The 1,153,433-nt window shown below is 41.2% G+C and overlaps 4 protein-coding genes across 10 annotated transcripts; 2 read left to right on the top strand and 2 right to left on the bottom strand.

Moving 5' to 3' along the window:
• Positions 1-25,070: 25,070 nt before the first annotated feature.
• Positions 25,071-747,273, bottom strand: RBMS3 (RNA binding motif single stranded interacting protein 3). Of its 7 annotated transcripts, XM_075418969.1 has the most exons (18): positions 747,236-747,273; positions 746,346-746,536; positions 639,531-639,599; positions 525,044-525,217; positions 379,240-379,409; positions 352,100-352,158; positions 291,308-291,399; positions 180,735-180,892; positions 170,708-170,787; positions 117,493-117,599; positions 105,979-106,025; positions 98,419-98,515; positions 95,752-95,802; positions 63,743-63,853; positions 35,965-36,045; positions 33,245-33,372; positions 31,074-31,137; positions 25,071-29,416 (listed from the first exon to the last, which is right to left on the bottom strand). In XM_075418969.1, exons 2-17 carry the CDS (start codon positions 746,523-746,525, stop codon positions 31,092-31,094), a joined length of 1,650 nt encoding a protein of 549 aa, XP_075275084.1. In that variant the 5' UTR covers positions 746,526-746,536; positions 747,236-747,273; the 3' UTR covers positions 25,071-29,416; positions 31,074-31,091. The 7 variants fall into 7 exon arrangements, with proteins under 7 accessions (XP_075275084.1, XP_075275085.1, XP_075275089.1 ...); XM_075418970.1 differs by lacking the exon at positions 747,236-747,273 and having other exon boundaries at positions 379,240-379,406; positions 746,346-746,981; XM_075418974.1 differs by lacking the exon at positions 747,236-747,273 and having other exon boundaries at positions 525,044-525,212; positions 746,346-746,400.
• Positions 747,274-816,687: 69,414 nt separating this feature from the next.
• On the top strand, positions 816,688-842,434 carry AZI2 (5-azacytidine induced 2). The gene is made up of 8 exons (XM_075418976.1): positions 816,688-816,856; positions 826,542-826,771; positions 829,214-829,339; positions 829,662-829,761; positions 831,489-831,637; positions 833,576-833,637; positions 837,053-837,168; positions 840,041-842,434. Exons 2-8 carry the CDS (start codon positions 826,547-826,549, stop codon positions 840,427-840,429), a joined length of 1,167 nt encoding a protein of 388 aa, XP_075275091.1. The 5' UTR covers positions 816,688-816,856; positions 826,542-826,546; the 3' UTR covers positions 840,430-842,434.
• A 5,610-nt stretch (positions 842,435-848,044) lies between these two features.
• Positions 848,045-894,455, bottom strand: CMC1 (C-X9-C motif containing 1). The gene is made up of 4 exons (XM_075418977.1): positions 894,346-894,455; positions 882,666-882,758; positions 849,677-849,767; positions 848,045-848,315 (listed from the first exon to the last, which is right to left on the bottom strand). Exons 1-4 carry the CDS (start codon positions 894,368-894,370, stop codon positions 848,201-848,203), a joined length of 324 nt encoding a protein of 107 aa, XP_075275092.1. The 5' UTR covers positions 894,371-894,455; the 3' UTR covers positions 848,045-848,200.
• Positions 894,456-1,091,291: 196,836 nt separating this feature from the next.
• On the top strand, positions 1,091,292-1,095,075 carry EOMES (eomesodermin). The gene is given in 7 exon segments (XM_075417418.1): positions 1,091,292-1,091,324; positions 1,091,326-1,092,041; positions 1,092,328-1,092,482; positions 1,092,715-1,092,836; positions 1,093,331-1,093,489; positions 1,093,581-1,093,642; positions 1,094,302-1,095,075. Coding segments are annotated over 7 exon segments (1,986 nt in total). The 3' UTR covers positions 1,095,041-1,095,075.
• Positions 1,095,076-1,153,433: the final 58,358 nt, after the last annotated feature.

Below are 1,153,433 nucleotides of genomic sequence, written 5' to 3' on the forward strand. Positions count from 1 at the left end.
TACTTTAGCCTACCTCCAATATGTTCAAAAAAGCCTGGGACTTCTGCCTCTACATCTTGCACTTTCCACCTCCGAACAAGCTTAATACTTTGAGCTAGCTATTGCACAATGCTTCATTCACCGTCTCTTTTCATATTTTAGTATTTGTTTTCATGCCAAATCGAAGCAAGAACAACGTATCTTGTGTGTTTCCACACACTAGTACAGGGTCACAATGTCCTCTGCAGCCCAAACAGGTGAAGTTACTACTGCAGGTGTTACCCAAGTCATACCTGCTGGAAATGCAACAACAAGCCATAGATCCCAGAACTAGAATAAGAGATCCAGGGGACTTACATTGCACAGCACACTACCATGTAAACCCATCAGCTTGCTGATGTTTGATGCAGAGGTACCAGCAATAATCTGCTTGTGTTTGTGCAGTACTATACCCAGGTTAATCCACCTTTTCTTTTAACAAAGCTGATAAAAAAAATTACTGCTGCAATTTAGTAAAGGAACACGATATAGATAAACAGCTGCTGTACAGAAGTCAAAGTATGTTACCTCAGAATCTTTGCTACAAAAAAGCCAAAAATCTCTATTGAAAGTATGTTTAAAGCTAACTCAAAAGTTGTCAAGGACTGCATTACTGACAATACTTTTCTACAGTGTGGGTAAGACTACTGTAACCTTCTAAGCATAATAAAACCGCTAGTCACTCTGCCTTTCTGTATAAAATCTACCTTAGCATCTGCCTCTTTGGTGAAGCACAACACCAACCCAACAACGTATAATAGTTGACACTGCTAGGTTAAATCTCCTTTTCCATGCTATCAAGACCCACGATGGAAATCTTGAAGCATTTCTTTTGTTAAAACCCTTACTAGTAATCTCCAATTTAAGTTCCCTCTATCTGACCAAAGGGATAGAAATACAGATCAATAATACAGAGATAGAGCAGGATGACTCTTTCAAGAAATTCATAGCACTGCCTTAAGAATTTGCAATTCCATTTCAAGCAGGATCTAGAAATACTTGTGTACTATGCCTGCTTTGTGAATTATCTCAATGGCATCATCTCAGCACAAAATGGATTCTTTGGCCTATCACTCAGAACACTTGTGCTTTGGGCCAAGCCTGCTTGATTAAATCTTGGGCCACTTCTGCCCCCACACAAAGACACCCCAACTATAAGCAAGGACATTCACATTTTCATCCAAGAAATTACCTAAATATTTGGAATCTAACACAGGTTGACAGAAGTCTCACAGGCAGGCTGCAAGAACAGAGCTGCATGCATTTCCCACTCAGACACAGCCTATTTTTAGACGATATTGGCTCACTAGCCAAGCAAGATTTACTGCTATCCTAAAGGTGAGATGGAAGAGCAGCACAACTCCTCACTGATTCAGTAAAAATGAGTGTTAGTGTTGCAAACATAAGAGCTTTTTGCCTTTATTTTTTGAAGATGTTATTAATATTCTCCAAGTTACTTAAAGGAGAAGGGACATTTTTGTTTCATTTTGCTTTTTTGCAAGGATTGCTTAATATCCTATTTAGATACACTTTATATGTGTGTATATGCTACAGCCAGCAGTCAAAGGCGATCATGCATTCACATTCCTCATTTCCACCAGGACAAACAATACGCTGGTGGTACAAATGACAGCTATTTTCACTGCTTAGTCTTCAGACTGGGCAAAGGTTATTAACAGTTGGTAAGCACTGGAAGACTTTTTCTGTGCTCTTCTGCTGTACTTAGGGGACTGAAATAATGTCAACAACATCCTTTTAAAAGTTAGTTGTAGGTAAAAATACAAGCAGTAGTGAGAAATCAGAAAAAAGCCCTGGCTATAAGCAGTGAATTACTTGGGTGGGGGTAGGGGAAGGGGAGAAAGGGATCACCACCACAGGCTCTGAACCTCACTGGCTCTGCTGCTTCCCACACTGTCCCTAGCTATTTCACTCTTCTGAAGCAATTTCACATTGAAATGATTGAGACTTTCAGAGGATGATTCCCCATCACCACACACCTTGTACTTCTGCTGCAGTGCAATTTCATTGTACAATGTTTTACTTCAATTGTCTGCTTGAGCAGACAATGAAAACATATTATCCCATTAAGCTTATACTCCACCACCTATTAGAAGGAAATCCAGAAGATGAAAGATCCAATTCAAAGCAGAGCAAATAAGGAAGAGTTTGTAAGAGCAGGACCTTGAGACAGAAAAGAATTAGTTTATCCAAACCTGGTTTTATCCCAAAAATAAATATTTCAGCTTTCTGAACCTCCAAGAGACTCTGATTTAGGTTGGTACTTAAGACTGAAGCCATACTTCAGTTTAGATGTGATCTTACAAGTCCGTTTCAGATTGCTTCACTATACATACAACTTAAAGTTAGATACATTCCAAGTGATGTCTTCATGCAGTCCAGACAGATCATCTCCACAACATCACCTGCTCTTGTGGCAAATGGTGTAGTTTGAACCAGTAACTTTTTACCTGTAGAAACTATTTGTCCTTCAGCTTCTGCCTAGCATGATGCCTGTTGTAATTTCCAGACAAATCTCAGTGGACAGATATCTGAAAGAAAAGAGAGAAGCCTGCAGCTAAGCAGCCTGTGATACCTGCCTAGCTCTCATCTACAAACTGCTCCTAAGGGTGGCTTAGAGTCATAATAGGCCTTGTTGTTTCTGGATAGGATTTTTTGCAGGTTTTTGTTTGTTTTTAAATCATATGCCCCACAGAGTTAGGCTAGCTGTAATTGACTAGTGTTGTAATCAACACCGTAACAAGCTTTTTTGATGAACATCACTCATCCCTCACCCTTCAGTCTGACATGCTGATGCTTTTTCAGCCTGTTTCAGTGTTCACATTTTATACTTCAGGTATAGCACTGAAGCATCTCTCAAGATCCGCTTTCACGGCGCCTGGCACACTCCAAGGTTACTTCAAATACCATGAGTTCCCTCCTCGCCTCCTTCCTCCCCCAGTAGATATCCAATACCTAAAGTTCAAGCATGCACAGGCTATGCCTAAGTGGCAGCCAAAGCATATTGTGGGTGCTCAACAGCCCTTCTCAACAGCAAATAGGTTAAGGGAGCAGAGGAGTATCTATTATTATATTATATATAATATTAATTAATATTATCTATTATGGGGCCAAGCTCTTTTCAGTGGTGCCCAGCAACAGGACAAGGGGCAATAGGCACAAACTGAGGCACAGGAAGTTCCATCTGAACATGAGGAAGAATTTCTTCCCTCTGAGGGTGACGGAGCACTGGAACAGGCTGCCCAGGGAGGTTGTGGAGTCTCCTTCTCTGGAGATATTCAAGACCCACCTGGACAAGGTCCTCTACAGCCTGCTGTAGGTGACCCTGCTTCGGCAGGGGGGTTGGACTAGATGACCCACAGAGGTCCCTTCCAACTCCTACCATTCTGCGATTACACTCCTGTTACACTCAGATGTGCTCCTGCGTCTTACACTAGAAAGTCTCAGTTACCCAAAATTAACAGGATGTGCCAGATGAGTGACGGGTACTCCACACTGTTTCCCTGGTATTAACTGGGTGGCTGAAACAAGGACAGTAGCTTCAGATTAAAATTTCGAATGTGCAGAGACCTGCCTCCTCCCTCGACCTGAGAACAGTGCTGCAGCAAGTGCCCTGATGTCCTGTCTCCCTGCCCTCCTTCTGCAGTAAGGGTACCAGCATGGGCTATTTGAGCACCTTTGCCTCAGGGTGATACCTTGTCCCCGCTCCCCTCAGTAGCTTCATTGGAGCACCCTCCTGAAAAGAATCTCACTTTCCTACTAAGGTAAATACATCCAGAAATACACTATGCACTCGCAGGAGCTGCTTCCTTGCACTCTAGTGTAAGCAAATATTGTCAGTTTGTAAAAAAAGCTTCAACAACAACAACAAAGAAAAACATCCCAAAACAACCAAAAAAACCCCAAAACACCAATGAAAACAAACACCAAAATCCACACAACCAACAACCTTCCCCTCCAAAACCCCCACAAGAATAGTGTTTGAAAATAAATAAACTGGGTGTTTTGTTTTGGGGTTGGTTTTTTTGTTTTATTTTTTAAACTAAGGGATTAAGTGACCCTGCTTCGGCAGGAGGGTTGGACTAGATAACCCACAGAGGTCCCTTCCAACCCCTAACATTCTGTGATTCTGATTTTTCTGTTGTTCTCTGCTTGTTTGGGATTTTTAGAGAAATACCTTAATTTCTGTTTTTTAACTGACCATAGCTAATGATTTCTGAACCTGCTGGTTAACTTCACCAAATTTGAGAGCAAGACAGAAGTCTCAAAGTAACAGTATATATATATATATATATATATTTTTTTTTTTTAATACACAGGAGTTTTTTACCACTAAAGGGACAGAATGGAAGTTCGGACAGGCAGCCAAATAGACCACATGTAGCTCTGACCCTGCCATAGCAGGATGGACTTCCAGATCTGAAGGGCTTGAGTGCGGATAAATGAGAGAGGTTTTACAAGGGGATAATGAGAATGCAACTGGGGAAACTGGAAGACATGCAAGTATTGCAACAGGAGACTGATGGGGAGGTAGGGAAGTGAAGGGGATGCGAGATCCAAATCTGTAGCAACTCAGGCTTCATTAACTCAGCTGCATCTGATTTATTGTTTTCAGGATTCCTGTTCAGAATTATGAAAGACAGGTTCATTTATTCTTCCTGGCTTACTCATTATTTCTAGAGGAAAGACTCCAATAAAAGGAAGTACAACACAAACAAATTAAGATTTTCACAATTACACACACACAAAAATCTAACATCCGTCGTCCATCTTCTCCCATACAGTCCCCTCAGAAATGGGTGGCACACAGCTTGGATGACACCAGTGCTAGATACTGTTAAGAGGATGAATTTGTTAATATGTTCCTCTTCCTTAATAGCTCTAAAGTAGGCAGGCAACTGTGCACCATTTATTTAGTATAAAAATTGATTTTATATTAAAATGACAGTCATACAAAAATGTTGCACCATCCTTTGAATTCAAAGGCAGTCATATATCATAATTTCATCTCAGAATGCATACTGACCATGTTTTACCATGTGTTTTATTTCTAGGAAGCATATCCTATTGAATATTCTGACAATGCAATGTAATATACATATATTAAGTAAACATGGAGAATTACTTATTGTCAGACACGGGTGTACAGCTTCCAGTCACTTCAGTGACTACACAAGGGCAGGCCTGGACCCCTGTTTTCAGTGTAAGTTTGAATGAAGCTTTAAAGGCCTACAAGAAGGAATACAAGTGGAAAATAACACTGCTCTGTCTGCAACCGAAAGGAAAGGCTAGGCTATACTTTCACTGTATGTGTTTATCTGTCAACTCACTCATTAATACTAAAGTATAACCATACAACTACGAATTTAACTAACTATAAGCCAACAATGTCAATTTATGATCTGGCATATTTCCGCTAATATTAATGAAATGATGGTAGTTTACACCAGTTGAAGGTATGGCTTCCTTTATCATGGAGTAATTATTGAACTTCCCCTATACACATATGGAATAATTTATTAACAGTTATTTCTAAGAAACGTACACTTCAAGTTGTATCTTTTTGATCATGTCAGAAAATTCTAAATAATTTGTTCAAAATTCAGAAGTTTCCTTCATTTGATCTGAAGTTTTTGGTTAAAAACAGGGGTGGCTTTTCTGCCAGGCTTCTGTAATGCATCAGGGAGTCATACATTGGGTCAAAATAACACTACTTTAATACGATTTCATTTCCTGATTAGAGAAAATACCAAGTAAAAAAAAAGACAAAAGGACACCCTATTTTAGCCTCAGAAATGGTTCCCTCAGGCACTGAAAAATGTAAATACAAGTCCAGTAATGCTATGTTTTACAGGTAGTTAACTCACTACCTCCATTTTGACTTTACCTGAAATCTAATCACCTGCTGCATGTTCATGTTTTAACACGTTCACCTGCGAAAACAAGCTGTCTGGTCATTAAGCCCTCCCTAAAGCTGCAATAAACAAACAAAAAAAAACACTCTGGAACCAACCAATCGACAAAAAAGAAAGTAAAGTCTTGTGACATTGGCTCTCAGTGTTGAATTACCTATCAAGGAAAAGGGTTTTGTTTCCAGAGGTTTGTTTGCTTTGGTAATTGATGTCTCTTCCTCTTGTGCTTTGAAAGCTGGCTTTAACAAAGCGACAGCTTAAAAGCCCTCCTTGTTCACAGCTGGAGGTTGAAATGGAATCAAGCCAGAGCCCGAATGGCTTTCCAAATTAGCAAGGGAACCTACTGTTGAAGTAGACTGTTACCCTGCGTGTGTTTGTGCGTACAGCCTTATTTCCTCATACCCACAACTGGGCTAGCTATCATTTACTTATCTCAAAGCTGCCTCCTTCCTGTTCTTCTTCTCAAAAAATTTAGTGAAAACAAAAGAAATATCAACATCAAGTCTTTTGTGCTTGAAAGCACTTTGCCACTTCAAATGGCCGAGCAGCATCACAGCACTTAGCAAATAACAATGAAAAGTCTTGAAGCGTTCACGGAAAACACAGTGGGCTACACTTTCAAAGGGTCCGTGCAGAAGCTCTGAATATCTCATGTCTAGCGAGTACTTATACTGTGTGAGTAGCTGTGTACAAAAGCTGAGGGGCTGCAATCACACCAAGGAAACATACAGGCAAATTGCACAGATCAGCCAGCTTGCAGGTGTGCTAAGGAAGCTCTTAATAAATATGCAAAGTCCAAGCTCTTTTTATTGAATGCACCCAGTACCATGTATGTTGGTGAGAGCAACAGATGCAACCACTTTAGAAATCGAAAATCTAAGTCACAGAAACAAGTCCCTCAAAGAGTTAACAACAGAGACAGAACATATGCTTCCTATTCTAAGCTTCCTACCCTTGCAGAGAAGAATCCTGAATTTGAACGCAGATTAACAGAAATTAACTAGTTATCAGGCTGACTTACTTACAGGTATTAGCATTCACAAAGGAGCCTAGCATGCAAAGATGATGGGCAGTGATTTCCCAGATGTGTCTTGATCATTTTCTTCATGATCATATCTTGCACTGAAATCCACACACATCGTGAGTAAATGTGCTTCTGAAAGACACACTCCAGAGCTCAGGAGCAATGAAGAAAGGCAAGAAGAACAGCAAAGCTACTTGGCAGCTCCTGCAAGATGAAGGGAAAGTGTCACATGCTATCAACTGCATACATCTGTGGGCTACAGTCATGGCACAATCACACCTTACAATGCAAGAGCTCAGGGCTGACAAAGTTTAAAATAAAAGGAACTAAGAGTAGGAATTTCATAACAAAGGGCACATGCAGAGCCTAAAATTGCCAGTAAAGTTGCAGTAACAGCAAACACAAGACCACAGGTCAAGGATACTAAAGAATCTGCTGACTATGATAATGAACTACCTTTGAAGAATTGCAGCTTAATTCTACCTTGCCAAATGAGCTAGATCACGTGTCAGCCCCCAAAGCAGCACTTGTTACTTACAATTTCCTTTCACATCCACCTTGTTGTGGCCTTTGGGCTTCAACAATGACCCTAAGACAGAGCACCACACAGCCAGGCTCCCCCAGACACCATCCAAACCCAACATAAGGAAATCACATACAAACCCACGTGCATGGCAGCTCTCCTTATAAGCTGCGAGCACTTCTAATTAGCCCTCTGGAAAATGCAGATGCAGCTAGGACTGACTCAGCTTTTCCTGCTCATGCACTAATCGCCAAAACCTGGGTGAAATTCAGCCCAGCCCTGGTGATTATCTCCTTCCAGCAAGAGGACAGGTCATCAGAAGCTGCCCTGCCAGCAGGAGATGGCCACCTGTTTCTGATTGCCCAGAAGCTTCTGGAAGGGGCAGGGTCACTGCTGAGCACGTTCAGTGCCGCTACTGAGCATGCTCACTTCTGTGCCTGGCAGACGCACTGCCAGAGAAGGTCTCAACCTGAGCTGCTCAGGTGACGGCTGCCACCATGGTGATGGGAGTCCATGAGCAGCCAGCGAGGCTGGCTGTTACCTACAGGGTGGTGTAGTGGCGCCTGCAGAGTATCCAGGCGTTACTTCTGATAGTAAATCACAAAGTCAGGCAAATGTGATTGCACTTCTGATACCACAGTGGGCTTTTTGCATCATTTATAGCTGTTTTTTTTCAGAGGTTAATCACATTTCCTATCAATCCAGCTTTCCTTTCCATAAAATATTGTAAATGACACAGTTTCAAAAGATGCATAGAGATGACACAAGCCCAGGACTTTGGAGTTTTTCCACCCCTGAATTAAATCAAAAAGTTCCAAACTGGTTCATAAATCTCCCCTTTTAAAGTGGTTCCCTACTTGAAACTGATTCTCTCGCCAAAGGATCTAACTTAGCATCAGAGATCAGTGGGCCAAGATGGAGGAGAAGGACCAGAGTTGCTCCTGCCCCAGCAAACTAACCTTGGTGAGGAGAGAAGGCAATAGTATTTATGTTGTGAAAGGCTAAGGCTGCTGAAGCTGTGGTGGAAAAGAGATGTAGACCCTTCCGCCAGCAAGGGTCATGCAGTACAAAGTGGCACTACTCAAGACCACAGCAGTTAATTGGACACACGCACGCAGGTCAAGGGTGGCATGGACCACCTGTGCCAGCTTTTGAGCTCAGACACTCTGATGGGAAAACGATGACTTGCAATAATGCCAAACTTTTCCTGCCTCTCCAGACTTTCTGTTCCAACTTCTATGCAGCACTCCAGTGGGCTCTCTAAGTACAGTCCCCTTGTGCATGTCCCATTTGCATGACTGATACAATCTGACTCTCCAAAATACTTTACTAATGGGACCTACCAGAGTGAGAAAGATGGGTTGGCAAAGGGGTGTTAGACATGAATCTTAAGGGCCAGGAAAACCTGGAATTTATATTTTAAAATGGAAGTATGCCTTAATATGTGGAGCATTATATTTAATATGTTGTAATATTACCTGAAATGAAAATGCATCAAAACATTTATTTTGGGAAAAGCTTCAGATCTACTACACATTGCGGGGGGCAAAGGCCGTCTTCCTGGTTTTTTTTAAGGTATTCTATCATTCAATAGAAGCAATCTCTACTTAAAATACGAGATATGCGCCAGTGTGATGTAGTACTGCTTTCAAGGGAGCTATTTTCACAGTAGAGTGCTACCTGGCATGAATAAGCCCACTTGGCACGTTTTATCTGTCTGAAAGAACCTGCTATATTTTGGGTGCTCCACCACAATACCAAAAATTTTAATATTCATAGCATGCTAGCCTTTGTTCTCTAACCTAAGCCTCCCCCCATTTTCTTCTGTTTATCTCCCCATTCTATTTCCTAACCTCTTTCTCTTGCACCTCCCTCCTTTTGTTCTTTTCCATATATCGCAGCCCTTGAATCACAGCCCTGTTGCCAGACAGTTTGTCCTCTGCAGTGCTGAATGGGCACTTCGGAAGGCAGCGTGTCTCCTCTCAGGAAGCGACTGCCTATTTCACACACGGAGAGGAGCATCAATTCAGCACAGCGGGAGAAATTACAGAACACAGCCTGGAGGAGAGGTCGATGTGACAGAACACAGTTCTGGAGCATTCTGGTTTCATTTAACCTCTTAATAAAAGTAGGTTAGAGCATCCTGATATTAAGGACCATGTGAAAGGGGAAAAAAAGAAAGAAAAGCATAGAGGGGGAAGGAGGAGGAGTAGGTAGTCCTCATCTAGGAAACACGTCCTTGCAGGTAATTCACGTAGAAATGCTTCCTGATGTATGGCGTATAGGATGACATTATCGTGCTCTGCTAAGCAGTTTGCAAGCGTGCATTTTTTCATCTGAGGCAGGGCTGAGCAGTCAGACCTCTAGCTGTGCTGCTTCTGCATCTGGGCGGGAGGGGGGAGACTTAGGGGGAGAAGCTAGAAGAAACATTGTCACAAGCCTGCAGACAAATCTAGAAAATAATCTGTGCTCTATCCTTCAAAAAAATAAAGTGGGGTGTTTTTTTTCCCTAAAAAAAAGAAGAGTCGGAAGTTCCAAAACACTTTGCAAATGTGATCAATTACGCTTTCAAACAGGGGCTGAGAAAAGACCCTCATTCCCATTTTTCTGCATGGGGAAACTGAGGAACTTTTCCCAAAAGTTAGTCTGAAACAGAGCTCTGGACTGGCCAGGAATGGGTGGGGGGGATGGGGACGTTACTGCTGGACTGAAACATAAAATTGCATGTTAATAGAAATCACCCAGAGAACTACTGCTTTAACTTCATCACACTTATTAATATAGACTGATAGTGAGGGACAAAAATAGACCAGCAAGCCAAGACAGTTTTTACCTCTGAGTTATGATGGATAACTGTGATCCAATAAAGACATTTGAGTGGGATTTCATAATACATTATTTCTGTTTTAATCAGGCACTATAAAGCAGCAACAGGACTTACGTACTTCACAGCCACTTTGGATTATTGAACGCTCACAGTAGGGTAAAAGAGCACTTACAGCTCATCAAATTAAGCAAAAATGTACAAATTAAGTACCATCAAGCCCACAAGCCAATGCATTTACAGGGACTGAAGAAGGGAAAACAGAAGAGAATTAAAGGATGAGGCATTAAAATGTACTTTACAGTGTGCTTTTAAGAAATGACATTTATGACTGAAGAAAACAATTAACAAGCATCTCAGTCCATACATTGTACCAAGCTAAGACCTATTTCTACACCCCTCCCTGATTAACTATCTGTCTTTCCTGGTCATCGATTATTGCAGTATTTCAAAAAAGCATTTACGCATTTATTGTCTCCCACACACGATGCAGCTTATGTAGCATGCCTGTCCTGTGAGGCAGGCTCAGCCTGGAGGGTAATGACTGCAGCATGGATTCCAAGCTCAGGATCTCACACCTGGAGCCCATTTTCCAGGGTACCACATGGCGCAGAGACACTGGTATGTTGTGAGCCAGAAATGTAGCCTTCAATGCAGAGCAGCTTTCCTGTCACATAAAAGCCCTGTCCAGGTTTAAAGATCCTAGGAATTACGTTTTTGTCTCCCTCTCTCTAGGCTACCATTGAGGACACCTAAATGGAGACTTTTGGCTTGCTTTTTGGCACTATGAGTTTGCCAGTAACTCAATCACTGTTCCTTTCTTTTGCTGCTGGTTCCTGGACACCCATCACAAATCAGCAATGTATTTTTTTTTTCCTGGTGGCTCCCATGAAAACTTTCAGTACCTCAGGATTGCTTAGGCTCTCAGCTAAGGGTGGGGGCTAAGACAGGCTGAAGACATCTTCAGGAGCAACTGGAGGCAGCAGGTGCCTGCCTGTTTTGGAAAGGGTTGTAAATTAACGCTTTAAAGGCCATAAGGTAAGAAGAGAGCAGTTTCACCGTTGTGGCACCCAATAAGGAGAGAAGGAAGAGCTGGAAATGGACAGATGAAGAAAAAAATGCAACAAACACTATTTTTTTCTCTCATATGCACCACCTAAGACTATATCATTTCTATTGTGCCTCTTATTGTTGTGACAGATTACAGGAATTGCCACAAAGTATGGATAACAGCACATGCTAAGGTAGCTCTTTAAAGCATGGAAAGAAAAACCTTAGGAATTATAAAAGCATCACAAATTAAAATACCTTGGAAATGAATCACAGACCAAAAAAGACTTTATGGATCTGATAAACTGTTTGCAAAAGATAGTCTCATAACTTTAATCTACATTGCAGCATGAAACAGCACCTTCCTAACAAGGATTTCACAGTAAGAGTTAAATGTGGTTGTCCTCAAAACCACTGATATTATTTCACATGTCTATGAAGGCAAGACCTCAGACATCAAGCAGTCAGCTGAGAAATCCCACTGAAGACTCTTCAGATCAAGGAAAGGTTTTGTTTCTGAAACAACTGAGAATTAATGAAGAAAAATAGTGGGAACACTAAGTAACAATCCATTTGTCAAGTGTGTTTTAAATATATAACCCACAATATAATGAATTTTATTATGAGTGTTATTTTCCACTTTCTTTTAAAATTATTTTTCTGTGTGCATTATTCATTTCTGCTCATCTTTTAGATCTCTGTAATATTCCTGCAGTGAAGGCATTTGATCAAACTATTGAAGAGTCAAATTAAGACAAGGAAGGTAATCGGTTATGAAAGAGAAAGTACTCCCCTTCCATTTCCTACTAAAGCATTGGGTAGACAGCCCATATTGCAATGCGGAACAGTTGGACTGAAAAGATTTCAAATTTGAATTCCAAGGAAAAATCCTTCATCGACTGAACTGAATTTAAGAAGGACCATGCAGCAGGTATTGCAATTTAGAAGAAAGTGGCTACCGTAAATTGTGCTAGAAAGTAAAAGTTCATAATATACATTGTCCCTTTAATCATCTTTATTTTAAATAGTACAGAGTGCCGGTACCATGAATGTGTCAAATACAGAAGAACTATTTCTACTGTGGTCTCAATGTAAGGTGCCGGATGGCCTTTCTTGTCCTTCTGTGGTAGGACAAGAGACAAGTAAAGTTGGTGAGGCTTGTAGGTAGGTGTCTAGCGCTCATGCATTTGCACCAACAAATATACGTCTATTCTCATATGTACATGTATTTATACAAATATATACACACACATATAGCTGGTGGCTATGGATTACAGTCTGTGGTGCCATCTGGTGGAAAGAAGTCAGCAGCAGCTCTACTGGTATGTTAAAAAATACTACAGCAGGTAACCTTAAAATAAGGAAGGAATTTCCTAAAAATAAGGAACCCCAAATGAAGGAAGGTCCGATCCATATGACTTATGGAAGCCGCCATGTTCATCAAAAAACCATCAGTTCCAGTCTGTCTCAAAACCTAAAGCTTCTTACTTTGACTGTCCCAGAATGTCACCCTCATTGACATGGATCAGGAGTCATTGATGGGCTTTTAAAACCACAAAAAGCTTAAATGGGTTATGGAAAAATGTAAAGACTCCCTAACATTTCTAACCGTCTCCATCCTTGATTCTGTCTGAGGTAGATGGGTTGGAGTCTGGCAGATTCACCAGAACAACAAATGTTTTCAACTTCTTCAACTCCTGCATAGTGAACCTTTTTACAGTGAGCAAGTATTTACATGAATACAAGCTCAATTATCTTATTCTAATGCCCCATCAACTTCATCTGGCATTAGTTGTCTCCATTTCTCTCACCAGATGCAGTGCTTGGGATAGAAATGGACTTCTAGACAATAATAAGCAATCATTTATTTTAAAGATTACTTATGACTAACGTTTGCCATATAGGCAGAGGAAGGCAGTCTTCATGTTTTATTTGAAGAATTTGGGCTGGCTTTCCCAAAATTCCTTATGGTTTTTGAAGAAAAAAAGTGTAAATGGACTAGTTATTTTCTAATAGAAAGCTTTTATCTTCAAGAACAGCACTCGCATCAGAGCAGACCAAGACCTGGGGGAGTCTGCCAGGAAGAGTAAGGCCTAATTCTTTACTTGGTTATGCAAAACTCAGTCATTTGGGAATAGTCTTTTATACAGAGTTATTATATACTTGTAACTGTGTATTTACAGTTCTACTGATCAGGCATACTGTTGTTAAGGCTTCCATGGCAGAAATAAAGGTAGAAAAAACAGAGTGTTGTAGAGAAAGAAAAAGAAAGTTGAAATGTTCGTCAGTAAGTGTGGCGACAATGTATCTTGTTCAAACTCCTTTAAAGGTAGCTGGACCTATTTCTGCTTCATTGTTTTCAGACGCAAATCCTGAAATGAGTCGGTTAATCAAATGATGATCTGGGATGTTTCAGAAAAGGCTGGAAAGTTTGTCAGTGTGTCACAAAGAAAATACTCTGGAAAGCAGAAACTGTGAGTACATAGGTGAAACTACATGTCCATATATCAACTGATAATTAGCTTCTACAGCTCAGGCAAATGTGCCACCTACACTTCTTACTTCCTTGTCTTTCCCCAGGCTCTCTTTACCCTTTGCCCATGCAGTGGTTGTCTATCACTTCCCCCCTTCCTTCTCAGGCTCTCACAAGGCTTCATCCGTCTCCCTGACAGCCATCAAACCCTCTCCATAAAGCAGATGGAAAGGGAGTGTGGAAGAAAGGTGATATGACTAAGCAATAATCCCATCCCTGCTGAGATAGCGTCCAAATCCAATGGCAGATTTTCTTGATAAAGAGCAGGCAAAATTTTTGATAAGATTTGAGCACTTGAACTGTGGTTAAACCATCTTTATAGCTGGCAAATAAAATTTTTTGCTTGCCCTCCAAAGCGTAGCGTTGTCAGAATATGTTCTCAAAGCTCAATCAAAACAAAAGAAAAAAAGCAGCTAAAATGTATCACTTGTGTTCCTGCCACTGCCCTATTTTTGAAATACTTGCTTTTTGCTCTTGTGTTCCTTTGTTTCTCATTGCTTATATTACAATGTCTGAATCACGCCTCCTCCAAGTATCCAGTGAACTCAGCAGAATAATTCTTATTGACTTTACTGGGTATAGAATTGGATTTACTGTCCGTTGCTCTAATCTGTTAGATTACTTCCCTCCTGCTATTTCTTTCTTTTATGTAAATAAACAATGAATATAGGAAAGCTGTTCTTAGTGGGTAATGTAGTTGTTGGAAGAATGGAAGCTAACAAAAACAATGGCTATTTTGGGGAACAATTTTTGTACACTTTTAACAAAATCTTTGTCCATAGTTTTGACTGACTAGTTGTTCAAAAACAAACTTTCCTATACTACAGAAATGAAATCCTTTTCCAATAACTACAGTTTGCCCTTTCTCCTTTCCTGTAACTGAGATTCTTCCCCACCCCATCATTAAAACCCACTGGGAGAAAAATGCCTATTTTCTCCCAGTTTTTTTAACCAAGCTCATTGTTTTCTGTGTAAGCCCAGAAATAATTACTGAGAGTGGGGGTGTTCATTTGTAGGACAGTTCAGCAAGCTCAGTAGTGAATGCCTGGAAGACCCTGTGATGTGCATTGTTACTATGATTAATGACTGTTATTATTGATGCAGACCCATACATTTATACAGGATCTGTCAAGAATAAAGCAGTGTGTTCTGCTACGAAGGGTTACAGCAGGAAAACAGCAAAGATTTATAAAAAGCAAATCTTAACAGATAAACAAACACATTACAAAACTGTAAACATGCTCGTGTTCCCTTTGTAGTTCTTGGGAATGTTGTCTTTGCTCTATGATGGGAGGGGGACTGGGCTCTTAGTGGCTATAAGAGAACCAGAATACAAAATAGAATTGGAATCTAACAAGGTAGCCGATTTGTTTCCTCATAAAACCTTGAAAAAGTCATTTGAAGACACTTTGTTCATGAACACTCACCTGAACTGGCATCTGACTGAAGAAGCTGAGAGTAAATGGGAAGGTGTCACAATTTTGGGGAGCAGGAAAGGGGGTTGCTTTTTAGCCTTAGTGATTTCTTTGTAGGTTCACAAAGGAGCATCATCGCCTGCTATTGCAGTGTGTTCTTTTTTCTGGGGTGCCGCTGCGCATCCTCACTCAACAAGAAACTCTCTGCTCAGAGGTAGGGGTGCAAACTCGGACTGTGGAAAGCAGAGGCTGGTAGCTTCTGTTAACCAGGAAAGTATGTAGGCAATCAATGGTAAAGAATGTACACCTTGGGGTATGGTAGCATCTGCCTTGCAAGTTCAGATACCCATCTCTGCCTGGGGCTGACAGAGGGGAACTGCTATCTTTTCACCTGGGGCCTGAAGAGCAGTCAAGGGAAGTATAGCAGAAAAATCCTTCGGGGATTTGGGAGTCCATATTAGAAAATATGCTTATCCTGTGGGTCAAGCTGGCACTTCTTTCAGTGGCTTTTGGTTGTAAAAATGAAGGAATGTCATCTGATGTTGTGCATAATGGAATGTATCTCTGAACTGATTCTAGTGTTGCAAAACATAATGTGGAAAAAAGTAAGACCAAAACTCTTGAGAAAACCTCCAAACCCTGTAACTGGCTGTAGAAGTGAAATATAATATCATGAAAGAGTTAAAAATAAGAAAAAAACCCAAAACCCAAACCAAGTCACATATGGATGCTGAACTAGCCCACAGGGAGGGAAGGAATGGGATCAGAAGTGTTTCAAAACTCGGGCAAGAGGGGATATATGGTAGCATTTGCTCATCAGTACCTCAAAATCACAAGAATACTTTACACTCCCACATGCATCACACTTCTCTTTCTGAAATCACCTCTGTCTTTCTCATGTCCTCACACTGTACTCAAAGGCATGAACTAGGCTTCTCCACATGTGATTCTTCTGGGCTGCTCTTGTTCCCTCTGTGGTTGAATTCCTTCAGGTTTCCCATTACGTGCAGCGTTCAGCGCAGGGACTCCTTCAGCTGGCACTGCTCACACGTTGCTTCTGGCTTCATTCTTAACACACCTCGTAGGTATTTCCATTGCTTTTTCTGAGCCTTAATTACCAAAAATGTGCCTGGGCAGTATCAACTGACACTAAAATTATTTCCTCTTTAATGTCAATTGAAAAATGAGTTCCGTTTCTTGCTCCAAACATCACTTTCATGTCAGTTATTTCATGGGCCCAGGAGAGTTTTACCAGTGCAGGCAGCTGCCGTGGGTGGAATCACGCGTCCTGGGACCACGCTCTGCTAGCACACACTCAGCTGTTAGGGGCGGTTTCTGCTTCTTGAGCTCAAGACCCGTAGGAACACCAAGTAGTTTGAACAGATCAGCATTTGGTGGGAAGCGGAGACAGTGCTGCAGGAGGCTACTGTGCAGAGCAAAGGAGTCATGGAGTCTATTGCAAGGAAAGGAGCGTAGGAGGCTTCTTAAGTGAAGCTGTGGGAGAGGATCCAGAAGTTCTTTTGTTGCTCGTTATGGTGAAAAGATTCCCCTAGTTAGGCCTTTCTCTGATCTCCGCAGAGATCATTTTTCCTCCCTAGAGACTTGAACTCGCATAGTTTTTATTCTCCATAGACGACATCTCTCTGTTGCACCAAATGGCACCTGCAGCCATTAAAAACAAGAGCAAAAAAAGCCCGAAGTTCGGATTGGCATGCAGTGAGGTGGATCAAATGTACAGGCACGTTTTACACGTATGCCTTCCTACCAAGCAGTTTTTATTACTGAAAGTGCTGCAGGAAGAAAGAAACAGGTTGTCAGCTGGGCAGTTTGCTTTTTCATTCGAGTTCTGAGGATGGGTTGTGGTTTAAAGAAGATTGAAGATAATGCCACATAGAGTCCTGATAATAGGAAATTATCATGGTTCTGTTTATGTACACATACACACATTGATATCCACAGCACAATGCCTTTCTTAAATGGTATTTTATAAATGGGCAAGAGCAAGCAGAACTTTGCAGAGGACTGAAAGCAGCCATCTTTCTTGCCTCTGGCCAGTACCTTAGTCTGCAAACAAGCCTAACACGCAAGTGTGAATCTTAAAGAATGTATAATTCTTTTTTTCTCGTTATTTTTTAGTTTAGGAAGTAAACCATTTCAGGGTTCTGCCTCACCCTGTACAGTAATTCAATTTATGGTTTTGCTTTGCTTTTTTCTTTAAGCCTTATTATTTTAAATTGTTACCTCTATGTCACCTTTCTTGGAAAAGAAAATCAACAACATAAAATAAGAATGATACAGAGGAAGTTAAGGGAAAGAAGCCTGAAACAGTCAGGGCTACCAACAGTCTCTCTTGCTGCGTTTCTACCGATTTCTATGGCCAGGTGCAGCCGCGCTGATGAAATGTTTGGCTGTGTGTGCTCGGGGGGTGGGGAAAGCAATGAGTAGCTGAGGAAGGAAAGAGACTGGGGCTTTATTTTGCAAATCATTTACTCTGGATCGTTGTAGATCTCACTACTGGGAAAAGTAATCCTGCTATAAAATTTTTCATCCCATGTTTCTGAGCCCGTCACTGATAAAGCGAATGCTTGTCTGTGCCACAGTGAGGAGACAATTTTCTGGGCCAGGTGTTGACATCCTGCTGACATTCAGGTTTCCTTGTTTCCTCACAGCCTGCGTGCACCTCGGCCATCCATCCTGCTTCAGTCCTCTGCCTTTCGTCTATGCACAGAATGAACCAAAATTATCTGCCAACTCCTTCACCAGGGCAGCTCATACTCATCTACCTCAACCTTCCTAGGCTGTAGCTGCCTCTAAGAAGAGACAAAATAGGGCCCAGCCTCACTAGCCTGCAAAGTCTCTTCCAAATTAGGGAAGGTGATTTCCTACCTCTTCTTTTGGGAAGTTAGTCTATTTTCACCCCTTCTTGTCTGATTAGCTACAGGCTTTAATATTCCTACTCAGCAGATGAACTGCTTCTCTCAGGTAAACAGTCTACATTACCACAGTGAGCTTTGATGCTCAAATCCCTATTTTTTTTAATGAGAATTCTTTCCAAGCCTAATAAAAAATAATATGCTTTGGGAAGAAATAACCAAAGAAGTCCCAGCAGAGAATCCAGTGTGGTTATAGCTTGGCGCTCATGCCGTGGGTACTTTTTGAAGGTTTCTCCTAGGTGCTGTGTAGCCAAGTAATGGAAATCACCTCGAAAAGCTCACCCTCTGCATGTCAGATGGGATGCAACATGTGGATGGGACAGATCAATGAGCTGGAAGTGGACTGGGAGAAGAGGGAAGTTATAAGAAAATAAACTAGAGTTTATTAGCTGAAGAGCAGAGGTTTTTGCTTTCGCAGTTCCCAGATCCTGGGTCACCACAGCTGGAGGAAGTTTCTGACACCTTTTTTTTTGGTGGAGAGGGGACAGGGAGGAGTTGTTCTCTTGTACTTTCTGTCAGGACGAGCTGGCTGCAAGAGCTAAAATGTATTACAGTAATAAACATACTTCCCGCAGCCAGGGCTGGCAAATGGAAGGATGATTGCTGCAGGCCAGGGAAGTCCTTGATGTGGAAGGAAATCTTCCTTGCCCAGGGGCCTCTTGGGCCTCTGTGAGGAGACAGATTCCTCATCAGGAGCACAGACACGGATGCCAGTCTGCAGTTAGCAGCCAAAGGGTCGAGTTTGAAGGGAAAGCAAGGAGAAAAAGTTATTTGCAGAAAACATTTTCAACGCAGCCCCTGCCCCCAGTGCAAACCGAGACGAAAGGGACAGCTTTATGGCTAGCTCACTGTGTGAGTCCTTAAAGAAAAAAGGCTCCCCTATAGGTTATGTTTAGGTGAGGCCCTCCTCTACAACGACAATTCAGATGTCTTGCATAGTAGAAACAACCCTGCCGTGAGCAGCCTAGCTCAGTCGTTGCTGTAGACGGCAGTCATCACTACTCAGAGCAAGCTCAAGGCTTTAGCACCATTCAAAGGTCAGTCAGGCCTTCAGCGTAAGGGTTTTGGGTTTGACAAAATCTCTCACCCAAGCCATACAGGTCTGCGCAGGGGTGAGTCATATGCCTCAGACTGATTTTGGGGGCCAGCACTTTCACCAAGTGGAACTACTGGGTAACTATATTTTTTCTAAACAGCAGGAGATGTTTCTTCTGAGCACGTTTTCTTCTGGAAAAAAAAAGAATTGGATATTCTCCAAAAGCTGTCATCTGCAAACAGCTGTGTACACCCCAAAGCCCTCACAGTGCAATTAGTATGTGAAAAGGGAAATGGATTTTGGACAGCAGTCCTCGAACTCCGTGCTACAGCCAGCTATTGCTGTGAAAAGTAACCAGCAATGCTGAAGCCCACTGCACTCAGCTGTGTCTGAGGGTCCAGTAGAAACACAAATCACTTAATGGATTAAGTGGATCATTTTTCCTTCACCTCATAAGCCTAGCAGAACATGTCTTTTTTCTGTGTTTGCACAGTACCCAGTGGAGACTGGGGCCTCTCTGTATTACCCTAACAAATATTTATTTGCTCATTCGGAAGCATGCACAGGACGTAATACTGAAGGGACACAGTTGAGAAACAGGGAAGAGACACGGCAAACATGAAACCTTTTTTTTGTAAAAAAAACACGTTAACTTTCTGGGCGTCTTCAAGACTCACATCTACAGCAAGAAAGCCTGACTGTCGGGGTGCTTGTCAAGAGAACAGTTCACTGCTGGAAGTTGCGGCACAACCTGAGAAAGGAAGCACGGGATCAGATCTCCACTTCTCCTGATGGTTTACTCAGTTCTGTTCACCGTGCAGCAGACTTTAAGGCTCGGTGAGCGTTCGAGCGGCCACGAACAGGATGACATGCGTATGTTTAGCTATGCCAATGGCTGCAGACTGCGCCTGAGAACACACATACACCTATTCAATTCTGTTGCCTGGCTGTGCATGCCTACCAAGCAAGAGAAAGAGAGGGCGTGGGAAGTTTTAAGGAACTCCGAATTCTCTATTGCTTTACCTTCTTCAAACAAAGAACTGCTTTTCTCCAACTAATGGTTGCTGTGTCTTGGTATGAACTGATGAAATCTGTCTACTCCTCTGTTTCTGCCTCCTCCTCTACACTAAAAAGGGATTCAATGGTGTCCAAGCACCTACTTCGCATGTCACCAAGATTAACTAGAAAATAATCAGATCATGTGTGGAAAGCTCACAGAAGCATGAGTTCCAGTACAGAGTACACACATGAGATTGGCACAGGGTAGAAGTTGGTCCACCGGAGGAAGAGAGCATCCTAGTGGGTGGCCGTGAGGTGTAGCACAACTGTTGATAAGGAGGAAATGATTTCTGAGCAAAAAATGTGGGATTAGATCCCACAGGAATGATGTTCAAGGAACCTACACAATTTTCTGTTGGCCGTGTATCAACGGCTGAATTCCACACAAGATAGTATATTGTCTGGTAACAAATGGTGAAAGAAGTCAAATAATAGGTGTAAATCATGTCTCTATCTTTTTCTCAGGCATTTTTCAGCAATATTTCAATGCAGCAAAGCTTCAGGCCTCAGCTAGCCACACTATAAACCCAAGCCTGTTCAACGTTAAAAAACAGCTACATCATTTGAACTAGATAAGCTTTCAATTCCTCCATTTAAAGTCATGCCCATATCCAGTAGATTATTTGGTTATCATTTATGTCATTTCAGATAAGTTCAGTGATGTACCAGTGCAAAGCGAACCGATAAAAGTGAGCATGCCTTTGGTAGAGGTTTATACGCAGACATTTTTAAAGGAAGGAAGTGGTTTGGTCACAGCATCGTTCCCCCAGAGTGGATTTCTTCACGAACATGGTAACATCGGTAAACAAACCTTGCTGACCACATTTGCATTTCTCTGAACCGACAGGCTCTGGGAAGGCTGAAGCGGAGATCCGCATGTCTCCTGCCTGCTCCCCATCACGACTGCCTTGGTGTGGCAGCGGGCTGCTGCAGCCTGCCCGGCTGGATGCGCCGGGCAGCACGCTCCTCGCCAGCCAGCCTCACTATCTGATGGCAAAATCATCCCCTGGTGCATGCAGCCTCAGGGCTGCTTCTGCCAGCCGTTAGCTATCACTGTGACTTGTGCCCTGCTAAGCCAAATGGAGACTCTGCACAGCATAGTGTCTTCTCCTGAGGACCAGACTGACAACAGCAGGGCAAGAAGCCAAGGCGCAGAGAAGGGCTACAGCAAGTTTATCAACAGTCAGGCAAACACTTAACGTTTGTATCTTGGTTTGCTGGCCACTTTCAGTAACTTCTACTGCAGTCCTGTCTGTTCCTGAACCTTTGCTTCTGTGTTTGCTGATCATTATCAGCACATTGAGACCTTAATCTCCATTTGCAATCTCTGGTCACCCAAAATAATACAAATAAAATGTATTTAAACATGGTAAGTGTGGAATTACCCTCAGTTTATTCTACACCAGCTGTTGTTTTGGTTTTTTTCCTCACTCTCAGCCTGAAATTTCAGGGAGTGATAGTCAGAGCACATGGCTTTCTCCACACATAAGCCATGGACTTCTATTCCAGATGCAGATCACTGATAAATACAACCATCTCCCTCTCGAAGCAACACACATCACCCATTACAAAGGCCCATTGGTCCTTGTTAATTTACTTCTAGATAGGGAACTTAGTGTTAAAGACAACCATACAAGTCTCCCCTCCCCCTTTTATTTTTGTTTTGACACCGTTGGTGGGACCAGGATGATGAGAGGACAAAGCCTCCTTACCTGCATTTCCATGCGAGATGCTGCAAAGCCCCCTTAGCTTGGTTCTGTACACACACGGACAGCCAACTGACAGATGACAAAACCAAAACCACTAATACCACAGTTGTTAATGATACCCTCATTAGCAGAATTCAAAGTGGAATGATCTTGGAAATGGAGCAATCCTGGAAGTGACAAATCTGAACCTGAATGCCAGAGCACCAGCTGTAAAAACCACCTTGGCACTACCTGTGTTGGTAAGGATGAAGTGTCCCACTTTCTGCTGCTCTCCCCAGGCTCCTCATCTACCACTGAGAGCACCACGCAGGCAGTAGCTTCAGTCTCCTGCCTTCCTCCTTCTCTCACCACCATCCCGACCAGCAGCAACGGACATTTCAGCATAGGTGCAGTAGAAAAAAACCCCTCTCACTTGCTTCCTCCTCCCATTCCACCATCTTCTAAAGACTTCTTTGGGCTTTGCTGATTAGGCTGAAGGGAGTGAGAAGCTCACCCATGGATATTTCATCAGGCAGAAAGAATGAAAAGGAAAGTGTGCAGGCAATCCCACAAAACACGTTTAGTGCTGAAGGAGACAGCCACATTCCTGGTAGGTAAAAAAGAGCACTCTGATTTCCAACCTGTGAATAAAGCTCTTTGGCTGGGGAGGAGAGTTAGTGGATACTTCCAGCCCACCTTCACCTTCACCAGAGAAATGGCCCTCATGGGAAGGAATGTACATGGCAACATGAGAGTCACCGACTGAAGCAGCCATGGGGACGCGTGCCAAACAGCTTGCTTGTTCCCTGTGAGATGTGGCCGAGGAGGCAATTTGTTTTCTAGTTGCCTTTCATGATGAAGTATGACTTGCCCTACCGCTGCTTAGGCTGTACTTCTTCCATAAATACAGATTTTCTGTCTTCCACGTGGCAACTTTTGCCCTGAAGTCACTCTTTAAAATAAGCCTCAGAAACAGAGGCAATGTCCTTCTAGCAGAAGCACAGCCGAGAGCTCGGACAGCAGACACCTGTTAGTATTAAACGCTCAGTCTTGGTGTTAGAAACACTTTCTCCCGTGTTTCACCTCCTAAGACATGGGTGGTGGTGCTGCTGACAGGGCAACAGAGCCGTCCTGTCTCTCCAATTCTCTCCTTCCCTTTGGTGAAGACGCAGAGAAGACAGACTTTGCTACAAAGCTTTTCCGCTCCCTCTGTGCTCAGCACAAGAGCCACGGCTTCAGGAAGCCTCTGCAGAAAGGTGCCACAAGAACACAGAGTCACCCAGCTCTTTTCTTTCTTTATTTTTTTATTGAAAGCTTCATCAAAGAAAACAGAAGTTTAAACCTAACATCCACTGATCTACAGAAAGCCCCAGGAGTGGGAAAATGGCAGCTATTAGGATTGTGGTACAAATGGAAAACATAAAAAAAAATCATAGCAGTACAGATCTTTCAAAGACATTCTGAGACATCAGCACACAGATGCCCATATAAATAAGATTCATAATTTAATGTATCACAGAGGTCCTGCATTCTACATTTTGGCTACAGTGAGGTCTGTAAGGGCTTTAAAGAACCTCTATCCTATTCGTGTGATGCATGTTTTCTTGATAGGAAGTTCATCTGCTTCAAAGCTGCTTTGATTTTTCTTACAGACAGAATCTGTTCATTCTCCTTTATGAAGGAAAACAATTAAAAATTCCTATATGAATTCTGTATGCTTCCTTGTTTTACATAGAATTATTTTGCCTGCAAAAGATAGTAAGAATTTTCTTCCACTCTGGAATACAGAATATTTAATAATACTTTAGTTACATAAACATCATGTTCTCTTCTCTAGGCTGTATTTTTTGGGCTTTTAAAAATATAACTGACTGTAAATTTCACCAAATTCATTAAAGTATTATCCAAAAGAAAGACACTTAAAGGCAGAAAATTAATGTTGGGCAGATACTCTCTTAAGGACAACAGATCCAGATCTTGAAGGTGCTTACACCTTGCAGGCTTTGGCCCTACAAAAAAAAATAGATTTGTGAACCTGCCAAAGGCAGATGTTTTTCACTTCATTACACATTTTTAGTAAGGTGAAAGAACTCAGCTGTCACTGTTGGAGAATTAACAACTGAAATGAACATCTGATATAAACACAAGAATTTTCTCATCATGGAAAGCTAAACCAGCACTGGGTTTTATTTTTTTACAGCTTTTCTCTCATAATTTTCTGTTTAATTTTAACAAAGAGCATGTTAATAAAGGGGAGAAGAAAGGGTCTCTTCTGCCTGCTTTGAGGCACAAAGGTGAATAAATCTCTGGGGTACATACAGCGCTCTAGCCTATTTGGGTGACAGGAGCAATACAGAAAAAGTTGGTGCTCTTTTTGAGGGGAAAATAACTCTCCTTACGCTGCATCTTCGCTGCTTGCTGAGATTCTAGAAATCTGCTCCATTGAGGGAGAGGAGAAGTCTGTTGCTCACTCAGCCCTCCTTCTGAAAAGTTTGCGTGCACGATTGTGTGTATGCTTATTAGAAATGAAAGGAATCTTCGTTACTAGAGTCAATTGTTATTAAACAGAAAAGACTAACACACCAAATGTCAGCGGTTTTGTTGGTTTCTGTTTTGCATTTCCATCACACCGTGACTGTTTTCTTAGTTCACGCGGGCTACCAAGAAAGACCAGGAAAATCCCTTACCCTAGGGCACTTCTTTTATATCCGGACCAATTTCATGTTAAAGTTTTGAAAGGAAATGTTGACCATGTGTGTAACAAACATTACTATCTTCAACCACCACATTTGGTCTCATCACTAAAAATGTATTGATTCATTACTTTAAGCACATTATCACTTCTCAGCATGACTCTTGCTATAGGTAGAGTTCAGCGAGTCTGCCTAAACCTGTTTTGCTCATGTCAACCTCAGCATTAAAATGAAGTGGCATGAGGAGCACCATCAAGCTTGAAATCATGAAGCATGGCAATTTGCTAAACACTTAGTATCACTCTCATCCTTCAGTACCATAAACAACATAATATAGATCCAAATACTATGACATATTAAAAATAAACTTTATTACAATGCAGGCTTCCTCAAATTTGCTGAGTTTTGGTACACATACATACATAAATAACACCTTTCGTTTGATTTTTACTTGAGTAAAAATCCATTCAAATGCTTCAGCCCATTGCCCATTGAAAGTTTAAGCCCTCACTTCTCTAATCACCAGCCTTTATCTTCCACAGTTGGGCATGCATCCATAGCAGAAGATGATACATTGCGATGCAATTGCTCTCAAATACGTCTCATTCTGCATTATGGTGGATTTCTTGACAAACACAACCAAGGCAGTCTTCTGGTGAACAGAACTATACAAGTAAGCACAAGCTAAGGACATTTCAAGAGTCTGTTTCACTGGAAGGCAATAAGAGGACATTCACAATTTGAGGCCTGACTGTCACAGGTGAAAAGTGCTTACAAAACCAGCAGTAGAGCCAGATAGGAAGAAGAGTCCCTCAGCATCTCACTGGGAACAGTTGGACTTTTCAGTGCCCTGATCTACACTTGGGTCAGCACCTGCAAATACAATACTCTCTTCAGTTCCACTGTACCCATTTTTTCCTCAATGTTAAGTGACGAGCCCAGGTATTCAGGATTTTCTAGCCGTAATTCAGATTTTTCTGACACCCTTTCTGTATTTATCTTTTAAGGTAAAAACAAAGATAACAATCCTGAACATCCAGATTTGACAATTTACAAGAATTCAGGTGTGATGGAAAGTACATACGCAGTTCAGCTTATGGATTTGATGTTACTTCTAGACCACTGGGCCAGGCCCCATCGCTTTAGACTTCTAGACTTGTTTCTGCAACCTTTCATGAACCCACCTGATATTTAAAGCTAAATCAGTAAGACAGACATAGATATTGACTTTACAAATTCAGGTCTTCAAAAAAAGCAAAAAAAATGAAAACAGAAACTCAAACAGATAATAGTATCAATAAGCCTTCCAAAAAATCTCATTAGCCAGAACATAAAGAAAACCAGTTTTAGATTTCAGAGGCCACCAAGTATTCCTGTCCTATGACAACACCCATGTAGCAATTGTGTTGCTCTTCCACTGTTCTCTTTTATCTCATCTTTACCTTTTACAAATTAGTTACCACTTTCTGAGCATTTCGTATGTTCCAAATAAGTTTTTTTCTTACCTTATGGTCTATGACTGTTTCTAGTCAAGGCTCACATTGTTTTTAATTCATACTTTCAAGTACCAGTTCACTGTATTTTTGGGGATCAGTAAGATGATCAATTGTATTTAAGGGATCCACTTTCTTTCCTCTTCTTCTTCCTCTACTTCTTTGCCTTGTTTCTTTTGATTTCAAACACTACTAAACATTATAGCATGGAAAAAAAAGGGAACAATTCTAATACAGAATGCACTTGAAATACTTTAAAGTGACAGGCATCGTGATATCGTGTTGCCTGTCTGGCTTAATAAAAAACACTTTGCTGAAAAAAATAAGAAAAATGTTTCTGAATGTATAAATAAAGCAGCAGAGTTCTGAATAGAAACAAGAAGGTACCTCAGCATATTCATCAGCCACATGGTAGCTACCTTGTAGCCTCATTGTTGATAGTAAATGAGACTTTTTGTGTGTCACATTAGAACTAACACAAAAACAAATGTGTTTATGTCATATTTAACTGACTTGTGCCTGGGGTTATCTCTATTTGTACAAAGAATTCAGAGAGAGACAGAAAGAGAGTACGTGTAGAAAGGAAGAAAATAAGGCTAGATTGATTTTTTTTTTCCCTCATATGCCCTCCAAAGAAAGAGGGAACCTTTATCTGAGGATAAAATTCAAGTGCCACTCTTAAAAAGCAACAAGTAATGAGACAGTATGTGAAACAGAAAGAGATTTTTTTTTTTCTGAATCAAAAACATGTTGTGGATGTTGTTCTTCTTTTACTTTGGCATCATCTGGTTTTCAGAAGTGCTGAATATCAACAACTACCCTGGAGAAAGCAGAAGTTTTACCACTTCTGAAAATCAGACCCTCTTCTTATGGTGAAGAACCATGTGAACTCCCATTTCTCTCTTTTCTATGTTGCGTATCTAGCAGCCATTTACTTGGGAAACCCCCTCCCCCCCACATTACGTTAAAATATACAACCTTGTTTTATCAATTTAAAAAAATAATTGTGTTCTTTTCCCCAAAAAAAGTCAGGTTAGGGAAACATAGGTCTCTTTTTAGAATCGGGCAGCTGAATCACACTGATCCAATATATATGTTTTAATTTCATTATTTTTAATGGATACCCTGTCTCTAATGCACCACAATAAATGTGATGAAGCTTCCCCTCTCTTCTGGACAGAAAGAAGTTTAAATACGTTTGGTTTAATTTTTACATATAGATACGTGTGTGTATGTATGTATTTAGATGCTGCTTCTCTTCTGCCTCCTTCATGAAAAAAAATCATCTTTTGACTTGCTTCTCACCTTTTTCAATTCTTTGTTCGTTTGGAAAAAGTAAGGGCCATAATCAAGATTTCTCTGTGGAAAATGACTGTCATTCCTAAAAAAGGTTTCAATGAATTCAATTTAGTTGGTGTCTTTTTTTGCCTATTCATACTAATTAGTGATTGTCAGCCAACATATTAAGACAACAGAAATCATAGCAGGGAAGAACAATTTTTAACTTCCTGCCTGTATGACAGTACTAAGTTATTTTCTGCTTGTATGGGAGAGCTAAAATGAGAACAAAGATCAAGTTTGCTTTCTCTTGCATCGACCTGGCAATCCAAACACACCACTGAAAAACAAATGCAGAATTTAGGTGGCTATGCATGCTGGACGATGACAAAGACTGAGGTGAAAAAATGAATCTGAAGTATGTCGGAATTCAGAAGGAAGACTGTTGTTTCAGTAGAAATACCAAAGATCAGGCAATTCAACAGGAAAACTGATCAAAATTAAAGCCCACCTGGACAGATTAGTTGGTAACCCACTCCCCCTTGCTTTGGGATGTTCTCCAAAGCACACCACCAACAAGCTTCTAATACCAACTATTCTGAGATTTTCACTATAAACATATGCAGTATGTAAGACACCAGTGGAAGATAGTTTAAACAAACAAGAAAGTAAGAACTGGTCCGGCCATGTAGGTCAAATAAAGATAAAAAAAGAAAAAAACCTCTATCTTCTGGACTGCGTTAGGGTGTCACTTCGTCTTTGGTATAAAATAGGCCATCCATAGGCTGCATTTGTTCACAACTAGGAAAGACTACAGAAATTGTCAACAATTTCTTCTATCTATTGCTTTTTTTGCACTTTTTTGACCATAAGCTCCTATCTACTTAAGTTTTTTTTAATGCTCTTAAGCTAGGTTTTTGCAATGTGACAAGCAAAGCAGACTAAAAACTTCTTAAAGCTCATAAAAAAGACTGCAGATAAAAAGCACTAATGCTTTTGCTAGCGATCACGCTTTGTAAATAAAAAAATCTGCATTCTGCAAGAAAAAACTCCTGCATTCTCCATAATGCAGCAAGTTTTTTTCTCAATTCAATAACTTTACTGTAAAATGCTTTAGCCTTCTAGAATTTTTTCTGTCAACACTTAAGACAAAGTTCATAAAAGTCCCAGCATTTTTCCAATCCTTTCAGTTGCCACAGTTCCTTTATCATCAACTTTTCTTCAAAAGAAGAAAATCATTTTCTTTTAAACTGTACAGTTTATTTTTTGTTCACCCCAAAAACTCAGTCTATTAAACTTCTGCACCAGCACCGGTGTGAGCAGTTTCAATTCATTCTCGGGTTTTCTAACAAGACGTTGACAGCTTGCTTTGAGAGCCTTTGACGTCCTTAAAATTAAGGCAATTAAGATTCAAGATAAACCTTACCTAAACATTTCTTTAAAAAAAAACAAGAAACAAAAAAAACAAAAAACACTCTAGATTTAAAACAAGAAGAAAAATAAAATGAGAGAAAAAGAGTAGCTTAATTTTTGAGGAAGACAATTGGTTTTCATCTCAACTTGCTCCCTCTTGACATCATCAGTTTTTCTGTTTAAGAAAAAAAAAAAATTCTAGCTACGCCTCCAGGTAAATTCTGAATTCAAATGTTCGTCCAGATGAAATGTCAACCCAGCGTTTTTCCTCTGGGTTTTTCCTGTAGTTAAAAAAAAAAAAAAATAGCAAAAATAAAATTGTCAGACTACATGACGGAACCATTTGCACAGCACATAAAAACACTGTTTTGTTTTCATTGGGAAAGGTAGAAAAAAAAAGCATTCATTTGACGCCTGTGCAAACTGGAAGCCAACTTCTTGTTCAGTGAAGTTTCTCCATTCAAGGCAAAGATTTCAGACCGACATTCTTCAGTCCTGTTTATTGTCTGTAAAAACAATTGAATTAAAGTGGTCATTAAGTCAAAACAACTTTGAAATAGCCTCCTCTCCTTTTTTTTTTCCACCCAATTCCCTTTAAAAGTTATCCAAGCTAAACTAACTTTGCAGCTGTTTAAATATGATACCAACACTAAGCTGAAAATAGTCAGGCAGAAATAGGGAACTCCTGCTTTGGGGACGTTAACACATCCTAAGCAGATGAATTTACTCTTGTTAATGCTATGTTTAATGGGCAGTCTAACAATACTGAAATGAGATGAATACGTGGCTTAACACTGTGTAAATATTTCAAGAGTAATACAATAAGACAGCGAATATTTTCATAACTGGCACTATTTTTTTTGGATACTAATAATAAAATGAAGGATAAAGTTACAATAAAAGGATACATCCAATTTGTTAAAAAGAACACATTTTGTGATGGCAAGAACAGTAGACACTGGAGCAATCTGCTTAATGAGCCAGTTATGGCTAACTTAGTAGAAACATTCAAGATAATATGAATTAGAAAAACATAATTTTTGACCATATAGTGTCAAATCTTTCTAAATTTAGCACAGAGAATAAGCTAAACTATCAACTTTTTTTCTTACAGGGGATAACTCTCATTTTGTTTTTTTGAGGTTTCATGTAATTTAAAGATATGCCACATCAAACTTCTCTTAGCAAGACTATATGAGATCTTTTGGGAGACATAGAACTTACATATAAACGTTGTTTCATGTCTAGCACTATGAGTAAGGGTTAGCTAGTGGTCTTCCTACAGTCCTCAAAACTTGCATGGAAAAAATCCTATTCCAACCAAAGTTCAACATAAGAAAATCCAGCACCTTTCCTCTTGCAAGCATCAATGCATTTGCCTTGCTTAGTTTTAAATTACTTTTAATATTAGGAGTTAAATTGTGAGGAATGTTGGTGACACATTTGCAGCAGAACTATTTCCCTGGGATGGTAAACATAAAACCAACTTCAATTTTAAATATCAAATTTAGCAAAGGACTTTTTCACTGCATGAAGCCTGACAATTAGTATTTTGAATGTAACCACAGATTTCCATAGCAGGCAAGAATTAATTATTTTCTTAGGGTTTTTTATGCATAACTTCCAGTAGGAGTTCTCAAGTTGGACTGCTCAGCTGGATCAAGTGGCCACCACACGCATGAAAGGCCAATTCCACTGAACGGTCACAGCACACACTCTCTAGTCTAACCTGGCATTGAATTTGCCCACAAAAGTCTCCAGAAAAATGTAAATCTTTCCACATTTAAAATCAGAGTACGTTGTCCAGCAGAGTTTTGCTTAGAGGTAAAAGCGTACACTTTTCAGGGGAAAAGGATCTCCATTTATCTCCACTTCACAGATTTCACACTTTTATGTGGAAAATTAGAGACTTACAAGGAAAAAAGAGAGTATGGGTCTAAAATAATTAAGGATATTTCCTCATAAAGTAGAGATCTCTGCTCAGAAACCAAGGGCTGTTTCTCCTATATTGCTACACAGTAGGTAGCCACGTTTTTGACATGAAATTAGCATTTCTGAACATCTATGGGTGGGACAGCAGCCAGCATATTAAGTAACAGAACGTGTATGCTGATTAAAAAAGTGGAACTTAAACTTTAAATCTCATGGTTTATTTTTACTTACAAAGAGAGTACAGAGTCCTTATACCACCCAGTTCATTCTGAGTACATTGCCTCTCCTTCGTTGCCTGCAATTTCATGATTGTTGCAAAGAAAATAAATATAATGAAATACACTGTTACAACTTTTCTCCTGACTGATCAGCTCCTATGAAATAATTTTATAGTGTCTGCCTTTTCCTTTGCCTATATCTGACAAAACCATTGTCTGGTCATGGTAATTACTTCCTCTCATCTCACTTTGAAAACAAGCTGTTGTGCATTGGTCATGATGCTTGCTTTTAACAAATGTGCCCTTCAAAGAGTAGCTTAATAAAATCGTCTTTTAATTACAAAATAACTTCACTTGGTTTTATATTAAAGGTTACTGAAATACTCTGGCAGAAGTTGTTTTTTTAAGACAGAGACTGTGTGTATTTTGGTTTGTTCCTACAGCTTCCCACACTTTGCATTTCTGCCTGCAACTGGTAGATATAAATAGAGGACACATTTCAGAAAAAAAACACTGAAATAATCATAACAAAAAATCTGTAGTGAATCTGCCTGTGTCGTTAAAAAAGAAAGAAAATCCTCTGACCATAAATGCCAGTGCCATTAGATGTGTATCCATCATTGCAAAAAGGCAATAGCTGACAAGGAAAGATGAGGGATCTCATACTTGGAGAAGGTGTGAATTCACCACACTGGCAAGAAACACAGCACCCACTTCAATAAAGAACTGCAATGTGGTTTCCTCTTATGTGGGAAATATGCCAGAATCCACTGCTCACAGCTACCTTATGAGGGCTTCGGAACCTAAGTCCTCCTGCTTTGAGACTTAAGCGAAAGGGAACTGGAACACGGGGATGGTCAGATCCAAGCTCCTACAGAACACAGTCATCAAAACAAGCCAACAGGACGCATGGTCACACACATTTCTCTCTTCCCCCACTATATTCTATATGTATTTTGCCATCATTTATTTACAGGTGCTAGAGAGACTGAGGGCTAGAAGGGATACGCATGCATAGACTGTGTCTCTGACTGGGTGCATCAACAAAAAGCTTGTGATAAATTGCTTTTGTAGTATGTACATATAGACAAATACGGGCATGACATAAGAAATAGTGTGGTCTTACATTTTATGGCAGTCAAAAAGGGACACTGTGTGATCTGAAACCATATGTTACTCATATGTTACACAAATAATGGCATCTTCCACTTTCAGAGGTCAAAAATGAAGCAATTGACAGATTGGTACAATTCTAATCTTTCCTATACCAGCTTATATCTTATGCCTCTGTAAGTACTATGTCATGATGCACTGACTGACATACCTAATGTATTTCTTGTCTATTTGTCTACTTCCTTCCCCAAAGATAAAAAATGTGTAATTCTCTTTTCACAGTAATGCTGGTGTTCAATATACATGTATTAATCAAGGACTGGGTTTGGGCTCCATTCTAGAATCTGTCCAACACTGATCGGTCCCGGTGAGTACCCTGTCAGTAAATAACCTTCCCTTCGTGAGGACCAGTTTTATTGTGACAAAGAGAAGGAGTATTTGAGGATTATTCTTATTATTTAGGAGTTCTAGGTCCAGCTGTCAGTGTACAAATTCTGAATTTTTCAAGGTATTCTGTGGGAAGCAAATAAAGGGAGCAGAGGACAGGAGAAAGACAGAGCATTGCTTCTCCTCATCTCTTTCTTACTCCTTCTTCGTCCATTGCCAGTTCCTGCCCACTCAGTGTCTGCATGGCACCAGTTTTGCACAATCACAAATACCAACTTGGGGCAATTTATACTACTTCACTAGCTACACTTTCAGAAAGAAACTTTTACATGTGTACCGTGTCAGTATTCTCATCACTGCAAAATTTTAGCCCTCTTTTTAACCTCTGATGTCAGATGCTGCTTTAGCCCAGCATGATGATTGTTAATGCAGCTGTCGAGATCCTTCTGAGTCCAGAAAAGCAGCAGACAGTTAGAGAGCATATCATTGCAGGCAGGAACTCAAGGACATTTTGCCAAGGTGAGGCCATCAGCCACAACCTTTTGCTAATTGCACTGCTATACATCCAGAATTCATCTGAACTTAAAGCTGTTCAGAATTTATATTGCTGAAATGTGTAGCAGAATTTGGCCCACTATAATCAAGAAACAAAACCTTCTGGTTACAAAGCGTATGCCTACTTACTTAGACTGTTGGTAAGAATATGCAGGTGCATGTTCACTGGATGTTTCCACTGTCATCTGTTGCTGTTGACCACTGGCTTCCTGTGATGAAGATGCTACTGTCTGTGGAGAAGTATCAGCAACAACGCCCTAAGTAATCAAATGAGAACACAAAAAACTTACTAATTTTACTCACTGCAGTGAATTACATAAAAGAGCTCAGCACCTGCTCACCATCCCTCTATTTCTCTAGAGGTCGAAAGAGTTTGAGATAGCAGAACCACATGCTAACACAACAAAATCCATGAGTTTTAGAGAGCTAATCCAGCAAGAAGAAGCTTCCTTAGTGTACCAGCCTCTGTAGTGCTTTGCTCTCACAGGCTGCAGTGGAAAACACCTCCACCTTTGAGGGCAGTTCCCTGCCCATCCAAAGCCAGAGGCAAAACTTCTGACCAGTGGAGTCTGGATTTCACCTCTTGCTTTTTTTACAACATATGTATGGCTCTTCTGATTTTCACTTCTCTACCTCAACTTTACAGTGAGTTCACATTTAATTTGTTTGCTTTACAATGCGATAAAGGCAGAATCTAGACCCACTGTCCTCTGCTTTACTACACATCCAATAGAATTTTAGCTGCCTTAGAGAAATGCTGCACTCCTCTATATGCTGCTTTGATGCATGTTCCCCTCTACATGCTGCTTTTATGCATGTTCCCTGCAAAAATAAATTTACTTCACACTGAAGACTATCTGTTAAGTCAAAGCTCCAATGAAGTTATATTTATATGTTTGCAAAAAGATAACTAAGTAAACACACAAAAGATGACATGTATGAATTTAACATTATGCACTATTTCTTGTCCTACTTAGTCTGCACAATATTATGTTCTACTATTTTTGTACACTTTCAAAGTAAGCTATATTTTTCCTTTACTCTCATGCCTGGTGTGTTGGTCACATGAACAACACTAGCAGGTCTCTTCAGGGAAAACGCTGTATTACTGTATTGCACACAACAGAGCCAGAAGAGGGAGCACAAAGCACTTTCTTTGTTTTTATTTGAGTCCTGTGTAAACAACAGGTAGTTTATTTTAAATTATCTGTTAAAAATATCAGTTCCATTTTTCAGAAATTCTTCATATCTATTGCTTAGCAGACTCTCAGTAATATCTTGTCCCATCTAGTTCCTTGTCTTTATCCTTCTTTTTTTGTCCGTCTCAATTTGAGATTGTAAGCTCTCTGGGGCAGAGACTGTATTTTTTGATCTCTGCTTGTGGAGCATCCAGTATAGTAGGGCCTCCATTCATGATGCGACAGGAATCCAGATAAACGTTACCAATATTCATCATCACTGGATCACAGCAAGACAGGCTATATACTCAGATAGCATTTAGATTATCACAGTAGATAATCACGACATCATGTTACATTATCGAGCATGAATATACCAGCGGGTGATGGGGAGGAGGGCTCAGGAGGAATTAACTTAGTTTCTCATTCGCACTGGTCAGCACAGTGTGCAGCCAGTACTGCTGTATGAGCCACTCTCCATCCCACCATTTCCTTTTAATCTGGATTTGTATCTGCCCAGTTTAATACCTAAGAATGGCAATTGAAAAGATGCACCCATATGGCCTGTCTGTAAACAAACAAGGTTTAGGGCAAAATTATCCCAAGGCAAAAAAGACTAAAACATGACCAGCTCGGTATGACATAACAGTAGCAGCCTTTCCCGTGGGACCTCATTTTGGAATCTCAGTAATTGCAAAGAACCAGCAGAGTTCTTTGGAGAAACCAGCATGAGTCCACTTGACTGCTGGTGGAGCCATGCCAGCAGTACAACGAACTCAGCACCCTCAAAGCACAGAGCAGTAATAGCACAAACTCCAAAGTCCACACAGCCGAAGACAGATATGCAAAGACCCTGGCACTCCTTGCATTACTCCAGAGTAGGGGAGAAGTTATTAATAAAAGAAGGTAGCACCAAAGGGAACACACAGGGAAGAGGATGCCAAGGCTCCCTCCTCTTGCTGTGCTCAGCGGCTTTTATGAAGCTTCACAGAAGTAGAGGCCAAGCTGACACTCTCCCGGCAGCTTGTGGTCTACAGGGGTGAGTAAATACTTACTCATTAGACTGTCATCAGCATGACTCAGCCCCAAGGAGGGAGGGAGCGAATCCTTCCTCAAGGATGAAAAGCACTCAGTCAGTGCAGCATCCTCCATGTCTGTATATACAAGAGGAAGGTTTCCGTTGCTCAATCACCTTTTCTGGTGGCTAAATGTTTCAGCAATTACCTATACTTGCTAACGACCACATCAAACCCTTTTGCAGCCTTCTCTTCTTGGAATCTCTTTTGGGTTTGTGGTCTGCCTGCTGGGTTTGTTTTCCTGTCAGTTCCCATCTCCCTCCCAAGTACATGGGGAAAAAATAGTCATAATCACTGATGTTTTCTTCCATGTCCTGCTGCACAACAAAACAAATGCAAAACAAGAGCCCTTGCAAATAATAAAAATAAAAAAAGGGGGGGGGGGGGGGGGGGAGAGAAAAAAAAGAAGGAAAAAGAAAGAAAGAAAAGAGAAGGAGAAAGGAATGTGCAGTCCTAATTTTAAAAGCTGGAAGCTTCCAGCCACCATTCCACAAAGCAGCTTCAGGCCCCTTTCAAACAACAGGTGCAAGGAGACATAATAGAGAAGAGTTCTGCTACCCCTTCACTCTACTTTCATGGATGGAGATAAACTTACTTCAATAGGGACAGCTGTTGGAGGCACAGGAGTGTACTGGGGAATGTAGGTCCCTTGCATAGGTGCAGCAGCAGTCATGTACTAGAACAAATCAAAGGCAAATGCACATTAGAAAACCACAAGCAAGACGCATAAAACTACTTTAGAAGCACAACACTGTTTCAACTTCCTATTCAGAGTTTGTTGGTTAGTGTACAGCCTATTATTTCTTTCAATTAAGGATTTTAGGCAATGGTAGGAATTACCTAGCTATTAAAAATCATAAACTTGAACTTCAAAGTCAGGTCATATCTGAATATAGGCAACAGCAATCATCTTGCTGATAGATTCAGATTGTTCACATGGCTTCTAAAATTGAGAGACTCCTATTTGTACAGTAGAGACACGACAGCAGCATATATATATGTATATATAGTGGTTACAGATACAAAACCAGTCTAAACAATCTTTTAGAATCTTATTGGTCTTATCTAATCGCACCTACAAAAAAACGAAGCATGAAATTTGACAGGTTTATTCCAGTCTGTGTTCAACCCTATCAATAACAGCAGTTGAATTTACAGGGATACAAAGCTCCAGGGAGATGCAATCCGAGACAGGAGAAACAAAGGAAGAGGAAGATATATCTAGATATATCTGAGAGTTTCTCCTTTTGGACACAGAATACCTAGCTAAATTCTTATGGCTTATTCTTAATATCCAGGGATCTTTTCTATGCATCTTGAAACTTCTGCAAGCTATTATTATAGCAACACTTTGTATTACCTTCTCTAAAATACTGTCTCTCTCAAGCACTACAAGACAATCTTCTTTAAAATTCATGCGTGCATGTGAATTTTTCCACTGGTATGGCACTAAACTCTTTATATACAGCACTTCTTAAAAAGCTCTTGAACTGAATGGAACAGATATTGTTCAAATCTTCAAATAAAGCATCAATATTAAGTTGTCAGATGTATATGTACTTTTCTTTCTACAATCCAGTCCTAACTGCGTGTCTTCACTGACAAGAATCTCAGAATGTGCCCAGTCCCACAACTGACTGTATGACACTTCCACTACATGTTATCTTCAAAGACACACCGAAGATCTGAATCAGCCCAGAATGTATTTGATGAATTTTAAAATGAGTTAAATATAGCTTTGCTTCCTGGCAGAGCTAGGAAGTGCCTGCAAGATTTTATTCCGCTGTTTATAGTAAAATTTACATTTAAAGCACTCTCTCACCTCAGTTCTAAACTAACTGGATGGTTTGATATGCCTGTCACAAACAAGCATTATGAAATTGCATGGTGGGGTGCAGACTCTGCACCAATACTGGAGAAAGGCCTTAGGGAATGAGAACAGCATATTTAAAAATCCCACAGCTAAATTCTGAAGTCTTCATTCAGGTAAAAGCAAAAAAATTACTTCAATGGAATTGTTTTCTACAGAAAAAAAAATCAGTGAGGAATATAGGTAACATAGAATGTATACTTGCAATATGAGTAGCATACTGTATTGAAAACCATTACAATATAGCTAAAATTCAGTGTTTTCCTTAACTTGAAGAAAGAGATGGAAGTGTCCCCAGTGTCTGTGTGCCTATACCAGGCCATGATTTTCTGCAGCTCCTTTTCCTTGTTCTTCAGAAAGAGAATTGAATTCAGTAGTTTTTTTATGAATGCTAACCCACCAAAGACATTAGGCCAACTATCCGTATTGTACTCAGTATAGTCGGGCTATTCTCCTGCCTTACGGATTAGGAGCTAATGAGAATGTCACACCAGGGTGCTCCAGAGCTGCTTCCATTTCATTCATTCTGCTTTGTAATGTTGACATCACATGTTGGGACTACATCTGCTGTGTAGCATTGTTCTAAAAGTGTCAATATTTAACATTAACCTGAAGCACCCATTCTGACAGCTCTGCAAAGACGTACAATGGTTTTAAATACCTAACCAGGCTAGCTTCACTCAGACAAAAATATATAGATTTTAATTAAAACTGCTCATTTAAACAATAAAGTGACCTCATTCAACTTGGACTTCCTCAGAGCTCTTCCCTGAACCCAACAGAAGATCAGCGCTCAGACTCTTACAAGATGCAGTTGTCAGCTATTCCCTTACCTTACACACAAACACGTGCAAGTTTTAAAACACAGATATCAAATTATTCAACTGCCTTTTAATTCAGACCACTCTTTGCAAAATCCTTTGTCATTGAGTTCTGTTGTCACTGAAATCGGGAGTAAAACTTCTTAACACCAATGTAGCATTAAAAAGCAGGCATTCTTTATTACAGAGCCAGATGCATGGGGGATCGCTCCTCTTAACGTGCATGCCGTATGTCACCTCACCCCAAGTTTATATAACCCTGCTACATGGATGTGCATTAAGTTTCCCGGAATGTTCATACATATTTATTCTATTTCCTGGAACTAATTATCACATTTGCATAGTCATTATGCATGCAGCCTGGGTCTCTGTGGGGCTTCCACGGGGTCCTCGATGGTCTCTGGTGGTCCCTGGTGGCTGTAGAAGTGATACTTCTTGGTGTCCTTACCATGAATTCTGAAACTTTCCTCCCATATACAGTCATGAGTTGTCTCACTGAGAAGTTTGTGGATTCCTCCAGATCTTGGTGTCTGATGGTTTATCTGTACCTCCTTTAGATGTGCTTGTTACATTCTTGTCTGAGGCCTCTGACAGTCAGTCCTTTGTTTTATGCTTAACCTTTGTGGAATTCTCTATCATTCTTTTGCATCACGTACCCCTCCTATACACCACATACCCCTCCTGTAAATCACATCATGCACCCTGTTTTACAAGACTGTAGCACAACAACTGAAACTGTCCGGGAATTAACTGGCGTCTTTGCTGGCTCTGCAAGCACTGCTCTCAGTAGTTGTGCAGTTTCTTACCTCTACTGTTATTGTTCTCCTCTTGAGCTAGATCCTGGCCTTACTTGCCAGACTACTTCACATTGCTTCCTTCACTGCTACACAATCTTTAGGTGAAACTGTTTTGTTTACTTGAGTGTGACTGGTGGCCCTGGGCAAGCCCTGCTTGCCTTGGTCTTTCCAGACACTCACACCTTCCCATACCCTCCCAGTTTAAATTTTTTGCACAAATTTTAATGGAATTCAGCCAAACAGCAGGTCATTTGCAGTGCTGGAGACCAAAGACATCTAGTTACTCGCCAGACCGCCTGAAGAACTGTAGGAATGTGAATTCTGCCCTATATATAACATATTCTGCTTGTCTAAATGTCCACTGTAGTGGTGGTTCAACCTTTTGGTTAAATCATTTAGAGCTCTCCAGTTATAACAAATTATGTAGGCCAAATTAGTTCCACCAATGGCATACATTATGTCACAGATTTTGTGGCAAAGAATTTGGTCCTAGTAAAAGTTGGCAAGGCTCAGTCCTACAGAGTACTGCCACTTAACAACTGGCCCTTGACCACGCAGCAGCAAACCGGGCTGTGTTACAGGCGTACACATTGCACCCTTCAGTGGAATATCCAAACATAATGTATTTATCTTTACAAATGTAAAAAACCCCTCACCATTTCAGAAAAGAGTAACAGGGTCAACAATTAAACATGTTACCGGGCCTTGGAACCGATTCTCAGTCTCCAGACTCTCACTCAAGAATCTATTGAGGCCTCTGTAAAAAAATCTTCCAAAACTATAAAGGACAACTCGGGCTTAATCCTTGGAGATGCACAATTGGTCGTAAGTATCTAAAGTCCCCTCACATGCACAGGGAGTCCCGGCTGCGACCACATGAATTCCGGGGTGTCTGCCCTGCTGGATCTGTTTTCACCATGGGAAACCCAGCGCTGAGAAGCTGCTTTAGTTTTTTGTTTACTAACAGTATAATGAAAAAGGAGAACAGATTAATTTTCGTTATAACTGACACTAGCTCAATCAACGTCGCATGCATTTCTTTCCTTTATGAACTACATAATCCTAATTCTCTGATCTCACAGGATAAATACATTAAAGATAACACAGTGCTAAGGCACAATGTCAGTGTCAGCGCTTACATCAATGGCTTCAGATAATGCGAGAGTTGAATTTCTTGTCATGAATATTCACAGTTGGTTGTTAGCAGAAAGCTTCCTGAACACTGCTATTCAATAGCTTCCATACCCAGCACACAATGAGCCCAGTGGACTCTGTGTCTCTCCCTGGGTCCTCCAGACACGTTACCTAGCTATTCTGCAAAACAGTGTGCTCTGGATGGGTTGGAGTGCGTGCTGCCCAAGCTGGTAGGTGGAAAAGAGCTTCAGAAAGAATTGTGAGAGTCAGAAGAAAAGTGAAACATTTTATATCTACTCTCCTCAGGATCACCCAGGATGAAGACTCTGCTCTAAGACCATACCTTAGCTGAGGGACTCTATAGTGACGCTGCTCCATGAGGACCACAGGTCCTGTAGATACATATAGTCTGCACATGGCTTCCCATCTACCTCAAGAAACTAATGTAACTCAGAAGTAGGCAGAAGGCAAGCAAAGAGGACATCTATGTCAGAAGACCATCACCAAGACTTCTTTGCTCCATGAACCGCACTCACTAAAGTTCTTTATCTACATGTACGTGTGAAAGAGAGAAAGCATGACTCTCATGCTCAGCTTAGCAAAACCTAGCTAATTCCACTAAATATTAGTATTGTAAGCACTGAAATGAGAGAATCTGGAAAATCGAAATCCATTCTTTGGCATACGCTTCCACCAGGATTAAAGATTCTTGAGCTGTAATGTGATGGTCATTCAACAAAGTATGTGCAAGGCAGAAGAAAACACTGTTCATTCTTCCACAACCGTACAGGCTTTGTGTGTCTAAATGTAGAAGCTGCTCATTTCTGACAGTAAAATGCATAGTGACTCTATAGGCAGAGGTGATGGATTCGGAGGGTTATAAGGGAGCTTTTTTGGCACTTTGATCCTCTGAAAGCTCATAATATCTACAACAGAAAGAAAAAAGAGACACTGGAAGTGTCACTGTGCTCTTAATTTGTTTGTAAACTATAATTTTATTCATACAGTATACAGAATGCATGTTCTCAGCACAGTATTATAATATAATGCATGCTTTACAATGCCTGACTGTTTACTTCAGACTGCACTTATCAGGGCACAGATATAGCCTATATGCTATATCAATAATTCTGCTCACACCTTGTCCAACACGATTTTTGTTTTCACCTTTTTGAAACTGATTAAGCATGTGAAAAATATACAGCTAGAAAATGAGACTAGTAGTATACACTTGCAGCTCTGTTCTCCTGTCAGATATTACCTTCTGTGACTACAAAGAGTTAAATGAAGAGGTAACAAATGAATGAGGAGGTGAGTTGAGGGACAAAATGAAACTGTGAGAAGGATCATGTTTAATTCAGAGAGCATCAGTTCTTACAGATCTGCAAACAGTGAGGCATCCCAGCCTGCCTCTAGCAAGGCTCCTGTCGAGCCTTCACCAAACACTAAACCCATAAAGGTGGCAGGCATTGGGAAGAAATAAACAAGAGGCATAAATAAATAAAAAAAACAAGAGGACGGCAGTTGCCTGCACCAGGCAGAGAGAGGGAGCATGCTGCAGTAGGATCACACATTTCAACCATGGTGGAGCTGACTGACTTGCAGGGAATTTGCAAGAGACTTTACATCGAGATTGTGGCACAGGTCATGTCCATTTGTTCATTTGCCCTAGGAAACCTCTGGTCTGCCTTTCTTGGGCCCAGGTTAATGCAGAGTCGGGCAAGCACCTAACAGCTGAGATACATAGCAAGCACCTCTTACACAGGCTCTTAGTTACTGAATTTCAACTGAGACAGTGCCTGAAAGAGTGAGTGCCTCTTGCAAGGCCCAACAATTTCCTTTACACCACCAGAAGACTTTGGCCACACACTGTGTTTAAATTCTGAAGGTCATCATTAACAGAAAGTATAAGAAACCACCCTAAAGTACAATTCTATTTATAGGTCTAGTTGGCTATAAAATAACACAGTTGTGATTAGAAGGTGGCTACCAGAGATTCGTTGACTCTCTTGGCCACTATGAGTACTGTGAGATTTTAGAGTGACAACAGTTGATAACCTGGTCAGTGTTGAGTAAGTTTCCTGGTATAAAGAATATAGGAAAGAATTTACAAAAGGAGACATTAACATGTAAGTTTGCAGCAGATTCGGAAACCTGGAAAAACACTTACTCAGAATTAGTAGGCTTACTAAGGACAAGGGACAATGAGCAAGGAATAAATGTTAGAGAAGAGGCCTTTTATAAAATCAATGTGCAAATGCTGCTTTCTGATGTTTCGCTTTGTTTTCATGTAAACGTGTATCTGTTGCAAGTCTCAAAGATTGCTTTCCTTCTTTCACCGACCTCCATGCTCCTGAGAAGCCACAGAGCCTTTTCAGCCAAAGTGAGAGCCAAATTGCAGAAGCCTTGTACCAGCATATGCTGGTAAGCATTTACATCACAGCAGCCTGCTGAAGGGGGATTAAAGGGGGCATCTTATGCGAGTAAATGCCAACTGATGTGTCTTAAATGAGCAAGGATTCCAGAGTCTGGTCTTCAGTGACTACTTGTGGTTTCATATCACTGCATAAGCTATAGCACAGTGATAATGACTTAGCTTTTTAGGATTCTCAGAATTAATGCCAGGGTTTGTTTGTGGTTTTTTTTAAACCAACTGAGAAGTCTAGACACTGCATCACTAACAGAATTATGTGAAAACATTTGCATTGCTGGAAAACTGAAGGAAATGAGACTGTTGGCTGGATTTATTTTTATGGGTTTTTTTTTTGTTTTCTATGAAGGAAACCTGCCTGCCCTTCCACTTTCAAATCTCTTTCCCTGCAAAGAACAAAAATTGCATCTCTCTTCAACCGTTGTAAAGTGGTTATAACTTTAATGAAATATAGAATAAATCTGCCGCTTTTTTGTCCCTGGGTCCGCCTTCTCACTTGAAAATACCCTGTTCTTCAATAGAAAAGAACGTTGTCTTGCTGTGTCCTCTTATCCCATAGTCTGGCACGTAGATGTAGGAACTCAGGAAGAGAAAAGGACCATCTAGTTCATCAGTGCCAGTGGCACTTCAATGAAATACAATATCCAGCCACTACAGTTTTTACTTTAAGCTTCAAAAATCTCTTGCTACCCAGAAGCATTCTGATTTTCCAGTTCAATCCTGTAATTATTCAATGGCTGTCATTAATCTTAGTTTCTCCTAATTAAAGAATGTGAGAATAAAAGATATGAAGTTTTTGCATATCTTACAATATTTTTGCTAATAATTATCAGCCTGGCCTAAAATATAACAATACAATGCTATTATACCACACAATTACCATAGACCTATCAAAAATAGCACTGTCATTCAACAGAATCCTATCACTGGGCCACTGCACTCATTGTTCAGGCAGAGAATAGAAATCTTTACAAGATTTAACCTTCCTTCCCTGCTGCTCAGTAATACAAACGTATTTAGCAACACCGGCTATCGCTTCCCTTTCAACCTTCCTAATGAGATGTTACCTAATTCTCTGCGCAAGTTAAATGAAGGTAGAGAGAATAATACTTCAAGAACTATATTTACAAACTAATCTCCTTTTCTCTTCAGGAGTTCTAAGCATCCTTCACAAACCCCTACCTTTGGAAATCAGAGTAATACAAAGGTATAGAAGAAACTGTACAGACGAGCTAAACCCCCCAACAGCTAACAGGTCTTTTCTTCATTTCAGAAATTCAGGCCTGCTACTAAAGCAGAGCGATCAGGACTAATCAGATAAAGACTATTTAGAGTAAACAAATGTGAGATCAGCCAGATCACCACATACAGTTGTGCACCACGCTCTCACTGGCATACAAAATCCCGTGTTTGTAAGAACTGTAGCAAATGCAAACAGCACTCCAGGAATGTCTATAGAAATAGATAAATACAAAATGGCTCATTCGTTTTAACCACTTTTTAGAGTCTAAGGGATGGCATTACAAAGGAACTTGGTGAAAGTCTCAAATCGCTTTCAGATATCTCACCAATGTCTGAAAAGGGTGAAATGGGGGAAAACTCATCGGGATGTGAAAATTAAGTTCCTATTTTGACTGTATCTTTCATTAAAGGCAAGTGAAACTTCTTATAGGAGTAGTTCTCTGCAGCAAGTTATTCATATTATGTTTATCAGTTTATACACGGCTACGGAACTTGACCTCACAGTGCCAATGATCTTTGTGGTCCATGTCAGTGCACCTAAGCCCATGATATTTTCAATCTTGTCTTCCTCGTGACCAAGCCTCCACTGTAGGCAGGGATCCATGGAGGCTGTACAGAAATGTAGGCTGATTCTCTATGTATGACTGCACACATGAATAGCCACAAGACGTGAAAACTGGTTTTTTTGCATGATTTTAGTAATGCTGTGGGTCTGACAGATACATTTGCAAGAGAGCAAGACTACTCCTACGCTTAAAACAAAGACCAAGACTCTGGTATTTTGTTGTACTTTCAATTCTTAATTCTTCAGTTCTTACCCATTTCTCTACAATAGAAGTATTTTTTATTTTTTCTAATACCCTCTACGTACCTTTTCTGTGAATGTACATTATAAGATCTCTAGGGCAAGATTTCGAGCATGGGTTAGTGCATGATTTATTACAGACTGTCCTGTCTGTAGCATCCTGTGTAAAACCAGGGTGTAGTGACTATATCATAACAAAAGACTATGCTGCATCAGTCTTGGTAAGCCAGGGTTGGTAATCACTGAGCTTCTGTCACATCTACATTCTTCTTTCAGATCTTGTATCCTGAAGAATAAAGGGATGATGCAGCAGAATTATAACTGCTGCTTCTGATGCAAAAATTCCCTACGCACCCCCTCAGCTAGAAATTGTGAGGAATTTTCATCTGAATACAATTCTTTCAATTAGGCCCTGATAAATTGCTGCTCGTAAGATGAAGGAAGACTGATCTGTACATTTTTAATATTTTCAATATAAGTAAATAAACAAATTTGCCAGTGAAACTCTCAACACATGAGCATATTAGGCTATTATTAATAACATATGCATTTATATGAACAAATAATTGCTTTCTAGAGGTAAACATGTCTTCTACAGGCTATTAAACATCTATAAATTTGAAGAGTCTAAAGAGCAGCTGACTTCTGTGTATAAATGTCCATACTGTATGGATGAAGTTGTTGTTGAAACAAGAACCACTTAAACTTGTTAAATAAGAGTTGCTCATCAATCACATACACCTTCCATTTGCTCTTTCAGATCAGACATAAGAGTGGACAGCTGATGGGCAAACTGTCCAAGAATGAAGCAGATGAAAGTAAGGACAATTACAAGCTAAAAAAAATAAACAAACAAAAAAAAAACCCACTGCAGAAACACACAAAAAGTCACCTGAATGTTAGTATTTCTAATTATCCTAGAAACAGAAGGAATTTCATCACCTCCTGCATGAAAATAGAGTCATGCCTGACAGATGTAAGGTAGTAAGATAATAGCATTACACCACCAAAGTACACCTTGGATGTTATTAAGAGCAGCTGAAGCATAGTATCGCTCAGTCCTTTGTCTCTAAAAGATCCCTAGAAAGCAAAGCATTTGGTAAACTGTAATGAAGGATATCACTGGCTTAAAAGAAAAAAAAAAGAGGAAGAAAAGAAACGAAACCATCTCAAACATAAAAACCAGCTGTCCACAAGTACCCTGCCTCTAGAGATGGAGGAGAACTTGCCAATTCAGTGCGCACAAAACACCTTGCAGCCGTCACCTGTGGTTCCTGTTGGGGCTTACTTACACTGGAAGCTAACAGTGGCACTAGGGATGCCTTAAAAGCTGGCCTTCCTGTACTGATGGTGAACGTGCAAGTCCAGGCTTAGGCAGGGGGAAACGCGTTCCCTCTGGGAAATGCTGGGCCCTTATGCCTAAAGATGCAAGGAAAATCAGCCCGTTGTCAGGCACGTGTGGCCAAATCACGCACTCGGGGCTTCCAGGCTGCTCATCACATAGCTGGGGTGGTTGAGTGGGGAGCCTGCAAGCCCTGATCCCCACCTGCATCTGGGCAAAGCTCTGGGACATCCTTGTCTCTTTCCACACATCTGGGAACCAGCAGTCCCCGTGCAGTCTTCAAGTTGGTGCCCTGCTTTTCTTCCAGGACAATGCCACCAAGTTGTCTGCCCACAGCAATATTCCTGGGGTTTTCAGGCTCGGCTCCCAGGACTAATCTGGTCCTCAGTAAGCAGACCTGTAAGCCGACTCATTAGTGAGATCTGGAAGCCTGCCCAAAACATCAGACATGGTGGGGCTGCTCTGGAACACGAAATCCTGTGAGTGCTTTGCAGCTGCTGCCTGAAAGCTGACATGGAGCAGGACAGCAACCGAGAGGGGTGTTTAAACCAGCTGGCAGCTGTCAGGATTTTGCAGAGTATATTTTGTATTGGAAACACCACAAGCCATTGTTTCCGAAAATTAATTTTTGTTTGGAATTTGTGGCTCATGGGAGAATCTTTCTGTTTTGTTTTGAGTTTTTAAAAGATGAATCAGAATGAAACCAAATTTTGTAAGCTGAATTTCCCACAAACTGGAAACCATGGATGTTGCTCAGCCAGTTCTTCTTCTATCTGTAACTTGGGCAAAAGGATAAACCATGTTTATATTTGGAAAGGGTGGGGATAATAGAGAATACTAACCTTTAATGGCTGGTGGCAACTTCAATGCATTTGAAGTACTATGTTTTAAGATAATGCAGTACAAAATACTGCTTCTCATTAGCATATGAAGTGGTTTCTTAAAATCTTTAAATATATTTACATGATCATTTGCTTTGCTTAAATGGCAGGGCTCTGAAAGGTGCTAATAGTAAGCATTTTTGTGAGGACTTCCTTCTTCCCACTTTCCACACACTGTTGAAATTCTTACTGGAGAACGGTCCCCTTAAAATTAATGTCAATGCTTCACTGATAGAGTGTGACTGAGCAAGAATATTACAGAGTCTGCCCTTAAGTCTGCTAATTATCAGATGTGGGAGTATCTCGAGACACATCACACTGCATCAGCTCCAGGGCTGCATAACCAAAGGAGAAACCTTGCCTTTTAGCGTGGTGCTGGCTAAGTGGACTGAACTACTTTGCCATGTCATGAGCTTGTCTACAACGTAAAGAGTTGCTTACAGCGTTGAACTCCAAAGCTTTGCGGTAAAAATTATACAGAATCTCTCTCAATTTGTCATCATTTCATCCAAGTGAGAAAGAGAGGAGAGAGGGGAAGAGGAGAGATATCAAAAAGTAACAGAATGAAATAGAAAATGAAAGAAGGAAAAAAATGCCCAATATTTCAAAAAAACCAGTCATCCCTCCTTGCTTTAAGCCTTCCTGTTTTGTTATCTAATAACTAATTCCACCCCTAAACTGTCCTAAAGAGGTGGCTTTAGAATGTCTCCCATTTTTGACTATTGCAGGTCTTTCATATTATTTCCCTGTACTATTTTCTTTACCTTGTACTGAGACACTCTATTTTGTTGAGAAAATGTGTGCAGCACAGCTGATGAACCATAAGTGAAGCAGCCAAGAATGCTAGCTTGGTGCTTCAGCTCTGAATCTCACTTTGAAAAGGTGAGCAACATAAGACCTGGAAAATCTGAGGTGTATTAAAAAAAAAAGGTAAAATAAAGCAAGCACTCATTCACCAGAAGACATTATTTAATATCGTTTTATGGGTGAGCTTAGTACTTATTTTCCCAGGAATCACATTAGCAATGCTTGAACGGGCCAGTAAAACAGATGTGTTTTAGTGCTGGCGGACTAGCAGCGTTCCAAGGCTGTTCTTTGTATTCCTTCAGTGCTAGCTTTCAAAAGGAGACAGAGTCAGCTCATATACATTCAAACTATATACAATTACCAATCGCTACAGAGTTGTGCTTTAACACCTTCTTACAGTTCTGGACAGTATGAGCACAGATACTGGTGTATGAATTTTAATATTTTTTTAGGGATAATAAAGTCCAGTCCACGTGAAAAGCAATTCACTTCAATGGTGAAAAAAATCTCTTAATCAGTCTTGTCCGCACTCTCAATGTACTGATTGTAAATAGTTTCAGACAGGGCTAGAAAAAGCATAGCAGCAGTCTCAGGCAAATGCTTGCTAGACCAGTATGCCATAATGGTTGTCCTTATTACATTTTTTTCAGGTTAGCAGATTCTGTGAAAAATCAAAAGCAAAGCAAAAGATAACAAAATCTTCCCAACTCCCTCCCCTCCCTCTAATTCTGATAGGAGATGCAATACGAGGAGGATAATCCATGAAGGGAATCAACACTGAGGAAGACATTAATACATGTACAAACACCCATATTTCCTCCTTTATGAATGCCCTTTATATGACAGAGCTGTCCAAACACCACTTAAGGAGTAACAGCCAAATGCTTGACAGACAGGCGTGATAAGTTATGGCTCAAAACATTTGCTTGCCAGACAGAAAGGGTGACTTTTTTTTTTTTACTGAAAATCCTTTAAGGTAAACTCACTCCATGTCCGCTGGCAGACAGCCATTTTTCTATAAGCTCATATTACAATGCTGTATTTCTAATGGATTGGGTATGGTTCTTTTCCATTTTGCTAATGAGAAAAGCTAAAGGCCATTACTTGTTCTGATTAAGATCCCGAGGGAAGAAATGTGATGTGTATATTACCAGGCCATACGTAAAGGAAGTATGTGGCATTTCTAATCAATCAGATGAAGGGTAGACAGAAAAAGTCTTATCCTGTGACTGCAGAGGAAGAAGATACAGGGGGAAAGAAACCATAGAAAGTGTCTTTAAAAGGTGACTTACGGGAATCAGTTATAATGATATTAGTATGATCAATGACTACGGCTGCTATCTGGGAAGGATGTAATTACCAAAATGAAAACTTTCAAATGGAAACCTGATCAAGGGCAGAGGTACTGTCATATTTCTCAGAGCACTGTCAGCTCTCATCCACGCGATGTATTACCATGTGCCTCACAAGCACCACCACAGCACCGGGTTGAGCTGTGCTTCCCTGGGGTGGGAGCAGGCCCGGGGAGGGAGGGGTAGCGAAACTTTGCATCCAGCTCAAAAACATGGCTAAGTCTTGGCCCAAAGGCAAAATCAAGATAAGGAAAAGCAAGGCTGGGAAAAGGAAAAATGCAAAAGAGAAAAGTCCCAGCCATGACTGGCTTTAAGGGAAGTTTTGCAGTGATGCACATTCAAAAACCGTTTCAGCTGAAAGAAAGGAAATGTTGCAGACCAGTGAGCTATTCTTCACAAAGGAGATCAAACAAAGAAATGTACCAAGAGATGCACTCCTTAATTTGCAGAATGATACTCCAGAGTATCTGCTAAAATGTTTCAATATGCAATTTCTACATGTTTAATCTTGATGGCATGGAACTTTTTAAAAATTAAACCTGCTTGAAATACAAAGTTTAGAGACATTTTTTCATTCCTTTTTCAACGGCTGCATAGTCACAGCTTGAAAATGCTACAAGATACATGCTCCAAATGGCAAATGAGATGAATAGAGCCTGGAGGTGGGTGTTCTAAGAGAGGACAAGATCCTTCGAATGTGTCATAACGCGTAGTCAGAGCTGTAGACATACTTTTAATAATATATTAATTTCATAGAATATTATAGATCACTGCTGAGCATTAGAACTGACAAAAATTCTAACATACCACATCCTCTCAAATGGAATTCCATGTGACAGATTAATGAAATATTACTGTCAATGACGGTAAAACTGTAACAGGTGATAAGGCCATCAGGAGAGACAGTCTTGTGTACTCTCCCAAATCTGCACTAGGGCATCTGGCTTTCCTCTATGGGACACCACTGCTTCTTTACAGATACTTAGGAATGCTTCTGATAGATCCACCTGGGAATGGAAGAAAAGGCTGTATGTAACACTTTGCCCCACCTGCTTTAAGAGAATAGTCACAAGAAACACTGGGACTGCGGATTTGGAAAACATCTTTGACCCTTCCTTTCATCAGAAGGCAATGCTGAGAGAACGTATTCTCTTAAATGTCACTGGCGACAAGGCATGGATACCACATACAGTGTTAGAAAAAAATCAGAATCACAGCTGAGAAAGCCCATCTACAGCTATCAAACTGAAATTCAATCATCTTTAGCTTTCCTCAAAGGTGTGTATTTAAAAAAATTCTACACAAGCCCTAACAGGAGTTTTCAGGGAACTTTTCTGATCCCTCTGCTCCACTCATGCGAAAAGGAACAAATGCTGCACATATGCACCTCAGCCTGTACAGGCAAGTAAGCCGGATGGGGGAAAACAGCCTGGCCTCTTCTAAATGCTGCAGCCCAGTCAGAGAGTTCTTCTTCTCAGGAGGATCTTGCAGAGCATCTGTTTCTAGGCTAGGTTGTCCTTTCTTGTTCTTTGATGTACTTCTGGCTTTGGCACAGGGAGTGACTGGAAAGCTCAGACATCTCCATTTTGCATTGGCACTCATGGATCAGCAAAATGTTCCCTTTCTGCTTTCCTTTTACACTCAAAAAGAAGATGAAGTACTGTACTGTGCAAATATTTGCAATGGAGAAAGTCCTAGCAGCACGACAGATTTTCTTGTCCAAGAATCTGACAGAGATGACAAAGTGGCTATTTTTCCATCAAATAAATTTATACCAACACCTTTTAAACCATAGGACTTCGCATGATTCACCTTACAAAGAAGGATCGCTGCTGACATGTGAGCGTTATACTGAACTCCCAAGCCCCACTCCTAAAATGCAAATTAGCAGAGTTAACATTTAGAAAGTGTAAAACTGGCTATTCCTGAAGCTGAGTAAGGGCATTTGCAGATTCCCCTCACTTAGTGGCTGATGTCAGGCACAATGAATTTAATCTTAGGATGGAGGGGAGTGCAGGGGGATGGTCTGCCAGCCTGTCCAGCTGTAATATCCCCTAATTGGAATTGTAATTGTGAACTGAAACAGCATCTGCTTAACTGTCATCCTAGCCTCAAGACTGGAACTTTTTGCTTGTTGTGAAGGATCATGAGAAAGACTACACAGAGCGTGAAGATGAAAACAGTGAGATTAGAACCATTAAATACAAACACCGAGACACAGCTGTCCATACTGCTGGTGAACTCAAGGAAATATAAATGCCAAAATGTATTTGACATTCATGATGTACTTTGGCATGGGAATTTAGAACACTCAGTGGACTGCAAACTTCTCGTTTACAATTTTTTTTTCATCATCATCATCATCATCACCTTATTATTATTATTATTATTATTATTATTATTATTATTATAGAGGATGGATTATTACAGATTCTTCCGTGAGAAGCAAGCAAGTTTCAATGCTAGACACACTGAAGAGGTAAAAAGTAAAGACAAATCTAACCAGAACTGGTAAAATCCACTCTTTTTTTCACGGGAATAAGGGGCAAATTAGTTCAGCTGCTATGACTGGAGCATCTGATGGCAGTGCATCATGCTAGGAGTCTGGGCTTCGCCTCAAATGGCCTGCCTGCATTAGCGGTACTGCTGAGCTTTGGAATAGGAGATGCTGTCCATGATGTAAGAAAGAGCACACTGTATGGAGGTCATTTTCCTCAAAGGAAATCGAAGGTCTTGCATTAATTTGTTTATTTAAGTGGTGCTATGAGGTTTAATTAAGTTTTTTAAAGCACTTTGAGACTATAAGACACTATATAAGTGCTCCTGCTGTTATTTGGCAGTTATTTTCTACCTCAGGATGTCCTGGTTTCTACCTCAAAAGACTCTTGCGTTTGGGAGGACTAGCAAATGCTACAGATGCCCTCCTGTATCAGTTGTACTTCAGGGGGGGATGGGGGTAGGGAAAGTTCAGCAGAAACCTTCATGATATGTGCAAATGGAGTTAAAACATCTCCACAGAAACTCCACAGCTACATAAACTGAACGGCCAAAAAAAGCAGTGCTTCAAACTAACAGTAAGTGTTGCAATTTCTTGGTTTGCAGTGGCCCTAACTCTGCCTGCAAAGACCTCTATGGAATAATTACAGGCCAGAGACACTAATCCTTTACACTTCTGTGCCAGACCTATAATTGCAATCATATATTATCATTCTTTGGAACACATATCCAATAGTGTATGCAACAAAGTAAAAATTCTACTATTAAAAATAAACTCAAGATGATGCCGTGATGCTTAAGCCATCTTTTTCTCTTTTGAAACACAAGAAAATATAGTGCTGCTCATGACATTTGTACAAAAACTAATGAAAATTAAAAGTGGATTTATAAGCCTTGAAATGTATCCTTCTTTTCTTTGCCTTCTGTTGCAGGTTAATTACTTTAAATTTCTCCATCAATCATTTTCTGATTTCCAACTCTGTTATATTCAGTTTTAAACAAAGGATGGAAATTTCAGGAAGGTCAGTGGTCTTCTGCTCACAATAGTTCAGGCACAAGCTATCCAAATAAAATAAGGAAACCTCCTTACTCTACCAATGTCCATACACTGAATGGAATTTGTTTCTATTAACTATTTCCTTACGTCCTGTAACTCAACAAGCAAATTTGAAGTTGCTGCTACTTTTATTATTTTCTAGTTATTAATAAACTTCATATAAAATGATTAATCTTCTAGAAGGTGTAAACAAAAAAAAAAATACCCTTTTTCTTACATCAAAGTAGAAAGCCTCAACTAAAATAAAAGACAATAAATCAGATTTTGACCACCTTGATGAAGCAGCCATTCATTACCAGAAAACTAAGGTTTCTGAGAAAAGTCCGTTATCTTCACAGGAAATCAGCCCTCCTAATCGCTGATTAGGAGCACCTGCATGTTAAAAGAAAACCAGAAAAACAGTTTTTGCTAGAAAACTGCCTTTGGCTACTATAGTTTTGAGCACCAGTTTTGATGCTGTGGATAGACTAGGCAAGATCATCTGTGGGAATACCATCACAGCCAAATACTCACTTTACCTTCTCATTATATTTTTGTCACTCCAACTAGCACTATCAAAAATGGCCATTGAAAAAAGAATAAATACTACCCATTTGTAAGTCCACTGCTTTTAGCTGAGAACGGTTGGCATCAGAAGAGAATCAGGGCAAACAGTACAGGTAGAAAGGAATACCTAGGTGTCTTAGTGGTTGAAGAAAAAAAAAGTCAGTTTGGAAATCATAGCATCTTTGGTCTATACTGCTAACCTCATGTACAACAGTGGCTGGCAGGCCAGAGAACAAAACCAGGATGAAGATTTTGCATCAGTTAAATCAGATTGCGTCACAGAAACAGTACACCGATTTGAGGGAAGCCCTCACAAGAGAAACGCTCAGCACAGCAAAACAAGGGATTGAGGCTGGCAAATCTACAATAATTTGGACATTTAGAAACTAAACTTTTAAGAAACTGGCTGTTGCTGTATTGCAACTATTAAAATTAAAAAGGTAAAATGAGAAGCATATAGGTGTGCCTATCACATTCAAAAGCCGTAACTAATCCCAAAGGATAGAACAGTCCTCTATGGGACTGGAAAAGGATGCGCCTCAGATACAATTGCACCCTGGATCCATCCTGACATGGTGCAGCTCTCATCTGCCACACAGTAGAAATCTGCCATGTTCAACAGTTCATTTACCTTGCTAGAAAAACAACTCAATTCAGCAAACTCCCAAATTCACTTGACGCAGCTGCTCTCAAACCCCTTGTTACAGTTTAATGAAATGTGCTGACTGAGCTGTTTCATAGTAAATATTAGTTATAGCAGAACTCTCCTCCCAAATTGAGTCTTTTAGGAGCAAGAGGATTCTGCAGCACCGTAGCACTGACACAGAATCGTCCATAACTCACAAATAATAAAATACCATCTGAGGGCACAGAGGTTATTGCCATCAGCAGCTCCCTATGGAATTGTAAATCATTTGAACCAAGCTTACCCTTTTTTGCTAACTTCAGGCTGAAATCACTGTATATACAGGATTTCACTGTCTTACACAGTGTATGAAGACTGTACCTTTAGCTCCTTCATTTAATCTTGCTTCACAAATGAGTGAACCCTGAACAGGCTGCTCTTTCCAGATGAAAATAAGAAAGATACCTCGAAAGCACTAGCAATTTGTCTTAGCAGAAGTTTAAACCTTTGGGCTACTAGCTTGCCAACCATCTGATAAACCATGTGGATTAACTGTGAAATGCACTGTGCACTGAAGTTCAGTGGGATACACTATGGGACATGGCAGTGAAATTCCAAGGAATATTATTTTTGCGAGCATCTGCAGGTCCAGGCCTTTGCCCAACACACAGGTTATGTTATTTCTGTCACTGTGATTAAGATATGAAAAATACTGAACATCCTTCAAATTAAATTAACTTTCAACTCCACTGTATGTGTTTTCAATAATGTGGCAATGTGTCACCTTCAGAAACACTGCAGCATCTATAATCTAGTGTTTCTGTGAAGTCCCAGTGCCCCAGGAAGTGAAATTTTCCCTATGAGAGCACAGTGGGAATGTAATTCAAAGGTTACTGCTCACAGTAGAAACATTTTTCTTAAGAAAACATACTCATCCCATTGAAAACAAAAAAGCCAAAAGCAAGCAGTATATTTACTGCAAGCAGTATATTTACTCTACACAACACATTGAAATGGGTCAATCTCAACTCTTGGTCCCAAATGCTTCTTTTTAAGTGAATGCTGTGAATGGTCACTTGCAACATATGTTTATTCTTTGACTGTATAAACTTCAGACATGGTAAATAAAATGTTATTTTGATGTACAGCCCTTTTCTGAGTCTTGGTACGTCATGCTCAGTAAACATTTTTTAAAGCTGTTATAATTTCCTGAATTCTCAGTTATTAAATTAATAGAAAATAAACATTAAATTATTACTACTTGTTTTGAATTGAAATAAAAGTGTTTCTTTGCAATGAAAAACAGAGGCTGGAGATAAAAAAGGCTGTTAGACCATTGCTCTGTTTTTGTGTCAACACCTGAAAGTTCCTCCTGCAGATTTTAAGGTGTTTGGCTCAGTTGAGTTCTAGATGTCCCAAACAATGACCTTTCTATGATTCATTTAAAACACTAGTCTAGCTTTTACTATATGACCAATTTCTGCAAGATATTCAAGTTATGCTTTCCCTATTTCACTTTCAGGTCCGTATTTATATTGTTAGAACCACTAAAACCATCTCCTCCTTTCCATGGGTGCCCTTCACATACCTACATTGTGTTATAAGCTACTGTTGTCTATCACCTTCATGCCCTTTTCTTTCAGCTAAAGTTTACAACATCTGTGACTGGAGTTGATACAGTTCAAGTACTTCACCTTACACAGAACTGATACTGTGTGAAAGACTGTGTCCCGGTTTTGGTTAAAACAGAATCAATTCTCTTTTAGTGAATTTTCCTTACAGCTCAGTTCTTCTAAATAACTGCATTTTTCTGAAGTTGGCTGCGTATTTTACAGACAGCGTCCTTTCCAAAGATGATAACACCTAATGTTTATAGTTATACTGAGCTAATGGTAGGAATGGAAGGCAGAAAAATGCTCATGTTTGTAATTATTACTATAGCAGCCAAGGTCATTGATAGACCTGTTAGGTTCCATAAGTGAGGAGTTGTGAAGGGTGGTACTTGCAGGGAGGGGCGGACAAGACTGGTGACCCAAGGTATTGACCAGCGAGATATTCCACGACATGCACGTCATACTCAGTTTAAAGCTGGGGTATCACAAGGGTCTCACTCTCTCTGTGCACGGCCAGCTTCTGAAGAGGACCTTGCTCGTTGTCCTGCCTGCGATCATGATCCAGATTCCAATCTGTGCATTCCTGAATCCAGTTGCTGTCTACTGATGAGTCCAGTCCAGGACTTCCTGGTGCTGCCTGGCAGCTGCTGGTGGGACGCCAATGCCTGCAGCACCCAACTCTGGGAAACTCAGTATCACTTTTATATATTTTATTTCTCTTATTATTAATTTTATCAGTATTATTAGTGTTATTAGTAAAGCTGTTTTAATATTCAATCTGTAAGTCTCTGTCCCTTTTCCTCCTTTTTCTCTTCCCCTGGTGGGAGGGCACGGGTTAATAGCGAGCATCTGCCACTCTAATTATTGATGCCCTGCTCTAAACCTTGACAGACTGCAACTCTGCCAGCAGAAACTGGTCATTCTTCCATATAATGTATCATGTTGTTCTTTTCCATTGAGGATACAGCCCCTTCAAGGATTTCAGGACTTCTTGCTGTGCTTACACGCACTTGTAACATGTCGAGACATGACCACAGGACTGTTTCCCAGCTCTCGGCTGTGGAAGCACCACCTCTGGGAGACACTTCTTGCTTTTCACATGATCACAGTTTGGCAAGAAACCCCTCATCTCTCCAAGATCCTCAAACTTGACTTGGATTACAGAGGCCCCACAGAGTTTGTCTGCACCATTGATGATACGGATTAATTACTTCTCTGGAAAGCCATACTCATAATTTCTGTCAGAATCACCTGAGTCTACTTTAAACACATTTAAACACAGGCAGGACAACAAAAACAAGTTTCATTCTAACAAGGCAAATAGTTATGTTCTTGATTACAAAATGGAAAACACATTTACAAAAGAGAAACCCATCAAGAAAATACAGAAGACAGACCTGACGTTTAGAGTACTTTTGTCTTCCGCCTTTTATTGAGTTTGTCAGTTGTAGGTGTGGCAGGATGTTTCAAACCTAGAATTATTTTCATCTTTTTAACCTATTATTTGTTTCTCTTTTCTACTTCCCTGTCTGTTAAATCAAGAGCCACTTTCAGCTATATCTTAGACAAATCACTAAAGCCAAACCAAATCAAACTAAACCAACCTTCTCTCCCCAAAACCAGCCCTGTTATTTGTGGCACCAGCACAATTTCACGTGAACATGTGTGAACATATACATTTTTCCTCTTAAAATTCAAAGTTTTCAGGGGAACGATCTACTAGTAGCTAGCAAAATGAGTTTACAGTCTTGTTTCATCTCTAGCAGACATATGAACAAAAATTTCTGGAAGTATGACTAAAGGTGAGCCTTTTGGGAGAGGATATGCTGCTGACCACTAACTACATGCCAGATACTGTAAGGCTTTTCGTTTCTATTGACTATTGCAAAATAAGAAAGATCATTTTATATGCAGTGCATGGCTATCACTAAATAACAACCATGCTTTGGAAGAGGTGGCTTTGAACTACATTCTCATTGTTGTTCAAAGCATCACCAGGCAGCACTTCTAGATATCACAAAATAGAACTGCAGCAGTCATATGTAAGAAAATGTATGAGAAGCAAGCCTCTAAATATTCTAGTTCACAGATATGTGAAGTCGTCTGCAAATTAATTCTATAAATGACATTTGTCTCATGATGAAAACAAAGCCATATTAGTTATGGCCCTTCTGGCTGAGACTTTTTGCTTTGCTGATCCACCACTGCTGCTTCGTGTTGATTTAACTTTGTATCACCACAATCAGGGAGTTGAGTCCTTCTCTGAAATGGGATCTGGGCTAATGTCGCTTTGAGTCAATAGCTGACACCTCAAAGAGAGGCAAGAAGTCCTCAACAAAAGCCCTTGTTCGTCTGTGGAAGTGCTGTGTGAAGGTAAAATTTAACACAGAATAAAAGCTGCTGACACACTGAGCTCATATGAAGGGCTGCTTGAATTGAAAATGGAATTCCCTCCACCTGTGTTTATTCTCCTTTTACAGTCCCCTTCTCTGCCTATGGCAGATAGTGTCTTTGAAGGTAGGCACACTTGCACATAAAGGCAAACAGTAAACCGCTATCAACAAATGGCAGGAAAGTGAAGCTAGGTTCACAAGAGAAGGGGGAACACTACAGAAATAGGATTTTATAAACTCTATTCATTCAAAAATACGATCTAGCCACAGCTATGGTCAAATGTAGACTGTAGAATCCATGCTGAGAAAGAGCCTCCTCTATATGAGGGCTGATCAGCCCAATTCTTGGAATCTGGTGCTTTTCAGTTGCACCGACTGTCCCTGTTTTGTCTCAAATTAGGTATCAGTCAAATTGGAGCTGCCTTTCAAGACGCTATTTGGGAAGGAAGATGCAGAAGGAGTTATTTGGTTTTTATAAATCCTGCTAGTGTTTATGCTATTCTCCTTTCCAACCAGAATAATTTCTCCTTAAACCGATCTCCTGCCCCAGACAGCTCTATGTTGCTAATCATTTGCATTTTCCCTGGACCTTGGCTGAGTAAATGGACAAGGATGATCTTAGTTTGAGCCTGAACTAAGCTAACTGAATTTGTAATGGGTTCAGTCCTATATTTTCCACACAAATAGCAACTGAAACAGTCAGTCAATAAATAAAAGTGCTTTAAGATTAACACCTGATAATGTGAAAGGCACAAGACTGCAAAGAAACTTTGCTCCTGTAACTCTCCAGGGATCTTGCGACTTACAATTAGAATAACAGAGAGTGCTTTTTGAACAAGGATCTGAAAGCCAGGGGAATGCGATGATGTTTCAGCTCCATGTAGCTGTAGTATGTGCAAATAGAATAGCAGATTAAACAGGAAAAAAACAACCCTATCTAACAAAGCAGTTATTCTACTGATGCCTTTAGGTGACATTTTAAACCACCGGTGACCACGGAGTATCCAAAGGAAATAAAAGATAAAAAACTTATAACAAGCTTGTTGTTCCATTGAAGGGTTCTGGAGATATCATCAAGCTCTGTTGGCAACAAAAAGAACTAACAAAGTTAAAGATAAGACTGATGTACCCGCATAACAAGCCTGTTATTCCATTGAGAGATTTCTGGTGATACTATAAACCAGAAAAGCTGAGTTAGGGTGGTTTGCAGTTTCAACAGAATCCCACATTACGTCAATGCAGTTTTTCCACCTGACTGCATTTTTAATACAGAGGTATCCGGAACAATTAAACAATTTTTTAGTTTATTTTTGTTGTTGTTTAAAAAGTGCGATGGACATCTTATTTTGTAAGTTGCCTATTATGTTTTTAAATTAAAAACTGAAATCTGAGCGAACCGTTTGCAACTGTGAAGAATAATTAAGCAGCAGAGTTGAGCCAGCAGTTTTAGTGAAAAACCTGGCTTCTACTCACTCTCCCATTGGTGTGGGCCTCAAAGGTTTAAGATGAAGTAAGCATCTGATAAGGCAGTTCCAAAAGAGAGAGAACAAAAGCCGGAATTACCCCTCTGCCAACGAGGACTAGCAAGCGCTGCCTCAATCTGTTGGATGAAACTGGAACCCAAGTGGCATCTGAAATGGATGCTAACAGCAGGGAGCGGAGAGAAACCCGCACCAAAAAAGTGCAGCACAGTGCAGAGTGGAAAACCTCCTTCAGGAATGAGTAGGAGAGGAGAAAGAATAGAGCAAATCTTCCTCTCACCGAAGAGGTGGATTATTGCTGCAGATGGCCAAACGTGGAAGCGCCGCAGTAAAAGGCAGCCGAGCAACAGGGACTGAAAACAGTGATCAGACTGCTCAGTTTTTGTATTTCTAAAGGTTTTTGTATGATATCCACTCAGGCATCAATCACAACTTTATTAAACTACGAAACAGATGTCAGATCAATGGCTGTATCGGAAACATTTTGAATGACAGGCTGATGATGGAACAATTCCAGTCTCCATACATTATTAAACACATACTAATGCTGCTCTTTCAATGCTGTCCTTACAGGCTCACACACTCTATCCTCCCTCTATGGTATCTTTTTTAATAGCAGACCTAACTGTAGATGAATATTACATAGGAAAAACAAGACTTACTGTAATAAATTATAATAAACTAGTAAACAAAAGAAAAATTTCAAGGTTAAAACCAGTTTTCTGTCTTCACATAAAGCCTCCTGGTATTAAAATTTCATTTTAATACAATTGTAGGAGCTGAGGCTGGCTTGTCAGACTTAATCAGAATATTCAGCATTATCACCTTTTTGTTGTAATCTTGACATAATTTAAGCTTAAGGTTTTCTTTACATATTTGCCCACAGCCAGCACACCTATGTAAATGCCTTCTGCTCTTTTTAAGAAGTATGTTTGAAAAATACAAATAAATATGTCAGAAATTGCCTCTCTGGCAGATTCTCTACTTAACTCCAGATTTCAGGTAGATTTGGGGAGGTGATCAGAGCAGCACACTTGCCTCTCAGTTCATCAGTAACGTAAACTGTATTTTCACTGGCAGAAATCAATTTGATTTTCATAAAGGCAGAAAGGAATTATGTTCTTGGTGGACGAAGAGCAAAGCACAGTAAGCGGGAGATGCAAATGCTGTATGAAATTCTCTCACAGCGCACGAACACAGGGTTGAGTTGCCACAAACCACAGACCGTTATCTTCTCTTTTCCCCCAGTGCCCCATACCATCCTTCAGGCTGAAATATTTGCTGCAGCTGTATGTTTTTGTGAGGTGGGCAGTGACATCAAGTAAAGATGGATTTGCAGCTTTTCACTTGGCCTGGCATCTTGATAGCCTTAGTGCATGCTCCTGATTAAGGAGTGCTTAGTATAGCACAGATGTCTGATTTTATGCAGACAATTCAATAATAAATAAGAAAGTTAAAAAAGATAATAAAATTAAATCTGCATTCTTTGGGGGTTTTGGAGAGAAAGAAAACTTCTTGTTCCTGTTTATGGCAAATGGTTTCCAAAACAAAATTCTTCGTGTTTTTTGGGGCCAGTAACTGAAGGATTCCCATAGCACAAGGGGAAGGCAGCTGGCTGTGAGTGGGGCTGTAGAAAAACTGTTCTGTTCTGGCTGCTGAACTGGATACTCCCAGCTGGAAGTGAGCAGCCCTGCCAGCATTTAGCCAGAAATGCCCCTCCCCGGCTGGTGACCGTCAGGGATGGAGGCAGCTGCCCCTCGAATTCCCATGGGGTTTTAATGTGTGCTTCAGGGCTGAGAGATCAAAACTCAAATCCAATTTTTGGTATCGAGACAGGAATTGGCAGAGGCCACTCTTACTCAGGTAACTCGCCTCACCGAAGGGCTGTAGTGCTCCTCCATGAAGGGTCTCCCCTCTGGAACAACTCCAGCCTGGACAGAGTATTTTAATCTTACAGAGAGCATCAAAAGGCAGAGTAATTCCCACAAGATATGAGGCATGCATAGGCCCGTATGCTATTTCTCTAGCTTACTTGCTAGAGAATAGATTTTCTGTTGAAACTGTATTTTTGAAATCCAACATTCATCTTGAATCAGGCAAGTTTGGAAGTGGGTTTGAAGTCAACTTTCACTTAAGTGACCACAGGGGTCTGTTTTGGCTGAAAAGTATGTTATGTTAATTAGCAAAATGGTTTATCTAAGGGAGTGAATGTATGAAAGCCTTTTAATAAAAACTGCTTTGCATACTACAAGCTTTTAAGTTAAATTGTGAGTTACAGCCAGAGTTACTGAGCAGAATTGTTTGTGACTTCTTGGCTTGTTTGCTTAAAAAATCTGGCTGGTTTCTTGAAAGATAGCTGGTGGCTCTTTAGGGCACCCTGTTGCACACTTTTAAGGATAAAATTAAAAAATATCTCATAACAGAAATGTATAGTTATGTCTTATATCTCCCATAAAACTTAGTCCTGCTGAGGTACTCACAGTAGCATGGTTTGGACTCGGCTCAATTCGTCATGGCTTTATGCTCTCAATGCTCCTCTCTCTGGACTGAAATTCAGACTTCATAATAAATGAGGTAAAAATATCTCTAAATAAATCATATCTCTAAACAGGTTGTCCATTTTCCCCACATTTTTTTTCTGTAACAGAACACATTAGGAAGATTCAATTTCAAGTCAGGATGGATACATCCAACAAAACTGCTACTGGAAGCCCAAATCCTGAAGTTTTCCCTTTAATTCCTGACAAGTGGAGTTCTCCGTTACCTCCATGATTATCCTGCTTGCATGAGGAGTTAACTAAATATGGTGCTGATGGTGTTTTCACCAAAGATAAATCCTGCATGTGATAAAATAGGGTGTCGAAAAGCTTATGGATATTGTAACACCCATCAATCATTTACTCTTTCCTGCTTTTTAAGTTTTCTGTAAATGAGCTAGGAGTTTTACAGGTAGTCAGCATAAAACTATATGGTCTACCTCTGAATGTATTTGAAGTTATCAGGGAGTGCTGTGACCTTGAAAGATAAGACTGTGTACAGAGCTAGGAAAAAGAAGGAAAGATTTTCTTTCATTTGCAGTAAAATAAATTCAGGATCTTATTATCACCCACTAGATCATTCACTCTGCACTTCAGAGTCCTTTCCCTACCTCCCCAAATGGATTTGTTACTATGAGCATTGTAAGAGGTCTCAATACAGAAGAGAACATTCGCTGGAAATTTTCTAGTTTGCATTAAGATTGTGAGAAAATGAGTGCAGAAGACAATGTCTGTAAGAGTCCTGCAAGTGAATATGACAGACAGAAGGAAAAATTCATAGAAGCTGCCCAGCAGCACAACCAGAATTCATTTTCCATTTCCTTGTCTTAATTTTTAAACACGCTTTCGAATCACAGTAATTACACATGCAGAAATTCTCACTAGTCTTATTATTTTATCCAATTTCATGTCTTCAGAGGGGAAAAATGCTGATATTCACTTTCCTATTTCTTCTGATTGTTGAATAAAACATTTAAAACAATAAATCATCATATTTTTGTCAGAAATAAATACCGAAATCTCAGATCTTAACAGAGTTCTTTTAAAGAAGGGGGAAAATAAACTGGACTTAGAATTAAATTCAACACATAAGAGAAAAGCAGACCAAGAGAAGTAGTTCAGGAAGAGGAAGAGAAGACCCAATACAGTGGGTTAAGTAACTACACACAGATGTAAATTTATTCAATTAAAAAAAAAACAAAAACAAAAAAACACCAAAGTTTGGAAGTGCATAATAGATCTTTCATGCCATTATTACACAGAGACCATGTGTGCTAAAGATATAAACAGTGTAATGTTTGTGCCTGTATTTTCGTATAAATATACACGAACATGCAGTGTGCACACATTCACATATCAAATATATCAAGTATCTCAAGTATACTGTATGTAGGCTGTTGTATTTTAGGAACTTTTTGGAGTTTTAATAATTTTTATTAAAAGCATTTTTTGCCTTCCTCTGATTCTGGGGGAGTTAATTGAGTCTGACTTGCACAGCTTAAAGAGAAAATAAATGTTGCAATATGCACGTTTAAATGTAATATACTGGAAGCACAGCTGACCTTGACCCAAAATCACATCTCTGAGCCTGGAGCAAACTATGTATGGCTGGCTGCTATAGTGAGCAGTGGATCCTACCACAAAGCCAGAATTCTCATTTCCCAGTGGTATAAAACTTTCTAGATTGACAAGCAAACAATTTCTGACTAAAATCCAAATTGGTAGAGGAGTATTTCCATATTTACATGAGAATTAGTACAGACAATTCCTGCTAAATACAGAGCAGGTTTTGTTGACCTACTGTTTTACTACTCATACTACTCTGTCATTTCTGTTCTATAATAGCTAATGCTGACTGTATGATGGTTCTAGAAACATATTTGTAGATGTAAGTTTGCATGACACAGCAATATGAGGGTATTGTTTGTGTAGTACATCATGTTTGGGTCATATGATGATATGTTTGCCTGGACAGGGTCAGACATCTCTGGACATAAAGAAAAAACAAAGTAAATGATGGCAATATTAAACTGCAAGAAGGTGAAGCGCTGAAAACCCAAGAGTAATAAATTACCTTGAGAAACTCAGTAAGCAATAAATGTTTTGCAATATAGAAAGTAAATAGTATAATCTATGATCTTACCGTTCCTGTTGTGCCCAAGGAAAGGTGGTTCATCTGTTGGGTCAGAGGGCCCATCATGCTTGCTGGCTGCATTGACATAGTGTGGTCCATTGTTGGTGTTATCACAGCACCCTACAAACACAAACCATTTACACTTCAACTTTTCACTTCAAAATAAAAAGCAGCATTCTCTAAGTGAGTGAACCTGGCTGAAAACTTGACATGAATCTTAAAAGAGACTAATATAACTGTCAGACGAAATACGTTTTGTTCCTATTGACAACTAAGCTACACACATACATTATTTGTACTACTAATGAGGCCATTTTATGCCAGTTCCAATTAAGGGTCATTTTTTACTTCGTTGCTTCTGACAAACAAATGCATATGTTCTTTCTATGATGAATGCTACTGTACATTGCAAAATGCCTGTCATTTCTATTTTTCCATATCCTATATGAAACAATCTTACAGATGGAACACATATGTCCCCCATTTTCTCTGACTTCTAAAACCTTCAGTCTCTGAGATCTTCAACCTATTATGGTAATTAACTTCGGGTTTTCCAGTCTCAGTTAAGAACCCTTACTCATGACATTTTATAGCTGATTAAGTAAGACTAGCTATTGACAGTCAGTTTGGTAGTGACACCTGTATAAAACACATACACAGTGTTTAAAAGCATCTTTCTTCTTTGCATGAAAAACAAAGACATTAGTAACAAACAGCATAAGAACTAAAGCAAGAACTAGACTTTGAACAAAAACAAAACAGACATGCCAGAGAAGCTTTGGAGAAAGCTTCTATGCCATTCATATTCCTTGGTTTTTGCTCTCCCGCTCCCCAAGCTCCCATTTTGGTAACCACATGCCTTATTGAAGTGTTGATTCTCTTCAGTGCTGTGGTGTAAAGTTCTATGTCCTGTGTTGGTTAGAGAGAGTCAGAAACAGTGGTCTGCTCTTTATCTTGCAGGTAGTGAAGTAAGGAGGTATTTCGAGCTATTTCTTCATATGAAATAATAGCCCTACCTCATGCATATGTTTGTTTGTATGCATACATTATAAATTTGCACAAACAATCGCAACAGTACATCTGCTACATAGCATGGAAAATATGGATGAATGTTATTTGTTTAGAAAAAAGGAAAACTGACATTTCTTCCGTTGAGATTACCAAGAAAATCCACCTATAAACAGGAATTTAAAATAAACTAGTTCCAAAACCCACAGCACACCTGTTCTTAAGTGTCTGTCTCATGTTTACAGAGAGCTACGTGACTGCATTGCCAAGGATCTGATTAGAAGCAAAAGATGTCAAATTTTCAGTCACAAATAAAACAAACATATTAAAAAAATGCCGGGGAAGTACCAATTCAATTTTTTCTCACCTTCCAGCAATATTTTGTCTATGCATATCATATCTGAGAAGCGTAGATTCTGTAGTCTCCATGAACTCATTACTCGCATGCAATGGTAAAGAGGAGTTAGGCTTAGTTTGGTCAGTCCTTTCTGTAATATCCTCAGCATATGAACTACATACACATTTGTTTTATGTCACATAGTGGATTATGTTTCTTGCACTGACAAGAGTCCCTAGAGAAATCGAGCAAATTACAGAAACTAGCCTCCACAGAATACCTGTCATGATTCCAAATAAATGGTTATAAAACAAGTTGATCAGTGCGCAAGTATCAACCCTGCAACACTTGAGAACACTTTTGCCTCTTTCTTGGCTATATTAATTTGCACTGGTTTACACAGATTAACCCATTAATTAACTCATTCCAATGAACTACCACAGCACTAACCTTCTCCTTGTTGGCACGGGTCCTTACAAATCAAGATAGTCACAAACTTTCACCACAAAATTTCTTTCAAATGTCTTTCAACAGCATAGAGTTAGTATTTTAACTTTCAAAAAGCCCTTCTTTCTTCCTTACATGACATTCTTCTCTTTCATGCTGCTCCTCTCTTTTCACTGAAAAAAATCTACCCTTTTGCTGAAAGAGAGTCTGAAAGCAAATCTGTGTGGCATACACTCATCCGGCCCATTCGGCAGTCCCTGCATAGCAGATTCAGTACAAGAGTCTGAAAGGAAAATTATGTTCTTGCTGTATGTTCAAAATCAGTGGCCTGGGACACCATGCAGCCAGACGAGATCTTAGGGTTTGGACGTCCACCTACTTTTTTGATTATAGTAAGAAATCGTAAGCTTTTATGCTCAGAATGATCCACCCCACAAACCAACCAGCATTTTTACTGTACCAAACCACAAACGCTCAAACCAAATCTGTCAACTGATAAACAGTTCTCAGTTCCCTCTACGAGCACTTGTCTCCCTTGGCTTAGAGAAGGAGAAATGCCTCAGGGCTTTCCGTGACAGGCAAGATGAGCTGCCACTTGTGATGTGTGATGGGGTAAGCAGCAAGTCACACCCGCACCACGGCTTCATGGAGCCCCGCACTGCCAGCAGTAGTGGCTGCAATTAATGTAGGATGTCCCAAAGCCTTAAAATACCAAGTTTCTTGGGCAAAGATGTTTATTGCAAAGGTATGGTTGGAGGAACTTCCTGTGATTACAGATGTGACAGACTGATAGCTATTCCTGTGTATAAATTCAGGAACCTGGAAATGAAGAAAGGGCAGCTGTGAAGGAGGTTTTATGATCTAGTATAGCAAACACAAGTACCAGACACACCGTGGAAAAATCTGATAGCAAATGTCTTTCAGCAGCAAGACAGTTTATGCAAATAAACTATTCAAAAAATATGGACTGGAGAGAAAACATATCTTGGACAAAAAAATTGCTCAGAGACAGTAAAGATATTATTTTTAAATAGAAATTACATATATTCTAGTCTCCAAACATACACCGTTTAATACACTAGAAAAAGAAGTTGGGAATACAAATCAAGTATTTGCAGCTTTCCTAAGACAGCCTACCATGTTTGAAGCTGACAGTTATCTAGAGCAGAGAATTACATGCATTTGCCAGACCATTAATTCACCAGAGTTTGCAGAATCCTCTTGTGATCATTTAGGGAAAAAATTATACTTAATTAAGGAAATATCGTCTGGTTGTTAGGGCAACACCCAGTCTCCAGACCATAATGTGTTTCATAATACATGCTGTCAAGTTCATTCATATTCAACTTTAGCTGTAGAAGACAGTGTTGTCTTGCATCAGATGTTACCATCATATTAAAAGTAATTTGATTCTTTTCAGCCTATAATAGGTCTTTGCTGATAAACATCCACTTGAGGACTGGCAAAGGCTACAGCAAACATATTTTTCATCGTAATCTGTTTGGATATCTGATTTTAGCGAGTTTGTAAACAGTACGGAGAAACATCTTAGCATGGCATAATACTACTGAAGGCCCAGCTTCGTTGAAAAAACCTGTAGAAGAAATTATGATGAGGCTTTTGCCACTGTCTTTGCCAAAATAAGTAGTTGACCTGCCAGTTTCTTACGTCTGCCCTGTTGCTTCAGTATGATTAATTTTTTATAATTCCTGCAAGAAATTTGGCAAGATATTCTTGGCATATGACTTGTCATACAATTCTGTCAATGCTAAAATGGCTTTAAAAAACATTAACAGGGCAAATGGTAAAGAATCTATGATATAGAAGAAAATGCATCATTTTTGTCACACTGTGATAAACCCAAGACAAGTTCATTGGCATACAGACCTTAATCCCTCTTCATAGAACCACAGAATCATTGAATGGTTTGGTTTGGAAGGGACCTTAAAGATCATCTGGTTCCAACCCCCCCTGCCATGAGCAGGGACATCTTCCACTAGACCAGGTTGCTCAAAGCCCCATCCAACCTGGCCTTGAACACTTCCAGGGAGGGGGTACCCACAGCTTCTCTGGGCAACCTGTTCCAGTGCTTCACAACCCTCAGAGTAAAGAATATCTTCCTTTAATCTAAATCTGCCCTCTTTTAGTTTAGAGTCATTCCCCTTTGTCCTATCACTACACACCCTTGTGAAAAGTCCCTCTCTGTCCTTCCTGTAGGCCCCCTTCTGGTACTGCAAGGCTGCTCTAAGGTGTCCCTGGAGCATTCTCTCCTCCCTTCTCTTCTCTCTCTTCACTTTATTTGAAAGATCTTCCTGTTTTAAAATGCTCTAAGCTCTATGGACATACCTTTCATATGAGAAAGTGAATATATTTATTTCAGAACATTTTCTAGTCTACCACTTGCAAAGAAAGAAGCCTCACTTCATCAACTACAAACACTGTACACGCCCTGCATGTCAACAAACTGAAATCACAGGAAGGACACAAAATACAGCCTGCTTATTATATTAAATAAACTATCTTTAAGTACTTGCCAATACCAAAAGGCCTCAGCAAAAATAAAGTTCATGTTGGTGCAACGACACATGCCACTTTATGTGCCTTGAAGGGTGGGAAAGTGACATCAGAAATAAAAAGTATATTAGGAGCTTTTAGGAACAGAGAGTTCACTAGTTGAGAGATGCACTTGGGGCCAGTGGGAGGAAGGATTAGTTAGTCCCAGCTTTCTAGAATAATGAACTGTATTAAAGGCTTCTGTTTTATTCCAGTGTTCTAATACTGATATTGGACTTAATGCACAAATGCCAGCTGAATAAATAGCTTTTAAAGCTTACAGTAAGCATCTGCTTATTTTAAAGTTTACTTTTTCTTTATTTAGGAAGTTTTAACAAGTTAAGCATACTTACAAATTCTGCTTTGTAAATACTGGCCAATGTAAAGCCAATAAACATTACAGCAGCAAACGTACTTTTCAAATCTGTTTACAGACACATTGTGCAGTCATATAAGCACTAGTTCATTCCATCTGAAAAGTTATTACCATACAACCAAGAGAATGTCTTTATGTTATCGAGAACATGTTGTTTCTTGAGGTTTTATTAAACTGAGTGAAAGGATGACTTTCCTTATACTTATCAGACCATAGGCGTCTATCAAGAATTAATATAAAAAACCCAACAGGCACACTTTTTTTGCAGATGTATGTACTCTCTCTGCATACTGAATAAATGATGACCATATTTATTTTGGTTTACTGTTCTGTCTGCATCGACTTGTCTCATCTCCTTGGGCTGCCACTTAGAGGAAGCAGAAAAAACAGGGTCCCCTTGCCGGAGCAGTGAGCCTGGTGAAGTGCTCTGAACTGGGTGTCAAGTGTCCAGCCCTTCATGACTATAGTAGGAAGACTAAAGGTATCTGTGAAATCCTCTCTGAATTCTGTCAACAACTCTTCTGGGTATACCTGTTGATATTCCATAAAACCTAATTGTATTTCAAACCAATAAAAACCTATTTTCTGTTTCTCAGTGAAAAGTTCCCATTTGCCTTGGCATCTACCAGCTGATCAGGGATTGCATCATTATTTGAGTATGGTGAGCCAGATCAGCAAACATGACCTAATAATCTATATTCTACAAATCTTAGGACTTGGTTTCATTTCATTACATTGTTGAATTTAAAATCTTACTAAAAATGGGGTGAAGGAAGCCCAAACCTTGCGCTGAATTAAAGCAGCGTTAATTTTGGCATGGGCAAACCCTGATATAGATCTTCACCAACTCTGAGTCCTGTTTCTGTGGTGAGTACAAAACAACCACCTTGTATTGTAGTATTTCTACTTTTGGGTGTAAATTCAAATTCTTATCTGACATCACCTTCATACCTTAGTTGAATCTCCTCAGAACAATGGACACATTTGCTTTCCCATTCTCATTTTTTTCGTGTATATTTGTGAAATTCTTTCCTCAGCTGAAATTATATGTCATAGGTTCAAGGGAGTTACTACCCAGAAGTAACTTGTCTTAAAGGATTGAGAATTCAAATATAGTGTGGTAAATAAAGAACAAAGGTGACCCTTGTGTATGCACCACCTTTCCTTTCCTACAACAGCAGTCAAGATATTTGATGGTTTCTTGCTCATTGTCCTTCTTGCCTTTAACTGTATGTCCTGTCTCCTAGTTGGAAATACAGCTCTTGATAATATACAGATACTAGATCACATGTATAAATGGACATTAAAAGGATATAGGAATGGGTACATCTAGAGATAAAGAAAACACAATTGATGCAATAGAAAGAGTTTTATATCAGTAACTGTGTGCACAAATAAAGCAATACCTTCAACTATACTGGTACTGATTAATAAATGTATTACATCAGGGAGTACCACTGTGATAGTCAGTAATTTATGCTCCTAGCAGAGACGAAAAAACAGGAAGTTTCATAGCATATGGCTGTCTGTTAATCTAAAAGGACTTTAAAAAAAAAAAGAGAGCATTTCTGTTGAAAACAAGAAGTTGCCTGTGTCACTCAGTGCCTAAAGTGACTTTTGCATGGTGAGTTACATCTTTCCACCCAAAATAAGATCTCAGGAGAAAGGCCACTGAGCAAAGGGACAATATTTATGAAGGGAAAATACACCTGAACTGCTACAGGGACTCTGCAGCAAAGTTTGAGAACCCTGTGCTACATCATTGCCTGTGCTGTCTGCACATGCAGGCTGGGCCACAAGCCCACATCCTGTCTCTAGACTGTGAGAGAAAGTAGTTTTCATACCCTTCTCCAACTTGCCCTAGGAATAAAATAAAATTACTGGTATTATGTGCCTGAATAAATGGGAGTAGTTTTGATAGGGCCTGCTAAGGGGAAGGAGCCCCCCAGCAGTTAGAAAATGACCTGTTGCAGTGGGGCATTCGTTCCAGCAAGTGGTGGGGCAGGCAGAGAGGTCACAGATAGCTCTTGCTCCTTCTTCTGACATATTCCAGAGGGGAACGAGAAATCACATTTCTTTCGTTTTCTTTCTGCCCTTCAGTTTATAAGTGCACTTGGCTGTATGCTGGGTTTATATATCCAATCCATGTAACAGTGCTTTTTCTCTGTCAAGAACAGCCATCGCTAACAAAAGCATCCTTACAACGCTCACATAAGGCTTAGCATCCCCAGAAGACAGAGGAAACACGGAGGCTGTGACTTGCCCAGGACATAACCATTGGAATATACAGAACAAATCTTTTCCTGCCCTTCTCACTATCAGATTTCACAAAAAAATATCCAAAGGTCTTTTCATTCCCTGTCAAAATCAGCACAGATTTCAAAACCTCGACACTATTAGTGAAAACAAACCTTTATTTCCTGCACAGAACTCCTGATCTATACCAAATTAGTATGTGACACATGCTAAAGTGTTGTGCTTGGCAATCCCATTTTGTTTGTGTTCTTACGGATGTTTTCTGGTGTGGATTAATTCCTGCATCCACTGTCTCCCAGTGAGTGATGTGCCATCTTAATAAATAGGAATCAGGAGCCTCTTTCCTGTGGACTAGTTTTTCTTACCATTAGAATGGAGTTTCATGTATCAAAGCTAAATCTGAATATTTCCTCTCCAAACAGTTCGGCTGTGTTTCCTCCCTTCATGCGTATAACCAGGCATAAAAATTGACTTGATGGCACATTCTAGTTGTAACAAGGTGCAAAATGGAAATTATTAAACAGCACAATTAAAATATGAGTCATCACCAATTTTTAGCCTAAATTTTCACTTCCCTGCCTTACCGGGTTCAAAGCAAACTTTCAAAAAGGATGCCATATTTGCATCCTCAATAGTCTGATCTTACATATGTATATACACACTTACAATTGCACATGGGAAGACAAATGATATTGCCATTTCTACTACACTCACTCAGGCCACACTGATTTTTCAACATGTGGATAACTCTTCTGATGTTTGAAACTCTTGGTCCAGGATTTATTATGACAAAAGTAACTAAAAGCAACAGTGACAGCTTTTTAAACTTTGTTTGTATGAGCAACATATAATAAACGATGAGTAAGAGCTTCTGTTATTGGCTGAAAACAGTTTATTATTTTATTTTGCTCAGGGAAATATGCTCAAAACACAAGAAAAATGCCTAAAAGCAAGATTTGCATCCAGAGCTTGTTCTTGGATGTAGAGGAGCAGAGCAGGTTGGTGGTGTGGGAGCATGTATGGCATGTTTAATGTGGTAGGACCTTTGCTCTCGATGGGTCTCAAGCCTTCTGGGCAAGGTGAGGAAGCCCTGCCTGTCTGTGTGTCTCCAGGAAGTCATGACAACAGACATTTGATCAGACCAAATGTCTGAGACACTGCACTGTTGATCTCTGCTTTTCTGGCGAGATTTAGTACATAGGTCATTTGCCAGGCACAGAGAGTGGCTAACTGAGTTTGGCGAGGAAATGTCTGTGACATTTTTCTACTTGCACTTCTAGCTTTGCCACTGCAATGACCAGTGACAGGACAGCAGCTGTGATCTGTAACAGATGTGCTGTGTTTCATTTCCTGCCCGAAACTAGGAGGGACTCGTGCTGTGCGAGCTGCAATCTAGCGGCTGCGCTGGAAGAAAAGATTCACTCATTAGAAGGACAAACACTGACACTGTGAGACAGGAGAAAAGCTGAGGAACTGGCTATCAACAAGAGAAAAAAAAAAAAGAAAAGAATGTGGGTAATATAACCCTGTGTATCACCAGAGGTAAGGTGACAAAATGACATCCTACACAACTACAGCCAGAGGAAAATGGTATAGCTGTGCATGGTGTTAAATCCACAACACTAGAAGGACCCAACCACAACCAGACTTAGTTGGAAATATCCGAAACATCTTCAGCTTTCAGAAAAATGAGGTAGTATCGCTGAATAAAGCCAAGGAGACATACTGAGGTACCGGGGTGGAAGACCGCAGAGTGCTCCTCTGTGAGATCCCTAATCCTTGAGAGGACAATGGGAAGAACAGTCAAGGGCTGTGTAGATATCAGGATGTCTCCCTGCAACTCCAAGATCAGATAGGCTCTTGCAAGCCAGAATTTATTACTGATGGTCAATACAAGTGAGAATGCTTCACACAGTTGCTCATGGACTGCATGGTGGCCCTTGCAATGTCAAGCCAGAGGCAGCTCTTGAGCATCAGAGCTAACTCTTAGGCTAAGCTCAAACCTGACTTGCACTCTCAGAGCCACGCTGATACAGGGGCTGCCACGAAATCCAGGTATTCAGCTGCACGGGGCAGAGAGAGGGCTACCTTGAAATGCTGAGGCTGATATTGCTGCATCACTCTCACATTCAGCTACAAACTCAACACCCATCCTCCATGAGAGCAAACTGTGGAGCAGCCATCTCCTACCTACATCTAAAGTCCTTTTTGTGCAGCTCCTGCACAAAGGAAGATTAAAGGTATGGAGGGGGAGAAAATTATGTCCTTTCCCTCCCCATCCCATTTTCTGAATGTAAAAGTTCTGGAAAGCTGATGAGGGGCAGTAATATCTACATAATCTTCTCAGGAATCCTTCTTATCCTACCTATTAGGAAAGGCAGATAGCAGAAGACGTTAGAAATGAAACCCTAAGTGGGTAAGGATGTGTTTCAAAAGACATGCTTCCATTCAATAACAGATTTTAGACTTGAAGTTGATAGACAGGGGAATTCTTGCACTAAGCCACAGTTCATGTTACGTATCAATTCAGTTCTAGATCACAGTGGTTCATTCTGATCTTGAAATGTATACATGTCTCCTTGTCGGAGAGGACAAATACAGAAATCTGTCTCTCCGCCATGTTCCGTTAGATACGTAATCTCTTATTTTAAAAAAGCCCTTTCTCACACAGTAATAGAAAAAAACCCTCCTGTTCCAGCCCTGCCTTTCCCCATATTTAAAACCACAAATTTTCACAGCCTAAATGCCCTGCCCCAGATTCCAAATTGCATTTCATTTTCTGGACTCTCATCCCCTCAGGGGAGGCTATGGGTGGAACCCACTCCACTCAGCACTGGGATTTGTCCTTTGACTGGTTAAAGCTGTTTACCTGGCAGTGCCAGCTTGGTGACAGACCTCAAAACTAAGACTGAGGCACAGCTTTTCAATAGTGCCTTCTTACCTTATATTCCATCATTAAAAGTAATGTGAGCCTATGTCTCACTTGTGCCTTTACAAATTTTAACTATGGTTTTTCCGACTCTGGTAAGACTAATTGCTGCTTGGACTTAACTTTGTACAAGCCAATTGCCACCAACATGTGGCTTCTGCTGCAGCCAGACAACTCCACCATCCTTGGGTGATGACCTCAATGACCCCTGTGCAGTTTTCCATTGTTTTGAACAACTGATAATACAGGCACAATATGGAGAAACTGCAGCTGCAAAAATGTCCTTACCTAAAAATTCTGTCCCTGATGCATGAGACTACAAGAAGCCACTAAAGCTGATGGCAGCAAGCATGCAGAGCACGTACTTCAAAGGTAAGCAAGTTTAAATCAGTGAAGGTACAACTGACACAAATGAAATCAACTTCAAGCCCTCCATTTTGTGCCAAGAGTCAGAAAACAGGAGTCTATAGAGGGTGAACATATTTTAGAAGTAAAAATGTGATATTTTAAGTTCTTGTTTACTTTCAGGTACTTCCAGTGAAATCAGCCTGTGTATTACAAGAAATACTTGACATCTCTAAGTCCCCTTTTCAGCGAAGACTTCTATGTGCTTTACAAACTGTGTGATACATAGAGGACTCGGGAGCTAGTCTTTTATTAGGGTTCTGGGATGGGTCTGGATCTACATCTGAACTTTCCCAAGTCCTTCCCAAGTCCATGAGTGTTCAGACTGGGGGTAAAGCCTGGGTCATCACCATTGCAGGCCTGAAGAGAACAAGTGGTTTTGATCACACACTCCAGTCCAAAATAAATCAAGAAAAAGAAATATTTCATGTCTTAATTCATGCCAAGCAGATTTGAAGTAAATAATAGAAAATGGCTAGCTTAAGTCTACTTCGCTCCACACTTTATTGTCTTTTAAAAGAAGATGAAAATACTGAGGAAAAGCACTTTAGAACTGACCCTTCTGACTAAAACTTTATGGGGCAAATGGTCCAGCTAGTCTAAAAAGTAGATGTGAAAAGTTCAAAAAGGTGCAGATTTTGGCTATTATTAAGATAAAAAGAAGAAAAAGTAAATAACTGATCTATCAAGGATTACTTATTTTATTTTTAATATATCTGTACTGATTAAGAATGACTAAATTGATCTATTTTTCCTTTTATTTTGTCCAGATAAAGTCACTCTTGGGCTGAGATCTTCCTTTTAAAGTTTCAGCCTGGAGCACATTTTTACAGCTGAGTTATTATCCTTAAAATATGAGTTCATACTGGAAATGCTGGCAGCTCTCAACTATTGTATAGCAGTAAGCACAGCTGTAACATGTTAAATATGTTGAAAGTACATGAGGGGAGCAGAGTGGCTCAGAGGACTGGTAATAGAATAGGGAGTCTCAATGCTGGGTCACCGGGTTCGGTCATTGCTGGGACTGAAAGTCATTATCAAGCTACAGCTGTTCAGTTATGTCCAGGCATCAGCTACCCACAGAGAAAACCTCATCACAAAAATATATCAGCGCAACTGGTGATGTCCAACAACCTTCCCAAGGATTATGAAAGGTGGGGGGATGCATCCCCCACAGGTTAGCTCCAAGACAAAAAGCACTGATGGCACAGAGAGCAGAGGTTGCATGGTCACTGCCCATGCCACCTGATCTGCGGACGGTGTTCGTCACCAGCCAATCACTACCATATCTTTTCAGGGCACTCTGTTTTATCAGAAAGTTGTTAACCACTGAAGACTGATCCCGAAAGAGTCTATTTTCCACTTTAGTGAATGGAACACATCCATCCCATCACACGATCAGTTTCGGAGGAATTCTGGTGACACTGGTTAAATGAAGGCAGGAAACAGATGACAAAGTACTTTTACAGCTCTCCAGCTACAGTAATGCCTAGAATGAACAAATACGTGATTATTACGTCTCTCTACATTGATAGATGGTAACCTCTTGCTATTTGCATCAAACTATGATCCATTTCAGCCTACCCCAGAACAGTAGTCTATTTTTGCATAAGCAGATGAATGCAGAGAGTTCTGCACATCTCAGAATCTGGCAGCCTGCTTGAGCACAGCCTTTTATCAAAAACCAAAGTAGCCAAAAAGTAGCCAAAGCACAAGGGCAAATGAAGGCCAAGTTTGCTGCTTCAGTTTTCAAATGTGAATGGATTTATTGGAGTGACTGAGGTAAGTCTCTCTGGTTCACATTTATTCATACATGCTGCAGTAATCTCTATAAAAATCTCTGATTTATTACAGCTTTTTGGTGCACCATCATTTCCTACCAGTCACTGTGTATAAGCTCATGTGAATGCACAGCAATCAGATCCTGACATATCATAGAATCATAGAATAGGAAGGGTTGGAAGGGACCTTAAAGATCATCTGGTTCCAACCCCCCCTGCCATGAGCAGGGACATCTTCCACTAGACCAGGTTGCTCAGAGCTCCATCCAACCTGGCCTTGAACACTGCCAGGGAGGGGGCGTGCACAGCTTCTCTGTGCAACCTGTTCCAGTGTTTCACGACCTTCATGGTGAAGAACTTCTTCCTAATATCTAATCTAAATCTGCCCTCTTTTAGTTTAGAGTCATTCCCCTTTGTCCTATCACTACACACCCTTGTGAAAAGTCCCTCTCCATCCTTCCTGTAGGCCCCCTTCAGGTACTGGCAGGCTGCTATAAGGTCACCCCGGAGCCTTCTCTTCTCCAGGCTGAACAGCCCCAACTCTCTTAGCCTGGTGAAGATGTTCCTTACTCCTTTATGGCTTTGTGTCCTCCACACGCACACTCTGATTTGCAGAATTTTAGTTTGAAGTCAAAGATGTTTCTCTGGGCTGCTTTCCTGAATATCTTTCAGCTATTTGAATATTGTAGAGGTGCTCAGTTTTCTCTGGAAAAAATCTTTATGTCTGTTATATTTTCTCTGGCATCTAGAAATCAAACTACCATTGCGGTCAACAATAATTTCAGAGGTCCTAAGGATGGGCCAAGAAAGAGCAGTTCAAGAATTGTCAAGGTCTTTTTCTAAATCTTACTCTCACACTTACTCACAGAAGTCAGTTCTTCAGGCTACAAGGCAGCTGACTAGGAACTGCCTGCTACCAAATATTGCTGTGAAAATGTTCAGACATTGTAGAACACCTTGCTCTGGCAAGAGAAGAATAAGCTGGTGGCCTTCTACTGTAGTGAATGTACCAGAGTGCCTCTTTGACCCTAACTGGATGATGAGCCTTCTGGGCAGCACAGATCAGGCAGCTGAGTCTGATGTGAGTTCAGGAAGACGTCTTTTACATGGACAGAAGAAGATCTATATGCTTTGAAGGAATAAATCATAGTATAAGCTAGAGAAGAAAAAGGCCAGCTGGATGGTATACACATATTGCTGAGATGAACAGTAAGTTAATTGGAAAAAACACTTGCAGGTAGACTAAAACATCCTGTGAATTCAGGTCACACTTGGCACATAATTGTGACCAAAAGAATGAAAAAATTGGAGCTGTCAAAATGCAATGTTTCCACCATATTTCAAAATGACATGTCATTTCAGAATTTATCTAAATGTGAAGAGTAAAAAAGCTTAAAATTAGTTCAATAACCCAGAAATGAAAATAGAAAGATTATAGATATTTTGTCTTTGTTCTTCTCACCCTCTCTCCGCTCCCTAAGTTCTCTCCTGGAATGGAGTCAAAACAACATTTTCACAACTTTTTCCATGTCACTACCCTCTCCCTCTGCACATTTTCACTTCAAGACAAGTTTTAGAGTTATTATTTGATTCTGCCCACAAAGCCAAATTTTATTATTCACAGAGTACTATATATGTAATAGTCTTGTCAGTCCTAGCCAGAGGCAAAGGGTAGCCTTGGAGGAAAAGGAAACAAGAACATCCAAAGGAAGATAAATAGGGATGAGATGATAGGCAAATGGGTAATACTCCCATCTTTTCTTGAAAGCTGTGTGGACAGAAAAAAGAGCACTCTAATTAATTCCAGAGTGACAGGGACTCGAGAGCTGGACTCTGTGCACTGCATGCTTGTGAATCTTCATTCCATGTGAACCCCCTTCCTCCAAAAACCGAACAAGCCCTTGTTTTGTCTTTGACATCAAAAGACACAACATAACTAACAGCAGATGTTCCAATAAACTCCAGTAGAGACCAGCCTCTTGGCAGCCATATTTCTGTTCTGCAGTGGCTTTTCTAGGCACATAGAAAATCCATTTGTGGGACTGAAAAGTACATGAAATGGTTTTCTGGTAGTATTTCTTGTGGTATTTTCTGGTAGTATTTCTACTGTCGAGGAATGGGAGTATCGTGAAAGACCCTGTTTTGTGGTGTTTCAGCTCTGTGTCACTGCGAGTGACTATAAATGCAGGGAAGTAATGCAGAAATGCACAAGCTTGAAGCATAAATCCAGAACTAGGTGAGGACAAATTTTTATCAGAAACCGTCTGCAATGTCAATGCTTAAAATATCCGTAATCCAACATTCACAGTAACATACATATGTTAGTTTAGTGACATTGAAAAAATTGGCCTGAAATCCTGGCCCCACTGAAATCAGTCAGAGTTTTGTCACCGACTTGAATGCTACCAGGATTTTATATTGTTTTAATCCCCCGAGACAGAAGCCAAACTGTACATTACTATGCACTGTACTTTACTATGCAGGTATCCAATAGATTTTTACACCACAGACAGGTTGTCATTAATTAATTATCCCAAGCAGAGATGATTTTGCTTGTTTTCAGATCCAGACCATAATTCACTGATTTTTTTTTTTTCAACAACCCAATTTTGAATTTTGTGTTATTTTTACTTTCTGCAGCACTTGCCACACACGATGGCTGCCTGCAGACTTGTTTAAACAAGAAACAAAATCTTATTTTATGGCAAGACAGTCATCTTGTCTAGAAGCTGAAGTAATTAATAAAGATAAGGACAACCAACCTGGGAACAGGAAGGCGGAAAGTCTAATAACAACTTCCAGTATGAAACCATCTAATAAATACTTGTTATGCGCACTGAGAACAATCCTTAGGCTGAAATGTTGCCATAAATTATTCATATGAAAGTTTTGGACAGTAAACAAGTTTATGAAGATAATAATCTCTTTGCAATTCATGAACAAAAGTGAGGGGAGGGGTCAATCCTCCGAATAAATTGCAATGTATGAATCCAGCGGCTGTAAGCATAAAGTACTGATGCAGAGATTCACTGTAGAAATTGTAAAATAATCCCTGTGCACTTTCTCTTTCCAGAAAGACAGCTTTGAAGAGCAACCGCAGAGCCAAATAATTTAGCATATACTCATTTGCTGCTCTTGACCAGAGCACTAATCACAAGTTAGGAATCAAAGCCTTTGGACTATAATGGGTGAATCAAATCAGAACTGTGCACAGTATTAGCCCCAGTCTGCTTAAAACTAACAGCAAGCAAGCGTGAAGCCTTTGTCAATACAGACCGTAAGGGGTTGTTGCAAGTTTGGGAAACATTGATGTACATTTTGTTTGATGTACCCAACTGCTTTTCCTCAATCGAGGACCCATACTGAGTGACTAGGTGGTTTAAAAAGCTGAATGAATTTCGCAATGGCAAAGTTTACTTCCAGTACATTTATTTGATAGCTGAGGCAACTGATGAAAGGGAAATAAAAATCTGATGAGGAGAAAAAAATTAGACTAGAATCTAGACTCCCCCAGGACAATTTCTTGTGCTTTGTATCCTCTGTACTGACAGACAAAATATTTGCTTTCTAGCTAATTACCAACAAGACTAAAATGTTACATCTTTGATGTGTATGAGATCAAAGAATATTAGGAAATAAAAGTAAGATTAACATAATTGTCTTGTACAGCTATAATAAACTATGACTACATATACAATCAGACACCCTGCTCATCAGGAAAGCATAAACTAGAATCAATTGAACTAAACAAGAAACTTGTTTAACTTTGCTTCCTCAGCAGCTTCTTACCTCTCCTGACACCCACCAATGGATCACAGATGCAAAGTCGGGAAAGATGCCCCCTCCCAATGGCCCAGTTGACACCCCAAGACACACAGGAGCTCCTGTTTCAGTTGCTGAACCTTTAAAAAAATGTAGCTGCCTTGTGCAGACACAGCAGGCCATCAGCAGGGAAAGAACTAAAGGATCTCCAGGTCCAAAATCACACATCCCTACTACTTAATCTGAAGGATAAATGTCTATTTATTGCTTTTAGTACTACTGTCCACCTTATATGCACACACAGACTGGGTATAAATCCTCTTTGGGAGCATGCTTTGGTAGTACGGCCTTTTCCCATTATACATATAGGATACAGTTCTCATCTAGCAAATCTCTGTCCTAGTTAGCATCCTTGCTTTAGAGAAAAAAACAGAGGAACTGGTGGTTTGGTATAGTCCTCCATCCATTCATGCTCACCGTGGCTAAAACACTGTGTTAGGAGTATTGCATTTTCTTTAAACTGTCTACAGGAACAACAGTGCCCTGTAATAACTGATAAACATCTGGCTTTGACTGATCTGTCTTCAGCCTTTCTACACACAGCATGTTTGTTTATTCCAGAAATATCTGGTATTCCTACTTCTTCATCAGCTCAGTTGTGAGAAAAAAATCATAGGCAGCCAAAAGTAACTGCCTCCGAAGAGCAAAATTGGGTGGGAACATTTGGATCACTTCTGCTCATTAAGGTGACGTGAAAGGTCTACTTCTGGCTAGGAGCTGCGAGCTACTTCTCAGAGCAAAACCATTTTGAAGGTTTTATTTGTCATCAGGTGGAAGTGACAATGAAAAACATCTATTGCACTTCAAGACAGCTGGTAATAAAGCAGCGCAGGGAACGACTGACAGAATAACAGTTATTGTACCAGTGTAGCTTCTAAGTTTTTACAGCCACTCAGCTGGAATTATACCATTGTATTAAAAGTGGTTTAGGGTATAAAAAACCTTTGGTACAGAAGGGCTCTCTCTCCCCCCATTGCCGTATCAGGAATCAGAGTACCAAAACTCAGGAAAAGCGGGTCTTTTGCTTGATTGAATCTAGATATTTTTACTGTGTAGTTTTGATATAGTTCACACAAGGAAAAGCCTGAAAATGTTTCCTTGCTGACAACTGCCCCATTCAGCACCCTTGCAAGCAGCTCCCAACAAATCGCAGTCTTCAAAGGCACATTGTTTTTGTTTGTTCTCATTGTAACAGATGTTTTGTATCATGTACTTCAACGAACTAATTCATCTGCAGAGGACCGCCTACCCTGGCTGGTGTGCATCCAGCTGTGGAAATAGCTCAAGTGTCATCTGTGGCCACTTTCATTCCATTCCTCTGATCTCACAGGATCTCAGTGACCGCATCCAAGCCCATAAAAAATAAACAGACCTGAGAACATCCTTTTAAAAAATTTCCAGCGGAGGAGTAATGCTACTCCAGGCAGGAAGCCTTTCTGGAAAGAATGTAACTGTTGCTGAAGGAAGATTCACTCGGCTCTGGAAGTCTCCTCCAAAACATGCCGCTTTTATCATATGAACTACCCAGTCAATAGTAAGAGGCACTGGAGCAATGTCATGTGTGATTCTATGGAGCTGAGAGCTTCTGACTAACTCAGTGCCGTATCAATTAGCCCGAGCACCAGGCAATCAATCATCACTTCTTCTCTAAATGTACTGAGCTCCCATTAAGGAGCTGCACATACTGCGAGGCTAGTTCATCTCTACACACTGAGCACTTTTATATACTGTGGGTCTACTGTAATATATTTCTGAAGTAGAAACAAAATCAATCTGAATTGCTCTGGAGTGGAAGCATATCCCATTAATAGCTGTGCACCAAGATTAAAATGTATTAGTGGATAAAAAATAGTCTGCATCTGTAAGAAGTCAATTACTGCTTTCTTGAAAGTGACCAAATAAAACATCCAATACTAATAAAGAATAGACTTTAAAATCAGCTGGGATTGCTTCATCACAAGTCAAAACATGCCTGGGATGGTGCAACCATTCCTTGATTAGCTTCCTTAGAAGAAGGAGCAACAAGTTGCCTTCTGAATTTGTTGAGAAGTCGACCACAGTTTCCACAGGAAATAAGTAGTTCCTGAGGAGATGCTGATCAGACACTTCAAAATCAGATCCACTGGGTTTGCTAATTACCTTCAAACCACTTAGTCAAGTCACCCATTAAGAGGAAATGATTCAATTGCAGAACCACTGAACTGAGAAACTAGGTGACCAAAACTCCTTGTGGAGCTTGAATTATCCACCTGTGTAAGAGGGCTCACAATACGTCAGACCAAGCAGTTAATTTCAGTTTTGAGAAGCAACTATGGCTGCATTTAATTAGACAGCTTGGCAGGATTTTTAATATTGGACAACACCAATTACTGGAGTATTTCAGAAACAGTTCAGAAGCTTTTGAAAACCTTCTGGAAAATTAGAGCTTTATATCAATCATCAGAACTGTTTCATCACTTTTAAGAAGCTGCATTTCAAGCCCCTTAACTCTGCAGAGAAAATTTTCAAACTTGCTGGCAACCGTCGCACATTTTAGAGATGATGATTGGCCTTTTCACTTCTGATCAGGCATATTTGCTATAAACTTGCTATTTGGGTATACCTACGGGTCAGCTGTTTCAAGGTCACCGCAGAAGGCCCAAACAGCTCACTGCAGCCCATGACATTTACTGTAGCTCCTAAGTCAGAGGTTGGCAAAATGGACTCATTCACAGTGAAGTTAAACAGTATCACATTAGTGTGCGCTGACTTCACAGCAACTAATTAACTGATGATATTTAGGGTAAAAATGGGTGCCTGTCAGAAGACTCTTTTGGGACTTTCAAGTCTTTGTCTGCCACACACCCTAACCTTCTGATGATTCTGTTGTTGCTTGGCTTGGGCTCCCACTTTGGAGCATGTCATAATGATAGATCGCATTCTTTGAAACAGAGAAAATACTTCTCAGAGGGAAACCACCACATTTGAGCAAAACTATTGTCCTTTAGAACATATAACATACAAAAGCAACGCCTGTGACATGCCTAGGACTTATACTGGATATTGGAATGATTAACTTGAAAGAGTTCCATCACTTCTATTTATCCACAAGAATTTTACCAGCACAAAAGAGTTAACATAGCCTTTTCTTCTGTGAGAAGTAGAATAAATACAGCATAATACTCAGTTACATATTGTCCCAGCTTGGTCAAGAAGATGAAAGGAAAGAGCAAGGCACAGTCTCATACTTCGCCTGACACAACAGAACTCACAGCATGCTCCTACTTACTCCTTTACTTGTCTGTTGAACAAAATGATGAAAAGAAGCTCAGAGAGGTTTCAAATACACTGGTATACTGGAGAGGCAAGCAGATATCATCACAAACTGATTGTCGCTCATCACCATAGCCCACACTCTCACAGCCATGACCTGTGCCACTGATTTTTTAACTAGAAGACAGATTTGAATGGCATGTTAGACTCCAGGAAGAATGACAAATGAAGACAGTTGGACAAATGAACACAGCTGAACATCCAGTTCCCATGTGAGGAAGTTCTCTTAGATTATGGTACCTGAAACTCCCTAAGTCTTATTTGCAAAATCTGCACAATGAGCTCAGTCAGCTTATAGCAAAAACATCTCCTTTTTTTAAATTTTTTTTTTTTCCTGAATGGATGGCAGTTACATATGTCAATCTATTTATATTATCCCTGTGGAAATATCTGTGGTTACTATCCACTGAAGTACAAAGCCCAGAATCTCAAAGATGTGCACATCACTTATGCTGTCCTGGTAAAAGTTTTCTCAGTGTTACAGCTGAAGCTGAACTTTGTCACCCAAGGATAAACGGTCTGGCTTTACTACTCTGGAAAGTGGAAAGCTACCCCAGGAAAGTCACTCCTGCCTGTAACGTGAACAGTGTCATGGACTGAAGGTAGGTTTGCTGTTGTGAGTCCAAATCTGAGCACTGAGCCCACACTCCCTCTTGGCAGAAGCAACAGCACCAAGACTGTTTTCAAGACCTTTTCTCCCCCACCACCCTGCCCTAAGCAACTGCGTAAAATCAGCTTTATAGTCACCTCCTGTTAAAATCAATGTGCCCAAGGTATTAAACACCTATGAAGATTTAAGCTGAAATGTTTTAAAATTGGATATCAAGTGGAGTTTGAAGAGGTAAATGGGGTGTTACCGTCCGTAGAAGGCAGCATGAAACCAGGGGAACTGCACAGGTCTTTCCCTTCAAATTCTTGTTATTCCCGTGCTGTTCCTCGGGGAAGATGTGTCCTGTCTCAGCTTTAGCTGTCATGATGAGGGCTTTGCTTGCTGAACTTGGAGCAGGAGTTAGCGAGGGAGCTAATAGAGCTTTGCTACTTCCACAGACATGAATCAAGGAGAAAAGGCACTGCATCTGCCTGTCTATCAGAAACACTCAAAATGCTCCTGACAAATGTCCACCCCCTCCTCTCCATGAAGTAAGACCTGTGACAAGCACCAGGAAACGTTCATTGCATCAAACACTTCATCCCCATTGAAAATAAGTACACCTAGAGCAATCCTCTCCTTTCCACAGAAATGACATGGCCTGCCAGCAGGAAGAAATGTCAGTGATGGAGTGTGTACGACTACGCTTTTCCTGAAACACTGCAGGTGCTCCTGGCCCTCTGGAACTTGGGCTTAGCCAGGAGCAGTTGCGGCAGTGTGGATGGACCAGCTTCACAAGGGCAGGTCTCTCCTGCTACCTGCCAACAGAGAATATGCCTCTAGCCTCAGCCTTGTTAGATGTGGGACATCTGCGAATGTGACACTCACCCTCTTGGCTAGAGGCAGGCGATAGACTAGTAATTTCCAAAGCTGCAAGCACGAGTTTTTTATTGATCGCGCTAAAGAGGAAGGCTATCAAGCTGGGAGTTGACACAGACTCACATCCTGTGTGGATTGGGCAAAGAGGGGGTGCATAATGATTTACAGATTGTCATACTGGAAAAGTACAAAGGCTGTTTAAAAGCAAGCTGTTTGCTGTGTGAATCACATACAACCCTCTTGTCCTACCATGGAAATCAGTAGCACAGTGTCAACCCTGTGGCCCTCAGCTTGCAGTTTAAGAAATCATCCAAGTTACCCTGGACCGAGCTGGATGAAGACTCCGCATATGTTTTTCTCTGTGGGTTATACAGCTTTTTATGAAGCAGAAGACGACATCTGATAATAAGGAACCCAACTGTTTTCCTGCTTTGGGATGTGTGTGTGGTTGGCAGCGCGTAGAGAAAAGGTAACTTCCACTCGATTGCTCACTCTGACAACCACAGTGGTGAAGGGGTACACCTGGGATTTGGGATGGATGTTAGATACAAGGGCTCTCCTGGGCAAAGGCCTGCAGCGACATTACAAATCCTCCCAAGTAACTTATTTAAAAGGCATGGAGTGGGAAGGCTGTTCGGCAGACATCCTTTAACTAGGTACTCTAAAGGCTATAGACAGTAATAGGAATAAGAAATTGCATTTAAACCCCAGTTAGAAGTAGTGAAACTTCAACCCCTGATTTCCACCTTCCTTTTAACAGTAGGCCATTTGATAAGAAAGTCTACCCTGCTGGAAGTGCATGTCTCTGGCAAGTAGTCCAAAAAACAGCCTTTCAGTGGTTTCACTAAATAACAAACCGGCATTCCTTCAAAATTCTTCAGACTCTGTTGATCTGTCACTATGTTACACAACTCATTCTTCATCAATCCACTATGAAATACCCAAAGAATGTTCACTGTTTATACTATTATATTTCTCTGTTTGTTTTTGCAATCATGGACTAAAGAGGTTGAAACCATGCTCTCATCAATGTTGCAGCTACAACTGATTCATAATAAGAAGCTTTTTGGCACACTGTTTGAATGCATGGACTTGGAATGGATTTATTCCTACTTTACACCAGTCTGAGAGGAAAACAAGACCAAGAGGTTACAACCTGAAAACTGTAATTAAGCAATCACTCCACTTAACTTCAGTGGGACTGAAATCAGTTTAGGAAAGATGGACATGATTTGATCTAGATTTGCCTCTGCACTGCAAAGCTTAGGTCAATATTACATTCTTTATAAAAAGATTCAAACTGAAAGGAAAGCATTTTATCTAATAGAGTAAAAAATGAACGGCAAATACTGTTACACCTGACTACATTCAATAATAAGCTATTACTTATGGAATCTTGGACATTTCTAACTTCCAGGATGTCAAAGCACAGTGTACATTTACACATCAATATAAAAAAACTGTTCGCACTGTCTCTGCAAAAATAATTTTAAAATAATTATGTTATTAAGATGCTTCACCATTTACAGTCGAGGAGGTGTTAATTAATCAGCCACTTACTCAGACACCTCAATAAGTATATCAGGAATGAATACAGAAGGGAAAAAAAAAACCCCAAAAAAAGCTACATCTAAAGGCCGGAAGAAAGATTTGCTAAAAACCTGAGATTTTGCAAATGATATTCAAACACCTAAAAAAAGGTTTCTCACACAGATAATAAGAAACAAGGACAGAACCCAGAGCTGGGCTCCCCATGCAGTGCGGATGGGATACACATTAAAGGTACTTCAGAAGTAGCCCAAAAAGGATAAGGACACTGCCCAAAACTCCCACGCGAGCCACCAGGCAGCAGAGGCAGCTTTCTGAGAACAAGAGTTTGAGCAGAGGAATGAATATAGTCAAAGGAGATGAAAAACCCAGAGAAGTCACTGAACTCCAGGTGCGGGTGCAAGTGAACTGAGGAACCAGGACTGGATCATCTCTATTGCAGAGCAATGGAAGAGCTGGCACACACAGGTCCAGTGGTCAGGACTAAAGGGTATTAATGAAGATAGAACATAGATAAACCAAAGACAGAGCTAGCTACCCTCATTATTTAAAATAAAATCACCTATTTTCTAGACAAAGGACACGCAGCAGATCTAAGCTCTCTGAAAGTCAATAAAGTATTTCAGGCAGTGCTACACCAGAAATTACTAAAATTTGGGGATGCTAAAGAATTAGCTACAGCGGAAATGATAACAAGTTGTGCTAAAGGACAAGCTATACTGCTTCAGTGGGAGGGTCACTAAAATCTCCCTAAGCATTGTTCTCATCCAATATTTTTAATAATGCCCTTGAATAACAAGATTTGGGGAAATCACAAAGTTGTGAGGCACTGTCAGTAAAGCGGCAGGTTGAACTACCTTACAGGAAGGACTGGATTAAACAGCAAAGCACAACTTCATGAAGACAATTAGGCTAATATGAGGTTTCCTTTATGAAGTAGGAGCATTTGCTGGAAACCTGGAACAAGAAGAAAACCTAAGTATATCAGTGAATCACAGGATGACTGCATCACCAACGCCATGTGCACAGAGGAAAAAAGATCTCATTTTACAATGCAGCAAAGTACTCCCAGCAAAGAGAAGGAAGTATTAATGCTCTGGTACAAAACGCTGGAACACTTGTGAGCATCAGCTGTCCCAGAAAAACGAATTGAAATGGAACAGATCCAAAGCGGGGTCATTGTCACAGACAGGTATGAAATCCCTAAGTTACTCCAAATGTACAGTGATGTTGGCTTAGTTTGCCTAGCAAATGAAGATGCAGGTAAGATTTTGGTCTATAAATTAATGTGGTGAACACTGAGAATGGAGAAGAGTTACTGAAGATAGGAGAGAATGTTTGACCGAGAACAGATGGATGTAAAATGAATAGGAGTACCTTTAGGTTGGAAATTAAAAATGCAGTGCTAAGCCTCAGAGCAAAGGTGTTCTGAAACAAGCATCCTGATAGGATTAGCAGAGGCAAAAAATCAAACTATTTAGTCAGGTTTTGGAAGGGATTATATAGCATGGTTCCTGGAATCCTGAGTCTTATAAACTGGTCACTAAATCCTTAGAGTACATTATTATAATTCTTACGCAACTCCTGCACTAGATAAGTCATGACGTAATCATAAGTAATGTATAGATTAGCTAGTTTTCCCTACTTATGTAAATTGGTCCTTGAATACACTTACATAACATAATGGTAATTTATGGAAGTGCTTTTGTTCTAAGGATTAGGAAGGTGCCAGAGTCTCCTTCATCAACTTATTGCTGCAGGCGTAATTCTCTTCTCATTCTCACTGTTTCACACCTATGCAAGCCAATTTTCTTCAGCAAAGGTAACCCTTGATTTATACTGGTAAAAATCAGATCCAACACTTCCCTTTGTAGCTAGGACAGGCTTATTCTAATATTTCACAGGAAAACTCTAAACTTTAGTAGTATCATTGTGAGGCAGTGTTTAGAGGCATCAGACAAGATGGCCCTTGTTTCACCAGACTTTTCACAAACATCCAGTAAAATCTATGTAGTGGTATGACAGTTTTATAATCTAAATAGATGGGATTAAAAAAACAGAGAAACTGAGGCTGAGAAGAAAGATGCTTTCTCCAAGGTCACATAACAGATCAGTGGCAGAAGAAAAAGTAAATGTCATTTAAGTGTCTAAGCCCATGTGCATCCTCTGAAACCAGTGCGAGGAAAGGCAGGCTCGGGTCAAAAAGGAGCTCAGGCAAGGATTAATATAGCTATGCATTACATTTATAGCTGAACAAGTATGCACAATTTCCATTTGGAATTTGCTTCCAATAACAGTTGAATCCTCTGGGACAAAAACCTGTATAATAATACAATAATTAACTTTGCAGTTTTACAGCTTGATTCTTACATAACAAAGGACATTTTGTCAATAGCCTAAAACTTGACTTGATCCTTCACTAGCAAGAATTCACATTTCCAACTTTGACAGGTTGTGCCAATCTCTATAACTCTTCTTTTGGAGCCATCATAGTTACAGTGCTACCCCAACATTAGTTGTACAACACAGCTGTTCCTCAGTACTACTCTTCCAGGTTCACGCGCCTGTTCCCTTCTCCAAAGCTGCCCAGCGCCTCATCTGTAATGGAAACACTGATTTCCTGCAGTGTGGTGATGGGGTCTGGGAAGCCCAAAGGAGATCCAGGTCCCTTTCGGCTGGAGAACTGTTGCGCAGCAACATCCTCTATCATTAACTGCACTATGGAAACAAAACACACATCTCCACCGTCGGAAAGGGACCCACTGCTGTGTGCAGCAGGCACCCACAGCAGATCCTTCTCAGCCTTGTCTCCAACTAGTGTGAAACCTCTGTGCTCTGGGAGCACAGAGCTTATTCAAAACTTATTGTTGTCTCTGGCCGATGAAAATTGTTGTCTTTCCACCCTCACAGAACTTGCACGTTTGGCAACTGCACCGTACAATGTCTGATTGTCTTAGGTCAGCGTAGCAGAGCTCTCACTGCAGAGGTTGGAAAATACTAGCATCAACTGCAAGACAATGGACATTACCAGGTAAAAAATAAGAGATGGTCCATGTGGACGATAAATTTGAGAGGACCATAATATACATGTATCACATATCTCTCTAGTTCACAGCACACATATGCATGTGTAACCATAATGCAATACACATGGCAAAATATTTGATGGTGAGCTAAACTGAGAAATCATCTGACAAATTTATATCACATGCTTACCTAATTCACCACTCTGCTGAGCCCATTACTTTCTGCACACTCATTAATCTAACTCTTGGCCTGTAATTAATACCATGTGCTTGTGCAGTCCAACGCTCTCTCCTGATCCTATGACATTCCGCCTACTTATTAATCTACCACCTGGACAATACTTGAAGAGTTCTCGACAAATGAGGAATTTTTGCTCTAAATGGCAAAAAATTATATGAACCTTACAGTTCACGTTCAGGTTTTTGACTTAGTGTAAACTTAAAACTTCATGTAAATGCAATTCTACGTGCAACCAGACACGTTACATATATTATATGAAATAAATAAAGTATTAGTGATTTTCAGTCTTAGTTGATGCACATGAAGTTGGAAAAGTTAAAATAGACTGCAGGCTTTGTACAAAATTAGAGATTGATTTTTTTTAAAATGCACTCCATTCTTCCACAGAAGATACTCTTATGTCTATTGATTAATAACTATCTTTTAAAAAAATAGCCCCCTTTGATAAAACTTACTGCTTTTAAACAGCTGTTGTGTTAAGATTTTTCTTGACAATGAAGGCTGACGATTAAGGTTGCATCTTTTCTGTTAAAAAGAAATCAATATTCCATAACCTTAACCAGAATTTCCCAGCTTCAGAATCTCTGGGGTACCTTTCAAATTTAGTGTCAGCCGCCTTCTTTTCCAAATATCTTTTCCATTTACGTTTATAGATTTGTATGAAAAATAGATACATGTTTTTTCCACTAATGTAAATGTCTTTAAAAAAATCTTAGACTGATGGTTTATCCATTTGCTATTCACACAGTCTCTGTAGAATATTTGAAAGAAGAGAAAATTTTACTAGAACTCTTAAGCCTTTTCAGGATAAAACAGCAAAGCACAAGTTCCTCAAATGCAAGGGCTTGTCTACTGGAAACGCTTGTGTCTCTCCTGTCCATGTTTTCTAAGTGAATCCATATGTGGTACGTCTTGTTGCCGTCGCAAAAAATGTCCAGTTTCACTAGGGGGCTCTAGCAGAGTGTCAAAAGGGGTTGGAAATCTAACTTGGATATATCTTTTTTCCGCCATTCATAGTATTTCGTATTAATTTCTATAACAGCAGAACAAAGGACCGCAGCAATACTTTGATATGATTCCAGAAGAGCTATGTAATCGAACGTACAAACCCCTACACTTGAGTACAGGATGTAACTTAGATGAATTGTTTACACCTATTTCCTTTTCAGGGCGTGAGTCGGTTCAGCTTGGGCACTGCTTTTCTGTCCCGGATACTCTTCTCAACACAGCAGCACTCGGCACTAAAGCAGGTTGGTAAGCGCATGCTCAGCTGAGTCTGAAATTACCCATTTAGTAGCACTGAGACAACATCTCTATACAGCTGGTGTGGTGTGAGAGGCAGGCAGAAATGACCTCATGCGAGCCTGCCTGTCCCAAAGGAACATTGCCAATTACTGTCTTGATTATCAGAGTTATAGAATTGGCAGTCCTTGATTTTCTGCCTCGGGAAACACTGGAATTAAAATTGTTCAGCAGAACTTTGGCACTGGTATTTGGTTAGTTATTTCAACCTCTAAACTCTTTAGCCTTAAAAGTTCAAGTAAGTTCATGTTCAAAGGATCTCTTAAAAATACACAGCTAAAAGTTAAAAGACTAGCTGGAGATTCCAATTTCTAAGGATTATTTCCTGTTTACTTTTCATACCAGCTAGCCGAACTCTCACATTTCATCTCGGAGGCAGGACCCAACTGTCTGTAGAGGACATACTTTGTTCCCTTACACTCAAATAGGAAAATGCAAGATGGACTCCCAGCTCTGTTTGTTAAAAAGGTAGAGAAACAACTGGGAGGTAGAGAAAGCTGTCTCAGGAGAGGGTCACTGAACGGAGCACAAGAACTTCTTTGTTCGAGAGGATAGGAATCAAAACACTGAAACTGCTGTGGTATTTTGGGTATTATCCAAAACAACAGAGTCACTAGTGAGAAAATGAAAACTGATATATTTCAGTTGGACAGTTTGTACTTTTTATGCTACATTCATGCACAACAACCAAAAGGCAAGAATCTGGAGTCCTTACGCAGCCTTGCTTCTCACCAAAGCAGAGGTTTTACACTGCTTCTGAAATAAGAAAATTTTTTGTTGTTGCTTTTAAAGACAGACAGATTACATTCAGCCATGGGCCAGAGGAAGGAAGACAGAAAAAAATAATAAGGGTGTTTCTTAAGACATTGACCTTTCTAAAAGGGTTGTAAGGGCTTGAGAAATATCCAGAAGAGAAGTTCTCCCAAATGCACTTTATCACTATCAATAGTAGGTTTTTCCATATGCTGCTCTGCTTGCACCCCTCTTGCTGCCACCAGCATATTCTTCCTGTAGCTATTATGCAGAAACTATTCCAGACTGACAAGAATATCTATCTGTGCATACACAGTGACTACTTACAGCCACATAGTTTTACTTGTATCTAAAAGAGGGTAAGTGTAAAACCAGTGCATGCAGAGTGTACAGCATTTCTGTTGGCTCACTAAAACAAAAAAAATTGCCTTTAGAGAGGAAAACTACATGTATTATTTGTAATAAAGATTTGAATCAAAAAGGTTTTACACAAATGTCACGGTTAATACAAATGAAGATTATCTATATGTGAATTGACTTCAAACAACATGTTTTTCAAAGTTTTCCCTGAACTGTCAGACAGCCTTCAGGGACTACAGGAAAAGCACACTAATATGGCAAATGTTATAAATCCCCAGAACAATTCTTATCCCATTTATGTTTTGATTCTGTCATCGCTATCCATCTATCCTTATCCTGAGGCAGTAATGAAATACAAGACCCATTTCAAGTAAGGATGAGCGAGCACTGTACTTAGAAAGCTATAGTTAACTAAACAGAGCCCAGACTGTCATCAGTGCACTAATTGTTATGCCAACCTCACATTGCCATAACTTTTCCAGAGCTTGTCTTTCACTACGGGTAGTGAGAGGGACCAGGGCACATGGTAAAGCAACAAAGCCGGCAAATTTGAAGTGCACTTAACTCACAGTGCAGTCAATGTGGTCATAATGGTCAATATGGTCAAAAAGTGGTGAAGGCTCCATTTACAAAAGGTATATTCTCAAGTGTCTGAGTCGCACACGAGCCTAAAGGTAAATTTTTCATCATGTTCACATGATTCAGGAATCCTGTGTTCCAAAACCCCGAAGGTTGTGCAAGCACAAAGATGTGGGAGGTTTTCGCATGTGACCCTTCCATGCCAGCAGAAAAATATATTTAATACCATTTATTCTGACATAGCAACGCTATTTGATACTAATTTTCCATGACTTTTAGTATAAGGCTAGAAAAAATGAATGATAACAAAAAATAAAAACCCTTTTAAAATTCTATTTGCCATTGCTCATTGGCATGAACCTATGATAACAAGGTAAAAAGATACAAGGAAAGTCATGAGTAAATTATGATATACCTGCAGAGTCCTTGACTTTCTCCCTTTAGGAAAAAAAAAATCCTGACTGTTTATCCTCACAGAACGTGATTTTGGTTGCTGTCTGCTTTTGAGGAGATCACAAAAGTAAGATGACAAACAAGGTTGGGGAATGGAAAGCAATATACACAACTATTTTCCAGCTAATATATATGTTATTGCTATCTGTTAGGGTCAGAGGTTTATCTGGCTGTAGTTAAAAAGCTATGGAAGGAATTGGAGGTACAATCTTATACTATAGTGGGGTTTTTTTATTCTACCGAGTAAATGGATACAGAACGCACACATGCACGCATCAGGAAAATGTGGCTGAAATCGATACATAAAGGGAAACAAACAAGCAACATCTCCAGCAGGCCAACCTACCCTACTGCAGGGGATCTCACTGACGAAGCAGCACGGTATTTACATGAGTGGGCAAGCAGATGGCAAAGGCGACGCGACGGGCAGGAAGAGCAGAGGCAGGCAGACGCTGGGCGGTAGCGCCGGACGGCACAGCTCTTCCCTCCTGCCGGCAAGCTTGCCAGCCTGGGGAAAACTGTCCCGTCTGCGCACAGCACGCTGAGTGAAAAATCTCCTTTGTCTCCTCTATGGCACAGTCCTGTCTATTTTTCTGTCATGAGGGACACTACACTGTGTTAAAATATACATAAATATCAAGTAGGACTTTCTGTCGGAAATGAAAAGCTATGATTTAGTGGATACTTACAATCAAAACAAAGAATTAACCACCAGTATTTGAGCAATTCAAACTGTGCTTTCTGTAAGAGTTCATCTCTACTCACAAAGAATAATAGAGGCTTAACAAAATATTCTCCTTCCTGGGGCAAGAGGAATGGAATATTTATCTGCGCTGGCTTCCAGTGGGACATCACGTGCCACAATCAATCATCTCATAAAATAATATGAAGTAAAGCACTGGCAATTTAGATAATAATATGGCAAACTAAGTTACAAGAAGAAACAAAATCTAATCAAATTAGAAAGTTCCCAGTTTCATCAGCTCACAGGGTTACCAAAACTGACGTCTTAAATTCTGCCAACTTTACCATAATCTTTTCTTCTTTTTTTTTAATTTTTTAAGCTATGGAGGTGCCTAGATTAGAGTCTATAGTTAAGCATGAAACTACATCGAACTTACAATGGACACAGATTCTTTATTTTCTTTCAAAACAGGCCATTAATTCTGATGCCTCCTGAGTCCTCTGTGTAGTAATTCTCTGACAACTTTTCAGACATTTCTAATAAAGAATTCACCTCTGAATGAAACCTGGGGAATGGTAGTTCTGCATTTTTGCTTTTATACTTCTTCAGTACTAAAAGCCTCATGTCCATTTATTTAAGACCATAATCCTGGGAAATGCAGTCTTTCAGACTGGAACAGCTACAGACAACACATGGAGGTAACCCACAAAGGCAGTGACACTGGAACTGAAACGTTACACTGCTTACCCACTGTCCTTTTGCTTTTACACCTACAAGCACACGCCCCTTCATTGACGCAACTCTCTGGCTGGCAATGAACACAAATTTAACTTGGCATATTGAGGGTGCCACTCACTATGAAAGTTATTTTTCTCTTCACAGCCCTTTACCAAGGGGTAAATGCATCCAATTACCACACCAAAACACCTCTTCTAGTACTGCAGAAAAACGCTTTGCTGAACATTGTCAAATAAAACTCGAACGCACATACACACAGAAATGGGGATTAGTAAAATGCTTAGGTTGTCCTTTTAGAAAGAGAGTCTTTCTGCAAGGATCAGAGATTCTTTGGCTTCCACAAGTCTGGCAACTCATCATAAACACACATCTAAGATTACTTGTGGTCTGCAATTAAATCCAAATATTAGAATACAGGACTGATTTTAACTGTGAGTTTGTTTGATACAGCTCGTCTCCCTACAAGGAACATAGCAGTAGCTTTACTCCATTGAGTGGAAACTTTCACCAGGGTCTGGAGAGGCGCAGCACCACAGCGGTGGGAACTAGGCTTCCAGGAGATGGTCACTCCCACACTATGGTCATTGCCTGGTGAGAAAAACCTGAAGAACTTGTCTCCAAAGAGTTGAGGGATGTGGAAGGGGGCTTCAAATTGAGATGAGAGTCCTGTGCCACTAAATGGGTATGTAGCAGTATAATTATATCCATATTGTCGTATAGCTAACTCCCACCAGAGGTTACTCTATTATGAAATCAAAATATTTGAACACAAATGTGAGTTACAAACAATTGTAGACTCTGCATCTTCATTTTAATTTTATCCCCTGATATAAATCAATGTATTAATGCTTACATGGAGTACACATTTGAATTTTAATTAATGACCCTGTTAAGCAGATCCATACCTGAGGAACTGATCAAAGGTAGGAAACGAAACTAAAGCAATCTGTACATAGTGGGATTCAGTATGTTGTTTCCTTCTGGTGTATCGCTAATATTTAGGCAAAGTGCATCAAAACTGTTCTGTGAGGCAAACAAAAAATCACCCACACTGCTTCTAATGAATGTTGGTAGAAGTGTAATGCAGCTTTAAGTAGTAGTTATAAACTGATGAAAGATGACAATTTACTCAGCGAGGGGAAAAAAAAAAGAGTTGACTGGTCAAATCATAAACCAGATTCAGATTTGGCAGAGACTCTGTAAGACAGCTGTGCTTTACCCTTTTCCAGTACTTGAAATGCATTACTGAGGCACTGAGGATCCTTTAAAGTGTATACAACTACAAAGGACTTTTTTGATGGATAAGCATATAAGGGAGGGGTAACATGTTGATCCTGGAAATTCAAAGTATGCAGGAATACAGCTATCTTGCAGTCCCTGAAGCAAAGCTTCAGAAGCAACACTTTAGAGCCTGTTATTCTCTTATAATCAATGCAATTAGATAACACATCACCCATCCTCCCCCTTTCACTAAATCAAATGGTGCTCCTTAAAGAAGCAGGATCTTTACAGCAGAGGGGTCTTGTCAAAGGGAGCAGCTGGCTGCTCTTACATGACCTAGGAGTTTAATGAGGCTGACAAGCAGAGTGAGGCTATGGTGTAAGCACTTTTAGCTGGATATAAGCAAGTATCCACTTACTGTTGGTTGCATAACATATGGCGGATGAGGCATCCATGAAGTACTCTGGACCTGCATATCAAATAATTTTAATTAGCACAGAAAAGTTTAAAACAGAACTCAAAGATTTACTTGAAAATATTCTTTCTATTACAACTACAGAGCTAATTTTGGCAAAAGACTTCAGCCACGGAACTCAATGCAAAATTCATTTATGCTTCATAAAGTTACTGACAAAGGAAAAAGCTTTCAAATTTCATTTGATAATGTTTTCTACCAAAGTCAAAATTCTAAGCGATTGCACCACTTCTATGATCCACTTCGTTTTATCTCATAAAGCAGTCCTCAATATTCCATGTTGTCCTATTTTTTTATTTGTATTGTTTGCTTTCATCCATCAATATAATCATGAATGTGTCGTCCAAGTGACAGTGAAGGAGACATAAAACATTCTGAGTTTATTTTCAAAAGAATCTGTATGAACTTTCAAAGGTATAACATTTTCAGAGATCCCAGAACAATTTATTCCGTTTTCAGTAAGAACTGAAGATCTAATTCAGAGTTTTTGAAGCTTATCCTAATTGGAAGCTGCCATGGCAAAGCTGGCTTAAGGTGTCCCTGCCCCCAGGATCAGCTGTTACCTTGGGCACTGTGGGGTCCATTCCCACCAGAACTCTATATGCCTCACCGAAGTCTTTCTTTGTTGTTCTGCCTTGTGACTGACATGTAACAGGTTTCATGAATATACCAATTTTACTAACAAATAAATGCATTACAGAGTTCTTGTGCATTTGTGGTGGCATCTCTGAGCCGTAACTCCCTCTTGTGCTAAGCATGGATGGCCCACACGCTATCATAACTCAGACTCAGCCCCAAGAACTGTATATCCCAGTTTACTTTTGCATCAGTCTGGGCACCACAACGCACAGAAGAACACAAAAATCTAGCTGTGCTACAGCCATCAGCGGGCAACTCACTAGCTATCCCCAAGCTTGCAGAGATGGCCATGTGGCGTCTCAGACTGCGCATGAGCAGGGATGACTAGGAGAAAACTATAAGGTCCCGATTCCCTGTGATTTTGTTCATGAAGCAAGTAGTGAGAATCAATTGTATAACTGTGTGCCTCTACACTTGTTGAAGTTTATCAAAGTAGATGTTTTGTTGAAAAGCAAGTTCAGTGAAATGTCTTTAGAACCAAAACCAGCGCACACTCACGCAAACACACGTCTACTACAGAATTTTGTGTCAGGAATCCCCGCTAGTTAAAATATATTAGAGCTTCCACAGCTTGCTGCTGTTCATCGCTCCCACTTTTGCACCCTTGCAGTTCCTCCTCTGTGCCAGGGCATATGCCTTTGGGCTTACACTACAAACTAGCTACACAGAATGATACGGGTTAAAAAAAAAAACGAAAAACAAATTAATGGTTTTGGTGCAAAAGCATCAAACCATGCAAATGCATCGAACCATGAACTGATGCAGTGGTTCAGTTCAGGACGGGACAGGGGAGCAACTGTGAGCTGCAGAGTAGTGATGGGAACAAGTGGCTGGGTGGCCTGAATTCAGTGGCCTGAGTAAGAGGGAGGAGGTATAACTCTCAAGCCAGCTTTGCTACTGAGAAAAGTGCATGTGAGCTGCACTGATGTTTCTTTGGTGTTGCCATTTACTGAACTTTAGTGAATTTATATCACCAAAACAACTTTTGTTTGGCAAGCGTTATACAGCCATCTAAAATCAAATAACACAAAAGTCAAAGAAAATTACAAGAATCATTTATCTTTGAAGACCAAGTTTAAAACACAGTAAGCGCAATCTCCCAGAATTACCTGTAAGCAGTAGCATACGTTCTCAAAAAAAAACCCCCCAACTAATCAACGCTAACATTAAGAACAATCCACTATGCAGCTTTGCAAGTTTGGGTAGTTTATGTCAGGTAGGACTCAGGACTGGAAGAGCACTGATGCTAGGACAGAAATAACTGAAATGGGAAAATGTATAGCCAATGACCAGCTTCAGAGTAAAGTGAAATGTTCCCAGAGAACGGCTAATAATAAAACTATACAACCTGGTTTTGACTTCCATCTCAGAAAGCCAGAGCATGGCAATAATTTCCCAGTGGAGATCTGTGAGGGATATGCTGAAAAGACAAATTCTGAACGACAAAACATGTGGGAGACTAAAGAAGGATATGAGGACAGTTATCCTCAAGTAACTTACTTTGTCAGGGATTACTGGATAAAAATAAGCTTTTAAAAGATGCTGTTACTGGAGCAAATACAGCTGAGGTCAAAAGGTCAAAATACAATGCAGTCAACATAAATGATAAAAAAATGCATTTAAAAAAGCTTTTGGCTAATGAAAGGGAGCCAAAATGACAAAACATTTCAAAAAGAACGACAAGCTTCTGCTGATGTCAACTGCAAATGAAGCAAAATGCTTTTTACTAGAGAAGCTGATTGAAATAAGAAAAATTAACATGGCTTTCTTGGCTAGTGTAAGGAATACAGGAGGCTCTTCAAACCCTACGCTAAATGATAGCTGACTACTACTAGAAAGCCTTTTTTTTGAAGTGTGACTCAAGAACGCAAGCACTCAGACAATTTTATGTGGTGTATAAACTCTGCCTTCATCCACATCCAAAACATAATTAACTGGGAAACATAGCAGACAAGCGCAAATCTGACGTACCTGATATGTAGAGACAGGGGAAGCAGCAATGAATGGCGTGATTGATGTCTGTGGAATCATGCGGTTTGTTGGAATACTGTACGGTGAGGAATAAAATCTGCAAACAAAGAACAAAAGCGAGATTTTTTTGAACCTTTTGATTGCTAGGCTTTGACTGACTAATTCCCTGCCTCCCGAGCAAAGACAAAAAGAGTCTACACAGGTAATTATGTCCGTCTATTTCCAGAATCACAATAAAGAAACTGTGATGGCTCCACTGAACAGAACTTGAAAATGGAAAGGAGGAGGAATATTTACACAAAGCATATTTTTTTCACTTCAACTAGCACAAATATAGAACTTCACAACACAAGAAGTAATTATCTGAAATGCAAAGACAGCTGATTTTCCAGAGTGCTAGCTTGGGAAAGGAAATTTCTTACGCGATATCGAAGACAATATTACTGATTTCATTTTTACATGCGGTACTGTTTTCTTTTCAGATCTTAATGCTTCAGTGCTGAGAATAACACATTCCATATACATGCCTGAATTATTTTATTAAGGGATGGCTACAAAAACTCTGGCTGAAATTTTCATATTCATCTAGGCAGAGAGCAAAAAACCCACCTTCTGGTGAAATGTATCACAAATTATGAGTCTAAATGCCCCAGGCAGCACTGGAAATCTCAGATGTAGTTGTTTTTATTTCCACTGTTGCATGCTATGAACACAAGTTGCACTATCTCTTGCTTGATATTAATAAATGTTGTATTTCTTCTACTTCCCTGTGGGTTAATGATTATTGATAAAATTATCATTTGGAAAATACCACTGCTGGTGAACTGTGAAAGTACTTAATATGTGAGAGCTTGTAAAAATTTTTGCATTTGCCCTGTTTTCAGTTTTAACTGTAAGCCAGAAAAATAAAATTGCTTAAAAAATAATATTTGTGGTTTTACAGCTGTCAAAATGCTGATAATTTGGACTCCGAGAAAGAGTCACACTCCTGTGCAGTGTTCTCTTGTCCGATTTAAACCCCATGCAGATCCTTCCCATATAGTGTGCACCAATCTTACAAGTAACAGAAGATTTTGCACATATGCTCCCTCTGTAACAGTGAAGTGGATTACACTCCCTGCCTTTTAATGTTTTTTCCTCCCCATGCTGAGGCAATCAACAGTAGCTTTCCGTGAGAGCCATGCAACAAAAAAATCATTACTGGTGTTTAAACAAGTGCTCTATTTCCTGGTCACCCTGGCATCCCGGATTTAGGACTAATCAGTCTAGTTCAGACTGGATGCATTTTTTCTGGATGCAGGCTCAAATAACCACCAACTTCATCCAACCAATAGCCTTGGAAAAACAGGCTGCTGTCTTTGAAGGTTGGGTAGAAACGTTCGAAGTTAGGAGGGGAGAGGGAGACACAGAAGCAATCATTTTTTCTCTCTATTCCAAATAAGATTTTAAAATGCCAAAAGCAGCAGGTGGTGTCTGAGTGATTTTTTGTTTAATAGAAATATATTGCTATTTTAGGAACATTTATCTGCCCTTACAAAGCTCACACAGAGACTATTTTAAAACTGTGCCTTTGCCCAATTTTATATATATCCTATTATGAGAACTTAAGAGGCATTTGTATCCCACTGCTTGTATCAAACATTAAGTTCATAGAACATTGGAGGGGAAAGGTTTTTCCCAGCAGTAGCTGGGTTAATCTATGGCATTAGCATGATGCATATGTTATCTAAGTCATGTTTCAGGGGTCTTCTCCTACATCAAGGTTAACCAGAAATCACTTTGGCTATGCTGTTGCTAAGTGGATGATGAACTAAGAAATGCTGCATGTGGCAAATGAAAACAGTCAATGGCAGACTGACAGAATTCACTCTATAGGTAAAATGTATAATGTAAATACATACAAACCTCTTGAACTGAAGGACAGTATAAAAACAAAACTCTTTTGAGAAAGCAACATATTTTGATACATTCTGTTCTCATTCTGTCCATCAACCTGGCACTGATGCTGCACTCACACCATGTATGAGCTGCTCGGACAAAGACAAGTGCAGGGGACAAACAATTTTCCATTTGGAAGTAATGCTGACTCTTTGGAATAAACTCTCCAATAAATCCCAGAAAATGCTACCAAATTTACAGAAAATGTGTGCTAAGCCAAGGACTTGACAGACAGCTAACCATTTCAGTTTCAGCTTAGAGATGCAGTTATCTGAATAGTACATAGGCTTACAGAATATACACTCTGGTAATGTGAAAAATACAACCCTTCCAGTACCCCTGCCAATACCTTTTCTCTGTTGCAGTTTGGAATGCTCTCAGATAAGCATCAAATGAAACATACTATCAGGACACTCAGCTGTATCGTGAAAATGCATGCACCACTGCGTCAAAGAAGAGAAAGGAAGGAAATCTGATGCAGCAAATGACAATGTGAGAAAACCCAGTTCACATATCTCAATTTTAGTAATAATAAACCAAGTTTAACAATGTGGCTCACTGTGACAGGGTGTAGGTCAAACATTTTGCAATCAGGAATCCCTTACACCCAGAGACAAAGGTTTGTCTTCCTGCCACATCACCCCTTGTGCCCAAAGCAGTCTGAAAAAAGGATTTGGATATAGCCTGAGGGAATTCAACAGAGCAAAACTGAAAAAGCGTATTCTGAAGGCCTCTCTGCCATGTGTGAAGTAGAGTGGTGCGGTGAGGACAAGGGTGTCGTGGCTGGGGACAGGCTCAAGTGGAGCCTCCCCGGGGCAGGGGATGCTCAACCTGCCACAGTGCTGCAGCCATGTACCACCCTGGCAGGGCCCACTCACAAAGAGGGCTCAACATGCTCTCACCCATGGGACACAGAGGCGTCTCCCCAGATTCCCTTTACATACAAACAGGCTAATGTCCTAATATGTAATCAGCATAAGTGACATGCTGGGGACCTATAAAAAGACAAGAGCCAAAAATCAAGAGTGGCCTGCTCTGGTGTAAATCCTACAGCATCCCAACAAGATCTGTGGCTGGTGACCTTACCATATTCAATGTTAGGCTTTCCCTTTTTGTTTTTCTCCTTTGGGCTCAGGGAGAGCTGAAATGAGGTGGAAGATGCATGTTGTAAATAAGTCCAAGGGAATACAGAATTCTTAGTCATCAGAACATGTACATCAGTAAGTGGAGTGCAAAGAGATATGAATTATACTGGCTTTGACTCATTTTAGACATATTGTTCAATTATGCCCCCAAGTTTCCTGGCATTAAAATGTACAGTATCTGATATGGTACTTTGAGAGCTGTAGGCTTTGTGGTAGTTGACCTGTGGGCTCTAAGGAGAGCTCTCCAAAAGTCTCAGCAGCTGCATTTTCCGCAAATGCAGTTTGCATCCTTATATTGGCCCATAGAGTTTGTTGCAGGCGTAAGTCGGTATCCTTGCTCCTCAGCAGCAACTGCAATGCTAGAAGCAAAAGCACAGACAGGCAGGGACAAGGCAAACTGGACAGTGCTCTTATATTAAAAACAGACCTTTTCAGCATGCCCAGATTCCATAAGCACAGGGAAAACTCATAACTAGGAGGCAAAAAGATGTTCCTGGATGTTCATGAAGTGGGGTTTATAAAGGTCTCAAAAGAAAATGTCTTTAAGAGATGTTAAAAAGAACCGCAGTACCAGGACATCATCAGGCACACACAGGCAATGCTTTAAGAACAGTTTCTGTTGCTTAATAGACAAAGAACATACTCCCCTCCCACATCAATCCTCCCTCCGCATTTGGGGACTGCATTATCTGTAGCGTCTGGTCGCTATTTCCCTGCCAAAAGATAGAAAAAAAAATCCATATGGTTCCCATCCTATGGGGGAATATGCAAGCTTCCACACAGAATCTGCACAAGAGCAAGACCCTATTTGCACTGCAATAAACACCATTTGCTCAAGCCTCATGCCCGCAGGCAGTACTGAAAAAGTTAGATTCATAAATAGTATCCTGGGGCTCACATAATGTAGGAGTATTACCAAGTGTTATCAAGGCAGCAATTTTCTGTTGCAATAAGCCACAGAGTCAGATGTTTGAGATGAAAAAGACCTATCTGAATATTGAGCCCATTGGTCAGCAAATGCGCAGTACAGTCCCCCAGATATCAGATATTAAACTGATACAGTACATCACAATCTTAGTCAAATGGCCAGGAAGACTCAAGCCTCAGGAACATTTTAAATGAGCATCCTTACAGTGCATGTACAAGAGCTCTATTTTGTTCTTTGTATGAGTGCACTATACCACTAAAACAATATTAATACCACAAATTGAAAAATCAATACCATATTACAACAGACACACTATTCCCCAAAATAAAACCTGAGTACCTTTGTAAATGCAATTCAGAAAAGGCTGATTATAAAACAAAAAATGCACAGAGAGATTGGCAGGGGAAAAGAGCTTATCTACTGAAATGTGTGGTTACCATGTCTTCAGTAACTTATACTGCAATGCTACACTACGGGACGGATTCTCCATTCCATTATACCAGTTTTACACTGATGTAACTCCACTGGATGCTTAAACAGAGTTACATGGACATAAAAACAATATAATGAAATGGAGAATCAAGCTTTACAACATAATAGACTCAGAAGAAAATTATCTATTCCTTTGTGGAGAAAAAATCTTAGCTATTTTTAGTGAACGCCTCTCTCTCACTCTCTTTTGTTTCATTCCTGCTATAGATTTTCAAGGCAAATACGCAGTTATACAGTAATGAAAGTGATAGTACTACACCATGAGCAACAAGAACTCAGCTTTTCATCTGGACAACACACAACAGTCCAGATTTGTCCCTGAGGTTTGGTTATGCCCCAACCCAAAACCTAATATAATCCATGCCTCTTAAGGAATTGTGAATTTTAAACACCAAGCTGTGACACCCGCAGAGACACGTGTCTCTAGTAGGCTTCTATCCTCCATACAATTCTGCGTGGACTTAGCAACTTACATGCATCAAAATGCATCTATCAACCCTATAAATAGATGTCAGCATGCACAGTCAATCATTCTTTTTAAGTTTTATGGGTATTTCATATCTAAGCTGAATTTTCACCTTGGCTTGGGTATCTTTACATTTCCCATCTCCAGCCTCAGTTCACTATTCTCCCTGCTGGTGGGCACCCGAAGGGCTGAGCGACTCATGCTTATCACAGCACATCAACAAGTCCTGAGCTGTGTGCAGGGTCAACGCCTGCTTAACCTGACTGCGCCGATCAGGCCTGCTATAAGGAAGCAGTCTTTGTTTCACAGACCTTTGGGTAACATTGCTCCATGCAAACCTTAGCTGCCCGGTCCACCTTACTGCCAAGTATTATGCAGCATTTTACCCCCAGCGTGGGTATGGGCATGCCGTCAACGCAAGGGAGCTGCCAGCAGCAGCTTTGTGCTCACTTCCAGACTGTCCTCACCATGAGGAACAGCAACGTGTTTGCCTGTCACCTCTTCACTGATGACAAAGTCACCCTGTTGTACTTCATAGCACTTCAGAGCCTTTAACTCTCTTTCACCGTGGCCACACACCTGCTATGATACCCATGTGTTGGGTCTGTGAGCAACAAATCACATTTGCACATTTTACAAGCATCCAGGTGCTCCTGGATGTAGCTAAAACAAAACCCATGAGCTAGATTTTTATTGTACTTGTAAGTAAAGAGGCTTATGAAAAATAGTAAAAATTTAGAACTACAGGATATGTAGAGACTATGAAGTGAATGCCTGGGGAGCTAAAATGAAACTGTGGAACCAAAGGGTCCTGGTGATCCTCAGGTAACAGCATTTCAAAGATGCAATCAAAGGACGGAGTAACAGTTGTGCAACTTTTGGTGGACAAACTGATTTTTCCACATAGTAAGAGGTTTTCCTCATGATCTTGCATGCAACCAAGATCTCACCATAAGAGCATTTTGAATGAGATGGTTTTGTCCTGATGAAACTGAAAATATTTTGACACTCTAGAAAGAAGAAATATGTCAAAGCGGTAATTCATTGTCACTCTTAGAGAGATATACAGTGCTGTAGTTTACTTCATGCTTTACAAATAAAAGACCATTTAAAAAACCACAGAGCTGAAATTCTGCGTAGGGTACTACTACTTTTCCCAATGATCAGTGACAGTGTGTTCAAACAATTGAGTGACCAAAACATCTGAGCAGCCTGAACACCTGAGCAGCATGGGTACTCTTTAATACTGATTCTGAGACAAATTCCATAATTTAAAAAAAAATTATTCTTGAAGTAAAATGATATTAATTTCAAAGGATCACTCATACTACAGTTTCCAAAAGATTCACGCAGCTGACATGCAGGAACTCATTTGAAATAAAAGCCAGTTGTCTGGATGAAACACTGGTGGACTCTGAACAAGTAATGGTTTTATTTATAGCCTATAATGCATCACTAGCTGAAAAGTATGATGATACAGAAGAAAGAATTGTTTGGTAAGTCAGAACAGGGAAACAGAACCAGAGGATTCTGAAATCACAACTCTGCAAACTCCCTTTTTTCTGAGTTACTCTGGTTCAGCCGCTCCCTCCACAACATGGGAATATCATGCATCCTATTAAGCTACTACTTGGAAAGGGCAATTAAGGAAAATACACTGACTATTACAATTGATTTTTTTTTTAAACTACTGGGAATGTTAGCTTTTTCCTAAATGCTTCAACTACCAGGGCCCTAACAAATATTTAACAAATAAACCCATTCTCATCTATATCAGTACATCCTCCCCATCAGCTGGTGAACACAGACGGGAATAGGCATGGAATTTGATAATTATATCCAACATCTCTCTGTCAAAGAATGACTGTCAAAGAGTCAAGGAGGCCAAACCTCCTGCTTCTCTTCAAATTCTTGTTAACCTATTTGAAAGGCTAGCCAGATTTCAAGGCTCTGTTTTTTTAGCTCATGAAATAATTGGAAATGTAATCATGCAGGTAAATAACACAATGATGTCACTTCTCTGCTAAATTTGAAAAAATGTTACAATTCTTTGTGTTGGCAAAGAGTAGTTGAGAAATGAAGAAGAGCGTTGCTCAGAATTTTATGCCTAAATCCCATCTGCTTACACCCTAATTTAAGTCTTTCTCCCTTTTTGGCATTTCTATTTAGACAATGCCATGGAAGCCAGCCAGTCTGTAGAGAGAACCCCTGATGAAGTAACAGCTCTATTATCCAAAACAGGCTGGAATCTTCAATGATTATTTTAACAACAGTAAAGTCAGTAAAGGGAAACTTTACTGGTTTCCACTTCATGTCAGAGAGAGATTAAAAAAACATCCACTAGCACTTGCCAAATAGAGATGGAAACTATTAGGCAAAACAACTTCCCATTCAAATGGATATTACAAATAAGTGGGCATAAAAACAAAAGGGAAACTAAAAGAAGAACTGGACAATATAGCATTACATGCTTCAGAGAAAATATGACTGAGTGAATTTGCTTCTGAATAAGTTTCACCACAGAAAGAGAAAACAGAAGATGGCATTCAAAATAATTTTTAAAAAGGCATAACAAAACATGCATTCCTTACCCATTCTGTATAGCAGCTGTTGGATCGTAAGTCAAAGCCATGCCAGCCTGCACATAGTTAGGGAAGAAAAACAGATTTTTACTATTACTGCAGGAAAAAAAAAAAAGACATTAAACATATTCTAAGCCAATGTGAATAAAAACTGAAGGCAACTTAGATGGAAATCTAAATTCTCCAGGGAAGCTCAGATGGCCCAAAGAGACATGGACAGATTGGCTACCTCCCCTGCCTGCGAGATCCCTGAGAAGCAGATCTGTTCAGTATGTCGGCTGTCATCTCTTCGTAACATTTAGGGCAAATGGTGGTTTTGTTGCACCAGTATCAGTTAATAACTCCACTGAGATCAATTCATTTGCATCCAATTGCTCACTATAACAAGACCAGGCCAAATCTTTCTGTTGCCTGTGAGACAGGTAGTTAGTAAATACTGTGAGGCCAACTTCATGAGAGCTTTTTAGGAAGGAGTCTCATCTTTCCTACAAAAGCCACACCCTGCATGACCCCAGACGTCTACCACTTCCCCGGGCTGTCATCCTAATCAGAGTTAATTCATTGCCAGGAGACAAGAAACAAAAAGTGGGCTGTGAAGCAGGAAAGACTAACCAAAATGAAAAAAAGAAAAAAAAAGTGCTTGAGCTTTAAAAAAAAGCTTTTAAAATACTTCAGAGGTCTGGACAGCAAAAGAATTTGTTAATGGGCTACACAGAGCCTTTCAACTGCCATTCACCACCAAGCAGATGGTGACCTGTGCAAAAGGATTTGACAGTGTCAAAACAGCATCCAGTCAACCACCGTCACCACTGCCACCCTGAGCAGACATGTCCACAGGTACTGCAGGAAAGGCAGGCAGAGAGCAGGGCTGGAGACCGAACTTCCCGCTCCACCTCATGCTCCAAGATGGCAGTCAGGGCCCTGCGGCAAGGACCAGCTTTTCCCCAGCATTTACTTTAAGACGTGGGACTGACAATCTTTCCTCCCACACACTGCATTTGCTTTGACTTTTTGTCTTCCTTATTTATTTTTTTTTGTCCTCTCTCTCTTTGTGAAATCCTTGCCAATGTAAGACACTATCAAGAGATGGGAAGACATCTCCCTTTGTGCGGGTCTAGAAGCAGAGAGGAGGGGACCCCCATTACTCAAGGTGCTGCTTTCCCTTTGGGAGCAGCTGAAAAATGGCCATGGCAGCATCCCACCCCAAGGCACCATATTTCTCTCCGCTTGTCATACAGACCATATGCTCACTGCCTGAGAGAGGAGATGGAAGCATTCGCTTCAAGGACAGGTGCGTTACTAACTGTGCAGCAGGGTCCACGCTCCTGGGGGGAGCTTTTAATGCCCCTGGACCCATCTACCAAAGTACTTTTGAATAATGGCATCTGCCCCCTTCCAGATGACTGCTCAGACAGGTCAGGAAAGCGTTTGGGCTTGGCTGGCTCCCACGCAGGCAGGTGAGCAGCCAGGGTAAATGCTCTGGTGACGAACAGGCACAGAGTGGGCAGCGCTCCTGGAAGAGGCAGGTTAGGCCAGCAGCCACACACTGGTCTGAGAGGACATAGTCCAAGTTTCCAGAGGCCAAAAATCATTCCTGAACTGAAAGGGCACGCTTCACACTACCTTATGCAGCCAAAAAACCTGTTCAGGTCATTATTAAATTTGTATATTTTTCTTATTATTCTTTTAAGCAGATGCTAGGGCAAATGCTTTGCTTATTGAAAATGCCATTGTTTCAACAAAATATGTGCTATCTTCCAAGCAAAGGCAAATTCAGGAGACTAAGACCAAGAACACATGGCATTTTTTGAAATGCATTCATTTCATAGAAAGAAAAATAAAAATGGCTATTTCTGCAAGCCTAAAACGTCAAAGAACCAAACTTAGGGTGACCCCAACCACTGCTAATTCGGGTGTAAAAAACAAAATAGCTTAGAAAATCATAAAGGATGATCCACTTAACTTCTTTATATATTCTTATGTCTTATAAATTATATTGTTTGGTAAGGTTGAATTAATTACTAATGGAAATATATACAGTTCATCAGAAAAGAGAGCCAATAAAAATTTAATATCACAAACATATTTTGTCTGCAATACATTTTAGAGAAAAAATCCTCTCTTAAAGATTTTCCTTTCCCTTTTCCACACTTGTAAAATTTGTTATCGCTCTCTTTTTATATTCCTGCACAGGTAAAGACTACTTCAATAGTATGTACAAGCTCTAGAGGGACAGAAAAATTAGTTTTAATAATTTTTAAAAAAACTTGAAAATAACTTCAAGATATTCTCTATAAATCAAGGTGCTGACATTTTAACATCTCATCACATATCTACTCAAGACTAAGAAAAAACCTCCTCATAATTCCTTGGGAAAGGAGAGTCCCAAGCTTTCTAAATAAGGGAGTTTCTAGATCTAATGGTCCTTAGAGTTGCCTGGATCAAAGCTCACTATATCCCACAGGTTGCATTAGTGTGACCTGGGGATAAAGTGGCAACTAGGGAGGGAGGGCTGGGAGGAACAGTGAAAATGAACAATTGCTCTTATTTTAGTTTCATTTACATAAATAAGAATGAGGGTGAAGAAATAATAGATATCAGCAGCTCTTTCACTGGACCCCTAACAACGATCAGCCTCCAAGTTGAGACATGCAAACACATGTTTACGCTGCTTTCAGTGACTTGTCTCATGAATATTGGAGCACACGGTCGTACACAGACCTGAAGCTTGTCCTCCAACCCCATCACGCCCCAGACCTGCGCGTGGGTGCATGCAGATACCTGCACATACTCAGTCCTCCATATATTAGCATCTTGTGCACTACATATTATTAGTATTAGGAGTAAGAGACACCGTTGTGGGCCGGGCAAGCACAAAATATTAAGAGCTAGACACTCAACTCCTTATCCATGCTCCACACTGCATGGTGACAGATTACCAGAATCTCTTCAAGTACTTCAGCAGTGACCACTATAAATACCACTATCACATTTGCCAGGAAAAGAAAGTTTCACATTAGAGAAATATGACACAGTGCGTGGCAATATGTGCATATGGTACACCACCTACAGTTTGCCCGGTAATATTGCTAATATCCCCCATTGCTGAATAGCCTTAAACAGCTGCTGTTTCAAATAGCTGCTAAGAGAGGACTATTTACTTCTTTCTCATCAAGTTGCGTAATTTCTCCCTACAAAATTATGCTGGCTGGCAGCCCAGGAAAGGCAACTGTTAGCCTGGACCAGTGAAAGATTTATGGTCTGAAGCATCCTCATTCATCAGGAATAAAAACTGATGAGCAATAATAACTTACTGGAAATTTGCCTCCACTTTCCTCCATAGCAGACAAACAGGAATTCCAAAAATACCAAATACAGAATACTAGGGTTGGCCTCAGACTTCCATGTGATAGAGGTCTAGATTATTCTGTCAAAAACACAGAACTGAATATAGCTGTTGCTGTGCTTAATATGGTATTAACTACACTGAGGCACTGGCTGATGCCTCCCTAACAGTCCTCAGCTGTGCTGAAGAGAATTTTCTTCCAGGTCTTTTCATCCACCATTTTGACCATGTTTCAGTGGAAGGACAAGGTCTTATTCCTTCTTCTGGTAGTGACACTTTCTGACGAAATGCCACTGAGAGAGTGGCACTGATGATAGAATGCTGCTTCAGGAAAATATTTGTCTGATAAATCTCCTGTGAGGGAACAACCGAACCACAGAACTTTTATGTCACTCAGCCAGACATACTCAGCTACTGAATGAAAATTCTGCACCTCAACATGTCATTATGCAATCGTTAAAAGTAACTAATAGAAGAAGTATACGCTACCAGTCCCACGCATAATAATAAATAAAGACAATTCTCAATGATTACTTCACTAGTATGTTCAGAATGTCACAAGTGATACAGAAATAAAACTAGCTTGTTCAAAATACTGATTTTTAAAGAAGACTATTTAAAACATATGTGTTTCATAGAATCATAGAATCATAAAAGTTGGAAAAGACCTCTAAGACCATCAAGTCCAACTGTTAACCCAACACCACCGTGCCTGCTTTGTTTACTTACTGCTTATTTTTACCAAGATGTCTGAACTTAGGACAAGGAATGAAGATTTTTGCTATTTTGTTGCTGCAGTTTTCTAATCATTGACATCAATGAGATCCTAATAACAAGAGATGCAGTCTGTACTTTGCTTTAAATTTAAGCTCTTTCCTTCAGTAAAGTGCAGGAAATATCAGAAAGCCTGTGGAAGGCAAGGGTTCCCCCCACGAAGTTTGAAGGCCTTTGTTCAACACTTTACTGTGAAAAATTTTCCACTGGCAAAGGCAAGGTGTTCTGCTTCTGTTTTTTTCCCCCCTGTCTTTGTTATGATTTGAACATAAATGAGCACATTTGCCTCATTAAAAAGACTCTTAGACCATCACATTTGCATTGCTTATGTAAATTGGATTTGTAAATCTCTCAAAGAAATGATTAAGTTGTGGAGTGATTATTAAAAAAATTATCACATCTTCAATATTATGTGAAATAAGGTGGGTTTACTATTTCTCTTGAACATCTCTCTCAATTCTCACAAGAACAACCTTTATCAGCCCAGTATCTGTATTCCAGCAAACAGAAGTATCTATAAATGACCACAGTTCAGGCTGTAGGATCTCTTCTTTGCTGCTGCAAAGCAGCTTCCACAAACAGCTTCCCCAACATAACAGCACCTACTCTCATGTACCCATCTTTCCCTCACTGAGCAAAGATTCACCATAATACTGACCTACTCCAGAGATGTCCTATGCCTCTTGCTCAGAGGTGAATCTTCCACATTATCTCCTTGAACCTGCTCTGGCCAGCCTATGCCTGGTGCTGGAGCACTTGCGCACAGCAAAGCTGCTGTCACCACAGGAGTTCTTACTGTGCAGGAGGCCACAGGCCCATTGGGAACAATTGGAGAGGCCTACGAATTAAAAAGGGGTGAAATCCACTGATGTGGTGGGTTTCCCAAGCAGGAGGCTCCCTGGGTTTCTTCTCCTTACGGCAAGATTTGGAAAAATAAGGTTGTACCCTAGGACTCCAGGGACTTCCTTGGTGAACTGATGTGGGAGTCAGATCAGAAGATAAGTCTCTCTCCCCCATCTCCTCTGACTCATTCCCTCATCCTTTCACACTGGAGGACTGCTGTCCCAGGGGAATGGGTGTGCTGTTGGCTGCTACAGTGGAATCGATGGAAATTTCAACACTGAATTCCTGTACTTGTTTTGTTACCACCACTAATACCTGCCAGGCATCACAGCACAAGGATCTCTTGTGCCATGACAGCAGATACTCTGATTGAAACACTTTGAAGAAGGAAGAGAGAGGAGCGGGCAGAAACCAACAACCCAAATGAAATTCATTTAAGATACTGATTTAATACAATAAGCTCAGTCATCAGTAAAGTTAACTTGGCAGAGTTCCCTCCTTTGATTATCTAAACAGTTCTGTCAGAAATATTCCACATTATCAGAAATATTTCTAAATTTAATTCTGAATAAAAACCACCCTTCCTTGTTAGAAAAGGAGAAATCTAGAATGCAAATGTGACCCCTTTTAAATATATAGATGCATATGAAAGAAATGCAGTATTTCTTAGTGATGTATGCTCCTTAAGCAGCTGCAAGTTTAGAGAAAATTGGTTGTAGAGAGAAAAATATATAATACTGAGGCGAAACTTGGGAAGTGATTCATGAACCTCAGGAGGTCAGAGGTGGAGCTGATAAACACAATGACAAGTTCAGACACCCAGACAAATGACAAGAAACCCTTTTTGTCCTGCGAAACTGGACTGGAAGTCTGATCTACACAGCTTCTTGTCTCAGTGTTGAGTCACTTTGTTCCCTCTTCAATTTAACTTAAATGGTAAGTGCTTAAGTTTACAAAAGTTAAAAATAATTAAAAAAAAAGGGATAATAACCTCCTCAGAGAGACATACATAACACAATATAATTCTTCTGTTTCCACAGCCAACTCTTATGTTTAATCTCATCATCTTCAGGCCTACAAACCATCTGCTTTTGGGGATCTGGCAGACCCATTTTGCCATCAGTCTGATCCAGTGTTAAACCAGCTGTGGATTATAGTCACATCTGCGCACTAGATGTGTGTGTGCTACGGTGAGTTGAGAAGACTCCCAACGATGGCTTGCAGTGCTACTCAAAATGACAGCTCACCAAATACCTGTCGGGGACACAGCAGAGTGCCGAAAACGTTGTGTGCTTTTCCCCTGTCTCCAACACCTGTTTATTCTGCGTAACAAAACACTGTCGTAGCAGCAGAACTTAGAGGAAAATCCAACTGCAAGAAAATCTCTGGGGCAAATGGCATGACATTTTTCACCGCAGAAGGAAATCCAAAGCCAAAATGAAAACTAAGAAAACCAATCTCAGAGAGGAGGTACAGTCCTGATTCCACTTTAAGCAAACCATGGCCCCTATTATGAGTAAAAATGGTCCCTTTTAAAATCTTGATTTCAGAGACAGTGATTTCATGTAGGTCACTATTTTAAAATATTTCCATGTGCTTTATAAGCTCAACATCCAACCATTTAAACTGGTCCTTGGTATTTGTGCCACTTAGGCACCTTTTCAAAACACTGCCCACAATGACAGAGTCTTGCGCCATGAAGAGTTTTGAACTCATTGCTCTGTGTCATTTCCCTTATTTGCCAGTTACCTTTTTCCCTTCTACTTTCTCCCTCTGTGCGGAGTTCTCTTCAGGTTCAATTTCTCTCTTTGCTCAACTACGCTTTTGCTGAAAATAAGCATGCAAAATACTGACCAACATCTAATTTACACGCACGCTAAATATATGGTAAATGTCTTTGTGCGTGGTTTGTGTATGAGGGTACTACCGCATATCTGGACAGGCCTGGAAATAGTCTCCCACAGAAGAGAAAAAATTGTTTCTCTAGGTATAAAATACACCACCCCTAGACACCGAGAATTATGGAGCACAACTAAGCAGTACCTATCTACTTGGAAGCATAAAAAAAAATCTATGTCTGAGTTGTAGATGGGCCTGGTACAGACCTAATCTTTTCTAAATGCCTGGTGCTGGTAAAGAACGGACGACTGGCACCAGTGCTTCAGCCCTTCACTGGTACTGATTTCAGAAAAAAATTGGGTAGACTCTCAAATTACCTAATGTATGTTTTTCTCTCTACATTACTGTTTGCATTAGACAAAATTGTAATGAGTAGCAGATAAAAAGAGAAACTGTTAACAAAAGTAACATTCCCAAACTACTAGGTCATCTTATTTTTTTAAGAAATAATTAAGACCATGTTTAAATCTTTAGATATTCCACTTACTGATCTTGAAAGAAAATAAAGTAGAAAGGGGGAAAGGAGGAAGAGAGGGAAAGCGAGGAAATGGAGGTTAACCTCTTGGCTATTGAGAAACAAAAATGTAACCCAGACTACAGAAGTAAGAAAGCATCAATAGAAGAATTATTACTGTCAGTTATGAAATATCATTACAGACATCAGACCATATTCAATAACAAGAAGGTTACATTCAACGGTGCATGTTGCTGTCATGATATATGCACCAATACTGTAACGGTGATATTCTCTTGCAACACAAACATTTAAATAGTCTAGATTTTACAGAAACTTGCAAATGAAGTATCACAGATTTCAAAATACTGTGACTGTAAAAAAAACCTTAAGCACTTTGGACTGACCAGATATAGAAAGGCTACCATTTCTAGAACTGTTCTTCCTAGAATGTAAACAATAATAAACTTTAATTTATTTTCAGTTTACGTTCGATTTCTCCCTTTCTACCAGATAAATTTCAAATAAACCCTCTCTTAAATACACATATCAAAAGATTCTGTTTCTGAATAACCGAAACAAAGTTTCAGTCAGTCTGCAATAAAAGATTGTGTTGTAAAATTTAAGTTGCGATATTTAATCCAATCTGATCTCAATTTGCAACTATTCTTAACTCCCCAGATGTATTTTCAGCTAATGAACATGTTTTTGGAGCTATGACACCCACCTCTAGGCTTGTCAATTGCAGTTTAGAGGTAAATGAAATCAAATATCTTACAGACAGAATTTGAATGTGATTACCCTCTATCACCATCTCAACACAATCTTGTCAGGGAAAGTTTCAAAACAGAGTGTTGAATTAAACCAGTCTGACTCAGAAAAAAGCTAGCCTGAATAAAAATAATTGAACTTTGTGCAGAAACTGTATTAGTTACTTGGTCAGAATTTCACTGCAAATGCAGGTTTTACTTTACATTTATTGCACCTGTATGTTAGATGCCTAATGTGACAGCATTTTACAAAGACATCAGTAATCTAAGCTCTCGGCTTCTTAGTGCAGAACTGGTCAGCCATTACAAATCCTCAGTCAAATGCCTCAGTAAATCTGCTGAGTATTTCCTGACGCCTCAAACAAGAATACAAGGGTAAGGACTAGAAAGTGCTATTCAAGGTCAGGCATTCTTCCCTGGTTACAATTGGTCAAGTAACCAAGTACCAAAAAAATCTCATGAAAAGCCCTAGAGATATTCACTGTATTCCTAAAGACTTGACTTTAAAAGGTAAGCCAGTTTACCAGCCAACTAAAGTATTCCTATATGTTTCTGAGGCAATCTACAAAAATGTATGATAGGAATAAGATTTTCTATTACCTTCTCCAGTATGGCCTGAAAACTTAAAAAAAAAAAAAAAATTAATTCTCTCTTCTAAAATTCTCCAGAAGCTCTCCATAAAAAAGAGCAAAACCTCTGAGAGCAGCATGGCCAGAGAAGTAACACTGCAGTGAACCTGCTCCTCCACACTAAATCTCCTGCCTTTGCCCCCTTATAGAAGAGTACGGGACACAGCTGCCTGTCTCTACTTTGCATGCTCAAATCTGGGGCCAGGGACAGAACTGTTCGTGGCACTTCTCTGGGGTCTGCCCTTCTGAGCAATAACCCTCATGCACGCTCACTGTTAATGCTGGATAAACCTCAAAAGTGTTAGAAGTGCCCTTCACGTAAGTATTCAAGAATGCAAAGGCTTATCTGAACAACAGCCAAAATACATCTTGGTCTAGATACCATAGGATTTGGCCAGGGTGGAAATAATGAGGGAATAATCTCTTGGACACTATTTCAGTGCTTTTCTCTGGGGAAGAAACCAAGAAAAAGCAGAGGTGTGAGGATTATTTCCAGATCCCATTTGTGATCAGAACTATGACACTTGTCTTGTATCAATTATTTCTCACTACTCACTGCCTGTTCTTTTTTAAAGAGATTGAAGTTGACAAGAGTAATTGTAGGAAGGTTACCCAAGTGGTGCTACACAGAGAACGACTGAATGGTACATCGTGCTTAGAGTAAGATCGTTAAAGGACAAAGAGTTAGAAAAACCCTATTGCATACAAAATATAAGAGTAATTACACACCAGGATGTTACACTGGAAATAAGAAAAATAACAACTGTGGGGAAGAAATCCAACAAACGAGTGACCCTAAAAGAGAACATGAATTCTTGTCTTTGATGCTTTGAGTAGTAAATATCCAATGTGCAGCAAGGTATTAACCAGATGTTAGCAAAGAGAGAAAATCTAAGAAAAATGTAAGAAAACAGAGCATATTCTTAGCCTGAAATATTTCTGAGTTTGCATCTTTACAATCTTTCCACATTTGTAGTCTATACCATAACAGCTCTGTAGTTGACTGAGAACAACAATAAGGAATGATGTCTCCCAGCACTGAAAACTAGCTTTTAAATGTTGATACTATAACCAGACCAGCCACACCCTGCCTCTAGGTCACAGGGATATCACTGTGCTTACTACAAGCCACTCCACTAGCAGCAAATGAACTACGTACAATGTAATAAGCAAATGCCCTGAGGCCATAGGCATAATGGTAGCTTGTTGGCTTTAACTTTATATTCGCTTGTTTATTGATTTGAACTGAAGCAAGTATAGAAGTATAGTGGAGATAATAGCTATGATGGTATTTACTATTTAAACAGGGATTTAGAGGTCTTTAAAATATGGATTGTTGACCTTATTGAGGGTTTATTATTGTCTCCTGTATATAGATCTTTGTTTTTCAAGCTCTGTATATGATGACCTGAGTCCACCACTTGAAGTACTACTTGGGCACTTGTTCCTTAGTAGATTCTTAACATGACAAACCATAATGGCTTCTAAGAAGATGTCTCCATTTTTTGAGACATATGACATAAGAGACTGCCATGAACCCTTGGAGACTTCTGCAAGCTCTTATAGCACACTGGCACTTTCAGCCCACAAAGCTAAAAATATTTTGGAGCATTGCTGTTGGAACAGCATACAATAACCACCTTGCTGGAGGAAGAAATTTCTATGCTTTCAAGAGGCCTTTCTGTTTGTTTTAGGAGCTCACCAATCATACTAGACTATATATGCCATAAGCTAATGGTCTGAAAAGTATCAGCTAGCAAAATCAAGTAGCTACAAAAAAGCAGAAACCCTCTAGAAACATGTAATTTAGAAATACCAAATACTTTTCTTGTTTATTTGCTTTGTAAAATTGAAGTAAATATAGCAAAACCCACCAAAAAAAAACCCAAACAAACAAAAAAAGAAAAAAAAATCAACTTGTATTCTAGTGGGTCACAATTGAGCAACATAGGTTTTTTTGCCTTGAAGTCTAAATCGTAAAAACAAAGAATAGATATTTAGAATAGAAATACTTGTACGTCCTTCAGCCTTCACTGCTATAATCATGCATAAGAAGGTACTATGACCAGATCTACCTCATTTATTCAAGTGTCTTTATCCTATAATAACATTCAAGAAGAGTAAACAAATTATTGAAGAATCAAATAAAATCCTTTCTTATTTCACGCACATTTGGAGTCACTTCATGTACAAGTATACAGAAAGGAAATTCTAGTAACACACTATGTGCAGCAGAGCAGAAGACGACTGTTAGAGATTTTTTTTTTTTTAACTTTGTACAGATGATGGAGCTGAGGCTACTGTAAACTGTTTTGGACAGAATGCAGAGTCCAGCTCGCATAAGCTTTTGGGAAAGTTTTACATGGATGTGCAAGTACATCTTTCCCTTTCCTAACAGCCCACCTATTCCCTGACGATGTTTTATCTTCAGGAACTATACAGAAGAAATAACATTTTTTAGTTGCTTAATTTTAAATTGATTTGGGGTTTACAAAAGGTACACCAAGGGTGCTGATGGCACGCCACTGAGAGACACCGTGCTCAGGTCTGGCTGCAGACAGAGGGCTCAGGGTGGAATAAGGCTGCGCACAGTTCAACACCAAGCTCTGAAATTGTCTTTTCCTGTAACTTTACACTCTGCACATTATTATAAGCCTCCCTCTCTCCCCTACTTCTATACCTTTTTCTGTGAGAAACTATTGTATTTTATGTGCAATCTGACTTCTTCGTAGCCCTGAAAGGTAGACCTCCAGGTCTGCAGCTGACTTCTGCCAAACCCGGGGAAAATAATTGCCGCGTGGCACTTACCTCTCCTTCTCTGGGCCACGGCCTTCCATTCTGTGTGTATTTGCTTTGATTCTGGCGCTTCTTTTGCCCTCCATCAGCAAATTTGCACAGCAAAGGCTCAGTGGGGGCTGTGAAGACAAGAAACCCAGTCTATATTAGCATCCCCCCCAAAGAAAGTGATTATACCAGCAACAGTAGTGCTTTGTAATACTGATCTTTTGAAGTAAAATCTTGCCTTCTGCAGATATTTTTTGCCTCTTTTAGTCCTGACTCCACTGGCAGCTGTTCTTACTAAGCTTCAAAAAAGTATATACTGGCAGCCCTTAAAAGAATTTAGCAAAAATTGTTGAAAAAATAATCAGCCTACGCAGAATGTTAAGTTGCTGTAGTGGAACAGTAGAGTCAGACATTAGTTCCAGCAAAGTTAGACATGTATTCATGACCAGCATTAGTGTAAGGATAAACACTGCTTTACTAAAGCAGCTTTCTGTTTTTATTACAAAAACTTTGCAAGAATTTGCTTAAGGAATAACTGTTCTCACTATTTTTGTGTTTCTCAGCACCCAATCCTTTAAAAATCTGAATAAACGGAATAAAATAGACTTTTGCCAAGCACAGTCCAATTAGCTTTTTTTTGCTCTTAACTCCTCTTATAAGCAAGTTGGTAGCTGAGAAACCCCCTTTCCTCTCCAGCTGAGATCTGGTGTGTGTAAATACAATAGTCACGGGGGCCGGAGCCCTGGGAAGAAAGGATGTTCCGAGCGCTGCACACCCCAAAAGGCAGCTCACAATCGAGCCCCCTAGTGAAGACACTACTCCACATCAAATAGGTACAACAGGAAGGGAACTTTGTGTCTTGGGATCTTTGCCCATCCACCCAGCTTTTAACAGCCTCCTAAACCATTTTCAGCCAAAACTGTAATTAGCTTGCTGGTGGGAGCTTGCCTTTGCTGCCTCCTTCTTAAAAGTGGGGCCAAATTCTACCCACTTCATTAGGTGTATGTCCAGACCGTCCTTTACTGCCTATATCAACAGATAAGTAAACCAATATTGGCTTAGTTGAAAGAAAGTTTAAAATGATGTGTCACATTTGAATCTTTTCAGGAATTTATGGGTTCCCAGGCATGACGAGTAGAGGCTCTAACTAATTAACCAGGAGTTTTGATGGAAACAGGCAAAACCTCTGTTTTTTTTCTCCTAATTTTCTGAGTCTGAGAGACTAGAAATGTTGAAAGACTAAAAGCACAGTGACGTGAAGGAAATGTTGGAGTAAGGGGGTTAGTCAAGTTGCTGAATTACTTGTAACGAAAACTATGATTTGGTGAAAGGATAAGGTAAGTTCATATAATATTAAAACAAGCTCACCTCTCCCAATTTCTCAGTTACAGCCAGCTCAAAATGTGTCAGAAAGCGTAGATTAAAACAGTGACCACTTCAACACTGCAACCACGGAGCAAGGCACACAGAGAATCTCACATCAAAACAACAATTTCTCATTGGGACAGCATCACTTTGGCTACTTCTGAAGCTTTAACAGCTTTGTTTTTTCATTATCATTTTACCAGGCTAGTAATTTCCAAGGTCACTGGAAACTGAACTGCAGGGAACAATCCATTATTGGCAGAAAGCTCGACTGTGTGACCCCAGAGGTCCTTCCCCACCTCTGCCTTCGATTATTGTATCAGATTTTGGTAGAAGCAATGCTCAGCCAACCATTTTAAATCTAAAATAATGAAGTTTTAAAAGCATCCAGGTGGCTGTGGAGATTCTTTCTGCAGATGGAGAGATTTTACAGGGCTGATTGCCCTGCACTTTCACCAGTTCTACTCCACAGCGCGATGCTGCATGATTTCAGAGTGGTTACTTACAATTGACTTTGATGTGACTGTGAGGGAGGAGCAGGTGCTAAGCCAGCCTTAGAGAAAGACCTATTAGACGTCACATCTGAAGCTTCAAAAGCTTTTTATTTTAAGCACTGAACAACTATCAAGCAACATAGGATACCAGTAGAAGGAGCATGCAAAAACAATCTGCACGTTGGATATTTACACATGCCAGGATCATCGGCTAAAGTACACATGTGGTATTAGCCCATATACTGTGATGTGGTTGAGCAAGCTAGGAAATCATATGGTTTACTACATATCCTCTCTATACATTAGCCAACCACAAATAGGAAGCTGTTGCTTTTCTGGACTTCCCAATATCCAGCATTACCATCTGACAACCTTTATTTGTCAACTTGGGGCCTCCTAAAGCTGACTGAGATTGAACAGAACTGTCCATCAACCTTACACCCACCTCCCTTCCCTAGAAAAACACGTGAAAAACATTGTACAGACTTATCAGAAGGCAGGGAAGAAGGAAAAGCACAATGGTACCATGCCCTTCACAGGCAGGTTTCTGCATGGAAGGTTATGTCCCTCTACAGCTGAGTGGAATTCTGGGGAAAAAGTTGATCTGTGTTGATCAACATTATCACAAGCAAAAAGATGAAAGGAAAATGTTCTTACAGAACGACAGAGGCCAGATAAGATGGTTTGGGTTTGGTTTGGTTTTTTTTGAAAAACAGAGGCACATAGCATATTACATAGATAGAAAATTATCTTATTAGCTCTGAAGTGAAGTAGGTCTTAATGATTTACACCTGGAAACAACTATGGTAACCAACCTCAATATAAAAAGAAATCAAATTAATAATCTTTCTTCTTTCAGGACATAAGGTAGAACATTGAACAGAGTCTTAGGAGTTCAAACATGTTGCTCTAAGTACACAGAACTCAAATCTCTGGTTTACTTCAGCCCTCTAGAAATCCCTTGTAAGAAAGGGACTCCAGGCTTTGCAAGATCAGATGCACATGAATATTTGACATTAGTACATTTACTAATCAAATAAATAACAGGAGATAACTATATCAGGAAAACTATTTCTAAGTAGCATTCTTTTTTACTGGATTCATGAAGCGTCAGAAGTGCTTTAAAAATAATAAATTTACTTCAGACAAGAAAAAAAGTGATAATTAGGTACTATGGTTATCAATTCAAAAAGAAAATATTTAGGAACTATTGAAACAATATCAACATTTGTGAATTATACTGAATGACTGCGGCAGCAGTGGGATATTTTGCCCCCAATACATTTCATAAGGGGAGGAAGGAAAAAGGGGAATCTTTTAAACTTTTTTTGCTTTTGGTCGCTTCCACTCCGAATAGACACACTTAAATTTATGTAGTGAATTTTTACTTTTCTCCTTTTCCTCTACATGAATACACTGAAAATAAATGCCTGTGTCCCTGCCTCTTCTCTCACCTTTTGTACTGCTGATTTAATAGAAAATGCAATTTGGGTATCTGTAGATGTTCATATTTTGAACCGATAAACACATCTTTTTGTATGGTTTTTGACATCCTCAAAGTTTCAAGCATGTGTGGTATTTTAAAGCCTATCTGGAAAATCTACTGTTGGTATTTTCCTGTCAGAAAAGTGAGAATTTATTCACTTGAGACAAATTTCAGGCTATTCCATCCTGATAAACTCTTCACGATGGAAGGCACTGCTCTTTCTTTGACTTCTATTTGACAGCAACAAATAGAAATATCCAGAATAAATAACAGCTTTAACTTGAACAAGGTTCATTAAGCCATAACCTGTTTTTCAAGGAGAAGATTTAAATGCTTGCTGTAGTTCCCATCCAAATCCTGCTCTAGTTAATAAGACATAAACAGCCCTGAACTTGGCTTTCAGTCCTGAGAAGGAAGTGGGATCAAACTGATAGTGCTTCTAAACAGCATTTGCCAAGATATTCAGGGCTGCTTTAGAAGAGGGCAGTAGTTGCTAGTGTTCAAATTCTGTTCCCATGGAAGTCAATGGCTAAAGCCCTATCTCTCTTCAATCAGGCCCTGAATTTACTCTAAAAGTTCAGTGGAGGTGAGAGAGAGAGACTGGTTTTATGTCAATCAAACCTGTCGATATTGTTGGTGTTCCCTTAGGAGATCAGCTTCTCATGCTCCGCGACTTTAGATGGACAGACTGTGCAGACAGACAGCACTGAACTGCCAAAGGCTGTTCTATCACCAAAAGCAACAGTGGCATTTAAAATAGGACAAAACCTTTAGATGGAAGGAGATGGGGATAACAGTGCCCCCTTCTCAAATCTGACAGCCTCTTAGAAATGTTCCATCTCAGCAAAGCAACTTCAATTAAATCAGAGAATTCAACCAAAAAAGCAAACTTCTAGCTAGTTCTGAATGCATAGTTTCCTTATTCTTTCATTTATCAGAAGGCAGATACACTTGAGCTTCTACATATGCAAAAATGTATATATTCATGAGCATGTGCTTCATAAAGGAAGATGAAAGCTGTCATTTGCATTCAGTGAATCTTTTTCATTATTTCAGGTGCTCTGAAACTTTTTCTGTCATGAGTTACAGTGTAAAGCTTGTCCTCCACATCTTCCGACTCACAGTCATATACCATCATCTGTCCAGCAATGGCAAGAATTACATACATAAGAAAGTAATAACAAGAACATATTTATGCATTTTAACTGCTTTCACTGTGAATATTTTTGAAGACAGAATATTTTTCAGCATGTCAGGAAGAGTTTAATCTCTTCTTCTCATCATTTTCAGAAATGACAGTAACATCCCCAATAGCCAGCCTAGCAACAAGTGCATTGTGAACATTCATGTGGGTCTTTAAACACCTTCATTTTGTTAATGTTAAGAAAAATTATGAGAAAGGCATTGGTATATCAATCAATGGTCAGTGCACAGTCAATGATCCTTTTCAAAGTATGTTTTTATGTGAAAGTTGGATTAATTTATTTCTTCAGCCTTGGCAAGTCCTCCTCCACCATAAAAAACAGAGCAGAGCAATAACCAAGTTCACAGTTACACCACACATCCAAACTGATCAAGCTTTGATAACTATTTGTCTTCTTAACACCCTTCCAAATTTTAAGTATTTTGATAACATTTTCATGTACAAATCACAAAGAATATCTGACTGAAACATCCATGCAAGAACCAACCCCTTTGTCTGCCACAGATCATTCATTTTTAGTCTTTAAGAAAAACTTCATCATACAGTAACATCAAAGCCACTTTGTAAGCAGACCTGTTTACTCATACAGTATTTCAGAGTGAGACAGGAGAGACACACAAGCTCTAGAAGCAAGGCATAACAGAGAAAGTTAAAGCTCTGATTCTACACCTGGGCACAGAGGGATGTACCCAGCAGGACTACGGCCTTTACAGAATCCACAGAGTTTATTTAAAAAATAAATTTTGCTGTTGTAAGCTTTAAAATTGTAAAAGTTTCAGGACCCCATCAACAGAGTGACTCTCTGCTCTAGTGGGTCCACTGGCTTCTAGGAAAGGTCTGTCACGCAGTACTTATTCATTCCAAAGTCATAAAGAAAGGAAACTCGAACTCTAAGGACGATTAGAAAACATAACCATAGCTATCCTGTTCTTGGAAAATGAAGATGAAGAATTACAGAAGATGGTATGTAGTATGAAAGGACAAAAGGACATGGAAGGACAAAGCGTTAGCTGAGTAAGGAAACGGTAAGTAATGAAGCAAATGAACATATCATCCTATCCCACATGAAGTGCTTGACTTGTTGAAGGACAGAGCTGATAATTTTGTGGAGTAATAGATTTTGTCCCAGAAGTCCACAATACTGGATGTGATGTCACAGGACAGACTCTAACAGATGTATGTACAGGTATAATGAAAGTGCATTATTACATGTTTAAATGATTCATTGCCTCTCAGCGTTCTTGGAAGAGCCAGTGCTTCTACACAGGCCAAGCAATACAGAGCATATTTGTCCAGTAGGTTTACAGTTATATTTAACTACATGATATTCAGTGGACTTGTACAGTTGATTACGAAAGCAAAACAATGAGTTAATATTGCATTTTAGTTTCTACAACATACTACTTTCACAACATAATTATAGAAATTGGGGAAACAGCTTTACACAACAGAAAGTACCCCAAAGCAACAATTAAAAAGCAAACATCTGTTTGGCTGGCAAGAAAAAGAAAGTGATTTACTTTTGATAAACTGTATTGTAGCTTAAGTAATTATCTCTAGTTCACCTCTTTGTTTTGAGAAATGGGAAACAATCCTTTGATCTTTTTGTATAATTATTTCTAAAGAGCAAGAATATACTAGAAAAGGAAAATAAATCCCAGAGGAGAAATAGTGTGTCAAGCATAAACTTAATGTTTGTATTCTGTGAAACAGAAATTACTTAGAGCAGGTAGAATAGCTAACCGTACGCATAGGCTGGAGAAACAGCACGCCAACTGTGAAGTGTGGTCCGGATCTTGTTGCAATCGATGCAAACACTCCAGCTGCTACATAGGAAAGTTACACTTAATCATATTGTTGCAGAAGCTCCGATAAAGATTTGTTAAAGTAGATCAGAAGCTAGAGTCTCCTTTCTATGAGAAACCGCAGCATTCATTTTACAGTTTGTTTTTGTTTAAAAAACTACTTTAGTTTTTAAATTTTCAACAGAAGAGCAGATTGCGAGCGTCTGATTCAGGCCTATTAAAATGTTCCATTCCAATGTTGCTGATAAGGAGAAACTGTTATAACTCGATACATTATTTTATGGAGATAACGTATAGAAACAGATGCTTCAATATGGTACTGAAACTTAAATAAAATCAGTCAAAATAGTAAAGCTCAAATTCAGTATTAAAGCAGTTCTGAAATGTTGTAATATGAAGGCGTATTTTTATTTGAACAGACTCCATTTCTCAACCAACTCTAGTGCTGGTCTCTGTTGGAGAACATGAATGGATAAGGAGCAAATCTAGAATAGAATTAAGGAGTCCATTCATTAACTTTATTAACCAATAACTAATACAATAAAACACTGCACTTTAATGTTCAATTCTGCCCTTATTTTAAACAAAAGGCATGAATCAGAGCTCACAGAAGTTAGAGAGAGATTCTCAGTGAATCCAAAGCCACTCTATTGAAGCCTAATTTAAATCTGAAGTAACTGTGAGCAACAGCAGAGGTGGGCCCGTGAGTTTTGCCAGAGAAAGCAGCTTCCTCAAGCCTGATGATACAGGAAAGTTCTGCCCTATTGGAGGTCTCCGACATAAAGCTGAAAAACATCAGCTGTAGTTCATCCTTTGCGCCCAGTGCTAGGACAGCTCTTCAGAACCTTAAATTACTGGATGAAAAGGAAGTGCGGTCTTTGAGGAGTGATTTGTTTTGCAGTTTTTAAATTCCTCCAAGAACTTTTACAGCAAAAGAGGAGGCGCTTTTACCAAATGACTGTGCAATCAAGCCAACGAAATATGTGCATCAGTTTGCAGAAATAATTTCCCACACCGGTGCTTAGACCTGCATTTTCCATGACTTTCAGACAGGACCCATAACCAACTGAAATTTGGAACACATTGTTTTAATGTGCCAATTCTAGTTACAAAACACAGAATTTGGCTGGATTAACACCTCCTGCAAAAACCACTTCAATAGACTTCCTTGGATTCCTGCCTCACTGGAAGAGCCATGTACCAAAAAACTGAGACAGTATATTTTGAACGGGAGTATTGGTTACAAGTCATTCAAAGCACTTTGCATACTATCTGCGCGATAGATAATAAATAAACATTGAAACAAGTAGATATAAATTTTTGTTATTGTTGTTAAGTAACCAAAGCCCCACACTTGCTCAATCAGCACTGCTAAAAAGTGAATGCTTATGAAACCAACCCACCTTTCCATATTTGAAGAATTTTTGTGTGGAACTTATGTGCCACAGCTCCTCCGCATTTCTCTCATGCCAGAGCAACTAAGGAAGACACTGAAGGAAGAAGAGCCTACATAGCTCTTCTGGAAACTATGCAAGTAATCAGTAGTCTAGGATTCTGACTTCTATGATTTAAAAAAAAAAAGAAAAGAAAAAAAGTGGTTGTTTTTACCATTTTTATGCCATTGGCTTCTTGTACTATTACTGCCTCAGAGGCTTATTAGACTACACATGTTTGGGCGGGAGTTGATTCCTTCAAGTAAAATGAAAAAAAATGCCAAACTTAAAAAATAATCCTGAAAGCATTTTAACACATTTTACTGTTTCTCATTGTGAATTCCCAGACCATGAATTGCCACACAGTCACACACTTCTGCCATGTGTGACAAGGAACTAGAAGTGATCAGGTGAGTAATATCCAACCTAATATCCCAAGATCTACTGAAGTTGATGAGAACATTTTCAATACCTTTAATGGGTTTTAGCACAGGCTTCTAGCCTATGACTCGAACTGGAAGTAAATATGAAAGCAGTTATGCCGGAGTCTCTCTTATGACCTTTGTGTTGTCTCCCAGCATTTTTCTTTCAGTGCTGGCACTCAAAAATTACAGGCGCTAGTGTTTCATCAAGTCTTCCAACTTAAAGCTGCAATCCTGTCGCATTAGTAACAACATATAAAGAAAGTAAAGGCAACCACTAGCCTGCCTCAGGAACTAGTTTTCAGAAAAAAAACAGAGGGAGGTTCTGCAGTCTCACTGTGTTGCCTCTCATCCCACATAAGCATTAAAGCTGAAAATTCGTATGTTGCAGCAATGAACTAGAGGACAGGTCTGAGTTGTATCATGTTGAGGTTGTTCAGCCTGGAGAAGAGGAGGCTCTGGGGAGACCTTAGAGCAGCCTTCCAGTATGTGAAGGGGGCCTACATGAAAGCTGGAGAGGGAGTTTTTACAAGGACACGTAGTGATAGGAGAAGGGGCAATGGCTTTAAACTGAAAGAGGGTAGATTTAGATTAGATATAAGAAAGAAATTCTTTACTATGAGGGTGGTGAGGCACTGGAACAGGTTGCCCAGAGAACCTGTGGATGCCCCCTTCCTGGAAGTGTTCAAAGCCAGGTTGGATGGGGCTTGGAGCAACTGGGTCTAGTGGAAGGTGTCCCTCCCCCTGGCACGGGGTTGGAACTACATGATCTATAAGATTCCTTCCAACGCAAACCATTCTATGCTTCTGTTTTTAAACAAGCGGCACCCTGACTTTAGTGCATTTACTTCATACTGGTGTACCACTTGAATGTTCCTGTACCAACTTTTACACAGGTAAAAGCTGACTGAAAAAATCTCCTCCTCTAAATGTGAACCCAAACCTACTCTTTAAATCCCTTCTGAGACTCCCCTATGAGCTTTTAGGAAGATTGTACTTCATATACCTTTTTGCCCTCTCCCCTAATCTCAGAAGTTATTTTGTTTGGATGAAAATGGAGATCTTGTATTTCTTACTGTTCAATTATTAAGGAACAGCAACAGAGGCAGCTGCATCTGAGAGTCTCAGCAATTTTTAAATGATCTCATGTACCGTAATTTATAATGGAAAAATCAGGTGCAAATAGTGTGAGATGCCTTCTAGTTCCCCTCTAATGGAAATAAAATGAATCCCGGGTAATGGGTGACCCTACTTGCTTCTGTGGTCACCCATTTTACTTTTTAGTGTTCTTTTTAGTAGTCTCGGGAGAAAAGAGCAAATGCAAAGCTTTTATCCGAAGCTGCTTCTCAAAACAATAGCTCTGCTCTTCTGCTATATAATCTATTTTTACTATTCTCATAACCTAATGTTATTGATCACAGAGACTTTTCTATTGTCCCACCAAGAAAAACTTACTTGTACTGACAGTCCAGAGACAAAATGATTGGAATTTATGCTGTACAAAGAATTAATTCTGGTTCTGCTAATACAAGGTTATTTCATGTAGCTGATTAAGTATTTCTATCATTTAGTATTGAATTTGTTTATTTTAAATTTTATTTTATTAGATTATTTAATACTTTTTATTTAGTATTTATTTAGATAAGCCAGAACATTACCATCACATCATTCCTTGACTGTGTGACACTAACACTACAGAGAAAAGAAAATTCTTTTTAAACATACGTTTTCAATATAAACAAGGAAACCTGGCCAAATGTCTTATGTCAATACAATGATTTCTTTCCACCAGCATAACGATAATTGCTGTACACAGACATTCATTTCTGACTAATTAAGGTTGAGTCTTGGCATTCGCTGCTCACACTCCAACATATGTATACCATTTATGTCCAGAAGAGCTTATGCAACCCAGTGTTAAACGGCATAAGCAAAAAATGCTTGTTATGACCATTAGCTTATTTAATTCAGACGTACATGTTTAAATACTACATTCTGTTTACTGATTGTGGGGAAAGAAACATCTGTTGTGTCCTTGTGAATGGTCACTGCAGTAAAAAAGTGGCCATAGATATAACACTAACGTTATTTATAGCTCTACTCATAGCCTGTGAAAGAGTAGCAGGAGAAAACTCTTATAATAAGAAAAAAGATTTGGTTTTGGTAAAGCTGCCCTGTGCATGGTCAAAGCAGTAACATTACCTTCTTGGTATCAGAGCTGAAACAGCATATTCCTAAAAGTAATTATTAGTGTGGGTACATGAAATATTCCTGTGTAAATGAAAAAATAAACCCAATATTTAACAAGCTATCAATCTCTTCAACAGTTTAAAAATATTCAGAAATATTCAATTTTTTTTTCTCAGACTGCCTAATGAAAATTATTTTATTTAAATCAGTTCTAATTAATACACATTCCAACAACGACCACTGGGTGCAGCAGCAAAAACTCCAACCACTTACAATCTAAAACATAGCTGAGCAATCTAATTTTGCCACTACTGTGAGAAAGAAGGAAAAGCTGAAGGGAAAATTCTTTTTATTGTTATTGCCTTTCTTTCATTTTATTCTTTTGCATTCACTGAAAGACATAATTTGTATGCCCTAAAATGAGTGAGTTTGCTAGGAGCTAACACACAGCATCACCAGCTTCCTCACTTAAATGCAGAAACACCTTTAAAAAGTGGATTTGACCCTGACTGTGTCAGAACCATGGCCAGGCATAGGTTACACAGCAGAAAGCATTTACAAGATGGTGACTGACTAATTCTTAAAGGCAGGAGTTCATTTTGCTGTAGTAGAGAATATCCAAATCACACTAAACACCTTGGACAGGGTAATTACTGTGTACTGCAAAACCTCACTGCATGCTCTACCATCTTCTCCTGTAAACAGGCCCAAAGGGAGGGAGGGAATACTTTGGAAACAATATGTAAGTAAGGACACTGATACACTTTCCCTTTTTCTCTCTGGCAGAAGGGGTGAGCAGCATCTCAGAACATGGACCACTGACTATGCAGCACCCACAGGACACACCAAACCCCCTCCCCATAGCTCCAATTCAGAGTATCGGTTGCTCCTCATGGCAACTTCCAAGCCCTGAGTCTGCAAGACAGGCTTTTCTGGGTGCTACTGAACCGAACATCACTGCTCCCCTCATCAAGAGCCTGCAGGTAGGGAGCAAATGTGGTACTGGCATGTATGTGCCGGGAAAGGAAGCCAGGTTCTTGGGGGAAAAAAAATGTCCCAGTGACTATACTTCCTTGAAGGACCAGGCAGCAGCAAGCCCCTGAAGCATACCACCGCCTGGAGCTCCTGCCAGGACATGCAGGCTTTGCACCACCTTCAAGTAAGTCTTTGCCTTCAAAGCACAATTGTACCGGTGATCTCCATGGCAGAAAACTGCACAGTGGTTTCACGGGGAACTTTCCAGTAAGTCACCTATTTATGATACTTTATCCAAGGGAAAGACAAAAAGTGAAATTACAATTTTTTCCCAAGACAATTGAGGATTTCACACTTCACTCTTTTCAAAACGTGTTGATGACACCAACACTAAATCTGATGTGCTACAACATAAGGAAAATTCTAACCCTTGGAGCTTAAAAGCTTTTATTACCATCTGATACAATATCCTAGAATATTAAATAGATAACACTAAACCCTTCTGAAATTTTCAAGTGCAGAGCTCTGAGCTGAGGGTAGAGCAGGAAGCAAACTTACATATTAGAGACTGAGTGATAGCCTGATCTTCTTTAACTCTGTGTAATACATGTCTCAAAGGTTGTATGGAGGTCATGCTAGATCCTGCTTTGCCATGGGTCCAAAAGTTACAAAAGGAATGTGATATCAATGCTAAGCTCAGTAAAGTAAAAATCAGTCCCATACTCTGACTTGAAAATACTGGAATAGTAAGAACCAGAGCAAGCCAAGGACAACAAGGAAGAATAGCTGGAAAAGAAAAAAAACCCCATCTAGAAATAGGCAAACACCTTAAGAAAATGAAGAGAAAACCAGGCAGAGTAGGGAATACTTCTGAATTGCCTTTTAAAATGTTCTAGCTTCACACAAGAGCAAATGTAGTTCATGCCTTTACGTGTTTCCGGATTACAACTGAGGTCTTCACAAGTACAAACACCGTAACAAGAAAATGTTGTAATTGAAAAAGCAAATGGATGGGCTAAATGTCACTGCCTATAGCAAACAAAATGACAGAAGTTTAAAAAAATGTGGTTTCACCTGAAAACAGAGACTGAAGACCTGTTCTGTTGCACTATGAGGATTCCACTAAGACCGTAGATGATCTCAGAGTCATTGTATTGCATCAAAACATGAACGAAACAGTCACAAAAATACCAAGGCCCTATTATCAAAGTTGGTTTAAAAGCTTGTCTCAAAACTCTAAGGATGATCCAACACTCCTGTGCCACAGGAGATATAATTAGAGATAACCACATGAAAGATGAAAAAGCAAGGAACTTTCTTCCAGGTAAATTATGCTACGAGAAACAGTGATGTCAAAATCCAACCATTCTTTAAAGTTTTGTCCCGATTTGGGTGGGATCCTCCTTTGGTTTGCAGGCACGTGGATGCAGCCATGCCGGCCTGATGAGTTTGTGTGCAACTCCATCCAAAGCATGATTACAACTAAACAGCAGTATCAGAGTCGGGCCTGACAAAAGCCATCTCCAGCTGACACGAAGCAGCAATTTTCTTCCGTGCAAATGATTTCATGCATCAGCCAGCAGGGAGTGACAACATTCTGCCGCCAGTGACTAAGTGTACGACCTCCGGGCTGCAATTTCTACCAGCTTAATAAGAGTCCATTGCAAACATGATCATATTTTTCACTCTGCTGTTAACAGGGATGCTAATCTGGCTCTCAGTTTCCTGTCTGTCTTTTTTTGTTTTTCTTTTTGCCAGCTTTATTGCTTACAATGTAGTACTTCCCTGGAGACAGAGAACAAACTCTACTCCACTTTGCTAATAAAACTTCAAGACAACACTGCAGCGTAAGAATTGAAGGGGAACAACTTTTCTATTTTGAGGAATGTGGCAGGCCTAGCAGAGACCTCATGGCTTCCTTCTGCCGTGAGAAGGCCAGCTGAGTACTTTTTCTGCTGAACTTTGCAACCTGGTGAGAGACAAATGGAGTTAAGTGAGAGGGGGAAAGCCTCCTTTTCTTGAACGCTTTCTGATACAGAGATGGAAGAAAAATCCCACAGCCCTGAGGATGGTCAGAAGAGGAACAATGACATTTAAGTGAAGGGTAAGGTAACAACTGAGTAACAAAAGCACGTATACTACCCAAATTTTAAAATGTTCTCCAAACACTTCAGCTAGGATCTGCACACAAATAAAATCTGCATTTAATGAACCAAAACACACTGATATCACTATTAATGCTACAGGATTAACACAACAGTAGAATACTGTACTGCATTAGGAGACTGGTTGTAACTCTAAAACATGGGAGAAACTGGTTTATTTATACCTTTAATAGCAGCGTTGAGGAGAGGATTAATGGCAACCTAGATTTTATTCCAGCTGATTGTTGATCCTAAAAGGAGCTGCAATAAATGGTTAAAAATGCTGCCATTAAGCCACATTTGTTATTCCTGTGCAGTACAGTTCCACTTCTTCGCCTGTTACCAGCCGGGAGAACAGAGCCTCAGGCTCTAAAACTCAGCTCCAGATTGAGAAGGTCGAACTTCCAATACCGGAGATCAGATAACCAGTGATACTAAGACTCTATGCCAAGGGTGGAGGAAGCTTTATTGAATAGGCCAGCATGGACTTGATGGTGGAGCAGATGACAAATGTCAGATTTCTTTGTCTCCACCTCTGTCAGAGGTGTCCAGAGAACTGGACTACTTGGACATGTGCCATATAATTAATGTGCATCTATCAAATTGTGCATCCAGTGGGACAGAGTCGTATGAGATTTCCTGGAAACTTACTGGTCAGCTACAAGGTATGTGCACAGGGTTTTTAACTAGCCTGGACAGAACTGATTTGCTGGACAGAAATACAAGTACATGTGACATTGGATGCAATCACAGTGATCCAGGGCTCAGCCCAGACTGTTCGCACCGGACTGCTTTTGCCCCTGGATAAGCAAAGACGAAACTGCATTTGGGCAAAGCTCTTGCTTTTAGGGTGCCTTTGTGCCAATCCAGAATAATATTGAATTGCTTTACAATAGCAGAAGAAAAATACAGTTATTTGAAATGGTCAGCTTGGATCAAACTAGTTTGCTTTTATTACCAGCTTTTCATGTCTTACATAGCATATAAAATCCTGCTTCATAATTGCGTTGTAGAAGAGTCTTCTCATACTGAGCATATCTACATTATGCAACATGTAATAGTGTTGCAGGATTAGGGTATGAGCATGTTTATGCAGTTCTCAAGCTGTGTCATGCCATGCTCTTTCAAGGCAACTTCTGCTGCCACTTCTTGTATACTTGAAAAGTTTTTTAGTTTTTTTTATGGTTCTTATCACAGACATTGCAAACACCTCACAAGCACTAATGAATTCAGTCTCCCAGTAGGTAGTGAAGTATTTTCTTTGTTTCACAAAGTGATGAGCTGCAGCACAGGGATAATGCAAGTTGTCCAGCGTTAACACAGGCATCGAGTACAGATCTCCTGAGTTCTTGTGCAATATTTATTCACAAGATAACCCTCCTCGAAGAGTTCTGCCTAGGTGTCCTATTTTCTCAGCCTCATTTCCCACTTCACTCTATTTAAGGAAGGAACTCTTTCACCGATACCCGTTTGCAATGCCACCATCAACTCGCTAAAATGGTTCATCAGAAGACAGCTTGATCTACAGCGCTCACAAAAATTGAGCTTGTAATGGTAGTAAGGACTGGATGCCATTACAGGTGTACATATATACATTTCTCTGTGTGCCTTTGTGTCTCTGCACTTCACATATACACATACATGTATCTATATATGTGCATGTTAACAGGTATCTGTGGAAAGTTATGCAATACGGAACACCAGAACAGTCAAAGTGCAGTCATCTAAACCTTCAAATAAACCCATACTTCAAACAATACTGCAATATTTAGCTATTCCTAGCTCACACTCCTATATCCCTAAAGGGCAATGTCACCAAATAGGTTGTGCTCAAATCCCTGTCATCTTCATATAAAGCCAAAGACGATGTTATTGTGAAGACAGACAGAAATAAGTCTGTACTTGATAAAATTTAATTTAGCTAAATATAGACTTGTCCCTGTTTACTTTCAAGAAGTTTTGCAGCCTGATTTCAAGAACGGCAAAGTACAGTTGATTGTCCAAAATCTACCTACCTTCGCAAACCTCCAGGATTTTCCCACCACGTCCCTATGTCGAACAGTTTTAGGCACAAGTAAAGAGACAGTTCAAGGTACCATGGCCTTAGAGAATGGCACGCACAAATCTGAATGCCCACTTAAGAGAAACTTGCAGGGAAAACAGAACAGTCATATTCTTCCCTGCATTTATTGCCTCACTGCTCCGCAACCAATATTCTTTTTCATAAAGCCCAGAAGCCTGATGGCAAGGCCCACTTACATCCCCAGGTCTCACTCCACGTTTACTCTCAACGTTGCTTAGCTTGCACAGTGTGGCTCTGCCAACCCTGCTGAACACCATTTCCGTGGTCTCCTCTCCTCCGCGTGCGAAGTGAAAGCCCTCACTTCAACAACAATGTGCTGCCTCTGACAGAAAACAATGTTTGGGGAGCGAAGTCTTCCAGCAAAGCTGCTGACAGTATGACCTCAGTGGAAGCTGTGACTGTTCAACATCTTTTAAAATTAGAATAATGCCATGTAATTGCTTAATTGATGGATTTATCAGCCCAGATTTAGCCCCTGAAATATAAAAATGTAGGCTTCTGTTGTTTGCTTCCTTTTTGTTTTAAATGATTGATAATTATTTCACAAATGTCTTCCCCTGACATTTGATTTGCTAGATAATACATAAACATACAGTTTCTAATGGGTTTTCCGGCCTTTTAACCTAATTTCTTTTCTCATTACTTTTCATTTCATTGCCAGTTCTGATATAAAATCTATTTTCCACAAAATTTTTGCATGATTTGAAGCTCCCGCACTTCAATAATGTACAGCATGATACTTTAAAACAACAACAAAGCCAAGATGAATGATAGCAGAGAAGTGAAATCAACCCATATTTTTAACTTCTCTCTTTCATGTTGAACTGCTTCACACATGCTCTCTCCAAGATGGTTCCAAATTATGTTGGAAACCAATAATTATTTTGTGTATGTGAATTGGTAAAAAAAACCTACCACATGAAAACAGTTGTGTGAGGACAAAACAAGACTGTTCGGCATAAGCATACATATATCCTTCTGTCAAATACTGTTACTCTATTGTAAGGATTTATTTGCTAATGATTAGGGAGATCATGAAGATAATCATGAAGAAATAAAAATTACATCCTTTACATTTCTATAACACAGAGAGAGGGAATAATGGCTAAAATTTGAGGGACATATATGAGTGTGTATAAAACAACGACAAAAATCTCAGTGCTAAGGGAAGAGAAGTAGTAAGTATTCCAGTACACTCACTAATTTCAGTGTCAGTGACTAACAACATCCAGTGATTTATTTTCCACAACAGCATTTACACTCTTTGGAACAAAGCAGGTTGTAGTAGCAATTGTATCTTTTGGATTGTATTAATTTACTCAAATTTCCTCTGCATAAAGAATTAAACTGCTTTTTTTGGTCTTCCTCAGCCAATATAAATCCGCTGAAGTGAGTGGGACCATGTGATTACTGGTCTTATGGCACTCCATGTCCATCCACCACTCCATTCATAAATGTATGAAAATGTAGGTCAGCTTTCGAAGGAAAACTACTTAAAAGTTTAAAGGATCAATGCCCTTTTTTTCTTCTTTGACAGAATCCTACACAACGAGGAGTGAGACAAATTTTTTTTTCACTGAAGATTCTCAATATGCCACCTGTAGATCATCATTCTTTACACAAAGACCCACCAAGATTTCCTAGCACTACATTTAAACAAATTAAGCACGTTTTCATTTTGCTACATTATTCAAAGCATTGCTCCCATGCTCCAAGACTCAGAACAGAAGAAGTCTTCTGAAAGAGAAGTCTAAAAAGAACACATACAATCTGTTATTCAACCTATTTTTTTCGAAGGTGTGGCTGTGGGTAGAAAGGATAACGCAATAATGATCTTCAAGCAACAATACCTGTATTGTAAAATCGCTATTTATTCAGATGTCCTTTCCAGTGTAGCCTAAAGAAATAACCTGACATACTAACAGACAGGTTTCTATTTCAACAAAAAAGAAAAAAGAGAAGTCCTTAAGAAATAGCCTCTAAAAAACATGGTTTTGACTTTCCTCCTTGAATTCCCCTGACAAAAGTAATGAGTGAGGTGACAGGAAACCTGATATTAATTCTGCAAGTTCTAACTAGATGTGCAGGAGATCTAAGCCCACGGAATAGAGCTGGAATGCAGAGCAAATAGGCAATTATTCTGAGCAGAAGAATTCTGTGCCTGATGATGACTTGCCTGTCTCCGTTCTCCAGTGTTGGTTCTACAGAGACTGTAATCTTCTATGTTGATGCCTGTATTCAATCTTAATGCCTGATATTGAGTGATGGGAAGCTGTAGAGATTCTTGCAAGATTCATCGTTAATGGGTTTAACTCAATTGGCATGTCTGCCCGGGATATTTCATAAATACATAACCTACGCTACGTGATCGGAATAATTACTTAGAACCATGCTGAGCGCCCATCTCAACATGGCACTTTTTGTTCTACAACTTTTGCCACCTTCTGCTTTACCTTTAGTGACTCATCTTTTAAAAATAATAAATGCTGGTAAGAGGACATGCAATGATTTACCCCCTTTTGCATGCACTCACGTGCACTCTCACAGTTCCTGCCTAAGCAATCTGAGGTTCCGAATGAATTCATCTCTCGAAAAGCAAATTTTTGCCACATCCTGCTATGGCTACAGCTCTCCTTATGTACTGTCTGTGTGGAACATTCTGTACTGATGCTAGCTATACTCAGAAAAAGAAAACTGTCAGAAAGAAGACTAATGATTTTGCATTAAAAAATTTTGAGAAAGAAAAGAAAATCCTGCTGCATATGTGCTTTTCAAGTAGTTTAAAATTTATCCGGCTGTTTTCTTCCATTATTAATCTTCTGCCTCTTGGTCCTCTCTTTTCCAAATCCAACATCTGCTACCTTTGTTAGCATATGACATGCAGGAGATTTATTTGTCCGCAAGGCCTCTCCGTACATAATGCAATTGCTATGGTTTCTGACCTATCTGAACACTATCATTCGCAGTGGACTGCATTCATTTATATGAATGGACTTTCATGACAAGGATCTCAATGACCCACCAGTAGAAACATTCTTGGTATTTGCCTCTCTTGCATTATTGTAATAAAAAAAAACAGGAAAATGACATAGGGTCTACCCCAGGGGAGGGTGTTCCAATTTACTGTGCCAGGCGTCTGACCCGTGATTCAGACATGGTGACACCATGCATGGCTCCTTCCTCTAAACCTACCTTCTGTTTTTCTGTAGTCTTCTCAGTCACTTCAAAATTAAGGAAGCATACTGAATAAAATATTTGTTCAGATGTATAGGACTATTGCATGATGCAAAGTGTTCCCATTCAGTTTATACAAGAGTCCCATGGTTTTATTCAGTTTGCAACCTACTATTCTAATAGCAACCATGCTGTAAAATCACTACAATGCAACCTTCATATCCAATCCCATCACAACACGTGGCTAAAAATTATTTTCTGAAAGCTGGATCTCATCAGATCTTCGTATCAGAATTTCTGTGGCTTTTCTGGAGACCAATATGAACATGCGAACATTGGCCCCAGGAACTAAACAAGGCAAGGTCGACAAGTGGGAAGCGAGCAAAGCTGAACAAGGAAAACCACATGATCTTAGTTTTAAGATCAGACTGACAAAGCGTTGTGTTTCTTTTTAATAGCCATGCCTAGCTCATTCCCTTCAATTAGTAATTATTGAAACTTTAGTTTGGATTTTTAAAAAATCATATTACAAAGTAATTTAAGAATGGTTATTACCACTTAAGTCTTTCAGACATGCAATTATGCAAATCCACCAAGCACAATTCTGACTATATTTTCTTTACTTGGTTGAAATCACTGTTAGAAGAATGAATTTACGTAACAGCATCCGCTACTCCTCTTACAATTTGTATTTCCAAAATAAAGTGTGTGTAAGGTAACTTGTACAACGGTTTCACTATTCCTCATTTAAAATAGTTACCATTCCAGTTTTTAACTCCTTCTTTAGTAACGATGCAAATGCAGGACTAAGCATAAGCAAGGAATCAAGAATACAGTTTAGGATATTTGCCGGTACTGGTCTCATTTCCAAAGCACATGCCCTCTGAAATGTGCATACTTCATTTCAGATATAGCCAGGACATATATGCAGAGCTAGATACAATAAAAGTTCCTATTTTTGGAGTACAGTGAAAATGTGTATGTTCTACAAAACTCAAAGCATAAAACCAAAAATTAAAATATTCAGCTCAATACTCTGCTGACTCCCTCTTGCATTTCTCCTGAGCGGGGTATTTGAAGATTCTGGGCTTTTCAGTACTTTATCATATGGCAAGTTAACAAAATGTTCCTTCATCCTTACAGCCTTGTGCTCCAGCACATTTCATATCAGCTCTCACTTGGTAATCTCCTTCTGATCCAAGTTCCTACCAATCCAATTGTCCCTATTGCACTGAGTGACTCCATATTTGGTGACATCTTATTTTTGATTACACTTCTTTCTTAACTACCTAATTGGTTGACTTGAGTCTAACAGCACTCAAAAATTCAAAAGCAAAAATCTTGGCTAAACAGCTTCATGTTTCAATAACCCTATGATTCCACTTACAGAATAATGCAAAGAACCCCACCCCGCAAAAAAAACCCAACAATCTAAAGGCATGAATGGAACATTTTATTCCTATAATACTATGGCACACTAGGCTGAATATCCTATCATCACCCTCACCATTATTATGGGTTTGAACTACTGGAACACAAGGCAGTCCATTGCATTAGGTCCCCTACAAGCAACAAACAAAGCGTTTACTACTGAAGTACGAAACAAGAAACAGCAGAAACACAAGACAATATCTGGCATTGTTCTTTATGCTCAAATAATACAACTAATGCCAATTTTCTGGTAGCGTCATTGCAAATAGAGTTTTAAAGATGGACCAGGAGAACTGTCATGGGGACTTGCAGATGCTTCTGCATTCCAGATACATGCAACACAGAAAAATAACACAACTGCACATTTTACAGTAGAGATGGACTGAGAAAAATGTGTTACAGCCCAAATGAAAGTTAGTTCAAACTCACACTCAGGACCATTGAAATATCTGAAGTTTCACTGCTTGGTCGTAACACAGGAACTTTTTGTGATTTTCATTCAGGAGACAAATGCTATGAACTCACACCACTTTGGACAGAAAAGTAAATACTTGGGAATAAAATAAAATACTGCACTTTTGTCTGGTTCCAAGTTTTCCATTTGTTTTCAAATTTTCTGTCCTTGTTCTCAGTTTACTTTGTTATTTCAACTTTAAAGTTTCCTTCTCAATTTTAAATGGGAAAAAATCAGCACTTCTTTTAGAGGTTGTCAACTCTGAGTTCTGTAACTTGTGCCCTTGTCTAGAGATACCTAACTTCGACTCCAACTTCTCCTGCTTTGAGTGGCAAAATGAAAACTAGATCAAAAAAGCTGAAGTTCAGCATTGCTGTTGTTGACACTTTCTTTGCGAGTCCCTTTTCTCACCATTTTCTCCTAAGATGTTTCTTTTAGTTGTTCTCCGTGTTTTGATTAAAACATTTCATGTTTATGTATCTGACATATATTGTATTTTAGAGTTTCTTGGATATGGAAATACTGAAGTTGTGTTTTAACCCACCTTATTGAAACAAAATTCTGAAGTTATGAAACATTCCACAGAACAGCGTATCCATTTTTTGGCAGTTTGGAACTAACTCTGGCATTAAACTTGAACAAAGAACTGTCTGCCATTCACCATGTTTCTCTGGAAACAACAAAAGCAAAGTATTGCACACAGGTTCAAGGACGTAAATCCCACGTCCATATATCCTAACACTACCAACATTCAGAATGATTCAACAGTCAACTCCTGATTGTTTCAGATTTGTATAGTAAGAATCACAGAAATAAGAAAAGACTCAGTAGGTGATTATTCAATTTTTACCAGAACTGCTGGTAGCAGCGCGTGCATACTGCCTAGGAAAATACCAGGATAATATCTACACAATCTAAATCAGGGAGATGATACAATGAGCAATGCATACAGCCTCTGAACAGCACATCTGCACATAAATGAATTGAAAATAACACATATTCCATATAAACATTTCTTGCTCTTTTTTTGTTAACTCCTCTAAATTGACACATCTTACCCACACCGCAGCACAGCTGCTAAATTTGCAAAGATATTAACACCAAGAAATCCTACCTAGGTGTTTATTTCTGCTTGTAGCATGCATTTGGGAACTGTGAGAGAACGATGAGGCTGGGCTAGATCCAGATTTCTCTGAAGCCCATACATTTAGTGTATTGTTTCAACTGCTAGTAGTTAAAAAATCAGTTTCTTCAAAAATGAGGCTTGTGTCTTTTGCATTTTAAGCCACACTGCTAAATACATTTTTGGTTTTCAACTTCAGTGAAAAAAACTTGGATATGTAATAATAACCCTGAATATTCCTTACTGTTTACTCCACCTTCTGTAAGTGTGCTAAGCCAGTACTTACTGATTTGATACTGGTAAACAGGCACTGCCTACAGTATGACGTCTGGTGAATCAATCACTATTACCATAGCGCTACATCACAACTCAGTCCAAGGTTTTTGTGTTCACTGCACAAAGTAAATAATGTTTATTGCTGAGAAACTACCAACCTCAAGCCAAGTATGCTGTCTTATCGCATGTTTTATTATAGCGTGTGATACTAGACCATGCTCAGCGTGCTCATCCGCACACTGGCCTTCCGAGGGAGGACATGGGGGAATCTCATTCCTCTGACACAATGAACTGTAAGAGGGAGTCATTACAGCTAAGCCCATAGATTGTGCCATGCCATCGGCAGTTCAAACAATTTCTCATATTCTCCTGCATTCAGTATTTAGCCTTAACGTTGAACAAGTTACTTTTCTCTCTCACTGCTGACAGGTTAGCACCTTTCCAAACCACCTTTTCAGAGACCTGGCAAAACCAATGCTGCTGTTCCCCTTGCTCTGTGCAATCAGAACCAAACTTTTGTTGAAGAGAAACATGCTTAGACCACCAGCCCAATATTTAGTGTAGGCACCATCAATGAGCTCATTTTCTATAAAGTACAGTGCATGAGGGAGGCTTCTCAGGATGATTTCTCTAAGCAACACCTAATGCTACAATGATGACGGCTACCTGCTTCTGCCAGAGTCTGCCTAAATAAAACAAACTCAGCAGGTTTCACTAGGAACAATTGTTATATTTTGCACCTAGCAACATCGTGTTTCCTATAAAGTTTATATACACGCTTGCTGGGTGAAAACCCTCCTTAGGGTAGGCATCCTCTCTCCAGAGGCAGGGAAAATGAGGCAGAAGGAACTAAGCATACATGGAGAAAATGATGGAACCACACCAAGAACAAAGATGCCCTTTGACATCAGCTCTATGGTTCCTAAGCAAGATCTCATGGTTTTTGTGGAGGATTTGTTTCACCTTAAAACAGATGTGAGGATTATATAGACCTATACATGTGAGCTGGTCCTCTGAGATTCCTCTAGAATCAACTGAGAAACAAAAGAGCAGACACGACTTCAGACGTATAATCAACTTTAGGACAAGATGAAGCACAGATTGAAAATGCCTATTTCTTTCTGTTAACTGTGAGAGCAGACCAGGTCATGTAGTAGGATGTATGGTTCTACATTCAGCTTCTGGTGACTAAATTCAGTCTCTGGAGCCTGAAGATTATAATTGCTACTCATAGAGGTGCTTACCGAAATGGAGTGAGTTTTGATCTTTTCTAATCTTTCTGCCTGTCAACACTATAAAGACAGCAACACACTAAATATAATGTACTGATCATGTTAACAATATGTAGAACAGAAAAAAAGCACAGTTAAATCATAAAATCAGCTAATAAAGTAGGCAATAGCACTTTACATATGGAAGTCAGTGATTCTGATTAAGAAAATCTGAGTTTGTTGGCTACTTGCTGATGACATGGCAGGAGATGATGTCATCAATTTATATCAATGCAAAGGGTACCTTATGCTGCTGATATTATGTTAAGTGGTCCTACTGTAAACAGAATTCAGTTTCAAAAGCCAAAAGGAAAACCAACCGTGATCTTACACATTAAATGTATGTGTCTGTGTGTGCACGTGTGCATCCATATGTTGGTGAGAGAGTGTGTATGTATGTGTATCGGTTCTCTTTAATATCAAGTGAAGCTCTTTATGCACAAGGACACCCACTTCTTCGTTCGTTATGCTACTGTTAGATTAATCTGTCTTTTAGCTGAACAGGTCTTATTTCTGACACGGTGATGGACAAATGTCAATGAGAATTCAAGGTGAAGGATTCCTTTCAGCCTTTCCTGTTGTGCAAAACAAAAAAGGCAATCTAATTATGAAGAGTTCGAGTACGATGTCAGTGTCTCTCTTTGACTTGTCTGTGGAAATTGTCCTCACCATACAGATGGATGAAAGACAAAAATAATGACAGAAATCAGCATCACCCAATTTTCTCTGCCTACAGAAGACATGCACTTTTGATTCACATCCCAGGCCCAGTTCTTATCTTCTTCACAATATTCAGTCCCTCCTTCTCTTAGCCATTCACTTTTTCTTATACCACATCAGTCTAGCACAGCAGATGCTTTCATTAAAAATGCTGAGAAATAGAGATGACTGCTGGTCTGGCCTGGAATTTGGAAAGAAACTCATTTTAAAATAAAAATGAATTTAAATGTCTCTGGATATGGCACTGCTGAAAGAAGCACTGCTGAAGCTCTCAATTTATTCCACCAAGAACTTTCAGGTTAATATATATTAATGTGCTTTTGGTAGGTCTGCAATGGAAGTTTGATTTGTTTCTCCTAGAAGCAATTCACATTTAAATTCCAAAGCTGTCGGCATCTGAAGAATGCTTAGGTTGACTTAATCAAGGCAAATCAAAATATACAGGGATTAAAAGAAGCCAACAGCCTACATACAGTCTATTTAGAGAAGTAGCCACTTGACAGCATTAAGGTGGAATAAAAAAAAGAAAACAAAAAAAAAACCTTTTAAAGCTTCGAAACATATTTTTAGACCCAGAAGGCCTGATCCTGATGTCTAACCAATGCAACCAACTACCTTCAGCATAAGAGCTGAGAGAGGAACAAAAGCGAAGAAACCTGTTTAAAAACTGTCTTCACATGCTCCTGATGCATTCACAAGCCTACTCTGACTCTTCTTTGAATTGAAGGAGATGCTGGAGAGGAAGCTGTAGCCAGAATTTCAGCCACAGTGGGCAAAAGTTGTGAACCAACAGCTCTTCATTGAGACTCTCTGTCACGATGGGAATCTCTGGCATACGCCTGTCAAAAGAGGCAAGGGAAAAGTCTAGCTGTGGGAGTGGAATGAGATGCTTAGCCACTACAACCACTAGTCATAATCACCATATGCAGAACACCCAACCAAGCAGCACTCCCTGGGGAAAGGAGTAAGCTGGCTTTTTCAAAGTTTGACTTGGGACCACTTTTTACAATCACATAAGAGGACTTCGCTGTCAACAAGGGAACCTCAAATCTGCTTATCTTATCCTCGGTTTCCTCATCATCATGCAGCTGCCCTTCCCAACCCCGGCCATTGATCTCATGGTAGTTCACAAATTTATGCACAACAGACAGCAACGTGTTAATAGGAAAAAGTGGCACGTTTCTAAGTGGTCTATTTTTGTTTCTGCATTTTTTTTTTTTTCTGGAAAAGCTAAAAATCCTATTAAAATAATTTGGCTGGCTTTCACTCTCTTCACTAATCAGACTGGCTAGCAAGCGACTTGTTGGTAGCAGAGAAATACCTGTCTTCCAGACTTTACTAGTAACACCAATTAACACAGCAGGAATTATAAATATTTCTACCATGCAAGGGATCATTGCAAGGCAGTGATCAACACTCTGTTGAGCAGGGTGAATAATGACTCGCAATACTTGTGTAAGTTTCTGCTCTCCAGCACTGGAAAAGAGAATAGGAGAAATGTATTTTTAGCCTATTTCAAGAAAGAACAGCTAAATTCTTAATGAAAAAAAAAATCCCCAAACTGTACTTGTCATAATGTGAAAATGCATGTGAGATGTAATGTCTATTAGCTTCTATTTAGCGTCTTCCTCACACCAGGGAACTTTATAATAAGAAGCAGCTGAGGAGAAATCAATGTTGGCCTCCATGGATGTTCTGTATTCATAGGGATGGCTCCTCTGATTGATTTGTTGGCAACATGAGATAAAAACAATTTAAATCAAAAAAAGAGTCTAATGAGAGCTAAAGCCTATACGAGAAAGAGTGGGAGACTAACACCAAAACAAGGAAGAGATCCCTAACAGTTCCTCTGACCTTGCTTTATTAAGGTTTTGTGTACCTGGACAAGGACAAGGGAAGGAGAATGGCTTCTCCCCTAAATTTGACCCCCCAAGGTAAAATAATCAGGTCAAAACACTTCAGGCATTGCAAAGTATGAGAGGAACTATTTGGCTGAAATAATAGCAGAAGCCATTTATTCTTCTCCAGTTTATAGACTAGACAGCCTTATTCTTATTTTTTTATGTTTATAATAATGTCTCCCTACTTGCACTGCTGCAAAGCCAATCCTCCAAGCTTCCACACAGCTCTACTGCGACAATGCAACAGTACAGAGTAGCTACAGGTCAATCCAGCACCTGATACTACCTTCAGAATATAGTCTCCCCCCAGAAAAGAAAATACTTCTCATAACTATTACAAAATATACGGAATGTCCTTTTCCTCTTCTACAGAGAGTTTTACACACTGTACTATATACATTTATGCTTCATAGCCACAGACACCTGTCTCAGCAAATGTCAAACAGGGAGCCTACTCCTGAAGGCAGCAGAGGGGGACCTGGAGCATTCACACAGGTACAGATGAATGAAGCTTGAAAATGCTATGAAATATAAATTACACTGTACGTACATTCAGCTCAGTGCCACTCTCCATGTAAAAAGCTAACTACATGCTCTTGGTGCGCAATCTTCTGATGCTTATATTCTTTCCAGTCGGTGATGTGCATCTGCACCACAGGTCTCTGCTGTATATCCTGATGGTGCCTAGTGCACAGAAATCCTGTTGAGATCAATGAAACTTGTATGCGTAGAAGGGGCAGGGAATGAGCAACAGAGATCCCCGAGGTAGATAAGTCTTAAAAATCAAGTTCAAGGAAGGTGAGTTTGCCCTGTGTGACTGCTAGAAGATTTATTTCAGGCTTTATACAATTCACTGAAACCCAAAAATAGGTCTGGGGTTTTACTTACTGCCGTTGCTTTTTAAAGCAGCACTGAATTAATTGTATTTGGAGGCAGATCATGCAGTTCTGTACACTGTCCAACAAAGAGCAGCAACTATTGTCATCCAGCACAGATACAGAGTCAGGATATAGATGCACTGAGGTGTAAAAATTCCAAATCGAGTGGGAGTCTCCAGCCTAATGTATAGCTGTGCACTTAGTCTGAAGTGCTTTTGGCAGAAAAGAATCAAGACATAACACTTAGGCTTAACAGTAGAGTACTTACTCTTGTCTTTTGTCTCCTGGTGGTGGTTAAGTGGCAGAACAGAGTTGGTTATAATGCAAAGTGCTTTCATCCATACAGGATTACGCGCTGCTCTCTTCCTCAAGATTTCCATTTGTGTGCACTCCAGGATCAAGTGTATTTTCCCAATACATGACAGAATTATCAGGGAAACTGAGCTCTCATAAGGCTTCACACCTTATCACCACTGAGCACATACTAGTACTTCATACAGACTTCCCTGGATCACAGCTGCTATAAAACACAGCAAACTGAAGGACACCAAGATTAGGCCATTGGCTAAAAACAACACCAGAACAGAGTAGAAAGTTTGCTTTAAAGATTATCTGCTTATGTGAGTCGCTTTTCTCAAAGCTTTGCAGTTAGATGTTTTCTTCCTTCTAAGTTAGTACATGCCAGTTAACATCACAGTCTCTGCAGCTCATCCCCTGTAACTCACCACTATAATCAAATGTTAACATGAATGACCCAGAAAGCATGCAATCACTCAGCATCGACACAAAACTACCTCTGTCAGGCCACACGGGTTTACAAGGTACAAAAGAGCTTTTTGCTGTGAAGGACAGATATTCCAGCAAACACACTCTGCTAAACATCCACCTACAAAACTTAAAGCTCTTCATCACACAGCTCTGATCATGCAAGTATTCCCAAACTAAAAAATAATATGCCCTTCTATTTTATGCTCTGCAGAATGCTTCCACATATTGTTAGTCCATTCCACTGGAGCGTACATCCACTCAGCTCTATTTTTTTCTTCATTTTATGATTTAGTGCACTCCTTACATTTTTAAGTTCATAAATTTTTTTTTTAAAGTAATCTTCTCCCTTCAGAATGAGGAATCGCTGCCTGTTTTGTTTTTGATGAAGTATGCCAGCTGCCATGCACTACACAGGGCCTTCTCTGTTACCAGTTCAGTTTCACCACAGGGCATCAGTTTGCAACTGTTTCAGCAGTCCACTAAATCCTAAGAGTAATCACATGTTCCTACCAAACTGCCGAAACTTATCAACCAACCAATGCAAATAAATGCGTACTTTCAAGGTACTTTCAAGAACATGTTCAGCTGAGCGTAAGGCTTGTGCTATAATTCTATCCCATCCAGGTTACTAGCACAGCAACCAGCACTTTGTCATCTGAGCATATAATGCATGAAATGCGGAAATCTGGAACCCACAGCAGGGAATGCCAGGGGCCACTTCCCCGTGTCACGGTCTGGAGTATTAGGAAACATTTCAGGAAAAATTTCAATCCTCTGTCAATCATCTGCATAGCAAAATGCATCATTGTACACAGAGGAGAGACAGCCTTCCTCACTCATGGATGCCCACCTTGGCTTATGGATACCCACAAGTGGTTACGGAGGATACAAGAGGTGTTTGTATCTCCCATAAGCGTGAACTTCCCATCCTGCATGGAGAGTGCAAAGTCATTAGTCTTAATGATTCAGTCATCTCACCTGGGGATACATCTGGTCATGACTGCTAGGCAAACCTTGGGAGTTCAATTCCCGGCATTGGCAGCTCAATTTATTTACATAGAGATGATGAAAAATCAGCTCGACAATGTAATACAAACCAATAAATCACATATCCAGATATAGCTGTCTGCCATAAATAAAAACACCCCAATAAAAAACAGTGAAATACATTTTAAAAAGAAATGTTCCAAAAAGCATAGGACCCAACCACTTCCACTAAAATCAGTTCTCTCTAACCTCAAGATGTATACTCTATTTTGAGGGCCAGTCACTAGAGCTTAGGAGGATTACAAACATTTGTTCTGGTCTCAGAATTATGGCCCAGGTTTAGAAACCTGAAGATCTGGGTTCTGTTTCTGTCTAGCCCTCAGAGAGTCTTGTTGGGAGGTTTTCACACTGACTACACTGCAACTGTCTCTGCAACTCAGTGGGGAAAAATCAGGGCTTCAGCTCCCCATACATTTCACATGGAGAGCAGGAGTCTTCGGGAGGCCAAGTCAACTCATCTGAGCAGGATGCTGAGTACAAAAGGTATCAAGCACGCCTACCCTTCACCTCACTGTATCTACTCCTCAGTATCTTTACTGGGGAAACTGGGATGTTTTCCTCATATACAGGAAGGAAGCTAAAATAATTGGTATCTGGAAAACATTACTTTGAATACTGCTGACAGAAACCAGACTTCTTAATCTGTTGAGAGGATATGACAGAGAAGAGAACGTAGCATCCCTGTGCTGGTCCTAAACATGAACAACTTTGTATCCTCAGGCATGAGGAAAGAAAGGGGTAGCTGTAGTAGTAGCCTGCCAGTCAGGAACCCTCACAAGTCTTGTCCCCAGTAATGGCCAGATTTTCATAGAGTTCCACTTTACAAAATTAGCTAGATGAAGATTAGGTTTTTAGAAGTGCTCTGTCCCTTCTAACACCCATGTTGACATTTAAGACTGTATACTTCAAGGATCTGAAATGTTGGGTATTTATATTTGTGCTCAGATGAAACCTGAACTCTGAACAAAACATGTTCTATATCTTCAGTAAGCATCACAGTAGCTCAAGCTCAAACTCAAAAAAATAAAATCCACTTGCCATTCATTGATCACCTAGAAGAAGAGAAAATCCTTCGAAGTCATGTAAAATTTTCAGCTTAAAGCACTGACTTCTTTTGCACCAACCTTGTAGACATCTAAAACATGATTTCTTTACATCGTATGAACAAGATGTTCAGGGATTTAGTGAGAGCAGCATGTGTGCATTTTGTTCTACTCCCTCTGCCAACCTTCCCCTCTAAACACATAACCAGGTCTAAAGGATGATTAAATAGGTAATGGAATGAGGCATAATGTGACATCTTACTGAAAGAGAAGAGGGCAAACACAAGTATTTAAGCCTTTCTTCTAGCTTGTGATAGATAAAGCAAGCACCATTCTGTAGAATAGTCTTCATGTTACTTTAAATATCCTGTGCATCTCGCATAAAGCTTTTGTGTAAAATTCTTCCCTGCATATATAGAAATGAATCATATCACATTATAGCTGGCTACGCATTCTTCCCTGAGCACACTATGTTTTAAATTGCAAAATCCATTTTTATTTTCTTTTTCATTTGTCACCTCACCACTGGAAAGAAGGTTTCCTGGAGCGTATTCCATTGCATGTCTGACAATATCAAGTCTGTCTTCGATACATTAGTATAAAAAATTGAGGATAAATGATTACATTTACATGAGGTCAATGAACAAGTACGGGAGACAGAAAGCCTACAAGATTCATTGTATCTTCTGCTACAAACCTCCAAGAATCTTGATTAGAATACAGATTAAAAAAATAAGCAGTTAGGAGGGAAATAACTCATTTTTTAGTACTCTGATAATTTTCAGATAATTTCATGAATATTTGGATAAATAAGCCAGATATGAACATCTCTTCTCTCTTATCTGCCATCTCAGAATACAGGAACACGCTGCACAGTGTTGGCCTCTCTCTGTCCTTACTGTAAGTCAGCCACTTGGAGATGAGGCACTGATGGATTTTACCTCTGAGGCACTCTCCTCTCTAATTCTGAATTACTACACCATCCCAATCAATGTATACGTTCACAACATGCTAATGCAATAAAGCATTAACACTGGTGCAAGCACAGTATAACGCTTTATGTCACACACGTGTGCTTGGAAAAAAGAGGAAAGAAGAAAATACTTGTAAAACATGTATAAAGCAGAAAGGCTGAGCATCCTCTGCAGGACTAAAACACTCTTCAGGATACTAAGGGAAAATCCGTAAATATTTAACACTGCTACAAGCAGAAGGATTAACAGAGTAGAGCTCTTTGATCAATACTTGCAGCATCATCTATTATTTCCAACAGGCATGAACAGCAAAATGCTATTTATTGACTAAAGTACGCCACACATCATTGAAGTTTAATACGAGGGGACATGAATTCTCTCTTGATCAGGAGTAAGCCACTGAACTGACCGTAGCCTAATCAACCATTTCTTGCACTGCAGTAGCACTTGATGGTTCCCAGCCTCATTTCTCTGGGAGCTTTCCAAACCATACACAAATCCAGTCTCTGACATCAAGAGATTAAAGCATTAGATAATTTAAGATGAAATTAAATAAAGGTGGTGCAACAGAACAAATGGAAGTATGAGCAGTGACAGGGTAAAAAGCATAAAATAACTTCAGTTCATAGACTAATTAGGTGTTCCATTAGTAGTTCTGACTAGGAAACATTTTTGTTTTATTTTTCTAGCTTATAAAGCATTTTGGTAGCTTTTGTAGTTTCATTTTATGCAATGCCATGCAAGCTGAAAAGGAACAGCAAAGGCGAATACAGCAGCCAGACAGAACTTAGTGCTTGTTGTGGCAAACCAGAAACCACCCGATCAGACCAATGCCCAGCACACCCCAGACAACACTCTGTATCCACTACATAAAAAGAAAGTTCAAGAAAGCAAACTGTAGACACCCGTGAAATGAATGGCCTGCAAGAAAACATTATTTGCCTTGTCATTCTGAGTCTCTTAAGATATATTGCAGGATTCTCACTCATTAATCTCCCTGGAATACATATGAAATTACCTGGCACTACTTGGGAAAAATCAACCTGTGAACCTAACTCTGCTCTTTTAAATTTCACATTCTTCTGGTAGCTGAAATTCCTTGAAACAAATGGTATGGTTCCCACCCTTCATGCAAAACCCTGCTGCCCATGTGACTGAAAGAAAAGCACAAACAAGGAATCTCACATCAGTCCTTCCTATCGCTAAGACCTTTTGAAGAGAAATTGTTGCAGTCCACTGTCCTCAAAGTCTGCTCTCAGTCTTCACTTTTTCTGTTGTAACATGCAATTTTTGTTTTATTTCCATAAAAGCTTGGACTAGATACTACACCAGATGAAACACAGTAATAATACAAGTGCATTACTATAAAGACCAGCAACATATACACGGGCAACAAAGACAACAGATTCAGAGTCCATGTAAATCTCTTTTTCTCTCAATGTTGAACAGGGACAAATTAATCCCACGACAGTCTGCACCTGAGAATTGTGCTTACCTGCCACTGAAGAGACCACACTCTCCTTGAAGTGCGAGGGAAGGACTTCCAGCGCACGCAAGCTCAGCTGCCTTCAGACCCACAACCTCCCAGGGCTCAGCTATGTTTCCCGTAGTTCATAACACCACTGAATTCAAACCTATGCTGCTTATTTGGAACTCAGAAATCTGAATAAATTGAAGTAACTTTTGCTCAGAAGGGAACTCGCTCAATTTTCCCTTCACAGCTGCATATTCTGTTAGTCAGTTTCAAGGCAGCCAAAGTGACTGAACACGTCTGACCTAATCTTTTTAAAGGGCTCATATATTGCTTTCAATCTCTTCCTCGCCGACTGACATTGTATCATATCCTGGAAGCAAAGAGGAGCTTCCCATGTAAAGTCTGAATAAACTTCTCCAGAAAGTGTATTTCAACTCCTATTTCTAAGAAGGAAAAAGGTTCATCAAGTAGACTAGTGCTATGTACTTTACTTTTTAATTTCATTTATCATATACCTCTCATGCAGCTTCCAAGTGATACAAAAGCTAAATGCGAAAGTCCAAAGAAATCAGGTAGATACAACCATATACCACCTTACATAAACTGTCATTTTTTTCTCGGAATGATTCTTGAAGACAATTCCTTAAATTACCTTTTTATACTTTTTTCTTTTCAGATATGGACCTCCTTTTCCTTTCAGAGCATTTTGAGTTTTCTTCTGCAGCTATAAGCTTTTCTTATGATTCATCAAGACTTATGATAACACTTTATGACTGCTTTTAACAATCACACATAATCCTAAACAGCTATGAGGTATTTCAGGGAACAAATTTCAGCAGTCACTGAAGTAAGAAGTCACAAATTTTAAAAGGTTGCCACCTCAAACTGTTTTTTAAAGCTGGTTTAAGAAACACAAACAGCTCCACAATGCTAAAAAAAATGAAACCAAACCAAACAGTGCAATTATTGAAAGTACTGGTAGAGAAAAAGAAATCACAAACTGAATAAAATTTGAAAACCAAAACCTTTTCCAGCGTACAAGAACCCTTTAGGGCATCTGAGCAAATGATGGATATTCTCTTGGCTGATAACAGTACTGATGCAAAGAATGCATGGTATATACAAATTATGAGAAGTGAGTAAAAAAGGATGAAGAGAAGAGGATGTAGGCACTCGGAGAGGAACAAAGACATCAAGAGTAAGAAAAAATATCCTGGAGGAAATATCTAATGGCACCAAAGAGGTGACTCAGAGATACTCAGAGAAACAGATGACTGCGTATGCTGAGGCAGGTGGCTAAAGACAGACCACAGGTATACATTCAGTACATAAAAAACTAAGGAAAAAAGGGAAACAGTCATATCAATGAACCTCCTTGCCACAAAACCTTTTCCCACCTTTTCTCCTTTTTAATGCAAACATAAATGTGTGTAAGGAATTTTAATGAGATGTACACTTTAAATGTATTAAAATGAATTATGCAGGAAAGCAGCAGGAGAGCAACAGATGTACAGATTCAAGGGTGACATGCTTAGTTTCACTTGATGAATGTTTGTTTTGTTGTTTCGAAAAATTAATGTAATGAAATATTTAAAGTGAACAAGAAACTTTAAAATTGACTTGGGGATGGATTACTTCCTTACAAGGACAGGGTTTTATTAAGGAAAATATGCTGCTGGCATCTTAATCAGCAATCTATGAACACCCATTATATACTCTGGACATTTTAGGAATGTCTTACAGACAGTGTGTTTTGGAACCACGGTAAAACACCTCTTATGGACCATGAGGTCAGCGAACCAAGTCTTCACAGGAAACTTACAGGATGGTATTTCTAATGAAAAAGATGGTGACAAGATAATTTTCAAAAACGTCCAAAGGCTGACAGAAGACCAAGGCTGTCCCTTGGTCAAAAAAAAACTATGTACCACTGCTTTTACCTATACTGAATAGAGACAGCAATAATTCCAGAACACCATTAACATTTAATTATCTTCCATCCAGGTCCTTAAACAGATGAAGGAATTAGAAAATCATGAGAATCCCTCCATCTCGTATTTCTGTTCTTAAAAGTGTCTGTTCTCTTATCTTGAGCATTTTCTGACGTTTCTTTTAAGCAGCAGAACTTCAGGTGGTCTTTACTTTGGAAAACTACCACCAGATATTTAAATTCAGACATCAAAACCAAAAGGACATCTGAAAACCAAACAAGAGACTCTCTGCCGAAGCTCTTCAGCTTTCATTGGCAAGAGTTATGAGGGAGTCAGATACGTATGCTTGATTCCCCACTGCAGCCTGTACAGCATACAGAGAAGAAGCAAGAACTAAGCCTCCGATTCCCTAGCCCGAGGTCAAATCCCAGAATTGTAAATAAGAGTGAGGTTGTAATGCCCAATGGAAAGTGATTGTGAATGAAGTAACAAACAGGAATTACTAACCCTGCCCACAGAGCCTCAGGGCATCAGAAAATCTTTATTATTTTCGAAGAGCAAGAATGTTCTTGAGAATATCCAGCCCCTCCTCCATGAGAAAATTTTTCATGAACCAACTAAAGAAGAACAGAGGAGGTTATGATGACACAACTTGCATGCCGAGCCTTTGAAATGATAGCCTCGTGAGAAAGAACATGAATCAGAACGATTCTTTGATTTTTCCTTTTTAAAAAAATAGCACAACACAATACAAAAACCTCACATTGTCCAGTCCTATGCTCTTTACCATTAGAATGGCTAGTAGCCAAGAAATGCAAACTAACCACGTATGAATGATACAGTTGCAAGGTTGTTCTGCAAAAACAAAAGAACTTTTTGTGGCCTGATAATGTTCCCTGACTCTAATTCATCTATGAACAGATCACTGTCAGTAAGAGCCGCAGCAATGAAAAACCTTCTGTGTAAAAACATCTAGATTGCATAATATGTGGAAATTGTATTATTTTTACAACAATTTAACCTCAAGCCTTATCTGTGTATCTGACAGACACCCCCCCTCCTCTCAATATCTTGAGCCCCTATATACAGGACCCACAAGCAGAACACATTTGGTGTGTTTAGTGGACTTTACCAAAGTGTATTTTAGTTTCATGAAAATTCAATTATACAAGAGAGTGCAATTATCTGTTTACTGGCAAACAGGCAGTCCACATTAGTTCAGCTCTGCTTTGCTGAACTGTGTTCAACTGCTCAAAGCATTCAAATGTTTCATTACGAGAGTTCATCAGACACTCCTGGCTCCAGCACCACGGCATAGAAAATGGGATGCGCAATGCCCATTGCTCTCCACATCTTGGCTGTTGCTTTCTAAAAGCTGCCCCTGCTCTCTACAGAAATTGTTTACAGGTATATCAAAGGTTAGGGTAGCTTCATGTATACATGGTTTGCACTATCCACATCTTATCTAGGCTCTCCCTCCCTCTCTTTTTCTAGCATGGAAAATTGAAAATTACTGTAGTGGTTTTGCTTTTGCCTCACTTCAGCCATAATGCCTAAAAAATCAACAGTGACAGTATTTTATACTATAGGAACCGCATGCAGCCTTACATCCTGGTGTAACTTCCCACCAGCACACATGAAGCCACCCTTTCCCTGCATGGCTGAGCTGGCATCCACACGCTGATGGCACAAGATACATCTGATTGAATTGCCATTTAAACCTGAAACTCCTGATCGAGACAAAAAATGCCTTGATCCTGGGAAGTGTTTCAAGTGAGCTGTCCCCCTTTCTGATGCAGACAGATCTCAGATCTGAAATGTCATGCACAATTACCCTAGAGTCTTTGACTCCAAGTCTCCAAATAACTGCCAGCACTATGCAGGCTCTCCTCTCCCCTTCCCCTGGCAACTTTCAGGATTTGATTTTAGTGATGCACAAAATTTGTCCTTAAGAAGTATTGGCTAAAATGAGAGCCGTGACTTAAGACAGAAAAAAAATACAACACTTATTCTCACAGATTAAGCAGCAGAATATAAAGTATTAGGAAACAAATAATAAGAATGCCTCATTATGCAGGCAATCTAAAGATTTCCAGTCTACATTTTATTCAATCCATGTTTGGGACTTCTCTAATTAGGACAAAACCTCCCTCTTTGTGATGGTGGAGCACGCAGACACCGGTGTTGGGAATCAGGTTTGTACTGTGATTCAGTATTACAACTGTGTATTACAATTGCTGTATCATGCTTGTGTTGTGATTTCCATATACTGCTACATCACTCTTCTAAATCAAAATCCCACATTACATCAAATATCTTCAAATACATAAATTTCCTGTTAAAACATTAAGCCCTCCTGCTGCCTCAGACGTGTTGGACAGAGCACAGCCTGTAGCTCAGGACTGGCAGCTGCTCATTCTCCTTGGTGCTACAGGGACGAGGACGTCGGTGAGTTGTGGGCCAGCAGCAGGGGTCTATGTTTCTAAGGGACCCAGGAAGTAAGGCAGTGAGGTGGCCCATGATATCAAGAGGCCGCCTTGATGGCCACACACATGGGCCACCAGCACACTGGCCATCGGAGCAGTCTTCTGATGCTCCACGTCTCCAAGGAGATCCAGACAAGCAGAGGCTGCTGTCCTTCGGGTGGCGTGCTGAAGAGGCACTTCACTGAGCCATGAACTGCATCATTCGGCCTAGCAGGGAAAGGCAACGGATTAAGAAGAGGAACATCTGGGATGACATCTTTGGCACGAGTCATCACCAGTCCTGGCGTAAATGATGATGGGGTGGAGCCCAAAGAGCAAAGTGACATAGCCGAATCCATGGAGGTGGGCCCACCGGCATCCTCTATAGGCATATGTTCTCACTCTCACTGTGCCCAGGCAAGAAGGCTGGTTATTCATGTGATGAATGTATTCAGCTCACTGTGCGACAGCAGTGATCACTAGTGCTGGTCTGAGATGGGGGTAAAAAATCACCAGCCAACACCCCCTCCTCCTTGGAAGCAGGCTCAGAGGAGATGGGCACAGGTGAGATATGTGCTCATGAAGCTTGCGGAAGAATATAGTGGGTGACCACTGCCTTGTAAAGAAAGCTGAGAAAACTGAGCTCAACACAAAGGGCTCCGTAAAGTGGCATTTGTTTTAGGTAAAGAGCACTATCAGTTAAGTGGATCACCTGTTTGTGTAAACGGACTTCCCTGAGTTAATCCAAAAGATGTGAATGTCCTCCTGAGCTGGCCAGACCAGCATGGAAGAAGTGTCTACAAGACTCAGGTCCACATAAAGTATAAAAACTGGACAACTAATACAACAAACTTGGAAAAGGGCAATAGGTTTGAGCGGGTTTCAAGGCACATATTCCTTTCCAGTGACCAGGGATGCTCAGCATCATGATGGTGAAGCATACAGAGACCAGTCCCGGGAATCACATTTCTACTGTGATTCCACTGTATTTAACAATTGTTGTATCATGCTTGTGTTGTAGTTTCAGCATATTGCCGTATTGCTGTTCTAAATCACTATCTCACATAATGTCAAACATCTTAAAATAAGTAAATCTGGTATTAAAACATTGAACTCCTCTTGTGTGAAGTATCTGCAGGAACCTGGTCAGGGACTATTGGGACTCTGACAATCAGAAAGAATCTCAGGAGAAAAAATGTTTCCCGTGGGATGTTAAAATTATACTAACAATCTAGCATGCAGAGACTCCAAACTTGCCCCTTTTTATTTTTATACAATGAAAAAAATCCAATAATCATAACAAAGAACATAAAGAGAGTAGATTAGAATCTACTCTCTAAATCAAGCAGTAACAGGCATGGGAAAGCAGTGATGATACTGTTAAGTGCCTGTTCCCCAGCATCCTCTTCCTGTGAGCTCACAAGCCCAAAGACATTCTCAGAGCTGTCATCTCACTGTGCATGGAAATGAGCACCCAATGCTAAGGCAAATACTGAGGGGGAGGCATTAGAAAAAAAAAAAAAAAAAGAGGGGAAGAAGTCTTTTAACCAGGAAATTAAAACCAGGATCTAACAAAAGCCTTAAGGTTGTTTCTAATTTTGGCAAAGGAGGAGACTCCGCATCTTAAAGACTGTCTTTTTGTTCGGAATAGAGCTTTGAGATTTCCAAACAGGCAATAACCAGTGGAAAGACGTCAACACACAGAAAAAAGAATGAAATTGAAGACAAAATAGCAAAAGAAAAGTCTATCAGGATGTTGAATGCAAGGGAATGTGCTGAGAATTGGCTGTTCTTAAGACTGACGCAACTTTTAAAAGCTAGTACGGAAGAGGAGGAACTGCTTTAAAAGTTGATAGATGCTTTACAGTTCTTAACAAGAGAAAACAGGAAATACCTAAGGAATTGTTATTTTGGTTTTGGCAGATATCTGGGACAGACCTTTAAATTGCCACAGGAGCAAAAGGATATCCTCTTTGAAAGGAACAAGAGTCCTTTTTTAAGAGCTAAGCTCAATTGCAGAAGCACGTAAAAACGAACTGATGCATGTGACTGTTAACATCCATGGCTCAATTCCCCATCCCCATCATCCCCGGAGATCTAATTCCAAGAGACAGGTATTTCAGCACAAAAGCACATGCCAACAAATTAAAAGCTGTATCCAGATGGACGATGCAGGCAGCAATGGTCTCAAAAATTGACACACAATGCTAAAATATCAGAAAACTGAATGGCTTAAAAAGGATTACCTAGGAAAACAGTTTTATAACCTCTAAAACCAAAATAAAACCCACCAAAACACAATCTGACTTTAAGAAGAGTTAATGAGCTTGAGTTAAGATATAGGATTAAACCCTAGATTTCTTTGAGATCTGCTAGAAAAAAAGTATATAGAAAAGCTATGTATTAATTACAGATTAACAAATCTTCCCTTCTTTGGTCTCACCTTCCCTGTCATAAAGCATGGCCGAAGATTACTCGGTATATTACTCTGTGAGTTAATTCATTTGTGAGATGCTCAAGTATTAGGGACATTGAATGGAATGGAAATAGATATGTATATTGAACAAACAAAAATGTCCAGAGCATTCAAAGTATAAAAAGAACAGAACTGGTTTTTAATGTAACTGGATGTAAATATGCCTCTAGAAATTTGGTGACTCAGAGGAGTTCTTATTTTGTTCAAATAATTCAGATAAATTGATTTTGATCTATCCAAAATTATTAACTTTCATTTGTCTTTAAGAGAAAGATTCAAAACCATCATTCAAAACCTCAGCAGATGTTAGAAAATGAACTTTGGTCTCTCACTCAGCTGCTCCTCTACTCTTTAAACCGAAGGTTCAGACTTGGGAGACCACTGCTGTCCAGGACAAAAATCAAGCATGTTCTTAAAATTTGAGTAAGAGTTATTTAAATATGAGCTAGGAAACTTTTCTCAATCAAGGTCATCAACAACATCTCAGGAGGGAAAACCCCCCAAACATATATATATATATATATATATTTATTTATACATACACACAATCCTGTGAGAATCAGCTTTGATGAAAAATGGGCTTGCCAACAATTCTGGCATGACAGGGGGACCACAGCTCAAATTTTCCCAGATTGTTAGACTGTATCTTCATCTACAAAAATCAACAATGTAAGGCGTACTCAAGTCAACATCTTTCACACGTATCAGAGCTCAAAAAGCCCAAGCAAAACAGACAAAGCAAGACGAGTAGCTGTCATACAGATTTAGCTCCAATGATACAAACTTGGTATCAAAAGAGATTATCGGACAACAGAAGGTTTCTCCTGTCTAATCTGTCACAGCGTAAAACATTAAGCAATTCTGACTCTGCACTGAGAAAAGCACAGCAAGGGATAGGCTGTAGGTCCAAGCCACTGGTGCCCAGTCTGCCTGCCAAGGGTGGAGGAATCTGTGCTGTGTCATCACCCGACCGACAAACGCCTTCCTTCACAAGCGGATAAGTGACAAGATGCAGATGGCATCTGATCTAGTGCTGCAGGCACCGGACACGTAGATGCAGGACTGTATTTACAAGAACTTCAGTGCAGCTGAGGCTGCTCAAAACCCATGGTGGAAATGTTTGAAATGCTGGCATAAAAGAGATGGTGACAGCAAGGCAACGCTAGCTGCAGGGAAGACACACTGCACTCAGCCTGCTGGCAACAGAAAAGTGTGATGTAAAACCATTTTATTAACTAAGCTACCCTTTCCAAGGTGCTCAGCAGCAAGAAAAGTGAGATGCAGTCAGCTGTTCTTCAAGCAGTTGCTTGTGCAGGACAAGCCTGTTCTCACCAAGAAAGTACCAGGTTACGAAACACTAAAAAAGTTACAAAATGAGGATTAAAACGAAGAGTAAACCCATGGTATTTCTACCAGCTGCAGCTCCCTCACAGAAAGCATGCACTGTGGAGTTTCCACTGCGGTACATAACAAAGTTTTCTCTGCTCATGGGTCCGGTGGAAGGAATGACGTCCTAACTAACCTGGCATCATCTCTTCCCCTGACTGATCTTTCTCTGCCAGATCCCCCTTAGATGGTGTACAGAAACCGTCAACAGACCCATAGCTGGAATCTGTCAGCTGTGTTAGATAACTGAGTTATTCTCATTTCTTATTAACAACTTTTTAAGTTCTGACAGCCACATTTAATTTTATCAAATGCACTTGTGCTGGCTAAAGCCTTTCATGATGCCTCCTTAGGGCTCTGTTACAGGTTTCAGATGGAGACTGGACTGCTTGGGATTCATTGTGTTCCTGGAAAAAGGGCCAGATTACAATGGCAATTTTGCACAGCAGCTACCACTAGTCTCTGCCTGTATTGCTCTTCCCCTGCAGAAGGTTAGAAACATGCAAATAAATAGAATTAAGTTTCTGTTTGTTATTAGAAGCTGTGCAGCAATCAGGCGGAAAGGTTTTCATGTTCACTGCTAGGTACAGGATCTGATGCGTGAGCAATGGTAATGAGATAACAAATTAGCCATTGATTCAGCCCCGCCAGTGGTGACTGAAAACCATTATGTGGTGACTGGTCTTTCTGGGGGTCTCTTTGAAGTATGTTGGTGGTCCTCATGTATTTCCTAGGAGAAAAACATCTGCTGAACAAAACCCACTATCAAAATCAATATAATTAGCATCTTTTTGAAATTCTCTGCTCAAAGGAAGGGTGGATCTTTCTCCTGATCCTGAGTTGATCTTTCTTGTGTGACAAATAGAAGCTTTCAGCTTCCAAGTTGTTTTTGCTGGATAAAGAAACAGTTTTATATCTCAGGTCTGACAGTCTGGCTCCATCTATCCATTTTCATACACTTGCTTATATTAATGTTGATTAACGGTCAATAGTTTCATTAAAGCCTAAAAGACTTCAATACCTACATATCCATGCAATTTAATGGGACTGACGTACATCTTACTCAAACTACTTAAAAAAATACCAATGATGTTCAACTAGGAACAGATACTGGAGGACTGGTATGGAGCCCACTTACAAAATAAGCCTCCTGTAGGTCACCACTCTGATGTCCAGAAAAACCTTCGGGAATCAAAGACCACACAAAATGGTCAGAACAATAGAATCCTGAGTCAGTCCTCTCATTATGCACATTTTTACAGGTGCTGAACATTTCCTACTTTTTCAAAGCCAGCAAACAAGGAACATCTTGGGGAAAAAGCTTTAAAATTAAACATAGCCATGCTCCAATACCTTCAGTATTTTCCATCTTGAACTATTATCTTTTAGCTTCTTAGCACTGAAATTAAATCCCACTTTCAATGAAATGCCAAAAGTTCTGTATTTGGTTGAGACTACAGGCAGGCAAAACATGTACTTACATAAATGAAAAAATGCTGACCAGCACCTCAATCACAAAAAAATGCATTTAGGATTTTTAATGACTATTCTTTCTGATATTATATGCGGTATATTGAAACACAGATAACTCAGACTGAAAAGGAAAAACTGGTCAACCTAAACTCGCATCCACCACAAACCACACCTGTTGGAATCACAGCCTCCTACGGCAAAGGCAAGTTTCTTAGTGCTGCCACTCGCATGCAGGGAGAATACTCTCTGCTTTTAAAAAATTCCACTCGCTTTTCCCTGGTTTCTATTAGAGCCACCCTCGGGGCTAGTCTGAAGTAAGATAAATTAGAGATGAAAATAACCAATGACATCAACTCCCACATTGGTGAAAGACAGACTCTCACAATGTATTTACTCCTATGCTACCAGGCTTCTTTCGAAAATCCCAAATGCTGAGGCTTTCATTACGCTGCCATATAAAACTCAGCTGATGGAGAAATTCTTTAAGGAGATCGCTTTGCAGGGCAGGTGCTCACTCACAGTGCTGTTACAGCAGGTGAGCTTGGAGATGGAAATCCAGACAAGAATACAGTTAGTAGGCTACTGGGTCATACTTTCCTAGTTTGGATACATACCTCAAGACTTCATAGTGACAGTTCTGAACTACAAAACATTACACTGGATCACAAAGTTACGGTATTTACTGGAAGGAGCAGGGGAGAGAGAAGGAGTGGAAAGGGAAGGGGAGGGGAAGAGGGGAAAGGAAGAAAGGAAATGAAAAGGAAAAGGGAAAAAGTGAAATGGAAAAGCATAAAGGAGGAAAGAGAAAGGGAAAGGGAAAAGGAAGGAAAAAGCCAGAGGAAAAAAAAGGCTCAGAATCAGTGAATTCACAGTGTAATCAGTAATTTAAATGAGGAAGATGCTGACTGTATTCAGTAATGTAATACTGTAACGGAACAGCCATCCATGACAACTGGAACATTTTTTGTTAAGATTTTTTTGGTGGTGAAAATTTGCATTTTTTGAAATGGAAAGTCTTACGTGAAGTAAGGCTTGTAAAACTTGGCCTTTGAAAAATATTTTTTCATATCATACCTGTGCAATCAAAGAGTTAAATTACTCCTTTCCTCCTCCTCTCTCATTTTTTGATTTCTTTTTCTTTGCTGAACAGCAGCAGTTGTGGAAATGCTATATACTTGAGGATTACACACAGTGTGTTGGGGGAAAAGCTACATAGCAAATGCAGTTTTAATGAGCTTTAACAAAAGGATAAATGTAGAATCAGATATCCAGCACCTTTCCCCTCCCTCTTGATGTCTCTTACATTGTAGAAGGTAAATTGCAGACACATCACAGACACTAAGGCAGTCCTAGTAAAATGTAGGCTGTTTTGCCCCTCTTTCAAGTTCCTGTGATTGAACCTGGGAAAGACCTTTCTATGATCTTGTGATCAAATGCTGCCATTCAAACAAGAAAGACTAACAGAAATGGTCAAGAAATGGAGCTTTTACATCTGCTAAGGACTGCCAACCAGCATAATAACACTGTTGTTGTGACCAAAAAAAAAAAAAACCACCAAACCCCAATCAAATAATCTGTAAGCCTCCTGCTCTCCCTGTGCTTTCAGGCTGAATTGCTTTTCTCTGTTGTGCAGTACCATTTGAAGAGAAGAAGGGGGAGAGAGAGAGACGTCAATTATGCAAGAGGCTCCTGGTATTCAAAACATATGGAAACTGCTGTTGCAATACCACTCTTCTTACTCTGGCTGGATGAATCCCAAAGGGAAAGATCTTCGCACGCTACTTCAGACCCTTTACACCACTTCACGCTCTCGGGATGGGGGGAGCCCTGCAGAAGAGTCCTCAATGCTCCTCTGGTGGCAGGGAAAGGTTTACTTTGGAGGGAGAGAGGGAAGGTGGCAGAAAGCTAAGACCAGGAAGGGAAGACAGGACCCGTATACTCCTTTCTTGTTATTTGTGCCTTCCCTCTGTCATTGCACTCCCTTCCTTGCTACGCAGTCCTTCCTAAAGTCACCAGCACAAAATCTCTCCCAAAATGCTTAAGGACACTCCAAGCACATGCAGGCTGACTTCTGTTCACAAAAGCCCTCAGAAGTTCAGATGCATATCGTCTTTCCAAGTCACCTAATTCTTTGCAAGCTCTGCCAGTAAAAATGCATTTGGAGAAAACCCTTGATACCAGCCCTGATGGAGTAAACCCACCTGCGAGTCTCTGTGAGGCTGCCTGTCGCCCAAGCGTGCTCCAAGGCAGCAGCCGCTGCGTCCCCATCGAGCCCTGCAGGCAGCACAGACTGGGCGTCGTCACCTGGACGCTTACTGATTTACAGCGGTGTTCCAAAAATGTGTGGAAAATCGATGCTCCAGTTTTACTGGGATATCTGAAAAGGCCAATCCCAGGGGCCTCCACTTCTGGCTGAAATATGGATGTCCAAAGAATTGAATCAAAAAATATCTATTCGTATATCGTTAAGCTTCAAAAAAACTTTTTTTGTTCAGGTTAGACAGAATTTATGGGGCAAAGGTTCAGACTGAAACTTCTGACTTAAACTTCTCTATACTTCAAATTTAAAAATGTTTAATGTGAAAGCAAGTGGAAAAGTGTGAGGGAGGGAGGAAGGAGGAGGAAAGGAAGAATTTTTCTATGAAAGGGCTGAAAGGGAACTAATTCTCCTCAGTTAAAAAAAAAATCATGTAAACCACTTGCTGGATATTATTGAGCATTACACACTATGAACTCAAGTGGTTAGTCTGTGCTCAGCTAGATTGATACCCTTGCTCAAGTTAGCTTTTTAAACGAGTTTTAAACTAGCTGGCTCAGGTGTGACAACACTATACTGCAGCAGCAGGGCCTGCAAAGCAGATGTACTCCATCATTTAAAGTGTCCTGAAGGGACTAATAAAGCAATGCGGGAGAGGAAGAAACAGGAGGATTTGTGCCACTGCTGGCCAAAGTTGATGCAAAAGCAGAATTCATCCCTGAAATTTGAATCATGTACAAATGACTTCACAGTGATCCACATTGTTTCATACTCTGATTTGCATGATTTCATTTGTTTGTTTTGCTTTGTTTTAAATTGCCAGCCCTTTAGACCTAAACAATCTGAAATTCAAGCTGTGAATCTTTCTGGCTCATAAATTTTGCCTGCCATAACACCTGTGCAACTCATCTGTCTCATCTTGGATTTTACAAGTGCATCCAAGGAACAGCACTGTCCCTGGACCAGAACCTGCCGACACTTCTCCTGCTGATGTATGAGGCACAACAGAATCCAGTGCACACGCTCTCAGCCATGCTGGTTATGCAGTAGTAACATATAGAAGAGACTTTTTTTGTTCAGAAGCAAATGTATCTGCCTTTGTATATAAAAGGAAGTGATTTGTTGATATACATAGTCACACTTCAAAGCAAAAATACACTTTGAGTTAAAAGAAAAAATGTATATATTAAAATTAGTTTAGATAAACTGTGACACAGCTTATTACCACTAGATATTACGAATGAGAAAGGAATGCAATTCTCCATTTATGCTGTAGACTTCTGGAAACCTTAGGAAAGATATAACAGGTGCTACTGTGACAGAGAGAAACAAGGAATGATCTTTCCTCATTTATATGCCATATTGTTCTCTAACTTCAATCTTACAAACCAAGTGAAAGATCTTAATCCAAACTGCAGTAATGCTGGTTTATACATCACGACCTGAATTACTGCAATACCACAAGCAAACTGATCTTATGTGGTTTTTATTACTTCCAGTTACAAAGTAATAAAAAAGTCTGTGAAAGAATTTCTCATTAATTATAAAGCCAGATAACAGAAGTCAGTATTTCATAATACGGTTATTTAAAATACGAAAAGATATAGTTCTTGTCCTAACAACTCACACAGCGGTACAAGCTCAAATATTTGACATAAATTTTAGCACTTCAGACCTTTGAGACCGTTCCCTTTATCGACATCTTTATATATTTCTGGAAAACCAGGCCTTAGACAATGTCAGCACTCTGTCTCCTCTCACTCTGTCTCCTCTCACACAAATTCCCTGAAGAGCCCAAACTACGTGATTTAGCACTGATACACATCTCCTAATATCTGAAATACAAATTAATCCAACTCATGTTCCTCCAAGAAATAAGTGCATATCAGCTATTGGGGTTTACTGGGTAAATATCTCATTCTGTATCCTGCTAGTTAAAGGGAGTCTTTGTTTGAGCTAAATGGAAATGAGATCAAGTCTTGAGTAGAGAGGGGAACTTTTTTCTTCTAGAAAGTTTCCCTTATCCTTAAAGAATATACACTCTTCAAATTCAAATAAATCTAGGAAATTTGAAATGGATCTTTTCAGCAAGACATGGAACATGTGCTATGAAACCAGAAGCATCTATACAAATGTCAGCACAGCAAGGACAACGGAAGGTTACATAAACATGATTCTGGAGAAAAAAAAAAAGAGTTAAAGATGGAGAAACCTGTCTTGTTCAGTCATCAAAAATGACACACTTCACATCTGAAATGCTCAAGAATAGCACGAAGCAACTCCAGTATCGTCTGACTGTTCTAATTTAGTAAGCATGGTGGTGTTCGGTTGACGGTTGGACTTGATGATCTTAAAGATCTTTTCCAACTTTAGTGATTCTATTATTCTATGATTTGATGACTTTTAGAGGCTGTCTTTGAAAAGAAGCAGACAGTCCAAGAAACACTTTATTTCAGTTGAAATCAGAGCCTGTTGGAGAACCATGGCTGAGGAATTACAAAAGGCTGGATTAACTGCAAGCAAAACTTGGTCGAGCACCAGAAGCAGGGCAAAGCCAGGAGCCTCTGCTGATGGTGTGTGACAGCCATGGCTCTAAAAGGGAGAGTAGAACACATCGCACTGACCGGGTTAGCCACAGCCCAGAAACCTGCATGAGCCACAAAACAAAGCTACAGACACCTAACTGGGGAACTGCTTTTGAAGCAAAACATTTTGTATTTGCTACTAATTCAGTACCCATCCTGCAGTTTCTTGATTAGAAAGTCCATCTTTATGGCCTTCTCCTGCAAAGTCTATGTGATCTTAACCATTTTGTGATGTCTGAAAAATGAAACTCTATGTCCCTAGGGACACTGTCTTCTGACAGCTGTGTATACCACCAAGGCACCTCGTAACATCCAACACCACCCAGGCGACAGGTCCACAGAGCCCATTCTGCACTGAGCAGTTTGTCACAGAGACCTGAGCTGCGGACTGCTGCCTGCATATCAGCGAGGACGTGGGAACCACCTCGAGAAGCACCAAAGCAGGAGAGGTTACTGTGGCCTCACTGGTCATCACCAGGACTCAGGCAGGACAATAACAGAAAGAATGAAAGATCTTAACTATATGTCAATGATGAAGACTGGGAACTGACAGAAATTTAAAGGATGTTTCGAGGGTTTGAGATGTAAAAGAAATTTCTGCCAACAACGAGCTGAGCATGTGCACTTGTGGAACACAGAAAGCGAAACATAACAGCGATTCCATAAATAATGACAGCCAGGAATTGGAAACAGGATAAAGAAGCAGAAAATTTGTTAAACAGTTATTTTTTACAAAGGTCTTTACATGGATCATATTTGCTGATACAGTAGAGAAGGATTTATATACTGCAGTCAGTAGATAACAATAAAAATATTCATAATACTGAATTCTTAGAAGGTAGACAATATAACAAAATCACGTAACATCATAACCATTAAAGGAACTGAGGATATAAGTGAGAGAATTTGGGGTTTTGAATGAAGATTGTTTCTGAGGATAACAATATGTAAAAGAAAAACCCCTTTTTAAACTAGCTCCACTGAATATTACCAGTACCAAACCTAGCAGAATGTTCTTTATCCTGTTTAAGCTCTCTGTAGCACTCAAAAAATATTTTAAGCTAACTACGAACCAATAGCTAGTTTCTACCTTTTGCTGCTGTTTTGTCTTATTTAAAATGTCAAATACATATACACATATACAGAAAGCAAGACAGAAAGACATGGATATTTAGAGTAATGTATTACCTACCTTGATAAAGTGAGGTAAATTCCCCACGAATATAATTTTGGTAGAGTTTTTCAGTGTTTTATGCATATAAATGAAGAGACAATGAAATAAAAAGATAAAGCACTAAACTAAGAGAAAGGGGCTAGGGCTAAAAAGTTACCAAACAAAACATTTTAAGTTCATTTATTCAGAAAAACAATTTACAGCATCACTAATGATAATCAAGATATCACTTGTTAATCCACTAAGAGAAAAACATTGTAAAATGTTGCTACTATCCATTGCACAGTTAACCCTCAACTGGAATACTGTTTTCTCATGACCTTTTTAGACATAATATCCTAGAAAACATGTTGCTTTAAATACATTACTCCAAGTCTACTTCTCTGAAGCAAATATCAAGTATTTGAATTTATGCCCCATGGTTGGAGAATCTAAGAGATGACCTAAGAGAAATATTTAAACTAAGGAGAGAGGCAGAAAATATCTACTCATTCTGGTGAAATGAGTCTGTAAAAATGCAGTGCTTGGGTCCTTTTCAAGAGAAAAATGCATGGCCAATAATGATTAAAGCAAGATATGATGTATTTGCAAATACATCTGTATTGTTGCAGATAATTTCTTTCTATTTAAGAGTTTCTGCTGTAGCAAAAGTCAGTCCCAAAATGCCACAGTCGCTCGATACTCCTGGGGATCTTAACCTACACAAGAATAATACTTCCCTCTTCTTTCTTTTCATCAGATATTTGTAACCTGGCATTAAAATTAGCAATAAGAGCCACACAGAGCTACTAAGAGGAAGATTCTTGACCATGCATTGTAGCATTCATGTGTCTGACTTTCTTGAATTTTTCCCTGAGACAGTAATTGGCCCAATGTCATCTGACAATCAAAAGTATTTACAAAGCAAAAGAAATTTAGGAAGTACTATAATGACTAGAAAATGCTGTGAGGGAGCATAATTGTTGTAGCAGCAGAGGATAATTATTGCAATTGAGGCATGTTCCCGTGAAATTCTAGAGAGAAAAGTAAGAACTCATTAAGTCATTGCATTTCTTTCAAAAAGAGAAAAATAAGTTTTTTAAAGACATCCAAGGATACTGGGAACTGAACAAAAACTCTTGTACCCTAAGCTTGCCCATCCAAAGAGAAATAAATTTGTTACTGACAGAAAAGCTAGGAATTTGTACTTGAATTCAGTGATTGCAAAAGGTGATAGATCAGCAGGATTATATAAAAAGTCCCTTATTCACCAACAAAAAAGAGATGCAGCACTGACGTACTGAGGGTGAGCTACTTCCATCATTAATAATGCCCTTCACATCTTGGTGGAGAGGTAAAGCGCAGTGCTATATCTGATGCATCCTTTTTTTCTGACTTCTCTTTCAGACTGGCAATACAGAGCCTATACAATTAGTTTCACGTGGGGTGCACCCTCTATAGGAAGAAAATATACCCAGTACGCCCTGGTCTATTCAGCTCAGAAAAGCAGTGCTGATAAAGGGAAAGCAAAAACAAATACAAAAAAAACACATTAAAAAAAAAAATCACTCAAAGCTACTCAGAATATTTATGAAGTTAACATAGAAACTGCCAGGCATCGAGAGTTTGCAGATTTCTGGAGACAACTGTAATTTCTCAATCTGGAAGAAATGCAAAGATATTAACTAATTATTTATGGGACAACCAATTACTTTGTACTGTATATGTAAGACTGAACATCATTAAATGCTTATTAGTTGAGCAAGCTGGACAGTGGAGCAATTCCCTTTGGAATGGAACAAAGCCAAGGAGTTGGACAGAGAAGCACCCTTAGCGACAATAATTCACTAACATAGACACTATACTGCTCAGCTTACCTAGGCATTACACATCTGACCAGCAAAATGTTTCAAGTGCCAGAAAATAGCCTCTATATTTTCACTGGGTTGAAGCAGAGTGGTCTGGAGCTGCAAGTGCTCAGCTCTACAATTTTTAAGAGACAACAGACAGTAGTTGAAGTCAGAAAGTCAAACAAGGACTGATATATTTTTGCCTTGGGAACATACAGAATACAGAGCCTCCAGAGTGCCCTGCATGCCCGCCTTTCCTCACAGAGGCCAACACTGCTTTACCCCTTCCTGCCATATTGTTGGCCTGGGCCAGCTTAGATGTGTGACTCCTGGCTGTGCTCAAATGCCCAGCTACACAACAGTTACTCTCCCGTGAATTCTACCTTATTTCCAACAACAAAAAACTACATCCAACTAAATTTAAATCTTATTTGCCAAGGAAACACTAGTTGGGACAGAGCTCTGTATTCAAAATGAATGTCTGAGATAACTTTTTTGGGGGATATAACTAAGTCACGGTCTATGGTTTATTCATTGTGGAAGCCAGAGCCATGGTGCCCAGTCTTTCTGATGGGTCATTCAGCACCACGTGAAAACTACCTACTCTGCTCCTTCTTCCATCATGACATGGTAACCAGGCACAACTGCCCCACAACATGTGAACATTTTATCCTACAGACATGGTATTGCCACACACATACATCCCTGTGTCACCAGGATCATGTCTCAGGGAACACAGCTGGGTAAGACAGCATGGGTGGAAGCTAACTGCCAAAATGGTTTGTCTGGTCTGTAATCCCATTGCCTCATGGGCTAGGGTAGTACAAAATGGCCTGCCACCAGGCTGTTTTCTTTCCTGATGGGCCTCATGCAACCTTCTAATAGCTGACGTGCCTGAACTAGAATATCAGAGCATGGGTGAGAGGAGATGGTGACAAAAATGTAAACCCCTCCCAGTTCACTGCTATGCCTGAAAGAAATGCAGCTGAAAATCCTAAATCAATTTGATTTAACCCTAAAAGGATTGATTAATTTTCTCTGGCAGTAAGATCCTGTCACAGATAGTGTTCCATACTTCCGCTAATGTTCTCCAGTTCCCCATTTTTTAACTGAAATCCATAAAGAGGTCACAGCAATAACTAGAGATGATTTTCTTGCTATGCCAACTACTGAAATGCTGGTAGGATAATTTTCAGACCCTGATTGTGATTTTCCAAGTACACTAAGAGACTTCATTTTCCTTCCTTCTCCATGCAGGAAGATAAGCAACTGCCAGGAGGGGGATAAAGCAAGACACTTCCACCGTTGCTGAGAGGCTTAAATACAGGTTTATATCACAGATGTATAAACTGAGTAGAAGCTCTAACGGGAAACTACGTCAAGAAGAACTAGGACTGAGTAGTTTTTGCACTGGATCAAAGGTAAATGAATATGAGTGACCAGTATGACTTGAATCGACCCAGCTGTTCAAGTGATCAGGTTTGTTCTCTGGCTTCTTAAGAAGAGGAGAACATCTTTTAAATATGGATTTGAAGAGTGCTCTAATCATGAGGCACGAATATTCTCTTTTATGTGGATCAAATACCCTACAATAATTTCTAATTATCTGTATTTGGAGCTACAAAATCTGTCCACCAAAAATAAGAGGGCAAAATGGGATCTTACAGATATCTAGTGTTTAGTTGAGTGAGTTCAGTTCCTGGTTCAGTGGCTTAGCCCCAAGCTGCATTATGCTTTATCTACATCTGAAGGGTAGTCACATAAATGAAAATGCTTAAAATAGTCACTTCCCAGCTCATCCTTGTAACTAAATGCCATGTGATCACGATGATGAAAGAAACATCATAGACAATTTTCCCACATGGACACCGTCTTCAAGAAACTAAAAGCTGATACCTGTTCTTTAACTAAGAAAGCAGCAAAAGTTATAATAATTAAAAACCAATTTCAGTGTATCCCTTGGAACAAAAGTAAGTAATCATGCTATCTTATCAAGACTCCTATTTTGATGTCCCACATTGCTCCTGTTGAATGCCCAGTATACTAATTTAAAAATTTTTAAAAAAATATTCTTTTCAATATCCAGCTTTCATTCTTTACCATGTAGCCTTTTTGTCTCAAGCAGGCACTGTAAGAATATTCTGCTTTATTTCTAAATAGCTCAAATTTTGTCCTCTATGAGACGATCAGGAATGTGACCATGGAGCATGCAGGGTTTTAAAGATTAAGTCGCACTTACTGATTCCTTGCTATTCACGTTCCTTCCATTGGGTGTTGCTATGATATTAAACAGATTACCACTGGGACTCAACGTATGCACGCAGAAGGGCATGCCAAAGGTTTAAGGTCTCTGCCTATGTTGCTTTGCCCATTGTTCTATACAGCACAAGTCTGTTGTACTTCAAAAAGTTGCTGTTGTACTTCATTGGTCGGCCTTGAGAAAAATTGTTTTTGACTACCTTTGAAAAAAAAAAATCCATAAAGTGGAGTTCTGCACCTTGTACTAAAAGTTTTATACTCCTTCATGAAGGTGATCTGACTAAAATTTATACGTACATTGCAGCATTCAATTACTGTACACAGTAGCTGTGCAGATGGCTCTCTTTTAATTAGAGTATTTAGTACATCTTCTGCATAAAGAACCAGGCAATGAATAGGGCAGAATTTAATGAAAGTAACTAAAAAAGGAAATAGTTCAATGGAAGTTAAAAAGAAAGACAAGAAAAAAAGAGAAAAACTTAGGATATAATTCTTGCAAGGATTTCCTGCTCATTGAAGGTAGCTCTTCAGACAGTCTGAGGGAGAAATCTTTGCAGATTTGTGGCCTCGGGGAGGTCTTGTCAAGCACTAAGAATCAGGCAACTGATCACTAAACTTTGCGCAGCTGATGACCACAATGACGACAGCTGAAGATTTCAAAAGCAAGACAGTGGTTGGAACCGGGCTTTCGATGTGGCACACCACTGAATGTATTCTATGGGTATTGTCAGAAAATGGCAGGATTACATTAAGCTACGGCAAGTACAAATGGTATAAAATCACTTCATATTTGAAATATCCTCAGTTATGCTACAGTAACACTATCTAGTAACATTACCAAGTAACTGTAAAGAATACAAAGCTATTACAACTTGAAATCCTAGCTGTTTTTTAACTATAATGCAGTTGCTGATCTAGTTATATTCCTATATTGTTAGAAAAGCACTGGCATTTATTTATGTGGCCTTTGCTCTAACTGGAAAAATATCACACACAATATATGCATTAAAAAGGAAAAAAAAACACAGTAAGGCAACATGATTTTTATATGTACTTAAATTTACTACTGTTAAAGAGAAATGCTTGAATAATACTAACTAGGGCAAAAAAAATGTTATTATGGGTCATAAATGATAGTCTTCAACCAGGAACGCTGTACACCCTGTTAGCAGGGCCAGTAGTACAAGCCAATTTCAACATAAATTCCAGCATTTCTGTATTCTAAACTCTTCAGTGAATTTTAGATTTCATAATCATAGCTAGACTTACCTGGTAAACCAGGTGGGGTTTTCAGATATTTGCCATTAAAATGTTGAATTACTACTTCACATTTTTCTGTAGACTCCATTCTGGAAAAGAGAAGAAAGTGGGATGGGGGAAAAGGCAATACGTGTTACTAGACTGTTAGTAAGTGCTCAGTCAGCAAAAAAAAAAAAAGGCAAAAGGAGAAAAAAAAGACAAGCACGGATGCTGAGAGAAATCTTCAAAGCTGTTCTTGCTGATTTCTGCAGAGAAACTGGTTGAGCTCATCCTGGTACAGTGTGGCTTGCAGAGAGGACCTGCCACCCTCAAAGCCTGCAGCTGCACTCCCGGCTGTGTGTGAGCCGCAGCCGTGTCAATGAACAGTCCCCTTTTGGCTCCGGGATCGCCCTGAACAAGGACATTCTTTATGCTCTCACGTGCTGCTCGGAAAGGCAAAGGATGTGTTTCTAGATTCCTTGTGCACCCAAAATAACTTCAAATGGCATGAAAAAAAAATACAGGCTTTGGAGAAGAACCCAGAGGATTAAGCAACAATTATTAAGGATTACAATGTTAAAAAAATAACCTGCAAAGACAGATTGTATAGCAAAACCAAAGACAATGCATATATGCCTATTAGAACATCAAGCCACATTTTGGACGAAGACTAATTTGCACGTAATACTGGTAGGTGAAATGCCTTACTATTCATCTCCTATGGCCTCAAGATAATAACTTCAAGCCTAGAGACATTAAAGCATTAACAGTGAACTGGTACATATATTGTTGAAGGAACTGTAAAGAATACAAATCTAGTAGTCAAATACCAAACCATGCTTTTACTACATCTGGGAATTCACCATTCTTTCAGGTCTTGTAAATTGACTTTGAAGAGAGGAAAGAGAGAAATGGAAAGCTAATAAGCAAGCAAAAAGAAAAATCATATTGCTTCTGTCTTTCTTAGAAAAACTGTATTTAAAAGCCATGTTCAATGTTCGTTCAATATAACAGTGCTTACCTCCAGGTACTCTCCGCAAAATAACTCCCCTGACATAAATATTGCTTACTTCTCACCAGTCTAAGTCTTTTAAAAACAAATTTATCTACCACCCTTCCTGTCACATGGTTTTGGGAACAACTAACATGCATTCCGCGTGGCTCACATAAAGTTTAGAGCAGCAGTTTGTCTTCTGGGGTACAAGTTTGCCAGAGTTGAAAGGACCACCCCACCATCACACCAAAAAAAACCCAAATCAAAACCAAAACCCAAAAAAACCCTGATTGCCAGACTACTTCTCTGTGCAAGTCAAAGTCTTTTGTCAGTTTGTTTGAGGTGGAATCATTAAAAATTGTTCCTTGCAGGTTGTATCACTGCGTATCATGTGGGCTGGGCCGTTTCTACAAGCACAAAGACAGCAACTTAGATTGTTCACTTTGGCTTCATTCAGATTTAACTAAGCGAATGTCTGCACTGAGCCTTTAGAGACTCTTGTCTCTGAAAGAATAAATGCAATAAAAGTCTGTTTTCTGTAGCTGCAGGCGCTTAGTGTCAAACCATGTTATGTTGCACCACACAGCAGTGACAATTTCATTTTAATACATGGGGTACATTTTAACAAGCCAAAGCAGTCTCTGCAAAGAATGCAATATACAAGCTGCCAAGTGAAAGAGACTCAGTGCACTTCGTGCATTTTATGTGGGAAGGGAATAAAAGTGAAACCCACAGTGTTCTGGGATAAAAAGGCCATCATTCGAATAGCACTCTGAAAAAGCATGTGCACATTTTCTTCTCAAGTTTCACAATTAAGGTCTCTCAAATGCCATTGCAAGCTATCTGTAATCTGGCACACGCTTCGCTTGAAACCAACAGTGGCATTATCGACCCCGTTTGAAAAGGCAGCACAATAGACAAAGCTGCCTATACATGTTCCCTTCAGACGTGCTGCTGAGTAACAACCGCATCCATCCCTCGTCTCCCCTACCTGAGTCCCCGCGCGCTCTCGGCACTGTGTGCCTATGGGGTAGACCTATCCCCCGGGAGCCGCCCACTCATCAGGCCTGCATCTATCCCAGGGCCACCCAGCTACGAATTTTAATTTTCACTTGTCCACGTTATCTGTTTTTTTAAAAAATAACCCTTTCCAATTGTGTTCTTCAGGCTGGTTAGCTCACTGACTGATTTGGAATCAGGGGTACAGAGCAACCAGATTTATTACTAAAATTGTCTGACCCTGGTTTTAGTTTAGTTAAAACAGTGATCAACATTAACTGCTTAGGTGGCAGTTCCTATGGCAGGTGCCTACCCATAAGCTGAACCTTTCTGCACACATCGATTCAGACATCCCTCTTTCTGCTCTGACTTGTTGTAGCCATAAAGATTAGCCATACCTGGGAAGAGGCCAAATAAAAATATACTTTTGTTAAGTCCGCACTAATAAAAACTACCTACTTTTTCTTCAAAAAGCTGTGGTGCTCCTCTGTTGTAGAATGTGTTTGAAAACTCAGGGGAGATGGACAAAATATGCTTTTTGTCATTAATTTATTCTTCTTGTCTGAGATAGAAATGTTTCAAAACGCTGGTTGAGACTGATATTTAATAAAAATATCATTAACAGGAATGTCACATGTTAAAATATAGCCTCCAGGGGACACATTTTCTACAAAAGAATGTCATTGGAGTGCAGTTAAACTCGGGGGAAGAACACTCTTAAATTCTTTTTTTTTTTTTTTTCCCCCATAATAGATAGAACAAAAATGTGGCAAATGAGAATATTCTGGAGAAAAGATTAAGATCTTAGATGCATCAAAACCTTCTATTGAAAGATACAGATATTCAACTTTTCTGCTGGAAAGGGGAGGACATCAGCTTCACATGGTACAGAGATTTCCTTTGGATCAGATCATTCACAAAATACCATTTTCAAATTTATTTAACAGTATGTTTTTGGTGCTGATCTTAAGAGGATCTCAGATAATAATGTTTAAATGCAATTTGGAGATAACTATAATGCACCTGAGTATTATTTTGAATCAGGAAATGCACTGCAGGGGAAAAAAAAAACTTATCAAAGCCATAGGCCAAATTCTTATGATATTTTTAAAGGTACAGATAATGATTTAAAACAAAGGAACCAGCAAAACCATAAGAATTTATTTTCCCCTGTGTCTATATATCTCCAGGTTCTGGAAACTAAGTTGTAAAGTTCCCACATACAATACGAGTAAGTTGACTGTCTATATTCTATCCAATTGGAAAGGAAGTGAATTTTAAAAAGCGGAAGACTGTTTTTATGCTTTTTTTCTAGCCATAGTTTGCAAATTTAAAATATTTCAATATGATTAGTTAAAGAACAAAAAAAAAACCAGTGGGTGCTTAGGCAAGTATCACAATCAAATAACTTGATGTTCACGTCTTGCTATTCAATATTTATTTTAGGTCATTTAAAAAGAGTATATTACTTTCTCTACAGACCATAGTGGCTCCAAAGTACTCATTGTGTGTTGTTATAAGTAACACGGAATGTTTACCATGAACAAAGAAAAAGAAAGAGAAAAAGGTAAAGGAATTTTTTTAAAACTAAAGGTCTTACACATGCTTATTACAAAGATTGATGCAGTGTCAAGAAACAACTTAATAAAATTTATATACAAGGAATAACATGATGATTACATAATTATTACATGAGAAATATTCAGTACCTTGTAATTACCAGTTAGTGGTAAAATGTGGGTTTGGTTTACATATACCTTATAGTCACTCTGCTTAATAATAATGTAAATGAGAATCAGGACTATATTGTTTTATATCCAGAGTAAACACTTCAAGATTGAATTGTTACTACCACATTTATGTTATGATTAGCATATGAATATTGTTGTTTTCCTATACTTATAAGAGCTGGAATTATAAATCTTGGGGGGGGCAATGTTTCTTTAATATTTAAGGCATTTTACAAAGATGGAGGTAGGCAGGTAGTAGCAATATTATACAGCAGAGGAGTCCAAAGAAATGAGGCCACAGTTAGAATACACACTGGAGTTGTGACAAGAACCAGATAAATCTGAAAGAGAAATTAGGCAGAAACATTTAACCGCAAGGAAGATGATCCACTGGCACACATTACACAGAAAATAGGTGGCTTTTTCTTTCTGGTTGATGTCTTCAAATTACTTCTGAAAGTTGTATTTTAGTAAAAGACAATTATTATCTCTGTATTAGGTAACTGAGAGTACTTCAACTGCCTGTGACACAAAAAGGGGTCAGGGAAAATGATCTTAGGTCTTAAATCCTCTAAAGCTACAGATAGGTTTGGTTAGTATGAGGTGTCTTAGCACCTCCTTATGTTCTACTCTTCATCCTTCTACGGCAAAATGTTCACTAATTTCTTTAATTTATTTTCCTAATTTAATTTCAGGCATTCTAAGACCTTGCTACAGCTGCAACCTGTGATTTTCTTCTCTCCTGTAACTGACTTAGGTATCATATGTCCCCATCTTCTCAGCTGGTAAGAGACTGCTTCAAGATGTTTGTGCCTTTTGGTTGGAATCCATTTTATGCTGGAAAAACTGTTCCCTTTGCCATTTACAGCCTAGGAAGAGATATTAATTTTGACAAGTTCTCCCCATCACTCATAAATTATATCTTTTCCCAACATGTCTTGCCTGTATATTCTTCATGTTCAGTCCTGTTTGCACAAACAACAGGAGGTTGTTTCCTGTCTCAGATGAATACACAAAATCTGCAGAAACCACTCCAGTGAGGACAGGACAGGCTCCCCTTCTCTGGGGATATGGTCCGTACTGTACCTCACAGAATGACCCATTATGCCAAGGTGACAGTTTATGAGCTGCCTGAGTATCTCTGCACAGAGCTACAGTGCTGTCCTTAGAGAAACCTCTTTGTTTCAGAAGAAATCCAATATAACTAAATGACACCTATATTATCCTGAAAAACCCTGAAAGATGCACAGCTTCCTTTGAAGAAAAAAACATACAAATTAAAGGCTTGGCTCTCTCGTTTTGCTTCAGTGGAAACTGGAGCACATCCATGTCTGCTGAAATCCATACAAAACTTCTATAAATAAAATAATGATCCTGTGGGGGCTCAAAATCTTGTTTCCAGTTTTCTGTTGCTCCCTTTCAGTTGCTGTTTCCAAAGACTAAATTTAAGGCATATAAAACACAGACAAGCAGGAGATAAGTTTAATAAAAACCACATGCAGGCAGAGAAAAGCATGCCATTGAAAGCTCTTTCAGAAGAACAAGGTACGAAAATGACAAGGATGAAGCCCAAACTCCCAACAACTGAATGGGTAAATACCCCACTACAGACCCTCCAGCTCTGTTACAAGTGGATGGAAGCATGTCCTCGCTTTATGCTTTTGCTCTGAGATGATAGAGACAGCTAACGGAGAATCTCTTGACTTCTTTGGTTGTTTGCTGGGAACAGCATCATAACATTCTTTTATGACAGTTTGTGTTGGACAAATTTTCTCATGTTACTGGAAGAGAATACTATGAACACAGAGTCATTTCCACCTAGACCCAGGCTGATTTATGCTACTGTCTTCACAGTCTCAGGTTAAGTATTATACTGGTGCCCGCCAGCAGTGCAATACTTGACTGTCTCACTGTCAGCATTTCCATCATAAATTTCTGTTTTCAGAGGCTTACGACTTAGTTGTAAAATGTCGCTCGGGGCGTGAATCTTGCAAGGTCATTTTAAATTACAAGACAGCAAACAAAATAAAAAAGTTAGTGGTTTCTAACTCTTTCTTTGCACTTTATCATTTAAAAGGACCTATAAAACGCTTGCTCCACTGTTCAGTTGAGTGTGGTACACGTATGTATGGCATTATTAATATTATTATCTCTATAGGAAGGATACTTAAATAATACTTGAACGGTATTTTACCGTGGGGTTATAAAATGCAATTTTTATTTCATTGATTCAGTGGCATCAGTAAGTCCCTCCCCGAGATACATCCCAATGCCTCCTTGTCCCCTTTTCCACGTCCCAAGGAGTTCTTCAATTAAGCTCACAGTATCTCAGGCTTGGATTATGAAAATTGCTCAGCCGAATTATTTGATGGCTCCTAACTTTCCTTGTTCCTCCCTCTTCACCTTTAAGAGCTTCATATGTATTTTCATGTTATGGACTCCCACCGATACCTGTCTCAGGATCCTGTCCCACCTGTTCCTCTGTGGAGTTTGCTTCTCCCTGAAAGCGCAGCTCCGTGCCTGGCAATTTACTTCGACATGTACTGAGTCCACCAAAATTTGGTCCAGTTTGCAATGCCAGATGGAAATTTGAGGGTCTTTGAGATATATTCTCCCACAGACCTTCATAGCACCCTGCAGTGATGCTGTGAACCTCTTCCAGGGAGGCCTCTAAATGGAAATTTTTCACCACTGCCACTGGAATATTTTATAGATATCACACAAAGTCTTTTGGGCATGTTTAGGATTTCCAGTTTCAGCTCAGCTATCCAATCATAAAGCAATTTCCTGTGTAAGATGTAGGATGTGACAGATCATTCCTCTGACTGAAAGCAGGAATGGTCCTCACAATATCTAAGCCTGCACTACTGTCCCAGATGATGGATTTGTTCAAGCTAAATTTATAGCACCTTTTCAACTGTCTTCAATTAAACCCTTGAATAAGGAAGAAGGAAGCATTTCCCCTCTTCACAAATGCATGCTTAAACTGCATGGATGTTCTCTATCCCCTGGTGCTGCTGACACTTCTCTGCCTCCAAAGCAGCAACATCACTGATCCTCAGAAATCTCCCTCTAAATATTCCCCCTTTCATTTTGCAGAACAGCACTACTGCTGTGGCTCCACTTTGATTGTGTTACTTCTTTGTCTTCTCCCACCTTAACATCTGGAACTCATCCTTGATGGGCCTGTGGAAAGCCAGGTCTTCCAGCACATACAGTTACCTCTTTCTATGTGACAACAAACACATCTTCAGGATAAAGTTAAATTCCCTCCACACTCTCAGTACCTTCTCCCATCCAGTAATTCCGGCCTCCCTCAAAGACCTTCTCACTTACTCAGTACCTCTGATCTGCTTTTTACTCACACCACCAACAATATTGCTAATGACCTGTTTGCAAAACTCAAATTATAAGAGACCAGCTTTCAAATTATACCTCAAAAGAAGTCTTCAAATCCAGTTTATGTGGCTTTTTCCCTTTGCATTTTTTTTTTCTTTGAGGATGAAGGACTGTGTTTTTGTTCTAAGCTCTGAAGAATCCACTCACACTTTTTATATGAAAGATTAGATGCTGAAGTCATTAGATGACTCCCAGCAACGGGGATTGAAGAGAAACACCTACATTTTTAAGTCTTGTGTTGAAATCCTGCATGAGGGCAACGCTGCATCATTCCTTCTTTCGACATGCAATCTTACAACAGACTGAACTCAAAGCTTCTCAACCGCACTGCCTCCTTTTCCTAGTTCCCTACTTCTAGTACTTATTTCTTCCCCCTCCTCCTCCTGATTCCTCTCTCTGCTGTCTGATAGGCTGTGTTTAGCCCCAGCTTCTGCTTGCCGGTGTCAGCAGCAACCCATGCTGCCAAAGGACAACAGCAACATGAGTGCTGTGGAATGCCAGCTCCCACTGAGAGCCCGGAGCCAGGTAGCATGGCTTTGAAGTACGAAGCACAGGCAAGGGTGGGGGCAGAGGCAGGTGTCCAGAGGTTACGGCAATTCCCTTTCAACTGGATGGACTTCTGTGGAGCCACAGTCAGAGTCTAAAGCTTCCCTTCTCTGGCCCCTTGCTCATAACTTTCCTCCTCAAAATCTCCCCCGAGACATACCTAGCACAGTTGGGTTCAAGCCACAGTGAAATACTCTGGAAAGTTTCGGGAAAATCTGTTCAGTTGGTTTTGAGGGACGCAAGCGACAGGAAATACTTTCGCAGCTTGAAAAAGAGTTAGCTTTGTACATGCGTACTTTAAAGGAGGCTGAACCTTAATGTGGCCAGACATTACTCAGATAATTTTGATCCAACAGCATTCAAAGTTACCTGAGTTATAAATGATTAAGTAGCCACCTGCAGTACTATGAAACTGCTGGTCACACCCATTTAGGAGAAAAATCTGACAATATCTGTCCACCTTAAGTCTTTACTTCTGACTGCTTTTTGAGTATACTTATTCTGAGATTGACTATTCACATAATTGGGCAGAATCAAAAAGTGATTTTCTCATCATCATAGCAATTAATAACTTTGAAACATAAAATTTAAAAATTGCTGGATGCTGCATCATTTTAGCATATGCAAACTTAACTTTATCTCCTGTGCTACTGCGGCTCATTTAAGAGCTATGCTAAGCAGCATGGCACATTCCACAAGCAGGCAAGAAATACTGTGATGAAAGGCCCCATGTCAGAAAGTATACTAGCCAGGATCACAACACAGGTTGCTGATCTGGACTTCTGAAATCTTATCTGGACTGAAATACAGCTGCCATCCCCTACCTGTACCGCCTTTACCCCCACTCAACGTCTGCTCACCCTGTAGGCACACCAGAACGAAACCTTCATGGCTACAAGCAAAGCTAAACAAATTCATCTATTTGGATTGACATGCAGGAAAAAGATACCAAATAGTCCTTTATTACAAAAAGAAGGTCAGGTGGTCATGTAATTTAAGCTTGTACTGATAATTCTGCAAAGACAAGAGTCAGTATTCAGCTACTGTTCTAAATTCCTGGATTAACTCTGGCCTCATTCAAGTCAATGGTAGATCTGCTGTATACTTTGATGGAGCAAAGGTTTTACCCCTGTGTCGTTTGCATGGTGAATTACACAACCTTCATGTTAGATCACTAAAGGTTTCCTGAAACATTACATAATTAAACACATTTCCACAAACAAAGTCAATTTTTTAAAATGCAAGTTTATCTATGAGTTACACTAATCTATAGTTTGTGAGCTAGAAAAATTCATGTTACTATCTGCAAGAATGTATAAAGAACTGCATGTTGTCTTTCAGTATTTATGTTATGCCTTTTTCCATTCCAATTCAGACAACGATGTCTTAACATTCTTTGCACATGATGATCTTTCACATCAAGGACAAAGGTAACACCACAATGTCACTTCTCTTGCAAGCTACCTTTTTATCACCCAGTATCTCATTTCACTCGGTAGTGTTATGACACTAACAGCAGTGCCACCATATACCAAGATACGGTGTATTCCAAAGAAATACACACAATGATTAAGTCCTTTTGCCTCCTCCACAAAGAACAATGTCATGAATATTCTGTAGAAACAATGATTTGGGATTTTTTTTCCTTTTCTTTCGAAGCAGACTGTTTTATAGCACAACTGCAAATTTCTCATTTGCTTTTTCAATACTTTTATATATATAGCTCTCTATTCCTTGGCTTTTCAAAAGAAACTATTTGATTTAAGAATGTTTTAAGCTGAAGAGACTCTATGTAAATATTCCATGAGAGTAAACATGGAAACTTGTCTATCTGTACTGACAATGAAGCACACTGTAATAATATGTTGCCCATTCTGTCTCAAATACCTGACTACACTGACAGGGCTAGTTATATGCAAATATTTCTTCTCTAAGCTCTTCTCACAGGCTTGAATTCCCTGCAGCTTTCAAGGAAGCCACGTTTCTTCAGTTACAGTTCCTTCCCTTTGCTCTTCCAGCTCCTAAATTTATTTCTTCCTGTTGCAAAATCTTTGCTAAACATTTGAACAGTTTCTTCACGAAGTGTGTGCTTTTGGCTGTACGACTTTTATTATTATCCAAGCTTGTTACTGCATGGATAGCGCACTATTCCTAGTGATTTTTATTTACATACACATACATACAATGAACTATTCTTTAGAGCAATGAAATGAACATCCTTCTGCATCGATATTCTTCAGCCTGATGGAAGGAACAGACACATAGTCTGATAAGGGTGCTGCTCTGCATTTTCCATAGCTATGAGGCTTCAGACTTATGGAATAGACAGCATCTGCAAAGGACCGAAGCCAAAAAATGTGCACGAATCAAAAAAGACTAAAAGTTTCACCTGGCAAAGCCGACTCCTCTGCTGACTCCATTAGCATCTCTTAATATTCTGGTGGAAATGACATGTCCAAAGGGTTTCAGCATATTCTCCAGTTCCTGCTCATCCATGGAAACGGGTAAATTTGAGATGTATAGATTTGTGGGATCTTGCTCTTGTTGCTATGACAAAATAAGAGAAATATCCTCAGTTAGGCTTAGCACAATAGAATAGCTTATGGCTCATACAACAAGGGCTACCCAAAATAGGAGCAAGCCAAAGATTTATAGCTGCATTAGAAGCAAAGCTGGGCAATCTGTTCATGATGGGAACTTATTTGCCAAATTTCTGCAAACTCTCATGCATGTGCTTAATTCTATGCGTGACTGCTCTTATTGAACTCAGTGACACTACTCATTTATAGAAAATTACTCTCATGCACAAGTGTTCTCGGGTTTGTGTCCTAATTTAGCAAACAGATTGTGAAGAAAACATGATTTCCACAAATGTGCTCACTGTTATCATAAATGAAGAAAGAAAACTCAACACATGTTTTAAGCAGATGTGCTTCCCAGCCTGCAGACTTCCCATTCAACCTGTTCATCATAAGCAAGGTTGGTTGAAACCACAGAACACTTTCCATAGTATCTTTTCCTTTTTTTTTTCTTATCAGAAATGTCTTTGTTGATAATGTGCAACAAGAATTAACTTGGTGGGGGGAGTTCTGTAGTTCAATCTAAGGTCCTGGTGAGATAAGGCACATGTTTATTCTGAGACTGAAATAAAGTATCTTATAAAATAAAGCCTTTAGTACGAATAATTGAGAAAAGAAATTTGAAGACAGCTTTCTCCTTCTATTTTGGATTTTTAGGCTAAACTTTCCATTTTGGCAACCATTTCAACTTCTGTTCTTGCCTGCTGAACCACTGCAAAGGAACTTGAAAGACGCATAGATTCCGTATGTAAAATAAGTGTATTAAAGCAGTAAATAAAAACCTTGTCTACAGACAACCAGGTCTTGATTACACTAAATCAATTTAGTTAAGCCCTTGCAAATTTTCATGGCTCTGGTTCCATTTTCATTGATACAAGCTTTATGTAATATCTGATCACCTGTCAGTACAAGTCTGACTGGGATCAGGCATGACTACATAATTTTAGCTAATGCTTAATAACCAAAAATATAAGATACAATCTTTATGCTGTGCAGTAAGCCAGACAATACCTTACCTGACAAAGACTTCTAAGATTTTTGGATTCTTTTTCATTACACATTTTAATGGGCAGAATTAATCTGTACTTGTTCAACGCCGAGATTTATATGACAACTGTATTACCTTATTCTGCTATGAGGTTCCCTAAAACCAGATTAATAATCTTACAGCAGCACCACTATACACAGTCCTGTGGCCATCTGCCCTGGTTTAACTAAACTAGTTTCAAATTACACTCCATTAAAATAAGTGCAGATGTGTCTTGTCAAACACAAAGAATCACATGTCCTATTTCTAGAAGACAGGACAGAACCAAGACGTCTGCTCCATCACTGCCCAGCACATTCAAGGCCTCGAAAAAGTTAGCAGAAATTGTTTCAAGCTGTGATTCACACACCCCATCTTTACAGGGACAAGAAGAACTAAACAAAGCCTAGCTTAGCTAAATACCAGAATCAGAAGCCAAAGAAAGTTGTCAGCTTCCTTTAACCAAGGCTCAAGGGAAATTTTAGATGAGAAGATGAGAAGAAAAGCTGCAAATGGATACCGCAAAGGGTCCAAAATCAGGAGGCATGTAATACTGCTTTATTGTATAATTTGGATTCTGACCTAAGAGCTGTGAACACTTGCCTTTGGACACACTGCTTAACTCCCACTGCATTCTGGCTTTGCATCTCCAGAACCATTACCCCATGAAACAACACATTACCATGCAGGTTGAATTCCCCATTATTTTACAAAACAAAAATAAAATAACAAAGTAGGCACATTTTCAAGCTGCTGTCCATAAAAATATACCCAGTTATTACCATGCCTTATAGTAAGGGGCAGAGGAGAGGAAAACCATACACACGCGAACAGCGAACTTAACTGCAATTGAACTGAAGCTACAAAGCCCAAATCTAGAAAAACAGTCTTTCCCTTTCCAGTCAGCTTTCCCTGCAGTCATCTTCCTTTCTCTCACTTCAATTTACATTCATACAGATCTGAAAGCTAGTTCCTCTCCGATAACCAAAAGATATTAGTGAGGGGTCAGAACCAGTACAGTATCGACAATGCGAGGAAAATCATGTGAACAGTCCTGGAGGGAAAGCAGGCAAGAAAAGAGAGGAATCTGAGCTTCAGATCACTCTTCTAGCTTTGGGAAAAACAAACAAACAAAAACCCAAAACATTTTATCTCTCCTTCCCCCCCCCCATTTTTCCCCTTTTCTGTGTGCAAACTACTTTAGTTTTATTGCTTGTTATGTTTTGCCCCTGTCCCCCCAGAAAAAGGAAAGGTACAGAAGATAAGGAAGCATCTTCATTGTTACTAAGTACTTTGAAAACGTGAGCAATTGAGGCAGTTAAAGCAGAGGCATTACAGAAGCAAATCAAAGTAGAAAGTTTCATCATTCCAACAGGCACACTTTTTCAGAAGTAATCACATTGTTATGGAAACTTCTACCCCTTGATTGGTTAAGGACTTTGATTAATCAACCAAACGGTGCTCAGGGACTGACATCCCTTAGCAATGGTTAGGGGAAAAAAACAACAGCCTCACCCAGATGAGATCCCCATAGCCAAAAGGCAGGCTACCGCTATTAAAAAAAGTAGAGTTATGCATCAGTAGCTTGCACAACAGCCTTTGCTTTCACTGAAGCAATTCAGTCCCACAGAATATTAAAATGAGAACTTTTCTTTTGACTACTCAGTTTTCAAGCTGGGGCAAACAACTAAAATAAATAACAACTGCCGCCAATGTGTCTCACTTCTGGAGTAGGAACACATAAGCCTTTTAACTGCGTTACAGATTAAATGCCATTGTTTTAAACATCCGTGGACTCTGAGGATGAATGAAAGACTAGCAGGCCATATTCACTCTCTCACAAGGATTTACCAAGCTTATCTTTTATCAACATGATAAACAAGAGCTGCAAGCAGAGAGAGACAGATGAGGCCACTCACGCTACCTTCACAACGCAACAGGGTTTTCTAAGAAAGGAAAAAAATCCACTTTATTTTGCCTTACTATACAAACGTCGCATTTAGAGAAATACCCTTATCCTTTACAGTGAAATACCACCCCACAGAAACCGTATTTTGCACCACAAACTGAACCGAGATGAAACGTCTTCTCAGCGATGAAGCCTGGAGCTGAGCAGGCTTCACAGGAGGGGCGCGGAGCCCGGCTGCCCTGCCAGCCCCCATGGCCACCTACCCTCACAAGCCCCTGTTTCGCAGGCTCGCCCCCGCTCCCAGCCTCTGGCACCGGGGCTCCTTGGCATCCTTCTCAGTCGTGCAGAGATCCCCTCTGTGACCAGGAGGTGCTACACATGCTCCGTGTTCTTCCCCAGCCTTTTCATCCCAGGTTCTCCAAGCTCCTGCGCGACATACTCACTTCCCTAGCCCCAGTGTAACTGCCAAGCTTCTCAGTTCGAAAGGCAGGCATTCGACCATTCAAAATGTGCTGATTTGTTGACAAGATGAGCTTAACCAGAACCATAAGCCCAAGCACCCCACAAGCTACTAGCCTTTCATAATGACAGTCAGGTTTGCCTTCAGTGAAGGATCACATCCCAGGGTTGCAGGACTGGTGGTAACTGTGGTGTCTGCACCTACATAGCGTGGCCCGGGCCCTCTCTGGTTCATTTAATTCGTTCCATGGCTTTTCACTAGGCCTTAAAAAACGCTGCGTCTCACCTTGCGGTACTAAAATCCCATTTATGGTTAGGTCCGGTCCCAAACTGACCAGTCGTCCGTGAGAGAGCAGAAAGTCATTTGTGTGATCGTCACGGTCACCTCAACTGCCTTCTCCTCTTACACCCCCAGTATTTTGGACAGGGATGGCAGTGGTGGGACAGCAGCAGGCCACAAACACCTCCAACCGTACCATGCCTTGGCCGTGCCTCGGTCGCCACCTTGGAGCCACCGCTGGAGGGCCACCAGCCAAGCAAGAGCCCCCAGTGCCACCCTGGCTCTGTGGCCCTCATCCCACTTTCCCCCTCCAGTCTTCCCAAAGAGGGTTTAATCCCCCACATATGAAAAGGGCTGCCCCAGGGGGAGCAGGGCCTGCAGCCCCATGGGCTTGGAGGAAGAGGAGGGGGCTGCTGGGAGCGGTGGGGGGCTCGCCGCAGTGTGGTGGCACGGCTGCTCCACCTTTCCCAGACCCTGTGTCCCAAACGTGGCTAATTAGCAAACATGCAAGCGCGGTCTCAAGGCACCATCAAAAGCCTGTTCCTGGCCATCCTCATTCACGTCACCCAAGACCTCCCATTTGGCAGCCCAAGGCGGGCCACATTTCCCAAGTACAGCTTGCACTTGCACTGCAGTCCCAAAGAAACGGAGGCTAGCTCGTCCACTCAGCCCCAGCCTTCTGAAAGCCTGACACAGCCTCGCACCCCATACTGAGCTCGTTCTGGGGTCCTGGGGTGTGCCAGGCTGTGTGGGTACGCTGAGTGCCACAGAATGGACCAACAACAATAAAAAGAGAAACTGAGCCAATTGAAGCTCCTCTCCAGACAAGTGCAGGGCTTTTTGCAACTCCCGTTGCTCCCACTCCAGCCTGTTCCACCATCGTTGTAGCCCAAATACCTCAGTTGCTCTGGCCTCTGCGCTCCAGGGGCATTAGCTGCACACATACGCTGTAGTTAGGCTATACTGCCTGGGGGGTACACGTGATAGACACTCCCAAACTGGCCACAACCACAGCTAGGAACGGTTTAAAATTGTGAATACTGCACATTAACAGTATGTCAAAACCAAGTTTCTGATTAGCTCAGATCACTTCCAGCACTCGGCAGCAGGCGTCCTGCCGCAAGGCTCTGGAGTTCAACAGTCAGGAGCAGTTGTACTGGGGAAACAGCCAGGAATTTTGTCACTGCCTTTTAGCAAAAACTGAGCCAGTCACTCAGCTCCCAAGGCCTGTGCCAAGGAGGCAGAAGAAGTCTGTAACGCAGAGGATTTGAAACGCAGTACACCACCAGCATTTGAAGCGGGTAAAACCCAGCGGAGGGCGTGCTGCAACTCAAAGTCTGCTGTTTGCTTCGCTGGACCCTGCCAGCCACTCTTCAAAGAAAGAACAACGCTCAGATGGGATTTTCCCTCCCATCTTGAGATAATCTTTGGAAGCAACACATGAAAAGCTGAAAGAATAATTCCTGCTGGTGCGAGAAGTGGCTGAGCCTCTTTACGCAGTACATTTAGTAACGCATTCCTTAAAGATACATGTGTAGGGAGGGGCGGGCAGTTTTTGGCTACATTATTTTTTCCCAAAAGGAACTAAACCTCCTGTAATCTCAGTGAGGCTGGAAACAGAGTGTGTTTGGCTTATTTGGGAACCTTATGTACCAATTCTTTTTATTCAACCTGAATTATTTCTCCTCAGAGTAGCTTGCTCTAGGAAGCTAAGCACCGATTATTAGTTCAAAGGATTCCTCTTCCCACCTTCCAAACTTCTAGGAATATCACTTTATATGTGGATTGATAGGAGATTCTGAACTCCTCTTTTTTAAGATATAATCAATATTTATATTAATAGATCATATGCTTTTCTTGTCCTTAATAGATTGAGACTTCATTATATGAACATCGCCAGAGGTCAGTATCGCAGCTCACTTCTACAAGCATGGTCAGGTCTTTCTGAACATTTTAGACCCAAGTTCAAATCACCCTCAAGTAGTATTTCCCAAAACTAGTTCATCTCTGCCTAGTGGCCACTGCCCAGATCTTCAAGCTATGTATGTAATTTCTTCCCTTCTTTAAAGATCTGAGTTGATCTTCTGTCTCCCCTTAACATAAAAATAGCTATGCTCGTTACGGAAAAAGCCATTTATGTGGAACCATTTATATGAAACCAGATCATTTATATTGGAACATTTATATGCCATTTCATAAACTTTCCAGTGCTTGCTCAGTATTTTAAAAACTGTAGTTGTATGGTAGCATCAGTCTGACACTCAGTTTATTAGATTATTTCTAAACTAGATTCTATACAAGCCACTGAGCTTAAAAGAAATTTAGAAGCAGCATGTAATACTTTCTCTCAGTAGATTCACATTCAATATCTCTTCTTGTTGTTTTATTATTTAATATTTACTTATTATTACTGCAGATCATGAGAACTTTCTAGGACATCTGAAACAGACATTAATTTGAAAGCTGATTTGATGCATTTGATTGGGTTCAGACATCAAAAATCTGAATTAAAGGATTTTTTTTTCCACAGTTTTCTATTGTTTCCCCATTTATTCCTGCTGCTTTTTCACATTAGAGTTAATGTGGCATATTTTTGCACATATGTACAATAGGTCTAGTTTTCAAACAGAGTAAGCTACTGAATTTATAATTCAGGTGTTCAACTACAGATCTAATACCTAATGTCTGCAAGTAACATTTGGAGACGTTCTCTCTTCACTGACCTATGCAAGCATGGCAGGATGCTCCTAACTTCGTTGTCACCATTAGGCAGGCTGAACACGGGCTGGTGGTGTGAAAGTTAAAAGAAAGACACCCTAAACTCCACCACCTCCCGGTATCAGAGAAATGACGGCAGGAAACCCTCTTCCTCCTCCTCAGCGGAGGCACGAGGGAGGGGTTCTGTGCAGTGGCTGGGGACTGGGATCTTGCCTGCATACATCTGCATGACACCTGCAAATCAATGAAGATGCACTGATTTGAATAAAGTGATAGTAGTTGTGTTTTCAAAGATTTTCACTTTCTGGTTTCTTTTATAAAAAGAAGGGACAAACAAACAAACAAACCCTCATGGAACACTTACTATAGCAATGGTCCAGCTTTACAGAATTGCTAACGACATATTGAAAGCCATCATTGCAGTAACATGAGGTGAACAGAATGAGTCAAGTGCAGCTTCCAGGGTTCCCTTTGACTTTTTACCAGCTTATTTGTATCCCTTGGCGTGAGCACATTTTTAACAGCGTAGACAGCTAAATCAATGGCCAGTTAACTATCGATCCCTGGCTGGTTTCACTCTCTTGTTGAGCAGCACACCAAAAGGCTTACAAGACTGTACAGAAAGCCTAAACTTTACATGGATTTTATTAGTGCACTAAATACCGATAATCCAACAGACACAGTGGAAGGAAGCGATGCTGGCCACCTTGTCAAGAGTCCTTCCAAGGCTCTTTGCAGCAGGCACTGCCAGAAACACCAGCTGTCTTCTCAACCAAGACTGTGTCTGAACACTAGAAGGTTTTGCAGGGAAAGTACTGCAGAGCAGAAGACGTGAGGGTATTCAAAGAAGCTTATTTTGTCTTAGGTACCTTCCAAGGATCTGTATGTCATTTGATGGCCTTTCAAAGACTCCAACACATCAAGATTTAACATCCTGAGATGCTGAATCTTTCACCCTGATACATCTACTTCATGGTAGAAGTCACTGTACCTTTTTAGTTGACCATACGTTTCATAAATTATCTTCCGTACCCAACCCGACCCGACTTTTACACTTGAACAGTTCAAAATTTATTAGCAATGTGGTTTTTCCACAGCACTGCAGGAGATTCAGCCTCAGCATAACTATGCAACTATTGTACAGCAATAATTAAGCCCAATCCATCAAACATTATAAATACATCTAAAACTAAACCTGCAGCATGCATTTACTGTATAAGCTTGACTGTCAACGAGTCATGTCGAAAGCCTGTTACAACGACAAGCACACTTTCTGAAAAGACACAGTGGTTCTGCACATAAACACAGAAAACACTTCTAAGTGCTATTTTGAAGAAAAGCATTTTCTCAATGATTTTCAAAAGTATTTTACTATTATTTGAATAGCAAATTTAAGCACTTCTGAGCTTTATAATGACCCAAGAGAAGAACGCTTGCCATTAGAAATCCTTTGCCTGGGATCATCTAATCAGAAGAGAGATGTGACTCAGGCACCCAGCCTTACCCTGCCATCACCTCTCTGCCAAACACTCTTCGCAGTTATTCCTTAAAAAAGGCATAGGCTAAAATTTGTTCCACCAAATTCTGTCAAAAAATTGCAAACAAGCAAATTCCTAAAAGCCATGACCTATGAAAAGAAAAAGAAGTATTGTAGGAAATTATTTGTCACAAATACCTGTGCCAGATGCACAGTGAAGTATTATTTATAAGTACTGTTTTAATTAAAACCATGAACTTTAAAAAGAGTTCACAATTTATATATGCCCAGGATGTCTTCTCACTGTGCAAACTATCAGAGTGCTGTGCTGTGTAAGCTGGACTCAGCTTTCTTAATTAAGTTTGTTCATGGACATCACAGCATTTGCTAAAGCTAAATATTGCTGGAACCGAATTGTTATTGGCCTGTCCAGCGCAGAGCCGCTGCAAAGCCTTCCATCACGCATTTCATCTGCCAATGGTGATCTGATTTGCCCTTTGTCTTCTGTGGCAATTATGGACTTGAGTTGCTATGGTCGCTGCCTTCAGAGCATTGTAAAAGATACATGGTAACTCCTTTTATTTCCACAAAATACGATCATAACCATAACTATCACAGACTGATATAAAAAACTATTTTTCATACTTCTGCCATTACAAAGTGTAGTTTTTAGAACTTCTTACTTCTTAGTTTTCCTAGAAAAAAATTGCCACATTTTCCAACTCGCACAGTGCACTGCAGACAGAAAGGCGGCTCAACCTCTGCAGAAATCATTGTCTCACTCTGGCTTTGATGATCTTCAATTGCCTCCATATTCTCTTTCATAATGTTTCAATGACTGCTTTGCTATTTATATTGCTGTTAAGTAAGAATCAATTAATCACCTTAGATTACCTGAAGCCTGTCTATAAAAGTTTCTGAAAATGCTACCTAATCTCCCAGCCATGAACCCTAAATTAGAAACTCACTGATGACCTCTGGAAGCAAAAGGCTGATCTGCAATCTAAGTCGAACACCTTACCTATTTATTTTGATTTCTCACCAACTGTGTCCTAGTGAACTTAAGACACAGAGTCCTATTGCACTTTAGACAATATTGCATCGAGTATGTTTATTTGCTTTATACTATACTGGGTTAATGACATGCTGATTGATGTATATTTTCAGGATTTTCTCACCGATATTTAGACAGGAGTCAAGTCCTTTGTCCTTGCATGAAGTCAATGAATCTTGCAATTTAACTCCTACTATTCACATTCTCACTGTATTGCATTTTACATGATACTGTCCCACAGAAAGGGTGCATTTGTACACGTGCATGTATATACTTACACAAACAGAGAAAGAAGAGTTCACCAAAGAGATTATTTGCTTTACAGAGGACATAGCATGAAATCAGGTGATAGTATAAACTTTCCATTATCAATAATGGATGAAAAAAAACTAATTTGAGCTAAAATGCTGCATGCACTAAATTAATAAAATTAAATTAACAGTTTAACTTAAAGTGCTCTTAAAAAAAGATCTTAGAAATATGCATGAAAAACATCCCATTGTCATGGATTCTTGTGATTGTTTGGCATTTTGAAAAACATAATACACACAAATAGTAAGTATTTAGTAGCACTGCTTATTTCAGTTCTTTAAAAAAGATCTGCAGTGTCAGTAACACTAATCAGTTGAAATACATTTTTTTTAATATGTAAAATGTTCAGTGCAAAAATGTCCAATTGTAATAATATCTCAAAAAGAAAATTACAATTATTTTTGCTCTACTTAAAAACATAATACTCCCAAACACCTGACATAAACACAGAGCTTCACGATGGAACTCAGACAATGTAAAACTCTATCAGGAAATCTAGAGTTCTCCTTTTCATAAGCTGAAATATGGAAGGTTATGATAACAGACCCTGAAAAGCTGGATTTGTGTACAAAGCAAGGTTGGTTCTAGAGTAAATGGTTAAAATTATTACAGAATTTCTAGATCTCGCTTTTTTAGTCTACATTTGTCAAGGTGGCAACTGTCAAGCCATCGTCTGGTGACTACCGGAGCTGACTCGGCTGTGCTACTTTCTTACCTCAAAGTTTCAAGCAGAGCGTCTCTGTTCTCATGACAGTAACACTGGACCAAAAGGATTACAAATGGCAGTGGAAATTAATGGTTTTATCCCTAATCTATCTCAGGATACAATGACACCACTCAGTGCAACCAGAATCTGGCATTGTAGAGGACAAACTTGGGTTCCTCAAGCTGCAGATGCGAAGCATTTAGATCAACCTATGGATTAACTCTCTCGTGTACTTTGCAGAGACTGTGCCAGGTGTTAGAGCCAAGGTTGCATGTTGCTCCTCAAGCTCAGAAAAGGAAGCAATGGGACTTCCAAAATGACAGGAGTGTGGCAAAGGGGGGGGCTTTGCTGTCTGATCTTCCAGTGGCCACAGGATGTCATAATTAAGCAGCAGGGGCACAAGTTACAGATGTTTTCATGCACCTGTAACCCGTACTTGGCCAGGGTGGCTTTAAGACTTTCTGTCCACTATTTCTAGCAGCTCTTCTCCCTAAGAACAGAGTATTTACTCTGTCATGGCCTGATCCTTCTCTAACTGAATTCTACAGCAAAATTTTCATTGGTCTCACTTGGTAATTTCAGGATTTGTGCTTGGAAAATACTTTTAAAACTATATTCAGATTAATAAAGATGGTAAAAAGACAAATGGATGCATCTCTTCTGATGATTATCATGCATTTATTGTTTGCCTTTAATAGCTGCCAGCAAAATGAAGACAATATAGATTTGAAATGCTATATATGGACATAGGGTTAAATTATTTTCGATATTGCATCTGTCTGTAGATCAACGGGAACCTACACGTTTCTCTTCAGAAGCTTCTCTATGTTGGGGCTAACTCAGGAAGCTCAGGTTTCTTCATGTAAAATTCAAAGCTTTAGCATCTAACTGTCTGCACTTGCACTGGAAAAAGACTGTAGCTATTAACAGTAGTAAATTATCAGCACTGGGAAAGCATTAGAAGCTTTATGAGGACTTTTTGGGACAGCATAATGCTTTTTAATATTTGGTCTATTGACCCAAAGGCGAATTCAAGCAGCACACAGATCCCATGTTATTGCTTGTGAAGAAAACCAAATGCTCTCTTTTGTCATGTTTTACGTTACTTCCTATAAACCATAAATGAAGTCAGAATTTTCTTGTCTGGGAATTCCTGTTGGGATAAAGGTTGAGGTCTACCTAACCTCAGTCCATACAAACTGCTAGAGAACAGTTATTCGTCTGGATGCACATGCCAGAAATGGAAACCTACTAGTCCTTGAGGATGCATCAATTTTCAGGGAGTCTGGATTCTTTTAACTCCTACAGAAACTTAAGAAAAAAATCTACATGCATACTGCTTAAGGAAAACAAAATCCACCATAAAACACAGCCTTGACAGTTTTATTTTGAGAAATCTGTATTTAACACAGACAAAAATACCGTTCCCATTTAAGATCAGGCTCAACTAACAAAACATACACTGCAGAAATACTTGTACTTTTCCTAAATGCATCAGATATAAAAAGGCAACCAAGTCATGTTTCAAATGTGACAAGTGACGGTTATTGCTCAGAAGTACGACAGACACAGCAATACCACATTTTCCCTGTGTGTGGAATTCTTGGTGCTGAGTCAGCAAGTCCCAGTGGAGAGTTAGCAAAAAGGCCTCGAAATATTCAATTTTCACTCTCACAGATGAAGATGAGGAATTATTATTAGTAAGTGAAGAAACTGAAACTTTCCTTTATTTTAAAAATATGATGTTAAAACAGAACCAAAACACAGGGTTGAATCACAGTGATTCTCACGGCTGCACCCCCGTGTCCAGAGCAGCTGAGCTGTCTGTGCTCTCCTCTGCGTCCATCAGAGCAACCCTTGCTCCATGTGATGTAATTGCCCTGGTCAATGAAGCTGAGATTAGGGGCCAACAGCACGAAAGCAAGGAAGAAGGCTTAACAATGGGGCTGAAATCCTGCCTCTTTGCCAAATGAAGCAGGCACAGTCCCATGCTCTCCAGGCTGCAATCTCAGCAGCATTGGCACTGTCCCACCACATTTTTGCCGACAGAGAAGTCCACTGTCCAGCAGCTGCAGTCAATGTCAAGAAGTGGAGCCTAGACAGCAGGTAGCCTGCCGTGGGTACTGGGACGTGTGTGACCACCTCCACTCCTGCTCTGGCCTTAGCTAACCCGGGGCTGGGCCCAGCTCCAGGGGAGCAGGAGAGGCTACCACTAATGAATGAGAAAAGTACAGCAGTGACATGAGGTGAGTGTGGTGGGTTGACCCTGGCTGGACGCCAGGTGCCCACTAAAGCCGCTCTGTCACTCCCCTTCCTCAGCTGGACAGAGGAGAGAAAACATGAAAGGCTCGTAGGTCAAGATAAGGACAGGGAGAGATCACTCACCAGTTACTGTCACGGGCAAAACAGACTCAAACTGGGGAAATTAATTTAATTTATTACTAATCAAAATCAGAGTGGGGTAATGAGAAAATAAACACAAATCTTAAAAACACCTTCTCCCCACCCCTCCCTTCTTCCCAGGCTCAACGTCACTCCCAAATTCTCCACCCTTCACGGGCTGCAGGGGAATCTCTGCTCTGGTGCCTGGAGCACCTCTTCCCTCTCCTTCTTCACTGACCTTGGTGTCTGCGGAGTTGTTTCATATAGTTTCACTCCTCTCCTCTGGCTGCTGTTGTGCAGCAGTTTTTCGCCTTAAATATGTTATCCCAGAGGCGCTACCACTGTCGCTGATGGGCTCAGCCTCAGCCAGCAGAGGGTCTGTCTTGGAGCTGGCTGGAACTGGCTGTAGCAGGCACAGGGGAAGCTTCCAGCAGCTTCTCACAGAAGCCACCGCTGTGGACCCCCAGCTACCAAAACCTTGCCAGACAAACCCAGTACAGTGAGGGAAATCAATAACCCATTGTGGCCACTGGACAAGCAGCAGAAGAGGAAACACCACATCAGTCTCCAGATAGGGAAGAGGAGCCAGGCATCTGTCATTCCTCATAGCCCTTGTGGGAGAGGGAGACAAGCAAAGCATCAAAGCTTCCATTCCCTGACACAAAAAAACCAGCACCACTGGGGAAGAAAGCAATATTTAAGGGTATGTTATCTTTGTGCAGACAGAAAATCAGGATCTGAGTGACCGAACGCATCAGCTAGTTGTTTAGGGAAAGCCAAAGTAGAGTAGTAGGCACTCCTATAACTGTACAATATCAGGGGCAAAAACAAGGATGGAGAGTGCAGTAAGAGAAATGTGGTTCTTCTCTTGCCAGTTGATGAAAGCAGAGAGGAGTGGGAATTTTACTGTGCTTTGCCATCTACAAAGAATATAGCCTCTCTACAAGATGGGCAGCAAACCAAAAAGAAGTCTATGAACTCTCTTACTTTCCAAAACCAAAGAAAGCGTGAGTTCTTCATGAGTTTTCCTGCAAACTTTTCATTAGTTCCTTCTGCCTTTTGTATCAGCTAGAAGAGTTCAGTCTTCTGAGCAGAGAATGCTGACTCACGTTTTCCAGGCTAATGAATGTTTCCAGTTGCATATTCACATTGAAAAGACAAAGTCACCGATTTTCTGCAGAAGGAAGCAGAAAATCACTCAGAAATTACAACAGGTATCGCAAGGTGGACAACGTGGCCAGTTCTATCCACTTACTAAGGATTATGAAAGAGCTATAAAGCAAATTTTGTTGAGCCATGAGGAGCCATATCCTGGTCCTGCTGTGGAGAGAGAAAAGAACTTCCCCCCTTCTCATGGTACTGATGTGAAAGGGCATATGTACTGTTCTTGTGGCAAAAATTAAGAGCTTTGAGAAGACCAATAAGCAAAGATGTCTCACATTCAAAATAAAATAACGCACGCAGTTGTCTGCAGTCAGCTGGTGAGATGCAGCGGAACTGGCGTGGCGAGACAGGAGCTCTGCAGCACAGGGCTGTTCCCAGGACAGTGAGGACAAGCTCAAAGGCATTGCTGCATGAAGGGTGCCTACCTGCAAAAGCTCATGCAGTTCAGCTCCTTTGGAACCAAGAGACCAGGAGGCAAACAGTAGAGGAGCAGCACAAGATGATGTAAGAGAACAGTATAGCAGAGATTGAAAGATACTAGAAGTTGAAATTCAAAACAGAGCACAATGCCTGAACCTGAGTACATGTGACCAGTCCCCGTGAGGAGGAGGAAGAGGAAAGGAAGAAGGAAATGCTCCAAACCGTGTAATTCTGTCTTTCCTTATGTTTCCAGAAATGTGGATTTGGTCGCCCTGCATAGCATACAACTGGCTGTGACTGCTTGCGTGTCAATGATTTGCTGTGTTGTACTAAGCTGGCCTGTGAGAAAATGCACTAGCATTCCGATGTTGAGCTCTCTGTGGCTCATGATCATCTGTTCTTCTTACATCTACACAGTATTTCAATTGTGGCTAATGTATATCTGTGTGTGTGTGCCCATGGGTGTGTATATGCATGGGAATGATGTGTTTAAGTACATAAGTACAGCTCTGTATTACATATGTAACAACAAAATATATTATACACATAAAAGTACATTCCAGTTTAAGCATGCTTTCAATCTTGAAGATCTGGGTAAACAGATGTCTATGTGCAAAGACACAGAAGCCTATACCCAGACTTCCAAAAAAGGAGGCCCATTTGCAATTACGCATACATATGTGCGAGTGACTGTGTATACAAAGGAGGTATCCCCATACATAGCCACTTAATGTGCTTAGCTGGTGGTACGCTTGTGTGTGATTAAATATATCTGCGTGTAATCATACTTTATATTTATTTGTATACATGCATAAGCCTTTCATATAAAAAGTGATGGCTGTATCAATCCAACAAACAAAGGATGCTATTATCCTCTTTCTCACTTTTAAACCATAAGCAACTCTACGAACTTACTGCAGCAATAAAACGGTAAGACAAGATAGAAAGGCATTCCTGGAGTCCCAGACTGGAAAGGCATTACAAAGAAAGCATTTTGGATGTAGTGGATGGTTGGGAATTAAAGGCAAAAAAAGAATCTGCAAGCAGGGTGTAGCGCGAGTTGAGTGGGTCTCCTTCTACGACACTGGAAGCTGGATCTGGCTCTTGCGTTGGTCCTTAAAGATGAGTTGTTTTCTCTGGCTTTAGAATCTTTTTTACAACTACAAAGACAGCGTTAAAGAAAGGAACTTGAACTACAGAACACTTTAGGCTTCTGGATTACCTTTCCCATGTGCTATATTGGCAGCTTGTTTTCAAAATAGTTTTAGTGAAAAGAAAAGCCGAACACCTTAAACTCAAAGCTATCTAACATTGCACCACCAGGGTAAAGAACTAGAATGAGAGCGAGCTACCTTATCATGTAAAGTAGGAGTGTTTTATCAGAGACACTCTTCTTATGCCAGTGCTTATCCTTGCTGATACTGGTATCAGCAGTTGATGACATAAGCAGAAAATCACCCAATACTTGGGAAACGACTTCAACCATTGTTTGAGGAGGCAAAATGCAGTTGGCTCCTAAAGGAGACAGGACTGAAAGGTACCATGTACAATGCCTCTAAGTGGATGCCTATGAAATTCCAGAGGTTGCTTGTGAAGTTCCCATCACGACTGTATCAATTCCTGGTGGCTCTTGGTAAAATACATACAGCTGTGGATGTCCGTGTGTTTTCCACAAGCCATGTAAACACTTTAAACCTAAGGGATCAAACTTGATAGTTTACTGTCCTGAGAAATTTCTGCTCAGCTCAACTTTGCTCAACAGACCTAGCTAATGTTGCATGTATTCTGTGGGCACAAAACCTCCACAAAAACCCAAAGCCGACCCTATGCTCTAAATATGGAAGCTGGTCATATCTACACAAAATCCCTTAAACACTCTCAGGTTCCCCAAGAGAAAAATAAATATCTACTGGATCCCACTGAGTAATGTCCCAGCCTGATGTTGACTCAGTTGTGGATCTGCAGATCAGCGACTGTCACAGACAGACGCACATCCAGCAGCCTCAGGATGGGATTTGGCATTCAGAGGTTTCCCAACCCTTACCCTGCCAGGGAGGGGATGAGCCTGGCTCTGCTGAGAAAAGCATCAACAGCCCCTGCAGCTTGTTTGCTTGTTAAGGGCAAGAGGTTCAAGTTACATGACCCTGCTTTTATAGATCAATCAACTTAACCTGCTAGGCTGCCTTTCACAGGTTTTTGAAATATTACACTGTTTCGGAACATCATGCAATTGCCAGAGAAAGCAAAAAGTTAAGGAGTAGAGCCATTTGTATTACTCTGCTATTAATTTTAAAACTTCAAACAGTGATATTAAAAGAGTTCAAAATAGCAAAGTGTGGGGAAAATATTTTCAGGGATCCAACCAAATCAGAAGGCCATGCAGTGAAATAGGAAGAAAAACCAAAATATGCAAGCAGCTTCTGTCACTTGAGATACACGCAGAAAATTGTGTTGCACTGTCCCAATGTTGCTGTTCCCCATGGAAGTAAAAAATTTCCCTGCTTTTAAGTTCTGCTAAACCTGCCACCCATTCTGTAAGCTCCAAAATTAACATGAAGAAAAAGAAATACTATTCAGAGACAAAGCACACTTGAAGCCAAAGCCCTGACTACTTTGGGACAATTAAAGCACAGCCTGGGTATATTAATCACAGTCTTCTGGCCCGGTTCCAAGGTGGGCAATTACAATCTGCCTACCTCAAATTCTCCCCAGAGTTTCAAATGCAAGAGTTATTTGTGATTTCCTTCCTATAAAAAGTGTTGTTTAATGCAGCCAGTAAAGACTGGTTTCATTCAAGTAATGGGTGAATGACCCACACTGACGATAGAAAATGTGCAAAAGCACTTTGGGATCCTTCAGGAAGAAGGACACTTATTACATGGTCATTTTACAGTGCTTTTATTATTCTAAGAGGAAGTACTCCTATCTAGATGTTTCTTCACGTGCCTCTTAGTAATCAAGTAGTTGAGAGTTTGGACTTGTTTTTGTAAAAATTAAATTAGGTTTGGTTATTTCTTCAGTAAATTTGAGATGATAGACATGAAATGCAAGCACTGTATCACTGAGACAGTTTAGGAAAACATACACAACTTCTTCTACTCTGAAAACTGTTCAGATCATTTTTTGAGCGAAAAAAGATTAATGATTTATTATGGGGCTCATTAATCAAAAACTGTGTGTGCATGTTTTTAAAGGACCAATTCCACTGTTCAAGTCAATTAGGTCCTCTAAAGCTCTTACATTGGGAAGGAGCCGCAATATTACCAAGACTTCCTGCAATATTATTGAGACTTCCCCGAGTGTATTTAGAGTATAAAATAAATGCTATTATTCAGGAGATACTGAATTGCTAAGCTTCTTAAATTTGTACAATTGGGAACCTGAAGTACATTAAAATGCTGAAACTCATTAAGAGCCCTTTTCACAGCTGCAAAATCATTGGCATTCACAGCACCGTGCAGAACAATAAAACACTCCCCACACCTTTGAACAGGGTGACTTCCGTTCCTCCAGCTCTGCTTTAATGAATCACTGAGGCAGAACTGGTATCTAACCTCTCCGTCAACCTACACCATTGAAAGGGAGAAACAAAAAGCCACAACAACGCTAATATTCTGGACAGAAAAGCAAAATGTACGAGCATACTTTACCAACCCTCCCCCAAAACAAAACCCTCAGCTCTCGCTGCTACTTGTTAAAATATGATTCAGTTTTCTCCATCAACACCAAACAAAACGCCTTCAGAGGCAGAAAACAATCCATGTTTTGCTCCCAAGACACCCACCACACTACGCCCAAGTAGACTTTGTTTCCTCGGGTGTAATTTTTCTGGACCCAAAGCACAGGATCCAGCATTTTGGTGGGAGTCTTCGCTACTGCTAGTTGCACACAGTCACTCTGCATGCCAAAAATGTCCTCCTGCCCTGTTCACCGAGGAGCTGGATTTTGTGCCTGCAAAGTGGCACCACAACAAAGAGCATGAGTCCCGAGCAAACCTGTGGATGCCCCAGACATGTTTCCTACATGTTCCCCAGCAGACGCACGGTGCTGGTCCTGGCAGTCAGAAGACGGCACCTTTCCAAGATTCTGCAAAATTACATCTTTCTCCAACTGCATCAGGATAACCGGTGCTCAACTCTCAGCTAGAAGCCAGCCACTTTGCATACCGAGCAATTGCAAATGGCACTTAAAAACAATCCTTCTCTTTGATCCGGTAACAGCGTGTTCTGCCCCCTCCTCAGTCAGGAGGGTCACAACTGCGCCTCTGGTATCTACAGGTCTCGCCAACCCCAGGGCAAAGAAGCCCAAGTCTTATCAACACTCCTGTGCATCAGTCTGATTTCTCCAGCTGAAGGATTTGTTTTTAAGTAAATTTCCACTGGGCCACCTACCACGCTTCCTTTGCTATTTGAAAAGCAGAAGAAAAAAAAATGCAGTAACTGACCAAAAATTAAGTGTAAGAACTATGGGAATAGCGACTAGTCTAGAGATTTCACAAGATTCATCATCATAAGCTTGGTGCTGGACAAAACTGAAAGAAACAGCCTTAGGACTATTATTTAGCTTGTTAAATTCTATGTGCAAGCTCTATCTGTTTATTCCAAACTATTCCCCAAAGCAATGAGTGGATTGTCTCCCTGAGAGGGGGAAATTGTTCCCTTTCCTCTTCTAAACATTTTTTGAAAGGAACGGCGGAAAGTGCAGTGCCAAACTGTTGAAGAAGAGTATGTATTTCAGAAGTGGGTTTGAAGGCTTCAACAAGAGATATTCACATTAAAGATTACTGAATTAATTACAGAAAAAAAGGGGGTGAGGTTCTATGTGGGTGTTCCCATCTACATCAAACAAACTCGAAGAAAGCAACACTATGAGGCAAGATTAGAGTATGATAAAAACAAGGCATGTGGGTAACGGAAAAGATGCTCTGATAGTGCACAAACTGAGGTCGCCATGTTACGGGCAACAAAAAACGTAGCTTCCAAAGCTTAGCTGAAGAGTACTACTTGAGCCCTGTGATTCTTGACAAAACACAGTACAATTGCTCTTGAAACCCAACTATTTCGACACATGATTCCAACTCCATACCTTCAGCTGGGAACACTCAAGCCATGCCAAGTGAGGAGAGCGGGAAACCCACCTGCTGACTGACAGGGGAGGGCACAGCCGTGCACACCCACACCCCACCACCATGACCACATTTCTCCACTGCTCCCCAGCCAGAGAGAGGGGCTTGGGACCAGCCACTGCTGGTGCATTGCCGACGGCAGTGTGGGCAAAGGAGCCGTCTGCCTCCATGAGAAACACTGCAAGCGGCACAGCAGTGGCAAATCCCAACTTTTTTCCCTGAAAGCAGGCCCAGAAAGGAAAGAGCCGTACCATTTTCAGCTTGCCAGTCGTTTCGGGGTTGGAACTGACTGGTACTTGCATGGAGACTAGAAAAAGAAGAAGGGAGCCCTCTAAGCTTTTCAGCTCGTAACTTCGTTACAAGATTTTGCCATCTGATCAGAAAAAAAGTCCCCAGAAGAAAAAGAAACATTTTTTAATAGTATTTCATCCTTTCAATGTTTTGGGTTTCCCTCCTGAAACCGTCTTACTCCTTCTATTGGATCATTTCATTAAGACACTCTGGGGTGTCCAAGCTAAAAACTTTAAGATATAAATAACAGGGGATGCGACAAGAGGTTTTCAGGGAAGGGATCACTGTGGAATTCATCCCCCTTGCTGAGGCTGACAGGGCTCAACACCTTCTACCTTCAAATCATGCTGCAAAAGCTGTCTTTTACAGACGGCTCAGGGCTTTCCTCATCCCATAACTTAAAGTGAATGAACTTTTGCCATCTTGTATTTTGCAACCACTTTAAAATAGAATGATAATTTTCTATTGCAATCTTTAAAACAATCTGAATTTATTTAAGCTAATCTTTTGTTCTCTTGGAAAATAACACAACCATGCTTACGTGCAGGCAGTGCAACTAAGCATCTCTCCTTTCACAGTGTGACCATGTACAAATTCACAGGTATGGTAATCTTATTTATTCTAGAGAACGGGACAGTATTTTTAAAAGTAACCTTCTGCAGAGAAGATCTGGCTTGCAGAGATTTTGCCAGGATCCTTTTAAAAACACAAACTAAAACTTTCTATTTTGCACCCCAAATCATTGCATTAAAAATTGTATCACTGCAATTGAATAGCACTGGGCATTTGGAGCTGAAGGCAAATGGCTGCACTTAAAGCTACCTGCTAATGATGGAACTGCACACAAAGGCACAGGTATGTGCTCAGACGTCTGCATGCCCACACCACCGAAGTTCGGATGCGCCCTATGTGCCTGGCTTTGTATATCCCAGTCTGGGTCTTCAATGAAAGGGAGAAAAAGACTTCTCTGATTTTAAGCACAGTGCCTTCAAGCATAAAATATTTTCTATTTTTCAAATTGACTTTCAAGAACAGTTTGAATTATTCACTTTATTTATTAAGTATGCTTTGGCCATTAATGTTGACTGTGCTTTCTAAAAAGAAAAGAAAACGTGAATATTTTCCAGACTTGTCCAGATTGCACACTGTGGAAAGAAAAGCATTGACTAAAGTTTAAGGCTCACAACAGAAATATTAATATTTCTGTGCAGTTTTTGGAATATTTGGCTAAACTGAATACCAGTGGAGGTGAGCAAGCCCCCCGGTATACGTGAGAGACATTTAATGGATGTTTTTGCTTAAGCTATTGTCATAAGGGACCTCGATTATCCTAATCCAAAACTGCTCTGCTTTAGCACCTGCACCTCGCGCTGAAGTCCGTGAGAACAGGCAGAGAGGACTGAGGGGGTTGCAGACCCCAGGCTGAGGACCGTGTCTGAGTCTGAAAGCTTTTTCTTCGCACTGACTATGCTTAACCTTTTAGAGATGGAAATGAGAGGAAGAAGTCATTCTAAACAACTACACTAAATTCAGCTTTGCTGTCTAAAGTCAGCCCAAGAATTTTTGGCTAAGACTTTGGGTTATGTCTGCTTTCACTCATAAGCTCGTTCCAGCTTGATCCTAAAAGCCTTGCAGCAGCTGAAAGTGGTACCGTCCCTTCAGACCTCATCCTCACACAGGTTCAATACCATCCCCTGCAATCTCCTGTGGTTTTGAGCATCTGGCCTTTCCTTGCCAGATGACGTTAAAAGGACGAGTGCAAGGCTTAGGGTGGGGCAGATGAACAGCTCATTTTCACAAGCAACCCCTAATGTGCAGATATGGCCTGAAAAGTATATGCAACACCAGAACCTGTATTCCTAAAACAGACAGTAAGTAGAAAAAAAACCCACAAACCACAAAAGAATCCAGAAAAAAAAATTAATGTATAAATAGACTTCTGTTTCAGTTGTTTCAAATATATAAATCAATGATGTCTTAATCAGCTGACAGTCTTGCTGATCTAACTTACAGTAGCTATTTGAAAACCTCTACCACCAACAGAACCAAAATTAATCTGTAAAGGAATACCTTCCCAAATCTTTTGCTCGAAATACTGTATGTAGAAATAAATCTGGAAATGAAAGACTGCTTAAATTTTTTATAAAAAGTAGCTAAGCTTTGGTCCAACTTCACTGAAGCCATTTGTCAATTACCCATGATTGAACTGACAATAAAATCAAACAAAAAGTAAATATTAACTTGGCCAAGTAGGTTCAACAACAAATTATTCTGAATGAGATGGGTTATGTACAAGCTAAAGCACAATACTTGTTTGTAAATCCCAGGATGAAAGGCTATAGAAACAACAGAAGACTGCACAACACTAATCTCATAAGCTCCTAAAGAATACCTAAAAGGAAGGAACATTCTTACCCACCATCGGGAAAGCACGTTTTGAATTACTGTTGAAATGCTGTTTTGCATTACTTTTGAAAACACAGCCCTCTGTTTTTGGGTTTGGGCTCTTTTATGCCTGTGCCCACTCTATTATCAAGCAACATTTCCTCCACCCCCCCATTTTTTAACACTGTCAAACTTCTAGCTATACTCAGGCTACTAGACTGCCATGTTCACATGGTTTTAACCAAATTCTTTAGTTCACCAGCACAAAGAGGACCAAACTTAATTAAAATCTTCTTATGAAAACATGTTCAAAGCTAGGAAAGATTTCTGTTCCTAGCATGCAGAACTCACAAGTTAGAATTTAAGCATAGTTCAACCCCCCAAGAATCACACCACCACTTTTTTTCTAAAGATACATAAATAGTTAATAAAGGAGTTAACAGTAAATGATGCTTAAAATGCGGGTCTTAATTCATGAACTTTATGAGAACAATAAAATATAGTGATGGGCGCTTCTAATGGCTTCCACAGTTCAGCCATCATCCCTTAAATGAGTAGGACCTCAGGCTTTATAGTAAGCATAAAAAGGCAGCATTTGCCATCCTGGGTGAGGTTGCTGGTCCACCTAACCTGGAAATGGCATCCCTTTAGTATCAGTTTCTGTCATCGCAATGCAATAGCAACAGCAGGCTTTAGTAATAGAACAGTGGAGTTTACTCATACATAAGGTAAAATAAAGAGAGTCATCACTGCTTTGTGTAGTACATATACAATAGCCTAAATTAATTTACATTTCAGACCCAAATTTTCTTCAGGACTGCTCTTTGTTTGCCATTAAAATGGAAGGCTGCATCAGGAACCTCCAAGGCCATACGTACATTGTGACACCGGGTCCTGCCTGGCCCCTGTCTTGCCCAGCATGGGAGCGGCAATGATACATGAAATCCACCGTCCCCTGCTTTGGAGACCCCAGGACAACACCACGGCTTCCGCCGCATGGAGGAACGGCAAAATGTTCTCAGCAAAGCACATCTTTTAAGTTGACATCATCCTTCCAGAACATGTCAAATACAGCCACTAAAACTGCAACCTACATATGGTCTAGATTAAAACTAACAAACAAACAAGCCAGCCCTTCAATTATGAGGCCTTCCAGAAGCAAGAAGCTGAAAGTACACTTATTGCTTTATACTGTAGTGCAGGGACTGCCAGCAGAGTCGGCTGCAAGCGCAGCATATCCGGCACTGCTCAGAAAAAGAGATGGCTCGTCCTTTTCCGGCGAACATGATGCCGTAACACCCGCTCCCAGGGCAAAAGGGCTGCCGGGCTGCTCTCCTCCCCGCTGCGCCCCAGCTGGCAGATACCCCCGAGGGCATCTGCACTGATGCAGAAGACAAAAATGGAACACAACCCACAGAAAAACCCTTCATGTAACTGTGTGCAACAGGCTTCGGATCTCAGCCCTGAGGAGCGAAGAGCTCCAGGATGGCTCGGTATTAATGACAAAAATGAAGAAATTAAGTTTGTGCAGCTTCCTACGTTTAGTAAAGGAAATTATGCATTTCCCACAAAGCCTAATGCCAGCTCCACAGGGATTATATTACTATTTATTGTTTTGTTTGCTCAAATAAAACACCTGTCGAGGTCAGCTATTCGAAGAATTTTTAATATACCAGCCTTACGCTACGAAGAGTAAGAAATGTTTATAGGGGCACTCCTGGTAAGATTGTTGGCTTTTTTTCCCCCGAGGTAGGTGCATAATGATTTAATAACAGAAACAGCATGCCCACAAACCTCTGAACCCCAGATTTAAATAAAAACTAATATATCTGAAATCTGGGTATCAGTCTCCACAGCTCCTTCAGCTTTCCCTGTTATGAAAGGAGACGTAACCCTAGGATACGGCATCCTTCTTTCATAAAGTCCTGTCTTAAAGTGTCGGGAGTCAAGGAATTAAAAACAAAAGCGGCATAAATCGCTGCCAATCATTAGGGTCTTTGATCTGCTCTTTGCTTCAGAAGGCATTATGCCTCCTAAATGGAGGGATCAATCACTGCACGCCAGACCTGCTGCTAGGCCCTCTCGCTCCGCGCGGAGGGCAGCTCATCACGGCGCACCCCAGCTCGCCTTCCACACACACCAACCGGCAAAAACGTGCCAACAGGAAAAAAAAACAACACGACACAAACCCCTTTGTGCTGCTACGCGACACAACTAGTTCCCCTTTTGGCATTTTCTTTTTTTAGGCTTTTCTATTAAAAGGCAGCTCGTCGCGGCCTCTCTTTCCTGATAGGTCCTCACCAGGCGTTCCACCATCACCACTCCTCACTAGCAAACAGGATTATTGTGTTTTTTTTAAAAAAAGGAAAAAATGTTATGTTTTCACTCATTTATAGCCGTATTAAATATTACGTTGGCTTTCCTTGTTTGCTGCTTTTTTACAGTGACTAAAAACATTGCGTAAGTAAAGGGGGAGAAATTTATTTACCTCTTCCTCAACTGCAAAACCTCCCAAACTGCAGCCCATTTGTCTCGCTAAGAACGTGCAGTTAAAAGAAGAGAAAAAAAAAGAAAAAAAAAAAAAAAAAGAGATGAACTTTCTCACCGAAAGGTGTGACAGCTATTTTGGTGCAACAGATACGTATGCTGACTCGGAGAGCCAGGGTTCAAACCAGAGGGGCCCCGCTGCCCGGCGGGGATGGATCCTACAAGAAGGCTCCAGAGGAAAGCAACCGCAACGCTCCGTGCCTGAACAGGAGGAGATGCAATGCGCTCGCTCCGGGTACATACGGCAGGATTAGGCCCTTAATTGCAATGCTGGCTGCTGGTAGAGTTGCATGTATTTGGTGGAAAAAACATGAATTGTAATGACAGAAAATGAGATCAACTGCTAGCTAACAGACAGCGTGAAAAGAATACCTGCTTAATAGGGGTGTACGTGTCCATGGCAAAGGGTTAAATAGTTTTTCATCCTAATTCAAACAGGTTTGTCACTTTAAGGCTGCTATTCCTCACGTGTCTCCCACGGCTGAATTCTGTTGCCCTTTCTCAGTTTGAAGAGTACTCTTTTCCATAAACATTCCCTTTAATTTCAGATTATGGCAATCATGGGCACAATCTGGTCTTTATAAACAGGGAGTTGAAGAAAAAAACAAATGTCAAACAGAGATAAAAGTAGCATTGTACTTCTAATTATCAAAGTATTTTATTTCATTTAAAGGAACAGATTCACTGGTCTTTTCCAGCTGCCTTGCATCATCACAGCAATGCAAACCATTGTAAATCCAGTTCAGGCGAATGGTTACAGTGAGCTGGCAGCTGCTTTACATCACTGAAGCAGCATAAAGCAGCAGGCATTTGAACCCAACCCATACTCTTTCGAGGCACTTCTCTTTACCAAAAAAGAAAAAAGTTTTTCTTCTCCACCAGTGACCACTGCTTACCCAAGATAGCAGAGCCATCTAGTTAGCAGGAATAAATGACAACCAGAAAAAAATCTCCGCAGACGATTTTGAGGTAGAATTTGCTTAGTTTACTCTCCTTTGGCAAGCAAGAACGTTGCAGTCTCGTCCGTGTCACTGATGGAAGGAAATTGTTTAAACTAATATGCCTCATTCTCAAACCTGATTTTAGACAGTTCCCAACACAATGCTTCAACACAAGTTAGAAGGGCAGATTCACTGTTACTTCGGGCTTGGAGCACAGAGAAATCAATACACAGAGATAAAGACAAATAAGCACTTTGGGCAGATATGAAATAGGAAGAAAAATATGGCTTTCAAAACCCTCCTGCTTAGCTAATGCAATTTAAGTGGAAGAGCGGTATCTTCCACAAAGTGACGGCAATGCTGCTTTCACTTGCTTTCAGTGTCATGTCCATTCAAGGGCTCCCTCTGTTCATGCATTGCACTGCAGCACCATTAGCTGAGCAATTAATTATGCCCTACGTTGTTCTTTTTTCACCTAATTATTGTTTCATTTCTCAACTGGATGGAGCAATTGCTCCTATTCCGCTAAGCTCTTAGGAACCGCAACAACTAATTTCCCAGATTTTTTTTCTAGTGGAAGACAACCCGCAGCTCAGAGAGAGCATTTTCTTCTACTTGAATGCCACAGAGAACAAGGCGAATAGCTCCATGGGAATGGCTTCCCTCAGCAGTGTGTGCTCCACTCTGCGTGCGCACACACACACACATGTGCTCACTCACTTTCAGTTATCTTTTACACCGCCATGTTTGGAAGATGACTAGAAAAACAAAAGCATACTTCATTCCCACCTCCTATCAGTAAACAGTGGCTGTTTTATCTTAGTTCCTAGGGAAATGCAGCAAACATGCTGTTTGTCTGTGTTCGTGATTTCTTAAAATAATGTCAGCTTACTGCCAGACCCAACAGAAAGCTGAGGTTTTCAAAGATAAACTGTAGTTCTAGATGTCTTCTGCCGTAAAGGGAGATGAGAGACCAACAGAGTTCCCCAGCGGTAATAAAAGAAGTAGTATGTGTTCACATTTTGTTAGACAGCAGAGTATCCACGTAGGAGAGATGCCTTATAAGCACCTTCATCATGAAAAAGTTTCACTCAGATCTTCTGAGCTTCTGAAACAACCCCATCAACCAACTTTGCAACAGATATCTGCAGGAAATGAAGCTTTGTTAGTTCTGGTGCTCAGGGAATGATGAGTTAACAATACTGCTGCAGCTCACTGTGCAGCATCCTTTCTTGGCCCTGCTCCCTTGTACGCCTGCACCATGGGTGGCTGGGTTACAGGAATATTCGGGTTGCCTGAGTTACCTCTGCATTTGCATCCCCATTGATCTGCACCGGGGCTGCAAAATGCCAAACTTCATTTACACGCAGGGCTTCCACGCATGAAGTTGTTCATCCCCACATCCCTCTCGCACCGACTGCGCCGTGTCTTAGTTGGGCTGTCCAAGTTGGGGTCGGCGCTCCTACGCTGGCTGATGTCTCACTCCTGATGGATGTCCCAGAAGCACTGTACCGGCTTCCCCGTCCAGAAATTGGATATGGAAACTTGAACGCAGACAATACTTTGTCCAAATGACACAATTACTTGAGTGCCTTCTTGCAAGCCATTTCAACTCAATTACTCCAGTGAGCAGTAACATTTAATTTTACAGCTTGGGAGCACAGCGATTCTGTAATTTAAACGTTCCTGGCAATTTCAATCATACTACACTTTTCATGCAATTTGCTGTTCGTGACACCCAGTGGCAGAAACCACAGAATTGATGCCACTTGCCACAGTTGCACACGCTCATAATCATTCTGTCAAAACAACCTGGCAGCCTGGCGCCCGTGCCATTAGGTCCTGGGCGCATCCACAGCTCAGTACCATCGTCCAGCCAGATAACAATTACACCAGACGACGGGGAAGAAGGCAGAGCCCTCACTAACACACCTGCTGCTACTTCAGGAAGCCAACAGCAGTTAACAACAGCAATTCACCCTCCAAATGTCCCATTTTCTGGATTCCTTCTAACACGGGAACATCAGCACATTACACCCCAGAGATTAGAAGCTCAGCCCATCCTGGCAGACTGCCAGCCTCATTTCCTACCGCTGGCTTTACCCACTCTGAACTTGCAGCAGGGACAAGCACTCGCTCTTGCCCTCCCCACACTGCATGGAGGGGCTCAGCGCGGTGGGGCAACGTGGCGATTCACCAGGTGATGACGCAGCTGCGCAGCTCTCACAGTCGCATCTGCTCTGTATTTCTGAAGGATGGCCCAAGCTTATGTCCGTAAGAAATTAGGACTCTGCCTCTGGAGACAAGCGGAGCTGCTGTCACTCACAGATCAAAAAGGTTTGCACTCACACTGAATGGGCATACCTTATTACCAGGAAAAAGTAATAATAATTAAAAAAAAAAGACATCCTCATTTTAGGTTTGAAGTCAGTGAAAAAGCATAGCTTTTAGACTTGTCTTTCCCTTTTCTACAATTAAAAAAAAGGAAAAGTCAATTTAATCATTTCTCATGACTTTGTAGTATCTAGTTTGGACTGTTTGGATGCCTGGTTTACCAGTACTGACACCATCACTTTGTATTTCCATGCCTGAGCAAGGTAGGGATGAGTGATGGACATGGACAGTACCCATTCAATACAGGCATCAGTCAGTCCATTTTCCCCCTTTCCCCGCCAAAATGAACAGCAATGAGATGCCTACCATGGTGAAATAGGGAGCAGCTGAACACAACACCGGTGGCACTGCTGCCATTTTGCACAGGTACTCTTTCATTCCAGTGGCTGCAGCTCCCCTTGCCACCTTGCCAGCATGCAGCAAGGCAAGCTGGAGGAGAAGCAAAGGACGGCTGCCTTGCTGCCGAGCATGGAAAAGTGCAAGCATGGCTCAGCACCAGGCACAATCCTCCTCCTTACATCTAGGCTAGACAGGGAGCAACATTTCCCAGTCTTCCTTGCCTTCCTACTTTCCTCCACTCAATACTTTTCTCCCAGAGGACAAGCATTTATCACAGGGAAGGTCACTTTTGAGATGCAGAGTTTCTCTCTGGACGTGAATATCCTCAGCTGAAGTTAGCACACATAGACAATGCTCAGCGTGAGGCAGAGTCCTGCAGACCACCTTCTATCCAAATCCCCAGAGCTATAATTAGACTAATTGCTATGTCCAATGAAAGAGCTTTAATTTCACAGGCATTCAAGGAAAGCCAGAATGCCTCTTTCCTTCATGAAGGCTATGTAACAAACTCTAATGGCACGGGATTTTTCTTTTGTCGTCTTTATTAGTTATCATTTTGAGGAAAACACCTCAAATGTTTTCCACAAATATGATCAAATATGTTACACTGTGGAAAACGTGCTATCTGCAACTGAAAATAATTATAGACAATGTATAAAAATGCACTACAGCAAGTCACTTCTTTCAAGAAAAAAAATAGGCTACTCCAAATGAATATGCTTCCCATGAAGCAGTAGTTTTACCTAAAGAAAATATTTGGCAGTGGATCAAGTATTTAGTCTTGAAACATAGCTATTTTTTGAGTTGTTGATGCAAAAATTAATAACACAGATTAAACCTAAAGAAAATGACAAGCAAAAAAAGAGACCCAGCACATGACATCAATGACATCAACACTACTTTTTCTACCCAAACCTTATGAACATCTCCTCCTGTGTGGACTCCAGCAATTTTTATCTAGGAATTTTTTTGAGAGAAATCAATGCCCACAACTATTTCACATACTTGGTAAACTCACTTCAGGAACATCATACTCTAGATGCTCTTTACAAACAGTTGACATGTCCACATGTAAATCCAACACAAGAAATGCTGGATTTACTGTTTTTCACAAATCATCTGGGTGACACATTCATGGCTCAATGCTTTGGATTTACTGTCCGTTGCGACACAGCGTAGCATGCACAAGCGGTGACTCCAACCACATCCCACAACATCTGCACTCTGTGGACATGGCTGCAGCCCATGGAGTTGCCCCAGGCATCCCTAAGACAGTTGGCAGTGAAAGTGGAGTTGAGTTTAACAAAGGTTCCATATACTGCTCAAATAAAAAGCCTTGAAAATCTCCCCAGACAATTCCATTTGGAAAAGACAGCCGTTAACTGGAAAAAGTGGGTTACGCTCCTTTTATGAAACTCCCTCTGTACCTTGGTTATCAAGGACTGACCGCTGCACGAGCAGGAGGACTGCTTGGGTGGTTACCTGTTTCCCAGGGAGGCACAGGAGCTCTCTGCAAAGCACCAATTCTAGAAAAGTAAACTCAAAACATCTGGAGCCTTTTTCTCCTTTCTTCCCAAATCAAAAATGAGTTAAAATGCTTAAGAGCCCTGGGAGAGTTGCCGTTCAACTACACATAAAACACCCGCTCCCCTCAGTGTGTGAATCAGCTGCCTGATAGAGCTATGTGGAAATCGGGGGGCTAGGGGAGCTGTTGGGTAAAAAGGATGAAAGGACATTTTTCCCTGGGGCTGTAGTTTCAGTCCAGCTCCAGAGAGCCAGTGCTGTTGCTGCCAGACACCATTTTAGTTATTCCCACGAAATGATGGATGGCCTCAACCCATTCCCTAATGAAAATTTCATCAGGAAGGTCACCATTGCAATTGGTTTCTTTTTTAGGGCAGCCTTAAAGAATAGGCTAAAGAAGGGGAAAAAAAAACCCCCAACACACCCCACCTCCCCATGCACTTATGTGGGGGCAATTTTGTGAGGCTGGAGTTTAAGACCAGAGGTAGGAGAGGGTCCGAACTCCTGTACCACAAGTCGTACCTGTTTTGTGGGGAGAGTACAGCCACGGCTGCCAAGCTCTCCCTCTGCCTCCTCGCACCACTGTCACCTACGGACAAGCCCAGGACCCCAAAATCTTACACCATCTCTATACACTTTCAAAAAGCAGGTGCTAAATGGCAGCAAGAACTTCTATGAGAGGCTGCAGCAGTGTGTATACTAGTGTCTCCTTTGTTTCAAGGAAAGGAAGAGAAAAGAAGTCTCTTCTACAAGTTGAGACCTCATTTCCCCCCCCTCCCCCAGCAAGAAAGGCAAACTTTACAGTGAGCACTAATAAAAGGCAGTGGCAGAAGAACCAAACCACGCATGTGGAATAGTGGCACTTAAGTTTCCCAATATAATGTCGCAAATTCAGCAGGCCAGCTAGTTATAATGACAAGGAATTTCTATTAAGTTTTATACCATCAGAGTGGTCAACAGGAAATATTTCATCGGATACTCTTGCAACAGGTGCTGCTGAGCACGCCACCAAAACCTCTCTCAGGTCCCTCTTCTTTCCTCCAGTGTGTTTAAAACAAACTCATCTATTTACACTCTGTTTGAGAGAGAGAGACTCAGGAACAGAGGAAGGCTGTATTATTGTATGCAATCTTATACATTATACTAACCTGTAAAATTCTTATTAAACAGAAAAACAAAATAAATGCCCCTTTTCTCTTTTTTATGACAGTGGCTACACTAATTGGAAGTACAAATGCAGATTAGTAAAATTAGAATTGAGAGTATTCATCTAAATGAGTAAACAGAAATGATTCACGTCTAGTAGCATGAACGATGTATTTAAGAAATAACATCACAGAGCACATCACTGTATTTTTCTGCAGTGTGCAATGTTTTTGATCTCTAAATTGACCCAGTGCTCCATTCTGACTTAGGGGAAAGAGATCCATCTTGCTCAGTGCTTTTGTCCATAAACTATACTTTACATTTAGAATACATAAAATGTTTACATAAACCTCTGAACATTTTAGAATAGATCTAATCATTTGATTCACAATCCTGCAGCCATTGTTCACTAAACTTACACTTCCTTTTCCAGCAAAGTCAAATACCTCAGTTCTCAGATGGATGCTCAAATAAATCAATTTCATTACAAATTAAACTATTCCGGTTGATTGCTTTCAATAAACAGAGTATGCGCTGTTTCCTTCTCTGTCTCCTACAGATCTCTAAGGTCTAACACTTGCTTTAGACATTGTTTACTCTTATTAGTGGTCTTCCAATAAAAGCACATACCACTCCAACTCCCCACTCCAATTCTGGTTACGGCACTTAGAGCATGGAAAGTACAACAGGCACACATCAGAAATAATGTGATACGGATATATGAATTATGTTTGCATGGTCTATTAAACAAATATTTATCTAATTCACCACCACCACCACCAAATTGGCCACTGCACCTGAGGTCTGTCTATGACAGTTTGACCCATCCCCCAGCTCTGATGTGTCTTCTTGCAACTCCCTCTCTCCAAAAATCTTTTCAAGACTGTGGACATTCTTGAGCACCACATCACAACAGCGTTCCCGACTATGCTGTATTATTACTGGTGCTTACAGCTGCCTCCTCCAAATATCCAGGTGGGACAGTAGACAAAAACCCCAGAATTGCTCAGAAAGGAAGTGAGGGCTCTGCTGTTGCCCAAAAAAATATAGAAAAGTACAAAATTTGAGCTGTAATTTGAATGGTTACCAGCCAAATTTCTAGCGTTTCTGTGGCTGGTTGGGTTCCAAAAGAATGAATGAGGGTTCAGAACATTTTTAATGTCATCTGAAATGGGTAATGCAGCCCTACGTCATATAAAAAGGATATAGCATAACGAAACACAGTATTATTTTAGCTGATGAAAACAGAAAAGAGCAATTCTTACCTTAAACAGTCTCTTCTATTATCCAGATATAACAAGGACAAACCAAAAACTCCGCAAAATAAATACAACCAGCCATCTAAAAATTGATGTTGATTCTTTCAGCCACGTTCTTTTTATCTCAAGTACTACGGTCATCTTTCTCCATCTTTTGGGGAGGAATAGGAGACTAACTGTTCACCAGTGTTATACTACTTTTTCAGTCATCAGCTACAATGTTAAAAAAGCTAAGTGCTATTTAGTCATCTTCTCTACAACAATGTTTTATAGGAGGATTTTCCCTTCTAAGATTAAAGACAGAATAACGCAAGTAGACATGGTACATTTTTCTAAAGAAAAGAGCACTGTCTCCCTTAAAGCAGAATAAAGCCCTAATCCTTCCACAAAGCCAGCAACTGAGTGAGAGTGGCACCAGGCTGCCCCATCGTCTCCTGAAAAGCCACGGTAACTTCTTGCTTTCTGAGCTTAAACCTCGTTGCTTTTAATGTGCTTCCAAAAAAATGCACCTGCCTTAAAATTGCCCGTTCGTCAGTGGGCACAAACTGGTCATCTCACCACCAGCAGACTAGCTGCACAGTTTATTTGTAACGCTCCTCCAAATGCAAATATGAAGTCGAAAAACGAGCAATGTCATCACTGAGCAAGGTGTGATTTTAAGAATGTTGAGACCTGTAGAGTCCGATGCACTGTCTTTACCCAGCTCCCAGTGTTGTTAGCAGGGGGGAAACGCTACAAAGAATATTGATAGTCACCGTTTCCACGGCTCAAAGCCTAATGAAACATTATCGCTTCGATTCCCACAGCTATTGGTTATGAAGAAGCACTGTTTCAAAGAACAGCAATATTGATAACGCTAGACTTCATAACGGTGGTGTGCACGTGACGACTTCAGGGCACTGTATCTGAAAGTGCCTGATGCATTGTAGGCGCTGCCATTAAGGATCATAATTTCCAGTTCAATATGAAAACTTCAGGGACAACAAACATGTCCTCAGGATAATGACACTCAAATGCAGACCATGATTTTACTCTGCGTACATTTTGAAACAGACTGCTGGGCTGCAGCCTGTATTTGCTACTATTAGCAGCTCTTCTTTGCACATCAGTGATACACTCTCTCCCTTACTACATCACTTGCCATGGGTAAGCCGATCCCTACACTCAGTCAGATGTTTGGGGGTTAATGCAGATTGATTAGGTAAGATTCTAAAGCCGGTTTTGTGCAAAAAGCCATCTGTTGCACCAGTATCTATGAACACTAGGGATGTATATTCCGTTTAGAAAGACCACATGTGAAGAGAGGTAGCTGCTCACAGACATAGACCTTTTTCCACATAGCCTTTGTATTTATTAATAGGCTCCTTCTCATTAAGTGATCCCTTCAAAACTAAAGCATATGCAAGAATGTAGACTTTAGCATCATAAATAGGGGGTGGCTCTTCTAGGAATGTGTTAGTGCTTCCAACAATCATATTATCTGTTTTGTTATTACTCACTGGTTTCCTGTGTGGATAAGCTTTCCTTGTTAAAAAGTATCCACCAAAAGGAGAGCAGAGAACAAGAACAACTAAAAATGTTTTAGAGTTTTACAGAAAATTGTTTTTCCTCAGCAATAATATTAGGAATTAAAAGTCTACAGTCATTCAGGGACAAAACCAAATCTTAGATCACTGACATGTGGCATGTTTCTCTTCTCGTTTTACTGAAATAAAATTCCCCTGCTGGCTACCAAAAGGCATACTATTATACTATTTAGAGAAATATACTACTATACTTCCATAGCGCTTATGCCTCCTCCTTAAGCAACTGCTAAGAGCCGCTCTGATGAGCTACTGCATTTGGCCAGGTTCAGTGCGACTGCTCCTACCTTGTAGTGGACAACTGTCCAGGCCTTGCTGCAAAACTCAAAATTTCCATCCTTTCTGAAGCGAAAATGAGATCACAACAGACAGAGCACCCTCTCCTTTTTAGGTCACCAAAGTGATGTGTGCATTACGCTGTTCAGAAGTTTCAAATATGAAAAGCAAATCCCAGGAAAGAAGAACTAGAGGAATATGCAGGTCAAAATGTCCAAAATTCATCTTGTACTCAAGCTGGTTTACTCAATACTTTAGTTTTGTACATTTATTTTTCCTTAAACATAAATGCAACTTCGGAAGAGGCTGACATATTCTGCGGTCAGATGCATAGAGAGACATGTACAGACACAATATCCTCTTCACTGGTAGCTGGTATTTTGCTCTAAAGTATACTCACATAAATTACACTTGTTTAAATAATTCTGGTTGCTGTTCTTTTCCTGTTTCTCTTAATACAAATTTTTACCTAAATGCTATTTTATTCTTACTTATCAAATCCCTTTATCAAATAAGAAACTGGAAATGGCCTTTTTACTAGTCCCATAATATTATAAATGCAATGCGACTAAGCTCTAATAAAAGAAAAGGAACAAACTGTAAAAGATGACAAACTGGCATTGCTTTGTAGCTCACTTGGGCATTGTGAGGAGCAGGTCCAGCCTCGGCAAGCAGCGCTTAGTTTCAGCACATCGTAAAGCTATCTCATGTTGGGACTTAGGGAGAAACTGAAGCTTCCATTCAAACCAATAGGCCATGTTATAAATTCATCCTGCCTGGTCTTCATTAAACTTGTAAAACATGACTGCTAGAGTGCAGTGTGTAACACCCTCTCTAATAACAGAGTTTAAACACCAGTCAACACAACAGAAGAGGTAGAGAAATGTGACAGAAGTATTAAGGCTAAGTCAGCCCTGAAATGTCTGGAGCTGTTTAAACGTCTGTCCAAATCTCTTTAGACTTGGAATCAAGAAGAGAAGTCTTGTGTGAACACAGAAATGTTTTTCACCAGTACCTGTTTGCAGTCAGGCTTCAAGTACCAAGAAAAAACACTAAAAATATCAAGGAAAAAAAACCCATTGTTTGAATAAAAAAACCCACATTTTTTCCTTTTCACCTCTCCCTGGCTGAAATCACTCTGTCACCCCACAGAATACTTAATTCCAATGCAATGTTTCACTTGAAAGAGTTCCTCCATTATCTTTAAAAGGAAATATGAAGCAAGCATTCTCCAAGGAAGAGTAAACAGTAATCTAACTTGCTGCCGAATTTTAAGTGCGGGCTGGGAGCGACAGCATTCAGTAAGCACCAAAACCAGCCCCAAATAAAATGAAAAAAGAATTTTTAAAAAAGCGCATGAATTACAAATCCAGTGATAAGGCAAATTGGTTTTGAAAGAAAAGACACTTTTCTGCTTACTGTTTCAGCATGAGGACGATTTTCTCTTAAAAAACATTATTGTAATTTGTCTCCAAGCATTTTGAAAGTGTACGTGTGGGCTTTTTCTCTAGCTAGATTACCAGCTTATGGCATTATGAACAGAAAGTCAGGTGATACTAAGAAGGTTTAGTTTCACAGAGCTGTGTCTAGTCCAACTTTCAAGTTTTCGAGTAAAGAGTATGCTTGTCTTGCACGTTTTTAATCTTGGGAGAGTTTTCCCCTTTGAGGCTGAGATCTAGTAAAATTTCAGTGCTGTTGACTTCATGGAATTTATTTGATTTCAAACTTCATTATTAATAAAAATTCAGCAGAGCTATCTGAAAACAGGCTTACTGAACTTATCTCAAGCTATATTGATGAATAGGAAAGTAATGTCCAACACATAAATAAATGTACAGAGCGTTTGTAAAGACCTGGAAGACTTCCATCCAAAAGAAGATTGTTTCAGTAAGTCTTTTTCTATCTTTCTTGCTTAAGTACTACAGGCAATAAAATAATTTCCACAATGTTTCTTCATAAAGTAAGTGTTCAAGTGAATCAGTACTTGTAAACAAGCTCTACTGAGGATTCATGCTGCCAATTTAAGATAAACTATTTTGTATATTCAACTCCATTTCTCTGGTAAAATTTCCCTAATGAAATGTAGTAAAACTCACAAACCATCAGATCAACACACACCAGCAAAATTAAACCCCTGAGAATATTCACTGCTTTATTTTTATTAGTACTGCTTTAAATATTCAAAATGTATGGGTCATAAAATTATGCTTAGGGCAACATTTTCTCATAAGTTCATTTGTGCATGTTTTTAAATAGATTTAAAAACTAAATAATTTCAATCTCAACCTTAACACAGAGACAAAGAGCAGTAGTGATGGGGGCAGATCTTTATAATCCCCTCCTCAAATTATTAATTTTCAGGTATTTTACGGCTAAAGAATGCCCCAGGCAGCAAAAGGAATGTATTTAAACGCCTGAAGCAGTTTATACAACACTTAAAATTTCTACAGCAGCCTCCACATTCCCTTCCTTACAGACACAAGATAAAATTACTTGGAATTTCCTTGTATTATTACTGAATATAGGACAAACAATAACACTGTCAAGAGTCAGACAAGGTGACCTGTGATTATTTTTCATGGAAAGATCACAGGACAATATAAAATCTGACCAGCCAGTCAGAAACACGGGTTTCCATGTAGTTTACACACATACCCCTCGGCATACAATTTATCATGTCATTACCCTGGTCACAAAATCCAAGAGGGAAAGTTCACATCTACTTTCTCGTAGGAGATGTGGTGTAGCACCCCACTCTGGCACGCCGACTGGCTCTCAGCACACCCAGAGAGAGCAGAGCACTATCGGCAGCATGCAGGCTCAGCTCCACAGACTTTGACTCTGCGTATCTCGCGGAGGTATCGATCAGCGTCACTGCAGCCCTATGCACAGAGTAAGCGACGGAAAGCCACAATGTGATTTGAAGGGGAAGATGTGGGGGGTTTTTTTCTCCTCTCAAGTGAGCCAAAGCAGCCTGTGATGTGATGCGGATAGCTTCAAGAGATAAAGGATGCATTATCTGCAGTCACTGGGAGATGGGTGTCCTCGTGTTCACCCCAAGAATCAAAAGATGCTAGAGCCCTGCTGAGTCGCAGAGGACAGCCTTGCAACTCCTCACGAGATTTTTGCCAAGTCTGATTGTAAAAGCAAGGCTGAGGAAGAGGCAAAGAGAGGCGGCAGGTTGTGCAGGGAGCCTGGCAGGCAGTGGGGAAAGAGAAGCTGCTGCTAGAGGGCTCTGCAGGGGACGTGACACCTCATATTTATCCACAAGAGGTTGGAAGCATCAGGGACAATATTCAGTGCACGCTACGCAGCTCCACGAAGTGCATGCTGAGTTGAGCTGCAGTCTGCCCAGTGTTTGTGCCAGTGTGAGCTAGAAGGTAGACAGGCCAGCACTGAAGCCTTCTGGTGAGGTAGGGACATCATGAGTAGGCAGCAGTATATTGCTAGAAGACTTTGGGTGCCATCAGGAGAGGATGCACAAGCTGCAAGAAAAGCCTCTATGCACATCCACCTCAAGCACACGAAAAAGCTTTTCCTTCCTTCTTTCCTCCCTCCCTTCCTTTCTTTCTTTTTCTCTCTTTCTCCCTTTCTCCCCCTCTCCTTTCTTTCATCACTCTGTCCTCTAGGAACAAACATTAATTTTGACTTTCTTTTACCCTTTGCTTGCAGGCAGGAGCAGAAGCTTCCACAAGCAGAAAGCCTCGGTGCCAGTGACTCCTGGGGACAGACAAGGCAACTGCCCAGCACTGCAAGGGATTCCCCGTGTGAAGCGGTCAGTTGTGAATACCTAACTGTCTCTGGACTTTGTAAAAAATGTTGCCATGGTGCAAACTGGCTGGAGACTCCCTAGAACAGAAGACTGCCTGGTTGGAGCCTTTCTCGGTGCTGAGACAGACATGTATCACCCACGGACAACACCAGTCGACAGCCCAGTTGGCAGCATGGCTGAGGAATCCTGGGAAGGAACAACAGGTCAGGGGCTTGGATCCAGCACTTATCACCAGGAGGGTTGGAGCAACTCCCAGACCACTCCTTTGATCTTGAGTCAGATCTAGGTGTGGAGTTTTATCTTTCCATGTTACAAAGTTTTGCATCCAAGAAAAGTCTGCCTTGGCTCTCCCTCACAACAGGTCCTAAATGTAATTTCACCGAAAAGTATTCTTCAGGAGAATCTGAAAGTGTACATCTGATTACCTCTACAGGCCCTATGGAGAAGATATTTTTTCTAAGGAAAAGGAATGAAATCCAATGCACATCGCATAGTACATGGTGTGAAGAAGGACAAATGGACCTGAATCACACAGCTTATGTAGCTTCTCTTTGGTTTCTTTTTTGGTCCAGATATCCCATGCCAGAAAATTACGATATGATAAGAATCCAAACTGACTGGCCCTACAGAAACCACTTTGTTTGACTACACAGTGAGGTAAGAAGAAATTTTTGGCTAAGAGTTTAAAAAAACATCTTGGGGAATCCAGTGAAGTCACAGAGCAGACGGCAAGAATGAACAACACTAAGGAGACGCAGACTACTACAACCTTCCTCTAGAAAGTTGTCAATGTTCAAAAGTGACAGGACACAAAGCTACAAGTGAACATGTACAGACACTGCCCCAGCAACACTGTGTGATGTTACAGCTGGCTGAAATATATTTTTAACAAAATAATCCTTTCAAATGCAGAGAGAAATATAACAGCCAACAAATCACCTAAATGCTTTTCACAGCAGATTCTCAACAGAATATTATTTAAATATTAAAGACTTATAATTGATGAAATTACTATTGTAGAATACTATGCTAGCGATAATATTTCCCGAAACCTCCTCCTTGCATTATACAGCTCTTTATTCTAATTTCAGGCAGCCTTTCTAACATGAAATGCCAACATGGTACACATCAATGGCCTCGAGGGTATAATTAACACTTGTTATTTACATTTATTTTTTAAAATAATTAACTAGGAGCATGTCTAATGAATGGTAATGGGGCTTAAATTGAGACACAATATGTCAACTACCTTGCCATTTAGAAGCGAACTCCCATGCAGCTCGGGTCTGATCAGGAGGACTGGGCTGAAGCGAGAGCCCTGCAGATAATGCTGCTGAAGGCGTTTGCCTGTCTCTGCTGTCACAAAGTCAATGGCATAACACGTATTGGCTGTCGATCGGTAACTTTGAAGAACTTGATTTTCACATACATCGAACATCAATGCATTAAGGCACTGGTTTGTTTGTCGTAGGCTTCAGAGATTAAATGGAAGCTTACCCATACGTTAAGCTAAACCCGCTGTGCTCCTTTGCTACTACGCTCGCTCTGCTTTCCACTACTCAAAGGTATGTCCTCAGTTGACACAGTTTATAGGACATGGCATAAGCAGCTACTCACGCCAGAATAAGCTTCTGACTCAGAAAGAAGCTATGCATAAAGAAAATCCTCACACAGTGATGTACTTTCAAAATGCATGACCTCATCCTTCCCCAGTCAGGCTCTCAAAGGGAAACAGACCCAAACAAAACATTTTGTGGAGTGAAACATGAAACCAGTGTCTGCTAGTTCACTTCCAAGAGTGAAAGGCAAATCGCAAATGTGTAATCGATGTAACAAGTTTCTGTCCACTTAGTAAAGCAATAAATCCATTTTCTCAGCATCCTGAAAGATTCTGCCATCACAGTACACTTGGGGTAAAAGCGAAGAACTCATTTATAAATGCATATTCATCCAAACCTGACCACTGGTTGGGGGTGCTGGTATTAATCATGTCCACGACTTAAAATAAAAAACATGCGACTTGTGATGTTTCTCTAACAGACTCATACAATCAGTTTGACTTTTATAGGTTTAGACAAACTCCCTAGTTTATCATGTATGGCTTCAAACATATTTTCATAAATTATGAGCAGCTGTTTACGTGTAATACATATATTCCATAGGATGCACAAAAAGTCTCTAAAAGAAACACAGGAAGGTCCTTGTATCAAGAGCAAAACACCTACCACATATCAAATAATTGTACGAATGAAGCTCGTAAATACAATACGAGAAGGAAATAGAATGAACATGATATTTTTCAAACACAGCACCCATAAGCAGAAGAGTACAGGTACACGTGTGTATCACTAATTATCTTCCTCCGCCTGCCTTAACTTCTTCCCCTAGGTCTGTCCATTTTCAGGCTATTTTTTCCTTCCTTTCAAACTCCTCCTTGTCTCCCTGCTTCCCAGGTCATTTTTTTGGCCTGTTGTTGTGGGTTGTACCGCTAATATTTGATGCATCCTGCTTCATTTAGGCAAATCTTGCACATATCGATACTTACAAGTTAGTAGTAAAGGCTGCCGGACCTAACAAAGCCAAGTTGCCATCAGCACAACTACTTCATATAAGTCTGTGATGACAAATTAAAGAAATGCAAGATGAGGGTTAAAGAAGTACAGGGATTTCTTTATCTAGACCCATATTATGCTGTGTGCTATATACAGGGATACAGTAGAAACTGCCCTAAGTAACAGGGCAGAAAACCACGAGTTCCTTAACACAGCTAACGCAAAACTGCAGCCCATACCATTATCGTTTGAGACTACAGCAAGTCTACTCTTCTGGCCCGAGTGTCTTTTCAGCTTCCTATAAACACAAACGCACATGTATGTGCATCAGCTCAAAGTAAAAACAGCAGAGAAACAGTGCTCCTATTTCAAACCTAAATATTTGAAGTTTCAAAACAGACAAATATTTTTGATTAATTGTCTAAGCAAGGGCAGTTGCACTAAGTAAAGACTACCAGGTATGATACACAAAAAAAGGAAGTGTATCACAAACACATATATACAGCCGGGTGCATTTCCAAACTCAAAGTAGGAAAACAGCAACCATAATGCATATGCTAACAGAAACTAGAAGGTGGTATTCTCGACAGAAAATGTACTGTACCTGTAATATCTGTCAGTGTGAATAATTTCTTGGCTGCTGGCTAGAATATATTCTGCAGTTCATTTTGTTTTATCACATTATTCACACTTTTTTCTGGAACAAGCAGTTCTCTTCTCATAAGACTACACTCTAGTGGAACAAATGAGCTCAAGCCTATGATTGATTCTCTAACATAGTTGAGATGCTATAGCTTTATTCACTTTTTTTTTTTTAAACAGCTTTATTCATTTAGTACCTCCAGCATGACTCCAGAGTGTCAGCTGCTGAGAAACTGCATTGTGAAAGGTTCCCTCCGCGCTCAAGGAGGTGGTGGTGGGGTTTTTTTAATAGTAAATTCCACGATAAGGAGGAGGAGAAGTGCCTGATACAGACAGACTGTCTCTGCTTACCAGTTCAAAAAGTGCACTCCCAGAAATCTTTTCTAAAAGCTTATCAGCCTAAACATTCCTCTTCAGCTCTGTTTCCTTGATGAAATGCTGTGCGAGTCTATTTGGATCAAGGCAGCAACTCCCTGTTTTATTTCCTGCTGGGGAACTGGCAGGGATGGGAAACCAGCAGCGTCCTGACCAGGGCCCCTTAAGAAGCTAAAGCCATGCTGTGGAGGAGAAGGTTTCACACAACACTGCTCTGTGACAGTGTCACCAGAAAAAAAAACCTTTTTTTTAAAGCCTGTATCTTTTTATTCACCCCTATAATAGTCAATGAAAATAAAGGTATTTGGGGGATACACAGTTCACACAGAAGTCACCACATTCTCTTCTTGCATGACTCTCATGCTAAGAGTAGAATGACCAGGACTACCACAGAGTCCTGTTTCTCTGGACTTGCTTTTTTTTCTGGTGGAAATTTTGTCTAGGAGAAAAAAAATAAAAAAAGAAAGGCCATTTGTCCAAGATTTTCCTTGATGTCTTAAACCGACAACACATGGGCTGAATGGCTCACGCACTCCGGAAATCCCGTGAAGAAGTATGGGACAAATTTATCCATTCGCATTTTCAAAACCAGGCATTCAGAATAATCCTGGACAAACAACTACATTCCTGAAACATCCTGGTAAAGCAGAGATTTCCAAAAGGCCACCAGGAATAAAAAAAATTGTATCATCTGCTAGTTTTACAACTCAAGCAAGCAGTAAAAAGATTAAAGGAAAATGTGGCTATTATTCAGGTTTAGGAACAATCTAAAAGTGACATAAGTCACTTCTCTGTACGACCAAGGAAAACAGCTAAACTGAGTTGGGCTCCATCAACTCGAAACAGTATCAATATACAACCAATCCTACCATATAAATGTTAAGATCTGTGTGGGTGAAGTGCAATGGCAAATAAAACTGGCTTTAGCATAAATTGTGAAAATAATGTTGCACATGTTGAATGATAATATCCACTGATATCTCATACTATAATGTTTTGGCTTTTATTTTTTCAAAAGAATGTATTTGTTCTTTTAAATGCAGGAACTTCACATTGCATAGTAACCACAGTTTATAAAAACGTAAGTCTCTAGAAGGGAGACAAGAAGTAAAAACATGCATGAATTCAACTCAAATTTCATGTAACAAAATGACCTTTTTTAAGTTCCACTTGAAAAAAACTGAGAAGCAGCTGCATAATTTACACTGCCACAATCTTTAAAAGGCTCAGAAGGTTGGATAAGGAACAAAAATCAAATATTTGGAACTCAACCACTGGATTTTTGGACTCCTTCCTTTTCCAAAGTCTTAACTTTGTTTATCAGCAACTCTTCTCTTGTGCAAGAAAAATTATAACCACATAACTGAGCAAGAGATGCCTTAAATTAAAAGTGCTCTGTGAAGAGAACAACTGTAAAAGCAACATGCAAACCAAAAATGACTAGAAGCAGAAGCAAGCTAAGCAAGCTCATGAGCTCAAGGATCTCAAGAGGAGGAAGTTTTCATTCTCTGAAAGCTCTGCCTCCCTGCTTTCCCAACATACAGGACATGAGAAACGAAGGGAGCAGGACTTTGCAGGGACAGAGAGACAGAGGAAGCCACAGCTGGTTCTTGCTTCTGTTTACAGAAAGGATCCTTCCTTTTAGAAAACGTCTCCTTGTGTCAGATGCTAATCCTCTCATGGGGAGAGACTGAGTCCAGCTCTCTGCTGTACAAGTAATACTCACTAGGTGCTACAGGAGTGGGAAAAAAAAAGAAATAGTAAACAACGCCTCTGCTTCTCTGAAGGACACAGGGGTGAGAATCACTGACTTCACACAAATTCCTTTAAACTTGACCTGTAAACGAACACCAAATCCTTTCCCCTGCACTAATGGAATAGTCTTGCAGCACCACACCTTGTCCCCAGTGTTACACACTTGGCTGCCATTTTGTGCTATCACAGTTGTTACAATTCACCTCAGGTTTGTGCTAAACTTGAAGATTTTTACTTTCTTCCCATTTTTTTAAACCACTAATGTTATTTTTGGCTTAGGGGAGAATCTGCAACTCCTGGGCTAGCTAGAAGCCATTCACAATTTGGCAATTTGCAGTTCCCATGCTTTCTTCATTTTGCTTCTTTTGACATCCTTGTCAGCAGTCTCAGAAGAAAGGGAGTTCACAGCTACTGAACTACCCGGTACCCTTTCACCCCATCCCGACTGCTGCCGTAGGCTCGACAACGCAGCACGCCGCTGCCGGGGCATCTTCGCTCTCTGCCTGTAAAAGGGGCCGAGCATTTGGCACTCTGCCGAATGTATAATTCAGCTACAACTCATCGGAAAGAAATGTGCGCTTGATCTCAGCCTCCTCCTCGCAAGCAGGGACTTCTCAGCTCTCCTCCTACCCCTTCAGCACTGTAATTCAGAGCACAATTCTGGGTCTGTTATGTGCTACTTGGAAGTTATCATTGCTCCAGCTATTCATGGCTCATAAAGTATTGTTCTGTCAATTGCATTGTATGGCTCTTTGTGTGGAAATGATGGATGAAATGGGATACATATTACTTAATGATTAGACTTCTGCAAAACATGTTCAAACAGATATGCCAGGCTTGATGATACCTTATTATCATTAACGAAACAGAGACAGCATAATGGTGCCATGTATGTATTTCTCGGCAGTAAATACAAGCAAAATGTTTCTGTTTCAAACCCCGACAGCTCCTTAGTCTCAGTTATTTCAGTTCAGCTAAAGATGACATGCTAAAATGAGGGCATTTATTACTAAGTGGCATTAAGAAGGGGGATATTTAACCTACCATTGAAATGCTTACAGCAATGCGTGGAGAAATCATCTAATGTGTGCTGGCAGTAATTTATGACATTGGAAAAAATGCTATCATCTTTTTTCCACCGTCTGTGGTCTGGCTTTGCAAACTGCAAGCCCTGAGGAGCAAGTTTGATATAATACGGCTAATGAGAATAAGTGAGCACACTGCAATATTCTTAAAGGGTTACACTGCTGAGTCTTTGACTCTTTATACTTTTTAATTTCCTTGTACAAACAGTGCAGTGAAAACAGCAAAATCCATTTGGCTAGTCTGTGCTACAAATTAAATCCTTGATTAAATTTTGGCAATTACTTCTCCGGGTCTTTTTCATTTAAACATTTTTAATTCATTTGAATAAGCTTCTTAATCATGATTCTGGCAATCCATTGTATAGCAAGACAAACTCTAATAAATACTGTAATGCAGCAACCGACGAACAGCAAGATGGATGGATGCTGAAAAGGAAAGGTTTTGTCTTTTCTTTTTTCTTTGGTAAGTGTTCCTATATCCATCTTTCATGAAAGTTGTATTCTAGTCTTCTCTGAAGTTGAAATTTATCTCATTATGTGTTGACATTTCCCTTTGTGATGTCAAAAACTAATAAAGACTCCAGGTAGGGTTTCAAACCCTCTTAATAAGAGAGTGGAAGAAAGATTAAATCATCCTTAATGCACAAATCAATACTATAGTCAACCAAAGGGTACAAATTAAGACGGAAATGTGAAGGGCTGTCATTCTTCTAGCAGGAAAGATGCTAGATGGACATTTTCAGGGAAGGTGCTTGAATTTATCTACTCAGCCTTTACTGCACAGCATTGTATTACCTATGGAAAAAGTATCCCACAGCTTGAGCTGTTCTCTGGAGGTTTTGGGGTTTTTTCCATCTGTAAAGACAGACATGAGACAGCAGGCGGTAAGTACCTTCCTAGTCAGAGAGGAAGGTCCAGAGCCCTCTGAAGGTGGAGAGCAGCACCGTACCATTTTCTGTGCAAAAACGATGTGGGGAAAAGCAGTGGCAACTGGATGAGCAGCAAGAGGCAGGAGAGAACAGAAATTAAAATAAACCCTTCAGGACAAAAAGACCTGAGTGGAACTAATGAAATGTTAACCATTTATTTTTAATTATTGTGCTACCAGTTTACTGCTGGTATACTGTGTAGAAAATATTGATAAATATAGAGGCTAAAAAATTCACACTATGATTATCAGTGGCTCTAGAAAAGAAAGAGTTAAAGTCTTAGTGCAAGGCCAGCTCACTGTTGGACATGAAATATGCTAATATATAACCTGCAGCATCCCTACTCCTGTTACCTCTGGAAATGCTTAATCTCACCAAAAGAGAAAAGACAACCTCTGCGATCCTGGGAAGATAAACAAAAGGATTGCAGATGCCCTGTTTCCCCCCCGCCCCCAAGCCAGAAAACACCTGTAGATGGATTTGCTTCTTTTTCCCACTGCATTCCAGAGGCTTGGCTTTATGTAGTTCAGAAAGGAGAAGAATTTAAAAGCCATGCATTTATTTAGGTGCACTTAAGTGCAATTTCACCTACACCTTACATTGCAAGCTCAGCGTGAGGCAAAGGCACAAAGTGCCCAGATAAATGAAAGACTGGGTCAAGAATCCACGGACAATATATTAAGACTTAAAAGAGGGGCGATGTTCACCCTCGGCAAGCTGTAGTAATGTTGTATCTGCCTCTCCTTGTCTCCAAAGACAAGGAGACTGAGCCTTGGGGATGTGAGTTGAAAGGTGAAGGTTCTGAATATCGGTTAGTCAGCACGCAGGGGATATAAAGACTGGGTAAGCTCAGCTGTTTGGTATAAAGCAGCAGCAGACAATGACATACTACCCAAATGAGAAGGCCATCAATACCCGTGCTTACGCTCCATTTCATCAATACATACAGCCATTTTAAACTTCAAATTTTGGGCCACATTATTTAGTCTACAAGTTAATATAACTGTAGTTCTCTTTTTTAAAGTCTCTTCTCATGTCAGAATTTCATTCTCTAGAGTGTTCTTATCAAACGCGTGTTATGATCCTGAATGAAAAGCTAGTGCCTGAGTAACACCACAATGAAGAGGGGGAAAAAAATCCCAAATGAAGCACAAGAGCAAAAAATCATTACCAAGATAAAAACCTTTGGTATATCACAACAAATCATATTAGAGTACAGGTGACAAACACTCCAGATCCATCACCAGCAAAGAAAAATAAGCTGCTGTGATCTATTTATACAAGTATAGTGATAGAAGAGGAACAAGGAAAGCAGAAATCACAAGGAAATTACAAGCTCTGGGCTTCTAATTTTCTACATCATTGCCATTTTCTCTACAGATGTTGGCACAGAGAGGCTTCAAGAGACATCTTTAACCCTGAATTCTCTTCTTGAATAAATGAGGGACTATGAGACTCCCAAGAGTGGATTCAATATAATCTGAAAACGCAATTTGGCATAAGTAAATGTAAAATGTCATGTATAAATGCTGGTGTGCCAAATGTTGGGCCTCATATGTAAGTTTAGATGACTGAAAGGGTAAGACCCAGAAGTCTAAGATAATACCTTCAGGATCAGTTTTCTATCGCAAATAGATTTTATTTCTGTAGAATCACTTTAATTTAATAAAGATTGGTACAAGATGTAAAGACTTTCTCACCACGATTAGAAACTGAGGCCCAAATTACACTTCTTGATGCACAAGGGTGTCTATAAATGAAGCGTGGTAGTGTAAGGAAGACATACAGCTCACCATCTTCTGTAAGGAACCAGATGGTGACAACAACTGCAATGACTGAAATTCTGCTCACAGCTGGGCTCTTCGCAGGTGCCTATCATTTGCTGCTAAGACACTTCTATTTTCTACACAGTCTGCACATTACCTCAGTTTTGGTGTGAAGGAAAAGGTCCTCTGTTTAGAAAGCAAACACAACTACTGGCTGGTTAACTGGTGCTTCAATAAATTTTTGACATCAACTATTATGTATTACAAGCTTTGCAGCAGGAGGGGTATATGACTTCCATAACCAGAGGCTGGAGAAAGATGACACTATGTTCAGACAATTCTTTCTCTCAATTAGCCATCACCTGGCAAGCTTTTGTCACAGCTCTATTATTTTTTTTGTTATTTAAAAAAAAAAAAACAACCAACTTCCTATGAGCTTCAACTCCAGCACATCACAGCCTGCCAAATTCATCTGCTTACACAGCCTTAGGCTGAAACACCTTTTAAAACTCAGCTTCTACAAAGCCCAAGAAGGACAATTCCTACACCTGTGTTGCACCCATTCCTTCCCTACCCTACCCTGCCCAGCTGGCACCTCTTGCCCAGCCGGAGGGGCACCTTCAGGATCGGGCACTGCCAGAGAGACACCCTTTGTTAATCAATGTTGGGGGCAGGCTGGAGCCCAGCGCTCGTCAGGACATTACCATGCAAGCCAGCATGTTTCTCTTGTCTATTCAGTCCCTAAAGGAATTGTGTTTGACAGAAGTGAACAGCTGCTGTGTATTTAGAGATGTGAATGTATTGCATTATTTAATGAATTGTGTCATTTTAATATAATTATTACTAAAAGTCTGAACGTAAGCCTATTTTTATTTATGCTTAGAATTTTTACCCAGTAAGCATTTTCAACTCTGTTTGCAGCCAAAAGTGCTTTCTTTCCTTTCCAGATAGTACCAGGACTGTAGCTGCACGGCTGGCACTTGAGCCAGCTCCCCTGCATGCTACTAATACTGCTATCTAGCCTACAGTATTTCTAGGCTTTTAACAAATCACATCCACGCAAGGATTCCTGTTCCTCCTCCTTTTTTCTAAAACGCTTTTATTATCCCAGTGCCTCCACCTACATATTCTCTCTTACTTAATACCATGACAGTAATATCTATGCCAAAAAGTCTTGCGCATGAATTATTCCCTCATGTGCAAAGCGAGTACCTCACATGGAGGAAAGGATGAATTTCAACAAGCCACTTGATGCTCCCACTATCTTAACACACTTGCAGCCCGACAGGCACCACTGCAGCTCAGCAGCTCTCACTGACAAGCCCTCGGCAGAGCTCGGCTCCCGCCACGTCCAGGGACATGACAATGCAGTTTTGATCCCGGCGTTCCCCTCCCCTTCAGAACAGCTCCGCTAATAAACTCATGGGGCTTTCAGAACGAGAGGGCATAAAAAAGGAACACGGGTCGTGACACTTTGCTTCCTCATTACTGGAATCCAGAGTGTGACTCGACTCTGCCAGCTTGCCACTTAAAATTACAGAGAGGTAAAAGGCTTTTAGAAGCCGCGTTCTGCCTCTGGCAGGGGACAGATACAAAACGACCGGCTGTGAGGCTCTGGAGACCACAAGCATTTGCAGGCATCTCATTTTAGGCACTTATGCAACAACCTCATTTCTGAAAGTCATCTGGAATCCTTCTCTGGGGCCGGGACCCTGGGCCTGACACGTGTTCTTCTTGGAAGGTGGTTCTGGTTTCCCAACTCTTCTGCATTGCTCTAGGGCTTACAGACACTCTAGCGCTGGACACAGCCTCATGCCGCATGCACATACCTTTATATTGCTACATTACTGGGTGGATACTGAATTACTCATGACCATGGGTCACTGAAATATTCACCTATTACTTCATTTGCAGTAGATGTTCCCGTGGACACTAGCCAAGTTAATGTTGAATATGTTTTTCACTTGCAGCATAAGACAGAAGATGCCCGTCTTTTTTTCCAAAATATTTATTGCTATCAGAAGGAAAATATGCCTCCATGTATCTTTCCATACAAGCAGCACACCTCTAACATCTGAAATGAATCACTCAAAGACAGGAATGTTGCTAGCCTGCCTTATAAACTGCCTAAAGGTAAAATGTGCGTACACCAAACTACCCCACAGCTGGGTTTGTTAAGATACCTAGTAGGTATTTAAAATAGTCAGACTGGATGACCTGCTAGCATGTAAAATCCAATTCAACCTTCAACAGCATAGAGAAGGTGACTACAGCAGGGTAGTGCCCTGTCTGTCCCTAAAGAAGTAGAGAACATCATATGAAACTATCAGGCAACGGGTCTGAAACAATTACACAGAATTTAATTAAGCTGTGGAACTCACTGCTACAGGACGTGTTAGGCGTGTGCATTGACAGAGTGGTAAGCATGGAAAAAAGATCCATTCTGTGTGGAGTCATCCAACCCAGGGACCTCATCTTGTGTATGTCTGTATTTGCATGTCATACTCTTTCGTGCCTCAGAAGAAAGGCACAAGCACATCGACAGCCTCTGGCATCAGTGCACCCAGGCACAATGCTGTTTAATCTGTCCCTTATTGCTAGTTTTCATTTGCACATTGGAAGGGGGGGCTGTGGGCAGGAGGGATGTAGCTTGTTCCTCCCAAAGGGACACTTAAAATCCAGCCCCTGTCCTGAGCAGCCATGAGTGCAGAAGGTGGCAGAAAAATCCTGACAGGCACTCTAATGAAAACGCAGTCTGTTGTAGTTCCTGTGATACAGAAAAATTCAAAGAAAAAGAAGCAGCATCCAGACGGGCTTCACAAGAGACTACTCTCAGGGTTTAAAAAAAAAAAGCAGGTATAGCAGAAATAGAGAGGATCCACACAAGGCCACAGAGAATCAGTTAAGACTTCCAGGGAAAGTAAGAGTAACAGAAAACCAAGGGGAGTTCACACTAGCCAAAGGGATTAAGGGGAGTAAGAAAGGCTTTTACAAATGCTTTATGTCAGGCAGAAAAAAGACGGAAGAGGTTCGCTAATAAATGAAGGCTGGGACAAGGAAAAGACAGTGACTCTAAAATGAATAAATCGGCTTTTAACAAGGGGCATAAATAAGAGAAAGTTGGATAATACAAGGAACGATGGGAGAAGAGGCAGGCAGGGAAAAGCCTGGGAAGCCGGGCTGCCGTGTGCCAGCACTGAGGGTGCAGAGGTGCAGGAGGCACCGGGCAGCAGATGAGCCTGCCCGGCGGACACTGTCCCCACCGGCATGGGCACAGGGGACCCACAGCCCACCAAGGGCTCCTGCTGGCCCTGTAAGGCTCAGCCCATGCCTGTGGCTCTGCCACCTCCTGCTGCTGGCTGGTACGGAGGGAGCGCAACAGCCCTCGTACTCCTCCTCCCCTAACTCGGAGCCCAAGGGAAGGATGGCGAGCTCCTCCTGGGATCTTGCAGAGATAAGTCACTGCACAAAGCTCAAGACAGGAGCATGTGAAGCTTGATAGGTTCATATCTTTGACCCAGAACCATGGTGTGAGGCCGCTGGGCAGAGGATTAAATGGGGATTCCCTGTCTATAATTTCGATGTATATACAGGCACTTCACATACGCTGTCTCCCTGTGAAGATACGCTGGGACTAATGTCCTAGTTTACAGAACAGACCTGGTCTGGTACCTCCATCAAGAGCTTCAGATTTAACCTGCTGCTGAGGCTCAGGCCTTTTTCTGAGGAAGCACAAAACCTCAGTGGAGAGCAGCGAAGGGGGAGCTCATGCTCAGGATCGGTGCATCCCCCTGAGCAAGAAACCTAGCACAGGAGGCAGGAGACCCGCATGGATAAGCAAGGAGCTTGTAGCGGAACTCAGGTGGAAGGGAAAGGTCCATGTATGTGGAAAGAGGGACAGGCCACTTGGGAGGAGTACAGGAATGTTGTCAAAGCATGCAGGGATGCAACAAGGAAGGCTAAGGTCCACCTGGAACTGAATCTGGCAAGGGATTTCAAAGACAACAAGAAAAGCTTCTTCAAGCACCTCAGCAGCAAACGGAAGGCTAGGGATAATGTAGGGCCGCTGCTGAATGAGGTGGGTGCCTGGTGATGGAGGATGCAGAGAAGGCAGAGTTACTGAATGCTGTCTTTGCTTCAGTCAGGAAGATCTTCTTGACTCTGAGGGTGACGGAGCGCTGGAACAGGCTGCCCAGGGAGGTTGTGGATTCTCCTTCTCTGGAGATATTCAAGACCCACCTGGACGTGGTCCTGTGCAGCCTGCTGTAGGTGACCCTGCTTCGGCAGGTGGGTTGGACTAGATCCACAGAGGTCCCTTCCAACCCCTACCATTCTGTGATTCTGCTGGAGCAAACCTTCTCCAATGACTTGGCCTGTCAGTCACCACTGGTGGACACCTATGGAGGTGGGTGACATAAAAGGCTTCCAGTTCAAGTAGTGCCTTCTAGATCAAAGCTAATCTCATTGTATAACATCTATAATACAGGTAGCAGCATAACATCTATGATACAGGTAGCAGCATAACATCTATAATACAGGTAGCAACAGATCAAAATCACCCATAGATTTTAAACTGCCCGTCAAGTTTGACCTTGAAAAATGCCTCTCTAGAAAGGATCAGATTTACCCTGATCTTTTATTTTTGGACTCCACTTGTCAAGAAGAATGCAACAAATGCAATGGAAATGTATGGGCCACTTGGTTGCTGTGTGCCCTTTACCATCTCTAACTAGGTCAAAATGGTAGCAATGTAGTAAGATGTCTGTGCCTGAATAACCACGCAGCATTTCTGAGAAACCTTGAGAAACTTTCTTTCAGATGTTAAGATATTAAATAATTTAAAAACATTTATGGAAATTTTCATGATAATCATCTGACCCAACAAACTAAATATTTATTAAATGTAGATCCTGTATTGTTGGACTCTCCAGCTTGACTATATTAATTTTTCTCTGGGGACATTTTGCAGTTCCTGAGTGTAGCCCAGACCCAGGAAAACAAGCTGGCAGCACCCAGCCCTCCCACAGATCCCGTGTCTATAAGACAGTTTGAACATTGTCTGAGTAAAGCAATGCTCCACAGCGACCAGGTCCCACCATACACACGGCTGTTAACGCAAAGTCACCTAAAGGCTGTAAGCCCAAGTAGTAAGCCTTGGCTATGCCTGCAGGGGTGGTGGGATGATGCCTACAGCCCTTGGCCTCTCACATGGCTTCCATCCCTCTGTGTGACTGCTGCCGCCTTCTCCTTCCTTGCCAAAAAAAAGGGTCTTCAAACAGTTTACTTCTATTCTGTGCGGAGGCTCTGGGCACAGGCATGGAGGGCTGCTGAGCCCCATGGGGAGGCATGGCTCACGCCTGCTCTCAGCAAGTACATCCCTGGGGATGCCAAACCCACCTCCTTCACTGCTGCATTTACTGCTGGTTTCCTCCTAATGGTCCTCTTCAGCTCCACACTAACAGACAGAGTAAGATAATTTATGCTGGTAAATGAAGGTGCACATAACAAATGTACCAAGCAGTTGACATATTTCGCTCATTCCCAGTCAATTTTACTTTCAAATGCATCCAGTCTCCTTAAATTGCTGATCAGAGATTATTAACTCTGAGTATTTCCTTTCATTTTGTCCAGCTTTTTCTTGGTTTTCCCTATCACACCCCAGACAAACCCACTGAATTTGTACAAGACTTTTACTCGGTTTTATAAATTAACAAAGAAGCAAGAATGGATGGAGCCCTAATACAATTTGTGCCAAACCAAAAGTAGTCAGAGCTGAGCTATCACCTTGTTGGAAAATAAGCAAACCCAGCCATTCACACTGAATCTTCCTCCACATATCAGTCTCTCGACAAAAGCATCTGAAACTGCTTCTCCTGTTTCAGATATGACATAAATTAAATTCACTTTAAATGAGGGTGAATATTTAAGCTCGGGATGGATTAAAACCTTGAAATCTGATTTCAAGTACAAATGAGATTGTTCTAAGTAATATCACAGTATACATGAAATAATATGTGTCAATAACTCCAGAAATTTCCAGGCATTAAGACACAAGAGAAGCAAGATGCTGTTGTAGCACTGACCCAGATTAATTATTCCACTGGAAACCCAGAAGCAGTCAACATTACTCTAGGAATGGACACAACAAAATAAGTCAGAGAAATAAAAAATTACCTCAAAGGCTATCCATTATTCTTTGTTAATACCCCTAACCTGCCCGTAGGTTTTTTGATGAGCTAATGACACAGGCTGCTGGGGGAAAAAAAATCTGCCGTGGGGAGAGAATTGAGTAAAGCCAGAAATCACATCTCATGTGGGAGTCAGAAAATCAAAACCTTTTTCAGATATTTAAACAGACTAATTTATGCACTAACTTCATTTTTCAGAATAAATTTGCTGCCGAGGCCCCAAGGATGCCTCTCACTGAACTAGAATATTATCAAAGAGGAACGAACACTTTGCTTTCTCAAAATCCCAAACAACTTCAAGAAGAAAAGCTGAAGCTTATTTACAAGCATCACTTGTGCACCCACAGCCATGAGTAACAGATTTCCATTAACAGTCTAAAAAAGAGCATTTGATTTTTACAGACAAGCTACAGGCTGTACTTAACTTTGAATGCAGTCACTGACCAAGCTAGATGTTTCAGTGATTAATTTTTATGTGAATCACAATTATTATGAGAATGTCTGTGCTGTTTTCTTCATTTTCCGATTTTTTACTTTCACGTATTTATGTCAGAGACTTCAACAAAACAGATTTATAAACAGGGACTTGCATTATTACCCTTGACTTTTTCATCTTCTGAAATAATCTAACATCTAGTGTAAACCTGGACAAAACCAATATGATATACACAGTTTATCTGTTCACAATAAAATTACACAGAATAAAAATGACTTAAAGATTCTTTCATCTTTTCTTATCTTTCATGTAAATTGAATTTTGCTACTGTGAGTCCTTTCTACCCACACGGGGGGGAAAAACAACTACTTTTTATGGCATAATGAACGCTTAGATAGCTGCAGAGAGAGGCACTCAATTGCATTTACATTTGACAGTTATTTAATGTCACCTATTAATATCCAGCTACTGTCTCCGGCAGTCCTACCTTGCAAGGTGGCTGAGCACGCTAAATGTGCTAAAAAGGAATTTCCTCCTCATTTCCATCTTTGTTATACCTAACCATGGCTCGCACTGGAAGGCAGCTCGCCTTTAAGCGCTCCCTCAGCACGGCCAGCCTGCTGCCCGCACACCGCAGCAGATCCACAGCTCAGTTCTCAGCACCGCTCCTCTTTTCTGCCCGCACATTACAGTGCCTTACTCCTTCTGATTTTTTCTATGATCACTACCCTGTTATTGCCTGGGCACTTGAGTTCCTTGTCTGCCCTGAAAAAAAAAACCAAAACCACTAAAAAAAAATCATAGATTTGAACCCCCCAGGTTGTGATCTTGTCTTATCTTTCCATCTAAGCAGAGTTGGAACATCCAAGTGCAATGTTGAGACTCGGAGGGCCAAGTTCACTCTGTGCCACTGATGTTCCAAAGATAATTTTCTGAGAAGCAGCATCTGTCAAAGCTGATCTCATGGCTAAATTCCAGTTTTCATAGTTTGGATCGCTGCACACCTTACGTTTAAATACTGTTTTCCACCTGCCTAAAGCACTGAGTGGTACCACTATGCCTTGAAAACCTTGCGATGCACCTGTACTAAGACGGATGTATGTCACCAATGCAGAGAAACACATAAAACTGTGCACAGAGGGACCTGAGGTTTTGCAGCATTAGAAGCAGCTCGTCAAGCTTACTTTCAGAGCTTTACCATATTATCGACACTTTTTTCTCACTTAATCAGCCTTTACAGTTGTAGTTTCTTAACACAAAGAAACTCTCAATTTCTCCCTTCACCAAATCCACAAGTTGATCAGCATCTCCCTCCTGATCAGCCCTCATCCCCCCTGAAAACGAACCTACATGAAGTCAGATCAGCTGGTGATTAACCCCACTACAGTTCTAAGGGGCCCAAATGCTGGCAACAGCATAAAGTCAGGAATTACTCAAAATCAATGGTTAATCTTATAACGACCTCAGCAGGACTGTGATTTCACCGGTACAAGACAGCCTGCAGAGGAAGCTTGCTACCATGTGGATCTACTTTGGAGCCCCAGGGTGTTACAGAGGTTGGCAGCCAGAGTAAAGACGGGCAAAAATTCTCCCAGTCACATTTGCAGATGGACTTCTAGGTACGCTGCAAATGAATCCCCAAAGCCAGAAAACCGCCTAGCATTTCTTCTCAGTGCCATTTTGTTGCTGAAAAATTGTAAAAAAAAAAATCAGCAAGTGAGTAAAAAAAATTAAACTTCAGTCTCTGCCTTGTCTGTGCCCATTTTGTATATAACAGTTGTTTCTTCCACAATACTCCTAAATATTTTGCTTTTCCCTGCAATCCTAAAGCATGCTTAGAAGGTCAGCAGGTCTGCTTTGGAGGACTGAGAAGCAGAGCAGGAGACAGGAGGAAGAAATCAACTCTTACAGAGAATACCCAATAGCAAGCTTTTTATTTTATACTTGAGTACCTTTGCATGTATCAGCTACAGCAATGGGGTATCTTCGAGGGCAGAAAATCTGAAGCCACTCATCTCCCTGATACAAAGTAAATCTGCCCATTCTGAAGAAAAGTCAAGCCCCTTTGACGCCGGTGGAAAAACTTCCCTTGGCTTCAGGGGAGGCAGAAATTCAGTCTGTATGTTTCAGTCAAAAAGCCCCAGTACTGCTCCTCTGAAAGCTCATAAACTGATTCGGGCCCAAACTTCTAGAATTCTTACAAATCTACTATGTACCACGACCAGCACAGAAAATACATTGATTTTAACTTGGGATGTGAAAACAGAACTGCAGAGAAAGGCCTGTTGTAGACCAACTGCTAACCTCTCCACATTTTACGAGAGATCAGCAAATGTTTATGCAGCATTAGTGGCATCTTCTTTCAACTATGAATAACTATTCTAATGCCATCTACTGCAGTCGCATCTGGTTTAGTCAAATGTTTTCAACCCCTTGTGCCTGGGTGGGAATCTATTGAGACACACAGGTCTGGAAAGATAATATAAAATACAGCGGCCACAATAACACACTGTTAGTTCCACATTCACTATTTACATACTTATCGGTACCTCAAATGGTATTCAGAAGAGTAGTTGCTCAAATTCCTTGCCAGAGGCCTTATTTTCATCCTGCGCACTCTGGCTAGTTCCTGTCTTTGTCCAGACCCAAAGCAATTGATCTCAAGAAGCCATTGATACCAAACAGTTCTTTTTCCAGGCTCCAACTCCCTCCACAACCTCCTCACATTTTGAGCCTTTCTGGGCTTCATTCATTTCCCTTCTTCCTCTTTACTCTCTGCTCATATTTTCCTTTCCATTTTTTCTATCCACACTTCTGCAGTATCCCGTTCTTCGCTATACACTGTCATCCCCTCTGTCTTTCAATCCACCATGTGTCACAGACAACGCAACCAAGGAAGAAGAAGAGAGGAGGCTTTTAACTTCAGAGCTAGTAAACCGCATGTGGCAGGTAGCAGAACTGACAATAAAACCAGATTCATTGTTTAAAAGCCTGAAAGAGGCCAGTGAATCAAGCTGATGCATGTGTCAACCCCAGGCAACGTTTCATTTCAGATCTTAGAATGGCTTCTGGATGCCCTGTTTGATAAATCCCCTCTTACTGCTGGGTATTGTAAAAAGCAACGTGTGAGAGAAGCATCCCAAATTTATAAACACCTTCCCAAGTCTTTGTAAAACTTCTCCAGATCTTTTTGGAAGAGGACTGGAGAAATGCTGAGAAGAGACTACTTCTCAAAAGTTTTCTGATACTCTAAGTTTGGAGAGAGCGGGTCAGCAGCCTGCCATGATGCAATTCTGCAGCGCTGCAGCAAGGAGGATCGTAACAGAGGGCGTGAAAAGACCTCACTGCAAAGTAAAAATGCCGAAGCAGTCAAGTGTGCCAGTGCAAGGGATCTGTACCATCAGCACTGAGCCCATTCTTTCTGAACAGCATTAACTGGCAGCCATGGAAAGACAGCAAGCTTTCCATGGATATAAGGAAAATCTGAGATGCAGTTTGAAATGGAAAGCTTTCGAGAGAGGTATGGCGAGCACTACAAAGTCGCTGGACTTATTTCTGGGGTGGGGGGCAATTTGTTCCTTTTGTTTCCAGTCCCAGACAAAACACGGATGGGAGAAAAGTTCTCAAAGACTCAAATTTGGGTTTTAAATAAATGTCCCACTGTCTTGTGAGAACCAGTCTTTTGTGGAACCAGCGTCACTACCTCATATGGGGAGAAAAAAGGGAAGGTTTTAGATCCTGATTAATAAAATGAATCTACGAAATACTGACCAGAGCTCCTCCTCCTCACAAAGCTGCTACACAAAGACATCATTTTCTGTTGCTGATATCTGACCAAAGGCAAAGAGGCTGAGCAATGTGCCTTCATGTCAGGAAAAATAATGCAATGCTTAGATTGTGCCAAGTGTGTGGTAGCCCACTGGGGCCGAAAGGGAGGAAAAGCAAACAATAAGCCTTTAGTTTCTCACTCCACAGCGCTACTCCGAGGCTGAACATCCCAGACTCGGATTCCAAGTGCTGCCTTCAGAGCCAAACGGTCTTCCTCCTGCATAGCCAAAGCAGCTCTAGCTTTCCTTGCTCAGGGCTAAATAAAAAATTAAAAAAAAAATTAATAAAATAAAATAGTAAATCACAGGTTACCCTTCTTCCTCTGAATCACGGCATTACTATTAAATCAGTCAGACGGGGTTCTTGCCCCAAGCATCTTACAGCCTGAGGCTGACCCTTGCCAGCAGTTACATTCTGGGATGCCCCCACAGATATTTAGGAGGCTTTGCAAGCTGTTAGCCCGATAGTCCTCTTCCAAAACTCAGAGCTAGAGTGCCACTGAGGTACTACTGATGAAAAAACCAACACCCCAATGCCCCAAACAGAACACAACTCGGAAAGACAGCTCTGCCATCACTTTTATGATAGCAACTTAAAAGGTCCAACGCAGCCTTCTTGCAGATTAAACTTTGAAAAAATTAACCTGTGCTTTTAACTTTTTTAATTAAAAAATGAATTAAAATGAATTACAACTATTTTTGAAATTAACCTGTTTACCTCTTAACTAAACAACTACCTTGAGACAAAAATGTTTGAAACACACGTAGAAATGAATATTAAACTCTTCGTATAAAAATACCTCCTGTGGATTTCAATTTTGCTTTTAGACTCCTCTGGGGAAAATAATTTTAAACACAGGTGCAGATAACAGTAGGCTCAGATAAAAAAGTGGGGGCTGGATTAAGGGCTAGCAATTCCTCTATAAAGCCACAACAGTAAAGACAGGCTGGACAGGCCCTGAAAGCATACATATGCACCTTATAAATCTTGTGCAAGATTAGATATTGCTTTTAAGGGTGTTAAGAACCTGACAAAAACCCCACAGCTATAGTGAACAGAGCCAAGAAAGACAACTAAAACTTGCAGTTTCAGACACCTTTTCCTCCCACAAGAGGCTGAATTGTCTGAGAGCGAAATTCAGAACATACCATTAGCCCAAGGCTTTCCAAAAAAGCACTCTGGGTCAGTTTTTTATGGAATTTCCATGCTTAGGAGTTAGGTACCTATCTGCTTTTTAAAATCTCCCTGCAAGCCTATTTGCATCTTTAGATACCTAAATAAATTTGAAATTCTGGCCAATAGTGTCCCATTTTCTCCCATCTAGCCTCCATAACTTAATCAGCCAACTCATCACTTTGAAAGCAAGAGCAATTAAATCCTTGTATTAGAACTGGGTCCCATTAGGTCTCCTCCAGCAAAACACCTTCTTAAATGAGATCTGTAGGAAAAAAGACATCTGCTGGAAGAACTGGGCTGTAAATTACTATTTGAATGCTGATGGCGTTTGGAACAAAAAAAACCAAAAAACCAAAAAAACACCAAAAACAACTAAAAGCATTTACATTTCTGTGCCTAGAGAGGTAAGCTTTTTAATTAGACAGGAGAGTTGACAAAGCTTGGAATAAAACTATTTTCATGTGCTGTGCCTGCAAATATAGATCTCTCCAGTTCTAAGAAAACTATCATTTGGATGTGACTGTGTGCTAACTCTATTTACGGTGTAGTTCAACACATTCCACTAATGTGTTCCAAGAGATGGCTCCCTGGGAAAACCCGACATCCATGCAAGCAATGAAAAAATTTGTCTGCGGAAGGCATGCCTTGCAGTGCAGTGCGAGCAGACGACGTGTTTGTACGTACTGCTCCATCGTGTCTGTTTTCAGATAGCCCTGCGCTCTCTGAAGGCAGTTAAATATCTTCAAAACAAGTACAACCCTAGTGTTCCACATATTAAATCGATTTGTCCTGAAGGAGGCTGTGCTAATGACGGCAGTGAAAAAAAAAGAAAGTCTTACTCTTTGCCTAGTCTGACTTCGGAAATAAATCTGTGGCAAAGGAAATATTTGTACCTGATCCAAGTAAGTTGTTACTGAATGAGTTGGACAGATTGATAACACTTTCTTTGACGCAGTAATAAAAATTTTCGAACAGAAATCAAGATGCCTCCTTTCTGTTTTGAACAAGGTTCCTGAGAGTTCCAGTGTATTCAATTCAATATTCCAGACTTATATTCAATTAAAAACAGCTCGGTAATAAATATTTGTATTTTTTGTCAAGTACTATAATTAAAGAACGCTATTGAAGGGCACCTTTTCCCTCCGTACCCTGTAGCTAGCACAGAGATGCCCAGTAATGAACCTGCACATGAAAACGGTGGCAGGAAGGCTAGCGGAGACACAGCAATGTCTTCAAGAGGTCTCCCACATACCAACCTGGCACGAGGCTGGAGCATGGTTATTCACTGTCCTTCACCGGGCAGAAGACAGATTTCAAGTGCTGGATAACCAACACAAATGAGGAGAAAGCAAGGTTAAGGAGATGGTTTGAGGGAGCATTATTATCCAAAGTGGATCTCCACCCCTTTGGCAGGCCGTCTGATCAGAGATCAAGGGAACCGCTCACTCCCATGAATCTGTTTAGGGTCGCTGTGCACCAGCTCTCTGGTGATGAGCAAAAAGAGATCAAAGCAGATCTCTGAGGCTGCCGCATGCAAGATGCTAGATGAGCAGAAAAGTCTCTTTCAGACTTCTCAACCCCAGACCTTCCTTCCTTTCCCTTTTTTTTTTTAGCAACCTGCTGGGGATTGCCAGATGAGTAAGCGGCAGAAGAGCCACAGTAACAGCCTACACCTTCTTGTCTTGCCTGGGTTCACCAGGTAATGCCAGGAGCTTCATATGCCCTGGGAGCTTAAAAAGCAGCACGGGCGACTGACTGCCTTGTGAAATAAGGATGATTAAGTCAGATCAGAGTCATTGTTTGCCTTTATGACCCACGTCTAGTCTTCCATCACATTTACAACACTTTATCCTTAATAGGAAATGCTCCATTTATTTTGATCACTGATGTATGCAGGACAGTCTCAAGGGTCAACACGGTTTCCATCTTTCTTCCTCCCAAGCTACATTATTATTATTGTCCCATGGGAAAATCAGGCTTCAGCTTATCACATCAGTTTCTTGCAATGTGACGCAGGAGCTCCCTGAGAGGCAAGAGAGCAGGAGGGAGAGCCGGGGCGCCTTCCAGCAAGGGCCTGAACTCTTCCCCACCTTAGGCGTGTCTGCCGGAAGAGTGTGACAGGAGCTCTGGTTGCTGGTTTGCAGGGAGTTGCCAGAGAGGTTTGGCTAACATCAACAACATTTCCCCCAAAATACAGACTGCGTGATATTGTCACTCCACCTCAAATTGTATTAACAGTGGTATTTACGTAATATAGCTAACCTAGGGTAATAATCATTTGTATTAGTAATTCTGTTCATATTAGTTAAATGTTTTGCATATTTGAATGATTCACACAAGCAGAATAAAGAATATATTACATTTCAGGAAAAAGAATACCTATTTCACCCCTCCAAATCTGTTCACTTGTTAATTCACAGAAGAACAACAGATACATATTTTGATATCATTGCATTTTTACTGAGGTCTCTTCATATGTCAAGTTTTGAAGTCAAGGATTTTGTGTCTCGGAGAGGTTCGCATTCTTTAAACTGACTTCCCAACTTCTTTTACAGAGCTTTTGACCAAGATAAAGTATTTTGCCTCACCAACACAGTGTGACAGCTTTGCACTCCACATATTTTATGCATTTAAACTAATGCAATAGTAGAGAACCAATGGAAAACTGATGGACTAAAATATATAAGCATATAAAGAAGGATTGAATAGACAGGTACGTTTAGCAAAGTCGTTTGCTACCAGTCTATGAGTATTGAATATCTAAATTCTTAGCTCTTTATTCATTCACCTTTGGAAGGTTTAGTTGCCAATTCATTTTCTCAATCTCTCAACTTCATAAATTTTCATTATTTGCATTTTATTATGAGCATGACCTTCATTCTAGATTTAGAATGGGTTAAGATAGGACGATAACAAAAGAAAAAACTATGCTCCTCTGTGGTAGAAGTAGAGTGAAATGAACGGAAGGAAAAGAGTTGATCACAGATATGGAAAACTTCAAAACACCAGGGAGAAAGTTATGTATTAAAAACTGGAAAAGTAGAAGGGAGAAAAAGCAAAAATAAATGGTGTAATGGTTAACAGAAATGTATTGTGAAACAGGAAGGAAAGACATTTAAGTCCTTTTAAAAGAATGAAAAATAATGTAAACAACAGAGGAAACCATAGACAAGGGATAGCCTGAAGAAGAGGCTGCAGATGTCAAAATGGAGAAGCATGGAGTGCAGAGGAAGGGCACCCTTAAAAGGTCATTCTTTCCATCCATTGTGTAAGTTTGACTTTGCCACATATTTCCAATACTCACAGCATTTTCTGTGGTATGTGCTGACCTTTTAGGTTTGTCTGCAGTAGTATTTTCTTTTACTTCGATAATTTTCTTTAAACATTTTGAATCGATGATTTAATGTCCTGTTAGGTAGAGCTCTAGTAAAAATAAACCCATATACAGAACAAAAAGAAAAACCAAGAAAAATAACCCTTTTGAACACTCCCAGCATCAGCTCTGGATATGGGCATAAGACCTCCTTCTCAGAGGCTTACTCGGGTAGCTTCAGTGTTGTGCCAAAAAGCTGCCTGGCATAAATACCTTTATATGCAGCATCTCTTAGGATTTATGGGTTGACGTAGCAAAGGTGCAGGTGTGTGACTGGTGTGGCCACCTGAGGATTACGCTGGGAGCCAAAAGACTTGGGCTATAACGCCCTCAACCAAGTGATTTAAGTTGTTTGGGCCTCCTTCTCCTCCTATGGTCTTATAAACACTACACAGACCACAAACCCTTTTGTCTCTCACCATTGCCTGCTCACGCTGTACCAGATGAGGTACACAGAGAGAGCCAAACAGCAGTCCGCTGCCGATCTTGGGGAAGAAGGGAAAGTGAACATTTTCACACAGAGCAATACTATTGGTAGCATTGGTATTTATGGTCTGGCAGTAGGATTGAGCATGTCTGAGAAAAACTAAACTAGTAAATGAGGCTGGAATTCATGGTCTGGTTAAATAGAAATATTGTAGTTCCAACCCAAAGTATTTCCACTTGATGGGGGAAAACAGATTGAAAGACTATAGCAACTACACAGATTAAATCAGTCAGGAATGTGACCACAGATTATTAACACAAAAAAGCAAAGCGAAACAAACAAGTTAAAAATTGGATAAAAATAGCCCTATATATTACATCAAGATTTGAAATGATAACCCCATCATCATTTTCCAGAGTTCAAAGTCCACAGTTATTTCCTTGTACAGAAAGGCAGACTTATAATTCCCTTACATCAGTTAAGGTCTTTTTTTCCCCTCTACTCTTTCCACAAAGGCCTTCTTGTCACTGGGAAATTCCTTAGACAGCAGCAGGCCCTCTTGTTAAGAACGAACAAGACACAAAGCTCAACTTCTGCAAAGCACTGCTCATTCAGCAGATATTAATTTGAACACTGAAATCAAAGTGTCTGCTGACAAACAGTTCAACATCACTGGAGAAATGTAAGACTCCATGTATAAAGCAGTGAAAGGACCTTCAGATTAACACATACCTATGCATTGTTGCTGCGCTATTAAGCAGGAGTTTTAAAACTGGTGCTCTGCGTCTCAACATCTCACTCATTAATCACAATTTAAATAACCAATTAAAATGGACCTCAAAAGACAAGGAAGCCTTTCACTTCTCCTGTCTCTTTTGGAGCTGAAGTTTGAAGATGCTTTTTTCTACTTAGCGAGGTTAGTTCCACAAGCCCCTATCTGCAGATTGAGGTAATTTTACTTACAAAAGTTCTTTTAAGAAAAAAGCCGAGCAAAGCATGTGTATCTTATTTATCTGCATAGGGAATACTCAAAACAAAGCACAAATCTCTAAAAGCAATAACAAGTCCTGCTTCTTTCAATATGCTGGTTTCATGGTCTCAAAAAGTCAATCACATAAGTAAATTGTGCACATCGGTAGCATATCCAAGAGTAGGAATTTAATTTATTTGTACTTTGTTAAAGCATAACGATGAAAGAGGATTCCTGAAGAACCTCAGAATGGGAATCTCACTAGTATATCCAAAGGTTACAGATGACTTCTGACCAGGAAAACCATAAACTAGAAAGGGATTATCTGAGACTCCCAAATATAAAACAGTGTTTGCAAGAACCATATTTGCATATTAAATACATTGCTGTTCATTCCTACTCATTACAAAAATATAACTACTTTGGGCATATTAACAATTGCTTACATGATTCTACAAGATCCTAGTACGTAATGGTAGCACCTTCACTTCTCAGAGATCCTGGGTAACAGCAGTTTCCACTAAGTTAACATTTAAAAAGGACCAATGCTTTTGCAAAGCAGGCTCTTACATACTTTGTTTTCAAACTTTGCAAATGCATTTTTGAAGATCAGCTCAGATCTGGTACTCATTTGCAAGTGAAATGCCAAACTTGGCATGAATTTTAGCTCAATTCATCTCGCAGGGTCATTTCTTCCCATTCTCCCTTTTGGCGCGTAATGCCTCCTTGTTGACTTCTATTTAGTCACTAGTGTTTCAAAAGAGACATTGGTATGTCTTTTTAAGGAATTATTGTTATTTTTAATTGGAGCCATTTGCCCTCCTGAAAAACTCACATCACTGATGCCAGCTCATCCGTTTCTGACCTCCACCACCTCCCTGTCAAGTTGGAATGGAAAACAACCAGCTCTTCCATTTAAATCAGCTCCTGCTGTCAGTGACAACGCCCAGAATTACACAAGGAACAAGAAAGCTGAAAAAATGCACGACCAGTCCGTACGGACTGCTGCTGCAGAAACTGTCTTCACTCCATTCAACCTCTTTAATCCAAACAAGGTGAGAAAGATGAAAGGAATTGAGATAAAGCAGAAATCAAATTGAGCTGCAACACCTAGATCCAGAGTGGTGGTGTTCTGTCACCGTTGGAGGGCGATACAGGGAATTTTAGGGCTAAGCTGAGACCCAGTTTAAAGCCCGCTGCATGAGAAGACCACCAAGCTTCAACTATTTTACTAATCAGGCCTTTTCTAGAGATAGGAGGATATCCCGTTCTCTCCTGGCTTTCCAGGCAGAGTTGATGTTCTGGCCTAGCTCGAGAACAAGCAGTCCTGCAGGCAAGTCAGGTGCATCAGCACTTTTCCAATTAAGCAAGGCTTAGGGAAGGGATCGGACTGTGTGTTTTTCTTTTCTTCCTTTTTTTCTTTTTCTAATTGAAATCTATTTCTGCTCTATAGGTGGGTATTTTACGCATGTGTCATGACGCTGTCCAGAGGCAAACCGTTGCAGTCCCACAGGGAATTAATAAATCCATAGGGTGGTTGGTGATATCTACACTTACAGGGAGTTCAAACCCTCTCCTGTCACAGGGAAAGCTGAGAAGCAAGCACTTCAATATCTCCTGGCAGCCCCCATGAATCCTCTTTCAAATACCAAGTGTAGGAAAGGCACGCACTTCGAATATCTCTTTTTTCTTTTTCTACTGAAGTAAGGGTAAGACATATTTTGCCCACTTAGGAGAACGGTGGCTTGCACCGCAGAAAGAAATACATGACAGCACCAGGTCTGCTGCCCCAGCAAAAAATGATGAAACATTCAGAGATCAGCATTTTTCCCCCCAACTACTTACAATCCAAAGTAGATATTTCAGGCTGGCAAGTTATACCTCTGAGGAGAGAGTTATGAAATAATTTCTCCCCTGGCTTGACAATAAAATGTGGGGGGGAGAGATGACAGGCAGGATAAATGTGCCTGTCACACAACTAGCAAACAATAGAATCAAGCCTTAAGCATTGTTAAATAAAAAACAACAAAAGCAGAAAACCCAAACCTCTGAACTTTTGTCACAAACTAAATGAATTTCTCTCCCTGAATAATCCCTCCAACCCACCTTCCATACAATAGATATATCATGTTGTTTGACACTTCACAATCTTTGGCTAAACACTAGGGTTTGGGGATTTTTATTCATTATGCCCCTTAGTTTATCATATTGTGGACATTAGGGAGAAGAAAAAAAGAATGGAGGAAGTAAAATTTTTGACGGTATTACCAATGGCAGAGGATGATACCCCTTTTCCTCCATCTTAGGATTTTCCTCCATCTTAGGACACCCAACATTAGAAAGTGTCTTTTGCAGTTAATGACTGATGGTGAACTGCAAAATTATCGACAGAGGGTTATCTCATAGAGCAAAACCAAATCTGAAGAGAAACACTTTCGCATAATTTACAAAAAACAACCTGACAACAAACAAAATCAATGACATGATGTTCCTCCTGTGTCTACCATGGGCTGCACTGGGCTAAGAGCTCATCCCTAAAAGCTCTGCATGTGCATTTTCTAATGCATAGGAAATGTGATTAAGCGACTGAGAAAGGCCTAGAATTACTCCCATTCTGACTAGATTACCGGATAATTAGATTGGTGGCACTCTTGCCTTACTGGGCTGTCAGATTAAATCCTGATGGTTTTCTTCAGATAACTGTCATGTTCCACAATAACAAACAAGGACTGACACCAAGTGCTTTTCATGTTCAAAGGATGTAAATACCTCTTCTGCCTTCACTGGACCAATAAGAAAAATGCTCAGTGCGCTTACTATTTCATTGAAAATGTCATTAAATTTGATTAAAACATACCTAGTTGATAAACCTGGTCAGAAACATTTAATTTGACTTGATAAATGGAAATCACGAGGCTTTGAATACTCATCTGGCTGATTACTTAATGGAAGGGAAAAATCAAATTAAACTTTAAAGGGAGTAAGAAGGAACATTTCAAAGTTCTGCTTACCAAGAAACAAGTCTCTCGTTCGTATGCTCCTTCTGGGGGTCTGTTCAGTCCACGAAAGGAGCTGGCAGGTATGTTTGGATCTTCCACGTCTGCGTAACACGGGAAGTGAAAGCTTTTCTTGTTCCTGAATTCCCATAACTGGTACTGCAGCACATGTTGTTAAAACACTAACTGGTAGACTTATGGTATTGGGTTGCTCCATTCTCTGCTTTCAGGGCTTGACAGAGCTTGACATTAGTTCTGTTATCTGACCAGACCGGGAACATGAACTACTAGTTCCAAAAATAGTTATTATACAAATAATGTTACTATTGTCAAACCTGTACATTTCAATCTCCTGAGACTGCCTAAAAAAATCAACACCAAACCAAACCCAAACCAGGACAGGAACTGAAACTTCAAGAGTTTAAATATATGCCAAGAAACATAAAATCCAAACCGAACTTTGATTCTGTGAGTCCTTACCACGTCATACTTTCCATTTTTACTCAGCAACAACAAGGGTTAGAAATGTACTGTCCCTTTTTCTGTTTACACAAAAGCTGAGATTTTCACAAACAGCTATAAAACGTAAGTTTCATGCTAAAATGGCAAGGACAGGCAATAATCGCTTTGTTAATTTACCTTATTGTAAACAAAAATCTAAACATATTGCAAAATATACTGCAGCACTTCTAATTCTGAAACAATTAACACTAACTCAGTCAAGAGTAAAAACCTTGTCTTCATTCAGCAAATCCACTGACTTCAGCGGGAGGTTTTTCCTGTGTAAGTTCTTAAACCTAAGATAAAACAAGTGAAAACCAGACATAGACTTAAGAGGATCAGTAAGTTTGGTGTTTCTTCCTGAAGTGATCACTGGATAGAAAAAGTCTTCTGAAAGACAGCAAGGGGTGCAGACCAAGTCATAAATCTTGATTTGGCATCACCCTGCACAGCAGAGAGGAAAGGTCCTTGGTGGCCCTTACACAGCAGAGCTTTGCTGCCCTGTCGTAGCCCAGTCCCACAGCAAACCAGATGTGGGAACTGAGGCACCCACGGGCTATTACAGCACCCCTGGGGTTCGTCCTGTGGATTTCAAGAAGGCTGCTGGTTGGAACAAGGTACAAAAGTTGACATGTTAGACACTCCAGTATTTTTCCTTCTCACTTTAAATTATGCGATACCGCCATATTTGGAGTCTTCCCATGGCTAGTTAATAAATGTAAAGTTTTCTGTACATCTGGTCTCATTGGTGAATTTATGCAACATGATGAAAAATGTATCTTTTGAAGCTTGTACAAGAAAGAGAAGATTGAAGCCAAAGAAAAGGTGGAACATCTCTGACAACACACGTCAGAATATCAAAGAGATTTGAAGCTGTCAAGCTATATCTGCATTTCTTTTTTTTTTGCCTTCTAATGACTTATTAATTTTTAATTTATTTTAAACTGCAAAAGTAGATTACACTTGCATAAGATTATTTTCTGATGAAACGGGGAAGGTGTAGAGTTAGAAACAACAATGGCAAAGAAGTAGACAGCAGATAAGCAGCTAAAACTGAACTACAAATGTACAGAGCAAAAGGCAATGTTAAGAAACAAACATGGTTATATAGCTTGTATTTACAATAATAATGTATATTTATCATATCTGATATGAATAATAGTTCCAAGGACTCACAACAATAGTTAGAATAACAAACTTAATCAAGTTAATGATACGGAGATATTTTTCTAGAGAATTCTTATTTTCACCCACAGGTTCTGCTTTTTCTAAAACTGGATAAGAATCATTTTTCTTTTTCACTTATGGCTGAAACAGAACCACCTTGGAAGGAAAATGAACTGGCTGATATACAGTGCCCAGCAATATCAAACAGCAAGTTTGGGTAAGAAGGGAGTGACATTTTACCTCAGGAAAACAGCAGAGGGAGCGTAACAGGTTTCTTGAATTAGAATTTGACCAAAATGTTCAATTAACTCTTTCCAATCTCACAGAATGGGATGGACAGTATTTTGAGAGCCTTTCTATGAAGGTGCAATAAAATGGAATATATGCTCATTTATATTAAGTCTATTTCTGAATACACTCTAACCTGTTATCTTTATGTTACAAGCCAACCAGAAATGAGACTAGCAACATAGCACCTTGAAGAGACCTTGCCATTTACACATGCCTTGGGAATGCTACAGAAAACTAAGTTCCCACAGAAAACCAAAATGCCCAACAATTAGGGCCCCTGTGCGTATAACAGAGAGCTGGTGTAAAACCTCAAATCTCTACTAACTTCAATGGAGCCAAGCTGATCTCTATCCATCGAGGGCATGATTTATCACATACCCTCACCCATTCTGACCCCAGAGCTATGACGTTTCTTACAAAACTACACATAAGAAAATTGCCAATGAGCCAGAGTCTTGGGTTGATAATTTTAGGGTACTGGGTATAAACATGTTCTGGTCACTGCTCAGTGGGGTGGGATTAAACTCAATACAGAAAGGAGTTTGGAGTCATCTTTTGATAAATGATTCCTCATCTGAGGAAAGGAAGGAAAAACGTCTTTGATTACTTGACAGAAGCAAAATGGCATTTGTTTAAGGTTGCTCAGGGAATTGGCATGGCAGAAGATGATGTGTGAGAGATGGATTAATAGAAAGTTAATGCCAACATAAATACAAATATGCTGTTTATCAGATGGACAGATACATGCACATGCAGTCAAGCACTTGTAAAACCTTGACTAAAATTTGAAATACTCTGCTTTTCCTTAATTGCACTGTAACTCTTCTGCCTTTGAGGATGCTTTGATAATGCCATTTGAAGGAAACCTTTCCTGGCAGTGGCAGCAGGGGGACTCCATTTCTTCGGGCTTTCATCGTTGGATTAATTCAGGGGCACGCGTGTTTGTGCTCACTGCAATGGAATCTTCTCTGATGTGGACACCTGTCCAGCATGAGCTGAACGGAAACCACCGACACCTTTCACAGTGCCTAACGAACTATCAGATGTCAATACATTTTGGCTAGTATCAAGTGGGATTATGATTAAAGCCAGTATAGTAGGAGTAGGAGGGTTTTAATCCTATTCTTATGTGCGCTGGGGAGTGAGAGCTCTTCAGTTTGAAGGGCTGTCATCCAGTCCCTTCATGAGAACTAAATGCACTAAACCAATAATGTGAACAGTACCCACCACTTCACGTACTTTGGGTGGCCTTATTTTAACAAAAGGTTATTCATGCTGTTACATTATGAGGATCCCTAAAACCTCATTAGCAGCAGTGAAGCAGATCCAGCGGCAGTAATAAACTCTAATTTAAATTAGAAACAGCTACATTTTGCACATTCATATGCATGCACATGATCTGTTCGCTGATAACCCAAAATGACCAATTTGTTAAAGTTTACATAACTTAAAGAGGAAAAATAAACAACCTCTGCATCTAGAGCAATAAATCCTTTATTCATCCTACAGCTGAACCGTTGCTCTGATCATTAAGGAAAAACTAATTAAAACAGGGCTTCATACACCTTTGCAGAAATCTGCATCGCAGGGTGAGATATGGTAAAGCCAAAGTAGGTTCGCATTTATTTGCAGTGTGTGGTCCCTCTGCGAAATAACACACAACTTACAAGAGTCACTTCTACTTTAAATATTTCCAGCTTGAGCGTTCACTGCAAAACATCACTGCTAAGTTTGTATTCAAAAGGCATGGCGTAGTAAAAGTTCTCTTTAAACACAAAAGGAATGCTTTTCATTTTACAGCTGAACACCGTCCTCTCTCTCCCTTTATTCCACTGAGAAAAACACTGCATACTGCAAACCCAAATCAAGTCAAGTTTGCTTTCCTCCACGAAAATTTCCATTTCAACATCACAACTGCTATTAACTTCAAAGGAAGCTGACGGTTCTCCAGTTATTAAGTTAAAAGACAGCCAACTTTCAGCTGGAGTCACTGCAAATTAATTCTGCCTTACAAGGCCACATTAGGTCATTTCCTGAGCTGATGGTAATAAATAGCCCCTTCCGTAATGTAAGAACAAATGAGTATCGTGAGGCTGTCCTAATGGGAAAAAAAGGAGGACCGGGCTAGGCTGGGCTCAGGGAAGTGGTGTAGGGCAGCCTGACCCAGCCACACTCAAGACTCGCCTCCACCGCAACCGAACTCGTAGCTTGAATCTGCGTCTCGATGCACAACGAACTCAGGCGTACGTCCATGCTGGAGTGCCACAGCAGGTACAATCTGACAGAACCCCTTTTACAGCCCCCTCTACCTTCTCATTTTACGTTTTGTCCTGGGCACTTAGCAGCTACAGGACAGAGCTGGCAGACACGAAATAAAACAGGCTGAGATCAGCAGGTTTTCTCTTACAAGCTTGATCTCTATCATGTCCTCAGCTTTGAGGAGCTTTTATTTATTAATGGATGTATAGGAAGAAATAGAGTTGGCAGGAACATGCTGTGTAAACAAGCATAGAACTACTGACATTTTCGCTTCTTGCTGAGTAATTTGCCACAGTCATGTGAAAACATCAGTTAACAAAGCCTAAAAATCCAGGATTTTCTCTTCCTACTAAACTATTCTAGTAGTGACCTCCAGGCAAAACATTTCCTCATGTTGTGGGAAAAATCCTGCCTAAACCTTGCACGGCCTCCAGCTTGTGCAACCCTCTCTCCCTGCATACAGAGATGGCAGTGAAGATGCCACAACATCCAGGTACGAGGCCAACCTCTCATGCATGATGAGTATTATCCCATGTCTGTCATCACCTGCTCTCTCCCACCAGAATCTCTTCAACTGCTTGGGGCAAGGGTTGCCCTTTTCTTTTGATTGGTACAGGACCTGGTGGAATCATGGGCCTGATGCATTACTACTCTTAACACCAATAATAAAGTCTCCATGGTGTCCATGCTAAGGTCAGGATCAAACAACACAAGATGGTGCAGAGCCAGTTTTTATGAAAACATGAGAAAAATATGTAGGAATTTTGCCATTACCTTCAGTGAAGCCACCACTTAACCCAGAAGGTCCATAGCTCATATCTCAAGCTGAAGAGCAAGAAGTCTGCGCTGGGTCTCTGACACCTCTTTCTCATTATGGGAACACAGATTTCTCATCTCTAGCATTTCTGCTTTTTATCTACCGAAACCTCCATATCTGAGCTCTACACTGGTTCAGTGAACTGCAGTGAAGAAGGCACAGACTAATTCTCATTATTACCATTATTATCATTATCACTGAGTTAGTACAGAAAGAAAAAGAAAAAAACCCAAAAACTCAAGACTCCTTGACCCTGAAATGAGCTTAGGTTTAATTATAAACAAAATGGGCTTGATGTTAGGTTTTCAACAGGTTTTTGATTTGTTTTTTTGTCTCAGACAATCAAAGCTACTGATAAAAACCAGGCGTTTTTTACAATGGGAATAAACTATTTTTTGCTTTGTACAAAAGAAGGAAGCCTGAGAGCCAGAAGTGCAACAGGCTGTCTGTGTGGATTAAATGGTATGTCTTACAGCACACAGAATATTAGTAAGAAAACCTATACAGAGATGGCTACGCAGCCCATTGTATTGTGTCTACGAAGGAGTGACGAGAATGCAGGTCAGTAAGAATAGCTGGCAGATTACCCCAAACCAGAAAAGAACATTAAAGCGTAGGGCATCATCTGACAGCACAGGGTCCCACTGGAACTCCAGGCTTCTCCAGCAGGATGCGGGAGCTCTGGGTTCAAGACCCTACATCCGTGTTACCTAGTAGGCTATAGCTTCAGTTTCTCGCGCTGCCCCAACAATTATTCAATTCTTCATACAGGGTGAGAAACATCTGGGTGAGGGCCAATGAGAGAGGCTTCTTTCAAGACAGCCAGTAATTTGATGGCGGGGCAATCACCTGGCATGTAAGGGACCCTCCTTAGAGCCCTGCTTTGAATTAGACTGACACAGGACTGCAGCCAAGCCACCAAAACCTAAAAGAGTTCTTTAAGCTCTGAACTATTTACTATTCTGAAGAAAAGAGATTCTTTCACTATTAAAATTCACTTTAGAAGCTCCAGGGTTTTTTGTCTAAATACATTTCTACAGCTTTTTTTTTTTTTTTTTGCTAAGGTCAAAAAATCTCACTGTTTTCACTGCCATGTTTATCCACTGTTGTAAGTGGCAAAGCAAAGTGAGGTTTGGTGGTCCAGTGAGCTCCATGAGGAAGGGTCCTACACAGATATAAGTGAGATGCAAAACAAGTTTTCAGATTTCAGCAGGAGGAAGGTAGAAATATTGAAAACTGATAAACAGCCTACACAAATTGAAGTTTCATTGATTCCTCATTCAGAAAATTGCACTTGGAATGACTTCAGCAGTGAACTGAAGTATTAGAATGTTTAGGGTCTTGATAAATAGAATTTCCTCATGAAAAATAAATTCACCTAACATATTTCAACAAAGAATGCAGCAACTAGTCATGTGATACTGTAGATTAATAGATACGATCAGGACAAAGACAATTTGTTCACACAACACATTGCAAAATAAATCAAGCAGGCTGAGTATCTTCAGTTGCACTCAAGTCAGAAATAATTGCTAATACATCGACATCTGTTATTGATCATAATGCTCATATCTTTCATCTCAGAAAGTAGCCACTCGTTGTCCTTTGCAAGAATTTAGTCATTTCCGTTACTTTCAGATCTTAATATTCCAGTTATCATATAAAATGTATTATGGCTACTATACAAATCCTTTGCAATCACAGTCAAATTTTCTGAAAATGGTAAAGAAAACCAGCAATATAACCAAGTGAACCTTGAGGAGCTCGAAGTCCCAAGAGATCTGTACCGTGCAGATAATTAGTTTCTGCTTACCGGTAATGTTTTGCAGGCAAAGTCATCGGAATCAAATCAAAAAAATCCCCTCATAAAAAAGGAGAATGGATAAGAACTCAAAAGGAGCAAACTGCAAACCATAGGAAGAAAACAAAACGACAGAAAAAGATTTTGAGATCATCAAAGCTTGCCTGTGTTTCACCTCTGTAAGGTCTCTCCCTTTACTTCTACCTATCAATACTCATCCTGCACTGACGTTTTGAAAACAACATGAAACACAGCAGGTTTATTTGGAATAGTATGTTTCATTATTTATTTACTTATAAACCATAAATGCTATGCAATGCATTTGCTGTGATTGGAAAAAAAAAATACTTTTTATTGCAGTCTGAGTCATTTCCTATTTTCTTCCATTACCGAAAAATAATTTAACACAGTAAACAAATACACACACATTAAAGTTTCTTAGCAGACTAAAGCTTTGAGTCATTGTTCTGGCAAAATTTACCTCCCTGAAAGCTCTTAGAAGTGCTTCGTGAGCAATCTTACACAGGTAATGAACATAGCACATGAAGATAAATAGCGTATCTTCTGTGTTTCAGCACATTGAAAATCCTACAGTGGCTTGCCAAAGAGCTGCACATTCATTAGGCCATGCTCATTTTACAGTCCTCCTTCGGCAGCTCTCCGGCTGGCAATCGCCAGCCTCGTCACTGGTTGAGCCTGGATCAATGCTACATGGGTCTCATCAGAAAAAATACCTGCTAATTAGCACACAGCTCTGGGAGGCAAAGTCTTGGGTCCACAGTGGGCAGAGAGACCCTGGAGAATAATGCTGTGAACAGCACACATTAACGTGGGCAGCGACAACCATAAAATTGCAGTAAATAATTCAAAGGTACCTCTTGACTGCCTTGGTTAAGCTTAACGCAAGCCAGGGTTCCAACCAGCCACCTCGAGATGCACCGGGGAGCCTGAGCAGCTGTGAGGGGCCTGTAGCTCACCTCCAGTGCAAGCACAAGTTCACACAGACAAGCACTGAAAGTTTAGAGATCAAGAGAGAGAAAAGCAGTTAAAAAAATTCGGTAGGAAGGGGAAGCCATTTTCAGGTGCTGTTCAAGACCACACATGGCAGAGACCATGGAAAGTGTGAAGGAATTTGGCCTTCTCCTAAAACTTAAAGGAGAAGGCACGTGCACGCACTTTTTGTTTAGATATGTGCTTTCTGCAGTGTTTTGGTACTCGGGGAATACTACTTGGGTTTAAGCAAGGTTTTTGCCATTTATGATGGTCATCGTTTATGATGCTCCCAGAGGACAGAGAGCTGCAGCTGCTGAGTCCAAACCAGACCCGCTGAGATAATCATCAACACGTGTTCCGGCTTGGGGTATTCAAACCCAAATATGGAAAAATTGCACAACCCTGTCCCAAGACAGGCAGGAACCAGGAGGCTGAAGGCTGGAAAGCATTGGGGGAAAACCAAGGAAGCGACAGATGTCAACCTGTGGCACAGACTCCTAAAATCCTGATTTTAAAATTAGAGAAGAAATCCTCTTGTCCTAAAACCTATATACAAGTTCAAGTAAGGATTGGAAGATAGTGCCCATATATCCACGCAAACAAAATTGCAGCAGACTTTGGGTGAGAAGAACAAACGTGGCCCATCCTGGGTGGCTGAAGTTACCATCTGTGGCCTGGGAGGACAGGCTGCAGGATTATACTAGCAGAAATAGCTGGAGTTGCACCTAAAAACCCCACAGGAGCACAGCTGGGAAGCCAGGCAGTCCTGGCAGCATCCTCCATATGCACCCGTGCCCTTCTCTGGCAGCATGCTCACAGGAGAGCTGCCGAAGACTTCCCCTATTTGCAGCAAAAGCATTAAAAAAAAACAAAAAAAGGAAAACAACAAAATAGGCCAGACAGTCTGGCACAATGCTGTTTTTCCATATGGTTCCAGTGAAGGATTTTGAAGCCACAATACGCTGGCACAAAGCAGAGCTGCTGTCCTGTGGGCAGCCCCACTGGAGGCACATCTCCTTCCGTGCGGTGGCACAGGAAAGGGAGGTGTGGTGGTCCCAGCTCTGGCAGGACACTACAGCCCTGAGGCAAGCTAGACACAAGAAGCCATGGCAACAAACAACCACCATGGGCTCCATTAGTGCCATGGAAAGACGACTAGAACCCACCAGCCCTCCCGTGACGCCCTTTGTCCTCTACCACCCATGTTTTGTACAAAGAGAAACCCAGAGCCTCCCTCCGAGTGACCTACTACAAATGAGTAAGGTATTAATACTAAGGCAGAGAGTGTTCTTACAACTCTGATTTATTTTAGGTTTCTTGCTGCAGGGTTAACACATCTACTAGGCTGAAACGCACACACTTACTGGCACTGTCATGTACAGTGAAACCATGAAGCATCTGGGACTGGTTATTTCTCAGATCAGTCAGAAATTTAACAAAAGGCATGCCTTCTCCTCTCCCTCAACTCTTCGCAAAACAATCCTTTTCCAAATCATAATCAAAATTTATTCAGCAGGTATTTTAGCGTCTGGGACTAAAAGAGGCTGGGGAGGAAGGAACAAGCAGAGAGATAAGGAGGCAGAGCAGAAACAACCAGAGTTGAGAGGGAGGATGAGGAGGTTCAGACTGGTTTTGCACATTTCAAAATATTTTACATTCTAAGATAGGACTGTGAAGCTCCAGATGACACCGAGGTCTACAATGATACTCTCCACCATGGTAATCTACCGCACTGATATAAAATACCGGGGGAAGAACACATGTAGCAGCCAACCATTACAAAACAAGCAAATAGATGATTTTTTTTTTTCCCCAATATTTTTTTAAATCCTGAGAACTCAGGAACTGCCAGTCGTCTTCTGTCAGGAGTGGCTCCAGAGACTTCTGAGTTCTGTTTTGAAAGCCTCCTTGTTACTTTATCATATTTTCCACTTCTTCAGCCTCCTGTCTCCCCATTTAATTATAAAGGTGTCAGTGAGGTTGATTAGAGCACAGTTTTTGGGAGCCAGGGGACTGCCATGATAGCAAATCTAAGGAGAGACAGCCCAGATAAGAATCTCTTATAAATAGCTACAATTTGCAAAAGAATTTTAGTCTACTTTGGAAAGGAGGCCAGAGGAAAAAGCTGTCTTAACTTTGCTTACTTTTCTGTCACTGCCCAGCTCTGGCAACGCGCAGGACACCTAACTACACTTCACGATCTAGCCTTTGAGTACCTGGACATACCCATCTTCATAAAACTCCCCAAATCCTTAAAACATAAGGTACAAAACCATTACAGCAATCCTCTAGTAACTGTAAATTAAATCCGCCTGTGTGCCTGAGTCCAGGAGCCTGCAACCCTACTCAACGTGAACACTTCGCACCTTAGCTCAGGTTGTACCACACCACGCTTTGAACTCCGTGGGTCCTCAGCCCAGACCCTGTTCTGTTAGACACAGTGGCAGACACTGTAATAAGGAATAAAACATAGTATTAGATACTATTAGTCATGCATAAATCACTGAAGTGATACTTTATAAGGAATCCAAAATGTAGGTTACATTTTTTCTTCTCCATGCTTTTAGATAACTGTTATTCTAGACAGTACATGCTGCAATATTCTAAGGATATACTCAGGAAGAGTTTTGTTCCAAAGGGCCATCACGCATCAAGGACTCACCTAACGAAAAAACAGAGTCTGCACTGTGACGAACAGATAACAATACCAGCAAAATACAATCCAGTATTTCCTTTTAACCTTATAAAGCAATCCACTTGCTCTATTAAGCTCATTTTCCTATAATGGCTGTACTAAGTTATTTACAACATAATTAAGGCAATTACTAACCTTGATTCTCACCTACCCAGTGTGCAATTATTCCCACAGCCTAATCTACTCTCACTTGTTTCCTTCACATTTTCCAATGGGTGCAAAGTAGCCCAAGTATAAACAGGCATGAAGCTCATTGAGGTTGCATCTATATTCGCACTTCAGTGTGAATCAGGAATGTGTCTTTGACGCAAATTTCCTAATTATTCCCACTTGCCATGTGCTGGTTCACATCACAGAGCGGCTATGGAGTGCAGGAACTGAGGTCTTTTCAGATTAAATTTACCCAGAAGTTTGGTTCAGGACTACACTTAATGTATTTCCACCACTGCCGAGTATGCGGTCTTACGGGACCTGACAAGAACTAGTGTGAAATAAACCCCTGCTGAAATGCACAATGTGGATGTCAGCTCTGCAGCACTATTTCTCTCTCCAGATCTGTTCCCGCTAGTCCATACTGCTTCTTACTGTAGACATAACCTGAATGTTGGACTTAGGCAAAGCCCTGCAATTCTCAGCTCAGCTCAGTAAACACTACCCAGCTGAAAACAACAGACCCCTTTTTCCCTCGGCTAATGAATTTAACAGGATTACGCTGATCTAAAGATGACGCAACTGAATGAAGAGTTCAGGATCAGAAACAGTTTTGGTCCCCTTGCCTCACTCCAGCATCATTCTTAGCTGCAACGTCCAAGCAGGTAACACACAACACCCTTCAGTCCAAACCAAGTCTAGTTAAGTATGGAAAGGTTGACTGCTCACTACGGCCCCCAGGTCTTGACAGAAATGGTGAATGCTTTGGAGCATCAGTTTAAGAAAACACCACACAGATCTGGTTGCTGAAAATCCCTTAATTATTTCTGTGGGAGTACTAGTGCTACTTTCAGAGAAAACTTACTCAAGCATTCGTACTCTTCTGGTAGTGTGACACTGGATTGGGTAATCATTTCTTTTTATTAAGAAAAAAAAAAAAATGACCAAATCTGGTTTTATTAACGAGGACATAATAGTATTCACAATGAACATGTCCTAAAAAGTACCAAAACCATGAAAAAAAGTAGCCATTATTGTAGGCCACTTTGAAACAGAACTTACAGCAATGAGGTCCTAGTGACCGTTAACCAAGATCTCTTTCCTGCATGGTCATGGCAAATGTATGTGCTCCCTAGAGTAATGAAAAACACATTAACTGGACATAAAGTAGACTTAGTATGTCCTGAACTGGTTTGTAGGACATTTAGTTGCACTTGAATTTTAAAAGTCAGCTTAAATTGGTAAGATAAATAACACAGCTGTACCTAGCCTTTTATAAAGATAGTAAGCAAACACTTGTAAAGTTTGCCCACATATTTGCTGTCTACAAGACATAAAGCATCATCATACCCTCCTTGAAAAAGCCCTCTTCAGGGCTTTTTCTTGTCAAAGGCTGTACAGAGACAACATAAAACACAGACCACAGAATAAAATTAAATACTTAGAAGGAAGCTGAACCTATCAAGTCATCCATCCGCCTGTATAGGAAGTAGCTTGTTTGAAGACTGCAGGAGCATATCTTGTCTAATTCGCCAGTTCTACACCATAATTAAATTAACGTCATGTGTTCCCTGGCAGTTTTACCAGGAAGGATTTGCACCTATTCAAACATTCTCCTTCGCTTTTGATCTATGTGGGTTCTCTCCCCTAACTCTGCCACATCTCTATTTGCTTTCATAGAATGGAATAAAGGATTTTCAAACAGTATATCCAAGAAAACATTTTCACTGTGGCAAATTACAGAAAAAAATACTAATAAAGCACTGTTCCAGCAAAAAATTCAGCTGGCTTTTTTTTGTGTGTGTTTTTTTTTTTCCCCCACTCTCTCTGGAAAGGCTGAGCAACAAAGCAGGTGCACTGGGGAAAAACACATCTGCTGGCTTTGCACAATGGAACGGAAAGTCCACTTTGTTTTATTACCCTTTCAAGCCACTTACAAACTTCAGCTTGGAAGTAAAAAAAAAAAGAATTAACAAAATCCAGATTTTTCTTGTATATTCTTTAGGAAATTCCCTTGTTAAAGCAGAGCAGTAGAAGTTTTCTCGTTTCTTTTCCCTCTCCTCCCTTTTGCAAGGACTGTTGTGATCTTGAAAACACAATCTAGAAAGAAACATCTGGTCTTCACTTTTTAATTACATTTCAATCATCTCAAAGGCTTTCCTGGAGGTAGACATACCTACAAGGGCTTACTGTCAAAACTACAGGAGTTACGGGGCTGCTGTATAAATGGATCAACTGTAAGGGTGGATTTGGGACCAGTCTAAATAAATAAAATCATGCCACGTAAAACTTCCTCTGCAGAAGCAGGGACTGCATACAGGCAGACTGCGAGTTTTCGACGCTGACAGAAGCACGGCTTGGGGCAGGGAAGCCTCCGGGGGGAAGACAGGGCCAGGAACAGAAGGAGCATCCAAGCCAGGCGGTGGGAGCATCCCGGCCACCTGCCTCTGGCCGCTGCTCAAACCTTTTCGCATAGGGAGCCAGAGTTGTCCCTGCGAAATGGGAGAAGCAATGCCCTCCCTGACCGTTTGTGTTTATCTCCAAACGAAGACAGAGGGGAGAACAGTGCACCGGCGGCGGAGCCGGAGGCCAGGCGGCCGCGCAGGTGAGCTGCCACAGCTTGCCTTGCAGCTGGTACTCGCTTCCTGAGCCTCCCCCCCTCCCAGGTGCCGACGCTCTGGAGACCTTGCAGGGGGAGCAGGAGAGCTGCCAAGTACAAGGTGTTATCCCGGTCACTAAAATGCCTTGCTACAGCTCTGAAGCACGCAGTAATGCAGATACGAGAGGATAAGGAATTCGCAATTTGTTCGGGCTGCAGTCCAGCAAAAAGCACTTAAGCAGGTGTATTACCAGCAGAGCCACCAGCTCCATCACACGCAGGAAGCCAACGGCCAGCTTCCCAACAGCAGGATCCACACCATGCCAAGGGAGCAGGGGAATCATGCTGAGAAAAGCCGTCTTTCTTTTCCCTTCCATCCATTTCCCAATTTCATGACAACCTGGCCGCAGTGTCCCCTAGAGCGCAATGGAAACAGCACTGAGTAACAACTGGAGAGAAGCACTTCTCTCTTTCTCTTCACTAATATTTATGCCACAGTAACTGAAGCCAAGAACAGCCTTGTTCTGTGCTATGTTCTGCACAGACAGAAAGTAAGGAAGTGTCCAAATGGAAAAAGTGTCAAACCGAAAAAAGCTAGAGGGAATAACAAAGATGGTGAGAAGAAATGAGTTGACCAGTGTCACAAAGCAGACCAGCAGCACAGCGTGGAACAGCATCCACCCAAATCTGAGGCCGGCAGGCTCGGTCGCTTTGAGCCTTGGGTGTTGGTACCATCCACTGTGTCATCTTCAAGAGAAGCGTGGCCAGCAGGTCGAGAGAGGTGATTCTGCCCCTCTACTCTGCTCTGGTGAGACCTCACCTGGAGTACTGCGTTCAGCTCTGGAGCCCTCAGCATGAGAAGGACATGGAACTGTTGGAGCGGGTCCAAAGGAGGGCTACAAAAATGATCCGAGGGCTGGAGCACCTCTCCTGTGAGGACAGGCTGAGAGAGTTGGGCTTGTTCAGCCTGGAGAAGAGAAGGCTGCGGGGAGACCTGATTGCAGCCTTTCAGTACTTAAAGGGAGCCTATAGGAAAGATGGGGACAATCTTTTTAACAGAGACAACAGAGACAGGACGAGGGGTAATGGTTTTAAACTAAAACAGGGTAGGTTTAGGCTAGATATAAGGAAGAAATTCTTTACAATGACGGTTGTGAAACACCGGAATGGATTGCCCAGAGAGGTAGTGGAGGCCCCATCCCTGGAAACATTCAAGACCAGGGTGGACAGGGCTCTGAGCAACCTGATCTAGTTAGTGGTGTCCCTGCTCGCTGCGGGGGGGTTGGACTAGATGACCTCTAGGGGTCCCTTCCGACCCAAAACTTTCTATGATTCTATGATCCACACCACAGCAGCCCAGAGAGAAGGACCAAAATCTGAAGTAGCAGACGTAGATATTGCTTCTATAATCAATACTACGTGCCATGCTTCAGAGTATTTTTGAGGCAACATACACTATGCCAGAGCCCTGAACCCTTGCAAGCATTTTATCTTTTTAAATTATTTAGTGAAAAAAAAAATGGTTAAATAGTCCTCTCTCTTTCTAGAGCTCTGTGTATATATATACACCCATAAATGTATGTATTTAGATATTAAATCTAAATAATACGTATTGACAAGACAAAGTAATTTTCCTCTGTTCTTTCCTTCACCCTTACATGAACCTAATGAAGTTCTCCGAGGAGGTTATGTCTCAAAGCACCGTCAGTAACAGAGAGATAAACAAATAAGTGTTTCATCAGCACCCTTTTTAAAGACCTTTGCTCACAGTGTCTCTTGCTGGTAAGGTCAACCTGACATAAACCAGTTCTCAGCATGCATCTCTCGGCTTTCAAAGAAGAAATAGAACTTAAGCTCTGCAGATGATAAAGCACCTTGTGTCAAAACCAGTGCCTTGTGACTTTGGCCTCGCAGTTCAACCTCAAAGCTTCATTCTGAAGTGATGCAATTCAGAAATTATCTTTGTTCATTACTGCTTCTAAACTTCATAGTGATGAATAGAGAATATCCTCTAGATTAACAGAAAATCATGACAGGCTAGAAAAATACATACAGGTAACAAAATGATAGCAGGAATTATTTTTACATTTTCATTATCCTTCCTTACCACAGATAGGTAGTAAGATGGAAACAGCTGATACAGTCCTAAGTAGCCTAAGGCATGATAAACATAAAAGTAGTTATATCTTCCACTTTGATTAGCAAACCAAAACAGCCCCAGTAATCTCAGTTGTTTGCTGTTCCCAGGTGCCGAGAAAGCGGTATGACTTTTCTTGTCCAGAATAGAAGTGTGCTGACCCTGACCTGGACTCAGACACGTTCAAGGGATGGAGTTTTCCCAGCTTCTACGTTTCTTGTTAGCTGTGTTTAGTTTACACAGCTTTTCAGTCAGACACACAAGACACTTCAGCCCTGAGCTCCACAGTCCATTTTAAAAGTCATTTTCTAAGAAGGCACAGCTCTCATCACATAATGCCCTTGCAATATGATCCTGCCAATATTCATATTCAGCTGCTTGACCTGTAGTGGCAAAATACTTCATGAACCCACTGCCGGTCATCCAGCAGACTCACATTTGGCAGTGATGGATAAAGCTGGCAAGCAGTGCTGTTGGCCTAGTCCAGCCATGAAAGAAGGCCAGTTGGGGTGTCTATGTGGTTTCTTCACTGCACTGATTAATTTCAGCAGCTTAGATGATATGCGATATTTATGGATTAGAGGCAAAGATGGGAAACGTTTACTCACATTTTTAAAACCACCAAGCCTTAAATATGGGATAAGAAAACACAGAACAAATCCCAGCTTGGAGGGCAACTTGCTTTTGAAACCACCACAGCCAGAGAAAGGCGTGTGTTTGGACAAGACTTATTCTTATGTACTTGAGGACTCATCAAGAGTCGAGCCCTGCCACACTCCTTCTAAAAAGCTCACAAACAAGCAGTTGAGAAGCCAAATTGCTTCATCCCTTCTCCTGTTCCCCTTCAAAAACACTGCTGCACACAGGTGACGCATTTGATGGAAGAATGTCAGGGAGACAGAGACGCTAGTTTTACCCCAAAGGTAGTATCACACACATATTTTCTCTCTTACTAGCCATTTACCTAGAGAGAGAGACTCCAAAAAAGTTTACAAAAACGGCCTGGGCTTGAGGCCTCCTGAACATTTTTGGGAATAAACTCTCCAGGAATAAAGGGTCCTATATAGTTCAGAGCAAAGAACTGTTAAGAAAGATAAAGAAAGAATCCTGGATATCCTGGGTATTTCAAGAAGCGCAGAGTACTTGAAGCAGGGTGTTGCACCACAGGAATCCTGGTGCATCGGTTCTGCAATGCCCTTTGGATTTCCATGAAGGAAAATCCTGTGAATAGAAACACAAACACCCTCACAAAGGCACACGAAGCATACAACTGAGAGCGCGAGACAAAGAAGCTAGCCATGCTGTAGTTAGGGCAGCCCCAGCGACAGCAGCATATGCCTTTTTGTTACCGTAACGTAAAAACATATGTCTCCTGCACCAGGGAGCCGAAGCCCTGCAAGTTACGCTGGGGTGAGAAAACCAGTATGGAATTTCTAATCTGAATGTAGCCTAGACAGGCTCAGCATTTGGGAGGAACAGTGGTGAAGGGCAGTTATCTGCCAGCTGAGTAAGTTTTTGGAGGGGCCATCAGGTTGCAGCATGAACGAGGGCAGCGGCTCGGAGCTCCTCAGCCCCCTCACCATGACACGATCCAGATGCCAGCGGCTCGTTTCCACGCTGCGGTGCTGGGCCTCCAATCCCGCTTCCAGCAATCAGCAGTGCTCCAAATGGAAAGACAGTTAGGGGAATCTGTTTCATTAGCCTTCTGCACAAACATTTACACGTTTCCTTCGCACTCCTTTAATCTTAAAGAAGGAGCTACCGATTCTAAAGGTTGTTGGCATCTCTCCCTCCTTCTGCACTGGCCCATCCAGCACATGACATATTACCGATACCTTTATGCTTCCTCCCGAAAGGGTCTCTGGTTTCCAAACAGAAAGGAAAATGAAAGAGATGGGAGTCTTCCCTAAAGTCTCCATGGATATTTGTTTTCTCTGGATGACTATTTTCTTACATTTCAGCAAACGGCCTGGCTGCGTGACCCTCCCCCTCGGCACCTGGGAAGCACATTGTCAACTCTGGAAGTGTTTATTCTCTGTAGATTAAACAGCATTTGCTGGATGGTGATCACAGAAAGTTGTAAAAACAGATGGACAATGATCTGCCCAGACTTCCAGAGCTCACCGTGAGAAGGCTACTTACATAAAAACATTTTGCTGAAGGATCAAAGGATTTTCTTTCCCCCCCTCTATACTCAGTTACATGAGGTCTGTTATATAAACACGGGAACACAAAACAACCATCTTAAATAATGCCAAAACTCTGACTTTTAAAACTCCTATTCCAAGTTAGGCTATTAGAATTAGTGGATTGGTTTAAAAAAAAAAACAACCCACAGAAAATCAAACCAGTCCTTTGCATGATCCTTTTCCCATTTCACCTGCATCTCAAAGTCTTTTTCTTTTTTACCAGATATGCTGTCACTCCTTAGTTTCAGTGGAAAAAGAAAAACTATTTATTCTCACTAGAGCTCCAAATTAAACTGATTTAAAAGTTGACATCAGTGTGCTCTCATGCATCGACATAATGAAACAATGTGCTATTTAAAAAGTATACAGGCTTTCACCTAGGAATAAGAAATAAAGAGCATTTTTCTAGGTGGTGAGCTTGACCCTGAGCTGTGCCTCTGACAAAGTCTCGAGGTCAAGTTAAATGACAAGATGAACATGAATTGCTAGCGTAGTGCTGCTCCAAGAGGCTAACACAATGAAGGGGAGTTATAGGATGGGTAAGTACAGCACTGTCTCTGCCTTTGGCTTCAGCACTCGCAATACAGGAACCGTGAGGTCCAAGTTCTCGCTTCCACACTAAGAAGGACTTGGAAAAAACAGAGCAGTTGAAGGGGGAAAAGCAAGCAGAACAATGAAAGAATCAAAACATTTGCTTCACAGTGTGAGATGCAAGATGATCAATTTATTCAGCTCATCACAGAGCTGGTTTAGAGGTGAACTGATCTCAGCCTACGAGTACCCATATGGGAAACAGAAATTTAATAGAGGGCTCTCCAATCCAGGAAAAAAAACCAAGCTAGAACCTGAAGTTTGTTCATGTTACGAGATGATTTGCTCACACTCTGCCACCAGTCCTGATTCTGAAACTATCTGGTCCTTCTTTACATACTTCATCTTGAAAACTAACCAGCAAAATCCAAGCAAAGAATGAAAGTGAACAAAATGAGAAAGAGAATTCAAGAAAATACATGCAGAGAAATAACACCAGGGATCTGAGCTATATGCAAATAGTATTTTCCAAGCTCTGACTTCCCTTCCATCCCATGTTCATGCTTTTCTGCCTTCTATGTTTCTATTAAAATAATTTAGAATATTAACTCCTCTGTCGAAAAACTCTGCCTTTATACTTCCTTCATGCAATCAGGTTTCTATACTACATAGGAACTAAAGACGACCAGTACCTGTACTTTGTCTACGAAGAAGCTGGAGCTAATGCCTAGCCTGGAGAGCAGTAGTTTTCAAACTGGTGATGGAGGATTGGCACTTTAGTGGCCCCGCAGAAGGCTGTCAAGGGGACAAGACAATCACAGAATCACAGAATCACAGAATAGTAGGGATTGGAAGGGACCTCTGTGGGTCATCTAGTCCAACCCCCCTGTCGAAGCAGGGTCACCTACAGCAGGCTGCACAGGACCTTGTCCAGGCGGGTCTTGAATATCTCCAGAGAAGGAGACTCCACAACCTCCCTGGGCAGCCTGTTCCAGTGCTCCGTCACCCTCAGAGGGAAGAAGTTCTTCCTCATGTTCAGGCGGAACTTCCTGTGCCTCAGTTTGTGCCCATTGCCCCTTGTCCTGTCACTGGGCACCACTGAAAAGAGCTTGGCCCCATCCTCCTGACACCCACCCTTCAGATATTTGTAGGCATTTATAAGGTCCCCTCGCAGCCTTCTCTTCTTCAGGCTGAACAAGCCCAGTTCCCTCAACCTCTCCTCGTAGTGGAGATGCTCCAGTCCCCTCACCATCCTTGTAGCCCTCCGCTGGACTCTCTCCAGTAGCTCTTCATCTTTCTTGAACTGGGGAGCCCAGAACTGGACACAGTACTCCAGATGAGGCCTCACTAGGGCAGTGTAGAGGGGAAGGAGAACCTCCCTCGTCCTGCTGGCCACACTCTTCTTGATGCACCCCAGGATCCCATTGGCTTTCTTGGCAGCCAGGGCACACTGCTGGCTCATGGTTAACCTGTCGTCCACCAGGACGCCCAGGTCCCTCTCCGCAGAGCTGCTCTCCAGCAGGTCCACCCCAAGCCTGTACTGGTGCATAAGGTTGTTCCTCCCCAGGGGCAGGACCCTGCACTTGCCCTTGTTGAATCTCATCAGGTTCCTCTCTGCCCAGCTTTCCAGCCTATCCAGGTCACGCTGAAGGGCAGCACAGCCTTCTGGTGTATCTACCACACCTCCCAGTTTGGTGTCGTCAGCAAACTTGCTGAGGGTACATTCTAACTCTTCATCCAGGTCGTTGATGAAGAAGTTAAACAAGATTGGGCCCATTACTGACCCCTGGGGGACACCACTTGTTACCAGCCTCCAACTAGACTCAGCGCCGCTGATGACAACCCTCTGAGTTCTGTCATTCAGCCAGTTCTCTATCCACTTCACCGACCACTCATCCAGCCCACACTTCCTCAGCTTCCCTAGGAGGATATCATGGGAGACTGTATCGAAAGCCTTGCTGAAGTCAAGGCAGACAACATCCACGGCTCTCCCTTCATCTACCCAGCCAGTCACGTCATCGTAGAAAGCTATCAGATTGGTCAGGCATGATTTCCCCTTGGTGAATCCATGCTGACTACTCCTGATAACCTTCTTTTCTTCCACTAGCATTTCTGGTCCTACACAAAATGGGGCCTCCCGTGCTTCCAGGAATTTTGGGGTACTGTTTTGCAGTACCCATGGTGCATGCTTCTTTGCACAGGCATTTAACCAGTGAAGAGTTTGGGAGATTTTACTGAACAGGAATATCACAGTGCTACTGTCCAGAAGGCAGGTGCTATGAGAAACATCCTTTTGTTTTTGCTAAAGAGGAATTTTGTGTAGTGTATTAAAATGTCTGAGTAACATAGGAAATTTCCATATGCATCTTTCAGTATGAAGTCTATTAATTTTTTGACAGTAATTGGTGTGGGTTTTTTTATTATGATAGTTAAGCATTGGACTTCGAGCAACAGTTTAAAAATAAAACATTAGGAAACTCCCAGAATAGGTTCCAATCTGGACAAGGCAGATAAAGGTTGGGAGAGTGAAAAACTTCATGTCAAAAACACCTTCTTGACCGGCATGCAAAGTAACAGCGTGATTGTCTGGAGCTGCGTGCTTTCTTGGTCACATCCTCAATATCGTTATGCCCTATCCAGAAACATATAAGGCAACACACCAGCCTTTATCACAGGAGAATGCTGAATGCTTCTGTATTAAAAGCTGCTAGCGCAGTAGAGCTGCATTCTGCACATATTTACTCCACAAGCACCAGCACTGTGCAAGCTCTTCTGGACAAGCATTTTTCCTTGTTTTTTTTAAAATACATTTAAAGCACTTTGTAAGAGTAATAGTGCTGGGATACATACAAAGAAAAGTATTTGCCATAGCAGCGTGTGAAATCCCTGAGCTGACAAGCTGTGTTACAACACAGAACAGAAGAACACCCCACACTTGACTTACCTAAAGAGCTCTTCATGAGCAGCGGAGTCAGACTCACAGCCCTTAGAAGGCAGCTAATTAAGAGCTTTCTGTTACGAAAAGTTAGGAACAAACTACGGAGGTACACCAAGGGAGGACAGAGCAACATGGAAGCACAGTCCTCCTTGTAGGGCACCAGGGTGTGGGGAGCCCAGCGGTCACTCTGTATCTGCTCCGAGCCCATGAGCAAGCAGCTGGCCCCTGAACAACCCAGGCAAGGAAGGCTGACCGTCTCCTCCTTCCCTGTCTGTACTGTCACACTGGGAAAACTCAGACGCTCCCTCTGAATGAATAAAATAACAGCTCAGTATCCAGACACAGGGAGGAATGAGAAAAGTCCTCTCTCAGAAGGTCCTTCAGCTGCCACCCTAAACCATCAGCCGCACCTTGGTGACACAGTCATGCCTCTGAGAAAATAATAATTAGAGGAGCATCCTCGAGGAGGAGGAGAGGGATCAACCACCTCTTTCAGTGGTGACGTTTACAGAAGATGTCCTCCGGATTTGGCTAGAGCTTCGCTCCTCGCGGTTGTCACCCTGCCAGCCCTCGGAGCGAATGCCCACTCTGGGGTGAGACCAGGGCCACTCACTTTCTGATTGACACGTGTGTGTGTGTGTGTGTGCGCGCGCGCTCACAGGAGGCAAATGTGGGCGTTCGTACTGTTGCTGATGAGCAGAAAGCAAGCCATAACCATTTAGCCTACGGAGGCTGGGGAGGAGTTCAGCCTGTCTTCCACCTTTCTAATGCAGTAAATAAACCATTGACTATTCTTCTTTTCCCCTCTATCTGCCTGTGCCCTTCCCTTCTCCACTACTGAGTTATGTATAAGGTATTATACATCAATACAGGTATCAAATGGGGTCCTTGCCCCTGACAATCAGTGCTCTTCTTGTTCCCTGCCGCAGAAAACACAAGACGTTTGGCTAACTCTTCTTCTAATTTATGGAAAAGAACTACAATGCTGACTAGCAATTATAAGCAAGATTAATGATTTGCCAAGAGACCCCTTTGTACTTTCAACCACCTATACAAAAGCTGCTCTTTGTTTACAGAAAACAAATAGTGTTTTGAGAGAAAATATGACACAGTTACCAGTTTGGAAATTTTCCCCAGAAAACTGCAGGCTGAATATTTCAAGCCAGCACCATGGTAAACCCTGCGCTGCACAGTGTCTGTTTGTATCCAGTATACCCCACCGGGCACAAACTCCTCTCACTTACTCAAAACCCTAACACCGCAATGTTTCAGAGAGGGAAACCTTCATCAGAAAGTAGCGAGCATGATGCAGACATACCGTGCAGCCAGTTAAGCTGCCTTCATGCTGGATCAACAATTTACTCAAAATACTGCTATTCCAGAAATAGTTATTGGATCAATTAATAATAAAAGCAAGTTAAGATTATTTTTTAAGTACCTGCTCTCTGCCACTGAAAATATTTTTTTTTAAATTTACCAATTTTTGTAGGAAATGAGAAGAGTGTCGCTGCTTGCTATTGCAATGAGCAAAGTATATTTTCTTTCCTAAAACTCCCTAGAAAGCATCAATATACTTTCTAGGTGTCACTATGTTTCCTGTGAGGCTTCCTGAGTGTCCTTTCTCCGTGTTGAATTCTTCACCTTTGTGTAGCTTAAAGTTTAAACAAATCCTTTACATAACACTGTGTGAAAACAAGACAGAGGTCTACAAGAATGCACCTAGTTGTTGTATTTTTGCAATGTGTCCTTCTTGCTGCTCAGGCTTCTACCCAATTTTAGAAAAAAAATATGAGCAATGCTGAAAAAAAGAAGGAAGAGTTATTCAAAATTGGAAGTGTGGTAGAGAAAACAGATTTATATTCAACAGAATTATACATAATGTGCTCAATAAAGTTTACTTCTACCAAACACAGCTCCAGCCTCCCATGTACACATACATACACAGATATTTTCACTCTACGCAGTATCTTGCAAAGAACTGAAAGCTTTCAAATCCCACTAAAACTGGTGCAAATTACTGGCAGTTAATCATATCCTGGAATTATTCCATGACTTGGAAGAATAAGCACTAGGACAAAAGAAAGACATCCAGTGACTAACACAAAAATATGAGTGATTTGCTAATAAAACCAAATAGCTTAACAGGGGATCATGCTTCCTGTCAACCTCTTCTTTTTTGATGAAATCTGTGAGGGGAAATCACGTCGGGGAGTCACTGTAGGTATTCTCCTTGTGCCTACTTGTCATTTCCACAATAAATCTACGCATAATTTCAGTTTGCTACTGATAGATTCAGATTACCAGCAAAGCAGTGTATATATCAAACACCTGCACTCGCTTTCCAATACACATAGTCATGCCATCTGAAGACAAAGAGGTCTGAGTCTTACGCCTTCAAACATTCCTACCATTTACCCAGGAACAATTTCCCAAGAATTGCAATTTGTGCCATTTTACTTTATGCTGGGTACTAGATGCCTTAGGTAAATGTGATTTCCTCACTCTTTTTTTAAAAATATATCTTTTCCTGTTACTCCAGATAGTTAAACCAAATACAGTCTAATACATTTTCCCTCAGCCAAGCTGCGGAGGAATCAGTCAGGCTAAACACACAGGCAAGGCTGCGACCAGCTCTTGCTTACACGTAATGACCTCGAAGTCACCATTCAACACCGCAGCTCATACTAACACAGTTTATTGGAAACCTCATCTCCAGTGCACTGGCTATGCTCACTGCATATGACTGTGCTCCAAGGGCAGCCTCAGGCCTTTTCGTTAGCAAGGGGGCTGTGTTTACAGGGTAATTTTGTAGGGATTTCCCCAGGAACTCATTCTGTCTGTGCTCTGAGTGACCCAAAACTCAGAGAGCTGCAGTTAGAAGAGAGGTGAGCTAGAGATGGGAAAGCTTGCTGAGCAGTTGATATGCTTCATTTTAAACACAGTTAAGCTTAACTTCTCCTGAATAAAAATATGATCAATTACAATGCTATAATTGCAGCGTATTTTAAAATATTTTGCTGAACTAGGGCTTGAGTTTCAATTTCTCATAGAACCTGTTAAAAACATGAAAGGCTTTTGTTGCTAAGCCCATTCAGACATGTCTTGTAAATGACTCATAATTCAGTTGCTACCAACAATAAAGCATTTAAGCAGAAGATGATCTTGAAGACAGCACATGTAAAATAATGCAAATGGACAAAAAAAGACCAGAAATTAAAATCTAACCATAGCATTGCAAAAGCTGAGAAAATAGTGACAAAAATTCTATAAATAGAGAATGAGATTCAATATTCAATCACAGCGCTGTTTCCAAAATGCAATATTTTCTTCTTCTGTTTTTCCCCTTCTCTTCAACATTTGACCTGCATCTTAAGTAGAGGAGCATGCAGGGAGGGAGCGATTGCTGAAATGAGTATTTACACAGCATTAACTGTTATTTTCAAAGATGAAATAATTAGCCTTAAAATCTGACATTTCAGAAATGACAGGACAAATACTGCTGGTTAAAATTGTTTGACTAAGGTAAAACAATTCATGATTATTTTTATGAGCCCCAGAGTGGAGTCTGCAGAAATCACAGGTATATTTGTAGCTGGTTCTAGAGTAAGACTTCTGGAAAACTCTGCTTCACATGAAATAAACAACAGTAACAAATGAAGGCAAGCCATCTATTTAAATAAATACTTTCTTTCATCATCAGATAAAATCCCTTACTGAACACCAATCTTCTTTACAGAAATGTAAACTTTCAGAACCACTTCCTACTTCAATAACAGCTCTAGGTTACCTGGCTATGGATAGTAAACACACTGTGTTATATTTTAAGTATTTTTTTTAAAACGCTGAGCATATCATCCAGGTACTAAAAAAAATACTTAGGCAGTATTGTTACAGCAGACAGTTTGCAAGTTGATCAGTGGAACAGAGCATATTCTCAACCATCCCTACTTCTGTCTTCTGCAAGAGAGTATTTATGAAATAAAATCATAACACAAGCCACATACAGCTATAACCAAAGGTTCATCTGCATTCCTGTTCCACAGGACAGTGGATCACCTACATCCTAGCATCTTCTGAAAGATTAATGTTTCTTCTGTAATTGCTCTCTTTGTGCTACCACCCTAAGGCGCTGCCACGCACTGGAAATGGGAATTTAAACAGGGAAGAGGAAATGCTACAGATGTAGAGGAATAACGGAATAAATTTCACCTGTTGGAAAGCAAGGAAGATTTCCTTTCTGGATGAAAAAAGGCCAAACTTTCAAGGAGGAATCATCTTAGGCTGTATGTCTGGGCTCTTACCAGCTTCCACTTGATGTGAAACAATTTGTACACAAAGATCAGTACTGCTCTGTGGAAAAAATCCCTACTGCAGAGTTCAATCACCTGTATGCATAACCATCTCCCGCCACTTCTTTACGCTGGCAAACTTCGTGGGGATTACGTACGCAAAGAGGAATCTTACTGTGAGTGTTGTGCATTTACATAGCTTTTTATCTGTCACCTAAGGATCTGACTATTCTCTCTGCATGAAGTACTTAGTACCATTTATGCATCTGAAAGTTCTGCATATAGTAAACCAAAAAGGAAAAGTATTTATTTCTTTTTTATATCAGTTCTTCTTTTCAAAAGTTTCTTTTTCTTAAGCTTCTATTCCTCACTCTCAATCCTTTCTTAACCTTCTTCTATTTTCACTTAGGTCTGCTATCGACTTTCCAGTAAACATGTTCAGGAAACCTCTAGATAAGATGGTGACAGATCCAGGAGAAATAAAAAATGCATAGCACCAAAGGCAAAAATATACATGAAACGACATGAAAATTGCAGAGCAGGCAAACGTTTTCTCTTTTCAAGATTTCCCACAATCAGCTGTAACTTACTTCCCATAAGTAATACTATCTAACAAACTGCATAGATAAGGCAAAAACCTTATCATGTAATTAGACAAAATCTTCTAATGCCACAATGTGCACTAAATGTTCGATCTGACACCTAATAAATATGGGGAAGGCTTTCCATCTACTTCAAAGCTTAGTGGACTAAACCCTGAGTGTGTGGGCTCACTAATGAGCAACCTGATTTGTGCCCATCAGCCAGGCAGAGGATAGCTACAAGAAAATGCAATCTCTACAGCTCATAGTTGTTTAGATGCTGGAAAATGGAGAACCACAGAAATAACAAACTGGTCAAGACACAGCCCACAACACATTTGCTTCTTGTGTATTCTGCTAATCAAAATTTGTGACACATGATTGGAAGAATAAAAGATTTACAACTAGAAAAAATTATGCTTAAAGTCGCTATCTAGTGTGGATTGACAGCTCATTCACAGCCTTAGCAGGAAAAGGCAGATATTTACACCAGCGTGGAGAGAGTGCAGAGGGAGGCCCACTTAGAGGCATGATTACACTGCAGTGCAGGAGAAACCCAGCCATGGTCCTAGAGAGTTCTCCACAAGCTAATTTAACTTGCTAAGGAAATTAGATATAGACCTAACAGGAATTTTTTTCCCCAAAGTAACTTTAACCCTCACACATCCACTTGTAGTATCCATCTAAAGCTTCTTAAAAGCGTCAGGTCTTGAAAAGATTATGTTGAATTACAAACTTGTGATTGGTGCTTTGATTTACTTTGTGCTACAACGCAGCCAGCACACCACATCGGCTTTTTACTGCTTTATGGAGTATACAATTACATGAAATACACATCAAACTCATCTAAATAGCTGGCCATTTAACTGTCTGTTTGGAGCAGTTGCACACTCTGTCATCCTGTGTGATCTAAAGCACAGGGTCAAGTCTGGCTGCTGTTTATAATTTAAGATAGGTAGCTCTGAACAACAGGGCCTTTCCCCCTCCTCCCTCCCAAGGAAGGGAAATCTCTTAAAAGGTCAGGCACCAATGCAGTTTACTGAATAAAGCTCAAGTTTGAAGAATGTGCCTTCTAAAGTGATTTTACTACCTGGGATGTAATGAGTTTTACAGGCTCTCTTTGTTAAATTGCCCTGACAATTTCCATTTCCACTTGCTTCAATCATATTAACAGAAGCTAAAGTTCACAAGTAGTAAAATATTTCAGTGTACTGAGTTGGGTCTCTAAAAAATAGATCACGCACTTGACAAACATATAGGACATAACGTTTGGCATTCCATTTCATGTTTGGCTTGGCATGTCTCGTTTAGGGCAGGACAAGACGCCCTACCACAGTATCTCATTACTCATGGAAATAAAACACAGTTACACCAAGGACTTGACAAATCCCATTAGGTGTGTCAGAAGGACAAGATTGTCCCAGTGAATTGGTGAGGGAATGAAAAGGGAAATATTGGAGAAGCTCCACTGAAGGGAAGCGTACTTAACAGCATAAGACTCCAATGTACAACGTCTCGGTAAATAGGTAAGAATAGGAACAGGAAATCCCTCACTGAAATGAGAAAAGGGAACAAAAAAGCGGACAATGGCCATAATTCTGCTTCTCATTAGAAAGTGCACACGCACAACTCTGCTACTACCTTATTGTGTATTTGCCTTTGCCTTTTTAAACTATACAGTTCTTACAGGATGGGATGGATCTTCCTCCGTCTTTGGTAAGTGTCTTGTGCTCCTTCGAAGGTACTGCAATCTAAATAACAATGACGAACAAATGATAGCTTCCTCTCTTCTGATGCTGAAATAGTTCAGAAAGTTTTGTGCAGTTTGCAGAAAATAGGAAAGAAAACTTTGGTGAATGACTATGTGATGCAAAGGAGGATTTGAAAATGATCTTGCACCAATTCAAAGCAAAAGCTTATAATGTGCAGCAGAAGAGGCTCACCCATGCCTTCATATTTTGATTTACAAATGTTGCTTCCCAAATGTTTTTCTACATTATTTTCCTAGAGTGTTAAAGCTCAGACTATCCTGTAAGATACACCAGCTCTATACTAAGATTTAAATTGATTTACCGTGACTTCAATTTAAAGTGCAACTTGGTGCAACCAAGAGAAGAGCTGGGCCAAGAAATGTTTTTGCTAAGATGACCCACACTAAGTGACACATGCAGCAAAGGGAGCATCTTGATGTATGTGAAACATCTAACAGCAATCTACAAACTCACTCCGTGAGGGAGTCTGACACAGATCTTTAGGAAGCCGGTTAATGGGCTACTCAGGCTCTTTGGAGTCAAAAAGATAACAGGAAAATCAATGCTCTCAAAAGAATTCTGAAACAAAAAACTGGGAACGACGCACGATCATCCAATCATTCTCATAAACATTAATAATGCCGAAGCAGGTTCAGATATAGTCAATACTTAACATAAAAAAGAAGTAGTACTTAAATAAATGCTGTAATCATCACTCATTGCTCCTCCTGAGGCCCAAAACACAGTAACTGGCTTGACAGCATAGCAACCAGCTCCGATGTAAAAGATCTTCATTATATATACTTATCTGGCGGCACTGACTGAAGGTGGCAGACAGCATGTGAAGGAAAGATGAGTGCATAATGGGAATACGGTTCCCCAAATCCCAAGAGGAATAAAAACCTGTAGCAATCGAGGTAAATCAAAGCTGTATGAAAAGAAACGCTCAGCTCATTTAGATGCAAATATATCCTGACACCACTATGCACCATTTCTAAACAGTACTGCACATCCAGTATTACTTCCATTGTACCAACAAATGCCTGTCTTCTCTATAATAATGTTCTCTTTGATGTAAATGCTGCGGAAGTGTTAAGGCATATTTATATTCAATCAACAAAACTTCATCAGCTCGGCAAGATGAATAAAGATCATATCCATAGCACGCATCTGACCTTTCCATCTCTCCCTCCCTGAATGCACGTGTGCGAGGCAAGGCAGGCGCGCACATACACACAGGCAGAAACGATACATAATGTCTGAAACCAAGACATTGGCCAAGGCATCCCAATATTTTCTCCTACGATAACTATTTTATTCACTGCAAGCACTGGATTTTAATTTGTACCATCTACAGAGCCATGCACAGAGTTGGTGCTGAAGTAACGGAGAACAGAAAATACATTTGTTAAATAAATGCAAGACCTTTTCATCTAAAACATTTCTTTACTAAGTCATTTATTAATTCACAGTATTCAGCCAGGATGTGCCCTACTCATCACAGACCACTAAAATTAAACCTGTGCATATTGCCGGACTTTGGCCCAAGAACAGACAATTACAAACCATCTACATGCATATTTTTATCTGAAAATACATGCAGCAATTTGAGGTAGTTTACCCTTCAGTATAGGAAGGAAAAATCACAGATTTATTACTTTGAAATAATGTGTTGATGTGTCAGAACCTTTACACCTTTTAGCAGTTGCTCCCTTATCTGATCTGTCATTCACCATCTCGAAATAAAATCCTTACACTTAAAGTGAGTGGTAGAAGGTAATAATATTTCTGGTGCTACTGTTTCAGCTTGAACAACACAGGAGTTCGCACACAGTAACGGTCTGACAGGGTGCTGGATGGCCAGCTTTGGTTGACAAGGCTTCTTTCTTAAAACTCTGCAGACTATAAGAAGCTACTGACCACTAATTTGCAACAAGCAGATTAATTGAGGGCATCTACTTTGTTAAGACTATTTTTGGAAACTCTAAGCTGGCTTAAAACAGCTGAAATATTTGCCTCCCTGTACAGTGTTCATACAAATCAGATGCAATTCTCTTTCAGAAGCGGTTCTTGAAGAAACTGCTGCAACCTTACCAAGGATTTAGGTCCCAATGTGCCTGACTTGCACCTCCTTGCAACTCTTTGGATCTGTGAAGGAGGAGATGGTTTGTGGATTCAGCGGGCCAAAGCACACATTGCTGACTGTGGCTATAATATATATAACTTGAGAGTTACTCAGAAGGTCAGACTCTTAGATTTTGGTTCCATCTTGGTGAGCCCAGCTGACCTGGGAATGATTCTGTTGTCTCAGCTTTGCCTTTGGGCTTCAAACTATCCACAGTAGGCATGCAGGGCCCCCACTGGCAGACACAAGAATTTTGTAGAATAATTTAGTAAGGATATTTTCCTGTAACTGGGACTTGACTTTTAAAGGCAAATCTGACCCCTCTTTCCTAAATTCTTCCAGAATAAAATCTTACACCACATCACTAAGGGTGAAAAATAAAAGCAAGGTCTATACAAAACTGATGTTCGTTGTTTGTCTTCAAAGAAGAAAAATCGGGGTTTTTTTTCTTTTACCAATATGTTAAGTGGGGGTAATCATTGGTGACCAAGCAGAGCAATAGCAAAGATTTGACCTTTTTTTGCCACATACATACTGTCTTGGATTATTTCTTTTAAAGCAAAAATTAAGAACAAGTGCTAACTGAATTAAAATGAAAAGATCAACAGAGATAATTTGTTGATCAAAACCCCCCAATATATTCCATTTCTGCTGCAAATGAAGATAATAAGCACAGATGAGGCAGCAAAGTATTTTAGATAGGTGGAATATCAGCTAGGCAAGCAGGATGCCAAACTCTTTAAACAATCCAGCACATGTAACAGAAGACTTTCTATTCCAGGATTGCACGCTGAATGCAGCTGTTAACTTTGGGTCCAAAACATAGGTCTGTATTCTAAAGCAGTAAACTTCAGAACCACAAATCACTCTATGTAACTCTGAGCAATTTTATTTTTAAATACGGTTGGAAGTGGCTGTACCAACAGGGCTGAGGGTCATTTAAGCCACCCAAACTTCCAGATTTGAGCTCCTGCTCACAAAAATCGAGTTCTGTCTTAAAACAACTGAACTTGATTCCCTGAAAAATATTTGTACATCTATCTGTCATCTGGATATTTATATTGAGACAGCAAGATTTTAAAGTTGTCTAAAACAAATATTAGACACAAATATATCTCCAGAGTGCATCTCTCAAGAGCGCCACTTTGAACAGGGTAGATAATTCTCTTAGCAAATATGTTTTGCATGTATCCAGGATTTCTCTACATAATATTTATGCGAACAGTAATTCTAACAAAAAAAACCCCAAAAACAACCAAAACCATGAAAGCAGTAGTAAAATACCCGTTTGCTCCTTACAGATCTATAACTCAGGCCTCTATTTCTTACCATTCTACCTTCACGTTAAAATGTTTTAGCAATGAAATATCTGCATAGATAATACAAAGTTGTTGGTGTTTTTTGTCTTTTTTTTAAAATAATCTTAAAGGTAATAAAAACCTGCCAACTCCATGGAAATTAATACTCATTTCTTAAAGCATGTGAGATTTTATTATGATTGAACTAAGTGTTCCTTAGAGCAAAAACACCAAGATTTAGTATGTTAGAAACTAATGTACCCTCTACTGGCATTTTCTCCTTTCCACTTTTCTTTGTGAAATGCAGCATTTTAGAAAGCATTTAAACTTTAGAAACACATAAATTTAGCTTACATTCTAGATCTCGTATTAAGCTTACCATATTTTTGGAATGATACAGAGCTAGAAATTAAGCTCTAGGACACCTGGCAAGACTTTCCTGGCACACCTCAAGATACTGAGCCGCCACATTTATGGTGTTAAACAACAGCCAACCAGTTGATACAATTACTAAAGACAAAGAACAGAACTGTGAACATTTGCAAACACTTGGAGGGTCATTTTAAAACTTGCACTTACAAAATGTAACATCTGCATTTGACTTTAAGTCTGGTAAAGCATTCACGGATTTAAGAGACCAAACGAAATTTAACAGTTCAACATGCAAAATAAAGCAGTTTATACACTTCCTAAAAATACGTTTCTACTGCAAAATCTAGGGTGCTCATCGACTGACTAAAAGGTAGTAAAATATACATACTAGGCAAGGTACTGCCAACTGAGAGATGGTACTACAGCACTGCATAGACCCTCTCTGAAAAACAGCGTACAGCTCTGCTCAGCCACATTCAAGAAAGATGGATTGTGAATAGAAAAGGTATAGAAAAGGGCTACTGATCAGTGGAATATCACAAGAAGGACTGGTCTCTCCTAGAAGAAAGACTTTGTCTGCCTTGTGCAACATCCAGCCAGCTCAGATCAGTGATAAGTGCGTAGGGAACATCCTAAAAAGAATGTGATATATTTACAATAGCAAAAGGAAGGATGCAAACGGGATATCATTTTGCTTTATAAATGCTTTATGTGGATCAACAGAGGTGGAAAAGACTGAAGTGGAAGGACTGCACTCACATGGAAACTAAGGGGGACGTTACAGAGGGGAAGACATCTGTGAAGGCAAAGATCACCACAAAAAATTTCCAAAATATTAGTGAAAGACTAACTCATAAAGGGTTATCAAAGAAACAGCAGCAAACAGGCAATAAATAGTATTTACAGGTATCACTCATTACCTTATCCAATCTATGGACTGTTAAAACCAGGTAACTTGAGAGAGCTGTGTTTTGTGAGAGTTTTTCATCATAGTATGAAGTGTTTCAAGTCTCAGCTACCACAAATTCAAAAGACCTCTCACCAAAGAAATGGAGAAACCTGTAGTAAAATCCAGTATAAAGGATAAGGTACTAGATGATGCTCCCAGGAGGAAAGTGCCGAAGTTGCTACTTTGTCAGACCGTGTCCTTTAGATAAGCCTGCACCAGGCTTCCCAGATGTCTTGTGATCAAAGAGAGCCAGTACAATAGTCACTTACAGGAGTGCAGAGAGGTACCCTGGTAACTAATCTAATTGCTCACTGACATAAAATATCCACCCTCTTCAATGTACTCCCATAAGCCAATCTGGAAATTACTCATGTACTCGAAAGAAGTGAATAGCACGCAACAGCGCAATCATGCAAGATGAAACTATTTATTCGAACTTCAAGCAAAGCAGCGTCTGTATGCAACACTCCTTTTTAACATAGAGAGTCTGAGTTCAAGAAGAATTAGAAGACTGATCACACAAGAGAGAGACATTACGTATTTCAGCTAATGAAATTTTTATTCCATAAGGGAAATATTTCCATTACCGTAGGCTCAGCAGCCCCAGGAGAGCGGGCAAGGCAGCAAGACCCCTGGCAACCCTATTACAGCCAGGTTTCCACCTGGTCTGGATCAGTCCTAGTTCCTTTACCAAATCCACGATTTTACCACATGAAACGTGCTGTATGGTAAGAAGGCAGTCTGATGTGAATTAGGTCACGCTATTAGCTGTGGTGACCTTTCACTGATGAACAATTTCTAAGCAAGGGAAAAGATCCTTTGGAAGCTAAGACGTTGCAAAGACCTTCCCTCCACTGACTCCACACGCTGCTTTATGCTGTGTCGCTATAATAAAGCAACATAGCCACACAAATGATACTGTTGGTTTACTGTAACAAGCTATAATTGGAGTAAGTGCCTAGGAAAATGTTTAGATAAATGGTGGGATCACAACCTTTTATGCAAAATGGACAAATAAGTTATGGAATGTTATGTGGGAAACCCGGAGGCTTTGTAGCTCTACTTCAAGCCACAGGCATAGTTAAAGCAGACAGTAAATCACTAAATCTCATCTCAGACTTTACAATTTTGTTGTTGTTTTGGTTTTTGCCAGTTTTTGCTGACAGATGGAAAAATACTGGCTGAATGCGACCAATATTTAATTTACCTCCAATTTCCTTCCTATTTCTACAGCACATTCCTAAAAAACACACAGCATTTTATTCCCAGTGCTTAGAATTACTAGTAGTTGCGCTCCTACGGTACATACTATAAAAATACCACTGTAATACTTTTTGCTACTCATAAGAATTCCATTACATTATAAAATTTTTTCAAGAATATTTCTAAATGATCATCTTTAAATGTGTCCATACATTTCTATAAATATAATTACTTGAATACTTATCAACTATGCATGCATATACTAAAAACCCCTTATGTCTGTATACAGAGAGACAGAACTGTGATACTGCACTGAAACAGCACTGTGTATTGACTGAGTGGGACAGTAAAGTGGCAAAGACACCTTTGAAAATAGAGAAGCCTTTCTTCAAGGTACCTTCTCTTTCTTTACCTGTCTATCAGCTGCATTTAAGAACCAAGAATGATTTAATTGCACAAAGAAATGACACCTCAGGCACAGACCTCAGTGACAACTCTCAGAAAGATAATGTCCACTCGTTCTGAGGAATTCTAAGTTTTCCAGCACCAAGCTTTAACTATCCCAATTCCAAAATTTTCCAACTTCAAAATGAAACATTTCATACTCTGTTTCTTCACTATTTTTTTCCTTTTTGAATCTTGATAAAAATATCAAGCTTGCAGATGACTGACGAGTGGTAATTATTGAGCACACCCCACTTTGTCACTTCCTGGCACCCAGATAAGCAAAGTTATATCCATGCTAACATGGGAAAAATATGCCTCCTATCAAATATAAAAATCCATTCTAATTTCGTGTTCACCCAGGGGAGGACCAACCTTTCCAATGACACAAATGCATTTACAGCTGCTGTCATTAAAGTTTTCATTGTTCTCCACGGTTTGAGGCGCAGTACAGGAAATAACTGTTGTACCTCCATTACTGCAGTGTAAGGGGTGTCTTTGGCAGATGTAAACCTCCCACAGGTCCCCAAAACATACCTCTGTATAGGTTTCTTGGGAATCAAACAAAGACTCCTTATGCTTACACAGCCAGAGAAACTGTCAATGTAGGGACCCTAGGTTCTCCCATGCGTTCAACGTTTTGGACTATGGCTCATAAAAGGGTCATTTTCCTCTGCGAGCACTAGGGAAAGCAGAACAGCATTAACATACATTCTTCCTGAATAAGGATTCATCAGCACAGCATGAGATCCGCTGCAGTCCTTTCCTCCTTTTAGATCTGAAGGCACACGCTGCAGTGTTGCTGGTAACATCACGCCCAAGCAGTGAGCGCAAGACAGAACGCAGAGGGTACGGACAGCAGCCCCTGGCAAAGGTAATGTCCTCCAGCCTGCTGACAGTCGGACAGGCATAGACCCACCAGTGACATTACTTTCAGTATTGCTCAGCAATATGATAGACACTACTTTGATCTAAGATTTCAGGAAAACTGAGATCAAACAATCCCAGAATTTAAGGCAGGCATTTATAATGCCTTATTTATACACAGACATGGGATTGGGGGGGGGGGGGAGGGGTCTATTTCCTTTTGACACAACATTGCAAATATGTCCTCGTACTTGTGGCTGCACTTTCTTCACTTGCTGTATTAAAGGAATAGTTATGTTACCTTTTCTTAACACTTCAATTATTTTGGGGTACATTTTTTCTAAAGCTGGCAGTTCTTATTTAAAAAATTGATCTTTCTAGGTTTAATTAGATATGCACATTTATCCTTGCACAAAATGAGGTACACCTTACAAAATATACGACATCAGCCAAATGTACCCTTCCTATGTGTATCCATTTTCCCGTTTCCCAGGGTGCAGCACTATGCAGCATTAGCAATACTCAACTCCTGTCCGGCAGATTGACATAAAATGACCCTCTAAGCTTCCTATCAGCTATGCTCTTGTATTACAAAAACACTTTACCATGCTTCATGTTCATTACATAGCAACTGCTCCTTGCTTCTACGAACTGCATCCTCATTTGCACATGCACATCCTGCCATATCTTTCTTAAAAGTTGAAAAAGTACAGGGATTAAGGGAAGCTATAATTGCATTTAATAAAATCTTAAGTGGCATGAAAAAGATTCATAGGGACCAAGAGCCTTCTGTCTCTTCCAGTACAAGAATCATCAGGCAATCAATGAAATCAACATTGAAGGTTTAGAGCAAGCAAAGGAGATGGTTCTTCGAAGAACATATAGCTAAACTGAATAATTTCTTATGGCTGGATGTTACGCTGCTAAAATTTTAAATGTAAAAAAAGGTAGAATAGATTCTTTATTGGGGAGTGGGGAGGCTACAGAAGGCTATTCAATACCAGCTCAGGAAACCCCAAACTGCAAATTGCTGAAGGCTAGGAGAGTACTCTGTGGAAGTATCCTCAGATGCTTGCCTGCTTCTTGTACTCCTCTGCTGGCAAGTGCTATACCACACTATTAGAAAGAGAATTAGGGGAATCCTTGTTCCAGCCCAATACAGCCAGTTTTACAATCTTGCATCACTTAAGTTTATTTTGATCGCATCAAAGTTAGACTAACATGACTGCAAATAGAATTCAACCCTTCATGTCATCATAACCTCCCTTTCTGAGCACAAATACACACAGGGAAGTCCAAGGACTAAAAAATTCAATGAGTTGCCATCATGACCCAATTTATTGCATCTATCATGAGCAGAGCCTAATCTGATAATTTCATACACTGGAAAAATAGAGGTTTTTTTCCAGCAACAAAAATTATCATTCATTAGTGAACAAAATTGCATCTAAACTTAAATTTATTTAGATTACAGCCAAACCACTCAGACATGTCGGTTGAATGGGAGACACTCATTAATAAGGAAATAACAAGCAGAGCATTCACTAATACAGTAACATTTAGACATTGAGAGGGGGATGCATATGTGCACAGGGAATATATATGCATATTACTACTAGATCTGTGTTTACTGGCAGAATATGCACCTGTGTATTTCCAGGCTGATGAGTTGTTACACAGGCACTCACATCAACCCAGAAGAAACGCTACTGAAGTCTGCACACCTGCTTTCCAAATCAAATCAAATGATCTGAAGGTGGCCTGATTTTCAACACAAATCACATTGCTTTGTTGAATCTGTGTCTCAGTCCAAACTAAGCAGTACCCGCAAAAGCATGCACATATCCTCCCACTGGTGGTCATGGGAATCATCTCCTCCTCCTCCCGAGGAGGCATGCTAGATACAATGTTTTTTTGTTTCTCACCTTACAAAAGCATCGTCCTCATGCTGAGCTACAGAAGAACATGATTAAATGATGTGTCACTGAAAGAAAGGCTACGTCCATTTTCTACCACAGCAATATTTTCTAAAACCACAGTTTTTTAATCATTTCAGAGTGCACTGGGTTTTTCCTGGTGAGTAAAGATGTGCTTACTGGATTTAGAACATAGTTTCTCTCAGTTTGAGCTGCAGATTCCCAAGCTGCATAGTTGTGGTCGGATAACTCCTCCGTGGGGCGTTCGGAGTTTCCTGAGTACGGAGGGAAAAAAGAATTAATCTGACTCCAGTGTTTAACTCATTTGCAGGACTCAGACTTCCTGTTCTGCAAACATAAATGGTTTGCAAAGCGTGCATAAGAGCTTCCAAGATGTATAGCTATGTGAGTGCTAAAGATAGGGAGCCCCATTCTTCTCTCCAGCTTAAATTGCCAAAGCTCTGTGGATTTCAGCTGTATTATTACCAATTCAAATGTGTTCCAAGTCAGAGGAAAGTCAAGAACAATGTGTATTTATGAAAAAAGGCCAATTCTTCTTTGGCTGAAGTTCATAACCCGAAAAGAACCCAGTAATTCCACTATTCTCCCGCCTAAAAATTGGCTACATCTTTCACTTATCATCATCTGTTCTGTGGTGTGGGGCATTAGTAGCATGGAGGCAGATGTATTTACTGATCATTTAAATTGCAATTTGCAAAGCCAGAGGAATGTTTTAATTTAGATGAAGTTACAGCATGAAAAAAATCAAGTCAATCTAGAAACTTGCTTGAAAAGGCAAGTAAAATACCATGGCAAGTTCTATTTGAGGTGATAGCTAGCAAATAAACGCGACTAAGTGCCGTAAGATTTTCTAAGATAACTTAATGGTTAAGAAAGGTGCTGAGCTAAGATTTTTGGGAACAAAGGAACATAGCACTGACCTAATTCCTCTCCATTAATCAACAGTAAAGTCCCATTCACTTCAACAGACTAGAATTATGCGAAGTTAAGCACTTCTGAAAACCCCCAAAGAAATCTGGCAGGTGTGGTACAAGCACTGCTGATGCACACACCCTTTCATACTGACCCGCATGTTTTTAGCGGTAATACACGCAAGTAGTAGGAAAGGGCAGTTGGATTTTAATATCCCCAGGATTACATGATCATCTTCTTTCAAGAATAGCTCCGGCTAATGCATTCTATGTTGGCTTGTGAACGTGCATCTAAAAGCAAGAACAGGATCATAAACTCATTTCACAGTGGCTACCATGTATTCTCAGGCAGTAGCATGAAATTCTCCGGGCTAGATGAGACTATGAAGTCCTTCCATTAGGGTCATGTATCTTTGCTATCATGCCAATCCATCACATTAGCTGTTTCTTACTAAGCTGCTCACTGCTTTAGTCTTGATTGCCTAGGAAGCTCATAAGACACAATCATCTGCTACTGCAGATTTCCTGAAATTTAAAGTTAGCACTTTGCTATAGCACATCTGTGATTTGAATCCTGAATTTAGAGAGTGTTTCATCTGGAAAAAAACTTTCAGATTTGGAAAGGCAGATCTTCCTCAGAAATTCTGTGATAAAACCTGATACAAACAAATAATTTAGCATCTCTTCAGTGACCTTTAAGGAAGGAAAAAATATCCTGCATTTACAAAACCTGCATTTAAGGGCCAGCACCAGCTGGGAAACTACAATTCCTCACTGCAAGAGTGAAAGACAGTTTATGCAAAACAACACAGATAAACAGGCGAGAGAGGATGAGGAGGGCACACCTTATATTATATTTTGAGTGGCACTATATGAAACTGTTGGGCTTGTGGTTATTGCTTCTGGAGAACCGCTTTGGTATGGTTGACTTGATAAAAGAAAGCACAAGTGAGAGACACTGGCACCTGTAATTCACAAATCTAAACCAAACCGCCTTTCACTTCTTCCAAGCTATAATTTTTCATTATTATTTAACCCAGGATTGTTACCTATTCAGGTCATTACTGGTCAGTCAGTATGTGCTGTGCATAAACACAGGGAGAGATAGTTAACATTTTACGAAGATAAAAAGAGTGTTCACTGCAGAGTGCTCCACAAACATACACTCAGCTGTGTCCAACGTCTCCAAAAACTGGTGAAGCAGCAGCCCACGCCTGGCTGTGCGATGTGTTCGGAAACGACGTGGAAAGTGGCCAGTGCCAGCAAAGCACAGCTCTCAGCTTCTCCGACGTTGCTGAGCACGCCGGGGTTTCCAGAGTCACCAACTCTGGCTCTAGCAGCAAATGAAGAAAATCGTTTTAAAGAGCCAATACAAATATTTGACTTCATGGAACAGTTTGCTTGGGGGGCAAGGGGGGACATCAGATAATTAAAGAATGGGATTAAAATGAAGCCTGACAATTTCAGTATTGAACTCTAAAAATCCTAGCATCCTGCTTGGGTTTCAGAAGGAAAGTTAACTCAGTCAATAAGGCTGTTACCCACAAATATTGTCCAAGAACACAAAAAAAAATCAGTGATCTGAAGTTTGGTTAGCTAAAATTTTCAGACATTTCAATCATGAATTAAGAATCTGCTTGTGATGTTCCTTGTATAGGCCATACATCGTATTTTGTAAGGATAGCATATTTATTAAATATTTTCATGAACGTCTAAGCCGCAAAACACAGATAATTATAATTTTCCATTAAAAATCTAGATTAAAAAATATTAGGATGAAGGGCTTTCACTGGAGACTCTTTCCATTTTCTGCAGTGTCCATTTTAAGGAATAGCCCTTTAGAGTGTTGGTATCTGACAAAGAAAAAAGGGAAGTAATTTAAAAAGAAGAGAAAAATAAGCTGAAGAATGAACAGGCAGAATGGACTATTTTGGTCAGCTGACTCACACCAGAGCAACTCCTGAAACCTATGCAAAAGCCTGGAAAATAAATAAGATTCTTCTATGGGATTTCCTTTTCCTTGGTCCTTGGAGAAAAATTGTCTAGTTAACTACAGACCAGCCAGCGCTCTGTTCCTCTTCAGAAGCTCTGCTGCTTGGCTCTGGTCTGTGGGAATCAGCTCCCTTTTATGTTTCACCTAGATGGCGATTACTGCCTGTATTTAAGCTTCTGCATGATGGAGAGATGAGAAAAATATCACACAAGAAGTAAAATCACATTCTGCAGTTCCCTTGTCGAGCAAAACACATCAGAACCTATCGGCAGTCCTTTTTCAGAACCAGCTCCTTCCGTGTATCCTCTAGATGGCAATTACTGTGGCAGAGCAGTCAAGAAATGTTCCTTAGATTTAGACAACTGCCAATGCTGACTAAATATTTCTTCGGTGTCCACATTTCTTGCACAGGTGCTGAGGATGTCTAAACGCATTATACATACAAATGGGAAGCCCAGAGAAGACATGCATCATCAAATACATTTTTTAATCCTTACAAAGGCATTTGGAATAACAGCAGGATTCAAAATCCCTCCTTGGTGAATGGATTTGTTTCAACAGTCTTGCTGGGCTGCTAGATATGAAAGAAGCTACTACATACTCTCTGCAAGAACCTATCTTTGCCTGAACGTCCACTTGACATCATCTTACAGCAGACTAGAACTGGACATAAAAGATGGCAGAGGGGACCCAAAAATGTCCGTGAAGGTACAAACAGTCTACAATTGTAAAGTCCACCAACTTCAGGGTTGACACAAGCTTAGAGGTTCCATTTTATTTAGACAACTAACTTCTACTGATTCTTCAGGTGATTTAGACTCCTTGGTATAATTAAAATCACATATTATAAAGCAGATTAAGCAGTGTTGTCATGAACATGTAATTCAGTGTGAAAGATTATTGCAAATTCCAAGAAAAGATGTGGCTACAGATTTTATTAGAACATTGATATGTTTTTCATGTGTACTACCTTCCTTGCCTGCTTGTGTGAGACAACTCCCATATTACTAAGATTCTCATTAATTTTCCATGTTCTGTCTATAACATTTCTCTAGAAAACATATGAAAGGAGCAGATGGAAAAACTGAAACCAACATATAAGACCATGCACACAAGCATTGTCGTTTCTGTGTTGAGCTTGTGTCGTCCCCACCACAAAAAGACAAACAAATCAATAATTCCTCTGAGATTATCCAGTTGCATATCAGTTGTGCCATTTTTCATCAGAAAACAAAAAAAATAAAACCACCCAGACTCTACGAGCCTGGGCAAGCAGGTGCTATGTACGTACAAACGAATCTGCATATCTGAGTTATTTCCAAAGGCAAGTAGGAAGCACATAGTAAAACGAGCCAGGCCAGCTGATAAACCATCACTCAGCAGCTCCAATGCATTGATTTTTCTCAATAAATGAAACTGTTAATACAGACGATGTACAACTTAGACGAACTTCACTGGACATAGGACAGTGGCTGTAGTCAAAATTCTTGCTTTGGGTACCTATGTGAGGGAAATGCTAATGAGACAAGGTGAGAGTGCAGGCGTGTACGAGAGCCTGGATCTCATGTGGCCATGAGGGTCCTCATCCCACCGAGGGGGCGGCTGTCCATGAGCGCAGGAGACCTCACTTCCCAGCTGCCACCACTGCCTCTGCAGGCATTACACTGGTGTTTCTCTCCCTCAGCTGAATCCTCTCCTGACTTACTTTGCATCAGGCTGAACAGCATCCAAGAGAACACAAAGAGAGAGTCAAACATGTTTAACGATGTTTTTCTCTGCGTAGGGTTGTGGGGTGTATTAGCTGCAAGTGAACAAGTTTTCCAACAGTGATGGGACTTGGAGCATCAATCCACCAGAGTTTAACCTTCTTCCAGAGGCAGCACTCTGAAACAAAATCAGCCAAAATGGTGTCCAAATGCTATAAAAATGAGGGAGGTGGCTGTATTTAAGCATCGATAAAATGAGTATATTTTACTGAAGTATCCACAAGATACTTCTGTTAGCCAACATGGGTGGGGTTTCAGTTCTGCTTTTTGTTTTTCAAAGAAGATTCCTGGATTTCTATGAGAAAAATTATATTGTGTTAAAACTGAGAAAGAACTACTCTTTCCGAGCAAGATTTCTCTCCAGGAAAACATCACAGACTACGCCGACACTTCAGCATACTTTCTCTCGCTCCTGGAGTAGGCCAGTGCATAGTGAAATTTGGCAAATGCCTCTTTTACCTTTACTCAAAAACATCCACGACTGGACTGAGATTTTTGACACTTGCTGGACCCAGGTTACAGTCTTCTCCTGGGCCTCTGCATGGGGCAGTTTCACCGCTTTGCAATGCAGAACAGAAGATACAGAACAGAAGATACTGACTGTATTTTTTCAAGGTATGGCATGCAAAAGGTTTAGGTAATTTCTTCACACTTGTTTTTTTCTTTGATTTCATTTGATAGCAACCACTCACCACTAATTAAAGCAATTCTTGAAACAATCCTGCTCTGGATAAACTTCCAGAAGTGGAGGCTAAATTCTTCTTCTGCCTCTTTCTTCAAACCTCTTCAGAGCCCTCACTGGTAATTCAGACACTGGCAGGTAACGTCGTCTTTCAGACCTGTTATGCAACTTGGCTTCCAACACCTGCAAGAACTAACTTGCTTCTCCAGATAGATTTGCTTTCCCAGGCTTCTGCCTTCTCAGCAATGTGAGGTACTTTGTGTAGAGTTGTCTCAATTTCCTTTGAATCCCCATTTTTCTAAATACTTTGATTTTTTTCAGAGATAGGAAAAGTCAGTTGTATATTTATCTTGAACAATCAAGCGCACTAAAAAGAACCTATCTGGGATTCCAGGCACCACGGCTAAATAATAAAAATACAGTCAGCCTTATGCAAACAAATGTGTATGCACCAGCCGCCTCAAAATCATGCAGGGCAAAAAACGGCTCCTGCCACAGATCCCCCAGAAAACAAACCTCGGTGGCTGGTACAGACCTTCCCACTTTGAAAGCATCAGACTTTGCTTTTAGCCTGCCAAACACCGGACAATCCAAAGCACAGTATTTTAAGTCACCTTCTGTTTTGGTATCTCCACTCATGCAAGTGCTGAAATTATTCATTGTTCTGAATCATGACAATACCAAATATAGATTTATCTTTCAATCCTATCTTTAAATCTCTAATTTTAAATCTACAACTTTACAGATTTATGTAGTTCGAGATTTACTCCTTCCCAGAAATGGCTATTTGATATCAACTAGTAGGATAAAACATATCTCCTGTCTTTGGTTTCTTTTTCACAGCTTGACTAATGCATCAAATTGCCTGCATTTTAACAAGGAGATGCAGTATATCTGAGAAATAAAATATCATAGTCCTTAGCAGGTCTTCGCATTCTTCAGCTTGCCATCTTTTACTCATTTGAAGCAAATATTTTTTATCACCACATGTCAATAAAAACTAGGAGCCAATAAAACAGCATAGCTTGCATTGTGGGGCACTGTTCAACAGAAATACATGGATGACATCCAGTTACTTTCAGGCACAGCGAGTGTAATTCAGCAGAAGGCAAAATAACCCTGTTTACCACCAAGGATTTTTTTCTTTTCTTTTTTTTTTTTGTAAAAGAAAAAAATGGTTTTAGTACGATATTGTTGAAAAACAAATGTTTAAATCACCAGCATTCCTTTAAATGGGAATCTTCAAATGTGGTGATTGTTTACTAGTTGATTTGCCTCTGTTTTTGTAATTACCTGTTTGTTTCTACTGTTTGAGATTCTAGGCTGGCATCATTTCTGCAGAGACTAAATCAGGCAATATGAAGGGCTTTTTGTGATTCTAGGGCAAGGCATTTTTAAAGCACAAAGCAACAGCTATTTTTGCTGGCCGACAGTCTAGAGCCCAAAGACACATGATTATGCCTTCAGAAAGGCAACAGCCGGCGCACATGACAGTCATTTACTATAACCTCCATCTCCCTGTCAGCCCCCTTGCTTGGTGACAAAGGACTACTCCAGGACCAGAGTGTCCGAGCTCACTGCGCTTGTACGAGAGGTACAGCATGGGTCCTGCAGCCTCTCTGAACAACAGATGCCAGTCACCTCCAGACAACCTCCAGCAACAACTCTTTCAGCAACCTGCTACACTTCCATTTACATCCTCAAAATAAGAAGACAGGAGAAGCCAAACCAAGACACACCAAACAAACTTGCCTTATGTTCAGTCAATCACTCCTTCAGAGAAGCCTACCAGGCACATCAGAAAAGAATAATTATTCTAAGGCGAAGGAACCAAACGAAAACAACTCCGAGGCGAAGAAAAGGCAACTCTTTCATGTTGCAGTCAGTGTAAAGGCATTTCCAACCTCTCTGCCACTCCATCGCTCTCCATCTTGTAACCCTCTCCAGGGAGGGGGGCAGAGAGAGAGTATCAGAGCAGAAGCCACCACAGAAGACACAGCTCTCAAGCACTCAGACAAATCACAGGATGAATAAGGTGCTGGAGCCAAAGGACCAAAAAAAACATTGGTGTGAGCAATAAGAAGAACAGGAGCAAAAGAAACTCTTGGAAATTTAACCCAACAGCTCAGATAATCCTGTAATAACATGGTTGCTCTTACCTTTGCCATCTGTGCCTGCACGCCATTTGCTTTGAGAGATGCTACTGCTTTCTGTGCTGCTGCCGGACTGTCAAAATCTACAAAACCGTAACCTGAAAAATATACAGATAAATAGATATTTTCATTATTATCCATGTGTATGGGCATAGATAAAGATTTTATTTCGATAATGAAGGAAACCCTTTCCATTCTCTCACATTGTCTCACAGTCTTCCACCAGCACTGCAACCACCACCATCCATCACCTCTCTATTTCTCACACCTTTCCTCCTGATGCTAGTGGGGTTTAAGGAAATGCAATGACCTGGAGCTTCCAAGTGCAGGAAGGTGTGCAGCAGAGGGGGAGAGAGAAGGCAGTTCACTGACTGTCCTAACAAATAAACGGACCCTGGCAGCAGCAAGGCATGTGCTCATGGGGCTCTGGTGCTCTGGAGTCCTGCTCCTTCTTTTCTGTAAGAGAAGGCAGCAGTATGGCCCTCCCTAGTATAATAAGCTACAGCTTGCGATGGCTGGTTTCGTGAGGAAACAACACCCTTTCCCCGTCCCTTGAACCCACAGGAGGATTAAGCTTCAGAAGAGGAGGGCAGCGGGTCTCTGCGGCAGGCTGGGGCCATCTGCGTAGGGGCAGGGAGAGCAGTCTTCCAGCTGGTGGGAGCAATTAAGGAAGAAATCGCAACCTGCGCTCTACAAGTGACTGCCAGATAGCTCTAGAAGATGGTAAGATAATAAAGTCACAGCCTGATTAAGCCACGTGCCTTTCATCTCGCCGCCCACTCTGCTGGAACAAGGGCCAGGTCCCTACCAGGAACTGCTTCAGGGTATCATCTGAACAGCAGCTTAGTGAGGTTAGATCTTAGGGATTGGCAAAGGATAATCATCCGCTTTTAAGTGGCTTTCCTACTCCCAGTATTTGCATTAGTTTAGTTTATTAATCAGCCAGTCACTTCCTGTCTTCTCTTCTTCCCTCTCCACTTTTTCTTGCTTTAACCAGGAAGATTGGTATGTTCAACAAAGACCAGTGCTGTTAAGCCCCTACTGGGTATCAGCAACTCTGGAAGTATTTTTATTTTCCGAAAGATACAAAGGAGGGCAAAAAGGACAAGGAATGGACCTTTCACAGCTTCTAAGCACGGAGCAATCTCTGATCTTCAACAGCATTCAAATGTCTTACTCATAAAGATTTCAACAGCGTTAGGAAGATTTAAAAATCTCGCCAAGCACCTATTTAGGCAGCTGCATATTCTGCACAATCCATCCAGGGAAAACCCCAGCCTACATCTTATTAAGCAATTACAGTGCAGGTAGGCACATGCTGCTCGGACAAGCTGTGGCCAGGGGCCACCTCATTGGCGTCTCCCAAGGAAGACATACGGATGAAACTGAACTGCCTGAAAGCTTTAATAATATTAGCACAAGCATATTTATAGCATAGCAGCTCCTTTGCAGACATCTCCATTTACTAGGTCAATACACATCATACAGGAGACAACCACAGATATGTTTTCCTGACATATCCATTTTTACTTCTTTTGCCAGCCTTTCTTCCTGCTCCTGGGAGGCCTTATTGCCTTCCTCTCTGCACCAAATTTAGGTATTAGAGAGCCTGCTTGAGACCACCTTGCCCCTCAAGTTACAAACATCTCTTTATTATTATTTCGGTATGTATGCATAACCTTCTCAGATTCCTCTAAATGATTTTCACTTTATACTGCTACTGAGCAGGCCATTTTTAAATCAGCTTGTTCTACATGACATTTTGCTTTGCCGTGTTATCCAAGCTCTCTCTCCACTGCAGAGCGGCAGCGAAGCTGATGCTGCTCTGAACCAAAAAACGCGCAAGAGAGCAAGAGTCCTCCCCAGATTTCTCCAAGGCCTTTGCCCTTTGGGAGAGCAGCTTCTGGGAGGAAGGAGGAGATAAAATTAGATGCAGCTTCCACCTTGCTGGATGAGAGATCGTGACAGAAAGCAAGAGCTACCAAGCAGGAAACCTGAAATGCCTTGGGAAGTCATGGGATGGCTTGGATCAATCACAAAGCAAATTATTTTTTTAGGATAGCAAGGTGGATTTCCCAGGAGACTAAATTTCTTTTTATTTCTCACCATGACCAAAAACTAGGAGGTTTTAATATTGTCATTAAGAACAGACAATGGAATCAGATTTTTATACTTATCATCAGTGTACAGTGCAGGATTCATGTGTGCATAAGGGAAATTGTTTTTAATACTACTTTCTAGACAGCACAGTAAGTATTCACATCTAAGTTAGCATTGTTTGTAAATATAAACCGTAACGTGTAAGGATATTCCAGTATGGTATTATAGAGTGTGGGACAGCTGTGCCATAGAGTAGTGAATTATTGAAGATCACCATCAGTCCATAATACGTAAAATCATGAATATCTTCTAAATGTTCATTCAGTGGGCACAAGGGGCTATATAACCATATCAGAGATTCAGTGAGAGTCTCGAAACAAAAAAACCTTGCCTCTTTAGCCGCCCATTATGCATTCTAGTATTACTACTCCCAGCCTCACTGCAAAGCCGCTCTTTTTCCTTCTCTCAAGTTCATTTTCATTCCAAGTATCTTTTTCTGGCCCTCCCCCCTTCCGACACATCTCTCCACCACACACAGAACATCAGGACAAAATCACTCCATGGCTGAAAACCCGTCCAAAGAACATCAATCTGCCGCAAGGGAAGCCAAGTTCCCAGGCTGTTTCAGCACTCAAGTATCCTTACAAGAACCCTGCAATGCTATATGACACAAAACCAGGCATGCTGCCTTTTTGCACAGTTTACGTTCTTCCATGCAGATGTTTATAGCCTATGTTGGTGACCTACACTAACATATTTCATTTGTTTATAATCTCACTTCATTTTTTGGGTCTCATGCACTAACAAAGTAGCACTGGGGTTTTTTTGTTTGGGTTTTGGGGGTTTTTGGTTGGTTGGGTTTTTTTGTTTTGTTTTACACACTTTTCAGGGTAGCTCAGGTTTAGCCTCCACAGAAGCTAAAGCTGGGTGTTGGAAGAGCTCCCCTCCAGCTCTCCCCATAGCATAAATGAATCCCCAAACTCCTTGTGCCAAGAGCCCTTCCCTTCTACCCAGGCTATGCTCCCCGCCGGCTCCGGAGCCGGGCTGCTGTGGCTGCCCCTGGCAGGGGCAGCATGGTGGGTTTGGCTGATATCTGAGCAGGGATGGGTGCCGGAGCAGTTAACTGGGAGGTTAACTGGGAGCAGTTAACTGCTCCAGCAACAGCTCCTGCACTCCTCCGGGAAAAGGCAGCCAGCTGGCTGGAAGCATTCCCCAGGAGGGATTCAGACCAGGGTTTGCTAGTCAGATGCTGCTGCTCTAAGAAAACGTCTACATTTCTTTTTCCTATTTTAAAAACAAGTGCAAGCCCCACCCTCTGCTAGCTTCAAATTCCAACGCGCTTTTTTTCCCTTTTTTTTTTGTGTGTGTGCGCAGTGCCTTGTAAACATTCTGGCGAGTGGATATCCCTCCCACCCCCTCCCTGTTTTTGTGCAGAACATCATGAAAAACACACTCAGATTCTAAACTGGGACCTTCACGCTCTGCTCACAAGAATCCATCGCCACCACAGGAAACCAAAACTATTTCCCCTTTTTTCATGAAGCATCCTGCCCTTTTGCTTTAGGAGCCCCAAACGCAAACAGGGAAAGCTGCATTATCCCCCACTGCTTCGAAAGATGGGAATTCAATTTAGCACTAACGTTAGCCCCTCAGCTCAAGAGTACTTACACTGAGGGTGCCTTTAGCACTCCAGTGCTACAAGTATTCCAGAATCCCAAGGTTTTCTTGTGGAATGACACATTACTAGCTTGTACATGCAAACACACACACAAAAAACCCCAAGACAAGACTATCGAGATTAATTGTTAAACCTTTCCTCTAAGAAATGAAATGTCTGTAATTTCATTTTGGCCTGACGCCATTAGAGCGAAATAATTAAATTTAAGGAATAAAACTAGTGTTTTTGTACCTGTGGGGGAAAGAAAACAGCTAAGCATCAGCAAGCGCAAGTTTATAGCTAGCTGCAATAAGTGCTACCCAAATACACTGGCAGACACTAAACGTCTCCATCTCCTATAACCTAAATGGCTGGGGGCCTCCCGGTCTCAGTTTCTCAGTTCCATAATTAAGCTTGGCAGCAGGTTCAAATGAATTAAAACTGAATGTCACTATTTCCTCAACAAATCCCTCATCCTTGTTTTTTCTTACTTGTCAGGAGAAGACCAGCAGAACAGCAATTAGTGGTAAGCAGTGCAGCGAAAAAGAACCAAGTATACACTAATTAGGTCACTCGCCAAACACATTCATTTCATTGGCAGATTTAATCAATGTTTTCCTGAAATGTCTTAAATCTCCTATGCTAATTTAAAGTTTTGTTATTGTTGTTACTTTAAACACAGATGGGATGCCTGGAGATTTTCAATTGCTTTCTGCAAATCCATTTCAAAATAACAACTCCTCATATAGTATATCATCAAAATTTAGGCACAGGTTTTAGGAAATGGCCTCTAATTTTACGCCAGCATTTTTGTGCCTGCAAATACCTATGGGTGCAATTTTGTGGATTTAAGTAATTGCAGGTGTGTAGAGCTCTTAGACATCAAATTCTGAATTGCCCTGACTGATCGGGTACTTAAGGGTAATGCCAAATAATTGAAGGGACTGCCTGCCACTGGTAGTTCCCACAATTATCGCAAAGTGCTGGAGAGGTGGCACACAGCGAAGGCGAGCTCCCACCGGCACACGTGGGCTTCACCGTCCGCCCCCGGGGAGCTCCACAGGCATAGTGGTGGGAGTGAGGGCCTGGCTGCCTTTTGGGGGAGTTGAGCAGCTGCTCTGCCACTGCTGCAAGTGGCATTAGTTACTGGAAGTGAACGGGAACAGAGGTTTTGGGGTACCCTCCAGTGGGGGGACTGAGAAAGCAGAAGCCACGATGAACGACGGAGGATAAGCTGGGTCTGGTGCACTCTCAGCTTCACCCTGCCACAAGGCCAAACACCACATCTGGCCTTTGACCAGGTGCTGCTTTAAATCACTTGAATTCAAGTCAACCAGTACTCCACATTTTGCAACCCTCGCCCCTCCAGGCACACACAGAGATAGGAGACAGGACAGCTGATGCGCCCAGCCAGGAGACCAGTATGGAGAACACAGCCAGTCTGACAAGACGGGCACTGGGGACTAACGGCTGTCCCACACAACCTTCCCTCCTGCAGGTCTCTCCGTGCTCAGCAGCTGACACGGGAGTTTGAGGGAAGCTACAGTGAAGGAGGGACTCCAGCTCTGCCATTCTCCTACCTTGGAGTGTCTGACTTTGGCATGTAGACGACTTTTTTTGGCAACATAAAATTTGTGTAAATTTTGCAAGAAATTACATAATTGTGGAGAATTTTATTTTTAAAGATAAATCTCAATTTGCTTATGTGTAATTATGACAATACTGTTACAGCTAAAACTGTTTTTCTGGGTCTGATATACCAGACCACTGGCAACTCTGCTTCCCACCGGGATACAACGTCTTTTTAACATAAGGAAGCTCCGAACCCTTGTTTCCAGCCATCGAGAATTCAGTATATCAGATGTGAGACAAGACTGAGCATATCATACGTGTTGGGTCTTCAGGAGGTGTAGGCTGTCTGGACAAAAAGGAAGATAGAGTCGTCTTAAGACAATGCCTGTTTTTGGTAACTGCTCCAAGTTTGGAAATTTAAAATCACTCCCAAAACAGGCTGTGACGAAGAAGAGACACACCAACCCAGGGAATAGGAAGGAGTCAGAACTACTTGTTGAACTGCGAAACCATTAAATAAAATACTTTTATCGTAAGTATTTTTTTTAACTCTGTGATGTCACCTCCAAACGTAGCTGTATGCACAGATGTATACACTTGCAGACACCGACACAAAGTTTTTACACAAACATCAATATATACACACAACTAAAGAAATATATTATAATCAGCAGGCATTTCTCCTTCACACTTAGATGAAACCACTTGGATTTCATGAGAACCTAAGTCAATTTTAGTTGTAAAGTTCACTTTTGCCCAGCACTTATTTAGAGTGTCTCTTAAAAGGCAGTATTCATTCTGACAACCAGATAGTCCACAAAAAAGTGATTATCCATTATTTTACTATGCAATTTTCAGACATTGTTTTATGCTCAGATAAAGAATCAAATTAAAGTCTTATAAGCCTTGGAAAATTAGAGTTAGCAAGCACAGAGGTTGAATCACCCTTGAACACAAAATTATTGAAAACAGCTTTTTCTTTCATTGTTCAAATTGTGCTAAAACATTCCTACAGCTCCAAATGCTCAGAGTAGTAGTAAAACATTCTACTTGTTACTATTTTTAAACCTCTACTTTATAAAAATGTTCTCAGTGGCTAGAAAGTGGTGAATCATCATCTTTTAATTAAAACAGCTAATATACAGTTAGAAAAATAATTGGAAATGGAGCCTTAAATGTGAGAAAGAAAAAAAGGTCTCTTCATTTCCGATCACTCCCCAGAGGGACACCTACATTGTTAAGTATGCATATACAGCTGAATTTTTTTGTTTGCTTTAGCTTGATATGGAAATACAGCACAAAACTGTCACTTTGATTATGTTCCTGCAGTGATTTCTTTTGCCTCTTGCATTATTTGAATCCCCTTTACAACAACAGAACTGAAGAAAAACAGCACTGTAGGTAGCTAACAAACAATTTTTAGACATCTGTTTCTAAACACATTCTTAATTTGAACATTCAATTACTTTGATTTAAACAGAGTGCATATGAACACAGGTTATTATTAATTGCACAATGAATTAATGACAATATTTACACACAAAACCTAAGTATGGAACTTGTGATGATCTTTCCTCATATTTTAAAATGTCACTAAATTGAAACATTTTTGCAATCTCCAATAACTAAAGGTAACAGTACAGAGAAACCTATAAAATTTTGGTATGTGGGAAAGTAGTACTTATTCAATAAATAAATAACTATATGTATATGCATATACACGTGCATTCTTCTGGAAAGTAATCCTTCTGAAAACATATCCTCTGAAAGAACAGAAGCAGACCCCAACACTGAAAACAGCTCTTTTAACAACAGCAATGGGAGGAAGTGTGAGCAGTACAAATTTAGCAAATACCAAGCAAATGATATTGCACTTGACTACCCTCCCTCAACATTTACACTGCATTCCTGGCAACTCAGAACCACAAAGACTGGCAACCTGGAGAAAATTCTGGAAAAAGCACAAATATAGCCATAAAAATTTTGCAAATGGCAGAACTTTATTTGATTACCCCTAACAATACGTCATGTGTTTGGGGCCTTAAAAGCGAACCTAGATGTGAGCGAGTACCCACGGGCAACCAAATGGCAGCACGTGACCAGCGTGAACAGCGAGCTCATGAAGACCTGTCAAAGGACGAAAACGTTGGTGAAAATAAATCGAGGGAAGTTGAGAAATATTTCCTGGTATTCTGCTAACAGCGCGAACTTGGAATAATCATACAAAGCCAATGATGGAAAACTCATTGCTTAAGTTACTAAATATGGACAGAATAAAGAAGAGAACATATTGTAAATCTTACAGTGGCAGAAGGACAAGAGATAAACACACTTTTCCATCTTTAACTTTTGAAGTTACTCTCTCTGCAAGTCCCATTGATACACTGTCAAAATCCAAACTGAAGGTTCATTCTGTTTTTAAATACGGGGATATCTCACTTCCACATTTTCCACATAAAGCAATGTAAGATTTAATATTACAATTACGTATCACCACAACGTTTCTTTTAGGTGTATTAGTTATATAATGTAATCATTAAGACTATTTTTACTAGACTTGTTTAGCATAAGACATTCATTGGGGCTCTGCAGCTGAGCTAAATTTCACACTTGAAGCAGTGACTGAAGCAAGCAAAATGTTCTCCCAAAAAACAAGTACGCCAAGAGCAGTGCTTAGTTACATATTTACATAAAAGGGAAGGAAGGATACAATAGCATTTTCTTCCCTTGACTGAAGAAATACTCGGTGACTCACAAGTGATAATATTTTGCAATACCCAGAACAAAATTGCCAGAACTTGCAGTTTCAGATTAAGATCTCCTACTTTCAGACACAGAGTTATGGTATCAATTAACAGCTTCACTGAAAAACTAGAAAGGAACATCACACCCAAACACATAAAAAGGTTCGCTTTTTGAACAATTATTTTTCATATTCACTTTCCTCTCTAATCACAGCAACATCCAGATGCTGAAGTTCCAAAATACCACAAGAAAGACTATTTTCTTGGTATTTCCAGCCGGCAGGAAACACTGACACTCTCATGAGAAAGTCTGTTCTTCTGAGGTTTCATGCTCAGTTATGCAGACTCTAGAGCTTTACTTAGCTTGGATAATGTTTGGCTAAGATATGAAACTGAATCTCTTGAGATTTGTCCATCACTTATTTTAGAGCTGAGTGACTTGAGTAAAAAACCTGGTGTACAGAAACCGTTCAGAGGGGAAAAAAAAAAAGAATCATTCAGCCATTATCTTTGAAAGCTCCCAGTGCCTGTGTAGACAAGCCATTTTCTCTTCTAAATATCGGACCTCAGTTTACCCAAATCCAAGCAATTTATCCACCAGCTCTTCACCCAAAGAGCATATAACCTAACAAGCTATGAGACCAACTCCAGCACTCCCACAGACTAGCCAGAAACGAATGTGAATCTTGTCATGCTAAGCACCTTTCAGGCATGGTATCTGGCATGGCACTCCAGCAGACATTCATGGACAGACATGGAAAAAACAAAGTATCAGTGGGAGCTCTGCTTTCAGTATATGACATCTATGGAAGAGAGCAACGAAATACTGGGAGGAAAAAAAAGAGTCCTGCAGCAGTCAACTCTTCCAGCATTAGGTTTCAACAATGATACATACTATTATAGGAGGCAAAGGAGAATTTTCTGTATCACCCAGTGCTCCTTGTCAGCAATAAAATACTCCATTCTCTTCCTACCAATGCTGGATTGCTCAGCAATCGTAACATTAACTAACTGCAAATACTCGCGAGTAGGAAGAAACAATCTGACAAGAGAAGATGCACTTGGTGATCACACTGTGATTACTGTACTTTATTAAAAATAATTTTCATTTCACTATGTTTTGACAAGAAAATAGAAAGCATCTTGTGCAGTCTTCAGGAAATATTAAAATAACCCAAGGTGATGAACATGTTATTATCCAGCCTGTTCCAGAGGCAGGATGCTCAAGTACTGAAATGGTTTTCATTTCAAATACACATTCATTTTCAAGACACCACACTTGAAAAATTGGACTGTATATTTGTCATACAGTAAGCAGTGATAAAGAGCACAGCAATTTATGTTCCTTATGTAAACCACTTGTAATTCAGAAAACAGCTATAGTTTCTAAAAGGCAGCAAAGTGATAGCACTTTCCCAAGAAGTGAAATGTTTTTTTCATGCCAGTTGGCCAATTCTGGCATGTCAGCCTTTGCTATGATAAACATTTTGGATAACATGCAAAGAGCTCCCATTCCAACCCATCAACACTCACAACGTCTTGGAGCTTTCGGCAGAGATGAGCCATACCTTCTGAATATTTCATGATTCGGATACTAAGAAAAGGATCCCAATACCACTGTCACCACAACGCTAAAACACCAATGACCTTTTGAGCAAGAGGGCAGTGTGCTTTCAAGAAATGGCTGGTGGGGACAGGGCTTCTTTCATTCTTCCTCCCTTGCTTCTCAGGCAATCTGATTTCATTTCAAGGCAAGACTAGACCACAGAGGAATTCACATTTCAGGGGCATGGCACGGCAGTGCACCCAGGCTCAGGAGAGCCCAGCCTGAATCAACCACTGCAGCATAACCTCCTCCTTTATCTGTTCTCCCGAGAGACCTGTCGAGCCCCATGCAACTACGCTGTCCTAGTATTTTGGTAATGGTGAAAGAGATGGAAGCAGAATGGGACCCCTCCTCAAAGCCTCCCTTTTACCTCTTCGTGAGCAGGGACAGAGCTGCTGACGTTACACCTGGGCTGTGGAGGGGAAGCACAGCAGGGATGGCGGGATAAGCCACAACACACAGGTCAGAACAAAACCTGTGTTAAAGATACCTTGTAGATTCAGTGCCCAATGATTTTGGTCTTACACGGTATTTCAGACAATCAGAATTTAAGTATCCCTATAGTGTCATAGCTATATTGCCCATCACTGTTTATAGGGTGTTCTTTTTCTTTTGCAACAGATCTTCTTGTAGTTAAATATCAGTTGCACCTTCTGAGCGTCTCGTCATATATCTACCACATTTACCTGTAGCCTGAAGTTCAAAAATGCTGTTATTATGGTACCCCAGAAATGATTATTAGTTTTCCAGATTGAGAAAGAAAAAAAAAAAGAGAGCGGAGAAGAAATCACATCAGAAAATCTCTTTTCAAGATCTCCAATCCATTTTTCAGATTTGAGCTAGTTCTACAATATAGGTAAGAGGAAGATTCTGATAAAATGGTTGAAATAGTGGCTTTTATCTAATCTGAATTTCTGAACCCACAGAAGTTCTGCTATCATTACAAATCACATACTTCAAATATATGGAAAAGAAACAAGTGAATAATGTAATGTTTTAATCTTAAGCGAACACCTTCCTTTCTTTCTTCCTTTCTTCCTTCCTTCCTTTGTAGTTATTTAGTGTTATTTTGACTGCTTGCATTTAAAATCACATGCTGGAACAGCACATGGCAGTCACACACCACAGAGGTATGATGAAGGACACTATCTGGAGGCCATACTGAAGCCGCCTGGGTGATGACTGTGAGGCATCAGAAGGTCAAACCATCAGAATGACAATGCCCTGCGCACAAATGCCAACGTGTAGGAAGCTTCTTGGATACTGAAATTCATCTTCACAACAAGCCTTCACACAGCTTGTAGAGAGAGAAGGGACAAATGTGGGACTGGAAGAGGCATCCTGGGTCTTTCTGGAAAGTGGATGACTATAACCCTACACTAGCTGACTACATGGGGTTACACACCAGTGACTCACATAATATCTCTAGTATTACCCTTTACCTGCTGGAAGGATCTCACCTGATACATCCTTGTCTCATATTTGTTGCCTTCACAGCTGTGCCCATTTTTGCCTTGGACACTTACAAGATCATCTATACTTCTGTGATCCTTTTCTTTTATTATTATTCACTACAAGTAAGCTTCCAACTTCCCATGCAGTTTTTCCTATTACTTAAAAGTAGATGATTTTACTATTGGATTTTTTTCCTGTTTCTCACAATCCGGTCTTCAGGATCACCTAATTCTGTGTAATCGCCTAATGCTTCCCAACTTTGTGTCACGTGAGGTATCGAGGGAGTTTTGGTAGCAATATCATTACAGATAAGATGGGAAATCTGGTATATGCGTTAGAAAGAGAGAGGTAGGTGAGTGTTACCAATGATGCTGACTGACATGTCCAAGCCTGCATCCAGATCATAATAATATCAGCAAGGAGCTACATCAGTAGCAGCTATCCTCAGTAGCTCTTCCTAAATGTTCAGGTACCTTCTGAGCATAAAACCATTTTGTTTAGGATCTCTGGAGAACCTTAATGGTTTAACTAAAGAGCAAACTCATTGACATATATTACCAGTGAAAGGCCAAATATACAACAGAGAACAACTTTCACCCCATGAAGCCAGTCTGGAGAAAGGTATGCATTTCAATGCTTAATAATAGAAGATACACGGTAGGGAGGGGGAATTTATGTGCTAAAATATTATTTTTAGAAATGGAAGTGAGAACAATTAAGATGTAACAATATTCCTTTTTTTACAAGGGATACTTTATTTTTAAAAATCCAAGAAATTTTTATGAAATTATACAGAAAACGACTGAGAGACGCCCAAATCTGTAGTAGGAGCTGAGTTTGTTTGCAGAGGGTGGTTCTGCATCAGCTTAGCACATCACATAAACCAAAATGAAAGAGAAAGCAGGCAGGAGTTTTGCCAGGACACACAAACCCAGCAAACATATTTTGTATAGGAAGCCAAAATGCCTATAAAGAGAAAAAGATATCTTAAATGCCCAGCAGCATCCTCATACACAATACCAAAGAAATAAAGAATCAGCAATCTAAAATGATTTTTTGGTCTTTCAAGAAACAGGTTTGTATCTCACATACTTGCGTGTGTGGGTTCGCGGTCAGTCACTTGGCCTACGTTCGTTATAGCACATAAGACAGCTAACAGTCAAAGGGACTGCAGCGCATCTCTTACGCAAATGCCAAATACATGTTGGTGTTGTCAATGCGGAGACGTGTAAATGTTTTGAGTCTGAATGTCTGCTTCCTGTCAACAGCAAGCATTAGCCAGACGAAGATCCAGCAAGCATGGTTGTGCTTTCTTAGAGTCTACATATTGTACTACAAAATTTGCAGGCTGCTTGCTTTATTCCCTAGCCTGTTGCTCTCAAAGCCGTTTTTGTGACCAAATGCATAGGAAAGCAACTTCCCATACCCCCACCAGACCCTGGAAGCAGAGAGGTGTGTGGGAAGATGATGATCTACCAGTTGGCTGAAAAAATTAAGTGAAACACACAGAGTTACTCAGGCCCATGGCCAGAAGAGTGTCCACAAAAGGCAACCCATCTCATTTCCATTACACAGAGATAGCAGCCTTGGCAGCAGCTTGCTACTCTACCATTACACCTTCCCCAGCTCTATTTTGTATTGCTGGGGCAGACCCAGGACTCTTTCTTCCAGAGCTTCCATCAGGTGACACAGGCAAGTAGTGCATGAATCAGGAGATGGCATATCCATGTATTTCTGTATATAATGCCATCAGAAGATCCTGTACTGGGTATTTCTCTTACGTAGGGATGATACTGTGTTATACGACCCTGAGAACAGGTATACTTTTCACTACTAAAGTGCACAGGTGAGAGCAACATGGACGTGCTCACTACATCAGGCTGTGAAAGGAAAAAAAAGTCCTCGTGTTCTTACTCCTCAGGGTGGCGGGTGTCTAATTCGAGTAATCATTCTGCAGAGGTGCACATTCCCTCATAAGCCGGGCTTGAAGCATTTGAAGGAAATGGGGATTGCCACTCTTGCACCCAGCAAAGGGGAGCAACAGCCTCATCCTCAGCCTTCCATCCTGGAAGGCAACAGGAGATTCCAGCAACAGACACAGGAGACATTTGGAAAGAGGAAACTTTCTCGCCTTCTAGGAATCATACTATACTGTTCTCTCATTTTATCTTGTTTTTTTCTTTTTTCTCCATGGCTGGCTGGGAGAAATATTGCACAAGAAAAAGAAGTAGCCTTTCTTTGCCTGTACCTAGAAACAAGATGTGGTAGAAGAAGAACCTCATGCAAAACACGATGGTGTGACATGATCGGAGACGGGCTACAGTACTAGGCAGCCTTTCCCTCACTCACTCTATGCTGCAACTACATCTAACTTGGCATGCCCACTTCAACTTCCTATCAGGCATTTTGTCATCTAGAAAATTTGCATTTATTGCATCAAGGCATTTTTGCCTCAGATAATGAAAATGAAAATCCTTTAAAAAAAAAATCCCCAGCAAATCATGTAATTCCAATGCAAGTGCATACATGTGGCACAAGTGTATTGCACTTGTTCAAGGAGCTAACCAACAGAATCAAGCTTCCCTCAGGAAAGTCAACATTTCAGTGTACACTAGGAAAACTGAGAAAAAGTCAGCTTCCAACCAAAAAATAAACTCCACATTGAATAGCTTAAAATGAAGCCACTGAAGACTAAACATCTGGGCTTTCTGGATATCATCCCAGATACTGCGTGTAGCTCCAAAGCTCTTCATCACTGTATCCTCTTAAGAATTTGAATCAACTCATTCCAATATATGCCATTTCTCTGCAGAACATCACAAAAAAGTGGCTGTTGCAGTAAGATCTTGGGGCAAGGCATGGTTTTTACTACATGTGTGGAGAGCATGCAGAACCACAGTGCTTTGGTTTTCTGCAGGATCTCCAGGACTTCCCATAATACAAATAACCATCCTGCAGCAGTGGCAACAGCAACAACCCATGTGGACCACAAAAGAAGCCAACAAGAGGAGGATTATCAGAAACACTCCCATAAATTTGTAGCACTTCTGAAAGCGCCACTGGAAGTCAAAGGGATTTTCTACTTTTGCATTTCTGAAACGCAACAGGCACATCCCCAGTGAATCACACCAGCATCCATGAGACACCTCCCCACCAGCACTGACCAAAGCACAGAGCAGTGAATTAACAGCATGGTCCTTCCAGAATATTTAGGCCTGTTTCTCATCAAGCATAAAAAGATCTAGCAGGGCATCACCATGCCATCAATTTCAGTGTTAGTTTGGAAAAGTCTGCTCAGTACAGCACTGCACTGCGTGGTACTAGATGCCTTTCAAAACCCCAGCTCCTGCACAACCTGCTTGGAGATCTCCACTGTCCCCACCTGCTATGCTTCACACTCTGTACCAGCCACGCTTGGATGCAACCTGGCTTTACTGGAACTGTTGCACAAAATTCTGTAGCTGGTTCTAATCTGACAGATCAGATCAGTGCATACATTTCAACTCTGCGAACTGCTGAGAAAGAGCGTATGGAACATGGCCACTGGAAAGCAACTGAACTAGCACAACATTTCATAAGCCAGAGGCACATTGATTATAACTACAGCCAAACTACACAGTACAAGAGAGCCACACAAAAGACAAAAGGCATTGGATAAGGCTGAAACGGAATTAGCCTTAATAGACAGTGCCTCCCTAGAGCTTTTATGCTCACGGCCAAGCAAAACGGTTCTGAGCAGGAAGACAAGAACTGCAGACTTCTGGCATGCCTCTTGAGACACAAACAGTGTGAGAGACTTGTTCCCATCGTGGAACAAAGAGTTGAAGCAGACCCCCTTGAAACAAACAATTCCTGGCCGTCATACCATCCAAACAAGCACAAATAAAACTGTTCCAACTAAGTTTTCACTGCAGTTTTATATATATAAAGTATAAAATAATGATTTTAAAAGTTGCTAGTCTTTTTTTCCTTTTTAATTGACCTTCCACTACTTCCTCTAGCACATCACACACAACCATATCCTCCTTTTATTTTTTTTAGAGATATATTGGTATTAGGAAGGTCTGTGTTAGGCTGTTATTGTTTCTTTTTTCCAGTCAGCCCTGTCCATTTTCTTTCCAGCCCTCAGCTGATCACTCCTATTCTTCACTTTCCAGCTCCTCCTCTCCCTGCTCCTCTAAGGTGACTCAAAAAGAGAAAGACTCATAGGCAAGGAAGGTGGCTTGATTAATGACTTTTCCACTCCTATAAATCATTTCAAGGGAATCATTCTATCCAGGGACGACAACAGGGAAGATGTTTCCATATAAACGGGTATGCTTCCAGCAAATACATAATCATACCAATGGAGGCAGGGAGAGAGTGAAGACCTCATGCTCTGGCAATGCAATTCTTTTCTGTTTGTTTGCTTTTTCTTTCCACACTTTCTGTTCTTCCCATACTTCCTGCTATGCTTCAAACAGATCTTTCCCTTTACAGCATTTTACGTATTTCTGTCATTTTCTTCCATTATCTCCTCTTTCCTAGTCTGTTTTTCTAGCCTTCCCAGCCCCCAGTTTCCCTTGTCTGCTAATTTCAGCTATTAGGATGGAAACAGTAGTTCTCAAAAAAAAAAAAAAACCCACCAGCTTCTAAAGTGGAAACAGGAAAACTGCAGAGGCAACAGACGTCTTAAGAGTCTAGTACAGAACAGGGGGGCTTTGAAACAAGGTGAAAAGTAAGCAGAAAGGTCTGTTTCGAAACGATAGTGCAACAAAGGAACCAATTAGGGAAGAAATAGTGAAAACTAACCCAAACCTTTGCTTAGAATTGAAGCTTTTTTCAGTTTAAAAGAAGAAAAGTTAGTATACTACCTCCATCATTTTTCTTGCTCAATATGTTTCTGTACTTACTGAATTCATCCAAAACTGGGACTAGACTTGCCAAAAGATCATGACAGTCTTCCTACTAATGAGACTTTTAGACAGAGAAAATGCTGGAATTTCTAGATAAATTGGAAACAGAAATTACTAGGTACTGATATGGAAAATTTCTTCATGAAAGAGGCCAGCCCCACACCCCAAGCAAGACCAGGCCCATGAATTGCTGTACTTACCTTTTTAACACTCCAACATGTCAACCAGCTTTGCAAGGTTCAGCCTAGCTGCCTCAGGAGCAGGTTTGCTATCATACCCCCCAACAACAGGACAGCCCAGTCCTAGCTGAAGGGCCAAGGGCACGGAACAAAGAAACTGAGACCTTAACTTGATGGATGCTGCAGTTTCAGTTTGCAGCACATTTCTAGGACAGCGTGGGAAAGCCAATACTCTGCTTGGTGTCACAGCCTTCAGTTTCCTGCTGCAACTGGCTTCACAGGCACCTGCTTCTGTCCCATAAACACAGCTAGAAAACACCCAGGATGGAATTGGGGCCTTAGAAAGTTTTTGAACATACTTAAATTAACCAGTTTTTATCCAAGGGACATGTATCAGAGGATTACTGTGTTGCTTCTCAAAGCATGGTTGCTACAGCAGAAAACTTGTTCACCAGAGCACAGCTGAAGATAGCTCGGCTTCTGAACTCCAGTTTTGCCCAGCTTCAGGTACCATGGACAAATTTAGCAGGGCGGGAACCTCGGGCTCCCTGTGCATCAGAGGAGATGGAAAGTGGCTCCTCCATACGACATTTCAGAGCACCAAAGCCTGATTCATTCTCTGAACCTTCTGAAGGAGCTTCTCTCTGCAGGTTACATGCGGAGTCTAGAGAAACCAGCTTTTAAACCAAGACTTTTGTGCTTGTTTCTAAAACTGGGCAGGGTGAACGTTTCCCTCTGCAAGTATCACTATTTGGCCTTTATCGTGCTTACAGTGTGGGGCAAGAGCCAGCTCATGGCTTGTGCCAAAAGGAGAAGAAAGGAAGGGAAAGGAGGGTGAGACTCTCACGCTGGGACTGTGCGCAGGGGAAGGGACGGGGCAGCAAGGCACTCATGCAAGACACAGCATAGGTGGATGAGGAAAGAAAAAAAAAATAAATTAAAAATCAGGGATACTTGCACATTGGATTTTAGTTCTAATAAACAAAAACTAGGGCAATCAACCCATTTTTATCACAAGGCTCGCTAACGAGAACACTGCTAATGAGAACACAACATGGACAAAAGCTTCTCTCAAAGCTCGTTCATTCAACACCAAACACTTCCCAGTCAAAATCCAGAAAGACTTCCTAATAGGGATTAGCTCATTTTCATTGTGAGCCAGGGGCCTTTGGAACAGAAATACCAAGTGTTTGGTCAGGAAAACTAATTTGGGCCAAATATTGTTCTCATTCGCTCTCAGTTGTTTCCTTCCCCTCCCCTGTCTGCTCTCTCCCAGTGACGATGAAGGGTACGACTGTCACCACTACTTCTTTCTGTTAGCAGATAGAAAAGACTCAGGCAAGAAGCTCTTGCTCTATTCCATTCATTGCAGCTGGGACATGCAGGCAAAGCACAGCAAGCTGATACAGTGGAGAGCGAGGTTAAGCTGGAAAGCATGAACTTTTTTGCCTCAAATTCTTCTGCTCCCTCACATCTTTTTAAAGCAATGTGCTACCCTGTATATTTTAAGAAGCTGAATGAATTAAAACCAATTAATCCTTTCTTCTTTAGCATTTTTTTCCCCTATAAAGTAGGTGGAGTATGCAAGCATGCACAGTATTATATGTACACATAATAACTTTTAAATAAAAATATGTCAAGTGTTCAGTTGGTGTAATTTACCATATTGACTACATACCCTCCCTAGTATTCAGCACCCTACTAAATCCTAGAGTGCCTTCTTAAATTTGCATAATACTTATGTACTATTGCTCAAATCCAAATGTGGATTGATACAGACATACCAAGGAACAAACAACTTACTGCATAGATGCAGATGTAATCATTCTCTGATTATGGCTGATGCCCAACAAATTAGCTAGGTAGTGGAAACAATTCTGTACCTACCAAGCTGGCTCAATCTAATGAGCATTTCACTCCCCCTCAACGAGATTCTCTTTGAAATAGAAATGCATAAACCAAGCATTGTGGATTTTGGTGGTGTTTTACTTAACTGAGAGAAAGTGGAAGAACGAATTACAGACTTCAGGTACATCTGTTGAAGTTCATCATTACCGCGGGAGATCAAAGCATTTCCCTTAATCTCTTTTTAACTAAAATAATTTAAGCCCATTTTCATTGTTACTTCCCCAGGCTGTAACCTTTCAAGGACAGTTCCACTGTTTTTAATCTAAAATACAATAACTTGTTTCATACACGACACAAATTTCCAAATCTCTCCATGCCAGGCAAGGGCAGTAAATTGCGAGAAGGACGACAGTAACTTCACCTGTGCAAAGCCTGTTTCCTAGCAGGGGATCAATAACAGCTGACTGCATTATGGTCACAGTGAAACCGGCACCAGGTTTGCTGTTTTGCTGCTGGAGGTCACTAGTGTCCTCAGCACAGCCGAGTCTGACAGTGTATATAGATGTCACAGGGTAGACACATGCAGAGATCCCTGGAAGAGCTAGGAACAAGCCAGCCTGGGTGCTGGAAGCACTGTAGCTGCAGGGCCCAGGGGAACTGGTCAGTGCAGACCCCAGTTAGCACAGCAAGTGCTTTGCAAATATTTTCACTCCTCACGCAGCCTAAGGAGGACTTCTTTTTCTTCTTTTGGCTCCACCCACATCACAACTTTACCAGCCACATCCATCTTTCTAGCCAAAATCATACTGCTAAAAAGTCTCGAAAACATTTCTATCTGGGCTTCCCCTTTGGAAGAGTTACTCTTGCCACTCAGAAAGGAAGGACTTAGTTTGCCCAGCTCACAGGGCTATAAACCGAATGGTGAAATGAGAGACACAGTTCTTAGTTATTGTCCTGGATCACCAAAGAGGGAATGTTACCTTATTTTACCTCCCTCCCCTTTTATCAGTCGAGCTTATGCTTTTTATTCCCTTCACTACACCAATGCTAAACAGTTTGCATACTTTCCTTGAACTTCACCTCTTGCTGCCTCGATTTCTTCTTCTGTAAAATGGGAATAATATAGCTATACTTACCTTTTGGCAATTAGACTAACTAATCCAATTAACCAGTTATTGTGCATTTGTAAAGCACTATAAGCTCCTCAGATACAGAGTATTACAGTAACACAAAGTTTTATAGTTATTGTTGTAAAAATAATCAAAATTCAGAGGGGAAGGGAAGATGCCAGCTGGCAGACTGACTATCCAGTCTCACTTACTGGCAGCAGTTTCATTGTAATAAAAGCAGGACCACTGCTGATTATACAGGCTTGTGTTTCCAGTCTTCAACTGGTTAAGGAGCTGTTGTCAGCTTATTTCACAGAAAGCTCCTTGTGGCTCAAAATACTGTCTGATCAGCTTTTTTCCATGAAGCCAGGATTCCCAAAAGCAGCAGCCCTTAAGCACATGCTTAGAGTAAAACCAGCGTTTAGGTGCTTTCGTTAATCAGACTCACAATAAAAAACCTCCTCAACATATGAAAATGAAAAGGTTTTTCCCTCCCCAAAATACAGATATGTTACAGTATTCATGGCGAAAAATCCTCTTGATTTAACTCATCTCTAAACCCCACATTTACCCAGAGTTTCTTTCAACTATGCATAGGCATATATATACACATACATACAAACATGCATATACATTTCACATACACTTCATTTAAATAAATGTCTTCCTTGGGGCTTGTGCCCTGACGTTGCAGAAAAATTGTAAGACTTTACGAGGCTTTCACTCCTATTCATGACATCTGAATTACGTAGGGCTGAGGGGTACATTCCAATTAAAAAGGACCTTTCTGACTGTCTAAGAAAAACTATGCTAGTCAGTGACGCAGAAAGATGGACGCGTGGCACAGAACATACCAAAGCAACAGACTATACTGGCAAGCATTGATTCTCATTGGAACCTGAACAGTAACAACATCTCTGAGGATGTACAACAACTTCTGAAACAGATTTTTGGAACATTTGCACCATGGCTGCACCAGCAAAAGCCAAATAAAGGTTACGAAAGGAGTCAACAAACAGAATCTCATCCTGGAGTAATTACTCTTCCTGGAAGAAGCAATAGTTAATAATGAGAAGCAGACAGAAAGACACTAAAAAATGAAAATAAAAACACAATTTACTTGAAGAGATGAGCTGGTTACCACTCACAGGAAGCATCGTTAATTAGGACTTCTAAAAGAAGGTATCTCATCTTGAAGGAACTTATTAGCAACTGATTGCTCCAAGGTAGGTTTCAAAACACGTGAAAATGATAATTATATAATGTTACTAACTAAAAGATGACAATGATGAGAAGATCAAAGCTTAATTCTACGAATTTTTTATTGGCAAATGCCAAAGAATTAGAATGGGAAACATCAGCATAGAGGATGTTGGCAACCCAGTAGAAAAAACAACAGGCAAGTCAGACATTGGTAACCACTGTCTACTCGGCAAAAGGCCAAGCGGACCGGCAGAGCACTGTTTCCCCACATCTATACCTACCATACGACCTGAAATGTATCTATGTGTTAGAACACCTCCCTAGGATATCAAAGAACTACCATCACCAGCAATCTAACTTCTGATTAGTAAAACTATAAATCAAGCTTAGGAAAACCTGATGCCCTCACAAGGTCAGGAAAAACAACAGCAGAAGACTGGAGGATCCAACAAAAGATCTAGCATCACTAGAGAAATCTAAGCTGAACTAAAGAGCAGGCTTCAGTGTTCTCAGGCTTAGTTCAAATGTCAGGAAGTCACTATAGACACACCACAGTTTTGTCTATGTGAAAAATGAAAGGCAATGCTGCAGCTACAGCTGCAGATAGTTTCCAGGAGGGCTCATCTGAAAGTGTGGATAAGCAAGGATACCAGCACGAGCAAGTCAAACCAAATGTTAATTCCTAAAAAAATATGTCCTTGAAGAAATAGGCAGGAAAACACAGTGTGTAAACCAAAGGTGATCTAAATGACTGATTATTGGTGACAGGCAAAATAGACGACCCATATTAGCATCTCTAAGGGAAGAACGGACTGGAATTCACAGTCCAGAAGATCGTGTGCCTACCAGATTTTCACCTTCAGAACAGTTACTGAGAAGCACATCAAGTGGCAAAACAAGCTCATTAACTTAATCAGTTTTTGATAGCATCTGACAGCCTCCACCACTGCTCACTCAAACACCAACAGAGGCATCTGAAGGTTGATCAGAGGCAAAACAGACCTTTGTTATTGCAAACACGAGGGGCCATGGCTGGGTTGTTCCTGCTGTGAGAGGAGAACAGCATAAACTATTTGTTGTTTTTACTGTCTTGAAAGACAACACGAAAAGAGCCCCGTTACCCTTCCTCCTACCCCTGCAACAGCCACTCTATCGCTCATCCCAGCTCCTTGTTGGCCATAGCCCCAGAATTGTGGGTTCCCAGGGCTCTGCCATGGGCAACACGCAGAGCCAGGCCACCGCCGTTTTGGTCCAGGCTGCTGTTTACTTTGCCCACTTGTGGCAACTCATCATCTTCATATGCCATGGGTTCCTATTAAAAATGGTGACAAGCCTTAATACGAGTGAAGCAATGAGATAAAGGCACAGGAGTAAAATATGTTTGTCTTCTGCAGGACACTACCACGGATTTTGATCTGAAGAGTGGATAAACGGATACTATCTAAACATCATCTTGGCTTTCTAGCAGGACACTAAGGTTTGGCATTCAATGACAAAATAACGAAGTCGCAGTTCAACCATCACACAGGCATGCCTCAAACCGTCATACACAGTCATGGTAACACAAAGAAGATGCTGCTAATGATAACAAAATTCACAAAAGAATTTGGAAAGCAAAGAAACAGAAAACACTGCACAATTCATATACGTTGGCACTGGCATGAATGTTAAGCGGGATATTCATAAAGACCTACTGGCAAACTGTTAAGCACTTACTCATTCAAACAAAGCGAAAAATCTGGCCATCAAAACCAATACTTAAGACTGCACTACAAGTACCCTTCACCTTAACAAATTGGTAGAGACAAATACCCTTGAAAGATGTATTTGTTGTATTTCGTCTCTGCAATTTATCTCAAAAACAGGATGAAAATACCTAGTTCACTTGCTAAGAACAAAGCCTGACCACCTACCTTGGCAGAGGCACCACCTGGCAGCCGGGAAACATGTAAGGGAGCCTCACCACATGTACAGGAGTGAGCTACTACTTCAGGTTACAGGATGTATTCCAGGTATAACACACAGTTTATATAAATTTATTGTCCTTATTCTATTATTGTCTGTATTTATTCTGTTATTGTCTATACTCCACAGGATATACCACTGGACCTACAAGCATTTCTGGGTTTTTTTTCTTGCTATTAAGAAAATACTAGGTTTCTACGGCTGTCAGCTCTTTCATCTGAGATTTCTTGGTATTGGGGACTTATCATAAAGTCAAACTCGAGAGTGTGTTTTCCTAATAATTTGTGATTTGTTGTTGTTTGTTTTTTAATCTCTGGGTTTGGCAAAAGATGAAGCTTGAGGAACTGGAATAAACAAACCTGACTAAGCACATACTGTTACCTCTTCGAGTGCTATTTTAAAAGATGATTAAAAAAAAATAGGATGCTGCAATAATCATTGCGTATTTGTGCTACAGGGTAGAATAAAGGCTTACACCAAAAGGGAGATATATTTCATGTCTCAAAGTACTATGGATAAAATATGCATGACAATTTAAGCTTGGGAGGCCCAGAAAGGTTATTTATTTCTCCTGTCTGGGAAAGAGTTATTTGTTTGTTTAATTGTACTGTGCCTTTTAGTAAGAAATGTTAAGGAATCTTCTGTTGACAGGAAAAACAATACAGTCCAAACCATTTCAGCAAGCATGCCTATTATTCACTGGATGGTATTATTCATACGACATGCATTGTATTTGCTGCAAACAGGAGAAACATTTGCTGTTTTGCTCAGCTGAACAGCGAACAACTTTTCATCCATGCCTTATCTATTTTTTTCAAATATTAAATATTACATCACTGTGAAATAAATTAATTGACCCGTGCTGTGAACAAATAAATTGCAAAATTCAATATGCTGCTTTGAATTTGCAGCTCATTTCAGCAAGCCGGTTTTGCAGTAGCTCTAACATATGAGTTAAGTAAGCCTTTCTGACAGGTGTAAAAGCCTTTCATACCACTTGCAAGGTTATGCTAGCGAAGTATGACAGAAAATGTGGACTAGTCACAATATCGTATGTTCCATATCAGCAAGTATCATAACAGAAAGGCTCACTACACCAAATAAAATGTACTATGTGGTACCACAATGGGTGTGCAGAAATAATGATATAACAGATCAGCCAGGAGCTGGGGCTCTAATTTGGCAGGTTTTGCTTTGCCATAGGATTAACCCAAATGAGACCTCGTTATCTGGGAAAAATAAAATAATGACATTATCCATCAGGAGCATTACACTATGTTTGGCTAAGGAGGGAGGAAGCAGCATTTATTTATTTGCTTGCTTTTTTAATGCTACAAAGAGTTATACAAGATTTTGGCAGTTTTCACATGCCTTGCCTTCCTCTGCCATCCTTTTGCGTGCACTTTCTCAAAGGGACTTCACCGACTTCTCTTCCCAGATGTTTTGTATTTGAGGAACTGTCATAAATCCCTGCTGGAGCAGGAGACATTGCTGGCTCTGACCCACACAGTGCTCCAAATCCAAGTTTGATTTTGTTTTGCCTAATTAGTGGCTCACGCCCACCCCTTGGCTCACGTGCCTGCACCCCGGCTCATCCAGGCAATATTTGGCATACTTCACAAAGAACATTTTAATGGCCTTGGCCAGGGAAGGCTTTTGGTTGTTACCAAAGCTGGGTGACTCTGCTGAGTGCCTCCATTCAGAAGAACGGCGAATGCTGGAAGGAAACTATTTCTCTATCATAAGACTAAACAGCTGATGAGCCAAACACCATCTAACTACTCACTTGTGCTCTGTGCTCTTGGAAAGAGCTCTGTCCTGGAAAAAATGAGCCTGCGTGGAACTGCAAGCTGGACTTCAATCAGGGTCTCTGCGCTATGAGGCCAGCACAGCATTTGGTATGCGATCCAGAAACTTCTGCAGAAGGTTCTTGTGAATTACACATTGCCTCATGTTAAGAGTTAGGCAGCCAAAACATATTGTTCTAAATATCCCTGTTCACATGAACTTCAGCCACTATTTTACTAGAATTCAAGGAAAAAAAAATAAATAAAAATGACATCAACACTGATCTAAGGCTTTGATTTTTTACTAGGGGGACGGCTGTTTACACCAGTCTGCCTCACGTCCATGAAAAAGCACAGCTTACCAGGACAGTTGAGGGCTGGCAGTGAGCAGAACTGAAAACCAGGTGGTTTAAGTTCCTCGAACTTGAATTCATGCAAAAAAACCAGATTTTTTTTCTGCCTCCCTTCATAAAAAACAAAAAAAGCAGCCCTAACAGGTCTTCAGAGAGAGAAACAAGTGAGGTATCAACAAACACAAAACCAATCCACCAGGGTAAATAAACTGGGGATTAATTGTTTTGCTCTATGACCATCAACAAAGTCTATCAGCCAGCATCTATTTCTAGAACTTCCAATTCAAATTACATCTAATGAGTTTACAGTACAATTTTAAAGGGTCTCGCCTGAGTCATAAAGACTGAAGCAACCATTAAGCCCCATTTGTTAACAGCTATGATAACTACACTGTCATTATGCACACCGTAGGACACTGTGCTACACAAAGGACTAATGTAATTGCACCAGACTAGAAGCACTTTAAAGTCATCTTGCGCAACTAGTAAGACAGGCAAACCACATTTTCTGATCATAAAAAGCATTCTGGAAATTGCCAAAAATTATATATTAGCATCATCTCTACATTTAAAATATTACGTTATTCTACCATTTAAATAGATTGCGTTCACCTGCCAAGTTTAGCTTTGCAGTTTCTGTTAACCATGGATATCAAAACACATAACTGTTGTGGTTACATTTTCGTTTGGGTTTGAGGATAGTTTCGCCCTCTTACTCCCTTTAAATTATTTTGATTTGAGGCAGCAAATTCGTCCCCCCTTCTTTTTTTTCTAACAATATTAATTAACCTGTTATTCTTGTTATAACTGTTCACTGAGTCTAGACAATGACACGTTGTGTCTGCAGATACGTTAGCAAAAGTGATGAAAACTGTGGAGCTATACTTGAAGCTTGATGGGTAGTCAGAGCTTATCTACTTGTAATTAATTTGTCACCACACTGAAGATTTGAAATTGAACTCTACTGACCAGAGTCTGATCTAAATGTATACCTGGAGAACACTGAGGATACGAGAGGTTATTCTAATTTACAGCAGCACAGCTAACATTGGATTCTGGGGTTTTGTGTCTTCAGTTCTAGAAAATCAGGGTTTTTGATAAAGCACATACATCTGAGACATTGTTAGAAAAAATAGCTTGCTCTCAGCCTTAAGATCTTTATCTTCCCACTTAATGACATATCACAGGATCTTGTGGCCATGATACGTCAGGCTAGAAATCATACAGGAGACCTTTGACAGCTCTTCTGAATCAGAAAGGTGTCATCTCTGTCAGAGAGCACTGGCACAAGGCATTGCAGTAGTATGGGATCAACGGTGAGAGGACTGGTGGAATGGATATCAAGTGACAGCGACTGCTACTCTACTGCCTAGGTGTTCACCCCAAGAAAATACGTTGCGCTCATATAGCCCGCGTGCAGCTGAGAAGTGTATGATTTCCCTTCAACATTTCACCCAAGGTATTCTCAGAAAGCTTAACGACTGAGATCCAAAGAAAGCAGATGCATTATGCAAGATGCACTAGTTTATAGAAACAGATCAATCGCAGCACAGCATTCCACTTTGCACAGAAGAATGTGAAAGGAAAGATAACTTTGAATAAACTAAAAACAACACCCCAAGTCTCTGGAATCTGCAGTTAACGATCAGTTTATATACAGCTTTAACTATGATATTGCAATTATTTCTCTAGATAAAAGAGAAGAATCGGCACACATTTTATATAAGCTTAGCAAAACTAGAGAGAAAAGCCTGGTCAAATTTGTACATTGAAGGTAGCCTTTGTGTTCTAGAGAAGGAATTATCTCACCATTTGTTTACACGCTTCAGAACAAACAAGGCATCACTGCAGGGAATGAGTCTTTGTCCTCTCCTCCTTAACAAGTCACTTCATCATTATCATTTTCTGAAAGAAATATTTATAAAAGACTCTCTATGGATATTCATTTGGGGGCGTACGCCTGAAGAGATAATCACTTAATGTAACAAATATCTTAATTTAGAGTTAACTTTTGACAGCATGTTCCTCTCAATGTTCAACTGGTGACTACCAAAAGGTCTCAGCTTAAAGAAGGACTTTCATCTTAGGGAGGAGGATGGGAGGTGCACAATGTCCAATGTTAGAGCAATGTTCTAATCCTCTTATCAGTCGCAAACCTTCCATCTTACAGTGTTTATACGAGTTACTGTAGCTATTTAATTTCTAAATCAAAGGCTTTCCCGCATCTTACTATGACCTCTTGTGAGATGCTCCTGCCCGCAAGGTTTCATGTCTAAAAACTGGATGTTTACTTCTTCTCATCAAACTAAACTCCTAGGCCAGACTAGCGAATGTCTTACTGGTTTGCTCTACTTCCTTCTTCCTCAGACCGAGTGCAGCCTGCGAGCAGTCCTGGACCCAGGCACATTTGCTGTCCTGGGCTATATAATCCAATGCTTGGACCCTCCAAGGAATTCTTCATTTTTCTTGCAGCTTGCTCCTAAGACAGACACAAATACTGCAAACTCAACAGCGGAATGGACTGGGAGGTTGCCAAAGAGTTTTCCTCTGAAAAATACTCCAATCCACTGAAATTAAGACAAAACAATCTAGTGGTTTCTACAGACCTTTCACCTCCGCATTGTAATTTCTCCTCGAAGTTGCAACAAGGTTAAGGGCAGCAGAGCAACCTGATGGTCAGGACACCCCCGGGTGGAGTGGGAGAGGTCAGGCTGGACAATGATTCAGACCCAGAGCTCCAGCCTGAGTTTTCCAACCCTCAGCCAGCTGTTTGGACTGTTTCTTTCTGGTGGTTATGACACTGTAGCAGTGCCAAGCTAAGGACATGAGAGAAGCAGGTACAGAGAAAATATCTTTTACTACATCAACAGATGGCTGAAAAAGCTAATTTTACATGCAGAAGCTTTTCTTCAGATTCGAAAAGCAGCAGACTGGTGTCCCACCCCGACCCCCTCTTCTCCCTGCCTCCATTTTAAAAAATCTTGGGTTCTCCCCAATACAGAATAGGTGAAGAAATCCTCAAAAAAATTTAACAGATGGAAAACTCATTTTTTGTCCTGTTTCATCCAAGAGTATTAATTCACTGCTGGCTGCAGCTGACAGAGAAGTTGGACCTCAAAGGGAAAAAAAACGACTGAAACAGCACTCCAAATGGACATAGGAAAGTACTAGGCAAAAGCTTATTTCTAACTTAAAATAATTCACGGAAGTGTTGTTCCAGCTGACACTGCTTGATCATATGCATCTTCCAAAAACAAAATAACTGGTACAGAGGACAGACTTTGGACCCCAAAAAAACTGTGCAGAAATTCTGGGGACTGAGTATGTGGATCTTCTGTTTCTTCAAGACAAATATCTGTAACTACACCTACTTACAACTGAAATACAGACAAGAATGTTTATGTTTGGGAACCGTCTGCATTCCTGGCTTTTTACTGATAGCCAGGAAAACAGTTCTTCCCTTAGTTCAAACTCTGTATTAACACATAGGCTTTGCTATCCAACCAGTAAAAACACAACTCAACTAAGCTGTGAAGATGTTATGAACTGGCCCAAAAGGCCAAGCCATGTCATCAACATCCTACCACCTTAACGTTGTTTCCAGAGCATTCAAGCACACATCTGTACGGCATTTCTTCTTTCACCAATGACATCCAAATAAGAAGCAACTAATTTAACAAGTTTGCCAGCAGATGCTTCAATATTTCACTTTTGTCAAAAAGAAAACAGATTGTTTTTTAAAAAACACAGCTATTTAATATATCATTACTGCTTGGACCTGGAAGCCAGGCATCAGATATGCAGCTTACAGAAGTCACTGAAACCAGAGAATAACAATATATTTGTAAAACGGTATATTGATTTTTTTTTTTTTTTTTTTTTTTTTTAAGGTCATGTGGATTTTTCCCTGGGTGTAATTCAGCATGGCTTGTCAAGGAAACTTTTCATCTGTGCGTGCAAACTCAGCATTTATCCTTTCAGCCATTTGGAAGCCAGCAGTTTTGTACTCTTGCTGTCCCGCGTGCCACTGGTGTGCATACACTTTCCTCAACCATTTCATACCAACCTTTTAGTGTTGTGACCACCACAACCAGACTGAGGGCGTCCTCTGAACTGCATTCGCTACTGATGTGATTGCACTTCCTTTGTAGTCCTTCAAATGGACAAACTTCGAAGAAACCCTTTAATTTGACCCAGGAAACTACAGGTTAGTCAGCCTCACCTCCATCCCTGGAAAGATGATGGAGCAACTCATTCTGGAGGTCATCATCAAGTAAGTGGAGGAAAAGAATGTTATCAGGAGTAGTCAACATGGATTCACCAAGGGGAAATCATGCTTGACCAATATGACAACTTTCTATTATGGCATGACTGGCTGGGTAGATGAGGGGAGAGCAGTGGATGTTGTCTACCTCAACTTCAGCAAGGCTTTCGACACTGTCTCCCATAAGAACCTCATAGGGAAGCTCAGGAAGTGTGAGCTGGATGAGTGGACAGTGAGGTGGATTGAGAACTGGCTGAATGGAAGAACTGAGAGGGTTGTCATCAGCGGCGCTGAGTCTAGTTGGAGGCCTGTAACCAGTGGTGTCCCCCAGGGATCAGTACTCGGCCCAGTCTTGTTCAACTTCATCAGTGAGCTTGATGAAGAGTTAGAGTGTACCCTCAGCAAGTTTGCTGATGACACAAAACTGGGAGGAGTGGTGGATACACCAGAAGGCTGTGCTGCCATTCAGTGAGACCTGGACAGCCTGGAGAGTTGGGCAGAGAGGAACGTGATCAGCATTTATAAGGGTGGGTATCAGGAGGATGGGGCCAAACTCTTTTCAGTGGTGCCCAGCGACAGGACAAGGGGCAATGGGCACAAACTGAAGCATAGGAAGTTCCGTCTGAACATGAGGAAGAACTTCTTCCCTCTGAGGGTGACGGAGCACTGGAACAGGCTGCCCAGGGAGGTTGTGGAGTGTCCCTCTCTGGAGATATTCAAGACCCGCCTGGACAAGGTCCTGTGCAGCCTGCTGTAGGAGTCCCTGCTTCGGCAGGAGGGCTGGACTAGATGACCCACAGAGGTCCCTTCCAACCCCGAACATTCTGTGATTCTGTGTAATATTCAAACTTTTATAAGATCCACTGCATTCTCAGCTTGTAGTCACCACCGGTGCCCACTGGTCTTGCCCAAAGACCAAAAATATGCATTTCCAGCAAACACACACGTTGCTTTCTCTTGCCTTCCTTTTCACAATCCAGTCCCCTCTTATTTTTATCTCCAGGTATTTCTAGAGCAATTTGGCCCTCTCCTTTTTATTATATGTGATCTATTAGCTGCATAAATTTACAGACCAAGATTTAGGGATTCTCAGGCACCTAAAACCTTGGAAGCTGAGGGAAAAAATGGACTAATGGAGGCTAATTTGTCTGGCTGCCCACGTCGAAACTATAAAGATGACATGAAAATCAGAGAAATAACTGCATGGTTAGGTGGTCTGGCTCCAAAGATGGTTCTTGAGTCCTAACATCTGGGGGAGCAATCATTTTCCACGTATAATAAGCTCAGCTATTTATTAATATAGAAGTATTTTGCAAAGGGAAAAGTAGTGTGGAACAAATATCAACTAAAAAACCCAGATCCAACAAAAAGGAAAAAATCAAAGACATTTTAATTTTCTGTATTTAATAATGTTCGTTCCCATAAGCGTAAAGCATTAGTTCTCTCCCTTTACAATGATTTGATAGCCATGATATTAAAAATATAATGATACAAGAAATGTATAGAGGGGAAAAATGCCAGAAATAAATTAAATTATATTGATAAACGATAGGAACAACTAATGGTGTTCTCCAATTAGAAAAGTGACTGGGTTTTTTTCCCCTTAATTTTTAAAAAAATGTTTAGTATTGAGAACTATTTACGATTTCCTGTGCAGGCTTTCTGAAAATGTTTCATTAACCCCAGAATTTCCCCTTATCCTCCAACCATTGGAAGCAGGTATCTTGACAGCGGAAAATTATCTGCAAGTACTGTAGTGTTTAAGATTGTGAAAAAATGTGGAAGCTAGGTTGGTTGTGGGATACTGCCCTAGCCTTTCACCTCTGCTGAGCTGGTGGGGGGGGGAACCACCTGTCTTAGGTCACAAGTCAAATGGGCTTCATGATACGAAGGAGTCCCTCAGGAATGAAGACAGCAAAATGAGAAATGAGAGAGAGAGGCACTAGGACTCATAACCTAGTTCTGTATTGCTGCGAGCCAGCTTCCTACAAAAACCTTGCACAAGCATGCTCCTTCCTACTGAGTTTCACCTGGCTGCATCCTAGGAAATTCTTGAAAAATCTCAGCTTTCAATCACTGAAATCACACACACGCATACACAAAGCGCCCTTCAACAGCTTTTGGATCTACATCCACCTTTCTTCAGCAGGCTGAGCTCTCGGCATGGAAAATGCCGGGTTAACTCCTCCCGCCCCTGCCCGTATAGACAGACGTTCACGTCCCATGCCCTGCCGTCGTCAGGGAGGTGACTCCAACACAGCAGGGCCCCTGCCCCGGCCCTCGCTGGGCTGTGCCAAAAGGCTGCTCTCAGCAAGCAGGGTTTGGATGTTCAGCCTCCTCCTCTTTCTCTTCATTTAATCCTGTAAACCTTGATCTTACTCTCCTGAATCATCCTCCAGGCCAGGTAGTTAAGGAATCTCCTATTTTTATCAATCCCTAATAGTTCAGGACAGCAGTAAAATACCTGTGTGCAGGAAAATAATGCACATGGGATTAACTGAGAGGAAAGGTTTCCACTACCATACTTTTCCTCTCTGCCATAAGCACTAAAAAAGCAAATCAAAGCCTACAATGTTTGTAGGGAGTAGCAGTGACTTTCTCTAGTCCAGCTCACATAGCTGGAAGAGAAGAAAAAAGGTCTGGGGCACAAATGACTTGTTCAGGGCTCCCTGTATCATCATCAGACTGCTGCAGCTACAACTGTATTTCTACCTCTATGATAAACGCTAAAATTATTATGTATATTCACATGTCCATATATGTAACTATGCATATATGGATACATGCATCACACATGTATGTAGCAGAGGAAAAGAGCTAGACAATGACATTTTACAGAAAATATGCTGAACACATCATACTAGAGGCTTTGTGTTAAAGCACATGTCCAAGTACAGTTCTTTCCTCTGGCTACTAAACGCAGTGCTTAGGCTGGACATATTGCAACAGAGCTGTAGCAACTGTATTAAAATTGTATTCTGACAAGTAAAAGTACGTTTTCACCAGGCTTCGCGTATGGTCAGCGATTCAACCCTGCCATTAAAGAGAACAGTCAGACAGTAAATATCTTGCGCCATTCTTCCCTCGCAGGAATGTAATTACACCCCAGCACACCAAACCGCCCTATCTCGTCCCTGTGACCTTTGTACTTTAGCAAATCCACAGAGGCGAAAACGAAAAAAAAAAAGAAAGCTGGCACTCTTGCTCTAAGAGCATCACATACTACTTTTAATTTGCTTCAAGATTTCGCTGCCCTTACAAACACTGAACTCTCGTCTGTGTGAACAACCTGACAAGCAGCCAGGCAAAGGGCCACTGGGCGGTCAGCAGGAAGCAAGCCGGGACAAAAGGTCCAAGTTGAGGAACGCTGCTCCGGGCTCTCTGTTGATGCGCAGCCTCGGCAGCCTGCGCCTGGGCCGGAGCCAGCATCAAAATGTACTCCGGGTAACTGCGGGCTTTGATTAAAAAGCCACAGCGCTTAATAACAAAACCTGACTGGAGAGAAAAGAGGACCAAAAAGGAAAGAGCTGAGCTTATGAAAAATAGCTCGTGCCTTCAGGCTCATTTTAAAAATGCATTTTATTGACTTTTTACTCGATTAAAGGATATTCTTTTTCTCTCCTTAGATACTGTCCACTGCTTCATACTGCACATCAATAGATGGCGAACCAATGCAAAAGACTTAGGTAAAGCAATCCAGAACCACTGTGTGAACGAGTTCATGTTTCTCTCAGCATCTCGGAAAAAATGAGCTCTTGCACTACTCGGAAATCCCATTAAACCCACACATGTATAGAAAGTAACTGCATTTCCAGAATGTCTATGTGCGCACTGACACTAAATACTAAGTACATGTAGGCCCAACCAGATTCTAAGCACTTCCGAGTTAACTGCTGGGAGAAGCAGAAGCTTCCAGGCAGCTGAACCAAGTGGCATCGCCAGTGCCAAAAGATGTTTGTTCACTGAAAAATCTCCAAAGTAGGACTTCGGGCAGATATATGAAGGCTCTTTAGAAGTCACAACAGGTCTTCAAAACTAGCTGCTTAACCACAAAACCAAATCACTTACCTCACTTGCAACTGCCCTCTGTACGTGCAGAGAACACGTAAATGTCTCTTGCGTAGGAAGATCTGTCTGTAGCCATCCCTGCAACTTTCCTGTATGCAGCTTTGGGGGATTCCATCGGATGTCTCTTCCCCCTGCCCCTTGTAAAAAACTTCTGAATTTCTTTTGCACGTAAGGAAAAAATAGCCTTAAAATGAGACTCAGAGCTCAAATATGACTTTCTAAAACAGGACTGTGGATTCCTCTCCAAGTAATTTTAACTGAATGACTAAAAATTTCAGCTGAATTATTAAAAATAGATTCTTTTTCCTTACTGCCAGAAAATTTCCGAGTGCCCTGAAGTCAGTTGGCTCAGAAAGTATCACTAATAAATAGAAAGAATAAAAATCATTCACAATTTAAAATTCCTCAGTACATTTTTTAGTTTTGATGAGAAACCTTTTCCACTACATCATATGGTATGCTTATAAAGGCCTTCATATTTAAAACACAGTTAATTAGTTTTTCTTATAGTTCAGGATGAAACCGAAGTAGCGATACAGGACCAAATTACCATCTATCATCTGCCTGGCTACCCCGTTTGCAAGTTCTCACTGCATGAAAAATGCAAGGCAGTTTGCTCCTCCATTGCCGAAGGTAACCTCTCTCATAAATAACTTGCATTTACTCCGGTGTAGAGTGGTGCGTCGACCTGAACAGTCACCGAGGAGCATGCAAGAACTTGCCACCTTACAGTAACTTGCTCATAGGAGCCTTCACTCCCTCTCTCCTTCCTTTGTTGACTCTGTCATATAAATAGCAAGAATAAAAAGTGGTAAGAAGAGATTCTGCAACAGAAGTAACCTAATACGGTGCTTAGGTCATACTGGGGACATACGTTTAACTAAGAAGGGGAATGACCGCCTGGCAGCAGCTTTGACAAACACATGCTGGAGCTCATCGCGCTAGCAAACCGAACAACGCCACAGGAGCACCACAGAGCAGATCTTACCGCAACGCGTGAGTGGGAAAGTGGTGCAAAAAACAGCTACAGTAATCCTTCCACTGTTCAGTTCAGAGGTTTGTGCCCACTTATGAAAGCCGCATTTCACGACCATCTGGTTAAGTCCAGAGTAGAACAGAAAAATAATTACAGGCTTGGACAGTATAAGCTAAGAGGAAAGACTGAAACAACTGGGGTCAGTTACTGGAGAAGGCAGAGGAGGGACAGTGTAACAGTCTTCTGGCAAATTAACAGTTGCTGCAATGTGTAAAGGCAAAACTATTTTTCCATGTTCCTTGGGAACAGTAGCCTAAAACACAGCAAGGAAAATACATTAGATGTCATGAAAAAACCTGTGGGTAAGCAGAGCATGCATTGCCTGGGAATGTTCAGGAATCCCAATCATGGAACTTTTGGGGGACAGGATGCAGGAATAACTGTAGGAAATAAACCAGGTATTGTTAAGCCTGCCTTAAGATCAGGTGGACAGTCTACACAAATTCTTCCTAGCTCTATCTTCTACAGATATTATTTTTATAGAGCCCCATTTTAATCACACTTCAAACTGCAGAATTTACGCTAATATTACACTGAATATCTCTCACAACAACAGGTTTATACTGCCTAGCTGTCATTGATAATTTCAAGCCTGTAATAAATATGTTTTGTAACTAATGAAACTTTATACATATTGAGCTAACTACCAGCTGAAGAAAGACCGCATATTTCATGGCAGTATTTTTTCACTTCTAAGGGCACCCGCATTTTTCTCATGTTAACCTCTGTAAATTAAAAGACAGATTAGCATTCAAAAGCTTATGTATGAAGTGGATGTACAAATCTCCATATTATAAAAAAAAAAATTCATAGATACAAATTTCAGGCTATTCAGACAGCCAGTCATTACACAGCAAGCATTTCTCTTGCTTTATCTGTTACAGTCTGTTTGAAATTATGTTCATCTCTCACTGTAAAAGCTTTCAGAAAACTTGAGAATGGTTTCTGATCCCTTTTATTTTCAATGCCCAGTAACAAGACCCACGGAGGACACCTGCTTCTACCTTCTGGACATAGCTTTCTGCAATTTTTGTTTGACTGGTAGAGAATAACAAACCTTAAAACTTCATGATAGTTGTAGCCAGCTCTGTCATACTGACTTTTCATAGTCATCCCCTCCAGAAGTCAGACCTTCAGTGAGATTTATTAGGAAAATCCAAAAGATATGCTAGAGTACAGTGTCTGAAACACAAGGAACACTGATTTCTATTTCCTTTTTTTGTGCGTTTTGTGTTGTTTTCCCTCGTTTGTTCGTGTGTTACACTGTCAGGCACACTGGAATTAACCAGAAGATATGACCCAGATGTCAGTGCATTTGTAGTGGAAAAAGGCAATTTCAGAGTCTAGTGCTTAATAAAATTTTTGCATGATTTCCTACAGCTGTTATCCATGTGCTATTTCAGGATAGATGAATCACTGCACTGTTAAAGAATTGAAACAAACATGCAAAAAACGCCGAAAATGCAAATCCACAAGTTACTTTCATGTGGGATGTAAGTGTAACAGAGCATTTGGGGCTAGCACTGATAAATAACCACTACGTTATCCTTGACACCAGATTCTGGATTCCAAAACCAAAAACCTACTAAACATATGTATTTGTCATATGCAATTATAACATCCTGATTTAGTCACTGGTGTATTTTCTTTCTCTTAGGTTTAATCCTGTTTATTTGTGACATGATGCGGGTTCTCACTGCACTCTGAAATCTAGAGACAAAACAAAAGTCTGTGGTTTAAAACAAAAGCTACACAGAAATCCTTCCAACTGCTCTGCGTGTCCAATGATCCTTAGTGCCGCAACAATGTGCAAGTTCCAGATGATAGTCCTGGAACTTTAAAAAAAAAAAAAAACAAAAAACAAAAAACAAACACATTCCTTTTCTCTCAAAGTGTTAAAGAGAACAGGAATTGGTTTGCCCTATGTTAAGAACAGGCATGTGATCACTCTTTGTTGCCTACGCTGCTTTTGAGTAACTAGTATTTGCCCCAGTCTGTGGAATTCAACAAGTGTTGCGCTTACCCTAAAAAATAGATGAAAACAAACATCCGTGCTTACGAATACATTGCTACTGCACTTGGGTGGCCCTCTGCAAGAGAAGAGATGCTGGGACCGAAGTCTCCTCTGGTATGATTCCAATGACCTCAAAGTTACACCAAGACCAACTTGCCCACTGCACTTACTGATACACATGAGGTTTTTAAATAAAAACATATCTTGGGTGAGAGATCGCCAGAAACAGATGCACAAAGCCTTAGAAGGGTTTTGCACACAGCATGGTGCAACTGAGTGATCCTGTCCAGTGAAGCACTGGAAAAGCTCATCAATCAAGAGCCAAAAGCCCACACTCTGGATTTTTTGTTTATCTTCGCATAATTTGTTTACATAAACTTTGCACAATATTTTTAAACCCACTGTTCCTTTGGTATTTACTTATCTTCCTAGAAAAAGCTTCCTGCCAAATAAATAATTAGAAAATATATTTTCCCCTTCCTAATTATTAATTATTGCCACTAGTAAGAGAGGATATTTAAAACAGATTTGATAGTCAGGAACAGCCTACTCTGGTATGTGCGTCAGCAGTCTCACAATTGCAGCCCTTCACACCATTTCTGATAAAAATATAGCATTAAATCATTAGAAAAGAAAAGGCTTATACAAAGGTAGACGGCTGAAGAGATGATTCCAGATATAAAATACCAGGCTGTGGTTTAAGCAGGCCTTTCGGGCGGAAAGGAGGTTTTGCAGCATTTCAGCTGAAGCGGGCTGCCTTCTCTGCAAAAGCAGGCAGGGTTTAACGGAGCAAAGAGGGAGCGACAGCGAGAGAGCGAGTTAGCGACAGGGGAACCAGCTGCATACCCTGCACTGTAGAAGGCAGCCAGGTATTCAGTTCTGCAGAGCAAGGAGTAGGATATGGATTGACAAAGAATCCCTACTGCATCTCAGAATGATCCTTCCACACCCAGAGCTCTGGCTGTAATCCTAGCTAAGAACTGACAAGGCTCCTCTCCTGCTTCCGAGCAGAATGCAGGATCCTTGACCTCCAAATGCTCTACCACTGCCTAAAAAAATTTTTATAAAACTACTGGAAATGCTTATGTCAAATCCACTTCTAGCACCTTCATTAGAGGTCATTAGGGATGGAGATCTCAAGGTCCTCACAGAAATGGTGACCTGCAGGATGAGTCACTATAGGTGTTCACAACAGAACTTGTTTTTCTCTTGTAAAATACCTCAACTAATCACTGAAAAGACACCTTTGAAACAGGTTTTGTTCTTAAAAAAAATGGTGGCCTATCAATAATAAAATAACACACCCCCAAAACCAGCTGCTTCACATTCCATTCATCAATCTTTTGGTTGCTTATGTCAAACATTGACAGGTTTAATGTATTGAGAGACAGGAGTTTGTCCTTGGCTCTAGCAGGAGGGAGGAAATGAAGGCTGAGCACCAGCCTGTAGCACACACACTGAAAAGCCTTTGGAGTAAATCGGGGCCTTGAAAACACTCACCCTTCCATGCCCTGGGATCACCCTGTGCAGATACCACAGGAGACGCAGATGCGTGTGTGCGCCACCCCAAGCAAGGACAAAAACAGCCATCCCCGAACTAGAGCACCTTCTTTTGGATATACTTTGGGCAATGCAAGAGTAACAGGCACAAGCCCCAGCACTATCCTGGGCAATTCCAAAATCTCTCCTAGCTTTATTCAAAAAAAAAACCAAACCAAACCAAAAAAAACCAAAACCAAAAAAAACCTCAACCAAACCAACAAAAATCTGTCTATACAAACGCATCCGCCACAACGTTCTGCATTAACACAGAGCAAACAGCCCCTGCAAAAGCAAACACACTAAGCAGCCAAATAGATTTCTCCGATTTCAATTTTGTGGGCAAATCTGAAAAGTACCAAGAAAGTACACGTCTCTTCAAAGGACACATGTCTCATAAGTCACGAAGGTCTTGAAAGTAAGACTAAAAGCGAGTCAGAGAGTGCTGACAGAGGGTAGAAAAGAGGAACAAGTGCTGAGTGCTGTTGTCCTGAGCCAGTCCCACACATTAGGAAATAAAAGACAGTGGTGATACTGAATTAGGACCTGTGCTTCTTACTGACAGTTTTGTACAGGGAGTTTGGGAAATCACCTGATTACAACTTGTACTGGTACTTTGTCCTGTCTTGCAGTGTCCCAGAAGCAAATGCACTTGCCTTGGCAATCTGCTGGTTAAAGGAAAAAAGAGGGTTGCAAGGCTCAGCTCAAGTCCGGATCCTGTTTCTCCGCAGAACTGGGAGCACCTCCAACATCTTTCCTTGGGGCTCCTTCCCCCCAGCTCCTTCACAGCTTGTTAAGAGAATCAGAGCAAGTTCATTCCCATGTACACAACCCCCAAGATAATTTGTTTGGGAAAGAAATGCATCAACTCCAACCGCAAAGACAGCAATCTTTCCTGTAAGTTTGTAATACCAACATGCGAGCCCCTCTAGTGCTGTAGTCGCATGCCAAATTCAAGACACTTGTTTTATCCTACACGTGGTTTATGCTATTAATTGTTAAATCCGTGTTAAACACAAGATTGAGTATATCTTAAACACTACCAAAACCTGGTCATATTCCCATCCTTACACTGGGCACCATCCCCCAGATAAAAAGGAAGGTTATGCTCATTCTTCTTCACGTTCACAGTCGTCTTCAGCCCAGGTAACGCAGCAGGCTAGGCTACTGTGCCAACAGCACGTTCGGCCACCCAGCTCTAATCCGATTCAGAATACCTACCGCTCATTCAGAAACACCAGTGATGTGGTCAGTGTCACAGCCCGTTTCCTGAAAGAGTGCCCTGACTATAAAGTAAGCAGGGCCTACCTTGGCTAAAATAGGCAATAGGTCCAGAGTTAGCCAGTTCAACTACCCAACTGATATGTTCAGGAGGATAATAAAAAGCAAATGTTACTTTCAAGATCCTCCATCTTCTCTAGGTGTTATATACGGTTAACCAGAGGGAAAGATGTCTCATAGCAAACACTGACCTGAAAAATCTGTTATGCTACACATTTGCTTTAAAACTCTGTAAAACGGGATTAACGGTACTTCTCCTACATCCTGGGGTGTTGGGAGATCAATGCATCCAAGACTGAGGCACTCTGGTACTTCAGCGATGCAAACCATGGAGGAATCCAAGATAGACAGATAATTCTCATTCATACCAGATGGGGAAACATTGAAGCAGCAAGAAATTAAGCAACCTGTCACTCAAAAAAAATACGTGGAGAGTGTCACAGAGAGAACTGCATCCGCCTCTCCCAGTTCTTCAGACATTTGGAACAAGCTCCAACATGAAGAATATTACTGGAAATAACAGCACGGGAGACACATGACTAGCAGATTCCCAACTACATAGCCCAATGAATACAAAACACCACCTCCTCTATCCCGTCCCTGGTGTTAGCATATATTACCGCACAAAATGACTGAATGCAGCACGACTACACTCGTTTTGATAGCGATTGTTTAAGTCAGTCAAGGGAAGAGCTGGCTGTCACTTCTAATCTTTTCCTATGAAATGTGGCAGCACCAGCTATGCCTCGGTCCTTCTGCAGGATCTTACACCTCTCAGTACCGACAGGCTCACTGCTACCAAACAAGCTTCATGGCAATGTAGTAACTAATGACATTGGAAGAATGACTCCTGATTTCCACTGGCAATACCTCTGCCCGGCTGGTTTCAAGAAAAGTTTTCATCAGTCAAGGAATAGCAATTTAGAAGCCTTAAATGCAGGGACAGAGATGCCCATGGGATTCGTGTGTGTTAGCTTTGCTTGCAACAATAGATTAGGAAATCAGATCAAGAGCTACAAAAAAAAAAAAAAAAAAAAAAAGGAGGGAGAAGGAGGGAGAAACTAAAGCTAGACTGATGGGAACTGCTGCAAACTCCACACTTTTCAAAAGATAGGTCTGATACAAAGACACTCATAGGTTAAGAGACTTTATACCTCCCACATTCAATCACAACAGTTACACAGCTATAGTATTTCCTATGTGCAGAACAGCCACATGTGGTGATCCAAACCACCCAGGACATCAACACTTTACAGCATGAGTATTTTTACTACCAAATGTTCAAATGAAAACTCAAGATTTTTCAAAAGTGTTTACGAATCAGAAAAATGTATAGCTCCATCTGTAAATGATTAAGCACCAATATTTCACCAGAATTTTTATTACAAATTTCTTCCAGCTCAGCCCTCCAGAAAAGTCCAGTTCAAAACAATACCTTTTTTTAAAAGAGGGGAGCTATAAAAATAATTTATAATATTAATAAACAATTTATAGCAATTTGTTATGACAACACTATTTGGAACTCATTAATATGATTAGGCAAGAAAACAGCCTACTTAAATACCAAGTTTTATGTACGTTCTTACATCATATATATATCTATATTTAAGCTTTTCCAGGAACAACATAGGCATTTCAGTCTATCACTTAAAAAGGAAATACAGTTGTCTGAATTTTTTTTAACTATCAAAAACCTGTCATTGTGTAACATTACATTCACCAGTTCATCTCATTCCCTCTAGAAAAAATGAAGTGCTGAGCTCATCGAGTTTAAATTTAAAACAGCAAAGTACCGTGACCAGGCTTCTACTTTCTGACGGCAAATGCTGATGGAATACTCTGCTCCCCCCAAGACTAAAATGTGTCTCTCACTAATCTAAATGGTACTTTCCATGAACACTGACAGCAGTGAAACTTGCTGCATACAAATAGTCATGGAGAATGACAAAGATGTATGGCCACAATAAACTCATTATCAATTCAAAAGCATATGCGTGGGAACATATCTTTAAGTGTTTATCCAGCACTACTACTACATTTTTATTTACCTGAGTCACTGTAGCTATTATCTGCATGAGGGGTACTGCTGCATATTTTTAGTAGATAAATTTAGAATTTTCATAGTCGTTTTAGTAGCTTGCATGGCCAGAAATCAGCACATTTCCTACAACTGTGCAATACAAAAAACATGGAATTAAAGGGCCATCTCCAATTCTAAACTCAGGTTTACCGCACAGGATTTTAAAATGCAGATTACATATTTATCATTCAGTCATTACATTTCACTTTCCAGGACGCCTTCTTAATTAACCCAATTAATGCAGTATTTTTCTGGTCTAAATGGTTTTTATGAATTTTTTACTTCCTGGAGACACTTGTAAAGAGTTTTGTGAGATGCACATAGGACAGTAAAGAAAACTCTGAAGGTTTAATCCTAGCTTTGCCAACACTTACCTCTGACTGTGGATAGAAGACAACCTCTCCCTCCCTCCTCACGTAGCTTTAGTTTCCATGCAAGGATCTCAAAACAGACTAACAGACCTCCTGTGAGGAGATCTTAAATTCATTAAACTATTTTAAGGAATAATAGTTCTGACTACTAATAATTTAGTCCTATTGCTGATCTATTTAATACAGACACTGCAAAATCGCTTCACGTGCCTATTAACTACAACTTCTCAAGCTAACCATTATTCATAACAGTTCTCCAGTTTGAACTTACTTGTTGCTCGTCTTGCATGAATCAGGAGTTTTCCATCATCTCTAAGGTAAGGACTATAAATGCATGACTTTAGAGAATCCTTTCTGAGTACTCCTTACTCTTAATTTTCCTGCTTAGCATTTGTTATTGGCCTACAGCAATTTTCCTCAGGCCAAGTAGTATCAATCACTGCTTTCACACAGCTTGGCCTTTCCTCCAAATCAATCTTCCATGGGGATGTGGTCCAAAGAGGATTTCCTCTTTGTCAGGTGACAGAAAACCACAGATAATATTTTGATAGAATGATTAACAGAAAAAAATAAAGCCCTGTGGAAATTTTAAGTGATAATTTACAGGACTTTCTGCAAAAGGAGTTAGCCAAGGTATCCCAACAGACACAGTCTCTAATAAGTGATTTGTTTTTTCCAGGCAAAGCTCATATCATTCCTGCTTTGTGTGGTGGTATGTACCACATTTGCCAGATGACAAAGACATGATCTTTCTAGCCTTTATTTGCTCATCGTCTGGGACTTGGGCTTGGGTTTTTTGTTTGGGGATTTTTGTTTATTTTTAAGACCACTGGTGACACAAAGGGAGCATAGTGCTGTTGTGTAACTGAAGGGCAGACTTTTAAATGAAAAAAATATCATACGTGCTCTTTTTGGAAGAAGGAAGAGAAGAAATGATGTTTTGGTCAAGATTCAGATGACTAATGGCAGACCAAGCACTTGTTTCACTAGTGACTTAAGCACTTAAGTTTACCTGCCCTGGCTTATTATGTCTAGGACACAAATGATAGTACAAGGAAAAAAGAATGAGGGAGGGCAGATGTGATAGCTGTCTACAAATACATGAGACAATGTCATTCAGTACCAGAGAGGCTGATTATTCGTATCACCAACAAAAGTCAGTATAGGAAAGAAGGGCCTTCATGATGTTGAGAAATCATTCCAGAAGTAGTGCTGACTGAAGAGACACACACAAACCAAGCCTTTTGAAAGGTTCATGCCAGGTTACCAACACATATAACACATTTTAAAAATCATCAAATTATTAAAATCACCTCTGCCCTAAATATTTCTTAATTAGGACTTTCTAAGTACATTTAAGAAGTGTTAGACTCCGGTTTGATTTCGAATCTGATCATAAAAACTATGATTAATCTCCCTCAAAAAAAAAAAGCCCAAGAGAAAGCAAACAAAAATGGTTTAAGGGCACTGATACATAAATTCCCAGTTTATAATGTCACTCACACACTTACCTGGGATAATGCATCTTGTTCTGATCACTTTGATACCAGCAATTTGTAAACAAACCAGAGGGTTTGTTCACTGATGAACAATAACATTGAATAGAGGTCAGCAGGAACAGTTTTACAAGGAAAGATTGCTGGAGCTAAAATACAACTGTTGGGCTGAGTAAACACAAGAAAAGAGAATGTATTTTAACATTGAACCATAATATTGAAGGGTAAAAAGCAAAAACCAAAGAGGGAAATAAATTAATTAGTGTGGTGCCCAGAGGTACGTGAGGAGGGATAATGAAGAGTAGTGGGATTAAATTAGGAAAAGCAAAATTTAGGCTGAGTATAAAGACAAAAACCTTACTAATAATGAGTTTTATTATTTCGGGAATTACTCTCTCAGGTGAAGTGATGGAAACATCTGCCTAATATTTAGGACTTTAAAATTTAGGTTGCACAAAGGCATTAACACATGATACACAAAGTATGCACAAAGGCACACACACTTTGGGGAATAAAACAGTGCTGGTGGGGACAGAAAGAGCGGATGTGGCCGCATCCTGTCACACCTCTGTGAGTGCGGCACCGTTACCAACATCCTCTTCAGGAACTGCCCAAAACACAGCCTACACCCACACCAGACACGTTCTGCTTTGAAGCGCTGCCCACATGCTAAAGAGACGGGCATGTGCACGAGGGGACGGGCACACGGGTATGTGACAGAGCGGCTGACCCAACGTAGTCCCAAGCACGGCAGCATAAGGACACATCAGCACACCTGGCCTTCGTTCCCAATTCCAGCACCAGCTCTGCCACCCTCCCGGGCCTTCCTTAGCAAGTCCTTATCTACCACAGGCAAAACAGTTCGAAGGCAACAGGGAAGGAAATCCATAAACAAAAATGTTTATTCTAATTCATGTATTTCATTACTCTGGAGATTAGCTAGCCCATGCCAGAGCATTCAGAGGCCAGGCTTGGTGCTCTGGTCACAGCACACTGGTTTTTAGTACTTTCTGGTTTAAATATGGCAGTTCAGAGGCACAGAATCACAGAATCACAGAATAGTAGGGGTTGGAAGGGACCTCTGTGGGTCATCTAGTCCAACACGACTGCTATTGCTGCTGCCTCTTCATTCAGTTCAGGAAGGTCAAGCAAGCCAGCTAACCCTGCCATAAAACAAAACAAAGCATCCCTTCAAAAGGGGCTGCAAGACAACAATGCCACCGTGCAGCTGGCAATCTGATTTCCTGTTGATAGCAGTTTTTCTGCTACTTTAGGTGGGAAGCATCACCCAAACCTGTTCTAACATTTTTCTGGATTTTCTTCTGCCTATCTCACACAAATGTAACAATCAGCAAGTGCTTTGCAGGCAATTCTGAGAGCACTGCAGGGACCACGGCTGGATAAACAGTTTGGGCCTAATAACGGGCAGGTCGCTCAACCCAGCAGAAAAAAAAAAAAAAAAAGGAAGGGTTAAATGCTGTAGCTTTATCAGGAAATTTGAGGCTTTAAACTGGAAGCAATTTGTTCAATGGCTATTTTGACCATAGAACTTCCTAATCTCAGTTCCCATAAAGTTTGGCTTGGAGCCAGCCAGAATGGTTCATTTCAGCTGCACAGATATCTTCCTCAGAGGAAATAAAAGGATTTCAAACCCCGGAGTCATTTCCTTTGGTTCTCGGCTCATTCAGAAAAAATGTCCTTTCGGTCAGCGATATCTCCATCTTAATTCCTGCAGCATGGCTTTTTTTTTTTGAAAGAAAAAAAAGTCTTTGTGGGAAACTTTTTCTGAAGGTTTGGAAGTGTGCCCTGTAATCTCTTTGCCAGTTGGTGTAAAATACCTTCTTTCCTCCCAGAAGCCTGCAAAGCAAAAAGATTCTCTTCTCTTCTGCATTAACTCTGAGCTTTCCAACAGTTCTTACTCATCTTGCAGTCCCATTTAGTAATTAAAGGAGGTATTCACGCTCATACGCATAGAAGTAAGAGCCTCCAGAACTGCGCATCAAAACAACCCACTGAGTGTACTCCAACCACAGGGAGTGATCCATGCGCAGCTTCAGGCGTAGTAGTGCAAGCAGAACAAGTAAGCATTTATCAACAAGAGCAATGTTTTATTTTCCCTAAAGTACCACAGGTTTTGAGGCGTGTAAGCATCACACATCGCACACCTCTGTGTCTCACTTTTGATAGCAGTTGACAAATATTTGAAGATTCAGCCCCAAATTTGAAAAGTGATCCAAAAGACCCAAATCAGGTATGTTTAAAACAAGCATGCAGGCCAGTCAACATAAATATCAGGACTGTAATGTCCTTTCCAAGTGAATGCTAAACCTATTCCTTGAGGCTACCATCTTAAGTACATAGTCAGGGTTTCACTGAAATAATGGAGATAACATTTTTGACACGCAGTCTAGCTGTAACGACCAAATTCATGCCAAGTGCATCAGACCTGGGAACACTACCTTTACATCATCACAAAAGAGAAAGGAAGCTTTTCAAATACATCCTCAGGCCTGTGATATTTCTAACTGTACTACGAAACAAAATACTGTGGTGTAGGGCTCAGTATAAATGGTAGCTTCTGTGGATCCCATAATAGTAAGCTTATACATCCTTTGTCCTAAAATGAACTTTGAAGCACAAGTTTGCATCAGAGCTGCCACACGTTTTACGAAGAAGATTGATTATAGTGAAACTCCAGGCTGCCTTCAGCACTGTGCTTCAGCAGGCATCTAATGCTAAGTATAAGGCAGCCCCTTCTATATTCGGGAGACAGAGTAAAGTCACATGCAAAATTGAAACGTTAATGAGTTGAACCCTACCGTCAACTTCAAATGTCAATGGTGATCTTGTGATTGATAATTAAATTTTTCTTTCTTGGAAAGTTTATCGCTAGACCAAAATTATACTTTTAGTTATTATTCGTGAATTGCAACTTCTCTAACTTGTATCTAAATGCTCACAATTGACAATTCTTGCATTATAAGGTATTTTATGAGATGGACTCATACATCAACTTCTACTAAAACAGTTCAACACACATATATCTATATATAGATATATATCACAAGCTCCTTGACAACACTGTACAGGGCAACTGAGGTCTTAAAACTGAAGGCCTTCTTCACCCTAACTCAGAGATTTTCTTACAACGATTTGAATAGCACAGACTAGATCTGCAGTCTGCAGTGTGGACCTCTGCTAGAGAGGAAATAAGCTGTTATACTAGATCTTGTTTCTGTTTTCTGAAGAAATGCGGGGAGTTATCTAATTTATAAAATAAATAAGTAAAATAAAGAAATACTCTTTTCTATATGTCAATCCAAACATTCCTCTATTGCAAGGTTGTCTCCATTTGAATCCTTCTCTACCAGGATAAAACAGCAACGCAGGGACATTGATGCACCATACAGAATGAAAAGCGCACAAGAGGTTTGCAGAACAAATAGTGTTTCTGAGGTTAAAGTGGACCAACACTAAAATTATAAGAGTAACTTCTGCCTTTTTTCTTTTTTCCTTTCTTTTTTTAAAGTTATGTGTAAATTCAAACCAAATGTTGACTGGAAAGTTTCTCCCCTTTTACATTCCACTTCTTTCTCCCTTCCAGGAATGCCAAACCCAGGAGCAGAGTGTCAGTAAAGACTGTCTAAACTGAAATGAAATTTCTGGTTTCACTTAGTCCTGTGGGCAACATGTGCTTCCACTCTTCCCTAAAACACAGTGGGAACACAGGGCTTTAAAATCATAATCTGAAAATCCCATTTTCTTATAAGCCTTATTAATATGAAATGACTGACTGATAGTCTCAACTTTCAGTTAAAATTATAGGGGAGCATTTCATAGCCATTCCTCTGCCTTATCCTCACTCCCAAAACACAGCAAGCTCACCTTGCTGGCCTTTCGATGGTTAATTTGACAAAACTCCTTTTTTGAATTTTTCTATTTTCTTCCATGTGCAAACCTAGAGACTTTTCTTAGTCAAATTGGCAAACACTCACATAATTTGCAAGCAGATGTACCATAACGCAGCCACAAATCACTCCTCCTGCTCCTACTCCCCAGCATTTCAGCCAACCATCGCAGCTCCCCCCCCACACACACTCCCATGCACCCCATCGCAGCCGGTCAGCCTGGTCAAGGGTGAGAGAGATGGCTGGCCCTCTCTCCAGCCTGAGAGCCAGGACCTGCATCAGGAGGCACCCTCCAGGGACAGGCTTGTTTAAAAGGGTGGCAGAGAGTGTGAGAGCGTGCCCCAGCCCTGAAAACCCTGAGCCAGCATCCACCAGAGCCCAGCTCCTACGCTGGCTGCAATGGCCCCAAAGAGAGGACATCACCCTGCTCCCTCCACTGCACTCCTTGCAGAGGTGCGGCTATTTAGATTACTGTAACAGCTGAATGAAATTGTGCACTGAAAAGGTACATCTGACTATATTTGCTTGGCTCCGAACTCACAACATCAGGAGAACTCTACGACACACGTGCATGCGTTTGGACAAGAATTTGGTCATTGAACCTGCACCCAACTGTGCAGTGGCTTCATGCCACAGCTCCTGTCATAAAAACTGAGCTTGCTCTTTCTCTTGTATCAAAACTTTGCTGCTTTGGTAGACAGAAACTCTCACCCATATTTCACTCGTAAGTTAATCATGGCCTGTTTATCCTCACTTACTCTTTCTGCCAGCACTGTGCACACGGTTTTTTTTGCCCTGCCTAATACCAGACACCAATTTCTTCACAGTCAGTGCCTTTCCCATTTGGTTTTGGTCTTGTAAATGTTCTCTCCACTGCTATGTCTTCCATTCCCCACCAACCCCTCTCTACACTCTTTTGAATAAGAGGAGCCCCATGTTTCCAAGAACTAAGCTGAGACCATAAGAGCATGAGTTTCACTGCATGGAGGGAGAAGACAACTCTGGCTTTTGTCCTTTGGGTAGACACCAGAGGGGAGGTCAACCAGGTTACCTGGATAGAAAGCAGCTGAAGGAATAACCCCATCAAATACTCAGGGAGAAGAAATTAAGGTGGGAATTACCCAATTTACCATGCCAACTATGATTTCTATGTCTTCTTCATGGGAGAGCTGCACACCCGAGTATGCTGTGCAGACAATTTACGGTCTTCAGCAGGAGATTCTGGCTCCTGAGAGCATGACAGCAAAATGAGAGGGACTGGGTAAGACAGAGAAATTCAGCAGACCTTCAGGGACATCACTTCCAAGCAATGGAGCCAAATCCTGCTCAGGGAGAAGAGGGAGCAGTTCACAGGGGATGTTTCATCAGTGTCATACAGCAGGCCCAAGCCGATTATGGCAGCTGCCAGCTCAAGGCAGCATTCAGGTGGTGAAGCAGGATGGGAGTCACAGCTGGACCTTCCCCACTGAGAGCTGCTGACTTTGCATCTTCTGCCATTGAAAGTGTCCCTACAGAAGCTGGATCTAACCAGAAGGAAGGAGCAGGTTGGAGTGACGGCAGTCTCTCTCATCAGGCAAACAGATGGCAGAGTTGGTAACCTCAGAGGAAATCAGAGGGTGATCGCTGGATCCATCCCTCTTGCCAATTAAACAACAGGCCAGAGAATCTAAGTGGTCATAGGATGGAAAGTAACCACAGTCACTCAAATACTGTGCCAACAACACATCTGAAGCACTAGTAGCTCCCTAAACGTTTTAAGCCTAAGAAATAAGATCGGTGAACTGGAATACATACTACAGTAAGAAAACACGTATCAGAAAGACTGTGAAAGTGCGGCAATGAGCAGACCACCACAACAGTAAAATTTAACATGCATGGCACAGAGAGTAAGCTGTGCTGGTGGTGGAGAAACGATCAGGCTAAGCACAGCAGTGACTAACGGAGAACCTGCAAGAACTGAAATCCCAGGCCTAAAAGTGAAGCACATTCTGCATTACTGGAGAGCTACCTCTACCACTGGCTGCCCCACCAGGATGGCAACACCAATGGCCACAGGCAGAGGAACGTGCAGAAAAGCAGTCAGGGCAGAAAGCGAGCGGAGTGCTCACAGGTGACTTTAATTATCCCTACACAGACTGGGCAAAATGGGATATAATGCATAGATCACATTTTTAGTTGCTGTTTTAGAGAGCAGCTGCTTAGGAAGCCCAGAAGAACAGATGCGACTCTTAATTTGAAATGACCACAGAGGAGGTTATGGGACAAATTGACAAAAGTGAACACTAATAAATCGCAACAACAGATGGTATTCACACTCCCTGTTTGAAAAGAGCTCCAGGACACAATAGCTGACTACACACGCTAATCAGTGATGTGCAGCTTCTTTTCTAAAATTGACTTCGCACCTGAGGCCAGGCACAAGTGCTGACAGTATTCTGAAAAGATCCCAGGTGAGATCCGGGCACCTACAGGTCTGTAAACCTGGTGCAAAAATTACCAGAAATTACAGAAACAGAGTAAAATCAATGGAAATGCAGTATGTGGAAAGAGTTAACCTGGCCTTTGTAAGTTTGCCTCACAGATCTACTGGAGTTCTTTGAAAAGGTCAACAAGCCTGTGGATAAGGGTGATCCGGCTAATATAGTCTGCTTGGATCTCCAAAAGGCATTTGACAAGCCCCCCACAAAAGACTTCTTAGGAAACTAAGCAGCCATAGCTTAAGAGTGAAAGTTCTTGGATAAACAATTGGTTAAAAGACAAAAACGGAGGGTAGAGGGGATGGTCTTTCTTACTACAGGGGAACGGCACCAATGGACTTCCACGTGGAGCTTTGCCAGGACCCATACCGCACAACCTGTTGCTAAATCATGAGAAGAGGCTAAGCAGTAAGGTGACAAGATTATTCAGAACAAAAAGGAGTGGGGGCAGCTGGGAAGATCTGCAGAAGGACCTTATCAAACTAAGTGACTGGCTAATAAACCAGCAGAAGAAATTAAACATAGATAAGTGTAGCAATGCACATGAGAGAACACAATTCCAGTTTCACATATAAAATTATGCCCTTTGAATGGTCCTTGGAAATGTCAGCTCCATATATGCTCGAAAAGGCAAACTGAATTCTAGAAATAATTACAAAAGGAGTAAAAAGCCAGGCAAAGAATATACTGCAGAAGTATCTACATATATTTCCCCATAATTTCTGAATTGCCTTACCCTATTCAAACAAATTTGACAGAGGTAGCAATCTCAAATACTTTAAGTTCCAAAAACTCAGTCCCATTACTAGACACTAGAAAAAACACAGCAGGGTCACAAAACACAGGCTTTTTAATCCCAGCAGCCACAGAAGGATTTGTTGCAGGGCATACGATCCTCTTTAAGTGTAGCTATTTTAACACTTCTACAGCAACAGCCCAAGAAGTAGAGCAGGGCAAGCAGTAGCTATGCAATTCTCTCTGATGGAAGAACTCACATTCACCCAAACTGATAAATATGTATCTGTCTCCAAAACTCAAGGCATATTTAATGTCTGTTCCGTGACTTTCTTCCCTAATAACTATCTATACTAGTAATAAAATCTGTTTTATTAAAAAGGAAATAACTACTAAGATAATGTGCAACAAATAAACAACAATTAAACACTAAAATATTGAATACTGATTTTTCCTCAGTTTTGGGGCTTTTTTTAAAGATACATTCCATAAATTATGTGGAATTTACCCTGCAATTTACTGTGAGCTGAAGCGACTGACAAGAGCAACCAAGACACCTCAGGCAAACCGGGTCGCTCAGACTTTTTCTTGCTGTTTCATGATTAAAGGTTGACCACAAAACCCTTTACTTTCTGCAGTATTACATGCTTGGTTGGTTAAATATGCAGGCAATTAACATAGAGAAACATGCATTTAAACGGAGGTCCCATCAACCCCCATCTCCTGGCTGCAACCTTTGCCCTGAAAGCAGATAGCTGAACAAAAATATTCAATTAATAAAAAGCCATGAAGGGCAACAAGTCCATTTTGATTCATTTAAAAATAAATGGTGTTTACTGCTCCATATTTAATAAGTTAATAAACAACACCACCACAACTAATACTGCAAGCAACAAGGGCATGCGGCTGAAAGACCTTTATAGAGATCACCGGGAAAAAAAAAAAAATTCTGGGTTTCTCCTTCATTTAGAATAAAACAGAATATTCTAAAAGCAATGAAGCGAACAAAGCCTGTTGTCTTACACATTTGAGCCCCACTTTTCCTGTCTCTGCCCATGTCCTATCCCAACTGTGATGCTACAACTTGCTGCAGTAACTCCAATTCCCTGACCCCAAGCACTCCTTACTGCTTCCACCCTCCCCTCCAACACCCATAACTCCCTCCCAGATTCCTTTTTGGGTAAAACCAGCACAAGCTCTGGGTCCACCATAGATGAGCAAGTGGTGATTTACTGTGGTTACTTTAGGTGGAGTAAAACTAAACCCACGCTGCATTTCCTTCTGTGGGAGCACTGAGTCTCCACTCTATGTAGCCGCCCGTGTTCTGAAAAATTTTAAACTGGTTGTATTTGAAAGTCCCAGTCTTCTGCCACATTCACTTGAAACTGGCCAATAAGTTGTAAGATTCTACCTGAAGGAAAAATTGAAAGACTGAAGACTCTGAAATTATAAACCAACGAAGAGATGGTTTTTCAAAAGAAAGAAAAATGGAACCATTTCTAATTTTTAAATAAAACTTCTAATTTGGGCGTCCAGAGAAACCACATATCACATCACTGCCATCTAATGGAAGAAAACATCAGCCGATCATCAGTCCTGAGGAAGACCCAGTCAGACAAAAGCTACTTCACCAAGTAGGAGAGTCCCTCCTACCACCCCTAACATAGCCTCCTCCTTTACTCATATATAAATTTAGCTCTCCTCAAAACATTCTGGGTTGAAAAATACTCACTAATTGTTATCCAAATGTATGACTGTTCTCAGGAGAGCTGAAAGACTGGTTTGGGGTTTTCTTTTTTGGAGAATTCAGTATTTTAAAAAAGTATTATTTAACTCCATTGAAAGTCACAAGATTATTCACAGTGCCTAAGAGCAATTGTGGATACTAGTCTTTTTCAAAGCTCTGGGCTGCAAAGTCCATAAGACAAGGTTGTCTTTTAATTAATTTTTGTACAGTACAATTGTTTTATGCACCGTCGATCAGCACCTAGAGCTTTACTGCTATATGGCTGCCACAACCTAAATAAATGGAGTAATAATAACGCCCATCAGTTCCTTCCCCAGAACTGGTGTGGGTGGGGTTTTTGTTCAGCGTTGAAGGAGCTACATCTTTTTTGCCAGAGGTTATGTTTTTTCTCATATGTTGCACACATATTCCTTCTCTACCAATCCTGCGCCATCTCTAGACAAGCAGCCCTCAAATACCCAGAAGGACGGACCGAACAAAAATGGTGGCATGGTCTATTAGTATTTTATTTTCACAGTATATCATCTACTGTGAACATTTACTTAATTCACTAATAGAGGAAAACGTGAACAGTGACTTCTCTGCTGGCATACCGCAGAAGCGAAGTCACGCTGTAATTAACAGATCTGATTCAGAATGGTTCCTGTTGAGTACCTGTGTTCAGTAAGAGTCTGTCGATTGGATTTATTATCAAATTGTCACTATCTCAAACAAGCATTTGTTCTGCATATGCTGTATACTCTGACAGCACGTAACGGAGTCGGCTGTAGCAAAACTAAGGAGCCGGGCACTGTCCTCCTCTGCCTCTGCCTGAGGGTTCCCACAGCTCAGCTGCTGCGCTGAAGCGCTGGAGTCTCCTGAGAAACCAACTTCTCAGCAGAGTACCACCACTTTCGGGAGAGATGACCTACCTTCAAGCAACCACAGGCTAAACACTTTTCCTGATATATGAGATGCTGTATCATGGCACCAGAGAAAAAAAAGTTTAAGCAAAGCAATTCTGCAAGACAGTTGAAAAAGCCAATGCATTGCAAGTAAGCTTTGAACAAAGCTGATTATGAGCTGCTGTTCAAAGAGAAAAAAAATTTCTCTTCTGCTCACTTCTGTGATATGAAATAGATATTTTCGAGTCTGCTGAGACCACTAAGAGCCTACTAACATTACCCAGTCTCAAAATGCACTTCAAATGCATGCCAAGCTATTGGCAAAGTTTTATACAGACCAATGAATCAAAACATTAATCACTGTGTATAAATGGAAATTTTACTTTTTTATTTCTCTGGAAGGAAGAGAAATTAAACCAATTACTTGCCAGTGATATGGGCCTGCAAATTTTGGAAGAAGTAAATTAAGAATAATCACAGATTCGATATGTCACAGAATACTTAAGCATCTTGGGTCTCCTTACAGAAAATATTTGCTAGGCCATGAGTTCATTTATGAAAAGATAATGACCCAGGAAATATTTTCCTTAATTGCAAAGAAATCGTTTAAGAAAGTGTCTGGGGAACTAATTAGAAAGAAGCTTCCTCTGTAGAGGACCTGGCTTTAAACCCAAGAAGCAATTTTTAGAGGACTTGCTTGAGACAGAGCACTGGTTAGATGCAGTTAAGAACGCTTGCTGAGGTGCAGCAATGTTTTGCAGCCATGGAGGCAGGTCTGTCTCCAACTCCACACCATCGCAGGGCAGCAGCCAGGGCTGGCACATTCCAGCTGAGGTGACTTGCTTGGCACAACTCATCACACCCTCTCCTATGTTGCTACAGTGGATATGGAAAGCATTCGAAAACACACAAGTAGGAGAATCTCGACCTCCAAGATAAAATGAGATTTTGCGAAATATTTGCACATTTGCCAAGACACAGGTAATGCCCGCTGGCCAGCCCAACAAGTGCCAGGAAAATAGTTCACCCAACGGCATCACACTCCCCCACTGAGTGCATTTACTTCGTTACGTTACCTAAAATCTGAAAACACATCATCTGTAAGTTAACTACATACGGATGTTTGAACATACACATGCACTTCGGTTTTATTCTCCATCCAGTGCCTGGTAACTTCTTGAAATAGTCAAATTTATAACAGCATCATAGTTCACGAGCCTGCAGATCAAACAAGCTTTCATTTGATAGAGTGTGAGCTTGCCACACTTCACTGGTGAGTGGACAGCCTCATGGTTTCTCATCGGCAATTCTTTTCATTTTATTTCGATGTATGCCTGCCTTTAGGGTGTTTCGATGTCTACTTTAGGTAACTTTCCTAAAGACTTGGTTCTTAGACTCACGTTGTTACAAAGTAGTATCAGTTTTTAATTTAAACAGGAAAAAAATATTCTCAATCTTTACTTACAAGAAACAAAGGAGTGAAACTAAAGTTTCAAAAAATAGGAAAAAAAACCTAAAAACCCCTCCAAATGTTCACAAATTTTAAACAACTGACCGCACAATGGTTAAATGTATCTCTTATCAAAAAACCTAGCCCGGCTAACTCAGGACATGTGGGCTTATCAGCTGGCTTGCTAACCCAAATTGGCGCAACTCAGAATACTTTGCGCACTCTATTCAAGAGACCCAGGACCAGGTTAGCTGGGGCTGCTGCAGGTCAGTCGTGAGATGGATCAGCAGAGCCACACAAAACTTGCAAAGTGCCTACCCACACTCAGCACCTATCCAGCCTTCACAAATGCCTCACTGTCAGAAAACCTGCTGAATTGAAATATTCCATATCACTACATTTTTAATAAGGTGTGAACTACTATGCCGCTGATTACACAAAACTTTAGAATGCAGCAAAAAAAGAAGAAAAAAAATGAAATGCAAACAAACAAACAAAACTAATGCACAAAAATAATCACCACATCTATTGTCTATCCTGGCATCGAAAACAGGATTGATTTATTTTTTACACAAGTCTAGAGTTTCAAAATTAAATAAGTCTGTTTTACAAATTATTTACTTTCTACAAGATCCATTTCGCCTTGAAGCACGCTGTGCATGCCCTCCTAGTGTGAACAGTTTACAGTCTGTGATCACGCACAGACCTACTTGGCTGGGTTTTTTTCCTCTCTCAAAATGGCAGTTCTGAGAATCATAAATAATGAAGCACAGTTATTGCAATTTGAGCTTATTCCCAATAAATAAAATTTATTAACTAAATAGCTTTCTACGCAGCTTAGCTCGTTCTTCACTAGCTTATTATTTTACATAGACTTGCTTCATGTTGCTAGTCACAACCAAATTGTGCCTTCTCAAATATAACAGGAACAGGAATTAATAAAGTGAAAATGCATAATTTCATATGATCACAAATATCCTCTAGTCTTCATAGAACATGTGCAAAAAAAAATTACTTTCTAAAATTTAAAGTTATGGAAGTATTTTGTCTAACATACACACCAAGGTATATCTGCCACATGCTTACAAGCTTTGTTTATCAGAGTACTCAAGCATAAGCCTCCTGCCCATTGAGCTCCAATACACTGGGGTACTTAGGGATGCTGGTGAACTTAAGCGGATGAGTAGCCCCACTGACACAAGGCAGGACAGACCCCTTTTGGGAGATATGAAGCAGCACTTTATCATGCCATTACAATTATCTCCAACACTTACAGTAAGCCTCCAGTTATCCCATTTTTGTTACACAAATAAACTCTCAATTTATAAAATAGGTCACAGTAAGTTTTATGTCCTGGTCTAAAAATAGCAAGGCAACTGGAGAAATAAAATTGTATGTGATACATGGTGGGTTAACACAGATGACCTCATGGCATTTTTTTACCATCAACCCACCGCAATCCTAATAACTGCATATATGCATCCTCAGTTTTCGTATTTTAAAAATGAAGAGATCATTGCTAACGTTTCTCAACAGAAAAAGTGTCATAATGAAATATTAAAATTATAAAGAGTCTCTGTAGTTCCTCTCATCATGTTAGGAACATCTCTCTCAAGACAAACACTGCTATTCAACAAATCAAGTCATGCATGGTTTGAAAAAATATTTATAAAATAAAGAATATGCAGTTGAAGTGTTTGTCTCCTACACATTACTGTGATTCAAAGGTTTTATTTATTTAAAAAAATTACCACGGGTGGGATTTCGGACTTTTAGTCATTCTCCCATTCTCATCTTCCAAGGTCCTAGCAAAATGCTCAAAATCATACGAGCTCCTGATTAAACTAGGAAGTAAATCTGCATGCATGCAATTAAAGTGTCTGCAAGGGCAGATGCAGATGACAGTAATTCATACTCTAAGAAATGGGCTTGTGTATTTGGCAGATTAACTGTTCTGTATTCCATTGCTATGAGGTATGGAAACTGTACTGTGAAACAACCATTACTCATTCCCTGGGCTCTAAGCACGTAGGTCTATCAAAGGCAAGCCAGTCTGGAGAGGGCGGGGGGCGAGGGCTGGAAACAGGAGTCTACGCGTTTCAGATTAACGCTTCTCTTGAACAGTTTCTTTTATTTCATTTCCCCTACTTTTTAAATTAGCAAATACAGTAGACCCAGAAGGGAAATGCACAAGGGAAAGAAGGAAAGAGGAGAGGGAAAAAGCAACAGCAGCCAAAACTCTGTGACTTTTCACTAGGGTTTTTGTGTTTGAACATCTGAATGAATCATGTATCTGTTTTTCATTATTCTCCATATGTGATTGTTCCCTGCTTTGTCTGGTGATTTCTGGCCGTTTTGTCATGTCTGTGCTGATTTTGTTTTATATATTGTTCTATTACAGGGCGGTTGTTGCTTCTCCTATGCCTCACTTAGCAGTTATGCCACCAGCAAAGAGCAATCTGAAAATGAGAGGTTACGTCAAAAGGTTCCCTTGGTGAACTCCCTTGCAATATATATGATTACTTCAGACTCGACTGCTTAATTCATACCAGGGAGACATCCTCAGATAACATTATTCCTTAGCACGACAGCAACGTAACGGGTGTCTTTTTAAAAGCCTGAGGAATACTGGAGAATGACTTAAAAGTCTATTGCAGAGTGTTTTCCTCAGTTTTCCAAGAGGAAACCTAACATTCCTTGCTAAGCAGTGGCCTGTTTTAGCAGATCTGCACATTGACACGTGGGGTATTTGAAATAATTGCTTTGTTATATGAACTATTTTCTACTTTCAGCTCTACTCTGTACCTTGGTCAACCCACAAATGACACTAAAACAAATCTCCAATCATGGGATAACTTCTTCTCTCATCTCCTTGAATTTCATCCACCCTACCACACTGTATAAACATCACAGGACGATGTGTTCATGTAACAGGGTATCTCATACTTTGCAGAAGGTGAGTGAGATCCAGAAGACTGGAAAGGAACAAACAAAATGCCTGAGGTTTTTTGTTTTGGTTTGGTTTTTGTGGAGGTTTTTTTAAGGTGGTGGGGTTTTTTTTGTGTTTAAAAGGAATGAATGCAGGCCCAGGCAATTAGACACACTTCAACATATTTTCAACTTCTGAAAAAAATCTTTGAGCAAATACATAACAGGTGATTAGTACCACACAGCATGGATTTAGCAAGAATAAATACTGTCACATCATACTTCCATCTAGAAGTAGGTCTTCTGGATAGGTAAGTACCTTATATTTTAGTTAAACCTTGGTTGTCTCTCATAACTTAAGCAGATGGGAGAAATACGATCTAGCTAAAACTGCTGTGGTGTATGTGCCAAACTGATTAGCAAATCCAATTTAAAAAGAAAGTTCTCCATGGCTCACTGTTGCACTACCTGGTGTACTGAGAGGGTTTCCTTAAAAGTCTTCCCTGGGTTTGTCATTATTCACTCTTTTCCAAATTATCTTGTCCAGTGGATTAGAGAAATCATTTATTAACTGTGAAGAGGATACTAAAGAGGTAAATGCTGCAAGTACTCTGGAGACTTCAGATTTGAGAATAATCTTAGAAAATTAAGGAGTAGTCAGAAAAAAAAAAAGGATAAAATTCAATACAGACAAAAGAAAAGTACTAGCCTTAGGAGGGAATAATCAACAGCACAGAGCAGAGCACACAATAAGGAATGCCTGGCTGGCAGCAGCGCTGGAGAAAAGAATAACAGACCAGGGGCTGCAGAGAATCTCTTAGCATAAATCAACACTGCTGTTCTCATGCAACGCCCTGTGCCTCAGAAATATATCTATATCTTAAATATACATATTTATTTACACGGATATAACAACAAAACAGGAGAGTCACGTGATCACGGAGAAGACCTCTCTACACTAGTGCGAATGGTAAAATTTTGGCCATGTGACACCCAGTGCCTGGCTGTAACATCTTCAAGCAAGAGTGAACTAATTAGGCAGAGACCAGGAAAGTCCAATATAATCAGCAACTTAAAACAAATTGCCTTTAAGGAAAAAGTGAAAGGAATACGTGCTTACTCTAAGGAAAAGATATGACAGATGCACAGCAGTCTTCAAATATATACATTTGCTGCAAAGAGAAAAGGAATAAACTGTTCTGCGTGTCCACTGGGGATGAAAAAAGAAACAATAGGCTTAAATTGCATCAAGGGAGATTTGGGTTAGACATTAGGAAACATTTCATAATAGTGAGGAGAGGGAGCACTACCACAGATTGCCTGAGGAGCTCAAGGAATGTCCATCGCTGGAGGCCTTTGAGCACAGGTTAGAGAAACACCCTTCAGCAGTGGGTTAGATCTGATCCTGTCCCGAGGCAGAGGAATGGACCAGCTGACCTCTTCAGGTCCCTTCCGCTTCTGATTCCTGGGAAGCTTTTCTTTTTACTTTTTCTTTTTTTTTTTTTTTTGTAATTTTATTTTTTTGGCAGCCTAACCAAAGAGGAAGGAAATTGTACTCAGCATTTAAAGCAGCAAAATTTCTTTTTATGCCATGGAGCATATTGTTAATAAATCCAATTATGTTTACGAACCTTTAATGGCAGCACTTATGTCTTAAAGATCCATCTTTGAAAATACAAATAAATATCTCTGCCCTACAGTGTAATACAACAGTGTGACAGCAAACTTTTACAAAATTCCAACTCACTGTTATATTGCCCCACTACAATAATCTCAAAGCTAACTACAACATAAAGAACACCAAACCCAGATGGCTTTCATTCTTGAAATTCTACCACTCAAATTCTTTACAATCTTTTCACTTCACATTTTGTGTTTCACAAACAGTTCTATTCCTTTCCTTGTTTACTGCTGGCAATGGGAATGGAAGGAAGTTCTGACCACATGGCACCACGTTTGTGGAGTGGTTACCAGACAAATACGCATTTAATAACAAAGCAAAAAGTTAAGGACAGTCATTGAGCATGCTACCCACAGATTCTCTCCACCAACCTTTAGGCACCCAGCTGAAGCACCTACACTGACAACACCGTGGTCTCAGACAAGCAAAATCAGCAGACACAAATACATTTTTCTCTCTCATGGACTTGACCTCATTATTTCAACATATGGCCCAGTTCAAATCTAACTCCACCTGCTTGATTTGTGTTGCCATTTCAGACAGACAAATTTCAGAAAAGAAAGATGAAAAAAGGATGGAGTTGACACATGACAGAAGAGAGACGACCTCAGTCTTGTATGGTAGCTGGAAGGGGAACAGGGACTTCCATGCCCTCGTCCCCAAAGGAAGATCCCAGTTGGAGTGCAAGACAGTGGAGAGTGGTCCTAGGGTAATCCCAACCTACCTGGCCACAGACTTCCTATTTCTCATCCCTCCCATCAGCAGCTCAGGCCCCTCCAGCTCTGCTAAACCTAAGCCCCAACTCTGTCCTGGCCCAGAGCTCTATCCCCAATTGCTCCCACTCCAAAGCCTTTCCTATCCCACCGCAGCACTCCTCCTCCATGTTAAACCAACTCAGAGCCCATTCAATCCACTCACCCCCTTCGTAGCCCTATTATGCTGCAAGTCCCCCTCTCCCTGCAGCTCCCCACGCTGCACCTTGCCTCCAAAACTCAAATCTCCTGGCCGCGCTGCTGCCAGCATCAGCCATGTCTATCATCTCCTGGCTTTGAAACTGCAGCACTCGCCACCTGATCACCCTGCCAGGGCTTTCTGCACTTGGCACAGCCTGACTTCCCACAAGGGTATTCCTTCATAATACAATCAAAACAAACAAAAACCCCAAAACAATAAACCAGGTTTTGTTCCTGCTGTAATATTCAAAGAAATACAGACAAAGCAATGTTATCAGAAGTCTGCCAGAACAGTGCTCCAAGGAAAGGAAAAGCAGATCAGGTAAAAGCAAATGCCCAGCAGTGCCACTTCTGTGGACTGCCCGTGACCCATTGGGTTGGTGGAGGTTTTAAGACTAGAAGTGTCGTCTTCCAGCCTACTTTTCTTCTGAGTGGCTAACAAATGCTGTTGTGGCAAGCAATAGTAAAGGCACACGCTTCCACAAACTGCAAGAACATCACTGGTATAGCTGGCATGATTTTGCCCCATCTCGTAATTTCCCCAAATGTCTTCCTCTGCTTCTTCTCTTCACACCCTATCTAGCCACCCATAAGATATTCCTGTGCTGCAATGCTTTTGCTTTTTACTAACTCATATAGAAATGCTGTCCAGAATGTGCCTCTTATCAGTGGAACCCACTTTAGCAGATCTTCTTGCTCCAAATGGATTCTGTATATCATTAGTGTAAAGTTAGAGTCATCCTAAAGCAGAGCTTCTCCCGCAGACTTGATGGCTCTTCAGACCAGTAAATGAATAACAATTCTAGTCCTGAGATACTTCTAGACATGTTAGTCAGTATATATCTAGGCAAATATAGCTATACACACACACACGAAACATGTTGTATTTCACTAAAAACTGTTCTCATACATTAGCAGAAAAATTAAGAAAACTAGAAGAGGAATCACTTTTATATCTTGGTATTGCGACTTGTGATTCTACTCCTGTCACAAAGAATATTCTCTTCTTCCAATAGGGTAGGCCAAGACTTCACAAAAATAGAAAAATTAAACCAGGTTGTGCTTGGGAAACTTTTCCCAAAGGTTTCTCATTTTTATATAGGAAATCAATTTGCATCACTGATGATATCATTCAAATCAGACAGCACTATGTGGTTAGAAGGTAATTTACTTTTCTGCTGAAGCAATTTGATACTTGTTCTGATTTGTGATTTTCATTTTGTTTGTTAATGAAAAAAATTAATGAGCAATGTTACTGGAAACACAACTCAAAGCTTTGGCATTATTAAATATGTTTGTAATATACCGTACATTATGTTGATTGCACAGTTGGAGCCAAAGCTTTGGCAGTCAAGCCACCAGTCAATCATTCAAACAGACAATGAAGTCACAGGGTAGATGTTTTTCACGTACCTTTGCACTGATTTGTGTTTTTGTCAAGAATTGCCTTTGTGGATACAATTTTCCCATACCTATGCAGAAAACAAAAAACCAGAAAAATGTGTTATTATATTTTAATAATGTTCATAGTTATTTTTAACACACTTTAAACACATATACCAGTAAGAGATCTACTGCTCTTGAAAAATGTTTGCCTGGTACTCCTGGACAGTTTCCTTCTGCCACTGCAGTTCAACAAACACCTTCAGAGTTCACCTGAAAAGCACTGGTCATTTGCCACACCTTGTCCATCTCGGGTCGCTGTGCTGCGCTGCCAGCATAAATTATAGCAGCCGACTTCAGCGCTGGTAAAAATGTCTCTTTGGCTACATTAATTAGCTTTGCTTAAAATTTTTTTTCTATTATTATTTTTAGCTGCCAAACAAGGTTTGTTTAAATACAGATGGACCAGATTCCTCCAGAATTAACAAAAATGCAGGAATTGTGGTCATTTTTTTACAAGTATGCACACACAACTGTGCCCAAGTATGCACCCATGTCTGTGCACATACACTCTACGCTCTAAACTTCTGTTCTGGATAAACAGAAGCTTTGAGGTTTATGTGCATCTCCTAGCTCTTTCCAAGATGAATGCTAATACTTATTTCAATTTATATCACCTCCCATAGATAGCATGGCACTGCACCGCCATTTCATAGGCTTAGCATGATGAAGAGGGAATTCAGGCAGCCACAACTTGTTGCATTAAGCAACTAGACCATAAAATACGTATCTGTCTTTACCTCACAGAGGGTAAGACTAAAAATTCAGACTTACGAGTAAGTATCACAAAGCTCCAGTAAAAGATCACAAAAGATGGCATTTATGGCTGAATATAAGACTTCAGGAGAATAAGGAGAATAATTTTATTTTGTCAAGTCACCGATATGTCTTGGTCTCTGCTTCACCAAAGAGAACTTCCTCTAAAATGTCCTTTCCCAGATTTTGAAAAGCATTACTGGTATTCTGATAGATTGGGCTTTCATTTGGAAGACTTTTCCATGGAACACAACTTTCACTGTCAATGAAGGACTTATTACTATAAAAGATTATAATAAAATTCTATCTTTTAATGACAAAGCAACACCCATGGAAAATAAATAACAGCTCATTAATTACTAACCACTGAAACATACGGCAGACCAATTTTTATTTGGTTAATCTTTATTAACAGCAATATAAATTTGGTGTTAGTGACTTTACTTAAAGCCCAGAAACCAGGAGGTGGAAGACTTTGCTACAATTCCCTTCTCTGCCTCAGGAGAAAACCCATGTCTCCTACTATACCGAAAAGGACTCTAAAGGCAGCTAGAGCACTGTACTACATATTCAAGGCCATGCTCTTCTCTGTCCTACCAATCTGTAAACACACCCAGTAAATCAGGAATAAAGAAAAAAAAAGACAGACAGACAGACAAAAAAAAGACAGGGAGCAAAAGAGGGAATGGTACCCTCACTCATAGGGAAAAAGGAACCTTGGGGTTTCTATCTGGGACCCAAAAAACACTTCAATACTTCAGGAAGGGGGAGCAGCACCAACAGGGAAGAGTGGGAACAGCCTGCCTAAACATACTCTTTGGTACCAGCAAAAAAGATTTGAGGCAATTTTGTCCCGGACAAAGTTCTCAGCTGAAATTTCCACACTGTGAGTGACATGTGACCTCTCAGCTGTGGATAAAGGCCACTGCCTCTCCATGTCTGTCTACTCTGTTCTCGTGACTGATGCAAAGTGAGACTTTCCACATTTCCACTGTTTTTACTTTCCCTAAGAACCCACAAAAGCATTTGTTTCCATTTGACTTTCATTTCAGGGAGGAAAAACACGCTTTGCTTTATTTCTTACTGAAACCAGTCAGAAGAGCAGCAAACTGACCTAAAGGCATTAACAGTTTGTGCCAACTAAGTTAAGCCCCAATTCAGCCATCTTTTAGGAACCAAGGAAATCATAGAAGCCTTCTTCCCTTGCACACACCCCCTTTTTTGCTGGCTCTGTAGAATGGCAGGATTTTGTGCTTTGAAAGCTGGCATAATCCATTGTACATGCCACTATGATAGGTACATAGGCAGGTAGTTGTGGGTCTATTTTGCCATAGCTGGCTCCACACCTAACACATATATAACATTTAATTTTAATCATGAGATCACACGCACTTCTAACCTCAGGTGTTTCCGGAACTGGGACCTTTATACTCACTTATACTCCACTTAATTTTATAATTTTTCATGGTAATACCTGAAGTTGACTTTGGCCTTGAAGACAGCAGAGCACACGTCTTGAGAAGGCAAAGCCAAATTCTCTGCCAGTGTGTAATTTATGGTTGTTCAGCAGGCCAACTTACCCAGCAGGAAATTTGGCCTGTGCGGTGCATCTTCATGTATTTGATTTATCTAGATTTAAAATCAAATACATGGAAAACATGCAAAAACTCGCGTATCTTGCACAGCAAAGGGCCTCTGACAGATATACGGAAAAAGAATCCAACAAAAATCAGCAGCTAACCCACAACAACCTCAAATAAAACACAACCTCTACCTAAACTTCCGCCAACAAAAACTAACACCCAGGCTCCGCTGCAGTCCAGCCACTCCTAATGAATTGATATGTTGTTTCATCCAAGTCACGTGAGAGCTAAAAGTTAACATTTCTTGCCAGCAGAGACAGGCATTTGTGGTTCCTCTGCTGTTATTACAGATTTCCCAGAGTTATTTGCTACATACTGTGATCCTGCAAACACTTAGTTACACTAGAGATTTTACTCAGAGAAGTAATTCTGTTCAGTTCATAGAAGTTTCGTCCAGCACGTCGTTACGTGCACACCTTCACGTTTGCAAAAACAGACATCAGAGCGGTAAGAGGCACCACAATAACAAACACTATTATAGGTAATTAGCCATATGCAGGCGATTTAATCTACCGCTATAAACCTTAAGTGCTACCACAAGAAAGTAATTGGAATTAATTTGGACACTGGTTTCCTAAATATTTCAAGTAATTATTTTACAGTAATCGGAACATCAGTTCTGATGAAGAATGTTAGCTTGTGTGCTGCATGAAATCCGGAAGGTATTTTGTTCCTACAAATGTAGCAATATTTCTTTCTTGCATGTGTGGAGAGCGGTATCAAGTTATGTCTCCTCTCCAAAGTTGTTTGGCTTTCTGTTTGTGTGACCTTTCATCGTGATTTGATACACCCGGAAGTATTCTTCAACGGAAACACCCACAGAAATAAGGATAAGGTGCATCACAACAGCTGGCCTCTTGTTTCTTTATATTTAAAAGGAAACTACTATAAAATTCAACAGCCTGTGGACCTCCGTTCTACAAACTACTGGTATTATTAATGTAAAAAATACCAGGTATGGTTTACTTGTTGTGAGAAAACATGAGCACTGTTTCATTTCCTCCTAAGTTGCAGTGCATGGAAGTATTCTTTCTAAGATCTTGAATCAAAAATTCCAGACAGAAAAAGATAATTGTGGAATTGAGCTCACCTCCATGCCTTTTTACCAACACTTTAACATAATGACTGCATCATTAAGGACAACCTACTGCATCACAGTATCCAAGGGAAAACACATAACGAATCCGCGAGATGGTGACCTCAAGAATGTGTCTACTGAACAAGTGATCCGAAATCGCTATTCAGAAGATTTCCGGACATACAACATGTGTTGGTCATTACACTCTTCCCGAGCTGTTGTCTAAATGCATGGCAAGCACAAACAAAATTGTTTACATGTGTTTTTTTAAATCCTTTTAATCCCTTATATTCAATTATACTTTTAATATTTGTCCATGTCATAATTTTTTATTACAGGAAAGAAAGAAAGAAATTCCTTACTCTGAGGGTGTTGAAGCCCTGGAACAGGTTGCCCAGAGAAGCTGTGGATGCCCCCTCCCCGGCAGTGTTCAATGCCAGGTTGAACGGGACTCTGAGCAACCTGGTCTGGTGGAAGGCGTCCCTGCCCATGGCAGGGGGATTGGGACTAGATGATTCTTAAAGACTCTTCCAATCCAAACCATTCTATGATTCTATGACTTGTGGCCCTGGAAGTCACATACTGCCAGAGGATACCAGAGTAGTATCATAACATGTCATCCCTGTTTTAACACCAGGCACCTCCACAGCAGCCAAATCAAATTCCCGTCTGACCCAGCCCAGCTGTTCTTACATTCCAAGAGAACATTAATCTGGGGGCAGAAATACCTTCTTATAAATAAAGATTTTTACCTTCTCTTGTATGTATTGGTTCAGGGTGAAAATGTTCAAGTCATCTGATTTCCACTACTAAAATCACAAAAGTCACTTAAAATACCTTCACTTACAAACAGTAGTAACACACACCGTGTCACACAGAGGGTAGGGCAAAGGGAAGATCCCACGTTGTCGTGCACACAGAAACCGTGCTCAGCCCTGGCTACAGAGCTGTGTCAAAAACCACTCTCAAGAGTCCCATCCCACTGCACCCCACATTTTCCGACTACTCAGCAGACTCGGGAAAGATGCAAGCAATGCAGAATAAATCCCTTAACGTACATCAAAGTTGCAGCATCAATAGATCATTTCAAGAGCTTGCAGGCAGGCGGTCGATCAGCACTTACACTGCAGACAAAGCTCGACCCGGTCATTCCGGGGAAGTTATTTGATAACTGCTGTTAAATTGGAGATAGTTCCTGAAGGAAGCAATTCAGCTGCAAGCGATACCACTTGTAAGATGCGGGAACGTTGCCCGCTGCCCACACTGATCCCAAACTGATGGGAATTTGCTGTCTCACAGCACGCAAAGGATTCGAGCCATTTCTGCTTCTGCCTGCGGGAAGCTGGGGGTGCACAGGAAGGCAAGTGGGTGACCAAGGCTAGGGGGGAAGCGAGACTGAGCAAGGGACTAGCTCAACACAGAGGAACCAGGCACCAGCCACCCCACTGCTGGCAGGCAACACGCCAGGGTGGGAAACCTGCTGAGGGACAGCCATCAGCAAGCTGCTGGGTCTATGAAGGGCTTTCCTGGGAGACCAGGCTGGTCGGGGCCACTCCACTTTTCAGCTGTTCCACGGCATCAGGGAAAGCAAAAGCCTCTGGGATAAGTACGTTTCATTCTGACCTTCCAGCCAGCCTTCGTACTGGCTGCGGCTCATCCCGTAATGCCAAACAGCCATCAGACCGGAGAGGCCAAGCCTCTCGCCGCTCGCCCGACTCGGTGCTCCATGTTCGCTGCCATCCTCTTCCGCAAGACAGTAGGTGCACGGACTTCTACAAAACACAGCTTTTGCCCAATTCCAGGTACTGCTTTCAACAAACGTGAAACTTGGGATTTAAACTCAAGAAACCGGTGTATTCTAATACTTCCTTGATTAGTTAAGCCAATGGAGTTACCACGTAACTTCCAAGTTCAGAGCTTAATAATTACATCCCCTGCGTTAGGGTTCACTCAAGGCCTCACACGTTGCTCAGAGCACAATTCGCCCAACTGAAAACAGTCTGCATTTCTGGGCATTTAGGTAACATACGCTTTTATCTAGGGAACTTCTGTACTGGGATCAATTTGACCAGCAGTAATTGGATTTAGATAAGCAACTCTGGGGCTCTTTCATTCTTGTGAATTAATATATAAAGAGTTGGGCTTATTTTGTTTAAAGCAGACTCTGTTAGGAAAATCATGGATTTGGGGAGGAAAAAAAAAGCCCACATTATGAAGGTCTAAAGGACAGAAGTAACTGCTGCTGGGTTTCTCGGAGATGTTATTCCTATAATACACTGCCACGTGAACTTAAGACATCCAAATACACACAAAAGGGCAATTCACTCAGCAAGAAAACTCTTGATTTGCATGATCATTTCTGGGCATTTCATCTACTGCATGATATTTTCGATGCTTGTATTTTTACCCAAAAATACAACTCCTAGCTATTCTATCCACTAACAAAGATTGAGCTGCTTTGCTGTTGTTTCTCTATATACTGTTTTTGATTTCAAAAAGGAAAAGTTAAGATTAAACTCTCTTGTTCACCCAAAGACAGAACAATGATATTCACACCATTGAGAGCACCTTCTATTTCCACAGACCAGCGCACGGCTCAGGGAACACACAGACGAAGGTTGTTGCAGGAAACCTGCAGTGTACCGGATTAACAGGACCGTACTTCCGCAAGAGTTCAACATTCAGCTTCTCAGTCTTCTCTACTTACTTCAGTCTGGCTGTCAAGTTTACAAAAAACAGTCCTTTGCTAAATATAACACAATTTAGTACAGCAGTTTAGGGTGACAATTTGTCTCAAAATTTCAAAAACATCACAGAAAAAGGGGGGGCAGGGGAGGCTCTTAAATCCTTTGGTTGTACATCTAAAACAGCCCTGGACTTTCAGAAGGGCTCCCGAGTCATTAGTACTGAATTCTGCAAGGGCAGGTGTTCCTCAGCAATTCTGTAACTCAGATGACATATTTCTGTCCCTAACAATGCAGTTAGGAGCCCCGGATTTAAGCAAACAGTAATGAATACTGTAGCATCTATAAGCAGTGAATTTCCAAGAGAACGCAAGCTGATGAACCACTGAAAGAATGTTCAATATCCTCTGGTACAGATATCTACTACTAAGTGTGTAGTGATTCAACACATACACAGGCCTATTATTCACCATCACCCCACGTCCACTGAAAATGTACTTTTCAGAAGTATGAGGAAAAAGAGCTACAAAAACCACAAAATAATTATATGCACATGTCTATGAACACATTATTGCTTTAGACAAATAAAACCCAAGATCACACCATTCTCTTGAATAACAGCTCCATGGTAGGAATAAAGAAACTAAGAGGTTATTTCAGATTATGGATCATGTCATGTACTTTACACTGCATTTACAGGTCATATTCCAAAATCCTACTTTTCAGGAGAAGATGCAAGAGCCGTTTAGCTCAAATCACAGGGTTTTAATACAGCCCTGGAACAGCTATATTAGCTCCTTTGGTGCTCTTTTATTGAAGAATATAGAAAACTTGGTAGCTTTAGCAAAGTTTACTTCTTGTAAAATTTCAACAACCTAAGGCAGAGAATACTGTAAATAAACCTTTTAAAATGTGTGTAGAAACACCTACAACCAAAAAATCTCTCCACCGTTAAAATGCTAGCTTTCCTTTCCAGTGTCCCTAAAATCTACTGCTATTAAACGCAGGAAAGCATCTTGCCTTCATCTTCACTGAAACTATAGAGGTGTCTCACATTCAAGGTAGAAATGTATTTACAAGACAACGCAGATATTTTCACAAGAAAGAGTCATATTTCCTATTAAAACCGATCTGCATTCATATACTTCAACATTAGATGCACAGGCACCTCTGGAAAAATAGTCCCCTATGAAAGTGTACAGGCTCTGGAGACAGACTGTAATTTTTTTGGTACTTCGGAAATTAAGCCAGATAAAACAGAAGTTCAAGTAAATGAAATTTTAACAGATACTAAATTTCTGGAAACAGAACTTGAACTTTCAGACCTGTAACTAGTTCAAAGGTAACTTTTCCTGAAGCCTTGTTCCTTTCCTTGCCAAAATAATAATAAAAAAAGATTCTTTTGTCTGCACGTAAATGAAATTAAGTGGCTTGATCCAACAGTTGCAGAAACCAAAGGCAGCTTTTTCCTTGTGTTCAGCAGGTACAAGCTCAAATCCTATTCACAGCACTTATAAGGCTACAGACCTGTCACACTTTTGATACCCAAGACAGAATAACATGCCACTTACTAAAGTGGCACTTCCCAGAAAAGCCTGACATTCTAGAGTGTTTTTCCCGTTTGTTGCAAGTAAGACACTTGACTCTTAGCCGCAGCTTTTATTCTAAGCGCTGTTTATTCTGAATTAGTGCTATATATTATATTCATATTATAGCTGTATGTTTGAATATTGAAGCTATTTAAGGCTATTTAAAACATGATTACATTATTGTATATCATATTTAAATTAAAATTCTGACACTTATATTTTCGCTTTGATAGAAAGCTATGTTTTTCCCCTCACAGTTCTGCCATGACAAATAACCAATGTTAATAATTAATTAGCAAAATATTCTACAGTTGCTAAATTAAGTATGGAAAACGAAATTCATGCACAAATTAATAACTGTGATTTCATGCAGAACACTTCAGTCCTCCTTCTGGGCCATCATTAAATCTTAAACTACTAATTATTCTGTATTTGACAGAATTCAGATGTCTTAAAAAAATAAAATGCAACTTTTGTTTGCAGACACTCAGCAATACCGCTAAATTTTCTGTATAATGATAGGATGCATTATTGGGAAGACAGCTTAGGGATCCGAAACCATTCACAGAATGAGATGTGCTTTACTGTAAGCATGTCACAAATGATAATGCCAGGCATACCCTAATTTCAAAGCAGGTGGGGGGAAAACATTTTTTTAAAAATCAAAAATATGTCTTTTCTATTAGTAAGACACTGATTATTGGCATTGAAAGAAAAAAATCAAGCAGATCTTCAAACTTGAAGAATCTCCTTCACCCAACAAATCAATTATCTAGGGTATTGTGGAAATAACACCACCCCACCCCCCCCAACATCCCTGTGTATAGAATTTATTTACTTTGTATGTTCTTGCATGCTGTGCTGTCTTGTATCTGATTTCTCATTCAGTCTTGCTTACTTACGGAGGATTCATTGTTAAATTACTGTTGGTATGAACCACCATGCCAGCATACCATGATATCAATCTCTAAAGTATTCAGTCATTTAACAATAGCTTCATTATTCAAGGGAACTCTGCGCACTCAGTTTGTGCAGACTTTCTGACATTTCACTAAAACAATTTACTCTTAAAAGAATTCAATGACTGCAACATATTGTAAAATACGTATATGTCTCTCAATCAGATGGTTCCTCCTCAATAATAGCCAACAAAAGAAAAGGAATTGAAAAGAAAAAGAATTAAAGAAAAAAGCAAGAACTCCAGCTACCACCAGGGACCATGAACTCAAACTGATAATTTAAAGCTAAAGCATTTTATAGAGTTCACACAGAGGCCATTTGAATCAAATGTGTGAGTGAGACTTCTTGAGTTCACAGAGCTCTCATTTCATTATTTACAAATTGGAAAAATCCAGGTATCTGGGATGTCTTTGGAAACAACGTAGTTTTGAGATGAACCATTTCTTAGGATTTTTACATCGCAAAATGCGTGTTTCGGGAACTACATTACAGAATTGCTTCTTTTCTTCCATATATTTATTTTAATCCTTTTATTTCCAAGGCTGGAATGTCACAGCTGTATTCATTTTCCAGAGGCTGAACTTTGACAAGAGTGGTGCAAAGGAGCAGTTTTCTCTGCCTGAAATTTTCAAGGAGAAACAAGAGCATGGATTTGGATTTTTGTAATTACATGGACAAAAGTTCATGCTGCTTGCCCAGGAACGGGATAGAGTACCTCTGGTTTTGAGTTTCTTTGAATTTTATTTAACTCCACCATGTATATTTTTAAAAGCAAAGATTTTTTTAGTCCATTTATTTGGACAACTCTGTAATATAAAGACAGCCTCAGGAGAAGGTGTGGAAATGGATTCGATCAGCTATTTGTCCACAATATTTTTAAATTCTCATGCACACGTAGAACTTCAGGCGTGTAAGAAGCCCAGTTGAACTTAAACGGGACAATCCATGTTTCTCAAGGTTAAAGCATGTTTGTAGGCTCATAAATTAATATGCTTATTCAGTGTCCTCCCTACAGCCCCAATACAGTAAACTGACTTACACAGGACATGCAAGTGCACGTTTCCAGTCAGCGAGTGCTTTGCTTTCCTCAGTGCAACACCTATTACTACACTACTTAGTTTTAAGAGGAAAAATCTGTTCTTGCTGGTAACTCACCACAACTCCCAGGCCAGGGTCCCAAAGCAGGTTTCTCCAAAGCTTTATCTTGTGATAGCTTTGTCGACAATAAAATTCAGATTAGGTGAAGCTGCCCAGCATGCAATATACATAAATAATTAATGCATCGTGCGTTAATTTTTTTATGTTTTCGAAATGCTTTAAAAACCTGCAGGTAAATATAGCATTAAATGAAGTCACCAATTACAAAAACACATTTACAGGTTTAAAAAGATATTTTGTTTGGAGCCCTTGTCTTTTGTATAAATAATTCTTCATTCTTTATTGTTCAAAAAAAGATGGACATTATTGAGTGTATTAGCTTCACTGTTTCAGCCTGGTAAATATCTTTGGAGAGGGAGGGCTTATTAAAAACTGCACTTTGGATCAGGCTCTTGCTTTCCAGAAACGTGGAGCCCTCCTTTGGGGTCCAGTGGGCTGCCCCCGTTCACACCAACGGAGCAGCTGCCTCATTATTTTCTGTCTTTGAGCGCTGAAGTTACACTTGAAAAGAACACCAAGGGGCAGGGAATATGGCGTAATTAGCACATCTCGTAACTCTCTGCTCATCAGTCAGCACTTCTGAGAACCAGTGAGCCTAAGACCAACAAAATCTTAGTCAACCAAAAACTCCTCACTCGGGCTTTGTGCCAGCAGCTCTCACTGGACACCTTGGCCATGAGTCTCCCACAGAAGAAAAGCCAACGCTGGCAACTGCTGTGCTCGGCTGTGGTTCAGCTTGCACCCAGAAACAGCCAACGTGGACCAGTAAGAGGCTAGATAAGCCATGGGATTCACTAAATAAATACACTCTTTATACACCCAGTGTCTGCTGTCCTTAAAAGGACATTTGGTTAGTCCTGCCAGGCAGAACCCTGGATGGAGAGCTATGAAAAAAGAAGTGCTATGTAACCCATCCTTTCTGAAATATACATGGGCAGATCTGGAGGAAGGAGTAAGAATTTAAATATTTTACGTTTCTGCTGAGAAATTTAACCCCAGGAATGAAAGACTCACTGAAAAACACAGTGAACACATCTTGAAGTCTGATCAGAAATACTGGATTTGGAAGCAAATTAGCTCCAGTAGTTTGGGAGCCCTCAAGAAGAGTCTTTTGTATATTGCTGGCTTCAGGTGCCTTCAAATAAACTAATTAAATAAGATACAATACGCAAGCCAGTGGAAAAACTGAGACTTCATTCTGAGTGTTGGGTATACTTTCAGATAGAACTGTGACTCACTGTGATAAACCCACAATTCTTCCAGTAACGGGCCAAGCAGTACAGTACTGACAACTCCCGTTGCTCGTTACTACACCAAAAAGTTATGAAATTAACCTTTGGTATTAAAAAATAACTAGGAAATAAATATGTTTGAGAGATCCTTTCATTTTGTTCATACATTTCGAGCCATTGTGATAGACTTGGGTTGTATTTTCGTGCCTCTCTTTACAGCCATGAAGGAGTGAAACCTACATTTTTTTAAAAACTGAAAGCTGAGATTCCCATCTTATCACAAGCCTCAGGATCTAAGGGTTTAAGAAACAAATATTGTGAACCTCGCAATAAACTTCTGAGGTTTGGCAACACCAAGGGCAACATCTTCATCAAATATTACTGAACATCCTCAGCTAGGGAAAAAACAGTGCTTGGCAGCTGCATGTTTTGGGTCCCAGAAAACAACCTTGCATAGAAAAAAAAAAAGGAATAACAACAATGAACAAATCCACCCTGTGTTCTACTCCCTGCTTTATAAAAAGAGATGGACTTAAAAATTCATGAAAACCTCATTACTGACACCCCTCACTTTACTACTGTTATGATACACATAAATGACAATTACATCCTATACAGATAAAAATATATTCCAGCAGCCAAAATATTATCCGCCAAACGTGCTGGGTTTAAAAATTAGTAACACAAAATTTACAGTGATCACCTCCAGTGGCAAGGAGACTGCTTTTTGCACATCTCATCGGAAACAATGAAAGCACAAAACCAATGTAAAAAGGACACAGCCATGCTTCATGGAGCCAAAGACACATTCTACAAGAAACAGAGCTACAGTCTGCAAATATTTACAACTATGAACAACTGAATTCATACTCTGGACAGTCCTGAATGCACTCAATGGCCAACTCTCATGAACCACACACTCGCAGTACCAGGTCATGTATTGATATCTTATTCATCAACAGCATCTACACCCTTTTCTCCGACTTACTCAGACCATGGGAGTTGCCAACCCTTTCCCTTTCTGCTGTTCAAGAAAGGAAGCTCTCCAAAGACCAACATTCTGAATAGGAAGCCAAAGCAAAAGAAAAGGTCTGCTCCAGCTGTCCTCTTCCCAGATGCCTCTGCCCTTCTCTTTTCTTTGGGCTTGCTCCAGAGACCACGGAGATCAAGAGAAAGACCTATGGATTTCCCCTTTTCTGCTGTTTCTGAGAGCCATTAAATGTTACTCTGTATGCCACATTTCATTTTCTAAGACAATTTCCTAAGTTCAGTCTTCAGTTTCTTTTTGATTCCCACATTCTCAGGACAACAGCTCCTTTGTTCAAGCTTCCATGTTTATGGGAGCGTTATCTTATCTCCGGTTTAGCCTTTAATATTGAGCAGAGTCAGAAAAAAAATCATTCTCTTGTTTGAGATTTAAAGATTTATGTCTGCTTACATTTTTAAGATACATAAACACACAAACATACTTACGGAGTCTAAGCATATTTACTCTTATTAGCGCTGTTATCTGAATGATGATATTTAACACCAGTCACAGTTTAGTTCCCTTATCTCCCCTGTGAAATAGGTTTTTCAAAATCTGCTATGAGAGTAAAATGACAGCATCCTAGGGAAAACAAACTTTCTCCAGCTCATCTGCAAGGGAGCAGCAAGGTTGGAGGAGCATGGTTTAAGTAGCAGGAAATCAGCAGAAAAGAAGAGAGGAAAGCAAACCATTACAGCATGGGGGAGGACTTTCATAGGCACTGGGCCACCCAAAGTTGACAGAGACACTCTGTGCCACAGTGAAACTCTGTGATTCAGAGAAGAGACATAAATATGAAAGAGTGGAGAATGGCAGTAGAAAATGACCCCAGTCTGAATTCCATACTACACCCGCACACGATGAGGAACAGAAGGACCCATCCGTGTCACGGTCAATGCCAGTTCTGCAGGAGAGCACGGAGCTACCTCAGCTAGCTTTAACCGGGTCCCAGGTTTCACTGCATGGCTCTAAACCCCAAAAGTATCCCCAATAAAGATGCTCCGTCAGGAAGTGAAATGCACAGTACTGATTCAGTTCTGCATTTTGGTGCCTCGTCTAAAAGAAAAAAGCACTTCAAAAAAGAATCACCATTTGTCTAAACCCCAGGCAGTCTTCTCCCCAACCTCCCCATGTCTCCCTTCCCACGGCTTCTGCAGAAGGCCATCCTCTCTCCCATCTCGAAGATTAGCACATTCAATGCCTGCTCACTTTTGACAGGGGGGGAAAAAAACCCACCTTGAACAGAAAGCCTTTTGAGTCTTCCCTCATTTATGAAGCCTTTCCCTCACTTGTGAAGCCTTTGTATTTTTTAAACCCTGCTCTGCCAATTTTGTCTCCCCTTCCCCCTCTCCCCCTTCAGTGGAAATTTTCTACTCTTTACAAGCCTGGCTCTCTGCAGAAAATTGATTTCCCCTAGGATACAGCTATCCTACTGCTCTATGCATAGTCATTAATGACCATCCTGTTCACCACAGAGACAGACACGGTGCCACTCCTTCCCAGCTCCTCAGCACAGAAAGCGCACAGGGGGAAAATGAGAACAACCCCAGAGCTTAACCACACCGAGAGTTCATCACCTCCAGAAGGTACCATAAAAAAAGAAAACCTCTAAATGAGCTATTATGAGAGTAAAATCTTCTTGTTTGTTTCTGCCACTCTGCCACTCTTTGCTTCCATTGCACTAAATTATATTTTTTAAATCTTCTCCAAATAACCATCGTGTAGTTCCCTCACACCGAGAGCGGCATGGGAATGAACTCTAAACTAGGTGTGACTGGAGCTCATATTGGTTTTACTTGAGCACCAGTATCAGGCTATCTAACAGCAGAATGTATTTCAGCACAGCCTGCAAAACCTGCCTGAAGATATGACAAAATGTCTGGGTGCTGCACTTTTTGCTCGGTTAGCTACTTTACAAGCAGTGTACCTGCTGGCTTCACTGTCTCTGGGAGATCTGTCATCTCACGTTTGATTGCAGTGAAGTCTCATCCTTGGACAGAAAATTCTCCCCTTGGCTCTTAGGTGACTCTAATGCCAATGGGTCCCTGCTGGTAAGGGGAGGTATGATGGAGGATTGGAAACCACGAGGAAGATGGGGTAGTCAACAAATTTTCTTCCATTTCCATCCACGGATTTTTATGTGATGAAGTTAATCTTGCTTACTGAGTTACACTACTAGTTTCAGCAGGACCAAAAATGAGGAAAAATACGAATAATGCCCAGAAATAGGTACAGAGCTTTTTTTTTTTTTAAGTATAATTTATCTTAGTTACAGTGAATTTACCCCAAATAAATAGAAGCAGAGTCTTTAAATCAAAAAGTAAATTTAAAAGAAAACAAAATATTTTTAGTGACTGTTGAACAGGAAAAAAAACAACCCTAAAAATTAGTTCCGAAACTGGGAGAGGGGCTTAGCTACAGAACTGCAACTCGATGTGAAAGAAGTCGACGCAGCTAACGCCTTATACAGCACTGCAGAAGTGCCGGCATGGGTAAACTGCCCAAGCCAAGAAATTCATATTTAAAGCTCACATTGTCCAGCTACGCTCCGTAAACTGTGCCAGGATTTCTTTATATAATTCTCACTAATGCTGGCTGATGTTAGCTGAGGAAATCCTCTGCAGACAAACAGGACAATCCACCCCACTGTAGGTTCCACAAAATCACACACTCTGTGGAAATTTCCAAATACCTCGGCACAATACGGGTGAGTTAAGGATAAAGTTTCAAGCCTGAACTCCATAATTTCCTGTCTTTTGCTAGTCTACACAGCTCTTTAATGTTACATTAATATCATTTTTGTGGGTGTGATTGAATTACCCACCGCTCTTGATGCCAGCATTAGTGGATTTCTGTGTAATAGGAGAACATGCTTTACTGCACATACTGTTACTAAATACCATTACGCAGACCAGCTGCAGACCTCCTGATAGCAGGACTGGAGGGCTACCTCGTTAGGAGGCAACAAGCACTTTACTGCTGGCACACGGCCTGAATCCCATGAGCCCTCGGCATGTCGAACTCGCCCCAACGTCCCCACCAGACGGCCTGCCACAGGAGGTCCCCTGGCCGAAAAAAGGGCCCAACCCCAGGAACTGCTGACAGTGCTGAGATCCCTCTCAGGAGCTCAACATCCCAAGTCCTGCGCAGTGCTGCCGTGACTTGGCAGTCTGAAAAGATAGAGATGTATTTACTTGGCGACATTTCCACTCCAGGTGCAACAGAGGGCTGCTAAATTCTCCACCGAGAGCGTGCCTCACACACTGGTGACAGCTACTAACTAGTGGCACAGTCCTTTAAAAATCCCTTTCTGAAGTCTTTGCGGGGAGATTAAAATGCCACGTGTACATGAGTTGTAACAATTCTAGGGCAGCCTCCGAAGGGAGATTTAACATGAGCTTTCTCCTCAATACCCTTGCACTGCTAACCAGCACCTACTAAGCAAATGATGAGCCTGACTACTGCGTAGAAATATCCCTCTTCAGAGGAGGACTGCATTACGGGGGAAAACAGGGAAGGGGGGCCAATGGAAAAAAGAATGAGGGAGGACAAGGAACTTCAGTCTGTTCCATGTAGTTGGCTCAGTATACACTAAACTGTACCAACAGACATCATCCAAGGAGTTGTAATGTATTCTAGTCCCTCTTCTTGCCATTCTGACCCACCTCTTCCTCACCACGAAATGCCTCGCACACTGGCTGGCAGAGCAGTCCTTACCCAGCACCAGTGGGAGAATCAGCTGCCAGCGCCCGCCTCACAGCAGCCCCACGTCCCCAAAGTACCATGGGAATGGCATGAGCGGGACACAGCAGCGAAAAAGCGATATGGTCTTGTGATTAAGAGGAATTCTTGTTTCTCTGTATCTAAGTGTAGTAAGAAAGACCAAACAAAGGCAGGTACCTAACATGAACTAACAACAGCAAATCCATGTTGCAACAAAGCCAGGCTTTTCTCACCACTCCCTGAAAACAGAGATGAAAACAACCAGAGGTCCTAAAAGTGTTGACAGTATTTAATAGGTGTATCATTATAGCCTGTCTCCCACGCCTGTAAGACCTGCAATCAATCACGTCTCTAGTTCAACTCATATGTAGGCAATGAGCAAAATCATGGCATGAGTATACTGCCCGGCTTTGATTTAAACCCCATGAATGACTTGGTGTCCTGGGTTTGGCCAGGACAGGGTTAATTTTCACTGGACTCCAGGAAGGGGCACAGCCAGGGGGTGGGGGCTGACCCCACCTGGCCAAACAGAGCCCGGTATTCCATACCATGTGACGTCACGCTGGGTTCCGGTGGTGGGGGGTGGCGCAGCGGGAACTCACTCGCGGCTGGGGGGGGCGCGGCACCGGTCCTGTTCGGGAGAGCGGCTGTCTGGGTCATGTGGTTCGTTGTTGTGTTTTCTCCTTATTTGTATCGTTGTTGTTCCTGTTTCCCTCTGTTTGCTGTTCTGTTAAACCGCCCTTATCCCGACCCACCAGTTTCTGCCTCTTTCTTCTCATTCTCCTCCGCACGCCGGCGGGGGGAGGGGCGGCCGCGTGGCGCTTTTGTTGCCGGCGGCAGCTGAAACCAAAACACTTGGTCATATTCCATTTGGTTCCACTGCAACCACCAGTCTTTCCTTGTATGTAGAAGCAACTGCTATGATTTCATTTTATTCTGAGAGTCAAGAGATTGCCCTGTATGCATCCTTCAGCTCCTTGAACTGCCTGTATGTTTGTATGTGTGATAGGAATTCATTTGCTATGCATTTCATAAGGCACTTAATAAACTTTATATTGAAATATTTGTGCTAAATTATTGTAGAGTAATTAAGAAACTTCATAGCCAAATTCCATTTAACTGACAATCCTAAATTTGGTGTTGATTTAAGTAAACCAGAGGGGACAGGAAACATTAAAGTTGAGTAGAGAAATTAAGTTCTACAAAATTAAGTTAGGTATGGCTTAGACACAAGTTCCTCACTTCTTAAAACTTCAAGGGTGCTGCAGTTTTCTTGTTCTATGGGTTTTTGTCACTCCAAGCCAAGGGTGGACAGACAGCTGATGTACAATCAAAGGTAATCAAAACCTCAGAGGTAGAGAGAGGAGCTTCAGCTTCTGACACACTGCCAGTACCAGGGTACTGTGATCTCCCCACAGAGCACATATTGCCCCTCCTCACACTCCTGCCGGGACACCACGGCAGCTTACGATCATCATTTCTCCTGCTCAAGAGCACAGATGTTCCAGTGATACATTTCATCCACTGAAGGACACATATAAACAGATATGGCTACATAGACTACACATAATAACAAATCTCCATAAACATGAAAAGAAAATTATTTCTAACCTCAAATAAATGGTTTCAAAAACATCTAAAGAGCCCCCGCAGACCTTGATGAAATTATCCAAAGGCTGGAGAAAACTGACTTATAATCAGAGACTTAAACAGCTCCATTTATTTTGATTATTAAACAAAGAAGTCTGAAAAATGACTTGATCATAGTGCGTAAGTACATCTGGGAGGAGGATGGAGGGAAAGGGAGAGAATCTGAAAGGTCTTTAATCTGATTACACCAAGAACCAACAGGTAAAAATCAACGCCAGAAAGCTGATTTGGAAGCGGGTCAGAAATTCTGACCAGAGAACGCAAATAACAGAAACCAACCGTTTGCAACAGCAGTAGGTTTGCTGTTGCTTCCATACCTTCAAGTCCAGAGTGGGTGCTTTTCTGGTAGATATTCTTTACACCAAAATAAACTGCTATGTTCAGTGCAGGAGCAAATAAGGGAAATTTAAGAACCTGAATCAAACAGAAGATAATGGTAGACCATCCCTTGGTCTCTTCTGGATCTTAATTTCTATGAATCTGTGAATTATTTTATCCCTTTTAATTACTAGTTCCCTACTACAAAGAAGCTAAAAAGTTAATGTTCTTCTTGAATCAGTGAATTACAGAAAATAATTGAAGTTTCATAACTGGATTATAACCCCAGGATTATATAGAAATGCTGAACTGTGAAGTTGAAGTAAGGAAAGCATGTCTGTTTTCTTTTTTTTATGTGATCACCAGGCAGTAATAGCTATAAATGCTGCTCTTATTACCTATATTACACTGAAACAATAACATGGCTGTGATCCTGCAATAACTGCTATTTGAACAGACTGCTGTGCTTCCATGAAGCTTATGTGAGGCTGGGTGTCTGTCGGCAGAGAGCTTATTTCAGAATAGGCCCTAGATTTCCACATTGCTGTTACCTTCACTATCTTATTTGGGGTTGCCCCCAGAGCTGTGGCTAGGTACTTTCCAAGAGAACCAAAACCCAGAGGTCTCCACTTTCCCTAGAAGTCATAATGGGGATGCAGAAAATACGTGCCCAAAGAAAGAGAAAACCTTTTCAGACCTCTGTCAGATGAACATCTTCCAAAAACTAGGCTGAAAACATTCCATCTTTCCTGTCTCTGTTTTATAGCGAGGCAGACGTAAAACCTCTGACATAGTTGAAAAAATTCTAAGAAACTCCTTGTCTAGCAAACACCTTTAAACAAAAAAAAAAAGATGACTTTTCAGGTTTTAGCACAAATCTAGCAGCAGTGCTTGTCACACAATTCCTTCTGGGAAGTTATCAAATACTCGGAATGAAGGACATTGCACGCTGCATAGCACAGAGCTCTTGTCGATGCTTGTTTGGAATGGTATGGGAAAGTCTAGCAGCTGAACACAATGACATTTTTGTTTTCATGCTGATAATATTCAATAGCTTTGCCATCAAAGCTGGCCTGCCACTTCCCCTTGTATAGAAATTGCAGGCATGCTCTAAGGTTCTTGCCATTAGCTGGAAGCAGTGCCCTGGTTATTCCTGTTTCGGAGGGGGTGCGGGGCTTATTAAGCACAGCTGGTATTGTTTCCTTCCAGCAAAGCTTTAGGACAATGTATTTCTCAACCAGATCAGAACATTATCTGCGTCATACCTTCCAGAGAAAGGTTACTGAAACATTTCTGCTACACAAATGTCAGAACATGAACAGTGTGTCTCCATCTTCTCCCAAAAGTTAGTGACTCCGAACGATTACACGCCGCACCCCAGTCAGAGAACTTCCTACTTCCCTCTCTGCTCTCTGCGCATGGAATACAGACACCGCGTCTGCTCTCCCACCGCTACCATCAATTCTCAAAGGACAACAGATCAGAAAGACACACTGACCTGGATGCCACAGAATTTAGGAGAACAAATAACCAAAAATGCAGACAAATCTATGGAGACACGGGTGAGCTTCAAAAGAGAAGCACCAAACATAACCAGAACTTTCATTGCCACTACTCCCATTAAAAAAACCCACAGGGACTCAGAGGACAGCAGCAATAGAACCTCTGTGAAACCACCAGCGCATCAGTCAGCCACCTCACTGGAAAGCAGAAACCGAGCATCAGAGTTTTACAGAACGCCTCAAGGGGTTGGAAAGTTCAGGCTGTCAAGAGTCCCATGGTCATGAGGCCCCTTCCACAGAGCAACACCCACATCACAAAACCAGGCATTTGTCCGACAGACGTGCACTGTGCAAAGCCTGTCTGTCCTTTGGACTGGTTTTGGCCATGAGCATTTTCAGACTCCAAAATGCTTACATCAGAAGGGGACGACAACCTCATGGATGGATGGTGATGCCACGGCTGACTGGCTCCACATAAAGTATGGTGGAGAAGTGGAGAAAGAAAGAGGACAAGGAAAGACTGGAAACATGCACATCTCTGAACAGGTCAGAAGCTCATTAAGTGTGTTTGCCCTCTTTCTATCTCAACACCCCTCCTGCACAGTAAGCAAAACAAGTGGCTGTTACAATCATGCCCTTCACACCACTACACAGAAGACTCAATATTTCTGTTATGAGCTCTCTGTTTTGTTGTGGGGTTTTTTTCCCAAGGATTTTAATTAAAATTCATCAGAAGAAATGTTTTCAGGAGCAGTGTCTGAGAACACTGCCTCCTCCCCTATCTTCCAGTAAATCAGGTTCATCCAACTTGAAAGGAGATGAGAAACTCTCACTGACACTCTGTCACACTCCAGTGAAAAGACGGGCACATTCAACAGAGGGAAGAGTGCAGGTGCTCATTTATGACTTTACGCAGATTATTTTTCTGCCTTTCTTCCTGACAATGGGAACGTTCACATCCCAGACGGAGCTCTCTGTAGTGCTGTGGGCATTTGCTGACCCTAGAGTTTTGTTTTCCCTGATGAAAGAGGCTAGGTAAGAAGAGGATCGGTTCACTGCCTGCTAGGGCAACTTCAATATTTCTTTTTAAGAATGGAAGACATTTGGAGATTATTTTAATGGGGAGTGAACATACAAATAATTTTTTAACAATATCAGATAAAGGAGGAAAAACCTGTGCACATCCATGCCTATACTTACACACTGCAAAGATGTATATAACTGAGTGCAAAACTGCAAATCAACCGATTTCAGAAACCAAGACATTGCTCAGATGATACACTGCCTTGTACCACTTTGGACCCAAAGAGCAAGCCACAATGTTCCTAACAGCATTAATACGCACCATCGCTATGAAGACTTCTTCAGTGCAAGAACTAAGAAATCACGTCCACAGCATTACATTCCTCTGCTTTTATGTCTATTTTACGTATCCTAAAAGTATTAACCTGAAATTAATTTCTTTTCCATTTCCCACCCCTCTTAACAAACTTTTAGAAAAAGTCCATGATACAAAGAACTTGAGAAGCACACAGATTTCTCCTAGATAACGCATCAGTGTCTTTTTCTCTGGTCTGAACACACACATTAACAAATGTGAGAAACAAATTCACATAGTTCCCTCATCACTTTGAATCAGCATATGTGGTCCAGCAGGACACTTGCGCTGTGCTAGGCCCAACAGCACGCCCTTCTTCGGACTTTCCTGATTCTATCTGGAATAACAAAGAAAACCTGGGGGGTTTTGGAGTTTTTTTATTTCCCCTCAAGTGTGGGCCTTACTTTGGTTCCCATGAAGTCTGATCTCTTCAGCAGATTTCAGAGCCATTCACAGCTCTCGTATTACCAGGATACACCGAACCAAAACATCCACGAAGATCTAAGCAGGAACTACTCTATGCGATGCCACATGGTTCCTATATGGGCTAATCCCACCAAATGAGCGCTCACCTTCATGCCCTTTCAGTCTCTACTATATCACAGAGCAATGGTGTCAGCTGATATTAATTACAGGAGAGACATATAATACGTGGTTCTGTTTGAATTAATATTGAAGCCACAGTGCACCTTGCTTTAGCGTATGCAAGGTTACAGAATGCAGTAAGTTCTTTTACATCTCCAAAGATTACTTCTTAAAAATACAGGAGCAGACACAGGCTAACACTCTACTGCTACGTAAGACTCAGATAGTTTGGGTTTTGTCTTCACCAGGGCCAGGGTACAAATTTGGTCTGACTTTATTGTGGAACAAAGGATTTACTCCAGGAATTCTTTCGGTCTTTTTCGTTTTGAGCTTGCTATGGGGATTTTATTTTGGTTAACCTTTATTTTATTTGTAGCTCACAGTAATTATTTTTATTTAACATTTTAATGCAGAAAAAATGAAAGGAAGAGAATTTACTTTCCCCACACTGTCATTTCATCAGTTCTCATATAATATGGACTTCTGGTTATTTTCACAAAATAAAAGGAAAATAAAAATAGCCACGAATGTCAAACTCTTGCTGCCTTAACACATGGCAGATATGGCCATCATGAACTTGCTATAAAGCTCAGTCTAATTGAAAATATTGTACTTGTTGCAGCTATTAACAAAACACCCTGTCCTGAAAAGCACCTTGAACCCCTCTGAAACCTTGATGAACTCAGCACTTTTCTGTGGGGGCAAAAGGAATGCACACAGTTCATTTCAAAAATAGTCTAGGATTTAAGTAATGCATGTATTTTCAATTAATAACCTCAGTTACATTATCCTTGGGGCTAGCCCTTTAGCAGAATCCAAACAGCGGCAGCCTGAATATTTATTCAGATGTTCCACAGGGACAAAACCAAGGACATTCAAAATGGAATGAGAGGCTAAAATTTCACACTTGATGACTTGTCAAGGAGACAATCGGGATACCCTCAGAAGAAAAATAAAAAACAAACACTGCCCCTCCAAAAAATACTCCACCACCCCAAAATCCCAAACACACAGAAACCCTTGAGTATCTGCACAAAATGTGGAACTAGAAACTACTTAGAGAAACACATGACAATCACAATTCAGTGGGGATTTGCCATACCTGGAAAACCATTTATCTGGGAGATTCTGGCCCAGCTTCCACAAGAGTTAGCCTGCACAGCATACAGATTTGCTGCTCTTTAGGTTTAGATATTTTTACCATTATTCTTTTAATTAAGTCCTTTAATTTCACCCTGAACCACAAAGAAGTCAAAACTTGTTGAAGGGGTGACGAGATTGCTAATCCAAACAAGAAGAACAAAGCAGATGAAGCAGCTTTCTTTTGGACTATAGACTGGACAAGAAAAATTCATGACTCAATCAAGAAGGACAAGGATTATCTTTTGAATACATGCCAGTGTCTTAATAGTGCAATGCACAAGGCTTTTTTTAAAGTCAAATGTTGTTGTTTTAAGCGTGTACTTCTCAAATTTATTGGGCGGAAAAGGTGGGTGGAGAAAGAGATACTTAATATCTCTTTTCCCAAATCCCCTTTCTCTTCTCCAAAAACTTCTTTTCTTTTAAAAAAGTTTTGGTCTACGTCTTCTTCAGTGCAAACACGTAAGAAAAGACAGACAGAAAGACCAAAATCCTGAGAGACAGACTGTGAGTTTTTGAAATGAAAAATGTTTCAAAGTAATAAAGCTCAAATGTTTAATTTGTGCATGAGACTTCCTTCCATCTATCTCTACCGGGATGTAGTTAGTAAGAATGGAACGTGTCCAGTATACCAACAGGGGACTAAGCCATCTGTGTATGTTTTTAACAGAATTTTGGAATTCTTCTGGATGAAATATAACACCATGCATGAAAATCAGTGACAGATTATGAATATTTCAAAGATAATGATTTACTTTGCTTGTACAGTGACACACCATGCACATTTTTCTGTCTATAATCTGTAATTTTACATCTTAACGTTGATTATTTTTCCTTTTAATGAACAGTATATTTTGACTGGGAAGATACATGTGTAATGGTGTGTACCACTGCACCAGCAGAGATTGTGTACCCCAGAGAAATAAATGCTAATGATGTGATATTTACCACTATTTTAATGAAATATTTTAAAATCAAAAATTTAGACTAACAAGCGCTGATGATCAATATGATCACAGATGGGTATAAAGCCTCTTTTTTAAAAACCTCAGTAAAGCTTAAGAGAGACTAAAGGTCCATATTTGGAAGTTCTTTTACTGAATGTTTATGAAAATCCAGAAGAAGATAGATACATAAAAGAACAACATATTCTTGCTGCTAAACAATCCTATTCACTCTTCTTCAGTGTAACCTTTGACAGAGTCTTTGTATTAAGTCCCAAAAGATACAGTTGCAACCTAAGAGCTCTCTGCTGCAAAAGAGAATTTGATGCAACTTTCCTTGACACGTTAAACCAAATACTGAGGATCAGAACCACACAAAAAGAAAATCTTCCAGTAGCAATTTTATTTTTATTTACTCAGCTACTGTATAGCCTATGATGACTTGTTTTCCTTTAGTTATATGAACAGTTTGACAGATTACTGTGACAAGGTTACTCATAAATTGATAAAAGGTTTGATAGTGTCGGAACATTTGTCAGAAACGTCTGACATCATGTGTAATGGACTCTGCACTTCAAGCATCAGTGGTACTCCAGTCTGCTGTTCTCTGTTTAGTGTGCAATACACACCACCCAAAAACACACAGCAGAAATACAGAAAAGCAGGATTCATCAAAACAGTCCCGTTTGACAGGACAAGTGGCAATGGGCACAAACTGAGGCACAGGAAGTTCCGTCTGAACATGAGGAAGAACTTCTTCCCTCTGAGGGTGATGGAGCACTGGAACAGGCTGCCCCAGGGAGGTTGTGGAGTCTCCTTCTCTGGAGATATTCAAGACCCGCCTGGACAAGGTCCTCTACAGCCTACTGTAGGTGACCCTGCTTTGGCAGGGGGGTTGGACTAGATGACCCACAGAGGTCCCTTCCAACCCCTACTATTCTGTGATTCTGTGATTCTGTATTTTACCAAACAATTCTGATTAAAGGGTTTCTCTTCCATAACCCACCTGGCAAAACGCAGTTAAATAAAGTGTTATATGTCACTTAGACAGTGGTCTCCTTGCAGGAACAAACCTGGAAATGGGATGGGCTATGATAAATGTACATAGCTATAAGCATCTCCAGCATTCCCTGTACTTCTGAGAGAGAAATACTGTGTTTTCAGAACATTATTCCTCAGACTTGCCAAATGTCAGACACTACAAGTGACAGTTGTACTGCTGGCAGCCTTGTCACATGCTAGAGCAGAGGAAATGGGTTCAGAAGGGCTCATTTTAGGTAATGGCAGCTAGCCTAGGGGAACCAGTGTCCCGGGCATGAGCTAGCTTTGGTGAATACCTCCCTTAAACGCCGCTCACCAAAAATCTTGCACTAGAAAATAATAATATGGTTTATGGATTGGAATTCAAGTTCTCACCTCGCATCTTGTAGCAAATTACGCTAATATTTCTGTGGAGGAAGCCTAGGAGCCAGCACCTTCTGCTGCTTTGTGAATACTGGTTTACATGAAGTCTCTAACGCATGGTAAAACCCCAGTCATGTAAGCTAAGAGAGAGCTCTACAGAAGATAAATATGCGTCCTGCTCATACAGCAGCAGATTGCTGCTATACATACTGTATTTTCGGTGGGGGGAGAAGGGAATGTGGGTATTTGGAACTTCATCCACCTTTACCATGTAACCATCTGCAAAGGTAAAGAAAATGTCTTGCAATGTATTACTTTAAAACTCTACATGCTGCCATGACAAATTCTTGTATTTTCAGATGTTTACATTTCTCTATATTGTCTTTCCATTTTGTTTTGACAAATACTTTTAATACTCTGAAAAAAGACAGAACAAATATCTGGTTTCTCTTCATTTCCATTCAGCCAAAGGATAGAAAAATCAGCAAAATTAACGTCAGCTTTTTTCTTAAAGAGCATCTGTTCACACAGGAACTCCATGATAGCAAGACAAAGCCCTCTAATCATAGACCAGATTAAGTTTAGTGGAGCGCATTAAAAATTTTGCCCCAGTGTCAAAAGGAAGCTCTCAGGTACTTGACATGCCTTTCCCACGTGCAGACAGGGGGTATGGACACGCTCTCTGAACTTCATGGTTCAAGCAGCGCTGCTCACACCGCAGCCTCACACCACGACTGCAGCACTAAGCGCCAAAGCCATGAGGCTCTTCTAGGAACAGTCAGTTCACTCCTGAACGGCTGAAAGCCTTTGTCTGAACTCAGAAAGGGTCAGACTGAAGAAGATGTATAGCTGAACAGGTTTTTGAACGTCAGCAGACTACAGTCAATTTATACCTACTGAGGATCTGGCCCTTGAACTGGGATTATCTGTGACCGTCACAAGCAGGAAGTGTCAATGAATGTAGTTTGTACAAATGTGAGACAGGTACACTTGCAATTCAGCTTGCACATAGTATGAAAAATCACCAGCAAGCTATACTCCAGTGAACAGTGAGCCAGTTGTACCTGTAGCAGGGTTAGTAGGAGAAAATCACCGGGAAGAGTTTTAAGCTCACATAATTTTGCTGAAGTTCAAGTATCACTTCACTAAGATGGTTAGGTCCAGTCCTGGCCAGCCATATCCACATAAAGAATACTTAGGCAAGTCTTTCAGGAAGTCAAAATTGGGAAACGCAGAATGCCATAAAATTGTAACATCCCATTAAATTGTTACTCCTATTGCAAGCTTCAAAACAACAGCCGTTTGGATTCAAGTCAGTGGATCAGCCCCAGACTGTTCCTTACTTTAACAAACTTCATTTATTGATCTCTATGTGAAAGGCCGATTTGTGATGAAAAACACCAGAGATGCTGTTGTCTTTAGCAATAGACTATGGCAAATGCACTGCAGTTCTGTATAACCACAGGAGTGGATTTTTGTTTTCCAAATCTCTCTGTGTTCTTATTTCAACACAAAAAATGTGTTATCCTAAATTCTACCCAGGTAACCTCTGTTTGGAATCTCAGATTGGATTATTCCCCTGCCACACATCATCAATAATAACCTGAGACTCTGGAAATCCAGTCAAGTTCTCATTTCTACTCCTATTACCCATTACATTCAGTCGAGTGAGGAGGGGTAACAGGGTGCACCACTTGAGGAAACAATTCTGTTGACGATGCACGAGTATCAAGGAGCTCCCTTCTGCTGCCTCTTCAGTTTCAACAGGAATAAAATACAATAAAACTGATATTTAATCGGTGCAATCCGCAAACACAGCTCTCAAGATAAACAGGGAGGTAGAAGGTGCTACTTTCTACATCTTTGATTTTCAGGAACTGCAGTTAATTAGATGTTTGCTGTAAGGCCACCTTCAGTGGGTTTCATACTTCTCCATCTTTGAGCCCGGCAATGTGTGACACAGCAATAGCACGATGTGATAAACGACTGAGGTGGGAACACCCATGTTTTGTTGTGCACCGGGGTTATGACGCACAGATCATTGTAACTATAAAATCTGTCATTAGGGAGATTTTCTTGCCATGCAAATTCTTCTTTCAACATATAAAAGAAACCAGATTAAAATAAACACAAGTCAAAGTGAAAGCCCTCACCTCTCTATCCCCCAAAAGAAGGTTTTCAACAGGCATTAATTAGCTGTTCAAACTACAGAAATAACAGTTAACCTTCAAGCGCAGGAGGCTTCTAATGTCTTTTTGTGGGCATACATCAGCATAAACTGAAAGGCCAGCTTTGACATTTCCCTACCCAAAGACACCAAGTGTTTTAAGCGCACTTACGGCTGGCACAGCTTGATAAGGTCCTGGTCGGTGGTGCCGGGTGGAAGGCCTCGAATGTACAGGTTGGTTTTACTCAACTGCTCTCCGCTGCTGTTGTTGCTGCTGTTGTTGCTGCTGTTTGTGCTGGGGCTGGGAGGAGCCATGGGGTGGGGAGCTGGTGCATAGGACTGCTGGAGACAGAACAAAACGAGAAGGCTGTTACTGGAAACCTAAAGCATAGTGGACTCGCGCGCTTCCCCCTGGTAACTCCGGAGCTACTCGCCAAAGGCACGCATCTCCTGATGTGCCTCCCCTCAGGTAACTTCGGAGCTACGCGCCAAGGGCACCTGTCTCCTGCCCTCCCCACCCACCTTGAGTCAGCAACGCCCATCAAAACACAAAACGGGGCCGAGATTTGGGTTTAGCCAGGGCTACGAAGCGCATCATTGTACTTTTTTTTTTTTTTAATCTGGAATTAAAGTAGCTAAACTATGAGCCTATTTTATCCAGGCCACAAAACAAAGCTCTGAAATTTCAGACAGATACTCAGGATTAACTGGTATTAAAGACGTTAAACACAATCTGCTTTAAGAATACTCCAAGACGCAATCAAGAATATCTAGCCAAAAGTATGGAAGGTGATGCCAGAAGCCGAGTTAGTCCTTCCTAAACATGAGGAGCACCCAGTACATGCAGAGCCAGGTGGCAGAGAGCTGGCTAGCCTGAGAGGGGAAAGAAAGTCCAAAGCAGCCTGAAAAGACTCTGTCATTGCAGATGCCTTTCACAACAGAGAAACAGGGTTTGGAAAAGATGATCAGGCTAAGACCTCCTGCTCTCAAAGCCTTGCCCGCTTCTAACCAACCACAAACCACACGCAACAACTGAGAAATATCACTTAAAAAGGAAGGCGTTCTCACAGGGAAGACAAACTTCCCCCTAACTCCCTGGTAAATATATGCTACATAAAAGCAGACAGATGCATACTATAAAAATTACCTAAGCACCTCCAATCTTGGACAACAACAGGGAATTTAAGCTGCTGCAACCATCCCTGGCTCTTTGACCATCAGCGTATTTACTCGCAGAGCGCTTGCCAGGAGAAGGGAGGAGTGGCTGGAAGGCGGCAGCCATGTCCTGTCACCGCTGCACCCCAGGCAGAGAAGCTGAGACCTAGGGGAGAAGCTGGGGGAGCTGGGGGCTCCGGCCGGGCAGCCTGGGGAACTGGAGCTGGAGCTCCAGGAACATAACCTGCCTGCTGAGATGGGGGAAATCCCATTTCCACAAGCTGATCAGCATGCTCTGGTAGCAGTATGCGTGGTTACAACAGCAGGTAAATGTGGGGCCAATGCTAAGTTAACCATGATGTGCTAATGGGCTAAGAAAAGCAAAACAACTGCAATTTTCATTGTAGCAGCAATGACACTTTAGTGACTTCTAATACGCTCGTTCTGCATTTAGGCCTTGAATAGAGAAAATATTTAAGTCTGTGAGCAATTGTGAACACACTAATCAACTGCCCCTCTCATTTCAGTGGCCCTACTTTAGTGCTTATAATTATGCACACACTAAATCAGAGCCTTGGTAGATGGATATTTTTAAATTAGTAGCTCTGAACTCTTTCAAACAAGTCCCTTTACTTAGAAGAACCAAAAAAAGTTGGAGAGCATAAGGCGGACATCAGTGATAGCTGAAGCTCAGAGGCTTTGATGAAATATATAAAGCACCACACTTGCAGCAACGCCTTTCCGGCTGCCTTCTCCGCCCTTCTTCCCAGTTTCTCCCATTTAAACCAGCAGAGTGGGAACACACCATCAAGTGTCAGGACATCAGAATTCCTCTGCAATCTAGCCTGGCTGTAATGTGACTCAAGTAGGACCCATTAAAAGGAAAAATCAGTTTAATAGACAATGCAGTCACCATGCTAGCAAGCAATGACATTTGCTCTCATCTACAGGAAAAGAGAAAGGGCAAGGAGCTTCCTTCCCTGAGTATCTGCGTGGATACTTTTGCTGACAATTAAAAGCACTTAATGCACATGGATCATATAACTCTACACGCACATTTTATCACTGGGTAACCCCCACCCACCCGAGCTTCAATGTCATTCTTGGAAACCGCGAGCTGAAGCAGCAGCCCCAGGTACCAGCACACGAACGGCACCGGCTGAGCTCCAGTGTCGTGGGCACGTCCTGGAAAATCAGCTTCACACCACAGCCATGGCATGGCTGGGTAACACCGCAGGCGGCGGTAACCTCCAACAAATACGTAGACACATGCATCTTAAAACATGCTGGCTGGAAACATATTTAAACCTCTGTGCATGCTGGGGCCATGGCAGAGGTAGATGTGACTGTGTAGAGCACGTTTGGCTTTAGTATACCAAGAGCTCAGGAAATCTGCCATGGTAATCTTGCACATTTTGAGCATTGTTAAGGCAAAATTTAAAAAAAAAAAATAAAATTTTTAAAAGGTCAAGGTAATGTTCTTACTGCTTTACCCCACAACTGCAAGTTTACCATACACACTGAATGCACGTAAATGACATAAAGCAACAACAGAATTTTCTGTAAACCAATAAAGTGCTATGTACTTTAATTATTAATTGTTATTATTATATATGTCTTAGCAGGGGATAATGAGTAAATGGCCTACTCACACCAACCTAATAAGCAAGAGAAAAAACAAGTGGAAATACACCTTGGAAATACAAAGAGCAATTTTCATTCTATTATAAGATCTTTATTCTCACACAGAGGAAAGCACTGGGGGCTTGATTCTAATTTAAGCTTAAGGCATTTTATCCCTCCAGGCCAGCTGAAAGGGGACCTAGAAGTGAACATGAATTACATTTACACTGATTTTAAGGCCACAGCTATTTAAAAAAAAAAAAGTCCTCAGTATACCCAGAGAATTAGGCCCTAGGATAGGTAGTCTCTCAGGCAACAGGCACACACAGATGCCCAGGTTCACAGCAGCATCCTAGGAGATGCTTTATGGGTGGGCAGAGAGGCAGCCGCACTCCACTTTGGAGGACGCTGATCTTTTCAGAGCAGCAAGCACTGCTCTGCTCCAAACCCTCTTCACTAATAAGTCTCAGCCACTGCAGCTCATGGCAATTTTCATGCATATCCAGTACCCCAGAATACCATTTGCAGAAAGATGACAAAACTGGCTGTACTAGGGCTGATGACATCTACTGGACGGTTGCCAGACTAAAAGCTTCAGGTCAGAAGAAAGCTTTGAATTCTTGTTTCCTGAGTTGACAAGTGTATGACTGATGGCAGAAGTATGTGTTTTGCCTCCAAATGAGCAAAGAGTCTGGTTTGTTAATCTCCACATAATAACTAGAGCGAAAGAAATGAATGGCAACCTGATGATGATCCCAGATACGGATCACGGACAATGCCAAAAGGGGGGCATTGCCTGGGGAGCTGCCTTCGCACCCAACGGCAGGAAATTTGTGCCTTATTCTGACATTGGCCCCCTCTGTAGCTGGGGGCAAAGTGCTTAACTTCTCTGCCATGAGGAGCACCACTTCCCAGACTGGCTCAAAACACCCTGACACCAGCTGCAGAAATCTGGGAAAGACATTTTGCCAACACAGCCGAGCACAGGACTTGCAGCGCTAGAGAAAAGTATTAGGCAAAATCTACATGTTTTACTTCAAAAAGGAGCTGGAGTTCACAGCTGGCTTTGGCGTTAATTTTTCAAGTAACCAATGCAACCAACTCATTTTTCAATTCTCATGCTTCATTATTCAATGGGGAGTGTGGGGGGAATGAACTGGTTTGTAGATCATTCCAAGCAGCTTATTAATTTAGCATGGTCGGCTAATAGGATTTGTTTTCATCTTTGAAAAATGAATGAAATTTCTCCTTTTTCATTATTTAAAAGAAATTAATGTACTTAGTTCTTATTACAGTCTCAGGAACGCACCCTTGCACTTCAACCCTACTGTTGAGCTCTCTGACACAGCGCCCCATGCAAGCATAAACAGCTAAACATGAATAATGAGATACCTTGGTCTTTCTTACTCAGTAACTCAGAAATGCTGAACCAGAAGCCTCCTGGTTACTAAAAGAATAACACTCCTCCTTCGAACATCCAACCCCCTTACACAAGAACGGTATTTATCTTCCCATGGCAACCACAGTACTCTTATGTAGTTCTTCACTTGTTGCAAGTTTAGTCTAAAGCATTTTTCTTCCAAAGCAAAACACTACTTAAAAAGACAAATTTCAAATATTTTTCACATACAATTCCTTTTGGATGGGAACCACAGGCCCCAGATGCCAAGTTGTAGAGTCGGCTTTATTAGCAGCAGCTGGCTCCTTGGCAGGCTTCTGAGGCGGTGGAGCTTGTGGTTTTGGAGTGGCCTGAGAGCCTAGGATGCAGCTGGACAGCTATGCTAACGGACTAGCCAATTTGTTTGTATTCACCTGTGGCTATTCCAAATTTGTACTCTTTTATCCACTTGAAAGTAAGGTCTTGGAAGGATTCCCCATGAACACCGGTAAGTTGACTTTTCCTATCATAGTGCATATTTTATAGAAAAAAATGAGTATGACACACAGTCCTGCATTAAAACACGTGTTATTTAGGCAATTGTGAACATACACTATCTATTTTGCTCTGAACGGAGTGTTTCCCAGCTGCTAGATTCATCTCACTTAGAGCCCAATTGATACACAATTCCCTTAGCTCCTGATTGAGAGAATAAAATAAGGCGAAGTAAATGCAAATAAACTGTGCAAATATCATTTTACAGCTCAAAGTAGCAAAACACTGTTCTCTTTACAACCTATTGTACAAAGGAGTAGTTTTTGAGAGCTGGAAAGTTCTTACTGGCCAAGTACAGTAATGATGAGAGGATGCCACCAACTTATCAGCCTCTTCATGGGATTTTGGAGCTGACTAAACGGCAAATCTCACATTAAGCAAAAGACAATCATCACAGTTGAAGAGAAAAGAGTGAAGCAGGGCAAATCTAATAAAAAGAATTAGATAAAAGCCACAGCAACTCTTCTGCTTTTGGTTGGTTTCCTCAGTGAGGAGCAGTACCAAAAGGTAAGCTGCATTTCTCATCCATAGCCAGGTTGAACAGAAAAGTGAATAAAACATGAACACTGAAACTGGCAAAGCAGAAACCTTGTGTATTTTAGAAAGGATGCAGTCACGGGAGCTCAAGCCATAACTTTCTTCCAGAGTTTGCAGGGCATTCATTGGCCTTGCAGAATCCAGCCATGACTGCTGTCTAGCTCCCATCTGGCCAACGCAGGCCTGGAAGACACAGCTCCTCTTGGATGCTTCCCTACATCATCAAGTCTTTCCTCAGACATCTAACAGAAAACAAACAGATGTAATAGTGCACATATTTTCTAACCTCTGCACAGCAACAAAGCTTCCTGGACTGTTTCTGTAGAAGCAACAACCCACCGCTTGGCAACATGTCCCATTTGAAAAAGAACAGCATGTGAAAACATAAGGAAACTCAGATGATCAAGAGAGACAACAAGCTTCAAAGTGTGTTCCATCACAGTTCTTTCAACCAAGAAAACCAGAACACACCTCAAGAGCATTTTGATTTCTCTGAATCCCTTCCAAGGCCTTTAAAAGTGATTTGCGGGATTCAAGAAGACCCCTGAGTCAGAGCTGCTGGGCTGCACTCTCTGTACTGCCACTACATCACCGTGCTACCCCAAGCAAGTCATTTAGATTCCTCATGGTGCAGTTTACCAATCTGTAATGATTCTTCCTTAGGTTTTCAAGGCTTGTATAAGGCTCTGTGATTACGGGACAAAAGACGTTATGGAGGACTGCAATATTACCTAAAGCTGGAGAAGATATTGTTAACGTTTAACTTAACAACTAAAGCTACCCTTAATTCTTCTACAGATAAAAATGATTTCTGTACACAGAGACTTTGCTACCCCGTATCCAAACTGAATGAATTAAATAATTTTAAACCTTAAATAAAATGCCAACCCAATTAGCTTTCTCATTAAAAATAATTACTCTTTTATTTAAAAACAAATTTAGAATTATTTGATCACAGTGCTATCTTGCCCATGCTTCTTGTATACATTGAACCTTTTTTTTTTTCATTCTATTCCAAATGATATCTTTAGTCCATAGGAAAAAGATGTCATTGTGTTTTGTGCCTCTTTTCACACAGCAAAAAAAAAATCACTTGTGAAAAATGACAATTATGAGAAAAAATATCCTAGCTCTCCAATAGGCACAGTAGTCATTCAACAGTCAGATTAAAATTAGGATTTGATGGGTCAATAAGATACTTTGAAATCTTTGTTTCACACACAAAGCTGTTGAAATTAGTAGGCTAAATACTTCTGGGGTTTACAACTCCCTCGAACCCAGCACAAAGCCGTAGAGGTCTATAAAGCATAAGCTCAGGCACAATTTGACTCCATTTTTTCTGTTCCAAAATACTTCACTTCCAAATCACAACTGCCCAGCATTTAGCATTATATAAGCACTTGCAGGTAGACAATACAAGGGAAGCAAAGCATCCATGGGAACAGGAGGAAGTCCTTTAGAAGCCAGTACCTGCAAAGTAGGTCTCATTTTATAAAGTTTTCTGCATTAAAACCAACCAACCAACCAAAAAACAACAGCAATTCGCTCTTCTTCGCTATCTTTAGGAGCATTGAGAGTGTAGCAATCATTAGCCAGGGTCACACACAGTAGAAAACTGAAAATTTTCTCACTGACCCAGAGGATCTTTAAGGTCCCTTCCAACCCTTACCATTCTATGATCCTATGATTTCCACTATGATAGACTGAAACACGTCAATCAATACATCACACTCTTTCCAAGGGGAAACTTCAAAAGCAAATTGGTCAGGTGTAAAGCAACTTATTTTAAAGTACAATGAACTTTAAACAATAAAATGGATTAGAGCACATATCATTAGGAGAGGCTGGTGGTCATCTCGCCTGAGGACGAGACAAGGGAACAGCACAGAGATGAAGAGCATTGTTTGCAGACTGAGAATGCCTCGAGCATCGCTGCCCCTCTTACATCCTTACAGATGTAAGCAGCCAAGCCACCAACTTCAGCCCTTCATCCTCTCCTCCCTATGCGTTGCTATACCAAACATAAAACTGCTCATCCCTCATAAGTCATTTTCTGTTCATCCATGGGCTGTCTGCCCCTCCAGACTAAACTATGGTAGCTTGCCTGAATTTAAGGCTTCTCACAGCCAGACAAGAGAGTACAAATTAGTCCTTAGCACTAAAAAGCCAAACACGAGGAAGAAGAGCTGTGTCACCAAACAAATATTTTCCAGAGCAGAAAACAACTTTCACACCCTTGTCTCCTCCCATTTATTTCATGGCAGGAGGCTCCCGTGACATTATTTATTTCTCATCAAGGGAGAAGAATTCTTTCTATAGATAAAATATTTTGGCACTTTGGCAAACTCGTAAACAATAGCCTATATTCTTTGACATAAATTACTGTTATTGCTTCATTATCCAATCCATTCATATTTTATTGATGTGCTGAGACTAAATGTGAACAGAATCTAGATCTTAAAAATACTAAATCTGCGCAATCTGGATGATAAAACATTGCAGTTCCCCTAATAGGAATATTTTAGAGCACACATCAAAACACGACAGCAATTACTGCCTGTGATACAACAACCTTGTGGTAAAAAAAAAAAAAATGGGCGGAAATAATAACAAATTTAAGTAGAAATTATTATTTGTGTTTACATTTCCACATAGCCCATTTTTAGGCTACAATGATGAGTTGTCGGTCCATTTGAAGGTTCAGAACAAAATTACAGATCAAAAGGCTGATAGTTAACTTTCCAAATGTTTGCAAAAACAAACATGTTTTTGGTTCTGAGAAACTAAATTTACTGTCTGGGTATTTGTTTACATGTGGCAGACTAAAAGCGTCTTGGAAATCAGATGTAGGAGGCACATGCTTCTCTGCATTGCTTTTGTGCACACAGTCCACACATACCACAGCATCAACACTGGTGCGAGAACCCGAACATAATAAAAGCTGATCACATAAAACTGAACTTAAAGCACAGAACAAAACCAAAACATTGATATCATCTCTTTCCTCTCCACTTGAGAATTTGGTGAGCAGAGATCAGAAGCAGATGTGTTTTTGCTTTGCAGAATGAAAGCCCAATCAAAAATGTTTTTCAAAATCCAACCCAAGTTCCCTCAGTTTGTCTTTCTTCTGGAAGGATTAAGCGGGAAATCTGCCACTGTTGACATGAGCATTGATGGGATGAAGGAATCAGGGGTGGCAGAGCTCCCCAGGAACGGCCTCCATCATCTCCCCACATTGCCGCAACAATCTTTTGCGGACATATACAGGGAACCTCTGCCCCCTTCACTCAGTGCTGTATAAAGATGAGCTGTGCCTCCCCTCCTGTGGCCAAAGGAATCCACAGAACACAGAGTTTGAGAAAGGTTTGTCCCCAAGATAACACCATGACACCATCAGGACAGAATCTGGGGCATTCCACAATAGTTGGAGTTCATGTTTTCTTTAGAACCCTTTGGGCTACAGCAATACACTGCTGCTCCCAGGCCAGGGGCCAGAGGAAGCCCACAGAAGATATGAGCCATCACAAACCTCACCACATTTCTGCTTCCAGTGTAAACCCTCTAACGACTTCATAATAACAAATAGATTTTTAAAAAAATTGCCCATACAAGTCATTATAGTTGATACCTAATTCCCCACTCAGAAAGAAGATGAGAGAACCAACCTCACAAGACTGATGTCCGTAATGTTATTTAAAGGACAGCTAGAAAGCCTTCCAACAGCAAGCTGATGATAAGACGGGGGGTAAGAATCTTGTAGTAGCGGTTAGGATTTAGGTGCCAGCCTACAGAGACAGTTGACCAAGGTAGTGCTGGGCACCTTCACATTTGCGGGAGCCCTGAACACTACCACGACAGGCCAAGGCAGACAGGGAAGCCAGGGCGTGCGCGCATAGGGCTCACCACAGGCAGCTGGGTCTGCAACCCCACGCTAGAATAGAATAGAATTATAGAATGCTTTGTGTTGGAAGGGACATCCAGACCAACCCCCCTGCAGTGAGCAGGGACATCTTCCACTAGACCAGGTTGCTGCTCAAAGCACCGTCCAACCTGGCCTTGAACACTTCCAGGGAGGGGGCATCCACAGCTTCTCTGGGCAACCTGTTCCAGTGTTTCACCACCCTCATTGTAAAAAATTTCTTCCTTATATCCAGTCTAAATCTATCCTCTCTTAGTTTAAAGCCATTGCTCCTTGTCCTAGGCCCCTCCAGGTATTGGAAGGCTGCTATAAGGTCTCCCCGCTGCCTTCTCCAGGCTCAATGGCCCCAACTCTCTCAGCCTGTCCTCATAGGAGAGGTGCTTCAGCCCTTGGACCATCTTTGTGGCCCTCTTCTGGACCCGCTCCAATAGGTCCATGTCCTTCTTGTGCTGCGGGCTCCAGAGCTGGACGGAGGACTCCAGGTGGGGTCTCACCAGAGTGGAGCAGAGGGGCAGAATCACCTCCCTCGACCTGCTGGCCACGCTTCTCTTGATGCAGCCCAGGATACAGTTGACAGTTGACCTTCTGGGCTGAGTGCGCACAGTCAGCTCATGTCAAGCTTATCATCCACCAGTATCCCCAAGTCCTGCTCGGCAGGACTGCTCTCAATCCCCTCATCCCCCTGCCTGTATTGATAGTGGGGGTTGCCCTGACCCCGATGCAGGACCTTGCACTTGGCCTTGTTGAACCTCTTGAGGTTCACACAGGCCCATTTCTCCAGCTTGTCCAGGTCCCTCTGGATGGCATCCTGCCCTTCTGGTGTGTCAACTGCACCACTCAGCTTGGTGTTGTCTGCAAACTTGCTGAAGGTGCACTCGATCTCGCTAAGTCATTGACGAAAATGTTAAACAGCACCGGTCCCAGTATGGACCCCTGAGGGACACCACTTTTCACCAGCATCCATTTGGACATCGAGCCATTGACCACTACACTCTGGCTAGGAACCCCTCTGTCCCATTCTGGGTACTTAGAATCATAGGTTGGAAAAGACCTCTAAGATCATCAAGTCCAACCATCCACCCAACACCACCATGCCTACTAAACCATATCCTGAAGTGCCACATCTACATCTACACGTTTTTCGAACACCTTCAGGGATGATGACTCAACCACCTCCCTGGGCAGCCTTTTCCAATGCCTGACCAACAAAAACACTCTCCACTTTGTTACTGCAGACTCTAAACTTCATGCAGCAGACATGGGAGGTAGTGTGGGAAATGCTGTTTAATTTTCTTTGATTTAACAAGCATCTACTATAATTTCCGTTTATATTTTCTTCCAGACACCAGTCATATCCGCTTGAGGCAAAAATTACTAAATAAACTAAATAATTAATGCAAAAATAGTGAACCTCTTTATTCTATTTTTGGAATTTTCAGAATTACACTCAATTTATTTACAGACATTTCTGTCTGTTTTCTTAAAATTCAACATAAATTATATTGATTTTGAGATTACTTAAGCAAGCTGTGAGTGTGTAAAAAACCTCAACACTGCCGTCTTCTTGCATCGATGAAACAAAATATTTCCCTATTTTTGTTTCCACTCGTACTCTGATTAGGAAATTGTATGTACCTTAGGCTGAACTGAAACCTGAGCACTAAACCCTTAAGATACATCACACCAAACTCAGACTGAGGCAAAGGTCCAAACTGGTCCGCCCACCGCAGGGGTATTTGACCACCCATGTAACTAGATGCCAAAGCAGTTACTGCCCAGCACACACTTTGCCGTCATCAGTGGAGGCTCTGGAAATGCCAACAGGGCTACGTAATGATGAGAGTCTCTTCCTAAATTTTGTAATACTATGACAACTATTTCCTAGCAGCTACTCAGATTCTGACATCTGTTTTTGTGACAATGTAAATAAAATCATGAACTTTTTCAAAAAGTAAAAAAAAAAAAAACTTCAGAAAGTCCACTTTGCTGCAAAATCAGTGAATCTGAATACACATCAACCTGCCCTGCTGGTTAGACATATGAAAGACCCATCATTTCTTACACTGCAGTACAGTATTATTCAGCAAGTCCTTCCCCTTCTAATCCCTACTTCTTTCTTCAATGTTTCCACCATGTCTAGTTTCCTACACTTCTCAGAACCAGCGTGGGGGAAAGATATAAATTTACTATGGCATAAATTCTCAGTCTCTTCCCACTTCTTCAGCTACAGATTGTCCTTTTGTGCTTGTCCGAAGTTTCAAATGTCATTTGACTCATGCACTCAGAAATGTTGACTCAAAATATCCATACAAAACTAACTTGCAGTTCGGTAAAAGTAACCTATCCTCTTTTTTTCTGATATGCTTAGAATGGCTTATAACCAGGGCAGATATTTAATTTTATCATGACAACTTCCTTTTCTCAGTTCCCTAAAACCATCATTATTTTCTGCTGAATGTTGTGGGACGATGAACCAAATATCTTGCTAACACACACAGATTCAGCTGAAGGCATTTCGCCTAAACCATTTTGGGCTTTGTGCCACACACTTTTTCCATACTGTGCATGACAATAAGAATCATCTGAACTTGTGTGCTCAGAGGTGAAGAGCCTTGTGAAGTGGGGACTCAGCTGCTTCGTTACGCATCTGTGTAAAATCCAACAGAACACTAATTGGAATAACGAGGTACTCCTGCTGCAAGCAATAGGAATTCAGAGTAACAGGATACATATGTTAAATTTCCTGAAACAAACCAGAAAGTTAAAAAAAATATTTTAACACATTCATCTGTATTTACTACATTTTTCATCCAAATGATATATTTCTTGATAAACAAGAGCTTAAATTTCCTTCTGCACAGCAACATTGCCTACAATATCTTCTGTTAGCTTTCTGGCTTTTTAACCTTTTAATATTCTTCATTCACGCATGATTAATTTTTAAGTCTGCAATTTTTTTCTGGAAAGAACATGTATTTTGAAGTCATTTCAAATGTTAAATCAGGCTAAGTAAAATAAGAAAGAAAGTCTCCTTAATACATTTCCTTAATAAATGACGTATCAAGCTTTAGAACAGAAGCTTGAAGAATGCCAGCATGTAACAATCAGGTTTATATTTCACATTAGATACATACAAATATTCTAAAAGTTTGAGTGCCATTTAATACCATTGTCAGACTCATGTGCACAAAATGTTGAGCAAGAAAAAGGAATTGAAGTCTAAAATGAAAAATAATTTACATATAACAAAAGAATGGGGAAGAGTGACAGCTACAATACTTCTAACAAAACAATAATCAGATTCTAACAGCAACACACCGCTTTACCAGCTGCAGCAGAAATTGGTTAGGAATACCACAGCAATAGGTTGTCTATGGGCACATCGGCAGCAAAAGGAAGACTAAGGAAAACGTTTCATTTGCCCACTGCTGAATAGGGCAGGGGACTAGTGCCAAAGGGCACGGAACAGATGGAGTCACTCGATGCTTTCTTTGCCTCAGTCTCCACTGGCGAGGTCTGCTGCCAGGCCTCTCGGGTCTCTCTGCCCAGTAGTAGGGCCTGGGGTGCGAGACGCTGCCCCAGAAGAGGAGCATTAAGTTAGAAACTACTCCAGGAAGCCAGTTACAGGTTACCCAACAACAACCACAGGGGAGACGGCCGACCTCACTGAGAGGCTGCTCGCTCTTGTTTCTGAAAGGCTCTGGCAACTGGAGGCATCAGGATGTTCCTGATGACTGGAAAAAACACAAAGATTACACCCGTCTTCAAAAGAAGGAGGATCCAGGGTTCTAGGATCTAGGGCTCTCAGATCGAGGCCAGCAGGCTGGCCACAGCTTGGCAAAACTGAAGAGCAAAGCCTCCCAAGAGCTATGTCTAAGGCAAACAAGGGACAAGGTGACTGATAGCAGCCAGTATGGATGAGCAAGAACAAATAACACTTGGCCAACTTGCTTGCCTCCTGTGTTGAGACAACTGGCTCTACAGAGCAGGGGAGAAGAGTAGATGTTTTTTCCCTTGACATCAGCAAGGCTTGCAACATAGTCCTCCATAGCATCCTTAGAGTTAAGCTGAGGAAGGCACGAGCTGGAGTGATGACTAGGAGGATAAAAAGCTGTCTAGAAGGTTGGGCTTGAAGGAGAGCTCTCAATGGTTCAAAGCCTAACTGGCAGCAAGGCACAAACAGAAGGTTGATGCTGTGGACAGTCATGTAGTACCATCACCAACAAGCTGGACGACGGGAGGGAGTACACCCTCCCTGAGACTGCAGATAACACCAAGCTGGGGGGAGCAGTTGAATGGCTGGAGAAAAGGGCTGTCTCCAAATACTAATATCAGTACTTCCAACGCTATGACAAAGAACTACTCAACACAAAACTCCTTCACCTCAAGCATATGTTAAAAACCCTCCAAGTTTACTTACAGAACAAACGTCTAAGTGATTTCTACAGGTGCAGATATATCTTATAATCAAATTCAACTGCACACTAAAACTGAGACATCTGAACTTTATTCCTTTGCTATGCTTTGACCTCAAGTTTAGTTCATTTGCTTAAGTCATTATTATAACAACAGTGTTCCACACAGATATCGGCAGCAGTAGTATTTACATTAATGCAGTATCTTTGCATTAAAGTAATTAGAAATGCTGAAAATCCTACTCCTCAGCTTCTTTGAAAATCTACAATGTAGTTTAAGGAAACACTGTCTAAGAAGAAGCAGTACCATTTTAAAGGCAGTGTGGTTCTCAATCATTTGAAATGAAATAAGATGGCAGATCTTTTAAAATCTCTCAGACTAAATGTTATGCAATTAATGCCACAGCCAGCTGCCATCAGATAATCCAAGTTCAGTCTTGGCCAGATTTTGAATTAAATGCACCCCTACTTGTAACACACAGATCTTTTTTACCTTCTTCTTAAAACAGGGAGAGCAGCCTGACTCCCCCAGTCACATAAAGGCATAGCTTCCAATGGGCAGTTTACTTAGGGTATCTAGGCTCAGACATAAACTGTTACACCCAATAGAACTAAAGTGGTAACTACAACTTAAGCCTCAATTTGGGGGACTTTGGCCCAAGAAAACTTGAAAAGTAACTCCTTCAGTTATCTTAAAACTGCAACGGTATACTGAAAGACATCGGCAGGTCTCCAAGCTGCAGGACTGAACCCTACTTGCAACACAAGGAACTAAACTTTCACTAAAAACCTCTGTAAAGGCTGGGATCTTGTGGAAAGCAGACGATATCTAATCAAATACTTAAATGACCATGTGGTAATGACTACTCACACAGCATCCAAATTCAGACTGCACAGGCTCATGAAGAAGTCCAACATTTCCTAACTCCTGACTCCTTGACTGTATAGCCTTAACCTCCCTTAACATAATCAAGAGTCTGATAACAGAAGCTGACAATTACTTTCCATAAGCAGCACCACATCTGGGAAAACAAAAACCACCTAGCAGAGAGCTTTACATTTGGAAGCTGCTAATAACAGGCATTTTGGGAAATGGCATAAGAAATACAAGCAGAGGGTAATTATTCCCAGTACACGTCTCATTTTGGGACTTCCCAACCAGAGGCTGCACGTGGACCAACAATCTTCCTCTCCACGATCTGGTCCTCTCTCCTCCATGTTCTGGCCCATTTCAACATTAGTCCTCAAAAAGCTCTTTGTGGGAATCAGTTTCACTATTTAATTTGCTACTAAAGAAAAATAAATATTTTTATTTTAAAATGCTGCTGGGCCCCATTCTTGTTTTACCAGGAAGATTTTGCAGCAGTTCTTCCTACCATTCAGGACATTTTATGCAAAGCTCTGTCGCACTGCATTCCATGTCTTCTGTGGATAATCCTCAGAAACATGAGGAAGTGGCAGCCACCCAGTCAGGCGGATTGCTATCACATCTTTTTGCAAGTAAACAGAAACATCAATGATATAGTCATGCATGTGCCAAAACAGAAACAGATTATTAAAAGTGCTAGATGTCTTTAACACTGTTTGAAAAACAAATGTCTGTATTAAAAAAATATTTTTTTCTTAGGGATTCCTCCTGAAAGGAAAAAGTCCTAGACTAAAAATATATAGATACTCATTTAACTCTCTTGGTGTTAAATATCTGCGTTATCCCTCATATGACTAACATTTCGTTTGCAATGTCTTGCCACTAAATTTCCATTCTTGAACCCTGGGCTAGTGCAGCTCTTGCAGGAGAACAAAGTCTTTCCATGAAGGAAATCATCTGTTATCAGGCCTTTATATATTCCACTGAGGTCCATTTATCATTACAATTCCCTCATCCTACCACCGCCAAGAGACCAATCCCTGCTGCAGAGGAGGAAATACATGCAGCAACACGGCATCCCTGGGACAGACCCTGCACGGCTCTCCCTCCCCCTGTCTCTGGCTCCCCACACTCAAGACCTCATTCCGCTTCCAACACATCTGGAAGAGCCTCTGTAGCCAGCAGACCTTTGACAACCCATTGGTCTGACAAGGATGACCATAATTTAAGTTCCTTTGCGGGCTATTTACTGAGGGTTTCTGAGCCACAAGTAGCCTCCTGGCATCCTCTCCTATTTCTCCTCCTCCCCACTTTGAACATCAGGAGCTGCCTAAAGATGCCTCAGAGCATCTGGAAGAACAAGAGTTGTTCAGCCTCTGATGGAGAAATGGGCAAGTACAGCTCAGGGTCAACATGATGAGTGAGTTCCTGCAACTAGTAATGTAGCTCTGAAAAAATACGGCAATGGGTATGAAGTTACACATATGCATTCACTGCATTTCTCAGTCTCCATATCATACATATATTCAGCAAAGAAACAGTTTTTCTTTTCTCATTAATGCTTTTTACGACCTTTGGTAATTCTTCTGCAGGAAGCTAACTGGCACATTAACACAAGCCAGGAAAGCAAGACTTTGAAATATGTCCGTCCCCCCCCCCCCCCCCCCCCGCGCCATGCCATCAAGTGGGATGACACACGGTACAATCTGGTTTTCCTTAAAGCTCTACCCTCCAGAAGCGTTAACTGTCAGATTTCTGCAGCAACAATCTGCAAGGCTAAAATTAGCAAGCAACACCTTCCCTTGCACCTCATCACATGATAGGAAACAAACATAAATAGGGAAATACAATATGTTCCTAAAGGTGGAGTCTGAGTACTTCCATCTCCGTAACAGTTTAGAACTAAAGGACACTTACACAAGCAGCTTCTCGTGATATGTCATCTGTTACTAGCATCATAACTCACTTTCTGCATAGTTAAAAAGACCACCACCTCTAATTATGCTCCTTTACAACCCAGTCTGGCCTGAATCAAATTACTTCATGTCTATGCTACGGACAAACTGTTTCATTAGGCACCACGATGTTACTACATGCCTATTTATTCCAGCACCCTTCTGTGTAGATAACACAAACCTTTCAGTGGATCCATCCCATTGATAACTGTTACTCTACATTTTACCCACGAGTATCACAAACTCCTTTGCAGGCCACATCCCTCCTTCCTGCACTACTGAGGGGCAGCTGACTGCAGGCTGGATGGCAGGGCTTGGAAGATAAAACACCAGCTCATATTTCTCCTTTTCTTCCCCTAAACAGTGCTGTGCAGTAGTTAATACACATGCAAAGCAGCCACGGCCCTTCTTTTTCTAAACCCTTGTCCAGAAGACACACATAAAATCAGGTGTATTTAAGTCAATTCAAACACAAAAAAAGGGTAGAATAAACCTGATGAAATTGCATCACAGCCCACAGACAAAAAGAAAAGCAGACAAATTATCAGCTCATTTAGGACCTGTATTTCTCCTATGTAAGGGAAGCAGGAATAGTCCTTTGCATGTACGCAAAACCCCAGATGTATGTCACAGTGTTGGGAAACATGCCATAGCATACAACAGGACAGTACATAGCTAATAGGATTCAACTCACACAATGCTCCGACAACCTGCTTTTAAGCTCATCATCACCTCGCTGGCTCAGTTCTAGCTCAGCTCGACTATCTCATCTATTCCTCTTGCTGCAGCGGCGCGCCCATGGCTGAGCAAAAGGGAGAACTTCTCCCCAAAGTAAGGCTCTGCTTGGCTGCGAATGCCCACGGCAGTGCCCTGGACGCACCGAAGCCACAGCAATTTCAGCAGACCCAAGGTAGGGAAAGTAAGAGATTTTTCTGCTAATCCCCAGGGATCTGACTGCTTCTGTTTTAGTATTCCTAATTACAAACACGGCTATTTTTGGTCCTAAAATGTTCTGAGCTTTTTTAAAATTAGCCACAGTGTTTTACTTGAAGACGCCCCGTGCGGGCAGCTCCACAGGCCAGCAGCCTACTTGCTAAAATAGTGTTTATCAGCTACTCACTTGAACACAATAACATTTCTGACAGTTTAAACTTGAGTCCCAATTTAAAGACATCTTTTTTTTAAAAAAAAACCAGCCTCTGGATTAGCAATTCTCACCCAACATCCTAAATTTGTGAATGGACCTTGATGTTTAATAAGAACCATTTATGCCAACAAAAGGGAATTAAATACAAACACACACGAAACCTCTTCCCCTGCCACAACGGCCTAGGAGCAAACAAGGCCATCACCATCGATTCCTTTCAAGCCATTCATCAAACTACTGGCATGAAAAATAAGGTCCAGCTTAGTTACAAACAGAACAATAAAGAAAAAGGAAGTTGAAAATTAAGGAAGAAATGCTCACAGACAATAGATGGGTTTAAGGGGTTTTTTAATTCATTTTTTTGTCAACAATCTAGGCACCAGGGCTGTCTTCGCTGCGCTGAAAAATTACTAACAAAAGTACTAACAAAATTATGTGGCTGTTTCTGATTAATTTCATTACTTCGAATTTCAAGTGGTTCTTGAAATATTTCATTATTTATCAGAGCTTTTTAAAATATACACAACGTTCATTAATGAAATCAGGACAGGACAAACCACTTTCATCTTCATAAGCAGTTGCTGATCGTACTCAAACAAACATCCAAATTAGCTTACTGTCACTCCCTGTGATCCCATCACTCCTGTTTATGGGTATTTAAAATGAGCTCAGCTTCCTTGAAAAATTAAAAATACACCTACGAAACAAAAAGCCATCACCACCAAAAAACTCTCAACACTTTATCCAAACTAAGCCTACCACATTTGCCTCCAGCAGCCAAGGGCTTAAGAGTGCCTTAGCGGTATTTATCAGCCATAGGTGGTACGAGTTCGGAGGTGTGCACAACATCAGCTCCACTCCCCATCCCCCCGCGCCCTAAGAGACAGACGTCCCTCCCGTGAGGTTACAGTCCCAGGGCTCGGCCACGCTTTCCTTGTCACCAGGGATGGACACACAAGGACCAACACACTCGCCCAGGTCAGGCGAGGCTGGTAAGCAGGGGTGGCCTGGGCACGAGATGCACAGAAGTGCCCCATCGAGAAGGGGGTGCAGCACTCTGGGATTCTCAGCACAGCATCGCTCAGCTGAATCCCACTGCCCTGTGGCAGCACTCCATCCCTTCTTCACATCCGTCACTTTCTGCCGGAGCAAAGATTATCCATAACTAATGTGGATGGTGGAGTTGACACTTTGTATCAATTAATAAACTTTACAATAAATAATACCAGTCGCATGACAATGCTGATTTATAATTACCAAGATGCCTCATAAATCAGTATCAACTTGCCATATTTTGAATGTAAAGCAATTAAGAATATGAAAGGAGAACCTTTCTTCAGGGAAGGTAAAGCTGGCAGGAGAGAAGGTCTCTTGACATCTAGTACCAATGCTAACGCTCACTCGTGAAGCGAGGTAGCAGGGTAATTATCCTTTCTGAAGACCTGGTGGCATTGCTTATGCCAGCAGGTTAATTTTCTCTATTTTCTAAGCTCCCTTGCAGTGATCCACTGCAGGTTGGTCTTCCTCTCTAACCTGACAGTTTAGCCAAATAACTGACACTATTGTTGTTATCATTGAAATAGATTCCATTCAAGCTGCCATTGTTTAACAGCCATGTCTGTGTATATAAAAAGAAAACCCTTTAAATCTCATTTCGAAGATGTCTGTTAGCCCGGGAAATATTTAACAGCGGCAGTAGCTATGCAACCAGAAGGTTAAGCTAGTTAAGTGTTTGTGACAATTGCACTTAGCTATGCTACCCGATGGCAAGCACATCCTTGCATTCATCAAGGGAACAGATTTAGTAAGCAACTGCACACTGCAAGAAATAAATGAGAGATGCAGGGAAAACTCGTATTATCATGGCATCTGCTAGAGTTATTTTAGAACGGTGTCCCCCTGTGCTGCTCCACTGACAGGCTTGTGAGTATTCACCAAAATTAAAATCCATTTATCTGGCATTTGTAAATAGGCCACAAAAACTTAGCAAGTCTCAGAGTTTGATTTAGTTTTGTTGTTTTTATTTTTTTATGGTCCCATCATTTTCTCCATCCATTTAGAAAATGTTACAGCCTATGCTCTGCAGTGGCTCTTGTGCCCTGGACCTGCTGCGAGAAAGGCTCTGCACTTTCCTCCTCCTCTGCCCAAGAAGATTTTGCTTGTGGCACAGCCTCATCCCTCTCGTATATAGGGCCAGTCTCAGGAAGAGTTTGCCATGAGGACTATTTGTTCCTCAAAACGGACTTTAGTATTAAAACCAAAATTTTTGTAAAGGCAAAGCGGGCTCTTTGTTCCCAATGGCTTTGGGCATCCAATTTCCTTAAAACAATGTGAAAACCCCGGTTCATCTTCTGCTTTGCCTATGTACAGGCACCCCTCACACAGGCAAGGCCGAATATTTATGTCCTACCATTTTTAGGTTTTTTAAAAGGGCTGATTCACTGTCACATGAAGCAGAGTCCACCTCTTTTCAAAGCAAGCTGTTCAACTCACCAACGTTCAACCACGTTTTGTCTCCCATTAGATGTGGCAGTCTGACCAGACAAACAGAAAAACGTAAATGCAGAAACGGCTTCAAGCAAGACTGCAAGACCTCTGCTCCCTTTGGCAAATCTGAGCTACCCACACAGGCACTGAAATAGTTGGGGCTGTGTGAAAATATACTCAATTGTGAAAGCAAAGGTTGTGTAAATCCAGCCACAACTAACTTCTAGAAAAACGCATACACCATCTCTTACTGTGACTTTTAATTCTTTTAGTTGGAGTTACGTGCTATGACAAGGTCTACATTACCTCAAAAGACAAAGAGAAAAAAAGAATTGGGAGCATAAAACAGAGAACTAAAATCTATGTCTGAAATTCAAACTAATATGTCAATCTAAAAGCCTCCTTATTACGTGACTGGGTTTGGAGTACAAAAAGCAGAATACATCATGATTTGAGTAAGTTGCACTTAGCAATATGAAGGATAACTGCTGAATTGCTGACTTCTATTTCTGGAAAGATTAAGTTTATTCTGATCCTGGCTATACCGATACATTAACTCTTAATGTTATCAGTCTCCACACAGTGGTTTCAAAAGGGCTTTTCTTCTTCCTCAACAGAATGATAAAGGGAAATCCCACTCTGAGCTACATAAGCACTTCCACAAAAAAACAAAATTGCTGACTTTTTGGAGAAAAATAATTGTAGCTGTATTATCAAAATGACCATCAGCTTAGGCAGATAAAATTATTTGCACACTGAAGCAAAGTGCCAAACTGGAGAACAGAGCATCTGCTATGGAGAAGGCTGTAATTATCTTCTGCATCTGAACACCGCCGGGCATGGAAGCCACACCAGCTACTTTGCCAGATATTCTGTGTGCAGGACTCTTCCACGACACCAGCAGAAAATACTCAACAGTTTGTGAGGCCTGTCAATACAGACCTTACACACTTTGAAAGGCCCTACTTTCGATGGCATATGCCTAGTCGTCTTGCTCTACTGTGATGAAAATCTCAACTACTTTGCTGTCACTGTCTGGTATTACAAAGCACTGTAGCACTGCTAACTGTCACACTTATGGGCTAACGACTCCTCCTGTACCACCCATCCTGGCGTGTTGTGCTAGTTAAGCATCTTAATGGGGGTCTTGGAGATTTCAGAAAGAGCAAAAAACAGAAAAATCATCACTCTGCAGCCTTACCTCCATCCAGCAGAAAAAGCAAGTAAGTGGCTTCCCTCAACAGACGTACAGTAAATGCTGTTGCTGTCACGGGCAGCTTTTCTCCCAGGGATGCCGAGCGGAGGAGAGGCTGGAGCCTGCTCCCAAAGCCCCGTGCAGGAGCCGCACTTCTCTGCCTCTGTAGGGGCAACTCTCAGTCCCAGGCCTCATGCTCAAATCCTCCCAGTGAAACCCTTTTACGAGTGCATTCTCGGGTATTTTGTTAGGTTATCATGCACTTCTGGTCCACTCACAGAGAAGATGTCAACTGCAGCTGACCCCCAGCAAGTCTTTTTAAACTACCCACCTCATGCCTGTCATCAGCAGATCACACAGGAAAATATGGAAAAGGGTTATAAAGCTGTTCTTCTTTTAAGACAGCAAATATCTACTGTTCTTTTTTTCCACAAGTAATATACATAATTGTTCATTTCTAGAAAAGCAACTAAAAAAAAGAAAAGTACAACACATCTTTCCCTATTCATTCACAGTCTATGCCTGTGCTTTTCTCAGAAGGGATCAGGGAGAAAAGGAACGATAAAAATACAAACTACAGCAAGAAAAGGAGCGTACAACAATTTCCTTCGATTCTGGGTACACCAGAGGCTAGAAGAAACTCAGCTGCCTGGGTATCTCAAGGACAGACTCCCACGTGAGACTCCGGCCCGGCTGTGTCACAGACACTGACAGATGGGTTTCCCCAGCCCTGAACAACCTAATGGAGCTTTTAGCCAATTTGCATACTGGCTGTTGCTGGGTGAAATGGGTATGTGTCAAGGACATTAAGCAGGCCAAGACAAAAGTGTAATAGCCTTGTATACAATATCACTACTTACCGCTTGCTATTTCCACATGCACCACCCCCACCCCCAGGCGAAAAAAAGAAAATATGAGAAAAAGAATTACAAGCACCCTTGCTGGAAGCCGGTTCTGAAGCAGCAAGTTCCTGTGCCTGTGAATGGGCTGAAGCAACAAGACAGTTTTCTTGCAAAATGGAAGAACAGAAACACTGCCCAGATAATTATTAGCTAATTTCTTTTGTTTTTCTTACGGCAAAACACTGTTAGAGTCTCCCAAAGCCTGCCTACATTAGTGATCTATTTGGTCCCAGCGCCACAGAGAAGCACGTGGAGCCCACTCCTGTCCCTGAATGGAGTCCCAAACAACACCATCAGAGCCCCACACAGGTACGAGAGCTCAGCTGCTGCCGCTCCGTACAAGAGCTCAGCCTAAAGCTAAGCTTTCTCAGGCCTGAGTCCAGATTTTCATTCCTATCTCTTAGCACCTCACACATGGCTGCGTCTTAACAAATTAACAGGAACAAAAATTCAGATTGGCCTCACAGCAAATTTACAGCCTGATGTGGCTGAATTACCTGCTGAGCTGTTTCCCTCACTCCAGGGAAAAACACACGTACCTCATATTTGCTTGGCAATCACCACAACCTCCTGGCTAGATTCTGCTCTCAGCCAAGCTACACCACCTCAGCTACCAGGCAATAAGGTGTGATTGAAAAGTGGGGCAAAACTGTGACTTGTACAAAAACTATCCCCTTCATCAAACCACGTGAAATTTTGTTGCAGTGCCTTCTTCTCCAGACTTGCTCTTTTCAGCTTGCCTATTACGCACATTGGAGGGTCTGCTGTTGTTTAAAGTAATTTTTTAACATTTACTAGAGATCAGATTAAAAATTAAGCATGCAAACAAAGGCTACCCTGAGGAAAGCTTCAGCTCTGACAACCAAACTCTGCACACAGCAGTATAAAACGTACACTGGAAAGTGTTGAACAATGCATTTGACAACAAAAACCACGACAAAAAGGCTCAGAATTTAACCCAGTTGAGCCATACTACTTCAACACTGAATGAATACATTCACATGATGCTATCAGACGCTAGAGCTCCTTGGCAAAGAAGGGCATGCAAATCCGTGATCTGTTTAGGATCCCCTTGCTCTTGCTGAGTAAACACCAATCATGAGAGCAGACGGAGGAAGGAGGCGGCAGGTCCTTGGTTTGGAGCGCAGCTACCCCGGTGCTCTTTCTGAATTTGTCATTAGTTGGCTGGGTGATTTTGACTAAGCTGTCGCTAGGGTCTTCCCTTTCTTCTAAGGCAAATGAGAAGAATAATTTGATTTTACGGACTTCTGAGATATTTGGACAGAAAAGCTTTATAAATGAACATTATTATTGTCAGCGATACTGTTTGACCACTTTCATGATGATTCCAAATCAGACCCAAGCGTAGGGAACAAGAGCGCAATCTAACAGCTATCTGCACAACTAGGCCAGAGGGAGGGGTCAACACTTTAAGTGTTAAGAAGCTGCAGGATTTCCAGAGGAGCATCTTCAGTCATCATCATATCTCAGGCCCAGTTCTGAAGTCTGTTTAATTAGAGGGGGTGAAGAGGTATAAAGCCCAGAGGGTGTTTTCGCTTGGGTTACATGTAGACCTCTGTTTGTTGTTACAAAAAATGTTACAAGATTGAGTGTAAATTATTTCAGCCTTTGGCACTGTTCAATTATATATGCTAATTTTAGCTGTTGGTAGACTGTACTTGAAATAACAGGATTGCATATGAGCAAAGCCTTCTATGGTTAAATCCTGCTGATGCTCTGTCAAATCTTCCCACTTGCAGAGAGCCACCCTTTCTCCCAGCTGATCTTAATCTGACAGACTTTTACTGTGAAAAGAGGACTCGCACTCAGTGTGACAAATACGCAATTCAATGTAAAATTCCTCATTCAGTTTAACTGCATAGAAGAATGCACGTATCTACTCAGTAGCTAATGACAGGGTTTTTTAAATACTGTTTCACATGGCTTGATTTCAAGGCTTCCAAGGATATCAGAAATATATAATCCGCTCAAGGTGTAAATCACCCAATTTCTACAAATTAGGTGAAAATGTTGTGGTCACCTTATAATAAATAAATTGAACAATTTTTTTTTTTTAAACATGTTACCCAATACAATACAGCATTTCAGCCTTTCCTTGTTTCATCTTTTCCAGACACAGACTGCACGACCAGCAGCAAAAAGGCCAGCATAGCAGAGCCAGAAATAGTAAGGCTAAGGCTAATAAGGCTAAGCCTAACAATAGAGTTTAACTGCTTTTTGCACCTGGGTTAGCTGCTCTGCAGTAGTGAGCACCAACCCAGCAGCTCATTCGAAGTGCGTTGCAGTAATTTAATTTAAGGTTGCAGACAGTTTGTCAGACAATTTGAAAAAAGATACAGAGTATTAAAAAAAACTATTTTATATGTGGCAAGAACATGCAGCCCGGCAACATTAAAAATCTGGAGTCTGTGCAGAAACCTATCTTCCAAACAGAAACATCGGAATAATGCTCAACAGTGTCAGCATTATTTTATAAGTGACTTTTAAAGAATGGAGATTTCTGTTTCTTGTATATCTGCCCTGGAACTGGAAGAAATTAAACTCAAATCAGAACAAAATTATTCAGGGCTTGACTTTGATTTTTTTTGTTGTTTTGTTTGGGTAGGGGTGTGTGGTTTATTATTTAATTGCATTTACTTGATAAAATGGATGTCAATCAGATAGCAGAACGACTGCAAACGTGGAAAAATGATTACTGACAGTACTTCCTTCAGTAACAAAGGTTTAAGAGTTTTACACACACAGCAACAGTCCAAAACTCTGACCTCCTTTAGATCTTGGGTTCACACCTCAACAACACAGCAAGGCAGGTTCAAAATTTACAGCTTAGTGACAAGTCTGCCAATTCATCACCACTAAACCATCTCGAGTCCTCTTTGGAAGCAGCACAGGTCAAAAGAGGAAACCAGCTGCTGAAGAGATCCCTTTCCAAATAAATTCATTCCACGAGTAGCCAACCTGGCACCAGCACATGCGCATACACACACATACAGACTCTCCATCAACATCTGCGCTACAGTTGGGGCATAACAAATCTTGACTTTTCCAGTTACCTTCCAAAATTCTAAGCGTAATTTTTTTTCAAAAGTGTTACTGAACTTTAAGATGAGCCAATACAAAGAGTCGAGAAGAAAGTGCCACCACAAAGCTCCAACCTGTTCGATGGTTCAGTTTTCTCTGAAGACAAATGTGGCTGTCCTGTTTATTATCTTACACTGTGTCTTAGGACCAACAGTTGGACTCCTTAAGTTGAACAGTAAATGAAAGACAAGATCTAATTCGAATCAATCGTTACAGGAAACTATGAAGTAAACTAAAGAGCTTGCGGAAACATCCAAATAGAGGGCTTTCCGTGGAAATCATCCTGCTGTGGCAAAGAAATCCGAGGCAATTTAAGCTGATCTGACGAAGAAATGCAAACCCATATCTATGCACCTACAGTAGGTCTATCTGCATTAAATTTTATCAAATAGACTCACAGTTCAGTTTAGGAGCGACTTCCTTTACCTTAGTTTAAACCTTTATCCTAATTAATTTAAACCAAACTGCTATAAAGCCAAGTGAATGTTGACTTAGGCTTACGCATACAGTCTTTTGCATCAGTTTAACTACATCAGTTTGAAACCACACCTTTAGTCGGACTGGTGTCATTCTGCATAAGGTTAGCCCTTGCAGTATCACACACCCAAACTCCATCGAAATGCGGTGACAGTCCTGTGCTTAATGCCCTCAAATTCCTTAGAAAATCCTAGCCTAAACTGCGAGCAGACAGCAATCGTGCAAAGACTCCTTCAAGACGAATCAGGTAGCTCACGTCCCTACCAGACCTATTACTCCTTTCTTTCCACCCCTCATTTCACAGCGTATTTTAACCACATGCTACTATTTTGCAGAGGAGCAGTAGGGTTACTCAGATGTTTATGGATAAGTTATGCTTAAATTCTTTGCTGGGACCTCAGAAACTACCGATTTGTGTATCTCTGCACCAGGTTTAATACCTCTGCTCCTCAATATCTGTCATCTAAAAGCACCGAGGCAGGCTGAGGATCGATGGGTTGGGGATCAGCCTGCCAAGTTGTCCTCTCATCCGGTGCCCACTGAGAAATCTGATGGGGAGGGCTGGAGTGCTGCAAGGCTCATCTCCCACAAACAAACTCACACCAGGAGCTACCAGAGACAACACGCAACCCCACTGAGTGGCCTGACCGAAGAGGCATTCCTATTTTGCCTCTCCATGGCTGCAGCTACTCTTAAGGCGGCTGTAAAAAAGGATCTGATGGCTGTTAGCCTATAACTTTGCATCCCTCATGGCTGCTGTTTCAGCAACAGTTTTCAGATGAGTAATTTGGCGACACTCACTATTTGCAAACCGCAAATTTGGTCTAAAGAGCACTTGCAGTGATGTCCACCAACGTTCAGGCCGTAGGATTCTGTTTACCCTGCTTTCCAGACCACCCATCCTGCCTGCTTCGTCACAGTATTCGTTATTACTTACTCTTATAGAAGTTCAGCTAACGCCTGTTCTGATGCATTGACTTTATCTTTTAGTGGAAATATGGGCAAGAAAAAGAATAATGTTAAAAAACTGCAGCCTCAACTAAAAAAGTACATGTCCTGTCAATCGCCATCTAGGAGAACTGCGTGGAGCAGTGGGATATAAAAAGACAAGTTCTCTAACTGGCAGCTCTCCACCAGCCTTTACAATTAACAAGCTTGCTCATTGTCTGGGTTGTTATCTAAATTACAGTCTAGGCATTTTCTGCTAACATATTTTCTGACTTTTTAAACACTATACTGTACAGTACCTAGTACAAAGGCGTCTTTCTCTAATTCTATTTAATTCACTATTTTCCTGTTTTAAAAATTAACTACTGTAACCATAGCCTTAAGCAAAGAAAGGGAGAAGGGCAGAAAGCAAAAGAGAAGGCACTTTTAGCAAGGAGGGAAGGGAGCTGAAGTTCAGGTGCTGGGGTTTTCTTCGAGGCAGAGGCAACAAACACTCTCTATTTTTTAAAAGACTTCAAATCAAATTAAAACATATCTGAATCATTAAGTTCCATTAAAATTGAAGAGTCACGTTTCTATTTTTGGTCCCATCACTTTTGTTTTATCAGCACTCATGAACAGCATGGCAGCTGACGGAGAGCGGGATCAGTCCTTTCTTATGAAGCTTCTCAACCGTACAGTATACTTTCACTTTTTCTTCTTTTTTGTGTTATTAAATCTAGCTCCATTAGAAAAAAAAAAATGCTTAAAAAGTAAAAAGGGATCATACAGTAGGGGATCCAAAATAACAAATGCTAAGTGTCATTACAAAAATACATTCCATTATATCTAGTTTAGATATGGCAAACAAAGGATAAAATACACAAAACGTGGGAAAAGTATAATACGCATTTCACTAAAACATAGAAATAGGCATCTTTGGATCAGCCCCAAATAACGGGCACTTTAACCACAGACCCCATTATAGCTACTCTTCTTTTCACAGAATCACAGAATGGTAGGGGTTGGAAGCGACCTCTGTGGGTCATCTAGTCCAACCCTCCTGCTGAAGCAGGGTCACCTACAGTAGGCTGTAGAGGACCTTGTCCAGGCGGGTAGGTAAAAATGTCATCTGCTTCATCAGATGTCTGTTCATTTTGCATTTGTGGAGTCACTAGTTCTACTCCAAATTAAAATACATTGTTTTCTTCCATTGCTGAAACGAGAAAAGCAGCAAAGCTTTTTTCACTGTCTGTGTCATCAATAGGAATATTGCTTCTGTGACTGAAGGCAAGCTAGGAAAAAAAAATGTTTGCCTTAACTTTCATGGTGAATTTATAAGACAGCCCATCAATGAATCTATTTTAATTAAAAAGCAGCAATAATTACAAACAATTGAACAGCTACATAAAAAGATTCCCATTATATCTTTTCTGTTCGATTTTCAGCACAGAGTTTTACCAGCAACCTGTCAAATCTGGCTGTCATTCTTTAAACCAGAGACAAACAGAAGTAAAGCTTTCTTTGACCCAGAAAGATTACAGATATGGGAAACTTCTCAAAATTTACCACATCCTTTTACTTAATGGTTGTCCTGACACACTAAATCATTTCACTCTGAGAAAACACAGTGACTTCTGAAAACCTCCTTTACAAGATTCCTACCAGCGAGTTGGTGTTTGCCAAGGAACTTGTTTGCCCTTAAAACATATGCTTATTCCAATTCTATAGATTAATTCAGACAATTCTATATACCAGTAAAGAACATGGATTTGGTTTTGCTGAATTCATTACATTTCATATGGGGTGCGGTGCTGTGCTGACCGCCTTCCTTCTAAAGGTGCGGACAGAATTTAATGTGATTATGCACTGGGACATTTTTCTCATGCAAGAGCTATGGTTTCAGACTACATGGAGACATCAGTAATTTAAGATATGAAGACAAACCCTCTCGGTGTTTCTTATTATTTTTAATAATTCTTTCAGCCTCACTTTTCCCAAGCAGCATTTATTGCTAAGACACATTACCATCCCCATGGTTACAATTCCCTGCAGCCAGACAGCATAGGTGCCTCACAGCAAACCCTGGGCATCAGCAGCAGGATGACACCAGTGAGGTATAAACTGCAGCAACTTTTAGTCTGCTCCATCTGGCACCTGGAACAAAACCAGTCCTCTGATGGAAGGCTGTCATGATGGCAAGCTAATTCTGACCCATCCTTCCAGCTCCACACCAGCAAAAGCCCAGAGCCGCTTCGGGATCAGTAACTTAAAAAGCCGTTCGCTCTAATTTGTAATCTAAATAAGTACGTTGAGAGCCAAAGAACTGGAGGATTGAGCCCAGGCTCATTTCTTCTGATTTTGTACTTCCAGCAATTTGCCTTAGCCATGCATTTACCAATTAGTCTAAAAAATACCCACATTTTTAAGGTTAAACAAATATAAATTTTAAACAGAGTGCAACATATACCAAGAGTTAAGAACATGCAGCATTAATATTTCTTCAAAGTTTAAGGCTTTTATGTGAGAGAAAATAATAATATCTTTTCTTAGCTGAAACATTTTTAAAGGTTCATCTTCTCTGAGAAGAGCAGTAAAAAGCAGTGTGACAGTGAAAAATACGGCACATACCATGTCCACTTTCACATATAAAACGATATTTTCAACATTTCAATTCAAAGACCAGCAATAAAAAAAACCCTTTCATATCCTTAGGATGCCAAATAATCATTTCATCCATGTCTCAGTATTGACTTACAAAGACATGACTTGCCTTTGCTGTGTAGTTTTCATATACAAACGAACTGAGGATAACTCATTGTTACGGAAGTCAGTGGGATTGTCAGCTCCTTTACAAAAAAAGAAAGAGCCAGCTAGATGCAGCTGGCTCAGAACTCTGGAAAGAATATTAAAGATGACAGGAAGCGCGTGATGTTTTGGCTCTTCTGCAGCCATTATGATATTGAGCAATATGCTGCAAAGAGCTATTGCAGTAAAGTGCTGCAAGACCACCTCCTTGCTGAGCAAAGGTCATGCAAGGACTCCGTTGAACACTCCAAGCCGTATGGCTTTGTCTGCATCTTCTGAGCTGGTTTTTTATACATCTTTCCACCACAAGTTCTGGGTTCTTCACATACTGACAGAAATGCCATGGTGCTGAATAAGATCATCTCATTCCAAACATCTGAATTATTTGTTCCATCTTTACCATCAAAACCATATTAGCTGTTCTGCTCAAAATAGCCAGAAGAGCTCTTCATGGTCTCTGCTAGAGAGTGGACAGAGGTGGTGTTCTTGCCTCGAGGAGAGGCAAGGGGATACTGCTGCGATCTCTTCTCCAGGGATCATGCCAGTTATCAGAGATGCCCCCACCGCAGCCGGTGGCGATGGCCAGTCTGTCGAAAGCGGCATGCTGGGATCCCCGTGGGACACCCACCCTGCCCGTCAAGCCAGGCCTGACAGCCACCCAGCGCCTGCCCCGTTCACGTGCCGCTGCACGGTACCCAGCACCCATCACTAGTGAGGGACCCAGTGAGGTTTAATTGGCCCGAACAGGCTTCTTGGTTTCCCCCTCCTGTTTTCTTTCTATTCTGTATACATTATATTCTTATACATGTGCTGTAACATAGCATTATATACAGACATGTATATTTCTGCCTACATAATGTATATAGCATATATATACACATGGTAGAGAACATGCACATCAGCAAAAGGCCTCTTTATATTACAAACAGGGATTGCACCAGTTACATTGATAGCTGACACCATAAAACAATTTTGCAATTTGTGCTGCCTTCCATATTTTACATTTTCAGAAAGGGAAAGCAAAGAAGACGCTACAATTTCTCCCTCCAGTTACTCAGACCATAGAGCCAATGCAATTCTGCTGTCTTCATTACATTATTTTTCCCCAGAAACAGTAATACTCCAAAAAGATTAAATTAAATAATACTTTGAAAAAACCAAGTAGTTCTTTAATTTCATTTCAGTACCATCTTGCTCTTCCAACAGTCTCTCCGATGTGCAGGAAATGGCTTAATGATGTGCCTTCATTAAAGGGAAGTGCTGAGGTATCTCTGTAGGTTGCTCTCATCCCCCAAAAGTTTGCACAGCCACCGCTCAGAGAATACATATCTGCCAGCAAAAATGTCTGCACCAGAGCCTCCTTTTATCGCAGAGGCTGCAACAAAACCAGCACTTAAAGGACATAATCATCTCTACTCACAGTACCTTCTGAACTGTAAACACAGTTTAAAAACTGCACGCCATGGAGCTCAGGCGTGTTACCTAATCCTTCAGAAACTCTATCCTACTCCAGACACGGGGCGCAGCAATGCCAGCCAGCACCATGTGCTTCCACTTACCGACCCGCTCCCTTTCCAAAGTTCACACCATCCCTCAGCCCTCGCCGCCCATCACGGAAACGCCAACGCAGCTCCCATGGCCAAAATGACTGGGCCGTTACCTGGGAAGCCCTGCTCTGCCTGTCGCCCTTCTAACGCCCCGAGAGCTAAAAGCAAGAGGAAGCATGCATTATCTACCGTTACCTACGCTGTTGTCTAGAGCTCAAAGAGCTATATTCCCTCCCCCTTGCCCACGCCCTCCCAGTACTACAGCTGGAAAATACAACCAAGGGAGTGCTTTTTTTAATAGAGTATTTGGGGCTGCCGTCCTTGCTCTCACTGGTGGCCTGCTGGAAATCTTACTTACCTGAGCAAGCATCATCAGGCTCTTGCAACACTTATTTTGCGAGCAAAGCAGCCAGACAACCCCGGTGACTTTGCAGCTGCCTTGCCGGGCAGCACTGCAACAGATCGGGTTTTGACAGCCAGACTTGTCATAACAAGGACGCCATGGGCTTTTTCTTTCCTTTTTTTTCCTTCAAATCTTCATTACTCAGAGCAAGGTAATTTGAGCTAACTAGAAAGCCAGTTGTTTGGGTTTTTTCTAAACTAACAGTGCTGAAGACTCCTGACAACATGAGTGAGCACAAGCTTCACTCTAAGTGGGCTTGGGAGCAGCAAGAAGTGCTCAGTATCAGTTTCAGAGCTGCGAGTGGCTGGGGCAGGAGCAGCTCTTCACACGTCCTCCTTCCAGCCACCAGTAAGCAGCCAGAATCCCCCTCGCAGCACCAACACAGACCCTCACCGCAGCGATGCTATCGTAACTTGCAATGGGCTGTGGCTACTCCATAATAAAATCCCAACGCTGGCTGTCAGGTGAGTAATTCTGGAACAGCGTGGGTTTTACCACCCGCCCCAAGTCCTGCCAGATCAAACTGCGCCTGCACAGATTCTCACTTTGGTAAATCTTACCAGTGTGAAAAGCTGTTGTGTTCTACAAAGTGTCAGCAGAGCTGTATTTTTCCTCCCCCCATACGTTCCATCCAGCTTACATCTGGTAGTAGGTTCACTGAGGACCTTATCACATTTTCTAACAGCTGTTACCCGTTCCTGCCTCTGTTAGTCTCCATCCCCACACTACATCTCATTTCAAGTGCTGACCCAGAGAGCGTTTAAGTCGTAACCTGCATTGATTTTTAAAATCCACCCGTAGAGAAAGAGGAATCCTCCCCTACAGATCAATTTACAAGACTGTCATGGCAGTAAGGTCACACACACAGGAACAACCTTCTGCCACGTTGTTACCCTGTAGGACCTGATCCAGCTCTCCCAGTGAAATCAGCTTTGTCGTTGGGATCATACAGGACCTGGGTTCGGGTTATGAGAGACACTGTTTCAAAATCACACACACAAGAGGAGCACACTCAAAGGTTTATCATTTACTACTATTTCTTACACAACACTAGTTTTAAAAAAATAAGTGCACCTTTGTTGAGGGACAGCCATACGGTGGATGATGCTCATTTGTACTCAGGCCAAACAACGCACTGATCAGCTTCATTCAACAGCTCTCTTGCATCACAGATATGTACTCAGCAAGCACAGCTTCAATACCATATAATTTTTCCCTCAACTACTTCAACGTTCTCTATAAACTTTACAAGATCTCTGAGACACAAGTTAACCTCTATTTGTACAGGAACAGAAACTAGAGCAGAAGATACAAAGTACTCCTTTGCTCCAAATTACATACCTTCATAGAACTCTCATATTGTCCCCAGATGAATTACTCAATCCAGTATTAATTTTTTACAGGATTAGCATACATTGGTCTAGCAAAGGGATGTGAAAATTTTTGTTTGCTTCAGGCCAAACATGACTTCCAAACACCACGGGAAGCCACACACTAAGCTAGACCTTAGTGGTACCCACGTGGAGATACAAGCCATGTTGCCTTAGACCATACGAAGTGTGATCACAGACCACATCCAACACGCAGACTGTGTCCTAGCAGGCCAGATGTTGTGTGCATGATTAACTACCAGCCTTCTAGGCGAATGCTATGAGCATACTTGTATATCTCCTCAATACAGATTGCCCCTGAAAATCTATTTTTTCACCTTGTAAAACAGAGTTATGCTGCATTTCAAATAGATTATAGGTGCAGTTTGACTCCCATTGACGTGACTTGTGGACTGAGCGATCTACAGCAAGGAAAGGCAGTACCAGCTCACAGCGAGCAGGAACTACCCTGTGCAAGTCCTCGCTTCAGAGCTCTGTTGGGAGCTACGCATTGATGTGCACCCAACACGCACTCACATGATCAGTCAAACCACATCATGACCTTCAACTTAGCAAGTATAATAACAAGGAATAAAGACACCTGTCCAAAGGTACTGCTGTGTTAACTACCTAGAGAGACACATAACCATTAATTCTCATGGAAGAGATGGGGACGGGGACCTAGTAACGAAACTGGGAGTCAAGGGAATGCAAGGGGTAAGAGTTGCCACAAAAAAAATTGTGTCAGAGGGAGCATGCGGCAAACCGGACAAGGAAGGAGGAGTAAATCTCTACTGGCCTTCACACTTGAGGCACTTAAGATTAAGAATGCAACGGTGCTAATCTGACATGCAAGAAGCATTTGGAAATGCCTTTTGGTTTTATTCTTTTTGCGTATAAAAAAGTTTAGACAGCACAGTGTTCAAAAATGAAGCATAGATTTCTTTAAAAGGTTTCTAGGACATCAGGTGGGAGCAAAGGCCTTACAGATCATGCTTGCCTGAGAACTAACGGAGACCTTAAGAGAAAGCTAATTCACATTTCCTAAGAGATTCTGAAAACATGGTATCCGTGTTGATCTTACTAGCATCAAGCAGCTGACACTACCATGAACGCTGCTGTGCAAATGTATCATGAATCTGTACCATTCAGCAGTGTTTCTATGGTACAGCTGAAGATGATAGACAGAGCATCAGAGGGAGGAGGAGATTTTTCTGCTTCCTAATTAGCTGTCAAGTGACACAGTGCTCCTTCTTGTCTGCAACAGCATTTTGGGAAATGGCTCCTCAGTACATTAGGTCACATAACCCATGGAAAGCTAAATGCACAGTTATTGCCACTGGATGAAGCTGCATTGGTTTTCACCAGAACTGCTTACTCACTTCTTGTTTGCCAGCTACCTTGACTTCCTCCACATCTCACTCCCTGTTGGTCCATCCCCCCGTCCGAAGTGCAAATAACATTGATTTTTGAACTCTTAATCTGCGTTGCACAACGCGTTTGTTCAATTGTATGTCCAACAGTTCTCTGCCATCACTTTGCAGTCACTTGACATTCCACTGAATTCACTAAAATTTTAAAGTGCGCCAGCAACACAGCAAAAAACTTATTACCGGCACATACTTCAAATGTTAGGCAGGACATCTAAGAAACTACCAGATGCACAGAATATAAGACATCACATTGTGCACCCTTGGGGGGGAAAAAAACCAAAAATACTTTTAAATGTGTTGCTAACTCCCCCTCCAGACATCAGATGAATACTTGTATCTTTTCTGGTTGCTTTACTGATTTCTGAAGTATTGTTTAAGACTGATGCTTCAACCTCTTTAAAAAGCATTAAGCCAGTTCTGCTTGCATTTGTGCCAAATTCTTGGACTAAAGTTACCAAACTAGCTAGCACCAGTAGATTGCTGAAAACTAAGCCTCCATCTAGCAGCTTTCTGCATCACATAGGAAAGGAATACCTAAACTGGTTTCTTATGTAGGGACCAGAGCTCAAAAGACTGCAACTCGGATGCTCACCGCTAGTTGATTGGCATCATGAACCCTTTTAGCTCATCAGCCCCTCGCATTCTGTGATCATTTATACTTGTGGATGAGTTTTGATTATAGCTCAGCAAATGTTAGACAAAAAATAATTAACCATAAGTGCATTCATTACAGGCAGGCACCCATAAACTTCAATATGAACATCAACTATGCTTCCCTAAGTGACAAGGAGTCCCTCAAGGCTCAATTACTTGCCACTTTTTGCTTGATTTCAGATGTTAGCAGTCCTACTCATTCTAAATGGGTAATAACTACCGATAACCATTTACAAGCAGCAATTAAGAGTTTTAAACTGATACCAATGACTTCTCTCAAAACTGCGACCAAGCTTTACTTATTTTTCACAACTTCATAGATAATTATCTCAGTGTGTTCCATTTCCCACATAATTTACTTTAGTAAATCACTACTACTCACTACATACACACAGCTAGAAGCTTACTGAAAATGCCTAGCCTGTAACAAGCATCCTGCCTGAAGCTGAGAGAATATGGATACCTCAGATGATTTTTTTCTCCATATCCTATATCCAGGAACAGTGGTTAAGGATGGAGGAGACCATGTTAGTTCAGAATACCTGCTTATATCTAAGTGCAATGCACAAAGCAGGATGAATAAGCTCTCAGAGCCCCATCTTTTCTAAAAACAACTCCTATCCCTTTTCAATAACAGGGCTTAGTTTCCCAAACATACTTCCAGCAATCAGTATCATATAATCACGTATTAATTAATTAATTGTCTATTGCATACCCACATGCCCACACTAGTGAGGCTCCCCTGCTCCTACACTCACCTGTTCACTGCACAAACCTGTTCAGACGGGAAACAACAACAAATCCAAACATGACTTGTCCCAGCAGCCTCAGAAACTGATTAGCCAGATCAGAGCCTGGCAACACATTCTGGATGTTGACAAAACATCCAAACGTCTGACAACCCACAAAAGGGAAAACTTCCAGAAAACTTCCAGCAGAGGCATCCAAGCTGATCACAACAGCAGAACTGTCAGTTCCCACCGCAGTGAGCGGGAGCAGGAGCAGCAGCAGCAAAGCTATTGGCACCACAGGCCAGCAGAATTACCCTGAGTGATAAAATACAGAGTCAGGTGTTTCAAGGTCTTCATCAACACCCTTTAAAAATATTACCTTTAATATCAAAAATTTCTTTTTTCCTCTTTCCTTCTACCCTGAACAGCAAGCATGGCACTTTGCATTCTACTTTATTCATTTATTAATGATGGTTTGACTCTCATCATGTCCATTAACCAGTGCCACCATCTACATACCAGACAGACACTTCCATGGACTCAGAAAGAACCTAGTGGGTGAGTACTGCAGAGACTATTTTGAAGACAGTGCAAACTTCCCTGTGTTAACCATGGAGGATATACCCTGCTTAGATTCTTTTATTTAGGATTCATTCCGGAAAGGAAACCTTACTCTTCAAACTTCTTCAACTGATTTTAAAAAAAAAAAAAAAAACAAACCACCACAACACCCTTTTGTACCACCTGCATCTCTCTTTCCCAAGGTTACACAGCTTGTGGCAAAGCATACATATAGAAATAGAACAAGAAAAGTCCTTTCACAGTTGTTACCCTGAAACCTAGTCAAAAGACAGAACCCAGAAAAATAAAATGAAAGAATCTATTTTTTTAAATCATATGTTCAACTCAGATTTTTAGTTTTAAAAAACAAACAAATCAAGTTCCCCATCTGAAAAAAACAAAACAAAAACAATAGGAAAGTTGGACACAGTGCTTGCCTGGTGGGTTTTTTTGGTGTTTTTTTATCTATGGTATTTATGTACTCTAGTCAGAGAGGGAGAAAGAGAATAAGAGAATAATACTTTCATCTTTCTTCAGAGATGCATGGAGATGTGCTTGAATGGGGCTAAGGGAAAAGAGGAATAAAAGTGATGTCTGCTTTACAGCACAAACTTTCAAATGCATACTACTTTAAAATGAAGTATCTACACATAGCATCTGTAGTAGTCGACAAAAAACGCAGATCCAGCTAACAAGACCGTTGTTATTGCCATGATCTCTGATGCTGAGCTCATGCAGACATCGACTTGAAAACAATGAAAATTAAAACTGGTAAGCAGCAGCAGTCAAACCGCTCAAGAATGTTGATACCTCTCTCGCAGAGTGCCATCAGGTCCTGACAGCCGGATTCAGACAGGCAAGGTAAAACGTTTCAATCTGTGCATCCCTCTGGTCTGTCTGCAGTGCAATGTATGACTTCAAACAGCCCTCAGTAAACAGTCTTCTCATCACTCCAGCCTGGGCTGAATTTTAATCAAGGTCCTTTAAATGCCATTGAACAAATCTATATACTATGGATTGCTTCTTGTATGCCTCCGGCCAACCACTGTTCGGAGGGTCATTTATTATTTTTAGAAAACCAGAACAACCCAAAGTAACGGTACAAATTACAGCGCATCTCAAAGCAGGATGCAACCACTTCTGGTCATTCCATATCGCATGTGAATGAAGCGTTTAATTATTCCTTTAACACAACACAGTGGATGCACCCATCTGTTAGTGACATGAGAGGAGGAGCAAGATTTGTCTCATGATCAAGCAGCAGTTAAGTTTTCAGGCTATTCACATGTTAAACATGGATTCTAACATTCACATATTGTGCACAAAAGGCAACGAAAGCATAGAAATATGGGAAGAGCTCTCAACCGTAACAGCAGCAATAAAGAGTCCACAACTCAAAAGCAATGCTACATATGATGAAAAAGCTAAGCCTACTTGTAAACCATTTTTTTTTTGCAAGTCCATCCCAGGGAAAGTTAGACTTTGCATATCAATTATCAAACCAGGAGTATGTCCCTAGTAGATCTACATGCTCAGCAGAAACTCATCAGAAAGTGTGTGTGCAGGGGGGGATCGGGGCGGGAAATGTGGTCACCATTTGACTGCTCTGTTCTGCAAAAAACTATATTAGGGAGGTATAAGTCAGCAGACTGCTGACTGCTACAGTTCCTTTATCTCCCACAGATAAGTCAATTAATCAAACTTTGCCTACTACCTGTCAAAAGCCTGTCTCTGTCCTCTTGTTGAAATACAGAAAGAATGCAGGGGCTCTTCCTCTGCCTGCAGGTTCTCTCTTACTTAAGGAGTGGTTCCAGTCATCTGGGGAAAACATTATTGCATGCTCTTGAACAGCTTTATAAAAATCTTCTTCTCTTTCTCATCAATAGAGCGTCTCATGGGCAGGGAGAGCAGACTTTCACCTGAAGAGAAGAGTGGGGCTTAGCACAGCATCTGAGTGGAGCCCTCAAAACCACAATAGTGTTTCTGACACCTTCCTCCTGTAAACTGCTGCCCACAGGTTTGGACCCAGCACCAAGGCAGGCCACCCTGTGGCTTTTCCAATTACTTGTGGCATTGCGTTCTGAAGCCACGTGAAGCAATGCTGGGCAGACACTGGTTTTGTGGTTTCAGCGTGTTGCTTCACGGAAGAACGCTCCCTTTCGGTTTCGGATTCCTTGCAGACAGAGGTTGAGGTCAAGCCTTCAGTGCTCTTCCCCTGGCTTCCACCCTGACGCCGACACGGCAGCCAAAGCAACATGCTCTAGCAGGCACAGCAAAGGAGCATGAATCAGAAAGGCTGCGCGCCCTAAGCCCCAATTCTCCTCTGGCATAGAGAGTGTAAGAGACAACAAATGTGACCCAGAATTTCCATTTCTCTTTCTGAAACGGATAAAGCCAACAGGACATTGCACTCTGATATCCAAAAACCAAGGGAACCACATGCAAGCAAGGCACAAATTCTACGGAAATAAGCAATACAAACAACATGCGGTGTTTATTCCTTCTGCAGCTTTGCCCAGGTTGATGGAATTTGAAGCCATGGGCATCACCCCTTGACTTTGCAATTGTCCTTTAGAGTTTGAATTTCAGACTGGATGGGCAGTCTCATGGATAGCAATCTATGTAGTTCTGCAGGCTCACATGAGGATAAGTAAGGCAGATCTTTCAAGAAATGCATGTCTGGGAAAAACATTCTCCCTGCCTCTTCACATCAGAAGACCACCATACAATCAGAAGAGTAATGTGAGATGGGATGCCATTGTTCTTCTGCCATTACAATTACAGGCATTCACTTTCATGATGGGAAACTTTTATGTATATTCTTAATTGGAGAATGTATATTCTTAATTGGAGACTCCATAAGTACTCACAGAGAAATATGTCGAGTCCCCGTCCCAGGAGGGAAAAAAAAAAGGACGAAGAGGAAAAATAACAGAGTGATAGAATTTTCCCTTACATCTTGAAAGGCCTGAGGAACTGGATTTGTACACACCTAGAACTCAAAAATCTGCTGCTGAAAGCAAGGTATGCCTTTTTCTTCAACTGCTGATGGTGCAATTACTCAACGTGCCAGTGGCCCCTACTGTTCCTGGAAGGTATCCTAAAGAGGGGTGTTTCCCAAAGACTCTGGGGAAGAAAAATCGAGTTCCATTGAGACTGGTTTTCATCCAGACTTGAGGAAGATGTGAAACAGGCTACATATATACACCCTGAAAGATCTACGTCAGGGAAAACAAGTGCACGTTAAGGCTGTTATTGCTATTGCTCACCCAGGCCAAAAGGAGCACAGGAATCTGGGCAAACAGTCACGATACGGTGAGTGGAGAGTCCAAAGTTGATGGAAACATCACCACTTGTTACCATTTGTTCTACCCACCTCTGCTCTGTGATTGACTATGTTCTTCAGTACTTTTGTAGTAGATACTTCTTTCACTCTATAGCCTGATGAAATGCTAAAAATTACCAGTTGTTGAATACAACCAATTCCCAGAATACACTTGTTTTGGATTAGTTTCTGAACTAGGTTCAGACTAAGCATTTTTAGATCTATTTTTATTTGTGTCGAAATAGATGCTTCAGTGTTTTTAGCTGTTTGAGCAGCAGCTGTTGCCACAGACAACTCTGCAGCAGCATGAGCAGGAGTTGGATTCAGTGTTACTATCTGCAAAGTATTTAACTTTTTTCTTTTTTCCCCCCCCCTCAAAACTCTCCTGCATATAGATTTTTTTTTCTGACAGTTTCTGCAGTTTCTATGAGAGAGAATAAAAATGTTCTTGATTAAGTTCCTCAACCCAAGCATAGTGAGAGGCCACACTCACACTGTGAAGATAACATTCTGGCTGTGGTTGAAGCCAGTAAGACACATTTGATTCCAGTTAAAGTTGTACCCTTTCCTAATTATCATTTGCCAGACTTTCTGACTAAACTACTTTATTTGGTAATCATAGCCTAAAGTATCAACGAAGAAAGACATTTCTAATCAAATGATCCAGCATCCTCCATAATCCTAACCTTCAAACATTTAAAAAAAACCCCAAAAACATACAATCAAGAAATTCTAATTTTTCAACTCCCTAGCTTTTAGGCAGCATCATTCAACTGAAAATGATCAATTTCATCAACTGAATTCTCCCATTCCAACAAAAATATCAGAATTTCACAAATGGAAGAAATTGCAACTTTTGTCTACATAGAAATACCTTTTCCCTCTAGTGAAGTCAAAGTAACATTAGTGAAATTTATGAGGGAGCACTCCACATCAATTAGTCAAGGTATATACCAAATTCCTAACTGGAATATCAAGATTATATATAGCCCCTTTGCAAACCTCTCTCTAAGTTTTCTACTGTTTTCCTCATGTATTTGTCTTCCCTCACACATACTGTGCTCCTCCCCTTCCCTCACATGCATGGCATTGGTGAGCACTCTGACATGCATTAAGTAACTTAGAATGGCTAAAGATAAAATTTTTCAGGTCAAGTCGCTAATTCTAGTGGTTCTACAGACATCAGTTTTTTGACAGAACATGAAATACACTCTTTGGTTCTTCCCACTTCATAAACTGGCTGATAAGTACCTTGAAACATCTAAGTAAACACACTCATCAAATGAAGCAATTTACATGAGCAAGATGTTTTTGGAAAAATGATACTAAAAAGCAAAGTTAGCCTTTCATCCAGAGTCGACTGCAGATTCATGCAGACACTAGTCTCAGATTTTTCCATGAAAGAATTGTTTCCATTGGCTCCTTGACTTTTGAATCCTTGGAGTTCTTCTTCTAAGCAACGTTTCGCCAGTTGCAAAACCTGATGATTTCCATTTGTCATCCTGATTACACAATGTATGTGGAGAGTTCATTTTACAATATAATATTGACTAAAACATCAATAGAAAGTGATGACAGGAACCAATCCAAAATAGCAACATGCACTTTGTTATTAGCTGTGTAGTTTCCACCATTAAATAGCCTATTCCCCTTAATTAGATTTTAGCTGTTGCAGTGCTAGGAGTCAAGAAAGGAAAAGCACCTTTCACAGTGTTAACATCTCAAGCTCTGCAACATATTTCAGGAGCCAGCGCAGCCCAGTGACTCATTACGCATGTAAAACTTTGCAGAAGATCACCGATCAGTTCCAAAGTCTCATTTCTTTAGCCCTTGAGTTGAAAATTAGAAAGTGGCATATAAGGAATTTTCACCTGAAGTTTAAAATGCCTGTATACATAGAAGTTTAATTTATTATTCTAATGACTTTCACAGCTTGAGATTCTCACTGGGAGACATGCCTGTATGCATTTAATAAGGCTGCAGAGATTGGGACTATTCCTGAAGGACTTTCTGAATCATTTCCAAAGCATCTTTTTATAGCTAGCAAAGTATAAATTATGTAAAAAGGCATTTAGATAGATACCATCAAATCTGTTTGACTGTTAACCCCTCTTTGTTAGATTAATCTATAAACCCGAGAAGAATCCACTTTTAGCATTCCAAGACCATGCTCACATATTTAGATGTGAAGATGTAATCATTCCAATAGCTAAGGTGGGGGGAGAAGGAGGGGAGGAAGTCTTCATCCTCTTCTCCTTTACTCTCGAGACCTAAACAGCACATTCATGACAAATCTTCTGCCCTATTAATCTGATGTTGATAGCTCACAAGCATAATTAATGATCCCAGCACTAGATTTTTGGAAATCTAGTGAAGAGGTTAGATGCACTCAACTAGTAAATGGATGTCTGTATCTGCTCTCCTTACGGATGAAATCCTAGTTCTTTGGGGAGGCATGAACAGAGAAGAAACGTTCCCATGATCCACATAAATCATCCAGTAGCAGAAAATAAAGAGAGCCAGTGGCAGAAAACAGAGTTCCAATTAAGCCAACTAATTTTTTTTCCATGGGCTCTCCCCATAGATTACAAAAGATCAGGGCTGGTGCAACAGCCCTCTGCTCTTTTTCATAAAGCGCACTTCATTGGCTCCTCGGAGTTCACATATCATGGCAATAAATATTAAACAATGGCTTCACAGAGAGGACAGGAGTGTGAAATTCTCTACATCAGCTACCAGCGGCTAACTCCAAGTCAAACATTTCTCTTCTCCTCACAGGGAAGTTACAAACAATACACCGTGCATTTCTGCCATTTGAGACCAAAATACTCCCAAGACTTACACATCTCCAGTTTCAGTGCCCTCGAAGTCAGATGAGATCATTCAGCCTCAAACACAAACTGCAGCTTGCCTGTAATCCAGACTTGCATCTGAACACCCTCTACTTCAACCATCTCTAATTATGGGTAACCTTGATTTGCTTTTCCGATGGGTATACAGACAAGCTGGCCACAGCGTTTCTCACACCATGGCAGAACACTAGATTATACATACATCAAACGTGCTCTCTTCCCCTTCACCGCATGACTTCTGTTTTGCGAGGCATGCCCACAAGTAGCGAGCATGTTAAACCATTTGACAAGAACATTCACTATTTTTGCCCCCGACAAAACTGACTGCGAGATACTAGTTGCAAAGACATTTTGTCAGTTCACCACTGTAAGTGGCCACTTTCCACACACGCCAGCTAAGCAGAAACAACCTGAGACTTCTGAATACTTATCAGATTGTGAGAAAGTCACAGGCATCACACTGCTGTCTGACTCTCAATAGCAGGGGACTTCTGGGTGTCATTTGGGAATGAAAGGATGCTGTCATTGCTCCAAGAGGAGAAAGAGAGCCAAATGAGACTCCTCGTGAAAGCAGTCCAATGATAGAACATTTTGATTAGAATAGATGACACCAAGAAATTGTCTGCTGGCAACCACACATTTTCCCATTACGACGAGAAGATACAATGAAAGGGAATTTTTTTTTTCCAGCTCATTCTACTGGGAGGTTTCTGAAACCTCGAGTTTCATGAGACAACGGCCTCTAGAGATGGAGAAAGAGGGGAGAGAAAGTATTTTCAGAAAATATTTTTCCAGGGAAGAAAAATAAATGTTTCCTTACTTGTACATACATGCACTTCCCTTCCTACAACTGACGTTGTTCTTCAACTGGGTAAAATCTTGCACTTCAAAGAAAATAGGCTATGAAGAATACCCCTTAGTCAAAGCGTGCTGCCTGACCTTTACGAGAGAGACAGTGGAGTTCATCAATATTACCACTGAGCACTGCTTGTGCACGACCAGCACAACGGATCTCGGTGAGGAGCAGATGGCTGTATGGAGAGCATTTGTGAGCTGTTGATACCCAGGCCTCTCTGCTTCCATCTCTTCCTCTCTCCCCTCCATATTTTATAGATAGTCTTTCTATTCACATTAAAAAGAGAGGCATTGCTAATATATGTCTGTATTTTGGGAAGGGTTTAGCATGAAAGCGTAACTCTTTCTCCACCACTCATGCCCTTTCAGTCACCAACCAGATATTGCACCCTGGAATAAAGTTATTTTCCAGACTCCTAAAATGAATGGAAAGATTCCAAGGAGGTCGTTTTGCTTTGTGTGCCATGGTAAGCGCCCAAACCACACAGTCAGAGAGCCAGTACCTCTCAAGCAAATTTATACTCAATTCTGCAAAAAGAAACCAAGCTAAGAGATGGAAAACGCATTGTTTTGGGTGCGGGGAAACCCAGAAACCAGGGCCCACATCCAACTCGGACAGCACCTGGAAACTGCAGTCACCTTCCCGCAGGTGACTAGCCCAAGAAAGGTGTTAGTGGCTATGCTGAGGACAGCATCTCTCTCTCTCTCAACTGAAAACTCACACGCTGCACCTTAGAAATGTTTACATGAAGAGTTTTGTTGAAATTGGTAGGTACGTGGATGGGGAAAGTTTAAATATAGAAGTAGAGGTACTCTGTGACTAAACGGTCTGTAGCTTGCGGCCCAACTTCACCTGCAACTCTCTCCAAGTGGTCCGTCACAGTGAAAGTTGGTTTAAACACCTGCTGAGAGCTCCACCAAGCCTGAAAACTGAACTGGCCTTGGATTAAGTTGAGTAATGGTTTGTAGCAAGCTTAATCATGTACCTGCAAGTCCAAATAAAAATAAGCACATAACACTTTCAGCTAGATTGGGGAAGGGGGAGGAAATCAATACTAAATACACTGAAAAATGTATTTTGTATATTGAAATACAAAAAGAAACTATCCATGGTTCAAACTCAGACAATAGTTTCAGTGAAAGAAAGGTTCACTGCTATCTTAAATGAAATACTTAATGTATAAAACAGTAAGATTTTTCTCCACATTTTTCACTAAACTTTCCAACAGTTCACTTGAAGTTGACATTGTTGAAGTATTAAAAACCCAAACAAACCCACAAGAGAGCAACACGCAGGATGTTCCAAGCAGAAAAGGTGGGATTTTGCGATCCAAGCACCTGCACATTAAAGGACAAAGAATCACTAACTAAGATGGAAAGCTTTAGATTTATTTGGTTCGATGTAAATCAATTTTTCTGCCAATTTTTCAATTCATTGACAGATTTGAAAGCCCTGTGCACATCCAGCTCCACAGGTAACACATCTCGCTCCTTGACTCAGTTGTCCAGCTCTTTCTACATGGCTTGGGGTGGATGTTCCCCAGTCATGGTAGCACTCAAGGACAAACGAGCTTCTGAAAAGCCGGTGGGTATTTTTGGCAAGCATACATGCCTGCAGTTTCCTTAACTTCAACTGCTCAAATTACTGACAGGTAACTTGCATTGGGTGAGTGCCCAGGAAAAAGCCTTAACCAGGAGGCCCCTAACTCAAGTACCACATCTAAAAGAAAAAGCTCTGTGTTGTCAGGCCAGCCCTCCAGTTCTCTTGGGAAGCCACCCGGGCGGGAATTGCAGTTCCCCCCCTCCCCCCCAGCCCAAGAGCCATGCTCAAACGATCCGAAATCCAGGTCCCACGAGTGAGTTAAAGCTGTGGAGTTTTCCACATTGTAGACCAAGACACCATTCTCCACATCAGCTCCTTTCTGCCTCTTCCCAGAGGTGCAGTAGCATGAAAGCCTTGCAGCTGAGCTGTGGAAGATGCCCCAAAGAAGCCTGAACTGAGAACAGTTTTAAGGTTACCACAAGTACCACACTTGTCCCAGGCATCTCCGCTGTGGAAAGCCGCAATGGTCTCACAGCACCGCTCCCACAGTGACTGAAACCCATTTACTCAGCTTCCAACCACGCAGCCAATGCTGACAGCCTTTACTGGAGCTGCTCTTCACATCGGTGAGCCTGACAGCAAACACACAACAGCCTTGCACAAGCACAGCTACGGAATATGAACGCCATCTTGCTATTTTCTAAAGCATCACATATGTGTTTGGGACTAAGGAATACACACCAACAGCAAGAAACTTTTAAAATGAAGAAGCGGTATTCATCCTACAGTTGCCTTTGATCACCGCGAGGCACTCTCTTAGGCACAGAGGCCCTTCCAAACAGAGTTCACCTCTGACAAGCACAGTCTTATTTGCAAGCTAATGCTATTATTAGAAAAAGAGCTATTTATGTCTTTGAGGATACACAAACAATGAAATTCTGTGACAAAATCAGACTTCACAATGATTCGTCTAAAAAATTATCTGCTTGTAATGTAATTTAGAGGTTTATTGTTGTTTTGTTTTTTGGGTTGTTTTTAAATGAACTCTCCCCAAGGTGTGCTAAATTCCAGCTAGATACACCACTTTTAGCACCATTCTCACACCCTCTTTCCAACACACTTTATTACCACATACCACAAATAAATTCTGTTGTAGAGCAAACGCAGAGTGAAAACCTTTAGTGGCACAATGCAAATATCAAACATTCAAGTAAAATAAAGGCCACAGACCTCCTGATGTAAAAGGCACAAACAGCAAGCCAAAAAAAGAGGGAAGGGCAATGGAAAGGAAATTCTTTCTTTTACATTAGAAAGTTACTTTTGTTATGATGAAGACCAAATCAAGTAGCAAAAATTCCTGCGACTCAAACTGTATTATATTAATGTGGCTCCACAACAAAGCATGTTGCTACGCTGTATAAATTAACTTTCATTTTGTGGAGACAGTAAGTGCCCAGTGTTTTGTCTAGCTATACGGACCATGAACAATGTAGCAATTTCAGAGCATTACCTTCATGCATAAAAAGACCGGCATACTATTAATATATCCTGACTAGATTAAAAGTCTTGCAAATGATTTTGCCTGAAATGCCCTAGTATGAGATCTCCTTTAGGGAAATATCTTCAGCGCCAATTACGTTAATTGACAAGGAAGCCAGGAGAATAGCAGCGAAGAGACAGAGACAGATTAGACCAGGAAAGGGTCCCTTCCCACATTTGCTCTCACATCCTGCACTCTATTTGCTATTAGTATTTGCAGCCTTCCGCACCCTAACTATTTATATTACTACCACTTCATGGATATGTTGAAACTTTAAATCATGGGAGACCAGCGGAGCAAAACTTACTATGTTATCAGCACCGCAGCCATGCCTCTCACACTATTTTCTTTAAAGGCCCCAGTTTCATCACTTGCTGTCCCCAAATAGCTGCTATGCTTTTGAACAATTTTAGCATACCATGGTTGTTTTTCTCCAGCCTCCAGGGAGGAAACAAAGAGAACACATTTAACCTACATGGCGCGACAAAAACTGTGAAATCTTCTGCTTTGCCTTCCTCAACTCCCCCCACTGTGCCCTCCAGAAGTAACTGGAGCCTACCATCCCATCAAATCGGTGACATTTTAGGGCCCCTGTACAAGGTGGGAGGGGGGAGGGGGGGGGAGAGAGAGAGAAAAAATGTTGTTTCAACCTTGGGAATCATGTGGAATCCACATAATTTACTATTTCCTGTGATTCATCAAACTTCCTTCTTCCCAAGAGTAATTGGTCACCACTTATTTATACACCACCGAGAGGCTTAACTCCAAAGGTCAGCACAAGATTAAAAAAACCAGATCATTTGTTCAAGAAATCTGGGTGGTTTGGGGTTGGGGTTTTTTTGCTGGTGGTGGGGTTTTGCTTTTTTTCCCTGAAATGCGTAAAGAAAAACCAACATGTTTGAAGCAGGCATTTAGCCTGTCAGAAAACACATGGGTTGCTATCGCTAAGGCACTATCACGCAATAGACCTAGGACGCAGCATCGCCAGCAAAGCAAACTGCTGGCATATACAGTACGTCGGGCCGCAGCTTCAGGCAGAAGGACTAGGAAAAGAGGGAGCACGTAACACAGCATCGCACACTCGCTTTAGCAACTTCTTCACACATTTCAAAAAGAAAAGGATGTTACACATATGGACCAGCCGTGCCTTGACATCCATGCAGATGGGACGAGCGCCGGTGTCGAGAATACTTTTGCAGGAAGAGTCTGTGCGCGGTTTCGTGTTTACAAAGCAAAACGTTTGGTTCCCCTACAATAAAAACGTTCTATCTTTACCATAATAAGTAGTAAGGAAAAGCATTTATGAAGCTAGAAGCCCAGAGGAGAGAAATAAACGTGACAAGCTAGTCCTCAAGCTCCAAATTCCAAACAAAAGTGTCATTCTAGCACTAAACATCTACTCTAAGCATAGACACACTTTTAATATACAAACTTGAAGATACTACGGAATTGAACACATTCTCTAGCTAAACTTCTGCCCAGTTTTAATTTTCTCTCTGCACCTTATGGCCCCATAAACTCTGCCGACACAAAGGTGTGAAGCAGTACAAAAATAAAAGCTTGACTAGGTTAATACCACATAAAATGCAAAACCCAGTTTGTGTGAACAATTAATGATATCCATGTTAAAGTCTTCAGCAATTAAATGCTGAGATATAAATCCTCACATCTAAAGGAAATCTTATTTACATATAAGCTTAAATGTACATATATAACCGCATCCATGAGAATATAGCATGTGCCATAGTCGACATTAACAGGGGGACAGACTAATTCATCCTGTTTAAGAATTAGAAAATACAGCCCATACCATATGCATATCAAATGCATTTCATTATTATAACAGGAAAATAAACTAATAGAAGTTAAGCCAATTGTTATAGAACAACTATGTATTTTCTAACCCTCTTACAGATTCCACAGATCTCCTTTATGGGGAGCAAAGGAATTCCAAACATCCTTGCAGGGCACTTTGCCCCAGGCATTAACTGAAATTCCCACCATGATCCAGACAAAGAGAAGAAGAAAAAGAAACAGAGTTTTCTAAAAAACGATATATATGTGTATGTATATATATGCAAAAATACATATATATTCATCAAACAACATGTAGTCAACTGCATTTCAGATGAGGAAAACGGAATTAAATGCAAAGAATATTTAGTGCCTTAACTATAATTTTAAATATTAATCTTTGTGACAAAACAGCACATGTAGAAATGTTTAGAAAGAAATCATAGGCAATTGCTTTTGTTCATACGTTCAGGTCGGGTTTGGGGTTTTTTTGGTATGCTTTTTCTTTTTTTCTTTCTTTTTTTCTTTCTTTTTTTTTTTTTTTTTACCTTCTTCATTTTATGTTAGGAAATACTTGATGTCTGAAAAAACAGGAATCTGAGGCAAAGCCTTCCATCCGTCAGCTAAAACAGTTCTTAATTTTTTTTTTCCTTTTAGTATTTCTATGTAGCTGTCTAACATCGGTCAGATGTATGGTCAAGATCATAGCCATTTTTTCAAATTAGTTCAAAGTACTTCTACTCCAAATTAATCATTTTAATTATGCTGTCAACAGCTGCACCAGGGCTTCAAATCAAATCTTTTTCGTTAATGATCTCCTGTTGCCATACAATTTTTACCGAATACCCTTTTAAATAGCTAAACTACATGTTAGGAGATTCCATTATATGTAAGTCTTCGTATAGACAGTCATTTTAAATAATTTAAAGAACACACTCTGAATTTTCATATGCACTTGGAAAAAAAAAAACCTCCTGGAAGTCCTGTCTTGGGAAGACAGGAATTTTTGTTGTTCATTTGAATTCTCACAAAAGTAACAGGGGAAAAATTGGTTTAAATGGAAGTATAGCAGAGAAGGAACACAACCAAAAAAAATTCGCTGTGAGAATTTATTTACTCCTTTCCTTTTTCCTCTTTGCTATGAGCTGTGCTCCTTTCTGTTCCTGCATTTGCTTCAGCAAAACCTTTCTAAATTGGCAGAATTTTAACGCAACAAAAATATGTACTGGTAAGGTCAGGATTTTGCTTGGCTTTTTTCCTCCCGTCCCTGGTGTTCCTTTAAACCTTACAAAAGGGCCTGTAGACAAGACTGTCAGGTAATATTCACAGAACAAAAGAATGCAAATTGCCACCTATTACCTCTCAGGCACATTTCAAATAACCAAAAGAAGTCTAGATAAATGATAAGATTCCAGTCAATAGCTCATTTCTGCTATAACCAACCACACAGGACTGAAAGGAAATACACCGCAGTTAAGCCAGTAGTGATTACTGGACAAGAAAAATATAGTTACCTTTTAACCATGGCATAATAACATTTACAGATCAAAAACATATTATTAAACTCCCTGACTGGCCGCTCTCCACGTCTTCTCAGAAATATTTCTCAAAAGCTAACGTTTTGAACAATACAGCACCTGAAAGTATGCATACCTCGCATTTTCTCTCCCATTCCAGCTTCCATAAATCCCATCTGCCCCTCCACGCGACTAAATAACTATCCTTTTAAGAAAAAGCTTTAGCTTTTCCAAAGTCACACGCTTAAATCTGCCACCGGAGCAAGGTGCTCACCAGCACTTTGTGTTGGTCTAACCCCTACTCTTTTGAAAATACCACCCTCAGGCAACGAAATCCTTGGCCTAATTTTCAAAATTGCTGAAGATTCAGCAGTTTCTGATCATTGCGCAGGAACCACTGGGGTGTTAGCAGCATGAAAAACAGGCCCTTAGGACCAGAGCCCGGGATGCCTAAATTTACACAGCCATTTTAAAACAAAACAGCCCTAAGTCAGGCTTTTTGCCTAAAGTTTAGTCAAGCAGCTTGCCCCTTGCAACGAGAGGCTAAAAAGGCTGAGACAGTTGAATCTGGAAAGGGGATGCTGGCAGGGGCGGTGGGCAGTAAGAAGAGCGAGGTTTACAAAATCCCTGCGGGCAGCGGGAAAGGTGAATGCGGAAGAACTACTCCCCAAATCCCCCACGTTTCAGACAATAGCTGAAACCAGTAAATAATCAGTTTAAAACATGTAAGAGAGAGAACTCCACGCTACAGTGGCAAGTTACTGGAATCCACCGTCCCCAGAGGCTGGGCAGGTATGTGGCAGGAGCAGGCTGTAGGAGGGATAAGAAACTATGGGACAACAAGTCCGTAAGAAGAAACTGAAAAGCTCCAGGCAGAGATATCCCCTCTCTCATGCCAAACCCAGCAGCTGGCTCATGCTTATGCCCCCATCAGAGGCGGTGTATGCAGCTTGTAGGACCCTTGGCCTAACCCAGGAGGGCATTTTAGCTTCTTTACAGAGAAGGGGCTGGGAAGACCACGGTGAGCTGCTAGAAACATGTCAGACCTTGGAAGCCCTTCCTTGCAACAGGCATCATCTACCAGAAGTGTGGAGCTGAATACTTTGTCTCTGGTATGGGCTTAGCCCATCTGTCCTTCAGCCTCAGAATGGAGGAGAGAGTAAAGCAGAGACACAAGAGGAGTGGGAGCATCCCTCCTCCAGGCCAAACTCCTTTTAGGACAAAATGGTCATGTGTGATATTCAAACCAGAGCAGGGTGGGCGAGAAACAGAGCAGCGTATCACACACACATCACCCAAAGCAAAAGGACTGCGCTGATGCTGAGAAAACAAAGCACAAAGATTAACTAACAGCGAGCAGAAGGAAAAGGCACAACACTCCCTCCTGTATTCGATGCTGTCATTGCAATTGCTCCATTGCCATGCTGATGTTACTCAGGGGATGTGCTTCACCAGTACCGCCCAGAACAAACCATTACTTGGTGACACACTCTGAGCCTCGCTGCAGGTTACTCCGTTTCCACATAAGAGGTCCAGGCTGCAGTACTAGATCTTACTAATATGCCAACCTCCAGCATTTACACCAAGACCGGGTTTTTTTTGTCATCAAACATAAAACTAGAATGATTGGCAGCTCACTACAGGAAAGGCTATTATATTAGAGTTGGATGTTGTTTTTTTATTTATTGCAATATCCCATTGGAAGCTTTTTACTGGGGAGGGGTGGCAGGTGCCAGGAAGCAAGGAAAGGAAAGCAAGTAGAGCCATCATAAATTAGCTTTTTGGAAACGCAGTATGTGTAGGAAAACAGAAAATAGGGCTGTAAGCCCTACTGGTTAGACTCTGCATTGGATCATAAGAAAGTTGTGTTATAAAACTGCTGTTTCCCAAATCCCTGCACTATTCCTCTGGTCTCGGTACACAACACTCCCCTGGCAGAGGATTCCTCAGGGTAATTCCTGCTGACCGGCTGTCAGTAACCACACGTGCAGCATGCCCAGATTCCCGACGGAGCTAGGTGCAGATGTGCCCTGGCCTGCCTTGGCTGCTGGGGGCAGGGGAGGTCGGAGGCTCCTGGGGCACTGGGAAAGCCCTCTACACAGAACACGGCACTTGCAGCCACACAACAAGCTCCACCTCACTGGAGCTTAAAAAAGCAGCTTCCAGTCGCTATTGTACAGTATTTTGCTCCGTATTACCGCCGCTGAAGAATTAAAAATGACACGCTCAGGAAGGGACAGCCTGCCATCCAGAAAGCTGTTCTCCTGCTAAAATCTCAAGCATTTGGGGTCTGCAAAGCAACAGGTGGCTCATTTTTGTCACTAAATTTCTGATTATTTATTTAACAGTAATAGCTGATGCTTGACACGCTTGTGTGTAAAAATCAGCTAGCACCTGAATGGCACTTGGCAACTAAAAGGGAGAAAACAATTATATGTAAGGTCAAACTCCAGGGATTTCTACAACTCTTATGCAGATCTGCAGTGTCTATTTCCATTCACAGTGTAAGCAGCGAGAACTATAATCAAGGTTGGATTTAAGTCCTTTGAATATCCCACAGGAAGGCATTTCATAATGCACTGAATCTATTAGCAGCTTGAGAACATCAGTATCATCAGCCAGCTAATAAAGGAGTCAAAGCATTACCCATGGAAAGTAACATGCAGACAAATTCTGTCTCCTAAAAGTCTGGGCTGTATTGGAACATATTTTCCACATAAACATTACTGGTATAATCCAACAGATTTATAAGATGTGTTCTTAATCTTAAAAGCTTGTTATCGAACAACATTATTTTATGAATGATTGCTTTATGGCAAGGTTTGAAGGTAAAATTTTAATTTAAATGCATACAGTAAAACGGTCTAAGCATTATTTTGGCAACTTCATCTGTAAGAAATTCATCCCTACTCCAATTTCATAATATCTTTTGTAAATTCTTGTAGACTGAAATTGTGCCTAGCAATTATTTGAGAAATATGACTCAAGAATCTATATATAGTTTACAAACATTGCTGAAATGTTTGCCAGCAAAATACTAAAGTCTTTTGACTTTCCCCGTGATCTAGTTAGATTTCTGGTTTGTTTTTTTCAGTGATGGAAAATAATTTTTCCCTTAAGACCAGAGATACAAGTTCAAAAGACAGGTCCTGTCCTGGTTTAAATCATGCAGTTCTGCGTAAACCTATTACACTCCGCTGATGATCCCCCTCAAAGAAACAACTCTTGCTTTTTATGTCATCAAACCTCTTTTCCCTCCATGGATTTTCATTGCATTTTTCTTTTGTGGAACAAACTCCAGCAACAACCTACATATCCCTTCCACTTCCACTTTGCCTTCCTTTACTGCAAAGTTGCACTGTCCTCTATTCTCTTCTTCTTTTCCCCTGTAGCATTTGCCAGGATTGGTTTCTTCTCTGAAATGTCCTTCACATGCAAATGCTGGAGTTAGGCAGGCTGGGCACTGAAATAAAGAGGGTATACTTCTCTCCCCTCTTGACAACAGGAGAAAAAAGCCACCCGATATGACGAATCAGAAGACTTCTGTGCCATTTCTAATTTTAACATCTCATGTTCAAGTAATGCTGATCACAGTCTTTTCTTTCCTAATTACCATTCTGGATGAACTATATGATTTTTAGAGCTGGTGGAAGAACACCAAAAAAGCACAATGAGCAAGCAGCATTGCTGAGAGCATAACACAGGCTAGCACAGCAAAAGCAATAAATACAAAATTGAAAAAGGAAATTAAATGTATGCATCATTAAACAGTTTATTCAATGCAAGACAGTTTCAATAAATCAGGATTTTAACAAAAAAAGTTCATCTCTGATGATCACATAAGCCACATTCATGTAATTCCATTCCCCATATACAATCTCTCTGTGTATTTAAGAAGAATTAAATATTTGTTTATAAAGTAGTTTACTATTCTATGAAGCTGTGGTAATTCTAAAATATACTTTTTAGTTAAAATTTGGGTCTCAGAAAGGCATTATAACAGACTTCTGTACACTTATATAAAGGTGTTTCCCTCCACTTGAGAAGATACCAGAGTGCAAGCTTAAAAATTTTGTGTTTCCAAGCAAAAAAAAAAAAAAAAAAAAAGAGAGAAAATAGAGCTAATTTCATTAGAAATGCATTTCCACCTCAGAAATGTTTCTCCAAGTCTTTCTGCGTGCCACAATCTATATGTAAATACAAAAAAAACCCCCACCAACATGTACAAAACGCAAGTGGCCATGTCCTAGCACTTGGCAGTAGCTCTTAACTAAGAATAAGACCTGAAAAATCAGATCCAAAAATAGAACTTCACTGGGAAAAACTTTCATAAATCGGTGTCAGCCCAGCCGTGGTTGTCCTGTCCTAAAAGCTGCACACGTGCAGATTCCTGCTACAGACTACTGCAATTTGTGCTTCCTATCACATCCACACATGTGCGTACACGAGCATATATGTAATAGCTTAATTGAATGAGTTACAGTTATTAGCTTTTAACAAAGCAACTATTGATGTACTTCCACAGTGCAAAATTCTACTGAGATAGATTACTTCTCAATTATCAGGCACAGTTCATGTGCTCCTTAAACTGCATTGTTCTTTCCCCCTCCCATTCCCAGTATCACCAGTCACTTTCCTTGCCCTATAATTATTTTTCTCCTCAAAGAACTTAGCTTTATGGAACTTGCCAGACTGATGTCATACAAGTCACAAATTAAAAAAAAAAAAAAAAAAATTAGATATCTAGGTTATTCAGAGTCAATTTATTTACAGTATACTCTACAAGGAATAAGTCCACCGTACACTTGGAACCCAGGTTAGCCAAGGTGAGCATCTTCTAGATGCTCACTAAATTAGGGGGAGCTACAGGAGTACAGCACCACTGGGAACAGTCACTTCCAAGAATCTGGGTGTAAATTAACTTAAGTCCCATTACCACTATTACACAGCCAATTACCAATCCGAAACCTCAATCTTCTATATATTTAATACAGAAATTCATATGCAGGCACTCACAGACCTTTATTTTTATCTCTGCCTCTGTTGCTATCACAAGGATGTTTTGATGCATGCATAGTTTGGTTGACACACTGTGGTCTAAGAAAAACAAGTATTATTATGTAGGGTAACTTTCTTCAAAAACTAAAGAGCAGTAAACCACTTCTTGCAGTTCAGCAGGCCTGACTAGAATAAGCGTACAGCATTACGTTTCTCTTTATGGCCATGCATCAAGAACTGAAGACTTTGTTACCTGTCAGTTCTGCAAAGTACAGTGTTTCTAAGGAGCACTCAGTAATCAACAAACCACATGTACTCTAGTCCTAGTCTTATACCTTGACCCCGACAAAAGGTTTTCCTTGCCCATTATCATGAAAAAGCATTTTCTGAACTTGCATCTCCTCATGTCAGCTCCTCCTCGCAGAGCTGACCTCTGCGCATCTCAGAGTCTGGAAGCATCAGGGGAAAAAAATGCAGAGCAGCCTAAGCAGAAGTCGTACATCACTTGTGAAGACCAGATGTGGAGATTAGAAATCACATTCGCACCAGTGACGCTGCAGTTAAGATACAACATCTGGTCCAGGAGTTCTCTCTCTCCTTCCTGGCATTTTTTCCCCTCCTGTCATTCCCACGCAACCTTTAAAGCTGCACGTTCCCGAAATCGGAGTGTGCGCAAGGGTAAGATGATCACTTCAAATCCTCAGAGCTGAGCACAAGCAACAGTTTAGAAACACTGATTTCTTTTCTGGGCTTTCCCAACTGGGAATTTCCTAGAGGAATTTTTGTAGAGACCCCGTCTCTCACCAGAACAGATCAAGAGCCAGAGAAATCGCGAGGAATTTGCGCAAGCTACTGCAGCAACCGCACTTGGAGCGGGGGTGACGGGCCTGTGGGGGGAGCCCAGCCCAGCTCCCGTCCCCCGGCTGCAACCGCTCCCGCAGCCCCTGCTGCTGCCAGGGCTGTGACCAGAGACCCGAGGCAGGACTACAGCCCGGCTGTGCCATCCCGAAAGGCAGCTTTCTACTCTGTCCACCTCTGGAGTGTAATAAAGTGAGAACACAACTCAGGTGCCTTCGGGAATGAATGGGATCTGCTGAAAGCAGGTTTCGCAAGGCATTTTCTTGTCTTTTCCACCTCACAGGAGCCCTGAATTTTGAGTGACTCTGTTTGCAACCTCGGACGCAATGTGACAGTCCCCCAAGACCCGGGAAGCATTCAGGACTCACACCATGATAACACATAAGGAATTGGTATTCCCTGATTGCGCCTGACTCATAGTTAGACCACATGGTTTGAGATGTGCTACACAAGAGGTATTATTACTATCATTTGTCTCTTCTGTGCCCGACAAAACACTCCGAATTGCAGCTCTCCTTGTTTACATGAAAACAAGGAAACTATCTTTCTATCAAGGCTACCTAGGGAAGGCACAAAGGATGCCCCAGCAGACAGGCTTTTGGAGTTTGCCACCATAACAATGTTTACAGAGTAACCTACGAAAAGGCCTTTGAAGTGGGAAGTGTTGCTCAAGGGCATCTTGAACAGGAAATGTATTATTGTACTTATCCAATTATTAGTCTATCTACTAAAATTTAACTATATATTAGTACACAAGGACACACATGCTTGCGTCTTTAATATTGTTGTTCTAGATACTGATTATACTACATTACATAAATATGCATATCCACACATATAGCAAAATACGTTACCTATATAATTATTATACTGTATATAGCGACGTATTTCCATTTCAATACACACATATGCATTACAGGGTGAAAATTATTTCCTTAACATTTTAGATATCGGTTCTCATTATAATTAATGTACCTGTGTAGCTCTTCTCCAGCTGCTTAGCTTTATTCTTAAAGGACTGTATGCCAGACACATTGTATGAAGAAATACAGAAGATCCGGACTGGTTTTTTCCTGCATTTTTTGGTGTCATTTTGTTGGGTTGTTTTTTAAACGTATAGCAAGTACGTTAAGGAACAGGAAACGCTGTATTTTAATTGTGCTGGCCAACAGGAATACTTTGCAGTTAATTGCACTTGTGTTTTCTCAGGCAGCTCAAACACTGTGAAGTCAGAATGCTCCCAAAGTGGGACAATATTATCTTTTCAAATGAGAAGACAGAAATAAAGATGAAGCAACTTCCTCAAGGCCACTGACAGGCAGCAGAACAGAAAGCAGGAGTCAGTCTTTCAACCATTTGATCTATCCTCTCACTAGAGGCAGGCCTCCTCCTCAGCCGAAACACGTCTACTTTGGGGACAGGTAAAAGAAAAAACAAAAAAAAAAAAAAAAAAAACCAAAACACAGCTTCAGTTAAAAATCAGGAGTTTTCTATTTGGCTTGCTGAGTCAGGTGGAATGGGTAAGTAATGAAGAGACTCATTAACTCCTGTGCTTTCCACCACTGCTTTCAAAGCAATCATGGAATTAGCCGAAAATTGTTCTCTGGCCCATCCATGTTCTCTATTGAACGATTCTCATGATGGAAGAGCCAAGACCTGTGACCTTAACTTGGCTCCAATAATGCAGTGAGCAGCCTCTCCTCTATGGTGAGCTCAGCCTTGAACAATGTCATTAAAAGGAATCATTGGAACAGATGAAATCGATGCTCTCATAACACAATAGTCTAAATCGTTAATACAGATCCTAATTTAAAGCAGGTGAGAATGGGAATTTTCCCTATCTTCTCCTCTCACAAAATGGCATGTGTCAGGCTTTTGCAGGAGGCACAAACACACCTGCAGTTTTGATAGTGCAAGCTCAATATTTATCCATTTCAACAACACCAAAAATAACTGGGGCGCCTGCTCCATTTCGCAACATGCCACTGCTCAAACCTAAGCGCACAGCAAAAAGCAGGTGGTCTACCCTCTAAACGAGATAGATGGATGTAAAGAAATCGCCGTGTTTGTCACCAGACGACACTTCTGCTGTGAAGCAATGCCAGTCCATGCACAAAGATCCCAAGCACTGGTCACAGTAAAGCATTCAACTCAAAGAACCTTATCGTATTATTTCACGTGAAGAAGAATTATATAGTCAAGCAGTCCGACAGCGTTGTATACGAAGGACAGTTTCTCCAAAACAAATGCCAGCAGCTTATTAAGTTACCAATACATTGCTAAGCCACAGTGACTTAACGCCACCAGACCAAAATATTTTCAGACAATTTTTAAAGGGCAGCGCCGGGAAGCTTGCAAATCACATATTCACATTTTAATGAAAGGTACAATTACCAAGCATTTACCTTGTATTTAATTAGAATGAAACATCAATAAGGCTCATTTAGCATCTCTCTAATATGTCAGCAACTTTTTAAAAAGGTGGTAGCAAACATTAGTTTTTGACTTATTCAGTTATGCTGCAGAATAGCATTGCATTTGCTTGGTTGCTACTAAACAACTGAATGACAAAGTGCAGTTTTGTCAATTCTAAGGGCTGTGGCTCTTCCACAGAAGACATTTGAAAGACTAATTTAAAATCAGTGTAATTTCCTTTAAAATAACAACAACGGAGAGGATTATCATATGCAATTACAATGCAGGAACGCATCTGTTTTTCTGACCTAGCTGTCACTGTTTTGACTGCTTCCTAATGCATTCAAAATTACAAATAGCTGGTGTATGTCTTCTGAAATAAAAAAATGAAGATAACAGGGAGACAACATGAGAATACCTTTGCTGAAGACATTCCATGTAACACAACTGATTCTACTTTGCCAGTCTAGTTTCAGCATAAGCCGTTTCTTATGCTGCATACCTCAAACTCCCTTCCGGCTGGTGGCACAGTTACAAACCAGACGCAAGGTCTTATAATAAATTTCCTTCTGGCTCCACAGTCTTTTGCTGTCCCAAGCACACTTGCAGTCACAAGACTCTAGATACAGCTCTAAGTTTACACCAAGATGTGCTAATCAAGGAGCAACGCGATAACTCCTGCTCCCCCGGACCAACTGCTTTATAGAATCATAGAATGGTAAGCGTTGGAAGGGACCTTAAAGATCATCTAGTTCCAACCCCCCCTGCCATGAGCAGGGACATCTTTCACTAGACCAGGTTGCTCAGAGCTCCATCCAACCTGGCCTTGAACACTGCCAGGGAGGGGGCATCATGGCTAAGAACAATCCGCAGCTTCTTCCCTAGAGACTAGAAAATGATGAGAGGGATAACATAACACAAACAGAGAGAAAAACAACACATCTGGAGCCTCAGAAAATTTACGCATGCAAAATTTACTCCCGGCCCGGAGCTGGATCTGCATCTGTCACCCAAGTACTCATTGTATAAGCTTGTCATGTAATGCTGTGGCAGCTGGGATGTACAGATACTCATGAGAAAGACCATGGCTGGTTTGGCCAAAGAGAGCTCGCAGTGTGTTTGACTAACATTCCACTCCAGAAAAGCCCTTACGCCAAAAGGCCAGTATGGGAGACTTCCCATGAAAACCAACAGAAAAATTCCTGTGCCTTTACCCTACAGTACCAGCTCCAGGTGCTGGCTGCCACTGACCAGACTCTTCAGGACCAGGCTGTTAGGGGATTCTCTTGAAATAAAGACCTTAATGCCTGGAGTAGCCACTTAACTTTGAAATTACAATAGCAAAGCCCTACTTTCAATGAGTTCAATGCCTGTACGTTACAGGTTGACACTCAAGCAAGAAAATAAGAGAAACTTGTCCTTCTAATTCAGTATTGAGCGGCAGCCTACCAGGTAGGAATACATATCTGTTACAGGAAAATTTAAATATTTAACACCCTGTGCAATAAATATCTAATATTTACTCAAGCTCATAATGAATGCTTGTCTAGGAGAAGGATATGAAACCGCACTACAACTATGTCATTACTTAATTAAATTTCCCTTTTTCGAAAATTCTAATTTGCCAGCCAGCTTGCTAATGATTTCACGACCATGCTACATAAATATTATTTCCCTGCTTTGCGTTAGATGTGTTCAAGCAGATATTAAAAGGGCACAGGGTTTGCGAACAGCCTCTCTGCTCTCACTTACAGAAAGCCATGACAAAAGATCTGCCATAGAGGACTCAGAAGTGAGAGATGGTCAGAGACGTTCAGAAGGCATCCTGCACAGGTCAGGGTTTTGAAATACAGCATAACAGAACATCTCAATGCTTTCTGATTATTTCCTGCTCCTCACAGGTCACCTGTACGTGGTCAAGACACATTTCAATGGGAAAATCTTTGAAAACGCAGGACTGCAAGAAAGAAAAGAACAGGTCTGTCTTTGACACTCCAGATCGAATCTCCCGAGTTTTGAGTTCAAATTCAGGATTCTGCCAGACTGACTGTGGCATTTGAGATGCTTCACCCACTCTGGGGGCCACTTCCAGTGGAGCTCAGTTGTAGTACTCACTACATTTTTATGAGGCAACCCACCTACAACAGGAACAGGATTTAGGAGCATACGCATCCCTGGGTGCATTCTCCAATTAAAAGCAGAAATTGGTAATTTTTGAACAGATTGCAAGTATTCTTGTGCTATAGGAGAGGAACAATCTGTGAGCATGTGTGCAGTAACACTGACCTCAGCCGCCCTCGGAAGTGGGTGCCAGGTCTCCGTGTACTTGCACAGGAATTAAAAGCTCTTCTTAGACTCAGCCTCAGCCAAGTGCTAGACATCCTTCTGCCTAAGCATACACAAAAGCTTCTTCCGACTCACACTGGCAAGTCAAATTTGGTTTTTCCAACCAACGCGCACACACAAAAAAACAATTAAAAAAAGCTGGAGTTACATCTTCTGATAGAACCAATGCAACGGGATGAAAGTGCAATGAAGCCTCCGAAGGAAGCTCTAGCAAAGCCACACTTGTATGTGTTTTTAGTTTATAACAATGCCAAAACCCAGGGCAATTATTCTGTTGGTTTGTTCTCAGTATATACAGACTCTTTTCACCCCAGAGTAATAGCTCAGTATTTCTTACCCTCACAATTAGCATGGTCTCCTAGCCTCATCGCAGGTGAAGTTAACACGAGGAATCAAAGTATAGGTCTGCCTATCTTTCCACAGGTAGCAATTTTGTTACATCAATCTAATACGCACCTGTCTCCGAGACAACTGCTCTGTGTCACGGGCCGTCTTGTAACCATCAGATGACAACTTTTCAACACCGCCGATCTGAACGGCATTCAGGTAATGACAACATTGACAATTCTTCTGATTTTCTCATATATGATGTTTTATTTAAAACCTCAGCTCCTCCAAACAAACGATCATCTAAGAATGTCAGCTTTCACTTCCTAAACCATTCCTCCAGCCCTCACACTGTACATAAAAGCCTCGGAATGGGAACCAAACATACTTTGATGTCTCAAAAATTCAAAGCAAAATGAAAGAACCCAATCTGTACTACACATGTCATCATTTTAGGGGATCAGACTACTTTCCACTAAGATTAGGATATTTTTCTAAAAATAATATGACTAACTAAAAAATTTACTTTGAATTTATACAAAAATTTTGCTTATAATAAGAAATGTTCAAAAGGCAAAGGTGTATGAGGCAAGCTTGAACAAAGAGTAGTTTCAGCTTCTTTTTCTTCTTCTTTCTTTCTCCCTCGCACTCTCGAAGAGCGCTCATTAATCCTAAGAGCTGGAGGACTTCATATTGGTTCTGGCTTAGCATTTATGAGGTGCCTGCAAACTTCCGTACAAAGTGGATCTGCTAGGAGTTTGTACTTGATGCTGTTGCAGGGACTTCGGATAGATTGACTGGTTGGAAGAGGTGTCCTGAGGATTTTAACAAAATCTTTAAAGCAAGAAAATACTTTAAGTTATCACAGAAGGACAGAAGGGCATCCCATTACTTAGCTGAAAGAAGGACCACAAGGAGTTAATTTCTGACAGACTTGCACTCTTTCTTCATGTTTCACTCAAATGCTGAAGAACGGATTTATAATGCCAAGTTTCAACTTTACAAAACACCACTCTCCAAGCATTACGCATTTTTTAAAACTGGTTTGGTAATATACTTTCATGCACAAACCAATGCTGTAATTGCAGATTCCTTAGAACAATGAAAGACTAAACAAATCCTTAATTTATAAGGCTCCACAGTGCTATTTAAGGACATCCCTGTATTACTGTAGAATTTCAGGCCGAACTCTCACACTCACATGTGGCAAGGACCTACCTCAGGCTACCCAGCATGGTGCTTTAGTAAATCCTTTGCAATTCATCCGATGCCTGAGATGAAGCAATGCAAAGGTATCACCTATCTCCACCGCATTTGCTTTGGGGTGCGAGATGCTCGGACTCAAAAAGGGTTAGACAGCCCTCATCCTCCAGAGGCCCAAGGAAGGCCAGGAGAACTTCTGGCTGGGCGGGATGTGGGGACAAAGTCAGTTGCTCACTATTTGTGCAGCACTGGCTGAACAGCCTCGTTGTTCACGTGCCGACAGCTCAGGCCCAGACACTGCTCGAGGCTGCGAGACAAGCAAACTGCACGCACACACTCTGCTTAAGCCTTTGGTATCACACCATCCAAGAAGGAAAACATCACCCTTGGGAAACCTGAGCTTCAGTTCAGCATCCAGTATACTCACCATCAAGGGATTCTAATAAGCAGAATAGCAGCTCAAAGAGCAGAAGATTTTGCCAGGAAAGACACAAATTACCACAAGCAAAGAGATTTCAAGTCAGACCTATCTGTCAGGGAGACTTTGGGCATCGTTCTCCTTCCCTTTACCCCGAGGCAGTCCCAGTACCATACCTAAACCCAAAGGAATTTCACAAGAGAGGACATAACATGTAAATGAAAAATCAAATCTGATGGGACCTATTTGTTAGATGTGTAAAAGGAACAATTATAGGACGGTAACAGCTACTGTGGCACTTAACAGTCTCAATCAAAAGGTGTTAAAGAAAAAAGAAAAAAGCTTCTCTCCAGCTTATGTATTATCCACAACTTCAAAAATTAAATTCAAAATTGGAGGACAAAGGCTCCTTCCCTTTCCAGTGAGTCACTATATGTGCATTTTTATGCCTATTCCAGTAAAAATCTAAAGAATTTCAGAATCAGTTTAAGTTTTAAATTTAAGAATGCTGATTTTGTGCTCTGGTGTTACAGACCAACACTTCGAGAGTCACTAATGAAAAAGCAACATGCCATACTGAATTAATTTCTCATTCAGCTTTTATAATCCTGTAAACAACTAATGTGATTTGCACACTTATCACCCACACTCTACCTTGAAACTTCTCACCAAACTGACTACATTGAGAACATAATGTTCCTTTCCAATAAAGCTACTTTTACAATGAGGCTATAGGAACAGAGTTCCCTGCACCTGTGTAGTCTCATGGTTTAAAAAAATTCAAAAAAAATACCCTAATCAGGAGACGTACAAATTGTCTGATATTTGAAAGAAAAAATGATGACATTTTTCTTTCCCAGGGCTACTAATATTTCGCTAAACTGCACTGCAGACCCATCACGAGTAAGATGTTTGCAACACTGATTACACAAATTCACAAATTACAAAGAGACCACAGAAGTCTTCATTTATCCATGGTCAAACCTCATTATAACTTCGGTTATGTGATATGTAACCAAAACCACATGTGTCCACCACTCTTCCGATCAGCACCAACCGGTGTTTTAAGGCAGCCCTCACAAAATGCTCTCAAAGAACTGCACGACATCACCACTGATGGTTAGAAATAAAACCTCACAGGATGAAGTGTCAGTGGGAGTGAAGAGTTAAAGAAAGAGCCCTACTTTAATGTAAGGAAAATCCTTTCCCACTGCTGTATAGATACAAAAAGAATAATTGAAGGTGATAAGTGGGGAAGTGTTACAGGAGGCAAAAGTACCCCTCCACCCCCCTGATTCTCATGGAGTAACCCTTACTCACTCCAGACAAAATCTTTCCTAATTATTGTTCAATGGGGCTAGAGGGGAGGAAGATGTACAGTCACTTTAAAAACCTTTGATAATGTTTCCCTTAAATTTTATTAAAAACACATGGATATTTCTTCCACTCAGCAGCCAATCTAAAGTCAGTTTTTAAATACTAGCTCCATTCTGTCTTCAGTTCCCCTTTATTAGGGCAGCAGAACAGTTCCTATAGAAGAATTAAAGCCAGCTGCTGACAACTGGGACATGCAGTAATGCATTTCTTAAATCCTAAACGTATACATCTCCAACCTCCACCGTGTCTCTGGACAGCTGTATCTAATACACCTGTTGCACAAGGTATTACTTGCGATCAGGTACAGGCCAGCGTCTGGAATGCCACAGTCAGACACCTCCTATTTTGAAAATCTAGGTCTTCATACTTTAAGGCCTGGATAAGAAGCATGGTTAAAGACAGTGTATATTACATAAAGACCCAGCAATACATTTTTAGAATTGAGGAAGAATTTTATTGAACCATTTTAAAACCATGCACACAATGGCAAAGTCATCCTTCTCTCTCACTTGCCCTGAAAAACGATACATTAGCAAAAAGAGACAGAAGAAAGCCTGGTATGAATAGGGTCAGATTTCTTCGCTTTCAGACCACGACTTCTCTGTTACTGAGGGAACACATGAAGGAAAAACAAGGCACTGATAGGGAAAGAACTTCCAAAAGTCAGAAAATGGACCTCAGTACTAATGTGTTTGGTAATCCTGCCCTTGACTCAACAAGCTTAGTCATGCCTAATATGGAGCTGGGAGCTCTGGCAGAGACAAAGTTCCAAGGATGCGGCAGTGATGGAGAGGAGCATTCCTGCCTTTTACAGGGCGTCTGGAACCGACACCGCCTTCCACAGGCCCAGGGAAGGTGTGAACAGCTTCGCTCTGGGCACCACCGCTGATGCTCAGGACTCTCCCTCCCCTGCCCTCTCCAGTAATGAGAAGCAGACAACGACCCCACCGGTGAGTGGGCTTGCCAGAAGGTATCGCTGAACATTTTCTTCAGTCAAATACCGTGAATCCTACGAACTGAATAGGAATGGAAGAAACCTGATTCTGTAGCAATGCCTTCAAATAGCTCACAGAACTGAGCAGAGATTTATGGGTCTGATCCAAATCCCTTTGAAGGCAGTGGAAAGACCGCAGCAGGGTAAGGTAGGAATTCTGTTCCTGCTGTGGAAATGCACAGAAGAGAAGCCATCCTCTGTTAACTATTTGTCTTCTACAAGGAAGTCTCAGGAAGGGAAAATTTGGCCCTAAAACACGAGAAACAATATGACTGAACTTTTAGATTCCACAAGAACTGATTAATAAAAGTTTCTTTAAAAGGTATTGATTGAAAATAACATTCAAGTTTACTGTAGAAAATCAATAGGATTTTATCTTTTTTCAATAAAAAGAACAATTCCCTGCCTACATTACAAGTATTTTGATATTATATCACAAATCTAATTAAATCAAATGAGCATATACAGTAAAAAACTCTTGATCTTGAAATCATACTGGTAGGTGGTTAAGAATATTAACAGTCGTTTAATACAAGCCATTGAGTAATCCCATTTGATCACTTCTTACAAATATACTCTAAAATCATGCTCTCTTACAAATACAACAAACATAGTAAAGTATCTTTATAATATGCTTAGAAAAAGCTCATACAGTATCTTCTCAGCTGTTTTTCACTACAGTTTCCACTTACCATTTGAACTGGACGGACCAAAGCCCAAACAGAATTGGAAGTGTGGTATGTTCAAGTTCCACTTTTAATCTGCATTACTTCTCACACTTTTGGTGTTTCCCTCTCCCTTCAAAAATATAGTTTTGTTTCGGTTTTTTTTTCCTAGCAGTACTGACCAGTCCAAGCTCAAATCCCACTCCCTGTACAAGCTCAAAATAAGAGGTCACTCCAAAAAGTTTACAAACTAAAACGATAGGAAATCAAAACAAATGGCTAAAACAGCATCCACTCGTTCAAATCAACATTCAGGAATAGACTGATACTGGAATCTTAATGATTTTTCTTGCACACATTTCTTATTTGTAAAGCTGCATTATTCATATGGCCTGCGTTTCAGAACCACTAACTTAGCAATTCCTTGGGACCAAGAAGGATAAAGATACAGAAAAGACTTAATTAAAAAATAATTTATTGCAATATTAAAAGTTGTTTTCTTAATGAAGACTGGATTCTGCTGGCAGCTGCCTATATTGCAATATCCATGTTTTAAGACTACTATCACTTTATTCCTTTACTTTTATAAATGCAGAAAAGGTAACACTGCATCAAGATTGATGCAACTAAACCGAGTTCTTACAGTGAAATGTCATTCTTCTTTATTATCTTTATTCTAATACTGCTTGCAAATCATAGTCTGGCTGCACAACTACTTATTTCAGGTTTGCTTTCAGAAAGCTAAATAGGAAAAACACTGTTTGCCTCATAAAACCACCTTTTTTGTTAGCTTTGCTCTACAGTACGAGGCAACAGGTATAAAAGCAGAGACTTCGTAAGGAAGACATACAAATTCCCATTACTATATCTTGTTTACTAATAGATAAATATACATGTAGAAAGCTAAAAATGTAACATTTGTTCCTGGTTCCACTCTCAGCAATGAAGGCCAGATTTTGCTGGAGCTACTTGTGTGGCATCCCACTCCACAGGCACTTCTACAGAAACTGCTGGGTTTCTATGTTTGGCTCAAACAGAGCTTACCACCCAAAACAAGCACAGAGGCCCTTAGCAAATGGTTGGGTATTTGTAACCACTGCATCTTTACTCAATAAGCAATCCAGACTTTTCCAAACTGTTGCACTGGTTCTGCAGAGCGGTATGCAACTGCTGCCCATACACCTCTTCTGCACTTCTGAGTGCTGCTCCCAGCGCCAGCACCACCAACGGCAACAGCAAGCTGGTGAACCCTTGCCCCAACCTGTTCACGGTACCTGTACTCTAACATGTCCTAAGGAAGAAGGCATCTTGTTTAAAGCTCAGCAAATTTCTGCTTCGCTTTTGTAAGAGTTGTAGTACTTGCAGAAATGCACACACAGCTGCATATTTTAAGAGTTTTAATATTCATGATGTATTATGTTGGAATGGAAATCAGACAGCCAATTTCCACTGCGGCTCACATAGGAGTTGGACACCACATCTTTTAGCATCCCATGCGGAAAGGGAAAAAAAAAAAAAGCAGCCCCACAACCTAGCCCTGTATCTTTTCATAAGGATCACTGGCAATGGGCAAGAGGAAGGAAAAGAACAGTGTTCAGAAGATGGCTAATGGAATATGAAGGTTTTCCTCTCCAATGACACATTAGTAAACAAGATGTCAGGTCAGTGACGATGCATCTGTTTTTACAAAGCCTACAAACATCTCTTTTGAACCTTAGGTTTTTACTCTTGTGATGATTCTTAACCACTGTAATGAGATTCAACCATGCTGGGGACTGCGACTCATAACCTTCTTCATGCCATGCAACCGTGCCTATTTATATAGTATCCTTGCACTGAAGACAGGATAAAGATTTAAAATCAGTTAAGGTCAAGCTAAAATTGGAATACTACTATAGCATGGCAAGAGACAGCTGTGCTAATGCGCTACACTCTTACCCAGCAGCACCAAACTCAGGAAAACAAAGGCTTCCACCAAGCACATCTTCAGTATCACGCAACACAACCACTGTTGAGACTGCAACCCCTCAAAATGTAACTAAACCTGTAAATACTGTGTTGAGCATACCCTTCTTGCGCACTAATACTTCACTGAATACCTATCACATTCTGAGCAGCAAAACCAAAGATGAAAAATAAATTCTCTGCATAATGCAAAATAATGTATTGTTAGATTATTAGAACCCTGGAGTGAAACACAGTCTTGTCAAAAATCACTTCCACATATAAGAAAACCTACAAATCAGAACTAATGTATAGACTTGCTCACATACCGAGAAAATAAAATGGCAAACAGGAAATTTGCTATCTTATTTCTAACTACATCTTAGTTAAAAAGGGGTTAAAGGCTCATCGCAGACTGCAGAGGTAAAGACAGCTCTCAGCTCCACAAATGGACGACCTGACCAGCAAGCAATGTACGCATGCGTGCCCATCTCTGTGTCTGCACACGTGCACGTGGAAACGAGGGAAACATTCAGTGTCTTGTATGCAACCAGAATTACAGGATGTTAATTATTTGTTTACAAAACATTTAAACAGGATACTTTACTTCTCGGTCATTTCCTACCACACAGAAACACACAACGATTTCCAAGTACAAGCTGGGGACAACCTCATAAGCAGCTTTTAAAGTTATTACAACATAACATTCTGAATATATGAAAGGCAAAGGACATTCTCAGTAATAATGACTAAGTCATTTTCTGACTCTCTCCTCCCTGATCTGTTTATCTCTAGCAGAGTTGTGCTTGTGGATCTTCTCATTCAAAGAAAGAGGATTTTAAAGTAAATACAGACGCATTTTTTCCTATCAATCATGATCCTAGGGATCAAAGATCCTTTGTAAAGACAATTTCCACCTCTTCCTCCGAGATGCATTTCTTACCAGATAAATATCCAGGACGAGACAAGTTGTATATTTCTCTCAATAAGCACCAAAGGCACAGGGAAGACTTTTCGATGCGCACCCACAGAACTGGTAGGAGACTAATGACAAAAAAGCACAATGCGTGAATTTCTGTATCACCAACCCCAAGGCCATTTGACCTATGCCACACCAGGCAAAGTGACTGCTCTGCCTCAAAAGCCTAAAAGTTCTGCAGGACTACATTTTGAAGTTTAACAGAAGAAAGAAAATCTCTTAAATTTACTTTGGAAAAACATATGAATCAGTTGAGAAGACTACTACTCTGACTTCAGACTATAATATTAGGCTTCAAAAACTATCTGATTAGAAACAGGGCCTCTAAACATGTCTATCTTGATGGAAAAAGTAGTATAGCATTTGTTTGCACAGGTATTTCACCTGGACAGTACACACGTAGCTGACTGAAGTTTCAAAATCATATTCAATTACTCTGTAGGACTAAGGAAGAGCAGATCTTTCTTGCTTGGACAGTTTTCTCCATAAAAACGTAAGCCCTCCTGAAGGAGTTAATTTAACAAGGTCTTTAAACAATACATTTTGTCTAAGCCATTACTGTATGTCTACTTTTCTGCATCTGTAAGAGTAATAATGATTTCATTCAAGTATTCATTTCAACTCATCTGGTCCTGGACTTCATTGCAGCAGGCTAGCTCTGCAAGCTCAACGTACCATATCCAGGGATACGTTACCCAGACAGTAACTTCCAACTCAAAACCAGCACCAACAGCATAATGCTGTTCTCCAGCCTGAAAAAAAGTAGATGAGGAGATAACAGCTCAGTTTTGTGATTCATGTTTCATTCTGAATGGAGAGGCCACAAGGTACATTACTGGTCTTTTCAAGGTGTAGAGTGGTCAACTACCAAACTGGCTTAGAGTGAAAAGAAAAAAAAAATTAAAAAAGATGACAGATTTAGGGGTCAAGTCTTCATTCTGCTGAGTTTTCCTTCTATTAGGCAATACTGAGAGATACAATAAGCTGACAATAAGGACAGGTTTACTCAGTAAATCAGCATCAGTTTAAGTTAGCTGCTCACAGAGAAAGCAGTGCTCTGAGATCTCAGTGAATCACTAAGTTCAGGTGGATGGATGTTTTGGTTTTTGATTTTGGACATCAAGGGGCACCTCTCCTCTCAGCATCTGAAATGAGGATCAAACTGACCACATAAAAGTCATACTCTGTATTCAGTCAAGACAGCAGAGAAAGAATAAAGATGATGATCATCTTAGCCAGGGTATCTTCTAATGTGAAATGGGGAAGGGATAACAGGAATTAATGGATATCTTTTTGATTCACAGAAGATTGTTTGTGCAAGAAGGGCTTCCCCAAGGGCTTCAAAAAGGATGTGTTGTTTTGATTTTGCAGCAACAGTTCTTTTTCTTCATAGTGATTTTCATCTTCTGTTAACATTCATCTGAGCTGAAAACTTGCTCTTGACAGCACTCATCCCCTTGTGTCCGTGGTTATCGCAAATCCAGGATAATCCAGGAACTACATTACCATATATGTTTCCCTCAGCTCTGCCTCTGGACAGACCTCAGATCAGAGCAGATAAAAAAGTCCAGGAAGAAGTAAAAGTGAATATGCTTCTACTTCACAACTACATTAGCTTTATCTGGGAAAACCTTCAAACGGTAGCAACCAAAGGCTGAAAACAAAGCTGCCATACATATTCAGGTTAAAGAGAGAATATGAAGATGCACCTATTTTTGGAACTTACCTAGATACACACCAGACAGAGCTTTACTCAGCTTGTTTCCCAGTCACATGGAGTTAGAAAGAGGATGGCAAATGGGTTGCACTGCTCCAATTTCAGGTAGTCGAAAAAACCAGCTTCATTCATGTCCATGCAAGTCCAATAGTAACAGCAAGGGAGCACATCTGCACTTCTGATTCTTACTCATTTTCATCGCACAGCCTTGCTGGACAAAAATTTCATTACCACAAATGTTCCAGGTAGCCAGTGCCCCCAAAATTAAGCGCCAGGTAGTAAAGGTAGGAAAAAAAACCAACCCTCAACTCTATAGAAGTAAGACTTCATTTCTTTCCATAGAAAACAGAATTTAAAGTCGGTTCCTCCCTAAGAATCTTATGATTTTCCCCAAAGCTCTCAAGTAAATCACTTTACAGACCAGAAACCTCATACTACCCGCAGAACCTGCCAAGCTCCACAGCGATGAGCTTGGCAAGGGGAGTGAAGAGGAGGGCAAGGACACTTTCTTTCATCTTTGGTGTATCTCAAGTCTCTTTCCTAGAGGTCTGTAAGAGCAAAAGGTGCCACAAATGCCAAGAAGCAGCAGAATTAAGGTAACAGTCTCCTTGCAAGACAAAAGCTGTTCTGTGATATGACCAGGAACAACACACAGATACAGTACTGCTAGTCCAAAAACTTAAGTGTCCCTAACAATAATCCAGAAGCACGAAGGCTGTTTTGAGCCAGACAGCAGCTCAACACACAGCATTCATGGTTACTGCTGTCTACAGTTCCCCCTTACCTTAACTGATCAGAATGAAGCATTGTTTCAGGCAGATGACCTTGACATGGTGAAAAAAAGAAACCCATGAATAGGATATTTGAGAAGAAAGGTTTCCCTTCAACCAACATCCTGGTTTTTTTCCTTGTACCCAAAAACATAGTAGTGCTATAGCACTGGCCATGGGAAGACAAAAGTACACTAACACTGTGTAGCAACAGCAGAACTAATGAAGAAGACATCTTGGAAAAAAAGAAGTCACTGATGGTAGGAAAGTTACTGAGCATTAAAAGAATAGCCAATATAAAAATAAATTGGTTCTCTCTCTTATTTCTGTTGGGGGAAAAAATAAAAATCAAAAGCTGGATTCATTTTTCACTGGATCATTATCATGCTCCTCTGGAAATTGTGTGCAGTGACTTTCATTCCAGGAAATAATATAAATCTAGTATTAGAGCTGAACTCAGGAGTCACACGCGCTTTAAAACCACAAATTTAATAGGGTTCTGGGATCAAAAAGTTATATCCGGGTTGCATTTGCCATTCTTTCAGCCTCCAATTGTCCTTTCCAAATCAGAATTGCTAATAGAAACTTTTACAAGTCTGTAACAGTGAAAACTCTCACATCCAGATAATGGGCTGGATTGTGTCGGGCTCTGTGAAGGTGTGCAAAGGGGAAAAGATCACAAAGAGCCCACAATACACAATATATTTTGTGCAGGGCCAGCCAGGATTCACAGCCTTCCAATTTATGGAGTGTAGGCCAGCGCTAGACTCCCGCAAGCACCCGAGGAAGGTTATGGCTTGTTACTCCTGCAGCAATCAGCTTGCACGGCACAAGGGAAAAGGACAAGCATGCTGCACCTTCTCAAAAGGAGCAATAATGGCCAGTCTTTTACAGAGCAACTGAAAGCTTTCCTTCTGCTCAAGCCATAGTGATCTCCAGATCTTTCAAATTGTAGTAATCTCACCCCTGCTTTTAAGAACGCTGAAAATTCTTAGCTTTGAGTTTTGGTCAAGCCAGGGATGCTCGTGTTGGTTTTGAAGAGAAAGCAGATTGAAACTCAGTACTTATTATGTGCTGCTCCTGGAGAACGGCACTCCTCAGCTCTGATTGCACCCTACAGAGCTCAAAACCACATCCCTTTCTGTGCCAAGAAGATGATAAGCTAAGCCTAGCTGTTCTTAGAGAGGATGCTAGAATGTGGAATCGGACTTGCAGAAGCTGGCTGACAATAATAGTTTTAGAAGAAACATATGTTACAGTGACAGTAGCAAGTTTAAGCTCTGGGTCATATTAGTGACACTCTACAGTACTGATAAAATCATAATGCCAAACTGTAGCTACAAGACCAATAGTTTACATAATAAATGTTCTTTCTCTACTATACAATACACACTTGATTTTATTCCCTCAAAAAAAAAAAAAAAAAAAAAAAAAAAAAAGAGTAAACTATCTTGGTTTTATTATCAGAATCAGTCACCACTCTTTCAAAGAAGACCAGGAAGTCAAATCATCAGGGGAGCTTGTTGGTGTTTGTTTTGGGAATTTTATATTTGCAATTCAAATTATCTTCTAATACAGTACAATTTAATTTCATTTAAGATGCATATTTGCCATACAAATATCATTCTAATATGCTTGCTGAAGTTAGATACAGTCACTTGACAAAAACATGAAGGAATGGAATGAACACGACAAGAAAAAAAAAAAAAAATCAAGAAAGAAGTTCTGCCACAAAGGTGTCCTAATGGCAAGAAATGACTCAGGTGGAGTTGCAGGTTTTGCACCCATCTCAGCAAAAGGGTGTAAAAAAGAATATCATCAGCCTTGTTTGTGGAAGTATACCTCAACATTTTTCTTTTCTGTTAACATGTACTGATAAATACGAGTTCAGAACAAACCCATCAGCTGCAGGGAGTGCCTGTACTTTCAACATCCTTCACCAGCAAAGAATGTTTTCCATTCTGCTCAGGAAGTGCACCCCTTCATAAACATGAGAATCAAAGCCTTCTATTCTTTAACAAAACATGTCTCAAATTAAAGCATTAAATCTTTCCTTAATCAAAGGAGCAGCAGAGGTTGAACATCTGAGCAGAATCGTTTTGCTATTCAGATTTATCATTATTACTAGAATAGTGAGTAGCGACATAAAATGGACTGAGAGCGCTCCTTTGAGCAAAGCGGTGTGCGGAACACAGGAGACACAGCAGCACAATGGGAAGCCAGTGAGTTAGTACACGCTGGGACGCTACCCTGTCTTACCCAATACATGCGTGCTCCTGACCTATTACAATTTCAAAGTCAGTATAAACCATTTTCGTGGCAATTCTTCAGGACAGTTTTATTTAACCTGCTTTAATTTACACCCACAATGAAATTACAGCATTCACAGTCAGCTACCAAATTTCAGCGGAGCAGCAGAACTTCCAGCAGTGCAGAGGCAAGTCCTTGAAATGCGCTGCCTCGCTTGCAACTGTGCGAACGTGGCCTAAGAAAGTCCTCAGCTGACAGAGCTGACAACTGAAACGGCCACATGGATAAAGGGTGCGTGTCAGGAGAATGGGAGAGTCGAGTCAAACAGACTAAATAACTTGTCCCAAGTTGAACAGCACACTAATAGCAGAGCCTAGAAAATAATGGATTTCCTTCCAGACTGCCTACGCTGTCAAGGCAGCTATCAAAGCTGGCAGTTTGTCTTGCCATAACTTTGCAAACAACCTCTGCGACCAATTCACGCCAAACACCCCTATGAGGGCTAGATTCCGAGATCGGTTTATCAGAGCAGCTGTCTACACCAAGCCATCGTGCCTTTGGTTAAAATACTCTGCCTGCTGGACGCTGCTACTTCTAACAATATTCTTCCTTCAAGTCACAAAAAAGACAATACTGGGTCAGAGCAGAAATCCAGCTAGCCCCAAATCCTGTCTGCAACAACAATCAGAAGCAGATACCAAGAGAAGACCGTAAGAGAAGAGAAACTAACAGAGATACCACTATTGAGCACGCTCCCAGCCTTCAACAACTTGAGGGTCTGGCACTTCACGGACAGTCTTTTGGAGGCGATTGCCAAGTAATTTAGGATCCTCAGTGGATTTCTGTGCAATGAAATTATCCATTCTCATTTTGAACCCAGGTGAACGTTTAGCATCCCCACATCCTGTGGCAACCCATGCCCCCACCCCCAAGTGGTGCTCAAACACTCAACTCTTACAGTTCAAAGCCTAGGGCTCAAGCCATGTAGCTACCCAAGCTGACCCACCTCTACAGCTCTAAACAATCTTAAGGTTTTACCTCCATTTACCCAGTCAAAAGCTGTCCTTGTCTACAATCACCACGTTCCCTTAATTTTCAATTATCCCTGTCCTCCCTTTCCACTATATATTCAGCCAGTACCATCAAGAATGATGGCAACATAGGCCACAAGAGCAAAACGTGCAGGGAAGCAAACCCTCTCTGAAAAAAGAATATTGCTTGGGGTAGGAAGCAAGCTGCCCATCTCCACACCCACTGTCTCTATATCAAGCCCCTAGTGTACGAGCAAATAGACATCGCCGTCACAACACACAGCGATGAGTACTAGCATAGTATCTATATAACCCAGGTAGAGATATAAATTCATTCCACTGCTAAAGTAAAACAGTTCATGTCATTTTTGGTAACCATGTGGTATTGCCACCACAACAGTGATGATAACATGCAACTGCTATCAAGGCTACCAGTTTGTCTCACCGTAACTTTGCAAACAACTTCTGTGACCAATATACACCAAGCATTCCTACGAGGGCAGGATTCCCAGATCGGTTTATCAGAACAGCTGTCTACACTAAGCTGCCGTGCCTATGGTTACAAGAATGTGCCATGGCTAATCTGGATCTGGGTGGGATTAATTCCCTACAGCTGCTGGTGCTGAGATTTCTGGCTCTATTTAATTTGGCAAAGAACCACAAAGGAAGCTGAAGGACTCAGTCACTATGGTGAAGCTTCTGCCATTTTTGTCTCTGGACCCTGGAGCACCCAAACACAACTCCTGCCAGAAATCAGTCAACTATTCAATTTATGCAAACAGGCATATAAACTCAGGTTGTAGTTTTGTTACCAATTTAAGCTGCCCAAAGTGCAAGTTCTCTGCCCTCGCCACCTCCCTTGGCTGGGTGTTCCCACTCCCTCTCGGGTGCCAGCACCAGTGCTTGCTTGGCTGAGGGCTGTACGCTGAGCTGGCTCAGGGAGCCCAAGGGCAAAAAAACAAACAAAAAAAAATACCCACCAAACAAAAAACAAAACCCACACCTCACCAAAAAACTCAGAACACCTTAGCTTTCAGCCACATCTGCTCCCTCCCCTGATCTACCTGGTAGCCACACAGAAGCAAACGCCTGCACCAGGGAAGAAGCAGCTGCCAGCAAGGACAGAATTACCTCTAGCACTAGGACTGAATTAAATAACCATGAGACAGCAGCATGGTAGGACTGCGCTCACTTTCTACAGAGCTCCGTGAGGTTGCAGCAGAAGAAGGGAACAGGTCTGTGTCTGCAGCACTGCTTAGATCACGATCCTGCCATGACTGGACAGCCACTTCTTCAGATGATTTAAATATCTACAAACATTGCCTGTTCAAGATTAAACAAATTAGTTTCTCTGACAGTGCACATTTACTAATTACTTCACCAACCTTTGGTTAGTTTATCTAAGCCATTAAGCCTGCCTCAGCTTTCTTAATAGAGAACATACTTTAGTAACAACTTGCTGTTCAGATCCCAGCCTAATTTCACAACCACTTCACAACCTTCATCTTCTTCACAACCTTCAACAATCCTCATCTCTGCTGGGCTGGAGAAACACCTTACCTGGCACCCCTTGCTCTTAGTCTCTGGAGAAACACAAAGACCTACGTGAACAGAGAGTACCCTATTCTCCACAAGACCTGATCTTTCCATATGAACATTAAATAGGTTTACCAGGGAGTGGTGGGAGACTTGCAGTGACCACGCCTGTTCTGTGTTTGGGAAGTTCAGGTTGCTGGGAATGCCTACCTGGTGTGTACCTGCAGCCAAGTAGTGGAAAAGGCACCTCCTGCAGAGCCCATCAGAGCCACTCCACCCCTAACAGGGTTGCTGCACTGAGAGCTGACGCTCTGCCTTCCTCCTAGAGGGAGGCAGGGATACCCCGCACCATACAGTGTAAAAGATCAAATCCAGATATCATAGAATCATAGAAAGTTTTGGGTCGGAAGGGACCCCTAGAGGTCATCTAGTCCAACCCCCCGCAGCGAGCAGGGACACCGCTAACTAGATCAGGTTGCTCAGAGCCCTGTACAACCTGGTCTTGAATGTTTCCAGGGATGGGGCCTCCACTGCCTCTCTGGGCAACCTGTTCCAGTGTTTCACCACCCTCATTGTAAAGAATTTCTTCCTTATATCTAGCCTAAACCTACCCTGTTTTAGTTTAAAACCATTACCCCTCGTCCTGTCACTGTTGTCTCTACTAAAAAGATTGTCCCCATCTTTCCTATAGGCTCCCTTTAAGTACTGAAAGGCTGCAATCAGGTCTCCCTGCAGCCTTCTCTTCTCCAGGCTGAACAAGCCCAACTCTCTCAGCCTGTCCTCACAGGAGAGGTGCTCCAGCCCTCGGATCATCTTTGTAGCCCTCCTTTGGACCCGCTCCAACAGTTCCATGTCCTTCTTGTGCTGAGGGCTCCAGAGCTGAACGCAGTACTCCACTCACGAGATCACTAAGGCTGGCAGAAACGTCGATTTTAATCAAAAGCAAATAAAAAGTGATCCAGTGAACCTTCAGAGAGCTGCCACAAACAAAATATGTACAGCTTCACTTTAAAAGACAATAACCACAAAAATCTCATGGCCATGTCCGTACTAAAATGCATTTGACATTGGCCACGTTAGCCATCCCATTTGACTGAGTCCCACTGGCACGTGGCTGCAAACTGCATTCCCTTACACAGTAACGCTGAAGAGGATTTGCCCCAAGACAGCGCTGACGTGACTGCACCAAATTTACCCCAAGGCTTCTTCCCAATGGAGGAAAGCTTTAATTTGCAGCTAGTGCTCTACAGTACTTTCTCCATTAGAGGCTGTAGGGAAAAAAAATGCTACATCTGTGCATCTCTATGCAATCAGGACCAACTACACCTTGCTCAGTCCTGCAGAGAGAAGGAAGCTTGTCCTTCCACTACCCATATAGTCATCCCTATCACCAGGATGTTTGATCCAATGTCCTCATCAACGAGGGGTCAAGTCTTGTATAAGCTTGCATATTCTCAAACATTTAGTGCCCCTAGTCTGGCTCCATTTACAGCTTTTATTTCTCAGGCAACTTCCTCACGAGGAAGCTTAACAAAGGAGTGCCTGAGATATGGCCAGAAATGTTTCCCCACACATTCCCTTCAAACCTGCCATGATAAGAGTCGTATATGAAGCCTCCTATTAACGAAGGACTTTTCAGAACTAAAATCAGAGGCAATCTGTATGATACTGCAAGTGAAGCCATTGAAGTATATTTTAGGAGTAAACAAAGGTTTAAGAGTCTTTAGATGACAAAGAGCGAGCCACAATGTCCACAGTTAAATATTGCAACATACTTTCAGGCCTGCCGAACGGCACTCATTTTTCTCCTTTACCCCCTCCTTTTCATCTAAAGCACCCTTCTGCACGTAGAACAATTTTCCATCTCCTTTGCAACCAATGGATTCCACTAAGCAAAAATAACTGAAAAAGCAGAAGAAAAGTACAAAAAGAGCCACAAGAAGATGTAGTAGTAACCCAGACTCACCTTCAAAACTGGCCTTTTCATTTTAGTTAACGAGTTTCATCCTTGTAATAGAAACAGGGACAATTATGTTCTCAGTCTTTAAGGAGGGTGGCTGAAAATCATTAGTAACACCTGCACCTGCAAATCACTTTGTAATGCTCTGAATGAAAGATGATAATAAATTGCCCTGACATTTATGGAACATTTGCAATTTCATCATTCAAGAGAACACAGGGATTCTGGAGGAGAAGCACGACAGAAAAATCTTATATGATAGGAAATAATATGGGTAGTTTGCATTTATATAGCTCCCACCACCTGAGAATATTAAAAAAAAAAAAAGACATCAACCATATCTCTGAACATCTTTCATAACATTCTATAGGTTTCTTACCAATCTCAGATCGAAAAAGAAAGACACAAAATAGCAACTTGTGCTTCAGTTCATACAGCAGGGTAAAAGGCAGAAGAAACCAGTCAGGAATTCCTTGCTCTGCCCACCCATGGCTTCTTAAATGCTGCAGTGCCAACATCAGAAAAAATTCTCTATAACCTGATGAAGTGGCACAAAACACTTATCAACATTACAATCTGGGACAGAGTCCAGCCTTTTAGCAACATACTCCGAACTAAGAGGCGAAATAAGTTACATGGCAGGTATGCAATTTATTCCTAAAGCACATTCTACTGTAACTTAATTAACATACAAATACAATTTTTCTTCCACTCAGTAATAAAAGGGAAACTCTATTCTATTTCCTAATGAACTACAGTTAAAGTTTCCTTTGTTTCAGCTTCTTCATTTTCCAAGAATGGAAGCATTACTAGTTTAATCCTTGACTACTACTTTTAACCTTATTTGTTGCAGGAATTTCAGGGAGTACAAACAAGCATAAATCTAAAAAAACTTCCTAAAGCCATTTGGACTTCATTGTTTTCAATACAGCAGTTTGTATTTCAGCATTATCATGTTGTCTAGCCCCCTTCTAATTCTCCCTAAGACCTAGAACATGGTTAGCTGGGGAGCAAAGAAGAAACCAGGTGGCTTATGAATAATTATCACTTTTCACAGTTCTTCTCTACATGCATTTCTACCAGCACGCTGTTCTAAATTTAATGGGATTCTGAATACTCTGAACATAAAGAGAAGTATTTACACGGAGCAGCATTGTCTGACTTGCTTGATTTACTGTTGGTAGAAAGAACTCATTAGCTGTCAGACCAGTTGCTGAACAGACCATAATGCCAATGCACAAAGTTGACATAATGAAAATAAAGGAAAGTATCTGGGCCAAATTCAGAGGCAATCTGTAAGGTAATGTAATTTATCCCCACTTACACTCACTCAGATTCCCTTAGAACTTGTTCTACCCAATCTACTGATGCATGAGGGACTCTAAATTGATGTAATTTATATGCCAAAGAGTCAGAAACGCTGTAAGGTCCCAAAGTCTAGGGCACTTAGAGTCATGCTTTCCTACATATTGTTCTTTTTGTTAATCTGTCCTGAATCCTCCCTCCTTTTACCATTTCAGCCTGCGATTTATACCCATACCATCGAGAATCCCTGAGATGCAATGGGCCAGATGAGAGGCAGGGTGTAGGTAAGCGAGCATGACTCTAAGGAAATCTAAGCTGATGTAACACAGAAGCTAGGGAAGCTAGATGCCTCTCACATGCACATCTACTCTCCCCATCACTTAGATTCAATTTGAGATTTGGCTCTGCATGTCCTCCATTACCACTAGCAATTGAATTTGTTACTCAAACGATACAAGCAGCTACAGCTCACAGACCCTCATTTTAAGGCCAGGAGGAACATTATGATCATCTAGTTTGACATTCTGCATAACAGAGGTCATCAAATATCACCCAGTAACCCCTGGATTGAACACAGCAAGTTAAGGATGAATGAGAAGACATCTAATGTTCATTTAAAGACTTCAAGTAACAGGGGAATCTGCTACACCCCTCAGAAATCTGTTCCAGCAGTAAATTACCACTAGCTTTCAAAACATGCACCATGTCATCTCTTGACTTCTACTGGCTTCAACTTTCAGCCACTGGCTCTTTATTTGTTCTACTAGGCTGGATGAATCTCTTTCTCTATTTCTTATCGAGAGTACAGCAGATTGCCTCTCAGCCTTCAGTTCAGTGTCGCACATTTTCTAGATCTGAAATCAAGAGAATACAAACAATGCAGACAAAATGGTTTTAGAATGAGTTGAGCTTGAACTGAAAAATATTTATATATACTATCCTGATAAAAGCCTTTTCATTTGGAAGAGGAAACAGGACAGCTGGAATCTGGTGACCACAGCTTCCTCCTTCAGTTTCTGAACACTCCGGGACACTATCAGTTGAAGTGTTTACTTTACTCTCTCTGCTGGGCTATCTGAACATACCGGGAGGACGGGAGAGTGAGCCAGGGTTGCAAGCAGCTTGATTGTTAAGCCACCGCTCTTCAGGCTCTTCCAAAGGTCTCTGACTGACAGCTAGTCTGCTATTCCACTCTAAGCAAACACTCTACCACACCCAAAAATGTTGCATGTATCCCAAAAATTCAGATTTTGTCACCATCTGCCAATATACAGAGGTACGTGGTCAGAACTAACTCTGGTGGCAACGATATAGTCACATTTTCTGGTTTCCTGTTGAACTACAAAATACTGTGTAATAAAAAATTCCCCACACCTCAAGGGAAATCTCACTTCAAATTCCGTTACAACTGGAGGAGTTGCAGGAACGCATGAAAAACACACAAAGCGATGCTCCGGAGCAGCGTTCTGGTCTTCTACCATCCAGTAAATGGGATTACCCGGAACGGGATGTTTTCATGTGGTTTGCGTTCTTGTGTCTAAGCCCTGCAAAAAGATTCATCAGGCAACACAACATGCCACTGTTGTTTCTGATTTCAGAGGTCAGCACGCTAATCCGTTCTGCGCAGGAGCGCCTGATGCTGCCTGTCCCAGCCAGAGAGATGTTAAAGGTTTACACTCTGTATGATTGAAAGGGCTGAAGCACAGACTAGTCCTGTTTCTCTTTTGGCCAGAAACCTAACTCCTGGATAGACACTAGCTGGCTCTCAAAGCTAACATTTCTCTATTATCTATCTGGATTAGCTGCTGTTTATTTGGGACACCCGCTCCCCAAGAGAGGCACAGCCTTCTCACAGGAGCATCAGACGAAGCCGTGAGGAACCGCACCACCGCAGGGAGCCACAAAGAGCAGCCAGCGTCAAACAACGGTTCAGTGCTTCCCATCAGTTAATGCCTCTCATCCCGTGGCCTCCTTCACCTCCAGACTTGGCCTCGGTCTGCATTTACACCTTCCCAGAATAAAATCCTCGCTTCCCCCACCCACTTGGTAACCATCATTCAGCTAGTTTGGCTGTGACTCATCCACTTCAAAACCCTGCTGACTCACAGTCCTCAGAAAGGAAACTTGCTCAAAGAACATACCGAGGCACGGGTACGCCATCCACGCCAGCGAACAATTCATCCAAGCTGACCCGGTCTCTTTGCTAGTCAAACGCAAGAAAGATGCACTTCGTTTATGAATCGTTGTCGTTTTAAAACCTAATTAGCTCACAGTTATTTATAACCAAAGTATACTTCGATGGCCTGATTTCCAAAAATATTATGCACCCAGTAGCTCCCACCAAACCTAATGGGCACTCACTAGTCTAAGATAAGCTAAGGCTACACAGCTAGCTTTTGAAACGAGAATATACAGTCTGACTTCTTGAACAGTGAAGACTGTGATAAAAACTGTGACTTCAGCACGTGATAATACATGTTTAACACCTTTGAAGAGTATGTGAAGTTGAAACAACAGCTGCAGGGAAAAAAAAAGTGTATCATGAAAAACAATAGTTAAAGACATTTCAGACGGAGCTGTCACTCCCGAGTTGACCATGCTCCTTCACCTCCACACATTCTATTTAGAATGAAGTGTCTTTACAGAGGAGGGACAACAGGCCCCCCCTTAAAGGACAAAAGGGAAAGAACCAGACAAATTTGCTTTCCCCCCTCCCCCCCTTCTCTTCACTATAAAATTATTCGCACACTGGATGAGGTACCTGGGGAGGCAGCAGAACCTCCTTCACCAGAGGGTGAGGGTTTCAGCAGCCTCCTCAGCCAAGCCTCTCACCACGAGGTAGGAATTCATCGTGTTTCATTATAATACAAGCCACTGATTAAAGAATGTCTGGTGGAGACACTGTAAATGCACTTCATTTCACCTCTGAGGAAGGGAAGATGGTCTGGACGACTTCCTGAGGTCCCTTCTAGCAAAATACTATCTGTGCACCAAGGAAATAAAACAAACTTCTCACTGCAAGACTGTCCTCCTTGCTCTCCCCGTTCCTCCTGGACTCTACCAGAATTCCTCCTTCTCCACAAATCGCTCATTAAATGCAGTCTAGTTCAAATCCCTGCCTTAATATTCAGTTTACCTTCAACTCTCTCTAGCTACCACCACCACCATTTCTCAGTCAAAAGATACCACAGACATTTACCTTCACCAGGACGCAATTGGGAGGCACTCAAAAATGTTGGCAGCAGGACAGGTCTACAAGCTTGCTCTAATATCTGGAGCTCACAATCACATGAGATTAAAAAAGAAAAACAACAACAAAGAAATCACGACAGGACCAGCAATCTTCTGAATTAACCACAGGACTCTGTGTTGTGACTTGAACTTCTTCAAAAAATTCTTACTGTTTGCATCCAAGGAAGCCATCCATGCATATAATCTAAGTATAAACTAGTAAAGGTATTTCTCTGACAGACTGCAGAGGAAGATAGAGAAAACAATGATGTTACTTTTATTTCTCTTTGAAATTATTGGGGAAGACTAAGTACCTTGTTTAAACAGACAGATTACATAGCTGGATAGATAGATTAGCCACACAAGACTAATACTGAAATGGTTCAGAACTGAATATCCAAACCGGTTAGTAAATCCTCTCACTGAAATTTCGTGACTTCTAAGAAATTATTCCTATCTACTAATTTAAACATTTCCTTTTACTTGAATCATTTTAAAAGATAGAAGACTGTATCTAACAGTTCTCATGAGCTGATACAGAACTGGTATGTATCACCTGTAAAAATGTATTAGCTGCATGTTTTTCAAACAATCTAGATAACACTGAACAAAAATGAAAACTTGTGTAACATTAGATATTTGATAACTTGACCCTTATCTGCTTCATGTGACATTTAGGAAAACACAGACAGCAATGTATTCTGATTTTAACAATGGTGCTTCTTGTACCCCAGAACCTCAGTAAAATCATAAAAAGCAGAAGGCAGAAAAATTAAAAACTTTAATAACATCTCCCAAAATAATAATTTTTTTAAAAACTACTTCACTATCACAAAGTAAGACTAATACTTTATTTGAAATATCCCACCCAACATATTTTCTCAAGCGCCTAAAGAGAGATGTGCTAAAGACTGCAGAGAGAGAGAGAGAGAGAGAGAAATACATAAAATGCCCTCAGGAACAAGTTTCTTTCCAGGAAAACTTACTAAACCAAGGCTTAAATTGAAACAGTACTATTTTTCTATGTAGTGGCAGTTTTTCATCTCTTAACTCTCTATTGTTTGTAATATGCTCGCAAAATGAAATTTCTTTCCTAAAGGCCAAATTCTGCCAGTCCTCTCCCCGCTGAATAATTCCTGGTTGCGTCTGCAGTTTCAGCAGAGTTGCTCACCAGGTGACCTTCAGCTGCGAGCATCCCCAGACGGCAGGATGGGGCCCAAAGGGAGAGCACCTCGCAAGTTATCTGTCTCCCAACACGGGCACCCCATTTGTCAGCAAATCCCTTCAACCAACAACAATGGGAAGAAAATTAATACAACTAAACAAATCAGCCACAGGTTTTTCCTCCAGATGTCTCGTTTGGATATTGCCACTGTTAATGCTGAGCAAGCAACAGATAAAGCAGCACTCAGCAGCTATGTGAAACTCAAACCCTGAATTTCAAAATACATGTCTGATTAAAAAAAGTCAATGATCATCAGCTGAGTGTTAACCACAAAGGCTCAGTCTACAAACTCAAGAAATACTCACGACTGCAACCTACACCTAAACCTAAGGAACTCTGGTGAGGCTGGCTGATACATCCCAAGCTTTATGGAAGACTGCATTCTGCTCTTTTTGTGTGATTTTTGAGCCTTTAGTTATACATGGGTTAGACATTCAAGCTTTTCTCTGCAATCTAGAGGGAGATAAAAACTGGTACATATACAAACACACATATTGAAAATTCAGATCCTTTTGAACTAACCTACCTTTAGGAATAACAAATTCCTGCCATTTAATATAACTATGAGAGCTGGGAGCAGACCAAGCAGCGAGTATTTTTCCAAAACGCATCTTTCAAACTCCACATAACTCCTAGAGAAGCTTCTGTCACATTTCTCCTGCTCTAAACAAATAATAATTTTCTGACAGCCCTTGCATCCCAAACACTACAAGATTTTTAAAAATTAAAAAGATCGAAGGGAACAAATGATGCCCATCCTCATTATCCAATCTAAGTCGCCAAAGGCAAACGAACAACAAAATTACTTAAATCATTAACATTATGCTGCTAACAATATGAAGTGTTACCTGCAAGAGACACAGAAGTATTTGCTTTCAGAAATACATTCTATCACTGCTGTAAAAAAAGAAAAGTTCTTCCCTTGGTCTCCCAACCCCCTTTTTTCCCCTAAGAAAAATACAGTGAAAGTGAGAGAAGATTTCCCTGTCAGCTTGTAACTGCTATTTGAAAAAAAAAAAAAGGTAACATTCAAGCCCTAAGGAGCTCCTGGTCTTCAAAAGTGCAAAGTACACACGGTTCTAGTTGAAGTTAATAGGAGCTGCAGGTGACCAGCACTTCTGACTCCGAGGCCCCAAGCTACTGTACAAAGCACTGTCCCTTTGAAATCTCAGCTGAACATTTATCAGCAGCCAACTTGCTGAAGTACAAGACATATGCATCCCTTTCCCCTGCAGTATTTACTTTCTAAAAGCACTGAACGGTTGTAGGAAACACAGCTCTTCTGCAACAGTACAGTCCTAGTGAAATGGGAAGCCAGTAAGAAAAAAAAACAGCCCTAAGCCTCACTGGGCGCGAGCCCCCAGCCGTCACACACCGTGGTATTTCCAGAGCTCTCATCTGCTGGGAATAGACTCGCTGTCTCACGCTGACCTCGGCTGCTTTGCTCTTTCGTCCAGTTCCATTGCATTCCCCTTGAAGCCAGCCAGCAACATCTTTAGGCTTTATTTTCGAAGTGCCAGCACACCAACACAGGCACCCCCAGAGAACCACACCGCGGCCTCCTTCGCTTTGCTGCCAACACCCAGAATCTGGCAGCCAGAAACGCACGGGACAACGGCCACCAAACAGCAGAGATGGAGAAATCAAAGCCCAGGGAAGTACAAAGGCAGTTGTAAACCGAACGCACGCAAGTGCAACCCTAAATGTTAAGAAAGAAAATGAAAAAAAATTAGCAATGTATGAACTGGGAAGGTAGAGCGACTCATTCTCAAGGTGATGGAGTAGCACACAGTATATGGGTAAACAACAGACACTAGTTACCATTGCCATCTACCACCCAGGTCCTGGCACTGCTCTGCAACACAACCTCCCACCAGGCACTTGACTCCTCTCCGCTTCTGCTCCTCCCCACCTTTGTGAGCCTGCCTTATTTACATTGCTCATAAACTCTTGCAGGCAGGGACTATCTCTTACCCTGGTTTTGTATGCAGCTCAGCACAACAGAACTGCACAGTCAGAGACGGTCTGCAAACAGTAAAATACCATAAAGAAAAAAAAAAAAGAGGCAAAGAGTATGACTGGCTTAGGAAATACAATTGCAACATCTATATAAAAAAAAGCGACAGTCAAATGGCAGAACAAGCACCATGACATACACGTAGGCATTAGGTGGAAGTAAAAAATGAGAACCAGAAGAGCTCTTAAAAGGATGCGAAAAAAACAAAACAAGGGGGGGGGGGGGGAATCCAAAACAGAGAAAATAGTAAAGAGGTAGATCTGCTAAATGGCAGAAGATGGACAAATCACAGAATAAAAGTAAGGCTTCTGGCTTTGCTTCCATTCATTTTGCGCTAATGGTGCCCACACCTCATGCCTCAGACTTTTCAAGGTCTGTCCTTGTCACCTAAGCGTCGGATCGTCTCTTTGCCACTCGGGCTGGTTACAAAGGCAACACGAACTTACCTGACAATCTCTCCTGAGAGCAAATGAGAATGTGGGAAAGAGGAGGAAGGAAATACAATTCACATATCTCTACCCCAGAATAGCTGACTAGCACAGAGAGGAAGTCACCCATTGAAGGTTAAGAAATAATAAACAACTAATAATTTACTCCCTTGCTAAAAGACCAGGAGAGATGAAGCATAAACGCGGTTTACTTCATCGGCTGTTGTTGGAGGCATGGCAGTCATACTTCATTCCTCAACACACATTGTAAAATCACAATCTACATCTTTGTGGCCACTGGCACAGTTCCTTGTTCCGCTTTAAAAACACCAATAATCCACCCTTGTTTATAGTGTTTTACATATTCAAAGCAAAACCCCTGAGACACAAGTAGTTATCAGCATCAGGAATATCATCCATTTCTCTCCCATCCACAATGTACCTTTGAGTCAAACAAGCCGTAATTTATAAAAATGCAACTACTTCCAACATAACAGTAAGGGAAGCACATATGATGATATTACAAGCCAAGATGAGAGGTATAAAAAAAGTAATGACTACAAAAATATCTAAAATAAGTCCTGGCAAGACACACAACATCAGGCATGAGAAAACCAAAGCCAGTTGGCTCTGATGAATCTGTATCTATCAACTACTATGTAGCTAACACCTACCCATAAATAACTTCTTTGCCATTCCCTCGCTGATTAACAGGGTGCTGTAGATTGGAAAAAACATCCTGAAGGACCCGAACACAGACCAGTCCTTACGCGACGTTGATCAAATCGTGACAATGGTTTTGCGCACCCTACCCATCAGTGCCTGACAGGAGGCTGTGCAAGGGCCAGCGAGGCTGTTGGAAAGAGTTTTTCCCCTCTGTTACTCGGAAGGATGAAGTAGTCCTTTGCATCTGTATCCATGTGTCCACTAAGTTTTTTACATCTTCTGGGAAAATTTGCGCCAAGCACTATTTGAATCTCTGCAATGGTCCAAGCTGGGCCCTGATCTGCCCCTCGTACCACCAGTCACACATCACGAATGTCCTTTTCATCCGGTTGCCTTAGCAGGACTGTAGACAACCACGTTCCCCAATACTGAGGCAACAGGGGATTCCTCTCCTCCAGAAGGCGTGTCCTTTTACCCCGGCTCCATTTCTCCTCCTCCTCAACAGAAAGGCTCAAGGGCTGGAAGGTGTAACGTTGAACCAGCTAGGCTGGTTCAGGCGCTCACTTCAGGTTAAGTGATTTTTCAAAGTGCTCTGTGATTCCGGATGCCCCCTCTGGGAGTCATATCGGGTCTGGCTTCACATATTTTTGAGACCTCTGTCTGTTGGAGCTGTGGGTACTCAGCAAATGTTCCCCCCCCCCCCCCTTTTTTTTCTCTTCCAGCTTTGCCTCCAATTCTCATACCACTCATGCACTGCATTTGCCCATAAAGCAGCAACAACGTTCCCCGCCTCCAGGTTCTGCCTGAAAAGAGAAGGTGTGGATGCTACACAAGTCTATTCCCAAACTCTTGATAATCCAGTACAGGCTTCTGGAGGCCAAGACCATTATTTACATGCAGCCATTACATGAGCAAATAAGGTGTTTAAGGCACCTCTCAGAACGGGCTCTGAAGATTAGTTAATGTTTATACATCCCACTGAAAACTGAAGCGACTGCTACATGCTAAATATTACCATCACCAGGGATCCATTTAAGTAAAAGCAGGGCAGAAAGTGAAGGAAACAAAACTTATTTCTTCTGTCCAGCACAATTATTGCCAGATTTATGCATGCTAAAAACACCCAATAACCCATCTAACACAGTAAATTAATGTTTATGCTATTAAGTTTAGACAATCTTATGCTGAAAGCTTTTCAAACTACAGGAAATTGCACGTTGCACAGGGACAAGTGTGTACAATTACAGTGATTTTGTAAAATGGCAGAGATATAAAGCAGAAACCAAGGGGCCGGCAAGGCTTCTAAATCACAAAGATAACAAGTATGTCCTGGCAGGCCAGCAGTCTACAGCTTTCTCATGGCTGTTTCTGGAGCCGGGAATTATAGCTGTAATCTCAAAATCCAAGATGACTCGGTGCATTGCCCACCTGTATCTGCGAGGTGACAGCAGGCAGGTGGGACCAGCGTGTACCACTACAACCATCCTGGAGCCACCACCATACATCAGCCAGGCTTATTACTATCCCATCTTGCACCACCAGCCGGCACCCAAAGTAGAGGCGCCACCGAAAATGATGCTTTTACTGGAAATATTTGGATCCCCCCCTGTGTTCCCTCAGGATGCAAAAGCTCCAAACAGATAGATACAAAGCGCACAAACATGAAATCCAGCGAGTGCGATGCTCTCCCAGGCAGAAAGCTCCCAGCTGCATTGCTAAAGGCCACAGCAATATGTCTGCTTTATGCCTATTTTCACGAAGGACTGTTTAACAGTACTTGGTGCACCTCTACCTTGACACAGTAAACGCCGTCTTAATACAGCCTAGGTAACGCATTCAGCTTACCAAGTCCTACTGCACACTTTGTCAAAAATCTGAAGGACTGCAGTGCCTCTGACTTTTTTCCTGACGTCTTTCAGGTACAGAGCGCTATTAGAGGCAGTTTTCACGAATGCAAAACCAGGGACTTGCATAAGAGCTATCGGTCCTATTCTTTACCTTATTCATTGTACCGTTCACAGTTCTTTTCATCACCAGTCTCCCTTCTGCTAAACAATTTCAGAAGTGTCACTTGCACACGGAACGAGTATATCTTAGACTGTTCAGTTACATATGGTAGATTATCAGTTTGTGTGTATCAGCTAAGCAGAACATCAACAGCTGTGTAGACACATCTCAGCTGATGCTAAAAGAAGTCTTGTCAGCAGTTTTGATCTTAAAGTAAATACACTGAAAAACTTAGCTCTAATTAGGCTGAAAGGCAGTTATGATTTTCTGGAATGAACTCTAAACGAACGCTGCCAATAATGCCATCTTCACAAAATATCTTGTTTAGTTTGTCTTAAAAAGATAACATTTTCAGGACAAAATATTCTGATTTACGAGTGATATGTCCCTGCTGTTTATGTGCTCATGAAAATCTGAATTTTGTATTTTAAGCTCTGTGTTACGCTTCATTAATATGAAATCACCATCCTGCATCACATACACATTAGCCAAGCTCCAAATGACCTAATTCATTTTTAATATTTCATAGTTTGTTAAAAGCCGAAACAAGAGATCACTAACACAGCTCTGACATCCCCTGTCATGAATCAAAGGACGTAGGGAAAAGGTCATGTACTTACTAAGTGGCACCAAACCAAATTCATCACTATAAAATGAGGGAACAGAAATGAAGACTGCATTTCCCATTATGCTTCTCCCTTCATAAGAGCATCCATCAACTCGCACGATACCAACAAGCTGAATTTATTTATACGCTTGTTCCCCAATAAAAGGTCAGAGATACGACAAAGAGAAGAAATAAGGATTGCAGCTTTTGTCTAAGCAAGAAGCAGTTCCTTCACTTTAAAGCAAACTCAGCAGCAACAGCCTTTGAAGACCAAAAGGAGAAACAATTCTCAACCACATAAAGCAACTAACAAGTCCCTTATATGGCCAAGAATTGCAATGCCATTTTTTTTCCGCAGCCGGAAAAATTAGAACAAGAGGGGAAAATAGAGCAAACTTTAAACACGCAGTTCTCTGAGCACCAGGGAGTTCACACAGGCACATCATTCCAGCTTTAAGAACTGCCGAATACTTTCTTCTTTAAAGGGAAGGAGGACATTACACCAGGTGAGTCCCTGAAATCTAGATTTTTAACCCTCCTGCTGTAACTATGGATACCTAGCTTGAAAAACCTTTTGTGATGTAGCGGTACATGAGGCTCCCTTACCTCCTCTTCTGGAGAAATGCCTCCATGTGAAGTCCCCTCATCTCCCTTCACCTCGCAGGTCACCCACACACCACCTCCAGGTTTTGCCAGCCCCGGCACCGCGCATCCAAACCCAGCCTCTGCCCTGTCCCCACTGCATCCTCAGCCTGCCTGTCCCCCTCCGGCAACCTTGGGGCGAAGGCTGCCCGCTTCTCACCCAGGAGTGCAACCCGACCGCACCGCATGTTGTTTCGAGCAACCAGAGGGAGTTTCTCACGAGCAAGTCAAATGGGACTCGGCCGGGCTCCGACAGGGCGTCAGAGCAGAGTTTTGCACAGCTCAGCCTGGCTGGTCTCTAAATAGCGTCGGGCAGAGGAAGCGCTGTGAGAGGGGGTGGGGAAGGGAGCAGGACAGGAGCCAGATGAGCAATCAGTTAAATAAAAGAACATCACGCTGGCCCACCAGAAAGTGTCTCCTGCTTTTCTCTGCAGCGGAGTATTTAAGCACAGCTTCAGTATTTAGTCTATTAATGCAAACTCACAGAATAAGAACAAACTGCTGCTTGATTTATACTTCGAGGGGAGGATACAAATCTGTTCAACAACTTTTCTTCTTGACTAAATCTGAATCACACAGGAGTGACATCACTTCCACTACATGACAGCCCATAAATCATCATCAGCCACAAGGTACCATCCATAAAACATGTGTCATGGTGACACCAAGGTAGAACAAAGTAACAGAGAGCTTTACATTGTAAACATGCAGTCTTATGCATCTTCAGGCTTCTGCTACAATCTATATAAGTCAGGTAGTTTATTTCATTCATTTGCATCTGGATGAAGTCAATACAATTAACAGCGTAACCCCTACAGAAAATCTGTCCAAACAATTTCATCTGCATAGATTTACCACAACTGAAACACTTAAAATGTAAATATTTACTTTTTTAATAAAGTTGACTTTACAACAAATAAGCAGAGAGGGAATTTATTCCTGCCACAGCTGCAAGCAAGCAAGCACAGAAACAAACCAGGAAGACAAGAAGAAAGAAAGAAAAAAGATGTCTTTGCATCCAGAAGTAGGAAGAATAATCTTTTTCTCTTATTTGACAGCGTCGGCCCTGACAAGTCTTGCAGCTAATAAAAACTTCTAGCAGAATAAATTAGAATTGCTGTAAACCAACAGAATCAAGACAGTAGTACGGCTGAGGAATTCAACAGGAGCCTCCTATCCGCAGCTGCAGATAGGGCAAGCAGCCTTGGCTTCACTTCTCCATTTAGAAACACTTTCTCCTGAGAAAAGACCTACACAGAAAACTGACTTGTTTCAAACTTCAAAGAGGATACATAGTATTTTTATCTTAAGAATTACATACATAAAAGCAAAACCAGCTTTCCACTCCATCCTTTACTTTGTGTGGCTTAAACACGCTTACTCTCTCGCAGAAATTGCTAATCTTCATTATAGGCACCGGGCTCCACGCAAGACATCTCCTATGGCAATTAGACTTCCACTACGTATAAATTATACATCAACTGTGGCAGAGAAAGAAACAGACAGAAAGACAGAGCATCTGTTTTTTGCTGCTCATTCTCCAAAATTATAAATCAGAATAAGCGATGTCAAACAGAAATTATAGCCATCGAAAACCCCAAATGCTGCTAAATATCAGATGAGGTATGTCCTCACCCACTTGCACAATGTAGAATCATTTTGACAGGCAGTTCTTGTTTCTTTTGTAATCTGTATCTGTTTTTTTGTTTTTTTAAACCTGCATATTGTTCAGCTGTCCTGGTTTTGCCATGGAGCACAGTATGAGCTTTGTGGTCCTGATTCTGCCTCACTCAAGACAACTGAAATTCTTTCATCGATTTCTCATGGGAAGCAGAACAGATCCCTCGCGCTATAACTTTATTCAATAATATTATTATAAATCAGCAACTTAAAATATTGGTATGTCATTCTGTGTCAGTAGACACCATTCTAAGGCTGATACCCTGCACTTTTAGAGTAGCTCTCAGCGTAAAAGTGTTTCCTCCTAAACTTCCCTCCATCCCTCAATCTTGCCTAGGAGTGGGAAAACAATTGCAAAACATCACTACACAAACACTCACAACATAGGCTGTGACAATATGCAAGTAAATCACTGTTCTTCGTCACCCTTCTCTGCCCATCTGCAGTCTCCGGTATGGAACAACTATATCATAAAAGCTCTTATTCACACATGCTTTTGATATTACACTATTTAATCACATACAGCTGTAGCTGATGAAACTGTTACAAAACACAATTTTAATGCAGCACTGGAAGCAAGTGCTGGAGACAGATCAACCATTTTCCTCTACATAAAATTTCTAACATTAAAAGACTTTCCTTGTAGAAAAACAAAACAGAAGAAAAAGAAAATAAAAACAGCCCACACATTTTTTAAAAATCTGCTTCTCTTCCTGGACACTCCGAAATGGGCTTGTTTGCAAGTGAACTCAAAGTCCCTGCCTGGATTACAGATAGTGACAAACCCACTTCCCCCACAGGAGAAAAAAAAAAAAAAAAAAAAAAATTAACAAACCCTGCTTGCAATTATATGCGAAGGGAACACTATCCAGGCTACTTACAGCAAGACCTGAAATGAACTCAGGCATCCTACTAGCAACACATCTTTTCTTACCTGGTTTTTAATTCGTGGAAATTTAAGAACTGACAGTCTGATGATTTTTACCAAGATACTTGAATTAAAGTGCGCATATACCATCAGGTTTAGTCTGCAAGGCCACCATGAATTAAAAACCAAACCAGTCCAGATCTGAGGCACTGTACTTTACTTTTGAAGCGGCACCTTGTATAAGGCATTCTAAATTGTAACTATTACTGTACAGCATTTGCCACAGCAAGATCTATGTAGCCTAATCTGGCAAATGCTTGTAACTTAGATCTTTTGTTATGGAAGTAAAATATACGCTTGGAAAATAAATCTCCGTAGCATACAGTAATACGCAAATGTTCAAAAGAGTAAAAATCTGAACTTTCCTTTCCCACAGTTGGTTTTTGGGTTTGGGTTTTTTGGGTTTTGTTTTTAATTTAAACAGACTTGCATTAGGACAACACATGAAAGGAAGATCAACTAAGAGATTCAACATTATTTTAATATAAATCATGGTGTCCCTTACAGCAGCAAAAGTATTTTTATCCAGGCATGAAAGGATAAACAGCAAACAGAAATGGAAAACAAACGAGTTCATATATTTCTGCATTTTTCAGAGGAACATAACTTTTATCTTCTTTATTGTTTAAAGCAACTGGAAAAATACTAGCGTTATCTATTAGTATTACTGTCAAAATTACAGCCAGGCTTAAATATTTTTAAACGGCATTTAAACGAATTCATGTTTCTTTCGGGCAGCTCTCGGAGGCACTTAAAATGCACTGCGGCGCACTGAATCAAACAGGGGCTAAGTGCGAACGAACTTCATTCCTAGAAATGCATTTCTCTATTTGCAAGCGTTTGCCTTTACTTTGGCACGATCACATGGGCTCCAGCTAGACTTTTGAGCTCTGGCAGCAGTCCAAGCTGCAGATGGTTGGAAATGCAGCCTGAAATCAGTGTGTGGTTGATGAATTACTCCTTACACCTGACCCCTGCTTCACACCAGGCACCGAACACAAGCTGAACACCACCAGCCAGAGAAGCCCTGTCAGGCATCTCCGTATCTGGAACACTTTCTTCAAGGCCTTCTGTACGGCCAGATGGCCAAAAGCGGGGAATGCAGTAAAGTCGCTAAACAGAAACGTGAGTGACAAAAGAGCACGGGATTGGTAGGTACAAGGTGAAGAGAGGCAAGAGTTTTGCGCCAGTTCCAAAAATACACTTTCTAAAAGAGGCTGATGGAGCGAGGAGTGAGGAATGCTCGTGGCACGCACCTGAAAGAGGTCCCCGAGCCCGTCGTGCCAAAGGATGCCCTAAAAATGGCAAAAAGGAAACAAAACGCATACACGCCCCCAACCATATACCCATAAAACGACTTGATTTCAAGTTTAAACTTGTCCAAGTACACCTGCTTGAATTTCCCAATTGTTTTTCCCTCAGCTGGGGCACATATCTGTCACTTCACCAACACACTCGTTAAGCCACTCTTGCCTGTGGGCCTGTCTGCACACTTTTCACCTCTTGCAGAGACAGGATTTTATTCACATAGGCATTGGGAAATCACCCTTCTTCCTTTTGCATGCATTCCCATGCACATCAGGCATGCAGAGATGCAGAGGTATTGTGGGTACAGTAAATGTCACCTCACCTTTTGGGGTACTTCAGCCAACTGATTGGGTAGCGGAGTCAACACCAGAAGAGTTGAACTACCAAACCCAAACCACAACTAATGGGTAGGGAATACCTTGAGAACACAGGAAAGCAAACTGTGTGGAATAGCTGCTGAACTAGCATATTTCTACCCCAGACGCAGGTACAGCGATTGTAACCGAAACAATTCCCATCGGCAGGTAACTGTGGAACCTCCTCCTTTCTCCCCAAGTGATTCAGGTTTTTTCAGTAGGCTTTGCAGAGAGAGCTCACCCCAGCGTTAGGTCTAACCATAAGCTGCAGAGGACAAAGATAAAATGCAGTGTTTACTACATTAAAGAGACTCTTTCAAATATTTTGGTTAATTTTTCCCCCTTTTTCATATCATCACACGATATTTCATGGTGCTTAGTTTTGTTTTCCACTGTGCAAAATGTCAGAGAGAAAAGAATTTGCTTTGGCAAGCAAGAAACAGAAGAAATAAATTCAGAGCACAACGCAAGATTTGGCATCATTATCATTTTGTATGTGACAGTTTACAAACTCCTGCAAACCAGTTGTTTGAGCAGTTACGTCATCAGCAAGGATGCGACTCAGGAACTTCACTTAACACCTCAAAATAAAATAAAAAACTACTATAGATTCTCATCAGATATACATGAGCTGAACTACATCCCTGCAACGTTCTCTGCGACAAGAACACAAGACTCTCATTCACTTAGAACAGTAACCAGAAATGTTTATTCTGAAATAAACTCCTAGGGCAACTGGCCCCTGCCCTCAGGATCTGCCTAAAGAAGTTCCAACACTGCGCTTTCAAACTGCAGTTGTCAGACAGCCTCATGCCAAAACGAGAAAAATACGGTTATGTCTGTCCTCAAACTCTGTGCTCGCCCTTAAGAGACATATTAAATTCCTTGCAATTGTCTCTTAAAAATTGACCTTCGCCCCACTCTTCATTTTTGGATGACAACGGGTTTGTCTAAACCTGCAATTAAAGTTTTAGCTTCAGTGGTGGCATCTGATAATGACGGAGCACAAGTAAATGGAACAATAATAGCGCGTGCTTCATGTTCCACAAAAGGCCAGAAAACACTACAGACTTCAAGCAATCAAACATACGGAACCCATTTCTTCTATTTATAATCCCATTACCCCTATAGCTATTCATTCACACCATTTCTGCACTACAACGTGCCAGCTACATTAGAAGACACAAACGCAGCGCGCGGCCGGAGATCCTGCGCAGCCCCGTGTTCCCCGCGAGCAGGACGCGCTGTACAGTAACGCGGCGCTTCTCGAAGGCGAACTGAGACAACTTCACCAAACAAGCGAAGCAAAAGCAGCGCTGCACGCACTGGGGAACACGGGTTTCCAAACTTTGCCCGCTGAACGCGCTGCCACTCCACGTTTCACAAGCTGTACGCAAATGCCATAAGAGAGCCTAGGATTTCTTTCTTAATTATAAATGAATGCACCACCCCCCCCAGCAGCGTGCATGACTATGAGCATAAAAACACATTCTTTCTGCAGAGCCGAATCCTACCCTGCTCAGTACAAAGGGAAGTTTTGGGGAAATAAAAAGCTGGAGTTCACAGGACGGCTGGAATCATACAGGGCTTTATTAATATGTGTTGCTCCAACAGGCATGATAAAAGATACAGCTCTCCACCGCAACATTATTTGATTACCCGACTATTAGCTTTAGACATACAATGGATCTAACTGCTTTAAAATGTCCCAGAAGCTGATGGCTAGCTTTAAGGTAACAAAATCCAGATGCTGCTTGTCTGCACTGCTCTGTACTCTGAAAGTCTATAGAAGAGAAATACTTGTATGCGTCTGTATATATATGCTTGTGTATATGTGTTTAATATTAAGGTTTTATATATGCACTTCACTGTGGAGCAAGGAAAAAAAGAAAAATTAATGCCACATAAAACATATCACCGATTTGAAATTTTACCCATCCTTACAGCAAGAGCGCATGTGGGCAAAGACAGATGCACATGACTTTCCACAGTGTTGATAATTTTATATACCAGCTATAAAAGTGTGTTTAATTTATTTTTTAAAGCACAGGGTTAAAAAAAAGCCACGGTACAGAAAACCTATTGTTACTATTTTAAGCTCTAATACAAGGTTAATTTCCTCAAAAACCTTATTTCACAAAGTTATAAAAAAATGAGTAAAAAAGAAAAAAAAATAAGACTGGCAAAACGTAAACTACGTGAGTAAAAGGCATGGAATGTCCAATATTTCTCCTTCAACACTCGAGGCTATTGTTCTTTCAAAAAAACACCATCAATTGTTTCACGTCCTTGGCTTGCCAGGTTTTGAGGAATAGCATCAGTCTGCATCCCCCAATCCCCCAAACAGTTAAAGCTATAGGCAATATTGCAGTCGAGCTAGCGACAGGCTGCTGCTGCAACAGCAACAATACACGCTAAACGGTCACAAAGGTAAAACGCTATTTGGATCGACCTTGAAAGGAAGGGGGGAAAAAAGCTACGATAAAAATCACTCCAAAATGCAAAATCAAAAAAGGCTACATTTTATACAAAAAAAATCTGCATGATATAGTGAAAGACAGCCGAGCAAAGAGGCGAGAGGTAACCCTGCCATGAATTACACGGCTGTAATCACATTGAGTGGTTCTGGTGTCATCGCAACTCCAACCAGCCTGAATCACAGTTTTGACAATTAGTTAATTTATGTAATGCAGTAGTCGGGCTATAAACGTTAACGGGAAAGTAATTTCATTAACAAGGAAAAATAACTCATCCTTTCAGAGCGGCAGCCAGCTCAATGTGCTCCAAACCCAAAGTCTGGAGAAGTCAGCCTCCCCTGTGGCACCTCACCGCACGCAGACGCACGCCTCGGATGTCCCATGTGTTAAATTTGCCACAGAAGCGCGGTGTGTGTGTGCGCGTACGCAGTGCCATACGCACGTGTGTGCGCCCTGCCTATTTATTTTTTTTTTTTTTTTTTACCCCTAAAGGACGTTAGCTTATTGACTGAAACCGTTCATCTGTAGCTGTGAGGTCACACTTAAGAACAAGGGTTTTCCCCCGTCTTCTTTTTTTTTTTCTCCTGTATTTTTTTTTTTTTAATAGAATGTCGTAACTGGGTTTGCAAACTTTCAGTTTAGGGATTTCTTTTGTTACTGTCCCTCGGTCACACAGGAAATCTTTTCAGAGAGCAGACTATTATACAATGGCATTATAAAAATCAAGCTTTAATTAACTATCTCACGGCCAGGTAGCATCGACTTCACTCAGGCTCCTTAAGAAATGCAGGCCTGCTTCCCAGTCTGCTGGCATTTCAAAAAATATTAAGAAGAAAGAAAGAGTCCGCGCTTGGACATGCTTTCCAAAAGTAGCCACCCTCTATTTCTACACCTTTTAAATGCAACAGAGCACAGCCGTACCACCCTCAATGTTCAACAAAACACAAAAAGCAGCACGACGCACTGAAACAAACTCTGCCAGGCTTGCAGTGGGTTAGCTCCGAGCTCTCCCCCGAGCTCCACCGCATCTCCTCCTCAGCTGATGAAAAGTTTGAGCTGCCAGAGACAGCTCTGCCAGCAGCACAAGGCTTCCGAGCTCCGCACACGCTGCACAGATCCCTGGAAGGGCCGCTAAAACAGGGCTGCGTGTCTGATGCTGTCCAGAGCCAGCTTTATCCTGTGCCGCGACAAACACGCTACCTGCCCGGTGTCACGATAGCGTTAACCGCACCGGTCTCCCCGAACAATAAAAGGAATTGGCCAAAGCCAGCAGCCCTTGGGGGTGGGAGGAAAAAAAAAAAAATAATTCAAATAAATAAAGAAACTAGCGCAGACAGCAACCTTCCTGCCTCTCTCGAGCCTGCTTTCTGCCTACCAGCTCGGCTCTGCGTGACACCGAACGGTAAAAAAACCCCCACAAACCCCACCGAAGCGAAGTGAAGCGGCGAGAGCCCGCGGAACCGGGGGCGCCGGGCCCCCCACACCCGGCCCCGCCGTGCCCTACCTTGGTTTGGAGATAGTGGGGGTAGTAGTAGGTGTACTGGGGGTACATTGGCTGCTGGTCCAGGCGTTTGCCCATGTAGCTGGAGTCCTTCTGGCTGGCGCAGGGAACTCGTTGGCAGGGTGTAGTGCCCCGGGGCCTTTCTTCCTCTCACGCCGCTATTCCTGACAGCGCGGGCAACGGAGGAGGAGGAGGAGAAGGAGGCGGCTGCCGAGACTTCCTCGCCGTCTACGGCGCGTTACTCCCAGCGCGGCCAAAAACGCTCCCGCGGGCACAGAGCCTGGGGGTGGAGGTGCGAAGAGGGGTGCGGGGGGGTGGGGGGGGTGCGGGTGGAAGCCCCCTGCCCGGCTGCCCGCGGCGAAGCGGCCCGCTTCCCCGGCCGGCGGCAGCGTCCCTCCAGCGATGCCCAGTGCCCGCCGCCCGCCGCGGGAGGGGAACGTCCTGCCGGAGGAGCCGGGAGGGCAGCACAACTCCGAGCCGCCGCAGAGCCGCCCGCTCTCCTCGGCTCGCCCCGCTGCCGAGCCCTCCCCTCTCGCTCCCCACCCGCCCCCCTTCCAACGCGCACACACACACAAAAAAAAAGGGGAAAAAAAAAAGAAAAAAAAAATAAAAGAAAAAAAAAGGGGAGGGGGGAGGGAAGCGCCTTCCCCAGCCTAGTCGCCGCTGCCTCCCTGACGGAGTGACATGGTGATCCGGGCTCGCCCTGTCTTTCATTCAAACCCCCTCCGCGCCGCGCCGCCGGGGGGAGGGGCCTCGGCGCGCCGCTCCCCCGGGAGGCCGGGCCGGCCGCGCCACCGCCCCCGGCCCCCGCCCGCGCCGCCCGCGCCCCGCCCCGCCCCGCCGGGCTCGGGAAACCCGAACGCTGCGGGGGGCGGGAGGAGAAGCCCCGCTACGCTGCTTTTTTAATTCTTTTTTTTTTTTTTTTTTTTAAAGAACCGGGCAGGGCAAGATTGCGGAGCCCGGTCGCCCAGCGGGGACGGCGTCGTCTTCTTCCCCAGGCCCCTTCCGAAAACTACCCGGTACCGGCACTTGGCGGAGGGGGCGACCCGGGGCCAGACATATTAAACGCAGACTTCGTTAGCCCGCTTATATAAGGCTTGGTTTATTTAAAGTTGGGAACAAAATGGAGGAAGGAGGGTAAAGGGGAAACTCTCCCGGCCCAGCCTGACTGAGGGGTGCCTGCAGCCGGGCGTCTGGCAACACCGCGCTGCCGCCAAAGTTACCTACAGTTCCTCCCCCCACCCCCCCCCCCCCCCCAAAACCCAGCCGGGCTCCCCCGGCCGCCGCGGCCTCCGGGCCCAGGTGAGGGCCGGGCGCGGGAGCCCCGTGAACCCGACACCTGCGGCGGGGCCCGGCCGGTGCCAGCGCGGCGGTCCCCGGCGCCCGCCCTCCGAGGGACGCCGGGGCAGGGCGCGTCCCGCAACGCGACCGTAAATCACCGGCAAGAAACGGCGAGAACGACAACGCGTTTCCTCCTGTACACAAATCCCGGCCTTTCCCCTTTTTTTTTTTTTTTTGTTAATCACTTATTCCTTTAACACGTCATCAAATTCCTGGGCCTTCCTACAGTGGCTTTGCCTATTTATAAATTCGAGGGGGGGCGGGAATGTGGGGCAGCAGTTTCTTTTTGTTTTTATTCAAATGATCGGTAGTATTGCAGCGGGATTGTCAGCTGCTGTATTATCAACCAAATTGCTCCAGAACAACAAAAAAGAAATATAAAAAGAATTTCTTTAAAGGGACACTTCTCAAGGCTGGTAGAGCTAAAATTAGACTTGCCAGCTGTGTTTCGGTTTGCGGGCACGTGCTTGCACATGACAGGAACATGGAAACATCACGCTTCGCTCGGGCAGTTTGCTGTTCTCATAAGTGGAGGGGTTTGTTAGGGATTCCTGCAACCGCCCCAGCGCCAGGTAGTGCACGAGAAAAGGAACGCAGCTGAAGAAAATGGGCTGTGCGGGACTGGAACAGGCTGCCCAGGGAGGCTATGGAGTCTCCTTCTCTGGAGATATTCAAGACCCGCATGGACGCAGTCCTGTGCAGCCTGCTGTAGGTGACCCTGCTTCGGCAGGGGGGTTGGACTAGATGACCCACAGAGGTCCCTTCCAACCCCTACCATTCTGTGATTCTGTGATGCTGTGATGCCGTATGCATGATCCAAATACCACCTATAAATCTGTGTATACTACACAGATACACTGTGCTTTCATCACCGGGCATTAACAGTTATTAATTATTGGCATTTAGGCACCAGTGCTGTGCCATACAGCGGGAACAACGTGCCATGCTTACCCAGGTATTTGCCTCCACTTTCAGGAGAAATACTTCTGCAAACCGAGTGCCCCGTTCCCAGTGCACCATGTGGGCATTAACCGGGCACTCTTGCCCATCCAGAGGAGCACTGCGGAGCACTGCCACCGCCCCGGCTGCCAAACCTGTCAAAGCAGGTTCAGAAGAAAGGCCAGGTTGGGTAAACTGTTGAGTATTTTCAATTCCTACCAAAGTCCAAGCCGGCCAGGACCGCGTGGTCCCTCGGAAGCTCACAGTGGAGGTGAACGAAGAAGAAGAAAGATGGGAACGGGAGGGGAAGCCTGCAACTCCCAGCTTCCAGCGCTATGCTGGGTTTTTGTTGCTGCTCAGCTTTAAATACACTGCCTCTCAGGGTAGTGCGCGATGCTCCAGTGATACTCTTGCTTACGCCCTTTTTTCTCCCCCCTCCCCGCTTTCCCCGAGGGTGAAACAGACTGTTTGAGGGTTGGGATCTGCAGAAGTGAACAGTGATTACTTGACGGTAGGTGATACTTTGAGCCTGACAACTTTCAGATTGTTCTTTCAACTGCCAGAATTAAGTTGTTGTGCTTCTCTCCCCACCTTCTCACTTTCCCCTCAGGATATTAACGCAGTTTTTCTTGCTAAGCGCTTTGCTTGTAGAAACGAATGTCGCCAGATTTGGGGGAAGAAAGAAGCCATGTGTACAGGGCGAAATAAAAAAGAAATGCTAAAGAAGCACAAAACCACATAGTCTGACCAAGATCATGCTGGGTTTGCTGTGGCCATTATTTTAAGTCCAGGAAGGACCATTTTGGCTATGCCACCTGACTACCATGAGTATTTCACATCATGCTATAAAATTTCAGCACAAGATTTCCATACCCACCCACCCACCCCCGGCAGATGCACTGGCCAGTAACGCCCACAGTTCTGGCAGCTAGGAAAAGGTCGGGAGCTGCAGGAGAAGCCGGACTGTTACCTGAGCGGGTGACAGCTCCACCACCCTCCTGCGCTTTCTCCCAGCAAAAGTCTTTAAATACGCAGATGGCTTGGATTTCCCTTTCCACCTGTAATCCTGACGAGGTGCTGAGCAGTCTCTGCTATTTGCTCCGAGCGCTCAGTGCCTTGCGTGATTGAGCCTTTGGAGATGCGAGATAGAGTGGAGGCAGCAAAAATAGGAATTCGATATGAAAGACTGGGGGGCCAAGGGGAGAAGATGGGAGGCAATATAGCACAGCAAAAATGCAAATGAACAGCCACAAAAGCAGATTTAGATAGCACACAGCCTCTGAACAAATGCTAGCGCTGGAAAATGGAAAATTTCCATTTGCAAAATACAGACATCAAAAAGATCATCTGTGACTCGGGAGCACACTGTTTAAATAGAATCCCCTTCATTTTCTGGCCTGTGCATTTGAATAACCGAATCCACTTGCAAACTGAAATAGCAGTTTGCCTACCGAGTGTTAAGTTTAAATGTTCCTCAAAAGAAAAGACAAGCTGTTCGATCTCAGCGAGAAACAGCGACCAAACTTGACAACTTTTTTCCCTCCTATCGGAGGCTCATTATCAACCCCAGCCAGGCCCACTCGCGGGAATCCGGCGAGCGAGCCGCGTCCCAGCGCACCTGCAAAGGCGCTGCCGCCACCAGTGCCGCCGACCGGGGCGGGGGGGGAATGCACAACACCGGCAAGCAGTAAGGAGCTCTTTAACGGGAAAATTAGAAATGAAATAAAATAAATGGGAACAGATCAACTGTAAACCAGGCAGCCAAATACATTTGAAGGCAGGCACCAAAGGATATTAACTCGGCAACAACCAAAGCCGTGGGTAAGAAACCTGGAGTTAACTGACAGGAAGAGAAAAAAAAAAAGAATGCTTCTCCTGGCAGCCTGAAGTACAGAAATTACATATGTTTGGATGTATTTTTTACCTTCCATAAAATGCAGATTTCTTCATCCACAAAAAGTGACTTAAAAGAAGAAAGCGGACACCTAGTAGGAGAACATAATTCAGAGGCTCTTCTTTGCTAAAATACAATTCTACGCACACTTTTTTCTATTTTTGATTTTAAATAAGCTTTTTACCTATCCTGTGCAGACCTTCTAAAGTCACAGGTATCGGAATCAGGGAGCAATTCAAACATTTTCCAGCTCCTTGCTCTTGAAAAGCAGCAATATGTACACTAGAAGTGTTAGATTTTGACCAAATTATGTCAAAATTGTCTAAGTCAAGACTAGGGAAAATTTGCTTATTGGGCGGTTGAAATACAGCTACCACCACCTCAAGCAATATAATAGGCTGAAGAAAGAAAAAGAACAACAATTATCTTGGGCTTACATTTTTGACACTGTCTTTCTGGTTTTATTCTCTCTATTTACTCATTAAAGCTGTTTCAAAGGAGCCCATAGTGATGCTTGACAGCTTGTTTACAATGGCTTACAAGAAGAATACTGATTTGATTTCTGGATCTGTCACCTCCTTCAGTCCAGGTACCTTAAAACTATATTGACAAACACAGAATCTTGCTATTTAATAGTTCATTAATCAAGCTGATTTGCCTAAGGATAGCTAACGGAGTTTCTAACAAGGGATATATCCTGGTGTAACCATCAGTAAAGCATGTGATAACCATGGAGGAGGTGGGGGAAAAAAGACACAGAGGAACAAAACACTTTGCTTAACAACGACAGTATTAAGTGTCCGGGACCAACACAATCTCTCTGAGGTGGGGGACGCCGCCATTTTCAGATGTCCTCCTCTCACAAGAGACCAAACTCCATCGAAGATGGCTTTCCCCACACACGCACACCTCCCGCCTGCATGAAAAATGGGCCAGGCTTGCCTTCCACTCTTCAGCACCAACCATCGCAGCACCACGAAGCCTAGAATTACACAGAGCCACAGATGGCCCAGAGTAAATCTGGAAGAGTTAACATATGACATGTCGGACAACAGCAAAGGCTTGCCATCCATCCATCCATCCATCCATCCATCCATCCATCCATCCATCCATCCATCTATCTATCTACCTACCTACCTACCTACCTACCTATCTATCTATCATTAGATTTCATTGTTTTTCACTTTATCATCTTCTTGCTTAATGCTCAGGTATTTCCACTGGTCTGCTTATGAAGGCCCAATCCTAAAGGCAATCTTCAGACAGCAGCAGAGTGAAAAATTCTGGGGAAAAGTGAGTAACAGTGAACATTCACTGATACCAGCTTGTGTTTTCGATCTGATAGAATCTCTTACTTGCACAAGCACATGAAACTAGCAGCCAGTTGCACAGACAGCCCAAAGTTATGCGTTAAAGTCCTCTTTCTGCAGATGTTAACAGATACTCTTTTGTCTACAGTCTGGTTCCTACGCATCTCGGAACGCTTTGCAAGTGTGAATTCATTCTGTGATGCGGAAGAGAATTCAGTAACACGACCAGTCAGTAGTGATGCCCCAGTTGTCGCAAAGGACGGTGTGTTCCTCTCTCCTTGTGAACCCTCATGGCATGGTAAAGGCTGAGGCAAACACGACTGACGGGGAGGAGAACCAGTGCTTCCTTTCACTTCTGGAGGAGATTCATGAGGAGAGAAAGTGGTGCAATTGGGCAGAGAAATGCAATGTGAAGAAATGGGTGAGGAACTTTAGTTGTAGTGTATCACTGCTGTACCCTCAAATAGGATCACACGTCAATCATGTGCTTTCAGGGCTTTCAGAAAACACCAGGATTTTGCACAGGTTAGAAGACATGCCTTTCAAAGGCGATATTTTCTGTAGCACCTCCACATCACAAGTTAGTAAATACTGCGTCTGGTCTTGACTCTAAACTCTTTGGATAAAAAGGGCAAACAAACCCCCAAACAGTAAGAGGACTGACCGAGGCAGTTTCTCTCTCGCAGCATATTAACTTCATACTACCAGCATTAGATGTGGTACGATTTCAGAGGCAGAAAATTCTCCACTTCCCACCTTCCTCCCTCCAAAGTCCTGCTTACTAGTCACTTTCCCCACCCCTCTGTTTACATAAAATCAGATCGTAATCAGGGAACATGAGATTTTTTTCTCAAGGAAGTTTATTTCTGAAGGTAATGGGGAGACGTAAATATGCTGCCTGTTTACTGAGGCTCATAAACACATAAGAAGAACACAGGCAATTAATTGTCACTGAGAGACTTCCAGCAAACGTGGAAAATCCTAGCTTTTTAGGGCATGTTTAACTAAATGTTCACCCATCATGTACCGAATTACTTAGTGAGATATTAATTTTGTGCTCCAGCTGAGGGTAATCACAGAACAAACTGGCACTATTCAAGTTGCTCTATGAAATTACAGCAAGGGTAAGCTTAAGAACAAAGGCCAGCAGCAGTCGAGCCTCTCAACTTGAAAGGAATTATCTTTTCCTCTAATTGAAGTGAGGGCTGTTTTGTTTTTTCTTTCCTTTCTCTTGCTGAATTTCCAAAAACGCTCCTTGGCAGAAGGTCTCCTTGCAGCGGGGCTATTGCAGTTAAAGCCCAGGAGCAGGGGCTCATCTGCCTGGGAGAGTTTACTAACGTAACTGCACCAGCATCCTCGACAGCGAGAGTCACACCCGCGTAACGCCTCGTGTGGGCATTCTTACCCGGGAGCGATTACGCTGGCAAATGCCCCTATTTACGTAAATGCAGAAAGACTAGAGGGGTCCTGGGTCCTGTTTTCCTGCTGGTGCTGCTCCTGACCTACACCATGACCTTGGACAAACCACTTCTCCCTCCCTTCTGGCTCTGTCTCCCGAGCTTTGACTGGAAGCTCTTTGTGGCAAGAACAATCTCCTTGTTTTTACCTACCACAGGGGAACCCCGATTTTGGTAGGGCACCAAAACAACACAGCATCAGAAGTCTCTAATAATATATGTAAATAGCTTGTTCTTCCACCATCCAGACAGCTGCTGTTAGAGAACTCGCAGGCTGTGGCATTTTTTTTTGCATGGGAAAAAGTTAACAATAGGCAAGAATCGAGGGTCATCTCAGGCTACATTCCATCACTATCAAATATAATACTTTTTGCTTTCTCCATACTTACCCTCCTCAGCATGCCAAGGCACATTTCTTCTTGACTCTTTCATATCTGGCAGGCTTATTTTCCCACTAAATAACACTTCATCTAATGCTGGCTGTAAATAAGGCCTGAAGGAGCCTTTGTTAATAATTTCCATTTCATCTCCTAATAGACCCCCTTCCAAAACGCAGTACAATGAGGGAAGTACCCCTGCAATTTAGCCCAAAACTTCATTTAAAAGTGTTTGTAAAAATAAGTTTTCATTACGACTGTTGCAAATTTTATGGTTTTGATGAAATTTCAAAATATGGCCTTTTTATTCAGCTTTGTTCAAATTTAGATTTTTTGTTTTAATTTTTTTGTACAAGTTCTGCCTTGACCCAACTTGGTCCCCCTGAAAAAGGAAAAATCAAAGTCTAGAAAAAAGTCTCCAACATGTTTTAGAAGATATCTTAAGAAAAATTCTCTTTTTTCTCTACACATGTAGGAAAATATTGTTTAGGAATTATACAGATGAAATACTACTATTTAAATCAGTCTCTAAGGAAATACGTTCATCAGCTGTTTGTTTTCAACTGAAATTCATGACTGGGAAAAGCAATCTGTGCTTTAGCCTGCCCCAGTAAGCCCTACAGTAATTCAGAGTGTATTCAGTCCAAAGTATTTTATAAATGAAGCAAAAACACAGGTTATGAGAAACTGTAATCTGTGGCCATACCAAAATGCTATTCTTCTCCTTCTCACCTAAACACAATCGGGAAGTGAAGTGGAAAGCATATGAAAACACTTACTAGGACCTCTAGTGCCTTGTTATCAACATGTAAAGCTTCCCCGTGACATTACAAGAAAAATTACAAGTGTCCACTAAATATGGAATCATGAGATCGTGCGTAACGATTCCCAGCAGAGGGGGAATTTCCGGCTCTCAAATTCTGTCTCACCCAGATAGGGAGAAAATGCATAGCGAATGGAGAAGTACAGTACCGAGAGCGGGGCAGAAAGTTCCACGCGCAGGTAAGCTGGAGACTCAAACCAATTCTCCGTTTTTCAAAGCACTTCACTGTTTTATAGGAATAATGGCATTTTTTATAATGGACAGCTTCCATTTACCACAGAACCAATGCAACCTGCCGTGTAAAATCAAAACTTATGTCACGCCAGATTACTGTCCATCATAACCAAAGAAAATGTATTGAACTGAATATATTTGGTTCAGGAAATCTGTATTTTGTCAGCTGCAGTATAGCTCATTGTCCATTAAACAGCACCAAGCCCATTGTGCACAGAGCACACTGCAGAAATGTTTAACTTCCCAATCCTATACTTGTCAACTTTCCAGAACAAAAGGGAGGGTGATACCTGACATCTAACAAAAACAGAGTTAGGGCTGCCACTTTCCTGTACCAAAGAAATTCTTTGGGTAAGAGATCATTTATTTCCTGCAAACAGACAAATCCTCATTATAGCTCAAATATTCCCTTCTTTTTTTCCTCTACCATTTTTTTCTTTTCCTTCCTCCCCTCCCCGGTGCATCTTTTCTTCAGTCTTGTTCATCAAATATCTTTTGCCTTCACAAAAAATCTCATCAAATCTCCACATTCTCCTTCATCTAAAAGTTATCTGTTTTGAGAATAATTTGCCTGCCTTCTTTTATATATTCCAGCTGGAGTTTTTAATAAAGCACAGGGACTCAAGGCTACTGTATTTTTATTAGGAGATGGTGGGAACTTTATAATGATTTCTATTCACATTCAGCAAACGCTCTTCCTTATTGTTCTACCCTATTCACCTCTCCCAACACCCTATTCCCAAATTGTTTTCACTCTGTAATCCTTCATCTGTTTTGTCTCCTCTTCAGTCCTGTCCCCACCTAACCCCCGTCTTGCCAGCACAAGTACTTTCCTTTTCTTAACCTTTTCTCCCCCTTTTTGCGTTGCCCTGATTGCTCAGTCACAGATGCTTTAGGCTCCACTGCTATTTTCTTACTTATGTCACAGTTCTTTGTTACACAGAACAAAAATATTTGGGGGGGGGGAGGTGGGGGTTGAAGATACCACTGAGCTATTCTTTTTACCTTGGAAATCCATCTTGCTAGCTGGGGAGGGAAAGCATTGCGTGCCATAAACATCTGAATTCGTGTCAGGTGAGGTGCCTCAGAGGTTGGGGGACACAGTTAGGGAGTTTAAAACAGAGTAGAAGATGAAGATAGTAAGTTCATTAATAGGGGAAGAATTTGGTCTCATAAACTGACAATCCAATCAATCTCACCTCTTACTGACTTCTTTTCAGTAAAGGGATTTAAAGAAATTTCTGCGAGGTACAGATGTACACAGCTTCCCTTCTCCTCACAAATGCAAGTTGCGCACCCCTGACATCAACACGCTTGTCTTCTCAGGATCCTATGGCAGCAAAATACATCAGCATAAAAACAGTCTTTGCCAAAGATTTCTCACCTCACATACAACAGGGTAAGAATGACAGGGAGAAAACACTAAAAACAAGTAGGAGTGAAATACTAATCTTTTGATACAGTTTTCCAGCTGAAATACTGACACAAATTCAGCAAATTCAGCTTGCAGATAATTTGTGGTTTGGCCATTTGGTACATTCCCACCAAGCAAAGGTAGATGCTTCTGTACTGTGAAGGCATTGTAGGAGGAAAAAAAAACAACTAAATTTCATTTTATTTGGGAGTTGTATTTTAGAAAATAGGTATTTCATAGAATCATAGAATCAGAAAAGTTTAGATTGGAAGGGCCATCTTCAACTAGATCAGGTTGTTGAGAGCCCCATCCAACCTAACCTTGAATGTTTCCAGGGATGGGACATCTATTTATTTGTGCTAGTCATCTTATTAGAATGTTTTATCAGAAGAGCCAGTAGCAATCTGTCACTATGGTGATTTGACACTTCCCATGATCTGAGACCTCCATTTGAGTGAACTACTGGATTGTCAGATCTCTACCATTTCAGTTGAGTATTTCCATCCTATAGATCACATCTTCATTCTGAACTCATGGTGAGAAATTTCAGTCAAACCATTTATCCTTTTCTTGTTTCTCAAGAAAGATACGAGGCTTTTTTCCTGTGTTGGAATAAAGCGGTGTGAAACGTAGGCAAAAACGTCCAAGCTCATCCAGCTTCTTCTCCTTGGACGGTAGCTGGATGGAGCCCAAAGGAAGGCAAGGTTTGTTACTACACGTGGAAGAGTGACGTGGAATTTGGCCAAATGGGTGACTTTCTGCTGTGCCTTTTGTCTGTCTTGTGAAAACTTTCCAGATTACAGTTACAGGGAGAGACAAGGACAACACATCATGGCACTGGTGTTGAAAAAGGAGCCCAGGGTGAGGGAATGTTACAGTCTAGAGTCGAGAAGAATCAAATGGTGAGCTGGAAATACCCATGCAAAACAGAACGTGAGATTAAGAATCAACTAAAATTAAGAATGAAAAAGCAGCAGCGATGGCAACCAGGTAGTTAAGAAGAGCCAAATTGATTTGAGGGGGTAGACAGGACACGAGAGGAGCCAAAACGGGTGAAAATGGAAAGGGCAGAGACGTGTATGAGAAAAGAAAAGGACAGGTCTTCCCCTCTGCATCCTGGCCGTAAACCCCAAATTCCTGACATTGACCACTCCTCTGTAGTCAACAACAATCATCTACACCCTCCTGCAAAGCGATCCAGCCCCTTCTAACACTGGTCCACATAGAAGATTAAAATCTAATGCTGCCAGACTCTCTCCATGTCCCTGTGATAAACAGAAAGATTTCAACCTTGCTGACAATCCATTTGTCAATATGTCATGGGATGGCATTTTCAGGCTCTTTTTTTTAAAAGTTAAAACCTTTTTCACACATAAATTAAATGAAAAGAACAAGGGGGAAAATTCCATGTGATCCCACATTTAAGGTTAATGAGTAATGGGATAATTATAATGAATAATAAAAAGATAATGAGTGTTCACAGAGAAGCCCATTACAACTGCGTAGACAACCATTACTCTGTAATTTTATACCTTTTGAACACTTGACTTTGCAACCTTAATGCTTTTTTAACATTGTTTTTGCCTGTGTAATGATATATAACAATCTCCAGACACCATCTGCAGTCTTCAAATTTCCTTGATCTCTTTCAAAAAAATTTTAGTACTGGGTATGAGAAGAGGTGGGTGATTACAACAACAGCCAGGAGACAGAGAGGGATGCATTCGGTTGTTTCCTCACCGCACATTCATAATTCCTATCTCAACAGCTGGGACCACGCTACAAGCTCTTGGGCTTGGTTTGTCTGCTTTAAAGCCTCTGTGTTTATGACAGTTCTGTCAAAATTTCTTGATTCTGCAGTTTGCTTCTCCCATTGGTCTAACAACCAAACTCAAGTTAATGAGGCTTCAGGACACAATTAAATATTTAATGGTTTAGTTAGGGTTGTGGCCAAGAGCATGGCATCAACCATTTTCTTGATTCCTTTTCATCTAACCCTGCCGACTACTTCAGTTGTACGTGCTGTCCTTCACTGCTGGACCCCTGCTCAGACATGGTACTAGGCACATTTTTTTAATTGGAAAGAGGCATTGCACGCTTACAGACTATCATTATATTTCAAGTTTACTGCTAGGAAAAGCCAATATTAATAAGGGTTGCTTTTGCATTTCTTCAGGCGTTACGTATTTTATCTGCAAATGTCAGCTCTTAGCAAGTTCTTAGCTCTTGTTTCTGAAGTATCGCAATATTAACTAATGCCTCATAGGACTGTCCCAACTCCTTGTCACTCTAGCAACTGCGGGGTCACCTTAAAGCCACTGCAAGTCCCTAAACATCTGCATCATTCAGACTGGAATCCTAATGTGTGCCGTACAGCAACCATCACTACAGTACTTGCATGCTTATATGCAGGTGGTTCTCTTGGCAGCTGAGATTTCTATTTGCCATAAAAGAAAAAAAACTGTTTGCAATAAAGAGCAGACACTTTGGGGGACCAGCTCAATGACTCAACTACCTATGGAGCACACGTTCTCATTTCCAGTCGCATGACCCTGAAGCAGTCATTGCAGTCTGAGTGCAAAAGGGGAGTTAACACTAACTAATATTAGATAAGAGCCAATCTCTACTCAGCACTCTTCAAACAGCAAGAGAAACACGTCTTAGGTGTAAAGTGAGACATCAAGTAAGAGGAAACAGTAGTGAAGAATGATAGGGCAAATGAAAGACCCTCTCTGCATGCCTCTCTGAATTGGTCTTTTCTATTATTAAGTTCCTGGCTGTAAGAGAAAGGTGACAGAGATCCCATGCTCTCACTGTCACAGCAAGTCATTCCCTTGTTCTTCAACATTACAAAGAGAAATATCTGAACCTCATAGTATTTATACCTCTAATTTTATGCAATAATTTAGTTGCTTCCTCCTTACGTGAAGGAAGCAATACAACACTGAATTCAAGAGTTAGCCTTGTAACAGCACTAACCAGCAAGGCAAAAAAAAAAAAAAAAGAAAAAAAATAGGTGATGTACGGATACTTAGTTGTGTAACTCCTATAAAGATGAATGAAAACAGAGATTCTAAATTCCAATGTGCTGCTTTGAAAAGGACCATCTCTGAACTGAAATGATGGCCAGCTTTCTATATACAAACACTTCTACACACGTAACCCATGATCCAAGGAGGCTGGTAGATTACAGCGTGCCATTGAGCACCTCGGTCCCACAGGACTGTCTGGAAGCAGTTGGACCCAGTCCAGCAGAACTCTCTCTTAAACATGGCAACTGTTTCCTGAACCAGCTATTAAAAACCCCTTCCAGCAGTGGACTTGCAAGCTGCACACCCTGCTTCCCGAGGAGCCACAACACCTGTGGCTCTGCTCGGCGTGTGGCTCCGGTGTGCCTCCAGCGCTCAGTCCCCAGCCCCAGCCTCCTCCATCGAGCAGGCAGTTCTTGCACGTCTGCCAGCACAAATGCCACTGCCTTGTGGCTGGGGAAGAGGTGTCATGCCAAGCCCGGGATTTCTGGAATATGACACTAGGATTTCTACATTAACTCGATCGAGCCTCTAGATTTCCACCTTAGTCGCTCTACGTAACACAACAGAATGTATATGACAACATGAGTTGCAAAGTAAACAGTGAAAATTTCTGAAGTACCAGAATTAAGACTCCTTATTCCACCTTAACTACCCCCTTGAGCTTCTTCATTAGAGTAAAATCTACAGAATTACACCTGATTCTAGTGCGAGGGCCTCTTGCCTTGTTCTTAGCGTTGGATGGGCGTTGCTAACTGAATGACAAAATATTTCATATTTTATTTTCTCATCACTTTTTAATACCCTACCATATTTACTGTACAACATTCAAACTCTGCTCTGAAGACAGAATTATTAATGTTTGCATAGGCTTTCGAGCAGGTGTTTTTCACTGCAGTGACAGCGTGCTTTATAACATGTAAATTTATCTTCCTAACACCCGAGAAGAGAACTATGTTCATCTCCAGTTAACAGGTAGGCAACTGAGGCACACACAAAATTAACTAAAAATTCAGCACTGGGTTTTGGTGCACATTTTAAGGAAGGGCCTATGTTTTGAGAACATTGTGCATCACGTAGCACAGTCCTGCTCAAAGACCAGGCTTCCGCCGGGAGACATACGCTTCTTGGCCCCAACTCGTATGTAAACTGAGGGCTTCAGGTAAGCCATCCCTGCCCTGGCTCCTCCACAACATTAAAACCTGCGGCTCCTTCTCAGACAGGCCTCGGCCATGAAGCTAACAACAGAGTGACTGGCAGGAACAAGACCTTCCCATCCTGCCCTGTGGGGTCAGCCCACCAAACTGCAGCGGCGAGCCCCGTGGATATCCTGGCAGCAGAGAGATGTGCTGAGCCTTGGCAGGCAGGTACCGCTCCAAGCCTCGACCCACATGCTAATCTCAATCTTCTTGCTCAGTAAACTTAATCCTACTCTTACAGCAACTGAAAAGAAAGATTTTTAATGGGAAAGGATGGGAAACCTTAACAATAAGCCATTCCATCAATCCCCTTCTATATATAAATTAATGATACTGAATTGTAAAATTATCAGAGAATGAAGCAATAATTTTACGAAATAGAGAGCTAAAATAGACTCCAAAGGATTAACACCCACAGTAGATTATCCCCTCCATACTAAATTGGGTAATGGATTTCTCTGAATAGGATATTTCTTTATAGCAGAAGCACTGATACTCTTTTTAAAAAGACCTGTAGTATCTTATTTTACATACGCCTTTTGTTTTCTTTTGCTGTTTGCTACAGTCATTTAGAAGTAGTGATCTTGACCGATGACACAGGCACATATTCTTGTGGAGATGTCTTAATATAATGTGGAGGAACACATAAGCCACACGTGACCTTGTTCAGAAAGAGTTCTCCACTTGAAGATTTCTGGTCACTAACAGAGTAGAGGGACTTAAAGCAAAAATAGCATTGTGGTTAAGATACTGGACTAAACTTGGAAGATATCTTCTGGTTCCTGGCTCTGCTTCAGACATCCTGTGTATCCTTGGATAAACGCCTCTTGTGAGGGTAATTCCATTTATGTGCTCATGTACATAGTAATAAGCCTCATAAACAGCCTATAAATATAATCACTTGAAATAATTTTTAAGGTACAATCTCTCATATTCAGTGACGAATTTCATGTTCTCTTGGGAAATGGGAAAGTGTTTGTTAGGCTAAAGGCATGAGATGGATTTGGATCTATCTCAGTTTCAGTGGCATCTGTGTGCACATTTAAATTTGGCACATGCAGACCGTTACAATAAAAAAGAGTCTGCATTATTTGCAGTATTTCTCATTTTCTTTCTCAGACTGGGATTGTTCCCAATTATAGGATGTCAGACTGCAGGAAGCAAGGAGAAACACACGTATAGATGATGGCGTCTTTGAAATATGCACTGGCTCTGTGTCCTTGTTGTTCAAAGTTCTTGGAAACATCCTGTAAAAATCTGTGTGCATGCACAACAGTTATAATTATTCACACAGCCTGTACTGTAAATCACAGACTCGTACGTACATCTGGAAGTCACACATCCCAAGACACACAATGCACGTAGCTAGACAGCTCACAAGAAACTTCCACAGGAAGGGTGGTCCTAGAGCAAATGCAGATCTGCCAGATCTGCTTGCTAGCTAGGCTGGTATTTCACCGTTTGTGGTACAAGCTGCTGCTTTGCTGCTTCAGGGGAGTTGCTGGTGCTCTGGCAGCCTCTGCTACAGACATCCAGAAATCCCAGGTAAACGACTGCTGCTCGCAGCAGGTCTGCATCAGGTGGACAGCAAGTGCAATACAGCACGGGCCCTGGGACTAGCCAGCAGAAACAAACTGTGTCAAGGTCAGCCGACCATAATACTGCCAGTTTTGTTTCTCAGTCCCTATTCAGCCTCTTCCTTTTTCACAAGAATGATCTCCTCCAACATGTATCTTTATGCAGGTGTTGACTTTCTGCAGCTTAGATAAAGCAAAAAGTAATAAGCATGAGTAAATTATACAAGTACATTTTGTAAGTCTGTATCTATTGTCTGCACCTACCACCTATGTCTAACACAGATTTTGTAAAAATACGGCTACCCGCTTTCCGAGGTAGACCTGACTTACCTGGGATATGTCATTATAGAAACGTCATCTTTTTTGTTTTAACTTAATATATCCAGTTAAAAAGCTATGCACATGCAGTCATTTCTGTATGGATTATTTACAGGCAAAATGGTGTCTGTGTTTGAAAACTCACCCCATCAGGACTACGGTTGCCACAAAGCAAAGAGTTTCATAATATGAAAGTGTAGCTGAAGATACTCTTGACGATAAGCTAGCAACTAGTGTTCATTATTCATTTGTAAAGTAACTCTTGTTGCCCATAAATCTCTATAGCATTCCTTGCACCATGTTACTGTTTTCAAATAACTAGAAATGTCACTACCTTAAAGCATCAGACTACTACTAAGATTGTTAGAATACCAAAAACATTATCAATTTCTAAGATAAAAGGGAGAGGACAAGATGACAAAATTAAGGACGTAAGCAAAAGGCACCTGCTTTCTCCAAATGAAAAGCATCTGTTTAGATGAGACGCAATGCAGCTAGAAAACCTGTGACTGAAGCTTCTGCAAGAGCTGATAACTCAAATGTGATCACTTATATACACATAAAAAGCAAGTACATAATGCCTTTGTTAGGTTTTCGGTTTTTTTTCTGGACGGGAGCCCTGGTGTATTATAGTTATTGAAGTGGATTCAAGTTCATTTAAGGGCAAAGGTATGTTTCTGGAACTAACCTTGCTGTCTGGTCCGTCAGAGAATTAACAGCCTTAGCAATGAGGAACAGAGCCTTACCAAGCTGCACCCTTTTATAAGGGAAAGGACAGCAGACACGAAATGAAGAAGCAGTGCCCTCTTTCCTCGCCTCTCAGGAATGGTCTGAGCTATTCATTAAATGCCTCAGCGTTGGGATGTCTCAGTAACAATGAGGCCTGTAGCAAAGCAAGAATCTTGACACTCCCAAGAACTTGTTAATTTTGGCAAGTAAGTTATGTCTGGGGAGCTGAAGTGGAGAAAATGAGGATGTAATAATGTTGCAATGCAATATTATAACATTATGAATAACATTCATAATGCCATCGGATACCTTCCAAAAGAAGACCAGTGATACAGAAAAAAAAAAATTGGCTCATATTTTATTAAAGCTGAGGATACAGTGACAGCTCAACAGTAAACTGTATGTAACAATTACTCAATAACAGGTTTTACAGCAAGCTTGGGTAGTTTCTTGCTTGTATCCTTTCGGCATTCACTTTTTTGTTTTTTTTTTTTTTTTTGTGTACTGTAATGACAAGGGCATTGCTCATGTTTGCTGAAATACCTCCAACTACATACAAGCTGTGATCAGTATCACATCTACCACTGTCTCACGCTGCCTCTGTATTGCTATTTTCTGTTTTTCAGGGAAATACATTTAGCATACAGGCATCGAGTAAATTCAAAACGAGCTTTAAATAATCTTGTTCAGGGCAACAGAGAATAATGAGTGTGTCTTCAATGAGGGGCATAATTACAACAAGCTGTCAAAGGAAACTTTAAGAAGGTTTGGGGGCAGGGGGAATTAAAAGCTATTTACCTCTATCAAAGCAGAATGAATAAGGGTAATGAGTAATAACCCTGAGAAAATGACAACAAAGGGGAACATTCTGAGCACCATGAGTGGGAAATTAATCAAGTCCCTCTTTTGTTAAACAGGTGTTACACAATAAATTCCCTGTGTTCCACCCTGAAAAAGCATCCTTAATATTGGAAAGGAAAAAGTCCTAAGAAGAAGTAAACAAGAAAAATGCTACCTTGTACTTACAATGCATCGTTTGCAAACAAAGCACCTTTCAGTTCAAAACAGTAAAAGAAATATCAAAGTTCAGTATGATATGGTGTTTTGATTTAAAATCACGGAGAAAATACAATGTCCTAAATTGACCAGTAGGCAACAGATCCATGCCTACGAGATCCATTTGGACAAGCCCAGATGATTTTCAGGAAGCTTCGTGTAACAGCTAGCAAAGTACCGCTGTGCCTACTGGAGATACACAAACTTGGACATCTTGATTACATCTACACCACCTCGGTCCCCTAAGCCAGGGAATGCTTAGTTCAAATCAGAGCAGCACAATGCAGTTGTGTAAACAGAAGACTGAAAATCAGGAAATCCTTAGTTCTAAAATGGGATCCAACTGTGCCCCTTTTTCCTGTCCACAAAAAAGTTAATGAAGCAACCTAAGCCACCCGCCCTCTCCTCCCTCTTGGACAGAAATAGTAGTATATAACTACCAGTCTCAGTGAAGTGTTGGATGGATTAAACAAATTAACATGGATGGATTAAATGAGTTCACATCTTTAACACATTTTGAGGAAGAAAAAGGCTCTACAAGCATCAGGAGGAATTACTACATTTCCTTTCTTTATGTATCGATTACTCATTAATGCAGCAAAACAAAGAAAGATTAGATTTGACAGTTCTCAAGGAATGGTTTTCACTGTTACATATGCTCTTGATTTGACGCTACAAATAAAAACATTATTCAGTGGATCACGTTCCCAAACCATTCTTAAGGGCTGCAATTTTAAGACTTTCTGTGCAAATTATCTTCTCTGATGGCCAGTCCAGCTTAGTCATATGCTTAAGAAAGAGGCATTCACAAAGCATGTTACTGCTACTCCTTGTAAAATTATTTGAGGACAATTAGTTTAGATGCTTACTCATTTCGGAGCTTGTGAAATATGCCTTGCACCTCTGCACCTTCAGATTTATCTAAAAAACCTAAAAAATCTAAATCTATTTATTAAAATAAATCTAAAAAAACCTGAAAAACTAAGGCCACTCCTAAGCAAAAAATCAAGAGCATTAAATGTTCTGTATGAAAGAGCTAATGGGAATGTCCAAGAGATCTGCGTGTTTTCATTAAAAGCTATGAAAAAGGCAGGGGAAGACATTCTATCATATCATAAAACTGTGAGCTTAAAAATAGTTCAGGAAACTGAAACACAAGAGGGGCACCCTGCCAAGATCATTTTGCCCTTATATTGAATTTACAAATTGCAGTACATTAAGGTTTAAAAAAATCCAAAACAATCAAGAAAAGCAAATGCCAAACAACACCTTTTCTTCACTTTTTCCATTTAGGCAACTGCTGTATTTGTGGCGAGGAATGCAGTAAGCTGAATGCCAGTAGCAAGTATAAATGAGACTGAATAGGAGGGTGGTGTTTGGAAAAGACCCTCTAGGAAGAAATGAGCCGTGCAGAGAAAACATGAGAACCCTTTTGGAGAATACAAGGCACAAAATTGCTTTTGAATTTTGCTCTTCTTTTAGAAGCTATCTGAAAATAAATAACCTTCTAGTAACCATAAATAATTGTTTTAAAAGGAGAATGGTCCTGTATAAGCAATCTCAGTGTCAAAGTCCAAAGAGAAATTAGAGGGTTCTAAAAGGCACAAAATTTACTCTCAAGCCAGGCTCCTTCCTCCACCATCTGCTTTGGAATGTCTTCCCCAAAAAGCTTTCATAGCTTTTTATTACGCAGTTTTGCTTCATGTTGAACAAGTATAATTAAAAGTAATGGTACATAAATGTGAGAGTCGTGGGCCTTGGATAAGTCAGTGAACATATGCCAAGTTATTCTAGCTGCATATTTGGCCCTCAAGTGAGACTTCCCATGAACGTTCACAAGCCTTACATTGCGTATTAACTTGCTCTGTTTAGAGTAAGACAGGAAAGTTGATCCAGTCCCACTAAAATTTGAAGAACCAGTATATGCCTTGAAGCACACGAAAAGAAATCTCCTTTACCCAGGCTACATGCTTAGAATACATCCAGACTTTCTGTGTGTCATTGGCCGTGCTGAGCAGGCAGGCCTATGATTTCTAACGTAATCAACCTCAGAGTGGTTGTGAAATCAACAGCTGTGTCTGAGCAATTGGAAAAAAAGATACAGAAGAAAGGGGAAGACCCATCTCAACAGGGCTTCTCCCTCAAGTGCATAAACTCAGCTTCAGTCGAAAGTATAAATATTTCATTCACTATTTTGTACTGTATTTCTCCTGTGATTTCTGCTCCAACTACTCTCTTTTAAGGTGCATTAATGTCGCCTTTTAACAGCATCCCTTCTAAACTTTTCCCGTTGCTTAATGGGCCTGAAGGGATTAAACCCTTACCAGAAAAATGCATCTGTTGTACATAACATCACAGTATTATACTATGATAATACCAACTCATTTATTTTCGTTTTGTTGAACTATATCTTCCCCTGAGAATGATGCTACAGGGTATATTTCCTTCCTGATGCTTCCTTTCATGTATTGTATGATATTAAGGAGAAACACTTGTATTCAGACATCAGAAGCCCAAGGCCCACTTTTTGTCTTGCATTTTAAGGCCACATTGTACCAGAAGGATAGCGAGGCTGGCTAGCAAAGAGGTCCAGCAATCATGCCTGTCTCAAAGAAAAGCGATGCACGTTCTTTGCGCTTGTCACAGTTCTGGACGCTGACCAGACTGAACTGACTTAAATTTGCTTTCGGTTTAGGTGACTTCCTTGGGCATAAATTAGAGAAAGCCTGAGCTTTACATTTCAGCAAGGTCAGCTGTGATCTCAGTGCTGGAACACACACCACAACAGTCAACATCAGCACAAACAATAGTGCCATTTATCTTGTCTTGTTGGGCAGGTCGTCATCTACACGCAGTTACAGCTATGGTAGTCCTTTGGCTTTGCAATAAATAGCATTCCCTGCAAGGAGTGCTCACGGTCTCCATCATACACAAAATCAAGAGCAGGTAACCCAAATAGCCTGAAAATCAAGAAATCTGGGGGACTGCAGTTATCAAAACTGGTAACTTAAATTGCTTACTTTGGTAACTTAGCTTTGGTAAACTTACCAAAAGTTTTATGGTTCATCTGAACAGAAAGATGTTAAACTAGCTTCACTTTAAGCCTGCTAAGTGAAGCTGTGTATATTTGGTGCCAGAAACATAAGGGTCTTCAGTTTCTTAGACAGATACATGACAGTTCAGTAGGATTTTCAAAAAGCATCTGGACACCCACTCCAGGGTACATCTGTCTAGATTTTGGGCAACTGCACGTCTTCAATAACTGGCATCTAATTTGGCTGATTTAATCCCTCCCCCCCTTGTATGCAAAAGCCTACCTGACTTCCCAAAAACACTTGAGTATAGTAAGGGCAAAAAAGATTGCACAACCATTTGGAGATCAAGGAAAATCTTTCAATGTTTTCTCTGAAAGAGCATTGGAACAGTGCAAAGCATTTCCTAGATATCCACAGAAATAAACTCTTCTGGAGCAACAGCTGCTGCAGGTGACAGCAGGAGCAACCCTCAAACGTGGGTGCAGCTCTTTTTCTTCTCAGAGAGGGGTTAAAACAGCCAGACTTTCTCTCATTGCTGCAATAAGCATCATACACAATAGTATTTCAGAGAGAATTACAAGAATATACCTTGCGCACCTCTATATACTTCTATACTACTTCGGAAAAACCAAACATTTCCAAATATGCCAGGTTTTCATATTTTATCTTGTTTTTCTTAGCATACTGTGAAGAACTTATACTTTGTGATATAATTCCACAAACAAACTACGGAGAAGATTCTAGCTTTGTAGAGAAATTGCAGAGGCTGCATGTTGAAGGATAAAAACAGAAGACAGCTACTTTCCTATTAGGGCAAGAAAGGAAGGACAGCCTTAGGCAAAAATTTCCAGGGGCAGCTTTGAAGAAGCAGTTTGCCAAACTGAGTGGAAAAAGATGTTTAATTCTCCTACCTAACACAATAGTGATCAGGAAGAAATACAGAGCCAATGCTTAATGGTTCAAATGGAGATGCTGGCAAGGAGCTGTTTTGGAAAGAGACAGATCTGCAGTGGTTTTGACTCTATTTTAGTCTATGTTGAACTGAAAACCCGAAGTGCTGGAGAGTGAAAATGTACCAAATTTTCCTGACTGTTTCTTCATGCTAGCCTTTTTGCAGGATCCCGCGCTCTTCTAGGGCTAAGGGCAGTCATCAGTCTTACCTAAAGAGAAATTTAAGATGTCTGGTAGATAACACAGGCGGAGGATGGTGGGGGAGAGAGCCGTTACCTCTCTCGCTCAGTCAGAAAGAAGATTCTACAGCCTGCAGTACATTTGCAATGCGACAAGAGTTCCTAGAGTACACAAGTGTGCTAATCAATAGGATGTGTCTAAATGTGTAACAAGCTTTGCCTTTTGAGAACTCATATTATCCAAGAGGGGGGTTAATGAACATTAGCACAAAACAGAACTACGGTTGCAAAATCTTAAAATGACAGGGAGAGGAAAGTTAACACCGACTTGGAACCACTGCAGGCTTAGCCACTGAATGATGCTGAGAAGGGCACAGTCCCTATTGACTGAAACTAGAGATGAATTCAAGCCACACAAATTCCAGGTCAGTTTCCGACTTGCCATTATTTTTGCAACCCTGCACAAATCAGTGATCTGCTGTGACTGGACTGCCCTTGCTGTCCTCCTTTTTGCCAGTGCAAGCAGTGGAATAGTCTGCTCTGCCTAACGCACAGAATTACTGGGGAAGAAACCCGTGCTTCTTACCCCTTTCTGTGACTTTCCTGTTTACTGTAAAGCTTTTTGAATGAGCAAGAAAAAGCAAATGCATTTGACTTCCATCTTGCAGAAATGTATGGCTGCATAATCTTTCAGTCTGGTCAGCTTTCCTGGTTGTCTTTTATCTTCCCTGCATAACATCTGTTTTTCAACGACAACAGATTCTCTACTGTTGCCTTGGGACAACACCGCGACATCTTCCTCGAGGAAGGCATTTTCTTGCTGTTTTGCCTTGTGTAAATAAGCAGCGGCATCTTCTGAGATTCTTGCGAAGCCTTTGGGGCTGGCTTTCCTCTGTGAGGTGTCTGGCTAAGGTGTCAACTGTGTTTTCGCACTGGACAGCCAACATATACTGCTTTGCTGGTGTTTTCATTATGCTGAACTGTATAAAAATCAAGGGACAGTGTGAAAGGCAAAGCACATAGCATTGTATTAACGACAGCATCTGAAATATTTTCATGTTTATTTATCTCAGGATATGGATAGGATACCTGAGTCAGGATGGCAACCACTATTAGATGACTATTTTTCACACCACCAATACATGTCCGGCAAAAATACACAGCCCTATTGTGAAATTTTGTGGTCTGTTTTACTTTACCCTCAGCTGATAGTTCTCATTTATTTCCTGACATCATATATAATGTGGAAGTTCCTGAGACAAAGAATGTTATTAGGAGATAAAAACTGACTTGTTTTGGTTCTTCCTCCAATATGGACAAATGTTCAATTAGAAATCCCCAAAAGAGACCAAATTTGTAATGTTTGGTGTCTTGGCACTTTTAGAAAATCAACCCATTTCGAACTGCCTCTTGTTAAGCACCAAGGATCAAATTTGCTTATCAGTTTTGAAAATATGGATCCATCCATCTATCTATCTATCTATATATCTATGTATAAAATTCCTTTTACATCCATAGTGCTAGCCACACATTGAAGAAATCCGAGATGGGTCCAAGACTGTATTGATCTTCAGATGTTGGCTGTGTATATTAGTCTCTATTTCTTTTTTCAGAGTGTATTTCACTCATTGACAAAGTAGTTGGACCCCTGGGTAGGAATAATGCTAGAACCATGACTGTTTCCACAGAAAGCCCCTTTCTGATTGCATATTAAGTTACTTTTCTGCAAGTCTCCTTTGTCAGTAAGTGTTAACATTTGTGCAGCAATGGAAGATTACCTGAACGATGCAGAAAAGGAATATATGAAATTACCAGGTGCTTGTGATGGTTGGGCAGAAAGGCTATAAAAGCAATAAGCACCTGAGTCAGGTAAAAAGATGAATATGTATGTAATATGAGAATACTGCCAGTCATAAGTACTCTGTTCTAGTCAAATCTACAATAAACATCACCATGCAGACTGAGATTGAACTTGTCAAGCTGATCAAAACCCAAGTTGTGCATGTGAACTGAAAAGTAAGAAGAAAAAAGAAAAGCTCCATCAGGCAGTAATATGTAGTTCATCTTTCAAGTGAGGAAATAATGACTCTGCATGCATGCACGCCTTTCTGCAGGACAATGACCGCAGTTTTTATGGAACACAGGCAAAGATGAGACCCTGGAAGTTAGATTTGCTTTCTTATCCCTTAAGCTGGCACTCAACAACAGCTGTCCCAAAGATTGCTAATAGGAAACAAAGCCTGGAAATTCTGCAAATATTTCAAGGCACCATAGAAGCTGAAGTTGAAAAGACTGAATCGGTATTGGATCAGTCAGACCAGCATCCCTCTCACTGCAGGCACAGTGCTAGCCCAATTTCATTCTCACTGAAAGTCAGGAATCTCCAGGCGGTGATGTTTGCCATGCTTCAATAGCAAGATCATTTCATTATACTGCTAGGGTCAAATTCTGAACTCAGATGTATTAATATAGAGCTACTCCATAAAAAGCAGAAGAGCTGCTTTAAGTTATTATATAAAAGTAAAATTACTATTTTTACCTGAATATAAGGAGACCATGATCTTTATTTATTTGCATATGTGAACATCTATTTTTAAGAGGGTAAGTATCACCTTGAATTCAAGGAGACCTCAAAATGCTTATATCCTGTGAAAGAGAAGCTCAGCCTTCTTACATCCTCCTCCGCTCTCCTATCAGCCTGATTTCCCAACTCATGATCACTGCTCTCCAAACCCTCTCCCTCCCGATCCACATTTAAGCGCTGAATGAGATAGCAGGAGCTGGAGCCTGCACTGGAATCCTACAAGCCTACCTCACGCCAGGGCAAGTTGGACGCTGAGCAGCCGGATCTTACTGAATTCCTGCTGGCTGCCTTGCACAGCAGCAAGAAAGTGCAAACCAGCTGACTGACAGTGACCGGCTCCTGCCTCATGCATAGATAAGACATTGCTCAAATGTAAGGCCAGATACACTGTAGAAAAATTTTCTTGAAAGAAGGATTCTCTTAACACTCAGATTAATATGGTAGAATTGAGAACTCGTGTCCTTTTGATTTGTATTAAAAAAGTTTAACCTCCATTTCGGGAAAGCTCCATGAGGTAAATCCTCATCTCATTCCACAGTGTAAATCAATAAATCCACAGGAACTTGATCAACTTCAGAAGTTATTCAGAAATTGTATTGAGCCAAATGAACACACAGTTTCAATCTTTCTTCCTTGTTAGCCAGTTAAGTAACCAATTTTTCTTGAAGGTACTCATTTCACATTCCTCAACTACTCCTGTTGCTCTTGTCCCTAAGAAATTTAGAATAGGTTCCTTAGAAATGGTCATTTAAATTGACCACCAAGAGTAATGCAGTTTTCATCTTTCCTCAAGAAGAAGAGGGTAATCGATTTTATTTTAGCACAAATTTCACCCAAGCTATATTTCCGTGAAGTCAACATTCTTAACTGCTCTCCAGACAACTTCTTTCCGAAATGAACCTGTATTTGCCATAGCTAAGGATCATACCAAAGCTTTGAAGTGATTGAATAGCAGACAGCCACTAGCCAAAAGAAATCCTTTGTAGACTTCAGAAGCTACAGAAATTCATTGCTTCTTTTAGCTGATTATATAGCTAAGCTTATACAAAACAAATTTTAATTACTGCTAAAGAGCAATAAGAGTCTAAATTCAAGTTGGGTCTCACAGAAAAAATTAAACAGTTTATAAATAGTATCTGAAAATAAAATGCATTAGCTACACTCTGTGCTAAAAATAAATGAACCTGCTATTATTCTAGGGAAATATTTTTTTAAAATCTTCTAAAGTGTGATCTAAGGCCCTGGAATTCACTCCTAGCCAATAAAGCTGGTTAGAGAGAGAGTACATACAGCTCATGTCTACATAGTTACCACAAGAAATCCTAAGTTTTGCTTGTGGAAAAGGACAAAATAGTTATTTCTGCTGTGTGATAACATATCCTATTCCCATTTTAATGGTAGTCAGACCACTGCAAGATATCCAAAATACATAATTTCCAATTCAGGCAACAGGTTTAAACCCACCAAAATATTAATTAGATGTTTCTTCCCAGCAAGCATAAATAAACTGTGGAGTTCACTGCTAGAAGATAGCGAATCGACCAAAAGCATGGAAAAGCTGAAAAATCTTCAGGCTGTCAGCATTTACAAAATATTATGATTTACATATAACTGGCAGAAGGAAGTCATACACTATATTAGTGGAACGATCACTCCATAGGTCCTGTTAACAGCTTGTTCTCTGACCTCCGGGCCGGCCTGAGCCTGTGTGGGTGCTCCTGCACGTCCACAGGCATGGCCAAGAACTTCTCTCCACCACTCTTCAAGGCACCTGGATCAGGAATTTATGATTGAATTGACCTTGCTCTCTCCTGAAGCCCCAGGATGTCTGGGTATACTCACCACAAACCGAGAAGAGAGCTAACTGATACAGCAGTAAACTCAACATTTTGGAATTGATGGAAATATGGAATTTGTCAGTGACCTGCTAGGAAGGAAATCTCATTATCTGCCAAGGAGCAAAATTCTGATGAGAATATAAAGCCTGTTTCGCAAAGTGATTTAGCCAAAATCTGGCCCATACAGAGTAACTACAGTCTATATTTAATACGCACTTTGCATATTGTTTATTTTATAACTAATTTTATTGTGCATTTTATTTAATTATTTGCCCTCAAATTTAAATTAAACAGTGAATTCTTTTCCTTCACACACCTACCAGCATGGACATTCGTCTGCCTCACTAAATACTACATTACTGCAAAAAGAAAGAGGAGGAAGATAACAGATGCAGAGGGAAATGTCTATTTAATATGACAGTGCTCCATCCATATTGATAGTCTTCATACTTTGACAACACAGTCCAGGGGTTCCGATGACATAATTAAAATCAAACCTAACTTTTTGTCCTAAAAACAAAGACTTTGCTGTATTTCAATTGTATTCAGAAAAATATCATGGGAATAAGGAGGGCTTTTTAAAAACTAATAAATCCTACAATTGAAAAAAAAATATTTCTCTTCAGATTTCAATCTCTTTGTTACACTTGTTCGTGAAGATGGTCATACATACACCCAAGAGTTATGGACGACTGATGAAACACTTCACCAGGAAAAGACAGAAACATTTTCACTTGAAGTCTTTATTCAGATGAGAGGTATCGAGTCAGTTGGCAGCAGCTTAAGTAAAACCTCAGAAGGCACTCAAGTGCTTCTACCATCTTAGCTATTCAATTCTAACCCTGCAGCCCACTGGTAGCTTGACTTCAGTTTCAGTCCAACTAACAGGCTGTTACAGCCATTACTGCTTGGGGCACTTCTCTCACCGCTCAAACACTCCAGGAAAGAGAGAGAGACCTCTCAACACAGGCAAGTGAATCATTTCACTTCCATCAGCAACAATGGCAATCTATCTTTCTAAGGTGACATGGAACAATTATGTATTCTTTCTCATGTTGTGCCAGTAACTCACCTCCTACTCGCCATTTTAATCTCGGTCCCCGCTAACCATGTATTAAATTGTCAAAAATACATGTTTCCTTCAGGCCGTCCCTCACAGGAACTGCCTATGGGAGGACCTCTCCATAAAAACCTTTGAGAACAATTGTTCTTCCCATCTTTCCTTAGAATTGCTGCGGTGCCTCCAAACATGTTGGTAGTTAAAAAAACCCAACACTTCTGGCTCAGAAAGTGCCCCAGCCACAAGCCCTGGCAGGTTGGGAGCGCAGCAGCATCCAGCACTGCATGTTTGCCCTGCTCCCATACCATGGCTTAGTCATCTGCATTGCCACAGGTAAAAAAGGTAAAAAAGGTAACTGGGTTTGACAGATCTTCCTTTTGCTCATCTTACATTGCCACGCCACCAGTTGCCCGTAACTTCAACACCAGTGCACGGCTTCTTTGCACTACTCAGAATCACAGAATTATGGAATTGCAGGGGTTGGAAGGGACCTCTGTGGGTCATCTAGTCCAACCCTCCTGCCGAAGCAGGGTCACCTACAGCAGACTGCACAGGACCACGTCCAGGCGGGTTCTGAGTATCTCCAGAGAAGGAGATATTTAAAACCCCTCTGGGCAGCCTGTTCCACCGCTCCGTCACCCTCAAACTAAAGAAATTATTCCTCATGTACAGCTGGAATTTCCTATGCTTCAGTTTGTGCCCGTTGCCCCTTGTCCTGTCTCTGGGCACCTCTGAAAAGAGTCTGGCCCCATCCTCCTGACACCCACCCTTAAGATATGAAATTACTAGTGAACAGCAGGCAAAACTAAGGTTACTTTGCTGAACTCTCCTTCACCGAATAAATATCCTTCATTTTTTCAATGTGTCCTGTGTCTAAAAGATATTCAGGCAGATAACTTGCTTTTTTAGGATGGTAAACTACTGTCAGAAACCTTTAGAAATACCCTAAGGACTCATCATCAAATTCTCAGGGCTATTCCCTTTATATGCTTATTTTGATTTGAAACTACAATTGTGCTGGCAGCTGCCTTACATAGCTCTCTCAGCTTGTTATTTATTTACAGCAAATAGAGCTCAAATGGAAAGTGCTTCTCCTTCTGTACCCTAAAATTAATCCTGATAGATGACTATGGCTCATTATAAGTAGTTTAAAAAACAAAACCAAACCAAAAAACACCCACAACCCTCCCAAGTACAGCACCTCCTGTTCATATCACTGATGGCAGGATGGCCACATACGCAGGGAAAGGCAGCTCTTCAGCTGTCATATTAATAGAAAGTGGAAATTTGCTATTTAAATCTGTAGCTGATTTCTACATCATCTGAAACATTACAAATTACATTTCTCATTATGAAGAAAAACAAAATCACTTGGGAAATTAGTTTTACTTCTCACCTTCTTTGTGTTAGAAGCAGAATGTAGAAATCTGAAATGAAAAATAGGAATAACTGACAGACTGTTTCCCCAGTGAAGGGTTATTATGGGAACATATAAAACTGGACAAGTATTCTAAATTCATCCAATAAAAAGAAAGCAAAAAACTTTTTTTGTTTGCTTTATGTAGACACCAAATAAAAAACTTTCTGTCCTTCGGATTACAGACTTAAAAAGCCACCTAAAATATTCTGTTAAGATCTCACTTATCATCAGTGCTGAATTCAAATGAGTTTCAAACATACTGAACTATCACTTTGCAACATATTACTTCCCCAAGATTATTTTAATTTTCATCCAGTGCTACTAAAAATTCAGCTCTCCTCCTTTGCCGCATCGTTGTGTACATAATGAACTTTATGAATTCTTACAGGCACAATCTATTGCTTTTGGTTTGACTTTCAGGTAGTTTTTCCCAAGTCATTTTTCAGTAAATGAAGAAAGCCCAAATAAAACAACTTGCCTTATGAGATTTGTCATCTTATTTTATTACAAGACAGGATACTTGGGTTTTTAAAGATTAATATTGAATAGCTCTTTGCAGAACATATGCTTCAGAAGCATTCACCCTCACGTCACCTCTAATATGTTCAACAGCACACTCTTTGGAATTAAAAAACAAAAACCCAACCAACCAAACAAAACTAAAAACCTGTGTAACTTCTCTAAGTCATAGATCCAATTTGTGGAGGCTTCTGCAAGTCTACTGAAACAATACTTGACCAGGTCAGATTTCATTTGACTTTGTACTTTGACTTTCAAAGTGAGAGATGGAACACGCTGGGGAAAAAATATCTGAAATGCTGCAGGGAGATCCCTGTGGGGAGCCCACCTTCATTCCCACCTCAGGCAATCGTATCTATGCACACGGGTTTAACGCTGTTTCAAAGCATCAGGATGGCTAATGGCAGTATTACTGCATCATTCTGCTATGGGGGAAAATGCTACAGAAAAGAAGGGGTGAGTAATACCTTCTGGTACATTTAGCGAGGAGGTAGATAATAAGAAACGAGTTCCAATCTCAGTAATGCTCCTCATCTAATTTCACTCTACATCAGTTCTCCTAAGCTATAAAGGAAATGTTCCCCCATTGAAATACTGAGGATAACTGCCAATACTTGTAGGATGCTACAGAGTCGTTTTATTAATTAATCTGGAAATCATCATCACCCAAAGTGCGCGGGAACCTCACAATTCCTGGCTCTAGAGCCTGGGCTTTTTTCAACAGCTGGCATTGCCTCAAAGGGGGCAAAAGCAATCTGCAAATAAAAACAGTGGTGAAAACGTACCTTCCACAAGTACCAAAACAATTTATAAAAATCAATAAAAATACATTCAAAAAAGTGTTAAAGTAAGTAAAAGAAAACAGTGAAGGTATTTCCATGAGACAGAGCTGGTTGCGGAGAGAACAGCTGAGGGATGAATTCCAGCTTTGTAGAGCTCTGCAAGTGGGTGGTTGTGTTAAATATACTTTATTCTAGAATTTTTAAGCATTCTGAACACTTCTAACAAAACAGTTGGAAATAAGAACTATCCACAATTGACAGAACAAATGTAAGCAACAGCAACCATACAAGCAATTATGTAAAATGTGTCTAGGGAATTTCCCTCCATCAACTGAGAAAACAACACAGAAGAAAACCATATGGGGATGGAACATAACATGAAAATATTTTAACTGTTGCATCAATAGGAAGAACATCAGGATTTTCTGTGGGAGCATTCTTATAGATGCCATTCCCTAGAGACTATGTATTTGTCTCCTTTACCAATTGCAGGAATACTGTTATTTTAACATTCATATTATTTAAGAGCAGATACACAAATGAAAGGTGAATTTCCTACTCACATTCAGAAATATTCCAAGCATTACTACTTACACTTTCTGGAAGTGAAGCAGCAGAGAATTATCAAGGCAGCTTATTAAAATGAACAGTGTTACTACCTCTCTCCCCACCCATCCTAGAAAGTTAGTTTACTGTCATACAGTACTCCAGGAAAATTATTCCTATGTTACAATTTTATTTATTGACTTTATTTAATAAAATACTACCAAGATAAAGAACATTCTTCTCCAAGTTTTTTAGGTTTAAATCGACTTATAATGAAAGCAAATCCTTCGTAAGATTTCATTTTATGAGATTTGGAGACTTTTAAGGATTCATCAAAATATTCAATGGTGGTAGTGTCGACACTAATTAATCTCAGGAAGCCTTAACATTATTTTCTCCTTGGGTTCGTTTGCTGTTGCTACTGCACAGCACTCTCCCCTCTGATGCATAAAATCCAATGGAAGCAAAGTGACTAGTCAAAAATCACAGAATCATAGAATGCTTTGGATTCATTTTCAAGTGTACAGTCCCATTTACAGGTGCTGGTCTTTGAATTTTTCACGGTTTGCTGAGCACTTTATTCGGTTTGGCAGATCTGGTGGGTCACATTGTGACAATTCTCATTTTCTGCAGCATTTGAAATGTCCACTCATTGCATCACTGACAGCTAAAATCAGATATTTGGCAAAGCAGTCCTAGGAACTAAGGGCTTGATTAAGTTGCCTAATAATAGCTGCCTAATGCCACCCAAGATGCCCTCGAGTACCCCCGGCAACCACAGAGGTCTGGCAGGTATCACAGAAAACCTATGGGAGACCTGTGGACTTCCAGAGCAGGACCTGTAAGCAAGGAAGGATAACCTCTACCACATTTCAAATGGCACGGGGAACTTGTTTAGACTCATTTGGGAACTGAATGCTACGTGTTTGCCAATGGGATATTGAAGAGATCAATTCTCCTGTCTTAGCTTGTTCTTACATCGTTTTCTGTCTCTTTGCAGGCGGGCGCGTGAGCTCCCGGTGCCGCTCCGGGCATGCTCTCCGGCATGCAGTGCAGGGAATACGAAACACGAAAATAGGTCAGAGAAAGCTTTCATTCTGTGGGGGCGAGGAGGGCAGTCGAGAACCTCTTTAGGGAATGGAAGGGAGGACTCGCATACTTTCTCCATATTCATCTTATTGCTCTCCACTCAGGGGAAAAAGAGGTCTGCTTAAGGAATTGTGCATGCTAGCTCCTATTGTATCATCGGTTTTCCTTGGAGGTGTCCGAAGCAGAATCCAGTCTTGCTTAATTTGTGAAATTTGACATGATTACAGACTGGGGTTGATAAGGTTTGTGTTTAGGGAGTCTTGATGGCATCTCTGAAGATTGTAATTCTTCATCCGCCTCTCTTTCCTGACAAGATTGTATAAAAGTGGAATAAAAGATTGCTTTATTCTTCTTTTCCACATTAAGCAGAAAATGGCTTTCCTGAGAGTATGCATTTGCACTGGACTCAAGAAAACAGACCCCTGTGGAGCATGAAATGACACTGGGGAATATATTTTCCTTGACATACTGGGCATTTTTCATCTGTCTGAGGCATTTCTCCACCACCCCCCCCCCCCTTTTTTTTTTAACAAAGTTATGCAGTACCTTATATCTGCACTCATCCTTATATCCTCCTTAAAAAAGAAAATGAGCACCAACAGCACAGAGGGACAAACAATGCTTATCATAATAAAAACAATACAGTCTCAAAGAACCAAGCACCATTTGGAAAATGATATAAAAAAATACAATGCTACAATGCTCATATAGTTTCCCGATGCCAAAAATTTCACATTTACTCATGAAGGTGTAAAATATTTCCTATAAACCTGCTGAAATTACATGAAATCTAATATTTTGATGCCCGAGGCAGGGCTAATAAACTTTCCCTGCTTCAGCCCAACAGTTCTACTGCCTGAATAAGCAATACTCCACAACTACCACAGCTAAAGAGTCTCCTGAATATCAAATCCCTTTCTCCAACAAAATAACTCTCATTGAGGCCAATATTTATTCTGACTGGCATATATTTCTGTTCGGATCAGCAATTTGCTTTTTCCAAATCTGAATCGATGTACAAGTGAATTGTCTTACATTTTTACGATAGGGAAACTGCTTCCAAACCCCTCCGCTTTCTGCATTAACTTGATCTGTTCAGCTGCACAATAGATTGGTTAAGATGATTATTAGTGATATGACTAAAGTTATTCTGCCCACCATTGGTATTAAATAGTGCATTCAGAGCCAGAGCTAGAAATAGCATGCTTAAAGAGTGGCTAAAATGGAACAAATGATTATAACTAGTATGTAGTTAATGAACAAGGATATTCACTGAAGTACTTCTCAGTCAGAAACTGAGATAAAAAGCTTGCTGTTGAGCAAATGTCATTTAAGATATTTTGGGAGCCAGTGTAGACTGGTGGTGGCATGAGAGCCATGGCAAGAGTCCCTGGTAGTCGGTGACTTCCATGGGGTGAATTGTCACCAGCTGGCTCGACCTCACAGGCCGAAATCCCACCTTGCTCTTGCCTCCACAGAGAAGGCTCCATGCCCCAAATTCAGAAGGAATAAGCTCATGGCAAGCAGTGACTAAGGCATAGTCTGAGTGAATACATCCAGAAGTGTTTTGTTAGAGCTGGTGTGGTCTCGTTCTAGTACCTGAAAATTTACGCACCCTAGTTTGAAGCATTTTATTTTCTTTTTAACCGTTAGTCGTGTTGTTATAAATACAGGATCCACGAAAATGTCTTCAGCTTGACTGAGAAGAACATCACAAGTCTTTGCTGCCTTAATATTAAACTTTATGGAAACTTTGTATTTGGTTCAGTATTAGCAAGTTAAAAGGTAAAAATATAAATATATTGATACTCTATTTAATAAATATCCAACATCAGGCAGTCCTAAATGGTTTAAAGTAATTCCAGATATAAGGGATAAGATTTGAAGAATTTTGAAATATAGGTTAGCCTATTAGACAAGATTTTGAACAGATTTTAATGAATTACATTTGGATTAAAAAGATCATGTATTCATTAATTTATGCCTTATGTTTCAGCTTTGGTCTTAAATCTGAAAAAGTTTATGAACCGCTCTCCATTTCTTACACTGCAAAAGAAATGCACGCTCTTCCTATTAAAACCTGGTGGCACCCTGATGCAACTATCACTTCAGTAGCATCTGGCAATAGAGTTTCAGGTAGAGTTTCTTGAAGGCTCAGATCTTTTGGCTTCTAAACTAGTAACAAATAGCCTGAACCAACACTTTCCTGGTTCACTGTACCAGACTGAAACAATCTGTACAGGGAGGAAGAATTTTTGAGGGGTTTTGTATGTCTGACACTAGAGAAATGATGTGGCATCTGAATTACTAATACACATCTGGTGAAAAGGTTCCTTCATTTGCCATGTGTGTTGTTTAAAAGTAAACACACAAAGAATTTGACAATTTTAATCTTCTGTTTATCTGAGAAACTGGACACCTATTCCTTATACTTAGAAAGAGATTTCCTGTCAGCATTCATGAATTTCTCTCTTGACCCTGAGCAGCGAGAGAAGCAGCCTGAAATATATTGCAAAGCCAAATGTTTAAAGTTTATATCAATATACACGTGGGACAAAGGTAATTCACTCAGCGAAGGAAGAACCCCCTGCTACATTTAATCATGCTCAAGTACATGGGAAAGTGCCCTTACGGCTGTTGTTTCTCCCTGCCTTTTTAACCCAACTGTTGAGAAGCCCTTTTCTTCTCATGCAACACCTTGAGCCCAAAGCCTAATTAAACTAGTAAAACACCATTAAACCTGGCGAGCAGACTTATCTCCAGCCACTACAGTCCGCAATTAGATTTTGGGTGAGGGTAGAGGAAATCAATGTTATGTTCACCCCTTAATGAGAACATAAACACTTCCACATTAAAGATTATTTTCTTAAAATGCCCATAGGTAGGTGGGGGATTCACTTCACTTGTGAAAGAACAAAACATAGGTAAGAAAATAGTGGAAAAAACCAAAAAAACTCTTTGCCTCATGCGAAAAAAGTATTATTTGCTCTTCTCCCATGATCTCAAGAAAAGACAGAACAAACCAGCATTTATATGTGATTAAAGCAACATGGTCAGTGCAAAACTCAGAGAGCAAATTTGCCTCTCTTTAGAATCAGAGGAACCAGGCTTGTTTCAGTGTATTGAAGCAACAGTTAACACAGACTGAAGTAGATGACAAAGGAGTCCACGTCAAAGTCCAACGCACACTTCAGCTACTTTTGCTCATCAGACCATCAATGAATACAAACAGAAATGTCTCGGCTGAGGTCAATGGGACTTCATCACCTCTGGTCATCTGAGAGCTTGGCTGGTTGCATTCTCTACACAGAAAGAGCAAGTGTATACTTTGGGGTTTTTTTAGAGGGACAAGTAAAAGTGAAATATCTGTGGGAGACGTTCTGCGCAGCGATACACGCCATCGCCTCTTCAGACGGGAAGCTGCATTGTATCAATGCCCAATATATCAGCAAGGAGTCTGATATGCGGCTGTGGGGATCTGCTGATCCCACAGCCACCACTGGACATCATTGTAGTTAGCACTTTGAAGAAACTTTCCCCTCCTCGCAAAACTCCAGTATTGTGGAAAGCAAGAAAAGACTTCTCCTTCCAGCTATGTGATTTGCGCAGAATGATTCTCAAATTTCTCCTCCAGTTCCCAGTTTGGACCAGCAATTCATCCCTTCGTGACCCCTAGCCTTATTGACATCTGCTTTTGAATTACATTTGATTCACTTTAGTTTGAATCAGAACGAAGTACCTCCACTTTGGGTGGAGGTAATTACATGTTTTTATTCCTCCAGACCTATGACTTTTAAAAATGTATAAGGTTAGTTTAAAAAGCATTCCTTGAGTGGGAATGACCTCTCTGTTGGGTCTGGGTTTTCGTTCTTTTTTTTGGGGGTGGGAGGTAGGGTGTTGAGTTTTTTAGGACTAACTTAAATACAGTGGAAATAAAATTCCTGACGAATGTTACAGGTAACAAAAAAAAAGTTCACTTTTGCTGAAAGAGATTAAATTTGGGGGGTTTTCCTTCTTTCTTTATATTTGACATATTGTTTATAGACAGTTTAACTGTGTCCCAAAAAGACTAATTTAATTGGTACTTTTCCTTCTATGTGGGTTTATCATTCTTTTCTCAGAAGAAAAAAATCTTTCCTCTCTCCCTCCCATTTTTTTTTCTTAAATAAGGAAAAATATTTTTAATCATGCAAGTTACTCTACCCAGAGAGACCACCACTAATGCAAACACCCCTAGTGATGTTAACAAGACTAGCAAAAGGGTTTGTTCACACAGAACGTCTTAGAGTAAAATACCAAAATTAGATGTAGCCCTGAAAATCAATTAATTTCTTTTTAGTCGGTTAACAAGATTTCAATGCTGGTTGCCCTTTAAAAACAAGTAATTCACAAAGCCATGCAACTTAGCCATCACAAAAGCGCTAACATGCTTGGCTTTCTTTTATTCATGTTATGTGATTCTTTTTTTCTACTTCACTAACATTTCAAGAGAAACAAAGTGATTGTCATGTGGTACACTGAGTCCTGGAACAGCAGCACAGCTGTTTATTCCCAGGTTCTGAGCATTTTTTAGCTCTACACAGCATCTGTATTTTCTCTGAAGGGAATTATACATTTTACCATAAGCAGATAGAGTATCCATATTGTTTGCCTATTGTACGATACTTGGCTGTAGAAAAACAAATTGAATGCTTTGTCCTCTTTCTACTGCCCTTTTTACCTTCAATTAACTCCTTTGGTGCAAGAAAAAGAGGACAAAATAGCCGTGGCAGAGAATCACAAAATTACTCCATTTTGTATTTCAGAAAAATCCAAATGACCAAACATCTGCTTCAGACACCCTCTACTGGAAAGCATCAAGTTTATCTCTCTGCTCCTGAATTAACTGATTGGGAGGGGTGGGAGGGTGGGGGGGGAAGCATGAACTTTTAACTCCCTGAAAAGACAAAGACCGGTATCTATTCTATAAATCACTGCCTTGCATTTAGGGGGAGGAAAAGATCTGACAATTAAATTATTTATTACAACAAAGGTGGGAAATGTGCATCTGAATTCTGTGACTATGAAGCAGCAAAAAAGACTCCAGGACTCTAATTCCGTGGCAACTTGCCTTTAGGATTAGACCAGACCTGACTAGTTTCTTCCAGAAAGCTGCAAGTGTCATAAACTTATCAGCAAGTAAAAATAGGGACTGCAATGAAAAGACTTAGCCACAATACACACAAACAGTAATCTGACTTGTTTTTCCCACAGATGAGAAAAAATGTTTTGAAACTTGAACTAAGTATCTTTAAATTAAATCTGTTAACTTTGCATTATTCTTAAGCAACAAGTATGCTGGGACACAGCTGCTCTGCAGTTGTAAGTGACAACAGCTAGAAACTCTGTTAGTTTACCCAGTGCAGAATTTTGTTCTGTAAACAGATCTCTTCTGTCATTAATCTATTAAATACCAATCAAATATATTCACTCTCAGCTGCAACCTCTATGTAGTCAGACAGAGTATCTTAACTAGTGGTGGGAAGGGTTGCTCTTTGAGGAAAGGGTGAGAACTTCCTCTCTTCAGAAACAAATTCTGTGCTACATTTTTGAAGTCTTGGTCTAATGACAGATCTGCTCCCACTGCTTTAAAATCTACATCCCAGTGAACTAGTCGGAGAACCTTCACACATCCTTTTCCTCACGTAGTATTGCCAAGAGATTTTGTCCTTAAAAGACTGAAAAGACAATTCTATCAAGCTTCAATCTATAATTAATTCTTTTACTTTTCTACTCCCAAATAAAGAATTAAGATAAACAGCCTGATTTGGTACCAAGCATTGTTCATCGTATGCTCTCCTTTATGATGCTACAGCTTTCACAATTCTGTTTGACCTGCACAACGTACTGTATGTGGGGCAGTGAATTACATTCCTCTCTAAAATGCTGAATTACAATTTCTTTCCCAGGACTCAGAGGTGAATAATTGCACCTGTTCTCCTTAAGCAGACAAAAGACATTAAGTAGCGGCCAAACGGAAAGAAAGATTCAAAAAGAAAATCACTTTGTATTTTGGTAGGAAAACAACTCAATCCAACCTTTCATCCAGCTGTATACAATATGAGGATTTCTACTAGTGCAGCTTCTGCAGAAAGGGAAGCTTTCAAAAAAAGACTACCCTGATAACAAAGAAAAAATTGAGATGCTTTCTAGAAATTTAAAATAGTCTACTTTTAAAATAAATCATTGACAATACAAAAAAAATCAGCTGCACATCTAAGTGTTTGTGGGCAAACTTTCTCATTTGCATGATACAAATGAGGAAATAAAGTAAGATGGGGGAACAAATAAAACCGCACGGCTTTTCCAAGACCACACAGAGAAGCTGCAGTAGAACCTAGCATAGAGCAGAAGTGAATATGCTGGAACAGACCACAACCTAGATCTCCTGACAACCCTCATAGTGTTTCACAGAATCATAGAACCACTTACGTTGGAAAAGATCTTTAAGATCACTGAGGCCAACGGTAGAGAGTTTGTGACCACGCTGAACATAAAGGCTGAGTTTTGCTCTTCCTGACTGTAAGTGCTTGGCAGAGATCCGCAGTGGCTCTGGTTTCATCAGAGCCATGCAGGCAGACATCCAAGGAAAGGTCACCAGGGCAGAAGGACAGACCATTTGCCTTGAGTGCCAAGATGTTCCTAGCACCTAACCATGCCAAAAGACTAATGCTTAAAAAGATGAGAAAAAAGAGCAAAAGGTGAAAATACTGTAAAGAACCTCCACAAAGATCTTTGCGGTATTTCCAGGCCCTTTCAGATTTTTCCCTCTTGCATGGAAGCTGCCTGTACACCCAATACATCATTCATATTTGCACACGAATGGGACAAATGGAAAAAATTCTGCTTCTCATGGAACCTAAAGGTAGTCTGTTTGGCAAAATCCAGGCAGTCCATCCTGCAGCTAAGAAGAGGAACACCATGGAAAACTATACTAAAATATTGACAGCCCCAAAATAAAATAAAATAAAAGCAAAGAAACAAAGGAGTGATGGCCTGGGGAGAGATGTCCTTGCAGGAAGCATGTCTCTTTTTCCCAAAAGCACAAACGTCTGTATTTAACATCCTCAATGGGAACCGATATAGCACAGAAAAGAGTCACTGATTAAAAGCAAAGAACATAACTAACCATACTTGCTTTCAGCTAGAAGTTTTGGTCTTCAGGAAAAACCTCCATCACCTTATACCCACAGGTTTTAAAACGAAATTAAACACTGCTTAGTTATATACTTGGAAAAATGCAGAAAACCCACCTGGTTTGACGGATAAGACACCAACTTGGGATTAAAGACAACCAAAGCCTACTGCCACTCTTTTCCTTCAACAGCTGCATGACCTTGGGTAGGATCCCTTCTCTCACTGCCCCTGCCTGCCTTCCCAACTTCTGTCCCATCTAGTTACATCCTTTGGGACAGGGAGCTGCTTCTACAGTATGTTGGTACAGTTCTGAGGTCAATAGAGTCCTTACCCAGGAAAAAGTCAAGAGAGTACTGTAAGGAGTTGTTCCCTGAGTAGCAGGAAAAGTTCCTTGCAAGGAACTCTGGAGTTTTGGTCTTTTTTAGATCATGTGCTCTCAACAAAGTGTGTAAATCTCTGGTGGAACATATGCCAGAAAACAGCAAGGGACAAATGATCTTTGGTCAGCATTTGGGTTTCCAGTAAAGCAACAACATTTGAAATTTGTTATGGGTAAAAAACCTCAAATTTCATCAAAAGAACGTTTCAATTTTGACAAATCAGTATTTCCCACAGACATGCATTTCTTCCAGCTCTCTTTGTAAACTGAAGTCGCTGTTGACAGTGCTGTTGAGTATCATCTCTTTTGCAAGACTGGTGTAAATAAAACTTCAAGGCAAGGAGGTAGGTCTCAGTGCAAAAAGAAAATTTTCATCCCCTATGCCTTCACTAAGTTGGGTAGGTTTATATTAAATCAATATCCCCAATTAAAAAATAAGAGAGAGGATAAAGACTCCCATCAGCAAAATCATTTGAAGCAGTATTTGTTTGGACTAGTCCAAAACTCTTAGCCCTTGGGGGCTGCAATACAACAAGGAAGTCTCCTGAGCGTGTCAGCTATTTAAAATGAAAGCAAGACAGTTGCTGATCTTTTGAAATAATCAATCTTTCAAAAAGTGTCAGATGTCTCCAAAACATGTGACAGGTTGGCAGTTTGTAACATCTACTCTTGAGTCCTAACACCAGGATTTTATCTGGAGCTTGGAGGAACTCATCACCTTTAGAAAGAAATCCTAAAGACAACCCATCTGGCTCACTGAAATGAGATGGAGAAGCTGAATTAGAACCATGGACCTGCTATTTGCTAAATTAAAGCAGAAATCCAAAACACAAATAAACATTAGAAGCACGTATGTACATATATATAGACACACACACACATATATGAATGCAGACACAAATCCGTGTAGAGATATGTACAGGCAGATATATATCTGTAGTTGTAAATTATAGACATTTACTGAGATCTGTATTTACTGCCTCCTACAAGTCTATTTTACAGTCTAAATTTAGGGAATTTTTTTTTTAAAAAAAGGCAGCACATCTGGTTTGTATTTTTCAAGTCTATTCAAAAATACCTTTTGTCTGCGTGTATCTGCCACCTCTAGAATGAGCAAGAAAATTCCTATAGAGTCTGTTTGTAAACAAAAAGTTCCCATCCCCAAAACGGTTGACCTTCTTAGTACTAGGAGGGGGTGAGAAACTTTTCAGCGGTACATATTTTACCAATACTTTGGATATATAGCTATATCTATTTTTTGTCATTTAAAAGATTACAATTATATTTTCCACACAGAAATCTTTCTTACTGAAAGTAACTACACAAGAGTTACACACAGAGGGTTTTTTCCAATCTTGTTATTACTAATAGTTTAGAAAAAGATATTTTGTTCTGTCTTTTTTTCTGGAAAATTTGATTTTTTTCTCTTAAAATACAAGCTAGAGACAAATCTGTAAAAGACATCAAGTAATATCAATCCACAACATTCTTTAATTAATCTGGTGAGAAAGAATAACAAGACATAATATCTGTGATGTGTAAATGAGTGGCAGATACAGGAATAAACAGCATTAAACAAATTCACACGTAATGTGAAAATGTCTCCCTCCAGAAAGATGGAGAGGTATTTTTCATAAGGGCACGTAGTGATAGGACAAGGGGTAATGACTTCAAACTAAAAGAAGGTAGATTTACATTAGATATAAGGAAGAAAGTCTTTACTATGAGGGCAGTGAGACCCTGGAACAGGTTGCCCAGAGAAGCTGTGGGTGCCCCCTCCCTGGCAGTGTTCAAGGCCAGGTTGGATGGGGCTTGGAGCAACCTGGTCTGGTGGAAGGTGTCCCTGCCCATGGCAGGGGGCTTGGAACGAGATGATCTGTAAGGTTCCTTTCAACCCAAACCATTCCATGATTCTATGATTCTATGATAAAAATCAGAATTCTGAAACCACACATCTCCAAACTCAAATTTAGGTGGAACTTCTCCATTTCCCCAGACTTTTTGAAAAATATTTGTTGGAAGTCAGTTGAAATGTTTTGCATTATCAGTGCTCTCCACTGGGAGAGGCCCTGCCATTTTTGACCAGGGCAATCAACTTCCAACTGTAATTGCTATCCACCAAGAGTCCTCCATAAAGGAGAACCTCACTTGTCAACCTGAACCACCCATGGGCAGTGGCCTTTCACACACTCCACATTAGCCCTCCTGGGCCTGGCAGGCTGCACCTGCAGCATTGTACCTTTGCAGGAGTCAAGTGGAGCAGCAGACAGCATTTAACACAATTATCACAGCATCATATATATATTTTTAAATAAAACTACTCATTGAGGTAAAATACAGTAAACTACTTTGGCAAAAGTCATATATTACTAGTGACTTTTCCCTACAACCCTTCACAGTAGTTCAATTTCAAAGGTTAATACACAAAACAAATACACTGGATACCTCAAAGGCTGAATGTAAAACACATTCGTGGATTTTACAATTTTTTTTTAAAGGCCTGGCCAAGTTTTAATGGGCTGTCACACACGAATGATTATGAAAGTGCTACAATGAACTGAGCTGATAAGCTGATCTGATCGGAATTAACTGCATGTGATTGCTGCTTTGAAAAGCTGGCCTAAAGAGGCAGCATTGAAAGCAATCTCACAAGTCACTGGTACCGCTTGCCTCAGCTATAAGTAAGCACAGATGGTGAGAAAAGTTAATTAAGCGACATATTTGTTTGGGGGTTTGAAATTTCCACCCTCTCTTCCCCAAAGCTGCTGAGACACAGTGAAAATGTGTTTTACGTTTGCGGCCTAATAAGTTCATGGTTGTGAGGCTCTGTTCCTGTAGATGGAGGTAATAGATAGACAGAGTAAATAACTTACGTCAGCAGTTAGCATATGGATTTGCACTTGATCACTAAGCTACTCATTGCACCTGATAGATACAAGATCTTGTCAATTAAAAAAAATTCCTTTCTCCACAATTCTTCATTCACTTTCCTCCTACCCGGCACATACCACAACGGACACCCAGCAACAGAGATGTCATCCTTTTCATTCTCACTTTAATGACTGCCTCTTTCATTTGCTCCCTCACTTCTTCCTGCAGTATTTCATAAGAAACATATCAGCAATTACAAAAAATAGCTTCTGGTGATAAATCTTTTTTCCTTGTGATTGGGAACTCTCTTTCACATCTCTCTCCAGCCCACACTTGAGCTTTCCCCAGATTAACTAATGGGCTTCTGAAGCTGGGGCTGTGACAGTGCTCTGTAAAGTGATCACCATCTTTAGAGGATCAAAATACATCCCTTACGCTTTATATACTGAAAGACTGTGACCAAAGTGTCATGTAGCAGACATTTTGTTCAATGGTCCTTCAACAGTGTATGATCTTTGGATCTGTTTCCATTTTTTGTACCCGAGGCTACTATAACGACATTGGCCTGCAGCATCAAAGAAATACTGGCTGAAGAGCAGCAGAGATCAATCTCCACGAAAGGCTCTTATGGGTAAGAAGGGGTTAACGCTAAGGATAGAGAAAACCAAGACTTCAGAAATTCAAGTGAAATTGAGAGTTTCTTACAAAGACATTTCCAATTCATGCCTACTGTACTATTTATTTCCTTCTCCATCATTGCTGATTATAAGGATGTGGATGTGTGAAAGGAAGCTTCTTCATCTCTAATCAGACCAGCTCTATTCCATGAATCCACAATCCACTGTTCGTGTCATTACAAAATGAATCAGGCAGGAGGCTCAAGCCAGATCAGAAAGCAACAGCTTCTGTTTAAACAGCTATCTTGGAAATTAGCCGTGATAAAGGACAGTATTATACTGCATAAGCATTTAACTCTCAGCACTGTCTCATTCTCTAAGAAGAGGTGCAACGAAAATTATTCACTGGAAAGATCTTGCTATGAAAACAAAAATGGATTGTTGGTTTGTTCTATTTCTAGAGAAACAAAGCCTGTTTTGAACAGGACACCCATGCTGTATGTATTGAACACTCCCTGGATTTAAGGAAATCTGCATTTTAAAACATCCTCTTTGCATTATAGTGTATGGTCACATAATTTATGGTCTACATTAAGAATTTGGCACGTATCAGTATATTGCGTCTGTCAGTCTTATTTCTGTGCTACAGAACTGATTTTGAGTAGGATATTACACTTCTTACAAGAATGTTTTCCCTAACTAGGTTTACATTTCAGAAGACAAGATCACATTAAAAGGCTAGAGATCAACACCCAAGACCAGCCCTGCCCTGAGAACCTTCGTATGTCATTCTGTAAGGATTTTAGCCAAAAACTTGTGTACAGAAACAGATATATACAAGCTAATAATTAAGCCAGTAGATATATATGCGTATACATACAAATTAATAATTGCATCTCACATTCCCAGGTGGTCCCTAAATATTGTATTATCTAATCACATAAAAATTGCAGGGTTTCTTACTTTATAAATGTATACAAAATAATTTGTTAATAAAGTCAATCACAGAGAGCTCAGTACAGATGTTAATCCAATTTGTGTGGTAATGATCAAAACAGTCACTTTACATAAAGCATTACAGCTGTGCAATATTGCAGTCCTGCAGTTCTGTCACCAGCAATGAGGGTTACCTTCTTGCCACTGGGAATTTTTGCGATGCACTCTGCATAGTCATGATGACAGTGAGTAGGACCTTCCATTAATGTGGCCTACAGTGATAGCCTTGCTCCCTTTCTGCTTTTCTGTCCAAGAATTGTCAGGGGGAAAGCGCAAAGGGAGCTATAGCTCCTTCTACTGGGTCTTAAGATTCCTAAGACTGAAGATTTGAGATCCTGCTAGGGCTCAGAGTAGTGAGTTAAAGAAGGCCAGTAGCATCTCATAGAACTCTGTGTCACTTTTTTTTGGATTCTGCTTTGCACATTCCCACTAACAGCATAATTTCAGAAGCAATCATGCATTTAAAGAAGTTAGCAGAAAGAAGTCTGGGGACAGACTGTTGGAATGGGGACAGAAGTACTGCTTAGCAAACCGATTGTCTGATCCACATATGACATCTCAGATGTAACAGCTTGTAAACATTATCTGTAGAGCTCCAAATAATAACTTTACAGATTTAACCAATCATGCTTTAAAGGCTGTCACTGATCTAGTGGAACATGACCAAATCCCGTTAGAGTGCAGAAGAGATTCTAGCAGAAAGTCCTACATATGCTGAGTTGCATATCTAGATAAGGTATGCAAAGACATCATATATGCTACAGAGTTGTATGCACATAAAGAAATTAATACATGCCACTAAATTCATCGTCCCATGGGCCTACAATAAAAGTTTCAAACCCTGCAGGGTAACTCAGTCTGCAACAGTACTGTGTGCTTTATCAAAGAACATCACATTGACAAATTCCTGCATAAGTAAGGGCTGACTTCTACATCAGTGAGCGTGGCAGATATCTGTGACTGCTACATGAATATTCAAGAAAGACACAAGAGACTCCCTTACAATTTCAACTGAAACTGTCAAAAGCAGATGAGATCTGCGTTTTGTTTGCCCACTTTACACATGTACTACTTTAAAATTACACCACAATCTAAGTAGCTATTTGTTAAGAGTTAATTCACTGGACAAGATTTCCTAAGATCTACTGAAATTCTATCATCCTTCCAGCAAAATGTGGAGAAAGGGAAATCACGTGAGTCTTTGAGACAATGGAAAAAGCATGGGTAGGAAACCCGCACAGATGTGGAAGTGCTCAAACGATGTTCCTATCTTGCCCAGTGGGGATAATCAGAATTACTTTGACTATTTTTTAATCTTCTTTTTTATCTTCCTTGTGTGAAGACAGTTAAAGAGAAAGCATGTTAGATGGCTAGGTGTCTCCCTCCTATTCTGAGCACTACATGCTATATTGCTCTGGCTGCAAGCCTCTGTGTGTAAATGCCAGGGGAATCTCTAGCCCCTAATAGGAAAACCAAGTTGTCGTATACTTTGTAAGGGCCATCCACCACATTATCACTCATATTAGTATACACTGATCCTACAGGGTATCCTGCCTCCAGTATAGCTAGCAGAAGTTAGTGTCTTCTAACTGCATTGCACTGTTGACTGTGATGATATGCAGTCTTTTTTCCCCTTAGATTACTCCAAGAGCTGAAAAATTACTCTGTTACAACAAACTTCCTGTTCTCTTCTTTCCTAGGGTGAAAAGACTGCTTTTAATCAATGATTGTGGCACTACGGAAGAGAGATGCAGAGTGTGCTCTTGGACAAAATAAAATGAAAACCTCACCTTTGGCTCAGACATACTTCTCAGGACCAGCCAGAGTCATAAAGGTCTCTTAACACTGCACTTGGTATGATATTTTTTATTTCATTCAGAAAAAAAATGAATTAGAGGATTTTTCTTTTTTTTGAGTTACATTTGGCCCAATTAACATGAATCTTTTCTGTTTCCTTCAGCTTTCCTCCAAACAGCAGAGAAATTCAAAGCTTTTCTCTTGGCATGCTCTCCAGGGACTAATATCTTGAAGTACTTCAAGGCCAGATCCAACTCCCTGACATTTGTCTGCCTTGAACTTGCAAAGCACTCATAAGTTTGTTAGCCTCCAAAGCATCAAGAAACTACAATGATCTCTAGACATATTCCATGTGGGAGGTTTTGCAGAAACAGCTTCATACAGTAATAACACATACAGCTTGTTCGGGTGAGCCTGTGTCAGATGAGGACAAATAAAATCCTCTGAAATGTAGTAGATAACCAGTTGATCATGTTACACTGGGAAGATTCACAAATGAAGGAGCTCCTCCATATCCAGCTTTTACTCTTCTCATCTGCCACAGAGGTGTTGGTTTGAGCCCAGATTAAACAAATCTAAGGTAGAAACAGGAACCAGACTAATTCTAACTTTATCATATACAGAGCAACGGATATTCAAGGAAATATTAAGGCATTTTTTTCTCTCGGAAAACTTGGCCCTCACCTGATGCTGCAGGTGGGAGGAGCTGAGTTTGCTGGAGTGCCTTGCCCGGGCGCCGCTTACGGCCTCACCCTCAGAGCCTGCAGAAGTAGGGAAGGTATGGAAAAAGTACACGATCCCAGTGGTGGGCACTGCAATGGCAGCTAACCTATTACAGCTTCTTACCAGCAGCCTAGGAGATCAGTCCAGTATTCTGCTGAGCAGCACCACAGCAGAGCTCCTCAGGTGAGCAGCAGCCAAGAAATGTGCCAAGTTTTCTAAACAGTTGAACCCAGGGACCTGAGGGCAGGACTAATCAAACAATCTGCACAAAGATTTACGCAACTCTGCTAGTCTGAAATCTCTACTTTCCAATAATCAGCTACACCGACTTCCAGACTGAAGTATCGTTTCCAGTGACTACATATTAAGGTGCTCAATGCAAACAAATATTCTACAGATAAAGCAATTCTAGCTGAGCTACCATCAACTCTAGTCTAAACAAAGGAAAGAGAAACTGTGGAATTAGTCTAAAAAAGACTCCTGTGCTTTGACTGACATTTTAATTCATATGGATACAAAGGTGTCTCCATTTTTAAAGCATCTTACAGGCAGAATAGCATTCTTCTTGTTCACTCTGTTGCTACGTAGAGTCAAAGTTCGACTCACAGAGAGGGTACTGTTTATTCTAAATGATCAAAATTAAGGAGCAGTTAATGACTTGAATAGCCACAGTTTAAGTTAAATTAAGCTGTACAGGGATTCTTTCTGAGCCATCATTCTAAATGAGGAAAATATCTGTGCCTTTCCAATGCCAAATAGCTTTTTTCCTTCACAACAGTTTTTATCATTTTCAATGACACCGTAATGGAATTGAGCAAACAGCAGAATCCATAGAGATGTTTAATTCACTCTGAGATCTCACCACCTCAGAAAAAGAGATAAGATTTTACAAATTTATTCCCCTCCTTTATTTCAATTACCATGGTAATGCTTGAGACAATTCCTAACCCAAATTTCTGGCCAACAGTCTATTGGCAGGTAAGATAGCAGATCTAAATCAAATCACAAAGATCTCGCAATGAGATTGCATAGCACAATTTTCCTTCTGTAGTAAAAGCTGCACTTTCCCCTATTTTCCTACTGGAGTTCACTATGGGATGACAAAACTTCATTACATACACATGACAGGATGTTAAGATAGTATGTCCTTTAAGAAGTTCTAACAATATCCAAGGCTAAGTTCAAATCCAAACATTAAAACAACCAAGTGTAGAGTGGGAAAAAAGGAAGATTGCTTGCACTAACGAGGTCTTCCCCAGTTGACTCTCTCAGAGTCTTTCAAAATCAGAAACTAAAAGAACGAAAGGGCTCTGCTGTAAGTAGTCTGCTGCACCAATATGACAAAAGCCACCATCCGCCTTCAGCTGTGACCCTTTCATGGTTGTCAAACTAAAACACACAACAACAGCAAGCGCCCCCTCCCCATTCTTTTTGGCCACTAGTTCACGCAAATTACAGAAGACCAGTACTCTTCGCCTAGCAACAAGATTGTGAGTTCACTACTGATCACATTAATAATAAAGTAGTAATATTAGCAAATCTAATGATTACAAGGGATGCCCTCCTTCACTGACTCATCCACACAATTTAAAATCTCTGAAATAGAAAGAATACTTAATTTATCTAACAGACTCAGTAGAAACAGAAAAGAAGCCATCAATAATCCTGCTTTCCAGCCCACATCCCTGACACTAAAACCCAGACACACAACAATAATTTCATGCGAGGAGAAGGACTGCTAAATGTACAAAAATATACACATTTCTACTGAGCCATGAAACTTTCACATTTGCTTACGTCTTAGACTCATTCTATATTTTCTAGAGTTACGGTTAGTACACATGAGCTGTTCTGACTGCCGTGGGACACAAAGAGCGCCGGCGGAGTGTGCTGAACTGCCAGCCCCTGAGCGCCTCCACCTCCCAGGGAATCTTGCAGCCCGTTCAGGTAACTGCAGAAAGGTTAGAATTACTTACAGCGGGATGTCCAGCACAGTAGGTGTAGCTAGCATGGGACTGGTAGTGCAAGCTTGCTCTTGGAAAGGTGTACGTATTCCAAGCAGGTTGGCTGCTATTCCACTGGGAGCTAAAGCCGGGGCTCATGGTCACTCTCGATTTACTGTTTTGGTACGTTCTCACTGTGGAGCTGGACTATCAAAAAAGAAAGAAATGCAATGTAAAAATAGCTTTTAGGGTAGAATACAAACAATGCAGCGACACATCATCTTTGTGCATATACATACTGCCACACGGTCTGCAACAAACGTGAATGTTTCCTGTAAGGAACTGAAAAAAGCAAAAAAAATGATTCCTTCAAAGATATCAGCGAAACACTGTAACACCCAAAGAAAGACTGATGACTGTTAGACTTCAGGCTGGGATGTAAATCAAATGGGCAACAGAGCAGTGACAGAGGTAAGGGGATGTTCTGAAAATGTATAGAGGGTGCAATCCTACCAGATTAATAGTTGAAAATTCCGTATTTATTTATTATCATGAACCATGTATTGACATTTATTGACCTCCTGATCAGCTATGTCCATTTAACAATAAATTGCAATTTGAGGCCAATATTTTGATATATTTCTGGAAGTTCTGAAATCCCATCTAGTGGCTAGGTAAGGCCAAGACTTTATAAAACTATCTCAACATTGCAAATATATAATCTTCTAAACAGACTATGAAACTTCATTACATTTTTTAATTACTTAAAATGTGAAACAAAACCCCCCAAAACTTTAACTTCTTTTTTTTTTTTTTTCAAGTTAATTGAATAACTTCATCTGAAAGTAACCCAGACTGTGGATGTGTAATTAATCACTTTCATTCTTTCTGGCTTTCTCTCATTTTGCTTTAAGTGCAGTTTTCTGCTTCTAGTCCTCTTTTTACAAAAAATATTCATAATAAATGCTTGCACTGATAAAGGTGGTTTATTAGGGCAGGGAAAAAATCAGTTTACAAAAAGAGTAGAAGATGCATTAGAAATGGATGCATTTTTAGCAGATATTTAGGTTGCTCTTCAAAGACATGCAAATGTACTTTTTCCTCCACATTCTGTTCTGCATTTGGGTTTTGCTTGCTTTCATTTTATTGGCAAAGGTGTTCTCAATATCCCATGCAAATTCACACCAACTAATTGTAATTATTATAAACCTGAAACTGTTCTTTTTAAAGCATTAAATTTACAGTGACCTTAGTAGTACAGTGAAAGCTTCAGAAATAGGAACATAAATAATATTTCTTAGAAATGCTTATAAATATGCACCTGGGCACACTGCTGAGCCAGCAGTGTGCCCAGGTGGCCAAGAAGACCAACGGCATCCTGGCTGGTATCAGGAACGGTGTGGCCAGCAGGAGTAGGGAGGTGATCGTGCCCCTGTACTCAGCACTGGTGAGGCCGCACATCGAGTACTGTGTTCAGTTTTGGGCCCCTCACTACAAGAAGGACATTGAGGTGCTGGAGCATGTCCAGACAAGGGCAACGAAGCTGGTGAGGGGTCTGGAGAACAAATCTTATGAGGAGCGGCTGAGGGAGCTGGGGCTGTTTAGTCTGGAGAAGAGGAGGCTGAGGGGGGACCTTATTGCTCTCTACAGCTACCTGAAAGGAGGTTGTAGTGAGGCAGGTGTTGGTCTCGTCTCCCAGGTAACTAGTGATAGGACGAGAGGCAATGGCCTCAAGTTGCGGCAGGGGAGGTTTAGAATGGGTATTAGGAAAAACTTCTTTACTGAGAGAACAGTCAGGCATTGGAACAGGCTGCCCAGGGAAGTGGTAGAGTCACCATCCCTGGAGGTGTTTAAAAAACGTGTAGACGTGGCACTTCGGGACATGGTTTAGCAGGCATGGTGGTGTTGGGCGGATGGTTGGACTTGATGATCTTAGAGGTCTTTTCCAACCTATGATTCTCTCCCTGTTAGTAAATTGATACTGTCCATTTCAAACGCTACATTCAATAATGATGCTTCATTTATTTTTACCCTCCTTTCAAAGTCAACTTTTATACACAATATATGTAGCACTCACCAAATATCACACGGGCCACCATCGAATGAGGTGTTTCACATGGTCCCAGACCATCCTTACCCCAAAGTGCTTACAAGATAAATGAGAAGGTCACGGAAAGGATGAAAGAGCAGATTCTGATGCAGAAGCAGAGAAAACAGCTTCACAAATACAACTTACACTTTCATTTGAATGCTTCAGCTCAGTTTCATTGGGAGAGGATTAGTGAAATGGAAGGAAAAGGGGACAGAGAGAAGACATACAAGAAGGTTTCAAGGACACATTCTAGCTATAAAAATATATACCCTGTATAATCTTTCCAGTTTTTAATACTGTATTTTGATGAGCTGGTTGTGGAAACTACAGGCCACGCTGGCAACATGCCCTCTTTATTTCATTTAATTTTTAAAAGTTTAAGTACACAAAGTTTGCCTGGGTTATCAATTGCTGTATAAACTTTAAGTTCAAGAAAAGGCCAAATGACTTCCTGCATGTGTTTATTTCCTGTGCCACAGATTAGGAAGCCTGAAAAGAGCAGTTTCCGCTCCCCAGTTCTCAATATCTCGACAGATTCGCCTCCCGCCCCCACCCCTAAGCGAAGGATGCCTGCGGTGTGATTTCTAAAGATTTAACTTACGACTAGCTGAACACAAAGCGTAGGAATGAACACTAAAACCCACACTAAACTCTCATTAGTCACTGTGTGTGACAAGTGGTTACTTTGTTCTTATAAAAGGCTTCAGGGGAAAAAAAAAAAAATCTGCCCCTACAGTTAAAGGGGCTTATTTGAAATAAATCTTTTTGTATGAATTTAAATCATGACAAATCAAAGGAAAGAGACTATAAGCTAGCAAAAAACTGAAGGGTTTTAATGTGTTTTTTCTCTTTTTTTTTCTCTTTTTTTTCTTTTTTTTTTTTTCTTCCCCCTTCCCCTTTTACCCTCTTTCCCCAAGGAGCAGAAACTGCATTTTTTTTCCTTTGACATATTACTTATCTCTCAGATCACTCCTCAAAGACAAATCTCCTTTTCCGGGCCCTGATAGACTTGCTTCTACATGAGACATGAAGGCTAGGTTTTGTTTCGGACAGATCAAGTAGGTTTTTAGCCATAACGTACTTCTCCATGTACATTTCTCCCCTTTATAAACATCAGGTATTCAGGTGTGGCTGCTTATTAACTTCTCTTGAGGAGTTCATCCCTGGTTGTATATTCTGTGAATATCGAGCTGCTATATCCTAACAATAGCTTTGCTATCTCCTATTATTTCTGGTGGGTCTGCATTGTATGGACCAGTGGAAAATATCTGTGGCTGATGGGATGTGAAGATACATTGTTGGATGTGATAATTGTTAACTGATTATTTTCACTCTGGCAGCGAACCCCGTGGCAGCAAGGAGAGACGTGCTATTAGCACTACGCAGACGTGCACAATACCTGTTCCTGTATTAGAGAAAGGGAGCAAAAATAAGCCTGTTTTTTAAACAGCCTGCCTCAGATGCTGAACAACCTTCTGCCTGTTGACTGCGTTTTGTTTCGCACTTGCTTGCTACACAGAACGCCTTCCCGTACCTGCTGCTGTGCTGGAGGCATGGTGCAGCCCCAGCTCCGAATGCAAGCACATGGATGAGCCCCTCTGTCTCCCTTCTGCTGCTCCACCCAGCTCCCACCTCGCGGGGGACGCATGAGAAACGCTGAGCCATTCAGACCATCAAGGATGAGCCGGGTGTCCTACTGCACGTCCACTCGGGACGCAGAGGCGGGAAGCGAAGCCCCACGTACCCCGCTGCCCCTGGGGGTGGCTGTGGGAGGGAGGGCCTGCGAGGAGAGCCCTCTGCTCCGGACGGCTTTGCAGCAGGGGCTACTATTTCTGCCCTGATGAAAGCTTCTCTCTTTTTCCTGGCTTACCTCCAGAAAACAAAACAAAACAAAACAGAAGTCAATACATGAAGACACTCCCAGGATAATTGACTTTGAAATCTTGAAGTTGTCCAGGCTGTCACCCAGAGAAGAGAGACATCTGCATCGCCAGCCACCAAGTCCCGGGACAGCCTGGTCACCTCGTGGCTCCAACCTAGGCTGGTGGGGGAGCTAAGATGTGAGATCAGGGGCCCCAGAAGTCGACGTGTGGAATTCAAGGTGTCCCCTGAACAACAAAATGCTGCCCATCTGCAGCTTTCCCAGCTCGGTGCAGAGGCACCTGCGGGAAAGGTGCTGGGCCAACTGGGAGCACTGGGAGGGAGGAATGGTGCACAGGGTGCAGGTGCCCAGACACAGCCGATTCCATGTGTTCAAGAAAAGGGCAAAATGCTGCCTGGGAGTGAGGAAAAAAGGAAGAGACATCCCTGCGAGTATCCCAGGGAGAGCAGGAGAAGCATGAGGAGGCTCCCCTGCAGCCCTCGGAGAGTCCATCTGGAGCAGGCACCCCAGGTCAGCATCCATGGAGGATCCCGTGCTAAAGGATGTGTCCTGAAGGAACCACAGCCCACGCTGGAGCATGGGAAAAGCGTGAGGAGCAGGAGAGAGGAGTTGTTATTCCCCATCCCTCTGTGCTGCTAGGGGTGGGGAGCGGGCACAGGGTCAGGAATGGAGAAGCAAAGCTGAGCCTGGGAAAAGGGTCAGGGGGAGGTACTGTCTTAATTTGTCCTTGCTTCTCACTATCCAAACTCATTTTAACTGGCAATAAATTAGTTTTCCCCAAGTTGAGTCTGGTTTTGCCTGTGGGGATAACTGCTAAGTGATCTCCCTGTCTTTATCTCGACCCACAAGCTTTTCCATCTTATTTTCTGTCCCCGTTTTCTTGAGGAGGGGGAGTGAAAGGGCAGCTGGGTGGGTGTCTGGCAGTCAGCAAAGGTAAATCCACCACAAACTGGCCAGGTCTTGTGGCACACAGGCTTTTATTCAAGATCTGAAAGTGCATTTATTTCCCCCTAAGTACCTTGATTACTCCAATGAAAGGTATCACCTCTCCCCATAACCCTGTCTTATTTATATCTGTGAGGTTGTCCATGGTAGACCCCCGCTGCCACTCCTGGGACAACCTGCTCAGAAAACTTCTGCAGAAAATTATCAGATTACAACAAAAAAGAAGTGTTGCCCTCCTTGCTATGTTTTGCCAGAAACAACAAATATTACAAAGCCAGGGGAGAATTTTCTTCTCCTTGAATAAATCACTCTAGTAAGTTTATACCCTAAAGGTCTGATGCAATCTAAAATTGAGATCACTAAAATTTAAATGTCTAAGCATATTTTAAAATATGATGCTTTTCTCCTATGCCTTCATTTCTCTGACTTGTAAGTATGGACAACGTTACTCTAAAAATTCTAGGCTAAACTTTTCCTCCAGTTTGTAAAACTTTGGAACATTTTGGGACATAAGCATGAGTGAAGTGCAAAGTATTATTAGCATTACGACTATTTCTTGAGCTTAACTGCTTTCAGTTCTTAGTTCTTTTAATAGCTGATGTGTGAAGTCTAACAGTGGAAAAACCAGAACATAGTATTTATGGAGCACTTTTTATCTTCAAAGCACTGTGCAAATGTGAAATGGTGGCAAAATTTTTGACTGCTGCAACATGTCCAACTTTTAAAGCTGTTTATAGAAGACATAAGAACTAGCAGCCACTCCTTCCTATTTGTATGTGAATAAAGCACACAATTTGACTAGGACATTGAGCAACATAAATAGTCATATCATAGACTGTCTTCATGTTATCACACCCATGCTCTCCATGCTTTTGCAATACAACATCACCATGCAGGAAACCAACAGGAAAACTATGTGCTAATTCTGAAATTCTACATCACACTGAATGCAAAACTGACTACATCTATCAGATACCCTTCTGCCAACTATTCCAAAATGCTGTGATTATTACTGCCTTTGGCACTTCAACAGAAGAGAGAGGCTCAAATACTCTGCTCTATGTTACCTCTCTGCTTGCATTGACTTTAAAAAAAAAAAAAGACAAGCAGGATTAAAGAGGTGTAAATAACATCTGAATTTAGCCTCCCACTACCTCATCTTTTAAAAGTAACTTCCTAGAGCTATGATGTCATTTTCTTGACCCACACAATTTGAGCTGTCTCGAGTCCCTTGGATTTTGATTACAGAATGGTATTGTCTTCAGCTGTATCTTCTGTTCTGGTGTTTGTTTTTTTTTTTTGAAAGGAATTATGTTTGAAAAGTCCACTCTCTTGCCCCTATCCCTTCAAGGGATCTGACATCCCTTACTTTGGATGTCAAAAAGATTACAGCAGTTGGGAAAGGCCAAGTAGAGAAACTGCCATTCTGGAGCTACTGCTTGCAGGAACTCTATAAGCCTGTACTTGGATCAGGCCATAATGCAAAGCACAGTCCTGTGCTCTTAAAAGTTTGCATGCTGTACAAAATCTACTGTTCCCATAGAAATTAAAGTTTTCCTATAACCTGGAAAAGTCGGAAATGAAAATAGCTGCCCTGAAACATTACTGCATGAGCTAAAATGATGCATTTGTTTTCTTGCTTAGAGAAAATCTGAAACTGGCAAACAAAATCTGAAGTTAGTTCATCACAAAATCCATCTGGGAGAACTTGAAGATTGTGGTAACTGTGAAATTGAAGAGTGGGGGTGTTGTTTTCTTTTGGGATTGTTATGAAAACTAAACCTGGAAGATATTGCAGATTATTTTTCTTAATATCAGGAAAGAGGAATTTTGTGCTGCTACTTTCCCCAACATAATCTTTCACTATAGCTTGCAAATCTTTTACAGTCTAGAACCAGATTCCATCTGTTCCAGTAAGAACTGAGCTCTTAATATTTGGCTGCTGCAGATTTTGAGTTTATCAAGTTTGTCTCATAACCTTTATGAAAAAACTTCAGAGACACAACTAAATTTTAAGAGAAACATTGTTTTTCCAGTCATGGGATTGAAACTCAATATGCTGTACCTGGAAAACCAGGATAAACTAAGAGAAATGGCATTCCACTGAAACCGCAGAGAAATGATGAGTCTATATTTCATATCTCGGCATACATGTAAGACTATAGCTCATCCAGTGGATCCACAAGCACGGAGCACTAACCCGCATCAGGCCAAAACTCAGAGTGTGCAGCCCATCTGCCCCTCCCGATAGGTAAGAGAGGAATCTTCTCCGTGGGCTAGCTGGGCTCGGCAGGCTCCCCCCAAACTGGACGAAGGTGACCCATGCCTGCAGGACACAACCAGCACAGCTGAGTCACTTAGAGCTGGGGCCCAAGAGGAATGCTAAACTGAGAGACTTTTTAGGGTAGGTCCCAAATTATCTAAATAACTCTTGAGGAATGTATTGTAGAAAAAGAGTCTGCCACTCATTGTTATTTTTCCCCAGAATTACACCTTGAAAACAAAGTATATATGGTTTTCACACTTCTCTGGTTAGAATTGCTGTCATTTCCAGTGACTCAACACTGTAATTCATGTTGTACTTTTAACTGTTACTTGAATCCTAAGAGCATATTTTTCCTGGGCAAAGTATGAAACATTGCTCTTGTAGTTACAGAGAGTGAGCAGGGGAGCTGAAAAATGAAGGCCTTCACGCTTTGAGGAAGAGGCCATGAAGAGCCTGGTTTTCTGCCATCTTCTCATTCACATCAGCACCAAGGGGCAAAGAATTAGCAACAAGAGATAGGCCAGTGACAATTCAGATTAAAGCCTTAAAGTCTCTTGGTGACCTGTGTGCAAGACCTGGGTGTAATCAAAAGTTGCTGTTACCCGATGGTTCTTCAGGCAAGAGACCATTGGGTTTCAGTCAACTTCTGCATGCTTACACCTCCCAAAAAGCACTACCACCACTAGTATCTCACCAGGCAAGCTCAGTGCAAACATCAAGTAAAAGTCACAAGAAATGCTCCTGTGTTTCAAACTGGTTTCTCTGCAATAAGGAAAGAAATTTTGCATGCATAAGAGAAACTTGCATTGATGTTATTACCTACGTTGTACCCAGCCATAGGGAATGGGGATACTCATGCTCCTGAACTGCTCATCTGTATGTCTTCCTTCCACAGAAGGAAAAGTGGAGACTTTCCAGAGGGTTTTTTTTGTTGTTTGTTTCTTTATCTTTGTTAGGTTATTTGTAAAAAGTAAACTGGGATTAAAAGGTATGTTGTTAGATGGGATTCTTACTGGTCTAGTTTAAACCTTTAATTTAGTTTTGAACTCGGTGAATATCTTGACTCTAACTCCACTCCTCCTCCCTCCTGCTTTCCTTTGAAAGGAGTAAGGGCATGGAAAATGCCCATTTCCTCTGTTCAGAATATTATTTAGTGAATCTATTGTGAGAAATTTAAGTCATAACAACCTCAAAAGGACATTCAATATGACCCTGTAATGGTAGGTCATTAAGTAATTATCTTCTGAAAATAAAACACGCTGGCATCTGTTAAATTTACTCCAGCCTTTTTTACAACACCAAGGTGACAATTTATAGTGAAGCATTATATTAACCTGAGATGAGCATGATCTGAGTGTTTCCAGTAAATTCTGGCAAGATAGCACTGGTTAAGACCCCAACGCAGATGACCTGCATGTGCTGCCTAGTTCTGGTTTCTAAAGAAGTCACCCATATGAAATAATCACTCAGTCCAATACTCCTCTGAACGCACGTCCAGCTCATCTGTACAGAGCAACTCGACAAGAGGATGTTCTTTCACCAGGGGCTGGAGAGTATGCAAGTCACAGAGCCAAAGAACTTGAAGGGGAGGGTTTGTGCCAGGTAAGAAAGTCCAATGGTGAACATTAATCTTACGGAAAGTTGGTGATTATATACAAAACCTACCTTATTAAGGTCTAAGAATTCCTCTCTCACGTATGACAGTTGCCACTCCTGAAGTCTTTTCTGCAAACTACACAGCAGTATTTGGGACTTGCAGCATTCCCTTGGTAGAATACAGGGCACAAAGGGATGTTACAAAAATTGAACAAAATTTTAACATGTGTTAAGTGCATTTCCTAGGATCACATACCTAGGTACAGAGGGCTCTTGTACTAGTTTGGCTGCAAGTCAACAAAACACTTCTACCTACATCTTATTTTCTTATGTGGACCTATGTACCGCTGCCTGAAACACAATTTCAGGAGCTTTACTGATTAATTACTGATTTTAGCATTTACCTGTCTGCTAAATTGGGACTTTTTACAGACAGCTAACATCTTTTGTGAAACTCATTATTTTTCGATAGTTCGGGGAGAAAAATAATTATTTCATTAACACTTGAATTTCTTCCCTTTTTGCAGTACCCAAAGGTATGTTTCACTATGTTCTGCAGTATCTTAATGTTTTTTCTGATGTATCTGTTTACTACACGTATATTGAATTACTCCCTGAACAATAAATCAACCACTGTCTTGAATACAAAACGATTTTCCTCACACTAGATCTGCAATGTACAAGTTCCTTTTAGACAATCCCAAGAGTAACAGCTGGCTGACAATTTAAGCAAGTCTGTGATATTAACCAGTGAGTGCAGTCCAGACACACATGCCAGGGAAGAAGGATGCTTATGACCAACCGAAAAACGTCTGTGCCACAACATCATTTCTACAATTCTACTAAATGAGAAAAAGTCACATTTTTTTCCTCAGCTGCGGTAGGCAAAGCGTTGATTCCAGCATCGCATGCACATTACAAGTCTTTGCATCCACAAAATGCTTACTTTACCGGATGCAATGGGAAGAACTGTGTAAACGCTGCAAAGCTTCCCAACGTACCACTCTGCAGCTAACTCCTGTGGATGGACCTGCACGCTTTTGTAAACCTCACTGTGGGATTAGGACATTTACCAAAGCTCTGATTTCTTTCCTGCAATGTTGTATCTATTGTATACCAAGAGTTCTGCAGGTGCATGATTTATCCAGCCTGTCATTAGCTACAATACCCTGCAAACAGTTTTTATTTTGTGCTGGAGAAACAAACACACCTCCCATAAATTGTTTTACTGCTGATTGGGGAAAAGGCTCCTGCTCCCTTAGCAATAGAATAGCTTGCTTTCTCTGATCACGGAGTTCTAATTTCCAGCATAACAATCTGAAGCTCAATACCATTTCTTATGGAATTAAGTAATATAGGGAAAATTATAGCTTACTTTTTTCCAATATCACGCCTGAACTCTCATTATCTGTCAAGTGCCAACATGTCTGATCGCTTGAGGGACATTACAGAAAAACACAGCCCGTAAAGATCCAGCTGAGGGAACACAGGAGGAGGAAGTAAATGTCAATTAAATCCAATGGACAAAATTCTCTTTTAAAATCAAAACAAAAACTCCATATGAATTTTGTTACTAGGATCCGGATTTGCCAAAGATTGCAGTTTGGCTGAAAATGTTCAATGAACATTTTAAAAAGCAAGGAAGCAAACTGGATATCCAGCAAATCCAGAAATGAAAAGCAATTTCTTACTCAGTGAAATCATACTCAGAGAGGCCTTTCACTCAAATTAAATATTCATAGAACCACATATATTGTATATGACACATCTGAATGTGAAAAGGCTAATATCCTCTGGCTTTTCCAGTACTCCACTAATCCATTAGAAAAGTAATAGTCAGTCTAACCATTCTGTGACTTCAGTAGGAGGTATGAAAAATACAAGAGAAAGCAGAATGAACTACAAAGAAAAGAAGAAAATAAGAAGTAAGACATATCCAAGACCAGCTCTCAAGGTACTAAAAATCAATTTCAGCTGCCCCAGATATCTGTTGAGCATCAAATACAGAACAGAAGAACATGAACACAGGGCTACAGAATTGCACAGAAAAGCTGCTTTTTCTTCCCTTAAGCTTTGGGCACTCATGCCACAGAAGAGAGAGAGAGATCATTAATTTATTGAAAGGGATGAGTAAATTATGACTGGAAAGTTGACTACAAGCTATCTGAATACAGTGTAGGAAAGACTGGTTTTCCAGGATACATCAATACATGGCTACAGGTTTCCTTAAAAAAAAAGGTAAATCTCAATGAAAAATGACATTAAAATTCCCAATGTAAAAGACAACAGAAATACCTAAGAGATAATGTGTTGAGGCACAATAGCTCATGGGATTTTGCTTTGTTTTGTTTTTAATCCCCTGAGGAAAAAAAAAAAAAAGGCAATGAAAAGCTATTAAAATCCAAATAATTCTGCCGATTATTGACAATCCTGTAGTCTAAACTAGTGGGAAGGAGACACGGGCATCAACAAACCAAAATACTATTAAGTCAATGAAAAACTTAGTGAATATCTTAAATGAAGGAATAAAGCAGCACGAGGTAACACATGCTGAAGGTTTGATCATGCAAAGCTTCTCTGACCTTGGTCAGCACAGCATTTAAAATAATGGGACTACTCATGACCTTAAAGTAAACAGCGAGTATAAGCAAAGAGATCCCTGACCCAGCTTTGTAGAATCTACTCCTAAAGTTAAACACAGTTCTCTCATGCATATTTGTCTACTGCACATAAAGCGCTATCATGTGGCCAGATCATAAAAGAAAACTTCTCTCTAGATAATGTCAATCAAATGTTTCTAAATATATAAAAACACATTTACTTTCAAGTGTCGATGTGAATGCAAATAAGCCACCTTCCCCTCATAGTACCTTTCCTTCAAAACATAAACCATTCCTTTTGTTCTTATCAGCTAACGATCAAGAGTTTTATGGGCTGACTTGCATTTTGGCTGTGCCGCCAGTGTTTCAGATTGACATTTTATACTCTGTGCATTGGTCAATAAACCAAAATAAAAACAACAACAACAAAACTCCAATAACTTACATTTAAGTAAGGCTACTGCAGCAAGGAAAACTCACACAGGCCTGAAAACAGCTTCAGTTTTTGCGAAACTACACTGCTGAGAAAAAATAATCCCAACACATTACACATTGAGGGGCTTGAAGTGGAAAGCAGAGATCTTCTGAATCCTGTTGGAGGGTGCTCAAACAAGAGAAGTCATCGACCCTCGAAGCAGGAAATCCAGCTGAGGCTCCTCAGCGTCTGGCATGGGGACCTGCACTTCTCTGCTTAGGAAATACTGACAGCTAGGGGAATAACTCCGTGCAGCTCGGCCTAAGGGATTTTTCTGCCCCGGTGCCCAATGGTATGAGGAAGATTCAGATTCTTCCCACTGAACTTCAACATCATAAACCTGACAGGCAAAAGGAGGGGGAAAAAGATGAAGGAAAGCTCTGCTTCTGTGTTTCTCCCTGCTGTAATCAGACCCCCCTTTCCTATCCCCAAATGTTTGTTAACATGTTAAAATCGAGATTTTAAAATGTAAGTACAGCAGTCATGTCCAGGCTACAAGAACCAGATGAGAGATGAGGAACAGAGACTGAGGACAAGAGAGAAGATGACCAGAAACCACAGCAGGAGGCTCCGAGGATAAACAGATGCCACCCAGTCTCATCTGTGTTTTCTGGTTTGTGGTTTTGAGCCTTCTTCTCAAAAGCCTAGACATGGAATGAATGCAGATGGAGACTTCTGTCACATTGTTCCCAGCTGGTTTAAAACCTCCACTTCTCAAGTCAAATCCTTTCTGGAGTTGATGACTGCATTTCCAAAGCCTGAGAACGGATAGAATTTCTTACAACTCTATAAGGACACTGGGCTAAAAATGCTAGAGGATTAACAGCAAATGAAACTAATACAGTTACCATAGAAATTCCTTTAAAAGGAATTCCATATTTCATATTTCTCTGTCAGTATATAGATTCTGCAGCTATGTGCTTAGAATACACATTTCAGGAAAACTTCCCATATAGCATATTCAGATGTACATTGTATTTCCTGACACGTGTGGGTGTCACAACCTTACAGCAGAAACAGGAAAAACCAGTAATATTAACAAGATGTGTACAGAAGCTTACAACATTAGTTAGCCTATCATCTACCAAAACAGTTCAGAATGACTGGTGGGAATACCTCTGAAGACTGCTAAAAGATATTTTTAGAGATACGTTGTTTGTTCAGTTAAAATGTATTTTTAAAACTCCAAGAATCACCTACACATAGCTTTGTTATTATTTAAGTGCAACTTTTAGTACCTAGTGAGCTGTTATGTAGATAGTAAGACAGCAAGTTAATGGGTATAGATGTAGAAGAAAAGAATCTCGCCTACTATGCTTGGAAAAAAGGGATAGTCTTTCACCTAAAGCGGAAAACTATGATTTGGAAGATCAAAAATCACCATTAGCTCTGAAATAGGCTTCTTATGCAACTCAAACTTTCCAAAACTCTTTCCCGGTCTCTCTAACAGGGATTTTACTACTTCCTCTTCTGCACCCTTTGGGAGAGGGTATGACATCTTTTGTCCGTTCATACAGAACAGCAACATTCTAAATCACCAAATCAATCACCAATCACCTAATCAGCAAATCAAGTTTTTTTGCCAATTTCCAGTTACATAATGAGTATAAAAGCTACTATAATTAGGAATAAATACAACACGGAGAGTCTTCCAGTTATTCACATATATATACATAAGCACAATTAAGTGAAATAAAGAAGAACACAGGCAGAATACAGAGGACATTTCCAATGATGTCTGAATCTATTGGCATAGTAATTTCTTAAGGAAGCTAATAGCAGAACCACGATGGTGGATTTAAGAAAGCCAAAGCACATACAAAAGCAAAGATGGGGGAAAGTAGATTTGAGGAGCTGAATCATAATAATCGAGCTTTGCTCCATCCCATTTATCTATGTATATTTACATGGAGGAAAAAAATGGGGAGATATTCTTTAAATCATAAAGATAACAAACAGAAGTTGTTACAACTTTTTGAATATTCTTTTTAAATTTTGTATTTTAAAAGAAATATCAGAAACATTGACTTCAGGGAAAAAGGTGGTGTGTTTTTTTTTAACTGACTGCTCCTAAGATTTTATGTAACGAGGATGAAGAAAGGCACAAGAAAAAAGATGCTGTTCTACAACTTAAACATGAAAGAAAAATTTTATCTTTTATTCTAAAACCAAAATATAACTAGGCCCCTAATTCCTCTGATTTTAGAAATATCTGTTGTAGACTGTCATACCCAAATGTTTGCAGATGCTGCTGCACAATTGAATAGTCAAACTGCTGAAATATTTGATACCATTGTCAACCTGTTAACAAAATAAAAATTATTAAATGGACACCAAGATCTGAGGTTACCAATTGTTTTTACAGTGCTCTCTTTTCATTTTACAGCTCTCTCTTTTATAAAGAAAAATACATATTTTCTAACTAGATTTACCTAATAAGAATTGTTAACTTAGATCAAATTGATAGAACGTGCATATTTTTTTTGCCACTGCCTTAAAAATCTGATTTGAAACAGAAACATTTTAATTCTTACCAAATTCTCTAGAGAAATTATTAGTTAATGCAAACCAATATAATTAATTTACACAAAACTTTTTATTTATAAAACTTAAATTTTAAGAAGCAGAATATTTTACTCTCAAAAATAAACATCTGATTGCAACCCCAAATTTAAGAAGAAATTCACAGGTATACAGTTGCCATAAATACAGTAGAACACAGTTGTGGTAAGACAAATTTTCAGTAATTGTTTGATTTCATGGATCAGAGGATAGCCAACTTGGTAGATGAAGCAGCAGATATACTATTTATTTGTTTCTTTAACATCAGAATCATACAGTTTGACAAGACTCTGCTAAACATTCATCTGCAAACATTTGGTGACTTTCGGATATGCCATTCAGGTGCTGGACATCAATTTTGTTCCAGATGCTAAGGTCCCAATGCATCAAGATCCTTACGCATATGCATAACTGTAAGCATAGGAGGAAGTCTGCTGAAGCCCAGAGGATTCATTACGGTACCAGAATCATACACAGATTTTCATCTGAAAAGCTTAAATATCTAACAGAATTGATCCTGCGCTGAAGACAAAAATTTTCTTTCTTTGCAGGAACAAAAAGATGGAGATTTAGATATAAGGGGGGGGATTTTGTTTGTTTTAAAAAGATATAAATCGTCATGATGCAGGCTATAAAAGAAGGCTAGGAAGATTAATACTCTCTGGGCAGCATACTCCACTCTTATTATCTACAGGATATCTTGCACCTTGTTCTGAAGCACTTAGCAATGGCTCATGGAACAAGAGATGTTTAATGGTCTGATATGGCCTTGCTGCATCGATCACTGTGATACAGCAATCAAAACCAGAGGGTGCGTATGGCCCTATTTGATCTTTACAAGAGAATTCCACTATGCTAATCTCTAAAACATATCATCAGATTATTTATTTCTCTCCCTTGTGTATTTCCTTCCTTAAAAATGAATAAATCAATCAATACAGCCATCATGCAAAATTTCTGAACTTAAGGGAAGTCAATAGTGTTTTGTAAGTGCTCAGCAGAACACTGCCTCTGTGCCTATCGGGGCTGCAAATTGTGAGGGGCCCTATATGACCTTCTTCTTTTAATAAACTCATTTTTGGAAAAAGCACACACATTCATTATGTCTCCTACGTCCTGGAGGAAATATTGGTGCAGCTGAGGTCTTGAGACAGAAGACTCAACAACAGGAACGAGCAATTGAAGTATAGCACCGTCTTGATTTTTCCTTCAATATGCTTCTACACAAGCATTCGTCTTACTTACTTTCTATTAGGGCTAAATTGTTCAAAAGATGACTCGATCACTGTACCTTTAAAAAAATACCTATTTTTGCATGAAAAAGGATGACCAAACAGAAAGAAACGGTTGTGTAATTTGTACTTCAACACTTACATTTGCCTTTGAAAATTCAAGAATTTGCAGACAAAGTAGGTCTAAGTAGGCAAGGTGGATTTAGATTTGAAATTATGACCAGCTTCAGGCTATTCCTTAAAATCTTGGGTATCTAATTCAGTGTACTCATGCCTCTTCCACTTCTCTCTTCGCTTATTGAACACACTTCTGAAGTTTTTTTCACTTCTCTTTAGATATTGTGAACAGTTTAAAGTTAGGTCAATATATGAAGAATCGCCACTTGAAAATTGCACTGTTATAATTTGACTCTCAGGAAACAAACAACAATTTACAGTACCAGATTAAATGGGTAATAAAAGAGTTTGACATTTATAATGGCCAACAAAGCTTCAGTACCCAAATGCCTGACATGAAGGAATCTACTTTTATTAATTGCCTCCAATAAAGAGCACAGACGTCTCCACTGAGATTTTTCTTTTTTTTTCCTTTTTTTATTTTTTTTACTTTTCTGGATTGACTGAGTTATGCTGAGATAGATAACCATAAATTTGTAACATACTTGAGAGAAGAGATTGTGGACTGTTTTTTGTTTACCACTAAAACTTCAATATATTTTCAAGTTTGCAGAGTAGTTTCCCTAAGGTCCACTTTGCATTTAAATAATAATACTAATCATCATCATCATCAAAGTGAACCTTAGGGAAAATAACAATAACTATAACAACAACAACAACTACTACTATTACCATTATTATTATAAACCAAAACAGTCACAAGCTTGTCCCAGTTAGAAGGATGGGGGAAGTTAACCGGGGAACAAGAATTCATGCTAAAGTCCCAAACTGAGCAGCAGCAGCACTGTGAAAAGGGTTTCAAAGAGAAAGCCACCTGCAATACACCGTTACATGCTTCATTGTCACCACAAAACCCAGATGTGCTGCTACTTACTCACAAACATGTTCTAGTCAGCACGCTCTATTAGCATCTCGAAAGAGTTTAGTATTTCCTTACAAAGACTTAATTCTGCAATTTGGCAAATAGAAACACCCAAGGGTAGCCCTCCTTCTACTTAATAATTGACAACTTGCCCAAGGAATCCACAATCTAGGGTTTTCCTTCTTCCCAGTACAATTTAAAGTCTACAAACAGCAACATGTGTTTGTCACCAATTTTTCATGTATCAGTGAAGAAAGAGGTGATAATCTGAAAAATATCCACAGATGACTAAACCTGGGTGAAACTTTGAAAATGACAGGAAAACAGCTGGCAACACTTCCAGACAGACTTTGCTATGCAAAGATTACAAAGAGAGAAACCCTATTCTTGCTTAATGATATCTACCAGTAACATGAAGAAATACTGAGAGCTATACAATCATGGGACACTCCACCTAACATTAACTATTCAATAGATAAAAACCACTATAGGCCACTGTGAAAACCAGCAAGTTTCTTCTATCGAATATTCCCTAATGGTCGTAAAATGTCCCAGTCACTCTGAGTGTGTTATCAACAATGCACAGGTTTCTTCCTTTTAATGTTACCCCAAACTAGGGAGAAACGGGAGGAGTCAAGTAGAAGATCTACTTTTTGACTTTTTCTTCCAAGGGGGTGCAATGAAGCATCAGTCTGACGTGAGCAGATGCTAAATCAATTCTTTTCGCCTGTTGTGTCTGAGAGAGAAGGTTGTAGCTAGAGAACACAGTTCAATTGCTAAATTAATATTCACACTGTAGTTCCACATTTCTACCCCAGAATGAAAAAGGTCAGATGATGTGGAGACAGATCTGGGGGAGGAAGCCAGCCACTGAAAGGAGAGCTAAGAGAGCTATAGCCATGTTGTGTAGTGCAGAGAGTGGAAAGATCACACAACGAAGCACTTTGACTTCTTGCCAGGTATACCCTGTGAAATGAATTTCAAAATAAAGTTTAAATTACAGACGGCTTTTCCAAGCCTTTGCTGGCATGAGCACTACTGCGCAAAAGCTGTGATACCAGCAATTAGGGATAGCAGAATCTGAGACATTAAGAGAAACTTGTTGAGCAGAACTTAAAATATCTAAATATTTCTCCTAAATATTCACCGAAAGAAGAAACAGAAATTGCTTTGGCTCTGCTTGCCTTTAAGTTTGCACCTTCTGGATTTTTTTGGAAAATATTCACAGACATTAGTTCAGAACTTCTATAAACATAATACTAATTCATGTCTAAAAGCATCAGGAACAGGGAGGCTAAAGATAGCAATTTTTTAAAATACAGCATGTGGTGTGCCAGCAACACAGTCCTACAAATTTTATGTTTGTCCTATCTGTCCAAGCAAAACACGTTGTGAGCATCTAAACAAAGCTCCTTGAATCCCTCGCTTAATGTTTGCAAGGAATGCCAACGTAGAAGCATTTGCTGAAAGAATTAACTTGACGAAAAGAAAGCATACACATTTAACAAGTGACAAATCAGGCAAAGTACTTCAGTCCTGTCTTAAATGACCCTTATCCCATATTAGCATTGACCATTCATGGTAACAAATCCAAACTAATAATTAACTTTTTAAAACGACATGTACTATCCACACAAATGCTAGCAGATAGACTATGCATAGCAGAAGTGACCACTGCAATGAAAAATGGCATAGAATTTTTCCAGAAAACCTTGAAAACTGTTAAAGAAAAGATGTATTGAATAAATGAGTTCCTGGTACTTATTAGAAAATTATGCTTGTCCTAAATACCTATCATTCACCAGCTAATGAACCTGTTTTAAAGTAGGGCAGAAACAGTTCTACAGTCTCCAGCACTGGACTCCAGTGACAAAAATTATTTGGTACCCTTTAACTCCCAACAGAAGATGCAGAAGGTATGAAATGTAAATACAAACAAGTGGGCTGGCTCCTGCTTCCATGGGGTCAATGAAAAAGTGCCATTGGTACAGCTTCAGGAATGATTTATTTTTAAAAAGTATCACCCGAATGCTCTCTAATGGCTCCACCAAGGTGCTTGCCACTGTCCCCACCTCCTTCGTCAGGTCTTCTAGCATACAGAAGTAGAAGAAAGTAGAAGTAGTAACGAAGTAGATGTCCAAGCCATGCTCTGACTAGTATGAGGTTAAATTTCCATAGTTCCAGTTTGCTGCAGGAACTATTTCAGCTCTTTGTAAATCTCACAGCACACAGACTTTGCCTTTTACTTCTCCTGCTGGGTCTAGCTGAGGATTGAGGCCCACAGCTGAATTCTGAGTATCCTTAAAGTTTGTGGATCACAAATTGCAACAGATGTCCCTGCTGTGCATGGAGTTTTGTTTAAAGGTCCATCTGCCTGCAGACTGAGATCTGGGATTCTTTGTTCGCATCGTGCAAAATCAGATCTTTCAGAGCAGTCACCATAAAAATGCAGGGATTTTTCTGAGGGGTAAGGAAGATCAGTATGTTGCATAAGTTCCTCCCTCTAAAAAGAGAAGTAGCTGAGACCGTCTCAAGGTTTGGCAGGACACAATTCTTCATGTTAACATCGCTTCCACAGAATCGGTTGCCTGCTGCAGGAAGGAAATGGGTATGTGCACCTATGGCTTTTTTCTTTAAACCCCATACATCACACTGCAGTGCTCTCCACTTCTGGGGGCGTGGGGAGCCACCTCGGCACAGCTAGATGCGGTACGTGGGCCCAGCAGTGGAACACAGGGTCCGGACTATGGTCATTTAGAGCAGAAAGGCACAGAGACTAGAGCACCAGTATATTTAGCAAAATTATTAGGTATGTTCCCAAAATCAGAGCAAAATAAGATAGGACAATGAAATGACAGATGAAATCAGAATGGAAAAGAAGTGAGAGACTATGAAGGAATGAAAATCTGGAGATAGGAAGAAAGAATAACAGAAAGGGTACATATGAAAAGAGAAGGAAAAAGTATTTACTATGCAATTCAATTTCATGCGGGGAAGCACTCAATTCCTTCCTCTGTACAGCTTACAATACCACTTTTCAGAAGAAATTCTCCACACTCCCCTCGGCATACGAAGGGGGAGGGTGGGTGGGGGAAGGGCTTCTTCATCCCCCCCATCAGGCTCCACTGCGCTGTTCCAGGTTCTTCCATTAGATCACTACTTTTTGGGTTTCAGATGAGCAACTTGCAGGAGTGAGTGGGATACTTGTACTTGAGCAGAGCAGACCCCAGCCCTAAGGACTTTCTGTGCAGGCACTCACGACACCCTTGGGAGAAGAGGCTCCAGTTTCCTTCTTTGGTTTCCTCAGCTCACTTTCAGCCCAGCAGCTCTATGGTTCCTTGCAGAAGTAGCACCTCATTGTCTCCACATTCTGCAATCGCCAGTTTCCAGTGGGCCAGCTTCCCTGCTGCTCAACCTCTAACAGCATAAGGATATCTCCTCCTCAAAGTCTGAGTTACACTATTCGCAGTTCATCTCCTTGGTGACTGGCAGGCAGACCCACAAGCTTGAGAAGGGACTGTACCGACAGCCAAGAAATTTTTTTTGTTTTCTAAACAGTCTGAAGCGTTGTCTACGCTTAGGTCAGACCTCCCTAAAAAAGTCCTTATTGCCCTTCCTTTGACTTCTCTACCAAATCACGCAGAACCTCTGCTTTGTAGCCAGTTTCCTTCCTCCTGGATCAGGTCCTGCATAAGCAATCGTGTCCAACACAAGCATGCCTCTCTGATTCTCTCCCCTGTCCAAGCTGACGAATGACATACCTCTACATAAGAGGCTGTAAATGATGCAGCAATTCCACAAAATTAACCAGAATTCACAGGTTATGACAATGTCCCCTGATTTGAAACTGGTTGCAAGCGTCCTTGTGTCTTCAGCTCTTTACTGTTTTAGAACGATGCATTTTAACTCCACTTAAAAGCCAAAGGAAGTCAACAAGTGTATCTTCCAGCTATTTCAGAAAACATTCAGCAACAGGAAATATATTTTTTCAGACACTTACAGTAAATGTTTGCCATTGTTTTATGAACTGGTGTCCTGTTCACCAGTTCCGAAGTAATCTATTAGAGAACTTGGAAAACAATCAGTATTACACGCCTAGAAATCTGGGTAATGCTATTCATCAGCAAAGGATTTTTTTTTCAGATACATTCATATCTTGAAACCTAAAAATGAATAATTTTTATATTTAAATCTTTGTTGAGACAGAAGATACCAGTCATAACAACTACAATGTGGCCACTGCTAGTATTCTCCTCTAGAAGTATCAGGGGTTCACTATTTTCTGCATAAAGTATTACATTATTTTTATGGAATGACTTTATATTTTATCAGAAATCAGATTTCCATGTTCTTTTACTACTGGCAGGATTAGAAAGAGGAACACGTCAAGTTATCAGCATGGTATTCACAGTTCATTTCATGTACCAGTGAAATGCTCTGTACCTCCTCTGCAGGTTTATTCTGCCATTTTGTCAGTCATCTACACTGTCATAGAATCATAGAATCACAGAGTCATTAAGGTTGGAAAAGAACTCTAAGACCATCAAGTCCAACCGTCAACTCAACACCACCATGCCTGCTCTAATCATGTCCTGAAATGCCACAACTACTGTCCTCTTGTTCACATTTAAAAGAAATGGAAGTTCTCTAAATTCTTGAAATTTTCCTCCTTTTTTCATATTAGACAATTCAATCATGAATCTTCACATCAGATTCATGTGTATAGTGGACTTCTTACAAGGTCCCATCAGTGGCAGACACATTTTTTGTTCTACTTCAAGCATCTAGCTAATCTGTTGGCTTTTAATTACAGCTGTGTGCCTAGCAAGATCTTTCACTGCCTATCTGTGACTGCACCTCCTAAACTGACAGTCAAATCGGGCTTGGAGAATTTTCAACGGGCATTCAGTCCTACTGATAGCCAGAGAGCAGTTCAGCCCTCTTTCCAAGGAAAGGCTCCGCAGGCACAGTGCGATCTTTAATTGTTTCCACAGTTATTCAATGTGTCCAGGATCCAGAAGCTGGCATACAACTCCATCTCCCATTTATACTAGAGGGTGACAAGCATGCTGAAAAAGGGTCAGATTTTAAAATAAGGAAATGATTTTTTTTCCTCCAAAAATAGAACATACACACAAAAGCAGACAAAAAGAATGCGTGCCGAAAACGAAAATGAATTAGCTCCACTCCACTAAAAGAAACCAACAAATGCTTTGACGACAACAGTGAAAAGCTGACTAGGGCCTGAACTTGCTCTCACTAATGTCAGTAACACTTTGATTCAATGGGAGCAAAGTAAATCCCGTTAAAGCCTTTTATAGAAAAATCCTAATAAAAGCAGACACTACATAGTAAAGGCTCCGTTCAGCCCTCGCTGACACCATAGCCATTGTAAAGTCACACCATCGTGGCTGGGGTCCGCATTCAGGCCTGAAGTATTTCAGTCCTGCGCTCACAGAAAGCCGAAAGGAGATGCTGTACTGAAACAAGAACTGCAAGTCTCTCCTGGCCGTGGATTTACCACGTTATTGTTAGGTTTCTATAAGATCTGGCCGGGTCCCAAACGTGCATTCCCCGACACTCATACTGCCTGATTTACGCTGTCTTATTTGGCTGGTAAAAGAATCAAATTGGTGACTGGTTTTGAATGAAGGCAATTAGGGTGGTTGATTGGTTTTGTAATTTGGAGAACACCACTCTAGAGTATAAGTCAATTGTGTAGAACTATCCAGGTCTTTAATCACTGGTTTCCCTGTGCAAAGAGCTGATGCTTTACATCATCTGAAATTTATACCAGCTATAATCAATTCCATTCTCCCCATTACCCCCCTTAATGCTTCTTCCCCTACTCCGCACCTGGCAAAACCATGACATTTTACCACAGAAAAAGTTAACTATAGTGTGGCCAATTATATTTCAAAGGTGTATCCAAATTTAATTTACAGGGTCATCTGAGTATGTGGGGGTAATTATCTTTACAGAGCATCTGACAGCTGTTGTGACATAGTGGTCCAACAGTTCCAGCTAGAAATCTGTCGGGAAGCACTTGTTTAAATTTGAGTAAGGTTAAACAACAGACTTCTGTCTGCTAATCCTGGAAAACAACATCAGCAACAAAGACACCAATTTTATGTAAGTCTCTTGGGTACTCCCTGAAAGACTGGAAATTCTCAATTCAAAGAGTTTTCTTTCTGAATGGATCCTAAAATAGGAAGATGTGCAGGTATAACACACAAAAATTAAGTCAAGCACAGGACAGGAAATTATACATAATTTGCCTATGTATAGTAACCATATACCTTTATGAAACAGCTTCTTATTTAAACATACAGGCTCCAGAAATTCCAAAGCTGAGAAATAAAATTTTACTCAAGAGTTCCTTGAAGCAATTTTTTATTCTCAGCAGTGGACAGGAATTGAAGTGTACAGTCATGGGATAAATACGTGAAAAAAAAAAATTCTGAAGAGTTACATGGTATTTAATCGGCTTCTAGGCAACATCTTCTGTCCCCTCACCACAGTCTGCATTTCTGGCATTCATGCGGAACAAGGCTCTGTTTTGCACAATGGCTTTCAGATCACTAGTCCCAAACGTTTAGGGCAATGGTCCTCTGACGATCTTCACCACTGATCACTGACCACCATGAAATTATACCAGTTAACTGAAACGTCGGTACATCTATACAATAAACTGATGGGAAATTCTGAATTCCACTTCTCAGCAAGGGTGTGTAATAAACAACCTGTGCTTCACTGAAGGCTGCCATGAAACCTCTGGTCAGCTCAGAAGAGGCAAGGCAACTTCAGGGCTTTCCATCACGTGCCATATCTTCACACTCCTCATTGAAAGTCCTTGCTATAGCTGAACCCTGAAGCCCCGTGCAAACTGACCACCACTGACAGATCACAGTTTGGACATCCAAAAGTTATATTAGTAGTTAATTAGGTAACTAATTAAGTTATATTAGTAGTTAATAATATGTAGGGTTATGTATATTTGTGCAAATTCCCTGTATACACCCTTAATTTATTATGGTCTTGATAGTCCTGAGATTCTAATGAAGTCTGCCAAATAGAAGGAAACTCTGGATCCCACTCTCGAGTAAGCAGCAAATCTTACTAATTATGAGGCAGTAATAAAACCACGTCAGAAGATTTGTACAGCATGGAGTAGATGATGTAATCCTTAGCTGCATTCAGTACTACTCACAGTAAGCTAATTCCATAGCAATTGAAATGATCCTATTCCTTGAAATAAAATATAGAGGAAAGAAGAAAACCCTTGGACTACTGTTTTGTTTCACCACTTCTACGCAACAAGGAATAACTGAAAATTCATTATCATGCTGGGAATATTGGTCCTCTGGCACTGTAAACAGTGATGATGTTGCTGTGCAATTTAAACACCCAATCTTCGCATTCCACCTCACCAGAACACTGCACATACATTTGAGAATGCTAAATTTGAACTTGACCTACTTTAAAGTAGCTTCTTACCTAGTAACATTCACTCGCAACATAACACATAGAAGGACTTTAGACAAAAATTGTTTTTACCATTGCAGCCATTCTGAAATTGCTCAGCACATATTTTTAGTAACCCCTAGGAGCATCCTAGGTAACAAACCACAGGCTGGCAGATGTTTTGATGGAGTTTCCCCTCATAGGTGAGCGAGCTCAGTGGAGAAGGGGTGAGGAGGCACATCTTGTCAGCTCCCCAGATCACTGTTCATGCCTGCGTGATGTTACAGGGTAGTGCATGGAGTTGGCAGACCAGCATTTCAAGTACATAACAGATTAATTTGTATCTAAAAAAAAATCCCAAAACTGACTTGAACACTTTGTTGTGCTCATCGCATCGAACTTAAAAAAAATGGTTACAGTCCGAAGTTAGGCTTCCTGGGTCCTGCCATCAAGGACAGAAGGTGCCACTTCTTCCAAGGATGAAGGCACAAATGGGTAAAAATGAGCTGTGACCATGCTTCAGAGACCTGGTTGCAGCATATCGGCCCTCTGTGAGAAACCCTGAGTTACTTCTCTTCCTGGGTTCACGACCCAAGCCTGAAGGGACAGACAGCGTATTTGTGACTGAAGTTGCACATCTACAACACAACTGCGCTTTGCTGCCTTCCTATAGCTCCAGAGTAAACTCAGGAACTCAGATCCCAGCTAGAAAAAAAAGAATTGAGAAGAAACACAAAAATCCTGTCCTGGGGCCAGAGATTCACATCGTCCACAACCCACAGACAAAGCTGCATCAGGGTCCAACAGTGAAGCAGAGGAAGGTACAGGACCTTCCAGTGACACCCGCCCCCCCCCCCGCCCCCCATTTTGCAACGTGTGGTTCGGGTGTTTGTAGAAACAAAGGAAGATCTGGGAGCTCTGGGTGCAGATAAACCAGCGAGAGAGTACAGGCTGTGCCACGTGCCTTGCCGAGATAACCGAGGCAGGGGAGAGGGCAGAACAAGGTTATTTCCAAAACTGCCTCCAGACACAAGGAAATGAAAGCACAGCTCCAACTCAAAGGCCCCAACGATACCAGCCAGAAGTACAAGCTGGGACAAACGAAGGAGCAACGAGCAACAGCCAGTAGGAAGGGGAAATTCTTCCTCATGTTTACAGGCACTTTCAGCAGTGTATCTGAAAGGACGGTGGCAGGAAAGCTTCACATCCCTCCCTCAACTGCAGGGAGGCCGCCTCCAAACCAGTCAGGAGATTAAGGGATCCCATCCTTTGAGGGGCAGGGGACAAAGGGGCCAATAATCTGCCAGAGCCTCTTGGGCTAACATCCTTTCTACAAGACCCTGTTTGGGGCAGCAGCAATTCAGAAATATTAGGAGTACAAAAGGATTCTGGAGAGGAGAGTGGGAGGGTAAAAGAAGGTGCAAGTCCTCCTCCCAAGGGCACCAGCCTCCCCCAAGACCCCAGGCGGAGCTGCATGCCGAGCTCTGGGCTACTAACCTAAGGGGTCAAAATAACATCCGGATACAGCTATAATTATAGGAACCATTCTTTTAAAGCACATGACATTGTGACTCACAAAAAGGTAATAAATAGGTATTTCATCCTACCACTGCCCACTTCTCATTGAAAAATCAGATCCCCAAGAGCTGGGAGATTTAGAAACGAGCAACCCAGCACACTTCAAGCTGACTTTGAAACTCCCCTCTGGCCCTTCCGAACAAGGTGCAGAAGAGAGAAGACATAAGCTTTTCAGCCCGCAGTTATGTTCACAGACACTCTCCATGCCCCCTGCTGCTCAAATTTAGTTTTACCTTCAGGCAAAAAAGCCATCATCCCATTTCTTAATAATACGAAGAATTTCCTTGACTGCTCTGTTAGCTGCTCCCTGCAATCCCTAAGAGCCACACATTTCTTCACAGAGCAGTGGGAAGCAGGAGGAGGAGAAAAGCTGCTGCCGACTGATTCTAATATGAGAACAGCTGATTAAAAAAAAAAAAAAAATTAGAAAAAGCAGCAATTACAAGGGCCATAGCTGGGCCAGGCAGCAGAATTTTCAGATATTTCCCCCAAGCCCCAGCTCCCAGGCACCAGGATTCTGCCCACATACCTACCAGGAAGGGCGGGTTCATGCTGGCAACTCCAAAGCCCTCACTAAAGATATTTCCCACTCCGTCCCCAAAAAGCCTCCTAACAAGTGAGCTTCATGCACTGCTGCAAGGTGCCAAAACCACAGACTGACTTCAAAGGAGATGGCTAAACGGTTCCTCTTGAAACAGGAGCACAAGGACTCCCCTAAGAGACACAAGAAAAAGCTGACTTGCAAATGTTTAAGAAGCTTGTCAATGCACAACTGACTGATTCTGACTGATTTAATGAAAGTGGTCTGTGCTGCTGAGGGGTATTTACAAAAGCAGAGTTTAATCTACTGAGGCTGTGTTCCCACCAGAGCCAATAAATAGACATAGGCTTGCCCTGGGCAATGTGGAGAATGAAGTCATGCTAAAGATGGCCTTTGTGAAACGTTCCACTGCTTCCCACCATGCACTGAACAACCGTTTGCTGACATGGACCATTTCATGTATCATGCACCCTTTTAGGAAGCAGTTCTATGATAATCTCAAGAACAATTAACGTAGAATGACTCCAACTAATCAGAATAATGAATACACTAAAGAGGTCAACTGAAAAAGACTCTTATTTCTCCACCAGCTGATTTGCAGAGAACAAACAAGGAGGAAGTGCTTGAGACCACTGTTAAAGGTGTTTTCTGATCAGAAACGACCTGTAAGCCTCCTGATCCAAACAGATTAATAGAGGGTACCGGAGGTGCGAAGAAAAATAAATATCTGAAGACTGATCAGAAAGAAAACAAGCTTTGGGGACCCTGGGAAAAACTGATCAAGGCTATCTTCAAGTACGGCCAGACTATTCGGTTTGGAGGCATCTTGCATTATGTGAGATGGGTGACTGTACACATAAGCACTTAAATGTTAAGGTCCTGTTAAGAAAAGACTTATCGTAGTAGCTCCTACTACAACAAACCCACTTGTTTTAGACATTCTAGATGTTCTATACATTACTGAAAAGGTTACAATTCAAAATTAAAGCATCAGAATGTTGTTAATAACATCCAAATGGCACATGCCTTGTATCGGACAGTTGTAGCAACAGTTTGTCTTCTGAAGGCTACCTGTGTCTTGAAAAATTCATACACTCCATTAGTACTTGAAATAGGGAAGATTGCCTAATTCTTTTTGAAAAACAATACAAATACATCTCTGAGAAAGAAAAAAAATGTCAAAAGTCTGTCAATCATACAGACTAATATTATTCTAGATAATCAAATATTGGCAGAAGTCTTGGCAAACTAACTCTACTCTTACCACTACCATCAGACTGCTTGGGCTAACCTGGCTTCATTCCACAGGCAGATGCAAGTCCAAATATTTGGTGAGCACTACGCACTATTCATCACTTTAAAATTATTAATATAACCTTTATCTAATTAAATGTAGATAAAATGGCCTATAAGTATTCCTCTAGACTTTTTTTGTTTTTAACTCAGGAGATATTAAATTTCAGTTAGTCGTACAACAATCTCTGTCAAGGAAGTCTGCAATTCTCACTATGCCTTCCTCAATTGAAACAGTTCTTGATTAGAGATCCTACCATAAAAAAGCTGCATAAAGGAAGCGTATCTTTGGTCACTTCATCTGTTCATTCCACACATTCAGCTCTCTTCAGTAAGTATCTTTGAGTCTCCTGGGTTTCAAAGCACCACTATCCATGCTTATGTAATGAAGAGAAAAATCCTTTCGTTTTAACAACCTTCTTGTAACCAAGTGCAAGCCTCTATTCAGTGCCTTAAAAAATCCCAGAGTTCGTTGTACCTCGTTTTCATGTAAATGCGGCCAGAGTTCATGTTCATAAGCATCCAGATCCGGCAATTTTCTGTGCTGCATTTCCTATCCAAGAGCTTAAACAATGTAACTAGCCCATCCCTGCTGCCTAATCTGTTATACTAAGATTGGCTGACTGAATAAAAATTGAAAGGACCTTCTCTGTATGACTTCTCCCCAACATGTAATTATAGGTCTTCTTACCTGCTTGATCCATAGCAGAATCTATGCACAGTTACAATATATTGGAGAAGATCTTGTTTGCTTGCTCAAGTCCCGAGACAGAAAACTAACCATAACAAGGAACTAGTAACAAAGTCAGCAAAAGAAAACACATACTTCAATTATTCATGATCGCAGCCTGATATCCCAGCTAACACTGCTGAAACGGGGCTTCCCTGAACCAAGGTTTACCAGGGTGGCTAAAACCTCTGGCCTCTGTTGCATCCTAGGGCTGCATGTCTGGATGTTACCATTTCCAGTCTTCAACGGCTGCCACTGGGTTTGTCAGAAACAACCTGCCAGGTATGGCTACTGAGCAAGAAGCTCCAGGATTCAAGAAGAAATAGGTAACGGAAACATTTAATGGAGTAAGCCAAATAAGCTCTTATCTCTGCCCATCTCTTTCAGGTACAGATGCTTGTGAGCATTCATTACAAGCCCTACATCATCTGAAATTCGAATCTGAAAATTGCTCTGAAGAAAACTTCATGGGAGTGAGGCAGGTGCCTCGTTCTACTCCGAAGGCAAACATTTCAGAGAGCTTATCCATTTCATTTAATTCACCTCAACAGCAGAGACACTCAAAAAGTGCTAATTAATCAGCTCATTAGATTATGCTTGCATTAGGGAGCCAGCAATATATAGATCAATTCTGGCTATCAATTCTACATTTCATTAGGTTCCAAGCAGACTGTCATTTAGCGAAACACACTCGAGGGAAGTTCCTTGTGAGAGCACCTCCCTGCCGTGGGGTCACGTCAGGGTGCAGAAGACATCCGTCGTGCGCAGAGAGCTTCCCTCAAACCTACCGACACACCAGGGATGGCCAGAGAACTACGCAGCCAGTGAGACTGCTGAAAACCAGACTCACTTCAATCTGTGTCAGCTAAGGGATTCATACATAAGTATCACAAGAAATAAACTAGCGGATAACGTCTCTGATTTCTAAAGCTACCAGATCAACACTGACACGAACTGTCTGGCCAGCCAAAACACTCTTTGGAGTGGGAGGGACAATGAGCAAAAGGTTATTGTTTTAATAAATATTGTCAATATGCAAGGAGACAGGCAAAAGTAAGAACTCATTAATAGCAAGCAATCCCTGAGAACACTCTTTTTTTTCCTTGGCAAACACCAAATGCAGAATTCTTTCATTCCACTGTTCCTTTATCCTGAATGCAATACAAATAAAAAGTAATATTTACTAGTAAAATTGTTTGAAGGCTTTTCCCCCTTCAACCTTCTTACACAGTTATTTTATTCCTCATCCAGCTGAACTCATTTCATGTTTTAGTTATCAATTATCTAACAAAGAAAACACAATGAGTATAAGGAAGGGAGAGATTTTGGGGTTTTTTTAATTAAAAAGTGAAAGAAGGAATTTAGTTGGAAGAAACAGCAAGAGGACCAGAATAATAAGTTTGGACTTCAAGAATGGGAAACAAGAAAACATGTTTTAACTTCTGAATCAGACAGTTCCTCCCCTTTCTTGCTATTTCCTTGAGTCAAGCATTTCTGCTAGATAATCTATTTCACCTTGAAGTGTTTTTCAAGGCAGCAGACCTCAAAGTCTTTATTCACAGCACAAAATGAACTAAGATGGACTTGCATTACTAGCATTATTAGTCCAGTTTCATTTCTTTTCACTCAGGTAAATGCCAAGGTCATATTTTAGGGATCACCACGTAAGACTAGAGAGAAGAACAAGACACGATGACTGTTCCTGATGCCTGCACTGCCTCATCCTGTGATTTCTAGGCAGTAAGAGGCTGGAGCGCATGTGATAATATTACGCAAGGACCTCATCGGGCCGCGAGAAAACAAGTTGTTTTTAAATCCCGTTGATATCATTAAGGATTTCGCTAGGGATTATGTTACTGCAGCAAAAATTGCTCAGTTGTTCCGTCTTTTCCATCTTTATCAGTTCCCCTGTCCTATGAATTCCAGCTGCAAAAGGAGCATCTGTAATCCTGAAGGGAAGGAATCAACGCAGACTGCACTGGCTCTGATCCATCCCAAGTTCAGATTTAGTGACCTTGCTAATCTTCCTGGGTTAGTCCTGCTTCCCTCAAGGCCTGAGAAGCAAGGAAAGGAGAGATGGCAAAGGCTCATTTTATGCAAATGCAATATGACTTTGAAAAAGTCTAACATTTTAACTGAGAGCTGGTGTAAAAACAATTGTGTACCATTAACTACATCAATATTAGCTCAAGATGACAATTTTTCATGAAAAAATTTATTTACAAACAAGCCTTCTTTCTAAAAATGGATTTTTGCAGGAATTATAAAGAAAAAAAGTTACTTCTTTATTAAGTATTTATAATGGTATTTATCTTTTCAGTATTTTTAATAACAGTAACAATAATGTTATCAAGAGAGTCCTTGGAGTAAAAAACATGAAAAATTCTGCAAAACGGGGAAATAAAGCAGGTTGCAAAGTATAAAACAGAAGTTATTGTAATGTTTAGCAATATAGTATTTTTACATTAATTTGCATTAAATAATGTGAATGGAGATGTGGACACAGATAATGTGAATTTATAATTTCTGTCCTAGAAATTGTATAGTAACTAGTAGTCTTGGTAAAAGTGCTGGGTCAGAGATGCTGAATTCTCAAGGCTACTCCTCAACACCTCTTCTTCCCAGCTGTAGCAACTGCCCCTTCAGAGCAGAAAAACTCCGTGCTTGCAGCTCACTTTGTACCATGAACACAATGACGGAACTAACACTAGATATATCAATACGTAGCAATGTGACCTGCATTATCTATCAATTATTATTAATTCATAATAAATACACTAATTATCTAACAAAGCTCTTTGCAACTCCCTAGTGCAATATATTCTTACAGATTTGACTTACAAAGACTTACAAGCACTTGTGACACTACTTGTGCTCTTCCCCTGCTGGAAATAGCCCCATTCAACAGTGGAGTGGTTTGGGGTTTGTTGTTGTTTTGGTTTTTTTTTAAACTAGTTACTAGACCTAAGTGATGGGACCTCATCACTATTTCATTTATGTGCACAACATACAACGTCCTTTCAGGGAATTTAATGAACCATGCAGAAAGAAGAAAAGAAATATATCAAAGGAGTCAGTGACCCTTGCCCCAAAAGTAAATTGTAAAGCCTTTCTAGTATTTTTGCTGAAGCATCTTTCTACATTTGTACTGTATCTGTGCTGAAAGTCGAGTTGTTATGACAAAAGATAAATTGATGTACAACTTGGGAAAGTGGATTGAGGTGTCAAATGTCCACAGGTTTAAAGTACTATGTAATCAATACAAGAAGTATAGGGCATGCAGTTTGTATTGCCATAGCTTGAGTCCTTTGATGCTTTGTTGTTTATTTACAGCAGACTGGAAAGCTCCTCTTCATTTGAACCAACGACCAGCCCACAGAAGTTCCCACGTGAAGGTCAGATGCCACTTGCAAGAGAACTTCAGAGGGTTCCATCATCCTTCTTTTTGCAGGAAGTAGCTTGGCATAGAAAACATGCTCTCAACAGAAAGAAAACTACTCATCATTCCAACCCAGAGCTCTGGAGCCAAAATACTGGAATTAAGAAGCCTAGATCCAGATTTTGCCAGTCCTTCTCCGATTTGTTGTTCTCCACTGCAAGTAGGAATAAACTGGGCAACTATAACAACTGTTTGGCTAATTGTACTTTTCAAGTATTTAATCCCCATTGTTGAATCAAAAAGGTAGCTGTTTTTCTTAGGACAATCTCCGTAATAGCCAGCTTGTGCAAATAGCACATTTCCGCTGATTTAGATAGAATAGTTTTAAGTGAAAATAGATCCTATCATCACTTGAGCACAGCCGTTTTGATTTAGTCAAGCTGAGAACTTGAATTTAAACAGTAATTTAGAGGTTAGTTTTCGTCATTTTTGTTACCTCTACTTATTTCCCTGCCATTATTTGCGGAACAACCTACCAATATTAACAGGCTGTATTTTCAAATTAATTTCTGGGGTTTCCTTCAAAATAAAATTGCCTATACTTATTGCCAATTTGGGGGGGAAAGAAATGTTTCATATTTAGTAATCATTTTATAAAATGAAAACACTTCTTCAGCATTGTACTTTGTCAAAAGACGAAATGCAATGAAAGAACCAGACTGGAGGAAAAACTTTCATTACAGGCAGAAAAATAGTCTGAAATTATGATTAGTCAAATCTAAACCTCATAGAACCATCAGAGGACTCTACAGGCAACAACGACATTGCCTTAATTTATGTTAATGTGCTAGAAAATACAGAGACATGCTGAAGAACCCAGCAAGTTTGACTCTCTCATTTTCACTGTGACTGATACAATGATTTAGGTAAACGGAGCTGTTATCTCCCCACAGGAAAATCAGATATTTTGTTGGTAACAGGAAGAGGGCAGAAGAGGAGACAGGACACAGATGCTGTCTTCATACCTCAGTAGTCAGGATCATCCATGTTTAAACAAAACAAAATGAAAAAAAAAAAAAACAAACCCAAAACCTATTTTTCTATTCAAAAATCAGATTTTTGTATGCAGTATTAAATGGGAACTATTTCCCTTCTTATATCTCATCAAAAGCCAGGTGGCTGGTTTGGGGACAGAATTAAAGAAATCCCTATCAGCAATACTTTAGTCTTCAGAAAGGCTCAGATTATCATCAGAGTTATTAGAGTAAGGGATACATAGAAAAGTGAGGAATGTGAGATTGCAAATGTACTGTTTTTAATGAGCTCCACTTCGGGAAAGCATGTGGCTATTTCATGCCAAACCAGAATTCTGTCACTGTCAAATAGTGGCACCTTGGGACGGTCTTTGTGGAGCTCAGTGGCACAGGGGTCCCCAGGGTGGAGGGACTGAGTCCTGGGCTAGAGAGATGGCCTCCAGAGTGACAGAACATTACAAATTTTTTAAGTAAGGATATTAGACAGAAATGACCCCGTTATGCTCAGCTGCAACTGCATCTGAAATTGTGCTTGACTGTCTAGGCACCTCCTCTCATGATAAACATATATGCAAACTAGAGAAGTTACAGGAGGAGGTAACAAAAGCCATCAGAGGTGTGAAACACCTTCCACCTTCGGAGACAACACGTGGAGAATGGGACAACAAAGGTCTGTTGAAGAAAACACGAGTGATCTGGAGAGGTGACAAGGAATGCAAGGATGAGCTGCCAGCCAAGGAAGCTACCCAGTAGACTTAAAGTCAACAGAAGAAGGAGCTTTTTCAGGAAACGCCCAGTAAGCTGTGCAGCTCACAGTCGCCAGATGCTTTGGTAGCCAGAAGTATAAACAGGTTCAAAACGCATCATGGAGGACAGATCCAGTGGTCACTGTGAAGGCTAATAGCCTGGATGCAACCTTCATCTCAGAGCCATTGAGCCATTTATTGTCAGGAACCGGGGAAGTACGCAGCATGGCAGGACTGCTCTGGACTAGTGCTTTTCATATTCAATACATATTCAAGTTTATACATGCAATAGCACCGTATTTCCATGAGAAATTCTACCTGGCTCTTTCCCAGCAAAATTTCATCAAAAGAGATATGTTCCCGTAAACGCCTTAGTTTTGACAAAACTGGCTCTTTCCACCTAGGGAAAAAAAATAAAAAAGAAGAAGATCCGACCAGTTCTTACACTCCATGTAAGTGAACCCAGCGGCAATTTTCTTCTGAGCTGCTTCAAACCTGGAATTGTTCCAGTCAAACCAATGAAGATACTGCAGAGTTCCTAAAAGCAGCCACCCACTAAGTCACTGTGCGTACAGGAGCTGTGCATAAGGTGAGCAATCAATTATGTCTGTTGCTCACCAAAACGCATCGCATTTTGAGTTGATAACTTCAAATAATGTGAAGGAATATACAGCCTTTATTTAAATAAGATTTTTAAACGAAATTGAATCCATATTACTACAAAATGGAAGTCATCCTCTTCCCTTGCGTTGCTTTTCCTCTCTGACACAATGGCAAAACAAACACAACGAAAGAAAGAAAAAATACCATATATATATATTCTCTTTCATCGCTTTACACAAAGTAGTTTAAGTACTATTTCTAGTGCTATTGTCAGCCATGATAGGGATGACCTGCTTTATCAGAAACAGAGGGAACTTGTCAACTGAAGGCAAAAGGTTCAAGAAACACTAACTATAATTATTAAAAAAAAAAGGTCCTTAAATTGCTGGTGCTTACACATGGTGATATTCCAGCAACCAGCTCTACGTATGTTTAAGTCACTATGCATAAACTTGAATATGTACTTGTTCGATCCATTAGCGAATAACAGTAGTGATAATAATAATAATAGCAATAAAAACAAAGTGAAGTTGTAGAAAAAGTTCTTTGCAAAGGGAAAGAAAGCAGCAAAAAGTCTCCTTTAAAAATTACAGAAGCTGCAGGGAAAAAAAAGCCCTCTTCTCTCCACTTGGAACAATTCTAAAATCAGAGGAGAAGGAATGAAGGAGGTAGAACGAGGAAAGTTGACCTCAGAGCACAAATCAAGCAATCACTTCTTTGGAGCACAGTTATTTTTAAAGTTACCATATAGGTTTTCTTAATATTAAAGGATTCTTATGATCAAAATCTAAGATTTTAAAAGCTTTTAAATCTTATTTTTAAGAAGTCTTATTCTTACAAGTCACTCATCACCTCACTGAACTGAAATTCAGATCTGTGTTAAAGATGAAAGAAGACGCATCCCAACCCAAATATAACTTAAGCTTGCAGTTTGTCGGGGTACGAGCATACAAATACCAGCATGTTTTTTTGCAAAACTATTAGTAGTTCCTCCCTGCAGCGCACCATGGTAGGATCAGCAAGACTGTGTCAACGTTTGAGAACATGCTCAACTGCGTACCAAGTCCTCTTCAGGCTTTTCTTTCTTTGCACATAATTCTCCTATTTTTAAGGCATTAAAAACAAGACCAGAAAGCAATATTGAAGTTACAATACCTTCCTTTGCTCTTGAAAATATCCCTGCTTTTATACAAGACAAATGCCACAAAAATTAGAGAAACTGTAGGAAAAAATATCCCATGTTTTTCAGAGAAAAATGCTAATTTCCATTCCCAGTTGTGTTGAGGCAGTGCCAATGATTGGCTCCATATGTTTCAGCAATTGGAGCCATATTAACATTCTTACAGTTCTTTTGCTTTCACATGCTTTGTCTTGGTTACAGTATGCAAACCTGGGAAATCTAGCATTTCTTAACACCCTCCCCTCCAAATAAAGACCGATTTGGTTCCCTGGCTACAGTGGTTTCTTGGTCCCACTTGCAACAACAGTGATTTCTCCAGACAATGCAAGGAGGTAGGTAGAAGGCAAGCCACGTTTGGCTTCCAAAATATGTTCATTTTTGAGGAAATTATGGTTGACTGCATAGCAACATGCAAAGATCACTTTTAAAGGAAGAGCATCCGTGCTTCTTGTTACAGCAAAATGTTAATAGATTCTGCTTGTGTTTTTCCTTGATAAAAAGACAAGCAGAAGTATTCATCCTGATCCAATGACAAACTACCAATAAAAAACTAGTTGGGCTGAGACAAAGCAGACTAACTTAATAGCTATAATTTTCATCAGTACTGGAATATGAGTGGTACGATGGAAAAATGCCTTTCCAATGCATAACACTGACAAATGTATTTTTCCAAGACAACCTGTTTTTCTAATGCCGTTGACCACAAAGCCATTGAAATGGATGGTTTTCTTTGGAGGAAGGTAGATCTGCTTAAGATGAGTAAAACTACCACAACATGAATTTTACACAGATGGTTCAAAAAAGTTTATTCTTCATCATAAAAAGTACGGGACAATCCCAGCTGTGAGAGAATTCAATACTTCTCTTTCAAACAACATTACTAAAAGTCAGTGAGTCAAATCACGAATCTTTTGCCTCATTAAAACTCCTACTGAAGTTAACGCTGGGAGCAGGGATGTAAGTAAGAGCACAGCATTGAAGAGAGGAAATACTGGTTTCTTAGATTTTACTGCGTAGCTGCTTATAAGGTGGCAGATCATATCCCCACTGCTAGCTAAAAGATGAAATATCATCATAGAACAGGTTGGCATGAAACAAGTGCTTGTGGTCTTGCTGATGTGGGGCTTTTTAATTTTAAAATCTGACAAAAACCAAATCTGATTCTGCCTCCCATTAACTTAAAACAAAAATTCTTGTGTGACTTCCAACCAGCAATTTCACAAACCAGAGCTCTGAAGTGCCACCTAACCAGCAATAAAGGGGGTGTCTATGCTATGGAAACACAGGGGAATTCAGAAAATTCCTTTCAAGGACAGTGGAACTTTTAGGACTGTGCTCCATTTAGAAATACCAAGCATTTTCAAAGAGGTAAAGAGAAGAAAGTTAAAAAAAAAAAAAATCCCCTCAAACTGAAAGCAAAAACCTTCTCCTAGCCAAACCACAGATTACAGATAGGCTTTCTGACGTGCATTTTATGGTACTTAAAGAACTTAACTAATGAATCTCTGAAGCCATTGGTGACTGAGATCTTGCTGCATTAAAGCCTTTAAAGCATCTACTTAAATCTAAGTCAACTGGAGCGAACGAGTTTTGAGCATGCATCAAAGGTTACTCAGGTTATAAAGTCATGAGGATATGCCAAAGGAACCAAGTAAAGCAAATGATAATTAATCAGATTATATTTATGAAACACACACTTTCAAGTCTAAAGTAATTTCTCCATAAAGCAATGCAGGGAATAGTCAGAAAAGGGGAAGAAAACCACCCTAAAATTATGAAGGAAAACAAATTACAACTCCAGGCAGCTGTATCACTGAGGAAGAAATCACAGCAATTGCTCTTATATTCCACAGATCTTCTTTCCCCCACCTCCAAAAAGTGATGACGAGAACTCGGCAGACATAACAGATATGAATTTTAGTGCCACATTTGTCAGATGCCACTGTGAAATCTTGCAAAACTATTCAAGTTCTATTGGATGTAAATAGTGCCACACAGACTCTTCTCAACAAAAGGCACCTAGGTTAAAATAAAAATCAGGGTTGTGCAGAAGCATTAAACAATGCTGGCAAACTGAATGACCACAGTTTAGGCAAAACAAATCATCCTCTGCAAACTTGTTTTGCAGACAAATATTCCTCACTGTCAGGGTATTGTACTGAATCAGGAATGAAATCTCCACTACCTCTAATTTCTGAAATCCCATATTCTGTCATTTGCAAGAGAGATTTCATTTGAGAGTTGTGTGCAAATCCTTTTTCATGTAGAGCTCCTATCTATTTGAAATGATTTCCAAAAGATTAAGTACTGCATATGCTTTCAGCAAATCCATAACGTGAACACCAACAGAAATATTTACCTTCAGCAAAGACATTCTGTAGTTTTTGATCTGATGAGTGTGAGCTGTATTTTGCCTAACCATCCTCATTTTACGGTGAGGAAATGGGGGCAGAGCAAGTTTGAGCAACTTGTTAAGCAGCTGCACGACCTTGAGGAAGAACAGGACCTAATCCTCCACCTCCAAGGTCCTATATCTAAGCTCAGACTATAGTGCTTTCCCGTGCCTTACTCTTTAGGTCTTGCAGCTGGCATGAAGACAAACACACAAACCAGGCAACTGCTGGCTGCTCACACACAGGATGCAGTGGTTTTACCATTTGCCTCTTAGGTCTTTGCAGACCTTTGTTGAATCTCTTCATCTCTCACTTAAAGTAGCCAAACAAGTTAAAGACAGTAAGGCAGGCCCTGAAGTATGAAGAAGCAGAAAGTAGCAACATCTGGAGACTAGTGACGAGTGGCGCTCCTCAGGAGTCAGTATTGGGACCAGCGCTGTTTAACGTCTTTGTCGGCATCATGCACAGCGGGATTGAATGCACCCTCACCCAGTTTGCCGATGAAAGCAAGCTGTGTGGTGCGGTCAACACGCTGGAGGAAAGGGATGCCATCCAGAGGGACCTTGACAGGCTTGGGGGGGCCAGTGTGAACCTCATGAAGTTCAACAAGGCCAAGTGCAAGGTCCTGCACCTGGGTCAGGGCAATCCCAAGCACAAACACAGGCTGGGCAGAGAATGGATTGAGAGCAGCCCTGAGGAGAAGCACTTACGGGTGTTAGAGATCAACATGACCCAGAAATGTGTGCTCGCAGACCCGAAAGCCAACCATATCCCGGGCTGCATCAAGAAAAGCATGACCAGCAGGTCGAAGGAGGTGATTCTGCCCCTCTACTCCATTCTGGTGAGACCCCACCGGGAGTCCTGCATCCAGCTTTGGGGCCTTTGGCACAGGAAAGACATGGACCTGTTGGAGGGCTCCAGAGGAGGGCCACAAAAACAATCAGAGGGATGGAACACCTCTCCTATGAGGAAAGGCTGAGAGAGTTGGGGTTGTTCAGCCTCAAGAAGAGAAGGCTGCGGGGAGACCTTATAGCAGCCTTCCAGTACCTGAAGGGGCCTACAAGAAAGCTGGAGAGGGAGTTTTTACAAGGGCGTGTAGTGACAGGACAAGGGATAATGGCTTTAAACTGGAAGAGGGTAGATTTAGACTGGATATAAGGAAGAAAATCTTTACCATGAGGGTGGTGAGGCACTGGAACAGGTTGCCCAGAGAAGCTGTGGATGTCCCCTCCCTGGCAGTGTTCAAGGCCAGGTTGGATGGGGCTTGGAGCAACCTGGTCTGGTGGAAGGTGTTCCTGCCCATGGCAGGTGTGCTGAAACTAGATGATCTATAAGTTCACTTCCAACCCAAACCATTGTATGATTCTATGATCTCACATAGTAGCAGAAGCATCAGCATCAGGAGAGCAGAAATGGAAGCTCGATTAGCAGTGTTCAGCAGAAAGTTTCAGCAGCAGTCACCAAGTGGTTCTTCTTAGGGATGAGATCCCAACAGGGTGTACCCATATTTCTCCTGTGGCATATTTATAAGCTGCAGAACAAGGACAAGTGACCATTATGCACAGGGATTCATGCACCAACCTTAAAAAGGTGACAGGTAGATTTTTCCACATGATCACACCAACAGACATAACTTGGCAAAATGTATAATGAAGTAAAGCAAATGGGTGACAGTAAATAACTGCTAAGGTGAACCGAGAGTCCTTTTATTGTGCAAACAGTACTGCATGCAATTAATTATAGGGAAGGTGAAACAAGAGTGTACCTCTAAGGAGGGTATTTGGAGAAGCAGAACATGATGACACCAGAACACTTCTCTCCAGCAAAAGAAGGATGCACAGGAGGGAAGTACAAAACGCTCAGACAGGAACCTTAATACTGCCTGAAATGCTTAGCTCTTCGATAAATCTGTCTGCCTAACATGTACATTTGATCAAAAGCAAATATCCCGAGAAACAGATGGCTTTACTACTTTAGGCACAGGTGTAAAAAAGGTCTGTGTATTTCTGTATGAAACAAGCAAATGAACAATAAAACCCCTGCTCTGTGTTTGTATGAGGCCAACTCTCTTTAATGTGAAGGACAAGGGCACAGTTTTCAGCTTTTGCAGGGTTTTTTATTTATTTTCTTATCACCCTTGTTGATAGCAGTATCAGTTTTGTTTATATTTTTAAATGAACAAATAATCACCCTGTTTCAGAAATCTGCAAGAAAGGGACTCCTACCCAGAGCGTGGGGAGACAGCTGTGTTTACAACAATGTCATCAGTACTTCTCTGTCAGTAACTAATAGATCACCTCCTCAGCGGTCTGATGGTCCAGACACTCTACGGCAAGAACTGAGCCATGAAAGGCCAAGCCCAGAGACGTTACTCATCTGCCTGGGCTCCGTAGAGACCTGCCAGAATAGAGCCTCACTGCATTTCCAGGGTACAGCTCAAGGAGAAAGGCTCTCTTGAAAGAAAAATTAAGCTATCACAGCAGGGGGGCAGAGTGACGGCAGGGAGACGGCCCTTCTGTGGGAGCAACAGCTTTGGGAGTGGGTCCAGCTTTTTGCTATCGAACGAACATGACCTCCCTAACGGGCAACATGGAGAGTGGAGAGACTCTCCCTGCCACAATGCCCTTCTGCAAAGTTCACCCCAGGCAGAGATAATCTGGCCAGACTTACCATGAAGAAGCCAACTCAAAAAGCAAATGCCAGATTCTGGTCTGCACATGTGAATATTAATGATCTCTGACTGACAATTGCCTCTTAATGCCAAAGTGAGAGGAGCATGCGATGTTGTCAGGTGGGTACAACACACAGCTTCAATATCTAAACTGGGGATGCTGAGCAAATGATCAATTTCATACACTCCCACAGAAAGCTAAATTATTCATTCGGAACACCTTGTTTTTATACATACTGGCATTCAAAATCCGTTTTCACCTGTTTGCATGAGTACCAAAATGAAAGCATCCACTTGCTGTTTTCTATTTATAAATTAAATTTTTCCACACAGCAGACTGTAGCTCTCCGCTTCCACAAAAATCTTGTCCACAACCCACAACTAATGATACCATTATTGCACTGAAATGAAATAATATCATACACCTCACCACCACTCAGCACAAGGGAGAAGAGTGCATAAGGCCAGCATTTGCTAAACCACCAGATTTATTATATTATTTATATTTATTATACCATCCCTATTGGAAACACTTGCCAGTTCTGATGAGATTTAGCAGAAGGCATCCCAAGAAAAAAAGAGCACAGCAGCTGGCAGAAAGGCTCCTTAAGTTCCCTACAGGAGTTTGTGCACGCTCCCACTTGTCAGGGTCACTTCAAAGGCTTTGCTTCCTACCTTGTGGGAAAGCAGGCATGCGAGAGGGACCACGAAGGACCACTTCACTGCCTCTTTTACTTATTTCACTAATAGCTGCTATGAAGGGCACTGGGCATGAGGAGTGGAATTATAAAAAGCTGTTATACACCCTTTTGTCCAACACCAGGCGCAGGGCCTGCCGAGGCTGCACACCCAGGCTGTGCAAGGGTTATGGTACCTGGCCAAGCATGTGCAAACTTCAAGCGCTGCCTGCTTTTCCATATGACACTTCAAGAAAGTGGGACAAAAGGTGCTTAGATCCCTCCACTTGTGGATTGTTTCCATATACCACAACAAAAGGCTCTCGAGACAATAACGTTTTCAAACCAGCTACCTAATTAATTGCCTTTGCTGGAGGATCTGTGTAGCCTCAGTTCATATTGGGGGAGGAGGTAGGGGTTTGAGCTGTTTGAGAAGAATTGCAGCCCTAAATGCAAAGAGGAAAACAGGCATTTTAAAGACACATATTTCACATGAAACAAAATGAGATGACAACCTTTGCTGTCCCCAGCAGCCCCCCCCAACTCTCACCAACCCGAAATGAGGGGGTTATTTTTCAGTTGAAGGGTCTCTGGACCCTAACACTCACCTTCCAGGTCTATCACATTTCATGTGTGACATACAGGCCACTCCAGAGTGGGATAATAACATTTCCTAACATGCCTCTGTCTCATCTAATTAGATTGAGTGGTTCATGGAAGTCTCTCTTGAGGTTTGGGTAGGGAGCTTGGAACAACAGAGCTGTGATTTCTACTGACACTTCTTGTGAAGAAAGGGTAATGCAAGCAATACACTTGCAAGAAATCCACAAGATATTATAGAAAAAAATGTATTTTAAACATCTGGAGCATCTACTTCTACTACTTCCCACTACAACTGAGTATGCGGGGACTCAATACTAGTAGTAATGGACCTAATGCGGTACCATAAAAATGAACATCTGTTTTTGAGGGCCCCAAATGGTGCCATCGTGACCCTCACTTAGCCAGCAGTTCACCCACAATCTTCAGAATCAATTAAGAACGTGGATAACCGTTTGCTTTTTTTCATGTTTAGGGAAGGAGAGGCACAGGACTCGACAGCGACTTCACACAAGGTCACACAATAACGTGAACAGCCAGGGGAAGGACAGAACTCAGGTGCTTTATTCCTAATAAACTGCCTGGCTCTCTAAATCATCTTATATTGCAATTTCCTATGTACACTGCAGCACAGCTAACTCATTAATTTACTAACAACTGTTAGTAAACATTTTCCTGTAACATTTCCCCAGTTACCAGCTAATGTTTCATTTGAAAACTGAAGCTTTTATTGACAAAGCCATTTAAAATGCAAAATGAATCACGCAAACCTGCAAACAGGAGGGGAAGAGTAATCCGCTGAAGAATTACACAGGGATGTTTCCAAACATGAGAGAGAAGGGCTGAGGAGATATTCCCCAGCAAGGCTAGCAGGGAAGGAGAGATTTCACCTTTAACTGGAAGCAGCTGTTGTAACCTGCCTAACCCCACCGGAATGCGGGTGCTGGGGCCGCGTCTCACTGGGGCTCTGGCACCGGCACCGTGGCAGCTTTCCTGTGGGCAGGCAGCTAACTCACATTTCTGTTATTTTATCCCAAAAGAAGTTACCATGGAGACTGGCATGAAAATGGCAATAGGCCAGCCAGATGGAGACTGAAAGCGCGGGAGGCACAGAGTCCGGCGCTCTTAATAATCTGGCCGAGGTCTCCGACTCCTCGGGCCGGGTGCTGGGCTTTCCGCGCCCGCAAAGCGCAGCTCCATCTCTCCCACAGCAGCAGCCTAGCAAAGAGGGTTTGATGGAGTAGGTAAATGCCAGCCGTTAAAAGTAATCTATCACAGCTCATGAACGCCTAGTTAACAGGCATCGCATTGCTTAAGATGTATTTGCATGTGCAAAAGTTGTTAAAAGCCACGTTAAAATGACACGGTAAAGGCAGGTGTTTATTTCCCAGGACAAAGCATAGAATGCAAACAGCTTTCCAGGAGAGTCGCCTGTCTTTTTTTTTTTTTTTAACAACATTGATCAAATACTGTTCTTCGATTCCCTACATGCAAGAGTGATCTAACTTTTAAGGGAATTATGAAAAAGCTCTGACGTGTTATGGGAGGAAGCTTCACGTTTCTGGTTATTCCGGTGCACTGTGGGAAGCGCTGGTGGGAGCGGCAGGTCTTCACGAGAGCTGTGCTTTCAGCAGGAAGGACCTAAAGGACTCGGGAATACTTTAACCAAGCCATACTATGCGCAGGGTGGGGAGAAGGAGGGAGGAAGGAGATGCCATTCCCACCCGGAGGTACGGGGAGCCTGCAGAGTGCTGGGTGCGGGCTCTGGCATCTGGAATACATCGAACCTGAGGGCTGAAATGTGCACCCCATCCCATCTTATCTGGGCATCACTCTTTAGAAAACATTTACGCAAAATTTGAAGCTTAAGACTCTGCCCAGGACAACAATAAAACCTGCGAGAATATAGAAGAAAAAAGGACTCGGGATGAGAGGAAATTCCCCCATGTGCGGGTTTTTTTTTTCCTGTGTGCTTTTCCCTTTTCTTTTTTTTCTAAACGAAGGCAGGGCTGATGAACCGCAGGCTCCCTGCCGCTGAGTTTAGCCAATGAGCGCAATAGGATGCCAACACACATTTCTGCTTTTCAGACCCATTGTGAACTTTATGGACCATGTTCTTCCTCCATCCACAGGGCAAACATTCCAGGAGTGATTCAGAAGCCCTGCCACTCGGTACCAAAACATGCTCCCCTGAGCTGGTTAATTTAAGGCTGGAATTAGTCTCTTTGTGCTGACAACCTTTTTATGAAGGCAGTGTAATCCCACAGAGCACTTACTGCTAGCACTTCAAATCCCAATGTTTTATAGTGTTACTTTTTACAACATATGTGTATATTTGAGAGGTTTCTTTGATACATTCCTTTACCGCAGTACGAAGCATAAAACACAACCCACAGAGCTTCCAACTTAGTGACATTGCTCCTTGTGTTTGCGTACATAATGGCAATGTCACTTAAATTGTTTTGAAGTACAATTTACAGCATTAAATAAAATGTTGATTTTTAATACATTTCCAATTTTACTTTTGTACCACAGTGCAACTGCTGGAGTCTGTCTAGACAAAAAGGTAGTTTAATCCAGTCATCTTTCTATAAACCACTGAAACAATGCCATCTATTTCTGCATATGTGTTTCTGGAAAAACTAATAGAGTTTCTGACATTTCTGGAGATACTAAAAAAGCCATAAGCAGCAGGCAAGTATTCTCCATAGAAAGTTCTGAGGTCAGTTGAGGAAACCAAAGTATTTTAACAGACTGAATAGATCAAGTTTGCATTTTATGACACTGAGTAACCATACATACCCTACAGTTTTACATGCCTACCTTAATTCCTCTTAAAACTTTCCTTAGAAGCATGACAAATGCTGCATGTCTACAGTGGCAGGGCTGGTCCTGAGAGCCCTGACAGAAACCCAGCAGACCTGGTTCCTTTTCAGAGGGCAACTTCAGAGATGACAGTACCTGCACAGCTGAGCAGGCAGCAGGTCATGGCGCGGGAGGTGCTGGAGCACGCAGGAACTACTTCTATTCCTTTTACCCCCACATAAAGTATGCTGAGACTATACTATAAGTAAAGAAAAAAAAAAAAAGTCTCTCTTCTTGTTCTCTTCCCATGCCTAAAATCTTCATGTACCACAAAAGCTCAAAAGCTGCAATTTCAATGAAATGTCCAGTAAACAAGATTAGATGGACAAGTCTTTCCTACGTAGCAAAGGGCATCAAATAATCTGGTAGCAAGCTGCAGACCTGATAATTCATTACATAAGACTTCCAGAGCAAAAAATTGCCAAGGAAAGTAGGGAGGGGGAACGTAAATATCACGTACTTCAAGATAACAAAGAGTTCTTTCCATCCTGATCAGTCCAAGTCAGGACACACTTTTGCAAATTACAGAAAACAAAAAAAATGCAATTGAAAATATGTTTGTGAACTTGTGAAAAAAATTACAGGCTTTTACTAGCACCCTTCTCTACAGTAAGATGCATTTGATCCCTAATTTTCTGAAAAGGCCAAAATACAATATGTTTGGAGCAGTCAGAAGGGAAGAAAGGCCTGCACAGCCATGCAGTTAGTTCACCACGTGCTCCCTGAACACCCATACACTGGTGGTGTCTCCTTTGAAGACATACTTTGCTGCAACTTCTGTGAAAATATCAAAGCTGACTCCTTCCTGCTTTTCCAGCAGACTTTTTCTGATTAACAACTTCTCATCAAAAAAAAAAGGGGAAAAAAGAAAAACATCCCTTGAGATCACAGGTCCTGAAGATCTCAGAATTAACAGCAAGTGTGATAACTGATCACAAACTACCCTGAGAGAGAAGTAACTGCTCACAACCTTTGACTAGGGTCTCCCCTACTGTGACTCGCCTTAAGGTCTTTTATAACCCCATTAAGCACCTGTCAAACATATTAGCGGAGCCTTAGCTCACTACTTTCAGAGTGGATATATTTTGAAAGCTAGGAGTTATTATTACTCACTTTTCTTCACGTGTACACACATAGGTGCGCCTTCTAATGCTCTCCTGTCTGGCACTCCTGCAGATGTTATTTGGGACCATTTAGGACTTCTCTAGTGCACCTTGCACATTAAGTGTTTGATTGCTGAAAAGACATTTGGATAAGGAGAAAGTCGCTACTGAAAAAGAAGGAGAATCATGTTGTCCAAAGAATTCCTTTACCTTTTTCACTCCTCTCCCGAAATATATCTCAGGAACTGTTCCTATCCCTCTGACTCTCAAGCATCAATGCATGTGCTGCTGTAGACAGAATACAATGGCAATCAAAAAAAGTATCACCATGGCACAAATGCCTCTCCATGAAAAAAAAAACAGACACAAGACAAATTTACATATTAAAGGCTGTATTTATCAATATTTAATTGTCTGTGCCTGCACATTTATTGAACAAAGCCAGATGAGTGCAGGCAGTTGCACATCTGTATTCATTAATAGAAAGGAAGAGAGACATTCACAGACAGCCACAGCAACAACTAAAGGAATGAAAAGTATTTGGTTGGACTGTAAGCATTTTACCTCTGCTCATCAACAAAAAAATGGAGCCCTCCTCAGGCCCACATTCACCCTTAACTTTAAGGACCAAAGTACTTAAATCAGGAGAGTAGCTGATGCAATCAGTGGAGAGAGATGCTTACAAATGTGCTACAGCCCACTTAAGACATGATTAGGTACACCTCTCCTCCTTGGCCTCATAGGGAAGCTACGGTTCCTCAGTTAGCTGGGATAAATTTCAGCCTCAATATTTAACTGCCAAGAACAAATTTGTGCTTATAGTGAACTAAAATGACAAAATGCCTTCTATGGAGTGGGCTTACATTATCACAAATGCAATTAAGTTTTCAAGGATGTCCTTAGCATTAAGGATTGAAGCAAAAATTTCTACTTCTCCTTACAGTTAAAAACTCAAGTGTACTTTCTGACTGAAGCTGTGGCTGTGCTACTTACGAGCACCACACACAATGGAAAAAGATGGACAATGCAACTTCTCTTACACCTAATCTGTACTGATTGAACCAAGATAAAACGTCTTCTATAGGAATAATAATAATTTTATAGGACGAGGCCAACCATTTGGGACAACCTACTTTTAGATACCAGACAAATAACCTTCAGGCATGCAAAACAGCCATCTCACAGCTACCATCAACAGGAACAGGCAACTTCTCACATCCAGATTTTCAGTAGCGGCTAAAGACTTAGGTCAGCAAGCCTCACAGTTTTGAAGAAACTCAGTTTTGAAACCAAACTACCCATGAAACTCCTCCTAATTGCTAAGCATGGTGGGTAAGCAACTTTTCAAATCAAAGATGTTTTCTTGCTTAAATGGGAGCTAAGCGCTTCACAAAAATGAATGGTTTCAGAGATGCCGATCACCCATAAAGCTCACAGTACTCTCTTAAGACTGTGGGCTGAAGAAGCCAAGTGGCAATTACCCTGCATTAAATGCAAAAATGAACAAATTAATTATTAGAGGAGAGGACTGACACAAGCAGTGCACGTTAGTTGTGATGCACCTCTCTCAAGGGGAAGACAAGGGAACTGGGGAGAAGCAGCAACGCTGTTCTGCCAGTGTACCTCAAATCAAAACTGGGTCTGGCATAAAACTGAGGGCATCATGAGGAAAGGTCTTTTACATTTGCATCTTCCTTACAGTGCTTGCACATGCTTCCAAATTAAATGGAATAATGGGACTTCAGTGTGGGGCTTACAGATAACACAGCACCAGTGAGAGATATACTACCTGCTGTAGCACTGAAAAACATGTCTTTTGGAAAATGACTGAGATCACAAAGCCCAAACCATGCATGGTTTACTCTGAGTGAGAAGAAAACTCTATGCCTTTCAGCCTAGGTCACCACAACTGATAGCTCTGCTTCCTAGAAGGAGAATCCTACGCAAAAATGTAACTGGATACATTGCTGTGTGCAACAGAACTTGAAATTAAACACTGACATAATCGAGGAGTATAGATCACAGCAGCCTCCTCCCAGTCTGCAATATTATGCTTAAATCTGCCAGTAGAACGTGGAACAACATAAATATTGCATCAGTGCTTTGGAGCTTACGGCGTGTTACAACTTTGCTTCACAAGGACCATACTTCATGTACTCTCCAGTGGGAGCTAATAGTAATTCAGCAACCCACTGAAGTGCTTTATGCTTAATAAAGGCAAATACCTTAATGCCAGAAGGAGGAAGTTACTTCTTACATGCAGGTTATGGAATAAAACCATCCAGATTCCTATTTCTGATTTGCTAGGAAGGATGCAATGAAAATGGTGTCTCAGCTCCAGCACCAGGCAGCAGGGACTGAGCAGGCAGCGCTGCCATGGGAATCACTGTGCCTTGCATCCAAGAACACCATCTCTGCAGAAAAGCCTTAGCTACTTATCTTGGTTGCTAATCACCACTTCTGGGAACACAACAATGCGACAGGAAAGGCTTCCATTTTGTTCCCAAATCCTCAATACAAAATGGCAAAAAAAGTGCCTTGAAAGATTTTTGAAACTCCCTCTTTCTAATTATTTTTCTATGCCTCAGAAATAAAATGTAAAGACAGAAGCCCTGCTGATACCCCATGCTGTCCGAGAGCGCACATCGAATTTGGGACAGCAGGGCATTTCCATACGCAGCATAAGCTACGCCCAGCGTCACAACCGGCATTGGCTCCGCAGACCCACCCCGGCAGGCTTCACGCTGCAGCACCGAGGGCTGGGCAGGCTCCTCCGGCCGCCACAAATCTCTGCTGGTCCCTCAGGTCTCAGAGGCTGCTCTGCCCGCCAAGGGTACTTGTCCCCTGCGAGCGCTCTGCACTCCTTCCCCACATGCACTCTATGGGAACGCGCTGAAAGCTTTGCCCAGCTCGTGACTACACCAAAGCTTTAAACAGGCCGTCCTGACATCTCTTCTCACACACACGAACACCTTGTCTCCCGAGGAGGAAATTAAGAGCCAAATGACAGGTGCCTGGGGCGGCGTTTCTCAAACAAGTGCATGGGAGCCAAGTGTGAGGCTCTCCAGTGAATTGTCAAACCTCCAGCCACAGTGAAAGTATTGTACTTGCAGTTCTTTGAAATGATATGTTTTCACGTGGTGACCACACATGAAGTCTGTCATGGTCACACATGGCCACCAAGGCAGTACTCCGGGATGCCTTGTTTACCAGCACAATTTTATGGGCCTTTTACTGCCAGGAAACCGGGATGAGGAGTACTGGGGAGGGGGAGCAGAGTATTTGCATAAGGGAAAAACATCTCTGAGCCTGCCAGGAGCACAAGCCCTTCATGCCAGTAGTCTTGGCCCTCCTATGGTTTTTGTTCATTTCCTCATGGCTCTGCTGGAACCCAACACTCATCCATTCACCAAGAGAGCACTTGCTTGGTAAGAAGAACCTGACGAAAACCCCAGGAAATACAGCTTCATCGCTGAGCACCTTCCTCAAGTCTTTTCCTTAAAGGACAAGATCTGGTCTTGATTTAGCTTAAGTCACAAGTGGTTTTTTTCCACAGTGGTAAAGCCTGAGGGGTATCATAAAGGTACCTTATACTCTGTGGTAGAAAACATGGCAGCTTCACCAGTCATATTCTGCATTATTTGCTCTTCACTAGTAGCCAGCACAGTCTGGGAAAGAGGAGATGTTTCAGTCTGTTTTTCCATGCCTAAGAACTGCAACGAAAATTGTCCGAGCTCATTTTCCAACCCCTTTTCCAGCCAGAGCGGCCCCTGGGCATCGCTCCTGCTGAGCCATGTGGAGTTGTCTCAGGCTGCAGCCTGCACGACCACAGCACTTAGAGGCAGCTACAAAGAGGAGGCTCCTGGCAAGTCTTCATCTCACAAAACCAAAGGAAAGCAGGTGGAGAAACGCCTTGTACTTATCGTACATTGAAAGTAAAAATCTGACCTACTGCCAGGCCTCAGCTCAGAGACGAGCTGCAGCTCCTGATTTGGCTCAAGAGAGAAACTCTCATGCATTTTAATAATTCAACTCTCTACAGCATATCACGGTAGATGAAGTCACACGTATTTGCCTTCCAGAGTGCTTTCAGTTGCTTATAAATTTGCTAGTGTTGCTCAAAACAAAGTCGAGGCCTTGGTTCCTGCACAGAAGAGGCAGCTCCTACCCAGACTGCAGCACAAGGGCCTCCGCATCCTGACACCTCATCTCCTCTGCAGCCAAGGGCAGCCCCGTCTCAGCGAGAAGGGCCTGGAGCTGCACACGAGCATCGCTCAGCCAAGGCACTGCCCCTCTCCCGAAGAGGCCTGGCAGGCAACTGGGTGTCTCCCATCACTCTTGGAGAAGGTGGGGCTCCCCTGAAGGTACTCAACTGTTCTTTATAGATCTGACACCAGAAGACTAGCTGCTTCAACTGGAGGATCAAGACAGAAATGATGGGCTTGGCTAGTTCTAATTTCCTCAGCAGAGCTTTTCCAGCTGTTCCTGCTGAACTGAAGAGAAATTTTTCTCCATTTCTTCAGTGGCTCCAGCCACTGCAAAAGATCCTTCTCTCACCATCCACAACTGCCTTGTGCTACACAGTCTATGAGTAAACAGGTAATTAAATAGACCCCAAAAAATCCAAATTTAAAATGGGAAATTCTAAAGGAGTTGTTACCACCTTTGATAGTTGAAAAACTAGTCAGGTTTTCTTCTTGTAAGCAAATAACTCCAGAGCATTCAAAAGTACTTATTTGGTTTTAAGCCAAGCATAAGATAAGCTTGGTACAATATCCTGCAAACACCTGAGATTTCACCTGTGAATACATTGCTTTCAACTCTTTTTTTCCCCTCCTTGCCTGCACTGGATGTAGTCAAACATCTCTCTCTTCAGGCCTGTGTCTCACATAGAGCCATGATCTCGCAAAGACTTTTGCCTGTAAAGAACAAAGAATCAACCATTCCATGAGAGACTTATTCACCCAAGATATCTACATACATGAGCGGTGCAACAAATCAGCCATTCTCAAATTAAGAGAAAAGTTACTTCATTTAATGCCAGCTAAGGAAGCTATCCACATGAAAACACCTTGCTTGTTTCCTGCACACCAGCAAGTTGCACCCACACCAGCTGGCACCTCGCCATGGTGCAATTCACTGCTACGCTACTGAAGGCTTCTGCTTGAGGTTTTTTAAAGCTCACAAATCCCGAACCGCTCATCTCCACAGGAAAACAAAATATGTATTCTAGGCTCAAATTCTCCCCCTTCGGTGGAAGGGAAAGTCATGAAAGGCAAACCGTGGCAAAGTCCTTCATATTAAAGGACTGATCCCACAACTCTCCTGCAAGTAAAACTCCCACACTGAGATCAGCATGAGCAGCGTACAGGGTCAAGTTTTGTTCCTTTTTTTTGTTACACAAATTGCTTGGAGCGAGGCTCCCTTATCTACACTTCTGACAAATGTGATTTGCCATTAAGCTATACCAAGGCCCGTGTGCTTCTCTCTGCTTCAACAACTTTTTAAGTCATTGTCCCCTGGAAATAAGAAATGTGTACAGTGTGTGTTGTAATCAACATCACTGGAGAATTCTGCTCCGCTTTACACAAAACTTAGCCAGTGTCATTTTAAAAACAGACATTCGGCATAGACAGGTAGATAGCTGTAGATATAGATCTATAATCTCTGTTTATGGACACAGGAAACTCTAGATCCAGCTCCCTCCTTCATCTCAGGAAGAAACAGCTGAGCAAATGGTTGGCAGTAGGGTGTTTTGTAGTTTAAACACCACACAAACCGTAAATGCAATTCCTACCCGAGAAAATCCCACACTGTGAGCTGACTGACACGTCTCCTGAGGTCATTTTAAAAGCTACTTGTGTCCTATGGGTTTATTTTGTTGTAGAGTTGTTCTTTGATCTCCCACTACCTACACAACAGGACCATGTACCATCTGTCAGTTAGCTGATGGGCTGAGGCAGGATGATGGAGAGCAGAAAGCGATGAGATTTCACTGCCTCTTGTCAGTCACTGGGAGGGGATGCATAATTTTTCCCTGGTGGAGCATATAATGAAAGGTTGCCCACTGCCACATACTTAAGGCAGACAGCACAATGATGAGTTTCTCTGAATCTCAAACAACTTCAGCACACATGCAGGACATTGGACCTCGATGCAAGGATATATCCAGACTGCTAGAAACGTCATAGTCATTGATGAGGCTCACTGGGGGTTGGAGGAAGAAGCCATAGATGAAGAAACTAGAATTTCGGAGAAATAGTCTAGTCTCTTCTGAAGCTATATGAGACCACGTTTTCCTTTTTACTGTCAGTATTCAATGTTGACAAATAAGAGACGCATTTAAAAATAGTTTGTTGCCAGTTAAACACACAGAATAGTATTCCGTTCCAAACTTGCGAGGTTTCAGACCACAGATGTTCTCCCCTGCTACAATGAATTCTAAAGGGCCTGATGGTGCCAGGACCCTTACAGTTTACTTGGTTTATCATTACTTCTATACATTACATTTATGAAAACAAAGCAGGGTAGTCTAAATGAACTACTTTTTTAGAGGCAAAAACAAGCAGTGACACTGCTTGCCATGAAAGGAAGCATTTTCAGTATCTTTTTTTGCATGTGATATGGTTTCGCTTCTCAGACCTGAGCAACCTGAAGTATCCTATGCCGTGGCAGTCTGCATTCCCAGAGTCCATCAGCCGACACGCAGGATTCTGTGGTTATAAAGAAAGCTTGCATCAAGCATATTTGGAAATGCAGTACCCTAGCAGGATCTCTGGGAAGCATTTGAGCCCAATGCCTCAGAGCTACAGGGGCAAGAAGCAGTGAACGGATGTAGAATTAAGTTGAACGCAAAGTTCTTGGTTCTGCAGTTACCGAAGTGAATGGGAGGAATGTAAAAAGGTAAGGGATTTATTTCAGCCACGATCTCGTTCCCTCTATGTTCCTGCTAATGCGCACAAGAATTTTGCAGCTTTGCTTTTCAATGGCTGCTGTTTCCATGGGCACAGAGGTAGTTCTGGTCTGCACAAAGGCAACTGCTCTGGCTGTCCACAGAAGGCAATGGATATTTCTATCAATCAGTATTATTACCCTAATACAGTAGCATTCACTAGCGTCTCCATATACAGCTACAGACCTTCCCTCCAAAAAACATCTGAAAAGGCAGCATGCTCGTTCTTTCAGCAGTGGTAAATTCATATAGGCACATGCTCAGAAAAGACCAATTTTTGCTTTATTTTTGCATGGTTGTGAGTGCTTGCTTTCTAAATGCACCCACATAGACCACAACATATGGCATACAGCTTTCACAAATATCACATTGAGGGGAACACTAAGGGAGTTTACTGGTGATGTGGCTGTTGTAACATCTCCAGAAACCAAGATCAGTGGCCTTGTTCTTTTTCTCGCCATGTAAGATGGTACAATGATACGTACTGCTTTTGTAGAAGGAACAACTGTGTCGCTTTTGTTTGCTAAGTGTATACAAGCAGCTCCATGTCATCATATGGGTACACAGGCAATGAATGCCAGCATTTCCACTAGCTCGTGCAACGCAAGTGAGACCAGGCTGCTCCTGCACTGTCACACTTAAAGCTCGAGCCAAACTTAACCTACCAGATCTTAAGTATATTTGTACTTTATTTTGACTCATCCATTACCAGTAATGAAAGCATCCTAGTTTCACAGCTAATCAGTTTTAAATTTATCCTCATTCACTTTCACATTGCCATGCAGACCAAGTCACTTCAATACACATCCTTTGACAGGACTTTTTTCATTACTAAAGATCTCCAAACATTTAAATGCCCATAAGAAAACATGCCTTCTTTCAGATCATGCCCACTTTAGATACTGGTAACTTCTACCTACTTCTTTTACCCTTTGATGTCTTTTCTTAAAAAACCCTCATACTTCAGCATCATGCAATTGCATGAAAATAACATTTTTTTTTAGTAAAAGCTAAATTTTAAGTCTTCATGACCAGAAAACCAAATGACCCAAAGTCATGAGCAAATATCAAATATATCTATCTTAAAATTAAACAGCTTTGTGATATTTTGAGGGGAGGGGGACGGCTACGTGACATGACATCTGATTGCTGTGACTGGCTTTCCTCAGAAAGGCAACCTGTGTTTTCACGGCCTGGGCCGAGTCGTATGTGGCCACAGCTCCGCTGCTACAGTGCCTGGGCTAACAAGGCGAGGTAAATGGGAACTCCTGCTGCCTCTGCAGGGTAGGCGTGATCTAAGACTGTATTTGGAAACCAAACCTAGAGCATTCAAAACCAGACAGAGTTTTCTGCCAACATCAGTGGGAAGGGAGTTGATGCCATGGTCTGTAATGTACAGAAAGACAGTAAACTCTTCCATTTGGGATTCTGTAAACTCCGTATTGTGCAAATTAACCTTTAACGACACTGAAAGATAACAACTCTAAAGTGGGCTTATTTTCAGAGACATTCTTCAAATTTCTCGTTGACTTCATTGTTTATAAATGATGTTGAATCTATGCTCTAAGGTGGGAAAACAAAATACCCGCTACCATTTCTCTGTGCATATGAAGAACACACTTGCATACTTGCTGTAGTGGTTGTACAATAAATAGATGGTGGGACCTCTCTGCCTTTGATGTCTTAATGAACTCAGCACAATTGCCTTTGTGAAACAATGGCAAAGAGCACAGCAGCACTTGAATACAGCTCCACTAAAGCAAGGGCTGCTCTGGTAGCGTGCCAGCTTCCCATCTCCAGGTGCTTCATAACTCTTGCCCCTCCCTCTTTTCAAAACACTCCTTTTGTCTTCAAAATACAAGGCCAGGATCTCAGCTGGTGTAAAATGATGCAGCCTCGTGTGATATTTACTAAGTCATCAGTCCAGAAGAGAAGAGATGTAAACGTATGCCAGCTTTCTCCATTTTCCACCCTCAGTCACCGCAGCTGCCCAGCTCCCTCCGACGCCCACCAGCCCCCTGTACCATGCAGTGAGGTTCACTCAGTGCCGTATCAGTCTGCTGGGATGGGAATGGAAATTCTGCAGTTCTCACGGCAACTTTCCAAAGCAAAACACTTTCTTTAATTAAATATGAAAAATTGATTAGCACAGCACTTGATTAATCTCTATGTTTATTCGATTCTGCAGTTCAAGTTTTCAGTAATTTGCAGTATTACAGGTTACCAGCACACAGCTGTATTGCCCAGACTAATAAACTGAGCACAAGCAGTATTTTGGGGTAACCACTTATTCATGAATGCTCAGTGATTACTGCCCTACAAAGTGAAGGTGACAGGAAAGTTACAAAGAAATCATAGCTTTGTTGAATGCTAAATTCATATTTGAAAACATCTCTCTGAAACTATGCACAGTGGGGTATAGTTGTCATCCCTAATTCGGCAGTGATGGGCTTGGCTGAACGTGATTTAGAATTCAAATGTTCACTTTGTTAAGGCAAAAAAGAAGACCAGCTCTTTTAAACCTGGCAACTGAAGTTAGATACTTAAATTTGAGTCTCATCAAAATAAAAGTGTCCTGGAATATGCTGCTCCTTTCATGTTTAACAGGTTTCAAAGTGATTTCAGTATACTCCCTTACTGAGAAAGCAATGCACAACAGGTCTCATACGACATCCAGTGAAAGCAGTGACTGTTTTTGTGCAGATCTGATGCGTACTGAAGAGCAGGGCTGGGAACAGTGGGTATCTTCAAGCTGTGATTTTTAATCCATCTCTGACACTGTTCACACAAACCATATGTCTTCTGATGAAGCTGAGATAATCTGAGATATACGATTACATGACCAGAATAATTGTTTGTCTTTAGACTTCTCTCTAAATCACCTACGACCTTTGCATGCCATATAAATAAATTACAACCAGTATTTTAGCTTCTTTCAGACATGGCCATTATAAGAATGTCACTGACATTTTAGTCAGGATATTCTATTTAGTTTGAAATATGACAGGAGCCTAATGAGGTTTTAACCAAAGAAACGCAAATGCTAAGAAGCCTGAATCCAAATATATCTAGGAAAATTAAAGGAAAAAGCCTATAAAAACTATATAGAGAGCAATTTGATGGTACCTAATGTTGAGCACACCCTTCTTATCTGGAGCTCTAACAAAAAAAGCTATAGCAGGAGGACTGTAGCAGTAGAGATTTCGCTCTGGCTGCAGCACACTTAAAGCAAGACTGAGTACTATGGTAAGGGCCCTTGGCTGCAGAAACAGGATCACACGTGGCAGGGTAAGACAACACATCCTGCGGTACATTTTCCCTCGCGCACCAGGGGACACAAAGCAGGGGATAAGCTGGACGTCCCGCACGACAGAGCACCAGCTGATGCTTCCCCAGCACAGAGGCCTTGCCCCACTGGGGAAGAACTAGCTATGGAAGGAAACAGACTCCTCTCTTCTCATTTGCCTTTACCTAGCACAGGGCAGGGCGCAGCAACCGCCACGTCTTTTTACAGTTTTACTCTTTCATCTTTTATGGCTTACTACAGTATGAATTGCATAGTTCACCCAACAACCAGCCACTTCTTTTGTTTCTGCTTGCAAAACCTGAATACAGGGGTCCTGCATACTATTAAATATTCATCAGTAAAATAACAGTGTAGTTAGTGACGGATTATCATAGTCAAAATATGTGTATGCTCTAAAGTTAATTAATTTCTACTTACAAGTCACTCATATGACCACTGGTTAGAACAACCTAAGAGCCATGCTTGACCAGTATAAATCAAATTAAATTAAAAACCAATTCTGAAGCTATGTTTTTAAGTGGTGCCCCCATAAACCTGTAAAAAAATATAAAAACTAGGAATTAGGAACAAAACTCTGACTTGACATTCTTTTTCTTAATTTGAATTTAACCGGATTACACATGAATTACTAATTGCTGTTTCTAGTGACCCATGGTGAGAATATGAGCTCTGTATTACAATGACCTGACATTTCATTCGTTTGTATGAGCAGATTATGCAAAGCTTTATCATAAAGCGATTTAACCTCATATTGCCCTTGGTAATGCAACATAGCAATAGTGAAGACTACGCATTGGTACAAACATAATTTTTCAAAGAGAACCCATTAAAAGAAAAATCAATTGATTAAATGTAAAATGAAAACAAGGTCTGCAGAGTATTAGATACTAAATTCTGTTCATCCAAGCTTCAAAGTTTGTAATCATCAACCTGAACTATCTAAAACAAGTATTAGTCACACCTCAACTACCAAATAATTCAGTTTGTATATTACTTGCCATGCAAAAATTTCCAGAGAGCTCCACTAGACATTTACACATGAGTTACAAAACCAACTAGTCTAGAAATGGTTTCACGTGGGAAGCATTTGCCTGACTGGTCCTCATAGGGAGTAACAGCAGCAACTTTGGCCACCTTAAAACACTTCAAAATTGGTAGAGGAATAAGCTGGCATGGACATCACACTGTAGGAGGAAAAAAAGAAATTGCTCTATGACGAAGTGTCTTCCCAACAAGCTGAGAATGTTTCTGAAGACCTGATTGCTAGCTCAAACAACATAAAGCAACCAGAAGGAGGCACAGATGCCACTGAAGACCATGCAATACTTAATTTACTGCTATCCATCAACATAGTATCTGATACAAATCACTAACAAAAATGTGGGCCCTTTTAATTTTGTTTTGATTTTTTTGGGGGTTTTAAGTTCTTAAAGATTTATTAGGGAAGAGGGAAGTACTGATGTGGAAAAATCCCACTCTTATGTTTAAACAATTTTCCTCCTACTGAGGAGGAATTTACGTAGATTAATAGAGTTCCTACAGGTTTCATCTTTACTTAATAACCTCTAAAATGTGTTTCTTTGCTGAACCATTTGATTGAGACCATATAGGGCTGCTTGTTGAAATTTTGGGCATCTCTACAGAGAACTGAGTCCAGGCTCCGGAGGAAATGCTTGCTTGTCTAGAACAGTATGGAGTAAGAAAGGGAGGCCAAATGCCAGTTTTGCAGCCAACTATTTAGGGACACAGTACGATGCTGCCAAATAACAGAGACAGTTGTTGCGCAATAACCCAAGGCCTGCCATTGGAAAGCAGATGCTGAACCTTGGTGCAGAAAAGTGAGTGATCACACGGTCAGGCCATGCTGAAGACCGGTATCTTCATTTCTGTTGCTTCTGTGCCATTTGATCTGTAGGTCCTTCCTGACAAGGCTCACACAGCAACCCTCTCACAGGGGCCCATCTGACATAGCCTGAAACGTTTGGCTTAGTAACTCTCTGAAGGAGTATTTCCACTTTATATTTCTCTTTCTTGGGGGGGGGAGGTGTATATCTTTCTAGTTTCAGATTTCCATCAGTATTCATAAATGAACATACACTTTGAAAAACCGTAATTCCCGATTACTTTGTTGACCTTGTATCTGTCAGGATCCACCAAGATACTTAGACATGAGCAGCCAGTTTGATTTAAAAATGACCTGAACTCCAGCTTGGTAGGGGCCACTAGCTCCTCCAAACCACAGAAACCAGTTGTCTGTAAATCCAGCACATTGCCTGCAGCTAGGAAGCTTTTTCCAGGACAAAGCATGGCACACCCTGCACTTGTCACCTGTAAATTATGTGCCAGCTGCTCCCAGATCCCAGTGCTGCAGTTTGTCTTTGCCACCGGCGCTGGCTCCCGCCAGAGCAGACCGTTCCTTCCGTCAGTGCTTCATGTGGGGACACTTCTGCAGCCTGGGCTGCTGCCCCACAGGATGGTACATCTCCCCCAGACCAGCTCCAACATGCCTCAGCAGCACCCCAGAGGCCCCCTTGCCTCCAGCAGGTCTTACTACATCTGCCTTGGCAGCCGCCATGCCAGGCCTGAGCTACCCTCTTTAAATATTACTTCACTTTTCAGCACTTCAGCCACCCAGCCCCTTACTGCCTCTGGTAAAAGAGAGCTGGCCTTACAGGGATTAATTTTATTTTTGAGTTAGTCTCCTCTACAGCCCCCTAGAGAAGAGGAAATAAATAACCAGGAACCTCCAGGTCGCAGAGCACTGCGGCCATACGGTTTGCCATGCACATCTGCCCACTGCCAGAGGACTTTAACTTCTCCCAAGGAAAACACAAGAAAAAAAAAATCCTACAAGGACTGGTGCACTCGCGTGCAATTGCTCTTACAAGTACAAGGGTACTTCATTCACTTGCCCTTACCCTTACAAAGACATCTGTACTTCACTGACTCAAGGCTGATAATTTGCAAAACCATCTAATGGCAACACCATATCGAAGTCACCCATTTCTCATTAGATAATAAGTTCTTAAAACATATCGCTGGCTTTGAAAAATCCGTGCAAAGTGCATATTTGCAAATTGTTTGTAATATTTGAAATCTACCCTACAGCCTGAGCTTGAAAATTGCACACAGCTGAAGTCTACCTCTATTATTCATTGACTTCAATGAGACTATTCATGCAAAATGTCCGAGGCAGTTTAAGGGCTTTTGGTAATATGTATGTACATATATCTTTTTACTTTTAAAAATGAAGAGGGATTTTGGAATAAGCGTGAAGATCATAAAGCGGGTAAAGATTTTTTTAAACCACCACTAAAGCACAATCATGCTGGAAGAAGCTGACAAATTTCAGCAGCTCTTTTTCATTAGAGTATATTACTTTAAACAAAACCCCCCAAGGCAAGCTCTGTGAGAAGTTTGCCATGATGGGAATATACTCATGTGAAAAAAATATAGCACAATCTAGCACATTCATAGAAACGTCACTTTTAAATATAAAGTCCATTATTCATTATTAAAAGAAATGGATACATATGTGAGAAAGACACCCATCTTGTGCCTACATGCCTGGCAGCAGCTTATATTCTTTGCAGAGTATTTTACATCCACAATAAATGTGGAAGAGATATGTATATATCACGCTTTTAGGATGTTTCTTCAGGTTTATAGTCGTTGGGAAATAGTTCTGTCTGATTTAAGAAGAAAAGAAAGCTGCATTTATCGCATTGAGTTAAAGTGCCAGGAAATCCAAAGACATGGGAACGCTGGACAAGTTGAGACACCAATGGCAACCGTCGTGTTACTCTAAGACACAAGGTACCCCCCGATAACAGAGGGGCATTGTCAAGAGCTTGACAAAACAGATTTCATAAAATAAAGTGGTGTAAGTCTGATTTCGCTACAGTTACAGCAGCTTACGACGCAAGGTATTGCCTCAGCATTTTGTGGGGGAATAGTCTAGTCTCCTGTTTGAAACTAGCCAGAAAGATAGATGGATATTAATAGCACTGATGGACAAGCAAGTTATCGGAGTGAACCTATGTTAATTGCTGTTGTATTTCTCAACCCATAGCAGGGCAGTGCAAACATTGAAAAACAGTCGCTTGTGCCAGAGAACCCATATTTAACCAATGCATCAGGTTAAGACTCCGATTTTTCTTCTGCAGGATATTCCCACTATTAAAATTTCCAAATGACAGATGTTATGAACTTTTCCATAGTGAAGAATGCATTAAGATTTTTTTTAAGCCCTTTTTTCCCCTGAAATTGCATGGTGGGAGCTCCTTAAGCCCAAACGGTCTTCTCCAGCTGTGCAGTGAGACAGGGTTTGGAGACTGCTGGTAGCTCCTTTGGTTCCAGAAGTTTCTCAAAACACACTGCCTTGCAGTGTGGCAGTTTCAACATGTTGAGGTTTTTTTTTGTTCCCTTCCCTTCAACAACAAAAGGAAACTCATATACGAGGAATAGAGAGAGAGTGGAGGGAGACAGAAATCATTGTGGATTGTTTGTTCCCATCCCAGATCGAATGAAAAGTTAAACGGAAACACTTCTTTGCTGCACCAGACCCGATGGAAGCCCTGACGATGAAGAGGTTGATTCTGCAACTGTTACCCTCAGAACTGAACTACTTGGTTGGATTCAGAATTGAACTTTGGTTGAATTACTTGGAGACTCACTTGCACAAGGTTTACATACATGAACACATGCTGGAAGGGAAGCATATATTGCCTTGCACACAGGGTAGTATCACAGGGCAAGAGTAACCACCAGAAAACCCTGCCTCTGCAATACCACACAGCAATAGCTTTTAGTCAGGGCCTCTGTTAAAGTCAGCAGCAGCTTTTGCTGGGTAGAAGGACCAGACTAGACTTAGCAGGTGATGCACAGGATGGGCAGGATGGCTTCTAGAGACGCACGAGGCACCAGATGACTCAAAAGGTCATTTTGAGCAGTTGCAGAGAGCCAGCGCCTGTTGGGGAGAGCAGCAAGGACCCATTTGCTTCAGGAAAGTGGATCAGGCTGAAAACACCTAAGCGCCCAGTCACTTTCCCCTGGTGTGTTCAGGAAGTTGTTCATTGTAAAGGTGGCCCGTCCAACATCTCCAGGGCACGGCTTCACAAGAGTCCTATGCAGCTTGCATTCAACTACCTGTGTGATGATACAGACCATCGCCCACTATGTCACCAGACCTTCTCTTTCAGAGTGTGTGGGCCGAATCTGTGATGAAGTTTTGGACATTCCTGGTTGGTCTGTTTTTTCCCCTGAGATGAGGAACGGTTGGGGAGTCAGGTCCTCACACTGACACCTCAAGAAGCTCTAGCCCTCACGTAGTACGTTGGAGGAGGATGAGCACCAGGCTGCCTGAAACCTGCATTGGGAAAGGCAGTTTCTCACTGCTGGAAAGCAAGACGTTACTTTTAACCCATGTTCCCTCAACTCAGCTGTAACTAACCCACTGCCTCTCTGAGACTCATAGCCCTTTCTCCATCTTTGCATTTGCAGCACAAGTGAAGGCCTGGTTTTACATTGCATTGTAATTTTGGTAGGCTACCAGCACTTCTTGGAGCACACAAGGCCACTAAGTGAGGTGGCATTTTTTTTATATTTGATATTTTGAAAGAAGCTGGATTTCATTCTATGGAACAGGAGAAAAAACAACAACAAAAAGGGGCATTTCCTTAGCCAAAGGGCATCCTTCATGCTGCATATCAATGATCCACTGCAAACAAGAGAGAGACATGAACTTCTCAAAGGAAAGGCTGCAAACATCTTTTGTAATGGAAAGCTTTAAGCAGCTTAAAAGTAGGCCCTGCTAGTGCCTCCCCTTATAAACCATGAAAGATAAATCAGTTAATCTGGAAAAAGCACACAGACCCAACAAAGAAAGGAAAAGCTTCTGAACAAATCTATTAAAACTAAGAGCTGCTGATGTTGCACAGGCACTGCTCCCAATTAGAACTGGAAAGCCGAGTTTGCTACAGCCTTGCTGTTCTGCTCTTGTGATTTTGAAGCGGTGCGAAGGGCAGGGAGACAAAGCCCGGCTTTTAATAGGAATTACAGCTAGACTCTGCTCATCACCAAAGGCAGAATGTAATCACTTAGTTCAACTAAGGACACCGGAGGAAGATGGTGAAAAAATTCTAGAAGTCAAAGTGTTGTTGAAGTGACAGCTACACTGGCATGAGAACAAAGCTGCGGGAACCTTAAAAAAAACAAGAGGTAGATTTAAAAGTTCCAGTCATTCAGCCACTCCCATACATTTATAAAGTGCAAAAACAAGGCAGAATATGTATCACAGACCCATAAGCTTAAGCATAAACCTGCTTGCTGTAGCTATGTACCTTTTCTTATCCCAGTTAGGCTGAATAGAAGTTCTCCTGACTAATTGAGAGGGAGAAGCCTATTATCCCAAAGCACTGAAAACCAAGATAATTCCCTGAGTCCTGAATGAACCAGGTCAAAGAGGCAGCCAGAGATGGAGGCCAGCCACTCAGTCTAAATATTGTAGCCAACTGACAAATACCTTGAAATCTGGGACTGCAAATGAAGTGCACATTAAGCACAGATCCTGCTGCTGACATGCATGCCAACAGCAAAACACATCCAAATGGGTTGCGTATCTGCATATATGTACCTAGACAACCATATGAAGGAAATTTTCATAAAATGTGTTTCACTTTCAAATACCTTGAGTAGACTTACAGATTAATCAATAGAATTTCAAATCCCAGAAAGATACTGAATGAAATTAAATTATTTGCAAGCTGTGATTAAGCAGACGAGGAAAGTTATAAACAAACATAAACAACTCACGCACATAACATGTTCGCCAAACCAATTTTATTCCATCACTGGATGGGTCTTTAGAGAATGAAAAAGCAGTGGCTGTACTGTCTTGACTTCACTAAGGGGCTTGATACTGCTTCACAAAGTTCTCGTAAATAAGGCAGTCAACTAAAGTTAAGGCAAAAGTGTTCAGTTTGGTTCATGACTATTCGAAAAATGACACAAGCAGTGGGTTCACTGACAAACAGAAAAATTGAATTGTGTGCAGGAACCTGTTTTCATTCTGAGCCTTTTCAAGATTTTCATTAATAATTTGGTATGGTGAAAGATAAAACACCAGAAACGAAGAGAGTATCAAGCTGGGAAGGTACAACAGATCCTTTGCAGGATAGATTTAGAGCTCAAAGCAACCTTGGGAAAGAGGAAAAAGTGTCTGAGAGAATGTGGATGCACTTCAACAAGTACGTAGTAGCAGACTACGAAATGTGCCAATCGCATAGACATATATACATCGGCGCAGCTGACAAAAGAAATAAGACAGGAAACAACTGGAGAGGCAGCGGGTCTTCAGAAAAGGATTTGGGAATCATAATGGATCACAAGCTGAACACAAGTCAAGAACATTTTGCTTTTGAGAGAAAGCAAATATCAAAGGGGCATACATAAACAGGAATGCTGCTCATAAGACAGCTGAAGTAAACCTTCTGCTTTGCTAAGAACTGGTAAGGCTCCCACAGCTGGAGTACTGCAGCTGGGTTTGGGCGCAGTATCTCATGCAAGAACAACGCAGGCCAACTGGAAGTAGTTCAGATGAAAAGAATTATCACCAGAGGTCTCGAAACCTATCCTCGGAGGAAAGCCGGGGAGAAGCAGAGTTGTTTAGTCTAAAAATAACGATGTCTGAAGGGAGATGCGATAGCAATCTTCAAATACAAAAAAAAGCTGCTGAAAAGAGAAGGGAAATAAGCCCTTTTCCATGTTTGTTAAGGGTAGGATGTGTAGAAATAGGCTGAAATAGCAGCAAGGGAGATTGAGGTTAGACTTTAGAAAGCGCTTTCCAATGTAAGGATAGTTAAGCGGTGGAAGTGTTGGCCTGCAGAGATCCTGTGATCGTCATTATTTCAGCCTTTTAAGAACAGCTATACAGACATTTGTCTGAAATATACCAGTTGTATCTGTACTGTCTTGGGGCAGGTGGATGGACTGAATGACCTCTCTTTACAGCTGCCTTTTCTTTCAACTTTCACTGTAACTATGAAAAATAAGTGTGATTGGAATATTAACATGTTTGAGTTTCTGGCAGACCAGCGCTCTCTGAAAACGTGCGAGCACTCGATAGACCAGTGCTTGGTGTCTTCACAGCATCACCTCTGGGTTTGGTACACGGACCAAAGCAGCAGAACTCATAGGCAAACTCGAGTACAGTTTGCAGCAATAATTGGCTTCTATTCTGGAATAAAGAGAAGACAACATAACAAGCCCATCTCCCTTCCTCCCCAATGAACAGGTATGCGGTGTTTGCCTTCCACCACTCCAGCCAAGGATCAGAGGCAGGGAGTCCACAGAAGGGGTGGCAGCTGGTCTTTGTGCCACACTGCCCAAGAAACGTTATCATCCTTCAGTTTAGCACAGTAGCTTTGAAAACAGGACTTTCTCTGTCAGTAAATGTGCAAGCAGGAAGACTTGGTCCATTTTCCTCTAGGTATTTACCCAGAAGACTATAAAAGCTCTGCATTCATCTTGGACCAGTATTTTGTTCTCTTGTGGGAGTGCAGTAAAACACCAGCTGCTGTTAATGTACCTTGGTGAATAATCACACTCAGCTAATTTTCAGCCATGAATGATCAAGCACTTCATACAGTATGTGAGCATAAAGAGCCATTTCCTCACACTTAAAATACATTTGATTTGAGAACCCAGTGGAGCAAACCCACCCCATGCCAGTATAAGGACAAGTTGCAGCATTAGGCAATTACTCTTACACATCCCTGATCTAGTGCGACACACAAATTGTGCAGGAAAGCTGTGACACTCCTGCACAAACCAAAATTCCTGCAACGCTATTCAAAAGCGGACTGCAGGCACTGCATGCTGTTACCTTTGAGTTGACACGTGTATATTACTCTTTACAACTTCCAGAAGTACCTGTAGAAAATCTGAGCACAGTTTACAAGGAGGAAAAAGTCCGAGTTTGTCAGGTGACTTACTTAAAATCCAATTTTGTAAGCCTTACTTGTTACTAGTAATTACTCCTGCAAACTGTCCTCTTGGAAGTCGTTTGACCAAAAAAAAGTATTCAGTGATCTGATACAGAAACTGCAAAGTCATATATACATGAAGACAATTGCTGCTACTTTACCACAGACCTGAGTTTGGGTTTTCAGCATCGAGTTAACCAAAACCACACACTTAGGAAGCTCTCTTACAGAATCACAGAATCACAGAATAGTAGGGGTTGGAAGGGACCTCTGTGGGTCATCTAGTCCAACCCCCCCGCCGAAGCAGGGTCACCTACAGCAGGCTGCACAGGACCTTGTCCAGGCGGGTCTTGAATATCTCCAGAGAAGGAGACTCCACAACCTCCCTGGGCAGCCTGTTCCAGTGCTCCGTCACCCTCAGAGGGAAGAAGTTCCTCCTCATGTTCAGACGGAACTTCCTGTGCCTCAGTTTGTGCCCATTACCCCTTGTCCTGTCACTGGGCACCACTGAAAAGAGCTTGGCCCCATCCTCCTGACACCCACCCTTCAGATATTTGTAGGCATTTATAAGGTCCCCTCGCAGCCTTCTCTTCTTCAGGCTGAACAAGCCCAGTTCCCTCAACCTCTCCTCATAGTGGAGATGTTCCAGTCCCCTCACCATCCTTGTAGCCCTAAAAGAAAAAGACATTTAACATCCTCCTGAAGCAAGAAAAGTCAAATGCCCCAGCTGTCTAGAGAAAGCTCACTCTGTACCCCACCATTTGCTCGTTTCCTACGTGAATGCACGTTACTAAACAGGAGTGAAGATTGTGGGCTTGGCCACCAAAAAAAGCATGCTGCCACCAAGCATAGTTCTGTATTGCTCTCCGCTACAAAAAAGTAAGAAAGATGCTTTATTGTTTTATTGACGATCGGGATTTTGGAGGTCACACCGCCTGGAAAGGCCCTCGTAGTTATGCACAGTAGGTGGTCATCCTTTCACGAGTGGTTTTTGTTACCCTCCACCCCCAAGAAGCTCCTTTGTATAACACATGCAACACAGTTACAACAACCACAGGCTGTCAGGAAACAGCTATTCTGATTCTGCATCGCCAAACGGAGGTCTGTACATACGGTAGTAACAATTTACTTTTTATAGAATAATAACAGGCTTGGGTAATTCCTGTGCCAAGAGATCAACGGCTACTGTTTCCACTCAGAGGTTATGAAAGATTCTACCCTCACCCCTTTCCAATGGCCTCTTGTTCCAGAACAGCTGAGCGTTATTTTTAAGCCATAAAATTGTAGAAGAGTGGCCGGGCAGCTATTATTAACAATCATACAGAATTCTGCATAATGTGTGTCTCAGTCCACTTTATATTCTACCACTTAGACAGCAGAGAAAGCGCAGACTGAAAAAATTTACAGTCAAGTGACATTTTGCATATATAAAGGATACATCTATTTGAACAAGATGGGTTCAAATCTGTGGTCTCTGTTCAAAGAAAACTTAAATATAAGTCAATGAGAACAATGTCTGTGAAAATAGGCCCTGCCTGGCTGCCTGCAGAGTTTATTCTTTCAAAAATTCCTCAGTGTACAGCTCAGGACTGGATCTTTCATCTTCAGGTTCTCCATTCCCCTGATGGTCCAGCTGCAGTTACTACCCCAGCTGTCCTTTTCCTAAATATGAGTTTTTCTGCCTTTTTCTAGTTGATTCTCACCTGTTCCCCGTTCACTTCCAACCTCTTTCCTCACAACCGCATCTTCTCCCCTTACCCATCTGTTTTACGACACAGGACTTGAGAGCAAGTAAGGAGGAGAAATTACGATGGTGGCTAAAGGAATAAACTGGCAAAGAGAAGAACTTAGGTCCTTTCTGGAGGATCAACTGCAAACTCCTATTCAGATTTTACGGGTATCTTTTCTTTTTTCCTTTTCAGATGTAAAAGAAGAAAATCAGAATTGAATCCTTTCCTCCCTCCTTTCAGGTCCACCAGGAAATGAGCCAAACACCTAACTGCCCACCCTGCAGCCCTCCCCCAGCACCCCCTATGAACATTTCCAATTGCTACAGTCTGTTAATTGCCACACAGAAGTTATCGCATTAATGCAAGTCGGATGCCAAGAATAGTTTAAATGAAGTTAAATGAGTAAAGCATGCCTAGTAGTTCCCATTGTTCAGCCTCATAGACAGGCAGCGAGTTGTATAATTGGGCATTCTGACACTTCCAACTCATTTGTTTCATTACACTGTGTTGCCTGCACTCAAACATCTGCAAAAATTGTGAACGAACAGATCTAGGAATTCCTCTTGGAGAGAAAGCTGCTTTTTACTTGGATTCACATTGATTACGCACCAGGAACCTGTAGGATAAGGGGGTGATTTTGTTTTAGCGTTTGGGGTTTTCTTCCTCCAAATGAAGCACGTCACGCAAGAGCAGCATAGGCCATTGACGTCACAGCTCTGAGTACCATGCAACAGACATCATATTAAAAGCAGACTCCTGCATGATCCTGAATTTCTCCTAACATCCCATCACTAATACATAGGTGCCCTTCACCCTACAGGGACATACAGCACTTTGCAGAGTCAGATTCCCACAGCCAGATTACTGCATGCAGTTCCTGGACTCCCACCACTCCTGTGGGTGCCAAGAGGTATCCTGCACTTAAGAGACAGGCATTCATTCCTTGGCAAATAAAATACTCTTCTGTAGGTATAATTCACCGTTGGCTTTCTCTAGCTTTTTACTGGTATAGCTCCCCCGACTTCCACAAATTTTCCCAGCACAGAACTGCTCTGACAGCAATAGTTGCAGAATTGTCAAATCGGGCACTGCTCATTGTCGTGGCCTAACGTGGTGCTGGAACCCAGCGATGACTCTCTCGGTGTCTCCGCGCTGGCGTTACAGGAGGTGCCAAAACAGATTAAGTCCGCTTGTACATCTAGTTCAGTAACCTGCCTCCAGCAGTACCTTCCTGCTTCAGGGGGAGACAAACCTTTTGTACTGTGTATAACGAGATCAGAATTTCTCCTCTCTAGCAAGTCATACAGCAATTTGTGGATACCCTGATGGATGAGAATTGATTAGCAAGACTTAAAAGGTCAGAGGTATGCACAAACCTCATATGCGACACAAAGGACAGTTTATCCTCTATATCACAGGAAGCATATAGTGAAATTTTCATTGTTGCTGATATAATATGTAACATATTGCAACAGCAGGTTGCATTCTAACACAGCCTTTATCATTAGAAAACCCACTACTGCTATGTTAATCTTCTAAGCAGACATTTTTCAGCCTCACCCAGTTAGACGGTTGGTTTTTTGAAGGCTAGTTAAACTCGCTTTTATTTGTTAAAAAAAAAATTCACAAAGCTTCAGCTTCTTGAGAGGTGTCAACCAGCTGGCTGACCAAACCCCCTCAAAAAACCCCAGCACTGGAGCTGATTAATTTTATTTCTACATAATCTTACTGACCTTTTCTCCTCTTGAGAAATGCTATTTTCCAGAAATAAAAAAAAAAAAAAAAAAAATCAAGATTTTCTGCAGAAACATTCTCATTTTCCAAAGTTTCACTAAGAAAAAGATCGAGCAGACACTGTATTAAATATCAAAACAAAACTGCAGTGCAGCAGTTGACAACCTGAAAGCCCAAGACGTTGCCAGTCTGGAAAGAAATAGTTCAGGTGTTAGCATGTCTACAGAAAGGGCATTCCATGTTTGAACTGGTTCTTCTCTAACATTATGAACTTGTGAGTCTATGGTGGGTTGTTGTTTTTTTTTTATTTCGGTTGGTTGATGTTTTAACTCCAGCAAGTCTCACAGCGTTTGACATAAATGGGTTTAAGTTTCTACCCCTCAAGGTTGCAAAGAACCATGTAAAATCATGAACCTAAAGGTTTGAAATCCATATGGTATGAAAGAAGAAAAGAAAAGTTGATGCTTTACAGTTTTTAGGAGTTTTGATTCAATCCCATCTCTTGGGAGCTGGAACCATTTTCTTGAATGTGAACATGAGCAAAAGGCTGAGCAAGGAAACGAGGAAGTGAGCAGACAGTGTGCCATATCACTTACACGTTTTGCACCATATAAATATTCTTATACAACTGCAGATGCATCGCACAAGATTTCTGTGATGAATGCAAAGAGCAATGGAGGGACCTGGTGAAGGAGATACTTGCTCACCCAGGATTCAAAGTAGTTCTTGCTTGTTCTGTGTCTTATTTCATATATATATATGCATATGCACATGAACAGACCCTACATAGCATTTACAGTCATTTTTCAAATATTACTTTAACATTTCAGAACTGGGATACTAAGCACCAGGTGTTGAAAAGATTTCCACGAAGTGATGCCAGTGCAGTCAGTGGGATTACGCCAGCAATATAACACTTACAGAATTCAAGCCCTAAGGTCTTAACAGTTGATCTCATAGCAAGTGACTTAAGCAGAATCCCTGGGGATGCTGTAAAAGTGGCAGATCATTACATATTTTTACACTTTTCTTTAATAATTATGTTAGTTGTTTCATTCTTGCACCCTTCCTCCCAGATTTCATGACTGTTACAAATATTCCATTAATATACTTAAAATGATGTAGTTTCTCAGCTTGCAACCCCTGCATGAACCACCATTTCCACAAGAAGGGAAGGAACAGCTACACTAACCCATAACAGTGCAGAGCCCTTCGAAACCTCCATACATAATTCACACATGTTCTCATCACTTTTTTCTATACCTGCATCCTTTTTACTCCCCCTCCAGCCAGGAAAAGTCCATAACTGTGGCACAATGAAGCCTCACAGCATGGTAACAGGACCCATTACTTATTTATACCTAGAAGGAGGATGCACATCATACAACTCTTTGCTGCTTTAGTCAAGTCTGTATTCCAGAATTTTCTGATATCTCCTGAGGTTTATGTTTAGTTACATACACTGAATGCTACCCCAAGTGTGTCACTCTGATAACTGAGGTAGAAAATGGAATTTCATTTGGATCCAGCATCATTAGAATAAAGGCATCCCTTCATTTAAAAACAAACCCATGGCTGATAACACGACCTGGAAGAAGTCAAGAAAAAAATATTATTTAATTATGATTTGACCCTAGGACAGCGAACCAGACCCACTACACTCTTATTGTTGTTTCAACTCAGGACTCGTTTTGTAGGTTTTGAAGAGCCACTGCTCAAAGACAGGAAATGGATTTTTGTATGTGCGTGTATCACAGACCTAGGTTTCAAAAAAAAAAAAAGGCAATAGCCTCACTCCATTCAATAGTAAATCTAAAGCATTTCACAAATGTCTGGTTAAATCTACATTTCCCATAACCCATTCAGATTTTCATACATTCTTGAACCTTAAATTTCTCATTGGGTCGAAGTTTTTCCCATCTGAAAATACAGAAATTATTAGAGCGAGGTTCTTCAATGTTTTGAACTCAACATAAGTAAAAATCATTTGAAATTATTTTCGTTGTGGTATCCTAATGTACTTAATTAAAAACCAACTAAACTGGAAAAGGGGTGTTAATTTGGGGTACCCTGTTCACAATGTCTTTACAGAGCTCCTTTCCAAAGACCAAGATATCTTCCCAAAACTGAAACTTCTTGAAGCATCTTGCATTTGGCACTCAAACAAGGCCCCTCAGTTAGGTTTCTGAAGGTCTAAAACAGCCAATACAGCATATAAGCATTCTGGAAAGAAAATAAAAAACTGGGGAGAAAAAATAAAGACCTGAAGAGAAGCAGCATATGTGGGAAGGGTAGAAGAGCAGAGGGAAGAAGTAGGTGGGGTGGGAAAAATGGATAATAAATCACAGCCCTGCTCAACCAGCAAAGATTGGTAGATTTTAGCTGAAGAAAAAGTCAGGCTAAAAGCTGCATATAATTGAAATGAGATTCTGAGCACCAGAAAGTTTAATGAAGTTACAAAACCAGGCCAAAATCAGAATTTATTTCTTTTATAAGCACATGATGCAGTTCCCATCAGTGACAGTAAGAGCTTTGCCAGTAAAACCAAGTAAGGGCTCAGGCACTGCTTTCACTAATTCTTGGTTCCTAGTACAGGGCCATGATGTGTCTGTGGTGAGGAGGCAAGCATGGAGCCTGGCGTAGCCACCCAGTAAGTTACTGAGCCTTTGGCCTGTGCCTGGCTTACAGACTGCATTTCAACCTAAGTACATGGGTTGGAAGGGAAGAAAGAAAAAAAAAAAAAAAAAAAAAAAAAAAAGAGAGGAGACACTCACTGCCACCTACCAGTACTATATTGTCATACGAATTTCACAACACACACACACGTACATACCATTATAGACATGCACAGACATATATACGTTATTCAACCAGAAACAGATTAGCATCAGCTAAATAAAAATAAACACATAGATTTCAAAGAAAAACCTCACAAGGTACAAAGTGTTTGCCTGCCTGTGGCATCAGTTTAAGAATAAATATGATAATAAAAATCATCATGAAATGGCATATGGTACATTTTTGTACACATATTATTCACTCATTTTTTATTGTATTTGACTTGACACTGACAATATATCTTACTCATTAGGGGAGCTTGTATTTCAGTCTCAGCTGTATGTTAAAAATCTCCCACTGTTATGTGGCAAGAATACATAAAAAACAAATAGGCAAAAGCACGCTTGCCTGGAAAGACTTAATATTTCCCAAAATGTTCAGATATGATTCTTCCCATTAAAAATCCAAAGGCAAAAGGGGAAAATACAATTGTTACCCTTGATTTTTCCCTGGTGTTTCATTTATTACATCAAGAGCTCCTTGATTGGATTCAAATGCAAAGTTGCTCTCATGGCTTCAAAGTCAGACTAAATTGAAAAATGCGCTTCAACAACATTGATACTGAAATAATATCCCAGAATACTGTCTTAATGGCTTTACCCTTATTAAACAAAAACATAACAAAACTTTGGGGGTCCTTTTAAATGAAATAACAGAATGATAATAAAAAGCAACAAAAAGGATTATGTACTAAAGAAAACCTTGCCCCCTTTTTAAACTCTCGCTGGCAATACTCCCGAGTTTCAGCCTTTCTGTGACTCTGAAGAAGCGCACAGAGTCCGAGCCGCAGGTGTGGACATCCACACACAGTTTGCCGAAGGGAAGGCTGCCACTGTGGGCAGCGCTTTGAGCAAACATCCAAGGGTAAAATCAGACCAGAGCTGGAGAACCCCAGGAAGCACCGCGTCTCAGATGGAGCATTTAGACGCAGTTCTACCCAAATTTCTCTCCGGATATATCCGGGCACCTGCAGAAAACCAGCCTGGAAAGGAGGTCCACAAATTGCTGCTGAAGAAAAGCTCAAAGTTCTTAAAAATCCTTTAAATAATGTATGTGTACAGTAGGCCTAAAGTATCTATTAGTACCTACACTCTATTTGAAGTTACGCTCTGGAATTTCAGACAGCTGCCATTTCATGTCATCTCTGTAGACCAGAAGAGATTAAATATTTTAGGGGAGGTGAGGCAATGGCCCAAGAGCTGCTGCCTTTTCTAAATAATACCAGATGATGCCGCTGCTCCAATTCCAGTCTTCTGGGACTCCATATAGGTTGAAACCACATTAATTCCAACTCTTCCTTCCTCTTGGCAAAGAAACAACGCGGGGAAGGAGCAATGACACCTCCACTGCTAGCAAACCATGTATTACCTTCCCACGAGGTCATCCCCTGCCCCCCTCTCTGTCTGGCATGGCTTTCTTCAAAGAGAAGTCAAGGCTTGGCATTTTCTTTTTGACTGGTTCGATTCAGGCAAAAGCAGTGTGTTTGTGAAAAGTGAGCGAGCGGAAAACACTGTTTTCCTCAACCAGATCCCATCTCTGGGCAAGCAATCAGAGAGCACAGGAGGAGATTCGTCTGGAGTAGCGACGTCACCCCGATGAGCTGTAATGAGCATGCCACCCCCTGAATGACAGGGCATAAAGACAGCAAACAGTCACAAACATAACAAACTGGGACTGTGTCACTGAAGTGAATCAGCTGGACAGAACCCTTCACAGCCACACGAACGCACCTGGACAAGGCAGAGGCTCACGGCTCAGCCACGTTGCTAACTCACTAGCTGTCAGGACGTCAGTCAGAATGACCGTGCCGCACAGGGACCGATGCACGGGATGGTGTAATGTTTCCTCAACTACAGCACGAGTTCAGGTGGACAGAGATCTACAAAAAGCAGGTACTGCTCAGAAGAGAAGCAGCCAGAATAGCCTATTTTACCAATATTCCTTGCTTAATAAGAACTGAATATTCTCTGACTCCTTACCTTTGTTATACAAAATGTTTTTAGGTGTTTTCCAAGGGTAAGGATATGAAGTGGGTAAAGTTAAGCTGGTCTAAGCTCTGAACTTGAACCGTGACACTTCTACATCACATAACCCTTGGAATTATGGCATTTTACAGAAGGTATATCACAGTCTGACCTAAATCCCAGTGTGATTAAAGAGGTTTTCCAGTTTTCATTTTTGATCTTCCAGGATAACAGGGCCAGACTGTCACAACTGAGATATTTCAACAACACCATGATGCAACATTACTGATTAGTTTCCATCCACAGAAATAATACTTTCAAATTCTTCTCCAGAAGGAGAACACCAGGGTTAACATACACCAGGTTTAGGAGTGCATCCACCGTCACCCCGGTGACCCAGCACAAAAGGATGCTGCAATCTCCGGCCACTGAGATGCATGAGGGGATCGCATCTCCAAGCCAGATATGACTTTCATTATGTTTATGAATTATGCCTGACATTTAATATTTGAATGTAATAGTTTTTATTTTAATAAAGAATCACTGGATCATCAGAATAATGGATAGCACTGGTGCAAATATAATGAAAATGCCAAGCTTTAAATAGCTTGTTTAATTATTAAAAATGTTACTGGAAAAAACTAACTTTGCATTGCTGTCAAGATCAAATGAACATGAATTTCAATCAAAAGAGAGGCTATTGTACAATATATTAAAACATGAGGTTCTGCCTACAGTAATTATTGTGCATAGCGTACAAAGAGGAAAAAAGGCAACACTATCAATCACAGTCTGTCCACATTCCGTCAATACGAGCCCCTCCCCTGCTTTGTTGCACAGTTTTTCCTTTGTTAGACATATTATACAATACATGGGGCTTTCAAGAGCTTGGCCTTGGTTGTGCATTAAGGAAGGCTCTTGAGATCCTTCTTGAAAGAAATTCAATATCTTTTCTTGTTTGAGAAAATTGCAATAAACTATACAGCATCTTCTTTTTATTTATTTATTGGTTTTTATTGTTAAATCAGTCATCTGCTACTTACCACATTATCCTTTCTATGTGATCATAGCAACATGCTACACAGATCGCAACCTCCTCACACATTCATCCACCTAACAGTGACAGTACAAGCAGCACTTATTTGGGCTGCAAAGGAGTTATTTCTCCATCCAAGAGAAATACAAGGATCAAGACATCCATTGTGCACCACTGTGGCAGGTTTGCTGACTAAGTAGATGCTCTTAATTTCCATGCTAAGCAACTGCTGGGAATAATACAGAACACTATGTTGCAAGAATCCCACTACTGCCACTGTGCATATTAAAAAACTAAAACTGCATAAGCACATCAAGTACAGTGGCTCCAGTATTTTTCTTTGGTTTTTGGAGAAGCAGGAGGTAACACTACGCCTGTATGAGCATTTAGTTGCACGTCCTTCTCCGTTTTTCTGCTTCTGTCTCCCAAAATTTTGCTAGTAGGCAATTTCTATGTCAACCAGGAGGCGTAGTATGTATCCTTGGAAGGATTCCACTGACACTGCAAAAAGTGTCTTCTCTGCTGCTTTTGAAATTCAAGTTCCTTTCCCCTCACCACCAATTTCTGTTTTTTTTAATTGGTGTTGTTTTGAAAATATCTTTTAATAAAATTGGCTAAGAGGTCGACTTTTTATTTTTCTATTTTTGCCAGAAGTTTTATTGTGTTATGGCAAAGGCTCTTGTGCTGTACTGCTCATTTGGATATCATTAAAGATAAGTTCCACATTTTAAAGGGTGAGGTTCAACCTTTACAAAGTTATAGCTTTATGGTGACTTAAGTATAAATTCTGAGCTGTATACAACACATACACTGAAAACATTTAAATGCAGATATGTGCTTTCCTCCAGCTGGCTACAACACATTCTGTTTCTGTACACCTCACTGCATCTGTGGATCTAGAGGCAAAAGATCCCCTTTCAGAGTGGACTTTCTCTTAGGGAAAGCATCTACAGAACCAGGTAATGCTGAATTCGGTGGGAATTCTGTCTTCAGGCTTCCTACCAAAGTTACAGCAGTCATGAAAGCTCTAACACATCTGTGTTAAGAGTAGGACTTGCTGCCCATCTTACTGAACACAGAGGTGTTTATTTACCCATGTCTGTGAAAATCTTTACACACCCTAAACTGAAGATTCACAGGGGTGCTTCAAATGAAAGAGCAGTAACAAAACTTCTTTGTGCACATGCCTGAGGGAACAGTCACAAATTCTGTAACCAGGTCTTTATCTCAAGAGAGCTATAAAGTCGTAATAAAAAATATTTTATTGCTACGTTGCCCCATGATGAGGCTGCTGTCCTCTCATGAATATTGGAGATGTCCTGCACTTAGCCATAAACGCTCCCAGCATTACAAACCACTAAACGTTTGAGTCGTTCCAGCAAAACACTTTAAACCCACAAAACCTGAAGCTTGTATCTAGCCCTATGTAGACTATTTCCAAGTTCATTTTCAACTCAGCACAGGAGAAGGCTGTATGGTTACACCCTACAGCAATGTTACAGACAAAGGGAGCCAACGGGGGGTAAGGACATGATCTTTACATCAGTCCAGTAGATAAAGCCTGTAAGCTGAAACCAAACCTGCAGGCCGGCTATATTTTTTCCCCTAACTTATGGGACAGAGCTCATCTCCTCCAACTTCTAATGATTTTCCTGGCAAAAGAGTAGCTATTCCTTTCCATCATGCTATCACCATGCTACCTTATCTAGGTGGCCATGAAAAATACAGCCAAAATATACGAGATGGATTAAACAATATGTGAAAAGCATTTAATGAAAAGTTTGGTATTTAAAGACTTGCATAAAAGCCTTAGTTTCCTTTCTCTTCCTCCTGTTCACACCCCATGCCCACCACACAAAGCTGGAGAGAGCAGGATCACCTGGCACAATTTTCACACAAGCAAGAGGTGGATTTTATAACAGCTATAAACAGCTACAACATTTGTGCAGCTAAACTGCTTCCACCCCACAACTGGCTCATATGTGGCTAGCAAGGGACCTAACAAGCTCAGCCTTGTCTACTTACAACCGCATGGTCTCACACTTTTTAAACACCAACACTGACCCTCAGTTCTGAGCATGCGTTTCCACCGTGAAGTACAGTCGTGTTAGGAATAACAGCACAGGAGATACAGAAAAATAATTGCAGTGCTGCTTCAGCTCTGTGTAAATCAAGAGGAAGTAATGTGTTCTAAGCAAGCTGGGGAAGTTAAATTAAAAATTACTGAAAAAATCCCCCCCTATTCCTCCACCCCATACTTATTGCAGACACAACTTCTAAGGAACAGACAAGTTTAAGTGAAACACACAAACTTGGCCAAGGCATCTACTGAAGCATCAGGCTCTCTCTGCTCTAGTTACAACCTCTAGTAAATCTGTTCTGTGGAATTTTTTAAACATTAGTTCCAAGTTTCATGGCTCTTAATGGAAACATTTTAACTGATAGCATGGAGAAATTGTTTGAGGAAAGTCACATCTCATAGCCCCTTTAAGACTCTGTGTTGTCCCAAGTGAATTAGTTGAGAGGACAGGGGCAGAACACAGAATTTATTAAACATATTGGGCTAAAAGCAGTAATTGGCTTCACCCAATATTCTGCAGACCTTGTTGCATTATGCTGTATTAACTTTTCATGGCTTCATGCAGTGTACCTTTTTTGACTTTGCTTTCCCCTTGTCCCCATGAGAGCAGTCTGTCTATTCATTCATCTTTGTTTACATTCTTTCAATAAATTATACAGATAACTCTATTTTGCAAATTCTTCACTACTGGCATTTTTAGCTTTGCATTTACATAAGACATTCTAAGTTTATGAATTGAATTGGAGGCGATAAAGTTAAAACTAACAAGGCTATAAAAACGGATTTGCTTCAATACTGCAAACATGCTCACAGCAAAACATTCGCTGCAGCAAGCTTTTCCTCATTTTCTCCGGCTTTCCCTTCTCACACAGCACTTGCCTTAAGCCATGGCGGCTAAGGCACCTCACCCAAGCCCGTCATTAGCAGAGTCTATCATAGCATATAGAGGAGCATATCTATTTATAAATTTAGTTCTGGGGCAACCCAGCAAGCCCATCCACCACCAGCTATGGAAGATTCTGACCCAGCAGCATCACTGCCATTTATCGTGGCACAGTTTGGGGGTAAAGGAGCTTTCATTATTTGGAACACAACTGGAAACGCACTAAGCTGCTGCTCATAAATTTCCCAGTAACATCCCTACAGCTGGTCAGAAGAGAAAGAGGCTAATAAATATATTTGGGGGAAAACAAAAACACAAAAACAAACAAACAAACAAAAAAATCAAGATTTTGCAATTGGAGAAAGAAAAGGAAATATTTCCACAAGAAGAGTGCTAACACCCATACCAAACCAAAGGAAGTGAAAGATAGATGGGGCTGCCAGTCTGCTCCATAATTTAATTTTTACAGCATCTCTCTGAAAGGGTGGATGCCAGTCAATAACTGTGTTTTCATAGAAATGACGCAGGCATCAGTTAAGCCTTTCAGAAAAGCACAGCCTTCTTCTCCAGAGCAAGTCTTGTGCTAAGCCACTAGAACAAGAAAGGCGAGGCGCTGCTGAGCTCCGTTTAACTCGCACTACCTGCGCACACAGCCCGCACCACAGCTGCCTGAGACGGCCCAGCGACGAGCAGGAAGCAAGGCAGAGGGTTTGCTTGCGCTTAAACCAGAGAACTTCCTTGCAGAAATGTCAGTTTATGCCAGCTGAGAAAGTTCAGACACTTGCAAAGCGAGAGCTTTCAAGATTTTAGGCCAGAGATGTATATTTGAAACTGCAATGCACATAGTTGCCACTATACAATAGAAAGTATTATGAAATAAGGGACTAAAACACTACTTAAAAACATTTTAGCTAGATGTTAAAACCTTGCTAAAGCCCTATTGTCACCTAAGAAACTAAATTCAAAATTACAAGAAATTCAGTGGGATTTTATCATGCATACAAGAAGAAATTTCATGAAAATAATGTGACCAAAGAAATGTGAGCCTCATGGCAGATCTGACAATCCCGTCATCAGAAAGGCTGCCTAACAATTTCATGTCATTGATATGAAACCAGTTTCTAGCTTAAACAAAGCTAATTTGAGTGTTTAATATACGAGTTATTAATTAGTTAGAAACACTTGCCATATTCCAGACAGAAGATTATTTCCTTGATTTAGATTATACATTATCCTGATATTATCTAAATCCACAGTATAAAACAAATAACAGCAAGAAAAGATCACTCCCAAGAGCACAACAACAAAGCAACCTGCTGGACTTCGTTGAAAGGATATTTTTAACCAAAGATAATGGATTAGTTTTCTCCTGTGATTTCCATCTAATTTTTGGTTTGCAAAACTGGCTAATGAGTAAAACCTCCAGATTAAAAAGGACTTTTGTAACACAGTTTGGGGAAAAAGTCCAACTATTTAAGGCAGGGAGCAACAGTTGTATGAGTCATTGATAAATCCAGCATTTTCCAAAATAACATTTCCATGGGAAAGCTCTTCTTTGTTAAAAATGGCACTTAGGAAAACACAACTTCATTCAGGAAAAAACAAAACAAAACATTCCTGTAATGCTGAACAACTTTCACCTTTTCAGAATGTGATTTGCTGCTTCAGTGCTGTGTTACATGAGGCAAAAAAATAGACATTCAAAACCAAATAGCTTACTTTTTTCTGAAGGGAGGAGAAAAAGAAGTACATCTTTCATGTAAAATTTTGAAGTTTTGGTTTTAGTCTGGTTGGAAGAGATTTTTTTTTATTTGTCACAAAACTTTTTATGAAATGGAAAAATCTAGCTCCCATCGGCTCCGGTGTTTTCGTAACCTCTCCCAGTGCTAGAAGGTGTGTGCATGCACAATCATGGCAGCCATAACCAGAAACCACAACTGGGCACCTGCGGTTCATTTTTCAAAAGAAACAGGAAAGATCATGGTGGGTTACAGGGTGATTTAAGTCTTGCACGGTTACTGGAAGAGCTCACTGGAAAAAAAGAGGAGGCTTAAAAGGGAGGCAGTCCTCTCAGCTTTTGGGGGGATGAAGGACCCTAATGTGGATGGGAAAGGCTGTGGAGATAAAGCTCTGTCTCCCACACAGCTGAAGCCTGGTCTATCCTGGTCAGTGCCGGCAGAAAACAGCATGCACCTTCTTCTGCAGAGAGGTGGGGGGCAGGGCTGCACATGGGGGCTGTGTCATCCCCCTGTCACAGTGCCACCACCCAGCCATGCAGAAGTCACAACAGCCCGGAGCAGGATAAAGGCGGCATCCACCCTTGTCCTACAGCCAGCCTGCTAGGCAGGCACCCCAAAGGCATTCGAGAGGAAGCCCTTGAGGAGCCACTGGAATTACTTGGAGGGAGGAAGACTGGAGGCTGGATGAGGCTGTGGAAGGTTCTTCACTGCAAGACCAGCTCTCAGCAGGGCCACCTTCAAAGCCCATCTGAAGGATGGAAATCCTGCTTCAGTCTTCAGGAACAGACACCAGCTACTCCAGAGATGAGAATAACCACCGAACCCAGCAGCAAGACCAAGGCAATACCTTCTCGAGGAGCACTAGAGAAGGACTGCAGAGCTCACTGTCCTCATCCCCTGCAGAGCCAGGGGCAACAGCCGTAAGAAAATAGGATGCACAGATGTTGCAATGAGTCCCAGTGCCTTGGAGCACCCACAGGTGTCCTGCCAGGCACAGGAAGGATTCTTGCCCCCAACGTCAGTCAGGCTGGGGGCATTTGGCCACTCTTGGAAGCCCCTTGAGACAGCTCCAGGTTGAGGGAGAATAGGGCTTGGGCATCTTCTGGGAGGCGTGACCAGCCTGTCGAGGCAGGTCTTGCTCACATGCTCAGGGAATAGCTGATCGTCAGCTCTGGGGTCAGGAAGGAATTTTCTCCCGGGGCAGATGGGCACTGGTCCCGGGGGGTTTTTTGCCTTCCTCTGCAGCACTAAGCATGACCACTTGTTCAGGGCTCCTCCAGTCGACTTTAGCTGGGTTACTGCTGGCTGCTCACACACCAAAGATGACTGAAGACAGCCTCTTGTACCCTGCAGCCGGGGGCAGTCAGGCTTTTTTCCCCCCACCACGGGCTAACAAGGGTCTCTGGGGCTTTTTTTCTTCCTCTGCAGCACTCAGCACAGCTCCTTGCCAGGTCTCCATTGGGCCCTTTTTCCTAGGTGCCTGCTGCTCCTGCTCCACAAAGGTGGCCCTCATCCTGATGGTCCCCTCCATGAAGGTGGGCAGGAGCTTTCTGGACTCCCAGGGTGGCCCACAGAGGTTGCTGCTTGTCCTCTGTAGCACGGAGCACAGCCCCTTGTCAGGGCTCCTTGAGGCCCTTTTAGCTAGGTTCTTGCCTGCTGCTCTTACACCTGCAAGGTTCTACTTGTGCCCCGGCTCCCTCGGGCTCCCTTTCCCATTGCAAGTTTGTAGCAGGGAGCAAGTTCTGCTCTTCCCTTGGCTCTGTTTCTCCAGGTGTTCTTGCCTGTGCAAAACAGCCTGTGCTTGGAAGGGCTGCAGGCTTGCTGCACCATCCGGAGCTACCACTTCTCGGCTCTCCCTGCATAGAATACAAGAGTGGAGCAGGCACAAGAGCGCTTTTCAGGCATCACTGGCCAAGAAGCACAGCGGCAGAGCAAGATTTGGAAGGCAGAAAATATGTGTGTCATACTTTTGAAAATACCCCATGGTACCACACACCTCCGCCTCCTCTTTTGTGTGTGGTCAGTCCTGATCCTCATTCTTCACCTTCTCATTCTTCAGGAAACAGGGACTGCTTGGCCTGTGTTCCTGCGGCTACTTTCTGTACATCTGTGACTTGCCTTTGCCAGACTGCAAAGTACGTTTTTTAAGCTAAACTGCAGAATGCATCAGCCTGCTCCTGGCTACTACACAGGTGCACTGTGTTAATGCTCGTAAGCATCAGCTCTGAAACAGGTTCAGAAAAATAAAATAAAATCAAGTCCTGTTTCCGCTTGTAACCTTTGTGACATGTGTCCTTGAAAGTGTTTTTGGAGCTGAAAAATCCATGGCATTTCAGGCAAATAAGTCTCACTGTTATTCAACTCATGGGGAACACAAGGAATGGACTAGAATATTACAGTTATGCTATGTTAGGCCTAGAGCTATGCATGACAAGCTATGACCTAGGCCTGAGGGGTCCATCCAGGAGAGCAGCTCTCTGTAGTGCAGGTCCCAGGCCCATCCAGGAGACAGGGGCAGAGATGAGCACACCTACAGGACTGCTCATGCAGGGACTGAAGGCCCCCAGCTGAACTGAGACACCATGTCCCCTGGGCCCTTGGCAGTAGATGGTGGGGATGGAGGTCCCATGGGAGCACCCCGAGGACCCTGAAAGAAGTATAGTTGCACTGCTTCTGTGTTGTTCTTTAGACATTTATGGTTGGCCACTTCGGAGACAGGAGTATCAGACTCTGACAGAGTACTGTTCTCAGGCTCCTTTGTTTTATTATGTTTTTCCAAGGGAAACAGCTCAGGCATTTCTAAAACTGAGTACAAAGAGGAAAAAAAAAGTCCACAGGGAAATGAACAGGTATTGCTCACATCAAAAAGATTTGCAGCCATTTAGTTCAGGAGCACGTCCTGCTTCAGACTGAAGGCTTGATCTTTCAGCCTCACGAGATAATGAGGGTTTTGCCATTCTGTGGAAACCCAGCTAAACTGGATGAACACAGAAGACTTTCAGAAACTGCACTCCACATGTGCTTTCTGCAAATTTTTTCAGATGGTCAAATTACCTTAAGACAATCTGCAGCTCTCACCCCCCTAAGAAGGTACATTCGTCCTTCCCACAAAGTGACACAGCCAGTTCCTAAGCTGGGACATGATTACCCATTCAATGCATTCTGCTAGTGCAGAGCTGGGAAGAAACATCAGAGACTTCCTCAGCATGTACTGCTAGGGAAAGGAGGCAGTAGGAAGAACCGAATAGAACAATTCATCTGGAAGGTATCTGCAATAATCATCTAGTCCAATAGCCTGACCACAAGTTAAAGCATAGTATTAAGGGCATTGCCTAAATGCCTGTTAAACACTGACAGGAGGCTTGGGGCATCAAACACCTTTCCAGGAAGCCTGTTCCAGGGTTTGACCATCCTCTTAGTAAAGAAAGAAGCAGCCTTCTCCTCTCCAAACTAGACAAACCCCATGTCCTCAGCAGACATGCATTCCAGCCCCTTCACCAGCTTTGTTGCCCTCCTCTTGAGGTATTCAAATACCGTAACATCTTTTTTAAATTGTGGGGCACAATTTACAGGATTGCATTTCCGTACTGTGTTTCTCCACAATATGGGAATGCAATTAGTACAGCTACAGCTAAGTGTTTCAGGATGTGCTATGTCAGCATTGCACAGCCCTTTGCAGAGAAGAAAATATGGTCTCAAAATGCACTGGCTATTGGTTCATTTTCAAGCATAACTCAAAACATAGGTTTTAGCTCATGAAGTCCATGTCCTTTGAAATCCTTGCTACATAAAGACTGTCTTTTTCCTAAAAGCCCTTTGGAGAGGGGGCCCTCATGGCAAGAGAATTAGTCTCTAGCCTCACTCCGCCCGCTGGTCTATCAGATCCATGTCTGGACACACTGAACTTCCATTAAAATATTAAGATTCTTTAACTGAACAGACATAGTCCGGCAGCTTTCTTCACTCATCGCACCAGTTTTGCAAACTAATTACTATGTGTGTGCCAAAAGATTTTTAATTAATAAAAGAACCTATGAAAAACAAAGAAGTTCCTTTGTATCTGAATAACATCATCTGTCAGTGTGATGAAATTACTGTCTCAGGTGGTTTCAGGTGGGCATATAAAAAGCAAAATCTTCAGTCCTTCTTTTCAGCTCTCTTACAGGCACGTAGGGACTCTTACAGAGAGGCAGTTGCCTTTTAGTGTTGAACAGCCCACCTGGCCAGCCAACTCCTTACCCGTATCAGCACTATCAGCAACAACCTTCCTGTTCACTAAATGCTTACAGAATTAATTGGAAAACTCATCAGCCTTTATTCACACTCCTGGAGAGTAAAGCACATCCCACAGACAGCAGTGTCACTAACCACATCAAACTGACCTACCAGCGTTTTGTCTCTTGTAGCTTTTTCAGCATCTGAGCTGCTTTAGCACTGTCTCCAAATGAACTTCCAAAATGGAAGCTCAGCTAATGCCAGCCATGGTTACCTTCTTTCCTAGGAGGCAGACATCCATTCTGAAAGTGCCTAGACTGACACCACCACCTTCGTGGATTTCATGGCCTCTCAACCAAGTAATGCATACCAGTTGCTACTCCTGATTAAACTGGGAAAAGCAATGAGCAGAGAAGATCAAAACCTCAGATAGAAGATCTCAATCACAATTAAAGCCAAAACCAAAAATTCAAAACCAAAAATTCAAAATGTGGTTTCGTGTAAAAACAAAAGGTTACTGTAAGTATTTTATCTGCCAGTGCATAAGCAGCTAGGACTGAAGTCACATACCTACACATTATCTACAAGAGCACACACTGCATTCAAGCTCTTGCACAAGCTACCTGTCCTTTTAAAGGCAGAAGTTGTGCAAATGTGACTCAACTTACAAATAACATCTTTATAGCCTTGTTTCCCATTACAGAAAAATTCTGTAATTTCTTCATTGTTATTACTTTTAGGTCTCATGTATAATATCCTGCAGAACATTAGTCTCTGCAGAAATTTTTCAGACATTCATATTTGAGTAAAAACAATACAGTCTTGTTTACAGCTGTAACTACAACACATTTCTTAGTTATGTTTGAAAGCTGATCTTGCACATATTGACGTTTCAATTACCTTTTTTAAAAAAAAAAAACACAAACATTTTCCTAACTCTCACCAGCGTAATATGATTGGGTAACTAAGCTAAATTCAGTATGTTCTTAAGATCCAGAAAGACATGAAAGAAGAGCCACACTAAAACCCAACTCTGATAACTTCTGCCCTCCATAAACAGATTAGCCAGGCTGCAGCTTAGCCAGAGCTCAGGTTTAAGCACTCCCCTACACCTGCATACAGAACTAATTTGCACCTCCATTTCACAATAGCTGAACTGTGGCACCACATGAACCCAACGCCTCTCCCAGAAGTAAGTAGTTTTCTTGAGACAAAGCTACCAAACCCCATCAACTACTCTAAGCATATGCACAGCCAAAGTGGGATTTTCTGCACCACCACCAAAGTAGCTGGCCGAAAACCAGGAGGGTCATACCGAGTCTTTGCACCATTTCTATCCACAGCCCATCACACATGTCTGCACAGGCTCTTCCAATCCTCCCACCGCAGTCATACAACTGAGGGCTTTCCCTCATGTTTCTGATCCACCAACACCCTTAGGGACTCTTGCGAAAGGACTAGATCCTCTGTAAAATCATCTGAATACACAGATACTAAACAGGAAAACAAACAATGCCATTTATCCAACTGTGCTATGATGAACATATTGTGCATAAACATTCTGATGCAGCAACTACTGCTTTCACTACTGAAGAGCTGTAAAACTACAGTGGTATGCTGCTCCCTGCGTGGAGCAGACAGCTGGCTACCAAGTTACACTTCAGCATTCCCACAGAAGACAACTGGTAGGATACTGGGGTCTTGCTTTGTCCCACCTACTGGTGTGGCAGCATCAGTTCCATAACATCACCTGCTTGGCCTCCAGGTCTGCTGTCAATCAGAGAAGGGTACTAGAGGCCTGACTTGTGGGATCTGAATTTTACTCACGCTGCATGCACTACCACTCTCTGATTCAGATGTTTATACCCTTGCTACTTTTTTAGCAAGCATGCATAAACACCTAATGTGGATGTCCAAGCTTATTTGGCCCTCACAAGAATCTAACACGTGCTCCAAAGTCACACTGCGAATCAAGCCAGTGCCTTGTAAGCCTGGAGGTTTAGCAGACATGTTTCAGAGCTGCACTACTGCTCTGAACAAGGTGGGGGGCGCAAGGTGTTTTAAGATTTAGTTTTTATTTCTCATTATCCTACTCCAATTTGATGGGTAAATTAGTTTAATTTATTAGCAAAGTTGAGTCTGTTTTGCCCATGACAGTAACTGGTGAGTGTGGACTCCCTGTCCTTATCTCGACCCATGAGTCTTTAGTCGTATTTTTTTCTCCCTTGTCCAGTTGAGGACGGGGAGTGACAGAGCATCTTTGGTGAGCACCCAGCATCCAACCAGGCTAAACCATGACACCCTGAAACGATTAACCTATATATCCGCAGAAAAAAGTCCTCCTGGCCTTACGAGTGTAACCGAGTGGCATCCTACCCTTTTTCAGCAGTTCAGCCCACCAAGGGGCATCCGTGTGCCAGGATCTCTGCTCCATTCCTCCAGCTGGCAGGAGGATCAGGACCAGTTACTTGTTTTCCATGTTCAGTTCTGTTCTCTTTGGAGCACTTTGAGTTAGACTAGTCTAAAGAAATCGTCATAAAAAGATATTACATTGACACATAATGCATTGCCTAGAATGAAATGCCAATTCTTAAGTTTTGTTAATTTTGCCATATGGTCCTTGACTAAATATTACTGTAAAAAAAGAAAAAAAAACCAGAAGAATTATATATGTATAAAGTCTCTCAGGTCTCTTTTCCTATTTTCACTGCTGAGAATTAAAAAAGCAGACATAATTCCAATTTCTTAAATAAAATAGAATAGGTGAGACTAGTTAGGAAAATAAATGTTAATCAGGCATTTTTCCATACTCTCAGAACAATTTATGTACTTTCCCTTTTATAAACAAAAGTTTAAATGTCTTAATAGTGAAAACTGAGCTCTTTTACTGCATTCTTCATTGAACAATTGTATTTCTTGACTTTGGCTTTATTCTAGCACAGAAAACCTACGTGAACGAAGACAGCATTGATCCCATTTCTTCCAGAGACTGCCAAAGTAGACACACTGCAACCCAATGTGCTAATATCCATACTATATATTTGCCAGACTTCAGCTGCTCAAGTCTCATTCACGGTATGTCTTCTCCCAGGAGCCTGTAACGTTCATCACAGGAAGCTACGTAAAATTCAGCTACAAGAGCATCATATACTTACTAAAATCCATGAGGAACAAAATCTGCCCTCAGATGACAGTGGGCAGATCTCAGTTTCAAGAAAAACAGCAGCCACACTCTTAAGGGTGAAATATATCCTAGGAATAAATCCCCAGTGCGGGGAATAACTGGGAACAATTTCTAGAGCCAAACACCTGCTTTTATCGTTTTGTATTTTCACAGGTTTCATATTGAGTTTCTCTCCTCTTAATCATCAGAAGAAAATTTGTAACAGTGGAAGCATCATTATTTGTTATACTTCCTTAAAGGCTCTGTTTGATTTATGCAGTGAGGAAACCAAACAAAAAAATCCCTGCTTCTAAATTTACGAGTTAGTGCTACAGGCTGTCAATTTTTTGCACAAATGTATCAAAGTGGCTAAGAGATAATCAACTCTCTTCCAACATTAAGATATTTTAATGCTATTTCCCCTAACAACTCAGGCTGATGCTGTAGTAAATTGTCGTTCCTATGCTGTACAGTACCTTCTGGGGTGCATGGGCAACCAAAAAGGTTGACATTATTTATGGGTAAGAAGCAAACATCTTCCCATAGGAGATGTAGAATTTCTAATCCAGAACAGACAGACAGAAATGCTGCGGGCACAACCCCCTTGTAAATATATTCAGATCAGCCCTAAGGCTTATAGGAAATTTCCTGTATAAAGTTGCCATATAAGACTACTATGATCACCCGAAGAGACAGAAAGCAGCTATGAGCAACTGAATTATGCCCTTCTGATGAATATCATCTTCACCACCGTCGTGCCCTCAAGACCCAGTTAGCTCATGCTAGATAATGACCAATGTCCTGAAAATACACTCATCATTGACAGTAATCTCAGATTTAGCCATTAGAACCTTAGCTAGGCTATAGTCCAGTCCCCTGCAAGGCTGACACAATTAGCAGCAGGTCTACTTGCTAGGATAGCAAGTGTTACCACCTCTGAGGGAAGCTGAAAGATGGCACTGGGGTTAAAGCTTTTGTCACTGTACTGTCAGTAAACACGCACTTTAAAAAGCAGGTCACCATAGATTTTTCAAGAATTCGACTCCTGCATTTCATCACCTCAGATGTCATATTAGGAGCTTTCTATTAAAAATGGCAAGTTTCTGGTTTATTTCAAACCAAATTCATTAAGACATCTCCAGTTTTCACCAGTTTAAGGGAAATGTCCAAGATGATTGATCTAAAGCATCAAAGCCTAGATCTATGACAAGGTAAATACATTAATGAAGACAACACACACTCTCGGTTAACAGTTAAGACACCCCATCAGCAACCTAACCCTAGCAGCAGGGACCATTTTGCTGAACAAGAAAAATGGCAGACACAGTAGAAGTTGCAAAAGCAGTCGTCAACTTCTAAGCTCATAAGAAAGCAGGTAACCTTGGATATTCTTTCTGAGCTCATGTGCACACTTTAAGTAGAGTCTACAGTGTGATGACGAGTACTGAATGAATTATAATGCATGTCTTGCTGTGTTACTGGCCAGATTACTATCAGGTTATTTAATTCACTTTTCTGTTTATTGTACTCATCAATATACTAAACTTCACACTTACTGTATTTGAAATTTATATCCATAACTACTCTGGAGAGATTAGATAACTCTTCCTGAATCTTAAATCAAAATATGTCAGGCTCCTATATAAACAAGAGCATTTTCCAAAATATTCTACAGAAAAGTAAATATTTCTTGCAGACCTTGATTTTGTTGCAGAAAGTCATAGGAATCACAGGAAAATTCAGGTCAGAATGACCACAGGAGGTATTTAGTCCAACCCCTGCTCAGAGAAAGGCCAGTTGTGAGCTCAGACCAAGCTGCACAGGGCTTTATCCAGTTGGGTCCCGAAAATATCCATAGATGCATGGATGGACACTGACTGCACCTCTATGGGCAGCCTGCTCTGCTGCGTTGCTGCTGCCATGTCCACCAGAGCCACTTCCCAGCCAGGCAGCCCTGGCCAGTGTCATCGCAAGGCTCCTTCCTTCCCACCTGTAGGACTTTGCATTTGCCCTTGTTGACTTTCATAAGATTCCTCCCAGGCCATTCCCCCAGCCCGTCTAGGTCCCTCCAGATGGCAGTCCTGCTCTCAAACATATTGATGTATTCTCCCCAATTTTGTGCCATCTGCAAACAAAGTGCTCTTCATCACATTCTCTAAGTCACTAATAAATATGTTAAACAGGACAGGTCCCAGTACAGAACCCTGTGCTACTCCACTCAGAATCAGCTCAAGTACAGCCCTACCTGGATCTGCTTTCTAGGCCTGATCATTTAGCTGAATTTTTTTTTTCATGTGTCTAGTTAACCACCCACCTCTAACGTGGATACAAGAATATTGCAGGAGACCATGTCAGAAGTGCTGCTAAAGTCAGGGTAAGTGACACCTGTTGTTCCTCCCTTGTCCACAGACCTAGCCATTTTACCACAAAAGGTTCATTAGGCATGCTTTACTCTTGGTAAGTCCATGCTGACTGTTTCCCCAGTCACCCTTTTTTTTTTTTCATCTGCCCAGAAATGCATCATTCAGTTGTAAAACAGATCTAGAAACAGGGTTTTCTTCTTCCTTTTATTGTATCAGTTCAACACTCATAACAGTAATCCAATGGACTAGGCCAGCAGGTGCTAACAACAGAAGTAAGGCACTATTTAATGTATTCACACTGCTCTATTCTTTGCACAATAGTTCAAATTCAAAACCCTTGTGCCATTTCATATTATCACCTATCTTCAGTAAAGAAGAAAGCCTAATAAAACATTACATCTGATGTACGCACCGGACGCTAGGGTGGAGCCTTACCACTGGTTTACACTTGAGACCACTAGAAATGCGGTCCAACTGAGCTACCAAGGCAAACATCAGTAAGAGCACATTGTTAAGTGTCATGCTCCCATTTACCACCAGTGATTTCAAGTATAAATCAAAGTCTTTCTGTCTGAAGTACTGAACATTCAGAGGCTTGAAACCAACAGATAATCATCATTTTGTTAATAATCCTTGAAGCCAATAATACCAAAAGTAAACACTTTAGAGCAACTGAGACGCTTGTGAATAAATACTAATCTGCAAGTATCAGAATTTAAGACTAATGCAGCTTACTATCATATCAAAAGAACAGTGTAGGGTACTGTGACTACTTGCTTCTTGTTGCTACAGCTATCAACATAACCCCACTAACTTTAAGGCTACTATATGACCAATAGCAAGTTGAGTCAAATATTGTCTTCCAAGTCAGCAAATTCTTTTTAATTCGATCATACAAAAGTTGCATGGTTTCAGTCCTCAAGTTAAATTAGTCTAGTTTATAAAGCTGGACTATTTAGCTAGGGAGTGGTCTGTATCTTCGCATGTATCCTATCTTAGTATGCTTTGGAAAGACCAGAAAACCCATGAGGCTACCTTTAGCCTTGAAATATGAATCAGGTCAGTATGGAGGAGAGGAAAAAAAAAAAAGGTTGTGTGCTATGTTCAACACAAATATATGCAGGGAAGAGCCCCGACTTCAATGTTTGCCAGTAATGTCAATCAGTGCTATGAGTTTGCTCAGGACCCCAAGGTTAAGTATTTACCTAAATACTTGCAAGATCAGACCTTCATAGCTCAACTACAGAGAGGTCGATATAGCACATTCACATATTGTTGGGGTGCCACGCTGACATCTCACATATTAAAAAAGCCAAAACAAGATGTGCATCAGAACTAGGCCAGAAGACAGACACATCCACTCTTCATGCACGCAACCCACTCCTCGTATTTAAAGAGGACCAAAAAAAAGCAATAAAATGGGGGGGGGGGGGGGGGAACCCAAACAAAACCTATATTTACAATCAGTAGAAGCACATGATCAAAGATAAAACAGATCTGTAACAGGAGAAACTGTGGTTTTCCAGGAACTGTACTTTCAGAAGGTATTTGAAAAGGGACCAAACAACACATACGGAAAGAGATAAAAAGAACATTTCACTGTCTTGCATCTAACACATGTTAAACATAAAATGGGAGGGAAAGCCAAGGCAGCTCCTACAGGCATGCTATAAGTTAAAATTAAGAATTCTGAAAAAGCTGCAAACATTCAACAAAGGACAACAACTGATGTCACACAAGATCTGTGTTGGAGCAGATTGATGTATATGCAAATATGTTCATCAGTAGAATATCTTCTGATCAGAAAAGGAAAAAAAATGTAAATCTTTTAAATTGTTAAAGGGATAGAAAAAAGGGACAATAAGAGCAGCACTACTCTTAGTCATAAGAGAAGCTTGTCAAAACCATCCACACATTTTAACAGTAGAGAGGAGGACCAGTAAGTATTCCTAGAAACCCTAGGTCACTCAACACACATGCCCTCTTAGATATTCTGGAGAATCATGTTTCCAAAGTGCATATGATGGCAGAATCATATACAAGTATTAGCTCCCAAAAAATTCATCTCCCCAAATTAACTGAAACACAACCCTTGCCTGGAAAGCAATAGGGCCAAGAGCCGCTTTTGCTCTCTAGGTACATCTTCACTTGCAACTAGAGCAAGCTCTGCCCAGGTATTCCTTGCAAGCACTTTGCAGCACCTATGCTGTAGATATTTCTTCTCAAAATATCATCTTTTATTTTGGACTAGAACTTCTTAGGGAAGTTGAAGGACCATAACGTTATTTGTCTACAAGTATCATACATCACATAAAGAAGCCCAAAACACAAGTGTTTGTTGGTATCTGCTACCAACAGTGTTATCAATCACAGTGGAACTGGAAGACCCCTTCTCTCCTCCACCCTCAGAAGACAAGCGGGCAGGTGTATGACAGGAGCAACGCTACTTAAGGTCACACAATTTGAGATGTGAAGTTGTACGACCAAAAAAGTTAAATTTCTCATCAGAGGGCATCTGTATGCTTGCAGCTTCCTAGCAAAAGCACTTTTTGGCTGATTCCTCTATTCTACAGCTCAAATCACCATTAGAGCATAAAGACCCAAGAGATCAAAGAATCTCACATTTCTTGACTGCTCCTCACAGATGGGCTGCTGCAGCCAGATTCCACCAAATGGCAGGAACACAGCTTAGCAGCAGTGCCTTAATGAGCTTGAGGCAGAAGAAAGTACATCTGAGCACAGATACCAGCTCAATTTTCTCCACTGAAGACTCAGCCTCTGTTCAGGTCAGAGAGGATTTTGTACAGTTTGTTCCTGGTATGACCTGAGCCCGAAACGTGCCATGAACAGCATTTACTGGTAGTGGACAAAGATGAAAGCGACAGGGGGTAGAAGTCTCAGGCCCTTCTTGCAAGGTCAGCAGTAGCAGGTGCCTAATGAGGAACCAATATATGAGAAAGACAGACAAGCTTTTATAAGCATAAAAACCTTGTGCATGCTGAAGAATTATCAACAGGTAGTTCCCAGTGAGGACAGCAAGGCAGGCAGAAGCTTCCATGCCTGCTGCTAGTGGAGTGCTCCCTTTAAGTACTGAAAGGCTGCAATCAGGTCTCCCCGCAGCCTTCTCTTCTCCAGGCTGAACAAGCCCAACTCTCTCAGCCTTTCCTCATAGGAGAGGTGCTCCAGCCCTCGGATCATTTTTGTAGCCCTCCTTTGGACCCGCTCCAACAGTTCCATGTCCTTCTTGTGCTGAGGGCTCCAGAGCTGAACGCAGTACTCCAGGTGAGGTTTCACCAGAGCAGAGTAGAGGGGCAGAATTACCTCTCTCGACCTGCTAGCCACGCTTCTCTTGATGGAGCCCAGGACACGGTTGGCCCTCTGGGTTGCCAGCGCACATTGCCGGCTCATATCCAGCCTTTCATCTATCAGTACCCCCAAGTCCCTCTCAGCAGGGCTGCTCTCGATCCTTTCATCCCCCAGCCTGTATTGATAGCGGGGATTACCGCGACCCAGGTGTAGGACCTCGCACTTGGCCTTGTTGAACCTCACGAGGTTCGCAGAGGCCCACCTCTCCAGTTTGTCCAGGTCCCTCTGGATGGCATCCTGTCCTTCTGGTGTCTCGACCATACCGCTCAGCTTGGTGTCATCTGCAAACTTGCTGAGGGTACACTCGATGCCGCTGTCCATGTCATTGATAAATATGTTGAACAGCACCGGTCCCAGTACGGACCCCTGAGGGACTCCACTCGTCACTGGTCTCCATCCGGACATTGAGCCGTTGACCACTACCCTTTGGCTGCGACCATCCAACCAATTCCTTATCCACCGAACGGTCCACCCATCAAATCCATGGCTCTCCAATTTAGAGAGAAGGATGTTGTGGGGGACCGTGTCAAAGGCTTTACAAAAATCCAGATAGATGACATCCATAGGTTTTCCCTTGTCCACCCTTGTTGCTACACCATCATAGAAAGCCACTAGGTTGGTGAGGCAGGACTTGCCCTTGGTAGCTGGGATGACGCAAGAGTTGATAAGCCACCAGAGCCCAAATACTGTCAAGTTTCAAAGGGGAAAGAATCGGTTGGTCCTGGATACAATGTATTTAGCCTGGTGTTCCTGGGATCACCAAGTAAGCAATTATTAGAATTTTCAGCTCTCATTATCTGTTTCTGATGCAACACGAGCCTCACATGTGCCTGTAATTTCCCCTCAAAATCCCTTTGTGAGTAAGCGCTCTTGCAGTGACTGCATAGGTCTCCCTGCTTGGAACAGTCTGACTTCATATTACTGACATACGGGTTGGATTTACCTAATGATATTTCCTTAATTGTTTAATTTGTTAAAACATTTAATAGAATGTTTCTGAAATGATGTACTCAATATTTTCACCATAAAAATGAGCAGCAACACATCTGCCTGCCTGCTATTGCGTTTGAAGAGGTAGGATTTGGTCTTGGGCAGTGCCAAGAACTTGCTGCTTTTGTAGCTTGGATGGAACAATTTGGATGCAATCACAGATTTTCTTACTGATTATTCTCTGCCTTACATTAAGCAGGATTATGGGAGGTGCCTTTAAGTAATGACCGTAATAATAGGATATTATATACCTATAAGCATCCATACACACACACACGTGCTACACTTACGCTTTTTATATCTGGTTTTTTTAACAGCTCTACAGTAATTGCTTAGTTGAACAGCCCCCCTTTGTTTTCTAGATATGTATCTGTTAAGATATCCTTCCTGTAGTTCCCTTTCTTATGTGGAGGTTGGGGATAACGACACTGCTGATGCAGGACCCAGGGTTTGTAACCGTGTAGTGACTGGGGCCCATTTTGCCCCTCTAACTGATTCTGGGCTCCCTACTAATAGGTAGCTTTGCATTTTGATATTGCAGTGGAAGCTGAAGAAGAAATAATATGAAGAAGTATGACAAGAAGCCCAAAAGCTTCTAAACTATAGTGTTTTAGCTAGAGTTAAGGGAATGTTTGCCTTCCTTTTCAGACCATTCCAGCAGAGTCACAGGTAAAAGTCACCTCATGAAGGACAAAACGGAGCGGGGTCAGGGGGCTCCTCCACGGGGAAGCGTCGGGAGAACGGGAAAAGCTGGAATGGAGAGCCAAGGCAAGACCCCTGGGAAAAGGGACTTGTGGCTGCTCCAGCTGCTGAGGGTAGGAAGGGATGAGAAGGGCTGGTGAGGAGCACCCTCCCCTGGGCACAGTCACCCCTCTCTGCTCCTGCATGGCACCCACAGGCACCCACCGCCTCTGGCAAAGCAGGCAGCAAGGCTGCTGCCCTTACCTGCACCCAGAGCTGGCTGGCGCAGCTCATGTGGTCTGTGCAATGCTGGTGAAAAAGGGAAAAATCGAAACCTCACAGCTGTACTCACACGTACAGTTATACAGAAGCATCTGCCAGTGTTTGGCTGCAGGGGAAGACAGGAGGACAGGTAATGAATGTCTTAAAATGCTGGTAAGTCAGGGGGCGTGGGCAGAAGATCAGATTGTTGTTAAGACTCCAGCCTGTTCAAGCCTCTTCTTGTGAGCCTTTTGATTAACAGGAGCCCCCAGCAAACGTGGAGGAACAGTTTACAAAATTTTTCTGTAATTCCACTTCAATATAGTGGACCTGTCAGAAAAAACCTCCAGAAAGAGGCTACTGGTGTTCCCTTTGCTTTAAAGGCCTCATCTTGTCTGGTGGTTTAGGCTGGGTGAGTGGGTTGCTGAGTGTCAGAATTTGAGGCTTCATTTCAGCATGTCTAAAGGAGAAAATGAAGGGCTGGCAGGAGAAAAGCCTGCATATGGCCTCAAGAAAATTCTTAATCTTTTTGCCTCCATTTTAAACTCAGTCTTGTTCTAGTCACCTTAAGGAGCAGGTCTGAAAAAACACAGAAACATTGTAGTGCCACCTCCTTCCATGAAGGGTGCAGGAATCAGGAACTTCCACAAAGGTTTAGCACATGACCTCTCTTGCTCGCTGGTCACCTTGGTCAAGCACCAAAAACTGGCATCACACTGGTCTCCTCTCTTTCTTCAAGTCATAGAATTGTTCAGGTTGGAAAAGACCCTTAAGATCATCAAGTCCAGCTGTTAAGCTAACACAGCCAACTCCACCACTAAACCATGTCCCTATGTGCCACATCTACATGTCTTTTAAATACCTCCAGGTATGGTGACTATCACTTCCCTGAGCAGCCCGTTCCAGTGCTTGACAATCCTTTCTGTGAAGAAATTTTTCCTAATATCCAATCTAAGCCTCCACTGGTGCAACAACTTTAGGACATTTCCTCTCAACTTAGCACTTGTTACTTGGGAAAAAAGACCAACACCCACCTTGCTACAACCTCCTTTCAGGTATTTAGAGAGCTACAAGGTATCCCCGCAGCCTCCTTTTGTCCACAGTGAACCACCTCCAGTTCCCTCAGCTGGTCCCGTCATGATGGGATAGATGACCTCCAAATAGCAAGTGGGAAGCAGAAGAATTATCCTTCCAAGGCCAACAGCCTTAAAAGAGGTTTTCCTGAAACAGGCCTGGAGGCAATGCTACCAACCTTTAGTGCAAGTGCCTACCTGGAATTGCACACTCCTCCCAAGCAATACAGGCAATGAGAGCTTCCATGTGACTAAGAAGTAATTGCCATACATAACACCAGGTTATAAATCTGCCAGGCATACCAAAGCCATACAATGATGGCCTAATTAAAAAACAAGTACATTGAGCTTTGTTTCCAGGAGTGGTAGGAGGGGATGCTGAAGAGGCAACCTCCCAGATGTCGAAATACAAGAGGTTACTAGAAGATAGAGAGCTGTGCCCAGAGTCAAAGAAAAGGAAGCACAGCTGAATGACTTCTGTCACAGGCTGAGAGGAACTGAAGAGAGAAGGGCACTGCCTGTGGTACATCTAGGAGGCGGTTTGTATACATGCAGTGGCTAAGGGGAGCATCTTCTGGCTTTCAGGGCTCCCACACAGCTACAGCACAGTAAAAACTTATCATAACAAACACTTCAGGAAAAATAATTTGACCGGCAAGAGACACACAGCTGTGAAGACAGGACTCAGAAGAGACTACAGTAACTCCATCAAGAATTATAGACATGGAAAGTGCCAGCAGACAACCCTGCACTGAACCCCAGGAAACTGGGGAAGTAAGCATACAAATAATTCACTGAGTACAACAGGAGAAGTGTAAAAATGGAAAAATACAGAGTTTGCACAAGACAAGGTAAAATAAGTTAAACAGAAATGCAACAATTAAGTACAGTAGAGAAAAACCATGACAAAGTTCACAGGAAAGACTTTGCACATGGAATCAAATGTAACAACTATGACAAGAAAAATTATACCTATCCTTGCAAACCAAGGGAAAGTACATAGCAGCAAGAAAGCACCCAGTCCCAGGAGATGAAATATTTTATGCATGTGACAAAACTAAAAAGAATGAGAGCAGTTTTAAATCACAGACTAGGATCAACACCAAAGACATGCTTGTGTGCAGCAGGCAGAAAATAGATAACACAAGTAAATGGCTCCAGAGACAGCAAGGGAGATTAGAATTACATCTTCACCTCTTTGATAGAAACAGTCAGAGAAGTAAAACACAAGACGAAAGCAAAACAAGATGAATCTCTGATTGAGAGCAGAACTACATACAGGGCCATATGCTTGTTATCTACCCAAAGATTACACTGTTACCTGAACAGGTATGAGTATTACAACACACATCTTTCCCTAAAAAGGTTAAGTAAATTCAAAGGTTATTTAGCTTTATAAGCTGTGAAAACATCATCTGAGGTTTTTAACTCTGCAAACTGTGCTGCAGTTATCTAGTAGTCAGAGAGAATTGGGTCTCACTGAAACTGTGCTAAAAAAACATCCTAGTCCTGAAATTCTTCAGTGAGGAAAAAGGAACCTTTCAGCACATATTCCAGCAGCTCCCAGTTCTGAGAGTTTTTATGCCAGCGTCACAGGGGACAAATGATCACCCAAATAGAAAAAAAAGAATAATAATCTGGCAAATAGTTAAACTCGCACCATACCATTTTAAGTGTTTTCAAGAATGGGCAGTTGTGCATAGGAACTATCACCAACAGACAGGGAGGACTTTAGAGTAAAGTCACTGCTAGCAAGCTACAATGAAAAAAAACAATTGAGGGATATATTGCTGACTTCTGCAGGACAGTCTTGTAACAGAAAAGCATAGCATCTGAACAAGAATGTGAACTGCTAAACCAAACCAGTTTCAGACCACTTCAATATAACAGCTAGGAAAAAAAATAAAACAGAAACACACAAGCCAAAATGTGTATCAATTCCACTTGCATAGTCAGACACCACAGAAAAAACTTAACTCAAGAACATGTTAACTCTAAGGTGATTTGAAAAATACTTCAGTGTTACAGCAAGACAAAACACTGACTGTCTGCTATGAATTTTTTTTTTTTTTAAATTTCTCAGAAGTATGTAGGAGTCACTGAAATAGAAACATTTTGCTGGAGGCTCTAAAGAGACAGTGCATTCCCCAGCAGGGCCACAACTGTTCCAGATCTGATGCAGAGCTGTGATGTGCCTTGGGATATCCAGACTAAGCAATAGGCCACAGCTGTGCTGAAACAATGCAGCAGACATTCAAGCATAGTAGAAATCACCTGTTTCACTACAAAAAGCACACAATAACTTCATTATCACAGACTGTTATCTAGACACCTGAGAACTAAAAAAAAAAACCTGTCAGACATTACCTCCATGACCACTGCAATCAAGGCAATGGAGCATTTGCTCAGCCACGATATCTGAAAATGTGAAGTATCATTACAGTAAACTTGTCTTTGTGTGATTTACCTGGAAATGGGAAGTCAGGCATACCACACATCATTTCCATAACACAGAAGTCAGTCAAATGGCAAAACCGAATAGCAGTTAAAATTGTTATGGCTTTTCAAGATGAGAAAGAAGACCTGTGGCAGGCTACTGCTAAGTGAAGAAGCTGATAAAATACTGCAAACACCAGAAGCAGCGAGTGTAAGGCAGCTCCTGCGTGACAGTAAAACATGTACTCTGCCATCTGCTAAACACGCACGATGGTTTGCGCAAGCGTTGAGAAGCACAAGAGCAACCCTCCTAAATACAGCAAAGGAAAGATCAGTTGCCAAGAAGGTTAAGTGATTACTTGCATTAACAGGACAACGTAGATCTTACTGGTTGTAACAGAACGTTAAACAGCTTATGTACATAAAGCACTTATCTTATGCTCCTCAGTGTCTTTGACAGAGATCTCACAGGAGACAAGTTTACCAATACGTAAGGCCTATGGCAGAACAACACACAGCAGAGATTACTTTTTTCTGGAAGCACTTGATGAAAGTATGAGAAAGTGCAAAGCAAAGGAGACAGCGTGGATGTTAACTGTTTTGGCTATCTCTCTTTTAACAATGAATAAAATGAAAATAACAATAACAAAAAAGTTGCATTTAATCTGAAAAGATGAGAAGACGAAAATAATTTTAAGTCAAAAACTGGACTTCACTGAAGCTATTTTATTAGAAGTATATGATTACTTTCAATCCAAAACTTCCATAAAGCTTGAAACAAAATTAAAAATCTCCCCATTTAAAAGTAGGAATAACCACTCCTGGACATATACTGTACCTGGGAAATAATTTAAATATATTAATGCTTTATTTACTCACCACCTTGTATACAGTCTCACTGCATATTAATTAATGCATGAAAATGTCCAGTGTACTTCACTAATTAGCACAGAAGCTAGACGATGTGATCCCAAACTCAAGCCTTGGGCTGTGTAAAGACATGCCTTCAATACGCTGCTGAAATACAAAGGCAGTGCTCGTAGCATATGAAGGTGACAAGCCCCACAGAGCGCAGCATGCTGCATTCCACAGTCTCCACTGCTCTGCTCATGCGCTGCAGCAGAAGTGGGGGAGCGCAAGCCTGCTCTCAGCAACCCGCATTTATGATTGCATACATGACAATCAGGAAAAAATATGTTGTTTTACAGAAATGCAGATCTGCTATCAAATGCCTTTTGTCCCCTCCGTTTTCGCTGTAAGCCGCTAAACCACAGGAACATCGTGACTGTATGTCTGATTGCTGCAAGAGTATCAGAAAGCACCTTTGAAGTGTCATAATCTGCAATTTAAACCTGTAATACATCTTTCTACAATAGACTGCAACATCCCTTTACAGGCAGAAGAGGTTTTCCTTACACCACATTTTTAGTCAGGAAGAAATTTCTCTTTTAAGTGGGTTTCAACACATGAACTAACTTACATTAACAGAGATCAGCGGTCTAAAGCACGCAGCAGAGGATCTGTATTTACAGTCAGCTAGACTAAGTCTGACACACATGGAAACAGCTAGGACATCCGACATTACAGACAATACCTTGTCCTTAAACAAATTCCATTATGCCCAGGTATATATTGAGCTGCAGTTGTTTCAGATAATATGTGCTTTGATACTTAAGCAAAGCAGGCCAAATTAGGACAAAATACCAGTTTTCACTTCGAATGTTGCCCCCCCTTCTCCATTTCTTTCACGTGCGAATACTTTTTGCGTATACTCTTACGAAGTATAAAAAAGCACATACAATAAACCACCATCAAGCTTTCAATACTCTGTTCAACAAGATGCAAGTGGTATTTCATTCGCATTCAGTACCACTGTGCAGGGATCAGACTCAATTAAACCACTCACGCTTTTTAGAATTCTCTATAGTTTTCCTCCGAGACAATTATCACAGTGCAATCAGACCACATCCTCACCAAGAAGGTAGTCCAGAAACAAGAATATGCCATGCTGCATTTCTAAATTACCGCAAGCAGCTGAGTAAGCAACATATTAGCTGAACAGGAAGCCAGGCATGCTTGAAAATACAATCACTGCAATGTTACCATGTCACTGTCACTGACCTGGACTTAAAAGTTGCTGTTACAAAGGGTACGTGACCAAAAGTGGTAACTGTGAAATGCAGTGAGTGGGAAACTGTCAGACAACTGGTGCTCTGTGTGTGTGTGCGTGTCTGTTTTCATTGTTGCCGCTATGTTTTTATAACGATTTTTTTTTATAACCTATCCAAACACCAAGTAAAACCCCACATACACAAGAACTTGTTTGATGCTTTGGATTCTCCCCTGCAAAATTTCCCTCTCCTCGATCATCTGTGTACATCAGAAGCAGCTACAGACACTCCAAAGCACGGTTTTAATAAACTGAGATACATATCAAGGACCTGGTTTAAAATTATTTGACTATTTAATGCTTCTGCCTCCTTGTGGCAGCCAGTGGAATGAACCTTCCACAAGAGCTAGTTCAGCTGCAAATAAATCTGTCAGCTCTGAAAAACACAGGAGCATTTGCTCTCCTATAAAATCATCAGAAAGCAGCTTACAGTTAATTTTTAACTTAGTGAGAAAACACAAGAAGTTGCAGGACAAAAAAGCTCACTGGAAATTTTGTGGTGGACCCCCTTCTTCCCAAGTTTGTGGCTGTTCAGCAAATCTGCAGGCACCAGCTCAAGGGAAAGCGAAGCTGAGCAGCATCCCAGTACTCACCTGGAGGCCTCAGCAAGTTGAGCCCAAAGTTCTTCAGCACTTTCTGAATGCTGACTTTACTTCACTTATTCTTCATAAACACTGCATGGGAATTGGTGGCTTTGATATAGAAAGCCTTAAGTCACTTGAGACTTGGTCTGTGCAATGCTTACTTTTCGCTATACTGACACAAGTGCAATATGCCGTGGTGATGGATTGTTGTCACACTGCAGCAGAGGCTGGAACAGCTGGCCTTCCCTACACATGAAAATTATTCTCTGTAACCTAGCACAGCCTTCACTTTTGAGATACATCACACAACATCCACTTAAGTAACAACAGAAGAGCTGTAGCAATTCAGAGTAAAGATCCAAGTGGGTCCTACACTCCTCCAGCCCTGAAGAGTAGCAACTGCTTCAGGAAGAGGTACAAGAAACAGGGCAAGCCTGGAGTGGTACTGCTCCAGCACAGGTAAACCTGTCTTCTGACCCCTACCAAGTCAGCAGCTTTTAGAGCAAAGTGTTAAATATGCATCATTATGTTGAATACACCTCAGTAGAGTTTTTTGTCAGGTCTCGTTTAATCATGTTGAGCCTATCCATACTTCCAGCATCCACAATACTGCATGGCAGTGAGCCCCCTGCGCTATTCATTCCTTCCATGAGAACAATCTTCCTTTTGTTCTGGAACAGATTGCCTGATTGCTCCCGTGCAGGCTCCTAAGAAATCAGACAACAGGACAACAGTTTTTTTCCCCCCAAATAACTGAGATTCCAGTTACACCCCACCACAATTCAGAACCCCTTAAACTTTTCTCAGCACAGCTGAGCTTTGTCTACTCTGCCCAAGCACCTGATTTGCTAGTACTGTACCATTTCACTGTTATTCCACTTTCTCAGATCATTTAGGAATGTACTGATCATGGGTATGAGCACCAATCCAAATTGCATCTCAACGGCAACTTTTCCCTACTGTGAAAAAGGGTATCTTTTCCCTACGCTTTCAACATCTTCTTAGTCCACAGAAGGACCTTTCCTTATCTTACGAGGATTTAGTGAGATTTTTGGTTTTAGGCACCATCAGTGAAGGACCCCAGCCAGACTCTTCTAACTGCTAAAATCCAAGTACACTGTCAGACCCATATCACTTTTACCTAGGGATCTGCCAGTGTCTTGATAGAGGTCAAGCAGATGCTTCCCTCAGAAGATGGCTTCATGCCACTTTAAATTGCAGAAGACTTTTAAACCAGTTTATTGCTGGTTGCACGGTCAATACATATAACCCCTGCATCTCTTTGGGAGATTGGCATCACATTCAACATCTCCAAGACAAGTGACAAAGCACAGGCCAGAGCTGGAAGTTTGGTTGTTTCAGTTTAGTTTACTTTCGGCTCTTAAGCGAGCACAAGCAACAGTGATAGTCTTAAAGCATTCAGGGACCAAAATGGAGTGGTTCTTGACAAAGATCATATTAAGGGCAATATGGGAGAGAGACTGAAAGAGCGAAAATTCATTCCACAGATGCTTCTATACTGTAATGTGGCAAAGTACATAAGGAATTAAAAAAATTAACTTTTATTTAGGGACTTACAGGCTGTACTTTCTCACTGAAGACAACAAAATAATCACTACCACCTTAAACATAAGGAACTCTGAAACAGCTCTGGCACAAGAGATCTGGCATTTAACTGTGGCATGAGAGTACTCCAGTTCATGGCCACCTCCCATACCAGTCAAAACATATGGCTTTTTACGATTTATTTCTCACACTTCTTAATGCAGCTATAGACAGTTTTACAGCCATTATGATAAGAAGGATTTCATATTAATATCTGTGCTGCAAAGGCTGGTACAGCCACTATTGCTTAGTAACTATCAGATCCTTATTTTGGGAAATAACATCATAGAAGAAATAAGACTAAGAATTTAGGAGAAGACTCCGGATTTCAAAAAGAGCAATGATTAAGACAAAATAAGTATCCACTGCAGAAAGCAATTTAGTTATTTGAATAACAAATTGAAATCAAAGGATGCCAGACTATTCTACTGCGATAAAAGGCTTGAGCCTGCTTACTAGAACTGAAAACAAGTAGCCAAAGGGCATAAAAAGCCTTTCATTCTGAACTGGCTGTTTATGTTGGCCTAAATCAGAACTTCATGCTATTCTCACTTAATTTTCCACAGTTACTTTTCCAAAATAAGTGTTTTGGCACAACATTCCTAGATAAAAATCAACATGCAGAAAGTCATACAAACAAACATCAGATCACATCCAGCTCAGATAATGCTTCACAACCGACAGTTTGTCAATATGTAGTAATTTGATAATAGCATTGTCCTGTTGCACAGGAGAATAGGGAACACAAGTGATTCAAGCTTGAGGGTAACTATCTATTTTGCCAAATTGTAAACTAACCCTAGGATGCATGCTTCTCCCTAAAAAAGTACAAGATCCACGAAAAACTGCTGCAATGTCCTTTTCTGGCCAATTCATGCTTTTAATTTTTACTATCAGATACCCACAGTATGGTTCACTCCGTAAGACAGAGAACCTCCTTCAGAAGTTCACAGGGTAGTACACAGAGGTGTACTACATTCTTCAAGGGAGAGTTTTGTTGTAGCTTTACTTTCCAAAGGAATCCAAACAGAGTGTGCATAGGCTGTCCTACTACAAGGTCTAAGTATTCTTCAATTTTCTCCTTGTATGGTCTATTTTCAGTTCAATACAGCTAGATTTCCACTGAGACCATAACATCATCTGTTTATGTATTCTGTCAAGTGTTCCCAAGACCTACTTCAATTGTTTTTCTAAGTGTAGGGCCTCTGCTGTAGGTCCTCAAATAAAGTGCGTGCAATATTGATCAAAGTCCTGCTCGCACTCCATGCGAGATTCAATATATTCCTATTAGATAGATACAAGAAGAGCTTGATCTTTAGCAGGATAAACAAGTACTGTGTGGCAGGAGACAATAGAGCTCAGTTGTTCTAAGTGGCTTAGAGTTTTGTCTAGTCTTTGGAGACCCATCTAAGAGTCACTGGGAGGATTAACAACATTTTTTGCCCCAGTCCTTACAGTCAGCCATGGTTATGGAAGCACACAGCACGATTTTGCTTACTGTTTTCACTGCCCACAAATGTAAACCATGAAAACAAAGTCTGCATGCCTCAAGTCTAAGATACATTATCATACCCTGTCAGATTGTCATTTTCCTCCACAAGTTTTGGATGAGTGTATAAGCAACCTGCATGCAACAATCTAGTTTTCCCCTATTAATTTCGCAGCTACCCAATTAACATCTGCATTTTAACCTGTGCATGAAGAGGGATTCAAATCAATCTCAGCCTTGAGACACTGTAACTCATTCTTTGCAGTTCAGATGCTTTCCCCATTTAAGCACCATTCATGCCTAATCGCAAAAACAACCCAACAAAACTGCTCATTTTGTTAGAGTCAAGTTCTTGTTACATTGTTAATCACAACTTTGTTTCCATTGAAGCCTATAGAACTTCTGTTTTCAGTGTTTCAGCCTTTTCAATAGCTTGTTTGTGGCTGCTCCTTAATTTTTGAGGGCTGAATTCAAGTTTGTACTCCTGTGCAAATTTTCCCCTGCCACATTAATAATGATCTTTCACATCCACTACAGCTGAAACAAGACATACAGTGGATTTATGACAAAATCTAAGCCAAGCTTACACAGAATTGCATTATACAGTTCTTTGCCTCCATTATCACTATTTCAGCTTCTTTTAGAAGAGCTGAATTTTTCATTTAGACTGGAATTTGGGTCCCAACCTTCAATATCAGTGAACTTTGAGGTACTACTGTAAGTTCTTTGTAGGTCATTGTGGTTTGTTCTTTTTGTTTGTTTTTTTTATTTTTTTTTAACAATCCCATCCCCAAAATGTGTCAAACTGGCGATTATTAAAATAATCCCAGTCAAAGCTGATAGCCCACTTCATGGACAGGATAATGGTCATGCTACAGAATGTTCCCAGGCACTGGCAGAACTGCAGGGTACTAAAGATAATCGTCATGGACCTTGGTAACAGAACTCTTCAGTAGGATACAAAACTATGGATAAGAGAGAGTAATGCAAACTGTGGTGAATTTGGGGAAGCTAACCAGTTTCTGCTAGGAACACATTGAGAAATTATCACAGAATTTCCCTCTAGGTCTAAAAGCTGATCATCAGGATGATACAGGAGTTCCACATATACTGGGAGAACCATCATCCTGAACCTCACATGAATTCAATTGCAAATATGAAAGCCTCATTTTCTTTCTAGCACCATATTCATGTGTTTCAGATAACTTCCACCAATGCTCAGCATTAACCAGTGAATAACTGACTCACCGTTAATACAGAATGGCAAAAAATATGCTGGCATTTCCTTAGAAGTATAGCTTGATTTCAAATAACAACATAGCTTGACAGAACAAAAAAGGAGCACTTGCACAATCAAGGAACTGTATCCTGAAACACAAGGACCAGTAAGCATCCTGATATAACCAAATTTTACCAGTGTTCAATGACTATTCAAGTTTATGCAGAGTCATGCAGTGGACAGCAGAGCTCAAACTGCTGAAGTAAAACTGAAATATTGAGATCTATAATTAATGAAAGATTCTTAGCCAAGACAAGCTCCGAGTTTAGACACAGAGACTCTAGAAAGAGTCCACATACAGAAAATAACCTGATAAATAGGCCATCTTCAAAGACAGAGAATATCTGTTCACTGACTTCAGCTGAATCATATCTGTTGAAGAACTGGTCCATATGTTCAAGAGGTATTTTCCATCTCCAGCTTTTATGATTCATACATAGATTGCAGTATCATTGCTACAGGGTAAATACATTTTAAATTATACTATATAAAGAAGCTCTAAAGTTGCCATGACAGTTACAGCAAAATGCCTTGTCATTTCTCATTACAAAGCATAACGTAGCTTTATAACCAAATTAGCTTTTTCAGCTGTTCCCCCAGATGTAGCCTGCAGATCTGTTTTTGTTGATCCACCAATTGTTTCTTTCAGGTTTGCATGGTTCATTATCAAACAGAAGGATCATCATTTAAATTATTAACACTATCAGCCAGCTTTGCTCTCTTTCTTGTGAAAGACAGGAAAGGTGAAAGGTTTTAGAGAACTTGTTGTCAGGAGCTGGTTTAGAAAGGCAGAGAAACAGTTCTATGCTACCAGTCCTGGTATGACCATCTTCCCTAGACATGCTCCCATCCTCAGACCTGCCCCTGGACACGGCCTGATGCCAGCTGTTTCTTCTCCAAAGGTTAGACCTCAGCTAATGTTTGCTCTGGAAAATCATCAATCCCTTTGCTAGTGCAACTGATGGTGGATCCAGCCATGGTCTCTTGGTTGCATTTCCTTTCCAGGTTTAAGGCTTCAGGAGTATGAAAGATGAGAGGCACAAGGAGCAGAGTCCATCTGTTACTTATAAATAATAGGACAGGGGGGCAAATGTCTCCTAAAAATAACTTAAACTCTCCTGCTCCCACCTATCTTCCAATCTTTAAAAAACACTGGAAGACTGAAGAAAGTAGGGGGGGCAGTACTACGCATGTAGGCTGCAACTTGTCATACTAATTATCTTTTGCATCAAATTGATTGCATTAACCAGAAAGCAGAATTGAAAAAAAAAATCTATGAACTGTTCATTCCAAGAACAATTAAATCTGAAGTAAGAAGAATCATGACAAATTGCTGACAAGTGTTAAAACATCATCTGCTGGCAGCTTCTTTTTCTTTTAAGAAGTTGTCATAGCAAAGTCAAAACCAAGAAGTCTACAACAGAAGATGAAATGACACATTTAATAGAACGTGAGGCAAGATGTTAGCGTGTAAAATCCTTTGTCAATCTTTGGTATTAGTCAACACATACACATCAGGGATACTACAGACAGCATAATGGAAAGACCCCACTGTAAGATTATGTGCTGCTTCAAACAGTATTATCTGAAGTTTATCTGACAGGATCTGAACCTTGAGAAAAGTCAGGAATAATGTTTCTAGATGCATCAAGGAGATAGTTTCCTCAAAAGACTCACAGATTTAAAGAGTTCTGAATTCAATCAATCCAATATAGAATTTTGTTAGAATTCAACTGTGTAGCTGTGTGAACAACAAACTAATTAAGCCTGATAGTGAATGTACACATGTCTTGCAGCTGATTGACTTTAATTGAATTATTCCTTAAGCTCTGGGGTGAGCTCATCCCTTAGCCAGAAAATCTGCCCAGGAGAGAAACTTTAGCTTCGTTCTTGAAAAAACACAGACACCAATAATGGAGTCTTTTGCCCCATTGTTAGGAAACCCGTAACATCACTCTCTGCCGCGAACTGCCCGATGGCTAGTGAAGGGTGATCTCATGCTTTCCTTTGGTGTGGCACTACCAGCCTCTCTTCTCTGCTGTGCTCTTACAATTCACATAGAAACTTCACATCTCTGGAAGGTTCAAGAAACTTGCACCCTTCCCTTTCTTCACTAAATTGGGTCAAGTTACATGGAGCAGTCAGCATTCACAGACAGAAAATCGTAAGCTTCATGCACTGTGAAAAACATGCAAAAGTTACAGGAGAAACACTCCAGGAAGTTCTCAAATTGACTCTCCGCAGTTTTGAAGTGAGGTTTCCGAAAGAGGCAGGCAGCTTGCAGTGACAATAAGATGTGACACAGGGAAAATTTTTACTGCATTGGTTTAAAATTAGTAGAAGTCTACTGGTTTCAGTCTTTTTAAATCTTCGTAAATTCTCCTTCTAGAAAAAAGTGGCTCTGAGAGACAAAATAAGTGCAGCTGACAGACACTTTTCAGAAGTGTTTCATGTCTATGGAAGTCATCACAAAGGCTGTTACTTCCCCCTCATACCCAGAACACACTTCTCTATGCAAACTTGAGCACACTGAGCAGAAACTTAGCATAATACACTCCTTTGGTATTTGTCATCACAAATAATTATAAAACAAGTGAACAGAGGAAAAAAGTTTGCTGGTCTAGAAAAAAAATTCTATTATGGAAGCTGTCTAGAAACATCTTTTTGAACAAAAGCATTTTTCCCCCGACATGCTGATTTTAAGATTAGCTGGGCTATAGATGGAATTTTCTGAACCTCGACTTCAAAGTGCAACAAAATACCAATGGTATCTCTGACTCTGAGCAATGGTAAGTAAGGAAACACATTATATTTTCCCCTCACACTTGTAGAAGCGAAAACACAATACTGTGTCTTAGAGGAGTCCTCTCACATTTCCATAACCATTACACCTAAAGTTTTGGGTTTAAATATCATAATCAGGAGAAAGTTCTAATTGTTGAATCATCAGGTCATTGCTGATGTAGCATACATGCAGGAAACTGGGGGGCGGGGGCGAAAATCCCCAAACAGACCAATTAGACAAAGAGGAACCAGTTTTAAAAAAATGTTGCGACCACATATTAGATAAACAGGACCTGAGAAACTTAACACAATTAGTTTACCAAGACTTAGGTCACCTTAGGTCAACTAGTTGACTTAGATCAACTTCTGCAAAGCATACACTCTCCAGACTTTCAAGTATTGTAATACTAGACTCATGTAGCTGTTGTGTAATGGGAATTCATTCCCAAATCCCGCCTTTGGTGAGGGATATATATCTAACTGACAGAGTGGTCTAGAGGGACCAGTCATGTAGATTGCAGAGGAGAGTTAACCCACATTTTGTCATTTACATTAACCCATGAAGCGTAAGCCATGCTTTTAAATGCTAGATTTATTTTCTTTCCAAAGATACAGAACAGCTACCACAGTACCACAGGATGAAGACTACCGATGCTATCAAACACCAACTGTTTCTCCACAAGCAGTAAGAGAAAGAACAGGGCTAGATTTTATCTACTGCTATTACTCCCCTCCAGGCACATGGTCTAATCCTGCTTGCAGCATAAAAGAAAGCTTTACATTCAATTCAGTAGGCTGCTTGATAATTTTGCCAACACAACAGATAGCATACTTGGATGAGCCACCTTTGAATAACACTATGCACATTTACTCATATTCTGCCACTGACCAGAAGCAATCAGCTTCCTCTGAGTTCCCTGCTTCTTATTTTGCTTAAAAACTCCTTTGCTTTTCAAAGCTAAGTTTATGTTGTACTTCACTTGGCAACAGATACAACAGCTCCTGAGTGTCATTTGGCTGAGTTCTTTTCATACAATAAAAACAGCTTACACATCTTCCTGTACCTATGCACTTAACTGAGCAGCCAACCCAGTGTGCCACCGTCTCCTGTTACTTGCATAGCAGTCACAGAGATTAACAGTCTGCTCTGCCCTTGGTGAAGCTGGGTTTGTCAGCTCAGGCTGCAGATTCCCATTGTTTTTAAAAACAGACGCCATCTTCAATCTCCCTGTACGACAGCTTACCAAAAGCATCATGCTAGAAGCAGTGGTCCACAGATTTTACTGAGGAAGCATCAAACTTTGGGATCAAGCAGAACCTTTAACACTGGGTTTCCAGCTGACTGGAAGAAACCAGAAACCTCTAGCAGAAGAAATGAACAAGTGCTATGAGAGCAACAGTATCTATTAGTCAGGGTTGTACTTAGCTACCTACTACATGAGTCAGTCTTTAGTAGACAAAATCCCACAAAGCTACAATGTGCATAACATTGCATATACTGTGGATGTAATAAGAGCAGCAAACTTGGAGTACTGACCACAGATTGTTGATTTTTCCAGTCCTTCAATGAACTTCAACGTGTAATAATTCTTTTACACATCATGCCTTGCAACGAGTGTTTCACTAGCTAAACTTCTTTCTGCAAGGCACTGCCTCCGCCTCAAATTCAAATTTAATGAATTATCTGAGGTAAGCCTCACATAGGCTTGTTGAAATTCAGTGAGTCCATTTGACATCATGTCAAAAACCTTAAGAATTCAGGTTTTTTCATTCCATATTTGATTTTATTCCATGTGCCTATCCAAAGATGATTTAAAACCAAACATAACTAGGATCAAAGTGCAATGAAAGCCAAGTTCAAATGTACAACTATGATGATGTATGGTATTGATGCATGTATAATTCTGAAAAGGTGTATTAAGGAAAGGAGGTATTTAGGGATCTTATACTGAATTTATTGCAAAACTGGCAAATTTCCCTCATTAATTCCAATTAAGCCCACTGAATTTTGGTACAGTTTTCTGGTTATACGCCAAGTGCCATGAGGCAGTAACATATTTCTGTGGCTCGGGTTGTCTGGTCTGCTTTTGGAAAGTTGCCAGATCTCATTTGACCTTTATAATACGATTTAACCCTAGTAGTTCGACTAAGTCACTCTCATTTAGATAAGCAGACTGGTGCAGCTCAAACCTAGGTCAACAGTGGAAGAACATTGTTGCCATTTGACATCTGTTCCATGGCTTCTGGGAAAATTGTTCGTGTTCTCAGTACATTTTCTGGTGGTCAGGCACTTAACCTAAAGTTTACTGTCACAGTTTGCAGTGCTCAGCAGAAAGGCAAATGGCTGAGTCATCAGGGAGACAGTGACTTTCTCAGTACTGACTTCTTCCAAGTCAGACTTGAGGCACTGAAGGAAAAAAAAACAACCCAAAGAAGATTCAAAACAGCTGAATACAGGAACTTTTATAGTATTTAGAACTAGGTATCCTCCACCAGTTTAAAAGATAAGTCCTTTCACAGGAAAAGATCTTCTGAGCCATTGCTAACAAGTGCTCCGATAACCTTTGTGTTCAGGTAGCCTGCCAGATCCCATAAAGGAAAGTCACCCTTAGCCATCTCCCTGCTCTAACAAGTGATGAATCCCACCTGCAGGTTCGTTTTATTTTGGATACAAGCAGGCTGCAACAATCCCAGCTACTACTGGTCAAACCATCTCAACTACTACCAGCAGCCGTAGCTGGAATGGCTTCTTAGAACTAAACGAACACTCTACTCACACGCTTCACTTTGACCTCATGCACTGTGAAAGAGACTACTAATCTGACAACTATGTATATCAACACATTACTGCTCCAACACATACAAAGGAAGAATACAAGAGCAAAAACAAGACAAGGAGAAAGCAAGAACACACACACATATATATGTAACAGGCAGCAAGCAAAGGAGCTAAGTTACATATACTGAAATCTCTGACCTGGAATTCAATGAAACAGCTGCCACAGTAAAACTGGAATATCACCCTCCCTAGCTGCTGTCTTCTTGACTGGTATTTCCATCATCCAAATCCTGAAGAAGCTGTACAATAAACTAATACATAGTGTGGTACAAGAGTTGGCCTATTGAAAATCTAGATCCTACACTGAATGTTTACCAACATCCACCATCTGTTCTGATTCTTCTGAGAAAGTTGCTAACCACTGGGTACCAAAATATAGTACTTGTCTCTACATTTAAAGAGCAAGACATTGAAGAAAAAACACATTCTGACCTTAAGACACTGATGCCAAGTCTAGCAACGGATACAGCTTTGACTATCTGCAAGAAGCTTGTGTCGCCAGCACCAGCGAGCCAGCAGCAGTGGAGCCAGACAGAGGAACATTATGGAAGTTTAGCTGAGAGCTCTCCTGTCCCATAGCCCATTGGACACTGTTTCACTTTCTGCATTTTTATTTCATTAGCTCATCAGCTAGTGTCTTGCTAATAGATATGGGGAGGGGAAAGATGCTGAAGTGTTCTATAGTATTTTTAATGGCATTTAAGACACACTAATTATTCTGTGGGCTCATTTAGCACCTAATACTAAAGATGTATTAATATATTTCTGGAAAGTAACATAATCTAAGCATCTCTGAAGATATTCCTGCTACCAGTTCTTGACCTGGCATACTGTCATGAAGGTGCCAGCCAACAGTGGGGACCAAATGAATGGTCTGACTTGACCAGCTCTCTAATGTGTCCACCAGCAAGAAAAGACAGCCTATCTCACAGTCACTCAGAGGGGAAGTATCACTGTCTCCTGCTTGCACATAAAGTGGATTTATTTGAGAGATCTGCTTAGGTGCTATCCACATTTTGCTTCTCATTAACAGTGGAGTCATAAGCAAGTTAGGAGGGTTGTCCCATTTTTCTTTTAGGACACTTCACCTATGGTTTCTTTAAGTGTCTCAACCTTAAGCTGGCATCTGAAATACTGCATTCCTTCTGCTTTTTTAAGGAACAAATCAATTTATCTTTTTTCTTTACTTTTACACCTACTTTAGTAGGTGTAAAGGTAATTCCTAGCACTTAGCTCTCAAGTCATTACTAGTAATGAGTGAATTACTAACATTAAAACTACTTCTAGGGACAGTTGTGCTACAATAGTGAGTGCCTTGTGTCCCACCCTGCCTGTGTACCTATTATTTCCATGTCTCACACATGGATATGCCATCACTATGAGACTCTGCCTTGGCTGCCACCCCACTCAGCAAAAGGAGCATCATGTTAGAAATCAGCTACATCATCGTGCCTGTTAAAGTGCCACTTCCTCCTTCATTTTCATCAGCAGTAAGAGCCAGTTGCACTTCAGGAAGCACACACAGTCTTCAGAGTACCACAGAAGAGCTAAGTTCACCTCAGAGTGTCTCACAAAGTTGCTGCAGACTTCTTTACAGATCAGGTGATGCCACCAGCCAAGAACGGCAGTGTATGTCTTTTCAGCTCATTAGCATCAGTTTGTATCTTCTTCTTGATTCCATCCCTCAAGCCAGTTTAGTGTGTCTGAAGGCAGCAAGGTCCAACAGCTCCGTGAATGCCAGTTCAGAAGCTGAGATTTGGTTTGGCTTCCCTGTCCACCTCTCAATTCTTTAATTAAATAGATTAATTCCTTGGCTCAAAAAAAAAATCAACCTTATTAGACTATTGGCTTCTTATTCTGACATTGAGAAAGTGGAGTGCCTGAAAAAAGCTAGCTTGAAGCAGGTAGTAATGCGTTTTTCCCAGGGCAGTCAAAAGGAACCTCTTAATCAAGTTTTAAAGACACTTTCTCAGGCTCAAGGGGAAGAAAAAACCCCCCAAGATTCTCTGAACAGCTTCACACCAAAAAAACCTGAGCACACAAATTCCATGTGTCCATGAGAGCAATGAGTTAACAGGAACTTACTAAAAAACTTCCCCAGATAGTGTATTTGAGATAAACATGCTTCAGCTTATCCAACACAAAATATAAGCATGTCTGGGTACCATAAAGCAAAGTAAGTCAGTGAAAAGTGTGTTATTTTCAGTGACTCATTGACCCCACCTGCAGAACCCCTTTCAAATCTCTCACCCAATGGACCTTCAAACTTCACACAGATAGAGGAAATGAAAAAAGAAAACTTGGGGGAGGGAAGGAGGAAATCAATTTAACTTTTAACATTTCTTAGATGCATCAAAGGTCTCAGCCATGTAGTTCTATTAGGTTTCTGTGTGGATTCTTCTAAGATCTGTGTGGAAAGGCCTTCACTGGGTTCACTGCATGAGACTAAAGAAGATGCAGACAATATGAATTTGAACTTTAATCTTTTTCTTTCCCGGAAAGCCATCTTCAAAAAAATGTTTAAATAAACTATATATAGATGCTGGCAAGTTGCAAGGCTGAATACAAATCTCTGATCCAATACAAATATTTTGCCACTCAGCTCATGAAAATGCACAGCAGTATTCACGTCTCCCAAACTGAATCGCGGCATGGCTATACATCCTCACAGTTGGTACTGGTATTTGTAATATCCGTGAGGCAAGTTTATAAGCTTATTAAACCCAAAACACAGAAGACAAAAGCTTACAATAAACAAGGATGAAAAAGAAAAGATTAGAGTGTAAATGACAAAGGAAGATGAGATTAAAATGTGTGGGGTACAACATAGGTGGAAGAAAATTACCACAGGCTTGCTTTAATACAGTACAACAATTTTTCCTGCAGGTGCTGGACGGTCTAGACATACTTTCAAACAACATTCCTGGTAGTTAATCCCTCAACTCTGCTAGTGATCTGACAGAGTTGTAACACTACGAACAATCTTTATTATGTACTTATCTTACCCTCCCTCCTCAAAAAGGAAATCAAGTGTGTAAAGTGCATTTCATATGATTTGTTAGGATGATCTCCTCCTGACTTAGGAATGTGTCTCCCATTAACATTAATGGGCAACTGCAGACAGGCAGAAAGAGGGGAACAGCCATTGCTGTTTCAGCCTTGTACATACCAGTGGTACTCCATGAACTTTTTCCTGCTTACCATCTGATCCCTTAGGATGGGGCAAATAATAACCACTGAGAAGAATTAACCTTCTGCCTACATATGCTTCATTTTTACTACCCCCATAACGAAAATTCGATGTTCAAAAAGTGAAAGAAAAACAAAACATAAAAACCTTTGCAAGCAAAGAGAACAGTTTTATATGGAGAGGAGGCACAAGACTCTTACAATTCTTCGTGAAAGCATAACTATCAAGACTGGAAGGATAGTGAAATAGGTTGCTAACAGTTCATGAAGCATTTAGCCACCTTCATTCCCATCCTAATTTGAATACACATGAAATTCATAGATTCTTTGGCTTTAGTTTTCAAGGCCAAATCTGTTTCCTCTCTTAGCGTATACATGTCCTTCATAAAAAAAAAAAAAAAAATCCAGCATGTCAGAGCAAGGATTTGCTCACCAGGATAACTTAAATTTTTCGTAGTGTCAAGAGGAGGGGGAGCGTTGTTTTGAGTTCGGGGTTGTTTTTTTTAAGAGGAAGTGAAGGTCAAAAGAGGTCAGAAAGAAGCAGAAGTAGAGGCTGGGGGAAAGCAATGTTAATATAATCAATACTGAATAAGCACTTGAAGAGTTTTTAAAGAGCCAGCTGCTTCAGTTGAAGTACATTGTTCTTTGATTACAAAGCAAGCCATGTCCTCATCTATAGTCAAAAAAGTCTTTTGGTTTTGATAAAGTAACAGAAACCCTGAATAACGTTCAAATTCTTATTTGAAAAAATCATTAACAATAATATTGCTTCCTGTCTATCACTGAATAGCTTTCCAGCTTCGGTCTGGGTTTATAACAAGTTTTCCTGAAAGTTCTGGCCATTGTAAAGCTGAGTTGTGACCTGGTTAAGCAGTGCAAAAAATACTGGGGGGGAGCAGCATGGGAGAACATGACTTCATGCATTGCCAAGAAAGAATCAATCAAGCACACTTCCAGCTTAAGTGGCAAGATGCAAAGGATCCAGCCATAATAACCATCCCTGACAAGCCACAGAGAGGCACCACTGCATTAGAGAAGTCATAGCTCTCCAAGCCTCTCCATGAGCAGCAACTGCATCTAGCAGTTTGCCACAGAATATCCTGCAACAACCTCAGAGATCAGCACAACCAAGTTGGGCTAATGCAGGTAGATAACACTCTCAAATCCCCTCACAGATTCATTTTAAAAGGAAGCATGTCTCAACCTGAGCTTCATAGCCTTTTTGACAAGGGCATATTACCTGATGGGGCTGTGAACTGGACCATCTGCTGTAGGAAGGAGCACCAGGAGTCTTGCTGGCTGTAGTTCTCTGCAAAATAAAAGACAAGTATGTCAAATATTCACCAACATCTCTGTCATACACACAGTCAGCTTCACCTATCTCAACCATGTAAAATCCCATAGGAAAAAAGCCCTAAACAAAAACCTCAAGAAACCATAAATACGATACAGTAGCACTAAAATCCAAGATAAAAGTTTGCGGTATTTGTTACCAGTTCAGCCTTGGACCTCAGAACCTAAATTTTCACCTCAACTTCTGCATGTCACCTAGCTGAGCCCTAACTGCGGCTGCAAAGCACTACCCCTCAGCCAGGTAACTCACTCAGATTAAGCAAACATGCTCTAACTTCACATTCATTCCAGAAAGGCATCATTAAAGGGCTTTGTCTGCCTGTTCTGAGAAGCTATATCAGTATTTTTTCCTAACTCATAATGATGTTTCATTCCATACTTCATACTAGTTTTACAGAAGCTGTTCTTAACTCATAGAAAATAAAGCAAAATTGTTCTTACAGAATCACTTCACCTTACTCAAAAATGAAACTTGGATATTTTTGGAGTAGGTAAAAGAGATAGTTATTTACCAAATTCCTTTTGAAGAAAAAAGTCTTTATGATTTATCCCCATACTACTTTCACTCACTTCCCTGTATTTTTTTCTGAAGTACTAAGAAGAAAGACCATACATGGACTTTCATATCCCTATCATATGTGCCACATCCAGACCTTATAATCAAACTGCCTTTGACACTGCAAAAGAATCAATACAATATGGCGTCTAGTAGAGCACCACAGATTATTGTGTATTAATACACATTATACCCAGTTTCAAAGTTATTTAATCCTAGTATAGGCTGGCACACCACAGACGTCTTCCATATCCACCCCTCACTTACATATATTTGGTGCTCCTAAAGAAAAAAAAAAAAAAAAGATTCACAAACTACCAGACAACACAGCCGGTAGCCAAATATCTTACAAGTATATCACTACTATATTGTGCAAGCTCAGGTATGACAGAAACATGGTGACAACAAGGCTACCTGTACCAGGAATATCAGGTAGATTTCAGTTACCTACTCATGAGACCTGAATTCAAACAGGCTTTCCAGACATGAGACACTAATTTATCAGTACATTATGTCACCAGCAGGATGCTAACATGGGGACAGATTCGTATTTGAACCATATGGACACAAATTACACTAAAAAGTGCAAGTAAGACAATCCATGTGAGATTTATATCACAATGTAGTATACTCTTTGTAAGTATGAAAATAAATAGCTTATGGCTTTTAACACCCAAGGATATAGTACATTTCTACGCCAATTATAACCACTAGGGCTTATACATCATTACATATTCTAAAGCTGGCATGTCATTTCCACTAATGAAAAACTGCCACTGCTGTAACTGTGCTTTTGTGTTAGTCTATCAATACACAGTTACTCTAAAAATTTGATTATTAGCATTACTGTACAGTGTCTTTAGCTTCTACTAGACACCCTTAGAAGGACAGGCATTTTTTAATTAACAGATACACCATGTAACAGAACAACACTTTCTTTTGACAGAAACTTCAGAAAAGACAAACTGCATGGAATGTTGATTTCAGCTTTATGAAGACTATCTCCACCTGTTTCAGAAGAAAGACTGGTCACTCTATGACTAACAAGTGGAATAATGAGATAGCTGGTGTTTTTCTGGAAGTATCTGGAGGCTCTTTTCCAGCAAGATGCCTTTCCACAAGCACCACATACTTTTCTTAATTGATACATAATGTAAGTCTGCCTTTAGCATTGTCCAATAAAAACTGCATATTCTTCCTGTCTAAACACATAAATAGCAATCTTTTGTTTTATTACTTTTTCCAACACCTGTTACCTCTAGTAAGTACATTTCCTCTACAGCAATCTCTCTGTTTAACTCCTTCACCTCAAGGACATCCACAAGAAAGATATCCCACAGAGAAACAGTACTGCAGTATTACATAGAAACAAGAGAACCCTTTCCAGACCAGGCAGCCAGCAGACCCATACCTCCAAAGGCAGAAGATCATTTTTTGTCTAACTTTACAAACAAGAAAGGACCAGAGCCTCAGAAGTATCTAGAGGCTGACCTCCATCTCCCAATTTGATTAAGAGGTAAGCACTTTAAAAAAAAAAAAAGTAAAAAAAGTCATAGAAAAAGTTCTAAGATCAGCATTTATTTCCTCTGTCCTCCCAGTTTGTTTTTTTTCCTCCCTTCATAGATCAATGAGTACAGTCACTTGCATGTTCACAGGCAATCAAAGTATTAGGTTGTAGAGCAAAGGCTTACACCGCTCACACACAGGAGTGATCTATAGCAGATCATTTGGAATAGATTCTGAAAGATCTAGAAAATACTTCCATTTGAGCTTCTCTTCAAGTTCTAAGGGGCAACAGGAAAAAAACCTGAAGGCTAGACCACATCCCCTGGTTGTCTCAGCAGTTAAAATACTTGAGGCAGGCAACTTTAAAAAAACCTGCCCAAACAAACTCCAAACACACACATGCACCCCTGTTTTACTGCAATCAGTAGAAATTGGACAGCCACCTACCTCTAGAGGTATGACCCTTCACTCCTAGCAGCCAAGATCACAAGCTAGACCACATGCCCTGCTGAGTGAATAGCATCTGCACGCATCTTGTGCCCTAAAGGAGACCTCAACACGTTGCACTTTCACTAGGGAGAACCTGGGCTGCATTTAGCCCCTTAAGCCACATCCCTTTCTTCAATTAAAAACACCTTCCTCCATTACTCTCCCTTTTGAGAAAGAAGGGGTACATACACAGAACATTTAAGAACTCTCCCTCTGGCACTATTAGCACTTGAGCACAAGCCTTGGATATAAAAATCTCTTTCTGGTCTTGCAGAGCTCCCTGACAGCATAATTTAAAATATCCAAACCAAGCAGCTCTCAGCTCTCCCAAGGCTTCCAGCAAAACCCCACTCTTAGCTAATTTTATATCCAGCCCTTCTACCTTCGCAGCTCATTTCTACTCCCTGCAAGCTGTCTCTCAGCCATATGCAGGTACAAATACCCCTCCCCCAACTATTAAAAACTAATTAGGACTGACTGTTCTAATTACCTGCTTGCCCAAGCTGTTCCTTATGTCCTTTCCCCCCACCTGTGAAGAGAGGTTAAGCTCCCCCAGCTGTGGGTGACCACCAGGCACTTTAAAAGACCAAAAAACTTCTGCTAAAAACTTTAAAAAAGGTGAAACAATTTTCACAGCAGATAATATTTCTGAAGGCAGTAAAACCACCAACTGGACATTTGGTTTTTGGTCTCTGAGCAGAAGTTCTGGAAAAAAAAAGAAGCGTGAGGAAAGCTGGTGGTCTGCACACCGCTGCCCAGACAACAGTCAGTATGACAGGAGAAAGGCTGATGTAGGTGTGGGTGTAACACATGGCCAGGCCAAAGCCCAAACATGAGGAATGCTGACGGAACAGCAGGCTAACTCTAAACCCCAGGGAAGGCAAGAAGAAAGTACTTTTCATAGCACTGAAGTGGCACAGATAAAAGAAGAGCCAATGCTGAAGTGTATGTGCAAAGCTGCCATTTTACATGCAGTTTGGAGGAAAACTGTTTTTTCAGAAGATTCCTCCTACTGAATGCAGTAGATAACATCGCAAGAAGCCAGAAAAAAAAACATTTAGGAGAACACATGGAAATCTGAGTATGGCTCAACAGGAATGCTCATGAAAAGAAATATTACTATTCCATTCTTGAGCTAAGGCTATTAGTGACTGTATTACAATACAAGTCCATAAATAATGTCGCATTCAGTCAAGGAGAGCTTCAATGTAAGGCCACACTTCAAAATTAGCAAAGAAAAGCAGAGCACAAAGCATTACACGTGTTGTTACTCTGATAATATTTCTAAAAGTAAAAAAGACTACATATTCTGGTAACATAGTCAAAGTTTATAACTTGTTCTACAGCCACATAAACCTACAAAGCCTTCTGCTGGGCATGTCAATTCATCCCTTTAGCTCAGAAAAGTATCTCAAGATGGGATGAATTACTGTCTGGAAGCACCTGTCTCTTTCCATCCGCTCAATGGAGAGAGAGGCTAAGCAGCCAGTTTAATTGAGACATCTAACTTTGGATGGCTAATGTTAGGTGAAATTAAATCTACCCACACTCCCTGTTCTTCTTCCTACCAAGGGACTTAGGCAATTTGTCCTCTTCTAGGGTTTAAAGGGTTATTATGGTAGCAAATTTGCTATGTAATCGGGGTACTGTTGAACTGCCTTGTGAACTCCTACAAACTGCGTGGCTTGGTGGTAAAGACATGAAGTACTGTCTTGACTTTCAGAACTTTGTTAGAATTTTTTGACTGGGCAAGCAGGCAAGAAAAGATTTTTACTTATAAATAGAGACAATATAATATGAAAGTAAATGGAAGATAATACTAAACATTTAATCATATCAAAACCATTTTTTTCAGAGCAAAAAGTACTTACACTCACACCTGTAGTTCTTTGAGAATGCAATTATAGTTACATGATATACATGATATGCTACCAGTTCCTGGGCTCTCCAATTTCCTGGCCTAAAATCTTGCTGGCATTCAGCAGGTATCTTTCTCATCAGTTTTACTGGAGATGTTGCTTTTTCAAAGAGTACAAAGTCCAGCTGTTTATATGAAGGCTGACATCAAACTCAGGATATATTTTGCATTGTCCAATATCTAGATTACTTTTTTTCTGATTATTTGGTATGGAATTTCTCTGACTTTTCCTTAAATTCAAAAACTAATTTGCTGAAGAAAGCAATAGTGATACATAACAACACTGTAAGATGTTAAGGCACTGAAAGTCTTTCTTTGAAGTTTGCTTTCTTTTTTTTCATGGAGTTTTGTATATCTGTGACTTTTGCAAAGAGGAACCAGTAATGTTATGTTAAAAAGGAACAGTATTCAATGGCTGTTTATTGACATATACAGGCTTTTGGGTTCACGTGTTTATTTTATTTCACAGCAGAAGTTTATGAAGAGAAACACAAATGAAAAATACAGTTTTAACCTCTCATACTATAAAGGGCTACAACATCCTTTAGGACTCTCCAGAAACAAATAGTGGGTGAAGGTCCTTTGCCATTAACTGTAACAGACTGGGGGGTGGGGAGTGGTTTCTGAAGTACTGATTGTTATTTCTTTTTACTTATTGAGCTTATTCCACAATAATGCAGTAGAGAGAATGGCAAGTCATTAATTTCTATATACAATAGAAAGGGTGACAACTTATCTGATTCTACCTAAATAAAAATAGTGCTTAGAGGAATTACAGAGTCTGAAATTTGAACCCGTAATATCTCTTGAAACAACATGGACTTCATGCCTACATATCAATCCATCCCTGCCTCTGGTCTGGCTCCAGACACTGTAAGCCTTGTTGATTCTCTGTGTGGGGTAAGACCTTACACACTTAATGGTACTAAATCCTTCACAGCCTCTTCCTCACAAACATCACCTCAGTGGATCAGGAGTCAGCTCAGTGGAAAGAGTCTCTCTGTGCTTCCAATCTGGTATCACACCTGGCTCCATGGGGAGACAAACCTCATGGAAGCCTGCTCATTACACATGTGCTGCTCAGCCATGAGGCCATTTTCACTCCTGTGCCATAAATATACATGATTCCTTGCTCCCTTCAAAACCTCGTCCCATTTTTCAACAATTCCAACACTATGCTAGAAATTCATAGCTCGTGCTGCTCTGGACATAAGACAAAACAAACTGCAAATACCTTAAAGATCCATGTTTTCTTCAATACCATACAATTAATTTTGAGGTTCTCATTCCTCATAGTTAAAAATCCTCCGGAACTGCCTGGAAAACTCCATGCTTTCCAGTAAGACTACCACTATGAAATTCCAGAGAGATGGATTTTTTTTTTTTCTGGTCAGAAAAATGAAGACAGAAAAGGTTGACAATTAGATTAATAACAGGAACAACATTTCATTACAGCTATGTAGCAGTTTTTAGCACTCGATGGCAAACATTGCTGATCGTGGGGTTAGGGCACAAAATGAAATGTAGTGGTGATGACAGCAGTGGAGTGATGGTACGTGGCACGACAGTATGGTCTTCTCTTCCATGCAAAGGGTGCATGATGCATTCTTCAACTAGCTTGTCAGCTGAGTGAATAGCATATGTCAAAGTGACATCATTGTTTTGCAGTGATGAGATGATGCACGAGAATCATCAAGTATGTTGTCCCATAAAGGTGTAAAATGAAGGAGAAAGCATTCAAAAAGCAGCTGATCTGGATATAGTAGTCAGGACGTAAAATGTAACAGAATTACGAGAGGTAAAGTTTGTAAGTTGTAAATGAAATAAATATATGTTGTATATGAAAAAGTGCATAGTGGGAACACAAACTTTCCCTAAGATTGTTGCACAATGTCATCAGGGATTACTTCCTCTAGCTTACAGAAATCAATGTTATGACAGGAAAAGACAGAGCAAGAGAGATATTGACTGAGCTGTCAACTATAGAAGTACATCTCTCTGAACCTGTGGGTCTGGGCTTTGATGAAGCAAATGCATTCAGGAGTCGTTTTCATAGAATCTCAAGTAATCACTCAAAGTACTCACTTGCATTCTATATCTGCTGTCTACTCCTGATTATCAACATAGTGACTCATAATTTTTGAGGTGAAATTGCCAAAAGTAGTATAATTCATCTCCTACTCACCCCAACAGTGGATTCTTGACAGTTTAGACATGGACTCTGAACCATGGTGTAGGGCTTCTCATGACACTGTGATTCCCCCTCTTTTTTCTCTTTGTCCACTCCTGTTCATCAATTTAATACAGATATTTTGGCACTCTGGAAGGAAAAGAATTCTGGACAAAGCCAGAACCTCTCTTTACACTTGCCAACCAGGAGTTTTGTGTTAAACACAAAAACTTTAATTGCATGACCTCCCATATCCTATTTGGTTGTTAAAACTAATTATGAATGTATTTGGAATTTCAAAATATATCTTTAAACGGAGATGAAGTCCACGAGCCTTTTACATATCACAAACCACGTAAGAACCAATATTAGACATTGCGCTGCCCATCTCAAGTCACATCTACCTTAGCAGAACTCAAGCTCAAGACAATGATACTGTAGCCATTAACTCCTTCTCCATTCCTGTTTGTATTGGCCAATGAAAGTGCAGTGTACTTGAATCACAAACAAGCTGAACAACTGTTACTGTTGGTGACAAGCAACAACTTCTTTCTTAGGAATTTTAATATGGTGAAAGAACTTCTCATCTCTGTGGAGATGCTACATACACCATGATTTGCTCTGCAGTCAGCACCTTCTCCCAAAGCCAGAGAGTTTGAAGGTAAGCTGCAAAGAGATCAAGGAACAACCTTCAAGTCTTCCAGACATAAAGTTGGCATCCTTATCCAATAAAATGTACAATTAAGAAATTGTAAGAAAGTCACAAGACTTGGAAACACGCAATAAGATAAGGAGGAGAAATAATCTCAGCTTGAGTGAAAAAAAGAAAAACATGAATATGGAAACATTTGATGCTTTGAGGTCAAGAACTCTCCCAAGCACTACAGAGAAGGTAGGGGAGCACATCACAGCCATATGAGAGATAACACAGAAAATGAATTTTTAAAAGTTAGCAGCTGCTTCTGTAGAAAAAAGACTACGAAGTAGGAAGTTAGTATTATAGTGAGTGATGTTATATTATCAGCAATTAGTAACTTCAAACAGTCAGGGAACACAACAGTACTGATATTACCAGCACATCCACTCCTATTGAAAGAATGCACAATGAAATATAACTTGCATTAGCAAAGGAACTTGGAACATGACATCTTTATGTCCTTTGGAATCTCACCATTTTCCTGAGCAAATGAAACGCTGGGGCACAAGGAGGTGTAGGGAACTAACTATAAGAAAGATAGTCTTGGTTATGGCAGACAGTGGAATGGGATTAGCTTTCTGGGACTAAAAGATGTGGCTTTCTTCAGAAGTTTGCAAATGTCTGCAAAAATGGAATTAACAGGTATACGTCAATTTGAGACAAAGGAATAACACGAGGAATGTAAAAGAATTTCATTGTAGTGAGAGCTGCTCTCTTCCAGCAGCTATTTTGAGAAAGGTATCCGTCCCATTAAAAAAGCAGACAAGAAATATGAAAAGTGACCCAGAATCTTTGAGTAATATCAGGTCTGAGGTATTAAAAGATAACAAAGTGTCCACACAGAAGAGTGACACTGAGTAGGAGACCTTCAGAGATACACTACAGAGAGTATCAAAACTCATTAAAGGAACAAATGCAAATATAAAAACAATGGATGCTTTCATAAAGGGGGGGGGGGGGATCTTTCCTTCTTTTATTAATGTTCACCAAAGTTAATAAGAATTCAGAATCATGCTTACATTGAAGATTATAAGAAAGCTAGAACAGAGAAGAGCCTTGATAAGACAATGCGAAAGAAATTGAAGTAAATGATGGTATACAGTAGATGTACTAATCAGAGTATTTTACATGTATTTCAGTACTGGGAGGCAAGGACATGAATCATGAAGGTTCAGGAAAGTACAAAAATAAAAATCTCTATTTGCAAACAATGCAATCACAGAAAGGTGGAGGAGGTACTCTAATGATCTCTTTAACGGTGAGACAGATAAAAGTGAACAACAAAAGGCTATTTTCTAGATAAATGAGTCATTCTCAGAAGAATCAAATTTTTAAAGTATTCAAAAGGCTATTAGACATTCAGGAAAAATGCTGGCAATTCCTGCTAAATTGTTAAGACCAGGGCACAATAAGCTTAGTCGAATTTTTTACAACCTCATTTCAAACACATTCCCGAGGAGCAGAAAGTCACATTTCCAATTTCAAATAGGGATGTATTGGAAATGTAAGAATTATTTGTACATTTCTTCTCATTACAACCTCAAAAATCCATCCTCCATATCCCTTACAGACACATACCCATTAAACAGAGGAAACAGTGAGATATAGAGAGTATTGGTGTCTGGCAAAGAGCACGATGTTCCCTCCCAAGATTAGTCACGAAAAATGAAAACAAGCAATCAAACTCAGTTAGATGTTGTCTCAAGAGAAAATGCTGATATAAACACAATAAAGGTGTAATTTCTTGGAGGATTTAGGAAGAATACGCTAGTGGGTCTTTGGCCTGCAGGGAGAGGGCCTGATATCTTAGAAGACCATAGCACAAGCATGCAGCTGTTTGTCTGATGTGCAGAAAGTTGAGTGCTTTCTAAGTAGGCAAACAACGAAATTTCTGCTCTGTTTCATAGCAGTCCAACATTAAGGCAGGAAGAGGGAGAAGCCCCATACTTTTCAGAGTGGTCCTGTCATTGGGAGAGCCCGGGGTTGGAAGGAGCCTAAGCAATCTGCCTCGACTTCTGAGCAAGTGGCTGCTGCAGCAAAGACAAGGCAGGAAGAAAAGGGTGTTTTCAGATCAATGAACACAGCAAGAAAAGTTCAAGGAATATAAAACCAGGTAAATAGCTGTGTAATGATAAGATTTTGAGCAACCCTCCTGTCAGGCAATAACATGAGAGTTTGGTAGCTTAAACACCTTGCAGCACTAAATAAGAGCACGAGTTTGTGGGAGGAAGAAATTCAATTATTTGCTCCTTTGAGCCTAGTCACAGTGGGGAAATTTGTCTTTATACTTATTTTCCTAAAAAAACTTCAAAAGTCTCCAAAGTAAAAAAAGGGATCATTTGACTAGATAAGCACTGATATTGCCTAATCCTGAGCTCAGATAAGGAGCTGACAAACTGAAGGGGTGACATTGTGCTGCAGTTTGACTGTAGTCAGTGCTAGCATAATATAACTAGCATGGGCGACAACCGCTGTGACTGTGGAGCGGTACAAGGTTTACTACCTATCAACCACCACAGCAAACTTGCCAGGTTCCTGGGTATATAAAGCACTCTCATTTTGTTGCAGACATTTCTACAGTTACTGAGAACATAGCTGACTGTTCCGCACAGGATCCACACCGTCACTTTTATTGCCCCAGCAACGTGTTGGATGTGATTTTTATAGAGAGATTCTAGTAATCCAGATAATATTGTCTTGCAAACAGTCTGCTCCTTTAGCTGAAGGCTGTGAAATCCTACACCTATTGTCTCCACCTACCTTCCTCTTCGACCAGTACGAGCCTTTAGGCTCTCCTTGGTCAAACGCCTGTGCTTGCTCCCTGCATTCAGCTTGTGCTCCTTCTCCCCCAGGTCTATCACGCAATCTAAATCCCAACACCACAGAAGGTGAGACAGGCATTGGAATCTGGCTGTCACTGCAAGAGGAGAGATGCGACATAGTGGCTAGAGCAGCAATAACTCTGAAAATATATCATTCCGGCTTCTTCAAATGCCCCTCCTTGCACCATGATGGGGACACACCACGGCAATAAATTCTTCTAAGAGCCCTTAAATCTATCACACTAATTGCTAAACGTAGAGCAGCCATTCATCTTTCCTGGTAACATTGCAAGGCACACATTTGCTGTAAGATTCTTTTTTTTTTAATGTTTTCTCATGATTAAAGCATCAAATAAAAGAAAAAGTAACATTACTCTGTCTACTTTCAGGCTACTGCTTCTTTTTGAAGCCTGGAGAGGAGTTCAGGATGGAAAACATGAAAGATAAGGAGAACTGTCAACAGAAGGGACAGATATTTCCCTACTCTATTCACATGCATTCTTAGCACTTAAGACACTTCTTTCTAGACTGTAGACTGAATAAATACCCATATTTTCAGAAATTTCCTAATAACCTTCTCTTTGAATTTCTTTCTAGAAATCTCACAGTAAGTCTCCATTCATTTAGCCTAGAAAGTAAGTGATATTGGACTGTATTTTAGCAGAGAGGTCAAATATTAAAAATAATAATATTCTTTGGAGTTGCTCGATAAATATATATGGAAAGAGACTTCAAGGAAAACACAGGCAACAATGAGCAGCAAACTTGGGACTGTGAGCATGTCTGTTGTCAATTTGTTCAGCGTATAGTATCCTTGATAAATTAAGAAAATTCCAAGTGCATTAGGAAAGGCTGCCCTCTTCAGACAAACTTAATAAAAGGTACCCAGAAGAAGTTCTAAATGTCTTGAAGTTAAAATGAAAATGTGGTGAAATGAACCGTGCAGTGCAGTATCAACATAATATTAACTTTCTTCTGCTTAATAACAATTTGCTACTACATAAAGAAGAGCACTTCTTGTCATTAACTACATATTAATATGTGTTTGTTTAAACTCACTACAGATCCATTTATACATTTTCTATAAGGTTGTTAAAACTTTCATTCATATGCTGAAATACAGAGACATAATTAACTAAGAAAGCTATTGAGTCTGAGCTTTCCCTCAGAGCTTTCCCTGTCATACAGAAAAATAACCCATTTTGCAGTGATGAATTTCTATCACATGGGTATTTTCATTAAACACAATAAACTTGCTTCTTTTCTCTAACAAAACTTGGGATTTAGATACATTTTGATCTCCCTAACGATCCAAAATAGTGAATGGAAAAATATTTTTGTCACCGTGATTTGTGTTTTACACTTGATGGCTATTTTCAATTTCTTTTCCTTAAACCTTTCATGAACAACTCAGAAACTGAGCTTACTTAGCTAGAAAGTTACTTTTTTTTTCATCACTATTGGTCATCTGAGTGTCTTCACAGGTGAAATTATGCATTTTTATCTTGCATCACACGAGGTGGCAGAACACAAGGCCACCAGGTACTTCCCTGGTGAATATGAATAAGTTTTCATAAGGAAGATGAACTGTATGAAGAAAACAACTGTATCTCAGTTTACTACTGTAAATAACAGGTTCAGATTCGATACTAGAAAAAATTTCTTTACTGAAAGAGTGGTCAAGCATTGGAACAGGCTGCCCAGGGAAGTGCTGGAGTCACCATCCCTGGAGGTGTTCAAAAAACGGCACTTCAGGACATGGTTTAGCAGGCATGGTGGTTATGGGCTGATGGCTGATGGCTGGACTTCATGATCTTAGAGGTCTTTTCCAACCTTATAGATTTTATGATTCTATGAAATTTACTGGGAAAAGTGAAGTGGACATCAGTATTTTTAACGGTGTTTTACATTGAAAACTGAAAGGCATATCATATAATCCGCCAAGGAGTTCCGGAAACAAAGATTATGCTCCACAATACCAAACCTGATACTTACCTATCAAAACTTATCAAGTCCTTTACCAGGACCTGGGACTGTACTAAACAAACTTTTTAAAACAGTCATTAACTGTCAATCTAGCCCCCTGAAGTTGCTCCAGAACAGGGAGCAGAGACGATGCCACTAACAGAGGAAGTAAAACTAGTGACAGAAGGATACAAGGGATTTAACTGCCAGCTTGATGGAAGTCTCTCCATTCACCCTTAGACAAGATCTTTTTTCTAGTTTTTCAGCAAATCCTCCAATGTCATGATGTCTCAGGGGAACACGCCTAACTGCCCAGTAAGCTTGCGAGCTGAGATATGGCTATTTTTCATTGCAAAACACCATTTTTTTGGTCTCAAAGCACTTCCCCTAAGCATGATCAATCCAGTTCATTCTATATTCTGCTCCATTATTTGAACTGAGTTTCCTGCCTCCTTCACCACATCACACAGGCTTTCTGGGCATCAGGTAATACCTTCTTTAAATGTCCCTTTCCACAGAAAGTCTCTTGAGCCTGTGACACAGGCAGCATTTCTAAGTTCATTTTAACAAAAACCCCACACTCTTAACTTTAACCATGTGCGGAAAACCCTCTGAAGACTTCTTTTTTTTGCCTTTGTTAAATAGGATTCAGTTTAAGATGTACTTTAAGTTAAGCATTACTTAAATGCTTTGTTCAACTGGGGCCTGAAATGGGACTTTAATTTCCTTAACAACTCTCAGTATACCATTACTAGAATAAATGTAGAAAAATCAGACTTTCTGAAAAAATGTGTCTCAAGGGCACTAGTGCAAGCAAATTATGGAGAAGTTAAATAATGCCAAACTATAAATCTCATATCTACCAACACTTATCCATCTGTCTTACCAGTCTGCTAAGGAGCAGGTCTTGTTTAAAGACTGAGATGTTAGAGCTGGAAATGAATACTTGCCTTTTAGTCCCCTCCTATACTATGGTATTCAGTTTCATGTATAATTGATGGGCTGAAATTTAAAGATAGATAGAGTAAATAAAATATGAGTATTCAAAATATCACCCTTTTGCCAGTAAAACCCTGTTATTCTTCACACTGAGTCAGCCACCTCCCATGCTGATATCTTTATTTATAGGAGCAGTATTTTCTATGATTTTGTGGTATACACTTACTAAAATTTTTTCAATGGAAAGCATAACCCTGATTTTGTAATAATCAAAATATAGTACAGTCTTGTTTGGGTATTTTTCCTTCATTTAATTGAGACATAGTGTAAAAGAAAGGCATATTAATTGAATACCAGCATTTCATATGCTATTGCTAGTTCTTGCACAATAGAATTCCTGAAAACTGTGCTGTAATTCTTTCCTGCAGTGAAACACAGGGGTGTCCACATTGGCATTCTTGAATTTTCTTATGCTGTTAAATTATAAGACTGCTTGTACTATGAAGAGAGATCAGGCTATGAATTTTCTGAAGTGACAGATTCTGTTATATAAACCACTGGTGAGTCTGGGAATGCCATTCAACATTTTCAGCTTTGGAATTAATTTTATTCTCCTTCTTCCCATGAGGAAATTAAAAACGTTCACAATTTTACTGGTAAGGAGCGCAGTTTCCATGACAAAGTCACATCCCTGGGAAAACCCTAAGTATGTCTTCCAGCCGTGGGAGGACAGAGCCGTGGGTGTACAGAGGTACAACTCTGTCCTGACAGCTGTGCACCCGTTGCGTGTTATTGAGAAACTCAAAAAAGGATCCTAAAATTAAAAGGCTGCTCTACAAGATAGCCCCAGAACACTTTTGTAAAAGACGAGACTAATGGACTTGGGGAAAAAAAAAAAAAAAGAGAAGCAATAGTTTTTGTGGATCACACTCGAAGCCTTTTTTTGTAAAAATACTGTTCTTTTCTCCCATGACATGCAAGTCTTTCCACTTCTTTCAGGCCCAGGCTGTTGAGAGGGCTAGGCAGGTATGTCCACTGTCCTTCAGCATTACAGATGTGGCATCAAAAGTTAACTGTGAAGTAACTATCTGATACCACTTCTAAAATTAATATAATATTCCTATACAAATTACGTCAATGAGTGACAATTTATAATCACAGCCTAGAGAGTCCATAGAGTACTATGAAGTACAGGACTTCAAAGAGTAAGCAACCTGAGAAATAAGAACTCTTCTATGGACCACAATTTTCAATTATAAGAATTTGAACAGGTAAATGAACACATGGAAATTTATTAATAGAGAAAGAACACAAGAAATTAAAGTTTCTAAAGGTATAAAATACAAATTCATATTGAAACATTAGAGGAAACCAGCATAAATTCAGGGAGGAGACAAAGTTTGTTGATTTTTCCTTAAACAAAAACAAGCAAGCAACCTAACTGTGTCCCAAGCACTGGCTGATAAATTCACTCAAAGACAAACAATTTGATTTTGCCTGTCTCCTTTTTCTAAGCAAAAGCCATCAAGAATGTAGCAACGCCATTACTGCAAAATCTGCAAGCTTCACAGTCATCTCAGATACTCACCTTCAGACTCCTAACCAGAAAATGGGTGGAAACAAACACCACCCCTCCCTAAATACCCAAACCTGTCAAATAACATTCCGATGTAACCTCATGACCTCTGTTCAGAATTACTTTATATTTTACCCCCCAAAAATAGACCTATGTAAAACTTGATGCTTCAGAGCATATCTTCAGGTCTCGGCAATTATTCCGGGCAGAAACTCCCTAGGTGTGCACCAGGTGATTTCTAACACCTTCTTGTCATGTCAAAGACAAGTGACAAACCTAGGCTGACCACCAGGCTCACCCACGTGCAAAAGCCAAGTCAATTTTCGCATCGCTTGACCTCTCTGCAAGCATCAGCATGGCCGTTCACAAGACGTTCACAGCCTGCTTTCAACACCTGAACACTTTGGACGGCGGACTATGAAACTTTTCACAACCTTAAATGTAAGCTTCAGTCAGCAGATGCAACTCTCGAGTAAGACAAGTAGATCTAAACACCTTAGCACCGGATTTCAGAAGTCAGGCGTGTGGAAGAAAAAAACTCACATTCAGACCCAAACTACAAGTTGTCTAGAATATCACAGTAAGAGCTAAAACACAGAGGAAAAGTAGTTCTTCCTGGAATGTGTCACAAAAAAGTACACTCTTGGAAAAAAACAAGAAGGAAAGTGAGCTGATATTTATTAAAAATGGAAGAAATTGCTCAACACAGTTTCATCGTACTTAAACACAGTATAAATCCATTCAAGTAGTTGGGAGTGGGGCAGGGAGAGGTTGGTTTAAAATTTAATCTGGCTGTTCATATTGCAGGCAGAAAAGCCACAATTCAAGCTACACAACCTGCTTAAGATCAACCAAAGAAATCATCACTCAAAGGCAGAGATCCAATGAAGCCCCAACGAGTCCTTCACCAGGTGTACAGAAGAGTTTACGTTGCATAATAGCAGCGGTGTGTTAAGCCAAGCCCTGCGTCAGGGTACTTGGCTAGTAGAAATACAATCCGCAGTCGACGCAGGGCAGTTTTCCTTATAGCATAAAAGTTGTATCCAGTATGATGCTTATACACTGGCTGCATTAATAGGTTTAACATCAGGATTTCTAAATTCCCATTTGAACCAGTCGGTGTTTCAGCATGCTGTACTGGGGAACGGTTCCGTGGTCGGCCAGCACAGCTTACTGCAGCTCCCTCGGAGAAACAGCCACTTCTCTTCCAGCTGTGTGACGCTGGTCTGATGCCAGATTTTGTAACACCCTTTAGGTCCAGCTTCGGTAGGCCAACACCAGACCATCGTATAGGCTGGGACTGTACTCACAGACATGGATGCAGAAAGAGGCCTTGGCAAAACAATCACTGAACTCACATTTGGCCTCTGTCCTTCTACCTTCAAGCTGGTGTTTCCAAAGGAGTTTGAATTTCACTGGTAGATGAACACATAATAACCCTTCATTCCTTTGAAGAGACCAGTCTGAAGCTGTAATGAGCCTGCAAATAGTCATTACCATTTAAAGTGGCATCCTCAATAATAAAGTCCCTGCCAGCCAGATTCTAGTTTTCTGGAAGTGACAGACACTATTCACATTTACCTCTCAGGAACCTAATTTTGGTCTCGTAATATTAAATGAGAGGTCACAAGGTATCAACTTCAGTGAATTGCTTCTAAGCTCTTCAGGTAAGATTTAATTCTTGGCGTTTCATTTGCAAGCTTTCTGGAGGCTGCAGTTTGCTGATCCCTGCTCCGTTCCCCTTCCAGTACCTGTTGTCAGCGAGGCTGCAGGAGGCTGGAGTGACACCTTCCTAGTCCAAAGATTTGCACCTCTTCCCAAGCGGGAGTGAACAATCAGCTCTGAAGGCTGACTTTCCCATTACACTCAAAAATCCTGCTCCCCGCATGCGGAGCCTGACAGCTATGGGGTTGTGAGGGTCTTTGTGGTACGCTCTGCACCTCTCCTACTTGCTGAGACCAAGTCCACAGCAGCCACTTTCAGCTCAGCTCAGTATTCAGCAAAGCATTTCACTGATAAAAGTTGTATGAGGCTAGTTAGAAGCATAGGGAAAGGATTTATCCTGACATCAAACCGAAGCTTGGTAAAACCAATGTAACAAATGAACAAACCCACAGCCAGGTAAAAATATCTGAACCCACAAGTGGGGAAGTGTTCAAATAACAGTAGAGCTTTCATTCCTAGCTGCTTCTGTGGAAGCAGGTGTTAAGCTAATCAGAAATGCCTCATGGAAACAAACCTAACCTGGACAGGCTCTTCCAGGAGACTAAATAGACAGAAAAGTCTCTTGGTGCCCATGTAAACGCCATTACCTCTCTTTCTACCTTCTGCCGCAGCCCACACAAGGACATTGGTCAAACAGCTCACGGAAAAGGCCAAGCGCAGGCTTAGGAGCTGTACATTCCCCAGAGAAGACCTCCTCTGCTCTGATTTTTCAAAACCATGAAGCCTCTTACTTTTGTACATTAATCTTGAAATCTGTTCCATTTTCCACACTTGACTATAGAAACTCTTTGAAGTCCCTGAAATAAAAATATTAAGCAGAATGCCAAAGTGTTTTTAAAATACTGTAGCACTTGAGTCTCTGTCTGCCACTCAGTGGCACACAGCAATTTAACACTATTGAAGCTCTTAAATTAAGTGCTTAAATTTGAAGGTGATCACCACTGAACATGTGAATTGTACAGCTATCTGAACTATCAAAGCGCTTCAATTTACTCTAAGCAGGTCATTTTTGGAAGTGATAAGGGAGCCTGTGATTGCCCAGCCTGCACTGATTTAAAGCTAGTGAAGTTTTCCATTCATTTTTACAAGTACTTGAGTGATTCTGGTAGCTTATAAGAAGCCTGTGCTGAACACACGTGAGCAAGTTGGGGGGGCTATGCATGTGATTTTTTTGTTGTTTTAATTAGCAATTTTTCATCAGCATTTTCCTTCAGGAGTCGAGTCAAAGCAGGCGTTTTTCTCTAGTTCTTCCACAGTCGTGTGGATATAAAAATTGTACACCCATATCTATTTTCAATGTCTTCAATTCGCTTAATATACAATGTACAATTTTCTGAGTGTACTGAAAATTTCATTGCTTTGTAGCTACAGATTGAAACCTATAATGCTCATCTCCAGGAAGCAATCATTAATACCTTCTTTTACAATACAATATATTTAGTCTTACAATTTTGGCACACAGTGCCTTTTGAAAGTATTTTCTTGAATGAACTAGTAATAGCTAGTTACCCCCTGTAATATATTACTCAGTGATGAAATAGTTATATTCCATACACAAACCTTTTATAGCTGCAAGGACTACAGAAATACAGGAGATCCTTAAACTCCAGGATGATTCTTTCCTCTGCCATCCAAAGTAGCTTAGGGGCAGAACGAGGCCTTGCCAGGTGTTTTTTTTTTTTTTGTTTGGACAGCTTTATACATATTCCCAGAATTGTTAAATATTGCATTATTTCCCACAATGCATAAAGTTCAATCAGAGAGATTCTTTTTGTGGGTCTTTTGTGCTCCTCCAACTGCCCCATAGCAGAGCTGTCATGGCTGATGCCCTGCCTTGATTCACAACTCCCAGCAAATATTTCCCATTTTCCTTTCTGAATAGCTTTAATGATAAAGCACAATTATCTGAAAACTCTGATGAATTCTGGTATTTGTTAGAAATTAATTCCACTTAATGCCTAGTCTTTTTAAGGCACTTTCTTTCGCTATCAGAAGTAACTTCTGAGTTAAAGATTTGTCCGTTGGTCTTCCAGTTGTAGACCCTTCAAAATCAAGCCTTTTTCAAGCGGAAGCACCTTTTGGCTATTTGACAGCATTTCCTTTTATACATCTGTACTGACCCATAAACTACCGCAAAGGATGTGCATTACCGCTTGTATGCTCTGCCTCCTAAAATAATGTGTGAGCTGGGACCTGGGGGATTCTTGCTGCGGTATCTGTTGTTTACTCACACCTGATTGATAACCAGCTATTGTTGATGGTGCTGAATAGTTTTGAACTGCATGGGGTGGATTTTTGCCATTTGGAAGACTTCGGCAACCAGCAAAATCTAGCTAATTCCAATGTACGGCGTCTGAGTCATACAGCGCTTGTGCTGTATCCACCTACATTTTTCAGCATAATGGTCAGTCAAATACCAGGGGTGAGATAATATAACCATGCTTGACATTTATCTATTATCAAATCATTCACTCAAGTTTACATTGATTTATCTGTGCACGCTGCACCTTGATAAAATTATTTTTATTGGCATACCGTTGTCACATCAAGATGTTTCAGAGTAATTTATAAAGAAATCTGTCACGTGATTTCAGAAAAAATATGACTTTTTTTTAAGCCATTTGATGTTCTCTTGAATGATTAACCCTTATGTGAAAAATCAGTTGACAGGTTAATTTTCCAGATCAAAATCCAGGCTTCAGAACAACCACTCCTTTCATTTTGTTTTATATGACAATGTGGAAGAGTGTGCCTGTCACTGGAGGAAGTATAACAGTCGCAGTTGCTTAGTTTGCTAACTGCTATGATTGCTTACATCTCCGTTCTTTGGTATTTTGGCTATAATTCTGCATTCCCCATTATTCTGCGAGATTTACCTAGTTCCTTGCTTGCTGAAGAGTTCAGTAATTTGTCAGCCATCTCATTCTCACAAGCATTTCCCTGGTCGTTTGAGCTTCACCTGAAGTTTTCTCAAGTTTATGAATGTTTATCAGATCTTTTTACTGTACCTGTAAAGCAAGTGCCATAATAGCAATTTCAGACTGGTCAAAGTCTTAATCAAGTTCAGTAGTTGAGCTGGTAGAATACTTGACTACCATCTCCTTAATCAACTGTTTCAACTTCTTGATGAAATTATCCTTGTTGTTCCCTTCATTTCCAATCATGTTGCGTCGTACTGCACCGTCCTTTGTTTTACAACTTCCTGCTGCCTCTTTTTTCAGAGGTATTTCTGAGGATTTAACACTTTATTTGGCTTGTTTCTTTTCTGTCCCTCAGTTATGCAGACTTCAGAGACACTTTTCTGAAAATCAGTAACAGCTGCTGCAGCATCTATGATACGGTCATTCAGAAAAGACAATGGCACATCAGGGCTGACTAGCGCAGTATCTGAGCCTCGACACACATAGACTCCTTTGATCGGTACAACTGGAAATTTGGTTTGTGTGTCTTGATTAGCCTTTCCTTATGGTTTTTTCAGGATCGCAAAAAAGAAGAGTTGGAAAAGAAATCCAAGGCTGTTTTGGCCCCACTCTCTGCATTAAGTCGGGATCAAGCAGTTGTAGACTATACCTAGCAGAGTTTCCTTTAACCACTTCTAAAAAGCCTCTAATGAGGAGCCCTGAACGACTGTCCCAGTGCTGGAACAATTGCTCACTATTCCTTCTCATCGTCCGTGTATGTTTTGGGAGATGAAGTTTCCCCTCAGGCCTCTTATTCCTGAACTAGACAGATCAGTTCCTTCACCTTGTTTCCACAAGCACGTTTCCTAACCCTCTTTTCCTGTCGCCCTCCTCTGGGCTCTATCCAGTCTGTCTACTCTTAACCCTGGCTCCCAGAACAGTATTTCAACTGCAGCTACACGAGTTCCAAGAGGAGCAGAGCACTCTTCCTGCCTCTGACAAAAATGTTCAAACATCCCAAAGTGTCACTCTCATGTTTTGCAGCAGCATCAGAAAAAGGGGTACTGATTTTTAATGAATACGTTTTTCTGTCTTACTGAACAAAAACTCTGGTAACTAACGAGACAGCCAGCATGGCTTCACCAAGGGCAAGTCCTGCCTCACCAACCTAGTGGCTTTCTATGATGGTGTAACAACAAGGGTGGACAAGGGAAAACCAATGGACGTCATCTATCTGGATTTTTGTAAAGCCTTTGACACGGTCCCCCACAACATCCTTCTCTCTAAATTGGAGAGCCATGGATTTGATGGGTGGACCGTTCGGTGGATAAGGAATTGGTTGGATGGTCGCAGCCAAAGGGTAGTGGTCAACGGCTCAATGTCCGGATGGAGACCAGTGACGAGTGGAGTCCCTCAGGGGTCCGTACTGGGACCGGTGCTGTTCAACATATTTATCAATGACATGGACAGCGGCATCGAGTGTACCCTCAGCAAGTTTGCAGATGACACCAAGCTGAGTGGTACGGTTGAGACACCAGAAGGACGGGATGCCATCCAGAGGGACCTGGACAAGCTGGAGAGGTGGGCCTGTGTGAACCTCATGAGGTTCAACAAGGCCAAGTGCGAGGTCCTACACCTGGGTCAGGGTAATCCCGCTATCAATACAGGCTGGGGGATGAAAGGATCGAGAGCAGCTCTGCCAAGAGGGACTTGGGGGTACTGATGGACGAAAGGCTGGACATGAGCCGGCAATGTGCGCTGGCAGCCCAGAGGGCCAACCGTGTCCTGGGCTCCATCAAGAGAAGCGTGGCCAGCAGGTCGAGAGAGGTGATTCTGCCCCTCTACTCTGCTCTGGTGAGACCTCACCTGGAGTACTGCGTTCAGCTCTGGAGCCCTCAGCACAAGAAGGACATGGAACTGTTGGAGCGGGTCCAAAGGAGGGCTACAAAGATGATCCGAGGGCTGGAGCACCTCTCCTGTGAGGACAGGCTGAGAGAGTTGGGCTTGTTCAGCCTGGAGAAGAGAAGGCTGCGGGGAGACCTGATTGCAGCCTTTCAGTACTTAAAGGGAGCCTATAGGAAAGATGGGGACAATCTTTTTAGTAGAGACAACAGTGACAGGACAAGGGGTAATGGTTTTAAACTAAAACAAAGTAGGTTTAGGCTAGATATAAGGAAGAAATTCTTTACAATGAGGGTGGTGAAACACTAGAACAGGTTGCCCAGAGAGGCAGTGGAGGCCCCATCCCTGGAAACATTCAAGGTCAAGTTGGACGCAACTCTGAGCAACCTGATCTAGTTAGTGGTGTCCCTGCTCGCTGCGGGGGGGGTGGACTAGATGACCTCTAGGGGTTCCTTCCGGCCCAAAACTTTCTATGATTCTATGATTCTATGAACTTCTAGTATCGGCTTATCTATACCATCTCATCTCTTAAAAACCTCACCTAAACTTCCTTTTACGAAAAGTTAAACCAATTAAACCAATTCCTGGTGACTCCATTTGGATGATTCCCATGACTGACAGACGTCCATATTTAACAATGGTTTCTGCTCACTCTGAACTCTGACACTGGGCACAGATTATCACTTTTTCCTCATGCTGATCTAAAATACAGGGATTGTACTTGCTCACTGCTTTCTCCAATATATTTTGACCACGCTAACTTTTGTTATCACCATTATCGCAAAGATACCGGCCTGGCAATGCTGTCAGCCAGAGCATGCTGGTGAGCAACACCACAGTCATAACTGGCTCTTTGCCTGTGAGTGATGATGCTGTTTCTGAATTAATGTTATGCTTACTGAATAGTAACTATCTTGGATTCTTGGATATAATACAGATCCTTTCATTTTTAAATTGCTTTTTGTCAGTACAGATGTTTGCGCACTCCAAGGATTTAGGGCTTGCATTTGTCCATTTCTTTCATTACTGCTATCAAATTTTATTATTGCAACTATTGTTCTAATGCTCTAGAAATTTACTTACATACTTAACTTAAAAAAGACTGTCATAGAGGCCTGACTTTACCAATGACTCACCCCAAGACTCACAAAAATTGTGCAGCCCATTACCTTGCTAGTGTGACTACCTCAGTGTATTTCTGAGGCTTAACTTTATTTTGCTAATGAGTATAAGTTATAGAACTATCAATCATCTGCCAGTCTGGCAAAACAGTGAACGTAATTTCATCTGGCCTCCTTGACCTGTTAGACTTCAGTGGCCCTACCAGGAGTTACAACTCCAGCCAGCAGAGATGATAGAATCACTGTAACACAGGCTTTTTCATTACCGCAAGGGGTAGCCCTCAAAGACTGAAATCTCAGTGGTGGTGCTCGTAAAGATTAACATTCCTGCTAGAAACCACTGCCCAGCATTTCAGAACACTTCTACCTAAAGCTAATGCCAGAATGCATACTTAGGTGATGAAACCAAAGTAGCCCAGTTTGGGAAGGCAGTGAGTACTCACAGCCTTCAGCAAATTTTTGGAATGAAGTGAAAATAGTATGTGAAATAACACACCTAAGAGAGACAAACACAGTGAAATATGGCTACAGTCTTTACAAGATAGAAATAAATCTTTGTATGAACTTAAATAAGAAATTCTTAAAAGGTAAAGTGACTAATTGCTTCTTTTTATGTAGTTTAATTTATGGCCTAAAGCCAAGAACAGATTTTAAATTAATCAAAGTTTCGTAAATAATTATGACTTCATTGTGATACGAACCTGAACGATGGACTAAATAATAGGTTAATTAATTGACTGACTCTTTCATTGAACACAGTATCAAATGAAAACATTCATCTATTATTTCTATTCATTTGTATTTAGATGTAAGCACTTACAAATATGACTCCTTGCCATACTGAAACACGATGGAGTATTACAGTGTGAAGTGTTGAGAGAGAATTTGTCATCCATCTGAAACTGCAGGCAAGGGTGACCGCAACACCTCCTCTTAGCACATGCGGCCCAGTGCATGCCATGTTTGATTTGCCAAAGAAAAGGTATTAACACTTGCCCAGCCCATCCATCAAAATCACTCCTTCAGGAAACTCCCTCCCTGCTCTCTGCAGAAGGTTCAGGGTCGTACAAGCAGTGCATTGAATCTGGGTAATACAGTCCATCTACACAGGTTGTACACAGCACACTATGTCTAACACCAGCTTGCAGATTTGGGGTGGATGTAGGGCAATCAACGCACTAAAGAACCTCTGCCAAGCACAGGAGTCTGCACCCCATATAAGATTGGTACCACTGCCTCTCTGAAGATTTCAGTGCTCTCAGACAACTTCATATAATCACTCTTTGAAGATGCTTATTAAAAAGATTATAGTATACAAGAGCACAGTTAGCAGTTGTTCACAAAGCGACCTGAATGTGGAGGACGACATGGAGATATTCATGAAATAAATACATCCATGACTCTGCATTTAAAAAAAAAAACCCAAACATTTTGAATGTAGGGCATCTGTAACTCAGGTGCTAAGCTAACAGGTTGGCAGGCCAGCATGTTTTCTTTTACTCCTTTTGCTAGTTCCAGGTTATGTTTTCAAGTGTCAAGTCACATTTCAGATCAGTGTTGCATATTTTCTTACCAGCAAAGCAAAGCAATACCGATCTTCTAAAATAAAAGCGCATATTTATTTGAAAGCACCCTGCAATACAGCACCAGACAAATTAAACTGCATTTAATATTTCCTGTGTTGGCTTTGTATTATTTATCAAATGCTTCAATTTAGTAAAATATATATATATTATATGAGTATCCTTGAAACTACATTACCATTTCTCAGAACCCTCCAACAAGGGCTTTGTTGTTCAAAGCTGCCATAAAGAGAGCTGCGCCAAAGGGAGCTATTTGGACTGCACAACAATGAACTTTATTGATCCTGCAAAAGCTATAAACACTGTTACATTTTGCTGAGTGCCATCTATGGGCACATTTGCCATCAGCTGATAATGGGAGTGTATATACATCTTTGTATCGTTGTTAAAGACAATACCGCTATGCACCAAAGAATTCAGCCAACACATGCTCCAAAATATCTAATTCTGGAGTGTGATCTTTGCAACCTTAATGTTGTCTTACTCCAAATATTTAAGTTTAATTGGCATTGACCCTGGACCCACACTGAAAGTGCAACCTGATACAAGACTGCAAATTTTTCTGGCTTTTATTTACAGTAGATTAAATTGTTCCAGTTATGGCCTTGACAACTATAGGTGTCTGCCAGTCCATTCACTCATATTAAAAAAAAAAAGGCGTGTGCATGCAAGTGAAATAACTGTGCACCTAAATACGTGTTTTCATAAATAATATGGCAGGGTATTCAGTAAAAGCACCGTATTTGGATAAATTCTGTGTGTATAAAAAGATACAAAGTAGTGTCTGTGTCATGTACGGATCTACCAGTGGGGGTACGTTAATGCATGACATGTTCCTGCTTGCCTTGTCTGGCAGGATGCCTCTTGGAGCATGTCTTTGCTCCTACCCAGGCATGTTTGCTTTCCTAGGTCTGGGAACAGCGTACTTGCATGGCCAAGTCTCATCCCATATGGAAATAAAGCATGGCTAGTTTGTGTGCCCAGACTGGGAAGCACAGAAAAGAGAGCTTTTGCAGTCTGGTACCATAAACGTAGCCAATGTCAACAGGGTTTATTTTACAGTGAACATTAAAGAGGAGATTTTCAAAGAAACATAAGAAAGTCATGAGTGATCAGGGATCAAACACCTTTAGGCTCCTCTGAATAGCACAAGGTAAAACAAAACCACCAGTACACCAGCCCATACCAATTGCCACATTATAATGCTCCCTGAGGCTTCAGTCCAGGAAATCAGGATCTTGTTTATGGAAACATAATTAAAGCACTTTCCTTGCTTTCCTGTAATAGACACTTTAGCACCTGGTAACCAAAGGGAAATAGCTGAAAAGTCTGTCCTTGACTTTCACTAAGACCATGCATTAGAAGCCTATTTGCCCTCCTGGTCCCACATTCACATGCCAGGGCTTCTTTGACTCACTGGTAACAAACGAGACTGCACACCCCTAAACCCTCTGCTGCTTGGTGAGCCTACCTGCAGAAGCTTCCCTCCCCTTCCCACTAACAGGAATTTAACTATCTACCATGCATTTTTAAGAGGCCCAAGTGCTTTACACCGTTTAAATGTTTGGACCCTTATACCTGCTACAATGCTGGGAATATCAAATGGGAATCCTGCACTTAACACCCACAAGTGATTCACATACATGTTTCCCTTGGCTCAGACTGTTCTCAGGCCCATCTGTTTGAAAGCACCAATCCTGCTTGCAGGTCCAACGCTCACACAGTGATGCCAAGGGACGGGAACACTGAGTAGGAGAACACTCGCTCACATAAGGCTACAACAGTCCTTTCCTTTGCTTCCACGCCTGCCATCATGCTACGTCACTTCTGCTGCAAGTCTCACTGAAAAAGGGTTCACATCTGCTCGGTTGAAGTATGCTGCCATGGAAGTGAGACACAGTGCAAGCGAGCTCCAGCTACACATGGCGGCTGTTGCGGATGAAGCCTGTCTTCGCAGGCTTGCCCAGGAGCTCACGCCTGTAGCAGAAATCTGTAGCTCAAGAAACAGGGATTCTACTGCGGACAAATCTCCTTCTTATTTGAAGGAATTAATGCAGTGGAGGTGCCACAGGGAGCTTCACAGAGCTCCCCACACACATACTCGAGTCCTAAGATTCTAATAAAAGACACAAGTCAGAAACAAAGGACTCTGAGTAATGAAATGATTAAAGAGAAAACGCAGTTGAAAACTCCTGGAACACATTATAATTTAATATCTCATTATTTACTAGGCACATTGAACATAACATGAATTTCCCTCTGCTCCACCAAGCCCACTTCATACTCCACAGAGCCTACGCTTCTGTATCTCATCCAAGCTGAGATAAAATTGTCTTGTGTATCAGACAAATGTAATACAGAGTAGCCTACACTTTGATAATGTATAATCTGAATGTTCCCAACAGTCCAACTTCCACATCATTTGGAGAATTTGCACTCACACATTTTCAATGCATAATGAGTGGCTTTAGCAGTTCATAATTATTAAGCAGTTATTTTACATGCCCTTGTGACTGGTAAAAAATACCACAGAGAAAAAAGTAACCAAGGGTTCGAATAAAATATTCTGCATAAACCTAGAAGTTCTTGTTTTAAATCTGCATTATCATGTTGGTTCAGATCTGTAGGCTTACATCTGAACAAACATGAACTTCAGGGACATTTGAAATTCAGCTCTGAATCCTGACCCGGATTTTCTAAACGACCTTTGAAATTTGGAACTAAATCCAAATGTTGCAGAGTCTCTACCTGGAAGCCATTTGCTGATGGATTTTCATTCAGTCTAATGTAGGTGGCAAATTATGCTGGGAATAAGTCATTTTCAAGAGATCTAAGGTCTGGCATACAGACTACTGCATCCAGCAGGTTTAAATGGAAAACAAAGGTTCTTCATTTACCTCTGAGGCTTCTGTCTGATTTATTTTGCTTCTCTGGTTTGCATTTATTTGATTGTTTTTGCCAGGTATAATGGAGAAAATGCAGGCATTGCTAGGGAAAACTGTAATCTGCAGTGCTCTGAGGCAGCCCTCAAACACAGTGACCTCTTGAAGACACCTCTGAATCAGAGCAGAAAGGAGAGATGGCAACCCACAGCCGGCCAGGCCTTTGCAGCTTGCCCAGATGTCAGCAAATTAGTCTTTACTGGCCAAGATTGAAAGAGCCATAAATTTTTACAAAGAAGTGAAGCACATACTTAACTTTGCTCACATATTTAAACTTCAGAATGCATTTAACTGCTCTGCTGAACATGGACAGGCACAGCCACGTGCCATGCTGCTCTGGGGATGTAGGGTCAGTCACTCTCAGAGCACTGAAAGCTTCTCAAAAAACTCATGAAAATGGGAAACAGAAGACATACTATTTATCGGGTAACTACTGCAGTGTCAAGAGATGGCAATTAGGAAAGTCTCCCTTTTGCAGTCTCTGACATCATCTGATACCACACTACGACAGCCTCAACACTCCTATACCCTTTTTTGTGAAGGCAGACATTCAACATATATTGGTAAGCTAGCAGACCATTCCTGAACAGAAACTGAATATAATGAATATATAAACATAATTCTGAAAAGCTGACCTGTACTTATTATTATTATCATTAGTCTTGATTACATTGGACCATGCACAATTAAAAATACTAACAAAGAAATATATGTTACAAATGCACAAATATTCAGAGGCAGAAGTCAGTCATCTTTTCAGACGTCTGTCAGTTGCTCTGGTAATGTGTTGAAGAAAACAAATTAAGATTAAAAAAATCAGTCTAGTTACTACCTGAAGAAACTGATTGTCCTTTAAAATAACTTCAGATTTATGAAAAGGTAAAACCCAAAATCTTGAATACAGATTGAGAAAAATGTCCAAGTTCCAGGGACAGGAAGAAAGCTACTGAAGCAAGTATTTTGTTTGCCTTTCGACCTTTTCTGCACGCAGAACTCCCTGCAGTGATCTCCAGCTCTGCTTCCCAAGTGGTTACTGTTAGAAAGAAGCAATCTACCTCCGACCGTCCCTTAATCTGCATTTTTCAGGACAAAAATTTCTTGGCCGCTGTGCTGATCACCCAACTAGAATTTTTAAGTACCCTCTGATATGCTCCCATCTAAGGAGCGCTATGTCCTCTGCACATTTTGCTATCTCACTGTTGATTCTCCTTTCTTAACGAGAACTATGAACACATTTTATTTCTGCTGTGCTGGCAGAAAATTTATGTCTCTACAGATTCTTCGGCATGATTGTCTCTGCATTTCATGTGAGCAGTGGTAATTTTTTTAATTGCACTGTTTTCATTCATATTTTGAATAGAAATTACATGTAGATAAATAGAACTAAGTTCCGACTGAGATGAAGACCACAGGAGTCAGGATTATCATACCAGTCTTTTACTAGCATTACGTGTGGTTCAAAGATGACCTGAACTTTCTTCCCTCATCTTAGAAAAAGAAACATGAATCAAAAGTCAGCCTTTCATTTTAATCAAATTGCCCTGATTATCTGGTATGGATCTAAAGGAGGAAGGGTTTAAATAGCTCCTACAATGGAAATATTTCAGAACTAATTTGACAGTACAAGCAAAAAGAAGCAATTAATAAAAGAAAATGAAATTACATTGTAGTAATCGGGGAATGGCTCAAGAAAGGGCACACAGATTATAAGAACAAGCTGATTACTGTGGATTGTTTCTACATAAAAAAAAATCCATGCCCTTCATGCTACCGAAAAGGAAGAAAGCAAAAAGAAAACATAAATTTGTCTGTCTATACAAATGCATTACTGAAGTTTGCTGGACTTTGCGAAAAGAGAGCAGTTTCATATTAATGAGAAAAACAGATCTGATGATATAGTTCTCTTTCTGGGGAATCAGGGGTAATTTTCTGCAACGGAGTTCATGTCAGTGTTAACTGAGTGGCAAATTCTGAACCAGACTTCTTGCTGAATGCTTAGGAAGGAAAATCAAAATCCTTCACTGAGGACAGAGCTCTCATTTCTTGCCCCTTCTACCACAGCTCTTGTGAATAATAAAATTTTATATTGCCCAAAGAGCCTCTTATCTGGAGGTAGTGCTGATAATTCTGTCTTCTTCCCTGGGAATGACATTACGTTGTGCAGACAAACCCCAACAGCTACGGAACAGTTGAGGTTCACCTTACATCAAAATGGAGGCTTGCCATTGAGCTCTGGCCAATGTGAAACTTGACAAACTATTAAAAGACCCTGTGAGCACTCCCTGAGTCCTCCTCTAGCCAGTGAGAAGTAAAGTAAGTTAGGGGTTCTGCCTCAAAAATGTAAAGCAATCATGATCCTTACCATAAAGTGCCAATGAATTTTATGTATCCAAAATTATAATCCATCAAAGGTCAGACAAAGTCTACCACATGCTAATAGATCAGCATCCTAAAATATTATAAAAATATTTTTCAGCCTGACAGATTAACTAGCAAACTACAAAAACAACTGGCATGTGGGAGGATGTGTTACAAGGACATGATTGGATTGCCTTTAACAACTGGTTTTGCCTGTAAGATTCGTGCCTTAGTTTTTCAAATGTTTGTTAAAGGCAGAAACTAAAGCAGAGCTGGATGCAGCTGTAACCCCCTCAAAAACCCTCTTCTGTAAGAGGATCAAGTTAGGAGACTCTGCAAATTGAAGAGCTGTAATATGAAACTTCATGTATAGCCATCATCAAGCAAGGTAACTCAGAAACTGGAAAGCCTTGTCTTAGAGTTAATGCCTTGATCCCAACATATCATTCGCACTGTGAGAAAAAATGTCAGAAAGTGAAAATCCATGAAACAAGGTTATGGAAAAAAAAAAAGGACAAAATAAACATTGTGACTGACAATGTGCTGATATTGATTTGTTTTCATTCCTGCAACAGGTACTTACTTCCTGGTTTGCCAAAATCTCATAGCATCCTTTATGTCTGAGTTATTCTGAGGCCTGATCTAGTATGTTTTTAACCAAATATTAATTATGAGTATCTATGCCAAGCATTACCACTAAAAAATGGGATATTTATCCCGTCCAGTGCCTGAGCTCAGAGGTATTCAACTCTCAATGTTTTGGACTGCCAGAAAATAAAACTGTGATGGTAAAGGATGTGGTTATGTGGTAAGTAGTGGAGAAATTTCCTTTTAACTAAATACAAAGAGTAAAAGAGTTTCCTGATTATTAATGATAACCTTGTGCTCGGAGCCTAGCTAAATCAAAGCCAAGTGTTCTCAACCACAAAAACAAGAAAAATTATGACTCCATGACAATCATATGTGGTTTGGTTATATGCATTCTACAGGCTCCCACAGATCCTCCTAGCACTTAGACCAGGACCAGCTCATCTGCTGTCCTATGATGAACCACGCCAGCCCCAAACCCACCAACTTTCACAATTCTGTAGTTAAAGAAGTGAGGAGGAGGTGGACAAATGTAGCCTGAGGACCACCATTTTGCCAGGGCCCTGCCTATATCTGACCCCTGCAGCAGACAAAGCAGCAGACAGCCCCTACAAGCTCAATCACACGTGTGTGTACATGGAACAGGACTCAGCACCCTCTGTGCCATGACTGCCAGGCCAAGACTCTGGAGAGCATACCCCCTGAGATCCTTTCACCATTTGCCAAGAGGATACAGAGGGATTTGGATGCCTTCCCCTTGGAGAAAGCCTTGCTGTGGGAAAGGAAGAGAGGAAGGGAGAAACTCTTGGATTTTCTACTTGTGTACACAGCTTTTGGAGGACTTTTTGGACCTTCTGAAAAGCACTGAACCAAGATACAACATACCATGGACAAGAAATGGGGACACACCTTGCAGCAGCACCGTCAAGATTCAGTGAAGGAACACAATAGACTACTGCAACAGCCATGTTGGTCCTGAACTTTTCTGTTTAGTGTTCAGAGCAAGGGCTGTCTTGATAATACACCAGATACAGGCCAAGATACTAGAGACACACAACTTTTTTGCCCTCAAGGACTACATCTATGCTACTAAAATAACGAGGCCAAGCCATGGGCTCCAGCACTTGCATGCCACTGGCCATTCTGGGTGTCACCTTAGTCCCTGGCCTGATGTTCCCCATAGGATTTTGAATCAGATCACCAAGTTTTGAGGGGCAAGCGAGTTCAGCAATGTGCACACAGACTGTGCCACACTCCTCGGTTTCAGAGCAGCAAAGAATCATTGGCACAACGTCTTTCTCAGCGTAGAGACCTGGGTGCGTAAAGAGATTCCTGGGTGCAGAAAGGCAGTCCTAAAAAGTAAAGGGAGAGGCAGCCACCAGTGTTACCAATGGTGAAATACAGACAAGAATAGTACTCATATTCAGTACAAATATTAGTAGCAGAAAAGTTCTGCAGTGTCATGGTTACTCTTTCCTCCATAGCGAGAATGCATCCTGGCATGAGTGCTTGTAATGCAGGTGTTCCCATACCATGAGAAACATGCCAGAACCGATGCTTACACCATTTCAAGATTGCAAGGAATAGGGAAGCGTTGCTGCTGCTGACAGTGGTGCCTGCTGCCGCTGCTAACTGTAGTACCCTTCGGAACAACCCTTCCCCTAAGAGAGGGTAGAAATGACAAATTGAAGTGTTAATTTGTTAAACTGCAATAGCACTGTCAAATTAGCCTGGCTTAATGCTAAAAATAATTCCATTCATTACGGCAGAGCCAAAACAAGTATCAACTACAGAGCCAAAACAAGCATCATACCTTCTGATAGTAAAATTCTGTGTGCAGAGCAGTCTTACAAGTCCAAGAGAGAAAACAGGGAAACAAGTAGGCGGCTCAGAGTATTCAGCTCATACAAATGGAGCAAGTCCAACAAGGATATTGCCTCTGAAGACACTTCAGAGAGTGAGCATATGCATCTGCTGAACACCCCCAAGGTTCACCAAAGAAGTGGCTTGAACCCAAGCTTCTCTGACTGCTGCTCTGGTAGTATCAAAGACTGTTCACTTGTGACAAAACCAACAAGTACCAAGTAGTGAATTGCCTCCTAACACACAAAGAAAAAAATACAGTCACAATTTTTTTTGTGGGTGGAGGCCAAGCTGAGTCTGTTTCAAGCATCAGTGCCAAAATATCATCTACAGTTAAAGCATTGCTGACAATGTTGTTGAGGCTACATGAGATGGAGCAGACTACAGGTCACCCTGCAGCTTGGAGGTATATTGGCTCTGTGGTGGTAGCAGTACAAAAATGTGTTTGTGTCAGTAAAGTAAGCAAATATGACTCAAAGCACACAGGCAGCAGACACTCTGAATAAGAATAACCACAACTTTGAAGTGCCAAGGCATGGTGGCCTACAGACCCTCACTGCTGGACAGCTGCCGCGGAAATCTAACAGGACGTAATTGAAATTAATGATAGAAGAAAGCAATGCTCACAAGCTACCACAATTACTGCTTTGGAAAAGCAAAAGTTCTTTTCTATCACTAATATATTCAGGAAGACCTTAGATAAAGTGAATCTATGCCATTTGATAAAATACCATTGTACAGGGGTAATTAAGAAGGGGGGCAGGGAAACACAGGCACTGCAGAGGCCCTGCCATAGTCTCACAACAGGAAATACAAAGTTGTGGGGAAAAAAAAACAGGTCCAACTGGAACAGACAGCATAGCCTTCACCATCTGGGAACTTACTCCCCTTGTATGGAATGATCTCTAAGCCCACGTTAAAAGATCAATGAACTGCAAAAGATGTCTCAGTCTGCCTGGGAATCTGAAGAATGAGTGGAATTTGGTTCTGCTTTGATTTCAATTTACCCTGCCCACATTACAATTTTGTAACATACTGTCAACCTAAAAATATTTGCTCTCTTGCCAGTGTCCTATCCCTAAAGAAAGGGAAACAATGATATTTTGATTGTGATGGGTAAATGGCAAAAGCATCCGAAATAAAGTAGGGGTGCGGTGGAGGTGAGAGGGGGGATAGCTGGGGGAAGAGTCATTCCCTAAATAGCCCAGTAAGCCAATGCTTTAATACTTATTGTGAAGCGTGATCACGCTGCTAATGAAGCAATAAATCCTCCCTTGCATTGGTGCTTGAGGGAGGGGGGTCAGAAGGTGGAGAGAGCTCCCTTTCCTTTCTCATTACAAGCAGCAATGCAAAATGCTTTAATAAAGATCAGTAATGTCCTAGAAGGAATAATCAGCTAATGCTTCTCCTCACAAACCCATGCCACAGAATGGCATGGCTCCTTGGCTCCTCTGGCTTTTCTCTCAGGAGCCCTGTCCTACAGCCAGCGCCAAGCCTGGCCCTGCCCTCCCTGCCAGCCTTCGCCTGCTTTGGGACTTCGATACTTCACTTCCAGACCTGCACCAGCCAATTTAAGCATAGGCATCACTGAGCAATGCCTAATTCCCCTCACAGGTACATATACTAAAACGCCCTTATTTGAAATTGTAAAGGAGAGAAACATTTACTTTCCCCAAAATTGAAACTGGCAATGAAAGATGGGCAAAATCTCTCTCTAATTAACGCTAATCTGCCTTGTGTACGCACTAGTGAGGGAGCCACAGTATGCTGCAGATCAGAAGATAAAAGCACACTCAGGAGTTCAACTGCTTTAGAAGCACAACATCTGTTAGCCATGTTATTCTGCAGCTACCCAACAAGCAGAGCACTCTTCATAATGCTTAATAGCTTATGCATTATGTATGCAGCCCTTGATACAGAGGCACTCGGGTTCAGGATTTCATTCTGCGCAAGTCTCAAATTAGAAAACTACGGGCAAATCTGGGAAGTGTCTCTCTCTCCCCTCTCCATCCTCGCGTGGTAAGTGAGAGCTCAGGGCCAAATTCTGCTCCCAATTACGCTAATATGGTTCCACTCACAATTAGCCCGGCATAAAACAGAATGGTATCCAACCTTAATTCACTCAGGATTTGGAATTAGAATAAAATTGCAAGAAATCTTGTTAGAAGAGAACATTTTAACTCACCTATTGTTGTAATATCCTTGATTGATATATCCACTACATTATTACTACAAATTAATAAAGGAAGGGCATGCATTAATGGAGTTTATAGGTTTTTCAATTACTGTTTTCCTATTATTCTTTCTATTATTCAATTCACGAGCTTCTTCATATAATTTATCTAACTCCAATGCATTATAGTGCTTCAGAATTTATGAAGTGTATACAAAGCATATAAATCCTATTAACTCATGCCATCATACTTATAATTGAGTCAATTAAAACGTTATGTGTGTCTACAGTACATAAAGGAGAGGGAGAATAAAGCTGAGACCAAGGGGTTAATCAATTCTTGATTACTTACATTTTCTTAAACTTGTCTGCCACAATGGAGCCAAGACGCAGCGTGAACGTGCTACAATTCTGCTCGTTAGACCCTATCGCCCAGGATGCACTGTTCAGGCAACATAAGAGACTCAAGAACAACTTACAACAATTTTCATGTTTTTGAGGCCAAAGGAATCATTTTGTTCTTCTAATATGACTACTCCCATGACACAAGCCCATAGGATTTCACTCAGGGATTCCTCTATAAAGCTAACAGTTTCTGGAAAAGTGGGGTTTTTTTAAGTATCCAACCTTCATTTAGGGATTTCCAGCTATTTGTTCCAATTTTGTAACATTGCCTCACTGATAAAAATACATGTCCTGGCAGGTTTTCACACCGTATATGCATGCCCATGTTAGGTATCTAGCTTAGGAATGATTCAACAGATCAAAGTGAAGGACTGAAGTTCCCTGCCTAGTCAATGAGAAGAGGCAGGCAGTCAGCTCCGGCGTATAGAGTCAGAGCGTCTACATGAGATGCCTGAAAGACCTAAAAACAGACTAGGAGCATGAATACCTATCCCGACTTCTGTTCTGAACTGCTCGAAATCCTCCTCCTACTGATAGCTGTTCCTTCCAACTATTGTCTTTGGCAATGTACTTCATTTGCTAGACTGAATAGACATCTACTTTCTCTATAGCCATACATACAACTCCACAGTAATTAAAACACACAGAATTTGCAATGTGATAGCGAGACAGATTTTCCAGAACTCAGACCATTCATAGAGGTCTTTTCTCACCTCTTCCCTTTTTGCTGCTATTTTTATTCTAGTGCCAGCATATACTGTAACTCAACACAGGGTTTCGTCAACAGAATCATAAGTGCCACTGAACTGAATTTGTGCTACAAAGTCATTTAAGTGCTTTTGAAAATCACACCCTTGAACTCCTGATATGTCTGCAGCATTATCCCAACCACAGAATCCCTGTGCAACATCAATGTATTAATTCCTATTTGTAAGGCGCTTTGAAGATGTTCATACTACTGCATTGCACCCTGCAGATTTTCACTGATGCTAATGTGGCACAACTCCGCTTTCCCCCTCCCCCCAGCCTGAACCAGTCTATTGAGAGCAACAAGAAAGACCAGAAAATGTGTTTTTCCCATACATATGAGAAGACAAATTTTGATATCCCAGCATGAATTATTCCACACCACACAAAAATGCTAATTAAGCCTTTATTCTATAACCTGACAGATGTTTCTGATGCACTGTTCATTCATTTCATACTGTACAAAAGCTAAAGTTTTAAACTTTTTGTATTATGATGAAATTAGCATTATTCATGAAGACAGCCATCAGAAGTCTACTTGAAGCCCTGTCCCATTCCTCAGAGGGAAGAATATCAAAAGACATAGCTGAAGATTGCCCTCCCTTGAGCATCAGGTAGACACGCCACATCCACACATGCACGTAAGGAGCCCACAGGCCCCCGCTCCTCCTCACCACACACCTTCACATGTCTTTCCTACCAGGAGCATCTTCTGCTGCACATACATTACAGTCCTGGTGGTTTAAACTTATTTTACATACCCAGCCCACATAACTTAATGCTATTCATATGGAGAAACAGTTCAAGCAAAAGAAATGGCTGTTTTTGTGATGGTAACACTACAGGGAAAAAGGTGAATCCAAAGATTTTGTGCCTGATTACCCTACGCCTCTGTTGCAGGGAAGTTCGTCTCACTGCTTTTCGGTCCTGACAGCGACCAGAGTCTGCCTTGGGAGCAACCCGCTCTACAGTCCCCATGCATTCCCTGGCGTAGCACTCGTTTTGGCCAATGGCCATGCTGCACCTCTCCTGCTGTCACACTTGCCAGGATGGACTGGCAAAGTCAAACTCAGTTTTTGCACATGTATTGCTTTATTCCCCTAACTCTCCTACGGCAGGGTAGTACAGCACGTATGCCCCAAGGAATGGCCCGTCTCAGACTCAGCCTATCCTCAGCCCCAGGGAGGAGCTCGATGCCAGGGCTGGGGCTGCCCCCGTGCCCCCCGGCTGCCCTGGTCCTGGCCAGGGTGGTGGGACAGGCCTTGGCTGCCAGCTCCTGCTCTGCCACCCCTGTGACCGCCCGCTGCTCCCAGACACCAGCCCTTGCCGTGCAGCCCTTGCCATGCCCAAGGCTTCGCTTACGCAAGCCACCACTGGCTCCCGTCACCCACGTCCTGGCAGTGTCACTGCAAACTCATCTTCATCCTTGTTCCTTTTGTCATATCTTCGACACATCTACACAATTTCCTTCTGTATTTTTGACTCCACTTACATATCCCTATTCCTTTTCTCCTCCATTCCCCTAAAAAAAGCACATTAATACTCCAGCCTACTCAGTCTCCTGCCCTTGTCACCAAACCAACATCTGAGAAAACACTTGTCCTTTTCTCTTTGCTCTCTGGAGTAACTGTCAGGAAAAGACAGATTTCTTAAAAAACACAGATTCAGCAATTACATACTGTTACTTGGAAGGAACGTTGTCCCTGGGGTAGTGATTATACATATAAAGACAATAATAAGACCGAAGGCTGCAAAGCTGTGTAGCAAAGGTAGAAATCTTAAAGTCTGTCTTTACAGTTCTCCAAAGGTTTAATATATAGCATAAAAAAGCCTATTTTACACGTCTGTAAGTGCTGTGAAAACAATTCATTTACCTGTTCATCACAAATTACACTACAACACATCTCAAGAAATGCATCAGTAACAGGATAAACAGAAACAAATATGCATGAAATAGATGCACAGAAATTAATATCTCTAACAAAGGACTGACCTGGTTTTTTTCTATTTGAAAACTTTTGAAATTGTATTTATTACCAGTGTATACCAGAGTTATTACCTGAAACTATAAAGCTGGAGATCTAAGGGATGTGGTCTATCACTTATTAAAGAAAAGCTAAGTAGCCACCTGATCATTGCTTTATGTACTTACACAGTACATCAGTAGATACACCTGATAAAGGCTTCTAAAAGCAGAATTTAGCCAAGCCAAAAAGGTCTATGACAAATTCATTGCTGTACAGCAATGACAGAGTTAGGTAAGCGAAACCCGGAAGAGCGGCACAGACAATTTAGCTACAAGTTTATCAAGAATCACGACGGAATATCAGACTAAGGATGCAACCAAAAAAAAGGAAGACATGAGACTTCCCTACCAGGATCTGCAAATCTTAAACCTGAATTCCCTTCCTTTTTCCACTTTGAATCCAAACACCAGATCTTTGTACAGGATCCCTGTTCATGGGAAGAAGAAAAAAAGGCAGTCCAAAAAATCTGTTCTATGATCATGTATCTAGAGCAAGCAACTGGGCAACGCTAAGAAGGATGCGATAATGACGCTGTCCTTCCTGTGAATGCAGAAGCAGTGGGAGAGCCAGAGACAGGCTCCCCCCTCTGGCAGCAGAAATCGAAACGGCACCCCTCTTCTCTTGCACAAACTCAACTACTGTGCAGTTCAGGATTTGCAACGTTGGAGAACAACAAAAGCAGGGGATGAATTTTCAAATACCAGTTGCACAGCGACCTTTTTTACAACAGCCTTGGGGTTAGGGCAGTCTTCTCAGATGCAGGACAGTGGGATTTCAAAGAACCCAGACTGAGACAACAACTGACTTCAGTTTTCCTACTGAAAAAAAAAAATATGTTTGAAAGTGTTCCTGATCCATAGGCATTTGCATGGAAAACAGCTCCCTTTCTTTGTCTGGGGAGTTAAAAAGACAACAGCCGTATCTGCCTTCTGATGAACTAGATACAAAGAAGAAATTTCCTACAATAAGGTTGGTGAAACACTGGAACGGGTTGTCCAGAGAGGCAGTGGAGGCCCCATCCCTGGAAACATTCAAGGTCAAGTTGGACGCACCTCTGAGCAACCTGATCAAGTTGAAGACGTCCCTGTTCACTGCAGGGGGTTGGACTAGATGACCTTTAAAGGTCCCTTCCACCCCAAACGGTTCTATGATTCTATGAAGGACCGAGTCCTACTAGCACATGCTGGGGGACTCAGTATACCCACGAGGTGGTGGCCAACAAGAGGTTCAGGAGCACACGGCTCAGGCAAAAGCTAAAAGTCAAGGAGCTGTGTCTTACCTATGGAGTATGAAAGTTTCCTGGTGCTCCCTGTAATCCCAGTTTCAGTTCATCCAAGCATAGGAACTACCAGCATACACTCCCACATCACCAGCTCACCCAGCTTCCCTCCGAAAGACTGTAGCAGCCAGGCATGGGACCTACATGCAGTCAGGGTGCTTTCCCTCACTGAAGGCTTCTCACTGTCACAGCCTGGAAATGCTTGGTCAGATGACCACAGCCTTGGCCGTGTACACCAGGGAGAACTGCAGCATGGGGAGTCTCAGGGACAAAATACTTTGTAAGTTCAGACACCTCCAAGCTAAGGCAGCGGCTGTTGAAGAATTCAATATTTCACTATTTTGTGTGATTTATGAGACACAGTGAGATTAAGCTAATCTATATTTTGACATCCACCATACTGACCTAGTCACTCTTGATTCCCTTTTTAGTCTATGGATCTTTTCAGTCTAGGTGTCTTTAAAACATGGTCAATTTAAACCGTCCTGGATGTCCCACTTAAGAGTTGAAAATCACATCCTCCCTCTGGATAGAAGAATGGGTCTACATGACCAATAAGCAGCAGCTATCTGTTGTATGCACACTGATGTACCATCAGAAGCTGGACTTGTTTTGTTTTATGTGACTATGTCCTGTGGAGCTAGCCCTAAAGATCACAATGACTCCTTCTGTCCTTAAAATCTATTAATCTTCTAATTAGAGCTAACTTAAATGAAATGCATTTTTACTTTTTTTTTCATAGACAACTATCTCTTTCATCAGTAAAACACTGACATTTTTTAAATGAGCTCCCCTAATAACAAGGGAACATTAATACACCTTATTAGTATTCTTATCTAATAGTAAGACCACAGGCTTGTCCAATTACACATTTTTATGCCATTAGAAAATGAAGTGTGAAAATACCGTAGGAATAGGCTACATGTAATGGCACACTCCAGATACCACAAAGAACCCAATGTAAACAGAAAACAGCCAATTAAGTAACTCTTCCAGGTATCGGGGACCGGGGGAACGCATAGTGCTGGGAAATACTCCACTATACTTCATGAATTGTCTTCAAGCATACATGCAATAATTTTATATCAAATATTTGGGATACAGTTAAGTGATGCAGAAGCAGGAGAAAAACAGGAAGAAAGCAGGGGGCTGCATAAGTAGGAGATGTCTCCTCTCAAGCTTTCAGCTCTCTCTTTCTAGCTCTTATGAAAAGCTTGCAGCGGCAGAAGACAACAGGAGATGTGCCATTTAAACACAGGTAGGCCATTACTATATTGTTTAGAGTAATTGAAATGCATTGCACAGGATTAGTTGCCTGCCAATCATCCCAATTAAGCAGACGTGTCATTGATCAGGACAGCAATTAAGAGGATTCTAGGCTATCAGCAATTTATTCTTAACGGCCTCAAAATTAATTACTTTCAAGCCCAGAACCAGGTTCAACATTCTTTACAAAAAAGAAAAGAGAGAGTTATTGGAAAATTTCTTGTCCTTTTCCCACGAACTACCTATGAGCTAAGCTAGACTAGGTAAATTGACAATACTCCAGAGCTCTAAAATAGTAACAAATTATTCCATTATTATCTGCTGTTAGCGACAAGAAATGACACAATAAAACGGAGCGACACTTGATGGTTTTTTTAATCTGTATTTGCAATGTCCCGATAAGCCAGTGAGCGATTCAGACTCCAACGCCAGCATGTGGTAAGGCGAAGGCTCTGCGAGACGGCCAGCGCTGTCCTGCAGGTTCTCTGGGAATGCAGAAGTGCAGCCCTGCAAACCACCAAACTCTTGGCACCCCTTCAGACACGTCCAGTTTCAAACCAGTGGGACTCTCCCCATGCTTAAGTGCTCTGGTTGGTGTCCTCGGGCTCAGCACCCACTAACACCCAGGTCTGACCTCTGAGAACGTTGATTAGTTTGACTCCTGACTGCCTGCGCTACGAGCATGCTGGGACACCTGGCAGAGGGCCTGGGCAGGTCTCTGCCACAGAAAAAAACCAGTGCAGGCAGGCGAGACCAAAAGAGCGAGGCATCGCACTCCAGGTAGCTCAGGGGCTCTCTGCAGCTGAGTCGCTACGGGGATGAGTTGGACAGAAAAAACTGGGTAATTAGATAGGCAGACTGAGCAGTGTTGGACCCCGGGAACACTGAGGAGTCAAGTTTGGTCATAACCTCAGCCTCGGCACAAATCAGAAACCTAATGAACCTTCGTTGAAGTTACAGTGAGAATCCTTGTGTGTGCTGCACTACATTGGTCTATGGTTTTGGAGGGGTTTTTCTCCTTTTCTGTCATATCCTTTCTGTTCATATAGCTTTTATTCATGTGCATCAGTAAGGAAATAAACAATGAACATCTCAATTGGAATATTTATATTTTTGCTTTTCTCATGCTTTTGTTGTAACATTAAAACCACTGTGAACTGAGCAAAGAAATTAAAAACATATGTAACACCTCCAAACAGCACACTGATATTTGAATTCTAATGTACAGCAGCATGTACGAATATTATTTTGAACTAAGCTCCAAATCTTTGCACAGGTTTTTACCTTTCTGAAAAATCAAGTATTTGGTACTACAGAAATACATTCCCTATTTTAAAATATTTATTATGCAGAAAGCATAATGTTTGCTGTTAATTATAGGATACATTAATTACCTCTATATAAATATGCTATTTTACAAACTACTCTTTACATAACGTGCATTTTACTTTATGTGCATCATTTCCTTTTACAGGATTTGCAGTTCCTAAAGGGAGATGGCAACAGTGATGCAGACCTTCAACACACCAGACAAGGAGGAGGAGGAGGAGGAGGAGGAGAAGGAGGAGGAGGGAAACTTCTCATTCTCAGTCCTTCTTCAGTCTAAAACCTCCAAACCCTTACGCAGAAAGTAGTGACTTTCTGGTGCCACCAGCCCATCAAGCCTGTATTCTGGCGTCATCTCCACAACAACAGCTAAACATCTCCTTTCTCTTTCCTACCTGCATTTAACCTCCCCAGACCTCTAGACTAGGAAATTGCTAATACCTCAGTTTTAGAGATGTGAGGCCCAGAATGACTCGTTCACCTGAGATTGCATAAGGAGTGTGGACAGATCCCTGAACGGGATTTGGAAGTCCGGGGCCCCAAGAGTCTACTGCCCTAACTCCGTCTGAACATGAGGAGGAACTTCTTCTCTCTGAGGGTGACGGAGCACTGGAACAGGCTGCCCAGGGAGGTTGTAGAGTCTCCTTCTCTGGAGATATTCAAGACCCTCCTGGACAAGGTCCTGTGCAGCCTGCTGTAGGTGACCCTGCTTCGGCAGGAGGGTTGGACTAGATGACCCACAGAGGTCCCTTCCAACCCCTACTATTCTGTGATTCTGTGATTCTGTGATTCTGTGAATGTATAAACCAGGAGTGTTTTTAAAGAGCATCTCTTCTCCTTTAATAAGCTTGGGACTTCCCCTCACAGTTCTGCTTCAAATACTGTTTTGCAGTCTTGGACAAACTGCCACGTGTCTCCCCCAATAATTCTTCCTGTAAAATTAATGTTGCCATCCTTTCACAAGGCTTTGTATCCCAGCCTGACAGATGTAGTTCCTATTTAACCACTAAATGCTATTTGGTATAGTGGACCCTTGAACCCGGAGCCGAGAAGAACACCCAATTAACCTGCTCGTAGCCTAAACAATAATAATGGCAATTAAATTTCAGATGGGCTTTAGCAGAGGTCAGTGAGGCTGCTGTGGGTAACTGGGGACAGAAAGTGCAAAACTAGCAATTAAAATAGTCTCAGTTTCTCCTAATAAAAGGTTCAGGAGGATACTGTATATATGCATACTGATTTTCTAGCCAATGCAAATGTCTTTCGTAAATGCGTATTTGGCAACGCAGCAGGTAAACAAATGGGTCAGTGAGTTAAGAAAAATTGCTTCTTCGCTCTGTAATTTCAGGAAGGTAAAGCCTGCAATAGCCTGCATTTTAAGTAAACCAGACTCTTTCTACTCGCAGCAGTGGAACTGTTGATTTATACAGCTTCACAGCTAAGCATTTGCTTAGAAAATGGGAGCACAGCTCTAGGCCCCAAACCAGCTTTCTCCTATTAATTTCCCTTTGCTTGCTCTATGCGTAACACAGCCATTTGAAACCCTTCCATCTTGTTTGCAACTTGAATCATGTCTCTATTTTTAGAGGACTTGAAGCTATGCTACGACTTTACCAAATGGAAAATTTAATCATGTCTGTGTTATGTATAACAAAGTGTATATTTGTCCTGAGCCAGATGAACTGCATCATCAGGATTTTGGGCAGAGTCAGATTCTGGGGATAGTAACAATCGTAAGAACTAGCCCTGCCAGCAACTTTGCTTTCCTAACTTGCATTAGCTGGAGGTTTGTGACAGTTCCCCAGAGAACGACGCTGAGGCAGCACAGCAAGAAGATAGTGTCTCAAGAATGCATGAAACCAAATTACTCAATATGGCCATATAGCAGATTGGAATCTGGTCTATTCAATGGGAAGGGAAAAAGTCAGCTTCGAAAAACCCCCACATTTCTTTAGGAGCAGCGTGTACACGACATGGTTATAACTGACTCTCAGCTTAACTGGGGCTGGCAGAGATCTGAGAGGGTCAAACACTCCTTCCAAACTCCATGGGGGTTTATTTATGCCACTGGGCAGCATTTGCACATAATAAATTTCCCTCCCAGAGGGTCACATTTACTACTTCTGCACTGCTCCAGAGGCAAACCACATCTACCTTCCAGGCTCTGCATTTAACAGGAACGGGAACAGTGAAGCTGACAGAGCAACTGAAGAAACATACGGCAGTTTTGTGCATATGGAGAGAAGAGGTGTGACTGGGAGCATGCTGCGTGTCGTTGCTATTGGAGCCCCTCAAAAGACCTATATACACCCAGTAGGTAACAGGAAACCTAAGCTGTTTGTTCGTATGCTGGTTTTCAAAGATTCTTAAACTAACACTTACTAGATGTGCTATTCAAAGCATTCTAGATCAAAAAACAGCATTTACTTTCAAATACTTAAAAAATGTAGATATATAGTGTGCCTTTACTGATGATAATAGAGCAGCATAACGTAAAAATAACTGCATGCATCGAATCTGGTTTTCCTCTCACAGCAGTTTTATACCACTGTAATTTCATTGATCCCTGAGAAATTGCTACAGATTCAATGGAAGAGAATCCTGAGTGAGAAGAACCAGACAGCAAACGTCACTGCCTTAAGACTGGTACATGATATTTTGAAATGCCATAATAAATGCCCACAGCAGCCACAAAATCCCACATGTGGGACAACTGTTCCTCAGTACAGTGGTCTTCCCTCAGTGGAAGAACTGTCAGCACACATTTACAGCTCTCTGAAAATCATTAAATTTCCATGTTTACTGGAAATGCATTAGTGAGAAAACCCCATTCTATTTGTCCAAATGTCTTTTGAACATAATAGCTTTTTTTTTCTGAAAATGAAATTCCCAAATCTGCTAAGAAATTAGCACAAAATGTCACATTTCTGTAATTAATAATTCAAGTCTTTTCCCTACCCAAACCCATAAAGAAATCAAAAATACAATTGAAATGTTGTTTGCCTGGCAATATGTATTCTACTTCACAGCAGTAGTTGTCACAAAAATACTTTTGGTGTTAAGAAAGACACTCCGGGCTTGGTTTATAAACAAATTTTTGCTGGCATAATTGACATAAATAAGGCTAACTACATGATTTACATCAATTGCATTAGATCAGATTAACTGCTATAACTGAGCAAAACCATTGAAATCTCCTAAATATCGCTAAACGAAGAAAAGCAATTCACATCGGGCAATCTGTAAGCACTTCCTAGTTGTTTGAAAAGTTATGCTCCCACTTTCAGAAATGCTGCAAAAATATTTGGCATAACATCACTCCACCATACGGTAACTTTGCTCTGTATCCATTATAATCTTTCCTTAGCACTTTGCTCTTCAGCAATTCTGATGCTCTGTAATTTACCTTTGCCTCTGCTCCCACGTGGGGGAATAAAGGAACAGAAGAAGCGGGTTGAGCAATGGACCCAGCCATTTTCCCACTTTCTAAATAAAAACCTGTGCCAACCAGCACAGCTGTGGCAGTGAAAAGACAGAACTCATTTGCACAGGTAAAGGACAGTAACAAATGCTAGGGACCAGGGATCCATCAAAAACATGACTGTCAAAACATCTTTCTACAGAAAAGTAGGCCCATTCAGAAACAAAGTTATTCACATCTTCGTGTGCTCTGTGGACTTGGATGAGTATCTGACGGTGTGAAGCTGGCCCTCCAACTCCAAACGCTTGTCAGCTCAGACAGACACGTTGTAAAAGGCTGCCTGCAACTGAAAACCTCCTCTCTTTGGAGACCGCATCAATCCACTTCTAAAGTTCCCGGCACAATTTCGTTCCATCTCACAAAGCGCCATCACTTGGCAACCGCTTTTTGGTGGGCTCCAACTTCCTGCTTATGACAAGTTTTTCTGTGCTATATCCATCACCTACCACTCCTTCCCTTGGGGTGTTGAAATCTGTCAACATTTTGTAAGACAAAGGCAAACAGTTTTATTTCTACTTGACCCTGTGGCAAAACTGGATTTCGTTCCTTCACTGCCTTTAAATCCCTTCTTAGCATCCATTTGCTTCATATTGAAACCGAATCGCTAGTTGCCAGGAGTCTTGTCCGTTGAAACGGATTTCAGTTCTAGTCCACGATTGTACCAGATTTTCTTTCAAAGAGTATTTAAAGGCACCTAAAGCCTTTGATACCTGGTCCTATGTACACCAACAGCCGCAACACACACCACTGTGGTAAGAGCCCGAGTCCTCCAGAACGGCATCCGTGCTCCGCAGAGGCCTCGAGCCCTGCGTCCCCCTCGCACCCTCCCACTCCCCGTCGGAGCCAGACCTGCACCCAGAGCATGTGCCCCATCCGCGGGGCACGGCACGGCAAGTGCAGGGGTAACTCAGCCCCTGCGCTCCCTCGAGCCGCAGCCAACATGTAAGGGTGAAGCCACGCATCTCCCCCACTTCAGAGCCCAGACATAGCAAAGGAGATCGGGAAGGGCGATGCTTGCTTTACCACTAAAAGTGAAACATAGGATGTTTCAAAGAAGATCCCTCCTCAGTCTCCTTCTTTCCTTCTCTTTAATATTTCTTTTCACCATTTTACTCTAACGCACCTCTACCCACTTTCTGACACTCTCTCACCAGCAGAAAAAAACATTTTAGAAACATATTTCATCTTGCCAGTCCTACTGTCAGATTTGCTGGAACTGTTTTGACTTCAAAAGAAGAGCACCATGTGCTGCTGATTCTTGTTAAGACTGTGCTTACATTGTATAGACGGAACAAGACAATAGGAAGCATTTTTATATTGTATATAATTAGCCTGTGGCAACTCAGCTCCTTGGATTAGGAAGTTTCCTAAAAGAACTATGCATGTACCTCAGCTGCTGCACAAAAAAATTATACTTTGCAGAAAAGATTCTTATGAGGTGAAATTTTCCTGCATGGAGAAATTTTCTCCATGTAGGAATCTTGCTGAACCTACAGCTGTTGGGTTTTTTAAGTGTAATTAATACATCTGCTTCAGAGCATATGTTGACTTCACGTTTGGACAGAGAAGAGGTTTCAATTTTTCAAAAAAGAAGATTATTTTGGGAAAATCTTACACTCCTGTTTGAATGATCCAGCTTTACCCATTGTCAGTGAAGGCAAATAGAGAATGCTGTTTAAGGATAAACATATCTCTCTCGCTCTCTGTATACATGTATGTATGTAATCAAATTAATCCTTGAATGACTCCTTTGACGTCAGTTTTGCATGATTCATGGCAAGACAACAAAGGAAAAAGTAATTGTTTGTTTGTAATTCAGAAACATGAGAAACCTGATTGTAATAAATGTACTGCCTTATGCTGAACATGCCTGTAATCCCACTTTGAAAAGCATATGCTTTTGGAGCCCCAGCGTTTACCACAAGGAGGATATAAACCTCGCAGAGGAAATCACCAAGACTGGAACACACCCAGCAAAACCAGATATCCCGTACCAGTTGAGTGGAAATCACTTGCCAATTGAGTGAAAAGTTAAAGCCCTGACTGGTCGATGCTGTGGTATTAATCTTGCAGTTTTCTGAGTTGCCTATTAAAATTATTTAGAACAGGACATGTCTTTGTGAAAAGAGGATGTATAATGCTGCCAGTTTTACACCATTCCCAGTGCATCTTGTCCATGGCCTACGCAAAGTGTTTATTGTTTGCATAGCGATACCACACAGAAGCACTAATCAATGATCTGGACTCCATTGTACCAGCCATCAAATGGATGCAGGCGAAAGATTGGTTCTTTCCTACAGAATTTGATGAAAGGATCCAAGAGTGACCTAAGGGAGGAAGAAGTGTTTTAGAAATATTCTTCAAAATATAAATTGTCTTTCTTTCATTCATTTTACTCTGTTCTGAATGCTTAAGTTCCTACAGTCCAAAAATCAACTGATGATACATCTTTTTGTTTCACACAACTTACAAGGAGTTTGATAGACCTAATTATGCTCTCCCTTTTTAAAAATTTAGGGTATAATTCATTAAACTCTTGGTTTAGGCAAGTCTGAAAGTTGTTCAGAGCAACATCACTTACATCAAGAGATATCTGGTATGAAATAGAGGTCAGGTGGACAGCAATAATTCTAAACAAGAACATTTTACAACTCTATCAAAACATTAGGAAGCCAGAAACCATACCAAATGAAACAGGGCGGATTGTTTTACAATGCAAACTCATTGGTAGAATGAATTAATAGAAAAAAATAGTTTGGGTTGTAAAGTAGTCATTGTATTATATTATTAGCATATGGGGTTAACAGTTACGGTTAACCATTACACCAGAGGAAACAGTTCCAGTGCCAGAGTACTTCAAATCAGCATCCAAATGTGCTCTGGTCAACATAAAATTTATCAGAAAGTCTCAATCGAACAATCTTATTTGAATTAGCTAAGATTGAGCTGCTGATACCTAACGTTTACAAAAGACTGACAAATATTAAACTAGCAAAATAAAGGTCAGTTTTAGGGAAGTTTTCAAACTAGTAAGAGACTGATCTTCCCTTTCTTTTTGCCTTCTTTGAACAGTAGCTCAATGAAAGTTCCATTTTTGTTTAAGAAAAGAGTGTTTGTAAAAACAGATTAAAATTATGTCCTAAGTGGATAAAATAATAGCAGAAACCAGAGTAGTTTGGAGGCAGGACTGACTGAAGCACTTCTTAAGAAATAAACCCCTATCACTCCTTGGAGGTCTAGGTCAATACGGAAGACCGCCTATCTAGGCCACCAGATCTGCAAGTTTGTGTTGGTTAGAGAAATGAGAAACTTGTGCACAGTGATAACAACTCTGAATGGCCCTTCTTGCTTCAGGAAAGAGATAGCCTCAGGCAAAGCAAGGATCTTGCAGTGAAAAATCCCAGCGTCCATCAGACTTTGTGGGTAGGACCTGAAGGTGCCAGGCAGTGCATGGCTACACACAGCGTGGATCACTTCTGCCCCAGGAGGCTTAATGTGAAATGTATCGCCAGCTTTTGATTAGCAGCAATTGGAGCTGGTTTATTATTTTAGTCAGAAAAAGCCTGAAAAACTCTATGTTGCTGTGTGTTTTATCTTCCATTGCGGGAAACTAAAACTGCAGCAGCAAATAAACCTTGTACCAATTCAATTTGGAAATCACAAGTTCAGCAAAAATGAAGAGACACAACAAATTATTGAAGTTACTAGGTTTGAAAAGACCTTTACAGGGAGACAAGGTGAACTAGAGGTGTAAATAAGTTTTTAAAATTGAATGAGCTTTCTAAGAAAGCTTTAAAACAGACAATGTACAAGGTGAGGATAAAACAAAGATTTAGAATGTCATTTAACCGTGGGAATTCAAACTGGGGAATGAGGCTGCTCACCTCTGGGACAAATCCTCCAGCTCCCCAGGGAAAATGCTGGAGAGCAAGAACCCGAGAACCATCGCAGCAGCACTTGGACCGTGGCCACAGAGAAACCCCTTCCACAGCCATACCTATGAAGACACCAGAAGGCACTGAAAGCCTGCTCCCATAGATCAGCAGGGATGCAAAAACCCACAAGGACCAGGACATACACATAAGCTTCCTGAAACTTGTCAAGTGCCCCAAGCGGGAAGCTGAAGTGTGTAAGAGAGGTTGCGCGTTATCTCCACAGCAAGAACATTGGTGTGACGAGGATGATAACAAAAGCCATGTCTATGTTCTCTTGATCCACAAACAGGCTCATGTAAAACAGGCCAACGCCGCAGAGTTATCAGTTCTTTCTTTTCCTCTCATCTAGAGATTGTCCCAAAATACGGTATTTTGGTGATACCAATGAAGGCGACAGAGCTTACGAGCTTGTGGCTTGAGATCAAGCTATTGAAAAACTTCTCAGACCTTCAGAGCTCCTTCCAAGACTGCCCTAATTACCTCTACTGCAGTGAGTCACCAAAGAACCGCCTAAAGAACTCAGCTTTTGTAGTTTCTGAGCCTTCTCTTTTCTCCCCACTCATCTGTGTTGGCAGGTTGATTTTCTCCTCAATCTGGACTTAAAAAAAAAAAAAAAAGACATCAATTTATTTTTTCTACTACTAACAAAACCCAATGGGAGAATCAGGCAGGAAGAAAATTGCAGGCTATTTAATCTCCTATTGTAGGGAAGTATGCTGGAAAGACATTCATAAAATGAAATGAATGTAAAGAGTACATCCAAGAGTGCAGATTAGTGAGGAACGCATGTGCTAGGATTTGCATAATTCCAGCTGGTTGGTGGAAAATTTCATATTAACAATAATGCTAAAAATAACGTATTTTGAATATACTTGAATAGACTATGCTTAAGCATTGCTGTTTTCTTCACAGTCAATGGGTGCTCTACGAGAATCAAAGGCAAATGCAGGGCAGGAAAATTCATCCTTAGGTGAGGTGGCTGCAGACAGCACTGCAAACAGGTACAGCTATTGCAGTGAAAAATGCCAACATACATAACCAAACAAGACAAAATTCCTCCACCTACTCATCAATAATGCTATAGTGCCTGCAAGAATCCAGACATGAAGTTCTTGTTCAAGTGAAGTTCATACCTGTTTGATAGTGGGTCTAAATTAAGCATTGCAAGGCTGAGAGACTCCTGAAACTACATTGTCTTAAAAACTCGCATGGTTTCAAAGGTCTTGACTTCAGTACCTCAAAGCTTTGAACGGCTAAAAAGATACTCTATCTTTTATGCTTTTAGTTTGCTCTGTCTGAGGCTTCTCTAGCTCATAATTGTATTTTGTGTCTTTTGATTTGGTGTTTTTCTTAAAGCCCAGCTCCTTCAATGATATGTTTATGTAAGCATTTCATTTTTTGCTTTAAGATAAAAACCCAGATGCTCTTGGCCTTCATTACTGAAAAGAGGATTTTTGAAAACATCACTATGCTGAAGATAAAAGATCAAAAACCAGAAGGCAAATAAAAAAATGCACATTTTGTTTTAAAGCCCCATATTTTTTTCAGCCAACATCATGATGTTTTTAAAGTATAACCTGATTTACAAAGGTTGGAACAGGAGAAAAAAATACAAAGAAAATGTCTTTTCCTGCAAGCATGAAGATACCTGTTTAACCATACATATCAGTATGCCCAACAAGTTAATGGAGTCTTCACATGCATAAGTATGAAGATGTACGAATATTCACAATATGTGACAAACATCAGTGGAAAAAGCACATTTTGCTGGCTCAGGCTGGATAGAAAATTTTACTCATTTTTGTTACTATATATTAAAAGTGAGTATCAGCCTTGAGAATGTAACCATGGCTCAGCCAGCTACCATCCAAAACCTACATCGGAAGTGTTGCATGTAAATCTGCAGTGTAAGGAAAAAAAAATAGAACCTCCACCGAGTTCTGTAGTTACCAGATGCCTAAACCAATAAATAAAATGGGGGCAGTGGCCTGTGAATAGAAAATACCAATTACATAAGGCTACAGTCTGGGTGATAAGGTGACAAAAAGGGGAAATTCTCAAACTGAAAATCTCCTGAAAGACTATGTCAGCAGCCTTCACTAAACTCAGAAAGACCCAGTTCATAAGTCGGACTTACAAATGAACAGTAGCTATGTGATTGACTCATTCATACCTCAGCTTTAATTTTTCAGTATGTCAGTATCTTGATTTTCAGTCCCGGAGCACCTACAGCTCCACTGAAGTAGAAGGAGATGTGAGAATTCAACCCTTTTGAAAATTCAGCTAAAGGCACTTGGAGTTATGAACAAAACGCAGACTCAGTTGCATGCCTATTACTGTATGATCATTACGACTACTCACAGATTAGGCACACAGTTGCACACATGGTCTTAGTCACATGGGGGAGAGTTTCAAAGACACATCGTGGGATGACAGGAATCCAACTCCCCATAAAAGCACACACCTTTGAAAAGATCACCCTGGGCTTTGAACAGCTTTTCACAATGGATCTCTTCTAGGACTTGGTGGTAACAGAAATTGTTCCTTACGTATCACTAGATAATAACTCCAGATCATTGAAAAAATGCTTCGTTTTTCGCAAAAGGAGGGAAACTTTGCACATTGCTCCTGGGAAATGTATGTTGCAACAAGAGAAACAATGTAGGGCAAAGACCATGCAAGAGTGAAAAAGAAATATAACTGCTAAATTGCTATAGGAGGGACATCTTATTTTAGTCCCCTAGTAAATCTCTTTTGTTTACAGTGAATTCATGCCAGAGGGGGCAAAAAAAACCCTACCTTCCAGTTAGGCTCATTCACAGAATTAACATAATTTTGAACCATCCTTTGTACGCTTTTGTTCCATTACGTCTAAAATTAACATGACCTAGTTTATTGGTTTTTCACACTCTTCAACGTTTGCCTTTTTATACTACACTCAACATCTAACTATAGGGCACATAACTGGGAGTGAGGAGGGGAAGGTAGCCTTGTTTAATCTCAGTCAAGAGTTTCAGTCTCACTTAGGATTCAGAGTATAATCATGCAGTCAGCTTTTAAAATCCCCCAGACGTATGTTTGCTTAGTTGAACCTGTTACGCTTTGATGACATCACTCTATACCATAAGAGTATGTCGAGGAAATATATAATGTGAATGATAGCATTAATAAATAACTGTTAAAAACTACAACCATGCCTTTACATGTTCTTTTGATATTTACTGCGTAAAATGCATTTAGGCAACACGTAAAACAAAATTCCTTGGAGCATACCATCTTCTGAGATCTTCTGAAAGAATGGAGGAATAGTGCTCCACAGGGTAAAGCTGTGATTTCATGGGTAATCTTAGTTCTGGTGAAGTCAACAGGAATTTTGCTGCTGTTTGGGGGATTTTACCCTATTCAGATACTGTTATCTACATTTTTTCTGAAGACAGCAAATAACATGCAGCTAAGTGTCCAGTTCTGAAAGGGGAGGATGAGAACAGGACAAAAAGCCTTACAGCCCATGTAGGATAACAAAGGGATACCACCCAGAGTCTGTGCAGTATCTTTGCAGGAGTAACGTTTATCCCCTGTCCCAGAAATCAGCATATATCAGCCCACACTTCCAGCTCCATGAGGCTCTTCCTCTGTTCCTTGGCTAAGGACAACTTTGGCCTCTTACTAGGGGAATTATTGTTAAGGATAGGTGGATTATTTAAATCAGTTTCAAGATGATTTATGGTAAGCCTGATCTCTGAGAGACTATTATGAAAATGGGAGCTGGAAATCTGACTACTTTGTCTCCAAATTCATTTCTCCCACAGGATGAATGCTTGATGCCGTGATAGGTTTTGGTAACAAAAAGAATGATAGATTCTTCACCATAAGCCCCATAAAGCTTGATTCACCACCTAATTCCATATTTAACAGAAACCAAGAAGGTGAGCAGTGCACGATATTGATGGCCAACTTTTACCCAGACAACTTAAACAAGTAGTTTGACAACCTGGAGACCAGACTGAAAACAGACTACAACCTGAGCTAAAGCTATGTTGGAGCACTATCAAAACACTGTCTCTCCACAGAAAATCTGCAAAGAGGAAGGAGGAAACATTTTGGGCATCGTCACTAATTGATTATCCAGGATCTAAGGGGGGGGGGGGGGGGAAGTAAAGATCCTACTGGAACAGTACATTATATTTGGAATAGTTTCATGGACAACTGATGAAATTATGTATCGTCTCATCTTCAAAATGTTAGCTTTTTCCCCTCTGTTGCTTTTATTTTGCTAGAGTCTGGTTTTAGCCCGAAATTTTTCAGCGAAGTTTTTTTTTCAGCTCAGTTACAGGAATGGTCAGGAGTTTTGTATTTTCTGAGTTGGATGCAAAGGACGGATGCTTATACATGCTAAGGTACAGTTAATTTTCTCACAGTGTTTATACCAAGACAGGAAGAGAGGACAGCATTTTTCAGGCTTTTTTACAAAGAAGATTACCAGGGTAACAGCTGCAGTTATGCATTAGAGTTCAGTCACTGAAGCTGGATTGAATCCACATCATTTGCTTACATCTTTGCAAGATCTTCAAGGTATATCAGCTGCAATGCGTTATTCACAATGTCAAATATTCTAGACAGGCCAAAAATAAATCTGTCTATGAGCTATGACTAAGAAATCATCCATCAGCAACACAAAAGTAATGTCTGCTGTATTCTAGTCCAAAGTCCAATTGAGAGGGTCTAACATATTGGCCGAGATCGGTTGCTTCTGAGGTTGGCTTTTTGCCATTTTCTCAGTCATCCCAGAAAGAAACAAGGAATTAGGCAGTGTGTTAGCTTCCAAACCAATGACATCAAAAAAACTTTTAGTGCTGATTGGATTATTGTGTTTTCAGGAAAGGTGATAAATAAAAAGAAAAAAAATATTTTACATTAGCTATGAAATGGACAGACTTTTTAGACACTCCTCATAATCTGAGGCATATTCAGCTGCTTTTTCCCCAGGTTATTCCTCTCTCATAAATCCTCTCCAAAGAGCTGATATGCATCAAATTCTGAAGGCCAGAAAGTCCATATGAATTTATCATCTTATCTTCTTCTCAGGTTAAGGCATGAGTCTGGTGGCTGACACAGAAAAAGCATGGTACACATAAAATCCTTAAAATCGTGTACTATGAGATTTTGAAGATCCATCATGTGTCATGACCATAGGTAAACATGCTATGGATACACTGCAGGCCTTCATCTTAGTTGTGGAAATTAGGTGACCTCCACAGAGCACCCGTTGACCAGAGGCCATAGGTACCTAACTCATCTCAGAGCAGTAATACATTCTGCAGTTTCAGTGCAGATAATGGAGGGAAGGAAAGCAACGAGCCAAGGTCCTATTTCTTTTCTCACAGTATGACGTAGCAGACCTCTAAAACAGGTCTAAAACGACAGAAAGGGGGGCATAGAAAACTAATGTCATTTGATACATTGCCTTTGTGCGTGTATGCATGCAGTGCACAGCAATCATTTTAAATGCAAACTTTGTTTTATTGTAAGCCTACTGATAACAGAGGAGCTTAAAACCCACAAGCATTCATCCCTCTATCTGAAGGACTCAAGCATGTAGGTCACTGTCAGAAACAGATAGTTTTGCAGGGGGGAAAGGGCAGGATATAATAAATATTACTAATTTCTGTTTGTCCAGCATACTTCAGGTTCCCTCCTCCTCCCCAAATCCTGCCTTTCTGAACACTCTGGACAAACAGAACATCCATTACTGTCGTCTCAATTTCTGCCAACAGCAAACTTCAATACAGGTCAATTCATTCCAGGGTTGGAACTAGATGATCTATAAGGTCCCTTCCAACCAAACCATTCTATGATTCTATGAAATCTGCTGCCACTGAAGTTGGTGAGAGTACTGCTTTCACAGGACTAGCGCCGGTCACTGCTGCCGACAGAGTCTTCTAGACAAGACCAGCCTGCCCTTGCACCACTTCAAGTAAAACCCCAGCCCCTCCAAACCCTTGCCTTAGTGACAATCACCAAGGAGAAAGGAAAGCGTGAACTCTGGGTATTTCCTTCATCTTGGGGTTTTTTTTTTTCAGCGAAAGCAAAACAGCCAGCCCATGAACTTCCCTCTAGAACGGGGTGTACTCAACTCATATGCTTCAGTCTCGACAGCAAACAGCCCGCGTTGCTAGGCTTAATTGGTGTCTGGCAGCTCTAACCACACGAACTGCTCCAGCAGTTTTCGGATGCTGCGGTCCCGAAGCTCCCTGACAAAACATCAGAATCCATTCCCCCGCCAGTACTTTGGACCCCCTATCCTGAACCTTTTTCTACACAGTTTATGCTGGGTAACAATTGTCAGTTGACACAAGTACTGGTTTGTTTGACTACAACTCCACCTGGACCACACTGCAGGAAAGTAATATGTTTGGGACAGGATTCACCTCATCTAACTCACTTTATTTCAGAGTTAGGGCATGTATTCTAGGCTAGCCAGATAATTCCCATTACAATCAGTAAGGACAGAGGCAGCTGAAGATTCATTTAATTCCAACACAGGCTTCTAAATTAAGTGCAATGAATTTACCTCTTTAATTCCTTGACTGTAGAGGCAACCCAGAGAATTAGCTTGGGGTAGTTGCTTTCTTTTTTAGGTCAGGTAAAGCAGCGGTTACATGATCTGAACTCCATGCAATAGTGTCAGATCCTGGTGGGAATTGACTGGCGTATATATTCCAAAAGATTTCAAATAGTTTCTTAGTGGTTCTCTGTTTACTCAAAACACCGTATGTTCAGTAACTTCAAGCCAACCTCTAAGAAGTCTAGTTGAAGTGTTCAAATATCTTAATCTGTTCCTCTTAGAAACTGGAAAAATATGTTTTATGAGATACTGTAGCAGAGTCCATCTTTTCTTATGACAATCAGAAATACTTGTTTTATGTTCAGTTTCAGACATGCACAAAAAAAAGAAGTGCCTGCATTTTTCAATGTATGATATTTTTCTGTCTTTCAAGCCTACTGAACAAACAAATAATACAACTGATTTCGGCATTCAACAGGAGAAATGGAGTCTCAGGTATTTTGGGGTTCTAATATCAAAAAACATTTTAGTTACAATTTTTTTGAACATATTAAAAATTAATATTCAAGAAACTATAGTAGCATGCTAAATCTTAGAGACATGAGAACAAATTAACGACTTAGTGGGTGAAACTCTGGAATGCTGACAACTGCAAGCTAGTCTTCTGTAATGTACTTGTAGCATGCTTAACAGCCTGCAACCAAACTGTCTTATAATCTTTATGTGAACCATCAATTTATGCCTTTAAACTTACACTGCTATTATACCATTAGATTTTTTTTCTTTTTCTTGCCCAAGCTTACTTTATTTTCTTGGGCAAATTCTACACTAACAGAAAATGTTGGCCTGTGGTTGTTTGAAGAAACAGTTGTATATAGAAAAGAAAACCAAACTGAGTAGGCATTCATGCGGGGTAAAACAGATTTACCTTGCATGTTGAGATGCTGGAAGGGTGAAGTATCTGAAAGAGTAATTAAGAATAAAATACAGTAAAAAGCCACGCATATCTTTATCTTACACCCTCTTTAACTCTCTGCATTTCCTTCAGCCTTGTCCATCAGATTTCTTGCACGTAACTTACACATTAACTACTTTCATGCTCTGTGTAAAAATAGTGTCAGGTTGTACTAATTTCTAGCAGGCTAATTGCTGAGACACAAGTGTTGTGGAAAAATGGATAAAGGAAGACTTCCTTCAGAGCCTTGTCACGGAGAAAGAGAAAACAGATGTTGCTTGCCCCCTGCCCCCCACTACTCTATTACTGTACCCTCTGGCTTAGGAAGTTGCCGAATCCAGGGAAGTGTAAGGACAAGGTAGCAACATAAGCTCACCGAGACATCCACTGCTTCCTCGTGCTGGAGACAGGTATGGGCAACCTGGGCTTTCACTCTGACCTCCTTCTGGCTGTTCTTACATCTACTAATTCCCACCTGACAAAACAGACCTACAAAACCAGGCAGCTCTGGGGCCATCCCTGGCATCAGACATGCTGAAAACCAGTCTAAAGTAATTTTTTCTCCCTGCAGAAACCTATGCCAAGACCCTGTCTTTTTGAAATCTCTAGTATAACATTTCATTGCCATTCCAAAAGACACCACTGCTTACAGAATGTAGTTATAAAATACTATCCCATAAACTCTGAAAACTATGTGGGGACCATAAAATTGTTACAGCAACTCCCTTTTGTACTACTCACCAAAAATAAAGGGGGGGGGGAGTAATAGAAATTCAGACTTCTTGCAGGAAGCACAGCGAACATGTATTTATTTGATGGCAATTAACTCCACCTTCTCATTACTTTCAGGTCTTTTAAGGTGTCACTCTAAGTGACAATTACTGAAAAGAAGATTTTAGCCATTTTTAAAGGCAGAAATTTACCTCCAAGTAACAATGCTAAATTGCTTTTCTTAAAACAAGACATTTAGTAAGTCTTACAATAAATATATCCTGACAGAAATAACTGTGTTTAAGACCTAGAGATTGTACTTTGTTTTTATGATTATAGGGTGATACCCTGTTCCCACAAAAGCCAATGGAAATTTTCACATCCAATGCAATGGTGGCAGAATTTCACTCACTGAGTTCAATGAAATTTATTAGATTTTCATGTTATATGCAGAGAAAAATCCTGTTCAGATCTCCTGGTAATCCAGACTTAGAGTTTCTGCACATCTAACGCAAGAGAGTTGGTACCCTCAGATCTTTTCTAAACTGTACAGAAATGACCCAATTTCCCACATTCTTTTGAATACCAAATCTTTGAAGCCTGTGATGTAGGGAGGAACCGCTATGTTGCACTTTGAGTTTCACTCAGTATTCTGACTGCAGCCTTCGTAAGTCTGCAAGGATTTACATTCATTGTCTCTCCAGAGTCACTTGCAAAACGATTTCTAAAAATTTTCTCTTTCAACTACTATTAGACACTGTCTAATACAGAAACAAGGAATTCCTGGCCCAAGGGCCAGATACAGTCTGCAACTTAATTTCAGGCAGACTGCAGTCAGATGAGTTTGCATGCGTGTGTATTTATTATTAGATGAAAATCAAAGGTGCTTATTAACATACGACTTGCCAAATGTCTCTGAGAGACCTAGCTGGTCCTTCTCAAGGAAAAGGTCTCTGCCCCAGATCTAATAAATTGCAACTCAACATTACAGCTACCAGCCAAGCAAGACAGAAATACAATATTGAAGAATATTACACAATACATAAATGCAGTATTCCAGTGTGATTGTCAAGGAGGTTTACTGTGCTGGTACAAAGGGCACCATTAGCAGACATAGGTTACCCAGCACTGGCAGCTTCACTTTAGTCAACGGCAAAGACAGGGAGGGAGGAGGAGAGAGGGAAGAAATTACTCTACCTTGAGCATCAGAGTCCAGAGGAAATTTGGGGACTGCCAGGAAAACAAACAAACAAACAAAAAAGCATCCTTTTGCTTTCAAACAGCATTTCATACAGAAACTGAGGAGGAGACAAAATGAATATAAGACTCCACAATGCCATTTAGACAAAGTTGCTTTTTAAGCAGAACTGTGCTTTGATATTAAGCAATGTTAAAAGTGAATGCAATAGATTGAGGGAAAAATATGTTCAGAAGTGTAGGAAGTTGCCCAAATCCTACTGTTACTTAATCTGAACCATCTCGTTCTTGGGTTGGGAGGTGGGGGGAAGACAGGCAGGCAGGCAGGCAGGCAGGCAGGCAGGCAGGCAGGCAGGAAGGAAGGAAGGAAGGAAGGAAGGAAGGAAGGAAGGAAGGAAGGAAGGAAGGAAGGAAGGAAGGAAGGAAGGAAGGAAAGAGGTGGAGAGGCAAACGAGAGAGGAAAATGTAATGGGTTTACATCGTCACCCTCCATAAATCTTGATCATGTCTTCAACAAGACCTAGAAAAATCACAATTTCACTCCAGGACAGGGATGTTCATTACCCAGGTTCAAACTGTATGAAAAATTACTATGGGAAAATCATTCACAATTGATTTATGGCTAAATTGAGGGAAGTGGAAGTGCCATGGCCAATCTGCTGCCTTCAAAATATCTTCCAATCTTGCACCCACACTAAAAGCTTTGAACAAAGCTGCTTCTCTCATTTGAGTACCCAAACAAAAGGCATTAACCCAGCATATCCCATTAATCATTCCAGCCACCTAGAAATGAAAGCTGCAACAAAATGAAGAAAGCAGAAAAATGAATAATTTAGTAATTGATCTCTATCTAGAAAAAGACACCATTCTAAAATAAACACTTCCCTCCTTTACAAGCCTGAAAGAGTCTTTAACTACATTTATATTAAAAAATCTAATAAATTTATTCATGTTTCTTTTAGAAAAAAAGAAGAATCTTTCTGTCAGAGGCAAGACTCAGACTGCAAAATTTTTGTCTTATTTTAAAAAATCTGATTTCTTGAGAGCTGTTCAGAGTAAGCTAAACAGGAGGGAAGGCTCTGTATGACAGACCTTTTCTGAGATCAGATCAGCTGTTCAATGTCTCCATATACTTCAAATCAATACAAAGGGCACATGGATGTTTAGATTAGTATCTGTATTCCAAGAAGTCCAAAAACTTCTAAGGCCATGCATTAGCTTCTGTGGTCTCCAGCAACTTTATCATCAACAGACACGTTACTTTAGAGCTGCATCATGCCTCTAGGAAAATTTAACTCATTCACTGCCATGGCACAAAGAATGTGTGGACCCAGAGCAGCAGAATATTTGGGAAAGCAAAAGGAAGCAAAAAATGATGACCCTCCTTCCAGGAACAATCTCTCAAAGCAGCAGCCATCCTTCTGATGCTGTGAAGGGAACTAAGACCCACTGGGGAAAGAGCTGTCTGCGTACAACCCTGAAAGAAGGAGCTCACAAAAGTCAGTGGAAAAAAAACCAAACCTGTGTCATTCTTATTTGAGTCGTACTGAGCAATTCCCTATCATGTTTCCCTATAAATTCATTTGTGCATGCACACAAACACTCATACACATTTGTTCCATATACAACTCAGTAAGTGGTTTTAGGCCAGCTAATCAAGCAATCAGAGGTATCATTTTTTCCAAGGCACACCAACTGGAATCATTAAATATTTCATATTAGAAAAGATACTTTAAAGTTGCACAGTAGCTGAATGATGCCGTAACAACACAAGCTCTAGACATCTCTATCAAAGGGTGCGGTTTTTTTGTAAATGAGCACAGTACACTGAATTATTAACTTCTCTTACAAAATGTAAACAGAATTTCAGAAGAGGGATTAATCAGGAAAAATTCAAGTAACAGTTTGAAAACTGGAGCATGAAGTAACTAAGTAACAATCCCTCTGAAGAGGCACATTTGTTAGGAGCAAGGCTTTTGTAGGACAGCAGCTGTCGCCTGTCCTTTCCCCCTCTTAAAATCTTAAAAGTTGAGTTTACAGCACGAAGCCTGAACTGTTACTATCACCTCCTCAATTAGTCACACTTCGTATCTTTTTGAACAACTGTGAAGTTTCATTCCATGCCCCTGTGAGCCTACACTACCGGATGAGAAGGGAGCAAGTTCCTGACCTCTCGTCTCCCAACAACACAACCAGTATCCTCCACACTTGTATCAGTTCTCCTCTTCTCTATCTTCTAAGGCTAAATTTTTGGTCCCTAAAAGGCATGACTTTTCCCAGGCTCTTGAATGTTCTTGTTAGCCTTCTCCCAATCCGCCTATTTCAGCCACGTCCTTTTTGAGCTCAGGAGGCCAAATTTGCGCACTGTGTTCTAGCTGAGACCACAGGCACAGCTTTATACAAACGGCTGTATAATACCCTCCCATTTACTCAATTTCTTAGTAGTCTTGAATGATATGCAACCTAATACCACAGTTGGGTTTTGACTGTCGTCGTAATTTGAGCAAGTCTCCCCACAGGTCTCTCATACTCGGCTCTTTTGGATGCAGCAGGACTGACTGTTCGCACTCCATCTTACTTTCTTTATTCACCATTGATCTTTATCCAGCACTGTTCTGCCCACTTGGTGGAAAGCTTTACAGTTCTCTGAAGGTATTCATAGTTCTGACTGCTCCCCAACAGACTATGTAAGTATTTCCACTACAGACTTTGCAACTTTATGACTCCAGTCCTCTCTCAACATCAGCAATAAACAGGTTAACAACAGGAATCTTAGTTAATTTGCCGATGTCCAAAGCCCAGCTTTAGTCTCTTTCTACCCCAGCAGATTAGCCTAACCCTCAGCTTTCCTCTCTTCCCCGGCTTTCAGCCATAACAGTATTTTGCCTGTCACTCCAGAACACTGGACTATCCGTAATCTTATGTCCAGAGCTTTGTCAAAGACCTGTCACTCACAGAATTTTGTCTGCAATTACTCATGACTTCTCCAACATGTTCTCCATTCTAAGAGATCACTGAAACATCAGCTCTCATTGTAAAACAAAATGCTGGTGGACTACATCATGCCATAATCTCTCTGATACTTTACCATTGTTTTTAAATGAGGATTTCAGGTTGATTGCCGAGTCCAGATGTAAAGTCCTACTTAAATATATCACTGAATCAACAAACTACGCCTGTAACTGATTCACAGCCGAACCCCTGTTTTCAGCAGAATTTATAGAAGAGACACAAGCCTCAGATCACTGCTAAACCCATCCACAAATCAAAGCCCTCTGGCATCTGGGACCAATCGGTCTTGCAGAGGTTTGCCGCTGAAGCACTCTGCAGTGTGTGCTCATCCATTAGCCAAACCATTTCTTCTCACAGGGCTTTGCTAGATCCAGCATTCCCCTGCTCTCCTTTGCAGATCTGCTGTGCACTCATGCAGATTCACTTGGTGCTTCTGTACCACTTCTGGGATCCAGAATGTGCCCTGCTATTCTAGGAGTCCTTCAAGGGCTCCTCTTGCCCCAAAGCCCTCCAGATATTGAATTCCCTTCTTCAAGGAAAGCAATGGCCAGGCCCAGCTGCCATGCAGGAATTCAAGATTTTGATACAGGATGGGAATGGGGAAATCTAGGAAGGACAGGAAAAACAAGCAGGACACAGTATCTTCCATGATCTCTGCTGCACCAAGGAGGCAGCTCTGTCAAGGAGTTCTATTTAATCCTTCAACTCTGAGGAAAGGTCACCTGGATGCTGTGTACCTTTAAGGATGAACGCTAGGAAAGAACAAGCCAGAAGAATCCCACTGACTCAACTAGCATTTGGGAAGAATGAAAGAGAGGAAGAAAGAAAACCTAGCCTGTATGAAATGGTCCAACTTCACCTCCATCATCTTGGAGGGAGAGTCATAGAGTAGTGAAACCATACCAGAGGCCAATATGACAGCAGGGTTATTGTAAATGATAAGCATAATAAAAAATGCAATAAAATTAGAAGGATGCACAGGTGTTACTGCACTTTAGAAATCAAATTCCAGCACTGAAAAAGTCACAAGCATAGACATACTGTGAAACCTGTCAGACAGCCCTCACAGTGATGGCATTGCTTCCTCGGGGCTCAGTCCTTTCTTGTCTGAAATTGGAGTCTGTGCCCTTTCCAGTTTCAGCAGCTGCAGCACTAGGACCTTGGCATCTTCATCCCATATGAGTGTTCACAGACGGGCAGTGGGAGGAACTGTAGCCGTTCTCCCCTGGATCCCTGTCCCGCACCTTGTTTGTTCAGGACTTTGCAACTTTATTGAATGTCTCATTATTGAATCAAATACCACCACACTGATTGAAACGCAGCTCAACAGTAAGCATTTCTTGTTTATTTATTTACCCCAAAAGTATATAGTGCACAGAGCAAAAAGACAAGAACAACAAACCCTATGTGTGTGTTTCCCCTTCTCCATCACAGCTGCATTTCGTCATGTCATCCACCCTAGACTCACCATCCCTGGGTTGGGAATGTAGCTCTGCTCCCAGCATGCTCCCCATTTGCCTGTCAGTTCAGCGTGATGGGTGCTGAGTAACCCACCTTCTTCCTTAGCCCATCATCTTTAAGGCTTTCTATTTTGTTGGATCTGTTTGAGGCTGTGGGAGAAGTAAGCAATTTTCTGTCTTGCTTATTAGCTAGGTAGGGAATACTCCCCAATAAATATATTCTGTAGCATTTCCTTTAGACCTCTTACTCATGCCATTGTTTTGCCTTTTTTTTTAAGACTTTTTATTTAACTTTACACTTTCAGGCAAGTGGATATAATGCAAATAACCTGAGAACCAATGTTATTTATAACATTACTGCACATAACACCCTCATTCTCCCCAGCAGCCTTTTACTCTATAAAAATATATAAGAGTAAACAGGCACTCCATAAAAAGAAACCCAGGCACCAGTGTTAAAACTAAACAGCTAAGAACTTAGCAGCAGCAAATATAACCTCACCTCCTGTGAATAATGCCTCAGTATTTAGTCTGGTTACATGATGATGCACCATACTGCAAATACTACGCTGTGGTATCAGCTTTTCTCTACAATCTTCAATATAAGACTAGAAGATTATGTATGTTGAGGCCAAACAACCCATCTGAAGGACTGAAAGACAGCAAATATGTTTGAAAATTAAAAGTGTAATAAAAAAAATTACACAAATCAGAATGAAAATGCTGAAGCATAGGCAGTGTAATGTGAAAAAAAAAAGGATATATACTTCAAAAGGCAAGATGTCACTGCACATGAAAGGAAAGGAAAGAAAAAGGTAATTACTGTAGCTGAACAGCTTTGCCCAACTTTCTGCCCAGACCTTGTGAGCAGAGAATGTTCACATCAGTTGTCTTTGCAGTTTCTTTGGAGGAACTGATAAAGGAATAACAGTATGACTTAAAATAGAAACATCTAATACTCAAGCCTCCTGCTCACCCCAGATGAGGTATATCCCTGGTTAACTACGTGGGCTTCATCTTTGTGGAGAATTAGAATATTTCCAGAGCGCTTGGCCAAAAGTCCCAACAACCCTGCCACCAGGCTGAGAAGTGAAGAGGCATCCATCTGCTTGCTTTGTGTTGTCTCATGAAGACAATTTTTAGAAGAATTTTACTGGGAAGCTTTTAGAGAAAATAAAAATATTTATTTTTTTCCTTTACTGAGGATTTCTGGGTTCACGCTGACATTTGACTGAGCACGCTGGACACCATGTTTCACTTACAACAACAGTGGATACAGTAAAGTTCCCTTTTTCCCTAGAAAATGACAATAGGGTCTATTTTTAATAGAAAGTTACAATTTTTCAAGGAATTTTTTTTTTAAAACGCTCAAATGAGGGAAAATATGCTGGAAGTAAGGATTTATGGTGAGAGCAACACTGAATCTGGAGGTACAAAACTTGTTTCTGTGATACATTAAATATCCTACCATGGTCAAACAGACACACACAATAACATTTATATGTGCAGAGGATCCACAACCATAGGTCTGCCACCTCCTCTAGAATTTGCTTCAGCAGCAGATTTTGTAGTAATTAATGGGCAACTGTAAGACAAAAGAACAAAGAACAAGTGTTAGCAGACAGACACTTTTCCCATCTGCAGCTTGTTGCTCAACAGAATTTGCAAGAATCTTTACCATCTATCAACAAAGACGATTAATTTGTCTTCGTGTCCTGCACTACTCTGCAATCAGCAGATGAATGAGATCTGATTTATCTGTGATCTAGGTGTACAGCAGAGGCAGCAGAACTATCCTTGAAGACATCCATGAGTACCCAAACCTATAAAACAATGAGGAGGTGAAGCAGCATCACACCTGTCGCCCACATTCAGCAAGACCACCCTCCATTCGCTGCGCAGAGTGGGTGTTTCTACCCTCCTGTACAGAGGTACCGCAAGGACGTAGCACTACGTTTTGGGATTATGTTACTCATGCTGTTAACGGCACGCTGGGGAAAGGTAAGACAGCGAGCGTGCATTTGTAATACACCACCCAGCTCATGAAAGGAGCAGTAAAACCTTTTAAACAGACACAACAGCAACAACAATTATGGAAACCTCCTTCAGTTCAGAGCTACCTGGGTCGAGCACATGAACTGGCGTACAAGCTGCCTGGAGGCCCTGGAGAGCAGTTGCTGAATTAGCAAGGATTGGAACGACTAATTGGTGATTGCTTATCAAATAATACACCAGCAATTTCTCTGTACTCCAAAGGGGAGGGAAGAATAAAGCTATTCAGGTGCCACCACTGTGAACTTAGCATATTTCTGAGATATGTAAGACATCTTCTTCAACTCTTTTAAGTGTCCATATGCAGACTAGACAGAGGCTGGCAGGAGGCACATTTATAAGTGCATTTATTTCAAGTGCCTCTGCTAGTTCAAAGGACTTAAACATAAACAGTTGTCTGAAAAAAAATAGATGTCTTTTGCAGAGGAGAAGAAGGAGAATTTATCATTTTTGAGATGGGAGGAAGGGATAGCAAATATGGTGCTAATTAATATAAAGCCTTCTCCTTCCTTGCTGCCCCCTCGTCCCCAAACACACAAAATCAAGAGCCTATTCTGCCATGTTCTCTCAATACACTTGGCACGTACCTCCTTCTCTCTCTCCCTCACACTCTCTCTCTCTCCATAAAGGGGCATGAAATGAGAAATTTTAGCAAGATTTCTGTACAGAAGAGAGGCTTGGCTTCAAGCCCAGTACACAGATGTGGGAGGGAGTCTTCAAAGAGAGACTCCCTCGGCACTGCCCAAGAAAGTGGTACTTGGCACAGTCCGGGAGCAGGCTTCCTGGGACTCAATGTCTCAAGCCCCACCAGAACTACCTAGTCCCTCAGAGACAGTAAACGCCCAAGGAGGAAAAAAACATCTGCATGATGCTGTCTTGAATTTTTCTCAGCTTGAACTTCAGGCAAAAAGTGACCACATGTTGAGAGGGATGGTTAAAAAAAACCAAAAACAACCAAAAACAAACCCCCCCACAAATTTGGGGCATCCATGGATTTGGCATTTACTTTTTACATACCATGTCCAATCATATGAATTAGCCAATTTATACTGAGGATTATTTGTTGTCTTTATCTTCAGATAGATTATTTCTTTTCAGCAAGTCCTTGTAGACTCTTGTAATGGTTTATTGGTATAATTACACAAGCACAGACAATTTACACTAGAAAAAAAAACCTTCTGCAGGTACAGTTTTACATCATTTCCATGAGCAAATTAAGTTGTCCAAGAAAAAAAATGCTTTTTTTCCCCCCTGGTGTAACTTTATATATCTAGGGCTTTTGCTAGCATAGCAATGATGACAAAAATATAATAAATCCCTTCCTGACACAGCTGTGCCAGCAAGACTAAAGCCTTCATCTCTATGAGATTGAACTACTTCGTATTTCAGCAATGTTTATATTACAAGCTCTACCCCTCCCAGCACAGTGCATCCTCCCCAGTTGCCCAGCTTTGTCTTGCTTCCTGCCCATACTCTGGTAATCGTGGGTCTGCTAAGGCAACCTTTACAGTATCAAGTATGCAACTGTGTGCTCACCAAGACCATTTAACAGGTGTTTATTACATATTGTTTAAAAAAAACACCAACTTTTCTCCATCATGCAGGCAACATAAATCAAATGCATCTAGTTTCCACAGCCATACTTCCACTTTGAACATACGAGAAGGTAAACAAAACAGCCAGCTCTTAACTGACTCTTTTTTCTGTAATTAAGAGGGGATTTCTTACCTTGCCCAGTGAAATCCACAATGTTTCAGTGCAGATGCCTGAAAAAGAGAAAAGAGTCTTTAAAAGACAGTCTTTCGCTCAATGAAAGTCTAACTCTGAAAAAGCTATTGCCAGTGTAATTCTATAGGTTGAGTTAAATAAATAAATACTTATCTGATTAATTGTTGCCTGGAATCCTTTTGTGCTTGTATCTCTTGAGTTAGAGGCCATATTAAAAAAAGTGCACAGAAGATTTGAAATCTGAGGACAACCTAAAGCTTGATTCTAAGAAGGCTCAATGCACCAGTACTTTCCCATGGCGTGCGTGAGACAGGTTTAGTCATCAGGTGTGACAGAGAGTAGTCTGCTGCAATCCAACATTACATGGAGAGCCAACTAGAAAGCAACGTATTTAGTACATACACCGCACACATTACAATACCCTCGAAGAAAAGAAAATCAGGTGTTTCAATGCACAGGTTTTATTCAGGTCAGCTGCATTTCAGTCTCTGTGAAAAGCTACAGCAAGTGCCTGGATATAAAGATGTTCACAACTTGGAGATTATCGCCAGACGTCAACATCACTGTTATTCACATGTAGATGACACACTAATGTACTATGTATAGCTATTAAGACCAAAAGACCCACCAAAAATATTAAAATATCTTTTCAAATTAGGACTTCACCCAGTACACATTTTCGTTCAACTCAGCCTTTTCTTTTCTTAAATTCTTCTGTCTCTCTCTTCTGCAAGGACACTCACTGAAATCCTTTCACAAAAGCTCAAACAGATTTTTAAGGGCAGAAGCTTCTCTTGTCATGTGTTTAAACAACACCCTGGCACAAAGTGGGTCTAATTACACAGGAATAGCGAGACAGGATCGGCTCAGAGACCGAGGAAGTCAAATGTCCTATCGTGCTCACCACTTACGCTTTTTCCTCCTCAGACAAGTGCCAATGGCCGCAGCCCTCCTCCCTGTCCCAGTCTCCCAGCCTCTGGGCCTCCCCAGCTCCCAGCAGTCTGGCGAGGTGATTCCTTGAACCAGAATTGCATTTTTGTGTACAATATCTGTCAGGAAAGTTTTCTGTAAGGAGCATGTCCAAACACCACTGTCAGCACAGGAACTTTCAGCGTCTACAGTTTCACAGCTATAGGAAGTCCTTTTTGCTAGTTTTAAGCAGGTCACCTAACCATTCACTTGAGGCTGTTTGGCTCCCATAATATGGGAGAGTAAATAGTTATTTTCTATTTACTTTCTTGATGCCACTTGAGAGTTGATAGACCTTCGTTTTCTTCCTCTGACAGGAGGCTGAAAATCCCCAAGTGTTAAGTTGTTATCCGTATGGGAGTCACTCCACATCTTTTATCAACATTTCCTGTGTCTCCTTCCCTCTCCTGCATCCTTTCTAAAACGAGGGAGCGAGGATGCAACATTCAAGTATGCCATGCATTTATACTGTACCGTAAAGATCTTCCTTTTTGTTCACAATTCCTTTACCAATATTTCCTAGTATTCAGTTCTTTTTTTTTTTCCTTTCTTATTCCTACTGCTCATTCAGCAGACATTTTTACACAATTAGTATAACCCAAGCTTTCTTCCCAAGGGATAATTTAGATTCCATCGCTGTGTATTTCAGTTTAGGATTGTTTCTCCTCCTCTGTACTATTCTACACTCACCAACATTGAATTTCAACTCCCAGATTGCCCTTCAGTCACTCCGTATCATGAGGCCTTTCTGCAGTCCCCTAGCACATCCTCACCTCAGCCACCCTGCCTGACTTGGCATCTGCAGGAGGCTGCTTTGTTTCATTCTCTCTCTCTCTTTCAGGATTATGCTGAACAGCACCAGACTCACTAGAGAGACCTCACTGGTCACTCCACCCCTTTTTTAAAAGCTGGCCACTTTTTCCCTAACCTTTATTTCCTAAACTGAAATGATTATTAATCCGTATAAGGACTTTGCCCCTTATCCCATGGCAGCTTGATTTCATAAAAAGTTTTTGAAGAGGTGTACATAAAAAAGATCTTAGAAAATTTGTTTAATTATAACACAAGTACAAATATTCTGAAGCTCAGAAATCTATGCTACTGTCCAATCCTTCTTTAAAGCAACTCTTACCCTTCACATACCAAGCTTGTAGCTTCTTCTTAAAATAACAGCACATGTATCTATACCTTTTAACAACCTCTCCCCAGCCACAGGAGCTACCCTCCCCCTGTGGGGAATGTGTCCCTCACCCTTGAAGAGGGCTTTTCTCACCCTGCTTTCTGTAATCATAGTGAACTGCTAAACAGGAGGGCCCATTCCAGTCCCTTGGAATTACCAGCAGTTATGGGCTGCAATGCCTCATTCCTTCCAGGTCCATTAAGCCAAGGTACATAGCAGGAGACATCAGCTTTGGAGATCTTTTCTGTAGAGTCCATCTGGAAAGACTTTTTTCCTGTTCCTTCTTATTTTAGAAAAGCTGCAGCTCTTCTCTCCTATTCTCAGTCCTCCTGTACACATGCATAGGTTGAACAACGGTGCATGTTCTTTCACTGACTGAGCTATATTTTCAATGACGTGTTTACACAAACCCTCTGGTTTTGAGTGCCATTCAGACAACGCAACACCACATATGGTTTCCCAGTGTTCAAGAGAAGCTCAAAAGTCCCAGTTTAGACTCCAAGGCCCACCAAATAAAATGAAATGTGATGCATATGTTCCCAGATCTAGCTCAGCAAATACAGGCTAAAGGAAGAGAAAAACATCAACACTGGTTACTTAATATTACAGTAGATGAGTAAGTATAATCTTCTAAATAAAAATAATTGGCTCAAATATAATGCCAATAACCCTTCAGGGGACCAGAGCTGGTGAGTACCTTTGAGAATAACAAAGGAGGCAATTCTTATTGCATGCATGCACTTTAAACTACAGAAACCCAATATGAGTATTTTACTTCAAAGTATCTGGATAAAGCTGGCTACTCTGAATCAGCAAACAAAATGCACAGGTATGGCAAAGCACAAAAACAAAAGAATGGCAAGTTTCAGACAGCAATGCAGCCTCAGCCAAGCACAACTCCAGGATCGCTAGGGCAACACATGGGGCAATGGCTGCGCTACAACATGGAGCTTCTTAGGAACAGGACCACCACCACATTAAGTACGGGCCCATGGCACAAACCAGCCCTGATGTGGCTGGATGGCCCTTGTAGTGAAGTGCTGTAGATGGCAAGGTGTCTGCTCAGGCCCTGCGTGGCCCTTTACCAAGGTACTGCACCAGAAGCAGTAAATAACTGCTCCTAAGCAACAAAGAGTCAAAAAAAGTAAAACTTGAAGAAAACAGATATTGGTAAGATTCTGATTCTGCCTTCTCCAGCTCAGCTCTGCCCATTGCAACCTTATAGCACAAAAATAGCTCGTACTTTCTCTTCCCAAGAGACGACTCCGGTAACTGGTCAACACCAGAGTTAAAGGATACGCTTATTCATTACACACATCCTCTACATTTCCCCTGGGCACCCAGTGGAAACCCCAATCTTTCCTCTTCAAGGACATAAACACTGTGGGAAGAGAGCAGAAATCCCCCTGCCAGCCTGGCCGGCACGGCACCTCCTGCAGCACCCATTGCTTCCCTAGGACGTAGTTCAGCAGGGAGCAGGGAGAGGATTCAGCCCAGCTCATTCACCGTTTAAAAATTAATGGCAAATGCAGCCTCTCTAGCTGCAGATAAGTCACCGCAGAGACCTCTGGAAACTAGTGTCAGCCCTCCAACTCCTGTTCCTATTACAGCGTTAATCTTCGAGGTTCATATACACTGGTAAATGCTTAAAGTAGCCTGTTAGCTCTACCAAAGGACTGATTTTCACTCAGATCACATACACAGAAAGGTAAATGCAACACACCAACACGCACATTCTACTATCAAAGAATGACTTAGAAGTGTCAGATTTTTAATATCACATACTTATTTACTGACGCCTGCCTTAGTAGGCATATGTAACCTAATACTGTATTTTACTGATATTGCAGATGGTATAACCAATCTCCTAAACTCTCTACACTCTCAAAGGATTAGTATGATGTGTAGAGCAGTTTTAGCTTACAAAGCGCTACTTTAGTGTGTAGGGTTATTGATTTAACTTAGAAATTCTGCTATATAGTGTAGTTTTACTGATTTACCTGTTACAGCAGTGTAAGAATATCTTTACTCCCCTAAAAACTGTGACACACTTCATTATCCAACACAAAATATTGCTCTGGGTAGGACTTCAGGGCAGGCATTCAGTAATCAAAATTATGGACTTTTTGAAAAATTCGCTGTGTTGCAGGGTTCCTCCCTCCTTATCATGTCTTTTTTACTAAATAAACCTGGCGTAACCCCTAAGCTTTCCAGAAATTTCTCAGAGAAGCACCCACAGTTATATAGCAGCATACCCCCTCCCCTCTTCCAGTCTCAAGCCTTTGAGTCAGATCTGTTTTGACAAAGCGCAGATGCCAACACAGAGGGAAGACTTCTTCCCCCCATCTCGAATGCTTCTTGAATGCACTGATACATTCGCCATCTTCTCAGCCACAGTAGGCATTCAAGCCTCTAGTCTCCCCTCCTCTTGAATGCTGCAGGAATCTGCTGTGTGCCATCCCCGCTCCCAGCTCACACAGTTCCAGCACACATGGAAAGCTGCAGCTGAATAGTGCATACAAATGACAGCAATAAGATAATCCTGTGACATTGCTAAAAGCTTATTTTGAAAGTGCATTTTAAAAACGAGACCAAACCCCAGAACCACTGCCAGTGGCATTCTTTTCTAGCTTTTCTTCATGATCAACTGTCTTTGCAGCCATGCAACTCTACTACCTTCTGCCCTGCACCACTCCTTTTTCATCACTGTTCATGCAAGTATATTCTCTTCTGTTAACTATTCTATATATTCAAATCGTCCTTTTTTCTTCTATGTTAATCACTCGCCCCACCTCACCTCCATTTTTAATTTCTCTGGTATTAAATGTGATACAGAAAGTGCTTCAATTCTACCTTGAGATGACTTCACATGGCACAAGCCCTTATCAAAAAGAAGCCTAATGTCAATAGCTATACTTTTCCTTTGCAGATGTAGTAACATAGATAGTTAAATCTGTCAAAAAGCTCGCTTAGTCTGTATCCTGAAGTATACCAGCTCACCATATTTTTGTATATTCAATGAATTATAGTCCTTAACCATTTTAACAGTCTCCCAAGTAACCAGTGATAGGACGAGAGGAAATGGCCTCAAGTTGCGTCAGGGGAGGTTTAGATTGGATATAAGGGAAAATTCCTTTACTGAGTGGTCAGGCATTGGCACAGGCTGCCCAGGGAAGTGCTGGAGTCACCATCCCTGGAGGTGTTCAAAAAACACGTTGATATGACACTCCAGGACATGGTTTAGCTGGTATGGTGGTGATGGGTTTATAGTCGGACTTGATGATCTTAGAGGTCTTTTCCAACCTTAATGATTCTATGACTCTATGATTCTATAATCCAAAGCCTACATATGAGCCCATGGCCAGCAGCCAGTAATATGACAACATGTGACTGTAGTAAGGCCTTGGACTTACAAATCAGTTGCTGCACACCTGTTGATTCACATCAGCTGGCCACATGTTTGGGCTTTTTGGGCCTATGGCAAATGCATATTAGGTTAAAAGAAGTCTTGCCTCAAGAAAAGAATGCCATAGAGTTCTATCCCACTCCAATACCACAAGGAAATAGTCAATAACAGGTAAGAATTACACAAAGGTATTACTTTAGTCTCAGATATTTTACCTTGTTTTACACTGTTTCCACAACTTCACACTTTAAGACAACACTGTCATAATACCTGGACACTCCCAAACTCTTAGTGCACTAAAAAAAAAATGTATTTAAGTTCATATCTAAACCTCTATTGTGCTAAGGTAAATAAAACACTGTGATTTCAAAAGGTACATAGATCATAGACAAACTGGTCTAGCAACCAAAACCTTCTCTCTCACAAAATGATAAATTGTGCCATTCCAGCAGCTATTTAGACCTCACTGCCTGAACTCATGCTGACCTGGAACATACCCATTCCTTCATTACCCCAAGCTTTGTGCCACATGCAGCATCAAACAACTTATCTTCTTCCTGCTTACAACACCTCCAGCAAATAGTTTTCTTTTCAAAGAAAAAAAAAGGGCAGACTATTTAAATAGGACTTACATTTACAAAGTTAAAACAAAACAGAACAGCACACCCAACCCTGCTCTGTATTTTTCCGCAGCACAACATCGTGCGGTGGCCTCAGCCAGCTGGGCTCTGTGACTCTCTGAGTGATCCCTTGAGTGTGCTCCCATTTTACCAAGCAATGAACTCTGGCCCCAAAGCCAGCAAGAAGTTTGTCATTGACTTCAGCTGGGAACAAGAACTGGCTCAATCATAAGAAACCTTGAGCTAAATAAAGCAACAAGAAAAGGCACAGCTGGGAGGTGGGGGGTGTCAGCTCAAAGTACCATGGGACACAGCTCTACTTGTTACCAAGGTTACTTGATATTTCTTCACGTAAAATTTCATTTTCGGTTGCCAATAACTGCAAAACTTTGACCCCCTTGAGTGAGAATCTGGGGCGGAAATGCATTGAATATGTGCTGCAGGCTGATCTGAGGTGGAGGAAAAGCCTTCTAGATGTAATATTGTAGGCAGTTTTGGGAAAGCGGTTACAGGGAAAGGTGTAGAAGGGGAAAAGCTCTTTTTCAAGAAAGGCTCCCCACTACTTCCCTGTTTCAGGTCTGACAATAAATATGACACATCAAAAATTTGCCCTTTGTATTAGGAATGTGTCTAAACAAAAATCTACCTGAATTTGGGCAAGGTGTAAGTCCTCAAACATAACAGAAAACTTCAGTTCAAAAACTGTCAATACAAACGTATTAGATTTTTAGCTGTTTCGGCCAATAAGCTGCTTAGGCAATTTCAGCCATTCCCTCAAGTCTCCCAATCCAGCAGGACTGCTCCAGCCTGGGGCTGAGTGGGACCTTCCTTGGAACTGCAATTCCAGCATGCTGAATGCTGCCAGACCCAGACCTCTAAAACAAAAGCACGGATACCCTCTTCCCCCATCAGTATTTTCCCAGACAACATCCCCTGTTTGGTCCATGAAAGAGAAAGTTTTCAGAACCAAATGTAGTTAAGGACAAAAGTGTTGGGCTTGCAAAGTTTAGCGAGAAATACAGGAGGACAACACATGTAGGCGGGGAAATGTCTCCCTAAGCTCCTAAGGACTGGCCTGGAGAGGCTGAAATAGGAATGGATGAGAAATGAGATCTGGGAGTCAGGGAGCCTGAGATCATTCACAAGTCTGGCACTGAAATTTGGCAAAAAAAACCATGGCAAGGCGTCAATGTGTTGTGAAAAAGTGGACAAGAGTCACAGCTCTGATGCTACTGGATACAGAAGAAATGCTGAGACTGTCCAAGCGGTACGAGTTGCCTGAGGTATCTTCAGAAAGGAGCTCAGGCCTGAGGTTCAATGAGAACAAACCAACATGGCAGAAAATACTGAAGTTCAAGCAGAGGCAGATCAGGAGAATATCTGTGATCAGAGGATTTTGTGTGGCTGAGCAAAAAATTGAGATTTCTGTCAAATATCTGTGAATTGTAACGCGGATTGATGTTCCTTCATGCCAGCCTGTGGGGAAGATGCTTGGTGGCCACCAGTTACTCCGTCAGCCCAAGTGGCCCTGCTTGGTGTGGTGGACAGCAAGAGCTACAGTCTGTCCAACAGCTCTGAGAGATGCACGTTTCACACTGTATCATCAATTTGATTTTTGTAAAAAGTGAGTCTGCAGAGAGCAACCTCTTCCCCTGTGCCTCTCACATCCCCTGCTCTGTTCATGTAGGTTGATTTTAACAGATTAGATTTGGTTACCTACAGCTGGACCCATCTCTATGGTGCCTCACCCTGTAGTCATCTACCTTCACTTGGAAGCTCAAAGAAAGTTAGGAAATTCTGTTGTTTTTCACATGCTGGGAAATGTGCATGCTGTCCTTGCATAAAGTCCTTTCACTGTGGAGGAAACAAAAAAAGAGATATTTTACATGCCTGAGAAATAGTTATGGCCATATTTGACAGTACAGCCTCCTTCCCCTCAAAGAGATTTTTAATCCTAATATCATACAAGATGATCACTTGCATACTAAGGTAAAAGCTTATCTGAGCAGCCTCACTGACTTAGGACAGCATTCCTTCTCATGAATGAGCACAGACAGTATTGTTCTGGGATTCGTTCATGAATTTATTTAAAATATAGTTATTTCAAGTTTTGCATGGCACTTTCCAACAGTTACTTAAAAAAACTTCACTAAATAAAATCTCTAAGCGTCATTACAGATGAGAAAAAGAGAGCTCCAAGAGAAGAGTATTTGCCCCAGGTCCCAACACAACCAGGGAGGTGAGCTGGAAGAGAAGAGCAGTGCAGTGTAACCTCCTGCAGCACAAGCCATCTGTATGGGAACAAAAAACCCAGATCCAAGATTATTTAGTTCATGGTGACAGTCGCCCTTCAGTAGAAGGCCTGAAACAAATCTTAATCATTGTTATAGTTCACGAACTTGCACAAAACTTTCCAGTTCAAAGCATAAAGTAAATCTGGCATATCTGGAAACATGACCCTGCCTCACTTGCTACTCTGAAAACTACCAGGTCTTTTGTTTCCTGGAAGGATCATTTCATTCAGACCCCTGTGCCATTTCTTTCCGAGTGCTACGCTGGTTACGTGGCTGACCAAGGGAAAAACTACTAAACTTGGAGTATCTCAGAACTTTGATCACCTCCAGGAGAGGTTCTTGCATTTCCATTATTCCTCCTTCCCCCTTCTTCACATTTGCCATTCAGCACAGATGCACTGTTTGTTGCACAGGGCTTGGGCCAGCACAAGCCACTTAGCCTGGCAGTTTGAAGAAAAATATTAGAACGCCTTTTACAGAAGAACAAACATTGATTCATGTTAGGAAACATCACTTGTGCGATGTGCTATTTTGCAAGAACACCATGGTTGCACTGCCTCACTCTGATCAGCCACATTAATATTTGAATACTGGATGACAACAGTTGAAGATTAATTCCAGTAAGTTATTTACGACTGGAGGTTCAGATTTCCATGCAAAAGCATGTGGGCTAGACTATGGCATTTCACCACAGCCCCAAGGAAAGTGCAATGGGAAGTCACCCAGCCCCAAGAAGGTCAGAATAGCTTGTACCTTTGCAAAATAATCCTTCTTCCTGCTTTTCTGTATTCAGCATACTTCACCACAAGAGATGATACGCCAGGGGCCTTTTCTTGCACCCAGCCATCACTGCCAGACAGTATGTTTACAAAAGGGGGTGTGGACATACTCAGCCTCGTATCCCAGTTGGAGAAAAACCCATCATTTATTTACACAGGGAAGCAAAAAAGGCCATTTTCAGACAAGCTTTCCTTGCAAGACCAGGATGTGCTTCTGTGACTGATCAAGTCAGGACAAGTTTGGCCCTCCACGTTTATTTCAGTTCCACACTCCTTACATAAGAGTCTTGAAGCCGAGAAGGACTTGGGAACATGACAGTGTGAGGAGAGATACTGTCAAAACGAAAGCATGAAGGCCTAGGCGGTGAAGAGCCTCTCAAGAATGCTTTCTGCCCCAAGAACAAACGGTTTTCCTTGGATTGGTACTGACGCATATGGAGCATAAACTGATGCGCAGGAGCATTACTGGAAAGCCAGTGCAGAAGGGTTCCGCCAGACAGCACCTGACCCTCTGCAGAAGGAGAACCAAGGAGTGCCTGTCTCCCACTGCCAATTGTCTCCTAGGGTTTTAGGAATAGAAGAAACCATGAGGTTATTTGAAATACTACATTTTTTTTCCTGAAATCAGCATATACATAAAACTTTCTTCTACCATTTTTTTTAAAAAAGAAAGGAGAAGTAGCCTACTGTGCAGAAGTGCCCAGCAACCCCAGCTCAACCACAGCAATCTTCAGCGCGCAGAAGTCCAGTGAAGACAGGACTACAAGATACTACTTGCTGATTCCCACCTTTGAAACGGAAGTTCAGAACTAGCAAAAAGAAAAGCTCTACTATTATATTCAATACCACCAAATCACTATGCAGAAATCACCAAGACTTCCACCCCATCAGGTCTTCAAACACATGAGTCCAGCTATTATTGTCTGGCTGTCTTGAAACTCACCGCCTGATATCTCCATACAACAAGTAACAGAATATGAAAATGTTGGGTTCGTATGAAGAGATAATGCAAACGGGTACAGACTGAATTCTTTAATATACTGAAAACTAGTTTAATGACTGAACCCACGTTTATGCTAGCCAGAAGTTCATACAGAAATCACCTTTAAATATGTAGCTTTCAGTTTCCAAACAGGGACAAACTACAACAAAACAATTATTAACAGTAGCTGCAAGTTCTCTACTGGTCAGTACTCAAAATCAGAGAGGTTTTTAAAATAACTTATAAGAGTGTAAGAAGTTTTCTTAGGCTAAATATAAACAGTATGAAATATCAATCTTTTAGGCTCTCTGGAAAAAAAAAAAATCCTCTCCTCCTCCTCCTCCCTTCTGGAACCTGGGCAGAGACAGGAGACATTTACAATGACGCGTAGTAAAGTCAATTTTTTCCATTGCTTTGCAGTCACGTATGCCTCTGTAAAATGGATGGAAGAATGCTGCCAGTGGAAAGACACAGAGAATTTCTAGTTGGTGCCTTTTATCCTGCGCTATTTTAGAGCAGTATGGGCATGAAACACTGCTCTCACAGACCATGACAAAAGTCCAGGTCAACAAAGATCAGGCTCCTTGTCTAAACTGTCAGTCATGACCCTGATGCCAGGATTACTTCTTTCAGTCTCAGGCCGCTCCGTTTCCTCTCCGGCTCTGCTGAAGATGCACTGAGCAGCAGCAGCCACAATTCACCTTCTTCTGGCTCCCCCTCGGGGCGGAGGGGCCAGAGGCCTTGCTTACACGATGCCAGGCTACTCAGGAGTGCCCAGCACCGTGAGGATTTGCAGGGCTGCAGATACCTCCGCCTCTGAAACACACAGCGCTACACTGGCAAGGGACTGCTGGAAGTGATTCAGCGCTGCTGTCTGTTGAGATTACAGGAATTTGTATTTGGGTTGTGTCTGGTGGCTGCCACAACCACTCCAACGATTTCCACTGGGTTTAGAAAGCACCCGTTTCATGTCTATTACCCAGCAGCTGAGGTTATTGCAACAAATTGTCCATGTTGTAAAGACAGTTTTATGCAGCTACAAGTTACTCAAGATCACCAACATCTCAAGGAACCAAGAACAAAAAACAGAAAAAGGAAAAAAACCTTAAACTCTCAAACCAGAAAACCATCTTTGCCTTTATGATGGCCATTTTAGAGGCTCCATTTTAAAAGCTGCAAGCTCAGGATGTCAGCTTGAGATACAGATAGTGCTGAGACAACAGGTTTGCTCCAAATTCAGTATAACTAGTATTTACCAAAGGAGGAAAAAGGTTCAGAACATAGAGCACGTCAAGTAAAAGGATTGTGCAAAATTGAAAGCACCTGTGAGGTGGGGCACATATGGAAGATGTGCTCACTATTATGGAGTAGATAGATAGAAAAAGAGGCTTGGATTATGGCTGGAGTTAAGAGCCATCTACTGCCATAAGCAGGCGCCCATGACTGTGAAACCTGCTACAGCCACGTTCCAGCGCAAACAGCGTTACACGGGGCCGGGCTTAGTCTTCACGGCTTTGCTGAGAAGGGCAAGGGAACCTACTTGAGAGAGAGTTCGATGCTTTCCTGTTTCACCTCAGTCCTTCACAGTTTTCAACTTACACCTCCCGGTAAAGAGCAAGTCCAGGTGTGAACAGGCATTTGGGAAAGTGTTGATAACCATCCTGCTCAGGCTTCCTTCAGCCCGAACTGAAGCAGGGCAGAGACATGATCACTCCGAGCAGCTTGTGAAGAAAATATTGGAAAAAGAAAAGAATAAAAAAGAAAGAAAAAATGTATCTAAACTACAAGGGGAAAAGCAGTGAGCTGACCTAATGAGCTGCAGTTTTTTCCTCTAAAACTTTGCATAAGAATCAGTTACTGGAGCAGCTAATGAGAAAGGGAAAATTCAGGAAGAACAGATGAAAAGATCCAGTTTTACAGCCGCTCTTCTATAGTATTTTTTCTTAAAGTAAAATTTGCTTGAATAAAATATTAAATATTAGATATAATAAGTTACTGAAAAAACAATGTGTCAAACATTTGCAAAAAGCGCTGTAGCAGTGTCCTTCCAGAGGCACATCCCAGGGCCAGCCAGGAGCTGGCTGGGACAATTCTGATGCGTCTGGGGGGGGCAGACAGCAGTAACTCACTCAGGGTAGTTTTCAATGCTATTCACTTTTTCTAAGTAACAATCTCAAGAAGAAAACTTAGCTCCATCCCTTTTTTACTGCCCCACATAGGGTTTCTCCCCTCTACCCCCAAATGCGGTCCCCCAGCACGTTTAGGTCCTGATACTAGCTGCACCTATGCGTAATCAAGTCCCCTGATAGTCAATAAAGGCATGAATTAATAAATAGGTAATTAGGCCTAAGTATTTTCATGATCAAATTCTACCCTGGCTCTTGCTGCATTAATCCATGCACAAATGGCCTTAAAGCAAAGATAAAGCAAAGCAAACACTGCCTGAAAACAGACATACTACTCCTGTACTTCACAGCAGTCGAGCATCCGAAGATGCAGTGTCTCATTTTGCATTAACTGAGTCTCCTCCTAATCAGAAGCCCAATGGAGCAGTACTGTTGGAAATGCCACTTGATTAGTCTGTGACTCAAGGAGAAGAGCCTTATTTATTATTAAAGCAAAAATTCTCATTAAACTGTATTTTTTTTTGTAAACCTGAGACAAGCTGATCTCCATGGCTTTTTAGCTTGTTCTGTTACTGTCTTAAGCAGCACACCAGATACCGTGTTTGCCAAAGCTGGTAGGAAAGAGCATGCAGAGCCTTCTTACCTCCTTCTCATTTTAGCCAGTATAATGAACATGGAGATATAAGCATTTAGGGAAAAAGTGAACTAATATTTTCTCCCTTCCCCAGATTCTTACAAAACTTCACTTGGGGGGCAGTTCAGCTTCGTTTTGGAGCTGCTCTTAGAGACCTTCTCAGAACAGATACCAATATTCAAGATTTGGAAAGTGAGAGGTCACATAATGCAATGCCTTCAGATAATCACATCTGCAGAGTTACTGAGACATCAGCATGTTTGTCACTGTTTCACAGCAGCTTAAAGCACATAAACAAAATCAATTCCAAGTCCAGAATCCCAAATAAATAAATTGGTTACCTACACAGATCAGAGAGAGGGAAGCAGTTTTCCCTGAAGCCACTCAGATTTACATCAACAGAACACAATAACCTACTGTTTCCAACCACTTTAGAATTGTCAAAGGCAAAACATAAATCGACTGTGTTATAGCTTAACGTGGTGTTAATAAATACAACCAGCATCAGTATCACAGTCCTGTCCTACCTACCACTGGTCCAGCCTACAACTTTGAATTTATTATCGAGCAGAGAAACAAAATGTGAAGGTGTTCATTTGCTTGTCTTTGAAGTTAATTGGTGAGTCAGTATTCACCAGCAGGTAAGTCAGTCCAAGAACACTTCTATGCATGGTCCTAGTCCGTGATGTTCCAGCAAACTTTCTGCAGAAATCAATAAGAGTTGTGTCTGTGTAAGCAAGAGTTCAGCCAGGTATTGCAAGAATTACAGAGTACAACACCTAGTCTATTAGAAATAAATGAGCGCATTTACATTTTAATTCTGTGGAACATGCCACTCTCAACAGGGAAGTTTGCTAGAGTTACTGCAGATGTACAGAAGTTATAATTTTCATCATAAATGCACATTACAACAAAAATCTCATCAGAGAAACCAGATAACCAATAGGCATATTAGAGAAACTGCCTGTCTGGGAGGTCCCTCCAGATCTTCATGAACACAGTCTCTTCCTATCTTGCATGTTGTTGCATAGCTAAATACAATAAGAAGTCTCATTAGTCAGAATGGAAATACTTACAGAAAATATTGTACTTTTCATTGACTCTTTGAAATTATTAACACCATACGGCAAAATATTTATGATTATGGAAATCACACCAAAATATTTAAAGCCACAAATAATTTAACTGAACAAGCTCAAATAAATACAGTACAATAACTACAGAATGTACTGATTCTTCTCTCTCTTAGTTAGGGTTTTATTTCTATGAATCTTGTAGTCCTTAAACTAAGAACCTGCCATCCCTGACTAGATCAGAGGATGGAAAGGCAAACTCCACTGTGTAGGTGCTGCAGTCCACCAAAATACCATCTCAAATTTTTTTCTCTCTTACCAGAGACAGCAATCAGGGTTGGGTCAAAGTCTGCTTAGGGGATGAAGACATTGGTTTTATTGTACACCTTTTAGATTCACAGTGATCCCAATATTGCTCATGAGAAATTCACGTAATATTTGGCAAATAACTACGGCTCAATAAAACAATCCAAACCCCTCAGATAATGGAAGACCTTGGAACACAGCCTTTGTAAGTTATGCTTTCTACAGTGACAATCAAATGTTTATAGGGTGCTGGTGTTTATGACAAACAGAGAGACAGAGCGCTCATTTTAAGTTGCTGCTCTCAGGTAGGTAAGGAACATTAACCCAGTGAAGATCTGAGCCGAGGTCAAGCACAAGTCACACCAGGTCTCTAGGATCTCCAGTGGTGGGGTGCAACAAGCACTGTTTCCTTCTTTCTTCTCTCCCCTTACCATCTGTGGCTTCAATCCTTCGGTGTCCTTTAGAAAACCCCATGATGAAGTGAGTTTCCTTAGGGCTGAGTCTATTTGTTACACACAAGTGATTTCTGTAAAATGTTTTCTCCCAAGTTCCCCAGAAAAAAAAGAACCAATTCCTCTCCCAAACCCCTCTCCCTGCCACCCCAAAAGAAGCAAGGAGGGCTAAAATAGCATTATCCACTGATACAGCATTCATTATACATTTAAAAATGCGACAGCAGTCAGATCATTTTCAAGAAGCCGTGAACGGTAAAAAAGGAGTGACTTGATGAAATATTTTCCTATATTGAAAATTTTATACATAAACAGAGAGCACAGATTTAGCAGTTCTACCCAAGCAAACCTTGTAAGTACGCCATTGTCAAAGGGAATCAATATTTTAAAAATTATTTTATACACTCTGGCTTACAACTGGGGTATCTCAAGAAGGATACCTCACAACCGCATGCGTTTGATTGAGTACCACTGTTATCTTCTCTAACCACGCACTGAAACATGCCTTGTAGCAGGGAGGGAAAAGGAAGTCTGTAGCCTACAGAGCGAGGAGAGAGTCGAGGAGAGAGTCAAGATGATTCCGCTCATTTGCGGTCCCCTCTCCGCTTATCATCATGCAGGAAGAGGCGGGCGATCTATTGATAATGGGCGTAAAGACAGCCGGTTCTTCTGATCCAGTGTTGCTTTTGTTAACAGCAGCGAGCTGGTGAAAGAGAACAAACGGTCTCCCCTATGTGCATTGTTAGGGTAGGAGACAAAAGAATACCTGTTTTGAATCACTGAGGACTATTACTGTAAGAAAGTACAAGATAACATTTCACCAGAGGATACAAGAGATTCTGAAAGGAGCAACAATGAAACCAGACAACCTTTCCATCATCTTATCAAACTGCTTGGGGTACTTACTGAACAGTGGGGGGAAATAATAGCAAATAGAGACCAAACATAGTTAATCTTTATACAAAGGCTTTTTGATAAATAATAAAATAAGAGTTAAGACTGGCATACTGGCCTTTGCGAATTCACATTGCTTAGAAGACAGGATATAAGACAGGCCTAAACAATTTTAAGATAAATAAATACATACGCAACAGGGAAACACTGCATGAATGAATTTCCTCATTCTCCTTTCTTCAAACAATTCAAGAAGAAATCAAAGCACTCTGAGGTCTGGTATACTTTTATATACTTTTTTTGACATGTTGCTTCACAGAAGCTTCATAACAGCCCACTATCAGTAGCTTTGGTGTCACTGTATGGTGTGTAAATTGAATAGGCAGATCTTTGACATAAAAATAATAATCTCTGGTAAAATTACAGTACTACAGTGTATCATAGCATCAGAACTGTGGAAATATTAATACACGGATCTTTGACAATACAATGTAGGATGTCACTTTGAGCGGTTATTATGCTAATAACGGATACTTATTATAAAACAACATGAAAGAGGTAAGCTATGTGGGTGTAGAAAGGGATATTTAGTATTCAGAAAATGTATTAAAAAGGAAGAAAAAGCAAGTGCTTCATACAGCATCTAATCCCACATTACGCAGATAAGGAGTTCCCCGGCAGATGGGTGTCGGGGTACCCTGGGACTTGGATGAAGCAGCACATTGTCTCTCAAGAGAGCACACATGCCAATATAACTTACAGCATCCTTCGAGCTTCTTTTTGTTATGCACTGGGCCAAACAGGGACTGAAATCACGAAGGCGGGGGAAAAGTGGCACTACAGCTTTGAGGATTAAATAGCAAAACTGCTCATCAAGTCTACCAGGGTTTGAGGAGAACATATTCTGCTCCGTGCTCGCTGACTTAAAAATAAAATGATGAAAAAATCTGATACAAAAGAAAGTAACACACCACAATGAGGAAAACTTCTCATACCAAATTCCCTATACAATGCATGCAAACAAGCCAGCATCATGACTGGTTCCATTTAAGCTACAAGAAAGCGTCCATTAACATTATGGCCAAAAAAAAAAAAAATCTAAGACTATGAAATGTTGCATTTAAAGTCAAAGGAAATATTTACAAAGGTTTGTAATATAAGGAGTAATCCAAGGAAAAAGAGTCTCTGTTGGCCTTATGGCCAAAGAGTAAATTTCTCTAGGGTTTGTCTACTTGGGGAAGGAGCAAGTTACAGCTATTCCACGTTAACTCTCACCTGGGCCCTCTTACTCCACACTAAGGCCCCCTTTCTCCACCAAATCTGAACTACAGAGACACTCTGGGGGTAGCATCACCCACTTGGCACACACTCTAAATTCAAATCCTCATTGTGTTCTACAAAAACTCCTTCCATATAACCAAGGCACAGGCAGTGTGTTCATGGGCAAATGAAACCATTCTCACCCTTACAAAAGCACGCTTCAGCCCTGGAACACACGCACCACATTTGCGAAGACAGAGCATAAGATGCAACACTTCAGACAACAGCCATAAATAAAATTCTTACATGCACAAACATAATCCATTTCAAACAGGAATGTTGGTACTTATGCTGTAGTGGTTGGAAATACCTGTCTTTCAACATTAAGCCTTGCGAGAATAATGCTTAGCTGCAATCTAAACCTTAGTGATTGCAGCAGAACAAGTAGAAGAAGCTGTGTGATTACTTATCACAGCTCCCAGTCTGGGAGAGTGAAACCTGCCACGTAGCTTGCATGCAGGTATACGGCAGACCCCTTACCTCAAACAAATAACGCAGGGAATCATTTGAATTTTGCTTACAGCTCCAAGGATTTCCTCATGCATACTTCTACATATAGATGCATTTCCAGGAGAATTGCACTGACCATGGACTAGATCGTAGTTCCCCTCTATTAATTACTCCGCAATTTTCTGGGTCAACTTTATTCAACCACCCACCCACCTACCCCCTATCCATCTCCCCCTTTCAGATTCCTACAACTTTTTCAGTGTAGATGCAGGCTCCCTTATAACTTTGTTACATGGTTTTAGTTACCTTTTGTGGTAGAGAGAAGGCAGTGGCCACCTGTAAAAGCTATCAACAGAAACCTGGGAGTCTGCAAACAACATTAAAAGTTACTGCTTTAGTAGCACAACACCTCTAGACAGCTGTGACCAGCCACTGGTGTATTCAAATTCCTGAAGCCTCACAATCTACAACTCCTGGGGCATGTCCATCACAGCTAGAAAACTCTTCCTCTCCCTACTTTCAGTTCTGGATTTGATTACTGCCCAACATACCAAGAACAAGATGTGGAGACTGGCAGTTTCTTCCAGTAGAAAGCACTACTGTAGTTGCCATCAGTTAGACCTGGAGCAGACTGCGAACACAACAAGAACAGAGGACATATGTGAGAGAGCAGTAAGAGTTTTCCACTACACACGACCTTTAGAGACCTGAAGACTTAGCTAAAAAATTCCTGCTAACTCTCATGATCAAATTCCTACTTCTACTGTACTTCTTTTGGGCAGAGTATAAGAGAAAGCTTGAAAAGAAGATTCCTCCAGAAGCTAAAAAGCAGAAGTCATTCATAAATCATTCATCAGGCCTAAGCCATACTCATCATTGGGATCCTGATTCATGATTTGAACTGCAAAGTCTAGCAGAACTGCTGAATTTCCCTTCCCGACAGGTGAACATAACTCATTTTACTCTGGGTGCTAGGGAGCCCTGGATGTTTTCTTGGCATTTTACGACAAACTGTCCCTTCAGGCTCTAACAGCCTCCTCTTCCCTTCTAATACCAAAGCCTCAATTACACCATGATTAAAGAGGCTGTACTTACAGATACTAGCAGACGGTACAGGTTGTCAGTTTTATTACAGGTCAGGAATTTTTTTCTCTGTGTACTCTATACTTCAGAGTTTAATGTGGGAATAGAGTTTACTAACAGGCACGTCAGATTTGCTAAACAACAGGATTCAGTCCTGATTATCAATTAAACAGGCATAAAAACATCTAAAGAGACGGTTTCTGCCAGTCAACGTAAGTCTTAAAGGGAAGACAACTCACATTCATTCACAGAAGTATCTTACGCAAAAGTAAAACAAATCCAACAGAAGATGTGCCTCCCATGATGCTTTAAACTCTTCTTTGCTTAAAAAAAGTGAAAGAAAAGCCTGTATACTGCAAAGTATGGGTTAAGCAATAGAATTCTACAGCTCCCTTTTCTTTGTGAATTTGTTTCCTACAATTCAGAGCGCTGATCAGTTTCTAGAAAAATATGATGCGAAATTATTAACTATTGCTGCTGCTTGGAAGTGCCAGATTAAGGATCTCAATCTCACCGCATTAAGTGTGCCTACATGCACACAAGCAGCTTCAGCCCCACAAGACTACCAGAAGTAAAGGCAGAGAAGCCACGCATTGGAGTCCTCACCCCTTTTTCACTGATGCTCAGCTCCAGTTCTTCACCTTTAATTTTGACCATTTTCCCTCTGCCTTTCTCACACCTCAGCTTCTGCACAGGTTCAAACAGATACCTATTTTTTAATTGCCAAAGAAAACGTTGCTTTCTCCTGCACAGTTCATCACGTGGTTTCCTCACAAAGATGACACTGTCCCATAGTGTTTAATGGGCAACACTCAGCTTTGGATCAGTGACAAGCTGAAAGTCTGGTAATGCACAGTCTCCTAATTTAGTAATGGAGCTTTATAACACTGAAATGATGCAAGAAGCTCCACTGCTTGCCCTTCCATTAATTTTGTTACTCTCTGTGTTGGATTCTCATCAGCAATTCTTAATTGATGTACTATGAGCCATGCCATCAAATATTCTCTACGGATCTAGTTGGCAACAATGGTTAGTTTCTAAATTTTGGTAAGCTACTGATTATTTAGGTTGTGATTACTTCAGAGTAAAGATCTTCTTATGATTTGGAAAGCCCCAACAAATAGTGGGCACTGCTACAGATAAATAATGTACTATAATATTGATTCTTATGACGGTAATGCATGATGCACAACCGTTTTCCAGATGCCACAGAACTAATTGTGCTGCCAACTGAAGAAGCCAAATACAAACCAGATCCGTAAGACAAATTACTGTTGAATCAATCTCATCAGTGAGAAATGCTTCAGTCCTACAAACCCTTCTTCACATTAGCATAGTCTTCATAAAGTTAATGAAACACGGTCTGCTCCTAATACAGCTGTAAAACCAAAGTAACGCCCATACAGGTGACTCAAATTAATCTGAGTCAGAACTGGCATAAAAGAGAGCCAGGACTAAGCACATTTTCCATCAAAGCAAAAAGCGATCTCCTAACACGGGAGTATGACACCACTGCAAAGCAGCCTCTCTGCGCGGAACAAGGCTGCCTGACCCAGGCTCCCCCCTGGCCCAGGGAAACAACGCAGCGACACAACGGTGTTACTGGAGCTGCATCACCACCCAAACATCCTTTACGCCCCGAAGTCTTACAGCAGAACTGGACCCCTTGGTTTGTCTGTAGGGTAAAATATTTCTCCATGTAAAAAACCATGTTCCTCCTCCAGTTTTAAAGAATTAGATAAGTAGGGTGTATGGACTTTAAGACAACAAAGGATGACTAGAACATCTAGTTTGACTCTCTTGAAACAAAAGCCAAAGAACTTCACCCAAATACACAATGCGAACAAAAACACCCAGAGGCAGACTTACATCACACCCTTTCCTAGATACCACTTAGCTAATCTTTAGATATTTAGTCTTTTTAATCCTTCCTCGTAAATCAATACCTCTAGCTCTCAATTATTTTAGTAGCAGGCTCTCTGAGCTGTATCGTGTAAAGAAAATTAATAACCTTTAAAATAGAAAGTTTACTTACACAGACATTAATTGCTATTGTAGCACAGACGAACTGTTAAGCAGGCCCATGAAATGTTTTACTCAAGTACCTAATTCCAGAGAAGGTAATACTTTAGTCAAATCCTTAGATAACAAAAGGTCAAACGCGATGAAGTTCCTATCAGAGAAATGGCCTACTCAGGTCTATTTGCCAAGTACTGCAAACAAGTTAACCATATACATCATTAAGTTCTGAATCCTGTTATGATCATATGGCATAAACTTGATTGCAGTTACACTGCTTTAGGCAGAAGATGCCATTTTAAGTAGAGAATCACTACTCTAGACAAGTTTTATAAATGATTCTCATTGATTATCATTTCCAATTAGAGGAAATAAAAGCATTAAATGGCCACTTTGGTGTTGGAAGTGACCTTTCACCTGGACTCTTTCCCTAACAGATGAGGGTTAAATTTATTGTGACAGCACCTAACCACATTTGGTATGGCCTGTGATTTCATGGTACCGGTATCCCATCAGCAGCAGGCTGAGTTGGTAAAACCATTACATGCAGTGTTTATATCAGAAGTACGCTTATTAGTATCCTAGGGAGTTGGAAAACGTAGGCATTTTCCAATTACCCACTCTACATTTCAGTAGCTAAAAAATGACACATAGCTATACTATTACCTACAAAGGGATTTTTCACAGGAACACGCATTTTTCTCTTTTATATTATTTTTCTGCTTAATGGATCTCAACTTTATTCATTTCAGCTTCAAAATGATAGCGTTCCCAATAACAACCAATAGCCACAAGTAAGCAAATCATAGGTAACATCCTCCTCTTCAAAGAAAATATTGTACTTCTAACATAGTACTGCCTCTTTCACTTAGCACAGCCGTGTGAAATTAAATATAAAAGCTCTAGTGAGCGATTTTTTTACTAATCCTGTGTAACACATTTTGCAAAAGTGTCAAAAAGAAATATAGTTCAGTCGCTGAATGCAGAATGGAAATTACTTACTTTACAATCCAAACTTCTCTATTTACATAAAAATAACCTTGCTACAGCAGAAATTTTAGGCTAAACCACAAAATTAACGGAGTCCAACTGCATATTATTATAAATGGCTTATTTTATAGCCACTGTAACATTATATCTAAATACAAGACATACACTCATACTTGCAGTGTATTTTAGCGCACAAACAATATTTCAAAAACGTGCAACAGGTATGTGTCAGAAAAGGGCTTTTCTAAAACTACCACCCTCTTTAAAACCTGTATTTGTATACATGCACAAAAGTATTTCAGCATTAATGTTACTTATCTCAGAATTACAACTGATATTCCCATAAGACTGACTGACAAAAACTTCCTGGCTTTCGAATGAGCTGTGTATCACCTTTGTTTTCTTTCACTGACATTTTTTTAGTGTTTCTTTCACTGGCATAGTTTTGTTTTATATTGGTTTTACTAGCGTCCTCATCACTGCTTGTTATGCAAGCCTCTCTACAGTCCGTCCATGAAGGAAATGAATCATTACAGCTTTTAGTTACAGGGCTTGACTATTTAATGCAAGCAGTAAGGCTCATGCTTCCATCCTCAGCATCACCCAGTACACAGGCCCTTCCACTAGACTGTGCTATTACCAGGAGTCCTCTGGAGAGCTTTACTTCCACTGGGAAGAGCCATAAACCTGAGCTGCAGTGAATGCCAGCTGGGAAGAGAAACGCATTGCCATACCTCTTTAATAGAAGAAGTCGCTCCCCAGCGCAGCTGGCAAGCTGTCCCTTTGGAGCCAGCCAGAAGACAGCAGTTCATGTTCACCAGGAATTATTTTCTATTTCCTTTCATCTGCCTTGAGACTGAAGCAATATTTTAACAAACAATAAAATTTTAAAAGCTGCCACTGGGACAGTCTGCAGGCTGCTGCTTTGGGACGGAGGTGGTCCCCCACCACTTCTCTGGGACTGAGGGAAACTGGTATTTGTGCTAGCACTAGCCAGGAGCCTGAGGAACATGTCATTTTCTCCAAGCAGCTGCCAGGCCTCCTAGGGCCAGGGCTCCAGAAGGGCCAAGCACCATCCCCGCGGCCACACCGACATGAGCTGGGAAACCAGAGCTTCGGTCCAGCTGCCTCTACAGAGCTAACTGAGCTTTTGAAGTATCTAGGCTTTTTGCTGAGGATCTAAGAGGTAAGCACCATTTACTGCCGAGACTTTCAGTTTTCAAAGCCTTCACTCCACACTGCCAAGTGTGGAAGTGCAAGGGTATCAGGCTTTTCTGAAACGAATATCTTCAATTAACAGGCTCCCCGTCAGCCTGCCTTGAGTCCAGATGTGACTGTGAGTACCTGTCTTTGATTTACTGAAATCAGACCAAATATGAAATATTTCCAGTGAACTATTTTGGAAAAAAAATCTTTTGACCAGCTCTCCTCCCCCATTTACCCTTCAACTCTACCTCCAGTTCACCGGGTTTAATGAAGCTGTGTCCTCAGAGATCCACAGAGAAGGACTAGAAGAAATGGAGGGGAGGAGAATGAAGTAGTAGGAAAATAGTTAATCTTGACTCTCTCGACTCTCTCATCTTATGCCTGTCTCACATGCACATTAATGAAGAACAATAGAATAATAACAAAAAAAAATGAAAAACACATCCTCTGTGCATAGATGGTACTTCTCAGCCTTTGAATATGACTCCATCATTGTCAACAGCCTGTAATCCTGTGGAGTACACAGTTCATTAGAAGACCGGGCGCACAAACCAAGGCCACCATAATGAGCAATGGCAGATTTGCATGTCAGGTCTTTCCACCATAGCACAATTAGTCTACCGATACTGCAGGCACGACTAAGGACAGCGGGATGTGAGGGTAGATGATACAGACAAAGTCAACAATTAAATGGCCTTAGACTTAACATGTGACCTCATACTATCATAAACAGCAAACAGTGAGAGAACTTGTGTGTGGATCAAACAACACAGCAGGGTTAGCTGAGCACATGAGACAAAAGAAAGAGCGTACTGCACACATTCTTGGGCTGCCACAATGTGCAGCCTGCAGCAGCAACACAGAAGATCCAGGTAGTAGCTGGGTCCCAGAACAACCTAGCTGCCTACCTGGGGAGATGATTAGGCTTCTTCCACAGATAACAAAGCAGCAGGTGCTGACGAAGGAGAGCCAAGAGGCAGCACAGACACCCTCAGTGTCTGCTGCAAAGCGGTAAGCAACAAAAAGGCAAGAACCCATATGAAAAAGAAGTCACTTTTCAGATCTGTCTTACTTGTAGCGCACAGCTCTTCAGGCTGAACTGAGACCAACCCAGAAGTGCACTTCAGTCTTTCCCACGGCCTCCACAAATCCAACTTGGGAGCCCGATCCCAGGCTTTCCTGCTCTGACCAGCAAAATACAGTCCCCTTTAAGCTCTAGAAACTGTGTCCAGGAGGTGTCTTTGTGTGCCTGAGAGACTAGAGTCACCAGGGTGAGGCCGTGGGATGAGAACAGGTCGTCTTTGGTTTCCTGCTCTCTCTGCATTGCTTCTCTATAGCTATTTACAAAGGGACCCCAGTTCATCTGATGAGCAGCTAAAACCATGAACGAACCACCTTGCCCTATGATGCACTTCCTTTCCCAGGAAGCAAGCATTAAGCAACACAAAGTTTTCCAGGCCTGTCCTATTTCATACTCTGGTAACCAGACAAAGGTATTTTCTATTATCCAAGCGTGGGGGAGAGACAGTCACCTTAACAGATGAATTTGCAGCATCTGCTCCTTAGAAACACTGAAATGTAGTGATTCAAACTCCCAATGAGACTGCAACAGAGTTTGCTGTAGCTTTTAAGGCATAAACAGATTGTGACAAGCTTTTGGAAGGAAATGGGTACAACTGTGGTGATCTGTACAGGAACAAAAAATCGCTACTGGAGCTCTAACCAGCCAGAATCCTGCAATCAAAAGATTGCACAAGCAGCTGCATACAGGAAACACGTGGAAATAAAGTCTTTTTGACCTCATTAATAGCAGACCAGCTTGAACCAAACAGGCATTTACTTTTTCCACCATTCTTTTTGGTTTTTTCATCCCTACCATTGCAATTGCATACCCTTGTTATCTGCCGAAACAGGTGAGCGTATACATTAGTGTTGAGCTTCCTAAGCATCATCATGATCTTGGACCATCAAGCTGCAGAGCTCTTTTCCATCACTCAAACCTCCCCCTTCAGTTAAGTCAAGACCACATCTACCCTGCATGCAACTCTTTGTTCTTCTGGAGTCCTGTTAAACTCTTGCCCTCAGAGATATCCAGCAACAATGAGTTCCATCAGCAACTAATTCACTGCATGGCAGTGCATTTCTATTTACTTACTTGTGCTTTTGCCACTTTTAAGCCTCACTGAATGCTCCTTGCTCTTCCTTGATGGTAGAATAGCATTTCTTGCTCTGCAGAGCCTACGCTTTCATTGTCTCTAACCTTTTATCATCTCATTCTGATTCATCTGATTCATTTCCTCTCCAAGGTAAACAGTCCCAATATTCTCAGTCTTGCACTATATGAAAGTTTTTCCTTGTCTGTTTAAAAACCGATTTAGGTAAACAGTTAAAAACTTACTCTGTTAGCTTAGTTTATACTTATAAATTACTGTGCATACTAAATTTGTATTAGCTAGTTTTAACTGAATTAAGTGTATCCACACAGGATTTTTCACCACATTCCTAAAGTCAGTTTAAAATCACACCTTTTGTTAAAGGAGAGCAAATGAAAGCCTAGTTAGGCCATAGCCAGTTTCTGATCCACAAGGACTTCCAAAAATAATTCAGACAGTGCTTTGAGAAAGGGTATATTTCAGCAGACCCCTCAGAGACAGTAATCTCCATCATCCTGAAATTCATGAAGGCCCCAAGCATAGCAAGGAGTAATTCTTCTGGAATATTTTCCATCAGCAACACAGGGATTCGTTACAGAATCAACCTAACTTGTTTTACCTTGATAGTACCTCCATTTACGGGAGATAGTTTATTGCCTAGGCAAGTCAAACTGCTCTTAAACCACAGATTTTAATTCAGCTGCAAGTGAGCTGCCCCACAGTATCCGGAACACAACAGAGATATAATGAAATCTGCTATAAAAATTAATTCTGAAAATATCAAATACAAGCATTGTTAAGTTTAAACAAAGGATATTTGCTAGTTCATTCCAAGACTTAGCTGCATTCAAAAATCTGATGAAAACTGGCTTTTACACACATGGACATACAGACACATTTGCTTGTGGAATAAAAGTTTTAAATTATGGCTATTAAATGCCTGGTATTTCTTAATGATAGCATTCATTGTTATAATAATACATTTGACAGAGGAAAAAAAGAAGAATTTATTGAAAAACTGCCAATGGATTTTAATAAAAAGTATTTTCCAATAGGAGGCAATGTCCTTATCTACTAGACTACAAAGTGCTTGAGTATTTCACAAGGAATCTAGAGGCACTATTTTGCCACAGACACTTACTGAAAGTTACAAAGAAGCAAATAATTCTAAAAATCAAATATACAGGCCACTGAGTGGAAAGTAAGTAATTTCCTGCGTTAACATTAAGATGTATTCTACATGCATACAAATTTTCATGCAAATCAGACTTCATTTATTCTGTATTTTGCCTTATTTAATTAAAAATGAAAAAGACAGAAGAACACCTCACCCCCTCCATCTCACCTATTAAGTTGTTTCTGCCAACAGGACCCTCATGACAGTGTCTCCATCGAGGCTAATCACAGAGAAGAGGTGTGCACATAAACACAAGACTAATGCTTAAGTTAGAGAGAGCAGCCACCCAGCCTGTCCGTCATGTTCACCTCTATTCACATGGTAATTGCTGTACTCTCTGGAAAGCTGACTAGACCCATCATGATCTCAGAACACTAGTTATGCCCCACTGAATCATTTTTGAAATTGGTAAATAATACAGGTAATATAAAAGGAGAGAATGTCAGACAATTCAGCCTCAGAGACTTCACTTTCACGGTATGGAGACACTTGGTGAAAGCAGCTAAAATATAAGCAGCCAGTCCTGTTCACCGCTACAGCTGTGGTCCTGGCAGAGATGCCCCTTGTTCAGACTTCTTTGAGCCCACGCCATGTGTGTGTCTGCTTGACACTTTCCTACAGCCTTCACTCCCTTTCTCCCACAGGGAAACATGCCGGCAGCCTCCTGCCCTCAGCTGCTCCGTGCCAGTGGGATGTGCAAGCTGGACAAGCAGAGCTGCAGTAGGAAAGGCTTGCGCAGGGACTCATTTAGCTCCAAAGCGCCTTCCTGCCAGCTCACTTTCCCTGCCTAACTCCACTAGCTATAGCTTTCAAATGCCTCCCCTTCATAATCACACCTCCTACTACTCTGAAAACTATTATGTGGAAACGCTGAACATATTTGTTGGCTCACTGGCCCCTAGCACACTGACTGCTCATTCAATAACATTCACACAAGACTGGAAAAGACTTGTCATCCTCTTACTATCTGGCACTCGGTTACTAGCTTACTACTGTTTCCCTCTGCAGTACAGGTCCAAATTGGATGTCAGACACAGAAAAATGCCAGCAAAGGCTCTGGTTCACAGTCAGGAACCAGTCACCGGACACGGTCCAAAACCAGACACACACTGGCACATTACCACTAACACAAGGTTTACCATGAGTAAGCTCTTTGCCATTCATCTTTTTGTCAGTGTGGATGGGGAAAAACAGGGTTATTGCAATATTTTTAAATATTTGCAAGGTGCTAACATCCTACAGTGATGGCATCAGTCAAAAACTCAGGCAGACACTAGGACAAACAGATTCTCCTGCTTCTGTAGCGAGGTCTTCTCAGGAGCAAATTCCCACGGAGATTACACAGCCTACAGTGTAATTGTCTCCTGGTTGTCTAAATATTCAGGCAAGGGAAAAAGGGATTAGGTCCATAAGTCTGCCTGCCCACTAGCCAGCCTGCCAAGCACTTCCGCCTCCCAACCCCGTTCTTCGCTGCCTGGATCTGCGACTGACTGACTTTCCTGGACTCGGCAGAGCCACACCAAATACACCTGGGGCACTCCTGCCAGCAGCTGAATTGTCAGCTAAAATAATCACCTGACTGTCACCAAGAGCAACACAGGTAGGGCAAAGGGGAACAACCCAATACGCATGCTTTCAGTCAATGTGGTAAACAGCTGACATATGGTAATTTTAAAGGGGTTGACAGGCTGGAGCAATTATAAAAAGGCTGACACTCAGCTGAAAGAGCTGACAGTTGGAAGTTACGCCTGAGCACAAAAGAGAAAAAATGAAAGCGAAATGTGACTGAACTGTCGTCTCACATGCTCCTATTTTGTTGACAAATGTATTTGTAGGTATGAGAATTCGGCCCTTTCTTAAGAGTGTCACCATCAGCTGCTGATAAAAAAGCAACCTGAATCCACTGCAGATGTGTTACTCTTCAAACCAATGGTCCTGCAAAAGCAAGAGGACAAAGCATTCTGCCATTAACAATCTGTTGCGCAGGCTAAGGCTCTTAGTATCAATAGCAATATTTGACATTGTTATGCATCCTTTCTACGTGGAAAGAAAGAAACTATATGGAATTTGAAATATTGCCTTATAATAAAATACCTCTTTAAATGTATCACCTTAGGAAAATGTTTGCTGATGGTTTCAAATTTTAAATATATTTTCTTTTCAAGGTGTTTCAAACAACTGTTCATTTAGTATACTAGCACTTTATATGTACTATCTACTACTAAAAATATTCAGGTTAGATACACTATTTTTAGGATATCACTTCCACTGCACACTTCTTTTACTGAACTCAAATGCTGTTTTTGATATAGTAGGAAATACACTTTTACACTGTTGAAGTATTATACTCAGTGCTACATGAACATGTAAGTATACAGTTTTCATTGTAACAGCAATGTAGAGAGAGATGGTACGTCCCCTTACAAACTCAACATTGCAAGATCTGATCCTGCAAGTGTGCACACCTGACCATGAGGCTGCAGTGAGTAATTTTATTTACAGTTGCATTCATTTTATACAACTGTCAGGTAATTCATATCAACTATTGGAGTCTGAGTGCATCTGAAATCTCTGTGTAGATGCAATTTCATTTCAAAAAAGCATCAAAGCATTTTCCAGCACAGAATCATACAAGAATGAAGTGGAAGATCTATGGCATTCTTCTGCTCCAAGGCAGGATAATTCCTAAGCCCAAACAAAATGTCATCAAGGGTGTTTCTGTCTTTTGTGTGGAATAGAGTAAAATTTGGACTATGCATGTTCAGTAAAACTCTTATTTTAAGAAACTTTAAACCCTCAGATCTATTTCAGATTGTGAACTGTGCATGTTCTCTTCTTTTTCTCCAAACATGAAAACTATTCCCAAAATTATACTGGGCAAAACAATTCTCTTAAAACCTTGAAGAGCTTAATGCACACAAGGGACTTTCAATTTCCCATTCACGCTATAGCATGGCCTTCTGCTAGGTGTGTAAATGTAAGAATCCTTCAAGCTGCTAGTGCACTGGCAATGCACATCTGACTACGTCGTCTGAGCCTACTAATCCACCTTCCTCTGCATTATTTTTAATAATCTGTACCTCCACACTCCCTTCTGCATGGTTTCTGCTCATAATAAGTTTTACTTGGTCACAAATCATTTCAAGAAGGTAAAATATAACATGCTTTCTGGCCCACGAAAAAGCAGTGAACTTCTTTTACCAGTAGGATACAAAATTTGTCCTTAGTCTACTACGACATAAAAAATCTGATGTCAGCTTTAAAAATGTTGTTAGCATTTTAGAAGCACTTTTCCAAACTTTGTTCTTTTTAAATTGATTAACTTCTCAGTCCTTTTGACCCTTGCACATCTGGGCTGATGCTAGAGCACTAAAGCTGCTGTCAGAGAGATACAACAATACTCAAATCAAGAGTGCAGTCTCTGGCCTCTATTCCTCAGTCCACAGGAGCATTGCCAGCACACACTGGCACCAGTTTGGGAGGAGATCAGGAAAGGGGACAGTAACAGACTACACAGATCAGAGGTGACACTTTGTCCCCCGGTATGGCCAGTATTGCACCAGTACCACCTCGACAGACAGAGAACCCCAAGATTATTTTACCTAGGGTGAATGTGGCCACAGGTACTTCAGAGCAAGCAATGGCCTGCAGTACAAGTAGGTCCCATTCCCTCACGCTTGCTAATAACAGAGGAAGATGTCTCTTTTCCTTAACTTTGCACTTAAAATTTACCACTAGATCCCTCTGTTGCATTTATGCATTTTCTGTTGTTTTGGCTTTTAAATGCAAGTTTTATTATTTTTGCCTAACTGTTGCACATGTGCTTTTTCCTCATTACTTCATGCATCATTATAACACAATAAATCTTAGTTGAAAGCAGAACTTAGTATTTTCTGCCTTTCCTCTGCACAACACATATACTTCTGTTCATGCACAAAGTAGGTTGATGCACAGTGCATTTCTGTACTTATCATTTGGCACCTTACCTTTTAAATTCTCTGCAGTGATTTCCACACTACCTTTCAGAGGTCCTGACTGTGACTGCTGAAGTCCTGTACTCATCCTCACAGTCTTCTGGGTAGCTGTGACAGTCTCTGCTGCAGCATTAGAAGGGAACCCACGATGTACGTTAAAACAAGGAGCATACTGCATGCTGAGGTTACTGATACCACAGAACTGTGTGTCAGCAGGTGCAACTGCTCTGATCTGCATCTTAAAACCGGCAAAGATTCTAGCTATGACAGATTCATCTGTAATTTTCCTGTGCGTAGGTGAGAAACAAGCCACCTGCATCAGCAAATAAGAGAGTAATGCTTCAGGCACCTGTTAACTGTTGTATCACTGTGTTTTCCTGCTCCTAATTCTTAATAACAACAGACAGTTCATAATACATAAGAGCCTGTTCTCTATGGTCATCTACTTTTAACAGCTCTGGTGTCTTCCAGTCATTACCATCAGATGCGGATGTATGACTAAGAGGTGTCGTAGTGTCGTGATATGGTCAGAGGTAACATGCACAGACACTTTTGAAATGCAGGCTGGCCGTGCAGAATGACATCTTTTCATGGGCTTTGTTTGTCCTGCAGACAACATGGGTGTGACAGATAGTTCTGAGGTACCAGGAGTAAAGCCACAGTCCATGGGATAGTGTGATCTAACAGCTAGTCTGTTGTGGGGATCTAGGTCTAGCTTTAAAACAATAGCAGTTAGGTATAATTACGACTGCATTACTTGACCACTTAGTAATAAAGACCTTAGTGACTGTTCTGCATGCAAGAGCATGCAAAAGGATGTGAGTATGAAATGCTACCTAAAGAAAGTTGGTGGGTCTTACCAACAGGCAGAACACACACAGCAGAGACCAGACCAGACCGAGAAGCCAGAGCTTTGTTCCTGTCCTGAGCAACACTCCCCAGCACTGGGTGATTCCAGTTCAGATGCAGACCTGGCTATCTCATGACAGTCCTGTGGTATGCCCCTTCTTGTAAAGACTTCCTGAGCCACATTAACCTTGATCAGCTCTGACTTTCCAGCCTCCATACAGCTTCTCTTAGACTTCATTCATAGTTTATTCACTTATCTTCTGCACAGGATGTGTCCTCTTTACAAGTTCAAGAAGCAGCACGTTCGGTCCCCATTTTAAGGTCTAACAAGGCTATGCTTTGCATGAGACCACAAAAGCAGGTGACAGTTAAGTTTCCACTGCATTAGCCACCTCCCTGCTGTGGAAAGCAGATAAACTCAGGTTCAGGACGAAGATCCGACCCTTTGTTACTGCCTTGCTCCTCTTGGTCTCTTGAAACCCTGTATGGCTTTCCTTCCCTTCTACCTCTGGAAACATATTCATGAAGTGTTCTCTGAACAAAATTTTCCCAAGTGCGCAACAGGCACACTTTAACTGTGCTCACTTAAGTGACTACAGAACATCTGTGGATGTCTGTCTTTTGAAGGTCATGCCAGCAAGCTCACCATTTCCCTGCATCCATCCTAACAGCCATCTGATAATGGTGTACCATTTCCTGCATCACACTGCGGGTGCGTGGATGTAGATGATAATGTGGATGGTGGCTGCTCTGTTTAAGGCAGAAATCAGTTTATCACTTGGAAATTTCAGCATGTGTCCCTGACACAGTGAAGTTGAAACATGCCTCCAGTTATAAATCAGTTCAAACAGATGCACACACAGACTTCTCGTTCTCTAGAAGTGGACTGATCTTCCTGAAATCACTTATTAGATCAGGGAAAATTTAGTCTAAGAGCACACATCACATGAGATTCATGGGAGAAATAAGACAGGACAAAAAATGGAGATTGTTTCACTTCTAAGATCTTTGGGGATGTCCCTTCTAGCCTGTCATATCTCAAACCCAACTAACCTAAATATTATTGTATCTGTTGGCTTTGGCAAGGACTCGCTGTTGCCTTTTATTAGATATGAAGCAATAGGTGGGAGAGAGTGAGCCAATTAATTATTAAACGTGGCTTTCACATACTTTGAAAGTCTGCATGTGCTCAAAGCACACTCAATAAAGGCAACAAGGCTAACCAGGGCACTGTATAATGTCTGTGAAGCCTAGATAGGTATTTTGCAAATGCTGCGAGATTCTGTTGTGTGCTTCCTTAACTCCACATGGACCCAATACACACTTCATAAAGTTCTTTCGTCTCAAAATACAAACCTTTACAAACTCCCTCCTTCCAGTCCTACTCAAAAGTTGCTGTTTTCAATTAGCTTTCCAGCAAGGACTCCCTCTTTGCCCTCCATGCCACTCTCTTTCACTCTTAATTCACCTTAAGCGCAGAAGTTATTTACATCATACCCTACATAACACACTCACCTGCCCATCTGTGAGGAGTTGTAGTTATCTTTCCTGTGTTACATCTGATTCACATGGTAACTCTCTCAAGGCAATAATGTACTCTTTTTGAATTGTCAGCAAAGCACAAAGCATATTTATTATACTATAGCTAATATCAAATTATGACTAAATGTAACAGCTACAACAATTATCTTTGGTAGATAGTAGCCGTGTAACTCCCTTTCCACAAAGACTTATCTTGAGCATGTAAGTTGGGATCCAAAAACAGATTTTCCGCCATGGACTCCTGGAAATGAGTATAGACTCAGTAATAACCTCAGCAAGACAACCAGCAGCAGTTAATAGCGAAGAAGAGGTGTCAGTGGTGCTTGAGGTACTTGTTGAAATCAATTAACACGGACCCTATGCTAACAGAAAAAGCATAGGTTCCATACCATTTTATTTTCATTCTCCAGTCAACAATAACAATCCTTTGCAGACGGTCTACAAGTGAATGTGAGAATACTTGTTTTATCTCACTGCAGTATTTTCAGTCGTTGATCACATTATCACATTGAACAACTTGTGCAGAATATCTTTTTGGAAAGAATAAACTTGACACTATAGGCCAAGGTTTTCAATGCAATGAACTCAGAAGCGCAGGAACAGTAAGTATATTAACCAAACTCTGGGGCTTGAGTCTGTAATTTTTCTTCACCCAACACTTGTTTTTCAGTCAAGGAAACTATTTCTATTCTGCTTCTATAACAAGCTTGGTCTTCACTTAATAGAATGTATAATGAAAATAACAGCTGTATTTAAACACATGGCAGAAGCCATCAGGCATGGAAGAATTACTCTTTTTCTAGTAAATCATGGCTGTCTAACAAATTTTATAGATGACTATTTTTGTCCATACCATGAGCCAAATTGTGTCTTGTTTTATCCCAGTTAAGATGCACTGGCTACTACAGTTCCTGGAACAATTCATATTCCTCTTATAGCTCAGAATGCAATGTGAGGAAATGAAACAAAACAGAAGCTTTTGTTATAGACAGAGGAGAACTCCAGAGCCACAGAGAAAGGATGAGGAGTGAGGAAGGAAAGAAACTACTGTAGAATACTTAATATCTGTAGTACCTTTCAGATCTGTCCTTTTTTCTGCTACATGTTTAAACATCACATTGGAACCTGACCTGAGCACTACTTTCATGGAAATCAGTGCTCCTGTTGTCATTTTTCCTATTTAGAGCTGCAGGCTCCTCTTCTTTACTATTTGGGTATTTTCTATGACAGGTTGTTAGAAACTAATAACTCTACTGGGACTGTGCAACTTTTTATACCCTCACTGGATAATTACTACTGGCAGCTAGTCAGTACAGAAATCCACCTAGCACAAGCTGCTGGGAAAGAATCCCAGTCACTATGTGAGTGGCATGGCTACAGCCAGGCAGAGAACAACCAAATATGGAACCAAACAAAAACTGAACCACTTCATGCATCAGTAACTACAATTCCCTCTTAGCTCCAAGCAATTAAGTAAACCTTAACCTCAGCATAGTAAGAATTACTGTGCCATAAGGGTGCAGTACAACACAGTAAACTTTTACACAGACAGAGATGGTCTAAAAACACTGTGAGCATCTAGCAAAACACAGGGAATAGCATGCAACAACATGAGTATTGTTCTTTTCTAGCTTCATTGATTGTCCATTGTTTGGAGCCTCAGATTCGTTACAAGCTGGCACTCAACCCTTGGACAGGAATTCCTGTGAATACTGGGCTTTTGAGAACAAGCTCTACACAAGTGAGAGGGATATGCCATGCACTGGCCAAGCTCTGGGCTGTCATGTGCAGTCCTGAATAGGACTGCTTTCCAGTCACAGCACACAGGCACGAACACATACCAACCACTACATCTGAGTCAAGGCAATGTCCCAACTGCTCAAGAGGAGATAACAGTGCCCTTTTCAGCGCTGCACCTTCCTCCGAGTAGGAATCCTCGCAACCCTTCTGCAGCCAAGATGAATTTGCTTTTAGCCAGAGAGCCCGTTCTGTGTCTTCTGCATACAAAATTTGCGGCTGTGCTTCCGATGACTCAAGAGTGTGGTTTAGCTCTCAGCCATGATGTTGTTCATTGTTTATGTCCCTGGATTTGTTACCTAATCAACTACATATGCACTTAATTTCACTTTGTAATAACTGTAAGTAGTACCTACTTACTTTTCATGAAATCTCTGCATTACAATGAATATTTCTATTTTTAGCCCACGAACCATTCAGAGTGTGATCAGCTTTTCAAGCTTCATCCTCTTATTGATCAGTTGGTTGAAAAACTTAAACAGCAGTTCGCTCTTTGCCAAAACATTTCTCACGCAATTTATTTGAGAACTGGTTTATATAGCTTATTCTTCTTTCAGAAGTCTCAGTACTGTGTAGTATTTTAAAGCATCATTCACACGCACTATCATGTATGTTGGTTTAGTACAGATATAGGCAAAGCATAGAAGTCAGTTCCTCCCTCTCCAACTTTATGCTCTAACATAAAACCAGTGCTAGACCTCAGTCTCCACATTCCAGATTCTCAATATGCCACCTGAAAATAAATGCATTTCAAATGTGCATTTACTTTAATTAAGGTAAGTTTCTTTCCCATATCAATAAAAGGAATTCTCAGAATACGAGGTAAAAAGTGATTTTGAAGCTATGAAAATTATGAGGCCTGATTCCCAGTATCTCTTCTCCTTATGGATTCTCTGATGTCTAATAAAATATGAGTTTATTAGTCTTACCTTCAGTTGAGGTATTAGCAGTGTCTCTCTCTCTATTCCTCTCATCCACTTATTTTTGTAATAAAGACACAGTCCTAGGTTCATCTAAGGATTCTCTCACCAAGAAGGCAAGAGAAGTGTGAGAAGCAGAGTACATCAAATGCATGGAAGTGCAGAAGTAGACCTGCCTGCAAAGCAAGGCTTTCAGTTCATAGTGAATTTACTCTTTTGGGTTTTTTTAATGTAAATTTTTTTTAATTCTCCCCAAAGCAGATGGCCCCTGGGCCTTGCTCTCTGAAACGGGTTAATGGCATGGTGAATGGCTTTAAGGCCAACAGCAGCAACAGAAAGGACCAAAACCTCCCTTCCAGAGGCACCTGCCAGGTTCTGGGACTCTGGGCAGCCGTTCCAGGTAGACGTATCTGGGAGCCTCCCCACGCTGCCGTGAATTAGAGCCTGTCCTAGAACTGGGAGTCAGCAGGACAAAGACCTGAATATAAGGGACTCAGCATGTCCTGGGTCTGTGGCTTTCGGACAGATTCACCACTCAGCCAGCCACATGGCTCTGGGAACTCTGGAAGAACAGGGTGCTAGCACAGAATAAGCTTTTTTACAGACGCTTCACTAGGAAGACATTGAACTATGCAGACCAATACCAGTACCATGATGGCCCACAGCATGGTAAGGAGCAGGTCAAGAATCAAGATAAGGAGCTTAAAAGTGGACCTGAAACAGACAGAGTTGATGTCACCAGGCCGAGGAATGATTTCTGAAGCATTCTTAGCAATGAGTTAGAGAAAGACGCATTATTCTCCAGCTCTGTTCACACACTGGAAGATACACTGGAATTGCTGTCTGACATCAAACTCTAAGAATAGCCAGAGCCGCAAGTAAAATTTTCTGCCCTCTCTGGGTGGGTCAGAATTTGTCCATCTAGGCAGACAATGGCCTGACCTTGACTATTCATGCCTGCATTACATCTTGGCAGGGCCACAGCCCGGGATACACCTGGCACAAAGCCTTCAGTACTTGGAAGCTCCAGCTAGTACAAGGTGTTGCATTTTATACAATTATCAGGAGAAGCTGCTACCATCAGCAACTGGGAGTATTGTCTGTCTCTGCTTTCTTTGTCCCACACACCCCAGACTAGTTCCTCGTATCCACTACTGATCTCAGCTTCAGCTTTTGGTTCTTAACTTCAAGTTGCTCAACGTGCTGGGTCCAGGTTGTCTGAAAAAACACCTGAACCTCCAGGAAAAAGATGGTACTCTCCTGTGCACAATGGAACTGCCTATGGTAAGATAAGCCCATGTGACCTGAGCCTGGAGTGATCTGCCCCCAAAAAGAAACTTCCCACCATCTGCTTTACGCATAACCTGCATTTCTTAGGCCTTCTCTTCTCTAAATGTAAACGCATAGTAACATACAGCTTTTCAAACCAAACAAAACTAACTACATACAAGAAATAATTAAAAAAAGAATTACCCCTGAAAAGTCTTCCACTCTTCCTGACCTACCGCTTGATGGAGGATGAGTGAACAACCACCATATTGTTGACAGCAGTAGTCCTGTAAATACACTAGCAGAAAGCTTTCAGAGACTGACGAGTAGATCAGATCACGTGTACAGTCAAATTCCCAAGTTAATACCAAGTGTCTTTCCCCAAAGCACGCAGCTTTTCCCCTCTAGAAGCTCACACCTGGGTACCACTCTCGCACAGCAATATCACAGGCAAAAGAATTCTGTTAAATGACATACAAATAAGCCCACAAAACACTTCAGAACTCTCGTATCAAACATTGGCAAATTGTTTGTGAACCAGAATACAATGTACCCAGCCCAGACAGGCTTGCTTTTGCTGTAACCTTGGTGTGCTCATTTCCATGTAAATACACACAAGTTCTTCACCTTGGAGCTATTTCACAGGGGGGTTTATATCTATCTGGAATGTAGTATAAAGTCAAAGCTCTGGGTGTGCTTGTAAATCATTTGTGCTAAATGATTTGTGCAAACCTCATATATACAGAGGTTTTCCTTGGTGGAAAACCTAATAACATGCTCTTTTTTGGGTGTGTAAAGTTACATTACCAAATCCATACCTAGGACCAACATCTGGGGGCTACAGAACACTGTGGAAAATGGAAACACTGTAACACACTGGTTGGAGCTAAGGGCTTGAAAGTCCTAACTCAGGCTACTAGCTCTGGGAAAATTCTGGTCATAATGTCAGCTGTGGCAAATGTCACCTGTAGTCACCAATCTGCAAAGCAATTGCAGGGTTGTCTTCAACCATCAAAGTGCTCCTACAGCAACCCTTGCAAAGATGCTATCATTCCAACACAAGCTTGAAAGAATCCTTGGCAAAATCTATGGGCCTGCAACCCCTTGCACCAAGTCATGGAGTGGCAAGACAGCGTGACGGCCCACCCAGCCAACCTGTCACAGGCTTCAGCTGCACCTCAAGCCAGGAATGCACAGCCCGAACTGCACATTGCTCTCTCCCCCAGTTACCCACTTTGCCGCACTGGAGAATGTCAACATGCTGCTGTATATAGGGTTAGACCTACATGCTTTTAACTAAAATAACAGAAAACATGGTAGAAAAATACTTTCAGATGTGTTCTAAGAGAAAAAATAGCATCCTTATAGAGTCATCCGCCTTCTAAATCTTACACTTCTAAATCTATTTCTGCTTAATTTTCTCCCACCTAAATGGCAAGTATGCTTTAAAGCACTGAGTACCATATACTTAATAAATTATAAAGTCAACCTTCACAATTTCTCTTCTCATACATTGGTCAGAGATGGTTTCAACACAGAAGGATATATGGGAGGTAACCTAGATCTTCCTCCAACAAAGCACTTAAGCATACACTTCAGCATGTCAGCATCCCAGCTGAAGACAGTGGGATATATTTCAAGTTACGCACATTTCACAAGTTTATTGAAGTTCAAAGACAAATTAAAAATGAACATATAGCAGAAAAAAACCACAATATCCATATAATTGACACTACGGTAGTACCTTATTCTGAAATTCCATGGAATCAGGAAAATGCTTTCTTTGGTTAATTCAGCAATGTCCCTTTTAGAGGCAGTGACAAAAAATAGCTTTACTACATCGTAAATTTGACCCAGCTCCATTGAGATGGAAGCAAAACTCTTACCTCCAGTGGAAATGGAGCTCAGTGATAAAATATAAGACTTTTTATAACTGCAGCATGATCCCAAAACACTAGTCCTGACTGTGGAATCATGGGATGTTGTAAAATACTAATATTTAGTTATTTATAAGCATACAGGTGTCAGGAAATCAGGTTCTAATGTCCTTTACAATTTTCATTTTCTAGGATATATCAGTTCGCCTCTCACATTGGTTTAAGAGTCAAATGAACAACGGTACTGTTACTTCAATCCATTTATAAAGTCCTTAGATGACGTTTCCAGCAATACTTGGGGTTTGTTTCGTGGTAGGAATGGTTTTTTTCACAGTAGTGTTGGATTTTACCATCACTTTAATAGGTTTTCCCCTTCTCATCACATTTCTGGTGCCACTATTTTACCAGATATCTGAAATACTTCTACACTAATAAAAAGTATGGGTTGTCCTGGGACAGCATCCAGAAAAGATACATACATTTAGGAAGGTTTGAAATATCACAGCACTTCCTAAAAATACAAGCTAAAGTAATTGCAACCACCTTAGCAATGGCGAGCCTGGAAAAGCTGATGATGGATTAAAGAAAAAGACTATATTATAGTCCTTTAGCATGGCTACAACTAGGACAGAAAAAGGTAATACTTTTGTTTCCGTGTCCAGAAAATGCCGGAAAATACAGAACAAAACAGTGCAATAGTGAGTTATGAAAACACGTTAATTCGCCACACGACAGAGTATCAGGCCTTCTCTAGCGTTCATTCACCTTCAGTCATACTCTGTTTGCCTTCCTCATGTCCACAATTGGTAAAACGTTAGACAGACTGTGTGGCACATCAGAAAGTCACTATTGAGCATGGATTTCTGCTGATGGCAGGGTTTTTAAACGCTCAAGGTGCTGATACAACCAACTCGTGTAAATGGCAACCTTGGCTCTACATTTTAATTATTCTAAAATAAAAGCATTTTAAGTCCCAATAAGTAACACAATGCAAGGAAAGGGGGATCCTAGGAATAATCACACACAACAAATCATTTAGCTACGTACAGTAACATGCAGTCACAACAGGATGAAATATTCATAAACTCAAGGGAGATGAAAGTCTGCGTTCCTCTATCACCATATGTAAACCACTAGTTACCATTTTAAAAATAAAGCCCTCGCATCCACTTTATTAAGCTGTACAGGCCCTGCTAAAATGATCAGTCGTTGATACTCTCTTTTAATTAAAACAACAGGAGAGGTTTTACAACAAAGCTAAAAGTATAGGAGGTAAATACTACAAACTTGGGGTCTCCAATCAGGGATACCATTCTTTCAAAACACCTTATATTTCTCCTGATAATTGCAACTCTAGTCATGCAAATACATGGTGTGACATAGTTGTTGCATTAATTTCTTGCACCGCCGGTTTACATTCCTTCATTGTGCTACTGCTCCCTTACACATTTCTAACAAAATCAAACTATAGTAAAACTAGTTGAAGAAACACAGCTCAAATCCAGTCCATGGCAACATTTCTTTTTTTCATTTACGCTAGGATTATAATCTGGTTTGGGGTATCTGTCCATTCCAAGAATTACTCGGATTTCGGTAAAATACAAACGGGTGTGTTTTACAGTCTAGCACACACAGATCGCTCCGTGCAACCATCGCCGGATTACGATGAAACTCACACATTTATCAGTCTCTGCCTGTCACAGACCTACAGGCACGGCAGAATTCATGGGCTGCAGTTCGGTAAACCCACGCCGAGAAAAATGAACGGAAACGAAGCCAGTGCCCACAGACAAAAGCACTAATCAATGCACTCCGCTGACATTATCTTAATGGCAACCTTTCTCCATCCCATCCTCCCTACTTTCCGATTCTTCCAGCAGCAGACATCTCCGCGCCGAAGGACGCGATCTGACCCATTTCTGGCTGAACCCCGTCACCCGCAGGTTTTCGCTCGGCAGCGAGCCGCCGTCCCCCGGTCCACAATGACACAGCAGGGCCGAAGGGACACGGCGCCCAGGCTCCTTCCCCCCGGCGACTCGCCCCTCGCCGCCGGGTGGAAACCGAAGCGAGGGGACTGGCGGGAAAGTGGCGGCCCCGCCGGCACCGGTCCCTCAAAGTGAGGTAAACTTTGGCGGCGGCTCCCGGGCCCCGGCCCGTGGGGCGCCGCTCCCGCCGGCCGGGCGGAACAATGCCCGGCGCCCCGGGCCCCGCCGCGGCGGCGGCCCCGCGCCTCGCCTCCCCGCCCCGCCGCCCCCGTGTCCTCAGACAACCTCTGCCGCCGGCCCCCCGCCTCCCGCCGCCGCGCTGACAAAGGGCGGCGCGGCCGCGGCCGGGCGGGAGCGGGCCCGCCGCGCGCGGCCCCGGGCAGCCGGCTCCTCCGGCCGGCCGGTGGCGGCGGCGGAGCGGACCGGACCGGACCTACCTTTTTGTCCTCTTTCTCGCCGCCGTGCCTCCGCTCCGGGTGGCCGCTGTCGGCGGCGGGGGCCGGCTCGGCGGGCTGCCCATCGCGGTGGTGCGGGCGCTGGTGCGGGCAGGCGCCAGACCCCGCCGCCGGGGGGATGGGCTCCGGGCAGGGAGAAACTCCCTTAACATCCATCTCCATCTTCCAGTTCACTGTATTGCGAGACAAAAGCAGGCGAACACTTTCCACGGCCCCGCGTCTTTCTTCTGCTTCCCTTTATCCCGCTTTTCTTTTTTTTCCCGTCTTTCTTTCCTTCTTTTTTCCTTCCTTCCTTCGCTCCTTCCTTCCTTTCCCCCCTCAGGAGGCCGTGGCACACATGGCTCTGGCCACCGCCGCCGCCGCACCGATCCGCGGCTGCAATTCTCCCCGCGATCCTCCAGACTTTTGTATCCAGCGCGTGTGTGTGTGTGCGCGCGTATAAGAGTGTGCGTGTGTGTGTGTGTGTGTGTGTGTGTGTGTGTGTGAGCGGGCGTGCGTGTGCGCGCCTGTCCTTGGCACGGCGGCCTTCAGCCGCCCCGAAACGGCAATCGCTAACTAAGCAGATCTCTCTCGCCACGAAGATCAACTCCCGGCCCCGGTCTAATCGTGGCGGTTATTTACTTTACGCTATCTATGTCCCAGGCCCGGACAAGCCCTTCTGGCTGCGGCCCTTTGAACAAAGTTAACTGGAGGGAGCCGTGCCCGGGGAGGCGCGGGGGGCGAGGGGAAACCAGCGGGGTTTAACGCGGGGGAACTGACAATAACCCGGTAATGTCAAGTAAAAGTTAAACCTCCCCCTTCCTCCCCTCCCCCTCCCCTCTCCACATCCCAGGCAAGCGCAATACAGCAAAGCGAAACAAGCGATTTCAGACCTGTGCAAGGTGCTGGTGGCGAGGAGAGGCGAGCATTTACCCGACTGTTGCTTTTTATTTTATTTTCCCCTCGGCTCCCCCCCAGCCCAGCACCACCCGCTATTGCAAACGTGGGCTCCTGGATGTGAGTCTCCTCGCCGCGGTCAGAGTGGATGCGTGTGACTGGAGCTCCCTCTCGCTCAGGCTGCCAGCGCCACGCAGCACTGCACAGGGAGAGCTGAAGTAGGGAGAAAAACAAGAAAAACAAGAGCAAATACAAGCTGGAAATCTAAATCGGTACCAGCCACCAGCTCTCCGATTTTATCAACACAAATACAAGAATAGAAAGGAAAAAAAAAAAATCGCGTGTAAGCTGCTAAATCAGTCGTGAGTGCGGTGCACACACACAATTATTTGATTCCTCGTGTTGGCTTCCTTCTCAGACTGAAGTTAGACACGGTAGGGAAAAATGCACTCTCATTAAGAGTGTTTTATACCAAAGCAAGAATTTCCTTAGTGGCACCGGAGCCAAGCCAACTCTTAAGCTATTCCCCTGTTCAATTGGAAGAGATGAATGGTGAGTGTAAACCTGACCGTTCTTAAATCAGGACGCCATCAGGTGACTGGTCTGCACTTCTAAATATAACACCACATTGTCCTGAGGAGCAGCTGCTTTGAAAGTTAGCTGGGAACATCTACTGAGAGCCTGCAGTGTCAGGATACGTAGCTGGTCTATACCCCATCTGTCTGACGCCTGTACTGACCTCTCCAAGAGCAACTTGCTGGGCCACGTCCTCAGGAGCTGGCCTGTTTCACACCAGGAGAGAACCTATCCCAGGGTATTTCAGGAAGCGGGCGACTATCAGGTATTTCATGATGCCCTTTAGTTCCTCGCCTCAGGTTCCCCTATTCCCTAACAGGATTGTTACTGGGGGAACCTGAACAGATCTTATTGCAACAATATGTTTGGACAAAGGGCAAGGGCTAATCTCGCAAGAGAGGAAAAAAAATGTCCTTGTCACGCACCAAAGCTGTGTTTCAAAAACACACACCTCTAAAGATCCTTCGGTATTGTTCTCAAAGCATGTCAGGTATTTGCGGACCCCGCTGTTTTCTCAGACTGGTGCAAATAAGGAACATTCCCACTGAAACTATCAGCATCCATGTTTAAAATTGAGGTAAATAATAAGACAATCAAGCCCTGAATATTAAAGTGTATAATCAAACACTTCAGACTACTTACAATCATTTATTTATAATCATTTATAGATAGTCTACATTTTGGAGTAGAAGGATTTAAACATTCTGGATACTCATATAGTTTTCAACCCATTAGCAAAAGGCAGTACTAACTGCAGATGGGCACTTTTGGGCGATCTGTTTGCAAAGCCGCAATGGCTGCGGAACACGTACCAAGGTGGACTTCGCTGCAGAATTGCCGAGAACAAAGCAATGAACCTGTGTAGAAGACAAGCCACCCCCCTTGTCAGTCCGCCTGTGCAGTCACCACCTAGCTCCGCACACAAGAAAGCACTAAAGGAACAAAATTCTGTGCTCAAGAGCTTTTCCAGTTTGGGTCAAAGTAGTTCCAGTATGACAGGTTGGCAAATGGCAAGATAAAAGTGAAAATAAAAATATCATTCATTCAGGCGCTGGAGCACACACTTACAAAATTACTGATAAATGACACAGAAACCTTCCCATGGTGACTAATACTAAATAATCGTGTTAGAAAATAACAATTCCCAAGTGACCATCTCCAGATCAGTAAGGTAAAATTCAAAGCAAAACCAAACTATGTAAAATAGAGAAAAGGTAACACAAATACAAATATTTTGCCACGAGCTCTGAAGCTTACTGGAGCTGGACATTGGCAGAGAACCAAGGAAAAGTAATTCCAGAGGTGGGGGCCCTTGACTCAGAAAGCTCTGCTCCTAATCCCAGAGAGTTTAACCCCCAAAACCAACAGACACTTTTTAGATGGCTTGAGTGAACGTGATCATACATAAGAAGAGAAAGACAGGCCCTAGACTATATGAAAGTCAGTACAAAGATTTGTACTTGGCTGCTGAACTTCAAATTTCCCGTTCTTTCTTTTCTCTTCTTTTCCCCATCTTTCCTTTTTGTGCTGCAAAAGATTTATTGCAAAAATAAAATTATTACAAGTAATTCATCACAACAGCGTGCTCCCAATTGTTCTCTGCACAAACCAGGTTTCTGCCCGGCTGCTGTTATTCAGTGGGTTTCAAGAGAATCCTAAGTAGAACATATTTGTCAGGCTAAGGTAAAGGTCTGAATAATCACTGCAGATTTCTGTGAGACAACTAATGGTCGTCAGGCCATTCATACTTGGAGATATACAAACAGTAACTATAAATCTAGGAGCACTAACAAATTGATCAGGAAACTAAAGTCTGAACCAGCAGGCTGAGGAGGCAAGAAATATGACTTCCTTCCAGTCTCCTAAGTGGTCCTTCTGAGAAGTATCAGGTTCCTCAGGTCCAGGCAGAAGCACGTGAGCTTTTACCCTATATTATTTTTGGTAAGCACTGAGAGAAGAGTGGCACTACAGGCTGTAATAATGCAACAAGCCACAGAGCCGAACAGTTGATGGGTATTACGTAATGAAAAGTTTTTGGTACCTTCAACTAACTTGGTACGTACATCGAACTAAAAACGTAAGTCCCCAGAATAGTATTGGGAGCTGAGGTGGAAGAATGGCGAGCCAGAATCCTGTATCACATGGCAACTGTCTTGGAAGACAACTCACTGAGAAGCAGAAACCAGGGAGTCTTACTGGAGGGCAAGTCAATCCACACCAGGAAGGCTGTGTTCGTAAGACAACAACATTGTGTTGAATGCTTTCCAGATGTGCTCACAGATCGAAAAAAATTAGCATAGATCCTTCACTGATGTTCACTGTGGTAAAACAGCATATAATTTAGCTTCTGTATAGAATAATAAAGTACTTTACTGCATATGGACTGTCTATTACCATATGCAACACACATTAAGAATTTCTGAGCCCAGATCTATTGTTCATTTTTCAAGAGAAACAGCACTAAAATATTGCTGGTGAGATCAATACTATACTCATTAATACACGCTCCATGCTTCTGCATATTTTGCACTTGTAGGTTGTGCTATAAAACAGGTTTAGGTGACTAAGAATCCAGGGACACCGCCCTTGTAAAATGGAAAACGAAAACTTTTCAAGACAAAGAGTATTCTTCATGTCTTAAAAAATTAAAATTAGGGCATGATGAGACTATGAATTTAATTAAGGCCAAGTATCAGAACAATATGATGGAAAGCATCAAAGATTGCTTCTTGTAGAAAACGGTGTCATTTTTGCGTTCTTATTCTTGGTTATGATCAGATGATAGCACAACATACTGTGCAAGCCACATGGCGGGGGAATCCTCTGTAGTCCTAATTAATAAGGCTAGAAATGGTGGGAAGACATACACAAATGAGTTGCCTAAGACCATAAAGTAGTTCAGTGGCAGATTAAACAGAACATTTATGCCCCTTCCGTGGTCTCTTCTTTCGGTTTTGTTCCATTTAGCAATTTGTCACTTTTTCTTATGAATAGTTTTAAGATAATTGCTCATTTACTGATGTTTACTTACATAACAATTCTTGTTCAAAGATATTTTCATGTCTTTCTCAGGCAAATTTATATTTACATTAATGTGGATAAATAAGATGTTGCATGTCAAAATGTACAAAAATGGCTATTATAAGTTAGCAGGATGTATGCAATCTTCATAAAAACACAGTTATCATTGTACGAGAGACGCAGCATTCAGCTTTCTGCTGCCTCACTTATCTGTTGGTTCAGGATTCACCCACCCACTGCATTCAACATTTGAATAAATTTGACCTTTTACCACCCTTAGACAATTCAAATCAAAGGTTTCCTGTTGTCAGCGCAAGCTCCTTGGGGCCTCAGTCAACACTGTATCTGTCAACTTGCATTCTAGGCTATTTCATTTCTTGCTGGAGACTTGCAAACAGAGTTGCTTTCTCATGAAGACTCTGACCTTATCGATAATTCCCTCTGTACTATACATTTCAAAGTGGCTGACACAGATGTTCCTTGAGTCATTTTCCCACCCATCGATCTCTGTTTCTGTTCTCTAAGGTGCTTTGCTGCAAGTATGCAAACATTCAGTAACCTGGGGGCTTCTGTAACTTTCAAGATCTATCTAGGAAGGTATTTTCTGTGTCAGGAAGTCTATAATTGCATACGCTTAATAAATGCTATCCTAAAAGAGTTATGTTGCACAGGAATATAAAGACATGCTGTGAATATTCTTAGAGAGTAAAAGCTTAAAATACTATTTGAATTCCACTATTCTCTACGCAGTCCAGCATGAAAATAGACACATGACAACCTGCATTTTCAAAAGCATCTTGTCTATTAGCTTTCCACTCACAATTTTGACAATATCAGTTCTACCCTGCATTCTAACCGTTTTGCTCACAAGTACTGAAACCACAAAGAATGGCCGCACAACTCAAGCCTTGAGTGATATTTTTTGAGCCTTTTAAAGACAAAATGGTCAGAGAGCTGGAACACCTCTCCTATGAGGAAAGGCTGAGGGAGTTGGGGCTCTTCAGCCTGGGGTAGAGAAGGCTCCGGGGAGGCCTTATAGCAGCCTTCCGGTACCTGAAGGGGGCCTACATGAAAGCTTGAGAGGGACTTTTGACAAGGGCATGTAGTGGTAGGACAAGTCGTAATGGCTTTAAACTGAAAGAGGGTAGATTTACATTAGATATAAGAAAGAAATTCTTTACTATGAGGGTGGTGAGGCACTGGAACAGGTTGCCCAGAGAAGCTGTGGATGTCCCCTCCCTGGCAGTGTTCAAGGCCAGGTTGGATGGGGCTTGGAGATACCTGGTCTGGTGGAAGGTGTCCCTGCCCATGGCAGGGGGGTTGGAACTAGATGATCCTTAAGGTCCCTTCCAACACAAACCATTCTATGATTCTATGACTTGTCTCTGTTCCTTTTTTGGAACAAAAAATCCTGTAAGCCTTGGGAGGTCTGCTGAGCCCCTACAGCTGCTTTTCTAGAAACCCATTGAAATAGAATTGATAGGCTTCATGACTTTTAAACATGAGCATAATTCCTTGTAGTTTATATTCTACATGACTGACAATCAAGGCCAAGGCTTCATCCTTCCTTGCCCAAGACATTGCAAAGAGAGTAACAGCCCTGCAGACCCTGTACTCACTGTCCAAAGCATGACTTGAGTACCTAAGTATTTGTTCTGCAGGGTGCATGGAGGGCTTTATTCCCCTCAAAATTGCTGTGTGAGGTGGAAAAAGAAGCATCTATTTCTGCTGAATTTGCTGAAAGTTGGCCTGGTCTCATAGTTAGTCAAGACGTCACTGGGTGGGACAGAAGGCCTAACCTAGCAGACTCAAAGAAAGGAAACGCAGCTCTGAGGCAAACAGGCAGGCAGCACAGCCACACAGACAGTTGTTTCACACAATATGAAAACATCTGTATTTCACTGGGAGATGCTGCAGTCTTCTCAGTTCCTGTGGTAAGCCTGGATCTGTGCCAAATTGAAAAATTGACTTAGTTTTCTTTATTTTTTGGAAAGAAAAACATCCGCTGATTTCACTTATCTTAGAAAACGGGGAAAAAAGTAATTTATCATAATAATCATTTGTTAGAAACAAATAAACAAAAGGAACATGCATTAAAACAAGGCAAAAAGAAATGCTCTATGTTATTTCTTAAAGGATGCCGAATTTTCATGGCCAGAGATTAAACTTTGAGAAGCAGACAATAGCATAAAATGCTCTACAAAGGATAGAACATCTCTAGTGGCAGCCAAGGGTCGGTGTGCAAGGACTGCCCCACTAAAGTTCAGAGTCCCACTGACAGGGAGTGACAGAGATGGCAAGAATATGCATGGGTTTAGCCCTCAGGCATTCCTGCTTCACCAGCTGACCCGAAGCCCACACGCTGCACACAGCTCTGCTGTGTGATGTGCAGAGATTTGCGTAGGAACTGGTGCAGGTCCTTGGAGCGCTAACTCCTGTCTGATTTTCCATGCTATGGAGTGTTCCTACATGCCTTTATTTCTGATATGCCCAGTGGGGTCCTAGAAAAACATCTTCAGAGCTGGAACAGCCATGGTGTGAGGAGAATGCTCACAACAGTTAGGTGTTTATCTCCACTGATCCCTTTCTTTCTTGCTTTTTAATTTTGCTCTCCCAATCTCTTCTCACTGCTTGTGCCCCTTGTAGTAGAGAGAAGCATAAGGACTCAATGTGCTAACAGCATCTTCCTTTTTTTTTTTTGTGGCAGACTGCATATATACATACGCAAATATAGTTTTGAGCTGGGGTGATGGGTTTTGTTTAAAACTGTCAAAACTGAAGTCTGGAGAATTTTCTTGATGATGAAAACAGATGAGTAATCCATTTGGTAGTATCTGTGTAAACAATATGCATAAAACTCCTTTCTTAATATGTTTCTGCTTTGAATTTTTAAATTAATGCATACTGCTCCATTTGACTACTTCTTCCAGCTTCTGCTAACTCTCTGGCCCTGCTGAGATATGCCCCATTCTCTCCTTGTTCCCTCTGCAGACTGGAAATACATTTAAATTCACCAAATTTCTAAGAGTAAAAAAATGTGTGCTAAGCATAAATTAAAGAAACAAAGTATGTTTAAGCATAAATAAGACTAAACACAATTCATTACATCTTCTTAAAATTTCAAATTTATAACAAGCATGAACATGATCAGCTGCTCTTCTATTCAACTGCTGGGACTTGAATTTACGGTTTTACAATTTTATCCACTATATTCAGGTCTAAATCTGGAACTGGCTGAATCCAATGAGTCAGAGAATATGTATTTAAACAGTATAGTCTTCACCATTTTAATTAGTATTTAGGAAGGAGTCTGACTGCTGTCTTTGTGTAGGATAAACCTTTTTTGAGGTCAACATATGACAACTACAAGTGGAATGAACGACTGGACTTTGAAGGAGAAATCCTGAGCTTTCCCTTTCCAAAGTAATTTTAAATTCCATTAATAATTTCAATATATGCATACTTTGAATCTAGCAATGTGTCCTTAATTGTAAAGGCCACATTTTCACTATTTCTGCATTTGAAGGATGCTATAGGGAAAAAAAAACCCTAGTAAAAATTTTAAAGAAACATTTGCTGAGTGGGATATCATATGTTTTCCAAAAGCCATGTAAGAAATTTATTTTTGTTTAATTTTTCTACCCACAATTGTACAGTTAAAAACAGACACTTTAACAACTGAGTATGAAGCAAGTTAATGAGGATACATGGGAAGTCTACAAGATGCAAAAACCTAGGAAACTGATGAAAGTGAAAAACCCTGCAAACCGTTTTCTGACTCTGAATGGCAAACTCAAGAGAGATGAAAGATGAGTGCATCAAAAAGGACATCCTTTTGTTCCTTGAAAGAATAGGTTATTGTCTACTTGTATTTCTTGGACACCATCACTGGTACTGCACTCACAAAAAACAATGAAAGACACGTCCCTGCCCCAGGGAGTGTACAATTGAAAAGCCTATGGAAAGATGTCCAGGGTTAGACCCAAAATTAGGCAAATGTACTTGAATAGCAGTGCCCGCCAGCGTATTAGGAACAGTTCAGCAAAAGACAACAGTCAGCCTAACCATTGAAAGATAGATGTTTTGATGACAGATTAAAAATAAATAAGACCTGGTAATGGATATAAAGAAAATAAACTGAAGTTGCAAGGAAATGTTTTGATTAAAAAGATGATGTTCTCAGGTCAAATATGCTGTCAACAGGGTATGACACTTAAGGTCTCAAAAAGCACTCAGGGCTAAATTTCAACTTTGTGCATGCAAATCACTGCTGCTTGTGGTTGTTTATCACTGTCACTTGTACAAGCAAATGATAGAATTTACATCTGTAAAAGGCTATTTGCGCTTAGTTTGTATTCAGTTAGCACATACAACTGAGGTTTGTATGCATATCTGTATACTTTATCATTTGCTTGCAGAAAAAGCAGCGCTCAAAATTGTACCTTAAAAACTAGATGTCATATTTCGAAAATCTCATTCTGAGTAGTACTCAGCAAAAGCAAAATACCCCAATAGAATGCTGCAAATACAATCTAATCTATTCCCAGCAATGACACCAAAATAAGATGACACAATTTAAGATCAAACAAACAAGATGCCAGGCATCACGTAGCTGTCAGAGTGTGTTTGTCTGTTTCCTTTCTTTCTTAATTGACAGTGAAGTCATTCATAATTTTGACAGTTGATAGGGGTCAGTTAACTTCAGAGAAGTTACTACTCCTTTGCTACAAGTAGGCACAATTCATAACTCTTAGTACTCTTGTTTGATCCTGCCGTGAAGACTCATGGCATGTGTGTACTTTTCAATGGTGCCAGTCATGTAACCAGAAGTAAAATTCCTGGATCAGGACGGCTGTGAAGCTGAGTTAGTCAGCTAACGTCTCCTTATGCCACCTTCAGCATTGAGCTAAGGCCTTCACCGAGTTCTGCATCAGCACAGTCCCAGCTATCCCAGCCCTACGGATCACAGTGCACTGGGATCCATTGGGCTCTCCCTGTTTGCCTTTAATATGTATTATTTCATTATTTATGTGTTTGACAGGATATTGTATCCAGAGCTAGAGAAAACTTACTTAGAGTGAATGCTTAGATTCTGAAACACAAGAGTCAAATGCCAGGGAACAGAACTGGACTGCAAAGCTGTTCACTGTCCAGTTTAACTCTTGCACTTGCTGCTAAGAGACAATGTTATCCCTCATACAATAAACCACATTCACTCATAGTCTGTGAGTTTATCTGTTCGGCTATTCGTCTAATTTCATATGAGCACCAGGAGAACTCTCAGCTACATGAAACAGTTGAAGTCAGAGTCCAATAGCAGTCTGAGAGATTATATTTTTACTTCTTCATCAGCCACTTAATCTATTTTGAACATCCAAAAGGTACTTTCCTTTGACCTACCTGTACCTATCTTGACTGAAATTTGGTTTCCAGAGTTTAAGCTCTGGCCCTCTGGGAACACTGTGCCAGCATGTGAAACCTGAATCCCCACATCTTTCTGCATACACGTAAAAGTAGTCCGGATTCAGGCCCTGAGCAGTGATAGCTCTTAAATTACCTTGTGTTCTCATGAAAGTCAGTTCATAGCTGCACAGAAGATAAACAGTATTCCACAAAAGCAGAATTTCGTACACTTAAAAACAGAATTCAAGTTTGAGATCTAGAGGGTATGTTTGTGAAGACAGAGCCTACATGAAGTAGATCTAGTGAATGTTTTCTGTTTTGATGCAAGAGCTTTGTCTGGAAGATAGTCACAAAGCTAAACAGCTGTTATCAGAAATAATAGAGCTGGACATTAACCTGAGCAGGTTTGGTACTGGGAAAACCCTTATCTTCTTAGAACTAAACAACAGCAAGATGCCTGCTGTTTCTCGTGGCATTATTACGCTGATGTCTCACAATAACAAAACAATTGTGCAGAAAAAAAGTATTTTATGTGCCTTCTGTGAAATCAATTTGCATTTCTATTACTTTCTAATGACAAACATTACACTTTACATACTTGGCTATATTTACACAGATTTTATAAGCATGTCAAGTTACCTGTTTTGCTAACTCTACAATAACTGCTCTGGAGTAATTATTTGTGTGTTTACTATATTAGGTACTTCTGTCTTTTCTCAAGCAAATTATTGACATCTGAGATAAGACCAACAGGTCTCCTGCTCCTATACCCTGACAGTGCCCAGTGCCAGATGCTATTCAAAGGAAAATAAGCAGGCAAAAGTATTGAGTAAGTATGCAATAACTATTCTGCATGAAGACATTTCCTCTTAATTCCCAACACGCTGTCATTAATTTATGCTAAAAATAACAAATTTTCTCTATAGTGTAAAAAACATTTCTTACTGTAACTCCTGTAAATGTTGATGTTCTCTTTACCCATATAAAGGTCTAATACTCTAAGAATCTTGTAAGGCTTTTTAAAAATCAAAAATAAGGTACAGCAAAGCAAATGCAAATCAGTAGACATTACTTTTTCAACCAGCATGGCTAATGACTCAGTGTTGTTTAGATATGCATTTTGATTTCTACAGCTGCATCTTCCAGTGCAGTGCTATCAGTCAGACTAAAGTCTGACTAAAGTTCTTAACAATCTGGTGATTTTACAGTCCTGTGACATCTAATAGCTGATTTATTTTTTTTTACATGTCATAATAACAATCCATTTAAGGAAAACATTCAAGCTCTTATTTAACATTTGCCTCCTACTAAAGAAACCTGTATTCAGGGACATGATTCAGAGGGATGAGAGCATTAAATAGGGACAAGCAGATAATACTGCCATTCAGTCATTCTTTCTCAACAAACTGACTTCAAGAATGCCAAGCTGCGAACTTTCTCATTCTCTTTTTAGGAAATACTTAGTAAGTTTCAAGTATATCTGCAGTATATACAAAAACAAAGAGGACAAGAAAATATTAAAGCTAATATCACAGAATCACAGAATAGTAGGGGTTGGAAGGGACCTCTGTGGGTCATCTAGTCCAACCCCCCTGCCGAAGCAGGGTCACCTACAGCAAGCTGCACAGGACCTTTGTCCAGGCGGGTCTTGAATATCTCCAGAGAAGGAGACTCCACGACCTCCCTGGGCAGCCTGTTCCAGGGCTCCGTCACCCTCAGAGGGAAGAAGTTCTTCCTCATGTTCAGACGGAACTTCCTGTGCCTCAGTTTGTGCCCATTGCCCCTTGTCCTGTCACTGGGCACCACTGAAAAGAGCTTGGCCCCATCCTCCTGACACCCACCCTTCAGATATTTGTAGGCATTTATAAGGTCCCCTCGCAGCCTTCTCTTCTTCAGGCTGAACAAGCCCAGTTCCCTCAACCTCTCCTCGTAGTGGAGATGCTCCAGTCCCCTCACCATCCTTGTAGCCCTCCGCTGGACTCTCTCCAGTAGCTCTTCATCTTTCTTGAACTGGGGAGCCCAGAACTGGACACAGTACTCCAGATGAGGCCTCACTAGGGCAGTGTAGAGGGGAAGGAGAACCTCCCTCGTCCTGCTGGCCACACTCTTCTTGATGCACCCCAGGATCCCATTGGCTTTCTTGGCAGCCAGGGCACACTGCTGGCTCATGGTTAACCTGTCGTCCACCAGGACGCCCAGGTCCCTCTCCGCAGAGCTGCTCTCCAGCAGGTCCACCCCAAGCCTGTACTGGTGCATGAGGTTGTTCCTCCCCAGGTGCAGGACCCTGCATTTGCCCTTGTTGAACCTCATCAGGTTCCTCTCTGCCCAACTTTCCAGCCTATCCAGGTCACGCTGAATGGCAGCACAGCCTTCTGGTGTATCTACCACACCTCCCAGTTTGGTGTCGTCAGCAAACTTGCTGAGGGTACATTCTAACTCTTCATCCAGGTCGTTGATGAAGAAGTTAAACAAGACTGGGCCCAGTACTGACCCCTGGGGGACACCACTTGTTACCAGCCTCCAACTAGACTCAGCGCCGCTGATGACAACCCTCTGAGTTCTGCCATTCAGCCAGTTCTCTATCCACTTCACCGACCACTCATCCAGCCCACACTTCCTCAGCTTCCCTAGGAGGATATCATGGGAGACTGTGTCGAAAGCCTTGCTGAAGTCAAGGTAGACAACATCCACAGCTCTCCCTTCATCTACCCAGCCAGTCATGTCATCATAGAAAGCTATCAGATTGGTCAGGCATGATTTCCCCTTGGTGAATCCATGCTGACTACTCCTGATAACCTTCTTTTCTTCCACTTGCTTCATGATGGCCTCCAGGATAAGCTGCTCCATCACCTTTCCCGGGATGGAGGTGAGGCTGACCAGCCTGTAGTTCCCTGGGTCCTCCTTCTTGCCCTTTTTGAAGATTGGAGTGACATTGGCCTTTCTCCAGTCCTCGGGCACCTCTCCTGTCCTCCAGGACCTCTCAAAGATGATGGAGAGTGGCTCAGCAATGACATCCGCCAGCTCCCTCAGCACTCGTGGGTGCATTCCATCGGGGACCATGGGTTTGTGGACATCCAGATCACTTAAGCGATCCCTCACACAGTCCTCCTCGACCAAGGGAAAGTCGTCCTCTTTGTAGGCTTCTTCTCTTCCCTCCGGGGCCTGGGATTCCTGAGGGCCAGTCTTAGCACTGAAGACTGAAGCAAAGAAGGCATTCAGTAGCTCTGCCTTCTCTGCATCCTCTGTCACCAGGACACCCGCCCCATTCAGCAGCGGCCCCACGTTGTCCCTAGCCTTCCTTTTGCTGCTGATGTAGTTGAAGAAGCCCTTCTTGTTGTTTTTGACATCCCTTGCCAGCTTCAATTCCAGGTGAGCCTTGGCCTTCCTCGTCGCATCCCTGCATGCTCTCACCACGTTTCTGTACTCTTCCCAAGTGGCCTGCCCCTCTTTCCACATTCCATGGACCTTTCTCTTCTGCCTGATCTCCGCTAGAAGCTCCTTGTTTAACCGTGCAGGTCTCCTGCCTCCTTTGCTAGATTTCTTTCTCAGGGGGATGCATTGCTCCTGTGCATGGAAGAAGTGTTGTTTAAAAAGCGACCAGCACTCATGGACCCCCCTGCCTTCGAGAGCCCTGGCCCACGGGATTCCTCCCAGTAGCTCCTTGAAGAGGGGAAAGTCAGCCCTCCTGAGGTCCAGGGTTTTGATCCTGCTTATATCTATATATTATATCTAATATCTATGCTTCATTAAAAAAAAATCCACTCAGATGACCCTGTGCGTTTAAACACATGGGTATGTATCAGCTAATAATATATACCAGCTCCAAGTTTTAGGAAAAAAATTCATCAAAACTGCAAAAGATAATTAACCTATTCAGTTAAGGACAAGTAAGGCTAAAAGAAATGCAGCTACATTACATCACTTAAACTGGCTTACAATTACACCATCTTAAAAAAATCCTTAGAGTGGTATTTCAAGATATTCACACCATCAGAGAAAAACTGTACCTAATACAATATCCAAAGGGATTAAGGTGGAGTCAATGTTTATAGACATAAGATAGTCAAAGGGAAACCTTTCAGAAGCTTTATTGGAAGGCTTCAGAAAGAGGTAAATACAATCTAGCTTCACAGACTTCCAGCTATCAGAGGATGATATAGCCTAATAGCAAATAAATGGTTATTCATTAGCTATGATGTCCGAGAGAAGAAGATTGCTAGAGATTTATAAGTAAGTCATCTCATTTCTCTTAGACATGGCAATGACTCCATTTTCCAAGCTAGAGTGGAGTTTCAGTGTGTTCCACCAGTCTTGCAATAGTCTTTATCACTTGGATGTTTGGGTTTTTTTCTTAATTCTAAGCACCAGTGGTCATAAGACATGGTATCTGTGGGGAGTATTTACCATTGCAAGGCACTGGATACTTAGCAGAACGGTAGTCACAATATTCTTTTCTATATCATTACAAAACTTCATTTGTAATTTTATGTAAAGTAAAAATCAGTGCTATTCAGAATGACAGCAAGCAAGAAATGGTAAATAATAGTAAAGAAAGAGGAGTATTAAAGTTGTATAATAGCCCAGTTGGTGCTACTGTAGAAAGGCAAAGGAAACACACTAACGCTTACCAACACAATCAATTTTTTTAAATACAGAGCACCACACGGCATGTGGGAATGGGTTGATTCCTGTCTCCAGAGCTCTGGTAAATTGGGCAACACAGCTGAATGACCAGAGAGAAATTTACGGAGTTTCTGTCCTTAGTCCTTGCAAATTTCTCATTGCTGAACATTTTCCAGGCAGCTGTGTTTTGAGCTTACGCATACATCCCTGTCTTTTAAGCTCTATGAGCTCGACTATGTCTCAAATATTCTCCTTCTTTGGATATCCTGATTTAGAGTTTCCCTCCTCAGAGACATGTAATGACAGAAACACAAAGCATGTAGACTCTTAAGGGTATTCTAAGAATGACCAATTCATATCATGTTTCAGAGAAAAACCTGCCATTATGAATTTTCAACGCAGTAAGTATATGTGATGCATAAAAGCCTAAAGAACAATAAGACTATGTTTGGAAAGTCAGTGCAACTTCCTAGCTTTTGAAAGCAAAAATCGTAAACAGAAGTTACATCATATGCATGTATGCTCAACTGGTTTGGGTTTTTAGGTGCAGCACAGACCTCTAGAAAAGTATTTGAGTAGTGAAAAGCTGTCACTCTTCTGTGAATCAGCCACAAGCGGCAGGCGAGACATGCATTTCATCTGGCCTACAGAATTATTACCTGGCAGGAGCAAAAGACTAGTTCTAGGGGGCAGGCAAAGGTATATACCTATCTATAATTTTCCAAACACACATCTCCAATGGTGCTATTTCCAGTACATCCATTATTACAGTCATAGGTTCCCTGCTGGCCTTCCCAGTCAAGTAATTCCTTTCTGAGATCCAGACTGTTTCCACTTCTCCCTATTATTTTTACATTTTAACTCCACTTTTCTCAGTCTACACATCTTTTGGCTAATAATTTCAGTTGCTCTCTCTTCTCCTGTGCTCCACCGTTGTCCCCATCCTTGTAACACTCAGATCCAGGTCCCAATGCTCCACTTAGGCAATTTTCCTTTTATTGCTGTGGCATCAGCAGGGGTTCTTTGACACTAAAAGAGAGATAATCTCCTGCAACAAGCTCTGTTCTCCAAACCACAATACTTGTGAAAGACAGGAGGAACTGCACAAAGTCCCACTCAGCCCCTTCAGTCCAGACAAGGAGCAGACCCAGTGAAGATGAAGCTTTCGGGAAGAGAGCTGCCAAACTCTAATGGCTAAAAACATGGAAGCTTTTTCTTTTCTTTTTTTTTTTTTTTCCCAGCAGGTTATAAATGCAAGCCAAATATAGGCAGGTTTTCACAGTGTAGCTCATGCCAAATTTTAGGCCGCTGCTCCAGAACATGAAGATAATACAGTTTCCTTAGTAATTGTAAACATTTTTCACAGGGGCAAAAGTATTTTCCTGTGAAACCTATTGTGAAGCATAGATCAGTTCTGCTTGCTTAAGCCTTCCAAACCAGCTAAAGAACTATATGCATTTCAGCCTGAGGCAGGCACCTGCCATAGAAAACTTGAGTATTTAAAATTTAGCAAAACTGTATTATATCTTAAGACACTTAATAATGGGAAAAGACAATGTCTTAAATATTTATTATTCTGTCAGCTACATGTGTTTATTTTAGATTTTGACTGTACCAGTATTTTCTCTGAAACCTGGCATTGTAGGGATCGAGTCATTTCCTCGCAAGTGGATGAGAGTCATTTTGCAGACCATCTGAAAAACAGAATTTAACTAGAGCCAGCTTCTGTGTTCTTCAAGGGCATGGGAGATACTTCAACAAGGCTAAACTGTGAACTGAACAAAGCTTGTTTTAATAATTTTTGTGTATGCATTTGCAAGGCATCTGATTTCTGCAGCTGCAGTGACACTGGATGTGTTTCCCAGGATGAGATTAGGCAGATTGCCTTGGGTTTGCTCCACAGGGAACAGGTCAACTACCTTTACTGCATGCCATCAGCAATGTGTCACTGAGGCATTTCCAAAAGATTAAATATTTCTCAGGATTAAGAGCCCTAGTTAAAATGGAAAATTTCCTTTTTTGTTTTTGCTGCATGTAATAACTATTAGGGGGCTATAAAGGGGATTATGGAATCTTAAATCATCAACAGTATAGTTTGCTGAGGTCTTTTTGTTCTTTTTGCTTATATGTATGAAAGTATGTGCAAATTGTATACACATGCAAATAACTATTAAAATAAATGCAGAATAACACTTTTTTAGCCTCCCTAGACAGCTGCTGCATTTCTCAAGTCACTGGGCCAGTTAACCTTTGCTTTGTGATTGGGGGTGGCAGTTGGTACAATTATTAAAGAAAAGAGATTTTCAAAGATTGAAAGGATTGCTTATGAGAAATACTTCATGTCACTACATAACACTTCCCTGTTCTTTAATAAATGAGGTTCCTTAGAATTCCTTTTACAATCAAGAAAAATGAAATTTTAGAAGTATGTTAATAATGATAAACTGTTTCTTGTTCATTATTTCTCAGTCTCACAGAGTCACTCTTTTGGTTTATATTATCTGACTGAATAATACAAGAGTCACATATTTTGGAATTTACACTTTTTGACTGAAATGTTGTTGAGTACATGATATGGTATCTCAGTCAAGCAAATAATTATTTAAGAGATTATCAAAGCTTCACATGACACTTCCATATTTTTACTATTAAACTTTTTTTGGTGGAAACAGTTGTAACCTTCTGTCCTTGTGTTTTCTCATCACACAAATGAAGGCTGGCACAAGGTACATGATTTCACAATATGACAGGTCAGTCTCAGAGACTGCAGGACTATAGATGGAGGATCTTATTTTTAGCAGAAGTCTCATGTAGCCCCCCATTTATCTTTCCAACTATTTTACTCCTGAATCTGACCCTGTCTGTAAAATGGGAGTCATGCAGTGAAGCACAGAAGCTCAGGTGGCAGAGATCTGTTTTGAAACTTTCACTCCCGATACATCTCCTCTGGAACTTTTTTACTTAAGAAAATCAGCTTCAGATCAGGGCCCTATTGTGCTAGGAGCTGTATCAAAAAAGAGAACAAAGATGACTCCTACTCCAAAGAACAAATATAAAAAAGAAGACTGGGGGGGGGGATGTAATAATGCTAGCAGATTTTAATAGGCAGTTAGGCATTAGCATAAGCATTAGTAGGCATTAATGCTTTATAGGAATATAAATTTTGACATTACAGACCATGCTGTATAAATTAAGGCCTTCAATCTAGGTAGGACAGAAAGAAATCTCTAAGGAAGTGCCAGTGGAAATACTCAGAGACCGGTAGCACTGTACTTTCCACTTCTGCCAGAATTAATCTCAAGAGTAACTGAATTAGTCTAAGGTTTGACTGGAGAAAGGCTAACAAAAATAGGAGCGTCCACTTGCCACATCTGTACTAACTCTGCTTCATTTTAGTGCTTGGATGATAAAATGGGGCCCTGCCCTGAGAGAACATTCCACTGGCACTGATTTCACGTTCATGCTCAGCTTCTTCCCAGCTGCAGATACATGAAGATCTTTGGTTCTTCGCAGTTTAGTGTTTAAAACTTGGACAAGGTTTTTCCTTAACAGCTGGCCAACTGTTAACATTTTTCTAATCTTTTAGAACTTTTTGGTGATAGGGTTGTTGTCTGTCTGCCAAGCTTGTCAACAGTGCACTGTGTATGTATTTCTTTACAAAATATTTATATTGCACTGTTTTTTCAATTATTTGTTCTGTCTCACGTCTCCTGATCTCAATTTTTTTTTTAAGACTCAGTCTTTTCAAATATTTTGTTTCTTTGGGGCAGGAACATTAAACTCTTCCTGATGCCCAACTCAAGTGTGGAATTCAACACGACATATCACATACACTAAGTTCTGCATATTGAAATGTCAAATGCAGTTCTGAGGAAGGTATGAAGGACATGCAGTGCCTAAGGAGACAGACTCAGACACCATTTCCTAAGATACCTGCAGCCAGAAAGGATGAATACAATCGTGGCATAAAGTAAAGCTGTTCAAACCTGGCAGCACTCTTGGAAGATGTTAGCTTTGCAAACTTCGTATGTTTGGGTATATGCGCACCACAAAATGACATGCAACTGTAGAATATTCTAGCGACAACAGCAGTGGAGATTTCCAGTACATTCAGCATGCTTTGGCATGCAGGGTACATATCCAAGGTCTCTTACGAGTTAATACATACCAACATCCTAGCATTGTCTTCTCATTTACAAACTGTACAGGTACTCTTTCATATGCCAATTTCTATTTTATTGTACAGTATATATTTTGTTAGAGAATGCTTCTTAAGTTTTCTTCAGTTATCTGCTAGACATGTTACATGGGCCTCATCTCTGGTTTTGTGGAGTGTATGTTTAAAGCCCATTTCTTAAGACCCATAGTTGTCTCAGGCCCACAGAGTTTAGATATGAGTGATATGTTTATTGTGAACTTTAAGTGAGACAGATTTGGGGCATGCTGCAGACTGAAAACTTTGATCGAGTCCTGGCAAGTTTGAGTATGCTTCTGCCTGAATTATACATTGCCCAAGCATCAGCTGCCTTGCGGTGACATAATGTGGCCAATGACAAGTCAGCTATGTGAATCTTCCTAGGAGGGTCCCAATGTTGTGAAATACAAAGGCAGATGGATTTGAAGGTTGTCAGAGCTCCAGAAGCCTTTCTAAGCCTATAAGGTATGCTACAGGTGTCCTATATTTGACCATGAAAAGCACTGAGACACATCAAGGTGGGCGCAGCAGCTTTAGTGAGCTCCATGGTCCAGCCTCTAAGGTGCAATGTAGACATAATAATATTCATGAACATATGTCTGGTTCTTTTACTCTTTTCCACAAGCCATCACATTATACACAACACTTCCAGTATCAAAAAGTTTTTTCATTTCAACTTGTCCTTGCAGAGAAAAGAAAGCTCTGAGATGCTTACAGCTTATAATGATGTTAAGTACTGACAGTATTATTACAGTGTCCACCTCCTCTCTCATTCTCCACCATTGCACCAGCAAGTCATTTGTTCAGTCTTGTCTTGAACGGAGCTCTGCAGTTTCTTTCTAGCTCCTCCAGTGCTGGAGAGAAACTGCAGTGCTGTGCAGCACCTGAAAATACGAGTGTGAAAAAATATGCTTTGCAGCTCTGAGGATGGCAGCATGCCCCACCGTATGACCCAATCTGCAAGGAATGACCTGAAACAATGAAAATGGGACGCAGCCTCCCCCTCTGCTGTTAACAGCTGTACTGCATCCATCTCTGCCCTCAAAGATACAGTGAGGGATTATAATTTCTCTACTTATAGCAGTGCAGCTCACATCATGCATTAACTTTGCGCACGATAAAAATACTGCATTGTGGTGATACATCCTCTTTTGCAACCAGCTCACAAAATTGGTGAGGTAAACTTCAGAGAACAAGACGCACTATCCCGAAAGACGATACAGTTTATTTATGTGCTCTGCAGATCAGAGAGCTGAAGAAGGGAGTTTGCCTCCCAAATCAAATTGCTTGTTTTCTTCCATGTTCTAGTTCATATTCATATACAATTTGCAGTTCAATTATTGTCCCTGTAGCTTCTTTAATAGTACTACTTCCCATATTTCTAATACTGAACTTGTTTTCATATTATTTCTCTATACAATTTTCTTAGAAAATTCAAAGCTAAACTTTCCTTGTTTTACTTATTTCCTTCCTGTATTTGCAATCTCCTTTTGCTCTTCTGTATTATCACTGTTTTCACTAATATTTGCAACACCTCCCAATTTAGCATCATCTGTGAAACTTGCTATCTTCTTTTTAACACCCCCCTTTCAGATTATTAATAATGGTGTTAAATAAGACATGTTTAAGAGATTGTGCAGCTTCTTTTCTTGCATTCTCAATGACTATTTGCAACCTGAAGAAATCTGTTTCCCTAAAGATCAATCTGAATAAATGGCGGCACAGATTGCCTGGGAAGCATACTGTGTTCCAAGGAACTGGCACCTCTCTGATCTTCCATCAACAAAAAACACTCCTACCTTATTCTCAAAGAGTTCACAAACTCAAGTTTTACCAAATTTAAGCAGAAGATTCACATATTGCAGATGTAGCTAGAGACTTCATAAATCCACTGCTGTGAAGAAAGTGTGCCCTTTCCAGCCACAATCAATCTATTAACTCTAGCCTAGACTGCTTCCATGCATGCTAAAATACTGCTATGCGTGCTACTTTTGTGCAACACCGAAGGCCAGTTGAAACAAGATGATGTGCTGTAGATCTTCTTGCAAGGTGTCCAGAAAGGGTACTACACCTGAACTCCTCATAATGCTTTGGCTGTCAATCACAAGGTACTAGTACCTGAATAGTGAAAAACTCAGAGATGACTTCTCTCCAATATCCATTACTAATTATCTTTGGTCAAAATGGTCAGGTGTAATCAAGATACCAAAGAACTAGGGTAACATTTCTGTTACATCTTACTCACCTCTACATTTCTTTTGGAAAAAGATTAAATAAATTAGTTAAGCTATTTATTCACTTATTTAGAATCATAGAATGAATTTATTTGAATGGTGAAAGATTTACTGGTTTGTTGAGGCCTCTGTGTGACAGATAACTCTCAGACTAGTATTTAACCTAGCTAATCAGCTTTTCCTGCCTGTATTACTACCAACCAGTTGAAAAAAAGACTGGAGATTGATTTTTTTATACATGTGAAATATTACATTAATATGCATGTTTAATAAAGTATATCATGCATGCTTGTATTTTGTTTTGTAAATTTCCAAGCATTCTGTAAAGTTTGGTTACATTTTTCAGTATTTCTAATCATAATGCAGACAAAACTGCTAGCTCAAATTATTTTTAATATTTTTTTGTAACAAACACGTTTGTTTCTTAAGCTTCGGTAAAGTGAAATGAATCCCAGTATAACTGCCTGAGCTATACATGGTTTTTCACAAAGGCATATCATACTTCTAGAATATCTCTCATCATTGCATTTATAACAAATCTCTCACCATTTGCATTTACATCTGTGCTAGCAATTACCAAAGTTCAAGTTTGAACTGGATATAATTGATTTCACTACCTGTTCTATTCAGAGTTAGCTACAGCTTCAAAAATAACACGAAGCGTGCAAAAACAGGAACTGTCATCAAAAGAAGAAATCCCTTGCAGCCATTATTCCTGCCCTTGCTCCGTTCCCCCTCTTATGTCATCAGATGTGTTTATGTGGCTACATAGTGAATGGGATCAGCAGAGTAACCTGGCAAAACATTGACTCTTTGCTGGAAGGGAAATGGGATTAATTTTGACCAAGATTGGCTTTCTGATCTAATTTACTAAACACCCACACATAAGCTGCATCAAGTGACACTGACAGAAACAAATCACCAAAGTCAGAAGGACTGGACTGCAGCAATGGCACTTTGATGCTTTGAAGCTACATGAGAAAACAGTGGGGTTAAGATCAAAGGGTACCTGAAACTCTTTGGTGGTCCTGTTATAGTGAACTGTGATGAAAAGGCAATCATGAGCGATCTTCTGGAAATCTCCGATCTAGGTAGCATAATTACTAGAACAGGATAAAATATAGTTTTACCCAATAGCTAATAAGACCTTAATTTTTTCCGTAAGTTTTTCGTATTGCCTGCTAAGAATCCCTCCCTAGTCTGTGAAGAAGCTATTTATTAAAACCTTGTTTATTTTCACTTATTCACTTTTGTTCCTTCTCAGAATGTTGGCCTTACCTCATGGCTACATTAGTTTTCTTACTAGTTTCTTGTGAGAGATTTTATCAAAAAACCTTTTGAAAAGATGAAAGTAAATTACTTCCTCAAGATGCCCTTTATACACTGCACTGTTAACTCAAAGAATTTAGCAGGTCAAGAATGCACGATTTACTCTTGTGGCAGCCAGGCCAGTTTGATCTTATCAGCATGTATTTGTCCAAGTGTTTCATTACTTTGTCCTTCATTATACTCCATCAATTTTTCTAATACTGAAGTTTGCCAGACTGTGATACATGTAGTCATTCTCAAATCCTTTTAAAAGATGGGAACAGTGCTAGACACTGTTCAAATATGGAATTTTTTCACTTCAAAGAATGTATAGATTTCATAGTTTCACATTTTATGTTACTGTTTTATTCTTAGAGTTCTTTTGTCTTTCCGTTACAAGCAAAATGTAGCAAAGTAACGGTATTTTCAAAGGTAACTTGTGTTTTCTTGAGGCTATAAAAATTACTTTAGACGACTGGCCTAAATAAGGTGGTGTATTACTTAAAATATTTCTTAACATTAATATATTACACCTGAATCTTAAAAAAACTTCCATAATAACAGTTGTCAGAAATATAAATGTTTTGAGAATAATTTCAGAATTACTTTTATTTTAAAATAATTATTTTTAATTATTGCAAAAAAAGCATAAAATAATTTTAAAGGCTTTTCATTGAAAAATTCATGTGCAGGTGATGACCATTTATCCTGTAGAACAGCAAAGCAAAATCCTTCACATTTAATGTTGTATTTTATCTGTCTCTTTCTGCATCTTTCTTAATTCCATTTTCATCCACTTTGTTCTGTTTCTCTTTTCCTTTCTTACTCCGGGGGGTGGGAGGAAAGAGATGTGCTTTGATCTTTATTATATTTTGCAGGTTTTTCAAGTGGAATTTTAGTTGTAGGACAGTGAAATGAGCATACTATGGATGTTCTCTAACGTATCTAAAAGCTGTGTAGCAGCTAATACTCCTCTGGACAAACACACTATTTTTGAGGTGAAAAAATTCTTAGAGACAACTCGGAGTTTGCAAAGCTGAATTTTCCAGTACTCAATTTAAACCTAATATTAACCAAAAGGGATTATATATGATGATCAAAGGACAATGAAACCCCATTATTGTTTAATATTAAAAAAAGAACTGAAGTCAAGATTATACAGATGAAATGTAGTTTCTAACAGCTGAAAGATTTGCATAAATCAGTTCCAACCATATAAAGATCCAGCATTTTGCTAGAATGCATTAAGAATTGAAGATGTGTTTAGAATCAGACAGCTTGTCTGGTTTTACTGTAACAGTTATCTAAACAGTCACATTACAGTTATCTAAAATTTTATAAGATTTCAACAAACAGTCTCTGTGAAAAAAAATAAAATTTCAGTTTTCAACCTTAAACTTGAACATACAGCAAGCTTGTTAGCAATAGCATCATGTCATGTAATGCTCAGTTAAAATAATTATTCCTTTGAATAGTTCAAACTACTTCATTAAGTATGTGAGAAAGTGAACAATATGTGAGTACTTCAGCAGGGGAGTAGTGATAGCAGTAGTGATGCAGGTTGCCTGGTTTTTTGATGGCTGAATTCCAAGATATGTTATAAGGTATATGCAAAGGATCTGGCTTCGAGCAACCTGATCTAGTGAAAGATGCTCCTGCCCATAGCCGGGTGGTTGGACTAGATGAAATTTAAAGGTTCCTTCCAACCGAAACCATTCTGTGATTCTATGAAAAAAAAAACCTAATAAAGCAACATTTCTGATATTCTGTCATTATTTTGGTACCATCTTAGCATAAAAAACCCCTATATGCAACCCCCCCCCAGCATTTACCAAAAATCCTGTGAATCCTTATGTATCCCATAAAGGACCACAACGTTATTCTGAACAGTGCAAAATAATGGATTTTCAAAACACGGTTAATTATATCTTGTATGACTGTGTGGCTCTACAGTATTTTTCCCATTACCAGATTCCAGAGTACTCTTCAAAGCTAAGGTACCATGGTTTTGATGGTGGTACCGAGTAAACAGGGTAAAAATATAGCATATGCTTCTGAAGGGAACTGTGGTATTCAGTGCATCTCCAGCTTCAAAATGTTCTCCTATTAGTGGTAATGAGCCAGAAGTGTGCCCTTGTCACAAAAAAAGCTAATGGTACCCTGGGCTGCATTCAGCAAAGCATTGCCAGCAGGTAGAGGAAAGCCATCCTTCCCCTCTACTCAGCACTGGTGACGCCACACCTGGAGTACTGTGTCCAGTTCTGGGCTCCCCAGTACAAGAGAGACATGGACATACTGAAGAGAGTCCAATGAAGGGCCATAAAGATGATTAAGGGACTGGAGTATGTCTCCTATGAGGAGAAGGTGAGAGAGCTGTGACTCTTCAGCCTGGAGAAGAGAAGGCTCAGGAGGGATCTTATCAATGTATATAAATACCTGAAGGGAGGGTGCAAGGACGACAGAGCCAGGCGCTTTCCAGTGGTGCCCAGTGACAGGACAAGAGGTAGTGGGCACAAAATGAAACACAGGAGGGTTCCTCTGAACACCAGCACAGGTGCTATTCAAAAACTTACTGGACATGGTCCTGGGCAACGAGCTCTAGGTGGCCCCGCCTGAACAGGGGAGTTAGACGAGATGAACTCCAGAGGTCCCTTGCAACCTCAACCATTCTGTGATAATCCTATCATGATGGAATAATTTTGTCACTAGCAAAGACAAAACAATGCAACAGTACAAAAGCACAAAGTTTTTGCCCAGATTTTCCTCCATCTCTTATGTGTCCTGAAATATAAAAGCTTTTCAAAGCATTTGTAGTTACAAAGACCTGATACTGAAGAACTGCAGCAAGAATATGTTGAAATAAAATACTCTTGGAAATTGAAAACTACATAGAAATGAGAGGTAACACCCTGTGAATGAAGCACACTCATGACACTGAACAACATTCTGTGCCTTATGAAGGTCACTAAACTATACTGATAACTATGTAGGTCATTTTTCATTTGAAGATTATTTGACTGTGGTCAACCGGGGACCAAATATGAGCGTACAGTCCCTACTGGTACTGCTGCTCCTATTTTCTTTAAAGAGTTTGTGGGAAGAGGTCAAATTTCTAAACAGATTTCAGATAATTTATCCCTAATTTTTAGCATATACATGCTCACTTTTAAGCATATGATCAAAGTCTGATATATGAATCTTTGAATAACAAATTACAGTGCAATTCTTTCCAGAACTGTTTTAAAATTTTGAGAGACAAAATAATCAGAAGATTATGTTCTAAAGAATGTAACACCATAGCAAAATCATCCAAAATACAGATAACAATGAAAATTTTGTAATTTTTATAAAGCCTTTCAGGAAACACTGGAAGAAACCAACATTTTCACAAGAGATAATGTAAGTAGTAATTAACAAAGAGAGTATTTTATCCCATTTTACTTTTAACATTTGGAGACAGTTTCTTTATACTGAGAAATAATGAAGGAACAAAAAAAAAATTCTCCCTTACTAGGATACACCACTACCATCATTTTAGTTTATTACAACTCAGTCACTGTAACAGTTTTCCTCTGTCACAAATTCAGAATCCTAACAAACTCTGTACCTAATGTATGAGTAGGTAAACCCAAAAGATAATCACGTCTGGAGTTTCTTGTCTGAGTTCTGTCCCTTTGCTGGATGATGCCTTGGGTGAAATGCCTTCAGGACAACTGGCTTCGACTAACTGAAAATATACTTACTGCGTTCAATTTGTCAAATATGTGCTATTTGATACCTCAAAAGAGAACTTTTGGGTTTGTGCATTTCAGAAAAGATTTATAACAAATTTCAGTTGAAGAAATGCCTTAGGCCAGTATGGTTGTCCTGAAAGCACACTACACTAATAGACAATGCACAAGTCTAATGTTTCTCTTAAAGCAAAGATTATGACCCATTGCCTTGTAAGTGGTATTAACTTTGACTTGAACTCTCTCTGCACGTAAATACAAAACCACTATGTCAAAAGAATCAAGAAAGCTTTCAGAACATGCAGAATATTTAAACATTTTATAGCCCTCCCCAGTCGCTTTTTAAAGTAGATGTACTTCTGTAGAAATAAAAGCACATGAATTCATGATCCCTTTGCCAGGGGGCGAGAAGCACCTATCCCTTTCACACCATTGCATACTTTGACTCAAAAACGGCCCCCACAACACAGGTAAAACATATAGCTTCCAAAACACGCCCAAGACGCTCTACAAGTAGTGCGCACGAGGATGCTTTTCAAAGCTAATACATGTAGATTATATAAACATAGCCTTAATGTGTCTGACCTAAAGAACCATGATGAGAAAATAAAGATGAGAAACAGGAGAGAGCTGAGAGAGCTCAAGTATGTCAAAAGTATTTCTCTTACAAGGCCTTCCTATAATAACTAGTATAATGGGAACCAAACAGCCTAGCATAAGATATAATAAACACTGGGCTTCCCTGAGAGATTGCTCCCAGGAGGAAACTGCAAAAGAAACGTTCGCTCATGTCCAAAGACAATGCTGTGAAAGGAACAGAGCATAGCAGAGTCTAAAAAGTGTCCCAAGGTACAAGCATCAGTCTTCTGAAAAAAGTTAGCTTTCTATTTGAATATTATCCAACATATTTCTTTTTCAAATAAAAGAAAGTATATGGAATGACAAATAATAACAAATACCGAGTCATAATGCTGTATTTTAAAATATGCTGCAATAGGCTGAGACATCTTCATGAGGTATGGAAATTTCATTATTCAAAATCAATCAGAAATAAAATGCATAAAGAAGGCAGCCAAATATACGTCCCTACAGATTCCAAACATTTAACAGCAAATTTCCATGGCAATTAAAGGGTGGAAGCACACACAAAGTGAGGACCTACCGGGCATTATGTTTGCCATTTCAAATGTTGTATTTGTGCCCAAATTCCAGTGTGTGCTACTCATTGCTAAGTTTGTAGCTACCATCGGAACAGCAGGTCTGTGTAATCAAAAAAGTTTGCTGTGAGACTGTCATTCTCATTTGACTCTTACAGTTCATAATTGCCACATACCACCATATATAGTAAGACTACATAAGTTATCATTATTCTCTGCAGTTCTTTAAATGAATTTCCTATTCACAAGACAGAGCTTGTATTGACTCCAGTTGACACTTAGAAAGACAGATCTCAGGTGTAATATTTGGGCAGACAGTGAGGCCAACGGGAGTACCTCCGACTTCTTTTGTAAAGGTCTGAGCTTAGAAGTATGCCCAAGACCTTCATTAAGACTAAGATGGCCACTTGCAGGCTTACAGAAAACAAACACACTAGCATTCCAATCTGTGCATCCTGCCTTGTCTGAGAAGAGCAGCAGAAACATCAATACAATGAGAAAATGAGCTCCATATCTGACTCTCCTTGATACACTGGATGCAAAAGAAAAAAAAAAAAGAAAAAAAAAACACCAGGTCTTTCTCACAAAGGAACACAAGAACACAGACAGGTTGCAGCCCTTTTGAATTGCAATGCTCTGCACTTGATCCATGTCAGAGTCATCAAAGAAATCAATTCTCACCAATCAAATGAGTTACAACAAAATATAACTACTTAACTAGACATGTGGACAGAGTAGTAGTTCTGGCTAATATAGTATATATAAAACAACTAAACTGGGCCAAGAGTTCTCTTCCTTTTTGCAGATGGGTCAAGTAACCTCAGAATGAGTAGTACTGCACCCCTTAACAGACATGGAATGTCTGTATGCCAACAAGAAGAGATTCAAATTTTAGTACTGAAAATACATGGAGTTCCTCACAGGAGGAATTATTTATTGTATATGCAATGTTCGGAGTTCTCAGCAACATAATGTGTGTTTAGAAATAGTTCTTATTAATTGCAAAGGAATTTTAAAATCGCATTTATAATTATAAATACATTTCCAAAATGCAAAAATACCTCATCAGTTATCAGCAAAAATATGTATACTTTGTACCTTTTTCCCTTGTATCTATTCCTTCTCTCGCTACATGACTCACAAGCTTTTTTAAAACAATAGCTCTGCAACATGCCTCAGAATTGGTTCCAGATCTTTTAAAATAATTGCTATCTCAGATATAACTAAAAAGTAAAATTTAGCTAGCATATACATTATTCTTTTATGCAATATTATCTCTATTATTTGATCATGTAAAATATCTGTAAGAAAAATGATTATTTTAACCATAAAAAATGAATTTCACGTTGTCAAAGCATACAGAACTGAAAAAAAAATCACCTCTCATTGATACTGATGTAAGTACAGATTAACCATCTTTGCTTTAGGTTAGAACGTAACTTATCCCAAATTTTTCACTTGTTTGAAATAAGTGAATAATATTCAAGTAATTGTATCTGAATATGAAATTACTGGGTAAATAGTATAACTTACATTAGTAGAAACATAATTAAAAGCAAATACTTAAGACAAATATTTTTTTACTACACACAAATCAAAACAGACATCTTCACCTTGTTGGGCAGAACAGTCTGGAAGAATGATTACAAAACACTACATGACAAAGTAAAGTTCCTGAGGTTGAACTCTCTGGAAAGCGCTAAGGATTTTTTTGTTTGGTTGGTTTTTCCTCATCTTTCTCTCAGATACAGCATTAGGGTAGCTGCAGGAGTTGTATCTGGAGACAACAGGATTCTGGGGACAAAGGACCATACGTGGCCATCTTCCATATTTCCAGACATGGGTATAAGACAAGTATAAGAGGAAAATACATTATTTATAGATACAGGTATATATGGGGAAAAAAAAAGTTGTGTTTATGTCATGTTTACCACAAATATTTTTTCATTGTGCCCACCAAAAATAAGATAATTTTAAACTGGTCATACTGAACATGGCTAATATGCTTCTTCACAACTAAAAATTACTTCTGTTGCCAAGAATCACACTGGCATACAGGAAATCCTCAAGAAGTATATTATTCTTGTCCAACATGTTCACATGAACTAAATTTATAGTATACCTGCAGTGATGGAAGAAGCCAAAGAATTACTGCTGCTAGCTATTTTTAATACAATGTAGTTAGCAGATAACTGTGTTTGCCTTAATGTTAACTAATGCCCCTCCTACTGTGCTTTAAAAGGAAGTGGATCAGCAGGAAACATTTAATTTACAGCAGCTTCTTGCTGTTTATGTGAAAATCAGCTATCAGAATACCAAATGGTTATTTTATGTATGATTTATTTCTTCCTAATTGATAAAAATTCCTCTTTTAGAAGGAAACTTACATACCAAGTAACAGGGAGAAATATTTTAAAAATACATGAAATGTCAAAAGTTCACTTTTTTGCATTTATTGCAGCCTATACTCAGGCTGTTTGAGAGTATTAAGAATATTTATGAAACTGTGTCCCTCAAAGCTGTAGCCAAGGAAACATATTTGTACACAACTATTATATATCATAGAACTTAATACTATTAATCACTTTCAATGTAATTACTGAGAGTGCTCAGCAAGAAATCTGAAAAGCAAAAGGGGAAGGATTTTTGAATTCTGCTTTTATTATTTTAGGATGCTTTGTCTTGTTTTCTTGTGGGGGACCTGACTTCATTTTCTTTTTGTCTGACTGACTGCAGTCCATATACTCATAAATGCCACCTGTGGATATGCTTACACAAAATTCTAGACAGTATTTTCAAGGGCTTTTCAAACTGGACCACAGCTAGCCAGTTTAGAATGCCAGACAAGAAAACAGACACCCCCCCCATCCAATGGCTGCCATTTAGCCTCTAGTATATTGACAGTATTACACTACAGTGTTACTTCCCTTAGTCTTGTTTTCTTACATTTCTACTTACTGTAATTCACAATCACTTCATAGGTTTATCTAAAAAGGTTTCTGGCCTCAAAAATACATGCTCTAAAACTGTTTGTGAAGTCTAGCAGTTTTAGTTTTTAGTGTTTTTGAGAGTGGAGTTTGGTCAAGCAGCTGTTTTAATTTCCTGTTTCTGCCTGTCAACTACTTCCCTGGAAAGCACAAGCATATCTAGTGAAAACAAAACTGGCCAAAGAAAATGATACAAGAGATTGAAAAGGTTTACACATAAACAGCTGGAACCCCACTTGGAATCACTGTGACAAAACAACTTGTGAATACTTCCTCTTGTCAAAATAGAGGGGAAAAAACACTTACTGATACTGAAATTACTTCTCTGATTATTATTTATTTCAAAAACGCTTTTATAATAAACAGTATAGATGAGGTTGAGGTTTCCTAAGTTTCACTTCTTTGATCTTCTACATATGGAACATAGAGAACTATGTCTCTAGTCAAGATAAATGCAAAGCAAATCCAGCTTCTCCTCCCTCAACCCTGCCCCTGTTTTTCCGCTCTCATCTTTTCCAAATGCTCTTTGGCTCAAATCAAGATGAGTTTGGCTAGGAACTATAGCATGACCATTTCAACCTCAATTTTTCAACAGACTTTGATTAAAAACTCTGTAAATTCATAGCTCTTACTGAGTGGGGTCTTTTCACTCCACACAGTTTATAAACAAATTAACTGATCATCTAAGATAAAATCTGTGGCATAGCAATAATACAGAACATAGCCCTCTACTACGGAAGACCCCGAATCACATGATTTAGTTATATGTCAAGTTGGTTCAACTGGTTTTAAACTGAAGCTAGGTCTGCAGAACTATCTCAAGTAAACAATCTGAGACAAAATTAAATGTTGTAATCTTTCATTACACAATGCTTATTAAGATGGTAAGATGGGCCAGTATACTAGCAAGTCATCCTCACTGAAATACACTAAAAGCACACTTGCATCCACATGAACAACAGATATGTAATGACTAACTGAAGAATGCAGAAATATCTTAGTAAATCATTCTGTATGTTAGTCATGATGTTACCAAGTAGTGATGAGTTATTAGTTTGTACAGTTTATTAGATTTCATAAAAGCATTTTTAAAAGCCTACTCCTAAACTTTCTCTTTTATCCAAGTCCATATCTATTTTCACAAGTTTGTTCTTCCTAAGAGAGTAAAAATAAATTCTGGTATTTCAGTGACAATTAGCTGCAACACTTTATTTCTATTATATATTAATAAATTTGGCTTCAATCTACATTTAAATTTATAAATATAGAAGTTTTTCCAATTCAAAAGTAAATGAGATGCTACACCAAGCATGTATATGTAAAAAGTCAAGATTTGAGAATTTTGCTAGCACAGTTAAGACCCTAGCCTTGATACATTGGCTGAAACATTGAGGGGGAGGGGGTTGTCTATAAATACCAAAAAGGGAAACTAAAGAAAACCACGTTAATGTACTGCCGACCAAAAGATTAGACTTATTGCCAAAGGAAACAAAACCTATTTAATATAATAAACTGCTCTCCATCACCAGTTTTCCTTAGAAATGCTTATTAAAATTTCATTATAAGGAAAGTAAACTTTGGTCATTTGGTTAAGACAGTCTAGTGATGTGGGTCTCGCCTCTGACTGTCACTGACCTGTTCTGAAATATTGGGTGACATGTTTCATTTCTTTGACTCTCCATCTTCCTTCTGATTATCTGTCAGCTCTATTTCTACACATTTTGAAATATTTGGAAGGGGTTACCTTTCACTGTATTTCTACAGTGTCCCATGGAGTAGGCTTTTTGATGCACTTAATACATGCAACAAAAATTTACTATTATTTATTAAGATTTTCTAAATTAGTATACACTAATGAAAACCAGGTAAATTTATTGTGGAATTTCCAATACATGGTAGATAAGTAATCATTAAAAAATATTAACAGCTCACAACCAGTTCAGAAGCACAAATCATCCAAACAATAAATAGCTTTCTTTTCAAGTGCTGCTTGTGCTAACACTTAAACCCGAAAGCTACTTCTTGATTTGTCAGCCAGCGCATGAAGACAGCTTAAGGAGTTCCTACCCACATCAAAACTTCAACGAATCTGCATAGCTAAGATTTGTCTTTGTAACTGTTTCTGGGACCATAACATAAGCCCTGTGAATAATTCAGTGTAAACAAATAAAAACCTGTGGTCTTTGACTTTTACTTGTATTCACATAAATATTATATGTAGTTCTCAGAAAGTCTTTGTTTCAGGAAAACTTATAATTTAATTGTGTCTCATCCCTTTTCTTATATATCAGACAGTAATGTTCCTTTTCCTTCCTCAAGCCTTTCTCTCTCATTCTCCAAGTCTCATGAATTTCAGATCCTTGTCAAAAATGGCTTTGGGCGTTTGTAGTCACTCACAAGAAAAAATCAGTAGTCACCCATACTTGTTTCTCAAATGCCTAGAACAACAAGAAGTCCTGGAGCTGTTGCTTAGAAATGTGATCAAATGAAAATGCATTACTGTTCTCCAAGTCTGTTTATAGCAAGTCTTCAGTCACACCAATGTTACCGGTTATAACAATAATTATTGGTTTTCCTCTTTATAATACTATTAATTATATGGTTAGAAGATTGTGAATTATCTCTCACTGTTATTTATCTGACACTCTGTACTCTCAGTCCTCCAACATTGTTTGATTATGTTCTATTGTGAGCATAGCCTATCTGCAAACCTCTTAGTTACCAGTAATAACATATTCATCAACCTCAGCTTTTGTGTTCACATGTAGCTTGTAGAAATAGCAATTAAAAAGTTTTCAAAGTGTAAATTTAACTTAAGGTGATACTAATTTTATGCCATTTTAACATTTTTTTCACATCAGATTTGACCTCTTTGTAAGTTCCAGCAAAGAAGGACTAACTGCCTAAACAGTAGTATGTAAAGTCCTGTACTTCTGTTAATAAGTGATTTTTATAAAATGAAGCTGTACAAAGAACAAGCATTGTTAATTAAGAGCAGCAGAAACTGCAACGGTAAATTCCATATTTGTGTTGAGGTTTGTTCTAATAAATTGTGTATTTTGTAACAAGAAAGCTTATCTAAGAAGTATGACACCAGTATGCCAATTACTTTTAAAACATCTCTACTGAGAATATACTTCAGATCAATAAACATGATGCTTTAGTCCTAGCTGCCTGTAGATTTTCCCCAAGTTTTTTCTATAGGGTAAAAAGGTGCACTAAAAACCTGCTGAAGCAATATCCTACTATTTAGCAAGTTCAACATTTAAAAATAGAATGGATAGTACCTCTGTATCCTCTAGTGGATCATTGTAAAACCCAGCAATTTGGCATGATTTAACATGACACATAAAAACTGCTGTGAATGGAATAGCAACAATATCGCAACTTTAAAAGAATATTATATAATGTAAATTATACAGAAGACCTCACTTACATTATCTTCAGCATTAAAATCAGTTTCTTTCTTATAGCTCTTTCCAGTGCAACTTGAAAAATGAAGCTTTCCAAATCTCCTGTTTAATGACTAAAATAATGCAGTATTCATCCCGGACATCTGCTCTAATTAACAAATCCAGATGAACTTTGTACTTTATGCTTCAAATTTTGCCATTACAGAATGAAATTATGTAAAGGTATACTATTATGTTTATCCTCACCACATTTCTCAAGTAAGTGCTTCCTAAACCCCATTTATGTTCAAATAAATGATCACAAGTATTCTGGACCAAAAATACTCCAGATAAATTATACCACAGAATTCCAGGCAAAGATTAAGTACCATAGTGCCCAATGATGCTTTCATTACTTCATTATTTGGAAGGCAAAGGTGTGCTTCTCCAGTAAGATTCTGTAAAATATTTTTTATGTTCTTGAACCAGGTGTCAAGCAAAAATAAGTATAAATGAACACCTAAGAGTATTGTACTCTCTTCATGCAGTTCTATAAGAAATAGTTCATTTCCTGTCCTTAGACCCTCAAGATTTTTGATCAGATTCATGACATTGCATCAGTTTCAACTTTCTGCTAGTGACATTGTCAATTCATTTGTCTCAAAAAAGAGCACTAATTAAACAATTTTGGTACTAAAAGTGTACTGGATGACAGTCCATTAACCCATCTGTCAAAGACTGTTCATCCATTTTTAATTCTCTCATCTAGGTTAAGATTTCTCTTAAAAGGTCACAGTTAATTCAGTCCTCTAACCTTTATGTTTTGCACAATGGCAAGGAATGTTACCACAATAATCAGTAGTTCTGTGCTTTTAAAGTGAAAATGTTCCTAAATTAAAACCCCTATGTTTATCTCTCCATTCACGCTTCTTTTTTCCTCCAGTAATGACAACTTTTAAATTCTTTCCTATTCCCTATAATAGTTAATTATTCACTAATGAAGTCTGGAGAGATACGGAAGGTTAAATAATTTTCCTTTTTTATGTTGAATAATAAGTATAAAGCATAGAACTTCTAAATTTTTTTATTAAGAAAACCCCAGAAACTCCCCTGCCAGAATAACTTCAAGCAATGGCTCATCTACTCCTACACTTTGTATGGCTGATAAAATCAGCACCACTGCTATTGTCTATGTCTGCCTATATTTCTCAGTGGATTTTTGTCCGTCTCCATAAAACTTGGCTCCAAAAAAAACTCCAGTCTACAACTGGATTCCCATGTAACTGAAGTGCAACATTTTGCCTTTTTAAGTGACTTTTAAAGTTTTCTTTTTGTAGTTATCACAGCACAAAGAGAGCAACGCTTATTTGAAAAAGAGTGAGTAGGAATTAATTCAAGTTCAAATAATCTTGACTAAATGATAAAATTTGCTGTATTATAAAAATAAGATAGCATTTCCAACAGTTTATGATTATAAAATACCATCTTTTGCAGATTATCAAGACAGGAGGGCAAGCAGATTTCATTCTGTAAGATCTTTTCTTCCTGAGTATAGAAAATGAAAATATGTGCATTGTACCTGGCAAAGGGAAAATAGAGGTTAGTGTTATTTCCTTTCTTCTCTTTTTGGAAGGACTTATTTTATACTTCAGAATTTTAACAGAGAAATAGAAAAATATCAAGGCCAAAAGGGACTATAACTAAATTAGCATGACCACACTTCCTATATGGGCCAAAGAATCTCCTGCCATTAAATCAAAACTAAATTTCTTTGTAAAGATTCCAAGTAATGACAACTTAAATCACGTGTTCCAAAGGTTAGTTACCCTCATTGTTAAGAGATATGCACCTTATTTATTAGTCTGAATTTGTCTACCTTCAGTTTCGAGCTTTTGGAGCTTATATTCTTTACTGTTTTAAGGCCATCTAATACTAGAAATCTCATTTTCATGCACCTATTTGTGGACTCTGATCAAATTACATCTGAATCCTCACTCAAACATACTGAACAGATTGAGCTTTCTAAGCCTCTCATCATAACTCACATTACAAGAAGCCCACAAACATTCTTCTAACAATTTCTGAACACTTTTTCAATAATTTTTCCTTTTTGAAATATAACAACCATAACTGAAAGTAATATTACAGGAATAGTCTAACTTATGCCATTAGCTAATGTTGTCCTACTTCTCTATTGCTATACCATTTTTATGTCAGCAAACAGTACAGAAAAAAAGTGATCTACACACCTAAACACGTTACTCTGATCTTAGAGTACAAAAGAGCTAAAACAACTTCAGAAGAAAACAAGTCACTAAATATATAAAGGTAAATGGAAAATGAGATAAAATGACCTGACTACCAAAGTAATTCTGTTAGAATGACTGGATGTCTTTTATCAAAGATTAAATTTTATGGACAAAGAAAAAGCAGGATAGGATTTATCCAGACCTCTGTAATATGCTACAAAGAAGTTTTACATAAAATGGGGATTAATGCTATAATTGTAAGCAGCAAGGAGGTGGCAATGGAGGAGATGTCAAGTCCTGTGTGCTAGACCTCTGCCCTAGAGTGAGGTTAGTAGTGGAGTTCCTCAAAGATCATCTTTGGGAACAGTCTTAAGTATTTTTAAAACAGCCTGGTATAAGAAGTAGGAGTGATGTCAATGCCTCTTAACCATGTGTCAGTACAGAGAACTGAACTATGACAAAGGAAAAACTGAGTGACTTGGGGACTGGAGTAATAGAAGTGTCATGACATTTAATAATACAAAGTATGAGGTTGGGACACAGGCTCAGCGCTCAAGGCTTCTTAGCAGTGTATACCAAATTGGATTTTGATGCCCTCAAGGAGAGGATAAAATTACTTATTTTCTCAGCATGAACAGGCATCAAAACTGTATTTCATGGTGGTGACAGAGGAACCAGAACAGGAACATCTTCCCTGAGAAGTTTGTGTTGCTGAGCTCAGCAACATCGCTGCCACCAGTGACAGATGACAAGAGCCCTACTGCTTTCTGCACAAATCCCCGCTGACCCAGGGCTGAGTCCATGCACCCTGCCAGAGGAGGACAACAGAATGCTGCCGGCCACAGCAGAGAGGTGAGACAGGCACATCCCAGGTCAAAAGAACTTCCAGTTCCAGCATCAGATAGCCAAGATCCCACAGTCTGCTCTGTGCTCACCTCTGTCAATGGCCGAATCCTCCTAGAACACCATGTTGTCTCCTATCTGGAGAAATGAAGAGGGGAGAGTAAAATTGAGTAAAATTTCCCAGTCCCAGTAATATGTGGCTACGAAACCTAAAAAACCCCAGCCCTGCTAGAAGTAGGGGCCAGCTTTAAGCCCTTAAGTCCACCTTCTTCTCCCCCCGTGCTGAAACAAACTGCTTCCTATTTTCTTATCCCCTCTAGCAGTTGAGTTGACAGGGCTGGGGAAGAGGTGTGGGCAGAAAGGGCCGAGTACGCAGACAGCATCGTTTCACGTGGCTGCTGCTAATGCTTGCGTGATCTTGGCACCCTGAGCTGCTAAGAGAGGATGAGCTATCAGAGCAATTCTGTACAGTGATGATTTTGCAGACACATCAGTCTGTCACCATACACAACTATTTATGCCTAAATCTAGTTCTGTGACAGTTCCTCAGAAAACTAATACACTGGAAACCTATTAGGGAAACGAATATCATAACATATTAGTCAATCTCAGGACAACTGAGCCACCAATGTGATGCAACCCTACAAGGCAAACATGACCTTAAATCAGAAAAGATCATTTCAGTAGAGTAAAAGAAGTCTTTATGATATTTTGCATTGCCCCTCATTACTAATAAGACCCTGTGCATACGGATATGCAGAATTCTGGCAACTTACATTAAAGAAAAATGGATTTAAACTGGGACATGTGCAGAGAAATGTTACTAGGATGATCAGAGAATGGAAAATCCCCTGTTCTATAAGAACAAGTAAAAGAAGTTATGCCTGCATAAAGTGATGTCACACTACATTTTTTCCTTCCCCCCAGTTGCACCGTCGGTTGTTTCTGCCTAAGCATCACCTGCACTTTTCTACCAACCCAAATGCTCAGGTAGCTACGTAGTGAACTGGGTCAAGGAACTAATTAGTAATTTTAAAAGCTTTCAATCACCAGTTTCCTGACAGGGTTTATTTTCCGAGCGTGTAAATCTATGCTGGCACACAGAAAATAAGGCCTGAAGGCAAGGTAAGAGTAGCAATGCCAATTTATGGTGTAAGCGGATCATTGTTGGCGAATAAATACACACTGAATAGCAACACCAAGAAGGAACAGATGAAAAACATAAGCCCAAAGAAAAGGGTTATAAATCTATCACAAATCACTTCAGGCTGAAAGTCAGAAAGCTTTTAACTACCACAAAAGTACAGTTGTAGTTCCAGTTAAAGGGACAAAAGCATAACCAGTTCTTACAGCAGAGCTATCCTACCAATAGTTTAGTTCTTTTTCAATCTCATATTTAACAATTGTTCCATATTTTTGATAATAGATATACATTTTGTGTTGGAATGTCATATATTAAAAAAAATTATTTTCCAGGAAGTCCAGATTGGTAAATTAATAAATTTAAAAATTGTATGAATTGTACAAACTAGTATTATCACATCTGGAAAAGTTACTAATAGTAGTACTTATTAGTAAAGTTAAAAGAAAATTCAGACTGAGTATCATTTCTATAAAATTCCAAAACTACTCAGACAGCTTTTTTCAAGGAATTAATCTGCTATACGTGGTATGAGACTTTCAGGTGTTTCTTGTACGCCCTGGAACCCATTACAGTATTTGTGACCTGATTTTTAAGAGAGCTTGGTACTCAGTATTTTGACTTTTTGTAAATTTGTCCACCTGTTTAGGTGTCTAAAGCCATTGATTTCACTCCAAAAAGGCAAAGTATGCAAAAATAAAAATACGTAGTTAAAATAAGAAAACTCACAAAACAAATAAAAAAGCACCGAAATATAGGCAATTTGTTTTCATATATGTTAAATGGGAGTTTCAAGTTAAAAAAAAAAGGCACTCTCCAAAATCTTTGATGCAAGTTTTGCACTAGTTTGGACATGCACTATTTTACATAAAAAACTTGACAAAGTATGGAGTCTCGAAACATATCAACCTGCAGCAAATCGTTTATATTTAACCATACATGGTAAGCTCTTCCTTTCGATACCAATGAGTTGTACAGTTGTACAGGAGCAATGAAAGTGCATTGCTTTGTTTGTTTGTTTGTTTTCACATTCTTTGCAATGAAACAGTGACTTAGGGATTTATTTTTCTAACAGCTTGGTGGAGATTGATTACTAAATACTATTAGAAAAATGTTTTTTTACCATTTTAAAAAAATTCTAACAAATTGAATTAAATTGAGACGTATAGTTTAAGGGTTATCTGAATTATGCTCTTTGGCATAACTACACAAAGTATTTTACACGCCATTTGTTAAATAACATTCATATGTGACCATACAAGCCTACACTGTGTCTAACACATCAAAAAACACTAATCAAGTTTTCAGATTTTAGACTTGATACTGCTTTCCTCCCCCTCAAAGGATGCTGCCCCCTTTGTGCCTCAGAGTTCTACAGTGGTACACTTGAAATACCTACTTTTAAACTACAGAAAATACACACAAAAGAACATATGAAAAAACTGAAAAATATATGCAAAAAATAGTAATATCAAATAAAAGCAAAATTCAAATAATATTTACAAATACAATTGCTTTTATCATATCTTAAACCACATTATTACAGTCTTCTAGATATGCTTTAAAAAAAAAAAAGGTAATGTCTATTCTGGCATAAAGAACACCAGAACTGGGGGTTTTTCCAGTTATTTTTTCGAAGTGCCTTAAGAGTGCAAAGTCTAAATGTGGTTGACAGCAAAAAACATGGATATGGCAATTAAAAAATACGAACCTAATACCATGCTTAACATCAGTTTTAACCAGAACATAAGAAATTTATATTTTTCAACAACTATTATATAAGGTCTCGCTCTTCTCTTGAGCAATACTGTGTCATTATCACCTGCTTGACCCTCTACTACTGGCAAAAAAACCATTTCAAAACCAATATAAGCAGAAGCCAACTGCTTCTGACAAACAAAATAAATTAAGTTATACTGGTTATTTATGACATAAATGTGTTCCTTACCTGCTGAAATATTAACACAGCTGCTGTAATTGATTTATTATGTCACACTAAAGAACAGCATCAAAAAATTTCAGCTTGATTTTCAAATTACTACCTTTTTAGATGTATAGATCAGTGGTCTGTTACTATTACAGAATGAATCACAGAAGCACAGAATCACAGAATAGTAGGGGTTGGAAGGGACCTCTGTGGGTCATCTAGTCCAACCCCCCCGCCGAAGCAGGGTCACCTACAGCAGGCTGCACAGGACCTTGTCCAGGCGGGTCTTGAATATCTCCAGAGAAGGAGACTCCACAACCTCCCTGGGCAGCCTGTTCCAGTGCTCCGTCACCCTCAGAGGGAAGAAGTTCCTCCTCATGTTCAGACGGAACTTCCTGTGCCTTAGTTTGTGCCCATTGCCCCTTGTCCTGTCACTGGGCACCACTGAAAAGAGCTTGGCCCCATCCTCCTGACACCCACCCTTCAGATATTTGTAGGCATTTATAAGGTCCCCTCGCAGCCTTCTCTTCTTCAGGCTGAACAAGCCCAGTTCCCTCAACCTCTCCTCGTAGTGGAGATGCTCCAGTCCCCTCACCATCCTTGTAGCCCTCCGCTGGACTCTCTCCAGTAGCTCTTCATCCTTCTTGAACTGGGGAGCCCAGAACTGGACACAGTACTCCAGATGAGGCCTCACCAGGGCAGTGTAGAGGGGAAGGAGAACCTCCCTTGTCCTGCTGGCCACACTCTTCTTGATGCACCCCAGGATCCCATTGGCCTTCTTGGCAGCCAGGGCACACTGCTGGCTCATAGTTAACCTGTCGTCCACCAGGACACCCAGGTCCCTCTCCGCAGAGCTGCTCTCCAGCAGGTCCACCCCAAGCCTGTACTGGTGCATGAGGTTGTTCCTCCCCAGGTGCAGGACCCTGCACTTGCCCTTGTTGAACCTCATCAGGTTCCTCTCTGCCCAGCTCTCCAGCCTATCCAGGTCACGCTGAATGGCAGCACAGCCTTCTGGTGTATCTACCACACCTCCCAGTTTGGTGTCATCAGCAAACTTGCTGAGGGTACATTCTAACTCTTCATCCAGGTCGTTGATGAAGAAGTTAAACAAGACTGGGCCCAGTACTGACCCCTGAGGGACACCACTTGTCACCAGCCTCCAACTAGACTCAGCGCCGCTGATGACAACCCTCTGAGTTCTGCCATTCAGCCAGTTCTCTATCCACTTCACCGACCACTCATCCAGCCCACACTTCCTCAGCTTCCCCAGGAGGATATCATGGGAGACTGTGTCGAAAGCCTTGCTGAAGTCAAGGTAGATAACATCCACAGCTCTCCCTTCGTCTACCCAGCCAGTCATGTCATCGTAGAAAGCTATCAGATTGGTCAGGCATGATTTCCCCTTGGTGAATCCATGCTGACTACTCCTGATAACCTTCTTTTCTTCCACTTGCTTCATGATGGCCTCCAGGATAAGCTGCTCCATCACCTTTCCCGGGATGGAGGTGAGGCTGACCGGCCTGTAGTTCCCTGGGTCCTCCTTCTTGCCCTTTTTGAAGATTGGAGTGGCATTGGCCTTTCTCCAGTCCTCGGGCACCTCTCCTGTCTTCCAGGACCTCTCAAAGATGATGGAGAGTGGCTCAGCAATGACATCCGCCAGCTCCCTCAGCACTCGTGGGTGCATTCCATTGGGGCCCATGGATTTGTGGACATCCAGATCGCTTAAGCGATCCCTCACACAGTCCTCCTCGACCAAGGGAAAGTCGTCCTCTCTGTAGGCTTCCTCTCTTACCTCCGGGGCCTGGGATTCCTGAGGGCCAGTCTTAGCACTGAAGACTGAAGCAAAGAAGGCATTCATTAGCTCTGCCTTCTCCGCATCCTCCGTCACCAGGACACCCGCCTCATTCAGCAGCGGCCCCACGTTGTCCCTAGCCTTCCTTTTGCTGCTGATGTAGTTGAAGAAGCCCTTCTTGTTGTTTTTGACATCCCTTGCCAGCTTCAATTCCAGGTGAGCCTTGGCCTTCCTCGTCGCATCCCTGCATGCTCTCACTACGTTTCTGTACTCTTCCCAAGTGGCCTGTCCCTCTTTCCACATTCCATGCACCTTTCTCTTCTGCCTGATCTCCGCTAGAAGCTCCTTGTTTAACCATGCAGGTCTCCTTCCTCCTTTGCTAAATTTCTTTCTCAGGGGGATGCATTGCTCCTGTGCATGGAAGAAGTGTTGTTTAAAAAGCGACCAGCACTCATGGACCCCCCTGCCTTCGAGAGCCCTGGCCCACGGGATTCCTCCCAGTAGCTCCTTGAAGAGGCCAAAGTCAGCCCTCCTGAGGTCCAGGGTTTTGATCCTGCTTATCGCCCTGCTTCCTCCACGCAGGATCCTGAACTCGACCATTTCATGGTCACTGCAGCCGAGTCTACCTCCAACCTTCACGTCCTCCACCAGTCCCTCCTTGTTTGTTAACACAAGGTCCAGCAGCGCGCCTTTCCTTGTTGGTTCCTCCACCACTTGCATCAGAAAGTTATCATCGATGCTCTGTAGGAACCTCCTGGATTGCGCCTGCCTAGCTGTATGGTCTTCCCAGCTGATGTCAGGGTGGTTGAAGTCCCCCATGAGAACCAGAGCCTGTGACTGTGAGGCTGCTTGCAGCTGCCTGTAGAAGGCTTCATCAACCTCCTCCTCCTGGTCGGGTGGCCTGTAGTATACACCCACCGTAATGTCACCCGTGTGAGCCTGTCCCTTAATTCTAACCCACAAGCTTTCAACTCCTTCTTCACTTGCCCCCAGGCCAAGCTCAATGCATTCCAGTTGCTGCCTCACATATAGAGCAACTCCCCCACCTCTCCTTGTTGGTCTGTCTTTCCTAAAGAGTCTGTAGCCATCTATGACAGCATGCCAGTCATGCGAGTTGTCCCACCACGTTTCTGTGATGGCGACCAAGTCGTAGCCGTCCTGCTGTATAATGGCTTCCAGCTCCTCCTGTTTATTGGCCATACTACGTGCATTGGTGTAAACACACTTGAGCTGGGCTGTCAATCTCACCCCTGGCCTTGGCACTCCAAGCCTAGGCTCATCCCTAGTGAGCTGGGCAATATCCCCTTCCCCCTTCGAACCTAGTTTAAAGCCCTCTCAATGAGCCCCGCCAGCTCGTGGCCAAGAATTCTTTTCCCCCTTTGTGATAGCTGAACTCCACTTGTTGCCAGCAGGCCCGGTGCTGTGTATACCTCCCCATGATCAAAAAAGCCAAAATTTGACCGATGGCACCAGTCCCTGAGCCACCTGTTAACCAGGTGAGTTTTCCTGCACCTTTCAGTGCTGTCCCCTGCCACTGATGGGATGGAGGAAAACACCACCTGCGCCCCTGATCCCTCAACCAGTCGCCCCAGTGCCCTGAAGTCCCTTTTGATGGCCTTGGGACTTCTTTCTGCTACCTCGTCTCCGCCAACCTGCATTACCAAGAGGGGGTAGTAATCAGAAGGCCGCACCAGACCAGGGAGTTTCTTCGCAACATCCCTAACCCGGGCCCCAGGGAGGCAGCAGACTTCCCTGTGGGATGGGTCCAGTCGGCAGATCGGGCCCTCTGTTCCCCTCAGAAGGGAATCACCTATGACAATGACCCTCCTTTTTTTCTTAGTTGAGGCAGTTGTAATACGTGGGGCTGTCTGACTCGTTCTAGAATCACAGAATGGTAGGGGTTGGAAGGGACCTCTGTGGGTCATCTAGTCCAACCCCCCTGCAGAAGCAGGGTCACCTACAGCAGGCTGCACAGGACTGCGTACAGACAGGTCTTGAATATCTCCAGAGAAGGAGACTCCACAACCTCCCTGGGCAGCCTGTTCCAGTGATCCGTCACCCTCAGAGGGAAGAAATTCTTCCTCATGTTCAGACGGAACTTCCTATGCTTCAGTTTGTGCCCATTGCCCCTTGTCCTGTCACCGGGCACCACTGAAAAGAGCTTGGCCCCATCCTCCTGACACCCACCCTTCAGATATTTATAAGCATTTATTAGGTCCCCTCGCAGCCTTCTCTTCTTCAGGCTGAACAAGCCCAGCTCCCTCAGCCTTTCCTCATAGGAGAGATGCTCCAGTCCCCTCACCATCCTTGTAGCCCTCTGCTGGACTCTCTCCAGCAGCTCCTCGTCTTTCTTGAAGTGGGGAGCCCAGAACTGGACAGAGTACTCCAGATGGGGCCTCACTAGGGCAGTGTAGAGGGGAAGGAGAACCGCCCTCGACCTGCTGGCCACACTCCTCTTAATGCATCCCAGAATCCCATTAGCTTTCTTGGCAGCCAGGGCACACTGCTGGCTCATGGTCAACCTGTCGTCCACCAGGACACCCATGTCCCTCTCCGCAGAGCTGCTCTCCAGCAGGCCCACCCCAAGCCTGTACTGGCGCATGAGGTTGTTCCTCCCCAGGTGCAGGACCCTGCACTTGCCCTTGTTGAACCTCATCAGGTTCCTCTCTGCCCAACTTTCCAATCTGTCCAGGTCACGCTGAAGGGCACCACAGCCTTCTGGTGTATCTACCACTTCTCGCAGTTTGGTGTCATCAGCAAACTTGCTGAGGGTACATTCTAACTCTTCATCCAGGTCATTAGTATTATTTTTACTAAATAATAACATACAGTTAATAAATGACACAAAATAAAAAATATTATTGTGTTTTTCTTCTTTACCTCATTCTTTTCAAATTTCTTCGCATATGTTTTATAATTTACATGTTAATACCATAGTACATATGTATATTTATAAATCAATATATATTAATAATATTAGTGAGAGCTATGTGATTAAATATGTTTAAATTTTTTTGTTAAAATCTTTGTTTAACACTTTGCGAGCCAGCAATTCAAAGGTCTGGTTCTAAGTTCAGTGTATTTCAATATGTGGTTTTAATGGGTGTCATAGCTGAAAAAGACGCCTCACGAAGATGCGTAGATCGCAATGGGAGAAGTGCATCGTTGCCTGCAGTTACTAAATTACGATACTCATTTTTCTGTCCCTTCCACAACTTTTGCAAAGGTTTTGCCGGAGATTGGGCTAGTAAATGACCATCTTCCCTGATGTCAATCAGTTGTTCTTCCAAACTAATTGGAAGGTGTTGTGTGTTTATATTTTTAACAAATAGGTTCAAGACCCACTGAAACTCTCACTTGGAAGATTTTTAAATAGGTTAGAATATTCTGTTTCCACGTTTTTAAAGTGTACAGATATGAGAGGTTTTATAGGTGACACACTCATATTGTGTTCAGCAACCAAAAAAAGGCAAAAAACAAACCAAAAAAATCACATAATGGGGGGAACAGATCCTAACATGTTTTCAAAATGTTCTCTCCATCGCACAAGTTTCTTTTCAAAAGCAGTTGCTTTCTCACTCGTTAAAACATCACCTTCACCTTGAAGGGACACATTAAGTGTGTTTATTTTTTGGAAAATGTCTGCTAGGTAGCAAACTACTCACAGCCACCGGACATCGCAGAAAAGGCCAGCAAATTTGGAACACTTGCCCTTTTGTCAAAGAAACATGCGCAAGTTTTACAGCTCTTTGAAGCACTTTGCCACAAGCTGACCAGCGAACCTCTGCATGGTACAAGAGATTTTCTGGTCCTTCCTCATCTCATTACAAAGCCTGGTAAAGATGCTACTGTTTAAAGGGCTTGTTTTTACAAAGTTAACCGCATTGATGTCATCGTGTAGCACTTTGTGCACTCCTGGCTCCAACTTCTTTGCTGCAATAGCTCGCCTATGAGTGATGCACTGAAGGAGTTCCACGTGCGGTGCTACCTCTGTAACCTGGAATCCCTACTTTAGTCCAGTCCAAGCAGCTACTCCATCAATGGTTACACTTGCACAGTGTTTCCATAAAACATTGGTTTTTATTAAAGAAGCCATTTCCCATTGAGAATACATCTTCTTCTGTACATCTCTCCTTTAGCGGCTAGCAAGAAAAATAAAATTCTTCATATATTTCATTATTGAAATGCAAATACCATCAGCAGAGAGAAGCTGGAAGCATCTGCACTTTCTTCCAGCTGTATAGCAAACCTCCCACACTGTGTAACTTGTTGTAATACTTGTTTCTTCAAATGTTCAGCAGTGTCTTCTGTGCACCTTCCAGCAGTGTTTACTGAGAAAGGAGTGCATTTTAGTTTGTTGCCATATTGTTTTGTGTGTATTATTTCAGCGATTTTTACTGGGGGAGGAAGGGACAATTGTTTTCCCAGTGGTATGTCATCTTCTGCTATTATCTAAGAAACTTCAGTGGAGACTTCTAGATATTTATCATCAAGTTTTGTAAAGTACTGGATTGAGCATCGTGACTTCAAACATCACTGAAAAAAATCATGAACATTTGTCTTCATGTCCTGAATGCTTGCTTAGTTTCTAAATATCTTGCTAATCATAAGGGCTTCATACTACCCTTAGGTAATATCTCGACACAATACACACTTAAAACAAGGTTCATCATTAGCGACAGCGGATGTCAGTCCATATTTCAAACAGTTTGATAATTTTTAATGTTTTTGATCAAATTATTGTCAGATCTGGTCAGATCACCATTGTTTCTGATCTCATGTGGCTGACAAAGAGCTTGTACAAGGAACAAGACAAGTGTCAGCTCTGTCATTTTCTTGTTTGCTTGTGCTCAGTGTTATCTTCCATCATGGTTTCTCTGCAGAAATCTTTTTAAGCCACTTGTCCATTTTGTGAGGGTTAATTTAGTTAAAACTAGATAATATAATCTGTAAATCCACTTAAGCAGGCACATGTAAACTGCAATACATAGTAATACACTGAAAACAAGCAAGGGCATCACTATTAACCCTTCTGCATTGTGGAAGATGCACTCGTCCCTCAGAACAGCTCATGTACCATGCCTGGTGTGACGACCTGACATACAGACCGATGAGGGCACCAGCATATATTCATATATTAAATATTAGTAAAACTTAATTTTTTTTTAATAGAAAACAAATACAAGCGCTAATATTGTTTTCTCCACATGTCAGTGGATCATCTTGTGTACCACCTGGTGTGTCACACCCCACTTTGGAGACCACTAGTCTAGATGATCATTAACCAAATTATTATATTCATAATAAATTCAAATTCTTCATATCATTTTCTTACAGCTACTGTTAAAAAAGAAAATGTTTCTATCACTATCCTGTAGGCCCTGCTTCAAGTAAAGAGTTTTCCAGTAGTATCACTTGCTTGACAGAGCTATCAGGTGCAGTGTCAAAGGGGTATTGCCATCTTATATATATATTTTGTTGTGAGTTTTTTGGGTTTTTTTTTCTCTAAGTAACAGGACCAGGAATTGCTGAAACAAAGGCAGAGAACAGGGAGATAACTGAATTATCTTGCTCTACAAAGAGGTTGAAACTTTCAGTTCTGTGGGGTTTTTTTCTCCTCTTTAAAGGCAGATGAGCTGGAGAAACTACCGCTGAAGCAAGTATGAGCAAAGCGACCACAAGAAGAATAAATAGCAGCAACAAAGAGGTCATGTTGCTGGTGGCATCTTTTAATGTGGAGTTCTGCTGAAGGGAGAGGAATTTTCCCAGTGACACCTAACAAGTCTGAACAGTTTGAACAGTTAAGGACCAGTTTGTGTGTCTGAAAGTTGGCTTCGTCAAACCCTGAGATGCCATCTAAGTGAGCTCTCAGTTATTTGCGATCAGTTGCAACCACATTCCTATGGCTTGTTTCTCAGATCCAGTTAATACCTGCTTAATTCTGCTTCCCACTCCTGACTAGTTTGGCTGCCGGCTTAATGCTTCTTGAAATAAACTTTTACCTTGTCCTTCAATTTAGTATACATTTTGAATCTGTGGCCTTCTCATTCCAAGTCTGATTCCTGAGTATGTTTGTTGGTTGTTTTGGTGGTTTTGTTTGTTTGTTTTTAAGATTCTCTGTGCTACTCCAAATTTCTATTTCAACTTTGGCTCACCTCAACTTTGTTTCCAGCCCTGATTCTAGTCTCGCAGCAGTCACTGAGCCCAGCTGCCTAATTATAGTATCTACCTCCAGATAACAGTTGTTTGTTGTCGTGTGGAAGTTGACAGTATAAACCAAGAAGTGAAACTTTCACAAATACTGAACATGTTTGGAAGCTGTTACTTGAAAACATCATCAAAACAAATTTAATTGAACACTGCTGTAATTTTCTATATAGCTACTGAAACATGAATACTTTCTGAGCACCTGCTGGAAATGCAGTGTAGTTCTCTGTCTTCCACTACGAACATTGTTCAAGTCGCATAACATAATCATTTGGGGAGTGTTAGGCTTCTCACTAACTATAACTTCAGCAGGTGGCTTGCATTCTATGACATTGTTTAAGCTAAAATGCAGATTATTTTTATATAATTTCTTAATTAATAAGATGTTACTTATGAAAACTGTTGATTTTGAATCTGAAAAATGTTAAGTGCAAAACAGAATATAATTTAAAATTCACTTTTCTAGTAACTATTTCTACATCTGATACAAATCCTAATATTTGCCGCTCTGCTCTGGTGAGACCTCACCTAGAACACTACATACAGCTCTGGAGTGCTCAGCAAAAGGACGTGGACCTGTTGGAGCAGGTGCAGAGGAGAGCAACAAAAATGATCAGAGAGCTGGAGCACCTCTCCTACGAGGAAAGGCTGAGAGGGTTGGGGTTGTTCAGCCTGGAGAAGAGAAGGCTCCAGGGAGACCTTACTGCGTCTTTTCAGTACTTCAAAGGGGCCTATAGGAAAGATGAGGACAAACTTTTTAGCAAGGCCTGTTGTGACAGGACAAGGAATAATGGCTTTAAAGTAAAGGAGGGTAGAATTAGACTGGATATAAGGAAGCAATTTTTTTACAATGAGGGTGGTGAAACACTGGAACGGGTTTCCCAGAGAGGTAGTGGAGACCCAGTCCCTAGAAACATTCAAGGCCAGGTTGGAGGGGGCTCTGAGCAACCTGGTCTAGTTGAAGATGTTCCTGCTCACTGCAGGGGGTTTAGGCTATATGACCTCTAAAGGTCCCTCCCAACCCAAAACATTCTGATTCTAATCTAATTCTTTATTAAGCAGAAAGTCTTCAATATAACAAGTTACGTTAATAAAACAATAATAAAATCTATACCTGTAATCTGCTTGAACAGACATATAAAAGACCTATAGTTTCAAAATTTACTTTATGGCTTCTGTTCAAATCTCATGTTCTTCTGAGATTTCTGGTTTAGCAGCTTTAAAGAAGCCTATCTGAAATTCTCTGTAGTGACAGAAGAACACTGAACTGAATCTTAGTAACTTGATCTAAAAATCTCTTCCATGAAGGATCAGAGCAGATGGTTTTTGGGATTATGCTTTCCACCTTTGACAAGCAAAGTAAGTGAATGCCTGTAAGTTTTTGGCTTCAGCTTTCCCTACACTTAAGCAAACTTTCACATCTGAAGACAGAGATAATCTTCAACACCTTCATAGCGCTCTTGGATTTTGCTATATCCACGTACAGGAATTCCACCTGAAGAGACCAAGCACTGCTCAGATGAAGTGAAAAGACTACTTCAAAAATATGTACCCTCATACTTGGAATTTTTTGGATGGCATTGTAACTTGACAGTTCCTATTCAACATGATGTTTCGGAACATAGTTTAATCACACTGGACCAGATCCAGAGTTGTAGGACACTCATGCAAGTTCCATTAAAGCCTGCTGACAGTAGCATTATCAGACTAAACTTTGATGGTTTGCTGTTGTCTAAAATCTGTCCCCTCAGGTTGCTGCACAACATCTATGTCTACTGCTCCATATCACTCTTTAGGGTGGAGCTCTTAATTAACTACTTCCTGCCACAGTGAATTACAAGAAATAAATCAGCACCTTAAGAGAGTTTTGAAACTGGAGAGACTAAGTCAATAGGAGAATAAAGATTCTCAAACATACCTTGTTGAAGAAAATTTACTGTAAAGAGTTACCTCTGTGTATTCTTGTTTATGGAATTAGCAGCCTCTGATGACAAGCTTACAAAATCCTTAACAAATCTCAGGGCCACCGAAACGAGCATTTGAAACTGGTGTTTGTCTTAAATCCTGTTTCCAAATCTAAGTATCTTCTAAGCTGGCATAACCAACTGGAAATTCACTTTTGGCAAGTTTAATTTCAATCTTTCTTTGTTTGATCATTGATCAAATGTTAGAGCAAGGACAAACAGTCAAAGGGAAGGATGGGAATTACTCCCCCAGTGGCACTGTTCTTGAAAGTATTCATAAAAAGTAACGGGAATATCTGAGAGTGAATTGGCCACATACTAAATTAAATCTCTTCAACTGTGAAGCTACCTTGCACAAAGTGAACTTTTACACAGAAGATACAGTGGTAGAAAGTTTGTGTATATGGTTATAATTCTTAGAGAACCACGTTTACTAACAAGGAAACTGCATTTCTTCACAGACCTCTGTACATTTTTACGGTAACAGTCAGAATGCTGCACAGAATATAAGGAGGTATAAGTTGTTCTCCAGTTAAACACAGGAAAGTATTAAGGGAAAGACAAAGCATAATATTTAAGCATAATTACTGATTAAGGTACTGACTACTGAAGAAGAGACACTAACTCTGATATGGCTACTCCACGTATTTTAATTTGTGCATCTGGAATTAAGGCAATAGTATCTAGAATAATTCCAATTCAAGACAGGAACTTCAGTCAGAGTTACCAATGAAGATGAATCACTTAAGTACATTGAAAATCTTTAGATAACCCACCAAGTTTTTCAGGGAAATGGGATAGAGTGTTACCCTATAAGCGTCCAACATGTCATCTTATGAATAGTCAAACTGATACCTCAATTCTACTAGCACTGCATTCAGAGACAATAAAGTAGGTAGTAATGAATATGTATTTTTTGAAGTTTGATATTTTTAAAGCTCTAGGGAAATGAAATGGTACACACAGGTTGATGCTAAATGAGCCTTTAGGAATTCAACAGGCAAACTATTCATCCAAAACCAGAAAAAACAGTTCAAAAGCACAGAGATCAAACAGGGCTCCTGAAAAAAAAGAGAAAAAGAAAAAAACCACAAAGCCCTCCTGACAACAACAAAAAACAACCACCACCACTCCCCCTAACTATCTATCTACAAGACAAAGAGCTTCCTTTTTTACTCAGGTTATTTTCTGATTTCAGACTGAAATTTTAAGAGCACAGGGTGGCAGCACACAGCAAAACATCCTAGTGTAAGTAGTGCCATTCTTCCTTTCAAAAGAACCTGCACCGAAGAATAATATTGTCTTGCTTTTTCTCAACTCTAAAGTTTTGTAACTGGGATAGGTAATGCCATGGCTCAGGAAACATTTATAATGTATAATGATAGTGTAAAGGCTGTACCAGAAGAGTATTAGGATACAGTGCTGGAACATATGCAGTGCTGCTATATCACTGCTTTGAAGAACCGCTATTCTTCAAAGAAACCACTGTTCTTCAAAGATTCTTCAGCTGATAAGAATACCTAATGACAGCTTACTGTAGAGAACTAATATAGCCAGAAAGATTATTACTTCCACTCGAACTCCCCAAAGAAATCTGCAAGTATCTGGACCAAGAAATCAGGTTAATACAATCTTCTTGGATTTCTGAAAAACACTTAGTTCCTTGCCAAGAGCTCTTAAAACAAGTAAGAATGCCATGGAATATAGGTCCTCAAATGACTAAGCCAATGACAAAAAAAAAAAATTGGTAGAAGGATACTTGGTCTATTTTCTCAGTAATGGCATTTCACTAATGGAATCTCAAAACAGTCTGTGCTTGGCCTTTGCTGTGGAACACGTTCATAAATTATCTGGAAAAGGGAGTAAACACTGAGCCAAACCTCCAAGTATCATCCGATGACGATACTAACTTGTTCCATAAACGCAAAAGGTATAGGGACAAGGAACTGAAGCAAATAAACAAAAACCCAAACAAAAAAACTCCACATAACTTTCCAGTCCTAATTGGGCAATAAAATGGCAGATGAAATCCAGAGTAAATTAAAAACAAGAAGTGATGAATATGTGAAAGAAATTTTAACTTTACAAACATGACACGTTCCAAATTGAAAATTGACACTTAAATGTGATCTTGAAGTTATGACAGCTCTATGAAAACATTGGTTCAATGCTCAGTAGCTATCAAAAAAGTAAATCAATTACTGGGAATTATTAAAAATGGGACAGAGGAAAGAATCACCATGCCACTGTGTGATTCCACAACACTCCCAAAGCTTACAGGCTGCAGGGATTTTGGTTCCACACTCACAAGAACAACACAGAACAAAAAAAAAGACAGACAGAGGCAACAAGGAATCAAGATATAGAACAACTTTCAAGTACCACAATATAAGGTAAAATTCTTTAGCTTAGAAAAGGGATAGCTGACAAGGTGGGAAAATCTTGACTAGCATAGGGAAAGTGAATAGGGAATGATTTTCACTGTCCTTTTTAGCATGAGACTTAAGTGGCACCAAATAACTTTTGTGCACTGCAGGTTCTAAACTAACAAAAGATGATACTTCATACAATATGTGGTTACACTGAAGAACTCCTTGCCACATCACATAGAAGTTTATATGGGTACTGCACAATTTATGGAGAAGAACAAACCACCAAGACCTTTGCCTGTAAAGGAAGGTCCTACAGCTACAAACTTTTGGAGGCTGGGAAAGCATCTTAGAGAAGTACTACTGCATGTTGGCATTGTTTATAAACTCTTCACTGGACATTCTGCACTGACTGATCAGAGAAGGGATGGTGGGTTAGGTGAACCAACATTCTGACTTGCTAGAACTGTTCTTATGGGATAATTTTGTGTTATGTACGTTCATTTTCACCACTTCCCCAAACCCACACTTTCTCGTAGTTTTGTATGCATAGCCTTGTTTGCTTCCAGAAAGCGAACACACGAAGTTATCTGGAGGAAGAATATGCAGACAGGAAAAATGAAGATTTTGGAACAGGGAAATAAAAAATTTTTATATTATACAAGATGATGAAAGGAAAAAAAAATCCACCATCCCCCAAAACACAAAAGAGTAATATACTAGAGTACCTTTTGAGAGGTGACAAAATAAACTGACAGTAGAAAAGAACCACTGGGGGAGGTGTATCAGGTTTTTTTTACAACAGTATAGGTTTAGAAATAGAATTCTGTGTCCAGCAAGAGAATTCTGGCCTGAAGACTAGCGAAAGACCTCTGAAGAACTCACTTACTGGCAGGAATATTAGCAAGGTGACCAAACTTTCAGAGATTTGACAGAACCAAAAGAGAATCAAGAAACTTCCAGAATTCCTATGGGTTTTTTTAAAATCCTATTTCCTATTTTACTGTGTCTTCACAAAAATAAACGTCTGAAACAACAACAACAGGGTAAAGCCATTACTTAAAGAGAAAGCAAAATAATACAGCTGTGAAGAAAGTCCAAATGAATGTTTGTCATAAACCAGAAGTATTTTGACTATCAAGTTAGCAAATGGAGAGCAAACAATAAGGACAGCTGAAGACAGAAATATGTGCCATTAAGAAGCAAACACTTCTGCAAAGACAATATTAGAGTTTCCGGGGAAAAAAATGAAAGAAAAAATAAATCTTTACAAACAGGTTATAAAAAAAATAAAAAAAAGCCATCAATGGTGTTAAGCTATGCAACACATTGACAGATAGGTGTGTGACATCTAGTGGCCACACAGTGTAAATGCATTAAAAATATTATGCTGTAGAGCGCCTCTAGTTTTCCTTTCGATATTAAAAGCAGTAACGCTGAAATCATGGTCGGGGTCGGGGGAGGGGGGGTGTTTCAGAATAAAATCAGGAATATACACTGCTTATATTATATATAGATACGGTTACTTTTCCAAAACTTAAGCAGAGGGGTTATTAGGAGGGTCTGTTAGATCTCAGGTTTTACAGTGTTAATTTCTAGAGTGACATTTATGAAAGAAAAAAGCCAGTTGACTTAAATGCTGGTATGCCATTAAAACAGACATGCTTTCATTAACACTGTTAAATACGACTTCAATTATTGAGGAAAACAGACTAAATTTTGAGCCTAATCCGAACCCCAAAATGATAGACCACCCGAATAATGCTTCCTCAGCTGTGAATGGATTTGAGTTATAGCGCATGCATACGGTATGGTTTGAGCAGACACAAGGACACATGGAATCTTAAACATCCACACATGGGAAACAAAAAGTATTTTTTCATCTGGAAACCCTCCCAGAACACAACTTCCTCCTAGCCCTTGTTTTGGCTCTGTGCACCTTTTCAGTGCCATCCAGCTCAGCACAACAAAAGCAATACTATTAATTTTATTTTGAGATCAAAAAAAAAGGGGTATGTAGAATACTACAGTACAAGCTTTCGACTATTACAGACACTTTCATTCACCTACTTTTAGGTTTGTGAAGTGATTGAATATTTCATTTTAAAAGTAAATATTATCATATAGTTAATGCTGAAGGGTAAATATATTGGATAACATGTTCACCAAGATACCTATTCAAGTGCAAATTTCCAACGAATCTCAGAAAAACCAAATCACTAGTTTGCAGAATCATTAAACCAAAAAAACAATCTTTCTTGAATAAAATATGGACAGGAGGTGTTTCTAAAAAAACATTTTATCTACTTAAAATCATTTAGATAATACTTCTACATGGAAGTTGATTTAACAGACTTTTTTCACTTGCATATTGATCCAATTATCTTCTGTAGTGAGAGTAGCAGAACAGGAAAGTTTTGTGGTAAAATAAGAAGTTTCTGTTCCTAAGCTCTAATTCATTGTCTGCATTTCCAACACGTCTAATTAAAAATAAACTGGTTAATTATCTTTCCTTACAGGTTAATAGTTTATTTAAAATGAGTAATGCAAATATAAGTTAATGGAACTAATGACAGAATTTATTGTTGATAGTCTATAGAATAAATTAAACACATATTGGACCTAATGCATACTCAGATATGAGATGTCTGTCTAAAGATATCAGAAGAAAGGCATATTTCTTTATCCAAACATTATTTTTAAAGTGAGGAATTTAGTGAAACATGCAAGCGGAAGAATAGCTGAATTTTGCAATCACCCTCATTCGCTCTCTACAGTCCATATAGTAAGTGGTGAATGCTCCTTTGAGAAAAGCAGAAGCTTGCCTTTTAGGGACAGACAATATTACACGAACTTCGCTTGTGACAATCATTTTTGGGATGTGCTTTCTCCTGAAGCTACTATGTTGTCTGGCTTTGCTAGATCTCTCCTGTTTTATTCACTTACAATAACCACAAAACAGTTCACATCTTTAGACAGTCCTATAAAACTTTTCTATTATATGTTCAAGGGGATTTTCTTCTCTCAAAGTCTCAATTAACATTTGATCTGGCAGTTTAAAAAATGTTTATATATGACAAAAGCTCAGTAGTGTTACAAATCACACTAATCAACTTTTTCTCTTTAAGCAACTTACAATCTTGACAAGAAGTTTAATATTAAATAGATATGCTCATTTTATTTAGTTAAGTTGTAAGTGTGCTTTTCCTAGATGAGAATTAAATATATTCTTGTGGAATATGGCAACATGACAATTAACAAAACTGCTGTCTTCAGCAACATAAGCAAAGAACATTCTGAACATTTCAGAAGGAAAAAATCTCATTCTCAGTAGCAGGATGAGGTCACGTAACAGAATTACTTTTATGGCAAGGATTGAATTATTACTAAGACCCTTCAGAAGCCTCCTAAGTCAAGGCATAAGGCAAGTGCAGCAGGAAGACAGAAGTACCCGAGTAAGAGGCCCAAAGAAACCAGAAATATCTAGCACAATAAATAAACAGTGTGACTAGATACAGAATGAGGGGGACTACATTGCTCTGCTACAAAGAAGTATTTTCTTCCAAGCGTAAGTCGTATAGTATACAAATTTCCAGATAGCATCTTGACTTACATACAAAGTCAGTTATATTCACTGTCACAAGAACTAAGCCATGATGTAAAGATAAGGATCATACAAGCTTTTCTGAATTAGCCGTATAGAAAGGAGATATTGGCAAGAGCAGTGAGAAAATGGCTATACCACCACTGTCAAATCTGCAGAGAAGTCATCATGATACAATGCAATTCATGGTGTATCTGTCTGATTACTACTGGAATTGACAGAAACTCACAAAAATAAATCCAAACACAACACCATTCATGATCAACTTTCCATCCACTCATATTCGACAGCAAAAACTGAGAATACTTCCTATCTGTTAGGTCACAATTTACCAACAGACAGATCATTACACCTCCCGAACAGCAAGCCAGTGCAATACCACAATCTAAGCAGCACTTGTGAAATCCTGAAACTTGCAGTTGAGCCCTGCTGGTAGAGTTTTACATCCACTTGGCAAAGTTAGCATCAGACGTACTTGAGAAGCTAGATACCAGTCTCAAAGTGCTACTAGAACGACAATAAATATCCTCCCTGATGTTCGTTAAATACAGCTTTCTTATTTGTGTTAGCTCCTGAAACACACACCTCTTCCTCAGTTTTGAGGGAGAACAGAAGGAGAGGGGTCAGACTTCTGGAACACTTACATAAAGCTGCATCGTCCACCCCTCCCCTCTCTCGGTCAGAGACAACAGGGAGATCAGATGTGTCTCATGATCAGAACAGATGGATGCAAAAATTGAAATAAAGTCCTGAAGCATATTATCTTGGAGTTCTCACTAGCAGATGGTTCTGAGGTCTTTTGGAGGAATGTTCTACAGACCTCATGTATAGTACCCATTTGGAGTTAATTTTGCTGCCAGTCGGTGCTGTAGGTAATCACCTTCTCAGACAGGTATTAGGAAAAAGTCTATGAAAGAAGTAAATGGGACTATTAATCTCAGGTGCAATCTTGCTTCTCTTGCAGAGTGGCATATCAAGCTTCCTCACAATCTTAACTGTGAGATATGCTTCAGCCAAAGGCAAGAACACAGCAATTCCTTTAAGAAAGATTTCTTCTTTACAAAAACAGACGTGTCCTTATTGAGAAAAAGAACAGAAGTGTCTGAAAATAACAGAAATGAGTGTATTAAGAAATACATAAATGAGTTGTGTGAATTAAGCAGAAGTAGCTGGATGCCAGGTGCCCACCAAGCTGCTCTATCATTCTCCTTTGTCCACTGGAGAGGCTCATGGGTAGAGATAAGGACAGGGAGATCACTCACAATTACCATCACAGGCAAAACAGACTCAACCTAGGGAAATTAATTTATTACCAAATCAGAGTAAGGTAATGAGAAATAAAAATGAAATATTAAAACACCTTCCCCCCACCCCTCCCTTCTTCCCAGGCTCAGCTTCACTCCTGATTTTCTCTACCTCCTCCCCATCCCAAGCAGTGCAGAGGGACAGGGAATGGGAGTTGCAATCAGTTCATCCCACGTTGTCTCTGCCACTCTTTCCTCCTCACACTCTCCCCCTGCTTCAGCATGGGATCCCTCCCACAGGCTGCAGCTCTTTACAAACTGCTGCAATGTGGGTCCCTTCCACAGATGCAGTCCTTCACGAACAGACTGCTTCAGTGTAGGTCCCCCATGGGTCCACCGGTCCTGCCAGTAGCCTGCTCCAGTGTGAGATTTCCACAGGGCCACAGCCTCCTTTGGGTGTATCCACCTACTCTGCCGTGGGGTCCTCCACAGGCTGCAGGTGGAGATCTGCTCCACCATGGACCTCCACGGGCTGCAGGGGGACAGCCTGCCTCACCATGGTCTTCTCCATTGGCTGTAGGGGAATCTCTGCTCCGGAACTTGGAGCACCTCCTCCCCCTCCTCCTTCACTGACCTTGGTGTCTGCAGAGTTGTTTCTCTCACATATTCTCACTCCTCTCCTCTGGCTGGTGTTGTGTAGCAGTTTGTCCCCTTCTTAAATATGTTATTACAGAGGCGCTACCACTGTTGCTGATGGGCTCGACCTCGCCCAGCAGTGGGTCTGTCTTGAAGCCAGCTGGCACTGGCTCTATCAGACACATGGGAAGCTTCCCACAGCTTTCCACAGAAGCCACCCCTGTAGACCCCCTGCTACGAAAACATTTCCACGCAAACCCAATACACTACCTTTTCAGATTCTTCCTCTTAGAATGGTAGTCTAAAAGCTGAATATTCATAATTAGGTTGGTAAAGTTACACATAAATAAGAGAAGTTCATGGTAATGTTACAGAATGCTTTTAAAAAATGATCCAAGACTCATTTCTGCACAAAAAAATACATCTGTAAGGACTATTTTTATTTATTTAAAGGGAATTTCTTTTTAATGTCAACATTCAAATTTCCGTTTTATTGGTACACATGTACACACAGGTATATATGCACTGATACAAAGCTGCGCTGCATCTGAACACTCAAAAATGACAGTACTTCAACAGTTTCTGGCCCAAATAAGTGAATATTGAGAGTTACAGTCTCCTGTGTAAATATATTAGCATTCTGCTATTTCTACAAGTTTCTGGCCCAAATAAGTGAATATTGAGAGTTACAGTCTCCTGTGTAAATATATTAGCATTCTGCTATTTCTACAAGTATAAAATAAGCATTGACTATGGGTAACATACCCAGTAGCATGCAATGCATTATTGATTTATTGAAAATTAAGGGCATCTGAAAAATGGTTCAGATAATATTACACAAAAGGGATAGCACTTTTGAGCTGCTTTCTACTTCTGTGGGATGTAAGTAGTAACATCTTCCAGAAAAAAATGCATGCCACTGAGGAACAAGTGCTGATACACTGAATAACTGAAGGAAGAGAAGATTATAGTTGATGACAGCACACAGAACATACTCTTTGAAAATATCCATAAGCAATTTTACATTCAGAATTCCAAAATAAATAAGACATAGATTTCATACTTGATTTGTTCTGGCACAAATCTGGGTAAACTAGAGTGCAGGGCTACCCAAAATGAAGTTATTAAAAGAAAATTATACCCACAGACTAATCTCTGGCAAGCACTCAAAAGCAGTCAAAACAGCAGTCATGAGATATTTACCATAAAATAAAACTATCTGACATTTTCATTAGTACACACTGGCAAGAAATGCATACTGATGTTCTGAATGCCTATAAAAAGCAAAAATGAACACATACACAAAAAAAATTACAAGCAATTTAGAAAGAAAGTGAGCTTCCTTTTTCATATGAATTGTAAGCTTCAGTGATGCAGCCAGCAAGCGCCAACAGAAAAATATTTTTGGGAGGGTTTTATACATAAGAGCTTTGTCCTGCTAAGGCAGACGAAAGGTCCACTTAGCACAGTGTTGCAGAGTAGCAAAAGGAAAATATTATGGAGAACACAGGTGCCCAGACAGTTTCTCCCAGTACACTCCCACAGCACCTACAAATGTTGGGTTAGGGATGCCAGAAAGCCCCTACTTGCCTAGTCCTTTTCTTACTAAGTCATCATTTTTTTTATGGCAACAATTCCTTTTTGAACCTACTTATACTACCTGACTCTGCAATCTCCAGTAAATTCCAAAAGTTCAATGCCCACTGCATAAAGCAGCACTTCGCTTTATCTGTTTTAAAATCACCTCCTACTACCTTAAATGAGTACCATCTAGTTTTAGTACTGTGAGCTTTTGGCAAGTAACAGTTCCACATTCCTTTTATCCACTGCCTTCGCGATCATAGAAACATCAATCATATTTCTGCACCTTCTTTTTTCAAAATTGAACCTACAGCTTTGGTTACACTACTTGTTTTTCATACAACAACTGCTGTAGATACACACAAGGTCTATCTGAAAGTATACATAACTTTCATTTCTAAATCTACCTTGTATTTAAATTTTATTTTTGAGTAGAATCTTTTAATCCACCTCTAAGACACGGCTTAACTTTTCAACATGTGACTTTATAGTCAAAAAAATCTCCAAATTCTCTAGGTAATTAGCACATTGTTTTTATATCGTTAACACCTTTATGATATGCAAAATCAATTTCCAACTACCTTTAAGCATGAATATATACAGGAACCCATATCTGAAAATATTCTGTCAGTTCTTTGTGTATCATGTAATTTTTTGCCAACCTTAAAGGAATTTTGAATAATTGTTAATATGATTTACTGCAACCCAAACAATGACTAATCAGGAATTAAACATGATAGCTTTGAACAAAGCCATCTAAATTATACATCATGTACTGTCTGTTAACAGGATTGAAACAAAGTTTGTCAGGCCATCGTAAAAAGTAACTGAAAGAAAATATGCCTTCACAGGTACCCTATTTGGGAGATGTACCCGTATCTCTGTTACAATCAACTACTGCATGGAATGCATTAGGAGGAAGAAATAAAGTACTCACCTCAAAAGCTCTCTGAAGATGAACAATTGTAACATCCATATTGACTTCATTGAATTTTGTGATAAGCCTCTATCAAGAGAGAGCAAGTCCAATCTGATACATTTAACAAGTGTAGTTTCCCATTGGCAGGACACACTAGCTGTTCATTTTTTTTACTTTATGGATAAGTTTATTATCATTTTAAAACAGAAAAAATACAGACATAAAACTTAGAGGATCCTTCAGTGATCACATTTCCAATTGTGATTGTCTTCATAGACATTTAGAAATTCTTACTATGGATTTGAAAGACCTGTTGATACTAAAATCCAATAGTACCATGACACAAATATCACAGTTGTGCTGTTTTGCTCAAGTAGGAATCATCTTAATATTATCTGACCCCAAAATAAATAATGGTTGTAAAACTTCAGTGGAAAGAACTTCCACTGAAATAGCATGCAAGATGCATGTTTTGTAATTTCTACGTTCTTAACTTTGTTCTAAAAGCAAAATTCACAAAAGGAATTAGAAAGCTTTCCTGTTCCACAGCAAAGGTCTATGCATTCTGTCAATGCTACAGCTGGCAAGCAAGAGCTAACCTTTGCCCCATGAAGTGCTGCAGCAGTTTAGAATCAATGTAGACAGGCTTGGAAACTGTAAGCCGGGGCATATGACTGTGAGCACTATAAAAAGCAGTGCTGTAGGCACTGCTTCAGAGAGGGTAGTGCTTGGTTCTTCAGAGATGTGGACAGAAAAACGTCTGTTAGAGAGCATCAGACAAAGATTTGGATGAGTTCAACATATTCATTTGTGGGCAAGATAACGGTATGTTATCTAAGAGAGTAAAATGAATAGAAAGCCCCAAGGAATAGAAAGCTTTGAAAAATGCAGAGATGGGGTGGGGAAGTCAGGTGAGATTTTGGCCTGCTGAAAGGATAAGATTGGCTTGCAAGTTTCTATTGTTTCTGTATACCTAAAAACAAGTCTCAGATAATCAGAAGAGTCATCTTTGCTCAGAGACAACTGGTAATAGAAACTGGAAATCTTTAACAAAGACTTCTTACAAAACATTAGTCAGTAAATTTACATAGATCTCAATAAAGACAACACGAAGTAATGGTGCTGAAAATTACACATAAATCATCTTACCCCAATAATCAAGCACAGATTAAGCAGTGATTGAAGTAATACTAAGTGTTTTTTTAAAACTCATTTTTGTTTTTCATACTGAAGAACACTTCAGAAAAAGAGCACATCTAAAATATTTCTGCACATAATGCAAAGTAAGTATGTGCATGTCTCAAGAAAAAAAGACTACCACCAAGAAATTAAGATTATAATACCTGTAATCTTATCTTGGCCATCTGCACACTTTTGCCAGAACTACTTCCTAGAGGAAGCTCTGGACAGATACGCCTAATTCCACTTTTATGGAGCTCAGACTCTTCAGGAAAATACTTGTCAGAAATCAAACACTTACTTTAATCATGGATGATTATCCACGTCACAATACCATGGCTAATTTATATAAACTTATATAGCATCATCACCTGAAAACAGACGCTGTTTTAATAATTTTCACTCTGAACCCATACTTTATCTAGATAAACTGTTCATTTCTTTCAGCCACAGGAAAGTGAAATTTTTGGTAATCCTTCAAAAAAGTATTGAGCTGTATTTATTCCAGATTGAAAAAAATCCAAAGTTATAACAACTGGTGCAACAGATTTTTTCAAGGAAGATTTACTTATTAGTAAAGTTATTTTTAATTCTTTTTATGATTTAAAAGTAACATCTTGTAACAAAAGCATTTTATCTTAACTCTCAACAAGAATACCAACAAAATACCAATCAGTGGATATGTAACAGAGTATTTCAGCTACTTACTTCTCTATCAACTAGTGAAGAAGGTAGAAGAAAAAAAAGGCAAAGAAATGTTGTGGAGAAAAAGCAGGATCATGTAAAATATATTTGTTAATACAGTCTCCTCAGATCTCCATTTCTCCATAATTCCTACATCCAAAAGAATATCAGCTATTTAAGATGCACAATTAATTATATGACATGAACGACATTTCAACAAGGAAATCGTAACATAACCTTCTATTTTCACTGATTTTGTAATTTACAAAACCTGCTGTGTTTTATCACAGAAGCATGACTATATCTTAACACATTTTTTGCTTTTAAATTTTGTTAAATCAGAATATTGCACCAAGAAAGTCCTCTTAAAAATTAATTGCTTTGATGCTTGAAAACAAGATCAAGTATGGCAACAAGACCCTTGCCCACATTAACAGGTCAGTGCAGTGATTAGAAAACATGTTAGGCAGAACTTAAAACGAGGACTGATTTAGGTGGTTTAACTGCAGAATATGACATTATTGGTACACATATCCAAGAAAAAAAAAATTAACAACGTATATTAGTATCAGGATGTCGTGCCTGGTTCAGACTCTATTCTTTTTCTGTCAGATACATCCATGCCTATCAGGAAAGACATTGAAAAATGCATTCTCATATAACAGCCCAGTAGAAGAAGAGAGAGGAATAAGATGAGAAGCGCAAAGAACATGGAGCCTCCTTCTGTACAGTATACCTATCTATACCTCTCTCTTCTCATGGCTCAAAAAAGATAAAAGACACACACACACACACACACACACACACACGGAAAAAGTTGCTTTTATGGGGAGTACATCAATCTATCCTGAACTGTGATTACTCCTCCAAAATTACCAAAATTAATTCTCTTTCTTGGCCTTCTGTAACATGCTCCAGATCCATCAAGATGCAGACCGGGACATCTCTATACATTTCTTTTCACGCTTACTGACTCATGGTTTTGAAACCGTCATCTTGGATCTTCAGTGGTTCAGCAGTATTCAATGGTACAAAATGGAGGTGCAAAACTATGCAAAAGGACCTTCCCGGTTCATCAAATCACTTAGCAGTAAGACAATGCTCATGTTATCAACAGAAGGCCCCAAGAAAGTAATTCAGTTTTCCTGAGCTGAGAAGTAACAGTTTTCTTGAATCAGCTAAGATATTTCGAACACTGAAGCCATCAAAAAAGAGTTCCATTGGTTAAGGAAGACTTGAGAATACAAAGCATTTACAATGTGTATCACTGAACTGAAGACTTAAGCCAGTCTCTAATTAACTTAACTATCTCAGCAGAAAATTACTCATTCTTCTTATAGTACCAAATCAGCTATTTATCACAGTATCCCTTAATAACTTTTGGGAATAAGGAGTACAAACATTTCCTGTCTATAGTTTTCCTCCTCACAAAACACCTCTTCTCCACCCCTCAAAAAAAAACCCAAGCACAAAGGAACCCCATGAATTCTTCTTTCCCTATGCTTTCTTAATGTATTTCACCAAATTTTGTACAAGAAATCAATAAACAAACAGCCAGACAGTGGGAAAGCCAGTATTTGAGCAAGTTCTGAAGACCTTTAGCTACAAAAGTAGCTAAATTTGCAATTCTAAATACACATAAGTAAAAGATGAGCAGTTTAGGATTAACACTGAAACGAAATTCAAAAGCTTAGTCAGAAAAGGGTAATGGAATTTGAATCACCTTTGTTATATTAGCATATGGAAGTTCAGACTTTTTGTAACTAATGAGAACAAATTAGCAGGCTCAGGACCAGACCCTGTTCTCTTCACTTTGTTGAAACGCTACCAGAACACATTGTCCTGAAAGTCAACGGATCTCTCTGGCTCAGATACCTTGATTATATGCTGCTAATGAGTAACAAAATATTAGACACCAATTAGTTCAGAGCATTCCACAAATGAAGACAGTGCTTGTGGCTCAGGATAGGGTAGTTTTTGAGTTCAGATACTTTAAAGTTTTCAGACAGCTACAAGTTCTGAACATTCTATCTTGTATTTTTACATTGTAACAGAATAACAGTTTGTTCCTGGAAACAACAATAATACTCATACAATGTAAAGACTTACTTTAAGAAAGCTTATGAATATGATGACAGAAGATGCTAGGCTACTTATCCACAAGTCATTAATCTATGTGGTAATTTAAATAAAGAGTTATATAAGATAGTAAAAGTATTTCACAAGGAAAGGAAACATAATTAGCCATTAGAATTCTGACTGTGGAGTCAAGTAAACAATAAGAACAATTTGCTATGGGAAGCTGTCATAGCACACTGGAATTTTCTGGGGCTATTGTTAGCTCTTACCACCTTTTTCTGCTGTAATCCTTGACGCTAACAGCAGACAGACCATGGCTTTAAGAGACATTTGGCAGACAAATTAAGCCAGAGCCAACTACTACCTTGATAATAAAAATATTGCTTACTCAGCTTATAAATTTCATAATACTAATAATTACATGTGGTTTTTTACCATACCGAAAATATCTGCATTTCCCCTGGCCCATTTGCACCATATCCTAGCTGTACCGCAGAAGAAAACTGAATGCATACATGAAACAGGTAAGAAAAAATTAAAATTAGATAAATGCCGATTAAAATAAGAAATGTTTAATTATCTTGATTCCATACTTACTAAGCCAGTGGCAAAACTCAGGTGATACTGTAAGGTTCCTCCCCCCCTCCCCGACTCCTTTATAATCCAAAACCTGTTTCTCTAAAAACTGTGACAGAAGTTTGTAAACTGCTGTATTTGGGACTACAGTGCTGTAGTGCCTTGAAGTTCATGCATTTTGCTGACTACATTCTCTTTCAGCACAGAGTTTCTTTCACAAAAGTGACTGACCATTCTAAAGCACAGTGTTCACCACCAAATTAGTTCTGGACAGACCTCCTTCCATTTCCTTTCTCTTCTCATTCACACAGGTATTTACCTCCTAGCAACATCAAACAAAAGTAAAAATGTGACTTCTAAGAATCTTTTCAACTCATTTGTAAAATTGCACAAAGCTTCAAACAGACAGTTCTTTCCAGCCTGCTCTGATACGCAGAACAAGCCTGATAGACATAAGTATTTTAGCTATACAGAACAAAAGGTCACTGAAATTTCCTGAATGCAAATAGGGGCTAGGTTTTGTTTTAGGTCTCAAAACAGAGAAGGGACAAAGTAGAAATATCTATAAATAATACTCATCTAAGCACAAACAAGAAATATTTATTTTAACATACAAAACAATTTAGCATTTCCAAATCCATAGGCATTAAGGGGACAAAAAAAGAAATTTAGCTCAGCTGAATTCAGTGGAAGGTTTGCCATTGATTTTTCAACCAAAAAAACCCTAACTACTTAAGCTATAGAAGACAACGAACGTTCAAACTTCAATATTTTATATTTTTAGCCTCTTTAAAGTACTTTCTTCCTAACAGGAATTAATTTTTCGTCTGCCAGACCATCTATACTCCACAAGGATTCGCCGTTTCGACTAACATGGGTTCCAAGGCAGCAGCATTACAACTGAGATACATGGACCTTTTGTGAGTAGAGATACCGTTCAGCTCTGAGATCCTCCAGGGAGCTTGCTATGACGGCTAGCAAACTTCCAGAAGGGTTTTTTAGGCAGGGGAAAGGAAAAACAACAAAAAAATAAGCCATCCCCACAAAAAAAGAAAAAACAAGCCCAACCACTAAGCTCTTATGTGCAACCACTTCTTCCTTCAACCTGTTACGGCTCCGGGTGAGGGAAAAGGAGGGAGATTTTCGCGACGAAACCAGAGCCCTCCCGAGAGGGAGGCGGGGGGGAGCTGCGAGTTTCAGAGGGGAAACGACGCGGGCGCGGTACCTGCGGTATTCCAGCAGCACCCATCGCCTCGAGGAAAGCCGCACCCGAGCGGCAGCACCAGGGTAGCGGAGGCGGCCGCAGGCGCTTGAACTGAGGGAAGGTGGGCGAGTCGCGGCCTTCCAACCCCACCCTCGTCGCGCCCGACGAACCGGGCACCGCTAACCCGCGCCGCCAGCTCTCCGCCACCAGCAGCCGGCCCGGGAAGCCTCGGAACAAGCCGGCCCCGCCGCCTCAGCCGGGTGCAGCCCCAGCCTGAAGGAAAGGCGCGCGGCGGCGCCTCGCGCTCCTGACGGAGCTTCCCGCCACACGCGGCGGCAGGCGCGTGCCGGGCCGGGTGGGCGCCCCCCCTCGCCCTGCTCGCCGGGCCCTCTCCGCCCCGCGGGGCCGAGCTCTCGGGGTTCCCCCCCGCGGCTCTGCGCGCCCCTCTTCAGCTGCCAGAGGGCTCCTCGGGCGGCGGCCGTCCTGCGGCGGCTCAGTGAGGGAAAGCGCGGCGGGAGCGCCGGGCGTGAGGCGGCGCGGTCGTTGGTCCGGCCGGTAGGCTCGGGGCCCGTCGGCTTTGTAACCTGGGGCTTCGTCTGCGCTGGCAGCCGGGTAAGGCACCAGGGGACGAAACGGGTCTGCGTAACGTCTTCCACCACACCACCGGCCTAGCAAAAACTAGTTTTACACCTCTTTCTTTTTTCCTAAACCTTTAGAAATTATTCTCCCAATTCTTTTGCTGCTGCAGTAGAAATACAATTACAAATACATAACTGTAAGGTTCAAAAGGAAGATACTGTCTTTTGCTATAGTGTCTATAAATACAGTGTTCGTTTTTATTCACAACTTGGTTCGTTAAAAGCGTCTCCCGCATCTGCCCCTCACGCAGTGCTGAACTTGTACGGGGGGGGGTTCAGTCACGGTTTAAGGGGTTGAAAATACCTCGGAATTAACTGTTGGAAACGTGCCACCTTTGATATGCAAATAAAGGTGAGCTTTTCTTTCATTTTTACTCTTTACTGACTATTTGCCAGTTGTAAAATTACCCAGTTATGCTTCTGGATTTTAATTCTTAACAAAAATCCTACTGAAGTAGTGATGCATAAACTTATAATAAATTACTTCCCTAAGAGAAACTTGTCTTTTATATATTTTCTTCCCTGTTATCAAATTCTTCCTTTCATATCCTTCATAGAGACGCCCTGTAACAACAGCCAGGACACAACAAACTCCACCTGAGTCACCAAAACCGTGGAGATTCACCTTCCAGCATGTTCTGCTGTCTGCCAGCATATCCAGGTGAAAAACAGCAGCCTAGTCATTTACAAAGTTTAGCAATTTTGGCAAGCGGTGCGTTGTTCTTACATTTTTGTATAGCCAAGGGTGTTCCAGGGGGTGTTACTGCTTGGACTTTTTTTCCCCACACACATCTAATAAAGGCCTTGGTTTCGTTAGAAATCCATAAACAAGGGACTGCAGAAATCACATTGTAAAGTGTTTTGGGTTGGGGGGGGTTCCACTTTTTTCTACCCCTACAGCTAGCTGCTGACCATGAACAAACCCATACTCATTGAAGTCCTGATTGTGCTTACCACCCTTCATGAGCATAGAGCTCTGTTCCACTCTCTCTCTCCATAAGACACGCTCTGCAGGCAGGAAAATTCTACCCTTCCACTCTTATGATGTATGAAGGATTAATGGAGTGGTGTCCTGTTTTGCATAGGTCTGTGTATGTACTGTTTCTCTCTGAAGGACTTAATTTCATTCGTTATGAATTTCTGTTGTGAGTAGCCTGAAGATCCTTGATGACTTGATGAAACTTAATATTGCAGATTTAGCTTCAATCTAATGGGTGTTTGAAGAAAAAGTATGCGGTAACTTTGAAAACTGTATTCAGTATTTCAGTTTGAATGATGTATCTTGAAAAAGAAACGAGTGACTCTTGTAGAAGAATTTATGCTTAATAGAATACAGGAGAGTTAACCTATAACTAAAGCTCGGTAAATGCCCTTTGTATTTAAACGTTACTTGTGCTTTATCAACAGTCTAGAGAAATACACAGCAAGGAGTTTAACTGCATATAGTACCTCCAGGTTTTTACTGTAATGCAGCTTTGTGTCCTAGCTTGACTGGTATAGAAGGATTGCAAAGAGAGTGTAAAGACTGCTGAGGCATTACCTGTAGGCAGGACATGTTTTATGATCTTTACGCTGCTTCTGTACAATGTCAAGGAAAGGATCTAAGGAGAGCAATTATGACTTACTTTTGTATTTGCAAGGATTTGCACTGTATGAGGAGAGAGCAATATCTATGATTACTCACATTTATTTTGGAGGCTAAGCTGATCTGAATGAATAGATGGTAGTGTTGAAAACAGCTTTTGCATCTGCTAAAGTAGATCTAAATTAATATGCTTTATAGCATGCTGATTCTTGTATAAAGTTTATTTTATTCAAATTATATTCAATAAAATTTTGGTATCATTCTAATTATACATTACTTAAATCACACATAATAGGAATAGTCAAGAGAATTCAACAGAGTACAGGGAGTAAGCTGTTCTAGATGCGTATTGCTAGTGCGTCTGAGCTATTTCATTGTAGTCTGGGGCCTTAACATTTCTGAATCTTGTATCTTCTATCGACAGTTTTCTAGATGAAAATCTGATGTGGTTTGGTTTAATATAGCTTATACTATACAACTTTATTTAATTGCTGATCAGTGTTTTTTTCATGATAGAATTTTTATTTTTTCTGTTTTGCAGTAAAACACACAGTCTTTCTGTAAATCTGAAACACAAGCTATGGAATCAGTTTCTTTAAGAGAAGTACCTCTCTGGTGGGTCATCAAACAGGAGTGTATTTAGTGCTGAAAGGTTACTAGTCCCAATTAAGGATATACCTTTTGACACTGGACGTTCCAGCCAACGTCCCAGTGGCCATTTGTTGTGTTGAATTATTTGCAAGAATTTGAAAAGATTTGGGATATTTTTCATTCTGTGTACTTAACATGTGCTGGCATTAGGATGTCAAACTGAGGTACAGTCTCTTGCTAGTTAATAATGTTTGGTAGCCTGCAAGATCTAGGCTGAACATTTTAGGAAGAGCTCTATAGCAACATGATGGTGTTTTAAGAAAAATCCGTCAGTCTAATGGCACATTTAATTCCTTTTTTTTTTTTTTAGTTCCACAGTTGTTCAATCGAAACATTGTATGACCACATGCAGCTGTGAACTATGTATGTTTTCACACTTTATAATTAGTTTTTTTAATCCATACCCTGTTCTAGTACTTTCAAGTATAATGGGGTGATAATACATTAGTTTTTCTCTTCAGAAACTAAAGTATCTGTTTTTTTCAGAAAATTAAGCTCTTGTCCACTTAAATATTCAGCATTTTTTTTAAAAAAGGCTTTCTACTATGGAAATAAATTCTGACATTAATTCTTATATTGCTGTCTTTAAGCTGGTTTTAGATGTGTACCACCAGTTTTACAATATTTGCAATTGCTTGGGGCTAGTCTTTTTTTTTAAATTGCTCTGTATATATGATCCCAACTGTAATTTTTTTTAATGGGAAAAAGACTAAAAATTAAATACACGGATAAAAATAAATGTGATAATTACTGAATTAATGCTGTTCACAAAAACAGTGGACATACCTGATAGCCCAAATCCTGATATGCTTTTCTTTTGGATTTCATCATGGCACTATTTCAAATTAATGCTAATTTACATAATAAAATCTCTGTTCTGTAACTTAATGACAGACAAACACATTCGTATCCACGCTATATTAATTATCACCAGGGGATGTTAACTTGGAAATGGTGTATTTTGGACCTTAAAAGGAGGACACTGCCTTTGGTTAAGAGGACTTTAAATACAGCTGAAAACAGAGCACAGTACTGCTTTGGCTCATAAAAGAGCAAAGTTTGTATCAAACCTAAACTTCTGGTGAAAATTTTAATAATGGCAGTGTGCAGAAAGCTTTAGGAAGTTGTTTTTGAGGTCTATGAAGATGATTAACGGAGATCTCGTGTCTGAGGCTTTTTGTGGCGTGTTTTTTTTTAACGACATCCTGATCCAAGCGACAATTCCCTACCCGCAGCAGATCGTGAGGTCCTGTTTTCAGTTGGTCTTCAGGTATTTAAGGAGCACGCAGCGTCGCAATCCTCTTCCATGCCTAGATCAGCTTGGCAAGGCAGCACGCTTCCCCGCTCCAGCTGACCCCGCGGGACCCGGCCGGAGAGCGCCCATAATGCCAGAGCAAGCTGCTTGGTTTTCAGCCGGAAAGGAAACTCCCGGTAGTTTTGGGTGAGCCTTGAGCGGTACAGCTGCTCGCCGCTGTACGTCTGCGTTCGACTTGTCGAGCCGCCACGCTTCCCTCTCGAAAGCAGAGCCCCTGCCCGAGGAACACCCCCTCGCCGGGCGGAGCCAGCCGGAGCCGGCCGCCGGGGGCGGGGCTTCACGCCCGCTTGCACGCCGGGATTCGTATACGTCCGGCCGCCCTCCCCGGCCAGGGGGCGGGGCCGCCTCTCTCCTTCCGGGAGCCGCGAGCGCCCGTTGGAGGGGGAGAGGGACGGAGGTCCGCGTCACGTGGGGCGCTTGTTGACTTCCTGGAAGGGCGGGGGGCGGGGCTGGCGGCCCGGGAGTTCCCCGCGGCGGCGGAGGCCGGTACCAGGGCGATGGGAGTTCGAGGGGGCCCGAGCGGAGATCGCCGCGGCTGGCGCTGCGTCTCCGCCGAGGTGACCGCCCGTTGCTGACCGCCCGGTCCCGGCCGGGCCCGGAGAGGTTGGTCTTGGGGGGGGCGGAGGGGCCGGTGGGTGGCCGCGGCCTGCCCGTCGCGGGGGTGCCCGCCGGGGCTGGGGAGCTCCGTGTCCCGCTGCCCGGTGGAACAAGAGCGGTTCCCGCTGGGGACGGAGGCGCCTCGGGCCCGATCTTTCAGTTTCGCTTCTGGAAGCGGGGTCGGTGCCGAGGGCGGGGCGCCGGGGGCAGCCCCGTCGGGGGCCGGGGAGCGTGGTTCGGGAGCGCTGGTAGCTCCTCGGGAGCGGGTCTCGGGCGGGAGGTAAAACCGGCCGAGAAGCTGAAGAGCCGGGTGAGTTCTTGCGGCAGCAGTCGGTGCGCTCGTGCGGGCGGCGTCTGGCAGAGGAAACGATGAATAAAGTAGCGTTATCGGCGGGAGGTGTGGCGGCAGAAGCGGGCTGAAGTACCAGAGCGGACCGGAACGCGGGTGCTGCAGGCCGCGCTGGTTCGGAAGAGGGAGTGCAGACCAGTGTTGGGATAGTCCTGTATGCTAGTGACGCTTCCAGCTTTTGAGAAATAACAGCTGTGAATCCTGGGGTTTTCACCTGGCAGGGAAATTTCCCTGATCTCCTTCAACAGAGCCGTCCCCAGCAGCGTACGGGTGAGAGTGGGCTGGGCTTTAAGCTGTTCCAGTGAGCGGCTGCAGGAGGTTTCGCGTGTATCGAGGAATCCCTTCGTTTCCGCGATGCCTCACCCTCTGTGTGCTTGCAGTAAAACCAGCAGACGGGAAGCCAGCTCTGGAACAAGCGGAGTGAGGGGAGGATTCTGGTCATAGCAGTCAAGTCTGCGCTGAGCTCCAAAGGTCGTGTGCTCTTCTGAGACAGAGCTGAGAAACATGATGGGACTGTGGGAAACACTTAATTTCCTGCATATTGGTGTGTGATCAGATGCTACTGCTGCTAATAATACCAGTTATCTGTTAGCACATGTGTCCTGGAATTTTTGTTGAAGACGCCAAAAGAAATCTAAGATTACTACTACATTTTGTTCCTTGAGTAATCGATATTTTATAAAACAACTTGTGGTAGAAGTGTTTTTCAGGTGATTGCACTGTAACTGAAGTAGGAGACTATCTTCCCAAATTCTAAGCACGATTTTTGAGCTAGCAACTCTGTGTGGAGTCAGAAGGTAGAAGACACTGATTGAGTGAACCAAGATCAGATTCTGTGAGGATTTTAGCAGCCTCCTCCCCAAACACCCCCCCATTTTTTTCTGAAACTACTTTATGAAAAATAATTTTTCAGTCCTTGTATGCTACAGTTTACAGTTCAGAAAAGTATAAAGTGATAATTGCCAGAATACTAGCTAGGTTATGTTTTACAATGAAAATTAAATAGTAGCAAGTTCCTTAAAAGAGCAAAGGGAATGAAGTGACATCTTTGTGCAGCAAAGAAGGGTAATAAATTAGAGATAATTTTAAGATAGCCTATATTTCAGCAAATACTCTGATTTGGTTTTCAGTATGTCTCTGTTTTCTATAAGGCGGTTAAAAGAGGGGGAAAGTGTGAAAATTATCAGGTCAAATACATGAACAAACTGTATTTAGTATACTCAGGGTGGAGAAACCAAATGACTTCATCTCATTGTTGGAAGAACTGTACATGAAGTTGCAAGTCCAGTAACATTTGTTCTTGTGGTATCAATGGATGTATTGAATTGGAGATTGTGCGTTATGACTGGAAAATGTTAAATGTGGGATGTCTGCTTAGTAAAGTGAAAACTGCCCCGGAGAAAGTGCAGACTGGTCACTGCACGTGCTATCGATATCTGACTTCTTCAGAACAGATTTTGAAGAAAATAAGCAAAAAGGTAGAAGTAAATCGGATAAAATGCAGTATGGATTTACCTTTTGATATATGTTTTCATTCTTTCACAGGTATTTTCTTAACAGAGGAAGTCTTGGTAGACAGTCCATACTCAATAAAAGTTACAGTGGCAACGAGATCCAGTTTGTTAAAGTGGTGATGACAGGATTAATACAGGAGTGAGGCTAGTAACTAGCTTGGTAGAAATCAGTGGTGGGTTCTGCTGAGGTGGGACTTTTAGAAACATCACAAGTATGTGATTTATCCACAATCAGCTTTGCAATCAGTCTTGTTTTTGGTGTATGTTTATACTGTAATTGAATTAATTAACTATTGTTTTACATGAATATATAATATTTTTATGTGGAGTTCGTAGTGTGTAGAAGGTAGACGCTACTAAAATTTGACAATACATTTGGAGAGGAGAAATGAAGTTTGAGAAGGGAAGTGAAGCGTGACTTGAACATTCAAAGTTATCCAGTTAAACAGGAACTTTGGGTTCAGATGACCAGGCTTGTCTGAAATAATGAAATGTAAAGCTGAATGTAGAATCATAGAACAGCCCAGGTTGGAAAGGACCTGGAAAGATCATCTGGTCCAGCCTTTTGTGGAAAAGGGAACCTAGATGAGATTATCTACTCTGCCCAGTCATGTCTTGAAAACCTCCACCTGTGACGTTAGTGAATTACGGGATGACCAAGGGCTATCAGCGCGTCTCAGTTTAACTTGCCTATAAATAGCTGTAACACGTGAGGTGTGTTTCCAGTTGAATTAAAAATTAATGCCATTATACAAGGCTTTCATAATACCTCATCACTGAACTTGTGAAGTTATTTTACGTTAGTTAATCTGACAGTTCAGTTGAGTGGGAGGAAACTTACTGATGGGAGGTAGGACCTACTGTTTGTTTTACAAAAGAAGATTTTAAAAAGCCCAAAACAAACGCTCTTCATTTTCATAAGTAGCTGTTCTTTATAAACATTTTGAAATGGGAAGGATGACACCAAAAAAAAGTCTGTAAAATGATAATCAGGGTTAGCATGAGAATATATGGGTTTTTCAGTAACCTTTGAAGATACTTAAATTTGGTGCTAGAAAGGTTTAACAACCAGAAGCCGTCTTGCTCCTACTTGTGTTTCTTTGGCAGTATTTCTTATAATTAGTTTCAAGATTAGATTTAATAGTTTAATAAACAGTATTATATGATGCTGAGAAGACAATATTTAATTGACTCCAGCTTTTGGTGTCCCCCCTATTTTCTGATGGTTGTCAGGGAAAGTGCTTGTGTGACAGCACCCACAGAGAGGCAAATTGAACAAATTACGTTGAGGATGCATGGGATTTGCAAATTGGCAATGAAGATACTGGAGTATGAAACTGTTCAAAGAAAGTAAAATTTGTCAGGCACCACTGTCATAAAATGGGCTTTTTGGTATTTTTCTAGTTCTTGTGAGAGTAGATTACCTATTGTAAAAAGCTAGAGATTGAAAAAAAATTGCCTGTTGTACCTAAGAAGCTTTTGCTTGGCTCCTCCAGCTTACCCAGATGTTCGCGATAGATTAACTGCAGCGATCTGGTTTGTGAGCTTAGAGACAGTAACTTTCTATTTCCTGAAGGCTGCAAAATGAAAGCGATTTGGAGGTCTGGTTTAGCTGATGTGCTGACGTGTTCTGCTGAGGCGGCAGGGCTGTGCGCTTGTACACATGGAGTCAGGGAGTGCTGTGGGGTTGTGGACAAAGTCCACATATGGAAGATAAGCAGTGGCCAAAGCTAGCAGCTACTGAGATGCGTGTATGCAGATTTTTTGCTCTAAAAAGGGAGCAGTTATCTGTAAAAAGTGATATCTCTCTGTAGAACAGACTGAAATCAAAGAGAACCTAAGATTTCAGAGGGAGAGATGCAAAATGATAGATGCTTAAAGAGACTGGATGTCTTGCTTGTTTTAGCATCATGTGTCATATACTCCATGTACAGTGTGGAGTTTTGGATGCTGACTGCAGGAATTCTGTAGTTTTCGTTATTGTGCTGGAATGTCTTTTAAACAAGAAAAAAAAAAGCAGTACAACTTTTCTGAAATTAGTGAGGGATGCAACACGCTTGTTCAGGATTCCTGTGGATCAAAGGCATTTCTTGAATTCAATGTTTTATTTTTATGTCTACATGCATATATACACCCTTCTATGTAAGGCAAGGTAAACCAGTACAAAAATTACACTTACTATCCTCAAGTCTGGAAGGTAAACGAAATAAATGATTCAGACTCTCAGTAGCCTTGAAAAAAGATCAGGAACATACCATCTTAGAATTTGACTTTTGGAAATACTTTGAAAACCATTCTATTCTCTTTCAAATCAAAAGATGGGGCACGATGGGAATCTGCTCGATAGTGGGGGAAAAAAATTAATGTAATCCTGCTTTTACTCTCTCTACTCCTGATCCAGGAATAAGACTAGCATTTCAAACTACGGAGATCTGTTGGTGCAGTGGTCTGTTTGCTATTGCAGCCTCTGCATCCTGTATTCATCGTATGTAAAATGTGTTTTATATTTAACTACCTCCCATGGTGTTAATGACTAATATTTCTAAAGCTCTATGAAGAGAAAAGCTATATTTCTGCCAAGCATTAGTAAGAAATGGCAAAACATTCTTAGTCTCAAGATACTTAATATATTAAGTCAAAGCTGTTCTATAACTTACATTAAGCGTCAGTGAAGAACAGAACTGATTTCTGGAAACCACTCTTTTGTACAGTATGTGTAACTTCAGTGGTGCCATCTCTTCAAACTTGTGTGCTTATAAACAGTGGATGTAATTACTCCTGCTAGAACTTAATATGACATCCTGTCAACAGTGTATTCGGGTTGTTTGGGGTTTTTTTTTAAGCCTTAATTATTTAATACAAACACTAATACTATTTATTTAATGTATCTATTTTTGGGAGTAAAGAGTTAAGTCCTTTTAAATAGGCTGTTTCATGTGCACATCATTCTAAAAAAAGATTATACATGTAACACGTTTCTTTGTCACAGGCAAAAGTATTAGGGAGACCTTTCTTGGGATGGGATGTGTGGTAAGTGGGAGTGTAAAGCTTGTGTTAAGTAGGCTGAGATGGACATCAGTTGTGTTCATAGACATTCACTTGTCCATATGTTACTTTAAATATTTTAGTGGAAAATCTTTCGCTTGAACTGGTAACTCCAGTACAGATTATCTCATGAATTGCAGCTCCAGAGAGATCAAAATTCACTCATGTGCTTCGGAGTGACAGCTCTGGGGTGTTTGCAGCACCGCATACAAGCGTAGCTTGGAACTGGAGAAGCCAAACAGAATAAAACACGGGCGGAGGTCCGTGGCTGGACTCTATAAGCCATCCTGCAAGCCCTTCTGGGACTGCCAGATTTGTGGAGTCATAACTTGTAGAATAAATCCAGTGCATATATTGTGTCAGAAAGCACTTCTTTGATTGTTGGTTACAGTTCATATTTTTTAAATGATGCAATATACTACTTGAGAAACTAAATTGTGATTCCTGTTCTTAAAGAGTAAAGTTAAAAGCTGCAGCTGTAGTCAGGGATTTCTTGCAGGTATAGCCCCATTTTGTAAGGTTTTGTCTTCTAAGGGTTTGTGTCTATCGCTTTCATATCATGAGAGGGCTTCTTACGGAGGTAGAAGTATTCGTGAGCATGCTTTCTCTGTTATGTTTGTTTTTTTGTTTTTTTTTCTTTTTCTTGACGGCACAACAGAGAGCTGGGTGAACTGTGTATTTCACCATGACCTTTATAGAACTGCTGATCTTGCACTGTTTAACGGCCAGGTTTTATTCTTGTATGAGCTTATATCTTTTACTGGCCTTTTAATACAGGCTTAGCAGCTGCTGGAGAAGTAACTGTTTTTTTCTTTTGGAAGAACTTCAGAAAGTTTTTTGCAGTATAGAGATAAACTGTTCAGAGTTTTTTGTTTTCTTTTTTATGTTGTAGTAATTTTTTTAGTTACATTCAGCAACACTGCTCTAATTTTTCTAATGTGACTTTTTACTGATGCTCATCTAATGTATACTACAGTTAGTGGTGTGTATATTATAACTTACTTTTGGGTCATCATGCACCTATCCAATACAGAAGTCATAGCACTTTTTTTCTTAGGAAATGTCTATCGTATAGTTCTATAGACTGTGAGATTTGAAACTTTTTGAAATATGCAATGCAAGGAATATTCAGTGAGCACAGGCAACAGACTGGTGTTTACTGATAAGTTAACTATTAAGATTACTTTGTATCAACTTATACCTGAGATTTGATAAATGCATTTTTTTGTATTTTTTTTCCTCTTCTACAGACTTGTTGCATTTTTTAAAAAAAATTTATGCGGTTTTTGTAGAATAACTATTATGGGAGAAAATGAGGAACTATTTAGAATAAAATATGTAAAGACTTTTCCTTTCAGATTGACTGACAGTAGCATCATGAAATCTCTTAGAAATCGTTGTGGCTTGTTTATTTTGTGAAGGTGCTTTCAGTTTCAAGACTAGTGTTCTTTTCCAAAAGCAGAAATGTCCTTTAAGAGGTAGGGGAAGATCTCAAAATACCAACAGCTTTTTGTTTTACGAGTGTCTACGCTGTGGCTTTTTGAAGTGATCTTATGCTAAACTTAGAGTAATGTAAATATTATTATATTTCCTTCGTGTGATACTCTAAAATTCTGACTTAATTGATGTTCAGTGGCATTTAAATTTCAGTTTATGTAAATCTGTCTTTTTATTTGAGAGTGATGTCAGCCTGAAGTCTTGGTTTTGTTTCCATGTTTTTGTGCGTGATGACAGTGATGACTTGAATTGTGTTTCTTGAAAGCTGAAGTGACTGCACTTTTTTGTGGTTGTAGCAGTGTAATACAGTGTGTGTATATTATTAATACTTTATGTTATAAAGATAATGAGAGATAAAAAATAAAGTATATACAGTGTGAATATTGTGGTGATTTTTCACTACTTAACAGGCTGTTGAGCTTCCAGTACAGAGAAGCACGTTTCGTGATAATTTTATTTTTATGAATTGAAGCAAAAAGTTTAAGAACCGCACAATTCCTTCTGAATATCCTACATACTTCATTGAAGCCTGTGTAACGTGTGTTGCCACTTTAACCTCCAAAGTGTTGCATCATCAGATCTGCTCTTTACAGGGATGAGCCAAGAGGAAGGTGTCTTACTTGGGCACCTGTCTCTCAGGAGAAGTAGACTTTAGTTTTATAGACAGTTTGTCATCACTTAGTTGCAATAAGATTAGTCAAAAATGTGTATATAGGATCTTTCTGAAATGCTTATCTTGTGTGTAGAAATTTAGAGAAATGTGTATTACAAGCCCCTTTGAATTGTGTGAAATTACGTGCTTGTCTTCTAAATAGCATCCAGTGCTGGCTTAGAGAGCAGCCTGAGAAAACTGGAGTTGAATAATCCTGTAAACTAAATGAGATCTTTCAAGTAAAAAAAAATGTTAGTGTAACCAATCCCCTTAGTAGTTGCAGGTTAAGTGTGTACCTGAATTTATAAAATAATATTTGTGTATGCTGAGTCTTCTTTGGAAGGTCTTGCCCTTTTGGAAGCTCAAAAAGGCAGTAAGTTTTAGTTAGCGAAATACAGAATAAATAGGGTCTCATCTTCTGATGTTGTCTGCTGTTTTCCCTTATGGCCATCTCCTGGTGGGACTGATGCGTGCAAGAAATAGGGAATGTATGATGCTCAGGTTTAGGAGCTGTAGAAAGTGTGGGGATAAAGATGTGTTTTATGTACAAGGTCACACAGTCTGCTGCTTTCTTCAAGAGGTAATGATAAGCTGTGACAGTTCTGTAATGACATTTGAGTCTAGTGTTCAGAGAAAAGGAGATGTGTTGCCTTGAGAAGGCAAGCTCTTGGAATTTGATGAGATGGGTGAGAAGAATTGCAGGACCCTTGGTAAAACGGGGGAGGAAAAGCTGGCATGTTATGCTCATCTTAGAAGGCAAAACAAGCAATTCCTTCAGTCGGTTAATGCAGTTAGAATGATGTTGTGCTGTTTGTCAAGGTCACCTTGCACATGGAGTGATACTGTTCTGGCAATGAAAAGGAAGCAAACCTTTTTTGCAAGGCTCTTTCTATTTAAGTATGAGGAGAGCAACAGGCAAGCAAAGCTTAGGCTACCTGTTTTGTTAGTATACGTCAAATGGTACACAAAGCATCTGTTCGCCCTCTGAAGATAACCATTAAAAAGACTTCAGTTTTGGTTTGTAGTTTTCTTGTCTTTTTTCACTGTTGCAACTCCATTGCTGTCTATTTAGTATAAATGAGCTGTCACAGTTTTTTATCATGTTTTCTGACTGGCTTGGAGCAAATTGAGACAAATGCGGTAACAGCACCATTGCTCAGCTGTGGCTGTGCTGCAGCTCTTCGTAATGCTGCCGTCCGTGTGGCTTTCCCATTGCTGGCACCGTGAGAGAAATTTGGCCGCACAGATAAGCTCCAGGGCAGCTGATCGCTTTACCTCTTAGTATCGCTAACCAAATGCAAGTCTTGTTTAAATCTAAATAGCAAATACACAGTAGAGGCAGCGCTTGTGGCTGTGGGTTTTTCCCCCACTGATGCTTGTCTTTTCTTCAACGTTCTGCTGAGATAGCTTTTTCCTACAATAAAAACTGTTTTCATTATGCTCATTTCTTTCATTCCAGCATTCCTGTTGGTTCGTTAGTTGATCATCAGGAGCCTGAGGGTTTGTTCAAGGGGAAAAAATAAAACCAAAATATATTTCTGGTAGAAGCAGCATCAGTGGTTTTTGGTTTTTTTTTTGGGGGGGGGGGGGAAGTGTTCAGATACAGTATAGCATTTCTTAGTATTGCATATAAATGCAAGGAATCTTTATCTTCATAACTAAATAAGCATGAGCGGTGTCTTTTTTTGTTAGGTTGGTTTGGGGTTTTTTTGAGGGGGGTTTAAATCAGACCCTTGAACTTGTTCCTGGAAACTAGTAACATTAAGGAAAATGCGGTTGGGGCTTTTCACTTAAGGCCTGGAGTTCAAGAAAGTATATGGAGTTTTTTAAAGGTGCTATTTTCTTAGTGAATGTTTTGCTGTGCCTAAATTAAATGTGTTGTAATGAAAACTCAATCTAATGGTTACTGTGCATTTGGCATTCAGGTGGATTTGCGTAGTATTTTAGGGTGGTAGTTCTCTTGCGGTCAGATTATTGTCAGTTTTCTCCATGCATGTTGAGGCAGATCATGTTATTGAGTATGTTTTCATTCTCACCCTGTTTGCAGTCAAGAATTACCGTAACTGTTGTTCAGCAGGATGTTTTCTGCTGTGGCCAAGTAAAGAACAGCTACTCCTGCAGCCTCTTTAGGCACTGATGCAAGTGTACCTTAAGATTCCATTTTAAAGTTTGGGGAAAGTATAAATATTTGCATTCAGGAATGAAGCACTTGTGCTCAGGAACTACAACAGTTGGTTGATTTCTTGCAAGTATAATCTCTTTCACTGCTCAGCACTGGCTTGCAAAAACTCTGATACGATATTCCTTTGGAGTTCAAACATTTGGTACCAGCCAAATTCTAGGATGGTGTTAAGTCTTAATAAAAATGAATTTAGGGGTTCATAAATCTGATGCATACTCAAAATATTTTTAGCAAGTAACAGTGAAAGATGCTTCTTTTCTAACAAGCGTATTTTCAATGTAAAACAGATTTCAGGATTTTTCTGCAGGATTAAGATATTTCCTAATCATTCAGTCTTGTCATACTGAGACAGAAACACCCTGCAGTGTTATTTTGGAAGGTTTTCAGACTCGAGACTCTTGATGAATTTGGTTTCGTGAAAATTTTGCACTCATATCTGTTTTTTTTAACAGCTGTCATGGAGGAGATGGTGGAGGATGACATCTGTATTTTGAACCATGAAAAAGCAGACAACGGTCATAAGAGAGATGGGGAGATTCCTGTTTCATCTTACAGTGGAGATGAGTCTGTTGCCTCACATTTCGCACTTGTCACTGCATATGAAGATATCAAGAAACGACTAAAGGAGACGGAGAAGGAGAACTCCTTCTTAAAAAAAAGAGTGAGAATTCTAGAAGAGAAGGTAAGAAAAAAAGCCGATTTACCAGGTTCTGGTAGCAGCTACTTTTTTTGCTCCTAGCTGGATAGCGGAGCAGATGGTTAAGTATTTAAAATATGTACTTCAAATAATTTCCAAGTTTAAAAGTTTTGAGAAAATGTTTTATTTAAGTGAAACACAGTTTGTTCCTCTGGTAGTTTGGTTACATCATACTGGGATTTGTGATGCTTGCTGGGCACGTATGTGATGATGCAGTGCAGTAGTGCCCTGCAAAGACACTGGCTTTGATTGAAAAAGACGTGTAGTTGCATTGGATCGTTATTATGGCGTTGATTAACGTGGGCACATGAGACTTAGTATTGTTGAGTAGTGAGGTGTCAAGTGTATAAGCTGTCAGAATCCAGGGACTGTCTATCAGAAGAATCTCTTGTGCTCGGCATACTGAAATGGTAAGGAAAAATTGGTTGTTAAGAATAGCTGGTTAGGTCTAGCTAATGGCAGTCTCAAACATGAAATACAAAGTTACAGCGCTTAACATAAAGGTGTTGGCTGGCTATTTTTGATGTAGTGATTCTAAAACAGAGGAATCTAGGAATTTGTTTTATATGTAGTTTCTCATGGTCTTAGTCTAACGAAGTTCATTCAAGCTAAAAATTGACCATGGCGCACACTTTTCTCCCCGAGTAAAGAATACTATTGTTAAACGTATATCCATCATTCAGCAGTGAGTGTCTGTGTACTGCTGAACGTCTTGACTTTGATTGCGTTATTACTAATATGAGATGGAAAGACAGATCCTAGCATTAGAGCTGAGATGTTTATTAGGACTCGGTCCTAAATATGTGCTACGGACTCTTAGAAGCGTACAAAGCATGTATTATTTTGTGGCATTAGAGTGAAGAGCTTGGTACAATTTTGACACACTTATTTGGGAATTCTTGGTGACTAGTTTGGCAGGATTGACTTTCTGTCAAAACGCAAAACTTTCTCAGCACTTTCTTTATAGAAGGTCCTGTGGGGGTGATGGGGATAGGAGTAGAGCTCTAGACTGAATATTCTCTGAACCATGCCGAGTGTAACATCTTTTACAATAAACAGGACTTGGGCTTGCCAGTCCTTTTTTGTCTTGTGTCTCTTAGTTTGGCCTGGTTTGTATTAAGTATCTTGAACGTGATACTTTGCTATCCGTAGAGAAAACTTTTGTTTTAGTACCTGAGTACCATAAAAATGTTTATATGAGAGATCGGCATTGAGAAGGCTTAGACTGTTAAGTAACAGAACTTTCAGTCTTTGTTAATGGCTAGTATACCTGTATGGTAAAAAAAAAATACATGGGGAGTTACCCCTCTTGAGTTTTAAATTTCAAAGTGTATGGAAACTTCCAGAAAGTTTGGTTCTGTCTGAATGGCTTTATTTGTGGGAGGAAAATGTAAAGGACGAAACTTAAAATGAGTAGTGCACATACTTTGAGGGTCAATACAAAAAGCAAGGGGCAGACGCTTCCTATCTTTATGGGTTGCTTTCCCATACTTTCTTTTGAGCAAACACCTAAAAGGAGATACTTAAGGTAGATACATAACTGTCACCTCTTTGATTTTTACAATTTTTTTGTGTGTGGCTCTTAATTTTTAAAAAACCATAAATAGGTCTGTTGCAAATATCTACAGTAGGTACACTGAATGTGTTTAAATGCCTCAATAATTTAAAGCAAGTGTGCAGGATAAACAACGAAAAGGATAATGCAATCCTTTATCAAAACAAGAACTTTCTATGTGAACAGATGTAGGCTGATGTAAGACTTCTCTTCATGCTGTCTTATTGAAAATACTGATTATCATAGAATTGTATCATAGAACATATTTTAACTTTGTTCGCCTCTTTCTGACAATCTAGTTGGTAGTGCTTATTCCCTCTTGCTTGTCTTCTGTCTTGGCAGGTAATGAGATAATGGTGACCTGGAATTTCATAGTTACTTGCAAAATAATTCTGCTTTGGCTTTTCTTACATAAATATACTGAAAAATAATCTTTGTTTAAATTATGAGTCATTAAAAAACTTATGTTCAGTTTCTTCTGAATTTTCTGTGTGTTGTGTCCTTGTATGCTTAAAACTCTTTTTCCAAAAAGCAGTTTGTACATCTTCAGAGCCTGGAAAAAATACATTTAAGGGATTGTCAGTGTGAGTAATCATGACTTGTGGATGTTTTTTAAATACTCATAGAAGTAAACTAGTGAGCCTTAAGTATGGTTAGAGATAGCAGAATTTGTAGATGACCTTTGTTGCACTTCGGTAAAAAATTTTGGTCCATATCAATGTATTTGGTTAATTTATTTTCTAAACTAAAAAAAAAAAAAAAAAGTGCTGTTAGTTTAATGTTGCAGGCTGTACTATTGCACTTTTTAAATTTTGCAGTTCTCAATGTAACATAAAAAACTTGCTTATTTCTCATCTCTGTTAAACTTTCAGCTGCTTGGCTCCCGACTGGAAGAGGAATGCAGTTCAGTTGGACGTGAACAAGTAAATAAGGCATACCAAGCCTACCGAGAGGCATGCATTGACCGAGATAATCTGAAAAGCAAACTGGATAAAGTGGTATGCCTTTTTATGTAGTGACTTAAATGCATGTTATGTAAATACTGCATAGTTAGTAAATATTTACTGTAGGATGAATTTTATTTGCTGAAGATCTGTGGTGCTTATCACTCCTTTAGGTTTTTAATGTACATGACCATACTTCATGTAGGAATAATAATTTTAAGTATCTAAATTTTATTACTGGGCTAGACTAATGCTAATAAAAATCAAAGCAATATTTTTCTTGTTTTGTTTTGTTTTTTTTAAAAAGTTGAATTGTCAGACATGATAGAAAAAAGCTTCACAAATGGATTTGGGTTTTTCTCCCCCCTGAAAATAGGTGAAAGAAAGTGCGGAATCCTTGAAAACCTTGAATGAACAGTTGCAGTCTAAAGAAGTAGAGCTTTTGCAGCTAAGAACTGAAGTGGAAACTCAACAAGGTATGCATTTGGTTACTTCATCTTAATGTATGTTGGCTAGTCTTAGTGGTTATATTATGATCTCAGGGCATGAAGAGGTTTAACCCTGTAGAGTGGCTAGGTAGGAGGGGCATATACTGCAGTGAGGTACTTCGAGCTTGTGTGTGTGATCATTCTTTTAAACGGTGATGTGCGTGTTAGGTTATTGTAGGCAAGGAGAACCATGGTAAAGATCTGAGGCTGTTGTGTTCTTCCACTGTAGATTATTTAATAATATGAGAAATGTGCACAATATGACAGTTTAATAGGCTAGTCATGTAAATCTCTGGACCTCACCACCTTTTCCTCAGTGTGGTGCAGGTGCGTACCATTTCAAGTGTCAAACGCTACCCAGTCGATACCATTTCCTCTGGTACCTGCAGATGAGCCAGTATATTGCTTTGTCTCACTGTTGGGATATGACAGGTACAAGAGGATGTTGTATAGCAATAGCTGCAGTTGACAGCAGTTGCTTAAAGGGCTGGGAGATGAGGAAAGGTAGATGTTTGTAGAGAGCCTGGTGGAAAGAGGAAGGAGAAACCCACAGTGTGCCCCAGCAATTTGAAAAGCCTAAATTAAGCTTCCATTACGGCTGTTGTAAAGAGTTCTATGTAAATGATAGGTACACGAAATAAAACACTGTGGAAGAAAAAACTCAATCTTTATTAATATAGTAACAAGAAAATGCTATCTGTGTAAAGTTACAGCTATGGACTGGACTTCAGATTCTGCACAAATGCAGTCATTTGAAGGGTACTTGTAAGTATTGCTGTGCTTGAACTGGATTATGTTCCAAGAGGATCTCAAGCATATAATGCAGTACTTCAGCTGCAGAAGTTTTTAAACCTAGAAGAACAAACCACATGTAGGAGTAGTATCATTGCTGAGGAACTCATGGTTTAAGGAGAAGTGCAGAGTTTATAGGGAGAACTTTGAAAATGTGGTGATTTCAAGCCTTGTTTAGTAATCAGTTGTACTCATAAGTGGACTCAAAGTACCTTATTAAGAAAAATCAGTGTAGCCTGAGCTACAGTTTAAACTGTTAAATCTGGAAGTGAGTGTACCATGCAGTTGAAAACTTAGAAGTTTTCCTCCTGCCATGTGCTTTCTTTTCTTGCTTTTTAACTGGTGTCCTACTACTGTTTTGATGCTGAAATTTTCTTAGGTTGCTTCTTACTACCCACCGTGTGAATTTGTTCTGTTTAATAAGAAGACATATAACTTATAGGCTTTACCCTTTTGTTTTGATTGTGTCTTTTCTTGTTCTGTTTGGAACTTCTTGATATTAAACTTAATTAAAACTTGTGTTAAATTATGTAACGATATAAATCTGAGGGGGAAGAGGCTCATGTTTTCAAAGCATGTAAGAAGTATGCAAGTTGGTGTAGATATCATGCATGTTTGCCATTGACTGATTTTTGTATTTCCAGTGCCTTTTAATGCTGTTACTTCCTTTTTCTTTATGTAAAATCTCCAGTGTATTCCTGGAAAGTAGGTCTCTGTACTTGAAACTCAGTAAATAGACGACTACTCTGCCAACAACTTTACCACTGTTACTGTTTCTCTGTTGTCATAGACTGCAGTTTCTACAGAACGTACAGGATAATGTTTTTGAAGAGCATGGGCTGGTTGAAGTGAAACCTTACATATTGAGTTACGTTCCTCAAACTGAGATTGAAATCTGATTGTCTTGCTTGTCTGCTGTATAGTGATGAAAAATCTGAATTGTACTCAGTCCAGCTGGGAAATAGAGAAGCTGAGCAGCGACCTGAAAGTGCATAGTCTGGAACAGGATCTAGAAAAGCTCAAGCAAGAGTGCAACAGTCTCAGACAAGAGTTGCAAAAATCCAAGCAGAAGGTACCTTTATTTTTAAGGAATTTTTGTATTAATAGATTATTTTAAATCCCACGTTCAAGCAAAGTAAAGGGTAAACAAAGAGAGATAAAGTATATAATTGAGTGAAAGATGAACATCTTAGTAAAATTAACCTTAAATATTCTCATTGGCTGTCTTGTTTATTGGAAATAGTAACAGACTCCCCAGGGAAGTGGTCATGGCATCAAGCCTGTCAGAGTTCAAGGAGCGTCTGAACAATGCGCTTAGTCATAAGGTTTAGTTTCAGGTAGTCCTGTGAGGAGCAGGAAGTTGAACTCAATGATCCTTATGGGTCCCTTCCAACTCAAGATACTGTGTGATTCTACATAGGTGAGATTGCCAAGCCATTGCCCATTTAACAACAGAAAAGAAAGCTTTATGATTTCTTACTAGTAGCCATTCACATCAAAGTGGTTTAGGTTGGTACTTGTTTTGGCTGGACTACTTAGAAACTTTGGGCAAAACGTGGTCTCTCCTTTTATTTTCCTTCTGTCGCTTCTTTAAATAACAGTGGAATGCTTAGGTTAAAAGATGTCATGAACTTTAATGAGTTCTAGCACTTTTCTTCAGGGCACTTGCCTGAAGCTTGTCAGGAGGGTACCTCTTCTGGTGCCCATCCCTGCCATTTGCGGGGCAAGGGTGTGTTTTGAGGGACTTGCTGCGTAATGCAGATGTTGTTAGGATCTCAAAAAGAAAATTAAGATAGCTTAACAGTAATTAAATGCATTAAGTTTATTTAAAAAAATAATTTGTCTAGTGCATGCTTACTACTTCACATCTTACCTTTGAAGGGTACAGTGGCAGACTCTAGGACTCTGCAGTCACTGAAGTTACACAGTAGTTTTAAAAGATTTAAATGTGATTGTTTGAAGAGGCAGAGTATTTTAGGTTCTTTATGGTCATTAATAATTCTGATTATGTAGTCTTGATTCCCACAGTATTTGAGTGAGTCAATAGTCAGGGTATGTAAGACTCACAGAGAGAATTCATCATCTATGGCCATCATCCTGCCTGCAAACAGGATTTGGTTTAATTTGGGACTGTTTCTTTGGCACATTTTCTTATGGGGACGTTTACATTACTACAGGAATGTACTTTTGACGCAAGTCTCCTAATCACTCCAGAGCAGTCTGGAGTATGGGGACTGGATTCTTTTTGGATTAAACTAAGATGCACCCCAACCTCTCCTGGGCATTCAGGACCAGGCTAGAGCTGGCCTGAAGTCATGTCCTCCTCTCCCGCTGCCCTCAGAGTGTACGTATTTGGGGTGCTGGGTTCTCAGCACCGAGTGTGTCTCCACAGACCTGCTGCTGTCATGCCACACTCCTAGCTTGCAGGGACAGGCTTAGGTGCATCGATTGTCTTGTCTCAGGTTTCCCCTGTGTTTTTCCCACTGGGGGGGGATAAAGCTCATCACCTGGGAGGCATGTGAGGGGCTTTAACTTCCTGTGCTGTCCATGGTTGTTCTCACTTGTGTCTGGAATTAATTTGTGGAAATAAATCTGTACTGAAACAGTTTAATTTAAAGATCTTTATATACTGGGGCAGGGAAAGAACAAGAGAAAACTGATTACTGTTTTTTTTTAATAGAAGTCAAAAGCCTTTTTTTAATTTTGCTTTTCAAAGAATCACAAATTCTGAGACCTCAGTTCTTATAAAAAAAGAGAGAAGAGGGAGCGTATGGTGGTGGCTGAGCAATGCTTTCGTAGAAGTGGGTAATTTAAGCATTTTAAAGTGGAAATTCTTAGTAGAAGTCTCTATGGCCATTTTGGAAACCACTGCAGCCAGCACAAATGAAGAGTACTTTGATTCTGAATTTTAATATTAGCGAACTTGTAGTTTCAGTGCAGTATTTTCAGATAGAAGATCTGCCACCATATGTTCATTCCTTCTTTATCTCCCCCTCAATCTCTTATGCAGGACCAGGCTCCAGATGGAAATCCATTAAAGGGAGACCTCTTTCAAAGGCAAGACATCCAGAGGTATGAAAATCAAGTGGCTTTCATGTTTTATTTTTAGTTTACTAAGGGACAGTTATTTGAACAAGTAAATATTCTTTCAGTCTGTTCAAATGTGTTATTTCAAATTACATAATCTAATTTCAAGTCTAGGTACTGATTTAGCAAGATCATTGTAAATTTTTTTTTCTTTGTTATCTTGCTAGTCCAGGATGATGATAAGAAAACATTTACATCTTCAGATTGTTGTACAGAAAATGAAAGTTAAATTATCTTGGATTTAAAAATCATCTTTTTCATAATTAGTTGACTTGAGGAGGTGGTAGATAAATTCCCAAGTCTCATCCCAGCTATAGAATATCTTCACTCTGCATATGGGAAGGTTTCTGTATTTGCATAGGCGATGGCTTCAAATCTCTTGCTTAGTCTTGGAACGTACATTCTTACTTAGCACAGGGCAATAATATTTCTGCTACAAGACATTTTAAAGGATTTTTTTAATATTGAGAGGCCATTGTGTGACCTATGCAAAAAGAAATAGCAATTTTCCAGACAAACATATCAGAAAGCATTTTTTCTCATTTTGCATCCATTCAAATAATAATTGTGCTTATGATGTAAACTCCTGTATTATCCTGTCTTGAGTATGTGTGCTGTATTAGAAAGTATATATTTCCTTTAATTCTTTATGCAAAATATGATTCATGAATGCCTGAAAATTCCCAGTGCTCTGTCTTGCAGAAATGAAATACTAAGAGCACCTCTTATGCTCAGTTATGCCTATTTGTGTACTTACACGATTTTCCACAAGAGGGAAGAGTGGTCCTTCGTAATGAGAGGTTGTTTAAGGCAATACCTTACTGCTCACTTGGCTGTTCAGGAGATGGGAAAGGAAGTCAGTCACTGAAAGAGAACAGCACAGATACTTCTTTTCAATATGTTCTCTGGTGTAACGATGATAATATTATACGCACTGTACACAAATTACACTTTCACCTTTCACCTTGACTGGATAGCTAGCTAGCTAACACTTTTTCTTGTGGTTTCTGCTGGAGCTTCGTAGTCAGTCTTACACGCCTGATAAAAGGTGTTATATCAAGGTAAAGCAGTTACCGCTTTGATCTTCCAGAGCAGATTTATGCTGCAAAGTGACGTTCAGGTGGCAACCATCTGAATTAGCATATGTACAGTATAGTGTTTATTGTAATATGACAGAAATAATGACTGTGCAATGTGTACTGAATGTGCAAGCCTAGCCAAAAACAGGTGGGAAAACCACTCAAACCCTCCTATGTGAAACATTTGGTGTAGCAAGCAGTCCTGCTGTTTATGGGAGACGGAGGCATTTGCAGTTAGTTAACTTTTTGGGAAGTAATTATTTCGCATTTGTCAGCAGCCTGCAGTCTGACTTTTAAACTCTTGGTTTGCAAATCTACTTTGCTGTATGTTTGGATAGGCTATCATATTCAAGGCTTACATTGCACGTTAGAAGGCAGTATAGGATAAACTTCCAAGCACATGGAATCCTTGGTTTTCAGTTGCACATTCCTTGAAAATTAGGCTTTGCAATGGGATTCTAGGTCAGTATCCACAAAACCATTTAAAATGTTATGTGTGATTTAAGTGGAATTCTGGTACGTGCATCCCTTTGCAAGATGCTTTTTAAAAGCACTAAATGCACGTTACAAAATTTATCTAAGTGCTTTCCTTCTGGTTGGTGGCAGACACCAACCTGTTCTTACATTTTCCACTTCTATATATAAATTTATTTAGATATTGGACATACTGGAGTTCTGTTTTGATATAACTAAAGTTTGATCGTATTTTTGAGACAAAAAACACGTGAATAAATGAAATGTGGTTGCCACATCAACTGAATTTTAAAATTGTCATCTCTTAAAAGTTCAGAGCACCAAATGGATTCTGCAGTAAAAAGGCCACCAGTTTAGCTGAACTTCTTGAAATACCAGTTCTGAACATTTTAACTTTGTCTGCCAGAATTGCCAATACCTAGTACATTACCTGTTAAATGATCAGCTTTCTCTGTTCTTTAACAGAGTTTTTGCATCTGAACTTTTGTATTCTGGTGAAATACTTCTGTGTATGGAAGAAAGTTTAATTTCTTTGTTTGAAGGGAACTCTTTCAGCATTAACTTGCAGAACAGATTAATAGCTGCTTCTCAGAGTGCTTTTGAACACGTTCATGTCTGATAAATTTCATGCAGGAGCGATCCTAAATTGATATTTTGGAGTGATAGAAACCTGTATATATGCATGTTTGAAAATATAGTTCTTATATAGCTTAATGGTTCTTAGTAATCTCAACAATAGTTGGAGGTACTGAACTGTTTTCAAATAAACATCTTTTAGCTGAATACAGTGAAGAAGAAAGAAATATTCTGAAAACTCTCATCCATGATACTTGTCCTCAATAAATGTGTGTTTTGGTAAAATACTAAGTATTAAAAAAAAAACCAAAACACATTAAATCATTGTTTCGTGTTTAAGTTGAAGTAACTGTATCCTTATGTGTTTGAACACCAAGTTAATTATTATTCAACATAAATGTGGAGTTCAGTGAGCCTTTGCTCAAAATTGTACCAAGAAACATATGGTGATGCTGACTTTTGTGATTTTTTTTTTTTTTTTTTTTTTTTTTCTTGATTTTCTTACAGGCTAATAACTTGAAACTTCAATGTTGGTACAGTGCTGCTGTTGCTAAACATGTTTGTTGTGTTACTCTGTCTTATCAGAGAATGAACTGGGTCGCTATTTTTTACACTGTCTGATAAGGCAGTATAGCAACATAAATCAGATGAATATGAAACAGTGTGTTTTATATTTTAGTTTGGTCTGTGTGGGGGTGCTCAGTTTGGATCTCGGGTATGTAGTCCAAATTCATTTTAGCAAAATGAATGGTGTAAAGACCCAAATACTGATTTTGATTGACTATTTAAAGCTATGATCAATTAACATTACTAGGATTGGAAAATGATGGTGTGTGTGGTCATTTATCAGAAGCCATTCAAAGTTAATAGTCTACCTTGTTTGTAGTCTAGTTTCCATTTAATATATTTTTTTAAAAAGTATTCCGTGGAGATTACTAATTTTATGGTGAGATGGTTAGTTTCAACTAATGAAATTTGAGAATATGCTTTATATTTCTTTCCGTTTGGGGAACCTGAAATTATATCATCTAGTATGTTAGTATGTAATGCATTTTATATTGTAATATGAAGAGTCAAAATATATGAAGGTCCATCAGTTTAAGATAATTACTGCTCAATTCATATTTCAGTTATGGTACTCTAATGCAATTGGCAGTGTACGTGTCAAAAATGATTTATTAACAGTTAATGCTTGATAAGCGTGTTAATAGGCATGAGGGTACTTTAGAGGTGGTAATTACTGAACTTTTAAAAAATGTTTGTTTTTAAAGTGTGCAACAAGCATATTGGGAACTGAAGAGAGAAATGTCCAATTTGCGTCTAGTGACCGACATGCAAGCTGAGATTCTGCGGAAACTGAAAGCAAGTCCAACAGCGACCAAGAAAGGCAAGTCAGTGTTTGCAGTAACAGACCTCACAAACACAAACCGTTGATTCAGGCTGAGCTGTTTTAAAAAGCAAGTAGCTATCATATCTTATCAGAATCTCATCAATTGAAGTTGATAAGCTAGACTATATTATGGTTCCAGCCTACCCATTTTCTGCTTTTGCTTCTGTCTCATACTGGTCAACTTCACACATAAAGGTGTTGCTGATGTGTTTTTTCTTCAGTACTGTATTCTGTTCCCCTTGTGGCTTTTTTCTCAGTCAAGTGTTGCTTATGTGCACAAGGCTGAGGTGTTAAGTTTACTTGTATTTGACCTTTTACCACAACTACTTCATACTGGGGGAGGGGGGGAATCTTTTTGCAAACCCAGTCTTATTTTCCCAGTACAGCATACATGAAGTATTAATTTGGCAACATTTTAAAACCAGACTTTAATCATTAGACTGAAATTCCTTTATGGTTGCATTTTTCTGTATGTTGGCATTTGGAAAAGTTGTCTTTTCTAGCAAAATGCTACACAAGATGACATTTTCTGATTGTCAGATACTGAGGCTGCAAAGCTGCCTTATTTCTGCTGCTACATTGCAAATAATTAAGGAGAAAATAATTTCCTCATGAAGTATGTATAATTTCTGTGAGCAGCTGGTCAGGTGGTGGTTCTGTTTCATACATACATTTCTCTCAAGCCAAACACTTTACGAGAGAGCGTTCTTACTCCAGTGGGGCCAGACTGTCAGTCTGACTGTTTGTCGCCGTGTTTGTTTCCTTTGCTTTCCGCTCACTTCAGTTGTGGTATTTGGTGGGTTTGGAATACAGAAGATGCCGGTGAAAGACAGTGAACTTGGTTACGATATTTTGGTGACAGTCTCTGGTTTCCCTGTCCAGTACAAGATCAAGACATTTTGTTTCTGAACAGCTTTGATTGGCTCGGTGAGGTAACGGTAGGGTTCACCCCCAGGTCACTCACTGCGTTTTTCTGTGGCCAGCAGTGATTAATGATCGCTCTCGGCTACTTGGCTGATGAACTATCACCACGTTTTGTAGACTGGGTCATATTGCTACCAGGTGAGTTCGTGTTCCTACAATTCCAAGACACCTTTGTCAAATAACTTCAGCAGAGAAACTAGGAAGTGAATGAGGTTTTAATCCTGAAGTCTGTCGAGGTTTGATGTGATCATGTATCAGATGATGTTATCATGTAGCTTTGTTACAAAGAACAAAATAATGTCCTTATTTTTATTTTGGAGTTACCTATCGTGCCACTACGCAAGTACTGATTTTTCTCTTCTCCTGCTGGTGAACAGTCTTATTTTTCTGCAATTGCTAATGCAGTTGTACATCCACAGCTATAAAAGATATTATTGATTGATTGGGAAACAGTGGATAGTTTTGCCTTTTGCTCTATAGGCTTTTTTAAGTAATTTTTCAGAAGTATGCAAGAGTGGACAGGTTCGGCAGAAACGAAAACGGGTTGGGTTGTTTGTTTGTTTACCTTGCTTGTCAGCCACACTTATGAATGCAATGCAGATATATCTGTACTTACATTTATAGAAAAATCTTGGCTTACACAAAATATGGATAGAACTGACTTAAAACTTCCACTTCCTATACCCGGAGCACTAGCTATTTTACCATATGCGAACTAGTTGCCGCTGTAAGAGGTGTGTAAAGTCTGCAGAACGCAGTGTATTTGTTGCGGTGTGTATGATGTTAACAATATCACTTAACATGCAGATTCTCCTGAGCTATCACTTACGTATGGGGGCGTTTTCAACAAATGTGTGTCTGCTTATGGGAGTTCTTTTACATTTTCAATGCATTTTCAGTGGATTCCATTTTTCTGGAACTTCTAAAGGTCTGTAGACCTGAAATTGCTTCTTACAGTGGTCAGCAGAAGAGGCCTCATGCAGTTCTTTCTGATGCCTGTGCTACTGGAAGGTGCTTCTGGCTGATGTATTTGCAAATTGGGTACCGCCTCTTAATTTATGGTGACAAATGGAAGTTGCATTCTTTGACCCAACATACTGGCTCCTCTTTCTGTCCCCGAAGCACTAAAGTTAGAAATCACCGTTCATACTCAAGATTCATAGCTGTTCCAGAAAACTGTCTGCAAGATGTGCATTTCTTTAACTGCAGGAATCATTAGTCTACTCCCATTACATGTTTATGTAAATTATCACTACAATAAATGACCTGGCTGTATTTGGCAGTCTGTTGCGAAATGTGTGTTGAAGGTGCAGCTCTTTCATTTCAGGAAGATGTCTGTTTTGTTTCAAAATCCTCCCCTTCCTAGCATGGTTTAAAACTCCCCTGGAATTTCAGACGGCTGAACGTTGCAGTCCATCACTGTACTTTCAGGAGTCAAACAACAGTGGCGCACAGAGAGCCTGTGAATGCCACGCATTTCCCTCTCGCTGCTCCACGGACAGTGAGAATTCAGGTTCTTGGCAGCCTGAGAACACAACTTGTTGGAAGAATCAGCAGAGTAGGGAGAAGCATGCTCTGTGTAAGCAGTGTTCTGAATCTTGTTGATGTCTCCAAGTGCATGCAAATCCTCTCTGTTTCAGCATTCGTCCCAGTCTTGTCAAAAAGTCATCAGTTCGTTTGTGTTCAGGTGGGAACCGGGAGGTTTCTGTAGCGTTGGGTGTATTTCAGACGTGGCGGTTTCAGGATCTCTTGCAAAATCAGACTGAGGAGATTCGTACGTTCAGTTCGTACCTCTAAAGTAGTTACTGAAGTAAGATACGGCCTGAAAATTTGTCACGTGAAAACACTGGGTTTAACATACCTGCTGTATGGTACTATATTTGGAGTATACGAGAAATGCATTAGCTGATATAACTTTAAAGTCGTCTTTATCTTCTTTCTTCAGCTGCCTCTACTGCACCAGTACAGTGCGTTGACTTGAACATTTCAAAGCCGAATCTGACATCTGGGGTAGCCTATAAAAAACTCTCACAAAATGATAAAGTCCTCTGCAATGCTGTGTCCTCTCCTCTGCCAAGAGATGTAAAAATCCCCTCTGAAAGGGTGACTCTACAAGCATGGACAGATGAGAGACCCACTCCAGCTGATGGCAAAATGTTTCAGGAACACCATTCTTATGGAAAGAGCTCTCTGGAAGATAATTCCTGGGTGTTCCCAAGTCCTCCGAAGCCTAATGAGAATGTGTTTTGGGAAATGAAAAATAAAACGACTTTGTTAAACTGTCCAGCAGATTACCTGGATCGGTGTAATCAAAACTGTCTGCACAAGAGTTAAACATTTTTTTTAGAATGAACTGAGGCATTTTTAGAATGATTCTGAATAGGCACCTTAATGTTTGAACTTTTAAAGAGAGAAGACAAATTGCCTGAAATGTTCTTTATTTTTAATCCTAGTTCTGAAACAGAAAGCCTAGTCTTCCTCTGCTGTAAATCAGAAGCAAATTCCTTGAAGTTAAAGCTGTGCTGGTATAATGTAAATATAAGGAACTCTAGCATGAGGCCTGGATAGTCTTGTACTGCAAAAGGCATACATTTGCAAAAGATTACACTGAAACGTGAGTTCTTGGAATAAAACAAAATAATCCAGTTCTGTATTTGTTTGCTATTTGTATGTTATCAAGAAAATACTTGGTATCCTGTGTTAAAACCTGTAGTAGCTCTGAGCTTATTTTTTGGCAGTGTTTTTTTCCAGAGTAAGACATAAAATGAAGAATTGGATTATCTCTCCCTTCCTCCTCTCAACTACCTTTCTGATTCCTTTGGTTTAGAAGTGCATTTTTATGCAATTTTTAACCAAGAAAGGTGAGATTTTTTTGTGTGTGTGTGAAAATCTTGATTTATATTCGGTAGTGGCAAGAGAAAACTCCCTCCTAGACTATCCTGTTTAGCTTGCACCATTTGGGGCCTTACTGTGACCTATAAAGGATCGTAAGTAATGCTGCTGAACGCTGTGAATCGGGGATGTTCAGCCCGTTTCCCTCAGTTCGTGCAGCGGGAAGCTCACGCAGTTCTGCGCACAGCGGTGCGCGCCCCCGAGTCGTCCTGCTGGCACTGCCGTTACCCCACTGTGCCTGCTTCTCACAGCACCAGAACCTTGACTTTCTCTTGGCATGGTGATGAAAGCTACGAGCTTTTATTAAAGAAACAAAGCCTTAATTTAATCGAACTCAGTGTTGTAGCATTGTTGACATACATAACAAGTATTTTTATACCTTCATATGCCAACAAGAACTAGAGTTATTTGAATTGCAGCTGCCTGCTTTGCAGATTATGGGTGTCTAAGTACTTTCCCCACCCCACATCCCCTTTAGGCAAAGAACTGGTTTTGGACAAATACAATTTATTGTATTTTTTTTTTTCATTGCTCTTCTTCATATCTGGCTCAAAACAACAGGTTTAAGTGAAATGCCTTGACTGCTCAATTTGTTGAAGAAAAATGCTTTGTACTTTAGATCCATGATACCTAACTTGTAATGGGTGGGAAGATCTTTAATGTTAAATGTTATTTGCAGCTGTGTGGGTGGGTGAAGTGTCCAACTTCACAGGTCCAGCTTAAGATCAGTGTAATAAAAATTAATTTCACAGCTGTTCAGTAGCAAATTATCTTAAAATTGCTTGCAAATACACGGGGAAGCTATGACTGTAGCATAGCTGTAGTCGTGATTGGCTGTAAAAGTGTTACCGAGGTGTTACAGGAGCTGTGTGGTTCCAGACACTTCCTTCCTCGCGGAGTAAGTACTTCATGGGATGCCCATGATCTCCTCTTTCAGTTTGTCTGTCAGAGTTGAAAAAATGCCTTCCAGATACCTTCTACTGTATTAGTGAACAGCATACATAAATAATGTTTCCCATTCACCAGATACTGTTTTTAGCTTTCTGTTATCTTGCTCACGTATACTGGCTTGTCTGTGATTAATGGAAATGGTGTCAGATGCTGGAATTTATTCTGACCAGTGAACACAGCTGACTCAGGGGAGTACAATCTCTTGGAAAGTAATAGAACAAAACCCAATATGCATAAAACAAATCCAAGTTGCTGGGCTTTAGCTGATAGAACCAACTACCTGTGTAATAACAAGCAGCAGAAAACATTTCTCATGTGGCTGCATAAGCTATATGGTATCCTAGTTCTAATGTAGCTTACTTTTGGGGGTTCCCCACCTCAACATTACAGAGGTTTTTTATTAAGCAATGTATTATCCAACAGACATCAACTTTGATTTGTGCAATGAAGGAATTCTACTGTGTAAGATTTTAAATAAATTTATTTTTGTTTGAAATTGGTTTCACTTACAAATATCCTTGTAGCATTTGGCACAAAATTTTTTACTTAGTGTTAATTTCTTGATTGTATATAAGTGTCATTCCAAATACAAAGAGTGTAAGTTTGAGGTTCATCCTCCTCCATTCAGAAAACAACCATACATCTCTGTGGACTGCTTCAGTGGATTCTGGGAAAAGTATTCCCTTGGGATGTTGAAACCCGGAGGACTTGGTTACCGTAAGTTACGGTGTGTTCCTGGGGTTTGACTGCTTGTGTCAGAAGGTTCCTGGTCAGCCCGTCCCGTCCAGTGTGACAGGGAAACTTAAAATGAAGCTTCTCTGTGCTTCGCCTTTGACTCTGGGGTTATCTTCTGTGCCGCTTCCCGTGCTGGAGAGCAGAGCCGCGCTGTTTGCCAAGGGGAGCTTCAGAAGAAGTGCCGGTACCCAAGAGAGCAGGGCAGGATGGCGGAGGGCTTGCTGTAAGCAGCATTTCCACTCCAATCGCTCACTGCTGTGGCCAAACCGTAGCACTGGATAAGGAGGTCGCCAGCTTTGAAGTCACCTGGGAGCCAGCTGGCTTGTGAAGCATCTGTTGGGCTGAAGCATACAATCAAATTTTGACTCAAGATGGAAAAGTCATTTAAATCCATGCCACCAGTGGCTTCAGTGCTTTTTCCATTTTCAGAAGTCAAAGCTTTTCATCAGTGGCAGCAAATGACATGGAGTAGTAGCTGTAGTAAAGGGAGTCTGGTGTTTTGTGTGCACACACATCCATTTGCTATAGAAAACCATAAAAATGCATCAAGGAAGGACCAAAGTCCTCAAATAAGTACGTTAAATGACACACACAAATAATTCACTTGAATGCAAACTTTGGACATTTTAAAACTTCACCCAGCCCCCAGATCTGACAATTTTTCATTTAAGAAAGCGCTAATTCCATTTCAGAGAAATGGCAGACAGCTTTTGGGGCAGGAGGAGGTGGTTGCTTTGCACATTTCAGTGAGCATAGGGCAAGCTGATGAATCCATATTTAGATATTTGGAGAGCTGGACTGACCTTCTATCTGATAGCTCATATGTAAACTTCCACTGTTTGGTTCATTTTAAATATTTTTGAAATCTGATCATTTTAAGTCTTCCTGGCAGTTCTGTGGGTTTACAGCTGATGCGTTTTCCTCTGATGTGAACTAGCCATATTGCAGAGAGCAAGCTCCCACATCAGCTGTGATGCTCTGTCAGATTTCTACAGCTGGAAAAAGAAGACGAGCGCAGCACTAGACAGGTGGTGGAGTTACAGTAAGACAATGCCCATTCCAAATACTTTAACACAAGCCCATGTAGGTATAATATGAACTGTGCTGGTGACATAAAGCAGATTTAATTTTATTTTAAAAACCACTTGCAGTAGACTTTGGGATTCCTGTGCGCAGACACCTGATTTGTGATGATGCTGCGGCCTGGTAAAAGGAAGAGTGAAAACCTCCGGTGCCTGACTGATGTTTTGTTCCGCTGCTGCGGTTGCGGAGCAGTCAGGTGTTGTCCCTGTCGCTTTGCGTAGTTGGAATATGAAAAGGCATGTGGGGGCTGGGGGGGGGTGTCATTGTAGAGCTTTGGGTTTGTAAGGGTCAGGCTGTTGCCCCTTTGGGGGGGGGGGGGGGAGGGGGCTGTGTGCTACTTGCGATTGTATGAACATAAGACTGGACAAAAGTATTTCAGTTTTTTATCAGCGCTAAAGGTACACCCTAACTTTAATCTAGTAGCAAATTCTTAAGTCTGATGAGCAGCTGAATTTTGTTTTTTCTTTTTTAAAATCTGTTCTCTGTACTAAATGTGGTGTGGTGTGAACGGAGAGCAGCGTCCAGCAGAACTCATATCATTGTATTTGAAGATGGAAGAGACAAAGTGGTTCAGCCATCAAGGCAATACAAGATACAGCAACTACTTGGAAAGACTGAGTACGGATGATCCAGGGGAGAAGCATGAAAGAACAAACCAGGTACTTATGAGCTGAATTTTAACTAGATGGAGCACTTCCATTTCAACTGGATTTGACCTTTTTTGGACCAGCAGAGTAAATGGAGAACACGCTTGTGGGCGTTACTTGAGGAGGGGTATGACTGTGCTCGGTACGAGGCAGAATGAGTTTTGGCTTACAGAGTAATCGCTGGGTGAGGCCTCAGAGACTTGCTCTGGTGGTTCCTCTCCTCTTTGAAAACCCTGTGCATTTCAAACTGCCCCTCATCTTTTCTCATGAGTGTTATTTTACTCTAAGAAGGCAAACTTTTTAAGTAAGTATGTGATACCCTTTTCCTCCTCCCTTCTAGATTTCACGTTTGTAGGGGGGCTTGCCTCAGCAGTTTGAGGAGGGCTTTAACACGCTGAGCACACAGTCTCAAGTGAAAACCGTGTGTCCTGAGCGCTTACCGAGTTCTCCCCAGCGCTCCAGAGAGGTAGAGATGGACCCCTTTGCTGCAGCAACTGAGAGAGACGATGCCTTCCTGGCTGCATGCTGTGAGGGTGCTAGGTGACAAATCTGTCTTCTAGCTCTAGGACCTTATTCCATCAATGCCAATCAACAGTGCGACGGAGCGGATGGTTTTGAACTGGCTGAGCACACGGTTCCCATTAGCGGTAAGCACGCGGTGCAGGCCAGTTGGACGGCCACAGTGAAAGTCACGCAACTTCGTGAAAGCTTCTACTTGTTACAGGCAGTCTTAAAGTTGGAACTCCGCACACTTGGTCATGCCACCTTAATTTTTAAGATGGTCATGTGTTAGAAAACATCAGGCACTTAAGCAAATCTTAGCTGTGATGGTCTAGGGGCGTTGCCACGCTTCAGACTTTGGCTGACCTACTTGAGTTAGTCCCTGCCTCTCAATATAAAAAGCTTACTTAATAGGCTAACTTTGAAAACATTAGGGAGACACCTAGATTAATTCCACCAATTGTCTGCTCCTACGCAGAATAATGAAGTGTAAGAATCCTGCAGAAGAGAAACATCTGCGGACCATTAATGAGAGCTGCAATCCCCTGCACTGCAGGTCTGCACCACTGCCTGCTCCCTTCCTCATCACTTGTAGCTGCTGGCTGCTCTCATGCAGTTGCATGTCCTGTGCTGCTGGGATGTGGTGGGGCTGCAGGGGAAGGCAGCCGGGCTTCCAGAGCTGTACCCTCCCATCATTCATGAGTAACTTCTGACAGAATAGAACTGCTTTTTTAAAATTACTCAGCGTGTAGCAGAAAAGCTTCCAGTTCGGTGCTGAAGCACAGTGGAAGGCTTCGTCAGTGCTATTGGTATTTTCTTACATTCATTAGCATCTAGGGCTGCTTCCTGTTAGCCTGAGGAGGAGGGAGAGGTTGCAGCTGAGACAAAAACAAAACTGAAAGCAATTTACTAGTACGATAAGTCACTTCATAGTAATCATTCTTTCATTTAAACTTTAAATAAAAGATGTAAATGCAACCAAAATACAGGATACTGCACCAGACATTAAGAAAGTGAAAGGTGTGAAATCAAGAATTCAAAACTAGGAAACATCAAGTTAAGGCTGTGGGTGTGTGACAGAGGAAGCTGATGCCAGAGCCGAGGGCCAAGCCCAGCTCTAAGCATGTGCCACGGCAAACAAAGGCGGAGATGCACTACCCCAGTTCTTCCTCACACACACAACAGGGTGGGGAAAAAGAAACCAATGGCTGACAGCTTAATTCAGGGCATGCAATGGATGCCAGGCTTGACAGTAGAACTTGGTTCTCAGCGCAGAAGTGAGTAGCTGCAGTCCTTCAGGTAAAGCAGCTATGGAGTGGTGGGGGAGTCATACCTGCAGGTTAAACTGGGCTTTGCCCCACCGCGGGCATTAATTCCTCCCCAGCAGCACCAGTCAGCACGCTGGGTGCCCCTCGCCTGCTGGATGTACCCTGTGCCAAGCCAGGGCTGCTGTCTGCAGGGGCCAGCTGCGGGGCGAGACCCCGGGGGCAGGCGCACACTACGGACACCACACAGCCCTTGCCTCTCAGAGACTGCTCACCCAGCCCAACTCCTCTTTGGAAGTGCTTCTGACAAAAGTTACAACCACCCAGGCCCGCCTGCCAGAGGTTGAAAGCGTAGCGTATTTGCATAGTGGGATAACAGAACAGTCGCTGTCCTTGAAAAACGTTTCACCATCTACCTTATGTTTCCTCTTTTATAAATACATACAGGGAAACAACTCATTTCCCATTAACTGATCTGGAATATTTTTGTTTTCCAAAATGCTCCGAGGAGCCAAGAGTAAGTACATCTGCAGGAAACTCTATTCCACAGAAGCTATTTGAAGGTGGTTAGTTTTAGAGCCAAGTGCCACCAAAGTTTGCCCAGCAAGACAGAATGCTACCCGTTGTCTCAGGTTTTCATTCACAAACGTTCCCTAATCCTCCAACCAATCTGATGTGTAATAGCAGAAGCAAAATTATTATTGATTATTCCACTAAAAGGCACCAAATAAAGGGCAAGGACAAACCTGTGCAGTGTTGACTTAAGTACGTCACATACATGTTTGAATTTCCTACTTGAATAGCTTTAGAGCAGTGCTGGTTTTGCGGTGAAAAAGTACTAAAAACTAGTCAAATTCTGCATGTTGTGATAAAAAAGTAACAAATCCTACTACTTCCTCAGGCAAAAATGTTTTTTTTTGTGAAATCAGGGCATTAAAGTTACTGTGTAAGTTTTCCAAGTGCAGTCTTTCCTTCCATGTAAAGATTTTTTTTTTCTTTCAAAACGCTTCAAAAGATACCCCAAAATAGTAACATGAAGTTTTACAGTCAGTCTCTGGTGAAGCCATTTATGCATCTGAGAGGTCTACGACTGAGCGGTTTCAGGTATCGGTATACAGAACCTCCTTTGTTTGCCCCTTCTGAAAAGGGGACTTGCTTATGCTTCTGTTTCTGCAAGGAGCGACCTGCATCTTGCATACCCAGTTTAGTTGTTTACATACCTCTACCCATAATAATTTTGCAAGTGTGGTCACTCACTCACTTCTGATTTGTGGAGGCTTATACAATCCTTGTCATTCTGAAAGAGGAAAGCAGGGGAGGGTGCTGCTCTCAGTAATTTTGCCTTCAGTGTGCCTTTTCCCGTTCTCAGGGAAGGGCTCCATCAGATGACTCTCTCCTCTAGAGTCGAAATGGGAAGCCTGGGCCACGCGCAGGCATGGGGCATCCATCTCTGCTGGCAGCGTAGACTTAAAAATTTGAGTCGCAGTGCAGGCGACAGCGCGATCAGGCTCTCATGTGACTTGACGTTTTCATGAAAAAGATAAATCCAAATCGGCCCAAGCAGCTCTTCTCTTCTGCATTTGCCACCCTTCTCTTCTAGTAAGAGCATCTCCGTACACCCTCAGCCTCAGATGACAAATAGACCAGTTTTAATGTATACCCAATTTCTGGTCAGTTAATACAACTGCATGGATTCACCCTGAAGTTTTTATGTAGCCTGCCACGCATAACTAGACACAAGCTTTAAATCCCCAAAGGCCATCTGTAAATTGGTAACAAAATCTTCAGTCCAGACAAAAGAACAGACCTTTGCAACTTCTCTTATGAACTGTGACAACGTGCTTTATATCTTTAATTACAGAAAATTTAAAAAAATTAACTTTTAAATTCAGAGATTATTTTATTCTCCATTCATCTCATTTTGTGTATTTCAGTTAAATTTCATGCAGAGGGGTACAGATGATTTAAGTCTGTTTAAGTCAAGTGAAATGAAAGTTGGATATAGAATTTGAAAAGTTCATTTTAAATTAACTACACATTTGAAGGAAGCTTCTGTCTTTTTTTCTTAATTCCAGTTGCTCTGTATTCTTCTCTTTGCTTCAAATATTCTGTTTTGCATTCTTCGTAGAATAAGGGATCAGAATAGCTACAAGACAGACAAACACATAATACTGGTATTCATCTTGGAAACACATATTGCATGAATAACACTCATAACCGATCTTCCTTTCACACTCAAAGAAAATTTGCCTGCCTTCAATAATAAAATATGTTTTTTATAAAGTGCATAAGCATTAAAGTTATCATTGTAAACTCTAAATGCTGAGTTGGCCTGCATTCTCTCATGGCAGTGCTGTCTCTCGAGGCACAGTCCTGTTCAAGCCTCTCCAGTGAAGCCATGAAGAGGAGAGGTAGAAAAAGGGAAAGACTTTTGGGATTTCAGGTCAGCTACATTATTTGTTATCATTTTCAGTGAGCTTCCTCAGCATGGGGAGCTGCTGGGGTACACTTACATTTAAACATGTAGGTTCTCGATCATTAAATTCAATGCCTTTTTCTTGTAATTCTGATTTTAAGTATAATTATTCAAGCACTAAGCGTTTTTTTCAGTAGTGTGTATTTGGTTTGAGCGTTGTTGCTTTTTAAAAAAAAAAAACCACAAAAAAAAATCAAAATTTAACGCATAGAGGTACAGACAAAACTGAATTAACTCCAGCAATTCTCACTACAGTTAGGCTTGGACTCTTGCCTGACTGCACCTGTTTTTTTCATCAATTCCCAAATACCTGAGAATAACTGTCACTAGTTTAAAGGCATTTAATCTTAAGCTCTAGTTTAACAGGGCAGGACACACATTCTGCCAAAAACCAAACCAACCTCCTTCTCCCCCCAGGCAAACCTGAAAAATCCCCAACCCTCATCCTGGGAAACTGAAGGATCTAACACTTCAGCCTGATGGTGCTGGGGATAAATCAGGGCTTCCAAACGAGACGTCTCAATCCACCCTGGCATCAAATTGACCTTGCTAATATCTAACAACGTCCCATTGATGCTGATATTGCTGTTCTCAACAGCAGGACACTTTCAGGACAAAGACTAAATCTTAAAAACAGTTCAAGAAGCAAAATCAAAACCAAGTTATGCTGTCTCACTAACAGAGTATGCAGGTCCTTCTGCAGCTCCTTCCCCACCCCCCCACCCCCCCAGAATTCAGCACAGTGACCGCAGGGCTGCATGTTGTCTGCACTGGAAATCTCCACCCATCACCATTTAAATCAAGAAGAGAGGCTCTAGAGCCATTGGGCAGCTTAATTAAGGACATAAAATTTTGTCAGTTAGGGCCCTGACCAGCACGTTCTTTAATAAAGCGAAGATACAATTTTCAGAAAATACATCAAAGTCACAAACCTTGCAAAACCCTTTTGAGAAGATTTAATATTTCTACTCATTTCTAGATTAGTATAGGCCATGCAATGAGAATCCAACAAAAACTCACGAGGGACTTACTAGCCAACCAGACAGTCTTTCAGTGCTGTGTTCTCTTGCCGACACTTCACCACCATAAGAAGACCAGTTTCTTGACAGCATTTAGTAAATGCTGTGGGGAAAAGAAAACAAAACCACAAACTCAATTAAAGTTAGAAAAATGACAATTGGTAAAAAAATTGTCCTATGTCTATACTATTCCGTATAAAAAACCTCACAGACCAGATCTGATTTATTATTATTATTAATATAACCATATTTGGCGTGGAGTCTCATACTGTTTGTAAGGTCTTTTTCACTTGATTAGCAGCAAAATTTTAATTGGGATTCGCCCCTCCTATCATACAGCCCGTTCACACACGTACTGCTCTTGCTAATACCAACAAATTTCTGGAGTTATTCTTGCAGCAAATCCATGATTCTTGTGCCTGCTTTTCATACTGACTACCCAGGGCCATCACAGCAAAACAAAAGGCAGCATGAAAAATTAGGTAAGCCAGGGTTGTTAGCATTTCCTCTACAATGAAAGCTGCTGAAATTACTAAGGAACGTTTGTATCTACAAATTAAGAGGGCAGTAATGTTGACGGCAGCTACCGTCTCAAAGAAATGCCACTGGGAATGACCTCCTGTGAAGGTACCCTTGGGACAGGAGATAAAAAACTGTGAGGTCGTGGTTCTCTCCTGGAGTTTCCAAAACTCTTTCCTCCTGGCAGTGCAAGGAGAAAGCCAGCAGCTTATCAGCTGGGAGTGCCAGGCTGTACTCCCCAGCACTACAGTGCTCCAAGAACGACTGCTATCTTCTCTCTATCTTCTCTGCATTGTGTAGTGGCCTGTAGCTGTTCTTCACAGGGCATTTCTGCCAAGTCCAAATGGCTGGTAAAGAGCCTTGCCCACAAAACCACTGATGATCATCTGCATTTCTGGGATCACCACCTCTGGCATTTAAGAACAAGGGAATGTAAAAGGGACGAGAGACAGATGAGAGACAGGCATCTGTCTCCTCCCAGGAGAAACAATCTTGCATCTGCTCAATGAATTGAAAGTACCTGGTCAGTCTTAAGGGTCTCGAGGCTTAAAACAAGTCAGTGAGATACCGAAAAAGAAATAGCACTGGGGGCTGGAGCGGAAGCAAAGTCATGGTTAAAGGTGTGGGTTTTATCTGAGAGTAACGAAAGTATGTCCCATTGTTACCAGCACCCTGTACAGATGTTTCACTAAATAATAAACTAGGCAAGCATTAGCTGTTATTCCTATCAGGAGGTTTCAAATTGTTTTTGTTATAAAGGGTTTGAGTTAGTCGTCATCTATGTTTAACAGGCGGAAGAAGCGAGAGGGAGAGAAAGCCAACTGTACAAGATCAACTGGTAGCCAGGTGAAGAACAAAGTCGAATCTACTGTGTCCCCTTCCAGAGTTCCATCCATTTCTCCTCTTCCGAGCCTCTCCTGAAAGTGATTTCATAACCAACAAATTTAGGGCATACAGAAACTGTTATATTCTTGAACATCTCTAGCAAAACCTGCAGCTAATCCAGTAATATCAAAACTTAATGATGATACATCATATAAAAGGTAAATCACATTATCTATAGTCAATGTGTATGTACCTTGAGTATGTTTATGTACATTCAGTATATGCACATTGAGTATCGTATGTACATATATGCTCAAATGCACTGTTCGTACTGTGTTTTGTCCACAAGCTTGTGCTTCATGTACTCACAGTAGAATCTTCCGCTTTTCGTACACAGCGATCAGATATGTCATGTTTACAGAAGCAGCAATGGTTTTACCACCTCTGGTCTTTAAACATCCGGTATAGCTACAACTTCTGAAGCAGAGCTGGAAATCACAAAGGCACCTCCCACACCTGCAAGTTACTGACCATGTGAAAACATGGGCACGACTGGTAAACGTTAACAAACGCAGCATAGTCCTGTACCTGTCCTTGTAAGTTTTCAAGACATTTACCTGAAGTTTCACATTTGCCTACTAAGTAACTGTTGGCCCTGTATGATGATGTAACTTCTATTACATCAAAACTTGAAGAAAACAGAGATTTGTGCATATAAAAGCAACAGCCCTGTCCTTCACTCACAGCAGATGGCCACTGAAATGGGCATTAAGCAATCACAGACTGCAGTGGAACAAAATCCACCTTCTAGTATCCTGGACACTACTAACAAGACGTTAAGGAGAAATCGACCCAAAAGCTGCAAGCACCCTGTGAGGCTAATCTGCTTGCCCATGGCTATGCTAATTAGGCTTTTGATAAAATAACTTTAAAAACATTGTGTGCTGAAAGTGTTAATGATAGTCTTAAGTGTCCTGACACTGCCAAACTTACATACATCTTTGCAAAACTTTGCAAAGAATTCTCTTATCTACTTTGAACATATTATTGATGAATATTTAAAATGTGCTTCAACACAGCACCTAACATTACATCACAATACGCCACTTGAGAATGCACCAGATGAAAGTACACAAAAAATGGGTTTAAATTAACCAGTTAATTACTAGCTGGGAAGACGCTATAACCTGTGCTCAAAGGAATCTATTAACAACCATACTCAATTTCTAAGATCTGGTTTGGTATGTGTTTTAGATTAGACCTAGAATCATCCAAATACACAAGCGCGACTTTGAGGATGCTTCTGAATAGCTGAAGGTTACAAAGCAGTGTAAGCTCAGAACGATATGAGAGGTGTGCTTTTAGACCATCAAAATGCTTCTTCAGCTTTCAGAGGTGAATCTGACATTTCTTCTCTGGTTTCCTGGACTGTTTACACTGAACATGCCTACATAAGCATCTCACAAAAATCATACCTATTATCACATTTCTAAAAACATCCTTTGTTTTTCTGGAAAAAACAGCAGAAGCCTTTGGCAGTTTATGGTTTGTCTCGTGACCAGTTTGATTTCTACTCTCTGCAGGCACTTCGTTAAGTGCCGTGCTGTTTTTTTTGTAGCAAGCATTCCTTCTGGAAGCTGTGAAGTAAAAAAAACAACACTGCAGACAACAGGAGGTCCCTCGCACTTGTTAGCTCACCAGTGTTGATTAGCTCAAGGTATGATGTCCTGGTGAACAAAACCGGCACTGCAATGGCAGGTGCTCCCTGGCTTCAGGAGGCCCCACCTGCGGTACACGGCCAGGCACTGGTGCAAAGCAATAAAATCGCTTCCAGCTACCTCACTTTACCACTGCTGATGCTTAACAGCAGCAGCGCAAAAAGAGCAGCTTAATGCATATTTGGCATCCTCATACAAGCACACAAAACTTGATTATCCCTCTCTCCTCTTACTTCCAGCACTTTAAAATCGCTTCGGCAGTCACATAGGGGCTGTGGTGCAAGATGGGTTTAGTTATAAACGGTTACCAGAAACCTTACAGGAGTCTGGAGAAGTTTTAATCATGCTCTGTCTTGCTCACAACTCTTTCATGAAACAAAACATCTCAATGCTGAGCAGCACAAAGAGTGTCAGAACCATTGATCTGGCGAGTATCTCACAAATAGTGCACAATAGTGCCAGATACAATCTCAAACCAAGAATTAATCTGCGTCTCTGTAATCTTGACAATCACCACTCATTCCTCTCTCGAGCAATACCTGCGTTGTAGACCAAAGCTTCAGGGTGCACAGCAAGATACCACAAAAGGAGCGGATACACAGGATCTGATTACAAACCCACTGTAGTTTTAACACTTCAGCAGCTACAAGCAGTGATCGGAACGCTGGGGAACCCAGTGTCACACTCAAACGACCCTGCTTCCTGACACTGCGTGCGATACAGAGAAGAACTGCTCCTTCAGAGCAGAAGCGATCTTTTAGAAACCTTGCGCATCATCCAGTCTTTTAAACTTAGCAAATGGCTTTCCATGACTTTCCCAGCTCACGGGCTGATACGACATTTTCTTTCTCCTTGCAAGCAGCAAGCTACCCAAACAGAACTTCAGGCAGCACTGAAACTCGGTGCAAGCTTGGGAGCATCTGCAAATTCAGAGCGGATTGTTACAAAACAAAGAAATGTTTCAAACACTAAAAGTTATCCCCGGTATTTACAAATACAAGCTAAATAAAATGAGGGATGGAGCTCGACACAACACGTGTGAAAATGCCTTGTTAGAAATGGGCAGAAAAGCTTGCCCTCCACAAAATGCACCCTGATGAGGCTTTGCTGGGACTGCTACATATGTCTGTCACTGAACGCTCTATGAACAGATCAGGACAGATCCAGCGCTGCGTCAAAGAGCTGCAGGTGCCTACCAGTTACCACAGAAACGGGCTGCGCATCCCTCTTTTGCCTGCAGCAGTTATGGTTCATGACTTCATAGCTGACATAGGTTAGCCCCAGAGGGTCTTCTCCGTGCCACGCGCTGTGTCTAAGGGGACACACACTGAGCAGAGAACTCTTCTTGAGGATGCAGCTCAGAAATAGCTCACTGAACGGTTCATCACTGAGTTGAGTTCGGATTTTGTCTTCTTCCTCTCACTCACAAAGAAAGCTTAGCACTTCTGTTGCAAGGCAAATCCAAAATGAGTTCTGGGCACAGTTCTGAGAATTTAAAGTCACATTACTTTTTGGCCATTTCAGCCACATAGAGAGATTTTAACTGCTAAAGCAAGCTTGCAGTTTAGTACCTTTTCTAAATCAACCAAGTATGTAAGGCCAAACAGTATCTTTGCCAAGACAAAGGTCTGCTTTCAACCGAACAACAGCTGAACAACCATGCTCGAATACAGAGCAATTCAGTTTTGCCAGTTCTCACCTGCTAACTACAGCACGCAGAGGTGATCCGTCTACAATGGGAAGACCACTTCGCTCCTATGATTTTCAGGGATGGACACGAGGGCTTTGTGGCCAAGGTCAGTCATGAGCCCTTCACAGACTGACTCTTCAGCAAAGAGCATCTCGGGTCCTGAGCAGCTCGGGGAAGCTGCTGAGTTTGGTCCCTGGCACCTCCAGATCTCCAGTGGCCCAGTGTCCAAGAGCAGTATTTCACTGGGTCTCCCCATCTCAAGTTACCTACTTGAGAAAGCAGGGCATGGAGAAAAAGGGGAAAACCAGCTGCTTTTGCAGATCCTGGCACATGTAAGGTCATGGAACAACAGAAGGAAGAGCTTTTAAAAGCCTTCTAAAATTATTGCTAAAGCTGTCTGGATATGCGTAGGGTTATTTTACATAAAAATTCTATTTTGAGTCTTTGTATAATTTTGTTCAGCTACATAATTATACAAATAATGTTGGAGGTATCAATAATTATTTTTTAATGTCTGACTAATATTTAGTATATTTGATGGCTGATTAAGTTACAGAGCAGTCTTTTATTTATAGATTTCTTTGATAATTACCTAGAAGGTTGACACAGCAAAGAACTTTGTTCACAAAGGTGTTGACAGTCCACATAAATCTTTGCTGAAAAATAGTTTGTATCCAATGGGTTTTTTTAGTATTTCTAATAGCTTTTTCCCACAACTCTGTTTTGTAACTTCACTACAAGATAATACAGAAAGCAGATGGAAGCCAAAGTGAAACTGGGCAGCAGTTCACTTATCTCAGAATACAGACAGGACAAATGATTTCCCCATCTATCCAAGCAGCCAGAGAGGCATATGCAGTAATCAGTGCATACAATAATCAGCACATTAGTGTGTTGATTTTCAAAATTTAAAAGATCAGCTACATTACCAGAACGTTAGCTACAACAAAGTTGGTGGGGCTCCACCAACACATGTCCTAGTACCTACGCTTAATTTAAAAAAAAGGAAATGAAAAGCCTGGGTACTGCTCATTTTCATCTTAGAACATATGCATAGGTTCAAGAAATATTTGCTCCTATATGACGAAAACAAAAACTTGTAGGATTTTGACTCAAAGGGACAAACCAACACAACACAGAGCCACGGCTCTGCTGCATAAAAATAAAAATTTTCTTCCACACCATTAAACCAGACAAGGTTAAATTTAACATTCTTAACCTCAGTGGCTGCAGACCTACCAACAGTGGACAACAAAACCAAAGCACCATATTTAAGACGCACTTGTTCATTATGTAGCCTACAACACCCCTCCACCTCCAAGCAGAGGTAGGTTGGTCTCTTGACTGTGCTGCATTCAAAATGCAATGGCAGCATCTGTGGGTTGGACTGCAAAAGTTTCAGTTACATAAATGTAAAGGAAAGTCTTTACGGAAAAAACTGTAACACCCTGCCCCAAGCATTAGAAAATAATCAGAAAGTTGGGGATTTTTGTGATTTAATAAGGGGGGACAACGAGGAAGCAGATTATATTTGTAGGGGATTTTTTAAATTATTTTTTTAAAACTTTAAATATTTAAAAATATTAGATACTTAATTATTTCCTTCTGCAAACATGAAAGTCTTCCCATGTGCAAAGCAAGAGAAGACCAGAAAGTGTTTGGGACTTGTCTCCAGACAACCAGCTGCATGGAAACTGTGTTGATGTAACAATGCCAGGGGATCATCATTCTTATTTTCAGTGTGTGATCTGTACGTAGCATGAAGGCTATTTCTGAAAGTTCATTTTTTGCAGACTCAGATTATAACAATACTTAGCACTTTCCAATTGACTCATATTGCAAAGTGTTGTGCAATTCATATAATGATAGAACTGCAGTTTTATCAATCATAATTACGTATCTATTTTGCAGATGTTCTTGTACACAAAATAAATGAAATATTCCCCATTATCAAGATAAATTGATCCTCTCACGTCTGGCTCTAGTTTATTTAAAGACTTTACAATTTTACTACTTAAGAGAAAGTCCTACAGAGGTGTTATCTCACCATTTATATTTTCTCAACACTTATGATACTGCTATCACACTCTTACAATAAAAAAAAGCTTGTATCATGATCCAGACCAGGCTTATGTTCTATTCCTGGGGTAGAATTTTTTACTCTACACAAAAAAGGAAATAGTTCTGTCCAATGTCTGGGTCATTCCTTGAGCTCTACCACTGGGTGGAGAAAAGATGCCCAAGTGAAAATGCAGACTTGGGGGGCGACGGTGGAAGGAAGTGCAAACAGTTCCCTTTAAAATGTAAACAAGGACAAGATTTTTAAATCTATGTTTGTAAAATGTGTACAAAACCATAAGAATGATAAAACATTATCAGCAACATTTTATGGCAAACTTATGATGCTTTTATTTTTGTATTAAATTGTGATTTATTAGCTTGTTACTTTGAAGATTACTCAGTATGCACAGAACAGATTACTGGTGCATTTAATGAGCCAGAGGAAGTAGTAGGATGAACATGAAAAGATTGTTTTACATTGTAGAGTACCAGCTATTTGGTATTTCTAACACAGTACAAAAGAAAGCTTCTCTGTAGATTGATCATGGTTCAGTTAACATCACTGAATATCTAATACCTCCAACTCAATTAATTCTCACCTGATTAAGATCAGTCTGATATTCAAACTAAATCATCTCTCCAGTCAAGTAGAAATCAATATTTCTGATTTTACTTTTAAATTACAACAACAAATAAAACACATGCATCTTCAGTATGCCAGGAGTAGCTTTCCTATTCTAGTCTACTATGGCATGCATAACACAGCTGATTAAAGAATTATTCTAATTTGAGCAACAATATATATAAGACAGATTAATTTGAACAGCAGGAGATAGCATGAAATAATTAAATGCATCTTATATAGGGCAAAGAGAAAACTGACATAAAATAACCTTGATTCTTTCAAGTGAACCTCTGTTATCAAATCAAATACTTTGTCTCCACAAATATTCATTTGCTGTAACATAATCATATCCTTTCCATTTTCCTGCCCATCACCACTCCACAAAAAATCTGCTCCACGTCTGCTTTTGTAGCTCTAACATACTGCTGGGGGCATCTGTCCTTGGGCAGAAGATCAATACATAGTGCCACACAACACAGGACTGGGGAGGACAGACGATTCCAGGAACCCAGGAATTTCAGGGAAGGGATATTCACTGTATTAAAGATCTCTCCTCCTGCCCAATCTTTTCCAGGGCATTCTCAGCACAGACAACCAGTTTCATGTTAAAGTATACAATGCAAACAGAGGATCGTCTAGTAGAGTACAGCATCTCTTGCACTCCAGTATGAAACGCTGAAAAGTCACTTCTCTCACCATTGAGAAGTGAACATACAGCAGGAGAGAATCACCAGGAAGGCAGACAGCACGTCTGTGACCTGCAGAGGAAGAACATTTCCCCAAAAACTAGAAACTGTTTCTCTAAACACATTGCCTTGGGGTAAAGAATATGCGTTATCAGTATCCTAGAAACAGATCTGAAGACTTTGCTTTAGGGGACATTGACAGTTAGAGATAAGAAAATAACATCCTGGGTCAGACAAAGGGCCCGTTTGCCCTGTATACCATCTTTCTCAGAAGCCAACAATAGGTGCTTCAGATAAAGATGCCAGAAAGTCTACATTATGGAAAAACATTTTATCAAGCGAAGTTTCTTCCTAATCCCTAACAACTGTGGGTCTAAACTGACCCGACTCCAAGAGAAGAGGAGGAAGAAAGAGGAAGAAACCACCCCAATCCCAAAAAGCCATATGCTAGCCTGAATGCTTTCGACATCTATCGGCTTGCTTCAGTCCTGCTGATGTTCCAACTATTGCAATTGTGGCTATTTGTGTTGTACCATGGATGCCTTCTTCATTAGCAAGTTTCCAAAACCCTGCTGCAAGAATTAACTGGCCTCAAAGTATGGAAGCAGTAGGGAGGAAAGGCACTACGCAGGTCAGAATTGTTTGCGGTTGGGTTTTGTTGGGTTTTTTGGTTTGTTTTTGTTCTGGTTTTCCAGAACAATCCAGTTACTCTGTAAATGCCATCTACCTTCACTTAGAAGCAATGGTCTTCAAAGTTTTCATCTCTTAAGTGCAAAGATATTACAAGTTTCTGGTTTTGGTCAACTGCTCACACCTGGCAAGCGCATTTCTTTTCTCAAATTAAGGCTAAGAAGGGGCTTTTCAAATGCACAGAGGAAATCAATGGCTTATTCAAATTTTGTTTCAAAAGTTATCAAAAAATGATTGTTTTTTTTGCTTGTGTTGTTTGTTGGGTTTTTTTAGAAACCACAATACCACACCAAAAACACACCTAAGGTATGTAGGGATTATCCAACACCCCTTAATTTATAAACTAAATCATTGCTCAGCTGTTGATCTACATTTTATTACAGAAACGTTACAGGGTTTCATTGTTTTCAAATCCAACAATCATTAAAGACTGAATTTCTGGGAAAAAAAAGAGGATTTTAAGAAACTAGAATGAAGGAAAGACAAATAAACCCAAGAAAGCCACAAACGATGAAGACACAGTCCCATTCCCATAAGATGCAGAACCTTTCTCGCTGGAGCCACTATACCTGCTCTGCAGTCTAAAGTTTGCTCTCATTCGGACTGAGAATTGTGGATGTTTGTCAGCAGTACATCCAGAAACCCCAAGCAACAGCAGGGAAGTACTGCTGTCTGTCCCAATTGACCCCCACACTTGTCCATAGCAGATTGTTGCACCTTTTCTTCCTAATTTCATACTCAGCATTAAGACACAGCGAATGAAACTGAAAAGCAGCAAGTCTAAGAAAAGAAAGAGAAAAATTGTTTTCTTTACAAAAAACCCAAAAACTGAGGAGCACAGCCAAACACAATAATTCAAGGCAGCCCAGTCAGCACAACTAACAAAATATAGACAAATACTTAAAACTGTTGGCAAAAATATGCCAGATTAAAGTAACTAGAGTTAAAAAATAGAGTTCTGAAAAAAATACACACATGCAATTTCACTGTATTTTCAGGCACACTTGATTTTGCCACCTGGACAAGGACAGGTCAGCTCGCCTCATTCTATGTTTCCGTATTAGTCCTGCACACATGAAATCTGAACAAAATGACTTTTGGGGGATGGGCGGTGGAAAGGTTAAAGTTAGTTTTCAGTTTGATAAGAATTCTGAATGCACACATGAAATTTGACTAGGGAAAATGTTTTTCTAAGTAACGACAGAGCCAGAAGATTTTTTTTTTTTAAATGCACACCTTAAAATGTGAGCTAGTACTTTCCTGACTATTGCTGAATGCTGACAAAATGCTGCAGCAGACACAATTTATTAGTAATATGCCTTTAGTCACTAGCATTTCAACAGAACTTGGACCTTCAACAGCAAATGGAGCTTTGGTACAGATGATGCAGAGAAATATCTACTTATTAGCTTTTGTGGAGTGAGCACAAGCTTTACCTGATCTGATCTCCCACCATGGTTTTCCATATTTGTCAGCATTTTTTGTATGCGTGTGTATACACATGTACGTATACATGTATATATATACACACACAAATACATTGGCGTGTGTATTTTGCCCCAAACACACAGAAATACAATACAATGTCACATTTATGAAGTAAGTTCCAGCAACCCAGCTCTATGAGCTAAGAGACAAGTCCTCCTGCCCATGACTAAGCAAGACACCCAGAGCACAGCAGTACAAAGAAGAGGGTTACGGCCTTAGAGGACAAGGGAGAAATTGCAAGGGCTTAACCATTATACATAAGGCTTTGCAGTGACTGTACTTTGTCAGGCAAGGCAGATTTAAGTGCTCAGAGATGATGACAATCTGCAGGGCTATTGAGGCAGATTTGGCAAGAAAAGCAGACCTTTTCTTCCCGTTGAAATTACAGGGAAAAAAAAAAAAATCTTTTTAAGCAAAGTAAATGCATTGCTGTGAAACAGGTTACTTGGGTAAATCATGATTTGTCTACCAAAGATGCTTGCTTTAGGAATGTCCTTGTGAAGTACAAGCACTGCCTTCTACATAAGGTTTCGGGTAAAGCATACCCAAGGAGCACAGCCACGTAGTTAAACTGCACTGTTCTTAAACAACTGCTTCCTTTAAAACTGACTCGATCTAATTGTCCTCCCACCCTGCAGTAAGTATCCCTGACATCCAGCGTTACCATACCAGGCGCTGGAAGAGGCAGAAGTGGAACAAATGCAAGTTCCCCCATGGCTACTGTCTGTCACTGCCTGCTTCCATATAAGCAAGTGCATCCATCTCGAGCTGTGCAGAGCAGCCTCGCTGCTGCTCATCCTCCCGCCTCCTTCGGGAGCTGCTGAGCCACTCAGGGCCAGCTGAGAAGTTAGCGTAACAGATGATTAAAAGAAACAACATCCCCCTCCCTCTGCCCCACGGTGACCGACTCCTTAGCTGAACTCCAAAAGCTAAAAGAAAATCTCTTCATACAAGACAGAGCTTCACCGAGAGGCAGAAATAGCAGTAATGTCCCTCTACCACACGGTGGAGATAGAGCAGGTCATTTATGTCACTCCTGACGAGGCAATTACACAGCCATTCCACCATGACACCAGCTCTCATTTACAGCTTGCTGTTTCAGGGATATCCCCCCCCCCAGTTCAATTTACTGTACTTCCAGAAGTATGATTTTAACTCAAAGTTCCAATATTGGAGGTTTATTTAAAAATTCTTATTATTAGTTCTCCCTCCTCTGACTGAAACAAAATACCCTCTCCGCAAAAGTGAAACTGATCTCAGGGTTATGGCTGGAGGGCCAGGGTGGGATGGGGGGTACAGAATAGGGTCAAAATTTCAGGCCTTCTGGGCGCTCCAACAAGGATAGAATATTAAAGATTAATACATTTATGCTCTTTTAAAGGAGGAAGTGACCTTCCCTTATAGGTCGACATTCATCCTACATTCCTTCCCAACGACCATTCCAGCATCCCCAAACCAGGCTACCATGTACTTACCTTAGTTGGCAGTACGTGTTTAGTCTCTCTCTTTTTCTCAAAAATGACTAGCCTTTAGCGTACGCCGGTGGGGAGGTGTGGGAAGAACTCCTGCTGAATGAGGGACTGTTCAGCGTTTGTAAGGATGACAGAACCAGAAGCAGAAAAAAAAGAAAAAAAAATTGTGCTGTGCACATATTGTGAACTGTATACTGAAGAGTAACTTGACCCTTTGCAATGGTGGACATCATGATAAAATATATATATAATTACTTTTTCAAAAGAAAATGCATCAGTGATGATGCAGGCAGTGAGAATTTCAGACTTCCCTATTCATTTCATGATTTTTGAAGAGGTTTTAACGATTTGACAAGACAGCACACCACCAAAGCTTAGCAAGAGCTGGAAATCTGGTAGTAACTGTATAACATTTACCTTCTATCTTCTATAAATTGTTTTAAATAAATGACTGCAATAACCAGGTACCTAAAAAGGACTGAATACCAGACAGCAAATAATCCAGCCACCATACGCTTCCTCTATCTTTGGAACTGCGGCACACAAGCTTTTTCAAATGACAAAGCACCACAATTCAGAATTTTGTTCGGGGCCCGGAAAACTCTCCATGAGCCGTGAGCGGGGCACGTTGCCCTGCAGGAACACGGCGATTCTGATGCTGCCCTTGATCAGGAACTCGCCCATGCCACACACCCTCCCTGAGGCAGTAATACATGTTTTCTGTAAACTTTTCAGAAACGTTAAACTGAACAGATGAGGTCAAGGCTATTTAGAACAATGCAAGACCGGCAGTTTATTACAACCTTACTTACAGAGCAGCTCCATTCTGGACCGAACGCTTGCATAAAGATAGCAATCAGCTCAGGCGCCTCTACTCACGGAGGGAAACTGATCACAGAAGGGAGGAAAAAAACCTCCTAAAAACAATCAACCCACCCTCCCCTCTAACCTATCATGACTTTTGGACCAATGCACAGCTTCCAGGAATCATTTACTGCCCAGGCAGATTGGGCATGGACATCAAGTATCAGAGAGCAGGAGAAGGCAGAACTGATGACATATAGGTCTGCTGAGAAAGTCACTGGCTTTGACAAGGAAACAACAGGCTGAAGCCGTGATGTCATGCCCAAGCATACAGCAGATACAACCAAACAGATGCTTCTGTGATGTTACTGACTGTTGGAATCAAACAGCACCACGCCAAAGCATTATACATGTATAAGGGGTTGTAATAATAGACCCGATTTTATAGAGAAATTAAGAGATGAGGCCATTTCTCCACAGCAACGGTTATAATTTTGAAGACAATAAAACGAAATACTTGTAGATAGAGGATTTACTACCAAGCCTTTGACAAATCCACAAATCAAAACAAAATGCACTAGGAACTCTTCGTCAGCTATGAAAGTCCATCAAAAAAGACGATCTGTTTTTCAGTGTAAGGCTTCATGGGCAAACAGCATAAAAATCTGTGTAATACCATAGACTTTACTGGCACAAATCCAGACTTAGTTTGGTATAATGAAGTCTCGGGGACAGTGCTCCAATTTCTGACAGTCGACTACACTGGTTCCTCAAGCTGTACGCACACACGTACGCAAGTTTGGCAGGAGGTACTTGTTTAAGTGCATCTCTTCTGCCTGCTCCAAGTATCTTGTTTCTCATGCAAAAAAGTTTTAGAGTAATACAGTCTCAACACTGCTTAGAAAGAAACAGCTAAAATAATCGCATAAATGTGGTTTCCATATTTAGAAAAACAACCGCACTTTAAAGAATTTATTTAGCAATTCTTCAAACAAATATTAGCAATGCATCTGCTACAAAACCATTGGCAACGGAGACATTAAAAGTTTAGACGAGGAGAAATATATATGTAGCTTTAGTTTAGAAGCCATCTTAGTCACGCTTCTCCCCATGGCATGAGGATATTCCTATGAAATAGCATACAGTACCAAACAAGAACTTCTCAGGTTTTGTCAGCTGCTTTCTAAAGAAGCAAAGTCTGTTTCTAACAAGTTTAGTCACAGGATCCAGAAACAGGGCTCAAGCTTCGGTAAGGCAAGATGTGACAGAAGACCCGTGCGCATTAGCCAGCGGCAGGCGAGGCCACTAAGAATTCAAAGCAGAATTCAGTGGCTAGGACACAAGCAGAAACTGACTGAAGGTCTTAATGCTGCCATCACCACAGCCTTCTCAGCCGCACCATGACATCCCGTGAAACCTCTTGTCTTCCATGTCTAGTTTGGACTGAAAGCCCTTTGGTGTGTATCTCGACTTGTGCAAAAGGATCTTTCCTGGTTGGGACTTCCGTGCTACGACTGGACAACCGTGAGTACCTTCTCCACCGGTACACTGAAATTACAAGAACATAACCTGGCTAAAAATCTTTCCTTCATTTTCTGGGTTCTAAACCAAATGAGCTTCACTCACTGAACGCAGATGTACACATGCCTCCACCACCACAGATCTGTCAGTATGTAAGTCTTTCCAAAGACTTCTCTCACCTTTATTCTGAAAGGAAAAAAAACCCACCCAAAAGCTAGCATATGCTGTATTAATGTAAAACCCCTAGAGGGCAACTAAGCTTCAATTTCAACCTGCATAAATATTCAGGTCCTTAACTAGTTTACAGATTATGTAAACTATTTCCTTCAACCTTGTTTTTTTTCCCCTCGTTTAAAAGAAATGAATCCTTTTCATTCTCAAATCACATTACTGCTGCCTATTTAGTGTAAGTTAATCACCACTGCCCAACCAGAGACTGAGTTCTCAACCCAACAAAGCTCAAACGTGTGCAAAAGAGAATAATAAAGAAAACACATGCAAGGGCCTCATTTAAACAAAGACCCAAAACAAGCATATGAAAGTCTGAAATCACTTTCTTTGCACTGAAGACCTTTAACAATAAATCTTGTTTGTTATTCAGCTTAGTATTAATTTATTGCATGGCATCTGTTTTCTTGTACAGCAGGCTGTTGCAAGTCTCAGATTTATGAATTTAAGTTTATACTGTTGGGATTACTTTCCTGTTTTGCCCTACATACTGCGACTTCAGCCTTCTATATCATCAGTATTTGGGGGGGAAAAAGTAAGTGATGAAACAGGAAATAAAATGTCAAATTAGTTATGGAAAATAGTTTAATTTAGTCTCCAGTCTTCAACTAGTCTAGGCCTGCTGCTAGCAGCGAAAGAGAAAAACGGAAGTAATTTGGGACATAAAAGTAAAAAAATTTTATTTAATCCTCCCCAAATTTTAAAACTGTAACTCCAGTGTCCAGCCGAGATTTGTTTGTAATGAAATAGCAGGCATTAACTGCCGACTGCCTTTCCCCTACTTTCCTCCAAATCTTGGTGGGAGCTGAAAGACACTATCCCGCCAGTCCACATCTGCACAGAACCTGCAGACACACTGATGTTTAATGTTAGAGATGGCACTAAAAATTCAATGGGACTCTCAAGTGATATGGAAGCAAACTGAGATAGGGAGGAAAAAAACAGCTTGAAGGAATCCTTAACAAATGCTCACGTGGCTTTGCAGGAGATCAAATACCCTAACAAAAATTCATAGCATAGCCATCCTTGCTTTATGCATATCAATGCAATGCCACATATGCACTGACCATGATAGCTCTCTTTCACATATGGGTCTTATCCTCATTTACGTGTGTGAATAAAGACTAAAAATTACTACCAGTGGAATTCACTTTACCCAATTTTAGCCACCTAAAATTTACATGTCTCACTTAAAGCTGCTTCTGAAAGTACCTTGCTCTCCTTCTTGTTGCCTTTACACAAAAGAGGGAGAGCGCAAGATACTTCCAGAATGCAGTTAGGTCCCACGTAAGAGATTTAAACAGGATGACTGGTTTAGACTAGACGTAACTTTCACATGACTAGAACTGGGATAAAATGTCTCCCATCTTACGTGACTTAAAAAATCATAAAGGGGGAGTTCAAGGAGCTGACACAAGCGTCCAAGGCTAGTCCTCCACTCACACGGGTCTCCTCTGAACACGGCAGAACAGTATGAAGGAACTGCTGCCCCACTGGAGCTTTGAAAGACTGCAGAAGGGAGAAGAGGAGGGCTAGACACTGTTTCTTGTTCAGACTCGTCCCCTCTGACTGCCTGAAATACAACAAGCTTTAAGTGACTCACTGCCACAAGTTCAGCCAAGGCTTAGCAACCTGAGCACTGGAGAACTGTTAGCACAAAACCTGCCCAAGTAAAAAAGTTACTGTGCAATCAGTGAGGGTTTGGACACACACAAGATTGGTTACTACTGCATCTCTTTATATGGATGCCCATAGCACATGGCAGAACCTAAACTTTGGCACACCAACCTTAGTCAAACTTAAGACATTGACTGTAACACATTAGAAACAAAGGAATTCCACCTTCTTCACATAAAGCAATTATAGTCACTGTTACAACTTAGCCTTTATGTGAAGAGTATTTAAGCGGACCCGAAATATGGTGATACACACACCAAACTACCTTTAAACACTTCTAACAGACTCACAGAGGCCATTTTTTCTCCTCCTTATTAGAGTGGCTGAATTAGCTTTCAGGCAAGTCAGGTCATTGCAACTCAAACACTAGGGCAAAGGAGATAAGCAACGTCAGGTCTGGAACAAACAGCACTGCGCTGACGCCACTGCTAATGCCTCAGAGCTAAAATGCTTTTATGAACTACAAGCCCTGGGTAAGGCCACGAGATCAGAATTAGGTTGCACTAATAGAATTGCCTGTGAAATGTTGCATCGGTTTCTTAGGCAAAAGTAGTGATCATTTAGCAGAGTACTTCATTCTACAGTCATGCCAATCCAGCAGTTTTCCACAGAGACAATAACACATTTTTGCGTTTAAAATCCAACATGGAATCCTACCTTTCATTAACAATAGTGGTAATGAGAAACTAATTATGGTACAGGTACATAAATGCATATTTGAATATGTAAGTAGTTATATCTAGAAGAGAATGGAACTAGCATATTTAACTTATGCAGAAAAAAAAAATTAATCACATGCCGTGTTTTCCTGAATTGATCTTTAAATGGCAAGAGCAGAAGAGAAAAAGATGAGACCAAAATTATTCATGTGATTTACTAGTCTGTTGGGAGAATGCAGCTAAAGCAAAAGTTGCCAACTCTGTTAAATATCTTTCTTCTACAGAAGCGCAAAAATTATTTTTGGGGTTGTAATTTTGCCCAACAATTAATGTTTCGCAAAAGTTTATGCACAGCCAGTAACTAGTATTTACATGAATCTGATGGCAGAGTAGACAGATTCCCCAAACAATATTCTGTTTTAAAACTGCTGAAGTTTCATAGTTACTCAACAGATGAAGCGTATCAAAATGAACTTACACAATAGCCTTGCTGAATCAAGAGATTCTCTTCCACACCATTCTTACTTCCCATACAGGATTTAAAACTTTCTCAAGCTGTTTTAAATGTATAAAATAAAAAATTCTATCCCATATAAATGTATATACTTTTTATTTTCCAACTAGTTAAATCAGGAACAGTTTTCAAAAGTACAACACAAGGACACGTCTATTCCAAAGACAAAGCTCAAAAACCATTAGTACTATTACTCAGCAGTAGTGCAGCGTCATTAGATGCAGACAATGTATTTTAAATATTTAATATATTTTAAATATAGGACATTGCACAGAAGTCACTGAAGACAGCACAGACGCTCTGAGCTCTGTTAGTACCCTATTTAAGATTAATTATATAGTTAATTACTAATTATTTAGTAATTAAATCCTTGGTTACATAACCTCAAACAGTATACATTCTTTCACATTCTTCTTTTTCATATTCTATGGAAAGCAATGGTAAGTTCCTGTTCATTAACTAGACACATGTCAAAGCCTACATTAAGGTAATAATGCAGAACAGTGCCTTGAAATAATATAAGGTAAACATTATGGCCTGGCAGAATTCTATCCTGAACTTCCCAGCAGGCAGAAAGAATATGCCCATTTGAATTGACCTTATGAATTATTTCGACTGGGCTGTCTGATTCACTGTAGAAAATTCGCATCCCAAAGGCAGGAAAAAAAAAAGTAATGGGCAACAAAGTATAGTATTTGAAGTTGCAGACTGCGGTCACTCTTGTTTACTAGGTATCATTTTCTTCAATCTGAAAGCACTAGCTCCCCCTGCGAGTTTAAACATCATTTTTTTTACATCATGACATTAAGGGATTTGGGGTTTTTTGTTTTAAATTCTCCATGCTCCTGGAAGCAACTCTGGAATCTCAGAGTTCAGCACCTTCCCTAAGCCATCTCAGCGACTCAGCAATAGAAACAGTTTTCCAGCATGGTTACTGAACAAGCCTTTTATTTTACCTTTTCTTTTTCCCCTTTTTGTCTTTTTTTAGATAAAACAGATTGTTCTATTTATTCCATTCAAAGTGCTGCTTTTATTCAGACCACTACCAGGAATCTGCCCAATGTCTGAGAACATAAACAACTTGATATACAAAGAAAAATTAGTTTGGACATTAAAAAAGAAACCCAAAACTTAGAAAACAAGAAAACTTTCTTTGAACAGTAAAAAATAACTAAGCATTGGAACAGTCTGTCTATAGAATTTGCAACATTAATGAGATTACAGGACAAACACCAGCATACTACATATGTCCACAAGAGAAGATGATGGCCCGAAGTGTCTTCTAAAAGCCCTTTCCAGTCCTGCATTCCTCTTACGCTTGGTAAATACACCCTCCAACACGGAGGTAATTTTCTAGAGCACTCAGTTTTGACAGTCCCTTTACAGAATTTAAGCTAATGTTATTACAGCACAGTTAGACCAATCTAGACTGCATCAAGAAGTCCTGCTTTCAACTCTCTCCTGTGTGCCTCCACACTACACACCTCCTGTACATTTCGCACATACTAAACAACAGCATTCAGAAGTCCTTTTTGCCAACATAAGCTGTGTCTCCATAAACTTACTTTTAAAAGGCTAGAGTGATAGTCTACAGCCATAGGTGAGGTTACATCTCAAGCCATACCTTTGCAGTGCTTATTCACCATGAGCATCCTATTACAGCAAAGTGTATAGGATATTTCTGTCACCAAGAAACAAAGCAAGACCTGTATCATGCCTGGTATGCAAGTGTAATGATGAGTTTACACACAAAAGCAGACTGTATGATTCAGTGTTTCATAAGGGACTATTTAAATAGCCTTAAAATATGGTGTTGATCTGAAGGCTTGGAGGACATATTTAGTTTATATTGAAGAGGGGGGGAAAAGAAGAATGACTAGATACTTCCTTGAGAGATTCTGGATCACAGACAGGAAAGCAAGAAGGCTATAAAGTGCAAGACACGTGATAAAATTCATATAAGGAAATCTTGAACTTGACTATTAGAAGTGAAAAAAAGCCATTTCAGACTTAAAGAAACTTTCCTCTAAACTCCTTTTAGGAAAAAGGTAAGAAGGCAGATCCCTTACTACCATAACTGAAATCCAAAATTCCCTACAACTATTTCAACTCCTTCACAATACGATGGATATCAGGACAAGAATCTGTTTGCTCCATCCAAGGGAAATTTTCACGCACTGCTCTTCTATACCATCTTCTTCAAAAATTCCTAATCTAAGCTCTTTTCCTACTCATTATCCCATCAGAATGATTACCTTCCATCCCTCATGATTCCTCTCAAATCCTTTACTAGCATCCCTCTCAAACCTAGAATACAGCAACTACATTGTTTTTTTTGCTGCCTGATCATAAATTTAAAGCCTCATTCATACCTCCAAAGCTCTGTACAGCTCTAGTAGTCCATCCCCTTTCACATACTCTGACCAGCTCTGCAGCTCTTATCTTAATTCATCATGCAAAATAGTTCTTGCCTTCTGTCGTACGCTTACACTTCATGTAAAGGTATTTATCTGTCCTGATCTTAGGCAGCACACGTTCCAGGCGCTCTTTTCTGCAAAGTTCCTTTCTTCTTATTTTTGAGGGTGATAAACTGTTAAAAATAAATTTCAGAGGGATTACAACAGAGCACAAGTGTTTTATGACCTTTTATTACTGTAGCCTTTACTCCCTTCTTAGGCATCAGACCTGTAAGTAGAACACACTTCAGAGCACAGATCTCCGTACTCTTTTTTGACGCAGCACCACAGAGACAGCTATTGGAAAACAGTTACAATGGCAACAAACCTAAATCTGATGGTGGGAAAGAGGGGGATTATTTTTTGTTGCTGTTATTGAAATGACCAGAACAATAATGTACAAGCACATGGTTTTATGCAGCAACTGACAACATTGTTTCTACTTTAAAAAAAACTTGTGCATTGTCAATGTTGTTACCATAAGATCCATTAACTTCTACATCAAAGAACAGGTGCCGGAAGGACAATTCACTCCATTTAAACTAAGCAATATTTAGAACTACTGTTCCACACAGAAAAGTTTTCATCCCAAAACAGGATAAAAATTCGAGATTTCATTCAACACACTGGTATTTCCAGAACAGCAAAAAGCATGAAGACTTAGACCATCACAACTTATCATAGAATCATAGAAAGTTTTGGGTCGGAAGGGACCCCTAGAGGTCATCTAGTCCAACCCCCCCGCAGCGAGCAGGGACACCGCTAACTAGATCAGGTTGCTCAGAGCCCTGTCCACCCTGGTCTTGAATGTTTCCAGGGATGGGGCCTCCACTACCTCTCTTGGGCTACCCGTTCCAGTGCTTCACCACCCTCATTGTAAAGAATTTCTTCCTTACATCTAGCCCAAACGTACCCTGTTTTAGTTTAAAACCATTACCCCTCGTCCTGTCACTGTTGTCTCTACTAAAAAGATTGTCCCCATCTTTCCTATAGGCTCCCTTTAAGTACTGAAAGGCTGCAATGAGGTCTCCCCGCAGCCTTCTCTTCTCCAGGCTGAACAAGCCCAACTCTCTCAGCCTGTCCTCACAGGAGAGGTGCTCCAGCCCTTGGATCATTTTTGTAGCCCTCCTTTGGACCCGCTCCAACAGTTCCATGTGGAGTCTCCTTCTCTGGAGATATTCAAGACCTGCCTGGACAAGATCCTGTGCAGCCTACTGTAGGTGACCCTGCTTCGGCAGGGGGGTTGGACTAGATGACCCACAGAGGTCCCTTCCAACCCCTACTATTCTGTGATTCTGTGATTCTTGTGCTGAGGGCTCCAGAGCTGAACGCAGTACTCCAGGTGAGGTCTCACCAGAGCAGAGTAGAGGGCAGAATCACCTCTCTCGACCTGCTGGCCACGCTTCTCTTGATGGAGCCCAGGACACGGTTGGCCCTCTGGGCTGCCAGCGCACATTGCCGGCTCATGTCCAGCCTTTCGTCCATCAGTACCCCCAAGTCCCTCTTGGCAGAGCTGCTCTCGATCCTTTCATCCCCCAGCCTGTATTGATACCAGTGATTACCCCAACCCAGGTGTAGGACCTTGCACTTGGCCTTGTTGAACCTCATGAGGTTCACACAGGCCCACCTCTCCAGCTTGTCCAGGTCTCTCTGGATGGCATCCCGTCCTTCTGGTGTCTCAATCGTACCATAGAATCATAGGTTGGAAAAGACCTCTAAGATCATCAAATCCCACTGTCAACCCAACATCACCATGCCTGCTAAACCATGTCCCAAAGTGCCACATCTACACTTTTTTTGAACACCTCCAGGGATGGTAACTCCACCACTTCCCTGGGCAGCATGTTCCAATGTCCGACCACTCTCTCAGTAAAGAAATTTTTCCTAATATCCAATCTAAACCTCCCCTGACGCAACTTGAGGCCATTGCCTCTCACCCTATCACTAGTTACCTGGCAGAAGAGACCAACACCTGCCTCACTACAACCTCCTTTCAGGTAGTTGTAGAGAGCAAGAAGGTCCCCCCTCACCCTCCTCTTCTCCAGACTAAACAATCGCAGTTCCCTCAGCCACTCCTCATAAGACTTGTTCCCCAGACCCTTCACCAGCCTCGTTGCCCTTCTCTGGACACCTTCCAGCAACTCAATGTCCTTCTTACAGTGAGGGGCCCAACCTGAACACAGTACTCGAGGTGCGGCCTCACCAGTGCCGAGTACAGGGGCACGATCTCCTCACTACTCCTGCTGGCCACACCGTTCCTGATACAACCCAGGATGCCGTTGGCCTTCTTGGCCACATGGGCACACTGCTGGCTCCTGTTCAGCCGGCTGTCGAATAAACACCCCCAGGTCCTTTTCCATGGGGCAGCTTTCCAGCCACTCCTCCCCAAGCCTGTAGCGTTGCACGGGGTTGTTGTGACCCAAGTACAAGACCCATCACTTGGCCTTGTTGAACCTCATACGACTGACCTCGGCCCATCGATCCAGTCTGTCTGCATCCCTCTGCAGAGCCTTCCTACCCTCAAGCAGACCGACACTCCCACCCAGCTTGGTGTCATCTGCAAACTTACTGAGCGAGCACTCAATCCCCTCATCCAGATCATTGATAAAGATGTTAAACAAGACTGGACCCAAAACTGAGCCCTGGGGAACAGCACTCATGACCGGCTGCCAGCTGGATTTAATTCCATTCACCACCACTCTTTACACTCGGCCATTCAGCCAGTTCTTTATGCAGCAGAGAGTGCACCCATCCAACCATGGGCAGCTAGTATCTCCAGGAGGATGCTGTGGGGAACAGTGTTAAAAGCCTTACTCAAGCCCAGGTAGGTAACACCCACAGCCTTTCCTTCATCCACTAGGCAGGTCACCTGGTCCTAGAAGGAGATCAGATTGGTCAAGCAGGACTTGCCTTTCGTGAACCCATGCTGGCTGGGCCTGATCCCCTGGTTGTCTTTCACATGCCTGGTGAGCGCACTCAGGATGAATCGCTCCATCACCTTGCTCAGCACCAAGGTCAGGCTGACAGGCCTGTAGTTCCCAGCATCCTCCTTCCGGCCCTTGTTTGTTTGGTGTTATCTTGTTGAAAGTGCATTTATTTTCCAAATTGTGTTTCAACTTTAACTTGCATTCCTCTGTTGCCTTATCAGGCCTGTGATTCCTGCCCTTTTTTTGTCTGACTCTGCTGACTCGTAATATTCTACACAAAGATATGCATAACAGGTGTAGCTCTCCAGTCTACAGGAAATAATGGGAGATCAAAATCTCAACTCTCATAATGCACTGCCTCATAAAACCAAAGCATATTAGATGAAACAGCAGCTACTATTCTGATTCCCATTTAGCTCAACTGGAATTAATACTTTATTTCGACTTTTGTGATTTGGATGAACAAATTTCTTTGGCAAATACACTTGCTAACTTAATGCATTTTCTAAAGAATGGCAGACAGAGTTTTTCCCTATTACCTTACTCTGAATATCACATGTATTTTACAAGGTCAATACACTGCTTGTAGGCTATCTGAAAGCTCACTATTTACTACATTTCTGAATACACAGTAACTACTTTTTGACTAAACCAAGTTCTGTTTTCCACTGCTGAACCTAATGGTATCTACACAACACATTCTGACTTCAACAGCTGAAAAAAACTCGATTTTCTGTGTGAAAGTAACCCCAGGGTAATATTCATAATTCATATACAACATAAATATTTATACACAGGCAATGGGAATATAGCATGACCTCTTAAAAGTATTAGATTTATTTACACAAAGTGCTAACTGTGTTACTGTTGAATGTAGTATCTAAGTGGGGTTTATAATCCAAAACTGCAAAGCAACTACTTAATACATCGTTAAGAACATGCAGTTAAAATAACAGTTACCATAAGTCACATGTACTGCCATTAACAATGCATTGCTATTTGCAACTATGCCACAGTAATAGAACACTGTAATACTCTAATACATAAGCTACAGTATCTGTAGGTTATCACCACCATCAATGAACAGATACAAAAAACCCCTACAGTATCTGAAGTATGCCTTCACTTGCAGGCAGTAAGAATGACACACAGAGGAATCAAAGATTGTCAACTGGGAAAGAAAACTATGAGAAACAGCAAACACTGTATATAACATCTAAGAAAAAGATACAAACCTGGTACTAGTAACAGACTGCAACAATAACTACCCCAGCCTCCCCCTTTTGTTGGGAGAAGAACTTGACCGTCTCCTCTATCAACTGGCCACTGCCCTACGGACGCTCACCTCACAGACAGTTAGAAGAAGTGGTTCTCCAAAGACTGATCCAAATACCATGAAATACCCCAAGATCAAGAGCTACAGGCAAGTTTGAATTTCTCTGTTTTCAGAGCTTGGTCCAAACTGACCTCACCAGGATGCTAAGACATGGAACCAGCTATTCAACCTAACAGTACAGAGTTTACCACTGGAGAACTGGAAATAATTAGAGCACATAAAAGGCAATCTTAGCCTTAAAGAGCTAAACGCTAGACTTAACCCAAACAGATTCAGTTCTTCAAAAGTCACAGGATATACATCAACGCTAGCGTCCTTCCTGAAAGACACAAGTTTGAAGAAAGGATGTCAAAGAAGAGACTTTTGCACTTTCCTCATCATCGGGAAAAGAATTCCCAGGTACACAAGCTACACGAAGAGAAAAGCAATGATCCAGATTTGATGAGGAGTTTGTCAGGCAGCAGCAGTATGACTGAAGAGTAGAAACAGCTGATGATCTTGGATCTTAATTTCAAGTCCAACACTTCCAATAATCCAAGAAATGGTACAAAAGGACAAAGGCAATTGTTTTTCTCCTTTCTTCATATACAGCCGAAGTACTTCCATTCTGCAGATATTAAAACACTATCAATCCACAGCCTGAAAGAACAATTTTCCTCCTAAAACTTGATCACCAACTTAACACCACAAACTAATAATTGTCTCTCATCATAAAAGCTGCAAAAGAAGCAATCCTATTGTTCAGCCTTCATCAGTTAGCCTGGTCAGTGCTCTTATCATGGGCATCACTACCATGTACTACGATAATCCAAAAACATGCAGGTATCCTATATTTAAATCAGCATTTGTTAACATCATGCAACTAATCTATGCTATGTTACTACATTTATGCTGGACAGGGAAAACAATTTGAAATTCCAGATCTTAACCAGAAACCAACAAAATCTCAAACTTCAGAAAACCAAATTGAAAGACTGGACAAAGCACAGGTAACCTCTCGAGCTTGTCATCTATGAACTCTGAACTACCAATATCACTTTAATATCTCTACATAAAAATCTCTACCAGGTAAGAGAAACAAAATTAGGACAGTGCTTGTAGGATATGGCAACCTGGCTGAAATTGATATTCATTAGAGTACTCTTTGCATGAATAGGAGCATTTGGACTCTGTGGTCTTTATCAGAGCCCCAGCTGGTAATGGTTGAAGGTTAATGCCTTACCCCATTCTGTTCAATTTTCTGTCCTAATTAGTCCTCCAAATCTATAGCTGTGAGCACCAAGTGTCTGTGCTCAAAAGAAACTAATTAATGCTAGCAAATTAGATCAAGTCCAAAGATCCAACAGCCAAACTCTTAAATGCTCCTTGTTAATAGGAAGTGTAGCTGTCAATAACTGCTGTTGGTGGCTATAATGAGGCCTCTTTCTTTCATTGAAAGTGATTTCATTTCTCTTTGTCCCTGTAAAAGCTGTTCCATTCCCTAATAAAAAAAATAAAAAACCCCACACAACTAAGTTGCAGTGGTAAAGCTAGCAGTCTGACCCATTTCTTGTCATCAGCTGGGTTGAAATGCCATGGAGGGGGGAAGAAAAAAAAATAATGAAATTGGGTAAGTTCCCTCCCTGAACATTTTCTTCGAAGTCCTAACACTAGCTAGAATACTTAAATTTCCATCACCAAGCAATATAATATGCTCTCATATTTCTCTTCTATAAAATCCCCTAAATTAGCTTAGGACAGTTAATGCTGTAAGTATCATTAAAAAAAAAAAAAGACCATGAGATCTAGGATCTCATTTCTTCAAATTGTAATTTACATATAGCTGTTCCCTCTGCCCAGTTTGTTGGAGCAAAGCTTAATATACCATAATCCCTCCAGAGATTGTATTAATTCACATAGTTAAATGTGATGAGAGTAACTGTTCATTGGAAATACATAAAGCGGAATCATTTTTTCAAAATAAAAGCTATTGTGTGCAAATAAGAACACCACTTAAAAATTCAGCATCTCACTACTGAGAAACACTAGCCAGGGAAAAACATGTAGTAATTTGTTACCAGTACTAAATATAGCTGTACACTCTCAAAACACCTAAAATAATTTAAATAATTGACAACTGCACAACACGTATAACAGTAATCTCAATAGTTTCATATAGGGTCATGGGGTCACACACAATATGACTATAATGTACTTCAATTTTCAGATAATAAATACAGCAACAGAGGGTAACAGTTTGCTTCCCAACTCCACCTGCAGTTTTGTCGCTGGACTGAAACTGCTCTCAAATTATGCTAACCTTCCTCTCACAAAAATGAAGCTGCAGGTAGTAAGGCAGCATTCCTTTTTCATCCCCATAAGAGAAGGTTATTCCAGTCCCCTGCAACCTCTAAAGCTTTCCATCAAACTCTGAACAATATGTATACAAGCACATGTAAGCAATTTCTGGTCACAGCAGCTCAATTAAAAAAAAAAGTTACCAGGAGTTGTCATGTTAACTCATTGGTTTTTATGAGTTATTTGACCTTTTTGCTTTGATCAATTAGAAGATCACTGCATCCCAGGTAGTCCTAAAATATGTGAATTTTAAAAAAAAAAACACGTAAGGACTGTATTTTCACAATGAGGCAAAGCAGATTAGCAAAGTTCAGTTACAAATTGTGATTTTAGTTTTCATTTGCTTCAAGAAAAAAACATTCATCAAAATTTTTTAATGTGAGCTGTCATGTAATTTCCCACTACTATCAGTCTCAGCAGCTGCCAGTGTCAACCTCAGAACCATGACTGTAGGTACCAACAGGTTAATCCTCCCCCAGCATTCAGCAAGGGTTTGCATCAATTAACAGAACTTGGCCTGCAATACAAAGGGAAGTGAGCAACACCACTGAGCAACATCAAGCTGAAATTTGCGAAGTATTTCACACATTTCATTATCTGCATTTCTGATAACATGACTGTTTTCTGAAGAAGGAATATCTCAAGGTGTGCTTGGGCATGTAAACGTGCAGCATCACATGCAGTTCAATCACGAATTTCTTTGGTTTTATGGGCCTTGATGTGTCAGGTGTAAGGGTCATGGTCTAGAGCAGGTGGCCCCTACGGGGACAGACATAATGTCAGTGACAGGACTGTTGAGTAACTGCACATTATCAAAACTCTGGTTGACACTGGTCATGCTCAACTGTAGAGGAGCCTGCAGTAGTGTTGCATCCCATCATTTTCACTAAGTATCAACATGAGCCCCGAGGAGGAGAGGGCTAATGGGGAAACTGGAGAATGGGAGGAGGGTGGCTGCTTGGAAATGGCCTTTTCCAGCCACACTTTCCAAACCATTTTTTAAAGCCTTGCCAAATATCAAGAGTTTTTCAGCAATGTGAATCCAGTTGCCTTAATTACACAGTTCCTATGGACAACAAATTCAACGTAACAGGGTTTTTTTTCCAGGGAAGGTCCTCAACTCAGCACAGATGGCAACATCCCCCTTTTGTCTCCCTCTCATAAAAAGGAAAAAAAAAGGACAAAACAGCTTGTCATCTTGGCCAAACAGGTATCTCCCACAGCAAACTTCAAATAAGAAATGGCCACACTCTTATTTGCAGAGTCAGAGGCAGGATCGTGTTTTCAGTCATCCAAATTGTTAACGGTTTCCCTTACTTCACTGCCTACCTAACAGCAGGACCAGGCTGATTTGAACTATCTATCCCTGTATCCACCCTGAAAAGTGTGCAGCTGAGCTTCCTACTTGAATCCTTGAGCCTTACAAATGAGTCAAAATTACAGAAGACATCTGAAAGTCACTCTCGGTGACCTTGAAACGCCCAAACCCAGACCATGTATCAGCAGTAGACAACAAAATTTAGAAGAAATAAGTTTAGAATTAAACCCCCTTGTCTCTGGAGCAAGATTGTTTTTCTCCCAGCAAAAAAAGATTGTGAGGTTTTAGAAGGTGGGCAGAACTGCTTTATAATACAGCAAATACACAAAATATATACAACAAACACAATACAAAATTATGATCTCATGACTGACTCAGTGATCCAGTATTTTCTTTCCAGGATACCAACTTCAGACAACTTCAGAGTCCAAACTCACAACCTGGCACAGTCAGTCAGCTATTTCTGTTTTTATTTTCCAAGCCAAGTAACAGAAAATCAAACTGAGCTGAGTGTACAATCTTTAAAGTTTGTATATTTCTGTCCTCAACAGTTCTTTGCTACCTAAACCCAAGAAGTTAAGTTTCAGAATCAGTAACTCTGAACAGCAGAATAAGTGCTCTTGAGAAATGGTACAAACATCTCTGTAGATATGATCAACCAAACTCTCGCACTTTAAGTGAGTGTCCCTCGTTTCAGAGGAGAGAGGAGTCATGGAAAGCACAGCACAGGTAGATGAAACTACAAAAGCTTTGATAAGTTGAAGACAACCATCCTGATGAAAAATGCTAACTTCAGGTTCCTGAAATTTGTACGGTTTTGCTTTAAAGTTCACTCAAATTTAAATTTTATAACTCAACATTAAAGCCAAAAACTTGGTAATATTAAAGGGAAAAAGCTTGCTTAAGAAATTATTTCATAAAAGTAATGAATGATGCAATGGCAAACAAATGTTCCTTTTAGCTACTCCAGTTTGAAAGCACATATATGCCAAGGACGCACTGATACAGAAATACACGGATTAAATATTATTTCAGATGAACTCATGCTACAGGTTGTACAAATACTGTGAAAAGTTGCTGTATGACAATGTTGTGAGGTTTTTTGTTTGCTTGGTTTTTACATTTTTGATACTCCTGTAATAGCCCACAATTTTGCATACATACAATGCATGCATATTAACACAATAAAGGATATTTACATAATGATCACGGAAAATTGACTAGTGCTTTGCAGAAACCATGTTCACCTTAACAAAGTTACTAATATATCCATTTTCACAGAAAAAGTGCTTGAAAATCTTAAACACACAGAAATTATTCTGCAACTGAGATGTACTAAATTCTTGAGAAACATGCAGCATACACAAGAACAACCTGACAAAAGTTCAAAGTAAATTTAAATAACCTAAGTAAAATGAAATATGACCAGACACAGTACTTAATTATTTTAAAAATTATCGGATGGACACATTTTCATGGTTATTTCATCCCTAACCCACACTGGCAGGCTAACAACCAAGCACAGCAATTTAACCGTGCTAGGATAGCAGGATCACCTCTTGAGTTAACAAAACCTTTATTTTTTATTTATTTTTTAACCCTTGGGGTTTCTTTTCCCTGGATAGCTCTTGAACACATGCTGGACAGGCTGTCACTACTTGCATTATTAGCTCTGATAAGCACACAGCTCTAGGTGGTATAGCTGCAGGCTAAGGTAATGGACTGTATACAGATGGACCCCCGTGCTCATGCAGAGCACTACTGAATGTATGGGGGCTCCCTGTAGGGACACATATGAACCTAGCGTGATCAACTAAATTGTAAAGGTCCATACTTGTAGAATAGCTTTATTTACTATATTACCAGTGCATTTACCACTATTTCCTAAAGACAAAATGAAACAAAGGTGTATTAATAGGAGCTGTGCAAACAAAATTAACATAAAGCAGAAAAATTCTACACTGAGAGCAAGTTAAACGAGTAGCTATGCCGCTTGCTATAAACAGCACAATTTCACGTCCATGTGCACACTCTGTAGCACACAAACTGAATCGCAGGAGTTTCAATTACCACCTTTTTTTAATAGGGATATCAATGTGGGTTTTGCTTGTCTATTTGATCATAAAATTTGCATCAGAAATATTCAGTTTCCACCTCTAACTTCCACACAATTTGATCAAAGCTGGCTTACAGGTGACAGAGCAATGAGGGGGAGACAGATGCATCCACAAACCTCATTTTCCTAAAGATACACAGCCGAACTCTATTCAGAAGAAAGAAGAAAAAAATTATAATTTTGCCTAACATCACATAAAGAAAAAAAAGATAGCATTTTGCTTTAAAATTTATGGATGCAAAAACATGGAGAAGCTGCAACTTCACAATTCACAGTTCAAGAACCTCCGATATCAACTGCTGCCACAGAAAATGAAGATGCTGAAACCATATTCTTCACCTTACACAGAGAAAGTTCAGAGGAGAAAAAACACACACACACACACACACACCCCCTTTGGTCTATCCCCAGACAAAATTATACAAATAGCATGCTCTCAAAATATATTAAACTGACATCCTCTTTCAATGACCTACATGACAGTAATTGCTTTTCCTCTTTATTTTTCCTCCCAACAGGTACAGAGTTCAAAGTAAAAATGACTCAACTATCTCTTAAATGAAAAAGAAAAAGGTGTATTAAGTCCTCCTGGCAGCACTGGAAGTTACCTGTCATATGATGCCACTGTCCTTTGGCAGACACTCCCAACTATTTCCCACTTACTCATCTCAAAATTATTATAACACTATTATGTCTTTTGGAGTACCCCTAAAAGCAGCTGCTTGAAAATACGCTGGTCCACTTTAACTAGACTTGACTCTAAACCTAGTGATAAATGTCTAGAAGCCTCCTTTGAAGTTTCTTAGGTAACAGTGAAATACAAAAAGCCACATACCATTGGGGAAACAATTGTCCCTTCCTCCCCCAGTAAAAATCGCTGAAATAATACACACAAAACAATATGGCAACAAACTAAAATGCACTCCTTTCTCAGTAAACACTGCTGGAAGGTGCACAGAAGACACTGCTGAACATTTGAAGAAACAAGTATAACAACAAGTTACACAGTATGGGAGGTTTGCTATACAGCTGGAAGAAAGTGCAGATGCTTCCAACTTCTCTCTGCTGATGGTATTTGCATTTCAATAATGAAATATATGAAGAATTTTATTTTTCTTGCAAGCCGCTAAAGGAGAGATGTACAGAAGAAGATGTATTCTCAATGGGAAATGGCTTCTTTAATAAAAACCAATGTTTTATGGAAACACTGTGCAAGTGTAACCATTGATGGAGCAGCTGCTTTGACTGGACTAAAGTAGGGATTCCAGGGTAAGGTTACAGAGGTAGCACTGCACGTGGAACTCCTTCAGTGCATCACTCATAGGCGAGCTATTGCAGCAAAGAAGTTGGAGCCAGGAGTGCACAAAGTGCTACACGATGACATCAATGCGGTTAACTTTGTAAAAACAAGCCCTTTAAACAGTAGCATCTTTACCAGGCTTTGTAATGAGATGAGGAAGGACCAGAAAATCTCTTGTACCATGCAGAGGTTCGCTGGTCAGCTTGTGGCAAAGTGCTTCAAAGAGCTGTAAAACTTGCGCATGTTTCTTTGACAAAAGGACAAGTGTTCCAAATTTGCTGGCCTTTTCTGCGATGTCCGGTGGCTGTGAGTAGTTTGCTACCTAGCAGACATTTTCCAAAAAATAAACACACTTAATGTGTCCCTTCAAGGTGAAGGTGATGTTTTAACGAGTGAGAAAGCAACTGCTTTTGAAAAGAAACTCGTGCTATGGAGAGAACATTTTGAAAACAGATGTTAGGATCTGTTCCCCCCATTATGTGATTTTTTTGGTTTGTTTTTTGCCTTTTTTTGGTTGCTGAACACAATATGAGTGTGTCACCTATAAAACCTCTCATATCTGTACACTTTAAAAACGTGGAAACAGAATTTTCTAACCTATTTAAAAATCTTCCAAGTGAGAGTTTCAGTGGGTCTTGAACCTATTTGTTAAAAATATAAACACACAACACCTTCCAATAAGTTTGGAAGAACAACTGATTGACATCAGGGAAGATGGTCATTTACTAGCCCAATCTCCGGCAAAACCTTTGCAAAAGTTGTGGAAGGGACAGAAAAATGAGTATCGTAATTTAGTAACTGCAGGCAACGATGCACTTCTCCCATTGCGATCTACGCATCTTCGTGAGGCGTCTTTTTCAGCTATGACACCCATTAAAACCACATATTGAAATACACTGAACTTAGAACCAGACCTTTGAATTGCTGGCTCGCAAAGTGCTAAACAAAGATTTTAAAAAATGATGAAGCATATGCAATTGTATAGTTCTGAATAAAAACATTATTAATAGCAATATTTTTAGAGCAGAAAGTTTTTCATACCATTTATAAATAACATAAAAATTATTTTAAAGTACTGTTTATTTCATCTTTCTCATCTATTCTTAATTTCTATTTTTGTGTTTTATAATGTACATAATATACTCTCCAGTGGTACGTGCATATAATATATAAGTCAATATATATATATATTGTGATTGAGTGCTCCGAAATTTTTTACTGATGAGGTGTGTGATCAAAAAAGTTTAAAGAGCACAGATCTATATGACAAGAGGCAAGTGCCCTTTACGGAAAGCATGCCACTTGTACAGAATAATTCTGTGGCCGAATTCTTTTTTTTTTTCCATTCCTACACTCCTGTTACTGCAACGTTCTCGGCTAACCTGTGCGTAAGTAGATCTATCTTTCTGGTACTTCAAAAAGTTCCAGATTTCTTCCAGGAATATACAAACAGTTGGGTGTCAGAAGAAGTGGTGATACCCAACTTTAAAGAGCTACTGTCCAGTACTCTTCAAAAGAAAATGAAAACATGCAAAAGTGGACTGCATCATCCTATTTCCACGTCTGTCTAATCACACCTGTGTCTTTATGTGCATGTATCATTAAAATACTGGGGCAGGGAAAGGATGCATTTAGTTGGGTATATTTAAATAAATCTGTCATAATGAGGGAGGCCCTAACTGAAGGCTCACATGAGGCAATTCCACTTCTATAAGTATCAAATATTATGTACAGGAATACAGTAACTCTTGTGTTGCTCACCACATAGTCTAGACCGAGATGTGGAAAGTTTTATATTGGTCATACTAAATTCCACAGTCCTCGAGAACAAGTAATTTTGGAAAACAGTCCACATCACCAAGCAGCCAAAGCCAACACAGCAGATTTATACGCTTTAGTACTGGTTTCACAGTGAACAGATAAGATGCAGATCATATATATTAATTCTCTGACTACTTGACTTCAAAAACAAGGATTATATTCAGGGCACAAAATTGAATACATCTGATCTCCCAATGATTATCTGACTCTTACCTTTCACTTTATCTGAACACAGCTCCTTGGCTCGCTCCCTCATTATTAGTGGAATCAAAACATCTTTTTCTACATGTCTCAGCTTAGAATTTTCTGCAAGAGTGAAAAAACAAAGAACAGGAAAAAAAAGATTTTTTTATCTATACATCAGAGAAAGTCAATCTACAGAACCAACACAGCATCGTTTATCTAAGATGTACTAGTATACTAAAACTGTCACAAACTAGCAGCATAAAGTACCATGGAGGGACCACACAGATCAAAGGGCAGGAAAGTAAAAGATTTAAAATTGCTCATATACAAATATAAGCATTACCCTAAATATTTCTGTTCTGCTTAATGTGCACAATGAACCAAAAATAATGGAGAAAATTGTGGCAGCACATTCTAATTTCTGCCTTACTAAATAGAAGGTCTGCACACAGACTGCACAAAGGTTGATAACTGCTTTTAGTTCAGGACACTAGTATTTTTCTACGTACATTATCTCTACAATCTCGCTTTTTTACTCACTGTCATAAAGCTGAGAAATATAGAACCTGAAATTTGTATTGCTACATGGAAGACTTGATTTCTTTAAAAAAAATCCTAAGACAACTCTTAAAGGGAGGATCTAGGAGTTTTTTCATTAAGAAATTCAACTTAACAAGAACAAATGCTGCTGCCTGGATTCTGCATTTAAAAGTACAGCTGCAGTTTGCTTTCAAAACAGAATTCAGTACTCTGAGTGATTCTGAATAGTTAAACAACATAAGCCATTTAGAAAAAAAATACTGCACTTCCAAATCTACTTTCTTCAAAGCAAAGGGATAAGAATTTATCAAGCACAGCTTTTTGCTTCTCAGCTTTTGAGCTGAAAATCCTTTACAGGATATTTGTTCAGAACATTGTATAGTCCAACAGTTATACCAAATACCTGGTTTTCCTCCTCAAACACACTTTATTCACCCTTTGATGTTGTTATTACACTTCAGAATAGCATCAGCTGTGACGCTCGCATTATGAAAACCTACTGCCCGATACACTTACTTTGAGTGACAATTAATTTAACAATTGCTTATAAAAAATTTAGATTAAATGAAAGAAATTAAAAGTGCGATGCATTGAAATGAAGGAAAGAAGCAGAATTTGTTACCTACCGCTTTCAAACGCTATCTATTTTTCAGAGCATCTGCAGTTACTTCTAGATCAAAAGGCAACAGAGACTAACATTTCTCTAGTAATTTCTAACTCATCACGTTTTAAAGTTTACTAATGCTATGAGGTTACATTATGAGTTTACTAAGTATTGAATCTGTGGTATTACTAGCAGAATCAGGTAACGAAACCGAGGATTACAATGAGCAATATACAGAATCTCAACTAAAGACTTCTCTTTCTCTTCAAAAATTTCTTACTTGGAATTTCAACAGCAAAAGAAAGAAAATGAAGCGTCTTCTGTAAATACACCAAACATGCCAAACACAAATAGCTCACAACTTAGATTTGCTTCTATGCTCTGATTTTGATGACGGAAACAAAATTAAATAGCCTTCATTTTAAATTTCTGCAGAATATCAGTACAACTACTGTACCGAGCACTTATTATGTTACAGACAACACAAAGCTGTCAAAAATTTATGCATGTTTTTTAAAAAGCAGGACAAATCAGTTCAGCTGAATGACATGGCAGGAAACAGCACCACCAAGCTATGCACTTCAGCTCTACTTTGAACAACTTCAGTGAAAGCAAGCTGGCTCTACTGCAATGTGAGACTCTTCCCCCTTCGCCTGCACAGATGTGCTCTGCAGCCCTGTGGGGAACTGAAAGAAGTTTATTTGGTTTAAAGGTAAATAAATTTCTTATCAGGCAATTTTTCAGCCAGACAAATTCTCCAATGCAGTTCACTATGTACTAGCATAAAAGTACCAGGAAAGGGAACTGTGTGAGACTAGGAAAAAGCAGAGGGAAGACTGCAACTGTCATGAGCACCACTGCCTCAAACCACAGCGTAAGTCTTGGTTGGTGTTCCACCACGACTACCCCCTTTTTTTAATTAGTTATGCTGCTGCTTAGAGCAGGCAGAAACAAAGCTGATCTGGGTGTGGATACAGGTAAGCAAGTGGGTTGCCAGCTGCCATCAAAATGGAAGTTTTAACAGTCCCCCACTGCCCTCACCCTCACGTCAGCACTATTACACACTTGACCACACAGTAAGTGACGAGTTCAATACAGAAAACTAACCCAAATACATGCAAAAAAGTGCTTCTCAGTGGGTTTACACTTTAGAGTAACTACACCTAATTATCAGAGTTCTAATAATTACTTCATTTAAATTTCATACAGCAGTATCTACCCCAGCATACGTATAAATGTAGTGGAAAGCACAGAAGTCTTTAGGAAGGGTGGCTGGGCTTCCTTCACCGGCCAAGGTGGCTGGCAGCATCCGCGGTTCCCACAACAAAGCACCAGGCTCCAACACAGGGGTCAGCCACCCACTACTGACAAAGAGAGGAAGGAGACAGTAACGCAACTGAAGGCTACAAAGGAAACTGAAGCCTAGAACGGGTTTTATCTGAGCTTAAGCACGCAATTTTCTGTTTTATTATTCAAAAGACCAGGGGTGTTAAGACTGATAGCAAGAAGTAGCTGTACTGGTGTTAACACCAGTGCAACCAGCACCATGACAGAGCTGTGCTCCAGGCAAACTCCCTCTTTTTAGTCCAATGTTGTCAAACCTGCAGAGGCTTAAAATGCAGGAAGGAGAGGGCACAGCAGGACACAGGGCATTGTCCAGTACGAAGAATCAGAAGAGAACTACAACAGTAATTCAAAGATAATTATTCAACGGTATAAAGGAAAGGGGAATTAAGACCACTTCTAACATCATCTACAGTTTTTAAAAGAAAGTTTGTCGGTAAGTATCAGTTTTTAAACCATGAAATGCACACGCAATTCAAATCATCTTATAGTATCCAGGACTCAGTTTTAGTTATCTGGGTGCAACCACCTCTCCAGCAGCTCAAATGCAGATGTTCAGTTTGGGCAGTACTCTAGCTACTCATGACTTTCAACTACAACATTTAAGTATTCTAATATTTTTCCTTGATTCTAAACTACCCATTGCATTACAATTACAGTGGGTTTCCTTCATGGATCTTAAAACACTTTATTGAAGTTGGTATCTCTAAGCATTTATACAAAATACTAAAGTAAGGCACAAATATTAACAATACCGGATACTAGCTAGAAAAATACACTTACATGCAGAGTAACTGCATTTCTGATACCAACATAAAAGCACTTGCAAGGAGATCATCATCAACCCAACCTAATCAGCTCTGCAGTAACATATACGGCAAGAACTTTCAAAGAAACAACACCTCAGAAGTAAGATTTCATCAAAAAACAAGACAGCCATGATGTGAAACCATCAATTCCTTTTGCCTTTTTTCAACTATATTACAGTTTCTAGAATAAATACTTTTTCCCCTTTTGAAAGTTCACTATCCTGCACTAAGAAAGATAATTTTAATACCAGATTTGCTGCAGTCTAGTCCCTAGGATCTGCATTACAACAGACCTACTACTGTTTTATTTTATCTTCAAAACATCAATAAAATTATCCCCAGACAAGCAAAAAATATGTTTTCCTACAGTCTGCCTTCTGCATTTGAAAGCTGATACCTTTGGTTCCCACCCACATCCTCCACACGCTCTGCCTGGTCTTCTGGGAAGGATGTTTGAAATGACCATGGCCTTTGGCTGCAAAGTGGAACAACAAGGAACACGTTACCTCTCAGCTTCCAGCGGGCCAGACAAATATTAGCATCAGCTTTTCCTTCTCTCCCAGCCAGCTAAAACTTGGACATGTTTGCTGGAGTAACTTTATATTCTGAGATTCTATCTTTACCTTACATTCTGTTGAAACTTCCTAGTACCACGAAATATTACAAGGGACAGATGGCTGAACGCAAGCTAATTGAGTAAAGGTTACAAAAAAGCAGACCAAATACAATTAGCAGAAAAAAATAAGTATTTTGTAAAAATACATACAGAAGTTAAGCCCGAATTAAAATCCATGCAGGCTTGCAGGTGTTACAGTACCCAAGTCACTAGCTCCTTGAAAATGTGAGTAAGGCTACAGCCAAGGAATCTGTGTGGTGAAACTACTGAATATTTCCTAGAAACAGACATCAGCACATTCCAGAATGCTGCCACTCCTCTTGGGGACAAGGAACAGAGCAGAGGATAAAGAACAGATACAGAGGTTATAAGCTTGCAGTTGCCAGAAAAAAAAAAACACGGGAGAAAAATACAGAAAAGGGAATACCTCTATGAAAGAGAAATTGTCTTCCGTACCACTTCAGCCCAGTGTAAAGAATTAGAGGAAGGAGAGAGAGGTTACTGAATTGGGAGATATTCCTGTTCAGCAAAACACTAAGAACCCATTTAGGGCCTTTTTTTTTTTTAAACAAATAAAATCTGTGGGTTTTGGCAAATCTCAATGCTTGAAACAGCTCTCTGGTTGTATACAGCATGTACGGCACAAGACTACAATTGTAATAGTTTTCTGCCGTTGATCAAAACCCTTGGCTGTAAAAGCTATTTATTGCCATGGAAGGCCAAGGACGACAGCCATTCAGTTTAACAGTTTTCATTATTTTTGTAAGAATGACCAAAAAAAAAAAAACAATCAGGAAACAAATGCATCAGTGGGAACAAGAGCATCGCAACCACTAAAACAGGACAGAATACACATCAAATTCACTCCATATGGAAGCTGAAAAAACAGATGACAAATACTCTCCTGGCTTCCTAGCCTCTGACCACAGGACCCAGGAAGGTCTTGAGAGAAAGAGGACCACGGTGTAGACCTGTGCTGTAGGCAGCAGACCTTTAAGAGGACAAGAGGAGAATGAAACACAAAGTTGCTTTACAGTCCTAATAACGAACGGGACTGTAGCAGCTTGTCAGATTAATTTTAAGACTAATACAAATAGGGGATACCAAGACAAAAGCTTTCCTAGAAGAATATCCTGAGAAAAGTCATATCATCTCCCCCTTCATTCAACACAGCTGGTAACTGATTCACCCTTTTGTCACTAAGTCCTGCTGGTAATTTACACTTCTGCTTTCATCCCTCTCATGACTTCAGGTAGCAGTGACACAGATTACTCAGAAAAAGTTGAAAACTTGTCTACCCAGATATTTACAGAAGCCTCCTACCTTCCGCATCCAAGAGGAAGCCAGTCAAGCGATTCCAGTAACAAGTTTTTGAAACATGCATTTCTCATTATACTACCTGTAATTTGGATTTTCTTGGTTCAGTCTACGCACATTTTAAAAAAACAGCTCAAAGTAGTACTTTAAATATTATAGCCATTTCAGTAAGAATCACAGTATAAATGAAGAACAGAGAAAGTTTTAGTAAGTTCTTCACATTTTCATCAACAACTGTTATACCTCATGTTTTTCTTGAAGTCCTAGTTGTATCAACTTTTAGACATCAGTTATGTTACAGCAAAAATGCTGTAGAAAGTTCAGTCAAGGTTCAAGAACCCATACTACAAAATATAACACTCTTCAAAACATAAACATTTTAATCAGTTTCATTATTATGGGGTCTTGGTTCAGAAATGTGGAGCCACAAAAGGGACTTCTTTTTTTATCAATATACCTTACTACTTTTTTCCTACCAGCTGCCATCAAAGATAGCAGTTGTCGGCGGATAGAGTTCTAACACACCTTTCTTTCTTAAGCTAAGAAACAGAAATCAAAAAAGTATTAATGAAAACATCAGCAGCAGAAATAATAGAGGTATTACAGTGAAAGGGAAGAAAAACGAGAACATACATGCAGAATTCCCATTCTTTAACTTACATCACATTTAAGGAAAATATCCACTCCAAAGAAGTGTAACACAGTTCTTTTTCTGGAAGGGAAGGTCTTGCCTTCATCTATGCTGGGCCTAGTAAACTTTAGTGTACCAGCCATCCTCTCATTTTTTTCCATATGCAGACCTGTAGTATAAACAACATTTAAGATGGGCTGGAGAACGAATAACAAGTTTACAGCTAAGTTACGTAAGTGCATTAATTTGGGGGATTCAGTTATTTTTTGTATCACTTGGGAAAAATTATTTCTGTGCTATAAATACTCAATTTCATGACAAAGTTTTAAAATGCTTGCCTATGAGCTAATTACAAAACTACATGAAAAAGTACACTTTTATTAATAACAGAAGTAGCAGCACGGTGTTAACTGCACGCTTATTGGCAAACGCTCTTTGCATCGATCTTACTATTGGATCTAGAGGTTTAATTTTTTTCAAAAACCATTTCAGATTTATTTTAGTGTACTCGTAACAGTGTTTTGAATGGATAGTTACAGGTTACTACTCCAGGAAAAGAATGCATTCAACTCAAAATTTTCACCTCCTTTATTCTGCCTAGCTTATCCTTTTCGTATTAAACAAAAGTTACCAAACTTACACTAATTCACACAAATTCATTTGTGCATACGTGTAGCATAAAAACAGTTATCAAAAAAGTCTGTATAATTGAATATATTACCAACTACTTAAAACCTCTAGTCTAAAACACTAAGTCACGCATCAGAACAAATTTAAAGATAGACCCATTAAAGTCACAGGAGGAAAAAAAACGTATGTGTCTAAAATCTAAGTTTTTTTCCTGTAACTGTAATTTTATGTATCAACGCAATTACTACTTCAAGTACTCAATCCTGCAGCCTGTGAGGGGGCTCCTGTATCCTTACTGACAAGAGGTTCATGGGGCCAAAGTGGCAACTAGTTTCAGCATACTGCTTTGTAACCTTGGTCCTCAAAAACCTTTAGGATCCAGTTTTATCAGTCAAAAACATCCAGTGTGAACTGACCGATGACATGAAATGCTACTCAGCTTGGTAATTTCATTTATACACAGGTGTCTGCATATGAACTAGAGTCTTAAGTACTTGCTCTCTACTAAGGTTTTAAAGTATAGAAGGACAACACGAAGTGACAGAAGGGTTATAATCCAAGCGAAACAACATACGTGATATCCTGAAACCCTGATTTAAAACCAAAAGAGACTGATCAGTGCAGCTTCTACATGCAGCAGCCATTTTTTTTCTTTAAATGTATATGAATAAATTTCTTTGCATTTAAAGTTACAGATATTGAGATCTTTCTAATGCTGGCATCATTTTAAATTAAGATGGAGTACAGGGATGACAACACCAGGGAAAATTTCCAAAGCTTTAACTTCTCACCATTCTATCATCACCTCAAAGTCAATTTTCACCTTTTTCACTGGCTGAATTTGTTATCTTACATTTTGCTTTGGGGCTCGTGTTCTTGCAATATGGCAGCACTGGATTACAAGAATACTGACAAGCCTGTTTGCTAAAAATGAACAACGGCTGTATTACAGCAAGTCTGTAGTATCTAGAAAGAAAAGAAAAAGCAGACCCAACAAAGCACACTTATTTGTTAATTACATGAGGATTGCAAATGCTCATACATCTAGTGAGTAATAAGTAAAGCCAAGCTTGAAGTCGCCGTGAAGATTTTTGACACAAGGAGATTTTTTTACACTCTTGATCGCACAGCAAAGCCAGTTACAGGGCCCAAAGAATTAACTACAGATCAGGGCTTAGTATTTACTACTTAAAATAATGCAGGTTCATTAACACCTAGCCTGAACTATTGTTCAAGTATGACAGACCTGCCAGTTAGGAAAACTTAGGGTGTGAGCTACCCATAAGGGGAACACCCCGCTCCACTTCAAATCCCTTCTAACAACTGTAGATGAGGATTCTAGCCAAATGCACAAAACACAAATTCAGTAACAACAAGGGCTGTGGACTGGCCAAGGACTAAATAGCACAGACAGCCTTAATTCTGCCATTGTAAAGCTTCTGAATGCTTCACTTGGTAACTGATGTAAAATCCTTGCCACAACTTTCTGTCACGTAAACAAAGACAGCATGCAGCAGTATTTCAGCAACCAAATACACATTTTGACCTTTTTCTGGGACAGCAAAAACATCGTTAACAGCATAGATACGAATGGATTCCTACACAGAGGAAGCCCAAACTTCTGAGCACGTCTTGTCTGTAACTGGTCCCAAGTGTGCAATCCCTATCTCTTCCATGCCCTTTCTAACTATATAGTGGATGTTGTCCAAGAATTTATTGCTTACTTCCCCCTGGAGTAAGAAATAGAGAAAATTCCTACAAAAATCACAAACTAGCTGAAGTACATAAACCAAACAGACCACAGAAAATAGAGCTAAGCAGTGACCTCAAGAACTGTGCAGTAATTCGCATCAGAAACAAGAGGTGTAAAACCTACACAGCAAGAGCAAAGCACCCAACATCTGGATGAAGAAGGGATGCAGGAAAATCTACCAACCAATGAAACCCGCCAATTATTATGAGAGGAGATGCTAACCACCTAAGATTTCTCACCATGCCCAATAACGCTAATCAGTGACTACAGCACTACATATTGCTCTTTGCTACTTCTCAGAATCATGTGATAAGGCGTAAAGAAAAACAACGCAAATCACAAATAAAAGTTTCATTAAAACTAAAATCTGCCCAAACTCCTTAGGGACTTGAATATTCAGCTCTTTAACCACTCCTTTCAAGATACAATTTATACCTTTCATTCCAAATAACGAACACCACACACAAATTAAGAGCAAGGCTTTGGAATAACAGGACCAAATACCACTCTTTCTGCTTTTTTGTTTTTCAACTGGAAGCAAAGATTAAGAGAAAAGGAAAAACAATGCCTTTGATTCCTGTACCTATGTATGTAATGAACAATCAGTATGTATAATATAAGTGAATTAAGACCTCAGAAACTAACATAGTGGATATAATCAAAACACACCAGTGTTTTCAAAAGTGGCAGAGCATGAGGTATTCTGACATGAAGAGAAGGCTGAAAGCCTTTTCTTTACCTTTATACAAGGACTGCAGATGTTAATCTGGATTTTAAACCCTAAAGAATTTTTTCAAACCATGCAGTACTGTAAAACCTGTTGGAGTGTTCCGTCTCAATACATCTTTCATTTTTTAGTTCTTTTCCCAGAACAGTTCTCTAAAATGTGGTGTCAAACACCTTCAGGAAATCACAATTATCTTCTCCCTTCATGTTCCCAGCACAGGTCAAAGACAACATCAAAAAGGTCATTCTCATTCAACTCCCTTCCTTATGGTGGCAACTTACGTTCTTGATCACAAATCCAAAAGAAGTTTAATTAAAAGCTGAATTTGTTCTTCCTTTTACTTATATATTTTTGCCTTTTAAATTCAGCATTGCTTTATCTCCCATTTTTTTCCCTATCTTTCAAAGCTACAATTTCATTCCTTTCAGTACAATCTTCTAGTAGTCTTACTGCCCATGCGACTTTGAAACAAGTCACAACTACTCTGCAAGCCCAGTTCTCTTCTTCCACTGATATACTGCTGCTGTATTTAACAACCTAGATCTCCACATGACAGTACGAAACAGACGTTTTCAGTAGCTTAGGAAAATTATGATATCAGTCTTCAACTCCTCTGTTTTTAAGGCCCACAAAAATGTCCAGGATAGGTACCAAAACCTGTATTGTGTATCTAAGCTACTGCCAATAACCCTATTTTTCTCTTTACACGTTTGTGAATCTTTGACTAGGGATCCAGACATCACCATCTGAAAATGACGGCTATAACCAAGTGCGCATTAAAGAGAAAAATGAGCTTTCTAATAACCCATGACCCTCACTACTCAAAACAGCACCCTACAGAGTTTTGCAAGTGCTGCATACAAAAATCAACTTCAATGCTGGGCTGCAGCACATTCATTCTGAAGGACAGAACAAAATAGCATAACATAAAATTTTGTCAACAGATTATCTACCGATTTATTTACTGGGTGCAATCACCTAATGACACAGCCACAGTTCCTTCCCAAACTGTGGCAGTCAAAAAACAACTCCCAGACAAATCACGATGTAATTCACAGGTTCTATATTCTGAGTATCAGAGGACTCCTTGATATTCTCTCCCTACTGTCTGGCAAAGCCATGAGAACATTTGTGATTTTTGTGACCATAAAACGAAGCATCAGTCACGGTCAACAATTTACTAAACTGTGATTCTCCCTCTTTTTTATCATATGTGAGCCAAGAAGCAGTTAACGACGATGACATCAAAAACTACCGCACTGGGGTATCTGAGTTAACACCTTACTGATATGAACAGGGCAGCTCACACCTCTCGCAGCTATTGTTCCAGTTTCTCTACAACCTCACTTAGACATCTCCGCTTTTAATTCATGTTCTGAGGTTTTCAACAGAGCTGTAACAGCCAGGGACTGGCGGGGTGGGGGGAGGTAAGCAAAAGATACTGGATAAAGAGGTAGCAGATTTAGAGAGGTGTCAGTAAGCAATGCCACTGCTCAGCACGTGAATCTCAGTATTGTGTGTCACATAGCACGTACCCAAAGTACATCCTCAGTAGTTCTACCACAGCTAACATACAACTACAACATGGATTAGGAGGGACACGTAATGTCATTATAGACATAAATAGGGAAGCAGAACGCTGATGAACTTGAGTGTTTGGGGCCGTCCTTTTTGCTATACACTGAATACACAACAGCTTGAACTGAGCTAGTGTAGTAACTTGACTTTTTCCAAAGGACAACTGAGAGGCAAAATTACACTGCAGATGAACAACCACCATTTGAAATGCAGCAGTAAGTTTTATAATGTTTTCTTAATTTAGTAACAGCTCAATGCTTAGACGATACGATCAACAAAACCAGAACTTGATTACTCTGCAAACGCCTTGCCTGTGGGGCCTGCAGAGCCAGGCCCAGAGCAGGTTTCCATTAGAAATCCAGAGCTTGGCCTTGGCTGGCATCCTTTGGCTTTCAAGCAGTGGCCACAGGCTGCGCAGACCGAAGTGCACAGTCGCTACCGCTGCAGCTCACCACCAGCCACAGGTGCCCCGACACCCCCCGAGTTAGCTGAAGCCCACCCACCCCTCACTCTGCCGGGGACCGGTCTTTTCACACCAACGCGCCCAGCCGAAGGCACCTGCCTCAGGAACGGCATAGGGGAGCGAATACGACATGGGTGTACGGCCAGGGGCTTAAATTCACTTCTGGGGATGCACGGCTGCGGCTGTCTGGATGAGGTCCTGGCGACACGATGCCGAGGACCACCCAACCCCGGCACCGCGCCGCTCCGTTTGCTCCCCAGGCAGGGAGGCTGCGGCAGGCCGGCTGGCGGCAAGGCCCCGCCGGCTCCTCGAGGCCCCGGAGCAGCGGGCGCCGCCGCGGGGGGGAGGCCCGGCGCCGCGCCCCGCCTCTCGCCGCTGGAGGTCAGGGCCGCGCCGGGGAGGGCGCCGGGAGCCCGCGGCGGGGCAGGCCCGGCCTGAGGAGGCTCGCGGAGGGCAGGCTGAGCCCCTCCCTCAGGGTGGCCCCGCTCCACCGGCCGGGGTGTGCGAGGGAGGCAGCGGAAAGCGGCGGGGGTTTCCCACAGGAAGCGCCGGCGAGGCGGGCGGCGGCACCGGCGAGCCGAGGAGGCAGCGGGGGGGAGGGGAGGGGAGGGCAGGGGGCGCTGCTCCGCCGCCCCCCTCCCCGCCGCTGCGCGTGCCAACCGCCACCCGCCAGCGCAGGCGGCGGCCGCCCCTACCTGCGGCGCCAGGGGGAGGCTCCATCCGCCGCTCCACGCCACGCGGCGCCGGCTGCGCAGTGCGCGAGGCCGGCCCCTGCCACGCAGGCGCGGCGCAGCCCGGCCCCACCCCTCCCCCGCCTCTTCCCCGCACCGCGCAGAGACCGGGGGCGGGCGCGCGCGAGGCGAAAGGCGGTGAAAGCACGCGGGGGCGCGCGCGGGGAGGGGCCAAGGCGCATGCGCCGGCTGCGCCAGGGGAAGGGGGAGCGGGAAGCTCGGCGCATGCGCCCTGGGGCGAGGCGGGCAGGCGGTAGGTGGGCAGGCACCATGACGGGAGCGGGCGGAGTTGCCCACTGAGCTCTCGCCGCTGGGACAAGGTGCGGTGGACGGGGCTGAGGGAGCGTGGGTGGGCTTGGTCTCTGGGGGCCGCTGAGGGGTCCCCGCAGGGCCGCGTACAGCAAACACCAGCTTCCCCGGGAGCCCCGTGCCAGCTTCCGTGTGGGCACAGCCCCTGGCAGGACTGCAGGCCGGGCTGTCACGGCCTCCGGCCGAGGGAGTCCTTGGGGTGTCAGAGGCTTGGACAGCAAGGGCTCGAAGTGGAAGATATGAATTTCAGTGGTGGCCATTTTTGTCAATGAGCTGGTTTGTGCCCTGTAAAAGGGGGTTCCCGGTGTATGGGCGAGAGACCCGCTGTCCTGTCTCTGTGTCTCTGGCACCATGTTCTTGTGACAGGTGTTCAAGTGATGGAAGAATCAGGAAATTTAGTGTCCCACCACAAACTCAGGGAAAATCTTGTCATAAGGACCTTGGTACAGTCAGAATGTAAGGATCTTGTTATTTAATTAGGAATGGAGTTAGGAATATGCTTAGAAACTTAACAAAAGGATCCTCTGAATGGGGGAACTGTCCTTGGAGAAGATAAGGACATCGTGAGAAACACGCTTGTTAATGCTTAGTTAGTTTTTGGCAAAGAAACGACAGAATCACAGAATCATTAAGGTTGGAAAAGACCTCTAAGATCATCAAATCCCACTGTCAACCCAACAACACCATGCCTACTAAACCATGTCCCAAAGTGCCACATCTACATGTTTTTTGAACACCTCCAGGAATGGGGACTCCACCACCTCCCTGGGCAGCCTGTGCCAATGCCTGACCACTCTTGCAGTAAAGAAATTTTTCCTAATATCCAATCTAAACCTCCCCTGACGCAACTTGAGGCCATTGCCTCTCGTCCTATCGCTAGTTACCTGGCAAAAGAGACCCAACACCTGCCTCACTACAACCTCCTTTCTGGTAGTTGTAGAGAGCGACAAGGTCTCCCCTCAGCCACCTTTTCTCCAGGCTAAACAACCCCGCTCCCTCATAGGATTTGTTCTCTAGACCCTTCACCAGCTTTGTTGCTCTTCTGTGGACACATTCCAGCCCCTCAATGTCCTCCTTGTAGTGAGGGGCCCAAAACTGAACACAGTACTCGAGGTGCCGCCTCACCAGTGCTGAGTACAGGGGCACGATCCCCTCCCTACTCCTGCTGGCCACACCATTTCTGATACCAACCAGGATGCTGTTGGCCTTCTTGGCCACCTGGGCACATTGCTGGCTCCTGTTCAGCCGGCTGTCAACCAACACCCCAAGGTCCTTTTCCATGGGGCAGCTTTCCAGCCACTCTTCCCAAGCCTGTAGCATTATGTGGGGTTGCATCGTTCGATGTCCAAGAGTAACCTGCCTTCATTATAATACATTATAATACTAAAAATCATGCCCTCTAGAAGAGAGACCCCGGCACACTTAAGGAATTTTCCTCACTGAATATGTGCAGTGTTAAAATGCCAACTAAGCATTATGCAAATTGTGTAACCAGTCGGCTGCATGGGACTGCTCCATGGGCTGAAACTTACTGATAAGAAATTGTGTAAAGACTGATACCTGTTGTAAATCAGGTATGCTACTTTCACCTAGCATCCAATCCTGTGCAACTTTGTAACAAATCAGTATCTCGCCTCAGTGTGTGAGATTGGTCATTGCACACTGGGAACGAACTTGCATTTTTGCGCCAACAATATTGCTGCAGAAACTTCTGTTTGCACAGTGGTCAGCCTAGCAAAGTGTGGTGGTTGGGTTACTCCATACCTCAGTTACTTACAGCTTACTTTTTTTTTGAATCTCTATTGGTGTAATTCAGCATCAAGGGTTTCATGTGTCTCCATCTGATACTGTGTCAATGTCCTGTCATTTTTTTCAAGCATTGTATACATATGAGAAGGACCTTGCCATGTAAAACATTCTATAATAAATGCTAGGAATAAAAAGGTCAAACAGATGCTTTTGATATTCTATGGAGGAATTAATATGGGCTACCAGCTGCCTGGTTATTAAAAAGATTTGGTGTTTTAAGACAAAAATTGAAGAACAGTGCAGTTGCTCATGAAAAACTTTTATACAATTTAGGAGGTATATAGAAAGAATACAAAATGCTTTTTTTGGATAGTTTCTCTAAAAGTGTGATACTGTTAAAAATGACTGATTTAACTGTGTGTCCTTTTGGTCTGCCCATGTAAGTGAGCATTGAGACATATGTGATGTATACTTCAACAGCAGACAAGTAATTCTGATATCTTTTATTTATGAGTTTCTAGTATATTTAACTGACCAGTCTTTCTTTAGTTATTAGAGGCAAGGCTGACCACTTACAGAAACAAAACATGGAATAAAAAAGCCTGTGAGAGTACCATATATTCAAAAACCTGAGAACCTGATTCCATAGAAATTAAGAGAAACTAAAAACAAGGAGATGTAGTAAAAGATGAGGGTCAGGATTTGTTTTTACAAAAGACAAAAGACAAGTCTTTTCCTACCAGCTTCTTCAACATTTTAGACTGACAGGTGATATGGAAGATTAGTCAGTTTATGCAGTAGTCTCTCACACAGTACTGCAAAAATTCTTCTAAACACAGCATTACCTCTGTTATCCTGCATTGTTACTTCCTGTTCAGTGGAAAGGTGAGCTTTAAACATTACATCCTCAGGGAAGTGGGAAGTCCAGGAGCCTTCCCCAAACACCCGATAGACCTTGTATGCCACTGGAAGATAACAATAAGCAGCCTAGAAAAAAATCAGTAGGAGAAATTTTTGATCACAGTTACCATATTATTTATTCGTAAAATGAGTTTTCATTAAAGTAAACGTATGAGTTTCAAGTCCACAGTGTTTTCCCACATTTACATTATTTTCACAATATGAAAATTCAGTCCCTTTATTTGAAAATTGATTGTTTCAACCTGAAGCCACACTAAGAGTCAAGTCTTCATGCTGATACATTCACAGAAATTAGTAGAGCGTGATGTAAGCAAAATCTTCCACGCGAATGCTTTTGGCCTTACTGATCTGGAGCATTTCTGTTATAGACCATTAAGTGTCTTTATGTTTTTTTTTTCAACCCACAAGTTTGATCTCGTTCCTTAGAGTAAAATGTGGATATTACAATTGTTTTCTGTAACTTTAAACTATACCACTTCAGTTAATGTTTATACACTGATTTGAGAATTTTAGTTGATCAAGGCTGTGAAAATGCAAGATATCGATTTATTTGTGTTTGTTTTATTAAGGGGTTTTGGACTATGCCACTTCTGCAATGAATGTAAGAAAGTCTTAAAAAAAAAAGAAGATACCAGCCAATCTGCAAAGAGTTGTTATATACATGCAGTGAGAAAATACAAGAAAACACATGATAGAAAAAGGAGCTTTCAGCAAGAGAACCCAAAAGGAGAATATACACTTGCAACAGTAAGTTGAATTAAAAAAAAAAAAGAAATCATTGAAGTTACTAATTTTTGCTGCTCTTAAACTCTTGGCTACTGGTGCTTATATGTATCCTGCAGAATCAGAACTGTGAAGATTTTTTTAAGATGAAGATCTTGAAACCTACATGTCAGCTCTGTGTATTGTAATAATGTGATTGTTTTCAGGGCCAGGATACTAAACTAGACAGAACTTTGCTTTGAAGCAGTATTTCTTTTCTTTGATGAAGACAATAAATAAAAAAACATAAGTCTAACAATTTTGTAACTCAGGGAAGTTGTCTTCTCCTGCTTCTTCTTCCAGTAACAGGCCTGGAAAGCAGAAACAGGATTTTTCTGAAAGTCTTTTTTTGTGTCTGACAGACAAAAATAAAGAATGCTAAGAACTGCAAGGGAGTAAGAGACATATTGGGGAAATAAATACAAAGGAAAAAATGGATAGAACAACTTTGTTCTGGAGATTTGAGGGGCAGAAATAGTTTGTGAGTGAGGGCATACGCACATGTGGGTCTGATAATAGTCTCATGCTATTTGGGGCTATTGGAAAGTATTAGAAATGAGAAAGTATCAGATAAAATGTTATCTTGACAGATAAGCAAATGAGACTGACATTATGCGGTGTAGGAATGGCAAAAGCAAGACAGAAACTGTCCACGAAGGGCTTTAAATTAAGATAAATAGCTTGTGTCTGACTTGGGAATCAGCGCAATTATCCCAGGAGGTGGTACAGTGGCTGACTCAGTGACATAAGAAAATTATTTTCTTATAGCAGTTTGAATGAGTATAAGCAGAACAATTTTCATGACCAGAAAAGAGAAAGATACTGTTACAGATATGAAATGTTAAGAGCCGTATCAAGAATTTTAGTAGCACTGATAAAAAAGCTAAACACTTTGTAAATACATGTTCTGCATACTTTTATATGCAGTCTAGATGTTAATGAGATCATCAGACTATAGAGAAAAGATAGATTTACTTCATTAATATGGAAGTGCCTGTTATGTGAACTCCATCCTGAAGGAGCATCCAAGGGTATAAAGGGATTGTTTGATTAAAAAAAGAAAAAAAGTGCAAAGTGGGTCTTCTTTAAACATGAGTTCCAGCTTGCATCTTATTCCGGGAGAGAGTTTTGAAGTGACATCTGGAGTATGTAATCTGTGTTTAGTCGAGTCTTTTTTAATACGAATCTTAGCACTAGTTCTGCAGCCTTGTGAAGTTATGCTGAAATGTGTGGGGCTTTTGCTGTGTAGCGCTTTGATACAAGTTACTACTGTATGCTTCGTTTAGCTGACATAGTTATCCAGAAAACTTGCTTAATTGAGACATCTCCTGGGGCACTGATGTAAGACCGGTAGTACTTAATACACACAACCACTACTTAACAGGGCCTTAATGGGACAATGGCTATCGCTTACTAGTATCCTGCCCCTGGTTATTCAGTGCTGCTTGTGTCATCTGCCTGTTACAGTCTGTTGAAACTTGTCTATACAAGGAAAATGTTCCCTGCAGTTAATTCCCTGAGGGTAAAATACTGGGTGCTTTAGTGAAAATAAACTGGTGATGGTGGTCACAATTTCTGCACTGATTATTACAGTGGGGAAGATCTGGTAACTTCCCATATAGTCTTGAAGGATGCTAGAGATCGTGTTTTTCTTACAAAATTAAAAGTATAGTCATAGGTAGTGTTGGATTGCAGTCATTTCTGTGTTTCTAAGATTCATATTGTCATTTGATTAGTTAATCGCCCATTTTCAAAAGTGTGAACATATTTTCACACTTCAACCAAGACAGTGTTAACAATGAAACTATAGATAGTAATAGACATTAATTATCTATCGCACAAGTCTCCACACCGTGTTCTTACCAGACAAAGAGCCTATCTGTCTGCACACAGGTGTGATTTTTTTTTTTTAAACTCCGAACAATAGCCTTGGTCAAATGAGTTCAAAGGAATATTTTCAAATGGCACCTCTTCAACATGTTCGCTGTTGACATTTTTGATCTTGTTTCATGAAATATAACTTCCAGTAAAAGGCTGTGATTCTTTGCTAAGCTTGCCCCTGTGAAATACATTTACTCATAGGCGAGAGATGTGGGGGAGCTTTAAATGAGAATTAACATTTAGAATCAAAGAAATATTTCCTTCTCTTCTTAAGGGAGCATAATTTTACTGAAGCCGCTGTAGAGTTGTTCAGGGCTTTATTTGCAATTGCCATGTGAGGTTTTTATTGACTGGAGGCACGTCTTCCAGAAGAGGGAGAAAGATGAAGGAGGAGTTTGTAGTGTCATTTTGTTGTGCAAGTTGCAACATTTTGTATTTATTCCCCCACATGAAATTAAACCCACCAGTGTGTCTGTTTGCTAAAGATTGGAAGTCTTTACAGCGGGATCTGCTATTGTAGGAAGAGGAAGCACTAGGCATGTTGAACTGTTTCTGTCCTGTCTTATTAATCTACAATTCTGCTTGTTCTAACGAGTGGATACTGATAGCTTGCAGACCTCTGACCTTGCAGTCAAGTCTCACATAACTGATGTGAGATTTCTGCAGTATCTTCACAGTGCAAGCACTAGCACTGTGCTCTGCCTTGGCCTCTCTCTTGCTCAAGAAGAACTGCAGCTGGCGTGTCGGTAGGTGGGAAGCTCTGTGGTGGCAGTGCCAATGTTGAGTCCTGTGGCCTGTCTCTTACCTCTTCACCAAGAATGAAACCTTTCCCTTTGTGGGGCCAGCCTTTCCACTCATATTTCAGGGGTTTGGAAGCATCCATTCAGGGTGACTGCCATTTGTTTGTTGTCTTTCTAGCAAGACATCACCGAAGTAGTGTCTAGGGAGCTGGCCATCTGCTTGAGTAGAAAAATTGCATCAAATAATAATTACATTTGCCAGTCACTACGGCATCTGATTGGCAGAGTGAAAAACAGTTCGCTTCCTTTTCTGAAGTCCGCACACAGTAGCACAATCTTCCACTGGCTTTTGTTTCCTTAATAATTCCTCCTTTATCTCAACGGATTCAGATGTATCCCAGAGTTACCAGCTATATACCAGAAGTAGATGACTTGTCCGGCATCAACATTTTCAGATAATAGTAGTTCAGTTAAGTAAAAGGAAGGGAAGGTCCACCAACAAAACAAACCAGCCTATAAACTTTCATTGTTTGATTTACCCTGCTTACAAGAACAATTACTTTTCAGGCTACGGTCAGAATGTTTTCTTGTCTGAATATATTCACAACAATTGTAGGGTAACTGTCACTTGCATTGAAGGTTTTATTTGGAAACTTATTTCAGCCATTACTGAAGCTTTGGATTTTCATTTTCCCTCCTTGCGGTTCTGCATGCAGTCACAAGTTTTCTTTCTGTTCACAATTTTTGTTAAAAAGCTACTTAGCCATTGTCTTGCTTTATCCTTTGCCATTTTTAAAATACCATACAGAGAAGGGCTAGTGTGGCTTCTAGGCCACAGTAACCACTGTTTAGTGCAGTCCTCTAGATGCGTGAGGTGGCACTACAGCTCTCCTGCTGTAGTTCCATTAGTACTGCCTGGACATTTCCTAGTCACCCCCTGGTCTGGTTTTAATTTGTTTGGGTTTTTTGTGCCACAGTAGAGAATATCTCTATGGAGGCAGGCTCTGAAGTTCTCAGATACTTTCCAATCCAGTTCCTAATGTAGACAAGTGTTACAGCTCCTTGGTGTCAGGAGTTATTGCAAGTATAGAAAATAAACGGAGTAAGCCTTTAATAACTGAAACATGCTACATAGTCAGTCCTGTCTGAGCACTAGTCTTGTTTGTACATACTCCCTTTGTGTAATAAATCCCTGCTTAAAGACATAAATCCTCTTAACTCTTGGTTGATTCCCTTAAGAATCATTGTCTTTTTCTTTAGTTCTGGAAATATTTGCTTCTTATAGGACATGCCACCCTGTAATGTAGCATCACCATTCTGCCTTGAAGTTCAACTGCAGTAGTTGCTGCTTTCATCTCTAAACCTCAAAAAGCCTTATAAATAGGGAAACAACCGTACAAATTGCTTAGGCAGTTTACCTGACATTGTGGAGGAATGCTGGTGGTAGAGATCTGAAGATCAAGCTCCTCAATTTATGTTCTGTTCAGATGACATGAGATCATAACACTACTCATAGTACAGGAAATTAGGCCTAAGTACATTCCATATTTTTGCATTTGGATTGGTGTCGTTGGAGATAGTAAGATCTGAGTCGTTGGGGCAGAACACAAAGGTGATGAAACGAAAGCTACTTATTAATGTATGCAGAGAAGGATGCAGAAATGAATGAGAAAAAAATGTCATTGCTGAATGTGATCTGGATTCTGTCTAAAAAACCCTTTCTGTCAGCAGATGGCTTCTTTTTTTTGTGCATCAGTCTCTCAATATTAGCTTATAGTAAATCCTCATACCTATCTGTACTCAAATTTACAGTAGAACAGTGTTATATAATTACCTACGATGTTATATTTGCACACCTCCTTAGTTTACATTGTTGAGAAGTCTGTGGGTGGTTGTCTCCTTCTCCACAGGATACGAAAAAACAATCTGAGATGCTGGGATTTATGTTCCTTAAAACTTACAATAATTAAATGTTTTCACTTGTTTCGAATTCAGACTTGACACTTAAAGACTGATAAACAGGATGTGAGTAGAGGAAGATGCTTTTCCTACCATGACAGATATGATCAATGTTTGTTTGTTTGTTTTTTAAATAGAAGCTTTTTCCCTCCCTTTAGTTTTTAGGTGTGTAAGAGTGAAGCAACAATAATAATGCTGAACACTTAGCTTCTCTGTATTCACCAGTCTGGAAAATTCAATCTGACTTTAAACTTAGCACAGTTCTGCTAAGGAGCCTCAACTGAGCAGCACTGATTCTGTGGTTTTACCTACTGAGATATGGATGTTATCAAGAGCTAGTATTGGCAGTCAAAAAACTCTGTAACCTGAAGTTCAGTAAGGGGAAATAAGTATTACATGCTTCTTTGTGTTCATCCATTGCTTTGGGTATCAACTTCTTCATTCCTGGTATCTTATCTATGTTGTGCAGTTAAGCACTTACCTGTTTGTAAGTACAGGAGTCTTATTGTAGAAGGCAGTGAAATTATCAAGTCACATATTGTTGAGCTGAGAAATAAATTCTCATTGTAGCTGCAAACAAATGTGATTTCTATTCCGGTCTCCCTTTCTCATCTTTGTTGTGTTGCTGAATATGGTTTTATAGCTGCTCTGCTTTCATCTATTGACATTCATTTCAATGTTAAGGAAGCACTGAATGCAGGGAAGTGAGGTCTGATTTGAAAACTCAGCACTTGACATGTATTTCCCTGCAATATGATTCTTATATGTTCCTACTTACCAACCTTACTGATATATTTACATCCTTAAGTAGTACAGATTTTGTATAACTCCAGTTCTGATGGCTGGTGGGTGGGGGTGCGGCACAGGTTAGTTGCTGTTGATGTGGCAAACTATAGTATCATCTGTAGAATCCTGAGGTATTTTTCAGTCTGATTAACGTGACATGTTGTATGTAATACGTAGAATCCCAATGAAAACTCAGAAGATTATCCCATTGATTCCAGTTGTGTCTAGAAGGTCATAAGAGCCTGATGACTTCTATGTTCAAATTCTTTGCTGCAAAGCATTTAATTAACCATCTCCTTTGCTTTACAACCGATGTTTTACCTTTATTCACAACTGAAAAGTATATGAGGACTCAGCAAAGTTAGTAAAACAAATCTTGTAAGATCTTGGAAGTGCTAGACAGTTCTGAAATTTCATTGACAATGGTAACAATTTTAAGTTAGGACAAACTGAAACTGGGAGCTGAATACAAATACTATGATTCAGGATTTCGTAGTTAATCTCTCCAATTAAATGAGTGTTTAAGGTATGTCCTGTATTTCTCGACATTTTCCTAACAAGCTGCAATTTGGGATTATAGATTTTACATAAATATTTTTATTATTTACCTATCTCCAGCATTAGTCTGATCATTGTGCATTGTTAATGTCAGTGTCAGCGATTGGAGTCTGCATCTTCAGGCATTAGCTGCATATGTGTTCCAAAAATCTCATAGTATAAACAACTGAAACAACATAACATGCAGAACTGAATAAGGACAAAGAAAGCAAGAAGGCATTATGAATATCATACTGGGTATGAACACATCTACTGCATATATGTTATCATTATACATATGTAATATATGTGGAATGTAGTACATGTATTTTATATACAGGTATTTAATTCTCTATCCTACCTATCCTACAGAATTAGAAAGGAGCAAAGCACCAAAGAAGACATGATTGAACAGTGATGTGTAAAAGAAAGTGTAACTAAGATTTAACTTTCTGTCATGTTTTTACGTAACCAGGGCTAAGTGTTAACCAACTCAGAAAAGCAGGGATTTTTGGTCAGGCTATTTCGAATTCATTGTTTCTTGGAGTTTTTTTACTCTACTTTTTATAACACCTTTTATTTAATTTCAGTGACTAATTCACATTTTAGAGAAAAGAATTGTCAGTACTCTAAACTTTCAGTAAGGTTCATAACGTCTCTGAGATTTCCCAGAACTTCTACGACAAAATTATGAGAGAACAAATTTGATATTTCTGGTAAGTCAAAGGCTTGAAACAGAAAATTATTCTCTTAAAAATTAACAATTACATAAATTAGCATAGAGAAGCAGAAAAGGACAGAAAATTATTAAAACACCAATCCTCCCAGTCTTTCCGTGTTTTACTTTCAATGGGAATTTGGAAAAGTAACTAAATCCACTGCAGAGGATAAATCAACTTTTTTTTCCTGAGCATTGTGTTCTATGACACAAACATGTAAATCTCCCTCAATATCATAATTTGTATTCAGTTAAGTACCAAAAAGTTGATTGCAGTGTGTGATGAATCAATTCCCATGCTGGCATAAGCCGTAGAAAGGGGAAGCTGAAGTTTGAATTTCATCATTGTTTGATATGGAACAGCAGATTATGAGTAACAGCAAGATTTTAACCCCTGTGTTCTAAAAAAAAATTGCATTTGGAGTGTCAGAATAACTCTTTTTTGCTTGGCTATGCTATATACTGTTGTTAGGCTCTATAGAAATAAAAGTTCTGTTTGTTCTGAGGGTCCTTTCTCCCTGTTTAGAAAAGAAGGTTTTAAGAGGTGGAAATTTGCATAGCTTGGTGTTTATTTCCCCAGCTAGAAAATCTTAGCAAAATGGAGACAGCGAAGTTAGCTGGAGAAAACATAGCACCTTTAGAGAGTCACAATTTTATTTTATTTTTGTTTAGTATGTTTTTATTGGGTTCTTAACAAGTGCATCTTACACCTTGTTCTAATGCTTCTTGATTTTTCATTCCAGAAATATCTAATCGAAGTATAGTATCTTAATAGTGCATCTTTTCTTGCATTGCTATTTCATGCGTAGAAACACATTTGTTACTCATTTGCTCTCTACTCATCCTGTATCCTCCAGTTCATTAATATAATTCAGTTTTTACCACAGTTCATCTCCAAATTGGCAATACTAATTGTCTTTCTTGCCATCCTTTGTTGATCGTGAAAGTTTTTGTTTACTTTTTTAAATATAAGGGTTTGGTTGGTGAGTGGCACCTGATCTGTGCCAGAACTGATGGATGTACTAATGCAAATCAGGTGTGTGGCTGAACTGGAGTTTCTGCAGATGCACATCTACAGTCTCTTCATATTCATGTGGTTCTTGCTTAGCTATTTATATGTTAATTTGCTTTTTACCATAAAAAGTAATCTGTAACCTGGAAAGTCAAGCGATCAAAAATACTGCATATGCATGGATGCTACCATTTTGAAGTATTTAAATGCATTTGCGCTTTTAGAATGGTGATGGTAGCCATTAATATTGCAACTGAAAGTAAATAGATACCTTTGTAATTCATCTCTCATATTCTTTGAATTGACTTGAAATTAAGTCTTGTTAATAAAAAAATTAGGGGAAATTTTTTATTTAATTTTTTTTAGCTCATGTGTGATTTACACAAGCAGGAATATATCTTAATTAAAAAAAGGTGAAGCAGTTTGCTATATCTTTAAGCTTCTAGAACAGTGTGATGTTTATTAATGTCTCACACTGATTTCCTTTGTAGATTTCATTGTGGAAGACAGAACTACTCATATGTAAGAGACTTTGGATATAATGCTAACTAGGACCATCCGGCATAAGTACAAGCAAAGCACCTCTAGGAAGATGTGACCAGTTGTGGTGGCAGTTTAAGCTCCATTCATGTTCTTATCACATCTTCAACAAAGACAGAAATGTAAAAGATTGTTCCAAAAAAAATATTACGGTACCAGGCTTTGTATAATTGAAAGGTCACGTTGAACAATTCAGCATTTAACTAAAATGACTGTCCAGATGATGATTAGGACATCCATCTGTTGAATGCAGTTTGCATTGAATTCTGTCTTACATAGCCCAAATTCTAATGCTCAGCTAGAACATGACAACCACACAGACATAATCCTTTTGATATCAGGGGAACATACATTGGCCATTTTACTGACTTTCTATTCATCAAGCCATAGAATCATAGAATCATTAACGTTGGAAAAGACCTCTAAGATCATCAAGTCCAACCGTCAACCCAACATCACCATGTCTGCTAAACCATCTAAACCGTGTCCGGAAGTGCCGTATCTACACATTTTTTTAACGCCTCCAGGGATGGTAACTCCACCACTTCCCTGGGCAGCATGTTCCAATGCCTGACCACTCTTGCAGTAAAGGAATTTTTCCTAATATCCAATCTAAACCTCCCCTGATGCAAACTTGAGGCCATTGCCTCTCATCCTATTGGCAGTTACTTGGGAGAACAGACCAACACCTGCCTCGCTACAACCTCCTTTCAGGTAGTTGCAGAGACTAATAAGGTCTCCCCTCAGCCTCCTTTTCTCCAGGCTAAACAATCCCAGTTCCCTCAGCCACTCCTCATAAGACTTGTTCCCCAGACCCCTCACCAGCTTTGTCGATCTTCTCTGGACACACTCCAGCACCTCAATGTCCTTCTTACAGTGAGGGGCCCAAACCTGAACACAGTACTCGAGGTGCGGCCTCACCAGTGCCGAGTACAGGGGCACGATCACCTCCGTACTCCTGCTGGCCACGCCATTCCTGATACCAGCCAGGATGCCATTGGTCTTCTTGGCCACATGGGCACACTGCTGGCTCCTGTTCAGCCGGCTGTCGACCAACACCCCCAGGTCCTTTTCCATGGGGCAGCTTTCCAGCCACTCCTCCCCAAGCCTGTAGCATTGCATGGGGTTGTTGTGACCGAAGTGCAGACCCATCACTTGGCCTTGTTGAACCTCATACGACTGACCTCGGCCCATCGATGCAGCCTGTCCAGATCCCTCTGCAGAGCCTTCCTACCCTCAAGCAGATCAACACACCATCCAACTTGGTGTCATCTGCAAACTTACTGAGCAAGCTCTCAATCTCCTCATGCAGATCATTGATAAAGATATTAAACAAAGACAGGACCCAAAACTGAGCCCTGGGGAACAGCTCTCATGACCAGCCACCAGCTGGATTTAACTCCATTCACCACCACTCTCTGGGCTTGGCCATTCAGCCAGTTTTTTACCCAGTGAAGGGTACACCCATCCAAACCACGGGCAGCTAGTATCTCCAGGAGGATGCTGTGGGGAACAGTGTTAAAGGCCTTACTCAAGCCCAGGTAGGTAACACCCACAGCCTTTCCCTCATTCACTAGGTGGGTCACCTGGTCCTAGAAGGAGATCAGGTTGGTCAAGCAGGACCTGCCTTTCATGAACCCATACTGGCTGGGCCAGCATGCTGGTTGTCCTTCACATGCCTGGTGAACGCACTCATGATGAGTGTTCTGCTTTGAGCCTAAAGAATTCAAAATGTCTACTTCAGCATAATGTTTTCCTTGTAATTCCATTCCATTGGTATAGCAAAAACCCCACAGCGTACCACCATCTGCAATCTCTGAGGACCAACCAGGTTAGGTCCCCTCACGCTTCGACCTGAGGAGCTCTGGTTGCTTGACAGTCTTGTTCAACTTCTTCATCAATGACCTGGATGAAGAGTTAGAGTGTGCCCTAGCAAGTTTGCTGATGACAGAAAACTGGGAGGAGTGATGGATACAACGGAAGGCTGAGTTGCCATTCAGTGAGACCTGCACAGGCTGGAAAGTTGGGCAGAAAGGAACTTGATGAAGTTCAACTAGGGCAAGTGCAGGGTCCTGCACCTGGGGAGGAACAACCTCATGCACCAGTACAGGCTTGGGGCGGGCCTGCTGGAGAGCAGCTCTGCAGAGAGGAACCTGGGTGTGCTGGCTGCCAAGAAGGCCAATGGTATCCTGGGGTGCATTAAGAGGAGTGTGGCCAACAGGTCGAGAGAGGTTCTCCTCCCCCTCTACTCTGCCCTAGTGAGGCCCCATCTGGAGTACTGTGTCCAGTTCTGGGCTCCCCACTTCAAGAAAGATGAGGAGCTGCTGGAGAGAGTCCAGAGGAGGGCTACAAGGATGATGAGGGAACTGGAGCACCTCTCCTATGAGGAGAGGCTGAGGGAGCTGGTCTTGTTCAGCCTGAAGAAGAGAAGGCTGCGAGGGGACCTAATAAATGCTTATAAATATCTGAAGGGTGGGTGTCAGGAGGATGAGACCAAACTCTTTTCAGTGGTGCCCAGTGACAGGACAAGGGGCAATGGGCACAAACTGAAGCACAGGAAGTTCTGTCTGAACATGAGGAAGAACTTCTTCCCTCTGAGGGTGACAGAGCCCTGGAACAGGCTGCCCAGGGAGGTTTTGGGTTCTCCTTCTCTGGAGATATTCAAGACCCGCCTGGACAAGGTCCTGTGCAGCCTGCTGTAGGTGACCCTGCTTCAGCAGGGGGGTTGGACTAGGTGACCCACAGAGGTCCCTTCCAACCCCTACCATTCTGTGATTTTGTGATTCTGTGACAGGGGTGATGCTCATTCTCCATGGCCGAGGCCGCAGGAGGCACCTTTGGGAGACCTCTCACTGGTGGTGCACCAAGATGAGGAGGCTGAGCAGCAGCTGCGGCGGGAGCTCTCACCAGCCTGCCTGCTGGAGCTGTGGGGCTGTGGCAGTGTGGAGCCAGGGCTAGGGAAAGAGGCAGAATCTCAGCAGCTTGGTTCTTGCCAGGTTAGGGAATGTGTAACGGAGCAGCTGTTGGATATGCAGTGACAGTTACCACGACCACCATGGCTTTGCTGGCTGACAGCATGTCTCCCAAAGGGGAGTAAAGCATGGGCTACTCTAATCAGATGTTCATTCGGAGAAAAATGAACTTTCTGTCATTCAAGTCCTTGTGGGTACTGCAAAGAGAACAAAAGAATACAGTCATTAAAAAAAAAGTCACTGGCTACTGACCTACCTGTCAATAAGCATTAAAGAAATGAGATGCTACTGCTGAGAAACTATCAAATTTGTTTTAAAGAGCAATGCTAATGTCAAATATTAAGTCAGAATCAGTGCTGATTTGTAACAATCATGCTGGAAACCAAGAGATGCTTTGGCTTTATTGAGAAAGAAGAATCTTCCACAACAGATACTTGCATTAACAAGGGAGAAAATCTGCTGCTGAAACAGAGACAGAACAGAGGGGAAAAAGGCTAGTTTTTCATTCCAGGCACAGTTTGGATATAGTGTATTCGTCACATTTTGCAACAGCAGTTAGGGTCTGGAAAGTGGCAATAAACCCTGAGAAAGGGTGAACATATTGTCACAATAGTTGTTTTTTAAAGGGGTATGTTCAGTCTGACTCAGGGAGGAACTGGAGTCTGCAGTGAAGGGACTGTAGCAAGCACTAACATACTTGTAACTCATTGGAGTTTGAAGCTGTGATACTGTAAAATAACAGTTTTTCTAGGAAGCAGCTGCAAGACCTTCCTCAGAAGAAGACATGCACACATCAGTTCCATTTCTGCAGACTGAAATTCATATCCTGTTTCAGAGAAGAGAAGGAGCTTTGTGGTCTCACTTCAGCTTTTACTGTGTTTGATGTACGTCAGAAATACCCTCCTAGCTTTTCACACACTATCAATCAGAAGACTACTGTAATTCTGTAAGTGCTATGCTATTGTGGCAAGGTGGTTTTGCCATAAAGTCGTCTTAACACTTTTTCATTCAGTTTCTCTTTCCTCTGTCATTTATTTCAGACCACTTCTGACTTCTGCAGTAAAAAACCCACCAACTTGTAGTGTATATAAATATGAATGATACTTGCTTAAAACAAGTGGGTTTTTTTACTTCTGTCCATTCTGTAGTCATGTATGAAGTATCTACATTTTTCTTGTATTTTGGTGGTTAGTCGGAAGGCCATATAGCCATTTGGGCCTTTGGGAGAGATTCTTTCTGCTTTTCATTTGAAAGCAGGTCACTGATTTATTGATTTCTGGACTACCAGATATTGTGTGTGTTGATGTCAAGTTTTAGGTCTCCTTTTTGTGTCGGTATTGTTGATGAAGAACCCAGGATTTGGGTTGTATGGGGGCATGCCTAGGTGATTTTACCATTAAAATTACCAGAGAACCAGAAATGCTCTCCCATTTTCGACTAACAAATCTCAACGTTGTTTAAATATATTTAGAAAGTTAATCTGTATAACTGCTTTTGTTGGTGGTCTTTTTCTTTTGGCGTTTCCAGCAAAAACTCAACAAAGGACTTACTTTTTTCTTTTACTACATTATAAGAACTAGGCTCATTCCTGAAATGTTAATATTAGTGTTATCCATCTTAGAGAAAAAAATTGACATGAAGAGAGGGTGTGGTATTTTCTTGCAAAAATGATGCTGAATGATGACAAAAATGATCATGGGGAAATATGTGAAACTATTAAGGTGTATAGGAATTGAATGGTGTTTCAGTCAAGATTTGTATAATCGGTCTGATATACAGAAAACTTTGAAGAATGTTACCAAATGTTTAGCTAGAAATGTATTAATTTCTGTCCAGATGTTATTGTAAATGTTAAAATTAATTATGACCCATATTTGAAAGAAAAGATCTTCTATTTTTCATCTTAAAATTGGTGATATTTTAAAATTACCTGGAAAATTTATTGATAAAGCTTATAAAACTGAATGACATTTTGGTTGGGAAAACTCCCTGTGAAATAGCACTGGATATTTTGCAACAACACAGAATAATGTGGGTATATTTATTAATGACACACTTGTTTTTTTCCCCCTATTCACTTCCACTGTCTGGAGACTGCAGCAGAAATCGTGTGACCAGATAATTGCCTTTCAAAGAAGTTCTTAAATTAATTTTCTGTCCTTGAAAACATAAGCAAGACGAAGAATACCTTAAGCAACCCCAAACATTTCCAAATGTGCGCATGCATTTGTTGGGACAGCCGTGTACTGTTTCTTCTGAGCATAAATTACTGTATGGCAAAAGGAAAAAATAAGCTAAATTCTTGTATGTATAAATTAAAAAAGAAATCCTTGTAAGCAACCTAGGAACTGGTCATTCAGCTGACAAGGTTTTTGTCTGAAGTCTGCATGTGAGGTGCAATGTGTTGAATTTCCAGTCTGAAGTTCAGGCAGAAGATAAACTACTTCAACGATTACATTCAGGTATGGAGAAAGAAATGAACGCATTCTTACTGACTTACTGAGCTTGGCTCTGAATTGGCTGGTTTTGGACTATGGGAGCAAACTTTCTCCACTTGTGCCGTAGGAGTTTACCTTGGTCCAGAGTTCCTTTTTTTCCAGTAGAAATGGGGTAAAGTTACCAATCGGGTACTCTGTAAGCCATCTTTATGTGGCTGAATTGATTCTTTTGTCATGTTAAGGCACCTTTCTGGACTGCTAGGGAAGGAGCTCTGACGATGTCATTGCTTTTAGAAGTCCAACAGCAGGGTAAACTCTGCCTACCTCTAGCAGCTGTCTTCTTTAGATTCTTTCATTCCCTCTTAAGCAGAGTCAAACTTCAGTTGTGTCATGCCTGTGATCTACAGTACCCAGTGGTCTACTCTTCACAGTCACAGGCTTTGAAAAGTGTCCCTAAATGCTCACTGTGCTTGTTCTGTGCAGCTGTCCTGAGTCAACTGGCCTAAGGGCAGATATGATTATTTCAGAGTTTTCTGAAAATCCAAAGCAGAACATTCCAGATTTTTAACATAGTTTGCCTTTATGCTACATTATCTTTTAATGCTGCCCATTGTTTTGGGTTGTCTTTCTGATGAAGCTGTTGCTTATTTGCCAAGGGGTTGTTCTTCTTCAGCAGGAAATAAAAATGGCCCTATGAAGATGGGTTCTGTAATCTTCTTAAAATTATGAGTCTAGAGGACAAGAAAGAGGAATAGAGGAGGCATGTTCAGCAAGGAACAATGAAGAACAATAAATGACTTGTAAGTTCACCAGGATATCACAAAGCTCTCGAGATAACTAAAAGGGCTACTACCAATCACTTTGAAGTGATCTACAATCACGTAGAATCTATACCCCAGCAGTAATTACAGTGGTCAGACAGCTCTGGGTTTTGGTGTGGGAGCACAAATTTTTCCACCCATCCCACTCCAGCAAGGCAGCATATTAGGCCTTCTACTCAGCTGAAGGGGAGAAAAGAGACAATTGCTGTCCTGATCAAAGGATTAGTGTTTAGGATTTTTTGTCGGCTGTTAAATGTCTCCTGGAAGTGTTCCTGTTTATTCCTGAAGTGTCTTATTTTTTGCAAGCAATTATAGGTTTAGTTTGTTGTGCAAAAAAACCCCTCTGAAACTCAAAATCTAGTATCCCCCACTAGATTTGTAAAATGTACCAGCAATTAATCAAAACTCTAGGACATGCCAAGGCCAGTGTATTGATCAAGTTGCAACAGCTAATATTTATTGATGTGTTGCTTGACTATGGCATGTTGTCAGTGCTTTTAAGATCTCCCCTCACAGTCCAGCACCGCAGTATGCTCTGCCAGAATGACCAGGCAGCCATTCCATTTGTCCTGACAGTGTGTCCTCCTCTCCTCCTGTAGCTTCACAGATGCTCTAAACCCAACGTGCATCAAGAACAACAGGAGTATTTGTTCTAACTGCTATGTCAGTCCACCAAATAAATACGCAATATGAAGTTACAGAAAGAAGTGATTTTAGGACTTTCTGCTTCCCTGAGAGGAGGGCTAGTAACCTACAGCGCTTTGGGAAAGCATTCCAGGAGACAGTGGACTGGCCTGAGGAATAAGGGACGCTTGAGAGAACTCAGATAAAGGTTCTGGTTTTTGCTCTCAAGCTTATTCATGTAAATCAGAACATGCTGTATTGGTAAGGAGTGTGAAGATTTCACGCACTGTAGTGAGTTTAGACCGTGGCTGTCTAGCAGCATAAATGCGCTAATAATTTTTTCTAGTTTAACCCTGTTTTGGTGATAGTTTCAGTTTGACTTATTATTACTCACTGAAAGACAAAGTAATGGAAATCTTCAGAGTTTTGAGAGGTGTTATGTAATCTTATCAGTCATTTTGTATTTGCAGTGTGTACCGTAACTTTAATTTTTAGTAATTTGAATTCTTTATAGTTAAGTGGTCAAAGTATCTCGGTTTCCTATCAAAGTTTAATTATAAATCATTACAAAAATGAATAAGTTCATGAAGCTGATTAGCAAAGCTTGTGTAAAAAACTTTTGGCAGCAAGGTAGCTTAGGACATATTTTATGGGCTTGTCCAGAGGTAGCATGTTTTTGGAAGAATATAATTAGGGTAATTAGGAAAATTGTGAGTAAGACAGGCTATTTGTGTTGAGTAGCATCACAGGAAAAAACCAGTGTCTGATGGTAGGTGGCACAATTTTTCTTCTTGCTAAGTTTCCTTTTAATTCTATGAAACATTTTGGGTTTGTGTTACCTCAAGATAGAAATGTAGCAGGCCGAGAGATTTTTCTTTGGTACAAGAGGAGAGAGGCAGAGAAAGAGGAAGAAAAGAATTGCAAAGGCATTGGCAGAAAATAATATTTGACATCATAAAATCAGTAATATGTGAACCTCCTACTTTGAATAAGCACACAATATTTTCATAGGTTTACCATTTCAAATGTTTGCATTTGAGTGAGAATGACTTTTTAAATTTATCTCGTTATGTCTGGTCTTAGTTTTTGACATGAAATATTTGTGTTGTTATACAGTGACAAAGGTGGTTCTGTGAGGCTTGTTGAAGTTACATAAGCTCTGTGCCCTTTGGATAAGATCATTTCTCATCTCGTTTTTTGAATATTTGCCTGTTTTTCTAAAATACTGAATAGTCTGTGTCTAATTCTGGTCTTCAGTGCAACAATAGCACCCTGCTTTGGGACCACTGATTAGTCGTGCAGTAGGCAGCAGAATTTGTGGGTGTGTGTTTGCTCTGCTGTTGCTGTTCCTTCATATTCTCCATGGTTTGTTTGGCAGCACGTTAGGAAGAAGTCTTATCTAGTAGTTCATTTAAAAGAACAATGTACTTCAGTTTGTTGAGGAAATAACTGCTATTTCTGATTTGAAGATCCTAACTGTCCCAAGATGAGTCCCCAACAGTTGGTTGCCTTACACGCTAGTGTCCAGTGGAAGAAGAATCTGTGCTACAGATAGTTACCACATCAGAAATAATTTGAAACTGGAAGAAAAAGATAAATAAAAATAAGTGAAGCTCCAGACAAATTGGCAGGCTGGGTTGTGTAAATAAAATGGCCAGCTAATTGTATTCCCTGGTGAATCCAGTCCAAATGGACCAGACGGGTTGAGTGCATAATAGAACACATGCACCGCAGTTTGAAAATCTCTGGGAATACTGAGCTGTCTTGTGCCACCCCTGATGGAGCTGAAATTGTAGTGAACAGAATGCTGGAACCATGTTGTATTATCAGAGGACGTGGAACCACTTATTTGAACTAAACACTTAGTGCTGTCATGCTGGTGTGACAGAAAATGGCACTAAAGCACAGCTGAGTGGCTATTTTTGTCTGGACAAATACTCCAGTTTGTCAAGCTCTGTCTTCAGATCTGCTAAAGCACAAAGGTGGAGTTCACAATTAGACGTTAACAACTTTATGTTAGCTCAGGAAGAAGTTTCACCTCCTTTTTTTCCCTATTTTTTTTCTTTTTCCTTTTTTTTCTCTTTTTTTCTTTTTTGGCTGTATGCAGTTCCAAATGCCTAATAAATTAAAGTAATGGGTCTCAGGTTATTCAAAGAGGATACTTAAGCCTGTGTTTCGTATTGTATTGCTTAAAAGCAAATTTTATATAAATTTACTTGTTACTTTATTTCAGTTCATCAGTTTCTGGCCTTGCTGGTGGTGTATGTAGTCTCCAGTTTAAAAAGCATCCCTGGTAAGAGATGATCTTCAATATATAACTATAGTTCCCGCTGATACAGTTATCCATACTGTGCTGGAGCACTGAGGGTATTGGCTTTTGTGTCCCAAAGCTAACAGCAAATATAAAAAAGATGGAGGTTACAGATGTAAAGATTAGAGTCTTACTGGCTGAGCAACCAGACTTAGGATGTAAGTGGGGGTTCAGGGTTTCCGTTCTTGAACTAAAAGTCTAAATTTAATACTTGCTTAATAATTCTTTGGGGGCTTTTTGTCATCAACTTTGGCTAAAGTTGGGGTTCAGGTAGATCAGAGGAAAGTCATAAATTTAAGGTTCATGATTTCTCTGAAGCATTTTCTGCAAGCGTGTTCAGATGGACAGTTGTCCCAAGATCTGTTTATGGCATGTTGCAGCGGGGGAATGCTCTGTGGCAAGCTGAAGAGGATCAGTGTGAGTCTGTTGTCTAGTGTTGGGGTGAAGAGCCAATCATGAGTAGATGGATGGTAGAGAAGTACAAAATCTCAAGGCACCCCAGGGGCATAGCTGTCAGGATACAAAACTGAAGAGGGAGCCTCAGTATGTGAACTACCCATACGGAAAACTATGCTTCTGTGGAGGAAATATTCCTGGCTTTCTGGCAGGACTGCTTGAGTGGAAATTTTTATAATCAGAACTATAAACTGAGGTAGTACATACAACTTAGAGAAAGGGCTCAATAATACTGCCTGGAGTATAGTTAATGGGTGTTCTTGCTAGCCTTGTGATTGAATGCTGCTGATGTTGTGTTGGAGCCAGGAGCACTATGCCCTGAGAGAGCAATGGGAGAAGACAAAAACAGCGGTTTGCCTCTCTGGTCCCCTAAAAGCAGCACTCTCAGACTTTAATTACCCTCTTCCAGCAAATGAAGAGAAAGTGATTTGGTCAGTGAAGAGTAGTTCTCTCTTCCCCTTTGTTTTCTTTCTTTTGATTTGAACTTTTCTCTACCTGAAACTGATCTGTGTTATGTAAATAGTGGTAGGCAAGATACCAAAGTTAAGAGTTGAATATTGCCTTAAAAATATGGCTTATTTGAAATCTTTTACCATTACAATTTAAACAATTTTTACAACCCAGTACTCATACTGATTCACAAGTGTTGTTTCTGAATTTTCGGCTCAAAGCATATTAGGAGGCAGAATATCTTCTAAGAGGTTTTGTTTCTGAATGAGGCATACATTGTACAGCCAGATTGTGCATGAATATCTGTGGGGAAATTTTGACCTCTAGTCAGACTTGAGTTAACTTCTGGGAAATGTCATGCTCATTGTCTGGTAAAAGTATTGCCAGGCAGAAATTAAAAAAAATAAAAGTTTGAAATCAGTATATTTAGTATATTAACATATTACAGGGGATCTAGGATGGCAGGATTTTCTTTAGTTGTATTTCCCTGGTTTCACTGAAAATAGGATTAATAGCTAAGGCCAAGATCTGCCAAGTATTTTTAAGTGCATTTGGTTAAATCCTCTAGTCCTAATTATGAATTTTATCATATATTAGCTGGATATCTACCACAATTCTTGAATTCAGTGCAACACTGCTGGCCATTCTAGTAGCTCGATAATGTACATCATACACAGAGAAATGTTGAGTTATTACAGTGGTTGCATCATTTTTGTTCGTGGTGTTGCTTGTGGTGTTGCTGAAATAAAACAGGAAGCCAGGTTGAAGATAGGAAGGGAGGAAAGAGGAAGTGTGATGGAGAATCAAAATAGTTTGTGTCCATTTTAGTTGTCAGTATTTTTTAATGTTCAGAATTGGAAAAGATTTCTGAAAGTCATATTTGACATTAACAATGCCTGGTTTATAGTGATAGTTATAAATGTGTTGATCTAATCAGCTTATCAGAAACAGAAGATGTTTACTTAACTGCTGTTTTACTGAGAATTTCTGTTGCCTCAATGTTTTCAAATAGCACTTTGCAATTTTCTGAGATTTTTCTGTGTGCAAATCTGTTCAACATTGATGACATTTTAGTTGGTGCATGCATCTAGGGAATGTATACTTTAAACAAATATGTCTCACCACTTTTTCCTGCATGTTCTATTTTCAAGAACCCCTAAATGTACTGAAATAAACTGGAATCTTTCTGCCTGTGGGGTATATTCGCCTATGTGTTATGCACAGCTCCACTTGGTACATGTCAGAAAAGACAATGCAATGATTTGAGCAAATCAGAGTACAAGAACCTGATCAATTTAGCTTTGATTGATTCTTATGATCACGTCAAAAGAGTGGTCTGAGACTGATATGCACACCTGAAAAAGCAGATAGAAAAACACTCATTTAGTTATGGATTTTTTGTCCTGACCTGTAGTTTGTGTAGCTACATAACAACTTTGTTTTTCTTTTGTTCTGATAATGCAGTTAATTTCTTATTTTTAGGAAGAAACAAATGCTAATATTTTGAGGCAATTGACTGGTAAATATTTATGTAAGTTTTTGATTTCACCTTTGAACAGGAAATAAATTCCTCTGCCACTAGGCTGCATCTTGTAACTAGTAACACTGACAAATAGCATGTCAGAATTGCTGTATGTTCCTCAGGACAAACCCAAAGCAAGTGTAAACTTCATTATGTATTGTGCTCTGTACACAGTTTTACATGGCTTTTCCATAGGCTAGACAGACATTTCCAAATGAATTTGTTGAGATGATTCACTCTTGAATTACATGAAGCCAACCTAGAAAATTGACAGGAAGCAATTATTCAGATTCTTCTAAATTTTTAATTTTTAAAGCACATTGTTATGTATTTCTCCACTTGGTAGGGTAAAGCATCTTCCTGACAATACTTGAATGCCCTGAGGATCCCCAAAAGCCTTTTAAAGAATATTTTATTTACTGTGAGGAGGACTTGAGATAACCCTTTTAGGTGTCTGCAAGATTTGTAAAGTATGGTGAGAACAGATTGGCAGTGGATGCCTTCATCTCAGACTTTACTGCATAAGGTTTACTGTGTATGGTTTCAGGCTACTGGCAGTACTATGAGTGTGAAGAGTGCCTTTGTAGCATCAGTGTTGATGACATGGGAGCTAGTACGTGTGGATGAGGCCAAGTCCTGTAGGTACTGATCCACCCAAAACTTAGAAGTGGGTTTGTTTCTTTCTTTCCTGCTGCTCTGTGGTTCCCAGTAATCTTGGTTTATGTACTAAATCCAAAGAAGGAGGTGCTGGGCAAAGCCTTTTGGTGGTGCCACTGGTTTGAAGAGGTGCTGTGAATATAGTTTGTCTTTTTGACATTTGACAGGGCAGACAGAACTTGAGGCAAAGGACTTCTTGTTTATTGTTTATTTGCAAACAAAAGTAAACTTGCTTTCATTTTATATCAAGAAGAAAATTGTCTTACCAGTGTCCACCCCTTGGTAGCAGGTAGAAGATCTCTGTGGGGAAGAGTGTGGCAGAAGAGCTATTGGAGTTGAAGAGCTATCTGAGTTGGCACGAGAAATGGGATTGAATCTGGGCATGCATACCATTGGAAATTAAAAAGTTTTTAACTTTAAAAGGGGTGAGCTCTGGAGCAACCTCCTTAAAATATTAGTGGAGAGAGCAAACTGTTTATTTAAAGATGATATTTCATCAGTTCATGAACAGGATTACAGGGCGCAGCTGCCTTCCACAGCAGGAGTCTGACATGAGTCATGAGTAACATAGGAAGACACTTTTGAGATCTGTGTGTTACCAGTTGTTATCGTTCTGATTCTGCCTCATCTGTTTTCTTCCAAATCTTCTGTTTTGGGGATCTCATTTCAGCTGAGCCAACTAAACGGTAGACCCACAACATTTGTGATCCCTGTATAAATGCATTTTGACAAATGGAACAAGTTCTGCACAGCAGGATTGGAGAAATTCTACTGTCCTCAGGTCTGTCAGCACAGAGCAGGTTTCTTCCCCTGGTTAATATGAAAACCCATAATCAGTGGGGTAGGCTTCTGATTAAGAATATTTGGCCAGGCAACAAAAACATAGTCATTCTGTTTAAATGGCATTCGGAACCATCAGAGATGTTTTGGCTTCTGGTATTTGAAGAAAGATTTCATGAAAAACACAGGTTTTAAGTAACAACTTAATATTGATCTCTCTTTTGTGAATGAGTAATGAAGTCAGAAATTGACAGTGCCTTATTAAAATATGGACTTATTCATTTTAATCACAGAGTGATAGAAATGTTGTTTGGAAGGAACATAGATAGGTCACCTAGTCCAGCCTCCTACTCAAAGTGGGAGAATTGTCAATGCTAGAGCAGGTGAGCTCTGGTGTTGTCAAGTTCAGTCTTAAACACATCCAAGAATGGAGATGGGTAGCTTCTCTGAGTGAGCTATTCCAGAGCTACACTGCCCCACTAGTAAAGTCTTTCCTAATGTCTGTCATTAGCTTTTAAATAATACATGCATAGGTACAAGTTAAGATTGACAAAACTGGCTCTTGGGCTTTTTATTTCAGTCTGATTAATAAGTAGGAAGGAGTCATTTCACCGACTGCCCAGGGAAGTGGTGGAGTCACCATCCCTGGAGGTGTTCAAACAATGTATAGATGCGGCACTTCAGGACATGGTTTAGCAGGCGTGGTGATGATGGGTTGACAGTTGGACTTGATGATCTTAGAGGTCTTTTCCAACCTTAGTGATTCTATGATACGATGATTCTTTGCCAAAGTGATCTCTTGCCCTTAAAATGCCTACTACCAGACAAAATAACTTACCCCTAATTGGTAGGTAAGTTACCTACCAATTAAAAGGAAAAAATTAAAAATACTTTATATTCAACATATTTAATCTATGCAAAATACTGCTAAATGAAATTTAATTGTGCAATGTAACTGAATAGCTTCTGAAAAAATTAGTTGCATCCAATTATGCTGCTTCTGTCAGGATGTAGTTAAAATAACTTCATTCATGCTATGTTCTTCTCAGCACATTAGGTTGAGATTGCTAAGGAAAGAAGGAGATATGAATCCCTTGTATAAATCTCTTCACTTGCCCTTAGCCTGAGCAAGAATCAGTTTTTATTTTCCCACTTATGTTTTCTGTGCCACACTTCATGCAGGTGAAGCACCATAAGTATTTGCACATTAATAGATTTTGGGAAGTCTGTGGTCCTTGTCTGCATTTCCTGCGCATATCTAGGCTATAGCTGGGTTCAAATAAAGGATCAATTGAATATGCGAACTTGTAACTGAAAATGTAAAAGGAAGCATGCAAAATATGAAATAAAATGTAGAAGTACACTTCCCTTTACAAAAAACAAAGTGATAAACTTTTTTTTGATTTTACTTGATAAAATATAGTGCATCTAAGTGTCTTATGCAGTATGGTAAATTACTAACAGAAACAGATGTTCTTCTTTAAACAATGCAGGCCACATGTTCTAAATCTGATAGTTCTGTCATGAGCATGGATTACATAATGCATTTGCATTAGCTGAGACAATTTTGTAAATGAGCAGAGACCACAGAAAGGTATCTGACTAGATACAGAGATAAAATAATGAGAGATTTAACCACTTAAGGCTTGCAGTTTGTAGCAGTATGCAAACTGATGAACTGTTCTGTTTTGCAAGTGTGAACCTACACATCTTGATATATAGAATGTCAGTAGATTGACTGGGTTCATGACAAGCAAAACGAGGAAGAGTGAGCCAATTTAGATAACAAATGCCTGAACTCTGTCCAAAATTCAAACTAAACTTAAACAATTTTTTAAGGTTTAACGGCATACAGTGATCGTTCTCAAATGATACATACTGTTTTATTTTCACTAGAATTCTGTTTAGAGCTAAAAAGAATAAGTGGCAAAAAGAGAGGTTGTTCTGACATAAGCAGCAGAACAAATGACCTATTGAGTTGCTGGAATGTCTTTTCTGTTTAGTTTTGCAGATTCAGAAATGTCTTGTGGTGTGAGTAAAACCAACAGAAGTATCCCACTTGTATAAATGTTTAACTGAACTGTGTACCCATCAAAATTACTTTAACTTGAACAACTCTAGAATTATTTAAAGTTAGACATGCAAACAAAAATTAAGTAATCAAGGCTTTGCATGTATGTTGCTTCTTTTATTGTAAATATTAAAGAATCTTATAAAATCTGTGGAAATTACTACCAGCTTTAGCTGACCTGGTTTTAGCATGAACATAAAATCAAGATAGTCAACACAAGACAAATTTAGTCATCTTCATGTATAGAAAAGTTAGCTAATCTACTTTTTCATGGCAGTCAAAATAAATTTCATGTGTGTATTCAGAGCGGTACTGATAATAAAAATGCTTATGTAATTCACAAATATTAAAAAAAAAAAAAAAAGAATTTCACAGCTGTAGACTTCCGACAGCAAAAGATGTTGTATACATCTTAATTGAATATGTACTGGGTGTTTATTTAATTTATTTAATACCCAGTATGTATTAGGTATTTATTTCAGTTTCAAAAATTATACCAAAGAAATTCTTCTCCCTGATTTTTTGAATAAAGACTGTCACCAGAGTTAGCTATTATATGAGTAGCTGGAGATTTTCTTCTACAGTAATGTATATTCAAGTTCCATTCTAGTTCAGATGTATTATTTCACTGCTTATTTTTCAAACATGCGTATTCATACACTTGCCCATTAGCATCATAAATATATTCTTTCTTGTTCACACACTTGTGTATTAATACTATCAATATATTCCTTCACAGAGATGATGGCAAACATATCTTTCTTTTCAAAATTACTGTACGCAGAAGATTTCCTTAATTATAACTTTTAAATAAGGTCATGGTAATAACCATAACCAGCTCAATAAAACATTCCTCTTCTTTAGCTTTGAAATTTTCTCTCAGCTGGCTTACATGTACCATATGAGTCAGATATAAAAAAAAAAAAAAGGATGTGCAAGTTCTTTGACTCAGGCTATACAGCATATGATTGAAGTAAAGAACATCATCTCTTTTGTTCACCAGGGTTTTTTATTATTATTATATCTCTCTGGTCTTCTACTTTTCTGCTCCTCAAATAAGGCTAATTACAAAGGAAAAAAGTTGAAACTGGTGGAGAGAGATCCTTTAAAGCCATTCCTTTTGCAGAATGGAACAAAAGAAAGTACCAAGGGCATGGATAGGCCTTGAAAAAAAGAAAAGAGAAAACCCATCTAATGAGGATGTCGAGATAAGTGCTTGTGAAGAAAACTGGCAAAAAAGGGCTTTTAGTCTAAAATCCATAAATAAGTGGGCATTAGATGGGTACTAGAACATTTTTAACAAGAGAGGCCACCAAACTGTATCATCCTATGCAAGAGCTACAACCCTAAAAACTCTTCTTCTTAACAAGATAAGGGTTTTTCTCTTTGAAATATTAATTTGAAAAAGAAATACTTGAAAATTAAGGAGTATTATTCATGTCTGTGAATCCATTATAGAGGAAGACACCATCAAAGCTGCTTTAGATATAATTATGAATGCTGTAGACTTTCTAAAGGTCAGAGATCCTAAGCAGTATGAAGAAATTGTTCACAGTATATGACGGTTCAGACAGGATTTGACCTCCAATCTCTCTTTGGGTCTTCTAGGCTGTGCTAAGCAAGAAGCATGTACAGCGTCAACTAGAGAAGAGTTTAAGAATCAAATCATTTGCCCATCCTCCAAACCTATTTCTTAATACTCCTGGGTAATTGGGCACTCAGACGTGCTTGATATCCATAGATGTGCAGGTCAGGTGTTTGAGACTCAGTCTAATTACCAGAGAATGACTGCCAGCTAAGCATTGTCCATTTCAGCTCTCAGTGCTGCTCTTGTAACACATAAAGGAGAAAAACAAATCTGAAAGGGAGAGAAGATAAAAGGACAGAGAAAAATAAACTGTAGGACCTGATCCAAAGACTGTAGAAGTTAATGGAAAGTCCCATTAGCTTCAGGGAGGTTTAGATTAATCCCTGTTTTTAACAAGACTGGCAGTTCTTTATCCCATCATGCATTAGATCTCCTTTCACCCATGTGTACTAGGAAGTTTGCATTTAGTACCAGTGATCTGATTTTTGAACATGTTCTGACAGATTTGGTATTTAGGAATCAGTCAGGGAATTGTTTACTTTAACTTTGTTTTTTCAGAAGTTTGTCTTAATGTCAATTTTTAAGGGCTTCAAGAAAAGATTACAGTACAACAACGGTAGTCCCCAAAATATAATAATAATATCTTGTAAATCCCTCTGGCCATGGCTGATAATCTCATGTTTTCACTATCTGTGGTGCATTTTGATTGTGAATAAGGAAAATAATAAAATACTTAGAGCAGATTTCTGAACAAAGTGTTTCCTAAACATATGCTACACTTTACACTGCTCTTTTCTTATTTACCTTTAGTGAAACTTCTGGCACATGTTCTGTGCCACAGATGGACCAGCAAAATAGACATGTATCTAGTGATCAGGTGTTTGAACTTGATTGCCAGCTAGCAGCTTTTGGTGTGACAGAGGATTCACCCACAGGTGTCCTACACACAGGAGAGTAATCTTTTGGCACTAACTTTTCACAGCAGGCTACCTGTGTCGCTGATAGCCATCGGCCCTTTGATGTGACTCAGTGCTGCATTTCCCAGATTCTGGGTCAATGATGAGCAAGTATAGCAGGATAGTAGAAAATGGTTTGATATGTCTCCTGCAATAATTCGGGTTTATTTATTATAGTTTACAATTTGGTTTACTGAATAGGGAAGCTGAATTGATATGAATGTTGGGTGCTTTTCTTTGTATCAATGATTTTCCTTGTATCAGAGTTTTTCCTGAATCATCACACATAAAACATATGTTTTATGAGTTTTTGAGAGCACAGATATTATGATAGATACTATCTTATGCATAAAGATTAATAAACCAACAACAGCTGCAGAAGAGGTGATAAGAGTATTTTTGTACTAGATTCAAGCTAGAGAGATTACTAATGTTCTGTACTTGTGAGACAGTCTTTTATGGCACACTCAGCATCAGTGAAGCATCAGAAGTAATTCCATAATTAAATTCTGTTGATACTTGCTTTTAAAGCAAAATTATAATCCTTCTGTTCCACACGTTAAGGATTGAGTTCAGTCTCTGAAGAATGCAGTAACTCTTCAGAAGACACTTCAATCTTCTTTATCGCATTTTAAGAAAAATATTTATTGACTAGCAGAGAAAATATCTATAAATGCTCTCTTACTGACATTTTGCATGTTTTTCTCATGTATCGTTTAAGTTTAATTAGCTAAATAATCACAATTCCCACAAACTGCAGACTTCATAGACTCAAACAGTGTCTTAAACATAAGATGCTTTTGAACTATGAAAATTGTATATGCAGAGCTACTTCTATTCCTTGTAACCTACATGAGTTTGACTACAACTACTCAATGGGGCTACTGAGAAATAAGAATCATTTATGTTTCCTGTGGAAGGATGGGGGGGCAACCCTCTCTTGGCTTTTTTTCATCAAGGTGTTATAGAAATTATGTAGTAAGATTGAATCCCACCTGAACAATCTATATGCATGTTATGTTGTAAATAGCAGAAGCCCTAGGTGAATGCTGGTTGTCTGAGACAAATGGGGAAAATGTGGATTTAGTGGATGATGCTGATTGATGTTGAGGAATAATTAAATGGGCAGAGTGTTATATGTTGTACCTCTATTAAATGTAATTAAATTAAGAAATGGATTAAAAGGCAAGTTGACAAAAAACTGAGTAATTTAGTTGTTCATTTCTTTTCCTTTTAGAATTTGCATGAGCCCAAATTGGGTTTTGTTGTGCAAATTGTGTTAAATTCCTCTTTGGTTGAAATACTGTGTTGCTGTATTTCTTGACAAAAGGGTTTACAGGAGCTGGACTGAGATCAGTTATTATTTTGGACCCTTTCTTTCTAAAGTAATGGAATAAAAAAAAAATTCTATCTTTCTGCCAGTGCATATTGTTTTTCCTCAATAAGACTTTATTTTAGAATATTAGTAATGTGACTGTTCTGAAGTGTGGAAATGGAGCTGTGCGTTGTGCAATAAAGACATTCTGATATACATATGTAGTCAATTATCTGAGCATTCTCAGTCAACTTTAAATGAGCTTTTTCAGAAGTTGTGCCTGCTGTTAATTGTGATCTATCCACTGTGGTATATGTTGTCTTACATGTTCACATGTATTGCAACGTACCATGTTTTGTTCACTTCCTTCATGTGAACAAATTACTAGTACGTAGTATAAATCAGGAGAACAGCACATGTCAAGTAGATAAAAACACATTGCATTTTTGCTTAGATAGCTGCTGTCATTAAAGGAGAGGCAGCAACTGGAACTGTATTATCTACTTAGTATTCAAAACTATTCAGTTTATATAGAAAACAACTTACTTTCTGATGTCTTCTAGTGTAAGTTAAAACAGAAAAAGCCAATCTGTTATTTATTTTAACCTTATTTTCCTAGCCATGTTCAGTTAGTTGTCTAAATACAAACAGAAATGACTGGTTGTGATGGCAATAGTATTTTTCTTTTGGTTTAGGTGCCATATAAACTTCGGCTGGAAAAATTGCATATAATGAACTACTAATCTCCGATTTTGAAATGTGGGGCTTCTTCCTCATGTTCATATTTATTTTCATAAAAGTGCCAAACATAGCTATAGTAATCCCTACTCACCTCAACAAAGCCCTTCCCAAGTTCACCTTAAGAGACTATACTGTCAGCAGCCCTCGCACCTCAGTAAAGCAGCGTCATCCATGTCTGAATTACTAGAACTCAGTGCCCATAGTCTTCTGAAAGGACTTCTCACTTGGGTTTCCATTGTGTGCTCATTAGGAATTTCACTCAAACAGGGAAAAAAATGAGCATTTTGGATTATGATTTCTGTTTCTCTGTACAGCAGAAAATGTAGGAGGAGACAGGATTGCATTTCATATGCTTTTGTTTATTAGTCTTTGTGATTTTGATAATGCTGCCTTATTTTGTCCTCTTGAAATAGCTCTATTTAGTGACTGTTGGTGTGATTTTGTGCAAAATAGTGACACTGTTCTGGATTCTATATTAGGCTTTACCTTTCCGTGAATATATTTTGGAACAGTAAACTTTTACTTTGATATTCTGGGAAGCAAACACTTGTCCGTGTCAGCTATGTGGCTTTCACTGTATTTCAGATCTTTGGCACTCTGAGTAATTTTCTTCACCTGCACAAATTACACAATTTCTTTTGTATGCTCAGGTGAAACAATATTTCAGTCTCTAGTTGAGGAAAAACAATGCCAAATCATCTCAGACTTTAAGACTCTGAGATTAGTAGGAGCAGTTTCCTCAGAAATACTGGCAAGCTTATGCACATTTGACTACGTTTCCTTAGATAAAGGCCCAGTTGAGTAAAATGCATCACTTAATTGGAACCTGTGTGTGGCAGATATGAACACAGTGAATGCACTGGATATCATAATTTAGTGAGCTGAAGGGTGCATTGGGGACATCTGAGAAAAAGGAACACTGACAAATTACTTTCAATAAACAACATACAAATATTAAACCAATTATTCTCAGCTCTGAATTTTTTGTAAGCATAAAGTTCTGCTTGTGTTTGCAGTTGAATTACGAATGTATCTTAGTGACAGTGTGATCCTACCCATTTCATCTGACTTTTAGAAAACATATTTGTGCTTCTTAGTGTACCCAAGGTCCGTTATTTTGCCATAATGTGCACTGTGCTTGATCTTACTGCTTGCTGAAGACAAACACTGCTGATGGTTGGAAAGCTTTCTATTGATTCTTGTTTTCATACCATTTAATACTGAAAAGGTGAAAAACAGAAAAACTAGCAATAAGATATATTGCATTGGCTTTAAAGAAATATTTGGCTAGATGCAATAGTAGTATCTATATGGAACATAGTGGCAGCAATCAGTGTGTTTGGATGCTTGTCACACAGACAAATTTCAAAACTTGGGATGCAGACCTCCATTCTCCCCTATATCTAAATGTCAGCTGGAGTTGTTGTAGAATGGTGGCACCTAGCTTAAGAAGCCTTTTGCTCTGCTTTCTACCAGGAGGCAAAGGCTCTGTAAAGGAGCCTGGTTGCTGTGCTGCCTTGTTATCGCACCTGGCCATGTCACCAGTGCTGGAACCTCTCTGACATCTTACTCTGCTTGGAGTAAACATGGGGCAGGTGGTTCAGGAGGCAACAGGAGATGTGCCCTACCGCAGAGGGAATTTCCTACTATATACTGATTAGGCGACACGAAGTGGCCGTCTGTAATTAGACAATCCAGACATAAGATAAATTTTTGGGAGAGTAAACATTTTATTGTAAGAAGGGGAGGGACAATTTTCATTTTATTAACCATTCATATAAGCAAGCTGGACTATAAATCATCATCTTTACCCAGGTCAAATCCAGACCAAATTTATCTAGTTCGAAGCAGAAAAGTGTCTCTTTTAATTACAATACCAAGTGGCTCTGTATAGGAAATGGACCTCTAAAAACATAGTAGAACTTGTCAGTTGTGTGTCTGCAGTGAAAAAATTGATCACAGAAAATGAATAATTTCCCAAAATAGTTCACTTCCAGAAACAAGTGCATCATCAGACATTAGTAGAATGGTGCAATTATCTCCTGTTTCAACCTAGGAAAAAGTTTTTTTTTGAAGTGCAGTTGTAAAAACCTTATTACATTAATCCTGTTAAAAACCTTGTCCTGGAGAAGAATACGCGCTGGGCACAGACTATCAGGAGGCTTTAAGCATCTGACTGATGATCTTATCTGAGGATCTCAAATATCACTCTCAAAAACAAAGTGAAATGCTTTGACTTATTCCATTCAATAAGTAACACTGAGACAGTCAACAGGGAAACACTGAGACTCAAACCATTGAGCATCCTGATACATTATCATTGGATGTTTAGAGTATTGTCATTTAAATGATTTACGAATTACTATAAAGCATTAAGATACAGTACTTTAACAGGGCAGTCATTTGGGTAAAACAGTAGTCATACAAGAAAATAAATGCCAGTTTGTGGTAGGTCTAATATTATCTAATATTATGAATTTGTAGTAATTGAATGAACATAGTCTCCTTAAGTGCAAGTTTGATGATAGCTAAAGTGAATTAAAACTCTTTTAGATACTACTTTAAACTGCTTCTTCTCCCCCCTGCCCCTTCTCCCAAGTTAGCGCTAGCTGTGTCTTGGCCTTTACCATCCTTGTATGAACTATAGAGAAGTTACATGGACTATAATGCGTTTTTAGTGGTGATTCTTGTTGTGGAAGACATGCAGGATATATGACATTAAAATGTATGCTGAAGCTGTTGTTTAAACCAGGATGCCTAAGTATTTCTTGAATGTGTTAACAAGAAAAAATGATGATATACAGTTGAATGGATGAGTGATGAAAGTGGCCTTGCTGGAGGCTCGGTTTGATTCTTGGCTGTAACACAGTTGATGGAACCCAGTCATGGAAATAACGAGAAGTTTTCTGAGAGTAAGAACTATGCTTAGTGCTGCACTCTGTGCTCTCACGGTAGCTCAGATTGCAAGCTCACATGTTTGATTCCAAATCCCGTAAGTCCCCACTGCTCACAGTTCAGTCTCTTCTTTGGTGAAAAACAACCAGCTCTCAGACAAGAAAGCTTCGACGGGGAATGGGGAGCATAAGCGATAGTTGCTGAGGCTTCTGTGGTTCACTTAAAACTTGAAGAGGCAGTTCAGTAAACCTGTCGCAGGCTCTCTGAGACCTATCGTGCAAGTCTCAGGAGTCTATCTAGATCTAGACAAATGTGCAAGTACCCTCCTTGCTGAGACTGTACCAAGACCTAGCAAGATTAGAATAAAGAGCAAAGAAATGCTGGGTCCTGTGACTCCGGGGATGTCTGTTGGCTTCAAGGCAGGAGAGCCAAATAACCCTGAAGCCTGTTATTCATGTCCCAGACTTCATCAGCTCTGTCATGCAGTGTGCTTCTGCAGGGAGTTCAGTCCTGACTGAGCCCATCAAGAATGGACGTGCCAGGGAGATTCTCACAGGGACCTGGATAGGCTGGAAAGTTGGGCAGAGAGGAACCTGATGAGGTTCAACAAAGGCAAATGCAGGGTCCTACACCTGGGCAGGAACAACCCCATGCATCAGTACAGGCTTGGGGTGGACCTGCTAGAGAGCAGCTCTGCAGAGAGGGACCTGGGTGTCCTGGTGGACGACAGGTTAACCATGAGCCAGCAGTGTGCCCTGGCTGCCAAGAAAGCCAAAGGGATCCTGGGGTGCATTAAGAGGAGTGTGGCCAGCAGGATGAGGGAGGTTCTCCTTCCCCTCTACTCTGCCCTGGTGAGGCCTCATCTGGAGTACTGTGTCCAGTTCTGGGCTCCCCAGTTCAAGAAAGATGAAGAGCTACTGGAGAGAGTCCAGAGGAGGGCTACAAGGATGGTGAGGGGACTGGAACATCTCTCCTGCGAGGAGAGGCTGAGGGAGCTGGTCTTGTTCAGCCTGAAGAAGAGAAGGCTGCAAGGGGACCTAATAAATGCTTACAAATATCTGAAGGGTGGGTGTCAGGAGGATGGGGCCAAGCTCTTTTCAGTAGTGCCCAGCGACAAGGACAAGAGGCAATGGGCACAAACTGAAGCATAGGAAGTTCCGTCTGAACATGAGGAAGAACTTCTTCCCTCTGAGGGTGACGGAGCACTGGAACAGGCTGCCCAGGGAGGTTGTGGAGTCTCCTTCTCTGGAGATATTCAAGACCCGCCTGGACAAGGTCCTGTGCAGCCTGCTGTAGGTGACCCTGCTTCGACAGGGGGGTTGGACTAGGTGACCCACAGAGGTCCCTTTCAACCTCTAACATTCTGTGATTCTGTGATTCTGTGTGCTAGGAGATCGCAAGATGTGTGAAATGCACAAGGATCGCTTCAGCTTTATTTCTGGAAAGGCCAGGGCAAAAGCAGGTGAGCCCAACAAGCCTGTTAAAATGAGTCGAATGCAACAGGCATCGGTTGTGAATGAACATGGGATGACAATGTGGACACAATTGGCTTTAGCCATTTGTCTTTGGGAGCTTGAACCTGGCAACCAAGAGCACATAGACATGCCCATAAAACGCACCAAGAAGTTGTGAGATTACTAGCCACCTTTTTCTTGGTAGTGCAACAGATTTACAATGGTACACTGGAACAGATTCATTGTGTCCAACCATAAAGAAAATCTAAAGATACTGTGTGCTAACAGTTATAAAATTATATTCGGAGATAAGTCCATTTTTTCTTACTAAAATGATCTTAATTGTATAGCCATGTAATATCATTAGCATCTACCTGGAAAGAAACCTGCAGGTTTGATAACCATCCTTATCTAATGTAAGCAGAATTTTTAGACCTAAGTTTCACATTTTAATTGGTGTTAAAGGACTGCAATAAATACTAGGAAATAATAAGAAAGCAAAAACGAAGGAAGAAAGCTAAAACTGAGGGTGGCAAAGCGAAATGTAGAGGAAGGCTGTGCAGAACGCTTTCCACCAGTGCTGCAAGGTTTTAGTCATTGTTGTGGTTGATTCTCTGCTTCTGAAAAAGGTTGGATGGGATGAAGTATTCAGAGCTAGAACTACTTTAGTTCTTTTAACTTACTGTGCTGCTAAATCTGCAAGTAATTGTGTGAGGAAACATGATTTGTGGAAACAAACTGTATCCACGTACACATACTGTTGGGCCAAGGGTATCATATGGATAGCTACCCAGCATTTGTAGTAAGTGAAGCAGAACCAATGGGAACAAAAACTTTTTTGGAATGGCGTTTGGCTTGAAGACTCCAGGAGGCATAGATCCTAGGTATAGCAATACATAATGAAAATCTATCTTCCAAGTGCTGCATTTGTCTACAGAGACTAAAAATATTTACAAAATGTATAGGCTAGATTTTAAAAAAAAATGCTTAGTGCATGAGTTTAGAAACATTATAGGGCCAAAAGTATATGTACAATTATATGCTATGTAAGTTGTACTTGCAGTCAGTGAATCACCATGTAAATTAGGCCAACATATTTAGCTGAAGTATTAAGTTTATGTTCATATAATCAAAGGTTTGAGAATATCATCATCATCTTTGCATAGCAGACTTGCAGTCAGTGAATCACCATGTAAATTAGGCCAACATATTTAGCTGAAGTATTAAGTTTATGTTCATATAATCAAAGGTTTGAGAATATCATCATCATCTTTGCATAGCAGATTTTCACTGACTTTCCAAATAAGGCTACTCTTAAAATAGAATGATTTGCATCTTTGCATCAACATTACACAATACTGTAGGACAGAAAGTGAAAGAAATGCCCCATTCAATGGGTCTGAAGAACTTTAAAATTTACCGTGTATTAATTATTTGTGACATTTCAGGGAGTGAGAGCTGTTTGTAGCCTATGGCTATGAGTTAGTGAAATGAAACATTACTGAGACAGAAAATAAAAATCTGTCAGCGTATCAAATTACATAGATTTTGGTAGCCTAGATGTATCTGCTAGTTTGGAAAGATATGTTTGATATTGTGAAATTAAAGCTCTGCACACTGGTTTTAGATAGCAGTACCACATTTCTTTAAAAATAACAATACTGAAGTAGTTGGGTGAAAAGAAATGGAATTCTCATCTTGCAGCATCACTGCAAAGGGAAACAATAAATAAAATATCTTCTCTTAAGCTATTCTGCAGCTAATTAAAATTATGATAGAACTACTGAAATGTATTTCAAAAAACAAAAAACAGCTTAGCAACCTCCTTCTCATTCAACAAAATAAGGAAAAAGCTTACTGAGGATTTATATGCTGTGGGTAAATATTTCATGTGTTTTTCCCCTTCTTTGGAAGAATACCTTTCTCTAGTAGTGCACTTAGGTAAAAAATTACTTCCTTCACATAGGGGAAGGAAGGATCCCCAGCTTTCTGGGGATCGGTTATTGTTTTAACTTAATTATGCCAGATTTTACAGTACGTTGGTTGTTACATACTGTATTAGCTGTATTTTTACCATATGTTTCGTTGTTCTTTTTCTATCTTTTGATCCCATGGAAAGAGAATCTGTCTTTCTCACAGCCAAAAACAAGCTGTTGAAATGGCTGCCAGCAGAACTGTGGTGTTAAAAAATAACAACAAACAAAAAGCATCTTGCAAACTGGAAATGGTTGAGCCAGTGGGAAGTCTTTTAACGTTTCTCCTACCCTACCCACTTGGGTGCCATCTCCCTCCTCCTGAAGTGTGAGCTGTGTGCGTATTAAAATAGCTCCTTTACCAATAGTATCTGAAGAAGATTTCCTTCTAGCACCTCTGATATTTTACAGGAGTAATATTTCCCCTAATCTTTTATGTTGCTGCTATCTCCGTTGTCTTTTTTAGTGTAGGGGAATTTGGATGGGAATTCCTCCAAGTCTCAGGACTCACTGCTGCACAGTGCACAATGATCCATCCTAAGCCTGTGTAAACCTCCTCATCTGTGCTGATACACGTTGTTGTTAAGGATTTACTGTCCTGCAGCCCATCTCAAGGTTAAATCAGTTAGGTACATGTGAATCTCAATGAACTTAACATTCCAGTTTATCAAAACATGAAAGAAACAGCCTTTATCTTAGCAAGTAAAAATTTAAGGTGGGAATAGCAGTTCCTACAATATGTGCAAACTATGGCTATCAGCTGGAATATCAGTGTCCATCTGCATGCCTTACAGTGTTTTGTTTTCACTGCTGCCCCTGTTTGGAGTTCTCTGGTTTGTGCTGTCCGTATTCAGTACTGCCAGAGCTTCCATATTCATTATTCTTACAGGAGGCTTTGATATTTGTAGGAAAAAACTAATAAATTTCATCCTTATTGACTTACCTTCTAGCTCATCGTTCTCATTTGTTTTTAAATGTAAATTTAAAAAACAAATGTGTTTGCTGCAAATTTTTATTATTTTAACAGTTTCCAAAGTACTTCACGTTTGTTTTGCAAAAGTAGTGTATATTGTACTGTGATGTTTATGATTCAGTACTCAGACCACAGGCTTTATGGGAGCTGTGAGTGCTTTTAATTTCAATGACTGATAGTACTACACACTCAGCTAACTTTTACAGAGGTTCCTCTCTTCTTACGTTCTACAATGCTAATGCACTTCCAGTCAGTTATATCCATACTGAATTATTCCATTATCTCCTTCCTGTTTTTTAACGTTGTATTCATGTGCCTTTCATCAGTGTGTTAAGCAGTGTGCAGATGACGAATGTCTGTCGTGTTTCTGCTTGGACTCCAGAGAGGCAGCAGTGCGTTCAATAAAGTGGCTTTATTTTGAAAATGTTATATTAGGAATCTCAGAAGTATATACTCTAACCTGAATAGGCAGACACAAGGTTTGTGATGATCTGTAGCTCCTCAAGAAGTGGTGAAATGAAAAAGCACTCCAAAATCTGTATCTTCTGTGCAGACAAGATTTTCCTGGTTGTTGAAAGCTTCACTGAGCCAAGCAGAAAATTGTTGTCAAGCATCATCTTCATCTGTGTGCGTTAGGCTGTCTTTCATATTGATACTCTTTGTGTCAGCAAAAGAATGCCCTAATGTTTGATGCTCAGTAGCAAACCAAAACAAGGGGTGGAGGATAGGTTTGATGCACCTGATACACACTTGCTGAGAAGACACACTGCAGTGTTTGGTGTTGGTTATGTCAGGCATGTTTTATAGTACAGCAGTCTAACAACCACATGACAGCTGTAATTTTGGAGAGCAGATCAGATCATGGTTTATCAGGATGGAGAAGTCACTGAGCCGGCTGAAGATACTGTTCAAAGAACTGCTATGCAAAAGTTAGTGTTAGCTTGCTAAACTGCATACCAAGCTTGTCAACTGTAGAATGCAAGTCGTGAACTGTGTGATTGTGCAGAGAGTGGTTTCTTTATGATAGAAATGTTGATAAAATGTTTCTCTAAAAAATGGATTAACTACAGAAATATTCCACTTCATCCTTAACTGAATGCCCCAGCTGAATTAGAGGAACTGTGGTAATGGAAGGAAGTAGTAGTAAGAGCAGCAAACTCTGTAATAACTATGAAATCCTAAACAAAAGGATATTTTTGAAGAGAATTTGGGCACATGCTGAAATTAACTTACAGAAAATGGAATTTAATAAAGTTTTTGCTGTTAAAACTGAAAATCACAGTGATACATGCTGTTGATTCTTTAAAACAACAGCAAAAATCTCTCTTCTGTCTTTAGCCAATATAAAACAAGAAAATTTGAATAAAATATGGCAGGAAAAGTGACTACACTTTAGACATTTATACTGCATTCACCTCTGTCACATGGAGCTATTACTCTGTTCTCTATTACACGTAATAGATAAAAAAATGGAGCCTGGTTTTGACAAAAGCTAGGAAAATATCTGTGAGGGTTGCTTCTTGACAGTGAAAAAGGAAAAATGGCTCTTGCTTACTTAATTTTCCTAGTCCTTTATGTCTACAAGGACATGCATTACTTCACTCTTGTTACCATGTCATCTTCCTCTTCAGTCCCTGTTAATGCCTTCTTCTGGTCTTATCCTGCTGTGACTGAGCATTACAAAGTTTTTCACGCCTCCATGCGTAAGTCCATCAACCAATTAGTTTTCAGAGCACATGGTACATATAGATGGCATGGCAGTGGGTTCAGACCTAGGTCAGCATACTCCAAGCTTTCAGTCAATAAGAAAGAAGTATAGGTCTACATTATCAGTTATATCGATTTAGAGAGTGACTTTGTCATTGTTGTTTCTTTTTCAAACTTACTTCCAGCTGTGAGCACCACTGTTATTCTGATTTTCATCTCAACATTCACCACAGAATTTCTCACCGTGACAAACACTGATTTTAAACAAGCACCTGAAAAGTATCAAAGTATGGGTCTCATATCGACTCTTTATAGGTTTTTGTTGTACATGTTACATATCTGTCTTTTAGAACATTCCAGTAAGGTATCCAATTTTTACATCTGATCAGCTTCTTTTTTCTTCTGAGAAAGTTTGGAGGACTTGTTGGTGAGGACTTCTGTAGTGCGTCTGCCTCAAAAATATATCTTTCTTGTAAATTGAAGTAGAACACAATGGGTAATGTATTTTAATTGAACTCAAGTGTCAGGTTTTTGAAGTCCAATTTAAGATATTCAGGGATTAATTATTATTGATTTTGTTTAGTGTAGCTTGAAACAAATGTTAGTCAAACTGTGAGACAGGCTGGATTAGAATGAACCCACCTTGGCATTTTGATGGAGGCATTGAATCATTATATGAGTATACCGAGGATTTGGGATCAAGTATCTCTCAGCAGGAAAAAGGGAAAATGCTTATTTTTTTCCTCCATGGCTATCCACGACTTTCGGAGTTAGGAAAAAACTTTTCTGTTAGTTACTTTGTCTTTTATTTTATAGTAAAGAGGGAGATTATACCTGCATAATCTCTTTAAATTTATTGAGAATGCTGATGCATAAATCTGTTTGGCTGTGATCTACCTCTGTCTTGTGTTAACTTGATTTTTTTTCTTGTATAATTTCTGTTATGTCACTATAACTAAAATGAGAAGTAGGCCTAACAGTGTAGAACAAATACAGCTTTATATTATTGCAAAGTTTTGAGATTAGAAAGTGAGATGGTACTAACTATTGTTACAGCAACATAAAACTGGAAGCAGTTCCATTCAGCTGCAGTCTGAATGGAGATGAAGAGGCGTGTCTGCAATTAAAAGGTACTGCTTAGGTGGGAACTACTGCTGCTTACTTCCCTTTCCTTTCATTTTTGCTTTCTCCAGTCTTCTTCTGCTCTGAGGTAAGTGCGATTACAAGCTTCCCTGTAGTGAAAAATATGCGATGATTTATATTAATTCTGGAAAAAAAAATCCAGTATCTGGAATATACTGATATCAAAGATATCAGGTGTAGGTAAAAATACTATGTTTATTTATAGAATCATAGAATCATAAAATGGTTTGTGTTGGAAGGGACCTTAAAAAACAATATTATTGTATTACATTATATTGTTGCTCTGGTTTTATCCATATAGTAATGAAGCTCGGATGATGAAATCCATGTCCCACTATCATTTACTTCAGTGGGGCCAGAAGTTTAGCTTAGATTTAGAAACTTATTGGAAATCTACTTTCTGTTCTCAGTTACATGTCTTTTTGTACAATTAGTCTGTGGACATCCCTATGATAAGTATTCTTGTGCTGAGATAGAGTCCCTCTGAATTTAAATTAAAGACTATAAGGATCTCCTTGCGAGTGTTACGTAGTTTAATGGGTCATGCATGTATGTTTAAAGGCTTACACCTTTTTGTTGTTGTTGTGCATAAGAAAAATGGTTGCAAAAGTGCAAATCTCACTGAAACATGTAACTTTGAATTCAGAGTATGATATATATGAAATCATCAGAGCCTTTCCTTATGCAGAGATTTTCAAAATACCTTTCTAGTCCATATGTAGAGTTGATCTGAGAAGGAAGGTGAAGGTGCTGTTAGGCCTTGTGAGATTCTCTTAATAAATCAGAGTTTTAAACAAATAAGACATAATCAGGCTCCCACAGATCATTTCAAAATATCCTCAGGCATCTGACACACCCATATTTTTACAGCCGACAGTGGTAAAGATGTCTTTAAACGAAAGAACAAAACAAAACCCACACCCCCTCCACCTCCAAATCCAGACAGTGGCATATCATAACGAAGACTGAATCAGAGGACTGCCTGCCTACTTAGAACTAAAAGTGAACATCCACAATCAGATACACAGCCAACAATCCAAAATACTTCTGGAAAGCCTTTTCAAGTTCAATCACATTACCTTTACTACATATTGAACTGCTACTGTATGAGCAGCTTCGGTTCAAAAAGGTAGGAGCTTGAAAAAAATGTTTAAATAAATCATTGACCCTCAGTGCATACCAAGTCCCTACAATGAGTTAAAAGAGGAAGTTTACCAGGAGTATTGAATAAAAATCATCCCACAGATTTTCACATTCCAAAATCAAACTGTCAAAATCAACAGATTTCCATCTTTTCTAGGGAAATGGGCTCTGCTAGCTCTACATTCTTTGATGGAAGCTGAGCTATTGTAAGTCCATATAATACACTAAATAACTGCACTGTTATACTATAACCCTTTAAAAATAGTTTTGATACTACTAAAAAATAAGATTTTACATATTTTTTTCTACGGGAATGTTGATTATCAGTGATTGTGCTTGAATGAGGTTGGTAAAATGTATTTTTTTATACAAGTTAAAAAAATGGCAATACAAGATAAAAATCTCAATCCATATTTAGGCATCCAAAAATTATTTGATATTTTAGAAGCTGTGATTACTGTGGGCAAGGTAAATGGAAGCTGCTGGGTAACCAGCAGTGTTGACTGTAAGTCTGCCAGACTGAGTAGTTCAGTATAAAATAGAGGTGTTGAACTTTAGACATCAATCGAAACTAAGAATAAAAGGCCTCGTGCTTCCTTCTTTATCACCAACTGTGTCCTGCTTTGCCTTAATTCCCAGAGCCACGGAACTGGATAGTAGTTACCAGTTGTCTCTAGTTTGTATGAACATATACAATTTGTTCTTTTTTGACAATAAAAACATGAATTTAGCCCAGGTATCTACAAAAGAAAGTATGGAATTCTGAGCTACATAGTGTACCATTGTGGGAAAGATGGTCTGGAGACAGTTCACTAAAGCCTTTTTTCTTTTTCTGTTTACTGAATTTGAACTATTGACCTTGCAAAAATATTCAGCTTTCTATGAGGGTTTTTTGTTGGTGTTTGATTTTTTTTTTTTTTTTGAGTGGCTTTTGGTGCCTGAGCTTTGAAACATGTATGATCAGACCCAGCTTATCTCTGAGGCTGCTGGGTTTTCTAGCTCGCCGTGCTGGAAAACACACCAATCTGGGGAAATCAAGCTAATGTCTCTCAGCTGTGCAGAAAAAGTGTGAACAGCTCTGTCAAATGAGCTACCCCCATCTCCTTTTTTCCAGGCAGCGTCTTATACTCCAGCAGTCACTTCACATTTGCCATTTGAGCAGTTGTGATATAACTGCTGTTTTATTGCCTATAGGAGAGTTTCTGTGAGGAATCAGAAGCTGTGGTCTTTCAGCTACCCTGGCCAAAATAGATTTTAGTCACAGGACTCTATTACTGGTGAATGAGTAAGGAGTCCTGACAGGATTACAAGAGAATATGAGCACATAGTTCTGGCCTAAAGGTTGCTAATTGACCAAGTGGTAATAGGAGGGGAAGTATTTTCAGCCTTGAACCACTTTACCTCCAGATAAGTAAATTAAATGCCATCAGTTAACCCCTTGAGTGCAATGACCCAGTGCTGCCAGGGACATGCCTGGCACGATAGACCCTCACGCTTCCTAATCAGTGATGATGTATGAAGTACAGTCATAGCGCCAAAGGAGTCATGTTCCTTTGTTGGATGGAAAGATGTCTCTGGGCATTTAAAAGGTTAAACATAAAATTCTAAGTTCACAGCTACAGTGGCTTAAAAACGCATGAAAAATATGAAGCAAAAGAGCAGTCATGAAAGAAATTAGAACGATGTAAAGTGAAAATAAAAATCTAAGGAAGTTTGCTTTGGAATTGAGTTGATGCTTTTTTTATCATTTTTTCAATGGATTTTTACTGTTTTCTCCACGTAGTTTCCTGCAGAGTGAATGTGCTGAGCTGCCTTCAGCTTAGTTCCTTTCCATACTTATTCTCAGATCATGGACATTGCTAAATTCCACTGAAAAATATCAAAGCTATTATGTCAAGTGGGGATAAATTTATGAATAATAAGTTAGACTTTGTAAAAAATTTCCAGTCCTACAAGATGTATTTTCTCTACTTTTTTTTCGGTGGCATCTTTCATTTAATTTCCATTAACAGAATATCTCTGTTGCTGAGATGTTTTCTTCTAAATCAGTGTTTTTCTTGTTGTACAATGATGTAAAGATCTGTATCAATTTATGTGTGCAGAAAAAGACATTCAAGACTTCACTCTTGTTGTCTTAGATTCTTGTTGTTTTTAAATTCAAAATAGCCCATTCTGTGAGGTGAGTACTGACCTCCTAGTTTAGTAAAGACTATAATCTTTGTACTTACATCACGCTGGACTTTAACCCTTGTCTGACTTCACTGAAATTACTGGGGTTGCTCGTGTAGTGTGGTACCAGTCAGAAGATGTATCAATGGCGGATTCAGCCATGTGGAAGCTGTAGTTATTTAACATAGGTTTTGCCTTCACTGGCATGGCGGTATTTATCTATATTTTACTGTGTGATGACTAATTCTGTTGTTTATGATGGGTGTCTCACAAATAATGTATGTTCGGCCACCAGAATCCATCTCAGTTGCTTTGAGGCACCACATGTTGTTGCATTAATGGATGAAAAATTACATTTGCCATTTCATAATTTGTGTCAGTTTTTTTCACGGTTTAGTATCAAGTCTGATAAACTTAGAAAGCGGTAACGCATAAGCTATGTTGTTGACTCTTGGATGTGAGACGTGTTACACAGGCTTAATCAAAACAAACACTCCCCATCGGAACTAGTAAGAGAGCCAAGTGCTGGTTCTTCAGGCCAGGCCACAGAGTAGAGCTAGAAGGCAAGAGTTCTCCTGAGATACGCGGTTGTGAGACATTGTAGGCTTTACATGTTGCCTTGGAGCATGAGCTGGTACTGTAATGTATATGGCGTTGTCTTTTAAAGAGGAACACTGAAAGCTGTAGGGAGGAGAGAGAGACTTGAGCCATGCATTACACAGCAGTGCACATCAGCAGTTCTATAGTGTGGGAGGCTTTTTAACTTTTCATTTAAAAAATCCTTCTTTAAAAGCACCGGTCAGTCCTTCTTTGATCACGTGGCACCATGTTAACTCAGACGGGAGCAGGCTGTTTCTCAACCTGATTCCATGCACCCTCATTGTTTCCAGCATCCACATTGTATGACTGCAACCTGAGCTGAGGCTTCCTACAAATAGTAGGAACCAATCTGGCAGGTGATACTCTAGGAGAGGTCCCTCTGTCACATGCCGTCTGCGTACACTTCAGACTTGTATGTGCTTGGAACCAAACTAAAAGGCAGCATGAACCTGAAGTTTTTTCCTGTGTGGACAATTTTGAACTTTGAGTGCTTACCCAAACCCTGGAGGAGCTATACTGTCCAGTTTCCTGCCTGTGATCTTTTTGGTGACTTACAGCTCTATATACACACTCATAAGAAGTTCTGGCCTGCCTGGAAACTGCTGAGGAGCATGGCAGCTGGGAATCCACACTTGAGTATCCACCAGCTGCAGGTCAGTTGCCACACTGCGTAGATGTGTGAGCATCCCCTACAAATGCAGTACAGGTACTAAATAAAAACCGAGTATCACACCTACAAGGGAGTAATTGTGCTTGTGTGTCATTGTCTGTTTTGTTTACAAGAGCCTGCTTTATAAGTGCAGGTGCAGATATGTGGTTCCCTGCCGTATGGCTGTTTGCAGTGGTTGGTTCGAGACATACTAATGATGCAAATGAATGACATCATAATATAAATATCCATGTTAACTGTAACCTCTTAAAAGGTGCATCTTGTCTTTAGAGTGGTAATAATATGCATATTAATCCTGTCTTTAAATTGTATTTTTTCCAATTAGGAAGAAATTACCACTTTAAAAGTAACTGGTGCAACTGGTAGGGTGGACATTTTCTAGGAGGAATAAAGTTATTCTCCTTTTGAAATGTCAAGCTTTAAACCAATCCTGGTTTTGTCTTGCCTACTCTGAACTCCAGAGCTGCCTGAGAGTGGTGTTCTGTCTTCCCCAGTGTACATGCACTACCAAGGTCCCTCTCTTCCATGAGGCATCAGAGCAGGCCAGTCGGAAGTCATATTTTTTATATTGGTTTTAATTGGTTTTGGTTTCTGCATTATAATAAATTTAATCAGATTATGGTCACTTGACCCCCAGGGGCTCAACTCTAATTTGCTCTTACTGCCTGATCATTGGTTAACTAGATCTAGACATGAACCATTCCTGGCAGAGTTCTCTACATATTAGTTTAAGAAGCCATCATTTTTGTATCCATCACCCTTGCCTTCATTCAATCACACCTCCAAGGTTTCCCATTTATACAAGAGGTAGAAATTCTCCGTATCAAATTGCCCTTTGCCATGTATGCCATCTTTATCCCATCACATAGTACACATCATTCTGAACTCTCTCGTTTCTCCTCGGGGTAGTGAGGTTCGTGCCATTCCATGGGCCAGCAGAATTTGTGTGCGTGTACTGTACCTTGCTCTAACTACAGAGCTCTTTGCCATCACTCCTTTGAAATTTATTAACACAAAGTCACAACTATACATCAAGAAATGGCATAAACAGACAATCTATAAATATTCAGGTCTAGTTTTTACATGTCTGGTTTAGCCTCATTTTCTAAGGAAGCAAGACTTCTGCAATTTCCAGGGGAAACCTATTGACCAGCTTCCATCAAATCTGACAGAGAGGTCTCCAACTGTAAAGTTCATCAGGTTGCCTGAAACAAGGCATCTGAGTGGTGTGATAAACTATGATCCACAAGGAAAAGACTGCAGTGTACATTCAGCTACGGTTAGATCCCAGAGAATTCTCACAATGGAAGCTATTTAGAAAGACCTATAACAGAAGAAGCTTTAATTACTGATAAAACACAAAACCAAGACAAACCAGGAGACATCAGTTCTACTCTTCATTGAATTACCCATTATTTTTTTGTATAAGTAACATATCTTACTATTCCAGATAAAGCTATGTGGGTGATCAGTAAAGAGTATTATCGCTAGCTTGACCCTAGACTTCATTACATAGAAAGTAGCTTATAAGATGACCTAAAATGTGAAAGAATAGTTCATCTGCTTTTTTATCATTCCTTGTTAAGAGCATTGTCCTAGAAGGGAATATTTGACTACTGGGTCCAGTCCCTGCTAACCATGGAGATCACACTGTGTCATCCTTTAAGTCACTGGCGAAGCTCCACGTACAGAATAACAGTGTTTCTTGCCATGCATCTTGCTCTACGCTGGGCACACTTGATGCATTACAAGGTCTAGTTGATATGGTGAAAAAATGTTTAGTAAGATGTAAAACTGTTTGGTTCATGTTTACTGCTAATGCCTATTTTACCCAAACAATTAAGAGAGGATTTTGCTGTGTAATGCTTTCCACATTTCATCTCTTCATTTCAGGGCTAAAGCTCAGTCACAGGAAATGATTAGCAAAGCTGGAGTTGCAGGAATACTTCGAAGGAACAAAACAAACACCCCCCAAAATTAAGAACTGCCTACATAAAGATAATGTGGAAAAAATGGAAAATACAGTAGAGTTTGCAAGAATAAGGGGGAAGAAAAGGATTCACGGTCACTTATGACATAGTATGATTCAACTGTCTGTGCTTAATTCTTTGCTTGTTCCTAAATCCCTATATCCACAAAAAAGAAGTCCAAACTTTAGAAAATCATTTCTTACTTCCATCACTTCTGTTTTATGCTTTTGTGTCATACAAGTTTATTTTTTCTGATATATTTTATTGCTTCCTATACCAAAAGTAATTAGCAAGCAGAGTGCTTTGTTCTTGTTTTCTTTTCTCATTGAGCGAACAGTTGAAGAAAAAAAAATTCCTGTTTCTCTTAGAACAGTCTGATTCCGCTGACTTAATTAGTGTTATTCCTAATCTATGAGAGTGTTAATGTATTTATTTTCTGATAGAGCTTATAATAGACCTTAACACTGTAATTGCTATCTGCTGTAATTCATATGTCTGATTATGCAGTAAGAAGATAACTTTGCTATCCTACCACTTTAGTCACTGGGAAACCTTTCTTGCTGTTCTTTCTCTTTTCTTTTCATATGTCTCCCCTTGCTAATTATAAATCTACTAGACTCTTAGATTTCATTACCTCTCCCATCCAGCTGTCCTCCATTTCTCTCGTTACTTTGCCCAATTTGTTCCTGATTTTCCAGGTTTCAGTAAACACATTTCCAGGCATACACAACTGAAAACTATGTGAAGCATTATATTCTGCTTAGATTGTATAGTCATGAGATTGCAGTAGTTATCTGTTCCCTTGGACACATAAAATAAATCAAATTCTCACAGCAAAAATGAAGTGATTCCAGAATCACTATTTGTAGGTAGAAGGATGAAATAGCCCACATGAGGTAATATAAAATGGAGTTAAACACGAAAATCTTGCCCAGAAACTTTCAGAAGGCTTGTTAGTGGGTTTAATGACATATAATAGAAGCCAAAAGGCTCCTGGGCTTTATTTCCCCTCCTCCTGTACAGAATGCAAAAGGGATTTCAAAGCAGTAAGATCTCTTAAGATTGGACAGTTTCCAGCATTAAACATGATTGATACAACCACCATACCCCTCTAGATTATGAGTCTAAAATCCAGAACTCAGGAAGATGGGAAAAGATTGTAGAGATCTAACAATGAATGTAAAGGCAGGGTGAGGGGATGGATCACAGAGAGAGCTGGCTTAAGTTTCATAAGTATTAAGAAACTCCTACATGTAATTCCCATTCAATGACCCACAAACATGGGGAAGTGTTTAGAAGATAGCAATATCCTGTCAAGCTTGAGAAACTCTACAGTTGCTTTGGACTGCTATTGAAGAATATTGTAAAAGGTTATGAATGCTATTCCAAAACTCTGCTTTAAGCATGACTTTCATTTTAGATGAAAACTATTAATTTGTGCAGTGAAATCAGTCTTAGTTCTACAAAGAAGTACTGACAATCTAATACTCTTAGGCCTGCTTGTTCATTCATTACCCGATTGAAAGCCAAACAAGAACAAAAATTAAAGAAACTCCAGGGAAAGTCTTGAGGAGATGAGGGACTACTATTTATATGACAAGGCCCAATCTTGTAACCCCTTGCACATGTTTTGATTCTTAAATATGCACGTAAACCTACAGGGCTATCATTTGCAGGATTCACCAAATAACAGTGAAATACATCTTTTCTGTGACTCTCGATTATCTGAGAAATGAATATAAGTACATCAGCTGTATTAGCAATGTATTTTTTTCTCTTCCTTGAGCTTTATCAAGAGTTGTCGCGCATTATAGTTTGGTGACAGTGCTAGAAAAAAGTGAAGACAGAACTGACCTCTCATAGCATTTTTGTGACCATGGGGCTCACACAAGCAGCTTGGCATCTGCCAGCACATCTTTAGCGAGTTGGCAGCCCCAGCGCCCTTTGCAGGTTGCAATCAAACCTGCCTTCTACAGCAGCCTCTTTCTGGCTGATTAAGTTTAATGTAATTTTAATTAAAAACCACAGTGTCAAAGGGTTTAGCTGCTCGAGAAATGAGCACAGATTGTGGCACAGTGGCAGCAGTCACTTGGAAAATGGAAATGCATCCTGACAATATTGTGTAGGGGCCAGATAAATAAAGCTGCAGCTACTGTACCTTACAAAAAGTGGGGAGAGACCATCATTGCAAGGAACCTTGTTCGAAAATAAAGTATAGAGCAGTTCTGGTTCTGTCTTTCAACAATTTTAAAGTGCATCCCAGCAACTGACTAGAGTAATAATTGCCAAGAATTAATTTCATCCCTTCCTCCCCATTTTTACATTTGTTCAGTGGGATGTATAAATGTAAATTTCAGATTTCAGTCCTTATTTACTTTGAACAGCAAAAGATTTGCTTCACGCAATAGACTAATACAACTTTTCTCCTTAGGCTATAAAGAAAAAAGTCACTAGAGATTTTACCAGTGCTGAAAGCAGGTTCCATTTTAAGGAGTTTTTTGCTTTTATCTGCTTCCAGCTTTTCTTGTCACTTGAAGCAGACCAGAAGGAGATTTTAATACTTTACATACTGCAGATATTGAGCAACATTTGGAGAATGACCAAAAAAATCACTTCACTGACAAAAGGTTGCATCATATGCACAAGATTTAATTTCACTAGGTCCCAGTATACATAGAGATACTGTTGATAATGGTTTCCCAATGAAAAGTCTCTGTAATGTTTGATTTTCTTAGTTGCCATATTTTTTTGAGGAAAGAGAATTGCTTTGGAATTATTAAAAACCCTTGTCTCGGCAGAAGTTGCTATTTTTTAAACCTGTCCTTTGAACGCATCTATTTTTGAAATGAAGGCTTGATCCAAAGTCCACTGAGATCAGTGGAAAATCCCCAGTGACTTAGGCTTTGGATCAAGTCCTGGGAAGTATACACGTAAATAGGTAGGTATTGTGGTAACATTGTTCGCCGGAATTCCTTTCAGCAAGAAGCCTTTTTATTGTTTGTAAATGCTACTGATGCTCTGGGGCCAGAACCCCAGGAGAATTCCACCTAGTGACGTCAATTCTGTAGAGGAGAACTTCCTCCGTCCCCTTTTAGGTTTGTGGGACATTTTCGAACAGATGGAGCCTATATAGGTGGGACAGGTTCCATCTGAACAGAAGGGTCACAAATGCACTGACTGAGAGGATAGACAGAGCTATGGGGGAGAGTTTAAAGGAGTGGACAGGGGGATGGGAAGTCTGTACAGAATCCAGCAGAGAGGGAGAAGCAGCTAAAATAAGCAGATGGGTAGACAAGAGGAAATAATATTAAGGATTGAAACATGTAACACACCTACAGAAAAGGTTACGAGAGAAAAATCAGAAGACAGAACTTCTGTCGCAGTACAGTAAGGAGTCATAGAAAAGGCATGATTAAATGACACATGTAAGAGGTCTGACAAATAAAGTTCATTTTTAAAAGTAGTAATATTCCAAGACAAGAGTTGTCCTGACCATCACGTGGTAGATGCAGGTGCTAGAACGTATTTACAGGCATTGAAATTGCTTTGCTACAGAGGGGGCAATGTGATAGAAAGCTCAATGAGGACCTGAATTAGGCCTCTGAACTAGAATTTACTGACAGATACAGCACCTTAGACACGAATAGATAAAAGTATGATGGATTCTCTGCCTCTGAAGAGAACAGAAAGAGTGAGAGAGAAAAAGGAAACACAAGGAAACCAGAATAATATCCCATCACAAAAACTGAAATGCAGAGCACCTGAAAGTAATAAGCCAGGGGATGGACATAAAAGGATGCCTAAGTATAGCCAAATTATGTAGGTGAGAGACCCTGCAAAATTACAAACAAAACACACACAAAAATTGAACTTCAGTAACACAAATAAAGAAATGTTTTGCTTCCAGTTACACTGACCCTGGATTTAGATGGAAAAAGATACTTGAATGCAGCTCCATTTACCCATGGTTTTAGACACGGGTTTTAAAAGGACTTTCTCCCACTCTTAGCCTACCATCACTATTACCTAAATGAAAATTTAGATAAACATAACCAGCTTTTATTTAATAGTGGTTGTGATGTGATAATAAGGTTAGCTTGTTTGTATAATTTCACCAAGTGCATTGCTCACATAAAGCAACTATGAAATCACAATCTGTTTCCAGTGAAGAAATGCTACCATCTATTACATCTACTGCTACTGCTATTACTTTGTGAATAAATATGCAGTATTTTGTTTGTTTCTAAATAAATGCTTTTAGTGTAATGCATTTATAACTTGTGATTACAGATGATTCTGAATTATGGAAATGTCAATCAAGTCCAAAATTAATATCTGGCTTCATAACAGACCGGAGTGAAACCCCAGAGCAGAGCACTGCCAAGCATTTAAGAATAGTAAGGTATCTCCCATTACCTGTAATGCATTACTATGTACACAAAAACCTTCCCCTCATGGGTATTATCTCAGAAATCCTTAGGGTGCCAGAACCACTCAGCTTTGCTTCTCAGTTCTCTCTGTGTTTGTGAACAAGGTTCTAAGGATATTCCATATGGAAACATGCAAGTAGTGCTTTTATGATCACCAAGGGAAGATGTTTCCCTGAAGCCTTTATATGTTTTCAGGAAAAACCTGAGCATCTGCCTGAAGCCCATTTGAATCATACATGCAGTTCCCTTCTACAACAAAATCTGACTGAGAATATAAAGGAAAATGCCCAAAGGGTTACACTACACAATAGCAGGATACATTCAGCATTTCACTGGCATGCATATAATCCTTTTATTTATGAATCAAGACATAGTTGTTTATCTATAATTGTACAAATAGCTAGGTGTATGTGATGAAGCAATGAACCAATGAATACCTTAGTAATAACAGGTATTGTAGAACTTCTGAAGTGTCAGAAAATTTGATTTTCAAAGCATGTGGAATAAAAAAGCTACTATTACCTTGCTAAGAATGCCAGGATAAAAACAGAGTGATCAATACCCCTCTTTATCTGGTTATGATGGCAAAACATATATGACATAACTGTTAAAAGAGATTGCAAAGGATTGACTGGATACACTGGTCAATCTGTGTGTTCTGTGAAGTCCGTAAATTTTTTTTTAAAAGGAGGTACATAGTTTCATCTATTTCCAAAATGCTGTAGATATTATATTGCACAGTATCATTTTGGGTATGTCTAGTCCTTCCAGTTCTGTTGCACATGTAAAGCATATACAGGTTAAGTGGGTGACCAGCCATTATTTATTGAATGTATTTGACAACATAGATACATGAAATAAGCCTCAGAGAGACCAATAAGTAGTGGTGATGCAGTTCAGCTATGAAGATTGACTGTAGACATGCATGGCAAAATGCAAAGGGGTAGACATCTTCTCAGAGTTGCACTTCTTCAGTATTCTCAACAAATGACTTGATCTGCCTCCTGCATTTGTACAAGCATAACATTTTAGATTTGTGGAAGGTGTGATTATATAAGCAATAATCTACAGAGTACAAATAAGATGCTTTATTTTTTTTGGTGCTGATTCTTGCAGAAAGTATTTGCTAAATTGCTTCCAGCTTTCTAGAGTCTATGAGTGTTGTTTTTTTTAAATACTCCAGTGACATGGAGATAACATTACAACATCAGTACCAAGTTTAAGCACCAGACTGCTAAAATTGACAAGCTTTGACCAAAACATGCAACTTCTATAAAGCTTCTTCATTGAAAGGTTTTGGGGTTTTTTTTATTTGTTTGTGGGTTTGGTTTTTTTTTGTTTCTTTAAGTCTGCAGTTCTACATTCTGACTGTTCATTTAAGTATAGCAAAGTATTTAAAATTTGTTTACAATGTTAAAGTTATTTTAATATTATTTGTTTCACAGGTACCTCAGAAAGAACAGGCTTGATGATAATGAAATCTTCTCTCTTGTGTAAGTAAAAAAATTTGTGTGAGTGAATTCCCTTCTACTGCCAGTGTAGCAGTTTTTGCTGCTATGCTGTTTGCAAGGTCGACATTGTATAACTCTGCTCCTATTGAAATTATTTTAGAGGTTTTGTAGATTAGTTATGCAGCTTCCTTTCTGCCTTCCTACAACAACAACAAAAAGTTGGTAGATTGGAAATGTGTGTACAGTATACTATTTTTTCAGCTCTTCTAAATTAAATCCACTCAACATAGCAAAAGAGCCCTCGGGCATAATTCTACATACTACTTATCTGCAGTATTAAATATTCAGTATTTTTACTTTTAAAAGCATATTTTTGACAATTGTAATAAACTTCCATTCTAAAACATATTCAGGTTTGCATTTAACCTTGTTTTTTCCACATTGTCAAAACTAAGCTTTTCATACTCATCAGTCTCTCTGAGATATAAAAAACTGAGTCAATATGGAAGGAAATTTTTAAGTAGCATTTCCTTTCTATATTGAGCTTACATGCGAGTATTCTTTCTACATAATGTAGAAGAGTGAATAAGTGGGTACATTAGTCCAAGCAGTTGCATTAGTCCAATATACTCATGAACATCTATAATTCCAAGCCATTGGCTCTGTTTGGATCAGTCTGATCTATGCATTTCATATATTGTTGAGTGACAGTCACTCCAGTATTCATACTGTAACGAAACATACACATTTACAAGTGTAAAAAACTTCAGTCATAACATTAAGACACTAGAATGGCAACATAATATTGATTCCTAAGTTTGAGTCATACTTGACCTTAATTTTTGTGCACAGTGGCTAATTTCAGGGAGAATATTGTGCATCAGTTTGATAATTTGCCTTCTGATTTGCTCAAATTATCTCAGATACCACACTAGTGGGACTTTTAGAAGCAGTCCATAGCATGCTAATTGTCTTTGAAACAAAAAGCTGCTGAACAAAGATATGATTTGGTTATAATTTCACCTACATTTATTGCAGAACTCATGTACGCTGTCCAGTCAGAATGAGCAACTCTGCTATCCTTTGCAAGGATACGAATAATGAGTTTTGAAGGCTTATTTTTAGACTAATAGTACAGCATAAAGTATCTGATGAACTCCCAAATTACCTCATTGCAAAATTTCATTTTCCAAATTCAAAACATATTAACGAAGAATAAAGTCTTCAATAAAGCTTTCTTAACACTAGTGCAGCTACTTTATTCCCTTCTTAGAATTTACCAAGAAAACCTGCCACTTGTCCACTGAATCAGAAGTTAAATTTTCTTATCAACTAATTATTCATTAATTGGCTTGTGGTTTTAAAACTTTAATGATACCGAGTTCCAGCTGTCAGGGCACAGCAATGGCCAGGGCACAGTAGTGGCCTCATCAGCCAGGGCCTATCCCACTGCTCCCAACAATAGAGCAGGGCAGACCCAGAGACGATGGCCAGGTCCAACCAAGAGTTGAGACTGCCAGACAAGTTCGTTCTGAGAAGGCAGGTCTCAGGTCAACCTTAAGCGATGAGTGAAGTCCCCATGCTAAGCTTAAATAGAGCTCCTGGGCCATGGGTTAGGGTGGAAGCCCCAGCTGAAGGACATCAGGGCCATTAAGTCCTACTGGTGCCCTGAGGGCCCTGACATGTTGAAGTACACCTATGCAGAAGTAACTACGAAGCTCCCAGTTTCAGATGAGCTGAAATTCAGCTAGATACAGGGGGCAGGTTCCCCTTGGTCAGTCATATCTTCCTCTTGAGCAAGCTTACTCCATTGGCTGCTCAAGCCTCTCGCCTGTTTATCTTGGTGCATCTACTCTGAGCATGACGCCATCAGGGTAGAAGAGTACTTGACCTTTCTCATTTGCTGTTGCTCTCACTTACAAAGCTGGAGATTTACTGGGCAACAGTGGCTGTTGAAGACCATAAGGTGCTAAAGATAGCTGGAGAGCAACACTGGAGGCCTGTAATGAACAAGGGTGGTGTGGTCTATTGCAGGAGTCTGCAATCTGTAAGGGATACACACAATGCACAGGGAATGGAGAAGTTTCAGGGTACAGTATAGGAATAGATGTTTCTGATCAAATGTCGGCCTGAGCAGAAATTTCACAGCTGCTGCAAGGGATTGAAGAATACTAAGGGCAGAGGAATCACCTATAGATCATAACAACAAATGAGAAAGCAGTGCAGCTTACCAAAACACTGGCACACGGATGGAACCCTGCATGGTATTTCAGTAACTTAGGAATTAATACCTTGCAATGATAATCGCCTCACACTCTCCTGGCTGCTGAGTACAGAATTCATATATTTTCAAATATAACTATATTTGAATTTTTTCATATATAGCTATTGATTGGCTTGTAAAATAAGCTTTGAATGCTGTTTAGTATGCTTTTTTTCATAAAAAAAAGGACTTTGGCATACCATCCTCAAAAGATTGTTGACCTGTGGCCTTCTACCCATCTGTATCAAGAAGTGGAAAATAGTAAGTGTCATCCCACTAGAAAATTACTATGAAGAACCTCTCTTAGTATTGGCTTACTTTGAGGTTATGATCAATTTGTTTTCATAATACAAAATCATGAAGGTAAACAGACATTGACATCTTTGTAAATATATAAAGCCAAGCTCCCATTCACAAGTTCATAGCCATTTTAAATTCCTGACCGCAAAGGAAGTTGTGGAGAGGCTAAACTGGTATATTGTTTTTATTTGGTGAATGTCCTTTTGTTAAATTCTCCTTTTAGAGTATAATATCAACATTTGGAAGTGGAATCCTCTTTATGGGTATAAAATTTTATTATAATAGTAAACAATGAACAATATCAGTGCTGTATAAAATAAAGATGAACCTCTCTAAGGATCTTATATCAGAATTTCAGTCTGCAGTGTTGGCTTTTACACTATCCAGTTCAATTCATCTATCTCCTGCCAATGATCTTGATGTGCTCTGAAATTGCACCAAAGTATAGCTGGTCGCAAATTTCACACTTACCACTTTAGACAAGTGAAAGGTCAAGGGCTTACAACAGTAGAGCAGCTAGTTATCAGTACCACAAAGCACAGACAGGCATGGAAGTGACTGCAGGTCAGATCAGCTGTAATTTATACTATCTGTGTAAGTCCATGCAGATCCATCCCACTACCCCCAGACAGCAGAATACGTATGTTTGAACATTGCTCACTTGTCTCACTGCTCATCTGCTCTCTGCAACACTAGAATCAAATATACATGCACGCTTTCATTTAATGCCATCCTTTTATTTTCAGAATAAACAAACATTAAGTAGCTTTTTCAATGAAAAGCCTTTCCATATTTGGAGGGACAAGTTTAACTCCTAAAACAGCATTAAGACTTTAAAATAGCCAACTAACCAAAGGAAAAACAGGAGATGGAACTAGAAGTGTCTAACGTCTTGTTAAGAACGCTGCTAGAGGGAAAACGTATAATGACATATTCAGTACATTCTCAAATCTGAAAAATAGGCGTTGCTTCTAATCTACAGTGAGAAACGATACTCAGTGTTGGTTTGAATATTATAATATGGGGTAAAGAAAACCTAAAAAGTGCTAAGTGAATTTCCTTGAGTCGTATTACCAGGCCCCCTTACAGCTGGCAACACTGGATTTCTATATTTTTGTTTACAGATATCTAACAGGATAGGAACAGTGTTGATTATTTCAGTGTTCATGAGTCACAGGACTGAGTCATGGATGCCTCCCAGATAGGGAGAAAAAGCAAACTTAGTGTTGATGACTTATCTTTCATTCCCAAGTAAAATAAAAACAGTGACTGAACCTAAAAAAATTCAAATATACAACTTCTGATATGTAACAACTTTACAATTTGGTTTTGTCCTACAAAGGCCTCGGTTACAAGTTCACAACCAGTCTTGGCCAAGAAGAAAAGACGACCTTTTCGTCCTGCAGAAAAAAAAAAAAATCCCTTTTTTTCAATTTTTGGAACTGCAGTTGTTAATGTTCCAATTTTGAAGTAATTTTTCTGAATTAATTGTCATATTTTAAAAGGAATTCAATGATCACAGAATAAGAAAAATAAAAATCCAAATAGAAATCCCTTTTTGGGTATGCCCACACTTTGGTTTGTTTTCTTAATTTGACACTCAAGTCAAACAACAACTGGTTTTCTTCCTCACGTTGTTTACTCAACAGAGCAGCACTTCAGCCATCAGTTTATTCCTGATTAACAGAATCTTTTTTATGGATATAAAATATTTGACTGACTATCCTGTTTCCACTATTAGTGGCCTACTAGAATTGTATTATATACTGTTATTCTAGCATAGATTATTCTTTTTGTGCAAGCAGTTCTGCAGTTATTATCAGACACTGTAAAATATATGATTAAAAGCTATTCCAAAGAAATTTTCATATGATATACCGAGAAGCTAATTTTTACAGAAGCCATGCAACAAGCCCTTCAATTATTTGTTAGATCAGGAGGAATTAGTCCCCCAGATCCAAACTAGCTCTTAGTACAGCTGACAATGATACCTTAAACTTTCAATGCCAGAGATGTGGTAAAAAAAGCATTTTGGAGTCAGTTGGAATTATCAGTTAGTGTGCACCACATCCGCTCTGTCCATTGCATAGTATGTCAAAATTGTGTTCAAGCAGAATGTGTACATTCTCTTGGACAAGTAAATCACTTTGAAATTTCTTCAAGCGTGATGTTGGCATAGGCTACACTATAGTATCTTAGGACTACTGCAATACAAATCAATAACAATGAATCTTGGCCTTTTATGCCATCAGACATATCTGGTAGGATATGGAAGATTAGTTATAATGTACTGCGTGCATAACTGGAATAGTTGCTGGAAATAGATATCAACAGAAGAAAAGCGGAAGCCATCACCAAAAGTAAGTCATAATCAGCTACTCATCTGACATTGATCTTTGGAATTCAAGGAGAACTGAATCTTGTGAGCATAGCTGCTCATCTTTCACATCAAAATAGTACTATAAGTGCATGTAGGAAAATATCTCCTAAGGGAAAAGGGCAAGGATTTGCCTCAGGTTGTTGCTCCACTCAATGTGAATTTCACTAAAATTCAAATGGTGAAACAAGAAGTCTGACAAATTAAAAGTTTATTCTTTACCTCCCAGTGCGTGCAGTAACTTAAAGCCAAACAGCAACAAACAAATTGGCAGCTGGCACTTTAGCCTGTGAGGCATCAGCCATCTGGTCCCACAAAATGAAACATTTACTTGAGTTGTCTTAAGTATCTAAGCTAAGAGATTACCAAGAGGCAAAGACACAAAGATTTTGTTTTCAGAATGTTGGATCACCTTTTCCTTGGAATTTCATCAAGAGTATGCATACTCATTACTATGTATTTGTCTCTGCTAAGTCAGATGAGGAAGTTCAGAACAAAAGTTGTCTTCAGAAATTCCCATATGGTTTTGATTAACAGCTGCTATAGCACAAGCCAAGTGGCACTCTCAGCTTTATATAATGCTACCTACCTTGTGCTTTCTGTTACAGGGTTCCTTTCACTCTTTCCCCTCTCTATGACAAATGCACTGATCCCATCAGTTAGAATATCCGAAGGAATTTCTTTTCTCATGAAACTGTATTGGTAGTGGTTTGTGTAGTACTCCTGATCTCTTATAATACTAAAAGCTTATTTGAAAAGTTTACTTATGCTTATTTTGGCTTCAGCAACAAATTAATTTGAAGATACTACTGCTATATCTGTCCTTCATATGACAATGAAATTGTTGAGTACAAACCTAATATTGACAAGATGTCTTAAATCTGCCAAAAGCATTTAATATTGCTCTGTCCTGAACACACTATTTGCCTGGGAATGTTTCACCACTAGATGACAGGCGATAAAACTAAAATCAATTACTCAAATTAGACTTAAAATAGCAGCAAATTCTTCTGTGCTAAGATTTGGCAGTGCTCTGTTTCTGTTCATCTTGCTCAGGGTTTTTGATATGCACAGGAGGACATCAATGGTACCCTTGCTTTCTAACACTAGAGGCTTTACCACCCACCAGAGCAAGGGCCCCTTACGGTGCCTTTTCACTGAGATTCTGTTGAAATTAAAGGCTTAGCTGCTCGGGTTCACACAAGTTATGCCCATAGACCCTGAAAAGTATTCTGGGACACCATAGTTCTCTAAGGCTCTTATGCTTATTTGCACGAAGTCATCCAATCCTAGCCACGAATTTTTCTGCTCACATGGATTGTCGATCAATAAAAACTTCCCATCAATTTTATACATGCAGAAGAACACGGTAGTTTAAGCTCGCTTACTAATGAGCAACAGAAGTATGCATATTTCAAGATTTCAACTGGGGGGGAAATCGAAGACTAAATCCCAACTCTAGCATATTTACAAATGAATTCCATATAATTTACAGCTACGTATATCCAAAGAACTTATTTTAATGACCATGCCAAAACACACTGCAGGGCAGAGTTAAAGTTGTTAGTTTCATAAGCCAGTTGGGTCATTTTAGCTTATGCTAAACCTGGAATCCTATCAGATGAACTGCAGGTATGCACCTTGTTTGGTCTTTAGTGTTCAGGGGTTATAAGACACGTCCTCATCCTCCCATTGTGCTCACTGGGGAGACAGGAAACAGAGGAAATCAAACTACTTTTGATTCTGTTGCCAGCACAGAAGTGCTACAAAACTGAGGAATAACTATGGATTGTAATTTACTATACAAAATTTCCTCTCCTGGTTAAGTGAACTATTAACATTTTCCACAAAAGTCACAAGGTGTCCCTTTCCAAGAAGGAAACCAACAAGTCTGCCAATACTAAATTAAAGTTCTTCTTTTAAGGGGGCGTCATTTACCACAAGAACGTAGCAGAGTATAACAGGGCACTGCAGAGAGGGTATGGGGCAAGAAAACTAGTACTTAAGTAGATGCTTTCAAAGGTAAATAGATCAGTGCATATTAAAGTTAGTCAGCAGCCTAGAGCAGTGGGGAAAAACCTGAAAGAAAAACAAGTGTCATTTTTGAAAGCTTCTGTTTTGCAGTGAAATTGAAAGTGTTGCCTCCACTGTACTCACAGTAATGCTTTAACTACATGCTTAGCTCTCACTACCATGCATTAACCACTGTTAGTTTCTATCAGCATGCAGCAAGGGCCAGAGGGTTCCTAAGGGGCATGGAGCCAAGGGGAATAACCTGGCCAGTAGGGCAGAGGTCTCATCAGCCAGGGGCCACCACACAGTACCTAAGCAGGACACTGCCAGAGACAGTAACCAGGCTTAACCAAGAGCTGAAATCACCAGACAAGTTTATGATGATGAGGCACATCTGAGGTCAAGCCAGAAAGTCCATCCACAGGTCAGAGTTGAGTCCAGCAATTACCAGACGGATCCCAAGTCAAGCTGCAAAGTCAGTCCACAGAGACCAGGGTCAACTGGACGTGTTGCCAGGCAGGGGCATAGGTACAGCTGAGCTGAAAACCAGTGCTCTTCCAGAATAGCTTAAGAAAGAAATAAAGGTGCAGGACTGAGCTTTAGTAGTGCTTCTGGACCCATGGGTGTGGGTGGAGGCCCCAGCTGAGGCACGTCAGGCTATTAAGGCTTGTTAGTGCACGCAGCCTCCCTGACTAAGTGCTGCGTGCTACCTAAAGTTTTGCTACCTGCTATGTTTATCGCATCTGCCACATATTGTTGACCGTTGTGCTAAAGCAGGAATATTTTAGCTGGTTTTGCTGCATTTGTGCTGTAGCTTGAGCACTCCTTAGCTAGGTTCTGTTGAATGATACTTAGGTAAATTTCTTTCACACAGGAAGGCTTTTCCTCAAAAAACCCCTAAAATTTGCACCTAAAATACTCTTTCTGTGCATTTATAAAGAATACCTAGGAATATAATGGTCTATTCTGCTGTTTGAATTATCAATAAAATGGTACAATTTGGAAGAATGGGATGAGAAATGGACAGGACCAGACAGAAGCAGTTGTAAGTCTTGGACTCAGATACAAAAGGCAGGATTTAACTGTCTAAATGCAAGTACTTCCCATTTGAGGTGCCCTACAGTATCCAAGATATCCACACATATGATCTTTGCCAACAGGCTTTAAACCAGGTACGTCAGGGGGTGGTGTTGACAGCTTGCAGATAAGTGAGGGAGCAGAAGTCGGGGCAGTAAATACATGGGACAGGGTGACAGAAGCAAGAGAGCCCTCAGGAAGGATAAGACAGGTTAAAAGAAGGTTTGCCTCGAGTGTTTGTGCACAAATGCACACAGTCTGGGAAGCAAACGGGAGGAGTTAGAGCTCTGTGTGTGGGCGCAGAACTAAGACATCATGAGAATAACTGAGATGTGGCAGGAGCTCTGTGTTGTAAAGAGCATACAGGCTCTTTAGGAATGACAGGCAGGGAAGACAAAGAAAGGGGGTGTTGTCTGTGTGGGGGATTAGCCTGGATATTTGGAGCTCTTTTGTGGAACAGAAGATAGGGTGACTGAAGGCTTGTGGATCATGGTCAGAGGAGAGGCTGGTAAGAGCAACACTGTAGTGGAAAGTGTTACAAATCACATGGTCAATATTAGGAAGTGGATGAAGTCTTCTTTAAGCAACTCAAGGAAGTCACTAGACCAAAGACCCTGCTTCTAATGGATTGCCATCCTAGCATTGGAAGATTCTGCTGAAAAGGACCTAGGAGTCCTGGTGGGCAGTAGACAAAGCATACTGGAGGTATTAACAGGAGTATAACCAGCAGATCTGGCAGTAGACTGATGCGTGCCGGGAGATATCAACAGGAGTTTAGCCAGTAGATCAAAGAGTAATTATTCCCCTCTGTTTGCCACTTGTGAGACTGCATCTGGAAAACTGCCTTCAGTTTTGCGCTCCCCAGTATAAGCAAGGTGATGGTAAACTTGAGCAAGTCTAGCAGAGAGCTACCAAAATGGTCAGCAGGCTAGAGCACATGCCCTGTCAGCAGAACCTGAAAGAACTGTGCTTCTTTAGAGAGCAAGATTGTTTAGCGAAGGTGTGGGACACCTAGTCGCAGCTTTCTGACACCTAAGAGGAGGCTTCTAGGAAGACAGAGCCAATTTCTTTACTAGGGAGCACAGTGGGAGAAGGAGAGCCAGAAATTGAAACGGAGAAGGTTATAGCTGGAAATAAGGAAAAAAATGTTCCACTGTGAGGATAATTAAGCATGGGAACAGGGGCCCAAAGAAATTATAGAATCTCCATCCTTGGAGATTTTCAGGACTTAACTGGACAAAGCCCAGAGCAACCTCATCTGAATGCGGGGTTGACCCTCCTTTGGGCAGGGTGTTGGACTGGAGACCTCTTGATGTTCCTTCCAGTTGGAAGGGTATGCAGTTCTATTGTATGTGGGACACACATGTTGCAGACACCACAGGAGACTCTAGTTCTTCTGGAATGATGGAAAACCCAAGGGCACGTCAGATGGTTTTAAAGACTTGCATTTAGGTAAATGAAAGCCTGCTTGACTTTGCAAAGTGGCCAGGTTACGCATTGATCTTCCTGTCACAAGTATGTGCAGAGGAGTATATGCCTACCTCTTCTTTTTCCATCTCTTTTTAGCTTTTTCATCATTTTAGAATTCATTTCAGTGGAGTTTATCATTACGTCTTCTGACCAGATGGAAGGACTTTTGTAGCAATTCCTGACAAGTAAAATTATCTTTCCAAAATGCCATTCAGACTAGGAACCATGTTTCAAGGTTGGATCAGCACATTCCTGATGAATTTCAAGTCCGTACTATAATAGACACTCAACCTAAAAATAGGGACAGGAGTAAAATAGACTTTAAAATGTTCAATCAAGTAAGTAATAATCCAATGAAAAACAGTCTGCCTTATGATATTATTGTGGACAGCTCACAATAAAATCTTTATTCTGCTTTAATTTAAATGCTGATGGGCTTGTGTTGTATGTCACTATATTAAGGATCTGTCTGATACAGCTTCCCTGCCACAGGTCTTGTCAAGGTTGAGATTTCATGTTCAAATACCAGTGTATACCAGTGAGATGGGTTGTTACTTCCAGCTGATTTTTTTTTTTATTTATGAAACTATAAGGGAAATAAAATGCAGAGAAAGGTTTTCTAACTTCAGCAACTTAACACAGCTCAGAGCAGATTCAAGTTCTGTTTTCACTATCTATACATTATGCTGTAGTGTTGCCTATTAAATTCAAGCCGAGCAGAAGAAAAGGATGAATTTGCATATCCATTTCCATTCAAGTTATGGACTTTTAAATCCATGTTGCTTCTGTCTATAGACTAATGAGTGCACCATTATGGAAGAGGCTTAGTATGTCACTGCACTTGGCAAGTCCAGGTTTGTGCTCGGCATATAATATTTTGAGAGCCATTTTTTTCAAGCATAGCGTAATAGGCTTTAACTTTGCTAAGCTTTTCTGCCAGGCCTCCAGTGCCCTGCTGTTCTATTATATTGAACTTGTAAGCAGGACGCTCTGCCAGGCTCACCCAGATTACTGCTGCAATAAGGGCCCTGCTGAGTGACTAGTGTCATGATAAGTGCTAGGGAGGGAGTTCACCATCTTGGCATACTGTTCTCATCTTATTAAATTCAGCTTTGTGGAAGCAGGGAGTCTGCCTCTCGGCCTCACTGGCTCTGGCTCAGTCCAACTGCTACTGTCAGACAATATGAAAATAGGAACCACCACAGCTAATGGCAGGTGCTGCACCACCACAGCTGAGGAAAAAAGAGAGCTTTTTCTTTTTTCCTTTTTTTTTTTTTTAATAGGCACTTGACTGGATTGATTTGAAAACATTTAGCTTCTTAATATTATTATAGCCCTCATACCCACAGATACTTGTTCAGCCACAGTTCTTTTTGAACATGTTTATTCTGTCCACTTTGTATAGCCTCCTTTGTTCTTGTTTACTTACATTCAGGAAATATAATGTAGCAAACAAGCCCTTGGAACATGTCTGATACCATTCAGATTTGATAAAGGACGGTATTGCAAAGATCCAGTCCTGACATCCGTATTCAGGCAAAACTCCCTATTGGGTGTTGCCAGAGGAAAATTTCCCAAATTCCAGTCTTGGATTTCTACTGAGGGTGAAGCAACTTAGCTGCCCAAGAGCCCCTGAACTCAGTGACACCTGCTTACCTGATTTTGTATTTCTTTTAAAAATCTAACCTTTAGTTTTGGGTGGAGGATTCAGAATCTTCCCAGAGCCCTAAAATAACCAGCTGTGATCTGAGTGTAAACTATGCTGCTGAATGCAGCAGGAAAAGTGCAATATTTGTGGAGAACAGAGAGAGAACAGGGGAATATGTGTTTGCAAGCTATCCCTATGGAGAGGAAGAAAACAAAAATTGCTTATTTCGTAGTATGAATTTCCACAGTAGTAAAGCATGACTTACTTCTGAATATCAGTTTCCAAAAGAGTATTTGCCCTTTATTTTTGAGCGTAAGGGTCTTTTGAGCGAAGAATAAAAAAGCCCTTCCCAAGGACTTATGGAAGGACAGATAAATTACTTCTGCGCTTGCTAGTGTCTGAGCATGCACAGAGTCTTCCTTGACATCAGCAAATACATTGTTTCTCACTGATCAAAAATAAATGTTCAAATAACTCCATTATTGTCACTTCAATGTTTTTTAAATTGGACATGATCGACACATGCAGTGTAACCCTTCTGACAGAAATATCGATGCAGTCCAGCTACGTAAGTTCTTGTATAGCAAATCCTAGTTGGGATCAATAGAAAATTCAGATTTTCAAATGTGTTTATGGCAGGAGTTGCTAAGTCTGGCAGGTTGCAGTTCAGCAGCACACTTGTTGGCCACGTCAGTCTTCATAAGTGTGACAGGTTTGATTAGACTCTTTGAGAGAGGCTGATTCAAAAATTCAGACAAAATCAGATCTTGCTGCCAGTTTGCAAGATCACATTCACAATCCATTCCAGACTCATCAAAGGTAAGGCATAAAGGACTTAACATTTTAATCCTCCCTGAGAAAATGAATAACAAAATAATGTCTCCAAAAAGCGTGATTTTTTTTTCTTGAAGAACAACAGTGGAGAACTATTAGTGAAGCTGACTACCATGAATATTGTGTGTCAGACCTTTCAAATCCCAGGCAATTGGCATGCAAGGGAATTCTTGTCAAAATTCAAGGGCAAATGAAAGGATAAAACAAATCTATCTGGCCAAGTTCATTTATTAGACAAGCCCAATATGTTTATACTTCTTCATTTCTAAATCACCTTTATAAAGTTGTCATTTTTAAAGGTTTTTATAGGTTCCTTCTAAGTCACATGTTTTCTTCTCTTTTTTTTTTTTTATTTTCTTAAGTCTTTCTTGTTATCCTGATTATCCTGATTCACTGTGATGGTATCTGGGGGGGGCGGTATTGGGTTTTTTTTTTTTGCTCTGGTCACTGTGTAGTTCACACAGAGCAAATTGCCAAGAAAAACATGATTAATTTATAAGAGGTATTAAGCTTAACTTTTCTCTTTTTTCTGCAGACTTATAAAGTTTACTTGAAATTCAGAACATGGCAGCTAATGAGTGGATTAGAGTGAAATGGTTGCTGGAAATTGTCCAGGAAAAGTGTAACCAAGAGGTAAGCAGAGAAAGCTAACAACCTCAAAAGAAGTTTTTGCATTATATGAATTTGGGTTTATTTTGTTTTACTTTGAGAAAACACAAAGATCTCAGGCTTAGATATTTGCCACTGAATCCAGGCTTGAAATCAATAAATGTGGGGTGATTGTGGCATGATTAAGAAAATATTTTATAGGAATGCATGGAAACTGCTGCAGCTTAGAGTTGACACTGATCTCTAGCATTTGTGCCTGCGAACGTGGAACAAAGAAGGTCTCTGTTAGTGCTAATCAAACAGATTTATCTTAGGTTTTCGTGCTGCAATTTAAGTGATTCAACAGGGAGTTGCTCCTCTGTCAGATTCTGAGGAATTAAATGGCCTTGGGATGTGACCTCTCTTTGTGAGGGGGAACATCAACTCAGGATTCAGTGTTTCAGATTTTTCTTCATTTTAATATGGAAGAAGAATGCCCCTGAGATATTCCAGCCCAGCAGCAAATTTGTAACAGAACAGCAGAGCTGGAACCACTCTTCTCTGTGGTAAATCTGGATCTTAAAACTTGATTCCATCTTCAGTGATTTTGCAGCTGAAGACTCTAGTGCTTTTAAATTGCGAAAATGAGGTGGGCAAGACATTCTGAATGAAGATGGGCCTATAAAAAAGTATTCACACTTGTCTTCCATTCATCTCATAAAAATAACACAAAGTGCATTACTAAAGAGAAGTGCACCTTATCATCACACTTCAGGCATCCTTTGTCCTGGTTAGCCAACAACCTCTTTTTGCAAAAAAATATCCTTATCAGGTACAATAGATAGATATACACTAGCTATATAAGCCCAGGTATGCCTGTAGTATGTTGGGAAAAGTAATCAACATAAAAAACTGAAACAATGGACCGATCATGTAGTCATTTTAATAAAGTCAAGTTATTTGTGTTTGGGTTTATATGTATATGAAACCAGCATTTTTGGATATGGCAGTCTGGAGATAAATATACCCTTGCAGTGTTTGTAGCAGAAAGACTGAATCATTATGCTAGTGCAAGAGAGTGTAAGAGAAAAACAAACTAATCTATTTTCACTGTCCAAGTTGAATGAAATGAGAAAAATAAACAAACAGCACAGAGGGTGAAACAGTTTAAATTTTTAATACTATTCCAGTGTTAATAATTTCCAATATTTATAAGAGCATGATAGCAACATATATTAAAATACATTATTTTATTCTAAAAAAAATGTAAGCAGATAAGCAATTCACAATTTTCAGCAAAGTCATACTTTAAAAAAATGTTTTTGGAATATAATCAGTTTACATTTTCCTGCATGAATATTAACCAGTCTGTTCAAATGCTATATCTTTGGCAGCATCTTACTTCTGTCTACTGTGGATAACATATCTGAAAACTTACAGTTCTGTATGCTCATTTCTTTATTAATTTGCTAAGTCCAGAAATGGAAGTGTAGACAAGCAGAACTAGAATTCTCAGTAACCCTCTTCCTAATTTTTCAGTATTCTCACAAACAGAACACAAATTTTGGAGACAATCCCAAATGGCAGGTGCTGACACTAAGTAGAGACAGGAACAGCCTTCTTGTTAACATATTATCTACTCCTCACCTACCACTGCTCTGTTACAAAACTCATTGACAATGAAAGCTAAATGAACCAACTGAAAACTAATTCAGTACTGTTACAAATATTTCAGACAGCTGCATAAACCTTTCTGCAGCTTAAATGCAAACTAAGCAAAGAACCTCTGAAATCTTCTGTATGCCTAGCCATGTTGGATAACATCCAAGCAACTATATTTTCTTTCCAGAGCAAATTTAAAGCATTCTTTGCAAAAGGTGGTGTCCTGGAGAGATGAACTGGGAAAACAGAAAGACAGATGGAGGAAATCAAATGAATCAGGTACTGCTTCTTGCACAAGGAAGTGAATGAGGAGGACAAGTAGTTGATACGACTTTAGTAGATCCATAAGGCTGTGTAACAGACCCATTAATAAATTACATGATGTTAGAGTGTTCTATACATTAACAGTTTATCTAAATAGTCTCATCCCAAGTCACAAGAAACTCTGTCTCCTTAACCACGATCTCTAATTTCTTTCTTTCATCTCCCTGAGTAGAAATCTAAGGGAGTTCATCTTGCTTCTCTCCCGTATGACTGCTAACTTGTTAAAGGGAGCGAAGATTAGGAGTATGTTAGTTTACAGAGTGTTGCAAGTAGTGAATGTAGTGATATTTACAATACTTCTTCGAATTACTTTTACTTTTTGTACCAAAATGGCAAATACTGAGAACTAATATTTAGGTCTAATTAAGAGAAAAATACAGCTCTCACAGGCCTTGTTCTTGTGTTCAGTATTTTCCTTCAAATTTGGAGAAACACTCTTTCAGGTCTGTTACTGTCATGTTGCCCTCTCATCCTAAAGAAGACTGCGGCTGCTTCGTGAATATTGACAGGTTTATCAGGAATATCATGGGGCCAGTTCTGTGGAGGTGAAGTTTTCTTGTCAGAAGCAATGTAGTGGTTGGCTGAGCCCCCATGAAGTGAATATAACTTTTATCGAGAGAACAGCCAATCTAAACTGTTCAGAGAGGTGGGGGGGGGGGAGAATTATTAGACATTCCTCACAAAAATGATAGTTTTTATTTTTTTACACCCAAAAAATTAAATGCAGAAATTTTTTTTGCAGTGAGATTTTTGATAAATCATTTCCTCATTCGTGTTCCTCTTTTCTTCATTTCTTTCCCACTGGAAACAAAGAGAACGAACTAAAGAAGTGAAAATGGAAACCGGAAGCTCTTTGAACAGAATTCATACCAATGACAGATGTAATAGGAAAGAAATGAGAAAGGGAGAAATCTCTGTCAGCTTCCTACAACTACACAAACCTCCTTTTCATTGTTCTTCCCTTTCTTCCGTCAAAGCCCAGAGTGTGCCGCTTGTTCTCGTAGTTGGAGGAGCCAAAGAGCTCTTTTGCGTAAGATCAGAGACGAGTGTGTGGGCAGTGACTGTGAAGGATATATTTTTGTTTAGAGGTTCCCATGAAGGATCATTCTGTTAAAGTTACTGATTGTGAGGTCAGTTCATAGAGCTTTCTTTTTTATTTTCTCCTTTAACTTGAGGATTGAACTTCCACATTACCTAGCTGGATAGTGATGTTCAACTCATCCTAATTGTGTAGCATTCTGCTATTATGGAGGTGCTGTGCCTCCTTAATATGCCTTAACTTTCTTCTGAGTTTTCCATATTCCTTTTGGAAACTATTATCCTGTGGTAGATGCTGTCAGCACTTCAAGTTTTGCTGGGTAATTATGAAACTCTAGTCTTAGCTTGCTTCAAGGCAACTGATACAAGAAGGATAGGATGCTTAGTGCGTACCCTGTAACAAGTATTTACATATTGCACTGCCAAGGTTTTCCAAAATAGTTAGTGGCTGAAGGTGTTTTGGCTGGTGGGTGCCCCAGCTGAGATACTTCATAATGAGCCTTCTTTTTGGAAAATAGCCTTTGAAACCAGGCCTTTTGACAACAAGCACTAGTCACTCCCAGATGCTTGGCAATATGCTACTTTGTTTTCCTCCTTTATTTTTGCAGCCCTCACAGTGGACCATCTCTGGTGACTATCACAAAGCCCGTCTATATTAAAAGATAATTTAGTTGGTACCTGTGATAGATTCACATCCTTTACATATCAGCCACAAGAGGGGGATGTGGAATACTCACTGAATAGTAGTTTTTAGTCCACAGTTTCTGACAGTTGTCAGTGTTATTGATAGCTTCTATGATTTTTACCATCCACCACTTTTAGCACCAGGCTTATTTTCCTGGAGATCACAGCTTGCGACGGTCTATTTTTAGTTAGGACCAACTTTTAGAGGGGGTTCATATGAAAATATTCTGTCATCTAAATTTGACCCTCTTTTGCTCTTTAGTAGAACAGTTGCAGTTGTTTAATACTTTCAGAGAACTATGCAGCTATCTCAGCACAGAAAAAAGGATTAAAGGTACAACATTATTTTTTTCCAATAAATAAATTCTAATTGATATGTAGATTCAAATCACAGGAAACCTGTTTTACAGCAACTGTGCTGTGATGGGCTATTTTAGGGGCAAAGTGGTGCATACTGTAGAAAATTTGTACATGAGGGCAAAAGGAATAGACAATTGCTTTTGGGGACTGTGTGGATTAGTATATCATTGCATACTAGCAAAGTGCTAATTGCTCCTTTTGACCATGGGCCCAGTTTACAGAGCTTTAACACAAATGTGCCCTGTGCACTAAATTACAAAACTAACACTGCATTATTTCTCGGTACAGCTTGCAAATTCTTATAGGCCAGTATGCATTAGACTTAATTGGATGCAAAGAAAAAGGGTGGCAAAGAGATACTCACTTGCAATTTGGAAAGAACAGCCCTGGTGCTAATTACCCAGGTTGCAAATGTTGCATTTGCTTTGTGACGATAGTAGTAAAAGCAAACAGTATATGCATATTTATATAATTTAAGGCTTATGTTTTAATATTGTGTATAATAATTACACAAACAGTAATTCGTCTCTACTTGGAGTGTTAGCTAAAAAATAGATGTGTACTACTTTGAACGGGTTGTTGGTACAGATTTTAGAGAAATTTTAAAATAGCAGCTGTTTAGAAGATTTGCCAATTGGCTAATGACCATTTCACAATGACTGGGAAGGTAGAACAGGACCATGTAGAATATTCTCTCTTCTTTATCTTCGTTAGAATCATACTCAGAAAAGTACATGTTTTAGATTGGAAAAATAGCATCTCGTCTTTTCTAGAAGTCCAGAATCATTTGCTCACAGACTCTTTCCACTCCTCAAAGAGAATAGAAAGAAGCATCATGACAGGATAACGAAGAGTCAATAAGAGACTTCACTTGTTTGGAAAGGCATAAATCTACATTCTGCATAAATCCCATTCTGCTGCATATCACTTAAACATTTCCTGCAGCAGACTCTTGATTTCATTGTTCTGCTAACAGGGAAATTTGAAAATTGGGCTTCTTTCACATATTTGTTTGGTCCCTTTTTTCTTTTCCTGCAGGATTTCTTATAGGTTTGACACTTTCTTTAATAGGAAACCTGGCACTAAGTGAATTTAATTTCTGCTATAATTTAATTCTAGCCCTTAATATTCTTCATTTGAGATTTAAAGACTCTAGGACTAGAGCCTAACCTGATATTTCAGGCATGCATTGTAGTATTTGAGGGTAGGGCATGTATTACAGTATTTTAGTAAGGAAAAGCTATTTGGAAAGGGGAGAAAAAAAGATGCTATAGGGAATAATCCAATATTGTGAAAATAATAGACTAAAATATTTTGTGGGTTTTCCTTTCATACATAGTTAAAACAATATGAGTACTGAATAACACCAATTCTACTCTCTAGTCTGTCTTTTATAATAAACGAGTTGACAAAAAGAAGTATAAAATGCAACTGAAAAGGACAGGTATGTGTCACCATAAGGGCACTCTGTGTCACAAAGCAAGTATGCCTTAGCGCCAGCCAAAACAACCACCCACTCAGGGTACTGAAGGGTAGGCATGCTGTTATGACCCAGATTCAAATGGCGAGAGTAGGAGTGAGAAAGTGAAAGTGTTAATAATACTTCAAGCACCGAGCTAATGGGAGGGGAATTTCTGGGATTCCCCTTTCATTCCTATTCTGTCTCGAAAACTACAGAGTTCCCTTTGAAAAAAACATATCTGGCTTATCACCAAATGTTGAATTTTTAGACTGAATTGTGTGCAGCTGAATTATGTAGCTGTCCTGGCTGAAAATACATGTGTGAGTACTGAAGAGGGATAGATTGATTGAGAGGTATAAAAAATCTCAGATTCTTGAAGCATAGAGTAGTGCTGAAACAGTTTCTGAGAATGGAAAAAGATGGGTAATTTAAAATACTGCCATATCTCTTTGTTTTGCTACAGCTGACATAAATTTGAAAGACAATAAATCTGTTGCATCCATCAACACCAAATCCAGTGGCCTGCCCCACCAAATAGCTTGCACAATGGCTATTTGGAGAGAATGGAGCATATGCTTACCATACTGCTGCAAAAAGTCCTTTTTCTTACTCCTTCATGTGCCTAACTCAGTTCATTCTTATTAGAATGAGCATTGTTATGTTGTTGAAGTGTTTAATATTTCATGTTTTAAAGAAATACTAGGAAGCTTCTATGATTCTATGATTCTTTCTAAGCCTTCCAACTCAGATAGGCTTTGTAGCATGTTAATGCTGAATGTGGTTAAACAAGAGTTAACATTAGCAAATTCAACCATTTTACAGGGGTTGCTTTTTTAGTTTTTAATTAAGTTTAATAATTAAGAAATAAAGCTTGATCAGACTCCAGTAGCACCTATGCTGAACAATACTCATAGATACAAATTACTTGATCCATTGCAAGTAGGTGACTCTTGTAGGTGAATTCTGCATAACAGACATACGGATTGCAGCATCAAGCTCTCTGAGAACTTCTATGCCTCAGGAAGTCCTGTATTCAATGCATTTTCACATAAGAAGTGTATGGCAGTAAAGACAAGCATGTGGTAATTCTCTCTTTAACTTGTTAAAACTGAAGCGGGTTACAGAGCTACCACTATCTCTTTCTGTTAATGTTTTCTTCCTTTGATGTAGGCAGCTTTTCGGTTGGAAAGAATGAGAAATGTCGGTATGTGGTTGCTTGCTTACAATATTTAGAATCACTCCAATAAATATGACTTTTTTTGCAAAATAGAAATTATTTATTTACACTATCAGTTGTGCTTATGGAGAGAGTCCCCTAAGGTAGAGCATAAATGAATTAAAAGTGGGGCTCAGGACTGACACATTAGCCTGCTTTCCTCTGAAGCTTTCTGGTGTTTGCGAGAGGGGGTGAAGGAAGGTGGAGAAAGAGGAGATTATCTCCTTTTGTGGTGGCTCTTGTCAAGACTTTTTCTCCCAGTGACTGAGTGCAGATATTGAAAGTCTGTTCTATCTCCCCAATGTCTGATGTCAACATCAGATGTCATCCTTAGCAGCAGCACCAGCAGCTGCTGTGACAGTAAAAGGCAAACGTGGAAGACGTAGCCAAAATGTTGAAGTCCCTGCTTCCCTCCTCAGGGCTAACAAAGCGTGCAGAGACCTACATTCTGAACTTGGGACACAGCTGTTAAAAGCACTTAAGTTTTCCAACCTGTGTGTCTGGAAAACTTCGTGATTGCAAGTGGTTTGGACAAGTATGGCTTCTGAAGCAAAGCAAAACTGGATTCTGAAAGTTTGAAAGTGTAATAACTGAGTAAGAATGGCAGAATTTCACACCTCTTATTTCAGATTTTCAAAAGAGGCAAAATAACGTGCCTGGTCTTTTAACTTCGTTTTCAATAAAATAAAATATATGACAATATAAAACTATAGGGATGGAATTAAATGAGTCACACAATATACCCCAGAAACCATAACAAATTGCATATAGATAGGAAGCTTCATTCTAAGGGGCAGTTTGAAAAATATTCACTTCATGTGAAATCTGCTTATTAGTCTCATCACATTTCCTGGTACAGTGGAACTGTTAGCAATATATAGCAGTATTGGAAAACACTTTAAAATTACTGTATCCAAGGACTGGACTGAGTTGCCTTACAGTAGGTTGTCATGCTGTTTCTTTTTCTTCTTTTTTTTTCAACTGCCATCTGTGCTCCAGAATTTAGGTTTTCATTAAAGCAAAAATCAGCTGTAGGTATTTCAGTCTCATTCACATTAAAACCCCTTGGAATAACTGAGAGCCTGATTTATAGTTACAAAGAAAACCTCTGAAATTCCATCCTCTTCTTTTCCAGTTTGTATGTGATCCTTATCAGTTTAAAATCTGGGCAGTTCTAGAGCTGTATGGAGTCATCTGGAGTCACAAACAGAAACCAAATACAGAGCCTTGCAATGAAGTTCCTTTACCCTCTGCAATCTTGCAATTGTATCTCTGAGTGGTCACAAATATCCCATTGATCTCAGTGCAGCATCAGCTTGGAGATGTAATGACAGTAACTTAACTGTCAACTTTATTAGCCATTCCATTGTTGATCAAAATGTATGACATTAGGTGTATGGAGATTGGCACAGATTGCTCTATGCAGTAAACATGAGCAACTGGAAAGATAAATTATTACCAGTCTGAATTGCTAATTAAAACAAAATCTGATTTTTCCTGTGATAATTTAAAAAATTTGTTTATTTTAAATCCATTGGGTTGTTTTTTTGGTTGCTTTTTAGGAACAGCATTCTGTCTTTCCCATCCTTGTGTTTGTATCATTTTGAATTGTAGAAGAATTCCGGTGGAAAACAAAACTTACTAGTAATGAATATTACTATTTCCATCGATACCACTATCCAAGATGCTGAGGGAACTAAGTAGTGGTTGAGATGTTGGTTTTGTACTTCACATGAAAGAGGCCATCTGGTGGTGCTAGTATCAGCATATCTCCAACTTGTCAATGGTGCTCAGGAAGTGATGCCATCATGAATTGTCACAAGAGTAACTGTAGATTGAAAAACAAAATAAACAGTGAAATAAATTGCTTTCCCTCCCCCCTACCCCAAAACCATTTGTATTGTGTTAGTTAATGTTTGTTGTTGGTTTCCCATACAAAAACATGGTTTTCTGACTGTTTCAAGAAGCTTTTAGAAAAAGCATTGACAAAAACAGGCTCAGTATAGCTGTGAAAATGAGAGCCTTTTTAATCTTATGAAAGTTTGCATTTTGAAACTGTTTCCGTTGTTTCTGAATAGCACTGTCCATTGCATCTCTCAAATAATTCCCTTCTGAACTTCTAGGATATGGAGGGGCAGCAGGGGAGGTCTCCATTCAGAGTACTAACCAGGCATGACCTGATTTAAGTTGTAAAAACTGAGATTCATGAAGCCTGTATTAATGTTTGCACAGCCCTTGAAAAGTATACGGTGCAGTATAATTACTGAGTGCAACATAATTGTCAATTATTTTGTTGCGGCTTCAGGCAACATAAAAACAGCAGTGTCCTCACACTCTTCACCTGCAGGAGACACCAAAAATCACAGGATTAAAGAATTTACTGGATAGTAGAGTCCAGATAACAGGAAAAAAAACAGCGGGGGGGAGAAAACCTGGCATTCTGAAACACGACTCTGCTAAAACACAATCCTTCATGGGAGATTTGCGTGATATTTTAAGGTAAAATGTTTATCAGTAACCTTCATATTACCTTGCAAATGGGAAACACAAGTTCTGCTGGCATTAGTTAAAGTGAAAGAATGTAAGACAGGTTCATGGTTAGAAAACTGTTCAGAAGATTGGGTTTTTTTTACTAATGCAACACAGAATGAGGTGACACTAGTAAATGGAAAAAGACAGCTTTGTGAGCAGAAGAGCCAGTGGCTTCACCAAGTGGTGGAGCAGTTCGTGCATTTTCCAAGTAAATTCTTTAGAAATGGGTGTAATTGGTGAGTAATGTTTTACTGAATTGGTGTCTTTAGATTGTCAGTGGAACGGAGTGAGAAATTGCGGTGTGTGAGTGCCAGCTGCATGCTGCAGCTGCAGTTCTGCATGAGGCTGGGTCTAACTTCTTGCTGAATGAAGTCTGGAGAAATGAGAGGCTTAAAACTCCTGATCCTCCTTGCTAACCTGCAACACAGGAGATGTCCTAGGGTGAAATGCTAATTCTGTTGTCAGTGCCAAAGCTCCAGCTGACTTCAGCAGGAACTGGGTTTCGCCCTGGTTTTTGCCCTTAGAAAAGCAGACACCATGAGTGCACTTAGGCATCTTTGTGAGAATTGTACTTCATTGTGTCTGTGGCTGAGGAACATATGATCAACATGGAACTGTGCTTTTTACCTGGAATCAACCCCCATCTTGTGTCAGCTCCACGTGTCGTCTCTCAGTTTCCCTGCTATGTGGCTGTGACAGAGCTCATGTGCTGTGAGAAAGTCAGAACTCGCTCTCCCGTGGGTCTCCGGTGTGGATTCTGATCCATGGAAATTGTAGGAGTTTGCAGACCGTACTCACCACTGCTCCATGGGAAGGAGCTGCAGGCTCTGTGAGCTGTGGACATGAACATGATAAGGAGTTTTGTTACCGTAGTTGCTCTGGTCTCCAAAATTTTTTTTAGGTTCCAGCTCACGAGAATGTGCAGGGCAGAAAGAGGTGGCATGAAATGATACTCAGAAAAGAATTGGTTCCTCATCCACACACACTGGTGCAAAATCGAATAGTAAAGAAAAGCTGTTTTCATATACCAGTATAACTGAAAGAGACTATCATTTCACAGTAGAAAATCACTATGGAATTACCAGGCCTTGTACTAATTTGATTTATATCAGAGTAGTGTGCATCAGTAAAAAATTAACAACTGGGTATTTTGAAAGGAATGGTACATATTACTTATTTGTGTGCTTCATGTTGGAGACATTTTTTCTGATATTGGAGGTACTTTTGTATGCAAAACTTCACCCACAACAAATGACTCACACCTAAGAAAGCAACCCCAGTGGGAAGGCTGCTTGGTAAATGATGAGGTGGCAGGGACATACTGATTTTATAGCGAAAGCAGTTTGAATTTTGTGTGGTAGACACACCGGAAGGCTGTGCTGCCATTCAGCGTGACCTGGATAGGCTGGAAAGCTGGGCAGAGAGGAACCTGATGAGGTTCAACAAAGGCAAATGCAGGGTCCTGCACCTGGGAAGGATCGACCTCATGCACCAGTACAGGCTTGGGGCGGACCTGCTGGAGAGCAGCTCTGCGGAGAGGGACCTGGGTGTCCTGGTGGACGACAGGTTAACCATGAGCCAGCAGTGTGCCCTGGCTGCCAAGAAAGCCAATGGAATCCTGGGGTGCATTAGGAGGAGTGTGGCCAGCAGGACAAGGGAGGTTCTCCTTCCCCTCTATACTGCCCTGGTGAGGCCTCATCTGGAGTACTGTGTCCAGTTCTGGGCTCCCCAGTTCAAGAAAGATGAAGAGCTACTGGAGAGAGTCAAGCGGAGGGCTACAAGGATGATGAGGGGACTGGAACATCTCCCCTATGAGGAGAGGTTGAGGGAGCTGGTCTTGTTCAGCCTGAAGAAGAGAAGGCTGCAAGGGGACCTAATAAATGCTTACAAATATCTGAAGGGTGGGTGTCAGGAGGATGGGGCCAAGCTCTTTTCAGTGGTGCCCAGCGACAGGACAAGAGGCAATGGGCACAAACTGAAGCACAGGAAGTTCCGTCTGAACATGAGGAAGAACTTCTTCCCTCTGAGGGTGATGGAGCACTGGAACAGGCTGCCCAGGGAGGTTGTGGAGTCTCCTTCTCTGGAGATATTCAAGACCCGCCTGGACAAGGTCCTATGCAGCCTGCTGTAGGTGACCCTGCTTCGACAGGGGGGTTGGACTAGATGACCCACAGAGGTCCCTTCCAACCCCTACTATTCTGTGATTCTGTGATTCTGTGAATGCATCTCATGTGACTATAGGATATGCTATCACTCACTGTCTCTCTACTGAGTATAGCATGTGTACAATATAAAAACATGTTATTTTGAAAAGTTTTTATGTGTCTGGGAGATATTTAGTAGCATATTTACAAAGCTGATGGAAATCTCCTAAGCTGAGTTACCTTTATTACCTTGTAGCTTGTCCCACTCCAAAGATTAACACAAATCCAACACAACAGTACAAGGATACATGTATTCAGCTGTTAATATGTAAGTTTACATTAGATCTGCTTGTCCTTATACCATTTGTGGAAGCTTTGTGGGGATCTTTTTCTTAGCCACAGTAATTATAGCTCCCAACTGTTTTGTGTCATGGTAATAAGCAAGTGGAGGAAAAGAAGGTTATCAGGAGTAGTCAACATGGATTCACCAAGGGGAAATCATGCTTGACCAGTCTGATAGCTTTCTACAATGGCATGACTGGCTGGGTAGACGAAGGGAGAGCCGTGGATGTTGTCTACCTCAGCAAGGCTTTCAACACTGTTTCCCATAACATCCTCGCAGGGAAGCTCAGGAAGCGTGGGCTGGATGAGTGGTCAGTGAGGTGGATTGAGAAATGGCTGAATGGCAGAACTCAGAGGGTTGTTGTCTGCGGCGCTGAGTCTAGTTGGAGGCCTGTAACTAGTGGTGTCCCCCAGGGGTCAGTACTGGGCCCAGTCTTGTTTAACTTCTTCATCAACGACCTGGATGAAGAGTTAGAGTGTACCCTCAGCAAGCTTCCTGATGGCACAAAACAGGGAGGAATGGTGGATACACCAGAAGGCTGTGCCACCATTCAGCGAGACCTGGACAGGCTGGAGAGTTGGGCAGAGAGGAACCTGATGAGGTTCAACAAGGGCAAGTGCAGGGTCCTGCACCTGGGAAGGATCGACCCTATGCATCAGTACAGGCTTGGGGTGGACCTGCTAGAGAGCAGCTCTGCGGAGAGGGACCTGGGTGTCCTGGTGGACAACAGGTTAACCATGAGCCAGCAGTGTGCCCTGGCTGCCAAGAAAGCCAATGGAATCCTGGGGTGCATTAGGAGGAGTGTGGCCAGCAGGACGAGGGAGGTTCTCCTTCCCCTCTACTCTGCCCTAGTGAGGCCTCATCTGGAGTACTGTGTCCAGTTCTGGGCTCCCCAGTTCGAGAAAATGAAGAGCTACTGGAGAGAGTCCAGCAGAGGGCTACAAGGATGATGAGGGGACGGGAACATCTCTCCTATGAGGAAAGCCTGAAGGAGCTGGGCTTGTTTAGCCTGAAGAAGAGAAGGCTGGGAGGAGACCTTATAAATGCTTACAAATATCTTGAGGGTGGGTGTCAGGAGGATGGGGCCAAGCTCTTTTCAGTGGTGCCCAGCAACAGGACAAGGGGCAACGGGCACAAACTGAAGCATAGGAAGTTCCGTCTGAACATGAGGAAGAACTTCTTCCCTCTGAGGGTGACGGAGCCCTGGAACAGGCTGCCCAGGGAGGTTGTGGAGTCTCCTTCTCTGGAGATATTCAAGACCCGCCTGGACAAGGTCCTGTGCAGCCTGCTGTAGGTGACCCTGCTTCGGCAGTGGGTTTGGATTAGATGACCCACAGAGGTCCCTTCCAACCCCTACCATTCTGTGATTCTGTAATAGTCTTGCAGATTACTGCATTTATCGGAGGAACCAAGAGGGAAAGTATCTAGAGCACTGAATTTCTGATGAGTTAAACGAAGTGTGATATTCAGGGGAGTTTTAGATGACCTTCTCTATTTTTTCATGTGCAGTGAGGCTTAGAACATTCAACTCTTACTGTAGGGATATTTATGTCAAAAAAACTCCTTAAATGTAGCTGTATCAAACCTGCAACGTGCCTAAATGTAGGTGGGCTCACAACTGATTCAGAACAAATACCTATACAGCTTTAAATAGTGCTGAAGTCAAAGGTGACCTATATGCCACCTACTAATCAAGATAGATCAGAAGACATGCAACAAAAATGACTGACTGACCAATCCCATGTTAAATAAATTGGAATATAAGTGATGATTTAACACGAAAACAAACAAAAATAAACTGAGGTTTAATTATGCTGATACAGAAAGACTATGGAGAATTATTTGAGAGAAAGAAAAGTAAATGCTACAAGAGCAGACATTCTTTGTCATTCCTTTGAGAAATATAAAAATCAGAGGTAATTAAACTCATATTACAGATTTGGAACATCCATGTCAACCCTGAAATATACTCTGCATTTCCAGAGACAAGAGTTTCCAAAGTGGTGATTAGAAAAATCTTTGAGTTCACTCTGGGCTTAAGTGGATGGTATTACTTATAATTTATATAAAATTTCCTCGATATTTTAGAAATGTGATGAAAAGAACTAAATCTCCATGTGGAGAAATGCACCAGCCATGTCAATATTGCAATTACAGTGGCTCTTTAGAATAGAAAAAGCCTGCCTATTTGTATGAAAGGCAAATGTGTTAAAATACTTTAAAATTGCAGAATAGTTAAAAAGTCTTATTTAAACCTTAAAATGTAAGTACTTTTTTATATAACCAAATACATACCTGCTTTTGAGAGAAGTAGACTCCAGTGAGTATGTCAGTTCAGTTATTGCTTGAAACATGAAGTTTAAGTTATTGTGGAAGAAACAGAAGTCCCACTGCTAAGTTGGCTGTTTTTGTTTCTTTCCTACTGGATTCCCTTGGGATGTGATTGATACAATCCTAGTGACAGGAAAGCAATACCAGAAAGGGCACAGTTCTAAGACAGTTGAATTATAAGCCAAGAAAAAAGAAATGCCAGTTGGCCAAACACAGGAAGTATAACTCTGTTAGTTTGTTAGTCATTATGCCTCTGTCACAAATGAAAGTAGTATAAAGGAAGTCTGCTGTTCCTAGCTCCTGACTATACCGAAATATTGCTCACATAAGATAGTGTTGAAATGGTTGTCCCTGCTATATTGATGCTATTTTCATTTGACTTTGTTCATGTTTCACATGTAAATTCATCATTTTACATTCCAGCTTCAGTCATGGAGAACTAACATCTAAGCATGCCCATCTAGCAGTTAGTTATCCAGGCAATGTTACCGTACCTGACTTACAAGATTGTCACAGAAAATAGTGGCAGAGTGTAAGTGACATTAAATTATAGCATGGGTGCTACTGCTATCCTTGCTAAGAGGCCTGTTACTTGTCATAGGTGGAAATTAGGTTGGCCTGACCTGATTTAATCTTAACAAATGTACCTTAGCTGTTGCTTTTCTTTATTAGATCCTGGGTTAAATATCTTATGTGATTATTTTTTGAGCTGATTTAGGCTGGCCAGCTGCTGAGTATGATGGTGTCATTACGTTACCAGAAGAAGCTTGGGCTAGGTTGTTCTTCTTCATGTCATTTGCTTGTTCCTTTTTCCTTGTGTGGCATTTGGATCCACACAGCCATATACCAAGTAAAATTAAGGATTTGATCCAGCAGAGCTAACCCAGATAGGAAGAGAGGGGAAGAGAGGGAGGTGGGAAAAATTTTCAGACAAATCAGTTCCTTGACCTGGCTTACCACACAGCTGCAAAAATGCCAGTGCTGGCACTGGGGAGATGGACAGATGTGTGGGACAAAGTGTGACTGCCCTGCCCATGGAGTACCTATGCATACTTTCGGTTAAAATGATTATCAGGTCCTCTTTCTCCCTGTGCAAACCACCATGGTGCTTACCTACTTCCAGTCTTTTAGAACCTCTTGTATCCTTGAGGTTACAAAAAAACAATTGCTAGTAGCTTTAAATTACTTTATCCACTTCCTTATAAGCTCTAGGTCATAGCAAATTGCATCAGGAGTATACAATTTAGAAACCCCTAATTTACCAAAGTAATGTCTAACTTCTCTTCCTTTCCTAGCCTGAGTTCTTGCGGCGTTATTTCTCAGATCGTGGGTCATCTCTTGAGGCTGCAGCTTCATGTTTGTTGGCTAAATAGTATTCCTGTCCCGGTTGCTCTGGTGATTGTCATGGGACATCACCCTCCAAGTTGTGCTAGTGCAAGTGGCTGGGAGTCAGCTTTGTGGATTAAATCGAGGAATTGATCCAAGTTGAAAAAGACATGTTTTATTAATTGTCTTATTTTAACCCAAATGCCCCAGGGGACAGCATCCCAATGAAAACAAACCAGGGATTGGGAATACCTTAAGCCACTGACCACTTTCTATTGTGAAAACAAGCCCCTGCAAAGACTTCAGCAAAACAGCTTCAGACTTACATGATTGCAGCTGAGATTAAAATCTGGCCTTGATGCATCCACCATCTGTTTCCATCCCAAGAAAAGAGACTCAGCAGGAATATTTGTAATTCTGAGGATAGGATTCTGGTTTTACTCCTGTAGTTGTATATCACAAATAACTCTACTGATGGTGCTGGTGTTATTTTCTTGTTTATTCCAGTTATATTGTTTGAGAGTCTACTCTCCAGAAAATTACAGAATGAAAGGCATGCTTTGGGGCACACGTGGATTTCAGTCTCTCCAGGTTTACACCAGCATATCTCCAGTGGAGTGGAGTCCAGCCATACCAGTCTAGCTCAGAATATAGCCTTTTTTAAGCAATATGAAATGTGTATAATTTTATCTCAACAACTTTAGAGGAGTGTACCTCATCACTGCTACATTGGTAGTCCTAATTAAATGTGACATTTTTTCACTCCTTAAATTTTGAAGTGACTTGCACAGGGAGTGTATAAAATCTGTGAAGCAAAAAACACATGGATGCCTGTATTTTCACTTTCTGCAAATCCAATTAAAAAAGTAGAAAATAGAAATGAAAATAGATATAATTATATTAATTTCAGTTAAAGTGATCATCAGTTGGGGATCTCGTCTTGCCGACCACTGTGTTTGCTAGCAGTTACAGAAAAGGTTTTACTTTTAAAAATATTGATAAGCATTTTGACTAGTTTGCTGAATTTTCTGCTGGTTTTTTTTGTCTGTTTCTATTACTTATGTCTGGTGCACAATGGCACCCACTGATTAATGTTGCCACTGATGGTGAAGTATATGCTTTGTTTCTTGGTGAGAATTAAAAAAACTGGGAACCAGTAACACATGCTGGAAGAAAATGTTACCTATCTGTTGACTTGATAGCTAGAAGAATATAGCAAATGAGCAGAGTGATAAAATGCCTTATTCTTTTGTGTTCATCTATGGGCTCAAGTTCACACAAAACATGATACATAATTTGGAATACCTTAAAAAAAGTTTAATCTTCTTGCCTGAAGAACATCAGGTTTTTGGTAGCCTCTGCTCTGGAATCCATATATTTGGGATATTTACAGGTGTTCCTCTCTCTGCTCTTTTCTTCTTCTCTGGCAGCATCGACAAGTCTTGCTACCTTCTCCTTCTGCATGACCACACAGGAGTCATCTGTCTCCCTTGCAGGCTTAGCTTCAGACTCTGCTTTGCAACTTCAGCAAGCGTATCCTTCTTCAGCTTGCAAATTTACAGGCTCAATTCTCCACTCTACCTGTAGAGGATTTCCTAAAAGACACCATCAGCAGAGCTGGCTTCTTCCTTCTTTATGCACCAAGGCAGATGCCTTGCTAAATCCCTGCGTGTCACTCAAGGACTGATGCTGTCCGGATCTCATTCTGAAGGAGGAAACTTCACATGGAAGCACATGTAGCATGGCACAGTGCTGAAAGAAGATATCACTAGTTAGTCTGTTAATCCATGGCCAATTTATTTTTTTTTCTCAAATATATCCTAGTACATTGTAAAGTACTACTGTTGTCAGGCACTTTTTTTTCAGACGTGAGTCGTGATTGTCATTTTTGCAGGTCATCCACTGCAATCCAAAGAAGAGAAAAACTGCAAGTATTACATTTAGTATTCAGCAGCATGTGTGTTGGCAACATATTTTGCATATGTGCTATAGTTCTTTCAGACAACTCCAGGGAATTTCTCAGTAGATATATGTGGGCTAGTGGGAAGATTGGATGTTCTTACCTCGTTGTGAATGTCTAAGTGGTCATATGTATAAGTGTTCATCTGACATTCTGGTCCTTAACCATGAGTCAACAGTGTGCTGATGAAGGCTAACCACATGCCACATTAGTAAAACTGTGGGCAGCAGGTTGAGGCGAGTGACCATTCCCCACTATTTGGTACCTATGAGATCGCTTCTGGAAGTCTATGTCCAGTTTGAGGTACTATGGTACAAGAAAAACAGTGACATATGGGGGGTCATGGGGGTCTATACTTGATAGTATAGACTGTGGGGCTCTATACTTTGGTAAGATACACATCTTACCAAAGTATGTGGGGGATCTTGCGAATGTATACAAATACCTGCAGGGATGGTGCAGTGAAGACAGAGACAGGCTCTTTCCAGTGGTACCCAGTGACAGGACTAGAGGCAATGGACAGAAACTGAAACATAGGAGGGTCCCACTGAACCTAAGGAATCATTTTTTTGCTATGAGGGTGACTGAGCACTGACATGGGTTGTCCAGAGAGGTTGTGGTGTCTCCGTCTTTGGAGGTATTAGAAAGCTGTCTGGACATAGTCCTAGGCAACCAGCTCAAGGTGGCCCTGCTTAAGCAGTAGCATTGGACCAGATGACCTTCAGAGGATACTTCTAACCTCAGCCATGCTGTGATTCTGTGACATGCAGGAGCAAATCCAGTGGAAGATCCGAAAGATTATTAGAGAAGCATATGTTGTAGAAGGCTATCGAGAAGATCATAGTGAGGGTAGGCAAACACTGGAACAGGGGCTCAGACCGATCAAGGAATTTCTACCCTTGGTAATATTCAGAATATGAGTGGTCAAAGCCCTGAGCAAACTGATCTAACTTACAAGTCAAGTCTGATTTAAGTGTTGATTCTTTAGGCAACCTTTAGGTTGGTTCTTAGGCAATCTAAATTATTCCATGGTTTTATGTAAAATTTAACCAAGACTTTCCCCTCTTTCCAGGTCTCGGTGAATGCAGTGATATTGAAAGCAGGGCACAACATAAGCCCCACACTGTTGGCAAAGATTAGATATCTCTGTTATTATTTCACAGTGCATTGTGGAGCAAGGACCACAGCAAGAACTGTTGAATCTGCTACATGGGCGTATGTGGTATGACCAATATCCATTTATACGTTATTTGACAGAAGAGTGCCCTGAAGATGTGGCTACGAGAAGCTGGGGTGTAAGATGCTATACAACAGGCTGTTTCGGTTTAGTGTTAATGCCACAGACTTTAAAGATATGAGATGAGTACAAGTTTCCAGAGATAACTTGGACACTTCTCCTGCAAAAAAAAAGATTATGATAGATCCATCCCCTCCCGCTATTTCAGCTGATCCTTTTCTGCTCTGGCTTGTATCCACACTTCAGTAATGCATGTGGGGAGAGCAAGTTCCCCTGCACTGGAACAAGTTGATGAACAGAAGTGACTTTGCACTGCCTCCACTCACAAGCCTTGGCCACAAAATTCAAAGCAGAATTGATTGAATCAATGCCTTCTCATAAACCTGTGTTAACTCTAGATACTAGCTATCTACAAACCAAGCAGGGGAAAAGTAAGTGCTGAGAAGGTAGTTTGTGAAAGTTTCCTTAGGCTAAGATCTGGAGACAAGTAGTCATGTTGATTTTGTAAGAACTAATAAACTCGGGGCACCTGAAGTCTGCTGAATTAATACAAGGCTACTAGCACACACTGGCATCAGCAGTGAGTTGTGTAACTTGGACCACGTCCCGGGAGGTAGTGGCTGCTCTATGAAAAGTCTACAGGACTATATGCACACCTCATGAAACAAAGGACTCCCTGAAGGAGACTCTGGACAATTACCTAGAAGCCGTTGGTGCTTCAGAATGATCCTCTGCTTCCAAGTACACAGTGGGGATGGTCTCCCAGCTATTGCTTCACCTGGTAACTATAAGTGCATGTGTAAGTGAGTGTGTTATGTAAATAGGTTTCTGCTATCAATAATAACAACTTAATGGTCAAAGAATTATTTGTTATGATCAGCATCTCCCCCACTCAAACCCCCATCAGGGAATAGGGAATTTACAACACTTCTTGTACAACAAATTAGAAATACATTGAGGCAGAAAAGGGTTCTATGCTGCTGGTTTCCTTGCTTTTTCTTTCCAGTTAAAAATAAGTGGAAACATATCAGGCAGCAAAGTTTTAAAATAAAATCATTCAATGGATAGCTTCAATGACAATATGCACTTTATGCAGTACTAATTTTTATTCCAATAATTATCCATAGAAGTGTCTGGAGTAAATCAGATCCAAGGCACACTATCCTACCTTAAAGAGTAGCTAGGTACTATGTATATCAAAGAAAGTGCAAGAAGATGGGCAGTATATTGCTAGGGAGTTGGCTGTCTGTGTAGAAGAGTTTGCTTCCAACATCTCTAATTGGTGGTTGATGTATGTCCCTGAAATAATTATCTGTTATTTAATATTTAACATTATAATTATATATAATTTTGCTTTGTATGAAAAAGTTTCCTATTGCCCCTTTGAAATTGCCACTAAATTTGTTTCAGTGAATGCTCCCTTGTTGTTGTATTGAAAACATGTTATTTATTATTGTGATTCTTTTCTTGTGTCCCCATCTACTTGCTTGATGTCTAAGGCAAACACAGGAGAGTCTTTCAGTGCATTTCTACTAATTTTTATCTCAGTTTAATCACCCTATCTAAAAGGGGACAGAAGAATTAAGCTGTGCATGGTGTTCCAACTGACAAGTGATTTATTTAGTTAACTAAATTACAATACATAGACATACATTATTATATTTCTGTTCTATTACCATTATATTTTTTGCATAGCCCAATAACGGCTTACTTTTTCCACTATGGTTTCTTCATGAGTAGTGGTCTTTTTTGATCTATGTACAGTGTTTGTTGAATCTTTTTCTGAGATACAGTTTAGAACCCAGGAAAGTGAGCAGTTCTAGTGATTTCCTTTAAAGTGTGCTAAAGAGATTTGCCAGCATTTGGTTTCATCTGCCATCATATTTTCTATTCACTCAATTTGCTTAAGGCCTCCAAAGTTTTTCACGGTTTCTCTGGTCTTAATCAACTTAAGCAATTTTGGAATGTCAGCAAAATACTTTCCGGATAGTTGATAAACAACATATGCCCGAGCATGGAATCTTGTACCACATCGTGGATAACCTCACGCCATAGCAACCACTTCTCTTTCTTTTTGTTTGTTATTATTCACCTATTTCACCATTTTTGATCTGTGCAACTACTTTGTCTCCTCCTCCTTCTCCTCTTGCCTGCTTAGCTTCTTTAGTTGCTCTTTATGAAGGGTTTGGACAAAGGCATTTTGAGACCTTCATAAATTATGTCAGCCTTCTCTTGTACCTACTATACTACTGACTCACTCGAATAATTTTAGCAGATTGTATCCTTTGAAGAGCTCATAATGTATAGATCCCGTTATATTCTAAATATTTTATAGTTACCAATGCAAATAATTTATCAGCTATTGAAAGGAAACTGTTGGTCTGCAATTCACTGGATGACTGCATGCACTTTTACCTAACTACATGTGCAACACTGACTGTCCTTCAGCGCTGGATAGCGGTAGCTGATCCTGCTCTCCCACTCAGGAAAGTGACATATTGTGAGCATAAATGTACAGTCTTTCAGTACTGTGTGTTTGTATAAGCATATGGTATTATCACATTTAATGCAAGAAACACTGCAGATGACTGAGGCATCGGGTTATGCTGGTGTGATTGCATGTGTTGGCACTAACCTTTTACTCTTTGCATTTGAATCTCACAGTTTCCTCCCTTTCTTTCCATATTATCTTCGTAACAACTTTATACTCTTGCAAACTACCTGTACAAATGATAACACGTCTTAAGTTATTCCAGGCAGGAATTTACAAACACTAATTTGCAGCTGAGTCCAATACCTTCAGCAACTTTGTTTGCCAAAATTCTTAATCCCAAACAAATCTATGATCAGCTTCCTACTCTCTGCTCTTTCTGAGGGCCACATTGCCAGCTTGTCTCTTACAGCTTGTCAGTGTTTGCTTCTCTAGTGCAGATAATGTAATGTCCAGTCTCTCCTGACTACAGGGACTAATCTGTCCGTAAGAAAGCCTTATGTACTGTATACCAACCAGGCTGTATTGACTTCGGTGTTGTTAGATCAGTCTATAGCACCAGATGGCCTTCTGTCTTTTTGGCACTCTCACAAAATGGCCAGTCTTACTCTGCTGCTCAAGGGATGGTGAGTATTTGCACATGGGGGATGACGGCTGCACTCAGAAGTCTTTCCTTTTCTGCAAGGTTGTTTTGGATTTAGAACAGAGAGTCCTGGATGCTCAGGTAGCACACACTGACCCAGTCTGCCCTTTCAGACCAAAGAAGTATCCGTCAGCGCTACAGTGAAAGAATCTAACTTGACTTTTCCACTGCATCTGGAAGTGAGGCGGTAGAGCTTTCTCTTCCTTTTCCCACACCTAGATATAATGAAGCTCAGAATGAGCAAAGATGTTGGGAATGTGCAGTAAGCAAAATAAGGGGTAAAACTATGAAGAATTTGTTGCAGGCAGCTGGGGATCATTCAGCTTTGCGTGTTTTGATCTGATAGTCAATTACTGGATAAGCCAAATCTGCTGTCAAAAAGTAACTAGAATAAGCAGATTCATCCTCCTGGAGGATCCTGTCAGAGGCAATTGCTGTGACGGCTCCTGTGCAACTCTAACCGCAACCTGTGTCTGGGAGCCTAGAAGCATAGCTCATTGCCTTGCCCCCTGTGGCTGTCCAGCTGCAGCAGCAGCTCTTTGATTTGCAGCTGTAAGCAGTTAGCACAGGTTATAGCAACTTTGAGCCTCTCTATTCCACAGAAGTGAACTTAGCTCTGAAGAAGGCACTGCAATTGTGTATGACAATTATGGGCAGTAATGGTGACGTGTTCCACCTACATCTCTCTAAGCACAACTGAATATCTTTTTGAAAATTTTGGACATTTCTCCCTGTCCACCAAACTAGGGAGAGATGATCTCTCGGAAGGAACATAAATGGGCTAAAAAGGTGGAATTATAAGTCATGACAAGGAATTTGTAAAAATGTAGAAATCAGAGTGAAAACTTTAGTTTTCCCAGGAGGCAAGATCCTGAACTCTTGCACCTTGCCTCTTCAATGACCTTTACCTCAGCAGTCCTTCTTTTTCCAAAATTACCTCACACTCGTTGTCTGGTCACCTTCTGTTGAACGGAAGTGAGAAAATAAGATGGCATTAGATCTATTAACACTTTTTGCTCAAGTGAAACAGAGAAATGAGGAGTCAAGGCCTTGTCATGTTCTGCGCTGAGCGGATGCAACAGGCTGTGCTGGGGCCCTGATGTCTGGGCAGTACCTGGCTGGGAACAGTTAAAACTTTGTTGTCCCTATTTTTGTGCACTGCAGCTAATACGGATCATTTTGTGGCTTCCACAATATGTGACAAGACAAATTATTTGCAGTGAGCTGCTGCTATACAAGTGGTAAACATGTGTTTCATTGCAGAGCCAGGAATAGGATCAAAAGTGAAGACCTGGTACTTCATTAATTCACTTTCCTTCATGTTTGTTCCAGCTGTTCTTCTTATAATATTTAGTCAAATATTTAGTCAAAGAAATCTCTTTGCTGACTTTATAGAGAGATGACTAGCAAGGGATTCTTGGTCTGAGTGCACAGTATGTTAGTAGATGGCTCATCCTTGGTCTAAGTGTACAACGTGTTAGTGGATGACTCTCCTCGTGAGCTTCCCCTCTCCATTTTTGAAAGATCTTGAGGAGTTTATGCTGAAAAAAAGGTTTTCCTAACCTGACTTGTGGGTTGCCTTCTTTAAAGCTGTTGAAGGAAAAGTCTTAAAAATAAAATCACAGTTTTAGAAACTTGTTCTTTTCATATCATACAGGAGGCAGTGGTTCACTTCTCAGTTGAGTTATCTGAGATAACCCAGATGCTTTTCGAAGAAAAACACTTAATTCTGAGGGCTGTCTAGGCGAATTCATCCATCATCATGCATGGGAATTTCAAGGTGCCATAGGGTATTCAACACCCAAGTACAGGGAAGTAGCTATTTACATCACTTTTAAGGCTTTCTTAAAAACTGCATTCTACTCACAGCCAATGTCATCTGAACATTTTTTCCTTGAGGGAAGGGGCTCAGCAGAGAGACTGTGGTGTTCCAATGTTCTGAAAAGATCACTGAGTTATTTTCCCTCTGTAGAGACAAAGGTGCTGAAATAGCTTTATTTTAACATCAGTGCTTCCTAGATTATTGGAACATTATTCCATGGCCATTTTCTGTAAATATTGCTGTTTGCCTGTTCTTTCCTTTTTTTTTTTTAATGCGTGGTAGACATAAGTTCAGTACAACCCAGGAATTCTTCTCTTTCCAATGTGCAAAAGCAGCTGTTTGAAGCTCATTATTACATGGCCTTAGCTTTTGTAGTGTTCTTGAAGAACACACAAAAAGTATTTGGAGAACTCTTCTGACAATGTGATCTTCAAAAATGGCCAAAACTCCCTCGCACTGTAGAAGAAGAACTGCTCATCCACTAATGAAACTCCAGGTTACACAGAAAGATAACCCGAATGCTCTGGATTACATGTTTGAATGTGGCCTAATCAAGCCTCTTTCTTCAACTGTGTGTAGAAATAAAAAGGTTTACTACACAAGAAATTAAATAAAGACTTAGAAAAATTACACTAAAAAACTCTGGAATAAAGAAAGAATTTATTATTCTGCCAATCAAATGCTTCCTAGTAAAGACTCATTTGACTGACTGAAAAAAAAGGGATCACCATTGCCTTCAAATTCCTGTCGCTTAGCTAAAGCATAGCAGTGAATTGAGAGGACAGTGTTTGCATGTTGTAAGATTATGGAAACTGTGTGCAACAGAACACTGGATGTTAATGGGGTGAGTGAGTAGATTCTGAACAAAAAAGCATTGGTGTATGACAGTAGAACACAGCACTGAAGAGGTATCATGTCACATGGGCTTCTCTAGACAGGAAAGGCAGTGTAGCTTAGACAAAGTCAAACAGACAATGTTTTTTGCTTGTTGTGGTGTCAGAGGGAAGTTGCTGGTAGAAGAGATTTTTCTGAAGTACTCACAAGCTTGCTTATTGATTAATGCTAGATATTCACTTCTTCAGATAAAATCCCAGTTTGCTTTGCCTGGTAGTAAGCAAAAATTAAATAAAAAGCCATTTTACTCAAATCTAGCTAAATAAATATTTTTAAAACTAGATTAGTAGAGTTCCTATGCCAAGATTTTCCCTTTTTTTTTTTTTTTTTTTGAACATTATGGCCAGCAAAGGATCACCATCAATAAGACGACTATCCCTATTTAGATCCACTGGCAAACATAAAACCCATCTGTGTGTTGCTTAACAGGTGCCATTTTAGATCCGTGGGGAGCAAAGCAAGCTTTGTACAGATGGACAGTCATTCATTGCACCCTTGCTAGCATTAGAATATTTATTCAGTCACTGCTTGCCTACAGGCCCAGTATTTGAAAGAGCCAGTGAAAAATGTTTTTGGTGGAATATTTTCATGAGAGGCAAATAGGAGGAGGAAGCAGAGGAAATTCCATTAAAAATTGTTGACTTACATTCACTAACAGTCCCATTTAGATCAAGAACTGCAAGTTCTGGCGAGTGTTCTGGGGAGTCATTTGATGCTACCCAGAGGCTTTAATTAATAGAAATACTATTAAACTGTGTACTTTTCATGGAAAGGAGGGGACTTCCTTCTGCTGACAGCAGTTGCATAAATTGGAATGGAATCTGGCAACTCCCATCCAAGATGCCAGATAGTGAGAGACCCTTTTCTCCTCTAAGGTCATCGCTTCCTTTTTTTTATTTTACAGAAGACCTAGAGAATGGAGGGGAGGGTACATGAAAGTTTTGATTTGTATAAATAATGAAAATTTATGTGAAAGATGCCAGCGTTTCAGAGCATACTTTGCTAGATCTAGTGAAAAGCAGTCAGCCAGGCTGACTTGGTAGCGAAGGGGAATGCCTTTTGCTGTGGAAAATGCTGCAGAAATTCTGTGAATTACTATGAGTATACTGTGCATATACTGAAGTGATCCTCTTGTCTGCAGACTCACAGAAATTACTAAGTGACAAATTTATTTTGCAATAGCAGTCTGCTAATTTTTCCTCAGTCTATGCAGGGGCATAGGCATATATACATTTTATGCTGCTTAAGCTTAGTAAAGGCGTCTCCATGTAAATGGCAGTAAGTCTCCAGTATAGCAAGGCAAGGAGCATGTTCTTGGAGTAAGACTGCTGAAGTGCTGAACCTGAAGCTGTGGTTAGTACGACTTACAGTTAGGTGAGTACTAATTCAACCAGTAAGAAACAATCACTGTGGTTTAATAGCACCCTTGATGTTAAACAGCATATAGATTCACAAAACCTAACATCATTTGTTGCAAGATACACTTGCAGACCTGCCAGCTCTCAAGCACTGTGTTGAGCTTCCTGACCATGGCTGCTACCTTTTCTCCCACCACCATTTCTAACTCATGTGAAAAAAGGAATGCAAGATATAAGCAGTGTATGTTTGATGTTAAAAAGTGGCTTATGAAATCTTGGTTGGGTGCCAGGCCTTGCTGAACAGGGGACACATAGCAAGATATTTATGTTGCTCTCAAAAGAGTCATAATTGCTTCAGGTTGCCCCTCAAAACTAACAGTCTAAATTTTAAAAAGTGGCATAAAGCCCATGATGACAGCAATTAAACTTTAACAAAAAAACAATTGTGGTGGACAAAATTACCATTTCTATTACTACCATGATTAAAGTAGAAATACTACCAAAGAAAATGAATTTTTTTAAGTTCTGAGGTGAAACAAAGGGACTAACCTTTGCCCATTTTATATTATTTCTCTAGAGTCATAGAATCATAGAATGGTTTGGGTTGGAAGGGACATTTAAATATCATCTAGTCCAACCGCCTGCCATGGGCAGAGACATCTTTCACTAGATGAGGTTGCTCAAAGCCCTGTTTAACCTGACTTTGAACATTTCCAATGATGGAGCATCCAAAACTTCTCTGGACAACCTGTTCCAGTGTCTCACTACCTTCATCACAAGATATTTCTCCCTTAAGTCCCATCTAAATCTACCCTCTTTAAAACCGTTGCCACTTGTCCTATCACTATAGGTTTTGGTAAAAATTCTCTATGCATGTTTCCTATAGGCCCCTTCAAGTATTGAAAGGCCACAATAAGGTCTCTCCACAGCCTTCTGTTCTCCGTGTGGAACAACCCCAACTCTCTCAGCCTTTCCTCATAGGAGAGGTGTTCCAGCCCTCTGATCATTTTTGTGGCCTTCCTCTGAACCTGCTCCAACAGGTCCATGTCTTTCCCATGCTGAGGGCTCCAGAGCTGGATGCAGGACTCCAGGTGGGGTCTCACGAGAGCAGAGTAGAGGGGCAGAATCAGCTCCCTTGACCTGCTGGCCACGCTTCTCTTGATCCAGCCCAGGATACAGCTGGCCTTCTGGGCTGCATGCAGACATTGTCAGCTCCTGTCCAATTTTTCTCAAACTTCTTTTTTGTGCAAAGGTAGCATCCTGGGAATTTGGAAAAGAAAGACTTTGCATCGACATCAAGCTATATATAGTTCATAGAGATAGTATTTTCAGGTAAAGAAAGAGTCAAAAAAACCCCAAACAACCCAAACCTCCACTTTCTGGTTATTTCCAAATTTAAAAAAGGAGAAAATCAGATTATAGTAGAAAAAAAGGTAGTCTGTAGCCCTCATTTAGCTAAAAAAACTGTTCGGGAAGACCATAGGTTTTGTTCTCAGAAGAGGGCATTCAGGGTTAAGTTTTGAAAGTGCCCAAGAAGACACAGTTCTCATTATACCATGAAGGGTTGCCTGCACTAAAGTCACTGTCCAGTCCAGTCACTGGTGTGCGTGCAGTAGTGTAGACTCTTAGCATAGATGGGCAAACTTTGCCTATGCTTTATTCCAGGTTTTAATAAAAGGCCTGATCAGAATTATAACTAACTGTTTATACAGGTGAGGCTGTTAAGAAAACAATATGAGTCAGATTTTATGATAGGCCAGCAAGTCAGAGTAAGAGGTAGAAAATAAGAGGCAAACAGAGGCGGTTATGTTGCGTTTTAGAAAAAGAACTGCTGAGAGTATCTGTAAAGGACTCAGCTGTGGCTGTCCTGTTTCTGAAATTACCCCACTGGGCTAAACCATGTGCATTCATTGGTCAGAGATAGAGAGGGGGAGGTTGAAATCAGCACTAAATCAACATTGTAGCTGCAACAGTTCCACTTTTTGATTGCGTTAGTCATTATTTTTACTTATGGGCTTCTCAATGGCATTCTAATCTGCCAAGCATCATGCCTACAATGCAGATAAAAGATAAAGATGAGTATGCACTAAAGTATATTTTCAGATAGTTCTGTCTTCCATATTACAAGGAAAATTGTTGCTTCAGATCAGCATTAGGAGAAATACAAACTCAAGAGGCAGCTGGTTTGCCCCAGCAGGACATTGCAAAGTGCCCTTGGACATCAGCACCAGAGAGTGTGGCCTCCAGACAGCTCTGCTCTCATCCTGCTTTTAGTGGCTGCGTCTCCTCAGACTCCTTCTCTTGAGTGCTGGTGAACATCATCCACGCAGTCCTGCCTTCCTATTACTTTGCTGTTTGACAGTCATCCATCTCCCACTGTGCATATGGCCTTTCTCCTGCTCCCCCTCTTGGCAGGTGTGAGTGAGCACTGATTTCCTAAACGCTCCTCTTAACCACTTACTTCTTTTTTCCAGGGCCTACTCAGCTTTCTTTTCCTTTGGAGACCATAAGAGGCTTTCTCAATATGCTCCATTGTATTTTATATCTAAGTTCACTTCTTATTCTGTATTATCAATTCATTTGTTTTCTTTGGGTTCGCTGAGTGCAGCTAGTCTGTGCATGGCTCATTAAGTTACTTCTAAACAGCTACAGCCAAACCTCAGCCAGAAGCCGCTGTTGAAGAAGTGGTATTTTTCTTGCTTGTTCTCTCTGCTCCAGGAAAGTAATCGTGTTTGTATAATTCATGTTTTAAGTTCATCCAATAAAAAGGAGATACTTCAACCTGTTTTTTTTATCCTCCAAGTGTGAAAATTAGATTTATCAGTTATTAACTTGTTTATTTTTTTAAGGTATCTAGCTTTGTGTCACTGTTGATTTCACTATTTGCAAACTCGCTTTGTCATTTTATTGATAGCACTTGAGTGAAGAACTCTCTGATAATATATGCAAACTCACAGCTCTCAACAAGCTTTACAGCTCCGTTAATGAGGGGATTAACAAGAGCACTGCAATGTATTTAACCTGCGGCACTAGCTCTGTTTCAATAAGACTCCAACAGCCTATTAAATGGAGTGGGGGCTCAATTAACCCAGACAAAGGCCACTCTACAGAACATGGCAGGGAGGACCACAGTTAGCATCTGCCTAAGCAGCTTGTTCCGAGCTGGAAATAAAGAGGGTGACATGTTCTCGCCCCGAGCTATGATATAACTGAAATGGTGATTCTAGTTCATCTGGGCTGACTGAATAGGTGACGGCATTGAAACCCACCACTATCTCGCCATATGACAGTTTGTAAAATCAGAGTGCACTCAACGGTCACCCCAGAGCCTCCTGCCTGATAGGACAGAGGTATTGTTCTGAGGTTGGTTGGTGGGAGCATTCGCTGGCACAAGGCTGCCGTGCTGGCATGGTGTTGCATTCGGACAGTCAGGGAACATCGTGTCAGTAGATCTTTCAGAGAATGTTTTAACCATCTCCTGCTGGAGAAAGATAGGGCATAGAGGTGTTACTGGTCTTTGTGTAATCTGGTATTTCATTGGGGGTTAGTATAAGAACGGAAAAGTGACATGTAAGCAGGGTGGGAGAGAAGCATGATTTTTTTTAAAATGCAAATTGTACAATAGCAATGTGCCTATGTTTTTCACTAAGTTCTTGGTTAAATTTGAGGAGTTTTTTTTAAAAGGTGTTACTTGTGCTTATGGTTAAACTTGTACTGAAAATGCTTTGCAGGGTAAAGATTAATTCATCCCTTGTTTTTGGGATGAGAAGAAAGGTTTTTTGTTATTCTTATGGAAAAACTGCAGAAATTAGCTAGTTTGTGAATATTGGCTATTATTTTATTTCATTTCATGAAGTCTATGTTTAGTTTTCTCAATAGATGTTGTTACAAACCATACATCTTTATAAAGAAATGGTGACTGATGAAAGAATGTCATTAAGGTACTATCATGGTGCCCTGGTGTAAGAATCTAGAGGCCATGTTGCAATTATTTGCAAGATAATTGAAAATAATAGAAAATTGCAAATTTTTCTAGTGGAAAAAGTGGAAAATAACAAAAATTTCTAGCTAACAGTCAATCAAAAATGTAACAAGATTGCAGTTATCTACTGCAGACTGTACTAGAGAGACGAAAACCAGATAGGGGACATCCATTTGTTCCTGGATTAAAAGTAAATTCTTTCAGAAAACACATCACTTTTTTTTTTTAACATGTAATGCTCCTATAGCACAGGTCTGCTTATAAGGGTGAGATGGTTTTTTTAATTTCCTGCTTTTGTTGAGGAATGCTGTGTGTTCATTAGAAAACCGCATACTCGTGAACATACATCAAGCAGCAAGCCTTCTAGTGGCATATGTGCTAATCTGGTGACAAGGGCCAATAAAAATACTTGCAGTATTAGCAGAATTAGTTGAGGAGCCAGGTCTACCAAAATAATTTGGAAGAATTGTATGGACTCTGTAGAGTACTCAAGTGAGTGGTAAGTCCATGGCTTGCCTGAGGACAAATGCATATAAATGTAACTTATCCATTTCTAGGTTGAACAATCCGAAATGCATCTGTTTCTCATAGATATTAAGCATGTGAATTTATCTACCCTGTATACAGTTATAACCATCATACTGCGTTTTCCCATGACCATTTATGCTAGTGTTCTGTATATTTGGTTCTACATGAGATTCAAGGCCAAAGAAACATAAGAATCCTTCCCTTTTCTGCAAGTCACTTTCAGGTTTTTAACTGTTGTGAAGTCTCGGGTCTCAAGTCTACCAAGGCAGAAAACATCTGCATTTCTAATGGGGAAAATAAACAAAAGACAATTTTTTGTATCCCCTCCAGAGATAATTAAGAGACACAAAAGAGTGGAGACCCAATTACTTTTGCTTTGAGGTCAGCTTTAAGTATTTCTGATTATCATAGCAAGGACACGTGCTGCTAATTTTATACTTTTGTGTAGAGGGTAATTTTCTTTCCTTGGATTTGTATGTTATTATGGTTTGAGGATAAAATAGGTGAATTACCATAGCAATGTACTGATTTCCTGCAGAGAACAATAAAGCGAAGTTATTAAAAGAACACTGGTTTTCTGTTGGGATGTATTTGCTTTACCTTTTTAAGTCTAACCTGAGGTTAATAGGGCATTATCACCTCTAATCACATCTAACTAGACATGCCTCATTGGTAGAATATATGCATTGTAAAAAGTTCTAGAGGTAATGTTGGGTTTTTTTAAAGAGGGGGGGAAAAGTGGAACAAATTATGTTGTCAAACAATTAGGAATTACATCATGCCTTCAGCAAGCATGTTAGGTAGTTTCTGTATACCTACGTGTACCTTCTTAATGTTTATTTTGATTCTTTGAGTCTTTGGCACAGAGAGGTCCCTGTTGTGCTGGGAATGCTACAAGCTTGTAGAAATCAGGATATAGGATAAGCATGTAGAAACATATAGGATGAGCATATAGGATGAGCTGATGGTGTTAGTGATGGTCTAACCACACATGGCAATTCTTTGATCTCCTTTTCCTGCCCAATGTATTGTCCCCCACAGTGGCAATAGCAGATGCTATCTGGGAACAGCATGGAACCCTAGCTACTTGCGGTGGTCTTTTCCCCTTGTATTTCCCCACCATCCACAACTGCTGTTTAGAGGATGTTAGAAAATGCATCCCTGCCTGTTTATTTTAGTGTCTGCTTACGGACCTGTTGTCCATGAATTTATGGAACCTTTTTGAATGTGTTGATACCTTCTGCCTCAGCAACCTCCTGTGGCAATGGATTCCATAAGAGTTCATTCCTGCAAAAGAAGTACTTTAAAAGTCCTTTTCAGGTGGGTCTTCTATTTGTTGTGTGCCCCCTAGTTCACATGTTTCGGACTTGCTGAATGACCGCTCATCTGTCCATTGCCATGGTGAGCTTCTAAATCCATCCTTCAGTCCTCGCCCGTCAGCTCTCCCACTTAAGGAGTCCCAGCCCATTCAGTCTCTCACAAAGGAGAAGTTTCCTCTGCTGAACTACTTTATTTGCTATTTGCCACACTTTCTCTAACTTTGCTCTTGTCTGTTTTAGGTATGGAACTGCAAATAGTACTTAAAGAAGTTCCACAGCTAAAACAAAGTCTTGCCTATCAAGTGCATGCTTTTCTACTCATTCTTCTTTTATAAATCCTAATCATTGAATGATAATAACAATTTAATCATAAGAGGACAATAAATCATTAGGCAAAGTGATACAATAGGAGAAAAAACTGCTTAGCACATATTGCTACTGCTCCTCTTCGAAAACATTTTTTGTCATTAGGAAAAACATATGCAGTATGTAAGCAGCACATAGATCTTTGCTCCCTGTCGGTGCCATACTAGATATGCTGGCTTCCAGCCAGACCGAGTTAACTGGAACTCAGTTAGCATCTTTAACACTTTTAAGTAGTTATTTTCTCTACTTTTATTGGCAACTGATTCCCTGCAAGTTGAGCTGCACAAGAATAAAGAGGTCTGTTAAATTTTCAGCTTAATAGGTGGCTTTCAGGACAGGGCAAATATCGGTGTGGTATTGGAGGTGGATGTATGATCAGAAAATGGATGAGTATGTGTATGACAAATAGTAATATTACACAATGTCGATAATATACAAATTGAATAAGTATAAATCATAGAAATAGGCATTAGGAAATCCATCAGATTCACTGCTAAGGAAAACTATAAACAGTGTTTGGCTTAAATTTTTATCAAGTTTCAGAGAACAGGGATGCATTGGAGACTGGGCACTTGAATGAGGGGAGAAAAGAAAGAGGATGAAGGCAAAATGGAGAATGGTACTTGAAAAGAGGTACACAAAAAAACTGTCTGTGAAGATATATCTCACAGACGATTTATTCCCACAATTATGAATTATCTTTTGTGGAACTGAAACAACATTCCTTTATTTCTGGCCCTTCAGGTGAGAATTGTTTTCTACGAAGGATCGCCAAACCTGGTGAGAGCTTAGATTGTGCAGATTTCTGCTGTCACAATAAACCAGGAGTTCAGGAAGAGACTGGGAAGCCTTTGAGCAAAGAAAATGAACATCTTTCTGGGATACTTGGACAGCTGCCAGCTCACACATTAAGCTCGGTTTTCCAAACCAATTGTTCTGTTGTTTCAAGTGCAAATAGTCTTCGTCCCCTGCCTGGACTTCTTGTTTTTCACAAAATGAAATTGCCAACCTAAACACGTGGGGTTTTTTCCTGTAACCCCCTGATATATCACCATTTACTGTGGTATATAGCTTTATATATCTTACATAAATAGGGGAAAAAGATGATAGGTAAGCTTTACAGAGATATTAAAAGGTACTCAGGAAATACTGTTTGATCATGGTTTTTGCTTCTTTTTGTTTGTTTATTAAACACTGTAGTTTACAATGAACATAACAGCTATTAATCATTAGCTAATGCTAATAAAACTGCAATCTGTTTCAAAGCTAAATACTGCTAAATTCTGCTAAATCAATAATATTAATGCCTGCCCAGAATTAAAGCTATTAGCCAATATGAAATCTGTAATTATACCATTAATCATTCATATTCTGAAAAATATTTGCAACAGATGCCAAACATGGTATTAGGTCTGTGCCAGTAAAGCCTGACTTATGGATGGTTTTCAAATGCTGTAAATTACTTTAAGATTATTAAAATGATGCACTTCTTAGAAAATGTGTGAATGAGCTTCAATCTTTCAGCCAAAGAACTACAGAAATTGCTTTACTAGATCAGTCAGAGCACGATATCCAGCATCTGACAGTGAATGGCATTAAAGTATATCTTACCCTCTAATCATTAAGTTCTGATGGACCAGATTTAGCATCCCTTCAAGATTTTTATAATTAGTTATGATGTATCTGGATTCTCTTGATAGCTGTGTCGTAAAGTCCAATCCCCTATTGCATCTTTTTGTGTTCTTGCTTCCTTCGCTTCCTGTGACGGTTCTACAGTCCAGACAGACCTTGTGTGGAAAAGAAATTGCCTTAATTTTTTTTAATTTTTAATATCTTTCTATGTAGATGAGCATTCATCTTTTCCTTGTAGAGCAGAACTTTCCTGTACCATGCTTTTTTTAAATATGCTTTTGTTTTTCTCTTGTCCTGGTTTCTTCAGTCACAAGGACCTGAATGTCAAATAGATAGTTCCCTGTACTTCTGAATATTATCTCTCTGCAAGTAAGGAGGATGAATGGATTAGGCTGAGTGTGTCATGGTTGTTTCTGGGATTCTAATCAGAGAATTTACTTAGGATTTTATCAATTAGCCTTGTCATTACAGAGAGTTTATGTCAATAGGATCTAGAATGGTGACCACTGACCTTTGCTTTTGTGCTTTTATTTGAGTTGAAAGAACTAAGATGGGAGAGAACCACAAAATATGTTCTTCCTCTTACCTGCATCGAATGATTTATGATCTTTTGTCCTCATTGAAACTCTATCCATTTTTTGTTCAGAAAGTTTGAAGTGTTTGAAAACATGCAAGTTCTGCATGTTTATGAAGAGAGACGTGAGGTATGTTGTACTTTTGGTCACGTAAGTGATTTTAATTCTTGTAGCCATCTATCTATTGAATGTGAGAATAGATGCTAGCCTATGTACGTTCAAATTAATACCTTAATTAGGCTTTGGAGCACTGAGCATAGTAATAATAAAAATGAATAACTCACAGCTAACAATTATCTCAGGTAATCTGATGGAGTGATGGTGAATTGATCCACTGGAGTATGATGTTTTCCACACATGTGTAGACAGGTACATTTGAGACCTCTGTGTTTCGTAAATCCGTAGGTGGTAGTGTTCCTTCTGTAACAGTTACTGTGCAAAGCAGCACAACAGGTCTAAGTCTCTCGGTCACCTCTTGTCTTGTGAGGATCTGGCACTGCCTTGTCATGGCCCAGTTTCAGATGAGCGTTACTTGCTGGAACCAGCCATTACTCCACTAGACTGAATCTAAGTCCTGCACTGTTTTTAGGTTGACCCACTCAAATGAAATTTGACATTGGGGGAAAAGGGAGCTGAGACAAGTAACAGCAGGAGGAAAAATGAGAGAAGGAAACATCTGTGATGAAATTGTGAGGCTCAGACTGTTTGCAGAGGGCAACTTGTTCGGATTTTGTAGGGTTTATTTTGGTTTATCTGCTTTGTGCTGCTACTACTGTGTATACTGCTGCAGTCTCTGGCTTGCTATGTTGCATGCATCACTGGTGAGAAGGGGAATTTTGTTTTTTTCCAATAGGCTGTCCTGTTGGTCAGATCTGTGTACGGGCTTTTAGGAGCAAAAGCTTAGCACTTGGATTCGAACAGAGAAAATATAGCTTCTACATCTTTAATTTTAGATAAATTTCCTTGACTCCTGTAACAACATTTTGTGGTAACTGTTATAAAGGTAGTTTGCATATATAATGCTACCTCAAATTATTTCTTTCTGGCGAAGATGGATTTGTCCAACCATGTTGGCCCCAGAGTCTGCTAAGCCCATCTGGAGCTGCTAACTGCCAGTGTAATTTTGAGTGAAATGTCAGAAAGTTGGTTTATAAGTTCTTGAATTTGAGCAGTCCTAGGTTTTATTTTGTTTTGTTTCTTTTTTGGCTTATATAGACATATATTCACCTCTTTTTACCAGGAACATCTGCCCCTATAAACATTTCAGCAAGGTAGGGGTATCACTGATGCCAGTGGAAAGACCAGTAGTGGGTTTAATAGAGTTTGCTTAAAGATCTGTGTGAGGAAGTTTGTATTAGGCTCCAGTTCCTGTTAATATGTTTGTTTTTCTTTTTTTTTTAAGACATCAAATTCATCCCTGTGGACAACAATTCAGAATCTGGTACAAGAGAGGAGGCTTGTACTGGAGAGAACCTCCACTTCATGCCACAGATTTTTCTTGGACACAGAACTCTGAAGATTAAATGCTCCTTTGCTCTGTCTGTCGTTTGCTAACCTCAGTCCTTTCAGTCAGTTGTAAATAAAGGAAGAAAGGACTTTTCTAGATACTGTTTTGATCAAAAGTGTTTACTGTAGCACTGTTTCTACTAAGGGGAAATTGTAGTACTCATTTGGCTCAACAGGGAAAGACAGCAATTATAAACAGTTACTTGTTTTTCTTTTGTATTTGTTACAAGAGTAGGGACTGGGCCGTCATGATCCTGAAAACACTGAAATACTGATCGTAACTGTAGTTTTCATACCCTTTTAGCCTTATAGGGTGGGGAAATGCAGATGTCATTTCTTTGTCATCAAGGGAAAAGAGACTGACACTTCATAATGTTAAGACAAGACTGTCAGACTCCACTGGAAATAATGAAGCTTGACAGTTCCTGGGTTAATACTGCAAGTACCAATCCTGTAAATTTCAATTAGCCCTGACAGCATTGGGGTTTAACGTGATGTTTATGTGAAGTGGTATGTTGGTAGCTTTCCTTCACACTTATAAGGAAACGGATCTCTTTCTCTCTCCTCTCTCTCCCTCTCTTTCTTACACACACACGCGCGCTCGCGCACACACACACAGAGTAGGGTTCAGCCTTCATCTTATTTATTTCTTAAGATGTCATGAAGATACTCTGTCTCAGACTATCTCTGTGCACAGACTTAGGACTCCAGCTATTCAGAACATATTTATCAAGCTTGGGTGCCTAAAACTTGCCACAAAATATTCACATTTAAGCATCTAATATTTTTGCAGATGCTCCACTTCCTGAGCTCTGTGGAGTGTTGGTGATGGCAAGATGTTAAACTGAGGCCCACCTTCCTGCATAAACCTGCTTCTAGTGTAGTCCTACTGCTGCCTTGCCCCCAGGAGATACAGCTCTTACCAGGAGTGGCTTTGCCAGCAGGTTGTCCCTCCAGTCCCTTCCCCTGTGGTATGAACCAGTCCAAGTGTGCCTGTGTGATACGATGTGATCATACCTGTGCACCCGCTTGGTTTACATCACTGCTGATGTCACCCTAACTTCTATTAGCAAACCACTTTTTTTTGCTACGTTTTGTATCAGTTCCCAGAATGAAATAAGCTTGTATAGGCTTGAAGTAGTTTTTTAACTGTGTCTGTGCTAGCACTCTAGCTGACATGAGCGATGCTGCACTAAGATCACACCTCTAACCAACTCTGTGCTACACGCTGCTTTACCAGCAAAAGTTTCTAGTGCAGTTCTGCTGTCATGTAGTCCTCAATGTCAATTTGGTGCTAAATATAGGTGTTATGTGTGAAAATTTTTGCCTACCTGCCGTGCTTAAGAGAAGTCAACAATAAGCCTCAGTTGGGCTAAGGTTCCTCTAGCAAAGTACGAACACGTTACTGACGAAAACAAATCGTATCTACACTTGAGATGAGCACAGATATTCTTTTTTAAACAATAAGCAAATGAGATACATATAAAAGTCTGGGACAAATAACACTGAGACGGTCATAGAAGGTGCTGAGCAGTGTACTTCCATCAGTGGCTTCACTGTTAGCTGTCAGGACAGACATTTTGTGTGTGTGATCGTGGAGGGTCCAGCCTGGCCAGGACTGAGTTCCCTCTGCTACCACTGAGACTAGCAGGAGGTGAAGGTATTGAGTACCTTGAATGAAAGAAAAATAGCTCTGGGCCTGAGTTCTCTCTTAACAATTAAAGACAGTAAAAGTATATATTAAAGACATGTATTAAAGATAGCAAGAGCCTGAAAAGGGCACCCAATTTTTAAGTTATGTAATAGCACTAGCTGACCTATTGGCACCCTCTCCACCCTGCACCAGCTCTGGTTCTTCTGATCCCATGTGGCAGTGGATGAACTACTGGTCCAACAGAGCATTATGCGGCAAAATTATCAATAGTTTAGCGATGAACTTGTGAATCAAATTAGCTGCAGATCTGCTGGCACAGAGTGGGAGCGTAAGGCTGGAAGAAGAGATAGGGGGGTGGGAGGTACTGCTAGTGGTGGAGCAAGGAGGAAGCAGATCTCTGCTTTCTGGGGGTGGCAAGTTATTAAGGCATCTCAGATGTGAGTTTTGCCTGTATTTTCAGCAATCTAGTATGTAATTGTGCTCAAATCATATTTCAATAAACAATTTTATGAGTCACAAGATCAGGGAGGTACGCACAGAATTTTATGATAATACAATAAACCTAGGCTATATTATGGGTACTCTTCCTTAGATCTTGGGCACCAAATGCAGCTGTTAGTGGAAAGATAACTGAGTTGTTCAACAAGTTGAATTTTTATTTAACTGAGAAATTTGCCATTTTAGAATGACTCCTGCATGGATGTAAAATAATCGGAATGAGATACTGAAATTTAAGGAACAAATTTGGAATAGTCACAAATGGGAAACAGTGGGAAATGTAAGCATTTTGGATCTGAAATGATCTGATGTTAAGATAGAAATTAAATTTAAGGCTGACATAGAGCATTTTCTCATTTCAATCAGTTGAGGAATCAGTTGGATTTCAATCAGTTGGAAAGGTGGGAAGATTAATCAAAATCACCACTTGCATGTGGAAATTGTGAAAGAAATACATACTTCTAAAGGAAAAAAATTCAAATAGCTTAAACACTGATGTACATATTCATTATGGCATTCTGTGTATGGTTTAGTTTATCCTATAGTCTGTCTGTCTTGTATCCTTCCGTTCTTCCTCTTCCCACCTCCCTTGTTACTTGTTAGGTGATTTACTTAACGCTTTGCAAGTGCCTGTCTTGTGCTATGCATATTCAATTTATCAGAGCTTCTCAGAGCAGGTGTCCTCAGGAGAGGAAGTCTTTTTCTTCTGGCCACATTTTCTCTATACAAACAGCAATCTGCAGTAATTGCCTGAAGCATTTAGAGAGTCAGACAGCAAAGGCAAAGGTCCTCTTTTTTGCCTTGTCTAGCAAATGTGCTGATTCACTGCCATTACTTACTTCAGAGCATTAGTTCCTCTTCACACGTAAGAAAAGTTCCTCACTGGCAATAAAAAAAGAGGCCATTTTTTCTTGCTGTTTGACTGGGGACTCCTACTGCCTTGGCAGTCTCCATGTTGAATTTCTTTTAAAAATCAAATTTTCAGAAGTACACAGTCCTGGTACAGCTTTGCTCTGCTGAATTAATATAGGTTTTATCATTAGCTTCAGTGGGACAAAATCATTCCAACAACGAGTACACTGCAAAATCCAATCCTATGTTGTTTGTATTTTCACTACTGTTTTTCTGTGTCTCTCCCCCCCCACCCCCATTTCTGCAGACTGCTACCAGGAAGAAACAGCCATCAGATGGTAAAGTGGTGTTGTAGTGTGAGGGGAGTGTTCAGCTCAGAGAGAAATTTCCCTCTCTTTGCTTCCACCAGTTCGAATATATTTTGGTTTTCCAGCCTCACTTGCACCAGCATTGTGCTGCCTTGCAGTGCTGGTGTATTAGCATTACTCTTACATGTTTGTACTTTAGCCTCTGTCTCTGGCATGCCATAACGCGTGGTAAAATAGCTCGTGTAGGTTCCTGGCTCAGAGAAGCTTAATCTTCCACCCTTTGATTCTCGAGAGTCCTGTGAGGCATCTCACGGGAAAGCAAAAAGCTCTGTTGCTTTCTCAGCAGTTTTTGGAATGTTTTAACTTTAGATTTGAAACTTTGATACTTGTAAATATTTGCATAGTACAGGAGTTAATTGTTTCTCTCCTTTTCCTTTTTTTGTTTCCTTCAATAATTCCTTTTCATCTTTTTTGCACATTGAAGGCAAAGGAATAAAGAAAAATGAAAAGCTAGCAGGACGGAAATTGATCACAAATATTACACTGCAACATTAATTTGCTTTTAATGCAGGAATACTTCTGTACAATATAGACCTCACAGGAGGAAGATAAGCCTCATAAGTTTCTTATATTGGATCATTTTAAAAGAAATCTCTGGTAGCTCACAAACCCCATATACCCTCTTAAATCATTTCAGGTCCTTCATAGTACCCCTGTAGTCAGCCCCATGAGCTGTCCTTTTCTTTGTGTGACTCACACTTAGAGGGTCCCCTCAGCTTAGGCACACAAAAAGCAGACACTTAATGGTGCAGCTTTGAGAAAGCACTATACTGCAAAATATGCATGCATGTGCTTAGCTTGGCACAGCCCAAGTTTGATTCTGCAAAACAAAGAACGCTGCTTCTGATCCAAGAAGGCCTGTCCTTAATCATGTGTGTTAATAACATAGTTGTTATATATGTGTAGGGTGAGGGCTTCATTCTGGGTGAATGTCTGGACTGAAAATGGGACATGCCAGACTACAGGATTTGTGTAGCTCATAGTTTTTCTCAGAGCTACAGTGCATGAGCAGCTTTGAGAAACCAGTCTCCAAGTCCACATCTGGGCATGCAAAAATTTCAGCGTGGAAAATTGGGGATCACTTGTGAAAATGTGAACCTTGACTCTGCCATGTTTTTCAATGTGCTGTCAGAGCCAACTGGAAAAATACGTTACATACTGAAAAAGAAATCAGAGGTTTACAAAGTAACAGAAACTACTAAAGGGATTTGCTTATCATAACCACAGAAGCATTTAAAATAAAAATTGGTTGCATTTTCTGTCAGTGATGGCCTTTGCTAAGAAACAAAAATTGAAAGTAGCATAACTTGAAGGCAGTGAAGCGGTGAAGAAAAGAGGGTATGGGGAAAGCTTGGGACCTTTTGAGAGGTGGGCTCTGATGGATTTATTTAAAGTGATTTAAGACCCAAACACCTATTCTGCTCTTTGGCTGAAGTTTGAATCTCCATTTGTAGGTGCCAGAAAGGAGCTCTTGCTTGTACATCAGCTCTCCTAGGCCTCATTTCAGCATATGAGTGCCAGCTCACCTCTGCTGGTAAGAGAGCAAATGGGAAAGAATAGGGGAAGATTGAGAGATAGGTGAGAGGTATGAAGGAAAGTAATTTAAATCAGTACTGTCCTCCATCTGTCAGAAAAGAAGTAGAACAGTTTTGGGCTGTGAAGATGAAGACAAATGTGCGCTTAGTAATTTAGTTTCAGCATTCAGGATCAATATTCTTCAAAGTATGAGCAATTTAACAAAGAGAATTAAATGAAAGGCCAAGTCCTGTAACACAGCATTATTCTTTCACTTCAGCACAATCTGGTTTTAAAGGTAGATGAGTCAGTCCCACACAGATCTCCTGTATTGTTATCAACCTCTGCTGGCAAGGAAACAACTTGGTAGTGGTTTCTATTGCATTCAGTAACTGCCAACCTTACAGCAAGGAGAAACTGGTGTGACTGGGAAGCAGGGCAGTTGCTGCAGTGACTGACAGCCTCAGTGCTGGCCCTTATGGCTGTAGAAGCATGGCAAGAGTCTCACCAGGACTGTAGACTGTCAGGGAAATGGTCCTGCAAGAGAAGCACCCAAAACCAAGTGAAGTGGCATGAGCTTTATCTCATCCTGAACCAGATGGTTCACTATCTGTTTACTGAGTTTTGGTGGAAGTTTTGCTGGAGTCGGGAAGGTGGGACCTGGCTTCTTGAGCCCAGTCCTGGTTTGGGGAACATATCTGGCTTCACGCCGTTGCAAAGATCCTAATATGCTTTGATTGACCCTGGTGATGTTTGTCACATGGGAATCTTGCAGAATTAAGGACAGTAATTTTTTTTATTAAGAATAGTCTATCTTTACTTCAGTTCTGTTTTTACTGCAATACAAGCCATGACGAAGTGGCAAGGATGTGAAGCTCTCACCTTTATTTTACAGTGGGAGGAAAGAACAGAGAAGGGGACAAAGAGATCCCCTGCAGCTGGAGACATTGTGTGGGAGAGAGTACTCGTGCTAAGTGAGGTTTCCCGAGTCATGTATTTGCTCAGGGTGGAATATCTGCCATGACACATTTTTCTCATTTGTTTGAGCTTACAAAATATGTTCATGATTGGAGGTGGGTTTTTTTGAGTGAGTAAATGTTTGGTAGAAAGATGACAAAACAGGTTTTGCGACAACCTTCTGTATTGTTACTTCAAACTGTGTTGACTTGGTTTGAACTGATCACCTTGTGCCACTTATTTGTTATGGTACTTTTCAGTATGATGCTTAAGCCACAGACAACTGCCGTGATGGAGTAGCTAGACCTCCCCTGCTCTTCCTTCACTGCTTCTCTTGGTCCATGCCCCTTCCCTTATTCCAGCTGTAGCAGTCATTGGCCTCTCCCGGGAGCCAATTTCATTCACTGAAACAATAGAAAACTGTCGGGGGAGGGGGGGGGGGTGTCCTATTTCTTTTGCCATTTTGGTGAATTAGATTGGCATACATCACACTAGATCTGATGTGCAGAACAGCTGGTACAAAATCATACCTGTCTTGTAAAACCAAGCCCTAACAGTGTGTCCTTCTATAGAAGTCATTGAAATTAGCTTCACTTTATCCTGTACAAAGGAAGAACAGAAGAATAGGAGCACCAAGATTAGTTTAGGTAATCATCCAGAACAGAGGAGGAGGGTTAAAAAGCTCATAACCCCTTCTCTGAATCACTCTATCAAAACACTGTAGCAAAAACCTTGCAAGCTTTGGCAACAGGCAAACCTTGGTCACTTCTCAGTTTGAGACATTTTTTAATTGCCTTTTTATAAAAGTTGTCCAAGTCTCTCTGAATTTCAGAAATGGGTAACTCAAGGAAAATTATTGGTTCATGCAAGTTAAATAAAAAAGCCTGTTTTTTGCCAAGAAATTTGTCCATCCACAAATGCCTTTCAGCTTATGTCCTGATCTGCGAGTCCTGCCTCCACACTGCAAACATGTTGATGCAAAAGTTCCTCCTGACACTATCCAGTCCTACTTGTTCCAGTCCGTGCTGCATGAAAGAGACATTTTCCAGCACCTGTGTTCTCACTGGTGCCTTCAGCAAAGCCCTGCAGATGAACCATTAGAAATACATGCTGACCTTAACAAAGAAGGAGCCGACATACTTCACTCATAAAACTCAGAGAGCAATCAGATGGCATCCCAGTGACATTCGTCACTGCTGCTGGCAACAGCCTTTAATTCATCTGGTATTTAACCAGGGTGAAATGCCCTGTAGCTATATCATGTTTGTTGGTGTTAGATGAACGCAGCTCATCACCCGCTCACTAAAGTTCAGGATTTAACACCAATCCATAGCTTGCTGGCAGTTCATCTCCTGCACAAAATACTTGTCTCCTCTTTGTCCTTTATTATGTTTTCTGTTCTCTGCAGCTTGTTTTCTAAACTCTCCTCTGCTCACTTCCAACATCTAGTTGAATACCTTTGCCTGGATATGAGAACTATATTACATTCTGGCACAAGTGAAGGTTGCAGGCCGTCAGTGACATAATTAAGCCTGGTGATTACAGACAAATTTTCCAGCTTTCATAATTAAAAATTAAGAATAATCAAAATGTGAAAAATGCAAGTGTGTTTTCAAGGTTAAATCCTCAATTTTTTAGGTGATGTGGCTGGAGCATCCTTTTAAAATGATGGATGGGAATGGGAGCTAATTAAGAACAATAGCTCAAATAATGAATAGTTTTATGTCCCATACTCATTGACTACTGAGTCATTAAAGAAATTAATTGGGCTTGTTTCAGTGTGATTCTGATCCACATAAGTCAATGGAAGCTAATGTAGTTTTCCTCACTGGGGGCTAGAGCAAATCTAGTAGGTTAAAGCCCACTGAAATCTGGTAGGATTACCTCCGCTGATTTTGTGAGGCTTATGTCATGGCCTATCGCATATAGGATGTGTTCTAAATGAATGCTTTAGGATGTAAAGTTGGAGAAGTAAAACTTTCTGGATGAAATCCTGGTTATGTTGAAGTCTAAAAGTTCCTACTGAATTTAGTGAGGCTGGTTTCATCCCTGTATAACTCTAGGTACAAATCACACCAGTGCCTATGTATGTAGGCAATATTTACCCGCCTCACTTATACTGCTTCATCTGCTCTGGATCTAACTTAGCTTTCAATAGCTCTAAAATACTTAAAAAAATATTTTTTTCTTAAAATTAACTATCTGTATAACAAAAAAAATCTTTAAAGACTCCTCCTTCATCCAAAGGCCAGCTTCATCACTTTCATTAAGTTATCTGGGAGTCCTAGACAAGTAATCTTCTTGATCTAGGAAACAAGAATACTCAATAACTGTATAGAAAACACGAGGAGGAAGTTACAGATCTTCTGTGCATAATGCTAGAGGCAGAAGAGAATCCACATTGCTCAGAGATAGAGCAGTTATTCTTGGCTATCTAAAATGTTCAAAATAATAAAGTACATTTTAAGGGTTCCCAGCATACAAAATGCATGAGGGAAGGTCCCCAAATCATTAGGTTTTAAGTAGCAGTAAAACTGGAGTACTTTTCAGGGCAATGGCAAGACTTGGTTTCTGCTTCAGACTTTTTTGTCACAGTGTTGAAGGGTGGAAATGTTCTCTTTTTATTATTTTTTCCAGACAAAAGAATATTGAACTTCCCAGATGATCACTTAACACTGAGAATTTGATACATGAACAGAAGACCAGGCAATGGTGAGATTTGTGTTAAACCCATAACAGGTAGCACAAATGAACACTGTTAAAATAGTAAATTAACTTCGGCAAAGTGTGAAGGGAACACAAAGTGGAAGGTAAACAAAAGAGAAAAATTAAATAGATCTTTGAAATTACAATGATGCTCAACTTAAAAGTATTGAACGATTTGCACTTCATAGAATTGGCTTTCTTAAGATCATGCTTAACTTATTATTCCTAATAATTTACTGTCATAAATTTAGCCCTTTTACCATTTTTGAATTGACAGTAAATTTGATTTTCCCACTTAAGTTTATTTTTAATAAGTAAATGCTTTGCTATCCAGATAAGCACATTCCTTCTGATAACGGAGTCTTAAACCAAACTCCACCTTGAGATTTCAAATATGTCTTGTGGCTGATTCAGTATGAAAGTGTGTGGAGTTCTCAGAGAGTCTTGATTGTTAAAGGAAAGGTTCACAATTGCAAGTTGTGGTCTTTAAATATCTTAATGAAAGGTGCCCAACTTCCAGGACGTCTTAGAAACATCTGCCTCTTGAAAGTGGAGAGCTCTGTTTAAAACCTGAAGGAATGATTTAGGTTCTTCTTTCTCACTGAGCAAAATGTCCACAAAGCAAATAGAGGTGTGACTGCAGAACGAGTGAGTGTATACATTGTGCTATCTTGAATCTCACTTGCGAAGGAACGCTCAAAGAAGACATGCGTCTGCTTCAGTGCAGGTTGTCAGCTTCACTGCTGCTGGATGCTCTACTGTTTAGCGTAGCTGTATCTGCTTGTGGTGCGTTTACTTCCAGCCTCAGTACAAAAGGTATACTTCTGTGTTCATCAGTGCTGAGCAATCACCTGAGACGCTGGATCAGGCACTGTCGCTCCTGGGTTGAATTAACTGGAGCACAAGATGTGGACTTTACGCTATTCATGGACATGAAGGGCTTTTAGTTAATACTGGGTGTCCTGGGACCCTGTGTATTGCTTTGTGTCTGCTCGCTTGGACTGTGTTGAGGCTAGAGGAGCTCCAGTGATCAGTTGATCTTTGTATACAGCAATGCAACTGAGGCCAGGACAAGCACTTTATAAACTGCTACCACCGATGAGATACTTACCTGAACAGACTGTCATAATCAGTAAAACTCCTGTGGTGTAAATGGCCCCTCATACAGTGCTAAAGGCCTAGATTGACACCCCCAAGGTGAGTCAGTTGTCATGGGTGAAAACGTTGTTGCCTGTGCCTTCCTATCCCTCCGCTGGAGATACAGCCCAGAGCAGGAATAATACAACAGGGCTTGCTCCTCAGTCTAATTCACAGCCTGCTGTGTTAACCTAAAGTAAACCAAGGGTGGATTGCAAAAATATTACAGCTCCCGTTCTTAAGTGGCAGTGCAAATCACTTATTGACCGTTCCAGCATCCATATGAGGGGGGCTGTGACCTCTGATAGGAGGGGAACATGGGCGATGGGGTGCAGTAACTGCTGTAGCTGATCCGCTAGAGGTGGAGACAAAAACCTTTGGGCCTCTGCCCTTTAGATGGAGCACTCTCTCTCCCCCAGTGCCTTGCAAACACAGGTCATTCAACACATCAGTAACAGGGAAAAATGATGTTGTTGTAGGCAAGATCTCTGCATCTATGGATTGGTGTATTCAAATAGTCCTTTTTGTGACACCCACACAAACAAGTTCAAGCTGATTTGAGTCATCAGATATGGCTATTTAATGCCGTGAATGTAGAACACGTAAAGCGGCTTCCTTGCTAGTATCAACCCTCCGCTGGTTGTGTGTTGACGCTTCCCACACTCCAGGATCGATGTTTTATTGCTGTGATTTCTTCTCAGTCTTGCTGTTCTGAAATGACCCTTCTAAACCTGATTGGTGCTGCATAAAATGATATTGAGCAGATCATGGGTTTGAAATGCACACACATTTATTCTCATATGTAGGACAGGCAAACTCAAATGAGAGAGAGACCTTCTTAAAATGTCTTTAAGTGCACATGTAAAAAGTATGTATAGTACATGTATCTAGGTCCTATGGTGTTTCCTACTCATTTGATGGCATATATGAATATTCTGAAGGTGTCACATAAATGAGGGGGATGCAAATGCAATGAAAGATGCTGCTTTTGTGGAGGTTTACTGTAGGTAAAGAGATGAGTGAAACAAGAAAAAAAACCTAAATGTCAGAGCACCTGTATGGAGTTTTTGAAGCTGTATTTGACATTTAAACCAGAATTGGTGATGGAGTTTCGTTTTTAAGAACCAGGACACAGCATGTTAGAAGGAGTTTGTGTAGGTGGTTCATTGGAGGTTCAACTTACCAAAGGTCCTGCTTCATCTTTGTGTGGAAAGCTAAATTGTATGGTTTTGCAATACCAAGAGTTCTGGAGAATCTATTAGTTTGAAGGACATTAGAAGGATATCAGCAGAAAATATAATCATTACCTTTGTCATTCCTATTGTGATTATAGTAATAAAAACAATTCCATGTTAAAATGGATTGACACATAGTGTTTCCCAATAATTACTTCTTTTTCACCATGTTTCAGCTTGACTGCTGTAGTTGCTTTGAGTTTTCTTGGTTTTGCTTTTTAAAGCTCTCATTATTTTACATCAAATTATTTTCTTTTTTCTGAAGTCAGGAGAGCAGTTCTGTCATCTCGTAGTTTCCTAACTATTTAGGTAAAAGATTTGATGAACATTTTTGAATATATAGAAAACAGAATTATTTTGTAATTTTATCTGAATAGTAAAAAGTAGCTACATTCACACAGAATAATAGTCTCAGTAATTAAGTCCACTAGCAATTACTCTAAATAATACAGCATAACTAACAAGAAGTATGAATCACACATCCTGCCTGAACTCACAGTATTTAGATCAATGTACGCTCCATCTAATGACAACAAGAAATTTTGTCCATCAGTGAATTCCCTCGTCATTTTCTATTCTAAACTTTCACTGGGATTTTTCTCTTCATGCAGCGTTCCTATCTTTTTGATGATCCCAGGTTCATATGCTATTTGCCTTGTCTTCAGTAACTTAGATTGTAACAGTGGGGACAGTGACACTGTCAGTTTTATTAAATGTTTAAAATGACAGGTACGCCACTGTGTTGTACAATTAATTGTTGTCATTAGAAATGTGGGCAAAGGTCTCCGTTTCTTTGTGCAGAAGGCCAAATGGTCATGGGCATTTCTACATGACAGCCTTCATAGAGAAATCCCCTGGGTGCAGATAGAAGTACATGGATGGAAGGGTATGGAGGCGTGTGGGTTGGTGGGTGTGTGTAACCTTCCTTAAGCTGTCATGACACAACGTGGGACAATGGCTTGAGCTTACATGTAAAGCTACACTACAACTCTGGCTCGGGGAAATTCAACACTAAGCTTTTTAGCCTCTTCTCCAGCAGAATCTGACCCCCACACCCCCTGGAGACCTTCAGAATATGGAACCCAGGAGTTTCAGAGAAATGGGGAAAAAATTAAAACCAACATGATAAATGTTTCCAAAAAGCAAGATGAGCAAAACCCAGTCAGTCCATTAGGAATATGAGCTCTCCCATGGACACTGGTCTGTGTGTCCAGTCATTATTATGGTCTAGAAAAGCTGACAGTCCCCACTCCCTTCAAGCACACCCAACGATCCAGTTAAAGTCAGTGGTTATCAGGGAGGTTTCCCCTCTGTCTGTCTGCTTGGGTGCAAAACGTTCAACTGTGCCAGCCCCCATTTCAATATGTAGCCATGCAGTCCAGCTTGGCGGCATCCATCCCACCGCGGCTGGCCCTGGGAAGTCAGCTCCGGGAGTCACTGAGCAGGCAGCGCTGTCACTGCTGCCACATCAGCTCTGATCTAGTCTGATTCAGCCTGCTGCTACAGAGTCACTTGAGGGGAGCCTTGTGGGGATACCAAAGCAAAAGCACTTTTTGCTTGTAGGATGAATATTTCTGTTTTGGACACAAGGATCTCTCCTTTCCTCTTGTGGGATTTGAAGCGAAGACCACTGCCAGTTGTACCACCTGCTGGATGGAGCTGCTGGAGGGTATCATCTCCCCAAACCCTCTTTTGTGCCATTCTACTTACAGTCTGGTAGAATATATATATACCAGATGTGTTCCCCGAAACCAACAAAATACTAAGTGTAATTATGGGAAAGCAGCAATTTATTTCGTGCAAAAAAGGTTGGCTAGGTCATTCCATTGTTAAGGAGGCACTCTTTTTAACCCAGGTGTGGCACATGAATAAATTTTACCCAGATGCCAGACATGTTGTATCTCCTGCATTCTTGCAAGATATCCTGCATTTCTTCCCACTGTGCTGGAATGCTGAGCCACAGCAGCACAAAGCTACCAAGGCAAAAATGACCCAACAGAGCTGAATCAAATGCACCACAGCTGCTTCCCAATATTGAACCTTAGATATCTATAGACTAAATTGCTAGTGGCCTAGTTTTCCTACTTTTTGATGTAGACTTCATCCCTGGGAGTGGATTGGGTGTTGTGCACTTTACAATGGCAGACAGAAAAGATTGTGGGGATGTGCCTGTTTGAAAATGAGTCATTTGCAAAGTCAAACTTTCAAGTTTTCTCCTTTCAGTTGTGATCCTGTTAAAATATCAGGGCAAGGGAATTGGAGTTGGTCATTCTGTTGTGTTTTTGTTTGGTGGTAAACAATTTGGCATTTTTGACTTGACTATTCAAAGTTTGTTTTTCCAGGAAGGATGTGCCTCCAAGGATGGACATTGCCTTTGAGTTAGATTTTGCAATTGTCATTGGCTGTGTTCTTGATTACCGAAATCAAGAATGGCTCAGACTCTTATCTAAGAAGTGCAGGGCAGAGAGCTAGGTAAATGTTTCTTCTCTTGGCCTATCTCCATTGCAGGACAGGGAGGGGTTTGTTTGCCTGATCAGTCTGTAATCTGAGGGTTTGTTTTGCAAAGGAGCATGTGGGGCTGGTTTCCTTGGGTTCCCAAGCCTGAGGCAATAGTGCTGGGAAACATCTAATTGGGGCCCATTCTTAATATTCATAAACAGGACATAGGCTTTTCTTTTTCTTTTTACAGGCAAAGGCAGTCATGCAGCAAAGCAAAAGTATGTCAGAAATAGGTGTTTTATTTATAACTCAGTGCATTAAAAAACAACCAAACAACCCCAAATATAGTGCAGTTCAACCTTTGTTTTGTGTCACCATGTTGTACTTGTTCCTCCTCATCTCAAGATGACAGACCTGGGATCTTGATGCCGACCTGTGGAAGAGTGATTCCCAGACAGAGCATCTGGCTCCTTGTAGGAGTCCTGAGGCAGTCGGTTGTGTTGGCGGCCATGGAGTTGCCTCTGGCTCTGACATGTGGTTGCGTTAGTCACTTGATGGGACTCTGTGGCAGCTCTGCCCTGCTGAATGCTGCCTCGTTTTGACTTTTCAATCTGAGTCGGTTTGCACTTCTTAATTATTGTTGTAGTGACGATTCCCTTTAGGAGGTATTGCCCTTCCCTCCCAGCCTTTTCTATTCCTGCAGCTGGGTGCAGTAAGAGCAGTACTGTGAAGCAGACTCAGCCTGCTGAGGGGCACAGACTTTCCCCATGTTGTGTTCCTGAGCTCGTCTGATAGACAGAACTACGCTGGTTTTTCCTTCACTTTGTAACATAAAGCACAATTCTTACCACTCCTTCTTGTCTGAGGGGCTTTGAGAAACTAGACATGGGAGTAAGCATATGGATGTTGAAGGCATGGGTGTTTTTTTTTGTGGAAGTAAAGCAAGAAAGATTTAAGGAGTTGACTCCTGAAGAGTCTTTAATTGCTATCAAGGCCAGAGTAAGAAAATGCTCAGGGGGTGCTGTGTGCACTGACTTCTGCTGATCTGGTGTGGGAGTGGTAGACAGCACTGTACAGGACTAAACCGTCAGGGCTGGATACTGCAGACAGACCCACACTGGCACAGAACTAAACACGGACCTTCCCTTCAGTAACTGACATAACGATAGTTTTACTTGTTAATAAGATTAATGTTATGATTTATCTCTCCCTTATTGGCAGTCCCTAGACTGCCTCAAGAACACAAATTTTAATCCCCTTCCCCATCCAGCCTGAGCAATTACCATAGACCAGAGCCATTAAAGCTGCAAGTGCACAAGGAGGGTATGTAACTCAATTACAGGAGAGAAGGCTATACCCAGCTGCAACTGATGTGGAAATTGGGTATGGCTACTGCAAATCACTGTGGAATTATACAAGCTGGCGTTAAACAAGCAGCAGGGCAAATTAGCCCTGCACTGATCTGCATGCTGCTGTGCTTACACAGCTACTGGTGCCCGAGTTACATGTTTAAATGCAGCACAGCTATCTCTACACAACTCTGCATTTTGCGTGTGGCTATATCCAGTAGGAGACCAAAGAATAGGCACTGCTTAAAATAACTTGTCTGCATTTCTGCAAGTTTAGTGTCTTCTCTCGTCTCAAAGCCCAAGAGCCTATTCTGAAGCAGGGGAAAATCCTATTTGCTATCAACCAGCCCTGACTTGTGTCCGTAAGGCCACTTTTCTGCAGACTGCTCCCCTGGAGCTAGAGCCAAACAGTGCTGCATTTGTGATTTGAAGTAGGGCACATCATGCAAATCCTTTATTTTTATTTATTAGAGAGTATGCAGCACTACCCCATGAGTAGTGGCATGGAACCGAGGAAGAGGCAAGAATTTCATGGCCTGGATTCAATTCCATTCAGTGAGGCTGGTACATGCAGAAAGAACACAAGAGGTGTGTGGGAGGTAGCTGGAGAAAGTCTAGTTAAGGATGCAGAAGAGAAAAAGGGTCTACAGGCAGAAGCACCTTTCTAAAACTAAGAAAAATACCAAAATAAAGCTTTGTACTAGGTACTTATAACACCAAGAAGGCAGATGATCGGGACACCCATTTTCCCTAAGAGAATGCTCATCCTTTTGCATAATGCGTAACCTTGATGTCTCTTTTTGGCAGTGAGACAGAGGTGTACTGAAAATTTTTTTGAAATTAGACCCTGAACACTGAAAGTTGTATCTTCCAGTTAGATGTACACAAGCACAGACTGTTTGGTAGCAATCACAACTAATGTTAAAGGTCCATAAATAGCAAAGCTTCTTGCCCAGCTGTAAGTAGCACTGTGTGGTTTTCTCTTTTGCTCCTTTCTCAAAAATCATTTACTTTAGAAATAGTTGTAAAAGGCAAAATATAAAAGAACTAATGACCTTTCTGTATGGTAATAATTGCTGGCAGGTGGCTTGAAGTTTAAATGCACAAAGACTTTATCAACAGCTACTTTGGGTTGGGCTTGAAAACTGTATTTTGCAAATGCACACGTATTCTTTGTCAAATGCTTCATTTTCATACTACTTTTGACTGAGCAGAGAAAGACCATCTTTAAGAGGCTGACTTGCCCATCTGGGGTCAGTGCAAAAGAATGGAACAGATTTTTTTAATAATTATTTATAAGATGTCTGCTTTCATAATGCTGTGCCTTGAGTGTCAGACAACCTCGGGGGCCCTTGGCCACCCCCCTCTGTGTGTTGGTCATCAGTAATGATTCATTCCTTGAAAAACATGGAGCAACTCTTAAATTCATGTGGGTTTCTGTCCCTCCCCATGTTATCGATCTTCTTTTGGTATGCTCCAACCAAATTGCCAAGGACGTGAAGTTTAAGATTTGAGGGTATCAGGTGTACAGCATTTCTTCAGGACTCACTAGGACTCAGATGCTGTTTTCAATGGAAACATCGTTTGCAATGCAATTGTATTGTTTATTTTGATCCTACAGCCCCACCCTGCCAAAAAGCTCCTCAGAGGTGCGGTCTGGGCGTTGATACTACCTCACACAGAGTCTCATGACTCTTCCCTTCTTCTATAATTCTTATTCATAGTTTGATAACTCTGGTGGCCCCAGTCATTGTGCTAGATGCTGCACAAACCTTTAGGGTTTATCTAGAAAAGGTTTTACATTCCTAGTTTAAATGGCTTGGCTGATTGACTGATAATGTAACAATATGCTACACTGGACAGAGCACTGATCCTCATTCCAGGATTCAAGTGTTATTGGCTCTCTTTACATTTACAGTAAGTGCTCCAGAAATTGTTGTGTTCTGGGAGTAAAAAGTGCTGTGTCTAGCTCTTTCAAATAAATTGAGAACAATCACCCTCAGCTAAAAATGTAATCTAAACTGTCAATCTAGCTGTATCTTCCAAGAATTGGTAAGGTTTATAGTTTAAGACCATAGTTAATGGTCTTCTTGCAAGGCTGCCTAATGTCGTATAAGGTACCACCACCTTATCTCTTCATTAAAACTCTGTGCAGAGTTTGAATAAGCAGCTGCAGTAACACTCCTCTTCAGTTTCACAGTGTCAGCTGAGTCAGGCTCATTTGAAGAGCCTCCATCCGCGCTGACTTCTTAAGCTGCTACAGCTATACTTGCAAGAGAACACCTTGCTATGGTTTGAGATAGACAAGACAGGATCAGAAACAGCCACAGAAAGACTGGTGGTTTTGTCATTGGTTTTTGGCTGCGTTTGCTAAAACTAGTAATTAATGTGTTCCAAGAGTCTAAAGTAGTTCCCCTGTAAGGCGGGGGGAAAAGCTGCTTCCCGAGCATGCCCTGGTGAGTGGCAGCTACCTGCAGCAGGTGAAGTGAGGAGGGTGGGATTTTTGGCTTTCTACCCAATATCATGGAGTGGTAACAAGTTAAACACTGGATGAACACATCAGTTTGGTCTATATATGCCTCTGTGGCTAGAACTGTAAATACAGTGAACTACAGGCTGCTCTGTACTGCTTGGAGAAGATAAATACATTGCTTGTACTTAGCTTTGGTTATACCATTTTCCAGCTGCTCTACAGGAAAGCAGGGCCAGACAATAATCGCACCCAGAGGCAGAGCTGTATCAAGGACCTGCTCAAAGTTTTCCATCAAGCTCCCATCTTTTTGATTGATGGTGTTTTTGCTGGTTGGTATTGTCTGAAGATCTCTTGAGACCTGTCTTTTTCACAGGGCAGAATGGCTTGTTCCCAATTCTTGGCAAAGTCAACACACTTTGTCAGCTAGTTGTTGGAGATTTCTTCTTACGGAGAACCTGTCTGGGGAAAGAGGTCGATGTTGGAAGGGAATGGGTAGGCGAAGAGGGAAAATGTTTTCCAAGGAAGACTGAGATTGACAGGAAGATGCATCCTGTTCTGAAATCTGGAGATGATGTCACATTTGGTCAAGTTGGAGGTGCTTTTTATATCTTGAGGCCTACCGGTTTGAAAGGTCAGCAAGACTGGAACAGGGCTGTCTGATGCAATGTCATGCCTCAACCTGGCTTTACAGAGAGCTGGTTATATACATGATCCTCTCTCTTTTCTGCCTGCACTGAGATTTGGCTCCCTTACGCTGAGCACCGCAGAGGAGGGCACGTGGTCTTTGGTTTGGGAGCATCTTTAGGGCACAGCAGCAGACATTTAAAAGAAATAAGCCACTAGAGGGCATCTACACCTTCTCACAACCGTACCGTAAACCTGTTCACAACTGAAAAACAGTCAGTGAACCATTTACAGCTGAAATTATCAGGTACTGGAGCTCAGACCCTGCTGCATAAGAATTTTTTTTCACTGAACGCATTCTTGTGCTTTGTGTCCTCAAAAGAAGAATACACTGAAATGTGTTAATCAGCAAAGCTTAAGATGGTTTGTCAAGCCCTGAAGGTGACCAAGGTGTAAGATTTGTGAAAAATCATATTGCATTTAAAAAATGGATGTTTGCTTATTTTCATTGTGGAGTAAATGGGTTGAGAGAGAGAAAATGGTGTTTGAGAAAGAGAGAGAGGAGCTAGGCTTGCCCAGAATCCCCCATGAATACGCCTGGAATTCATCTATATACAGATTTTGAGGGAAGTCAGGAGAGCATGCTCACGCTTGAATACAGTGGCCTTTTCTGCTGTGCTTTATTTCTTCCTGAGAACTAAAGAATTGCCTCATTTACATAGTTTAATTTAGGTGCGCTCACTTCACAGGTTTTGTTGATTAGCCTTTGCTTTTCAAATGTAATTCATGGTGGCACACCAGGTTTTGTGAATGCTGGGGAGCTCATCTGGCAGCTGCAGAGCAGTCTCTGAGCCCCACCACAGCAGGAGGACCTGGACACAACTGTCTGGAGGTTAGCTGGACACAGCCCACAACATGTCGAAGCAGCTACAGATTTACCCCCATTGAGTTGTTTTCCCTTGCACGTAGACATTCTCTCCTCCCCTCTGAGAGACGGCCCTGCGCAGGGCACCTCAGTCCTCCTTTTCCATGCTGCCATCTCCAGACAGGAGGGAAAGGATTTGATTTCAAGTGTCAAATAAAACTTCAATGGTCTCCACTTGGCAAATATGATTCCAGGTTAAAGATGATCCAACCCTTCCTGTCCAGACCTCCCCAGGCTTGCTCTCCGCAGCTAAGGGATGACACAGTCCTGCACTAACACAGGCTAAGCCTCCTCCCTCCCTTCACCCTTTCTGAGCAGAGATCCTCAGACAGCCATACTGTGCCAAATCCTTTACAGTGATTTTGTGATGTGAGCTAGTATCCGCTCGAGATGCCGAGCAGACATGAACTGGTTTCACAGAGGGCTCGACCTGAATTCCCTGAAGTGAGAGTCTAGTCCTTTTACGCACTGAGCTCCCTCTTTTTGTACTTAATCAAATCCTAAATCCTATGAAGTGAAAAAATGCACATTTTGTTTTCAGTGACTTACTGAAGCTGAATGCTTCTCACAACCAGCAAGGCCTATGAAACTAGTATTTATTAAGGATGAGTGATTTCTCACACTTATTCTGTTTCTATGCAAGACTGCCAACTTGGTCCACCTGGGTTTCAGAACTGAGATATCACATTTCCCATGTCTCATGCCTTCTCTATATTGCCCTACATTATTTATTACGGCATTGAGTGCTCCTGGGGTTCGCTGTGAGGCAGGGTCAGGCTCCTTTGGGCTCACCTCTGCCATGGCAGCGTTGGAAGGCTGCTGCACCAGCCAGTTTATTGAGCAGGCAGGTCCTGCAGCTGCTGCTGCGAACGGGAGCTTAAAAGCCACTCAGCGGAGAAACTTAGAGGAAAATAGGATTCAAAGCAGCAGTGAGGACCTGGAGCTTCTGACTCCTCAGGAAGATAAGAGGGAGTTTAACTGGCATCTCCCTTAGAGCTGTTTTGGGTATCAGTTCTTTCAGAGCAGGCGAGGGTGCAATATCCCTGCTGGCAGTAACACCCTTAACGACCAAGTTGATCGAATCAGTTTCATCCATTTGGGCCTTTCTTGCCAGGTTGGGAATGCCGCTCATAAAAGGGTTTCAGCAACTTTTCACTCGAGGGGCTTCCCAAACTGGCTCAGAGGGGGGAAAAAAGCTGCTTAGTACTAAAGATTTGTTGCCATTTCTAAACTACTAATTGGCTGCCCCCTCCAAATCATTCCAGATCAAACATGTATGTAGTTAACTAAGGCTCTAATCTGGAAATTTGTTGTACCATCTTTTGTTTCAGTGAAACAAGAGTTGTGGTGGCAAGGCCTGCATGGACACTTTGTTTTCCTTGCACCTGCGATATTTCTGTAGCTTAGGAGGAACGGTGGCGGATTGCAATAGAAGACAAGGGTAAACAGACATTTACGACTTGGGAAAAGAAGCTCTAGAAAAGATTACAGAGCTGTTAGTTTTCACGGTGTTTATTTCAGAATAGTTCAAAGAGATATGCAGTGTAGCCCCAATGTCCCTGACAGTGAGGAGTGTGAGCTGCTCCATGGAAGCTGCTGTTTGGATGAGAGCTTTAACTACTGCTAGCAACAAAAGAAGATGGGGACATGTGGTTCATCCTTGGACTGCAGAAGAGAGACAGATACTTCCCAGATCCTGCAAGGCAAATTTCATATTTTAAAATTCTGGGTCACTTCTTTAATTAAAAAGTTATGCATTTCTAGTCAAATGCACTGCAACACTGGGAGCTGGAGTGGTTTTTTGTCTGAAGCCTGTATTATCTGTCAAAACGTGCTGCATGAAAACAGCTGGATCTCATGTTTGAGTCTTCATAACTGAACAGAATGTTTAGACTGTCTTTTTCCATCAAATGTGTGATTGAACAGTGCAGCAGTGGATGAATCTAGGACAGTCTCTCAATTGCAGATTTCTATACTAGCCCTCTGCAAAGTAAGAAGAAAAAGCAATGACAGGCTGTTGGCAGAAAAAAGCGATGATACTACGATATGCATACACCACAGTTTATGTGATGGACAGCAGTGCCTACTCCCATAGAAAAGGACTGGGATTCATGTGGGTTAGTTCCTTGTGGTATGTGCATAGAAATCCAGATATTGTCTACTCAAACATGTTGGTTGCCGTTCTGTTTTCTTCTGGTCCCTTACTAATATTAGAAGCGACAAACTGTGAAACTGAAGTTGCAGGAAGGGCATTGTGTATTTGCAAAAATTTAAAGCCTGCGTGGGTCCATCCTGCAGTCTTTCCTCCTGCAGAGCTTGCCGTAGCCCTGTGTGTGTCTGCATGCGTGCCCACGCACGTGGGCTCCCAGATGCTACAAATGGCTCTGTCCCTTTTCTTCAGGATCTGTCAGAATGGGAGTCTGCACAATGTTCGGCTCTGCGCTTGACTGAAGGCTTGAGAAGTTAAAAGCTTTTAGAAGAGTCTCTAAAAAATAACAACATACACACATAACCAAAAACACATGAGAGATGAGAAAAAGAGAAATAATGCAGCATGCAGTAACATTTGGAAGCTTTCTCTCTTTTTAGCAGTATCAGAGAGGCTCAGCAAGAAAGGGACCCCTGTAATCCACAGGGCCTCTGTCAGAAACACAGGAACAGCTGAACAGTGCACGAGAGCTGAAGCTTCAGGGAAAACCTCCATGAAAAATGAAAGGAAGAGAAAGAAAAAGAAAAAAAAATGCAGTATTTTTTTAAAGCTCTGTACAGATGTGATGACAATCTGATGAGTCCTTCTGCTTTTTTTGCTTTCATGCAAATTGATAGCCTGCTCTTGGGAAAGGTTTACAGAGCTCGTGAGCATCTTATTGTCTGCTTGAAGTTAGAAGCTGACTGGAAAAGCTAAGAAAAGCAGCATTGTGGAACTGGGAAAAGGTGCTTGGCAATGTCAGGAACGATATGTTGCTGATGGCACACACACTCAGAAGTAAGGACAGCAGGCAAGTTCACACCGTTAAGCAAAGTTGCAGTGGAGCCAGTGTAGTTCCAGCGCCAAGCACTCAAAAGACACGAAATTTTGCCTCCCAGAGTCATGAGACTATTATAAGACTGCATGGCTTTTTCAGGCAACAATGTGCTGTTGTGATTTGCTTTCTGTTTTTCTGACTGCTGTGGGTTGTGTTCTCATGGTTTGCCCTGCAACCACAGGGGTACTTTTTGTATTTTTTACATGAAAGCTGTTTCTTCAGCTTTTTCAAAAAGAAAATTGAGAATATGGCCTTGAAGAAAATGTTCAAATATGTGACAAGTGTTGCAGTCAAATCATAAACACTGAAACCATGTTTATTATGGTGATTTGGCTTTTTAAGGATAAGAAGACTCTGTTGCACTTTTGTTTTGCTTGCTCTCTAAGACCTTGCGTATATAAACCTTTCTTTCATCTGTCATATCAGCTCTTCTCTGACCCCAGAGAGGACAGCTAGACTAGCCAGGCATAGTGTAGCTAGTGTTGCCTCTGTTGGTTTACTGCCTGCCAATGTGGGAATGGATTTGCTGCAGCATTAATGTGGATCAACATCTGAGCTTAAGCTGTTGTAGAGGATGAGCAGTCACAGTGCAAAACCACGCACAGGCACTGTGTGCATTGCGAGGGCTTCTGAGGACTTGTCCCCTGAAATTTATGAGTGTGGTAAACTGAAGTGCTCTGTGATCCTTCCTTAGTCAGTTGTGAAAGGATTTATTGTTCCTGCCCATCTCATCACAGAGAGCTGCAGAAGATGTTAAAGGGCTACTGGCCACATTGAACAGTTTCGTGTTCACAGTCGTTGCAAAGTGAGGGGGTTAAGAGCCCTCTCACGGAAGGTTTCACTTGGGAGTTTTCACCCTAAGGCAAGGCAGGGAGGCTGGACCCCAGGTGTAACGTGGTAGTAGCTTTCTTGGTGGGGGGACATGCCAAATTACAGAGTGTGGGTTCATTCTTCAGCTGTGTGCCTGGGAAAAAGTGCTGGTGACCATAATTTACACTTTATTTATGCAGCTTCTCTGTTGGAGGATCACCGTATAGGTAGCAGAATGGTGGGAAATTTATAAAGAAAAACTTTGGTTGATTCAACTTGAAAGAGTATTTTGAACCTGGCTGTACAACGAAGTACCCTCATCTGTGTGTTTTGGTCCAGAGCGTGTAGAGTCTGAACCTCTGTTGTTCTGAGACAAATACGGTTATTTACACCTATGACAAGAAAGTGAAGGAGAGTGTAACATAGGACTGTTCTCTTGTGGTAGCATTTCACACCCACAGGTATAACAGGTGTAAGTGACTGTACAAGATGCAGGATAAAGGAAAACCAGGCTGGTTATTATTGTCCAAGCCACAACCTTTGTCAAGACTCTGAGCCTGTCTACCCTTGAAAACATTAATTGCTAGAAGTGTACAATAAAGTCCTCAGTGGAAACTCAGCTTATATTAGCAAAAGAGTTCCTTTATGAAACAGCCCTTTTCTAACAGTTCATTCTCACACATACAACAGTGAGAATGAGTTTGGTCTGGGGACCTGAGTGATGGCCCATCCTGATCGATTAAATATGTTTGAGGCCATGAATTAATCTGCTACTGGGTTTCTTCTATAAGCACACTAGGGTTTGGGAGTGTGGGGTATGACCGTCAGTTTTCTGATACAGAAGGTAGATGAAGTGTAGGTAGTGTTGGCAAGACAGTTCCTTTGTGATTGTAGCTGCCCACATTAAGTTAAATAAGCTATGATGGCGAAAGGTTGGGAGTTCTGCCCTTTTGTTTTCTAGCTTTTCGCCAGCGTAGGTTTTTCAACTCTGAGCCAGCACAGATACACCAGCAAAGCCTTTCAGTGGGAACGAAACACATTTTCTTAGCCTGTGTAGACAAGACATCAGAGAAAGGCTTGCAATCTTTTGATCAGCAGTACAGCAGTCTGAAAGTTCACAAGGTGAGGAGCACTTCTCACCAAGAATATACGCTGCAAACTGTGTTTAGAAATAACATTTTTAATTAAAAACAGCATTTCTGATCCTGTTGGCAGTAGCTATAGGGCATAAGTGAGGATATCTTTTCTGACAGGAGATGTTTGGGATCTTGATGCAAGAGACTGCAAACCAGTCTCAAGCCTGCTTGAATAATCAAATTAAGAACTTCCCTTCTTAGGCATACATTTCTGAAGTGGCACGTGCAGCTCTGGCACAGAGCACTCATTATTGCCAATAACAGAGCTGACATCAAGGGCTTTCCTATGTTATGGAAATTTGTAAAGGTGCAAATACAGACCCTTTGTGTAGATTCCGGCTGTGGTTTCACAAGATGCTATTTTTGGTGGCACAACCAGCTTTAAAAGTTCCAGTTCCTTCTGGTTGCCAGAGCCTGTTCCTGTCTTTGTACTTTAGTTATCCCTCTGCTGCGCTGTCATACTCCTTTAGGATCCAGGTGAAAAACAAGCCAAACACTTTTATTTTTAGTCGGGATGATTTTACTGATCTATTTTGCAGTGCAGCCCCCTAAACAGTGATAAGGCATGTGTGATAGGTGGTAAACTGCAGCATGAAGATGGCAACATGTCATTAGGAGTGGAGTTGGATGTGGGTGGGATCATCTTCCACCAGCTTCACTCCGGAGGCAGGGTCTTGTGCAACTGTGCAGAACTGGGGAAAGCCTGTCATTGCAAACCCCACATTGATCTCCTTGTCTCTGGGTATTGCAGTCCCGGCCCCGGAAACTGCTGCATAGGAGTGCCTTGCTTGGCCATCCCCAGGTGTAAGCCTGTCTTACCCACTGGAGAAACTGAACCTAGGTTCCATTGCTCTTTTGTGCTCTTTCTGTGAATTCAAGGACCCACCAGCTGCCAGACCCTTCCCAGTATAGCTTCTGATTCTGCTGGGCTCACAGCATCACCTCCAGTGGAAGCAATGGTGCTTTTGCTATGGCCACCACAGTCACCTCTGCCTAGTAGGGTTGCAGCCCAGCTTCAGGCATTGCCTATGCTGAAGTTACTACACAAAGCCTCACACAGTGAAAAACAGAGGATCTGTGTGGGATCTGAAAGAGAAACTCATGCGTGTAGGAGCCGATTGGCCCATGGCTGCGACTCCTGTCTCCAGTAGTGACCAGCGGAGAGTAAGGGACCAGGGCAAGCATCTCTGCCCCGGCCGCTGATGCCTGTGGTTCAGCATCTTCCCGTGCTCCAGGGAGGTTTGTGTAGGAGGCAGAGGGGTATCTCTCTGGCACAATGAAACACCAGATGTAGGGACAGTTCTGGGGAAAAGAGGTCATCCTACCCCCAGCCACTCACCCCACATGGCTCCCCACATGCCCCAGCTGATGCAGAGGAGCAGAGAGGCAGCAGCAGGGTCAGCCTGCTCCACCAGCGCCACTGAGCAGACACACATGTTATGGCCTCGCCAGGCCTCAGCCCTTGCTATCCCCCCCTGTTTAGAATAAAATCATAGAATAGTTTGGGTTGGAAGGCATAGTTTGGGTTAAAGGTCACCTAGTCCAACCCCCCTGCAGTGAGCAGGGACATTTTCAACTAGACCAGGTTGCTCAGAGCCCCCTCCGACCTGACCTTGAATATTTCCAGGCATGAGGCATCTACCACCTCTCTGGGCAACCTGTTCCAGTGTTTCACCAGCCTCGTTGTAAACGATCTCTTCCTTATATCTAGTCTAAATCCACCTTTCCCTTAGTTTAAAACCATTACCCCCCATCCTAGCACAAGAGGCCCTGCTAAAAAGCCTGCCCCCATCTTTCTTATAAGCCCACATAAGTTCTTAAAGGCTGCAATAAGGTCTCCCCACAGCCTTCTCTTCTCCAGGTTCAACAGCCCAAACTCTCTCAGCCTTTCCTCCCAGAACAGGTGTTCCAGCCCTCTGATCATCTTTGTGGCCTCCTCTGGACCCGCTCCAACAGGTCCATGTCTTTCCCGTGCTGAGGGCCCCAGAGCTGGATGCAGGACTCCAGGTGGGGTCTCACCAGAGCAGAGCAGAGGGGCAGAATCACCTCCCTTGAACTGCTGGCCATGCTTCTTTTGATGCAGCCCAGGATACAGTTGGCCTTCTGGGCTATGAGTGCACATTGTCGGCTCATGTCCAGCTTTTCATCTACCAGTACCCCCAAGTCCTTCTCGGTAGGGCTGCTCTCAAGCCCTTCATCCCCCAGCCTGAATTAATAGCGGTGTATTGATATTGATGTTTCATGAGGGGAGCTTTGTTTGCTCGCCCTCCCTGATGCTTGGATGTTCACTGGGTGGCTTCAATGCCCTGGTACCTGGCAGCAGGCGTGGCCCCTCTGGCCTGCTTCCCAAGCAAGGGCCATTAGGACCTCCTTGTGCATCAGGCAGGCAGCTCAGGAAGGAAAAGTCAATATACATCCTTGCTGGTGAGACTGCCGCACTGCTCTCGTTCAGTGTCGCCATCTTTATTGAGAATTCATCTCACTTCTGTCACTGTAAATTGGAGATGGGTTTATTCCATTCAGCTTCCTATGCCTGATTCAGAAAAGCCACAATAGTCACAGAGAAACCTGAAGCTCTCTTTGCTCCTTTGGAGTGTGCCACCATAAATCATCCCAGCTAAAAGGCCATATGCCACTTTGTACTACATTCTGAATCTGTGATTCTCTCAGTTAATAAAACGCGTCAGATCTTAATGCTCCAGGGCAAAAAGATGAGTCTTGTGGATCATGCTTTATCTATTTCAGGACACCAGGTAAACGGATAGTACTGCATAAATGATGATTGCTTCAACTTAGTTCACACTAAGGAGCCACTGAAGAAACAGTTAAAATGTTTTTGATTGCTATTCAATCCTTTCAGCCACTGGCTCAAAAATAATAAACAAAGGAGGATATTCAGTTAAAACTCACTACATTTTGCAAATGCATAAGCAGATGTGTTCCCTCCCCACACATAAACACAGACATATATTTACAAACCTAGGAGGAGTGCTTCCCTTGGGGTTTTTTAAGCCTTTCACATTCACTTTTTCAAGCTATCCTTGCAAAAGGTGGAAAAGTTACTTCATTGAAAGGACCGAGAGAGGACCAAAATCTCAATATAATCAAAGGATTTGGAAAATTGGTACTTAACAAGTAACTTTTTAAATCAGCCAATAACACTAGAGTATTTCAAGGTCTGGCAAAGCTAATAATATAAATAATTTTTACATTTGCCTTTTGAAATGAATCAGGGCAGACTTCATTTGTGTTGGATGCTATAGAAATACAGAAGAGGGCTGTTGCTGCTTTAAAAGATTCTTCTAAAAGAGGTAGAAAATGTTACCTTTGGCATCATTTAAGGAAAACCAGGATCTCTATTAGCTCAAGAAAGGCAGTCCAGGGTACAGGAGTGTTCACAGATAAGATTTCTCTTTCAGTTATACACTAGCACATAAGGCAAAGTGAAAATTAATGTAGGTCCTCCTGGCAGGATTAAACAAATATCTTTTTTATAGCAGTAGGCTCATTTTACCCCTGAACTATTAGCCAAAAGAAGTGACAGAGAACAATTAAACCATTCATCTCAGTTTAAGATCATAATGCACACCCGTGGTCAGCAGCGCCCGTGAGTTCTTTGTTTTCATCAGCATTCTTTTTTAAATGGTTTAATGTGGCCTCTGATTGCCAAGTGCTAAAATATGAATCTTCACACTTCTGAGTCACTGATGTAACTAAACTGTGACTTCGGCATCAGAGAGTTTCCTGGGAGTAATGCAAGCTGGGGCCACGAAAACATCTGAGTCACGATTTCCAGGGTAATTCAAGACCACCTTTGTCAAAACTGAACAAACTCCCACGTTTCCCTCTTCGCCTCACCAGCAACCCCCGGCAGCTCCCTTGGGCGATAGCTGGGTGGTTGGCCCCTTGATTTTGGTCTTTTTGTCATCCTGAAAATTGCTCACTGCTCCTGCCTCTTCTGGCAGCATCAACACTGGCTTCCATAAAGGCATTAAAATGCATGTTTTCCTTAGATAAGCATGTTCCTCTGAACTGAGCATCCTCAACTGATGGATGTACAGCTGAGTGGGAATAGGAGCAGCTACAGTGCTGCTTCAGGTCTTGGGCCTGCTAGCTGTGAACACCTTGTGTCTCACACTCCCTCAGCTAGGTGTGTGATGTAAAGGGCCATAGCTACAGCCTTAGCTAGACCTTTTTAGAAGTGAGGGTCTGTAAATAAGAAAATATGGAAGCTATAAATCAGTAGACCAAAAATATTGTCTCTGGTGTCAGTGTAATGAGCTAATCAATCATTTTCTACTAGTAATAGGGAGAAAAATGAGGGAATATTTTGTCACATTGAAACAGACAAGCAAAACATCCCTCATCTTTCTTCCACACTCTTCAAATTTAGCCAAAAAGGAAAAAATCATCTGTAAAGTTGAAGGAAATGGCTTTCCTTTCTTTTGTTTTGATTTTTCTCTAGTCTTGGCTTCTGGAGTCTTCTAGGATTGCCTGGGCTAGACAGATGGCTATCTAGTTGACTTTGTGATAGGTTTTTCTTTGCCTTAGAGGTTTGGGAAACCACGAGGAGGGAGGAGATAGGAAGTGAAAGTGCAAGGAGGTGGATGTTGTCCTCTCAAGGGCCTGTCAAACCTCACAGTTGGGATGCAACACCTCCTTAGCTGTGGACGCTTTCTCCTGCAAACTCTTCTTCTGGAGCAACTGCTGTTAGCAGCAGCTGGGACTGGAGCCCCACAGCAAACTGCGGTGCTGTGGAGGCACAGCCCCTCTGCCCCAGAAGGCACGAGCAAAAGTAAACAACAGCACCCTGTTTCCCCTCTCCTTCCAGTCAGTCACAAGTTCCTCAAGGAGGTGCTCACCCAGATGTCTTCACCAGCTCTCACTGGAAGTTTTCTTTTGGGAAGGCAGACTTGAAGCGTTCACTCTCGAACTGGCATTCTTGCGTTCAGACTCGGTTTCTTGGCAGGGCTGTGGTTGCAGCCCGGCAAATTGACATTCCTATCAGGTAGGAAAATCAGGGAGGAAAATGTTTTTGAAATACCTTCTCTCCTCAACCAAAGATATATAATTGTTATTAACAATTGTAAAACTATTCACTGTCTACATTACATCAGTTATTCTTATTTCTTCCATTCTTTTCACAAGTCAGATATTAAATATATCTCCTTACAAAAAGATAATGAGCCTAATCTCTCCCACTTTTTGTCTGGCAAGTCAGGCATAGTACAATTATATTAGTACCAAACCTATGCAAATAATTGTGCAATTCTGGTTATTAGTATTAGTATTTTCACCAGTGCCTGAAAATTAGTTGTGCTGTTTTCTGGAATTTACCAATACTCCAACTCTGCTGGAGGCTTTTCTGAGAGGTTTAGCCCCAGTTCTAATTGTTATTTGAGTCTTGCAGAACAAGTGACTGTAGAGAGAAATCTAAAATGAGGATCAGATGAGACAGGAGATTCTTCATGCTGAAAATAGAGCACAGAGTCATCTGTGTCTGATGAAGGGTTGTGTACAGCCTTGGTGACTTCAGTTAGACCATGTATGGGTACAGATACCTGGTTTTGTAATATTAAACATAAGATAAGGACCAAAGGGTTCAACAAAGCTTCCTCCAGGAGCAATTTCTAAAGAATACAGGTAAGCCTGTGAATCAGCTGGTCTCTCCTTTGCACAAAACAAGCAAGAGGTCTTTCACTGAGGCCTTCAGTGGTCTATATAAATCAGTATGAGCTCCTTTTCTTCATTTCCAAGGGCAGCACTCTTTTTTTGGTACTGAACTCCTTACTTTAAGTCAGTTAATTAATTTAAAAACAAAAACCCAAACAACAACAGACATAAAGGGAATGATTATGCTGGGAGATACCCTTAACATTTTCCATGGTCTGACACCTACACACTGGCTGGATGAAGGACACCAGTAAATAATTTTTACTAATGGCGAACAAAATTTATGTCTAGTATTGAAGCATTTATTTCTCTGTGAGGGCTAGACATACACCAGAATCGTCCTTTGTGTTTTGATTGATGGCAAATTGTACAACAAATAGGTTAATAGCACAATTAAATTGGTTACACAGCTAAAAGAAGGCCAAATAACCGCTCTACTTAGGCTGCAAATCAAGTTATTCAGAATCTTCTGTGGACTTCAAGCGGGGCCGCAAATTTGCTAGATAGTTAAAAGTCTTTGTGTGGAGATGTTGGCCTTTGGCTACAACCCAAAGTGATGCAGGAGAACACCTGGAGAACAGTGGCAGCAGCTTTACCTTAAACGGGGTTAGGCATTTGCCTTTCAGAGTAGGCTGAGGTGATGTCGTGGAAAAAACAGGGAGCCTTTATTCCTCTGAAACTTTCCTCGCGTTTAGCACTGCGGAACTGCGTGAGAAGATAATGCTGCTTTCAGCGCTGCCGGTGGAAAACCAGCTTACACACGCTGTCTTGGCTGATGCTCGTACACAGCGGTCCCTTGGTGTGCGACTGTACCATCGCTTCCTGCCAGCCGCCTGCTCCTTTTAGAGTCACTTGCATTTAAATGGTCCTAACTTGGCTTTGAAGTTAATATTTCTTTGAGGGGAATGAAGTGATGTACTTCTGCCTTCAATTGTTTGCTGGGTGGCAGCTGTTTGCAAGACTGGCTTAGTGAGGAAGTGGAATTCGGGAGGTTTTACATTGGCAGTAATAACCCGCAGCACTTCTACAGCCTCCTCTGTCTTCAAAGTCCTGTGCAAATGCGAGCTGATTAATCACACTGATGAGCGCCTGATAGGCCATCGTTTTGGAAAGAAAGCGTTTTGTTCTGTACAAAACAAACGGTAATGAGGAGCTATTAAAAACACGCTATCCATTTACTCCCCCAGTGTCTAAATAGACTGAAGCTTCAAATAACTTACAGGCAAAACCAAAGGTGCATAAACTGGTGATTTAAGGAGTGTTCTTCCCTCTCGCAGTACCTCCAATGTCAGACTATTTTTCTCATTATCTTTACATTTCCTAGCATTTGAAAATTAAGAAGGTGTAAAGAAAAAATCCAGCCCAGGAATTCGGCTTCTTACCCACCTGGCTGTTAAGGTAATCACTGGTAAAAGGCACTGTTGTTTCGAGAGGAGAGCCAGACGGGCTGGAACAATAGCAGTGTGTATAAACTTTCCCCATTCACCTCAAAGGGCTTCGGTTCTAGCACCTCATTAAGATGGTTTAAATGCTAAAGCTGCCGTTTTGTTGTTGATTATCATATCAGAAACCTTCGCCGAACATATTTAATTAGTACAGCTACAAGCCCTGGCATGTCTTCGTGGAAGAGTAAGTTTCAAATTTCAGCTCTCTAAATACTGGAATCACCAGTCAAGTGCTCCTTAAGACTGGTGGTCCACAGCTGGCTTTGTCAATGCTTGTAGTCCTTCTCTCTTTTCTGCTTTTTTTTTTTTTTATTCTTGTTCCATAGACCTAATTTTGTTTTATACCATATTGAATTTGTACCCACATAGCACCTGTCATTAGTATCACAGCTGTACCCCTGCAAGAAGTAGTAGTTAACATTTTCATGCAATTAGGTGTGATGTATACTTTTGAAGAGTGAATTTCTTCCTCTCTCTGTCTTTCCTTCTGAAGACTCATTGCTATAGGTACCGTTAACTTCTTCCTCTGCATCTTGTTAGTGCGATTTCAGCTCAGTTAAAATGAGGCTTTATTGGCACGACAAGCTACGCAAGTGTCACCGAAGTGTTAGGGAGAAAAGAATCATGCTACTCTGAGCATGAACAGATAGCAAGCGGCTCAATGTTGGGGAGCTGAGCCCTGGTCAGTCCCCAGCTCTGTGGATTTACTGGGGACCAACCTGAGGAAGCTCCTTGCAAGCGCCGAACGGTGCCCAGCAGTGCTGGGATCTGAGGTGGAGAGGGGAAAAAATGTGTTGAGCAAGGAAAATGCCAGATCCATAACACCTGCACTGTAGCTTGTGAATTCCCTGAATTGCAGTCAGGTACTGTTAATGTCAGTGTGTGACAGATGCCTAGGCAGACAGTTTAGGAGACACAAATTCATTAGTTGCCTTTAAATAACCAGATGGACAGATAAAATCTCCACCCCACTTACTTTGCCTATCCCGTAAGTGCTCTCTTTCTGGTTGGCCTGTCCATCTGCATTTCTACAGAACAGCACATCTAAGCTAGCATCTGGATGCCGTCTGAAGCTACTTATAATACCGGATTTTTACCACAATAGCTTGCCCATTTCACTGCTTGCATCCCCAAATTGTTTAGTTTGCATTCAAATACACGTAGTGCATTACCTCTACCTGCAAATGGCACTTAAGTTCAAACACCCTGCCTCTGGCTCAGAGAGTCCCTGCACTGGGCATTGCTGGAGAAAGGATGGCTGTTTTGTGATGCTTATACACTGCCTTAGGTAACCACCGCTGCCACGACTGGACAGGGGACACTGGGCTCAGTGGATTTAGGTCTAAGCTGGTAAGACTTTTCGTACATTTTGTGTCAGGGTAGCTAGTGCAGGTGAGCAGTCATGTCGTGCTGCTGCCTGGGTTAGTCACATTCAGCTGATGCCGATTTGACCACACCAGCTCCCGCCTAGGCCATGCGTTTGAAACAATGGGGTTTAGCACAGCTTCTTGGGGTTGTGCCCCAGCACTAGCTTTTTCCCATCTACAGGTAAGGTGGCCACCTGTTGTTAGCACTGGCTAGTTTATCTAGCGTAAACAGAAAGCAATTCTATTCAATCTAATGATCAGCTTGTCTGTTGATCTTCCGACAGAAAAACCAAATAGTGTCAGTTACCAAGAATATTTTTAGGGGGGAGAAGTGGAAGGGGGAGGAATGAAGCAGATACATGAGGTTCTGTACAGGGACCACAAATCCCTCTGACACTGGACACAAACCAAGCTTCAAATACAAATGATCTTGTGTGTAGCTGGTTTCTTATAGTGGAAAATTACTTCTTGACTGGGTTACCCCATCTTCCTCTTCCCATAGGGACAATGTCAACCAAGCCCAAAAGGAAAACTGCTAATAGACTCGTTGTTGTCATGGTCTTATAGCCATATTTTCCATTTTCCCAGCTCACACTGACTGACTGTGGGCTGTAGTTTAAGCAATCAAGCACACATCCATCCACAGGCACAGCTGTGAAAGTTTGTGTCGTGTGACTGTGTCGTATGCTACTGACATCAGTCTCCTTTGAACCGAGTAATGTGGTAGCTGCACTGCTGAAATGAGCTCTGCTGAAGTGAACTCTTTTCCTATTTGAAAATATTCCTTCAAGCTCACCCCCATCTACAGCACAGTTTTCTCTGCACTGTAAGATATATTTTTACCTATTGGACTTAAGAAGTAAAGCAGTTCAGTGAGATCAGCTTACTGCAAGCATAAAACAAATGGAAAAAAGGCCCAGACGAGGCAAGACACTTGATTTCTTTAACCAGCTGCTGTCATATAAGTTGGAGGTCACCTACGAGAGCAGTTCTTCAGGAATAACCCAGGAGGATTTTTCTTATTACTGTTACTACTGTTTATATTTTCAGTTAACCCCCACAGACCTTGAAAGAAAGTAAGTTAAAAAGAACAAGCACTTTGAAATAAGAGTTTCATACATGAGGGTTTTAAGGACTGATCCAAAGTATGGTAAAACCATGCTTAAACTAGTTCCTAGTCATTAACACTTCAGATACAAATTTCCAGTCCTTACTCATGTTGGGGAGCATCTGTGGGAGTAACAGCTTGTTTGACTAGAAGGGGTCCTTGGATGACTCAATACTCATCAGTATGACTAAGAGTTACAGTCAAGTCCCCAAACACTGAGGAAAGAATCTAGTATTTTTTATATTTCAGTTGCGTACACCACCTTCATTGAATTAAAAATGACCAACAGCTAATCCTGCAAAGAGCGCAGTTTCCACTGTGTAGGGTGACCTCTAAGGAGCTGCTTCTACTCATGGGGAATTGCCATTCCTCATGCTCTAAGGTACAGGTTTCTTAGACTAATCTGAGAACAAAAGCTGTTCCAGGAATGTTCAGACTATCAATCATGTTAGTTTATAACATAAAAACAAAGCAGGAAGAGCAGGGAAGTATAAAGCAGGCTAAAGGGATTTAAGATACATCTTTTATTGTATAGAATGTAATTAAGAAGTAGGTAATCACGTAGATATGGTTTGTTGAGAACAGGAGTACAATCAACAGAGGAGAAACATCTTTACACCTCACCTTTTTTTTAAATAATGACTTCTTGTAAAAGAGAGAGAAGGCCTAAATTTACAAAGAAACAAAAGAGAAACTAGGCTGAGCAACAAGATGGGGAGGAAGGCGAGCTTTGTGGTTATAACACTCAACAAGGACCAGCTCAGAAGATCTGGCTTCGCTCTCTTGATCTCCCAGAGGCTTCTTGTCTTTGGGCAAGCTGCTTACATCTTTGTATTTCAGTTCTCTGTGCAGAAGAGTGGAACATTTCATTTGGACTGAAAACTCTTCTGGGCTGGGCTCGCCTCTTCACCTATGTGTACCTGCTACATGTAGCACAATTGTTTTACAAATAATACATCCTAATATCCTCAGAGAGCTTTGATAAACTTGTACATGCTTTTGTAGAATTGTGGCCGTAGATCTACTTTCAATCATCCAGTAACAGCCTGACAGTATAATTTCTCGCCAGCCCTCAGTGCAGAGTCTCTCATCAAAATCGAGAACTTACACAGAAAAGGATCCATCCTGAAACAGATGGGAAAGCTCAGGAGGCAGAATAATCACAAACTGATCAGCAAATACATTCAGTTTTTGCAAGGGATGGCTCACTTATGCTTCTCCTGCACTCCCTGGAGCAGTTTTCTCCAGGTACCGATACAAGCTGTATCATTGTAACAGCTACACCTGTCAAGGTATAGAAAGGGAAAGCAACACCTTCCCTTAATGAACCGGTGGAACTGAAAGACAAGCTACATTCAAACTCAAATCACCTGGGAACTCGGCATAAAACCAGGAACAGAAGTTAGCTGTCTTTAGTCTGTGTGTTACTTTGTTCACTGAAAGTAGGTTTCAATTCACCCAGCTTTAGACAAAAGGCTGAAGAGTGTAGTTGCAGTAGGGACCCCCTGTGAATGATGGAAGGAGTTATTTCCCGTAACATCTAAATTGCTAGCACTGGAGGAGCATGTATCTCTCTACTGGATAATCAAAGAATCTCAATGAGATGCTTGAAGTTATGTAAGTACTTTGATATATCATTTAAATTTTTATTGCGTAATTCTTTTTTTCCTCAAAAATGTTCTTTGTCACAGAGCAGTGGTGTTAAATGGCACAATCTTGCCTTAGACATTAATGGTATTATTTCCTTTCTGATAGTTTAAATCACTGTTAGATCATTTGTTAAATCCCGGTGAAGAGACATTCTGAACTCAGGATTCTAGGCAAGTGAAGGAAAAGACCTTGAAATATTTGATTTTAAAAAAAAAATTCCCCTATGAATCCTAAAATATTCTGTTACATGCTGGGAATTATAAACACGTTGCTTGTGTGAAGCTGCTTTAAAATTCATGAATCATTAACAAAAATAGGGTGTTAGGAAAAACAAAACAGTGAGAGAGGGAGAACTCCTGATGTTACCAATGGGGAGGGAGGGAGAAATGAAGCTGTATGCTATGTACTGTCTTATGCTTCCATGGTGTTCTGTAGAGCTCCCTTGGTTTCAAGGCAGTCTAGTGTCAATAATTCCCATTTCTTGTTTGTTTGTTTGTTTATCTTACAATGGTTTTAGTTAAACTATAGTCTGTCTGCTATCAAAAACATTTAATTTCATTTTTAGTTTGTGGCATTTTTAACTAGGAGTTAAAAATGGCTCTGAATCACTGTGGGTGCAGGTGGATCGCTTTCAGTAGCGTATAGTCAATCCATTAAAAAAAAAGGTATTACAGTATTATATCTTGGTGTAGCTCTTGGTCTAATTTTTGTCTTCCATCAGACTGGTTTCATTCCTGTATGGGATCCCTATGCAAAATAAAAGCAGAAATTAGATTTCTATTGGAATAATGACATTAATTAGGAAAGCTCCTTGTAAATGGAGGAAAATAATGATGAGGGAGCTCTAAAATATTTTAAGATTGTTTCTCGGAAGGGTGAACTTACTACACAAATACCACAAGCAAAAGCAGAAAGCAAATAAATGCTGAGGGGAGGGGGGAGGAGTGAAAGCTGGGTAGTGCTCAATATACTTACATGTATATTTCCAATGGCAGTAACCTTAGGTGTTAGCTAAGGCAAGAGTTAGTAAAACACCACAATTCCAACACAGTTCCATTCTATGTTTAATATGAAGAATTTGATAAGATTTTTCTAACAAATGCTGATGAGTAGCCAATAAGACAGCAAACTCATCTCTATACTCATATTACAAAACAAGAGGCAGGCTAAAACATCTCAGCTTCAATGACTTTTCACTACTCTGCATCCCTTTAGGCTTCATGAAGTATTGTTGCCTATATTTTTGTTTCGGCATAGGCTGAAAAGAAACAGAGCTTTGAATGCATCTTTGACAGTGCATCTTTAAGTGCATCCTTAATGGAAGTAATTTACTGGTAATACTAACTGAAAACTCTTTTCCAGATTCTAGGTAATGTTTATAAATATGTTTTTCATTTATATATGAACAGTCTCCCTGTTGCCTCAAGTGTAGCTTCATAGTGGAGCCAGCTGTGGGCAGCTGTGACCATAACCTGGGCACTGGGCTGAACATTGCTTGTATGTGAGAAATCACACTAAAAAGCTAAGATGAATGATTTGCTCCTCTCTGGTGTTCCAAGGGACTTGTTCGGTCCTGTGGGGCTCGGCTGGTGCTTCCTGGCCCTGCAGGAACCTGGTCTGCTCTGGGAGACTTTGCGAACAAACTGCTGTAAAACAGGTCTGGTGTTGACATATGGGGAAGGTGCTGGAGGACTGTTAGCATTCTAGTGGGCAGCTTCACTGCAAAGTGAGCAGGTTGTGAATATGAGTGGGGAAAATAAAATGAAGCTTTAAGATTTTGAGTGCCACCACTAGCTGGAAACACCAAAAACACAGCTAAGGTTGGGTTGGAGGTGTCTGGGTGCTGATGGGGCTGCATGAGGGACAACAACGGAGCACTAGACTTGTTTAGTTCTGCAACAAAAATACATTAATAACACACAGAAAAACCCCTGAATTGTGACCTTAATGACTTCAAGCATCTTCTGTCCCCCAGGATAGTACAACAACAAAAAGGACAAATCCAAATGGTTGTAATAAAGACATGAGAAACATGAAAGGGAAACCAAACATTGCCCCATGATTCGTCTGATGAAAACAGTGTCATGTCAGTGCTTTGCTTAATTTGAGAGACACAGACCCAGAGGAAAACCTTTGGAGTCCCCAATGACACTGAGTGGTGTAATCCAACTACTTGTGGTCCTCTGTTGATTAAGCTGGCTTATCTTGGTTCATGTTATGTCTAAATATACTTTTGATATGGTTTCTGTGACAAGTATGAACTGGAATTTTGGGGTTACTTTGATAACTGTGTTAACGCCAATTAATGAGTCTGTCTTTATTAGACTTTGATTCCAAAGAACAGTAAATCAAATCACAGGGCACCTAATATGAGATTCACATGTTGTGCTTGCTCTGCAAGGTTTATTTTATTCAAAAAAGTGGCAAAGGTAACTTCACCCTGGCAAGCTTTATGCCAGAACAGATATTTTCTGTCATGTCATGGCTGGTGTGGAATCGCAGCCAGCAATTGCACCAACGTGCTACATTACCCCAGTGTCCTTTGAATTTGCCATGGGGTAAGGGTATGAACATATACAGCTGGTGTGGACTAGCTGATGAGCTTTAAGTCCACACTATAGTATGGGCTCACTGTTTTATATGTCCATGTTCTGTATATCACAACATGTTATTTATGTTTCCATACATCAAAGGTTTATATTCAGTGGGAATTATTCTGTTTTAAATGAAGATATGAATTGTAACAGTTGTAGTTATAAATATGTGAAAGGCTGTACAGACCCTGCCTTAAGCAAGGGCTATTCGAGGTTGGTGGAAGTTGATGAGAAGTAACTCTACTTCCAAATACAGCGTGAGCATGAGCATACCACACACTGGAATACTGCACATCATTCTGCTGCCTACATGGGGACAACACAAAGGAGGCTGGAGAAAGAAGCTTCCAGTGAAACACTTTTAAATCAATATTTTATCAGAAGAAAAATCAAGAGCTACTTTGTAACAATGTGTATACAATAGAAGTCTTTAAATAACAATCAAACAAAAACATTCAGTGATTGCAAAGGAAAGCCACCTACATTCACTCTAGAAATCAGATGTGTTGGTTGGTTGAATTGTGAAGAGGGTAAATGACTAGTAGAAACCACCACCGGCAGCAGTTGTGGACCTGCAGTTTCTTGGTGCCTTCATACCAAGGCCAAATGTCTCTTTAGAAAGTTTTGGTCAAATGCATGTTCTTGGGGTCAACTTAGGTGCAACACAAGTGAGACTCAAAGCAGTGTTATACAGAAAGTCAGCTTATGTGATATCTATAAATAATCTATAGCAAATACTTGTTAGCTGGATGAATAGCCTCATACTACCTTTTACACAGTGCAGGACAGTGTGCAGACAGGTGTAAGCCAGTTTGGTTTTATCTCTGCAAAAAGACCTCATGAGCATATTTACTTCAGAGTGGGATTTGGCCAATGTCCTTCTGCAGTTCTGCCACATGGGAACTTAAACTGCTGGATCAACTCTGGCTGGCAAAAGGCAGAGATTTAGCATGGTCCTGTTTGTGTATCTGTGACTGTTTGAAGACCCTATGAATATTAGGGTGGATATGGACATCAACGTTTAATCTGTTCGACAGGTGTATTACAATTTCCTGTGACAGTGTACGGACCCATTCCTGGACACTTTACTGGGTGACACCAGCAGATTGCCTTCCGCTCTGACGTGAACGTGCCATCGTAACCTGGGGCATCCCGGTGTATACAGCTGTATGTGGACCTGCATCCCTGTAGGCACTGTATTGCCCTGGGTGTTAACCGTCTATCAAGTGTCTGGCTTCTGCCGTCATTTTGGGCCGATTAGGAACTATATCTCTGAGGCAGAAATTTTAGTGATTAAAATATTTTGGCTTTATCTGCACCATGGTCTTATCCACTGCTGTTGGTGTACTGATGTCCACAAAAGGCATGTAAAGATGAATAAGGGTCAGGTGTTTGAGCTGGGCAGTGAGAAATGGGCAAATTTTGTTTCCAGGGAGTAGCTCAAAATAGAAGTGAGAGTACGCTGCTTATTTTGGCTGCAGCACTGTCCGCTCCTGTGCCTTGAGGAGCTGACTGTACAGGCCCTCGGTGCAAGCTGAGGACTTGCATTCTTAACTTCTTAATCATCTTATTCTTCCTGTACAATGCGAAGTGTGAGCTGTACTTATTTTATGATCCTTCTTATGCCTTCTAAAGAAAGCAAACTTCTGGCAAAGGCCATGGAGATGGAAAATTACAATAATCAAGCCTGGAGAAGACAAAAGTGTGAATAAGACTTTCAGCAGAAGTGTGACTGAGACAGTGTTGAATAGAGGGCAATATAGTGAAAGTGTTAATAAGCAGATTTACAGAGACAGGAAATGTGAGAAACAAAGGTAAGCTCAGGATCAAAAAGAGCAGATGGATTTCTTTCTTCAGACACAAAATGGCAACAAATACTTAAAATCACCAACACAAAAGTTAATAACTTTTCCACAGTGGCCACCACTGGGGTGAAATGGGAAAGATAAGTTAGAAGAATAATAAGATTGATTTTTGCAACAAGGCAAGCAGAATCTGCTTAACTTTAATAAACAGCTAATGGGTCTAAACCTGCTTGTAGCAGAAATTGCTGAAGAGTTTTGAGCAATGGAAGAGTAGAAAGTTTCAGCAACCCAGCGGATCTCCATGAATAGTTTAGTAGCCACAAACTGGCATCCTGTGATAAGAGACATTTTCTAAAAAAAACATTCCTGATGGGGATTTGAAAATACTGTTGCGTTTTCTGGTCCATTTGCACTGCTTCAGGTCACAGTGAAGCTGCTGCAGTGTCTAGCAGTGCTGCCAAGGGCAGCCTGCACCGTCAGCAACAGGTATATCAAAGCTGTCCCCACCTCCAACACCTCATTGACACTTCTGTGCCGTGCTTGGGATTGTGTTGGTATGGCTTTGTGTGCAGGAATGCAAATATCTGGATAAGGTCCTAATACAGCTGATGTAGCTTTTTTTTTTTTTTTTTTTCTGTGGGATCAGTTTCCTAGTCTGGTTCATCACATTGCCTTACAAACAGTATGTCAGTTCAGGGGGTTGAGGAGAGCTATGGAGCAGTATTTCTACGTTTCTAGCCCTTGCCTAAAGCAATTACTTCTCCCAGCCATGTACCTTATGTTTCTGGTGGCTTTTTCTGCATCTACCTAGGAATATCTGATTTTCCTCATCTAGCAGTAGTGCCACCCAATACATTCAGGCCAAACAAAGCTCATGTGCAGCTACTTTAATAGGCCTAAGTGGTTCTTCAGGAGCTACCTCGTGAGTGGATCAGATGGCTGTATTTTGAGGAGATCAACAAACAGTGGGATAGAGTGGACTGTTGAGAACAAAACCAGTCCTGGCTATTGAAGTTAAATTTGCTGCCCAATGTCTGTCATCATTCTCAGAGAAGAATCTGTTCCCTGGAGGTCCTTTTAATGGCAGTCATGATGTGGCTATCAAATTGCACTAATTGGTTAGGACGTGAAACACCCTTGGGATATCCCAGGTTTCCTTTAACAGAGGGATTGTGTGGGGGAAAAGGAAGATTTAAAGACAATCATTGAAAAAATTGTTATATGTGGTCTTGGAGACTGCTTTTACCTTCTCAGTTTAAACTGTTGAGGTTGGGAGTTTGACAGTCACATTTTCCTGTTTTTAATTTTTTTTACTCCTCTGTTGCTGTGTGAAGCCACGTGAATGGTGGGCAAAGCTGATGGAGCGGCTGGGGTGGGGGAACCAAAATTGATGGTACACAAAGTGCTGCCAGACCATGGCACACACAGATGGAAACCTTGCTTCTAACAGTCCCCCCTGCTGAGGCTACTATTCAGTATTACCTTTTATTGCTAGAAATAAAGACTTCCTTGAGAGAAAGTCGGCTTCAAGTTTCACAGCAGTTCGGGTTTTTTTGGTGGTTTTTTTTTTTTAAGCAGCTTAGGTGGAGATCACAGAGGAAGTATGTGGCCCTGGCAAGTCCTTTGACCTTGTCAACACAAGGTATCAACCCAGATAAAACCTAAAAAGGGCTGTGTGGATCCTCCCAAGATCCTTGTAAGGAGCAAGACTTAGAAATTCAGAAAAGGGATTTTCAGCTCAGAAAGAGACGAATGAGGAGCGTTATTTCATCACAGCCCCAGGTGCCCCTTGTACCCACTCTGTACCCAAGCAAGAAGGTACGGGCAGTCCCTCAGGTCCCAGAACTGTAGAATATTGGAGAAAGAATGAGTGAATTGTGATTGAATAGAGTAAGAATAAGATAAACATCCAAGGGTGTTGTGTCATATTATACTTGTCTTTGAGTTTAATCATGATGCTAGAGCCCACAGAGGATGGCAACTCAGAGAAACATTCCCTTCTATAAGACGCAAGGTGAGGCCAGTACCTCGCTGGGGTCAGAGCTCAGTGCAAGGTGGGAGGCATAATTTCCCACAAATTCCCCTTCAAATATTGCAGCTTGAGGCCTAGCTCCATACCCATCCAAACCGTAGCTATTTTTCGCTATTCTTGCTACAGTCACCTGTTCTGAGGGACAGAAGGGACTTGTGATGTTACCTGAAGTCTTTTGTCCTTTCCAACTTACGAGCTGCAGCAGTCCCACTGCTGTCTTGTACCAAACCTTGCTGCATGTGGACATGTGAGTTTTCCCAGGAAAAAAAAGAATGTATATAAGGGTATTTTCTGACTCCCTAGGTTGGATTCTTCTCCTCATAGATTTCCACCAACTATGTTTTAATCTTAGAATGACTTTGACAAAAAAGGATTAGCTATGGCAATTACTTGAGAAGAAAAAAGTGGAAGAGGGGGCAAGCTCTAAGCTTCCTCATAGAGGTCTCCCTTCTGAAGCCTTCCTCCCTGAGAACAAAAACAACCCCAGTTTGGTGACCAAGACTTTGTAGCTGGTCCCAGTTTCGTACAAATGTCAATGCGCAGCAGCAGTGTATTTTTGTGATATGGTTTATACCTGGACCACTGGCATATCACCTGCCAGTTCCTTCTGTCTAAATTGGCGTTCACAGGTTTCCTCTTGGTTTATCGGTTATTTTTGCACTGTAGTTGTGGGATATGCACCTTGAGCCAACAGGCAAATATAAGTGCTGTTTCCTGTTGAGTTTAGCTCAGCTATGATAAGTATGACCACAAAAATGACTGCATTCTACATCAAAATAGTAACATTGAGTTTCCTATCTAACCCACAGAAGCCAGGAAATTCATAACCTGTTCTAGGTTATAGCACAAAAAGAGGATTAAAAAAAAAGGGAAGAAAAATAGAGGCACTACAAATACCAGTATCTGAATGTCAGGACAGAATTTTAGTCAAATTGTGTTAACAATAATTAAAAGGGGAGTGGGGCGGGAGGAAGGATTCCCAATAGCCATACTAAAGTACCGTGCAGCATCTGATACCTTACTCAGGAGATCTTTGAAATCAGTTGCAGTGTTGCTGGTGGGTCAATTGCAGTAGCAAACTCCCTGAAAGCTGCAGAGTAGTCCCAGGGCTGGACTGGGGCAGCTGGGGAAAGGCTGGGACTGCTCTGTTGGCTAAACTCTTAAGGAGGCACAGTCAACACTTAGCTCCCACTTCTGTCTGTTGTTTGTTTGGTTTTGGCATTTTGTTGTTACAAGAGCTTAAAGAATTTTTTTCTCTCTTTCCAATTCTTTCTTTGGGGCTGTTGACAGCCTTTGGTGCATACACATTTCCATTGTTTTCTCTGCTTAACCAGTTAGTCAGATTTGCCCATTTGTTTGCGGGTTCTTCAACTGGCAATAAAACAGATAATTTTAATACATTTTTTTAACATAGGAAAATGTGATGCAAAACCATGAACATTGAGGGGGGATTCAGGGACAGGTGTAGTGACTATGGCTGCCATTTAATTTGGTTTTGAAAAGGTCTATGAATGATTTCAGAATGAACCGATTTCAGCTGTTTGTTCTTTGTGTTGCTTTAGCGTATGAACAACCAGGAAGGCAGTAAGTGTTTCCACTTCCTAACTATAAATAGGGAGTGAACAAAATCCACTAGAGCCAAGCAGGAAAAGTATGAGGAAGGGGAGAAGAGGAAAAGACAGCCACTGTCCCTTCTTTCCAGTAGAGGTGGAGATTTCCATGGGGCCAGCCCTTCCATCTCAGTGCCTCCCACAGGTTTCTCTGGCAGTGCAGAACAGCCCAGGGGCTGATCCTGTGTAGGCACTGCTGTTTGTGTGTTTTGGGTAGGATGGTGCCTGGAAACACCTGCCAGTGCTGGTCAGAGATAGCACTGGGTGAATATGTCGGGTGATCTTGGAATAAAACCGTCCCTCCAGCCTACATGAGTTTGTTGACCGCGCTGAGACATGCTTGACCTGCATCTCCCTTGGCTTATGCAGCTGCAGCCACGGTCTGATCTGCCTGGCAGAGAGGAGCAGCTCGCTGTCATGTGGGGCCCCTTCATGCAAAGACTCTGAAGAAAGCACTGAATGCAGTCCCCTGTGACAGCTGGAATATCTTCAGTGGGTGACACTGAGGCTGCAGGAGGGCAATGAGTATCTTGCTCGGAGATTTTCCACAGAAGTGAGACTGGGGCTCTGGGGCAGTGGCAGAGGCGTGCAGCAGACTGAAAACTGTGACCACTTTAATGTAGGAAGATGACAGAACGGGCAGGATGACTTTGAGTGTGCCCTGAATTGCCTTGCTGCTGTTTGCTGGTTCTCAGGCTGTGCAGGGCTCAGACAGGCTGGGGTGTTATGTCTCTGGCATCAGCATGATTTCTCAGCTGTGCAGAGCTCCCTGTGATGATGTTGAGGGGAGAACACGGTGGGGAAGATCCACCTCTTTAATACAGGTGTATGCGTGTGTTTAGGTTTGTTTGCCTTTGTGCATGTATATCAGACATTAATGAATTCAGCACAAATTTAGAGGAACGTCTAGTAACACATATCCCATTATATAGCAAAGCCTGGTAGCCAAGTATTGCGGGAAAATACAGGCAAGTGCCAAATTTTATGTTGTCTTGGACTTGCATGTGCTGAAACAAAACTATATGCACAACCACATCCATTAGCTAGAACGTGCAGCAGAAATTGCTACTTAAGCAACTGATCTTTGGGCGAGGGTGCTGGCTGCGTGCCTACCAACATAAGATGCAAAGCAAAGAGGGAATAAGTGGTGGAGGTACCAGGGGCATACACAGTCATATGTTCCTCTTTTTAACCTCAGTAACCTCTTTTCTCCCACTCATAGCCCACGTACCCCCACCCTCACCCTGAACAGCCAATGAGTATATGAAATGAAAACCATGTTTGTTAGTTATGTGGTTCATGATGACTAATGGAGACTTGGTTGAATAAACTAGTGGGCTGTTTTTTTATTGGTGATAAAAGTAAATTAAGAACTACTCACGAGCTGCAAATAGGGACAGTTTGAACTTAATATTACAGAAATGAAATTTATGTGAATGGATGAGCCAAAATGAAAACGATCATTTGGAATCAGTTTTAATAAGCAGAATTTAAATCTTAATGGCTGTAGGCCTGGTTATGTTAAATGAATGACAGGTGTGATGTGGGTGACTAGTTCTCGGAATGAGACTTGACAGGGAGAAATGGACAAACTAGGGAAAAAAATTCAACAGCAAAAAATTATTTTTTAAAAAAGTAAAGAACTTGCACAGAAACATACAGTGTTTTTTGAGGAATTATTCCTTTATGTTCAAGTAAAAGGCACCATGTCTTTTCTTTCTACATATTATGATATTTTTTCGTGTAAATAACTTTTTTCAAAGAAATATTATTTAAATATGCATGATGAAGAGAAATGGGAAGACCGTTAAGGATTTCTGAAACAAAACAACTGCAGATTTCTCTCCTTCCCCCCCTGAATCTCAATTATTTTTCCAGTCAGGTTTTGGCTTTATGCTATTGATAAAATTTGGTCAAATAAAGATGACAAAAGTCAAGGTTCAAGCACTACATTGACTGCATTATAAACATTCTGGTTGCACTGTTTAATTAGAATGAGTGAATATGGATGTTTTATTTACTTTTCTTCGTCAAAAAAAAAAAAGCCAAGAACCTGAGCTTGTCATTAAGCAACATGATTTTAGGATACATGACTTTAGGAGATGTGCCATATTCACGAGACTTATGATTGTACAGGCTGACAACACCAAAAGTCAGCAGACATTGACTGTGATATGTAGACCCTGATGGACCAAAATACTCACTTCCAAGCTTAGGTTATTTGTCAGAGTACTAATATTTTCAGTTGTCTCTAAAACAGTGCTTAGATACCTTGGAAATCATAGTAGTGTACACATTTACTGCTAATACTTCATAATTAAGTGAAAAACAGTGTCCCTCATCAGAAGCCTGTACTACAGGGGCTGTTAGCTGTGTTCCTTGAAGTCCTAAGAATGTTGATGAAGTTGTGTACTGATTGAGCACTTCAATTTAAAGCCTTCCTATGGAGGACTTCCTCCTGGTCTGGAAAGGGAAACATTGATGTATGCAGAGAAATCCTGTTCTCATGGTGTTTCCTGCCTCTCTAGCAGCAACAGCTCACAGAAATTGTGATGTTCTTCAGTCTTCGTGTGTTGCTTAAGCTGTGAGAGATTGGGGTAGCCCTTTGGACAAGTGTCTCAGCACTCAGCCAGACCAGCCTCGGCCTCCTAATCGTATCAGCCCTGGTCATTGCATCTTCATAGTTAAGTGAGAGAAGAGCAAATGTTTTTGGTATTTAGTCAAAAACTTAGTGTCCTTGTGCTTCTGTTTTTAAAAAGAGGTGCTGGCAGGAAAGGGAGGTAGGATGGGGACTGCAGTGTCAGAAACAAATGCAGACAGTGAGGTTTGCGTTGTGCTTCTTGGTATGTTTACAACAGTGGTTTACAGTGAATGAGTGTCATTAATTGCATGTCATAACAGTTCCCAGCTGAAGACGTTTGGTTGTCAAATTGGCATTGGACAGAAAGTGATCTCAGGTTCCATCATGCACCTGCAAGGTGTTGGCCTGGGGAACCCAGTGCTGGCTTTTAGCTGTGTGCCCTTCCACTTCTGATGTTTGAAATTGTGTTTGATGTAGTCATCAGATGTTGGGGTGATCTGGAAACGGTCAGTGTTTCTGGAAACCAGGCAGCGACTGTGGGGGCAAGGGACTTGCTGACTCATTTCTGCGTACCGGCTGTTAAGCCCCGTGTTGCATCCAGCTCGGGCAGGTGCTGCCGCTCCCCGGGAAGGAGGAGGAGGAGGTGTGTGGGCAGGAGCTGGCACCGGAGGGTTGAGATTGTGGCAGGCAGAGGTGCTGAACTCTTGGCAAGGAGGCTGGTGGTAGATGCAGCTTTGGCATAGCCGGAGGGGTGTGCAAGCAAGGATGGGCTTGTTACATCTAGATAAAAGGGCTGGCAGGCAGCTGGGGGCTCCGAGAGGCAGCAGCGTGTGCTTTTCCTTGGGGGTGAGTGTCCTTGGCTTCGGGATGGAGGGGCTGTGCCCTCATCAGCCTCCTTGATTGCCCTGTGGGCCTGGAAGGGGATCTGTTATGTGTTTTGTTTGTCATCTTTTGTTTGCAACTTGAAGCAATCCTGCAGAGGGTGAGTGCTCTGTTTGTTTCTGACAGTCCTAGCAGAGCATCCTCTGTCGTTCATCAGGCCTTGCAAGCGTGCTTGAAAACCTGCGCAGGGAGGCCACGCTAGCCACAGATCCCTTTGCCCGTCACTTCCAAAGCACAGTGGTGTGCCTGGACCGAGGGGAGTTGGGGCAATTCCCGGCTGTGCTGTCTGCCAAAACACCAATCTGCAGCTGGGGCTGGCTCCTTCCCTCCGAAGTGCCTCGCTGCGTGGTCACTGGGGAGGGCAGAGGATGACCCTGCCAGCCGGGTGCAGACAAGCCCGAGCTGTCCCGGGAGCTACGAGCAGCCCAGGGATGCTGCAGCTCACCATGCTGGCATTGCCGCCGAACACTTCATGCCATGAGATCACAGCCAGGAAAGGTGAAGTTAAGACCTAGCTCCGGGTCAGCTGCCGGGGCTGAGCCTTTATGGTGGCTTTGCCCATCCTTGGCTTTATAGAAGAAAAGGAACATGTTCCTGCTGGAAGTAACTTTTGGGGAAGAAAAGGGGCACCATGGGAAGAGCCAACACTTCCAGATGGCTCAAACTGCACACACTGATGCCCTGGGCCTGCTGTGGGACCATACTGTCCTGCTGCGTGCCCACAGGGTGCTCCAGCCTTACCTGAAACGTGAGGAGTGACGAGGTCACCATTCATGGCCCTAAAAAACCCCTCTCCTGAACATCGCATCACCCCTGAAAAGGAGGAGAGCTGCCAAGCACTGTCAGATTGCTGCACTGGTCACTGTGGACCCCGTGGCAATTGGGCAGCCACAGGGCCCAGTCCTGGCAGAGACTCCTGTCTCGGGCTTGCGTGGGAAGCACGCTGACGTGTGAGAGGGTTGAAATCAGTCATGTCCTGAGAAGTAGGAGCTGCTTTCCAGTTTGCAAGCAGCAAGGTCCCTTTGGTGGTTTGCACCTCTCTGATTATTTTTAACAATGTTTTGATACACTGCCAGTTTAAAGAGATGTGGTTTCTGTCTGCTCTTTTTAATGCTGGGATTTTTGACATATTGATGTATAAATGGTTTGCATTTTGATTTAATGATTTTTCTCCCCACTTTGGTTTTGCCTTGCCTGTTTGGCACAGAACGGTGCAGCTCTCAGCCACACACCCAGCCCCACAGCTTTTACTCTGCATTGAAGGCATGAGGAGCATTGCTGACTTGCCAGTCAAAGAGGGCCTCGGATACTGCTTTGTTCATTCAGGGGCTGTGTGTGCCTAGTCCTGTTCACGTCACCTGGTCACAAAGACTGAATCTAATTCAGAGGGATCAGGAAGTAACAGGTTTGATATCCATACCCATCATCCACAATGCTTGGAAATCCCTGTTGAACATAGAACTCACTATTTTTTGTTTTTTTCATTTTGTGCTAATATCCATCCCTTAGAAAGACACCTAGCTCAGATCTTCACAGTTTATTTTTGTGTCACATTAAGATGACTTGCAGTTTTCCCTATTTTCCCATTGCCTTTTTTCTCCATAGGAACACCGAGGGTGCTCTGTTGTTACTTCAAAGCATGTTTTAATGTGATCTTTCTCGTCTTAATTAAAGTGTTAGGACTGGTGCATTTCTAAGAAAGCTATCCTTTCTCCAAAGTGCTAATGTAGCATTAAAGCTATATAAGTATTAAAAATAAAACGTGCTAAATTGTAGACTTTCTAATTGAAGTCTTGTCCCCGGGAGTTGGGTGTCTTCCTTCTCCTGTGCTTCCTGTGATCAATTTTAGCAATTTGCTAGCCTCTAGGACTAGAAAAAGTGCATTTAGAATGCAGAAAACAATCAGAAGCTTTATTGCCTTCCTTTATGTATTTATTTTTTTTAAATTTGAAAACCCTTCAGGCATTCTCTATGGATAAAAGTAAGCGATGCCTTTTATAGAGCATGCTCATGAATTAGCAGATCTCAATTAACACTAGGTTTGTAATTTAGCTTTGTTTATTTTTAACAGACCCATGTAAAATTAAAAGGTAAAATAATAATAGCAACTGTTGTGAATACACGAAATGATATTGTTTTAAAACACTGTTAGAACACATGTGCCGGTATTAACTACCAGATCAAACCATATTCAGAGATTTTTTCACACAGTATTTTGCACTTACTATAAATTATTCTGAAGCTGTTAACTTGCACTATGATATTGAGTGCTATCTTCTTGTAACTCAGTGATGAAACTGTCATGCAAACAGTACATGTGTATTTATATTACTGATAGAGTTTATTACATGTAAATCTGGGGAAATGTTTTTTCACATGAGTTTGAAAGGGGAATAGGCAAATTCATAGCATATAAACTCAAATGCAGCTGTTAAACAGAAAGCCCCATCTTCTGGTTTACAAATCCCCTGCACTTCAAATTATTGAGAGAATAGTCTCAGGAAATACTAGTACATGCTTTTTCTCTTCTTATGTGCTTTCCTAATTGTCTACATGATATTGTCTAAATGCTGTCTAACCCAGGACAGGCTCATAATGTTCTTATGACATATTCAGAGAACACTTATTAAATCCTTTGCCTCGTGTGTGTATCTGGTTCCACTAATTTCCCAGTGATCCTCTAGTTTGAAAGCATCAAAGAGACATGAAGCCCAAGACAGACTTTCTTTTTTTCTCTACAGACAAAAAGTCAAAAGATGTGTAAGTGTTGATAAAGCAGACTGGATTTGGAAAGAAACACCTGTGATACTATGAGGGATAATGTTATATTCTAACTGATACAACAGAATCTGATTAGTTAAAAAAAACTACAGATTTTTTTTTTAATAACTTTGTTTCTAATTTTGTTGTGGAAAAAGTCAGACTTGTCATGGTCTGTATTTTAGCTGGACAAAGAGGCAAAATGAGAACCAGTTCTCTGAACTTCTTCAGATTTCTAAGCATTGTCTCTATGAGAAAATGGCAAACTAGTTTGGAAACCTTCAAATGGTTTAGGAATATTAAGCATCTACTTTGGTGCAGAATCCTTTAGGCAAGAGATCAATTTAAATTAAAAAGACTGACAATGGGGTACTTACTGGTTTAATTCTGTTTCCACATCTGTTTGGGTCATGTTTTGTAGCTTCTGGGAGCTGAAAACTAGTGTTTTTCACTGTGGTTTTGATTCTGGTTTAAATGCAGATAAAAAAAAAAAACAAAAACAAACACCAACAACCCGAACCAATAATTCTGCAAATTTTCCTCGAGATATAGGCTTTGTCTTGATAGAAACTGTTTTGATGTTGTGTTTCTGTTTTCCAAGGCAACTGCTTCACTGGTTTCACTGCCTTTTGAGCCTGAAAGCTTGTGGGAACAGCTAATTCCTAGCCCTGATTTTCAAATCCCGGTTCTAATTTAGTGCTAGTCCTGCTGTCCTTTCAGTCTGCCATCATGTTTCATTTTGCCTGGATGTGCTTTCTGAGCAACCTCTTGTCTTTGAGGAGGGACTGGTGATTGAAGATACCCACAGCTCTGAAGAGCTCTTGCAATGCCATTATTGCTTTTTCTGATGAAAATGTCACTTTGGCACAAAAGCAACCTTTTGAGACATAACTGAGGAAACTTGTACTTAGCAGCTCAATGAAGAGAAGCCATAGGACCTGGGAAGATGGCTTTTGAAATAACTGAATGATTGCTGTTGTAGAAACCCATCACTGTGCTTGATGCCATCAGAAAGTGCTTTATTTCGTAAGGGAGCTCAGAGATTGTGAGGGGAAGATGGGGAGGAGCAAAGGAGAATGGCTGGGACCTACTCAGAAATGAGCCAGAGCAGAGCCCAAGGCAAGTTGTCTCAAAGAGAAAGGAGGGCTTAAATGTGTCCTGTTTCACCTCCACTTCATTGCTGGTCTTTTTCCATTACTACTTTTTCACAGACGTAAAGTTCTTAAAAGTTTCAAGATCTTCTATAAAGCAATATATTTCTACTGGTTATTGCTGGCCTGAATAATGAAAGAAAAGGAAAAATATGGACTTTCTTAAATAGAACTTCTACACCCATATGTAACCTTTTGACTGAAACCAATAACATAACCTGTGAAAAATCCTGCTGGATGAAAATCCCTCCATGTCACCCCGCACACATTGCTGGGGCAGTTCAATTTCTGAACTCTCTGCAGGCATTTTTGTCTGGTCTTCAAACACTTCAGAGCTCTGGGTTAGAAGTCAAGTTCAGAAATTAGTATGGAGGGGCTGAGAGGGATCTAAAGCGAGGAAAGTTGTACTTCAGTGATCTAGTTTCTCCTGAAGGGGCAAGTTAGAGCAGTGCTGGGCTCATTGCACTTCATGTTCACTGCCAGCGATGTAGCATGAACCTCCTCAGTCATTACCTACAAATGAGCAGTTGCTTTTTCTCAAGGCATCTTCAACAAACGTATTCTCAATGTTGCAGTAACTGATCTAGCACCAGAGCAGTAAGGTTTCTCCAAACCTGCCAGTTCTCCTGAGAGTTATAGATGCTACATCAGAAGTATGTTTGTTTGAGGACGCTTCTAAATTTGTTTGAACTAGAACAGATTTTTCAGGTATCGTCTTGATTTAAAGCTCTGAGGAGAAAACCAGCACACTTTCAGTTCATTACCTTCCCTATTTCAAGGGTCTAGCCTGACTTAAAGTTACAAATTTTGCCTTTTGCCTGAAGGGGGGGTGGGGGGAGGAGAACCAAAACCCAATTTAAGTATCCCTTCTCCCAGTCTTTCACTGGTGGTTTCTGCCTCTTTGCTTAGCACGTGGCCACACAGCAGGTTGAAGCAGCTTTTGGCACAATTGAAGGAGCAGAAACTTCTGCTGCAGCATTGGGATCTACCTCCACCAGACCAGCTGGGGCTGGCATAGAAACCTTCTCCGTGGGCAACAGATCTGATTTAGACCCAACTCTCTACATACAACTCTAGACAGGGGACAGAGGAGGGCACGTGGCCAGAGGGCTCTTAATACTGTGATGAGTTAGCAGACAAAGCATACTGTGAAAGTGGACGATGGTAATCCAGTCTTGTTTAGTAGTATTGTACAAGAACACCTTCCCTCCACGCTTAGTCTTGGCATGGTGTCATGCCTTTGCAACCTGATTAGAGCCCTCCGCTGCTAAAAATCTAGCTGACAAGGTGCTTAAGCTGCTGAACTGTGTTGAATATAATAAGGTCAATTTGTCTAGCTAAAGTAATATGCCTCCCTGCCGAGACTCAGGTCCGAATAAAGGTTGTAGAAATTCTGTAGCAACTCTGGTTGAGGAGAGGAAATGGCTTTTACTGTGCAAGATGTGTTTATATCACCGTAGCTGCATTTGCATATGAGATCTTCCCAATATATCTGTGAAAAACCAGACTCCTCTCCAGCATGGTTACTGCTTCCAGGTTTAGACCAGGCTTCAGAGGAACTGAGAGAAGACCTGGCTGCATGGACGGCTGTGTGGGAACCAGTTGCTGATCTGTGTGTCATTGTCAGTCTCTAGACCCTGGCCATTTTTCTATTGGGTTTTGCATTCTTTTTCCCTAGGCTGTGCATCCTTGTAACAAAATGGTTTCAAACAGCTGTGAAATAACGTCTATCAAAACTATGTGAGAGCATAACACAGTGTCAGTTTCAGGATGCATTTTCTTAAATGTGAACCACCTAAAGGTAGCAGCATTGGTCTAGAGTTTGGCTCTGCTGTGGTCTTACTCCATCTTGCCAGTGTCAATGCGCAATGAATTTGCCTTTCACAGTTACTTCATTTACTTAGGCCCAGACTGCTGTGCCTCTTGTGCTTTTAGCTATGCCATCAGAGTTCAAAAGCACAGTCATGACAAAATAGCCTAAACTAGCACTGTTGTAGTGACTCCCATCACTGATCCACTGCTTTTGAAATCCAGTGGTTGGTGTCCTCACCTGAGGCCAAATAAGGGGAAACCTGCCTCCTGCCACTGTGGGTGCTTAGGGCAAAATGTTTATCTTGAAGCAGGGATAAAAGCAGAACCCATTCCCAACAACATCTCCTGGGAGAAGTTGTGTGTGCCTACCAAGGTTCAGAGGCTGCTGCTGTCAGGCAGAGACCAAGGAAAGCGGCAGAGACAGCACCCAGGCTGCCTCATATCTGCTAGGGGCTGTCAGGTGGCTTTAGCTGTGTTAGTAACACATAATAGCTTCTAGCTTGTGCTTTTTAAATGTCATATCTGAAATCCCCTGCCAGAAGCTCACTCACTGGATACAATCTCTGTGGCTTTGATAGATAACAGTTATGCCAAATTTTGAGATGATTGTACTTTATCTCCATATCTGCACTTCTGTCATTGCTGCTGTTCTTCAGTGCCTCTGGGCCTGTACACAGTAGAGACAGAGGGGAGCATCTGACAGCAGTATTTCACCAGGACATGTGAAAAGAGTTAGAATACATTTTCTTGAAATATTTCTTGTGTCCAAGACAATGTGAGAGTTGCAGACAAGGTAAGTCCATGGAAATGGTGGTGAATACCCAATTCCTAAAAAGGCTAGTATCAGTCAAAAAGAGGCATGGATGACAGAGCTGTATGCTGGTTGTATCTGATGGATGTGAACCAAGCTGTGCAGGGCAGGAGGTATGATAGCGTCCTGAATGGTATGAGTCTTCACATTCCTCTTCCATCTCTTTCATGAGAGGGTAAATTATTTAGAATGGCACAAAAGCCACAACTGTGATTCTGTGGTGGATATGAAGCGACAGCCCAAGGATGGGTGTTTTCAGGTGTGCCATCCAGTAGTGATTTCTCCTCTCAAATGTGGCTCAGTGGTGAGGTCGGCCTCATCCACTCCAATATTAATAAATGGTGAAGGAGCACTGCAAAGAGTAAAAGAAAGTACAGAAGCAGAAGGAAGCCCAAGAACACCTTAAATTTGGCTCAATTTTTTGCTGTTATTAGGTCTAACTGATCATTCTTAGAACACAAATGTGGATGTGTCCTTGCGTTTAAAACTTGGTTAAATCTGTGGTTGTGACCATGGTTTCCAAGAACAGAGAAACATCTTGTACCATGCAATTAACTTTTCAAACAATGGAAGAAAGGCACCCCCCAATAGACGAGAAGTATTGGCAGCAACATGGCCTAATTCCTCCAATTCCTGTAAGAACTCTGTAAAAAGCAATAGTAGTTAGGAAGCTGATTGGATCTGATATGCCCTCACGATAAATCTGAGGCCACTGATTACTTGATTGAATGGCTCCATCACTGTGCCTCAATGGTATTTAGAGAATTTATTTTGCTTTTGCCTTCTAAGTCATGCCGAAGTTAATTTTGTGATACTCTCTCACGATGTAGACAGTGGGGAGCTGGAGAAACTCTGGGAGACCTTCCAGCCCTGCTCTTCATTCCACATCTCTGCACATGCATCTAATGGCCACCTCCACTAGTACAAGCAATAGTTTGTGGATGAACCTTAAAGCTATTTCCTATCTATCTCTGGAAGAACTTTAGAGGGATGAGAAGATAGGGAGAACACAAGAATGAAGCTATTACATGGATATATATGGCAATGAAAACTTTCCAGCTGAGTGAGTATATAAAGCAGATTTCTTTAAGAAAGCTCAGTGTTCCTACTTCCCCTGATGAGGAGAAATGTGTCCAGTTTGCTGTTTCCCTCAACTCTTCGTTGAACTCTCCATGCAAAAACCAGAAGAGGAGCATGGCATTTCTCCTCACATGCATGGAGGAGAGCAAGAGCCTCCAGGCCTGCTGAGAACTGAAGGTGTCTAGGCACGAGCCCTTATGTCAGCAGAAAAAAATGAGGGCAAGAGGAGGCTGAGGAATCCTGTTATCTAATAAATATGAACTTAGCACTTAGTCTGCACAATGCTAAACATAGGGAAAGTTAGCTGTTGTTCACTGATGTGCTCAGACTTTTAGGATATGCAAAAACCCTGTCTAACAACCTTCAGAACAGAAGTGTAGTGACTATTTTGGGTTGGGAACATTATGCTGCAGGTAGTTTCGTATGGTGCAAACAGGTAACCATATCCCAAAATAGGAATCGTTGTGTTCAGGAGGTATTTATTTTTTACTGTGAGAATCTTTAAACATGCAGTGTTTATTTATCCTTTAAACTGTGAGTGCATCTCTCCTTCCCAGCTAAAAATTGTCCATGTGACATTGTTATTTAGCACTTCCAGCAGTGTTGGTAATACAGTACATCTGTCATGAACAGGATTACAATTTGGTTTCACACCTGGTCACCTCTTACATCTTTAACAATAACAAAATCGCAAATTGTGGGCAGAATACAAATGTATTTGTTTTCGAACCATTCAAAATGTTTCAGGGTTTCCTAAAATCCCAGCATGAAAGCAAGACTCCTGTCAAGAGACAATAAGGCACCCATGTTGAATTAATTCTGATCTAATCAAATCTGATTTGATCTAATCTTATGTCTGTCCAACCAGTAGGACTTTGTTACCCTATCTGCAGATACTCACACAATGGCTGGGGAAGTTACTCCCCGCTTTAGCCATGCGTCTTCTGATAGCTGTGCTGGTTAGTCCTCAGTTTCTGGCTTCAGCGATTATGCCATGGAAAGGGAGGCAGATTGCTCTGACACTGGTATGAAGAAGTTGTATCATGTCTAAACATAGCAGGTTTGGTTCTTTTAGGTGATCCACTCCTCTGCAGAGAGCAAGAGTAATTTTAACAGCAGCAGCTGGGCTAGTCTAAGGAAAATAGCAAGGGGGAGGCAATACCTGTTACTAGCTCAAATGATAGTCAGAAAAAAGGGATAAGCTTTGGACACATTGCTTTTGTGTTAAGCATTATCACCAGCTGTCTTAATTGGTCTGGTAAAAATCATTACTTGTCCCTGCAGAGCTTCCCTTGCTTACAGTAGCTGTGGCTGTTGCATTCTTCTGTGGCTTCTCCATTTCCTCATCTCTGAAGAGTTTTCAAGTCACTGGGGGGTATGACAGACCTGCAGGGCCACTGTCTTCATGGTCAAAGCGTGGCAGGTTCTGGTTATATGCAGTGTGGATTTCATGACATGTACCACGCGTATGCTGCAAGGCTGCCAGTGGCAGCTAGAGGACCTGTGTTTCCTACTGGTCTTCCACTTTGCTATGCCAAAACACAGAAACAGGGCTTACTTATCGCAGATTTCAGCTGATTTATAGCTTGGCGTATGTGTAAATGCTTCACCACACTCTTCTTTGTGAAGAGTGTTTGCTGACCCCAGCCTATAGAGTCCAACCCTTCTGCGCAATAACCTAAGCGAAATCATCAGCGTGCGTTGCACTCCGCGCGGACACCTTGTCTGCGTCTGAGTCAAAAAACAGCGTCAGGGAAAATCCCTGGGACGGGAACTCAGTCATCTGTGCCGGTCCCCAGTCCAAGCAGGCAGCAGCCCTCCCAGCGGGTTGCAGGCAGTGCTTGGGAGCCAGCACGGGCTGATCCCAGCGACCAGAACGGAGGCAGCCACATGGTTTTGGAAAAGAAGAGCGGTTGGTAGCATAGATGCAGGCCATACTGTGCTGGCTGGCCTTGATGGCCAAGAGAGTCCCCGGCAGGTTTAATTTAAAGCTGTACAAGTGCAGCTTTAAGGCTGAAATGTCTTTGTGTGACAGTGGGATGGCAAATAGCTTCTTGTGCCAAATATTGATGAGTATTTAATATACACTTTGGGCACATGCTGTGACTGGGGAAGATTGCCTACTGATGTTGTGTGAGTGCTCCTGATTCCTGCAGTGCTGTGATGCAGTATGAGCACAACAGAGGAGAATCACAAGTGTAAAGTGCTTTAAGATCACACTCTAGCAACTCTTACCAGAAAAATACTCTTGATTAGAAGTGTGATTTTTTTTTTTTTTTGACAGTATTTCTATACTACCAAAAGCCCTTTGTGGATGTGGTTATGTTAAAGGAAAAGCAAAAGCTTTGACCACTACAGCTTATTTAGTCTGAGGTATCTGTGTAAGCTGTAGGCAGAAGCAGCTCTTCAAGTGGAAGGCACAGGTACACTAGCAAATGTTTCCTGGCATTCTTTTTCCAGCACAGCTGAAAGCTTCATCTTTTCTCCACTCTTTGGAGCACTACCGAATTTTCCACTATAAGCCATTTTTGCCAAAGCTTTCTTGGGTAAGGAGTTGTCTGGTAAGGAGGTGTCAATTCCCGTGACCCTCTCTGCCGACAGCAGTGATGGGTATGGCCACGGCCTGAGCACGGTGAGGTGTTGAGGACTGCCGCCTGCCTCACCATACCTCAGCTCAACACCACCGCTCAGCTGCAAGGCATATGCCTCTTGCCTGGGTGGTGGGATCAAATCCCTCATTGAGTCTGCCCCAGGGGGTCACCTACTCTGAGTTTGCCTTGCAGCAAAATTGCATTGCTTGATTTTTTTCACTCTAAACTTGAGTATAATAGTTATTCTGATATCAGGCTGGACTGAAGACAAAAGTAAACAAAGTTAAGAGTACTTTATTGAACAAATAGGGGCCTACGGCATGATTTCTGAGCTAGAGGAGTATTTAAATTCAAAGAACAGTGTGAATTCCAGACTTCGTTAGATCATTTCGTTTACCATGTGCCCACACAGCCTTAGCTGCAAAGGTTGGCAAAACACTCATAATGCTGACTTTTCTGTTCTTTTCTTTTACCAAAGAACAACTTTTTTTTTCACTCATGGCAGCTGCTGATGGAGATGCATGTATAAGTGTTTCCTGGAAGTGCTGATAACACACTGCACCTTCTGAGTCAGACCAAAGCTCCATCCAGGCCAGCTTCCCATCTCCGCAGCAGCAGATTCCTGGGGCAGGTTATGAGACCAGGGAAAGCTGATATTGATCCTTTCCCAGGAGACTTCCTCAGCCTCAACAAATTGTCTCAGGCCCATCCCTAAGCCCAAGGTAGGGCCTTGGTATTTGTTTTTGGACAGGTATAGTGATGCTCAGAGATGGTCCAAAAATTGTATCAGACATCTTTTATAATGTTCAAGTTAGAAACAATTTGAAGTTTAAACAATTTTTTAAAAAACTCCCAGTTAGATAGATTGCTGCTTTCAGCCATAGCATAGCAAACTGCTTTGTGATTGATATAAACTCTAGTTGGATTTAAGAGTTCAGTACGGGTAAAAGTTAGAGTTCATCTGTGAGCCTGTTTCCGGGGAAACGTGTGATGGTTTTAATGGCTGCGCCTTATCCCATGTCTAGGAATGTCTTGTCTGTCTGTCTTCCTAATGCACTACTGTGCGTCTTGTAGAGGGAAGAAAAACTGCAGGAAGGGAGTAGGAAGGGGAGAGGGAAATAAAGGAATATGATAGACACAGGAGAATGAAGCTGAGAGAAGAGGCAGACCTTGGAGATCTTACAAATACTCAAATAGCATGGGAAAAGAGAAGTAAAGGTAACATTTCCTTCACCTAAGTGCAGAGGCACAGTTTGTCCTTACCTCGACCTGTGGTGTGCTGCTGAATGGAAAGGCCCCTTTCCCGCACCCTGTCCCAGATGTGGCTGCTGGGGACCCTGTTCAGCACACTCTGGACTGCCAGGCCCCCTGTGTGGAGGGGGCAGGTGGGCAGGAGTTCTGGCAGTTTTTTGTATACACATGCACACTCACTTATGCCTCTAGTATGAGCAATAGAAACTCCCATGCTCATATATATCTGGTGTGAAGCACACAGGGCATATAGGGAAAACTCTTCTGTAAGCAAATTTGTCAGTGTTTAGATCCTGTGTTAAAAACGCTGTAGGACTACCAAGAGGTAGGTGGTTCCAGGAAGAAAAACAACATGACTGCTGTATTTCCTACTTCTGAAAGGGCAAATTGATACCCCTGTGCCAATATTTCAGTGCCCGTAAGCAGGCAAACATCTGCTGCACATGCAGGAGATACGACACAGCAGGGAACTTGACTCTGGGACTTAGAGGATTGCACATCAGCCTCTTCTCAGTGGGCTTTGCAAGCCCATCAAGGACAGAGATAGAAGAGAGGGGATTTTGCGTCCTACTGAGAGTCTGTGAGAGCAAAATGCAGCTACGCGAATGCTTTTCTCCTCTGTAGTAGACATGTTGCATGAAAAAAGAGTCTCAAGAGCAAATGGTAATGGGAACAGTTACCTGCCCCACATGAGATGTTTGCCCTGTAGAGTAACAGAGAAGCCTAGTTGAAAGGGTTTGGGCTTAATCATCTTTTTCTACATGATGTCTATATGAAAGATGGGTCTGTGTCCTGCTCACAGGTCAGGACTTTGCTGTATCAGCAGACTGACAGATTCCCAACAGAGGGACACTCCTCACCTTGGAGACCTGTGGTCTGACAGCCTCACAAGAAGCTCCGAACAGAGATGCAGGTATGTTGACCACTCAGAAACGGTGGGGCGTTTCTGCTCAGTGCTCTGGCTGCCTACTCGCCTGATGAAGAAGTGCAGGTTGGAAATGAATTTGTTGCTTTTTGCTGTAGCTTTGTGGAAATGCATCTCATCAAAGCACGGAGTCAAGAATGGCAAGGGTGAGTGCTGGGGAATTAATTAACCTGATCACACTCATGAGGGATGAAAGGCACGAGTCTCAGCAGTGACTGGATTACGAGTCCCAGGGCAGGTGATGACGTGTCTGTCCTGTGGTGGTCTTAAATCTGGGCTGGATGCATCTCAAGCATTTCACGTGGCTTAAATGTGTCCTTGTGCTGGGCTTGGGGAGGGAAGATGACTCTGGAGTAAGACCCATCAGCTTTGACATAAAAACCTGGCCAGGAAACCTGTCAATGAAATTGCAAATTAGAGAAGGCATGACTACAGCCCTAGCCTGAAGAAGGCTGCATGTCTGCATGGCTACCAGCAGGTCATGTAGAGCACTGGATGAGCAGCACAAGCACCTGCATGGCAAGGCTGCAGTGAGCTGCACTTGCTCTCACCTCTCCTGGCCATAAACCGCTAAGGTCTGATTCTTCTGGCTTTACACTCTGCGTAATCATTAACGCTGCTTCCAAGGGTTTGGTTAGTGGGTGTAAAATACTACCAATTAGTAAGGCATCATTCTACCACCACTTCACACCGCTATAAAATGAGAACACAGGCTATGAAGCAGCAAAGTACCAAGCCCCGAGTATTCACTTCGTTAAAGAATCAGTTGCTGTATGAATGGGAAATAACAAGGGCACATCCATCCCTGCTGGAATTACACAGGCTGCCTGAGCTTGGGCTAGAGGGCTTAATGGAAAAGCAGAGCGATAGGATAGAATAGAACAATTTTTGTATGATTATGCAGTGAGAGTAGATTTGGAGTAGGGAGTGAGTTTTGCTTCACATTTTCTTAATCCTATGTAAAACTTCAAGAAACACCCTGCTCTCATGTGTTTCAAATAATTTGTATAACTATATAATAGATGCACATACAAACACATGTATGTAGGTAGTGTAAATATATATTGGGAGATGACACCGTTCTTGATCTATTTTCCAGGGTAATTCTGTTTGAAAGAAAAATAATTTTTCCCTTTCTTGTGGGTTCTCACACTCTTTGCATGCGTCTTGCCTGTGGAAGGTAGGTACTTTTTTTGTTTTTCCTAGTTTAGTTTGGTTTTGGGTGCTCTTTTTTTTTTTTTTAGGTCTGGTTTGCCGTAGGCCCTGAAAACAATAATAAAAAAATACTGTGGCAGTTGCTTCCATGTGGCTTGCCAAAGGGGTGTTGAGAAATTTTCCTGGTGGTTCTGTATGTGTGAGCTGCAAAGAGGTGATAAATTGCTGAAGGAAATTAAAGCGGGGGTTGAAGCTGAAGTTTTGTACTCTTCTGATTTCGGCAGTCCTGGATTACAAGCTGCTGGTTGTGTTGGAAATCAAAAGGTTATTTGCTCTCTCTGACTTACCCAGGAGTGCTGCAAAGACAGATTAATAGATAAAAACATCATGCAGCCTCTGGTGCTCTCTGTGCTTGGTTTGCTCTGGTGCTGGAAGAAGAAACTGTGGTATATCAGAGAGGAGCAGCTAAAGTGGTTAATCGTAATACTTTGGACAAGCAGTCATTTCTAATCGTGGAGATTCCCACAGACCGGAGCTCTGCGTGGCCCTCCTCTCGCTGTGGCGTGGAGGCACCCAGTGCCCGGCTCCTGCTGTGTTGCTTGCTAGCTGGCAGCGAAGGCGGTTGGATAACAGCTCAGAAGTTGTTTCTTGGGTTTTTTAAAGGCCGTTTGGCAATCGGTGCCTCTCCGTGAGCGACACTTTGCTGCGAGTGGGGAAGTTGTGGCTGCCAGGGTGCCGGTCACAGCTGGGTGGTTTTGCTTTGCCTTACAACGGCCTTAGCGCACTCACCCTTTCCAAAAGGAAGATCTTTCATTTATGCATTCATTTGTGGTGCTGTTTTGTAGGTCCACAAGACCAAGTCTCCTTTGCCCAAATCCTGGGCTGTTGCCATTTTGCCTTCAGCATCATGGGCTGAACAGCAGTAACGCCGGCTCTGAGCTACCGCGTTGGGTCCAAACATTTTGCAATGCCTCGCAAAGGAAGAGCAGTCTTGCCAGCTCCGGGTTGAAGGTGGGGACACCCAGGTGTGGGGCTGTGGCAGGAGTAACCCCACGTTATTCAACAACAGGTGAGGAAGCCTGGGCAGGCTGGGTGATAGTTCAGAGCAGCGTGTGGTTGCACTGCTATCCAGGACCTGCTATGCTATCTTACTTTAAACCTGCTTGAAGCTTGCTTCAAACCCAACTCTGATGCTGGGCTGAGAGACGGGTGCTTGGAGAGGTGCCCGCAGGCATGTGCAAGGTCATGCAGGCTGCTGCTGCCCTACTCAGCTGCTCGGGGTGGCTCCTCGGCCGCAGCAGCGCTAGGTTGAGGCCAGCATCAGCAGCCACAGTTCACAGTCCAGCCCCTTTCTGCAGGCTGGTTTTCTCTGCCCTCAGTGGCTGAAACGTGGGAGCTGGTGAGGTGCAAGCCAGCATCATGCTGCCCGCTTTTGGGGTGGGGGCAGAAAGGCAGGGGCAGTAACCCCGCAACCCCCAGCGTGGCTCAGGTGTCCGTAACTCCTGACAGTCCAGCTTGCCTGTGTTTTGCTGGTCTTGCTGCCGGGACCAAAGAGGAGAAGTGGGATGTGCCTGCTGAGATCGGCTGGATGCAGTGCTGCAAAGGGGCAGCAGGTTCCCAGGCCAATAGGCTGGAGCTGCAGTGTGGATGTCCCAAGTCTACCACTTTCTTGTGAGACTATCACTGCTTGAAAGAACCATATTTTTTGTTTGTTTGCGAGTCTGTGAAAATACACACGTGCAGAAGCACACATCCGGGATGAGGCTGAAGCGAGACACTAACACTTGCCTTTCTACAAACGTGTGTGAGACTTCGGCAGCGGCTCACGCCTGTGCAGCCAGCCTGGCACGGTGTGCGGCAGAGCTGCCCCCAAACACTGCTGGGCAGGGGGGTCCTGGCCGCGTTGGGTCAGCTCCAGCACATGGCAGTGTGCAGGCACATGCCACCCACCTGCAGAGAGGGGCACGAGGGAGGAAGAGGACTGCATCTCTCCTTTCTCTAGTGTGCCTTCGGCCTGTGAAACACCCCGCAGTGCTGCTGACTTGTGAGGAGTGGGCTGAAGACCTGGCGCGGCAGGTTGTGATGTCTAGCGGGTCAGGAATGACCCGTGCAGAGGTTAGGCACCAATGCAGATGCAGGCATCTCCTCCATCCCTCCAAGAAACAGGAATTACAAGTAGGGAATCACACTTTAACCAACATGCCCTGAACACCCCTGTTAAAATACTTATTGCAATTTGACAAAGAAGAGCACTCTATTAAGGCAAGCTTACAAAGCTATTCAAAGCAGCAATGGCAAAAACATTAAAACTGAAAGTAACAGCATGCTGCCCTCAAATAGTATCGTTTGCTTTTCTCTTCTGAACCATGGGCCACTGTGAAACACCAGCTGCATGGGGGGAACCTGGTGGGAAAGGGCAGAAGTCTCTGTGAGCATGGATGGTGCCGCGCTGCTGTGTCTGCTGCACTAGCACTGGACACAGTCATGGCCCATCTTGAAGCGTCTGGGAAGATGTGTCCAATTGTGGAATATGGAAAAAAAGGAGTGAAAAACCATGGTAATGTCTAATTGGATGACGTTAAGTCAGCCAGCATGAGTTGTAAGTACATGTGGTAACCAGTCCACTGGCAGCCCAGAGCTCAGGTTTTGCTCAACATGATTTATCCAACAGTTGCAAGTAGCAAACAAATATAGTCAAAACCAAGTTGTTCCTTCACAGAAAGAAGGAAGGGAAGCTTTGTTTTATTAGTTATGTATCACAAATATTGCACTCTGCATTTGCACAATGCAGTGTAAACACAAAATTGTGCTGGATCAGGGAGGAAGTCAGCTGTGTCTCATTGTGAACTTGTATTTCAAATCCTTTCCTTGCACTGATCCCAGCTTTGATATGCGTTAGCAAACATTCATGACACCAACATTAATCCTGAGTGAGCTTAGTGATTTGTTATATTGGATACTAAAGAAACAGTTATGAGACCATGATTTGATAGTGTTATCTCAACACCTTGTGTAGAGATGCAAGGATGATTTGGTGACATATCATCCTTGACACATGACACATAGAGACCATGCTTCAATCAACACGCCGTGCCTCCGGGCAGCGTGGTGTTACAGCCTCTGCAGGGGAATGCCACTGCCTGTGAAACCGCCTCCCTTGCAACTAGTGGTGACAGCAGGGCTATGAAGACTCCGGGAAGCAAGAAGCCAAGCCTGGTATTCAAAAATCAAACACACCAAAACATAGAAAGTTTCCTGCATGATGAATGTTTCATTAATTGCAGATGTGTCTAAGCAAGTCAGAACCTGCTTTTTGTTTAATCATTTATTCTGCAAATAAATTCAGGAGTAATAATCCTAGTAGCTTCATTGGCACTAGGTCTGGGTATAAGCCTGGCATAATTTGTGTAATTTAATTTTAATTCTGCCTTAAATCACCCTGTTTAATTAAATTCTAGTTGTCCTGATCCACTTAAGCATGGTATGCCCATGCAATGTATCTCAAAATTCATGATGGTAATGAACAAATACCAATGGGGTAATTTTGCAATCAATAAAATTGACAGGTACGAGAAAAGGTGGTTATTATCATTTGTTCAGAAGTAGTGGGGTCAGAATGTGTTTTCATAAACAGTAGTTCTATCTGGTTTTGCTGCACGCAGGATCTGGCCTTAGATGTCCATTGGCAAAGAAATGGCAGATTTCATCGCTGCCCCGCACTGATGTCTTTTTTTGTTTGTTTTTTTTCCAAGATGGAGATACTGACAAACCTTTCCTGGTGGTAAGTGCAACCGGTTGTAACATGGCAGCTTAGCAGAAAATATTGGTGGAGGTGCTTCTTTGAAGAAGTAAGACTTCAAGATCCTTTTCAATCTGTTGAGAAGATCACATGTTTTAGTGATATGGATGTGCCTGTGATGTGAGGTGAGCGCTGACTTTTGGCTATACCCATGGTAACAAAGGGTTACAGAAACACTGAAACTCAAAAATACAAGCACAAACATCAGGCCTCCAGCCCACCCACTGGGCATTTCTAATTGTCAGGTGAATGGATGAGAACTGTCATGATAAATGTCATGTATTTTGTGGGTTGTTACACCACACCGAAGGGGAAAAAGGGAAGGTGCAGCACGGAGAAAGCCAGGGCTGCCCATCTCTGCTTGGGAAAATAGCAAGCCTTTCATTAAAAATGCCTTTAAAAATATTACCTGGAATTTGTAAGAAGACATGATTGGTCCTGAAAATACTGGGTTTTGATGCATCACAGGTGAATGTTAGATTGCTGCCAGGGCTTTGTGCACACTGAGGCGTCAGGCATGGTGGCAAACAGCCAAGAGCGCAGGTAAAGCCTGGGCAGGTGGGAAGGTGTTCCCATGCTCAGCCCACACCAGTTACTGCTGGCAAAACAGATTTGTGTCCTTGTGGGCTTTGATTCACAGTCCCTGATGTTTAAATGCCAAAATAAAAACCATATCTACCACTACTGCATTGATCAAAATACCATTACCTATGGGCAGCAGTATTAACACAAGGTAGGACTAACAGCCATTTCATTTTGCTGGTTGCAAACTGTGGTGACGAAAGCTTGCACGCAATTCCCACCTCTCCTAATGCCTCCATATAAAGGCAGACAACAGCAAACCTTCTAAAACACCCCAGAGTGACTTGGAGGAGCTAACGAGTCCTCAAGAATTTACAGTGTGGTATGCAGACACTAGAGTTTGCAGAAGCAACATTGATCCTGTTAGAACAGTTGAATTAGGACTTTGGATCTACCTCATTACGTGACATAGTTTTATACCTTCGTGACTATTTTCATGTGACCATTTTGAGGGGTTCCCTTCTAAAGTCTCCTCTAATGCCTCTTGCCACCTCAGGGTAGCAAAAACCACCCCGCGGCACAACAGCAGCATCAGCTGTAGCTCGATATGTGTGTGAAGGCTTTGATTAGGTATGGTGACTGTGGTAAACAACAGCAATTTTGCTAACACTGTGCTACTTGTGTACATGCCGTGGGAGTTACTGTGAGCTATTGCCGAAATCTGCAGTGTCATGGGTAGAACTTACACACCCTTCAAAGCCTCGTGTACTCAGGGAACTTTCAATGGTTTAACTTAAAACAAGTTTCATGCTGGGGAAAACCGTACAAGTACTTGGTTTCAGTTTAAACACAATTTATCTTAATGTCATCTCTTGAGGGGGGGGGGGTGTTGTTGTTTCTTTTTTTTCCAAAATAAGTGAAATGAAATGTGAGGTGTGTGCCTACATGTAATGTGCTGGATGCCCTGGCACAGGTGTCGGGACCTTTGATTTGTGTAGAGATGTTGTTTTTCATTAAAGCCTGTCAGTCGGTGTGGTAGGAGGTGAGTTCCAAACACACTGTAACATCACAGCATGAGGAATTTGTCCTCAGGAGCCAGAGCTGCAGCCACAGAGGGGAAGAGCCAAGAACAGAAGAGTTAGATTAGCTGTACCTAACCCCTGAGGACGTGCAAAAGCTCTTGTTCAGAGACCCTATCTCCAGCATAGGCATCTTAAATTAAATCTTCTCGTTTTTGTATCCAATCTGTTCATTTACCTTTTGTGTAGCTCTCAGCCATGAAGCTTTGGCTCTGCGGTACGATATTCCTGAGCTGCTGCATGTAGAATGAACTGTACTTCGAGGCTGTACGCACTGGTGAGGAAAGCTGCAAATGCTTCCCTCGTACGCGATGATTTTTTTCCATATCCGCTATTGTCTTAGCTTTATTTTCATCACTTCACACTTAAGAAGAAAAACTAATGGATGTACAAAACATCACACAGTGAAGTCAAGTCAACAGCTGAAGTAAGGACTTCCACTGCCAGTACAGGTTTGTCCCTCCAAACTTTGACCCTGTGTTAGAGCCGGTATTTTTGTAATGTACGTTTTAAAAATACATGCAATAGCATCTTATGGCTTTGTTAATATATTTAGACGCATTCTACGATATATACAGCAATTGCTTTTCAGTAACGTCCTAGGTACATGAAAGATTCAAAAAATGGAAGATTTTTAATTGATGGCAAGTTCTAAGAAATAAAAGATGGCTTATTACTTAAAGGAGAGAAAAGGCCATGAAATGGGCATTTTTATTGGGCAAAAGAGAAGATTTTTAGTTTCTAAATATGCAGAAACACTATATCAACTATCACAAATGTGTGCTGGTGATGCAGCCAACAACACTTAATTATCAGTTCTACAGGAAAATTAGGTGAGAAAATTACTTGTCTTTTTATATTCATTTTATTTATAAAAGAACCCAAAGACGATGACAATTCTCTCACTACAGTACATTAGACATAGACGGCTTGTCTGTCTTGTTCTTCTCTCTTGGTGATACAGATTGATAAATTCCTGCAGTGTACACAATTTAATTTATGTTACTCTTCTACAAAGGTGGTTTTTTTCTGCAGTTTTAAAGGAAACTGTTTTGGTAGAGATGAAGTAGTCTGATCTTTTATGGTGTCCTAGATAAGAAACATTTGAGATATGGAGGCAAGAAAGCTATTTGGTCTAGTACATTGACCTGCTTTGCAATGTGTGGGTCATTGTTTTTGTGTGCTGATATTATTTGTGTAGGCATCTCGCTTCTTTCTTCCTCCAGAAAGCATCTGGTGCATTAAGCAATATCTAGACATGAAGATGCTGATCATATTAGCATGGCTTGATGTGTCTTTCATAGTTTGATTTGTGTGTATTTTTGGTGCCAATGATAAAGCAAACGGGTCTGGTCTATACTTATAATTTTTCTTCTCATTTCCACTAAGAGCAGATGTGTGCTCTTGGGTGATGGTTTTACACTCTGGTATATGTTAGCATCCCTGCTTTAAGTTATTTCTGGATTATACCCAGCCTGACTTTTTCTTCCCAGTGCAGGGGCAGAGATAAGGAGCCACAGTTGGAGAGAAAAGGAGGGGAGAGCATGGATGGGACCCAGCAGTTTTGTTGCCAAATATTTTTGTATTGTGAAATCACAGCCCTGTGGAGCATGGGAACCACAGGAGACGCAGTTTTCAGGGTTATATCTGAATTTGATCAAATATTTAATTCTGACTATACTAGCCCCGGACTATGAAAGAAGAATTTCACCCTCTGAAGACGCCTTAATATGTGATTATTTTCATGTCTCAGGTTGGGCTTTAATTCCTTCGTGCCCAGGTGTATAGTAAAACAGGAGACTGCCCACACATCCACAGTCTAGTCTGTGTTTGATGCTGACTACTTCTTCTGTGGATGTCCCCTCTTCCCAAATGGACAGAGGTCAGCTAAAACGCACTGAAAGTTTTTGTGCTAGCAAACCTGGTTTGCTACTAAAGGAACTCTAGAGGAGAGGACTTATTTATTTTGGGTTTAAAAAGGTAACAAATGGCAATGAAAGAAGCGTCTCAGCCTGAAAAAGTACCAAAGCAGTCAGGGGTGATTCCACTGGTGTGTTGTTTGGGTTTTTTTCTCAGCAGCAAATCGGGCTGCAGTGGCACTTTATTCCCCTCTGGCTGCCTGTTCCTGCCCTGGAGCAGCTCTCTTGGTTATGACCGAGCAGCACTTTGTCCGGCCATGCCGCAAGAGGAACCTGGAAGCTCATCACTCCTCTGGGTAATCTTTACCTTCTTTTTGCTTAGTTATATTTAAGGTGAATTGTTTTCTTTGTCCAGGGGGCCATATGCAAACAGGGAGATGGTGTGACACAGGGGGTGCTGAAGTAGACGCTGCAAATGAAAGAAGTGTTCTTCAAATAGCAGCCTCTGTCCCATGCTGGAAGAGAGTCTCTGAGAGAGCAGCAACAGCTACTGTAACGTGTTTGTTTCATTTTCCTCACCCTGAGGGATCCCAGGTAACTGCTGCGTGGAGCGAAAGAAGAGGCAAGGTGAAGTGGAAAAGCAGGAAGAGAAATCAATCTTTGAAAATCAGGGTAAGAAATAAACTATCAAGGACCAAACTGGTTTTAATTTTGTCTCTGGTAACGTAGGACTCTGCACATCTGTCACAATGGCCAACGTAGCTACTACAGAGGAACATGACAGGAAAAATCTTCGCTAGAAAGATCTTATTGCATGTGTATGATGGAAGATGAAAGAGAAGAGAAAAGCGATGTTGAGAGTGAACAGGCACTTAGGTGTCAGAAGTCTGCAGGTTTCCATCCAGCATATCGTCCTACACCGGTGGTGACTGCTTGTTCACCGGCGGTAAGGGGAGAGTGCCCTGGGAACGCGTGGCATTTCAAGGGAAGCAGATCATGGACAATGTCCTTTTTAGAATGGGTTTGGCTGTTCCTTGTGTAAAACAGGAATAGTAAATGCCGAGCAGGAGTGTAGTGTTCCCAAGGGTGGAGAGTAAGGGAAGTCGTTCAGAAAATGTTGGTCTGTCAATTAGAAGGACTATGTTAATTTGCCCTGATTTCCATCAGGTGCCAAACCATTAAGAGCATATCTGATGGATTAAAACTGGAAGAAGTGACAGAAAGAGGGAGAGGAGCAAATTTAGCAAGGGAGGAAATGTAAGGTTTCCTTCCAGTAGCCTTCCCTCTGGGGTGCTGGGGTGAGCTGACTGATGAGCCAAAGCTGTTGTTCTTTCCCGTAAAACCTGGTGACCCTCCCAGCAGCATCCTTTCAAGTCTGCCTGGCCTACAATGTCTGGACCATTCCCATGCAGCATCCCAGCATGTGGAGGAGACCATGGCCAGAAAAGGAAGGGGCTGGTGGGCAGTGGGCAGCCAGGAAGGGTGGGCTTGTGGTACAGCGAGGTGGCTCCAGGTGGAGTTATGTTTGGTGGTTTTTTTTATTTTTCCTCATCATTTGTTAATAAACATGTAAGCAAGGGTCTAGCTGGCTGTTGGAACTGGTACCAGTTCTGATACTGGTGTGTCCAGCTAATTTCTGTATTTTCTAGGAGTGCACATGCCGTTGCAGCCAAGGAAATCATGCTCTCCCGGGACTCAGATCTAGCAGTGTCTAATAACAGACCTGATGAAGAGAAATTTCTGCAGATTTGTTTTCCCCTGGGAAATTAAGCATTGTACACCACAGTACGCATAGCATATGGCTGCCTTGAATCCAGCCCCTGATTCAGCAAAATGCTGGAAGTGGTGTTTAGTTGTGATAAAGGGAACTTAAGTGCAGCTCTAAACCTGGGCATATGCTTAACTGAATCAAAAGCGTTTGCATTTTTGCATAGACGAATGTAAACCACTAGGATTTGTATTGTGGCCAGAAGCTATTTTTTATTTAGGCAAGCACTGGATCAAAAAATTGAAGTGAGCGTATTTTCCAGATTCATTCCATGTATTTTAGGTGTGTGTTACTTTGTCTCTTCATCTTCCAGGTACCACTTGCAAAGAAGAAGAAGGTAGGCTCAAACTGATTTGCAAGATTAAGTGCACAGTCCACGTAGTGCAATGAGTCTTCCGTCTGTTATCTTAATTACTGCTCTTATATCACCCTGCTTTGGCTACAGGAGAAAATAGCCATATACCTTGTGGTGGAGGGTTGAGGAACTGTCAAACAATCGACTAGATTTGGTTTTTTGGCTGATCATTTACAAATTCGTTTATGCTTTAACTTTGAAGTATTTCTATACTGGTGTGTCTCGCTGTCTAAGAAAGCAAGCAGTGACGATGCCTGCTACTATGTGTCTAATTCCTTTTTTAATGTTAATGGTAGGTTGTAGCAGAGAACCCTAGTACAACATTTTAACTCTTAAAAAACATAGTGTCCTTAGTGGTTTTCAGTTATTTCCTTCTTAATCACTTTGAAAATCACTCTTGCATTAAAAAAAAAAAACCACCACTAATCTGTTACATCATTTTTCTAAACAGTGATACTTCAAAAACAGAGACCTGCTGCTGGGTGTCATTCTAGGCATTCAGATATCACCATGTTTCTTTCGGAGATTTTGGAGGCTCAGAAATTTGTAGGCAAATACCCAATAGCCTTTTGCATTGACCTCATTAAAGTAAATAAACATTTCACTTTAAACATCAATGCTCCCAGACAGAAGACTTGAAGGTCTAGCCTGCTTATCTCTTTTCAAACAGGTGAATCATTACCCTCTGAAAAACTGGAATATAAATCCTTCTCTCACCTTTAACTGTTACAGCCTGTGATGCACAGTGGGTCAGGGCTCATTCATTCTCTCTCTTCCTTTGGTGATTATTTGGCCACTAAATTCAAAATGTGCTCGTAAGCATTCATGCAGTCTTTCTCAGAGTCTCCAATATTTTCATTAATCTCCTTGTTCTCCACTCTGCATTCAGTCTAGAAAACTCTGCAGAGCCACAGCAGTGAATCCAGGGGCAAAGCAGCAGTGGCAGCCGGACAGACACCCTGTCCGTGTACATACAGCTCTGCTGCAGTCGGGTCACCGGGCGGGCCTTCGCGCGGCGGGAGGTTTTATGAGGGGATGAACAATGCGGGTACAGAGCGGGTGAACAAAGGACACGCTGCAAGGAAGAGCAAAGGGGTGTAGTGCTAGCACTAAAACAAAAGATTGAGGTTTTGTATGAGGTTTTAAAAGCAAAAATTTCTCTTGGCGTCCATGGAAGAAGCATGGACTTTGCGGAGAGCAAGAAGCAGAGTTGGGACAAGACTTCTGGACGTTACTTCTTGCTTTGTTGCTGGCTGTGGTGAGACTTTGTATGTGCCCCCATTTCATATTTTTAAGGTGAAGGTTGTACTTGCTAAAATGGTAAAACCCAATGGCTCTGCAGGAGCTTTTGCTGATAGACACAGAAGCTACTTGGGATCTCTTCTGTAACTTGTAACAAATAGTAACTACGCCTCTTTAAAGTCACTCAGCTGAAGACGTAAATGCCCGAATTAAATAAACTAAAAATTTTCAGCTACTTTTTAATACGATAGCCTTTAAAAACAGTGGGACCTACCCAGCATTTGTTCTTCACCCAGAAGTCTTTTTTTTTTGTGCTAAAATAAAATATGCAAGTGTAAGGAAGAAGAGAGGAGAGACTGTGCCCCCTTTCTCCTCCCTCACACTTGCAGCCGGCAGCCGAGATTCAAATGCAAATGCCAGTACTCTCTAACTCTCCAGGAACTTTTGAGTCTTGGTGTCTTACACCTGTGTGATAACTTTAGGCTAAATTAAAAATCAAAGAGATTTCCCCTGGAGTAAGGTATGGCTTGTCACAAGTGAGGATATCATAATCACAGCTGCCAGGAGGTTTATGAACTCCACTTGCCAAAGGAGGCTTTGGGACTGTGAAGCACCAGAGTCTGTATTTTCTGTCTGGAGTCATCCCAGCTACTGCCTTCCCTGAGCCAGGTGTGTAAAACCAAGAGATGTGCTTCAGATTCCATTTAAATGGCGATACGCCCCTCTCTTCTGTGTGAACTTGATGGAGTTGAGGGGCTGAGGTTGCGCCCCAGCTCTCACCCCACTGCTGCAGTAGCTCCTTGGTGGAGTGAGAGGCTGGTCCTGGGTGCAGATGCCCGCTGCCAGGGTGCTGTGCAATCTCCTTGTCACATCTCGTCTGGCTGGAGCTGCGTGATGTGACAGGTCGAGGTCTCAACTGCAGCTGCCAGTCTGTGCACTTTAAAGCTTTGATTCCCCCCTGCTTTTCTCTCCCCCACCATCCCCTAAGCACACACGCACATCGTAGCCAAGGTGGTAAATGGGGGGCAAAAAGCTCTTTGGTAGTTTTATTTTAGTCAATCTAGGATGGGACATTTTAAGCCAGTAGCAACATCAGTAGAAACACAGAGGGGGTTTAATGGCAGAGGAAAAATTTGGTTTGATCTTTTTATCTCTGCTTTTCATCTTTGCCTTTTCTCAGTAACTCAAATAACACATTATTCTTCAAGAATACTTTATAGCTGGGGATCACATTCAGGTTTTGTGCTATACGTGAAATTTCAGAATGACTTTTAATCTAAATCTTTGCATAGAAAGCATACTGTACCTCTGCTGTGTTGATTTAGTCACAAGAATCATGTGTGCGTGTAAGAGGGAGAGAGAAAAAAGACCAATACTATTTGGGAAAGAGCATAGCTATCAAAACTTGATGGGAAAAGCTCCAACGAGTTTTGTAACTTCTGTAAAGTAGCAACTTTTCAGCTTTACTTGGCCTATGATATGCTGATGTTTCTTCATTACAAAGCAAGGTGGTTGAAGAGGAAAAAATTCTCTGTGCAGGCAGAATGTTTTTTCCATATTTGATAACGTTTGAAAATTGACCATTTGACAGGGGAAGGGCAGTTGTAAACATAGAGAAAGATGGTTTTGATTTTTTTTTTCTTTAAGGAGAATCTACAGAAGGAATAAAACTCCAAACAACAGCGAGATAGTGGTGAGGACCACATTTATGAATTTGCAAAAAAAGAGAAATATGATTTTGTATGTGATATTTCCCAGGCAGAGTTTGATAAGTTGTATGGGTCTTTCTCCAATTTTAGTTGCTGGGAAAACTTGCTTTGGAGTCAATTCACTATTGACTAGCACCATGCAATAGACATTTTTGAAGGCAAATAACGTGTCAAGTGCTGGCATTTTGCAACTGGCATTCACTTTCACCCAGTGCAAATGACACTACACAAGACAGCACACAGAGAATCCAGTCCTATGACACTGAAGGCCAGTAAGCGTAACCAGAACACCTCACTGGTGGTGTTTCACTCTGGCCCAAGTTAAAGGCTAACACAGACCTGGGATTTGGGGGATTCAAACCATATGTAATTTTTCTTTTTTAAATGGATACATGTGCATACATATTGCTGGATCAGTCCAAAGGTCCATCCCTGCTCTCTTTTGCAGCGGTGTATGTGCCACGCTGCAAGCAAGGAGTGCTTCAAGGGCTCCCGAAGCTGCACGAATGTGCTTGGCAGCCCCATGTGAGTGTATTTTACTAGGGCTGTTCCAGACCATCTCCCCAGCACTTCGTCACGGTGCGTTATCACCGTTTTTGCGATTATCGTAGCATTGTCTTTCTGCAAGTGAACAGCGAGGCAGCTGTTTTTAGACAATGTGAAATATTTTACCGTAAATGTTTGTTTTCTTGCACTGTCAAATCTTGTGCCTGCTTTTTTTCCATTTTCTATTAAGCTCTCACTGTTACTACTCCAGCACCTCCGCATTGTTAGTCATGAATTTCAGGAGTGCCAGTGCGGGAAGGCTCCATGTACAAACACCAGCACTCTCTTTCTATTTCCACCCAGTAACTTCTGTGTTGGCAACAGGTTACAGATTTTTTTTCGGTTACTGCTAAAATCGTTCTTGAAATTAGAGGAGTTGTACTGTCTGGAAGAGAGAAAACAAGGGTTAGAGATGCGTGCTTTGTGCAGGAGAGTTTGCTTTCAGTCCATGCTGCAAGGTTTATTTTTCAGATCTCACAGAGAAAAAAAAAAAAAAAAAAAGGACATTGGTGCTGGGATTGTCCAGTTCCATGAGAACATCCCCATTTAAAAGGACGTCATGGATTGCTTGTTAATCCTCGGGCAAAAACTTAAGTAAGCAAAGGCTAATGTCTCTTTACTGGTTTAATTAACAACGATTACTTGTCTAAAGATAAGGTATTTCCAGTTAAAAGGTATCTCCTTCAACTCCAGATCAGCTGCGAATAGTTCAAATTAGTTTTAGGGTAGGGTCAAAGACCAGAATTTTCAGGGTTTGAAGTTTTTTAACTGAGCAGATCAACACGTATCTGCTGGGGAAGAATCCACATCTAAGTGAAAAGCGGGAGGCTGGGACTTCCATCTGCATGAAAGTGGATTGTTTGGGGGTTTTAAACAAACGACTTAATGAGGTGGCACTGGTGCAGACATCTGTCCTCTCTGGGATATCTGAAGTCTGATCCACCATCGCATGGTCCATTTTGCTGTCATTGGAAGGGGCGTGAAACTGGAATAAACCAAACCAAAGCCTTACAGAGCGCTTTGCAGGTTCTGGGGTGATTGGGCACTTTACGAATCTGTGCAACCAGGGGAAGAAACAATGTTTAGAAGACAAGTGGAAACATGCAGGCAAGAGAACAAAAAGAACAGGGCGAGCAAAGCTCTTTTGTGCTGCACCGAGCAGAGTTTTGGTGCAAGTTTTCTGCTAGGCAGCAACGAGGTCCTCCTGCAGACACTGATGGTGGCAGCCCTGGTCCGAGGGCACTGCTTTGGCTGGTCTTTTGGAAATCCCCAGTGGGCAGCACCGCTGGGGAAGAGCTCATTTTGAAAAAGTATAAATCCTCGCTCTGATTTGAATTTTATTTGTTGCAAGGAGGAGCCAGCTCCCAGGGCACCCCTCCATCCCCAGGACACAAGAAGTGAGAAGTGACTGCTGGCATCGTGCAGCAGCCTGCGCTGGCTGAAGGCCTCCTGTCAGGCAACAACCCACCCTCTCTTATCAGCAGGGCCACTCAGCTACTCATGGCTGGGGAGGGTTTGGATGGATGAAAACTGTGTAGCGCTCTGCTTAAGCTGCACCAAGAAGCTCACACGTTGCCTGAAGTTCTGTAGGACCTAAAGCCTGTGACTGCATTTGTAACTCTCCTCTGTGGGGCAAGGAGGAGGAAACCTCATCTTCCCCAAGACACTACTCAGCCTCCACACCCTGCTCTGGTGTTGATCTCAAGGCCCAGGATCCACAGACCTTTGTGCTTCCTCCCACAGATGTTTCTGGAGATGTTTCTGCAAGAGGTGATCTTGAACCCAGCGCAAAGCTCCTACTGACCTGCATAGCTATGGACCAGCAGAACAGGGACAGGGACCATGACTCTTGCACCCTAACCTTGTGCTGGTTCTGGTTTATTGGCTTACCAAGAGCCCAAAGTGATTGCTGAGGGCTCACCCCCCTTTTTTATAGGCACTTCAATTCAGAGCCTCGAAAGTCCTGAGGCACTTACCTTCTATCACCTTAGGATTTAGATAATACAGTTTTTGAAGTTTGGTGCTGGATCACTTTGCGGATTTATGTGCTCCATTCTCCCACTGTCCCCCTGTTCTCCTTGGCAGCGCTGCTCATGGTGTGTGTGCTGCCTCACAGGTCTGGGAAGAGGATCTGCCATGACACAGCCTCCTCGTGATGCCAGGGTCAGGGCTTACAGGACCACAGGCTCCTTTCTGTGTCTTACAGAGGTGAGGGCAGTGCACAGACTGATATTGATAAGACAGTCTTTAATGGCCCATCCATAACTTCAGCTGGCTAGCCACTGGTCTCTAAAGTATTCCTTGTTTAAGGAGAAAAAAAAAAAAAAATCTGCTCCTGTTTTATTCACCCTGGTGCAGGAATGGGGAGTTCATGCTTCCATCCTGTATCTTGGCCACTTGAGTCCAACAAATACAACTATGCGAGGATATGGATTCTGGATTTTTCAATTCAGCATCTTTGGCTTGACCAAAGTCTGCTCAGACCACTGCGAACTGTCTGTACCCCTCATCCTGGAGAAACCCATCCTGAGGGTGGCTGTGCTTTGCAGTCTGTGTGGCCCCAGGGGGTCATTTGGGGAGTCAAGGACCTTGCACCCTTCACTGGCCGTATTTTTTTGTGCTATAACAACTACAGAAAACGCACCCAGAAGTTTCTCGGCCTTTCACCCACCTCTGCTTAGAAAAATGCCTAAAAGTTTTTGCCTCCTTTTTTCCCCAGTTGTATTAGGCAAAGCCATAGACAACTAACCACGAGTAAAAGAGGTAGGATATAGTTATGTGGCCACCTCTTCCCCTCACCACTGGCATGGTCTCTGGAGCCACCTCAGACTGAATTTACTCTCTGAATGCAGACCCTGGGGGTTGTGCTGGCGGTGCTGGAGATTCGATGACCTGCCTTCGTGTACAGAGCTGAGCTTGCAGGCAGAGGAGCATTTGACTCGTGCGCAGGGCAAAAGGAAAGGAGCCCTTTTTCTGCTTCTAGTTTCAAGTTGGCTTGACCATTGTCTGATGCTGTTCAGTGAAAGCTGAGCACTGGGCAGGGAAGCGGCAGCTGAATACTCTAACAAGTGGCTTGTTAGTGAGGAATGTCCTGCGGTAGGTACGGAGCAGCCTTGTCACTTCTCAGCCAATCCTCCGAGGACAAGAAGGAAGGAGGACAAAATGAGTGCAGCCCTCCTGGGCCTCCCCTTAAGAGTTTAAAAGCAAAATATTGATTTTGAGTTACCCTGCTTCAACTCAGCTTCACTCTCCCGATATTTTTATTCCCTTGTAGATTTCTGACTCCATTTGTTTTTTAAAGAAATCACTGGTGAAATTGTGGTGTGTCCATGTAGCATTCCTGCGCCTAAAAATATGGTCAATTGACACCTTGAAGGTTTCCAGGCAACTCTAACCATTTGTGACATCTTTAGCTGCATCCCCAGTATGTTCAAAACAGATGAAGTGAATGAATTGATTTTAGCTGTATAAAACCCTTGACAAAAATCTCTTTGTGGCCATCCAGTTAGTCTCTTGATGATTTGTAGAGTATTTGCTTATGCCATGAACTCGATCCTTCCCATCTCTCCGCTTGTTTTTAGCTGGCTCTGCCATGGATTCCCCGCTCCTGAATGCACTGCAGTCACCTTCCCAAGAGCTCGAGCCGAGAGCCAGTTGAACAATGCCGTACCTACAGCCACAATGTCGTCAGGTCAGACCTGAGCATTATATGTGCCATAATGTACCATATGAACAGCTCTTGACAGTTGCAGGACAAAAACAAGCAACTTTGTTAGGTGTTTCAAATTATTGCAACACCCAATTCACCCAATAAAATCAGCAGATCTGTATAACTTGACTCAAAGCCCCAGCAAAGTCACAATGACTCTTGAACTTGCTTAAGGAGATGGTGCATAGAACAACACAGCAAAAACCATTCTCTTTGTCCCCCCCCAAAAAAATTGAATATTTGCATGTGATGAAACATGCAGTAGGCCAGGAATAAATTAAGTGCAGAATCTCAACTCCTTTAATCAAATAATCTGCTAAACTGAAGTTTATGTGTGTGGTCTGAAAGGAAATTCCTTTGAAGACATATGGTCTTTTCACTGTACCCTACTTTGGATCAAGTTCCATTGTATTAACAAACATATAGATAAATTGTTTTATGGGCTTGATTATTTTGGTTTTTTTGAGGGTGGCTCTGAGTGCTTCTAACCCCAGGGATTCAGGCCTGTCCAAGTACAAAGCACAGTAACCATGCATGATAAGCAATAATTTCAGAGCTCGACATTTGGTGTCTCCGCTCCCCTTGACAAAAATAGATGACTGAATCAGAGACAGGAGCCTGCTGGATATGCTACTGATGGGGCTGGAGTGCTGATACGAACACATCCTTCAAGAAGTGTAAGATATTCTTGATTAATTAGAGACAGACTTATCTGAATCCAAGAAAAACAGCAAACACTTCTGGCAGTAAGAGGGTGTGAGCAGGACACCAAGGTCTGGCTCTGGCAAAGTATTCGATGCCTACAGAAGAGCTGTGCCCATGCCTGGTGCCCTGGTAATAACCACTGAATGTCTCTAACCTGGCTTCTCTGCAACACGAGCCGTAGGATTTCTTCAGCGACTCCTGCATCAACTCCAGCCTTTCTGGTTGAGCAAGAGCGTTTTCTGAAGGAAAGCATCAAATCTGAAGGTAGAGTGACAAAGAATCAGGTAAGCTGATCTTCTAATGTTTCAAATAAAAAAAAAAAAAGTAAGAAAGATGCTTCTCTGTAGTATCTGTTGTTAGAGGAAGTGAGGTGATGCAACTGAGCTGATCTCTGACATCAACAGGAAGGTGTTCTGTTCGCTTGCCCTCATCCCTGCTCTTTTCCAGATGCCCAGTCTGCTCCTCAGACCCTGCTGTGACTCAATTCAGTGGAATATTAATCCAGAGAAAATCAAGATTTTCTGTGAATGGCCACAGGAAAATCACACGGATGATTCTCTGTCAGCTGAGGGAGTTAAAGCAAAGGGCCACGTGAACACTGAAACAGTTTGAGGTGGGAAGGAGGGCTGTGAGCCAAAAGTGGGGAAAGGGAGGAACGGGGATCACCACTTGACACGGAAACTGGAGAGCTTCAGCTTCTTTGGAGACTTTGTTTTGAGGGAAAAGAGGATACTTGCACAATGCACAGAAACACGCGGGAACCTGTATGTTCTGCAGGTAGCCATACCAGTATGAAAGGTCTACCTCCTCTCCCGCTGCACATCGTGTCCGTATTACTGGTTCCTAATTGTACACGAGGAGGCAAGACCCTGGGATCTGCATCCCGCAGGGGTGCCTCTGCCAGAGACCCAGCGTCGGGCGAGAGCTGCTGCAGGGTTTGCTCTGCTCACGGTGGTACCGTGCTGTCCTCCTGAATGCGTGGCTGTCCCGGGGCACACGGAGACATGTGGGAGGCATGACATCGGTGTGTGACAGCCCGGCCAGTGAGGGACAGCTGAAGGAGCCTTTCCAGATGCATTGGGAGCGAGAGTAACGTCAGCCATCCGCAGATGCGGCATCTGATTTATTCTGCATTGCGGAGGTGCGAGTAGATTCCCACTGGCATGGTGGCACTGGCTCAGGTCAGGGAGGACCTGGCACCAGCTCTGGTTCAGGGAGAAGCTTTATCTGAGAGCAAGGAACAACGCTGCAGCGTGGAAGGGCAGTGTGCAGGGCTGCTGCAGGTGGGGATGGAGGGAGGGAGAGTCCTTGACAGCCTGTGGGTTCCTCTCGCCGCCTGCACCATCACCCGCAGCTTCGCCTCCGGGGCCGAGGGGTGCAGCACCATGCCCCGGGTTTCTGGCTGCTCTCTGGTGCATGTGTGGCTTCCTGTGGAGCTGCTCTGAATTGCACTTGTTGGGAGCCTCTGCACCAGCCAGCGGCACGCTGAAAAGCGTCATCCGAGATGGCTTGGCTTTTGCAGCATAAGCTGGTTTTTAAAAGCTGTGATCGTGTCAGCAAACACAGCCTGTCACGTTCCCCTTACCCTCCTGCTGCAACCGCAGCACACCCCGCGCTGACCACCCGGCACGAGCGACGGCGTTTCCTCCAGCTACCCATATCCATGCTTCAGGAAGGCCCCAGCAAGCCCCACTCTCCCCTCAGCCTTGGCCGGGCAGGCCAGGGGTCCACCGAGGGGCCACCGGCAGCAGGAGCTGAGAAGCAATCACAGCGTAATGCTGCAGGGCCGCTGGGTTTGGGAACAGGCATTGGAGTCTGGAAGGCTGCTGGGGCGGGCAGGGCGGTGGGATTTGCTTTCAAGCTGTGCCAGTTGACTTCTGAGGCTTTTCTTTCTCAAGCCAGCTGACGCGAACCAGGCAGATTTGCTGAGCGACGGCGGCCAGGGGAGCCAGATCCTGGGGGATGCTTCCTCCCCGGTCCCCCACAAGCAGGAGCCTCCCCGAGGCTCTTGCAAGGGTGAGGAGGAGGCCAAAGAGCAGCTGTTTCTGTTCATTGGTGGATTTCTGGCAGGGCATCTGCTTGGAAATGGCGGGGCAGAGTTTTCTCTCCGACTCCATCCCCGCCATGGGGGAAGGACGAGTGGGGAAGCCACAAGCGAAAGCAGGGCAAAGAGAAACGGGCTGGTGCTGCTTGCTGACGCTTTTGGTTTTGAGGGCTTCACAGCCGTAGGCTTTCTGCAGCTGGCTGGAGCGTGCGTGGGCAGGTCAGGCAGGTTCGGCCCCGTCTGCCGGGGCGAAGGGGGCAGATGGGGGTGCTGGGTCCTCCAAGGCAAACGCCCGCACAGCAGTGCAGCCCAGGCCCCGGGTGACACTCTCCTCTGTCCCAGCTATGGATGCAGTGGGTCTCCTGGGAAGTTTTTGCCTGGGATTTGTTTTTTTCCCTCAGCTGTGCCTTTGTACCCATCTCTGCCCTCCGGCCTGACGGAGGAGGTTTGGGTAAGGAGCGGCTGGAGCAGCCACCGCACTTCCCAGGGCACAGGGCATCCCAGAAACAGAACGTGAAGCAGCCATCAGCCAGCGGTGCCCGGCTGCACGGGGGACCGGCCGAAAAAAGTGCCCAGGTAGAGTTAGGAGGTCATGCCTATAGCAAAAATAAGGGCTTAAGGAAGTTACAGAACAATATTATCGGCTAACGTGCCCTGCCTACAAAGATACCAATCTCTCCTCAGGCTATAAAGTCTAAATGTGAAAAAAAAGTTGACAAAGTAATTTCAGAGCTGGCTGTGGTTTTCCTAGTCAGGCACTAGCACGGTCAGCCACCCAACCCACCGCTCCTCAAACACAGTATTTTCTCAAAAGCATTTATTCTAAAAAGAAGAATGTTATTCCAAGCCTCCAATTTAAATATACAGAAATCCAGATGGGAGAAGTGTTAATTTGAATTTACACATACGATATCACAGCCTGTAGGGGTTAAGGAGAAGGAAGGAAAATAAAACCTGTACTTTTTTTCTTGTAAGTAAATTACATGATAAAGTTTTTAAAAAAAAAAATGCTGTATTCCAAATGCCATCACTTTTACGACTTCTGAAAAATATATTTAGCCATAAGTGGAGTGGAATGTCTAGTAAGATCTGTTCGTATTCCAGTCATAAGAAGGACAAATTATTTTGGTAGCCAAGCCAGGTAAGGTAGCCAAGCTCAACCTAAGACTATTTCTACACTTGTCCACTACAATGTAACATCATCTTTTTTTTTTAAGATTATGCATGTTCAAGTCCAGAGTGTCAGCATCGGTGTCAGAACCTCTTGATACGGCTGGTGCAAGAAGAGCCAGAGTAACACCAGGAAAGGGCAGATACGCAGGTGCTCAGGTTATTTAGTGCGGCTCATGGCCTTTGGCCATGCTGCACTTTCTAAAGACATCAAAGGTGAGTTGCTCCCATCCCAGGCACCATCTGCTCTGCTTTTTCCTCCAGTGGAAGTTTAAAGACCATAAAAAGCTGGTTGTATACCCCAGAGCACTCCAGTGCTGGCTGCGGGAAACGCAGCTGGACACAGACCGGCACCAAACCAACCAGCAGCTCCCTGAATGTCGAGTGCCGTGAGGTTGATGGGTGATTCACAGGTACCGGCTGTTGTGGGGTGATGTTGGGCTGCTCTCAGCATGCAGCCACCCTGGCTGTCCCTGCCTGGTGGGGACACACGTATGGGGCAGTGGGACATGGATCCAGAGCACTCCTGGGAAGGAGGGGAGCAGGTTTGAGCCTGGGTGCTGGGAAGGGCTGGTGCTGGTGCAAGACCGCTCAAGTCAGTAGCGAGGATGCCTACGCCGTAGACTTGCCCACGCTGAAAAATAAGAAGTGGAAAAGTTGTGGCTGGGGGGAGGCAATCCCCGGGGCTGCTGAGCCAGCGAGGGATGGAGGCGTCAGGAAGGGGCTCTGCGGGGAAGCATGGGGACGAAACTTACGGGAGGCGTTTCAGCCCTATTGAATCTCTGCCGACTTCACGTGAGTCACAGCCGGGGAGAGCTGTTCTCATTGCTGTTGAGAAATATGATGAGGGGGAACCTTGTCATAATTTTTTTTTTTTGTTGTTTAGTCACTGGTTTATTTTCCTGTGAATGGTAGTAACAGTTCAGCCTACAAACTGATGTAATTGTGAAACTTTTTTTCAGCTCAAATGCCCCTGCATGTATGCTTTAAAGCAGATTGCCCTAAAGGTATTTTGGTTGTACCTAATACTTTTACATAATCATTTTCTTTAAATTATTTTTTATAATGATGTTACACTAAGGATTTTTGTAATGCTTCTTGTTACAAACATTGTTTCCACCTCTCATTTTTTATAATTTTTTGCAAGCTCTATAAAATCAGAATTTCCAAAAGCAAGGAGCTATGGCAAGTCAAGTATTCAACCAGGATTTAATAGACATCGCCGTGCCCCTCTTTCCTTAGGAGGTTCTTTACCTGGGCCTTTCAAGGGTTTGCTATAACAGAGGTTGGTACGTTTTCCAGGTCACAGAGCTTTAAACATTGTCTATGAAAACTGCAACCTCTTCTAAAAACGGAAGTAAATGTTACTGGAGCTCCTGCAGTCTTGCAGGAGGTACTACGTGGCTGAACGTGCTTTTCATAGTCAAGTTTTGGGGATGCCTTCATTGTGTTAGTTGAAAACTGCCTATGTTTATTAAGATGTGCTTTGCATTAAGGCTTTCATGCAGAGAGACCTGTTACTAGATGTATGAATAGGCTGAGGCAAACTTCAGCTGAGTAGCGCTGTACAGAGTCCCCATCTTTGCAGAGAAATAAGAAGTCTCTGGCAAAGACTCGTATTTATTAGGAAGGAGAGGATGGGTAATGGGGAGCGAATCTAAAGACAGCCCTGGCAAAGCCTTTACTCGGATAACGGGCACGCAGCCCAGCCACTGAAGTTAGCAAGGCTGTGGTTTCAGTCGGGCATGCTTTAGCCGTCACGTGGGTTTATGGAGTTGCCTCGCTCCTCTCCTGTGGGTTCTGGCCCCTGTAGTACAGTGTATGACCCCCAGCACAACCACGTGGGGATCTGGGCTATGAGCATGGATTTTAAGAGCCGATTGATGTTTCTGACTGATCCCAGCAGTGGCTGGGCCGGCCCAGCTGAAGGGTCACTGGCCACAGCTGGGAATAGGAGCGATGAAAAGGGCATGCCCCAAAGCAAGATGCTGTGAACCTGCAGCCTGAGCTGCTTTATGTTAACTGAGCCATAGTAAATCATCCTTCTAGCTCTTAGCCATATCAGATACCACCAGATTACACTTTGGTGAGACAGACAGAAAGTGCAACCAGGCTTGATCTGCCACTGCCTATTGTGATTCTGAGCTGGCAGATTTTGAACTCTGGGCTTTGGGTAAGTGAGCACAGAGGAAGGCAGGCAGCGGAGAGTTAGTTCAGAGAGGTGTAACTGCCTCTGTCCTGGGTGTTTGACATCGAATCTGGAGAGAGAAACCAGTGCTGGCTGCTTTAACTCTCTGACTGCTGCTCTGCTTAGAGCTGGGAGGGCTGACGATGTTACTGCCCCAGCCCCTGCCAGCTGCGCTGCGGCCACACCAGCTGCCAAGCTGCCAGAGGTTAGGGTGCAGCACTTTCAGGAAAATCGTTATTTATCTCCGTATGCCTTAAAATGCCGCCACGGGTCAGGAGCTGCAAGCAGATCAGACCATGGTTCAACAAATCTGGTTTTTAGATTCTTCATACTGAATCAGAAGAGCTGTGGCCACGGGCCTCAGATTGCTGACGGGTACACCCACGCCCGGGCTCAGATTTCTTCAAAACACACCGAGAGGTTGACTCTGCACCCGCAGCCCTTTACGCTGAACCGGGTGCTGCCTACTCGCCTGCAGCTGGCTAAACCTCGGTCGGGCGCGTGGACCGATTTGACAGAAACGTGACCACATGCCTGAGCCTAAACTGGGTCAGATGAGCATCGCTGGGCGCCCCAGCAGCTACCAGGTATACCTCTGCCGAGCGCGGAGCCCCAGCCCTCGGCAGGCAGGCAGCAGCCTGGCCAACATGCCCGGCTTGTCTGCCAGGGAGGGTTCGACGGGTGCCTGTGAAACCAGCGGAGGAAGTTTCTACCCCACAGCTCTTTGTTTTCGTTCTCGTAATGCTGCTTGTCGCCTTCATTGCGCTGATGCAGCTGTTGGTAGGGCTGCGCGCTGAACCTGATCCCTGCCGCAAGCGGGGTTAAAAACACGCTCTTTTGGGAGGGGGTAATTATTAAGCAGAACTACCTCCAAGGCTGGGTTTACAGCACAGCCTTCCAAATGCTCGTACAGACCGACCTGAGGGGCAAAGAGCTGAGCCGTAGCCGTGGGCGGGCAACTGCCAGGGAACTGGAGGCTTCGTTGTCCGGCGTTGCCAGTAAAGCCGATGCCTGGTAGAACTGCAGCCAGGGCCCTTTTGCTGCTGCTTGCGATAGCCGTTCTCCACCTGGCGTGCTCCACTTGGACCACGGGCCTTTCACGTGACGCAGGGCAGCGCTCTTGTACGTACTTCGTATTCTTCATCCGAGCTACATGTGCCACTTTGACTCCTTCGTCCCATGGGGCAGGATTTTATTCTCTTGCAGACCGCGTTCTCTCTGACACAGATTTCTTGCATGCAAATCAAGAAGTTGAGGGGAAGACAAGCTAATGAATATGCTAGGAGTGGAGAAGTGGTATATTGTTATGGTTACGTTACGGTGCATGTAAAGCAGAAAACAATCAAATACGAATATTGCAGAACCAAAACCCAGCAGTTCTGCATCGGAACGTGTGAGAACAAAGATGTGCCGTTGCAAGGTTTAAAGTTCTACTGAAAATCAGCGATTGTGGCTTAAAATCTTTACTGGAAACAAGTGGCTGTAATCTGTACATTGTTTAGGAAAAGAAGAAGTGATTTTCCATGTTTTGAACATCTCTGCCTCATTGCGGATTCCTTCTTTAGGATGCTGAGAAAGGCGATGTTCTATGATCAGGTTAGAGGACACAGGGAGGTGGAAATTTCAAAATAAAACTGCAGGAAAGGTTAGAAAATGGTTGTGTTTAGTGATTTTGTCAAGTCAGTAAACAAAGGCATAGTCACAGAAGTTTATCCCCTTGGTCAGCACAATCCACATTTCTCACTGCCCAGCCTTAAACACCAAGTATGTGAGTCTACCTCCTGCTTTATTCGTTGCTGCACCCCTGGGTTGTGGTTCAGCTGAAATATTCTCCCAGTTTGAGGGAGCTGGTGGTGGTTTGTCTCAGTATGTCCCCCTATAAGCAATGAGATAGCCATATCCAGAGAGTCGCCTGCTGCCCTGCCCTGGTTCTGTCTGAAGGTTTTCCTGCCTCACTGAGACACGGCTGCGAGAGTGAGCCAGGCTCATCTGCAAAGCAACCTTGGTGGTGTGATGCTCCAAGCATCCCACCTGGGCCGCCCTCCTGGGGGAGGCAAAGCAAGAGCCGGGCTCGTAACTGGCCAGGGCCTCTGTGGCAGACGGGCAGCCACCCGCCGAGCTGGGCAGCTCCGTGCGCGGCGGCAGGCAGCCGGGGAACCGGGCTAGGGACAGCTGCTGGGGTGTGGGGAGTTAGGTAAAGGCTGAGGACTGTGGATGTTCGTCTTGGAGTCTTAACTCTTCCGCAGAGCCATTGCAGGAATGATGAAATCCACCTTGCCAGCTTGTGGTAGCCCTGGATGTCACCACTTTTTCTCACATCTTTTCCATAAGTGCCGCCTTTTCTCTTCTCTCGGCCTCTCAGAGTTTCTGGAGGAAAAGAAAAGGAAGGCTGTTACAAATCACAGCCCAGAGTGCAGCTTCCATTTTGAGCTTTCTTTGGTATCAGCGGTGGAGTGGTTCTCTTCTACAACACAATGTGCCTCACCAAGAAACCCACTTCTGCATTGTCACATGATTTATATGTATTTTGTCTCTTTTTTAGAAGTAATTTCTAATTAATTAAAATGAATTCATGTAATCATTAAAATAACTTAAAAGGCAATGAAATCAGATGGAACTTGCAAAGCATAGCAGCCTGTCCCTCTCTTGCCTGCAGCCTTTCAAAGAGAGGTGTGCAAGACACAGATTATTGCTTTTCTCATTTCTTCTTAGTCTTTCCCAAAAACATTCTCCTAATCATTTCTGTTTCTGTGACGCCAAGTCTCTTCTTGTACTTGGTAACCAAATTTATTGCTTTTTTCCTAGGTGATTCCTATCACATCAAAACTGATAGTAAAATTGGATTTTAGTGGGAGTTTTGCCTGAGTAGGAACTTAGAGCATTTTGGCCACCCCGCATTGAAAGAGAGCCTGTAGATCTGTGTGTGTGTGTCTGTGTGTACATTGTATGCATACATATATTATGTGTATATATATACAAATCTGTGAAAGCGCATAATTTCTTGGCTCTCATCCTAACCTTTGTGCAACTGGGTGCTGGGATCTGGATTTGCAGTGTGCTTAGCAGCACTTTTTAATGAAGAGGTGTTTTCTCCCTTGGAGCTGTCATTCTCTGCCACATCACAGACTCTTTCAGACAGAAAAATAATTGGCCACTTTCTCCGAGCGTGGAATCGGAGAGCCCCGGGGACCGGCCAAGTGCTCAGCAAACTGGGACAGCGGCTCAGAGTGGCACCCACTCATGTCCCCCTAACCCGTGGTGGGACTCCCCACGCAGGTCCTGCCCTCTGGGGCACCACCCACCCCTCAGTGCTTGAATGAGGTCTGGTAGATGGGGCCATGAAATGTGACAGGCAAGACCCAAAACCCCAGAGGGAGGAAGGTGAAACAAAATGGACAATTATTTCCAGAGCTGTTCAGCTACCAGATGGAAATGCAGACTTGCTTTGCTTTTTTTTTCTTTTCTGAAACCTGTGTATTTGCTGCCTGGTGGGATGGTTTTCCATGTTTGCAGTAGGATTTTTATAGTTTTGCTTTAAAGCTGAATTTTTAGCAGCAATTTTTCTACTCAGGAATTCCTAACATCCACCTTTCATCAAATATTCCCCAGAGGTGTTAGCCTTCAGAAATAAGAAACACAGTAAAAATTCGCCCCTTGGGACCGCCCACCTACTACATGGCATGTAGAAAAGTGATGAAATAAGTGGTCGAGGCATCTACGTGGTCCTCAAGCCACGGGTGGACATGAAGAGCTCTTGCCTGGCAGGAACGTGGCAGCATCCCACACCACCCCGATGCTGAAAGGCAAATGCAGCGCAGCTTCCCCTGTCTTGCACAGCAAGTTACCCCAGGTCCAGCTCTGCCTCTTGCAGATCACTGCTCACTGCCCTGACCGCTCTCGTTACGACAGCGCAGACCGTGACCCAGGGGCTGGCAACCCAAGAAAGGATGGCCCGTGCCCTGCATGGCTGCTGGTTGCCATCTGCCCCCCCGCGTGGAAGGCTCCTGCTCTCGTTGCTGCCTCCACCGAAGAAAAAGCGCGTCCTTCGCCTTGCTGTCACACCTCACAGACTGACCGCTTAGCTCTGACTCCGGGTAGTTTAGGAGAAAAATCTGGACAGTGAGCTGGAGCAGCAGAGGCAGGAATTTCTGCCGGGAGCCAAGGATGGCCGTCGTGCGGGTCCCTGCGTGTCCCCTGCCACCAGGCTGGCACCAGGAGCATGGGCTTAGGAAGACCCCCGCGGGATGGAGGGGCACAGCCCCCTGATCTCTATCATCATCGTGCTGGGGCTCTGTGTTTTACTCGCCCCGTTGTTCCACAGCTGTCAAACCCTGCTCCTTAGGCTGTATATAGGGGTAATTGGAAGGTGGGATTTTAGCTTGAGTAGGGCTGAATAAGGTGTAAACTAGGCAGAAATGTTGCCATGATAGTATTACTTTTATCAAGGCCTCACCACCTTGTGGACATGAGGGTCTGACTGCTCACACCAAGTCCCTTGCTACTTTTTAATGGGTCATACGAAAGGGGGTTGTATTTTAATTCAGATCAACACCTAAAACAAAAGATCAGAAGACTTTTTTTTCCACATCCTTTTCAAATTCCTGACATCCATTCCTTTTCTGCCCTCCAGTCCATAGCTGTGGGCAACAGGAGAAGCAGGAGCTGCCTGAAACGCGAATAGTGGAGAAAGGAGAGAATACAGTCAAAAAAAGGAAAGAATGTGCATTTGTGAGATGGTTTAAAGTTGTGCAGTGATGTTGCTCATTTGTCCGTTCTCATCTGCATAACTCCAACTCTTCAAGCTCAAATTTTCCCTTGCTAATGTGCTAGGAATCAACACAATCATCTGTGCTAGAAAAAAACGGCGCTCGTAATTCACTCTCTGAAGTTAATGGGAGAGAAGCGGTGCAGGGATCCTTTCACATCGCCCTTGCGTCACCGGGGAGCAAATGCTGGTGGCAAAGCAGCTAGCCGTGCTGTTGTGAGGGGCGGCTGGGTTGGGGGGGGGGGCGGGAAATGAGTCATATCTTTTTCATTTCTTCATAACGTAACATTGTTCTGCCGTCCTGTATATGTCCTAAATTTTTGCTGCTAAAAAAAAAATAAATAAATAAATAAAAATGAGGCGGACAGTTCTGCCGGGCCGGTAGCGATGGCAGAAAACCCTTCCCGCCCGGAGGGGGGGGGCATCTCACCAGGCTGCCCGCGGCCGCTGCCGCCTCAGCTCCACGGCTTTCCGACGGAAGGTTGGTTTTTCGGCTCGCTTTCCGTCCGCCTGGGCAGAGCGGGGTGCCGGTGCCGGCCTCCTGGCCCCGGGGAGGGGGAAGGGGGGGGAGGCCCCGCACCCCGGGCTCCGAGCCCCGCAACCCGTCGGGCGCAGGCTTCCGCGGGCGCCTTTGAAACGGGTCTCCGAGCCGAAATTCACGTGGCGAAAGAAAGTCGATTATTTTTCTTAACGACCCGCCGGCCTCTGCCTTTGGTCTCGCCGGTTCCCGGATGGGTCGTTCCGGGGCGATTCGCCCGCATAAGCGCGTTCCGAAGGCGGGGGGGCTGCGGGCTCAGGTGCTTACAAACGCTCAGCGGGGATTAACGCCTGAACGGGGACTTCAAAGCGCCCGGCCGGCCCCACCGACCGCCACCGGGGAGCGGGACCGGGACCGGCCCGGGGCCGCAGAGCCCTCCCGGCCGCTGCTGCCGCTCCCCCCCGGGGCTGCTGCGGGGGGCGAGGGCTGCCCGCCCCTTCCGCGGGTCGGAGGGTTCGGCAGCGAGGATTCGAAAACGGGTAAAAAACCATCACCCTCACACACCCACACACACACACCCCCCCCCCCCCCCCCTCCCGGCGCGGTGACCCGGCTCCGTCCCGTCCCGCCCCGGCAGCAGCGGGATGCCGGTGGGAGCCGGGGCCAGCGGCCAGCAACGAGCCCTCCCCGGGAGGGAACCCTGCAGCCGCCTTCCCACGGACGACACGCGTCGTGGTCCCCGCCCTGGTTTTTCTGCTGCTTTTGACAGCGTGCTCGCCCATCGGGGCAGTTGTTGGGTGCCTGGTTCCCTGCTAGGCCTCGCGGTTCGATTGCTGCGGCAGATGGCACTGGGTGAAACTCCTCGCTGCGCCCGCAACCACGCGGCAGCCGACGGCTGCTCGCCCCGCCAGCCCCTCGCCAGCCCCTCGAGTTCATCGTTTTCCCGCTGTCAGCCTCACACCGCCTCCGCGCAGGGCGAACAAGACCCCAAAACTCATGTTTCTCAGCTATTATGTTATCAGCGGGAAATATTGCATGGCTCTGACATCACCAGCCCCGAGCAGCGTGAAGTTCGTCAGGGCCTTCGCGTGATGAAATTGTACTTTTTGAAGTGTTGGAACAAAAAGCAGAACGTCTTTCTACAGGCTTCGAGCCGCTGATTCTAATTGCTGCGATTCAAACAGCGCAGTTGAACCCAGGCTCTTCCAGCAGTCGGTTCTGGAACAAAGTGGGGCGAGGAAGCCAAAATCAGCTGCTCAGAACAGTCTGTGGCGGATCTGTAAATACAATCAGGATCAAACTGACCAGACCTGCGGCCGTCACACCCATGTCACGGATCCTGTTCTGGTCTCACATCTCTACCGCACGGCTGTCAGGCTGACAACGGGCACGAACCTGTCAGCGAGCAAGCGAGCTTGCTTTAAAACCAGGGGAAAGGTGCCAGGCAGCCCTCCTTAAACTTATCGGAGGGTGAAAAGGCAAGCATTTAAGAAGCGCTGTTTGGAGATCCCTACGCATGAATAATACAAAATGTGAGATGTTGCTCATGGTTATGATTGGGTTTGTGACCCTAATTTCCTTCTCTTCCTCTCCCTAAGTTTCTACAATTCCATCTGGAGCAGGGAAAGCCACCTGGAAGCTAAAGCCCATTTAATACTTTTCCCTTCTCTCTTCTGGCAGGTTTCTCAAATATTTGTCCAAATGACAAAGGCATCCACTTTACAAAGACTTACACTTTCTCCAACAGACTCTTTTTTCCTTTCTTTAGCCGATAGGGTGCCGTAGGCCCAATGACAAAAGCTGTTCTGTGGTCTCACCTGGAAAAATCATCCATTGCCAAGCACCCACTCCAAGCACTGAATGCGTTTATCATTCTCCGTGCTCATATTGTTGAATTTTACCGATTAGGATCGGACATTGACTAGTTTTTTACTAACCATTGCATTTCCCTTTAAATTTAAAATCACAGATAAAGATTTTTTAGGTGTTATTTTTCTTTGAAGGAGGAGAAAGGAAGTGACCAATATGGCTGCTTTGAATACCACTTTCTTTTCAAATACTGAGCTGTTTCTTCCACCTCCTGATTCATTGACTCCTGTCTGTTCTTTCTGTTTCACATATGTCGGCTAGAAAAGGCTATCCTTTACTTTCTCATTTTTCTAAATTAGCCCCATACTTATTATTGGGCTTATGCATACCTATGCCCGTTTTTTTTTAGCGTGTATGTCTGTATTATGCTTTTTAAAACTGGTTTTGATAGCTAAGGAAGAGGCAGCGAAATTGAATTAATTACCAAAGGGTAAAACTGCTGTTAATGTGACACCATCCCCGGTTAATATTAAAAATAATAGTTCTTTGGTTTTGTAGTGCTATTGATTTCTTGTGTTTAAAGTCCATATATATATATCTGCTGCAACTTTTTAACCCTTTTGGGTTCGAATTTTCACAACCTCAGAGTAGATTCTAAGCTACACTGCTCGTACCTTCAGGACCGTACACGTCTGCACACTGAAAATCCCCCTTGGCATAAACTAAAGTGGATTGGTGGTCTTTGCAGCTACAGCACAACTTCTCTTCGTCAGAAAATAAAGAGCGTTTTCCGTTAATTTAGTTTCCTAATGTTCCCATGAAAGATATGGCTGCTGTCTGCTTTTGAGCGATGAAACAGCCTGAGCACTGGAAGGGTGTAGCTGCCTTCTTCGTAAACACAGCCCCTGAAGTTAAGCGACAAGCTGAAATGCCGAGCCTTGCGCAGGCAGATTAATACCTCCGTGATTCTTCTGAGTGCTGTAGGCACTCAACACCCTTCAAAAGACAGGTATCAAGATTTTAAAGAGGAAGCACTCACACATGACTAGCCACATCCGAAAATTTTTCTGATTTAGTGTTTTTAAAAGTGACATTGAAAGACGGTGGAAGAGTGGAAAGTCCTACGAATGCCTTTAAAAGTATCCTCCATCCTTTGCCTAGCCAGGTACTCTGCACGTAGTGGGGGGCGGGGGGAAGCCAGACTGTATGACTGGAAAGCCAGATAATCTGCAAAATCCCAGCACAAACTTGACATAAAGCTGACAGTATTGAAACCCTTTGGGAATCAGATGCTAGCAGATTGATGAAGACATCCAGAAACTGACAGCTAGTTTTTAACCCAAATCGGGACCAGGAGAAAGATTACCTCACAGAAACCACTCCAACGTAGCGCTGAGAAAATACCTGTCAATCCTGCCGTGGTGGCAGCAGGACGTCAGGAAAAGACTGCAGTGGTGAAGCAGCATGGCAGGTGATTCTGACGGCCAAAATTTTTGAGGTGTCTGTATAGACCCAGTGGTGTGTGTATCCATATCCACATTCACAAGGATAAAGAACATATTTACAAGCATAAAGAACATCTAATATGATATATGAATTTCCATATATATGTGTGTGTGTGTGTGCGTGTGTGTAGAACATCCACATAGAACAGATTTTATGGATCCCAACTTCTTTTCCCGTCCTAGGCCGGACCGGGCAGGGTAAGTCAGTTGAACAGTTTCAGTCCCGCGGGTCCGAGCAATTTGTTGAAGCGGGGGCTGTTTTCCGGTACGCTGACCTCCAAGTAAAGAGGAAAGGGCTCAGCCCCAGCCCAAAAGCGAGGGATGAAATACTTCAGCACAGTGTGACACCACTGTAACTCAGGCTGCAGAAAGCGAGCTCTTCTGGAACAGGTCAGAAACGCTCCTAATTTGAGTAAATTTGGAGTATATTTGAATAAAGCCCAACAAAACGAGATAATCTGTAACCCTTCAAAGATCTACAATTTCTTTCAACATTCTTTTTGTGGTTTGGAGGTTATTTTAATAGATTTACGAACCTAACATGCTCTTTCTGTTTCTCCGGAGTCTGCTGTTTCTGCAGCCTTATCTCTAAGGCAACATCTAAAGGGTTTGCGGGAGAAATCTCCGCTCCCGCACACGACGACTGCAGCGTCCAGCAGCTCCATACGGCGACGTTCCCCGGCCGGACCCCGGAGGGAGCGGGGACAGGGAGCAAGGATGGAGCCGGCTTGCGGGGGGTCGGGGGGGCGATCCGGCAGTCCCCCGGCTGCCTCCCCGACCCCCCGGGAGGGCAGATTTTGCAGGCTTAGCGAATGACAGCCACCGCGTCCCAAGAGTTTGGCCGATGACTGCGGTGGTAACTTTAATTTGCGGGGTGCGGGGAGGGGGATTACAGCTCTTCCCGTGCCGTGCGGAGTGGTTGGACGAGCCCCCGAGTTACAGGCGGTTCCCCCAAACCCCGGCACGGCCGCAGCCGAAGCCTGTGCCCGGCAGGGGTCCGGGGGTCACACACAGAGGGGGCAGCCCGGCCCCCGCGTCCCCGGGCCCCGAGGTAGGGATCGAGCCCGGACTGCCGCTCTCCCGAGCTGGGCTGGAGACAGCCCCGAGTCTGGAAAGAGCTGGATGAATCCTTCCTTCGTCAGGGAGAGCCTCTCCCAGCGCGGGTTTCGAACCGAACACGAACGCTCTGCCTTCCCCAGGGCGGCCACGGCTTTCCCCGCCGAGGCAGTGCAAACCCAGGCAACACAGAATCATGGAATCACAGAAACATCGAAAGCTTTTCCACCTTTTCTCTGTTAAACACCAGGCTAGCCGAGTTTTGAAGGAAAAAAAAACAAAACCAAACCAAACCAAAACAAACCCCAAAAACCCAAAAGCCCAGACCCGCAGCCGCCTTGAACTGAGGGGCACCTGTCCTGCGGGGATGTTTTAAATCGTGGGACCCTTTCAGTCCGTAATTTTGTAAAATTAATTCCTCTAAATCCCGCGTACTGGCTCTGTAAAATCTCCCCGCGCCTCTGCCCCGGCCCGGGAGCGGCAGACCCCGGGGTAGCGGAGCCGCACCGGCGGGTGCCGGGGCTCACCGCGCCGCGCCCGGCACGACGGGGTTTCGGTTTCCAGCGCGGGGCTGCCCGGGCCGGGCTCTGCTCCGCTCCTGGCCCCGCCGCGGAGCCGAGCCCCCCGCCGGGAGTAGCCCGGGGAGGGGGCGACAGCACCCGGCAGCGCCCAGCGCCCGGCCCGCTGCGTGCCGGAGCGTCGGGGTGCGCCCGCCGCGTTAAATATCGCTGCTGTTGTTGTTGTTGTTGCTGTTGTCTTCCTCGGTCGGACGAGACCGACGCGAAAAATCGGTGTCGTCCCGGAGCGCACGGGGGGTTTGGGGCTGAGGGCGGGGGAGGTGTTTCAGAGCCGGCCGTGGTCAGCCCGCCCTCGACCCCCGTCCGTGCGGCCGCAGCCGGGGCACAGCAGGAGCCGGTTCCCCCGTCTCTCGGCTTCGATCGGGGGGTCGGGATGGACCCCCCGGCCGACCCCCGGGTGCCCCGATGCGGGGCTGCCGGGCGGGAGCCGGGGGGCTCGGCGGGGCGGGCGGGCGGCGGAGCTCGGCTGCTGCAGCCCGGGACGCTGCCCCGCGTCCCCGGGTCCTTGCGTCCGGCAACGAAATCCGCGCCGCCCGCCCGCTCCGGGGGGAAATGCCGCCGGGGGGGGGGGCACGGGGTCCCTGCGGGGCTCCCTGCGGGGCGGCGGGCCGGGGGCTGCGGGTTTCCAGCCGCAAACCCGTCGCGACAAGCTCTGCCCGCCCAGCGACATCGCACCGGCAGCGACATCTCCCCCAGGGCCGTTCCCTTACCCTTTTGGGGCAAAAGGCTCCGATTTTCTCGCCGAGAGAAGGCGCCGAAGCGCTGCGGCACCCCGCCCGCATTGTAACCCCGCCGTTCCCGGGGGGAGACGCTGCCGGGGAAAGGCGGGCGGCGGGAAACCGGCCGCCGGGCTCCTGACGACCGAAATCGCCGGCCCGGCCCGCCGGTGCCCACAGAGATCCCCCCGGGAAGGGGAAACGTGTCACCCCGTGACAACGCGGCGCTGGCCGGGGAGCGGAGCGGGGCGAGACGGCGGCGGGGACGCGACAGGGGCTGCTGCCGCCCGTCCCCGCCGCCCTCCCGCACTCCCTCCCTCCTTCCCTCCCTGCCGGTGCCGGTGCCGGTGCCGGCGCTCCCTCCCGTTTTCCCTCCCGTCCCCGTCCCTCGCCCTCGCCCACCGCCGCGCACCCTCCCCGCCCGGTAGGCCACCTCCGCAAAGGGACTTTTTTTTGAGATTATTTTTCCTGGGGAGGGGGGAGCCGGTCCCTCCGCTGCGGGCGGTGATGCGGGGGCGCGGGCCCGCCCTGAGCCCCTCCGGTACCCGGCGGCGGGAAGGGGGGCCGGGAAACGGGGGGGGGGACACCTACCCCCCCCGAGTCACAGGTGACTTGTTCCAATTAGTAGCTGTCTAATTAAATTAGTGTCACGCGGCCCAGCCAATGGGCCGGCGGGGGTGGAGGGCGGCGAGGAGACAGCCCGGCGCAAGCCCCTCCCCGGCGGCCCGCGGAGCCCGGCGCGCCGGTATAAATCGCCTCGGCGGAGCTCCCGCCGCAGCGCAGCGCTGTGCGGCCGCGGGTCGGTGCCGGTGCGGGACGGGGATGCAGCTAGGCGAGCCGCTGCTGGCGGCGGCCGGGGGGGGGGGCCCTGCCGGGCGGCCCCTTCTACCCGCTGGAGGGCGGCGGGCGCGGCGGGGCGGGAACGGGCGGCGGGAGCCGCGGGGCCCCCCGACCGGGCTCGCCGCCGCGCCTCGACCCGGACAAGACGCCCAAGAAGTTCGGGGCGGCCCCCGCCATGCTGGGCGAGGCGGAGGCGGGCGAGCCGCCCTTCGCCCCCCCCAAGCCGGACGGGCGCAAGGCCGCTCCCTGCGGGGACGAGGAGCTGCCCCCGGCCACCGCCGCCGCCCGCTACTCCATGGACGGCCTCAGCCCCGAGCGCTACTACCTGCAGTCTCCCGGGCCGCCCGGCGCCGACCTGGGGGGGCCCTGCGCCCTCTTCCCCTACCCGCCGGCCGCGCAACACGGTGCCGTCTACCAGCCGCCCGGCGGGCCACGCTACCCCTACGGCTCGGTGCTGTCGCCGGGCGGCTTCGCGGGCGCCGTGTGCCCGCCCGGCGGCCGGGCACAGTTCGGAGGCGGCGGCGGTGGCGGGTACCAGTACGGGCAGGCGGCGGCCGGCGGGGGCCTCTACGGGCCCTACCCGGCGGCGCCGGGCTCCTGCGGCGGGCTCGGGGCGCTGGGGGTGCCGGCCGCCGGCCCGGGGCTGCGGGCGCAGGTCTTCCTCTGCAACCGGCCCCTCTGGCTCAAGTTCCACCGGCACCAGACGGAGATGATCATCACCAAGCAGGGCCGGTAAGCGGGCGGGGAGCGGGCCCGGGCGGAGGGAAGGGGCGGGAGCGAGCCGGGGGCCCGCTGCGATGCCCGCTGCCCCGGGGCGGGGGACGCGCGGCCTCCCCGCCGGTGGGTGCCGCCGGCCCGGGGCGAAGCGGCTCTCCCGGTTCCCCCGCACCGGGCGGGCCGGGGTCAGTTGGGACTCGGTGCCAGGACGGACGGGGCGGTCCGCGGGGCCTCCCGGTGCCTGCGCCCTCTCCCCCGCGGCCCGCCTCGCATCGCCGCCGGCTTTCCCTCCCCTCCCCAGGAGGATGTTCCCGTTCCTGAGCTTCAACATTACCGGCCTCAACCCTACGGCCCACTACAACGTCTTCGTGGAGGTGGTGCTGGCCGACCCCAACCACTGGCGGTTCCAGGGCGGCAAGTGGGTCACCTGCGGCAAAGCCGACAACAACATGCAAGGTAGGTGCGGGGTTCTCCCCGCCGCCCCCTCCGTGCCGGCCGGCTTCCCGGAAAGGGTTCCCGCTTCGCCTCCCTCTCTGCGCGGGGCTTCGCCGCCCCCGGCGTCCCGCTGCGAGCAGAGCTACGCTTGGAGGGGGTTTCGCGGCTTTGCTTCCCGCGGGGGCTGTGCGGGGCGGAGGGGCGGGCAAGGCGGCTGTGCGGGGCGAGCGCTTCAGGGTCCGCTCTTCCGCAGGGAACAAGGTGTACGTGCACCCCGAGTCGCCCAACACCGGGGCTCACTGGATGAGGCAGGAGATTTCTTTCGGGAAGCTGAAGCTGACGAACAATAAAGGTGCCAACAACAACAACGCGCAGGTAAATGGCGGCGGGGGACGGGGGGGGGGGGGGGGGGCGAAGCTTGAGGGGGTCTTGGCGGCCCAGCCAGGGGAGCGCTGGGTTTTGGGGGCTTTATGGCGTTTAGTCGATCGCTGGTTTTGTGGCTTGTTCCCTTCTTGAACTGGATCGTAGATCTTGTTTTCTTTGCTTCTCCTTATGAAGGCAGTTAAATGTCAGAAATAGATGTGTGAATTTCTTTGAGTTTAGCCAACGTCTCTATCTCCGGAGCTGCTCAAAAAGTGGGAGTGTAGCTGATAGCTCTTGATTTCCTCCATTTACAGGTTTCAGCGTATTAGTAACATAGTGAAACAGAGCTACAAGCTGTGAATCATCTCCTGTTAACTGTTAAAATTGTTCCATTCCCAAGTCAAAAGATTACAATTGACAGGAAGAAAATGTCAGGCTATGAAGTAGATCGTTTAATGTTAGATGCAGTTTGTCTAAAGATTTTTCTCTTCCATGGTTCCTTCTAGATGATAGTATTGCAGTCTCTACACAAGTACCAGCCCCGGCTTCATATTGTGGAAGTGACTGAAGATGGTGTTGAAGATCTGAACGATTCCTCAAAGACTCAAACATTTATTTTCCCTGAAACGCAGTTCATAGCAGTTACAGCATATCAAAACACTGATGTAAGCAAGCGTGGGTGTATAAAATGACAATTAAGAATAAAATTATGTTGTGGGTTCAACATCTCATCTTATACTCTGCTTTCACTTTTAGATTACCCAGCTCAAAATTGACCATAATCCTTTTGCGAAAGGCTTCAGAGACAACTATGACTCGTAAGTACACCTCTGTCTTCTCTTGCAGCTATCTCTGTCTAGGAGGCATGACTCTGGGCTGAAGTGTGTGTGGAAGAGTCCTTCTTTAGACCCTACTTCAGAAGGAGTATTTTACTGTCAGCTTTGCTAGCTGATGCGCTCCTGTCAAAGACATTAAATGTCTGTTTGAGTTGTTACTGTGCTGTCTTGATGACCTGTCTTCCAGCAAGCTTCTGAATTTTGGTAGAAAATTTGTACTGGCAGAACCCAGCTAGCCTGCAGTTTGCAGTAATCCGTCAGGTATCTCCACTGAGCAGGCAGCTGCTTCAGCTTCTCGGCAGAAGACTTGCCTAATGCTTACTTTCTAGAGTTAAATGGCCTTTGACAAACTGGAGCCAGAAGTGTGGCTTCTGAGAGGAAGGTGTTGCACCTCACTTAAAGTGGGTAGGCTGGCAGAGAACACTGTGTACTCATAGCAGTAGTACTAGAAATTTTATACTGGTCTAGGAAAAAACAAACAACAGTTAAATCGGATAAAAATGAACAGCCAGCCAGTTAAACCTAGTTGTGATTCTAATTAAGAAATAACTCTGTTCCTTCCTGATTATGCTTTTGTGTTGTCTTACTGTCACCCTGGAATTGTAAAGAAGAACGCTCAGTATTTCTCTTTTATGTTGTAGCATGTACACAGCTTCAGAAAATGACAGATTAACTCCATCTCCCACGGATTCTCCTAGATCCCACCAGATCGTCCCTGGTGCCCGATACAGCGTGCAGCCGTTCTTCCAAGAACAGTTTGTCAACAACCTGCCCCCAGCCAGGTTTTACAACAGTGAAAGAACCGTCCCTCAGACAAACGGCTTGCTCTCCCCGCAGCAGAACGAAGAGGTGGCCAGCCCTCCTCAGCGGTGGTTTGTAACGCCTGTGCAGCAGCCCAGTGCCAACAAACTGGACATGAACTCCTATGAGACGGAGTATTCTCCTAGCACCTTGCTCCCTTACGGCATTAAATCCCTCCCCCTTCAGACATCCCATGCTCTGGGGTACTACCCTGACCCGGCGTTCCCATCCATGGCGGGCTGGGGAAGCAGGGGCTCTTACCAGCGAAAAATGACAACAGGATTACCTTGGACCTCCAGAACAAGTCCTCCAGGTTTCTCTGAAGACCAGCTTTCCAAGGAGAAGGTGAAAGAGGAAATGGGCTCATCCTGGATAGAGACTCCACCCTCCATAAAGTCTCTAGATTCGAATGATTCTGGGGTCTACACGGGTGCTTGTAAGAGAAGACGGCTCTCCCCTAGCACTTCCAGCAATGAAAATTCCCCGACGATGAAATGTGAGGACATTAACGCTGAGGACTATAGCAAAGACACTTCAAAAGGCATGGGCGGCTACTACGCATTCTATACTAGTTCTTAAAGCATCCTTTTATTCCAATTGGCTAATTTTTTTTCAGGGTGGCCTTGGTTTTTTTTGCATTACAATTGCCAAAAAGACTCTTGCCTTCCACCTTGAATTGTTATGTGCAATTCTAAAGAAGGTGCCAAAGCTTTGACTGTTGCAGGTAACAAAGTAGGGAAAGAGCAAACTGGTAGAATTCTTCCCCTCTTTTTTCAGAAGGAACCACGTGTGGAAGCTGTAAGCAGGAGCCTAGATTTTTACAGTGTGGCTTATTTATTGGAGACACTAAAGTGTACAGTTTGGCTTGGCTCAGAGGCCTGATCAAATCTATGCACTCGTGACCAAGGAAATAGTGGGGGGGGGGGGGGGGTGTAGGATCCCAAATCTAATTTTCTTCCCTGCCTGCCCCTCTGATAAATGGGGTCTGGGTTGCAGGGAGCTGCACAAATGCTATGTTCTGCTTGACACTGAGCTGGCTTCTTCAGCCCTTGTCTGCAGCACAGTTGGCTGGGTCAGCTATCGCTCAGCTAAGGCTTTTTGTTTGACAGAAGACAGCCAAAATAAGGCCTGCTTGCCAGGCAGGATTTTGACTTGAAGGTCTTGTTGCGAACGATGGGGTTATGATGACCAAATGTGACTTTTCTTAGTTTAGAACTTGCATTAAAAAACCCCCACATGCCTCATTCCCAAAAGCCTAACCTTTATTGAGGTGGCCAAAAACAAAGTGTACAGTTGTGTTTTGTGTAGGTACACTGTAGAATATTGTGGAATAATGTATAAATAGTTGACCTATAGCTGTTCAGTCAGAAAGACCTCCAGTGGTGCTTTGAAGTTCGAAAGGCATTTGTTTTTGGTTAATCAAACTTAGCATATGGAGCATTGCGAAAAACATTAAGAGATTTCTAGTTATGTGTGCGTAAAAGTGACTTTTTCAGCTGCCCTGTACAAAACTGGAAATGATATAACTTACCCACTCTTCTTGCCTAATAGTTTCAGCCATTTTAACCTGATCAGCCCTAGAGCAGTGGCACACAAACTTCTCCCAGCAAAACTTGGTTCTTGTTTTCTTTTTCTATGTACATAGCAGTAATTTTTAATAAATGTGTTGGTGCCAGGGATAAGAGCGGGGATAGCTCTCTGCCTCTTCTTTGCTTCTGCCGGGTGTCCCAGTTGGGGGGAGGCAGAGGGAACACAATCCTCGGGGGCCGAGTTGTCTCTAAAGGGAGCCATCCTTGGTGAAGGTTCTCCTTGCTGCTTTATCGCTTGCACCGTGTTCATTGGGACGCTGCTATCTGTAGGTGGTTCGGTTTGGGGTTTTTTTCAACATGTTCTTGTGGCTTGCCACAGTTCTTTCCTCCCCAGGCTCTGAGCCCCCGGCTTGGTCCAAAACTCTGACGGTGCTTCTTGTCCCCTGCCCCCACCACCCCCCTCGGCGGGGCTGCGGGAGACGAGGTGTGAGCTCAGCCCTGGTCCCGGGCAGGGACCTGCGAACTCGGCTGGTCTCCTCCGGCGGCGGCAGCAGCGGCGGGGCTGCCCCCTCCCCTTCCCGGAACTCGGTGAGAAACCCCCCTGCCCGCTTATCTGCGGGGGGGGCTCCTACTGGCAGAGCGATTGAATCCCGGCTGCTGGAGGATATGCAGGCGGTAATGGGATTAAGCTGTCCGCGGTGCCCGGGCTGCAAACCAAACAGACCGGGGGCTGCGGCCGGGGCCGGCCCCGGTGGAGGTAACGCGGCCGGGGGGGCGAGGGCAGCGGCTCCCCCCGGCTCGGGAGCGAGCAGCGGCGAGTTTCCGAGCAGATTTCGATCAGCTCTTCGCTGCTGGGTGCGGGGCTCCGGCTCCGCGGCTTGGCAAGCGGCACAAGCCGGCGTCCCGGCAGCTCTCCCCGGCGCCAGCAGCCGCCGCCGCTGCGGCACCGAAGCGGACTCGCGGTAACGTTTAAGCGACCGGGGACGGATTCTTTTGTTTGGTTGTTTTTTTTTCCCCCTAAGTGGGGGATGCCCCTTCCGGAGAAGCCCCCGGGCCGGGCGGGGTGGGGGTCCCGGCCGCCCCTCGCCCGCCCGTCCCGGGCTGCCAGCGCCGTGCCGCTGCGGCGTTATCAAGAGCTGAATGTTTTTGCACCGCATGGTTTAAAAAAAAAAAAAAAAAGAAAAAAAAAAGAAAAAAAGAACTTAATACTTGTGAAAAGTCCTCACACTGTTTAATACAAACATAAGTGCCTGGCTGGCCCCAATTAACACCTTGTGATTATAATGCATTCCTAAAATGGGGTGTCAGACGCCAAATTGTGAATAAAGGTATCTAATTAATCTTCGTGGGATGACACTGATAAACAACTCTATATTTAAATAAAGATCAAGGAACTGAATGCTTCTTATTTGTTTACATTAACAGAAGATAAAGTTAACTACCCTTGCGCTTCGCTCCGTAATGTGATTTACCGAGGCAAACAGCCGGCTGCGGGCGGAGAGCCGCGCCTGCCCTCGGCGGGCTCCTTATCGGGGCGTCAGAGGGAGGGAGGGAAGGAGAGGGGGAAGGTGGGGGAGAGCCCGGTGCTGGCCGCCCCGTCCCGTGCAGCCGGGAGCGGCGGCAGCTCCGCCGGGCCGTGAGGGAACCTCGCTGGCGTGAGGAACCCCGCGCCGCTTCCAAGCGGGGACGGAGGGCAGGCGGAGTCGGGGGCGTGGGGGGAATGAAAAATTAACACCCGTTGTTTGCTGCGAAGCCTGAGTTCTCGGTTAAGGAGAACGGGGGCTGTCGGCGGGAGCCCGGCCCGCTGCTCCTCAGGGGCTCTGCCCGCCCCAGGGGCCCCGAGAAACGGGGGGAGCGGCCGCTCAAACCCTCTGAGGCCGTTCCCCGCGAACTGGCAAATTTTTTGGTGTCTTTTTTCTTTTTCCCCCCGCTGAGCGGAGGGAGCGGTTGCCCGCTCTGCCTGCGTAGCGTTTTATTTGGTGTTAATGGCTGCAGCCGAGAGGGGCTCGTCCCGGGACGGGGGTGACCGCTCCTCAGCAAAGACTTTATGTTGTTCTTTGGGGTTTTTTTTTTTTTCGTTTAAGCAGACCTGACAGCTCGCCGCGTCTCCCGCCTGCGCTCTTTGCAGCGGCACGTCGGGAGCAAAGTCTGATTTTTAAATTATTATTTCTTGGTGGTGTTTTGTTTTTTTTTTTTCCCCCAACGAAACTCCGTCCCTCGCTGCTCGCCCCAAATCGTACGGCCGGTGCTTCGTCCCCCGGGGGCGAAAACGAAACGACCTCGAAAACCTTTTCTTCTTCCGACGGCCTCTCCCTTACCCCCTCGGGAGAAAGGGCTCCCGCCCCGGGGCGGGGGTCCCGGCGCCGCGGGGAGGAACGAGCGGGTATTTTTCGATGGCGTTTTCTCTTCGAGTGACGCCTTGGGGGGGGGGTTTACTTTCGGTCTGAATTTCTGCTCCCCACCTTCTTCAAAGCCGCTTTTTCACCGCCTCTTCGCTTGTTTCCACCTTCTCCTCTCTGAGGGGAGAGCGGCGTTAAAAGAGTTATTTTTACAGCCCCCTTCAGCTGCCGCCGCCGCCATCCTCCCCTCAGGGCCGCCTCAGCGGCCTGAGGCGGCCCTGAGGGGAGGATGGCGGCGGCCGAGGCGGGAACAGGCCCCCGATGGCTGCTACGGTACCGTTACGCTTCAGAAATGCCCCTTCCCGTCGGGACTAGGGGCAAGGGGTGCCGGGGGAGCCGGCGGTGGGCGGCTGTGGGGCCACCGGCCCCGGGGAGAAAATGGCGCCGAGGGGGTTGAGGCGAAGGAGTTGGGGCGCGCCGGCCGTTCCCTCGCGCCCGTCCACCTCGTGAAGTTGGGGTTTGCAGCTGTCTGTGCTGCTATTATTATTATTGCTATTATTAATGATAATAATTTTGTCACTGCTGCACACTTTTTCGTACATGCAAGCTCACTCACCACCCCCTTCAGGTATCCGTAGCCCGCTCCTCCCCTTCTGAAATCTTCATAGCCCTGTTCATAATAATATATGAGTACAGCTAATATAAATATTAATCTGATCCTTATTGGAAGGTTTTTAGTGCTTGCTGGATATCACAAGTATGTAATCCTGGGGAGAATGACATTAGACTGGAAGTGCGGAGTGCAAAATATGATTTGAATAAAATGATAGGGTGATGTCTAATATTTCCTTTAGGGAGTACTATGCTCCGAGCTGTCACAACCGATTGTGTAAATAGACGAGACTGAGGGATGTGATCCTAATCATATTGATGAAACATTCATCTGAAAGACCGAGCGCAACCAGAAGGGACTCGCTAGGAATACAATTAAATCCTAATCTGGGGACGAGGAATCCTCTGCAGGCTTTCGTCTAACCTGCCGCCCTCTTCCCCCCATTTTCATTTCGAAGTCAAATAAAATGCAGGAGAGGAAGAGGAAATAAAGGAGAGATGGAGTGCTGGGTGGTTTGCCTGCCCGAAGGACTGGCTTAACACCAGGGAGTGCTGGGCAGGAAGGAGATAAATCTGCGGTTCTGACCCTGTAGTTAATAAAAAAATAAAGGACTAACTTTACTCACAGGGGTAACTACCTGCCTGCAGAGGGTTTTCACCTGTGAGTGGTGTTAACCAGGTGCAGGAGGACTCTGTATCTGGAGAAAGAGTCTTTCTCCCACATGGGTTTTGACCACCAGTTCAGTCCCAGACTCGTGAACAAAATTTAGTCTCTTGTCTGTTGTGTGCCATTTAGTTTACACCTGCAGGAGGGAACTGATTTCTCGATGGTAATGTATATTAGCAAAGGGGTTATCATTTTCCAGCCCCACCACCAGCTGGTTCTTGTCTGAGCCTCACTACCATGGTCTCAGACTGCCTTTCAGTAGTGCGGTGCACAGGGTGAAATAGCATTGGGCAATTTGTCTCCACTGCACGTGGTGAGAATTGCCACGGATCATGAAAGAGTTAGGTTAGTAACTGCTATGAGAGGACCAAGCTATTTTGACCATTGTCCCGCAACAGATGGTCTGAGAAGGTGGATGGGGTGTGGTTCCTTTAACGGTACTAAAACCAGGCTGGCTGCTTTCCATCACTTCTTGCTTTTGGGGAAGGTGTTGAACAGGTGCATTTTCCTAATGCCTACCACCTTTTGGCTTATACGACCTTAATGAATTCAAACTATGAATACCCAAATTCACCTGATGATGTTTGAAGCTTGGAAAGCAGCCTGTCTTCTTCCTCCTGCCACTGTTTAAAGTCAGTCTTCCTTTGAGTGTCTAAGACCGAAATCTGGTCTGATGTTTCTGGAACTTTCAAAGTCAGGCAATCTTTTATCATAAGCTCAGGCAAAGAGCAAGGTGTGTTCCTTCTGCCTGGAGTGTTCTCCATGGAAAGCAAAGCCCCAAAGACAATGTTCAGTTCTCTTTTAGTGGGGCGTGAGGTCTGTGAATGAGGGAAGGATGCCTGGAGTGGGACATCAGTTAATAAATCTGTAGCAGGAGCTCCATGTAAGTCCACATTCTCTTCTCCAGATGTGTGAGCTCTACAGTTTTGTGGTTTGCAGAAGGACTCGTACGGTTGTAGTAGGCACTGCTAAAGTGGTTATTACATAAAGTAGTATCGTTTTAACAGGTTTGGGAATGAAACTTTATGTTAGAGTTCATCTGTACTGTGACTGTACATACTGAGGGCAAAGGAGTCAGTTCTGTTATGATCCCTGGTTTTCTTACAGCAATTTTAGGTTTTTGTAGTGTATATAGGGCACTAATTGTTAAACTTCATGGAACAGTTATAATCCCATTTGTCCATAAAGCAATACAGTCTTTGTAAATTGCTTGGCATAGCTGCAAATTTCCTTTGAGGAAGAAAACAGTTGTTCTTTGGAAACTAAATGGTTTTGCAATGTATTAGCAGTTGCTTGTTCTTAGTGATAAATTCTCAACAGCAGAAATGTTGTTACTTTCCTCTCCTTACTTCCTATGCCGAGTAAGAATATAAGAACATGATATTCCCACCCTAATGAAGATATAATTTGAGCAAGGAGAGCTCTTAAACTGATGCTTCAGAGGACATGTCAATGTGAAGAATAATTTTCAGGAGCTATTCACAATACCAGGTAAATTTTTTCCTGTCTCTTACTCCAGATAGAACAAACAAAGCCTCACCTGTGTAGCCCAGTCTCTGCTGATGCATCAGGTAGCTTATCTTCCAGTAGCTTTGTGTTTTATGTCTCAAGATTATTATTAACCCAGCACTTCTGTTACTTCTTTCAGTGAAGGCAGGATTCTCCTCTGCTGCCTTTACATTTCAACTCCTTTGCAGGGTCATTTGAGAGGAAAGATTAGGTGAATTTCTTGTTTTGGGTGGAAATGTCTTTGATCCAGAAGAAAAATCATGGCAAAATCTGTGACTTGGTTTTACTTGCAGAAGGAGTGAAGTTCCAAAAGTTTGTGCCAGCAGTGATTTGAATAGCAGATAAATCTGCATTGTAAAGCTCCATTTCAAATGTGCAGTATATTTCTCTACTTAATCTGCTTAAATTATACGTACATAATAAACCTCTGGAAATGCCTGCTGTCAGGATGGGCCAGTGAGTAAGCTCAGGGGATTGGAAGTGAAGAATTGGTTTATTTTTCAGTCAGATTAGTTCTCTAGTTCACTGTGCAGCAGCGGAAATGCTTGTGCTGGCACTGAGCAGAGAGAAGAAACAGCAGAACGTAAGAACGAAAACCTTACATTTTTGTCCCAGAGGTGCTGGTGACTGCTTTCATAAGTTTAAGCAGCAGTACTCATGATTTTTATTTTTTTTTCTTCCCCCCTCCCACAACAGCAACACATGACAGCTAATGCCTGGATGGTGAAGTCAGTACCGAAAGTCACAGCCAGTTTAGGTACCAATCTTCAAAAGCATGTAAGGAGCTTGGTATGAACACCCTGTCTGGAAAATGGCGAGGGGACTTTCTGGTCGGGCAGAGGTGCCACAGTGGTACAATCACAGCGTTTGGGTAACTGTGGGAGTACGGTGAAGCTTAGGTTTACAGCGCCTCTCACACCCCACAGCAGCTGCCCACGGACACCCGCTTGCTCCATAGTTTACTTTGTAGTTCCCTGCCTATGGTTGGGTTTAGTGCTTTCCTATTTTCAACCACGGGAAGAGAACGCCGTTCCCTAGGTGTTAGAAGACAGAAGCTCCCTGTTTTTGCTGTGCTGCAAAAGGTTTAACGATTGTGTAGTAAAAGGCAACATGTGTAATAGCCTGAATGCAGTTTCAGTGCACAAACCTGTGAATATGACGTGGGTTCAGTTCTTGTTTCTGATGTTCCCATTGAGTAAGAATCCTTAGGGAGATGCAGTTCCCCTGGAAATGGCGGGAAATATTAGGAATTCCAGAGCAGTGTCTTTGATCAGCAGCTGCAGGAGGGATGCTCTGTGGCAAGCTGCTTTCTGTTTCACATTTGCAGTGATTATTTAGAAGAACAGGGGGTGTGTTTGGCTCTAGTACACTGCAAAAGAAATGAACAAACAAACAAAAAGTATTGGGGTATTTCACTGGAGAGTTAAAAAAACAAACGGCACAGCCATTGACGGGATTGCACTGAACTGTGGGGTGAGGACTGATCTCTGCTAGGCTGGACTATGCATGTTTTTGGTAAGTGGCTACAGTAGCTGGCAGTGTCTCCCCCTGCCCTGCCTTGTACTGAGTCTCTAGGGAAGCACGGAGAATACAAGATGAGAGGCAGTGCCCTCCTGGTGTTTTCTCAACCGACTCAGGGACTGGAAATGAAAAAAAAAGCCACAAAACATGGCTCCCTTTTATTTTTGGTGAGGTATTTTCCAAATCAGGAGTGGCAGGGAGAGCCAAAGCAACAGCAGCAAACAAGGCAATGTGTGTTCCTCCACCCTATTCACTTCAATCAGATTTGATCTGCATCACTCTCCAGGCTGGTATTAATATTGTGATGCTGAGAAGTGCTAATGGCCGCCCATAATGTTTAAAGGTCACTGAAGTATAGGGTGAAAATATTCTGTAGAAAGACTTAAAGCTTGGCCATAGCCACACCTAAAAAAAACATCCTGATGGAGACTAAGTGGATTAACTCTCTCTTTTGTCTAACAGCTAAACCTTTCAGTCTCATGCTTTATAACAGCTACAGAGGGTAACAGCTAGGCCAAAGCATCTCAAGTCTTATGGTATATCTTTACTGAAGATGAAGGGTGAAGCTATGGGAGGGAGTTTGAGCTGATCTAAGCTTCCAGTTACTGCTGAGGAAAGAGAAAGGTACTTATCCCTCCTTAGTCTTTAATTTTTGTGCTGGGCTTGTGGGTTCACTTCTTACCTTGTACTGGCCTTGGGACTCATCAGACCCCTTGTATGAGTTGATTCATTTTACAGGCTCAGCAGAAAACACATCCAGGAGAAAAGGACAATTGCATTTGCTGTGTTGAGGAGTTGAATTGGCTCAACTAGGACCCAACAAGAGTCAGAAAGAGTGCAGAAGATTACATGGCCAGGACTGGTGGAGAAGAGAGTCCCCCAGGGACTGTAGGAAGAGAAGGCAGGATTTGGCTGTGATACAAGCTTATGTTGACTTAATTTGTGAAATTGAGCTTTATCAAAGAGACAAAACTCTGTCTCTCAGATTAAATGGTATTTCCCCAGGCTGTTGGGATAAATCCTTCAGTACTGTCTTTCTGTTCCTTCTGAGTGTCCAGAAAGGCCAAGGTCCCTGGGAAAGAATTGCGAAGACACTCACTGTGTCACGGCTTTGAGAAACGTGGTGGGATCAGGTAGGAAGAGCTGACTGAGAGCACACTAATGCAGGTATCGCTTGGGGTGTGTGACCTTTCTTGTGCAGGCTAGTGACCTTGCCATACAGCCACGATCACCCAAATTTAACTCTGCAATGAATGACATGCCTCTTAGGATAAGTTTCCTGGGGCTAATTTGGGAACAAGGAGAATACGTATTAACACTTTTTGGCTCAGGTTCCGGAAGACTGTTACTTCGGGTAAGGTAGGCTTGCTCAAGGAATCCACAGGAGTGGGTTGTATTTGTGTCATTTGCTCTGGGAGTGGGGGAGTTGGGTATATTTCATTGGTAGTAAACTACATTAAGACAAGACCTGCTTTGATGCTTCTGCTTTCTGCTCCCAATAAGAAGTAAACATTCGGGGCCAAATATGAAAACATATTCCTGCCTGTTAAGGGGGCAAATTCAACAACTTCAGACAAAAACCTGATGTTGCCATTGCTGCCAGATGTAATACATACTGCTATGAGACTTCCCTGTGTAGACCTGAGACCAAAATTGCTGGCATTTGTAAGATTGGATTGCAAGCAGTCAATACCCAACTGCAGGGAAGGCACTTTATAAGCTGGAAAAAAATTTTTAAAAATTAAAAAGCTAAAGCACTGAAATAAGTGGGCAGGCCAACAGTGCTACTTGAAAGAGCTCAAATTGTGAACTGAATTCTGCAACACTGGATTTCAAAGGGAATTTTGCACAAGTGAAAACCATTGAAATTGGTTTATGATATTAACAGCTCATTATTTTAGTTCCATTTTGCTAACCTTCTAGCCGCCTTTGTTGGTAGGGAAATATTGCGTCCGATGTTTTTACTGTTTCAGGGAGAGCCTCCCTATTTATTCCTCTTTGCATTATAATTTCTGTTTTCTGAGACCTATGTATTTATAGCTAGGACAAATGTCACAGAAAATGAAATCACTGATAATACACCTTGCCTAAAAGAAAATGTCTCTTTTATTGGTGGGAGGGAGCTACAATTGGAGAATGGTATAGTCGGCTATGCGAGTAGCAGGTTGTGCTATGAAGAGTAATTGGAGAAACTAGAATGTTGTTATTAAGGACTGGCTAGTTGAGACATGGTACATAATGTGCTGCATAGGCAACATCGTGGTTGTTCATGGTCATCTCACAGGGCACTTGGAAACTCCAGCCAACGGTAATTGAGGAGAGAGAGATGAGTGCAGAATTGTGTGGTGGCCATGTAGCCAGTTTTAAGTGGCTTGCAAAAATCTTTGTCTCATTTCAAAAAGACGGGTGCATTCAGGATAAGAGGACAGTAATTCTTCAGTCTTAAAAAACCCCCAAACAGTCATGATCCTTTGTTCTTGACCTGGTCTTGCAAAACTGTTGGTTCAGGAAGTGACATACAGCTGTGGCTGGATCTGGATAGGTTTGCAGAGATCTGTCACTATGGGTGTATCAGTAGCTATAGAGATATTCCATAGATATATGTGAAAGTTGTAACTGTGTTGCATTTCTGATGCATGCTTGGAAGAAAACCTGGACAGATCAGGACAGATGGCAGTCAGCTCAGATATTCTTCCTAAGATGCAGTGAGGGTTTATAACCTGTTGTTATCAAACACAACACTGGAATCATGGCCAAGAAACTCTGCTAAATTCCAGGCTAAACATGGAAGTTTCAAATGAGAACTTCAGTAAGCCAAACAGTTACAAATGGTCATGAGCTAGAGGCAGAATTGTACCTTGTTGAAGTTGATTATAACCTCCACAGGAGTTCTTTTTGGAGGAAAGGGGAGGAAGCTCACTGTCTGCATGGCAGTACTTGCAGAAATTTGCAAAACTTCAAAGCGTCTGACATAACTGGAGACAGGAGCTGAACCTGAGACTAAGCCCACTCCTGCTTATACCTATGATGAACTTCCTTCTTATATTTGAACTCAGGAGTAAGGAGCTCTCTGTTCATCCATACTGGCCTTCCACCATGTTTGCTTGACTTCCTGCATGCAGGAATGGGCTGTCCTGTATTTTGAGGATGTCCTTGAAGATCAGCCAGCTCTCACAGGCCTTCCCTTTACCTTCCACAGCAGATTTCCATGAGATTCTACTAAGAAGATCGCTGAATAATCCAAATTTTGCTCTCCTCAAGTGCCAACTTGTTATTGTACTATTTGTCTTTCTCAATCCTCTCAGAATTTTAATCTCCACAGTCTTATGGGTACTCTTCACATCCCATACATATACTTTGTAAGAAGTCCAGAAGACTCGGTCACCTGCATCAAGAAATTACCATCAACACAGACCAGAAATCTGGATTGCCTGTGCCCAGCTGTATTATCCTATCTGGAGGTATCAGGGTGATTCTCGTCCCCAGTGAGTACCGGTGGGGACTAGAGCTGGAGCACCAGTTCATGGAGCTTCCTCCAGCTTTCATATGAAGGCTTCTTCTACTTCCCCTTCTTCATCAGCAGGTCTGTAGCAGGCATCTAGCACAAGATCACACATGTTGGACTCTGATCCTTACCTGTAAGGTCTTGACTGCCTCATCACTTGTTCCAAGCAAAGCAGTGTGTGTTGCAGCATGCCCTTTGTATGGATTGAAACCCATCTGTGTTCCTCACCTTCCCAGCCTGTTTTTTCTCAAGAGCCAGTATCCATGCATTGCAGCAATACAGCCACGTGAGCTATCCCACTGTGATTCTGTAATCCCCATGCCACCAGGTAATCTCTTTTTTACAGTTTGTTTCAGACCCCAGGCAATTTCTTTAGGTTCCTCTGGGATTTAGGGTGCTGCTTGTTGGAGCTGACTTCTTCGCTTTCCTTCTTTCCCTTCCTGAGTGCCCATCTCTCTTTCAGCGGCCTGTTCCTTGTTCTTGTCTCCTCATCGAGTAAATGCTAGTACAAAATGCACTTCAGTCTCTTCTTGCACTAGTGACATAGTGTGGGAGATGGATACTCTAGCAGCCCTTGAGTATGTTACTCTTCCAAGCCTTCAGGGAGGCCTGCTTGAGGTGCTTAGTCTTAGCACTGCACCACTTCAAGTTCCCATGCTGTGATGTTTGCTTTCTGGAGGCAATGATGGATGGGATTGGTCCTCACATTGCTTGGCAGTAGGGTCTTGCATGGATGTCCTCTAGCCTGGGGTGCTCGTATTCCTGAGGATGCTTTTGCAGTCATGGCTGACTGGTGTGGGGACCTAGTTCTGTCTGCTCAGCAGCAGCCTGCCCAAGGATGCAGGCTGAATCGACAGGTTTGACATTGATGGGACGCTTCAGTAGCAGAAAAAGGAATGCCTGGCTCTGGTGGATGTACAAGGGAAAGAGAAAACTTGGAGGCCTGGATCAGTCTTGAAGGGAACACCAGGCATGTGTTATTGAGCACTGGGAGCAGAAGAGGCAAGAAGGTACAGAGTGAAGGTCTGAGCTTACTGGGGACGGTCAGTTGCAGATCAGTGTGAAGATATGATACCCATCAAACAAAGCCTGCTGAAAGAATTTTACCTTTCAAGATACAACTGAAGAGCTTTGATCAAACAGCTTAGGGGTTTGTGTCATGTGCCTCTTTCACTTTTTAAAATCTGATGTCAAGTGCCCTAAAACCAGGCTTATCACTTTATGGAACTATGGCTATAAACACTGTGTTTCCATTTTAAAGAAGAAGTGTTAGTTCATGCCAGGAAGTCATGCTCGATCCTCAGTCACAGAATTGTCAGCATCACCATGTGTGTTTGATACGGTATGAATTTTGAATGTTATCATTATTTTTAATAAGCAAAATGTGCCTTCAATTTATATTTTGCCACTGCCTGGAAAACTCACAGAATGCTATAAGGTGCTTAAATTATTACAGCCTTACAATCAGTGTATTATGCTATAGTATCAGAAAACTAATACCAAAAAAACCTTTTCTTGAATCAATACTTCAAATTGCTGAAAAAAGTCAAAGTAAAAATAAAAAGTGCCAGTCTGTCTGGTAAATAAGTGTATTGTACTACCCGTACTGAAAATGCCATTGAAGTTTTTATAGAAATGCAGTAGCCTCCTTCAGCAGTTGCTGCAAAATTGTGTAATATAATGAATAAGGCAGGAGTTCTGCTTGCTTTTAAGCTGAAACATTCTGGTATCACGTCTGAGTAGAATAACCTTGCTTATGGGATTGAACGGGCTGAATTCTGAGCAAAAGATTTTCACTCTGTATTTTTCCCAAAAGGGCCTGAAATGATTCAGATCAAATGACATTGAATGTTTCGTACCAGTGTACATTTTTGTGTTAGGGTCTGATTCTATGACCTTGGCCTGCAACTGTAAGAGCATGTTTAGCTTGCTGCCTTGTGGCCGTACTCATGAGCAAACAGTATCTTGGGTTCACTGCTATTTATTAAAAGCAGTGTTATATGTGGTAGCAAAACTTTCACTGAAGTGGATCAGTAGGAGCTGGCTCAGTGGTTCCTGTGCCTGCTTTCTGCTGTGCTTTCTGAGTAATATTCTGACACTTTTGAATGTTTCAATTCCAAATGAGCAATGTTCTGTTCATTTCTAGTACAGTCCTGGAAGTCTGTTGCCTTTTTCTGTGGATCAGACAAAATCATTTTGCTGCTGAACTCTGAAGGTGATTCATGCTTTTCTGAGAGATGGTTCTGAGTAGGTCAGGTACCTGCCTGAGCTCCTGATGAAAATATTTGGCTTAAATCCCTAAGGCAGGATCTGAGTCTGCAGAGGGCGTTGGGTACAGGGTGTTGGAAAACAGAACTGACTGTAGCAAAAATCAAGTGGTCAGCACTTTCCAGGGACAGGTCCTTGAGCTGTAGCATTTAAATGCCAAATCAGAGCTTTTCTCTTGTTTCCACGAAACAAGGTCCAATCCTGCAGCATGAAGCCCAGCACAGAGTAAGTCAGGAGGAGATGTGAAGGAGCTGCATATGGATTCTCTTTGTTAATGCAGGGTCTTGGTCCCTGTTACATACTATTTGTGTATGTCTGCTCTAAACTTGACTTGTTTTCAGTCCTTGACCTGAAAGCTTCCAGACCCATCAGGAGCCACTTCATCTGTACGTAGTGTTTCTCACTGCTGAAGGTGTTCTAGCTTGCTTCACGTTAATTTCTACTCTGTAACTTGTTGATAATAACCTCCAAACTGTGTAGCTGTTCCTAACTTGTAAGAATTACCGTGTCACTTAACACAGGACACCCCTATGAGGAAGCTCTCCCCTGTGTGGAGGAAGTTTTCAGGTCACTGCCTTGAGGGATATGCCTGACCTTGGTAAGCATGTAGCCTCAGTTTCCAGCTTCAATGCAGCGACTCTGACAGGGTTTACAGACCTGTTCTCTGGCTTTGCAACTCTAGCACTTCTGATTGCAAATGTGACACTTAAAACATACCCCGTTTGATGTAGTAAGGGTTATGGACCATCTAGTGTACTCCTAAACATGCAAAGGGTGTGTATATGCATGAAGCATAATGACATAGCACGCAGTCTTCCAGATGCAACTGGAAAAGGTAAATAAAGGAGTGCGAGTAGGAGAAAGATACAGGTAGTCTGGAGGTACAAGTAGGATAACTTCTCCTGTAGAAGTAGGATACTGGCTGAAAATGGAGAATTTGCGAAGCCAGGGGTGCCTTCTGGCTAGGAAAGAGAGACACTGTCACAAAGGCCCAGGTATGGCAGTCTGCACCCTGAGCAGCACTTACCGTTATAAGGAGTCTCACTGAATGCTATTTATTCATACATCTCTATTGAAGTTAATATGAGTAGAATACATTGAATTTGGCTTGAGGTTAGTAACATGAAATTGTAGCTCTTTAAAATGGATCTGAACAGAGAGGTACGGTCCAGTGCTGCACTGGGTCTGAGAGTTAGTTGGTTTGAGGGGATTTGGGATTTTTATTTTGGCAGGGTTTTTTTAGGTGTGAGGGATGGTTGGGGGAAGAACAACATGATTATTACATATCTAGTAAGAAAAGAATTAGACTAGGAGACAGGAAAAAGAATCTGCTCCCTTAGATGTGATTTAAGGTGCTGCCTTTTTCCTCCAAGAAACAGAGCTTTCATGTGTTATATTACATAGTAGCCCCCCAAAAAGACGCATATCTTTTGCCTGGGGTGAACAGCTCCTGAGATTTCTGAAGTCAGGCTAGTACATTAACACCTTAGATTTAGGCAGCGCACGGCTACAAGCAAATATCTTTGGATGATAGAAGCAAATCAGACACTGCTTTTGTATGTCACAAGGGATTATTCTATTTTAGTGCTATGCCCTTTGGCTTTACAAATGCACCTGTAGTGCTCCTGTGGTTAGTGCAAAGAATCTTGGTAGAATTAATTTACTATAGTTGTTTTGTCTTTGTAAATAGCAAATGTTAGAGCTGACTACACACAAACATCTTTTCAAACCTTACATGTATTATTTGCAGTAGTTCATAGATAGGGAAGGCTTCTGTTTAGTGCTAGCACTGAGTTCAGCAATGTACTTTTCTATTCACAAAAGGTGATATTTGTGGAAGCAGGAGGAATTTATGGCTGTGTCTGGGCTTAAGGAAGACAGGAGATAAATTCTAGGAAATCTAAAGGTGGATCACCAGATACAGATTGCAGGTGTGCCTTTGTGAATCTGAAAAATTCTCATCTGATTTCATGTCATCTGCTGTGCTATTTTTTATTGGAATAAATGGCTCTGAGAGCTCGTGGTGTTTATGCGGCACTGTCATCATACAGTAGCAAGCTATTAACCGTTATCTGGCATTTTGGGAACAAAGATATCGGTCTGTCAAATACTGTGGCAAATAAATGTCACTTTTTAATCTTTTGAAGAGATGGGGGGAGCTAAATGTTTGTAATATCAAGAAGGTTTTACTTTTAAGCAGTATCTCCTATTTACCTTTTATTAGCTACAGAGATATTTAAAAAAAAAAAAGTTTTACCCCAATTTTGATGGTTTTATGGTTGGGGATTTTGTTTGTTTGTTTTTTACGTGGCATAAAGATGGTATCATGTGTCCTGATATTGCATGAAGTGTGCTGGAACACTCGCTGTGCTTCTTGTAGTCGAAGTCTGCTTCACAACAACAGCAGACAAAAATGTAAAAGTGAAGAAAAAACGGGAGAGAGGCTGTGACTTGCAAGACGACTAGGTGGCTTTCTGATCATCTTGCTATTATAGAAGAGCAAGTTCAGCATATTAATTTATTCGATGTTCTGAGACCTGGCAAATTTTAATCTGTATCAGCTGCTGAAGTCATAGTTTTTAGCTGCCTTTTAAATCTGAGTCTTCTAGTGGAAGACTACATATAATAGCCTTACCTAAGCCAGGCTGGTTTGTTGTTTGTGTTTGTTGTTTTTTTTTCTGGTGGTGTAGGGCTTGGAAAGAGTGGGGCAGAGAAAGAAAAGGAGATACATGAAAGGTGTTAAGAGCAGGAAAATACGTGGAAGTTTTGTGCTTTGGGTGTGTTAGCATTTAGGTGAACATGGCAGGGAGGTAGGCTGAAGCAGACAGGTGGGCTGAAGGCCTAGCCTGGTGTGTCAGGTCATCTCTCGGGATCAGCAGTGTACGGGTTCCTGCGTGTCAGGGTGGATCATAGGAACATAGTGGTTATGTGGCGTTAGCCTGAAAGTCCGTCTTGTCCAGTATGTTGTCTCTGGAGCAGCTAATAGCAGAGTATAAGAACAAGATCTGTTACAGATTAATAGTTCTCCTGAGAGCTTCCAGCAATGAGCTTTAAGGATTTCCTGAGCTATTTTATGGACTGTCATGTTTAACACTTCCGTGATGTGGTTTAATACTTTAAGCGAACCTCATTCCCTGTAGGAACCACTTAAATTCTGCAGTCCGACATTGCAATGGTTTGGTTGCAGATTTCCCCACCGGAAATCTCAATCCATGTTGTTGAGATTCATTCTTTTCAAACCACTTCTATTAATCGTCAGTGAAAAGCACTCCAAAAGTACAACTGGGATTTGCTTATTTTCTTGTTACTTGGTCTACCAGGAATTCCCCCCTCTGTGCCTGATTTTAGATATGATTTTCATCTTCTAATTTTTTGCATCCTAAACTTCTTTTTGCAAAATAGCCTATCCAGTGCTTGGGTCAAATCAGCACGTGGATCTAACTGTATGTAACAGACTTCTCTTACTCTGTTTGTAGAGCTGCAAACCTCAGGTACTTTGACGTACTGAGCTAGGACATAAGTATTTCACCTTTTTGCTATTTGTTATTCATTATTATAAATGTAATTGAAAACATTAAGTGGGGAGCCTAAAGTTAGATAACTCCAACAGGTGTCTTGTGTTAGTGGTAGCCTGATATTTTGGGATATATTGAGCTTACTACTCATATCTGAATTAGTGGGAATTGTGAATGCTCTGATCCTCAAGACAGGCCATTTATTTGGAAGCATAAACATGCTGGATGATTTACAAGTGGACAGGCACACTAGTAAGTGTTTAATACCCTTCATCTCAAACTGCCATGAGCTCTCTTCCAGTTGTCTTGTGAATGTCTAGGAGGTTTCTGTTTGCCAGTATAATCTAAATATTCACATTATTACAAGCACAGAAAGTTTTTCCGTTCAACAGCATGAATGGGGATTTAACTTTTTTTTTTGTTGTTAAAAAAAAGAAGGGCTTATAATGGTTTCCCTGATTTCAGTTCCCTGGGCATGAAGGTAAACCGTAACTGTCAAATTTTATTCGTTTGGAACTGGGATAAGCCCTGCAAGGTATATTTTGCCCCAGAGCAATCTGTCTGTGCAAGGCGTACCGGTGCAAGACGCCATCGCACACCGCTGTGTTTGCTGCCAGTCTGGATGAGGAGACAGGGGCTCTTTACTCGGGGGAAGAGTTGTTCAAAGCCTGTGTCTGCAGGCGAACAGCTCGCTGGGCTGAGGCACTCTGCCCTGATCTGCGTGGCTGCAGTGCCCTCTTGTGTGAGTGAGCGCTGGTGAACAGCGGCTGATCCAAAGGGTCTCTCTGAAACGCCTGGCTGCCGGAGGAGGAAGGAAACTGAGGACAAAAGTCCTCTTCGTGCTGTGGCCTTTTGCAGCTGTGTTTTAGTCACCAGCAATTTGTTTGGTTCTGTGATATGGTGCAAATATAAGGACATTCTTTGGGCTTTTGTACCTTACAATGTGTTTTGTATCCTGCTAATATTTTGGCATTAGCTGGTAAATGAACACTTGCTATTTCTGTTGTGGTGATGCCCATAGGACCTGTTATGGAGAGGAGCTCCTGGCTGTGCTAGGTGCTGTCTCCACACTCAGAGGCAGGACCCTTGCTGTGCTGTGGAGCTTTAATCGTGTAGGAAAAATAAGTAATCAAACCTGGGTATTCTTTAGCAGGAATACAGACAGAAGTTTCCTCCTCCCGCCACCCCAAACTTGTCAGCTGCACTTTGTCTGCCTCTGAAATTAGAGAGACTGAATTAATATGTCTTGATTGGAAAAAAAGAAGAAACTTCAAGGGAAGAGAGGGCACAATGATCAGAACTAAGTGAGCAGGACAGACCCAGGAGGGTTTTGACACATTATCATTTGAAAATGGCAAAGCAGAAATCTGCTGTGACCACAGTGCTTAAAGATTACTGTAAGCCAAGAAAAATACCTGCCTATGCAAATAAGTTTAACCATGACATAGAAAATTCAGAGGCTGCATCCCACTCATTTGATCAAATGCCTTTTGATCATTCTAAAATTATATCTACCCTTTCGAGGGTATAATTCACGCCAAAACTGTAGGGAGCAAAAGTTGCAACTGAGCAAGAAAATTGTCATTGTATTACCAAGACTTAAAGTGTGTAAGCAAGAACGTAATAACATTAAAAAAAGAAAAATCCAAACCTACTTCCTCAATACAGGCTACTGAACTTTAAAAACCTAGAAAAAGAAGGACTTGGCACAGGTTTTTCCACGTGGCAGGTACTTTGACTTCAGCTGAAGTCCACGGGTAAAGGAAGCATGCACTATCTCTGCAGTCAATGAAAAGCAGACTGTTTTTGTTTGTTTGTTTGTTTGCTTGGTTTTTTCCCTGCCGTGCCTTTCTCTGATTAGCATATAGATGCAGAAACCCATTTTTGTCTTATTTTAAATGTTCTATTCTAAACGTTTGCTCCTGATGTAATAAACTGTGAGAATTCCACCCTAGCTTTATTTGATTGAGAGTCCACAGAGGAGAGGCTGGAGAGAGATACAAAAATGAGAGGAGAGCGTGTAAGGTGAAACGCAAACTGAACTGAGCTGCCCAGAAAGGAACAGAGAAAAGGGGAAGGAGAGAAAGGATGGTATCCTGACCAGAAAATAGACGCAGTGTGCCAGAGGACCTGCATGAAAGTAACTGGGAGCAGAATTTAGCTATTAAAACGCTGTCATCCTGTTCCTGTCTTCCAGTCCTATTGGCGTGTCCCATTGCATTCTCCAGTCCGTCCTCACTGCTTCTTACTGGTCCCTACTGGGCACTAGGCTTGCACCTGCAAATACCATCACCAGCCCTTAAGCTAGGGCAATGTGATAGTCCGCTGGAGATGTGGAAATGCCATGTCTCCTCACTCAGTGAAGTAGACAATTCTCATTTGTTAGGGCCACAGGTTAGGGCGCTGTGGCAGAAAGGAAGTGAGTGTGCTGTACAACTAGTTCATTCACTGCTTTACTTTGGTTTAATAAAGATAGGCTTTGCTTAATAGCCAAATGCAAGACATTAACCCAGTTAATAATTACCTTAAATATCACAAATTTGCCTGAAGTTAGTGATTTTCATCCAGGGATTCTATTGATTAAATGCCAGTGCTGCTCAGCAACATGAAAATGTAAAAATGTATTTGTTACGTTCTGTTCTTACTGGATCGTATTTCTTCTGCCTAAAGTACACTGATTATGTAAACACAAGATATTGGGTAAAGCCTCTGCCTGCTGAGGGTTGTCCTGAAGACCAGGCTTATTTATGCAGTACGAAAGTGTAAGGGTTGACCTGAGCTCTGATTCTCCTGGGATGGTGCTTAGGCTGCAACACCTTCCTACAGAGGGCATCACCAGGAGGTTCAACTCTGCAAGAAATACATATTTTTTTTTTGTGAATGGAGGAGGTGCTTCCACATATTTCCAGCTGCAGTGCTTTCTTATCTGAGCTTGTGGTTGTAAACTTACAAGGATGTTTTCAGAGGTTTCATAATTTCTGAGGTATTTTTCACTTGGCAGGTGAACTTTCTTATGTCTGAGAAGTTTTCCGATTGCAAATATAGGATTGTCAGTGCCTACATGGACACACTGATTCTTGGCTGCTGTTGAAATCGGAGCACAGTTGAGTGCAGCAGCTGGAAGCCTTTGCTTTTCACAAAAGCAGAGTGATCAGCCAGGTTGTCCATTTTAGTCTTCACGATGGGCACTGGCTCCTGTTGGAATAGGAAGGAGCTCAGCAGGATCCACAAGCTCCTGTCCCATGCAGGAGAAAAGCACAGAGAATCTGTTGCTCCCAGCAAGGCAATGGTTGGACTTCATGATCTTAGAGGTCTTTTCCAACCTTAACGATTCTATGATTCTAATGGCTACATATTTTTACCTAGTCCACGGCATCCCTGGCAGCTACGCTGTCGCTCCGAGCACCTTGCAGCTCTGTGAGAAAGCAGCTCATAGAGCAGTCAGCTCCAGAGGAGCCCAGCCCTAGCAGGGAGTGAGTGGACACCTTTGCCTACGAAGAAGGCTTATGCTAGCTGATGTAAAAGCACGGCTGGATAATGGCACAGCTTGCCAGTACTGCTCGCAGAGGAGAGCTGTCAGTCCCCAGAAAGTTCCAGAGTCTGGATATATGCGCCCTGGGAAACTATGAAGGTGACTAAAAGCAGGTTTGATTGCTGTAGATCCACTGATGTTTCAAGTCCCCCCTGTCCCATTGGACTACCACGTTAGGGGAATCACATTTACTGGAAAATCATCTCCAAACATGGTTGAACACAGTTTTGGAGGTTCTGGGACGTGTGCAGTGACACCAATACACTTTGTGGCTGCGGTCTTTCAACTGACCCTGTGTTTGTGGAGGAGCACCTGGGTACAACTATTTACTGGCATGAAGTCCACGAAAAAGCAGAAGCTATAATGTAAGAGGGCTTGGAGTTCATCTCTTGGCAACAACTTTTTTCGAGCTCATGCCTTTAATAGCTGCTATTAGCAACATGCCCAGGTTGGACAAGCTGCTATACCCGGGGTTAGTCAACCAGAGGCTTTAAGAATGAGCTACAAGTTAGCTCTAGGCTGAGAGTGGGTGGCTGCTGGAAGAAGTAGGGCTTTTCTTTTGCAGTAAGTGAATGGTACCTACAAACCTTATATTTACAAAATGCTCATTGTCTGCAGCTTTGCTTGATTTCAGTAGGTCAGGGAGCACACACTGGTCACGCTCATTTATTTGGACTAGGTGGTCCTTTATTTGCAAGGAGACCGAGTTTTAACAAGGTTGTTGTATTTAGATGAAAAATTATGATTTCATAGTAGGCTTTGGGGCCTTAAGGGCCAATTTAATATGTATTGATCTTTGTGTATGTGAATATAGGATACATGCTGGAGCTGTTGAAACAGGTTTTGTTTTTTCTAAGGCAAAAAATAATTGAGAATAGGGAGAAGTGGGACAAGACAGCAATGGGAGATGTGACTTTCACAGCCTGTGGAGGGTGAACTAGAGGAAGATAAATATTCCCGGAGGTTTGGTGCATGTGTGCAGCTAGTGGGCAATTTCATGAGGAAGGGAAGGCATGGATATTTTTATCAGGCCAGTGCTTCTTGCAGACTCTTGACTGTACCAGCCTTTGCTTTCTTGCATTTACTTAGGTCTATGCAGGATCAGTAACGTTCTGTTGGTAGATGAGGTATTTGGACATTGTTCTGTAGCACTGAATAAAGTGGATTATTCAAAGTTTGAAATTCATTCATTGTCATTCAAAGATAAAGAACATATAATGTAGAGAAGTGCTGTTCGCATGAAAAAAATATCAACGGTATCCCTTTCAAGTTATAGTGGGATTCTTTCGTATTTATAATTTTCTTGTAGTTCCAGCAGAGGGCAGGTCTGTGTCACAAAACCTGCTTGCTCCTGTTGCAAGACTCCAATGGGAGGTTCCCCAGTCGTGTTCAACCCTAGTCAGAAAAAAAGTCTCATTCGGTGGTGATTTTCCTTGAAAGTTCCATCAGAATTTCATTTTAGAACAAAATAAAAAAACCCTAGATGGAATCCTATTGGCAACTTTGAAGCTTGCTAAAAATCTAGCACCTGAACGCATTCCTCTTGTTTTCTAAAATTGTTGTGAAATTGCCGTTGTTTCATTTCTCCCAGTGCATTTTTTCCCCTGTTTCTATCCTGTTGGAATATCTAAGATGTTTTCTTCATCGGCTTCGTGTGAAGACAACCAGGTGATGCACTCACTGATGCAGAGAGATGAAAAGGTGGTGTTCTGCTGAAGTTAGGTAGCATAGAATACTGTTGTGCCAGCAAAACGCAAATATAATTAGGGCCTGGAGGCTAAAAATGGGAAAAATTTTATAATCCTGGCATGCAAAACACTGAGGAAAAAATCAGGTTGTTACATCACGGTAACAAGCCCCAGCAGGGTTAACCACATGCCCATGTTTGTGTAATTCTTCTCAATGGCATTTTGGTTTCAAAGTTACATGTTGTGGCAGTGCCAGAACAGGACATTCTGAAGCAAAGGAGGCAAATGTTTTTCTAATTCATGTGTCATCCCCAGGGATCCTGTTCTTTCTGCGGCAACTACTTCACCTCCTGCTGCTTATGTGCGAATCAACAGGACAGTGTCAACTCATCAGTGGATGCATCAGCTTTTACTTCTGCTTCCTCAGTATTTCATTGCTGCTTATTTTGTCTTCCATGTGGTTTTGAGCCTTCTATCTCACTTTTGAGTTGTCACTTTGCATCCTGCACCCCTAAATTACATTGTTATGAAAATGTATGTATTTTACATGTATTTATACCCATTAGCCAGTGTTGCTGTTCGCTTGACTCTCTGCTGTACAAGTGCACCCTAGGACTCTTGCTGGTTTAGACTTGCATTTCTTTTTATGCAGTATGTTTTAGATTTGTGTAACTGTGAAAAGTATGGACTGACAAAACACTACTGTATGTGTCATTATAATCTAATATTTTGACAATCACCGTGAAATATCACAAGTACAGTCTCCTGCCAACAAGCTGGGCACTGCAGCATTAGGAGCTTTTATTCAACAATGTTATCCGGGATAGTGCCTCTTCCTCAGCCTCTTCAGATTGGCTTTGTAGTTTCACACTGTCTGTTCTTTCGGGGGTGGCAACACTTTCCTTTGCATTTGGACATCAGTTCTCACACACACACACACACACACACACACGCCCCCAGTCTAAACATTATTACAAAGTTTACTGTCTGGATGATTCAGTAGTGTCTAAAGAGAGAGTGAACTTCATCAAGTCAGGAAGCGTAGCCTTCAGTTAACTGCTGAAATGTTAACGAGGACTCTTAACAGCCTCCAGCGTATAACTGGCGTGGCCAATGTTGAACCCAGGTCTCCAGAGGTGGAAGACTAGAAAAACTGGCCCTGGGGACAAATACCTTTTCTAACTCCCATCACATTTCTAATAGTTACTAGGGCAGAATAATGTTTCATGACCTTTGGGTTGTCCCATTACCACAACATAATCTAGCTGCGCAAGCCTTGCAAAGGTCACTGTAAAAATAAAAATATTTCCTGCTGTGATCCATATCCTCAAACACAAAGGAAAAGAAATATCTTAATAAATGTAGTGACATTTGCACTATAGGGCACAGTGCAAAGATCATGAACCATTATTCTGCACTAGTAGTAATGTCACCATTTTATTCTTGCCCAGTGGTTACTGTATGACATTTGTGCTCACAGGGAAATTCCTGTGAATATCAGTAACTTAAAATATGCTATTGTTCCCCTATTGAAGTCTGTGGAAGCTTTGCCATTTGCTTACCAGTAACTGAGAATAGGACTGACCTAGCATTTCTCATAATCAAAACTGAGATAGTTTTATAGTGGGTTTAGTGCTTCCCCCCCCCCCCCCCCCCCATTAAAAACTATTTGTTCATTGGGCTCCTGATGAAACATGTTGCTTAAAAGATTGTAACAGGTAATTTTATTATATCCATGAGAATTGCTGCAACTGTATTTGTAGAAGACAGATTAGATGATGAGTCTTTTTTTTTTAAAAAAAAGAAGTCCTGATACTCCTTGGTACTTGTGCAATGATTTTTGACTTGAGAGACAGATGTTACCTAATATTTCTTCACTACATTCTTATGCGATAGGTGAATAACTGTTCCCTCGATTTCTCAGCAGAGCAATAGATTAATTCAGAATTTTCTTACTGAGATGATATGACTGAATATACAGAATTCTTAAAAATAATAATAAAGAAGGCTTGAGTTTCACAGGTGTGGAAGTTCCTGGATTTGTCTGATGGGGACTCTGGTTCTTATGCTAGTTATTTGCAAATGCCCTGGAGCTGATTTTTTTTCTTTTTTTTTTTTTTTTAAACTATGTATGTCAGCCTTGATCAATCTCCATGAGATTATGACTGAGCTCTTGGAAGGAGGAGGTGGAGGGTTTGTATGCAACTGCAATCCGTGTTGGCATTGGCCCCCATCTCAAAACACACCTCAGCAATCGATATGTTTAATGTACCTCTGATAATATTCAGAAGCCTGAGAAGAACTCCACCCCTCCTCATATGTTAAGGAGAAGCCTATCTGACAGAAAGCGAGTCCTTGAAATTTCAGTCAATGGTGGGACCACTTTATTAATTGTTTTGGGTAAGACAGTGCCTGCCTCTAGTCTGGCTCCACTGTGGAGGAGATAAATGTTTCTTTCCCCAGCCTCAGTATGTGAACCAGAGCAAAATACACCACCAGTTCTGAGGGAGGTGCAGAGGTTGCTATTTCTTAAGAGCTTGTGGTGAGTAAAATTATCCCCAGTTGCAGGGGATGGTTCGTGTTTACAATTTGACGAAGAAAGCAGCATTGTATCATCCAGTGTGCCGCTTCCTGATTTATTCTCAAACATGCGCCGCAGCCAGGCTTGTGGTGGGGAAAGGTTTCCGGTGCAGTGGGTTGTGTGGGTAGAAGAGGGGCCATGTTGATCAGGTGCATCCAGTATTGGGACTTTGAACGTGGGAACTCAGTAAGTGGGATCTGGTGGCAAAAGAGCTGTAGCCTCTTTGACTCTGTGATCCACTAAGCTCACCTCAGCTGTCACGCCAGCCTGTGGCTCTGTCTGGAACATGACGTTTAACTCTGGCTTCAGACAAACGTGGGGGGGGGGGGACCACTCCTGTGAGCCAATGTGTGCATGAGACTGAGCAAATTCAATAGTACAGGGCTAATGTTCAAAGTGTGCTCCAGAGAGCTGGGGGAAAGACATGGTCTGCTTCTCAAAGGTAGCCACTCAACAGCACGGCCTGATCCTAGGCTTGTTTTCCTGCTCCTTGCCCAGGCCAGGAGAGCAGACAAGCTTGCATAGTCTGTAAGCAGCTGAGTACAATTTGTCCTGTGGGTGGTAGTATTTAGAAAGTGTCTCACCTTGCTTCTTTCAGATTGCTATCACGCTCCCCTGATGGGATTAGGAGCCTGGCATCACAGGCATTGCCTGATCCAGCTGGCTTTCATAGGGATGAGGTGGGTAGTGGTGAGAAAACAGGATGGATGATGGCTTTGTAGCTGTGTTAGTAATCTTTGCTTGGGGGAGGGGAGTGAGGAGGAGACAAGAGGACAGAGTAAAAAGTTATAATTCTCATCCATAGCAGCAATTCCTTTAAACGTTTGAAGGAAATGATCAGGGAGCAGACATCAGTCATGCTTTTCTAACTCATTGTCTTATTTTCAGACAGCATACCCCTCCAGTCTCCTGCTGCCTGTAGCACTGCTATCCCAATTTATTTTTGTAGAAAGTTATCAAGAATTTTGCTCTTTAAATAAAGAATGAATGTTGTAATACATTAAGTTTTGAAATGTATTGAAATCACTGAGAAAATTAACTCTCCTTTTTAAGAAATAAAAAGCAACAACACTGAAGTTGTTTATGACCTGGGTGATTTGAGGTGCTCTCATGGGCCCTTCATTTCTTTAAGCAGTGTCCGCCCTTCTCACCCAGATGATCCTATCACAGGATGCCTACAGAGGGGGGATAAAGTACAGTTTGATTTTATAATGACTCATTAACTGGCTTGCTCTTCTCCCCAGCTTTGGAAGAAGGAAGACCCACAGAGGAGAAATGTTCTGAACAGCAGTGGGATCCACAAAAGAGCAGGAATAAGTGGAAGAGTGGTCTGTGAGGTACCAAGCTGTGTGTGTTTTCTGCTGAATCTGCTTGCTAACTTTGTTACTGTTTGGGTGTACTGAGGGACAGGCAGGTGCCCCTTTCCAAGTTTCTTTTATACAATAGAGCCTGGAGGTGAAAGGCTGGTATGACTTTGCAGTATCCTCATGAAAGCTGCTGTGAAGACCGACTCTGCCACAGGTACTTTTGAAAGCTTGACTTAGCATGTCTTCAGCAGCAGCCACAAATACTTTCAGTTCTGGGTCCAGGGTCTTAAGGATCAGCTTAGTCAGCAAGAGAAACTCAGTTTTCTTATTTGATAGTCTTTAATTAGACATACATACATATATAAATGCATAGATTATCTAGTACCTCCTACTGCAAATATCTCACTGAAATTAATGAGGTTATTCAAAGAGTAAACTATGAGTAATAATGAATAATACTCAGCATGACTAATAGTGGTAGGAGGGAGAGTCTTAATGACTTAGACAAGGAGGGTCTGCTGGGAGCCAGCATCTGATTTGCATGAACAATTCCTTTTCAGAGTGGTGAAGGTGTTTCTCACTCGTTACCAACCGTTAAACTACAGCCCCCATTTAGTTGACGACTTCTTGATCTCTGTCTTTATGCCTTTCTCAAGGCATAGCTTACGTGTGTGGCAGAAAATGAGTCATGCCGAGGCAGTTGGTCTTCTGATCCCTTTTTAGTTTTAGTGTAGTCTGCATATTTGCAAAAACTTTTTTATTTAGAGATCATGTTTCAAAAAGCCTGTGACAAAGCTTCTCACAAGAGGCTTTTTTTTATTTAACGTGGGAGAGAGAGCATGAGGTGAGGAACTGGTTAAGCAATAAGAAAAAAAGCAGAATGAGATCATATTTCCAAACAGTTAACGGTTCCTGGTGTGGTGCCTCGGAGTCTATCTGAGGCTAAGCTGTATTGTTACATATTGGTGTGTGTGAAGGAACTGCAAGAGTGGAAATTTTTGGGGAAAGGCATGCAGTGTAAATTAGGCTGGGATGGGGAATGAAGAAATTAATATTCCTTCTCAAATACGAAGCAATCTGAACTCCTTCAGAATGAATACTGAATAGATGAATCTTTTTTGTCAGTCCCAAAACTCAAACCAGTTCCTTTCTAGTTTTTCTTTCTGGTCCTTGCCACTACCTCCCCATCTGTGGTAGCCTCTACTTTTCTCCTCACAGATTTTTCAGTAGTTTCATATTGCTAGTACACAAATCTATGAAACATTAACTATTTAATAAAGTAGAGAGATCCTTGGTCAGACTGGATTTATCCTGATGTATAGTTTTGATTCTGGTATGTCACCTAGTTTTAACAAGCTCCATGAGTAGAATAATAAATTAAACCAAATAGGTGTATCAGATCATGGACATTGAAAACCAGGTCATTTCAGGCTATCTTAATTGAAAATGTTGTCTCAGGGATTTATGATGCAGGTCTGGACCACAGTAATATTTAATAGTCTAGTCTATGAAATGTCTCCTCTTGGTTAAGGAAAAATATATGGGTCAAGGTGTGAAAGGATTAGTTCCATCAGAGAATCTCTTTCAGATGCTATTAATGTATAATTAAAGTTCAGATCAGAGCAGCCTCTCTGTTATGGCCACATCAAAAGCTAGAGTCAACCTTCTCTCAGAAGTAGTTTTGCAATGCGAATAAATGCTCACCAGAGGCTTACCTGAAGTCACTCAGTTAATTTTAATTCTACTTTTACATCTTACCTGACTTCAAGTTTTCAGATGCTGTAGGCTAGTGTAAAATAATTCCTATGCTGCCTATCCTAAAGCAGAATATTACTGTAAATGTTCTTGAGAAGCTGGATCATAAGCAGCATCTAAGGGATGCAATTTTAAATAATTCTCGCTTGTACTCTTCTTGTTATAACATTGGCCAAAAGACGACCAGGCCCAATCTGTTTAAATGCAGTTGTAAGCTGCCTGCTTGTCTGGTGGCTGCAGTATTGCCTACTGTGTGCTAGAAGTTAAGAGTGTTAAGGTGATGTGGATTCTGAGGTTCAGATTAGTTACCACAGCGTGCCTTTTCCACGAATTTGACCTACACAGCTACTCATTTTGCGTCTGACAGATTCGATGACTAGTCTACCAAGATGTGTTCTTTACAGAAGAAGACTCGGCAGGTTGCTTGTTACATGAGGCAGTGAAGGTCAGGTGGAGGGGCGTTACAAAACTGGTGAATGATTTTGATTGATGGAACTTTTATTCCTAGGCATGCAAGAATGGAAATCTCTTTTCTAAGAGCTAACAGAAGGCATGCTAGAATAACAAGAATGTTCTTCCTGATTTATCTGCAAATGGTATTGGTCTCTGATGTTGACTGGGTGTTATGTAAATAAGTAATATCTTATAAAGCCAACAGTTCTATCAGCATTTGCGAATGTGAACAAGATCAACAGCTTTCAACAGTGCACCAAAACTGAATCCACATCTCTGGGATATAAACTTTATACAGGCTGTGCATTTTCATGTATCACAGAGATTCACTATGAACACTCTTTGATCTTACCTTTGGTATGGTGAATGAATACTAAACACATTGTGACTTTCAAGAAGAGTGTAGTTGTCACAAGTTGCAGTTTGGTGTTTCTTCTGGAATCTTCTCTGAGTTTTAAATCAAAGCCTTAAAGTGAGCAAAGCCTCTGTGTGTGGTTATTTATATACCATCTGCATGCCAGTCAGCAGCAAACTAAGTTATCTTTTCAAGAATGTTTAAACATTTGAATAAATTACAGAGGGAGTTGTTTGTTTTTTATCTTGTTTTGTGTACCTTGTTTTATCTTGATAAACTGTTGAAATGGATTCAGGAATCTCCATTGCAAAAGAATAACATATGATTAACTTCTGTATGTGACAGCTGTTAATTGCATCCTTCCCTCTTGCAAAGCAGATCCTTCTGTGTGCTATGGCTTTCTTGATATCTTCTAAGTTAGCTCTTTGTTGTATCCTCTAAACAAAGCAGAAGAGAGCAAAACTGCAAACTGAAGAGATTCTTGGTACCTTTGGAATTCCAAATCACTGTGTTGGAAGCTGTGAAGAAATCTTTCTTGTTGTGTATCCTTCTTCGTGTGTTATTTTGAAAGAAACAAGCTGCCATCAGCCAGCCAGAATCACCACTGAAGTCTTCAACAAGCAACAGCTAGGAGTTTGGCTTAGAAATGAGAGAGACACAAGAAGAAAAAATCCACTCAAAGTGAGTGACAAAAAAAGAGAGCTTCTAGGAGGTAAATTTCTTGTTTTCCTTTTTGGCTTTGTTTTTCAGGAGGGAAAAAATGCTAATGGAGCAGTTATGGGTGAGCCGTTCTGTCAAGGTATCTTGTTAGGGCCTGGACATATGTTTCAGATTTGCTCTCATTTTAAGTTGGTGCTTATTCTTATGCCAGTGAAGTTACGCTGTTGACTCAGTTGTGAACAGGCAATTTTCTGTCTCCTTAACGGTTTACGAAGATGTATGTGATAGCTAAGATCTTCCAGTTCTTTCTAGGGAATGTGCTCTTCATAAAAGACTGCTCATCTGCTCCTGAGGTATTCAGCTTTATTTTTTATTTTGTCAGTAGAGTTAAACAAACATTTTGCAGATGTAGTATTCTGTAATTCCAGGAGTCCACACAAGCATGTAGAGTCTAACAACTGGATAAATATATTTTGGAGAAATGCCTGTGTTTACTCAGAACAGTTTTCTCATCTTTCCAGTGCTTGCACAATATTAACTATTATACAGCTTTCTTGCACTGACTGTCATCGCATTCTTCAAACAAAGAAAACCACACCACTGCAAATAGGTTTGAATGGTTGGCGGTGAAGAAGCTGAAATGTACCAAAGAACTCAAGAGAAGACTATTGAAGTGTTCACTGAAAATGGACAGATTGGTTCAGGCAAACACATCATCCAGGATTAAAGCTAGACAAGGCCTGGAAACGAACCCATTTTAATTTGACGCTCAAACACGTTTGTTGTTTGTCCATTTTATTTTTCATTTTTTGTCCACTTTTTTGCTTGCTGTCTGTTTCTCTGTGTGTTCTATCAGTTTCTGAGTTCTTGCTTGAGACAGAAGTGGAAGTACCAAAATAATCTGGCAAGGTGCAGTATTTCAAACATGAATTAGTCACCTCGACCAGTTAACAGTATTCACCGCCACTTGGCACAGTTTTACTGGGATGGCTCTGTGTGCTTGAGAGAGACAGCGTGAGGGTGGTTACTTAAACATTGCTGCGAGTGAGAAAAAAAGTCTTCAAAATATGGCTTAATAAGCTTAGGCTTTTGGATTTCTTGGAAGCAGGGATTGATGGAGGAGACAGAGTAAGGCTTAGCGTTCAGGAAGTCAGATGTGTTAAATCTTTGTTTGAGAATGGTTTTTATACTACTTACTTACCAGGTTACTTACTTTGGCAATGGGGGTGGCCTGAATAGCTCCTGGTTTTAGTCTCTCTTCCTGTGTTGGTCCCTTTTTCCACCCTCCCCCTGTGCCCTTGCAAGTTGTGCTGCTACAGCTGTGTGTGGGGCGGAGTTGTGGGTGGGATCAGAAGGCTGATCTGCCCGAAGAATAACCTGGCTGAAAATAGTTATGTGTAACTTCGGTCAGGTCCCAGTGTGGTTCACAGTGCAGACCTGATGCAATTGTCCTATCACTGGTAAGGGGTGGCGTGGGATCAGGTATGAGCAGACAAGGGCCACATAGAGGTAATGTGAACTACTGCTACCAAATTTCTGTGTTACAGTGCCCTGAAGGACATGGCCCCAGGGTAGGTGGTGGGCAGAAGTATATTGATTGGGGCCTTTGCAACAGGGTGCCTGTGTGTGGTGTGCGAGTGCTGTGAAGATACGGGCTTGTGTGTGTTTGCTAGACAGCTACCTACCTGGTGAGATCTTGTCTTCTCAGATCTGACTTCACATCACAGGAGGAGGGAGGTCTGGAAGCACCTCAAACTTGCAGCCACTTGGCAAGGGCAAAGGTATTACATGAGAATTTACTTTTGTGCTGTTCTTATCTTTGACCATTTGGAGCAGGAATGACTACGTTTGACTTCTGAATGGACATGCACTGAGGTAGATATATGCAATACTGGTGGTAACTGAGCAGCAGATCTCTGCAGCAGAGACAGTCTGTTCTTAAGATGGTTGCTGTGGTCTTTTTAAGGTAAAATCTTTCTGGGCCTGTAACTAAGAGAAATGCAAACAGTCATCAACTGTGGCTTGAGAGAAATACCTGTCTGGACTCCTCAGAATCCCTCCATCCTTTGCATTTTGATTTTAAGTAAAACTTTAAACTTCCAGAACATTTTGTTCACTAAGATAAGGCTATTTTCCATATTTTGCCTTCTTTTTTTTTCCCCCCCATAAGTCCAAAAAGAAAAACGGGTATTTTTTTGTTGTTTTTCTTTGGCCTTCCCTGCTTCCCCAACTTTTTCCTCTTCCCCTCTTGCATTTCAAGAATAGGGATAATTTGAATGGGGAATTGTAAGAACTTGGATTTATTTTCTAGGTATGGAAACTTTCTTTGTGATGTTAGGAAACTAAGGAGATTGCCTGCAGTAGCATGGAATTGGATTGATAAATCCAATTGTATATGTAAATTAATTACAAACATATAAATCCATATCTGAATTTGTTTAGCTTTTTTATCAATCTAGATATCCTATACATTAAAAATGTATAAATATTGAACAACTATTTCCATAGTGGTGAACAATTGACTGGAATTGACTTTCCAGAGTGAAAGACAGTGTTTATTTAGTGATCCTCTATATAATGCTCTTTGCTTACTGTAAAATAGCCAAAATATGAGGAAAGACAAAATACTAGGTGATAGCTGAGACACATACCTATAACTTTTAGGCAGTGGTGTTGATCTTTCTAGAGGGATCACTGTTTTAGAAGACTGGTGTTCAGGTGACAGTCATCAGCCTGCTTGCTCATTTTGGCTTTTGATCGTGGGTGCTGTCCAAAATCATTAGCTGCTTTACAAATATATTTGTAGTATTTATGCCTCTGCAGGCCAGATGAACCATTAGCTTTTTATTGTGGCACAAAAATGTTTTTGAAATCTCTGTACCAAGGTAATTAGCAAAAATAAAAGAGGAGATCACAGGGCGTGAAATTTTTTATTCCATTAAAGTAACAGCTGGATTTGGATAGCAAGTTGGAGAAGGCTGATGGTTCATTCTGACTTCATTGATGCTGTAGGTACAGGAACAACCATGAACACTGTGCAACTGACTAATGGATTTACTTGGGTGATTAATGCCTATTATCTACTTTACTTCAGAGTTTGATACTTACTAAACTGATTTTAATACCTTGAAATATGCTGAAATCACCTCAATTTCTTGCAAAATTACTTCTCATGAACAGGGTGGTGCTTAATGCAGGCTGGAACATGCAGTAGGGGATAGCATTAGGGACTGAGCCTGCAGAGAAAACAAAACCAACTTTACAAGCTATCGTACGTTTAAGGCATAGCATGATTTTGGAGCTAGCAGCTCTGAGATACAGAGTGATGCTGTGGGTTTTTTCCCCTAAACCTTGCATCCTCTGTTGGACAGAAACACTGTCCCAACCAATGGCCTTATATTTACTTCAGTACAGGCACATGGGACATACATGGAGGCAGAAGGTTACCAAATCCTAGTTAGATGCATAACTCCTACTAAAGCTAGTGGGAATGAGATGCCTAAATGTACTGAGTGTTAGTGCGTGTATGCGGCCTGATGCTATCCTGTGTCAAGATTTCTGATACTGTAGGTATTTTACAGTTGTGAATACATGTTATATTAAAGGTTGTTATATGCCAATATTAACATGTTGGATTGTTATTTTATGTTCCTTTGTGATACTGTACTTGTCCTTTCTGTGTCCCACCTGCCATGTTTCTCTTCTCAACCATGACCTGTGTTACCTGCACAGCCTCTGTTCTCCATGGAGGCCACGCTCCTCTTCTTAGTTGCCTTCTCCTCAGCTCTACATGGCAACATTTTCCTCTTTCTCTAGAGACATCCTAGGAGAGAGTTGCTGTGTTCCCAGAGAGAGGGGGAATTACATTTTGCCAGAGGGATCATTCCCCAAGAGGTTTGAGGTGCGTCAGCATTATCTTTGCGTTATGATCCTGTGCTGGGGACATTTGCCAGCTGCTTACTCCTGCCAAGGGTCTTGAGGTTGGTGGTAGAAAGAGCAAGATCCCCAGCTGGCATGCTATAGGACAGATCCTGCTTCTCATCAGGGCTAACTGACCTAAGGTAGTTAGTGTGATTATGTTCCACTCTCTAAAGTTAATCTCAGAGCTAGCTCAGGTATTTCAAAGTCATCCTAAGTTGTGCTGTGTATCTGTAACCTTAGAGCCTTGCTCTGCAGACCAGTAAAAGGTGCTTTTGGGAGAAAGGCTGCACTGTTTCCCTGTTATGCATTGGTTGTTGAGGCACAGAAAGTGCCTTATTCTGTCTCACTAGGGAGGTCAATTGCGGAGCTGTGAATTGAACTGAACCTGAGTCCCAGCCTCTGCAAGAGTATCAGTCCTGGTCGTTGTTTGCAACAGGGCCATCTTCATAGGAGCAATAGGGACTTCGCTGCAGGTGTCTGCCGGGCTCTTCTTTCAAAACTTGGCATGGGTGTCTTAGGCAGGTTCATTTAGAAGGAAAGTGAGTGTAGGCACCGCTGGGAAAGTGAAGTGTTGTGGGCAGGGTGTCCAGACAGCGCTGTGCAATCTCTTCTTGCCCTTGGGGCTACACGCTTGGGTTTCATTCTTTTTCCCATGCCTCTTTAGCCGCAGTACATTTCCAATATGTGCTTGGTAACCTGGAGAAATACAGTGAACTTTTTTCCTCGCAGCAGAGGAAGGCAAAAATGCAGACTAAGCTGCCCTGCTCTGGAGGTTTATAGCCAGTGAAATGAATAATCTGAGTGTAATGGCTGCTCCTTGTCAGGAGAGTGAGGGAGAAGCCCTGTACAGGGAGGAATGCGTGTGGCAAAGTGCCCTTGATGGCAGGGCCTCAGATGTGGACTGGATCAGCTGTGTGTGAGCTCCAGTGCTTAACAACTGTCTGTATGAACGTGGTGACCTAGAGTCCTATGGTCTTTGCTAGGAGTCTGAGAGCCAAGTACAGTTCAAGAAACTTGAGGGATATGTCTCTGCAAATTCTGGCATGTCTTGGCCTTTCTTCTTGTGCCAAGCTGAGACTCCAATCATCTACGTGATGCTCCCAGCACAAATTCACCCTTTTAACCTCTTAACACGCCTTGTATATGTGCGTGCACATCCTCACGCTCAAAGGTGAAAGGGAGCCAGGGATGGCAAGCGATTTTGGAGGGGATAAGTAGGTACAAGTTGGATGAATCTCCAGGGCCAGTAGGTCTGTGGTTCAAGCAGGCAAATTGAGTAACTGGAGAAGGAGGAATACTTTAACACTCTGTGAGCGAGCTATGCAGGTGTAAGGAAACTTCTTATAACCTGCAGAATGGAAGGTAAAATCAGCTCACAAAACTTTGTCTTTGGCAGGTTTCGAAGTCTGTAACCAAGTAACTGTATTTGTGTGCCTTGGCCTTATTTCTGAGAGAGGAAATAAGAAGAAAAAATTTGGGATAGCCCCAGAAATCTTAATGTTGACTCTAATGTTAACTTGCTTTTGTTGTCAGCAAGTTTTTAACTCTTTGTTCCGCACCCCCCCCCCCTTCATTTCTCCTCCCCCTCTTTACTCTGCTGTTTCTCCCATTGAAAACTCAACCCTTGCCCAGGCCTCTTGCAAGGATTATGGTTAGAATAACTCCTACTGCCTCATGTATTTTTGACCAGGGTTCTCTTGTTGAGAGTCTGATCCATGTGGATGCAATGATACCATGAAGTCTGCTACTGGCTGTTTAAGCTTGTGGGGTATGAGGTTAGCCATGTTTTGTGAGAGCTCCACATCTTTTAACCACCAGGTGACTGAGGCATCTCCTCGTATAATATGTAAAGACAGATTTATTTATTTATTTAATTCTAATATGTCTACTGCAGTCCTGGCTCAGGGCTAAAGCCTAGGATTTCTTGTCCCACTTCCCACAGCCTACTCTGGGTGACAGTTCATGTACTTGCTGTCACTAATCAGCTATTCACAGCAAGGTCAACACACAAAAGATCAGTTGGCATAGGCGTGTTGCTTTTTCTCTTTTCATCTGCATTGCTCTACTCACAAAAATACTACTGCAAGTGCAGTTATACCACAGAAATGCACTCTGCCTGCCATTTTTTTTGCTCTCCCAGCCATACATTGTAAGTGTGTGTGTTTGTGGCAAGTAGGAGAAAACTAGACATCATCTGGGTTTGAGTGCATTGGTGTAGGAAGAGCTGTTGGAGCAGTGCTTGTATCCCAGCAGCATGTTCCCAGTGGGCCTTAAATTCAGGTTATTTTACAGTCTGAAGTCTTTCCTAGCTAGAAGGCAAGTCAGAAGAATTTCTAGCAGAGAGTAGAGGACAGGAATATGGCACTGATAATTGTAGCTTCATGCTGAATGTTAGCTCTGTGACTTAAGACAGCTATAGCTTACAGAAGCTGCCTGGGTGTCTGAAATCGGCAAAGTGCTGTTCTTCCATCTACTCGTGTAGGACTAAAAGTAATGAAGTTCTGTTGCAGAAGTCTGTCTAGTGCTGGCTGTGATAATTGCTCTCCCTTGAGTAGAAAAGGAAATGTAACAGGGTTGGGCACAAATAATTTTTAAAAAGTCCACTATAGAATTGGATAATTTCCTTAGAAAATGTCACTCTTATCTTTTGGCTTTAGGAGTTCTATAGACTGGGCCATACAATGAAAAGCTTCCTAAAGACTTCCACAAAGGGGGAATTAGCCAAGTCCTATTCATAGAACCGTATGTCTGTGCTGAAAAGGTAGCAAGAGTCCATTCTGCTTTGAGCTGTGCCACAGCAGCCAGGAGTTACTAAGCCTTTCAAAGGCAATAATGCTTTCAGGCTTTGTGTGCTTCCTATCCCCATAAACGACCCTATAGTTTGCTTGGGTACTTGGAAGAAAGTGTTTCAAATAGCCCATCTTCCTGAGCTACCAGAGTGCTAATAGTTTCCCTGACAACTTGGCTATAGTAATTTCTCCTGCTTTTTTTCTATGCCAGTTTCTCAAGAACTGCTAATTTCAGTTAATTCCCTCCTGGGAATATGGGAGTGAGATATTATGTTTGTTTTCCTGTGATGAATTCTACATGAATGGTGTCACGCTGCATGCAGAATGTGGGGAAGGGAAATTTAGAAAAAGCTTACCAAACAAAGGAAGAAGGGAAATAAAAGGGAAGGAATGGTAAATTAAAAAGGCTTTTAATGGAGAACAATGAAAAGGATATAACTTTCTTGCTATGCATAACTTTAATTTTTCAATTATTTACTTTACTTATAACTGTGTGAATTATGATAGAAAACAGTATTTTAATCATTTATTGAACTTGACAGTCTTGTAGCAGGAAAAATATTAGTGTCTGTAGCCTAGAGATCAAGAATGTCTGAATCTATAGTGTAGGCTGCATTTCAGAAGGGTTGGTGTGAACTGGATTCTCCATTTTTGATGGAATGGATCATCTTTTATTTTTTTCTTCACAGAAGATCCATATGGCCAACTTTGATAGCAGCTTACAAAACAGCAGGCTAACTTTAGAATGTCCTTCTCTCATCTTAATGCCATTTGGTGTTGGGGTGTATGGGAATGGTACCCTCCCAGTTGTAGCCTGTAGGCTCTATAAGGACCGTTAACTGTCCAGGGTGTGAGAGAGCATGTTATGCAGTGCTGGAAACTGAAGGTGCTACGTGTTGTGAAATTGTCCTGACAGAGTATCCCAGATTTGCCTTGCCATCTAGAGTGTATTCATAGGCTAGCGTTTCTTATTCTCAAAGCACATCAAGATAATTTTTCATCAATTCTGTCAGCTGTTGAGCATTTAAGAAGAATACAGGTGGGATCAGATACAAAAATGCTGTTAGTGCAGCGTACACAATACCACTGAGTTATGGCTTTAGTGGTCTTCAAAGAGTAAAGAACTGAGATTTGGTAAAACCTCCATATTTAACCACTGAACTCTGGTTTTGCTGAAGAGACTTAAGGTTCACCATTGGGATCTTAGTTTTCAAAATCACTTAATAAGCAGTATTGCTAAATCAGATCTTGCTCCGAAGTCCAAGATTAAAGGTTCTGCAAAGCAGAAGTCCCTTTTAATCCTGGGTGCCCAAGAACAGCCCCACTGCACTTGCTCAACGCACCTCAACATCAATTTCATTGAGGACTTTTGCATCGAGGGATAGTTGCAGGCAAATTGTGCCCAGTTCAGCATCACCTGCTCCATCACACAAACCTTGTCTGCTTTAGGGTTACAGAGAGAGATTACAAATGTGTGTAAGAACAAGAGGATGGGAGGTGACCTGAGCTTGGAGTTCTCACTCCAGAAAAAACCTCCCTGCTTGGGAATTAAAGTATTCCCACGGTTTTAGCCAGTAGAGGGAGGTGTTACACACGAGTAAATCCCACACTCTGCATTGAAGTAGCCGTGCCCTTCGTAAAGGGGAGCACCAAGCCCACCCCAGCACACAGAAATGGAGGGGTTCCTATTTCCCTCCTACATGCCATAGTTGTTTTAATGTTTTCCAAAGCTGTTTTCTTCTAGAAGAAGCTGAAAACTTGGTGCAGAAAATTCTGTAAAAGTTATGTTGTTCTAAGCATACACTGAAAGAAGCAAGAGCTTACTTATCCAAGCAAATACTTGCTTAGGCAAAATAGGTATCAGTGTATATGAATGAATGAATGTTTTTCAGGTGCCTGTTATATGACCTTTATGAGCTGTTCTGGTAACACTGGAATTGCTGTTATGAAGTAACGATCAATAATGGTAGTAATGAGCTACAGGGAGCATATGGAACAGCTACTAAGTGTTGTAATATTAGTGCCATATAATAACATCAGAGCTAGGTTTGTGACACTCTAGCATCCCTGCACAGGTGTACCACCTGGGCACATAGAAAAGCAAAGGCTGTATTCTAGTTTATTATGTTTTTTTAGTTTAGGTAAACACCATTAGCCATTGCAAAAGGGAAAGGGGCTGTGAGAGAACAGCGGAAAAACACTGAAGACCTAGTTGTTCTTGCCTGTCTTTATAGTGGGATCGAGTGGTGGCGACATGGAAGGGAAGCTGACATGGGTGGTGTCTGCTTTCCTCTCAGATATCTGTGTCTGTGGGGACACACGGGTGTTATTTAACATACACTGTTTGTGTAAGAAGGAGCTGCTCACCATCATGGCACTCCTTGGGAAAGCTTCTCGTATTTATCCTTGTGTTGAGCAACAGGATTCCAGGTCAGAGGGATGAGTTGAGTATTTGAGCTGATACAGTCACAGACTACACCTCTCTTCTCTCTTCACGCTAAACAAGATTTCTTGGGAGGTGAGTGGGCAGGGTTGCTTCAGTGCATGTTGCCTGCGTTAGTTACTTTTCACCACAAAATGAACTTGACAGGTTGAAAGGCCATCAAACCTCCATGGGAACTGCTGTGCTCTCTTCAAACATGGCTGATGTAATGGCTGATTAATTAAACTCCCTTTGCTTTGTTTATAGAAAGATTAGATTATTTTTATATTAACAGACTGTAGAAGTATCTTTCATCTCTTTTACTGCTACTCATAGAGCTTCTTTGGGGCCATACTTGGAAACATAGATACTATTCAGTTTCAAATGTGTGGTTTGAGTTTAGTATGTCGTATAGTTCTGTTCTTGGGCAGCATTTCGTAACCATCTTATCCAAAGGAAAAAAAAAAAAAAGTTAAAAAAGGTCAGATACTGCCTTGGGCTTTACTTTAACAATCCCCTTCTATTGATGTGCCTGAATAAAGGCTGCAGGATATGACCTTGATATCTTCTACTTTAAATGTCTGTACTGAATGTATGAAGTGTTCTTTGTGTATAATTTTTTTCCTCCTTGGTATTTTAGAGGCTTTGCTTTTGTCCTTTAGATTATTTTTGATGCTGACTTAGTACTATAACGTTCTCGTGGCAGGAAATGTCTGTATATGGATATCTTGTAGCTAGACTTCAGTAATTCCCACACAGACTGTCAGTCCTATGCAGTGACTATGTATACTCTGTCCTCATGTTGGCAAGAGAATTCAATTGTATTCCTACAATGGGATAGGATTTAAAGCTTTTAGTTGCTTTTGTTTCTTGTGGAAACGATGGCTTCTGGCCATTTGAGTGGAGAATGACATGGCCTCTTACACAGGACTTTTACCCATGTTAGGGAACTGATCAAGCTTGGTTTCAGATCAAAATTCCAACCTGATACAAAAGAGGCTCTAGGGCCTGATCTTATTCCCCTCTCTTCCCCCTCAGCAGCTCAAACTCTAATGTACACTTACAGAAATTAAAGGACATGGTGAACACGGAGTAAAACGTTAGCACAGCCAGACAGATTGAATTGCTTTCTATCTTGCTGCCTCCTGGAAGACAATGACCAAATATCCATGGAGCCAACCTCTTAATATCATGATAGCACAATTCCAATAGGGATTATTGCTTCTAGTATTGATTGTGAAATTCCAGGTCAGTAAGCGGTGAAGGTACTTGGGACAACTGGAGTTTAGACCTTTGCAAGAGGGTAACAGTCAACGCTGTGTCTCATCGCCCATGATTTGATTTAAAGGAAAGCTGTAAAGTTAAGTGAATTATCATCTTTGTGACTGACATATTAGACCCTCCCTACAATCAGTTCACTGCTTTTTTTGTGAAGATCAAGCTTATCCTGACATCATTATATGTCCAGCCCAGTCTGTCCTCATTCTTTATGTCCTTCATCCACAGTGTACTCTGCAGGCCTTTTTTCTAACTGCTGTCTTTGGTCATATTTGCCTTATGGAGTCAATGGAAAGACTCTTAATAACATCAATGAAACTGGACCAGACCCTTTCTGGTTTTCTTCTCATATCTAAATGTTTTTTCCTCATGCTATATGTCTGTGAGGAATACTGCTAGTTCTCGTGCCCAAGTGGCAATTAGCTCTTTTTTCAAATTTCACTAGAAAATTATTTCAAATTTTTTAGGTTTTTATTCAGAAAAACTGACTATAATTATCTCATCAGATACAGAAGCTAGCAATGCTTCAAGATTTTTTTTTTTCTGCTTTTATTGTGTTTGGTGGTTAGGTGTGTTTGCTTATTAGATTCTTGGAACAGTGACCACATCTGTTCTTATGACCCATGTAAAACTTAGGATAATATGGAAATAATGTATCTGAAAAAAACAACTCTGAAATCAGCAGAGCAGAGATTTTCTTTGTTTACTGCTTAAGTCCTAAGATAACAGCACTCAGTATGTGGAAGGACGTAATTGTGCTAATTTGCGGAGTTACGTGATTTAAAACAAAAGAAAATGATCTATAATTTACTTAAACCATCTTGCCTGTATTTTCACCTTTAATCTTTCTTTGTTAGGGGTACTGCTTGCACAGATCCAGTTTTAGATACACTTGTCATATTGGCGTTAACAATGGCATCTAGATATAGATAAATTATTCTACATAATCTTGGAAGATTATAAATGCATTGAGAAGATAGTCCTCTCTTTCCCAGAACTGTATAGAATTGTATAGAATTGTATTGTTTGGACTCCTGGCAACTAATGGAGCCTGGAATTAGAAAATAGACCCAATATATGGCATAGATTAACAAATAAAATAACCCTCTCAACCTCAATTCTTAATGTTTCCAAAACAGCCTGACACAAAATTATTCCATTTCTTCTGGCCATGTGTAATGCCTGTTGCTTACAGCTGTGGACTGTTTCATTGTCCCCCATTATAAGATGGTAAAACTGGGGACAAGTGACCTACCCTCTGCAGCTTATTAGCAGGACCAGAAGCAGAATTTGGATCTGTCTGCTTTTCCCACTCCTACACTTCCATCCCTCTGAACAGATGCAGATATTATTCATAAAAGTTGCTGAATATTTGTTTTTAAGAGTAATTTGGGAGACTGATTTGAGTCGTTCATGGAAAAACTGTTTAGCAAATGGGAATGATTTTCTTTTTTATTGGTAAGTTGTCAGGGCACTGAGGGCACTGATGGCTGTGCCCAGCCTCCTCGAGGGGCTCCCTGTGTCCTGCCCATGGCCCAGGACCCCGTTTCAGCCCAGCCTGGGGCTGTTGATCCCCACCATGGTGACGCTGCAGCAGGGCTGGTCTCCAGCTCCTCACAGCCCTTCCCTGCCCCACCATGGCTCTTGTGGCACCTTGACAGGAGTCACGGGAATTAATGCATTTTCAGGTCTGCTTCAGCATGACAATTCGTTTCCTCCAGCAGTGGTCAGTATGGGATGCTGTAGAGGAAGGCACCGCATGCCTTTAATTAATATGTGTGAGATAATCTGTTCCTCAAAGGAGCCGCCTCCTTGTTGCAATGCAATCTCTAAATACTAAACCTGGGAGCATGTATTTAGTTGTCCTTCCCCTTCGGAAAAATGGTTACTGTAACTCTGCTTTATAAACGTATAAACCTTGGTAGAGTCTTGCATAATTTGTAGCTTCAGTGACACTGACTGTTGGGTTTGGCTGAAATTCTTGTATTCTATGTAACAACATTCTTATCAGCTCTGCATTTATCATCTTGCAGTTTGCTTGAACATTTTCTTTTTTTTTAGTTGTGAGGTAATGGAAGTTTCCGCTTTACATGTTGTTTTTTTTTTTTTTTCAAGCCAACCAACCAGTATTTTATGTACTTGTATCAGCTTGGCCCATTCATCTTTTCTCTAAAATCAACTCAAACAAGGGAGCCAAGATCCTGTCTAACTCAGATCTGGGAAACTAGGCGGTAAGATGTGAAAGTGTAGATCTAGCATGGCCGATGCCCAGTTCATCTGTGGCATTACATGCTGAAATATCTCATATGAAGCCTGGCATTAAGCAAGCCCTTTAGATATCTTTAGCCCTTAAAATCAGGCATAATACTCTGTGCCGCAGCTGGAAGCCTGTGGGCTCCATCAGTCTGGGTTGCCCTGCCATCTGGGGCCTCTTGATACAGAGTGGCTGCTTTGCAGCAGTTTAACTAGTTGCCAGCTCTTTGCTGAGCTGCAGTAACTGGCCGTGTCACGCACCTGTCCGAATTGGAAAGAAATCATACTGGCTTAGACTCGTGATAAACAGATTTTAGCAGTGTAATGCCCAGTCCTTGCTGTCTTAAATAAGCATGTAAAGGCCTAGGATTAACATTTTCTGGCATTTGGTTTAGTGCATTTAAAAACAGTGAGCTTGACTTTTCTTTCTATGCATGTTGTGGAGTGATGAACATGCTGTCAAAGGATGTGGGAGATGCCAAAATGCCAGTCTACTGAGTGCTAGCAAGGGAGCTCAAGGGGATGGATGAAGATGATTCTTCAGGGAAGAGCTGGGACTGGTGAAGTTAAAACTCCTCACTGGTAGTTTCAGGTGTGCTGTTACACACAAGCAATAATAATGCATTCCTCTGAATTGATCTGGTTCCCCTCTATTATTGTATATAAAAGTAAACCAGAATTACACACCGCACCTTCCTATTCTTGCAGCTGGAGCTATTCTTCTGATGTCTTTGATGTTAGCTCACTTTTCTGTTCTTTAGATCTTTGTTTTCCAGATTCCTTTTTCAGTTCTCTCTGCTTGTTTTTTTCATGCTTTTCCCCTTTTTATTTCTGTTTCCTTGGGCCAGACACTCTAATTGCTCAAGAGAAACATTCGAGAGGATTGCTATCTGGGCAAGGCAAACCTTTTGTGGCCAGGAAAAACATTTCAGCTGCATGAAACTATTGTGGCTGAAACCGTAGAACTAGCAGGTGACATTGCAGTGAAGAAACCACATGGATACTCTTCATGAATACTAAATACCAGGAAATGAAGAGGAGTTATCTCTGTTGCAAGGTTAACTCAGATTCCTGCTTATGTGGCACCTCTGCCCTGCACTGATGGGCTAGGGAGACTTTTCAGTAGCTCCAGGACTTCGAACTGCCTTGCGTGGTCATTCTGGGGTTCCTGTGTGTTACCCTGAACTTTCTTGGTCCCTGCCATTTTGTTCTGGGCATCCCATTCAAAGCTGTCAGCTCAAGGGTGTTTCACACCTGTCAAAGCCCTGGAGATGCCTCTCCTCAGCAAAGCACCCAGCCTTGCTCCCAGGGTAACGAGCCACTGCCATTATAACCTCTGCTGCGTTGGGTGGCCGCTGCCTCCTCCTCCATCCAGTACTGAGGGCTGTATTGATCTCAGCAGCTGAAACAAGTTCCCTTTCTGAGTTGGACCCATGCCTTGACACTGACTGAATGGAAGCCCACAGCCAGAAATCAAATATGTGCCATGCTGGAAGTAGTTCATTTCAGTGAACCTGTTGTCTATGAAAACCTCTGCTTGTGCCCAGAAAGTTCAGGCAAGTTCTCCAACAATAGTTTTCAGATAAGTTCAGCTCGGTGCAGCTGAATCAAGAATCACAGGATGTAACCCACCTCCCTGCTGTTGGATAGGGCGTGCATGTGGCTGCCTCCACTTGGCTGAGGCCAGCTGGAGTGATCTGTGGCGTGAAAACAAAGAAACTGCTTTTATGTCCTTATCTCTATGCTTATGAAAAGCCCAACTTCTGTTAGCTGTGTGCCTCAGTATTATTGCATGGCTTCTATCTGTCCACTTGCTTAAATAGGTCCATCAGTATCTTCTCTCTGATAAGCTGCCACCCATGAAATAGTTAGAAGTCCAAATTGCTGAAACATGTTCTCTGTTCAAAAGAAGCCTGTGATACAAATAGGTCTGTTGTCATATGACTGTATAATCTTACCAAACAGTGCACTGACAGGATATAATGAGGATGTGTACATGTCTGTTCACATAAGGACTCTTCTGACTACCTTTTCTATTACGGAAGAAGGGTGATCAAAATTAAACCCATGTTTTAGTTCAAAATAATCCCAATGAACTAATACTTACATCCCTCTTGAAAAATATTTTTCTTTTGCAGACAACTTTGAATTAAAATACAAACAGTGAGGACTTTCTAGCATTATTTTTGTCAGAGTAAAAATCAAAAATAATTTTGAAGGCATCAGGATTTACTACTGGCAAAATCACTAGTGAAAGTAATTCACCAGGTCTATGATGACTAACACCTCTGAATTTCTGTAGGTGGAACAAGCAGAAGGAAATGAGAACCAGAGACCCTAGCGATAGCTTGTCCTCACACAGTTTCTGTCTCTGGATGAGGTGCTACACAGTTCACTGTGCCATTAAGGTTCAGAACAGTTGCCCATTGTGGTCACAGTTCATGACAGCAGAGCTATGTTTCAGCTTATACGGCTTGTTCTAGCCCACCTCAGCAAAACAAGCTCTAGATGCAAAACTGAACTTCTGCCACTGACGTCTGAACAGAGTATGGCTGTGCCAGGAGGCATTAATTACAATTACACCATAAGTCATCTTAGATTGTTCCTCCTCTGTTGTGCTGCTGCCTTGCAGTCGGTTCTGCATCAGTGCCCTGTTACGTTCAAAGGAGGAGATGGTGGCAGTGGTGGTGTACCTGAAGCACTGCTGCCGTCATCTCAGCCCTGCCTGCTGTGTCCTGCTGCCTTATTGTGCAAGGTGGATAGAGAACCTGGATAAAAGCCTTTTGGCTCATGCTTCATGCTCTGCTGTGCCTCCTCTTTAGAGGAACTGGTGTGGTAGCTGAGTACTGTGGGAGCTGTACATACCACTTCCTGTTAGACAATGCAGAAGTTTTAGCCTAAAAGTGGTTGTTGGTGTGATTTTCCCATGCCAAAGATACTCTGCTGTAAAGCACTTTCCTGGTGGGGCTGTTTCAGTTCCAGTTGTTCCATAACTACAAAATCTTTCGGTTGTCCCGGGCTGGTAAGTGAATATGGTTTTTGGACCAAGCAAACTCTGGGGAGGAAAACGGAAGAAGTAACATATGATGTTCAGAACGCTTTCCTGTCAGATGTTTTCATTAATGAATTAAGCCATAGGATTTGAATTTCAGCCCCAATTTACAACTTGAACCCTATGATTTCTGAACTGACTTTTTTATTTTCCCCTGCTTCCTTTTGAAAACGTCAGTTATGGGATAGGCAACGTATGAGGTATTTGAAAGGAAATCTGCGAAGTTTCCAGAATGCAGAGTGTAAGGTCTCTAAGTATTAGGCTTGAAGGCTCTGGTTGTATATTGATATTGTGGACCACTGATGGAAATTCAACCAAAGAATTTGAATAATGCATTCAGAATCACAGAGCATATTTGTAACCATCAGTGATAAAGACCATACCTCTGAAGTGTCAATCCTGTGCTTTGTCCATGGCGTCATCCATTCTGCATTCTAGTGATTAAATCATAAAACATTACAGTGCACAGAATCTAGGCTTATTTTAAATCCTCTATAGATAATTTCTTTTTTTGTGGTGTGGCTTAGGTACCTTTTAGGATCTAGTGAATTGCTTTGTTCCCTAAAAAAAAACATTAAGCAAACCAAAATCAGATCTGAGTGACTTTTAACAGAGACAGTGAAGAGGAGAGGCATTGCAGTATGGGGGCTGGCCCTTCAAAGGCTGTGGACATATGTATTCATTTGGCTGAGAGTTTGGAAAACACCAGTGTGGTGAGGGTGAGGACAGTCTGTAAAAGACTGTGTGATTTTATTCTTGGCTAGTATGTTTCCACTGTCAATGAAAATACAGCATGTGATTCAGTTTCTCTAAATTGAAAGAAAAGGCCACAGGTGCCAATTTTGAGGGTGCTTTTTATTGCCACCTTAAATCCGGAAGCACTGTGGAGGTTGTGTAGGTGCTAGGGTAGGAACATCAGTGCCTGTGGCACAGGGGAGCTCCACCCCCTCTGCTTGCTGGGAAGACTTGACAGCGAGTGTCTACAGAAAGGAAAGTTCCAGGCGTGGGCAAATGGGTCTGAGCAGATCTGCTGCACTGAAACTTCTCAGTAGCACAGGAAATGTCTGGTTTCATCCTCTTTTTTTGTTAATGCCCTGTGCTAAACCCCAAATCTGTGAGTGCTTATGGACGTACTTAACTTTACTACTGTAAATAATTCCATTCAACTCAATAGGGTTATTCATAGTCAAGCTGAGCATGTGTGTTCAATGTTTGCAGGATCAGACACTGCAGAAGCTGGCTGCTGCACCATTTAGGGCTGGTAATTCCATCCCTTAGGCCCTGGTGTCCTTGTATGGAATGCTTTCATTTTATACAGACTTGCTTAATTTTCCATGTGTCAGCCCTCAGTACGTGTGCTATTAGTACATACCAGTGCTGAATACTCTTGCCTTAGGTATTGCATGAAAAGAAAGCAACTTAAAAGTGAATGCAAATTTGAATTCAGTTCCTGTCCAGTATGCTGTCCTGTTCTGAAACAGAGTACTTTAATGCTGAAAACAACAATCATCACTTTTGACAAAGAAGATGCTAGCCTGTTTTATGTTGGATTTTTTTTTTCTTTTCTTTTAACTGGTTTGTAACATGTAAACTGCTAGAAACCACAGCAAAGGTTTGGGAAGTGCAAATGCAGTGAAAAGCAGCCCCCCTCCCAAGGAACCTGCAGTCCAGCAGCAAGTTGTGACAGCCTGAGAGGAGGCACATGATTGTCTGGATTTAGCCAAAAAGAACTGAATGAAAACACAACTTGGATAAGGGGAAGCATCAGATTAGGGGATTAAAGCTTGTGCTTTGCAGAAGAGTTAGATATGAAGAAAAATACAGTAGCAGAAAACAGGGCTGGAAGGGACCCAGAGCAGTTGCTCATTGCTGTCCCAATGGCCTTCAGGTGTAATCTTCCAGAGTGCTCACAGCTCCCTCCAGTTTGGCATTGTTTGCAGATGTAGGTCTCTACCAGCTTCCAAATCACAAATGCATATATTGACCATCTGGGGCCCTAGAGCAGTGTTCTGCATAACACAGGTTGATATACTTACCAGTTGGACAATTTCTCATTGACAACTCAGCATTCTGAGTAGAATTTTTCCATGTTGTTTTGTATCTGTCTTGTGGTGTTGTCCTGGCTTGCCTGGAGGATTGTTATGTGATACAGTGTCAAAACCTTAACAAAGCAATGATTGCTCATATCTCCACTGGGTTTTAGACTTGCTACTTGTCTTAAAGGAAATCAACTCGGACTGAAGTGACCTGTTACTAGCAAATCCCTGCTGATGTGTCCTTATCTTTGAGGTGCTTACAGAAGAGTTGACTGATTTGTTCTGGTGTCTTTCCAAGAACTGAAGTGCTAGGCTAAGTGCTGTGTCATTTCTAGGATCCTCCTTTCTCTCTGTTTTTACAGATAAGCAGTGTATTCACCCTTTGCTGTTTATCAAAAGCCTCATCCTTCCACTGCAAGTTCCCAAAGATAATTGCTAGTGGCTGTTCCTAAAAATATTCTGGGGCAAACTTTGCCAGGCTCAAGTCAAACCCCTAGTCTATTCTCCTTCTTTCCTTGCTCAAATTGTGTCTGCTTTTTTGGTTATGTTCTGTCTAATCCTAAATGGTTGAAAGTGTCTGCTAAACAGATTAGTGGCCTATGGTGTCACTGTAAAGGGCTTATGTTGTTGCTGAGTATAGGTAGTAGGTCAATAGTATGCTGAACTAATAGAGAGGCTAAGAAATTGTGGGAGATCTTAGAAGCCAGAACAAGCAGAGAGTACCAAGTAGAAAAGAAACGACAGTGGAAGTGTTCAAAAGTGGGGAGTGTCATGAGGGAAGTGTTTTGGCAAAGTTATTCTGACAGTGGAGCAAATCTACAGTCCTGAAGACCACAGAATGGAAGATTACAGCGTCTGTAGTAGTGCATAGTTAAACACTGATGTCTCTAAATGCAGTGGTGTCTTAGAGAGTTTATTTGATTTGGAAAAAAAGGTGGAGACTTCAGCGTAGCCTGGATGCAAGGATCCATAGAGAAGGCCATGTCACTAATGCCTGTTGTGGGCTGGAGGTGCTGGGGCCGGTTCACGAGTAGCAGACTGGCTCCCACATGTGCTGCATATGATGTAAGGATTAGCTCTGACCAACTCGGGTATTTTGAAAGCAGTTAAGCTCTGGCTATGCTGACATTTTAATATATTAATGTTGAAATGTACTGGCTGTCACTGAGTCTGAGTGGAAATAGGAAGAGACAAATATAAAAGGGAACGATACATGACAATGTAGGAATTGCTCTTGTTCCATCCTCTATCCCCTGCTTTCTGTGGAGGGAAGCATGAAGCTCAGTGCTGTAGCTCTTATCGATGAATATTCTTACCTGAGTGGGAACCATTGAGACACAAGGTTTTGAAGGATCAGGTCTCCAACTCCAGACTACTTATTTTTGAACATTTTGCTTAGTTACAGAATCTACTTAGTTATATGAAACCTAATTTATTCCGTTTTTCCTTTTGTCATGATGAAATACAAAAAGTAGTGTCTTTCTCTTCCCTTTGCTCTTTATCTTTCTAAAGAAATTTAGTTACAGCTTAATTAAAATGTCTGTTTCTAACCCAGTAACAAGAATATTTAGCCTGTTTTCTGTGGTCAGTTCTTGTGAAGAGGCCTTGGAAAGCTAACACCCTTCAGTAAAAATATACTCAGATGTCACACCCTGGTTTCAGCTAACTTGGATTATTTACAGTGCTAGCTTTCTAACAGTTAATTACAGTGCATGATCTTGTTACCAAGGATGATGAAACTGATTTGTCTGTCTGCGAAACAAAGAGCTTTGCGGGTTTTTTTTTCACTTGCTTTGTTCCAGCATTGCTTTATACTCTCAGTGTGTAATTTGTTCTGATTTATTCCATTATTAATTGCCCATGCAGGCTGCATTGTAGTCTTCATTTTTAACCATGGGCATCTGAACTATTCCACACTGTACCTTTTACCAAAGGATACCAAAGTCTAAGCATCGTAGGTACTAAGTAATTTGCAGAGTAGACCGACCTTCATTTTCACTATTCAGAAGTCAGAAATTAGTTTTTGACTGGAGCTGTAAAGTTAATTAATGACTGGAGTAACTTTCTTGTCTGTGCACACTTCCTGAACAGATGTAGTTTTCCATTCTAACTGTGGCGGTTTATCAGTTGTTGGTATGGAGAGACCATATGGGTGAACTAGCTAATCAAAACATTGATAAACACCAGATATTGGAAAAATTGAAGAATGTGTTTGTGAAAAGGGAGGGGAAATAATTTTCCATTTCTTAATTATGCTACTAGTCAAACTATCTCGACTGTGGCCATTGTCAGCAGGTGAAAGGGTAGCTGATTATAGGAATGGCATATTCTTCTCCTGTATTACAGAAAAAACTTACAGTACCTAGGTGGTTGCTGTAGTCAGGTGAGCTGCAGAATTTGAGTTTAATAAAAGTTCTGTGCATTTACAAATTACTTATTTTCATAGCACAGTGAAATAATACTTTTCAGTGGTAAATGAAATTAATACATTCACCAGTGAAGAGACAAAATGCCTGCTTGTATATGGTGTAAGTTTTGAAATCCATGACAATTAAATACATTTTCAAAAGACAGAGTTCTTTGGACACACAAGAAAGTTGTCAGTATGGCCATCAATCAAATGCTGTGCCATCCTCCTGCTTGTAACTCCAGGTAACAGTTAAGATCTACAAGATAAGACTGAAAACATGTCAGTCCTTAGTCTAGGAAAGAGAAATTGGAAGAAAGATGAAAAAAAGTCATCAGGCAAGATAGCTGCAAAATGGAAAGGAATGAATGATTCCATATGTTATCCCTAGATGCTAGCAAGGCCTCATTTAATAGCTGAGGTTGTTAGCACTCAGAGTAATTCTGCAGCCTTTAGGGGACAAGGAAAAAAACCTGCACAATCACTATGTCAAGAATCATATAGGTACTGCTGATCCTGTCTGAGGGCATGGGAGAGAGAGAGAGAGACTTGTAGATGAGGTTCTTTCTGGACCTGTATTCCATCATTTCCTCTAAATGGGGCCCAACAAACCAGAGTCCCTTCAGGCAATTAAAACATCAAGGGCATAATGAAATGCAGCAGCACACTGTGTCTCTGAGCAAGGCCTATATGTCCAGGGAATCTCCAGTCAGGTGGTTAAGCCTTGTCTGATTGTCTGGAGTTTCAGCAACACATATCATGAGCCGAGATCATGTCTTTGTGAATGAGGAAACAGGCATCCTATGGGTATCTCCTGGAAACCTGGAGAGAAAAAAACCCCAAACAAAAAGTCTTAAATGCCATTTACCAGAGCAGTATATTTTTAGGACTCCTGCTGAAATCTGTTGGGGTACTTTGGAGCTACTTTAAGGAAGGAACTAATAGGATGAGCTGGAATCAATTAACCTGATACATGTGAGCGTTGTGAAAGGTGCTGCCTGTATTCTTCAGCACTGACTGGTTTGGTTCCTGGGTTCTGCTCACGTAGAGTCTTTCTCCTCCTCTAACGTTAGAGTCAGTCTCAGGCAGGAAAATTGCCAGCTGAGCTGCACGATGTCTAAACTTGTTTTCTGGGGCCTGAGCTCACAACTTGAGCGCTTTTTTTTGTGAAATCCATGAGACAACATTGTATCCCCCTCTCTCTGTGTTTGGCTCCAGCAGCCAGAGGTGTGGAACCTGAAGACAACCACAGAAAAAGAAACGTAGGTGCTGATCACTGTACATAATGGACCAATGCAAAATATGTAACCTGTGTATGGCAGGTTTCTTACCTTTTTAAATTTTGGATCCAAATGTTGTGAAGAACACTGACATTTACAGCATGAAACTTATAAAGGCATTTTCTGCTGACCAGTGATGATGATCTTAAGTATTTTCTGAAATCAGCATTTGTGACTTTCTAGAGGAAGATTCTCTGTCTTCCTCCTGTGGTGTATCTTTTATATTAGACTAATCCATGAAGCTTTCAAATGGATTTTAATTCTCCCAAAAGGAATAAAGGGTTAAAATTAAACGAATAGCAGCGGATACGCAGTGCTCAGTATGACAGATGCTACCTTGACCAGCTATGATGAGAAGTCTAATAATTCTTCTTGTCTCTCCGACTTTGTAAGTTCATTAGAAGCAGACGTGAGATAAAATCATAGAATCATTTAGGTTGGAAAAGACCCTTAAGATCATCGAGTCCAACCGATCATTGATTAAACCTAACACTGCCAACTCCACCACTAAGCGCCACGTCTACATGTCTTTTAAATACCTCCAAGGATGGTGACTCAACCACTTCCCTGGGCAGCCTGTTCCAGTGCTTGATAACCCCTTCAGAGATTGAAGATTGTAATGGGCAAAATATTTACTCCTCAGAATTCATAGATGTCTGTGTGAACAGTGGTGCAGCTCAGTGCAAGAAGGCCATTTACTGGCCCTTCTGTGTAGTGTTGTCTCCTGGGGCACCTGATGAGAAACGTCCCTGGGAACTGGCAGTGGCACTATCAAACTGAGTAACTGTGGCTTCCTGCGATACGCTATGACAGGTAGTGGGGAAGTGCTGCCAATGTCTCGGCTCTACACACAGCAAGTTGCATTCCCTCAGTGAAGCCCCGGACATTTTCCACCAGCTCACCTGCTATCCAGTAAGGAGCCACTTGTGTTATAAATTACCACCTGCAAGCTGTTTAGAAGTGGTTCTGGAAGTGCAAGTCATTTAGTGATTTGTTACAGGAAATTTTAGGATGTGGATTGCAGAGGGCAGAATGAATAATCCAGAGCTGGTATTGGGACTTGATAAGGATGTGTTCGTGACAGGGTATGTTTTTCAAATATGGGTTTAATGACTTGGGTTGAATCACTTGACATTCAGTGAAGCTTAGGTTTGGATCCTCAAAGATACACAGCTGCCCGAATTCCTCAGATTAGGAATTAGGTACCTGTAAAGATATAGGGGTAAAGCGCTATTGACAAGTACTGGTAAGTAATTTTCTGAGCAGCTCGGCATGGCTGATAGGCATGCAGGTGAAAGTTTACTGGGAGGCTGGAATATGAGTGAATGTCTTTGCTGCATGTATTTGAATGACCTGTTCCTGGCATTGCTGTAAGCAGAGCATGTTTTTACCTGCTCTCACTTATTTTAAAAGTATTGCTGGACTCAGCTCTTTTTTTTTATTTATTTATTTTCCTGTAGGATCATAAATGTGTGACATAGTGAACGCATGAGAACTCCGCAGCTTCTGCTCTGTATGCAGCTGGCTGCAGAGGGATTCTGCTTAAGTTGCGCCAACCTGAGGCAGCTCTATTTATGCCAACAATGACACTCTGTACCAGGATTTTAATACCAAATTACGTGTTTTTTCTTTCTTAAAGGCAAGAAGGCACTTGAAGTGGGATGTAAAGACATTGTAGCAGCACCCATGTGTGTGTTGGAGTGAGGAAGGGCTTTTCTGAGGCTTATCAAATGTGTTTGAAGGGAAAGACCAAAAAGTTCTTTCTGCAAGTAGGACTAACTGTGAGAAAACTTTGCTGAGCGTGGTTCCCAGTTCTGATTTTGCTTATCTGTGCTAGTATAAATCTGAAATATCTGCACTGAAGTCATTGGAGCTGCACTGAATTAAGCAATTGCAGAATTTACCTCAAATGTTCCCCAGAGCTGTTTGTGCTGCTGTAAGCAGTTACAATTCATAACAGTAAATGAGCTAATATGTGTATGGGACATTCTTTTTGGATAGTGTGAGATACAGAGACTGTCAATCTAATTCTCATGAATGGAATTTTCTATAGCAACACTGGAAAAATCTCATTTCCTTTTAGTGGAACTTAGGAAATGTAGACATGGGAAATTCACTTTTAGCTTAAAAAAAAAAATTCCTTTGTTGGTATCTGGGTGATATTCTTGTGATCTTGTGATCTTTTTACAGTCCTCAGTTAAGGCATAAAGCTGACAATTGTTCAAGTAGTTTCTGTCAGCTAAAATAGGCAAACAGGCCTGATGTTAAGAGGCCCTGTTACTGCAAAAGTAGCCTTCTCTTTTTCTGGTCTAAGGAGCAGAAACAATATATATTTTTAATTGCCCTGTCTCTAAGGAAATAATAACTTGCACATACACCCTTTGAACTAGTTAGGGATTTGATGCAACTTTTTGGTAAACTAACAGTGTTCCATGCAAAGCATTAGATTTCCTGTATCTAACATTAGATGTGATGTGTTCGATCAGAGAGTTTTCCTTAGGCAACAGTTAACCACAAAGCTAAAGGAAATCAAAGCAAGAATCGAAACATTTTATGGAAAGCCATCAGTCTCTTTTCTCCCTTGCATCCTCTCTCCCTTTCTCTGATTAATAGATTTTATTCATTTATTATTGTAGTGAGTCTTCAGTCACCTATCCTTCAGCTGAAAACAGCATTACCACATTGATGAATATAAATTTCTAGAAAAAAGCTATAGCTGTGAGTTCAAGCCTGCTATTAATTTTTGTTTCTCCCTCATTGAAATAGTGTAATGTGTGTCCAATATTGGTTCTTCAAGAGTGTTAAGATCATAAAAAGTGTTGTCGTTGCTTGCGCTTATGAGATCCAAAATGTATACTTAGCATATCCAACTTATATAGCACTCCATGTGTGAAGGTGCCATATGAATCATACATTATATTAAAAACAAGGATACTGACATTTAACCATGAGACAGGAGGAGGTGTATTTTTCCTGGTACAAACGTATCTACTGGCCAAGTTGGGAAACATTTAAACTTGACTGACTACTTCCAGGAAAATAAATGCACTGTAAATGCTTTCATGGGCATAGAAATAAAGAAGTAGTAGTACATGGCTAGTCAGATTAATTTTTCACAAATAAAGTCCTTTGCAAGAAGAGCAGAAAGATAAAGCCTAGCTTGAAGTTTTGATAAGGAGTTGCTAAATGACTTCTATTTCTATGAAACAGTTCCAATAAGATAACATAAGAAGCAAACATTATACACAGTAGTCAATAAACAGCAAGTTGGTTTCAACCTAGCAGCAGTGCTTTATGTGACACAGGCTCAGGCTGCCAGCGTGAATCCATGTACTTTGGTACAACACAGAGCAGTGAATACAAATCAATCTCTGCTAGCAGAAGCGAAGAGAGAAGCTATAGTGCTCAGGCTAATTCCAAACAGAGGAACTCAGGCCAACTGTTCGATTTCTTTATGCCTGTCACTAGTCTTAGCCAATGTGACTAAAGACAGGTCTACATTAAAAGCTGGAATGGTTAATGGCCTTTGGCTGCTTGGCTGTTGTGTTTGTGCTCGGGGTCTTTGTGCTATGTCATTATTATGAGAGACTACAAACACAAAATACATAAGGCACTCGAAGAGCATCCTACTAGTGTCCAACGTACTCTTCTGTAGGACCCTTTTACTGTGCTCCATGTCCTGCAGGTGCTGTACTCAAGGTCAAGTTTCCATGTCTTCATTGCAATAATGATTTTATATTCAATAAATTTATTAGGATTTAAAAACAATCTGTCATTGCTTCTCAACTTTGTCACCTTGCCAGCTTTCTGTTAAAATTGAAATGGTACAGTTTTATGTCTCTTTTAGGAGTGCCTTTATCAGAGAGATAGTTAAGGAGATGGACTTATGCTTTTGGGACTGTGTGTGAAATAAGTACATGCTGCTGGCAAGTAGTCCAGCTGCCCATCAGGAATGATCAGGAGTAGCAGCAGAACTTAAGGCTTGGAAGAGATGTTTCTCTGAGGCAAGAAAGATTGATCTGTTATCACACTCTGGAAGCTTGAAATCCTGTAAAGCTCTTGATTAGTGAGTCATTGCTTTTTCTATGAATATTTAAGGAAGGAGGGACATTGCCCAGGTGGGAAGTATGCCCTTCAGTTGAAGGTAGTGATTCTAGATTTTGTGCCCAAAAGAAGAGGGGTTTCTGAAATAATGGTTTCCTCAGTCCTGCCTTGCTTGGCTGCATGTGACCTCGCCTCAGAGGACGTTGAAGAGGGAGCACTTTACTGATGTGGGATGGCTTTCTAGGGACGTCTTTCTGAGCACTGAAGCAGCACAGAAGCACATCTTTAGAAGTGCAGATCTTTTAAAAATGCTGCAAGCAGGGACCTCTTCGTCAGACTGATATGCTTAAATTGATACCATTACAGTCTGAGTAACAACTGCGAAGGCTTTGGTCTTACAACCTTCCTGGGCTCATAGACCCGTGCGTTGGATGGGAGCAAGGATGGATTTCATTGCTACCTAAACAGGCACAGGATGCTGAGTTTGGTAGCTTGACAGGCCACCAACAGGCCTAGATTTTATATTCTCATTGTACATTATCTAACTGTATTTTGCACATGTATGGGGAAATGTAGCGATGGGTTGAAGGGTCAGAATGTCAGGATATTTATTGGTAATACTTAAACAGCGTTCGTAGCTGCAAGAACACGTTCAGTTCTGTAAAACTGGGTGAGGCTTGAAAAGATAACTTAAACTATATTGAATAGGATTGTAATATGCTGATGTTTGTGCACTAGCTCAAATATTTGCTCTTGTAAATATGGTGGCAAGAGGCTAACTTTTGACCTGTGGCATTTTGCTTTATTTGATTCTGTCGTGATTTAAAAAGAGAAAAAGTTTAGCAGTAACAAATCAGAAGAGATTTTATTAATAAGAATAAATTTCAAAACCTGTCAATTCTTACAAATTAATTTGTCTTAAAATACATATGTTTAAAAAAACAGAGTCAGATACTGATTCCTTCTGTATCTGTTTGCTTTAGGTACAGACAGGTAAGAAGGTAATCTCTGTGGTCCCATGAGCATAAAGTTATCTATGGACTGAGTAGTCATTGGTTTTGCAAGTGTCTGGAAAATTTCGTCTTGCATTCTGCAAGATGTGTGAATGCTGTCCAGTGAGTACCTTGTCAAAATTCATTGATTGAGAAACATATTTGGGTGTGGGCGCTTCCAAAGCAGTGTTAGCAAGTGCCTGTCAGCTGCACTGCAGGAAGCAGCCACATCTGTGATCTCTGCTTGCTGCAGTTGTGAGGTGAAAGGTGTTGATTTAAACTGCTTACTCGGGTGCAGTGGGGCTACATGCAGCTGCATCTTGCGGATGGGTTGACAGGCTGTCACACATTACTTGCCAGTGTCAGGATCACTGTCGGTGCTCTGCTAGCCTCCTGGTGCGCTTCTCAGTCCAGCTTCTTGGTCCTTTCCTTCAGTCTGCTTCATTGGGACATGCCTCTGGAATAAGTTGGTCTTAAAAAGTAAAATTATTTATTCCCTAGCTGCCTGTATATATCGCATAACTTGAAAAGGAAGAGGAATGTAGATTGCAGACTTCCTGAGTGAGAAAAACAAGTGCCAGAGTCACTTGAACTGTCTTCTTTTGCTCTTATGGTGTCTCTTTCAAAGTCTAAGTTTAACCTGACGAAGGACAGAATTATTCCTTTTGTACATGAAGTCCGTATCCCCTCCTCGGTGCATATTTGCCATCAGGGACAACCCCTCAAATCCATCCTCAGTGAGCACTGCCAACAGTCCTCCTCCTGGGTCTCATGAAGCATGAGTGACAACACTGGAGTGGCATCATTTGCCTTGTTTGTCAAGGACCTTTCCATTCTGGAGGAGAGCAGCCTGGACTGTCCTCATTTTTCAGTCAGGCTCTTGCTGTGCTTTTGCCTAGAGTGTTTCTTGGCGGAGCCCAGTTTTGCTTCTTATGCAGCAGCAGCCACGTAAATGCGTTCTGCAGTGGGATGTAAGAGGCAGTATAAGCCTGCAGACCTAAGGGATCCAAGAGTCCTTTCTGAAGCAGGATTAGAGTTTTGAGCTGGAGCTTTTGCATAGCGAAGTGGGTTAGGAAACGGGCTGCGCAGGAGAGGGTGATGACTCTGGTGTCTGGGTTCCTGGATGGTGGAGTTCCAGTGAGTGACTTAAGCAGGCACTACCTCAAGAACAAAGACTGTGGAATAGTTGCTGGATTGTTCTTATCAGGACCAGTCATGTAGCACCTGTGCTGGCAATCTACTGTCAAAGTATGTCCAAAAGTACTTAGTTTCTGCTGTCTTATTTTAGTAACACAGTCTAGACTTTGTTACCAGGAATCATGCTTGGGCCTGTTAACAAAGGTAATTTGGGCTGGCAAAGATTTATACTATGCATCTTGCTGGAGGACTGTAGGAAGGATAGAAGGAACGGCCTTTGATTTCTCCCTACCTTATTGCCTGAAAAAAACATGCTGGTAGTGCTGAGTCACCTCCTTTTCATCCTGCAAGCTTGGTGTTCTTCAGGAATCTTTACATTTGAAATAGCATGGGAGGCAGTGAGGCATCTTGTGTCAGCAGCATGCAGGTGACACAAAGGGCTCTTTCACCAAAGCCAGAACTGTGGCCTTACTTTGCTAGAACCAGGCTGAAAGTGGGCTCAAGGTTAGAACATGTGTCTGAAGACAGTGGAAGAGCTGCTGTCTGGTGTTTAGACAGTATGATAGGAAAACCACAATATCTTCTCTCTTACACAGTAAGGCCTGCTGGCTTGGGTCACTCTGCTGCTCCTGGAGACACACCTGCAGCTGGAGTGGCTGGAGTGGCTTTCATCATGGAACCCCATTTCTCTCTGCTGAGCCATACAATGATTTTTCCTCCTAGACTATGGAAGTGCAGGTGCAGTAAGCATGCATAATGGCTAGTTTATTGAGTGGTGTCCAGCCCAGCAGTAACACAAGTGCTCCTCACCTGGCAACTCTTTTTTTTTGCTAGGTATCAGTCATAGTAATGGCAATAGCAACAGGCACCACCACTGGAAGTATTGCTACCGATACACACATCACGTAGTCTGGGAATGGCTGCCCTATGGATCTAGGATATGTCATTTTTATTGCCTTGTGACTCCAGCTGAAATTTTTTTTCTCTGTTTGCACAGTACCTAGCACAGACATAGCCAGTACCTCAAAGGATACAGTCACATAAACAAGTCTTCAAAATGGGCAGGGTGATAAACAAGAGGGATATTTTTGATCTATATTTATAGGAAGTTATCACTGCAGGTCAGCAATTTCATCCATGTTAAGTGCAAGGGGACTGGAAGGGGAAGAGTAAGATAGCTCAGGGGATGCTTATGGAGAGCTTGGGCTAACTGTGAGAAGCTGCAAGAGGAAAGCACAAGGCTCTGGTTTGAAAATCTAATGGAGGAGACAGAGGAGTCTGATGTGATGGGCAAACTGGAGATGAGAATACAGGTGCAGTATTGCAGCAACTGTAGCTGACCTACTGGGGGCTGCCATGCCCGCCAAAAATTCATCTCTTTTTTTTAAGATTGGTTTTCAGCTGGCTCACCTCCCTGAACAACTGAAGAAGCAGCAGTGCTAGCACAAGAGAGGTAAATGGTAGCGTGCAGAGGAGAGCAGGACTTCAGCAGCTCAGATTCAGATTAAATTATACCGCTATGGGACCACACGCCAGCCTCCTGACACTGGGTGAGAAGCAAAAGG

This window comes from Opisthocomus hoazin, chromosome 4 (genome assembly GCF_030867145.1).
Source record: "Opisthocomus hoazin isolate bOpiHoa1 chromosome 4, bOpiHoa1.hap1, whole genome shotgun sequence".
In the NCBI taxonomy this organism is placed as follows: Eukaryota; Metazoa; Chordata; class Aves; order Opisthocomiformes; family Opisthocomidae; genus Opisthocomus; species Opisthocomus hoazin.

Bases quoted from the DNA above. Each gene is read 5' to 3' on its own strand.
- RBMS3 (XM_075418969.1), bottom strand. From the start codon at position 746,525: ATGGAGATGGATGTTAAGGGAGTTTCTCCCTGCCCGGAGCCCATCCCC. The intron at 106,026-117,492 runs GTAAGTGCCACG...AACTATGTGCAG, and splicing joins CGTGGCCCAGAGAAGGAGAG to GCTGGCATGGCTTTGACTTA. The intron at 31,138-33,244 runs GTAAGTAGGCAT...ATGAAATTGCAG, and splicing joins TATTCTTACCAACAGTCTAA to GCAACGAAGGAGAGGCAATG.
- AZI2 (XM_075418976.1), top strand. From the start codon at position 826,547: ATGGAGGAGATGGTGGAGGATGACATCTGTATTTTGAACCATGAAAAA. The intron at 829,340-829,661 runs GTATGCCTTTTT...CCCTGAAAATAG, and splicing joins AAAGCAAACTGGATAAAGTG to GTGAAAGAAAGTGCGGAATC. The intron at 833,638-837,052 runs GTATGAAAATCA...TTGTTTTTAAAG, and splicing joins CAAAGGCAAGACATCCAGAG to TGTGCAACAAGCATATTGGG.
- CMC1 (XM_075418977.1), bottom strand. From the start codon at position 894,370: ATGGAGCCTCCCCCTGGCGCCGCAG. The intron at 849,768-882,665 runs GTAAGAGTCAGA...TTTTCCCCACAG, and splicing joins GTGTTCAGATAAAGTGAAAG to CATTTACTAAATGCTGTCAA. The intron at 848,316-849,676 runs GTAAGTCCCTCG...TCTGTCTTGTAG, and splicing joins AAAGACTGTCTGGTTGGCTA to CTATTCTGATCCCTTATTCT.